Source organism: Prionailurus viverrinus, chromosome B3 (genome assembly GCF_022837055.1).
Source record: "Prionailurus viverrinus isolate Anna chromosome B3, UM_Priviv_1.0, whole genome shotgun sequence".
Taxonomy (NCBI): Eukaryota; Metazoa; Chordata; class Mammalia; order Carnivora; family Felidae; genus Prionailurus; species Prionailurus viverrinus.
In genome coordinates this window covers 67,821,639-68,946,287 of record NC_062566.1, presented here as the reverse complement: position 1 = coordinate 68,946,287, position 1,124,649 = coordinate 67,821,639, and the positions used below count along the sequence as shown (strand labels likewise).

The window sequence follows — 1,124,649 nt, the reverse complement described above, 5'->3', positions numbered from 1 at the left end:
TCACCTTTCCCTTCCTTAAGTGGGGTTGCGTGCGGATCATCTGATGACCATGAGGGGACAAATCTAAAGATGAGAAACTAACGTGTTGAAGATGATGGTATGGAAAGAGAGAAAAACCCTGAATACTTGGTGATGTCATTCAGGTACCAAGCTTGGTACCACCTGTATCTAGACTGCTGTATAAGATAATTAAAGGTCTTTATTGTCCAGACTCTAAATCTCTGTTGCTTGGGTGTTTGCTTCTTAAAGCTGAAAGCATTCCTAAAGTTATATGAGGTGAAATTCTCTCCCTAAGGAAAAAAAGTTCTGCTCAGAAAGGTGGAAGTTGGTTACAGTTGAACGCTTACAACTTCTTTCAAATTACAGAGTGCTTTTTGAATAACATAGTTTGGAAAGATACAGTAGCCAGATATTATTTCAGTCACTGTTATTTGGGGATGATTATGAATGCACCGTACAGAAATGGTAAAAATAGGCAAAAAGAAAAAAATACAATCCAGATTTAGTAATAAGTAGGGGTTATGCCCTATCAATCACATATGTTGGGTACTATTGTAAATAAGGTTTTAAAGGTTACTTTAAAAAATACAGTTAGAGGTGATGACAAATATACAACTACAGGACACTTGGGGAAATAAAAACCCAAACTGATACTTTGGTGGCCCCAAATGAACCATCTGTCACAGTATTTGCATCCTTGTATAGTCTTGTACAACCACTATGGAAAATAGTATGGAAGTTCCTCAAAAAATTAAGAACTACCATAGAATCCAGCATTTCCATGTTTGGGAATATATCTGAAGGAAACAGAAACACTACATCAAAGACATATCTGCACCTTCGTGTTCATAGTAGCATTAGGTATAATAGCCAAGATATGGAAACAACCCAGATATCTGTGGAAGGATACATGGATAAAGAAATAGTGGTATAAGGGCACCTGGGTGGCTCAGTCGGTTGAGCGTCCAACTTTGGCTCAGGTCATGATCTTGGGGTCCGTGGGTTTGGTCCCTATGTCAGGCTCTGTGTGGACAGCTGGAAGCCTGGAGCCTGTTTCAGATTCTGTGTCTCCCTCTCTTTCTCTGCTCCTCCCTGCTCATGCTCTGTCTCTCTCTTAATAATAAATAAACATTAAAAAATTAAAAAAAATTATGGTATAAATATACAGTGGAAACTTATTCACCACAAAAAAGAAGGAAATCCTGCCATGTGTGACAACATGGGTGGATCTTGAGGGCATTATGCTAAGTGAAATAAGTCAGACAGAGAAAGACAAATACTGTATGATCTCATTTTTATGTGGAATTAAAAAAACACATCAAAACCCCCAAAAAACAAACTTATAGAAAAAGAGATCAGATTTGTGGTCACCAGAGGCAGGGGTGGGGAGGTAGGGGAATTGGATGAAGATGGTCAAAAGGTACAACTTCCAGTTACAAGATAAATAAGTACTGGGGTTGTAATATACAACATGATGACTATAGTTAACACTGATGTATGGTGTATTTGGAAGTTGTTAAAAGAGTAGATCTTAGGAGTTCTCACAAGATAAAAACCATTTTCTTTCTTTTTTTTTTTTGTATGAGATGATGGATGTTAACTAAACTTATTGTGGTAATTGTTTTGCAATGTAAACATATATTAAATTATGACATTGTAAACTTACACAATATTATATGTCAATTATATGTCAATAAAGCTGGGAAAAAAGAAGGTTCTAAGGAATATATAAAAAAATTTTACTGGAACTGATAGGTGAATTAGGCAAGGTTGCTGCATACAAGGTCAATGTACAAAAATAAATTGCATTTTTATACATTAATAACGAACAACTAGAAATAAAAAATACCATTTATAAGACTATCAAAACCAAGAAACATTTATGAGTACATTTAACAAAATATGTGTGTGACTTATATAGTGACAGCTACAGAACATTACTGAGAGAAAATTTAAAGGGCCTAATTAAATGGAGAGATATACCATGTTGATGGATTGTAAGACTCAATATTGTTTAGATGTTGATTCTTCTTAAAGTGATTTACAGCAATCTCAGTCAAAATCCTAGAATGTTGTAGAAATTGACAAATAATTAATACATTTATATGAAAAATGTAAAAGACCTGGAATAGACAAAATACTTTTTGAAAAAGAAGAATAAAGTTGGAGGACTTACAGTACAAGATTTCAAGCCTTACTATAAAGCAATAGTAATCAAGACAGTGTGGTACTGGCATAAAAATAGACCTTTTGATTAAAAGAACAGAATAATTTCCAGAAATAAGTTCACACATACATGATCAATTTATTTCAATAAAACTTCCAAGGGAATTCAAAAGGAAAAGGAAATTCTTTTCAACAAATGGAATAGCTGGGTATTCCTATAGAAAAAATTTGATCCTCTACTCTTACCTTCTACTGTATATAAAAATTAAAATGGGTCAGAGTCCTAGGCTTCAAAGCTAAAACTATAATTTTTCTAGAAGAAAGCACAAAAGAAAACCTTGGAGTAGCCAGAGATTTCCTAGACAGGACACAAAAACACTAGTCATAAAAGAAAAATTTGATAAATAGGACTTCATCAAAGTTTAAAATGCTTGCCCTTTGGAAGGCACTATTAGAAAAATTAAAAGGCAAACATAGACTTGAAAAATAATCACAATATATGACAAAAGATTTGTATCTAGGATATGTAAACGACTCTTTTTATGACTTAATTAAAATCAAAACAACCCAATGAAAACAGGCAAATGTTTTGAACAGACATTTCACAAAAGAAGATACCAGAAAGAATAGCCAAAAATCACACAAAGAGACACTCAAAATCATTAGTCATCAAGAAAATGCAAAATAAAACCACAATGACATACCACTACATACCTACTAGAATCCCTGAAATTAATTGATGGACAATACCAGGTGTTGATTGGATATATGAACCAAGTAAAACTTCCATAAATTGCTGGTAGGAATGCAGAATAGTACAATCACTTGGCAGACTCCTATAAAATTAAATGTACATTTACTATATGACCAAGCAATTCCACTCCTAGTTATTTTTTCAAGAGAAATGAGAATATATGTTCACAAAAAAGACTTGTACGTGAGTATTCACAGCAGTTTTATTCACAATAACACCAAACTGGAAGCAAGTCAAATATTCATCAGTGTGTGAATAGATAAATTCCATTATATTCATACAATGGAATGCTACTCAACAATAAAAAGGAATGGACTACTGATACACGCAACAACATGGGTGAATTTCAAAGACACCATGCTGACTGAAAGAAGCCAGACACAAAAGAATACATAATTCAGTTTCATTATCTGAAGTTCCAGAACTGTAAAATGAATCTAATGTGACAGAGAGCAGATCAGTGTTTGCCTGGAACTCTGGGTGGGTGAGGGTGGAACTGACTGCAGAGAGGCAAGAGGGAAAATTTTGTGATGATAGAAATACTGCACATCTTGATTATGTTGGTGGTTATATAGGTGAATAACATTTATTAAAAACTCAACAAATGGGGCGCCTGGATGGCTCAGTTGGTTAAGTGTCAGACGCTAACGTCATGGTCTCATATCATGGGTTTGAGCCCCACAATGAGGTCTGTGCTAGCAATGTGGAACTTGCTTGGGATTCTCTCTCTCCCTCTCTCTCTGCCCCTCCCTGCTTGCTCTCGTGCTCTCTCTCTCAAAAAATAAATAACTACAACAACAACAACAACAACCCTCAACAAATGATTCACTTAGGGGGCATGTGGCTGGCTCAGACGGTAGAGTGTGTACTCTTGAAATCGAGGTTGTAAGTTTGAGCCACACATTGGGTGTAGAGATCTTTAAAAATAAAAATCTTGGGGCACCTGGGTGCCTCAGTCCTTAAGCATCTGACTTCAGCTCTGGTCATGATCTCGCGGTTCATGAGTTTGAGCCCTGCGTTGGGCTCGGTGCTGACAGCTCAGATCCTGGAGCCTGCTTTGGATTCTGTGTCTTCCTCTCTCTCTCTGCCCCTCCCCTGCTCATGCTGTGTGTGTGTCTCTCTTTCTCAAAAATAAATAAACATTAAAATTTTTTTTAATCTTAAAAAAACAAACAATTCACTTAAATGGGCACATTTTACATGTTATACATCAATACATTTGATTAATAAGTGAAAAAAATTATAGAAAAAGTCATTGCTCTGTCAAAATAATATATTTGCCTCAATTATCCATAAATTTCAAGTAAAAATATAAAAAACTTAATTCCCTGGATAATTATTTTACTTTTTCACCCAGCATGGATGCTCATTCTTTGGTGTCTTTGAGATATTTGGTGCTTTTGAGAGATTCACAAGTTGCTTTGGCAGTTCTGAGGAAAGAGAGATTCTTTCTTTCTTTTATTTAAAAAAAAATTTTTTTAATGTTGATTTAATTTTGAGAGACAGAGAGAAACAAAGCATGAGGAAGGGAGGGGCAGAGAGAGAGGGAGACACAGGATCTGAAGCAGGCTCCAGGCTCTGAGCTGTCAGCACAGAGCCCAATGCAGGGGTTGAACCCACAAACCATGAGATCATGACCCGGGCCGAAGTCAGACACTTAACTGACTGAGCCACCCAGGTGCCCCGAGAGAGATTATTTCTAACTAAGAGGGCACCAGGAATGGCTTCATGGAGGAAACCATTTTTAATCTTGGCTTTAGTTAATAGAAACAGAGAAAGAGAAATGAAGAAAATGATATGACATTCCAGGCAGAATGGACCATAACGCCAAGATATCTTGTTTTTTGCAAAAATACACTGTTTGGAGAGACTTCAAGTCTGCATTTCACTGTTTGCTATATCAGGGCTTTATATCAAACACACCTGTATGTAAATTTTCTGTCACCTTTAATTATGTATGGATGATTTCTCCCTATGAAGAATCCTGCTATGCTTAATCAGAAAATCTTTTAAAAGAGAAATCTCTAGGAATTCATTAACTTAAAAATTGGCACTAGTGGGGTGCCTGGGTGACTCAGTCAGTTAAGCATCTGACTTTGGCTCGGGTCACGATCCCACTGCTTGTGAGTTCGAGCCCTGGAGCCCACATTAGGCTCTCTGCTGTCAGCACAGAGACTGCTTTAGATCTTCTGTCCCCCTCTCTCTCTTCCTCTCCCTCACTGGTTCTTTCTCTCAAAATAAATAAATAAACTTAAAAAACAACAGCCCATAATTCTTATAAGGACACTGGTCATATGAAATTAGGGCCCACCTTAAATACCTTATTTTAATTTCTTTTTAATAAATTTCTTTTTTTTCCTTGTAGAGAGAAAGCACGAGTGGGATAGAGAAGCAGAGAGAGAGAGAGAGAGAGAGAGAGAGAGGGAATCTTAAGCAGGCTGCATGCTTAGTGCAGAGCTTGACACGGGCTCCATCCCATGACCTTGGGATCATGACCTGAGCCAAAATCAAGAGTCAGTTGCTCAACTAACTGAGCAACTCAGGCACCCCCTAAATACCTTATTTTAACTTAATCACCTCTTTAAAGACCTTATCTTCAAATATAGTTACAGTCTGAGGCACTGGGGGGTTAGAATTTCACCATACAAATTTTTTTTGGGGGGGGGAGACAAAATTCAGCTTCTAGTATTATTTAAAAAATAGTTATTATATTATTGGTGGGATCAGAAACAAAAAATGGGGCAAGTATGAGTAGAAAGATATATGGTAGATAACTGTGGAAGAGTAGGTTAAGTAAAACAATGACAGCCAGATAATTGTTATGTACTAGGCATAGTGCTACATTATATTCCCTGTCTCACCAAGTCATTGATTTAAACGGCACCAGTTTAATATGGTACCAGTTTTGGAAGAATGTTGAATCACGACAAGCTGTGGGCTTTGGGTTTTATTGTGTAGACATGAAAAATAATTTGAAGGTGGGAAAATGACACAGAGAAGAGCAGTTTAGGAAGATTAGTAACAGAATGGAGCAGACTCTATTCCATTCCAAGGGTCAACAAACAATCTATAAAAGGCTGGAGAGTAAATATTTTAGTGTTTGTGGGCCATAGGTCTCTGTCACAAGTACTGAAGTCTGTCCTTGTTGTGTGAAAGCAGTAAACAAATGAGATTTATTCCAATAAAACAATGTACAAAAATAGACACAGCCCGGGGCTCCTGGGTGCCTCCCTTGGTTAAGTGTCTGACTCTAGATTTTGTCCAGGTCATGATCTCACCGTTTTCTTTTCTTTTTTTTTTTTTTTTTCAACGTTTATTTATTTTTGGGACAGAGAGAGACAGAGCATGAACAGGGGAGGGACAGAGAGAGAGGGAGACACAGAATCGGAAACAGGCTCCAGGCTCCGAGCCATCAGCCCAGAGCCTGATGCGGGGCTCGAACTCACGGACCGCGAGATCGTGACCTGGCTGAAGTCGGACGCTCAACCGACTGCGCCACCCAGGCGCCCCGATCTCACCGTTTTCAAGTTCGAGCCCTGCCTCAGGCTCCATGCTGCCAGTTTGGAGCCAGCTTGGGATTCTCTTCCTCTCCCTCTCTCTCTGCCCCTCCCCAACTCACACTGTCTCTCTCTCTTTCTCAAAAATAAATAAACTTAAAAAAAAAGAACAACGACAACAACAAAATATGGCCCATTGACCAATGTTTGTTGACCCCTGGAATAGACATAGACAATACTGGAAAGAAGCAGGAGGTTCAAGACAGTTTAGGAGAAGATTATTGCAATAATCCATATCTGCGGTGAGGAAGGCTTGAATTAAATTAGGCCAATGTGATGGAAAGGGATAGATATTGGAGACATTTCAAGGGAAAAACACTGTGTGTCAGGTTGGGTCAAACACCAACTGGATGTGGGACTTAAATACTGGGAATTCTGAGAAGAAAAGTCAGGAAAACGGTGGTGCCACTGACATAATTGGATAAATTAGAGTGCTGGTTATTTGCCTGGTTGCTTTCAGATCCTTCTCTGTTCTTTCTTTTTTTTTTTTTTAATGTTTATTTATTTTTGAGAGAGAGAGAGACAGAGACACAGAGAGCAAGCAGAGGAGGGCAGAGAGCACAGGAAACACAGAATCTGAAGCTGGCTTTGAGCTGTCAGCACAGAGCCTGACGCAGGGCTCCAACTCATGGAACCGTGAGATTATGACCTGAAGTCAAATGCTTAATCGACTGAGCCACCCAGGCGCCCCTGATCCTTCTCTGTTCTTAACCTCTTTGTCTTGTGGTACACAGAACTGCATGTCTTTGCCCTCTGGCTTCTGGATAGGCCTGCAATGGAAGTCATGGCTGAAAAGAGTGTAGAAAAAAAGGAGAGAGAATGTAGGGTATTTCCCCATCCTTTCTCTGCTTCCTGCATTATTTCTCAAAGCTGCATCTCCTTCTTGGCCAGACAGCCTTTCTCTCCATAATCCTGGCTCCCTCCATGAAGATCTTGCCATGATTCTAGTGCCCTCTGGATGCCCTTAGATTCTGGGCTGCAGCAACACTATCAACTCTCATTGTCCCTCCAGACTAGGGCAGGATAGCAGCTGCCTGCTGTTGTCAATTTCTGGATTGCTTTGCTGTTGTTCCCTGTTTGATTTCATAGCCCTTCTATTACCCATGTACCAATCAATTCCTTGCGGTAAAATTCCTCTGACACACTTCCAGTGGTTTCTGTTTCCCGGCTGGACCCTAACTAATAGAGCTCAGAAGCTGTGTCACTTATTAAGTAATTGTCTCTTAGCTCCAAACCTGGCTGCTTTGCGATTCTGGGACAGGCAATCTACAAACTGCATTTCTGCTTCACCAGCTGGCTCCCTGTTCAATGCTGCCAATAAAGGGCACCAGGGGGAGACTGGAAGGCTGGAAGAGGGAAAAATGACTTGCTCCTTCTAGTTTGTTCCATGTGGGCTTCCTCTCTAATTGCATTTCCTGTGATCAGGGTCCCAGTAGTGCTTCTTCGGCTCAGAAATTCTGGCAGAAGCAGAATCCAGCTTTCAATTTTTCCCAGCACTTGCAGAACCAATCTTATCTGCCCCCCCTCTCCCTCCATCCTGCTCCCCTGACCCACCTTCCCCCACCAGTACCAGTTGTCTGATGCTCCCTCCTCAGACATCTACATTTCAGTTCTGAGGGGCCTTCTCCACCCTTCCAAGTTCTTGTTCCCTTTGTTCCCTCAGTGTGGAGCGGCATCTGCTTCTGCAGTTGCTACTTCTGTGATTCTTTAGCGTTCTCTTTTTACCCTTTGGGTTACGTAGTTAACAACTTTATTATTTTTTTAAAAAAATATTTATTTTTGAGAGACAGACAGGGACAGAGCAAGCGTGAGTTGGGGAGGAACGGGGCGGGGGGGGGGGGGTAACATAGAATCCGAAGCAGGCTGCAGGCTCTGAGCTGTCAGCACAGAACCCAACAGGGGGCTCGAACCCATGAACTACAAGATCATGCTCTGATGCGAAATCGGCTGCTTAACTGACTGAGCCACCCAGGTGCCCCTTGTAGTTAACAATTTTAGACCTACTTAACCATTCTTTATGTTCCTCTCCAGATAACTGATGTGGTTTCTGACTCTTGACCAGATCCTGACTTTTTACGGAGGTGGAGTTGGACTTTTGGCGAGGTGTCAGGTTTTTTTTTTTTTTTTTGAATATTTGTTTATTTTTGAGAGAGAGAGACAGAGCATGAGCGGGGGAGGAGCAGAGAGGGAGACACAGAATCTGAAGCAGGCTCCAGGCTCTGAGCTGTCAGCACAGAGCCCGACACAGGGCTCGAACTCACGAGCAGTGAGATCATGACCTGAGCTGGAGTCAGACGCTTAACCAACTGAGCCACCCAGGCGCCCCGAGGTGTCAGGTTTGGTTTGGGATATACTGAATTTGCAGGGACAGCGGGTGCCAAGTTGAGGTAATGGAAATATGGCACTGGAGTTCCTAGGAGAGATGGGAGCTGAAAATATGTTATCATCGTCAGCACTGATGTGATAATGGAAACTGTAAGACCTCTTGAATTCTCTGGTTGAGTGGTGTGGGGAGCCAAGAGTAGATGGTGGATAGTATATACTCACGCACAAAGAAAAAGCAACACAACTAAAAAAAAAATCACAGCTTGAAGATCTAATGATGATTTCATGCTAAAGCATGAAATAAATAAATGAAGCCATACCAAGATATTTTTGGGGGGAAGGGTACTGTTTACTTCTTACCCAGCCTGTGTTTCCAAGTCTATCTCAATACTGGGGCTATACTTATAAATACAGGCCTTGGTACCCTGGAGCTCTTACTTTTCCTCTAGGACCTTTGGGGAAAGCCCCCAGGTGACACTAAAGGCAGTGACTTATCCTGCCCTCTCTCTTTTGGTTCTGTAGAAGGTTACAAAAATTATGAGAAATGTTTATTATCTAATGAACTGTGGCGCTTCCTGTGATTTGACAGTTACTTTTTTTCATGTCTTACCAATCTGTTAAAACATCCAATGAGTGCCTACTTCGTGTCAGATGTCTGTTCTGTGTTAGTTTAGGGTCCACGGTTATTCCAAGCCTTTTTTCTCCTCTGGCTCATCTGGGTGTCCCTCAGCACCTGTGCCTTCTTCTCCTTTGAAAGGGGCTCTTACCTCCTACTTTCCTGACAAAATAAAGACCATGTGAGATCAGCCTTTTAATCCATTCCCAAAGAACTCCGTGTCTGTTTCTTTCTTTTACCTGTCTCAAATGAACTAAACTTCCTTTTTTCAAGTTAAAATTATTCTTGTGCTCTCAATTCTCTGTTTCCCCTCATTCTCCCTTGTGGGTGCTAGAACATCTAGACTCAAAGATTCTCTTCCTTAATTATCTCCATTTTATCTAGCTTAACACCTTTAATTTCTTTTTCTCTCCTCCACCTGTAGACATAATCTTTCTTCCCTATGCTGAGAAAAAAAAAAAACAAAAAATAACACCCAAACCCTAAAAACCTTCACTTGACCTTGATGCACCTCTTAGCCCATTTTTCTCATCCGTCTATTGTCTCATGTTCAAGGGTGGAACTCCAATTTCCCAATGCTCAGTCACTCCCAGTTCTGCTCTCTTGACTCTGCTGTTCCCGTGGCCCCTGTCCCTGTCATTCTAACTGTTCGCTGAAAGGCAATCCTGTCTTCCTAATCACCAGGCACTGTGGATTCTTCTCAGCCCACATTCTCTTAGACTTCTATATGGTGTTTGACACTGTTGATTACCCTTCTTTCTAAAACTCTCCTCTTCTGACTTTCATGGTACAACATATGATTTTCTTCTCATCTTTTTGCTCTAACCTTTTCAAAAACAGTTGGGATGACTAAACACACTGAGTTTAATTTCCAACATGTCTATTACAGTTTGAAGAGGTCACGAAGAAACAGTGGGGGTCGCCAAAAGCTGATTGCCGCTCAGACAGGCTCTGTAGAATATTGTCCAATGATGTTAAAAGCTTGCTTAGCTTGGAAGTCTAGCTGTTTGATTGTGTCGGAGGCTATTTAAAGAAAGCAATCTTATAAGAGACTAATGCTTTCTATGTAATCTCTTCCCTGCACAGTGTTAGCTAGCTAGCTAAACTCTGGCTGATCCCGCCTTTACAATTTTCTTTATTTCCCTAAGTTGCAACCTTTCAGTTTCTAATCCCTTAGATATAGGAATTGCATTGTTTAGGCTGTGGTCAAGCTCTCAATTCTGACTTTTACTTCTTCTTTCCTAATGGTATGTGTTGATTTTATTTGTCAAATTTTTAGAGTTCTGCAGGTGTTTACTGTCAACCCTAACTGTAACTCACAGTGCTTTAAAGAAGAAAAACCCCACTTTGTTTCATAGGCTTTTCTTTCTTGTTAAAGGTGGGAGTTATTTAACATGATCTAGATTTTGAAAAGTAAAATGCTTCTTTTACATTTGTTATTCAAGACGCAGAAAATAGTGTTCATTGTTGTGTGAGAAGAATTGTCTCTTCAGGGGCACCTGGGTGGCTCAGTGGGTTAAGCATCTGACTCTTGATTTCAACTCAGATCACGATCTCACAGTTCGTGAGGTCATGTCCCATGTTGGGCTCTACGCTGACAGAGCAGAGCTGGCTTGGGATTTTCTCTCTGCCCCGCTCCAGCTCACATTCTCTCTCTCTCTTTCTGACTCTAAATAAATAAATAAATAAATAAAAACTTGTCTCTGTATAAATAAGAAACATGTAGTTGAAAACCATCATCCTACTGAGACTGGATAAGAATAACAAAAAATAACTTGGTCTTATAAACAATTTCTTTTCGTATTGTGCTAAGTTATAAAGTGAACTTCTGCTTGCTATTGCTGTTAGTTGATATTTATCACAGAGCCTTAGGCCAAATGGAAAGAAAGCTGAGCTTTATGAGTTGATGGAAAAAGAAGCCTCCACAGCAAAGAAAAAAGAAGCCTGAAGTTATTTCTCTGTGAATTTTAACTCTTTTGTATCCCTGATTTCAAATATGGCAGATTTTAGTAGAGTCTTAAAACTCATTCCTGTTGTTGTCATTTACTTTGAGTTAACCATTTATAGACGAAACTTAAAGATACAAACTAGGGGAATTGCTCTACTTATGTTCATTGACTTTCTGTATTTCCCTCTTTCTCTTCTTATGTTGTACTGCCTCACCCCTATACATTTGTTGTACCTCGGTACCTTGTGCAGTTCAAATGCACAGTCTATTTTTACTTCAGTATAAGGGAATTTCGGGGTATGATATCACTTGTCTAGTAATAAGTAAGTCAGGACAAGATTTCATCTTGGATCTCCTGCTAGCCAAATCGGGGACAATTGGAGCCTCCAAATTAATGGTGATAGTAACGTAATAATCCACTAGCTGAAATAAGAATCCATGAATCAATACTGATGTACACAAATGAATGAATAAATATGTAAAATGTAGAGAAGGGAAAATCTTCCAGCAGAATGCCAACTAATAAATATGACAAATGAGAAAGGACCGATATAGAATTAGAAAATCACCATTTGGCAGCTACCACATTAATAATTGCTTCCAGCAAGAATCATCTATGGAGGCTAAAATTAGTGGGGGAAATTTGCTGAGGAACGTGATACTCACATAATATCAAGTTATCTCCCCTAAGTTTAGCTAGTGACTGCAAAGGGAAAAATAGTAACTTTACAATGGTACAATGTGATAGTCACTGACTTAATCAAATAATCAAAGTTAATATTACCAATAATGGCACCAAGTAGATACCTCTGATATGATGCATTGACAAAGGCATAAAATTTTTGCAGCGTTTCTGCCGAAAATGTGTAAGCTCAACCTAATCACAGGGACACATCAGACAAATCCAAACTGAAGGATTGTTTAAATAACTAGCCTGTAGCCTTCAAAAAAGTCAAGGTCATGAAAAATGGAAGAGCTGCTCTAGATTAAAGGAGACTAAAAGCGCATGACAACTAAATGTAACATGTAATTTTAGAATTGGAGACTATACTTAAAAACTATTGATGAAATTGTACTATGGACTGTAGAGGAGACAATGGTAGTTTGATGTTAAATTTCCTGATTTGGATAACTTTACTGTGATTATGTAAGAGAATGTCCTTGTTCGTAGGAAATACACATGGAAGTATTTAGGGGAAATGGGTTTGATATTTGCAACTTAATTTCAAACAGTCCAGAAAAAAAATGTGCACACATACACATACAGAATGATAGAGCAAGTGAGATAAATGTCAGTGCCTGGTGAATCTGGGGAAAGAGTATACAGGAGTGCTTTGTATGATTCCTTCAACTTTTCTATAAATTTGAAATTTGAGACAACAAAAAGTTACCAAATAAAGCCAATTCTGAATTTTCTGGGGTGAATTTTAAGTAAAATCTTTTATTGAAGTATAGTATGCATATAGAAGAGTGCACACACCAAAGATGTAAAGCTTGGTATATTTTTATGAGATGAACCCTTCATGTGATTGGATATAGGTCAGGATCCAAAACATTACCAATATTCTGGAAGCGACATTCCCAGTCATCACTCCATCCTTTCCTCATAAACATAACCTTTATCTGACTTCTATTATCACTTTTAGTTTTGCCTGTTTTTGAATGCTACATAAATAGGATCATACCATACGCTTCTTTTTCTGTGTGCGTATTTTGTTTTTCAACACTGTTTGTGAGAGTCATTTCTCGTTGATCCGAATAGCTGTAGTTAATTTACTTTCTTGTTCTTCAGGGGGCCTGGGTGGCTCAGTCAGTTGAGCGTCTGACTTTGGCTCAGGTCATGATCTCACAGCTCTGTGAGTTGGAGCCCCACATTGGGCTCTGTACTGACAGCTCAGAGACTGGAGCCTGCTTCGGATTCTGTGTCTCCCTCTCTCTCTGCCCCTAACCCACTTGCATTCTGTCTCTGTCTCTCTCAAAAATCAATAAACATTAAAAAAGTTTTGTTTTTTTTTTAAATTTTTTTTTCAACGTTTATTTATTTTTGGGACAGAGAGAGACAGAGCATGAACGGGGGAGGGGCAGAGAGAGAGGGAGACACAGAATCGGAAACAGGCTCCGGGCTCCGAGCCATCAGCCCAGAGCCCGACGTGGGGCTCGAACTCACGGACCGCGAGATCGTGACCTGGCTGAAGTCGGACGCTTAACCGACTGCACCACCCAGGCGCCCCTAAAAAAGTTTTTTAAATTTATTTTCTTGTTCTTTAATATTGCCGTGTATTTAAGAGTTTGTTTGTTTGTTTATTTATTTATTCATTTAGGGAAGAAGCAGAGGAGGGGCAGAGAGAGGGAGAGAGAGCAAATCCTAAAAAGGCTCTGAAACATCAGCGCAGAGCCCAACTTGGGGCTCGAACTCACAAACTGTGAAATCATGGCTTGAGCCGAAATCAAGAGTCGGATTGAGCCACCCAGGCACCCCAGTATTGCCGTGTGTACTTAAATAGACCATAATTTATTTGCCTATTCTACCATTGTGGGACGTTTAGGTTGTGAGGTAGGCAGTCTTTAAGATGGTCCCCAATGATCCTTGCTCTTTGTTATCCATGACATGGTGTCATCCTCTCTACTTGAGTGTTAGGTGGACCTAGTGAGTGACTTCTAATGGATAGAATTTGACAAAAGTGACGGAATTTCACTTCTGAGATTGGGTTACAAAACGACTGTGGTCTCAACTGTGGGTCCTGTCTTTTTGATTGCTTACCTGGGGGAAATCAGTGCCATTATCATGAGGCAGTCCTCTGGAGAGGTCCAAGTGGTGAGAGACCGAGGCCTTCCAACCAACAAGAGTGAACTTGGGAGCAGATTTTCCAGCTGTAGTCAAACCCTGAGATGACTGAGCTTTGGTCAACAGTGGACTGCAACATCATGACAGACCTTGAACAAGAATTACGAAGATAAGCCATACTGGATTCCTGACTCACAGGATCAGTGAGATATAGGTGTTTGTGCTATCAGCTGGTAACTTTAGGGGTAATTTTCTTTTCTTTTTTTGCGGTAATTGATAACTAATACAGATTTTTTCCCCTACTTTTTTACCATTACAAATAGTGCTGCCCAAATCTTCTTGTATGTGTAGGGTGCACATGTGGACATTTGTTTTGGGGTGTATACCTAGGAGTAGAATTACTGGGTCATAGAGTATATTTGTGTTAGCTTTCATAGATACTGCCTTACAGTTTTCCAAAGAGGTTGTATCAGTTTATACCTCCACCAACAATGTATGAGAGTTTATGCTATTTTATATCCTGAAAAATATTTTTTAATGTTTATTTATTTGAGAGAGAGAGAGAGAGAGAGAGAGAGACTGAGTACAAGTGGGGGAGGGGCAGAGAGAGAGGGAGACACAGAATCCGAAGCAGGCTCCAGGCTCCGAGCTGTCAGCACAGAGCCCTTTGCGGGGCTGAAACTCATGAACCATGAGATCATGACCTGAGCTGAAGTTGGACGCTTAACTGACTGAACCACCCAGGCTCCCCGCTATTCTATGTCCTTGATGACACTAGGCATTATTAATCTTTTACCTTTGAGTCACTGTAGTATCTCATTTTAAACACGTATAAAAAAATAAAAACACTTTATTTTGAAATAATTTCAAACTTAGAGAAAACTTACAGTACACAAAACTTGCATATTCTCTTAGATTCCCTGATTGTTAACATTTTACCCTATTTCTCTCTTCCTCTAACGTATATCTAGTTCTTTTTCTGAGAACAAGTTGGAGAACACGTTGCAAGCATGATGACCCATGCCTTAAATACCACAGTGTATTTCCCTCAAACAAGAGCACTTTCTTGTATAATAACAATATAACCGGGGGTGCCTAGGTGGCTCAGTTGGTTGTCTGACTTCAGCTCAGGTCATGATCTTGCCGGCTCATGAGGTTGAGCCCTACTTTGGGTTCTTTGCTGTCAGTGTGGAGCCCACTTTGGATCCTCTGTCTCTCTCTGCCCCTTCCCTGTGTGCACACTCTCTCTCAAAAATAAATAAACATTAAAAAATAAAAAAAAATAATATAACCACCCAAAATCATATAATCAACATTCATACAACACTCCTTATTATTCAATCCACAGACCCTGTTAAAATTTTGCCTACTGTCCCATTCTCTCTCTTCTTTTTCTGGCCTAGAATCTAATCTACTACCATGTTATATTGAGCTATCACATCTCTTGAATCTTCTGCAATCTACACTAGTTCCTTAACATTTCCCTGCCTTTCATGACCTTGACAGTGTTAAAAAGTGTACACCTTTCATTCTATAAATATTCTTTTTTTAACTAAAAAAAATTTTAAAGTTTATTCATTTTTGAGACACACACACACACACACAGCGTGAGCAGGGGAAGGGCAGAGAAAGAGGGAGACACAGAATCCGAAGAAGGCTCCAGGCTCTGAGCTGTCAGCATGGAGCCTGACACAGGCCTCGAACCCACGAACCTTGAGATTATGACCTGAGCCGAAGTCAGACGCTCAACCAACTGAGCCACCCAGGTGCCCCGTTTCTGTAAATATTCTTGATTGGAGTTTGTCTGATGCTCCCTGGTGTCCAGACTCAGGCCATGTTTTATTGGCAGGTGTGGCCCCCAAAATGCATCTTCTGAATGCATTATATCGGGACACATCTGATATCAATCAGTCCCACTGCTGAGGTTAATTAACCATGATCATCTGGATAAGCTGATATCTGCCAAGTTTCTTCACTGTGGAGTCATTATTTTTATATATGTAATGTATTTGGTCCAAGACTATTCCAATATCCTGTTCCTCATCAAACCATACTTACCAATCTTAAGTCTGTTGATGACTCCTACCTGAACCAGCCACCAATATGATGGTTGCCACATGATGGTTTTATTTTTATTTACTTATTTGTTTGTTTTAATGTTTATTTTTGAGAGAGAATGTGCATGTGCATGAATGGGGGAGGGGCAGAGAGGGAAGGGGACAGGGATTTGAGGCGGGCTCTGTGCTGACAGCAGAGAACCTGATGTGGAGCTGGAACTCACGAACCAAACCATGAGATCATGACCTGAACCAAAGCTGGACGCTTAACTGACTTAGCCACCCAGGCACCCTGCCACATGGTGATTTTAAGTCTATCATTCCTTTTACATTATTAGATGACATTCTGCTGTAAGAAAAGCTTTCCCTTCTTCCTTATTCAGTCATTCTTTCATTCACTTATTCAGTGGACTTGTGGATTCCTGTGTTAGTCAATAGATTAGCATCTGTTACCATCATTATTATGATGATCAGATTGTCCCTATATTGGCCAGTGTGAACCCTCTTGAGCTGAGTCTCATGTCCTTTGCACATATCCCCACACTCCTTGAGTACTTCCTTATTTGCTGCTACAATAGGATGTTCCAAGTTTGTCTTATGCACTAGTCCTGGACTCAGTCATTTTTCTAAGGAGCCCCCATTCCTTTTAGTGGAACATGCTATTTAGAAAACTGGGTGTTTAGTATGCTTTTTGTAACTACGTGTCAATGCATTCTTTGCTATCTATCGTCTATCTATTTTCCTCTATCAAGTATAAGTTCACATAAATATCTCCAATTCCAATCTAATACTTCAAGTTTTTTTTTCCTAGTCTTCCTCTATTCCATATGTGTGAATCCCTGCTCAGGCCCTGGTAAACTTGGCTTTCAGCCTCAATATACTTACTTACTTTTCAATCTTCCTATAAATAACCAATCCCCTAATAACAGAGACTGCTCCTTGGCTGGGTTTCTTGGTGCTGAGGACTTCTTGATCCAGGCCTGATGCCATGATGTCCTTGGCTGGCATTGCCCTTGGTTTGCTGCCTCTTTGTGGTTGCTTCTTTGGTGGCCATACTGCCACCTTCAAAGAATGGGCAAGGAAGGGCAAGGAAGAGGGAAGAAGAGCTGTCCTGATATCTTGACTCTTAGTCTAGTGTCTCATTCATCTGGTTCCTTTGTGAGAATCTAACACTCGTTAGGAATTTACGTGCACTGAGAGTTGGACCTTTCAAGATATACCTGTGCTGGGTTATTTCATATACTTAAAATGACTAACATTTGCAGGATTAGCATTGTTTAATGAGAATGGGAGAAAGAGGAGCAGGAGGAACACACCTGGAAAAAAATGTGGGGAAGGATAAACAGTCAACATTCCAGTTGGGCTCAATTTCAGTCTGTTTTATGGTGAAAATGATTCCTGTCAGTGCTCCTGCCCACAGCATGAACTTGCCACAGAAAGACTTCACTGGGTGGGAGTGGGGACAGAAGTTCCATCCTGGAGTGAATGTATATTTTAGAATGGTTTTGGAATCAACTTGGCCTTCCCAGATGGCCTGTAAGTTAGGTTAGACCTCTCAGGCATCTTCAAACTAACCAGGTCCCTGACCCCAGACTGGAGTCAAAATGGCCTCTGGAGGGCAGAGGAGCACTGTATCATCCTTCATCAGCTCTAATCTAATCTGACCACTTTCATTGACCTGTTGATTTGCTAATAAACTTCTAGAACTTCTTGGCAGACCATCTGTCCTCTACATTTTGCCTAAAAAATTAGAAAGAGTAAGAGTTTGGTGGTCTAGAATCAAACTGAGAAAAGTTAATTGGGGCGCCTGGGTGGCTCAGTCAGTTGAGCGTCTGTCTGTGCTGACAGCTCGGAGCCTGGAACCTGCTTTGGATTCTGTGCCTCCCTCTCTCTCTGCCCCAACCCACTTGCATTCTGTCTCTGTCTCTCTCAAAAATAAATAAACATTAAAAAAAATTTAAAAAGAAAGAAAAGTTAAGTGATATTTGCCTAAAGCTATGAAATCATATATGTGTGTGTCATATACACAAATTGCCATATACATATATACATATATGTATATGTACGTATATATGACACTTTGGTTCATATCTATTTGGCAATTAGCAAATTCATGAATTGGAGTAATGTTAAGTACAATGATTTGTTTCATATAATCATTACAGACAGTCTGTAAGACCTGCATGTTTGAATTTCTAACTGTTTAATGATTGCCCAGTGGCCAAGAGGGAGGATCATCTCAGACAGCCTAGGTTTGTATCCTGATGACACTACTTACTGGATGTGTGTCTTTAGGCATGTCAGTTACCTTTTCTGTGCTTTAGTTCCCTCATCTGTAAAAGTCCTGTATGGAACTATTGTGAGGTTTAAGAAAGATAACATAAAACTTTTAGAGTGGTACTTAGCACATGAGAAGCACCCAATAAATATTAGTTTGTAGTTGTGGTTGTTATTACCACTTTATTTTTTTTTAAGTTTGTTTATTTATTTTGAGAGAAAGAGAGCATGATTGGGGGAGGGGCAGAGAAAGAGGGAGAGAGAATCTTAAGCAGGCTCCATGCTATCAGCTTTGAGCCCAATGAGAACTGTGATATCATGACCTGAGCTGAAATCAAGAGTTGGATGCTTAGCTGACTGAGCCACCCAGGCACAGAGAGCCCAGTGCAGGGCTGGAACCCACAAACCAAGAGATCATGACCTGAGCCAAAGATAATGACCTGAGCCGAAATTGGACGCTCAACTGACTGAGCCAGCCAGGCACCCCTATTACACCACTTTAAACTGTAGATTCATTCTTAGTAAAAAATTCCATAACGAATCTAATCAGCCTCCTTGTCTCGGTTTTCTGATAAACATTATGAGTTGATGATTATTTACTAATAAAAATGGACAGAGAGCACCTTCTTTTGCATCCCTGTTCCTTTGAAATAGATGAGATTGGCTGGTTGGTCCTTTCTGGAAAACTAGGTGGTTGGGTCCAGCTGCGGTTCTCTTCAGGCCCACTGATGTTTTTCACTGCTACCTCACCGGGAATTTGAAACAGCTCTCCACAGATACCAGTGTTCCACTCATCTGACCCAGTGTCTGCTGAGAACGTATTTACTGTGGTCTCTTCAATTCTTTTTTTTTTTTTTCAACGTTTATTTATTTTTGGGACAGAGAGAGACAGAGCATGAACGGGGGAGGGGCAGAGAGAGAGAGAGAGACACAGATTTGGAAACAGGCTCCAGGCTCTGAGCGATCAGCCCAGAGCCTGACGCGGGGCTCGAACTCACAGATCGCAAGATCGTGACCTGGCTGAAGTCCGACGCTTAACCGACTGCGCCACCCAGGCGCCCCTCTTCAATTCTTTTTATTGCAGTGGGGTTTCCCTGCCAAGCAAAACCGAACTGAGCAGTTTCAAACTCATACTTAACTCCCACAAAAAAATTCCTCCTATCAATGAAGAAAGTCTGAGTGATGATGGGTGGAGCCCTGAATTGTGAGTCAGAAGGCCAGAATTCCGGTTTCAACACTGCATTTATTTGCAAGTATCTATTGGGTATCTTCTAAACATAGAGCAATATGCCTCCTGAGCATTGAGAGGATTCCACGAAAGGATTCAAACAAGTGGATTTTCCTCTCAGAGAACTCGCAACCTGGTCAGAGAAACAAAGCAGCTCTAATAATGAAGTTGAATGTATAACGCAGAATCCAATATCCCATAGTATGCTGAAGGAAAGACTGAAATTATAATAAAAGGCAGAGGAAAGGGTGCTCTGGGCAATCAGCGTTCCCTTCCGCCCACTCTCCTTTGTATCACAAAGTCTGGAAACCTGGGAATGGCCTTTCTCACACTCCTTGGCTTTCAGGGTTCTTGCTGCTGTGTTCTGCCAATGAGGGGCATTTGGCTAGACTTGGAAAGCAGAAAAGAAGCAGAAGGCATTGTTTCCCTTCCTCTTCTGGCAGTGTAGGTAAGCAGATGTGTGAGCATCCTGGTCGTGAGCCTTTTCAATGGCCGGGGCTGCGGAGGTCTGCATGAATAGCAGCTTCCAGCAGGTTCTTGACCATTTGGGAGCTGTGTTCCTACTCAGTGTTCACTCTCTAATAAAACCAGGTCTTCTGTAATGCTATGTTCATTTTTACCTCTGAGCCTTTACTTACCTGTTTGTTCCTATCAGTCACCTTATTTGTCCTCCCTTCCACCTTTTTTTTGTAGTCCTGTCTATGTCCCAGCAACGAGTCAGCAACTACTGCACATCAATCAATCAATATTGTTTTTGGTGAAAAGATGGAGGAACGAATGAAGAAAAAGAGTGGATTGGTTACAGGCTTAGGCAGATCTATAAATGGGATGCGGTGGCCATGATACTGGAGAGGGACAAAACGTGAAAACGACAAAACAGAGTAACGATTGAGAGGGATATATGGAAACATGGCCCTTCAGTGGAGTAATAGCATTGGTTTCTTTTTTTTTTTTTAAATGTTTATTTTTGAGAGAGAGAGAGACAGAGACAGAGACAGAGAGAGAATGTGCATGACCAGGGGAGGGAGAAGGGGCAGGGGGTGACACAGAGGATCTGAAGCCGGCTCCCTGAAGACAGCAAAGAACCCTATGCGGGGCTTGAACCCACCAACGGTGACACCATGACCTGAGCCGAAGTCAGACACCTAACCAACTGAGCCACCCAGGTGCCCCTATCACTGGGTTTCCAATAGTCTATTACGTATGGAAAAGACAAGCACCATGGTTTGTTGACTATATCAGCATTTTTTAAAGAAAGAGATCAAAGATGGGATGGGTGGGGAAATGGATCTGGTACAGAGAGTGGGTGTGAAGAACGAACTATTTTGGTGGTCAAGCAGTGTGAAGATGACCTATAGAAGAACACACCAAAGGAGAGGACAGGCAGGTGCTATGTGTGAATGATGGGGAAGGACACCCCAGGCTTAGGTAGAGGAGATCATAGTATTTACATGGTGTTTGACAATACTCAAAGTGTTTTTCAAGTGCATTATCCTATTTTATACTCACGGCAACCCTGTGAGCAAAGTATATATTATGAATAATAAAAATAAATTTATTTGCTTGAAAAAGCAATGGTTGGGCACCTGGGTGGCTCAGTCGGTCAAGTGTCTGATTCTTGATTTCGGCTCAGGTGGTGATCCCAGGGTTGTAGGATCGAGCCCTGCTTTGGCTCTGTGCCGACAGCATAGAGCCTGCTTGGGATTCTCTCTCTCCCTCTCTCTCTGTCCTTCCCCACCTCTCTCTCTCTCAATAATAAATAAATAAACAAACATTTTAAGGGGAAAAAAAGCAATGTGTTTATTGTGGAAAATCAGAACGTATGGATACACAAAGGAAAAGAATAAAAATCACTCTTAAGGCCATCATTGTTAACATTTTTATATTAGCCTCTCAGAGCTTTTCTATGCATATTTTTAAAATTTCTCAATAAAAAATGGGATCATATTGCATATTTTAGCTTGATTTTTTTGCTTAGGGCATTGTAAACATATTTTCATGTCATTAAATATTCTTCCATGCCTGAGTCTTAATGGCTGCATAATATCCTGTTGTCTTCGTATTTTATACCAAAATTTATTCAACCCATCATTTATTGCTAGCATTCAGTTGACTCTAGCTTTTTCACTTTTATAAACAAGGTTGAGATGAATGTCTTTGTAGTTAGGTCTGTGCACATATTTTCAATTACATTCTTAGGATAACTGCCTAAAAGTGGAATTACTGGATCTGTAGGTCTGCATATTTTAAGGTTTTTTTCCCCACATTCCCAGACTATGCTCCCGAGGGGTCACACTAGCTATTGGAAAGCATGCATTTCTCTGAATGTTCTACAACATAGGGTATTCTAATTTTTGTGTGTGCCATTTTTAGATGTTGAAATAGACGTTAGTCTTGTTTTTAAAAACAGGATCAGAGGCTGGAGGAGGCTATGGATGATGCAGAGTGGATGATGGAGGCTAAACACACCCAGGACATCGCATCAATCTCATGTATTCCTAGTTTCTTCTCTCCCAGGGATGCAATTACTAGAGGGCCATATTTCCTCCCCCAAATAAAATAGGTGTCAGGTCCCCTGTACTATATTGTTAAAAACTCCTACACGATTGTGGATTCCATTAATAGATGGGACTGATAGGAGTGAGAGGGTAATTCTTTTTACTTAGCTCTGGCCAGAGATTTCTTCATGCATTGGGTTCAGTTTGAGGCTATGTAACTAAAACAGGAAATTTGAAATAGTCCATAGATAGCTCGTAAAAATGATCAAAGAATTAGACAAGAGGACCTAGGAATACAAGATACTGGGTATTGAATTATTTAAACAGGAGAAGAAAGGGCTAGAAGGACCTCTGATCTTCAAAGAGTTGATGACCCGAGCTTGAGAACCAGAGGGTCTCAGCGAGCCTGGAGTGTTCAGACACAGAGGGAAATACAGTTTGCAAGTGAGACACTGGGATAAGGTATGTTATGTTTTTTGAAGTCTCAAACCAAAGATCCCCGCACTGTTTCCTATCCCAATACTTCCCCAATATGACAATTGCTTTAAAGGTGGGGGAGAAAAAATGGCTTGTTTGTGTGTCTATGAGAGAATCATGGTACAGCTTGATGTGGTCTTAGTGAAGCCACTTTCATGCTATTAGTGTCATCTGGATCTTTCATTAGCAGTCTCTTTCCTTTTGTGTTTTTAGTTAGTTCTGGGGAATGCAAAAGGTGTGTGAGTGAGGGGGTAGGTGGGTAGGAGGGGGAGCATGTGAAAGGTAGGGAATAGAGGAAGAGGAAGGGCCTGGAGAGAGCTGGAACATGAGAGTTTCTGAACTCACTGAACGACCCCTTGTTTTACATCTTTGTCCAACTGGCAGGCTCTTCTTTGTTGGGCACCTTTGTTGGGCTGAAATGAAATTCTGAAACACGTGATGGATTAGAAAGAGCACTGGCCTGAGAGTCTTGGTTCCAACTCAGCCACTCACTATCTTCGTGGCCTTGGGCCCACCAATTTTCAAAGTCTCAGGCTTCCTTTTGTGTTTTGTTTTCTCCCCTAACAACTGTGACTATAACAACGTACTGAATATTAATTTAAAAAAAATTTTTTTTTCAACGTTTATTTATTTTTGGGACAGAGAGAGAGACAGAGCATGAACGGGGGAGGGGCAGAGAGAGAGGGAGACACAGAATCGGAAACAGGCTCCAGGCTCCGAGCCATCAGCCCAGAGCCCGACGCGGGGCTCGAACTCACGGACCGCGAGATCGTGACCTGGCTGAAGTTGGACGCTTAACCGACTGCGCCACCCAGGCGCCCCACTGAATATTAATTATTGAACCAGGCACTGTGAAATGAAGGGACTAGAATACATCAAGGACCTTAGGTTAGGCCTCATGGATAAGCCTCCAGGCATCTGTAAACATGTAAAGCATTTTGCTAGGGAGGAGTAAAAATGTTCACCATGTATCATGGGAGAAAACCAGAAAAAGTTCAAAACCAGGGGGCTAAACGAGCTCTAAGTTCCTCTCAGGCTTAAAGCTGGAGTCTTCTCTTCTAGAACAAGTGAGGTTGCATCCAGCAAAGAGCTCCCTTCACCTGCCTGCTCTTGGGGGAGGTTGGGTGGGTGTTGATTGTGGGCCCAGAATTGTGACAGGGTCTGGGAAAACAAGTGTGGACAAATGTGGCAGAACCTGGTGTTCAGAACCACACTATGTGGTCACTCACCCCACCTTGTCACTCACTGAGTAACTTTAGGCAAGTTAAATCATTCTGAGCCTCAGTTGTCTCATGTGTAAAATGGGGATAATACTATACCTCACACTTAATGTTGTTAATTAATGTAAAGTATTTAGAGCAATACCTAGCAAATGGCAAGTATTATTTAACTGCTGTTATTATTGAAGATGAATGTATGTGTGAGTACAAGTGAAAATGTTTGGGAGACTCTGTGTGTGTGTGTGTGTGTGTGTGTGTGTGTGTGTATGAGGGGCAGAACACATAAAAGACTGTACTTGGGTAGCAGGATATGAATTCTCAAACCATTTTTAAGTGACAGTTTGAACATATTCTCTTTTTTGCTTTGCATCACAAATCATTTGAAAGATTTTTTTAATAATTAAAAAAAAATTTTTTTTTTCAACGTTTATTTATTTTTGGGACAGAGAGAGACAGAGCATGAACGGGGGAGGGGCAGAGAGAGAGGGAGACACAGAATCGGAAACAGGCTCCAGGCTCCGAGCCATCAGCCCAGAGCCCAACGCGGGGCTCGAACTCACGGACCGCGAGATCGTGACCTGGCTGAAGTCGGACGCTTAACCGACTGTGCCACCCAGGCGCCCCTGAAAGATTTTTTTTAAAACCTTGGCAGGGTAGAACAGGGTAGAACTCCATATACTACCACTACTTTGCTCCCAGGATTGGCATCAGTAGGACTGACAACTTGGGGTGTGATCTTGGTGTCTGGCAGTGATTTTCCCACTCTGGAGATCCTGAGACAAGCCCATTGAAGACAGTCCTCCAGTGAATTTCATGATTTCGGGGCCCCATGGCTGGACTGGACCAGAGACCTCCTATGCTGATTCTTGGAACCTGGCCTGAGTGGGAGCCTGGCATCACCTGTGGCCAGAGCCCTGGAGCCAGCTCACGGAGGCACCATGAGCAGAAAGAAAGAACATCTGCTCCTGTCTCAAACACATGCTATGGGAACACCATTTGACTTTGGTAGGCTAAGGACACCCCTAGGACCTTGGTAGGGTGAGAGACATCATGCCTGTGCTTGTACTTTGGGGTTTCCCTGAGTAGCTGGAACACTAGCAGCGGGGCCAGTGAGGATGGCCTCTCTCCTACACTTGCAGACCACAGCCGACTCTGTGGGTCCATCATCTAAACCACACTGACAGTCCTTCCTTTGTTCCATTTATTTATTTATTTATTTATTATTTGTTTTTCAATGTTTATTTATTTTTGAGAGACAGAGAGAGAGAGAGAGAGAGAGAGAGAGAGAAAGAGCATGAGCAGGGGACGGGCAGAGAGACAGGAAGACACAGAATCCAAAGCAAGCTCCAGGCTCTGAGCCGTCAGCACAGAGCCAGACGCGGGCCTTGAACTCATGAATGGTGAGATCATGACCTGAGCTGAAGTCAGACACTCAAATGGCGGAGCCACCCAGGTGCCCCGCTTTGTTCTTTTTAGATGTGGAGAGCAAACATCTTTGTCTTTGATCTCATCCTCTGGTTCTCTATATGTTGTGGGTTGGGCAGGGGTGTTTCTTTTTGCAGGACAAGTTTTCCCAGTGATTTTCTGGAATTGTTGGAAGACCCTGTTGAAGTCTGAGGTGCTGAAACAACATACCACTGTTGGGTGACTTATAAACAACAAGTATTTATGTCTTATAGTCTTGGATGCTGGAAGTCCAAGATCAGAGTGCCAGCACGGTCTGGTAATGGCCTTCTATAGGGTTGCAGAATTCTCATGTGTCTTTTCATGGTGGAAGGGGCTAGAAAGCTCTGTGGAGTACTGATCCCATTCATGAAGGTTCTACCCTCAAGACCTAATCACTTTCCAAAGGCCCCACTTACTAATGCTATCACCTTTAGGGAACAAGATTTCAACATACAAATTTTGGAGGAGACACAAATATTCAGGCCATAGCACATGGTCTTCTTCTTTTTCTTGGTGAGAAATTCTTTTCAGCACTTTTGAGTTATTGTGACCTGATTCCAGTGAGGGAGGGGCCTGGAATTAGAATCTTTGCCCCTTCAGGGCTTCCAAAGTGAAGAAGAGAACAGAGCTAAAAAGAGACTGTGAAAGAAGAATTAGATTTCATATTGAGGTATACTTTATTTTTTTTTAAATTTTTTTTGATGTTTATTTATTTTTGAGAGAGACAGAGACAGAATTCAAATGGGTTGGTGCAGAGAGAGAGGGAGGCACAGAATCTGAAGCAGGCTCCAGGCTCCAAGCTGTCAGCACAGAGCCTGAGACGGGGCTTGAACCCACGAGCTGCGAGATCATGACCTGAGCCAAAGTCAGACACTCAACTGACTGAACCACCCAGGTGCCCCGAGGTATACTTTAGATATACTAAAATGCACTCTCTAAAAATTTTTTTCATGTTTATTTTTGAGAGAAAGAGAGACAGAATATGAGTGGTGGAGGGGCAGAGAGAGAGGGAGACAGAATCTGAAGCAGGCTACAGGCTCTGAGCTGTCAGCACAGAGTCTGATGTGAAGCTGGAACCCATGAAATGTGAGATCATGACCTGAGCTGAAGTCAGATGCTTAATCAACTGACCCACCCAGGTGCCCCTAAAATGCACTCTTAAAATATAGTTGGATACATTTTGGCCAATGTATACAGTTGTGTTACCACAACCACAATTAAGATAGAGTTCCATAAGCGCCCAATTTTTCCTCCTCTCTGAAATTTGTTTCTTTTCCCTCTGCCTAGCCCCTGGTAACCATTCATCTGACCTCTGTCCCTTTTGCCTTTTCCATTGTCACATCAATGGAATCATGCCTTTAGTAAGTAAACAGCCTCCAGTGTCTCACTTATTTCGAAATTCAGCCATCTTGCTGTGTGTATCATCAGTTTATTGCTGAGTAGCTTTCCATAGTATGGATACTCCACGTTGTTTATCTACTCACCAGCCGATGGACATTTGGGTTGTTTCCAGTAAAGCAGCTATTTTCAGTAAAGCAGCTATGAACATTTGCATACAAGTCTCTGAGTAGACGCATGTTTTCATTTCCTTTGGGTAGATACCTGAAAGTGGGATTGCTGGGTTGCATAGTAAATGTATGCTTACCTTCATAAGGCACCAGCAAACTTCCAAAGTGGTTGTGTCATTTTGCATTTCTGCTAGCAATGCACCAGTGTTCCCGTTGTCCGTAGACTCTTCACAGGGTCTATCACACACATACACCTCACTTTCCACACCACAATGGGTCATTAACAAAGAGAAGATCCTTTTTACTGTGAAAGCTCCAGGTTTCATAATCTGGTTCAGTTACTCATTTTAGTGGTTAGCATAGCAGACTCCACAATTAGGAAATGCTCCTGTTCAGAGATAGAGAATATTGAATCCCAGTCCTCTTTGTCTCTGGCTAATACACATCATTCCTCTCATTTCACTTCACCTTCTTTATTAGGAGCAAACCGTAAGAGACTCTTAACGATAGAGAACAGAGTTGATGGAGGGAGGTAGGTAGGGGAGATGGACTAGATGGGTGATGGACATTAAGGAGGGCACTTGTTGTGATGAGCTCTGGGTATTGTACATAAGTGATAAATCACTAAATTCTACTCCTGAAACCAACATTACACTATATGTTAACTAACTAGAATTTAAATAAAAATTTAAAGAAAAAAAAGATGACCCTAATTAACAACATTGGCCAACTAACTAATCACTAGTGTCAAAGATTTTATCTTCATCTGATTTTGTTTTTAAATTTTTAATGTTTATTTATTTATTTATTTATTTTATGTTTATTTATTTTTGAGACAGAGAGAGAGTGGGGAGCATGAGTGGGGAGAGGCAGAGAGAGAGGGAGACACAGAATCTGAAGCAGGCTCCAGGCTCTGAGCTGTCAGCACAGAGCTGACATGGGGCTCAAACTCACGGACCGCAAGACCATGACCTGAGCTGAAGTTGGACGCTTAACCGCTGGAGCCACCCAGGCACCCCTCTTCATCTGATTTTTTTTAAAAAATGTTTATTTATTTATTTTGAGAGAGAGAGAGAGAGAGAGAGAGAGAGAGAATGCACAAGGGAGGGGCAGAGAGAGAGGGAGAGAATCCCAAGCAGGCCTTGTGCCCTCAGCGCCCTCAGCACATAGCCTGATGCAGGGCGTGATCCCACAGATGGTGAGATCATGACCTGAGCCTAAATCAAGAGTCAGGTGCTTAACCAGCTGATCTTCCTAGACACCCTGATTTTTATTTTTAAAGAGAAGAATACATTTCTGGGACATTCCTACTCATTCTTGTTTTTCTTTATCTGTTCTCTCTGAATTTTGGTTTGCAGACAAAAGCATTTCCTGGTGATTTATCTTTCCTTTCAGTCTGACTTTTGTTGGAAGCTCTCCCTATCCTTCCCTTCCTTAGCTGTGTATCTCTCAGGCATTCCCATACATTCTTTGCCTTTCCATTGGTGGTAGCATCTGCCTGCATTGGCTCCTTATGCAGGGACAGCAAGGCCTTGGGTTATTCTTAGGCCTCCCTGCATGCAAGGCTTTTACTTCCTTTTTCCACACTGTAGAGGGAAAGAGAGAAAGTTACATGATGCTCTGACTGTGTGTGTCCAGGAAAGGCTCTGTGATCGCTAAAGCCCTGGGTTTTTATTATCCAACCAGGGGGAGGTATTCATTTCCACTTGAATAGAGGCACGAAGCTCTTTTTTAGACTGGAGCTGGCTCTTTTGCATAAAACAAAGAGGTTATACATCAGCATGGGGTAACTGGCTTTTCTCAGGAGCCATCTAACAATGACTAGAGACAAAGGCTTAATTATAAGCCACCACAGTTAAAAGACTCATAACCCACACACAATATCTTATCAAAATTTCACCATTCCTTTCGAAAAGAGATTTAAACTGGTTTGTGGATCTAATGAAGAGCCTACTTTGTCCTTCCCATTTCCTAGCTGTTCCCAAAGCATTTCAAGCTTATTTCAGCCTCAGGCCTCTGCCAAAGCTGTTCCCACAGGCTGGGGTGACTTCCCCTCCTTTCTTTAGCTTATCTGTTACTTATTTCTCTTTCATTTCAGGCACTTCCTCCTTTAAGAAGGGTTTTTGTTTTTTTGTTTTTTGTTTTTTGTTTTTTACCGCTTCAGTCCATTCTGAGCTCTACTGTCTATGAAGATTCATTTCTAGTACACATTCATTTTACTCATTATTCTTCGGTTATATCTATTGTTGATCTTGTCTTCTTTGCAGAAATTAGCTATTTGAGAGTAAAGACCACATCTAACTCATATTTTTCTCCAGCCCTTAACGCAAGTGCTGGGAACACATAATTTTGTTGAACCAATGAGTGAATGACTCTTAGGTATATGGCAGGTGATGTGGAGAAAAAAAGCAAAAGAAGAAACAAATATCCTTATAACTTACAGCCCATTGACAAGTCCTTGGGCCAGCAGAGTCACCTTCCTCTAGGAACCCAACTGCCTCCATGTTAATACTTTAGCTTAACATTAGCCCAACCTCTGGGATCCTGTAAGTCTCCTTTAACATACAAAAATTCCTTCAGAAACTTCTTTTATCTCTACTCCTTCAAGATATATGTTAGCAATCATCCTCCAAGCATATGGCATATACATCTGAAGGGTCTCATGACTAAGGTTTTACTAGACAATAGTAAATGGCCTTTTTCTAACACTAGCTAGCCCCTCAAGGTCCTGGAAACCTTGCTTCCAAATTCCTTAGAGATTTAGGCTGTCCCTAACCCCTTCCCAACCTGAAAGTATATGATCAGTCACCTGTGACAACCCTGGTGTAGCTCTTTCTGCCAATGGTCCTGTCCCCGTGCTTTAATAAACCACCCTTTTTGCACTGAAGACACCTCAAGAATTTCCCAACATTTTCACATCAGCAGGTACTGTGTAAATAACTGTTGATTGATTATAGGGCTATTATTGGAAATGCTGTATAACCTCATCTACAGTATCACTATTTTAGTGCTTTTCAGCACTGTTTGCAGAGGCCAGTTAGAAACCCCACTCCCACATCTTCCTCCAGCATGGATTCCTTTCTTCTTTCCTCTCCCCTTTAGTGATTTTCAGTGATGTGGACAACAAAGAGGTAAACGACCTAAAAGGAGGGAGGATGAGGAGGATTAGAAGGGAAATATTTTAAACTAGTTCATAATCTTTTACGAATGGTATTCTGCTCCACAGGTCAGGAGTTATATTCCATAATGGTTGCGTGACACATGGACAAATGCTGACTGATGGGCAAGGTTTTGTTAATGTGCAGTTGGTTAAAACCACTGAACACAGTGCCTATTTCTAAGGAAGGCAGGACTTTTTTTTTTTAAGTTTGTTTATTTTTTCTAGTTATTTCTACACCCAACGTGGGGCTCAAACTCATGACCCTGAGATCAAGCATTGCATGCTCTCCTGACTGAGCCAGCCAGGTAGGTGCCTTTGGCAGGGTGTTTTGAACTCAAGTTCTCACATGGCCTTTTGGAGGCAGGGACACTTCACCCAAAGGGAGGATTCCACCTGAATGTCACTCACAAGTCAAGATTCAGGAATGTATTTTGGGAAAGAACCTGAATCAGCAGCTTAGTGTGCTTTCTCAATGGCCAATTCTCTTTCCCCTCCTCTCTGGGCTTTCTCCAAGTCAGACAACAGTGAGCATCAGAGGGAGGAAAGAGCCACTCTGTGCTCCTTGGGCTCCTGCCTCCAGCTTCCTGAAGATTGTCCCCTGGCAGGGAAAGAGCCTTCCAGACTGAGGGTCTGGCAGAGCCTTCATGCAAGACTATTCAAGTGACTAAGGCAGAATTACAATTATAAGTCAAGTCTGTTCTCTGGGGAACAAGCAAAGAATGATTCCACTCAGTTAAAACTTTACAATATGATTGGACAGAATAGAACCCTAGGGATAAACATGGGGACCTTGTTGTCCTGTCTGTAGGCTGCAAGAGGGATGATAAAATGACAGCAACTGAATGAACAAATGGATGTGTAGCATGATGCTCCAGCATGCATTAAACATTTACTGAGCACCAACTATATGCAAGACTCAAAACAAGTCCTTGTCTTCAGGAAGCTGGCAGTGAAATGGAAGAGGAAGGGTTTGTTCTTGTTTTTTTTTTTTTAATTTAAATTTTATTTTATTTATTTTGAGAGAGAGAGAGAGAGAGAGAGCGAGCACAAGTGCGTGAGGGGGAAAGGGACAGAGAGAGAGAGGGAGAGAGAGAATCCCAAGCAATCTCTAAGATGTCAGCGTGGAGCCCAACTCAAGAACCATGATATCACAATCTGAGCCAAAATCAAAGTCTGATGCTTAACCAATTGAGCCATTCAGGACCCCCAAATATGGATTCGTCTTAAATTTGAAGTGCTGTCAGTGAAACAAATAGGTATTGAGGTAGAAAATTATGGGGCAAGAAGATTTATGGGGCAGAAGTCTTACCTGGGAGTAGCATTTAAACTGAGACTTGAAGAATGAGCTTATTATAAGCAGGGCTGGGGGAAAAGTAACTCTCCAGAGGAAAGAGCATGTGCAGAGGCCCCAAGTAGGGGGAAAGCTGGCATGTCCCAGAACCAGAAAGGAGGCTAGTGTGGTTGGAGGGTGGTGAGTGGGGGGGAGAGAGTGGGGGCTGCTGCTCAAGAGCCAGACCTGGGCCAGACAGGCACCTGGAATCAATTATAAGAAAATCTTATAATCTAGGGGCACCTGGCTGGCTCAGTTGGTGGAATGTGGGACTCTTGATCTCGGGGTTGTGAGTTCGAACCCCACGTTGGGTGTAGAGATTACTTAAAAATAAAATCTTTCGGTTGCCTAGGTGGCTCAGTTGGTTGGGTGTTCGACTTTGGCTCAGGTCATGATCTCACAGTTTGTGAGTTCGAGCCCTATGTTGGGCTCTGTGCTGACAGCTTGTGGAGCCTGGAACCTGCTTAAGATTCTGTGTCTCCCTCTCTCTCTGCTCCATCCGCACTTGTGCTCTGTCTCTCTGTCTAAAAAATAAACATTAAAAAATTAAAAAAATAAACTTTTTAAAAATTTGTTTCAAGTTTTTGTTTAAGTAATCTCTATACCCAATGTGGGACTTGAACTCATGACCCCAATGTCCAGAGTCACAGGCTCTCCAAACTCAGCCACCCAGGCACCCCAAAAATAAACTCTTTAAAGGAAAAAAAGAAAATGGAAGTCACATGATCTTGGCATCACCAAAGGACAGACATTGAAGGTTAAGGTAAGGAATTTGGGTTTTGTTTGTTTGTTTGTTTGTTTTGAGATCAAAAGGGAACTACTGATGAGTTTTAGACAGGGAAGTGACCTGCCCCAGTCTATATAAAAATTAGCCATGTACAGGTTGGGCACTGGGTGAAGCAAGATGTCAATATCACCTTGTTCCTGCAATAGGAAAAGTGGAGTCAGGATGAGTTCAGGCCAGGTTCAGAGGCAGCCCAACAAGTGATGCTCAGCCAGTGGCCAGCAAGCTTTCTCAGCAAGCTTTACTTGCATGTAAATCTGAAGTCAAAGTCAGTTGGTAGCTGAAGTAAGTCCTAAGAATTGGGATTGGCACCTATGAATTTGGACAAATGTTTATGGACAGAGTTGGTTTCCTTAGGCCTCCTTTGGAGGCCTGGGACCCACCCTCTGTCCACTGACCCTAAAAATTATTTTTTTTCTTAGTGTTTGTTTATTTTTGAAAGAGAGAGAGAGAGAGAGAGAGAGAGAGAGAATGAGCAGGAGAGAGGCAGAAAGAGAGGGAGACACAGTATTGGAAGCAGGCTCCAGGCTCCGAGCTGTCAGCACAGAGCCCGGATGCGGGGCTGGAACTCATGAGCTGTGAGATCAAGACCTGAGCTGAAGTCGGACGCCCAACTGACTGAGCCACCCAGGCACCCGTACTGACCCTAAAAATTAAATGACCTATGCAACCATGAGAGTCAGCTTCCAAAGAATGAGAGTGCTTTGCCCTGGCTGTTTTTATTTTATTTTTAAAAAATTAATTAATTAAATTAACTTTAATTAATTTATTATATATAGAGAGAGAGTATACATGCAATGAGCAGGGGAGGGGGCAGAGGGAGAGACAGAGAGACAGAGAGAGGGAGAGAGAGAATCCCAAGCAGGCTCCACACTCAGTTTGGAGTCTGACACAGAGCTGGACACTGGCTTGATCTCACAAACCTGGGATCAAGGCATGATGCTCAACTGACTGAGCCACCCAGCTGCCCCTACCTTGGCTGTTCTTAAAGCAAAGCCTGGAAAACATCTTTTAATACTTTCATTGGTATATTCTGTGATTGGGGCAATTTTTTAGGGGTGTTAAAAGCCCATTCTTGGTTATTTGGGTTTCCAAAAAAACCCCAAAACTCCAAAACTTGTGAACTCCAAGAGTTCTTCAATTCATGACAAGGGAGGGAGATAATTTTGTATTGGAGGCATAGAGATTTATCTCCACCACATGCAGTATGTCTAAATATAGTATATACTGACTGTATTTTCTTTTGGGAGTTTTATGGTTTCAGTTCTTACTTTTAGGTCTTTAATCCATTTTAAGTTTATTTGTATGTATGGTAAAAGAAAGTGGTCCAATTTCATTCTTTTGCATGTAGCTTCCAGTTTTCCCAGCACCATTTATTGAAGATACTATCTTTTCCCCATTGTATATTCTTGCCTCCTTTGTCCTAGATTGACTATATAAGCATGGGTTTATTTCTAGGCTATTATATTCTATTGATCTATGTGTCTATTTTTGTGCCAGTACCATATTGTTTTGATCACTATAGTTAAAATCTGCAATTGTGATACCTCTAGCTTTGTTGTTCTTTCTTAAGATATCTTGGGCTATTCAGGGTCTTTTGAGGTTCCATACAAATTTTAGGATTATTTGTTCTAGTTCTGTGAAAAATGCCATCAATATTTCTATAGGGATTGCAATGAATCTATAGATTACTTTGGGTAAAATAGACATTTTAACAATATAAAATCTTCCAATCCATGAACATAATATATCTTTCTCTTTATTTGTGTCACCTTCAATTTCTTTTATCAATGTCTTATATTTTCAGAGTATAAGTCTTTCTCTTCCTTGGGTACTTCATTTTTTTTTAATGTTTATTTATTTATTTTGAGAGAAAGAGAGGAGGGGAGGGGCAGAGAGAGAGGGAGAGAGAGAATCCCAAGCAGGCTCCATACTGTCAGTGAGGAACCTGACATGGGGCTCAATCCACAAACTGAGATCATGACCTGCGCCAAAATCAAGAGTTGGATGCTTAACCAACTGAGCCACCCAGGCACCCTGGTACCTTACTTTTTTTTTGATGCAACTGTAAGTGGGATTGTTTTCTTAATTTCTCTTTCTGCGATTTCATTATTAGTGTATAAAAATAAAACAGATTTCTATATGCTGATTTTGTGTCATGCAACTTTACTGAATTCATTTATTAGTTCTAATAGTTTTTTTGTTGGAGTCTTTAGGGCTTTCTGTATTTAATATCATGTTATCTGCAAATAGTGACAGTTTTATTTCTTCTTTACCAATTCGGATGTCTTTTGTTTCTTTTTCTTGTCTGATTGCTGTGAGTAGAGCTTTCAACTATGTTGAATAAAAGTGGTGAGAGTGGACATTATTGTCCTGTTTCTGATCTTAGAGGAAAAAGTTTCAGATTTTCACTATTGGCTATGATGTTAGCTGTGACCTTGTCATAAGTGACCTTCATTATGTGGAGGTACATTTTCTCTATACCCAGCTGAACAGACCAGTTACCAGGAAGGAGATTAAATCAGCAATCAAAAACCTCCCAGCCAAAAAAACCTAGTACCAGATGAATTCTGGTGAATTCTACCAAACTTTTAAAGAAGAATTAATAGCAGTCCTTTTCAGACTCTTCCAAAAAAGTGAAAAAGGAAACACTACCAAACTTATTTTACAAAGCCAGTGTGATCCTGATATCAAAGCCACTACAAGGACACTACAAGAAAAAAAAAATTACAGGCCACTATGTCTGATGAACATATTTGCAAAAATCCTCAAAAAAAGTTAGCAAACCGGGGTGCCTGGGTGGCTCATCTGGTTAAGTGTCCAACTTCAGCTCAGGTCATGATCTCACGGTTCATGGGTTTGAGCCCTGCATCAGACTCTGTGCTGATGGTGTGGAGCTTGCTTGGGATTCTCTGTCTCCCTCTCTCTCTCTGCCCCTGTCTCACACTCTCTCTCTCTCAAAAAATAGATAAGTAAGCTTAAAAAGTTAGCAAACCAAATTTAACAGTACATTAAAAGGATCAGACACTGTGCTCAAATGGGATTTATTCCAGGGATCCAAAATGGTTCAACATCTGCAAATCTGTAAATGTGATATACCACATTAACCAACTATAGTATAAAAATTGTTTGATCATCTCAATAGATGGAGGAAAAAAAAGCATTTGACAAAATTCAGCATCCTTAAATGATAAAAAATATGCATGCCTTTTATTTCTTCTTCTTAACCAATTGCATTGGCTAGGATCCTCCAGTATAGTGTTGAATAAAAGTTGTAAAAGCCTTGTTCTTAATCTTAGGAAGAAAGTATTTAGTCTTTCACCATTTAGTATGATGTTTACTGTAGGTTTTTCATAAAGACCCTTTATCAGATTGAGGAAATTCTCTTCTAGTTTGCTAGGAGTCTTACAAAAAATCATGCCTGAGTGTTGAATTTTGTCAAATGTTTTTTCTGTATATAATGAGATGATTATGTGGTTTTTCCCCTTTTATTGTGTTAATATTGTAAATTATACGACTGATTTTTGGATGTTGAGCCAATCTTATATTTGCAGGATAACTTTCATTTGGATAAAGAAGTATTGTCTTTTTGATATATTATTGGAAATAATCTGCCAAAGTTTTGTTAAAGGTTTTTTCATTTATATTCCTGAGGGATATTTGTAATTTTCTTTTCTTAAACATCTTTGTCTGATTTTGGTATCAAACCAAATTGTTTTTTGTTGTTGTTGTTTTGTTATTTTAGACAGAGAAAGAGAGCATTAGCAGAGGAGAGGGGCAGAGTAAGAGAGAGAGAAAATGCTAAGCAGGCTCCATGCTCAGCACAGAGCCAGACACAGGGCTGGAACCCATGACCCTGGGATCATGATCTGAGCCAAAATCAAGAGTCAGATGCTCAACTGTCTGAGCCACCCAGGCGCCCCCCATAATCAGTTTGATGCCAAATGAAGGTAAAGCTGACTTCATAAGTTAATTTGGGTAGTGTTTATTCCTCTTCTGTTTTCTGCAAAAGTTTGTGTAGCATTGGTATTATAATTAGTAGACTTAACCAGTGAAGCCCTCTGGGCCTGAACTTTCCTTTGTTTTTTTGTTGGGGGTGGGAGGTTTAAATTTCAAATGCAATTTCTTTAAAAGATATAGGACTATTAAGTTATCTATTTTATATTGATTGAGCTTTGATAGTTTGTGCCATTTTGTGTCATTTTATTTAAGTTGTCGTATAAGTCGGCATAGAGTTTTTCATAATATTCCTTTATTATCATTTAATGCCTGTAGAATCCATAGAGGGGTCTACTCTCTTGTTATTTTCTTATTGATAATTTGTGTCTTCTCTTTTTTCCTATATTCTCCTTGCTTCAAGTCCAACATAGTTTCTTTTCCACCAGTTCCCCTAAATATCTCTGAATTGAGACTCATTTGGTCTCACTGGCCTGATTTTAGTAATGTAGCCATCCCTGGGCTGATAACCATGGCCATGCTCTGATTGGTTGGGGATGAAGTCAGCATCATCTTGGCTACATGGGCAGAGAATGGGAAGGGCCTTTCCTGAAAAAAGTCAGGGTCCTTTAACTTTAAGAATGAGGAATGGATGCCAGGCAGGTAGAAAGTACATATGACCATGTCATAATTTATGGTTTTTTATTCTGAAGAAGTCTAAAATTTTATATAACCAAATTCATAAATTTATCTTTATGTTTCTTTCAGGAAAAAAACTCCCTAAATATCTTTTTTTTTTTTTAAGTAAGCTTCATGCCCAGAGTGGAGACCAGTATAGGGCTTGAACTCACGACCATGAGATCAAGACCTGAGCTGAGATCAAGAGTTGGATGCTTAACTGACTGAGCCACCCAGAAGCCCCCTATACATCTTTAATGAGACAATTTTTACCTAAATTTTCTTTTTTTTAATGTTTTCAAGGTTTATACTTATTTAATTCATTTTGAATTTGTTGCAGTTTAAGATATCAAGTGAGGATCTAACTTAACTTTTTCTTCAAGATACTAGATGATCTCTTATACCTTCATTTATTCAACACATTCCTTCAGTAAAACATAATACCTGGTACTTAACATGGTGCTTTTTCCATACTAAGTCCTGTGCTAAGCATTCTAACATATTTTAATGCATTAGTGTTTATAAGGGTTCTATGAGGTAGATACTATTATTATTATCTATATATATTACTGAGATACAAAGAAGTATTGCTTACTGAAACTTCAATGGCTAATAGATATCTGACATCTGAACCTAGGTGGTTGACTTCCGGTATCTTTTGGTAGGCTTCCAATCTCTGTGCTATACTGCCTCTCAAAATGATTGATGTCCACAGCATGCCTTGTAGTTACTGGCTTTGCAGCTAGTAGACTTCCGTAGTACCCATGCCTATTTTTGTTCCCACCAGTTGGCTTGTACTAAGAATCAGCTGTTTGTTCACAAACCTCAATTTGATAATTGGACTTGTTATTATAATTACATATTTTAGCTAAATAAAGATAAAACAATGAAACATGAGCATAACAACAAAGTTATCTATGAAAACCAAGTTGATTCCTTTCAACAGATTCCATAAAGCCAGATAATGAAAAAATTTGGTTGACTGAGGTGTGGGCAAGAACCGTGAAGGTTGGCAAACAAACAAAAAGCAAAAACTCTACAATTCTGCTCTCAGTTTCCCAAGCACCTATGAAATTTTTGTATTACTGAAACAAATCCTGAAAATTAGAGGATACCCAATGAACGTGGTTTAAACAAAAGAGATTACAACAATCACCACACTCATTCTCATAAAAAAGGATATTTATAGATTAGTGAATACATATTTGTTTATAGTTTTAATTTCAACTAAGTGCTTAAAATGTGTATCACCTTGAAAAATTTTTTAAATATTTATTTATTTTTGAGAGAGAGAGCCCACATGTGAGCGGAGGAAGGACAGAGAGAAGGAGACAGACGATTGGAAGCAGGCTCCACGTTAACAGAAGAGAACCCTATCTGGGGCTCAAACTCACAGAACTGTAAGATCATGACCTGAGCCAAAGTCAGATGCTTAACCACTTAACTGAGCCACTCAGGCACCACAGGTGTATATCATTTTAAAATTGTTCTTCTGCTTTAACTTCTCCCTTGACCCCAGATAAACCACCAAGTTAGTCCTAGTCCTAATCTCTCTGAAAGGAACTTTTATACCTGGATAGCCAATAGTCTTGGCATCATTTATTGATTTGAACTTCTTTTCTCTACTGACTAGAAAATGTACTTAATCATCTACTAGATCCTTATGTATACTGCATTATCTTTCCAGATTATCTATCCAGCTCCATTGTTCTATTTCTCAGTTCTTGACTTACTGTTTTAAATCCTGATACTTTCTTTAGCTTAATATTTCTTGGATATTCCACCTCATTAATATTTCCATATATGTCTTACTTCTGAAGTTTATTATTAATATATTCTTGTTGAGGATCTTTATCAATTGTGAAAATTCTAGTGAAGAAGGTATTCTATCCTTCGTTATAACGTAAAAATGAGGCAAGATTAACAAACTCGGATACAGCATGGCATCAGAAGCATGAACACCTAGCAGCATAGTAGTGGTATACTGAGTTTTCAATACCCTCTGAGAAGATTGCATGACTCAATAATATATGTAAGAAACCACTGTAGATTAAAGCACATGTTAAAAATTGTCAGGAATGAGACAGTTCATGGAGATCATGACAGAACTGCATTTGTAGAGGTTCAGGCAAGACACAAATTTTCCCCATTCAGGCCCAGCTTATCTTTATGAGAGGAGCTTGCTTAATTGCTTGCTAAACACCTGTATCACTTGTTTATTCCTGAGGGTGTAGATGAAGGGATTGAGCATCGGGGTCACCACGGTGTTGAGCAAGGCCACCACCTTGTTCCTGTCCTCCCCTTCATTTCCCTTGCCTGACCGGATGTACATGAAGATGCAGCTTCCATAGAAGAGAGACACAACAATGATGTGGGAGGAGCAGGTTGAGAAGGCTTTCTGCCTCTCCTTGGCCGAGGGGATGCGCAGGATGGTGTGGAGGATGTGGCCATAGCAGGTGGCCGTCACGGACAGAGTGCCCAGCAAACTGAGGTTGGCCACAATAAAACCCAGAAGCTCTATCAGACTCGTGTCTGCACATATGAGTTCCAGGAGTGGAAAGTTGTCACAAAAGAAATGGTTAATGACGTTGGGGCCACAAAATGGCTGCTGAAGTATGATGGAACTTGGAAAGACAATGAGAAGGAATCCTGCCATCCATGAACAAAGAACCAGCTGTATACAGACCCTTCTGCTCATGATGGTTGCATAACGCAAGGGGTTACATATGGCCACATACCTGTCAAAGGACATCACTGCCAGTAGGAAGAACTCTGTGGTGCCTAGGAAGAAATAGAGGAAAAACTGGAGAAAGCAGCCTGGGAGAGAGATGGTCTTGTATCCAGTCAGGATGTTGGTCAGCATCTTGGGGAAGATGACCGAGGTGAACCAGATCTCCAGGACAGCAAAGTTGCGGAGGAAGTAGTACATGGGGGTGTGGAGGCGCCTGTCCACGAGGGTGATGCCCACGATGAGGAGATTCCCCAGCAGAGTGAGGAGGTAGGTCAGCAGCAGCCCCAGGAAGATGAGCATCTGCAACTCACAGGCATCTGAGAGTCCCAGCAGGACAAACTCGGTGACAGCGGTGTAGTTACGCATGGCTCCTCTGACCTCTGCTGAGGGTGGCCAATCAGAGGTGTGAAGCATCAGGAGGAGGGATGTTCTGGCGACCCAAGGACACTTGGAACTGAAAGGAAAGAGGGATTCAGAGCTGAAGGAATCCTTTAATTCTTTGATCTCTGAGTCCCTTTGTCTCCCTTCTCAGGCTGGTTGTCCAGATCTCATGCAGTTAGCATCAAGTCACACATACTTTGACGAAACGTAAATCAATTTTGGGGGAGTCCTTGGGAAAAGTTTTCCCATTTCTCTGTTTCTATTAGGAAACTCCGTGTTAAACTCCTTTCATTCTTTTCTCATATTCATCCCACCGCTACAGGGGGGTCTCTCAAGTGTATTAAAATGTATGCCACTGCAAATCCTGTACCTGATGTATCACAGACCTTGATAGAAAGCATTGGTGGAATACTTACCCTATAGCTGGTTACAGAAGGCATTTAAGTTAGAGATGGTGGTTGCACCTGAGCTCCATCATTCACCAACAAGTCTGGGACCGTTATCTACCTAACCAAAACTGTTTCCTTGGTGGGCACAGTAAGAGCACCTTTGTAAAAAGTTCTCCCACAACTTAAATAAATAATGCATTTCCAACACTTAGCACAAGGCTAGCCACAGAGCAAGCACTCACATAGTGTTAGGTATGTTCATTTCCTCCTTTGTGACTGAAACTCTAGTGGGACGATAATAAGAGGAAATCAGAGTAAAATTGGAGAAAAGATACCGTGACTTGGGCAATATGTACTGAAACAAACTGTTTAAAAAATACAAAGATATTATCAGCTCATTAGGGAAAGCTTAGGAAACATAGAAAATCCATAGGAAACGGAGCAAAAATTTCACATGTAGCCCCACAGAGACATTTTTATTCAGATTTTGATTTACTTCTATTGTATTTTTTCCATTCTTAGTGTTTAATAACAGTGTTTATTGCTTTACATACCATGCTCAGAGATTATGTATTTTGTACCTCTTTCCTTCTGACATATTAGTGTCACGTTATTATAAACATTTTGTTAATCTGTTATTTGGCTGATACTTTTCAAGGGATGCATGTGCTATGAAACTATATGCTATGATACATAGTGTGGGAGAGAGCATATATTCGCAGATGAGGCATCATGCTTAATTTTTGGGGATAATATCCTAATAATGATAACAAAGAATCGTAACAATTAACAGTGATATCCAAGATTGTTCATCACTCAATTTCAAATTTGGAGAGTATATATCTTTGTTTTAAGTGATTGTCACTTCTCTGTTTTACATTACTTAATATTGTCCTTAGAGATCTGGATACAGAACTACACAAGCTTGTCACTGGTTGTTCTTCATAGAAATGACAGGTTGAGGCGAGCTTCTATAGGGAGGAGGTGACTCCATCCAAGACAGGAGCAGGACCTAATGTGATCAGATTGCATCAGAAAAGTGATAACATACGACATTATAGCTACGTGACATATGTATTTCCATGGAGAAGGACTGGATGAGAACCTGGGAAAAGGAACATGATTGCCAATCAGGATGGGAGGATCGTGGGTGATTTTTTCTTTCCTCTTTTAATTATTGTAATGTTTGCTTATGAAATAACAAGTTCAAACTCATAAGAGGAACCAGCACAGTCAGCCCATTTGTGTTAAGATTTGGGCAGAACGTTTCAGGAGAGACAAAGGGGAAACCAATGGCTGTCCATGAAAACGGTAAACAAAAGCTTTAGAGATTCTGGGACTCATGAGCTGGACCTGGGTCAAGACAGTGAGAATGATGAAAAGAATCAAAGAGGTCAGCTGGGCGGTAGCCTGCCTGTGGCACCTGTAAACACATGACAGGTTTCTGGGCAGGGTGTCCAGAGCAGTCGGATTCCCCTTCCCCCATTCCAAAAATTGCACCCATGCAGGTTACCTCACTAGCTGCCAGGTGAGGTGTTCTATTGTCTTCAAGGCAGTTGTGATGATGGAGACTCCTGGTTTTCAGAGGAAGCTCCTGGCTCTGCAATGTTGCCCAAGGACTATGTTTCTTGGGGGATCCACCAGGGATTCAAAATGAAGGAAGCTCCAGAGCTGTAACATGGTCGGAAGGTCATGGACATAGGCGGGCCCTGTCCTCTTTGTACCGCACGTGTCCCAAACCTCCATGTTTCCAACAACCAGTCTTCCTTAAGAAATGCTCCGTGACTCCTTGGTCACCAACATCCCCAGATAGCTCATCTCTGGGCGTTCCCCAGAACTTCTGGAGTCACCAGTTTTTCAGGAAGTTTCTGTTGCTTCTGCCCCATCATAGCATCTCTGCTGGACCACTTTCTTGGGGAAATGGATGTAGAAACATCATCAATTATTCACCCATCTCTCCTAAACTAAGACAGAGACAGACATCAATGTTGAGACTCATATGACTCATCTTCAATTGGGCTCAAGAGGTTTCTAGGCAGAATGGTACATGCCCTTCCAGGGGCATGGTGCCCATAGAGGATTCTGGGGTAACCTATTAGTGGCAGACTCCTTGTCTCTGTGGAGCTGGCATCGGGCCTGGGCTGCCTTAGGTTCTGTTTGGTCTCCATGGAACTCAGAGATATACTGGGTACACAGCTCAAACTTAGCCGGTCTAGAGTGTCTCCCTCTTCTCTTGTAGGATGGAGCTGTGCTTCCCCTGAGATTCATTACCATCCGTGGTAATAGGGACCTGAGGAGGTCCCTTACCTCTAACTTTCTTCAACTTTGAGAGTGAGAGTTTCCTTTGTTCTGGCTGAGAAACTCAAAACTCCTAATGAAGTTTAATGATAACAAAGAAGTGCAATTATGAAAACACTCAACAAATATTTGTTGAGTGCTTATTGTGTGGCAAGTACTGGTCTACACACCAGCGAAGTATAGGCAGAGTCTTGTGGGGACCAAAGACATTAAGCCATCACACTAATAAGTAATTGCTATTGTGACTAGTGTTCTGAAGGAGAGCTCATAAGATAGCCTGAGCTAGGCTGAAGTACAAGGGAAGTTGTTCCTGATGAAGTTCTATGAAGCTGAGACCTGTAGGATGAGTTGGCATGTGGGGGATGAAACACTTTAATTAATTAGTTAATCCTTCATTCAACACATATTGAGCACCTACTATGTGTCAGGCTCTGTGCTGTGCACTGAGGATGACTATGAGTGGTGAATGAAACACACATGCTCCAGTCCCCATGGAATTTCCTCTCCATTGGGAGAACCTTGGTAAGAGGGCCTTGGGACTGTCCCCATCTTAGTCATTGACCCAGTCAAGTGAAAGCTACTCTGTGATACCACCTTCTCTCTTTGGTCACCAAACTACTGCCTAGAGTGGGTAAAACCGGCTGAGATAAATTGACTGAAGTAGTATGATTTTAGGAGCCAATGATGTGTTCGAAAAGCCAAATGAGTGACTGGCTTTCAGTTATCTGTTTCAAATGACTGAATGAAGTTAATTTGATTAGGGTTTCTCTGGGAATCTGGCTATTCTTGATGTGGTAAGATGACTAGGGTTGGCGACCCACTCTCTAACACCTCATTATGTCCTATAAACTGCTTTTGTAGTCACCTTACTTCTGGTAGGAGTTATGACTACACCAGTGACCGATAACAAGGAGGCCCCAGTAGTTGGACAGGCGAGGGTAAAGAGTGAACATGGCCTACCCTGGTTATACCTGCTGGGATATGCTTATAGAAATTTTATTCCTTCTCTACTCAGACCAGAAAGGGCCTGGATTTCTGAGTCCTGTAGCTTTTGAATGGTGATCATCCATCAGTGGGCACCTGCGAGGCATGGTGAGAAATTAAAACATTGACTCCCCTACATGATAAAGATTCTCCCTTTTCTTCACTGGATCTTGAGAGGGCACTCTCAAGATCCCAAGGTTTTATCCATACTTTGTGCCCAAGGTTTTATCCTTACTTTGTGCATCTTTGTTTCTGTGTAAAGGGCCTGCCATCTGAAAGAAAAACAACCTGATTTATTCTCCTCCAAACTGGAAAACTAGTCTTTTTCTCACACTAAAATTCAGAGGAGGAACATATGTAAATATGTACTAACAAGACAGTAGAAGGGCTATGAAGGCATAGAGGTGGGTGTTTGAGGAAAGAAAAAGGAGTGAGACCTGTCTTAGATGGATGTCCAGGAAAGGCAAGCCTAAGGAAGTATGAGTGCAGCCCACACTGGAAGGCAGAGCTTGGAGTTATCCAGGTGACTGGCTGGGACATTTCCAGGCAAAGACAAGATGGTATTTCAAGACCATGATTTGGCAAAGGGGTGGTGTTTTTGAAGCACAGAAAGAAGGCCAGTGAGTCACGAAGACAATGATAGTGATTTGAGATTTGGCTGGAGAGTTGTGCTGGGTTCCAGATTTGCAGAGCCTTGAGAGCCTCGTGTGGTAAGGAGGATGGTGCATTCCAAGTGCAACTGGAAGCTATTGGAAGGTGTTCAGCAGAGAAGGGACACGATCTTGTTTATGTTTTAAAAAGACATCATTCTGGGCACCTGGGTGGCTCAGTCGGTTAAGCGGCCTCAGGTCATGATCTCACAGTTTGTGAGTTCGAGCCCCACGTCGGGCTCTGTGCTGACAGCTCAGAGCCTGGAGCCTGTTTCAGATTCTGTGTCTCCCTCTCTCTGACCCTCCCCTTCATGCTCTGTCTCTGTCTCAAAAATAAATAAACGTTAAAAAATAAAAAAAAATTTTTAAGAGGCGTCATTCAGGATGCCTGGGTGGCTCAGTTGGTTAAGCGTCCAACTTTGGCTCAGGTCATGAACTTGAGGTTCAGGGGTTTGAGCCCCGTGTCGGGCTCTGCGCTGACAGCTAGAGCCTGGAGGCTGTTTCTGATTCTGTGTGTGTGTCTCTCTCTGCCCCTCTCCTGCTCGTGCTCTGTCTCTCTCTGTCTTTCATTACTAAATAAACATTAAAAAAAGTTTAAAAAGGCATCACTCTGGCAGATAGTAGAAAGAAGAAATTGGAACAGGCAAGAGGAACAGGAAAGTGGATCAGGGGATTTATTGCAGGGTGTGGGGGGAAAATCACATAGGAAAACTGTCATCACTTTTGATGAAGAGTCAATAGAGTAGGAGAAAAAATAGGGGCAGGCAAATGTGGATTGAGGGTATGAGAAAAGGAAGTGTGGCCAGGGTATAAAACCTTGGAAATGACCAGGCCTGGCGAGGCAGGCAGAGGCAGAGCACAGAAAGGGGATCCTTGAGGAAGGGAGTGGTTGGTGGTTCGAATCGACTGCAACCAGTAGATATCTGGGAAGTCTGTCTGCAGGTGGCAAACATTTTTGGCTAGCTGGTAGTTGAGGAGTGTGAATATAGTTCCTGGAGAGGTTGGGGAACAGACTGGCAGAAACTAAGTAGAAAAACACGTCCTCAATGGATGGAAGAATAGGCATGTTCTCAGGATCAGGATTGAGGCACTGAATGGAAGGCCAGGATCCAATTCCCAGGACTGGGCACAAGAGCCTTTGTTTCAGAAACAAGGCAAAAGTTTAGTCACTATAAAAGGAGCACCAGGGTGAATGTGGACTACCAGGAAGTGAGGCTGAGGCTGTGTCCCACAGAGCTGGCCTGAATCTTTCCCAAATCTCCCTGCCTGCAGCCAGGATTGTCCCAGAACTTGGAGGGAAGGGTCAAATGAGGAAAGGACAGGTTTTGTCAAGAGGGAACCACCACTGAGACCACTTAAAAGTTGTCACACTGGGATTCTGCCGTCTCCATTTTGCCTGCCTTGTCTTCTTTTAGCCATTGCTTTGTTACCTTAAATTCCATTCAAAGATTCATTGAACACTCACCTTGTGTTAGGAGCCATGGGGAACCCAACAATGAAGATGACATGGTCCCTGCTCTATAGGAGCCCAAGATGGAGTATTCTGTCTAGGTAATTATTATACAGGTGGATTGCATTGTAGCCTCTTGGAGATTCCATAGAGATTATGTTTGCTCCTAGCTACAAGAATAGCGACAGAAGTAATGCGGTCTCTGTGTTGTTAGTTTGTGACATTCAGTGGGACATCAGATAGCATATTTACTTGGTGTCACAGATTGGTCTTACATACTTCTTGTGATAGACAGCCTCTGAGATGGCCCCAGGGTCTGTACCGTATCGTATTCATGTCCCTGTGTAATCCTCTCCCCTTGTGTGTGGCTGGAACTGGTGACCAGCTCCTAATGAATAGAACACAGGAAAAGAGATAAGATGTCACTTCTGAGAATGTTCCAAAGATTCTGTGGTTTCCATCTTCTATGCCCTCTCTTGGTCTCTTGATTGTTCTGAGGGCAGCCAGCTGCCTTGTTTTGAACTGCCTTGCGGAGAAGCCCCTGTGTCAAGGAATTGATGTCTCTAGACAACAGCCAGCAAGGACTTGAGGCCTGTCAGCAGCCACATGAGGGGACTTGGAAACAGATATTCTCCCAGATGGAGCCTTGAGTGGCTGTCATTTTAGCTTATGCCTTGGTTATAGCCTTGTGAGAGATCCTGAGCCAGAGGCACCAGTTGAGTCATGTCCTGATTCCTACCTCAGAAACTGTGAGCTAATAAAGGCTTGTTGTTTTAAGGTGCTGAGTTTTTGGATAGTATGTTACACAACAATGGATAATGAATACCGTTCTCTTCAGGATTCTAGCTTTTATTTTTGAGGTGTCATAGTGGGGTACTCAAAGCACGATGAGCTGAGTACAGATATCCTACTTCCTGTGCCTTTGGTCTTAAGCTCTCTGCTGATGATAGCTACTTTGAACTTTCTTTATACTCTAAATCTTGAGCTTAGTTTACTCATTAATGATTATCATATAAAGTCTTAGAGAGTAGTATTTGTTACTCTGGATTTGAATATAGAGATTTCATCATCCAAGTGGTTAGTGACGGGCTTACAAATACTAACATCACAATTTCTTCTCAGCTCTATGACAATTCTGCTTTTTGGATAGCTTTTGTGCTGTAAACTAAACAATGAGAATGAGAAATAGACAAGTAGACAATTCCATTGTCACCAGAAATTGTTACGAAGAGTTCCTTGTCTCATGGGGTGCCTGGGTGGCTTGGTCGGTTGAGTGCCCAACTTCAGCTCAGACCATGATCTCACAGTTTGTTAGTTGGTTAGTTCATGAGTTCGAGCCCCGCCTGCTTCAGATCTTGTGTCCCCTTCTGTCTCTGCCCCTCCCCGACTGGTGCTCTCTATTTCAAAAAAATGACCAACCAACCAACAATCTAACATTAAAAAAAAAAAAAAAAAAGAGTCCTTGTCCTAGTCAACATGCTTATCCCAAGTTTGCTGTGTCCACAATACAGTTGCCTAAGACAGGACCAACTCTGAACCTCCTAAGCCAGCTTTTCTCCTTACTGCTTTGTTTCTGTGATAACATCTTTTGGATTACCTAGACTCAATATCCGGGGCTCTCCTTTAATTCTGTTTTTTCCTGTGATCGTTTTTCCTCTTTAGTACCCAAGCCCTAGCAGGTTCTGCCTGTGCAACATCTCTTACATATTTTTTCTTGTTGCATTGCCATGTATACTACTCAAGTTACCTCTTGTTTGAAGTATTTCTGTTATCTTTTTAACTTTTTATTAAATTTCAAACATATACAAAAGTAGAGAGGTTATATAATGAACCTCCATATAATCATTACCTAACTTTGACAATAACTAAGTCATGTCCATTCTTGTTTCACCTACACACACCCCCAGTTTCCCCTTTCCCATATTATTGTGAAACAAATCCCAGACATCATGTCATTTCATCTGTACGTTTCAGTAAATATTAAAGCCATAGTACTCTTTAAAATGTAAATATAACACCATTACTACTTTTTAATTTTTTTTTGGCTTCAGGAGTAGAATTTAGTGATTCATCACTTATGTGTAACAACCGGTGCTCACCATAACAACTGCCCTTCTTAATACCCATCGGCCATTTACCCCAATCCTCCACCCACCTCCCTCCATCAACCTTCAGTTTGTTCTCTTTTGTTAAGAGTGTCGGGGCGCCTGGGTGGCGCAGTCGTTAAGCGTCCGACTTCAGCCAGGTCACGATCTTGTACTCTGTGAGTTCGAGCCCTGCGTCAGGCTCTGGGCTGATGGCTCAGAACCTGGAGCCTGTTTCCGATTCTGTGTCTGCCCCTCCCCTGTTCATGCTCTGTCTCTCTCTGTCCCAAAAATAAATAAACGTTGAAAAAAAAATAAAAAAAAAAAGAGTGTCCTATGGTTTGTTTTCCTCTCTTTCTCTCTTTTTTTTTTTACCTTCCCACGTGTTCATCTGTTTTTTTTTTCCTTTAAATTCCATATATGACTGAAATCATATGGTGTCTGTCTTTCTCTGACTGACTTACATGGCTTAGCATAATATACTCCAGCTCCATTATTACCTTTAAAAATGAAAAATACGTCAATCATCAAAAGGATTATTATTTTAATTTGAATTGTCCTATTACTATGGTTGACCATCTTGCCTTATTGATTGGCTCTTTGTGTTTGCTTTTCTGTGAAGTATCTATGCATATCCTTTGCTCTTTATCTATTGGGTGGTTTGTCTTTGTATATTATGAATAATAACCCCCTATTAGTAATATGCATTTTCCATCTACCCCCCTTCCTACATACCCATTCAAACAATTCTTCCTACAGTTCTCTTTCCCTTGACCAGTGGATGGGATTCAGGATATGTATGATGAATTTTCTGGCCACTCATATTATTTTAGAAGTTCTCCATTCGCTATAAGTCCAAAGAATCGGGTTATTACGTTGCCCAATTCTATGTAATTGTTAAAATTCTGAACATCACTGAAAGTGAAAAGGTACTCCTTGCTCCACTTAAGGCCTCTTTCAGGTGGGAAATCTTCAGAGGGAAAAGGTGTGTGCTGTTGGCTTCATCTGCCTTAACTCTGTATGCCCACCTCCCCCTTGCCTGTGTTTTCCACCCCTGCCCTCTTCCAGGGATATGGGACAGGGGGGTGGTGGCAAGTAGGGGATGGAGAACCTAGAGGAAACAGAAGGTGATACGGACAAAGACAGTAGTGGTGGTGGTGGTTAGAAGTGGTGGGGTGCTGTGTATATTTTGAAGGCATAATCTACAGAATTTGCCAATGGATTGGCTGTCTGATATAAGAGAAAGAGGGAGAGTCAAAGATAAAATAGTTTTGCTCTATCTGGAATCTCTATTTTTCTTACTGTGGTAGAATACATGGAAGATAAAATTGACCATTTTGACCATTTTAAAGTGTACGGCTCAGCGGCATTCACAGTGCTGTGCAATCATCAGCACTACCCCTCTCAGACCCTTTTCATCATCTGAAACCAAAACTCTGCATCCATTAAACAATATGCATTCCCACCCCCACCTATAGCCCCTGATTCCCACCAGTCTACTTTCTGTCTCCATGATTCTGACTACTCTAGATACCTCACATAAATGGCATCATCCAATATTTGTACTTTTGTGTCTGGCTTCTTTCACTTAGCAGAATGTCTTCAAGATTCATCCATTTTGGAGCATGTGTCACAATTTCCTTCCTGTTCAAGGCAGAATAATACCCCATTGTATGTTTATAGCACATTTTGTTGATCCTTTTATTCATCAGCAGATATTTGAGTTGTCCCCATATTTGTGGTTAGTGTGAATAATGCTGCTATAAACGTGAATGTACAAATATCTCTTTAAGTCCCTGCTTTTGGTCCTTTTAGGTATATACCCAGGCTGGATTGTATAGTAAATCTATGTTTATTTTTGAGAAAGTGCCCTAGAGTTTTCCACAGTGGCTGCACCATTTTCCATTCCCACCAGCAATGCACAAGAGACAGGAAGACTGAGGCTCAGAGAAGTAACCAACCAGTAGGTAGAAGAGCTGTTATCGATAGGAATGAGGAATTTCTATCAATTTTAATAAAAAGAAGCATAAGAAGTTTGTGTACAGAATAATAAGCAATTGGGCTTAGTCCTCTGTTGAGTTCTTGCTGATGTATTACTGTGAGAGGAGCACAAGTGTGAAATGAGGGCAGTGCTAACAGAGAACTGTTAGCACCCTCTCGTCTGAGGGTGTTGGAGCAACAGACCCCAAAGAACCAGTTAGGGTGCAAGTACTTATTGAGTATTTATATGGTCAATGACAATGGGTTGGTGCTTGAGGCTTGTGGTGAATTACAGAGCTGGGACCTGCTCCCAAAGAGCTCTTTGTATTCTGTTGGGAAGCCAGGCAGACACAGATGGAATGAAGAGAATAATTCAAATCTGATAATTAATAAAAATGCTTTGGGGATCTAGAGAGCTTATGAGTTTATGCTGAGTTGCATAGTGACTGGCACCCCAGAAACATGGCAGCAGAGAATTTTCTAAGTGGGAAAGTCTCCATTTCTTGCAGGGGCCTGAATCGTGTTAGCCTTCCTGGGAACATTAGTTTCAGCCTCTTAATTCCACAGGTTTATAAGAAGAGCTTGTTTACCTGCTCCTTAAACACCTGCTTCACCTGCTTGTTCCGCAGGGTGTAGATGAAGGGATTGAGCATCGGGGTCACCACGGTGTTGAGCAAGGCCACCACTTTGTTCCTGTCCTCCCCTTCATTTCCCTTGCCTGACCGGATGTACATGAAGATGCAGCTTCCATAGAAGAGAGACACAACAATGATGTGGGAGGAGCAGGTTGAGAAGGCTTTCTGCCTCTCCTTGGCTGAGGGGATGCGCAGGATGGTGTGGAGGATGTGGCTGTAGCAGGTGGCCGTCACGGACAGAGTGCCCAGCAAACTGAGGTTGGCCGCAATAAAACCCAGAAGCTCTATCAGACTCGTGTCTGCACATATGAGTTCCAGGAGTGGAAAGTTGTCACAAAAGAAATGGTTAATGACATTGGGGCCACAAAATGGCTGCTGAAGTATGATGGAACTTGGAAAGACAATGAGAAGGAATCCTGCCATCCATGAACAAAGAACCAGCTGTATACAGACCCTTCTGCTCATGATGGTTGCATAACGCAAGGGGTTACATATGGCCACATACCTGTCAAAGGACATCACTGCCAGTAGGAAGAACTCTGTGGTGCCCAGGAAGAAATAGAGGAAACTTTGTAGGAAACAGCCTGGGAGAGAGATGGTCTTGTATCCAGTCAGGATGTTGGTCAGCATCTTGGGGAAGATGACCGAGGTGAACCAGATCTCCAGGACAGCAAAGTTGCGGAGGAAGTAGTACATGGGGGTGTGGAGGCGCCTGTCCACGAGGGTGATGCCCACGATGAGGAGATTCCCCAGCAGAGTGAGGAGGTAGGTCAGCAGCAGCCCCAGGAAGATGAGCATCTGCAACTCACAGGCATCTGAGAGTCCCAGCAGGACAAACTCGGTGACAGCGGTGTAGTTACGCATGGCTCCTCTGACCTCTGCTGAGGGTGGCCAATCAGAGGTGTGAAGCATCAGGAGGAGGGATGTTCTGGCGACCCAAGGACACTTGGAACTGAAAGGAAAGAGGGATTCAGAGCTGAAGGAATCCTTTAATTCTTTGATCTCTGAGTCCCTTTGTCTCCCTTCTCAGGCTGGTTGTCCAGATCTCATGCAGTTAGCATCAAGTCACACATACTTTGACGAAACGTAAATCAATTTTGGGGGAGTCCTTGGGAAAAGTTTTCCCATTTCTCTGTTTCTATTAGGAAACTCCGTGTTAAACTCCTTTCATTCTTTTCTCATATTCATCCCACCGCTACAGGGGGGTCTCTCAAGTGTATTAAAATGTATGCCACTGCAAATCCTGTACCCGATGTATCACAGACCTTGATAGAAAGCATTGGTGGAATACTTACCCTATAGCTGGTTACAGAAGGCATTTAAGTTAGAGATGGTGGTTGCACCTGAGCTCCATCATTCACCAACAAGTCTGGGACCGTTATCTACCTAACCAAAACTGTTTCCTTGGTGGGCACAGTAAGAGCACCTTTGTAAAAAGTTCTCCCACAACTTAAATAAATAATGCATTTCCAACACTTAGCACAAGGCTAGCCACAGAGCAAGCACTCACATAGTGTTAGGTATGTTCATTTCCTCCTTTGTGACTGAAACTCTAGTGGGACGATAATAAGAGGAAATCAGAGTAAAATTGGAGAAAAGATACCGTGACTTGGGCAATATGTACTGAAACAAACTGTTTAAAAAATACAAAGATATTATCAGCTCATTAGGGAAAGCTTAGGAAACATAGAAAATCCATAGGAAACGGAGCAAAAATTTCACATGTAGCCCCACAGAGACATTTTTATTCAGATTTTGATTTACTTCTATTGTATTTTTTCCATTCTTAGTGTTTAATAACAGTGTTTATTGCTTTACATACCATGCTCAGAGATTATGTATTTTGTACCTCTTTCCTTCTGACATATTAGTGTCACGTTATTATAAACATTTTGTTAATCTGTTATTTGGCTGATACTTTTCAAGGGATGCATGTGCTATGAAACTATATGCTATGATACATAGTGTGGGAGAGAGCATATATTCGCAGATGAGGCATCATGCTTAATTTTTGGGGATAATATCCTAATAATGATAACAAAGAATCGTAACAATTAACAGTGATATCCAAGATTGTTCATCACTCAATTTCAAATTTGGAGAGTATATATCTTTGTTTTAAGTGATTGTCACTTCTCTGTTTTACATTACTTAATATTGTCCTTAGAGATCTGGATACAGAACTACACAAGCTTGTCACTGGTTGTTCTTCATAGAAATGACAGGTTGAGGCGAGCTTCTATAGGGAGGAGGTGACTCCATCCAAGACAGGAGCAGGACCTAATGTGATCAGATTGCATCAGAAAAGTGATAACATACGACATTATAGCTACGTGACATATGTATTTTCATGGAGAAGGACTGGATGAGAACCTGGGAAAAGGAACATGATTGCCAATCAGGATGGGAGGATCGTGGGTGATTTTTTCTTTCCTCTTTTAATTATTGTAATGTTTGCTTATGAAATAACAAGTTCAAACTCATAAGAGGAACCAGCACAGTCAGCCCATTTGTGTTAAGAGTTGGGCAGAACGTTTCAGGAGAGACAAAGGGGAAACCAATGGCTGTCCATGAAAACGGTAAACAAAAGCTTTAGAGATTCTGGGACTCATGAGCTGGACCTGGGTCAAGATAGTGAGAATGATGAAAAGAATCAAAGAGGTCAGCTGGGCGGTAGCCTGCCTGTGGCACCTGTAAACACATGACAGGTTTCTGGGCAGGGTGTCCAGAGCAGTCGGATTCCCCTTCCCCCATTCCAAAAATTGCACCCATGCAGGTTACCTCACTAGCTGCCAGGTGAGGTGTTCTATTGTCTTCAAGGCAGTTGTGATGATGGAGACTCCTGGTTTTCAGAGGAAGCTCCTGGCTCTGCAATGTTGCCCAAGGACTATGTTTCTTGGGGGATCCACCAGGGATTCAAAATGAAGGAAGCTCCAGAGCTGTAACATGGTCGGAAGGTCATGGACATAGGCGGGCCCTGTCCTCTTTGTACCGCACGTGTCCCAAACCTCCATGTTTCCAACAACCAGTCTTCCTTAAGAAATGCTCCGTGACTCCTTGGTCACCAACATCCCCAGATAGCTCATCTCTGGGCGTTCCCCAGAACTTCTGGAGTCACCAGTTTTTCAGGAAGTTTCTGTTGCTTCTGCCCCATCATAGCATCTCTGCTGGAACACTTTCCTGGGGAAATGGATGTAGAAACATCATCAATTATTCACCCATCTCTCCTAAACTAAGGCAGAGACAGACATCAATGTTGAGACTCATATGACTCATTTTCAGTTGGGCTTAAGAGGCTTCTAAGCAGAATGGTACATGCCCTTCCAGGGGCATGGTGCCCATAGAGAATTCTGGGGTAACCTATTAGTGGCAGACTCCTTGTCTCTGTGGAGCTGGCATCGGGCCTGGGCTGCCTGAGGTTCTGTTTGGTCTCCATGGAACTCAGAGATATACTGGGTACACAGCTCAAACTTAGCCGGTCTAGAGTGTCTCCCTCTTCTCTTGTAGGATGGAGCTGTGCTTCCCCTGGGATTCATTACCATCCGTGGTAATAGGGACCTGAGGAGGTCCCTTACCTCTAACTTTCTTCAACTTTGAGAGTGAGAGTTTCCTTTGTTCTGGCTGAGGAACTCAAAACTCCTGATGAAGTTTAATGATAACAAAGAGGTGCAATTATTAAAACACTCAACAAATATTTGTTGAGTGCTTATTGTGTGGCAAGTACTGGTCTACACACCAGCGAAGTATAGGCAGAGTCTTGTGGGGACCAAAGACATTAAGCAATCACACTAATAATTACTATTGTGACTAGTGTTCTGAAGGAGAACTCATAGGATAGAATAGAATAGGTAGGATAGAATTTAGTGATTCATCACTTACATCTAACACCCAGTGCTCATCCCAACACGTGCCCTCATTCATGCCCACCACCCATTTAGCCCATCCTCTCCCCCAACTCCCCTCCAGCAATCCTGTTTGTTTTCTATATTTAAGAGTCTCTCATGGTTTGCTTCCCTTTCTGTTTTTATCTTATTTCCTCCCCCCTCCTTTCCTGTATGTTCATGTTTTGTTTCTTATCTGTTTGCTTGCTGGGTTTTTTGTTCAAAAATTTTTTTAAGTTTATTTATTTATTTACGTACTTATTTATTTAGTGTGTGTGTGTGTGTGTGTGTGTGTGTGTGTGTGTGTCGGTGTGTTTGTGTGTGTGAGGGAGAGAGAGAGAGAGTGAGAGAGAGAGAGATAGCGTGCACTCGCACACATGAGCGAGGAAGGAGCAGAAAGAGGTGAGAGAATCCTAAGCAGGCACCAATCAGGGTTCAATCTCACGAACTGTGAGATTATGACCTGAACCTAAATCAAGAGTCAAACTCTTAACTGACTGAGCCCCCAGGCACCCCCAACTGTTTGTTTCTTAAATTCCACATCTGCATGAAATCATGTATTTCTCTTTCTCTGACTGACTTATTTTGCTTAACATAATACACTCTAGTCCATCATGCAATGGACTTTCGGGCTCTTTCCATAATTTGGCTATTTGAGATAGTGCTGCTACAAACATTGGGGTACATGTGCCCCTTCGAATCACCACTCCTGTGTCCTTTGGATAATTTCCTAGTAGTGCAATTTCTGGGTCATAGGGTAGTTCTCTTTTTTATTTTTTGAAGAACCTCCATACTGTTTTCCTCAGTGGCTGCAACAGTTTGCAATCCTACCAACAGAGCTAAAGCGTTCCCCTTTGTCTGCATCCTTGCCAACATCTGTTGTTTCATGAGTTAATTTGATCCATTCTGACAGGGATGAGGTAGTATCTCATTGTGGTTTTGATTTGTATTTCCCTGATGATGTGATATTGAGTATCTTTTCATGTGTCTGTTAGGAATCCGGATGTCTTCTTTGGAAAAGCGTCTATTCATGTCTTCTGCCCCTTTCTTCACTGGATTATTTGTTTTTTGGGTTTTGAGTTTGATAAGTTCTTTATAGATTTTGGATACCAACCCTTTATCCAAAATGTCGTTTGCAAAGATCTTCTTCCATTGCGTTGGGTGACTTTTAGTTTTGTGGGTTGTTTCCTTCGCTGTGCAGAAGGTTTTTATCTTGATGAAGTCCCAGTAGTTCATGCTTGCTTTTGTTTCACTTGCCTCCAGAAAAATGTCTCATAAGAAGTTGCGGTGGCCAAAGCCAAAGACGTTGCCACTTGTTTTCTTCTCTAGGATTTTGGTGGTTTCCTGTCTTACATTTAGGTCTTTCATCCATTTCAAATTTATTTTTGTGTATTTTTTCAATTCATGAGCATGGAATGTTTTTCCATTTGTGTCTTCTCCAGATCTTTCAGAAGCTTTCTATAGTTTTCAGCATACAGATCTTTTATCTCTTTCGTTAGGTTTATTCCAAGGTATCTTATGGGTTTTGATGCAAATGTAAATGGGGTCGATTCCTGGATTTCTCTTTGTGCTGCTTCATATTGGTGTATAGAAATGCAACCGATTTCTGTATGTTGGTTTTATATCCTGCGACTTTGCTGAATTCATGGGTCAGTTCTAGCAGACTTTTGGTGGAGTCTTTTGGATTTTCCACATAGATTATCATGTAGTCTGCAAAGAGTGAAAGTTTGACTTCTTCCTTGCATATTTGTATGCCTTTTATTTCTTTTTGTTGTCTGATTGCTGAGGCTAGGACTTCCAACACTATATTGAACAACAGTGGTGAGAGTGGACATCCCTGTCATGCTCCTGATCTTAGGGGGAAAGTGCTCAGGTTTTCCCTGTTGAGGATGATATCAGCTGTGGGTCTTTCATATATGGCCTTTTATAAAATTAATTAATTAATTAATAATGTTTATTTTTTTGAGAGAGAGACAGAGACAGAGGGTGAGCGGGGAGGGGCAGAGAGAGAAGGAGACACAAAATCTGAAGCAAGCTCCAGGCTCTGAGCCATTAGCACAGAGCCCGACGGGGACTCTAAGTCATGAACTGTGAGATCATGACCTGAGCTGAAGTCGGACGCTTAACCGACTGAGGCACCCAGGTGCCCCTCGTATATGGCCTTTATTATGGTGAAGTATGTTCCTTCTACCCCTACTTTCTTGAGGGTTTTTATTTAAAAAAAGATGATGTATTTTGTCAAATGCTTTTCTGCATCTATTGAGAAGATCATGTGGTTCTTATTCTCTCTTTTATTAATGTGGTGTATCACGTTGATTGATTTGTGGACATTGAACCACCCTGTAGCCCAGGAATAAATCCCACTTGACCTGGTGAATAATTCTTTTAATATAGTGTTGGATTCAATTTGCTAGTATCTTATTGAGAATTTTTGAGAAATTTTGCATCAGGGAAATTGGCTTATAATTATCCTTTTTAGTGGGGTCTTTGTCTGGTTTTGGCCTCAAGGTAATGCTGACTTCACAGAATGGGTTTGGAAGCTTCCTTCCATTTCTATTTTTTGGAAAATCTTCAAAAGAATAGGTACTAATATTTCTTTAAATGTTTGGAAGAACTCACCTGGGAAGGCATCCGGCTTCCATGTATGTCTATAGCACATTTTGTTGATCCATTCATTCATCAACAGACATTTGAGTTGTCCCCATATTTTGGTTATTGTGAGTAATGGTGCTATAAACGTGGATGTACAAGTATCTGTTTGAGTCCCTGCTTTCAGTCCTTTTGAGCATATACCCAGAAGTGGAATGGCTGGATTGGATAGTAAATCTATGTTTATTTTTCAGGAAGTGCCCTAGTGTTTTCCACAGTGGCTGCACCATTTTCCATTCCCACCAGCAATGCACAAGAGCTCCAATTTGTTCACATTGTTGCCAACACTTGTTATTCTCTGTTTTTCACATTTAGAAAATACCAGCCAGGGATGCTTGCCTGGCTCAGTCAGTAGAGCATGTGACTCTTGATCTCAGGGTTGTGATTTCAAGCCCTAGTTTGGGTGTGGAGCCTACTTAAAAAAAATTAAAAATAAATAAACTAAATAAAAAATACCACCCATCTTAATGGGTATGAAGCAGTAAGTTCATTGTGAATTTGAGTACAAATTCACAATGTGAATTGTGAATTGCAATTCACACCTTGCACACCTTTTCATGTGTATTCAGCCATTTGTAGAATTGGGTTGCTTGTTTTTGTTATTGAGGACATATGTTTTGAGTTTATAGAAGTATGTAATCCCATTTTCAATCCATTCTGTGGTAATTTGTCTAATTAATTTTTCTATTTCTTTTTAGATTTTTTGGTAATTTTCTTTTTCTAGGAAATCATCCATTTCCTTCTGTTTTACAAATTTGTTGTCAAAGAGTCACACATGATTTTTTCTTACACAGATCGTTTCTACCCTGAATTATAGTTCTTGTGTGTTTCTATCTTCCTTGTTAGATTTCAAATCTTTCAAAGGCATAAAATAAATTTTATATCCCAGGCCACATAGTGCATCCTTGAGCATGACCTTTGTGTAATCATTATTTTGGAACAAGTAAATACAGTAATTGATTTCATTACTTATGTAATATTTGTTTATTTGTTAATATAGCTTTATTTTTGCCATCGCCAAAGTGGTGAACACTCTAGTATCAAATTTCAATAGGTCAAGTAGTATATTTCACTTTATATAATATTTAAGATAACATTTGGGATACGCAATTCATTATGGCATTTTGAGGGTGACCAGTTGTCAATGGTATGAAATTCAGAAGGAAGAGACAGAAGGTAGGATGAGAAATGGAAGGAAAGAACTAACATTCATTGAGGCCTTACTGTGTGCCAATCACTGTTTGAGGCACTTTGCATAGAACATCTCCTCTGACATTCATCAGAATCCTTTGGAATGCACATTGTGTCCCCGTTTTACAGATGGGAAGACTGAGGCTCAGAGAAGTAACCAACCAGTAGGTAGAAGAGCTGTTATCGATAGGAACGAGGAATTTCTATCAATTTTAATTTAAAAAAGCATAAGAAGTTTGTGTACAAAATAATAAGCAATTGGGCTTAGTCCTCTGTTGAGTTCTTGCTGATGTATTACTGTGAGAGGAGCACAAGTGTGAAATGAGGGCAGTGCTAACAGAGAACTGTTAGCACCCTCTCGTCTGAGGGTGTTGGAGCAACAGACCCCAAAGAACCAGTTAGGGTGCAAGTACTTATTGAGTATTTATATGGTCAATGACAATGGGTTGGTGCTTGAGGCTTGTGGTGAATTACAGAGCTGGGACCTGCTCCCAAAGAGCTCTTTGTATTCTGTTGGGAAGCCAGGCAGACACAGATGGAATGAAGAGAATAATTCAAATCTGATAATTAATAAAAATGCTTTGGGGATCTAGAGAGCTTATGAGTTTATGCTGAGTTGCATAGTGACTGGCACCCCAGAAACATGGCAGCAGAGAATTTTCTAAGTGGGAAAGTCTCCATTTCTTGCAGGGGCCTGAATCGTGTTAGCCTTCCTGGGAACATTAGTTTCAGCCTCTTAATTCCACAGGTTTATAAGAAGAGCTTGTTTACCTGCTCCTTAAACACCTGCTTCACCTGCTTGTTCCGCAGGGTGTAGATGAAGGGATTGAGCATCGGGGTCACCACGGTGTTGAGCAAGGCCACCACCTTGTTCCTGTCCTCCCCCTCTTTTCCCTTGCCTGACCGGATGTACATGAAGATGCAGCTTCCATAGAAGAGAGACACAACAATGATGTGGGAGGAGCAGGTTGAGAAGGCTTTCTGCCTCTCCTTGGCCGAGGGGATGCGCAGGATGGTGTGGAGGATGTGGCTGTAGCAGGTGGCCGTCACGGACAGAGTGCCCAGCAAACTGAGGTTGGCCGCAATAAAACCCAGAAGCTCTATCAGACTCGTGTCTGCACATATGAGTTCCAGGAGTGGAAAGTTGTCACAAAAGAAATGGTTAATGACATTGGGGCCACAAAATGGCTGATGAAAAGTGATGGAACTTGGAAAGACAATGAGAAGGAATCCTGCCATCCATGAACAAAGAACTGACTTCACACAGACCCTTTTGCTCATGATGGTTGCATAACGCAAGGGGTTACATATGGCCACATACCTGTCAAAGGACATCACTGCCAGTAGGAAGAACTCTGTGGTGCCCAGGGAGAAATAGAGGAAACTTTGTAGGAAACAGCCTGGGAGAGAGATGGTCTTGTATCCAGTCAGGATGTTGGTCAGCATCTTGGGGAAGATGACCGAGGTGAACCAGATCTCCAGGACAGCAAAGTTGCGGAGGAAGTAGTACATGGGGGTGTGGAGGCGCCTGTCCACGAGGGTGATGCCCACGATGAGGAGATTCCCCAGCAGAGTGAGGAGGTAGGTCAGGAGCAGCCCCAGGAAGATGAGCATCTGTAACTCACAGGCATCTGAGAGTCCCAGCAGGACAAACTCGGTGACAGTGGTGTGGTTCCTCATGGCTCCCCTGACCTCTGCTGAGGGTGGCCGATCAGAGGTGTGCAGCATCAGGAGGAGGGATGTTCTGGGGACCTCAGGAACTTTGTAACTGAAAGGAAAGGGGATGAATGTTCCATTTTTGTGTGACAGGTTCCTTTATTTCTTTGAAGGACGTATCTTTCCATCGCTCACTACTCAAGCTTGTTTTGTAACGTCCCTGGGTTTGCCATCTCATGTTTGATCCCTGGCACGTCTGTGTGTTGGAGGAAAAAGTGGTGATTTTAAGGGTGGCCTAAGTAAAGCCCCAAAGCAAAAATTATCCTTGCTTACTTTTTGAACCAAACTTTTCTTCTCAACACAGAATGAATCCTATTGCCCCTAACATTATAATCTATTTCCAATACTTTTACTTTTATATTTATTCCAACCATAGGTCTTTTTCCATAAATAGTTCATATTTGAGGGCAGTAACCTCTTTTTGCTTAACTTAGCCATTCACTGCAACAATCCATATCCTCGTAAACTGATTTAGAATGCATAGATGCTCTATTGTTTTTCAAGATTACCTGAAATTTGATACCTTTCATGAGTATTTGGATTACTAAAAAAAAGAGGAAATTTATGAGAGAAAAGCACAACTCTTACAAATCAAAAAAGAATAATTCAAGTAATATATGCATAAATAAAAATTCTTAAGAGGAAGTTTGGTATTCAAGATTTAATGATGTATCCAGGTTCTTCTCTTACATCTCCTTGTGGACTCTAGATACAATAGACTCTTTGAGATTTCTTAATACTGTTTTATGCACCTGTGTGTCTGCACATGACATTCTTTCAGCTTGGAATTATCAGCCTTTCAAATATTATTTTTCCTTTAAGTCTCTCCTCAAAAATTGCTATCATTTTTATGAATGAATGAATCTTTCCTCTGTATCCCTAATAATTTTATTATATCTCATTTGATTTGTATTGAATTTTATATTTGTTTTTCATTTGTTGTTTACTGAGTCAAAAAATTTCTTGGGGTGCCTGGGTGGCTCAGTTGGTTAAGCATTCAACTCTTGATTTTGGCTCAATTCATGATCTCACAGTTTGTGAGTTTAAGCCCTGTGGGGGAGCCTGCTTGGGATTCTCTTTCTCCCTCTCTCTCTGTCCCACCCCTGCTCATGCTCTCTTTATTTCTCTCTCTCTCTCTCTCAAAATAAATATAAAATAAACTTAAAAAATTTTCTTTTAAAATTTGTTTTTATGCAGCACTTAGGATGAGTTTCTTGAAATAATCAGCTTCAATAAACATCTACTGAATGAGTGAATAACATCTCAAATGCCTGAGAGATGGATGTGGTGGTGTTTGACAAAGAAGAGGTTGAGGGCTCATTTATGTCCTACTTTCTAAGGGACAGCTACCTTGCAGAGTCATATGCCAAGTAGTCTTAAACTGGCCCATGTGAAGAGAATTTGCTTTTCCTCATGAGAGGGTGTATGTATGTCCCCACAAACATCCTCTAAAGGGACACTCTCCATCTTTGAGATGATCTGGATTTTGAGCTAGTAAATAGAGCTCTGGTTGGGTCTGCCCCAGTGCTTCCAGCAGCAAAACCCCCAGACCTCCAAACCCTTAAAAAGGTCTCTTTCTAAAAGTCAGCATCCCCAAGGGGGTGCTTGGCTGGCCCAGTCAATAGAGCATATGAGTCTTGATCTTGGTTATGTGAGTTCCAGCCCCATGTTGGGTATAGAGATTACTTAAAAATAAAAATCTTAAGGGGCACCTGAGTGGCTCAGTTGGTTAAGCATCCCACTCTTGATTTTAGTTCAGGTAGTGATCTTGCAGTTCGTAAGTTTCAGCCCCACATCAGGCTCTACAAGGAGCCTGCTTGAAATTCTCTCTCTCTCTCTCTCTCTCTCTCTCTCTCTCTCTCAATAAACAAATAAATAAACATGAAAAAAGTAAGCATCCTTGGACATATCCTTCCTTAAACATTATCAACTACTACCTTAATTATCAGGCAGAACTATAGCAAGAATTATTTGCTAGTCATTGGAAAATAAGATTGGGATCCATGTTAGGTATTTGTAATGAAGGAAATGCTAGGGAATACTAGTAGAGAGGATGAAATGGTAAACTGTATATATATATACTTTCTTTTTTTATGACTGTTTTTCAAGTAGGCTCCATGCCCAGAGTGGAGCCCAATGTGGGCCTTGAACTCATGATCCTGAGATCAAGACCTGAGCTGATATCAAGAGTCAAACACTTAACCAACTGAGCCACTCAGACACCCCAGATTTTGTCTTCTTTTCAGCACAGGCTACACTATTCAGTCATGCTATAAACTACCATTATGGGTAACATTTGTTGACAGTTATTAACACAAAATAGTTGTTCAGCCTCTAAAGATATTCACCAGGGTTATTACTAGGCGTAACATTGTTTAGCTTCTCAGTCATTTGAAAATGAAGTCTCTGAGATTCAAAGGTAAGCCCAGGTAACCAAGAAACTTACCCATCTCTTTCTGGAGCAGAAGCAGGATCCAACATGAATGTGATACCCAGAAACAGCAACAGGGACAATAGAATGAGTGCTTTCTAGGTGAAGTCCCAGTGGGACACATTGGAAGAAAGATAAGAACAGAGACTAAGATGAGAAAGAGTTGTATGTGAGCAGAAGCTGAGGACAAAGCTCCAGCTTCATACTGAATCATAAACTTGGCACAAACCATGAAAACACCTTGTGACCAGCCCAAGGATATAGCACATAAGCAGTGCTGCTGTTAATCTTTTGTTTCTTTTCCCACTTCAAACCAGAGGTCAACATCTGGAGGGGGGTTGGGGGGAGTCCATATATAATGAGAAGTGGGCCACTTCCTGAATCCCGGCCATTTCCCCTTTTATCCTACATGCTTGATGGCAGCCTGAGAGCCTGGACATGCCACCATCTACCTAGACCATTCACTGTTTGCTCTTTTTAAAAAATATTTTATTTTTAAGTAATCTCTATACTCACCATGGGGCTCAAACTCACAACTCTGAGATTAAGAGTCCTATGCTCTATAGACTGAGCCAGCCAAGTGCCCTGACCATTCACTGTTTTAAGGGTAGTTATACAGTGTCCAGGGAGAAAGTCTGTGGATGCCCTGGAGGTTTGTCCTGTTATCTTGGAATTGCATGGTCTTTGGGACAGTTCTGGTACACTTAGAAGGAGGGTGAGATCTCCTTCTAAGGAAAACCATTAGAAGTTTCACCCAGAATCAATACTGTCCAGAGCTTTGGATTTTCCAAGGGCCAGTCACAAACAGTACAGGTGGGGCAGACAAAGTTCCTCAATGTGAGTGAGCAACTATATGAATAAACATTGGTTTGCCTACCTTTGACTTGGATGGTGGGGCTCAAATTACACCATGTGTGTATTTGATGTGCCAATATTATAAAGGAAGGTAAAAAAGTACCTGGAACAAGAGGGTTTGAGGAAGCCACTGCTGTTCTGCCATCCTCTGCAGCAATAAGGTGGAGATTACCCTGCAGGTTCAGGTTAGGTGTCTAGTAGCCCTCTGGGGAAGTCCCAATCAGGCCATGCCAATTACACTACTCACAAGATTGCAGAAGGTGCCTGGTTCCCACAGGTATTTCTTCAGGTTGCAATATTGTCTATGGGTCTAAATATAGATCTTGTGCTTTTAGTCTGAGATATTCATCTCCCATGAATTTGTTCTCTAAGAACACCTATCTTTTTCCAAAGCATTGAATGATCAACTTGAATGGTCAGCTGTCATTCCCTGGGTAGGAGAATAGTTTCCTTGAACTTTGTCATCTTTCAGGTAACAGGATCTGTTGAGAACAGAATGTTGAAATCTTCCATTTTCAGCAAGCTCATCCTGAGGGAAGCTTTGGAAAAATACAGTTGTCATTTGGTGGATTCCTCCTTCATCGTCTTCTTGGACTAAAGGTGATGATTTTGACAGGTTAATGACTCTTATTACATCCTCGCATTGGCCCAGTCTCTATGAGACGATATTTCTTCTGTGGACAATGCAGCTCAAGGGAAGAGTGGGTGAGTTATTCCTGGAACAAACACATCTCTTTGTGGAGCTGACATCAGAGTTGAAAGATTTGGATTGCATCTTTATTTTCCTAAGGGATCTACTCTTCTCCAAAGTTTGATGGGTCTTGGGATCCCCAGATAATTAGTATAATGAGCCTTGCTCAGCCTCTTCCCAACTCTCTTGGCTGTTACTTACCACAACTGTGCAAACAAAAGTTTCTGTTGTTTGTTCAGATCTACAATAGCAGTTACTTTTAGTTAAAGTAATATATCTAATTATGCCTCTGAAATTGGGGGTTCCTGTCTAATATTAGGCAGTCCTATTGTTACAGGGATGCAAAGAACCAACAAAAGTAATATAGAAACTTGGTTAATCCTATCCTGACTCTTACATGATTGGGCTTGGGAGATGGTGAAAATGGGGTCCTGGGGTGAGGAGGAGGGAAGGAACAATAAGGAAGGAAATGAAAAAGTTAGGATTAATTTTTTTCCCAACTTTATTGAGGTATAATTGACAAAATGTTATCTGTTTAAAGTTTACTGTGATGATTTGATATGCCATATAGTATGAAATGATTCCTACAATGAGGTTAATTAACATGTCCATCACTTCACAGAGTTACCATTGTGTGTGTGTGTGTGTGTGTGTTGATAACACTTAAGATTTTACCACATTGCAATAAAACAAGTGTATCAAATCAGCATGTTAAACTTGCACATGTACATCTTAAACTTGTACAGTGTTATATGTCAATTATTATTTAAATTAAAAAAATCAAAACTTGGGGCGCCTGGGTGGCGCAGTCGGTTAAGCGTCCGACTTCAGCCAGGTCACGATCTCGCGGTCCGGGAGTTCGAGCCCCGCGTCAGGCTCTGGGCTGATGGCTCGGAGCCTGGAGCCTGTTTCCGATTCTGTCTCCCTCTCTCTGCCCCTCCCCCGTTCATGCTCTGTCTCTCTCTGTCCCAAAAATAAATAAATGTTTAAAAAAAAAAAAATCAAAACTTTCAGTTTTGGGGATGAAGATTTATTCTCTTAGCAAATTTCAAGTGTGCAATACAGTATTATTAACTATGGACACCATGCTGTACATTAGGCCCCCAAAACTTATTCATCTTATGGCTAGAAGTTTGTACCCTTTCACCCAACATCTCCCCATTTCCTCCACTCCTCAGCCTCTGGCAACCACCATTCTACTCTCTGCTTCTATGAATTTAGACCTTCTATTTGTTTGCTTGTTTAGATTCTGCATATAAGTGATACCATATAGTATTTGTTTTTGTCCGGCTTATTTCATTTAGCATTATGCCCTCCAGTTTTATAATGTTGTCACAAATGGCAGGATTCCTTCTTTTTTTTATAGTTGAATTATATTCCGTGTGTGTGTGTGTGTGTACTGCACCTTAAATTTTTTTTAATGTTTATTGATTTTTGAGAGAGAGAGAGAGAGAGAGAGAGAGAGAGAGAGAGACAGAGCATGAGTGGGGGAGAGGCAGAGAGAGAGGGAGACACAGAATCTGAAGCAGGCTCCAGGCTCTGAACTGTCAGCACAGAGCCGGATGCGGGGCTCAAACCCATGAACTTCGAGATTGTGACCTGAGCTGAAGTCCGAGGCTTAACCGACTGAGCCACCCAGGCACCTCTACATTCGTTCATTGATAGTCACTTAGGTTGTTTCCACATCTCAGCTATTGTGAGTAATGCTACAATGAATATGGGAGTGCAGATATGTCTTTGAGACACTGATTTAATTTCCTTTGAAATATACCCCAAAGTGGGGGTGCTGGATCATATGGTAGTTCTATTTTTAATTTTCAAAGAAAACTCCATACTATTTTCCATAATGGCTTTACCAGTTTACATTCCTACCAACAGTGTACAGGGTTTCTTAACATCCTCACCAACACTTGTTATTTCTTGTCTTTTCTATAGCCATTCCAACAGGTGTGAAGTGATATCTCATTATGATTTTGATTGGCATTTTCCTAATGATTAGTGATATTGAAAATTCTTTTTATACATCTGTCGCCTATTTGCATACCTTCTTTGGAAAAGATGTCTATTCAGGATCTTTGACCATTTTTTAATGGGCTTAGCTGATTTCTTGCTGTTAAGTTTGTTTTTCATGAGCCCAGGTATCTCTCTTGAACTCCAGCACCATCTATCCAGCTATTAAATGAAGATCTCTACCTGGATGCCTTGAGGCCAATGTGTTAAAAGCAACTGGAGGAATATACCAGAAGCCAACAAAAGTGATACTTGTTTAAAAAACAAAAAAGTGATACTTGTTGTAGGTGGTAGTTTGGGGTGGATAGTGTTAGGGTTGACAGCATGAGTCCTAACCATATATCTTTTTAGATATTTAAAAAAATTGAACCAAGTGAATTTTTAAAAGTAAAATGATTAATGAATGAAAAACTGTGAATGTATCATCTCCCCCCTTTCCCTCAATCTACTTCTGCCCATATGTTCCCTTCTCGTGTATTCCTATTGATGTGAAATGGTGTCATCATTTCCTTGGTCGCCCAAGCCAGAATGTGGGGAGTTATCCTAGACTCGTTCCTCTCCTTCACCTTCTTACCCCAACTTTTGTAATTTTGCCCTCAAGATATCTTGTGAATGGATTTCCTCTCTTTCTACATTCCCACTGCCATTGCCTTAGCTTGGGTTCTTTTATCTTTTATATGGATTTGAATATCCTTCTCACTTTAGTTCTCCATGTTGTGTTAGAACGATCTTTTAAAAACACAAAAGGGATTACAATATTTTCCAGCCTAAAGTCATTCGATGTCTCCAAATAACCTTCAGAGTAAAACTTCCCAGCTTCAGCATAAGCTTCCCAGTGCAGCATCCTTTGGATCTAGGGTCTACCTATTGCTTTATTTTCTTCTCCCATTCTTCTTATTTAACTTAATCTCCAACCAAACTGTTGCCATTTTTGAAAGGATCCTGTTCTCTCTGGCCTCTGTGCCTATGTATATGATGCTCCTCCTACTTGAAGTGCCTTCCCAATCTTGACAAGAATCAGATCCAGTTTTCCATGGGAAAACTTTTCTGAGTAGCTCCCCCTTCCCCTTGCCCAACTATATTCCTCTCATCTATAAATATAAATTCTGATATTGCACAAAATGCAATATCATCACTGTTGGGTTTTTCCTCTGTATCCCCCTACTAGCTTGGCGACCCTGGACAAATCCTGATATCAGGAATTGAATTGTATTTTTCCTTGTATATCCGGCATCTGGCATAGTACCCATGTAAGAAGTATCACATTTTTCAAATCCTATCTCTTGTTTTTTTGTGTGTATTTCTTTTCCCTCCTAGATCTCTTGCACCTCCCATTTGGGTAAGGAGATTGGGAAATAAACATTATTGCAGAAGGCAGAGTAAAGCCTTTTCAAGTTTAGGACTCAGGGCCTAGAAAAAAACCCTGGTGAGTCAGTTCACAATTTATTTCCTGAGATTCTGACTGGTAGGGGAAAGAGGATACAGCCCATGGAGAAAGGTTAGCTCAAAGCTGGCTAGTCTCTGGGAAGGGACATTGTACTCTGCTGTCCCAAACCCAGGCTGAGTCTGGGGTGGGGGGGATGGAAGAACCCCATATAGGGCTGTGGGTGTGAGAACAGAGAGCACTTGCAACTTGCCTTCTGGGAAGAGTTTGGGGAGTGGTAATACCACAGAGAAGAGGCTGCATGGGATTTCTAGGCAGGTGGGACCTTCTAGAGCATCAACAACTTTCTCACATTCAGAGACATGCAGAAATAGAGTAATAAAGCCTAGTGTACCCGAGAGAGGTACAGAGGGAGCAAGGAGAGCTGCTCAACCCTCAGGACCCTCGAGGACAGGAATGGGGAGTGATGTGCCAGCCACCTGTGGACTGGTGACGGGGGGCGGGGGGGGCAGGATGGGAAGGTCCAGAGGACAGATGGCCATAGGGCTGGATGCCTCCTTGTCTCCTCCTATCCTCCTCAAAACTTAGACACAACACTGAAGTACACCTGTGGGAGAACCCAGAATTGACTAAGATTTAATTTCCACTATCAGGTTAATGGGGCATCTAGGGAAATTAAACTGAGTTTTAAAAATTAAATTTGGTGTACACATGAGTTTGCAAACTGAGATTAATATTTGCTTTACCTGGCATCACACAGTGTTGAAAAATCAGTTAATTATATATGCATGTAAAATGGACAAAGGAGTAGAACTACATGTATCAAATGGCTCTAAGTAAACATTGCAATATAAAGTAATTTAGATGATTAATTCTTTCTCAGTAAAAATGTGGCAGAGTCCCACTGCTCTAAGGGCTAGAGACTCTTGGTCCCTTAATTATGTGGTAGAGTGACAGGTCTTTGACTGTAGAGTCAGATAAACCTGCGGGTGTGTACCAGTTCTTTAGTCTGCTAGCTCGTGACCCTTATTTTCTGAGCCTCATTTTCTTCATAGGTAATAGGTATTCAATACACATTCCTTTCCTTCCTTTCTCTTCTGATTTGTCCCACAATGTCTCTGATGGTCTAACTTGTGGATCCATCATTACCATTATTATTAATAATAAATACTATTGGGGTCCCTTGGTGGCTCAGTCGGTTGAGTGTCTGACTTCGGCTCAGGTCATGATCTCGCGGTTTATGGGTTGGAGCCCCACATCGGGCTCTGTGCTGACAGGTCAAAGCCTGGAGCCTGCTTCGGATTCTGTGTCTCCCTCTCCTTCTGCCCCTCCCCTGCTCAAGCGCTCTCTCTCTCTCTCTCTCTCTCTCTCTCACAAAAATAAATAAACATTAACAAAATTTAATAAATACTATTATTTACTGTATTACTTAAATAATTTAATAGTTATTATTAAATAAATTGGCCCTCTTTGTTTTAAATTTGTCTGTTATATCTACAACTCTTTCTTTAAAGAACAAATGCTTTTACTATATTTTTCTGAAGTTTATTTATTTTGAGAGAGACAGAGAGAAAGAGAGAGAAATGCCTGCACATGAGCAAGTTAGGGAGGGGCAGAGAGAGAGGGAGAGAGAGAATCCCAAGCAGGTTTTGTGCTGTTAGCTCAGAGCCTGATGTGGGGCTCCATCTCAGGAACCAAGACATCATGACCAAAGCTGAAATCAAGAGTGGGATGCTTTACTGACTGAGCCACCCAGGCACCCTTACAACTCTTGGAATAGTATGTTTATGCTGCTTTTTTGTGTGTATCCACTTTAGGCAACATCCATTTAATTCCTTCTGTGAAAGGTGAGTTTTGCTCACTTACAGTAACCCCCTCTCTTCTCAAATGTCTCCTCACAGTTTTATTCTTAGTTTTAGTTCTTCTATTACTTTTATATCTTTAAGTGATAAGAATCTCTATTTTTTGATTCATCGTCTCTGGACAGCATTTCTAGGCTTTCCAGGGAGAGGAGGAAATCTTCATCCTACCTTTTTCCCACCTCTCCAAGATCCTCTTTATGATAAGCTTTAGTGGTATTTGTTGAGACTTGGTTTTTAAACAAAGTTATGCATCATCATTTCTGCAACATTCTATTGCTTACATGGGCCAGCCCTATTCAATTGGTCGGGGACTGCACAAGCGCATGAATACCAGAGGCAAGAATTGCTGGGGGCCATCTGGAGACTGGCTACCACAAGGTTCCAGAGTATCTTCAGTACCTCCAGGGTAAGAGGTACACTTAAAGTCCTGAAAAACGGAACTCTAGGGGCATAAAAATCCTGCCTGCCTTTCTTTCTGCCTTTTTCTGTCTCCACATCTCTCCCTCTCCCCCTCCCCCCCCCCACCCCGTCTCCCTCTCTCCCTTTGATTTTGTGGTCCATTGTCTCTGCATCTGCTTTCTTCTTTCCTATATGTGACCTGGCTTTCACCGCCTTGGCTGCACCTCAGCAAACATAGCTGCCCGCAATGACGGCCTTATTCTCTGGGTTTTCAATACATGTAATAAAGTGAACTGCGCAGAATAATTACAGTCAAAGAATCCTAATTTCAAGTTCTCAGGAGAGAGAATCTGTTGTCTAGCCTGGCTAGATTAACTGGGGGAAGGAGGTCAAGAGGAATAAAATAAAAACATGATCACAGCTTCCCAGAGAACAGGGGATAGATGTGAATTAGCAAACAGGTCTAGTCTCTGTTGTTGTGATGATAGACCACAGTGATATCTTTTAAGGTAAACAAAACTGAACTGCATCATAATAAACACCTTCAAGGATTCAGCTTTTACCAGATTTACTTTACTATAAAGTACTTCGCTATTAGGTCTTTCACAGTAGATTTTTTTTTAAGTTTATTTATTTATTTTGAGAGAGAGAGAGAGAGAGAGAGAGAGAGAGAGAGAGAGAGAATCCCAAGCAGGCTTCTCATTGTCAGCACAGGGCCCAACATTGGGCTTGAACTCAGAAACCGTGAGATCATGACTTGAGCCAAAATCAGGAGTCAGACACTTAACTGACTGAGCCATCTAGGCACTGTTAACACAAGATTTAAAAAAAATTTTTTTTTACATTTTATTTATTTTTGAGAGAGAGAGAGGGAGAGACAGAGCACAAATGGGAGAGGGGCTGAGAGAGGGAGACACAGAATCTGAAGCAGGCTCCAGGCTCCGAGCTGTCCGCACAGAGCCCGATGCGGGGCTCCAACCCATGAACCGCGAGATCAAGACCTGACCTTAAGTTAGTTGCTTAACTGACTGAGCCACCCAGTCTCCCCAACACAAAATTTGTTAAACTCCACAAAAACTTAGGATTTCACTCATTGCTCAGTTATGTTTTGCATAAATCCTGTTTTTCAGACCAACTTCTATAAAATTTATTTTGTGTTTACCTCTAAAATTCTCCAAGATATTAATCATATACTTCGTGCTTTGAGAACATTCTGAAAGAGTTGACCTCTGAAATGCCAACAGCCTACTAGGAATAATTTTAGAGAGAGAAATGTTAAGTTATCTCCTGGGAATATCTCTTGTTAGGACATTTGCCTACAGTAGGTTGGGACATTCTATCTTGCTGTAATATAATAATTTGTAAGAAGTTTTCAATATTTTAATTAACAGATCAGTAGTTGGAACAGAGAAAACTGCACGATGACAAAATGTAGCAACATAGATTGCTTCTACTTCAATGAAGTCACAATTTTCCTTCCACAGAGTGTTCTGCTGATGGATATGTTGAAATAAACATGACTTGAGAAGGATATCTTCTGCATGGTACAGACTTTATTATTCCAACATTTGGTAGCAGGATAAAACGATGGTTAAGATGTGGAGTTGGAGGCACATGGGTTGAGCGTCTGACTGCGCTCAGGTCATGATCTCGCAGTTCGTGGCTTCGAACCCTGCATCAGGCTCTGTGCTGACAGCTCAGAGCCTGGAGCCTGCCTTGGATTCTGTGTCTCCCTTTCTCTCTGTCCCTCCCTGCTCACGCTCTCTCTCTCTCTCAAAAATGAATAAACGTTAAAAATAAATAAAATTTTTTTTTTAATTTTTTTTTCAATGTTTATTTATTTATTTTTTTGGGGACAGAGAGAGACAGAGCACGAATTGGGGAGGGGCAGAGAGAGAGGGAGACACAGAATCGGAAACAGGCTCCAGGCTCTGAGCCATCAGCCCAGAGCCTGACGCGGGGCTCGAACTCAAGGACCGCGAGATCGTGACCTGGCTGAAGTCGGACGCCTAACCGACTGTGCCACCCAGGCGCCCCAATAAATAAATTTTTTAATAGTAATAAAAAAAAAGACCCGGAGTCAAATCACTCTTTATGCCTAAATTTCTTCATTTGCAAAATGGAATGTTCTTGTTGCAGCTTCTGTTATAGCAAGCCACCCTAAACTTAGTGGTGTAAAACATGGGTCAGGATGTCAGAAAGGGTGTGGCTTGGCAGTTCTCACATTGAGGGTCTCTCATGCAGTTGAAGTCAGATATCAACTGGAACTGCAGTCATCTGAAGGCTTGACTGGGCTGGACATCCAAGATGGCACACTCACATGGCTTGCAGTGAAGGCTGGCTATTGGCTGGGAGCTCAGCTGACACCATTGATTAGAAACTACCTATACATGGCCTCATAAGCATATCATGATGGCTTAACTGTAGTAGGACTTCTTAAGTTATGGCTGGTTTCCCCCAGAACAAACATCCCCAAAGAGCCTAGTGGAAGTTGCAAAGCCTTTTCTGACCTGGGCCTTGGAAGATGTAGGACATAACTCTGCCATACTCAATTGATCAAAGTCTGCCTTGTTTCAAAGGGAGGGTACATAGGGCCCGAACTGTTGATGGGAAGATTGGCAAGATTACATTGTAGAAGAGCATTTGGGATGAAAGAAAGGGTTGTGGCTACATTTGGAAAATATAATCTGCCGCATGTAGATAATAATAATTGCCTATTTTATTAGGTTTTGTGAGTACTGACTGAAAAGAGTATATAATATAGTACCTAATTAGTACTTAAGTACTGATTTAATTGCTTAACTTAATTAAGAGCTTCAGTACTGATTATCTATTTCATCAATACTTAATCAGTACTTAATATAGTGCCTGGCACACTAGAAAAGCTCAATAAATGTTACCATTATTATTATCTCCAACACTGCCCTTTGGAGAATTTTTCAGTTTAGGGCAAACACTGTTTTGATTTTCTGAATTTCTGTGGCTCTCAGATAAATCTGATTAAGATTAGACAGGTCAAGGCCAAAAACTACATGTGATATTGGATGGAAATGTATTGTGGTTACCTTTGAAATGTCTTCTTGTCACTTTAAAAATTAGGAAGTACTCAGCCGTAGCAATCTCTTACTCGACACATCCCCAAAGGCAAGGGAATTAAAAGCAAAAGTGAATTACTGGGACCTTATGAAGATAAAAAGCTTCTGCACAGCAAAGGAAACAACCAACAAAACTAAAAGGCAACCAACGGAATGGGAAAAGATATTTGCAAATGACATATCGGACAAAGGGCTAGTATCCAAAATCTATAAAGAGCTCACCAAACTCCACACCCGAAAAACAAATAACCCAGTGAAGAAATGGGCAGAAAACATGAATAGACACTTCTCTAAAGAAGACATCCGGATGGCCAACAGACACATGAAAAGATGTTCAGCGTCGCTCCTTATCAGGGAAATACAAATCAAAACCACACTCAGGTATCACCTCACGCCAGTCAGAGTGGCCAAAATGAACAAATCAGGAGACTATAGATGCTGGAGGGGATGTGGAGAAACGGGAACCCTCTTGCACTGTTGGTGGGAATGCAAATTGGTGCAGCCGCTCTGGAAAGCAGTGTGGAGGTTCCTCAGAAAATTAAAAATAGACCTACCCTATGACCCAGCAATAGCACTGCTAGGAATTTATCCAAGGGATACAGGAGCACTGATGCACAGGGCCACTTGTACCCCAATGTTCATAGCAGCACTCTCAACAATAGCCAAATTATGGAAAGAGCCTAAATGTCCATCAACTGATGAATGGATAAAGAAATTGTGGTTTATATACACAATGGAGTACTACAGGGCAATGAGAAAGAACGAAATATGGCCCTTTGTAGCAACGTGGATGGAACTGGAGAGCGTGATGCTAAGTGAAATAAGCCATACAGAGAAAGACAGATACCATATGGTTTCACTCTTATGTGGATCCTGAGAAACTTAACAGAAACCCATGGGGGAGGGGAAGGAAAAAAAAAAAAAAGAGGTTAGAGTGGGAGAGAGCCAAAGCATAAGAGACTCTTAAAAACTGAGAACAAACTGCGGGTTGATGGGGGGTGCGAGGGAGGGGAGGGTGGGTGATGGGTATTGAGGAGGGCACCTTTTGGGATGAGCACTGGGTGTTGTATGGAAACCAATTTGACAATAAATTTCATATGTTAAAAAAATAAATAAATAATAAAATAAAATAAAATAAAATAAAATAAATAAAATATTATAGTATAAAAAAAATTAGGAAGTATACAGCAGGCTTTACTGAGAAGTAAAATGTCCCAAATCAGGGGAAAATGCTGTGTGGCCTTCTTGCTTGCTTCGAGATAATGAAAATGCTTTGGCATTGAACTTGCACTAGAGCATAAGCACTTATTGCTTTTGCCTTTGTTTTCTTAGCGTTAAATCTGTTGTAATGAAGTCGATGTAAACTTCCTTATCAAGGCTTGCAGGTCTGTTCTTTATGATTGGAAAAGTCACAGATTTTGAGATGTTATGAAATTTAGCAGCAATAATTTTGCCTTCCCAAAGTGATTTGAAATGAGCATCCCAGACGATGAACCTATCTCTGACAAACTCAGCTTGTGCTTTGCTGTCAATTGTGATGATTTAGATTCTTCTCTCCTTGGCTCAGAAATTGATGCCGCGGCTGTACTGGGTACTGGGCAAACGATATTATTTTTATCTGCCTTTAGCTATGAAATTGTGTTCTTATCACTGTGGGCTGAAGGACATCTTTGTACCTGAACGCTTTGATTTGGTGGTGATGTCAAACAGATTTTCACTCAAATAAATATTCAGTTGGGCAAAGAATTACAAAAAAGAATCTTGTGACCTTGTTTCAATTGGGAGAAATGTGGAATGGATTAAAGAAAAATGTATTAAAATAACATGTTTGGGTTTTTTTCTATTACAAAATAATTTATATTCCTCATAGGAAATTTTAGGACATCCAGGTTAAAAGAGAAAAATAAAAATCACCTGCATTCTTATCACTTGGAAGCAATAATTATTCACATTTTAGAAAAAGTATCTTGTTCATACACACATTCATATACATCACAACATTTTTAAAAAATGGATCATGATGTACACGTTATTTGCCATCTGGATTTTTTTAAATAAAAAAAACCCTCAATATAGTGTGGGGATCTTTCCATGTCAGTAAATATATATAAAATTGATTTAAATTATTTTAATCAGTCTCCTATTCATCTCTCTGTAGGTATTTAGATTGTTTCCAGTTCCGACAGTTATAAACAACATTAGAAAGAGTATCTTTGTAGACACATTTTTTTTTATTAAAAAAATTTTTTTTAACGTTTATTTATTTTTGAGACAGAGAGAGACAGAGCATGAACGGGGGAGGGGCAGAGAGAGAGGGAGACACAAAATCGGAAACAGGCTCCAGGCTCTGAGCTATCAGCCCAGAGCCCGACGCGGGGCTCGAACTCACAGACCGCGAGATCGTGACCTGAGCTGAAGTCGGACGCTTAACCGACTGCGCCACCCAGGCGCCCCTCTTTGTAGACACATTTAAAAAAAATTGCTTAAAAAATTATACAAGCAGTGCACAAATAAAAAAATTCAAATATTATAGAAGGTTATAAAATAAAAAGTAAAACATGTTCTTTTCTCTTCTCCTAGTTCAGTTCACAGCATCTAAAAATACTTTGTGACTGGAATTATTCCCATGATTATTTTATCTTTAATTAATATTCTTTAATTAATTATATATTTAATTAATATTTCTGTCTTTAGCAATAAAGAAATTTCTGCCTTTTTTTCTTGGTTTATCATCTTTTGACAGTCCATGGCTATATTCTGGAAGATGAAGAACTTGTTGCTTCTACAGTACTTTCCCTGATCCCTTGGTTTCAGACAGTGGTTGGTTACATTTTATTCATGTAATTAAAAAACAAAATGTAATTGAATCTCTGTTCTTATTGTCCTAATATTTGTAGCTATATTGTAATTTTATATTGCCAATATTTATAACATTCCTATTCTGTTCTCTAACTCCAATTAATTCTTTGTGTCTTGTCTATAGGTTAATTTCAGAAATGGAAAATCAATAAATGTCACTTATCAATTTGTTGGATAAATATTACTATAATTTTATTCCACCCAAGGAAGGAAATGTAATTCATGTCATTAATAGTTTGTTGGTTAAAGAAAAATCTACTAGGGGTGGCTGGGTGGCTCACTTAAACCATCGACTTCAGCTCAGGTCATGATCTCACAGTTTGTGGGTTCAAGCCCCACGTCGTCGGGGTCTTTGCTGACAGCTCAGAGCCTGGAGCTTGATTTGAATTCTATGTCTCCTGCTCTCTCTGCCCCTCCACCCACTTACACTCTGTGTTTTTATCTCTCAAAAATAAATAAACATTAAAAAAATTTAAAAAAAGGAAAAGAAAAAAATCTTCCAGCTACTAAGGTCTATCAAAGATGGATCCAAGATTTGTAGGTCTTTAATCTTATATAATTTGGGGGGCCATCTTCAAGGGAAAAAGTACAGAATTACAAATAGACACTCTTAGGGCTCATCTCTTGGACTTGGAAGGTCTGAAATGAGTGAGGGGCTCTGAGCTTATTTTCATTAGTTTCATAGTAAGTCTGCCTCTGGGTCTAACAAATCCCCTGAAACTTCTTTTGGCTTCTTTCACTTCTTATATGTTACACTCAACTGCTACTATGTATCTGGTACCCTGTGTGTCCTGCTTCTTGGTTCCTTTTTCATTTTGCTGAAATCCTTCCCTAGCATTTTATTTCACAAAAGCTCCAGAGTACTCTCTACTCTAAGTAAGTGCTTGTGTGTCTCACATGCATTTCTTTTCCCCAAACTCCATCTACTGTTTGGCATGGTTTGGGTTGTTCAGAAATCTAAGTTTCAAACCCATTTTCTCAACTTTGAGGATAAACAAGAAAGTAATAGAAATAGTTATTACCTTTGAAGGTTAGTGAGCGGGGAATGGGGTGAATGGAGAAGGGTGGGAGGGATGCTCTGAACACTTTTTAATGTAGTTTCATTCTTTTACCGAGTAAAAATATTATTAAAAAATTAATTGGGGCACCTGGCTGGCTCAGTAGAGCATGTAACTCGATCTCAGTGTTGTAAGTTTGAGCCCCACATTGGGTATAGAGATTACTTAAAAATAAAATCTTCAAGAAAAAAATTATTTTTTTTAAGTTTATTAATTTAGAAAGAGAGAGAGGGAGAGAGCAGGGGAGGGGTGGAGAGAGAGGGAGAGAGAGAATCCCAAGCAGGGGCCATCCAGGCGCCTCTTGATATTTATATTTTTAATGTCCAAGGACATTTTTGTTTTCTGACTCCTTCTTTTCCCTCACAGACTGTATGATTTTATGGGTACCACATCTACTTAATTACTTTGAGTATTGCATAAATTTTTTTTTTTAATTTAGTTCCTGGGGTGCCCGGGTGGCTCAGTCAGTTGAGCAACTGACTCTTGATTTCAGCTCAGGTCATGCATGATCTCAGCGTTTGTGAGATCGAACCCGGCATTAGGCTCTGCACCTGGTTGAAAAATACTTTGCTTTAACTTGTAAGAACTCTTCATATAAGACTAGGGATCAGAAATGAGGAATAACTATAGATATAAGATAATTCAGGAGAATACGAAGAGCTTTCTCTTAGGAATGTTGTGGCAAAATCATAAATTCATGACTTAAAAATATTTTTTTCCAGAATATTAATGATGAATAATGGGCACCAAGATGTGGCAGCCTCAACAGACCAAATAATTATTAGAGACTAGAAAAGTGACTAAAGATTTAATAATAAAAAGGAAGCAGAGCCAGATAGATTCACAGCTATATTTTGTCTGATATTTTAAGACCAGACAATTTCAATGTTATTTAAACTATTCTAGGTCATAGAAAAAGGCAAAAATCTCTTTGTGATTCCTTTTGTGAAGCCAATATAACTTTGACATAAAACCTAAAAATAGAAGAAAGGGATATAGAACAAGTGTGCTTTAGAATATAGGAGGAAAATTCCTAAATTAAATACTAGTAAATAAAATCTGGTATTTATCAAAAGGATAATAACTCATGACCTGGAAAAGTTTATTCCAGGAGTACAAGTGTGTTCAATATCAGGAAATCTAGCAACATAATCTATGACAATAACAAATGAAATGAAAAATAATATGATTATATCAATAGATGCTAAAAAGTCACTTGATAAAATTCAGCAGCCATTCTTACTTTAAAAACTCTGTAAAAATAGGGATAGAAGCAGACTTCTTAAGTATAACAAAAACCAATTACCACACACACCAGTAAAGCTAATTGATATATGCTTTCAATTAAAATTAGGAACCAGATAAGGATGCTTGCTATGGACATTATTTGATATTATCTTGTAAGCTTTCTAGCAAATACAATCTCATAAAATGAAATAGCTGGCCGAGACATTGGAAAAGAGGAGATAAACACATTTCTTCAAGCTGGTAATATGATTGTATAAAGCCCAGGAGATTTAGTAAAATATCACTAGAGTTAATAAGGAATAAGCAAATGGGAAAATAACGTATTCACAACAAGAACCATTAAATGCTGTTTCAAACAAGAGACATCTTTATGAAGAAAATTATTTTATGCAAAACCTCAACAAATGGAACAACATACTGTGCTCCTGGGGAGTCTTAATATTAAAGAAGTTAATTCTTTCGAAAGTAAATTATAATTAGAATACTAATTGTGTGTGTGTGTGTGTGTGTGTGAACAAAACAAACTGATGGTTTAAATGATGGAATAAGTGTCTCAGTATAGGCAAGGAATATTTCTTTTGTTGAAACAGTAAAAACTAGCAATGATCTGGTTGCCTTCCCACATATCAGAATGTACTTTGAAGCTACACAGCAAATCAGGATGATAGTCACATAAAAATACCAAGTAGAGGGGTGCCTGGGTGGCTCAGTCAGTTAAGGGTCCGACTTCGGCTCAGGTCATGATCTTGAGGTTCATGAGTTTGAACCCTGCATCAGGTTCTGTGTTGACAGCTCAGAGCCTGGAGCCTTCTTCGTACTCTGTGTCTCCCTCTGCCCCGCCCCCCCTCCCCCCCCCCCCGCTCATGTTCTGTCTTTCTCAAAAATAAATAAACATTAAAAAATTTTTAAAAAATAGCAGTTAGACTGGTGGAATAAAATGGAGGATCCAAAATAGATCCTATTATGTATGAAAGTGTAATGTATGTGAAAAGTTGTATTGCAATCAAATGGGAAATCAAGGAGCCTTTTAATAAGTGGTGATGGCACTGTTGGCTATCCACCTGGAATATGCACGCTTCCTCTGTGAACACAAGGAATTTGTGGCTCTAAGCCAGTTTCCTTCTGTATTGGTTAATTTGTTTTTAGTTGAGACTGCAGGAGGGGTGGGGGTGGGAGGAATAAGACCTAATTTTATTTTCTTGTAGCTTTTCATTCTGATATAACTTCCAGTTTACAGACAAGTTGTAAGGACAGGACAAGGCGTTCCCATGTATCTTTCACTCAGATTCCCTGTATGTTAAAATTGTAACTGCATTTACTTCATCTTTTTCTGTCTTGACATATTTCTCTTAACATAGGTGACTTTCATGTTTTTAATTCCAAAATACAGTTTCTTTAAACATAAACGGGATCATGATACCCACGTATTTGGCAACTGATATTTCCAATCAGCATCTAATATTTACATATACATACTTTCTTAACCTCATAAATGTATACTTATTTAAATTTTTTTAAATCTTTATTTTTCTTGAGAGAGAGACAGAGTGTGAGTTGGGGAGAGGCAGAGAGAGAGGGAGACACGGAGTCTGAAGCAGGCTCCAGGCTCTGAGCTGTCAGCACAGAGCCTGACATGGGGCTCAAACTGATGAACTGTGAGATCATGACCTGAGCTGAAGTTGGCCACTTAACCGACTGAGCCACCCAGGCGCCCCAAATGTATACTTACTTTTAATTAAACAGTTACTACATGGAATGATATATGAATTTCTTCTGGCTGATAAAATCCTTGTCTTTTGATAAAGCTAAAGTTTTGCTTGACTACCACCTCCATTCCCAGATTCTAAAAGACTTTCGATGTAAATATATATGTATCTAATTCCTTATTTTAATGGTTGAATAGTGTATCATAGGATGATGTAACATAGTTTATTCAGTTCCATTCAAAGAACTGTTGTGTTTTTTTTTAAACATTAACTGTAATGTTGCAACACACATCAGAGTACATCTACCTTTGAGTACATGTGAAGGTATTTCTGTAAGAAAGGTTGCTAGAAGTGGAACTATAGGATCAAAGTTATACACATTTTATTCTTAATTCATTTTTTCATAATTTTTTAATGTTAGTTTTTGAGAGAGAAAGAGACAGAGTGCGAGTGGGGGAGGGACAGAGAGAGAGGGAGACACAGAATCTGAAGCAGGCTCCAGGCTCTGAGCTGTCAGCACAGAGCCCTGAACCTCAAGAGATCATGACCAGAGTCAAAGTCAGACACTTAACCGACTAGCCACCCAAGGGCACCTATTCTTATTCATTTTTAAAGGTAGTACATATGTATGGTAAATATCCAAGCATAATTTATTTAACCAGTTCCTTATTGATGTTATTGCTTTTTCTAGTCCTTTATTATAACCAATAATGTGCCACAGTACCCTTTTATGCGAACATGTAAATATGTAGAAGATAATCTGTAATATAAATTCCTAGAAATTAAATTGTTGATTAAAAGGTATCCAATTCTAGGGGCACCTAGGTGGGCCAGTCTGTTAGGCATCTGACTCTTGGTCTCAGCTCAAGTCATGATCTCATGGTTTGTGAGATTGAGCACCATCTCCCTCAGGTTCTGCGCTGAGGTGAGGAGCCTGCTTGGGATTCTCTCTGCCCCTGTCCCCCTCTCAAAATAAATAAATAAATGAGCATTAAAAAATAAAAACAAGGTAGGGGCACCTGGGTGGCTCAGTCGGTTAAGCGGCCAGCTCTTGGTTTCGGCTCAGGTCATGATCTCACGGTTTGTGAGTTTGAGCCCTGCATTGGCTCTGTGCTGTCTCTCTCTCTCCCCCTCTCTCTTTGCCCCTTCCCCTGTTGCTCTCTCTCTTTCTCTCAAATAAATAACCATTAAAAAAGAACCAACAAAACAAGGTATCTAATTCTATTTTGGATTTGGATAGATGCTACTACTATAGCCTGTTCTCGTCTTTAAAATCTATTTTTAAAGATTTTATTTTATTATTTTTAAAAATTTTTAAACTTTATATACATATATATATATACATATATATATATATACTTCTTTTTTTTTTAACGTTTATTTTTATTTTTGAGACAGAGAGAGACAGAGCATGAACGGGGGAGGGGCAGAGAGAGAGGGAGACACAGAATCGGAAGCAGGCTCCAGGCTCTGAGCCATCAGCCCAGAGCCCGACGCGGGGCTCGAACTCACCGACCGCGAGATCGTGACCTGAGCTGAAGTCGGACGCTTAACCAACTGAGCCACCCAGGCGCCCCATATATATACTTCTTTATCCATTCATCAGTTGATACCATAGCTCGTTCTTAAATTGTATTGTACTGAATTGTACTCCCTAACACAGTATGAAAGTAACCATTTCATCCAATTCTTGAGAGCACTGGATACACTCTGTTGGTGGAGTAGACTTTAAAATTTTGCCATTCTCATTGGGAAGTATATATCTGCTATTTTAATATATAGTCCCTGGATTACTAGTAAGTTTGAGCGTATTTTCACATATTAACTGGTACTTTGTTTTCCTTTTTCTTCACATGGCCTAGTCCCATTTTTCCCCTCCCAAAGCGATTAGCATGAAAAATAAATCTTCCTACCGTGTTTTTCCCCGAACACCCAATTCTACTCTCTATAGGCTTTCCTCAGTTAGCAATGTTTTGTGTGTACTCTAGAGATATTCAATGCCCATATAAACATGCATATTCTTTTTTTATTTAGTAAACTTTATTGAGGTATGATTTACACTCAGTAAAGTCCAGCTGTTTTAAGCACACCATTTGATAAGCTTTGACAAATGTATACACCTGTGTAGCCACCATCATAATCACTATATAAGATATTTCCATTACTCTAGAAAGTTGTGGAATCAGACTTGCATCTGATTTGCATCAACCTCACGTCTTCTTCCTTTCCCTTTCCCCACCCCACCCCACACCTGTCCGTCCCCGGGCCCAGGCAACAAGGGATCTGCTTTTTATCCCTATGAATTACTTTAGCCTATTATGGACTATCATACAAATAGAATCATAGAACATGTACTCTCCTCTGTCTACTTCTTTTGCTTACAGTAATGTTTTTGAGATTGTATCCGTGTCGTGTGTATCAGCAGTTCATCCCTTTTTATTGTTGAATAGTATTCCACTGCACGTAGACACTACAATCTGTGCACCTACTTACCTAATGATGGAAATTTAGGTTGTTCCTACTTTTGGGCTACTATGAATAAAATGTCTATGAACATTCATGTACAAGTTTGTTGGTAGACAATTGTTTTGTTTCTCTTGGGTAATACCTAGGATTGGAATTGCTGGATTGTATGGTAAATGTACATTTAACTTTATAAGAAACTGACAGGGTGTGTTCCCAAGTGGTTGTACTGGATGTAGACCAGTAATGTATGATATTCCCAGTTTTCCATATCTTCATCAACACTTGCCATTATATGCCTTTTTCATTTGAGCTGTTCTAGCGAGTTGTGGTGGTATCTCACTGTGGTTTTAATCTGTATTTCCTTATTGACTTATTTTCCATCTGTAACTTTTTGTATGCGAAATATCTGTCCAAATTCTCTGTCCATTTTGCATATTGAGTTGTCTTTTTATTATTGAGCTGTAAGAGCTCTTTATATATTCTGAAAAAGCACAAGTTTTAAATTTTGATGAAGTCTGATTCATAATTTTTTTCTTTTATGGTTCATGCTTTCCAGGTTCTATCCAAGAAATCTTTGCCTAAGCTAAGATCACAAAGGTTTTCTTCTACAGTTTCTTTTAGAAGTGTTACGGTTTTGAAAGAGCAGACCTAGGCCGGCTGACTAGTGACTATTTCCCCGACATGGCTGCAGAAACAAGTTCCTGCTCAAACCTCAGAACACGCTTCCTCCCCTTAAGTAACTTACCGATTGATGCATTCTTCCGAAGTCTGAGGTGGGAGGAAGGGAAGTGTGAGAGGTGTGGAAAATGTGAGTAGAAGAGGGAGGGCTTCTCTCAGGTAGGGGCCAGAGGCAGGAGCCCTCAACCCTGTCCAGGCTTAGAATGACCTGGTAGCATTTTACCCCTCCCCAAACCAATTAATCAGAGTCTCTGGGGATGGTGTTTGGTGCTAGGTATTTATATAGCACAGCAAAGCTGACAGCCAATGGTTAATAGGTGACCAGTGAGAAATGTTCTGTATACACTGAGGCCAAACATGTTAGAGATCCTCAGACACAGTGGTTCTTAAACTTCAGGTGCATCAGAATCTCTTGGAAGACTTGTTCAAACACAGATTGCTGAGCCCCACCCCCAGAGTTTCTGATTCCGTAGGTCTGTGACCACCAGGCCCAACATTTGCATTTTTAACAAGTTCCAGGTGACGCTGATAATTGCTGATCTGGGACCACACCTTGGCAGCCATTGTTCTATCCTTCCCCAGCCAATCGGCTGAGGCCATGATCCCTATAAAACCTTTGTGCTTTTGAAAGCCGCTCTCTCTCTCTCCCTGGTATCTCAACCACTGTGTAGGTGCAGGTAGGAGATCGAGCTTGAGCTAGCTTGACTAACGGCTCTTTGCTTTTGCATCGGACTCAGCTCCCTGGTCGTCTTTGGGGATCACGAATTCTGGGCATAACATTTAAGCTTTTAAGTTTAGGTCCATAACCTATTTTAAGTTAATACTCTTGTTTGGTATACGGTAATGATTGGGGATCATTTCAAAAATACTGATATGCAAGTGTTCCAACACTGTTAAACTATTCTTCCCACATTGAATTACCTTTGCGTATTTGTGGAAAATCAATGGGCCATATAAATGTGAATGTATTTCTAGACTCTATCCTGTTCCTTTGGGTTATATGTCAAGAGCAATGGGAAGCAATTATATGTCTATCTTTCTGCCAATGGCAAACTGCCTTGAATACTGTTGCTTTATAGTAATTCTGATTTCAAGCAACTTTCAAACATGTATATCCTTGAAGTATGAATAAAATTGTATGTTGTGTTTGTGTTTAGACACTATTAGGGTCACCTGGGTGGCTCAGTCAGTTGAGCATTCAACTCTTGATTTTGGCTCAGGTTGTGATCCCAGGGTCATGAGATCAAGCCCTGTGAGCTGAACATGGAGCCTGCTTAAGATTCTGTCTCTCTGTGGGTATGCAAGCCGGTGCAGCCACTCTGGAAAACAGTATGGAGGTTCCTCAAAAAACTAAAAATAGAACTACCCTACTACCCAGCAATTGCACTACTAGGCATTTATCCACGGGATACAGGTGTGCTGTTTCGAAGGGACACATGCACCCCCATGTTTATAGCGGCACTATCGACCATAGCCAAAGTATGGAAAGAGCCCAAATGTCCATCGATGGAGGAATGGCTAAAGAAGATGTGGTATGTATATATATACAATGGAGTATTACTCGGCAATCAAAAAGAATGAAATCTTGCCATTTGCAACTATGTGGATGGAACTGGAGGGTATTATGCTAAGAGAAATTAGTCAGAGAAAGGCAAAAATCATATGACTTCACTCATATGAGGACTTTAAGATACAAAACAGATGAACATAAGGGAAGGGAAGCAAAAATAATATAAAAACAGGGAGGGGGACAAAACAGAAGAGACTCATAAATATGGAGAACAAACTGAGGGTTACTGGAGGGGTTGTGGGGGGGATGGGCTAAATGCATAAGGGGCACTAAGGAATCTACTCCTGAAATCATTGTTGCACTATATGCTAATTTGGATGTAAATTTAAAAAAAATAAAAAATAAAATTAAAAAACAATAAAAGAAAAACCATGAAGAAATAAAAAAAAAAGATTCTGTCTCTCTGTCTCTCTCCCTCTGCCCCCTCCCCCACGTGTGTGCTCTCCCTTTCTCTCTCTAAAGTCAATAAGTAAATATAAACTATTAGTAGTGCTTTTATATTTAACTTGTTTCTCTTGTTAAAACTTTTATAATGGAAAAATTTCATCATACACAAAAGTAGAGAAAATAGTATGATGAAAAGATGCTCAACATTACTGAACATTAGGGAAATAAGAATCAAAGCTACCATGCGATATTACCTGATCCTTGTCCAAATGGCTTAAATCAACAACACAAGAAACAACAGGTGTTGGCAAAGATGTGGAGAAAGGGGAATGCTCTTGCACTGCTGGTGGGAATGCAAACTGGTGCAGCCACTCTGGAAAACAGTATGGAGTTTGCTCAAAAAGTTGAAAATAGAACTACCCTACGACCCAGCTATTGCACTACCAGCTATTTACCCCAAGAATACATAAATACTAATTCAAAGGGGCACCTGCACCCCAATGCTTATAGCAGCATTATCAACAATAGCCAAATTATGGGGCGCCTGGGTGGCTCAGTCAGTTAAGCATAGGACTCTTGGTTTTGGCTCAGGTCATGATCACACGGTTCATGAGTTTGAGCCCCGCATCGGGCTCTGCGCTGACAGCACAGACATTGCTTGGGATTCTCTCTCTCCTTCTCTCTCTGCCCCCTCCTGCTCTCTGTCTCAAAATAAATAAACATTAAAAAAATCAAACCTCTTTATTAGAAAAACAATAAATTATGGAAAAACCTTAGTGTCCATTGACTGATGAATGATAAACAAATGAGCAAAGGGGAAGAAAAAGAGAGAGAGAGGCAAACCAAGAAACAGACTCTTAACTATAGAGAACAAACTGATAGTTACCAGAGGGAAGATGGACAGGAGATGGTTTAAAATAGGTGGTGGGGATTAAGAAATGCACTTGTAGGGGCGCCTGGGTGGCTCAGTCGGTTGGGCGACCGACTTTGGCTCAGGTCATGATCTCACACTCCGTGAGTTTGAGCCCGCATCGGGCTCTGTGCTGACAGCTCGGAGCCTGGAGCCTGTTTCAGATTCTGTGTCTCCCTCTCTCTCTGACCCTCCCCCGTTCATGCTCTGTCTCTCTATGTCTCAAAAATAAATAAACGTCAAATAAAAAAAAAAAATAAAAAAAAAAACAGAAATGCACTTGTGATGAGCACTGGGTATTGTATGGAGGTGTTGAATCACAATTTTGTACACTTGAAACTAATAGTATGCTGTATGTTAACTAACTGGAACTTAATTAAAAACTAAAAAAAACAACAACAACAACAAAAAAAAACAGGGGCACCTGGGTGGCTCAGTCAGTTGGGTGTTCGACTTCAGCTCAGGTCATGTTCTCATTGTGGTTCAAGCCCCGCGTCGGGCTCTGTGCTGACAGCTCAGAGCCTGGAGCCTGCTTCCGATTCTGTGTCTCCCTCTCTCTCTCCCTCCCCTGCTCACGCTCTGTCTCAATCTCTCTCTCAAAAATAAGTAAAACATTAAAAAAAAAAAAACAACAGTGTGATAAATGCCCATGTGCCCCCAAATGATTAATTTTTTTTAATTTTTTAAAACATTTTGCTTTAAAAAAAATTTTTTTTAATGTTCATTTTTGAGACAGAGAGAAACAGAACGTGAACAGGGGAGGGTCAGAGAGAGAGAGGGAGACACAGAATCTGAAGCAGGCTCCAGGCTCTGAGCTGTCAGCACAGAGCACCATGCAGGGCTCCAACTCACGGACCAGATCGTGAGCTCATGACCTGAGCCGAAGTCGGACACTTAACCGACTGAGCCACCCAGGCGCCCCCAAATGATTAATTTTTGACTAAACTTGTTTCATCTCGATGTTCTCCCCCACTGGATTATTTTGATGCATATACCAGACATCATATAATTCCATCTACAAATATTCAGTGTGTATCTCTCAAAGCTAAGAAGTATTTTTCAAAAATCACAGCCATAACACCATTATGACATCTGAAATTTAACAATAATTTCTTAATGTTTATATTAATAATAATATATGATAATACATATAATCTAATAGAACATAATAAGCTTAATGTATTAAATAGCCTTTCATATTTCATATCCATATTTCCCTGGTTATCTTGAAGAATTTTTTAACAGTTTGTTTGGCTGAAGATCCAAAAATTAACCAGGCTTCATAACTTGTTGATGCCCTCCTATGACTTTTAAAATCTAGATCCTTATTCTGTCCCTCTCTTTCTCTCTCTCTTTTCCTTACAATTTATTTGTTGAGTGAACCCAGGTGTTTGTCCTTTAGCATGCCCACGGTCTCTGCTGATGGTGTGCTTCCTCATGGTGTTGTGCAATGTGTTCCTCTGCGCCCTGTATTCCCTGAAAACTGTAGAGGCTTTATCACATTCAGGTTTGATTTTCTTGCCAAGAATATTTCATAATGGCTGCATTCCATTCTTTCATACTTTCTTTATTTAGTAGCTGGAAGACTTCTATAAGGAAAATATTCAAGTCTTTGGTTATCCCGGCAAGATTGTTTTCAATGTTTGCAGAGAGGAGTCAATAAATTCTGATACCCAGCTCAACAATTAAACACCACTTGAGCTTTTTATAAGTTATGAGGAACCACATCTGAACTCCAAGCAGAAATCTTTGGGGAGTTCATTGGAAGGTTGTATTTAGTGGCAGTGATTCAGAAATATCGTTCATGAACTATAATCATCTCCTTCACTTAGTGGTGCTTCATGACTTCTGATATTTAACTAAATCCAGTTCATGATTTTTGACAAACTTTAAGGGGTTCATTTTAAATGAATGATGAAATAATTTAACAGTGAGAAAAATCACACGTACTTATTTATTTATTTTTACATTGAATAGCAAGAAAACAGAAATCCATCACTTTTGTTTGAGAACACAGTTAAATATATTCTCACTTGAGTCTTTTACCCTGGTTGATTAATCAGCTGTGTTTAATTTGAAAGCTTATAAAATTAAATTTCTTATCAGCACAGAACAAGACATTGTGTAACACGGCATCTGAATTTAAAAGTGTTTTAGGTCTGAGGAGATTACTTTTACGGTGTCTTTTCATTAGAGCTGACTTTCTACGGCTAACAACTTCATTTCCAAGACTGCATGTTAACTAGTATTCTGGATGCAATTTAGATTTTGTACATGCAGGAAACTCTCTGAAACTCTGTTATGTGGGGAGAGCAGGAGGGCATGAGATAGCATGCAGGGCATGTTCCAACACGGTTCATGGCAGACGGTGTGATTCTGGGGTCAGCCTCTTCCTGATTCAGCAGCTTCCTGCAGCAGAAATGGCATTGTATCCTTTCATAGCAGGGGTACCCTGACTAAGCCTTCCTGCAAGGTTTGCTTAGACCCCATGCTTCCAGCTCTTCCACTGACTTTGTGAACCACACATACAAAAAAACACCTTCTCCTTAAACCAGTTTGAGTAATTTCCATTATCTCCAACCCATTTCTCACCAATAAGATGATTGAATTTTGTGTATTACTTTTGTACTCAGCCATCATACTCAATTTATTTATTGGCTGTTACAGTTTTTCAGATAATTTTGGAAAGCTTCTAGTAATATGTATAATTTTCATGTCTTCTTTGCTAATGTTTTTGTCGTTTCTCTGAATATTTGCATCTCATAGTGCAGGTGATAGCATTTTTGTGTTTTTCTAACTTTAATGGGAAAGCTAGTCTTTCCCCATTGAGAATAATTCTAGCTTTGGAGATTAGAGATATGTAATGTTAAGAAGGTATTCATCCTTTGTCATTTTATTAATAGCTTTCTTAAAAAAAAAAAGAATGGAAGTTGGATGTTGTCAAAAAGTTTATTTAAACATCCATGGGACGGGCACCTGGGTGGCTCAGTCAATTGAGCCTCTGACTTGAGCCTCTGGCTCAGGCCGTGATCTTACCGTTCATGAGTTCGAGCCCCCACATTGGGCAGTGCAGAGCCCACTTCAGATCTTCTGTCCTCCCCCGCCTCTCCCCTGCGTGCATGCACAGTGCTTTGTCAAAAATAAAGGAACATTAAAAAAAATAAACATCCATGGGAATGACCATATTTTAAAAATCTGTTTATATGATAAATTATATTAACAGAGTTTCTTTTTTAAAAAACAGATTTTCTAAAATTAAATCATCTTGCATCTCATGAAAAACCCCACTTGGTCATAGTATATTATTTTTTTAATGCTTTGCCAAATTCTCATTGTTAATATTTTATGATGTTTGCATTGATATTCATGAATTAGTATTGTGCTATTTTTGCTATTTTGCAATATATTACTTATTGATATAATGCTTGCTTTATGAAAAGAATTAGAAAATTATTATTATTATGCTTATTCTCAGTTCTGTGAAATTATCTGGGTCTGGTGATCTGGGGAGGGTTAGATAGAGGGTACACACTTTGACAACTTTCTCATTCCTATGCTACTTCTGTGCTACTTGGTAGATTCAAGTTTTCCATCTTTCTAGGGTCGTTTTGATCCATTTTATACAAGTTTTCAAATATGTTTGGATAGATGTGAGCAAAACAACAACAATACACATGCATATATAAATAATTTCTGCTATATCTGGTTACTTCTTTTCTTGTTCAGTGTGTTTGTGTTTTCTTCTTTAAAAACAACAACAACAACTAGACTTGGGGCACCTGGCTGGCTCAGTTGGAAGAGCATGTGACTCTTGATCTTAGGGTCATGAGTTTGAGCCCCACGTTGGGTGTAGAGATTACTTAAATAAATAAAACTTAAAAAATAAATAAATAAACTAGACTTGCTAATCTATTTAGTTGCTTTTCAAAAACCATTCTTGTATTTGCTCTTTCTAGTTATAAAAATTCATTACTTTCTGTTTTCTCTTTATTAATTGCTTCCTCTTAGTTTCCTTAGGCTTATCTTATTTTTCTTCCTAATGTATTGATTTGCATCCTAACTAATTTATTTTATCATTTCTTGTTTATTAATATAAGTATCTTACGCAATGAGATTTTCCCTGGGCATTCATTTAACTATATTTTCTATATGTGTGATAACAACAGTGGTGAATAAATCAGCCTTTCATGAAAATAGAATTTACAACTCTAAGTGAACACGCAGTCTTCCAAAAACAAGTATTTTAAACACATGTGATTCCCTATAACAAGTATATTTAGTTTTCATGTTAGAAGACAATTATCTTTGGAACTACTTAAAAATTTTTTTCAGTAATGTAGGAAAGTGCTTTGGTCTTTTTGGCTGGCTGATTTAGACACATGCCCAGTTCTGTAAGTACATGATACAGAAAAGATACTGATTTAACTAAATTTTTGAGTAACTGGTGCCTATTTTCTTATGTATCTAATAAGGTGAGGTGGTTGGTTTAGGGCTTTGTTTTCTTTAAGCATCTATGTCTATGGTCTCCCTTTCTTTTAAAGCACCTTTTAAGGCATTAAATTGTTAATTAAGGCTTTTGTCTTCAGTTACAATTTCCTTTCTTTTCTTTTCTTTTCTTTTCTTTTCTTTCCTTTTCTTTTCTTTTTTAATGTTTTTATTTATTTTTGAGACAGAGAGAGACAGAGCATGAGCAGGGGAAGAGCAGAGAGAGGGGGAGACACAGAATCTGAAGCGGGTTCCAGGCTCCAAGCTGTCAGCACAGAGCCCAATGCGGAGCTCGAAATCACAGACCGTGAGATCATGACCCTAGTCGAAGTCGGACACTCAACTGACTGAGCCACCCAGGCGCCCCTTCAGTTACAATTTCTAACCAAGATCAAAGTAATGAATATGCAGCTTATATTTTTCTGATTTCAAAGTTAGAAATAGTTTAATATTTCACTTTTGAGTATGACCATTAGTTCAGTTTCTTGAATATTTGAAATGCCTTCCTATCCTTAAACATTTCATCTATCCATAGAAGCATAGATGCTTACTAAGAGATTAAAAAATTGAATCAGGGGATGGGTTTTTGGTGCTCACTGTACTATTCTTTAAGCTTTTCTCTACATTCGAACATTTTCATAAGAAAAAGTTGGAAAAAATCAGCTCTATTTGCATAATTACAAAAGACATGGCTGTTGGAATTACAAGCAGACAGTCGTTACCTTCTGTTGTTTTTCTTCATGGAGAGCAAAAATGTTCAGGAGTGTGTCGGGAAATATTTAAGTTAGACGCAACAAGGGATGTCCTTCTGTAGGAGACCAAGTAGCTGCTCCGCCTTGATTGTCTTTAAGAGCTCATAGATGCTCTCTGTCTAGCATGGTGGAGGCCGTGTATGGGGGCGAGATAGCTCTTCTTTTGATTGGAGAGAGGAGGCCACAGAATGTTTCCTCAAACAGACCTGGAGGTAGCTGCAACTCATGTGACTGAATGGAGTAAGCAGGATGGTGCCTAGCTGCCCTGAAAAGAGTGGGCAAGCACCAGGCAACGATGCAGATTAGGTTCTGCCTCAGTGGACCTGCCGAGGCCCACAGGTTCCCTCTCTGGATCAGCCTCTGCCTTGCATCTCACCCAGAACAGTTCCAGGAGAATGCTGAGCACAAGGCAGGGAGGCGCCCTGGAGTTGGAGGTATGAAGAGTACATACCAAACGGGCACTCACAGAAGCATGGGACTTTCCAAGGGAAACAATCTGCATGACATTGGTCAGGCAAAGTGCCCTGACAGTAAAAAGTCGTTCATGCAAAACATTAGTTGGTGCTGGCTATATTCAGAGCCATACCGATTACACTCAGGCTACGGGATGGTTTCCAGGGTGCCATGCACAGAACACCCAGGAGTACAGGTTCTGGATTCTGACCTGGATTTAAATCCTGACTCTCCTATTAACTCGCTGTGGAACTTTGGAAGCAAGTGCCTTATTAGTCACTATGCCTCAGATCCCTGGGTGGACTAGGTATCCTAATAACAGCACCTACTTCCTAGGATTAGAGAGAACATCTGTAAAGTGCTTGGGATGTCACATAGTCAGGGCTCAGTCAGTGTCAACTGTTATTATTCAGCATGGCCGTGTTGGGTCCTCTTTGACAAGCCCGACATTCCTCATTTCCCAACAACTTGGCTACCTTAAACAGACCCCAAGTTCCCGCAGGGCTGAGAAGCAGCTACTCTTAGATTTTCCTGGTCACCCAACTGGAGGGGTTTCCAGACTCTCAGGAGCTTCTTGCCTCTCTAGCCTCATCAGAACACCAAATTCTCAGGTGAGAGGGCTCTGACCCTTGCTGTTGGGTTCTGCGGGTGATGGGGCAAGGGAATCATTCTATGGAAATGGACTTAGAGTCTCTCCTCCTGTTCTTTTCCTCTTGAGCTAAAGGTATAACTGTGGCTGATAAGATTCATTTAGCTCAAGCACAGACAGTTTGGTGGGTCTGCTGGATTAACTTTCATCTACATTCCAGAGTAACATCCCTACGTGTCCCAAGGACTTGGTATAAGCCTTTTTGGGGAGACTTGGTGACTCAGTGTGCATCTAGTACAGGCCTGGTGTATTTGGATTGTTTCCTGGTTTCTATGGAATTTTGAAACTTGGAATCCCAGGTACTGATCCACAGAGGGAAGTTTTCCCCCTCTCTGGAGAGAGGTTGTGGGGCTTCTCCAGAGACTCATTACAACACTGTGGTAACAAGGCCCCAGCCACTTCAAGTCCCTCGGCTGTTGATTGCTCTAATTTTAAACTGGGAAGTGTAACAAGTAAGTAAGTAAGTAAATAAATAAATAAACAAATAAATAAAATTGGAAGTGTAGGGGCACCTGGCTGGCTCAGTTGGTGGAGCACGTGACTCTTGATCTCAGGGTGGTGAGTTAAAGCCCCACACTGAGCGCAGAAACCACTTTTAAAAACTTGGGGTAAAATAAGTCAGTCAGAAAAGACAAATACCATATGGCTTCACTCATATGGGGAATTTAAGAAACAAAACAAATGAACAAAGGAGAGGAAAAAAAGAGAGGCAAACCAAGAAACAGACTCTTAACTGTAGAGAACAAACTGATAGTTACCAGAGGGGAGGTGGGCAGGGGGATGGGTTAAGTGGGGGATGGGCATTAGGGAGGGCACTTGTGATGAGCACTGGGTGTTGTACCTAAGTGATGGAGCACTGAATGCTACTCCTGAAAGCAATAATGCACTGTATGTTAACTAGCTGGAATTTAAATTAAAACTTGGGGAAACAAACAAACAAACACTGGAGATTTGCCCTTTTCTCTTCCAATTGCAAAGCATAGTAGCTTTGGAAAAGTTTAATGAGTCTTGTTGAGGGAGTGAGGGGAAAATGGCAGGCAAGCTCTTTCCAAGGGCGGGATGGGTGGGTTATGACCATGGGCATTGTGTGGCTATGGTGTGTGGGTGTGGACTGTGCTCTGGGAACTGCAGGATAATTCCTCCTCTGTCCCTTTCTTAGGAGTCTCTGCCTGCCCCTTGGTCACTTCATTCCCCAGGCCCACTGAGCTTTCTCTAGTTGTGGTGGCCTTCTTGTTCACCAGCCACACCCACTCACATCCATCTTAGGGCTTGGGCCCCACCCCTTGTGACATCTGCTCACTGTCACCTCTTTAGATGGTCAGCCCTTTAGACAGGGCTTTCCCTGTCTATCTTATGTATAGTAGATCCCTCCTTGTCATTCTCTGCCCCCTTCCGCTGCTTATTTACTTTTTATTCATGGCACTACCTGATATCTTATTTACATATTTATTTTTGTCTGTCTTTCTACTGGATGGAAAACTATGATGACAGGGACTGACCTATTTGCTGCTGTATCCCCTAGGCTTAGAACAGTGCTTGACGTAGAGTAGGTGATGAATAAATATATATTTTCTTATAAAAGTGAGAAAACAACATATCTCTTGCCCAGAGGAGTCTTTACATGGAGCAGAATAGTTGTGGGGTATGGCCAGAAGGGGAGACATGAACACGATCTGCAGCATTTTGCAGGGTTTTGGGCATAAGATATAGGGGTGCCTTTTGAGAAGGCGACATAAGGCATGAGAAAACCAAAGGTAAATCACTCAGGCTAATTCGTGTCCTAAGGGATGATTGGTCTCTCTCTTAGAACTAGCACCAGTTAACTCAAGATGTCCTCAGCACCTCTGGTTGCTCCACTGAGACCAGTTTAATATGTTCTCATCCCTGGGCCTCAAGAATGGGACCTAAAGTGATAAGAAATGTGGAGGATGGATACTTGAGAATATAGACCTGTTTCCAGCCAGACAGGGCCATTCCTTGTTCAATTTTTTTTTTAACGTTTATTCATTTTTGAGAGATCATGAGTAGGGAAGGGGCAGAGACAGGGAGACACAGAATCTGAAGCAGGCTCCAGGCTCCATGCTGTCAGCACAGAACCTGACACGGGGCTTGAACTCACAAACTACGAGATCATGACCTGAGCCGAAGTCAAATGCCCAACCAACTGAGCCTCCTAGGTACCCCTGGGCCATTCCTTGTTCAAAGCATACCTAACAGAAGTTCTCTCCCCACTCCTCCCACTTTCCAATTCTACTTTCTCTTCAAGACCTAGTTTAAATTCACTTGTGCAACCTTCCCAGCCATGGGGAAGAACAACTTTCCCTTCCTCTGAACTCCTTTAAGTCTTACTGCTCATACATTCATGATGTTTTTAGCTATGAACAAATGGGGCAACTCAAGTCATTAACTCTGAAGTCTTTTTCTTTGGCTTCTCAGATCTTTAAATGCCACCCTTCTCTTGGGTGCTTAAAATCACAAGCCTGGATCCTGATGAGCAACCTGAAAATTCAGTAGCTTACTGGATCCCCTCCCACATGATTCCCAGAGGATGCTCCCATTTTCTGCCAATCCCTGCTGGTTCTGCAGTTGGCCGGTCTTCCGGCCATCCTGTGACCACCTCCTCCAACTGCTACTCTTTTCCCAGGCCTCCAAACCCACGTGCAAACAAAGACCCCTCTGTTATCTGTCCAAGTACATCAGAGACAAGCTGTAGCACCTACCAAAACTTCATGGAAAGCTTTGGGATAATAGGAGGAAATTCTAGTGTAGAAAAGGGGTGTGGAGGGGGGGAGGATGGATTCAATAGAGCAAGATACAAACAACAAGAAGAGATTATTATTCTTGGAGTCCACCGGCCACAAATCTACACAGGTGTTTTTTATTATGTTTCTTTTACCCTATCCTCATCCCTCATTCTGGTGCCGTGTTGCTACAGAATCTACTTTCAGCCACGTAATGCCCTCCCCATACCTCTCTCTGCTCCATTCATTCCTGGGTGCAGGATCCTGATCCCTGAGGCCCAGGGAGAAGTGAAAACCCCATCTGGGCCCAAGGACACCTTCTGTTCTGTAGACATGGATTTCTTTCCCCAGTGTAAGCCATCTCAATGTCATGAGGAACAGTGTAGCTCAGCATGGTTTTAAACCATTGAGGACATTATTTAAGCTTTACTGCCATAAAGCCATTGAAGTGTTTTCCCCAAACAAGCTAACAAACACAGTCTAGTCCCCAGCTGAATTAGAAAATTACTGGTAATTTAAAAATAACTTGCCCTAGCTTCTGGTCATTAGATTAAAAAAAAAATATATTGTGGTTCAAGCTCATTAGAACACTCTGATACGTTTTTCCCCCTTTAAATGTGTTTCATATCTTGTAGAAATAATCAGAATAGTATAGCATCTAGGAAGAGAGTGGTGGTATCACCCAAGAGATGGCCCAAGGAGATCTGTCCTTCCCCCTTTTTAGAACATTTTTTTAATGTTCATTCATTTTTGAAAGAGAGAGAGAGAGAGAGAGAGAGAGAGAGAGAGAGAGACAGCATGAGCAGGAGAGGGGCAGAGAGAGGGAGACACAGAATCTGAAGCAGACTCCAGGCTCTGAGCTGGCAGCACAGAACCCGACTCGGAGCTTGAGCTCATGAACTGTGAGATCATGACCTGAGCCGAGGTCGGATGCCCAACCGCCTGAGCCATCCAGGTGCCCCTGTCCTTCCTTTTTGAAGCCCTAAAGTGTTTCTGGGGGTGGGTAGTTCATGTTTGAGAGGGAGTCACACTAACAAAAATATACTTAAATAACGACATTTCAGAATGATATTTTATTAATCTCTGAAAGAAATAGGTCTAGGAGGCCAGAAATGCTCTGTCCAGTGAATTCACTCCCCCTGCCCTCTTCCTTGTCTAAACCACTCGCTGAGATCTCTTTCACTCCTCATAACAGAGAAGAGTGTTCTTCCATCCCCAGTCTGTGTGCGGTTAGTCTGGAAAAGTCTCAGGAAACAGCCAGTACCTTAGAAAGAGATCAAAATATGCTGCCCATCAGGGAGTAGACAGTGGTCTGCCTACCAGATGAGCCCAAAGTCATCCAAAATTTCAGGAGCAGTCACCTCCTGGATAAAACTATCCTTCCGAGGGCTGAGCCCCGGGGAACCACGAGTGGACGGCCATGATGAGATGTACTTCCCTCCTCTACCGCCAGGGGTCTGCCATGAGCTAGTGAGGAAGGGAGTCAGGAGCACAGCAAAAGGTTAGAGACACTCAAGAGGTGCTGTAAGTACTTGGGTACTTGCCAAGAGCTCAGAAATGAAGGAAATGGATGGTCCCAAATCACTGGTTTTTAACCGTTTTGAGTCACAAATCCATTTGAGAATTTCCTTTTCCCCTTTTTCCCATTTCCCCTTGCAATCTATATAGATGCACTAGTTTGCATGTAATTTAAGGGATTTCCCAGAACACCCTGAAGTTCATCTATGAACCTTCTGCTCTAGACTATTAACTCTTGGAGGGCAAGGACTGGGCTTGTTCTTGGATGTGTGTTCAGTGCCTGCTAAAAGTGCCTGACATATAGGCGGTGTCAATAAATGTTTGTTGAGTGGTAAAGAATGGAAGCAAACCTGCACTTGCCCATCAAAGGCCAGTCTGGGCTGTGCAAATGCCAGTGGCATCAGCACCTCAAGAGGCTTTTGTAGTGACTCCCTGTCCCTATTCTTGCTATGAAAGCCGGGGCTGATGGAGTGTGAGCCTTTTGCTTCTCTACCCTCTGATCCTGACCTAGTCTGGTGATCTGAGACATGTAGAGTCAATGGTGGTTGCAGGAAAGAGGTGAGAAGTGAGACTTTCGAGTGTTCTCACAGTGCTACCCAGTTTTTACCATTTTTTCTAAATACTTCTCTGAAGCCAATCTGAAGTTATTTATGCTTGCTGCATTTACTGAACACCTTAGGGTCTATTGTGTTGGAGGAGGGTGCTTGATAGATGTTGAAGTCTTTGAAGCTAAATGAGCATCTGGGTCCCCTGGGTGGCTCAGTCGGTTAAGCATCTGACTCGATTTCGGCTCAGGTCATGATCTTACAATTTGTGAGATCGAGCCCTGTGTAGGACTCTGTGCTGACAGTGAAGAACCTGCTTGGGATTTTCTCTCTGCCCACCCCCTCAAAAATAACCATTAAAAAATTAGCATCAGAGTTCCAGTCCCTTTTCGCTCCTAGGAGAGTTCTCAAATTTATATACACACTGATCTATGTAAACAGATATGAGGGGGCACTTTTTGCCTCTATTTGTTGCAGAACTCAAGGCACTAGTGTAAGTGGGTGCTCTGAGAAATGGGTTCAGGGGGCATGCCAATGGTGCCAGGCTGGTGATGGATGCTCTCTGCTCTTCCCAGCTGCACTGGAACCCCAACTCCTACCTGGCCAAAATATGTGGCTAGTCCAGCTTAGTGGTAGACATTTTGCTGTGGTTATTTTTTTATAATTGCTCAATGACTTTTTCTCTGGTTCTCGTTCTTCATAACCTTTTCATATATTGGAACTACTGACACTCCTACCATCTTGGATTTTTCCTCCCCTGCTTCCTAACCCTGCATAATTCTGTTTCTGCTGCTTTGCTTTCTGACTACTCTTCTTGTTCCCTGTGGTGACACCTTCTTCTGCCTTTTAACTGAAGGCCCTCACTGAGGTTCCATTTTTTTTTCCCTTCTCTACATAAGCTTCCCCAGGGTATATGGTTTCAGATCCACTTGCTTGCTCCCTTACTCCTACTCACTCACTATGGAGTCCTTCATGTCTCTGATATATTACCAGGCTTAGGGAATACCAACGTTAATAAAATCTGCCTTCAGGGAGTCATATAACTGAGATCCTGGCTCTTTCTGCATGCATCCCAATGCTCATTGCTTTCTAGCAAAAGACTCAATTTAAATCTCATATCTTCCATGAATCCTTTGCCTGCACCTCCCAACTTTTACTGGTTTTCTTTCTATAAACTCATCAGGAGAGTTGGCTTTTATTCCTTCAATATTTTGTTACCTTAGGTGACTCTTGACTTGTGTTGGGCTTGTGTGTAGAATGAGGGAGCTTGTAACACTAGGACCCTTCCATCTCCAAACTTCTATGGTTTGATGATCACATACAATTGGAGGGAGGTGGTGGCTAATATAAAACAGCAATTATATAGTGAAGCTAATGCATTAAAAAAACAAACAAACATAAGTAGCATCCTCCTGCTAGTGCATCATAGAATTGTTTCTTTGGTCTGGAAAATATTTGCCTTTGTCACTTATTATAGTTAGCTTAGTTGTCAGAACCATTAACATGCTCAAGTATAGGAAAAGCAGGCATGCGAGTGGCTGGAGTTTAAGCAGGATAAAGTGGCAGCCTGAAACTTTCTGGAAGGATTATCCTCATATAGATAATGTTGTAAAACCATTGACCTTAACAATAATTTGTGCCTTACTCTATAAATTTATGAATGTAATTCATGTTAAATAAATTTCTGTAGAGTAAGAATTCTGCTTTGGATTTAAAAAAATCACTTTTGGCTGAAAAAGTGATATTGTTCCTCAGTCATCATACTTTGAATTTAAAAAACAGAGGCCCACTTAAGCTAGATGACTAAGGGCGTGCATGTGTGTGTGTGTGTGTGTGTGCAGGTGTGTGTGTATGGCAATGAAGATAAGTCACAAATAGCATGGTTGATTTTCTCAAATATAAGGTTGAGCAAAGATGTCCAACACAAAATAATACATGCTTTATTATTCAATTTATATGAATTTCAAAGAGAAGCAAAACTAACCCATGGTGTTAGAAATCAGGAGGAGGGTTACCTTTGGGATGGGGGAGGCAGCTTGAAAGGGACATCTAGGGTGCTAGTCCCATTCTATCTCTTGATCTGGGTGGTGATTACATGAGAGTACTCACCTTATGGTACTTCACTGAGCCTATGCTGTATATGTGTTACATTTAAATAAAAAATATTTAAAGCGCTCAAGTTTTACACTGTGGATTCCTGATTCCAAGTGCAAGAAAAGTATGTCTAAAGAGGGACAACCCAATTTAGGCTTCAGCAAGAGGGACAAGAGCTGGGCTCTGGAAATGAGGTGCATGAACACTTTCCCAATGGTAAGACACATGGGGGCACAGGACCAGTTTAGGGCAGAGTGAAGATAATGGCTAGATTGAAGTAAATGATGTGTACGGAGTGTGTAAGGTGGGAGCTGAGGTTGGAGGGTAAGTTTTGGAGAGACTAGGCGTGGGGTTCTTGAGTGCCAGGCTCAGCAGCTTGGATTTTTTTCTTTTGGAGAGTGGAAAATCACTGAAGATTTGGCATTTTGATAGCAATACTTTAGGATGTTAGAGAGGAGGGTAATGGGTAACATGGAGTGGTAGTTGGACTCAACTGTTATAATGGGGCTGGAGAGGGGGCAAATGGAGGACAGTGCACTGGAAGATTCTGAGATATGTCCGGTGGTATTAATCTTGTGCCTACTCTAGTTCTTGCTAGTGTAGACATGTTTGGGTTTGCTTTCTTTCCTAAGTGGGCTTCAGGGGCATTAGGTTCAGGTAATGGCAGTTCAGAAACAGCTTTGTAAATTGTGCCCCCAAGGACCCCCCACAATTGGATCCTTCTCAGAAAGTGCATGCTCTTACCTGAACCAAACTTGCCCCACTTTCTCCCAGTGGGGTCTAAGCACGGGACCCAAATATGAGACTTTTCCATAGGATTGCCCCTTGTGGTCCTGAGAGTGCAGAGCCTGTTTGTGGGAGTAGAAACCTCAGCATGACAGTGCCCAAGCCTGGGCTGCCCTGTGCACGGGACATGCTGAGGGCTGGCCAGTCTGCCTCATTTAGGCTAATGTGAGTATTGCTGAGTCCCCTCTGTGAGAGTTGTTCTGATTATTGCTGACCCCTCTGTAGAATGCAGATGGTGGAAGACAGGGTCGATTCCTTGTCCCAGGAATCCTAGGCAAGCAAGGTTGAGCAAAATTCCCATGTAGAGAGGTAGCTTCTCTTTGTCTTTATTTGCAGTAACTGACTAAGCCACCCAGGTGCCCTTATCTTTTTAAATATAAATTTTGACATGTGCCAAAGAATAAATTTAACACATTAAACATGCGGGCCTAAAATGGTGTGTCATTTAGATCCAGTCCCCAAACCAGGGCTTGATACCTAATCTAATTGCAATTTCAACCTCCCCCAGAAACATAGTCTTAACCTATCATTCAGGAATTTTTCTATCAGTGCCAATGAGTCTGCCCTGTGAGTCTTCTCCATGGCTCTAAGGAAGACGAGGTAATCTGTATTGATAAGACCCCTTGCTTTTCCCCCATCAGGAAAAGTTGCCTTGCCTGGAACAATCCTTTTAGTTTGCTAATAACTTTCCTTCCCTACCTTTCTTCTATAAAAACCTTCCATTTTGTGCATCTCCTCAGACCCCTTCTTGTTGCCAAATTCATGAATTGTGTATTAAAGACAATCATATCTTTAAAATTTACTCAGTTGTGGGGCGCCTGGGTGGCTCAGTCACTTAAGCAGCCGACTTTGGCTCAGGTCATGATCTCATGGCTTATGGGTTTGGGTCCCCCGTTGGGCTCTGTGCTGACAGCTCAGAGCCTGGAATCTGCTTCAGATTCCATGTCTCCCTCTCTCTCTCTGCCCCTCCCCTGCTCATGCTGTGTCTCACTTTCTCAAAAATAAATAAACATTAAAAAAAATTTTTTTTAAAAATAGCAAGTAGATTGGAGGAATAAAATGGAGGATCCAAAATAGATCCCATTATGTGTGAAAGTTTCTCAAAAATAAATAAAAAATAGTTTTAAAAAATTTTGCTCGGTTGAGAAAAAAGTAAATAAATAAAAATAAAATTTACTCAGTTGAATATTTGTTATTTAACAAAATACATACTGGAGTCTAAATTATAAAGTTTTCTAATATACTGACTCCCAATGAACCCACTACCTGAATCCCAAACTGAGAATTACTCATGTGGGTTCCTCCCCTAGTGTATGCCCTGCCTCCCACCCCGGAGATAACCACTGTTCAGAATTTTGTGTTTATTATTCCCTTCCTGACCATTCTGGGCTGACTGCTGCAGGGGTTGTAGCTTGGTTTCCTTGCCTGGTTGCTTCAGAGTTTGTAGGCCAGATTCTACCGTCGTATATGGTCTGGCTATTGGCCATTTCTATATTCAGTGTCTCTGTTCTTACAGCATTGCAAGTTCCTGTAACATTTTACAACTTAAGTTGATGGGCAATCCTCCCAAAGCTGACACCCATATCCTGTGGGTAACAGATGATGAAAGGTGAGCTCAGGTAAGTGGAATTTAGTTGGGGGTTAGCAGGCCAGGAGTGGGAACTGTAGAAACTGAGGCGGCCTTGCATGTGCCAAAGAGCCTGCTCCTTCTGAGTGGACTCAAGCTCCAAGATTTAGACCCTTTGGCTGGGAAGGCCTGCTCAGGGCACCCCTGGCACTAGAGGCAGCTTACTGTTGCATTGCATCTCAGAGCAGTTAAGGCTCTGAGGCCCACGAGATTAGAGACAGAACAGGTGTCTGGGGTCAGATTAGTGGAAAGAAGGAAGGTAGGGCCCTCTGCTTCCCTGTAGGGCACGCATGGAGAGGGCCTCAGAATCATGTCCCCTCTGTGGAAAGTTTCACCTAAAACATCTGGACGTTCATGAGCTGTCAGTTGTCTTTCTTTCCTAGCTCCAGAAACTCTTTAAAACACTGACCAAAAGTTTCTGGGTTTGGATTTAAAAATAGCAACACATTTCTAAGTCCCCACTGGGAGCTTTTAGCCAAGCGCTTACATTCTCAGCTCACTGAAAAACCTTCTTTCTTTTAGGCCTGTTCATTCTTCGTGGGTTTGGTGTGCTAGTCTGTCTTCCCCAAGAAGATAAGTGCCACTGAGGGCAGAAAACATGGTGTTACAGGTTTCTGGGTCCCTGGCCCTTTTTCTCCAGGAACCTACATTAGGGTTTCTCACACTAGATATATCCAATAGATGTTTATCTACTATTATTATTTTTTAACATTTATTTATTTATTTTGAGAAAGAGAGAGAGAGAGACAGAGAGAGACAGCATGAGCACACAAGCAGGGAAGGGGCAGAGAGAGAGGGAGAGAGAATCTCAAGCAGGCTCCATGTTGTCAGCACAGAGTCCGATGCCGGGCTTGATCCCTCAGACGGTGAGATCATGATGGGAGCCAAGATCAAGAGTTGGGTGCTTAACTGACTGAGCCACCCAGGCAACCCAAGAGACGGTTTTTCTGCGTGAAAACTTTGCTTCAGTCAGTCTATATTTACTTTCACTTTTGCACTCATTCCATTTCTTTCTTTTCTTTTCTTTTTTTTAAGTAAGCTCTAGGCCCAACATGGGGCTTGAACTCATTACCTTGAGATCAAGAGTCTCCTGCTCTACCGACTGAGCCAGTCTGGTACTCTATATACTCATTCCACTTCTAAGACCCAATGGGAAGTAGGTTTTCCCCTTCCTCAAATGACAGAACCTTAAAAATGGCCTGCCATCTGGTCCCAGAAAGCCTGGGGATTGGAGAAGTGTGTCCAAGTGGGCCCCAGCAGTGCTCTCCATTCATTGATGTGACTTCCTTTTCCTAAGGTATTCCCACTGCCCTCATTTGCCTTGGGCCTCCATGAATCCTCCCCCCAGCCCCAGAGGGCTGCTCCAGGCTGCAGCAGACAGAGCCTGGGGAGCTCCCAGGCCTCCAAAGATGTATGAGCCCATCTGATCACTTGGCAGCTGTTGGGGAAATATAATTAAAAACCAAGTCCCCTGCCAACCCAAACAGCCTCTCCACAAAGGTAGAAGAGAAAGAAAACAACTTGACTATTAAGTAAGGATGAAACCAGAATGTGATTTTTTTTTTAAGTTCACTTATTTATTTTTGAGACAGAGAGAGAGAGAGAGGCAGAGAGAGAGAGAGAGAGGGAGAGAGAGAGAATCCCAAGCAGGCTCCATGCTGTCAGAGCAGAGCTTGACCTCAGGAACCACCGCAAGATCATGACCTGAGCCAGAATCAAGAGTTGGACACTTAACTTACCGAGCTACCCAGGCATCCCGAAACCTTAATGTGATTGAAGGAGGACCTCTGCTGCCTCCATTTTGACCTCAAATTTCTAGTTGGGTTTGTCTTTTCAGCCTGTCTCTTGGCTCAAGTGGAAGACCCTGAGGGCAAAGCAACCCCTGATGGGAACAGAAACCACCCTCTCAAGTAACTAGACTGCCCTGAGCCACAAGTCACAGCCAGTGATTGACTCTGAGACAATGATTGATTTGACCTTCACTGCCCACCTGCAAGTATCCACCCACCTTTGCCTCAGGTTTTCCTTATATAAACCTGGAATTATTTTTGGCACTTTGGAGATAGTCTTTGAAACGCTAATCCACTGTCTTCCCGGTGTTGGCCGGATGGTAATAAATCCTTGTTTTACCTTCACTGGTCTCTCTGCCTTTGGATTTTTTCAGCAGCAAGTGGCTGAACCTAGTCTGTTTGGGATCCCCTGAGTCAGGGGCTCTCACACCCTTGAGCCCTGGCTACTTGATGAATATCCCAGGCAATCCTCTAAAGAGACTGTGAAGAGAGAAATAAATCCCACCCTTTTATATAGCCCAGTAGGTTCAACGAATTGCACATTTTGTCAGGATAAAGAATGAGTGGGGAGCCTGGGTGGCTCAGTTGGTTAAGCTTCTAGCTTCGGTTCAGGTCATGATCTCACGGTTCATGGGTTCGAGCCCTGCATCAGGCTCTGTGCTGACAGCTCCGAGCCTGGAGCCTCCTTGGGATTCTGTGTCTCCTTCTCTCTTTGCCCCTCCCCCACTCATGCTCTGTCTCTGTCTGTCTTAAAAATAAATAAACATTAAAAAAAAAAAGATAAAGAATGAGTCCTCAAGAGAACTTGACAGCTCCATTTGTCACGCATAGTTCATCCTAAATTCACTTGGTAATTGGGGTGACCATCTGTTAGCTAACTGGCTTTAATAACAGGAGGTAATTTGGGAGTGAAGGAGATGGGGTGCTGACTTTCTTGAAGATTACACTTCAAGGAGACGGTTTCCAGGTCATTAAGAAAGACATTATGGGTGTGGTGCCTGGGTGGCTCAGTTGGTTGGATGGCTGACTCTTTATTTCAGCTCAGGGCACGGTCTCATGGTTTGTGGGTTCCAGCCCCACAGGGGCTCTGTGCTCACTGCGCAGAGCATGCTTCGGATCCGTCTCCCTCTCTCTGGCCCTCTCCTGCTCGTGCTCTCTCTCTCAAAAATAAATAAATGTCAAAAATAAAAAAAGGCATCATGGTTTACAAAACTGGCCAGAGGCTCATTTAGATTTTTAAAAGATTTGTATTATATATTTCAAAGAGACAGAGAAAGAACTTACATGTCTTTTTAAAGTAAATGTCTAAGAAAAGGGAGAAGGGAGAAGTCTCTTGGTTGATTTTCAGCAGGGAAAATTAAGCCTCTTCCTTTTTTTTTTTTTTTTTTTTTTTTTTTTGCATTTGTCATTACATAGCCAGTCCAGGGAGCCCAGTCCACAGTGCTCTCTGCTTCCATCTGCTCTGTCAACCCTAGGTATGTATTTGTGCTAGACCTTGTGTAAAAAAAGGCAAGCAGACCTGCTTCCAGCCTCAGGGAGCTCACCCCTGAAACCAACAACACGAATGTAAGTCAAAATTAGGATCACCTTTGACTGGAGAGCTTTTTTGTCTTTAATCATAAAAGTACACACTCGTTGCCAAATTTCAGCCAGTAGAAAAGTGTATAAAGGGAAACGAGAGTCTCACCAGCCAATTCCACTCTGTAGCAGCAAAAATTGTTAAACGTATTTTGTTTATGGGACATACCCATAGTTATTCACATACAAGTAGTTTTTATTTTACAAAAATGGAATGGTGTTACATGAACTGTCCACAACTTGATATTTTCAAATATCTTTGCATGTCAGTACCTATAAAACTACACAATATATTTTTATTTTTTTCCATAATATAATTTTAGATGTCACTTTTATAGCCAAAGGACACTGAGATTCATAAATGGTTCTAACATTTATTGGCATAAATTTTGACTATTAGGATTCATGGCTCCTAGTATATGCCCATTTTATTTATTTTATTTTATTAAAATTTTTTGTTAATGTTTATTATTTTTGAGGGAGGGAGACAGAATGTGAGCAGGGGAGGAGCAGAGAGAGAGGGAAACAGAATCAGAGGCAGACTTCAGGCTCTGAGCTGTCAGCACAGAGTCTGACACAGGGCTTGAACTCACAGACCATGAGATCATGACCTGAGCTGAAGTCGGACGTTTAACTGACTCAGCCACCCAGGAGTCCCAATTTTATTTTATTTTTTAGAGATTTTATTTTTTAAGTAATCTCTATACCCAACATGGGACTCGTGGGACTACACAACTCATAACCCTGAAATCAAGAATCACACGCACCCCACATGCCCATTTTAAATTTCAGTAGATTAGGGGTGCCTGGGTGGCTCAGTCGGTTGGGCGGCCGACTTTGGCTCAGGTCATGATCTCGCGGTCCATGAGTTCGAGCCCCGCGTCGGGCTCTGTGCTGACAGCTCAGAGCCTGGAGCCTGTTTCGGATTCTGTGTCTCCCTCTCTCTGACCCTCCCTGTTTATGCTCTGTCTCTCTCTGTCTCAAAAATAAATAAACGTTAAAAAAAATTTTTTTTAATTTCAGTAGATTAAAAAAAAAAGCTTAATGAGGAAACAAAAGGTTTAATGAGAAAAATAAATAAATAAATTTAACTAGATACTTTGCTAGATTCTGTTAAATTGTCTATAAAAATGTGGTAACAATTTCCTCTCCCACCATTATATAAAAATGCCCATTTTCTTCACATTTGACATTATATTGTCAATCTTAAAATTTTTTGACAATATTCATGTAAAAAATAGTATCTCATTATTATTTTGTATTACTGTATTACTAGTGAGGTTGAATATCTTTTCACGTGTTCATTGGCTATCTGTGTACCTTTTGTGAATTGCTTTTTCATATTTTTTGTCCTGTACACAAAGATAAAACATTTATTTTTCTGCTGGCTTGCTTTCCCTTTTCTGATTGTTTGGTATAAACTATTTTGGGGCTTATCAAAAACCTTAATATTCTGCATACCCTTCAATTCTACAATTTTATATCTAGGATTGGTCAAACAGGCAAAAATGAATATACAAGGTGCTTCATGCATTGTTCATAATCTAAAAATATTCAGAAAGAACTCTAAAATCCAACAATAGAGAAATGAATCAATACATTATTGCAAATCTACACAAAGGACTACAATTAAAATAATGATATTTTTTTTACATTCTTTACTTATTGATGTAAAAAGAGATTTATAACAATGAAGTTAAGAAAACATTTAATAAAGCAATTTGTCAGTATGCTTTTATCCTGGTAAATATATATTTATATATAATAATGTGTGTGCATATATATGTATATGTATCTAGAATATAAATACACACATATATAAACATATAAATGCATAAATATTCCAAAATGTTTAATGTGGTTATTTCTGGATGGTATAATTATGGCCGGATTTTTTTTTTTTTTAATGTTTATTTTTGAGACAGAGAGAGACAGAGCATGAGCAGGGGAGGGTCAGAGAGAGAGGGAGACACAGAATCTGAAACAGTCTCCAGCCCCATGGCTGGATTTTCTTTTTTTTTTTTTTTTTTATATATGAAATTTATTGACAAATTGGTTTCCATACAACACCCAGTGCCCATCCCAAAAGGTGCCCTCCTCAATACCCATCCCCCACCCTCCCCTCCCTCCCACTCCCCCATCAACCCTCAGTTTGTTCTTAGTTTTTAACAGTCTCTTATGCTTTGGCTCTCTCCCACTCTAACCTCTTTTTTTTTTTTTCCCTTCCCCTCCCCCATGGATTCCTGTTAAGTTTCTCAGGATCCACATAAGAGTGAAACCATATGGTATCCGTCTTTCTCTGTATGGCTTATTTCACTTAGCATCACACTCTCCAGTTCCATCCACGTTGCTACAAAAGGCCATATTTCATTTTTTCTCATTGCCATGGCTGGATTTTCAAAAGACTTTTCTTTCAGGGCACCTGGGTGGCTCAGTGGGTTGAGCATCCGACTTCAGCTCAGGTCATGAGCTCACAGTCCGAGTTCGAGCCCCGCGTCGGGCTCTGTGCTGACTGCTCAGAGCCTGGAGCCTGTTTCAGATTCTGTGTCTCCCTCTCTCTCTGACCCTCCCCTACTCATGCTCTCTCTCACACTCTCTCTCTTGTCAAAAATAAATAAACATTAAAAAAAATTAAAGACTTATTTTTCCACGATGAAAATGTTTTGTTCACATAAAAAAGGAAAAATGTGGGGCTCCTGGGTGCCTCATTCGGTTGAGCCTCTGGCTCTTGGTTTTAGCTCAGGTCATGATCTCACAGTTGCGCGAGTTTGAGTCCCGTGCCAGGCTCTGCACTGACCGTGTGGAGCCTGATTGGAATTCTCCCTCTCTCTCTGCCCCTCTCCCACTTGTGCTCTGTCTCTCTCAAAACAAATAAACTAATTAAAAGAAAGAAAGAAAGAAAGAAAAATGTTCTCAGAGTTGAACCTGCATTCAGATCAGAGAATAAGGGGGCTCACCTACCACACATTGCATTGGGATTTTTGGCGGCTTCATCTTTTACTGCTTTAAACTGAGCTTCCAGCCCACTAAAACCTTTGTATTGGTTTAATGTTTTCATATGAACTGTCCTTGCTTTACCTGTTTGATCCATTTTTTGATGTAAGAGATGTGACCTTCATCTGGGCCCACAGTTTGATCACATCAGAAGACAGAGTGTGCAGCTGTTTCCTGATTGGTGAAGCCCTTCTTCCTTCCTCAGCAGGATCCTTTGGGGGAAAACTACTAGAACTTCACATTTGAGAACTCTCTGTCCCTTTTTGAGCCCCTTAGGTAATTTTCCTTGGATCATTTTAAGATCTGGCCTCTTGAAATCTGTAAAAATTATGTCTGGCCATCTTTCTTCAACATTGTAGCAAGTGAAATTGTTAGTGGGCCAAAAACTTACTAGGTGCTCTGCTTCCAACAGAAAGAGCTGATGTCCTGGCACGGCCATATCCTGCCTTGGATCACTTTTACAGTCTGAATTAAAAAAGCATCACCCATGTCCTCTGTTTATTTTAACATCTATTCTGAACTCTTACCAGGTTTTATTTCCTGTTCGTTTCTTCTTTTATCCATATCCAAAGGCTTCTTTTCAGAAGGTTTGTGATTTCCTTTTTGACATATACACTACTGTTGAAAACTGTAATTAGATCTACTTCCTCTGAGCAATGTTATCTTTCCAGGGTCATCCACCAGTCATGAGCTCCATATAATCTATTTATCTTCTTCTGATAAAATTCAAGTTCCTTTCCCAGTCTGGTCTTCTAAAATGTAGCACTTCCCAAACTTTAGGGTTTTACTAAAATTAATTAAAATTTCAGGGGAAAAAATCTCCCAAATTAATGTGTTTGGCAACAGGAAATGACATTTCCTCCCACCCCCAAACAATCTTCGACTATCATCATCTTTTCATAGGAGAACAATAATTTAATCCTGAAAAGGTTAGAAAGGGCATAATTTCAGAATTAAAAATATTGAAAAAAATATTCTTTCATTATAGACCTGAAATCCTTTGTCATGGACCAGCTCCAGTCCACAGACCCATGTAGGAAAACCACAGCTGTATTATATGGTTTTGCAGCTCTATTTGGAAATCTTTCCCTTTCTCCAACAATTTTAGGAAGTACACGATGACCGGTTCTTGTGTTAGTTACCTTGACATTTATCAGAGGCCCATAAATCTTCTGTCATAAGTCACAGCTGTCCCCCAAATCCCGATCCGTGACACTACATGGGTTGTCAGGTGCTCTTTCTTTTCCAAAGCCACTCTTCAAGTTGAAAAGATGAACATATCGCCTGCAGCCACAGTCCTTCAGTCCTTTTTAGTAACTAGCATGTCTCAGGTGTATTTTGCCTGTATAATTTATGCTCATATGGATCAATTAATATACAATGTTGCCAAATTATAACAAAGTCTTCCTCCTGCTTCAGAATACACTGGAGGAAGGAGCTTAATCATTAGCAAGGCCGGGTCTGCTGTGGGCTCCTCTTACCACCTTATAGAATTACCAACTGAGAGAATGAGGTTTTACCTTCCTGAATTGGGGGGAGGGTTCTGTACATCCATTGGCAACAATGAATCCTTCTTGGTAATCTGTCTAAGAATGCATGATTCCCATGAAAGTCAGGTTAGGATTGTCTTTTCTCCTTACCCTATTGAAGAGTGCTATTTAGTAGGATAAAGACAAAGACTTCTAGCATAATAATGCTGAATTTATGCCACAAAAAGCAGTCAACATTAGCAAGAGAAGAGATGGTTTCTTTTGAGCTATTTCGCCCTGATGGGGTTGGGACTGACCCTCAAAATCCCATGTTTGGCTTGCCTCTGCAAGACAGACTAGGACTTTGTGGGGAGGGCAGAAGAGGGAAGGATCCCAGAGGAAAAAGACCTTCCAGACTCTCTCCAGGGAGAACTCTGTAGGAATTGAAAGCTCACAGGATGAGAAAAGTGATGTTTCTCACTGTTTATTAGACATTGTGCTTATTATCAGCCAACAGGATTGTTTTCTATCTGGTCATGAACTGCACTTGCAGTTGTGGGCTTATAGTGTGATATGTCAGACGGGAGAGAGGTATTCATCAAGTTTTCACCATCTTTTTGGCAATGAAAGCAGACTGCATTTTTAGCACACATATTTTGGTGTCTATCCCAAGAAGGCAGTTAAATTTAGCGCATTTCCTGCTAGCCCCTGAATTGTGCAGGACTGCCCCAGTCTGGAGTTTATGTCTGTCTGTGGAATCTCTCCTTGCAAACTGCTAGGTCTTTGGGGAACTCACATTTATAGGGTGAACTGGTACCCCAAATCCTTAGAACCTACCAGGAAAGGTGCAGTCTAGTGGTATATACATAGTGGTTTCTTAGTCCTAGCCCTGAGAATGTTAGGAGTGTGTGTGTGTGTGTGTGTGTACAGGCGCCTGCATGAATCCATGTGTGTGGGCCTGGGAGTGGAAACAGGGCACTCTGGGTGACCTTCCTCAGACTCTTACATGTGGTCATGAGGAATGTATCTGCATCGTGTTGGGTTTGAGAAAATCAGATCAGCATGTTATGCAGGTTCCCAGGGAGAAGTGGCTCTGGAGCAAGCAGGAAATGGAACCCCCAGGGCCATAGGCCATACTTCTCCACATAGGGCCTTCCAGGTCTAGTGTCAGAGACACAGATTCCCTTAGATCAGTGCCTGCGGACAGGAGGCATCATAATCTCTGAGGTAATGTGTTTAAATGCAGATGTCGTGGTTGGACTGAACCAAATTCTGGCAGAGACAGCCCAGGAATCTGTGCTAAAAAATATACTGCAGGGGCGCCTGGGTGGCTCAGTCGGTTGGGCATCTGACTCTTGATCGGGTCATGATCTCATGGCTTGTGAGTTTGAGCCCTGCATTGGGCTCTGCGCTGACAGTGCAGAGCCTGCTTGGGATTCTCTCTCTCCCCCTCTCTCTTTCCCCTTCTCCTGCTAGCTCTCCCTCTCAAAATAAATAAACTTAAAAAAAAAACAAATACTGCGGGTTGTGTTGCTATGTGAGCGGGTTTGGTGACCAGTGCCTGCCTCACTCAGTTCTCCAAGGGGGGTGGTAGCATCATTCAGTGTTGACATCAAGTCCCTTTGATTTTATCTCCTAAGCTTTTCTTGCAGCTCCCTCCTCCCTTGTGTCCACTAGCCACTAGCCAAGTCCAAGTCACCAACATGTCTGGCCTGGACTGCTGCAGTAGCCTCAAGTTTCCCAGCAGGGACATGCCCCCTCTGATCTGTACTCCACAGAACAGCCTGGGCAGCGGGTTCAAGTCACAAATCAGATTCTGTCACAACCCCCACTCCACCCTGGCCCTCACTCCAGTTCTTTCCTTCCACCGCTGTTCAGATGAACACAACATTCTTCCAGAGGCCGGAGGACCCAGATTCCTACCTACTGCCCCAGCCTCATTTCAAGCATCATCCCTGCTAACAGGCCTTTGCTCTCTCCAGACGCTCCTTCCCCCTTTACTGCCTTCAGACTCAGCAATGGTCCTTATCTCTGCAGAGAGGCCTTCCTAACCTCTCAAGGGTGGCCCTTTCAGTGGCAATTTTGTATAGATTTACATAATAACTTAATTGTGTCTCTCTGAGTCTGATGTGCCATGAAGACAGGGACCACGTTTCTCCACTATGTAACCCTAGTGCTTGGCATACAATAAGCTCCAAACACCAGCCACAGCAGCGGTTGGTCACCAAGCAATCTTCAGTCACAAAGACACAGCATCCTGGGATGGATCAGAGCTTTGTAATTATACCCAGGAATTCCGTTCACTTACTTATTCATTCATTTATTCCTCATGACAAGTGTGGGCTTCTATGCTGTTTGGAGTGAGGAATTCGGAGACTTGCTGGAGGCTGCCAGCCCGCAGCAGGCACTGTTGGTAGTGATTTGAACCTGTTTTTGAGCAGTTGGCATACCTTGTTTCTCTTGGCTCAATCAGAACTAACACTTACTGAACATGAACTAGGTGCCAGATGTGCTCCTTTTCCTTAAGTAGCTTCTGGTCTACAATGAAAAGGCAGACAGCAAACAAGTGACAAGTTCATGAGTCTTAAAGAGGCAGTTGGGGGGCGCCTGGGTGGTGCAGTCGGTTAAGCGTCCGACTTCAGCCGGGTCACGATCTCGCGGTCCGGGAGTTCGAGCCCCGCGTCAGGCTCTGGGCTGATGGCTCGGAGCCTGGAGCTTGCTTCCGATTCTGTGTCTCCTTCTCTCTCTGCCCCTCCCCCCTTCATGCTCTGTGTCTCTCTGTCCCAAAAATAAATAAACGTTAAAAAAAAAAAAAAAAAAAAAGAGGCAGTTGGGTACACCATGGAGACACAGAAGAAGGAGTCTAAGTCTAGTGTAGGGGGTCAGTCTCGGAAGCTTCCCTCAATAAGGAATATTTGAGCTGAGACCTGGAGGATGAGTAGGAGGTACGAACAGTCCAAGTACAGGCCCATGTGGAGTGAACTTTGGAAGACAGGGCTATTTTGTTAAAAAAATTTTTTTTTAAATGTTTATTTATTATTGAGAGAGAGAGAGAGAGAGAGAGAGAGACAGAGACAGAGCATCGGCATGGGAGGGGCAGAGAGAGGAGGAGACACAGAATCCAAAGCAGTCTTCAGGCTCTGAGCTGTCAGCACAGAGCCCTATGTGGGGCTCAAACTCACAAACTGTGAGGTCATGACCTGAGCTGAAGTCGGATGCTTAACCGACTGAGCCATCCAGGCGCCCCTTGGCTATTTTGTTTTTAATTTGAGAGAGAGAGTGAGAGAGAGAGAGAGAGAGAGAGAGAGAAAGAGGAAGGGCAGAGGGAGAGAGGGACTCCTGGATCCACGCTCAGTGCAGAGTATGATGTAGGGTTCGATCCCATGACCCCTGGGATCACGACCTGAGCTGAAATCAAGAGTTGGATGTTCAACTGACTCAGCTACCCCGGCACACGGAAGACAGGGCTTTTTGATGGGCAGTGGGGAAGCACCCAGTTCTCCCAATTCTCCTCCTGTGACTTGGGGCTTGGCCTGTCCACACTCCTCATCCATCCTCTGAGGGGCTTGGCTGACATGACCCATGCCGACCTGGGTGAATGATACATTAAACAGGAGACAGGTGGCATGTAAGCAGATACTGCTTGGGCCTTCTTCTCCACCTCAAGTACCATCCCAGCACTCCTATCAGAGCAATATTAAACATCGCTGCCACCAGTTTTCACTCATTTCTTTATTAATATAGAAAAGGAGCCCAAGGCAGCCGGACCAGTAGTACAAAGCACCAGGAGTTAATACTATTCTGGTGAAAGGGTTGGCTTTACAAAACAGGAGCAGACAGGAGCTGCCCTGGTTCCGGGGCCAGGCCCAGCCTGCCCAGAACCTCAGAGCAGCACCCGGAAACAGCCCCTGGGAGACAGTTGACAGGTAGTTGGGGGGTGGGATGGGCTGGTGACTGTGGGGACAGATGGCAGGGATGGAGGGCCAGGCAGTGAGAACCATCCTGTGGCTGACGAGGACAGGGAACTGCTGGCTGGAGGCTCTCCACTGGACCGTGGGCAGGGGCTCACGGTGGGCTTCGGCCCTGGGGACAGTAGAAAAGCCCCGCAGATACTAGGGGGAGTAAGGAATCCAGACACAGCCCTGGGGTTGAAGGGCCTTTCCCTGCCTCTCCACCAGGGGCCACCTTTGCTCTATACTACAGGTGGGGCTTCAGGGCCCAAGGCACAGAGGGAGGCCAAGAGGACTCCCAGTTGGGAGGATGAGAGGGCAAGGGAAGGAAGCCCTGGAGTGTCCCCAGCTCAGGCATCTGGAGCTGAGACACAGGACAGGACAGTGGCACCCCTGCACAATGGGGCTAGAATGTGGGACAGGGATGGGCTCACCTATGGCCAGTGACCAGGACCAGACTCATGGCAATGGAGCCTGCCTTAGACTTTAGCAAAATAGAGTCAGCGATGAGTCCTGGGTGTCAGCAGACCTGGGTTCTGACCTTAGCTCTCCTGGAGCAGAGCTGTATCACCATGGGCCAGCCATGTCCTGCCCTGGCCTGCTCCTCATCCACTCATAAGGGCTTTGAATAGGACTTCTTAGGTCACGGCAGGGGTTGGGGGGGGGGGGTGGGCGGCACTCGGCAGGTCAAGGGAGCTCTGGGACCTATTCTTGGTAGTTGAGAAGTTAGTAGTTAGTTGGTAGTTAGCTCCCAATCAGAATCTGGACAAAACAGGCAAGGAATGGAGACTAGTGGGTGATGGAGGAAGATGTTTTTGCTTGGAACCTACCCCCACAAAACACTCCAGAGCTGGGAAAGGCTGCCGGGAGCCTCTCCTTCACCCAGGGGAAGAGGCCGCCCTCCCTTTGGCTCAGGGAGGGAGCATGACTCGTGCGATCCCTTCACAACCACCATCTGGGGGACACTTGGCATGGAGAGAATGGGTGGCACTATGCAACCCTTTATGTTCTTCCCCGGGGAGGGAAGCTCAAGGCCTCTCATGGCTTCTGCCTCCAACCCTTAGCGTGGGCTCAGGAGTGCGCTTTTTCACTGTGGTCCTGCGCTGGGGACAGCCCAAGACTGCCTGGCTGGCACGTGTTAGTCGGTGAGGAAAGGACACAGGGGCGAGTAAGCGGACAGGGAGGCGAGAGCAACTCTCTGGCTTTCTCCTCTTCCTCTATGGACAGCATCTCAGTCAACGGAGTCACAGATCTCTTCTACCACAGCATTGAAGATGTGTGGCTGGTCCGCATAGACGTGGTGCGACGCACCCTCAATCTCCTATGGAGAGAGGAAGAGCCCGCCAGGGGTGGAAAGGCCCTTTGTTCGGGGCACCGGAAACTGGTGTCTCACACCGATTCTTTTTCCCTTATACCTGCTTGCCCATCACCTATGAGCACTTACCAGAAACATTGGTCCACCTTTCTCCTAGAATCTGGGCACTTTCCCATGCAGGGGGAGGGGTCCACGAATCCCAAGGTCCCATTCATTTTCTCCTCTGGTTATTCACTGTACCTCCTTCAATGCCAGCCCCACCGCTATCTGCTCATTTCATCCACAGGTCTGATGAACCAGGGCCCATACGTGGCACCCAGCCTAATTAAGCACTCATTAGCAAATGGGGGTGGAGAGGGATAAGAAAAAGGGAAGGCAGGAATGTGGTGGGAAGGCTTGCTGGCAGCCTTTACTACTTGCTCTACTGTTCATGGCTCTGGTTTTGGGTGGGACAGGGGGTCTGGAATGGCATCATGCTGTCTGTGTCTGGCTACTGCACGAGAACCGGTCATTTCCCTGGACCGTGCTAAGCAACAATGAAAGCCCCTGATGACGGTATTACTGAGTCAGCCCTTTCAAACGCACTACACCATCCCCATCTGTCCATTCCTTTTTCCCCCCAACTCTCTGATCACCCTTCTCCATCCCAAGGCTCATCCATGCCCAGAGCTAATCACTGTGTGCGGGGATTCAACGCACCACATTTCCACCTCAATCCTGTGCCTTGGCGGGCCAACATACCATGTCTCGGACATAGGAATCCGGCCGCTGCATCTTTACTTTCTTTCCTGTGCTGGTATCTATCCAGGTGTTGGCCCCGTAGATCATGGTGATGGGCACATCTTTTCGAATCAAGTGAATTCGCTCCAACATGGGGCGCCGCGCCCAGCCGAAGGACTCCATCATGGCTTTGAATGCCGTCTCACCACTGAAGGAGCAAAACACGGTGAGGCAGTTAGTAGAATAAACCCTGCAGCATAAAGTGTCAACATGTTGGTCTCTTCAGACGCTGGGGCAGTATCCTTGTCCTGTGTGTCCCTCTCAGGCCCCAGCACTGGGCGCCTTAAATCCTGGTAAGATTAGGAGGTAGGCCTGAATCTGTGGAGGCCTCCCAGCACAGAAGACAGTTAGGAAGGGACACACGTGTGAAAACCCCGGACACTGAGAATTGTCCAAAGATGCAATGGTTAACATTTACTCAACAAATATTGACATGTCATGCCCTGGGCTGAGTGTAGGGACACAGGAGTCAGATTCACGTGGTGCCGGCCCTGCTGGAGCTCACGATTATCCCACATTTTGGGGAGGCAGGCGTTAAATAGCTAATCATATGATTATTTAACATCAGATTTCCCAAGAATCATGAAAGGGTGGTGGAGCAGGAAGAGAATGGACTAGGGGCTTAGCTTGCTGGGGGTGAAGGAGAGGGGCAAAGGGCTCATGTTAGAGGGGTAGTGAAGAGCAAATACTATGGCAGTGCAAAGGGCTTCCTGATGGGATTGTTACCAGTCTTGTGAGGACCCAGGGGGAGCCGTACTTTGTGAGAAGCAAGGCTCATCTAATCTACTTTGCTCCCCAGCCATCTCCTTAGGCAGAGCTGACGGAGAAGGAGCATAAGGGGTCTGCAGGGCTGGGGAGGAAGCTGACATTCTGAGCTGTTCTGCAGCTTTTGCAGGAGGTAGGAGGCAGGAGACGGGGTGCTTCAGGAGACTGCTGCCCGCCAGGCCCAGCCTGTTCAGGTATTGTGTCCCCCCTCCTTTGGAGCCCCGGAGTGAAGGCGGGCCTGAGTTCTGCACGGGCCAGCAGAAACAGAGTTCTTCCTTCAGACATAGCAGCATGGTGGAAAACTATGGACTCTGAAGTCAGAGAGACACGAGTTCAAATTCTGGCTGGCTGTATTTTCTTAGCAGGTCATGTAACCAGAATACATTTTAATGTTTTCATCTACAAATTGGGGAATTATATCCTCTTTATTCCTTCATTGAAGAAAATGACATGTACAGGGCCCCTCAGGTTAGGTGGAGCAGAGTAGGTAGCCCCCACATATTTCTTCCTGGCCAAATGTCATGTTTTCCAAGGGGCTGGTAAGAGTTACTACGGGCCTGTCAGGGTTACAACTCAGAAACACTCAGGTGGTTATAAAAGTGAGTGATGGTGGGGCGCCTGGGTGTCTCAGTGCATTGAGCGTCTGACTTCAGCTCAGGTCATGATCTCGTTGTTTGTGAGTTCGAGCCCTGCATCGGGCTCTGTGCTGACAGCTCAGAGCCTGGAATCTGCCTCAGAATCTGTGTCTTCCTCTCTCTGCCCCTCCCCTGCTTACACTCCGTCTCTCTCTCTCAAAAACAAATAAACATTAAAAAAAAATTTTTTTTTTTAATTGAGTGATGGTGTTAGGCAGAGAGGGCTATCACTGATGTCATCTCTGCTTTCCCCAGGACACAAAGGAGCTGCGTGATTATATATTCTGAGGCTTAGATTGGGAGGCCATTCATTGCACACAACTAGGTCTGGGACTGGGGAAAGTTGTGAGGAGGGAGCTGGGGTAGGAGACTGGCACTGAGCCCAGTGGGGGCTGACAGAGGGGTCGAGAGCAGGAAGCAGAGGGCTACCTGATTTGACTGCAGAGCTGAGTTTCAATACTGCTGCTTCAGCGGGGCCCTTCAATTAGCTGAGCTCATGTGGAATGCTGGCTAGACAGTTCCCACGCTGCCCCAAAGCCAGCTGGGTGTGAGGCTAATGCTCAGACAGTAATGCTGGAATGCAACCCCCCACCGTCTTCACAGCTTTGGGCTCACGACGGGTGACCTGGACAGGCCTGGCATGAGGCGGGGCAGTGCTGCTGCTCCGGTGACCTTGGCTTCCCCCAGATGCCCCACAGCAAGCTGGCTGAGGCCTCCACAGAGGCGGTGCCACCCACAGATCTTCCTGTATCAGCCACTCACAGGGCACTGCCTGAGAGGAAGATAACCTCCCTGACTCTTCCCTGGCTCTCAGGTGCCAAGAATGCAGATCAGCAGGTTTGTGGGGCCTGCTGTGTGAGCAGTCATAGATAGGAACCTCTCAAGATTCTGGGGACACCCCAAAATGTCCAAAAGGCGTAGAAGGAGTTCCTGTGCCAACAGTAAGCATTTCACGGTGTACAGAATTTAGGTTTTAAATCACACTTTTCCACCAGCCATTCTACTTGTAGGAATGTACAGATCTAGTCACGTGTGTGCAAAAGAAGATGTGCAAAGAAGTTCTCTGAAGCAATGTCACATAATATCTCAGACTGGAAACAGCAAGGAAATTTGAGAACTACAGGCTGGGAGGGAGAAGATTTTCTCTTTCTTTCTTTCTTTCTTTCTTTCTTTCTTTCTCTTTCTGCCTTTCAAAAAATACCATATATTCATATCACTTTTTCAGTTAAAAATCTTTTAAAATGTTTTCCAGACTCTTGTCTGTCAGGCTAACTGCCTATCTCCAGGGGAGAGTAAGAGTCTTCCTCTAGAGATGGACAGCATGTTTCATCAATCTATTATCTTCTCCATCCTTTTGGGCCCACCCCTGGGGAGGTCTCTGGAAATAATTGAGGCTACTAGTGCCTGCGTTCCCCTAAGTGAATGAGAGCTTTGTGCAAGACGCATTGCAACAAAGTTCTGGAGTTTTTCTACCAGCTGGAGTTTCATCTCCAAACCCGTGCACTCCGAGCTGGCTCTGGGAGCCGCCCTCACCTGGGATTCTGTGCATTGCAATGGTAGATATACTCAGATATAGTATCATCTTCAAAGAAGTCTGCAAACTTGCGCTTGAAGTCCGGCCGGAATCGCTGTACCAAGCCAGGCCCTGGAGGGGAGAGAAAAACATGGGAGTGGCCAGTTTGGGGGGCGGGGGGCGGTGGTGGGGGTGTGCAGGAAGACTTCTGTGTTACATTTGCTTGGACAACTTTACCAAATGTTATTTCTCTAGGGGTTTGTTTGCTTTGTACATTTAACTCGATAGTGGCAGACAGAGTGTGTGAGCTGTCTGGAAGCTCCAGATGACTACAAATTGAGAGTCAGTTGGTTACCAAAGAAGGTAGACAGTCCAATGTCACTAAGGAAAGAGGTTATTTTCAGTTCAAGGAAGTCCCAAGCTCTTTTCCTCTAAGGGTCTCAAGCCCATGAGTCCATGGCTGAGATGCTTTTCTCTCACAGTCTGAACTAAGTTCTTTCTCCCTGAGACTCTTGGGGCCTTTTTTTTTTTTTTTTTTAAAGTAATCTCTACACCCAATAAGGGGCTCAAACTCACAACTCTGAGATCAAGAGTGTCATGCTCTACCGACTGAGCCAGCCAGGCACCCTGAGACCCTTAGGGCCTTTTAATATTCTGAAGGTTGCAGATGAAACCACCTGCCAAGAGGCCTCTCATGTTCAGGTCTGTAATAGAATACGAGTGGAGAAGTAAACTTAACTCTGGCATGTCAGACTTGGGCTGCTGTTTTAGAGCAATCTGTTCCCTTCACCTTCCTTTAGAGCACACACATAAGCAGTAGGGCACCTAAAACAGACTAAAAATTGGGCCTGATGGTCAACTTCTGATCTCTCGCTCTCTCTCCTGGTCTTCTCTCTGCATCTGAGGATCAAGGTGTTGAGATGGAGGCACAGCCAGGATCCTCTGGGCCCTGGTCCTCCTCCATGGCTGCCAGCCAACTGCCCAATCATACTCGCTCTGAGGCCCATGCGTGAACCTGGCCAGATGCAAGTCGAGAAATGGGGAGAGTGGTTAGAGCAGGACTTCTCTCTGGAAGAGGGCTACAGAGGGTCTGCTAGAGTCCAGAGTGCTGGGAACTCTAAGAGGGTCAGCTCTCTGCTCATTTACTCTTCTTTTGCACCTGTCTCTTGATATCCTTCCTTTCTTCCTAAACTCCTACCTCTCCTCAAATGCTCATTTTTCTCTTTTATCCAAAGTCATTCTGTTTCTCTTGAAGGGCGTAGAGAGACAACTCTTATTTAGTCATTAGCAATCAATTTGTAGTAATTGGCAACTGAATATTACTATGTGTACATAAGCCGTCACTGCAAGATAGGGGGTCCACAATCTTTTCTACAGAGGGAATCTGCTTGTCACTTCATCAGATTAAAAAGCCCCCCAGAAAGGAAGGGTGCTGGCAGGATGAGGTCAGAAGGCCGAGACCTATGAATTTTACTTACTATGGCTGGTTTTCCCCGACTTCCTTTCCTCTCCTCACCCATTAAAGTTTGCTGACAACTTCTAAGTGGGGAAGATGTGATACCTAACTGGAGTAGGCCATGGTTTAGAGGGGCTTGCCTGCCACTGTGGGTCATGTTGGAGGCTCTGGTTCTGACATCTCCCTCCCACAGGTGCTGGGTGAGCTGCAGAGATGGTATCCAGTGGTGGTTACCATACCGAATCACCAACATGTGATTGTATGTGCCACATACTCACATATGTAGCATAAGAACTCAGCAGAGGAAGAGTCACTTCATGGCCTCCTTCTCTCTCTCTCTGGGGGTCTAGCCAAGGCACAGAGTGATATTTCTGCTCTATCTGTGCCCCACACAGGAAAGCTTTTTGCATGCAGATGAAGGAAAAAAAAGAACCTTCTGAAAATGCAGACAAAGAGATCTAGTTCAGGTTAACAGCTTTAAATAACAATGCCAGGTCTATTCCCACCTCTCCTGGACAAGTGGGGATGGTGGGAGGCTGGATGCAATGGGGCTTCTAGAATGGGGCAGCCTTGGGTTGAGGAGATAGATTCTTTCTTTGCAGGCTACTCACCCCAGGGCCCAGCTACTCGTAGAACAGCCAGTGGATTGGAACGCCCTAGGACAGATGCCACAGCCTTGAACCAGGTTGGGGGTGCACGGATCTCACTGGGGTCAGTCGGTCGAAGAGGAAAGCCCCATGGGTCTACCAGGATGAGGTGTTTAACTCTATGGGAGGAAAAAGGGAAAAACAAGTTGTATGTGCTTAGAGGTACCACAGCCCTTAAACTGCCCAGGAAGAAGAGACCCACTGGAAACTAATACCGTAAGGTTCCCAGTGGGAGAGGGAATTAGGTCATGAGCAAGAGGGGTGGCTCTTCCTTACCTTTCAGGGTACTTGATAGAGTAAGAGGTGGCCAGGAATCCTCCCAAACTGTGCCCGAGGAGGATCATACTGGGGATCCCCATGGTCTCCCGCCACGTCTCTATTGATGTCACAAACTCATCCTCAGCCCCCTCTGGGTCCCTCGGGAATGTTGGCCTCGAGCTTCGCCCAAAGCCAAGCAGATCAAAGGTGTGCAGGGTACGGCGGGCACTCAGTGAATCCATGTTGAGGATCCAGAGGCCCACGCCACCCCCGAAGCCGTGCACCATCACCAGGGGGGTACGTTCCCTCAGCTCGGGACTCACGGTTACCGTCCAGATCTTGTTCTGGTTTGGGAGGGACACATATCGGGCCAGGAACTTGTTCTGGAGGCCTGGGGAGACGGGAATCCAGGGCAGAGCAGTAAGACTGTTTTCTGACAGCACCATCACTTTGCCTGGACTACCATTCCTTGGCTTTCTCTCTCCACTGCCAAATCCCTCCTGACCTGCCTCACCTCCTTCCTTTCACAACCTTCTGACCCATATGCCCTAAGAGATGAACTCCAAGCACTATTTGTAGACCATCTAATCTCTCACAGGGCAGTGCTTGCTCTGTGACAGAGCTGCTTGGGGGGGGACGTTGCCTGGATCCTGAGTGGAGGCTTGAGAGCTGTGACTGCTCTGCAGCCCTACTTCCTCAGGCCCATGGGAAGAGAAGGTATCTGGCTGGGGCAGTGGATGCAGGGCAGGGAAGATCATAAAGGAAACCAGGCAGACGTGACCCAAGGGTCTTGTCTGAGCCTGTGGCTGCTGCCAATCATGGGATGCCTTGCCCCAACATAATGCTGCTCTTGATAGTTGATCTGTTGGAATCCCAAACTACCGTAGTAACCAGGTAGGTGGTGTGCCTAACTGGATAGAATACAAAGAGAGCAATATTAGAGAACAGAGGATTGCTGCTGGTCCTTAGGTAGAAGGTGGTAAAGCTGAGAAGGGCATGTGTGTTTGGAAGAAGAGAGAGGGAGAGAAGGAAGAAGGGAAGAATGGGGGAAGAAGGAAGGAGGGAAAGAGAATATATAGATGAGTGTGTGTGTGTGTGTGTGTGTGTGTGTGTGTGTGTGTGTATGTTGTGTGTTGACAGTTGGTACTGGCTTTGAAGTGAAGTTATGGGATGTGTCAGGAACCAGCATGATGGACAGGAAGGGAGATGTCGAAAAATCACTATCACACAATATGGTATCCTCAGTGCAAATCTCTCCCTTCAAACCACTGACACCACTTACTCCCACCCCAAGCACTATTAATTAATCAAGAATCTGTGGGTTCTGTCAACTAGGCTCTGGGGAGATCCTGTATCCTCCTTGGGCCTCTTGATGGAGGTGGGATAAACCATCCCTCCTACTCACATTGGAGGATCCTGGCTTCCACATTCTTCAGGTGAGACATCGACGTGGGGCGCCAAGCAGGCAGCCAGCTACTCAGCCAGCCTTGAGGCCTGAGACAAGGAGACACGATGACAATCATTGGCAACATTGACACTCTCAGCCTTGCTGACAGTTACAAGAGTTATCGGGGTGTTTCCCAGGCTCAGAAGACCTGCCGCTGTGGCGGTCAGCAATTCCCTGCTGCCTGATAGACTGTTACTCTTCTCCAGCTAAGGGCTAGTAACAACATGCCCTTTGTTCAACAGATACTCAGGATGCCGTGTGTATAACACTTTACAGTTTGCAACGCTCTTTCACATTTATTATCTCATTTGAGCTTTATAACTTTTGTTACTGGTTATCATAATGTTCAAGGAGATCACAAGAGAAAAAATACCAACTATTAACTAATGTTTCAGTTATCTTTATCTTTTGCTATCCCCAGGACCGGATGTTCCTTTAGGGTAGGACAAATTCCCATGCCATCTGCCCTCCTGGCAGGGCCTTGGGGTTTGTGCGTGTCCTTTTCTCAGCCCCTAGAAGAACAGAGCAAGGTCAGTGCCCAGCTGGGCTCTCACGTAATCAATCAGTCCAGCCTGGAACAATGAGATGGGACAGGAACGGAGAAGAAGGCAGGAGACCTGGGTTCAAGTCCTGCTGTGATTGCGTTCCCAGGTTGCCTCTGGCTTTGTTTTTCCAGATTATAAAATGTCTACAAAGCTCACATATGTCCCCACCTCCAATAGCATACGGTAAAATAAAGAGAATCCATCCTGCCGGCCCCTTTATGCCCAAGGAAATTGAAGTCATTGCAGGGTAGAGATTGAAAGCACCAGTTTTGGAGGGGAAACAAAACAAAACAAAACAACAACCCCCTCTGGTTCTGCCATCACACTATCACCATTTACAAGCAGAATGGCTTTGGCCTGATAAATAACCAGTGTTGGAGCATCTAGATATGTTGAGAGACCTCATAACGTGCCTGGGACAAATTGGACACTCAACAGATGAGTTGACTACTCCTTTTCCATTGTAGGATATTTCTCTTGAATTGTGCCTGAATGAAGGAATTACAAGGTGGATACCACCAGCTACAGGAAGGGTCTGTCAATATCGACATACTCAGGCAGGGGTATTTTGTGGGGGAACGAGGGCAACCATTACTTATCCCTCTTGGCCACACACACAGGATATCCTGATACACCATCTGAAGCACAGAATTTTAGATTAGGATGGTTCCTTAGGAATCATCTAGTCCAGCCTCTTTATTTTACAGATGAGGAAACTGATGCCCAAAGAGGCCATGCTGCTGGTGAGAACAAGCAGAAGTACAACCCAGATCTCAGATCCAGGGTTCTCCGTACCCTTCCTCTGGGCAGGTACCTCAGCTTTCCTTTTTTTCTTTTTTAAAGGAGAATTAGGTTTAAAATTTGTTTATTTATTTATTTTTCAGTAATCTCCAGTGTGGGGCTCAAAGTCATGACCCCGAGATCAAGAGCTGAATGCTCTTCTGACTGAGACATTCAGGCCCCAGTCTCAGCTTTTCAAATTCACAATATATAACCACATCTTCACACGGTCTCCGTTTTCTGAAAGGAAGTGTGATCTAAAACCAGAAGCCAGAGTTCTAATCCTGGCACTGCCACTTATCAGCAGTGTGATTTGGGGCACATTATGGCCTTTATCTGTCAGTTTCCTCATCTTTAAGAGACAGGTAATAATAGTATCTACTTCATAGGGATCTCATAAAGATTAAGTGCATTTATGCACATAGAATAATGCCTAGCATAAGATAAATTTCCAATAAATGTTCTTTTCCCCCAGCTAAATCATAAGCTGCATACATTCAACTCTTCAAGGACTGCCAGAGGCTTGCAAGAAATACTGAGGGTTCAGCCAAGAGTGGTGTATCAATGGCTTAAGCCAGATGAGAATTGTCAGTCTCAATCAATCCAATTCTATGGAGACTCTCAACCCTTTTAATACTTCACTGGAATTCCTTACTGGGGCTTAAAGCATGAGCACCAAGACTGCAGAATTTTGCCAGTCTTAAGAGACAGACTTTCTCTCCACATCAGACACTGTGACAAGTCAGACCATGACACGTGGACCCCACATTGCCTTGTATCTGCCCAAAGCAGTGCTTAGGAGAAACGCTGTCCAATGGAACAACACGATGGGCTGCTCAGAGGATATTCTTCAGGGAGAAGCTTTACTTTGCCTCTCTTCTTCACGAGAAATGTTCTAAAGCACTGGAAGTGATATCTGGCACACTGCATCTGCTAAATACTACTGGGGATGTGAGGGCTGGAGTGGGAAATTGAGGCAAGGGGCAGAGAAGTCATTTAGCCTTGAACTTGGCCTGGCCAGAGTGGTCTCTTCCCTCTAAAGGGCTTTTATCCTGTTGGGAGGTGAAGCAAAAGGAGTTCTGTGTTGGGTCAGAAGCCTGGTCTAGACCTCTGTGATTTGGGCAAGTCTCCTCTAACTTTCATGGGTGCTGGCTTCTTCATCTGTAAAAAAGAGCTGAATTACCTGCATCTCTACCAGCTCTAATCTGTGTTTCCCTAAGTCATCGTAACCATTGTAAATTTCCTTTTGGAAAAGTCATCTTCAGAAAGCAACACTCTTCCTGAGCAGTTCCTTCAAGCTCAGGAAGATACTATGGTCATAAAGTTAATTAGTTTTGCAGGCTGCCAGTTCTGCAGCTCTGAAAAGCAGGAACACAGGATCCAGGAGAGGCCCTGTTCTGGTGAAACCAAGGCTTGGCTGGGAGCTGAGTCATTCTGGAAGCAACTTTTCCTTGCTTCTATCAGACTGCGAACTGCTAGTCACACTACCTACAGGTGGCATCCCGAACCTGATGCCCTTGAGACAGTGTCAACAAATCCCAAAAACGGTAATTCTGAAAGCACAGCATTAAGGATCTCGTGATGATTAAAAAACGTTATTAACTAGGGTGGGAAGCGGCTAAGTGTCTCAGTAGGCGAGAACTAAAGAAACTTGCGAGCCCATCACTCCAGACAATCCCAGCGCCGGCGCCCTCTCTCTTTTCTTCGCGAGCCCTTTCCCTGCCGGGCTAAGAAAGGCCCTTGCCACCCCCCGACCACCGTCCTGGGGGCAAATCCCAGTGAGCAGACCCGGCTGCTACCCCCGCGCCCGCATCCCACGAGCGGCGCGGAGGAGCTGGGCCATCACCACTAAGTCTAACCTCTCTGTACCAGAGGAGCGAGGAGCGATCGCGAAGACTAAGCGTGGAAAGTCAGAGTCCCCCGGCTCAGGCAAGCTAATCTACCATCGCTCCCCGAGCTCTGCTGCTGCCTCTTCTGGGCAGAAGCAGAGCAAGCAAACGCAACCCCGGGCCCTCCCAAGAAGCCGACCTGGAAAAGGAAAGGCGGGAAGGTGTCTACAACTGTTCCTCAGTCACCGACAGTCCCGGGATCATGGCCCAGAGAGAGAGAGAGAGCAAGAGAAAGACACAGGATTAACTCACTGTTGCTCCAGATCATCAGCCATAGTAAACAAGCCCTGCCGGGTCGAGCCGAGCCAGCCCATCCCTCCGCCTGACGCCAGCACCAGCTGACCCAGGAAAGGGTCGGATAACAAAGTGGGGCGTGGCCAGGGCCGCGGGTCGGAGGCGCAGGTCCCCAGAACGCCCAGGCGGGACCTGAACCCGGCTGGTGGTCGAGCCGGGGTCTGCGTGCCGGCACAGGGGCCTCTGGGGTCTCACGGAAAAGGACGGGATTCCTGCTCACACATTTGGGGGACAGTGAGGGAGATGGGTAGTACTGAAACAACCGGGTCCCTCACAGCCCTCGTTAAAAAGTGACAAAACTACCCCTGCACGCTCACACCAACTCTGGGCTTCCTGGCAGAGTTCTCTCCCCGCTGAAATCCTCCTGGTGTTTCTTGTAAGGTGATGCTTAAGATGCTTGTGGAGACACTACTATTGGTTAAATGTTTCTACAAAGAGCCTGGGGGCCCGTAACTCAAGTACATTGCCACGTTTTGCAAATAAAAAACAGGATGCCCAAAGCTGAACTTAAGATAAACAACGAATGCTTTTTTAGAATAAGTACATCCCGTGCAATGTTTGGGACATAACTGGGCATCCTGTATTTTATCTGGCAACCCTAAACCTTAGCGACATGTGCCAAGATGCAGTTCCTGTGCTCTGGAGATTTCTCAACCTAGTTCCCAGGAAAGATGTGCTCAATGCCAGGTCTCCCTCAGTTTGGGGAATCCCTGCCTCCCCTACCCTCAGGAAGGGCAAATGAAGTACTAACCTATAAGGCTGGGTCTGCTCTAGGTTGCTGGAATCCCATATGGGGCATGGGGGTGGGGGTGGCTGGCTTATCTCTTAGGTCCGGAGCTTACTTCAGGCTTGCTCAGCAGAGGAGCCAAATCTTGAGGCTGGCTCCAGAATTTACCTGAACTGGTAAACAAGTCCTAATGTTGAGGGAGTTGTCAGGGTTCAGGTCATCCCCTTGGTTAGATTAAAACCAAACTAAGGAGCGATGGAGGGTGAATGGGAGAATGCTGACAGGGACGGGGTTTATCAAGGTGTTTTTCATTAGCCCTCTTGCAGGTCTTAGATTCTGAGATTTCTCCTTTCTTGTTACACAGTGTTAAATTGATCTGATGACCATTATAAGGCCTCAAAGTTAAGAGAATGGGCATGTATAGAGTTTAGGGACCTAGGAATTTGCCAGATGTGGGGCAAAGCAGTACAAAGAGTGGAGTTGTGGCATTCATTCTTTCAACTGGGTGCAGTGGTTCTAAACTTCAGTGTGTATAAAAATCATCTGGAGGGCTTGTTACAAATTCAGGATTCTAATCCCTAACCTCTGAGATTCTAATTTCGTTGGTTTGGCTTGATGCTAAAAACTGCATTTTTAGGAAGTCCTTTAGATGCTGGAGTTCACTGAGACTCATTGGTTAATTAGAAGCATTGTTTCTGGGGTCAGAAATCTGGGTTAAGGGTAGTCTTGGTTTTGCTACATATCCACTACATGCATTTGGGTAAATTACTTAGTGTCTCTTAATTTTCTTCCCCTGACTGTGTCTTGTGAGGATTAACCAAGATAATTCCAATAAACATTTAGTACATTTATGCTAAAATTTATTACTATTATTGTTACTGTATACCTATTCAAAGCCAAACCTTATGTTAGGCACTAAGAATACCGTTATCAAAGGAAATAGACAGGCTGCTCTAGTGGTAAACATAGACTTTCTATCTGCTGCCACCCCAGGCTGTTTGTCCCTTTGCAGGGCTGGCAACTTTATTTTCCAAGCTCAGTTCAAACCTCCTGTCTTCTGAGGCCTCTCCTGACCACAGGGTCTAAGAGAGACCTCCAATCACTCTATTTTTATTTACATTTATTTACATCACTGTATTTTATTATCTTCATAACACTTATCACCATCTGAAATTATTGTGCCTTTGTGTTTACTAGTTTATTATTAGTTTCTCTTCACTAGAACTGAATGAAGGTTGGGGAGAGGGTATGGGGGAGGGTTGTCTGTTTTGTTCTCAGCTTTGCTGCCAGCACCTACAACAGGGTGTGGCTCAGAGTAGATATTCAGAAATGACTGGATGAATAAATGGATAAAAAGTCCAGCTAGGAGGCAGCTGTGTAAACAATTACCTATAAACTAATATGCTAAGTGTCAAGGCTTTGGGAGTTGTATTTTAAATTGTACCTTATAGGAAATTCTGGGCTTCATCATTTCAAGATAGGACAACAAAATCTCTCCTTTTTCTGAAAACCTGTTAAGATGTAGCAGTTTTTTGAGGCAAGGATGACCTGGCTAGAACTGATACTGTATCTCTCTAGACCTCATCTCAGGAGGCAGTGTATTTTGTTTCTGTGTGCAAAACCATCTTTTGTTTGTTTGTTTGTTTATTTATTTATTTAGAGAGCACACATATGCACACGCAGGGGAGAGGGGCAAATATGGAGAGAGAATCCCGAGCACAGGGCCTGACTTGGGGCTCCATCCCATGAACTGTGAAATCACGACCTGAGCCAAAATCAAGAGTCAGATGCACAACCCACTGAACCACCCAGGCGCCCACCAAACCATCTTTATGAGGTACTTCCTACTTGGAAGTAGGAAACGTGTAAATTGAAAATGCCTTTTATAACCAAAGTCAATAGATTCCTTAAGGTGTCTCCAGAGCTGGGATAATTTAGGATTGGGCTGGATCTGCTAGAATTACAGACTGGAGAAGACTCTAAGTGCCTGTTCTAGGCAGGCCTCTGGAGAGAAATTTTCTCCTTACCTTCAAGACAAGACACACTATGTGCAAGTACAACATAATCTATTTTCCGTCTATTGCCATCATGTGTGATTTTATGTATGATTAAAGTTTAAAAACATTTTTAAAAATGTTTTATTCATTTTTGAGAGAATATGAGCAGGGGAGGGGCAGAGAGATAGGGAGACACAGAATCTGAAGCAGGCTCCAGGCTCTGAGCTGTCAGCACAGAACCTGACACAGGGCTTGAACTCATGACCCTGAGATCATGAACTGAGCCAAAGTTGGATGCTTGACAAACTGAGCCACCCAGGTGCCCCTGTATGATTAAAGTTTTAATATGGTCTTTATGGATGGAAACTAGTTTTGACAAACCCTCTTTCCTATGCCTATAAGTCACATTAAATATTCTAGGAGTTGGTGGAGCTGATAACTGATAGATTAGGTCTGGCAGGGATAGAACATTCTTTGGTTTCAAATGGGCGTGACTGTGTTTTGAATGAACTATGAACAAGGTATGACCCTTAGATTAAACATAGGAACTGAGTGGAATAGTTGTAAAGTTGTTTTGTCCAATATGATAGCCATTAATTATATGTGGCTACTTAGGTTTGTTAGAAAACAAAATTTAACCAAGTAAATTTTGCAGATCTAATTGCCTTTATTAAACAATTCATGAGGGGTGCCTGTGTGGCTCAGTCTGTTGAGCATCCAACTCTTTTTAAAAAAATTTTTTTAAACGTTTATTTATTTTTGAGAGACAGGGAGAGAGAGAGAGAGAGAGGGAGAGAGAGAGAGAGAGAGAGAGAGAGAGAGAGAGGCGCAAAATACAAGTTGGGGAGGAGCAGAGAGAGACACAGAATCTGAAGCAGGCTCCAGGCTCTAAGCTGTCAGCACAGAGCAGGACATGGGGCTCAAACTCATGAACCATAAGATCATGACCTGAGCTGAAGTCAGATGCTTAAGTGAATGAGCCATCCAGGGACCCCAAGCAACCAACTCTTTATTTGGGCTCAGACCATGATCCCAGGGGTGTGGGATTTTCTCTCTCTCCCTCTGTCCCTTTCCCCTACTTGTGTTCTCCCTAAAAATAAACAAACAATTCAAAATCTGGCAGTGTCTCCTCTAGCAAATAGAGGGGAAGAGTTTTATGAAATGGAAGGCTTTTATAAAAAGAGGGTGGGCAAGAAAGCTATTAGCAAAAGAAAAGGATTGTTCAGGCCACTTTTCCATAGTAGGGGAAAGCAAGGGGTCTTCTCTTCCTTTGGGGGAGGGAGAGGGCCCATGTGGCAGACTCATTGGCACTGATGGAAAAATTCTTGACTAACCTGTTAAGACTACATTTCTGGGGAATGTTGAAACTACAATTAGATTAGGTACTAAAGCTTGGATTTGGGAATGTAGTGTAAGTGAAGCCATTTTGGGGCGTTGGTTTTCTTTTTCTTCTTTCAGATTTAATTTTTTTTTTAAGTAATCTCTGCACCTGACCTGGGTCTTGAACTCATGACCCCAAGATCAAGAGTCACATGCTCTTCTGACTGAGCTAGCCAGGCATCCCTGGACCTGTAGTTTTCTTTTTAACAGATTTAAATTAATAAAAATGAAAAAGTTTCTTAGTTACAACTGGCTACATTTGAGTGGTCAGTAGTCACAAGTGTTTGGTGGCTGCCATACCTGACAGCACAGACACATCTGCATCATCACAGAAAATTCTATAGAACAGTGTTCCTCAAGCAGTGATAAGTTCAGTCCCATGGTGTGGAGAGTGTTCTGCCCTTGCACAGCACAATATAGTAGACTCCTGGGCACTAGGGAGGAAAAGTGAGGGGTTTTCTTTAAAGATTTGGGCTCCCAAAGATTATGTCAAGGAGGAAGAATTTCCAGGGCGCCTGGGTGGCTCAGTCAGTTAAGCATCCGACTTCAGCTCAGGTCGTGATCTCACAGTTAGTGAGTTCGAGTCCCACCGCGGGCTCTATGCTGACAGCTAAGAGCCTGGAGCCTGCTTCAGATTCTGTGTCTCCCTCTCTCTCTGCCTCTCCCCCACTCGCACTCTGTCTCTCTTTCAAAAATAAGTAAACATTAAAAAAAAACAACAAAAAATGAGGAAGAATTTCCTCTGCTTTCTAGCTGAAGAATCAAATTGACATGACAAATAAAATAAACAGGAGAATATCAAGTCCAGGTTGTCACCTGTGCTTCTTCCAACTGGCTACAAATTGGAGATTCCCATGACCCCCTCCTGAGGTTCAGTAATTTGCTAGAATGGATCACAGAACCCAGGAAAACAGTTTACTGTATTACTGGTGTTAAAAAGAAACACAAGGTCTAAAATGGAGTCACTTTTGCTAAAACCTCACCAAGACTTAATACCTAACCTAACTGCATTTTCTGCCTTTGGAACTTCCTGGTCAGCTCTGGTGAGGCAATCTGACTGAGACCCCAGGGACTTAATCTATGGGAAGGTAACCCTGCCTGGAATAATCCTTTTAGCTTCCTTGTCCCACCCTCCTCTTGCCTACAAAAACCTTCCATTTTTGTACAACTCCTTGGAACTCATTTCTATTTGCTAGATGGGATGTTCCCTGACTCATAAATTCTTGCATAAAGTCAATTAGATCTTTAAATTTACTCAGCTGAATTTTTTTTTTTTTTTAACACTGATTTAGTATAAAAGGATACAACTTAGGCACAGCAATATCGAAGAGATGCATAGGGCAAGGCATGGGGGAAGGGGCATACAGCCTTCATGTTGTCCCCAGTTACACCACTCTCCCAGTGCCCAGATGTGCTCAGCAACCCATAAATTTGCCAAACCTCTCTGGTTAGGCAAATTTTTCCTTTTTACTTTAATGGAAGTTTCATTACAGAGGCATGACTGATCAAGTTATTGCCCATCGGTGACTGAACTCCATCTTCAGCCCCTTTCCTCTCTAGCATGGGGCTTAAAGTTCCTACCCTGGAATCACAGAGTTAGTTTCCCTGGCAACCAACAGGTCCCTACCCTTGAGGGCTTTCCAAAAGCCATTTCATTAACTTAGATTCCAGTGTGGTTCAAAGGGGCCTGTTACGAGTAACAAAAGATGCTCTTTTCACCTTTATTGCTCTGGAGCTATTACAGAAACTGAGGACAAAACCAAATATTGTAACAAAAGATGCTCCTAGTGCTCTTATCATCACTTAGGAAATTATGAGAGTTTTGGGAGCTCTGTGCCAGGAACAGGGGTGAAGACTGAATACACATTTCTTACATTAAAAAATATAAAGAAGGGGGTGTTAGCCACACTGGGGCAAATTTAAAAGGTGGAGCTGTTATATACAATACTTAAGAAAACCAAAAGGAGGGCTCTGAAGGACAAAATATACAGGGAAGAAGAATTGGAAAAAACTCTTCTTTCCCATGCAGAGATTTCCTTTAGAAGAGTCCTTTTCTCTGCAAGATTTGTATTTTGATAAAGAGTGTCATTTCTTACTGTACAGAGACACTGTAAAGTCATGGCCTTTGCCTGTAAGGGGACCCTCTTGCCCCTCCACTTTCCTATTGTTTTATGATGTTGAGTGTTGAATAGCAGAACATGCCACCCCAAAATATGTCACTGTACCATAAAGATTATTTTGAGCCAAAGGCAATTGAGAAGAAGCAGATACAAGAAAAGCTCTCAGCCTCCTCCTATTTGTGTAAAAGTAAGACTTAACTTTGTAGATGTGCCTTCTCCCTCCCCCGCCCCCCTTACAAAGGAAGAACAGAAGCATTCTAGATCCTTATCAACCCAGAGAGGGCACCAGAGGAATCTACGTAACAAACTCTCCTAACTAACCCTTATTTTTTATTAATTCCCTCATATATTTTTACCTTCCCACAATTTGCTGCCCTAGGAACTCAAAGTCTTTTTTCTTTGTCATTTCTCCAAAAGTGTATTCCTTTTTTGTTAAGGTGATGTTGTTACAAACAAGACAACAGGCTCTAAGTGGAGTCACTTATACTAGGCCCTACATCATCAAATATTAGTTTTGACTTTCCCAGAAATGGTAACAATCTGGAATTACCTAATTAGCCTTAATCAGTTAGTGGGCCTGATAGATCCCTGCCATCCCCTGAAGGAAAGTGACCTTGATATAACCAATCTGCTTTTTGTCATTATAACTTCCTAGTCCCAGCTCCCTTCTGCCTATAAAAGTCTTTCATTTTGTATAGCTCCTCAGAGCTCCTTTCTGTTAGATTGAATATTGCCTGATTATGGATCATTGGATAAAGCCAGTAAGATCTTTGAAATGTACTCAGCTGAATTTTGTTTTTTAAGGTGATATAAGCCCAAGTTCTAACCACCCCTTTGAGTTACTCATAAATGGGTACTCCCATGTGTATATACGATGCATATGTTAATAAACTTCTGTTTGTTTTCTCTTGTTAATCTGTCTTTTTTTAGTCTAATTTACAGGGCCAATAAAACTAAGATGGTTAGAGGGAAGAGTTTTTCCTCTCCAACAGTGTTTTTGTAATAAAACCTCTAAGGTCTATTCTGACTTCAGCTTCAATTTATAAATTTGTAGTCTTTCAGTGCCATCTCTTGCGTGCCCAAAATACTGGGGGCTCTGTGGTTTGCCCAACTTGTAATTATTCAGAGAACTAGAGGAATCATAGTTAATCACCAGTACTAATGGTTGTTAAGAACAAACATTTACTGAGTGTCAAATACTATGTTAAGTGCTTAGTGTCAACATCTCATTTAGTCCTCACAACTGTTAAAAAACAAGTTAACCAAGTAAATTTTGAAGACTTAATTGGCTTTTTAAAACGATTCATGAATTGGGTAGCATTTCATTAGCAAATAGAGGGGAATGCTGAGGAGTTTTACAAAATGGGGGTTTTTTATAGAAAGAGGGCAGGGCAAGAAAGTTATTAGCCAAAGGAAAGGATTGTTCAGGCCACTTTTCCATGGTGGGGGGAAAGCAAGGGGTCTTATCTTCCTTTGAGGGATGGAGAGGGCCTGTGTGGCAGACTCACTGGTGCTGACTGAAAAATTCCCGACTGGTTAAGACTACATTTCTGGGAGATGTTGAAACTGCAATTAGATTATGCATTAAGCCCTGGTTTGAGGACTAAGCCTAAGCAGTGCCATTTTGGGCCTATGTCTCTCTTTTTAACATAACATTCCAATGATCTTGCTATCGTTATTTCATAGAAAAGGAAAATGAGCTGCCAGACTAACTTGTCATGAATTAGACAATTAGTAAACAGCAGAATCAATGTTCCAACACGGGACTGGCTGACTGGGAAGGCTGCACTCTTATCCATTATTGTGACCCTGAATTTTTACATACATTAACATTTTGATTTTAACTATTAAAATCAGATCGCCTGGGTGGTGCAGTAGGTTAAGCATCCAACTCTTGATTTTGGCTCAGGTCATGATCCCAGGGTCTTCTTGGGCTTGAGCCCCATGTCGGGCTCAGCACTGAGCATGGAGCCTGTTTATGATTCTTTCTCTCCCTCTGCCCCTCTTCCCCACTCATCTGTGCGCTCTCTCTCTAAAACAAACAAAAAGAACATTTAAAAAAATGAATAAATGTACAAACGATTGAAATCAATACTAGTATTAGCAATTTCCTATTGGCAGAGAAGTCAAAAATGTTTCCGTGATTATAGAATCATAAACTGAACACAGAACAAGACCTTTTCTTGATGTTTTAAGTAGTCCAGAACAGCTTTAGTTTATTATACTGGTGTTTGACTTTGCAGGTCTCAGAAAAGAATGCACTTGGTAAGTGAATTTGGTATTTTTCATCTCTTCTGCTTTCCCCCTTTGGGAGTTCCTGTGGAGATGCTAATGATGATAGTTGACATGGATCAAAGGCAGACAAAGCATAAGGGAGAAACTGCTGGAAGGAGCCTGGCTGATGGAACAGAAACCCCTTGAGAAATTCACTCCTGAATGATTAAAAGGCATCAGCCTAGCCTTTAAAGTCTGAAGTTGAATACTGGTGAGAAAGCTACCCTCCTACTTGCTGATGAGGCAGGGAGAAAGGTTCAACTTGTCAGAGAAACTGAAGGTTCCTGCTTTATTATATTGAAATGGGAACCAGCCTGGTTATTCACACTTTTTTTCCCTTTCCTTCTCAGCAACATAAGAGAGTTTAGACTGCACTTAAGTTCATATAGCAGCAGTGCAAATCTCTGTGGGTGTGAATATGAATATACCTCTTCAAATAGATTGCAAAGCTTTCTTTCTTTCCTTTAATTAATTAATTCATTATTTTTCACAGCGGTTAGGGGCAGAAGGAGAGAGAGAATCACAAACAGGCTCCATGCTTGGAGCCTGACCCTGGGGTTGATCTCAGGACTGTGAGATCATGATCTGACCAAAATCAAGAGTCTGACGCTTAACCGACTGAGCCACCCAGGTGCCCCATAAAGCTTTCTGAGGACATGAATTATTTCTCTTTCTAGAACCTGACCAAGGTTTTCCTCACCACTGCTAAATGGCACATTTGTTGATGGTGATATAGCTTCCAGTTTAACAAGAAAAAATGAAAATGCAGAACCCTTGTCTTTAGTTGCTGCTTTAGGAATTTTGATTGAGTACCTAGGATAGCTCAAATTTGTTAATAAGCGTAAAAAGCACCTGGTTATGTACAACCTGCAGCTGAAAGATGAGATGAACTTGAGCTGGAAGGTCAGATTAATGTGAAATTAAAAGTGCAGCAAAAGCCAGAAATTAAAGTGGATCTTATTTTTTTTTAAGTTAAAACGCTAAGTAAAAATAGGCAATTCCACGTGTTAAATACAAAACTACAAACCTTTAGTTTCCCCTGCAAAATGAGTTGGGGGTGGTGGTGGTGGTGGTGGTGGTAGGGTTTGAACCAAGCAATGCTCTTATGGGACTTTTGACGCTGATATTCTGGGATATAACACAGGATTCAAGATGCTAGCTTGGAGTAAAAGGTTGCTAAACTTGATCATTTATTGTCTTCACATTAATCGACTGTTTTCTCTTGCTCCCCGCCCCAAACACAGGCCCCTTTAAGACCGCATCTGAAGGGCCCCTGGGTGGGTCAGCGGGTTAAGCATCCGATTTGGGTTCAGGTCATAATCTCCAGGTTCCTGAGTTCAAGCCCCACATCAGGTTCGCTGCTGTCAGCGCCGATCCTGCTTCGGATCCTCTCCCCACCACCTCTGCCCCTCCCTCACTGGTGCTCAATCTCTCTCTCTCTCTCTCTCCCTCAAAAAACAAACTTAAAAAAAAAAAAAAGAGACCATATCTGATTGGCCCAACGGTACCTACAATTTAGCACAACGCTACGAGGAGGCGACCAGTAAATGTTAGCTGAATTACAATGTCTGTGAATTTAGGTTCTACTGTGCTTATTCGTAAGCGCTCCCAGAGCCAGATCTCAGTCCAGTTCAGGACCAGGTAGAGGTCAAGCTCCCTCCCTCCTCCATCCGTCCCACACTTCCCTCCGCCCATAACCAAGGGTAAACTGGTGCTTGCGCAGTGATTAGCAGCGGTGTTTCTCAGTAAAGGGGAACTTAACTTGCCCTAGTGATCTGGGACAGGCATCTGCCCTTAACAGCTAGGGCGGCTCGGGTGCTGAACCCCGGTAGCACTAGACATTGCCTCACTTCCGATCCAGTTAATCTTTGAAGACGCCAGTGGTCCAAAGAAAGCCCGAATCCTAGGGGAGCTACGCCTTCCTTTGTAAAACCTGTCCCCGTCTTCCTCTCACGCTATCCTGTTGCTAGAGCAACTGTGGGCGTCACCCACCTGACCGCGGAAGTAGGACAAAAAGAGTACACGTCTCCAGGCCACGAACAGATCCATTGCGCAGGCGCATTAGCTTTCTCTGGCCGCAGCGCTCATTCTGTGGATGTATTCTGCGTCTGCGCATTAGTTGTTTCGCGCCCTGGCCTGCGTGTACGCCTGCGCAAAGTGGCAAATCGGAAAGGGCGGAGCTGGGCCACAGCGGTGCGCAGGCGCTAAGGATACATCCGGTGTGGCCATCGGTTTCGCCAGGTGTTTGCGGAGGGCAGGCCGGAGGACCGAGTGTGTAGTCATGTCGGCGTCGGTAGTGTCCGTCATCTCGCGGTTCTTAGAAGAGTACTTGAGCTCCACTCCTCAGCGTCTGAAGTTGCTTGACGCGTACCTCCTTTACATACTGCTGACCGGGGCGCTGCAGTTCGGTTATTGCCTCCTCGTGGGGACCTTCCCCTTCAACTCTTTTCTCTCGGGCTTCATCTCTTGTGTGGGGAGCTTCATCCTAGCGGGTAATGATTCTATAAGTAATCGCAGTAATAATGTGTTTACTTTGGCGCACTGCTTTTATTCCCACAGCACTCTCTTTTGTATCAGCTCCCCGCCTCGTGACGTTATGAGAGGAGCTGCATTGCCCTCTTGTGAATGGGGAAATTGAGGTTCGGAAAAGTTACCTCAAGCCTAATGCCAAACAGCCGCCTAGGAGCTGGAATTAAGTCTCTAGAAAAACCCTCTTCATGCTGCTTCTCAACTTGGTGATCCAGTACACTATGTTCCTATTGGTCCAGGAAAACTCCATTTCAACTTTTACTTAGCTTTAACATATCTTTAAAGTTGGTAGACCTTTAAAATGGAAACCCAGCTCTGAAAGCATCTCTCTCACCTTGGCCTAATCACTGCTAACCGCCAGTGAAACATTGCAATGAACAGTGTAAGAAATATAAATACAGGTGGTTTGCTCATTGAATCAACCTTTACTTGACTTTGGCTTTTAGCTGCTTCTACTTATTTCTTGTGGATGAAACTGTTATTTCATTAGCCTGAACTCAGTTTTTATTCACATAGTTCTGTTTTAGCTTTTATTCTGATTCCCAGCATTTGATACCTTGTAGACAGTCATATTTAACAAGAGTTGACTGTCCCGTAAATTTTTGCCAAAATCTGACCTTTGTTGCCCAGTAGGAACTGTATGAATGCCAAGTTCAGGCTTGGCCCATGAGTGTTAGGCAGTCCACTTTATAGGTGGCCATCAGATGGCCTTTCCAGTCCCTGGTATCGCCTTCTCTCTGACTTTGAGAACATGCCAGAATTAATTTTTTTTTCCCACTGTGATTATTATCAGGCCATCAATTGCATTTTGAATCAAATACAAATACTGTGATAAAAGCTTTGGAGGTGCATCAGGTTTATGTTCCTTGTTCTTAATGAGTGTACAGTTTAGGTGGGGCACAGACAAAATACAGGATTAGAATTGTTAATTTATAGTGGTTCTCTGCTTATAGGTCTGTAGAATGGCTTTTACACAAATGCTACTTCAGACTCAAACCAGAGATATTCTGCTTTCTCTCTCAAAACTTTAAACCTGAAGACTTACTGACTTGTGCACTAGCTTGGTCTGGAGTTTGAGAGTTAATAGTCTGTTAGTTGGATGTTTCTTTTTTTAAATTTTTTTTTTTTACGTTTATTTATTTTTGAGACAGAGAGAGACAGAGCATGAACGGGGGAGGGGCAGAGAGGGAGACACAGAATCGGAAGCAGGCGCCAGGCTCTGAGCCATCAGCCCAGAGCCCGACGCGGGGCTCGAACTCACGGACCCTGAGATCGTGACCTGAGCTGAAGTCGGACGCCCAACCGACTGAGCCACCCAGGCGCCCCTGTTAGTTGGATGTTTCATTATGATTTTGAGTTTTGTCCTAGAGGACCAACGCTAGGTTCTTTGTGGCAGCATCCTGGCTATCAGGAGTTCAGATGTTACCACCATCATATACCCCAGATGCACTACCCTTTTTGCTCCAGATTCCTGACCTATCCCACCTGCCCGCACCCTGCCCCCGACTTTTTGTGACTAGGATTTTTATTATCTAGGCTGGATAAGGAATTTTGAGAACCTCCAGTGACTTTTGTTTGATGATTTTTGCCTTCCAGGTCTGCAGGAGTAGGAATAGGGTGGGGCCCAAGCTGATTAAAAAGAAAGTTTATTGCTGAAGTCTTCCTGGTTTCATAAGCCTCTTAAGGTTAAGAATGCTTCCTTAAGGCTATATGGAAGAGTGTGATTTACTGAAGAGTAGGTATGGACTACAGTTGTAGATTATTAGTGTGATAAAACCAGAGCAAATTATTTTTATTTTTATTTTATTATCTTTAATGTTTATTTATTTGTATGTTTTTTTGGGGGGTGGCGGTGGGGAGAGAGAGACAGAGCATGAGCAGGGGAGAGGCAGAGAGAGAGGGAGACACAGAATCTGAAGCAGGCCTCAGAGTCTGAGATGTCAGCACAGAGCCTGATGCAGGGCTTGAAGCCATGAACTGCGAGATCGTGACCTGTGCTGAAGTTGGATGCTTAACCTACTGAGCCACCTAGGTGCCCTGGGAACAAATTCTTAAAGATGTTTATTTATTTTGAGAGTGAGAGTGGTGTCCATGTGAGAGTGGAGATGGGCAGAGGGAGAGCGAGAGAGAATCCCAAGCAGGCTCTGTGCTGTCATCGCAGTGCCTGACTTGGGGCTCGATACCACGAACTGTGAGATCATGATGTGAGCTGAATCAAGTCAGATACTTAACCGACTGAGCCTCTCAGGCACCCGAAAACCAGAAGATTTTTTGAGCAGGTAATTTTTCCTGTTTTTGAAGCTATTGTATCTACAGTTGAGTTGGCAGACTCCCTACCCACCTCCCTAGTAAGAAGTCATAGCTTGTCTTTGAAGAGAATGTCTGTGAAAGGGCACTTTATTAGTGGAGTCAATATGGGGGATTGGGATTTCCAAAACTGTTAGATTACAGGTAATTGGGCCAGAGAAATGAAAGTTGCTTCAGGAAAAGAAAGCATTCATCACAGTTCATAGTTACCATCAAAGGGTATCATCTGCATTTCTTTTGATAGCGTTGCCCTTATTAAATGCCCTTACTACCTCTCTGCTCATTGTTAGCCCAGATCCTCAACAGGAGATGTTTTAAAGTGTGTGTGTATGTTTAATATTTATTTTTTGAGACGGGGGGACAAGGATCTGAAGCATGCTCCACACTGCATACAGTGAGCCCCAATGCGGTGCTCAAACTCAAAAACTGTGAGATCATGACCTGAGCTGAAGTCATGCTCAACTGACTGAGCTGCCCAGGTGCCCCTCAACAGGAGATACTTTAATGGGAAATTTGAAATTTGGAGTTTATCCTTTGTTGTGATTGTTGGGAAGGGAAGCCTTGTACCTGTTTATGGTGCTGGATTGCTAATTTTCCTGTGGTTTCCTGTTGGAAGAGGAGGGAGGAGGCCATTTAGCTAGAGAATGGGATTGTAGGAGGTTATGTTGAAAGTTTAGGTAGTGCGGATGCTAGAGCTTTGAGTGCAAGGCCAAAGATTTTATTCTGTAGGTAATGGGAAAGCATCTCAGGATTTAGATTTTATTTTATTTTACTTTATTTTATTTTTATTTATTTACTTAACTTATGCAATCTCTACACCCAGTGTGGGGCTTGAACTCAAAACCTGGAGAACTAGAGTTGCATGCTTTTCTGACTGAGCCAGCCAGGTGCCTCCCCCTCTGCTCCCTGCTTTTTTTCTAAATTTGAGTAAGGGAGAGGCTTACAATTGGTGTTAGCCTACAGTGATGAATTGGAGGGAAAACTTACTTTGTCTGGTTTCCTAATTTCTTTTTGGCAGCCTGTTTTGTTCCATTCCTTCTACATGTGTTAATTTAACATATGTTCTTTGGAAATTGATCAGTATATTTTTAACTAATATAGAATGCTATCACACTTTTTTTCTTTTTTCTTTCTTTTTTTTACTGTCACGTTTTTAAAAAACCTGGTGTTATTTGGTCTCAGTGAAAATAGTCTGTTTTCTTCTATTCTCTTATGCCTAGGAGACTTACCTGTGGTTTCAAGGAGCCAGAGGTAGAAAATTGCCATTGAGAAATCTTTTTTTTTTTTTGGATCAACAGTGTAAAGTATAGTAAGCTTGAAAAGACAGATTTCAAATTTCCTTAGCAGCTGACTGTTTATCTTACGGTTAGATATCTCTAGCTGAGGACATCTGTCCCTTTGTTAGAGTAACATTCCCGGGTTGGCAGCCCTTCTAGTTTCCTTTTTTACCCTAAGTGAAATCCCTCTTTCTACTCATTCAGAGTACTATTTAGGAGAGATAAGCAGAAAACATGAAGATTTTTAAAAATAAGTCTTTGATCTTGAAATCAGTTTTTGTTTTTTTTTTTTTTTCAATGTTTATTTATTTTTGGGACAGAGAGAGGCAGAGCATGAACGGGAGAGGGGCAGAGAGAGAGGGAGACACAGAATCGGAAACAGGCTCCAGGCTCTGAGCCATCAGCCCAGAGCCTGACGCGGGGCTCGAACTCACGGACCGCGAGATCATGACCTGGCTGAAGTCAGAAGCTCAACCGACTGCACCACCCAGGCGCCCCTTGAAATCAGTTTTTAAGTCATTTTACAACTTTGATTTATTTTATTGTCTAATCCATATGAAACAGTTTTGGATTAAAAAAAATAGTTCGTTTCTTCCAGTGTGCAAATCCAAAAGCAGTTTGAATTTAAAGGGCAAGGAGACCTAATCCAGAGTATTTATCTCATGGGAGCTATTGGGCCATGTGGACTGGGGTCCAGCATTTCTTTGGGAATTATCTATCAGATTTATGGGCCATAATATTATCTACCATAACTGCTATCCCAGAGATTGGAAGTTTGCTAACCTTGTGTTGTTTCTAAATCTCTTTCATATCTGTAGCTAGCTCTCCATCCTCAGTGACCAAGGCTCTCAGTATCTCTTGTTTATTTTTTATTAAAAATTTTTTAATCTTTATTTTTATGAGAGGGAGGGACCGAGCATGAGCAAGGGAGGGGCAGAGATAGAGGGAGACACAGAATTTGAAGCAGGCTCCAGGCTCTGAGCTGTCAGCACAGAGCCTGATGCAAGGCTTGAACTCACGAACTGCGAGATCATTACCTGAGCCACAGTCGGATGCTTAACCGACTGAACCACCCAGGCACCCCTCAATATCCCTTATTTAGACCACTGTAATCTTCCTCACTTGTCTCCCAGCCTCTGGTCTCTCTCCCTCCAGTTTGTCTTCCACTTGTGTTTGTGGGCTCGATTTGACTTGCAAATCAGATCATTGCACTCCCTGCATAAAATTTATCAGTGTCCCAGTGAAAAATTAAAAACCTTAAAAAAATTTATTTGTTTGTTTTTGAGAGAGACAGAGACAGTGTGAGCAGGGGAAGGGCAGAGAGAGGAGACACAGAATCTGAAGCTGGCTCTAGGCTCTGAGTTGTCAGCATAGAGCCCGACACAGGACTCGAACTCATGAACCATGAGATCATGACCTGAGCTGAAGTTGGAAGTTTAACCAACTGAGCCACCCAGGTGCCCTTAAAAATCTTTTTCATGGCACCAGGCTCTTTCATGATCTGATCCCATCTATATCTCCAGTTTCACTTCTTGTCTCTGCTTCCTCTGTACTTCATACCCTAGCATTAGTTACTTGATATTCTCTGAACGTGCTGTGATGTCTCAAGCTATTTTACTTTTGCTTGACTGCCTGGGAAATTCCTTTGTTTCTTAGCTTAGCTCAAGTGCTGCTTCCCTTTGGAACCGTTCCCTGACTCCTCCAGCAGATTTTGGTCTTTTTTCTATATTCTTATTTCACGTGTGTGTGTGTGTGTGTGTGTGTGTGTGTGTGTGTGAGGGAGGTGTGGCCCTTTGATACTGTGCCGTATATATTTGTGTGTCTGTCTTCACTCTGGAAGATGGGCCTCTTGAGGAAAGGGACTGTCTTTTCATCTGTTCATCTTCAGTGCTTAACACTGATTTATATGTTAAATCGTGAGTGTGCCCGTAATAATTAAGTGAATACTAAACAGTTATGTGCCAGATTCTCTGCCATGTACTGAGGATGAGCTGTGAGACCCACAGACATGGTCTCTGCTGTCCTAGAGTTTATAATCTAGTGGGAGATACAGACAAGTACCTGGATGGAATGCTCTGATGGAGAAGTATGGTGGAAATAGGCACATGGGCACACATACAGGACCACTTACCCAGTGGTCCTATAATACTCCCTTAAATGTTTGCTTTTCCAAAATAATGCATTATAACTTCTCTCTTAACTCTCTTCTGTATATCCTCTTTTCCTTTATTCTCAGTTGATGATCTTGTTTTATTTACTTTTTTACTAAAAAGGTAGACAGGAATCCTTTCATCTTCCCAGCAAGGAGTCCTAGCAGCACATCTGCACCTGTATCCTTACTCTTTGACTTCCCATGATAATGGTTGATGTGTCCCTTTCCTGTCCAATGCCAGCTCCTTCACTTGGCTAGTGTTCTCTTGTTCCCTCAGGGACTCAACTTCTGCAATCATCTTTTCATTCTGCATTATTATTTCTCTCTCAGCAGTTCTTCCTGCCCATGGGTCCTGTCCTCATGCTTTAATAAAATCACCTTTTTGCACCAAAAACAAAACAAAACAAAACAAAACACCCAACACTCCCCCCCCCCCCAAAAAAAAAAGCCTCTCTCTCTACTGGATCATTCCCATCATATATGCAGACTCTAATATTACCCAATTAAGGGCAGCCTGGGTGGCTCAGTCACTTAAGCATCCGACTGTTGATTTTGACTCAGCTTATGATCTTACAGTTTGTGGGTTTGAGCTCCACGTTGGGCTTTGCACTGATGGCATGGAGCCTGCTTGGAATTCTCTCCCTCTCTTTATCCCTTCCCCTGCTCACACGCTCACATTCTCTCTCTCTCCCAAGAATAAACAAATAAAAAAAAATTTGGCCCCAGAAACCCCTCCAGCTGCCATTCCATTTCTTCCCCATCATCACAGAATGCCTTGACAGAATAGTTGCTGTTTCTTTCTCACTTTCCGTTCATTCCTTACCCCACTCTTGAGGTGGTCTATTCCACCGCTCAGTGAAACTGCTTTCCATCTTGCCAAACCTAATGGCCATCTATTTCACTTTGCCTGAATGCGCAACAACATTTAGTATTTAACATGGTTGGCTGCTGCCTCCTGTTGGAAGTACTATCTTCTTGAAGCTTTTATAGCACTACACTCTCCTGGTTGTTCCTTCTCACCTGATTGGTTTTCCCTTCCTACTGTTTGTGCTAGGTACTTCTCTGTCTGAGGACATGATGCTAGATACCTCCTGTTCTCCAATTTCTTTCCGTAGGTGAGTTTAATGTCTATATAACTACAATTTACCACATTGATGTTTTTAGTTCTGACCCATTCCCTGCATTCCAAATTAGTAAATCCTCTTGCCTCATCTTCACGTGATGTCTGGTCTGAAACTCCAAATTGAACCTTTCCTTGTTTTATTTTCTTCATAGCACATAATCACTACCTGATATTTCCTTGTTTATTTGCTTACTTATTATATGTTTCTATTAGAGTGTAAGTTTCTTGGGAGCCAGACTCTTGTCTGTCTTGTTCTGTGCCATGTTCCCGGCACCTGGGGTGATGCATGGCACATAATAGGTGCTCAGTAAATAATTTGCTGGATGAATGGACATTTAAGGAGATAGATTGAGTTAGGACTGCTTAAATGAAGTTGTCTGCCTTAGGAGGTAGTAAATTTCCATCTTTGGAAGTGCTTAGGGAGAGACTGAATGATCATTTGTGGAGGAGCTTTTTGAACAGATTTTCTTTGCCATGTTTGTATCCCAGTGCTTATGAGGGATAGGACACCCCTATCAGTAACACAAGTTCTGGAAGGTTTGTAATTCCTTACCTAGGGATGGCTTATCAGGTTCTAGTAGTGGTGAGTATACTTTGGAAAACTTCCCAGGTGATCATGCACCTTCCGCCAGTATGCCCCACCCCCACCTCTTTTTGGGCATTTTATGTATCAGATGGGTATTGGCCTTTATAACTCCAAGGTCCTTTCTGTCTCCATGGAACTCTGATTCTTACGTTGTCAATAAAATAAGGTGGCTTACTGTGATTGTAGTAATGAAAATGCATCAATTCATTACCTTACCCACCTTCACAGGGAGCTTCTCTTTTGTCCCCTCATATTTTCTGAAACAGAACTCTGTCCCCACCCTCCATCTCTAGAGCCACTGTTACTAGTTTGGTATCTATTTCTCCATATTTTTTCCCAGGTTCCAACTAACCGAAATGAGAAAATATCTTTTTCTTAAGAGAAATGGAGAATGGAATAATTTTTTGGCTTTTTTTTTTTCTTTCACTTAATATATCTCGGTTGTCTTTACTGTCAGGATATAGAGAATTTATCTCTCTTTTTTGAAATAATTGCATAGGATTTCATTGCATGTCTGTAGTGTAATTTATTGAAATAATCCCCTTGATGACATTTGGACTGTTTTCACTTTTTTTTCCAACTTTATGAACATGCTGTTAGAAATTCTTTGTTCTGCTAGACAAATTCCTTATTCAAAAAGTAAAAACATTTAAAATTTTAATGGATATTGCCAACTCTCCCAAATGGTTGAACCAGTCTGTACTCTCCACAGCGGGATTTTAATTGGTTGCCCTTGCTTCAGTCAGTGTCCTTCATATTTTGAAGAGTCCAGGTGCTTGAAAAGATCAGTAGTGTTTCACAGTATTTACATGTTTAAGCATAATGAAAACTGTTGCCATGGTAATGGCCTCTGGAGAACTAATCTGGTAGTTTTCTGATCTTTGGGGTAGATCTCCGGTCATTTTGTTTTCTTGGTTGGTGATGTAAGGGCTGTTAGCCTGAAGCAAATTTAGATTTTCTTAAGTAGTGTAATTATTTAACACAGGCATAAAGATATTTTGGAAAAGTGTACTCGTAGAGCTTCCATTTCATGTCAAATGGTGACTGTGGCTAATGTATCAGGTTGGCATCTTCAAGGATCTAGAGTGTGGCAGTGGAGAGTTCTCTGTCAACGTTATATAGTTTAGATCTCTTGCCTTTTTTTGAGACAAGCAGCTGCTAGAAGTTTAATATCAAAGATGATAACTATGAAGGTCCTCATGTATAATCATCTTCTATTTATGGTCTGTGCTATCCAATATTATGCACATTTTATTAGAAAATAATTCACAGTTTGGGGTGCCTGGGTGGCTCAGTCGATTAAGCATCCGACTCTTGATTTTGGCTCAGGTCATGATCTTGCAGTTTTATGGGCTTGAGCCCTGCATAGGTCTCTGTGCACTGACCGTGTGGAGTCTGCTTGGGATTCTCTCTCTCCCTCTCTCTCTCTGCCCCTCCCCTGCTCATACATGCACTCTCTTTCTCAAAATAAATAAATGAGCTAAAAAAAAAAATTCACAGTTTTATAACTTTTTGTCATTCAGCCCGGCCTCTTTGTTACTGCCTCACCTACACCCCAATCGAGGTGTAATTATAAATTTAAGTCAGGAGATAGGAGAGTTCTGAAGATATGTTAGTAATATATATCTTTTTCTGAGTGAGCTTTTGGTTTTTAACCTGAAACATCATATTTTTTTCTTTTAACTTAAACATGAACATAAAACTGAGTTGTACCATCATGAATTCTTAAATTCACCTGTCTGGCCGGCACCCAGAGCAGAACATTACCAGCACCTAGAGCCCTCCTTGCACCTTCCCAGTCATTCCTCTTCCTGTGAAAGAGGCTTATATGGCTTATATTTTCGTGGATTGGTTTGCCTCCTGTTAAACTGTATATAGATGGGATCATACAGCATGGGTTTTTTGGTGTCTGGATTGTGTTGCTTAACATATTTGTGGGAGGTCTTCATATTGTGAAGTTCTTTTTCACTGCTGCATGGTACTTTATTGTGTGCATATGCCATAGTTTATCCATTTGCCTGTTGAGAGACATTTAGATTGTTTCTTGTTTGGGGCTGTCCTGGGTATCATTCCTGTATGTGCCTTTAGATGCACTTATGCATCATTTCTGTTAGAATTATTGGGACGTAGAGTATGGGTGTGTTCATTAGCAGTCATATTTGTGTTTTTTTCTAGATAATCACTTTCATGTTTTGCTTCTTGTGCAGTTTGCCTCAGGATACAGATCAACCCACAGAACAAAGCGGATTTCCAAGGCATCTCCCCAGAACGAGCTTTTGCTGATTTTCTCTTTGCCAGCACCATCCTGCACCTTGTCGTAATGAACTTCGTTGGCTGAATTACTTCCATTTACTTAATTGAGGAGTAGGAGGCTAGAAGAATGTAAGTAGTGATCATAGCCCTTGTGCCATAATGTTGATTTTAGGCATGGAAGTTGAGTGTGGCTGGTTTTGATTATAGTTGCCTGGGTTCCCATATTGCTGATAAGACATTTGCAGAATTTTCTATTGGAATGCAAAGCATTAATCTGATCATGAGTCTTCAGTGCTTTCTCTCGTGGTCATTGCCTTCTCTTCTCACCGTTTTGCAAATCATTAAGATAACAGAAAGTAAGACTTTGCCTGTAGCTAATACCTAAGTTTCTGCATCAGTAACTTCATGAAAATAATGGAAATCTTGGAAGAGACATAAATTGTAGGTTCTGCCTGGAGATTTGCTCTATAATTTTTTTCTTTGATCTCAGGTAACTTTTAAATGCTGGGCCATTGTTCCCCTAGTAGAGTGCTCACATCTGGTAGACATCCAGTATATGCTGAATGAAGGACTGTGGCCATTTGCTAATAATGTGTGCTAAAGTGGAAATAAATGGGGAAATTGGATTAGCTTGGGGAAGACTTTAAAATATATGATGAGATGTCATTTGGTTCGTTTGCCATTTTCCCTTTATTAGTGTAGAACTCCTTTTTCTCTAAACTCTGATGTAGAATCTCAGTATATAAAACAGCAATGGAGCTGGAGTTGTTTTGATTGACAGAATTGAAAAGTCCTCTCTGCTTGGCCTTTCTTCCTCCCAAGCAGAATCCTAAGTCTCTAAGAAGCACATGAGTGGTTTCCAAACTGTGTGTTGACACTGTTATTTTATATATGAGAAAACAGAGGCCTTCTGTGGCCACACAGCTAGGTGGTTGCAGAGTGGTGCCTTCCCTAGTGGTGCTCTTGGCCCAGTGCTCCTCTAGTATCCTACCTGGCTTACGATGAGTGAATGCGCTCTTTTCTTTGCCTTTCCATCATAACATTTAGTGTTGCTATTGGGTGGTAGGAAAAAAAAGAACCTTAGGGAATGTTATCCTTTTTGGGGGAAGAATATCCTAGGACTAGCCTCTGTCACTAAGAAATCTGTCATGTTTGTACTAATCAGCAGTATAACACAAGAGTTAGCGACTGTGTCCAAAGTGTATGCAATAATGCGACAAGGACTGTACATTAATTTCTGGCATGAATGAATTAGTTGCTTACAGTGTTCCATGGATTCTTTTTGTTATTGATAACTGCTTCAAAAACAGTTCTGTTAATTCAGGTAAGGTTTCATTTTTGGTAGTGGTAAATTGACAGAAATGGTTTATTTCAGTGAAAAAGTTTGAGAAGTACTTCTTTCTACTATTCTGATACAGTTTAACTCTTTGGAAACCTGATCAGGGCTTGAGTTGTCCCCCTCCCTCCCGTTACCACACCTTCTATGTGGCAGTCAGTGCCTTGTTACTGGGAATACAAACAAAAGTAAAATGTGGCTCTTAACTTTTCTAGTAGAGGAGAAGGCCTATAAACATAGCAGTTAAAATTCAGCATAGTTAGAGCCACACCAAAGATCTGAACAAAGTACTGTGGGAGTCCAGAGAAGGGAGCTATATGCCATTTGGGAGCAGAGGCAGCAGACAAGGTATCTGAGGATGATAACTCTGAGTACAGCTAAAAAACCAAACCACCAACATTGACCTTATACTTGCAAACCTCATGAGTGACTCTTGGGCTCTCTGATAGTAACCTTGCTGGGAAAGTCATAAGTCTTTTGACTAATTTGCTTTAGATTACTAAAATTATTTTTTCTAGAGGAGTCATGTGTATGTTTAGGAAGGGAACAGAGCAAACAATTCAAGGGTGTTCTTTAGGCTCAAGGAGATACCAAATCATGGAAAATGATTTCCTATGGCCGACGTGATTGGAAGAGGACTCTGCTGCAGAGAGCTTAGTATTTCAAAATTATGACAAAAACAGAGACAAAAAAGCAGGCTCAGCAGGAATTGCATACTGCAGACCATATTAACAATGTAGGGCCACTTGTTCAACTGGGAATTAATGGGCCCAAGGTAGAGCAAAATCTTCCAATCCCAGATTACAGTGGTAAATCATTCTGTAGAGAGTATGCTCATTGAAAAATCCTTTTCTCGGACATTGCCCAAAAGATTTTTCACAGAGATCATTTGTTTGACACAGGTTATACTCTCCTACTTTTAAACCTGTATCTATTTTCCCTTTTTATGTGCTTCTTTCTATTTTAGCTTTTTTTTATTTTTAAAAAGTTTATTTTTGAGAGAGAGAGCAAGCAGGGAAGGGGCTGAGAGAGAGGGAGACACAGAATCTGAAGCAGACTCCAGGCTCTGAGCTGTCAGTACAGACCCCGACGTGGGACTAGAACCCACAAACTGTAAGATCATGACCTGAGCTGAAGTTGGATGCTTAACCGACTGAGCCACTCAGATGCCCCTAACTCTTTTTTTAAGTTTATTTTATTATTTATTTTGAGAGAAAGCAGGGGAAGGGACAGAGACAGAGGGAGAAAGATGCTGTCAGTGCAGAGCCTGACATGGGGCTTGAACTCATGAACTGTGAGATCCTGACCTGAGCCAAAATCAAGAGCTGGATGCTTAACCAACTGAGCCGCCTAGGCACCCCTGCCCTTTTTATGTGTAGTGTGCCAAAACACTTTTAAAATATTTTCCAAGTAAGTTCTCAATATTTGTACCAACTCAGAAGGTAGAACAAAACAGATTGAACATTCTCTATACTTGCCAAGTACATTGAGGGTTGGGTATAAAAAGAATAAACATCTATAGTGTATGCTCTTGCATGAATTTGAGGATGACATTTGAAACTAGCAGCTACTCTGAAAAAAGGCAGTTCAGAAGAAAATGGCATTGAGTTGAAAAAATAAATATTCAAGAAGTAACTAAATTAACATACAGATAGTGAGAGCTCACCATAGGTCAGGATTTAAGTGCTTCTTGTTCTGTGTCTTTTATTTATTTTTTATTTTTTAAAAGTTTATTTATTTATTTTGGGAGAGAGTTCGAGCAGGGGAGAGAGGCAGAGAGGGAGAATTCTGCGGGGCTTAATCCCACAAACCACAAGATCATGACCTGAGCCGAAATCAAGAGTTGGACACTTAACTGATTGAGCCACCCAAGCACCCATGTCTTACTTTAATTTTAAAATAACCTCATGAGGGGGGCACTTGGGTAGCTCAGTCAGTTGAGCATTTGACTTGGGCTCAGGTCATGATCTCAGGGTTCGTGGGTTTGAGTCCCTGCATTGGGTTCTGTGCGAATAGCTCAGAGCCCGGAGCCTGCTTCAGATTGTTTCTTTCTCTCTGCCTCTCCCCTGCTCATACTCACTCTCTCTCTCTCTCTCTCTCTCTCTCTCTGTCTCAAAAATAAATAAAACATTAAAAAAAAAAAAGCCTGATAATCCAGAGTGACTTCAAAAAAGTTTTCTTATACCCCATTTTTGCTTGTTTGTTTACTATAGAGTATTTGACAATTGCAGAGCTAAAGAAGTGTGTTTAAAAAGTCAGCTATTGGGGCGCCTGGGTGGCTCAGTCAGTTAAGTGTCCATCTTTGGCTCAGGTCATCATCTCGCGGTCTGTGAGTTCGAGCCCTGCATCAGGCTCTGTGCTAACAGCTTAGAGCCTGGAGCCTGCTTCGGTTTACGTGTCTCCCTCTCTCTCTGCCCCATCCCCTGCTCACGCTTTGTCTCTCTCCATCTCTCAAAAATGAATAAACGTTAAGATTAAAAAAGAAAATCAGTTATTTATCACTGTGCTTTCCTTATTATTTTCTTTGCTTTTATTATAACAAGTTTAAAAAATACAGAAAAGTAGAAAGAATAACCTAACCAATCGATGCTGGGAATTAAGATTTTGAACAGATTAGGGGTGCCTGGGTGTCTCAGTCAGTTAAGTGTCCAACTTTGGCTCAGGTCATGATCTCTTGGTTCGTGGGTTCAAGCCCCGCATCAGAGCCTGGAGCCTGCTTCAGATTCTGTGTCTCCCTCTGTCTCTGCCCCTCCCCTGCTTGCACTCTGTCTCTGTCTCTCAAAAATAAATAAACATTAAAAAAAAAAAAGATTTTGAACAGATTAGACATTGTAGATTCAGCTGAAGTTCCTTCCCTTCCCTCTGCTGGAAGACCTGAGCTTCATGACAATTTCATTCAGCTAGGCCTAATGTAAAACCTAGATCTATTAACACAGCCTTTTCCAACCTTTAGCCAGCCTATGTGGTCTCCCGAAAACCCATCCTCTGCCACTCAGTTGGCAGCACTGGTTATATAGTTGGCTAAAGTTTATTTATTTTGAGAGAGAGAAAGAGAAAGAGAGAATCCCAAGCATGCTGCACCCTGTCAGCGCAGAGCTCGATACGGGTCTCAAACTCATGAACCGTGAGATCATGATGGAGCTGAAGTCTGACGCTTAACCACATGAACCACCCAGACACCCCTTACTTTATTTTTAGGCAAATTCCACACCCAACGTGAGGCTCAAACTCAGTGACCCCAGAGATCAAGAGTCGCATGTTCTGACTGAGCCAGCCAGGCATACCACTCATGATAGTTTTTAGATGATCCTAAAAATGAAAATGCAAAAGTAAAAAATGCTCCTAGTGACCTTCGGAGTTGCTGATTAGTGTCTGGCACTTAGGTGGCTGTAAAGTTATTTTGGATGAATTTATGACACAGTTCAGTAGATTTGAATATTTTAAAATTTACATACTATCTGTAAGTATTTCCTATGTTTGTTTCTTTACGTCTGTGAAGTTCTTTTCAAAATTTGTCCGCTTCTCTGAGGTGTTCTGAAGGGAAATTAAGAAGAGGGACACAGCTCCATTGGATCACAGTTTGGGAAGGGAAGTTCCTGATGACAGGGTCCCTGGATCTGAGGGAAAGTGAACTGGGCACAAGGGACAAACCTGAGCTTGGAAATGTGCTCAGCCCCTGGGGAGGTTGTTTGCAAAATGCTCCAATGCTCATGCTAAAATCTTATTAGTGTTGCTTTGTTTTTATAATAGAGACCATTCTCCCACAGATCTTTAAAAATTCATGGTGTTTAATCCTGGCTGGAACAAGGGGACTAACCGAGCTGGGCAGAACAGAACTCTGACAAGCAGTGCTATTTACAATTGCTATTGGCTTTTTGAATTTATCAGGGGAGCACAGTAGTCCCCTATTCTCTGTGGGGGATGTGTTCCAAGCCCCCCAGTGGATGCCTGAAACCACCAATAGCTCCAAACCCTATGTATACTATTGTTTTTCCTATATACATATACCTGTGGTAAAGTTCAGTTCATCAGTTAGGCCCAGTAAGAGGTTGACAACAGTTACGAATCACAAAATAGGACCATTATATACTGGAATTAAAGTGTTGTGACTATATTCTCTCTCAGAACATCTTACTGTTCTGTATTCACCCTGCTTGCGATGATGTGAGATGATAAAATGCCTATGTGATGAGATGGAGTGAGGTGAATGATGTAGGTGTTGTGACCTAGTATTAGGGTACTATTGACCTGACAGTACTTTAGAAGGAGGGTCATCTGCTTCCCCTGTGATGGACTGCAGTAACTATGGAAAGTGAAACCTTGAATAAGGGGGTACTCCTGTGTAGTGTCCTAGAAAATTTCCTCTGGACGGGAATCTAAATATTCTTTAGGCTCTACTGCCACCTAGTGGGTCGTACATTTCCTGCCGAGAATGTACTACTACAAAGCAAAAGTTGAGTTGGGTGGGGGCTGGGTGGGGGTGGGGAACACTGATACCTTTGTGATAAAATCTAGTTTTTTTCCAGTCACAGGAGGGCAGCAGAGGTCCAAGCGGGCTTACATGCTAGGTGGGGGTTGCTGTACATTCTGACCACTGGTGGGCAGTGTGGAGTTAGGCTCCAAAGGTCATGCAACCTTAATGTGGCTTTGGGATTTTGTTATCCAGGGAAGACCTCAAGTGCACAGAGACCCACAGATTTTCCCTTTATTTCCTTTTCTTGTCAGTTGAAGAGCACCTTTTTGGTTCATTCTAGACCTGTTTTTGTTCCCAACATGACCTCCACTGGTAATAATCTTTAAGTTTTTTGAATGGGGGGGGGGGGGCGCTGTTCAGTTTTTATTTCATTTTCTCTTTGACACTTCCTCTTATTGAATTAGAGCTAGCCACCAAGTAAGTTCTCAAAAAAGGAACTATTCTAAATTTGTAGACTATATTTTGAGCTAAGCACACAGTATAATCTTTTTTTTTCCAGCCCCCTTTTTTCACCAGATGGAGGGGGAGATTCTATACCCATTATTAAGGCCCTAAATCTGCTTATTTTATTTACTAAAAAACACTAGTTAACGACTAATTGGTGATTGAACTCTGTTTTGTATTTGGTCTGTTTAAAGCTCTCAATAAAAAAAATATATCAAGTAGAGTTGTGTTTATGAAGTTCATTGCTGCCCTAACTCCTTACTCCATCCTTTCAGCTTGGATAATTCCTACCCAAGTTGTATAGGAGTCTTTTCTGGGTCCCATTGTGCATACCTGTAGTGCTGCATTTAGCCAGTAGTTATGAAACTGTTCATTTGCTTTCCTGTCTCTCCCACTGAACTCTTAAATTCCCTGAAGGACCTCAGGGCTTAGCATGAGGGGAACAGTCACTGTGCATGTTTGTTGAATGAGTGTATGAATAAATAAACCCTTTCAACTGTAAGAAAATGCTATAAAAATAGCTAAATCATTAGTTACATGGATGCTAAGACATGGAAAGTGCTGTGGAAGAAAGAAGCCAAGGAAACAATTTGTTTGAAGGACTGTAGGGTGGAACACAAGCATGAGACTAGAAATTGGAAGGCCTGCATTGTAGAGTTTGCCCTATTAACTAGTTGATTGGACAAATAAGCTTGTTTCTGAGGCCCAGTTTCCCTATGCACATCATCTGGATGTTCATCACTCTCTTACAGCTGCTATAGCCTGTGATTATTAGAATTCATGATAGTTCCCAGTGTATTTCAGTGAGATTGTGCTGTTTGTGTGGATCCTCAGTTGAGCTTTGCTTTTTTTTCTTCAGTTGCTTTTTATCCGTGTTACCAGATTTCCATCATCCATCCACAAGAGGTAGAAAGTTAGTGTCAGTATATACAACAAAATGCACAATGTTTGCATAAGACCTTTTACAAAATTAGGTAACATTTGGAATGTTTTACCGTTATCATATTATCAGGCTTGTGGGACTCACATATACTCTTAGACACGTTAACCCATGTGATCCTGTTGCCTCTTCCTGCAATGAGGTTGATGAATGATAGTATTCCTATTTTACACATGAGGTAATTAAACCTTAGTGAAATTTAATTTTTAAAAAGTAATCTCTACACCTAATGTGAGACTGGAACTCATGACCCCAGGATCTGGAGTCCCATGCTTCACCAACTGAGCCAGCCAAGTGCCCCCCAACCTTGGTGAATTTTAAATTAACTTGTCCAGGCCCTGGAACTGTTAAGTGACTGAGTGGCAACTTGATAACAGATACTTGACTCTAAACTTTCATATTCCTTCTTCTCTATTTTGTTCAGAGACTTTTGGATGACGAATTACATCTTCTTGTTAAAAGGTTTTCATTAAAAATGTTAAGCTTCTTTTTTTTCAATGAGAAAGCTTAGGAGAGATAAGAAAAGATGAAGGTAGGCTCTCTAAAATATTTCTGCTGGGCGCCTGGCCACCCATGTTGAGTGTAGAGATTACTTAAAATTAATAAATAAAATATTTCTACAAAGTTGGTCATCTTGGGTCCAGAAGACATGCTAGAGAAGGCAGATCAGGAGACCTTACTATCCAGAGGGGATGACCTTGGTGCAGTGCCCTCTAGTAGAACTCTGCAACGTGGAAATAGTTCTAAGTCTGTACCATCTGGTATGGTAGCCAGTAGCCATGTGTTGTTAATGAACATTTGAAATGTGCCTGACTGAGGCACTGATTTTTACATTTTATTTAATTTTAACTGAGTTTAAATTAGTTAAAGCCACCACGTATGGCTGGTGGCTTCAGTGTTAAAGACAGCACGGCCCTGGAAAAATCTATTAAACTCCCAGTACCTACTGCTTTCCTCATCTATGAAATGAGAGGATCAGACTGCTTGATCTGTAAAGCCCCTCTCATTTTTAGAAACACATGATTTGTGCCTTCTGAGATTGTAGTGATTCACATTGAGCTCGGAACCTAGAATTTCTGCAGAATGGCCTTGATTCACATTTTCTTTAATTTCACTGTTAATTGGGTGACCGGGATCCAGGATGAGATGGGTTTGAAGGAAAATCAGTATTTGAGCCTATCTGCTCAGTGCTAGTGTCTGAATAGAGATGCTGCTGGAGAAGAATACGGATTCCAAATGGAAATGACCCTGTCTGGCATTATCTTTTGTGTCTATACAGAGAATAATTATTTTTAACTTTGTGTTGTGCCTGCTTTCTTTTAAGGTGATTAGAGCAGACTGATCAGATGGCACTGTCTTTTCTGCATGGGTGACATAGACTGAAGAAGTCATGCTAATTTTTCTCAGTAGGTGCCTTCCATTTTGCATGTCTTGATACTATGGGAAGAAATTTGATTAGTTTCCTGAAATCTTCATCCCCTGGTTAGCAGTTGAAGCCATTCTTCTGAGCTGTTGAATAGTCCAGTTTTGTTAACATTTCAAAGAATCCTAGCTCCTCTGCTTTTAGAATACTATCTGGTAAATGTAGTTTTGTCTTAAAAGAAGGAAGCAGGTCTTTGTTAAGTAGGATTTTCTGAAAACCACTATCATGAGACTTAGGTCCTGAGTCATTTTTGCCTTCTAGATGGACCAGCCTTCGTGTCTTAGATTTGTTTGACTGTTTTAATACCATAGAAGCTTAAAACTTGACTTTTGTACTAAACTAGGATTTCTTTTATAATTCTGTCTCAAGGCTCCTCACTCAAATGATCCTATGTTCTAGTCTGCTCTCACCTGGGCCATTAGAACTGATGCATTCATAATTCATAGTTTGTGGCCAGAGTGGTTTTTTTTTTTTTTAATTAATTAATTATTTTTTTGAGAGGGAGAGAACACGAGCAGGGAAGGGGCAGAGAGAGAGAGAGAGAGAGAGGGGAACAGAGGATCCCAAGCAGGCTCTGCTGACAGCAGAGAGCCCGATGTAGGACTCAAACCCACCAACTGTGAAATCCAACTGACCTGAGCTGAAGTTGGATGCTTAACTGACTGAGCCACCCAGACATCCTGAGAGAGTTTTTGCTTTAAGAAATTTGATGGAGTGGGGCACCTGGCTGGCTCAGTTTGTAGAGCATGTGACTCTTGATCTTGTGGTTGTGAGTTTGAGCCCCACATTGGGTGTAGACATTACTTACAATTTTTTAAAAAAAGGAAGTTTGGTGGAGTGAATAAGTGAGTTTTAACAGGTCTGTTCACTGTGAACACTTTTCCCTGGTTTTTTTTTTTTTTTGCTCTTTTATGCATTTCTCACAATTCTATTGATATAAGAATGTTCTACAGTTCTGTATCATGTCTCTAAGTACCATTGTTACTGACCTAAAAGCACTCTGGCTAGAAGTCTAATATCTTTCTATTAAGCTCTGATGCTAGAATCTCCAGGTCACCTTAACTGGTATGCAAAATAAGGTGATGCCCTTTTACCTGCCAGGATGGCTCAGCTCTTCTGAAAGGTAGTGTTTTCAAGCCCTTTTCAAGTCGTGGCAGCCAAAGAAGATTGCAGAATTTTAATGGCACACTGCAGGACAAATGGCTACTGACGGCTCAGTGTGTTGGAGCCCTTAAATCTAAGGGGCCACTTTCTGGCTGCACCCTTAGCGCAGCACATGAGACGCTATGAGGAACCCATCTCACAGCTTACAGCTCGCATCTCAATTGACTAGCAGTAGGGCGGCTGCTTCTCTTGGAGTTACCCTCCACCTTCTTGCCAAAAATAACCTTATCTGTCAGTGCAAATTATTTCTTCTCTTTCCGTGTTAAATTTGAGATTGGGAGTTTTTCTCTGTTGAATTCTTCCTTTTACTCCCTGTTATTCCAGCTGAAATGTAGTGCTTTGTAGGCTTTCTAGATCCAGAAAAGCCCTGGAGGTTCAGTTGCAACCCCTTCCCCGCCCCCGCCCCCCCCCCCCCAAAGAGTTTGTGAGCCAGAGAGGTCAGAGTGACTTCTGTTAAGTCACGTAGCTTATTAATTCTAGAGCGGAGTTGAAACCCACGCCTGCAACTCTTAGTAAGTTTTGCCTTGGTGTGCTTGGGATTCAGATTTGAACATTCCTTTTTATGGATATCTCTGTAAAATGTCCTGTGAAGAATATTTGCTTTATTCTGGTTCTTCTAGCCTGGCTTAAATGCCGTCCAGAATTTGGGAACCCCATAGTTGTCTTTGTCTTTGTGGGTTTAGAATTTTGTTGGAAGGATTTGGGGCCCTGTCTTGTAGTGTTTTAAGACATTTTTAAAAACCTTGGATATCTCTCTTACCTTTCTGCTTCTCTCTTTTAGGTTCACTTTTTGCTTTCCCCTGGATAAGAGCTTTTGAGATGGCAACTTGGACACGTGGATTTTCTTCCGATTTATACTCCCTACCGACTCTGATTTGGAATGTAGGTGGAGAGCCCAGAGAAGTTCCCTTGCTTCTGTGTTAGAGCAGTTTTGTAATGAGCATTTATGAAGATGGCCTCTACTTTCCATTAAGTGGGACCTCCTTTTTGCCTTTCAAATGAATAAACTCCATGCCACTCCTTCCTCTGCCTGTAGCTTTTTTTTAATTTTTCTTCTTTACTGGTATTAAAATCCTTCTTTCCCTTCAGTCCTCTGCAGAGCTCTTTAGGAGTTGATAACTTGCAAATGTGAATCTGCTTCCTTGTTTTCATTAAGTATATCTGAAGTTAATGACAAAAGGCAGTGCTGACGACCCTGGGAAATGACAGTCCTTTGTCTTTTCCCTGAGGCTGGTAATCCTTTACTAATCCCTCACTTGTTACAGGTGGTTCCATGCTTATGACACAATGCATTCCTGGAACTGCATCATTAAGCACTTTGTTAGAAATTGAACTAAGCGGGTACTTCCACATTTACATGTTTCAGCTTGCTTTGGTGGTGAAAAGTGGAATGTAACTCTTAGGCAGTGTTAACGGAGTGCAGGATGTGAGGGTTGTTTATGTGTTTGCTTATAGGAAATGGTACTCTTCAAACCACTTAAGCAAATAATTCTCTCGTTTTGTTCTTTCAACTGTCTCGGGGGTTCTAATTCTCATGACATACGCGAAGAAATTAAAAATCAGTTTTGTCACTTGCTTAAGATCAGAAGTCCTGACACAGCTTGTGTAGAGCAATAGATCTGCTGGTTGAAGTGTAGGCATATTTATGTGTATCATGCTAGCAACTCTGTTTCCATCTTGGGTGCTATATATAGGTACTAAGCTATGCTGAGAATTCCACCATTTAAATTTAGCTGACTACTGAGATGACGGGTTGTGCTCTAGAGGTTTTCCCAACTTGGCTGTACATTAAAAACGCTTGAGGAACTTCAAAATGAGAGCCCAGTGCCCAGGTCACACCCCAAACCAATTAAAAATCTTTGAGGGTGGCATCTGTACTAGGTACAGCTGATCCTCCTATACAGCCAAGTTGGAGAAGCCCTGGTCTGCATTCTTGCTACTCAAAATGTAGTTCTCTTGACCAACAGAATCACCTAGGAACTTTGAAAAGGAGAGTCTCAAGCACCCGACCCCCCCACCCCAGATCCTATAGCAGCAAAATCTTTAACATGGCTCTCATGTGATTCATGTGCATATTAAAATTTTTTTAAATCTTTAATCTTTATTTATTTTTGAGAGAGAGAGTGCAAGCAGGGGAGGAACAGAGAGAGAGGGAGACAGAGAATCTGAAGCAGGCTCCAGGCTGTCAGCACAGAGCCCAACGAGGGGCTCGAACTCATGAATTGTGAGATCATGACCTGAGCTGAAGTTGCTTAACCGACTGAACCACCCATGCACCCTTTATGTGCATATTAAAGTTTGAGAAGCACTAAGCTAGAACAATGGTTCTCAAATTTTGGTATATCTCACAATTCTTAGAGATACTGGTTCACTAAAATTATCATTGAGCAATTTAATTTCCTTTAAATGGTATACCGATAAGCTTTATCAGGAGGCTTCTCTTTTTAGCCTAGATTGATAAACAGGCATTTTGGATAAAAAGTCTGAACTTTGAGGCAAATGGGTCATAAACTGGAAATATAAATTTTATCAAGGAAGAACATCATAATTTTCAGAGACTTTAATGGACAGGTTTTGATGAGGGAGCGTGAGGCAAGCTGAGGGCAAAGTACAGGCTAATAGCACCCAACCCCTCCCCCAAAATGGGATAGCCCGGCTACCCAAGAACAAAGGAAAGGGGTTTAAGTACTTGGCCATGGTGATGTGGGAAACTAAGGCAAATGAAAAATCAAATTCCCTTACTGCTTATAGCCCATTGACAAGTTCTTGAAACCGGCAGAGTGACCCCCCTCCAGGAGCTCAGCTGCTTCAATGATGACACTGTGCTAGGGGCAAAAGGGAATCTTGCCTTAACATCCTGATCCCCCAGGACCCTGTAACATATAACATGTTATTTTTAACATATAAAAATTCCTTCGGAAGCTTCCTTTATCTCAACTCCTCCAAGGTACATGCTGGCAATCATACTCCAAGCTTATGGCCCCCTGATACACATCTGAAGGGTCTCATGACTGAGGTTTTACTGAACGGAAATAAATGGCGTTTTCCTAACAGCAGCTAGCCCCTCAAGGTCCTGGAAACCTTGCTTCCAAAATTCCTTAGGGACTTAAGCTGTCCCTAACTCCTTCCCAACCTGAGGGTATATAATCAGTTACCCATCACAACCCCACTGCAGCCCTTCCTGCCCACGGGTCCTGTCTCCATGCTTTAATAAAATCACCTTTTTGCACCAGTGTCTTCAAGAATTTTTTCTTGACTGTCCGTTCCAAACCCCACCATCACTCTCAAAACTTCATCAGGTTTTGTTTAATGCCTTTCAATGATCTTGAGATACATAGTTAATCGGGTTAGCTATTGTTTCAGAGGCCATTTAACCCACACCAGGGACCATCAACTGGAAACATTCATCTTTGAAGTGTCTTTTTCCCCATATGTAATAGGGCAAAATGCCTATAGAATGCTTTTGGAGTTCGGGTTTTTAAATTTAGTTAAAAACTCATTACAAGTGACTCACTTGTTTGACTTGCTCGGTGGTTCTCAGCTGTGCATATACAGAAGAGTTAGCTTTGGAACATTCCTTCAAGCTTAAAAGAATGTGTTACCCCTACTCTACTCCCCTAAAGGAGTTTCTGACTCTTAGGTGTTTTTTTTTTTTTTTTTTTTTTTTTTAGCTGAAGTAGCTAAAGACATGGTAGATGAGAGGCACTGAACCAGGATAGGTAATCTGTTCATTAGATGCCTCTTCTTATTTCTGGACCTTTCTTAATACCCACCAGTGGTGTTGCGATAATGTCTCCACGGGCCTTACACATGGGTGCTCAATACAGCATGTGGAACGAGTGGATTTTGAGTACTACGGTACAGAGAGTAGCAGCATTTCCTGCTGCTTCTAGCTAGACACCTTTTATAAGGTGGGTTTATTTTTATTTTCTGTTCTCTTTTGTGGGGCCGGAAGCCATTTGCCACAACCACCGTACAGAGTCTGTTCCCTGCCATTCTCTGCAGCCGTGGGAAGCCCAGCCCTGAGCACCTCCTGCCCACACATTTCCTGTGCCCTATCACATGGAAACCATCTCATGTGTTTTCTTCTCTTAGCAGCCTATACCTTTGGCCTCTTTGATCATACCCTTTCATCTCAGGCTTCAAAATACTTTTGTTATGATGGTTGGAAAATACTTGGCGAGGTCACAGAGGCCTGTTCTCTGGTTGTGGAAGTTCAGAAGTGAGCACTGGCCAGTTACCAGAGGCTTGGGCTGTCTAAAGTTTGAGTGCTCTATGACTTTGTACCTACATTTCATTAAAAAAAAAATTCAAATATAAAAAAAATGGATCTCTCCTGTGAGGGGACCAGAACACTTCTCGGAACAAGGATTCTCAGATGAGGGAAATGAGAAAGAGGTAGGAGGAAGCTTCTGCAAAGCAAAATAAAGCACATCGGCTGACATTGAATTAGTAAGCAGGTCCATGCGTATTGCAAAACTTCTATCGATGGGATGAAAAAGAGATGTATTTTCCAGCCACCCCTTCCCCCTCCCCCAGGCAGCCTGGTGTTGGAGAAAGCATTTTGTTTGACTGGAAAGTGTTGATTTAAGAACCTGTTCTGCTCCTTCTTGTCTGTATTGACCTTTTGTGCTGTCTCTAAAATTTAGCAAATAATTAGGCACCTAGGTACTGCACTGCATAGTGCACAGGGTTCTAAAAGGTAAGAACCCTTGCTGTCCAAGAGTGAGTGATTTGACATGGAGTGTCTACCATGTGCCTGCAATGGTATTAAGTGCCCTCCTGCTGTTTATATTTCCCTATAAATCCCATGAGGAAGGGGGTGCTATTCCTTGAGATGAGGAAATGGAAATTCAGTCTGCAAGTGTTAGGGTTTGAATCTTATTTCTGTCTTATTCCAAAGCATTTGGATTAGGCTTTGAGTGCAATAAATAATAAAATAATAAGCATGGGGATAATAATACTTCACATGTTGTCCCAACAAAATGTAAGTGAAAGTACCTTGTTAATGTAATTGCTCTACAAATGTGTCCGTACTCTCATGGCTGTCATCAGAAACGCTGAGGACCATTTCACACATATTGCTTTTTTCCCTCAGCTGCACATCCAGTTTTACTGGCTTTAGGCTATAGGACTATGGTGGCCAATGGCAGGCCTTCCTCTCCCCAGAGGAGAGAGCCCTCGCTGCCAGGAGCCCTCATTAGGTCAGCTATTCAGGCTTGCTCTGCTTAAAAAAATTTTTTTAAAATGCTTGTTTATTTTTGAGAAAGAGACAGAGCATGAGTGGGGGAGGGGCAGAGAGAGAGAGAGAGAGAGAGAGAGAGAGGAGAGAGAGAGAATCGAAGCAGGCTCCAGCTTGATGCGGGGCTTGAACTCATGGTCAGGTGAGATCATGCATGACCTGAGCCGAAGTCATATGCTTAACCAGCTGAGCCACCCAGGTGCCCCTGGCTTGCTCTGCTTTTTAAAATTCAAGGATGAACACTTAGGTTTTAACTTTTTATTATAGAAATTTACACACACACACACACACACACACACACACAGACACACACACAGACACACACACACACGACTAGTAAACTCCCAGATGCTCAACACTCAGCTTCAACTATTAACATTTTACCCCAATCAAGTTTCAGGATATTAATTAGTAAGACATATCTGGTGGGAGAGCTCTTTCTTTCTATTCATCATTGAGTCAAAAAAATATTTGAGTGCCTACTCTGTGCCAGGTACAATAGATACAGAGGTGATCAGAACAGACCAGGTGCCTCCCACTCAGAGCCTTAAATCCTAGCTGGGACGAGAGCCACAGCAGCACATAAATAGAATGAGAGCCACATCAGCACATAAATAGAATCGTGTTGTTCTTTGGGGAGTGGAGGACATAAACAATGTGAGGTGGCTGTAAATGGAGCTGGGGAGGGAGCTCCTCAGAAGCAGTGGTCAGGAAAGCCCTCTCTGAGCAGGTGACATTTAGGCTGAGATCTGACAGCTGAGAGAGCCAGGAGCCCAACCAGCTGAGTGTGTCTAGATATTACTTTACTAACTTGTGTTGCCATATGAATGAGTAGTGGAGTTTGCGTGTGCAGAAAGTATTGCCTCGGGGGGCGCCTGGGTGGCTCAGTCAGTTGAGCATCTGACTTGGGCGCAGGTCATGATCTCACAGTTCGTGAGTTCGAGCCCCGAATCAGGCTTTGTGCTGACAGCTCAGAACCTGGAGCCTGCTTCGGATTCTGTGTCTCCCTCTCTCTGCTCCTTCCCCATTCATGCTCTGTCTCTCTCTGTCTCTGAAGATGAATAAACGTTAAAAAAAAAAAAAAAGAATGAAAGTATTGCCTCGGGAGACTACTAGGAACAATGTGCATTGGAGGAGTGCTTCCTAAATGTGTGGGCGTCTGTTTTGCCTTCTAGTCTGATTCTAAAGGGGGGATCAAGTAGGTGCAGAGTCTCAGAAGAGGGGAGGGACATCCAGGCAGAATACAAGACTTGTCTTGGGAAAGTCCAGAGACCCCAGGCCTTTCCTGCTCCTTCCCCTCTGATGGCAGCTTCTGGAACCAACTGGGGCTTCATGTCCACAGTTGCTTCCTGGAAAGCCAGGGGGTCCTGATGTGGGCCTAGTGCTCTGTATCCCCAGCAAGCCACTTAACCTAAGCTTCCTCACTTGTGAAAGGGAGAGATAGTACTCTGTCTTAGGCTTAGGTTTACCATGAAGATCAGAGGAGACAATGTTTGCTTTGGTGTGGAACAGGCTATTATGCACTAAAGATTCTAGACAAGGACGTTGCCGCACCCATGTTGCTTGGTAAATCTCTGGAATAACGGGTCAGCCAGGAGAAGCAAGGACACCCAGAGTTTGCTAAAAATAGTGTCTTGAAGTCTCCCCTGGAGAGAAGTCCTTTTTAAGGTTAACCCAGTTTCCCCTGATCAAGGCTGGAAGCATGAAATGGAGGCCAGTTTCTCACCACTCTCTAAACCACATTCCTTCATCTCCTTAAGCTCTCTTAAGTCCTGCCAGCCTTGTCTTACATTTATGTGCTCTTCCCCTAATATTTTCTTTTCTTCTCCTTGGCCGGATTATATTTGGGTGGTTCAGGGAACGGGTAGACAGGCACTCTCCTCTGCCTCAGTGGGATTTTCAAAAGGTTTTGAACATGGGAGGGATCTCTCCTGTGGACCCTACACCTGGAATGGGAATGTGCTCCCATTTCCAGAGCAAAGAGGAAGACTGGGCTCTTCCCAAAGGTGGTGAAAGCCCCCTGGAGCCATTAAGGGTGTTCTGGCCTGCAAGAAGATGGCTGCCCCGAGAAGCTGTCCCCTGGAGGGTGCTGGAGAAGTCTGCCTTATGCTTTCAGATCTTGTGTCCTGTGGGGCTCCCAGGGACCTTTCTGGGGGCACAGAGGCCCTGGAGGGTGAGAGGGGAGATAAGAACCAGAAGTGTTCAGGGTAGGGGATCAGGGAGGCCTGGAGTGCTCTGGGGCCAGGAGTAGTGGCTTTTGTTAGAAATGGGGCCACAGCCTTGCCAGTGTTTCTGGCAGGTTCTCCATCAGGAGGTTCTTTCCATCCAGGTTCTTCCTGGAAGCTGGAAGCCATGGAGGGAGCAAGATGTGCATGCTGGTATAGTTAGAAGCTCCCACGGCCATGGTGAAGTGAGAGGTGGTCATCTGCTATGGGAAACAGCACATGCTAGTGGGACCTGGGAGCCTGGAGCTCGCCAGGGGCTGTTGTTGGTCAGCGTGGTGGGCCAGCCTGGCAATCAGCATGCGGGGCCATGGTCCTTCCTCCCAGGTATTTCCTTATGCAGTAAAATCTTGCTTTGTGAGCATAATTAGTTCTGGAAACATGCTTCTAATCCAAAGCACTCGTATATCAAAGTGAATTTCAAGAACATTGGCTTAGTTGTGATCGTGTGACGTTCAGCGTCACATACTACTCATTGCAAGATATCGCTCGTTTATCAAGTTAAAATTTATTAGAATTGTTTGCTCATCTTGCAAAACACTTGCAGAACAAGTTACTCTCCATCCAAGGTTTTACTGTATATGCATGTGTGTTTACTAAGCTTGTGCACCCTTACCGACAGCATTGAGAAGTAGGTGGGCTACTTTATATTTTATCCATATGACTGGTGAAAAATTGGGACTCAAAAGTTGAAGACTAGTGAGGCTGTGAAGCTTACAGATAATCAGTTCTCCTGACTCCTGCCCAGGACTCGTCCCCAAAATGTAACAGAAACCTCCATCATGAAAGTACAGAAATTGACACATCTCTTTCATGCTTACATAGTCACTGGACTGTTAGCTCCTTGAGGACAGAAACTGTGTTTGCATTTAATAGGAAGGGTGCTTTATTGAAATTTAATTAATATACACAAAAATGCACAAGTCCGAGGTGTAGATTTTGACACATTTTGACAGATGTACATATCCATGTAACCATCACCCAGATCAAGATACAGATAGCTTTCACCACCCAGAAACTTCCCTCATGGCCTTTCCCAGTCAATCCTTCTACCTCAGAGCCAGCCACTGTTCTCATTTCTGTCACTGGTGATTGTTTTTGCCCATTCTTGGACTTCATCTGTGTGGAGTCATGCAGTTGTACAGAGACAACGCCCAGAGCCTGGCACAGGGTCCGGCACGTGGCAGGAAAGCAATGTGAAAGAAGGCGTTGGTTCTTAAACTACCCTGTGAGAGAGCACTGATCTCGCTGGGAAACTGAGGCTCTGGGCATTTGCTGATCCGGGCACCAGGCCAGGGTGAAGGTGGACCCTAACGCCATTTCTGAATCTCCTAAGGCTCCCCTTAGCTCCTCCCCCTAGGCTCCCCTTTAGCTCTCTGCCTGAGCGTGAGTGAGCGAGCCTGATGATCCTGGGCAGGTAGTGCCCCCTGCCGCTTGCGGGGCCTGACCCAGGACCCACTTCCCTCTACGGGGAGGTGATAGGATCACAAAAGCTCTGGAGCCCTGTGCAGCGACTGGCAATGATCAGGGGCTCCGTTCACGGAATGAAAGTCACCTGTCCTTTTATTTTCCTCTGAAGGAGGTTTTCCTAAGTTTTGGGGGGCTTCCCTTCCTCAGAATAAGCAGACTAAGGGAAAGAGGCCTTTTTTGGTGGAGCGCTGCTGCCCCCAGGTGGGCGGCGGGGGACACTACCACCGAGCGGGACGTCCAAGCCCTGCGTTGCGTCTCGGTTTCTGGTCTTAGTTCTGAGGCTCCTTGCCTATTGGTCTCCTGCATCCTGGGCTGTTGGTCTCCGAGAGGCAGATGTCCGTCAGGGCCATCACCCAGCACTTCAGCCTCGGCCTGGAGTAAAGGTCTTCTTCCGAGAACCAACCAGCTCCAGCTGTGTGTGGGGCCAGATGTGGCTCCAGGGAGGGTGGGCTGGACGTAAGCCTTGAGGGCCTGTCCTGTATTAAGCAAATGTTTAATCAGGTGTGGTCAAGGTTTGATCTTAGTGCTTGGTTCAGAGGAGGGGCAGAGGCGGGCGGGGGAGGCTTCTCTGCAACGGGGTGTGCAGCACCTCCCCGGCCTGCTGCCCGCCAGCAGCCCTCCCCCCGCCCCGTCCCCTCCCTGCTCCGCGCCCCTCCCAGCTCTCTTTCCTCCTGTCGCACCTGCGGTTGGTGGCGGTATAACGGCCCAGCCAGCCTGGCCCCGGCACGTGGCCTGGGGCGATGCTATCTCGCACTCAGTATTTTTAACTCCTGTTTGCAGAGGATGTGGCTTTTGCGGGAGAGCTTCAAAGGGTGCCCCATTTGCCCTCTCGGCAACCATGACGTCATGGAAATGGGGAGGGGAGGCCCTTAGCCCCCAAACACCTGCAGGGAAGTGGGAGACTTTTTCCACTTCCTGTCCTACTTCTGGCTACTGACTCAGTGTCTGACCTGTTTATTAATTTCAAAATATAGCTCTCCGGCGTGATCCTCAGAGGAAACCTTATACATGTGTGTGTCTGGGTGAAATGAGGTCTGGAAACCAGGTGGCCTTATACAAAGGCAGGGCTCAGGTGGTCCTGCAGGCTTCTCACCAGTCAGCGCACTTATTAACAGAATGACAGCACGGGGTCCCTACCTGGCTTACTCCCTGCAGGTCTGTCCTCAGTCAGGAGCCCTTTGTCCCACACATTGCTCCAGGGAGGTAGACTGGAGAAGTGGTTTTAAGATAGGCCACGTGGGGAAAGTGAGGTGGAACAGTCATGTGACCTTCTGGCCCAGACCTTACAATGGTTGGGCTGTGTCGGGGGTTCTGCCTACCCTGCTCCCTGTGTGTTCTCCTAGAGTAACACCCTCCAGACTATTGGATGATTGCCTGCTTGGGGGCTTCACTGGCCAATGGACCATCACTCAGGTTTTGCTTTTCCTGATAGTTCTTGACAGGTTACTCTCAGCTCTTGGCAAAACTGTGAAATAGTGGCTCACCTGGCCAACTCCTCTATTAATCTCCATTTCCCTTTCTCTTATGCTCCTCTCACCTCCCCCACCAACTTGGTTTCCCTCCCAATGCCAAACGGCACTAATTATTTATTTGTCCACTTGCTAGTTGTGTGTATATTAAGGGTCTGTTGTGTGCCAGAAACCGTGCTAGGTGTTGCGGACACACAGATGAACAAGATACACTTCCCATCCTGAGGAGTGCATAGTTGAGTGGACTTTCTTGCCAAGATGTTACCTGATAACTAAGGTGATACCTGTTAAGGCTTCCCAGGTGACCCAGAGGGGTTGGATTTTAATGGGTAAAGCAAGAAGATGAATAATCCTTGAAGACTCAGTTGGCTGCTTCTCCAGCAGCCAGTGGGTCATGGCAGAGGGTCCCTCTGTTGGAGCTGAAGACCGCACTTCAGGGTATTCCTGAAGCGCATGCTTGTGTAGCCTGCCCTTCTCCTGACAGGACAGTGATTCCAGTTTTACACTCAGGGGTAGGTCTCTAGGTCAGAGAATTCTCTAGGATCTTAGGCCTGGGGTTGAGAAGTCATTTGGTTCATTCTTCTGCCTTCAGGGCAGGAGGGTGTCTGTCCAGACGAATCCATTCCACAACTGGCCTTGGTGACATATTCCCTAGTGGGATGGACAGTGGCCTCCTCTCCTTGAGGCTGGTCCCTGTTCATGGGCCTGGGGCTCTTCAGGGCTGGGCCTTGCTATGGATGTAATGACTGTGTCTCTAGGTTTCCTCGGCAGCCTCTTCCTTCCAGGCTGAGCAACACCTGGTCCTTTACTGCACTGAGGGGCTCTGCTGCAGTGACCCTAGGCCCAGCACTGACCCTCCCAGTGGGCACAGGAACCCTGTATCTGGGCCACCTCATAAGCCTACTTTAATTCCCTCTGATACCCTTGATGGGCCCTGCAGCCAGACATGAGGGCAGAGTGAATAAAGATGAGCACAGTCTCTGCACCACTCCCTCAGCACACCCGCTTGCTCCTGGTCTGCCCCCTGACTTGGCTCTAGGTGGCTTTAGGTGTAACCATCTTAGACTTGGGGGAGGGTTCTTGTTGGGATCGAGGAGCGCTGGTTTGGGATAGAAATGTCTCTGCTTTCCAGATGGCTTCCTACCTGCCCGAGGTGTTGTCACCCTTGGCTTGGGCTGGGCCTGGAACCAGGAGCCCCTGCTCTCTCTGTGGGTCTCAGTGGATCCCTAACCACTGCCCATCACCTCATATGTCCTTGGGTGGCCTTAGGGGTCCATGACTTCAGAGCCCTGACAGATGAGGGCCCAGGGCTGGCATGACTCCACAGGCTCCCTTGGCCTCCTTCACTCTGGGCTTCCTCCCAGGTTCTTGGAGGGGTCTCTCTGTCCGGTCCCCTGCCCTGAAGCCCCTGTGTCTCCTTTAGCCTCAGCATCTTTGCTGCCAACTCTCAGGAGCAGAGCTGCTTCTCCAGCCACCCACACATCCTGTGCCTGGGTCTTTTGCATACAGACCAAAGTGAATTACTACTTTAGGGGAGAAAAAAAAAAAAAAACGAATTTGCCTTAGGTTTTTAACGGTTGATAAAGTCCTGCTCTGTTAACCCTCCCAGAGGCATTTGCATTTAATATGGAGAGGAGAATCCTTTAATTAAAAGAAATTCCCAATAGTGGGATCTCTGGCATCGTGTCAGATTCATGGGGAGGCAGTTTTCAGTTCCCCACAGGTGGCAGAATCTCACTTTTGGGAAGGTGGCCTCTGTCCTATGTGTGACAGTGATCCGCCAGAATGAGATTTCCTCGGCCGATGTTCCCTCCAATGATCTTTAAAGGGACTTGTATTCAGGCTGCAGATGAGGGGGTTCTGAGAGAACTGAGGATTCTGTGACTATCCTCAGTAAAGCTAGCCAGGAGATTGGCAATGGTTCTTAGTTCTGAAAGGAGGCCACAGAATCAGAGATGCATGGAGCTTCCATGCATCTTCCTTCCAGGCAGCCTTCCAGTCCTAAATGACATTTTAAAGGTGGTGATCCTGGGGCTCATGGAGGAGAGGGACATGCCTAAATCACTTCTTGAACTGGTGGCTCTATCCCTGTGATAAGAAGCAGGCCTGAATTGTAGCTTGGAAGGATTTGTATATTAATGGTTGGTGTGGCCAGAGACACATGGGTGAACCATAGAGGTGTCTGGGGATAGGTCCCTCTCTTACCCCTGGGAATTGGTAAGCACTGGGCTTGTCATCAATAATTGTGAGGAGGATGGCCGAATCTCTGAGGGATGTTCCCATAAGTGTCCATGACCCCAGGAAAGGCACTCAGGTAGCAGAAGACTCAGAAGAATCCCAGGGGCCCCAGGGAACCCTACCTTCTGTCCTGTAGGTGAGAGCTTGAGACATCCACTCTCCTTGGCAGAGTCCCTGGGCTTGAGGGGAGAGGACCCATTTCTAACATCCGGGGTTGAGGGGTGGGTAGAAAGTCTGGCTAATCTTCACCCCTTTCCCCTGCTCTTAGACTGGGCACCCCAAAGTTGGGGCATTGGGTTGGGACCCAGGCATTCAAGTGGTGGGTGGTCCCCAGCCATGAATTTGTGGGGGCAATGCACCGTTTCAGTGGGAATTGAGTCTGAAAGGAAAGGCAAAGGAAATGTTCCCGGAAGGCAGGAGACAGTGGGTGGCATTTTGGGGATACTTGCTGTGTGGTCCCCGTCTGCCAAATTTCAACTGCCAGTCATTACCAGTCATGGACGCGGGCCTCCTGCTATGGGTGGCCCAGTGGTGTGGCCTGAAAACGGAAGAGCAGGGACCTAAACTTTTAAGTGGGTTTGCCTGGCCCCCAGCACAGCCTTCTAAGTGGAATTTTTAAGAGGTTGTTCCAGGAAGAGGTTGACTTAAGCAACTTGTTGAGTTAGGCTTTCTGAATGACATTAGGATGAACGCCTTGGTTTCTTTCTGCCCAGCCAGTGATCAAGAGCAAGCCGAAAGTGACCCTGACCAAACCCAGTCAAACAGAAACACAGTCTCTGCTCTTTCAGTCGCCTTTAATGAAGTCATGGGTAGCAGAATATACAATGTGGCTCAGATACACAGCACAGCAGGGCCTAGATAATAATTTTCCTCACATCTTGGGGACAAGTGTGATGTGTTATTCCTTTATGAACATAATTTAAAATATATAAACTCCTCACAACATTCTCCAGGAGCTAGAGCCCGAGAGGACCCACTGGGGATCCCTCATCCAGGGGACATATGGGCAGTCTCAGGGGAAGGCCGGGGAGTTTCTCCCCAGCCAGGTGAGGCCACAGCAGCAGCTCCTTTGCCGGGAGTGTCAGGCAGTGACAAGCAGCGATGAGGGGACAGAGGGTGTGGCAGCGGTGTTTGGCAGCTCTTCAGCATCTTGATCACAAATGTCTGCTAGGGTTCGGTCAGTGGCGTTGCCAGTGGGACCAGAGAGGTGGAGGGGACCTTATTCTCCATGGGGGCAGAGAGTGTGCCTCTCTTCTTGAAGAGGGGGAGAAGGTGTGGGAGGAGCAGGGGAGCGCTGGGCTCTCACATTCTTGGCGACCTGGGATAGGGAAGAGCAGAAGTCAGGCTAGGTACTGAGGAGACAGACTCAAGACAGTTAGGGATGTGATGGAGATGCTTCTATGTGCAGAGTTCTAATGGACTCTGGAGTTCTTTCTGCTGGTGGTGGAACAGGATGCACTTGTCAGTAGGATGACCAGGGATACTGGGAGAGAAGGGTATGGAGACGCTAGCCAGGATTAGGGTGTATTAGGAATATAATATCTTCCCACCATATTGGGGGTGGAGGAGATGAGGAAAGGAATTGTGGACCCCTCTAGGTTTTGCAGTGAAATGGGGACAGTGGAAGGCATGGGTACGAATGAACCTGGGTTCTGAGATTCTCTTATTCTTTGACTCTAATTAGTGGGTGGCCCTTGATGTTGCTTGGCCTCAACTTCTTCCTTCCAAAGTGAGGACAATAACAGCCATTCTTCGTGATTCACAGGAGAGACAAGGCTCAACTGAGGTAACTGTTGTCACCTGAGGAGTGTACTGTGTTATACCAGTGATCCAGGCCATTGTGATTAACAACAGGGACCCCTAACAGGAAAAAGTAGAAGAGTTCGGTGTGCCCAGCCTTAGGACCTAAAAGCAAGACCCTGGGGGGAGGTTTGCTTTCTGACCTTGGGGACCCACCCTAAGACCCTCACGGCCCGCATTCCCACAGGAGATGCCTGCTCACCTCAGCTGGACCACAGCCTCAGCGTCATGAGCAGGTTAAAGCCAACCACCTTCAGGAAGATGATGCGGAGCATGATCACTGTCAGGTTGTAGAAATTTAGGTTCATATCTGCAAAACCAAGAGATTATTAGCATGTACATCCGATGTGTCCACACAGCCCCTATGACCTACCCATGATTTCCCCCAAAGCCTCAGCTCCTAGCCCACCTCTCCCTTTGAACTTGGGTACACATCCCCTCCTAAGCATATTTGTACATTCCTCCAGGGTTAAGAGGATTCCCTTTCAAAAGGAAAACACCAACTGCGCTCAGTATTTATTTTATTTCTGCATCCCTCAGGAGTGGGGATGGGGTGGTGCTCAGAACTCACTATAATCCCTTAGATCTCGGCCCCTGAGTGAGAAGCTGGTGTCTGGACCCCAAGAGGGACCATTCAATGAAAACGGCTCAGATGGAAATGGATGGGTCCAGGGTAGGTAGTGAGGAGAGGTGAGGATCCTGAGAGATAAGACTACTGCTGTGTGAGTTCTGCTGCTTTTCTTGAAAGGAGGCAGACAGAGAGAAAATGTCCTTAGGGTAACCTGATTAGTTCAGGCCTTTGTGTAAGCCAGTGGGAAATATCGTAGGTGGGCCACCGAGAAACTCTCTTTGGTTCTCCTGACAGTGGATGGAGCAAGGGAAAGGAATACAGAGGCCTAGGAGTGAGTCATGGGTCTAGTAAAACTAGAGACTCATACTGAAAGTACTTAGAGGGAAAAAGAACGATAGCGATGGTGAGAGGAGCCTGGGTATTCCAGAATGTTCCTGTTCCTCCTAACTTCATTCTAGATCCACATATTCCTTCCCAACTCTCCTATCTAGTCAGGGTGATTATGGATGCATTTCAAGCCAGGATAGACCCCTCTTTTACCTGTTTCAAAGCCTTTCTCTACCACATTGGCATCGCAGGGAAATTCTAAAAGGAGAAACAAAGAAATTTTCTTAGAGTTGAGTGTGCTGACTTTCCCACCCCAGACCTTGGATTTGGGCAGATGAATGTCTGTCTATAGGCTTTCCACATTCTCTCATGGAAATGTCTGGAGGGAACTTGTTGCATATGGGCACCTGCTAGGAGAGCCCCTGGCATTGGTGGGATCAACACCGTAGCTTCCGGGTACCACTCTAGTCACGTAACAAACACTGGTCGTGCAAAGTACACATTACACGACACACAAGGCCACAAGGAGCCATCAGACACAGACCCTGGCCTTGGGTAAGTTCCAGTCTGGTGTCTGAAAAGAGGCAGTAAGACATACACAGTGACAAGTGCTATAAGGAGTGTGGATGTTTTCATGTGTCCCACAAAGTTTGGATCCCTGCACTCTAAATTTGTTCCTTTGTTGTCACCATCTCAGTAAATGGCTCTGTCACTGACTCAACTGCTTGGGCATACAATCTAACTGCCTTCCTTGATCTCCTGTTTCTTTCTCACCCCTCCTTGGGTCTAACTTTAAATCTGAGATAGTGTTGGCCACTCAGTTCCCCTGCTGCCTCCCTGTCTGGGCCTCCATCGTCTCTCTGCTGCAATAGCCTCCTTTCTGCTTCCACTCTTGGTTCCTACAATCCATTTTCCACTCAGCAGTCAGAGTGTTCTTTTATTTTTTTTTAATTTTTTTTTTTTAACGTTTATTTATTTTTGGGACAGAGAGAGACAGAGCATGAACGGGGTTGGGGCAGAGAGAGAGGGAGACACAGAATCAGAAACAGGCTCCGAGCCATCAGCCCAGAGCCTGACGCGGGGCTCGAACTCACGGACCGCGAGATCGTGACCTGGCTGAAGTCGGACGCTCAACCGACTGCGCCACCCAGGCGCCCCTTTTATTTTTTAAATTTTTTTTTTCAGAGTGTTCTTTTAAAAAAAAGTAAATTGGATGTCATTCTCCTGCTTAAAACCAATCGATAGCTTCTCATTGTACTTAGAATGGTGGCTGTCCTCTCATGACCTAGGAGGCCCTGTGTTGTGACCCTTCCCTACTTCCTCCATCTCATTTCCTGCTGCTCTCCCCCTTTTCTCACTGTGCACCTGCCTCAGGCCTGCATAGGATCCTTCCTTTGCCCTTGGAATGGCTGGTCTTTTCTTATCCTTTAAATATCATCTCACAGGGCATTTCTCTAGAGAGCCCTTCCCTGACTTTTTGTTCCAAAGTTGGCTGTTTCCTCAACTCCCAAGTGAAAGCACATATTACAATCTGAAGCTGTCTAGATTTCTGCTTGCTGATGGATGGTCTCTCCCAACTAAAATGGAGCTTCCTCATGGCACACCCCTCATCTGACTTATTTACTCCTCCATTCCAGCACCTGGCATATTGTACATGCACAATCAGTGTTGAATGAATAAATGACTGGGTGAGGTTTGACCTTTGGCAGAGAGACAGAAACAAGGGGTGGTATCTTGGAGAAAGGCATTAGACTGGAGCCTGAAGAGCAGCAAAAGGGGCAAACAGCCCGAGCAGAGGCAAGGAGGCAGGAACTCAGGGCAGGTGAGAAGCCAGTGCCCTTCCTGCCACCTTCTCCCCATCTGCTCTTTGGCTGCAACAGCCTGCGACCTGCCAGGATGGAGCTCGCTGGTGCTCAGTGACAAGAGGGTAGGGCTTTACTGACCATCGATGAGGCTGAGACCACCAGTCAGAGCAGCTTTTAGATGCCCTCCACTTGAACTCCGGGAATAACCAGGCCTCTCAAGGTTAAGAGACTCAGCTTGCACAGGCACCAAGGCTGACTCACCTGAGCTGGAGTGGAAGGTGTAGTTGAAGGTACTGTTGCATCCCAAATCAAAGCTGTTGCTCCAGGCCAGGGCCCCGTTGCTCTTGGAATCCATAGTCTTCATGTCCAGTGAAGTACTTTTCAATCTAATCATGTTGGACTCTGTGGATGGTTTCACATTGACTTTCGAATCAAAATCAGTGAACAGGCAGACAGAGATGTTACTGAATTCAGGGCTTTTCAGCTGGTACACGGCAGGGTCAGGGTTCTGAATAGCTGTGGGCCAAAAGAACCCAGGTTAGGAGATGTCCGTTTGCCTCCTGCCCGAACCCAGGCCTGAGTCCAGATGCCAGTGATGGGCAAGAGCAGGGCTCTGTGGGACTGACAAGTCACATTCTCAGGCTTTAATGGGAAAGAACATTCCAGAAACCAGTTGCTCCAAAGGGCCTGGGAGTCAGGGACAGGTATAAACCATGAGTTCTGACCAAGCAGCCAGACTCTCAGTGAAGGCTTGCTGCCTGGCCTTGCCGGCCATTCAAGGAAACGAGAAACATAGGGCTGGCTACTTAATGGTATTGCTCATTCTTTTAGTTAATAGGAACTTCTTCAAAAGCACAAGGAGCCTACCAAGCAACAATATAGCTCTGGCAGGACAAAACAAGCCTAGAAAAAAGGCCTAGCAAAGCAAACCGTATGCCTTAGAATCTGGGGTGGTCTCCCCCAACTGAGACTGGGTATTGACAAGAATCCGAGGTTTATTATTGGCTGGCATTAAGTTGGAAGGAGGGTCACATCACCAGAAGACTTCTCACTGATAAAAGTTTTGGACAATAAACCTGCATCCCAGACCTGGTTTTACCATTCACTAGATACAAGGCCCTGTGCAAGTCACATCGGCCCCTTAAATGTCAGGAAGTTCATCTGTAAAATGGAGATATTGCCTCTTCCACCTTCCTAACCAGGCTATTCTGAGAAACAAAGGGGGAGTTTCTCCTTATAGAATTATATTTAATAAACCGTAAGGCACTGAATGAATGTTAGTGATTGCAGCTATTGATACCACTAGGACGTTGCCATCATAACGTGCTACCGAGTTATACACAGTTTCTACTCTTCACCCCCCCATGAAGCAGGGGCTGTTGGAGGCTTTTCCTTAGTGCTGAGAATCATTCTTCAGTATTTCTGGAGGATTTTGTGTTTTTAATGTAACTCTCGTTGTTTATTCTTTCAGACCTCCTGCCTTTAGAGGAGGAAGCAGAGGTTTGCTGGGAGGGTTAACACGCTGGGGCCACCCAGAGAGTTTAGAGCAGCACTGGGACTAGAGCTTCCTGCCTCTGTGGTTCTCTGCTCCCACAGCTCCTCATCATGCATGCAAGGTTTCTCAGACCAGGAGTGCACCCCATGTGTGAGGCCAGCCAGGGTGGCCTTGGCAATGCAGACTTCCGGCTGGACCTGAAACCAGGGAAATCAGCCCTTGGCATGGCTTTGGGTTGCTTAGTCAAGGCATCCCAAGGGTGTGGGGCCGTCCCTGAAACAGCAGAACAAGGGTGGGTCCCTGGTCACGTGTGAGGGATGTCCAAAGCTCTGGCCCTGAGGGATTCTGCCTTTTCCCCTCCAGTGTCCACATATCCAGGGAATCTGCCATCACTGTGGGTTAAGGCCCTAAGGCATAAATCTTACAGGGAGAAGAGAGACCAGAAGCCATTATGTGCCACAACACACCCCAATGGGTTTTTTAATCATCAGTGGGAGTCATGGGCGGGACTGGGGAGGGGGATGTGGAAGGGTGTGGAGGTGCTGAGAGAATGTGGCTTTGAGGAGAAGGCAGAAGATAAGGTGCCACTAGATGCAGTTTGAGCTTAGAGGGAAAAAGGGATTGCAGTGGGGGCCAGATGTCCAACTTTGAGTCCTGGTTAAACACTCACTCAAGTCCTAGAGCCCGTCAGCATCAGACTAGAGAAGGTCTAGACCACACTCTCCAATATGATAGTCTTTAGCTACATGTGGCTATTTAAATTAAAGCTAACCAAAATTAAATAAAATGAACATTCAATTAAAAATTAAAACTCATTCCAAAACCAGACAAAGACCCCACTAAAAAGCAGAACTACAGACCAATTTCCCTAATGAACATGGACACAAAAATCCTCAACAAGATACTAGCCAACCAGATCCAACAATACATTAAAAGAATTATTCCCCATGACCAAGTGGGATTTATACCTGGGATGCAGGGCTGGTTCAATATCTGCAAAACAATCAATGTGATACATTGCATCAATAAAAGAAAGGACATGATCCTCTCAATAGATGCAGAGAAAGCATTTGACAAAATACAGCATCCTTTCTTGATAAAAACCCTCAAGAAACTAGGGATAGAAGGATCATACTTCAAGATCATAAAAGCCATATATGAAAGACCCAACGCTAATATCATCCACAATGGGGAAAAACTGAGAGCTTTTCCCCTAAGGTCAGGAACACAACAGGGATGTCCACTCTCGCCACTGTTATTTAACATAGTGTTGGAAGTCCTAGCCTCAGCAATCAGATAACACAAAGGAGTAAAAGACATCTAAATTGGCAAGAAGGAAGTCAAACTTTCACTCTTTGCAGACAACATGTACTCTATATGGAAAACCCAAAAGATCCCACCAAAAAACTGCTTAGAACTGATCCATGAATTCAGCAAAGTTGCAGGATATGAAATCAATGCACAGAAATCAGTTGCATTCCTATACACCAATAATGAAGCAACAGAAAGAGAAATCAAGGAATCGATCCCATTTACCATTACACCAAAAACCATAAAATAACTGAGGAATAAACCTAACCAAAGAAGTAAAAAATTTATCAACTGAAAACTATAGAAAGTTTATGAAAGAAATTGAAGAAGACATAAAAAAGTGGAAAAATATTCCATGCTCATGGGTTGGAAGAACAAATATTGTTAAAATGTCAATACTACCCTAAGCAATCTACATATTCTCTGTAATCCCTATCAAAATAATGCCTGCATTCTTCACAGAGCTGGAACAAATAATACTAAAATTTGTATGGAACCAGAAAAGACCCCGAATAGCCAAAGCAATCTTGAAAAAGAAAACCAAAGCAGGAGGCAGACTTCAAGATGTATTACAAAGCTGTAATCATCAAGACAGTATGATACTGGCATAAAAACAGACACTCAGATCAATGGAACAGAATTGAGAACCCAGAAATGGACTCACAAATGAATGGCCAATTAATCTTTGACAAAGCAGGAAAGAATATCCAATGGAACAAAGACAGTCTCTTTAGCAAATGGTGCTGGGAAAACTGGACAGCAACATGCAGAAGAATGAACCTGGACCACTTTCTTACACCATACACAAAAATAAACTCAAAATGGATGAAAGACCTCAGTGTAAGATGGGAAGCCATCAAAATCCTTGAGGAGAAAGCAGGCAAAAACCTCTTTGACCTTGGCTAGAGCAACTTCTTACTCAACATGTCTCCAGAGGCAAGGAAAACATAAGCAAAAATGAACTATTGGGACCTCATCAAAATAAAAATTTTCTGCACAGCGAAGGAAACAATCAGCAAAACTAAAAGGCAACTGATGGAATGGGAGAAGATATTTGCAAACTACATATCAGATAAAGGGTTAGTATCCAAAATCTCTAAAGAACTTATCAAACTCAACACCCAAAAAACAATCCAGTGAAGAAATGGACAAAAGACATGAATAGACACTTCATACATCCAGATGGCCAATTGACACATGAAAAAATGCTCAACATCACTCATCATCAGGGAAATACAAATCAAAACCACAAGGAGATACCACCTTACACTGTCAGAATGGCTAACATTACCAACTCAGGCAATAACAGTTGTTGGCAAGGATGTGGAGTAGGAGGATCTCTTTTGCACTGCTGGTGGGAATGCAAACTGGTGCAGTCACTCTGGAAAATAGTATGGATGTTCCTCAAAAAATTAAAAATGGAACTACCCTACGACCTAGCAATTGCACTACTAGGTATTTATCCAAGGGATACAGATATGCTGTTTCAAAGGGGCACATGCACCCCAATGTTTATAGCAGCGCTATCGACAATAGCCAAAGTATGGAAAGAGCCCAAATGTCTATCAATGGATGAATGGATAAAGAAGATGTGGGGTGCGTATATATATATATATATATATATATATATATATATATATTTATATTTATATATATATAAATATATATATATATACACACACACACACACACACACATTAACAATGGAGTATTACTTGGCAATCAAAAAGAATGAAATCTTGCCATTTGCAACTACGTGGATGGAACTGGAGGGTATCATGTTAAGCAAAATTAGTCAGAGAAAGACAAATATCATATGACTTCACTCATATGAGGAATTTAAGATACTAAACAGATGAACATAAGGGAAAGGAAGCAAAATAATATAAAAACAGGGAGGGGGACAAAATATAAAAGACTCTTAAATACAGAGAACAAACAGGGTTGCTGGAGGGTTGTGGGTGGGGAGATGGGATAAATGGGTAAGGGGCATCAGGGAGGATACTGTTGGGATGAGCACTGGGTGTCATACATAGGGGATGAATCACTGGAATCTACTCCTGAATCATTATAGCACTATATGCTAACTAACTTGGACATAAATTAAAAAATAAATAAATTAAAACAAATAAAAATTAAAACCTTCATTTTAAGAGCTTAGTAGGTACATGTGGCTGGTGGCTACCATATTAGACAGTACAGGTTGATAGAACATTTCCATTGTCACAGAAATTTCTATTGGACAGTGTTGGTCTGGAGAGAGCTATGCCACAGAACATGAGATTTTGAGGAAGGGCACTAAGGGCTGAGTGTGGGTCTTAAAAACGATCTCTAAGTCTGTTGTGGGAGGTGACTCCAACAGGGGCAGGCCAATTTTCGCTCAACTTTGCTAGTGAGAAATCAAAATGAAAAAGCAATCAATGAAGTCAGAAGAATTGAGGTGATTTTGGCCTCTCTCAAGTCTAGTTGTCATCAATTGATACACTTTGGGCTTCTCTATCTGCATTTTTGCTGTTGTTTCTCCTGTCCAGCTCTTTTTGTCTGAAGACAAGAAATGAGTCACTTTTAATCTGGAGATCTTTAGGGGTCCATCTGCCAGAGCCCTGGGAGGAGAGGCATTCTGTTGCACCTTAGCAAAACATATCCTACCACCGATGACATCTTAGCAGTTGGCCTTAGCAAGACCATCAATTTTTCAATGTGGAAGTTCAACTATTCTGGATACTAAACTTTCATTTTAATTCAAAACTGGCCACAGAAACCCATGCCCAGATGCTCAGTGCTTTGGAGGCAGAGGGGCACATAATGATCGAAAGCTTCCTTACCACTAAATCTGTGCTTCGTAGTTAGGTATCAGGAATTCGGAAGTATGAGTTAGCAACCCTGACTCCAGGTCCCACTGAGCCTCTGGTGAGCATGGGCAGACTTACCCAGAGTTATGAAAATTCTGGTTCCTTTGCCAAATTTCAGCTGGGAGGCAACACCTTCATGCCACCCCTAATATCTCCATTACAGAAACCCTTAGGTTTCCCCTCCTCTGAGGGATGGGGTAACCCACCTCTTAGAGCCCACTGAAGAAGGAAGAAGGGAGGTCCCTAGGCCTTGAGCTGTCCATGGAAGGAGCCAGCTCCTCTCACATTCACATCCAGTCTGTATTTCTAAGTTGGATCCCTGATTTTCCTAGTGGGGGCCTTCGGCCCTAATTATCTGTATTTCTCTCAAAGGCTCTAGAATCCCTTTTCTCTGTTGTCTAAGAAGACATCTTATTTGCCTTTCTCTGCATCCGAATTTATTATCAGATGTGTCTTCTTAGGCCAAAATGCACGTGCCTTGTTCATGCCCAACATCATGCCTTCTTTCTTGTTGTTCCTTATGCCTGAAATTCCCCCTACTCTCCTTTCTTTGCCCATATGGATCTTACCTGTCCTTCAGGCTCAATGAATCCTTTCTACTGCATAAAACCTTATCCATCTGGGCTGGCTCCCAGTCGTAACCTTATTCCTTTGAATCTCTGTTGTGCCTATTGACGTCATCAATTGGTTAATACTAAAATAGTTTTCAGGTTGCTAAATTTATAATAGTTATGTGCCTTTGGCTTGTTTTCATCATATTTGGGAATAGGTCAGCCATCTATGTTAGACTTCTTCGCACTCAATCTAACACTTTATAGAGTGATGTCCACACAGAAGGCATTAGAAAATATCCATTGAACCATTAAAGTCAAATTTTAATGTGCTTGACCTAGAGAAACACAGATTTTCAAAACTGATAGTGATGTGGGCACACAGGTGGCCTGGTCCCAGCTCCAAGACAGCTCCAGGCCTCTGAAGACAATTCATTGTAACACCCACAGTCAGCCTTACCATAGTAAGACTGATACCCCTGAGGAAAGGAATAGTGACACTCACTGGCCCATGGGTGCCACCTGGGATGACGACTCACCAGATATTACAGACACTTGGGTTCCTTTTCCAAATGTGAATTTGCCCACAGTTCCTCCAGTATTCACACTGCAGGTGACACCATTACAGAAACTCACTAAATCTACCTCCTCCTTCAATAGGAGAAGCACTGATCTCCCACAGGAGACAAGAGAATCACACTTTTTAGAGTTAGACCTTCTGCTCTTTTGCATTGAGACTTTGGTGTGTTCATCCCTTTTCCTCCTGCCCTATCCTGCTGTAGTGCCCTGGGTCGGAGGTTGTGATTTCAATAAACCAAGAATTCAGTAGAGCAAAACCCCTGTTCAGGGCAGCAGTATCTTGGATCTTCTCGTGGAAGGTCCAGGACTACTTGTTTATCATTTGCCTCATGATTCTTAAAGTCTCAGTCTGAAGATGTTTCCCAAGCACAGAGTGCTGGTTGGGGGAATTTTCTGGGGGAAGGGTGGAAAGATCCATTTGGGATCCTTCAGAAGAAAATACCTGGGCTTAAACTTAGCATCTTGGGCAAAGAAGAATCAATTGTCAATGTCGATCCTTGCCCCACTTTACTTACTTGGATGGACACTCAGTCTGGTTCCTGCTCCAAAGATTAGCCTGGTATCCATGCTGTATCCTCACTGCAGCTAAGGCCTTTCTAATATCCTTCCTGACACAAATCTGCCTGAACCCACCAGGCTGTGAAAGTACCATCCTCAAAGGCTCCCTGAGTCTTTGTTTCTTAGATTTCCTATATCCCAGGGAAGCTGTTCCCCCTTCTCTTTATAATAATGTAAGCCTTTTATAGCAAGGCCTTGATGATGATGGTGATATCTTTTCTAGATAATAATAATTATTATTAAAAGCTACCATTTATTAATTACTTGCTTTAGGCTGGACATTGTCTTATATTATTATGATGTCCTTATTGTCATTTTGCTGTTGAGGAAGGAGGCTTTATTAGAGAGGGTAGAGCCAGAATTTTCCCCAGATCTGCCAGCTCCTCGAATTTGCTACGAACCCCATACCATCCTGCCTCCATGCCTTGCTCTGTCACATCATATAATTGCCATTCAGATAGGAGTCGGGGTTACTTTTACCCTGGGAGAGGTTCAAAACTCTACCAAACTCCAGAGAGGAAGATTCTGTGAGAAGGTAAGTCATTAGCCAAAAGGAGGAATTTAGCTACCTGCAAGCATTGTGTTCGCTATTAAGTCATTCCTTCCCCCAAGGGCACGGAGCTAATTTCCTGAATGATCAGATTATCTGGTGCTGATATTATCAGCTTTGCTTGAGAGCACAGAGTATCTGGAAATCTTTTTATGTTTCTGTAAATTATTCTGCTCAGATTTTCATTTACTCAACTGGCTCTTGGCATTTCTGTCTTTAATATGAGAAATGGGACCATTTTAAGTCACCAAGAAAGCTTGTAGAAATGGGAAACTAGTATTTAATATTTCCCCGTTTGCCATAAATCATTGCCTGTTTTCTCATAGACAGGTCGTCAGTTACTTTGGCCCTTGACACGTGCATGGTCATACTCACGCGGCTGCACAGCTAGCCTGGTCCCAGCTCCAAAGATCAGCTTATTGTAGCTACCAGACAACACACAGTAGCAGGGTGCTTTATAAGAACTCTAACCTAGGCAGGCCCAGCCTTCCTGGGGCAGCAACATCTCCTCTGTTCTACAGACTCCTCCAGATCACCCTTTCTCTGACACTAGCAAACAGTCTGGGTCACTGAGTCCTAATTTCTCAGCTTTCAGTGTAATAACCCCACAGATCTTACCCTCAAAGTTAGCCTTGAGCTGTTCTGGCCTTCCCGGAGGGTGAACACCCTTTCTGGGTCCCACACTGAAAGTGAAGGAGGAAAATTGGAAGAGTCTGAAGATGAGCCAGTAATTAATTAGGAAATGAACCTTGAAAGAGAATTCAGAGCACTGGCAATAGATGGAAAACCTAGGGTAGGGCTGAATCATGAAATGGAGACCTGCACAAGGCCCTTCTTTTAGAAAGTAGTTTTATTATTTCTTGAGGGCAGAGAAAAAGAGAGGCTAAAATTACCATAGGAATATTCACATGAAACGCACAGGGAAGATTCCTTAACTCTGAAGGTTGTGCGAATCAGGAGGGAGTTATGTATGGGGCTTGAGAATCTCTTTCTCCAGATGTTTCTAAGGTTAGGGTTGACATCCAAAGGGGGAAAAAATCTTTCAAAGTTTGAGAGTGGTTTAGATAAATCCTTCTTGGTGAGAATTTCACAGAACTCTACTCTTTCTAAATTTTCCTGCAAAAAAAGATTCTAAGCTCAAATAAGTTTGGAAAGTGCTGTATACTGTATACTAACAGGGCATATTAGCTAGTTTTAAAGGCTCCGAGAAGTCCTGCAGTAAAGAATCCAGAACTTCCCAACCATTTGATCCAGTAATCTTTTTTCTTAAAACATCCATTAACATCTGTGGAACATATACAGGTTTAGATATATATGTATGTTCCTTAGAAGTTCCTTTTCTAGCTCTAAGAATTTAAAATTCCATTCTAAATTTTAGCCTAATTTTAATCCTTCAGTTTTCTGTGTTCTGAGTCTGTTCTGCCTATGGCCACAATTAGGGGTCTCATTGATTCTGATTATTTCTTTCTAATTATCATGAAACAGCTTCATTCTATTTGGGGAATTGCTGAACATGTAGTCAGCTGTATAGTGAATTCTCCTGCCACCATCAGGAACAGCTCGAGGGCAGTTACGGATGCAATCAAGATGCAGGAACCACGTTGCTTTAACACTTTGCATAGTTTACCTTCTAGAAACAATGGCAACCTTAAAACCTTTCCCAAATATGAATTTATTGGTCTTCCTTCCACACACCTTCCTATACACCTTGAAGCTGTGTACTTCAAAGAAGATTCTGGTCCTAATGGAGGAAAGTTTCCTGGGTGGTCTCCCAAGTGGAGACGTATTTATCAACAGACCTTTTTCCTTTTTGCCAGTAAAACCCATTTATGCTGCTTCCCTATCACAGGCATTATAGTTCTTACATGCCTCTGAACTCTGGTTCTTGAGGAATATGATAGGTTTCAGGCTTTTAAAATACAGCCTGAACAGACCCACGGCAGGGCAGAGGCTTTGCTGAAGTGCACTAATGAACAGGTCAAAGCAGAGGAAGTTTTCCCCAGAGAGATGGGCTTTATTTCACCCATGTGCATTTGGATGGATGTAATATCCCATTTTGAAGTCTGACAACTCTCTCCATTGGGGAATACTTACTATTGTCTAAAGCAACGTATTCTGGGATGCCTGGGTGGCTCAGTCAGTTAAGCATCCGACTCTTGGTTTTGGCTCACGTCATGGCTTTGTGGGTTCAAGCCCCGCATCAGGCTCTGCACTGGCAATGCAGAGCCTGCTTGGGATTCTCTCTCTCTCCCCTTCCCCCATTAATGCTGTCTCTGTCTCAAAATAAATAAATAAAATTTAAGAAAAAATAAAAAAAAATAAAGCAACATGTTCTAAACAGTTACTACCCATCCGCTTAGGCCTTCTCTGACTCCCTTAGCCGGAAGGCATTTTTTCAATAATCATGTTTGGTGACACTTTTGTGCCAAGCATTGGACTGGGCTGTGGAGGTGTAAAGATAAAGGCGAGAGGGTTCTGGCCTCACAGAGCTTATAATACAGTGCAGAATGCATATAAGTACCAGGCAACTAAGATAGGAGGTAGGGCATGCCTTTCTCTCTCTTCCTATCGCAACTTGTATGTATCTCCTCTACAACATGGTGACACTGTGCCGAATCGTCTGTTTATATGAGTGTTTACCTGCTGGGAGATCCTGGGTGGCAGACACTCTGTATTTCCACCCTCCCTCCCTCCCTCCCTCCCTCCCTCCTTCCCTCCCCCCTTCCTTCCTTCCTTCCTTCCTTCCTTCCTTCCTTCCTTCCCCCCCCCTCACATCTAGCATAGTGCTCAGAATATAGTAGGTGCTTTGTAAATATTTGTTGAATAGAAAAGACCTCTAAATATTTGAATTCATTTTTAATGCAGTCCTGCTCTCTATCTTCTTTTATTAGCATTATTTCATTTCTCTTTTGAATTCTGTATGGTTCTATTTTCTGAAGTTTTTATGGTTTTTATTGCATTATTTAGGCTTTAAGCTCTTACTACAGCTCTTGATTAGATACGGAGTTTTGTGAGTGTGTCCAATGGCCAGCATCTTTGGGGAGTTTAATTTCCCACCTTTCATGAAAACTAGATGATAACAAAAATATATTTTTTGGCATAATCAGTCATAATTTCTTTTCTGATAAAGATCTTTTGTCTCAAAAGGATCTAGAAACAGCAAAAGAGTCTGTCTCAGGAATGATGAAAAGGCCAATCCCCGTGGGCAATTTCTAGCATTAGAAAATAAACCACTATTGAGCCAGTGGCTGGAAATTAAAATTTCAAAACATTCAAGTCTCATGAAGAAACATGAGAAATTGGCTCAGGAAGTGCAGATTCATCACCTAAGAAAGCAGAGTAGGGACTTTCTGTGTCTTTGACTAGAATCTAAGGTCAGGCACTTACTTGGATGCACTTGGAGTCTTGTTCCACTCCCAAAATTGAGCGCTCTGCCACTTGTCCCCGCACCCTGATATGATGCAGTACAAATACCTGCCCTCTGCCACCCAGGGCGGCTGCCTGGTCCCCTCATGGGTTCACAGTGTTCACTCTTGGGAACAGGGCTTTTAAATAGCCTGTTCCATGGCTTTATGATAGATTTCTCTTTCCATGTCACCTCATGCCCACGGTTCTATTTCCCTGCCTGCCTTACCTGCATCCTGCCAACCCAATCCAATGACTTTACTGATCTCTCCAGAAATGCCAAGTCCTTGCCAAGGCTGCCATAGTCACCATGGCAAGAGGACTCAGCATGGGCGAAGCAAAGACCAAATAAGTGGCCTCTGAGATCTGGGGTCTTCTTTCTCAGAGTGCAGGAGAGATGTGGTAGCAGGGATAACAAGAAAACAATAGTCAGATAGAAGTCAAATATATTTGAGTTAAACTCTAAGTCTGTCATTCCTAGCTGTGTGATCATGGGCACGTTACTTATGGGAAGCCTCTGTTTCCTTATCTGTAAAATGGGCATGATACCAGCTACCTGACATTAGCATGGATGTGAACCTTGCAAGAGAACTTATGAGCAAGACAGAGAATATCACTGGTACATGTCAGGCATTCAGTAAATAGTAGCTAATAATGTGATGATTCCCAGCAAGGCTTTACACTAAGGGAAAGAAATGAGGCTTCTCACCGCTAGAGGAGACCCATCCCTGCCTCACATGCCCCTCCCTCCAGCACCCTTGGGTGCCTTACTCTGGCTGGGACACTTTCACATAGGACAGGTATTTCATGGATCCAAGGGGAGGTATGAGAGAGAGTCTCAGCCACAGGGTTGAGGGAGGGGGTAGACCTGTTGGCTGCCATGAAGAAAGTCGTGCTTCAGAAACTGAACCAAGAGTGAAGTGTCTTTTCTCAAAACTTGAGAATTTGTTCTCTGAAAGCGCCGTGCAATACCCTTGTTCAGCAGACCCTTGACCATTTCATTAGACCCAACACCCTAAGTTACTCCCAGACAACAAAGGATGGAGCAGACCACATCACGGACTCTCATTATTATGATATCCTTCCATAATATATTGCTGTCTACAAAATCTGCCTTATTGAAATGGTCATTTCTATAATACTCACATGGATGAACAACAAGGCTGGTCCCTCTTCCAAATATAGGTCTGTAGTTGCTTCCTGATACCCACAGCGAGGAAAGCCTTTGCTAAATCCTGTCTTATGTGACCTCCCCCTACTGACGGCCCGAGTGGTGCTGGGGCAATAATCCAGGGAAAAAACACTGGGGACCCTCTGAGAGTTGTAGGAAATCTCCTGAGCCTTAGCCTCAAGGGGTGATGATGAGAGCCAGTGGTGGGGGCTGGAGAGTGCCTCACTTCCTTTACCCAGGAGAATATCACGTTCCTGGCAACAGAGAAGTGGGGAGTGACTCCCCAATACCAGCACCACCACCCTGCCCTCTTGGCCAACACTAAGGGTCTGATCCTGCTGCTCTTCTGTCAGATACAAGGGGCTTCTGGAAGTCTCCAAGGCTGGAGGGCCCAGGACGCATTTGGTAGTACATTGTGCTGAAGCTGTTCTATCTCCTTTTCCTGAAAGGCTTCTGTTCTGTCTTTCCCCTTCTTTAGCTCTTTAGGGTTTCCCATTCCTCGGCTTCTTCCTGCATTGAGGCCCATGGGTCTAGTCCCTGCATTTCCCTGGCTGTAGGCCAGACTCCAAGCAGATTTTGGCCCTTCCTGTGATTGGTACTTTTCTCCTTCCTTCTTTACCACCTGGAAATAGGCCAAAGCATCCAAAGGTCTTTGGTTCCTTTTTTTTTAGCTCCCAATATGGGGCTTGAACTCATGACCCTGAGATCAAGAGTCACATGCTCTCCTGACTGAGCCAGCCAGGCACCCCCTTATTCCTTTATTCCTAATGACCTTGATTCAGACAGGGCCTGGCTTTTATGAGCCATAGCACAGAGAAAAAAAGTCACAAGAATTTCCATAAAATCTCTGAAGGATGAGAGAACCAGAGACCATGCTCCCTTCTTCTGAGATGGGAAAGCTAACCTCTCAGAAGTTATGGCCTGAGCTGAGGTCCTGAATTGATGTGGGAACTCAGCTCTTGGTTTCCTGGCCAGTGCATGCTGCTGGTCCTCAGAGGGCTTACCTTGCACTAGGCTTGAGAGTCAGATTAGCAAAGAGTTGTGTGTCTTTGCTGAGCTCAGGGCTTGCTGAGTGAGGGGCTGGGGCCTCGCCCCTGCCTTTCACTGCATGCCCAGCATGGCCCTGGACAGGTGCTTGGACCCTGGGCCTCTGGCTCCCCCTACAACAAGAACAAGATGTCCCCAACGCCCCTTCCAGCTCTCACCTCTGTGGGTCTTTGTGCAATTTGAAACCCAATCTTAGGGAAGAGCAGGGCAGATTTTCATGGAGGATGGGAGCATGGTCAGTGGCGATGCTGAGAGAAGCGGAGAGTAAAAGAAACAAAGGACAGGCAAAGGTTTGGGACAGTCACTGTCTAAGAACCTTAGGTGTGGCATCGATGAATGACATGTCCCCTGCCCCCATGGACAGAAGAAGTTGTCCAGCGCTGGGGGTTGGAACAGTGTTTGGGGGTGATGGGAGGGAGGTCATTTGTACAGGAGGATCACAGCTCACTTACCTGGTGTGACCATCACCTGGGTCCCCTTCCCAAAAGTGAGTCTGTTGTTCCCATAGCCACACTCTGGGTAAGAGCATTACAAAAAGGTCCTGGTTTTGTGCACCCTCTCATGAAGGACACACTCCCTTCACTGGAGCTCTAAAAGCTGGGGACCTAGAGGGACACCTGGGTGGCTCAGTCAGTTGAACGTCCAACTTTAGCTCAGGTCATGATCTCACACTTTGTGAGTTCAAGCCCTACATTGGGCTCTGCACTGACAGCTCAGAGCCTGGAGCCTGCTTCATTCAGATTCTGTGTCTCCCTCTCTCTCTCTGCCCCTCCCCCACTCATACTCTGTCCCTCTCTCTCTCTCTCTCTCTCTCTCAAAAATAAACATTAAAATAAAAAAAGCTGGGGACCTGGAAAGCCTGATCCTTCTGTTTTCCCTGTAATGCATGCTACAACCACCCTAATGGGTTTAGCTGTGCCACCTCCCACTGGCCTCCCTATTCCTCATCATAGCTATCGACAAACACAGCCTCTGGCTATTTTCCTCTGGGGATGGGGGAGGGGGGGAACAGAGCCTTCACAAAAGGTTGCGGAAAAACCTGCCTCCAATCTAGGTCAGGGTAGGTGTATTTCTAAAGATGGAAATTACAAGGCACCAGGGAGGCATTTTCTTACCTCAGCTGACACACCTGAAAAGAAGGTACCATTTTCTTGGGTAACATACGCAAAAATGTATTTTTCACTTTGCCAGAAAGAAGAGTAGGAGCGAGAGCATTTCCAGCATGCCCTGCTGGGGCTCCGTGCTAAAAACATGCCTTGGCATGACTCAGTCACCTCTTCCTCTCTGGGGCTGAGTAAGAGTCCTGGTGACTCAACCTGACTCATTGCAGTTTCTATCCTCACCTCACTCAAGGATTCTGCCCAGGGGGCTTTTTGTCCTCAAGAAAGTCAAACATCTCAGCAGATAACAGACATAAGTCCTTTTCCAGAAGCACGTAGGTGGAATCATGCTTGGTCTCTGCCTGGGAATGCGGACTGACCCTTGTCACCACTGTCCTGTCTCCAGCCAACAGGACTCCCTGCCAGGTCCCAGGTCTTGTGCATGACCACATACAGTACCCATCTTGGCACATTCACATGTAAGTTATTGTTAGACTTTCAATATATAAGTGTTGTTTCTCTGATAAGACTGGAACTTCTGAGAGCAGGGGCCGTATCTTATGCTTCTTTTTTTCTTTCTTTCTTTTTTTAAAAGCAGCTGTGGTCCCTAGCTTATTGATGAGACCCAGTGATCATAAACAGTTGAACTGATTTTTACTATGCATAATTATTGGGACAAGGAGGCCAATTATGGGAGAGGTTCAAAGCAAAGTATACTCTGGATAAATGTAAGTTGCAAAATCTAAGTACCTAGGCAGGGAAAAATCAAGGAAACTTTTCTAAGACAGACAATAAGGAGGCAGTATAAAATCCAAAACATTTTGAGGTTCATATTGACCCTCAGCAGAGAAGGGGAGCATCTGAATGAACAACTAAGTTACTTGATTCCAAAGGAAACTCAAACATTTACCTCCTGATACCTTGACACTGACTCTCTTTAAAAGGTAAAAAAAAAAAAAATAATAATAATAATATGGTAGAAAATATATATTCTGAGTTAGCAGCATTGTTATTATCAATAATAACAAAATAGCAGTAGTACTAGTCATAATGATGTTCTATTACAGACCATGCTAAATGCTACATATAAAAATGTAAACCCAGTTTTGGAGATGGGTTTACACATTTCAGGAGTTCTGACTTACTTGGGCTGATCAGAAGTTGGGTGCCAGTTCCAAATATGAGTTTCTGAATGCCTGTGTTCACACTCTGACATAACTCTATACAAAATGGCACCCTGTCACTGAGCCCGAGCCTGGGATTCCTATGTCACACAAAGGTTAGTTACTAAGCATATTCCTGCATCTGTGTGCATGTACCAAAGTGGGAGAAGGCATATAATTTTACTATTTACCCTTCATTTTCCTAAGACCATTGGAAGATGACAAGAAATAAGGAAGAACCCAATAGGAGATCCCACTTTATATACAGTAGATTATATAAAAAAATGTTATGAAAATTCAGGTTGAAAAGGTCATTCGTATAATTACAGAATTTCAGTTCTATCCAGAACCTAGGGTAGTTTTATCCATCCACACTTGCTAGGTGTGCAGGACGTGTTTCTTGAATTCATGATGCTCATGGATAATAATGCGACACTATCATTACCAACCTATCTTCTTATTTAAGTAGCAGACAAAACCATGCCCATCCCCTCAAATAAATCAATGAAAATGTATGTCCCTCAGCTGTAATCCCAATCAGATCATTTCATAGAACTTACTTGTTTTGACAAATAGTCTTGTTCCTGGCCCAAAGACAACTTTGGAGCCTATAGTATTTCCCACAGTGATTTGTGCTATGACAAAATGGGCCATTTCCTTCTCCTTCCATTTTTATACCATAGCTGGGGAGCAGGCCCAGGGTGCCTACTGGAAGGTGCTAATAAAAAGGAACACTTTTTTAATACTCCTGTAGTAAAACCCATTTGTTTTTTTCTTGTGTTGAACATATCTCACACTTCCTACCAGGTTCACCAAACACTAGTCACTATTCTGTGAAATCCAGGCACCAGAATCCCCAGGCTTTAGTCCCAGCCCTACTTCTCACTGACTTTATGAGGCTGACAATTCAACCAACCTCCCTGGCTCTTAATGTCCTTGTTGTAAAAGTAAAGAGGACAGAATTAGATGATGTCTAAGCTCCCATTCAGAGCTGATGTTCTGTGATTCAGCAATGTCCAAAATGCCCTTACTGTTACATTTTCTATAACTCACACTTGTGTTGGGCACTTGCCGATCAGTTACACTGGTGACTGGTCTACCTGGGGAAAATATAAGATACAGCCAGGGAAAGGGAGCATCAGGACAGTGGTTACTGGCAGCTCCTCTGTGTCCATGGGGTAAATGCCCCCAGTATCCCTGGTACTTTTTGTCTTTTCATGAAAAGGGGACGAGAATCCTTTGGACTCTTGGGGAATTCAGGTCAAGATCTCCCAAGTCTCCATCTCTAAGTCATGGCAATATTTAAGAATAAAAAGATAAATTCCATGTTTTTCCTTACTCACGGTGATTGGCATTGTCTCTCATTTCTAAGTAAGCCCTGACACAGGGTCTGTGACAGAATGTAGTAGAAAGAGCAAGGCTTTGAGATCAGGCAGACCTTGGTTTGAATCTAGACTTTTCTACTCACTAACACTGGGATCTCAGGCAATTACTTCTTTGAGCCTCAGTTTCCTCTTCTGTAAAATAGGGATACTGCCTCCTGCCCCCTAGAGTTGTTTGAAGAGAAACAATACCATGTGTTATGTACCTAACATCGCATCCACACATCATAGGCACAAGGGAGTTACTGTTTCTATGATAAGTTACATTATTGATTAACAATATTATTTTCTCAGGGTTGTAGAATTTATGAAATAGCCATAAGTCTGTGCCCTTGAGTCATATAAACTCTAGAGTGGTATATGAGTGAGGTCCCAGAACCACAGATTTTGAGTGTTTTTCCCCCACTCATCTCACACAGGAGGAGTCTAAGGCACACAGAGGGGCAATGACTTTTTCAATGTTACACCACCAGCTGGGGCCAAGTTGAGAATGCTAGACTGAAACCAGAAGCCCTGGGCTCATTTCTCTGCACTTCACTGACTCTTCTTGAACAATGTTTAGTGTAAAGGGACACAATCTCTGGAGTGAATTTGGTATAGCTTATTTGGGGCATGGATAAAATGACCTTGAACATCCTTCCCCCAGTTCATCTCTGAATCAATGGCATTGGAAGTAGAAAGCATCCATTAGATCATGGCCATGCAATTTTCTGCTCTTCTAGCTTTTCCTCTCGATCGGGCTCCATTTAGCTCACTTGCAGTGCTAAAAACTCTGATATTAGACAGAACTTCTGCCAGCGTCATATCTTGGGAAAAGTCTTAATGGTTCACTAAATCCTATCCCAGAGAAAATGTGCTTGTATAGTCTTTGAATACTTTCACTAATTTGTCTGGGTGCCACAGTTCTTAATACATCAGTGCTAGATTATAGTTAATTATAAATAAGATACAAATGATGCAAATGACATCTCCTTTTCACCTGTTCACTGACACCAGAATACATTTTGTAGTTACTACTTACTCAGCTCCACCTTCAGCCGTGTGCCTGTCCCAAAGGTGAGTTTGTTGTTCCTCCCAGTGAGTCCCACAGTGTCTGATGCCTCACAATAAATTCTGTCACTTCACCTCTTTTCCTGATTTACCCTAATGAGTTAGAAAACACTCAAGATTTCAGATAGCTGCTTGACTTATTTGTAGGAGAAAAAAGCATCCCCCCTGCCATGGAATAAATTCATACCTCCTGGTGCTAGGGTGGGCAGAGAGGCCATGCAGACCTGCTTCCCCATTTACAGAAGAGAAAACTGAGGCCCAGAGCCAGAGATCTGTCCAAAGTTCCACTGCTAGTTGGTAGTAGAGACCAAACATGGATCTGTTTGATTTCTAATCTAGAGTCTTCCCCTCTTCACCACATTCTGGATGTTGTCATTTACTTTATCTCTTCTTCCCCTTGGCCTGGAAACCGTATTTCTTTAGGTGCTTGATTTCCATTAAACAAGCACTTATGAAGCACTTACATTGTAAAAGGACCATATTAGATGCTTCATGAGATATAACAAGAGTCTGCTTTCAAGGATCTTTCAGTTTTAATGGGAAGAGCTTCTCAGTAATGAAAGGTTTCCATAGCTGTATGTGTCACAGATTATCCAAGATCCCATAGCTAAATTTGGGATATGGAGGGTAAGAGGAATGGGAGGGATGCCTGGGGAGAAAGTACAGCCAGGCTTCAAACAGGAAGCCAGCCTATTTCCGAAGATACCCGGTTTGTCCTAATTGTCTAGAGTGTTAGTCTCTGCACCATTCTGACCCAGGGAATTGATTCTACTGTTATTTCCAACTCTTCAATTGCCTATTTTCATTTTTAAATGTGTTCCCCATAAAGGCTCAATCTTAAATTCATAGGTTGCCTGATAAAACAAGGAAGATGCATCCATAAGTGTAAAACACACGTAAGTACATGTAGAAGCCTTAAGGTAGGCAAGAGAAAATAAGGGCAGGGTGGGGTCAACATTTACCTGGAGAGACTAGAAGCATGGTCCCTTTACCAAAGATGAGTTTGTTGTATCCTGACATTCACACCATAGCAAACACCCACACAAAAATGGCCTTCCAGTGTTGGGCTTTGCAACCTCTAATCTATTTATGGAAGGCGAAAGAAAACCATTTATGGAGAACCTATTACATGCCAAGCAGGTTAATAACCATATAGTACATTATTTCATTCAGGCCACAACTGCCTAGATATTATTATTCTTATTTTACAAATAAAGACCAGGTGATCTGAGGCTGAGCAGGTAGAACCATTACCACTATGAAAGACACAAATGGCTTGGGCGCACAAGACATTTTAGCATAGGACAGGTAAATCGTAGAGGAGCTTCAAGAGAAGAATCTTCCTCCTTGTCCCTTTTAGAGGAAGATTATGGCTACTTGGGGTTAATTCTCCTGCTAGAGCCAGATGTCAGAACTCTAGTTAACACTGATCCCCTAAAACTCCAGCTCATCCTCCATTACACAATCATTTCTTGAGACATGAAGACATTTTGTCCTCTATCTTTCCATTATTCATCTGATATTCTACTCACCAGGCCTGACCAGCAGTCGAGTCCCACTCCCAAAGACCCATGTATAACCAGGGCCCTTCCCACAGTTGTTTCTTAGTCAGCCAAAAACACCCACAAGTCTACACTCTTCTCATACCCCCAACCAAGAGGTAGAACCCTTTCATTTATAACGGGGGTTCCATCTTTGCTTTCTTTTTGTATTCTACACAACACACAGGCCATTTGACACAAATTTGGACATTTATTGTGCAATACTTAAAATGAAGTCTCTATATACCCACATCTCTGGTTTATCACCATCAAACTCATGATTTTCAACTCTATTTATCCAACAGATAAATCTAGTCCTTTTATTGTTTCCATTACAGTTATCAATTTTTAGATTCCTGCCATAGTGTCTCTCCTAATTTTAACTTCAATCCATCTGAAACTTTATGGAGTGGCATCTAGATCATTATGAGTGACAGCTTCCCATTCCCCTAGTCAACTTTTTTTGCAGACTCAGTGCAGCCTTGTTACTTACTCAAGTCCTGTTCTGCCCACAAAGCCAGGTGTCCTTCTGATTAAAGGACACCCTGTCTGCTTCAGGTCTGGTAAAAAACACCACTTGTCTTCTCTTTAGTTCTTATCTGTTGCGTATCTACTATTTTCCATGGGCCTCACGAGTAATATCTTGCCTTTCTCTTCTATTAAGAAAGAGCATGACTTGGACAGAAGAATACTATTAGAATGTTAAAGGACAGCTGAGGCTATCCTTCTCCCACTTCTTTATTTAAATATTCTGAAAATAGTCAGAAAGGCCTATTATATCCTATCATGTACTCCAAATGTTATAATTGGAGAGGAGATGACGTAAGGAAGAAGAAATGCTTGGGAATTTAGACTTACCTGGGGTGACTTCGAGCTTTGTTCCAGTTCCAAAGGTAACCTTTTGGTTACCCCCAGTAGTCACTGTAATTCAGGCCTTTACAAAAATGGCTTCCTTTCTCCTGCCATTTACATTTGGGTAACATACATGTCACTGTACCTCAGAAGAAGGATCTAATGACTATGGCTATAGATCCACATGAAAATGGCTAGTGTACTAAGAACCTATATATATATCCTACATATGTAATTCCTTGAAAGAATTATACTAGCTGACCTAGCATTTTCTTTTTGTTCTGAAAACAGATGTTATTTTACATGTGTATAGCATTTAATAATTTATAGAATACTTTAAAATACATTATCTTATTTTGGTTTTAAAATTACTTATGAGCTGATGTTAAATATTTTCATTGTACTGACGAAGAAACTGTGGCCCAGATGCACTAATCAAGCCAAAGTTAGAAGAACTGGCTCAGCCAAAGTTTCTGCCTTTTTCTTTGAATCAACTCCTTGGCTGGGCTGTTTCAGTATGTTATTTTTGGTTCATCTCCATGCTATTTTTCTCCACAGCTAGATCTTTGTATCCTCTATGCCATTATTTTAACATTTCTTGCTATATCAGAATGCACTTAAGTCTGCATAAACCATTAATTTCTTGACACTTGGGCCCTACAAATACTGCAGTAAGTTCAATGGGCCTCAGTAGCCACATTAAGTCTCCTACCTTAGTGACATATTGTCTACTTACTGGGTTTTACTAATAATCGTGTCCCACTGCCAAAGATGAATGTGTTATAAACCACTGCACCATGCTGCCTGACAATACATGAGCTACCTTGATAATAGATTAATGTGGTTAACATGCCTCTCCCCTCCCTCATGAGAGCTCTGTCTGGGATTCTGCACCCCCCCCCCCCTTTTTTTAAATCACTGGAATAAAGACTATGGAATTAAGTCTGTGAAAGCCTCTTTTCAGGACACAATAGTAGTAATGTAGGGGAAAGCCTGAGAAGAGTTCAAGTGATATTCTCTAGACAGTGCTGACACTCATTTCCTTCAAAATGATTTGCAATTTTTCACCAAGTAATCTCGTTTTTTAACAGCCATATTTATCAGCTCTGATCCCCATTTTTACTTCAGAACCAACACCTGCTCACAATCTCATTTTACCAGTGGTTAGCAAATTGGCTTTATCCCTGTAGATAATCTTTCTTTTGTCTTTTTAATGTATCTAAAAGTTTTATGAGCATGGAGTGGAACGTGGGATATCGTTGGATTATTAGGGATGGGGACAGCATCCCTTTTTTTATTTTGTTTTAATGGCTTTCATCACTAAACCCCAATACTCATTGAGTTAAAGAATAAGGAGACATTTAGTCCCCTGTGCAATAGAAGACTACACGATAAGCACAAGTTTATAATCAGTAATAACCAGATACTTACTGGAGCTCACTGATAGCATGGTTCCCTTCCCAAAAGTCAACATACTTGCCCCCTGGTAGGCACAGTGAAATGAGGCCCTACAAATACCTCGAGTACCCATTCACTCTACCTTGTTTATCACTATAAACAATGGAAATCTCGTATTCTGTCCTTACCCTCTGCAAGGAACTCAGTGGGCTTTAGTGTTTGGGTATGCAATAACAAAGCTCTGTTACTTTGTAAGGAGGAGGATAGGTCCTACACTCACTCGATAACTAGTCACTGAACACCTCTGTGTGTAAGGCACTGAACTAGGCACAAGTGATATAGTGGAGGGCCTCTTTGACACCATTCCCGTCTACCACCTGTAGGTTGTCAGTCTAGGGAGTGACACACATAAAAATACACAGATAATATAATGTCAAGTGATGGAAATGCATGAATAAAATCAGGCTGGGCAATGGGATAGAAAACAACCAGGCAGCAGCTGGGTTTGATGGCTTGTTGGATTGACTGGGCAGGAAAAGTCTCTCTGAGGATGTGAGATCCAAGCATGGAGGAATTAATCATCACCTCCATTTACAGATAAGCAAATTGAGGGCTTGAGAGATTAAAGCCTGGATCCAAATCACATAGCATCAACCGTGGATATGGAGGCTTAGATCATGCCTTCTCTCTGCTGAAGTACTAGGTCTAGTTCTACCATGTAAATTCCTGGTTAGAAAAGTTAAAGTGAGACAGGGGTTTTTCCAAAGTGATTTTGGGATGTTATTTGGGTAGTTGGAAGCTGGTACTGGCCATTGAGGGCATCAAGGTTGTGAGAAGACACCAGGCATAAGAGAACGTGTTGGTATTTCAGAATAGGTTTTTCTGATGAACTGGCTACTAACATGAAGAGGTTTCCTTCATTTCAATTAAAAAAAGAGAGAGAGAGTGAGATGGGGTGCCTGGGTGGTTCAGTCGATTAAGTGTCCAACTTTGGCTCAGGTCATGAGCTCACAGTTTGTGGGTTTAAGCCCTGCATTGGGCTCTATGCTGACAGCTCAGAGCCTGGAGCCTGTTTCAAATTCTGTGTCTCCCTCTCTCCCCTCCACCTCAAAAATCAATAAACATAAAAAAAAAATTAAAGAGAGAGAGAGAGAGAGAGAGAGAGAGAGAGAGAGAGAGAGGCAGTCTCTCCATTCTGCTTTCCTATTAAGTTGGCAAAGAATGCAAACTATTACCTAGCAGAATGAAATCTTACAGTTAGGATGGGGCAGGCACAGAGAATGCTCTGCTCCCCAATAAATCCGCATAAACTGAAGATACCTGGAAGTCCATTGAGACTTCCAAAAAAGCTTGTTACATGTGTGAATACATGTGGTGATACTTACTAAGATCCACCTTTACCATAGTCCCCTTCCCGAACACCAGCTTCTGGGTATTTGAAATACCACAGTGATCTATGTCCTCACAAAAACCAAAGGGTGCTTCACTTTTAAGTGTGGGAATCTTCCCAGGTTCTCTCACTTGGTTGAAACCCAACTCCACACTAAGCCTGTAATTAGGTAAAACTCAAGAAAGGTCTTAAATGCATATACTCTTTGGGATGTTAGGAAACCTCTGAAACCATTTACTACAAGCTCCCCAACTCACACATTTGTCTCTTCAGTGATCTCAGGTTTTTGGTAATCTCCAGGGGACAATCCTGCTCAATAATTACCATGTTCTATTTTCTCATAATGGGAAGGTTCATCCAATATCACAGTTTAACCCTTTCTCTGCCATAGCTGAACTTTGTTAAACCTCAGGGTTACCCTCCAATAGAGTTTTTCATAAAATCTGACTTTTTAAAAATTACGAGTCATCTGACTGCCCACACTTTTCAAAGAGATTTCACATACATACTATCTCATTTGAATCTCACAAAATCCTTTGAGCGAGGCAGAGCTGGAATCATTATCTCCATGTGACAGATGAACTGAGGCTTAGAGAACTTGAATGGTATTCCCATGGCACAGAGTTGGTGAGTGGTTGAGCTGGGTCCACACTATCTTTTGGCTCCTAGTTGAATGTCTTAATGATTTATTTTGTACACATTCATGTGTTGATCACATCACCTTGCCTTTCAAATATTCCTCCCTTTCTTATTCTCTTCCGCATTGAAAAAGACAATATCATCAGCAACAAAAACAATACTTCTCCCCCATCACCCCTCCTCTCCTGCAAAAACCCCAAGCAAACCTCCAGCTCAACTCTTTTTCAGAGCAATGTTTTTTTTAATGCTCATATGCTTTCTGTGAGCTGGGAGATAAGAGTTACCAATATTTCAGTTGCATTAATTGGGAAAAATGAGGGCCAGGGGAGATAAATCAGAATGCTAGTTATTGAGGTTGTAGCCTGTACAGACAGCAATATATTGAGCCTTAGAAAACGTGAGTCCTTGCCCTGCTATTGTGTCCATGTTCAAATCACTTAACCACTCTGAATAAAGAGAAGCACACCTTTCCACCGTCCTCTGCTTCTTGAGACAATCAGATAAAAGATGTGAAGAAATAAGAAAAATATACCTTAATCGTTTTCCTTAAGAAAATAGACAAAATATCAATGTAGCAATATCTTTTATCCATAATGAATTTGTATATACATATGTGTTTGTGCATAAGAGCAAGATTAAACATTTTTAAGGCAAATTTGGGACAGATTACTTTGGGCTGACATAGCACATTAACGGCTGGGTTCTGGCTTCACTGCTGGAAACAGAATTGTGGCTCAAGTGCCAGTAGTCACTTGGTTTGACTAACACCCTAGTTTCTCCTCCAAAAATTAGCTTGTTTCCTGCAGTGTTGGTCACATGGTGATTTGAGGCCATCAAAACCCAAAGGGACCAAGGGACTCTGTAGATACTTGACCAAGGACATTTCCTACAGCCTTGACAAAGTGGGGGGGGATGTGGTATTTAGGATAATCCTGTTTGCTATTGCTGTACCCCCATTATAGAGCTGGAATGCCTGGAAGTGGGCACATATTTGGGTCTAACCCAATCATATATTTACTTATTTCTCTGCTTTGGCTGCTTGGACCTAGATCTATGAGTGAAGTTAATAGCTCTCAACCATAGCTTCATTCAGGGGTCCGTTTGACCATTTTTAACCCACAGAGAAACCTGAGAACAGGAAGCCCCCTAAGCCCTGGAAACCTTCCAGGCCATTCATGCTTCCAGGGTGGAAATGCTGATAAACACAATCACACACAGGCATGCACCATTAGGGTCTCTATACTCAATTTAGTGCCGAAGGAAGATGCCAAAGGGAGGAAGGATACATTAGTGGGTCCACCTAGGCTCTCTGAGTTGCTCTGCACTATGGATCAGCTTTACTTTCCTTGGTCTAAGTTTCAAACCCAGACTTCCTCTAGCTATTCTAGAGCCTCCACTGGTGAGGCTAGTATTAAGGAAGGGGGTAAGGAGCCTTCTTGGGGAAAGTTTACAGAATACAATGGAGAAGTCATTCTTGATAAGAAAGGAGTATAACAGTTGATGGCACTTCTAACAGCGAGATGACCAAGAACTACAGGACTCAACAAAAATAAACCTTGTAAATCTATCCTCCAACTTGGCATGCCCATTCTGGGCCGAGGGCCAAATCTTTCCCCAAGCATTGGGTATAAAACCAGAGTGTATGTTGCAAGAAGCCTCACACACTCTAGTGGGATTGCCCTTCTCTTTTGCCTTTGGTGGGGATGAACACAGTCTCCTTTTAGATTCTCAAGTTCCTAAAAGGGACCCTAAGTCATCTTGACCTTCCTTTTGCCTCCCCATCCCAGTCTACCTAGCAAGGAGGGTCCTCCAGGAGGGGCAGTACACATGTTCTCTTAGTTTAAGGGAATTCATTCATTTCCCTTTCAGTTTCTTCACAGTGATGTTTCCCTAGAGTCAAAAACAACCCACTTACCAGGCCGTACAGTTAGCTGAGTTCCTTTTCCAAAGTACAGCTTCCCTAAGGTTGAGCCTCTATCGACACAGTGCTGGCCCCCTTTACATGAACCTGGTGCTGATGTTCCCCAACCACTGTCTCTCCTGCCCTGGGGATAGGGTTGAAAATCCACCTCCATCCTCTTTAAATGGCTTTAAGTGTTTTTCTTGTGCAGCCAGCAGTCTTAGCTGGACAGTCAGTCCTCATAGGCTCTCTCAGGGGACAAACGGTCTACGGTAACAATAGCCTTCCCACCTGCAGAGGCCCCTCCCGTCAGAAAGCAATTACACGTCCTTTTGAGAGGGTTGAAATTGGAAGGAACTTTGCTTCCCTGGCCCTATTTCCCAGTATAAAAGACTGCTCACTTACTTGGATTGACATTATGTTTGGATCCCTTTCCAAAGCTGAACTCGTGAAAACTTTGATAGACTAGATCTGCCCTCTGCAAAATCACCTCATTTCCCTCATTCAACCTCTGGTCCTCCTGCCAGGCATTTCTCTTTTCTCCTCTTTCTTTTTCCCTTCCAGATACCCCCTTTTATTTTCCCATTTACTGCACTGGGAAATCATGCCCCACCATCTACTAGGCTTAAAAAATCCCAAATAGCCTTTACTTCATGAATAATTTGGTGACCGATTTCTTCAGCTATCAAAATAATAAAAATAGAGGGAACAGGCCTGGGCTCTCACCTTTTCATCCTCTAGACTTGAATCCTGGGATGTTAGCACTTACGAGTTGAAAGGGAGCACAGAGGTGATTCAGCCCATAGCTAAAATGGTATAGACATCCCTTCTCTAACATCCAGTGCTTACTAGCCTTAAGGACCCAGAGTGAGGATCTCCAAGGAAGAAGAACTCTGGACTTCCCAAGCAGCCTTTCCACGGCAGGGCAGTTCTCCTAGTTCAAAAAGATTCCACCAGAGGCTGAGATACATCTCCTCGCAACCACCGGTTTTGTTTTTGCCTTTGTACTAACCCCTTCCTCGTCTACATGGCAGTTCTTCAAATATTTGAAAAGAGATATCTCATCTTAATAGAGTACAATGACATCCTCTCTCACTCTTTCTTCAGGGACCTGAGACCATTTCAGATAGTTAGCTTGATTTTTAGCTGACTGTGAAGCTCTTGCCCTCAACAAATTTATCGTGGTGAAGGTGTACCTGATGGGGAGAGCCATTTCTGGGGTCAAAGAGGAGGTGAGGGAGATGAGTGAAGTAGAAATCTTAGGATTCTAATGCAAACTGGGAAAGCTTTTTGGGAACATAGCTACTGACCATTGAGTTTCCCAGGTGAAACTGCCCATAACCGTAGCCACCATTTTATTTAAAAATGATTCTGGGGCGCCTGGGTGGCGCAGTCGGTTAAGCGTCCGACTTCAGCCAGGTCATGATCTCGTGGTCCGGGAGTTCGAGCCCCGCGTCGGGCTCTGGGCTGATGGCTCAGAGCCTGGAGCCTGTTTCCGATTCTGTGTCTCCCTCTCTCTCTGCCCCTCCCCTGTTCATGCTCTGTCTCTCTCTGTCCCAAAAAAAATAAATAAACGTTGAAAAAAAAAAAAATGATTCTGACCCTTTCCTTCTTACTTACTTGCTCTTACAGTTACTGTGGTTCCTGCTCCAAAAACGTAGTTGTAGCCACTAGTGCCACAGTGCTAGATCTACCTACACTAACCTCATCAAGACTGTGGGCTGCGGCAGGCAGGCTGCCTCCGGGCCTACCTTTACGCCCCTATGTAAGAAGCCCTTGGTAACTATTCTAACCTCTTGCTTTGGCTTTTACTTTCACAGAGTTTCCTCATTTGTGAAGAAAGCAGGGGATGCTAATATCCATCCTGGGGGATTGTTCAGAAGGCAATATGAGTTCAAGTAGGAGACGCACTTTATACAGTACTTTATACAGCACACAGCAAGCATTCAGTAAGAGTTCGTCAGGAAGATCAAGATTAATTCTTTTCATCTTAGAAGATGCATATAATTTTAGTTTGTCACATCTTCTCTCTGAAACCTGGAACGTTCATAGGTACTTTAAATTATATCCTAAGGCTCCTTTGTCAACTAGTAAAAAATTGCCAGCAGTTAAACTTTGGGAATTTTTCATATATAGGATGCCATCCCAAGAGTAGGGTCGGCAGTTTCAGAATGTTTACTGAATCATAGGACTTGCTTACTATGTTTTATATCTGTTTAAGAGACATATGAACAAGGAATGATAAATTGTTATGGGGGGGGGAACCCAAAACACAAAATAAAAGAACTCAAAACAAATACAAACTGGTAAGAAGAATTTAGGATAATATGTTGGTGACTTTCACTTATAGACAATTATAACTTACTTGGCTTTACGCTGAGCTTGGTTCCAGATCCAAAGTAAAGTATGTTAGAGTTGTACACCATGTTTACTATCATTACAAAAAGTCTGGGACTTCCTAAAAGGGAGGTGGTTAAACAGAGGAGACCAACCAAGGTAGGTCAAGCCTCACTCAACCCCACCAACTTCTTGCTATTTTCCTAGAAAATTCAAGAACCAAAGTGAGGAATGAGCCAAGAAGACACATTCATTATCAGAGACAGGCAAGATAAGGGCAACTGATTTTCTCCAGTGGTTTTATCGATTTCTTTTCTTTAGTTTTCTGCTTGGGTTCATTCTTATGTCTTCTGTGCTCCATCCACACAATATTTGCAACAAGGACACTGCCAGTAAATGCTTTTTACCTTTTTCTTTTCCTAATTATAAATGAAAATTCTCCTCAGGTGGACTGGACTGTGAGAAAAATCCCTACTCTCTGCCTTTAGTTCCAGGGCTATCTGGAAGCTTCTCTCCCTCGGTCTGTACCTGGATCTGTGTGCTTGACAACTTGAGCTGGGCTACTTTTAATGATATCTTAAACCACACCAGCTGGTTTGCTGTAGTCTGTATGTATCATCCACCAAGATCCCTGTGTCCTATCTGTCAGAGTACCTACATTACATAACCAAATGTACTTTAACATCCACATCGACACTCTCCTTCCAGCCCCCACAATGAAACCGTACATTTTGGCTTTTGTGTGTGTGTGTGTGTGTGTGTGTGTGTGTGTGTATGTTTTCTGCCTGCATGTTCTCTTTAGCAAAGAAGAAGAAAAGAGGCCTCAGTGCTGGCTGTCATTTGCAAGTCTAGATGAAACATTATTTATGAGCAAGATATTTTGCTGACAATAAGAACAGAAAGGGAAGCTCAGTGCCAACAGTTAGACGCCCACACAGTTTGGATTTAAACAAATCTCAACAAATGAACACAGTTATGAGAAATAAAATAGAGGTGACTTCAGTCGAAGCCAAGTAATTATAATACTTAGGCAGTTTTGGAGGGCAAGGGGTTTACTTGTTCTCACTTGTAGAAATGATAAGCAGTGTGTTACGGGAACACTTTGCTGGAAGGGCACCAGAGAGCTATAGAAAGAGAGCTTCATTTAAATATCTTAAATAGGCATGTTTGTGTTTAGCAGTAGAAATAAGCTAGAATAGGCTAGAAATATGGCTGGCTAACTAGACTTGGTTTAAGATAGTTAGTTCCTGGTAAAACCATCTTGAGGCATTCGGTCTGGCTCAAATGGAAATGTTATGAGACACAGAGACTCCCTTTATGGAATCTGTTCCTATTATTCAGCATTCTTCTAGGTTAGGATAGCTTCTTCTCCACTCATTTTTCATCAACTCCCCTTCCAAACTTAGCAAAAAGCCTTCTCTTTCTCTTTGGTCTTTGATAAATACTTCTCTTCTTACATTACCCTTTTGGGCATGTGCTGTTGGTGTCTCTCCACCAGCCTCAACCCCAGGCCCATTAACTTACATGTATGTACAGTAGACATTAATAGATTAATAGATCAGTGCAAATAGAATTTGATTGTGGAGGCCTACCAGGTACAACAGTCAACTGGGTCCCAGATCCAAAGGTCAGTTGCCAGCCTGAACCTGAAGAAACACTGTGATATGCCCAACAACAAAAACCAGATCAAAAGGCTAGGCTGGCAGTGCAAAGAGTTGGCAATTACTTTATGGGTTAGGCCTCACATCATTGCCAGACTATTGTCTGTCCACAAATCATAAATAAACCCGTCTTTATAAAAATCTCCCTTTCTTTTAGGGAATATTTGCTTTCCACTCTCTACTACAGAGTTCTAAGTGTCAAACATAAGCTTTCAACATATATGCAGAATGAGTGGTCTCTGATTTCAGATGTTAAACCAGGGTTCACATCTTTTCATCTAAGAAGACTCACAAAGCCCAGGACAGAGACAATTTCTCCTCCACTCTGGGCATCACTGGGTTGTGCAACTAGGGAACTGCTCAAATCCTTGCGTCCTCCTTAGACTCAGTCTACAGGATCTAAATGAGGTACGGAGCTGCAGTTATCTGGTTAGTTTGGCTGCTAGTTTGATATTGCTAAAATAATTTTACAATGATTAAATTATCAGGGGAAATTTCTAGTTTTCCACTTTACTTTTGGATCATTTCTTTTCTCCTGGCTAAAGTGGGACCTATATTGATCTGGCTGCCAAAAGTCTTCAAAAATGGGACAAAAATAAATTTTAATATTTTCTAAAGTAGTGAGGATGGCACGAAAGGGTCATGCCCAGGAGGGATCAGAATACAGATTGTCACATTCGAGGGAACAAATGAGATCCACCTCCAGAAGGTAACTTCCCTGAGGGCAATATCACATTGAGTTTGTTCCCTAATGGGTCCCTGATCTGAGCATCAAGCCTGGCAGAGAGTAGATGAACAAAAATATTTGTCAGATGAGTCCTGTGGACTCCTCAAACATCGGGCCAGGTAAATTAATGGTTGAGACAAGCTCAGAAAACTGGAGATTTAAGTTTTAGTTCCAGCTCAGGCACAGATAGGCTGTAAGACCATCATAAATTACCTGGTAAATTAGCTGGTAAATGAAGCTATGAGATCATGATCAGTCTCTTCCCCAGGCCTTAGTTCCATCATAAATGGAGACAATCAAAAGGGATGATTTTAAGGGTTCTTTCTGCTCCATGAGGCTATGTCATACAAATTTTTGGCCTAAAGTTTCAGAAACAAGAAGCATCCCCTTGTACTTATGAGTAAACTTTTTTTTAAAAGTGATTTTCAGGGGCGCCTGGGTGGCTCAGTCAGTTAAGCTTCTGACTCTTGATTTCAGCTCAGGTCATGATCTCACGGTTCGTGGAACCCTGAGTCGGTTTCTGCACTGACAGCATGGAGCCTGCTTGGGGTTCTCTCTCTTCCTCTCTCTCTCTGCCCCTGCCTTGTTCTTGCTCTCGCTCTCTCAGAATAAATAAATAAACATTAAAAAAAAAAAAAAAGGTGATTTTCAGACTCTGGGAGAGGCTAGTCACAGTTATTTTGGTCAATGATAATTACTTGCAAGTTTCCTTCCATAAATGGACATAATCTTACTTAGCTGAAAAGAATGGTGCCTTAGAGGCTTGTCAAAGAATTAGAAATCTTGTCACTGATGACTGTACAAATCCAGGGCTACAGGGCCTAGACAGTACCCCAAGAATCAGTCACAGCCCTTTACTCTCACCACATATATTCTGGGAGAAATACCCAGGGCTCCCCTACATGCCCATTTCACATCAAGACATCAGGTCCTAGCCAGGGGTACTTTTGTCCTCCTTCTATTTGATGCTCATTCACCCTTTCTAAACATTCTTCGTATAGTGTATAATTGGGGCTAAATCAGCTCCTAATCCACAGACATTCCTTAATCCAGGGGTACACTTTTATACTTACTGGGCTTCACAGATAACTCAGTGCCTTGTCCGAAGATAAGCTTTCCTCCCTGGTTATAATTCACACTGTGTTACATATCCTGTCAAAAACATATCCAATCTTCCTGAACACATTTCTAATCCTCTTCCTCCAAACCCACAGCAGATCTCTTCTCACACCATAGCATGAATTGTGGCTATACTTATTGTAACTTTTTTTCTTATAAGGGGAATAAAGTACTTACACAGGGGACTGATAGAGAATAATGAGAATTCCTATTTATCCGAAAATGTTTCTATCCAAACGGATTTCTCATGTTTGCTTAATGGCTCTGGGTATTGCTGCTCAGGGAAATAGCTTCCTTTCAAATATGTTTCTTGTGGTCTCAGCTAGAAATACATGGCACACAGGGGTTAAAAAATTAAGGGCAGGTGAGACTCTGGGGAATCAGGCGTACCCACAGTGACCACAACCTGGGTCCCTGCTCCAAAATTCAATTTCCACCAGCCATCAGTTGTCACACTGGTGACAAACACTTCTACAAAATGGCTTCCCCCGAGAAGACAGCTGGTAAATGAAGACAAACTGCTCATGGGGAAACAATCTTGCTACAAAATGAGGTAACTGCATGATATGAGATATAAGCTTTTCCCTCCCTTCTCTTCTAATTTCTCTTCTTTCAAGACGCCAAGGATGATGTGTGCCAAGAGCTGTACTTCCCAGGCAGCAGGGCCAGAGAGCGGCGCCTCTGGGGTTAACAAAGCCTCGGCCCTCGCTCTAGACTCTTTAGTGACCCCAGTCCTCGGTACCACTGGAGTGCAGGTGACAACTGATCACCACTGCTACTCTCACCTTTAAATTATCTGGTGATTTGAATTCATGAGTCTCCTAGAAAAGCAGTTGTAGGATGTCTGAGCTTGGAGCCTCTTGGAACTATATCCGTCACTGGTGTCTACTAGCCTCGGTTTGTAAGTTTACAAAATAGGGATAACTCTACTGAAATCTCTGAGGAAGACTTGCCGTCAGATGGGGTTACTTATTGGACGTTTGAGAGAGCAGGCAGACCCCAGGCCTGGATTCCTGGTGGGGTCCTGCTGGGTTTCTTCCCCTCTACCCCTCCCAGATCTCCTTCAAGGATGAGAGGCTGAGGAAGATGACTGACCCTTGGTCTGCTCAACCCCTTTAATATTCTTCTGACTCAAGGAGGCCCCCATAGAAAAGAGATCAGGTCTTCCCTTTGGAGATAATAGTATTCAGTGCACAATTCAAATTACATGCCACTTACTTGGCTTGACAAGCAGCCTTGTCCCCTTCCCAAAGATAAAGGAGAAGCCTTGTCCTTGTACACAGTGATTAGCTCAGCATCAAAAACCTGCCAACTCAGCGTTCCCCCACACCGAGCCCTCCTGAGGAGGGAAACCTCCAGTGCACTTGCTCGGGTGTCATTCACACACACCTGTGATTTTCCTCCCTGAATAAGCGATCCCTCCCCCTCATTATCCCTTTCTACCTCCCTCTCCATCCCTGCACCTGAGGTCAAGATGGACCCAGGCCTCGAGACGCTCGGGCTCATTCCATCTCATTTCCCTCCCATCTAGTGGTACTTACAGGGCAGCACAGACAAGCTGGTTCCCTGACCGAAGATCAAACCCTGGCCATAGTTATTCCCACAGTGCCTCTGGGCTCTGCAAAAACCCCCTAGAGCTCCCCTGACTTCATCTCAACAGCACAAGTGACCCAGGACCCAGAACCTGTGTTTCTAGCTTTAGGATGAAAAAGCCAACCTGTTTGTCCTGTCCAGTCCCTGGAACAAAGGGGGTTTGGGACACGCCGAGCAAAGGTTCCAAAACCTAACCCAACAACCCTGGTGTCCTGAAGGGTGCAGCTTTGCGTTAATGAGCCAGAGTTTTTTTTTCACAGAGAGAGACTCCAGGGTCTGGAAGAGGCTTAAAGAGGTTCTCTCATTTCTCCTCCTGCCTCAAGGCAGAGTTGTGCTTCAATCACCCCTGATAGGAGGGTGTCTATTTCCTTTCAGAAACTCTCTAGAGAAAGTGCTCTGGCAACTACTCCTGACAGCTCATTTTCACTGTTCAAAAACCTATTAGGAAGGTTTTACCACTAAGCTCGCTCCCTTCTTCTTGCAGTCTTAGCTGTGTCCTGTGGGCTGCGTCCTGATGGGGCTGGAGAACACAGCCCCTCCAGCTCTTGTCCAGAGCCTCCGTTCCCAGACTGACATATGGGAGGCAATTCCACTTGCCCTTTAACCTCTTTTCTTCCATAGGCACTGCCCCTGTTTGCCTCTACAGAGACTTTACTGATCCTCAATCTCTGGGTCTGAGAGTTTCATTCAGGGGCTATTTTCAGGCGCCATATTTCACCATGAGCTTCACCACCCAGAGGAGCAGAAGGACAATTTGGGGGACAAGTTGCTCTTTTCTATGAAGCTTCCAGCCTCTCTCTGTCCCTGTCCCTCCATAGGGGAAGCCTATGTCTTGGGGCATTCTGGAGGTAGTCACACTGGGGTCAGCGTGGTGGGAGGCTGTGTAAGGTTTCAGCTACTGTGAGTGCATCCCTGTGAGTGGCCTCAGGAGCTCCAACCACGCAGCTCTCTGCAGATACCTCTCCCCTGCCTCTGACACTTGGATGATTTTGTATTTAAATGAGCGAGGATTCTTTCTATTTCCGCTTAGATACTTTCAAATCCCAGGTGAAGAATTTCATAGAGCAGGCTGACATTCTCCACCCTCCCCCCACCAATGCCGGCTCTTCTCCTGATGCATGACAGAGTCTTGACAGAAGAGCCCGAGGGGCAAAACAAAAGTTCCACTGTGTGTTGGGGATGATGTTTATCATTATTATTAATGGCTAGGGTTTAATGAGCTCCTTTTATGTTTTGGGCACTATGCTAAATACTTTAGCTGTGTCATTTTATCTGATCCTTACAGTAACTCAACAGAGTGGGTATTTGTTTTTATCCTTATTTTATGGATGGGGAAATTGAGGCTCAGAGAGGTTAGGTAGTTTGCCCAAGGTCACACAGCTGAGCAAAGTCTGGGAGCCAGGACTTGAATTTAGGTTTTTCTATCTCTAAGGCTCATTCTATGTCACCTAATCCATAAACACTTGTGTTTAAAATGTCCCAAGGGAACAATGGCATCTCAGGGATGCTGTAGAAGTAGACTCAGCGCTGAGTCTCACTTTCTACAACAGAAATTTTGTTCCCAGATGAGATGCCCAAAGTTCTAATGGTTCTTTTTAGAGATTTAAACTGCCGTGGTGGGTGGTGTGGTGGTGGGTGGGGGTGGTCAAAAAAATACTTTCTGACAGCAAACATTGCTAAATTTCAGAATTGATTATAGAGAGGCACTGCGGAATTTCCTGCCCTAGACCATCTCTGGAGGGCCAGGGAGCACACAGGGAAGCCTAGTTAGGGGTGGTATGGCATTGGGTCCCTCTGGAAGTCCTTCCTGACATTCTCATTGGCTCAGTGGTTGTTTATATCTCTATTTCTTTGAAAATGTTGTATATGCTCCTGAGAACCCCTCACTATGAGCTGTAGTAACAGATTGTGTGTGCGTGCGTGTGTGTGTGTGTGTGTGTGTGTGTGCACGCGCGCGCATCTCATTTTAAAGCAGAGAAGGAAACCAACTCTCTTTGGCCTGGGGAAAGAACATTAATAAAGAGCCCAAGCAGATGCACAGGATTAAAGTATTTTTCAAACTAATGATTTGATTGATTGCCCCTAAAGGCCCAGCCAAAGAAGAATACAACTTACTTGGCTTCACAGTGAGCGTGGTCCCGTCCCCAAAGGTTAATTTGCCTGCGTTGGTGTTACACAGTGTTCAGTGCTATTGCAATAACCTTGACTGGGGCCTCTAGGAAGACAGGTGGAGGTGGAGGAGGCAAGCAGGAAAACAAAATCTAAAATGACTGCCCATGGCCAAAACAATCTTCTTGTAATTAGGTTAGAACGTGGAATGAATACTAATAACTCGCAACTTCCCAGCCCGATTGTATTTGCCATAATCTTCCTTGAAAGAATGGGCCTTGGCGGGAGCACCTCTTGGGAAATTCACTCAAAGTGGCTACTGCTAGTCTCCTGGGATCCCGTCTTGTTTGTTATTCCTGCAGGCCTTTTGTCTATTTTCATCCAATTCCTGCCTTTTTTCTCCCTACTTTCCGTGGACCTTCCTTCTCATGGAGGTTCACATATTTTCTCAGGGAGAGACTCCATGGATAGTAAAAGCTAAAGCACAATGCCGTAGGGAATATACGCATTAATAACCTTGTTTTCCAGCTTGTATCACGAACCACCAACACAAACCAAGCAAAAAAAACACCACCTGTGTTTTGACAGCTTCCGCGTGATGGAAGACAGGCTTCTTGGGAAGAATAATTAGCCAGAAAGAAGAACTTACTTGGTGTGACCATGAGCTTGGTGCCTTTCCCGAATGTGAGTTGGTAACTCCCAACCCTAGAGTCTACCCAGAGTTTCCTTTCTTTGCAAAATCCCTGCAGATGCTGAGAAAATGAAACCACTCACAGCACAAGGAGCAGTGCTGACAGAAGCTCAGACTGTCACAGTAACCAGATGACAGGCAGAAGAGCTGTGACAGAGGCTGGCCATGGGGTGGACCATCCCTTGGAGTCCTAGAGACATGGCTGGCTTTCAGAGGCCATCCAGATCATCCTCCCATCTTCTGCCAAGGTGTTCTCTGACCAAAGACCTATCCAGTCTTTAAGAGCTCCTGGGAAGGTGGTTCTCCTTTGCCAACAGCTTTTGCATTCAAGAAACTGTGCTTTATCTAATTGAAATCTGCAAACTGCAGCCCGAGTTCTTTGTGTCTCTAGCCTCCCTCCTTGAAGGAAATTTCGTGTCAACAGACTCCAAACAGAAACTCATCACAACGTACCACACTAGTCCCTGTGGTTGTTTCTGGGGAGCAAACTGATACTGAAGGAAATGGGTCAAGGTGAATATTGGCTTTATCTGTAATTTGAATTGTTTTTACCATGAGACATCTTCATGTATTTCTTAGACAAATTTAAAATTAATAACAACATTAAATATTTTAAATGGCTCTTGGATCTCACACAAGCCTTCCTATGTGCCTCAGGCCAAGGAGTCTCCACTTTTCTTTCCTAAGGTTTTGGTCTCCTGGGATCAGAGGAGGGAACTGGGCCAGGATGTGTGGTCAGAGCAAGCCGGAGGCACTGAAGCTGGGCTGCGCTATATGCCCATGATTGTCTGCTGGGCTTTTGAATCCTGCCATTGTAACCTGTTGAACTTCCTGCTCAGAACTAGCTTCCCAGCTCTTAACAGACCTTTGTTTGGGGGCAAAGCATTCCTGGGAACATTGAAAAATCATTAAGGGAAGAAGCCATGCAGATCAAAATTAGAGATAGCCAGGGACACTTACTTGCAATCACAGAAAGTCTTGTGCCCTTTCCAAAGATAAGCCTGTTTCCTGAATCCCCACAGTGATTGCCTCTATAACAAAAACTCTGAATGTCTGGCCCAAGTTTTTCGGGATGTTTCCTCTTATTAATCTTTTTCCCAGATAAAAATCTTCCCACTTAACAATAGTTTTTGTTTTCCCTTGCTTGTCTTTGCCTCCTTCTCCCTGATCCTCTACAAAATGTGGTGTAATTAATATGCCTCTAGCTTTGACCGTCTACTGTCTGTAAGAGTTTCTGTACATGGAGCCGTGGCCCAAGAATGCATTTCTGAACCACCTGCAAACTTCCATTTTATTGTTAGCCTGTGAAAAATGTTCTGAAGGAAACTCCTATCTCTGGCCTCATACTGAACTCTTTGCTGTGCTAGAACTAAAAAGGAGTGCCTCCTTTTTCTACATGAAGGAAAGGATTTGGAAAATGGCACACAGGGAGAAGGCTTGACACAAGATGTTGCTCTTGGCTGACATACCATCTTCGTTGCCTCTGGCATTTAAATAGGTCTTTACAAAGTTATCTCCCTCCCATCCCCGGAACAAGGGAAATGAGAAGGCATGGGGCATCAGAGCCAGGAATCTTAGCAGAGGCCAAATGGGAAAAAGTGGGTCTTTTATGAACAAGTGGAAGGAGAGGGTCATAGGTAGGCGGTGGTTACTTCCAAAAACCACTTAGGTTGGAGCCAGAAATCACACTGGGTTTAGCAGTGTGTTCAAATAAAGTCCACTGGGGACAAGCCTGGGGGGAGACCTGAAGATAGACTCTGGGCAAAGTTTCACAATTTTGTACTCTTGATAATATATAAACAATGAAAAAGATAATTGATAGGTAAGCAGCAAAACACTGACAGCAACTTTCCCAGCCCTAGAGAGGAAAGAATTGGCACTTGGCTGAGCTGTGGAAGGACCGAGGACTGAGTCTCTGTGAGAGCAGAAGTGCGCAGGACCTAGACGCTCCCTACATGTCTTAGAGCCTGAGAAACTTTTCGTGCCTGACACCAAACAACTTTGAACTCTGTGAGATTTAATATCAGAAAATTACAAGAGCAGCACTTACTGAGGAGAACATGAAGTTGAGTCCCCTTTCCAAAGATGATTTTTTCAGAATTTGTTCACACTGTGATTGGGGCCACAACAAAAACTCTTGGTGACACTTTTCAGGAAAGCACCCCTTAATGGATATTTCATCTTCCTGGGACTTAACAGATCCCCACACTATCTCCTCCTACTGTAATGAACAGGCTTCATTATCTCTTCAGCCATCTTTCTCTGTGTCTCCTCGTCATTTTGCCTGAATTTTATGCTGCTCATTGCAAATGTGCAGAGAGGAAATTGGATGACCTCATTTAACACTGAGGGCAAATTACCAAAGCAACCAATTCAGCAGAGTCCTTTGCGATATCAAACACAATTCTATTATGGCAGTCAAAAAAAATGGCTGGGCAACAACCATGGGGCTAGAAATTCACCCTTCGGAGCCCAAAGAAAGATGGGGGCAGGTCGGGGCCATGTCAGCCACACATCTGATTTTCCACCTGAGGATAGAACTGCATTACAGAGCCCTCCCCTCACCTTTGGCTCTGTTAGAATGGCCATGTCACCAAACCCTGCCAAGAACACATTTGCTGCACTCACTAGAGCCCTGAGCCAGCAGGAGGTAGTGGGGATTATTCATTTTGGCCCAGAGGGATCCTAGTCTCTTGGGAAATGTTCTCCTTTCACTGTCCACAGATACAGTCTCTCAGCACTAAGAGATGGACACCTAGTGCCATTACCACCAGCCCTGATGCGGTCCTTGTTTGACTCATAAAGAACCAAGCCCCACTGTCTCCTCCTCATTGTCTACCTGACCCCAAATGCTGTTTATTGCAGTCATTTAAAAAGATTAACATGGGATGGTCATGTTTACTAGATTTAAACAAACTTATGGAGCAATGTAGCTTGTTTCCTGGTCTTTCGGCATTTCCCACAGCTAAACCATTCACAAATAGGCTATCCTATTTTAAAGCTCCTTATGTTGGTCATTTCATAGTCTCAATTATAACCCAGTCAGTCAACTTGACAATACATGCCTCTTAATATGAACTTTTTGACTGACATTTGGACGGGCCCTGTTGTCTCCAAAATGGTGCTGTGGAGGAACTAACACCTTGGGTGCAACCCCCAGGAATGCTAGCCTCCTGAAGTCCTTATTTCCATCCTCCCCAGTGGGGTATGTGTAAAGTTTTTACTCCCTACGGAGGAATTGATCGTTAAACAAAAATCTAGCCATCACACCTGCCATTTTATTTTAGTCTGAATTTCCTTTCAGGTGTTTATAAAGCCATCTGGGACCATCAATTTATCTCTGAATTGTTTTAATCCCCCATTGCATTTGAATAGTAGAGCTATGTTTTTAGCGAAATTTGACACGTATGGGACTAGATGTGGACATTTGTCAAAACAGGAAACTGTGTGGGTTTCGTACTGGATCTATTAAAATAAATACATATGCAGGCATGAGAGACAAAGAAGGTACCTTATACATATTAGTAGAATTTAAAATGAGATGGATTCTCATTTTTAATAGAACGAAAGACAAGTTTGTTTGGTGGGCAAGATCACAGCAAACACACAAATCATTGCAGGACGTAGTTTAAGAACCACTGTGGCTGTAAATAACTCAGGGCCCCAATTTCTCTTCGGAAGAAGGAGAGCTAAGCTACCACATTAAAGGCAATTTGGGGAGGTCTCATTTTGCCTCTATTTGTCGTTATTGCTCTATTCTCAACAATCATGAATGTTTCATGCATTTGCAAAAGTCATCTTTCAAAAGATACATTTGTCTACATTTTAAATTAAATCTTCACTAACTTCACAGGATTTATTTATTTGGTCAAATATAAATAGAACATGGCCACTTACTGGGCTTTACCACCAGCTGGGTTCCGGCTCCAAAGAAGAGTCTGTCATTGTTATTCCCACAGCATTTCCTCCCTTTACTGAATCCCCTAGTAAAACCCCACCAGACACATGGTGTGGTGGTGAGGGGGCAGTTGGACTCCCTGTGATTTTTTTTTTTTTTCCTGTGTCTCTGGAAATTGGCCTTTTAGAGTAGGAAGAAAAAAATTGGTTGTGCTACATAAAGCAAAACATATTTATTTTAAAAGACCAAACTTATGAGCTTTTCAGAACTTTTTGCATTTGTAGGTTTAACTCTGCCAAAGCTGAATCAGATAATTTGTCAACTCTTGCTCTCAAATGTGTGAGCTCAGCCTTAGACACACAGGTCTGCAGGGATGATGCAGTCCTATTCTACAGGGATGTTTCCCAGCAACAGAGCCATCTAAACTCACATCCAGACTCCCACCAAACTCTGCAGTCCTGTCCCCTATTCATTGGTCAAGTTATTTCAAAGCTTTCTTCCTGTGTAATAGTGTCTATGTGGTAGCCAAAGAAAATATTTCACCAGGAAGGAGTAATAAAAGGTAAACAGTCCTATCATTTCCCAAAGAAGTTCCACCGTGAACTCATGATATCTTAGACAGACAAGGGCAGGGAGTTAGGATGCACCATCTCCTGCACATTTAGAAAGTCAAGTCCTGAAACAAATGGAAGAAGTGAACATTTTTGTTATAAGAATGGTTGTATCCTAAAGGCAGGCATAAGAGCTCACAAGAGCCCCTTTATCACAAAGCTGAGCATTGGTTGGGTGGTAATATACATCAGGTATTGAAGAAAAGACACAGGGTGAGCCTCTAAGACAGTGGTACCAGGTCTTGGTTAAAAGTAGAGCTTGAGTGTCAGAACTGTACACTCTGAGAGAGGAGACTCGATCTCATCTCTGACATGACTGTGACTTGCTGATTCTTCAGATTTGGAGAGAAAGAATTCAAACCTGAATTTTTGACCCCTCAGCCTGGGAGCAGTAGGTGTCCAGAATGAACCAAAAGGACTCATTGTAGGGGAAAATGAAAGGGGAGACAAACGTAGGAAAATCAGGAAGGTGCTACAAGGGTCACAGTTTTAAAACTGAGTTAACCTACTCTAAGCCTCCTCTCTGTCCTCCTCCAGCTCTGGGTCAGTTCCGCCCGACTTCTTAGCAATCTCCCCCCTGTAGCTCTGCAGTCTTGTTTGGAAGAACAAGACAAAGAAGAGATGGCTGGTAGGAGAAGGTGCTTGGACCAGCTGACACACAATTGTACAAACAGGTTAGCAGAGGCTGTCTCTCCCCAGGTAAAGGTACGACCAGAGCAGATATGTGGCCTGGAAATTGAATTCACAGAGCAGAAAGCCTGCAGCATTTAGATAGGAACAACATTGCCACAGAAGTTTTTCTTCCTAGGATTTATCTCAACCTTCGTACTGTTTCCTCTTCTTGGCTGTAGCATGGTAGGAAAGGGATGACCGTGGGGGAACCAGGGCAGCCCCGGCCCTCCTTCTCACCAGAGTGGCCATTACTGGCCACTTGCCACGGACACAGAACCCCACTACTCACGCACTTGGCTTCACAGAAAGTGCAGTTCCGGTTCCAAAGATGAGCTTGTTTCCAGCACCCCCATAATTCACACAGCCCTTCAGAGCCTTACAATAACCCGCAGGAAGGGGCATGGTGGGATGGGGTGAGGATGGGCTTAGTCTCTCTAGGCTAAGCACGTCTCTGTCCCACCACTGCAAAGGCCAACTTGCCAGGTATCCCTTCAGCCACCATATTTCCTTGACCTGCCCCGATACTGCCTGTTAAGTTCCATCCTTGTGGGACTTGCACTAAGGCCCAGAACCCGAGGTGATGCACCAGCAAGTGACTGGAAGTTTTGCAGGCATCCAAAGACGGGAGCCAGAGGCAGTGATGTGGGGAAAGCTGCAGACACCCAAGACAGGAGCCAGAGGCAATGATGTGGGGAAAGCTGCAGACACACTACTTTTCACCCATTGGTCTTTGACTGTGGACCTTTCTCTTTTCTTTGAATTTGCTCTTCCAGTGGAATGAAGCCGGTTCTATCCTTGGGAAAGAAGTCTAACTTCAGGGGGAATTAGATACTCCCCAACAAGTCAGCTCTGCTCTCGTACAGGGCTAGTTAAGTATTATTCATTCTGGAAGCAACTAGACCAAACAAGAGAGCTGGTGGCTGACATTTCCTCTCACTGGGAGTGAAAACCCCATTTGGGTTGAGTGCATTGTCTCCAGCAAGCCAGATTGTTCTTAAAAATATAATTTGCATGCTATGCTTCCTGTATTATTCAACTCATGTCTCCTCTCCCTTACAGGCACCTGAGACTTACCTGGCTTTATAATTAGCTTGGTCCCAGAGCCCCAGATCAACCGATAGTTGCTATCCACACAGACACAAAAACCTTAACAAAAACCTTCACTGTCCTTCCGGGGAGCCTATTAGAGATAAATCCCAGATAAAAAGTCCAGAGCAAAGCACATAAAACAATGTAGGAATATTGACTACTGAAGATTATTTGCTCATTTAATTATATTTGATTCCCTTGCCCATTACAGATTCCACACACAGATGGTGAAATTGAATGACTAAACATCCAAAGTCAATCTAGGTCTCTCTGCATATAAGAGAAGCATAATTCATAAAGTTTCAGATCGGCGAAGTTGAACTTGCTTCGCCTTCCCCAATATTTTAAATAAAAATGCAAAAGAGAGGAATAGATCATTTGTCTGGAGTCGTAATGCATCTGATTCTCTAGCGTCTTATTTTCACTGCTGATAAGATTCTAGTCAGAACCGTGGCATTCACACATAGGTTAAGCCGATTTGGTTTACAGAGAGTTCTACCTGTGAGACCGGAGTCCCTAGGGACCCAGGCAGGTGGAGGCACCGAGGACCCTACAGAGCACACTGTTAGGCGGCCTGCAGTACCGTGAGGAGGTACCAAAGCAAGTTGGCCATTGAATAGAAAACACCTTTTCAAAATCGCTGCTTGGTTTCCAGCACTTACTTGGAAACACTTGTAATCTGGTTCCAGCCCCAAAGAAGAATTTGCCACTGTTGGCGAACACTGTGATACCGAGGCCTACAAAAACCCCCTGAGCCCAGGATGCAGCTGATAACTACCAGCTACAAACACTTGGAGATCCATTTAAAACACAGTGCAGTGACACAGTCCATTTTTGTTTTGGTTAAATTTCAACCCCTGCACGTTCCCATGGCCCATGCCTATTGTTTTCAATTCACAAAGATGACAGCTCAAAATAATTCACCCTAAGAAAACAGGGCGTCTCAAGCTCTAATCTCAGTTCTGGTTTTTTTGGTTTGACTTAAATTATTTAACTTGTCTGTGCTTTGGCTTTTCTGTCTGTGAAATATGTCTGATGATGTGTGACCCTGTTTATCTTATTAGAGCATGTTGAGAAGATAAAAGGGCTGGGGGTAGAGCAGTGGGTTCACACCAGAGAAACGCATTTTGAATAATGTGGGGGAAATGGGCTTGTTCAAGCCAAGATATTACTAACAGGAACGGGGGTGGGGTGGGGTGGGGGGAATATGTTAGCTGAAGTTTATTGTCAAAATCACTAACGAAAAGCTTTCTTAGTAAAAACTGAGGGAGAATAGATCTGTCTCGTGTGTTTTTTCACAAGAAAGTTAGCAAACACGACCACTTAATCTGCCAGAAGGGAAAGGCGTGGAAAAGGTCAGCTGAATTCTGAGGCCTCACTGCTGGGGGGGGAGGGAGGGAGGGAGGGATAAGAAGAAATGACAGCCCCCACCTCCCCTCACCCTGCCTCCCCCCCCCCCCAGTGGTGAATGAGCATCGATTAGCTTGCCATGACATGCCAATTTCCCTTTGCTGTCGGTGGCATTAAATGAAATCAGTCAAAGTTATTTTTAAAACGAATTTCACCATCTTAATGGTCAAACTGGCAGTGTAGCTAGATCCGGAAACTGTACACGCTCAGTACTCCCTGGGAAATGGGGGATAAAACAGAAGCCCTCGATATGATTTACGGACACACTCGTGCACAGAGAGGAAAAAAGACACTTACGCGGTATGACCATCACTTGAGTGCCGGACCCAAAATGCAGCACATCCCCAAAGCCTGTCAGTCCACAGTGGCTGACGCTACTACGAAAAGCCTGCTGTGAAACGTCTCTTCAGAGACAATGTGTCTCGGGTCCCAAGGTGGAAGCTACAGTTTCCCAGATAGGAGAGGATTCAGACTCATGTACCATGAAAACCATGGTGTTCCTTACTCCACGCAGATCTTCCTCCAGGGGGTGTTCTTCATCCAGGGCTCCCTGTGCCAGCCTTGATGTAGGCGTTCGGTAGCCCATGGTGGCCACCTCCACCTCCATGGGGACTGTGCTGGGATCTGCCTTCAGGGAGGATTTCCTCAGGTGCCTGAGCCATTGAGGATCACCGGAGGAGCCAAGAAACTTCTCCGAAATACAACGGATGGGCTAAAGAGGCAGGCAGCAGTGTGTGGTGGGGTTGGTGCTGGGGTGGACATGGTTGCCAGGAATCAAAGGAGAGAGAAAGGAGCCAGTGATGGAAGGGACAGACCTGGAGTGGAAGGGTCTGAAAACCAAAGTAAGAAGGAGTAGACACACACCAACAGCTGATGTTAAAATCTGTCGAGCCCTGCTTTGTGGGAACACAAGAGTTCTAGGGGAAAGAAATGCTCCTGGCTCCTTAGTTGCCCTGACCTATTTAGTACTGTTCTACCTCCTGTAACCACCTCTCACGTACGGCAGAGAAGACCCACACTACAAACGAAGATCCCCTCCTTTTCTCATTTCTGTATCACAGAGCAATCTGACCAAATGTTCTACACGAAGGGGCAGGAACAGCAGCCACAAAAAGATACTCAGAATCTGCGTCTCTCCTTCTAATTAGGCTGTCAATCTGTTTAGCTAATAAGTCGTATGAAGTGTCTTAATCTCTTCCAAGGAAAGGAGTCATATAAATGCAAACTAGCAGCAGCAATCAGTCAAATGGCTTGCTGGGTATCTTTCCTTTGTGTGAATAGAAGGAAAACTTTCTGTGTGGAGAGGAGACAGACTGGGGGAAAAACAAAACAGCATTTGTTTTTATTAGGCTGAGTCTATACAGCACAAAGTAAAACAGATCTGGCAATTATTTAGGTAATGTGACAGTCAATTCAGGCAATTTTGAGCTCAAAGAAGTTTTCTCAAGGAAGTGCCTAAATATCTGGATCAGCTGCTGACATTAATCAAATTAACTGGACAATTGTGCTGTGTAGACACAAACTAATAAATGTGCCCTGAAACGGTTCTTCTGAAAGGGTTACATTTTATAAACTTAACATTAAAACTGGTCCAATATTTATATCCACCGTCTTCATTTTGGCACTGCAATTGACATTTCCTAATTTTTTTCTTTCAAAACATGTCTTACATTTAGAGCCAGGAAAGTAAGGGTGACCTTCTCCCTGGAGAGTCTTATCAAGTTAACACACGGAAGCTCATTTAGAAATTCATTAGGTGTCTGGGATGTGAGAGCTGGTCATTATAGATTAAGGGCTTTCTCTCAAGTGGTAAAGGACTTACAGGGAATAACGGTGAGTCTTGTTCCAGTCCCAAAGACAAGCTTGTTTGTTCCAGAATCAGCACAGTGTTTTTGCCCAGTACAAAAAGATTATACTCTGCTAAATTTCCTTCCTCTTCTTCCTCTATAACACTCACCAGGGGTATGCTGCACACATTTCGACTCCTATTTGGTGATAGCCTCTTAAAAATCATCCTGTGGAGGGGCTCCTGGGCGGCTCAGTCGGTTAAGCCTCCGACTCTTGGTTTCGGCTCAGGTCAAGATCCCACGGGTTGTGGGATTGAGTCCCGTGTCGGGCTCTGCACTGACAGCACAGAGCCTGCCTGGGGTTCTCTCTCTCCCTCTCTCTCTGCCTCTCCCCCACCCATTCTCCCTCTCTCTTTCTCAAGATAAATAAACTTAAAAAACCAAAACCCCATCCTATGTAAAATGCGGTCTTCCATGTTTCTTGACAAAAGAAAAAAAAATCCAAGTCACCAACAGTTTCTCTTCTTTCCTCCCCATTTTTTCTGCATTTCAAATAAAAGCTTGCTATTTCCATGCTTGAAAGACAGTTTTCTCCCTGAATGACAGTTCTTGGAGAATTCTAGTAGCCATAGGGGCGGTTTCTACTCTAGTGTACTATTAGGAAAATCACTTTTACTTTCTGTGAGCCTCTCACATTGGATGTTTTTATTTCTCCAAGGTCAGCCAAATTTATATTCTCTCAGTCTTAGCCTAGAATTTCCAGACCCAGATCACCTCCAGTCTTTCTGCCCTTTTTGCCTCTAGCTGAAACCAAATGGGTTAGAGAAGACCCTATTAGCCGGGCTTTACACACATCCTACTAGCTTGTATAAAAGGAAAATAAAACCTAACAATCAAAGTCCTTGGTTAGAAATGGAGAAGGTGGATAAGATGACCCTCAAAAGGAATGTAGTGGGCAGTTGTGCCTCAGTCAGGAACATTGAGACCCACCTGGTTTTACTTGTAAACTTGTCCCCTGCCCAAAGATGAACTTTCCTCTGCTGCCAGAGCCACACTCCACTGCTGCGCTTTACAAAAACTTTAGGATAGGATTTTTTCCTTTTCCTTCCTGCCAGCAACCTGATCTAGTAATAATAACTGATATTTGTTGAAGACTTACTATGTGCCAACCACTAGGCAAAGCCCTTTATAGGTGTTAACTCTTTTAATCTGATAATTCAGTGAGGTAGGGAGTATTATTATCCCCATTTTACAGATGAGAAAAAGGAGGCATAAAGAGATTAGGTAACCTGCCGAAGGTCACACGTCCAGTAAATAGCAGAGTTAGGGTTTGCCCAGGCAGTTTGATTCCAAAATTCATGTTCTTAACCACTATGCTCTTAGCCATTTTTTCTATTTTGGGTTCTCCTTTGAAGTTTGTGTGCCAGTAACATTGACAAAACAGTTAGCTCACTGACCCTAATAAACGTACCCTGAGCTGGTTCTGCTGAAAGGCTTACATTTCACAAACTGAACATTAAAACTGATTCAGTATTTATACCCAGTCTCTTCATTTTGGCACTGCAATTGACATTTCCCCTTTTTTTTTTCTTGCAACGCATGTCTTACATTTAGAGCTGCAAAGGTAAGGTGACCTTCTCCCTGGAGAGTCTTATCAGGTTAACACACAGAAGCTTGTTTAGAAATTCATTAACCCCTATATCAAAGATGTCTTTCCTGAAGCCCCTTGGCTCCACTGTGAACTCCCCTTCTTCTCCCTGAGCTTTGCCAAGCCTGGAACTGTCCTGGGAGCTAGCCCCAGCCAAAGCCACAGCAAACACTACTGGGAACAAACACAGCCTGGTTATACAAAGCACAATTCCAAACAGGGTAGGTGGTCTCTAAGATGCTCTTGGAGATTCTTGGAGAGAAGAACTTCTTGGGGGAGGCCAGAATTAGGATGAAACCAATTCCTTTCCCGTTACTTCTAACAAATCCACTGTAAGGCTGTAAGCCAAGGAAGGCTGAGAGATGCAGTAATTATATGGCAAATCTGAGTCATCCTGGGTTGTCCTTGGTGGGGAGGTGCTCTCCAAGGAGGTCACAGGGATGGCCCTGAGTCCTGGGAGTTCCTGGCAGTGCCTGACTTATCTTTGGCCTCAGGGGAACAGTATTTACAATGGCCCATGCGAAGTTGGCACAGTATGCATGGAGGAGGCCATGAAACATGATGCATATTCCCACCTTCTCCAACTTTCAACGCTCCCTAATAGCCCTTTTTTTGGAATGGGCCCACCTGTTTGTGCTATAAGAAAACAGGTACTCCAACTGCCTTCCTACCCTGCATTCCTGGATCCCTCTATCTTTTCATTTTGACTGAAGGAGATGCAAGGGCTCAGCTTGGGTGGACGGGAGAAAAACACCACCCGCAACTGCACATTTTAAACATTAGGGCTCAAAAGGGAGAGACGGTTTCTGAGATATTGCAAACTGCACAGACAGGTTTGAGAGAGTTAATTTGAAGACTCACTTGGATTTACTGCCAGACTTGTCCCCAATCCCCAAATCAGCTTACGGTTGTTGCCAATATTACACAGTCATAGAAAGCCTTACAGAAACCAACCAGGCCAACGTGTACCAGGAACTCCCTTTCAATCCCCCAATCCAGGCAGCGTGCTCCTCCAGCTGGGACCCCAGCCAAAGAGGCAGTGGAGGGGACTACGTATTATTGTGGTCAATTCGTAGCGTGGTTGGGACGGAAAGGCTCTTCTCGGATTAAACAGTGCATCCCTCCCCTCTAGACCGACCCACTCCCTGACAAGGAAGGAGTCGGGCAATCCTGACAAAGCCACTGGAGAAGGACTCTCCTGACTCCAGTGCTCACCCAGCCCTGCACCCAACACAGTCAGGACTTTCTCACCCGACGGTTAAGACAAAAAGCACAAGGAGCCTGTTACTCTCCAGTCCATCTGTTCCTGTGCCCGGCCATCACACATCTGCCCATTTTCACATGTACCTATGGCATATATATACACAGTATAATCATGAGGATTCATAATCAGAATTAACATAAAAAACAAAATTGGGTGGAGAAAACAGCCCCCAAATGAAGCTCAGTGCTACGGCTTCCTTTAGAAATTAGAGCACTCATTATGGATTCAGCAGAGATACTCACAGGATTTGACCATTAACCTTGTTCCCCCTCCAAATGTGAGCTTGCTGCCCGCATTATTATTCACACAGTGATCTTCAGCTCAGCAAAAACCTCCTAGAAACTGAACTAAGTTTTCCCTAAAGATCTTCTGGAAGGAGCGATACCGTGAGCACAGAGAATATTAAGTAATTGTCACAGTAATAACCTGGCACAGAATCTTAGCACCAGCTTGGATTTCAGGACTGTTTCCACGTTGGATAAATGAAGGATATTCTTTCTAAATATTCTAAAGAGGGAGTTTTCCTGTACAAGCCCAGAATGCTGACTGCCAAAATCCTAGTGTATCCTCTGGTGTTTTAGATAATAATTCTCCAGGGTTCTGAAGATCATATTCCTCTTTTGGACAAAGGAGGAACAGTTCGTGTCCATGGCACCATGCCAAAGCAGTCAGAGATATTGTCGTCACCGTGGGAGAGACTGAGGGTGGCTGCCAGGGCCCCCCAGCAAGGGTGGGGGTCAGCATGTCGGTCCATCCCTCGGGGTGCTGGAGCCAGACAGCTCTGACTGACGTCCAGCTTGTGGAACAGCAGAGGGGATTCTCACCTTTTCTCATTCCATAGAACTAAAGACAGTTACAGGCACTGGCCAGCCCTGAATTCACCAACTCCAACTCTAGCCCTTTCTACTCCCTGCTCAGATGGTCACCAGGACAAGACATTTTCTGTCTTTGTCCCAGTGGACACTTTTCCATTCTTACTGGCCCTTTCCTCAGGTAACACATGTTGAGAGCTAACCTGAAATGTTTCTCTTATAGGCAGCTTCTCCTATTCTGTCTAGGTGAATCTTTTGAATCTCTCTTAACTTTGAGGATAACTTGAAGGAAAATCTGAGAAGAAAAGTCCATGGACACCGCTGCTGAGCGTATAGCATGGTGTCCTCCCTTTTCCTCACCTCTGGCTGCTTGGAGGACCATGGGCTTAACAAGAAACAATCAGGAACAGACCATACCGGGGGGAAACAAGGAACACACAGGTAATATGGCAGCCGATACATTTCCTTCTTGGATTTAGTCAGTGTTTTTTCTCCTCTGGAGAATATCTTCCTGTGGATAGATCCCTCCTTCCCACATCCACTACAGAAGCATTTCCTTCCTTCCTACTTTGCTATTTGCTTGCTGGATCTCTCTTACCCAAGCCTCTTTAATTTTTAAAAAGGGATATGATTTCTCAAGCTCTCCCTATGAAATTCAGTGCGGTGTCACCTGTGAAACTCAATGTGTTTCATGTGTGCTAGTCTGTTTACAGTTGTGGGTCCATGATGACTGATTTATGAACACCAGGTATTGGTTTGGGCAAGTGCAGGCATTCAGGGGAAGTAGGTGCCTCATTTGCCTCGAGCAGAGCATTTGTGGAAGGGAACAAGTAGGAATAAATTTAGAGAACCAAAATGGCCAGGTTTTAGAGTCTTAAGTGACAGGCTAAGAAGTGGGCATAATGGTTTCTCAAAATATGAATGCCCAGATGAAATGCTGAGTTGGACAAAGGAGGGAGGCCAAAAGAAGGGTGGGAAAAGCAAGTGAAAAGTATGGAATGAGAATACAGTTTTAAAAGAAGAGAATACGGACCAAGGAATTCCTACAGTGTTTAGAGGGGTCTGTCGAGCATTTTAGCTAATATTTTTCTAAGGATTAATACAATTCAAATGAAAATGGTGGTAAATCCGTCTTGGTGGTCCTCAGAAGTCTCCTTTACCTCTCCTGTCTGGAGTAGAGAGACCCAGAATTACCACTTTAGGGAGCAGTAATTTTTGCTTCTATAGTTTATAATGAATATCTCTCTTATTTTACCTTCTCTTGATCCTTGAACACCAGCAGCTTTAAAAATAAAGTCTTGTCTTGTCTGTAATACTCACTTGGTAAAACCGTCAGCCTGGTGCCTTCTCCAAAGATGTATTTGTAGTTTCCTGAGTTGTCACAGTGTTATGTGGCTTTACACAAACCGACATAAAGTTACCATTTCGTGGAATAGGTTTGTTATCAATTAGTAGGACATCATATGCACTTCCCATTGGAAGGTACTGCCCTCATGTTTTTCCAAAAGGAATTTATTTGGGATAATTATCTCAGTTCATACATAAAGTCTTCATTGGTTTGATGAGGTCTGAGTTTGCAAAACTTCCTCAATTTCATGCTATGTTTATCTTAAGTGTGTTTATTAAGTAAAGAGGATAAAATAGCTAAAAGAGGCTCAAAACATCTCAGGATTTGAACATCTAAATGATTTTTGACCCCTTTGAAGTAGTCCCTTTAGGACTCTCGATGAGAATCAGTTTATGAGCCACACAAACACACCAATGATACTATTTTATATTCATACCTCATTTTGGAACCAAAATAGTACCAGTAACTAGTTTGAGTCCCTCCTTTATTTTATAAATCATGGCTCTGAAAGGCTTGTGATTATTAACAAAAATGAAATCCACCTTCAAAGACAGAGGCATCATGGATGGTACAAAAAGAATGTGTCTTAAAAAAAAAAAAAAGGATGTGCCTTGACCTTTGAGGGTGGATTCAAAAGCGAAGGGGTGCCATGGGCAGTGTTGGAATAACCTGTGTGCCACTTGAAGCTGAGTGGTTTGGCTGGGCCACTCATTTAAATGTATCAACTCCATTTGTTGACAAATCAGCCCCATTACATTATTGTCACACCTGCTTCAGGCACAGAGGGTTGTCGACGAGAAATACCACAAAATGTAGAGTGGCAGGCATTGCTACAAATAGTATGTCGGCATGGAAAGCACCCAGTTGCTGTGACTCTAATGGGAAGGCAAAACAACAACAACAAAAGCACAACCAAAAAACACTGAATTCTGCAAGGTGTGGGGATGGCCCGTAACTCTTCAATACTGCTTTCTACAATCCATCTCTATTACCCTGTCCCTGACAGCTTCACAGTTTGGATAAACATTCTGCTTTATCACAGATAATCCAGTGGAGGTGGGGAGCTTTTCAGGGTGTCGGGATTCTCTGCTCCTCCCACAGGGACAGCTCGGTCACGTGAATGGGTGAAGTGGGTCCTCTCAGCGAAAAGGGGGCTGTCCAGAAAGCCATGAGAAGCTTTTAACTCCTGCTGCTCAACCCTCATCCGAGTCCCCAGTCCACTTCCCAGATTTTTCACCTCTACCCGGTGACACGGGCATAAACTCAACTGGGTCCCTGTCACTTGTCTGTTAAGGACACACTTCCTTGGCTACACACTCCTGCTTTGGTTGCCTCCCTTTCCACTGGTTTGTTTCTGTCTCTAACACAGAGCCTTTCTTTCTCTTATCTCTGCCTCTTTCCCAAAGCCTCAACATGCTATGTGGACTTTCGAGAAACACCGCCTGTGGTATTAATACAATTTATCAAACTGCCCATAGACCTGATAACCAAATCCAGCCTCTGGGGAAACATGTATTCATATCTGGCTCACACATCTGACACAGTTAATGCCTGCACGCTAAACGAAGCAATTAAATTCAGCTGTGTTTCAACAGGCCCCACTGGGTTTCTTTCCAGAAAGAATAATTAGTTAACCACAAGAACTCACCGGGTGTGACCAGCAGTGAGGTGCCTTTGCCAAAGTTGACTACATACCCGCCGTCTGAGTTCCACAGTGCGTTTTCCCTAAATAAAAAGCCCCTCGCAGTAACCACTCTGCTGCCCCCCTCCTGTGGTGCTCCATTAACTCTAGTGTCTGAAAACCAACCACACAGCAGCCACACAGACCATGGCTCATCTACGACACCACTGCTGAGAAGGTTGCCCACTCACCACAGTGAGGCGGGTGATCACTCCTGAGAAATGCCATCCTGGGGAGAACTTTGTTTCCTGTTATGAAGCCCAGAGTTTTCTGCCGTCCAGCAGAGGGAAGTGCCCGTCTGGACTGAGGACAGCCAGGGGCATAGACCAGGGGCAGTTTTGAGGGTCATGGGTGAAGTGGGGAAAGACACCACAGAGAAAGAGGCTGGTGAATTTCGCCTCCTTCACTCTGGGTCATCCTTGAGTCCTGCTCACCAATTTAGTTTCTGAGACCACCCCCCCAACTTACTTGGTTTAACAGAGAGTTTAGTGCCTTTTCCAAAGTAGAGCTTGCTTTGGCTACCTCCATAATTCACACAGTCATATGAGGCCTTACAATAATCAGGAGGAAGGAAGGACTGAGGGGGAGACTGGAAGAGCGAGGCCACTTTCCCCTCTGGCAGAAGACTCACCGCCCCGCAGCCTCAGCTCCCAGCTCCTCGGCAGGGTTAGGACATCCCTCTAAAAGTAACAGCCAGCTGTGCAGAGAGATCTGAGCTTGCTCTTAAACCATCCATTTTGCTTCCAGAACACTGGGTTTTGATGGCCTGCTCATGCCTGAGACACATAGGACAACTCACAAGGTCAGGCAGAGACAAACCACCTAACACAGATGGTTAACACCGGGGGCAGGAGCACCATGCCACTTTCAGAGCCGTAGTTCGTATAAAGAATATTAGTAAAAACAACAACAAAACCAACAAAAGCCAAAAACCACATTAAGAGAGCTGCTTGCACTCCTTTTGGATTAGAGGGGTCCTTATGGAGGAAACCCCAATTTCTGAGTTGTTAGGTCTTCATCTTATCACAGAATGTGGGTTTGCCTGTTATCCTTAGCATTTCTTTATATCCAGAGCCAATGAAGAAGCCAGTGAAAACTTCTACTTCTCTATGATCTGTCCTTAGGATTGCCTGAGTTCATTAACTGACAGACTTCCAACCAGCTCAGGCACAAAGAAACTGGGTGCCTCGGTTCGGTTGGGAGGGGCAGTGTCTTAATCCCACTAAAACTGCACAGAAGAACACCACTACTCGCCCTGATCAGCTTTTGAGATTGGCCCACTCCCCTCACTCACATGGCTTTACCGTCAGTCTGGTCCCTGCTCCAAAGCGTAGGTCATTGTTGTTATTGCCACAGTGACACACCCTTTAACAAAAACCTCCTGGGGAAGACTTGCAGCCAGGCTCCCAGCGTGGCAGGGATGAAGGGGAGAGGCATCCACCAGTACCACACAACGCAATAGTCCTATTCTCCATTTACTTTAGGAACCCAGCCACCTTGTCATGCTTCTAGGCTGTAAAAGCGGGCACTTCTCAGCTCACTGAGCACAGCTCATCTAGACCCCAAATTGGCACTTGGAGACATCTAATCAGCTTGCAAACAGGTTCCTGAACTGTGTATCAACCCATGCCACAAACAAATCGTGCCCGAACACACTGTTTGTCTTCAGGGACCCCTATGTATGAGGTACTGGCTCGTGGCATGCTCCAGAACTTCTATAATTTGCATCTTAATTATGGGTTCAAAATACTCAAACTACTCATCTATATAATTTCATGTTAATTATCATGTAGTCATCTTGTAATTGGCAAACAATGAAACACAGCAGAGCTTTGGGGGAGAGGGTTGGCGATTGACTATGTGTTCAGAGGGTCGAGGTTTTGCTTTTAGTGCACTGAGTGTCTGACCAAATGACTCCTCTCAGAAGCTGAGTGTGTAGGACGTTAAGCAAGTTTCCTTACAGTCTCTCTAAAACAGTCATTAGAAGTTCACCTAGCCCACTTCCTTCCATTTGCACATATCGCCGCTGAAAAGTTACCAGAATAAGTGGCACTCGCTAGTCTCCATTTGAGAACCCTTTTCGTTCTGCTGCCTGGAGTGACAAATTAATTCCCAGACCCACTGTTCCAATGGAAACACATAGGATATGAAGACTGAAGAAGCGTGGAGCAGGGAGAAGTCTGTTTGCCCAGGTGGAAAGGAAAGATTCAGTAATGGAAATAAAAATAACACAAATTCTGACTGAATGCAGACATCCTCTGTGAGATCACCTCCACTGGAAGGGAGGAAGGACTATATCCAGCCAGGACATCCCCTCTGTAGTACCCCCTGTTTTAAAGCAACACACAGTTAAGTTACCTCATGGCTCCTATCACCTACCCGGGGTGACCTGAAGTCTCGTTCCAGTCCCAAAGACTAATTTCCTGGCACTGCCAGTGGTCACACTGTGAGATGCTCCATAACAGAAACTTGCTCAAGTTTCCATCTGGTCACCACCCTCCACTGGCTTACTCAGAGCTCTCTCCATGACCTCCTCCCAGATGTACAGCCGGGTGGGCCCTCAGAGACCCATGTCCATTTTCCAAACACTGCACTCTTAGCCCCTGTGAGGGCAGGGGGGTCCAGGCAGATACCTGCTTGGCTAACACTATCAGCCTGTGGCCCTCTTTGGCCTCAACTGATCATAGGGTGCTGGCTCGTTGATTAACGCCAAAGACGTGTCAAGTTCAACCCTGGAGACTCTGGGAAGTGAACTCTTTGTCCTTTTCCTTTCTGGGTTTTATGTTAATGGATCCCTCTTGCCAGACTTGATGAGTGATGGGGCTCAGAAATCAAATGATTAATCACTGTTCTAATGTAAGGTCTCTAAGTCAGGCAGAGAAGAGGGCATGAAGGCAGAAAAAGAGAAACAATCAAACCTCCACATGCACAGCCATTTCCGCAATTCCTGTGAAAGTCATTGCACAGTCCTGCTAAGAAAGCAGCCCACAGATGTTTGTGCCCCAATCCTAAGTGGTACCCTTTGTCTCTTGGAGCCTAGAATTCCCAACAATGGCCTCGTAATCAAATACAATCGCAAAAGCACACAGGAGTCCTCCGAATCACAGACTGTATCACCTCCCTCATCTACACGGCTCAAAATCCCCTCTGTGTGTAGGAAGGTGCCATTGGTGGCAGGGGTAGCAGAGGCTCATGAGCAGGGTTGGGAAATGTTCCCAGGGGGCCTGCATTTGGATCCTGATGTCCTGAGCAGAAACACTTACAGGGCTGGATGATGAGCTCGGTCCCCTTCCCAAAGGTGAGTCTGTTAGTACTTCCTCCTACATTGACACCGTGGGTCAACCCTTTACATAAATCACCCTGCCAGAGACCCACGCCCTGAAACCCTCAGAACCTCTACAGCAGCTCAGAAGCCCCCAGACACCAGCCCGGCTGGTGCTGTTGGTTATCTCTCCCCCTCCCTTGTTGCTGTCATAAAAGCTCAAAAAATACACGATCGAGGGAAGGGGCCCAAGGATGAGGACTGGGAGTGCCACTACACAGCCACTAACTCGTTTTACCAGAGTGGCTGTGGCCACAAACTTCTCCCCCATCATGTCGGAGAGGATGGCTAAGACGGAGACCCTTCGTCACGGATATTTAAAGGGGCACAAAACAACGCCATGGTTTGTCTATCTGGAATCTAAAACAGGACAACTCAATGGTCAGTCTAGAACACATAATAGGAAAAGACATGAAGACCTCACTTGCCCTCAGACGTAAGTTAGCCTGACGGTTAAAGGAGTCCTGGTCCCAAAAATAAGCCTTTCCCTGCTGCCAGTCTTCTCACTGTTGTCAGCAGCTTTACAGAAACAGGGCAGATGCCTGTCGCAAGTGTCATCTCGCCAGCCGGTCTGCCCAGCTTCCCCCTGACACCACCCAGAAATGCCCTTTGAGCTCCCACACCTCCCTAAGTCGCAGGCTTGGGAGAAGTGGCTAAGCTTGAGACTGCACACTAAGTTTTCCATTTTGGAGTCAAGACACCAAATGGCAAGCAGTGTGGTCCATAGAGATGCTGACATAAAAAAAAAAATTTTTTTTAATTCTATTTTAAAGCTGTGGGTCACTCTAGTTAATTGGTGTGATTGGCTCTCTCAGAGGCAACGCTTGGCGATTCTTAAGTGAGTGACACTAGTGAAGTTCTTATGGTACCCCTGAAATTTCACTTTCTTTCCGTGGAATCAAATATGTCTAAACCAGAAAGTTTCCTCAGCACGGAATGAAACTCGGGTTGAGACTAGGGTGTCCCAGAATGTGTTTTATACTCACAAGGCTTGACTCTCAAAATGGTTCCGGAGCCAAAGATTGGGTTGTTTCCCACAGCATCAGACTCCTCTACAAAAACCACGTGGGCAGGGGTGCGCACTGGGTGGGGTGGGGGCCAGTGGCTTGGCTCTGGAAACAGAGGACTGTTCCACTTTGCTTTTAGGAACTGCTGGGATTTGGCCAAGAAGCCAAGCCAAGGCCGTTGGAATAATTGCAGAAACTTTTAAATGTGACCAGGTCGATTGTGTATGGAATTGGCCTGTGTTTGCTTTTTGCTTCTTGGCCTAGATAAATGTTGCAACTCTTCCCTTGAAGGAACACTCCAAAGGCCTAGTGTATCTTTTCTTTCAGGACTTTTCTAGCCCTCTAGCCAGAATTTTCTTTCATCTCATTAATCCTAATCATGCTCCCCCTGTTCCAAAACATTCTACTGTGCTGTGATGTCCTCTAATTTCAAAACCCATAGCAACTACCAACCACTAACAATTTCTGGAAGCACTGCTTGGAAACAAACTCATTATAGCTGGCCTCCGCATACAGTTTTCAAATATTTGGGGCTCTGCATTGATTTACAGCCAGTCTGACTGTCCCCTGCTGGGTATAGCATTCTTACACCGAGCTGCTCTTAATGATGCGGGGAAGTTTGGCATTTTCCCTGGTTTGTTATGTTTTGATCCTGGACAATTTCCCCGAAAGTTTCTGGCTACTAAGCCGACTAACCATTGCTGGGTCCCCAGATCCCACCGCTCAGGTCTCGCTTTATAACTCTGGGACACTCTCTGAACTCCCTATCCTTGGATACAGAGAAAGGAGAGCTCCACTTTCCTATTGTATCTGGACAGAGGAGAAGAAAAACCTTGGATGTCTAAAGATGCTCCATCCAGCCTGGCTGGGAGGTGCTTTATCACGTAATTTTCACTGTAAGAGTCTGAGCCATCCAAATCCTCAGTACTCGTGCCTGTAATTTCTAATGCAGAAAAAAAAAAAAAAAAGATTCCTCTAGGTAACTGAGTCGTTAAGACAGTTGGAAAATGCAGACTTGGAAAGGTTCCATACCTTCAGTTCTCGCTTTTTCAGTATGCTTTTCTTTCCATTTTGTGAAGTTGTCTTTGGTTACAAAGTGAACATATTCAGATTTTCCACAGCTTTTAATTTCAGGTGCAAGAAATGTATGCGCCCTATGTTTTTCACATTACTGTGTGTATATATATCCAGTATCCCTCTCTCTTTTTCTCTCTCCCTCTCTGTCGTAGATCTAGACATAGTTGATCTTAACAGTTAATTATGTGCCTTGCCTAAACTATAATTTACTAAATGTAGATGTGCTGCCATACTAATAAACTACTGGAACAAAACAAAACAAAACAAAACAAAATCTTTGGGTTTTCCAAGTGTAAACTTTCCCCTTGGAGGGGCACCTGAGTGGCGCAGTCAGTTAAGCGTCTGGCTCAGGTCATGATGTCACGATTCGTAGGTTCGAGCCCCGAGTTGCGCTCTGCACTGACAATGCCGAACCTGCTTGGGTTTCTCTCGCTCTCCCTCTCTCTCCGTGCCCCTCCCCTGCTGTGCTCCCTCTCAAAAATAAAGAAAGAAACTTAAAAAAATAAATAATAAGCTTTCTCCTTGGAATGAGTGCTTAGTCTTGCCACTGAGTAAGCCTGTCCCACCTAGAACATCAGCTCTTAGCACCTTTCCAAGTACCTATGCCATCTGCAAAGAGAGCCACTTTGCAGTGGCTGGACTAATTTTGTAAAATTATACTGCCTGGCATTCTGTCTGCCTGCCTCTCTGGGTCTCCTTGTTGCTTGTCTCTTTGATAGCCTGTGTTTCTACCATTTCTTCCAAACATGTGCACTACTCGGAGCGAAAATTATCATACAAGATAAAAGTGAAGATGAAGTTATTCTGTCTGAATTTTCTTCACATGTCACATTAGCATATGATGGCAGCAGCAAACAGAGAATTGTGAATCATATTTTCTCATTTTGAATTAAATATTCAAGTGCCCCAGAAAGCTCAGATATTTGGTTGACACCCATCTCTACCAGTTATGAGAAAGGACAGATAGAAATTCCCATGTCTGAGCCTGCATGGTCTAGTAGGACCCCCCCAGCATCTTACACAGCTGACCTAGAAATTAAAGAATAACTGAGTCCCTGACCAAGGATGAAGTACTTACTGGGTGTAATAGTGACTCTAGTTCCTGTCCCGAAGGTTAATTTGTTGCCTCCGTAGTTAGACACACAGTGTTCTAAGTCATTACAAAAATCATTGCTCCAAACGCTTTAAACTGCACTGCAGCCCCCCACCCATTTCTCGTGCAGCACCCCCTCCTCGCAATGCTTCTACAACCTCAAAGCCACCAGTGACTCTTTCGTCCTATTTCCTGCCAGAGAAACTGAGAGAAACTGGGATGCGAGACTGTAATTAGGAGAGGCTTGACATGTGAGGTCTGTTTGAATTCTTCTGCCAAATTTTCCTTTGGAGAGAACAGAAACCCTCTTTCTCTCTCCACGTGCCGTCAGTGATCCCTCGGGTCCAACACAGTGACGAGCCTGGACACCCCTGCCATCCTGTTCATCCTTCTACGCGGCCTCATATTTTGGTTTTCTCCCAAATTATCTCATTTCCCTTTTCTAGCCTTCTGGCCCATTTCCTCTCAGTTGATACTTGTCCCCCTATTTGCTGCTCCCATGACCTGTGCCACAAAGGGCCAAGTGTCTCTGGTCAGTGCAGAAGTGAGGGGTGAGCTAGGGGACAGCCTGCCTCCTTCCCTCAGGGATTTTCAGGCAGGGCAATAAAGACCAGTCAAGGCATAAATCATTCTTGGTGTGGAGGGGAGGGGCTCTTAGCTATGTTCCAGCAAAAGTTATCCCCAGAAGCAGAGAAACAGAGTAGCAGACTTTTGACAATTCTTGCTGGAGTTTAAAGGCCTTGCTTGACACAACGGCGCGCGCGATGGAAAATTTTCTTTGACTTACTTGGGATGACAGTCAAACTTGTCCCTCGCCCAAAATAGAAGTTCTGGTTACCGGTGTTCCACTGTGATAGGGAGCCCAACAAAAACCAGGCAGAGGAGAGAGCCAGCACTTACACCTGGGGCCCCACCCAGCCTGCTGGCTGGAGAGCAGGCATGCAGGCAGGCAGGCCTTCTCTCTCCCTGGGCAGGCGAGGGAACAGAGCGATATCTGAAAAGGAGCTGCAGGGCTGAGAGCAGCTGTGACCGTGCACTGCTGGAGGGACTGAGCCCTCCTGAGAGGGGATTAAAGGGAAGGCTAATGGGCATCTTGGGCTGCTCACTGCCTAATTAAAGGCGTAGGCCCATTTGTTTTATGCCTGGCCATTTAAAAAATTCTTTTTCTTTTAAGACGTAATTTCTCTCCTGATGATCATATGATTTTCAAGTGCATTTTAATTAGGTCTCTTTATTATATCTTTTGAGTCTGGGAAGGATTTTCTTTGCGAGATTTCTGGAACAATCCATCGTCTCCAGATTAACTCAGTATGAGGCTCTGATCACCTTGCTCCTTTCCAACCTGCTCATTCCCTGAACTCCCTGTCCGTTGCACTGTCCGTTGTTCATCTTCACTCCTGCCCCACCTTGTCCCCCATATGCAGGGACATCATGTGGGGAGGACACAGGTTGGTGACACAGGTTGTTTTTCAAATTGCCATTTTCAAGTCCTGAGCTCTGTATGCTAACTTTTAAAGTCGAAAACTACATTTGCTACTCTTTGAACTTTTTTTTTTTTTTTTTTTCTGGCTAGAGTTAATAATCCTTGATTTTCTCAGCTTGGTATCCTCAACCACCATGCCACTTGCACAGCCCTTTGAGGCCCATGCATGTGACAGCCCCACCACACCCCACAGGCAAAGTCACGGGGAGACTTACTTGGAATGATTGATATGCTTGTCCCCTGCCCAAATGTCAACTTGTTGGAGGAGGTTGCCACACAGCCACTCAACCCTTTGCAAAAACTGACAGTTGACTCTTACAGATCTTAGACCTCGACCTCTCTATGCCACTTCAAAAGGCATCTCAGGTACCCATGGTTTCTGTGAGTGTGGGGCCACAGTCAGGCCATATTCTATAGGGAACGATAGGAAACTTGCTGCAAATGTGTTCTCCACCTTGGATTCCAATTTTTGACATGCTGCAGGTTTGAAAAAGCATCAGTGAGCTCTCCTCTCCTCCTCACTTCTTTGTTATTCCCCCATCCACAAAACATCCCAATCTGCATCTCATTTCCATCTCCAAGCTCTAGCTTGGTGACACCAGGTCCTCAGGCACCATTGATCGGCCTTCCCTGAGACAGCATATGTTCCCCAGCACGCTGTGATTAAAAGACTGGAAATGCCAGGCTCTCAGAGGCTGAGATCTGGGCTCCTTATCTCTGGTCAATATGTTGTTCTCATTTGTCTGGCTAATGAAGAGCTGACCTTTCTAAGTGGATGCGTTTTGCTGAAATGACAAGGACCAGGGGGCTGACAACCAAAGCAGAGCCCTGAAGGCAATTTTGGCTCTTCAGACCCGGCTGGCATCGTTTGGTCAGAAGGCTCCCAGGCTCAAATGTCAACCTCTCAGCTTTGGCCCCCATCCGACTGGGCTTGGGGAAGCTCAACCAAAAACTGGGCAATTGGTCTGAGTGCCCCCTGCTCATTAGAACCAGGTTTCCCTTGGAGGCATCTGGCACATTCAAGATGGTCACAACAACCCGACATTCTGCCTTGTAGCAGCCCTGACACATTCTAGCTCCATCCCCACCTGACGTGAACTGATGCTGCCACTCAGTGGAGAGATAACTGGGATGTCAGACGACCTCCCCAGCACACACAGAGCAGGGACTCCGCCTGATAGACTGTGCCTGCACCGAAATACATGGCCTCCACTCTCGTTCCTTTGGCACAGGTGACTCTGCCCTGGAGGGAGAGCCTGAGAAAACAGAGTGCCCGGAAATAGCAATCGGAGTCACATCCTGCCCTCCTACCCACATCTCCTCATCCTAGTCTTCTTACCAAAACACCTCGAAAGACATATTTCTACCTGGTTGTTCATTTCCCATTTCTGAGTGCCCACGGGGCTCCAGAATCTCCTCGATCCATTTCTATTTGACTCCATTAGAACCCCTGCAAGAAAGCCAAAAGGCCTAAAATGCAAAAAAGTGCACGGGGGACACTGAGTGTGGGTCTTTCCAGCTTGCTTGGCTTCATGGTTAGTTGCATCCCCCTTCTAAGTATCGGCTTCTTGGAGCTGTCACACTTCTCCCTGCAGCAGGGAGTTTTACAACGACTGACAGAAGGAACTTTATGAATCTTAAAAAAAAAAAAACAAAAAAACCAAAAAAAAAACCCCAAACCAACAACAACAACAACAAAACAACCAGGCAGAGTTTCTCCTCTCTTCCCAGCGGGATGCAGCAACAAACACACGGAAGCCAAATCTTTCTATCTGCTCTAATTATCAGCAAGGATACAAGTCACCGTGAGGAAAAAGGTATTAAGCCTTGTATCTGAAAGTCTTTGGAATTAATTGTAATCCCTTGCCTGGTGGTTTCAGCGATAGGAATGGACACAGTGGCTATGTAATTCTTTCCATTCTGCTCTCTCTCTCTCTCTCTCTCTCTCTTTGTAGTTTTGCATCTACAGAAGCAGTGGGAGACATTCAGAGAACATAGAGGGATTTGAAATAAGACCTCAGATTCCCATTCAGTTTTCATTTTTTCCCCTCTCTGCTTTCATTTAAAAGCCATTCTGAACTGAACGCCACATACCTATTCAAACTCTGCTCTCAATTATCCCTCTCCACTGCGGAAGATACCGGTGGGAATGGCTTCCGCTGCACTAAGAAGAATTTAAGATTCATACAAGGAAGAAGTTCCTGATAGGAAATGGTACTAAATGTTAGACTGGGTTACTTGGTGGAGGGATGGGGGTTGACTGGAAAGGGTGACCTTCCCCACCCCCAAAGTTGGGCAGCATCTCCAAAGAAGGTTCTGAAAGCAGCAAAGAAAGATTCTTTTCTATCTTTGTGGGGTCAAGGTCACCTTCACTCAACAGCAGGGATCAGACAGACCTAGTGGCTTAGGGTCCAAAAGAGAACCTGTTAACATTGAGATTAAAGAAGGGACAGGACCTTGGGGGTCCTGTTGACTTCAGGCAAGATCTGGTTCCCAGGCAACATACATTTCTGTCAAGCCTGATACCTGGGGTGAAATTCCAGAATTCCCGGTGTGCAGCTGTGTCCTGTTACACTTACTTGGATGGATGGTCAAGATGGTCCCTTGTCCAAATGTCAGCTTTCCGTAGCCAGAGCCACCAGTATCAGCACTGCAGTGGAGGCCTTTACAAAAACCCCAGGGAGACCTCTGAGGCTCATAGACATCTTCCTCTTTAACTCTGGGGAGAAGAGACTCACCTACAGGGGCCTGGATCCCACTGAGGGCCAGGGGAACATTTCCATGTTTGGTTCTGGGACACTGACCTGCCGGGTCCCCTGAGGGCCTGACTCTCATCTCTCTCCCCTTCCTCTGGTTGCCATCCGGAGGCTTACTGATTTCTCATGTTCAGCATCTCTCTTTCTAAAGGTCTCATTTCCATTTTACGGCATCATTTTCGGGACAATTTCTCTGATCAGTTTTCAAGACATGTCCTCTCCTCCCTTCGAGGTGTCACACATTTCTGATGACAATGAATTGATTATAGGGAGACAGGAGGAGAGCATTCAGCGTTTTGGAGGCTGACTAGAATTAGATGAGGTTTAGTCTCTGGCTTCATGAAACTCTATCTCCCAAGCTTCCCTTCTTGCCCCAGCCTCAGAAATGAAAACGACAGGCACATGTGAACCTTTCTTCACACGTGTGGCTTTTCTGTCCATCTCGAACCTGGTGAAATGCTAGTGGTATCTCACAGAAAGTTTACATTGAGCTTTGTTACGGTGTCTGACTATCCTGGGGGCTATTCTGGGGTTAGCAAAGAAGACCTTTGTCCCGGGAAGGTCCTCAATCCCAGTCAAACGGGAAAGCTGGTCACCCTATGGTCTAACCCGCGGTGTCCCGACCTCACGCAGCAGCCCAGTGAGCCCCAGTGGGAGAGTTAAGTGAGGCCTCTGTCAGAGCCAGGCTCTTGAATATTTACCTGGAGTTGTTATAAATGTCCTCCTTTGACCAAACACAGCTTCCCCATGGCTGTGTCTGGTGGATGCCACAGACAGTGTAAGTAAGGAATCGAGGTGGGGCATTATTTGGCACAGTGGTGACCAAACCCTGTCCCCCAAGAAGATGGACAACAAATGTTTTAGCTCCGTAACTGCATTCAACTTTTAAGCTCTTTGGCCTTTTTGACTGAATTTGTTGTGTCTGTCTAGTCAGCCGTCACTTCCAGCAACTACTTATTAGCAAAGGGACAAAGCTTTAGCTTGCTCACCGACATGGAAGCAAGGAGAGAAAACTCTACTATTTAGCTAAGAAGTGTCCACCTGCTTTATGGACAAAGGAGGCAGGAATTCCAATGACCCTTCCTGTCTCTCCCCCACTTCACAGCCTCACACTTTCCAGAGTCCCCCACACTTTACTTGTGCTGCCTTAACAGCAAGACATAAGCAAAACAGATGGCTGCCCTCAGCTGAGTCCTCAGACGGCGCCAAAGTGTTGCTGTGGCAGCAATCTTAGTGCTCTGCTGATCGAAGGAAGACAGAATGTAATCCTGAGTCTTTGGAATCCAGCTCTGCTACTCTGCAGCCCCCGCATGTAAAAAGCCAGACACAGAAGGTAAAACCTCCTGTTTGGTCCCCAGGTTCGGCTGCCCACCCTCTGAAAAGGGATGTCCTCGAGCCTCCCAGGATGTTCATATGAATCCCCTGGAAGCCTTAATTAGGCAGGACCCCAGAGACTACTGAAGGTGTGGGATTTAGCAATATCATGTATTATTGTTTCTGTTGTGGCAGACATGTGCCGGGTTCGTCCCTGCTGAGCAAGGCACTTGTGCGCCTGACAACTTCATGGCTAACCACACTGCATGTTCATTAGGCAAGGCCTATCCCAGAACATTCCATGCTGTCTGCTACCGGGGCTGCATTAACTCCTTCCAGGCTGCACACACTGTATCACTTAATTATTTACATGCCCCTGAACCAGTCTTCTCAAGAGCTTTGACTAGGCTGGGTTTGGCAACATGCCTTTTCCAGCGCTATATCCTCTCCTAATCCCAGAAAGCAGATCTGAATAAATGAAACTCAGTAATCAGGACATTTAGCTTATGTCAGAAGGAGACTGGGGCCCTTCAACAGGCTTCCCCCATTTCCATTTTGCCCCATTTTTATAATAAGCCAGCTTTCCCAGCAGTAAGGGCACAAGGATCACTCCTCTCAGAAGCCTACCAGAAACATAGATTTTCAAGAAGTGACAGTTCCTTACTTTTATATATAGGATTTCAAACTTTTCCAAGTACTCTCACACACATTACTACCATTATGGAAAGGTGGGTGTGTATTTGAGGGAGCGAACGTATTGCTCTATTCTCATGATTCAGAGGACAAATGAATTTTTTCCCTTCTCCTCAGCTGAACTAAGCAAAGTGGCAGCTTAATCAGCGATAGTGGTAATGGAGGGAAAAGTGGGGTTAAATGCTCTGAGTTAACCAGACAGTTCTACCCACCAAGACCTCACTTACTGGACTGGGGATTGAGAACAGCTCCTTTAAGAGAGGTAAAGTAGAGGTAAAAGAAGAAAAGAAATCTGTCTGTAGAATTTCCTGCATTTGTTAATAAAATCGCAGGGTCCCATTATTTCAGGAGATAAATTTCAGGGTTTTAGTATCTACGTCAGGAAGATTTATATTTGGTCTACTGAATTTGCATAGTCTCAATATGCCAATTTCCTCTCTGTTTTTTTGGCAAACATTTCCTGGCTTTAGCGGAATCCCTCAGGATCCTGTATTCAATTTTTCTCCCTGTACCGATAGTTTCGTTTAAGATGGATGATAGGAATGTTTTTTGGCTGAAGGTAATTTAGTCTTTGTACAATGGAGTTCTAATCTCTCTGATGGGGACTCTATCTTCCCAACACAACATGAGATGTGGAAGCTAATCTGGAATGTTTTGGTGGGGGAGGGGAGTGGTTGGGGACAAGTAATTTAAATCAGAACAAGGAAGTATTTTGAACTCCCCACCGCACCTCCTTGCTCTACCAGTCCCTTCAAACTTACTTGGATTCACAGTTAAGAGAGTTCCTTTTCCAAATATGAGTTTGTAGTTGCTACCTTCTCACAGTCAGGGGAGGCTTTACAAAAACAGGAACAGGAGCAGCTCTTTGCAGAAGGGCCCTGGGGCTCAATATGGTCTTGATCCTTCAACCCTGCACTGACAATAAGCCCAGAAGTTGGCTGCTGCAGGCGGAAGCCAGGCTTCCACAGGGCAACGAGGCCCGATAAATATATGCATCGCTTATTTTTAAATTTTTTTATTGCTTTTCTTTTTCTGTCCAAGCCACCGCCTTAGTTTGGATAATCCATTTCCTTTCCTTCTCCCTTCATTGTCTACCCCCTGGCTGGTACACTCGCATAGTTTCTACTTTATTGCACTTTGGGGCTGTTTCTCTGCTTTTTATTGCAATAGCTCACATCGACTCATTAGATTCTGGTTTACTAGAAACTAATTGCCAAAGGGAAGGAGAGTCAGGGGGTTTTTATGGGGACATGTTCAAAGGTAGATATTTCAGGGCTTTTTGGTCATTCCTGGTCTGATTCCCAATGATGGGGTAAGCCAAGTGCATGGGGCTCCCCTGTCCAGGAGAGCTCATGAGCTGTGGCCTAGGAAGGAGAGGGCCCCATGTAGCCTCATCTTTCATACTCACCGGGGTGGATGGTCAGCCTGGTTCCCTGCCCGAATACCACCTTTTGGCCACTACTCCCCATGTCACACCACAGCAAATGGCTTTACACAAACTGCACGCAGGGCTCCCCCTCTCCCCCTTGAGGAGGATGCCTGATCTGCTTTCCTAGCACCCTGGCTGCTGCGGACAGTTGCCCAAATCTCACAAACTAGACAAGTTCAAGGCAGTGTCTTTTTTTGGGCTACCTATTTGCTCCTTGACAAAGTCTCCTTCAGGCTCCTTTGTAGACATGTACCAGATTTTTAATCTCTTTGCCAGACAAATATTTAACATCTTTATTTGTGCTTCATAGACTTTTAACTTTTTTCTTTTTAACCTTTCCTTCTGCCTTTACAGAGCTCCCTGCAAAAACACAGGTGGATTAAAAGAATCTTTAAATACACTAGGTCTCCTGAGTGAAGCTAAACTGGTTTCCTCCTTAAAATTTCTGGTTTGCATCCTAGGGCCTGCTCGCCTGGGACCTAATCCATTGGGCTGAGATGGGAAAGGTCAGGAGGCAAGGCAGGAAATCCAGGGGAAATCCTGCCCGGTGAGTCCTTCTTGTCCCCTGCACACTTATTTGGACTTATTTCTGTGCTCATTCCCTTCCTCCTGACCAGGACATTGCTGGTACTTGTCATGAGCAGGGATCCCTCCTCAAGATCGGTTTTAGCAGAAACCCACCCACATGCCCTTTAATCTGACAACAGATAGGGTTTCTTTCCTCTGCTCGGGGAAGTTTGATTGAAAAACAATTTCCAATTTTGCAAAGTGAAGAGGATTAGGAGAATATCTGTTTGCCTCTGTTCTCCTTCTCCTCCTCACTCCTCTTCAATTGTTTTAGGTAAACTATTTATAGAAACATCCCCTCTGGGGTTAGAGAAATGTGACAAGTTTCTAATCTCTTCATCTTTTTTTTCTTGCTGTCTATTTACTGCAGTCATATATTTACAATCTAAATTTACATTTCATTTCCATTTGCAGGAGCTTCTAATGCACTTTTCCATTACTTCCAGAACACTGTGTGTAATGATAAACTCTATTGAAATAAACCAATTCACAAGGAGTTTTTAGGGCTGGAGGTTGACATTTCTCTCTCCCCAAGACAGTTATTACGACTTTTCCAAGCAAGCCTAGGAAAGGGGCAGTCCAGCCAAGCTGGGAGCAGGGAGGCTTGCAGGGTTGATGTTCTTATGACTAACATATCTACTGAGCATTGCTCTTCAGGATTAATTTGGATTTTCTTTTTAATCTAGTTCCAAAATGTCAATTTCCAATCTTTTTAGCTTTGAGAATCTCTCTGACAGGCAAAGCTTAAGGTAAATCTCATGGATGTTTTTGGAATCTCAACCAATATTTCATCTCTGTGCACATCACAAATAAAGGAACCAAGAGTAGGATGAATATCACACCTTTGGGAGAAAATTTATAACAGTTCTCTGAGAGAGATGAGAATTATAAATAAAAATGGAATTGCATGTGCTTTTTTCTGATGGTCATTTCTAATATCTGGGGGTTTCTAAATATCCAAATGAGTTTGGAGATATAGCTGCTGAAACACCTGATATTTGGACTTTAGTTAGCAGCTGGACACATGGGTCAGCATGGAAATGCTTTTTTGACTTTTTTTTTTTTAAATCTCATTTGTTTGTTGTATAGTGGACTTCAGGAAAGTCATCTGGAGCTGACACAATGCTCACTAGGACATCCTGATTGTAGTTTTTTTTAAAAAAAAAATTTTTTTTTCAACGTTTATTTATTTTTGGGACAGAGAGAGACAGAGCATGAACGGGGGAGGGGCAGAGAGAGAGGGAGACACAGAATCGGAAACAGGCTCCAGGCTCTGAGCCATCAGCCCAGAGCCTGACGCGGGGCTCGAACTCACGGACCGCGAGATCGTGACCTGGCTGAAGTCGGACGCTTAACCGACTGCACCACCCAGGCGCCCCCTGATTCTAGTTTTTCTAAGGTGGGTGATGATTTGGCCACGAAAGTGGAGGTTTTGTTTTACATTACTCATTGGGTAGCTGGTATCTCTTAGGAATCATAAGCAAAAGTTAAACCAATTGTCTGGAATGAGTTTCTGTTGCAAACAGAGACTCTCTCATGAAGCAAAATTTCAGCTACATTCAAGTTAATTTAAATTAGATTTGTTTGGAGAATGGTGGGCAACACCCAAAGTATCCCTGTGGGTATTGCAGGGTGGAGAGAAGGGCCATTATTACATTTGGATTAGGGAAGCCCTTCTCTCAGACTTCCAAGCGTAGCGGCCACTTTTTCCCCGAGGGGCCACAGAGATGAGTGGGTATCAAAAGGGGCTTCTCTGATGCTGAGCTCAGCCAAGGCAAGGATGAAAATGTCCCAGTCAGAAACACAGTGCTTGACAACGCCCTGAGATGTGTTTTCAGAAGTTCACGATCTTTCTAATTTGAATATTGCTTTCAATCTTACCCTTTCCCTAAATATCAGCTTGTCATCAGTGTCAACACCAGGTAATCTTACACGGCTTTACCCAAATGGCTTGGCTCCAAAATTTTGAGAATTACAGGGACTATATGATTTTTTTCCCTAGTTGCATAGGCAAAGAGGCCTTGGGAAGACCAGGCAGATAACATGAGAGAGGTCGTTCCTTTGGTTGTATCAGTGGGGCTTATATCAGTAGGGCTACATCTCACTGTGTCCTTTGTTTTTTTTTTTTTGTTTTTTTTTTTGTTTTTTTTTTAATGTTTTTTATTTATTTTTGAGACAGAGAGAGCATGAACGGGGGAGGGGCAGAGAGAGAGGGAGACACAGAATCGGAAGCAGGCTCCAGGCTCCGAGCCACCAGCCCAGAGCCCGACGCGGGGCTCGAACTCATGGACCGCGAGATCGTGACCTGGCTGAAGTCGGACGCCAACCGACTGCGCCACCCAGGCGCCCCTCACTGTGTCCTTTGGATCAAGTTGTGTTGTACACCCCCTGCCATTGCTAGGTATTTTAGTTTAATCTGTATCTTTCTGTCCCCCGCTCCTTTCTTTCTAGATGCTTTCTGCCCCTACACACTAAAACTTTAAGTCTCATTCCATCTGTCGGACACGCATCTCCAACAATAACAAAAACAAGCTCAACATTTCCAAGTGTTTAAAGGTATTGAAAAAATGGTCCTAAAGGGGCTCCATCAGCAGCTGTCCTCATTATCTTTTTTGCCAGAAAGACACATGTCACCAAAGCCCCCAAAGATGCTAAGAACTGGGTGAGTAATTCAGTGATTGTTCACTGAATTTTTAAGAATAGTGGCTTATGTTTAGATATAAGTCATCTTTAAAACATACCTGGTCTCACATTCAGAGTTGTTCCTTTTCCAAATGTCAGCTTCTCATTGCTTTCCATATCACACAATGACGCGAGACTCTACAAAAACTCAGTTGCCCATACACCCCAAGATATCTGCTTAAATGTTTACTTGTCATCCAAGAATCCCCCGATAAAGCCAGCTCTTTAGAATGAGGGTCTCGTGGTAGAGTCCAGAGACCCCCTAGACTTTTCCTTGTGCTGCCGCCATTTTACTGGCAGTGTGTGGACATCCCCTCCCAGCATGTAAAACAGGAGTAGGGATTACCTCCCCCATTGTACAGAGGAAGAAAATAGAGGCTCCGGGAGTTGACTGACTTTCTCTCTGTTCCTGGAAAATTCCACCAATTCTAATAAGTTAAGCTCTCTAACAGTCTGACTCCTTACTTAGTTCAGTGACCTGCTAGCACCATTATTCTCATCTATTAGATACAACAGCACGTGATGGCAAGCAAGAGAGTCCTGCACGAGGTAGGTACACATCAGCGGTTGCTTGAATTGGAATCCATCAACGGACTGCTGTGGTTTGGACTTAGGTTACAAAACAGAATGGAAAATGTAGGAATCAGAGTTCTAGAGAGAAATTTGGAAGCATTAGTTATTCAAACTTACATGTCTTTGCTGTCAGTTTTATTTCTTTTCTGAAGAAGAGTTTTTCTGATCTGCCCAGAGGAACACCCCCACAGACTGCTTTACAAATACTGCCAAGGCCCTTCCACCAGGCACTGGGAACCAGCCTCCCAAGGGAGGCACAAAGGCAGAAGCACAATGTGGTGCAATTATACAATTGTATGGTTATTCCTGAAAAGGGAGAGGAAGTATGGAAAAATTTAATCACTCTTTACCTAACAGCCAGTTAGATTGTTCGTCATTAATTAATTACTGAATCTAGCTGGTGGACAGTTGCAGTTAATTTGAAATAGCTCTGGGTTGGGGGTCAGGGCAAGTTCTTTAACTTGCTGTGCCTTGGCTTCCCTATCTGCAAAGTGGGGAGAATAATAACCACTGGAAGATGTTGTTGTACAGATTAGGACACGTAAGTGGTTCTGCTGATCAATCCCTGGCTTTACTTGCTGAGAGCACACTTCCTCAGGGATTATTTTAGTAATTTAGGAGACCAGATATCTGTGACTTTTCCCTCCAGACATAGTCCCAGCTGGCAAATATTTAGCTCTGGAATCTGAGTGTCAAGAATGAAATTTTAGGCCCTCTTTCTCACAGAATCAAGTTAAGCAAGCTATTAAACCTTTATGTGTTTCTAGAAAAATTTAAGATATAAAAATATAGGGGCACCTGGGTGGCTCAGTCGGTTAAGTGTCTGACTCTTGATTTCGGCTCAGGTCATGATCCCATGGTTGTGGGATTGAGTCCTGCATTGGGCTCTGTGCTGATGGTGTGGAGCCTGCTTGGGATTCTCTCTCTCCTTCTCTGTCTGCCCCTCTGTCTCTCTCTCTCAAAATAAATAAATAAACATCAAGAAAGATATAAAAATATAAAAAGTTATTTTCTAGAAAATGAGGGTAATAATAGCACCTAACCCACAGAGTTAGTATCAGGATCGAATGTGCTAATGGGTGGAAAGCATGCCACACATCGCCTAGCACATAATAAGTAACTAATAAATCATCATTATCTTTCTCCCAAGAAGCCAAACATATGTCAACATCCTCCTTTCACAGTGACCTAAAAATGACCTGTCTCCCTCTAAGTGACAGACCAGCAGGGCTTGGAGGGCAACAAAGGAGCCACCAAGCAGTTTGATGAAAGGGTTAAGCGATTTTGTGACAATTTAGTAAAAGCTGTATCCAGCTGCATAGGCGCACCTTCACGGTTGGACCATTCCAGGGGACGTGGAGAGGGCAGCCTCTAGCCAGGCAGGACTTGAATATGAGCAAAAAAGGGCCAATAAGTCACATCCTCATTAGTTGGAGTCAAAAAGATCTCAAAACACATTCAATCAAGAAGAGGATTCAATGCTCTCCTCCACTCACCAAGATTCACAGTGAGCTGGGCTCCTTTCTCAAATGTCATCTTAGAACCACTGGTTTGCTGAACACTGTGTAGAGGGGCTTTGCGAAAACCTGTGGCATCAACTTGATGACTCCAGCTTTGCAGAGTTTCCCCAGAACTAACATCTAATTAACTTCTTCAACTTCCATGCCTCCAAGGCAGGGTTGGGTGATGGTGTCTTTCTTTCTGGTAACCCAGGGCTTCTGGGCTTAGGGATATAACCAGAGATACAATTGCCACTTTAAGACACCAGAAGGTTTAGAAAACCAACTCTGTATACATATTCTGTGGCCCAAAGCAATTGTGTTGCTGGGTGCAATCTATCGTAGAATGTAAACTCCCACTGGGAAAGAAATTAGCTCTGCAGTATTTTTAGGTATTGTTTGATGGTCATAGTCATTGTCTGAAGACAAGACCAGCATTTTCATTTTGACTTTTTCTATCCCTGCCCTAGTCTGCAGATGGCTGAGCCTTTCTCCAAATGTCAAGTTCAGCTATTGTTCCTACTTCACTCCAACAGCCATGCAATGATTTTATCTCCCTTTGGAAACTTGGAGTTCTGTTTTATGTTCATTAAGTCTTGGATAAAGAATGTTTGGGGTGCAAACGGAGCTGCTATGGCCAAAGATCATGTTTTTTTCTCTGCTGGGTCTGGCCTGGTCAGAGCTTTGAGCTGTCTTGGCTTTGCCCTGGACCAGGCTCAGCTGTGTGACCTTGAGCAAGTTTACAACCTCTCTGAGTTTCACTGTCCTCATTTGCAACATTAAAGAAGTGAGTTAGGTGGTCTTTAAGGACTTTCTGAGCTAATAGTTTTTGATTTCATTCTCTGGATTTACCTAAAAATGCTGTGCAATCCCCCACCCCCACCCCAAGAGTGTCCAGTCTTCCTCTCCATTTGCTAAACAAAATAAATAAGCATGATAGGTATCTACTTATTACATAGGGAAATAGAGTTTTCCAAGCCTACCATCTGCCTTAACATTTAATCTTTTCAGAAGTTTGAAGGCAGAAGTTTGGAACCGAATCCTCAGGGGAGAAGTGTTCTTTCTTCGGAGCTTCCAGATAATTCAGAAACCAAACCAAATAAACCGACACCTTTGGTTTAAAGCTAGTACTTACTCAATTTCATGATCACTTGAGTACCGGTTCCAAATGTAAATTTCCTGTATCCTTCCTTCCCACAGGAGCTGATGCCTTTACATAAACTACAGGCTCCTGCTTACCCACAGGAAAGGCGGTTTGATCTTTACAGCCTTTTCCCACAGGATAAGGGAATTCATCATCTGGCCGAGAGTTTCAGCTCCCTGATTACCCGGTGCTGGGGACCGAGGGGGTTTGATGCTAATACTGGGTCTGAAATGGAGGTACTTACCCCAGCAGACAATGAACTGAAACCCCTTCCCAAAGTGGGGTTTCTTAGTGTCTTCACACAGTGCCTAGGCCGTTAACAGAAGTCCCTCCTAGTGCTGGGATGCCACTTCCAGTTCTCAGACCCGTCTCCAGTGTAATTAGGGGCACGATACGGGGCCAGCATCACTAGTGAGGTCGCTGAGGACTGTCCTGTGCTACTAATGCAGCCCAGGACTCAGGCTGTGAGGACAGCAGGGCTGAGCATGTTAGGATGGCCCAAAGCTCTTCCCTGGTTTCACAGGCAGCTGGGACACCCCCACCCCCATCCTGAACACCCAGGAGGCTGTTCCTTGCTGCCTGCCCTGTCATCCAGATCTATAAGAACCATAACTGCCTGGTGGTTCCCGGCTGGTTCTGGCCTACAGCAGGGAAGGAGATCCCTGTGGGCCTCAAGAATACAAGGGATCCCTTTTTTCATTGTTGGAAAGACAAAAAAGTACCACTTCTCCGATGTTGATTTCTGGGACCCTGATTTCAGAAATGTATAATTCTTGAAAAGCTTTCCTCTCATAGACTTTATCGATTAGCTCAAGATAACTTAAACTGGGAAAGTGAACCTGCCTTACAAAATAATGAAATACATGCTAAAACCGATCATTAAATAACATTTTTGTTTACCTCGTGTTTTAGATTTCCATGCTGTTGTGAACATTTTTTTTTTTTCTTCTGAAGCTCAGCTACTTACTCAGACATTTAACCATGTCTGGGTCTCAAAGGTAAATCTGTTGTTGTTGTTCACCCAGTCTCTGATCCATTGATAAAACCCCTTCCTCCATTAGGGCATTGATCACATCGTCTCAGAAACTGGCCCAGATGATCCCCAGGAAAAAGTGTAGGCACTTAATAAATGTTTGTTAAATTGAATTGTATTCAACATTCATCTTTTGTTCCTATCCCTCGAGGAACACTTGACCACTCTCTGACAATTTCCAGATGAGAAAAAAAATTAATTCTGCCAGGTATTACTTGCTGAGTTTCACAATTCTTTTAGTCTTGGTTCTAAATGTCAGTTTCCTATTAACCCTGTTCCCACAGGAGTGAGCACCTTTACAAAAACCAAAAGCGTCAGCATAGTTGAAAGGCATGTGGCGTCAACTTTGTTCTGTTTCCCCGCTAGCCTGAGACACCCATATGTCTCCCCCCTCCCCAGGTGCCCTATCTTCCCTAGGGAAGGTCTGCTCTCCTTCCTTCTTTCAGAGCAGAGACAGGAGGGGGCAGAGGAGATTTCAGGGATGAAGATGATAAATAAGATATCAAAATGCTATCACACAATGCAGAGCTGCCTTCTTCTTCTTCCTTTTTTTTTTTTTTTTTTTTTTTTGCCAAATTGATGTTTCTTCCAAAGGCTGTTTTCAGCACTTTCTCTCTCCCAGATGCAATAATATCTGGATTCCAAGTTGGCAACTGGGTCTGAACCTCCAGGCTCTGATGAGTCACACATATTGAATTCAGAAATTATGCTACCCCCCCCAGTGAAGAAGCATGCTTTGCTTTTTCCCCTTGCTGGGCAGCAAGGGGCTCAAGCAACCTGCACAGGGAAATGAATAATAGCTCTCCTAGGTCAGCTTTGTAGCTTCATACATTAGCATCCTAGAATGTGAGACCTGGATGGGAACTTAGCAACCGCCTGGGCCAACTGCCCTCATTTTAAAGATGAGGAAGCTGAAGCCCAGAGAGGTAAATTTGCTCAAGGTCATGTAAGTAGGTAGAGGCAAATCTAGGCTGAAACTCAGGACTCCTGAGTCCCAGTCCTGCCTCTGCTCCTCCCTTCCTGTGATTCGGGAGAATTAGGATCTTCCCTAGGTAATCTCTGTCCCTCATGGCTCTATGACCAGCCCAGATATGGTTATCCCTGTTAAACAAGAAGGTGTTTTATTTTGGCACATAGTTTATGATTTCAAAAGAGATAGAGAACATCTTAATTCATTAATTTTTAAAATTTTATTTCTTAGGCTGCAGGCAACAGCAACTAGTAGTGGGAGAAATGGTCCATGAGATCCCAGGGAAGCCAAAGAAAAGACAGAGATTTAAAAACTTGCCCTTTACCAAAAGGCTAATCCAACAGAAAGTTGGCTCTGATTATTCTTTCTCTGCAGGACTCATTACAGAAATGACATCTAGAGCAGGGTGGCAAATACAGAACCGTGTGGCGTTACCCCCTGCTCCTGTTCCCATGGCAGATATTGCTAATAGACACATCACTCTTTCGCTCTGAGTCTGCATGTGGCCTCACCATCCTGCTTAACAGTATGCTCCAGAGAGCCACCACCAATGGCCAATGAGATAGAATTTGTCCTCCTCACCCTAGGGAATAATTGGAGAGAAGACCCTATAGAAGGCTTGAGAATTCTGGTTGTCAACAGTCAGGTCCCACACAGCCCATCACAAAAGGTGACACTGACCTGTTTAGACCAAGACTGTTCTTTCCATAGGCTGCTCCAGACATGGCGATAGCAACACCATAGAGTTTCACTTCTTCTTCACACCTGGCTTCAGGCAACAAATGATGATGGGGTTCTTCATACCTGTTCTTGCCCAAAGGGCCTTCAGCAAGATCCTTCCCCAAAAAGAAGTCCTGGTGGGGGGGCTCCCCCTGCCTGGGGGTGAAAGACATCTGTAGGACCTCAGGCTCTGCTTGGCATGCTTCTTATCCATCAGACCTGGGGGTCTTGGAATGGAATGTAGCACAGGAAGAGAGTGATGGAAAAACCCCTTTTTAGTCCATTCAACTCACATTACCACACATTCAGATGCTTCTAAGCTTTTCCTTTTTATCACGTTTCTATTCTTTCACAAAAAGAGGTACATTTGTCCATATCCACCCAAGGAAATTTCCCCATGTCCTCCATAGCTGCATTAGGCTTTTTGTTGACAGGAAAATGTCCACCTACCCTTTTAGGGTGCTAACTTACATCCTTAAAGATAGTCCTCTTTGAGTGACTGGGGAGAATAGGCCAACAGAGAAGCAGATGCAGGTGTCAGGGTTGAAAGGGAGTGGGAACAGAAGCGGCAACTTTGACTTAAGTTATGAACAAAGAATATTTTCCTCCCCTGACCTGTTTTCTGTCAACATCCCATATGACCTGTTTATGGAGATGGGCTAATTAGAGCAGCAGAGGGCGCTGCAAGGTCAAAAACAAAGCTGCCCACCTCAGAGGAAACTGGGAGAGAAGTCTTTTCTGAGTGAGAGCAGTGACCAAGAGCCAAGCTGTGGGACAAGAATGGCCTTGTTTACCAAATCCTGCCAGCGACCCCACGAGGTCTGAGGGCCCCTCTTGAGTGGTGGTTTCAGGCTAATGAAAGGCAGTCCAGGGTACTCAGTGCCTTGGGGAGTTACTCTGCAGGTATCAATAAGGTTTAAGGGGGATGCAAAAGAGAAATTCAAGGGCGATAAGTCTGTAATAGCTCATTAGATCTTGAGAGTCTCTTGTATCCTGAAACTTTGAGAGTCACTTGATTGTACCCGGTTGCACACTGTGGTCTCTCATGAATAAGCCTATTGCAATTTTTGGAAACCATATGAGCAGGGTAAGGAGGCCCATTTCTCATGCTTCCACTGCTCTTAGGGATTTGGGAAGAGCACAGCTGGCTCAGGTGTCAGGAGAGTGCAGTGCTCTATGACATGCTTGCAAAAATGACAGAAAATTACATATGTGGGTCACTTTTTGACTTTTTGGGGGGGCATTAATTGGTACATGTCTTTTGCCAGATTTCGCAACTTTATATTTTTATTTTTTTAAAGTTTATTTAAATATTTTGAGAGAATCAGAGAGAGTGCGAGTGGGAGAGGGGCAGAGAGAGAGAGGAGACAGAGAATCCCAAGCAGGCTCTGTGCTGCCAGTGCAGAGCCTGACCTGGGGATTGAACTCATGAAACTGTGAGATCATGACCTGAGCCAAAACCAAGTGTTGGGTGCTTAACCGACTGACCTACCCAGGTGTCCCACAACTTTATATTTTTACATCTTTTCTCTAAATATCTGTGATGGGAATAAAACTCTCAGGACTATATTCATTAGTCTATTTAGTAAAAATTCTAAGAGCAACAGCAAACACTAATATTCCCAGATCATTTGCTTGTGTCTTGCGTATGTTATTTCATTTAATTTTCCAGTGGAGCTGTGAAAAAGTTATTATTGTTATCTCTGTTTTACAGATGGAGGAATTGAGGCTTGGAATAGTCAGGTCATGCTTAAGGTCATACAGCAAATAAATGCTAGAGCTGTTATGAACCTAGACATCTGGCTCCAGAGCCCCATTTTTCTTTTTCTCATTAAAAATGAAAAAATTTTGGAGCTCCCAGGTGGCTCAGTCAGCTAAGTGTCTGACTTTGGCTCAGGTCATAATCTCATGGTTTGTGAGTTCAAGCCCCACATGGGGCTCTCTGCTGTCAGCGTGGAGCCTGCTTGGATTCTCTCTTTCACACACACTCTCTCTCTGCCCCTCTCCTGCTCATACTCTCCCTCTCTCTCAAGGGTAAATAAACACTAATTTTTTTTTCCAGCTTTGTTGAGATATAAATGACATAACATTGTGTAAGTTTCAGGTGTGCCACTTTTGATTTGATGTGGTTATATATTGCAAAATGGTTACCGCCATAGCGTTAGCTGATACTTGTATCAGATGACATAATTACTAATTCTTTCTTTCTTTCTTTCTTTCTTTCTTTTTTGTGGTAAGTATATTTAGGATCTACTTCCTTAGCAACTTTGGAGTATATGATACAATATTATCAACTATAATCACTATGCTGAACATTAAATTCTCAGAACTTGTTAGTCTTCTAACTGGTTGTTTGTACCCTTTGGCCAACATCTTTCCTTTTCTGCCACCCCAGCCCCTGGTAACCACCATGCTACTCTGTTCCTGTGGCAGAACCTCATTCTTTGTCATGACACTGCACTGCTGTTCTGAGAAGTGCCCTTCCTGAAGGGATGCCTTTCAAGGAATGTTGGAAGGACACTCTGGTGGGGAAAGTCATGATTGTGTCACCCTGAGGAGTTTTCAGTGTCTGAACTTTCTGTGTGAAGGGGGAGGGTGTCCCCCTCTGTGTGAGGGTGTCTGAAGCCTTCTTTGTTCTTGGTGTGGTCACATGTAACTGAGGGTGTGCAGTCAGAAGAGAAGGAGCAGTTTAATTTCAAAATTATTCCCTAGGGACACCTGGGTGGCTCAATTGGTTAAGCGTCCGACTCTTGATTTTGGCTCAGGTGTTGTGAGATTGAACCCTGTATCCAGCTCAGCATGGAGCACAGAGATTGCTTGGGACTCTCTCCACACCCCCCCCCCCCCCGGCCCCTCCCCTACTCGTTCTCTCTCTGTCTCTCTCAATAAATAAAAAAACTGAAAAAAAATTGCTACTGCCTAAATTAGGAAGGGAACACTCAGCTCTCTTATAAATATCAAGGCTGCTGACACCTTTAGAGCAGGGACAGACACCAGAAGCTGGGTGGGGACTGGCAGAGCTCCTGGATGTTGAAAATCTGGAAGCTCTGAGACAATCTTTTGCCAGCAGAGGGCTGTGTTCCTGTGAAGGGGACCCCCGCCAGCAGGCGGCAGTGCAGGCCCCCGTAGCCTGGTCACTGAACCATCCTCTTCCAGGTCCAGGGGCCTGGGGATGCTCATGGGCGGACTTCGGACGGCCTGGTGTTCACTTTTGGTATTCTCCATGCCTACAGTCGCCTACGATAAAACACAGGATTCCCAGTGAAATTTGAATTTCAGATAAACAATGTATACTTTTTTTTTTAGTGTAAATGCACTCTAAATATTACTAAAAATTTTTTGCTGTTCTTTTGAAGTATGAATTTAACTGGGTGTCCTGTATTTTTACTTGCCAAATCCAGCAAACTTAGCAATGACACTGGTGAGTTTTTGAGTGAAGAAAGTTGCATTCCTTTATTCCACAAATATTTATGGATTGTCAATTATGTAGCACCCACAACCCTAGGCGCTGGAGGTATATCCATGAACAGATAAACAAGGTCTTTGCCTTCATGGAACTGGCATTATGGTGTGTGTGTGTGTGTGTGTGTGTGTGTGTGTGTGAGGGGGCTGAGGTGGGACAGGGGCTGAGGTGGGACAGGAGGCAGTTGCCAGACCATTTGCAGGGTATTACAGGCCCAGGAAAGGAGGTCCAGCTGCCATAATCTGATTTATATTACATAAAGATCTGGGGAAGGGATTGTCCAGGAACAAGAACAGAAGTAAGAGGACAGTTAGGAGGTTACTGCAGTGGTTCTGACAAGAGATGGTAGTGTTTGCAGGAGCTGCTGGTGGTGGAGATGGACAGGGTGGACGTTTATTTCATGGCAGAATGAACAGCACTCACCGATGAGTTCGACGTAGGGAAGGGAAAAAAGGAACTCCTACAGACACTCCTGGGTTTGGGGGAGTGAGGTACTCAGTCTCGTCTTTCTCAGGGCCATACACCCTGCTGTTGCCATGTTCCTGGCTTACACACAAAATGGTATTTGTCTTGCATGTGACTGGAAGGGCCTGTCCCAGGGGCTCCAGCCACCATGGCTCCAGTGGCCACACCGAGCACTAGCCCAGCAAGCTTGTAACCCAACAGCAGTATCCCCCATGGAAAGCTCTGCTGCGGGGGAGAATTTTCCAGCTGGAGCCAAGCGTGTGCTGCAAAGGGCCTACTGAGAGACAGAAAGTCACACTCTATGATATGCAGCAAGCACTCTCAAGGGCAAGGTATGCCCCGAGCATTAGAAATAGAAGATTTCTAGAATTCAAGGCTAGGAGAGATTTTAGAATCCATCTTGTTCAACCCTCTTCCCTCCCTCTTTACATGGAGGAGTAAGAGACGAGTCGAAGGTACTCATTCCTTTATGCCATTTATTGAGTATGAGTGGAGCTGACCTTGGGCTGGACACCGGTCTGTGTGTGGTCCAAGGATCCGGGAATGGAGGGTAAGCCTCTTGTACAGCAATTGGGTCGTTGGGCTTGCAGTTTCTATTTCTCTCTCTCTTTATTTATTTTTTTTAAAGTAATTCATCTTCATTGCGTTTTACAAAAGGATTAGTTCAAGATGGATTGAGGACCAAAATAACAATAACAACAATAATTTCTTGGCTGGAAGCATTTGCCTCCTAGAGTTACAGCTCATTCAGCCACATGACTGTCAGGGCTGCCTGCTTGCTCCAATTCCCTCCCACTTCCTCCTGTCAGAGGCCCCGAGATGGTCTTAGAGACCTCAGGAACCCCATTTTATTCTCCAGCCCTGATAGGAAGATGACTCTCCTTCTGGGCGTTAGCCTTTTGCTTTTCTGTGGGTACACTCACTCGTGTACATTCCCTTTGTCCTACCACCCCGTTTTCCTTTCTCTGACTTTAAGCGCATGGCCTGTTTCTCTCTGCGCCTAGTTTTCCAGTCATTCTCCACCTTTGACTTTCATCTCTGTGTCCTTCTCCTGCCTCTGCCCGTTGAGTTCCCTCTGGGAGGGCCGGTGTGGGACCTGGTGCCTATGGGGTGCGGAACTTGACCGTTTTCTATTTTTATCTCTTCACAGACCGAGGCGTGCTGTGTGACCAAGTGACCCAGAGCCCCCTGTACCAGACAGTGGCAAGCGGCAGTAAGGTGACACTGTTCTGCACTTACCACACAACATACTCAAACCCGGATTTATACTGGTACCGAATAAGGCCAGATCGTTCCTTTCAGTTTATCCTCTACAGGGATAACACTCGATCCAAAGATGCAGATTTTACTCAGGGTCGTTTTTGGGTGTGGCACAGTCAGTCCCAGAAAACCTTCCACTTGGTGATCTCGGTGGAGCCTGAAGACAGTGCCACATACTACTGCGCCATCTATCCCCACAGTGTCGCAGGTGCCCAGGAGGTCTGAACATAAACCCCCAGCACAGCCTGGTTGTAGCTCCCTGGGATCCTTCTTCCCGGCTATTTTGTGTTCCAGCCTGGCCTTTGGAGGTGCCCTGACATTCTGCTGAATAATACAAGGGTAGCTCACATCCAGGAGAGCACCCTGGCTTCAGATGGAGCAGAGCACCTCCCTACCTTCTGACTCAGTGGGCCGTTGCGGTGGGAGAGTGGGAGAGGTATGTCTGGGGAATTCTCATCTTCGTGTCCCCAGTGCCCAGGTCACTCATGCCTGATACGGGGGCCTGTCGCGTATGTACTCTGAGGATTGTGAAGATACCAGAATGGCCAAGGTACCATTCAGGAGTGTTTTTATTTTAGTCTCCATCATTTATCCATTATTGTGAATTGGTCTGTTTTCCTTTTAAGATTCAAAGTAGACACAAAGTTACTTACTTCAAAATGTTCCCCCCAGTTCACCTTTTCCCTGCTTCTTCTTGCACAGCCACCTTATTTTTCTTGAATGCTCTTTGACACTGCCATTTCACTTACTTTATTTGGAGAACATTTTTCTTCCACGGAGGAGCATTGAGATACTCCGAAAAAGCTGTTGGTGATCCCTAGAACCCCAGCATCAAGTCCCTGCGTTTGGAGCTCTTTGGTGTCTCCAAGGAAGATGATCATCTCCAGGAGAATCCAACTGTGTGATGTCAAAATAGATACACCCTGAGCCCTGGGAACTGGTCCCTCTTTCCTTTTTTTTTTTTTTTTTTTTTTTCCGTTGAATTCTTTGCCTTAAAACAACTATTCATTATGAGATACAACCTTGAAGAGAGTAGAAGCCCAGGCTATGATTTTATAGGGAAAACACTAGAGCGCAGAGAAGGGAGAGACCTTCATTCCCAAGGTCAGAGAGCTGGGTAATAATAGAGCTCACGTGTGCTGCTGCACTTTTAGGGCTCTCCCTGGCAGCTTCATCAGTAGGTGCTCTGGCAGCAGTTTATCTGGGCTTCAAAACAGGTGGGTGAAGAGCAGTCACTAGAGAGAGGAATGTACAGAACACGGGTGAGGGAGCCAAAGGCTTTGGGCAAATGTCTCCGCCTCCTGGGTCTCTGTGCTGCCCATGACTGAGTGTGTGTAGCAATCTTCTGGAGGACTCCCTCAGGGCTGTTTTGGACTTAAATGAAGTGCTGTATGCAAAAGCTCCAGAGAACTATAATCCACAATATGATGCCCCCCCCCCCCCCCCCCGAAAACAGCCACAATCCCCACCTGGCTCTTGCCATTAATGTTTTTCTGGAGGCTCCTTTTGGTAGGAGAAATTCAAGATCCTGTGATAAGCTAGGATTTTTTTTTTTTTTTTGACCACCAAAGTAGATCAGAGGGTGGCTCATTTATATGCTAACTATTGGACAATCCTGAAGTCCAGTCTAGCTGAAATCAAATCACCACCTTGTCCTTGTTTTGGGGATGCTGTTTGTTCTAGAAGGAACTTGGGGCTGGTGCTCTTGGTAACATGGTTCTGCTCACAGCCACGTCCTGCCTCACTGAATGACTTTGAAGAAGGTACATTACCTTTTTGGAAGGGGTATTTTTTCCATCTGAAAAATGAGGATGTGATCTTTTTGTTCTTTGCCACTTATAGAAACATGCTAATGTTACCTAAGGTAACAGATGTGAATGTTTTGGAAATAGGCATTTTTTCTTTACCCACACGAGGTGCAGTTGTGTGGAATCTTCTAATGGTTCTTCCCTGGATGGACCTTCTTATCCATGTAGATTGTCCTAAACCCATTGACTCAGAGGGCTACTGCCTCCTTTCTTTGCTTTGGGCTGTGAAGACAACATGGGAGTCTGCAGATGGCAATATCAGGGGGAGTTGGTGAGGGTTGCTCTTTCACTTGTGACCCCATAAGCCCCCGCTTGACACCCTAGGTAGCACCCTAGGTGCCCAGGAAACCACAATAGTGGGTTGCAAGGGCTCTGCTACCTGAGTGGGTGCACCTGGGAAAATGCTGTGGCCTTGCTGACGTGGGGGTAGCAGAGCCCATCGGCCACAGAGGGGTCATTGCTGCTGTTTTGCTGTAGCAGCAGCAGCAACAGCCGGAAACCCAGGGCAGGGTCCCTGAGGCAGGAGCCTGCAGGCTTGGGGCTCAGGAAGCTGCGGTGTGACCTACAAGTTCAGTTTGGCTTTTGTCTGCCTAACAGCGAGTTCACAGCACCCACTCTCCCCCTCCCGCGGTGGTCTGTTATGAGTAAAGCCAGAGGCAAGGCACATTCGATGCACTTTAATAAATGCAACAGAGACAACACTGAGAATGGCAGAAAACCATCAACAACAAGGGGCAGGCAAGAGTCAGCATCCACTGAAATCAAATTCCCTGTGCATATGTTGGCAGGCAAAACCCAGTAAAGATACTCTTTTTACAGCCCAAATCTAGGAGTCTCATTCCTCTCCCTCCCTCCAAAAGTGCTTGCACAGTAAGTCGCTTGAAAGCAGGCCCACCTCTCGTTCATCTTTACACCCTCAGCTCGGTGCCTGGAACTTAGAAGGAGTCAATTCATGTTTGTGAAGTCAATTGATAAAAGTAATTTTCTCTGTATTTTACCCTGATCTTTGCTAATAGCTTGGAGAGTATTTAGATGAGGCTTTAGAAACCCCATTGGCTGCATGAGAAGTCAAATGTAATTTTGTTTGTAAAGTACTAAGGAAAGCAGAAAGTGCTTTTGTGGATGAGAATGCCAGCTTGAGGCAAACCTAGTGCTGGGCTGAACAGAGCCATTCCTGTTAGGTGAAGGGCATCTTCTCTCCAACCCCCAGGGTCTGTTTTCCTCGGGGAGTATGGAGCTGGGAATCTGTTGGCTCCCACTTTCTACTTTTGAAGGCAAAGAAAGTTAAGGGAACAAAACACTATTTTCAAAGTGTATCTGTTGTAGAAATAATAATAAAAAAAATGAGTCCTATATCCCTTTATAAAGCAGCAGATAGAGCAGTTAGGACCATAACGCCCTACTCCCTAGGACTTGTGTCTTTCCACAAAGCTGGAAAATGAGCTGGGTTTGTTGCTTTGATGGTTTGGGTAGCAGCCACTTAAGCAAGACTGGGATCGGTCACCTTGAATCACCGAGAAGCCAGAAGTCTAGGAGACAGCTCCTCTGTAGGCTTTTGTGAAGACATAATGTGGGAGTTTCATAAGGCAGCCTTCTGAAGCCAGTCAGCCTGCAAGTGAAGGACAAGGATCAGAGTGTCATAGATCACAGACAGTCAGTGCTGGGAGGAATCGTAGTACTCACATAGTCTGGGGATGGCCAGTACTTGCTGTGGCTGCATCATTGCAGACATCACTAATCTATCATGGTATGGTTCTTTCTGCACCTGACCATAATTCAGCTACTCAGTATTAGCTTATCAATATTGGCATAAGCCATGCAACTCATTTGCTCTCCTTAGTCTTTCTTAACTCCTTTGTTTAATGGGTGAAAAACCTCAGGCCTAAAGAGGTGGTACACCTAGGCTAGGGTAGCAGAGCGTTAGTGACAAGGACAGGGTGAAAACCCACGTCTTCTGTCTCCTAGTGTAGTGCTCTTTTTATATAGCCACACTGCTCTTGTCCTTGGGACTCCTGGAAACCAGTCACCCATTTGGAAATGATTGGACATGTCCTCAGGCTGGGTTGGATCAGTCCCACACTTGAAATCTAAAGTTGTCCCTAGATCAGGAGTTGGGACTGGGGAGAATTGGGGGTACTGGAAAAAGGGCTTCGTGGGCAAACCTAGGCCCCGGTTTAAACTTCATGTCTAAGATTACATGAAGAAGGAATGCAAGTAGCAGGCAGATAATTAATGTCTCAACTGCAACTTTGCATCTTGAATAGCTAGCATTGTGCTGGTTACTAATGGGCATGTAGGTTCATTCCAAAGATGGGCTGGTCTATACACTGGGAGTCCTGTGATAAAGAGATGGGAGCTGGCATCTCCTTTGTCTAGGCAAGGCAGTTTCCGGAAATTCTTTGGGTGAAGCTTTACTGATGGCCTTGCAAATAACCATGACCCCTTGGCCAGAAAGACAAAATAGCAAATAAAGAAAACTGTTTCTCATTACATAGCTCCAAGGTTTTAGCTCCTGGGTTGGAGGTGGGGATTATCGGCCAGTATTACATTATACTACATAACACATTTTGAGTCTGGCTTGAAATAGGAGGACAACAGGAGATGGGGTATTATGCTGAGTATCTGAGGTGGCCCACCTTTATTAAATCATACTATGTCTCAGGGCACCTGGGTGGCTCAGTCGGTTAAGCGTCTGACTCTTGACCTCGGCTCAGGACACCATCTCATGGTTTGTGGGTTCGAGCCCTGCATCAGGCTCTGCACTGATATCTCAGAGCCTGCTTGGGATTCTGTCTCTCCTTCTCCCTGCCCCTCCCCCACCCGTGTACATGTGTTCATGCGCTCTCTCTCTCTCAAGATAAATTAAAAAAAAAAAATCCTATTATGTCTCTGTGTTCTTCCCTTTCCAAGCCTTCTTGGCCCCTTACATTCCTAAACTCCTTTTCTCCATGTGCAGCATAGTTTGGCTTGAGGTAGGCATAAGAAGAAGCTAATTCTTACCTTAAAAGAAAAATAACTTGGCAGTCAAGAGAAAATTGATGGCAAGACTCTTGGCAAACACCATCCGGAGCCCCAGCACTGTGAGGGACAGCATGTTTACATTCCCGGCTGTGAACTGTGAACTGTGATGAACTGTGGCTGAACAAGAGTAAAGATAGCGGCTTTAGCAAGAAACTAAATTCCCTTCCAGAAATTAGGCGCACAACACGCGGACACCAGCCTGCCCCGAATCGCCATCATTCTGCCTGGGCTGCAAGCCTGGTTTGGTGGCATATGGCCCTGAGAGACCCAAGGCTGCTGCTTACTCCCAGCCAGGCAAGCTTTGGAAACCCATGCTTGTAGCCAGGCAAGCTTCGCCGAGAGGCTCAGAGGGAACCAGCTGGGCTCAGGTATGGTTTTTGTTTTCTTTTGAAATCTGCTGACTTTTGGCCCTGTCTGACAATTACAGAGTTTGCTTTAACACTCAGTTCTGAAGTTGACCCTTGATTTCAACTAACCTTTGGTCTCACTGATGCTCTTTGGAGTTAGCTTCATGTTTTCACTTTCCGTTGGTTTTGGTTTTACGGTACCTGGAACAAACAGCAGTGGTCAGGGATTTACTGGCAACCAAGAGGCTCAAAGAGTTTGAGGTTTGAAAAGTGGAGGAGACTTTAAGTGAGTAAACTGAGGATCAGGGGTATGAGTGGCTTAAGGTCAAACAGCTATTCACACAGCCAACATTGTTCCCATTCTGGAATTTTTTCATTATACTATGAGGCCCACATTCAGGTATGTTTCCAATTTGTAGGATGAATGAGGGTTCTCAATCCCGTGATAAGCTGGGCTGCCCTTTGTTTTGGCATTCACATTGGATTAGGCTGTGCACAAATTTTTTTTAAAGATTTTTTTTTTAAGTTTTTAAAATTTATTTAGATAGAGTGCAAGAGAGCAGGGGAGAGGCAGAGAGAGGGAGAGAGAGAATTCCACACAGGATCAGCACTGTAAAGGCAGAGCCCCTCATGGGGTTCGATCCCACAAAATGTGAAATCATGACCTGAGCTGAAGTCAAGAGTCAGACGCTTAACCCACTGAGCCACCCAGGTGCCCCATAGTCTGTGCATGAATTTTTAACCCAGAGTCTAGTAGTAGGACAGTCATTAGTATCAAGGAGACAGTGGCTGGTGAAGAGGAGATAGGAGATGAAATAAGATGGACTTTATCTTAGATTCCAGCTCAGGGATGCAGAGTTAAGTTCAAAGTCAATGACGGGCCATAGTTGGGCTCAGTCTTGTTTCTAGCATGATGCCACGTTGAGAATGATCTGTCAAGAGTTTACATCTTCAGCTTCCCTTTCCCTCAATTTTTCTTCCCTACAATTCCAACCCCTTGAAACTAGATGTGACCTACCTGAAGAATTTGTCCTTGGTTCAAAGTTAGTGGAGCTCACGACTTCACTGTTGTGTTCAACCAAACAGGTCACCGAATTTGGATCTTCATACCGACCAAGCTTGACAGCACTGTACTTCCCACTGGGGGAGACGACAATAGCAGGGTCAAATTCTTCTAGTTTGTTGGTTGATTCGAGTTTTATGTTTATATCCTTAGGATAGAAATCCTTCACCAGACAAGCAACCGTCGTCCCATTTCGCATGATGAAAACGGATGGTGTGGCAGGAGGCTGGCTTTCTGCAAATATAATCAATTTATCTTGAAAGATGATTATCCACAAGTGTGGGAGTTAAACGGTGGGGTTTACTTCAATTCCTTTGGGGCCAAATACTGCAATACAGACTTTCCTGCATCCTTTAGTGACCTGGGCTTGTTAACACCCAATGAAAGAGGTGGCTAAGGGAAGCGGAAATGAAAGGCAGTCAGTCTGACTTCTAGTTAGGAGCTGCTAAAAGACATGGCTGGAAGTGGAGATGGAAAATAACAACTACAAACAAGTTTATGGATCATCTGAGATTCAATTATCTATATTTTGTTAATCAGTCCTCTGGATGATTGCAGTCAGGTTGAATATCTGTCTGCATCGTTGGTTTATTTTAAACGCATAAGCCCTTAGAATGAGAACAGGGTTGGTGCTCAGTTAAAGAATCAGGGTCTGAGAAGGACTACATGACTGGTTCAAATACCCTGAGGATGGCAGTTTTGGAGTCACTTTAGGGTGTCTTTCTCATTTTTCGGACTGGAAGGGATAACCACTGAAGTTAAGTGGTACATCTCTCTGCCTTTAGGTAAATACTTATTTTGTTGTAAGGGACTATCCTATAGTTTTTGAGTCTTTTATCAGAGATAACAGCTATTATTCCCAGGAAGTCCTTATAGATATTAATTTTTTTAACATTTATTCATTTTTGAGAGAGAGACAGAGTGTGAGTGGGGGGGGGGGGGCAGAGAGAGAGAGGGAGACACAGAATCCGAAGCAGGATCCAGGCTCTGAGCTGTCAGCACAGAGCCCGATGTGGGACTCAAACTCATGAACCATGAGATTCCGACCTGGGCCAAAGTCAAATGCTCAACCAACTGAGCCACCCAGGTGCCCCTAGATATAAAACCAGTTTAAACCCAGTTCTTATTTTATTCTAAGTGAAGCTATGGCGTGTTGGTGCTAATCATTGGATCTCCTCCTGGCCTCCTCTGCATTCATGCCTCACCTTGACCTACCATCTATCTGCTACTCTGTATATTCATCTTTTTCTTTCCTTGACACTGAAAGTTTTAAAGCTTTGACGGAGGCAGTATTGATTCTTTCCCATCATGCTTTATTAAAGTTTGTGAATTATGATAAATTTTGTCCATGAAGACTTGGATCCTTAGGATATCTTCATATGACTGTTAAAAAAGGAGGGTGCTGTGAAGATGCCTGAAATCAGGAGAGACAACCAATCTGTGAATGGTGACCTAGATATATTTCCAAACAGAAGCTTAACTGTCAATTTTCTGTAGTAATTACTTGTGTGAATGTAGCTCTTCTATTTGAAACTAGGTGATATCAAATTAAAAATGTTGAATTCCAGTGTACTTTTATTTACTATGATCTATAATCAAGATATAAGGTAATGCTAAATGAAAAGTCTTGGTAATGGGTGAGTAAATGCAATCATTTTTCTAATAATCTGTCCTAATTTGGATTTGGGCGTTAGCTGTTGAAGCTCATGGTAGTGGAGCTATAAACAAATAAATTGGTTATATCTGCTTGAGAGGGTACGTTTGCTAGTCTAGAAGTTCTTTCTGATCATCATTTTGTAAATGGACAATGGCCAATCAGGGCTTTCCTAGGGAATCAGCTGTTCAGAGACCCCCCCCCCCCCCCCCCCGCCTTAACTAGCCTCCAAATATTTTTTTGAAAAAATTTGTTACCACTTTTTTCTCTGCCTGGAAGCTCAGCTGGAAGACTGGATTCTGTTTCAGTCACTAAGGGCAGGAAACTCATTCCTAAGAATCTGGTTCCATATATTTTGGCTTCAGTTCTAGACAAGACGGGGATTGGGATTTTTTCAGGGGGCTCTCCTGGAACCTAATTTCAACCCATGTGAGGAAACCTTCATCGTTTTGCTTTCCGGCATAGCTGAAGCCACTGATAACAGACACTGATAACTCGGAAGCAACGGCTTGAAAAACCACATGTTCATTCACCTGTCTTCAGAATTGTAACATTTCTCGTTCACTATACTGACTTTGGTGACATGTACTCTGGTTGATTTTCAAGGGAGTTATGAGATACAGAGAAAGGAAACCAGTAATTAAAAAACAAAACAAAACAACAAAACAAAACAATCCTATTTCCTTGGTTACTTCAGAGTATGACCCAATCCTAGCCTGATTTACTTGGATAATTAAGGCTTGCTTGGGATTTTAAAATCTAAATTCAAAGGCAGTTGTCAATGATCACTTGGGGCTAGAGAGATTTGGTTTGAATAATTTGAACAATGGAACATAGCTGACAAGACAAATGTCTGAAGAAGGTCATACACTTATGATATTGAGCTCTTAATCTGTTACTATTTCAGATAAAGCATAATGCATTCATTTGGTAAAACATTTTTCTCAGACCCTTTTCTCAGTGAATACCTATCTATTGAAAACAATTGTTTGAAAATGAAGTGTTTTATCTAATCCATTCTTTGGTATCATGATAACCAAAGAAAAGGTTATCTGGCTGAATTGAACCTTTAAAAAAAAAACAAACAATGCATTTTATATGGTTGCCATATGTAAACTAGTCGATTTTGTTATCAGTTTAAACCAAAATCCGAGTTAGATAAAATTTGCCCTACTGTAGTCCAAAATTTAAAGATCTAATTGTTCATTTTTTTGAGAATTGCTGGTCTTTCTTCTTGGCCCACAAATGTAATTACATTTCACTATGGGCTTCAAAGTGCTATTTGTTTGGACAATTGCTATTTTATTTCAGACTTTCTCTTTCTATGAGTAACAGTCCAATGCTAAGGTTATGTGCTGGTAAACAATACCAGAAGAAGTATATACCTTTCCTGAACAGCCTTTCTTAACTTGTATACATAGAAATCATCTATGTTTTAGATTCCCACTGAGTCCTATCAGTTCCCTAAGGATTGTACCATCTGTAACAAATGTCACTCACAAATTCAAGGCTCTCTGACATCATAGGATTTAACTTTAACATTGAAATACACATTTGCTCTACCTGATTACTCTGACCTGGTTAACTGTCTCTGTCTTAAATCTTCCAAGCTACAGGGCATTTGTTTATGGTTGCAATGAGGCACGTACACTAGTCAGGGTAGCCAAAGAGATGGGTAAGAATGGAAACAACCTTCTGGAGATTTGGGGCCAGAGTGTCCCTGCACATCCCCTCCCCCACCATGTGCCCCAGCAATTAGTACGATTTTTCTAGTTTTCCTGGCGTTCTGGGCTGCTCTGAAGATTTCAGAAATTAGTGGGGGATGCAGTTTGAATGTATGTTTTTTTAAAAAACAAAACTAGTTACAGAGCTGCTTCAGGGACTTAGCCCAGTGTCTTTATCTGGCCACCCCCCACATCTGGGCTACTCCATCTCCTAGTTATACTTTCCCAAGTAATGCAAACTGGATGGCAGCCCCAGTGCCAGGACTCAATTTATCCCTAGAAATATAGTGGAAAAAATCAACTCACTTGGTTCCACGAGGAGTTTGGTGCCGGCTCCAAAAAACATCTGTCGGGTATCCCAGGAGCACATCGCAGCACTGCCTCACAAGTAACCAGCCTGGGGCTGGCCCTGGGGCCTGGCCTAGAACATCTGTGCCCTGCCTCCCCAGCCTGGGTCCCAGCCTAGAGACCCCACAGCTCAGAGAACTACAAAGCTGCCCTCGATGAGATCAAGGGGCTGAGTGCACAGAGGCTCAGTTCCCTTTGAAGCTAATAATAGTGTATCTGCTGGATAAGGATGTGTGCATGAAATCCCAGCCAGGAAGCACGGAGACAGGGGACAGAGCTGACATAGAGGAAGAGAAGAAGGCGACAGGTGACTGGTAGCTGCCTTCAAGATGGACAATTTAACTCCCAGTTTATTGGAGGCCTTTCCAAGAACACGATAGCTTGGGAATAGGGATGGGGCACGGAATAGTGACATTTCTTAGAGTGAATGTTTGGCTGAAGAGGGTTTAGACACAGGTCTGGTTCTCACATTCTGGTTCCCTTCTCTTGGGTCACAGATACTGCTTTTTGATTAGAAACCTAATTTCTTCCCCATCACTCAGACTGAGCTTCACAATAATAAGGAATCTGTCTCCTAATTCCCCGAGCCCAAGGAAAGGCTTTCTAAGGATCTGAGGCTTGAACAAGAAGTTGGTAGTGGATGGAGAGCCCAGGGTGCTGTGTGTCCATGGATGTGGGTCAGAGAAGCCGCTGCTTGCTTTGGACCGCTTGTTTTTGTTTTTTAATTCCTCCCGTATCTGGATCCAGATACAAGCTTCAGGAGGATATAATAATCATGTGAAATAGAATTTGAAGGCCTATGGATTACTCGGTCTCATCACCAGAAATCTAGAGTCTAGGGCTAGAGCCAAAGGGAACGATGGTTGTATAGGGCCATTATTTGCTGTCAAAACTTTAAGGATTGAGGGCTTGACTTGAAATTCTCACTTTCCCTAACTGAGCTTCACATAATCATATTACACTCCATCACTGCAGGAAGAGAAAACTGAAGAAGTAAATAGAGTATCACCAGAGAGTACAGGTCAGAGTCCCGGCAGAGGGGCTAAGCATCAGTTTCATGTCTTTCCTTTTTCCCTAAGATTCCCAAAGCCACAGCCTCAGAGATTTGATTGTAACACTGCAGATAATTCTGAATTTCAAGTGGAAATGATTTAAAGGGAAAATGAAATACAATACTTTTCGCTCAGTTGCAATTTGCCCAACATCGATCAGAATGCAATCAGCTACAACATGATTGTTTCCCTCCTTCTTTCTAGTCTCTCCCTTCTCAAAGATAAGATAACACGCCAAATCCCACTTTTGGCCTGGAAGCAACAGGCAACCAAGAACCCCTGTAAGTTTATGTTTCCTTCTGAGAGTCAGACGTCATGTTGACAGTACCAGCTGCTTTCAGGATGTCAACCTTGCCACATTCACGTACATTTCCCCACTTCTTTATTTCCTCCGAAACAAAATTTAACTACGTAAGGGGGCAATGCCTGCCCCATTGGACTTGGCATTTTGGAAAGCTTCTGAAAGACTACTGTTCTCGGGACCAGTCCCAGTGACTGTTGGCAGCTACGCAAACTACCTGAATATCACCCCTGGATTTCTGAGCACTGGCATGCCTTACCAGGGGACAGTATCTCTAGGAGAGCACCATGACTTCCCTGTTGTCCTGAAGTTGGTGGCTGTGATTCTACATTGGATGTAGGCTCCTGAACCCTGTGCAGAGTCTTCAGATCTAGGGCTAACCAAAGGGATGCAATTTCTGCTCTTGGAAGACCCAGACAAGGATGGGGCCTGGGGGATCATTTAGTCTGAGCCAGGCACACTGATTTAATGCAAGTTCTCAGCAAAAAGACACAAAGGCAAGATTGGCTTTTGTCATCTGAAGGAGAGAAAACTGTCTTGATCTAACTCTCTCTGCAATAATATTTTTCTTCTTTTTAACCCTTCCTCTTCCTACATTTTGGCTAGGAGTCTTTTTCCTCATAAACAGTGGAGCGACTCTCACCTAGAGCTTGCCTTTTCCCTGACTGAGGAGGGGACCAAAAGCCTGACTGAGGGCTTTCTTCAGGCCTTTGTAGAAGGCTTATTGCTACAAATCTTTAGAACAGAGTTTCCATGCATACACAGACTATTTTCCTAAGAGAAACCTAATGAATTCATCCTCAAATTTTACCTTGACTCTTTGCAACAACAAAACAATGCATTTCCAATTTAGAGCCTCCTGACCTCCCCCAAAGCTCCAATCCATTCAGGACTCTGCTACAACAAGTCCAAGGGACTATAGACGCTGAAGTAAATTAAAACACATGACTTACTTGGTTCCACGACGAGTCGAGTCCCTGCTCCAAAGATAAGTGGTGTATCATGACACCACCTCAGGCATCATTACAAAAACCCCACCACCTATTTGCCCTCTGTTTAGTCCATCTGTTTGGAAGGGGGGTGGGTGGAGCAGAACGAGAATAGCTGGAGGCATAAAACTCTGCAACGGTTTCTGAGATCTAAGCACTGTATCTTGGCAGCTTGTTTATATGTGTTGTCCTCTGAGTGTTGGCATTTAGGGAAGTCCCTAGGTTTTCTACTATTATCTCCTCAACCTGCCATCACTTACCAGCCGATCTTGCTTCAGGATCAAATTTCACAGGGAGAAAGGAATCATTTTGGGTTGGCTGAGAATTGACAAATGGCTATTGTTAGCAGAAACATAACTATAAGTCTCTGATCAATCATAAAGGACTATGACTCAGTTAGAGGTGGAAGAATGTGATGGTTGGAGCAAGAGCCATTGATGCAAAAGAAGTGGAGCCTACCTGAAGGGTCATGATAATCATACATGACCATGACTTGTATAAGAACTTGGCTATTTACAAATGTCTTGTGTTTATACTACCTCAGCAAACATTATAGTAACAAACTCCATGAGGTGATATCATTATTAGATCCTTCTTACAGATGAAGTCACTGAAGCTAATAATGGTTAAGATAGTGAGTGTCAGGACTGGGCCTTACTCCCAGGTTCTTTAGACTCCAGTTTCCATGCATTGAACCAGAGTAACGAGTGATAGGACTGGAAGGGGCCACAGCAGTCACTTGTCAAAACCCCTGTGGTGACACAAATGTTAACTAATGGATGCATAGGAACAGTTTTGATCTTTTCTAGTACCCTTTTTAACAATCAAATCACAGAATTCCTACTGGGTCATAAGACACTCAACACCATTGGACTTCCTTGCTTTTCCTACTAAATCATCCCTAAGAATTGGTCTAGAGGATAATTAGAATCCTAGTGTGCTAAAGCTGGAAGACCCCTTCGAAATCACTTTGCTTAGCTAGAGGGAAACTAAAGTTCGGTGAAGGAAAGTCACAGAGCTTGTCAGTCAAAGAGAAGGATTGAAACTTGGTCTGAATTCTTGGTCTGACTTGCTCATCATCACACCTCTCATTTACTAGGTGTATTTGGCACAGTTCTGGTTATGACCTGGTTATGATCTGTAAATGGTGAGTGCACAGGTGGGAAGCTGGTTCTCTAAAGTTAGTCAGGTAGAGGGAAGACAATGAATACTCTCCAGGAAGGATAGTGGATCAAGAGGACCACTGCAGCACATACCTCATTCTGGAATTTATCAGAAACTCAGTCCCCGTTCCTCAAACCATCCCTTGCTAAATTACATGCTGGCTAGATTTTTTTCAAGGCTTTCCAAAGCTGGTGACTTGGGAAAATACTTAAAGATAATTGCTAAACATAGTGGTCACAAGAAGGAGAAAGAAGTCACTTACGTGGTTCTACCTCCAGATAGGTTCCTTTGCCAAAGAACATTGGATACTGCACAGCTGATAGACCTAATCTAAAAAGAGCTTTGCTTTCTCTGTATGGTGACCCTGGCACCAGTTGCCAAGTCATGTGATATCTATTGGACCATATTTTCTGTCTCATCTAGAGTAACTTCTTTGCGTCTCTGTCTTGGCGGCTATCCTTCAGGACAAAGCAGGAGGTGATTCCTGAGTCAAATAGAAATCTGAGCCTTTGCCATGTTACAATCTGAATTTGTGCTCTGAATGAGAGAGAATGAGTTTGTGCTCTGAATGAGAGAGATTGGAAAGGAGTTTCTTAGTTTGATCAGGAGAGAAGAAAGGTGGTACGTTGGTCATAGGCTGGTGGTTCTCAACCTCTGGACTACACTTAGGTGGGGCAAAGATCTAGTGAGTCATGTACCCCACTCATTCCTCACTTTAGGGGACTTCCATTTCATATCCAGTAAAAGCTTTGCATCATTGTCAAGCATTGTGCAACACACTTCTTAGTATAAAATAGAATTAGAATCTTTAGTACATTAAAAAAATTTTTAAAAATGTTTATTTGTTTTTGAGAGAGAGAGAGAGACAGAGACAGAGGGTGACTGAGGAAGGGGCAGAGATAGAGGGAGACAGAGAATCCCAAGCAGGCTCCAGGCTCCAAGCTGTCAGCACAGAGCCCAATGACGGGCTCGAACTCACAGAACTGTGAGATCATGACCTGAGCCGAAGTCGGACACTTAACCGACTGAGCCGCCCAGGCACCCCTAGTACATTTTAAGAACATGTTCATAAATATAAAACTTTAGTAAGCTTTAATGATACACTCACACTTAAAAATGACTGTGAAATTAGCCTCTGTCATATGTAAAAATGAGAGTCTATAAGATTGTCTGTGTCACTTATACAACCAGGGTGAGAATACATTTTCAGATCTGCTTACAGCCCGTAACGCGTTGCAGATCACTCTTCGAGAATCACTCGAATGGAAAGTGAGTCTCAGCGGTGGTGAGACAGAAAGATGTCAGAAAACCTGAAATCTGGTTCGACTCTGTTCCTCACTAAGTGTGTAATCTTAGCCAATTTCATGGAGCTACATTTGTCTCCTTTATAAAGTGAGGGTGATATCTTCTGTATTGGGGGTTCTAAAGATGAAATGAAAGGGTGTGTATAAGGCACTCTGTAAACTAGAAAGCCTTGGCTGAATGACTGGACTGTTCATTAGGGTTAGATTCAGAGAAAACACATTTGACTTGAAGCAAGGGGTGTAATTTCCCTGAGCACAGAGCTTCCCAGGGCCAGGATGGTAGGAAAAGGTCACTAAGAGGGAACAGAGTCCTATTTCTTTGTTGCAGATGAGAATGCCCACTTCTTAGGGCTGTGGGTGAGGCCTGAAATCCAAATTTCTGTCTCCCTTGGTCTTTTCTCAAGGCCAGGTATGACCTCCACTCTGTTCTCCAGTCTCCCCTTCTCTGGTCTCCAAACCGAAGCCCTGACTCCTCCCCAGGCCTATTACCAACCTGACCTCATTTTCAAATTCTCTCCCCGTCACTCTCTTTCTTCCAGCCATACAGGCTTCCTTACTATCCTTCACATGCTCCAGGCAGCGCTGTGTTCCCCCTGAGTGCTCTTCCTCTGGATGGATATCTGCGGGTGGCTCACTCTGTCCCACCCTCAGGTCTCTGGTCAAATGTCACCTTTCCAGTGAGGCCTTCCGTGACTCTGTTAGAAACTGCACACTGCTCCCTCCACTAGTCTTCTGCTTTCCCTTTCCTGCTTTATTTTCCCTCACAGGGCTTATTGCCACCTAAAGTACTATATATTTTATTTATTTAGCTAGTTTACCAACTGTCTTTTGCCATTAGAGTGAAGGCACCAATAAGGCATGGGTTTTTGTCTGCTTTGTTCATGCCGATTCCCTCAGGAGCTACAGGAGGGCCCAGCCCATGGGGACAGGGACTCGTCACAGGTTGCAGAGCGGGGACCTGGGCTTGGCTCTGTGGGTTCCCAGTTTGCTTTTATTTCTATTTCCCCTTGCCTGACACCACAACTGACTGTCCATTCATTCATTCATTCATTCAACAGTTATTTAGGCCTTCAGTGTATTTGTGGGAACAGTGAGGAACAACTCAGCACCCTTGCCCTCAGGGAGCAAGGAAGACACGTAGTGAGTTATACGAAGTTTCAGGTGGAGGTGAGAGTATAGAAATGGAGCGGGGTAAGGGGACCGCAGAATGACAGAGGATGGTTGGGAAGGCATCACTAGAAGTGACATTGAGTAAAGACCTGGAGGAGGAGAGGGAGAGAGCTATGTGAATCCCTGGGAGAACGTGGTTGTGGGCACAAGGAACTGCAGGCCATGGGCTCTGTTCTGAAACTGACGGTTGCCAGAGGGAGTGGGTGCGGGAGGAGCAGCGTCGGGGGAAGGGGAGCAGGAGACACAGGCTTCCAGTTACAGAATGAATGAAGAGGCCATGAGAGTAAAAGGCACAGCATAGGGAATATAGTCAATGGTATTGTAGTAGTGATGTACAGGGGCAGATGGTAGCTACCCTTGTGGTGAGCACAGCATAATGAATATACTTGTGGAATCACTATGTTGTATGCCTGAAACTAATGTAACATTATGTGTCAACTATACTTCGATTAATAAAAAGAAGGCTCTGTTCTGGGAGATGCTTATCGGGAATGAAAGGGGAATGCCAGAGACAGGAACAGGAAAGTTATCTCTTGGAATTTTAGAAACACACTGATGAGCCCAGGATTTTCTGGACTCTTTTTCTTGGGGTCAAGATAATCTGTTCATTGCCTGGATCTTTCTGAGTGTAGAGACCTCCGAGTCCAGGGGTGTAGTGTGAAGAATGGGCCTTGCCTGGAGAATACCTCCTTGGGTAGCTGGTTTGGGTATGGGCGCAGGAGCACGTCCTTGGTGAAGGCGGGATGGTGGTGGGGGATGGTGGTTGGAAGGGAAACAGCCTAACTGTGGCTTCAGACCCTGCAGGCAGCTTGGAAAAGAGCCCAGTAGAGGTGGAGGGGGAGGCTGGGCCAGGCAGGAAAAGCCTCCCATGTGCCTCTATCAAACTGCAGTCCCAACAGAAAAGAAAAGTTCTCAAGTGCACAGATAGTGGAATCAGACAGATGATACAAATTTTGACTCTGTGATCTTGGAGAACCCACCTCCCATCTGCAAACAGGTGAGGAATAGTACCTAGCTCCGCATGACCATTGTGAGAAGTGCATAAAATGGCATTCATTAATAAAGTGCCTCGTCCAGTGGCCTGATACATAATAGACACTCAGAAAGTGGTAGTTAATATAGTGATGACACATAATAATACATATTATTCTAAGTGTATCTCATGACCCACTTTCCTGAAGATGCTCCTGATGACTATGGCCTTTTTCTAAGCTCCTATCATTGTCATGGTCAGTAGCACATGCTTACATCGTGGTTCTTTATTCCATGCTGTTTTGTCCTGTTTTCTGGTTCTGCTTTATGAAGTTAAGCGGCATGCCCAGGTTTTCTCTATCCAGAGGGATGAAAAGTTGATGGATTTGGGTCTGTGGGTTTGTGTAGACCTTTTGTTAGTTTTGTGCTACCCAGGAGCCCTGCAGATAAGAACACAAAAGGAGCTTCCAAGGAAAAGGAAGCTTCAAAAGGAAGTAGGCTTCTGAGAAGATAAAGTCTCTGGGTTTGCAGTGAGGCCTCCTCAATCCAATATTACTTGGCTAAAAAAGAAGGCATCATTCAAAGATATTCTGGATCCTTCTCTCTCTGGATGCCCCTTATCTTTTCATTTCAAAGGATGAAGGAATGTACCAGCTCAGTATTTCCCAGACTTCAATTAATCACATTTCTGTTTTGTCACATCCGTCATATAATTTGCTTAATAATTTTTTAAAATTTACTCTTTAAAAATTTTTTTTAATGTTTATATTCTTGAGAGAGAAAGAGACAGAGTGTGAGTGGGGGAGGGGCAGAGAGAGACGGGGAGACACAGATTCTGCAGTAGGCTCCAGGCTCTGAGCTGTCAGCACAGAGCCTGACGTGAGGCTTGAACTCACGAACCGTGAGATCATGACCTGAGTCAAAATTGGATGCTTAACTGACTAAGCCACCCAGGCACCTCTTAAATTTACTTACCTTTTAACTTAAAATATAATTAAAAGGCAACTTTAAGTCATAGAGGTTTGACAACCTAGTTGTACTATTCTGATATCCATTAAAAGATAGCACAATGAAAATGAAAAAGTCTATGTACCATATAAAACCTCAGGTTGTGCATTCCACACTTAGGAAAACACTGGATCATAACTCAGCAAACAGAAGGACTTAATTTATTAGGAAGAGCATGGTGAACAAAGGGAGGTTAGGGAAATCAGTCACTCACTTCACTGGGAATGTGGATAAACTATTATCTTAGTGAGAAATTTTAAAGCCAATGAGGTCTAAAGGCAAGGACTTGAACTAGTTGAATTTTCAAAATGTTGCTATGATTTTTCTCTCTCTTTTTTTAAAATCTGAATTTCTCTGCCCTGACAGTGCTAGCACAGCTTGGGATCTCTCTCTCTTTCTGGATGCAAAGCCATACCCTGTTTCTCCCCATAGTAGGTGAGGCCTGGGAATGGCCAGCCTGCGTTCCTTCTTCCTTCCTCAACCCCGAATTCTATGGTTCCCTCACATCATACATGTAGGCATTCTCTGAGAGGAGACCACCCCATCAAATTCTCCCACCCCACCTCTCTGGAGCTTTCTTTTACTTTGGAAAACACAAGCTGAATATCAAAGCATCAGGCTAGAGTGTGCTGTTAATTTTCTAGTAGCCAGCTCAGCAAATTTGGGACCACTGACCCCACTGTTAGACTTCCCTAGGACCTTTGAAATGGGGTTTTGTATTTTCTTTCTTTCTTTCTTTCTTTCTTTCTTTCTTTTTTACATTAGCTGGCTTAATATTAATATCCACTATGTAACTGGAAGCTTCTGACAAATGGAGACTTTTTAAAAATTTTTTTTAGCAAGACATGGTTGAATTCAAATGTCATTTAAATGACACAAAAAGATGCCTTCTGTGTTGAGTACAATCTTTTGACAACTTCACCGTCGATTCTTTTATAGCAGTTAATTAACGAGTGGCACCATACCCTCTTCGTGAGGAAGATGAACACCATGAGTTGTTAGGGAATTTCTCCTGCCTGTGTCCTATAGACTTTAAAGCATTTCTTAGTTGGAGGCATTACACCTTCACTTTGTTCTGCTTGGGATCTGGTCTCGCTGGGAACCAGAATGTTCCCGCTTCCTCACTAGTAACCTAGCTTCCATTTGTAGCTCAAACAATTAGAAGCCGATGTCTGGAACTGGGTTTTTGTTTGTTTTTTTCTGAAGAGAAATGTAGCAACCCCAGTGACCACCCTCTGGCTTCACCCTCCAGGGCCAGTGAGCTGTCTCGAGAGCATGTGTTTGGCCTAAGGAAGGTCAGAAGTATTCATATTTACATTTAAAGAACTTTGATAGAATCACTCAGGCTCGGATCAACCTTTTTCCTGATGGGTTCTCTCCTTGGGGAGTTAAGCCAACGACTCTGTGGTCTCTACAGCCTGACCTGAGTCCTGCAGATTGGGCAGAATTTTCCCAGTTTCTCTGGACTTGTGTGGGTTCTTTCGCAGCTCTAGTGCCTGTTTTTGTTTTTTACAGACAAACCTCCTCCCAGCTCCCATCGAGGGGACTAACCATAGTTCACATCTTCCCTAAAGTCCTCCTTGACATGGTTTTGGTGCTATTACTACCTGTTTCACATTTCCTGATATTTCCGCCCCCTTCAATGGAGGAGCCCCTAAACTCAAAGAGCAGATAAATGCGTTAGTTACTTGGTTCGACAGTCAGGCGAGTTCCTTTTCCGAAGACGAGTTTGTGTCAGAGCAGTTGAGGGCATTCCAAAAACCTCAACGGTTGTCCGCGGGAGCTCCTCTTCTTATTAGTTTTAGGACTGGAGGGTCTTCAGGGCTCAGCTCTTAGAAAAATGGCCCTCATTGCTTAGCCAACTGGTTCGTGATGATTTGATCAATTGCAGGTGGGCTTGCTTTTGGGAGGCTGCCTGAGGCGTAGGTAGGGGCACTTGTTCCTATGGGGAACATTTCTAGTCTAGTACACCTCGTGATGTCCTCTGAACGATTGCTTTCTCTTGTTTTAGATTGTTCTTACTCCCAGACCCACCCCTAACTCTCAGTCTTGGAAAACTGGCAATGTCAAGAAGATGGGTCTCGGGTTTGTGACTATTCTAGAGTCAAGGGCCTTTACATTCACCAGGGCTGCTTTAAGGACAGTTAGCGTGTGGCATAACAAGAGGTGACAGGGCAGCATGGAGCCCTGATGAGGGCCCGGTGATTTACAGTTTGGTCAGCGTTAGAATGAACAACTGTGGCTGGCATTCCCCTAAAAACCAATCAATCTCTCTTTGAATTTGTTTTCTCTAAACTGCAAAGCAAAATACTCAGGCAAATCTCTCTAGGGATTTGGATTCAGAAATTCCATCTGAGATGGCTCATATAACCCTTATGACAGAATCAATGTGAACATAGACAGGAATAGTTTTTAAAGAAACACCTTTTGGATTCCCCACATGTGGCTGTGGGGATATGTTGAAATGCCAGTTTCATTCAAGGGAGAACAGCAGTGAGTGAGAGGCCAGCCGTGGGTGTGGGCGGGGGTCACTTTTCCTGCTCCAGTCAATTTTGTGGCGTCCTTTCCGGGTTCCTGAGCCAAGAGGGGTGGCTTCCTGCTGTGTTTGACCCTCGGGGCATGGTAGCCAGGCTGAGGTTTTCCCGGGGAAATGCCACTTTTGCTGCCTGCAGTTTTTGTACAGGTCTCTGTGGGTTTTGTAGCACTGTGAGTATCCCGCCAATCACAGTGCTACAGAGCTTTACAAAAACCTGCCCTGGGTTTCTCTATGTGGCCTCTGATAGTCTTCTCCCAGTCAAGCTCCAGCAAGATCAAAGGGTTTTGGCAGTTAGCTCAGGGCAGGCTTGCTTAGGTGCTGCTGTCTGAGGCTTTTCTGCCCTGCTGGCTGGATCTGCCCTGGAGTTTGCGACCATGATGGACATTCAGAAGTCATCATGTCTATTCCCATCTGTGCCTTTGGCCAGTCCACTCTCACATGGCTTCCACAGAGGAGTCTGTCAGATTTCTGGATGTCTCGAGTGGGTTCTACGCATTGTGGGCTGGGCAGAAAATGTTTGCGGTCAGGGTAATTTCCCCTGTGACCTCCTAAGCCTCTGAATCACCTCTGCCCGCCCCACTTTGCACCTCAATAGTGTTGGAGGTTTAGAAAGGGCTGTCATGTAAATTGAAAATTTCATCCTCTTCATGGACTCTCCTGGTTGCCAGCAGCCCATATGGTGCTTTGTGTGATGTTGAAAAGGCAGCCCTGTTGGGCAAATGCTGAGGCAGTCCCTTGGGTCCAAGCCTGGCGAACAGATGGCACCTTTGTGTGCTTTATAAAAGCCACCCCTTTCTCCAGCTGATGCCGCATTGCACCAGGCCTGGGTTCAGCTGGCCGAACGCACTCTGGATTTTAGTCCCACTCGTCCCCTCAGCCGAGTGCCCTTGTGCAAGGCATGGCCAATGTGACAAGACACAGTGGCTTTGGCCAAAGTCAATGATGCTTTTTATTCGTATTCTTGTTTGACCTCTGATTTTGGACAAGTTATTCCCTTTTCGAAAATTCCTCTGGGGCCCTCCACACACTGGTCCTGGTTTGCCTGTGATCTCTGTGTCTGTCACTGTGAAGATAAAGTGATATGCCAGGCTCATCGAAAGTGACATTATTGAATGGTAACCATTTGAAGAGAGTGTGGATTTTGCTGTTGTTGCTATCAATAGGAAGCAAGATTAAAAAAAGGTTTATCTTCACACTCTCTTTGGGAGATCTTATCCAAATCCATGGTTTGATTAAGTACCTCAGTTCTAGTTATAATCTTTGTGACAAGTCCTTCCCACCCTACATACAACTGTATGACTGTCGCATAAATATTGAGCAACCTCATCCCCATGTACAGAGTCTAACATTCTTTTGCTGGGAGAAAAAAACAACCAAATAAACAAACAAAAAAACAACAAGCAAAAAACCAAAAACCGAAACCAAACAAACCAAAGAGTGAACAGGAAAAAAGGAAAAGAAGAAGCGTTATGGTCTCAGTAATCATGTAAAAGGTTGACTTTGGGGCAGAAAGGAAGGAAATGTGGGCCTCATGGGGAGGGCCAGATGTGAACAAGGAATTATAACCTGGACTCTTGAGTAGAGCTGGTTTTAGGTGCTAGTGTTTGCAACGGCAGGAGGTAGTTACTGCGTTTGAAAATGAATTAAGGGACTGGTTAATCTGCGTGAGACTCACTGACTCCTTCCTAGAGCTTTCCCAAGCAGCCATTAGAAGTCGGTTTGATTGGAGCTAGTTATAGGAAACAAATAGTTGAGGATGAAAAGCAGTGGAACTCTGGAGTAATCCCAAAACCTAAACCGTACAAACGTGTGGATCTGGGACAGTGAATCTTACAATCCCATGGCTGTGGCAGAGAGTTCTGGGGTGACGAATCCTGATGAGAATGCTGCTGTTGTGGCTTCCAATTCTTCACCCCTCCCTGCAACAGGAGTGTGTGTCCAGGTACTTTGCCTCATGACTTTGCAAGGCCTTCTGTGAGCAGAGTATGTATCCCACTCATTGGCTTTGGGGCTTGGCCATGCTTTGATTAATAGAATATGGGTGGAAGTGACAGTGCGCTAGTCTAGGCTGAGGCTCCAAGAGACATCCCAGCATGGATTTTCACAGCACTCTTGAATCTCTTTCTTCTGAGATGAGAGGAGTCTGCTCCAAGGAGTCACTGTTGCTTCAGCCAGGGTCCTAGAATGAAGACATGTAGAACAGAACTGAATCCAACCCACATATTGAAGCCAAGTCCAGCTGGACTGCAGGCCAGCGAGCCAAAGCAATATATGTTTGTTGTTGTAAGCAGCAGACAATTTGGGATTGTTACAGGTCACAATCACAGGAGAAATAGCTAATTAATACAGATGTTAAGCCTCGGGGTGACCTCAAATATGAAATTACATGCTTGAAATTATTGGTAGCTCCCCATTATCTTCAAGATAAAATGATATGTAATGATATGTAATGATATGTAACATAGGCTTTTGTTTACCTATCCAGACCTACATCTTGTACCTTTTCACTTGCTCCCATAAACTCAGATGCACTGAACTACATGCTTCCTGAAAGCTCCATGTCCTTTCAGACCTCTTTGACTTTGCCATGTGATTGCTTTTGCCTGAAATGCCTTCTTATTCTTCGATTCCCCAATTTGGATCTTAACCCACTTCCTTAGATCCTATTTATTTTCTGGTCTTAGCTTTGCAGTTGAATTACTTGCGGGAGGAGGGGTAAATGCTGGTGAAAGACTGAATTGGGTTAGATACCCACACTTTCCCTAAATTTTCATGAAAACCATTTTCCCCTCTTTTTCATTAGGTAGAGACCCTTGAGAGAAGGGATTTGTCTTGTTCATCTCTGTATATTCTGTGCCGGCACAGTGCCTGACCAGTGAGTGCTCAGAAAGTGTCTTCTGAATCCGTTTTAAGGATGAGATATCTCAGGCTCAGAGAGGATAAGTTAGGAAGCAATACAGCCATGGTCAGAACGTACATAGCCCTTTGCTCTCTCTCTCTCTGGCACCAGGCTGCCTTATGGAACACTACCTGCAGTTGTTTAGTGAAGCAGAGCAACATTACTCATGAGCAAATTGATTTTTAACATTAGCCTGAGTTAAGCATCATCGGGAAGACAAATTTGTTGTGATTTGCTGCACACCATGAAATATATTCTACAGTCACATAGAAATGAGTTTCCCCTCGTCTATATTCAAATCACATTCTTTACCACTAACATGAGTAATCAAGGATCAGTTGTGCCTCTGAAGAGGAATCCTAGAGTGTCATGGCTGGGGGAGACCTCGAGGATCATGTACTCACTCCCTGGAATGTTCAGATGAAAGAGTCTAGAAAGATCCAGTGAGGTTTTACAACTTTGCCAAAGCACCCAGTTTCAAAGAAGCATCCAAGAAATCAAGTATCCCAATTCCTAGTCCAGTGCTAGTTTTTATTTTTATTTATTTATTTAAATTTTTTTTTTAATGTTTATTTTTGAGACAGAGAGAGACAGAGCATGAATGGGGGAGGGGCAGAGAGAGAGGGAGACACAGAATCCAAAGCAGGCTCCAGGCTTTGAGCTGTCAGCACAAAGCCCGACATGGGGCTTGAACTCACGGATCATGAGATCATGACCTGAGCTGAAGTCAGATGCTTAACTGACGGAGCCACCCAGACTCCCCTACTAGTTTTTAGTACACTAGGCAAATACCCAGTCTTCTTTGGCTTTTATTCTGGCATTTATCATTTGAAAGTGTTTCTGGGTATCATCTCAGCTGACCTCCTTGTCTGAAGTGGCCATAGGCTGGCTTGGGTAACCTGTCCTTTTCTTTCTCTATGTGGTTTTACACTGTTGTAAGAGATGCTGTTCTGTGGGAAAGGCGTGGAGCAGGCACAGGGCTGGTGTATCCTAAAGTTCAGCACTTTCTGGAGGGAGGCTGGGCCATGTTCTCAGTCAGTCAACTTCATTCTGAGGTGGGTACAGAGGGAAGGGAAACTGTGTGAAAACTGGGCTTGCCATGGTATTGTCCATTCCCAGCTAAGACCAGGCCCCAAGCTCAGAGACTCCAAGTACTTTGAGAAAATTCATGGGATACCAAAGCAAGAAATGAAGTAAGGGCTGATCAGGGACATCCTCCAGGCTTGAAATATTTGGAATTGTGGACTTTGAACTAGCTGTATTTATCACCACTGCCTGCTCCCAGTATTGACATGTACTCTTTGAGGGTTATAAACAAACTGCAGTGTATTCAAAGGAGGATACCAGGCTGTTGAAGATACTTTGTATCATGTACAGGGAGGAGCATGGAGAGCAAAAAAACATGGGGGAGTGTAGACAGAAGGAAGGGACATAGATACTGGGGGTGTTTGATCATAGTCTTTGGTATCTGTCAGGGCAGAGCTGGCTTATTAATAGGCAGCTGGATTCTCATGTCTACTTATGCATTCCATCTACTGAAATCTGCTGGTTTGGTTTAAAGATATGAGAAAACTCTGGACTTGCACAGATCTGCAGTTTGAAAAAAGATGTTAATTGCAATGTAGAATCTGAAACCATATTAATGAACTTTTCATATTCTTTTATACCCAAATCCATTGGTCTAGCTTGCATTTTGGACGGAACCTTCGCTGGTGCATGGTTTTGTAACACTATCCATTGGTCATTTGGTAAATAATTGGTTCACTGATTTAGGCAACTTCCACATGTTGACACATTTCATTATACAGTGTCAAACTATCACAGTAGTTAATATCCCCATCAACATCTTTAAATCAGAAAAGTATTTAAACACTGGGTGGGGGGGGGGAGCATTCAGCTCATGGTGGCAGATACAAGTTTTCCCAAATTCTGCTTTTTGCCTGAAAGCTTAGATTTTTTTTTTATCATTAGCCACAATTTTCAGTTTTTCTTGACATGACAGGCTCAGTTCATTCATTTTCAAGGAGATGCCTGCCAAATGCCCAAGTCTGAATACCCATAGTTTATCTGTCAGTTATTCTTTCAAGCAAAAGTGACGTCTCATGGAAAAACTGGCTAGTTCAGCTCAGCTTGCAATTCAGCCTATTGCACAAATATTTTCCCTTGAGATAACTATCCTAATTTAGAATGCAGCATGAGTATTTTGTGTGTACTTCCCCTTTTGTCACACAGAACATTAAAAAAAAAACATATCCAAGAGTTGAGAGTTTATGAAATTAATACTTTTTACTGCTTTGTCATTGTTATAGACTGAATTGTGTCCTCCCCAAAATTCATATGTTGAAGTCTTCTCTCCCAGTACCCCCAGAATGTGGCTGTATTTAGAGTTAGGGTGTTTTTTAAAAAAAATATTTATGCATTTTTGAGAGAGAGAGCGAGCACACAAGTGAGGGAGGGGCAGAGAGTGAGAGAGACATAGAATCCAAAACAGGCTCCCAACTCTGAGCTGTCAACACAGAATCCCATGCAGGACCTGAACCCCACGAACTGCGAGATGATGACCTCAGCTAAAGTCAGATGCTTAACTGACTGGGCCACCCAGGTGTCCCTAGAGTTAGAGTTTTTAAAGATATGGTTAAAATGAGGCCATCTGGATTGGAATAGCATGGATCCTAATTTAGTCTGACTGGTATCCTTATAAGAAGAGGAAATTTGGACACAAAGAAAGGAGCCCAGGGGTATGCATGCACAGAGGAAAGGCCATGTGAGAACACAGAGAGAAGGTGGCCATCTATAAGCTAAGGAAAGAGGCCTCAGGAGGAACCAACTCTGCAGGCACCTTGATCTTGGACCATCAGCCTCAGAACTAAGAAAATAGATGCCTGTTGTTTAAACCGTACTGCATGTGGTATTTTATTATGGCAGCCCTGGCAAACTAGTACAGTTAATAGTACTTTAAAATGAAACCGGCTTTTTTCCACCTGAAAATAACATGGCAGTAAAGAATACAATGACTCGTAACACAGCATTGATGCCACTGCTTTGATTCATGCTACAGGGCCGGAAATTTGACCATCAGTGTAGAAATCAACAGAATGAAAAAGGCAAGTCGTGTTTTGGTATTATTGTGAAAATAGTTCTTACCTCATGGAGTCCCTGAAAATGTCTTGGGGACCCTACAGGTCCATGGTCTCTACTTTGGGAACTGCTGTTCTACATTTGTTCTTCTGCTGCCGAAGCTGCAATGGCAGCTGGCTTTCTCTACTGCTCCAGCACACTCGACTTGCTTGCTAGTGATTAGCAGATCATTTGCATCATATGCTTTGACTGATCGATGAATAAGTGGTCAGAAGCCACAGTGCACAGCAGCATCCAGTTCTGTAAAAATGAGAAAACTGACCCAAATAGTTTGGTTGAATCTCTAGAGTCAAGGACCATGGATCTGTAAGTCATCTGCCACTGGTTTCTTCTGCGTGATGGTACTCTGGGGGGACAGACACTGGATCCAGGACGGTTGTGCTTTGGTGACAGAGGGAGGGCTCAGTGAAAGCGTAGAGTCTGACTACATTACCTTCAGTACCCATACAACATTTCTGTGGCAGTAGTTCAGACTTTCCATGAAAAATGATGTTTACTTATTTAACAGGCAGCTAGTTGGGATGGTAACTTGAATGTTTGGCAAAACTATAAAGAAGAGGAATAGAGCAAAATGCTTGTGGGTTTAATGGGTCAAATAATACCCTTAGTGACTGGATAGGAATTAAAAGAGGCCAGGCTTTTGAATAGAGCATAATATAAGGTCCCGAGTATGGATAAATCTAGTCAAGTTCCCCGCCCCCCTCATTCAGGGGACTCCTGATATACCCCGACTTTTGTCAGAACCTTTTCTTTCCTTTTTCTTTTTAGAGAGAGAGTGGGCAAATGGGGGAGAGGCAGAGGGAGAAGGAGAGAGGGAATCTCAGGCTGGCTTCATGCCCAGCACAGAGCCCAACGTGGGGCTTGACCTCATGACCGTGAGATCATGACCTGAGCTGAAATCAAGAGTCAGATCCTCAATTGACTGAGCCACCCAGGACCCCCTATCAAAACCTTTTCGAACCTTCTTCTAGGATACTCACCCAACTTAAGGAGACATGAGCTTGACAGTCAGTTGATTGGAGTTCATCGGTACATCTGTAGAAGTCAGGAATACTCCCCTCCCCCAAGAGGAACACTTGATTTTGAGCTATTATCATTATATCTTGAAAGTCAGTGGTTTTTAAGATACCTCACTTGTGCTTATGTCCTGAATAAGAATAATCCTAAATGTGCAACATCACCATTAGGTGGTTTTCTTATTTATTTTACCTGTGTAGTCAGCAACAGAATTCTCTGTTGTCTTAGAAATATGTCATATGAACATACCATTTTAATTTGTTCAAATGCCTTCACCTTCAGGGAGTTATTTAGGCAGAGCAGTATTCTTTAAGAAGGTGTGGTAATTATTAAGAAACATATGGCATTTCGCTCTTCCCCTATTTAAACTTACTGCAGACTACTTGGCCACTTAAAAATAAAAACTTTAAAAAACATTTTCTTATAAAGTTTTTGAAATATTCCAAAAAAAGAGGTTAATAGAATCAATATCTATAGACTCAATTACCTAGATTTAACACTGGTTAATATTTGCTGTATTTGGTATTTATTTTGGTCAAGTATTTAGTAATAAATTATAAGCATCATGACAATTCTTAAACATTTCAGCATGAATTTTTTTTTTTCAACGTTTATTTATTTTTGGGACAGAGACAGAGCATGAACGGGGAGGGGCAGAGAGAGAGGGAGACACAGAATCGGAAACAGGCTCCAGGCTCTGAGCCATCAGCCCAGAGCCCGATGCGGGGCTCGAACTCACGGACCGCAAGATCGTGACCTGGCTGAAGTCGGACGCTTAACTGACTGTGCCACCCAGGCGCCCCTCAGCATGAATTTTTAAAAAGCAAAGTATTTTCCCACATAACTATAATACCACTTCCCACCTAATGAAGTTAACAATTCCTGAAAATCATTTAATAGCCAGTCCACAACCAAATTTTCCTAATTCATCCCAAATGTCTTTTATAGATTAAAAAAAATTTATTTATTTATTTTGAGAGAGAGAGAGAGAGAGAGAATGTCAGTGGGGGAGGGGCAGAAAGAGAGGGAGAGAGAGAATCCCAAGCAGGCGTTGTGTTATCGGTGTGGAACCTGATGCGGGCCTTGAACCCACAAACAGTGAGATCATGATTTGAGCCGAAACCGAGGGCCAGATTGAGTTACCATGTGCCCCTGTTTTGTTTTGTTTTGTTTTAACGTTTATTCATTTTTGAGAGACAGAGAGAGAGCATGAGCGGGGAAGGGGCAGAGAGAAGGAGACACAGAATATGAAGCCGGCTCCAGGCTCTGAGCTGTCAGCACAGAGCCAGACACGGGGCTTGAACTCATGGACCACGAGATCGTGACCTAGCTGAAGTCGGACACTCAACTGACTGAGCCACACAGGCACCCCATGCTTTTTTATTTTATTTTAATTTTATTTTTTAAACTTACATCCAAATTAGTTAGCATATAGTGCAACAATGATTTAAGGAGTAGATTCCTTAATACCCCTTACCCATTTAGCCTATCCCCCCTCCCACAACCCCTCCAGTAACCCTCTGTTTGTTCTCCATATTTAAGAGGCTCTTATGTTTTGTCCCACTCTCTGTTTTTATATTATTTTTGCTTCCCTTCCCTTATGTTCATCTGTTCTTTGTCTTAAAGTCCTCATATGAGTGAAGTCATATGATGTTTGTCTTTCTCTGACTAATTTCGCTTAGCATAATACCCTCTAGTTCCATCCACATAGTTGCAAATGGCAAGATTTCATTCTTTTTGATTGCTGAGTAATACTCCGTTGTATATATATACCACATCTTCTTTATCCATTCATCATTGATGGACATTTGGTTTTCCGTACTTTGGCTATTGTCGATAGTGCTGCTATAAACATTAGGGTGCATGTGTCCTTTTGAAACAGCACCCCTGTATCCCTTGGATAAATACCTAGTAGTGCAATTGCTGGGTCATAGGGTAGCTCTATTTTTAATTTTTGAAGAACCTCCATACTGTTTTCCAGAGTGGCTGCACCAGCTTGCGTTCCCACCAGCAATGCAAAAGAGATCCTCTTTCTCCGCATCCTCGCCAATATCTGTTGTTGCCCGAGTTGTTAATGTTAGCCATTCTGACAGGTGTGAGGTGGTATCTCATTGTGGTTTTGATTTGTATTTCCCTGATGATGAGTGATATTGAGCATTTTTTCATGTGTCGGTCGGCCATCTGGAGCCGACCTTCTTTGGAGAAGTGTCTATTCATGTCTTTTGCCCATTTCTTCACTGGATTATTTGTTTTTTTGTGTTGAGTTTGATAAGTTTTTATAGAATTTGGATACTAACCCTTTATCTGATATGTTGTTTGCAAATATCTTCTCCCATTCTGTCAGTTGCCTTTTAGTTTTGCTGATTGTTTCCTTTGCTGTGCAGAAGGTTTTATTTTGATGAGGTCCCAATGGTTCATTTTTGCTTTTGTTTCCTTTGCCTCTGGAGATGTGTTGAGTCAGAATATGCTGTGGCCAAGATCAGAGAGGTTTTTGCCTGCTTTCTCCTCAAGGATTTTGATGGCTTCCCATCTTACATTGAGGTCTTTCATCCATTTTTAGTTTATTTTTGTGTATGGTGTAAGAAAGTGGTGAAGAAGGTTCATTCTTCTGCATGTCGCTGTCCAGTTTTCCCAGCACCACTTGCTGAAGAGACTGTCTTTTTTCCATTGGATATTCTTTCCTGCTTTGTCAAAGATGAGTTGGCCCTACATTTGTGGGTCGATTTCTGGGTTCTCTATTCTGTTCCATTGATCTGAGTGTCTGTTTTTATGCCACTACCATACTGTCTTGATGATTACAGCTTTGTAGTATAGCTTGAAGTCCGGGATTGTGATGCCTCTTGCTTTGGTTTTCTTTTTCAAGATTGCTTTGGCTATTTGGGGTCTTTTCTGGTTCCATACACATTTTAGGATTGTTTGTTCTAGCTCTGTGAAGAATGCTCGTGTTATTTTGATAGGGATTGCATTGAATATGTAGATTTCTTTGGGTAGTATCGACATTTTAACAATATTTGTTCTTCCTATCCAGGAGCATGGAATCTTTTTCCATTGTTTGGTGTCTTCTTCAATTTCTTTCATAAGCTTTCTATCATTTTCAGTGTATAGATTTTTCACCTCTTTGGTTAGATTTATTCCTAGGTATTTTATAGTTTTTGGGGCAATTGTAAAACAGATCGATTTCTTGATTTCTGTTTCTGTTGCTTCATTGTCGGTGTATAGGGATGCAATGGATTTCTGTGCATTGATTTTATATCCTGCCACTTTGCTGAATTCATGGATCAGTTCTAGCAGTTTTTTGGTGGAATCTTTAGGGTTTTCCATATACAGTATCATATCATCTCTGAAGAGTGAAAGTTTGACCTCCTCCTGGCCAATTTGGATGCCTTTTATTTCTTTGTATTGTCTGATTGCAGAGGCTAAGACTTCCAACACTATGTTGAATAACAGTGGTGATAGTGGACAACCCTGTCTTGTTCCCAACCTTAGGGGGAAAGCTCTCAGTTTTTAGACCCAATATTAGCATTGGGTCTTTTGTATATGGCTTTTATGATCTTGAGGTATGATCCTTCTATCCCTACTTTCTTGAGGGTTTTTATCAAGAAAGGATGCTGTGTTTTGTCAAATGGTTTCACTACATCTATTAAGAGAATCATATGGTTCTTGTCCTTTCTTTTACTGATGTGATGAATCACATTGATTGTTTTGTGGATATTGAATGAGGCCTGCATCCCAGGTATAAATCCCACTTGGTTGTGGTGAATAATTTTTTTAATGTATTGTTGGGTCTGGGTGGCTAATATCTTGTTGAGGATTTTTGCATCCATGTTCATCAGGGAAACTGTCTCCTTTTTAGTGGGGTCTCTGTCTGGTCTTGGAATCAAGGTAATGCTGGCTTCATAGAAAGAGTTTGCAAGTTTTCCTTCCATTTCTATTTTTTGGAACAGCTTCAAGAGAATAGGTGTTAACACTTCCTTAAATGTTTGGTAGAATTCCCCTGGAAAGCCATCTGGCCCTGGACTCTTGTTTTTTTGGAGATTTTTGATTACTAAGTCGATTTCTTTACTGGTTATGGGTCTGTTCAAATTTTCTATTTCTTCCTGTTTCAGTTTTGGTAGTGTTTATGTTTTTGGGAATTTGTCCATTTCTTCTAGATTGCCCATTTTATTGGTGTATAATTTATCATAATATTCTCTTATTATTGTTTTTATTTCTGTTGTGTTGGTTCTGATCTCTCCTCTTTCATTCTTGATTTTATTCATCTGGGTCCCTTCCTTTTACTTTTTGATCAAACTGGCTACTGGTTTATCACTTTTGTTCATTCTTTTAAAGAACCAGCTTCTGGTTTCATTGATCTGTCCTACTGTTTTGTTTTTGTTTTTGTTTTCCGATAGCATTAATTTCTGCTCTAATCTTTATTATTTCCTGTCTTCTGCTGGTTTGGAGTTTTATTTGCTGTTCTTTTTCCAGCTCTTTAAGGCATAAGGTTAGGTTGTGTATCTGAGATCTTTCTTCCTTCTTTAGGAAGGCCTGGATTGCTATATACTTTCCTTTTATGACTGCCTTTGCTGTGTCCCAGAGGTTTTGGGTTGTGGTGTTATCATTTTCATTGGCTTCCATGTACTTTTTAATTTCCTCTTTAACTTCTTGGTTAGCCCATTCATTCTTTAGTAGGATGATGTTCTTTAGTCTCCAAGTATTTGTTACCTTTCCAAATTTTTTCTTGTGGTTGATTTTGAGTTTCATAGCATTGTGGTCTGAAAATATGCATGGTATAATCTCGATCTTTTTGTACTTGTTGAGGGCTGATTTTTGTCCCAGTATGTGGTGTATTCTGGAGAACGTTCCATGTGCACTGGAGAAGAATGTACATTCTGCTGCTTTAGGATGACATGTTCTGAATATATCTGTTAAGTCCATCTGGTCCAGTGTGTCATTCAGAGCCATTGTTTCCTTGTTGATTTTTTGATTAGATAATCTGTCCGTTGCTGTGAGTGGGGTGTTGAAGCCTCCTACTGTTATGGTGTTACTATCAATGAGTTTCTTTGTGATTAATTGATTTATATATTTGGGTGCTACCACATTTGGTGCATAAATGTTTACAATTTTTAGGTCTTCTTGGTGGATAGACCCCTTTATTATAATATAATGCCCTTCTTCATCTCTTGATACAGTCTTTATTTTAAAGTCTAGATTGTCTGACATAAGTATGGCTACTCTGGCTTTCTTTTGTTGGCCATTAGCATGATAGATGGTTCTCCATCCCCTTATTTTCAACCTGAAGGTGTCTTTAGGTCTAAAGTAGGTCTCTTGTAAACAGCATATAGATGGATCCTGTTTTCTTAACCATTCTGTTACCCTATGTCTTTTGATTGGAGCATTGAGTCCATTGACGTTTAGTGTGAGTACTGAAAGATATGAATTCATTGCCATTATGTTGCTTGTAGAGTTGGAGTTTCTGGTGGTGTTCTCTGGTCCTTTCTAATCTTTGTTGCTTTTGGTATTTATTCATTCATTCATTCATTCATTCATTCATCTTTTCACCCCGCAGAGAGTCCCCCTCAAAATTTCTTGCAGGGCTGGTTTAGTGGTCATAAACTCCTTTAATTTTTGTTTGTCTGGGAAACTTTTTATCTCTGTTTCTATTTTCAATGACAACCTTGCTGGATAAATAATTCTTGGCTGCATATTTTTCTGATTCAGCACATTGTATGTATCCTGCCACTCCTTTCTGGGCTGCCAAGTTTCTGTAGATAGGTCTGTTGCAAACGTGATCTGTCTTCCCATGTAGGTTAAGGACTTTTTTTTCCCCTTGCTGCTTTCATGATTCTCTCCTTGCCTGAATATTTTGTGAATTTGACTATGATATGCCTTTTGATGGTCACTTTTTGTTGAATCTAATGGGAGTCCTCTGTGCTTCCTGAATTTTGATGTCTGTGTCTTTCCCCAGGTTAGGAAAGTTTTCTGCTATGATTTGCTCCCATAACCCTTCTATACCTATTTCTCTCTCTTCCTCTTCTGGGACCCCCATGATTCTGATGTTGTTCCTTTTTAATGAGTCACTGATTTCTCTAATTCTTAAATTGTGCTCTTTTGCCTTAATCTCCCTCTTTTTCTTCTGCTTCATTATTCTCCATAAGTTTTTCCTCTATATCACTGATTCTCTGTTCTGCCTCATCCATCCTTGCCGCCGCGGCCTCCATCCGAGAATGCAGCTCAGTTATAATATTTTTTATTTCATCCTGACTAGCTTTTATTTATTTTATCTCCGCAAAAAGGGATTCTAATCTATTTTTGACTCCAGCTAGTATTCTTATTATCGTGATTCTAAATTCTGATTCAGACATCTTGCTTGTTTCTGTGTTGGTTACGTTCTTGGCTGTTGTTTCTTCCTGCTCATTCTTTTGGGGTGAATTCCTTTGTTTCATCATTTTGAAGGGAGAAAAGGAATTAATGAGGTAAAAAAAATTAAAATTAAAAACAATTAAAATTTAAAAAATATTAAAATTAAAAAATTAAAAACAAACACACACACACCAAATCAAATAAATGATGCTAGATACTAGGTGTGTTTTGGTGTGGGTGTTGAAAGGCGCTTGATAGATTAGAGAAAAACGGGGAAAGAAAAAAAAGGAAATCGTTTGAAAATTTGAAAAAATGAATACACTGAAGTAGACTAAAATGAAATGATGGAAGTAAAATAGAATTTGAAAAAATTTACACAAAAGTAAAAAATATAGTGGAAAAAATTAAAGAAAAATATTTTTAATAAAAATTGGATATAAAAATGAATTTTTTCTCTTTCTGTATTGAAGAAAAAGAAAAGAAATGAAAAAGAGAAATAAAAAGAAAAAAAAGAAACAAAATTGAATAGATGACCGGCAAACAGACTGAAATACTACTGAAATTACTTCATTTTCCCCTAGAAGTCAAACTGTGAAACGCTTTATAGTCCATAAACTAAGCAGGCGGACACACTTTTGTTCCTCAAGAGAGAGGTTGGCCTAGTTGGGCGGGCCTTACTGTAACAACTTTGTTCTCCAGTAGATGGCGCTGCTTAGTTTACTGGGGTGGATTCTTTGGCGCTTGTAGGTGCGTGTGCGCATGCGCAGGAGCGGTGAACATGGTGTCTCCCAGCTACCCCGGAACCCTGCTCTCCCCGAGCAGCAATCACGCACCCACCCTTTGTCTTCGGCTTTCATCTACTCCTCGCTTTTACACTGTCCGTGACCAAGCCCCAGGCAATACTTGCCTCCTGAGTTTTGTCTCAGATGCGGCTATTTTCCCTGGCCCCTTACTTCTGAGGGACTGCGGTTTTGACCTGTTCTGCGCTTCTGCGGGAGGGTCTCACCGAGAAATGGTCGGTTGCCGGCCGCACCCAGGAACATTTGCGGGACTGGGCTGCTGCTGATGCATAGAGACTGAGGCCTGGTGCCAGCCCACCCCAGAAAAAGTTCGTGAGATGGTGTAGCAGCAGCGTTTCAGGGATTATGGAAAATCGCAACACACATCTGGCACCGGGCTTCACCCTTAACGACCTTGTTCCAGCACCAGCGAATGTGGTTGTTCTCCCGGGTCCACTGGGGCCTTACCTTTGGGGGACCCACACAGCTTCTACCAGGTGTCCTCCCGGCAAGGCAACCGCCTTTCCACTTGTGGCCTGAAGAACCCTGGACTCCACTCTGCTCCTGGGGATTCACCCTTCCCACCAGAGCACCACCAGGTATTGAGCTGTGGAGTTTCAGGCTCTGCGCTCCCCCTATTTATAGTCTTAATGGAATTTAAACCCTCTCCTTTCTCCCTTGTTAGTTCAGTCCCTGCGGCTGTTTCCACTTTTCCATTTTCTCTCCAGCTACTTTGGAGGGGTGCTTTTCCCATATTCCCCCCATCTCCGTCCTCTCTCAACAAGCAAAACCACCTCCCTGCTCTCCGCGGCTTCTCCCCCAGTTCACCTCTCTGCGCCACGTACCTGCTGAATTCTGTGGTTCAGGTTGTGCAGATTATTGTGTTCATCCTCAGATCAGTTTTCTAGGTGTGCAGGATGGTTTAGTGTTGGTCTGGCTCTATTTCATGGATGCAAGACACACAAAAAACTTCCACGCTGTTCCACCATCTTGACTCCTCCCCCTGTTTTTTTTTTGATAGAGTTTTAAAATGTTTATTTATTTATTTAAAATGTTTATTCATTTATTTTGAGACACAGTGTGCATGAGTACGAGTGGGGGGAGGGGCAGAGAGAGGGAGAGAGACTCTGTCAGCGCGGAGCCCAATTGTGGGGCTTGAAGTCAACCATGAGATCATGATCTGAGCTGAAACCAAGAGTCAGAAACTCAGCCGACTGAGCCACCCAGACGCCCCTACAGACAATTTTTAAAAACAGATTTGGCTCAGGTCATGATCTCATGATTCTTGAGTTCAAGCCCACCTTGGCTCTCTGCTGTCAGCACAGAATCTGCTTCAGATCCTCTGTGCCCCTCTCTCTCTGCCCCTCCTCTGCTTGCTCTCTCTCAAAAATAAATAAACATTAAAAATAAATAAATAAAAACAGCAGATTATGCTGAAAGGTTATGCATTTCATCTGGTGCTAAATTTTTTAAGTTCCTTGAATATGTAGTAGTCCTCCTTTCACTGCTTTCCCTCCACTGTACTTTGTTTTCTTCTCATGACGTTGATTATTGAAGGGATAGGGCCTGTTTGTCCTGTTGATTATCTTACCTTCTGGATTTGTTTCATTGTTTCTTTGTGGAATCCTTTAACTTGTTATTCTAGCTTCCTGTCTCCTTTTAGAACTAAAAGTTGGATTAGGTTGAGTTTATTTACTGATTTGGGGCAGACGTCCTGTGTGGGGGATGCTGTGGATACTGTGTCATGTCAAGATGGACATAATGACTGAATGAGGCTAAGGTCGATCCCTAGGATCAGACAGTGACAGAAAAATCTATCTTTTGTAAAGTTACATATTCCCATTGCAACCAGCAAGTAAAGTGCTTTAAAAAATTTTTTTCTTTTTTTGGCTTGGAATATTTTTTTCTGCATGATTTCTTGTGTGAAGCAGGAAGCTATTCTGTAACTGTGAATGCCTCCAGTCTGCTATACCAGAGAGAAATGTTAAAAACTCATTGCTATATGCTAAAAAATTAATATCTAAAAGGGTTTGCTCTTTTAGAAACTGAGTAATCCAAGGATGATATGTTCCGTTTCTGTACTGAAAGTAAGAGTTTCATTTAAGTGATATCTCTGTGAATTGTTTATATTCCCTGAAAATGGGCTCTTCTGATTTTATTTTGATTGAGTTGATGTATTCTATCCTTTAAGCCATAAGCCTAGTTATTTTGCACAACCTGGGAGGAAGCCTGGGTATAGTTTTATTTCCCTATGCATTGCTTTTGCTCTTCCAGACTTAAAAAGAGCAATTTTGGTGTGCTAACTGATGATTGTAATCCCAGGATGAAGAGATTAATCCCTGTGCTCTTGGATCAAACATATGTAGGGTCCAGAGAAGAGTGAAGGAGAGTTCGAGACTCGTAAGCTCTCAGATCTATGGTATTAACATTGACTGATCGTCTGAAGTGAACAGAAATATTGCTTCGTTCCCAGGAAATATCATTCAAAAACACACAGTTTAAGTGGGCAGGGACAAATTGTGCCTTTGCTCTGCAATGAGGAAACCGCTTTGTGGCATTCCGTCACAGAGGAAGATTCCTTGACTCAGAAATAATATTCCTGGTTATGCTCGATCTTACACTATCTTCAAAGACCAGCTCAGGATTTCTCTCCAAGAGCATTTCCCAGATAACTCTACCTGCAAAATTTCCCCTGCCACCCTCTGTTTACTTATTTGTGACTTTCTGATAACTCAGGATTTATTCATGAAGAGTTTATTCTCCATCACATAACTGGGCCTTTTGTCCAGGACTGCCTAATGGCAACCTTCTTGCCTCTCTACTCCCTCATTCCACAGTTTCCTTATTCGAACAAGACACATGAATGGTTTGGATTTGGGGATTTGGTGTCAGAGGTTTATCTTGTGGATCCACTTCTGGTTATTGAAAAAAAAATTGAACTCTTTAAGCATGTCATATTGCAATGAGATGAAATTCATTTCACAACAACCACTTTCCAAACCCTTGTTTTGTTGTACTAGGCATCGAGCTCTTTGAGGGGAGGAATTATGTAAATTAGACAGACCTGGGTTCACCTGGATTCATCATCTGCAAGTGTGGGACCCAGTACACAGGCTCAAGGCCATTGTTACTCCCATTCTCTTTATGCCTTCCATGATAATCTCTTTTACACTGCCCTGAGTATATTTAATAAATGCTGTTAAAATGTATGGTTGGGATTATTTATTACTGATGACATTGGTGATAGTTGCCCACATTGTGAAACAATTGCAGTAGATGATCTGGAGTATATCCCTAAAGAAAGGAGTTAGGGCATCAGGGAGCAATAAAGTTCACATATTATTTTCCCCTGGACACTCAGAGGACTCCTCCTGATGCAACATACATAGGGCATCACAGCTGAGTGTTTTTGAATAAAGGCTTAATGAACTTCAACCTCTGTGATAACCCCATCACGGTGAAACACAGCAATACAAAAACTCGCTTTTTTCCTTCTTCCCTTTCCTTGGCATTTTGCCATTACCACTCGCTGCCACCCAGAATACCTCAGAAATTTCCTTTCCCCAACGCTGTTTTTGTGGTTAATTGCTATAAAATTCAGAGGCACAAAATTATTACAGTCACAAAAATCAATAAGTAAAATACTAAGAATCTGGAAAAAATGGGCAAAGGACAAATAAAGAAAGTTAGTCACTGGTTAACAAACTTAGGAAAATGTTTTAACCATCCAGTAATAAAAGATGTAAATAAAGCATTAACAAACCATTTTTCCTCTGACAGATATTTAAACAGTGCTTTTGTTAGAAAAGGTGATGTTCCCAATGCTGGCAAGATGTTGATAACAATATAAATGGTTGTTTTTTATTGAAAGTCAATTATTTAATATCAAGAGGGTGAAAATATTCATACTAGTTTGAGGAAATGCTTCCACTTTGAGGAATTGACTGTGCAAAAATGCTATATATGTTTGAATATAGAGTGAGGTTTATTATCCTCAGAGAAGAGAGAGTCCCTTATATTTGGTTCCTTATAAAAATTACAAAAAGCAGTATTACAATGCTTTTACACAACTATTTTATTTTGTGTGGTTGAGTACAGGTTAGTGAAGAGGCATTAACCTGGAATGTTCTCAATTAATGCTAGTTCATGGCTACTTATAAAAATCAGCAGATGAGATCAGTGAAAAAGATGATGAAGAAATTTAACGAGGATTTAGTAACTATTCTAGAGAGTATGCTTTCGCAATGACAAAAGTTCAATATTGGTTAAATGTCTATTGTTGTAGAGTCTTTTATAATTTGTTATTATTATTTTTAACATTTATTAATTTTTGAGATACAGAGCATGAGCAGGGGAGGGGCAGAGAGAGAGGGAGACACAGAATCTGAACCAGGCTCCAGGCTGTGAACTGTTAGCACAGAGCGTGACGCGGGGCTCAAACCCACGGACAATAAGATCATGACCTGAGCTGAAGTCAGACGCCCAACTGACTGAGCCACCCAGGAGCCCCTCTGGGGTCTTTTAAAGTAAATGTTTTGTTGTGGAAATCAGGAATATTTGCTTATAGCATAATTAGCAAAACAACAGTTCTAACGTTTTATGAGTAGGTATCATGGTTCAAAAATGTTTCAGTGATAGCTTCATATGTGGATTCATAACGTGCTATAATTCAAACAACTTAAACACAAGTGGGCTTGATATGCTTTGGATAAATGTTTAAAGATTAAAAGAAGCAGCTCTACTGAGGACAAATAAATTGATTTGAGATGCTTGTGAAGAATTTGAATAAAGTTTTATGAACTATGATGATGGAAAACAGTATTTCAAAATGAATATACTATTTCATATAATATGTGATTTTAAATATGTATGTATAACTAAATTAATACATTAAACGTTTTAAAGTAGAATTTGATAATTTCATCTACAACCCTAAAGGTTTATATATTCAAGTTGGCTAAAAACCTTTATTTTGAATCTTCTAAATGAGAGAAATGAGGACTACTTCAGATTTACATATAAATAAACTTTATATGTATGTATTTATTCTCATATACATATATGTTAACTTTAAATAATGAAAAGATCATATACACATACGGTCTTTACAGCAACTTTTAAAAAAATATTTATTTATTTATTTTAAGAGAGAGAGCAAGTGTGCGAGTGGAGGTGGGGCAGACAGAGAGGAACAGAGAGAATCCCAAGTAGGTTCTGTGCTGTCAGTGCAGAGCCCAATGGCGGGGCTCTTTCCCATGGACCACGAGATCATGACCTGAGCCAAAATTAAGACTCAGAAGCTTAACCAACTGAGCCACCCAGCTGTCTCAGTCATTACAGCAATTTTAACAATAGGAAAAATGTAGAAGCCCTCTAAATTCTCAGTCATAAGGAACTGATAAAGTAAACTATAGTCTGTTCCTAGACATAATATTAATGTAGCTTATTAAAAATGCTGATTGGAAAAAGTATCTAATAATGTAAAGAATTGATTATGTAATGTGAACAAATATACAAATGTGCATATGGAGTAGGATTACATATACAGAGCGATAATCTATACGTTGAAAAAGAAAACTGGGAAGGAATATACCAAAACAGTTAACTGCAGTTGCTTTTTGGTGGTGGTCCTGATTTTCTTAACACATAGACTTCTGTCAGGAATTCTAGGGAGGAAAAAGAGCTCATATCATCGAGTTCTAGCCTGACCGGTGTAGACAACATTCTCAGTGTAGGCATCCACCTGAACTCGCTCTGACAAGGATGTTTATTTCACTGCTGAATGTAGTCAAATATCACAAAGCTATTCCTGCTATTGAAATATTTGTTTTTTCCTCTTTGCTCCAATTCTGCCTTCTTTTCTTCTTGGGCAAGATGATGTCCTCTGTGTGCTCCAGCTGGGCCTCTTCTTGGACATACTTGGAAGAGAAGTGGCTGCTCTGGAAGAGTCCAGACTCTCTTGTATGATCCACACTAAGCCTCCAGACAAAGAGAGGACAAGCTTCCATCTTTCATTTTGGTCAGTGTTCCTCAAGTTTTGAAAATGTCACCATGGTTGCTTAGTCTTTAGCTTACAGCTATTGTCTCGATTAAAATACAAGGCTTCCTCCCTCTCATTGCAACCTGAGAAAAACCAAAGCCTCCATCTATTTCTGTCATTCACTAAATAGTGTGAATTGGTTTCAAGTCATTTTTTGATACCGGGTTTTTGTGGGAATAGAATGAAAGCATATGAGGGGTGTGATGGCGAGGAGGGCCCAAGGGAAAGACACATAAAGATAAGAATGGGGAGCCATGGATGATCTGCTTTTCAGTTTGCAGAGGACTTTGGATCACCAAAGACTGGATTATTCCAGTCAGAGCTATGCGCTTTTTTTTTTTTTTTTTTTTTTTTGGTGGATTCTGCAGGATTCAAGGAGTCTGCACTTCTTGGGTTCTCATATTTTCTTTCTTTTTTTAAATTTTTAATGTTTATTCTTGAGAGAGAGAGAGAGAGAGAGAGAGAGAGAGCGAGCGAGCAGGGGAGGGGTAGAGAGAGAGAGGGAGACACAGACTCCAAAGGAGGCTCTGAGCTGTCAGCACAGAGCTCTACACAGGGCTCGAACCCACGAAGCATGAGATCATGACTGAGTCGAAGTCAGAACTTAACTGACTGAGCCACCCAGGAGCCTCATAGTCTCACATTTTCTTTCAAAGACCCTAAGAAAATACCCATCCTAATATTTACCCTTGTGTTTTGGGGAGGGGGAGATCAGGTTAATATCAATTCAAGTGATAAATACTCTGAAGTTCACAATAGTATTTTATCTGGTATTAATGTCTTTGTTTCTTTCCTTGGACTTTGTCCTTGTCCTTTCTATTTTTCTTAGCTTTACTAAGTAGACAGTACACAATAGGGACCATTTTACTGGAGTAAAAAAATAGTAAGGAAATCTACAGACTTAGGGATATCCAGGGTACAATCTCTCACAGACAGAGTACAAAGAAATGACCTTGCAAGGCTTGGCATGAGCAAGTAATGGCATTCTGATCAGCAGAATCCCATTCCTATTGTCCTGCATGTGGAGTAAAGAAAGGTCCTGGTGCAAATGGCTTTGAATGTCTATATGGAAAGTGATCACCATGTGGGATTTGGAGAGTGGGATGAGCAAGGTCAATGATACAGGAAAGCATTATGTCAGAATTTGGGGTAGATTTGCAGGTTTTCCTTAAGTACATGTAAAGTTGTAATACCTACTTTTCAATGATTCCTTTAACTCTCAGTCTTCTTAAATCTTAGTAAACTCAGTCTTCTTAATTCCCAACAGAAAGCATTAAATCCCTAAGATGCTCAGGAGAAAGTCTCCCAGTCTGTCTTTGAGCAGGTGTTAGATGACTGATGGGATCACAAGTATGGGAATTTTTAAGAATCTGATTCTCATGCCCTGCCCTGAGTGGTTGGCGGTTGCGACCCACATCTGTTGCGAACTGGCCCAGAGCCAGCGGCTTTTGTTCTCTGAATTGGAAAGGAACTCAAAAGTGGGGTGTTAGGGGTACAGGGAACCACAGGATGTGGATGTTCTGGGTCTCCTGTGCCTCTTAAGGAGATGCATCTGTTGGATTAAACAGCTGGTAGAATACTGAGTCAGCAGAGGATGTGAGCAGTTTCCCAGCAGCCACGTCCCACCCATTCCCTTAGAACATGGACTTTTCCAGGTTTATTAGCCAGTCTGTATAGTAAGTTCTGACTACTGGGATCAGTGTGATGGCGTGGACAATGCTGAACAAAGAAACCCTTCCTCCAGATGTGATGGAGGACAGATGGTGTGGGGTGTGGAAGCCAAAAAGTCGTGGCAGAACCATCCTAACCCCTCCTGGCAAACAGTCTATCCAGAGAGAAAGTCATTGTAGGAAGTAAGTTTCTCTATTATTTTCCTCATGAAAACAGAGGTTAATAAATCTCAGTGCAAAATTGTCTCCCCATCCCCTACAATCAATCTGCACTGATAGTTGAGTTAATTAGTATATGTCAGATAGATCTTCAATTTTCATCACTGAATTCTCTGTGCAGAAACAATGTATAGGAACTGGGAGAAATGTATCCAAATGGAATTTAAGGTGATTAGCACCCTGCTTTATACATAGCCCTTGGAGTCTTTGCATTGGAGAGAGGGGAAGATTTTACTCCTGGAGTCAGATTCATTTACTTTACCTTGAGCCTCCAGACTAATGCAAGAGTATGTTGACTTTTTCCAGGTTTCTTTGGGTAGACTAGATTTGTGGTAAATTCATAGTAGAATGAGGTATGGTATCAGGAGAACAAATGCAGACCAGAGAGTTGGAGTTGTCTGAGGTGTCAATGCTTCTTTCTTCCAAAGAAGTCATATGATTGGACAGCTATTACAGTCCACAGAACTGGTGCATTCAAGCCTTTGCCCTCTGGAGCTTCATAGGATCTATATATCCTGTAGAATTTAAGATTTAGTTCTGAGCCTTTATAGGAGTGATATGTAGATAGACCAAACTTTTTCTCTCAATGTGTATGGAAAATTACAGTGATGAAGTAGCTGGTCCTGGAGTTAGCTAGAAACTTTCAAGTCTTTCTGAGTTAGGCACCTGCAAGATTCATAATATCAATGAAGTTCAGTCTCAGTCCCCAAATGCCGCTCCAGGGACAGATCTCTGAGAAAAATGCCCACAAGTGGCGCAAGGTGGAGCTAACTTTCTAGACCTGCATGGGTTGGGGTAGGACTGAGAAACAAGAACAGGAATAGGAAGGGACCTGGTTTGCGTTCCCTATTGAGATGCAAATGATCTGGGAACAATTCTTGTGGGGGATGTAAAACTCAGGATGCCGGATCCTGGAAGGAAAAACTGAGGAGTGAAAGTTTGTAGGGTATCAACACCCTGTGAGTAGATTTCAAAGAAGAAAGTATGATATTATAAAGAGGAAGTCCAAGGATCAAGATTAGAGAAAGATATTTATAAAGTGATGCTGCAGAAAACATTAAGTGAATGATAGGTATGGAACAATAATACTGAGAGTATTTTTTTATTAATGTTGTACTGTCCCAAGGTAGTCCAAGCTTGAACTCATTGCTTCTGATAACTGCCTGGGATAACGAAGAAATGGGAGAGGAAATCTCTCCATAGAGATTTCTGAAGAAATCCAAAATTTTAACTTGTACATTGACCTTGTAATGGAAATAAGAATGCACAGGAAAGCCCTTTGGGAATTAGCTTCAGAAGGGAAATACTAGAAAATACAAATAAGCCCAGAGCATTTATAGAAAAAGAGAAAATTACATGCCTAGAGAATGGTCAGATTTAACATAGTTTGGAACATATAATTTTCCATCAGAATATTGGTAACAATATTTCAATAAACTTGGGGCTGGATGCCTTGTGTTGAATAAAATTGGAAGCTGTTATTTCGTGTGAGTTCAATCAGGGAGACACAGGGGACAATTTGTCTGATCCCTGATTCTTTGTTTAGTAGACCCTCTTGGCCCAGAAACACTCTGAGATGTCTTGTGTTTTTCAGGCCTTTTGTTTGTGAATGCTTTTCAGTGCTGTTATACCTGAGGACCTTGTGTTTTTCATCATGTGTATGTATGATGTGAGACACCCTGTATTGGAGACACAGATGATTTATTTGCACTCCTCGCCTAAGACCAAATTAATATCAGTACCTCAAGTAGCTTGCAAGATTAGATTCTAAGCCTATATTTAGGGAATATAGACTTCTTGGTCTTTTTCTTACTGTCCCAAAATATAATCAGATAATCCTCTGTCTGGGTACTTGGGTGCCAAGTTACTTTCTTGCAGAAACATTCTCAAGAGTTCCTTTAGAAAATCTAGGAAAGTGTAAGTCTAAAGACAAGCTATAGCCTGAAGCCCAGGCTGCTGACTTGAGCACAGATGGGAGAATGTTAACAGCCAAGAAATATGAGGTCTTTGGCTCCTTTCCCAGAACTGCCAGGCTAAGACCTTGGCAGAGACTCAACAGGAAACTGAACTCTATTTGCATATCCTTTTATACATGGGAGATTAAAAGCTTCAACCTTGAGTGATCACAGTTTTTGAGAATCATGATGAGGCATTAAAGAGAAGGAGGAGTGTCTCAAGGGAGGTGAGCTGGAGGCAAAGCAAGGTAGGTGTGAGGTTAGCAATGACTTTCAATCCCCTTTGATTAACCATGAGTGTATTTCATTTAGTTCTTTTTAAAAAATTTTATCCTCTTTGGGTCACATAAAGGAATCAGCTAGGCCGAAATCTGTGCTTCCCAATCTTGGGAATCTGTCACATGTGATCTCTCTTGTCCCACGGCTTCTTCCTTGTCTCTCTTCCTGGGCAGAGACCTATAGTTTGTTGGTGGTGGTGCTGAAGGGACTGCAGAGATCATTTAATATAAACTCTTTATTGTACAGATGAGCATCTGAGGCTTGAAGAAGTTCACTGACTTTCTAAAGTTATACAAAAGGAAGTAAGAGTTCTGACTCCCATTTTTTTTTTTTCAACAGGCTGCTAGCTCTACTTAGGAGGTGGAAGTTTCCCCAGCTCTCAGATAGCTTCTTTCCAGCATGTGATTTGGCACAGGTACCCTTCACTATCTTCTCTCTTCAGAAAATGCATTTCTGGCAAGAGAGCAGCTTCAATTTCCCTAGCTTTTCTTTCCAGTTCCCCTGGATAATATCCTGATATTTTTTTAAAGGAAAAGGCCAGGGCACTGAAATGGGGTTAGGGGATATTTATCGCTGGGGTTCATTAAGGGGAATTGGGTTTTCTTGGCCAAGTACTATAGTCAGAACTAAACCCATGTAGGCAGCATGGTCAGCATGATGATGGACAAATGTTACCCTTCATAGGTTGGTAGCCCCACTTTATAGGTTCCTTTGGAAGGATGGAAAAAGATCTCTCAGTTCCTAAAAAGGTGCATTAAATGTACCCTAAGACTGGGGAGGTCCTGCAGGAGAGTATCCTCAAGGCTAGATAGGAGAGAGCTTTCTGAAGATTGAGAATTCAGTGACCGGACCTCTGGAAAAGAGGAGGCACTAATAAGAACTGTAAGACACAGACCTCATACTACCTGAAAAATGGTGACTTGTGCATTACTGAAAAGGACCAGTATGAGGAAGTCCGGCCCAGGCAGACACCACAGGCTGGACACTGAGGTGGGAAAGTGCCAACAGACATGCCATGGAAGCTGTCAGTCTTGGGTGCATAACATAAGGGTAGAATCATGGGCACCCAATCAGAAATAGTTCTGCCTTCCTTACTTGGCTTCCTCTTACAGAGTAAAGCCCTCTGCGGTCAAAAAGGACTCTGGGAAGGTACAAGGCCCACTTTTTTGCCCACAGATATTATTTAAGAAATAGCTTTTAATAAACTCCAGAAAAAGAAGACTCCTGAGTTGTGTGGCAAAGTACGTTTGGAGGCAGGCTTCCTGGGCCTGTGTCCAAGCTCAGCCCTCACCAGCAGTCTGACCTTGAGCAATGCCTTGACCTCTCCTTGCTTCAGTGCCTTCATTAGTAAAATTAGGATAATAATGGCAATGGGTTGTTGTAAAGATTAAACAAATTAAAACATGCAAACTGCTTTGAGCAGTGATTTGTAGATAGAAAAGTATTCCCCATGACTGTAGGCCATCAATTATTCTTACTAGTACCTCTTTACAGTTGTTGATGATTTTCATTTCAAGGAGATTTTCATTTTTAACTTCTTTTTGCTGAAATCTCAGAATGTTTTCTCTTTTTCTCAGTTCCTAGGAAATGAGGACAACTGATCATAGAGTCATAGAGGGTAAGAACTGGAAAGGACTTCAGGCTGTATCAATTCTGGCCTCTTTACCTTATATAAGTGAGCTTGGGGAAGGGAGGTAAGAAGTTCAAGTTCTCACAGGGTAGAACTAAGTTTTGAACACAGCTTCCAGTCTAGTGGGTTTCTTTCCCAATGTGTAATAACTCTTCACATGCCACAGTTCAACACTTTAATTTCTCTAAGACTTACTTGGGATAACTCAGGAACATGCCAGGACTGTGACCCTGTGGAAGGAGCTGACCAGTGCTGAGTATAACATTGTCGTTCTTACAATCTCATAGCATCTCATTTGTTTTTTCTCTCTCTCTCTCTCTTTTTATTCTTTTATATATTATTTTCTTTTATTAAAAAAATTTTTAAAATGTTTTTTAATGTTTATTTATTTTTGAGAGAGAGAGACACACAGCATGAGTGGGGAAAGGGCAGAGAGAGAGGGAGACACAGAATCTGAAGCAGGGTCGAGGCTCTGAGCTGTCAGCACAGAGCCTGTTGCGGGGCTTGAACTCAAGGTTGGTGACATCATGACCTGAGCTGAAGTCAGATGCCCAACTGACTGAGCCACCCAGGTGCCCCATATTTTATTAAAAATTTTTTTAATGTTTATTTACTTTTGAGAGAGAGACAGAGCACAAGCAGAGAAGGGGAGAGAGAGAGAGGGAGACACAGAATCCGAGCCAGGCTCCAGACTGCAGGCCTCGAACTCACAGACTGCTAGATCATGACCTGAGTTGAAGTCGGACGCTTAACTGATTGAGCCACCCAGGCGTCCCTATATTTTTTTATTTGAGAGAGAGAGAGAGAGAGAGAGAGAGAGAGAGAGAGAGAGAGAGCGCGCATGAGCAGAGGAGAGGAGCAGAAGGAGAAAGAGAGAGCATCTTAAGCAGACTCCATGCTCAGTGCAGAGCTCAGTGCAGAGCCTGACCCGGGGCTGGATCCCTCCACCCTGGGATCATGACCTGGGAGGAAATCAAGAGTCATTCGCTCAACCTATTGAGCCACCCAGGCACCCCTGGTTTTCTCTTTAACAGCATTTTCATATTGTTGGTTTCATTTATTTTGGGGGGAAAAAGGAGAGGGGAATTTGTATCTGAATAGAAGGCAGGCTCCAGCCATTACTCCACAGCAGGGGTTATCAGAGGCACTGTATGGGGACAGAGGGCAGGGAGTGAGGAGCATTCCCTTAAGGGTGCCTAAGGAGTGGGGTTTACTTAGGTTGAGATGCGTGAGAGGAAGCCCAGCCTTTCTTCTTTATGCGGTACACTTGCTGTGCACTCAGTATGATGCTAGGCACCCATAGGAAGGACCCAGGGCAGGGTTTGAGATTTCAAGGAGTTTCTACAGAAAGAGGTAGAAAACAAAGGTAGAACTATCGTCAAGCCCTTTGGAATTCTTTCAGGGGTCTTTACTCCCACAGCCCCGAAGAGACTTCCTACTCTTCCATCCGCAAGGGCACTATACACGGCTCACCTTGGCTGGGAGGAGAAAGATATTCCAGCTGACTGGAGGGGAGGATAGCATAGCAGGGATGTGGACTGGAATACAGGAGTGGGAGGGTGCTTTCCTGTGGCAACCAGGTGTCAGAGTGTGGTGGAAAGAGTACTTGACCGGGAGTTGGGATACCGGCACTCTCTATGGCTTTGCCAGCAGCTGGTTGTGTGATGGTGGGAAATTCGGTTAATTTCTCCATTCTTCAGTTTCTAGTTCTTCACCTGAAGAGGTTGCACCAGGAGGTGGTTAAAGTTTCACACTGTTCTAACACTCTTCATGTGTGTGTGTGTGTGTGTGTGTGTGTGTGTGTGTGTGTGTGTGTTGTGGGGGCAGCAGTAGGGCTATCGGGCTGAGGAGGATATCCCTCACATTAACACTTGATGGTTTGCATGCTCAGAAAGGGATGGGCTGTGAACTCAGATATTTTCAAGTTGATTTTTACTATGGAGACATGTGATTGTTGTGCCTCTGCTCTGATTTCAACTTATGGTGCCAGTTACACTGGCCTCTTTGAGGTTCTCTGTGCATGGAAAAACCCTCCTTCCCTTCTCTAGACCACGGAGACAGTTAATCCTCTATCAATCCCTCATGACTGTAATATGTGCTATGCAAACACAGTTGAAGTCTTTATGCATAAGGAGCCTTTGATGTGACGGAACTTCTGACAACGCAGACTTGGGCTGTGTTTCCTTGGTGTTGTCCCTGTGGGCGCTGATTTTCCTTCTTGCTGCCTCAGTGATGTTACTCACCTTTGTCAGGTGGCAAGTAAAGATGGAAACTAACTCTGGGGCCAACCCTGAGCCTTGTAGTTCTAGCACACCCAGAAGCCCTGGAGGGTAAATCCCTAAAGCTTTGTGGGAAACTGTAAAGACACTCCAGCTTTCTCCACAGTGACTCCAAATCCCCCTGGTTTATCTTGGGCTGGCTTCCTGGAGATGAGGAAAAACCAAGAACTTTGCTGAGGTGAACACATGTTTTATTTAGCTTCCCTGCCTATTGGGACCACTTTTGGAAGGTGCCTCAATCTGCAAGCATAGATGAGGCTGCACATTCTCTCCTGGGGAAGCTGGTGTAGAGTTCTCTTGGGGACCAGCAAGAGAAATGCATCATCTGATTTGTATACTCTCCTTTTACGGTTGGGAGATACTAATCAGCCCATAGGATGTGGTCATGTTAAGTAGGAAGAGAAGGCAGACAGCTTGATGTTACATGTCCCATATGCCATTTGTCAGTAATCCAGTTCTGCCATTTTCCCTTTCAAGTTCTAAATTTTGACCTTTTCAGGATTGCTTCCTACCCATTTTGTGCTAATTAACGGATTCCATCACTTGGTTTCGAAAAACGAAAAGTCTGAACTATTAGTGAAAGAGCTGTTAGCAAGTAGGAATGAAAGACTGTTGCCTGTTCCCCCAGGGCTACAGAAAAGCTGGTGCTATTATGGGTCCCAAACCTGGACGTGAAAATATTACTTCTAACTGAAAAGTCTGGCAAATACTTGGACTCTGAATATCACCCTCCCTGCTCTCCCCCAAGCCTTTGCTGAAATGAGACCTTCTCATTGCAGCCTTCCTTGACCACCTGATTTAAAGTGATTATCTCCCATACCCTGGGTAACATCCCCCTTTGTCTTCCTGAGAGTCTTCTTCATGACAACCGTAATCATCTAACATGTATTATCTTACTTATTTTCCTTTGTGCTTATTTTCACTAAAATAAACTGAAGAGCTTCTGAGTACTGTGCACCCTGTGTATCTAGACAAGTACCTCGTGCATAGTAGGTATTTAACAAATTGTTATTTCATAAAGAGATGAATGTTGTTACATTCTCTGAAAGCAACTTCAGTCTCCAAAGCTCTAGACTTTGAATTGGCCTTTTTTCTTAATAATTTGTTGCCCTAGCAATAAGTTTATACTGACATTTCTTTCTCTGAAAGTTATAAATACTCATGAGGCTTTGCCCTTAAGCCAGAGAAAGATAATTTAAACTTCCCTAGTCTCCCACACGGATGCAGGTAAATAAAAAGCTTATGGCTATTAGATTTCTTATTTAAACAGAGTTTGAGAACTTGCCATGTTTAAGTTAGCACAAGCAACTGCATTCTGGCTTGATTCCCTTTGTCCTGTTACCAGATCCTTTTCCTGTTGAGTGCGGCATGCTGGGTGCCCCCCTGCTCCACTGGCTGACTACTGCCTTGGGAGCCCTTGAGCATCCCAGGGAGCCCTTGAACATCCACAGAACTCCTTCAGGAGTTAATACACACTACTGTACACTGTTATCTTTTCACAATGTATGTCTTTGTGTATGTGTGAATTGCTAAAAAAAAAAAAAAAAAAAAAAAAAAAAAAGACCCCCAGGGATTCTCCATTCTTGAAGAATGCCCAAAGCATGTGGTAGTAGTGATTGTGGTGGAGATAAGGGGGATGAGGGGGTTAAGGATTGCTCTTTTGTTTGGGAAAATGTGTTAGTGTGGTTTTTGGTTACAAAATGCCAAGCCCCTGCATGGAGAGAAAGTTTATAAAACTCCTTTGTGAAGTAAAGTAGAAATGTTCAGCTTTTTCCTATTCAAGACTCAAGGCCTGGGGCCTTAGAATTAAAAGGGGGGTGGTGGCGAAAGGTGGCAAAGGAGAAAGCCTGCCATCCTCTCCTTTTATCCCTGTCATGGAGAATGTTCAAGAAACATAGAGGCATTAATGTGTGCTCTCCAAAACTAACTTATTTGGTGTTCCGGCAGACTCTTATTATCAACCCTTTAGAAAATCTTGTTATGGTTTATAGCACTTTGTTAGTGGACAGATGAGGCTTGGAGAAAGCATCTCAGAAGGCAAAGTTAGCATCAGTCCTGTGCACGATTGCATCTCCGATCATCCAGCACAGCACAGGGTACATAGCGCTCACTCACTAAAGACTTCACTCATTTACTCATTAATGTGTTTTTTAATTTTTAAAAAATTTTTAAAAATGTTTATTTATTTTTGAGAGAGAGAGATCGAGTGCAAGTTGGGAAGGGACAGAGAAAAAGGGAGACACAGAATCGGAAGCAGCTCCAGACTCTGACCTGTCAGCACAGAGCCTGACGTGGGGCTCGAACTTGCAAACCATGAGATCATGACCTGAGTTGAAGTCTGACACTTAACTGACTGAGCCACCCAGGTGCCCCCAAATGCATTTTTTTAAGTTTATTGTCTTTATTTTCAGAGAGAGAGAGAGAGTGAGTGCGAGCAGGGAGAGGCAGAGAGAGAGGTAGAATGAGGGAATCCCAAGGAGGCTCTGCACTGTCAGCACAGAGCCCGATGCAGGGCTTGAACTCATGAACCACGATATCATGACCTGAGCTGAAATCAAGAGTCAGACGTTCAACTGACTGAGCCATCCAGGTGCCCTTCATTGCATTTGTTGAATTCCTGTTTTGTGCCAGTCTTACTCCAAGTGTTGGAGTCAGGGCATTGAGCAAAACAGACAAAATCCCTGCCATCATGGAGCTTACATTCCAGTGGAGAGCTAAAAGAGAAAGAAATAAGTAACATACACAGCACATCAAATGGTGATAAATGCTATGGAAAAAAATTAAGCAGAGAGGAGAGATGGTTTTTGCTGGAGGAGTGAATCACGTGCTCTGATGAAAAAAGTTACAGGTGTATAATCCTACCATTTCAATTAATATTTGGGGGCAATATGTTGAAATAAAGACTAGGAAAGAAGCCTCGGGCCTGGAGTTTTTCTCTTTTGTTAGCATGGGAAGAGTTATCAGCCAGCACTTCCTGTCTGAGACATCACAGCAGCTAAGACTCTGCCTAAAGCCTTAATTCACTGCAGTGCTCTCTGGTGTCAGTTTGCTCACTTTGAATGCAGAGAACTGGAAATGACAGATCTTGAGCCCTTTTGCTACCTCCGTATAAGGATAATAAGTCAATAAAAATGGAAGAGACAAACTCAGACACTTTGCCACAATCTGTGACTGGTAAAGTTAGCCATCCTGTGGATCTGCCAGAGACCCATAGAATTTCTCACGTTCTCTTCACACTCGCCCCAGACCCCTGTAGCTGCCATTCCAGGCGGGCCTCTGAGAAGGAAAGGAGAATGCATTGAATACATTAGCACTCCAGAAACTCTTAAGGGAGTCCAACAAGATATTACCTTTGACAAACATCAGAGGGGAGGAATATGTAGGTCCGTTTCATGGGAGAAGAGCTGCTGACCTGGGGGTGGGGCTCAGGAGTCTAAGTGGTAGGGGGTTGGGTAGCAGCTGTCTTCCTTCAGCCAGGGTTGGGTGGTGGTGGGCATCTCCAGAGAACAGCCTGGAGGCTGAAATTGCAAATGGTGTTTTTAAAATTTTTTTTTAATGTTTATTTATGAGAGAGAGAGAGAGAGAGAGAGAGAGAAAGAGAGAGAGAGAGAGAGAGAGAGAGAGAGAGAGAGAGAGAGAGGCAGAGCACGAGCAGGGGAGGGGCAGAGAGAGGAGACACAGAATCCGAGGCAGTCTCCAGGCTCTGAGCTGTCAGCACATAGCCCAATGTGGGGCTCAAACTCGTGAACTACGAGATCATGACCTCAGCCCAAGTTGGATGCCCAACCGACTGAGCCACCCAGGTGCCCCGCAACTGGTGTTTTAAAACAAGGGATGGAGAGATGGGAGATGGAAGGAGTTAGGTACCCCTGCCTCCACTCCCCTCTTCTGGGGACTGGACAGGAGTCAAAGAATGCCTGCAGCATCAGATGACTGGATGTCATACACTGGTTCCCAGCCATTCTGTAACTCAGATATTGTTACAGATGATACACCTCTTCAGTATATCCCCCAACCCCTAGCCCAGTGCCAGGACCGTCAGCCTTCAACTCAGACCCAGATTCTGGCTCTGCCTCTGTAACCTTAGGTTAACCCCTCAGACTCTCTGAGGCTCAGTATCCCCATCTGTAAAACAGGATTACGTGAGCCCACCCCTGAAAAGTGGCTGCATCTTGTTGGCACTCAGTAATTGAGTTCGCTTTCTCCTTGATTATCCCATTTTATTATTTGCTCTTTTTTATAAGTAACATCTACGAATAGCTACTACGTGTAATGCAGTTTACTTTCTATTGTTACCTTTTTACAACACGGTGAAGTTGGAACTCATTATCCTTATTTCAAAGATAAAGAGATCCAGATGATTTTAGAAGACGGTGTGAAGCTTATGCCAGGATCACAAAATCTCAGAAAACATTTGAGAAGTCTTGTGGGACCACTGCTGCATTGTCCTAGTTTCTTGACAGATGGTCACAGATCATCGGTTTGAATAGGTCTAGTGGTGAGAGCACAGCCCCTGCTGTTCCATATTTCTGACACATCCTGGAGACTGCCTCCTCTATGGTACCTGCCCTGCCCTGAATCACATTCTGTGTCCTCCAGTGCAGACTCTAGAGCCTGAAACCTGTCGCCCTCCCTTACTGGATGTGGTACTTTGGACAAGTGTTTTAGCTTTTCTAAAGTGGAAGTGGACTGGGGATAATAATAGAAAATGCATTATAGGGTTGTTGAGAGGATTAAATCACATAACACATGTCAAGTGCTCAGTAGTACCTGATATATAGTAAGCACTCGACAGATGTTAGTTATTACTACAGCCAACCTGCAGTTTTATGGATTTGTCCACGTAGTTTTCCTCCTCCTTCTCCTCAAAGACATTCTTCCCAGTCTCTGTCAGAAGGACCCCTTGGGTCTCTTCCTGGGACTCCATCTTGCAGGCCTTATAAAACCATGGTTCCAAAATTTTGACACCATCTGTGTAACTAGCTTCCAAATGTCATTCTTTTTCCAAAGTCATGATTTCAAACTGAGAGAAGAATTGTACCCTTTTAGTCTTAGAGATGCACTCTACCTTCCCACCTATAGTTCATTTAAGCAAGAATAACTGGATACAAGTAGCAGGCTGAGGCTTTGGTGAATTGTGACAGGGCCTCTGTGGTAACCTGGACGCATGCTAGCTAGGAAGGTTGGGTTCAAACTCCTTTCCCAGAATGTGAGGCTCAGGGTGCCTAATCTAGATGGGGATTGGAGAACTTGATTTTATCCAAGGGCAGAGTCAATACCCAGAGCCTTGCTGACAGTTCAGCCAAAGATGCAACCCAACAGTGTGGGCAGAGAGGTAGAAGCCAGGGCCAGGCCTGTGTTGAAATCAGGACACAGTGAGTAGGTGTGATATGGAAAGTAAAAAGGAGAGGTTCCTTGAAAGGTTGGAATGAGCTGTTTGGGGAGATAAATGATGAGAGCTCATGGGGAATCATGAAATATATACGTATATATTTCAGGCAGGGTCATGAGAGAGAGGGGGATTGGGAAGACCCTCGGTGGAACAGGGAGCAGCCCTGACTGGAGCTGACTGTGTGTCTGGCAAACACTTGCCAGCCTCTTTGTCCTGATACTGTGAAGGGCAGTATCTTTGACTAGTAGCATTAGTTGGAGAAAGTTTTCCCTAGACATTGCCTGAAGTAGTCCAATGAAGCTTTAAAAAAATTGCATTTTGTTTCTATTAAGTTTAGTTATTTATTTTTAGAGAGAGAAAGAGAGTGCCAGTGGGGGAGTGGCAGAGAGAGAGGGAGACAGAGGATCTGAAGCAGGCTCTATGCTGACAGCAGAGAGCTCAGTGTGGGGCTCAAACCCACAAACCGTGAAATCGTGACCTGAGCCAAAGTCAGATGCTTAACCAACTGAGCCACTTAGGCACCCCTAAAGTAGAGTTTAAATTGAGCTGTTCATAGAAGGATGAGGAAGTGTCAGTGGAAGAAATCTGTCCATGTTTCGTCTCTAGCACATATAGCAGAAGTCAAGAGATAGAGATGATAGGATAGGCAAAAGACGTATCCGGTGAGTGAGTAATCATGAAAACAATATAGATGCTATATTGTCCTTCGTGTTGGCAAGCTGAGCATCGGTGCAAACTGTTCCTGCTGGAGGAAGGGTGGAGTCTTCCCAAGCTCCTCCTATAGAGTACCTGAGTTTCTGGTGAATATAATTAGGGAGAAACTGGACATCATCCATGATTGTACTTTGAGAAGTGTCATGCCCTAAGAACTTTGGGTGTGGGGTCAAATCATTTATTAAACTCAAAAAGAAAAACCCCAAACAAACCCCAAAACATTAAGAGTGTATAGTGAATGCCACAATTCCTGCCTTTGGCTTTGTTTCTCCTCTCTCCTGCATGCCACCCCCCTGGCCACACCCCACTGGGAGTGGTCTGTCTGAACGCCACGGGAGTACATAGGCGGCCTGAAGGAAAGGCAAGGAAAGCCAGCCTTCTCTGGCCCGCATTTCTTAAATGATTTGTTTAGGAGAAAATCCCAATCTTGTTGGAAATGCTGTTCTACATAGATCTCCATGGTTTGGAGCTGCTCAGCAGTGGACCTGCTCAGCAGTGGACCTGTAGGAGGGTGGGGTCACTGGCACAGTAGTAAGATCCTTCCTCTCTTCTGATGCCTCAAGGATCTTTAGTAGAGGCTGGCTGTTTGAACCATCAATTTGACTTTGGAATCTGTCCTGAAAACCAGGGCCACATGGGGTCTTTCTCGGTATCTGAAAGTCATTGTGTTACCCTGGGTCTTCCTGTGCCAGTTGATAGGGTAGTCAGTGATTGTTTCTCCCTCCATGGAGCATTGGGGGTGGCCGATCCCTCTGCCGCGGGACACGCAGAGCCACTACTAGGTCTTGCACCAGTGTGACAGCTGCCGTGACTCCTGAGAGAAAAAATAAGAGAAGGCTCCAAGAGGGTGGGGCTGAGATCCCTGAGGAAAGGGCACCGACCATGAGTGTGAGGGCCTGGCAGCTCCATTTCTCATTGTTGTTGAGTCTTGTCCAGTTGAGGTTCCGGGATCTGACTCACCTGTCCAGAAGAGGGTGAGATGGATGAGGGAGCACACCTTTGGCATGGCTCCCCTCAGGGACAGCTCTGCTTCCCCTCTGCCTGGGGAATCTCCCCGTCCCCTCTTCCCCTCTGTTTGCCCTCTGCCCGGTCCTTCCTCTGAGTCCACACTCTGATATGTGTTTGTGCCTGAGGAAACCAACCACCATGGGCAGCTGCTCTGTTCCCCAGGAGGGACTTTGCCAATCATAGGAAGCACACAGAGCCTGTTGCCTATTAATGGGTTGACAAGGCCACCTTCAAGATCAGTGATGTGTTCCACATAAGTGAGAGGAGGTGAAGGCAGCTTATTTGGCTGATAACAAGGTTTCTTCTTTCCACCCTAGAAGTTTACTATTGTTTCTCCGTTTTCATATTAGATGTACATGTTGTATGCTCTGTGGTGAGGTTAACAGTTAATACCAAGAAGAATTATTAACATCTATAGCCATAATCAAAGGAAAATGAGCAGATCAAGATAGCATGTGCACGAGGATTGCGGATGTTGCAATGACCCCTGTATTTACTGCAAACTCCCTCTCCGCAAAGTTGGGTAAGGGTGATTCACCCAAGTGTAAAAGAGAAATCCAATGAAGCATTGTCTCCAAATTTGAGCCAGAATTTCCTGATCTTTATTGAGCTCATCTATCTTCTTTTCTGAAGGGTTCTTAGGTCAAATACTGAAGCAAAATACTGTTAAAAACTTAAAAACCACCACTACATTTCAGTTTATGACAGTCTAAATTTATATGTACTTCAAAAGAGAGGAGTGTTTGAATTCTTGGGACTATACTTTTGAATTGCAAGACCAGTAATCTATGAAATTTTGATAAAAGAGGTAATTTTTTTTAAGTTTATTTATTTTGAGAGAGAGAGAGAGTGAGTGAGCAAGCAGGGGTGGGGCAGAGAAAGAGAGGGAGAGAAGGAATCCCAGAGCTTGAACCCATGAATCGTGAGCCAAAATCAAGAGTTGGATGCTCAACCAACTGAGCCACCTAGGTGCCCCAAAACAGGTAAATTAATAATGGAAACTGGAGAGTGCAGCAGAAGGTGGGAAGAGGGTCATTTGGTACGTGAAGAGGTAGGAGCAAAGGTGGAATCCAATGTCTGAGGACAGGTGTAGGACATAAATTCTCATGCTAGTAGAGGAGCGACCCACATAAACTTTCTGTTTTCTCCAGTGTGACTGAGACCAGACTGGCCTGGAGAAATTCAGATAGAAGCAAGCTCAAGTTGGTTCGACCTCATGGTAGTTGCTCTCCCTACCTTGACATCGTCTCGTTATCCAACTGCTTGTCTCACCCACCATTTCTAGAGGACCATTAACAAGTACTCAAACTGGTCACATTATTTGCAATGACAAATTGCACCATCAGAACCTACCTACCTACCTGTAGGTACTCATTTTCTTTGATTCTTTGAAAGTTGCCAAGGACAATTTCTCTGAATTTCCATACTTGATTTTTTTTTTTTTAATCAGGTGGCCTCACTCTTGGCACATCCTATAAATCTAGTCATTTTTACCATGCATGAATCTCTGAGGATTCCCTGACAAATGACAGATATAGTTCTTCTTTCTTGGAGCTTGCGTTCTAGCATGGGAGCCGGTCATCACTTCATGATTTGCCAAATGAATTCCTTCACTGCAGCTATGATAAGCACTCTGTAGATGCAGAGGGATTATGAGACCATGTTACAGGCACCAGGACTTGGTCAGGAGATCACTTCTTCCCTGAAGAAGTGACTTTGCAGCTGAGGTTCAGAAGCAGAAGTTACTCAGCCTTGCCAAATAGTGTCTGTCCCTCTGGATCTACTTTCCTTCATATTTGAGGAGGCTGATCTTAATGGACAGCATCCACCTGGTTCCTTTGGTCTCTGGCACCCCATTTAGTTTGGCCAATGGGAGGCATCATCAGGAGATTGGAGAGAAGGAAAAGAGAGAGAGGTGGAATGATACTACCCCAGATCCCTTCCTGCCAGGCTGTGGATTGGCAATGCCTGCCTCCCTCTGTGGGAGGCTCCAACTCCTGTTCTACAGCTGCTGGTCCTAGTAAAGTCTCCTCCACTACATGCTTTGGACCTAGGGTGGTAGTGGTTTCTCTCTTGCCAGACTCAAGGGTGTTCCATCATCTTTTTTTGGTTTCCCATAACCCAACTGTATTAGCTTCCTAGATCTGCCTTAACAAAATACCACAAACTGGATGGCTTAAAACAAGAGAAATTTATTGTCTCACAATTTTGGAGCCTCAAGATTTGAAATAAAGGTGTCAGGTGGGCCATGCTCCCTCTGAAATCTGTAGAGCAATCCTTCCTTGACTCTCCCTAGCTTCTGGTGGTTTGCTGGCCATCTCTGGTGTTCCTTGGCTTGGCTTGCAGCTGCATGACTCCAGTCTCTGCCTTTGTGGTCGTGTGGTGTTCTCTCTGTGTTTCTGTCTTCTTACAAAGACATCAGTCATATTGGATCAGGGGCCCACCTTACTCCAGTATGACCTTATCTTAACTAATTACATCAATCTTAACTAATTATGTCCATTGCCATGACTCTATTTCCAAATAAGATCCCTTTCTATGGTGCTAGGTTTAGGACTTCAACTATCTTTTTTTGAGGGATACAATTCAACCCACAACACCTGTCTACATCTTGTAAATGTCTCTTTTATTAGATATTTTTCTAATCACGCCTTCGAGAATACCCTCTGTCTCCAGCTAGGACGATGCCTGATACACCAGGGATAATGGCATTTGTAGGGAAAAAAACATTCAAAATAAGAAATAAGGACATGCAAAAAAAAAAAAAAAAGAAAAAAAAGAAAAAAGAAAAAAGCCCTGAGGCAGGAGGAAGTGCTGTGGGCTTAAAGCTGCATTAATATCAAAAGAACAGTTAGCAGGGCTCAAATAAGCCTGTCTTCCTAGATAATTACAGAAGAACTATCCCAAATCATGCAGGAAGTCATTCTGAAAAATTCCAAGAATGTGCTTGTGTTTATGACTGTGATTTATATCTGCCACAGGCTAGGAGTAATTTTAAGAGTTTATTGTTAATGGACAACAACAACCCTCCTCTAGGCCTGACTAGGAGAGAGTTATTATGAATAATAAATCAAAGTCAGAGGCAGAAGGCAGCTGGGGAAGGGAACAGGTGATGGTCTGATGGAGGCTTGGGACAGAGTGTGGCTAGAAAGTATGTTGTACCCAGTCCTAAAGAGTGAGGACCCGCTCACTCCAGCATTATCTTGGGGTGCCCTGGTGGAAGGTAGAAAAGTGTGCCGGGGCCCGGCCCATGGACTCCACTTTTTCAGGCTCTGTGCAGGCTGTGTTCTTTGTGCTCATTCATTCTGTGTCAAGGCTGCCAATTAGGCCACAGCTTCACAGGCCCTGGAGGTTGTCTGTTTCTTTATGAGAGTACACTTATCATGATGGAAAAGAAAAAAGAGAGAGAGAGACAGAAAAGAAATAAAAATACGGATACCTGAGACTTGAAGAGTTAGTAGGAGAGGCAAGAGTGCTTTGGGGGGCTTTATGTATCCTTCCCTATAATCTCCACCAGTCTTTCATTCTTTGATATCTTTCCAGATTTTAGGTGCTGTGAAAATACAGCTTCAAAGCAGGTTCCTGATGCATCTTCCAACCAGACTGCCACACCTCAGCTTCTCATTTGTAGACATTGAAGTTGTCATTGTATATTATGCTTTATGGTGTATGAGTGCTGCCTCACACTTGTTAATTGGTCTGTCTTTATCACCTGTGGAATCTCCCCAAAGCCCCTGTTGAATGCATACTCGTTCTCAAAAATACTGGTTGAAGTGAAATGATTTCTTCTGCCCACAGGCTGTCTGACATACAAGGAAAGCAAAGGAAGACCAGTGAGGAGCTCATTCCCAAGATGATGGCTATGGGAAGGACCCCACATCTTTTGGTTGTGGCTCTAAACACCGGCCCTATCATTATAGGAACTTCTGCTCCCTTCAGCCTTACAGACAGGGGATGGTTGAGATAAGCACTGCTGAGCCACCATACAAAGTGCCACAGGCTCGTTCTGCCTCTCTAGTAGTGTAAGATGGCTGGAGATGGCTATAAGGCTGAGGTCATTTATATTTCATTTTCAGGGACAGGGTGTTGCTAGGAGGTCCCAGGGGTATCAACCAATGGATTACATAGCAATGGAGGAAGATATGTTTATTGGCCTCACTGAGAACAGAAGGATGAAGGGTTTAAGGGTGGTAGAAGCCTTTGCAAGCCTTCAAATCCATGTTTTCAGCCTTCACTCTACCATAACCTTAAACAGAGAGCTGTTTTTCCTATTCTTCAAGTGAGTTCCATCAACCCATATTCTATTTATTTGAATTTTTAGACTGTTGAAAGCAGGCAGCTGGAGAACCCTACCTCTGTTCAGGCAAGACTCAGACAGAATATGATTTATAACACTGGGCTGGACAGGGTCCCAGAACTTGGGGATCCTCTTTTTTGCTGCCTGCCCTAGTTCTCAAGAGGCAGCTGTGTTGTCATGGAGAGACCAGTGGATTTAGGCGTGGAAGATCTGGGTTTGTATCTGATACCACAACTTACTTGCAAGTTACTTAACCTCTCCAGGACTTGGTTTTCTGGACAATAAAATGGGGATAATATTGCCTCATGTGGCCATGAAATAACAAATGTGAATATGCCTTGTGATTAATCTACAGTTAGACCTGCAGTGGGGGTCAGTTGGTCAGTGTGGAAGGTCAGAGGGGCAAGCTCTGGTTTGTGACCCACCTGGAGGCAAAGGTGGGTGGTGCCGTGGGTAGGGCAGCAAAATAACCAGTCCCCTCTACTCTTACTGGGGCTTCAAGAATCTCCAGGGAGAACTAGCATCTATTAGTAAAGTTGCTCTGGAGACCAGGGCCACAGAAGTCTCCTTGTTGGTATACAAAGTTCAGGACGCCATCTTGGTTCCTCTTATACAGTATAATTGTTCATTTTTCCCCCTGTGATTTTGCACTCAAAATTTTGCTTCTTCTAAAAGGAAGAAATATCTCTTGTTGCTCCAACAAGGCATCTGGCTTGATTTCTGAAAAACAAAACCAAGGGAAAAGGAAGATCAAGAAATTGAAGAACATATCCGAATATCAAGTGGATTATGGAGCCACTTTCCAATTTCAGCCTTTCCACAAACTCTCTCAGGAGTAATTTTGTCAAGGAGCCATTTATTTATTTACCCAATTATTGGGCAAATATTCACTGGCTTTTCTGGGATGCTCAGGGCTGGGCTGGGCTGGGCTGTGGGGATGATGATGTTTCAGGCTTCCTGGTGCTCACCTGATTCAGGAAGCTGCAGACCTACTATTCCAAGGCTTCAAGGCTGCTCTTGCACCTGGGCAGCAGGAAGAGAAATGGGCAGATCCACTTTGTGTCTTCCCCTGAAGACTGAAGTCCTCAGCATCTGGAACCATCTCCTGCTCCTTTCTTCATCATCTCAGCACCAAGTGGCTCAGTGACACTCCTGTGTGCTCTTGGGCTTTCCTGGGGACAATGAGGAAATGAGCCTGAATTAACAGATCTTCTGCCCCCAAAGAACAGCCTCACCAGGTGTACAGACCATCTAGGGATTTCTTCTTTCTGCTGCAAATGGAGGCAACTCCTTCCTAAGGAGAGGCCAATATTCTGGCAGGGGAGATGTTATTTAGCTTTAGACAGCTTTGAATGCTTCTTTCTCCCCTATTTGTGGATGTCCCTATTATTTTTTGTTACAATATATTTGATTTTGGATCTTTTATTTATATAGCAAGGGAGCTGCTTCCTAGGAAGGGAGATAGACTTTGCCACTGTGCCTGTCTTCTGTAGGATGACAGCCCATTAACTGTAGCACAGAATTTAACAGAAAATAGTATTGCATTGGATTTAATTTTTAGTAGCAGTTGAGTGTCTCCCACAGTACTCTGCCCATATCAAGCACCCTGTAAATGTTGATACTGGACTAAAGAAAACACAAAACAGACATAATGGGAAGATGAAGTGGAGCGGGCAATGAAAATTAAATGAGAAAGAGCAGAGTTAAATCATGAAAAAAATTTAATGGAGTATTATAGAATTATCTACTGTAAGGACAAAGTAGAACAGACTAAAACTAAAAGAGAATATAACAGTTGGGTAAGAGGAATGTGGAGGCAGAGAAAAGCTGGAGAAGTAATTAGGACAGTTAACCTCCACATAGTGGTTCTCAGTCTTGGCCGCACATTGGGATCACCTGGGGTAGTTTAAAAAATACTGAAGTCTAGGTGCTACCCCCAGAGTCTGATTTAATTGAGCTGGGGTGGGGTCTGGGCATCAGGATTTTAAAAAGCTTCCCAGGCAATTCTGATGTTCATCCAGGGTTGAAAACCATTGTGTAAGAGAATCATTTAGTCAAAGAATAAAACTTGTAGTGCAGTCAAGGCTTATTATGGTGTTGTCTTCAGGAGACAAGGCAAAGCCTATGACCAGCAAGGTCTGCCAGTCCTCTCCTTGTCCCTTCCTCAGGACCAGCATGGACCCTCAAGAGCTCTCTTGCCTGGTGATTGCTTGCCATTGGCCTCTTATGAATCAGAGGCCATGAGGACCTGCTTAGGTCAGCATCAGCCATCTATCTCCCTGTTCCCCTGAGTGCCTCCAACAGTGCTGGGCACTTAATGGGCACTTAGTGAATCTTTGCTTAGCAGCCATGCTCTTTGTCCTTTCCAGGTCTTATGCTGATTTGAAATGGGTTAAGTCTGTGGTTCTTCTTCCTCCTCTACTTTGACTTTGGAGATTCAAATTTTGCCCTACCCAGTTTCTTTTGAGAGGCAGGATTCAGATTCAGCCAGGGGAGCCCACTTGCTGTGATTCCTTCCATTGGACAACATATCACTCTGTGTGTGTGTGTGTGAGAGAGAGAGAGATGGATGGAATGCATCCTAGAGTATACCAGACCCAGAGAGTAATGGGTTTTTGCTTTATTTGAACTTTGTGTTCTCTTTTTCCTCCCTCCTTCCCTTCTTTCCTTGTTTTTGTCCTGAAATTCCTAGGCTCATAGCAGACCATAGGCATCAAAGGAGACGTGCCTTTAAGAGTGAAAGTATGTCCAGTGCCCTGAAGTGGCCCCCTGTTTTTGGAGAGGGTGAATTACCTTCTACTTTCCTAGAATTGCTGATTTCACAGTGAAGATTTGCTGCCACACAAAAAGAGCTGTGGGTAGAATGTAAAGTTATTGCTGGCTCTGGAAATCTTTCATTTTCCCTGCTTGCCAGAAGAACTGGGTGGGGGGCGGGGCTGGTTGTCCTCAGGTAGAACAGAGGGGCCAGCCAGAACACAGGTTTTCATGCTGATAAGAGACTAATCTTATGCCTTTGTTGGTAGACGTATCTTTATAAAAACAAAACAAAAGGAAACAATGGTAATTTTGTCCTTCCATTCAACAATATCCCAAAAGAGAGGAAAAAGCTGGAAAAACTTGGATTGGGGGCAGATAGGTTACTAGTTTAAAAGGAGCTGAATTGAAGCCCCTCCTCCTTTTTAGCTTTTGTCTACACATAAGAAAAAAATACTCCCTACTTTTCTCCTGCGAAATGGAGAAAAATATTTTGCTCAAGATTCTTGGTTGGGAGTAGGATTAGGGGACAGGTCAGGGATAGAAGATAAATGCTTTTTTTCTTCCTTTGGTGATGGAAGCTTACGAAAAAGTAGAATGTAGTATTCCAGCACTTCTAGGGAGCTCAAATTCTGTAGTTCTGGAGCCCTACAGCTGTGGAATTAAGATCTTATATAGATTGAACATCTGCCATCCTGCTAATTGTCCCCCAAAGCAGAGGGTAGTGACATAACTGGGCTCTCCCAGAACCCTAGGGAAATTCCGTGCTTCTCCCAAAGGGAAGCAAATAAAGCCCCTTACCCTTCAAAGAAAGGGAGAGGAGGGGAGTGAGACCATTCCTTTTCTACCTTTAAGGGGGAGAGAGTTAGATGACCCCATCCTCTGGGTTGAATCTATGCTTCCAGAGGAGAAGAAATACCAAGATGGAAAACCTTCACTTTCTTTTCCTTGGGAGAGGTGTGTGGTGGGCCCAGCTGCCAGTACAGTTTGGTCCTCCCTGCCAGTGGCTTCCACAGCCCCCACTAGTAACTGGCATCCTCCATGCTTCTTCTGGTTGGACTTCCAGTCCAGATACAGTTCTGTAGGCACCTACCTCCCAGTTCTTGGGCTCTGAGCTAATGCACTTACTACCTTGCTTAGTTTTATCCCAGTTTGGGAGGAAAAAAGAAATGAGGCTGAAAGAATGCCTAAAACATGGCATCAGCTCTAAAGATACAGAACTAACAGAAGAAAAAGGAAGAGAAACATGGTCCCATTCTTGGGTGCTCTGTGGAAGGCAGCTGTGTAGATAAAAAGAAGTGGCCATGAGGTGCCTTTGGGGCTAGAAAAAGACTTCCCCAAACAATTAAGTGGAAAAGTATTTGGGTGGCTGGATGTTGGTACAGCAGCTTGGGTTGCCATAACCCAGTGCCCTCTTGGTGTCCAGTATCCTCGCCCACTCTGCATCTGCTGTTGCCCCATTGCCACACCCTGAGCATCTCTGACTTTCTGTTTGTGGTGAATCGTTGGTGGAAAGTGGGGATGAGTAGAGGGGCAAAGATGGAGGTAAATACAATATTACTGATCACATTCACCATGGCTTATCATAGTAAAGAGTGGTTGTTCTATGATCACTGTGGTACTGATGTGTTAGAGCTGGTTTGGAATGCAGGGGCTGTTACACACATCATGGATGTGACAAATTAAAACGCTGTTAACACTGAGCTACATAATGAATGCTTAGTACGAGTGAAAGAAAAGATTATTGAGTAGAAAAGCTATTCGGCTGGCAGGGCTTTAATTGCCAAGTAGTCTGAGAGTTGGCACATGGGCATGACTGAGTAGCGACTGTGTGAACTTGGGAAGTTACCAAAGGAGGGCAAAGGAAATACTATGTGCAGCCTGATGAACAACCTGCATCTATCAAATGGCTCTGCTATTGCAAGTGAAATCACGGTACCTGACAAAGCACACAGTATCAATCTAAACTGACGGCGGTGTCCAGGCTGTGGTGAGAAATCAGGGATGTAGGATAACAAAAGGTGCATAGGGAATGGCACATGCCAGGAAGACAGACTAGAAGAGAACAGGGGAAGAAGATTTTTTTTTTTTTGCAAGACTCAACTGATAATGATCTCTCTCTGTCAGAATACTTTATTTTGTAAAAGTACCAGCTCAAGTTCCAGATGGGTGACCCAGAGGCTGAGCTGAGGGTCACAGCTGCAGCATGCTAGGGAGAGAACTGTAGCCTCTATTCACAATCTGCTGTGTTTGTGTTGACTCACAACATGGTTGGGGACCAGGCTGGACAGCATTCCAAACTCTCAGTGGAGATCCTAAAGGCATTCCACCCCTTGTTAATGATAAATATATGTTTATCTAGGGAAGTGTGATGGAGAGGGGATACCTCCAGAAAAAGAAGACAATTTGAAATGCTACGGAAAAAAAAAAAAAGCTACAGTGATGGAAAAATGCTTATGTTTGCAGAAAAGATGTAATCTGCACAATTTTCCTCTTATTTTGATAGACTAAATCCTAAGTTTCAAGCATGTGAAGGCCAAAGACAAACTCTTATTTAGGGCCGCCAAGATGAGAAATAGCAGCCTCTCTGTACACACACAAAGGAGCTGTGCCGTGGGGCCATGGGGCCGTGTCCACATTACGACTGGGGCCTCCCTGTGTGGTCATCGGGGACCCCTGACTCACTTGGGCTGATCATCAAGTCTAAAAGAGTTCTTAGCTTTTCTCTAGAGAATGCTCAGTTTCCATCGGTCTGCTTTTTTCTAATGTGTATAAAACTGGGCTGCCTTTGACTGGTAGAAGGGGCCTGGGAGAGAGAGGCTTGGAAAAAACTGGATCAACATTCAGATGAAGCCCCAGAGGTGCAGGTGCCACATGTTCTCATTAGCGCTGCTGGTGAAACACCTTTCTGCAATGAAGGGGGTCCTCCTCTTTGACCTCCTCTTTGGGTCTGACTCCTAAATTGAGGAGTCAGCGTTACATGGTGGAATCTCTGCTCTGGTAGGGTGGGAGGGTTTCAGGCTAGCCCTCGCTGTTTTTTCTTACCATTTCATGTTAAAGTAGGGAGTAGATTCAAGTGGGGTACTATTGAGAAGAATTAGTCATCCATGGCTGTAAGATACCAGCAATGCCAGATGGGGTGCGGGAGTGCAAGCAATTTATAAAGCCTTCGCGGCAATTTCTGTGACCACAAGGGATGATACTGGCTCGATTTAGCATTTTTGAATTTAAGTATTCACCTCATGCCAATGTATGTAGCTATGTTCTCTCATCTGAGGTTGTTCATTTGGAAATACAGAAGGGTGAGGCATTATTTCTTGAAATAAAATATTCCCTTTCATTACAACTGTGTCTCAGTGATCCCTAAAGCAAAAATTCAGTTCAAACATTAAATTCAATAATCAGATATTAAACACTTACTATGCAACACACTGTGGAAACTGAAGATGAAACAGACCATGGATCCCTGTCCTCGAGGAGTATATAAATTAGGAGGAGCATAAAGGAAATATCCAAACAATTTTGGAAAAGAGAGAGAACAATGAAATGACTCCAGACAGGTAAGTGCCAAGGTGGTTCAGCTGGGGGAGACTATGTCCTCAGAGGCGAGGTTCATATCGGAGACATAAATTTGGGAATCATAAATGTGGAATTTAATGCCATAGGCATGAATGAGATCACTGGGGGAGAGATATAGAAGGGAAGAAGGACCCAAGCAAGGGCCCTGGGTGCCCTATGTTTAGAAGCTAGTCAGGGGAGGAAGAGTCAGCTAAGAAGACTGGGAAGGAGAGGCCAGTGACCCTAGAGGAAAATCAGCAAAGTGTGGCATTTCAGAAACTAAGTGTGGAAGGCATTGCAAGAAGGTATGGGTGGTACACTGCTGAGAGGTTGTATGATCATCAACTATCTATTCTCATGTGTGTTTTATGTTTGTTTCCTCTTAAACTGGCAAATCCATGAGGACAGGGCCCATGTTTATTTTGTTCACACTGTGCACTTAATGTCTGGCATTGTACTTGGGACAGAGGGGTACTCAAAATATATTTGTTGCATAAAGGAAGGAAGACATAAAAGCCAGTCTAATGTGTTTATACTTAATTCAGTAGGCAAAGAGTAGTATCCAAATTAGCATTTTCAGGTTTCTCACACAGAGTTTGATCTTAGCCAAAAACACAAGCCTTCTTTAGGAGTCCTGTACAGATGTGTTGGCTTCATGCATACCTCCTCTTAACATCATTCAGTGTCCTTCAGTCTGGATGCACAGAAATGAAGAAGCAACAAGAATCCATCCGGGTGGTTCTCCTGTAATCCTTTAGGGCAATGTTAGTCACTGGAATCTCATGAGATATTAATGATTCTGCCATTCTGGAAAGAAATCTATGATCCCAATCTTGGGTTAAGTAGCTATCTCTACAGCAGGCATCGTCGGGAACATTTACTCTGATAATACAGAATTGTGAGTATTACGAGAGGGCTATTAACATAGAACATTTTCCAAACTTATTTGACCAGGGAATCCTTTTTAGTTGCTTAACAACTGTTAACATCTCAGGGGACAGTAATATTCTGAAGAATGATTTGGCAAATGTTGCACAGGGCTTAATAACAATCCTAAGAGGGCAAAAAAAAAAATCATATCACATTTCTTTTTAGTTGACATGGGGAGAAAATCCCTATACTGGATATAAGTTACGTGGGTGGAGTCTAAAGGAATGGTAAGTTGTATTATTGTTCTGAAATAATTGATTCCCCCTTCTATATGAGAAGATTATCAATTCCTGCCTGTTGCTGTGTGTCTTTCAGTAGCTTCTGTGGGGGATGGGGGGTGAGTCCCTGCCCACTTGATTCTGGGCTTGACCATGGAAGGGCTTTGGGTAATGAATGTGAGTGGACATGGTGTGTGCCATGACTGAGCAAAAGCTTTAAGGAGCATCTGGAGTTTCTGTCAGCAGCTCTCTTGCTCTTTTTCCTCTGTCATGAAAACAGTGCATCCCAAATAGTGAATTATCTTTTGCTCTGGATTCTGGAATGGGAGGACACAGGGAGCAGAGCTTGGTCGCCACCTCATAGCCACCAATCTGCAGTAAAGTCAGGAGCAAAAAGTAAATGATCGTTGTGTAAGCTACTGAGATATTGGTGCTATTTGTTACCACAGCAGAGTTGACTAATACAGAGAGAAAAGTATGTAAGGCTGTTATGAATGTGACAGCTGTTTCTTTTCCAGAGCTTCCAGAAGAGAGACAACTCTAGAGGAGAAGCAGAAAACAGAATAGCTCCATTTGTAGCTGAATTTTTTATATTTTACAGGAGAAAAGTTGAATTCTTGTTCTGCCTAAAAACAACTCCATGAATTGAAAAACTCAATCAACCTAGATAAAGATTTATAGATTTAGTGTAGGCTCTAATGTGCTGGCATATGTGAGAAGAAATCTCAGTATTTCAAACCGAATGAAATCCATGAACACACAGAAGTGGACATTCATGGCCAGTCCTACTGGTATCATTTGCCTCCTTGTAGAGAATATTATTTTTTTAATAGTCTCCCAGATTTCCTCACAGTTGTCATCAGTGGGATGAGGAGGAGGCCAGCTGCCCAGTAGCACCAAATTCTGGGACATCCCGGGTTTGGGAGGGCTCTTGAATAAGAACAAAAAGGTAAAGGGAGTGATCATTATCCAAGGAAACAATGTTCCTCTTCCCTGTCCCTTCCTCTTTACTTCTTCTTATTTTTTTTTATTTAAAAAATTTTTTTATCCATACTGTTACCCTTTAGCTGATCTGTTTTTTGGTGTGTACAATAGCAGCATTTTGGAAATCTCTCAGCTTTAGTAGGCAGGGAATTTGGGACATCTATGGTTTAGGAGCCCCTGTGACATTAGCTTCCTCACACTTACGTCTGGTCCAGGTTCAATATTTTCCCATCAGCTTTCAGTTTGTTTATTTCTTTACTTAAATTGAGAAGATGATAGATGAGGGTCTCTCTCTCTCTCTCTCTCTCTCTCTCTCTCTCTGTGTGTGTGTGTGTGTGTGTGTGTGTGTGTGTGTGTATGTGTGTAACTATTGAGAATGCTCATTTTTCTTCCTGGGTCATCTTAAAAAATCTCCAAGCATATACTACCTCAGGGAAGCAAATGTTTTTTTCTGTGATGAGCTCATATCACCTCCTCTGAGAAGCCTTTCCCAGCTTTAGGCCATCACTTTCTTCTTTACCTTCTCACAGATGTTTGCTCTTTCCTCTGTAAATAAGTCTCTATTTTCATGTCTGTTTCTCCCACTGTAAAGAGCACCTTGAGGACAGGAATTGAGCTTTGGTGGTTTTTGTAACTCAGCATGTGGTGTAGAACCAGGAACATTGTGCGTGCTCAGTACATATTTGAGGGATGAGGATATGCATGCCCATAATTATAGACTTGTGTGTTTTAATAATATAGCTACTGAAAATATCCATACAAAATCCAAAACACCAGAAGGGCTTATCATAAGCCAAGCCAAGAGTCACTGAGAAAATAATAATCATATCGGCTCCTCTAATTTCCTCCTAGCTGGCCACTCTTTCTGGGTGGGTTTTGCTTACCTGTCCCAAATCTCTTCTTGGTAACTGGCTCAAAAATATGCAGGATCCTCTGACCTCTCACTTTTCCTGTGTGCCCCCAAATGCGTGGAAATCCTTGGTCTCTGAGAACCTCTGGACTCTAGCTCAGAGTAATTCTAGGGTCTCCAAGACCACTGAAAAGTGAAAATATGGTGAGACTTGGGAACTTAGCGATGAGCACCAAACTCTGGAAAATCTTAAGATCTCAGAGTCATTTATTCATACAAACACATTTATGCAATTTGTCAGATTCAACGATAAGCAAAAGCAGATATAGTCCTTGATCTTTCAGAGCTTACAAGCTAGAAAAATAGACATTAATCAAATTAATGAAATAATATTACAAACTGATATATGAAAGCATATTTTAACCTCCCCCCCCCCCCCAAATCTGAACTTGTTGGGAGATTTCAAGACATCTCTGAGGAATTGATGTGCAAATTTTGATTCAAAAGATGAATAGGAGTAAAACAGGTGATGAAGAGATAGGAGAAATGTTCCCCAAGGATGGAGTAATATAATGTGCAAAGGTGGGAGGTACCTCGTCAGCTGAAAGGTCATCTGTTTGACAGGAGCAGGGAAAATGAAGAGCGAGGGTAGGAAGTATTGGAAGTGTAGGTGAGAAGGGGTCAGACTGTGCAGGGTTGTAGAGGCCAGCTTGGGGATTTTGATTGGTCTTTTACCTGTAAGCAATGGGAAGTCATTGAAGAATTTTTTAAAATAAATATTTATTCATTTTTGAGAGAGAGAGAACTCGAGTCGGGGAGTGGAAGAGAGAAGGAGGTACAGGGGATCTGAAGCAGGCTCCGCACTGACAGCAGCGAGCCCAATGTGGGGCTCGAATTCATGAACGATGAGATCATGACCTGAGCCAAAGTCAGACGCTCAACTGACTGAGCCACCTAGATGCCCCTGTCATTGAAGGATTTTTAATCAGAGGTATAACATAAACACATTTGTATGTTGAAGAAATTACTCTGGCTGCTGAGGGGAGGACATATTGGAAGGTCCGAGAGACCAGCTAGCTCATTCAGACTGATGAAATAATTCAAAGGAGAAAATGGAAGTTTGGACAAGGAGTTGGTAGTAAAGGATGGAGAGACGTGTCTGGACTGGAGATGGCAGTGTTATTCACTGAGATAGGCAACCTCAGGAAAGGACCATATTTAGAAGGAAGATCCTGATTTTGGTCTTGGAGTTGAGTTAAAGTGAGTTTGAGACTTTTAAGTGAACATATTGAACAGTCACAGGGCACATCATACATTCACTCATATTTACTGACTACCCACCACATGAGAGTTACAATATTGAGAATTGTGTGGAACAGAAAAATATACTAAACTTGGAATCTCCTCTTGAGGACCTTAAAACTTATGAGACAGTCATGAGGAATGGCTGAGTATTGGGTATAGAGAAATGAGGGCTTGAGAGGTTGGATATGATAGCTGTCTTCAAATATTTGAAAATATAAAGGTAGAACTTAGTCTATGTTGTTTCAGAAAGCACAAAAAATACCAACATATAAAGTTATAAGGAAGGATCTCTGTGACTTAATTATTTTATAATTGGAAGTTTGTATCCTTTAATGTCCTTTATCTATTTCTCCCATCTGTCCACTCAACCCCCTTCTGTGATGATGACTACACTTACCATGGCAAGCACTGAATAATGTATAGAGTTGTCAAATCAATATGTTGTACACCATAAACTAAGATAACATTGTATGTTAATTATATTTTTAAAAAAGTTATAGGGAAGCAGACCTCAATTTGGTATAAGAAGTGATTTTTTTTTTTAAAGTAGGCTCCATGCCCAACATGGGACTTGAACTCATCACCCTGAGATCAAGACCTGAGATCAAGAGTCGGACACTCCACTGACTGAGCCACCCAGGTGCCCAAAAAAGTGATTTTTTAAAATAAGAACTGTCACTGAAAATATTTTAATTGAGTTTGGATGATCATTTATTCAATTGATATTTAATGTACATATACATTTAATGGAAGGATTCTTGCTTGGCCTCTAAGATCCCTTTTGGCTTTCAAATTCAATGATTCTAATTTTCTGGTTAAAGCCTTAATTGTTCAGAATGAAGGTCACAACCTGGATTACCTTAGTCCATTTCCTTACTTGGACCCTACCTGGATATTCCCTGGGCACTTGCAGGATGCTGTAATGAGTAATTTCTTCCAGGTTGTGACCCCTTCAGAAAATAAAATATATAATGTAGGAATCACATTCTCTTCCTTGGCTGGCTGTGGCCTCTTCTGACACAGAGGAAATTCCCTTGTTTTCTCTTGCCAGTTACTCCATACCATGGTTCCATGATGTTGGATGGCCTGTTTGTAAGTTCAGCCAATTGATAGCACTGTGCTACCGGATGGACACAAGCTACTGCCTTTTTGCTACCTGTGAGCAATTACATCTTCCATTTCTAGGGACAGAGGATGCCTAAGGACTCCTTTGTTTGGGAGCTTGGTGAAAGTGGCATGCCTATTACTGTGCCCTGACAGTTGAACTCAAAGATCTTTTAGAGCCTGGGCAGACACACTCTGAGATATCTCTTCATTGCTCTGAACTCTTTCAAGTGAGCACTTTTTATGATAGATAAGAGTCACAGAAAGCAGGATAATGGGGACAACAATAGTATGACTTTAGTCAACTTTCAATTGCCTTTACCAGTGCAGTAGGGAAGAACATGGACAATATAGAAATATCAATTGACATTCTTGTCACTCATTTGGCTTTGGAAATTTTGCAGAAACACTTGGTTCTTGTTTATAGTATGCTAGGGCCTTTGGTGGCCCTATCTCCACCTTAGTCTGGAGCTCCAGGTAATATATAAAATATTTTCTTTTTTTTTTTAAGTTTATTTATTTATTTTGAGAGAGAGAGAGAGAGAGAGAGAGAGAGAGAGAGAGAGAGAGAGAGAGAAAGCACAAGTGGGGAAGGGACAGAGAGAGAAGAGAGAAAGAATCCGAAGTAGGCTCTGCATTGTCAACACAGATCCCAATGTGGGGCTGGAACTCATGAACCCTGACATCATGACCTAAGCTGAAGTAGGACACTTAACCAACTGAGCCACCCAGGTGGCCCTATATAAAAGGTTTTCTCAATTACCTTTTGGTAAGCTCAGGGAATTTCTCTAGGTCTTTAATTTTAATTCATGTGGTTTCCTTTTTCCCTGTTTTGTGCCCAGCCTCTCTCAGATCATTGTTGGGCACTCTGCTTGCTTTCTTCTACCTTGGCTCCAGGCTCTGTTTTTTATGCTCACCCAATGCCCATTTTAGGTTCTGAGTTGCCTCACCCCAACCTGAATCAGAACTTCACATTCTCATCTGTCCTGAAGGAGGAATGGACAATTAGATACACACGCTCTCACTCTTATCCCTTTTCTTCCCAGTCAGACTTAATCAGACACTAATGATTCATGTTCTTTTTTTCTGGCTTGATCTTGAATTGAAGTTATGTGGCACAAGGTTCTGGGTTACAGTGGATAATCTATGAAGGTCACATGGTGTGGTAAAAAGTACATTGACTCAATAAATATTAATTCATTTCCTAATCTGCTTGTGGATGAATGAGAAATGATCATACCTGGAATTTATATAAAGCCTTCTTCCAAGGAACATACAAGGACACAGTAGCACCTCAATGACTCAAAGAGAATATTTATTATATTGGTAACACAAATAATCTGTAACCTGGTTTGGGGATGACTGATTGCTTGTCATGAGTCGCACACCTGGCTGCACATCAGCCTCCCTCAGGAGCTTTTTACAAATACGGATTTTTTGGGTGGCATTGGGGAAAACCAGATTTATATTTCTCCACCTCTGTGAAATTTTTCAGTGGTGATGGCTTCCCTGGACTTGTGCTTCTCGAACTTTAATATGCATATAACTTACCCAGGGAATTTTGTTAAGATGCAGATTTTGATTCACTAGTTCAAGGGCAGTGCATGAGATTCTTCGTTCTGGCAACATTCCAAGTGATGCTGATGCTGTCTAGCCAGAGACCACACTTGAAATAGCAAGGTCTTAGACTGGAGAGGGGGGAGAAGGCAAGGCATGGAGGTTGAATTACCTGGGAAACCAGAGTTCTGTGCCCACACCACTTCAATCAAAATCTCTGGAGATGTGTTCCAGACCTTTGTATTTTTAAAGAACTTCCCCCAGGTGATTAAAATATGCAGTTGGAATTGAGACCCATTGTTCAAGAGATGCCTTGACCACATCTAATGTCCATTTCTCTGTAGTGAGGGCAGGAGAACCTGGCCACATCTTCCCTGTACTAAACTAATAGTTTTGTTGCTAACAGCAGAATTTCTCAAAGCATGTCCTTGAACCACTTGCATCAGAGTCACCTGGGCACTTATTATAAATGCAAGTTCCGAGGCCTGCCCCCAGATAGACTGAAACATAATCTTTGTAGCTGGGACTCAAAAGTATAAATAGGAACAATCTCTCCAGGTGCTTCGCATGCACAGTGAAGTTTGAGAAATACTGGCTTATAAAATCAAATCAAATCTCTTTAGCCTTGTAGGTCAGAGGTCTCTAAACAAGTTGGTCTCAACCAGATTTTTAAGCCCTCTCTTTCTCTGTTCTACTGTGTTAATCTCCTGTGGTAGGCAGCTTCTAAGACGGCCCCCAATGATCTCTAATCCCTGGTGTTCATATTCTTGTGTAATCACCTCCTCCCCTTGAGTGTGAGCTGCACTTATTGACTCACTTCTTTTTTTTTTTTTGTGACTTAAAACAACACATTTAATTTTTTTTTCAATATATGAAATTTATTGTCAAATTGGTTTCCATACAACACCCAGTGCTCATCCCAAAAGGTGCCCTCCTCAATACCCATCACCCACCCTCCCCTCCCTCCCACCCCCCATCAACCCTCAGTTTGTTCTCAGGTTTTAACAGTCTCTTACGCTTTGGCTCTCTCCCACTCTAACCTCTTTTTTTTTTTTTTTCCTTCCCCTCCCCCATGGGATTCTGTTAAGTTTCTCAAGATCCACATAAGAGTGAAACCATATGGTATCTGTCTTTCTCTGTATGGCTTATTTCACTTAGCATCACACTCTCCACTTCCATCCACGTTGCTACAAAAAGCCATATTTCATTATTTCTCATTGCCACGTAGCATTCCATTGTGTATATAAACCACAGTTTCTTTATCCATTCATCAGTTGATGGACATTTAGGCTCTTTCCACAATTTGGCTATTGTTGAGAGTGCTGCTATAAACATTGGGGTACAAGTGCCCCTATGCATCAGTACTCCTGTATCCTGTGGATAAATTCCTAGCAGTGCTATTGCTGGGTCATAGGGTAGGTCTATTTTTAATTTTCTGAGGAACCTCCACACTGCTTTCCAGAGCGGCTGCACCAATTTGCATTCCCACCAACAGTGCAAGAGTGTTCCCGTTTCTCCACATCCTCTCCAGCATCTATAGTCTCCTGATTTGTTCATTTTGGCCACTCTGACTGGCGTGAGGTGATATCTGAGTGTGGTTTTGATTTGTATTTCCCTGATAAGGAGCGACTTTGAACATCTTTTCATGTGCCTGTTGGCCATCCGGATGTCTTCTTTAGAGAAGTGTCTATTCATGTTTTCTGCCCATTTCTTCATTGGGTTATTTGTTTTTTGGGTGTGGAGTTTGGTGAGCTCTTTATAGATTTTGGATACTAGCCCTTTGTCTGATATGTCATTTGCAAATATCTTTTCCCATTCCATTGGTTGCCTTTTAGTTTTGTTGGTTGTTTCCTTTGCTGTGCAGAAGCTTTTTATCTTCATAAGGTCCCAGTAATTCACTTTTGCTTTTAATTCCCTTGCCTTTGGGGATGTGTCGAGTAAGAGATTGCTACGGCTGAGGTCAGAGAGGTCTTTTCCTGCTTTCTCCTCTAGGGTTTGGATGGTTTCCTGTCTCACATTCAGGTCCTTTATCCATTTTGAGTTTATTTTTGTGAATGGTGTGAGAAAGTGGTCTAGTTTCAACCTTCTGCATGTTGCTGTCCAGTTCTCCCAGCACCATTTGTTAAAGAGACTGTCTTTTTTCCATTGGATGTTCTTTCCTGCTTTGTCAAAGATGAGTTGGCCATACGTTTGTGGGTCTAGTTCTGGGGTTTCTATTCTATTTCACTGGTCTGTGTGTCTGTTTTTGTGCCATATTGACTCACTTCTACAGAATAAAAAATGTCAGGAGCAATGAGATGTCACTGCTAAGATTAGGTTACAAAAAGATGATGCCTTCTATCTTGGAAGCCTTCTTTCTAAGTCCTTGCTCTAGGGAAGGAAGCTGCTATGTTATGAGGATCTGTACAGAAATGCTCACATAAGGATCACAAACATCCACTTGAGTGAGTTTGGAAGTGGATCCTTTTTCAGTCAATGCTTAATGACTGTTGCCCCAGCTGATCCCTTGACTGATGAGAGACCCTGAGCCAAAGGACCCTGCAAAGCCACACCTGGATTCTTGACTTACAGGAACTATGAGATAATAAATGTTTGAGCCTCTAAATTTTGTGGTAATTGTTATGTAACAATAAATAACTAGTACACCCACCTTGAAATATCCCTCCTCTTCCTTTCCACTTACCCAAGTCCCACCTCTTTCAAGCCTCAGCTATTCCAAGAAACTTTGCTCATAGTGATTGTCCTTTCATGAGCTCCTAGAGCATTGCATATGAAGCCAGTGCACTCATTGTTAGATAGTATGTGCTTTCTTGTATTTTTGTATTCGTCTGTAATCTTTAATTGTAATTCTAATGCTGTCTTTAAAATAAATTGTAGACACATTAAGGAGACTAGAACTTAGGCTAGAACTTGACTTAGAGCTATTTCTATTCCCATGACCTATCCTAATATCGTAAGTACAATAATCGCCCTATAAATAAATGTGTGAGGAAGATGATAGTGCATTGGAAGGAATATTGAATAGAAGGTATCAGGAGAGCTGTTGTTCTCACAAACTCAATGTCTACTTTGCATCATAATGCCTGGGTTGTAATTTAATGTTGAGAGAGAATTCCAGACTAGTCAGTTGAGCAGAAAAACAAATAGTTGGCTACTAGAGCCAACAGAGTGAAAGCACTCCCTAAACGATTATTAAATGTTTGTATCTGTAAGTCCTCCTGCCTGTTGGTCTACTCAGTGGGTTCCTCCAGGACTTGGCTTCCTGTAGTCTCTGACACTTTTGGCTTATCCATTTCAACTTGGGACTTGGGATTTTTTTTTTTTTTGATTCACTTGATCCATGACCAACTCACAGATCCCACACTGCCACAAATATTAGTCTCCAAGATCTCACTCAGCAGCTAACATTGTGTTATCCCCCCCTACCCATCCCCATGCCCCCCCTGCCCCTGAACTCCTCCGTGACTAAGGGATGATATAAAACATTCAATATCTGAAATAGTTAGGGAGCATTTCAGAAAATGACTCTATTCATCCTTCTTCACAGAGTAAGAGTTAAAGCTATCTCTAATAGCTTTGGAAATTTTGATTAGGATGGTAATGGAAAACCATCCTTGCTTTATCTAGTTTATGCACACGAATGCTTTCACAATAAAGACTCTGGAATGAGCTACAACACTCATGATAGTAGAAATTCTGTTCATCTCAGCCTGCCTCCACAATAAGAAAACCTTCTCAGCATTGAAGATTGTTTTTTTTTCAACCTTTTCTCAGAAGTCCCTGAGAGTCAGGTGCAGGGGCCCCTTGGTCGCTTTGCATAAACCCTAATGAGATTTTCTGCCCTCTTTGACTGATAACTAAGCCCCTTCTCAACCAACCACAAAGATAAGGCCCTTGCCCCAACTTAGCTCTTGTCTCTCTTATCAGATGTTACTGTTGAGATTATCAGGTGGTCTCACCTCAGCGTGGTGCACATTTTAGCTACAGGTGGTCTTCTCATTGGACCTGCCCCCCTTGGTTTGACTCAAGGGTTCTGAGGAGACCAGCTTGCAGGGCTGTAGCACCGTGGATATCGGACGCACAGTAGTAGGTCCCAGTGTCTTTTATTGTTGCTCTTTGAATGTCAAGTATACATTGGCCCTTTAAAGCATCGATATTTCCTTTGAAATTACTGCTTATATTGGCATTAGAACTGTTGCTTAGTCTGTATACTAAACTCAGGGAGTTATCTTCATTCTTCTTATACCAGCTCACTTGATAATTTTTCCAGTCCCCTCCTGTTATGCTGCATCGGAAGGTGGCAGGCTCCCCAACTAGAACAGTCAGGGTTTCGGTGTCTGGTTTCAAAACGATATCCAATGAGACCCCTGAAAGGGAAAGCCCAGGTGGAGAGGCTATGGAGATCTCCCTCTGTTCCAACGGGATGGAGCCAAGCTCAGCAATGGCCCTCCCCGAAGACCGCCCCCCCTACCCCCTGCCCCCCGCCCTGCAAATCATTCCTGCAGCACATTTCCCTAAGAGTGAAAGGCCCAGTGGCTTGTCCTTACCTGCACAGAAGAGGGTGAGGTAGAAGAGGGGACAGGTCCACAGCATGGCTTCATGGGGGAGGCTCTTCAGTATGCTGGTGCTTCCTGGCTGTCCCTGATCAGCCACTGCCTGCCTGGGAGAAGCTTTGTCAGTTATAAAGGTGTCTGGGTGTTAGTCACTTCCTCACAGAGAGGTGTGACAGCCCTACAAGGTCACAGGTTGGGCTGTTTATCCAATAAACTCGGGTGAATTACCTGTTGCAGGCCAGATACCATTTGGGAGAAGAGGAGGTGAACAGGACATGGCTTCTGTCTTCAAAACACTCAGTCTTTGGGGGGAAGCAGACATAGAGCAATTACGAAGGAGTGTTAAGTGGTATGGAAGAGGTTGGCACAAAGTGCTCTAGGAGCGGGGAGGAAGGAACTGTCTCTGCCTGGGACACGAAGAAGATTCCACCCTGAACAAAGCTTCGAGAGTTGAGTAGGGTGTTGTCAGCCTCTGCCTTTGGAGGGCATTCCCAGGGGAGAGGGTATTCTGCAGGGCATGGTTATTTTCCCTCCTTATCATTCCTTTGCCAGTCCCTTTTCCTTTGGCCTCTGCCGCCCCTGCTTCCGTCCGAGCCTTCTTCACATGTTGCAGGCTGTTGCTATACTGTTCCAAGATATCTTCTTCCTGCTTCCAGACTCTCCCCATTTTCATCCGTTCTCCAAGCAGCCATCATACAGATTTTTCTTCAGACCAGGGGGGATCAGGTCACACCTCTGCTGAAACTCCTTCAGTAGTTTCCCTTGGCCTTTAGGGAAGTATGAAAATCCTATGTTATGGCCATAATTATCTCCTGATCTGCTTTTTTCCTCCAGTTTCACTTTTGGCCACTTGCACTCAGTATTTCAGCTGCACAAAAATACTTGCAGATTCAAAGATGTATCATAGTCTTTATAGTACCAGTTTTTGCACTAGCTTCTCCTTCCTGGAAAAACCAGAACTTCCTCCTCCTTCCCCCACCCCAACTAGAGAGAAGCATACCCTGGGTTCCCTGAGCTTGTTGGGTCATGGCGCTTATCACCTCTATTACAATTATCCGATAATTTGTTTTCTGCACTGGGCTTTAAGATTCATTAGAACAGTGACTCTATCTTATTTATATTCGCTTTCTCAGTGCCCAGCACAGAGCTTGTCAATATTAGGAGCTTAGCAGAGATTCAACAGTCTAAGTAGGATTTCTGTCTGGAGTTTCCTGACTCTCAAGGAGCATTCTGGGCTGGTCATCTAGTGAAGGATGGGATTGGGAAAGGATTTGTCAGCAACCCAGGCCAAAACCTGGGGAAGCAGGTCTTCTACATATTGTCGTAGGTGTAGGGAGAGGCAGGCCCTCTGCAACAGCAGGATATCTCCCACCTGGCTAGACCTTGTTTGTAATTGTAGAAGCAAACATTCTGATATCACCCCTGGGTTTCTAGGTGGTATCACTACCCGCATCATCTATGTGCAAAAGGGGCACTGGCTGTGCAGATCTAATGGCTCTGGGTTTTGAATCTTCCTTTGCAATTTAGCAGTAGCTGGGCAAGTGTCATCCCTAAGTCTTGATTTCCTCTTCTGCACATAGGGTCATTGTAGTTACCATGCAGGGATGTTGTGAGGTTGAAATGAGAGAACACATGTGAAGTAGCACTTACCCCTGTGCCTGGCACACAGTGGAATGCCCACTAGATGTCGGTTCTTTGCCACATCTCTTTTGCTTTGCCGTTGGTGGGTTAGTGACCTAGTCATAGCTCCCTACCTGAGCCATCATCACCAAGGGAGATACAGAACTTGTCATTTCGGGTGTGGCACAGAATGTTCTGCTGAGGGAAGGAGGTGTTGGCCCAGCTCTGTTAGGCTGTCTGTAGGACTCTGGGCAGGTGAATGATGACCTGAATGTAGCTGTGTCAGAGATGAATGGGCAGTGTCACTAACTCCTACACCCTTTGGCAAAGGAGTCTCTCGCAACTAAAGATGGAGGCCCATAGGGGCTAGAGACACAGTCTTTTTTTGTCCATCTGGGATGAAAAAAGAATAGAAAGACTTGAAGAAGCAAAAAGACCCCAGGGTCAGATCAAATCAACCCACACTGGGTCCTACACACTCCAGCTCAGTGCCCTTCTCTTTGATGGCCGCTGCCACTCTGGGTCTTTAGTATCAAACATTTATCCAGAGGATCACTGGAATATTAGTGGGAGAGTGCCAGAATTTCTGATTTTATCTCTAATTGGAAGTTTCAGGAATCTACTTTGCCTTTGATTTGAGAACACATCCACTCTTTCCCTACTCCCTTTGAGTTCTTTGGGAGAAAAAAGAGAGAAATTTAGTGAAGGAAAGTTCTTTGCTTGCTTTATCTCATACTCATTACCCTCAAACTTCCCACATAAAGCTTTAGTGACAACAAAGTCAGACTCTGGTGTGCGCCCACGATTTATCTCTGTTCAGGCATGGCAGTTATCAGCTGTTTGCCCTGTTTCTAGTTGCCGTCTTTGCTCTTTTGTTTCTCTGCCCTGGCACCATCTGGTTGGACAAGCAACTGAAGAACAAGAATGGAGGTGAGTAAAAAGAGAGAAAATGCCCTTTCTGTGTCCCTTGGCCAGGACCTCAGCTGCCTGGGGTCCCAGGATGGCCTTCAGTAAGTAAGTGGTTCTTGGTCTGGCTGCTTTGGGATCAGAATGCTCAGACGGATGGGATTACTTTGTTTCTCTGATGTGTTTTCACTGAAATGTCTGAGCCCCACTGGTTGTGTTAAAGCAAACATAAGATATTTTTGGAAATTAGTGAGGAATTGCAATGGGTGTCAAGGAAAATCACAGTGTCATTTGTCTCTAAAAAGATTTTGGCTGCCACTATTCCATCTGCGACTCACTTACCCAGCTGTGTGGCACTGAATGAAGCAGCTGCCAAGCAGAGCAGCGGAGAGGCAAGCTGGGACTCTTCTGAGTTGTAATTCTGCTTCTGTTACTGACTTGGGACTTTGAGATGTAAATAAATAAACTTTTCCATATTTAGTCTCAGCTCAATTCCTTTAAAAAGTTTGCCTGGCTCCCATCTCCCAACTCATCCTGAAATCTCAAGGTCCTAATCCCAATCCATGCTTTGATCCTGGAACCCTCCCGTAATCGCTACCACCAAGTACTTCTCTTGCTCCCATGTGTGTCTGGTCTGGTTCCTCTGTTAGGCTGTAAGCCCTTGCTGCAGTGTGAACTCCAAAATGGCAGAGAGCTTATATCATTTGCCTTGAACCTCGGCTCTTGGCATAGTGTCTGACACATAGTAGACACTCAATGTATATATATTTATATTTTAATATAAATGATTGTCAAATTGGCTAACATACAGTGTGTAAAGTGTGCTCTACCTCAATATATATTTTTGAATAAAAACTGAACCATGCCAATTCTATACTCTGAGACTTATTGACACTTATGAGCAATTGTTTTTTTTTAAGTGTATTTATTTATTTTGAGAGAGACAGAGACAGTATAAGTGGGGGAAAGGCAGAGAGAGAGGGAGAGAGAGAGAATCCCAAGTAGGCTCTGTACTGACAGTGCATGAAATCATGACCTGAGCCGAAACTGAGAGTTGGATGCTCAACCAATTGAGCCACTCAGGCACCGCTTGATGAGCATTTGTTAACCTTCCTGCTCACCTTTTCTTCTATGCCTGTCCTTCAAGGACCACATGGGGAGACTAGAGGGCTTCCAGTTAGGCCATGAGGTGGTTGGGACAGATCACCACCCAGAAACCTGCCCTTGGGAAGTACTCTCCAGTCCATACATAAGTTTCTAATGACTTTGTTTTTCTTCCAGATTATCCTTTGACTTTGGTAGTAGCAGGTTTTGTAAAGGAAGAAAGATTATTTCTCTCACGGTACTCTTAGCGTGGCAGAATCAGAGACCTGGAATTATGGGATAGTTTTTCCACTGGCAGAGAACACAGCAGGGCTACTAGGGTTGTAAGTGTCCTTTAGAAAACCCACGTTCTCCAATTTAACATTCAGCAATTCTGGAGATATGTCATCAATAACCCTGAGGTGCCCTGGAGAAAAGCAAGCCCAGGAGGAAAGTCACTTACTCACTCACCAAACACTTTCTGGGGCTGTGCCCATCCCAGTAAGGTTAAGACTTTGAAATCTGATCCCCAAAGCCAAATGGGGCAAAGGGTTTTCCTCCACTTCTTTATCCCAAGAAAAGCCTCCAATTTTGTATGATTCTGAGCCCTTAAAGGGCTGCTCTTGGGGGGCACCAGTGCTGATGAGCCCATATGTTGGCTGCAAATGAGAAAGCCAGCAAGACAGCAGGGGATTAGGATTTCCACTGATGAATAAATGTAGTATCTGAGGCAGCAGGAGATGTGTATCTTCAGAGGAGAAAATAGAGGAGACAGTTCTATTTACTCCTAGTTCTCAGCTCAGTGGGTCACACCAAGGAGTTTCCCTGGGTGGTTCCTTAAATAAGCAGAGGCAGAAATGGATGTGTCCTTGTAGAGCCCATGTACTTTTGGAATCTTGGGATCATCTTCATTTGATAGTTTTTTAGGATGTCATAAGGTCAGGGGTGCTTTGACTTCATTTGTCATGTTCTTGGAGGTGGGATGTCATGTAGTACACTTGTGATGTTGATGGAACTAATTTCTTATTTATAATTATGCTTATAAACAACTTTAATTTTATAAGTGATTCCACTATCCATTTAATAAGTGTGTGTGGGGGGTACTGTTGTATTTTAGTATCTCATAAAGTCTATATTTGCTTATTTTATGAGGGTCAAGCAGAAATTACTTTCCTTTGGTTTCATTTTTTCTATGTAAGAACACTTTTAATAATTTATCAGCAACTAGTGAAAAAGGTCCTGAAGATCTTTTGAATTGTATTTCTATTTTCATTGATATTTTGTTCTTACTAGATGGGATAGTAATATATGAAAGAATGTTTAATTGCCTAAGAGATTGACTTATTTTTTAATCAAGAAGCTCCTCAAGCTCCAACCCAGCCCAGGGACGTGGTGAGGAATTATCATCATGATAGCATCACCATCAACAACAAGGGTGACTGGTGCTTACCGAGTGCTTCCTATGTGCCAAGCATAGCTCAAGTGCATGACATATAATAGTTCACTTAATTCATGCTACAATTCTCTAAGGTAGATATTATTATTATCATTATTTTAAGTTTTTTGCAGGTTTTTTTTTTATTAAGTAATCTCTATGCCCAACATAGGGTATAGAGGGCATGACCTTGAAATCAAGAGTCGCATGCTCTATAAACTGAGCCAGCCAGTGCCTCTATTACCATTATTTCCTAAACGAGGAAAGCAAGGCATAGAGTAACTTGCCCAAGGTCATATAGCTAGTAAGTCAGTAAGTGGAAGATTTGGGATTCAAAATTTAAGAAGTCTGGATTTCAAGTCTGCTTCAGTCATTCATACTATACTGTTGACTCTGTATCTATCTATCTATCTATCTATCTATCAATCATCTATCTACCAATCTATCGTCTATATAATTTCCTGGATGTGTGTGTATATATATACATTATATATATAATTTTTTTCAGGTTTTTAGAAATGTTGATAACTTTTCAAGATCGGTAATTAAGATGTTGATTGTTGGCTTTCAGTTTGTATATGTGTCTGTTCATTTGTCTTTCTGGGTGTTAGGGACTGTGCCTTTATGTGTCAGGTCAAAGGCTCAAGTAATTCAACAGTATTTAATTTTCACTTTTCATGGCTTAGCAAGATAAAAGTGAGGAGGCGCCACTTGCTGAATACATTTCATTACTTGAGAAATGATTGTTTTATATCTTTGTATCCCCATAGCACCTACTATATCCATTTGTAAGACATAAGGTCCCCTTAGTTTTGAGTGAATGAATTGAGGAATGAACGGGGGGAGGTTCAAGATGACTCTGAACACCTTCTGTCTTGTTGGATGACCCTCTGAATTTCTGGTGTTGAGTTTGCCTGAGGCTTATGGTTTTTGTTCCATGTGATACACAGTATGTATCATGGTGCCGAACAGCACAGTAGTAAATGGCTTTGTCTCTAGGCTGCACATGCTTAATGGTTAAGGTACTGGACAACAACTTTCTGTTCACAAACAACTGGTAATGTTCCAATTCCACAGTGCCTTGAGAGGTATGGCCGATATAGGTGAATCTTTGGTCAGCTCTTTGCAGATACCAGTACACAGACTCAAAATTTTTGTCAGGAATATTGTATTGGCATGGAAACTCCACATCTGTCCCAATTATGGCAGTTATGTTGGAAGATTGTATAATTTCAGTCTTGCAGGAGCCATCTGGAAAAGAAAAAGGGATAGGAAATGAGAAATGAGAAAGAGAGGGAAATTGCACCTGTTTACCTGGGAGCCACGTACAGAGGAAGGGCAGTACAAGGCAGAGAAGCCGGGACATGGTGGGTCTGCAGTTCTTCTCAGTGCTGTTTACCAGGAAGCCTACTTGGCATGCACGATGCACTCGGGCCACCTTATCTGCAACAGCCATGTGGCTGCTTCATTGCTGCAGCAATAAAGGAAAGAGGTCCTTGGGGGTGGTTGGTGCTCACGCTATCGAAAGACACACTCAGATTTGTTCAAAGGCAGCGATCCAACAGGCCCCTTTAGAGGAGGCTCTGGCGCTCCTCTGCCACTCGGGGCCCGTGTTTTCAGCATCTGGTGCCATTCTCTTATCAGCCCCGAGAGGCTTATTCTTTGAGAGGAAACAACCAGGGAGACAGCCTTTTGTTGAAAGACATTTGGTGGGTCATGATCTCTTGGGTCCTTGTTTCTGAGTTTCAGGGGTCTAATGTGCGCAGAAGGATGAGGTAAGGTCTGAGCAGTCATTTTTTTTGGATGTAGTACTATGGCTTTTGTTGCCCACCTGGCAGTTTCTGGTTCTAGGACCCACTCCACAGAAGCCAGACAGGGAGGAAGTAATTTGTTCATTTTTAATTAATTGATGAACCAGTCAAGCACCCATTTATCAGATACTTATTGAGTGTCAATTACATGCAAGCTTTCTGCTGAGTGCTGAGGACACAGTGGAAGCAAAAAACCAGTCCAAGTTGCTGATTGTGGAGTTTAAAGTCTGATGATGATGTTTCACTTCAGGCAAGAGAAGGAGGTACAGCCCATCACACAATATGTAGGAAGCTGCGGAGGGGCCCGTGAAGGGGCTTCTGGGGTCTGCCCATATCCAGACAGGGCTTTCTCCCAGTCAACACAGCTGGTTGTGAGCTCACCATGGAGGAGCAGAGATTGGAATTTCCCCTGGCAACCCCCACCCCATCTGAGAATCAGAGGGTTCCTTTTCTACCCACCTTCCCTTCTAACCATTTTCCTATCAAGAAATCATTCTATTTGTTGACGATCCAAAGTTTTGGAGTTCCTGACTTAGCACTGTTATCATTCTATTCTTGGAGCAGAATCAGCTGGGCAGCAATCGTTCCCACTGTGAACATAACTGCATCTTTTGTGTGATGGCTTCCTTTTCATTGTGTACACAGTGACTGCAGAGCCAGGAAATTTTAATTTGGGATAAATAATAAGCTATCTTTAGGGCCAATCTTATTTTGAGAGTCAGGGCTGATGGAGGTCAAGAATTCGCTTTCTTTTCTCGCCTTTGTCAAGGCTTTTCCTCCCACATCCGCCTCCATCTTACGTCATCTTTTTCCTAGTATCTTTTCCAAGACTGCTCATCTTTCTGCAAGATAGTCTCATGGACAGCTTTAAAGGCATAACGGGACAGTGCACAAAGAAATAAGGAGACACTCACCCCAGAATGCCTGGGCTTAGGGTTACACAGAAGAGAGCTGGGGACAGCTGAGGCCACACAGACACACAAACAGGCATGTGGAGGTGGGGTTTGGGGGTTGTGGGGGGTTGGTGACATGGCGGTGGGGGTGCCTGCACTAGAGCAGGTGGTATGATGGGGTGGTCGGGAGTCCTCCTGAGGCATGGCCATAGCAGTGTGAATGATGTCTGGAAGCGGGTTGGGAAGATATATGTGTGTTCATGGGGACTGCAAACAAATTCACCAAAGACCCCTAAGGAAGGCCATCCCTGGTGGTGGGGGAATGTCATACCCAAAGCCATTCTACTGAATAGGGGCTCTAATTTTTTAGGATGACTGACACCTCAAGACTTAATGTACTAAAAAAAAAAAAGAATTAATTTTAGATGGCAAGGCCATAGAACTTGGGAACTGGAGAGTATTCAGTATGCAACCAGGGTGCCAGGAAAAGGCCATCTCTTCCTTCTCCTTCAACCCCCCCTGGTACCATTCATTTACTTTTGAAGTGTCTCCCCAATCTGTTTACTCTTTCCAGGTCCTTATTTCCAATCCTTCTCATTGTCTACCCCACTTTTTGCATTAACTTTATATCCGATCTCATGGCCACAGCAGCACGAAAAATAAAATCCACCAGGTACTTACCAGGGCTGTGTGGCCCTGGAGTTGTAAGAAAGGCCTATGGTTTCAAGGGAGACAACCTCAGACACTTCTTGCCTAGGACAAGGTGTCAGAAAGTTAAGAATTCAGGAAAGATTGTGAGATTTTCAAAATCACAAGGCAGGAGGATGTGTGACCTGCCATCAATGTCAAACCTGGTCATCAGACCTAGTATCAAGGCCTCAGGCATTATCCACCCACCAGAGACCTGGAAAGGGAAATCAGAGCCCTGAGACAGGTCTGTATTGAATGCAGGAAATAACCCTGGGGACCATCCTTGCCTCTCGACTCTTGTGTATTGACTGTCAATCTCCTCTTTTACAGAAATTTCTGTACATTGTTTTTTTTCCAGGTACAGAACTGAGACACTACCCTGGAGGCCTGTCCCTTAATCACAGTGAAGGCATCTTGAGAAAGTACATAGGATAGGACACGCTTAACACAGGGGATCATCTCAGCTCCCACGCTTAACATGGGATCATCTCAGCTCCCATGGACAGTGATTGAATTGTTTTTTGTTTTTTTTTTCAATTTCTGTTTGCTCTCAGGAAAGTATCCTCTGATTACAGACTTTTTATGAGAAGGATCAGGACCAGCCATGTCCTCTGAGGACCTAGATTTGAAATGTATAGTGAAATTTCAGTTAGGAATTTACAACTATACAACTTACAACTTACAAAGCGAGGGCTTTTCTTCTCTTTCCTTTTTCCCCCACTTTGGTTGGAGAACGTCTCCTCGAAGACTGTTGGGCATGTTGGGGTTCTGTCGGGAGAGTAGAGACTCTCGGTGAAGTTTAGAGCACTCTTTTTTTTTGTTGAGAAAACTGACGTAAGGTTGAGAACAAGTTTATTCACACCTAAAACAAATATCCACTCATTGCTGTCGAGGTGATGAAGTTATCATAAAACTAAAGGCAGGGGCCCCTGGGCAGCTTAGTCTGTTGAGTGTCTGACTCTAGATTTCAGCTCGGGTCATGGTCCCAGGTCATGGGATCAAGTCCCCCATTGGGATCCACAATGAGCATGGAAACTGCTTGAGATTCTCTCTCTCTCTCTCTCTCTCTCTCTCTCTCTCTCTCTCTCTGCCCCCTTTCCCCGCTCTTGAGTGTGTGAGTTCTCTCTCTCTCTCTAAAAAATAACAAGCAACCAACTAAATGCAGATGTTATATACTAAGATGGTAAGTGTTTGGTTAAAAATTAGCTGGTGTCACGGTGCCTGGGTGGCTCAGTTAGTTATGCGTCCGGCTCTTGATTTTGGCTCAGGACATGATCTCATGGTTTTTGAGATTGAGCCCTGCTTCGAGTGCCCTGCACTTGGGATTCTCTTTCTCCCTCTTTCTCTGCTGCTCGTGAGCTCTCTCTCTCTCAAAATAAATAAAGTTAAAAAAATTAATTGGTGTCTTTCTAATTAGAATGAGGGGCAGGTTCTACCCCCATCCCATATGAATTTAATCAGGGCCATTGGTGTCCTATAAGTGGTATTCTAAGACCTAAAAACACCATGTTTGCCCTGTTGGGGTGTGAAGGCCACACTCTACCTGAGACAGTGGAGGGTGTGGGGAGAGCTTCTTGGCAGGAAATGATTTTTTCCCCTGTCCTGGTTCAGGGCAGGAAAGGAGCTAGTCTTGGGTTCTGAACTTGGAGATGTGGGGATATCTGCAGATTTTTAACGGGGGCACAGACTGGTTCCTGCTATGTGAAAGCCCGTGGGGGAGACAGGAGGGTCTCATGTTGGGTTTTGGCGTCTCAAGATGTGCACTTCTTTCTCTCCTCAAGTATGTAGTTGTGTTCTAAATGATTGTGGGAGCAGGCTGTGTCCACACTGCCATGGGATCTGTTGGGGGCAGGTACAGGGGAGAGTAGCCTAGACCTGAGTCTCATGAGATGGCCCAAGGTGGTGTGAATAGGAACTCTGGCTCAGAGGAGTTGTCGAGCCCCGTGGGGTTCCAGTGTGGGATGAAATTACCACAAATCCCCCAGGGAGAGCATGGCGGCTTCATATTCCCACAAGAGAGGCTGCGGTTACCGTGGGTCAGATATTAAGGGAACAATGTCTGTATTTTTAAATCCACAGGCTGGTGAGGTCTGAGGACACGTGGGTGACATAATGAAGGACTTCCTAAAAGTAAGAGATCGAAATTCTTGAAGTGGTGTTTGAAATAACATCTGTACAATGACAGCCACTGCTGTAATTAATAACCTGACTATCCTTAGCTGTCTCCAAGACTATGAATGCTCAGCAACTAATTGATGGCTGAAACATCCGATGTTATAAGAGCTAGAAAACAGCAGCAGATCTGAAAATGGCTAATTTCCATTATGCATATATATACATGCATGCATGCATCCGTTCACTCATTCAACAGACGTTTATTGCCAAGCACTGTATGTGCTGCCAGGAGCTTACATCCGAGAGGGTAGAAAAAGGTAGGAGTCTACAACCTCTGGTCAGAGGCACAGATTGTTCCTGCTTAATGACATGATGAGGCAAGTTTTCCTTTCAATCTCTTTCTCAGGGGACTGTGTCACCTATGGAGCCAAATCCTCTTTCCAATGAACTGCCTTTTATTCCTACGATGCCAGGCGCGGGGAGCCATTGTAACAGTGCTGGCCGTGCTGCTGCTCTCAGGGTGCTCCCGTGGTCCTCGGTTTTGGCTCCCAACCAGAGGCTGCATGCTGCTTATGCCAGGGCAAGGTGGGGACAACGGTGGAGCAGAGCCCCTAAAGAGATTTGGCTGGTCCAGCACTGCCCTCCAGTGGTCAAATGCAGGCATTTTGGGGAAGGATGGATTCCTAGAGTGAGGCTGAGGTGGGTGTCTGGATTCATCAGGAGCCTTAGGAACGGCTCCACCAGATGAGGCTGGCAGAGTAGGAACTGGAAGCCCTAGTTGAGAAATGAAAATGATTAAAATTCATCAGTGACTGGGTACCTGGACTGGTATGTATAGAGAGAACCAGAAATAAAGATCATATTGGTTTCCCAAGTTGGGTTTTGTCAGGAGAAATAATGACCGGCTGACAAAATGACCAGACTGCCTAGGGACCTAGAAAGTGTGGTGGTTGGGGCGCCTGGGTGGCTCAGTCGGTTGAGCGTCCGACTTCGGCTCAGGTCATGATCTTGCGGTCTGTGAGTTCGAGCCCCGCGTTGGGCTCTTTGCTGACCGCTCAGAGCCTGGAGCCTGTTTCAGATTCTGTGTCTCCCTCTCTCTCTGACCCTCCCCCATTCATGCTCTGTCTCTCTCTGTCTCAAAAATAAATAAACGCTAAAAAAAAATTAAAAAAAAGAAAGTGTGGTGGTGGTGATGGTGGGGTGGTGGCCTAGAGCTGTACCCCCTTGACTCTCAGTCCAGTCTTGTCAAGGTTCTAGGAAGACGCTGATCTCGAATAAACATCTTCAGATTGATGGTCAGTGCAGGAATGAGCATGAATCTCTGGAAATGAAATTGGATGCAAATTTGTGTGTAATGAACTCTTAAAAAAATTCGATTTGCAAAGGGATCCAGTCCATTGATTTACCTTAAGTCTGCTCTCAGCATTCTTGCTGGGATTCAAGGGGTCTTGGTCAGTCCTCCTGTATCTCACATGTAGGTGGTTCAGTAGCTTGACTTTGGAGGGAAGTTTCTCTTTCTTAATACCAAGAAGTCTTCTCCCCAACCCCCCTATTGGGTCAGTGCCACTGGAAGACGTCCAGCACAGCAGGACACTGTGCTGTCTCCCAGATCATGGGAAGGTTGAAGTAGCCTTGGCAGCTAGTCCACTCTTGGCAAACTCTGCAATTAGTGCAACCTTTGCTTCCTTCTTTCTGTTACATCGTCGTGTGCAGTGTCCTTCAGATACATCATCACTTCCCTTCGGAGGTCATGGAAGCAAAGGAGTTTCACCTCACCCTGCTTTATTTCTTCTCGTTCTATCACTTGACTTCCTGAGCCTCCAAGTTTGAAATCTTCCTGGTCCCTGCCCTGTTGCTCTTCTGTCCTGCTCTTCTGAAAATACAGAGTAATGGGGTCAGAGAAACTTCCCAATCAAATTAAAAAACAATATAAAACAAACAGTGGCTAGTTCAGGAGCTTAGTAACTATAGCGTCATGCATCCGTGGTCGAATTGCTCACATTGTTGCCTGTAAAATTCAAGCATCTGAAGTTCTACTGGAGAAGACCCCAGTCTTTATGGTACACACTATGTTCACACTGGGAATCAAGGGCAGGAGGTCTGAGAGTAGTGTGACAGGGAAAGATGGGTTATGGGCCCCTTGGTTGTAGGAGTCTTGGAGCATACAAGTGACAGTAACTCTGTGTGCGCTGGTGAGTGGTTGAACTCAAGCTTTCTGAAGTCAAGAACCTGTCCTTCCTGTTCCTCCTCAGAATTCCAGTGCCTCCGACACATAATAAACATGTTGCCCCACAGCACGGTGGTTAAGAGATGATGCTTTAAAAATCCATCAATCCTGGATCCAAGTTCTTTTACTTTAGTTTTTCAATTTTAGGCAAATTTCCTAGGCTTTCTGAGCCTTGGGCACCTCACCTGTAAAACAGGGATAATGATATCTACCCTCCCCGCCAGGCACCTTTGAGGCTTGGAGGCGATGGTGTGTGCGAAGCCCTGGGCATTGTGCCTGGCACATGGTCAGTGCTCAGTTAGAGTGTTTTAGTATTTCCATGTGCGCATGTGCAGACCTCTGCAGGTACGTGAGTTTTCCAGTCAAAGCCCAACTTAACTACCAAATAAAATCAGCCCCATTTCATAAGACAGCAATGCACAGACATGGGGTTAGACAGATTCCCTCCCTAGACATCTTTGCTGCTTCCTTCTATAACTGGAAAGACTTTGCCCAAGTTTCTAGGAAGCAACATATTCTTGAACCCCGTCTAGAATGGGAAGACCCTCCTCGTATATAGAAGCTTTCAGGTGAAACAGGCATGACGTGGCAGTGACTGACCCTCCCCTTTTGCTCTGGGCCTGGGCACTCACCATACAGTCGGCATGGCTGGGTCTTCTGCTCTGGACGGTGGTGACTGACTGGGTCTCAGGAGCTGCCAACACAAGAGAGACTTGGAGGCTTTGTATTCAATCATCATTGAGAGCCTATTAGGAGAACAAGGTGCCATGCGGCCACTTGAAAGGCTGAGTGTCTAGAAATGGCCATTACAGGGGAAAATCCTTCCGCTTGGCTGACTGGGGCCAGGTCTATGGCTTTAAAGCAATTGGCGCAGATGCTGAGTGAGGGGGTGCATTCATTTTGTGCTCAATAAAACCAGTTTTATTCAGGGAAGTGAATTGTTATCCCCTCGGGAAGGGTGAAGGTATAAAAACAGGTTGTAATTCTTGGAGAATCTAATTCCTCTGTTGTTGGAGACGGAAAGAGAAAGAGGGAGAGAGACAGAGAGGTGGGTGAAACTGAGCTCTGTTGTCCTGGGGTAATTAGGCAGCTTGGATTTCTCCTGGAGCTTCAGGACGGTGCCAGATGTGCCCAGGCCTTCTGTGCGCCACCCCACAGAGCTAGCATCCAGAGTCCACCTCCTCCCCACTGTGGCTGCTCCTCGTGTCTGGGAATACATCAAAGGAGGTTTGATATTCATAACTGCTGTGAGTCATTTTCACATGGAGCTGTGGGGAGCTGCCTTCACCACGGCATGCTGTATTCAGCCCTTTGTAAGAGCAGCTGAGCTGAACCAATCCCCCATTATGGGCGAGAGTCGATCCCTCCTGGGAGACCTGGATTTGCCCCCAGACCCCTGTGCAGAATAAAATGGGTCTTTTTATTGAGAAGTAGTTATTAAAACATCCTCCGGTCTTGCCCGTACATCTCCACCGCCCACCGAGACAGCTCTGCGTGGTCTCTTCCACAAGAGTGTGGCCACCTCCAGGCCCTGCTGTTAGTGTCAGTAACATCTGAAACTTCCCTGTTTCTCTTGCTCTGAGGACAAAGAACATCACCAAGACTCCAACCACGACCACATTTCTTCTCAACTGGAGGAGGAAATGCTGCTTGCTCCTGTTGAGTGTGGCTATTGTTGGAAAAAACATCATGTGTGACACTCTTTGAGGGCTGGCAGAGGCTTGTGAAATTAAAGCCACAGGATCGCAGAGCTGGAAGGGGCCTTAGTCATCATCCAGTACCAGCCCTTCAAATTACAGATGAGAAAATGAGGCACAGAGAGGGTAAGTGAGTTGTCTACGGTCACACAGACAAGTGAAGGTTTCTAGCACATAGGCTTGTTTTCCAAAACAGGGAGGGAAATGGTGGCAGGGTGAATCTTGCTATTACTTTTCCACCGGAGACCGTGGAGAGGTTTCAACTTTTTGGAAAGGGATGGGGACCGGGAGACCTGAAGCTGTATCTCAGTTTTGTGCCTCAGTTTCTCTGTATGAAGAATGGCTATATAAAACCTTCGGTTGGGAAGGTGGGAGAATTAACTAAGGAATGGTCAGGCTGAGTGGCTGGGGGTAGGGCAAAGTGTGGGGAGTGGAAAAGTAGGTGGAATATAGAAATGAAATATAGCAGTACCTGCTTGCTCCCAGCCCTGGTAACAGTCTGTCAGAGAAACCACTCTCCTAGTGAAAATATTTCACAGTCAGCAGGGCTGTACTCCCCACCTTTGCTTAGGGCAGCGTGGAAAAAAGTGTTCCCCTGTCTCTGTGCATTTGAGTGCATTTTCATTACACTGTGCGTCTTCAATTCTGCCAGAAAAGTAAGCATGCCTCGCTCTTTAAAATGTCCGGAGCTCCCATTCCCATTTGGGGTTTGTGGCGAAAGGTTAGACTCCAGAGCTGTCTGGTGGTAATCGGGTTCTGAATAAATGAGCCCTCAGGGACTGCCAGGGAGACCAGAAAGCTGCCAAGCTGGGCCTGGACTGAGTCTGGCAGCAGAGGCCACACAATGTCCCTTGGCAAGGTGGCCCCCGTGGGCTGGGCTGCTCGCGTTTGCTGGCAACCCGCCCGGCACCCCGCCGGGGCGATGCTGCGAGCCCAGAGGCCCACGTCCCTACATCAGTCTTCTCAACTGCTTTCTCCTGTTATTACCTTGTCAACAGCGGCATCCAAGACACAAAGGACAACTCTGCATGATGATGCAGTGAATGACTAGTTAGGTGCCTCCTGTTTAATAACCAGAGAAATATTGCTGTGCGGCATCTCTCCATATGCTCTGGCATCTGTGTCTGGCATGTAAGGGACTCATTTTCTTCGCATATCTCATTAAAGATGTAAAGCAAAATGGAGGGGCTGCAAGCCTCACACGCCCCCCCCTCCACCCCAGCCGCCTGGAACTCACTTTTCTTACCCTCTGCTGCCATCTAGTGGCCACTTGCCTCTTCTCCGCATTGTCGTTTTCACATTGGAGCTGAAGTTCCGGCGGCGGTGCCGGTGAAACAGAAATCCCACAGCGGTGATCTCCTTAGGTTCCCCGCTGCAGCAGAGGGTCCGGTTTCCTGACATCGGCCTGGACCACCCTGGCACTGCCTCCTGGAGCCTGGAGCCCTTTCCCCTCTGGAGAGACGGTGTCTGTTGATTTTTTACAAATCTGTCTATCTTCCAGACTCTACACGTAAATCTTGCAAATCTGGCCCACTGAACATATCTTGCCGAAAGCCGAGGTGAATTCTGCCACTTGGGCAGACAGAGTCCCACGCCCCACTCTGAAATGTCCCCTCATATCTTGAGGAATCCCCAAAGGGCGGGATGGAGAAAATCACAGTGCACAAGGGGAATTCCGTGGCTCTTTTCAGCTGCCTGCCACTCACTTTCACACCAAGTCCTTGTAAGTGGACCCTCACTCCAGGGCCGATCCCACCCTCTCAACTCAGGGCCCAAGTGTCCCAAGACTGACCTTGCGTGACATGAGCTTCATTGCCTGTGATGGCGTCGAAGTGTGTGTTTAGCCCTGATTCAACAGCCTGGGTCTTGGGCAGGTATGCTGGGCTGTGTGGACAGCTGTGAAACACTCCCCAGGGTGGAAGACCCAGTGCAACACACTGCAGCTCACAACCGCAGCTCACAAGAGCAGTGAATAAAGTGCAGGCAGGGCACTTGCCAGCTGCGGGGTTTAGGCACTGGCTGCAGGCGCCTGCGTATCACTGTGGGCCCCCAACACAAGAGGAAGGCGACTGCATCTCTGGGCTGGGGACTGAAACACAAAGAGTGATGTTGTTTTTTGTCATCAAGCCAAGCAGTTAATGTCCTTTTCCTTAAGCCTTGGCGTGTGCTCATTAATTTCATTAATTGATTCATTCTTCCGTATGTACTCAGCTTTAGAATGTGCAATGAAGTAGGCACAAAAAGCAGCATATGACGCCATCTCAACCTTTAAGGATCGTATTATCTAGAGAAGGAAGGAAGAAGCACAACAGTTAAAAACAGTACTGATTAATTCTCTAAATGAGGAAAACATCTCACATGGGAAGTAGAGATTCCAAGAAGAGAGGGATCACTAGAGGCTACAACAGGTGGGGAACATATCATGGAAGCTAATGATTCAAGCTGCCCAAGGAATTGCGGCCGACGGTGACATGCTCGCTTGGATGTGTATCATGCTAGGGACTCTGCTCCAGCTGTTGGCCACTCTCCCCGGGTCAGGAGACAAAGGGAGACAAAGGGGAATCTCCTGGGTTCCTGTTCATTGATCTGTAATAGATTCTTCCCTTTCTCATATTGCTTTTCATTCATTGGGTTGACGTGTCATTCATTTATTCATTCAAGAAACATGTACCGTTCTAGCATGAGGGTTCTAGAAATCAATTCACATGAAGTTCTACGTTTCCACACCAGCTTGAAACTGAACCAGAACTTCATAGAACAGAGACAAGCTAAAATCATTGTCACTTTTGTCTCCATCTTACATTGCCTCATTTAAGTACCTGTTGGTTCTTTATTGCTTTTAGATATCTGCCCATGTGGTCCACCCACTTTCCCTACTCCACCAGGACCACTTCAGACAGAGATGCAGCCCCAACTGTTCCTGCTGCCTTTTCTCACAATCCCATCATACTCTCATCTCTGGGGCTGACTCTGGGAGTGATGGGGCCGACTCGCAGGGCTTCCGGTTGGCAGGATGGACAGAGAGGACACTTCATTGGTTGTGTGGGAACAGAAAGTCTAAAAATAAACATAGAAAGGACCCTTTGATTTAGTCTTGGTTAAAAGTAAAATAGACTTTAGTTTGCAATGGTGTTTGATATGCCTTGCGAGGGAGAAATCCTATTATGTCAAATTTTCAAAAGTCTGTGCTGCTAAGATAAAGATATTTACATTCCGAGACCACAGAGCTCAGTGAAAAGGGGCTGTTAAGAGACCAGGCAGTTGGGGGAAAGGTTTTATGTAATTTAAATTTACACAGGTTTGGCCTCTTCTTATGTTTACTGACAAGGAGCGAGAAGCTCTGATATCAACTCTCCAGGAATACAACTTTTACAGCAAAGCATTTGATCACAAAGAGCTAAGAAAAGTATTGTATTGTTCATTTAATCCTCAGAATGTTTGTGTAAGAAATATAATTTGTTGAATTGAGTTGTTAAATGAACTCAAAAAACTTTTAGTACTTTAACTTTCTCTCCCTCCCTCTTTCTGTGTGTGTGTGTGTGTGTGTGTGTGTGTCTTTTCTTTAGTCGGAAAACTTTACACATCCTTCTGTTTCCCTCTCCCCTCCCCTGGGGCCTCGTTTTTCTTTAAGCAGACCACACAAATTGCAAGGCTGTATTAGTCATATCTTGGAGCCCAGTTTCTTTGCCAGTGTTGTTGGGGGTTTATATTCTGGAGACAGAGACCAGGAGAGGATGGGTAGCAGGTAATTCATTCCTCTCTGCAGGTGTGGAGCACAGAGGCTCAATGTGTCCTGGAGGTGGGCTGACCTTGGCCGTATCCACCCAGGTTGCGGGAACAAACGGCCCTCCAGATTCTATGAGCTCCTGGTCCTGGAACCAGAGTAAAGCCAGTGATCAGAGTCCCTGGGCCTCACTTCCCTCTTTTTTCATTTCTGAACAAATCACAAATAAGAAGAAAAGTTCTTTCCAATTTCATGGAGTTGTATTGTGTCACCTGAAGCCTGATGTAGATTCGTCGGAACCACAACACCTGCGCTTCCCTCCTCCTTTTATCCCCCATCACATCTTCTTCGGGATTGTATGAGTTTCATTCCAAACTCACAAGGCAAGGATATTTAATTGTCACTGAGTGCCTACTGCGCGCCTTCAACTCTACCACAACACGGACTCATTTAACTCTTACAACCAACCGAGGTTTGTGTTCTATTCCCATTTCATGAGCGAAGGGACCCTGGGCCGTTCAATGACTTCCCCAAAGTCTTAGAGCTAATAAGTGCCAGAGACAGAACTTGAATCTAAGTGTAAAGCCCTGGTGATTTCTATGCAGCAAAGAGGAAAGGGTTGGCCCGTTCTCCTCCTCCCTGCTCTGCCCACCGCTGTCTGTCAGAGGGAGGAGTGGTTTGGAGGTGGAAGATTCCTCAGTTGGGCCCTGTGGCCTTGGAGCCCCACTCCTAAGACCCCAGGCCTCAGCTGGGCAGGCAGGATGCTGGGGACAGCACAGTCACTAACACAGTCCTCTGAGTGTCCTTAGGGCCAGAACCAACCAGTATCACAGCAGTACCCCCAAGGAGGAGGGTAGGGGGAGAAGCAGATACCTGGTCTGACTGCTGCGCTCTACTCTCTGACAGGCTGGACCTGAGTGAGGAAATCAGTGGTGGAGTGACCTCCACCCAGATCCCTTCTTTTCTTCCTTTTCTCAGAGGGGGCCTGAGTGGCCCCAGCTTGCTCTGCGCATCTCTCATGGGCTCCTCTGAAGCAGGTGTAGGAATCCTCATAATCACAGGGGACTATGAGGGGTTGGGGACTTCCACCCCTTCGGAGGAGGGAGGTGACAGAGTTGGTTGAGACACCAAATGCCTCAGTCTCCTCTATATCCCAGGGGCTCAGCAGCCGGCCTGCCTAGAAGAATTCTGCCTTAGAAGAATTGGTTTTGGAACACGTTAGAAGAATTGGCGTGAATGTCTGTGAGGTAGGAAGAGGCCACAGAACTCAAACTCCAGAGCCAGGCATTACCAGGTAGAGCTGGGGCCAGGGCGAAACCACTGAGCACAGAGGTGCGGTGGACTTCTGGCTGGAAGGCAGGTTTAAGCCTTGTTCAAGGGGCCAAGCCCACCTATGGAGCAAATCAAAGTGGTTTATTCTGCTTACTTCTGAAAGCTGGCTATAATCACTCAGCCTAATTTGATTTTCCTTATATAGAAATATGGGGGTGGGGGGATCACAGAGAGGTTTCCTCCCAGTCTCCGAAGGCTTCTGGAATCACCTCGCTGAGAAATAAAACTTAGTCACTTAGCTGGCACTCCTAGGTTCCTTTGTGGTGGCGGTGTTTGTGATTTGGTTTTGTTTTACAAGATATGGAAGTTAGTGATTCAGTGTGAGAGGGAGCTGTCACTTTTGTGATATCTCTTTAATATCATGGCATCACAAGCATGTTATGGATGATTTAGCCCCTGTTCATGTGTGGTTCTCTATTGGGCATCATCCTTCGTTCGTTAAATGGCAAGAAACCCTGCCTTCTTGAAATTTCTAGTCTGAATCAATGAGATGTTTCTCAAATGCAAGGCAGACAGACATACAGACTAGTGCAAAAGCACAAAAAATGATCCCGTCCTATCCAGGAAGTAGCCATATCATCGACATTGTGAACAAGCCCCTTTGGACAGGCGAGCAAGAAATTAAGCATGGGACATACCTGTCCCAATTCAGAGCTAACAACGGCTCAGGAGAGGCCTTCTGAGGGTCTTGGCTGGCACCACCAGCTGATTCCTCTGCCACTGGGTGTGAAAGAAGGAAAAAGATAGAGAGATTCTATAGTGGAGAATAACCGAACAGAAATTTTACAGTGTTTTTTCTTTTCCATATCTGAGATCTATAGATCAGGAAACTGAGGCTCACATTGCTTAGGTGGGTTAATTAAGGTCACATACTTAAACGCAGTAGAGACAGAGTCAAAACCAGATCTTTCTGCTGTGTCTATCACACACCCTGCTTACACTGAATTACGAACGGAATCTGATCCCCGGGGAATCTGTACTAGTGTTCTGCTTCTGTCATGGGCACGGGGGAAGTCGCTCTTCTTCTTGACATTAACCCCAAAGGTTAAACTGTAAGTTTGCGCTAATTCCTATTGATAGGATATCGAGGATCTGTCATGAATTTGTTGATCCAAAATGATCTTGAATCTCTTTACATTTTGGTACCACTTTAATTTCATAAATTAAATATATGTTCTTATAAAACCAGTCCTCATTTGTTGCTATGTTGATTTCAACCCAAATTTCTTAGTCTGACCTTCCGGCATTACTGGGGCATTAGTAATTGAGAAAGGTTCTGGAAGATGCTTCTGCAAGGAACATATTTGGCGTTTTAACCTGCACCTTCAGTGGCTATACTTCAAAGGGTAAAATCTGTCTAATGGATAGATTTCAGCTGTTACAGCGGGTTGATGGGGGGTATAAATCCTGTTAGTGGAGGAATTTTGGTCTGTGTGTCAAATCGTGCCGCATAACTAACTTCTAGGTAAGGCCAGTCCTAACCTGAAAGAAGGCATTCTGGAAAATCTGAAATGCAAATCATGCTCAGGTTGTGATGTTAGAGAAAACATCAAACTGGAACAGCAGTGTTGTCCCTCTGGCCATTTCCGGAAACTGCAGAGAAGCGGTGGAGGTGGGGGGTGTTCACCCTACGCTGCAGGCCCAGTGGCGGCTCTACTGTCAGAGCTCGGCGGTACAGCGAAGACTCATCCCTCCGAGGAGAATTCCCTTCTGTGTAAGAAGTTCTTACAGAATTAATCCTCAAAAATCTTTGCTGGGTTTTACCAGATTGTTCTCTGGTATATATTTCAGAAGGAGCCAGAGGCCTCAGATGGAACATGATATCTGGGCACAGATGAAGAGCCCCAACACAGGAAGGTGTCCCTGAGCACTTAGGGACATTAAGGCCCCTCCATTAGGTCGGAGATGATCCAGGGAGGTGAGGGCTCACCCCCGTCTACTGAAAGGAAATGTGCGTCTGGGCAGATTCTAAGCAGACCTGTGACATATTTCACTGGAAGTGAAGTGGGGGATGTCATAAATTCGTGTGGGGGCTGTTCCTGTTTGGGGTTACTCATCACAATTAGAGAGTACGTCGCTCAGAAAATGCAGCCTTCGGGGGCCTGGACTTTTGAGGAAGTTGAAGCAGGGAGGAGATCTTTGCTATTGTTGTTGGTCCTCCCTGCCATCAGTCCCCATGCTCTAGGATGGTTATGTGTTTGTGGAATGGATTGGTTGGGCACCTCTGGGAGCTGTGGGCATCGCTAGGACGAATGAGGGCTGGCATGTTAGAAGTCACTTATTTGGACCCTGCTCTCTCTTTCGAGGTCAGATGCACGAATAAATTCCTCCAAGTGTCCTCCATTCATGCTTTTCAAATTTATTTCCATCTGAGATCCACTTTGGCTAGGCATATACCCACGGGCCTCTACCTCTCCAACTCTTTCTTGCTAATGTAAAATCAGCTCGTTGGAATGAATAAAGAGAATGGCACTGCTTTGGCTCAAATGCTAATGAGCACTTTCACTTTGTCATAATGTAAATATTAAAGTTTTAAGAGACAGCCCTGGGACCAACTAATTATTTTAAAGTGCTTGCAGAATGTCCACACTGAGAAGCTATGTCATTTAGTGCAGAGACTCCTGGATTCCCTAAACTTGGTCTCCACAGGCCTCCAGGGGCCAGCCAGAAGAAAGCTCCTCATAGACCCATAAGATGTTAGAGCTAGCAAATGTAGTCCTTGAGTCCCTTCCCTCATTTTAGGGATGGGAAACAGATCACAGAGTGCCAAGATCTCGTGATTAGCTTGGGAGCCTCATGGTTAGACTGCCAGTCAGGGGGTGGGTGGTGGCTTTTCTCTCTCCCTCTTGCTGGGGAAAAGGACAGTGATCCCTTGATTGTTCACCCAGGAGGCGTTTTGGGGGTTGGTTTTTGTTTCGTTTTTGTGCTTTTTGTTTGTTTGTTTGATTTCGTTTCCTAAAGAGGATCTTCGTACCTCTTCTTGTCCTTCTTGCTTTTAGGGAGAATGCAGTGTTTATCTATCAGATTTGTTCCAGGGAAGATTTGCTTATAGAAGCATCCGCACTTATCCCACTTAGTTCTGAAATAGGAGGTAAAGCAGTTCTTATCCTTTACAGGTTATTTTTTAGGGAGGCAGGAACCCAAGGTGAATGTTCGTGGCTCGACGACATTTTGCTCTCTTTTACCCTCCTCATTCCAGTCTTCATGACCCAGCAGGGTGCTGGGTGCAAACTGGTGTTCAGAACGACTGAATTGATTTGGATGTTTTGAGAACAGCGATCAAACATGATTCTGTGGTCAATTTAGATTGCTCCCTCTGTCCTGAGTGTTAGGTATCCTCTCCTTCCTGGCCCTTTGTGGAGAAACAGCATGTCGTTTTACTTTAGAAAAACAAAATAGCTCACCAAACAGACCATGTGTGTAGCTTGTATTGTTTAACAAAAATAATAGAGCTTTAGCTGAAGTTTGAAGCAGTTAAATTCAGGGGTGGGGGGAAGGCAGTTCTGAATTACATTGTAGGCAGTCGACTTTAGAACTCCTCTCTCCAGGGATGGAGCATATTAATCTGTGTTCTAGTGAGATCTAGACAAATTTATTTATGTTAGACCACCCACTTTAAGGGAAACTAGGAATATTTTAAAAATATGCAATCTAGTATTTAAAAGGTGCTTTTATGAGATCATTTTTCTCATTATATGTGTTCATTAAAGAAAAAATTGTGATTACATGTCATTTTATTTTACTTAATTTTTAAATTTTTTAAATTTTTTATTTTTTACATGCCATTTTAAAGAAGAACATCATACATGATGCTGTGACCCAGAGATAATTACTATATCATTTTGCTATATTTCTTTTTAATCTTATTCTTAAGTATATTTTCTTACATTGCTGAAGCCATATTATATATTCAATTTTCTGTTTTCCATTTATATTAGAGCAAAATATTTAGGTTATTTCCAATTCTTGGGAGTATGAATAACCTTTAATGGACCTCTTTGTTTATTAAAAAAAATCTGCTCAGATAATTATTTCAAAGACAGATTACAGTTATTGGGCCAAGAGGGGTGATCATTTTAAAAATTTGCATTATATATATTATATATCTATGTTATATTGTATCAGTTTGTAATCATAGCAGCAATACATATAAGAGCCCTTCATGTGCCCAATTTCGTGAGCACTGAGGTGCAATTGTTAAAAAAAAAAAAAAAAATCCATATTAGGCCCCGTGTCTGGCTCTGTGCTGACAGTGTGGAGCCTGCTTGGGATTCTCTCTCGCCCTCTCTCTTTGCCCCTCCCCTGATCCCCCCACCCCTTTCTAAATAAATAAACTTTAAAAAATCCATATTATTTTATATGAATGATAGTTGTCTTCATTTGTATTTTTAAATGTTAAATGTGGTTGACTTTTTCAAATATTTATTAGCAATTTATATATAATTTTTGTAGCTAATTTCCCCCCATATATTTATCTGGCTAGTGTTTTCCTTATCCATTTGTAGGAGCTCTTTATATATTAAACATATTTTTTTAAGTTTGTTTATTTTGAGAGAGAGAGAGAGAGAGAGAGCGCGTGCGTGCGCACAAGCGGGGGGGGGGGGAGGTGGGGTGGGCAGAGAGAGAGAGAGAGAGAGAGAGAGAGAGAGAGAGAATTCCAAGCAGGCTCTGCACTGTCAGCCCAGAGTGCACTGCACTGTTAAACTCATGAACTGTGAGATCATGACCTAAGCTGAAATCAAGAGTCCAATGCTTAACCGACTGAGCCACCCAGGTGCCCCTATATTAAACATACTGATATTTGACTGTTATACAACACACACACTTTTAAAATACTAATTTAGGGGCGCCTAGGTGGCTCAGTCGGTTAAGCGCCCGACTTCAGCTCAGGTCATGATCTCGCGGTCCATGAGTTCGAGCCCCGCATCGGGCTCTGTGCTGACAGCTCAGAGCCTGGAGCCCGTTTCAGATTCTGTGTCTCCCTCTCTCTCTGCCCCTCCCCCGTTCATGCTCTGTCTCTCTTTGTCTCAAAAATAAATAAACGTTGAAAAAAAATTTTTAAATACTAATTTATTATTGATCTTTTCATTAAAACACTTTGCGACATTTAGAAGTCTTTTGACTTTATGCACTCAAAATTACATATTTATATATATCCTGTTAATTTTGTTTACTGCCTTTACACTAGAATTTCCTTTTCTATCCTTTTGCAGAGGAAGGGGACAAAATGTGGATGGAGGCAGAATAGCCTGGGCTGGGAGGAGGACTTGGTTGGGACTTGGATTAGAGGTTGATTGTATTTGTGGACCTCATAGCCAGGTGTCTCCTCACTGCTAACGTACTCGGGAACTCCCTCTAGGTACGACATATGGTACCATTTTTCTCAGTGTGATAAGGCTTCTCCCAGGATTGGGAAGGTAGAGAGACTGTAGGCTGATAGTGAAGGACTGTGAAAGTTTGCCTAATTAAATTAATGTATAAAGAGAGGAGACACAATGCCTGTCACTTCTGCAAGAAAAATGATTGAGGTTCCAACTTGGCTCTAGCATTATACCTCTAAGGAAATAATAATTCACAGGAGGACAGTTGTCTGTGTTAAAATTGAATGCATGTGGAATCCAGTTGCCAGAGAGATGTTTTTGTTGGGAGGTAGGTTCTTCATGGTGGTTTGTTAGAGCTTGGGTTAAGATAACATCCCCTCTTGTAAGCCATTAAACTTCTCATGTTCTCAGCAGGCACATTTATTATCAATAATTTGGTTTCCAAGATATCATAATAAGCAAGGGAAGAAGTTGCCTTGCACAGGGACTAAAAATGCAAATTCATAGGCATTTGGGTTTAAGTCTGAATCTTGTCCCAGTTTAAATAGCTTAAGTTTGCCACTGGTAGGCCAATCACCTGTTGGTTTACTAAGAACATTCACTTTCTTTTTTCTTTTTTTTAATGTTTATTTTTGAGAGAGAGAGAGAGAGAGAGAGAGAGAGAGAGAGAGAGACTGTGGCAGAGAGGAAGGGGAAGGGGCAGAGACAGAGAGACAGGAGGACAGGGGATAGAAGATCTAAAGTGGGACTCCCTAGCCCCATGTGGGGCTTGAACTCACCAACTGCAAGATCATGATCTGAGCTGCTAAGCTAAAGTCTGACGCTTAACTGAGCCACCCAAGCACCCCAAACTTTCTTAATCAACAGACTAAACACCAATTACTCAATGGCTGTACTGCCACAAGGAGGTTCCTCTAGCCATCAGCAGACGTTATCACTACTGCAAAGCCATTTGGAAAACAAATGGGGTTTTTTTGCTTTTTTAAACAAATATGTTACATAACAAAATATGTTCATCAATTAGGAAAAGGACTCAGTGGAATTTGCTCATTCTAATAAAGGTACCAAAAGGAACAGACATGGATGAAATGGATCTGGGTGCCAACTTGCAGACCTATAATGTCCTGTTACTATGCAATATTCAGGGTTTGTAGTATGCAAGTATTTTTATTAACATAAATGGCACCATACTCTATGTATTGTTCTGCAACTTCTTTTCCCAATAACGCATTTTGAGGCTCTTTTCTTGTTATTATGCATATAGATTCACTTCATTATTTTTAACTGTATGGAATATAGACTTATCAGAATTTATTATACCACTTTTTGCTATATGATTATGTCATTTCCAGGGTGTTATAACCCCAATCGCTGCACCAACTTTTTCCTTTTTAATCGTAAAGTTAATATATGTGTATTTTATTGTAAATTTGGAAAATACAAAAGCATAATGAGAAAACAGGTAATCACCCAATTTCCATGAGCTCAGATATTCACTACTCACTAGTGAGATACTTTCTTAGAGATTAAAAAAAAATCATAATTTGGTAACAGCTAATTGACAATCAGGCTACATTATTCTGTTTTGCAATAAACAAGGTAATAAATTATGCCTTAAATATATCAAGAATTTCGATTATTTAGGTTACTGATTGAAGGATTTAGAAAGCAAACAACTTATGAATTTCATGTTAGTGATGGACGGTATTCTACATTTTATTAAGTTTTTATCCCTTTTTTGAATAGAGTTCTTTTTTATAGAGACAAAGTTACCATGACTTTTAAGTCATTTCTAAGACCCATATGGAAATTATAATAGCAATAGAGGTTATTTTAAAATTGCGTTAAAAAAGTTATTTATACTTTGTATTTATCATATTTCTGGTGATGTATCTTGGAATTTTTATGGGTCTTCATATTTTTATGAAAATTAAAAATATGTTTTTAATACAGTATTGTCTAAAACATGCAGCATAAATTTTGTGAAATCTAAGTGGTGCGATATAAAAGTTAATTATCCATATATTATGAGCAAAATTTGTAATATTGGGGTTTTCACCAAATTTAAATTAAGATTTGCATAATTTCAGTTGATGAACTAAAAGAATTGTGAATTATTTTTACTCCTGCCACATGGTGGCGACACTTCAGCTTGTATGGGAAGCAACTAGGACATTCCTTGTTAGCCTGTTGTATTCTACCTTGTGCTTCATGAAAATATCTGTAAGAAATATTGGTTACTTTTCTGCTATTATGTTTAACGGCCACTTAAAATTTTTCAAATTATTTTATGCATCATTATAGTAGCTTTTGTTAAGAGTTGGTACCAAAGCTCATGCTGCAAAGTGTGCATCTAAATACATAAGTTGGGGCGCCTGGGTGGTTCAGTCGGTTAAGCCTCTGACTTCAGCTCAGGTCATGATCTCGTGGTCCGTGAGTTTGAGCCCCGCGTCGGGCTCTGAGCTGACCGCTCAGAGCCTGGATGGAGCCCGTTTGGGATTCTGTGTCTCCCTCTCTCTCTGACCCTCCCCCATTCATGCTCTGTCTCTCTCTGTCTCAAAAATAAACGTTAAAAAAAAATTGAAAAAAATACATAACTTATTTTATTTGTAACTTTTAAACACATCTTAGCTATAATTTGGTGCCATGAAGAAGGCCAGACGACTGCCTTGATGTTTTATTATTAATTTAAAGAAGAGCAATTGCTAAATATTATAGATAATGCTAAGAAAATAAAGAACAGCATGAAAACAGAAATGTGCCACGAATTTGTAAATATATGGGCTCTGTAAATCAATTCCTCATTTGCTCCCACTGGAATTTCCCACCTTGAATTATGGAAGACTACAAAGAATATATATTTCGTGTAAAATGCAACTGACTCACATTGGGGCTTGTCTTAATGATGATCTTGTAAGCAAATACTGCCACAAGATTCCAACACCCTCCTTTGCTTTTTAATAATGTTAGCAATAATGAAGGTCAAGTGATGTCAGGTAATTTGAATAGAAAAAAATTGTAAGCAAATGGAATCATCACATCTGGGATGCCATACACATGTAAATCTCAATGTGTGACCAATGCTGTATTCATCATGCATGTAGCTATGCTGTGTAGAAGTCATCTTTTGTATAAGCCATTTATTTGACTACAGTTGATTAGGAATACCTACAGTAGTAATTACTCAGTAAAGAATGTTTCATTAAAAGTTAAAACTATTTCTTTCAATATTGCCCTGTTGGTGGATTGTAAATTAATTGGACCGCCAAGTGAACGGAATTGGACCACCAAGTGAAGAGATTAACGATTCAATATGAATTTGTGTTTGAACAAAGGAAAAATAACAACGGTGAAAATTATGCACAAAATAAAAAACATCAAGCTGATGAGTAAAATCCACTACCACATATATATTTTTCATCTCTTCAATTCAAAACTGATGATATAGTTTCAGCAAAACTTCACGTATAATATTTAATGAAAATCTTTAAAGTTTTATTGGTTTTAAATTTTTGCACATGTTTCACTTGTATTTTTTAATTGTTGGTACAAGCGCAATAAGCATATAGAGTTTAAACAGTATTTTATGTTTCTATATGTTTAAATAATATTATGTTAAAAGTAGTGCAGTTAACACTGGGGTCTATGAAAATTACTTGTCCTTTAAAGGAGCTATACCTGACTCAGGTTGAGAAACATTGCTATGAGGTTGGGAAGTCTGAGGTTCCTTTTGCAGATTTCCCCCCTGTTTTCTGGTTCTACCACTGTGGCCAGAGTGCCTGGTGGGGAATGTGGCTGGAGCCCACATCATAGCACTTAGTGGCAGGAGGCAGGGGCTGGGGAGCACTGTGTAACTGCTACATGGAGGTAGGTGGCCAATACTCTGAGCTGGGGAGTCCTGATATGCAAGAAGAGGTCAGCATCTTTACTGAGTGGTTTTAAGAATCTTCCTCTCCATTTCTCTCTTTCTTTCATTTGATGAGATATTGCCTGAAACATTGACAGGCAAGCACTGCCTGTGTAAATCAGTTCAAAATAAAGTTCTCTGTATTTTAGAATTTATGGGACCCAAGGATTCTGTTCACTCTCCTTTTGGTGTTCTCCTCCCTTTGGAAGACTGAGTCTAAAACAAGAAATGAGCCTTTTGTTCCTCATACCCATAGTGTACCTTTTAGTTTCACTGTCTCTGAGAGGAATCTCAGTAGATCCAGACTGATCGTCTCATCTTTAAGAGGAAGGTTCCCTGTGTGCCTCAACTGCTGTCTCCAGGAATCTTCCAAATCACAGGTCAGCTGCAGTCACAAGACCACCAGTGAGCCCCTAGGGTCTTCTCTGCTTTCCTTTCTGCCCATATTCACTGTCTTCTGAGATCTGGGATAAGGACAAGCACTTTAGAACTGCTGGACTGTGCTGGTCAGTTTGGTTAAGCAGACAGTTGTGTTTCCCAGAATCTCCTTCCACATGTAGTTCTGCAGTAAAGATGGCCAAAAGATGGAAGGAATAGCATGTGATCTGGAAGACAAAAGTGAAAGAGTTACAATTCCTCTTACAAGGTCACGGTGGTCAGATACAGAGGTACTAGGCAGGTCCCAAGTTGTCTTTGTTCTCCTACATTCTATGTCCAGCTAATCTTTCTGACTCTTGACTTCCCTGGCCAACAGTGACCCCAGGCCCATCATGAGATGCTTGGCCTTGGGTCCACATAAGAGGTAGCTACAGAATTGTAACTGATTCTATCTTGGAGTTACAGTGGTTCTGCTAACCTGGCTGACCTCTAAGTGATAACAATTTTTGGCCCTGGAACTGATTTGGAGGAACAGAACTTTAAGGATGGGAAGTTAGTATTGATTGTCTGATTTTAGTAGGATTAGTGAGCCCATTGGCAATGGTAAATGGGACACTAGTAGTTCCTGACATTGGGGTCTATGGAAAAAAGGAGTTGGGTTACCAGATCGCTGTTGCCATAGAACAATTTAGTAGAAATAAAGAGTAAGAGGTGTGGGTTTCTTCTGAGTGCCCATAGAGAAATTGGAGGAAGAAAATAATGAACTTACCTTTTCAACCTTTTCAACCTTTTCAACTCAAGGTCCAGGAAGGAACTGCAAAGTTTCTGTGACTGCTCTGATAGAAATCTTTATTTCTCATAACCGCAGGGTTGGACATTTCTGAAAACCAAACCCAAAGGCTAATCTTGTAGCTGGATTATAATACCAATTTAATTCAAGGTCTCTTATGGTTAAAATTAAGGCATTGATTGGGATTGACGTAGGCTCCTGAAAATAGCCACATGTGGGCAGATTCTGAGGAAACCAAGGTCTTGCAGCCCCTCAGTCTTCCTTTTCCAGAAGCTGACTCCCTCCCTTATTTGGGGAGTTTAGTCCCTCCTTGCTTGAAGAATCTATCCTCTGGATAAATGCTGAGACTCTTCGAGAGCCAGCCTCAACATCTTTCATTGTTCCTATATCTAAAACCGGGCCCCATGGGGACAAGTACAAAATAATGAGGTGTCATACATGCTAAAAGAATTGTAAGATTTTTCTAATTTATATGGACAAAGTTTATATAATCTAAAATTTTAGTTTATAGAATTAAATTTTTTTTTAATTTAAAAAAATTAGAAATTTTCCTTTTTCCTTTCCCACAAAAGACCTGCAGCCATTTGCCAAGGTAAATGCACTGGGGAAGGGAAAATACCTAGACTTTTTGGGGATTTCTGGACACTGGCTCTGAAATGATACTAAGTCTTGGAAACCCAGTATGCCACTCTGTCCACTTATCAGAGTAGGGGTTTATTACGGCCAAATGATTAATAGTATTTTGGCTCAAGTATATCTCACAGGGTATCCAGCTGGGCTCTGAACTCACCCCAAGGTTATTTCCCAAGTTCTAGAGTGTCTAATTGGAAGACACACACTCAGCAAATGGCAGAATCACTGTAACTGTTGTCTGATCTATGGAATGAGGACAAGTCGAAGACATTAGAATTGCCTCTGAATTCCAAAACGGTAGATCCAGTAATACTGGAGAAACTGTAGACATTAATGCCTCTATAAAGGACTTACAAGATATAGCGCTGGCAATTGCCAGCTCATCTCCATTCATCTCATCTATTTGGCCTGAGTGGAAGGAAGATGACTCTTGAAGAATGGCAAAGGATTACTGTGCATATAACGAGATGGTGAATAGAATTGCAGCTGCTGTTCCAGATGTGGCTTCATTGCCGGATTAAATCAACAAATCCTTTGACATTTGACTCAGGCATTGATATGAAAAATAATTTTGTTATTCTGTATACCTGCTAGCAGAGATTACTGGAAGCATTTTTTTTTTTTTTTTTTTTTTTTTACCCAGAAGGTCCAGCAGTATACCTTCATTGTTTCACTTTAAATATATGTCAGCTCTCTTCACCTTGTCCTATTTTGTTCCACAGGGATTTGATTGCATTGCCATTCCACAAGACATCACATGAATCCACCACGTTGATGGACCAACTGCTTTAGACACCTTGGTAAGACACATATATGCCAAAGGGTAGGAAATACATCCAAGAAAAATTTAGGGGCTTGCTCCCTCAGTGAACATTTTTGGGTTTCCATGCTCTGGGACAAATTGAGATGCCTCTTGCAGGATAAAGGTCAAATTGCTACATCTGGTCTCTCCTACTGTTAAGAAAGAGTCATAATACCTGATGTGCCTCATTGGATTTTGGAGACAACATATGTCTTACTTGAGTGTGTTGTTATAGCCTAGACCTATTTACTGAGTGATGTGAAAGGCTTCCAGTTTTGAAAAGGGCATAGAAAAATAGAGCTGCAGGACTGGTGGTCCCAGTCCCCCAAATAGATGCACTCTTAGCAGAGGACACAACAAGGTTTCCATAAACCAATAAGTCACAGCTGCTGTGTAACAAACTGCCTCAAACTTTGGTGCCTTAACACAACACTTTATTATCACCTCTTAAAGTTCTGTGGGTTGAGTGGGCTCAGCTGTGTGGTTCTTGCTCAAGGTCTTTCATGTGTTCATGGTCTGTTGTTGGCTGGACTGATGTCATCTGATGTCTCAGTTGGGTATGACATCTTTACGGCTTCTTTGCTTACATGATGGAGCTTGGGATGGGGGTGCTGTTCTGAAATTGCTGAAGGCTGACTAGCCATCTTTCTCTCATTTGGCTTCCTCTTATCATGGTAGTATCAGAACAGCTCACATGACGGCTGCCTTCCCCCAGAGCAAATATTCTAAGAAATCAAGACAAAAACTGCAAAGCTTCTCCCAACAGAGCCTCAGAAGTCATGTAACATGATTTCTACCACATTGTACTTACAGTCGAGTACAGATTTCAAGTGGGGAGCGGGGGGTGGGGTGGGGGCATCCACACAAGAATCTGAATACTGAGAGGTGTAGTTCATTGGAAGACCATCTTTGGAGACCAGTTATCACAGTTGCCTTGAAAATTTCCTGAATAGACAGATTCTTACCTTAATAACGATTCTCTTTACTAACAAATATTTATGAGGGAATACATAGTGTGTGAGAGCCTTAGAGTAAGTAGAAGAAATAGAGAAGGCATTGCACCTATCCTCAAAGTTTGTACATTATGCCGTGAAATATTCATATTAGCACTGAAGCTTAGGGCAAGCTGGGAGTCCCAGAAGTGAGAATTAATGTACTGGTACTGATGGACAATGTGTGTATTACAGCTCTCTGAGGTGAAATAAATAGATTGATAATGGCCCTCTGTACATAGTTGTATCAACAATAAAATGATGGAATACTTTCCTAGCTGAAAATTTTTACAACCCAGTGATTCTTATTCTGGTAACCAACTCATTCCTCAGAAGATCTGCTTACCTCAAAAAATTGTTTATGAGGATACATTGGAGTGTCAGAAAGGACCTTGTAAACTATGAACAGTGATACAAATGTATGAGGCTGCTTTTAACTTTTCAAAAAGGACAAATGATAGAGGTGATATAAATATTTGTTGAATAAATGAATTAGAAGGTAAAATGCATTCTTGAAACAAATTTAATAAATGGTTAGCTGAACCATTGTCCCTTTTGAAGTTATAATATTATTGCTTACTCAACCTTATTATACTTGACATTTCTTGGGGTTTTGTGTCTTAATCCTTCTTTTGTCCTAGATATATGGCTTGATGAGAATAAAGCAAATGAAGGGGAAATGGAAGAGAGACAGTGTCATGTGTAGGTGGTAAATAACATCATTTATTTTTTTATACATGCATCAGATCTTACTCATTTGTTGAATAATTCAGATGAAGTCCTAGGCTTCTTGGTGCTATATTCTGGTGGATATACAGATAAAAAACATGCCAACACATATATAATATGATGTCTGTTAATGATGATTGCCATGAAAAACTGTGAGACAGGGTAAGGGGAAAGTGGGATGGGTTGGAGGAGTACTAGCTGTATAAGACTGAAGGAAAGACGTATCTGATGAGGTGGCATTTGAGCAGTGATGTGAATCATGGGATGAAGGGAAACATTTGAAGCAACAATATTCAAGTAAAAAACCCCAGAGGTGGAAGCCTGCTTGGGACACTCAAGGAACTATTCTAGGGGGTAAGAGTGATCCCAGTAGAGGAAGAAAGGTGAAGGAAAGATGGGAAATATTCAGTAAACTTGAGAGTCTTCTACTTGTCATGTTCTGTGTCATGTTGGGAATATTGAGGTGAAAGAGATATCCTTGCTCTCAAGAAATTGAGTATCCTAGAGGAAGCAGGCAACAAATATAAAAATGTACAAGGAGATAAGTGCTATTTTGGAAGTATGTACAAATTTCAAAGGGAGCCAAAGGACAGAGACTTTAAATTTGCCTAGACCTTAAATTAAGCTTTAGAGAGGAGATATCAGAGGACCATGAGGAGGAGGTGGTGATGAGGTTGGAAACTCCAAACAAAGAGAAGAGTAGAGAGAAGGATGGAGATAAGAGATGTGTTAACTCATGGCATTTCTTGAATTCAGTATTTTGGTATATCTAGGTCAACACTGGTGAGAGATGTGTCAGGAGAGGAGGTTGAATTGGTAGCTAAGGGTGAATCATGTGTGGGCTTGTGCCAGGCTAAGTCTAAAAAATTGTGAGAAGTGAAGTAAAATACATAAATCTGCCTTTTACACAGAGCTGTGAGGTAAGATAGTATCATTAACTAAGGTAAGAAATACAGAATCAGAAGAGCTTGAAGTAGAGGAGGTGAGAAGATTATAGGTTTTAGGATTATACATTTTATATTGCTCAAGGGTCATCTGACCAAAAGGAAGTGGGCTGTATACATAGGTCTGAAGCAAAATCAAGATTAGAGCCTTGAGAGTCATTAGCACAGGTATTAGTTGCAATCCAAGTGTGGACAAAGAATTAGAGTAAGGTTGGAGCCAGAAAAACAGCAGCTTTTAAGGCAATAAATAGAGGAGAATTGACTCTAAGAATCCTGTAGTATCACTGACCTTGTAGTGTTTGAAAATTTTATTAATAAGCCTAACTTGTCAAGTAACTGTGAACTTGTAGGAAATAATTATAACTCATCTTTTTTGGTGTATTCGTATTTCCAGCAATTGTCCCGGAGCTTTGTACATGGGATACTTAATGTATGTATATTCAAATGAATGGATGAATAATTAATTAATGAAGGACTCTTTGGCTTGACATTTCTGCTTGGTGCTTCCATCTTTTAGTGTGACATTTCCTAGCAATTGTTCTATGTGTCTTTTTATTTTTATTACTTTTTTTTTATTGTACAAGGAACACACATTTATTAAAGAAAAATTAGAAAGAGGAAAGATAAAATAATTACCCTGAATTCTACTACCAGGAATAACTATTATTAACATTTCATGTCTATCATTTTAGACCACTGCAATCAATAGAAATACAATGCGAGCCACATAAATAAATTTTTTTAGTAGCCACATTGAAAGAAACTATAAATAAATATATAAAATTAATTTAAAAATTTATTTGACTTGATAAACCTCAAATATCATTTCAACATTAGTCAATAAAAATATTTATGAGATTGTTTACATTCTTTTCTTCATACAAGTCTTTGAAACTTGGTGTATATTTTAAACTCACAACACATCATAATTTGGACACATCACAATTCAGTGTTTAAGAGCCACATGTAGCTAGGGGCTATGTATGGACAGCACAGTTCAAGACTCCTTTTGATGTATAAATAATGACATGACTATATTTAAATTGTAATTCTCCCTAAACAAAATGCAGGTCACATGAAACCTACAGTTTTGTAACTTTTTATAATAACTGTTTAGTTTTAGAACAGTTTTAGATTTACAGAAAAGTTGTGAAGATAGTACACATACTTCCCATATACTGCACACCCAGTTTCCCTTACTATTAACATCTTACAGTGGTACATTTGCCACAATTAATGAACCGATACTGATATATTATTATTGACTAAGATTCATTCTTTGGTAGATTTACTCTGATTTTACCCAACGTCCTTTATCTCCTGCAGATTCCCACGAGGAGACCACATTACGCTTAGTTTTCATGTCTTCTTAGGCTCCTCTCAGCTATGACAATTTCTCAGATTTTTCTTATTTTTTAAAATGTTTTTTAAATTGAAATTTTATTATATTTCAGAGAGAGAAAGAGAGCATGAGCAGGGGAGAGGGGCCAAAGGGAGATAAAGAAACCCAAGCAGGCTGTGTGCTCTGTGTGGAGCCCAATGCAGGGCTTGATCCCACAATCTGGGATCGTGACCTGAACCAAAATGAAGAGTTGGATGCTCAGCCAACTGGGCCACCCAGGCGCCCTTCAGATTTTTCTTATTTTTGATGATTTAGACAATTTTTAGGAGTATTAGTTAAATATTTTGCAGATGTCCCTCAATTGGGATATTTCAGTGATTTCCTCATGATTAGGCTGGGGTTATGGGTTTTTTTGGAAGGAAGACCACAGAGGTAAAGTGCCATTTCTCATCACATCATATCAACAGGACATGCTATCAACGTGACAGCTCTGTTGATGTTGACCATGGTCAGTGAGCTAAGGTGGTGTTTGTCAGGTTTCTCCACTGTTGCTCTTTTTAATTTTTTTTAAAAATAGTTTATTCACGGGGCACCTGGGTGGCTCAGTTGGTTAAGCGTCGGACTTTGACCTAGTTCATGATCTTGCCATTCCGGAGTTCAAGCCCCGCGTCGGGCTCTGTGTTGACAGCTCAGAGCCTGGATCCTGCTTCAAATTCTGTGTCCCCCTCTCTCTCTGTCCCTCCCCCACTCATGCTCTGCCTCTCTCTCTCTCAAAAATAAGTAAACGTTAAAAAAAATTTTTTTTAAACTAGTTTATTCATTGGGATGCCTGAGTAGCTCATTCAGTTAAGCATCTGACTTCAGCTCAAGTCATGATCTTGCAGTCTGTGAGTTTAAGCCCTGTGTCAGGCCCTGTGCTGACAGCTCAGAGCCTGGAGACTGCTTTGGACTCTGTGTCTCCCTGTGTCTCCCTCTGTCTCTGTCCCTCCCCTGCTTGCACCCTATCTATCTCTATCTCAAAAATAAATAAACATTAAAAAATTGAAAAAAATTAATAGTTTATACATTTATTTTGAGAGAGAGAGGGAAAGTGATCAGGAGAGGGGCAGAGAGAGATGGAGAGAGAGAGAGAATCTCAAGCAGGCTCCACACTGTCAGCGCAGAGCCTGATGCAGGGCTCAGTCTCACAAATTGTGAGATCATGATGTGAGCCAAAATCAAGAGTGGGATGCTTAAATGACTGAGCCATCCAGGAGTCCCAATCTACTGTTGCTCTTTTGTGACCCTTTCCATACTGTCCCTTTTGGAAGGAAGTCACTATGTGCAGTCCACACTTGAAGAATGGGATATGTGGAGTGTCTATATCAATAATTTAGAATTCTTAAGGATGGGAGATTTTTGTGTTTTGCCTCACTTATATATACAATAACTTATATATATCAGTGACTTTTGGATACTTATTTTATACCTTGGGTTATTGGGTTATTACTCAACACTACTTTATTTTGTTGCTCACATTGTTCCAACTTTGGCCCCAGGGAGCTTTTTTAGTTGACTCTGATGTCCCCTTAACATAACCCCATCATAGATGGTGGTGGTTTCGTTTCTTTTCTTTTCTTTTCTTTTCTTTTCTTTTCTTTTCTTTTCTTTTCTTTTCTTTTCTTTTCTTTTCTTTTTTTTCTTTCAACACTATAAGATGCTTCAGGCTTATCTGGCATATTCCCTGCCCCAGCCCTGGAATCAGCCATTTCTCCAAGGAACTCTGGTTCCTTTTATTGAAACGATATTAGAAACCAACATCCGAGATCTAGGCATGCTCGTTGCTACTGGGCTATCCTCAGAAACATCAAACACACGAATTAGGTTTTGAGAGACAGTGAGTTGAAAAGGTAGAGATGGGGAGGAAACTGTTTCTGGAGACGCAGCTAGCAGGCGCAGGATTTGAGATTTTGGAAAATCACAGTCTCACAAGGAATCTGGAAGTTCTAAGCAAGCAAGATTCTTTGAAGAGACACGGTTGGGAGATTAATCTGGCAGCACTAAGCAAGGTGACCCTAAGCAGGAAGAGTCTGAAAGGGAAGAGAACAGTTAAATAAATGTTCAGTGTAATAACAGGTACAGTGTTAAATTTGTCCCTTCCCCTTATCACCCTGGATGATGTGTGAGGAAAGGGCTGAACAACTGATCTAATCTGAACAGTCTGAGGAGTCGTAACCTGTCTCACCTGCAGGAAGCCAGGAGTTTATGTAGGTCTCTTTTGATTGCAAGTGATAGAAAACCCATCTCAAAATAATTTATTAAAAAGAAAGAAATTAATTGTGTTGCATTTTTGGTGTCTTCCCTGTATCCCTTTGTGCTTATGACTTCAGTGCACATTGTCCCCTTCCTCTTGCCAGAACTTGGGTTTCTTTGCCTAAGGACTTTCTCTTACTGCACAGCCTGCTTGGCAGACATAAGTGCTGGGGAATCATTACTCATATTCCCGGGCGCTGAGTGACACACAGAATTTGGGGTATCAATACCTTAGCTCCTCTGGCCCTCAGGTAGGACAAATTGAGGCAAGTGTCTCATATGGGTTGTCAGATACTCCGTGGTAGGATGAAACTCTGGGTGTTCATAGTGGCAGTTGACTTGAGACTACATATGCCCAGCATTTATTTATTTGTTTGTTTGTTTTTCTCATTTTTAAAAAATTTAAGTTTTAATTAGGGAACTTACTGCATAATATTGGTTTCTGGAGTAGAATTCTGTGATTCATCACTTCCATACAACAGCCAGTGCTCATCCCAACAAGTGTCCTCCTTAATGCCCATCACCCATCAAGCCTACCCCCCACCCACCTCTGTCCATCAACCTCAGTTTGCTCTCTATCATTAAGAATCTGTTATGGTTTGTTTTCCTTTCTCCTTTTTTTTCTTTACTCCTTTCCTATATGTCCATCTGTTTTCTTTCTTAAATTTCACATACGAGTGAAATCATATGGTATTTGTCTTTCTCTGACTGACTTATTTCCCTTAGCATAATACATTCTAGCTTCATCCATGTCATTGTAAGTGGCAAGATTTCATCTTTATTGATGGCATAGTAATATCCCATATATATATATATATACATATACATACATATATATACATATATATACATATACATATATATATATAATATACTACCTCTTTATCCATTCATCAGTCAATGGACATATGGGCTGTCTCCATAGTTTGGCTATTGTTGATAACACTGCTATAAACATTGGGGTGTGTTCACCCCTTCAAATCTGTATTTTTGTGTGTTTTGGGTAAAATACCTAGTAGTGCAATTGCTGTATCATAGGGTAGTTCTATTTTTAACTTCTTGAGGAGTCTCCAAACTGCAGACTCCAAACTGCAGTTTTCCAGAGTGGCTGCATCAGTTTGCATTCCCACTAGCAGGGCAGGAGGGTTCCCCTTTCTCCAACTCCTCGCCAATACCTGTTGTTTCTTGTTGTTAATTTCAGCCATTCAGACAGGTGTGAGGTGGTATCTCATTGTGATTTTGAGTTGTATTTCCCTGATGATGAGTAATGTGGAGCATCTTTTCATGTGTTCAGCCATCTGGATGTCTTCTTTGGGAGAGTGTCTATTCATGTCTTTTTCTCATTTCTTAACTGGATTATTTGTTTTCTGCGTGTTGAGTTTGATCTAGTTCTTTAAGGTTTTGGATACTAATCCTTTATCAAATATATTGTTTACAAATATCTTTTCCCATTCCCTCAGTTGGCTTTTAGTTTTGTTGATTGTTTCCTTCACTGTGTTGAAAGCTTTTCATGTCAATGAAGTCCCAGTAATTCATGTCTGCTTTTGTTTCCCTGGCCTCTGGCAACATGTTTAGTAAGCTACTACAGCTGAGGTCAACGAATTTCTGCCTCTGTTCTAGGATTTTGATGGTTTCCTGTCTTACATTTTGGTCTTCCATCCATTTGAATTTATCTTTGTGTATGGTCCAGAAAGTGGTCCAGTTTCATTGTTCTGCATATTGCTGTCCAGTTTTCTCAATACCATTTGTTGAAGGGACTATCTTTTTTTCCATTGTACTCTTTCTTGCTTCTCAAAGATTAGTTGACTATATAGTTGTGGGTCCATGTCTGGGTTTTCTATTCTGTTCCACTGATCTATGTGAATGTTTTTGTACCAGTACCATACTCTCTTGATGGCTACAGATTTGTAAGATAGCTTGAAGTCTGTAATAGTGATGCCTCCAGCTTTGCTTTTTCAGGATTCCATTGGCTATTTGGAGTCCTTTGTGGTCCAAAAAATTTTAGGATTGTTTGTTCTAGCTCTATGAAAAATGCTGGTGGTGTTTTGGTAGGGATTGCATTAATACATGTGACCTTCACTGGCTGACTTCCCTTTTTGTCATTCTTCCCACAGCCCCTGCCAGGCATCCTGGGATCACCTCCCAAGTAAATCTCTTACACTCAAATCCTTGTTTTCTTCTGGAGGAACACAAGCTAAGACAGCTAGGGTGTACAACTGAAAAATCCCAGGTAAATCTCTAATCACTGCAGAGTCCAAGGGCCCAAACAATGTTGAGAGAGCTCAGTTTCACTCCCTCTTTTCGGAATCATGCTCTTCCTTTGTGGTGGGAAGAGGGCTGCTGGCAACTGTAGGTTTATATCCTATCCTCTTCCATCCCCAGCAGTATTTCCAAGAGTTTCATATTAAGTTTTGGGATGTGGGCTTGGGGCAGGCACCCATCCTTGAACTAATCATTGTGGTTGTTTTCTCCTAAGTTCCTGGAGCAGGTAGCTGTTTCATGCTGAGCCCAGGGGGTTTTTGTAAGGTTCTTCCTGTCACTCCTCTCACTGTGGAGTTCTCTAACAGCACAGAAATAGACACCTGAGTCTGTAGACATCAAGCCTGTGATAGTGATCTTTAGGGCTTTGTTTCCTTTCTGATGTGACACAGAATATCGTCCTTTCCTAGTGTTTGTGCTAGCAGAATAAAGATTAATGATTTCAGTCATGTTTCCATTGGAAAGCTGTTGAAAGAAGCTCATCACATAGTAAGTGTAGCTGAGTGTGAAAATGCAGTCCAAGGTCACAGATTGTTTCTCCCGTTTATGCACTGAACTTGGATATTGAGTGATGCTCTGTGTTTTGCTGGAACCTGTAGAAAAGAAGAAAAAAACCAACTTAGCTTCTGACATTGCTCCCAAGAAAGCTGTCACAAATAGCAAGGGCTTCATCCAGAAAACAAAGTGGAGAAAAGCACAGTCAAGTTCTCTTCTAACTTCTTTCCCAAACCCCCTCTATCAGGTGCCGAGGTTGAAGGCCACCACTGTGCACAAGAGAGCGGGAAGTCCGGACTGCATCCTGGGGCCCTTCCTGCTGGTGAAATGGCTCTTGTTCTGCCTGTCACCTGCCAGGCCCTTTGCAGTGACCCTGGAACTGAGTGGCTCTGTGGCCTTGCTTCTATAGGGCTGGCAGTGGGCCTTCTGCATACGTAAGCTTAGTCACACTTCCTGCTTTCTGTGTCTGCCTCCTGCCTCTCTTCCTCCAGGGCTCTCTTGTCTAATTGATCGATAACATGTCATATATAGTTTATCATGAAGAAAACTTGTCCAATGTGGACATAACCAAAAGGGAGAAGTAGACAATAAAATCCAACCATAATCTCATTACCCAGAGATAACATTTTGTTTTAGTTCTTTCAGTATTTTTTAATGCAAATATGCATACTCTAATGGAATTGGGATCAAATTAAAAATACTTTTGTGTTGAACATTATGATATGAATATGCCACCATGTCATTCAACCGTATGTGAAAATATGATTTTTACAGCTTCATACTACTCTGCTGCGTAAGTGTACCTTAATTTGTTTGAATATCATTGTTTGACATCATTTTGGTTCCTCTTTTATCTGTTTTAAATAAGATTTGGTGGACATTGTAAATATAAGTCTTTGCAATTCTGATAATTGATTTGTATATTAACTATGTTATTTCAAAGTTTTGAATAATGAAAAATTCAAACATCCACAAAAGAGTATAGTGCAATGAAAGAGCATGTACTCATTCATTGTCCAAGTTCTACAATTATCAAGTTATGGCCAATATTGTTCATCTACATCATCATCACCTTATATATCTATACCTCTTCCAGTTCTGATTAAAGTAAATCCCAGACATCATGGGGTTGTGTACTTTACTCAGGAGACACGTAAGGTCAAATTGTCTTTTCGGCTGTGTGTGTGTGTGTGTGTGTGTGTGTGTGTGTGTGTGTGTTTTGTTAGTGATTGTTGATAAGCAGTGACTAGATCTATTGTTTGAATGGGAGCTGGTTTGCAAAATGATGATATTCTAATTATATCATCTCTACTTCTAAAAGTAGTAGTTTTCTACTGAAGTTTTAAACTGAAGTATTCCTATTAAAATAATTTTTCCTTGCCAATTATTTGATTAACTTTGAGGTTAAGTGTAAGATTCTTTCCATTCATTTATCAGTTTGTAGGATAATGAGCTGATTCGCCTCTAGGGTGACCAAACCATCCCTGCTTGCCTGAGATGGAGGCGTTTCTCAGGACAAACACCAAAATAGTCCCAAGCAAATGCCAGGCAACCAGGATAAATCCCCAAAAGTAATTAAGGAGGATTGTTTTATGAACTCATGGATTATAACATACTTGATGTGTTTTAGTTGATTGGATTCATGGTCTCAGAGATGTGGGAATTGTCCCATCTTTACCAGCAGAAATCTTTTCAGGCTGGCTCCTGAGTCTTCGTGACATGGCCTCTGTAATCTGTGCTAGCTTCTAGTTTTCTGGGAGGAGAAGACATTCTAGGCTCATTTGTACACTTTCTCCCCCAGCAATGGAATCAGCAATCTGTGATTAATGATAGATGTGTTTTCCTTTTGCAGTTCTAATGTTCTTATTATTTTACTGCGCTTGTTAAAACGTTTAATGAAAAAGGGGTGCCTGGGTGGCTCAGTCAGTTAAGTGTCTGACTTTGGCTCAGGTCATGATCTCAGGGTTCATGGGTTCGAACCCTGCATCAGGCTCTGTGCCAACAGCTCAGAGCCTAGAGCCTGCTTTGGATTCTGTGTCTCCCATGTCTCTGCCCCTCCCTGGCTCATGTGCTCACTCGCTCTCTCTCTCTCAAAAATAAATAAAAACAAAAAATTTATTTAAAAAACATGTCTAGTTTAATGTAGAATAGAAAGAATAACATTGGAAATCTTTGTCTTTTTCAAATTTTTAAGGGAATGCTTTTAACATGTCCCTTTGAAAACAATTCAAAGATTCCCTAGGTCAGGTGAAGGAAGTTCCCTTTTCTTCCTAGTTTGTGAAGAAGTTTTAATTAGAAATACATGTTAAACTTGACCAAATCACTTTTCTGTATTTAGTGAGAGAATTTTATAGTTAATACCTTTTATGTGTGGTATGTTGCACTAATATTAAACCTTCCTCATATTCCTGACATGAACCCTAATCCATCATGGTGTATTAGTATTACTTTTTAGTATCCAATGCCGGTTTGATAATATTTTTAGGAGCAGTCATTGTCTTTCATAAGTAATACCAGTGTACAATTTTCATTTGTCATCTATCTTTGTTTATTTTTGTCATTGTGGTCCTCTTGGTCTCATAAAATGTGTTGAGTAGTAGTCTTCCTGTTTTTATTTTTCTCAGTAGTCAGGAATGGAAATTATTGGTCTTGGGTTTGATGTAACTTGCCTGCAAACCATCTGTTTGTTTAGAGTTTTAAATTTCTTTAATGTGCATGTAAATTCAAGTTTTCAAATTTTCTTGTCAGTTTTGCTAGGCTATAATTTTTAGAGAGTTTTACATTTTGTTCAAGTTTTCAAATTAATTTGTATGAATTTATTCCTTGCATGTTCTTAAAATTATTTAAATTTTTACCGAGTCTGTAGTTATGATCTCCCTTTACATCATATTTTTCTATGTTCTTTATTTCCTTGATAAATTTTATTAGAGAATTTCCCATTTTGATTCTTTTCAAAGAACCATTTTAAATGGATTCTTTCCTTTGCTTCTTTGGCTTAATTTCTTTAATTTTAGCAACGATTATTACCATTTTTGTCCTCCAACTTTTGTTGTTTACTCTTACTCTCTTTTAAAACTTTCTGATCGAATTTTTAGCTCATTCCATTAGTCTTTTTGTTCTGGTATATTTTTAGGGTATAAAAAGTTCTCTGTGTGCTGCTTAGGTTCCTTGCTCAAGTTTTAAAATGTAGACCTTTCATGATTGTTCCATTGTAAATATTTTAACAATATTTTACAATATTTACAATATTTAACAATATTTTAACAATTTCTTTTCTGGTTCATAAATTTTTTTTTTAAGTTCATTTATTTGTTTTGAGAGAGAGAGAGAGAGAGAGAGCTAGCCTGTGGGGAGGGGCAGAGAGAGAGAGGGAGAAAGAGAATTCCAGGCAGGTTCCTGGCTGTCAGTATAGAGCCTGATGAAGAACTTGATCTCATAAACCTGAGCCAAAATTATGACCTGACATCATGACCTGAGCTGAAATCAAGAATCGGACCCTTAGCCAACTGAGCTACCCACACTCTCCTGGTTCATAAATTATTTAGCAGTGCATTTCCTCTGATTTAAAGTTGGCTCTTTACTAATAGTATCTATGTTTATTCATTGTAGTAAAGGAACATGATATGTATGATATTTATTCTTTAATACTTATTGATATTTTCTTTTTTTGTGGTCAATATTTCTGATTATTTCTTAAAATTTTTTTTTAATGATTATTTATTTTTGAGAGAGACAGAGACAGAATGTGAGTGGGTTAGGGGCAGAGAGAGAGGGAGACACAGAATCGGAAGCAGGCTCCAGGCTCTGAGCTGTCAGCACAGAACCTGACGCAGGGGTCGAACTCACAAGCTGAGATCATGACCTGAGCCGAAGTTGGACACTCAACTGACTGAGCCACCCAGGCGCCCATCTGATTGTTTCTTAATGATAGATTTCTGAATGTAGACTTATTGAGTGAAATAATTTTTATATACTAACAAATTAACTTTACAATGGCTGCACAAATTGATATTTCTGTAGTGTTTTCTACAAGTTTTATTTTATGACCTCAGCATTTAATGTTTAAAAAATTATTTAATAATTTGTAGAGAAGAAGTATTACTTTTTTGTTGTTTTCATGTGCATTTGTTTAGCAATGAAGTCGGATTCCTTTCATATTTGTATTTATTATTTTTTTAATTTGGAAATTATTTGTTCATAGCCCTTGCATTTTTTTTTAGAATTGGTAGAAGTTTTCTCTAATTTCTTTGCAATAATATTTTCTTTTTAAAGGAGATTAAACAAATTTGTTCATAAAAGATCATTGTCCCAGACTCCAGTGCTGATTCTTAGCCAGATAGGTAGGCAGCTGAATGTTTATTTTGACAGTTCCTGAGCTCCTTGAACTAATCATGTACTTGGGCCCTCCCAACCCTCCACTTACCGTCACCCTGATGTATCTTTACATGTAAACTACAAAACCTTGTGGCATTTATCCAGGCTGTTTCTGAGAACTATTTCAGAAAACCCTGAGATGCTGGCTGCTGAAATTGTCATTCCAGAAGAGTCAAACATGACATGAGTACCAATGGGTGCATGTAAAGGTTAGGATGACCTGCTCAAGACAAGGAACAATTTCTTCTGACCAACTTACTCCTCCGAGAGGGATTTGTTATAAAGGATGAAGCTTTATAACCACTGTCATAAAGAGTATCTTAACCCAAAGAAATGATAATAAAATGGGGAGCTTCTCCAAGTGGAGAGGTTTGCAAGCCTGGGGTTGGGTCTAAGACAGGTGTTGGGAAAAATACCCTTGCAGGTGAAGGAAAGGGTTACTCACAGAGGTTCCTAAAGTTTAGGAGAATTTTAAAGAGATCCTGTCTTCAGTGACCTCAATATTACTCAGGCTTCTAATTTTCAGCTTCTCCCTTTATTGTCCTAAGTTCAGGCCTCTCACCTGTCCACAGAGAATGTCAGCTTGTTCTCATTCTTCTGAGAGTTGTGTCAGTGGGCACGATTGCCCCCTGGAGGTCAGAGAGAGGAGCAGCCTCCTTAAAATATTCTAGGGCAGTGGTTGGTTCTCAGGGCTGGGGGCACATTAGAACAAATTGAGGAGTTGTAACAAAAAGTGCTCAGTCCTGAGCACCCAGACTACTGGATGTGGGGACACATTCTAGTAACACCATGTTTACACTTGAGTGAAAAAATAAAAAGGAAATAAAAGCAACTGACCTGAAGTAGATCTAAACATAACCAGAAGCACAATTACTAATAGTAGTGAGCAGAGTAATAAAAGGTGTCAGAGGATGGAAAAAGGAAATACTTTACCTGTACGTTTACTGCTCTTGGAGGTAATTCCTTTTAGCAAATCTCACCCTGTGACTTGGAGCTTGAGTGTGACAGATTTTTGGTGTGTATTTGTGATGTGCCCACAAAGGTGCTCATTTTCATATATAAGTTGACTGCTGATTACCCAAGTTGGCCTCCTAATTCTTAGACCTTACTTTTCACTCAGCTTTCCCTGGGTTCTGGGTGGCTGGAACATTAGTAGGGGCCAACATCACTGAGCTCTCAACTGAACTTCATCAAGGGCTTGGCCTCAGTGCCTAGACTAGCTTTTTGAGAGTTATTCTTCAACACTAGCACTAATTTAAATTTTACCTTTTTAAGTCATAGAATCACAAAATAAAAGTAGAATTAAAGGGCCTTTAGAGGCTCCCCAGGCAAACTTCCTTATTTTCAAGATCTGGAAAAAGCCATGAGAGCATTTTGTTTTGGCAAACAAACAAGCAAACATAAAATATAGCTACCATATTTAGTGCCTCCTTCTTGATATCCTTGCCTGACTCTCCCATACTCTGAACTCGTGGGATACAAAAACTCCAGGAATTCTCACCCTGCACTCCCTGGGAATGCTGTATATTTCTAGTCATGTACATAGAATTTTCCTCCCACTGTCTCTACCCAAAAGAAGCAAAACACTGCTAGGGGTTCTACTGACTTCCTCTAAGTTGTTTCTGGGTGTTTCTAATTCTGGATGTAGAAACATACTGGATGTAGAACGGTTGGGAATATATGGAGGGAGGAGAGACATAGTCCATGAAATACCTCTTAGGTCTCTGCCTGAAGGCCAGACTTTAAGTTATGAAGTGACTTTCTGCATGGTCCTGGCATCCTGGTGTGCATCAGGGAGGGAAATCCGACAATGTGTTTCTAGATACATTTCTATCTGCCCTATATTAAGGGTTAGCAGAAATGTGGAGTTTAAGGATACTGCTAGTGATGTCTTAGAAGGGAGTAAAGAATATGTTATCGGGAACTGGAGGAGGGAAATCTGTATCAGGTGGTGACAGAATGCTTTTTGAAATTGCCTCCTATAGTTATGTGGAAGGTTGAAGTCGGTTGCAGATCTGGGGAGATTTCTAAGCAATGTATGAAGGTTTACCTGGTTTCTTCTTGCTGCTTTTAATATAATGAAGACAAGAGAGTTAAATGGAGGAAACCAAGCGTGGATGAATCTGTAAATTCTCAATCTTTTCGAATGGAAAAAGATGCTAAATTTAAGACAGTGTGGCATGAAGGAAAAATCTGACAGCGTGACTACATAACCTTTCATCAAAGCCTCAGAAGGATTGAGGGGTGGGAATATTCAGTCATACAGGAGCTCTTTCAAGAGTTTTGGATGTGACCTCCAAAAATGATTTGTTGAGATTTCGAGAGATTGAAAAATAGAGATGGGGAGGAAACATATTTTGGGGAAGCAACTAGCAGGAGCAGAATTTTGGATTTGGAAAAAGCACAGTCTCATAAGGAATCTAGAAGCCTTAAGCAAGCAAAATTCTTTGGGGGGACACAGTAGAGAGGTTAATCTGGCAGCACTAAGCAGGGTGACCCTGAGCAGGGAGAGTCTGAAAGGGGAGAGAACAGTTAAATGTTCAGCGTAATAACAGGTACAGTGTTAAATTTGTCCTTCACCCTTATCACCCTGGATGACGTGGGAGGAAAGGGCTGAACAACTGATCTAATCTGAACAGTCTGAGGAGTTGTAACCTGTCTCCCCTGCAGCAAGCCAGGAGTTTTAAAAAGTAGGATTGAGGGGCGCCTGGGTGGCTCAGTCGGTTAAGCGCCTGACTTCAGCTCAGGTCACGATCTCGCGGTCCGCGAGTTTGAGCCCCACCTCCGGCTCTGGGTTGATGGCTCAGAGCCTGGAGCCTGCTTCCGATTCTGTGTCTCCCTCTCTCTGCCCCTCCCCCGTTCATGCTGTGTCTCTCTCTGTCTCAAAAATAAATAAATGTTAAAAAAAAATTAACAAAAAAAGTAGTATTGAACTATTTTGTTTGGTTAATTTGTTTCACCCAATGTTGTCTATATTAGTGTTCCTACTTAGGTCTCTTTCGATTGCAGTGAGAGAAAACCCATCTCAAAATAATTTATCAAAAAGAAATAAATTAATTGTGTTGCGTTTTTGGTGTCTTCCCTGTATCGTTTTGTGCTTATGACTTCAGTGCACACTGTCCCCTTCCTCTTGCCAGAACTTGGGTTTCTTTGCCTAAGGACTTTCTCTTACTGCACAGCCTGCTTGGCAGACATAATTGCTGGGGAATCATCACTCATATCCCTTTCGCTGTCCTCTACAAGTGACACACAGGATTTGGGATATCAATACCTTAGCTCCTCTGGCCTCAGGTTGGGGGAGTTGAGGCAAGTGTCTCACATGGGCTGTCAGGTACTCCGTGGTGGGATGAAACTCTAGGTGCTCATAATGGCGCTGGGCTTGACAATACACATGCCCTGATTGAATGATTGATTGATGGTTGATTTTTCCCATTTTTTAAAATTTAAATTTTAGTTAGTGAATTACCATGCATTATTACTTTCTGGAGTAGAATTCAGTGATTTATCACTTCCATACAACACCCAGTGCTCATCCCAACAAGTGCCCTCCTTAATGCCCATCACCCATCTAACTCATCTCCTACTCACCTCCCTCCATCAACCCTCATTTTGCTCTGTGTCATTAACAGTGTATTATGGTTTGTTTCCCTTTCTCCTTTTTTTGCCTTTACCCCCTTCCCATATATTCATCTGTTTTCTTTCTCAAATTCCACATATGAGTGAGATCATACGGTATTTGTCTTTTTCTGATTGACTTATTTCACCTAGCATAATACATTCTAGCTCCGTCCACATCTTTGCAAAGGGCAATATTTCTTTCTTTCTTTCTTTTTTTTTTTTTTTGATGGCTGAAAGAAAATACTACTCTTCTTTGTCCATTCATCAGTCGATGGACATTTGGGCTCTCTCCATAGTTTGGCTACTGCTCATAATGCTGCTATAAACATTGGGGTGCACGGACCCCTTCAAATCTGTATTTCTGTACGCTTTGGATAAATGCCTAGTAGTGTAGTTGTTGGATCATAGGGTAGTTTCATTTTTAACTTTGAGAAGCCTCTATAATGTTCTCCAGAGTGTCTGCACATGTTTCTATTCCCACCAGTGGTGCCAGAGGGTTCCTCTTTCTCCACATCTTTTCCCAAACCTGTTGTTTCTTGTGTTGTTAATTATAGCCCTCAGACAGGTGTGAAGCAGTATCTTATCATGGTTTTGGTTTATATTTCCCTGATGGTGAGTGATGTGGAGCATCTTTTAATGTGTCTGTTAGCCAACTTGATGTCCTCATTGGAAAAGTGCCTATTCATGTCTTCTGCTCATTTCTTAGTTGGATTATTTGTTTTTTGGGTGTTGAGTTTAATTAAGTTCTTTATAGATTTTGGATACTAACCCTTTATTAGATATGTTGTTTGCAAATATCTTCTTCATTACATAGGCTGCCTTATAGTTTTGTTGATTGTTTCTTGTGCTGTGCAGAAGGTTTTTATCTTGATGAAATCCCAGTAGTTCATGTTTGCTTTTGTTTCCCGACTCTGGCAATGTATCTAGTGCTATGGTCTAGGTCAAAAAGGTTTCTGCCTGTGTTCTTTTCTAGGATTTTGATAGTTTTCTGTCTCACATTTAGGTTTTTCATCCATTTTGAAGTTATTTTTGTGTTTGGTCCAGAATGTGGTCAAGCTTCATTGCTCTGCATGTTGCTATCCAGTTTTCTCAACATCATTTGTTGAAGAGACTCTCTTTTTTTCCATTGAATATTCTTTCCTGCTTTGTCAAAAGTTAGTTGACCTTATAGTTGTGGGCCTGTTTCTGGGTTTTCTATTCTGTTCCTTTGATCTTTGTGAATATTTTTGTCCCAGTATCATATTGTCCTGATGACTACAGCTTTGTAAGATAGATTGAAGTCAGGGATAGTGATGCCTCCAGCTTTGCTTTCCTGTTTCAGGATATTTTTTTTGGCTATTCAAGGTTTTATGTACTCCATACAAATTTTGGATTGTTTGTTCTAGCTCTATGAAAAATGCTGGTGATATGTGATAGGGATTACATTAACACACATGCCCTTCCCTGGCTGACTTCCCTTCCTTTCTCTCTTCCCACTGCCACTGCCCTGTATCTTGGGATCACCTCCCAAGTAAATCACTTGCACTTGAATCCTTATCTTCTTCTGGAGGAACACAAGCTAAGACAGTGTGGGTGTACAACGGAAAAATCCCAGTACATCTCTAATACTGCAGGATCCAGGGCCTCAAACAATGTTAAGGGACCTCAGTTACATTCCTCTTTTCAGGATCATGCTATTCTTTTGTGGTGGGAAGAGGGCTGTTGGCAGCTGTAGGGTTATATGCTAGCCTCTTCCATCCCCAGAAGTATTCCCAAGAGTTTCATATTAAGTTTTGGGGCTTGGAGCAGGTACCTGTCCTTGTACCAGTCATTGTGGTCAGAGAGATGAATTAGGTTAATTGGCAAGAGTGTCTGAGGCTTTGCTTCTTCTAAACCCAAACATAGGGTAGGAGGAGGCATGGCTTGTTTATCCAGGGAAAATCCAGGTGTGGTGACTAGAAACGGAGGGATGGATATTGGGCAGCAGCAGAGACCGATGCATATCTTGATTGGCTATGTGGTTCCAAGGTGAAAATGCTTTTGAGACTGGGATCTTGTAACCATAACTCTTTCTTTGATCCCAAATGTGGGAAAATTGTCGTTAGAACTTTCATCAGCTTCCTCTCTAGACCCAACAGTGCCACTCACCATGCTTTCTCTCTACCCTTTTCCTGTTCTGTGGGTTGTTTTCTCCTAAGTTCCTGGAGCGGGTGGCTGTTGCATGCTCAGCCCAGGGGTTTTTATAAGACTCTCCCTGTCACTCCTCTCATTGTGGAGCTTCTCCAACAGCACAGAAATAGATGCCTGAGTCTGTAGGCATCAAGCCTGTGATTGTGAGACTTACAGCTTTGTTTCCTTTCTGATGTGACACAGAATATCGTCCTGTTCTAGTGTTCGTGCTAGCAGAATAAAGATAAATGATTTCAGTCATCTTTCTATTGGAAAGCTGTTGATACCACCTCATCACATAGTAAGTATAGCTGAGTGTGAAACAGCAGTTCAAGGTCACAGATTCTCCCTCTTTTTCCTGCACTAAACTTGGAGATTGAGTGATGCCCTGCGTGTTGCTGGAACCTGTAGAGAAGAAGAAAAAAACCAACTTAGCTTCTGACATTGCTCCCAAGAAAGCTGTCACAAACAGCCAGATTTTCACCCAGAAAACAAAGTGAAGAAAGGCACAGTCAAGTTCTCTTCTAACTTCTTTCCCAAACCCCCTCCCTCGGGCCCCAGCTGGAGGGGTGGTGGGCTCCTCACCAAAGAAGAGGAAAACTACCACTGTGCCCAAGAGAGCGGGCATTCTGGACTGCATCCTGGGGGCCCTTCCCACTGGTAAAATAGCTCTTGTTCTGCCTGCCACCTGCCAGGCCCTTTGCAGTGTCTCTGGAACTGGGTGGCTCTGTGGCCTTGCTTCTATAGAGCTGGCAGTGTGGTTTCTGCATACGTCAGCTTAGTCACACTTTCTGCTGTCTGTGTCTGCCTCGTGCATCTTCCTCCAGGCCACTCTTGTCTAATTGATCGATAACACGTTGTGTATGGTTTATCATGAAAGAAAACTTCTCCAATGTAGACATAACCAAAAGGGAGAAAGTAGACAATAAAATCCAACCATAATCTCATTACCCAGAGGTAATGCTGTTAATATTTCGTTGCATTTCTTTCAGTATTTTTAATGCAAATATGCATACTGTAATGGAATTGGGATCAAATAAAAAGTCTTCTTTTGTATTGAACATAATGTGTATGAATATGCCACCATGTTATTCAACTGTATGTGAAAATATGATTTTTACAGCTTCATACTACTCTGCTGTAAGTGTAATTTAATTTGAACATTATTGTTCAACATATTGTTCTCTTTTGACTGTTTTATTTTTTTAAATTTTTTTTTTCAACGTTTATTTATTTTTGGGACAGAGAGAGACAGAGCATGAACGGGGGAGGGGCAGAGAGAGGGAGACACAGAATCGGAAACAGGCTCCAGGCTCTGAGCCATCAGCCCAGAGCCCGACGCGGGGCTCGAACTCCCGGACCGCGAGATTGTGACCTGGCTGAAGTCGGACGCTTAACCGACTACGCCACCCAGGCGCCCCTCTTTTGACTGTTTTAAATAAGATTTGGTGGGTATGGTACATATGTCTTTGCATTTCTGGTAATTTATTTGTTAATTACGTTATTTCAAAGTTTTTAATTATGAAAAATTCAAATATCCACAAAAGAGAGTATAGTGTGGTGAAAGAGGACATACTTATTTCCAGGTTCCACAATTATTAAGTCATAGCCAATGTTGTTCATCTACATTGTCATTACCTTACACATCTGTACCTCTTCCAGTTCTGTCTCGATTAAAGCAAATCCCAGACATCATGGAGTTGAGTACTTTACTCAGGAGACATGTAAGGTCAGATTGTCTTTTCAGCTGTGCGTGTGTGTGTGTGTGTGTATGTGTGTGTGTGTGTGTGTGTGTGTGTGTGTGTGTGTGTGTGTGTGTATGTTTTGTTACTGATTGTTGATAAGCAATGACTAGATCTGGTGTTTGATTAGGAGTCGGTTTGCAAATTGATGATATTCTATCATTTCTTCTTCATTTATTAACTGAAGTACTTCTGTTAAGATAATTTTTCCTTGTCAATTATTTGATTATTCTTTGATGTTAAGTGTAGGATTCTTTCCATTCATTTATCAGTTTGTAGGATAATGAGCTGTTTCCCCTCTAGGGTGACCAAACCATCCCTGCTTGCCTGAGATGGAGGCATTTCTCAGGACAAACACCAAAATAGTCCCAAGCAAATCTCAGGCAACCAAGATAAACTCCCAAAAGTGATTAAGGAGGTCTGTTTTATGAACTCATGGATTTAAACATACCTGATGTATTTTAGTTGATTGGATTCATGGTCTTATTGATGTGGGAATTGTCCCATCTTTACCAGCAGAAATCTTTTCAGGCTGGCTCCTGAGTCTTCGTGACATGGCTTCTGTAATCTGTGCTAGCTTCTAGTTTTCTGGGAGGAGAAGACATTCTAGGCTCATTTGTACACTTTCTCCCCCAGCAATGGAATCAGCAATCTGTGATTAATGATAGATATGTTTTCTCCTTCCAGTTCTAATGTTTTTAGTATTTTATTGTGGTTGTTAAGATGTTTGGTGAAATATAGAATAGAAAGAATAATATTGGAAATGTTTGTCTTTTTCAAATTTTTAAGGCAATGCTTTTAATATCTCCCTTTGAAAACAAATTCAAAGATTCCCTTGTTCAGGGTAAGGAAGTTCCCTTTTCTTTGTAGTTTGTGAAGAGGTTTCAATTAGAAATACATGTTAAACTTGACCAAATCACTTTTCTGTATTTAGTGAGAGAATTTTATAGTTACTATCTTTATGTGTGGTATGTTGCACTAATATTTAACCTTCTTCATATTCCTGAGATGAATCCTAAATGATCATGGCGTATTAGTATTACTTTTTAATATTCAATGCTGGTTTGATAATATTTTTTTAAAAAAAAAATTTTTTTTTTTCAACGTTTATTTATTTTTGGGACAGAGAGAGACAGAGCATGAACGGGGGAGGGGCAGAGAGAGAGGGAGACACAGAATCGAAACAGGCTCCAGGCTCTGAGCCATCGGCCCAGAGCCGGACGCGGGGCTCGAACTCACGGACCGCGAGATCGTGACCTGGCTGAAGTCGGACGCTTAACCGACTGCGCCACCCAGGCGCCCCGGTTTGATAATATTTTTAAGAGCAGTCATTGCTTTTCTTTTTTTTTTTTTTTTTTAAATCCTGCTCCTTCTTTAAAATTAATATGTTATTTTTTTTTTTCAACGTTTATTTATTTTTTGGGGGACAGAAAGACAGAGCATGAACGGGGGAGGGGCAGAGAGAGAGGGAGACACAGAATCAGAAACAGGCTCCAGGCTCTGAGCCATCAGCCCAGAGCCCGATGCGGGGCTCGAACTCATGGACCGCGAGATCGTGACCTGGCTGAAGTCGGACGCTCAACCGACTGCGCCACCCAGGCGCCCCGCAGTCATTGCTTTTCAAAGGTAATATTGGTGCATAATTGTCCTTTGGCATCTATCTTTGTTTATTTTTGTCATTGTGGTCCTCTTGGTCTCATAAAATGTGTTGAGTAGTAGTTTTCCTGTTTTTATTTTTCTCAGTAGTCAGGAATGGAAATTATTGGTCTTGGGTTTGATGTAACTTGTCTTTGAAACCATATTTTTTGCTTAGAGTTTTAAATTTCTTTAATGTGCATGTAAATTTAAGTTTTCAATTTTTCTTGTCAGTTTTGCTGGCTGATAATATTTAGAGAGTTTTACATTTTGTTCAACTTTTCAAGTTAATTTGTATGGAATTATTCCTTGCATGTTCTTATAATTATTTAAATTTTTACTGTGTCTGTAGTTATAATCTTCCTTTACATCATATTTTTCTGTGTTCTTTATTTCCTTGATAAATTTTAGTGGAGAATTTTCCCATATCTAATTCTTTTCAAAGTATCATTTAAAATGGATTCTTTCCTTTGATTCTTTGGCTTTATAGCCTCAATTTTAGCACTGATTATTACTATTTTTGTCCTCCTACTTTTGTTGTTTACTCTTATTGTCATATAAAGCTTTCTGATTGAATGTTTAGCTCGTTACCTTCAGTATTTTTGTCCTGGTTCATTTTTAGGGTATAAAAAGTTCTCTGTGTGCTGCTTAGGTTCATTGCTCAAGTTTTAAAATGTAGACCTTTCGCGATTGTTCCACTGTAAATAGTTTAACAATTTCATTATAATTTCTTTTCTGGTTCATAAATTATTTTATTGTTTTTTAAAGTTTATTTATTTATTTTGTGTGAGAGAGAGAAAGCAGGGGAGTGGCAGAGAAGGAGGGAGAGAATCCCAAGCAGACTCCTCGCTGTCAGCTAGACCCTGACACTGGGCTGCAATGCATGAACCACTAGATCATGATGTGGGCTGAAATCAAGCAAAAGACACTTAGCTGATGGAGCCACCCAAGTGCCCTGGGTTCATTAATTGTTTAGGAGTGCATTTCTTTTTGTTTAAAGTTGAGTTTTTACTAATAGTGTCTAACTTTATTCATTACAGTAAAAGAACATGACTTGTATGATATTGATTCTTTAATATGTATTGAGATTTGCTTTTTTGTGGTCTATTTCTCTGATTATTTCTTAAGGATAAATTTCTGAATACAGAATTGTTGAGTGAAATAATTTTTTTATCTATGAACAAATTACCTTTACAATGACTGTACAAATTGACATTTCTATAGCATTTTTCTAAGAGTCTTGTTTCATGACATCAACATCTAAAGATTTAAAAAATTATTTAACAATTTGTAGAGAAAAAATATTATTTCCTCATTGTTTTCCTGTGAATTTATCAATGAGGTTGGAATCTTTTTATTTGAATTTGCTATTTTTGTAGTTTGGAAATTATTTGTCCATGTCCATTGCTTTTAGTAAAATTGTTACAAATTTTCTCTAATTTCTTAGTAATAAAATATTTTATTTTTTAAGGAGATTAAACAAGTGTGTTCATAAAAGATCATTGTCCTAGAGTGCACTATGATTCTTAACCAGATAGGTAGGCAGCTGAATGTCTATTTTGACAGTTCCTGAGCTCCTTGAACTAATCATGTGCCTGGGCCACCCCAACCCCACCAACCCTACAACTCACCATCACTCTGATAAATCTTTACAAAGATCACAAACCTCTGTGGCCTTTATCCAGGTTGTTTCTGAAAACTATTTCAGAAAACCCTGAGATGCTGGCTGCTGAAATTATCATTCCAGAGGAGTCAAACATGACATGGGTACCAATGGGTACAGGTAAAGGTTAGGGTGACCTGCTCAAGGCAAGGAACAACTTCCGACCAAGTTATACTTCTGAGAGGGCTTTGTTATAAAGGATAAACCTCCACAACCACCGTTTAATGTGAATTTTATCCAAAGAAATGGTAATAAAATGGGGAGCTTCTCCCAATGAGTAGGTTTACATGCCTGGGGTTGGGTCTAAGACAGACATTGGGAAAACTGTGCTTGCAGGTGAAGGAAAGGGTTGCTCACAGAGGTTCCTAAAGTTTAGGAGAATTTTATTTTGTTTTATTTTATTTTATTTTTTATTTTTGAATTTATTTATTTAATATAATTTATTGTCAAGAATGTTCCTATGAGCTCACTACTGAGCGTGAGGCTGGCTCCCCTCCTTCTCAGGTATGCAAACAGGGCAGCTGGCCCCAGTCCGGAAAAAGCCCCACAGTAGGAAATTGGTTCTTTCTCTGTTTTTTCCACTCCCCACTCAGTAGTTTTTCTCTTGTCCAAATACAATCTTATACTTTCACAGCCTCTCTTTCTCTTCCCTTTGTCTCTCCATAGAAGGGGATCCCTCCCCTCCATTCCTATGCTGCCCGTTTTATCTCTCCCACTTTGCAATCATGCACCTATGGCCTGCCAGGTTGTCCCCAGTGATGTCTCTGTCACTCTGCAGCCCTGACTCTGGGAATTCCAAGACCTCTGGCCTTAACACTGCTGTGTTTGAGGGATAAGGGACTTCGGATCCTCCTGCTTTTCTGCCATGTTGACCAGCAGCTCTTATTTTTATTTTTTAATGTTTATTTTTGAGAGAGAGAGAGAGAGAAAGAGAGAGAGCATGAATGGGTAGGGGCAAAGAGAGAGGGAGACAGAGAATCTGAAGCAGGCTCCAGGCTCTAGGCTGTCCTCACAGAGCCTGACACGGAGCTCAAATTCACAAACTGTGAGATCATGACCTGAGCCAAAGTCAGACACTTAACTAGCTGAGCCACCCAAGTGCCCCATACGAGAATTTTAAAGAGATTCTGCTTTCAATGACCTCAATAGTATTCAGACTTCTATTTTTCAGCCTTATCCTTTTTTTGTCCTAAGTTCAGGCCTCTCACCCACCACCAGAGAGTGTCAGCATCTTCTCATTATTCTGAGAGTTGTGTTAGTGGCACGATTGCCCCCTGGAGGCCAGACAGAGGAGCAGCCTCCTTAAAGTATTCTAGGTCTTGGTTCTCCAGGCTGGCTGCACATTAGAAGAAATTGAGGAGTTGTAACAAAGAGGCTCAGTCCTAAGCACCTAGACCACTGGAGATTTGGGGACACATTCTAGTATCGCCTTATTAACGTTTACACTTGGGTGAAAAAATAAAAAGAAAATGAAAACAACTGCTCTGAAATAAATCTAAACATACCCAGAAGCAGAATTACTCATAGTAAGTAGCAGGGTAAATAAAAGATGTCAGGAGATGGAAAAAGGAGATATTGTACCTGTAGGTTTACCAGTCTTGGAGGTAATCCATTTTAGCAAATCTCACCCTGGGAGTTAGAGTTTGAGCATGAGACTGTTTCGGTGTATATTTGTGATGTGCTCATGAAGGTGCTCGTTTTCATTGACAGCTGATTACCCAAGTTGGACTCCTAATTCCTAGACTCCATTTTTAACTCGGCTTTCCTTGAATTCTGGGTGGCTATATTAATAGGGGCCAATATCACTGAGCTCTCAACTGAAACTTCATCAAGGGCTTGGTCTCAGTCCTAAGACTGGCTTTTTGAGAGTTATACTTCAACACCAGCATTAATTTATATTTTGTCTTTTCAAATCAGAGAACCACAAAAATAAAATTAGAATTAAAGGGGCTTTTAAGGCTCCCCATCCTAACTTCCTTATTTTCAAGATCTGAAAAAGCCATAAGAGCATTTTAGTTTTGGCAAACAAACAAATAAACATAAAGTACAGCTACCCTACTTTAGTACCTTATTCTCTATATCATTGCCTGGCCCTGTCATGCTCTGATCTTATGGGATACAAGAAGTCCAAGAATTCTCAGCTAGCACTACTTGGGAATTCTTTCTATTACTCATAGACCTACAAATTCCCTACCACTGTCTCTATTTAAAAGAAACAAAACACTGTTAGTAGTCCTACTGACTTCCTCTTAGTTGTTTCTGAGAGTTTCTATTTCTGGATGTAGAAACATGGTGGATGTAGAATGGTCAGGAAGAGATGGAAGGAGGAGAGAAACACCTTGAAATACCTGTCAAGTTTGTGCCCGATGGCCAGACTAAGTTTTGAAGTGACTTTCTGCATGGTCCTGACTTCCCGGTGTGCATCAGGGAGGGAAAATTGGCAATGTATTTCTTAGAAAATGCTCTATCTGCCCTATATTAAGTGCTAGCAAAAATCTGGAATATAAGGATACTGCTAGTAAAGTCTTAGCAAGAAGTAAGAATATGTTATTGGGAAATGGAGGAGAGGAATCCATGTCAGGTAGTGGTAGAAAACTTTCTGAAATTGCCTTCTGTAGTTATGTGGAAGGCTGAACTTGGTTGTAGAGCTGGGAGATTTCAAAGCAACGAATGAAGGTACCACTGGGTTTCTTCTTGCTGCTTTTAATGAAATGAAGAGAAGAGAGATGAATGAAGGAAAGTATTGTTAAACAAATAGGAACCAGGACTGGATGAATCTGAAAATTCTCAATCTCTTCAAATGGAAAAAGGTGCTAAAATTAAGAGCGAAAAAACTGACAGTGTGACTACATAACTTTTCATCAAAACCTCAGAAGGATTGAGGGGTGGGAGTATTCAGTCACACAAGGAGCTCTTTCAAGAGGTTTGGATGTGACTCCTAAGCAAACGATAGGACTTCTAAGAGGCTTAAGAGATTGGTCCCTCAGCCATCAGAGCACGGGCCACAGGTGCAGTTTTTCTGGAAAGTATCTGTGGGTGGTGGCTTTTTTCTAAAGGAGTAAACTTCATTTAAATCCATGGGAGACCCAGGAGGTGTTTGAGAAAATGATTTCAGCAGAAACACTACCAGCTTGGATTGAAAGGGACAGAATACAGAATAAAAGGAGGAGGTCAGACCCCTAAAGCTCTACTGGCAGGAAGCAGTTTTATAAAACTACTCAACTGCAAATATGTGTTACCTTTTGTGAAGGAAGAGAGACGACTCTGAAAGCAGAAGTAAAAGCCAAGGGGTCACAGTTGAGATTTATTTCCAGGCCTTAAATGTAATCAAAGCACTCCTAAGTTTTGCCCAGCTGGATTTCTCCAAGTGTTTCTACACTTGGTTTTCCACTCTTTGGACCCAAATGTCTTTAGCTATTAACCTGTGCCTTCCCGGTCGTGTCTGATCTAACACTGTAATCTGTGGGGGAGGGTCGCTTGTTTTGCAGCTTGAGAGATGGAGAGGAATTGTGCCCCAGGAGCTGTACTTAACAGATGACACCCAGGAGCTGCATTTGGACTTGGACACCATTTAGATGATGTGATTTTGTCTATGAGCTGACGCTATATGATATGAGACTCTTAGGGTCTTTGGGAGTGTGTGTGAATGTATTTTGCAAGTAGGAGGAATATGAATCTTTGGGGGTCAGATGGTGGACTCTGGTAGAGAGATAAGTCCCTGCCTCCTGGTGTCCATGCCTTTGGATAATCCCTTCTTTTGAGTGTAGAAGGGACCTGTGACTTGCTTCTAACCAATACAATATGCAAAGGTGATGGAGCTAGGCCTCTGTTTTTTGTTTGTTTGTTTGTTTGTTTTTGTTTTTTGTTTTTTGTTGTTGTTACATTATGAAAGGTTTCTGTCTTAGCTAAGATGAGAGATTCTCCTTGCTGGCTTGTGATGTAAGCAGCCGTGTTGAAAAAGCCTAAAGAAAGTGCAGGAGACCACTAGGAGCTCTGGGCAGCCTCTAGGAAAAGAATTGTTTATGAGGATACATTGGAATGTCAGAAAGGACCTTGTAAACTATGAACAGTGATACAAATGCATAAGACAGCTTTTAACTTTTCAAAAGGAACAAATGATAGGTGTGGTATAAATATTTCTTGAATAAATGAATTAGAAGGTAAAGTGCATTCTGAAAACAAAATTAATAGCTGGTTAGCTGAACCATTGCCCCTTTTTAAGTTATATTATTCCTTACTGAGTCTTACTATCCTTGACAATTCTGGGAGTTTTGTGTCTTAATCCTTCTTTTGTCCTAGATATATGTCTTGTTGAGAATAAAAGCAGATGAAGAGGAAATGGAAGAGAGACAGTGTCATGTTTAGGTGATAAATAACATCATTAATTTTTTTATACATGCATCAGACCTTTATTCATTTGTTGAATAATTCAGACAAAGTCCTATGCTTCTTGATGCTTTTATTCTGGTGGATAGACAGATAAGAATATGCCAACAAATATATAAAGTGATGTCTGCTAATGATGACTGCCATGAAAAAATGTGAGACAGGGTAAGGGTAAAGGGGGATGGGTTGGGTGACTAGTAGCTATATATGGTTGAAGGAAAGACATCTATGATGAGGTAGCATTTGAGCAGTGATCTGAATGATGGGTGAAGGCAACCATTTGAAGCAAGACTACTCTAGTAAAAATATCCAGAGGTGGAAGCCTGCTTGGGGCACTCAAGGAACTATTCTAGGGGGTAAGAGTGATCCCAGTAGAGGAAGAAAGGTGGAGGAAGATGGGAAATATTCAGTAAACTTGAGAGTCTTCTACTTGTCATGTTCTGTGTCATGTTGGGAATATCGAGGTGAAAGAGACATAATCCTTGCTCTCAAGAAATTGAGTACCCCTTGGGGCGCCTGGGTGGCTCAGTCAGTTAAGCAACTGACTTCGGCTCAGGTCATGATCTCACGGTTCGTGGGTTCATGCCCCACATCGGGCTCTGTGCTGACAGCTCGGAGCCTGCTTCAGATTCCGTGTCTCCTTCTCTCTCGGCCCCTCCCCCACTTGTGCTCTGTCTCTCTCTCTCTCTCTCTCAAAAATAAATAAAATGTAAAAAAAAAATTAAAAAAAAGAAATTGAGTACCCCAGAGGAAGCAAGCAATAAATATAAAAGTATATTTAAATATAAAAGTATATTTAAAAGTATATTTAAATATAAAAAGTATATTTAAATATAAAAGCAATAAATATATAAAAATATATATTTATATTATAAAATAATATAAATATAAAAATATAAAATATAAGGAGATAAGTGCTATTTTGGAAGTATGTACAAATTTCAAAGGGAGCCAAAGGATAGAGATCTTAAATTTGCCTAGACCTTAAATTAAGCTTTAGAGAGGAGATATCAGAGGACCACGAGGAGGAGGTAGTGATGAGGTTGGAAACTCCAAACAAAGAGAAGGGTAGAGGGAAGGATGGAGACGAGAGGTGTGTTAACTCATGATATAACCTGAATTTAGTATTTTGGTAATTCCAGGTCTACATTGGTGACAGATATGTCAGGAGATGAGGCAGCTAAATGCGAATCATATGTGGGCTTGTGCCAGGCTAAGTCTAAAGAGCTGTGAGAAGTGAAGTAAAATACCTAAATCTGCCTTTTACGCAGAGCTGTAAGGTAAGACAGTATCACTAATTAAGACAAGAAATATGGAGGCAGAAGAGTTTGAAGTAGGGAAGGTGAAAAGATTATGGGTTTTAGGCTTATACATTTTATATTGCTCAAGGGTCACGTGACCGAAAGGCTGTGGGCTGCATACATAGGTCTGGAGCAAAATCAAGGTTAGAGGCACAGTCATTAGCACACAGGTATTAGTTTCAGTGCAGGTGTGGACAGAGAATTAGACTAAGGTTGGAGCTAGAAAACAGCAACATTTAAGGCAGGAAATAGAGAATTGACAACAGGAATTCCGTAGTATCACTCACCCTACAGTGTTTTAAAATTTTATTTATAAGCCTAACTGGCCAAGTGGAAAGTGAACTTGTAGGAAATAATTATAATTCAACTTTTTTTGTGTGTATTTGTATTCCCAGCAACTGTCCCAGTGCCTTCTACATGGGATACTTAATGTATATATATTCAAATGAATGGATGAATAATTAATTAATGAAGGACTCTCTGGCTTGACGTTTGTGCTCGGTGCTTCCATCTTTCAGGGTGACATTTCACAGCAATAGTTCTTTGTGTCTTTTTATTTTTATTACTTTTTTTTATTGTACAAGGAACACACATTTATTGAAGAAAAATTAGAAAAAGGAAAGCTAAAACAATTACCCTGAATTCTACTGCTGGAATAACTATTATTAACATTTCATGTCTATCTTTTAGTCCACTGCTATGAAGAGAATTTAATGTGAGCCACATAACTAATTTAAAATTTTTAGTAGCCACATTAAAAGAAACTATATATAAGTATATAAAACTAATTTTAAAAATATATTTTGTTTAACCTGGTAATCCCCAAATATCATTTTAACATTGGTTCATAAAAATATTAATAGGATTGTTTACATTATTTTCTTTATACTAAGTCTTTGAAACTTTGTGTTTATATTAAATTCACAGCACATCTTTATTTGGACTCATCACAATCCAAGTGTTTAGGAGCCTTGTTAGCTAGTGGCTATGTACGGATAACACAGTTCAAAATTCCTTTTGAGGTATACATAATGACATATTTAAATTGCAATTCTCCCTCCACAAAGTGCAGGTCATGAGAAACCTATAGTTTTGTAAGCTTTTTGTAATAAATGTTCACTTTGAGAACAGTTTTGGATTTACAGAAAAGTTGTGAAGATAGTACACATACTTTCCATACTGCACACCCAGTTTCCCTTACGATGAACATCTTAAAATGGTACATTTGCCACAATTAAGAAATGGATGATGATATATTATTATTGGCTAAAGTTCATACTTCAGTAGTTTTACTTTGATTTGCCTAAAGTTCTTCATCTCCTGCAGAGTCCCACAAGGAGACCACATTACATTTAGTTTTCATGTCTCCTCAGGCTCCTGTTGACTATGGCAATTTCTCAGATTTTTCTTGTTTTTTAAATGTTTCTTTAAATTTTATTTTATTTTATTTGTTTCTTGTAAACTTAAAAATTTTTTTGTTGTTTATTTTTGAGAGAGAGAGACAGAGATAGAGCACAAGCGGGGGGGGGGGGGGGCAGAGGGAGAGGGAGACACAGAATCTGAAGCAGGCTCCAGGCTCTGAGCTGTCAGCACAGAGTCTGATGCGGGGCTCAAACCTATGAAAGGTGAAATCATGACCTGAGCTGAAGTTGGATGCTTAATTGACTGAACCACATAGGCAACCTAAAGTTTATTTTATTTTAGAGAGAAAAAGAGCATAAGCAGGGGAGTGAGGCTGAGAGATAGATAGAGAGAGAGAGAGGGAGAGAGAGAAAGAGAGAGAGAGAGAGAGAGAGAGAGAGAGAGAGAGAGAGAAAGAGAGAGAGAGAGAGAGAGAGAGAGAGAAAGAGAGAGAGAAAATCCCAGCAGGCTCCATGCTCTGTGTTGAGCCCAATGCAGTCTCCTTCCCACAAGTCTGGGATCATAACCAGAGACAAAATCAAGAGTTGGATGCTCAACTGACAGAGCCACCCAGGCGGTCCTCAGATTTTTCTTATTTTTGATGACCTTGACAATTTTTAGGAGTATTAGTTAGATGCTTCGCAGAATGCCCCTAAATTGGGATTTTTCTGATGATTTCCTCATGATTAGACTGAGGTTATGGGTTTTGGGGAGGAAGATCACAGAGGTAACGTGCCATTTCTCTTCACGTCATATCAAGGGGACATGCTATCAACATCTCTGGTGATTTTGACCATGATCAGCGAGCTAAACTGGTGTTTGGCAGGTTTCTCCACTATTGCCCTTTTCTATTTTTTTAAAAATAATCTATTCATTCATTTTTAGAGAGAGAGAGGGATAGTGAGCGGGGGAGGTGCAGAGAGGTAGGGAGAGAGAGAATCCCAAGCAGACAGTCCAGAGCTCAGTCTCACAAGCTGTGAGATTATGACCTGAGCCAAAATCAAGAGTCAGAGGCTTAATGGATTGAGTCACCCAGGTGCCCCAATCCACTGTTGCTCTTTTGTCACACTTACCACACTGTCCCTTTTGGAAGGAAGTCACTATGAGCAGCACACATTTGAGGAGTCAGAAATGTGGAGTATCGAAATTAATTATTTAGAGTTCTAAAGCATGGGAAGTTTGTTCTGCCTCACACTTTTTCAATGATTTATTTATATCAGTGATTCATGGATATTTATTTTATACTTTATTGCTTAAATTGTTCTAGTTTCAGCCACAGGGAGCTTTTTTAGTTGACTCTGATGTCTCCTTAACATAGCCCCATCGTAGGTGGTGGTGGTTCTTTTTTTTTTTTTTTTTTTTTTTTTTAACATTTTAAGATACTACAGATTTATCTGGAATATTCCCTGTGCCAGCCCTAGAATCAGCCATTTCTCCAAGGAGCCCTGGTTCCTTGTACTGAAAAATTGTATTAGAAACCAAGATACGAGATCTAGGTATGCTCATTGCTTCCGAGCTATCTTCAGAAACATCAAAGCGTGACCTAGATTTTGAGAGACAGTGAGTTCAAAAGGTAGAGATGGGGAGGAAACTGTTTCTGGAGAAGCAGCTGGCAGGAGCAGGAGCAGGAATTGAGATTTGGGAAAAGCACAGTCTCACAAGGAATCCAGAAGTCTTAAATAAGCAAAATTCTTTGGAGGGACACAGTAGGGATTAATCTGGCAGCAGTAAGCAAGGTGACCCTGAGCAGAAGAGTCTCAAAGGGGAGAGAACAGTTAAATGTTCAGTGTAATAACAGGTACAGTGTTAAATTTGTCCCTCCCCCTTATCACCCTGGATGACGTGGGAGGAAAGGGCTGAACAACTGATCTAATCTGGACAGTCTGAGGAGTTGTAACCTGTCTCCCCTGCAGCAAGCCAGGAGTTTTAAAAAGTAATATTAAACTATTTTGTTTGGTTAACTCGTTTCACCCAATGGTATCTTTATTAGTGTTTTTAGTTAGGTCTCTTGATTGCAAGTCACGGAAAGCCCATCTCAGAATAATTTATTAAAAAAAGAGAAATTGTGTGGCATTTTTGGTGTCTTCCCTGTATCCCTTTGTGCTTAAGACGTCAGTGCACACTGTCCCCTTCCTCCTGCCAAAGCTTGGGTTTCTTTGCCTAAGGGCTTTCTTTTACTGCACAGCCTCTTGGCAGACATAAGTGTTGGGGAATTACAACTCATATCCCTGGGCACTGTCCTCCACCAGTGACACACAGGATTTGGGGTATCAATACCTTAGCTCCTCTGGGCCTCAAATGGGACAAGTTGAAGCAAATGTCTCCCATGTGTTGTCAGAAGTTCCCTGGTATGACGAAAGTCTTGTTGCTCATAGTGGCAGTTGGCAGGAGAATACACAGGCCCTGATCGATGGATTGATTTTTCTCATTTTTTAAAATTTCAATTGTATTCAGTGAATTACAGTGCAATATTGGTTTCTAGTGTAGAATTCAATGATTCAATTCCATGAAACACCCAGTGCTCATCCAAATGAGTGCTCTCATTAATGCCCATCACACTTCTAGCCCACACCCATCCACCTCTCTTCATCAGGCTCTTTCCATAGATTGACTATTGTGATAATGCTGCTATAAATATCGGGGTCCAGTTATCCCTTCAAATCTGTATTTTTGTATCCTTTGGGTAAATACCTAGTAATGCAATTGCTGGATCATAGGGTAGTTCTATTTTTAACTTTTGGGGAACCTCCATACTGTTCTCCAGAGTGGCTGCACCAGTTTGCATCCCCACCAAAAGTGCAAGAGGGCTCCCCTTCCCTCACATCCTTGCCAACACCTGTTGTTTCTTGTGTTATTAATTTTAGCCATTCAGACAGGTGTGAAGTGGTATCTCATTGTGGTTTGATTTGTATTTCCCTGATGATGAGTGATGTTGAGCCTCTTTTCATGTGTCTGTTAGCCATCTGGATGTCCTCATTGGAAAAGTGCCTATTCATGTCTTCTGCTCATTTCTTAACTGGATTATTTGTTTTTTGGGTGTTGAGTTGATTAAGTTCTTTTGTTTGTTTGTTTGTTTTACATTTATTTATTATTGATAGAGAGAGACAGAGCACAAGTGGGGGAGGGGCAGAGAGAGAAGGAGACACAGAATCCGAATCAGGCTCCAGGTTCCGAGCTGTCGGCACAGAGCCTGATGCGGGGCTCGAACTCACAAACCACGATATCATGACCTGAGCCAAAGCTGGATGCTTAACAGACTGAGCCACTCAGGCGCCCCAATTAAGTTCTTTATAGATTTTGGACACTAACCCTTTACCAGATGTGTCATTTGCAAATATCTTCTTCCATTTCATAGATTTTGCTGATTGTTTCCTGTACTGTGCAGAAGCTTTTTTATCTTGATGAAGTCTCAAAGGTTCATGTTTGGTTTTGTTGCCCTCGGTCTGGCAATGTGTCCAGTAAGAAGTTGCCACAGCCGATGTCACAGAGGTTACTGCCTGTGTTCTCCTGTTGAATTTGATGGTATCCTATCTCATGTTCAGGTCTTTCATCCATTTTGAATTTATTTTGTGTATGGTCCAGAAAGTGGTCCAATTTCATTCTTCTGCATGTTGTGTCCAGTTTTCCCAACACCATTTGCTGAAGATTTTCATTGAATATTCTTTCCTGCTTTGTCAGAGGGGTGATCATATAGTTGTGGGTTCATTTCTAGATTCTTTATTCTGTTCCATTGATTTGTGTTTTATGCCAGTACCATACTGTACTGACTGACTATAGCTTTGTAACATACCTTGAAGTCCAGAATAGCAATGCCTCTACTTTGCTTTACTATTTTCAGGATTGCATGGCTATTTTGGGTCTTTTGTGAACAACATAAATTTTAGGATTGTTTGTTCTAGCTCTATGAAAAATTCTGGTGGTATTGTGATAGGGATTGCATTAACACACATGCCCTTCACTGGCTGAATTCCCTTCCTGTCACTGTTCCCACTGCCCCTGCCAGGCATCCTGGGATCACCTCCCAACTAAAGCACTTGCACTAGAATCCTTGTTTTCTTCTGGAGGAACACAAGCAAAGACAGCTGGGGTGCACAACTGAAAAATCCCAAGTAGATCTCTAATCGTTGCAGAGTCTGTACCTCAAACAAGGTTAAGGGATCTCAGTTTCATTCTCTTTTCAGGATCATGCTCTTCCTTTTTGGTCGGAAGAGGGGTGCTGGCAACTGTAGGGGTATATCCTAGCTTCCTCCATCCCCAGCCATATTCCTAAGAGTTTCATATTAAGTTTTGGGATGTAGACTTGGGGCAGGTACCCATCCTTGAAACAATCATTGTGGTCAGAGATTAATTATGTTAATTAGCCAGGGTGTCCAAGGCTGGGCTCAGTCTCATCTAAACCCAAACATGGGGTAGGAGGAGGCATGGCTTGTTTATCCAGGGAAAATCCAGGTGTGGTCACCAGACAAGGAGGGATGGATATTGGGCAGCAGAAAAGATGGATGCATATCCTGATTGGCTATGTGGTTCTGAGGTGAAAATGCTCTTGAGGCTGGGATCTTGTAACCACAACTCTTCATTGGATACCAGATGTGGGAAGATTATTGCTAGAATATTCATCAGCTTCCTCTCTAGACCCACCAGTGCCACCCACCCTACCTTCTGTTTACCTTTTCCTGTTCTGTGGGTTGTTTTCTCCTAAGCTTCTGGAGCAGGTGGCTATTTCATGCTCAGCCCAGGGGGTTTTTGTAAGACTCTCCCTGTCACTCCTCCCACCGTGCAGTTTCTCCAACAGCACAGAAATAGACACCTGAGTCTGTAGGCATCAAGCCTGTGATGGTGAGACTTAGTGCTTTGTTTCCTTTCTGATGTGACACAGAATATCGTCCTTTCCTAGTGTTCGTGTTACCAGAATAAAGAGTAATGATTTCAGTCATCTTTCCATTGGACAGCTGTTGAAACCAGCTCATCACATAGTGAGTATAGCTGAGTGTGAAACTACAGTGCAAGCTCACAGATTCTCCCTCTTGTGTATTCACTGGACTTGGAGTTTGAGTGACACTCTGTGTATTGCTGGAACCTGTAGAGAAGAAGAAAAAAGTAGCTTAGCTGCTGACATTGCTCCCAAGAAAGTTGTCACAAATAGCCACTTTTCACCCAGAAAACAAAGTGAAAAAGGCACAGTCAAGTTCTCTTCCAACATCTTTCTCAAACCCCTCCCTCAGTCCCGGGCTGCAGGGGTGGTGGGCTCCTTACCAAAGTGGATGAAGGCTACCACTGTGCACCAGAAAGCACTCAATCCGGACTGCATCCTGGGACCTTCCAACTGGTGAAATGGCTCTTGTTCTGTCTGCCACCTGCAGGCCCTTTGCAGTGTCACTGGAACTGGGTGGCTCCGTGGCCTTGCTTCTATAGAGCTGGCAGTGGACCTTCTGCATACGTAAGCTTAGTCACACTTCCTGCTGTCTGTGTCTGCCTCCTGCCTCTCTTTCTCCAGGCCCCTGTTGTCTGATTGATGGATAACATTTGTGTATGGTTTATCATGAAAGAAAACTTGTCCAATGTGGACATAACCAAAAGGGAGAAGTAGACAATAAAATCCAATCACAATCTCATTACCCAGAGGTAAATGCTGTTAACATCTCGTTGCTTTCTTTCAGTAGTTTTTATTGCAAATATGCATCCTCTAATGGAATTGGGATCAAATTAAAAAACTTTTTTGCGTTGAACATAATGTGTATGAATATGCCACCATGTCATTCAACTGCATGTGAAAATGTGATTTTTATAGCTCCATACTCTTCTGTGTAAGTATAACTTAATTTGTTTAAACATCCTTGTTTGAAATTGTTTTGTTTCCTCTTTTGATTGTTTTAAATAAAAATCAATGGACATTGTAAATATAAGTTTTTGCATTTCTGGAAATTTATTTGTATGTTAACTATGTTATTTCAAAGTTTTTAATTACGGAAAACTTAAACATCTACCAAAGAAAGAATAGTGCAATGGAAGAGCTTGTACTCATTGTGTAGGTTGCACAATTATCAAGTCTTAGCCAGTCTTGTTCGTCTACACCCGCATCACCCTACACATCTATACCTCTTTGAGTTCTGATTAGATTAAAGCAAATCCCAGACATCATGGGGTTGTGTACTTTACTCAGGAGACAAGTAAGGTCAGATTGTCTTTTCGGGTGTGTGTGATAGTGACTGTTGATAAACAATGACTAGATCTGTTTTTTGATTAGGAGTTGGTTTGCAAATTGATGATATTCTAATTATATCATTTCTACTTCATTTTTTAACTGAAGCATTTCTATTAAGATAATTTTCCTTGTCAAATAATTGATTAACTTTAAGGTTAAGTGTAAGACACTTTCCATTCATTTATCAGTTTGTACGATAATGAGCTGATTCCCCTCTATGGTGACTATACCATCCCTGCTTGCCTGAGATGGAGGCGTTTCTCAGGACAAACACCAAAATAGTCCCAAGCAAATCTCTGGCAACCAGGATAAATCCTAAAAGTAATTAAGGAGGACTGTTTTATGAACTCATGGATTTAAACATACTTGATGTGTTTCAGTTGATTGGATTCATGGTCTTATTGATGTGGGAAATGTCCCATCTTAACTAGAACAAATCTTTTCAGGCTAGGTCCTGAGTCTTTGTGACATGGCCTCTGTAATCTGTGATAGTTTCCTAGTTTTCTGGGAGGAGAAGACATTCTAGGCTCATTTGTACACTTTCTCCCCCAGCAATGGAATCAGGTAACTATGATTAATGATAGATGTTTTCTTCTTCCAGTTCTAATGTTTTTATTATTTTACTGTAGTCGTTAGGACATTGATTGAAATATAGAATAGAAAGAATAACATTGGAAATCTTTCTCTTTTTCAAATTTTTAAGGGAATGCTTTTAACATCTCCCTTTGAAAACAAATTCAAAGATTCCCTTGTTCAGGTTAAGAAAGTTCCTTTTCTTCCTAGTTTGTGAAGAGACTTCAATTAGAAATACATGTTAAACTTGACCCAACTCACTTTTCTGCATTTAGTGAGATAATTTTAGTTACTGTTTTTATGTGTGGTATGTTGCATGCACTAATATTTAATCTTTCTCATACTCCTGAGATGAATCCTAAATGATCATGGTGTATTAGTATTACTTTTTAAAATCCAATGCTGGTTTGATAATAATTTACGTGCAGTCATTGCTTTTCATAAGTAATATTGGTCTATAATTGTTATTTGTCATCTTTTTGTTTATTTTTGTAATTGTGGTTCTCTTGGTCTCATAAAATGTGTTGAGTAGTAGCCTTGCTGTTTTAATTTTTCTTAGCACAGGTATGGAAATTATTGGTCTTGGGTTTGATGTAACTTGCCTGTGAAACCATATGTATGTATAAAGATTGAAATTTCAGTTTAAATTCTGGTACATTTAATTCCAGTTTTCAACTTTTCTTTTCAGTTTTGCTGAGTGATAATTGTTAGAAAGTTTTACATTTTGTTCAAGTTTTCTGATTAATTTGTATGGATTTATTCCTTGCATGTTCTTATAATTATTTAAATTTTTGCTGTGTCTGTGTCTTCCTTTACATAGTATTTTTCTATCTTCTTAATTTCCTTGAGATTTCTTATCAGAGAATTGCCTATTTTCTAGTTCTTTCCAAAGAACCATATTATTTATTTATTTATTTATTTATTTATTTATTTAATTTTATTTAAAAAATTTTTTAAACACTTACATCCAAATTAGTTAGCATATAGTGCAACAATGATTTCAGGAGTAGATTCCTTAGTGTCCCTTACCCATTTAGCCAATCCCTCCCTCCCAGAACCCCTCCAGTAACCCTCAGTTTATTCTCCATATTTATGAGTCTCTTCTGTTTTGTCCCCCTCTCTGTTTTTATATTTCATTTTTGTTTCCCTTCCCTTATGTTCATCTGTTTTGTCTCTTAAAGTCCTAATATGAGTGAAGTCATAGGATGTTTGTCTTTCTCTGACTGACTAATATCACTTAGCATAATACCCTCCAGTTCCATCCATGTAGTTGCAAATGGCAAGATTTCATTCTTTTTGATTGCTGAGTAATACTCCATTATATATTTATATACCACATTCTTTATGGTATATTTATAGACCACATCTTATATACCACATTATATATTTATATACCACATTATATATTTATATACCACATTCCTCCATCGATGGACATTTGGGCTCTTTCCATGCTTTGGCTATTGTTGATAGTGCTGCTATAAACATGGGGGTGCATGTGTCCCTTCAAAACAGCACACCTGTATCCCGTGGATAAATGCCTAGTAGTGCAATTACTGGGTCGTAGGGTAGTTCTATTTTTAGTGTTTCGAGGAACCTCCATAGTGTTTTCCAGAGTGGCTGCACTAGCTTGGATTCCCACCAGCAATGCAAAAGAGATCTTCTCTCTCCGTATCCTCGCCAATATCTGTTGCTGCCTGAGTTGTTAATGTTAGCCATTCTGACAGATGTGAGGTGGTATCTCATTGTGGTTTTCAATTGTATTTTCTTGATGATGAGTGATGTTGAACATTTTTTCATGTGTCAGTTGCCCATCTGGATGTCTTCTTTGGAGAAGTGTCTATTCATGTCTTTTGCCCATTTCTTCACTGGATTCTTTGTTTTTTGGGTGTTGAGTTTGGTAAGTTCTTTATAGATTTTGGATACTAACCCTTTAACACATATGTCATTTGCAAATATCTTCTCCCATTCTGTCAGTTTCCTTTTAGTTTTGCTGATTGTTTCATTTGTTGTGCATAAGATTTTTATTTTGATGCAGTCCCAGTGGTTTATTTTTGCTTTTGTTTCCTTTGCCTCCAGAGACATGTTGAATAAGAAGTTGCTGCAGCCAAGATCAAAGAGGTTTTTGCCTGCTTTCTCCTCAAGGATTTTGATGGCTTCCTGTCTTACATTGAGGTCTTTCATCCATTTTGAGTTCATTTTTGTGTATGGTGTAAGAAAGTGGCCCAGGTTCATTTTTTTGCATGTCGCTGTCCAGTTTTCCCAGCACCACTTGCTGAAGAGACTGTATGTATTCTGCTGAATATTCTTTCCTACTTTGTCAAAGATTAGTTGACCATATGATTGTGGGTCCATTTCTGGGTTCTCTCTTCTGTTCCACTGATCTGAGTGTCTGTTCTTGTGCCAGTACCATACTGTCTTGATGATGACAGCTTTGTAGTATAGCTTGAAGTCCGGGATTGTGATGCCTCCTGCTTTGGTTTTCTTTTTCAAGATTGCTTTAGCTATTTGGGGTCTTTTCTGGTTCCACACACATTTTAGGATTATTTGTTCTAGCTCTGTGCGGAATGCTGGTGTTATTTTGATAGGGATTGCATTGAATATGTAGATTGCTTTGGGTAGTATTGACATTTTAACAATATTTGTTCTTCCTATCCAGGAGCATGGAATCTTTTTCCATTTTTTGGTGTCTTTTTCAATTTCTTTCATAAGCTATCGTTTTCAGTGTATAGATTTTTTACCTCTTTGGTTAGATTTATTCCTAGGTATTTTATGGTTTTGGGGGCAATGGTAAATGGGATAGATTCCTTGATTTCTCTTTCTGTAGCTTCATTGTTGGTATATAGGAATGCAACCGATTTCTGTGCGTTGATTTTATATCTTGCAACTTTGCTGAATTCATGAATCAGTTCTAGCAGTTATTTCGTGGAATCTTTAGGGTTTTCCATATAGAATATCATGTCATCTGTGAAGAGTGAAAGTTTGACCTCCTCCTGGCCGATTTGGATGCTTTTATTTCTTTGTGTGGTCTGATTGCAGAGGCTAAGACTTCCAATATTATGTTGAATCACAGTGGCGAAAATGGACATCCCTGTCTTGTTCCTGACCTTGGGGGGAAAGCTCTCAGTTTTTCCCCATTGAGGATGATATTAGCATTGGGACGTTCATATATGGCTTTTATGATCTTGAGGTATGCTCCTTCTATCCCTACTTTCTTGAGGGTTTTTATCAAGAAACGGAGCTGTATTTTGTCAAATGCTTTCTCTGCATCTATTGAGAGGATCATATGGTTCTTGTCCTTTCTTTTATTGATGTGATGAGTCACATTGATTGTTTTGTGGATATTGAACGAGCCCTGCATCCTAGGTATTAATCCCACTTGGTCATGGTGAATAATTTTTTTAATGTATTGTTGGAACTGGTTAGCTAATATCTTGTTGAGGATTTTTGCATCCATGTTCTTCAGGGAAATTGGTCTATAGTTCTCCTGTTTAGTGGGGTCTCTGGTCTTGGAATCAAGGTAATGTGGGCTTCATAGAAAGAGTTTGGAAGTTTTCCTTCCATTTCTATTTTTTTTTTTAATTTTTTTTTCAACGTTTATTTATTTTTGGGATAGAGAGAGAGAGAGCATGAACGGGGGAGGGGCAGAGAGAGGGAGACACAGAATTGGAAACAGACTCCAGGCTCTGAGCCATCAGCCCAGAGCCTGACGCGGGGCTCGAACTCACGGAGCACGAGATCGTGACCTGGCTGAAGTCGGACGCTTAACCGACTGCACCACCCAGGCGCCCCCATTTCTATTTTTTGGAACAGCTTCAAGAGAATAGGTGTTAACTCTTCCTTAAATGTTTGGTAGAATTCCCCCTGGAAAGCCATCTGGCCCTGGACTCTTGTTTTTTGGCAGATTTTTGATTACTAATTCGATTTCCTTACTGGTTATGGGTCTGTTCAAGTTTTCTGTTTCTTCCTGTTTCAGTTTTGGTAGTGTATATGTTTCTAGGAATTTGTGCATTTCTTCCAGATTGACCATTTTATTGACATATAATTGCTCATAATATTCTCTTATTATTGTTTTTATTTCTGTTGTGTTGGTTGTGATCTCTCCTCTTTCATTCTTGATTTTATTTATTTGGGTCCCTTCCTTTTCCTTTTTGATCCAACGGCTAGTGGTTTATCAATTTTGTTAATTCTTTCCAAGAACCAGCTTCTGGTTTCATTAATCTGTTCTACTGGTTTGTTTTTTTTGTTTTTTTTTGGTTTTGATAGCATTAATTTATACTCTAATTTTTATTATTTCCTGTCTTCTGCTGATTTGGGTTTCATTTGCTGTTCTTTTTCCAGCTCTTTAAGGTAAGGTAAGGTTAGGTTGTGTATCTGAGATCTTTCTTCCTTCTTTAGGAAGGCCTGGATTGCTATATACTTTCCTTTTATGACCACCTTTGCTGTGTCCCGGAGATTTTGGGTTGACTTCCGTATACTTTTTAATTTCCTCTTTAACTTCTGGTTATCCCATTCTTTCTTTAGTAGGATGTTCTTCAGTCTCCAAGTATTTGTTACCTTTCCAAATTTTTTCTTGTGGTTGATTTCGAGTTTCATAGCGTTGTGGTCTGAAAATATGCATGGCATAATCTCAATCTTTTTGTACTTGTTGAGGGCTGATTTGTGTCCCAGTATGTGGTCTATTCTGGAGAACGTTCCATGTGCACTGGAGAAGAATGTATATTCTGCTGCTTTAGGATGACATGTTCTGAATATATCTGTTAAGTCCATCTGGTCCAGTGTGTCATTCAGAGCCACTGTTTCCTTGTTGATTTTTTGATTAGATGATCTGTCCATTGCTGTGAGTGGGGTGTTGAAGACTCCTACTATTATGGTATTACTATCAATGAGTTTCTTTACATTTGTGATTAATTGATTCATATATTTGACATGATATTTATATACTTAGAATGATAGATTGTTCTCCATCTATGTTTGTGATTGATTCATATATTTGACATGATATGTATATACTTAGCATGATAGATGGCTCTCTATCCCCTTATTTTCAGCCTGAAGGTGTCTTTAGGTCTAAAGGGGGTCCCTTGTAAACAGCATATAGATGGATCTTGTTTTCTTATCCATTCTGTTACCCTATGTCTTTTGATTGGAGCATTGAGTCCATTGACTTTTAGAGTACTGAAAGATATAAATTCATTGCCATTATGTTGCTTGTAGAGTTGGTGTTTCTGGTGGTGTTCTCTGGTCCTTTCTAATCTTTATTGCTTTTGGTATTTATTTATTTATTTTTTCATCTTTTCTCCCCTCAGAGAGTCCCCCTAAAAATTTCTTGCAGGACTGGTTTAGTGGTCACAAACTCCTTTAATTTTTGTTTGTCTGGGAAACTTTATCTCTGTTTCTATTTTGAATGGCAGCTTTGCTGGATAAAGAATTCTTGGCTGCATATTTTTCTGATTCAGCACATTATATATATCCTGCCACTCCTTTCTGGCCTGCCAAGTTTCTGTGGATAGGTTTGCTGCAATCCTGATCTGTCTTCCCTTGTAGGTTAAGGACTTTTTTTTCCCTTGTTGCTCTCATGATTCTCTCCTTGCCTGAGTATTTTGCGAATTTGAGTATGATATGCCTTGTTGATGGTCACTTTTTGTTCAATCTAATGGGGGTCCTCTGTGCTTCCTGGATTTTTATGTCTGTGTCTTTCCCCAGGTTAGGAAAGTTTTCTGCTATGATTTCCTCACATAAGCCTTCTACCGCTATTTCTCTCTCTTCCTCTTCTGGGACTCCTATGATTCTGATGTTGTTCCTTTTTAATGGTTCACTGATTTCTCTAATTCTTAAATCATGCTCTTTTGTCTTCATCTCCCTCTTTTTTTCTGCTTCATTATTCTCTATAAGTTTGTCCTCTATATCACTGATTTTCTGTTCTACCTCGTCCATCCTTGCACCGCTGCATCCATCCATGATTACAGTTTAGTTATAACATTTTTAATTTCATTCTGGCTATTTTTTACTTCTTTTATCTCTGCAAAAAGGGATTAGGATCTGTGTTGGTTAAATCCCTGGCTGTCTTTTCTTTGTGTTCTTTCTTTTGGGGTAAATTCCTTTGTTTTGTCATTTTGAAGGGAGACAACTTGACATTTCTATAGTATTTTCTAAGAGTTTTGTTTCATGACATCAGCATCTAATGATTTAAAAATATTATTTAACAATTTGTAGAGAAAAAAATATTATATCCTTGTTTTATAATGCACTTTTTCATCATGAGGTTGGATTCTTTTCATATTTGTGCTTTTTTTTTTTAATTTGGAAATTATTTGTTCATATCCATTGCATTTTTAAAAATTGGTATAATTTTTCTCAAGTTTCTTTGTAAAAATGTTTTATTTTTTAAGGATATTAAACAACTTTGTTCATAAACGATCATTATCCCAGAGTCCATTAGGATTCTTCGCCAGATAGGTAGGCAGCTGAATGTTTATTTTGACAGTTCCTGAGCTCCTTGAACTAATCATGGCCCTCCCAACCCCACAACTTGCCATTACCCTGATGTATCTTAACATACAAACCTGGGCCCTCCCAACCCCACAACTTGCCATTACCCTGATGTATCTTAACATACAAACCACAGAAGATCCGTGGCCTTTATCCAGGTTGTTTCTGAGAACTATTTCAGAAAACCCTGAAATGCTGGCTGCTGAAATTATCATTCCAGAAGAGTCAAAGATGACATGAGTACCAACAGGTACATGTAAAGCTTAGGATGACCTACTCAAGATAAGTAACAAGTTCTCCTGACCAAGTTATTCTTCTGACAGGGGTTTATTATAAAGGATGAATCTTTATAACCATTGTTATAAAGTGCATCTTGCCCAAAGGCATGATAATGAAATGGGGAGCTTCTCCCAATGGAGAGGTTTACAAGCCTGGGATTGGGTAGAAGACAGGCTTTGGGAAAATTGTGCTTGCAGGAGAAGGAAAGAGTTGCTCACAGACTTTCCTAAAGTTTCAGAGAATTTTAAAGAGATTCCGCCTCAATTACCTCAATATTATTCAGGCTTCTAATTTTCATCCTTATTCCTTTTTTGTCCTGAGTTCAGGCCTCTCACCCACCCCCAGAGAGTGTCAGCATCTTCTCATTGTTCTGAGAGTTGTGTTAGTGGCACGATTGCCCCCTGGAGGCCAGACGGAGGAGCAGCCTCCTTAAAGTATTCTAGGCCTGTGTTTCTCAGGGCTGGGGGCACATTAGAAGAAACTGAGGGGTTGTAACAAAGAGTGCTCAGTCCTGAGCACCTAGACCACTGGGGAGGTGGGGACACATTCCAATATCACCACATTAAGGTTTAACCTTGAGTAAAACAATAAGATGGAAATGAAAGCAACTGCTCTGAAATAAATCTAAACATACCCAGAAGCAGAATCACTCATAGAAAGTAGCAGGGTAAATAAAAGATGTCAGGGGGATGGGAAAAGGAGATATTTTATCTGTGGGTTTACCTGTATGTTTACCAGTCTGGGAGGTAATCCATTTTAGCAAATCTCCCCCTGGGACTTGGAGTTTGAGTGTGACAGATTTTTGGTGTGTATTTATGATGTGCCCACGAAGGTGCTCATTTTCATCTATAAGTTGACTGCTGATTACCCAAGTTGGCCTCCTAATTCTTAGACCTTACTTTTCACTCAGCTTTCCCTGGGTTCTGGGTGGCTGGAATATTAGTAGGGGCCAACATCACTGAGCTCTCAACTGACACTGGATCAAGGGCTTGGTTTCAGTGCCAAGACTAGCATTTTTGAAAGTTCTACTTCAACACCGGCACTAATTTAAATTTTATCTTTTCAAATCATAAAATCACAAAAATTAGAATTAAAGGGCCTTTTGAGGTTCCCCAGGCAAACTTCCTTATTTTAAAGATCTGAAAAAAAGACATAAGAGCATTTTATATTTGGCAAACAAATAAACATAAATTATAGCTACCCTACTTTCGTACCTTCTTCTCTGTCCTCATTCTGTAAGTTGTTTCTGGGAGTTTCTATTTCTGGATGTAGAAACTTCATGGATGTAGAATGGTTGTGGATAGATGGAGGGAGGAGAGAAACACCTTGAAATACCTCTCAGGCCTGTGCCTGAGGGACAGACTTCAAGTTATGAAGTGATTTTCTGCATGGTCCTAACTTCCTGGTGTGCATCAGGGAGGGAAATATGGCAATGTGTTTCTAGATCCAGCTCTATCTGCCCTATATTAAGGGTTAACAGAAATCTGGACTTTAAGGATACTGCTAGTGAAGTCTTAGAAGGAATTAAAGACTATGTTATTGGGAACTGGAGAAGGGGAATCCAGGTCAAGAGTTGCAGAAAAATTTTGAAATTGCCTCCTATAGTTATGCAGAAAGCTGAACTCTGTGGTAGAGCTGGGGAGATTTCAAAGCAATGTAAGAAGGTTTCACCTGGTTTCTTCTTGCTGCTTTTAATGAAATGAAGAGAAGAGAGATAAATGGAGGAAAGAATTGTGAAACAAAAAGGAACCAGGACTGGATGAATCTGAAAATTCTCAATTTATTCTAACAGAAAAAGATGCAAAAATTAAGATAGTGTGGCACAAAGAAAAAATGTGACAGTGTAACTATATAATCTTTGATCAAAATTTCAGAAGGATTGAGGGGTGGGAGTATTCAGTTGCACAAGGAGCTCTTTCAAGCGGTTTGGATGTGACTTCCAACCACATGATAGTACTTCTAGGAAGCTTAAGAGAAATGTTCCTCAGCTATCTGAGCAGGGGCCACAGGTACAGGTTATCTGGAAAGGATCTGTAGGTGTGGCTTTTTTCTAAAGGGGTAAACTTCATTGAAATCCATGGTGGACTCAGGAAGTGTTTGAGACAATTATTTCAGCAGAAACACTACCAGATTGGATTGAAAGTGACAGTGAACAGAATAAAAGTAGGAGTTCAGTGTCGCCTGGGTGGCTCAGTCGGCTAAGCAGCCTACTTCAGCTCAGGTCACAATCTCACGGTTTGTGGGTTCGAGCCCCTCATCTGGCTCTGTGCTGACAGCTTGAAGCCTGGAGCCTGCTTCAGATTCTGTGTCTCCCCCTCTCTGTGCCTCTCTCCAGCTCATGATCTGTCTCTCAAAAATAAATAAACGTTAAAAACAATTAAAAAAAAAGTTAGCTGAACCATTGCCCATTTTCATTTTATAATATTGTTGCTTACTCAGTCTTATTATACTTGACAATTCTTGGAAATTTGTGTCTTAATCTTTCTTTTGTCCTAGATATATGGCTTGATGAGAATAAAGCAAATGAATGGGAAAAGGAAGAGAGACAGTGTCATATGTAGGTGATAAATACCATCATTTATATTTTTATAGATGCATCAGATCTTTGTTCATTTGTTGAATAATTCAAAGTCCCAAGCTTTGATGCTTATCTTGTGGTGGAGATACATGTAAAAATATATTCCAACAACATATAATATATTTGCTAATGATGATTGCAATGAAAAATGTGAGACAAGGTAAAGGGGAAGAGGGAATGTGTTAGGTAGGTACTATCTATATTGCAGTAAAGATGTCTCTAATGGGGTGGCATTTGAGCAGGGATCTGAATGATGGGATTAAGGAGACTATTTGAAGCAAGAATAGTCTAGTAAGAAAAACCCAGATGTGGAAGCCTGCTTGGGGCACTCAAGGGTAAGAGTGACCCCAGTAGAGTAAGAAAGGTGAGGATGATGGGGAATATTCAATAAACTTGAGAGTCTTCTATTTGTTATGATCTCTGTAATGTTGGGAATATCGATGTGAAAGAGACATAATCTCTGGTGTCAAGAAATTGAGTATACTAGAGGAAGAAGGCAATAAATATAAAAAAATACAAGGATATAAGTGCTGTTCTCATAGATAAGTACAAATTTCAAAGGGAGCCAGATGAGAGAGACTTTAAACTTGCCTAGAAGATCAAGGAAGGCTTCAGAGAGAAGAAGTCAGAGGACAATGAGGAGGAGGTGGTGATGAGGTTGGAAACTCCAAACAAAGAGAAGGGTAGAGGAGGGAAGGATGGAGACAAGAGATGTGTTAACTCATGATATTTCCAGAATTCATTATTTTGGTAATTCCAGGTCTACGTTGGTGACAGATGTGTCAGGAGATGAGGCAGCTAAATGAGAATCGTATGTGGGCTTGTGCCAGGCTTAGTCTAAAAAGCTGTGAGAAGTGAAGTAAAATACCTAAATCTGCCTTTTACACAGAGCTGTAAGGTAAGACAGTATCATCAATTAAAACAAGAAATGTGGAGGCAGAAGATCTTGAAGTAGGGGAGGTGAAAGGTTATGGGTTTTAGGTTTATACATTTTATATTGCTCAAGGGTCACCTGATCCAAAGGCTGTGGGCTGTATACATAGGTCTGGTGCAAAATCAAGGTTAGAGGCATAGTCATTAACATATATGTATTAGCTGCAATCTAGGTGTGGACAAGAATTAGACTAAGGTGGGAGCCAGGAAAAAAGCAGCATTAAAAGCAGGAAATAGAGGAGAATTGACAACAGGAATCCCATAGTATCAGTGACCTTACAGTGTTTTAAAATTTTATTTACAAGCCTATTTGGCCATGTGGACTGTGACCTTGTAGGAAATAATTTTTTGTGTATTCCCAGGAACTGTCCTTGTGCCTTGCACATGGGATACTTAATATATGTATATTCAAATGAGTGGGTGAATAATTAATTAATGAAGGACTCTATGGCTTAGCTTTTTTGCTTGATGCTCCATCTTTTAGTATGACATTTCATAGCAGTAGTTCTTTGTGTCTATATTTTTATTACTTTTTTTATTGTACAAGGAACACACATTTATTGAAGAAAAATTAGAAAAAGGAAAGCTATGGCACAAAAACAGACACTCAGATCAATGGAACAGAATAGAGAACCCAGAAATGGACCCACAAACATATGGTCAACTAATCTTTGACAAAGTAGGAAAGAATATTCAGCGGAATACATACAGTCTCTTCAGCAACTGGTGCTGGGAAAACTGGACAGCGACATGCAGAAGAATGAACCTGGACCATTTGCTTACACCAGACACAAAAATAAACTCAAAATGGATGAAAGGCCTCAATGTAAGACAGGAAGCCATCAAAATCCTTGAGGAGAAAGCAGGCAAAAACCTCTTTGATCTTGGCCGCAGCAACTTCTTACTCAACACGTCTCTGGAGGGAAAGGAAACAAAAGCAAAAATGAACCACTGGGACCTCATCAAATAAAAAGCTTCTGCACAGTGAAGGAAACAATCAGCAAAGCTAAAAGTCAACTGACAGAATGGGAGAAGATATTTTCAAACTACATATGTGTTAAAGGGTTAGTATCCAAAATCTATAAAGAACTTATCAAACTCAACACCTGAAAAAAAATAATCCAGTGAAGAAATGGGCAAAAGACACGAATAGACGCTTCTCCAAAGAAGACATCCAGATGCCAACCGACACATGAAAAAATGCTCATCATCACTCATCATCAGGGAAATACAACTCAAAACCACAATGAGATAACCACCTTGCACCTGTCTGAATGGCTAACATTAACAACTCAGACAACAACAGATGTTGGTGAGGATGTGGAGAAAGAAGATCTCTTTTGCACTGCTGTTGGGAATGCAAGCTGGTGCAGCCACTCTGGAAAACAGTGGGGAAGTTCCTCAAAAAACTAAAAATAGAACTACCCTATGACCCAGCAATTGCACTACTAGGCATTTATCCACAGGATACAGGGGTGCTGTTTCAAAGGGACACATGCACCCCCATGTTTATAGCAGCACTATCAACAATAGCCAAAGTATGGAAAGAGCCCAAACGTCCATTGATGGAGGAATGGCTAAAGAAGATGTGGTATATGTATACAATGGAGTATTACTCAGCAATCAAATGAATGAAATCTTGCCATTTGCAACTATATGGATGCAACGGGAGGGTATTATGCTAAGTGAAATTAGTCAGAGAAAGACAAATATCATATGACTTCGCTCATATGAGGACTTTAAGAGACAAAACAGATGAACATAAGGGAAGGGAAGCACAAATAATATAAAAACAGGGAGGGGGACAAAACATAGGAGACTCTTAAATATGGAGAACAGAGAGTTACTGGAGGGGTTGTGGGAGGGGGATGGGCTACATGGGTAAGGGGCATTAAGGAATCTACTCCTGAAATCATTGTTGCACTATATGCTAACTAATTTAGATGTAAATTTAAAAAAATAAAATTAAAAAAAACATACCCAGAAATTTCAAAAAAATATCTACTAGATTAGATTAAAAAAAAAACCAAAAAAACAAAAACAAACAAACAACAAAAAACAAACAAAAACAAACAAACAAACAAAGACTATTCTTTTCCCCAGGGGCACCTGGCCGGCTCATTCAGGAAAGCATGTGACTCTTGATCTCAGGGTTGTGAGTTCAAGCCCCAGGTTGGGCATGGAGCCTACTTAAAAAAAAAAAAAAAAAAGAATATCCTTAAAAATATTCTTTTCCCCAACCAGCTGAATTGGATCCTTTATCCAAGTTATGTAAATACTTGCTACCATTATTATTATGGGTCCAAGTATCTCATCTACATGGGGTTTTGGGCTCCCACACATGGGACACTGGCAAGTGACAATTCACTCAAAACAAAAGCTTGACATAACACAGTAAAAAGGAAAAGAAAAACCCAAAGTTTTATGTGTGTCTCTGCACATGTGTTTGTGAGAAAACACACCCACACATAATGTTAAAAGGCCACACTACCCTGATTACATCCTAAGCCTAGGCATATCCCTGTAGTTCTGACCACATTCAAATGTCTTAATTCAATGTGATTTTGGATACCCACAATTCCTTTCATTCAGCTGGACAAAAATAGCCAGGTTGCTCTGCAAAAAGAATACAACTTATCATCATGCTTCTTTGTTGGGAGACATTCTCGGTAAAATTTGAGCCCAGCCTCAAAACTTGCGGATTTATCTGTCTATTCTTTATTCATTCATCTACTTACCCACCCACCTATATTATCTATCTATCTATCTATCTATCTATCTATCTATCTATCATCTATTATCTAATCATCCATCCATCCATCCATCCATGCATCCAACAAACACTAACTCATTTCTTTAGAGCTCATTTCAGTTCACTAGCCTCTCTTCCTTGCCCAAGAGAGAAGCACTTTCACGATGCTAAGCCTTCACTTTTCACAGGGAATGACTTACCTCCTGTCCATTTTGTAAAATCCCACTGATCCTTAAAATTCAGGTTCAATTCTTTTTATTTTAAAATAAAATAAATAAATAATAAAACAATAATAAAATAAAAAATAAAAAATAAATAAAAAATAAAAAATAAAATAATAAAATAAAAAATAAAATAAATAAATAATAAAATAAAAAAAAATGCTTTTCACAGGGAATGACTTACCTCCTGTCCATTTTGTAAAATCCCACTGATCCTTAAAATTCAGGTTCAATTCTTTTTAAGTAATGTCTACCCACAACGTGGGGCCCTATCTCATGACCCCAAGATCAAGAGTTGCATGCCCTACCGACTGAGCCAGCCAGGCCCCCTGGTTCAATTCTTTTTTGGAAAATGGTTCACAGACTCCTACTCCTACTGCAAGCCCACACTGTTATCTTCCATCTTAATTTTATGGTACTAAGGTTGTGTATCCCTCTTTTATTATGTAATAAATTGCTTCCTTCAAGATCTCTCAAAAAAAAAAAAAAAAAAGAAAAAAAAAAGCTAAGCTAAAATGTTACCCTGGATTCCACTATCAGGAATAACAATTGCTAACATTTCATGTCTATCCTTTTAGACCACTGCTATCAATAGAAATACAATCTGAACCACATAAATAATATAAATTTTTTAGGAGTCACATTAAAAGAAACTATAAATAAATATATAAAATTAATTTTAAAAATATGTTATTTAACCTGATAAACCCCAAATATCATTTCAACATTAGTTAATAAATAAATATTAATGCGAATGTTTATATTTTTTTCTTCATGGAAGTCTTTGAAAGCTGGTGTATATTTGACACTCACAGCACATCTTAATTTGGACTAGTCACAATCCACGTGTCCCATAACCACTGTACCCTCTGGCTGTGTTTGCACAGCACAGTTCAAGACTCCTTTTGATGTATAAATAATGATATGACTATACATAAAATTGTAATTCTTCCTCCACAAAGTGCAGGTCATATGAAACCTATAGTTTTGTAATTTTTTATAATAAGTGTAATTTTAGAACAGTTATAGATTTATAGAAAAGTCATGAAAATAGTACACATAGATTCCATACACTGCACACCCAGTTTCCCTTACTATTAACATCTTACAATGGTACATTTGCCACAATTAATAAAACAATACTGATACATTATTAACTGAAGTTCATACTTTACTAGATTTACTTTGATTTTACCTAATGTCCTTTATCTACTACAGAATCCCACTAAGAGACCACATTACATTTAGTTTTCATGTCTCCTTAGGCTCCTCTTGGCTATGACTAATTCTCAGGTTTTTCTTATTTTTCTTAAACTTTCTTTTTAATTTAAATTGTATTTTATATTAGAGAAAGGGGGGAGGGAAGGAGGGAGGGAGACAGCATGAGCTGGGGAGAGGGGCAGAGGGAGAGAGAGAGAAACCTAAACTGTTTCTTTATTTCCTTATTCCTTTTTTTGTTGCCTGATTAATATTCCATTGTATATATATATATCACCAGTTCTTTATCCATTCATTAGTTGATGGACATATGGGCTTTATCCATAGTTTGGCTATTGTTGAAAATGCTGCTATAAATATTGGGGTTCATGTGCCTCTCAAATCTGAATTTTTGTGTCCTTTGGGTAAACACTAGTGCAATTGCTGGACCATAGGGTAGTTCTATTTTTAACTTTTTAAGGAACCTCCATACAATTCTCCAGAATGGCTGCACCAGTTTGCAGTCCCACCAATAGTGCAAGAGGACTCCCCTTTCTCCACAGCCTCGCCAATACCTGTTGTTTCTTATGTTGTTAATTTTAGCCATTCAGACAGGTGTGAGGTGGTATCTCATTGTGATTTTGATTTGTATTTCCCTGATGATGAGTGATATGGAGCATCTTTTTATGTGTCTATTAGTCTCTGGATGTCTTCTTTGGAAAAGTGCCTATTCATGTCTTCTGCTCATTTCTTAACTGGATTATTTGTTTTGGGGGGTGTTGAGTTTGACTAGGTTCTTTAGAGATTTTGGATTCTAACCCTTATTCAGATATGTTGTTTGCAAATATCTTCTTCCATTCTGTAAGTTTTTTGATTGTTTCCTTCACTGTGCAGAAGGTTTTTATCTTGATGAGGTCCCAATAGTTCATGTTTGCTCTTGGGTCCCTTGCCTCAAGCAATGTGTCTAGTAAGAAGTTGCTGTAGCCATGGCCAAAGAGGTTTCTGCCTGTGTTCTTTTCTAGAATTTTGATGGTTTCCTGTCTCACAATTAGGTCTTTCACCCATTTTGAATTTATTTTTGTGTGTAGTCCAAATAGTGGTCCAGTTTCATTCTTCTGCATGTTGCTGTCCAGTTTTCCCAACACCATTTGTTGAAGAGACAGTTTTTTTTCCATTGGTTTCAAAGGAACCTGCTTTCCTGCTTTCAACGGTACTTGAACATATACTAATGGCTTCACTTCTGGATTCTCTATTCTGTTCCATTGATTTTGGTGTCTGTTTTTGTGCCATTACCATACTGTCCTAATGATTACAGCTTTGTATTATAGCTTGAAGTACAGATTAGTGATGCCTCTAGCTTTGCATTTCTTTTTAAGATCGCATTGGCTATTTAGGGTCTTTTGGGGTTTCATACAAATTTTAGGATTGTTTATTCTAGCTCTGTATGTGATAGGGATTGCATTAAAACACATGAACTTCACTGGCTGACATCCTTTCCTTCCACTCTTCCCACTGCCACTGTCCTGCATCTTGGGATCACCTCCCAACTAAATCACTTGCACTTGAATCCTTACCTTCTTCTGGAGGAACAGAAGTGAAGACAGTGTGGGTGTACAACTGAAAAATCCCAAGTACATTTCTGATCACTAAGGGTCCGGACCTCAAACAATGTTAAGGGAGCTCAGTTTCACTCTCTCTCTTTCAGGATCATACTCTTCCTTTGTGGTGGGAAGAGGGCTGCTGGCAGCTGAATGGTTGTATCCTAGCCACTTACATTCCCAGCAGTATTCCCAAGAGTTTCGTATTAAGTTTTGGGATGTAGACTTGGGGCAGGTACCCATCCTTGAAACAATTAACTGTGGTCAGAGAGAGAAGTATGTTAATTGGCCAGGGAGTCCAAGGCTGGTGTTGGCCTCATCTAAACCCAAACATGGGGTAGGAGGACGCGTGTCTTGGTTATCCAGGGAAAATCCAGGTGTGGTCACCAGAAACAGAGGGATGGATGTTGGGCAGCAGAAGAGACAAATGCATATCCTGATTGGTTATGGGATTTTGCGATGAAAATACTTGTGAGACTGGGATCTTGTAACCACAACTCTTCATCTGATACCAGATGTGGGAAGATTATTGCTAGAACATTCATCAGCTTCCTCTCTAGACCCACCAGTGCCACCCACCCTACCTTCTGTTTACCTTTTCCTGTTCTGTGGGTTGTTTTCTCCTAAGCTCCTGGAGCAGGTGGCTGTTTCATGCTGAGCCCAGGGGGTTTTTGTAAGGCTCTCCCTGTCATTCCTCTCACCATGCAGTTTCTCCAACAGCACAGAAATAGACACCTGAGTCTGTAGGCATCAAGCCTGTGATGGTGAGCCTTAGAGCTTTGTCTCTTGCCTGATATGACACAGAATAGCGTCCTTTCTTAGTGTTTGTGCTATCAGAATAAAGATAAATGATTTCAGTCATCTTTCCATTGGAAGGCTGTTGAAACCAGCTCATCACATAGTAAGTATAGCTGAGTGTGAAACGGCAGAACAAATTCGCAGATTCTCCCTCTTGTTTATGCACCGAACTTGGATATTGAGTGACACTCTGTGTATTGCTGGAACCTGTAGAAAAGAAGGAAAAATAACTTAGCTGCTGACATAGCTTTCAAGAAAGCTATCAAATAGCCAGGTTTTCACCCAGAAAACAAAATGGAGAAAGGCACAGCTAAGTTCTCTTCTAACTTCTTTCCCAGACCTCCGCCCTTGGGCCCTGGCTGCAGGGGTGGTAGGCTCCTTACCAAAGCTGATGAAGGCCACCACTGTGCACAATAGAGCGGGGAGTCTGGACTGCATCCTGGGGGATCTTCCTGTTAGTGAAATGGCTCTTGTTTGGTCTCCACCTGCCAGGCCCTTTGCAGTGTCACGGGAACTGGGTGGCTCTGTGGTCTTGCTTCTATAGAGCTGGCAGTGTGGTTTCTGCATACGTCAGCTTAGTCACACTTCCTGCTGTGTGTGCCTGCCTCCTGCCTCTTCCTCCAGGCCTCTGTTGTCTAACTGATAGATAACATGTCATGTATGGTTATCATGAAAGAAAACTTGCCCAATGTGGACATAACCAAGGGGGAGAAGTAGACATAAAATCCAACCAGGAGGTTGGTAATAATCTCATTACCCAGAGGTAATGCTGTTAACATTTTGTTGCATTTTTTTTCAGTATTTTTTAATGCAAATGTGCACATTTTAATGGAATTGGGATCAAATTAAAAGTATTTTTTGTGTTGAACATTATGTATATGAATGTGCCACCATGTCGTTCAACCGTACGTGAAATGTGATTTTTACAGCTTCAAGGTACTCTGCTGTGTGTCACTTAATTTGTTTACATATTATTGTTTGACATTGTTTTGTTTCCTTTTTTGACAGTTTTTTAAATTTATTTTTTTTAATTTTTTTTCAACGTTTTTTATTAATTTTTGGGACAGAGAGAGACAGAGCATGAACGGGGGAGGGGCAGAGAGAGAGAGGGAGACACAGAATCGGAAACAGGCTCCAGGCTCCGAGCCATCAGCCCAGAGCCCGACGCGGGGCTCGAACTCACGGACCGTGAGTTCGTGACCTGGCTGAAGTCGGATGCTTAACCGACTGCGCCACCCAGGCGCCCCCTTTTTTGACAGTTTTAAATAGGATTTAGCGGGCATTGTAAATATGTCTTTGCATTTCTGATAATTTGTTTGTATGTTAATTATGATGGTGTAAAGTGTTTAATTATGGAAAATTCAAACATGTACCAAAGAGAGAATAGTACAATGAAAGAGCACGTACTCATTTCCAGGTTCCACAATTATCAAGTCATGGCCAGTCTTGTTCGTCTACACCCGCATCACCCTACACATCTATACCTCTTTCAGTTCTGGTTAGATTAAAGCAAATCCCAGATATCATAGGGTTGTGTCCTTTACACAGGAGGCATGTAACGTCAGTTGTCTTTTGGTGTGTGTGTGTCTCTGTGTGTTGATCTATTGTTTGAATAAGAGTTGGTTTGCAAAATGATATACTAATTATATCATTTCTACTTCATTTTTTACCTGAAGCATTTCTGTTAAGATAATTTTTCCTTGTCAATTATTTGATTAACTTTGAGGTTAAGTGTAGGATTCTTTCCATTCATTTGTCAGTTTGTAGGATAATGAGCTGATTTGCCTCTAGAGTGACCAAACCATCCCTGCTTGCCTGAGATGGAGGTGTTTCTCAGGACAAACACCAAAATAGTCCCAAGCAAATCTCAGGCAACCAGAATAAACCCCTAAAAGTAAATAAGGAGGATTGTTTTAGGAACTCATGGGTTTAAACATAGTTGATGTGTTTTAGTTGATTGGATTCATGGTCTTATTGATGTGGGAATTGTCCCCTCTTTACTAGCAGAAATCTCTTCAGTCTGGCTGCTGAACCTTTGTGACATGGCCTCTGTAATCTGTGATAGCTTCTAGTTTTCTGGGAGAAGATATTCTAGGCTCATTTATGCACTTTCTTCCCCAGCGATGGAATCAACTATCTGTGATTAATGATAGATGTATTTTCTTTTTCCAGTTCTAATGTTTTAGTAATTTTACTGCAGTCATTAAGACATTTATTGAAATATAGAATAGAAAGAATAATGTTGGAAATCTTGGACTGTTTTAAAATTTTAAGGGAATGTTTTTAATATCTCACTTTGAAAACAAATTCAAAGATTCCTTTCATCAGATTAAAGAAGTTCCCTTTTCTTCTGAATTTGTGAAGAAACTTTAATTAGAAGTAAATGTTAGTGGGGCGCCTGGGTGGCTCAGTCGGTTGGGCATCTGACTTCAGCTCAGGTCATGATCTCACGGTCCATGAGTTCGAGCTCCGCGTCGGGCTCTGTGCTGATAGCTCAGAGCTTGGAGCCTGTTTCAGATTCCGTGTCTCCCTCTCTCTCTGACCTTCCCCCATTCATGCTCTGTCTCTGTCTCAAAAATGAATAAATGTTAAAAAAAAATTAAAAAAAAAGAAATAAATGTTAGACTTGACCAAATCACTTTTCTGCATTTAGTGACATAATTTTATAGTTAATATCATTTATGTGTGATATGTTGTACTATTATTAAACCTTCCTCATATTCCTGAGATGAATCCTAATCGATCATGGCGTATTAGTATTATCCAATGCTTGTTTAATATTATGTTTAGGAGCAATCATTGCTTTTAATAGGTGATATTGGTCTATAATTGTCCTTTGTCATCTATCTTTGTTTATTTTCATTATTGTGGTTCTCCTGGTCTCATAAAATGTGTTGAGTAGTAGTCTTCCTGTTTTTATTTTTCTCAGTACTCAGGAATGGAAATTATTGGTCTTGGGTTTGTTGTAACTTGCCTGTGAAACCATATTTTTGCATAGAGTTTTAAATGTATTTAATGTGCATTATAATTCAACTTTTCAAGTTTTCTTGTCAGTTTTGCTAGACAATAATTTTTAGAAAGTTTTACATTTTGTTCAAGTTTTCAAATTAATTTGTATGGATTTATTCCTTGCACGTTCTTAAAATCATTTAAATTTTCATTGTGTCTGTAGTTACAATCTTCCTTTACACCATGTTTTTATATATTCTTAATTTCCTGATAAATCTTATCAGAGAATTGTCCATTTTCTAATTCTTTTCAAAGAACCAATTTAAATGGATTCTTTCCTTTGTTTCTTTCTCTTTATTATTTTAATTGTAGCACTGATTATTACTATTTTTGTTCTCTTACTTTTGTTGTTTACTCTTACTTTCTTTTAAAACTTTCTGATTGAATGTTTAGTTCGTTATGCTCAGTCTTTTTGCTTTGATATATTTTAAGGGTATAAAAACTCTCTGTGTGCTGCTTAGCTGCATTGCTCAAGTTTTAAAATGTAGACCTTTCATGATTGTTCCATTGTAAATATTTTAACAATTCCATTATAATTTCTTTTCTGGTTCATAAATTATTTTATTTTTTTAAAGGTTATTTATTTAGAGAAAGAGAGTTGGGGAGGGGCATAGAGAGAGGGAGAGAGAGAATCCCGAGCGGGCTCTGTCAGCCCAGAGCTTGACCTGGGGCTTGAACTTATGAACTTGACCTGAAATCATGACCTGAGATCATGACCTGAGCTGAAATCAAGAGTCAAAGACTTAGTTGACTGAGCCATTCAGGTACCACTGGTTCATAAATTATTTATGAGTCTATTTCTTTTTATTTATAGTTGTATTTTTACTAATAGTATCTAACTTTATTCATTGGAATAAAAGAACATGATCTGTATGATATTGATTCTTTAATACTTATCTGATTTGCTTTTTTGTGGTCTATTTTTCTGATTATTTCTTAGGGGTAAATTTCTGGGTGTAGATTTATGGAATGAAATAATTCTTTATCTATTAACAAATTACCCTTACCATGAATGTACAAATTGACCTTTCTATAGTGTTTTCCAAGAGGTTAGTTTTATGACATCATCATCTAATGCTTTAAAAAACTTGTCAATTTGTAGAGAAAAAATATTATTTCCTTGTTGTTTTATTCTGCCTTTGTTTATCAATGAGGTTGGATTCTTTTCATCTTTGTATTTGTTATTTTTTAATTTGGAAATTATTTTTTCATAGCCATTGTGTTTTTTGAAGTTGGCACAATTTTTCTCTAATTTCTTTGTAATAATATTTTATTTTATAAGGAGCTTGAACAAGTTTGTTCATAAAAGATCATTGTCCCAGACTCCACTGCTGATTCTTAACCAGATAGGTAGGCAGCTGAATGTTTATTTTTTAAAAATTTTTTTTTTTCAACGTTTATTTATTTTTGGGACAGAGAGAGACAGAGCATGAACGGGGGTGGGTCAGAGAGAGAGGGAGACACAGAATCGGAAACAGGCTCCAGGCTCCAAGCCATCAGCCCAGAGCCCGACGCGGGGCTCGAACTCACGGACCGCGAGATCGTGACCTGGCTGAAGTCGGACGCTTAACCGACTGCGCCACCCAGGCGCCCCCTGAATGTTTATTTTGACAGTTCCTGAGCTCCTTGAACTAACCATGTGCCTAGGCCATCCCAATCCTCAACTCACCGTCACCCTGATAAATCTTTACAAAGAAATCACAAACCTCTGTGACCTTTATCCAGGTTGTTTCTGAGAACTATTTCAGAAAACCCTGAGATGCCGGCTGCTGAAATTGTCATTCCAGAGGAGTCAAACATGACATGAGTACCAATGGGTACATGTAGAGGTTAGGGTGACCTGCTCAAGACAAGGAACAACTTCTTCTGTCCAAGTTGTTCTTGCAGGAGGAAGAAAGGACGGGAAAGAAAGGAAAGGATGAATCTTTATAACCACCATTATAGAGTGAATTTTATCCAAAGAACTATTAATGAAACGTGGAGCCTCTCCCAATGGAGAAGTTTACAAGCCTGAAGACTGGGTCTAAGACAGGTGTTGGGAAAACTATGCTTGCGGATGAAGGAAAGAGTTGCTCACAGAGCTTCCTTAAGTTTAGGAGAATTTTAAGGAGATTCTGCATTCAATGACCTGATATTATTCAGGCCTCTAATTTTCAGCTTATCCTTTTTTTTTTTTTTTTTTGTCCTAAGTTCAGTCCTCTCACCCATCCCCAGAGAGTGTCAGCATCTTCTCATTGTTCTGAGAGTTGTGTTAGTGGCACGATTGCCCCCTGGAGGCCAGACAGAGGAGCAGCCTCCTTAAAGTATTCTAGGCCAGTGGTTCTCAGGGCTGGGGGTACATTAGAATGGATTGAGGAGTTGTAACAAAAAGTGCTTGATCCTGGACACCTAGACCGCTGGGGATGTGGGACACATTCTAGTATCACTTTATTAACATTTACACTTGAGTGAAAAACTAAAAATAAAATGAAAGCAACTGCTCTGAAATAAACCTAAACATACTCAGAAGCAGAATTACTCATAGTAAGTAGCAGGGTAAATAAAAGATGTCAGGGGATGGAAAAAGGAGATATTTTACCTGTAGGTTTACCAGTCTTGGAGGTAATCCATTTTAGCAAATCTCCCCCTGGGACTTGGAGTTTGAGTATGACAGATTTTTGGTGTATATTTGTGATGTGCCCGCAAAGGTGCTCATTTTCATATATATAAGTTGACTGCTTATTACCCAATTGGTCTCCTAATTCTTAGACCTTACTTTTCACTCAGCTTTCCCTGGGTTCTGGGTGGCTAGAATATTAATAGGTGCCAATATCACTGACTCTCAACTGAACTTCATCAAGGGCTTGGCCTCAGTGCCAAGACTCGCATTATGAGAGTTATACTTCACACAAGCACTAATTTAAGTTTTATCTTTTCAAATCATAGAATCACAAAAATTAGAATTAAAGGGCCTTTTGAGTGTCCCTAGACAAACTTCCTTATTTTAAATATCTGAAAAAGCCATGAAAGCATTTGAGTTTTGGCAAACAAACAAATACACAAAGTACAACTACCCTAATTTAGTACCTTCTTCTCTATCCTTATTTTTTTTTTCAACATTTATTTTTTTTGGGACAGAGAGAGACAGAGCATGAACGGGGGGGGAGGGGGGTAGAGAGAGAGGGAGCCACAGAATCGGAAACAGGCTCCAGGCTCTGAGCCATCAGCCCAGAGCCTGACGCGGGGCTCAAACTCACGGACTGCGAGATCGTGACCTGGCTGAAGTCGGACGCTTAACCGACTGCGCCACCCAGGCGCCCCTCTTCTCTATCCTTATTACCTGGCTGTCTCATACTCTGAACTCATAGGATACAAAAAATCAAAAATTCTCAGGCTGTACTACCTGGGAATTCTTTCCATTTGTAGTCATATCCATAGAAAAATTTCCCCACTGTCTCTACCTAAAAGAAGGAAACAAAGCACTGCCAGTAGTCCTACTGATTTTCCCTAAGTTGTTTCTGGGAGTTTCTATTTTGGATGTAGAAACATGGTGGATGCAGAGCGATTGGGAATACATGGAGGGAGGAGAGACACAGTCCTTCAAATACCTTTCAGGTCTGGGCCTGAAGGCCAGACTTTAAGTTATGAAGTGACTTTCTGCATGGTCCTGGCGTCCTGGTGTGCATCAGGGAGGGAAATCCGGCAATGTGTTTCTAGATCCAGCTCTATCTGCCCTATATTAAGGGTTATAAGAATCTGTCTTTAAGGATACTGCTAGTGAAGTCTCAAAAGGAAGTAAGGAATATGTTATTGGGAACTGGAGGAGGGGAATCCATGTCAAGTAGTTGCAGAAAAAATTTGAAATTGCCTCCTGTAGTTATGTGGAAAGCTGAACTTGGTTGTAGAGGTAGGGAGATTTCAAAGCAAAATATGAAGGTTCCACTGGGTTTCTTCTTGCTGCTTTTAATGAAATGAAGAGAAGAGAGATAAATAGAGGAAAGTATTGTTAAAAAAAAAAAAAAAGGAGCCAGGACTGGATGAATCTGAAAGTTCTCAAGCTCTTCAAATGGAAAAAGATGCTAAACTTAAGAGAGCGTGGCACAAAGAAAAAAAGTGACAGTGTGACTATTTAACCTTTTATCAAAACCTCAGAAAGATTGAGGAGTGGGAGTATTCAGTTACACAAGGAGCTCTTTCAAGAGATTTGGATGTGACTTCCAACCAAACAATAGGGCTTCTAGGAAGCTTAAGAGAATGGTCCCTCAGAATTCTGAGTAAGGGTCACAGGTACAGGTTGTTTGGAAAGAATTTGTGGATGTGCCTTTGTTTTAAGGAGTAACATTCATTGAAATCCATCAGAGACCCAGGAGGTGTTTGAGAAAATGATTTCAGCAGAAACACTACCAGCTTGGATTGAAAGGGACAGAATACAGAATAAAAGGAGGAGGTCAGACCCCAAAACTCTACTGGCAGGAAGCAGGTCTATAATACTACTCAACTGCAAATATGTGTTGCTTTTTTTTGAAAGAAGAGAGATGACTCTGAGAGCAGAAGTAAAAGCCAAAGGGTCACAGTTGAATTATTTCCAGGCCTTAAATCTAATTAAGGAACTCCTAAAGTTTGCCCAGCTGGATTTCAGTGAGTCTTTTCTACCTTCATCCCCCCCCTCTTTTGGACCCAAATGTCTATAGCTATTAACCTGTGCCTTCCTGGTCATGTGTGATCTAACATAGTGATCTGGATGTGTTGGGGCAGATGGCTTGTTTCACAGCTTGAAAAATGGAGAGCAATTGTGTCCTAGGAGCTGTACCTAACAGATGACATCCAGGAGCTGCATTTGAACTTGGACCTCATTTAGATGATGTGATTTTTGTAAGTGAGCAGATGCTGTACAGGATGAGACTGTTGGGGTCTTTAGGAGTGTGTGTGAATGTATTTTGCAAGTAGGAGAGATATGAATTTTGGGGGGTCAGATGGTGGACTAAGGTAGAGAGGTAAATCCTTTCCTCCTGGTGTCCATGCCTTTGGATAATCCCTTCTCTTGAGTGTAGGAGGGACCTGTGATTTGCTTCTAACCAACACAATATGCAAAGGTGATGGGCTATTCCTCTGTTACTGTTACATTAGGAAAGGTTGTGTCTTAGAAGAGTAGAATGAGAGATTCTCCTTGTTGGCCTGATGATGTAAGCAGCTATGTTGAAAAGCCCAAAGAAAGTGCAAGACACCAGTAGGAACTCTGGGCAGCCTCTAGGAAAATAATTGTTTTCGAGGATACATTGGAGTGTCAGAAAGGACCTTGTAAACTGTGAACAGTGATACAAATGTATGAGGCAGCTTTTCACTGTTCAAAAGGAACAAATGATAGATGTGGTATAAATATTTGTTGAATAAATAAATTAGAAGGTAAAACGCATTCTCGAAACAAATTTAATAAGTGGTTAGCTGAACCGTTGCCCTGGATTCCATTACCAGGAATAATACTGATATATTATTATTGACTAAAGTTCATACTTCAGTAGATTTACTTTGATTTTACCTGAAGTCCTTGATCTACTGCAGAATCCCACCAGGAGACCACATTACATTAGCTTTCATGTCTCCTTAGGCTCCTCTTGGCTATGATAATCACCCAGATTTTTAAAATTTTTTTTAATGTTTTTTTTTTAAATTTAAGTTTTATTTGATTTTAGAGACAGAGAGCATGAGCAAGGGAAAAGGGCAGAGGGACAGAGACAGAGAGAGAGAGAGAGAGACAGACAGACAGACAGACAGACAGAGAGAATCCTATCAGGCTACATGCTCTGTGTGGAAGCCAACACAGGGCTCAATTTCACAACCCTGGGATAATGACCCAAGCTGAAATCAAGAGTTGGACACTCAACTGACTAGCCACCCAGACGCACCCTCAGGTTTTTCTTATTTTTGATGACCTTGACAATTTTAGGATTATTAGTTAGATATTTTGCAGAATGTCCCTCATTTGAGATATTTCTGATGATTTCCGCATGATTACTTGGGGTTATGGGTTTGGGGGAGGAAGACCACAGAGGTAAAGTGCTATTTCTCTTCACATCATATCAAGGGGACATGCTACCAACATGACTTATCTCTGGTGATGTTGACCATGATCCTCGAACTAAGCTGGTGTTTATCAGGTTTCTCCACTGTTGCTTTTTCTTTTTTAAAGATTATTAATTTATTTTGAGAGAGAGAGAGAGAGAGAGAGAGAGAGCGCAAGAGAGCAGGGAGAGAGGGGCTGAGAGGTAGGGAGAGAGACAATCTCAAGCAAGCTCTGCACTGTCAGAGTCCGATGCAGGACTCAATCTCACAAGCTGTGAGATCGTGACCTGAGCCAAAATGAAGAGTCAGATGCTTAACCAACTGAACCACCCAGGCACCCCAATCCACTGTTGCTCTTTTGTCACCCTTTCCATACTGTGCCTTTTGAAAGGAACTCACTATGTGCAGCCAGACTTGATGAGTGGGAAATGTGGAGTATCTATATAAATTATTTAGAACTCTAAAGCATGGGAAGTTTGTCTGTTCTGACTCATTTATTCAATAATACATTTATATCAGTGACTCTTGGGTACTTATTTTATACCTTGGGCTATTACTCAACATGACTTTATTTTGTTGCTCAAATTGTTCCAGCTTTGGCCGCAGGGAGCTTTCTCCTGTGTCCCCTTAGGGACATAGGGGACTCCTATGTCCCCTTAACATAGCCCCATCATTGGTGGCACTGGTTGTTTTTTGAATACTTTAAGATGCTTTGGACTTATCTTGCATATTCAGTGCCCCAGCCCTAGAATCAGCCATTTTTCCAAGGAACCCTGGTTACTAGTATTGAAAAATGGTATTAGAAACAAAGATGTGAGTTCTAGGCATACTCATTGCTTCTGGGTTATCCTCAGAAACGTCAAAGATGTGACCTAGATTTTGAGAAACAGTGAGTTCAAAAGGTAGAAATGGGGAGGAAACATATTTCCAGAGAAGCAGCTGGCAGGAGAAGGACTTTGGATTTGGGAAAAGCACAGTCTCACAAGGAATCCAGAAGTCTTAAGCAAGCGAGATTCTTTGGAGGGACACAGTAGGGAGATTAATGTGGCAGCAGTAAGCAAAGTGACCCTGAGCAGAAGAGTCTGAAAGGGGAGAGAACAGTTAAATGTTCAGTGTAATAACAGGTACAGTGTTAAATTTGTCCCTCCCCCTTACCACCCTGGATGATGTGGGAGGAAAGGGCTGAACAACTGATCTAATCTGAACAGTCTGAGGAGTTGTAACCCATCTCCCCTGCAGCAAGCCAGGAGTTTTAAAAAGTAGTATTGAACTATTTTGTTTGGTTAATTTGTTTCACCCAATGTTGTCTATATTAGTGTTTCTAGTTAGGTCTCTTTTGATTGCAAATGATAGAAAACCTGACTCAAAATAATTTATGAAAAAAAAAGAAATTAATTGTGTTGCATTTTTGGTGTCTTCCCTGTATCCCTTTGTGCTTAAGACTTCACTGCACGCTGTCCCCTTCCTCCTGCCAGAACTTGGGCTTTTTCTTACTGCACAGTTGCTTGGCAGACATAAGTACTGGGGAATCATCACTCATATCCCTGGGCCCTGTCCTCCACCAGTGACATGCAGGATTAGGAGTATCAATCTCCTAGCTTCTCTGGCCCTCAAGCAGGATAAGTTGAGGCAAGTGTCTCCCATGGGTTGTCAAAAATTCCCTGGTATGATGAAAGTCTTGGTGCTCACAGTGACGGTTGGCTTGAGAATACACAGACCCTGAATGATGGGTTGATTTTTCTAATTTTTTTTTTAAATTTAAATTTTAGTTAGTGAGTTACAGCGCAATATTGGTTTCTGGAGTAGAATTCAGTGATTCATCACTTCCATACAACACCCAGTGCTTATCCAAACAAGTGTTCTCATTAATGCCCATCAACCATCTAGCCCATCTCCCACCTCCCTCCCTCCATCAACCCTCAGTATGCTCCCTATCATTAAGAGTCCATTACAGTTTGTGTTCCTCTCTCCTTTTTTTCTTTACCCCCTTCCCATATGTTCATCTGTTTACTTTCTTAAATTCCACATATGAGTGAGGTCATATGGTATTTGTCTTCCTCTGACTGAGTTCGCTTAGCATAATACATTCTAGCTCTGTCCACATTGTTGCAAATGGCAAGATTTCATTTTTTGATGGCTGAATATACATATTCCATTGTATATGTATAGAACGTCTTCCTTGCCCATTCATCATTCGGTGGACATTTGGGCTCTCTCCATATTTTGGCTACTGTTGATAATGCTGCTATAAACATCAGGGTACATGGACCCCTTCAAATCTGTATTTTTGTACTCTTTGGGTAAATACCTAGTATTGCAATTGCTGGATCATAGTGTAGTTCTATTTTTAACTTTGAAAAACCTCCATACTGTTCTCTAGAGTGCTGCACATGTTTCTATACCCAACAACAGTGCTAGAGGGTTCCCCTTCTCCACATCCTTGCCAAAATCTGTTGTTTATTGTGTTGTCAATTTCAGGCATCAGACAGGTGTGAGGTGGTGTCTCATTGTGGTTTTGAAATGTATTTCCCTGATGATGAGTGATGTGGAGCATCTTTTCATGTGACTTAGCCATCTGAATGTCTTTTGAAAAAGTATCCTTTCATGTCTTCTGCCCACTTTTTAACTGTATTATTTCTTTTTTGGGTGTTGAGTTTGGTTAAGTTCTTTATAGATTTTGGATTCTAACCCTTATTCAGATATGTTGTTTACAAATATCTTCTTTCATTCTGTAGGTTTTGTTGATTGTTTCCTTCACTGTGCAGAAGCTTTTTATCTTGATGAAGTTCCAATAGTTCATGATTGCTTTTGTTTCCCTTGATCTGGTAATGTGTCTAGTAAGAAGTTGCTGTGGCCTGTGTCAAAGAGGTTTCTGCCTGTGTTCTTTTCTAAGATTTTGATAGCTTCCTATCTTACATTTAGGTCTTTCATCAATTTTGAAGTTATCTTTGTGTATGGTCCAGAAAGTGGTCCAGTTACATTGTTCCGCATGTTGCTATCCAGTTTTCCCAACACCATTTGTTGAAGAGACTGTCTTTTTCCACTGGTTATTCTTTCCTGCTTTCTCAAGGATTAATTGACCATACAGCTGTGAGTCCATTTCTAGCTTTTCTATTTGTTCCATTGATCTACGTGTCAGTTTTTGTGCCAGTACCATATGGTCCTGATGACTATAGCTTGAAGTCAGGATAGTGATGCCTCCAGATTTGCTTTTCTTTTTCAGGATTGTTTTGGCTATTTAGGGTCTTTTGTGGTCCATACCAATTTTAGGATTGTTTGTTCTAGCTCTGTGAAAAATGCTGGTGGTATTTTGATAGGGATTGCGTTAAAACATATGCTTTTCACTGGCTGACTTCCCTTCATTTCTCCCTTCCCACTGCCTCTGCCATGGATCCTGGGATCACCTCCCAACTAAATCACTTGCACTTGAATCCTTGTCTTCTTCTAGAGGACCACAAGCTAAGACAGCTGGGATCTACAACAGAAAAATCCCAAGTACATTTCTAATCACTGCAGGGTCTAGGGCCTCAAACAATGTTAAGGGAGCTCAGTTTCCCTCCCTCTTTTCAGGATCATGTTTTTCCATTGTGGTGGGAAGAGGGCTGCTGGCAGCTGAATGGTTGTATCCTAGCCTCTTCCATCCCCAGCCGTATTCATAAGAGTTTCATATTAAGTTTTGGGATGTGGGCTTGGCACAGGTACCCATCCTTAAACCAATCACTGTGGTCAGAGAGATGGACTATGTTAATTGGTCAGGGAGTCCAAGGCTGGCGTCAGCCTCATCTAAAACCAAATATGGAGTAAAAGGAGGTGTGGTTTGTTTATCCAGGGAAAATCAGGGTCTTGTCAACCAGAAAAGGAGGAATGGATATTGGGTAGGCAGAAGAGACAGATGCATATCTTGATTGGCTATGTGATCATCCTTAGGCACCAGATTCGAGGTGAAAATGCTCTTGAGGCTGGGATCTTGTAACCACAACTCTTCCTTTGATACCAGATGTGGGAAGAATGTTGCTAGAACATTCATCAGCTTCCTCTTTAGACCCACCAGTGTCGCCTACCATGCCTTCTGTATACCTTTTTTTTGGTCCTGTGGTTGTTTCCTCCTGAGCTCCTGGAGCAAGTGTTGAGCCCAGGGGGTTTTTGTAAGGCTCTCCCTGTCACTCCTCTCACCGTGGAGCTTTTCTAAGAGCACAGAAATAGATGCCTGAGTCTGTGGGCATCAAGCCTGTGATGGTGAGCCTTAGGGTTTTGTCTCTTGCCCAATGTGACACAGAATATCGTCCTTCCCTAGTGTTTGTGCTAGTAGATACAAGATAAATGATTTCAGTCATTTTTCCATTGGAAAGCTGTTGATACCAGCTCATCACGTAGTAATCAAAGTTGAGTGTGAAACGGCAGTCCAAGGTCACAGATTCTCCCTCTTTTTCCTGCACTGAAGTTGGAGATTGAGTGATGCTCTGTGTATTGCTGGAACCTATAAAAAAGAAGAAAAAAATAACTTCGCTTCTGCCATTGCTCCCAAGAAAGCTGTCACAAATAGCCAGGTTTCCACCCAGAAAACAACGTGGAGAAGGGCACAGTCAAGTTCTCTTCTAACTTCTTTCCCAAACTCCCTCCCTCAGGCTCTGGCTGCTGGGGTGGTGGGCTCCTTACCAAAGAGGATGAAGGCCAACACTGCGCACAAAAGAATGGGCAGTCCGGACTGCATCCTGGGGCCCTTCCCACTGGTTAAATGGTTCTTGTTCTGCCTGCCACCTGCCAGGCCGTTTGCAGTGTCACTGGAGCTGGGTGGCTCTGTGGCCTTGCTTCTATAGGGCTGGCAGTGGGGTTTCTGCATACGTCAGCTTAGCCACACTTCCTGCTGTGTGTGCCTGCCTCCTGCCCTCTTCCTCCAGGCCTCTCTTGTCTCATTGATCGGTAACATGTCGTGTATGGTTTATCATGAAGGAAACTTGTCCAGTGTGGACATAACGAAAAGGGAGAAAATAAGCAATAAAATGAACCATAAACTCATTACCCAGAGATAACTTTTTGTTGTATTTCTTTCAGTATTTTTAATGTGTTTCTTTCAGTATTAGGTATGCATACCCTAATGAAATTGGGATCCAATTAAAAATCTTCTTTGTGTTGAACACTATGTATATAAATATGCTACCATGTCATTCAAATGTATGTGAAATGTGATTTTTACAGCTTCATACTACTCTGTTGTGTAAGCAGACCTTAATTTGTTTAAACATCATTGATATTGTTTTGATTCCTCTTTGACTGTTTTAAATAAGATTTGGTCGGAATTGTAAGTATAAGTCTTTGCATTTCTGACAATTTATTTGTATGTTAACTAGGTTATTTTAAAGTTTTTAATTATGGAAAATTCAAACATGTACCAAAGAGAGAATAGTACATTGAAAGAGCACGTACTCATTTCCAGGTTCCACAATTATCAAGTCATGGCCAGTCTTGTTCGTCTACACCCGCATCACCCTACACATCTATACCTCTTTCAGTTCTGGTTAGATTAAAGCAAATCCCAGACATCATAGGGTTGTGTCCTTTACACAGGAGGCATGTAACGTCAGTTGTCTTTTGGTGTGTGTGTGTCTCTGTGTGTTGATCTATTGTTTGAATAAGAGTTGGTTTGCAAAATGATATTCTAATCATATCATTTCTACTTTATTTTTTAACTGAAGCATTTCTGTTAAGATAATTTTTCCTTGTCAATTATTTGATTAACTTTGAGGTTAAGTGTAGGATTCTTTCCATTCATTTGTCAGTTTGTAGGATAATGAGCTGATTCGCCTCTAGAGTGACCAAACCATCCCTGCTTGCCTGAGATGGAGGTGTTTCTCAGGACAAACACCAAAATAGTCCCAAGCAAATCTCAGGCAACCAGAATAAACCCCTAAAAGTAAATAAGGAGGATTGTTTTAGGAACTCATGGATTTAAACATACTTGACATATTTGATGTGTTTTAGTTGATTGGATTCATGGTCTTACTGATGTGGGAATTGTCCCATTTTTACCAGCAGAAATCTTTTCAGGGTGGCTCCTGAGCCTTTGTGACATGGCCTCTGTAACCTGTGATGGTTTCCTAGTTTTCTGGGAGGAGAAGATATTCTAGGCTCATTTATACACTTTCTCCCCCAGCCATGGAATCAACTATCTGTGATTAATGATAGATGTATTTTCTCCTTCCAGTTCTAATGTTTTTCTTATTTTACTGCAGTCATTAAGACATTTAGTGAAATGTAGAATAGAAAGAATAATATTGGAAGTCTTTCTCTTTTTCAAGTTTTTAAGGGAATGCTTTTAATATCTCCCTTTGAAAACAAATTCAAAGATTCCCTTGTTCAGGTGAAGGAAGTTCCCTTTTCTTCCTAGTTTGTGAAGAGGTTTTAATTAGACATACATGTTAAACTTGACCAAATCACTTTTCTCATTTAGTGAGATAATTTTATAGTTACTGTCTTTATGTGTGGTATGTTGCACTTATATTTAACCTTCCTCATACTCCTGGGGTGAATCTTAAATGATCATGGTGTATTAGTGTTACTTTTCAATATTCAGTGCTAGTTTGATAATATTTTTAGGAGCAGTCATTGTTTTTAATAGGTGATATTGGTCTATAATTGTACTTTGTCATCCACCTTTGTTTATTATTGTCACTGTGGTCCTCTTGGTCTCATAAAATGTGTTGAGTAGTAGTCTTCCTGTTTTTATTTTTCTCAGTAGTCAGGAATGGAAATTATTGGTCTTGGGTTTGATGTAACTTGCCTGTGAAACACCATGTTTTTTTTTTAGAGTTTTACATTTCTTTAATTTGCCTGTAAATTCAAGTTTTCAATTTTTCTTTCCAGTTTTGTTGGATGACAAATTTTAGAAAGTCTTACTTTTTGTTTAAGTTTTTAATTAATTTGTATGGATTTATTCCTGCCTTCTTATGATTATTTAAATTTTTACTGTGTCTGTAGCTACAGTCTTCCTTTACACAATATTTTTCTATGTTCTTTATTTCCTTGATAAATTTTATTAGAGAATGGTCCATTTTCTAATTATTTTCAAAGAGCCATTTTAAATGGATTCTTTCCTTTGCTTCTTTGTCTCTACTGCCTTAATTCTAGCACTGATTATTACTATTATTATCCTCCTACTTTTGTTGTCTACTCTTACTCTCTTTTAAAACATTAAAAAAATCTTTTTTTATTTTTATTTATTTTTGAGACAGAGAGAAAGACACAGAGAGAGTGTGAGTGAGGTAAGGCCAGAAAAAATGGAGACACAGAATCCGAAGCAGGCTCCAGGCTGTGAACTGCCAGCACAGAGCCCGACATGTGGCTCGAACTCACAAACCGCCAGATCGTGACCTGAGCCCAAGTGGGACACTTAACCGAGTGAGCCACCCAGGTGCCCCGAGGATTCTTTTTATTTGTATTTGTTATTTTAGTAATTTGGAAATTATTTGTTCATATCCATTGCATTTATTAAGATTGGTACAATTTTTCTCTAATTTCTTTGTAATAATTTTTTTAACGTTTATTCATTTTTGACACAGAGAGAGATAGAACATGAATGGGGGAGGGTCAGAGAGAGAGGGAGACACAGAATCTGAAACAGGCTCCAGGTTTTGAGCTGTCAGCACAGAGCCGGACGCGGGGCTGGAACTCACAGACCGCGAGATCATGACCTGAGCCGAAGTCGGATGCTTAACCGACTGAGCCACTCAGGCGCCCCTGTAATATTTTTTAAAGGAGATTAAAAAGTTTGTTCGTAAAAGACCACTGTCCCAGACTCCACTACTGATTCTTAACCAGATAGGTAAGCAGCTGAATGTTTATTTTTGCGTCTCCTAAACTGCTTGAACTAATCATGTATCTGGGCTCTCACGACCCCACAACTCACCATCACCCTGATATATCTTTAAAAAGAAACCATAAACCTCTGTGGCTTTTTTCCAGGATGTTTCTGGGAAGTATTTCAGAAAACCCTGAAATCCTGGCGGCTGAAATTATCACTCGGGAGAGTCACACATGGCATGAGTATCAAAGGATGAACCTTTATAACCACCATTATAGAGGGAATCGTATCCAAAGGATTGAAAATGAAGTGGGGACCTTCTAATAAAGAGGTTTACAAGCCTGGGATTGGGTCTAAGGCAGGCATTGGGACAATTGCGCTTGCAGAAGAAGGAAAAGATTTGCTCACAGACTTTCCTAAACTTTAGGAGAATTTTAAAGAGATTTGGCCTCAACTACCTCAATATTATTCAGGCTTCTAATTTTCATCCTTATTCCTTTTTTGTCCTAAGTTCAGGCCTCTCACCCACCCCCAGAGAGTGTCAGCATCTTCTCATTGTTCTGAGAGTTGTGTTAGTGGCACGATTGCCCCCTGGAGGCCAGACAGAGGAGCAGCCTCCTTAAAGTATTCTAGGCCAGTGGTTCTCAGGGCTGGGGGTACATTAGAATGGATTGAGGAGTTGTAACAAAAAGTGCTTGGTCCTGAACACCTAGACCACTGGGGATGTGGGACACATTCTAGTATCACTTTATTAACATTTACACTTGAGTGAAAAACTAAAAATAAAATGAAAGCAACTGCTCTGAAATAAATCTAAACATACCCAGAAGCAGAATTACTCATAGTAAGTAGCAGGGTAAATAAAAGATGTCAGGGGATGGAAAAAGGAGATATTTTACCTGTAGGTTTACCTGTATGTTTACCAGTCTGGGAGGTAATCCGTTTTAGCAAATCTCCCCCTGGGACTTAGAGTTTGAGTATGACAGATTTTTGGTGTATATTTGTGATGTGCCCACGAAGGTACTCATTTTCATATATAAGTTGATTGCTGATTATCCAAGTTGGCCTCCTAATTCTTAGACCTTACTTTTCACTGTTTTCCCTGGGTTCTGGTTGGCTGGAATATTAATAGGGGCCAACATCACTGAGCTCTCAACTGAAACTTGATCAAGAACTTGGTCTCAGTGCCAAGACTAGCATTATGAGAGTTCTACTTCAACACCAACACTAATTTAAATTTTATATTTTCAAATCATAGCATCACAAAAATTAGAATTAAGGGCCTCATGAGGCCCTCTAGCCAAACTTCCTCATTTTCAACATCTGAAAAGTCATAAGAGCCTTTCAGTTTTGGTGAACAAGCAAGCAAGCAAGCAAACAAACAAACAAATATAAAGTACAGCTACTCTACTTTAGTACCTTCTTCTCTGTCTTTATTGCCTGGCCCTCTCATACTCTGATCTCATGGGATACAAGAACTCTAAGAATTCTCAGTTTGCATTACCTGGGAATTCTTTCTATTTCTAATCATATACATAGAATTTTCCTTGCACTGTCTCTATCTAAAAGAAGCAAAACACTGTTAGTAGTCCTACTGATTTTGTCTAAGTTTTTTTCTGGGAGTTTTTATTTATGGATGTAGAAACATAGTGGATGTAGAACAGTTGGGAACAGGTGGAAGGAAGAGAGAAACACCTTGAAATACCTGTCAGATCTGTGCCCGATGGCGAGACTTTAAGTTGTAAAGTGACTTTCTGCATGATCCTGACTTCCTGGTGTGCATCAGGGAGGGAAAGCTGGCAATGTTTCTAGATACAGCTCTATCTGCTCTGTATTAAGGGTTAACAGAAATCCGGACTTTAAGGATACGGCTAGTGAAGTCTTAGAAGGAAGTAAAGAATATGTCATTGGGAACTGGAGGAAGGGAATCCATGTCAAGAGTTGCAGAAAAATTTTGAAATTGCCTCCTATAGTTACGCGGAAGCTGAACTCGGTTGTAGAGCTGGGGAGATTTCAAGCAACGTATGAAGGTTCCACCTGGTTTCTTCTTGCTGCTGAAATGAAGAGAAGAGAGATAAATGGAGGAAAGAATTGTTAAACAAAATGGAACCAGGACTGGATGAATCTGAAAGTTCTCAATCTCTTCAAATGGAAAAAGGTGCTAAAATTAAGAGCGAAAAAACTGACAGTGTGACTACATAACTTTTCATCAAAACCTCAGAAGGATTGAGGGGTGGGACTATTCAGTCACATAAGGAGCTCTTTCAAGAGATTTGGATGTGACTCCCAAGCAAACGATAGGACTTCTAAAAAGCTTAAGAGATTGGTCCCTCAGCCATCAGAGCACGGGCCACAGGTGCAGTTTTTCTGGAAAGGACCTATGGATATGGCTTTTTTTGAAAAGAGTAAACTTCATTAAAACCACGGGAGACCCAGGAGGTTTTTGAGAAAATGATTTCAGCAGAAACACTACCAGCTTGGATTGAAAGGGACAGAATACAGAATAAAAGGAGGAGGTTAGACCCCTAAAACTCTACTGGCAGGAAGCAGGTTTATAAAACTACTCAACTGCATCCATGTGTTACCTTTCGTGAAAGAAAAGAGATGACTCTGAGGGCAGAAGTAAAAGCCAATGGATCACCGTTGAGAATTATTTCCAGGCCTTAAATCAAATCAAGGAACTCCTATGGTTTGCCCAGCTTCATTTCTGCCTTTCATTTCCCCCTCTTTTGGACCCAAATGTCTATAGCTATTAACCTGTGCCTTCCTGGTCATGTGTGATCTAACACTGTAATCTAGATGTGTTGGGGCAGGTCGCTTGTTTTGCAGCTTGACAGATGGAGAGGAATCATGCCCCAGGAGCTGTACTTAACAGATGACACCCAGGAGCTGCATTTAGACTTGGACATCATTTATGATGTGATTTTGTAAGAGATCTGACGCTATATGAGATGAGACTCTTGGGTTCATTGGGAATGTTTGTGAATGAATGTATTTTGCAAGTAGAAGGAATATTAATTAATCTTTGGGAGTCAGATGGTGAACTAAGATAGAGAGATGAATTCCTGCCTCCTGGTGTCCATGCCTTTAGCTAATCCCTTCTTTTGAGTGTAGGAGGGACCTGTGACTTGCTTCTAACCAATACAATATGCAAAGGTGACGGGCTAGGCCTCTGCTTTTTTGTTATGTTAGGAAAGTTTTCTGAATTAGCTAAGATGAGAGATTCTCCTTGCTGTCTTGGGGACATAGGCAGCATGTTGAAAAGGCCCAAAGAAAGTGCAGGAGACCACTAGGAACTCTGGGCAACCTCTAGGAAAAGAATTGTTTATGAGGATACATTGGAATGTTAGAAAGGACCTTGTAAACTATGAACAGTGATACAAATGTATTAGGCAGCTTTTAAGTTTTCAAAAGGAACAAATGATAGGTGTGGTATAAATATTTGTTGAATAAATGAATTAGAGGGTAAAATGCATTCTCAAAACAAAATTAATAAAAACAATGGTTAGCTGAACCATTGCCCCCTTTTAAAGTTATAATATTATTCCTTACTGAGTCTTATTATCTTTCACAAATCTGGAAGTTTTGTGTCTTAATTCTTCTTTTGTCCTAGATACATGTCTTGATGAGAATAAAATCAGATGGAGAGTAAATGGAAGAGACACAGTGTCATGTGTAGGTGATAAATAACATCACTTATTTTTTTCATACGTGCATCAGATCTTTATTCATTTGTTGAATAATTCAGACAAAGTCTGATGATTTTATTCTGGTGGATAGACAGATAAAAAATATGCCATCAAATATATAATGATGTCTGCTAATGATGACTGCCATGAAAAAAAATGTGAGACAGGGTAAGGGGAAAGAGGGATGTGTTGCTTGAGTACTAACTATATAGGGTTGAAGGAAAGACGTCTATGATGAGGTAGCATTTGAACAGTGATCTGAATGATGGGTGAAGGCAACATTTGAAGCAAGACTACTCTTGTAAAAATATCCAGAGGTGGAAGTCTGCTTGGGGCACTCAAGGAACTATTCTAGGGGGTAAGAGTGATCCCAGTAGAGGAAGAAAGGTGGAGGAAGATGGGAAATATTCAGTAAACTTGAGAGTCTTCTACTTGTCATGTTCTGTGTCATGTTGGGAATATCGAGGTGAAAGAGACATAATCCTTGCTCTCAAGAAATTGAGTATCCTAGAGGAAGCAGGCAATAAATACAAAATTATGTAAGGAGATAAGTGCTATTCTTATAGATAAGTACAAATTTCATAGGGGGCCAGAGGAGAGAGACTTTAAATTTGCCCAGAAGATCAAGGAAGGCTTGAGAGAGAACAAGTCAGAGGGCAATGAGGAGGAGGTGGTGATGAGGTTGGAAACTCCAAACAAAGAGAAGGGTAGAGGGAAGGATGGAGACGAGAGGTGTGTTAACTCATGATATAACCTGAATTTAGTATTTTGGTAATTCCAGGTCTATGTTGGTGACAGATGTGTCAGGAGATGAGGCAGCTAAATGCGAATCGTATGTGGGCTTGTGCCAGGCTAAGTCTAAAGAGCTGTGAGAAGTGAAGTAAAATACCTAAATCTGCCTTTTACACAGAGCTGTAAGGTAAGACAGTATCACTAATTAAAACAAGAAAATATGGAGGCAGAAGAGCATGAAGTAGGGGAGGTGAAAAGATTATGGGTTTTAGACTTACACATTTTATATTGCTCAAGGGTCATCTGACCCAAAGGCTGTGGGCTGCATACATAGGTCTGGAGCAAAATTAAGGTTAGAGGCATAGTCATTGGCACACAGGTATTAGTTTCTCTGTCCAAGTGTGGACAGAGAATTAGACTAAGGTTGGAGCCAGAAAAACAGCAACATTTAAGGCAGGAAACAGAGGAGAATTGACAACAGGAATCCCATAGTATCGTTGACCTTACAGTGTTTTAAAGTTTTATTTATAAGCCTAACTGGCCAAGTGGAAAGTGAACTTGTAGGAAATAATTATAGCTCATCTTTTTTTGTGTGTTTGTATTCCCAGAAACTGTCCCGGTGCTTTGTACATGGGATACTTAATGTTATGTGTATTCAAATGAATGCATGAATAATTAATTAATGAAGGACTCTCTGGCTTGACGTTTCTGTTTGGTGCTTCCATCTTTTAGGGTGACATTTTATAGCAATAGTTCTATGCGCCTTTTTATTTTCATTACTTTTTTTATTGCACAAGGAACCCACATTTATTGAAGAAAAATTAGAAAAAGGAAAGATAAAACAATTACCCTGAATTCCACTGCTGGGAATAACTATTATTAACATTTCATGTCTATCTTTTAGATCACTACTATCAATAGAAGTACAATGTGAGCCACATAAATATATTACATTTTTTAGTAGCCACATTGAAAGAAACTATAAATAAATATATAAAATTAATTTTAAAAATATATTTTACTTAACCTGGTAATCTCCAAATATCATTTCAACATTGGTTCATAAAACTATTAATAGGATTGTTTACATTCTTTTCTTTATACTAAGCCTTTGAAACTTTGTGTGTATTTTACACTCACAGCACATCTTAATTTGGATTCATCACAATCCAAGTGTTTAAGAGCCACGTTAGCTAGTGGGCCATGTATGGATAACATAGTTCAAAGTTCCTTTTGATGTATACATAATGATGTGACTATACATAAAATTGTAATTCTTCCTCCACAACATGCAGGTCATAAGAAATCTATAGTTTTATAAGCATTTTATAATAAATGTTTAATTTTCAAACAGTTTTGGATTTACAGAAAAGTTTTGAAGATAGTACACATAATTTCCATACTGCATACCCAGTTTCCCTTATGATGAACATCTTAAAATAGTACATTTGCCACAATTAATAAATAATACTGATATATTATTATTGGCTACAGTTCATACTTCAGTAGTTTTACTTTGATTGCCTAAAGTTCTTCATCTCCATCTCGATGGAGGAATGGATAAAGAAAATGTGGTATATACATACAATGGAGTATTACTCGGCAATCAAAAAGAATGAAATCTTGCCAGTTGCAACTACGTGGATGGAACTGGAGGGTATTATGCTAAGTGAAATTAGTCAGAGAAAGACAAAAATCATATGACATCACTCATATGAGGACTTTAAGAGAAAAAAACAGATGAGCATAAGGGAAGGGAAACAAAAATAATATAAAAACAGGGAGGGGGACAAAACAGAAGAGACTCATAAATATGGAGAACAAACTGAGGGTTTCTGGAGGGTTTGTGGGAGGGGGGGTGGGCTAAATGGGTAAGGGGCACAAAGGAATCTACTCCTGAAATCATTGTTGCACTATTTGCTAACTAATTTGGATATAAATAAAAAAAAAAAGAGTTGGATGCTAAACCAACTGAGGTGCCCAGGCACTCCTAATTTTTCTTATTTTTGATGATCTTAACAATTTTTAGGAGCATTGGTTAGACGCTTTGCAGAATGTCCCTCAATTAGGATTTTTCTGATGATTTCCTCATGATTAGACTGGGGTTATGGGTTTTGGGGAGGAAGATCACAGAGGTAACATGCCATTTCTCTTCATGTCATATCAAGGTGACATGCTATCAACATCTCTGGTGATGTTGACCATGATCAGCAAGCTAGGCTGGTATTTGACAGGTTTCTCCACTGTTGCTCTTTTTCATTAAAAAACAATCTATTCATTAATTTTGAGAGAGAGAGAGAGAGATAGTGAGCAGAGGAGGTACAGAAAGGTAGGGAGAGAGAGAATCCTAAGGAGGCTCTACACTGACAGTCCAGAGCTCAGTCTCACAAGCTGTGAGATTGTGACCTGAGCCAAAATCAAGAGTCAGATGCTTAATGAATTGAGTGACCCAGGTGCCCCAATCCACTGTTGCTCTTTTGTCACCCCTTCCATACTGTCCCTTTTGGAAGGAACTCACTACGTGCAGCCCACACTTGAGGAGTTGGAAATGTGGAGTATCTAAATAAATTATTTAGAATTCTAAAGCATGGGAAGTTTGTCTGTTCTGCCTCACTTATTTATTCAATAATTTATTTATATCAGTGACTCATGGATATTTATTTTATACTTTGGGTTATTACTCAACATGACTTTATTTTGTTGCTTCAATTGTTCCAGCTTTGGCCACAGAGAGCTTTTTTAGTTGACTCTGATGTCCCCTAACATAGCCCCATCATAGGTGGTAGTGGTTCTTTTCTTTTTTCTTTCTTTCTTTCTTTCTTTCTTTCTTTCTTTCTTTCTTTCTTTCTTTCTTTCTTTTTCTTCCTTCCTTCCTTCCTTCCTTCCTTCCTTCCTTCCTTCTTTTCTTTCTTTCTTTCTTTCCTTCTTTCTTTCTTTCTTTCTTTCTTTCTCTCTTTCTTTCTCTTTTAACACTTCAAAATACTTCAGATTCATCTGGCATATTCCCTGTCCCAGCCCTAGAATCAGCCATTTCTCCAAGGAACCCTGGTTCCTAGTATTGAAAACTGGTATTAGAACCCAAGATACGAGATCTAGGCATGCTCATTGCTTCTGGGCTATCCTCAGAAACATCAAAGTGTGACCTAGATTTTGAGAGACAGTGAGTTCAAAAGGTAGAAATGGGGAGGAAACATATTTCTGGAGAAGCAACTAGCAGGAGCAGGATTTGAGATTTGGGAAAAGGACAGTCTCACAAGGAATCCAGAAGTCTTAAGCAAGCAAGATTCTTTGGAGGGACACAGTAGGGAGATTAATGTGGCAGCAGTAAGCAAGGTGACCCTGAGCAGAAGAGTCTGAAAGGGGAGAGAACAGTTAAATGGTCAGTGTAATAACAGGTACAGTGTTAAATTTGTCCCTCTCCCTTACCACCCTGGATGATGTGGGAGGAAAGGGCTGAACAACTGATCTAATCTGGACAGTCTGAGGAGTTGTAACCTGTCTCCCCTGCAGCAAGCCAGGAGTTTTAAAAAGTAGTATTGAACTATTTTGTTTGGTTAATTTGTTTCACCCAATGTTGTCTATTTTAGTGTTTCTAGTTAGGTCTCTTTTGATTGCAAGTGATAGAAAGCCCTTTAGGTTGTTCTCTATCATTTAGAGTCTGTTATGATTTGTTCCCCTCTCTCCTTTTTTTCCTTTATCCCCTTCCTATATGTTCACCTGTTTTCTTTCTTAAATTCCACATATGAGTGAGGTAATATGGTATTTGTCTTTCTCTGAGTGACTTTTTTCACTTAGCGTAATACATTCTAGCTCCATCCACATCGTCACAAATGGCAAGATTTCTTTTTTTTTCCTTTTTTTTTTTTGATGTCTGAGTAATATTCAATTGTATATGTCTACCATCTCTACCCATTCTTCAGTCGATGGACATTTGGGCTCTTTCCATAGATTGACTATTGTGATAATGCTGCTATAAACATCAGTGTCCAGGTATCCCTTCAAACCTGTATTTTTGTATCCTTTGGGTAAATTTACCTAGTAATCAATTGCTGGATCATAGGGTAGCTCTAGTTTTAACTTTTGAGGAACCTCCATATTGTTCTCCAGAGTGGCTGCACCAGTTTGCATCCCCACCAAAAGTGCAAGAGGGCTCCCCTTCCCTCACATCCTTGCCAACACCTGTTGTTTCTTGTGTTATTAATTTTAGCCATTCAGACAGGTGTGAAGTGGTATCTCATTGTGGTTTGATTTGTATTTCCCTGGTGATGAGTGATGTTGAGCCTCTTTTCATGTGTCTGTTAGCCATCTGGATGTCCTCATTGGAAAAGTGCCTATTCATGTCTTCTGCTCATTTCTTAACTGGATTATTTGTTTTTTGGGGTGTTGAGTTGATTAAGTTCTTTGTAGATTTTGGATACTAACCCTTTACCAGGTATGTCATTTGCATATATCTTCTTCCATTTCATAGATTTTGTTGATTGTTTCCTGTGCTGTGCAGAAGCTTTTTACCTTGATGAAGTCTCGAAGGTTCATGTTTCATTTTGTTGCTCTGGATCTGGCAATGTGTCCACTAAGAGGTTGCCACAGCTGATGTCACAGAGGTTTCTGCCTGTATTCTCCTGTTGGATGGTTTCCTATCTCACATTTAGGTCTTACATCCGTTTTGAATTTATTTTGTGTGTGGTCCAGAAAGTGGTCCAATTTTGTTCTGCAGGTTGCATCAGTCTTCCCAACACCATTTGTTGAAGAGACTATCTTTTTCATTGGACATTCTTTCCTGCTTTGTCACAGGAGTTGACCCTATAGTTGTGGGTTCATTTCTGGATTATTTATTCTGTTCCACTGATCTATGTTTTTGTGCCAGTGCCATACTGTCCTGATGACTATAGCTTTGTAATATACCTTGAAGTCCAGAATAGTGATGCCTCTACTTTGCTTTTCTATTTTCAGGATCGCCTGGCTATTTGGGGTCTTTTGTGATCCACACAAATTTTAGAATTGATTGTTCTAGCTCTGTGAAAAATGCTGGGGTATTTTGATAGGGATTGCATTAACACACATGCCCTTCACTGGCGGACTTCCCTTCCTTGTCATTGTTCCCACTGCCCTTGCTTTGCATCCTGGGATCACCTCCCAACTAAACGACTTGTACTTGAATCCTTATCATCTTCTGGAAGAACACAAGTGAAGACAAATGGGGTGCACAAGTGAAAAATCCCAAGTAGCTCTCTAATCACTGCAGGGTCCAGACCTCAAACAATGTTAAGGGATCTCGGTTTCATTCTCTCTCTTCAGGATCATGCTCTTCCTTTGTGGTGGGAAGAGGGCTAACAGCTGTAGGGTTATATCCTAGCCTCTTCCATCCCCAGCCGTATTCCCAAGAGTTTGATATTAAGTTTTGGGATGTGGACTTGGGGCAGGTACCCATTCTTGAAACAATCATTGTGGTCAGAGAGATGAATTATGTTAATTGGTCAGGGAGTCCAAGGCTGGGATCAGCCCATCTAAACCTCAACATGGGGTAGGAGGATGCGTGGCTTGGTCATCCAGGGAAAATCCAGGTGCGGTCACCAGACAAGGAGGGATGGATGTTGGGTAGCAGAAGAGACAGATGCATATCCTGATTGGTTATGGGATTTTGTGATGAAAATACTTGTGAGACTGGGATTTTGTAACCACATCTCTTCTTTTGATACCAGATGTGGAAAGATTGTTGCTAGAACATTCATCAACTTCCTCTCTAGACCCACCAGTGCCACCCATCCCGCCTTCTGTTTACCTTTTCCTGTTCTGTGGGTTGTTTTCTCCTAAGCTCCTGGAGCAGGTGGCTGTTTCATGCTGAGCCCAGGGGGTTTTTGTAAGGCTCTCCCCATCACTCCTCTCACCGTGGAGCTTCTCCAACAGCACAGAAATAGACGCCTGAGTCTGTAGGCATCAAGCCTGTGATGGTGAGACTTAGGGCTTTGTTTCCTTTCTGATGAGATACAGAATATCGTCCTTTCTTGGTGTTTGTGCTAGTAGAATAAAGATTAATGATTTCAGTCATTTTTCCATTGGAAAGCTGTCGAAACCAGCTCATCACATAGTAAGTATAGCTGAGTGTGAAACTACAGTGCAAGCTCACAGATTCTTTCTCTTGTTTATTCACTGGACCTGGAGTTTGAGTGACACTCTGTGTATTGCTGGAACCTGTAGAAAAGAAGAAAAAATAACTTAGCTGTTGACATTGCTCCCAAGAAAGCTGTCACAAACAGCCCAGTTCTCACCCAGAAAACAAAGTGGAGAAAGGCACAGTCAAGTTATCTTCTAACTTCTTGCCCAAACCTCCTCCCTTGGGCCCCGGCTGCAGGGGTGGTGGGCTCCTTACCGAAGAGGATGAAGGCCACCACTGTGCACAAGAGAGCAGGCAGTCCAGACTGCATGTTGGGGCCCTTCCTGCTGGTGAAATGGCCCTTGTTCTGCCTGCCACCTGTCAGGCCCTTTGCAGTGTCCCTGGAGCTGGGTGGCTCTGTGGTCTTGCTTCTATAAAGCTGGCAGCGGGTCCTGCATACGTAAGTTTAGTCACACTTCCTGCTGTCTGTGTCTGCTTCCTGCCTCTCTTCCTCCAGGCCTCTCTTGTCTAATTGATTGATAACATGTCATGTGTGATTTATCATGAAATTTGTCCAATGTGGACATAACCAAAAGGGAGAAGTAGACATAAAATCCAATCATAATCTCATTACCCAGGGGTAAATGCTGTTAACATTTTGTTGCATTTCTTTCAGTATTTTTAATGCAAATATGCATACTCTCGTGGAGTTGGGATCAAGTTAAAAAAACTTTTTTGTGTTGAACATAATGTGTATGAATATGCCACCATGTCATTCAATTGTACGTGAAAATGTGATTTTTACAGCTTCACACTACTCTGCTGTGTAAGTGCAATTTGTTTCAACATCATTGTTTGACATTGTATTGTTTACTTTTTGGACTATTTTAAATAACAATCGGTGGGCATTGTAAATATAAGTCTTTGCATTTCTGAAAATTTATATTTATGTTAACCTTGCTATTTCAAAGCTTTTAATTACGGAAAATTCAAACATCTACCAGAGAGAAGAGTGCAATAAAAGATCACGTATTCATTATCTAGGTTGCACAATTATCAAGTCTTGGCCAATCTTGCTCATCTACACTAGTATCACCCTGAACATCTATACCTCTTCCAGTTCTGGTTCAATTAAAGCAAATCCCAGACATCATGTGGTTGTGTACTTTACTCAGAGACATGTAATGTCAGATTGTCTTTTCGGGTGTGTGTGTGTATGTGTGTTGTTAGTGACAGTTGATAAGCAATGACTAGATCTATTGTTTTATTAGAAGTTGGTTTGCAAAACAATGACATTCTGATTATACCATTTCTACTTCATTTATTTATTTTACTTATTTTTTAACGTTTACTTATTTTTAAGAGACAGAGAGAGACAGAGAATGAACAGGGAAGGGCAGAGAGAGAGGGAGACACAGAATCTGAAGCAGGCTCCAGGCTCTGAACTGTCAGCACAGAGCCTGACACAGGGGTCAAACCCACGAACCCTGAGATCATGACCTGAGCCAAAATCGGGTGCTTAACTGACTGAGCCACCCAGGTGCCCCTCTACTTCATTTATTAACTAAAGTATTTCTATGAAGATAATGTTTTCTTGTCAAATAATTGATTAACTTTGAGGTTAAGTGCAAGATACTTTCCGTTCATTTATCAGTTTGTAGGATAATGAGCTGATTCCCTTCTAGGGTGACCAAACCATCCCTGCTTGCCTGAGATGGAGCCATTTCTCGGGACAAACACCAAAATAGTCCCAAGAAAATCCCAGGCAACCAGGATAAATCCCCAAAAGTAATCAAAGAGGACTCTTTTCGGAACTCATGGATTATAACATACTTGATGTGTTTTAGTTGGTTGGATTCATGGTCTCAGTGATGTGGGAATTGTCCCATCTTTACCAGCAGAAATCTTTTCAGGCTGGCTCCTGAGCCTTTGTGACATGGCCTCTGTAATCTATGATAGCTTCCTAGTTTTCTGGGAGGAGAACACATTCTAGGCTCACTTGTACACTTTTCCTCTTCCAGAAACGGAATCAGCTGTGATTAATGATAGATATGTTTTCTCCTTCCAGTTCTGATGTGTTTATTATTTTACTGTAGTTGTTAAGACATTTACTGAAATATAGAATAGAAAAAATAATATTGGAAGTCTTTGTATTTTTCAAATTTTTAAGGGAATGCTTTTAACATGTCCCTTTGAAAACAAATTCAAAGATTACCTAGGTCAGGTTAAGGAAGTTCCCTTTTATCCCTAGTTTGTGAAGAGATGTTAATGAGAAATAATGTTAGACTTGACCAAATCACTTTTCTGCATTTAGTGAGAGAATTTTATAGTGAATACCATTGATGTGCGGTATGTTGTACTAATATTAAAACTTCCTCATAGTCCTGAGATGAATCCCAAATGATCTTGGTGTATTAGTATTACTTTTTAACATCCAATGCTGGTTTGATAATATTTTTAGGAGCAGTCATGGCTTTTCATAAGTAACATTCATCTATAATTGTCCTTTGACATTCATCTTTGTTTATTTATGTCATTGTGGTTCTCTTGGTCTCATACAATGTGTTCAGTAGTAGTCTTGCTATTTTTGTTTTTCTCAGTACTCAGGTATGGGAATTATTGGTCTCGGGTTTGATGTAACTTGCCTGTGAAAACATATGTATGTATAGAGATTTAAATTTCTTTAATGTGCATTTAATTCAACTTTTCATTTTTCTTTCAGTTTTGCTAGATGATAATTTTTAGAAAGTTTTACATTTTGTTCAAGTTTTCAAATTAATTTGTGTGGACTTATTCCTTGCTTGTTCTTATAATTATTTAAATTTTTACTGTGTCTATAGTTACAATTTTCCTTTATATCATGTTTTTCTATCGTCTTAATTTCTTTGATAAATCTATCAGAGATTTGCCCATTTTTTAATTCTTTCAAAAGAACCATTTTAAATGGATTCTTTCCTTTGCTTCTTTGGCTTTATTGCCTTCATCTTAGCACTGATTATGACTATTTTTGTCCTCCTACTTTTGCTTACTCTTACTCTCTCTTAAAACTTTCTGGTTCAATGCTTAGCTCGTTACTTTCAGTCTTTTAGTTTTTATATATTTTCAAGTTATAAAAAATTCTCTGTGTGCTGCTTAGGTTCATTGCTCAAGTTTAAAATTTACACTTTCATGACAGTTTTGTTGTAAATATTTTAGCAATTCTGTTATAATTATTTTCTGGTTCATAAATAATTTTTTTTAAGTTTATTGATTTATTTTGAGTGAGAGAGAGAAAGCTGGGGAGGGGTAGTGAGAAAGGGAGAGAGAGACTCCCAAGCAGACTCCTCGCTGTCAGTGCAGAGCCTGACACAGGGCTCGAACTCATGAAGCTGAGCTGAAATCATGACCTGAGATTATAACCTGAGTTGAAATCCAGACTTGGACACTAAGGCAACTGAGCCACTCAGGTGCCCCTTGTTCGTAAATTACTTAGGAGTGCATTTCTTTTTATTTAAAGTTGACTTTTTATAGATAATATCTAACTTTATTCATTATAGTAAAAACACATGACCTATATGATATTGATTCTTGAATACTTATTGAGATTTGTTTTCTTGTGGTCAATATTTCTGATTATTTCTTCTTTAAAATTTTTTTACATTTATTTATTTTTGAGACAGAATGAAAGCAGAGACAAGACAGAAAGAGAAGGAGACACAGATCTGAAGCAGGTGCCAGGCACTGAGCTCTCAGCACAGAGCCCAAAGTGGGGCTCAAACCCACACATAGTGATCATGACCTGAACCAAAGTCTGGCACTTAACGGACTGAGCCACCCAGGTGCCACTATTTCTGATTCTTTCTTTCTTTCTTTTTAAAAATTTTAAAAAAATGTTTATTTATTTTGACAGAGAGAGACAGAGCATGAATGGGGGAGGAGTAGAGAGGGAGAAGGAGACACAGAATCTGAAGCAGGCTCCAAGCTCCAGGCTCTGAGCTGTCAGCATAGAGCCCAGTGCAGGGTTTGAACCCACAAACGGTGAGATCATGACCTGAGCTGAAGTCAGACGCTTAACCAACTGAGCCACCTAGGCGCCTCTATCTCTGATTATTTCTTTTTTTTTTTTTTTAATTTTTTTTTTTCAACGTTTATTTATTTTTGGGACAGAGAGAGACAGAGCATGAACGGGGGAGGGGCAGAGAGAGAGGGAGACACAGAATCGGAAACAGGCTCCAGGCTCTGAGCCATCAGCCCAGAGCCTGACGCGGGGCTCGAACTCACGGACCGCGAGATCGTGACCTGGCTGAAGTCGGTCGCTTAACCGACTGCGCCACCCAGGCGCCCCTCTGATTATTTCTTAAGGATAAATTTCTGAATAAGAATTGTTGAGTGCAATAACTTTATACATAGTAACAAATTACCCTTCCAATGATTGTACAACTTGACATTTCTATAGTATTTTCTAAGAGTTTTGTTTCATGACATCAGCATCTAATGATTTAAAAATATTATTTAACAATTTGTAGAGAAAAAAATATTATATCCTTGTTTTATACAGCACTTTTTCATCATGAGGTTGGATTCTTTTCATATTTGTGCTTTTTTTTTAATTTGGAAATTATTTGTTCATATCCATTGCATTTTTAAAAATTGGTATAATTTTTCTCAAGTTTCTTTGTAAAAATGTTTTATTTTTTAAGTATATTAAACAACTTTGTTCATAAACGATCATTATCCCAGAGTTCATTAGGATTCTTCACCAGATAGGTAGGCAGCTGAATGTTTATTTTGACAGTTCCTGAGCTCCTTGAACTAATCATGTTCCTGGGCCCTCCCAACCCCACAACTCGCCATTACCCTGATGTATCTTAACATACAAACCACAGAAGATCCGTGGCCTTTATCCAGGTTGTTTCTGAGAACTATTTCAGAAAACTCTGAGATCCTGGCTGCTGAAATTGTCATTCCAGAAGAGTCAAAGATGACATGAGTACCAACGGGTACACGTAAAGCTTAGGGTGACCTACTCAAGTAACAAGTTCTCCTGACCAAGTTATTCTGACAGGGGTTTGTTATGTTAATCATAAAGGATGAATCTTTATAACCATTGTTATAAAGTGCATCTTACCCAAAGGCATGATAATGAAATGGGGAGCCTCTCCCAATGGAGAGGTTTACAAGCCTGGGATTGGGTAGAAGACAGGCTTTGGGAAAATTGTGCTTGCAGGAGAAGGAAAGAGTTGCTCACAGACTTTCCTAAACTTTAGGATAATTTTAAAGAGATTCGGCCTCATTACCTCAATATTATTCAGGCTTCTAATTTTCATCCTTATTCCTTTTTTGTCCTGAGTTCAGGCCTCTCACCCACCCCCAGAGAGTGTCAGCATCTTCTCATTGTTCTGAGAGTTGTGTTAGTGGCACGATTGCCCCCTGGAGGCCAGACGGAGGAGCAGCCTCCTTAAAGTATTCTAGGCCTGTGTTTCTCAGAGCTGGGGGCACATTAGAAGAAACTGAGGGGTTGTAACAAAGAGTGCTCAGTCCTGAGCACCTAGGCCACTGGGGAGGTGGGGACACATTCCAGTATCACCACATTAAGGTTTAACCTTGAGTAAAACAATAAGATGGAAATGAAAGCAACTGCTCTGAAATAAATCTAAACATACCCAGAAGCAGAATTACTAGTTGTAAGTAGCAGGGTGAATAAAAGATGTCGGCGGATGGGAAAAGGAGATATTTTACCTGTAGGTTTACCTGTATGTTTACCAGTCTGGGAGGTAATCCATTTTAGCAAATCTCCCCCTGGGACTTAGAGTTTGAGTGTGACAGATTTTTGGTGTATATTTGTGATGTGCCCACGAAGGTGCCCATTTTCATATACAAGTTGATGGCTGATTACCCAATTGGCCTCCTAATCCTTAGACCTTACTTTTCACTCAGTTCTAGGTGGCTGGAATATTAGTAAGGGCCAAAATCACTGAGCTTTCAACTGAAAGTTGATGAAGAGCTTGACCTCAGTGCCAAGACTAGCATTTTGAGAGTTCTGCTTCAACACCAGCACTAATTTAAACTTTATCTTTTCAAATCAGAGAACCACAGAATAAAATTTTAAGCTTTGCCTGGGTGCATTTCAGCAAGTCCTTTCTACCTTTCATCTCCCCCTCTTTTGAAGCCAAATGTCTATAGTGATTAACCTGTGCCTTCCTGGTCATGTCTGATCTAACACTGTAATCTGGATGTGTGGGGGGTGGTCGCTTGTTTCACAGCTTGACAGATGGAGAGGAATTGTGCCCCAGGAGCTGTACTTAACAGATGACACCCAGGAGCTGCATTTGGACTTGGACATCATTTAGATGATGTGATTTTGTCTATGAGTTGATGCTGTATGAGATGAGACTCTTGGGGTCTTTGCGATATGAATCATGGGGGTCAGATGGTGGACTGTTGTAGAAAGATAAATCCCTGCTGCCTGGTGTCCATGCCCTTGGATAATCCCTTCTTTTGAGTTTTGGAGGGACCTGTGACTTGCTTCTAACCAATACAATATTCAAAGGTGATGGGCTGTCCATCTGTTATTATGTTACATTAGAAAAGATTCTGTCTTAGCTGATTGAAATGAGAGATTCTTCTTGCTGGCTTGATGACATAAGCAGCCATGTTGAAGAAGCCCAAAGAAAGTGCAGGAAACCGCCTGGAATTCAGGGCAACCTTAGGAAATAGTGGAGACCTCCAGGCGACAGTTGGTAAAAAGGCTGGGTCCTCAGTCATGTAGCTGCAAGGAAATGAATTGTGTCTGAAACCTGAATGATCATGACAGTGGATTCTTTCATAGTCAGGCTTTTAGATGAAATATGTGGCCCAGCTGACAACTTGATTGTAGCCTTGTGACACCCTGAGCAGATTACCAGCTAAGCTGGGCCCAAACTCTTGACCCATGGGATTGTGAGATAATAAATGTGTTTTGTTTTAAGCTACTAAATTTGTGATGATTTGTTACATAGCTATAGAGTACTAGTATGCATGTGTCATTTATTCCAAAAAAATTTTAAAGATGTATAACTGTATACGTGTTCCATGCCAGCCAAAATGGGACCTAATGGCTGACCTATTGGTTTTGAGAAGTTTTTTCCTAGGTAATTTTTTTAATGTTTACTTATTTTTGAGAGAGAGTGAGAGCAAGCATGGGAGGGGCAGAGAGAGAGGGAGAGAGAGAATCCCAAGCAGACTCTGCACTGTCAGCTCAGAGCCCGATGTGGGGCTCAAATTCATAAACTATGAGATCATGATCTGAGCTGAAATCAAGAGTCAGACGCTTAACCAACTGAGCCACCCAGGAACCCCTCTCAAGTACTTTTTTTAAAAAGCTACAACAGGGATTACCCACCAGCCACCATTTTATTTTATTTTATTTTATTTTATTTTATTTTATTTATTTTTAAGTTTTTGATCAGTCACCATTTTAAAGTATGATTGGTAATGGGGAGGTGTTTGAGTATAGGAGGAATATGATGAGTCACGTGAACACAAAGATTAATAATTTAAAAAAATTTTAACGTTTATTTTTAAGAGACAGGGGGAGACAGAGTGTGAGTGGGGGAGGGGCAAAGAGAGAGAGACACAGAATCCAAAGCAGGCTCTAGGCTCTGAGCTGTCAGCACAGAGCCCGACCCAGGGCTCGGACCCACAAACCACAAGACCATGACTTGAGCTGAAGTCAGATGTTTAACTGACTGAGCCACCCAGGCGCCTCAAGATTAAGCAATGATTTTTAAAGAGAGGCAAGTGTAGTAGGAGAGATGAGAGCTCTGATTTTTAACCTGTTTGTTGGAGGGGGACCTTTGTGAATGACTGATAACAGTTATGAACCCATTCCCACTTATAGGCATGAGACAAGTTGTACAAAATAGAGGAGAGAAGGGTTATAGATCTCCCAGTCTTAACATAACTCCCATGCTTTCCATAACAGGAGCTCCTAAACTAGAGGCATGAAGAATAGTTAGGTGGCTTCTATAGTGATCTTCATGAAAAGTAGTAAGAGCTGAACCAGGTTACTGATGGATATATGAATAGTCAAGACGGTACTTGTACAGAGATGAAAAATCTACGATTCCATGTGGAGGAAAGAGAGGGGGAGCAGTCAGAGGTGACATGAAGGTTTCATTTTTGTTTTCTGGAAAATAATGGTGTCATAACAGAAATAATGTATTAACACAGAATAGGAGAAAGACTTGGAAAAACTGTGATTAAATCTCTATCACTTTTGGATATGAGACTGTGGGATTCAAAAACATTTTTTTAATGTTTATTTTTTGAGAGAATGAGAGAGACACAGAGCTCAAGCAGGGAAGGGGCAGAGAGAGAGGGAGACACAGAATTGAAAGCAGGCTCCAGGCTCTGAGCTGTCAGCACAGAGCCCAACATGGGGCTTGAACTCATGAACCACGAGATCATGCCTGAGCTGAAGTCAGATGCTTAACTGACTGAGCCACCCAGGAACCCCTCAGGGATTTTTTTTTTAAGTTTATTTCTCTCTCATTTACTGGATGTAGTAACTCCAGGGCCCCTGGACTTTCAGTAAGAGACTGGGACTTTGTTTTTCTCTCTGTGAATGGCCCTAAGGGAGGACTGTCTTTGGAAGAGAGTGACCCTCTCCCTACCTATTATGGATAGAAATGTGTCCCCTCAAATTCATATATTGAAGCTGCAACTTCCAATGACTGTATCTGGAGCCACGGCTTTTAAAGAGGAAATTAAGGTTAAATAAGATCATAAGGAAGAGGTCCTAATCCAAAAGGACATCAGTTCCCTGATAAAAAGAGAAGACATCACTGATGTGCACAGAGTTTCCCAGGTTTGATGTTCAGTTTCCATACCCTCTGAGGATGAGTATATCTGAACCTGTGGTCACAGATGACGGGTGATCTCAGGCTCAGATTGGTCTCTTTGGCCTTAGGGACTACTGTGATACTGAGTCTGGTAGGTTTTGTATGGCATATCTACTTTAGGAAATATCTGTTATCTACATGGAAGTGAAAGAATCACTGTGTGTTTCCTTAGTTCCTCTCATCTGCTTGCTGGTGACCGTGCCTTGACTTCTAATCTGAGCTATTCAATATAAGGAGATAGGAGGGATACGTATCATGTATTTGTTGCAGTTGAAGATATTTTAAGAGGCTTAAGTGATCACTCAGCATTTTTGAGCCTCAACTTCATGATGTTCTTTGTTTGAAGGATATTTTTTCTCATCCATGGTGATAATGTACTGCAAGACCCACTATCTCCGGGGAGGGCCAATAATCCCTAAATGAACAAGGCAGCCCCCTTTATGGTGCTTTTATAAAGCTCACCCATGGTTTCTCTCACACACATTTTATTATATTTTATTTTTGTGCTTGGCATGTCAAGAAGACTGTGACTACCAGGGTGCCTGGGTGGCTGAGTCGGTTAAGTGTCCAACTTCAGCTCAGGTCATGATCTCCTGGTTCCTGGGTTGGAGCCCCATGTCGGGCCCTGTGCTGACAGCTCAGAGCCTGGAGCCTGCTTTGGGTTCTGTGTCTCCCTCTCTCTGCTTCTCCCCCACTTGCTCTCTCTTACTCTCTCTCTCAAAAATAAGTAAACATTAAGAAGATTGTGACTACCCTGAGGTCAGGGACTATGTCTTACTCAAGTTTGTAACACTGGAGCTGACCGACCGTAGTGTTTGTCACATGGTAGACGTTCAATAAATGTATTTTGAAAGAGTAGCTAAAGGGTTCCCTTAGCCCTGTGTCCACATTGCAGCTCAGTTGTACTGTAGATAAACCTGTATTGGGCATTCGATGATAGAGCTATTTTGGTTTAGATGTGGTAAATCTGTGGAAATCACACAGATTTCCAAAAAAGTTGCGTAAGAAAAACAAGGTTGCTTAACGTTGTATCATGTCACACTACATTAGTGGCTATCCTCAGATTCGCTTCTATCAGCCATCCTGGAAAAATTAAAGGAAATGCCCTGGAATTTTCAGATTTATACTGTCAAAGTCCATGTGGGTTTTGCTAAAAAAGTGGCAATTATAGGTGGCGATGATATCCTTTATGTTGGAGTTCTAACTCCAGGCACAAAATAATGAGATGCTGAGCTGAACAGAAATTTAGAACCTGGTTGGTCGTGAAGCTTCAATTGTGAACTAGACATCCACCCATATGTAGTCTGAGCTCTGGCCAGTTAGCACAGCTCTCTAGAGTACCATTATAAAGAGAACCTTGGTGGTCACGAAATCAATGAATTGTGCTCTATTCTTCTGAGAATACAATTTTCCTAGGCAGATATGGTGCAAACACCCACCGTCTTATCTCAGGAAGAGTGACATTGGAGGTGTGGTGGATTGGAGCAAATCCAAGTTACCTTCCCTATGGAGCAGTGTCAGCTCTTCCGGGAGCAAGTCTCACCTTTTCTGGACTGCATGACTGATGTGTTCATAGGCGTCTGTTGGGTGGAAACTCCTTTCTCCTTGTTCTGTGTTTCCCAGTGGTAGAATGTTCGTTAGTGTAATAATTCTGAGTTCTCTCCACCCCCTTACCCGCTGCTTCCCCAGGAGGGAAAGGCATTTCCTGATTACCCTATTTAAATTGCACCCTTCAATCTCCTCTCAGCCTCCTGTTTATTGCTTTCATAACACTCATCCCAATTTGCATATATATTTGTTTATGTATCTGTTTATCCTATCTTTCCCGTTAGACAATAAGGAACCAATTGTCGGGTATATTTTTTCCCTAGCTTTGTATCCTTGGCATCTAGCACAGTGCCTGCGACCTATCCACAAATAAATGCAGTCTAAAGCACCATGATTGTTCTAAGGTTTTAGAGTTGGCAAGGATGGGGAAGACTGTCTTCAGATAGGTGTGCATCAGGGCTAGGTTTTTTTTTTGTACTAAAACATGGGGACTAGAGAGTCTTTGAGGCAAGTGGAATGGGCTGAGTGTGGAAGCGGGAAAGTGTTTTCAGGGAAAGCCTAGTCTCAGGAGGGATTCTGGGACAGTTCTGAGGAGGAGAGAGACAGTCTGGAAGACTGGTCTGGCTGCACTGGGCAGAATGGTTTACAGTAAGCGGGCAGAACCTAAGGGTTCCGTGGGCTTGCGTGTGTGAGGAGCCTGGAGGCCTGCAGTAAAGCCAGCTGTGGGAACGGCTGTCTTAACTGCTTGTCAGAGCCCACTCTCCTTCCTGTGTGATGGGGGAGAGGCGGGCATGAAGTCAGAAATATTCCTTTTGAGACATGTAGCCAGTGTGTATGGCCAGAGGACTTGGCTTTGTTTCTGAGCTCCACAGGGAGACAAAGCTCAGACAGCAGGCCATTTTTTTTTTTTAAAAATTTTTTTTTTTTCAACTTTTTTTTTTTTTTAATTTATTTTTGGGACAGAGAGAGACAGCGCATGAACGGGGGAGGGGCCGAGAGAGAGGGAGACACAGAATCGGAAACAGGCTCCAGGCTCCGAGCCATCAGCCCAGAGCCTGACGCGGGGCTCGAACTCACGGACTGCGAGATCGTGACCTGGCTGATGTCGGTCGCTTAACCGACTGCGCCACCCAGGCGCCCCAGGCCATTTTTTTTAAAACAAAGATTTGCTTTGTTTTGAGCGAATACCATTTTCATCTGCTGCCCAATTACCTCAGGTACTAGATTCAGGGAGGAGAATGTCGCCAAGAAGGAGGTCTAGACATCATTAACGTCTCTATTTTCTGGGCCCAGGGGTGAAAATGCTTTCCAAATATCATCAGCAGTTTCCTCCCCAGACCCCAGAGGAAACCACTCACAATTCTTCTTTCCCAGTGTCTTCGAGTGTGTGTGTGTGTGTGTGTGTGTGTGTGTGTGTGTGTGTTGGGATCTCCAGGCTCCTGCAGCCTGGGGCTTTTTTGGCTACTGCTCTGCTGTCTGCCCTCTCTGGAAGCACAGTGATATGGGTCCTTGGCTGGAACTGTGAGCTGCTGGGATTGATGAATTTAGCCTCGCTTTGAAAGTTCGTTGAAGACCATCCATTTGTCGAATAATCATTCTAATTACACAGAAGAAAAAGAAAAATCTTCCCCCTACCAGGAAGCTGTTTGTAACACTCGAATTTTAATCAATAACACAGATAGTGTTCTTTCAGACTAGAATCACAGCTCCTCTACTGCACAGACATTGTTGTTGGAGTTGATGGTCCCCGGAGTCTTTCTGGGACCCATGGGTCAGAGAAGAGAGCAGAGGGCTCTCCTGATGGGCTCCCTAGGGACTCCAGGTAGGTGTCAGGTACCCTTGGTTCAATTTCCCATGCTTCCCTGCAATGAATTCTCGTACCAACTACTTGGTGGTAGGGCAGGCTTCCCAGGGTAAGGGCATAGGCCTCTGCAAGACTGCCCTCGCCCCAGACACCAGTTGCTAGTTCGGGGACTCCAGGCCACCCTCATTTCTGACCAGCTGGCTACAAATTTGGAGAGTCCCATAGTCCCTCAGGTTTGGGAGTCCTAGGGGATGACTCATGGAATTCAGAAAAGTGCTATACTTACGATTAGTTTTATTATAGCAAAAGATTAGAATCAGAATCAGCAGGGCATCTGGGTGGCTCAGTTGGTTAAGCATCTGACTTTGGCTCAGGTCAGGATCTCCTGGTTCATGAGTTTGACCCCCAGGTCGGGCTCTCTGCTGTCAGCACAGAGCCTGCTTCAGATCTTCTGTCCCCTTTTCTCTCTGCCCCTCCCCTGCTTGTAATCTATCTCTCTCAAAAATAGATAAACATTAAAGCACACACACAAAAAGAATCAGAATCAGCCAAGGGAGAGACGCATAGGGTGACATCTGGGAAGGTTCTAAAAATGAAACTTCTGATCATCTTCCCCATGTGAAGACCTGGATTGTGTTATTTCCTCCCGTCAATGATATGTGACAGTATGCACAGGGATGCCCACTTGAGCCTTCAGTGCTCAGAGATTCAGAATTTTTTATTAGGCTTGATCATACATATTGCTTATGTGGCTGACCTTTAGACTTGCAGCCCCTCCAGAAGGTTCTGGATAATACCTTTAGTCTTTGGTTCCTCTGGAGGTGGAAACTCAAACGGCATTGTTCCAAATCCCCCATCATAAATCACACTGTGAAACTGATGGTGACCAAAGCCCCCAGATGGACAAAGATATTTCTGTGAGGCAGGACATTCCAGGGCCTTGAGATCACCTCCCAGTAGCTGATGATAAAGGCCAGATTTCTCTTTGGGAAAGTTAATTCTTCATTATAGAGGCCCAAACCACTGGCAAATATAACCTCCTGGCATGCTCAGAGCCTGAGACGTGACACAGTCCCAGCTTGGGGTTGTCCCTGACTAGGAAGATGACTGGCATCACAGTCCAGACTGGAGCAACCAGGTGGGCCTTCCACTCTTGACAGTGTCCCCTCCACTTTGGATCCTGACCAGTCATATTCAGAGTCCCTGGAGCATTTGGCACTATAGTCCCAGAAGAGGAAATGGGATTTCTAGAAGGACCAGCTAAGAGCACTTCCTGTCACACCCTTGCCTGCTAATCTTGTTTCCTTGCTTCTGTCTTTACACCTTCAGGCCTGTCTCTAAAATGACAGCTGCTGGGCACCTGGGTAGCTCAGTTGGTTAAACGTTGGACTCTTGGTTTGGCTCAGGTCATGATCTCATGGGTTCATGAGTTAGAGCCCTGAGTTGGGCTCCTCACTGTCATTGTGGAGCCTGCTTGGGGTTCTCTCTCTCCACCCCTCACGGTCTATCTGTCCCTCCCCTACTCACTTGAGTGGGCACACATGCTGCACACTCTCTCCCTCAAGATAAATAAATAAACAAAAAAACCCCCACTATTATTTAAAAAAATAAATTAAGTAAAATGGCAAGTGCACATTTTCCAGGCCAAGGCTTGATTGTGTTGCAGGCTTATTGGGAATTGAGCATCACGGACTCAACAAGTACTTTTGGGGTTTCCACTATGTGCAGATATTGTACTAAGTGCTGGAGGTACTATAAATAAGAGACACATGTGATCGCTGATCTCACACAGCATAGATCTGGTATGGTAGGTAGAGAGCCTCATAAGAGGATCCCCACCAGAAGAGGCTTCCCAGAAAAGTGCTGTCTAAGTTAAGATCTGATGGATGGTTAGGAGCCAATGAAGTGTGTGTGGTTGGTGGGAGGCAGGGAGGGGCGGCTGCTGGTTAGAGAGAGAAGGTCCCAGGCAGAGGAGATAAATGTGAGAAGGGTCAGGGGTCATTTATGGGCTCCTGGACTTAACTGTGCTGTTGAGCTGTCTAAGCATGGATTTTGCCAACCCTTCCTAACAGGGGTCTTCCTAGAGGAAGCCCTTGAAGCGTGACCTGGTTCTTTCCTCACAGGCTGACCTAGGCCACTCTCTGTTTCTAGATACGGGCATCACTCCATTATCCTTCATTTAACTTCCTGTACCTTGGCTCTGAATTTGCACCCACTCTGACTTTAATTCTTTACCTACATAAATCCCTCTTATTTTTTAATGTTTATTTACTTATTTTGAGAAAGAGAGAGAGAGTGAGAGCATGTGCATGGGTCAGGTAGGGGCAGAGAGGGAGAGAGAGAGAGGGAGGGGGAGGAGAGAGAGAGAGAGAGAGAGAGAGAGAGAGAGAGAGAGAGAGAGAGAGAACCCCAAGCAAACTCTGCACTGTCAGCACAGAGCTCGACATGGGGCCCAGACCCATGAACCATGAGATCATAACCTGAACCGAAATCAACAGTCAGACACTCAACTGACTGAGCCACCCAGGTGCCCCTCATAAACCCCTCTTCTCTCAGCTCATTTAGAGATTCTTCCACACTGGCTTTCAGAAGGATAACTATAGACAATAGAAATATGTCCACTACTTTAGGATACTATCACTGGTATTGTAAATGGTGCATCATTTTTATTTAGTGAGTCTCTTGATTGAAAACCATTTTCTTGTTCACTGAATTATTCCCTTATTATCTCTTACGTGTTTTATTTCATCCACAAATGGTTGGAAAGCTTGTTCTACAACCCCATTTCTTCTCTTCTTAAAAAAAAAAAACAAAACGACTGGCGCACCTGGGTGGCGCAGTCGGTTAAGTGTCCGACTTCAGCCAGGTCACAATCTCACGGTCCGTGGGTTCGAGGCCTGCGTTGGGCTCTGGGCTGATGGCTCGGAGCCTGGAGCCTGTTTCTGATTCTGTGTCTCCCTCTCTCTCTGACCCTCCCCCGTTCATGCTCTGTCTCTCTCTGTCCCAAAAAACAAACAAACAAACAAACAAAAAAAAACGTTGAAGAAAAAAAAAAACGGCATATAACCATTAAGAGTGCTTAGAAAATGTTTCTTGAATGTGGCATTTTCTGCTACACTGCAAATGGAGGTGAGAAAGAGGAAAACCAGGCAGCACCTGGACACTCACGCACCTCCTTTTCCACTCTTCAGACTCAACTAATAATCTCACTTCTTGGTTCACTAAGAGAATAGAAGCAAATGGAGCACAACTCCTTCACCTGCTCACCCCAAGTCTGCCAACCCTGCCTCACGTGAAGTCGTGTTCTCTGCCTTTCCATCCATTTAATGGGTGAATCATCCATGCTTATCTTAAGGCTCAGGCCTCTGTGCGCTGGACCCTGTCCTCCATTTTTGCCAACTCAAGGACTTTATAATATTAGCTTCTCCCTCAACATTATCAATTTCTCCCTGATGGATCATTCCAGTCAGTATATGTCAATATTCGATACTATCATCGATGTTGTCTCATACCCTCTGAAAAATGTCTCTTAGTTGGCAGTTTTTGATTCGCTATCACTTGGATGTAAAAACAAAATGTGGGGTTTCTCACCTATTTGTCTGTTATACCCCTCTTCTCCCTCTCCTAGGATTCTTTAAAAAATATTTATGTTTTTTTTTATTCTGCCTTCAAAGGAATGCATATTCATTATATATATTGGGAAAGCACAGGAAAAAATATGAAGAAAATAAAAGCAGCTTTTAAATCAAATGTGCAGAGATAAGCTTTGTTAACTTGTGTATTAGCTTTATATATGTGCATTTACAGAATTGTAACAATGTGGTATATTCAGTTTGTATTTATTGTATTTTTTTCTTAACAGCTAGAGTATTTTCAGATTATTAATATGGCTTTAATGGCCGCTTTTGAAGAGAAATTGCCAGGATTTATTTAACCATTCTACAACTGGTAGATATTTATATTTTTCCAATTTTTGACATAATAAAAAGTACACAATGAAATACTTCTGTATAATTATTTATGCACATTTAGATTAATTCCTATGAATTAAATTTGTAAGAGTAGAATTAATGAGACAAGCACATAAACTAACTCTCTCTCCCTCTCTTTCTTTCTCTTCCTGGCAGCAAAGCTCAGAATCCAAAGTACATGTTCTTTCCACCACTGGACCTTTGTGTCTCCAATCAGAAGGCTTCAGGTTTTCCAAAGCACTGCTTAGCTCTTCACTTCAGCATTGGCCATTATAAATTTTCCTAAAAATCCAAATCCCTAGGGGTGCCTGGGGGGGTTCACTCAGTTAAGCGTCCGACTTCGGCTCAGGTCATGATCTAGTGGTCCGTGAGTTCCAGCCCCGCGTCGGGTTCCATGCTGACAGCTTAGAGCCTGGAGCCTGCTTCGGATTCTGTGTCTCCCTCTCTCTCTGCTCCTCCCCCACTCTCTCTCTCTCTCTCTCTCAAAAATAAACATTAAAAAAAAAATCTAAATCCCTAAATTGCAAAAATGATTCGTGCTGGCTGTTACCATCATATAAGACTGAGATGGGTGAAGAAGTCAACCTCTTCTGCTCCTCTGCTTCCTCTCCCGCCCCATGCTCCTTCTCTTCTGCCAAGCCCTTCCTCTTAAGGCAACCAGTGGTTCATGTCTACACATGTCTCACTATATAGGCTTTTATGTTTATAGGTTTTATTTTGTTTTGCTCTTGCAGAAAATTGAATCTTACCATAAGCAATATTTTTTAGCTTTGCTTCTCCAATAAATATATCATAAACATCCTTCAAAGCCAATGTATATGGTAATAATATATTCTTTCTGATGGCTACATAATAATCATGATATTCTAGATTAGTTGCTAGTTCTGGGGCAGCAATTTAAGTGAGGCTCAACTGGGTATTTCTTCTAGTCTTAGTTAGACTCCCTCAGGATCTGAAGTCCACTGTGATCAGCTGCCGGTCAACCTTGCTGATCTTGGCTGGGCTCTCTCACCCGTCCAGGGCCTAAGCTGGGACTGGGCTGATGTGGCGATGGTCCACATGGTCTCTCATCCTCTAGGAGGTTAGCCTGGGCTTATTCACAGAGTAAAAGCAGAGGTCTCAAGAAAGCAGGCAGGAAAGTCTCACGCAGGCAAGGTCTCATGAGATGTTGGCTCAGAACTTGCCCACTGTCACTTCTGCCATACTCTGTTGGCCAAAGCAACTCATAAGTCCAGTTTAGATTCAAGGGGTGGGGAAAAGGAGTCGACCTCTTCATGGAGGAGCCACCAAGTTGCAAAGGGCATGGATTCAGGGAGGCACGTGCAACTGTGCCCATTTTTGCAAACTACCACACAGGCATATTCCATTATTTAGCAAGCCAGTCTACTACTGATGAGTATTCATGTTATTAATATGAATCTTCTTGAGGGTTTTAGTAAATACTAGCATCTAAGAAGTTTGCACTAGTTTTCATGTTAATCAGCAGTGTATGGCAGTGTGTTTCACCACACCCTCAATATTCTAGAAAGGATCTGTACCCCCAAACCTCCATCAACTTGTGGTAAAAATATGCCACACCTTGTTATTTGATTTTGTATTTTGTTAATTATTGGTGAGGTTGAGTTCATTTTCAAATGCTTATTAACCATTCTTCTTTTTTCTTTTATGAATTTCCTTTTCATGGCACTTGTCCACTTTTCCATTGAGGTATTAAATTTTCTTATTTGTTTATAAATACTTTTCCTTTTTAAGGACATAAACCAATCTGTTACAAAAGGACAGGAACTCAGATTATTCAAGAGGCCATCAGACCAATTTTGTTTGTTACCACTTTTAGGGTAACCAGAAGCTGAGTCCTTCTTAGCACCCTGGCTTTTCAAGTAAATTTATGCTCAGTTTATGCTGAGAACAAACTGGCAGGGCACTGCCATATCTTTTTTTCTCCAAGAAGACTTTCCTTTTGTTTTTATGAATAACATTAGGAGCTGTTTCCTCCTTCTTGGTCTTCTTCCTCCTCCTCTTCCTCTTCCTCCTCCCCTTCCACTTCCTCCTCCTCCTCCTTCTTTAGGAAGCAGAAACCTAGGAGAAGTTTAAAAATGCCAAAGAGAAAAGCCAAGATACTTCATGACATTTGAGGGAAGGAGATTAAATTCAATTAATTTATCAAGAATTGTCTATAAGCAAGATACGGTGCTCAGTGCTGCTGGTGTTGAAGTATGAATCAGACAGAGTTACTGCTCCAGAAAATTTGGAGACTAGTATATAACTCATATGTTACTGAGGAACTGTAAGGACTCTGAGATTCCACCTGTGCAATAAACTTCGACAACAGCTGTCATTAGTAGTTACTCTTTATTGAGTGCTTTCACTGTGTCAGACCCTGTAATAAGTTTGTTTTATATATATTTGTCCTCTTGGGTTAAAAATACACATGGATGGGGCGCCTGGGTGGCTCAGTCAATGAAGTGTCAGACTCTTGATTTCGGCACAGGTCATGATCCCAGAGTCATAGGAGTCAGCCCTCCGAGTTGGGCTGAGAGTGGAACCTGCTTAAGATTTTCTCTCTCTCTCCCTCCCTTGGCTCCTCTCCCCTGCTTCTACTCTATGTCAAATAAAAAATTAAAAAAAAAATTAAAAAGCAAAAAATTGGCATTAAAAAACACATGGATGTATTGTGATTAGTAAAAAAACCCCCATATTATTAAAAATATTACTATATTCATAATCCTATTTTTCAATCAGTGAATATTGAAAATCTATTACTATTTGCAAAATTTTTGGATTTAAAAAGGTCTCCATGTTTAAAAAGGTGGAGATCTGCCCAGCAATGAATGGGACTTGGAACAGAACCTCTCTCAGTGAGGATTGACACCAGATTAAAAGTGTGATCGATGGCTGGGTAAGTTTCAGGAATTCAGATATATATATATATATATATATATATATATATATATATATATTTATTTATTTATTTTTTCAACGTTTATTTATTTTTGGGGACAGAGAGAGACAGAGCATGAACGGGCGAGGGCCAGAGAGAGAGGGAGACACAGAATGGAAACAGGCTCCAGGCTCTGAGCCATCAGCCCAGAGCCCGACGCGGGGCTCGAACTCACGGACCGCGAGATCGTGACCTGGCTGATGTCGGACGCTTAACCGACTGCGCCACCCAGGCGCCCCAAGGAATTCAGATATTTAAACATCAAGCTTGATCTCTGTTTCTGGCCTGTAACCTGAACCTATCTCATAGTCCTCACTTTTGTGCCCATTTTTATTTTTATTTTATTTATTTTTTTGAAGCTTATTCATTTTTGAGAGAAACAGAGACAGCATGAGTGGGGGAGGGGCAGAGAGAGTGGGAGAGAGAATCCCAAGCAAGCTCCAAGTTGTCAGCACAGAGCCCGATGCGGGGCTCTAACTCGCGAACCGTGAGATCGTGACGTGAGCCGAAACCAAGAGTCGGAGGCTTAACCGACTGAGCCACCCAGATGCCTGTGTACCCATTTTTAGTTCCCAGGCCTGGTAGGAGAAGCAGGTTTCCTGTTGGGGGACGATGGGTCTTCTCTGGAGGCTGTTTTGTGGTATCTGGTGACTCACTCAGCCTGGGTGGCCTCTTCTGGACATTATCAGGGTTTCATGAGGGTTGGGTAGGAGTTAAGAGCCAAGCCAAAAGTGAGTGTGAGGAAGAAGGAGCACATCTGGATGTCTGCTAATCACCTATTCCCAGTGGGAAAAAGGCCTGGTAATCAATATTGGCGCTTCCTCTTTTTCCTCCTTCCTTTTTGCCCTTCCGACCTGGATTCCAGGCCACAGGAAACCAGCCAAACTGCCCCCAGGGCTGAGGAGCTCCTGATCCTTTAGTCCTCAGCCACATCCTCCACATCTCCTCACCCTGGTGGAGTCAGAGAGTTTAGGGAAAGGACACATTGCATTGTTCCACACAGCGAAAGACAGGAAGGGAACAGCATTGATTTTTATGCCTCATCACTATCATACTCTTAGTACTTGTCAGAGTTCCCTGTTGAAGACACGATAAATCGGACTTTTGCAAAGTATCCTTAATGTAACTATTGAAAATGAAAAAAGATATTTTTTCTCTCCCTTATGGATTTTCAAGTGCTTTTGAAGTTTAGAAAAACACTGAATAAATCTGAAAGCAAGTTGAATGCTGTCAGACAGAAGTTATTGTTGTCATCTCAAACAGAGAAATTGCATTGTGATTTAAAGTAAATCTGTTAGAATCATTTTATTTTTTTTTTAATTTATTTTTACAAGGAGAAATGCCTTCAGCTGTGTTACAAAATTTAGGCGAATCTGCTCAGTCCTTCTATATTGATTGAATGAATTAGACCTACATCAGCAATGCCATGTCTAGCCTTTTATTAATCACAGGTCAGTGAGTCAGAACAGCCTCTCACGGCAAACATAGTTTACTATTACAATAATCAGTGTTTTCTCACAGAACAAGTGAGGTTTCTGTAACACACATTCCTACTTAATGGTTCTTGGAGCCATTAGGATAATATTTTCAATATTATGGGAAAGCTCTTTGCTTTTTTTGCTGAACAGATAAGTAAAAAACTTTGTTATCAATATAAAATACAAAGCATGGATTTAGCTTACATTTTATAGTCGCTGGCATATAACTAATCATTAACTGCTGTTTTATTTACCTATATGCAAATAATAATTAGCATTGACCAAACACTTATGTGTCAAGCTCTAGCAACCCTATGAGGTATCTATTATTTACTCTCCTAATTTTTCAAAAACACCGAAGCACAGAGAAGTGGAATGATTTGTTCAAGGTCACAGGACTGAAATATGAAAGATCTGAATGCAGACTGTCTGTACCTGGAGCCTGTGCTCTTTATCTCTCTCCTTATACCATAAATTTGTTGCACTAAAAAAAAAAAAGGCTTATTGTTAACCCAGTGTTTTTCAGTCTTAAATGTCCTTGTGTCAATAACTTCTTGACATTTCGGTCAAATTTCTCTCTTTTTCTAAGAAGTTTTTCATTTTATTTTCATTTCATTTTAACATAACTTTTATTCGGGGTCGAATCAAGGATGTTTGGGGCTCATAAAAATTCATTTCCACAAAGAGCTGCTGGGAGAAAGTATACATCTGTTCACTGAGACATTATTTCAAAACTTCCAGAATATGTGCAGGCTGGGTCTTTTCAACACTTCACTAAAACATAACTCAGTGTGATGAGATCAACAAGGAACTTACATTTTAGTAGGTGACAAGAGGGAATAAAAAAAGACTCCACTTTCCTATTAAGCCATTCTGTACTTGTGCTTGGTGACACCGGCTGATTGATGATCTTCTGCTGGCATGGCCAATTCAACAAAAGGACCGACACAGATGTGTGCCAACAACGTGGGGAGTGGGGGCGTCCATTCTCTTTTTGGAGTGATGCAGTTTTGGGGTTAGATTTATGATGTTTTTAATTGGCAACGGTGGCTCCTATGAGGTTTCTAAGAAGGTGGAGAATGAGTGTTTGCTAGGCCTTGAAAGTCAATTGTTCAGAAATTCTAAAACATATGCCCGGTCAATGGGTTTGCTGTCAAAACAGAGAAGATTGATAGAGAGGAGGACATTTCTTTAGAAAGCAGCTTGCGATCCTAGCCTCGAGTGCCCTTAAGGGAGACCCATTTGCAAGGCTGGTATTTACTCTTTCATTTGGCTTAGTTGTGGTATTTACATAGTAATGGTTTCAGTTTAACTTGGGAATGTTATTTTAAATCCTAGCCAAGCTGCATATAAAAGTGTCCGAATGAATTATCTTATGTGTTTACTGTTTCTCCTTGTTTGTTTCTGTGCCTTTTTGAAACTGCTGTCTGCCAGTCACCACCTCCATTCTTTTCACTGTCAGCAGGGTCCCCTAACAGAGAATATGTATTCCTCCGGTGCCTCTCGTAACAGATTCCCATATTTGAGGGTTATACCAAATTCCATACCAACCCAAACTATTTCTCTTAGTAAGTATCCAGGTGAGTGGTTTTCAGTCGTAGTGTTTTCATTTCTCTGGTCTTAGAAAGAGCACATAAGCTTTGATAAGCCCCGGGGGGGGGCAGGGGGGGTGTAATACACTTGAAAGCCATCCATTTGTCATTTGTGTAGGAGCAGAAAAGCTATTGAATATGGCTGATCTGATAAATAGAGATGTAGTGGGTAAACCATTTGCAATTGACTCAGAGATACAAACCAGGACCGCTTTATCTTCTCTAACACCTGAGTGTCTAGTTCCGGCAACCATTTGCCTGGTATCAGAAAACTTACTTTAAGCAAATACAGGGTTTTCATAATTAAATCATGATTTTTGAAATCTGTGCAGGATTTTCCCCACCAGTTCAAGTCATCCCCCCACCCCACCTTCTTGGAATGACATCTAAGTTCTAGAGTGCTGAAATGTTCCTGACATCGCTTGGGGACACCTGGCCCCCACTGGCATGTGCTAGGATGAAGTTCTGGGTCTAGTCTGCAGCACTACTGTTTCTATCTGTCCAGATGTGTGAGTCCCTGAAGGTTTCTGGTTGTTGATCCACATGTTCTGTGTCCTTCTTATCATAAAATTAACGCCACTCCAGATTCACTTAAGGCTCTGTTGGTTAATTTCCATGCTTTTTGTGTACATGTGAAAAGTCACCTGCTCTAACCTCAGTCTGGCAGAACCAGGCTATCTTGGGCTCTGTGAGCCCATTGGCACTACAGCACAGCCATCTCTGGAAACTTGCAAGGATATTTCACCAGGGCTTTCTGACAGGAATTAGTTGTAAGTCCTTTACGCTCAGATTCCTACACACTGCTTTGGGGCTTCATTATTGCCCTTTCTACCCCATTGGTGGGAGACGGGTAAGGAGGTAGGACACAGGGATCTTCACCAATGTCTTACTTCCTTGTTTTTGTCTTCATCACCCCTAGGGATTCCCATACACCAAAAGTCTGCATTACATCTAGGGCTGCATTCATTGCTCTTTGTATCAACTTACATTCTCAGGGATCTTTTTAAGGCATAGATTTCTTTTAAACTCAAAAGACATAACCCAGACTCAGACTCCTTTATTTCATTGTACTGTTTCTAGAGAAAGTTTCCAAATTTTATTTTGAAGTTTGAAAGCAAAGCATTTACTTATTCCTTTTTCTTTTGTGCTCATTATGCTTTCTCTCCTCCAGTACAAGAAGTCAGGACTTCCTGCCTAACATGAGAAGGATCACAGGGTGCAAGGGGATTGTCGGAAATAAAATACACATCTGCTCATAGAAAAATCTTACTCTGTCACAAAGATTAAGATTGGGAATTAAGATAACCAGTTTACTAACACCTTTCTATAAGAGCAAAGAAAATATAAGTGATTACTTTCTGAGAAGCCATATGGAGCACTGATTAAGAGCAGAATTAAAGAGTCAGATGGTTTGGATTCAAATCCTGGGAATACATAACCTAAGACGAATTGTTTAGTCTCCTTGGGCCTCATTTTTCTATAAACTGGGCTGATAACTGGGATTGTTCTGAGAATTAAATTAGTTAACATATGTAGAACATTCAGAACAGACACTTTGAATAGTAAGCATTTAACAAATACTAATTATTATTAGATGTTGCCAGCACATGTGTTGAGAACATTTAAAAGTAATTATCTCATATACACATGTATTCCAAAAGACACGTGTAGACATTCACTTCCCTTTTCAGTTGCTTTGCCCATATTGTCAACTTTTAACTTTTTTTCACTTTCTTGATGTAATTGATTAGTTGTTCAGGCATCAACACAGACACTTTATTTTATCCACATGGGATTGCTCAATACAAAATGAAGCCGCCAAGATTTGGTCACACTGTGAGGTTGAGGTTTAGACCTCTGGACTGACAGGTCTACCCAGAACTTGTGACCCCAATTGCATGGAGTTAGGAACCAACTATAAAGTTAAAGGAAAACATGTACACAAGACTATTCTTACTTTTGACAGCTACAGGTTTAGGAGTTTCCAAAAACCACCTTAGGTTCCATCATTCTCTAGAAAGACTGACAGAACTCTTTGAAACCTATCATATTCATGGTTACTTATATTACAAAAAAAAAAAAAAAAAAGAATACATTGAAACATCCAAAGTAAAAGGTGAATAGGAAAGTCTGGGAGATTTCCATACTCGGAAGTTTCCATTGTTCTCAGAGATGGGCTACCCTCTCAACATCACTATGTGACAAATATTCACAGAATATTGCCAACTCAGGAAACTCACTTGACCTTGGTGTCCCAAATTTTTATTGGACCTCATTATGTAGGCATGATTGATTGCCCACGTGGTTGAGCTCAGTCTCAGGGTTAATTGATATCATTAACCCAAAGCCTCCACCACAAACTATATGGTTGTTATTTTTGGCACAGTCAACTCCCTACCCTGAGACTATAGGGTGTGGCCAGCCCCATGCTGAATCATCTTGTTAGCAGAAACTATCAGGTGTGATCCGAGAGGTCCACCATCCATAATGAAGGTAGTCCTATGATTCAGGAAAATCCAAGGATTTATAAGTTACTTCCCAGGAGCTGGAACAAAGTCCCACCTTTAGGCAAAGCTAACTTCCTTCCTATCCTTTAGTGGAACAGTAAGCAAATCCCATTGTAAGTAATCCAAGGTTTCCCACTGTCTTTTAGGGCCTGGTCCACTATGATCTCTTACCTTAGCCTGGTTCAAGTTTGGAGATGATTAGTATGTTGATACTGTGTCCACTTTCCATATAAACATATTCTCTGTGGTTTTTCACATTTACATTAAACCTGGGTTTGAGAGCATAAGTCATTCCAGAAACATGCTTGTAATCCAAAGCACTTGGATATCAAACAGAATTTCCCCATAAGAAATAATGGAAATTCAGATGATTCTTTCCATAACCCAAAAATATTCATATAAAAATGATTACAATACTTTAATATAATACAAAATAATAAATAAAACACAAAATATAAAAGAAAATACAAATTAACTTGCATTTACCTTTGAAAACCTTTGTGGCTCTTGTGAGGGAGACGAGAGAGAGGAGGGTTAGTGTATAGGATGACTTTCACTATCACTAATGGAATCACTGCTATCTATTGACTCAATGGAATCTTTCTTTTTGTGTATCTTTAACAAGGAATCTATCCAATGACACTTGTTTTTGCCTCCTTTTGAGGATTTTGCAGAAATATGACATTGCATTGACGATCACCCACAATCCAGAGAGAGAGAGAGAGAGAGAGAGAGAGAGAGAGAGAGAGAACCATGGCTCAGTTGTGATCATGTGACATTCAGCATCACATATGACTTGTGTTACAAGACATCACTTGTTTATCAAGTTAAAATTTATTAGAAATGTGTGCTCATCTTGCGGAACACTCGTAGAACAAGTTACTCGCAATCCAAGGTTATACTGTGCTTTTATGTGAATTCTCTTTAAAGCCTTTGTTTTTTGTCTTCACTCATTGAACTACAGCTGCACTCCCAGAAACACTGCATCATGTGTCTCCAATCCTCTTTGGGCATTTGAGAGTTTGAGTTAATGGATGTGTCACTGAGAGCATCCCCACTTACAGAACAGTCCAGTGTAGAGTAAGAGAGATGCCTGATGGCTCAGATTCATTCATTCATCAGCTATCACATTCCTTTGTGCCAGGCACTAGTCTGAACACAGGGCATTTAGTGGAACTTAGAGGCTGATAGGAAAGAGAACTATTCATTATAGAGATAATCACACAGAAATATATAGGAATTGTGATAAGGCCAATAAAGTAAAACCTGTTTCACTCTTTCGTAGAACTTACAGGGTTCTTTGAAACAATAAAACAAAGGGAACAAATTGAGATTGGGGGCAGGAAAGTACTCATTGAGGAAGTGACATTTAATTCAAGATTATAAGAATGGGTAAGGATTAGCTAAATGACTGGAAACTGATTTGATATGAGCTGGTAAGAAAGGCATGATGTAAGCTTTAAATTTAGTCTTTGAGTTGCCTCCCCACTTCCACTAAATGAGGAAACTGTTCCCTGATTAAACTTGAAATTCAAAGGTCCTTTGTATCCAAGGTCCTAACTGACTCTGGGGGTCAAAAAGAAATCTAGTGAAGATATTTAGTGAGGTTGTGAAGAAACACTCCAAGAAGAGAAGGCTTTGGAAAGCTTTCAGTTCATCTCATTCCCATGTCTGTGGCAATTGAAGGCTCTCTCTAGCATTCAGGAGGTTGGTGTCTGTAGAATCAAGCTTAAGAGGGCCATTCTGCTTTCATTCCATGACATTTCCTGCACCAGCCATCAAAATCGACTTTGTTCCTTTGCATAGTCACAGTCCTGCCAGGCAAAGGAACCAGAAATCACTGTAAAGCATTATGAACTGTTCCTTGTTAAGACGAACTGAATGTGCCCCAGTGAGATGGTTAAGCAGCTCTAATACTCAGCTTGAAGTATATTGGAATGAAAGCCACAGATTGAACACTGTGAGATATCTGTGTGATAGATGATGAGAAAGAGAGAGTCATCGGCTTTACCTTGTCTAAGAAGACAGGGATTTGGGGAGGGATATTAGATAACTCACAGAATCATCAAGCAAGCTGGGGAAATACTCTGGCCCTGACTTCTAGGAGCAATGACTGGAGTCATTTGGGACATAGTCCCATAACAAGGTCACTGCCTCTGTCCCAATCACAGGACCACTTGATGGTGATGCTAAATGTCCAGATCAGGAAGCTGCCTTCAGTGCCACTGGCCACAGAACATGCAGCCAAACTGGCCCAGCCAGGAAGCTGTGCTCCTGGCCAAATCAAAAAGATATCATTCCTGCCAATCCCAGAACCATGCAGCCTCTACTGTCCCCAACTAAGAAAAGGATGTCCCTGCCTAGACTGTTCTTCACATGGCTCATTTCCCAAGTAAAAGCTCAGGTCCACACCCCAGCTGCAAGGGACCCTGGAAAATCCAGTTATCAAAAATAACTGACTCGACAAGGCAGAATTCATAGCATATGGAACTGTCAATGTGGGGATCATGTCTGAGTCCTTTTTGGAAGCCATCAATGGTAGTTGCTCATTAAAGTAAAAAAGAATGCCCAAAGAGATAAAACAATAAAGATGATTATAGGAATAAAAGAAAGATTCCAAAGAATTAGAAATTCTCAGTTTAACATGAGAGAATGAGAGAAATTATGGAAAGTACTTTATAATTTAGTAATGTTACAATAGATAGTATAATGAACTTGATCATTAAAAGCTGAGTAAAGCTGAGGTTTGAAGCTATTTAAGGGCTCTACATCCTACAAAACCACATTATTACAAGTGTCAGTATAGTTTGAATTTATCCTAACTTGACATGAATTATGGGTAAATGAATTCAGGGATGAGAAATAAAAACTAGTTTTTAAAGGCAGGTGTATTATTGATATCAGAAAAAAAACCCAAATGCGTTTACTAATAACTATTTTTGCCAATGCCATCCATAGGTATCATTTATTTTTGTTTTTATTCTTTATCTCAAGTCGATGAGGCTGTTTTCTAAATATTTATATAAATGATTTTTTTGTTTGAAATAGCCAACAATTACTAGTGACTAGAGCCAGAGAAAATGAAATGTATGAAATTACTAACTAAAGAATTAAGAGGGAGGTTCCTGGGTGGCTCAGTTGGCTAAGCATCTGACTTTGGCTCAGGTCATGATCTCACAGCTCATGAGTTTGAGCCCTGCATTGGGCTCTCTGCTGTCAGTGTGGAGCCTGCTTTGGTTCCTGTCCCCCCTTTCTCTCTGCCCTCCCCAGATTGTGCTTTCTCTCTGTCTCAAAAATAAATAAAAAGATCAAAAAAATTTTTAAGTAAATCTATTTAAAAATAGACTTAAGAGGTATATGGTCAAACAATAAGCTCCCTTCTAAATTCTAGATATACTTGAAGAGGCATTGTTCCCTCTAGTGCTTTTGGATGGCTTTTTCTCTGGCCTCAGGTATTTTCCACATGCCTGATGAGCATTCTGCTGAATACTTGAGGCGATTCTCTGCACACCTTCTGGGACCTCTCTCTGCACACCTCTCTTTTCTCTGGTATCCTGTCTTATGAACTGTAGCTCCTCCAATCTCAGCTCTGTCTCCTCAACTCAGGGAAGCCACTAGGTTCTGCCTCAATTTCTCCTCCCTGTGCCCTGATCTGGAAACTCTCTTAAAGGCAATAATCTTGGGCAATATTAGGGCTTACCTCATTTGTTCTCACCTCTCGGAGATCATTGTCATTCATTGCCTGGTAGACAGTGTCTTAAAAACTGTTGCTTCATGTAATTTGTCTCGGGCTTTCTGTTGGTTGTTTCAGATGGAAGGGGCAAATCTGGTCTGTGTCCTTCCATCTTGGCTAGAAGCAGAAATCCAAATAAGATGATTTCTAGTGTTGTATCCATTATACACATGTGCCAAAAATTAAATCAATTCTTCTATCCTTAGACATTTAGGTTTTTCCCCCTTCTCTTTTCTTTTAAATAAAGTTCTCATGATTGTTTTAAAAAAATAAATCTTTATACATCATCTAACTTATTCAGCTAATATCTTTTGATAAAGGTAAGGTTTTTATTATTATCCTGGTTTTCCAGGTGATGAATGAAGCTGGAAGTGGTGATATGGTTTCTCTAAGGTCATTGGGATCAAGAGTCCAGGATTTTGCCCACTAAATGCTGCAAAGAAGTTTTTTTTTCAACGTTTTTATTTATTTTTGGGACAGAGAGAGACAGAGCATGAACGGGGGAGGGGCAGAGAGAGAGGGAGACACAGAATCGGAAACAGGCTCCAGACTCCGAGCCATCAGCCCAGAGCCTGACACAGGGCTCGAACTCACGGACCGCGAGATCGTGACCTGGCTGAAGTCGGACGCTTAACCGACTGCGCCACCCAGGCGCCCCAAGAAGTTTTTTTCAACAGAATCCTAGAAACTATTCTGTTCACTTTACTTATTCCTGAAAACACTTATTGGATTTCTTCTAGATATCAGTTACTGGGCTGGTTGCAGGGGAAATACCAGTGAGCAAGACACACAAGGCTCTGAGCTCACTTACATTCTCTGTGAGCCAAAAAGACAATCCACGAGTCAATGAAAAGGCAAAATAGGGAGGCATAGAAAGAAAATCAGAAGGAACAAATAACTTCCAATGAAAAAGATGAATGCAAAGTAATGCAATTCCGCATTTTTTTCCCTGTTTCTACATTTGGCAAAGTAATATGCTAATAAGTCTGTGGATGTGAAAATGAACAAAATATCCCCCTGCCATGAAGAAACATTCATTATCAAAACAGATGACAAAACTGGGTAGATCAATGAGAACCTTCCTCACTCCAGGTACTGTGCTAAGCACTAGGCACACAGTCATGACCAAGACATGTGGTATCTGGCCACATGGACCTTGGAGTTGTTCAATTTCAGGAACAGCCTGATTCATGGAAATGAGGCTTGAGGTAAGACACATTGGGCCAGACTGAGTTTCTCTGAAGAGGGTTCTAACAGTTCCCTTGCAGTTGTCACACCAGCCTGATGCTGATGCCTGGTAAGTGCTCTATGAGTACCTCCTGATTTAGTGACAGAGGACAAGATACAAGAGAGGAAAAGCTGACCAAGCCATGTTTCTCGATGGACCAGTTTCCACCACTTCATTCATTTGGCCACAAAAGGGTATTGATTTCTAATCAGAGTAAAGGAATCAAATGAACTGTTAGCTTTGGCACCTTTACACCAGAGAATCTTTCTGCGCTCAAATCTTCCACACGGCAATAATCACTGAGGATACTTAGAAAAATTGAGACCCAGAAGTCTGTCTTTGTGAATGATCTTGTCAACCCAACGAAGCAGCTTTTATCCTTGTTTGTGTCTTCTCTTTATTTTTACATGTGGGTTTATCAGATGGAAAAGATCTTTTGGTTCTTGGGAAGGACCAGTGGATCCTCAGGCAGATAAAATATTTTATACAAGAATAGATTTTTGCCTTTCCTCTCTGCTAGTGTCAGCGTATCCTGGGTCTCTCTTCTGTCTCACTGTGTAATTTCACTCAGATCCTCTGACTTCAGCACTTGACTTCAGTAAAGTGATGTAGGTGTGTCCCATCCGTAAAGCTAGGAACACATATCACAACAAGGAGAATGTTGTTGGTAGTCACTGAGACAGCTGCATGGGCCAGCATCTATGGCTTTTGAAGAGGAAGAGGCACTCCTGAGAGCAGATTGGAAGGGGTTGCATGTCTTCCTGTTCTGTGTTCTGTCTCTTCAGTGGGAGAGAAAGCAGTGTCTTAGCCTTAGTTTCCTTAAAAGCAGAACTAGAGAGAAAGGCATCTATTTGGGAAGTGCGCCCCAGGAGCAGGAGTGAAGGATAAAGGAAGCAGAACTGGACAGTGGGGAAAAACCACACTTTCAGTGGTGCATGATGGAGCTGGCCGCCGTTGTTACACCAGTGCTTGGTCCTGCTGGGACCTTCTGAACAGCCTTATGGAATGTGCTGCAGACTTTGCCTTCTGTGGAGGGTGGGGTTGGTGTGAAGGTGAAACCATTTATTTGGTGGGTTTTTTCCCCATTGTTCAAAAGTAGTCCCAAGAGTATTCATTTCTCCTGCCCTTCTTGGTTGTGTGATGAGTGTCCAGCAGGTTCCTAAGGTATCCCACACCTTGATGTCAGAGAAGTCCCCAGTCGGGAAACAAGAGGTACACCTCTCTGGCCAGTTGAGGTGAGGCACTGAGATGTTGCGCATGCATCCAGCCAGAAGAAGCCTGCAGAAACTTGGTTGTCACAAGAGTGACAACAGGAAAGGTGCAGGTGATGCACTAGGAAGTTATGTCCAGGAGGCATCTGATATAAGCCATTTGGCACTTGCCGTCTTTTTTCCCTTTTCGCAAAGTGTTTGCTCCTATTTGGCTCCAAACCATAGGTCCTAGCTGTTTCGTATTTTCCAGTAGCCTGGGTCTAGGAATATTTTTGGTTCTTCAACTTCAGCTTCAATTATCCACTCACCAAGACATCATTGACTAAATCTCACTGCTTCTGCTTTCTACTGTTTCAACTGTCAATAAAACAAAAGGTGTTCTAGAAGTTCGTTCACACCTCATGGAATTTCAACATTGGCTCCTCACCAGGAAATGGGTACTTGAAATTAGCATTGACTTGATATCGTTATATAATAAGACTTTGGAAATGGAGTCATGTCTGAGGCTAGGAGAGATTGTTAGGCTTTTGGAGAACTCTGTTGAGTCTCAAGGACAAATAGAAGAGAAAGAAAGAGGGAAGACAAAAGAAAAAAGAAGAGAGAAAAAGTGATTGGGGTATGGTGGTGGGTGGTGAAAGGTCTTTGATGGATTCCTCCAGGCTGTCATTGATACTCTCACTCCTACTGGGATCCTATTTTGAAGGTTTCGTGCTTGTTTAAAGTTGATCCTCTTTTGTTTTTTCCCCAGTTGTCATCCATGGAGCACGGTCTCAGGGCCAGTTTTGTGCCTTTGTCTGAACAACTTGCTTATAAAACCCTCTTTCTCAGCAGAAATCTGTGTAAGATCCATTACCTTAAGACTTCACTAAAGAGATTTACACATGTTATTGGTAGTTGAAATAGTGGGAGATTTAAACAAATGAAATGAACATATGTCTGATGGATGACTGATGAATATCTGTCCTTGACTTGGAAATGGGGTTTAGAAGATGAGTCTGGCATCTTTCTTTAAATGGAGAAGGGAGCAATGTTTCAGAATTCAAGAAGACCTGCCAAGTTTGAAAAGGAAGTGGAGAGTCAACTAATGTTAATCAATGTGCCAGGGCAGAATGAGAGAGAGCTAAAACAGGTCATAGAGGCAAAAAAGTAATATTGCACCTGGAAGCCATATGGCTTCTCTGAGTGGTATGTGAGGCAGGATAAGAAACCTTTAGAGCTGAACATCTAACCTTATTCCCATTGACTAGTTTGCGCCCATGGATGGAGTTGTGTGGCTGTCAATGGACTTTAATTTCTAATTCTTCCCGCTTCCAGCCCCTTGAAATATAAAGGTTTCGTGCTCTCATGACTCAGTTCAGAGCAACCAAGGGAGAATCAGGGACACCTGGAGTCATGTAGTTTCTAGGATTGCTGGATGGGAGGGTCTTTTTTCTGATCCTTCTGACCTTGGCTGTCTGTCCCTTTTCTCCCTCACAGATCCGTATGCTCCTTCTGGAACAGATCAGCTAGGTTAATAAGAGTGCCATAAAGAAAGGACCACAAGACTAAGAAAATACATACTGTCCTTCCCCAAAGCAGAAAATGTCCATGATCTCCAGGATGCTTGTATGGAATAATGTCCTGTGACTTTTTTCCAATATCATAAGCCTCTTTAGAAGATGCTTTTATTTATTGCCTGACAGGACCCATTCATCGGAGGCATAGTCTGAATAAATGGAGTTTCAACATTTGTTCATTCCTTCTCCTTGTCTCGAGCAAATAACTTCTTCTTTTACCTTGAAGGTAACTATGCTATCTATATGCTTTCACAAACTCCACAACAATGCTGCCTAAATGAAAAACATTGCTTGTTCATTTGTACTTTGAGTTTTATTATAAGTCCTGGTGATCACCAGAGTCTTTGGTCTCATCCTTAAAGGATTTATTTTTAGGTGCTTCACACCTGAGGCCAAATGTAGATCTCTCAGGCTGGGAGAGGTTGTTAGGGATTGTCTAGAATTTCCCTCCATATCACAGACTTTGGTGTTGGGGTGTATGTAATGTATGAAGTCTCTGACTCGTGACTAACAGACAAATTTAAGGGTCATCCTGTCCTTTCTGTAGCTTCCAAGCAGTGATGTTCCTAAACTTTATAATAAGACCATCTTACATAAGTGAATTTTTACATCTTCTGATATCCTGATCTTTCTACATGAGAGCACATTGTGACTTCTAGGAGAGGGACAAAATAAAGATACTTCATTCATAAAACTTATTTCCTGATCCAAACCTATTTTTGTGTAAATCAGAATAAAATGGGAATTTGATTGTCATAAAATATCATCGAGTCTCACATACACAGGTGTGCAAACATGCTTCAAGTCACCACAAATTTGTTTTATTTATTTATTTATTTATTTATTTATTTATTTATTTATTTATTTATTTTGAGTGAGACAGAGACAGCATGAGCAGGAGAGGGACAGAGAGAGAGGGAGAGAGAGAATCCCAAGCTACACTAAGTCACGAAACTGTGAGATCCTGACCTAAGCTGAAACTAAGTGTTGGATGCTCTTTCAAAACTTCTGTTTTGAAAGAATACTAAAAAAAAGAAAAAAAGCATCCAATTTAACAGGAATCTATTCCAAACCTGGATAGGAATCAGTGGAAAGGAAAACACAAGCTGAAATTTGTGGGTACACACCCATGCTATAGATTTTCAGGATCTTCTTGGGGCTTGTGGGCTATGTTCTTAGGGTAAACAGTGTCTGGCTGACTTGGCCTTTGTATTGTAAAATTCTAGAAGGTACTGTCACATAGAATAAAGTAAGAAGGGTGCCCTCCAGAGTGGTGCCATGGAAAAGTACTGCTGGTAGAGTCTTGGGGATCTGGGGTTTTTGTGTCACCTGTGTGACAGATGCTGAGGTAGCTGTCATTGCTTAGGTCATGATTGTTTTACAGATCTTTCCTTCCAACTGCAGTGATTACAAAGAGGCTAAATTTAGTTCTGAAGTGCTATCTTGAATTTAGTTAGACAAAGAGAGGAATGTCATGAGATTTTGGGGAAATGATTAAAAATTCTCCTTTCCCCTCAGAGCTTCACTTTGGCTGACACGATATTGGTGTTTCCGCAGTCATCATTTAGTTTTTCAGACATTTGTTACCCAACTAGAGATTCAGGTACTGCCTTAATAAGGAGTGTAACCAGGCCATATGCTAATTCAACTCAAAGGTCTTAAACCTGAGTTGCTCAAACCTCAGGGCTGATGCAGGAAAATACATTTAAATTGGAAGTAAGAATGTTAGGCAATCCCCAGAGATCACTTTTCTGCAAGTGAATCACTTGTATTTATTTAGTGATATAATCCTGAATATCTACAGTTTTATAAATTCGAGATGAGTTTCTATCACTCGTAGCAATGAAGTAGCACCTTCAGATAGCTTTGTCTTCTGAACGCATACTCTGTTGTTGCCTATTTTTAAAATCAACCAACCAACCAACCAACAAACCAACAGAATAACAAACTGCTCTCTCACCTCTGGTTCTTGTTCAGTTAGTATTCCATTTCTCTGCTTCCTTCTGAACAAAGCTTCTCAAATGAATTATTTTTCCTGCTTCTATTTCTTTGCTTCCCATTAGCTCCTCAACCAATTTCAATTCATCTCCCATTCCCACCACTCACTGAAACTGTTCTTGTCAAATGCACTAGAATCTCCTTGCAGCCAGTTGTCAACTCTCCATTCTTGTCTTACTCAACCTCTTGGCAGACCAGTACCCTCTCACAGTTAGACATTCCCCTCTCCTGACTCTCCTGGCCTTCCCCTACCTTATGGCCACTCCTTCTAGGTCCCTGTGCTGCTCTCTCTCTCTCTTCTCTGCTCACCTTCTTCTGGAGTGCTCCAGCCCGACCCAAACTCTTATCCCTTCACTATATTTTCTCCCTAGCAAATCTATCTCAACTGGCCTTAAATACCACCCACACGTCAATGACACCTGAGGCTTTATCTCGATCCCTGACCTCTCTATTAAGCTCAAAAATAATTTATCTAATTTCTTTGGGACATCTTTACTTGGGTTTCTAATGGGCATCATAAACCTACCATTGCTAGAACACAAATCTTGGGACACCTGGGTGGCTCTGTTGCTGGAGCGTCTGACTCTTGATTTCACCTCAGGTCATGATTTCACAAGTTATAAGATGGAGCCTGAGTTGGGCTCTGAGCTGGGCATGGAGCCTGCTTAAGATTCTCTCTCTCTCTCTCTCTCTCTCTCTCTCTGTCTCTCTCTCTGTCTCTCTCCTTCTCCCTCTGCTCTCTCCTGCACACACTCCCTCTCTTTCTCTTTCAAAAAAATAAAAATAAAATGAAACACAAATCTTGATTTCTCTTCAGTATCCCAGTCTTTTCTACATCAAGAACTCATACTGAGATGTACTCAATTGCTTAGGCCACATAGCAAGAAGTCATTCTTGGTTCTGTTCCTTTTCCTCTGCCCTGCCCCTCATTTAATCCCTGAGCAAATCCTGTTAATTTCACTGTCAACTATATCTCGTATTTGAATATTTCTCTTCATTGCCATTGTTCCCGTTCTAGTCTAAGCCACCATCATTTTTGCATGGATTATTTCAACAGTCTACTAAATGTTCTTGTTTCTTTGTTTTTTGCTTTTCCTCCACTCTTCTCTCCTTATCTACTTTGCACACTGGACCAAATAACGTTTAAAAAAAAGTGAATCATACCATGTCATTGACCTGTTTATAATTCTCGAGCAGCTTCTCATTACACTTGGTATAAATCCCAAATCCAACTCACTGTGGTTTTTGTAAGGCTCTACAAGTCACCTCCAGGAACTACCTAATTCACTTGGCTCCTTCACTGCACTTTGGTTTCTCCCTTCTTATTCTTGTTCCTGGAATACACCGGGCTTTCCCTCATTTCAAGGCTTTTGTATTTGCTTTCCCTGTGCCTCGAATGCTTTCTGCCCATGACCTGGTCTTTATTCTGCTTTGAGTTTTAGCCCAAATATCATCTCACAGAATTTCTTCCCTCACCACTTGATGTAAGTGTTGTCCACTCTTATTCCATCATAACAGCCTCTTTTATCTTCTCTGAATATTTATAATATCTGGTTTACCTTATTCACTAGAATATTGATTCCATGGGAGTAGATTCTTTTGTTTATTTTGTTCACTGCTATGTCCTCAGGGCTTAGAACATATCTGGTAAATAGTAGGTGCTCAATAAATATTTGTGGAATTATTGAACGTATTTATTTCTGTATTTTTATGTCTCTCTCTATACCTTGATTGATATAAGTTTCATGGTCAGAAGGACTTTGCTTGTCTTGTTCATTGGTGTATACCCAAAGTCTTGAATAATGCCTGGCCCTTAATAGTCCTTTCAACAAATACTTATTAAATTAACAAGTGAATAAAACAATACGACTTATGTACCCAGCATCTTTGAAAAAAAAAGTGTTTTCCTACTCCCATTCAGGGAAGATGGTTCAACATTACTTTACTTGGCTTTTTAATGAAGAGAACTCTCTTTTAATGTTGAGGAAATATTTTATTCTTATCAATTTTTTATAGGTGAAAACTTGCTCAGAAAAGCAAGTTGTGCCTGCCTACTTCCCTGGATGATAGTCCCATCCAGGGCAAGGAATGTGGACATGTATGAAGTGAACATAATTACAGGAGGAGCAGTAGATACTATTAGGTTATAGGCTCCTCTGAGACACCAGAGAGTCTCAGGAATATTATATGCATGGAGCCTAGAAATGCTTTCTACTTAGTTACTCACGTATATTTGCTGAATTGAAATTTTAGAGTATTAGGAAGAAAAGACAGAATCCTAAACCTGTTCAGAGAGAAAAAAAAGTCATAAAAGAGAATGATTCAAAATGACATTACCTTTCTTAACAGCAATCCTGGATATTAGGACATCAGGGAATGATATCCTCAAAATACCAAGGGAGAATGGAGTACTTGTCACACTTTTTCTCCAAAAAAAAAAAAAAAAAAAAAAAAAAAAAAGTCAGTGAAAATACTTTTTCTGCTCAAATACTGGAAATGCTGAGGGGATTTCAACCTATGATTTTCTAATTTTATATTCAGTCAAAATAGCAATAAAGTATGAGGGTAGAATAAAGATATTTTCAGACATGTGAAGACTGAAAAAAAATCTTATGTGTGCTTTATTACAGAAGTTTTGGAGAACGTGTTTTAGCAAAAGAAAGGATTAAACCAAGAGATGAAGATATTTGAGATTCAAGATGCAAGATGGCAAAAATGGTCAGTGATACAAAAACGTCCTAGAATAACATTTATGCCCCAGGTCCAAAGAGCAATCAGTTCACACAAGCCAAAGGATAGATGTCTAGGGAGAGGGAATCTCTAGGAAAAAAAGAAAAAAAATAGATAATCAACTTGATGTGCATTTGGGGGAAATTATTAACAAGCATTTTTTTTATTATTATTTTTTAATTTTAGAGAGACAGAGCACACCCAAGGTAGGGGGAGAGGGACAGAGGGAGAGAGTGAGAGAATCTTAAGCAGGCTCCATGCTTAGTGCAGAACCCAACGTAGGGCTCGTCATTGGGCTCAGTGTAGGGCTTGACCTGAGGCTCAATACAGGACTTGATCCCACGACCCTGGGGATCATGGATGTGAGCCATGATGTGAGCCCCTGGACCATGATGTGAGCCAAAATCCAGAGTCAGATGTTCAACTGACTGAGCCACCTAGGTGCCCCCATTAACAAGTATTTTTAGAACTCTGCTGAAGAACTTAGAAAAAACCCAGGAAATTGATATAGAATAAATGAAAAAAAATGAAGTAATGATTAGCTAAACACAAATGGTACCAGAAAGGAAATGTAATCATAATACTCAGGTTGGTAGGAAAGTGAAAATATTTACATAGTCATAATCATATCTGTACTGACTACTGATTTAACTCCGTATTGTGATATAACTGTGTTAAGAAGGTGAGAGTGGTAGTGTGTTACCATAAAAGGAGGTAAATAGATCATGCCTAATATTGATCAATCAAGAGAAAAACATATAATTTAGAAATTGTTAAAGTGGACTTGGTTTGGAAAGTGGGAGTAGAGCATGGTATTGCTGTTTTTTTGGGTGGAGGAATAGGGGAACAGACATTTGTAGCACTAATGACTTTTTAGATATGCGCAGGTAGTAGTTTGATTTAAAAAAAAAACTTTAAAAGAAAAAGACTTAGTTGTATGTTAATATATGCAATTAATTTTGTAAGTTACAAGAACAATGATAACAATAGTATGTTTCAGCATAAGAATTCCAGTGGATGGGAAAGAATGGTGTAAGGAATCCTTGGTGAAAGAAAGGTGGAGAACCAGTGATTGAGACCTACTGGTTGATATTTCATCTCATGAATTTTTTGGGTTTTTTTTTTTTTAAAGAGAGAGAGAGGAGAGAGTCAGAGGGGAAAAGAGAGAGAGAGAATCTTAAACAGGCTTCATGCCCAGCACAGGGCCCAGCACAGGGTTCAATCCCATGACCGTAAGATCATTACCTGAGCCAAAATCAAGAGTCAGATGCTCAACCGAGTGAGCCACCCAGGTGCCCCTCTTTCATGAATTTTTATAAACGCCAGTTTCCATTAGGGATTTCCAGGTGAGAAAATTAGAACCTGCGTTTTCTCCAAAGGAAGGCACTGACTTCCCCATGACTGCTCTTACCTGTCTATCTCCACACAGAAACCAAACTGTAGTGTCATCCTTCTACTAGATTTTCTAAAACCACTCTATGTTTTTCCTAATACAATTTTTAAAGTCTGATGACTACTGGGCATTATTAGTAAATAACTTGGAAACTCTAAGTATTATTAGGTGCTTGTTATTTATCTTCATTTATCTCTCCAAAGATTTAAGGTATTAACCCATCAGTGAGTATTGGCAAACTCACGGTACATCTAAACCTAATACTAATGATAGTATTAGTATGATAGTATTACCACTTACATAATACTAACTATGTGCTGGGGATTGTTTTAAGCACTTTACATGTATTGCATGTATTACCTTGTATAATTCCCACACGTAGGAGTTAGATACACTGTTTTCTCTTTTTTATAGCTGAGGAAAAACTGAGAAAGAGTAACTTGGCCAAGATCATCCCAGTGAGTTAAGTGGCAGAATCAGTATTTTTGTACCTTGGCTATTTAGCTCCAGAGTCTGTATATTCTACTTCCAATATAATAGATCACGTGTTGTTTTGGTTAAAATACTTGGTGATGATGCTTTACATTTTAGAGGTGGTTTCGAAAATATTTCATTTAAAAAAAACTTAAAAAAACTGACATCATCTGCCCGAGGAGAGAGACAGACAAGTTTAGAAAGACAAGAATGAGGGGAAATGATGCCTTTGAGCTTCAGAGTTTGGGTACAGGCTCCAGATGACGGTGGAGCACTGTGTCTCCACAGCACAGAGGTAGATGGCAGAGTCTCTGGGCTGGGAGGCTGTGATGTACAGAGAGCTGTGAAGTTCCTCTGTGTTTATTGTGGCTCTTATTCTTCCTTTCTTCTTCATCTCGAGGCTCAGTATAAACAAGGAGACAATACCTCCTCCAGGATTCTGTTGCAACCAGTGCAAAGCGGTCATTCCTACTGAGAAACTGCAGTTGATTGTGACAAAATTGCCTTCCTGGGCAGTCAGGGACTGGGGACTCTGTTCCACTCCATTTTTGCCACTTGCCCCTATTCTCAAAGACATGGTCAAACACAGAATATTACTATTATTGTAACATTTCTCCAAAACGTTTTCCTTTATACATTTCCCAGAGGGTCCTCTGGGTTAGCCACTCAGAGTTCCCTTATCTCCCCTCCTCAGAATCTTGAAAAAATATCCACTTAGGCTTCCTCTTCCCATATGCCCAAACTCCCCAACTTACAGATGAACTGAAACCACAGAGTAGCCAACAAAACTTGCTGGGTCTTCACCATTATTACTGCAGCTAAGGCTCACACGGTCTCTGCTATAGGATTTGGAATATATGTTAGTTGGTCAGAGGAATCTTTTATTATTATGACTTCTGCACAGTTACTTTAGAAATCAAATGGGATCCCCAGCCCATCAGAGACAGCACAAATGTACATGTTTGCACTATTTATAGGGCTACCTGTACAATGAGCCGTTCACGGTCTTTAAAATGCCCACATTGCCACCTAGTGGCTAGATGCACAATCATTTGTTATGTAGGTCAAGTACTCTGAAAAAAACCAAGACAAATCTAGAACAAAAGTTAGCCTCCCCCAGCTGGGAGTCCCGGGGTGGGGGTGGGACTGGGGCTGGAGCTGGGTGGGTGGGGAGGGGTAAGGTGGGGAAGAAAAGTCTGATGAATCTTTGGCTTCAGCTGGCAGTTCCAGATCAAGTAGAGTAGATGACAACCTGTCTGTGCCACTTTATACCTTCCTAAAAAACCCAAGGACTATTCTGTTCTGTTTTTTAAAGGCATTCCTTATAAATATCTCTGGTTTCTTCACATGACAGCCCTGTTTCTCCGTGTCATATGATTTCAGTCTCCTTTCCTAGTTTTAATCTTTCATTTTTGTCCATGACTGACCAAATATGTTTCAAATGTTATCCTGCCACAGTATCATTTTATTCATCTGGTTTCCATTCATCTATGACTGTTCCCTTGATTGTTTCAGTAGTTTTATCACTCTGTTGAATTATCTGGAGCTTGAAGTCATTTTTTAATTTGGGGACTCCTTGCTAGCCCCTCCATCAGAGGTGCTCCTTAAGGAACACATCTAGAGGTCATATTTGTATTAAGTGACCTTTCCCTGGCTGTAGCTTATTGGATCTGGGTAAACACTGGGGTTATGAATTTGGACTATGGGTATACAAACAGTTGTTAGATAGTGTTAGTCGCTAGAGCTATAAAACCCCATGGAGTTTGAACCAATCATCCCTTGGCAAAGCTGGGTATGTTCAAACTCAGGTTATTGTGGAATAGAAACTAACAGGCTTACCATGGAATCTAGTCTCCTAAGAGGAGAACTGATTATATATTCAGAGAAAAGTAGATTCAGAAAGAATAAGCAATTGATGATGTCCTTCTTGGGAGGCTCAGCTGTATTTTTCACAAATAGATTTTACGAGACTCCTCCGTATCCTTTCAGCAAATCTCCTTTTCTTCTAGTTAGGTTGAGCAAATTACATGCCCAAATCATTTTCACAAAAAGTACTGTCCATCCATGGTTCCCCTTAGTATGTATCGGAATAGATTTTAATAAAACTACATGCAGAAACACACAGTTATCCCCATAAAATTTTATTTTGGCTATTTCAGTTCATCTAATATCACCTAACATTAACTACCTATCTCAGTATTGTGCTGTTTGCCTATTTGATGGGCACAGCTTATGTGAATTCACATAAAGTGAATATGAACCAGTAAGACGAAGGATAAAATCATGTGAAACAACAATAGAGACGGTGTTCCCAATTGAATCTTTATATAAGCCTTTCTTTCAGCTGAGGACCATGGACTGTAGCATTACGCAGAGCGGCAACATGAAAAGTGGATATGATTTGGAGAGCCTAATAGACCTCAGTTTGAGTCTTAGCCCTGCCACTTGCTAGATACTGGGTTTTGAGAAGATATCAAAATGCTCTAGTCTTCAGTTGCCTATAAAATGGGGATAACAGCACCAAATTTGTGGTTTGTGGTAAAAATTGCTGATAACACTGGGAGTTAACAAAGTTCAGCAGTTAAGAGTACAGGTTTTGGTCTAATCTACCTGTACTTCTATGCCAGCTCTCTTCCTAACTCTGTTCATGGACAAGTTGGGCTATTTCTCTGTACCTTAGTTTCCTGGGGACTAATAACTGAGCCTGCTTCATGGGGTTGTAGGGAAGATTAAATGAATGAATTTATGTGATGCATTTAAAACAATACATCATAGGGGCGCCTGGGTGGCGCAGTCGGTTAAGCGTCCGACTTCAGCCAGGTCACGATCTCGCGGTCCGTGAGTTCGAGCCCCGCGTCAGGCTCTGGGCTGATGGCTCAGAGCCTGGATCCTGTTTCCGATTCTGTGTCTCCCTCTCTCTCTGCCCCTCCCCCGTTCATGCTCTGTCTCTCTCTGTCCCCAAAATAAATAAACTTTGAAAAAAAAAAAACAAAACGTCATACATGTTGGGCACTTGATAAATGCTAGCTATTATTATTATTGATAGTACAATAGGGCCTGTGATAAATAGATCACTCAGTGAGTGATGTATGATATTACTTATTTTCCTAATGATCTAATGAGAAACAAAGTAGTCAAATGTCTTGCAAACATTTGAGTCAGTTTTAGTCTAGCGAAGTAACTTGAATTCAGCAGGTTTGTTTAAAAAATATCTTTAGGGAATTCATTCTAGCTCATAATGTTTCCTGCATTATTTTCTAAGAGCACACACATTATCTGTTAATAATATGCTTGAAAACGTTGTTGCTGGATATCAATCCATTTCTTCCTTGTTTATAGGTTTGAGATTTCCTTCATTCCCCTTAGGCTTTCAAAGATCTTGCCCAATACCTCTCAAACGATGCCTGAAAATTCTTTTTTGTGTTTTAGAAATTAATTTAAATGATCCAGAAGACTTGATTATATTGAAAGCATCTAAATCTTTTCTTTGTATCTTTTCACTTATCCTTTCCCATTTTTTCTTTCCAGTTCAAAAATTATTCTGCCTGATGGAATAATTTCCCTTTCCCCACATGTCTTTTTCAGTTAAAGAACCCCCTGGAATTAGAGGCAGTTGCAGCTGATTTTGTTTTTATTTATCTTCCAACAATGTCCCAACAGGACTGTGAGAGAGAACAAGGTTCCTCAGCTTGGGGTTCCCAGGCTCACTGCATACCTTGCCTGGGCCCCTGAGGTTTTTGTACAGGTCCTCCCACGCCCTTGGCACTGTGTGTATCTCTCAGAAGACAGTAGTACACTGCCGAGTCTTGTACCTGGACTGAGGATTTTGTGATAGGGGAGGTTTTGTCTTTAATATTTCTGCCTCCAAAGTTCTTGCTGTTTTCCATCGTCTCTTTCTGAAGAAATTGCAGAGCTTTGTTGGGGTATTGGACATACCAGAAAAGAGTAGGGTACTGTGTGGATGTGTACGTGCAATTCATGGTCACAGATGCTCCTTCCAAGGCAGTAATTTGGTCTGTCTGTTTGACGGAATTGCCACTGGTTCCTCCTGTAAGGAAAAAACAAAGGGCTTCTTTCACGAATTTGACCAGAGTTCTATCTTTTAGAGAAAGTTTTCATTATTTTGAAATTAAAAAAAAATAAATAAATAAACCCCATTTCAGTAAAATGTACTTACCAAACATTAAGATCAGAATGAGAGAGCCCAGAGAAGAGTTCATTGCCAGTGTGTTTGGTCTACTGGAAGGAGGGATCACTATTGAAATGGAGATACACAGGGATCACAGCTGTGCTCAGAATTCATGCATAAATGATGATAGTGTTGGCAACAGCGCCTCTGTGTGACAAGTTAATGAACAAATTATAAAATAGTCTTTTTGATTCAAAAATCTGCTCTTCTCACTACCGTCCTCATCTTAAGGGACCAGCTGGGTATAAGTTGGTTCTTCAGTGCAAGGAGAGTTACTACACCTCTAATAAATCTGTTGTTTCTAGGATACATATTCTGAGGGAGAATAACTTCCACTAGAACTTAGACATCACAACTATATCAGTATTGTAGATAAAGTAGTTTCCATTTTTGCCCAGTGTTTATAAACAATGCTGATAAATGTATGCTTACATGAATTTCATCCATACTTCCCATTATTTCCCTAAGATATCGTGCACTGGAAACACGTTTTGGTCAGATGCTCAACATTGAGATGTTAGGCCAAAGCTAAAGGTGAACCTGAACATCAACAAAATAGAATTAACTTCAGTAGTACAAGAATAAACCCAATTTTGTATTCAAAATTTAATTATTATTATAATTGTATTATTAAAGGCTTTAGCATTCAAATTTGTAAAATTTGACACTACAGTACAGGAAGAATAACTTTTCAGGGCTGTCTATTGTTTGCTCCTGTTATCACTCTATTTCACATTTGCAAAACTTTGTATTGAAAATGCAGTAATGCAAGATATTTTTTGGCTTGCTCTCCTGGGAGAGGGCTATGCCAATGGTACATTCATTCCCTTCTCACCTGGACCTGAAAGTTGGTGCAACTTTATTGAAGTTGTCCTTCCTACAAAATGGTTTGTGCACTTAACATTGTTCTCTTTTCCTTGATTGCTTTTTTCCCCTGTCCTTTCTTCCTCAGCCCTGACATCATTTAATCTAGTTTCTCAAAACTGGATACTTTGTTCTTTGGGTACATAAACCTGCACTGAGGCTAGATGTGATTGGGCTTAAGAATTGAGCATTTGCAGTCTTAATTTCTGATTATAGAGTGGGTGGTTCAAGACTTGTGGTACCCATTTGGGGAGAGGTTGGGGGGGGGGTCCTTGGAATAACAGAGAAGGAATAAGAAGGAATTCCATGATCATGAGTGTGTGTGTGTGTGTGTGTGTACATAATCTTCACTACTTTGATAGATGGAAAAATGAGTCACATTGTAATTTTTTGTGTTTCTTTGATGGCTAAGAATTTGTGTACCTCTTTATAAATTGACTGGCCATTTGTACTTCTTTTTGTGAAGTGCATTTTCACCACCCCCCCAGGATATTAATGGTTTCTGAAACAATTATTGAAGTATAGTTGACATACAATGTTATATTAGTTTCAGCTGTACAACATAGCAATGTCATCATACAAAGTTTTTACAATATTATTGATTATATTCCCTATGCTGTACTTTTCATCTTAACACTTTTGTTATTGATTTATATGGACATTTTAATTACAAGGATATTATCAGAAAATCACATGGCGCATATTTTAAAATAACTGATGGTAAAGAAACTTCCTTTACGGCGTTGCTAGGCTTGTAGGTTTGATCAATGAGCCAACATTAAACAATAATTTGTTTCCTGCCTGGCTTGGGCAGGGTTGTGATAAATCTTTTCTTTCCCCGTTTCCAAAAAGCAGTCTCACAATGGTTCTTACCTGGGATAGCCAAACATAAGGTTTGTCCACCTTCCCAGAAATGTCCCCACATTCCAGGGCTCTGTGTCAAGGGAAAAGAAAGTTGCTCACCCATGACTGCACACAACCAGCCCCTGCTGTGCCCCCTTGGGATTTGTGTTTAGCTGCTCCTTTGGTCCTTCTCTCTATGTCATTAGGAACACAAAGTACCCAGTTCTGCCTGCCACTTAGATGTAGGATTTCTGTAGCTGGAAAGAAGTTCTGCTCCTAACCTGATGGACCTGAAAACCTTGTGATCTTTCTCTTCATTTTTCCTGATGCATCAGAGAAGGCAGTGTAGGGCCTCTCTGGGATATTGGACATACCAAAAGAGGAAAGGGGAGTCACTGGCTTGGTACGTGCAGTTCAATGTTAGGTGTATCCCTTAAGAGAGGTCCCTTGTCTGGGTCACTGAGTCTCCAATGGTTCTTCCTGAAAATCCAAGGCTTTCTTTTTTATTTTTAAACAAAGCTTTTATTAGAATGAGTAGAAACAGCATTGAATTCAATTAATAAAATGAGAATTAAGAGAAATTACAGGAGCGCCTGGGTGGCACAGTCGGTTGAGCGTCCGACTTCAGCCAGGTCACGATCTTGCGGTCCGTGAGTTCGAGCCCCGCGTCAGGCTCTGGGCTGATGGCTCAGAGCCTGGAGCCTGTTTCCAATTCTGTGTCTCCCTCTCTCTGCCCCTCCCCCGTTCATGCTCTGTCTCTCTCTGTCCCAAAAATAAATAAACATTGAAAAAAAGAAAAGAGAAATTACAAAACCAGCCAGAGGTTTAAACCGTCATTTTGCTTCCCAGAGAGTAATAACGTCTCAGGCATCAAGGTGGAGGCACAGATCATGGCTGCTCTAAGTGAGTCCACAATTTCTCCATGGAAAAAGGATTGTGGATTGGTTGTGCCCCAAGACCTGCCCTGTCTTGGGAGTGCCACACAGCACATGTGAGGGTTAAGGCTGCCACCTTGTACCAGTGTTTGCATATCCCTCCTTTTGACTTTGGGGACTTTCTCATTTGAGCCGTGATTTCTCTTTGAGGTATGAGACTCACTAAATCTGCTGGGTCCTTAGCAGTATGAATATACAAGTACATGTGATTCCATGTAGGAATCTTCCTTATCTTAGATATGCCAAGACACACGATTATTTCTGCACTGGAGGAAGAAACAAAACAAAATAAAACAAAGTGGCACCCTACCATGGGTAGGAAGTGAACTTTGAGCTTTTCCTATAATTTTTATTGACTTAGTCACTAGCAGAGAGAAGTTCTGGTTTATAAAACACATGCTGCCCTCTCTGTGTCTAGTTAAATCAAAAGAAATTAATAATGATGGCAATAGCTAGTATTTCCTGAGGCATACTAAGGGTTGGGCATTGAACCAGAGGCTTTGCATACATTAATCCATAAAGCTATAAAAAGTAGATGTTAATATTATTGTCATTCTTGCTTTACAGGTGAGAGAACTAATGATCAGAGAGGCTAAATAAATCATCCACAGTCACACACTGCTCAACACCAGATCTGTCTCTCCATTCCCTGAGCCTGCAGGCCTTGTGTATCTGGTCACAGTTTATTGAATAGATATTCACTAGGCTTCAGATACTATACAGGTCTGTCAAATAGTAGAAGCTCAATATCGGTCAAATAAATGAATGAATTGATCAGTGAGTGAATGAGTATTTGTTTTCAGAACCTGGGAGTTTAACTAGAACATATGCCCTTTCTAAGCATTACTTCTTTACATTTTTGCTCCTTGTCCTTGAAGACAACCAAGGCTTTCAACAAAAAGTCCCAGGTTGGCTATGATAAATTATTTTTATGATGATGCAGTTTCTTCTGTGAGGGGAGAACTCTGAAACGTTATCAGGAGAGACAAATCTGGGGACTCTGATCATGGTGCACAAACTGGGCCCCTGATGCAGAGGGCAGGGAGGGGCTGAAGAAAGAGGCAGACCACTCCAGATTGGTGGGTGGCAGGTTTAAAAAGCAAGGGAATTTACATGTGAGGCTGGTCTTGGGTGGCCACAAGATGATAGAATTCCAGTTCCACCTGCCAGAATCTTAAAATTTATAACGGCCTTAATGGGGCTCAGTCAAGTATACAATCCAGATGGTCTCAACAACTCATTGCTCTCTTAAGGCTGCATCCTTGAAAATGGCTTCCACTGTGGGAACCGTGGGCAGAACATACATTCCAAGGACAGAGGAGGGGATAAGGAGCCTCTGATTGCCTGGGGCCACCAGTCATGTCCTCTTGAAGACCTCCTCCAACACCTGCCTAGATAGTTCCTATGGGGAAGGACAACAGATGCTTCTCACTTAGAAGTCGTAAAAAATCTCATGGTAAAACTCAGCCTCTTTTTTGTTTTGACTAATAATTCCTTTATTATACTATTTTCCTTTGCAGATAGATTTCTCCTATTACCTTGGTCTGTGCCACTGGGGTCCTAGTTAAACGGATTATATTCAATCTTCAGATGCCAAGAGAACAGGGCATCTCACCAGCTCAGAAGTATGTGGAAGAGGTGATGTGCCATCCCAAATGGCACAGTTAATTTGCCTTCCCTCTGTCTTCTGTGTGGCTGAACTATTATCAAATTAATGCAAGTTCTTCCCCATGCTCCTGTCTGTATCATCTGTATCTGGACTATCTGTTTGGCTCATGCAAATTCAAGCTAAAGCCGAGGACCAGCTTCATGGGTATTAAACCTTAGCAGTCTCGTAAGACCCCATGCTCAGGAGGCCTCATGCTTAGTTGAATGCTCTGCTCTTGCCATCTTGAAATTCTTACTAAGTTTGAACAAGAGGCCCTGCATTTTCGCTTTGCACTGGGCCCTACCAATTTTGTAGACAGTCCTGTTTACAGGCCTGTATCTCCTGGAAGGTTGGGAACTGAGCATTCTTCTCCATTGTTGATCATTCACCCCTGCTCAAAGTAATGAGATAGCAGTGATCCTTATTGCCAGGCCACTCACAGGCATTTATACTTTCCCCCTGCTTCATAACAGCTTCTGTTTCTTGTTACCTTCATTGTCATGGGACAATTTTCTAAGGTCCTTAATATGCCTAACCTTGAGTAGGGAGTCTTACACAACAGAAGAAAACTCCAATATTTGTCCTTGGAGAAGGTGTCTTCACAAGTCTTCTGGTATCTGGAATCAGGACTCCTTCTAATCCTTTTCCCCAAACTTACAGATCATCCACAGTTCAAGGATTCCTGGAGAGGTTATCAAACATGTCTCCACCTCTCCATCAGCAGAAGCAGAAATGACAGCCACTCCTGAACCAGCTTTCTTTGTGGAAGAAACCTCTCAGCTCAGGGGAACATCAGACACTGTTTGTTCTGATGTTTACACAATTTTCCCTGTATTCATCTTGATGCCTATAGTCTATTCTCAATACAGCAGCCACACTGAGACTTTTAAATGGAAGTCAGATCATATCGTTCCTTTCTCAAAATTCTCCTGTGGCTCCTCGTTCCACCCAGTCCTTGAACACATTGGGAACTTCTTACTTAGAACTGGACTCTCTCTTCTGCCTGGAAAGCTCTTGCCCCAGATATCTTCAAGACTCACTCCCTCATCTTTATGTGTGAGCCTGCTCTGACCACCATACTTAAAATTACAAGGGGAACCACCTTCCTGTGCTCCACCCCTCACCCCGCACTCCCTCTTCCCTTTACCCTTGATTCTTATCTCCACAGGCTTATCTTTTAAAGTATTATATAACTTACTCTTTATGTGCTTATTGGAATGTCTGACATCATTGAACATTTCATTAACAGGTAAATCTCAAGTGCCTAGAAGAAAGCCTGGTATGGAGTGGACATTCCATAAATCACTTGTGGAATACATTATTTAATCTGAGATTAAATAAGGATAAGAGTGGGATAAGAGTTTCAAAAAACACACTTCCTATAGTACAAAGGGACTGGACACGTTGGCCCCGTGGCCACATACATTCATTCGACATTTATACCAACTCTCTCCTGGGCACTGTGCATGTGGTTTTCACAGACTTAGAAGTAAAGATAACTGATTTCCTGCAGGCTGCCCTTCCAGAGAGAAAGCTGGCTTCTTGAAGAACTCCAACCCAATGCTTAAGTCAACCGATTTCAGAAAAGTGTTGGGGTGATAGATAAGGACTGATGACAGTCCATCACTTTCTATTGTTTCAATTACATAGTTTGGAGCCCAGTCCTTATGCTGAGATAAGGCCTGGTGCTTCCCGATAAAGCAGCATAAAATCTGCATGGCTCAAGACTGGGATCTCATTCTTAGAGTGTGGCATTGGTCCTGCTAGAGTGCCATTTGGCACCCCAGGATGTCAAGGGAGGGGTGTGTGTGCTGTCCTTGGGGAAACCACAGACCTGCTCCTTCTCTTTGTGAGTTTCCTCAATAAGCACTATTCTAGGTCTGGTATTTGTACTGTTTACTTGACATATATTCCATCTCATTTTAAATGTCATAAAAACTTTGGCAAGTGGATATTATTTTTCCACATATTTTGATAAGAAAAATGAGGCTTATGTAACTTGCCTAAAGGCACTGAACTCATAGTAGAAAAGTCTGAATACCAACAAATTCCTTCTGACATCAAGTCTGGTGTTCATGCTATTGTATTATTAGAATCTCCAATTCTATATGCGGTGGGATAAGAGTTTCAAACATAATCTGACATATTTTCCTTCTTTAAAATTCATTTTTTCCCCTCTAACCCTTTTGTCATAAATTCTGGGGATAAATTTTATTGATCCAGGAAAGGGAGATCACAAAAGGATCCAACGAGACCAAAGATTCAAATTCTTGGCTTTGTGTTTCAAAATAGACTTTAAAAGTCTTAGGAGGAGAAGATGTCCTAAAAATGAAAGCATTTTTGAGTTGCATGATCCTGGCACATGATTATTTTACCTTTTGAAAATTTACATGTCAAGAGCAAAGCTTGATGTTTTGGGGTGGTTTTTATCATGAATTCTGAGTCTAAAACCCTGAGTTAGTAATGCTGGTGATAAAAAAAACACACGATAGTGGCTATCCAATGTGGAGGGAACTTTTTCTGCTTTCTGTCTGGAATGCTGAGAGGACCCAGCTCTGCAAAATGATACATTCCTATGCATTTCAGCCACAGTAGAGTAGAAATAGTAATACGGTCAATTTAAATGCTGTTTTTCAAGAATATCTGAAAATACTGCTTGCCTGAAGGAGTTCATAGGAGGTAGCTGGGAATTGAGAATAGCTGTGCCAGCCAAGGGGACCTCATTAAGTAAGATACATGGTGCAGAGACCATGGTGCAGAGAAGGACGTGGTTGAATCTCAGAGGATCAGCAACTTCTGCAAGAAAGAAATTGGGAGTCAAGATAGCTGGGAGAGACTGAAGAGCTTGCATGCTTGGTCTTAGAGAAATTCCTGAAGTTGCCAGATGGCATTTACACTTACATTTCATTGACCAGAACTCAGTTCATGGCCATATCTAGCTTCCAGGAAGTCTGGGCAACACCGATTTTATTCTGAGACTGAATAGAGGAGGGAAAGAGAGCAGAATGGATATTGAGGGGGAAATAGCAGTCTGTATTTATTACACAAGGTGAATGAGAAATAGATGATTTTCTGGGCATTATGCTAAACAGACAGACTTTATGGAGAGATGTGTCTAAACCATAGTCACCAAAAACACAGAAGCTCGGTAAATGAGAGAAAAAAAGCAATTTGCGAGAAGAACCTGATAAAATAAGTAGAAGATTTCAACAGCCCTCTTTAGGAACGTGACAGATTCAATAGAAAACAAAACAAGGGCATAAAAGAATTTAATGATACAATCAAAAAGGTTGAGTACACAGCTATATGCACATATACAAATTCATAGCTTTCAGATAAAATTAATTATGGTTATGTACTTGGCCTCAAACCTTAACATTTTTTTGAAAAGTAGAGCTTTTATAGGCATATTCTCTGATCATAATCGAATTAATCTAAAAGTATAAAAAATATATATAAAAAGGTAAAATACATTAACTCTTGAAATGAAGAAATGAATTTCTAGATAAACCTTGGAGCAGGGTCAAAATTAAAAGTAGCCAAGGATGCCAAAAGCAAAGGAAAAGAATGGTTCACACCAAAACCTGTGGGACAGAGTGGAAGAATGTAAGACATAAATAGCATAATTGAGAAAAGTTTCTCTTTTCCTAATCCTTAGCATGAGCAGACTTGGTAACTGGTGCATCTGATCAGGATGAAGCTCTGCGTGTTTTATGGACCTTCTTGTTGGTAAAAGCTCTGGTCATTAGCAGCAACTGCTGGAAGCTGGGATTCACACCACCAGAAACATTTACGGATATCCCGTCAGGGATGAACATACTTGGTTTAGTATGCTCTGCTATGTTGGTGATGTTTTCAACTCTGACAATATTTTCTTACTATACCATCATACCCTTAAAATCAACTGGTTCAGTTGTGAACACCTGGATTTGTAACACCTAATGATATATTTTCATTAAAACTAAGTGATCCTAGGAGAAGAAAATAAAAAAATCTGTGTATTCACAAGTTGTCCAGGGCCAGTAAGGGAGGTGAGAAGAGCTTACTTTTTTATGTTTTAAATTTCAAATTAATGGCTATCTGTAAAATGTCTGAATCATGCGTGCCTGGGTGACTCAGTTGGTTGAGCACCAGGTTCTTGATTTTGGCTCGGATCATGATCTCATGATCTCATGATCTTATGGTTCATAGGTTTGAACCTCCCATCCGGCTGCAAGCTGGTGGTGGGGAGCCTGCTTCGGATTCTCCTCTCCCTCTCTCTCTCTCTGCCCTTCCCTCACTCATGCGCGCTAGTGCTCTCTGTCTCTCTCACAAAATAAATAAATAAACTTAAAAAAAATAAATGTCTGAGTCATATTCATCTATTTTGGGGTTTGCTTATATTCTTGACCCTAAGAAGACTCAAAAGTTAATTTCAGAATCCAAGTCCTCTCTATACTAAGGACGAGATTTGAGGATTCAAGTGAATTAGTTGTTCCTTCAGTAAACTCAATCGGATTGAACAATGATTTTTTTTCCCTGTCATGAATGGTTTCCTTGTGAAACTGCTTTCAACGGCAAAATCAAGGCATGGTGACATGATGCTAAATGTTACAGAAAGGTTATAGGAAATTTGATATAAAACAATTGTCTGATTATAACAATGCAGAGAGTGAGTTCATAAGTGCAAAATAAAAATTTCCTCACAGGAAGTCACTAATAAGGAAGCTTGCTTTGGTAGCAGTTCAGGAAACTTGAAATTCAAGGTACATTATGAACATTTATAAATTTAAGGTCAGAGTTCTTTTAACCTAATCTGTAGGAATGGAGCCTCTGCTTGACTTGAGGGAAGATGGAACCAAGTCAGTTTTTCATGAGAAATTTCATTTTGTCTAAATATGGAAGTTATTATAGTCAGTGCTGGAGGTTGTGAGTGGTTTGAAGAGCTTTTGGTCTGTACATGGCTGGAGCTGACCTTTCTTAACCTGCCAGCATGTTGCTGTGGATGCTGATTAGCCTGTGGAGATTCTGCCTATTTGGAAAAATAAGATTTTTCATTTTTTAAAAAATGTGCTGTTGCTTAAGAGGGTCTGAATATTGAAATGTTAAGTTCAGCTTTTACATTGTATTGTTATTTCTGGAATATTTTCACTTAAAGTCCTGACCGAAGCAAGGTTATTATTTTTCTCAGAGTTTTGGAGGAAAATCTGATGAGACTGGTATCTATCTGAGGGTACTGATTAAGCCTTGTGCATCTCTCTTGTAGACCGGAAAACTTGTCTTCAATTATTTTTATGTAAATCTCATTCTTATAGGATGATTATATAGGACGGGGAAATTTGTTCTTATCTAGCAGAAAAGGGCAAAGTTTAAGTAGATTTCACAATTTAGCAAAATAAAAACAAACAAAAATAGAGGGAGAAGAAGAGGGAACCGGTGGATAATAAGAAAAAATATTATATTCTTCAGACTGGCAAGGACACTCAGTCTTGAGGCAAATCTAGGTCAGATCCAAAAATTAGATTTTTCTGAGATTCCACCCTGCAACGTCTTTAGGAGGTGTTCTATGTAGTAGAGAGCTTGGGAGCATGTGAAAAGTGCCTCACAAGGATGTTGGGTCACAATTGCTAGTGGCAAAGAAACAGCCACATTTCGACAGATTTTTTTTTTTTAAGTACAGTTTTGTTAACTGGTAGCTGCAGTATCTTATTTTTCCAAAATTGCTCTTTGGACTGAGAAAGCTGCTCAATCATTGACCCTATCCCATAGATGTGGAAACCGTGAGGACAGAAAACAATAAATTCCACCATCAAAGACAGTCACTACTGGTGTTTACATAGAACTTTGCCATCTTCCTCAACTTCAGCTTGTCTAAGGTGAGACACCACCATGCTCAGGGCTCTTATACACCTTCTATTTTCCATTCTCCCTCTGCCCGCCACCTGCCCCGCCCCCCCCCGCCCCAGTGCCAATTAAAAAGGTGGAAAGTTATTAAAAATCTGATTTGCTTTATGGGGCGCCTGGGTGGCTCAGTCCATTGAGAGTCCGACTTCGGCTCAAGTCATGATCTCACAGTTTGTGAGTTTGAGCCCCGCATTGGGCTCTGTGCTGACAGCTCACCGCCTGGAGCCTGCTTCAGATTCTGTGTCTCCCTCTGTCTGCTCCTCCCCCACTCATGCTCTGTCTCTTTCTTTCTCTCTCTCAAAAATAAATAAACATAAAATTTTTTTTTTTAAATCTGATTTGCTTTAGAAGATAAGCTTCATGATGAATGGCTCTCTTATTCAATTTCTTCCTTTAAAAAGTTTCCAAGTTAGCCATTAGGATTTTCTCCTGACTTTATTTCATAAAAGCTATTTCAAATGCTGCTGGAGTAATTTTGGCAAAGAATAGTGTCCTTACTGTTTCCTGTTGCAACTCACAGCACAATTGAAGCCCCATGTCATTTCTGAGGCTTTCACATTTACGAATTTGGGATGATCAGGGAATCTTTTAGTCAAAATAACCTTGTTGGGGCACCTGGGTGGCTTAGTCGGTTGAGCATCCAACTCTTGATTTCGGCTCAGGTCATGATCCTAGGGTCATGGGATTGAGCCCTGAGTAGGTCTCCATGCTGAGTGTTGAGCCTACCTAAAAGTCTCTTTCTCTTTCTCTCCCTTTGCCCCTCTCCTTGCTCTCTCTCTTTCTCTAAAAAAAAAAAAAAAGTTTCTTCTCTTGTAGCATATTTTCTCCTATTCACCCAGTCAGTAAGTTGGGTCTCCCACTCAGTATTTATCAACCAGTAGGGTCTCTCATTCACACAAAAAATCATATTCCTTTGCTATAAAGTTCCAATGATAAAATATGAAAAGAAGAGGAAAAAAGAAGCACCAATGCCTTTAGACCAAGCAGTCCTGCTGTGTTCTCTTAAAATTGTTATTCAGGGACTATAGTATCAAATCCAAAGTACAATATGAATAAATCTCTATTTTTATTTGTTGTATCTGTACATTGCTCCTTATCCATTCCTGAATGATGGTGAAAATGGATCACAGGTTACAGATACAAACACTACTGCATACTCAACGACCAAGAAGCCACATCCCTGACCTTTTATGGCCTGTGTGGATTTTACCGATGTTCATGTAGTGTCACAGGATCTATTCTATATAGTGGAGGAATCTGTTTGAGCTCGGGAGTTTGGTTAGTAACTAACCCAGCCCCACTCACAAGCATTGCCCAACAGGGAAGAGGGTGCAAAACAAACCACCAGACTCAGGATAGAGACTCTGCTATGTTCTTCAGGAGAGCTGTGAACAGTGCCAATGTGGTAAGAAAGGCAGCCATGGACATTTTGCAGAACAATTAGAGGGAAGCAAAGCCTCTAAAACAATACAGAATTGATATTATGACTTTGAGAAAGTGTATACATAAACACTAGAAATATTCTGAGGTTTCATCAGGGTCTTTAAACCAGGCAGTGACCTCTCATTGCAAACTGTTGCATTAATGCAAACGAGAGCATTACAAGACAAGTAGAGGCATAATGGGACCTGGAAAAAGGTAAACCTAGGTTATATCAAAGTAGATGCTAGTTTCTTTGGCAATAAACTAACGTGTTGTAACCAATCCCTTAGCGGGGAGATTAGAACTTAATGTGTAATTTTATTTCATTGTATTAAATTGTGCTCAATTCACTTCACAAAAGCACATAGTAGGGGACCTACCAGTGGTAATGTTTGGGTTAGTTCTATTATTTAGGAAGAAAAGCCAGGAAACTATTGTATAGTCGCTGAAGTTACCATCCTTTAGAAAAGGAAGATTGATACTATGGAACCATTATGGTTGCCCTCTTAGAAAACTAGCATAGATCACCTCGGAGAGTCTCATTTTGGGGATAAATCACCCTTGAGTCTCTGAAAGTAACCTTGATTGAAGAGAGGCTGTAGGATTCTCAGGGGTTTTTAAGAATATCTTTCCTTAAGAGGGTCAGGGCATAACCCTATAGTCACTCTGGAGAAAGTGAGTGTAATCAGACCCACAGGGCCTGAGACTTGCAAAACAAAAGATATTTATCACTTAGCTATGGATCTCAGAGGATGGAAAAGGCAGTGTTGTGTGGACCCACCCTATGAATGCCAGGATTACTCTGAACCCAGCGTTCTTTGGTTTTCCAGGGCTTGGGTGATGGTTTTGTGTCTACGAAGAAGAATACAGGTCTCTGTAACCCTGGGAGCCCAAGCGTGAGGCATCCCTTGGCCAGGCTGACCCTGAAGGAGTGGGGTCACCCTTCAGGGGCTGGATCAGTAGATGTCCAGCATTCCTTCTCAGACCATGGGGGGGGCCAAGTGCCAACAAGAAACAAGGCAGGAGTCCACTGTGGGGGGGTACTTCGTGGGCGTGGAAGTGGGGCTAGCCCTTTTTGCACTGCCTAAGCCTGTCTATTCCGACAGGTCAAGGGCGGGAGTGGGGAAAGCCTCAAGAGGGAGACAATAAACTTGCTGCTTATTTGGCAGATAGTTGCTCTAACCATTAGCTGGAAAAATAAAAGAGACCTGACGATATTTGTATCCTGGGTTTATAGATCAGGTATGTGCATAACGTTTTCATTTAACAGTGTATGGTCTGCTCTGTCCAATTATTCTTGTCTTTTTTTTAAGGCCCTACAATAAGAATATCTCCACTCATTGATATAAATAAGTATCTGGACCATATGGATATTAACTACTGTAGTCAGTGCTTTGGGAGGAAGGTAAGAAACTTCTTGTAGAATGTTCTTTTATTTTTTTTTTTTATAAATTTTTTTTTCAACGTTTATTTATTTTTTTGGGGGACAGAGAGAGACAGAGCATGAACGGGGGAGGGGCAGAGAGAGAGGGAGACACAGAATCAGAAACAGGCTCCAGGCTCTGAGCCATCAGCCCAGAGCCTGACGCGGGGCTCGAACTCACGGACCGCGAGATCGTGACCTGGCTGAAGTCGGACGCTTAACCGACTGCGCCACCCAGGCGCCCCTAGAATGTTCTTTTATAAAGCATTTATTTATTTTCTCCATCCATTGGTAAATGCTGTATTCTGTATTCACATCTAAAACAAATAATAGGTCCATGTTTCATAGGAATTATTTGTGACAGTTGCACTAATGCGAAATCATTCTGTATAGAAGACTAACGGTTTTGACTGAGGCCATAAAGAATGAGATCTCATAGTCTCAAAAAAGACACATTTAGGATTTTTTTCCTCCTTGAATCCTTTTTCCTTTTAAGAACATTTTCACAGTAAAGAAAATAAAGTGAAAGCCACCATCTTTTCTCATTCATTTTAGAATTTTCCTTGCAGGAAGAGTTAGAGTGACAGTTCAGTAAGCCTCATAACTGTAGTCTCTGCAGCAGGGGTGGCCAGAGCTTCAGCTCAGGTCTCGGTACAGACTGAAAACATGAGGGACAGTGAGCATCCATGGCACCAAAGTAGGTGGCAGAGAGGCCACCTGGGAGGTGGAGGTGTGCAAGGTGCCACCACGGGCTTTGGCATCAAGTGAGGCTGTGAATCCTCCTCCTGCTTCATTGCCCCTTTTGAAGCCAATAAAAACAGATTCCAGGCTCTTCTCCAGGTCCTGTCTGTACCCTGCAGTCTGAAGTAGCACTTGAATCATTGCACCAGGCAGAACAGTCTTTTCCCTCCTGTGTGCTCAGGGGCAGCAGCTTTGCTCTGCTTTTACCTCTGCATTTAACCCTGTCCAAAGAGAACATTTCAGAAGGAGGAGTATCATTATCTCTGTGATCCAGTTCCTCCCCGAGGAACCTCAGATGAGTCACATGGAGCCGGGTCTCCATCCCTGAATGTTGTATGACAATTTCTTTGCCTCCATGGTTCCCTCTCCAATAAACTCTCAGCTCACAGTCTAGATGAAGCCACAGAGTCACTGTTGGCAGATATTTCTTTCTTTCTTTCTTTCTTTCTTTCTTTCTTTCTTTCTTTCTTGTTCAGTTCAGTTCAGTGAAGACTCAGATTTGGGTGCCTTAAAAGTTAGCTGGGGATCTACAAATATGTAATATTTGCTTTCTCCAGAGAAGCACAATTTCAGCAGATGTTAAAACTGCTTGGAATCACCTCATGCAATTCACTCAGTTCCTCCTCTTATGCTTTGAACAGAAGTTAGTGTGCATGTATGTGCGCACATGGAAACAGTGTCCCTTGCAGGATATTTTGAGAAATTACTTAAAAAGTAACCCATAGAATTATTGTGTACACAAGTAGAATTTGCTTTTTGTAAGCCAACAAGGTGTTTCTAAATATTTCTTAGCAGCGATGCCTGGGTGACTCAGTCAGTTAAGCCTCTGACTTCAGCTCAGGTCATGATCTTAGGTTTGTGGGTTCAAGCCCCCAGCATGAGCTCTGTGCTGACAACTCAGAGCCTGGAGCCTGCTTCAGATTCTGTGTGTCTCTCTCTGCCCCTCCCCCACTCGTGCTCTGTCTCTCTCTCTCTCTCTCTCTCTCTCTCTCTCTCTCTCTCTCAAAAATAAATAAACGTTAGGTGCGCCTGGGTGGCTCAGTCGGTTAAGCGTCCGACTTCAGCTCAGGTCACGATTTCACAGTCTGTGAGTTCGAGCCCCACGTCGGGCTCTGTGCTGACAGCTCAGAGCCTGGAGCCTGCTTCAGATTCTGTGTCTCCCTCTCTCTCTGCCCCTTCCCCGCTCATGCTCTGTCTCTCTCTGTCTCAAAAATAAATAAAAACATTAAATAAATAAATAAATAAATAAATAAATAAACGTTAAAAAATAAATAAAATAAAAATTACTTAGCAAATTAATCCTTAAAAATCTGGTTGATTAGTCAGGACATTTAGTCAAGTGACAGAAATATAATACAAATAAGCTCAGGCGAAACAAAATAGATGAACATAGAGGAAGGGAAGGAAAAATAAAATAAGATAAAAACAGAGGGGGAGGCAAAACATAAGAGACTCTTAAATACAGAGAACAAACTGAGGGTTGATGGAGGAGAGGTGAGTGGGGGGTGGGCTAAATGGGTGATGGGTACTAAGTAGGGCACTTGTTGATGATCACTGGGTGTTGCACGGAAGCGATGAATCACTAAATTCCACTCCTGAAGCCAATACTGTACTGTATGTCAATGAACTTGAATTTAAATAAAATTGGAAGGAAAAAAAGAAAAGGAGAAAAAAAGGATATTTAGAATCACAGACAGCAGATAAACCATGATTCAGCAGTTTAGTACCCTTTCGGCACAAATAATGTTTGGGCTGAATTCTCAGCTGTAAATACTCTTCAACGTAGACAAAAGCAGAAGTAACAAAATAGCAATCATTATATATCTGAAATATATATACAAAAAAAATCTCTTCTTGGGAATATATACTGTGTTTGTATGTGCATGCATCTTTTTAAATTTCTTCAATATATTATTTGTATGAACTACAGTGCCCGGTTAGGAAATGAGATGGGGATTTTGGGGAAAGAGATTTATTAAGGGAGTGCTCTCAGGATAAGCCTGTCAGGGAGTGAGGGAGGCACTTGGGGACTTGGGAGGCACTTTAGGCAAGTGGGGAAGGCTCAGCCAGGATGTGGCCTCCACGGGAGACCACAAGGGTGATCACTCCCCAGTGCAAGAGAGCTAACATTTTGTACCTGTTGTGCAGGGTTTGCAGTATAGAGAATGGTGAAAAAATTGGGGCAGTGGTCAACCAAATGAGATGACTCCCATTTGGCCAAGGGTAGCTATCCGGACAGGGACGCTGCCGTGAGCTGTTAGCAGCCAACACTCAGAGCCACTGGGAGCCAGAGCTATGGACTAGTGGTGGGTGAGGCACTAAAAGCACCAACACGATGCACTATTTTTAAAACAACAACTGAACCCCATCCATAAATAAATAAATAAATAAATAAATAAATAAATAAGAATATGTACCAACTGACTTCAATTAGGTAAAAGTGTATTTAAGAATATGTATGAAACATGTCTTTCAGGCGGGGTTCCCTGTCTCTTTGTTGGGTTATCTTCTCCTGCTTCATACATAGTAGGCAAGCAATAAATGTGAAATCAAACAGTTAAAAAATAAACAAACAAACAGAAAACCAAATAAGCTTAGGCAGAAAAGAAAACCATCGGCTCCTACAACCTTGGCAAACGCAGAAGTACATATGGGTTTCAGGTATCCAGGGTGCCAGGGAACTGAATCCTGCAAGGATTCCTACTCTCTGCATATCAGCTTTACTCACTCAGACCACAAAAAAAGGAGACATGGTGGCAACCATTCTCTACCTGGAGTTCATCTCACAGTGTAGCCACCAAGAAAGGACCAAGGATCCCTCTTTCCCACCCCAGATTAAAAAATTCTGGGGTAGGGTTTTGCTTATATTAGTCTGAGTCAGGTTTTCCTCCAGGGGGTCAATCTGTGACTGCAGCAGAGTGTACCTGATGTGATTGGCTCAGCTCGAGCATGTGTCCTTGTCTGGGTCATTTGGGGGCGTCCCAGGTGGCTATGTAAGTAAGATGACAGCCTCCATTCAGACCACATGGTTAGAGTTTTTATCTCTTACCAGGAGGGAGTTGCTGTTCTAAGCGAACAAAATATTAGATGCCCACCACAACAGCGTTGTCTCAATTGTGTGGACTCTTGGGGGTGGGGGTGGAGATTGGGAGGATGAGAAGGTTTCATTTCTTTAGGACTCCCCTAAACATGAGTAGCTACTTCTGATGAACTGGGTTAGTTTCTGAGATCATTTTGGCTTTCTACAAGCCGTATACCTTTTCTGACTCACATTAACTCTTGGAGAACACCATCACAGCTGCTGCTGCTGCTTCTTCTTCTTCTTCTTCTTCTTCTTCTTCTTCTTCTTCTTTTCTAATGTTTATTTATTTTTGACAGAGAGACACAGAGAAAGAGAGAGAGAGAGACAGAGTTCGAGCAGGGGAGGGGCAGGGAGAGTGAGACACACACACAGAATCTGAATCAGGCTCCAGGCTCTGAGCTGTCAGCAGAGCCCGACGTGGGACTCGAATTCATGGACCATGAGATCATGACCTGGACTGAAGTCGGGTGCTCAGCTGACTGAGCCACCCAGGAACCCCCCATCACAGCTTCTTTAGGTCCTCAAATACCTCTTACACAAGTTGTGGAAAAAAGACAAAATACGATAATAATCATAACTAATATATACAGACCGGTGCTATACTCTAAGCACTGTGTTAAGTGAATGAATGATAGCATTTACTCCTCAGAATATCTTTAATTTATAGAAGAGGAAAGTGGGATTTACAGGGGTAAATGTTAAGCTTAAGATCACACAGCTGGTGTAGTGATGGGGTAGGATTCCAACCCAATTGCCTAACTACTGAGCTAATGCCTAGTCTTGTGCTTTTCTGTGTAACAAGCTTCTGGTTAGGATTTGGTGGCAGTGGTTTTTTACCCATTGCCCTCACTGCAGTCAGTGTGGGACAATGTGGAACAGCTTCATCCATCTAATTTCTCTTTTTAAAAATCCTAAACCCAATCCTCTACTGTCTCGGGCAAATTCCCACTAAAATTCCCTTTCCTGCATGAACTCTCTATAACTGATAGACCCATTCAGTACTGATTTTTCTTCTTAACAAGGACACCTGAGGAGAAAATGAAGAATATTAGAAGAACTAAAAGAACTTTGACTATACCTTATAGTCAAAGGTATGTACCAAGCACCCACCAAGTGTCAGGTAATGTGATAATGATGGGATGGGAGTATTAAATAATTTCACAAGAGCTAGTCTAGGTCTTAATGGAGTTGTAAGTTAGGAAGATTAAAATAACATGCAAAGAGCAAAAGTTAAAAAGTGAAAGCAGTGCAGTTTTTGGGGGTGGGGATGGGATATAGGCTTTCTGTAAATTCAGAAAGGAGAGACAGATTATAGGAGACTGCAGGAATCTGATGCAGCCATTTTGGCGGAATTGAGACCAGAAGAATACATAGTGTTTGACACAGAGAGAGACAGAGGCATTGCAGGGAACATAGGGAGGTAGCAGTGAGGAGGATGAATTTGTGAGAAAGTGATAAGAAAGGTAGGACTAACATAGAAAACATAGGCTAGGAAAAAGCCTCTGGAAAAGGAGGTGGGTTGATAAAATGACAAGTGGATGACGGAGGTCACTGAAAGCTAGCCAAAGGGGCTTACTTTTGTGTAGAAAATCGGAACTACTATGAGATTTTGAATACTGAAGTGATATATAATGAAAAGATACTTTCTAAAAAAGGGTGTGGCAGTGGTACAGAGGGTGGTTGGGAGTGGGTGAAATGGGGCGAAGGGCAAGAAAGACTTCAATATTGGCAAATGTTTCGTTCAACTTGGTGGGAGGAATTACACATATATGTAGTAACTTGCTGGGTGTGTGGGGAACATAGAAGAGACAGGTTTTGTCCTTTATAATTTAATGCAGACTTTGGAATTATAAAATAATATAAATTTTTAGGAAATTAGGGTTCAAATGAAAAGTTATAGATTTTTAAAAATTATCCATGTCATCAAAGTCTATTTACACAAAGTACTGATAATTTTTAAAATTCCTTCCTGAGATGGTCTTATATCACCTTTGTCATTCTTAATGTGTATTCGTGTTTTCTCTTTTTTCTTAACAGATTTTCCAGAACTCTTGGCTTAATAAATTCCAACTTTTGTTTTGCTTTTAAATTAATTCCTACTTTTATTATTAGACTTTTCCCTTCTTCATTTGGGCTTATTTTGCTTATTATCCTTTTTTAATTTCTTGAATTGAAGATTTGGCTCCGTTATTTGACTGTTTATTAATAAATGTATCAAGGCTGCACATTTTCTTATGGGTTTTGCTTTGAACAAATCCACGGGTTTTTATATGTAGTGTTATCATTAGTGTTAATTTTTAATGACCCGCAGTTTTAACTTTTAGTTCTTTGAACTGGAAATTATTTAGAATAACGTAAGTGGTTAATTTCCTTCCAACTCATTTATTGACTATCTTTTAATTATTAATTTCTAGCTTTATTGCATTTTCAGAGAATATAGCTCTTATGAATCTTTCCTATTGCTTCTTTGAGTCATAATATATGCTCATCTTTTGGTAAATGTTCTATAGCTGTATATATATGTATGTGTATATATATATATATGTGTATATATATATATACATATATATATATATATACATATATATATATATACACAAGTTTATTTTTCATCTCCCTCTTTCTCTTTCTTTCTCTGAGAAATATATATTAAAGTACCCCATACTTATTATTGTCAAATTAGTCTTATATTTCCGACAGATTTTGCTTTATAGTTTTCTGATGCAACCTTGTTTTTGAATAAAAGTGGGCTCATTCATGAACTCATTCAATCCATTTTTGAATTCAACAAATAACTATTGAGAACCCACTGTCTTCCAGGTCCCGGGTTCAACTCTTAGATTATGACAGTGAGCAAGACAGACTCAATCCCTAATGTCCTGGAATGTGCAGCCTCCTAGAGAAGGTGACATGAACACGACTCAGTGATTGTCACTAGGCATGGAGGATGAGTGACAGCAGAAGTACATAGCGCCATAGGAGATTTAGCAGGTAGTTATACATGAATCAAAAGGGCTAGGAAAGGCCTCCCCGAAGAAGTAACATTTAAGTTCAAATAGGCACATTTTAGGATCTGAAAGCAGACCCTGTCAGCCAGGGTTCTAGCAGGAAACTTGTGCACACAAAAATTGCAAAATTTGAGGAGAGTTTATGTGGCTCTAGTTATAAAAGTACAAGCAAGATGTAGGAAACATATAAAGGATAGTGCTATGCTCTGGGACAAGGATCCGTCCAGGCCTTAAGTGGAACAAACTGATTACTGGAACCTGGAGCTAGAGAGGCTGTTTGGACAGACCATCTTAAAGAGCTGACCTTGTGATAGAGGGTCAATGTCAGCCTAGGTGAATCTCACAGGGAAGACAGGGAAGATGCTGGGGGAATAGATACCCTGACCTTATGCTCCTCTTCTTCCTCTTTATCTCTGCAGGTGCTCCCCTTGGGCCAAAACCAACTAATGCAGACAAGAGAGTCTGTTGATGCAGTTCCTACAGTTCAGCCACCTGGGGCACAGAGCAGGGTGCAGAAGGATGGAGAGAGGACCCGGAAAAGCAAACAGGAGATACTAAACACACAGTCCAAGGTGGGGGAAACTGAGAGATGGGAGATAAGGCCAGAGAAGTAAGCCCAGATCAAGGAAGGCTTGTGAGACTTGGTGATGATCTTAGGTTTTGTCCTATGGGAAATGGGCAGTCGTTGGTTAATTTTAAGCAAGAATGAAATTATCACCACTGTGTGTTTCAATAACTGGCTGTAGTGAGGAAAATACCTGGATGGAATGATGATTTCCTTCACTTCACTAGGATGGGGACACTGGAGGAGGTGGAGTGGTGACATAATGAGCTTAATTAATTTGGGGCCTTTCAAGATTAAAGCATCTAGGTGGGTTTGTACTGAGAAGGGGCTGGGTCACTGACACCAATTTGTCAGTAGAGACCAGTTAATAGGTATTTCAGAGGTTAGGAGTTGATGAGATGGCTTAGAATCTGTGTGTAGTCTAGGGGCAGAACGTTTTTCCTTTCTTCCCTTCTAGGTTCTCTGCCTGGTCCAATAATTAACTTGATATAAGACAGATTAATAGGAGAAAGGAAATTTAATTTAGTGCATATGGAAGCTTCAAAGATAGGAGACCTGAGGGCAAGTTGAGCAGTTGAGGCTTATTTGCCATCCTGAGCTAAGGAAAGGGACGGGGATAGGGGCCTGGGGCTTCACTAGGGAGGAGGGGCATTCACAGGATGATACAAAGAGCAAATATTTGGAAATCAGATGTTTGCCCTGCCATATGAATAGATTTTTCAGATATAAAGTTGTCCCTGGTAATTCCTCTCCTGTGCCAGGCTCCCTATCTAAATTCCTTTAGGCAGTTTAAGGGGGAAAGTAAAAGTTTTTAAATCTGCTGGATTTTGATTGACTTCAGCTCAAAATAATCCGCATGCTAAAGTGGCACATTTTGAGGTGGCATATTCTGTTTCCCTTTAGTGGAGGGATTAGGAACCCCAGAACTCAAGAAACTGGTAGAGAAGGTACAGCCTTCAAAAGAAGAGGAAAGTAGGGAGGGCTAAGAAGGTAGGAGAAAACCTGGAGAACTTTGAGAAGTCATGCTTTTGAGTTCTTTCATGACAAGTGTACTCCCAGCATGCACTGAGTCAGGGTGGGCTTTTGTTATGCCGGATACCAGGACAACACTAGTGAGGTCATTTCAAGTAAGGGGGAAATTCGTGCTGACATTTGATAGACTTTCTTTATCTCCCAGAGTAACTGTGCCCTAGAATTCTGAAACCCTTTAAGGAAGATATGGATTTGAGTTTTCTTTTTGGAAAATCTGCATGCCTGCAGATTCTGCTTTTGTGAAGCTGGTGTCCAAAGCCAGAATGTGCCATGTGGTTGGAGAGAAAGGTATACAGTCCATGTGATTTGACAGTATTACTATAAATGAATCATCTATTTTTGTTTCCCTTCATCACTAAATCCAGACTATTGAAAAATAATTAGGAAGGTCTCAAGACATGTGGTCCATTAGATTTCCTCTCACAAAGAAATCTTTAAATGTCCAGATATCAAACTAAATAAAAAATGGCCAGCTATTTTTTCTGTCCAACCTAGATGTGTATGGAACCAAGATTTTATAGTTTAGGTATCAGGAAGGACTTACCTGATTCAGAGCCAGAATGGCCTTACATGTGCTAAAAAATAAAATTCTCATACAAATAAAGAGTGAGTCTGTGTCCAAGTTTTATTAAAGTTTTTGGTGAGAGAACATTAATAATCAAAATAGCTGATTCCACGAGTGCTTACAGGAAAAAAGATATAAATGTACAGATAGCAAAATAAAATATCGGTAGAGTTGATACAACAATTTGAGGTTAATTTGTCTTCCAGGCTATGAACTCTTAACACCTCTTCCATTTCTGTAGGTTAACCTCCAATACACAGGAGTGTAAACCATATGAGCCTTTCTCAGTTATGGATTGCTAGGTAAATATGCTGTGACAGCCAAGTTACATTCCCTGAGAGTGTCAGGTAAGTTCTTACTGGGAAATGCTCTTGCATGATAGAGAAAAAAAAAAAAAAAAAAAAAAAAGTTCTGGCAATCATCATTTTTTTCTCCCAAGGGACAACTTTCTCTTTCACAATGTTATTAATGAATGGCCATGGCATTTAAAACTGCCTTTCCCAAGATAAAGACACATGTGTGTTTTGTTTTGAGGAGGCAAATTATGCTCAGAGACTGACTTTGTCTTTGTCAGCAATCTATTTAATATGGATTCACGGAGGGAATTTCACAAGCCAATAGCATGCAGGAAAATGTCTCTTAATAAGCCAATAAAGAAATAATGCTCTGAACCAATGATAGATTAATCACACTATTGTCCCAGGCAAGGGGAGATGAAAGGAAAAAATTTCATATTTAGTTGAGGTGTACTTTTTTTTTTTAATTTATTTTGAGAAAAAGGAACAGCACAACTGGGGGAAGGGCAGAGAGAGAGAGAGAGGCAGAGACTGAGAATCCCAAGCATGCTCCAAGCTGCCAGCTCAGAACCCAGGAAACTGTGAGATCATGACCTAAGGCAAAACCAAGAGTCAGAAGCTTAACTAACTGAGCCACTCAGGCACCCCCTGAAGTATACATTTAATAGGAGTTGGTACTTGGGGAGAGATGGCTTAGCCCCACCAAAAGCTGATGTCCAGCTGCGAGCCCCAGAGTAAAAGTCTCCTGTTGCTAGAGCATGTTGCTAGGGAACTATGGGGTTGGTGTTGAGGGACAGGTTGTTCTTCATGGTGCCACTGTACGGCTTTCTTCAATGTTGGTGAAACAGATCTTTACCTTGGCAGAAGCTAATTGCCCCATGGTTTTTTCAGAGATCTCTTTAGGTCAGCAGAGGTCCCTTGTTCAGACCAAGCACTCTCAGATACTCCTCACAAACCCTTGGTAATTATGTCCTAAATGTACCCTTGACATAGTCACTTCTTCGTGTTTTTATTGATAAGCCCTCAGTGGGGCCCCTCTGTAGCTCAGCTACTGAGTTCTTACTGGTAAAAATAGATAATATGATAACACTCTGACACAATGTATTTCATTCTTCTACCAAAACAACTTTCCTCCAAAAACCACTTCATTCTTTTTTGTCTGTCACAAACCGGTGGATTAAAACAACTTCATTTAAGTCATAAACAAGTTGATTTGAAATCATAACAAACCAATACACATTAGTGTGCAAAATGACTTTGTGTCACGCAGGAACTCGATCCTTATTGCTTTCTAACTCCTCAGTAGCTATTCTTCCAATCCAGGAATGTCCAACAGATTTGAGGCAATTTATTAGGCTGATTGAAATTTAAGGCTCTTTCCTTCAAATTCCCTGCTTATTTTCCTCACACCTCCTTCCTGAACGAAGACTTCCACTTACTGAGAATGAATCAGTAATATTTAGAGCAGTCCAATGCAGTGATCTTCAAACAAAGGAGCAGATAGATGTTTTAAGGGAATCAACATCTAGATCCTCAACTTCTCTGTGTGTGCTTTCCTGAAAATGATCTGCCAGAGAACTTGACTGTAGTTTTCATTTTACAGCTGTGCTTCTTCACATTACACAAGAAAGAATCTTTCTTCTGCAGTTTAAAAACCCCAGGACAAAAAAAAAAAAAAAAAAAATAAAGAAAAGAAAAAACAAAACAACTCTAAGACAATAAGGAAAGGAGTACTTCTTTTTGTTTGTGTAGGGGAAGCCTCCTTCAATCAAATCATTATAGATCCCAGTCATTTCATTAAGATATGCACTTGCAAAGAACTTTTTACCTTTTATGTTAAAAATCTTTTTGAAATGGTAGTATCTTTAAGTAATTTTCATCAAATGTGCATTATTAATAATTGTGTTTACAATTCAACTCTGAAAAAAAAAAACAGCAATATGGTCCGAGGAAATAAAAAGAATAATAATTTCGATCTCATACAGGTTTTTGTCGCAGAAATTTTGAGTCAATAAAATAATTTTCATGAAAAATATGTGACATTAAATCTTCAGGAGTTGAAAGGAAATATGATTTTAAGGAAAGAAAAAAAGCAATTGTTATTGTATCTTCAATTGTTAATGGAGACTTTGTTCATAAATTTTAATTGGGTATTTATGGGTAGCAAATCACTTTAGTATTAAGATTTCATCGCATATATTTAAAAGCTCTTCTAAAATTTTATTTGAAAATGTCAATATTTATAATACAGTGGAATTTATAACCTCCATAGCTATTTAAACATTTACAGTAATGATCAAATATTTTAGAACTCATCTTCAAAATGTTGATCACATAGTTTCCCTAAGTTTGACTGCCATTAATCTAATGCACTGGTTGGTCTACAAATATGAACATGCCTTGATGGCATGCAGAATTACTGTCAACGTATATGTGTGTGTAATCCTTTAGCCATTCTTAAATTTGTATCTTCTATAGGCTGGTGGAAAATATCACTGAAATTCATGAGGCCGCTTGAATGTTTCTCCTTAAATGTGAGTATGAATGAAGTAAGACAGAACAAGGGACTCTTAGATCTGACAGCATTCATCCTTCTCAATTTGCAGACATTGTGTGCGAGAAATTATCAAACTGTCATTCTGAGATACTGTCTCTACAGTATCTCAGGTTATCTGCCTTAGCTTCCCCATTAAGCAGAAGTGTTTCCTTCTGTCAAGAGATTGACACTTCTGTTTAAAATGACTGATTCCTGGGGCGCGTAGGTGGCTCAGTCAAGCACCTGACTCTTGACTTCGGCTCAGGTCATGATCTCATAGTTTGTGGGTTTCAGCCCCACATCAGGCTCTGTGCTGACAGTGTAGAGCCTGCTTGAGATCCTATCTCTCTTCCTTTCTCTGCCACTCCCCTGCTTGTGCTCTCTCTCTCTCTCTCAAAATAAATAAATAAACTTAAAAAAAAATGAGTGATTCCTGGTGGTGTAGAGAATAAAGCGTCCAGAGAGGAGTAGATCTAAGAATAAAAGCCCAAGTTAAGAGGAGAGTGAGTGCTTTAAAGCCTCATGCTGCCAGTTTTTGTTTACCACCAGAGCAGGCTACAAGTGATAGCAAAGCACATTAGTAAGAAGCAAAATAGGCATAAGGATTAACTAATGCAGTCTCCATACCTAAAGGTTCTACTCTGATCAAGTTCTTAAGCAAAGGCTAAGATTAATATAGGCACGTGTAATATTTGTGATTTATAATTAGAAATATATATTTGATCTGTGTCCCCACTTCTGACACACAGCATCCAAAACTCTTGGAATTTCATTTCGTGAAAGGGATAGAGGTGTCTTTTGTTTATGTTAATGAAGCGATTTAGGAAAGGCACCTAAGGATGGCTGGTGGCAGAGGAGCCAACCATATGATTAGAGGGTTGGAACTTCCAACTGAACAGTAAACTCCTTGGCTTAGTAAGGGGTCCCCACCAGGACTCTGTTCTAACACTATGACTGTCTCCTCCCAACCTGTGTGCATTCCGATATTCATACCAAATCCAAACAGGCTATTAGATATCAGGCTAAAAGTTTTTAATATCATCCCTACCTGGAGGGAAACACAATACATACAACACATGACAAATATAACAAATAGTCTAATAGGTGAGAAAAAGCTAATGTGGGCTAATGGAGAAACACAAAGAAAAGGTTTTTAAAGTTTAAATTAAGGATATTGAGATGGGGAAACTACCCTGAAATACCCGGTGTGGAGGCCACTTTCAGGCAAGTAGGCTTGAGCATTGGAATGTAGAAAGGACCACGGCGTCCACCTGGCTGAATATAAACAGGCCCATCAGATGACCCACCTCAAAATATCCATCAGCCCTAACTGACCAATGGGCTACTTAGAACCAGGCACAGTTACCAAAAAAGGAAGATCCCACACATCGCCATACGGCCTCATCTTCCCCCTGTAAATATGGCCCCCACCCACTGCCTTGTTGCAGACAGCCTGTCCTCTGCTGTCCTGCCCACCACTCCCTGGCAGTGTATTCAATAAACTTTTATGCCTTTGTTCTGCCTCAGGTGAATCTTTTCACTGTCCACCGGCTTCCACCTGATCGTCACCCCACATTTGGGGGCCTCCATCCTATCCTGAGACACCCCATTGAGACACCACCCCTGGGTGAGCCCAGTGTAACCACAAGAGTCCTTGTAAAAGGGAAGCAGGAGGGTCAAGACAGAGAAGGACATGATGTGGCAGTGGTAGTAGGGGTCAAAATGATACAGTTGCAGGTTTTGAAGATGGAGGTCAGCCACGAGCCGGGAGTGTGGCAGCTGCTGGAAGTTGGCAAAGTCTCAAGGTTTCACTACCCTTCCCCCAACCCCACCCTGAGACTCTAGAAGGCATGCCGGCTCCCTTGCCAATGCTTTGGTTTTAGTTTGGTGTGACTTCTGACCTTCAGAAGATAAGATAAAAAATTTATATTGTTTAAACCACTAAATTTGTGATTATTCGTTTCAGCAGCGATAGGAAACCAATACGGCAGGTTATAAGTCTGAGGCTGCTGGTGGCTGTTTTTGCCATCACTTGGCCAAAGCTTACTTCGGAATAAAGCCAAAATAAAGAAGAGCTAGTGCAGGGCAAGTTATGGGTGACATCATTTGAATACTTGGACCCAGACTTCTTGAAGAGGTAGTTAGCTTGGGTTTTTCAGTTTTTTTTATGCCAACTAGTTTTTTGGTTTTTTGCTTCAGTCACTTTGACCTGGGCTCTTTCTTACTTGCATATGATGCGGAAAATACTGGGGCTCAGAGTCGACGGCTAAGAAAGAATTCTTGAGCCGTCTTCAGTGCAAAAAGGTAGTTTTATTAAAGCAAAGGGACAAGACCTGTGGGCAGAAATTGCTGCATTGGGGTTGTGAGGAGTGACTGATTCTACACTTGGGAGTTGGGAGAGGTAAAGACAAAGGGAAGTTTCCAAAAGGACTTTCATATGCTAAAGAAAACTCTCAAGATCCTGGAGGCCTGGCTATTGTCAAGCTAAGGTTGTTTTCCCTCTAGGAAAGTATTAACATTAAGACAGTAGGAGTTCCTGGAGGAATGTTCTACTCCGCCTGCCTCAAGTATTTGTCAGTGGGCTGCAGGTTATAAGGAAATTTAATTTGATCTACATTTCTTTCTGCCTTTGTTCCCCACATCACTATACAGCTTTATGTACAGTATTTTTCTTTAATACTTCAATTTTACTCATAATAACCCTGGTTTGGTAACAATATACTTGTGCTCATCTGCAAAAGCGACTGATTGAGCAAATTAAGGTACATCCCAAAGATGTAAAATTTTATAGCCATGGGAACTCATGCAATGGAAAAACTATTTATGTGGGAAAGTATTTCAGAATATATTAGTTTCGCACTAGAGGTAAAAAAAATCAGAAAAAAAGCACTCACAGCAATACCCAGTCCTATGAAAAACAGCTCAAAAAGGTACAAAAAAGGTTTTCCTATGATAATTTGGGTTTTTTAAAACTACATTATTCATTGAATAACACAATGTGACACTTGGAACATTTATGGAGCACCACTGCCAAAAACCGTGTTTTAAATTTAAAATGTAATTGGGGCTCCTGGGTGGCTCAGTTGGTTAAAGGACCAACTTTGGCTTAGGTCATATTCTCCTGGTTCAGGAGTTGAAGCCCTGAATTGGGCTCCTCACTTACAGGGTAGAATCTGCTTGGAATTTTCTCTCTCTCCCTTTCTCTCTCTGCCCCTCCCCCATTTGCACTCTCTCTCTCTCTCTCTCTCTCTCTCTCTCTCTCTCTCAAAATAAATAAATAAACTTTAATAAATAAATAATTTTGAAATGCTATTGAAAAATGCATCAGACAAGTTAAAAATATTAAAAATTCACAAGCCAAATAAGTATAAACTAGTATTAAGGTACAAATTCTCTATGTAGAAGCATAATAATGGTACTACTGTTAATTCTACTTTTAACTTTAACTAATAATGATAAATGAAATCAGGTAGTATGCAATTACACCCTAGAAAGAGTGAGAACAGTGTACATATTATACAAGTGTGTGCACATTATAGCACCATTTTCATGCATTTCTTTCTCAAAATATATCTATGTATCTGTCAAATTAATAAGATTGACAGGCTGTAGCATTTGCCACTCTCTGGGGATGCAGAATGTCCACTGATTAATGAACCATACACACAATGTGTGATTTTAGGCAAGTTATCCTCTCTGAGGTTTAATTCCTCATATCAAATAGGGTTATCAAAAGTACCTAAAGCATAGACTTGCTCAAACTACTAAGTGAAATAATCCATATTCTGCACCTATCAGAATGTGGGGCATACATACATATGCAATAAGTGTTAGCTACTATTATTATTATTACTATTATTATTATTAAGTATTAGCTATTATTATTATCAATATAATATTGTCATTATTAGTCATTTTCTGTATACCATATAGTCTCTGTTTCCTCTGAGTTAGCCCAGAATCAACTTTTGTTGTATCATGTTTATTGAGGAAATAAGGAAAATACTATCAATGAATTAACTTCATTAAAAAAAATCCTATCTGTGAATTAAGGAATATTGTAGGTACTGTTGCCATTGAAATGAATAAAATTCAGTCTCTAATAAGTAAAGCTTGCTCTTAAAACAAACAAACAAACAAACAAACAAAGAATACGCTTAGGGTTGAAAACCTAAGCGAAAAAAGAGGAAATGGTCAGCACTACCTGGGCAAGTTGGGGACAAGGACTTCGAGAAGAGGAGACACTTCAGAACACCTTGAACACTAGAGAAGTGGCTGAGTGGGGATGGGCATTCCATGTTGAGGGACCAGTTATTTTTATTACTATTTTGAGAATTACTAAGGCTTACAGACATCCTTTCTGTGTTTCCTCTGGTTTGATAGAATAGTATGTTTTTTCTCTGGAGAAGCTGATGATTCCCTCTCTATGCTCCTGGTACCCCAACCACTCACCCTCCCCCTTCCCCCCGACCTCTGCACAGATGCTGAGGTCTGAGGTTTCTGTAAACCTCCCTCTGTTGCTCCTGTCACTGTGCCCTCCATGAGAGCACACAAATACATCGCAGCATCCTCCAGCTGGGCGGCTGAGATCCTGAGACTGAAGGATTTGTCTGCCTTCTGGAAGTTCACAGAAAAGCGATTATTTGTTGCATTCTCTTGCTTATAAGCTTCTTGGCGAATAATGAGAACCATCTCCCCACTGGGAGGCTGTTTGTACCAGAACAAATAATAATTACTGTCACTAGTGTCAAACGTGCAGTCCAGGGTCACAGTCTCTGCCTCATGCACAGACATTTCTGGTTGAGTCTGGGTGACCTTCTGGGCCATGCTGGATCCTGTGGGAAAGAGGAGAGGGTATCACACCAGACAGATAAGGCAGGCAGACTCACAAGCTGATCCCATTCCCTACCACCTTTCGTCTTCTTGATCAAACTTCAGGCAATATCCATAAACTTCTTTGCCCCCAATAGCCAGCACCAATGAGGAGGTAAGATGCCTGTGTTACTGATCTTTCTTCCTATTTCCCAGTCCTGTTGGATAAAAGCAAATACGTGTGCCTTTCTTACCAAGATAGGTGGAAACCACAAATACCCACAGCAAACCAGAGCAAACCATGCTGGCGGCTCTCTCTTGCACGGTGAAAATTCTCCTGCTCTGATCTGAAACCGGGGGATCAGCTGTGCTCAGTGACGTCACTGCTCCAGACCAGGAAATGTATGGCAGGTGGGTGGTTGGTTCTGTCTTGCTTAAAGAAGTGCATCAAAGCTTTTTGTCTTTTGCTTCAGAGAATGAAAGTTTGGTTGTAGTGGCAAATGAAAAGAGATGTCAGAACTGTAATTTATTCTGAGATAACAATCAAGAAGTGAAGGAGCTGGTAAATTGTTTTTGTAAAGATCTAGGAGGGGAGGATAGGGTGGGTAGGGAAAAGACAAGCAAAGCTAATCTAATGACCTCAGGTTTCTCTGCCAGCTTTCTCTCTCTCTCTCTCTCTCTTCTTTTCTTTTCTTTTTTAAAGTTTTGAAACCAATATCCTAATGGTCTCTGGGTTGCCATACACAAGTTTTGGTTATATTGTTCTTTGACTGATTCTGTATTTTAATTATTTCTCCAAACTTCAAAATAATGATAAAGATAACAGCAATGCTCAGATAGTCTAGAGAAAATTGGAACCAGGATTTTGATACCTAATGCACTGTTATTTGCTTGAAGAGTTTATTTTTTATTTTTTTGTAATTTGAGAGAGAGAGAGAGAGAGAGCATGTGGGGGAGGGGGAGAGAGTGAGAGAGAGAATACCAAGCAGGCTCCATACTCACCCTGATGTGGTGCTCCAACCCATGACCTTGGGATCATGACTTGAGCTGAAATAAAGAGTCTGAAGCTCAGCTGACTGAGTCACCCAGGCCCCGCTCTCCCTTTTTAAAGAATATCTGGCTTAGGTGAGGTCAATGAGCTCTAAAATACCAGTGGCAAATGTTCCCATAAGGACTTTTGTGCACATGTATTCATGGCTGCGTAAATGAAGAATCAGAATAATTGGTATAAAACTTATCTGGGAACAGTCTGTGCTGCCCATTTGACAGTGTTTCATTGGCACGCCATTTTTCCTCATGCACACATTCTCCTATGAGGAGACAATGGAGCTAAAATGAAAACTCATACGTATGGAACCACTCATTAGCATTAATTTTCTCTTCCTTCCGAGTTTTTGCCATCCAGTCTTAAAAAAGGCCATCTCTGTAGTCCAGCTTTATGTAAACTTTCCCTCTGCATAACAGAAAGGGGAACAAAAGATAAGTTAAAAGCTGTCTTGCTGTATAGGGCACGGTAGCCTTACGTCTTCCAACCTGTTTATAAGTTCCACTCGGGAAGTGTGGTAAATAGTAGGCATTTTGCCACCGACGCTGCTCTTAACATCAGAAAACTTAAAGCACAGCCTGGTGAATTGCTGTAGTTGGTACAGTCCTTTCTCCTGTTTGTTTCGTGACGAAATTTCTACCATGCCTACCATTTTCTGGTTGGGGTCATATGACATTTGCCAAACTGTGATTATTTTACAATTTCTCCTTTTTTCTCTTTAGTTTTTATAGGAAACTCTAGATTGATGGACTGTCTTTTGTCTCCATCTCAGTCCCACTGAAGCTATGAATTCACAAACGAGGCTCTCAGGAGGGAGTGTTTTCTGCCTCTTGCCTGTGTTCACTGCACACGCGATGATGTTTGGGGATCCCTAGCCAGAGCGTCTTTTCCTGATCCTCTGGGCCCCACCAATCAGAATTTTAATATCTTCTATCCATCATCTGGTCAGCCCCTAGCTGCCACAGCTGATCAGGCCATTGAACTCTGAAGATGGAATAAGATAATTCATATGAAAGAATTTTCAAGTGAGCAAATATGGGGGTGGGCAGAAAGCTGAATTTACCTTTCTCCTTTTTATTTTTTTAAAAGATAGATATTATATCTAGATGATCCTTGCTTTTTTTTTTTCTTTTAAGTCAGAACAGTCATTAGGTTGGGTTGTTTAGGAAACCTATAGAAGGTGGTGAGCAAATCCAGATTATAGATTATTAAGCAGAAAGGAAGGGTGAAGAGAATAGAGGAAGAGGTTAAAAAACAAAAAGCAGGGGCTCCTGGGCGGTTCAGTCAGTTGAGCCTCCGACTTTGGCTCAGGTCATGATCTCAGGGTCCATGAGTTCAAGCCCTGCGTTGGGCTCTGTGCTGACAGCTCAGAGCCTGCAGCCTGCTTCCGATTCTGTGTCTCCCTCTCTGTCTGCCCCTCCAACCACTCATGCGCGTGCTCTCTCTCTCTCTCTCTCTCTCTCTGTCTCTGTTAAAAATAAATAAACATTAAAAAATATTTTAAAAAACATAAAAAAAAACCCCAAAACAAAAAGCAGTGCCCCATGCGGGCAGTCTGAGAGAGTTTACTGTGCTCCCTTGGGATAGCAATAGTATCTGGCAACTACCATCACAGGATTCCTCACAGGATTTGACTATAAAAAGTCAAAACTAGGAGAAAAATATGTGGACATCACATGTCTACTCTCACGTTCTCATGGAAGAAGTTTGACAGAGGCAGAAACTAAGGCGCTTCAACAACTCATGGCTCAAGTGCGAGAAGCTGCTCGAGACATCAGGACACTCCCTTTTGGCTGGGTGGATCTCACGGAAGAACACTGAGGGTCCCGGCCCCAGTCACGTCTGCCATCTCCTGTGTAGTATTCTCGTGATCTCATTTCCGTATTTGAAAATACAGTGAACAAAAAAACTGGTGAAAAAAATCTTTTTAAAAAGTTTTATTTATATTCTTTATATTCACTGACATTTTTCTTTTGTCAGAGGAGATGATGGAGACTGTTTACTAGCTTCTGACTGGTGGTCCCCATGCAGGGTGTAAGTCCCAGTGCACTTGGGTGCTCTTTGGGGACCGTGAGCTTCCTCTAGCACAGAGTTAGGTGGCTGAGACTCTCAAGTGCACAGTCTGGATGTGCAGGGAGGTGGGGAGCTGGGACTAACACAGGATCATCCCTTGTGCTCCAAAGCCCTGTTGACCCAGAACAAAAACAAAAGCATCAGATTTATTTTACATACTTTCCATACTATACCCATGGATCTGAAATACTGTTCAAGCAATTACAGTAAACATTAAAATTCTTTCCTCCTTGGATCATCAGTTTTAGGAAGGATTTTTTTCTCTTTTTTCATTTGGTGATTAATTTTCTTAAAAAGAAAATGCTAAAGAGCGGATTACAAAATTCATTTGTTCTTTGAGTCCCTTCTACAAAAGATAGACACTAGTTCTTGGAAACTTCTGGGTCCTCTGGGTTCCTGATGACATAAATTCTCCCAGCTGGGGGTGCCTGGGTGGCTCAGTCGGTTGAGCATCCGACTTCGGCCCAGGTCATGATCTCGCGGTCCATGGGTTTGAGCCCCGCATCGGGCTCTGTGCTGACAGCTCGGAGTCTGGAGCCTGGTTCAGATTCTGTATCTCCCTCTCTCTCTCTGACCCTCCCCTGTTCATGCTCTGTCTTTCTCTGACTCAAAAATAAATAAACATTAAAAAAAAAAAATTCTCCCAGCTGAAGCCACCAGATCATAAATGTGGCTCCTAGAAGCTCATTTATATTTGGCCTTCCTAAGTCCACAGAAGATTTGATTCTGGAATGTGGAAATCTGACCTAGACTCTTCAGATAAAGAAGGGTTTGTTCCAGAGTTTTCATATGTGTGAGGGACAGAGATGCTGGAATAAGAAACAGGTTTTTGCAAATAACTGTTGTCAATGAATGCAAGCAGTGCTCTCTTCAGTTCAAAGAAATAATAACAGAGGCAATTCCTATGATTCAGTCCTCTACACAAGAAGAACTTGGTTTTGTCAAGAAATCTGTTCTGGAAGTAATGTGTTTATATAAATTTCAGAATTCTGTTTACACTCAATGAAGAGAACTTGATATTTAGAATGTACCTTATTCTTCCCTTTATCACTGCTTTTAAAAATCCTACCTTTTATCCTGTCTTACCTTTTCAAAGAAAACTTTCTGTGACAAGGTTAGAATGTACCGATTTTTCTGCTTAATATTCTGTCATGAATATATGATGATTATTAAATATGTTTTAAGCATAATCTTTAGCTTTACCGAACACTTCCCATCTGCCTGACACTGTGCCAAGAACATTGAGGAATGTTGAAGTATACAAGGGAAAATTCTGTCCTCCTAGAGACTAGAGTAAGAAGCAAGATCGGTACCTTGAAACAATACCAAATGCTTACAAAGGTAAGTCATGGGGCACTTGGGTGGCTCAGTTGGTTGAGCATCTGACTTGATTTTGGCTCGGGTCATGATCTCAGGATCGTGGGATCAAGCCTGCATTGGTTGGGCTCCATGCTGAGTTTGCAGCCTGCTTGAGATTGATTCTCTCTCTCTCTCTCTCTCTCTCTCTCTTTCAAAAAAAGAAGGTATATCACTGAGAGTCAAATTGTATGGTTCAGATTCAATGCCTAATTGCATGACCTTAGAAGAAAAGGAATTCAAGGATTCTCTGTTAGAGATGAATCTTTGGATGAGATAGAGCCTTAAGGTGTGCTTGTATAGAACTAATATGATTTAGCCAGCCTGAGATATACATAAAAGTATATTTGGTAAATTTGGGTGAGCAGAACAAGCAGAAAAGAAATTCAAGAGCTTGAAGTGTTTATGGGTCAGTGAGGAGAATAGACTGAAATAGAGCTATGTTTTGGGAGGAAGTAAGAATGAGGTTTAAAAAGTAGAGGGTGAGCAGACATAGGGAAGGGGATAATGATAAAGAGAGTTTAGATTTGGAACATAAAGTTTCTGTGCAATGAAAAGACATGATCACACATCTGCAGAGCCTGGAGTTTCATATATCTGACCTGTTTGAATCAGATCAGACAGATCTGTTGAATTACATGGAAGATTTCCAATTAATCACTCAAGTACCCACCTGCTGTTATTAGCAACCAGCCCAGTAAAGTTCACCTCAAACTCTCTTCTGTTCTTTCTCTATTAAATTTTCAAAGAATGTGTTAATTTTTCTTGTCCCCAAATAGAGCCTGAAGCAAGGACTCAGGTGAAAGTAGTTTATTTAGGAAGCAATCTTAGGCAGCAGGAGTGAGAAAATAGGTAGCATAAGATTGGAACTTGATTCTGCCCGGATCTCCTGGCAAGTACACAGGAAGTCCCTCTGGGACCCTCTGCTGGAAGGCAGGGAGCTAGGGCATGCCTTCATCCTCCCTCCCACTGGTTGGGACTTGCCAGCAGAGGTGGTAATTCTTCTTTCAGGCTGTGCTTACCCACAGCCTGAGTGAGCTCCTGAGGAGTCAGAGAAGGCTCTGGGGTAAGAAGTAAAAAAATACACAGTGCATGTGAAATGTTGGATGTTATCAGCTGAGATGGGTGTGAGTGTCCACAGAATTATCTACCATACCTATTGATAGAATCGGAGCTGGGCATTTGGACATGACCAGAAAGCACATCAGATCTTGATTACAATGCTTTCTTTGCACTACTCAGGTGGGTGTTTGCCCTGTATTATTTTCACTACGTCACTGAGTCTTCAAGGTTGTGGTGGACTGAATTCCATCTAAAACACTTAATACATGACCTTCAGGCCCCACTTCTTTAACTGGTCCCAAGGCTGTAATTAAAACTCTTTCCCCCCCCCCCCTCTAGATTTCCTTGCCATTGGATAGCACTTTACTGGACTTAGATTGCTTGCCTGATAGGGGGACCCAGGCCTTCATTGCTCAGGGGTCTCAGTTCTTGTTTACTTTGTCCTTTTCAAGCCACAACTGCCACTTGCTGTTTTTATTGGGCATGAAATACTCAATGTGAAACACAGATTCCAGACACATTCCTTTTTGCCCCCATTGTGTAATAACAACCCGATGCTTCATGATAATCAGAGTCAATTACCCCTCCTTTCTTTGCCTGCTGGACAATTGGCACAAGGAGTTTGAAATGGCGTAGGCAGCGGTCATAGCTGCAGGTTCAGTGAAACCCTTATTGGATCCTCTGGTGGAAGCATTCTTCTGCAGGGTCCTAGGAACTCTAATCCAGCAGAGCCTGGGGCTGTAGGAAAGGGCAACACAAATTCTGGAAATGAGTTACAGGGAGTGATAGAAGAGTCTAGTCTACTTCTAGCTCTTCATTTCTAAATTTGCATAATTTAGCTAGGAAGCCAGAGCACCATGTATCAGCCTTTGGTTTAATGAATACTATCGCTTCCGGGAACACGGCATTCCAACCACTAAGGGTGATGCTGTTGAGCTGGCTTCTTAACTGAGCTTTTAAAAAGCCATTCCATCCTTTTTCTAGGTCATCTGACCTAGGTAACATGGGTCTAGGTCAACTTTTTGGTTCATGGTAGGACCAGTGGATCCTTTCCTTGGTCACGCCTTCAACAGTCACATCCACTGTGTTGTAAAATGGGTACCTTGTTCTGAGAGATTCAGTTTTGGACATGGATGGACAATTAAAAGAACAAGCACCAACCAGCAAAATGGAAAACATTATGAATTTTGGAAGCATGAGCTCCCAGGCAAATTATAAAGATTTGCTGGGCAGAGGACATGCTTAGGAAGTCTGATTTGTCACGTATACCATGCAAAGCGAGAAGGGTTACATGTGACACAATGTATGAAGATACTTCATAAAACTGGAAAACACTACATATGTTATTATTTTTACTGTTATTTTAAGGATTGTAGCTTACAGATATCCATCTCTCTGTGTTTCTTATATTCGGATAGAAGGAGCTTTTATTCCAAGAGAAGTCAATGATTTTCTATGTTCCTGGTGCCCTAGTCACTCCTCCCACCCCGACCTCTGCACAGATGCTGAGGTCTGAGGTTTCTGTAAACCTCTCTCTGTTGCTCCTGTCACTGTGCCCTCCATGAGAGCACACAAATACATCGCAGCATCCCCCAGCTGGGCGGCTGAGATCCTGAGACTGAAGGATTTGTCTGCCTTCTGGAAGTTCACAGAGAAGCGATTATTTGTTGCATTCTCTTGCTTATTAGCTTCTTGGCGAATAATGAGAACCATCTCCCCACTGGGAGGCTGTTTGTACCAGAACAAATAATAATTACTGACACGACTGTCAAACGTGCAGTCCAGGGTCACGGTCTCTGCCTCGTACACAGACATTTCTGGTTGAGTCTGGGTGACCTTCTGGGCCATGCTGTATCCTGTGGAAAAGAGGAGAGGGTATCACACCAGACAGATAAGGCAGGCAGACTCACAAGCTGATCCCATCCCCAACCACTTTTCCTCTTGATCCAAACCCAAGGCAGCACATATCAGCTTTCTGCCTCCCCATAGCTGGGCTCTGAGGCGATGCAGTTCCTGTGCTGTTAATTTCTGGTTCACAGCCCCACTAGATAACACTATGCATGAAGACCTCCACCTTCCTTACCAAGACAGGTGGACACCACGACTGCCCACAGCACACGGGCCAGCGGCATGCTGACAGCTGTCCCCTGCAGGGTGAGAAGAGGCTCTGGCTCTCAGCTGGGTGTTCTGTGCTCCGAGGCACTTCTGTTTCAGAGCAGGAAGTGATCTGACAGGTGGGTGGCTGATTATGTCTCACTGAGGAAAGTTTTCCTAACACTTTCTGGTCTCCCTTTCAGAAAATAGGACTTTGGTTGTATCATTTAAATGAAAATGTGAAAATGTGAAATTTTTTCTGTGTCCTTCTATTCTGGGATGAAAATAAAAGAGACAGGGAGCCGGCAAATTTATTTCTGATATGCCCCAATCTCGGAGAGGAGAGTGGGACCTTGGGTGGTGGCTGGAAGTGGCAGGGTTTCCTTTGAGACAACGGCAGACTCTAATTTTTCTTAAAAAAATTTTTTTTGACATTTGTTTTATTATTGAGAGAAAGAGAGAGACAGAGCATGAGCACGGGAGGGGCAGAGAGAGGAGGAGACGCAGAATCTGAAGGAGGCTCCAGGCTCCTAGCACAGAGCCCAACGTGGGGCTCGAACTCACAAACTGTGAGAGCATGACCTGAGCCACCCAGGCACCCCTCTAATTTTTCTTTTTTTTTTCCTTCAAAAATAAAAATGACAGGGTGCTTAGGTGACTCAGTTGGTTAAGCATCTGACTTTGGTTCAGGTCATGATCTTACGATTTGTAGGATTGAGCCCCACAACGGGCTCTGTGTTGACAGCACAGAGCCTGCCACAGAGCCTGCTTCTGATCCTCTGTCCCCCTCTCTCTCTGCCCCTTCCCTGCTTGTGTTCTTTCTCAAAAATAAATAAAACATTAAAAAAAAACAAAAATAAAAATGACAAAACAAATATGAAAGTATGAACAATTAGTTATGAATGATGAGAATATACCTGTTATGTTAACGTATTCTACAATTTCCTAACATACAGAATGAGATAAAGATAGATTTTTTTTTTTTGAGAGAGAGCGCACATGCACATGCATACACACATACAGTGGGGGTGGGGGCAGAAGAAGAGAGAGAGAGAATCCCAAGCAGGCTCTGCACTGTCTGTGGGATTTGATCTCATGAATGGTGAGGTCATGACCTGAGCCAAAATCAAGAGTTGGACACTTAACCCGCTGAACCACGCAGGCACTCCTAAAGACAGATGTTTGTAACTGGAAAGAGCACTGACTATATTCAGGAGCAGAACATGTGTCTAACTATGCTCGTATTTTCCATGGGTTCTTTAAGAAAAAAAAAAGTCCTTGTTCTGTATCAGGAAATGCTAAACCAACTAGCACTGAGTTGCCTCACCCAACTCCTATGAAGAATTGTTTTTCTGACTCTCATCCCATCTTGAGGAAACGTTGTTGAACAAAGAATGTTTTAAAAAAACATACTATGATTCATTAGAATGTTGCTTTTCCAGACAGAGTGATAGAGATACTTATGTAATTCCGGAGTTAGAGTCCCCAAGCTGGGAGTAAGAATGGGGTCTTGTCGCAGACAAGTTAGTGTCTGAGGAGCATGGGTTCTCTGTGACACAGAAGTTGGTGGTTGAGTCTCTCCACTCAGAGAGATGTGCAGGGAGTCATGACGGTTGGGACCAGCCCTGAATGAGGCTATGAAAATCCCATGTTCCACCAAACCCAGTTTGATAGCAATGGAGGAAGGAGCACCATTATTTCTTCTAGATCATCTCCATCTTTGCCCTGTGATTTGAATTCCTGTATCTTGGTTTTGGATCTCTGAAAGTCAGTTCTAATACAAGGATTTGTGTGTAAGCAGTTTATTTCCAGGTCATTCCAGGAAACATTGGCAAGAAGTAAATCAGGAGGGGAAGGAGGCCAATACAGGGTGTTGTCAACAAGCCAATTAATACCATTGGCAGTTGGAACTTAATCTAACTGGTAAATCTGGGAGACAGCATAGCATACCCTTTGGAGTTATTCCAAGTGAGGCATGAAGGAGCTGGAGAATTCATCCGTAAACTCATTGTTCATCACTGAGTGAGGGCTGCTTTGGGGGCATTAACTCTCCAGCACATCTGGCTAACCCTGCATGCTGGCCACATGTGTTCCCATGGCCTGAAAATAGTCCTCAGAGTTGCTGGGTTTTTCAGCATGTAGAGGTGACTGTCAAGGGGATATGAACAGAACACCAATAGCCACTGTACAGCCCGTCCCTTGCACTGCTGGTATCCACTCATGCTCTGTGCCAAATCCGCCCAGATCATTAGTTCTTTTTTTTTTTTTTTTTTTTTTTTTTAATTTTTTTTTTTTCAACGTTTATTTATTTTTGGGACAGAGAGAGACAGAACATGAACGGGGGAGGGGCAGAGAGAGAGGGAGACACAGAATCGGAAACAGGCTCCAGGCTCCGAGCCATCAGCCCAGAGCCCGACGCGGGGCTCGAACTCACGGACCGCGAGATCGTGACCTGGCTGAAGTCGGACGCTTAACCGACTGCGCCACCCGGGCGCCCCCCAGATCATTAGTTCTTAAGAAAGATTAACAAAAGGATTAGTGAGACAAATTGTAATCGCAATAGTTGATTTCATGGCTGTAATTCATATATACGATCTCTCTCCATCTACCTTCTATACCACTCATTCTTGATCCTCTCCACCTTTGGCTAATACATCTCTTGGTCTAAGTTTCTATCTCAGTGAGATAACCAAGATCTTTACCCCTGATTATCAGGGTCTAAGCCCCTGATTATTCTTCCTTTGTCAGGCCATAGTTGTTACAATGGCCTATTTATAGTAATCACTGCCACAGAAGCACTCAAAGTCACCCCAGTAAATCCCCTGAAATTTAGCCGTATTTTCCCAGTGCCCATTAGGTAGCAACCGCCGTATATCCTCATGATAATCACAGTTGATTGCCCCTGCCAGTGTTGTAACCCCCTTCTTGGCCTTCTGGTCTTCTGGCACGAAGACCTCCAAATGACCAAGCGATTTATGTAACATCAGGTTAGGTGAAAAACCTCTGTGTTTCCCTAGTAGCAGTGCCCTCCTTTCCCCTTCAAGGGGAACTGGGGCCCCTGGTTCAGAACAGTGTGAGGACAGGATATATCAACATCCAAGTGAGTCACTGAAGGTGAGAGTCGATGGGGAGATAGTCCTGCTTCCACCCCTTGGCTCCACGTATTTTATCTAATAGGAACATAGCATCATAAAGAATAGCTCTCCAACCTTTCAGAGCACTATCCCTAAACTGGTCCTTTCACTGAAACTTTAAGTGATCATTCCAATGTGGTTTGTGGATAATACTCCAGAAGCGTCAGCATACCCAATGGCCACATGTCCATTGTTACACCTCCTTACAATCAAGCGGATCTGTTGATGCAAAGGTATGTGAAATCCTTTACTCATCATGATAATCAACCAGCCACTCTGAGTCCTCAGTCCATGTTTCTGTGTGTGGCAGTGTGGAGGGAAGACAAATCATGCCCAGAGTATGCATTAACCCCAACAACCCAATAAGAAAAGATTTCTGCTATCTGCAGGGTGGAAGTGGTCTAATGTAGTCAACTTGGCAACCAGTGGCTGGCTGGTGCCCTTGAGGGGTGATTGCATATTAAAGGCTCAGTGTTGTATCTGCTGCTGACAAGTTGGATGTTTGGCAGCAAAGTAGCTAAATCCAATGTAGTGAGAGAAAACCCATGCTTCTGGGCTCATGGAGAACCCCTACTCTGCCACCTTGGCTAATGTGTTCACAAGCCTATATAAGCACTGAAATGGACTAGAGGGGCACCTGGGTGGCTTAGTTAGCTGAGTGTCTGACTCTTGATTTTAGCTCAGGTCATGATCTCACGGTTCATGGGATTGAGCCCAGAGTCGGGCTCTGTGCTGACAGTGCAGAGCCTGCTTGGGATTCTCTCCCTCTCCCTCTCTTTCTGCCCCTCCCCCGCTCACACTTGTATTCTCTCTCACTTTCTCAAAATAAATAAATATTTAAAAAAAAGAAAAAAGAAATGGACTAGAGACAGGCTGGTGATGTCCTCTGAATGGGTCATCTTTTCCACATGGACATTGAGCTCCTTGTAGTGAATGCTTTGTGGTGGGTATTGATGTGAGACACAATGACCAGAACACCGTGCCTGCACTCACTGCTTCTTGAGTTCATCGGTGCCCCAAATGTGACTCGTCCTCCTCCCACTCACCTTCTCAGGGTTCTGATCCTAGAAAGAGCAGTTGTTTGGGACTTTGAAAGACCTCCGGCTAGTAACTTCTGGTTATACCCCTTGACTCTTCCCTAACCAGCCAGCCTCCACTTTTCAGGAGGAACCAGACTTTCTATCATACTGTGTTATCTTTACACTTCGTCCTTTATAAACTTTATACCATTTTCCCTCAGCTTTTTGTTCTTGATCTTCTAAGCCAGGCTTTTCAGAATGTCAAAATATATTTTCTTTCACTACTGAATTTGATGGTCATGGCTTTTAAGATTTTGTATTTTCAATGTATTTGTAAAAGTCTACAAAAGAGCTCAAGGGCAAGAATTTTATTCTGTTCTCTCTTTGTTCTTTAGTGCTCTCCCCTTTCTGGTGTTAAGCCTCAGGATCTTGGACTAGGTTTAATGGAGTAAGGACTTCACACTGAGAAACAAAATACATTAGATGGCATTTGAAAACATTATCCCTCTGCCCAAGATCTTCAAATGAAATATTTGACATCAGGTTATTAAAAGCCCCTTGTGTTTGCTCAAAGTTAAGTTCAGCGCCCTGGAGCCCTTGTAGAAGTTGGCGCAGGGCTGAGCAGGGTTTGGGTGCAAGGCACAGGTGTCTGAGAAGCACTGTGCTATCCACTGCACACAGGAAGGTGGCTGAGTCGTAGAGGAGCGAATCTTTCAAGTGCAGAGAAAAGTGCTGGTCCCCTTTGTTAGACGTGGCTGTAAATCTTCCTCTGATCTTCTCTTTCTCATTTGATGGAATATGTATCAGAGTGTGGATGCCTTCCGTGGGATCCTGCCTAAACCATTGGAAGAAATCCAGAGTACTGTCTCTGTAAGTGCAGTTTATTGTGAAGCTCTCGCCTTCCTGGACTGTCAGGGAAGGAGGGCTCTGTTCCACTGGACGCTGTCCATTTGACCCTGTTCAGAGAGAGTGAGAAGACTTTCATACATAAGAAACTGTTTTGTTTTGTTTTAAAGAATTTTCCCTGAGGGACCCCGAGGATCCCTCTGGATTTCATTTCCAGAGCTGCACCCTATGCCTTCCCCTCCCCCTCACGCACAGGTTAGCTTCACACACAGGAGCATCAGCAAGGCTTGTAGGGCAATCTCCATTCCTGCTTCTTCCTGGAGTCTCTGACCATTCAGTTTGGAGGCCTGGAACTGACAATGTTCATTGAGCCTGGTTCACTGTTCTGGATTCTTCTGCCTCTTTTGGTTTGGAAGCTTAGGTGATCTTCATACTGTTTCACAACCAATCAAAAGCTGACCTGTCACGTCAAACTCATCATTGAATATACTCTTTCCTGCTTCTCCCATCACTCAGTCTGGTTCCCAGCCAATCACTTTTGCCAGTGGAATCACTGCCCCCAGGTGGTCTGAACTTTTTTTATTATATTTTTTTTCCTTTTTTCCCCCTTTAATACAATGTAACTCATTATGCTAGATCAAAGGATGATAGAACATACAGAGAGGGGGGAAGCAAACAAAATAGAAAAAAAAACAAAACATAGTGTTAAAATGTTCTCCAGTAATGATGACTGTCTGAATCTTCTTAGTGCCTGGAATGCTCTTCCTTCCACTGCTCACCTTTAATGAAAATCTACAAAGTTCATTGCCTATATGACCCCATACTACATTCTAAGGGATATAAATCAAAGGTTGAGGAAAGACCTGATCCTTCTCCTCAGTTGATTAGGGTCTGTCATGGCTTTGTTGTATCTTTCAATCTGAACAGGTTTAAATTAGCCGAAAAAGTCAGAGCTCTTCCAGATTCTCCCTGAAAATATAAAGGAGGGAAATATAACATATATATTTTTAATTTAAAAATGTTTTTATTTTTTATATTTTATTTTTATTAGAAAGAGAATATGCAAGGGGGAAGGGGCGAGGGAAAGGAGAGAGAAAGAGAATCCTAAGCAGGTTCCACACCCAGCACAGAGCCTGACATGGGGCTTGATCTGATGAAAACCATGAGATCATGACCTGGGCAGAAATCAAGAGTCAGATGCTCAACTGACTGAGCCATCCAGGCGTCCCCAGTATCTTTTCTTTTAATACATTCTCAGATGTGAGAAAGCATCCTGGTGTCTGGCTAACTCTGAAAATGGTAGTGCTTTTGCAAAAATCTGAGTGTTTCTTATATTTCAGTCTGGGCACCTGTGCAAGGTCCAGTAATTTCTCCTATTTAGTTTTTACATATTAGTTATCTGAAACCCTGTTTTATGGTCGCCTATATTTACAGAAAGGATTAGGAACTGGAAGAGGAGAGATTAAGGAAGAAAGTTCTCTTCTATCCTTTGCATCCAGTCCTCACTCTGATGATTCTAGATACTGACCTAGAATCAACTTAACCACATTTCCTCAGGTATCTTCCATGGCCAAAGCCCTGGCCCTGACACACCAATCCCCATCCTTCCCTCCTTCACTTCTTGCTGTGGGGCTGAGCTAAGTGGCTGAGAGTTGGTGATGAGTAAAGGCTGTGATCTTCTTTGATGTTCATTGTGGATGTCAGTCTTCCACTCTGCATGTATGAAATTATGTACAACAGGGAGACTGCTTCTTCTAGCGTTTTTCCTGAAGTTCCATGTCATAGTAACTCAGCTAGGAGTTAGCTCCCTCTTGGATCTGCAGAGTCAGAGGAGAACTATGCTTTACCTTCCCCTGTCCTCTGATTTCTGCTTGAGAAGAAAACAACAGACCCATGGGGTGGTCAGCGGAGAATCTGGCTGCTTGTAAACTGCTACACTTTCTTGGGAACATGATGGTTCTTTTCCTAATCAGAGCACTGTCAAAGGGCGTCAAATCTGGAACCACAAAAATACTAGCAAAACTTCTTCGTGTCTTTTTAAAGATTTTCTCTCCACTGATGACGAATGTTCTCAAAGGTGGGAATTTTAGTCTGGGAAGAATAAAAGGAATTGTTTCAGTTGTTTGGGAGAAGTAGCAATTATACGAGCATTTCCCTTGGAATTTTTTTTTCTTTCCTGTCTCAGGTATGATCATTTCAACCTGCCAGATAGGTGCCAACAGGAATATGTCTGGTTAAAGGTGATTTAACAATTTTCCTGAGCAATGGTGGACAGGGGTTGTAGTAGGTCAACAATAAATGTTGAGTGCCTGCTATCAAAAGCTCTTTCAACTTAACCCTGTGGGGATGTTTAATAAAATGTACAAAATAGAATACGCTAATTATGCAGTTGGGGGAGGCTGGAAAAACACGTGTAAAGTTAACTAACTCTAGAGGGCACTGGATGATAGGTATTAGCACTTATAACAATATAAGCAAAGTATAGGAGTGAAATATTTGCAGTTAAGAATGAATAGCTTCAGTATGCCTAGATGGCTCAGTTGGTTAAGTGGTTAAGCATCTCACTCTTGATTTCGTCTCAGGTCATGTTCTCATGATTTGTGAGTTCGAGACTCACATTGGGCTATGAGCTGACACTGCAGAGCCTGCTTGGGGCTCTCTCTCTCACTAGTGCTCTCTCTCTCTCTCTCAAAATAAATAAATAAATAAATAAATAAATAAACTTAAAAATTACTTTTAAAAGAATGAGTAGCTTAATAACTGGCATAAGAGCTAGCAAGAAAAATCATGTTCATCTCCATTGATATGGAAAAGGCATGTGACAAAATACAAAACCCATTCATGTTAAAAACACTAAAAAAAAAAGGAATTACTAACAAATTCCTTAACACAAAAAAATGCATATGCGTATGTCACAACCCCAAACCAACACCTACTTATGGGGAAATGCTAGAGACTTCCTTATGAAAGGTAAGGGAAAGACAAAGTCTGCTATCCTCACCACTATTTAACAGCATGTTGGAGCTACTAGATAATGCAGTCAGCTCAGAGAAAAAGAATTTGAAGCATAAGAATTGGAAAGAAGTAAAACATCATCTGCACGTTTGCAGAAGAAATGATTATATACCAGAATATCTAAAAGAGAAAAAGACAGGTTATAATATAAACAACAGTTTAAGTACAGTATTCATAGCATTCACATGCAACCCCCCACCCCCCAAAAAAACAGATAAAAAAAACATGTAGAAGAAATGAGCACATTATTGCATAAAAGTAAAAAGAAAGAGAAAGGAAGGAAAGTTCTTTTTTTTAAAGTTTATTTTGAGAGAGAAAGAGCAGGGGAAGGGCAGAGAAAGAGGGAGAGAGAGAATCCCAAGCAGACTCAGCACTGTCAGCTCAGAGCCTGATGCAGGGCTTGATCCATAAACAGTGAGATCATGACCTGAGCTGAAATCAAGAGCCTGACAGTTAAATGACTGAGTTACCCAGGTGCCCCGAAAGGAAGGAAAATTCTTAAGTGCAAACAGACCAGGCAGACAGGTCAGTTAAATGGAATGGCAAGTTAATAAATCGGCCCAACTGTGTATGGGTATTTAGCACATGACTGACAGCATCTCATATCAGTGTGTGTGGGTGGTGGGGGGAATGACTCCTCAGTATGTTGTAATAACTTGTATCTCTTCTAACTGCTTCTATTAGATTGTGATAGTGTCCCATTTTAGACCAGTGGTCTTCAAACTGGGGTTTATGTGCTCTTGGAGTTGTATGAAGAGTTTCCATGGGTTCTGCAGGCATTGATAATTCTAGAGGAATCCAACTATATATGATTTTCTTAAAACTTATCTGCTCTAGAACATGCCTGAGATCCAGATGTCATGCTGCTGCTTCTTTCCCATTTCCCTTTCCACTCTACCCTTCCCTTAAAAAAAAAATAAAAGAAAAAAAGTAGTATACATCTCAACCATCCTGAATCTTAGTATGGTGTATTACTACAGAGTGCCAAATCTCCAAGGTACCATACAAGGAGATAATTCAATGGCTTCTTCAGAGGGAGAATTCTTAACAGCTAAGCACGAACTATAACAAGACAGGGCTATACTTCAATTAGACAACAACCTCTAGACAAGATTCCTTGTTTCTATCTATCTATCTATCTATCTATCTATCTATCTATCTATCATCTTAGAATTAGTGTTTAGAAATGAATTGGTTGTTGCAGGGGAAAGGGAAACATTTCCTTTCTTCCCTTCTAGGTTTTTTGGCTGGTCTAATAATTAAAGTGACATAAGACAAATTAACAGACGAAAAACATTTATTTATTTGTAAGGAGTTCAAAGATATATGAGTCTCAAAGAAGGAACCAAAGCAGGCAGCTTTTCTTTTAGACAAAGAAACAATACATTTGTCAGGAATTGACAAGACAAAGGGGCTTGGGTTTGAAGTAGTAAATTAGTAAAGAAGTAGCAAGTTTGTTTATACAGCCTTCTCAGCCTTAAATTCCCTACCTCTAGTAATAAGGATTGCTTTTACCCTCCAGGAGCAGGAATGGTGGGCTTCACATGGGGAATTTATTTCCTGCTTTCAGGAGGCCAGAGGAGGGTCAGAGTGACCTTCTTGCCCTGGCTTTGTCTTAAGTGACTTTAATTCAAAATAACCAATATGCCACAGTGGCATAATTTGGGGTGGCCTGACATGAACCCCATTACTGTCACTGAAACCCAGCATGTAACATCATTATTTGAATTGAAAAACGAAGTCAGACTTCTTCTGACAGGAAATAAATCTTATGTGGCCAGTTTGTTTGACAGTGTGGGGTATGAAGAAAGAGAGAATTAAAGACTCCAAGGTGTTTGGCTTTAATATAACTACCTTTCTTTTCTTTTTTCTTTTCTTTTCTTTTTTCTTTTCTTTTCTTTTCTTTTCTTTTCTTTTCTTTTCTTTTCTTTTCTCTTTTCTTTTCTTTTCTCTTTTCTTTTCTGTCTTCTCTTCTCTCCTCTTCTCTTCTCTTCTCTTCTCTTCTCTTTTCTTCTCTCTACTTTTCTTTTTGAGATAGAAAAGAGAAGGGAATAGCCTATGGAAGGGAATCAGACATTATGTTTTGGATATGTTAAATATAAGATGCCAATTAGACATCCAGTGTAGATATTATACCAATTATAGTATATATGAGCCTGGCTTTCAACAGAGGAGGCTGGGTTGGAGATGTAAATTTGTGAGTCATCAATGGGTAAGTCAGTGGTAATTAAAATCATATTTCTAGATGAGATTGTAGGGGAGGCAGAGCTTTACCTTTTCCTCCAGCTAGGCCTGAAAATTAACCTGAAAGAAAATGGATGAGCAGGGGGAAAACATGTAGATTTTATTTAATAATTTTTACATGTACAGGGAAGCCTTCATAGAAAAATGGGAACCCCAAGAAGTAGCCAGGCCTAAGTATTTATATGCTAAGTTGAACAAAGAGAGACAACTGTGGACAAGTAATAAAACATATGGGTAGATCAAAGGGGAAGAGGGGAGTGACTTTAACAAGGTCTGTTTGCACAGATTTCCTTCAGCACAACCTCCATCTCTGGTGTTATGAATGCTTCTTTTCTGGGTGAGGGAGGGTATCATTTTTCACCTCCTTCTCTCAGGAAGAAAAAGAGGTGGTGGGAGAGGGGTGGCATGCCAAAAGCGCTTTTTGCACCTGCTATTTTCCAAGTGCCTTCTGCTCAAAATAGTCAATATGCCAAAGTGGCACATTTTGGGGTGGCATGTCCTGACCTCCTTTAAGATTATTTAAAGAGAATGAATGTAGATAGAGAATATGTTTGAGAACTGAACCCTGTGACAACACAACATGTAGAGGTCAGCGGGAGGGGGCAGGTCTAGGGAAGGAGACAGGGCAGGAGTGGTTTGTGAGGTGGAAGGAAAACCAGGAGGACATGGACAAAGATGGGATTCAGGGAGAAAGTAGCTGTAGTGTCACATTCTTCAAGATTCAATAAGATAAGGAATGGTAATGGATCATTGGGTTTGTTGATGGGAGACTCATTTGGGACCTTAGCGAGAGTAATTTCAATGGAAAGGTAGGGATGAAAATCTGACTAGAGTGAGTTCAAGTATAAAGGGGGTAGGGTGTAGAGATCATTAATTTAGAAAACATTTTAAAGGAGTTTTGTTTTTAAGAAAGACAAGAAACAGAAAATGTGTAAACTGGTTTTACCCATTGAGCCACAAATTCTAGTTCTAGGGTGCTGTCCTAATGAAATGATGAACATTTTAAATTAAAATTTAGATTTAAGGGTGCTCGCTTTGGCAGCACATATACTAAAACTGGAACAATACAGAGAAGATTAGCATGGCCCCCGCACAAGGAGGATGCGCAAATTTGTGAAGCATTCCATATTTTTAAAACATAAGAGACTCATAAATATGGAGAACAAACAGAGGGTTATAGGAGGAGGTGTGGGAGGGGAATGGGCTAAATGGGTAAGAGGCATTAAGGAATCTACTCCTGAAATCATTGTTGCACTATATGCTAACTAATTTGAATGTAAATTTAAAAAAATAAAATTAAAAAAAAAGAAATATCTGTAAAAAAAAATTAGATATAAGGGGCACCTGGCTGGCTCAGTCCATGGAGTATGCTACTATTGATCACAGGGTTGTGAGTTCAAGCCCCACGCTGGGTGTAGAGATTGCTTAAAAAAATATTTAAAAAACATTTAGATTTAAGATGGTTACCATAATGCTATTTAAAATTATTTAGGGGCACCTGGGTGGCTCAGTGGGTTGAGCATCCAACTCAATTTCAGCTCAAGTCATGATCTCACAGTTCGTGAGATCGAGCCTCAAGTCGGGCTCTGTGCCGACAGCAAGGAGCCTGCTTGAAATTCTCTCTCCCCACCTCTCTGCTCCTCCCCAGCTTGTGCTCATGCTCCTTCCCTCTCTCAAAATAAAAAAAAATTAAAATTATTTAAAATAAGAAATAAAGAATCAAAATATATCAAAACATGACAATTGTAAAGTTGAGTATGGTATACTTATGATGTAGAACGGTAGATCATCAATCAGTTTAAACTATGAACGCAAGGCTTTAAAAGACAGAAACGGAACTGTCAATAAAAGAACATAAAATTTTTCCTACAATACGATGTCATGAAGTACAAAAAAGTGAAAGAGAAACAAGTGAAAATAATGAGTGCTTATCTGTGAATGTTTTTAGTATTTTTTTCTATTTTTTCCACTCAGAAATTTGTAAACATATCTAAGACTAACATGACTGATGTTCACTATAATGAAGGTAAACTGATGATTATCCGCCTCTATATAATTCCAACTATTTTGACTAAACAATGCTTCTAGGCACCACAAATTCAGCCCATAAAATAATGCAAAATCAATCAAGAGTCTCTCCCCATCTCTGGGTATCAATTATGGATCTATTGGTTGTAAATGACAAAATCTTGATTCATGCTGGCTTGTTCCCCAAAGACAGTGTTTTGACTTTTGCAGCTCCAGGCAGAGCTGGATCTACAGGTTCAGATTATGCTCTCTGAAATTTGTCCTTCTTCCTGTCTCAGCACTGTCTTTCTGACTCTTAGACTAAGATGTGAATGATACTCCCAAATGTTGTGCAGTGAATAACTTGCACAACTCACAAAAATTTGGAGGCTTTACTGGACAGAAAAAAACCATGAAAGCCACAGGTGTCCACTTAAAGAAATCTGTCTGCAAAGCAGTTATACTAATTCTTGCGTCTTTGTGTTTACTCTCTTGTCCACAGTGGTTTCAACTTTTGAGATGCTGGAAGCCTATTTAATAACAAATCTTAAGTGCGCCCTTTTGGACAAATCTTCTCTGTCCATGGCCCATTCCTATTTCTCCTCTCTTTCCTCTGAATTGTTCTTGGTCTCTTCCACCATTCAAGATCCTAAATGAGTCTATCATAGCATTGCCCAAATTCTGCACCAAGAAAATCTTCCCCTGACAGGAACAGTGGTGAGTGACATAATTCTAACTCTAATGACTGTTTTTTCAGATTGGATTGTAGATATTTGATGGAAATAAAAGGTGCAGACTTTGAAAATTTCTACATCTCTCACTTCATCTATCACCAAATAATGTTATAGAAAGCCTTTTATTTGATAACATAGATTTCTCTTTCTCACTGTTATCAGTCTCTAATTTTAAAGAATGTCTTTCTTTTCTGAATGATGTGGAAATAAGATGAAATCACCAAAAGGCAGAACAACCATTTTAGTTTTACTATAGAGTTGGTGTCTATTTTTTTTAAATGTTTATTTATTTTTTTGAGAGACAGACAGAGTGCGAGCAGGGAAGGGGCAGACAGAGAGGGAGACACAGAATCTGAAGCAGCCTCTAGGCTCTGAACTGTCAGCACAGAGCCTGACACAAGGCACGATCTCGTGAACCACGAGATCATGACCTGAGCTGAAATTGGTCACTTAATCAACTGAACCACTCAGACACCTCTATGTCTACTTTTTAAAGTGTTTACTTGAGTCTCAAAACCTGCATCAATTAATAGAAAAAAAGAACTACAAGTCCCCTAAAAACTTAACATATTGCTGCCTGAAGAACCATTCTGTTTTATGTACACCCAACCATATTTTTCTAAGAGTTAATGTGAAACAGAATGTAGCTATGTTTTATTTGTTTGGTCTGTAGTATTTGATTTAAAATTTTGTTCTTTATGCAGTTAATGAATTGAAAAAAGCAATTAGTCTTCCCCTTCCTGCAAACAAAACTCAGGCTGGAAAGTGATCATAAAATTGAAACACACTTGGAAAAGCATTTAGATTTTTCCTTTTCTCCAATATGGGCTATTCATTGGTGGTTGAATTGCTCAGAGAAAAGAAAATTTATATGTTCGTTGGATCAATTATTACGGTAATCCAGTATTTCCATACATTTAGAAATGTGCTTATAAAAGTAAATCTTTGATGTTATTTAACAATTTAAATTTAGATGAACATCTCATTCTGAAAAACAATTTCAAGTTATTTAACAATTTAAATTTAGATGAACATCTCATTCTGAAAAACAATTTCAAGTTATTTTTTAATTTTGTTTATGGTAAAGACATATAATCTCATGATTTCTCTTTGTCTGGGAGGAACCCGGTTCTGGGCTGTGTGTAGTCTCTTGGATTAATAATTGGCTCAAACTGACATTTCGTATTATCTCACAGTACTACCCAATAAAAATTATCCCCTTTAGTAATACTAAAAACTTCTAATTTTCATTCAGTTTCCATGAATCTGGAAGTGATTTTTTTTTTTATTGGTGGCAAATTTTAGAAGCATTTTAGTTAGGTTCTTTTATGGCATTTTCTCCATTCAAATCTTAAAATTCTTAATTTTGCACAAAATCATATAATTTTGTAATTCTTTATCATCACTGGAAAATGGACATTCCACTTTTCTTTGAATATTTTCTGTAATGAGGAATATTTTACACTTCAAAGCAGTCTGTTTTGTTTTGAAAAACCTCTAGCTGAAAATTGTCTCCATATAAATTCTAACCGTTGGCTATAAAGGTAGGTTATTAGCTATAAATATGACACGTGGGTCATTCATTCATTCAACCATGATTTAGTGAATGCTAATTGGTAAGAAAAAATTTGATGTCTTCAGAAAGCTTAAATCAGACTATTGGCTAAAAATCTAAGAGTATTTGTATACATGTGGATTATGGGAGATGATGTAAGTAAGGTAATGTTATTTCAAAACCTTGGGAGCTTCCTAAGTGAAATCTGAAATTGACCCTGATACACAGGGAGTGAGGAAAGACAGAACCCTCCAGATTAGTAGGTAGCAAGTTTAGTAAGCAAGGAGACTTACATATGAGGTTTGTCTTGGGTGGCCTCAGGACGAGTAGATGTCTGCCCCTGCCTGTCTGAATCTTAAGGTCATATAGAGGCCAACTGGGTTCAGTCACATATTCAGCCCAGATGGTCTCAACAACACAATGCTCTGTCTCTCTTTTTTAATGTTTATTTTATTTTTGAGGTGGGGAGGGACAGAGACAGAGGGAGACACAGAATCTGAAGTAGACCCCAGGCTTTGAGCTATCAGCAGAGAGCCTGATGGTAGGCTTGAACTCACGAATGGTGAGATCATGATGTGAGCCTAAGTCAGACACTTAACCAACTGAGCCACCTAGGTTCAGCCACCCAACACAATGCTCTCTTAAGGCTGCATCCTTGAAGTGACTGCTAGTGTGGGAATGGTGGGTAGAATGTACATTTCCAAGATAGGGAAGGGGGTGAGAAACCTCCAATTGCTGGGGTCCAGCTTGAGGTCCAACCAGTGGTCGTATTGCTTGATGACTTCCTCCAACAGGTGGAAATCAGAAGCTATAAAGAAACAGTGTATTTGACTATATGAAATTTGAAGTATATTCAAAAACAAAATATACCATGCCATATACTATTAAAAAAGTCAAAAAACAAGTGGACTGAGGAAGTGTTGGAAAATTTGTACAGCCCTAGCATATATTTTATTGATGAGAAGTAAATAACCTAAAAGAAGAATGGATACAGATACAAAACACAATTTACACAAGAGAAAACCCAATCTGCCATAAACTTTTGATCTTACTGGAAATCAGAGAAATGCAAATTGGAGCAACAATGAATTAATTTTTGGCCTATCATATTTGTAAATTTGAAAGACTCCATATTGTCTAAAACTAGTGAGAATAAAGGGAAAATCCACACCAATTGTGTGACATGCTATACCTTTACTTGAAAGTAATCCAAAAGTCTGTTAAAAATAAATATGAAGATATCCTTTGATCCTGTAATGTAATTTTTAAAAATCTATATGTAATATAGATCTATATAATATAGATATAGTTATTTATCACAGCAGTTGTCCTAAATAGACAAGATAATATCTATCCATAAAGAAATGCTTGTGCCAGATGCATGGGTTAGGGCCCAAGCTCAGGGCCTTGGAAAATTATAAAAATATGCACTTTTGTTTATTTTTTGAGTATATCTCCTGAGGACTCTCAGTGATATTGCAAAGAGATATGGGATCTTCTGGGTCCAGCTGTGTCAGGCAAGGACAAAAAGAAGAAGGTGGTGAGAAGATCCTTAAGAACCTTGTTGAATAAGAAACATACTTATTGAGAGAGAAGCTTAAAGAAAACAAGTGGATTTAGTGGGAATCAGAGTGAGAATACTTGAGGAACAGGGTGATGGTCTGTTTCTTTAACTTAGTATTACCCTATAGACATTTCCTATTTCACTTTATAATCTTTATATTTTAGAGGTGGTTTTTTCTAAACATACTCTAACATGGCTAAATATTAAAATTGTTTTAAAATTTTGGAGGCAGCACCTCAAATTTCATGTTTCTTGTGCTCGTTGCTCTCTTGGCAGATTTTCTCCTTAGGGATGCATGGGTCAAAACTCATGATCGTTTACCTTTTACCCATGTGAGTTATAGCCAAGAATGAGAATAACCTTGACCGGGTAAAAGCCTGTGTCCCAGTGTATATCATTGCATTCAGCCATGTGTGGGAAGTCTCATAAGACCCCTCCCTACTACCCATGAAAGAAATGTCTAACATTATGAAATATTTTAAACAGATTGAAAATCCGATAAAATAATTTAATAGACTTCGTTTACATGCTATATGGATCTAATAACTGCTAAAATTTTGTGATCCTTTATATAAAGCCATAGGTAGGCACTTCTATCCATCTGACTGTCTTAAATGCACTGGAGACTAAGCCTCTAACAGGTGTCTTGTATGGGAGAACTTGAGGGCATGTGCACACTGTAAACAGCTAAGGGTAGGATGGTTTTTGCAGTGAAAAATTAGAGTTGATGCTGTGAATTTTTTTTTATTTTTCAATTTTGGCCTTTTACAGATTTTGAGGACTAAAGAGGGGGATGATAAGATAAAAAATCCAGTTCACACACCACTTTCAGGGAACATACCTCATGTGTGAACGATGGCCACCTGTAGAGCGATTACTTACTCGTCTTCCTTTGACTCTTTTCTTCCTGGGTCTTCAAATGAAACAAAACAAAACAAATATATCTTCTACCTATTGTTTTTACTTTACAGTATTTCCCTTAGAAACACTGGGGAGACTTACCCAGGATTTCCCACTTCTATCTTATAATCTTAAATAAAGAAAAGCTGGATTCTCCTCCCATCTCCACATCTTGGTTTCTGGCTCTTGGTGTAGATAGAAAAGGGGGAAGAAGAGAAAACGGGCAGAGGCATGTGCAGGCTGAAAACCAGCAGGTACATTGCAGTCGTTTTTATCCTATTTCTTTTCCTTTTCCTTGAATAACTACTGGCCCTTTTCCCACACTGTCTCATTTCCTGGACAGTGGAATCTAAACTGCACTCAACTGCAATGCATTTCCTAACAAACTCATGAGTTCAAGCTGCCTTTACTGTCTTCACTAGCCTATGATAATAGGGCATTAAAACACTCCATGTACAGGAATAGTCATTGAAATCAATTATCAGGAGAGGTAGGTCTTTTTGTAACTTTTACACCTTCCCCACTTAAGGGAGCATTAGTCCACAGTGATTTGAAGGGCTAGCAATCAAAAATCTTGTTTTAATACTGTGTCGCTTGGTCATGTATAGTTAATCATTGTAATCCAGCTAAACATGAGTGTCAGATAATAACCACAGAATGCAGTTTCACCTTACTTGGGTTTTGGCATTTTAAAATAGAGGGTATTGTATATTTTTTTCTATTTGTGAAATAATGCTCGGTATTGAGTTCCTGTGGGGTTGTTTGAAAAATAAAGACTATTATAAAGTAGAAAATAAACAGTGTTAAGCCCCGTACTCAAAAAATACCGATACAGTGATAAACATTGTGGTGTTATTGTGAACATGTTATTTTATTCACATGGCAAGCACATCTTATTCCAGTGTTTCATGTACTTTTTTGGTATATAACTGTGGTCACACTGTTGGTAATTATTTTTCTCCTGGGATATTTAACATGGGGCATGTAATGGAAAAAGCATGGCCTTCAGAGTCAGATGGACTTGATTTCAAATTCTAGCAGTTATTTTTCAGAAGGGAGGAGGCAACTTTAATCTTCCCGAATTTGCATTTCCTAACCTGTTAACTGAGAAGAAGAACAATGATCCATCACAGTTGTTTTGAAATTTTAATGAGGTAATATTTGCCAAGCACAAGGCCTATCATGTTTACTCTCAAAAAACAGTAGTCTCCATTGCTAACTCTGTAAACACAATATATATGAGTTCATATATTTCACTGAAAAAATATACCGTAATAGAGCTAAGCTAAGTGTATGTTAGCTTGGCATTAACTTAGTTTAGCTAGCCTCCTTCTTTTGGGAGACTGCTTCTGGCACTAAGTTTTCAAATTAATGTGCAAGTTCTCGAGAAAGCTACCCTCATGAAGCACCTAGCTTAAGCAACCACCCAAAGATGAAGGGAGTAAGTAAGAACACTGCAAGTGATGAAGAAAAGCTTTTGTTTGAATCAAGTAATGGTGTTTTCTGGTTCCCACCCTTTGTTCTTTGCTAATAGTCCAGCAAGAAAAGTGGCAGGCAGAACTCTACCTATAAATGTGCCTATTCTAAGTGGAAATAGCTGACCCAAATCAACCAGACTTTCCATACATCATGCTGTTAGGTACAGTCCCTGATTTGTGGTGCACATACAAGTTGCTGGTGCAATCCTGGCAAAAGGGCTTTCTTTCTCCCCCAGGGCATGATGGTGTTGTTATAGAGTTGGTATTGTATGAGTGACCCTGTAAAAATATTTGTTATGCAGATGTCCATAAAAAGCACAGACAAGGTAGTGAATGCAGGGATCGGACTCAGTAAGCCACAAGTAATTGTCAACATGGGCATGAGGGTCTTAACTGATGGTTGCTTTTCCTTACAGTTTACTTTTGGGGTTGTGCCTGATTTAGCAAGGTCCCCATCTAACAGTCGCAGGAGCCTCAGCTGTAGTATTTGGGGACGGGCTGCAGCTGACTAGACCACACTGTGCCTCCACTGCACACAAGTAGGTAGCTGAGTCTCCGAGCTGGGTGGCTGTGATGTGCAGGGTGCTGAGAAGTGCTTTCTTATCTAATGTCCCTTTTAACCTTCCTGACTTCTGAATCCCATTTGAAATTTGTCTAAACAGAAAGGTAGGAGCGTTCTCTTGCTGCTGAAACCAAAGTAGGCTTTGAAAGTTGGTCACTTGGTAACTGCAGTTGAGAGTTGCACTGTCTTCCTCCTGGACAACCAGAGATGGGGGGCTCTGTATCACCTTGTCTTCACTGCTCACCCCTGTTCAGAAAAAAAAAAAGAATTAAATAAATCAGTCAGAGAAAGAGTGATGTCAGATCAAGTCTTCTCAGAGATCATAATTAGTCTCCACTGGAACAGCAGATAAGTCAAGATGAATGCCACTTTTCTGAGAATCAGTCCTCAGGTTTTCCAGGTTGTCCCTGCCGTTTGTGATAATGCTACTCACAGCTCAGCTGCAGCCAAAAGATTGCTAGTGAAGCCAGTGGCCACTTCTCCATCCTTCCACTCTTGAGTTGGTTTTCCTGAGCAAAATGTGATTCACTGCCCTGAGCTTTTCTTGTTCTTTTTTGAAACAACACCCTTTCCCCCAGGACCCGCCCCCGCGCCCCCCCCCCCCCCAAACACACACATAATCTGAAAGGGAAATAGCAATTTTGCTCTTCAGCCAACCAGAAAAATAAATGTCATTTGGCCCTAATTCAAATTCAAATCCTTCCCACTCAGGCACTCAGGAGTCATTCAAAAGAGAGCACTGCCATCTTGTGAGCTGGTGCAGAATAGCTGAAAACTTGTATCCACTTGTTTTACCGATAACAGATTCTTCCAAAATTGTCTCATGGCTGAAGGATAGCCTATCCAAAGCTACCCACATTTCTAATAGTCCAGGGTTCTTTGGCTCAGTGAGGGCAGAGAGGGATGGGAAGTAGGAAAAGGCTGAACTAACATTCAAGTAGGAACCTACCCTGTGAGGTAAAGGACTACAGCACTCTGGAGACTTGGAGGAAAAGGTGGGGAAAGAGGCAAAGGTCCTTCCAAAAGCTCTTTGAAGGTTCACTGTTGATCTCATTATCGGGGAACACATACTTAGAAAGCAGTATTTCTAATAAACAGCAGGGTCTCTGATAATTCACAGGGTATATTTGGATGAAAGGCAGTTGTTGAAGTGTTCTTTCCTGTTTCATCACAATTTGGTCAAAACAAATACCAAGACATCACCCCTATAACCTCATTTCTAAATCTACTGAGACCCTTCCCTCTGGAAAATATTGTTTTCTACCCAGCAATTCATTGTTTATCCTATTCACCTGTTCTATAGACTTCTATTTTCATGTTTTGTTTTTTTTGTTTTGTTTTATTTTATTTTATTTTTATTTTATTTTATTTTATTTTATTTTATTTTATTTTATTTTATTTTATTTTTTAAGTAGGCTTGATGCTCAGTACAGAGTCCAATGTGGGGCTTGAACTAATGACTCTGAAATCAAGACCTGAGCTGAGATCAAGAGTTGGACTCTTAATCGATGAACCACCCAGGTGCCCCATAGACTTCTATTTTCTTTAAATTCTTGCACTAAATACATTTCCAGATGGTGACAACACAACACTGGGGAACACATTTTGTACTGTATATTACTAAGGTATATTCATCCATATATTTTGGGATAAGTATTCCGACATAAATCGTGATGTGAGTCTCTCCCCTTTAGAAGTTAAAAAATGATTTCTACTTATTCTTTGAAAATACATTTTTTCTGATTTATTAAAGAAATAAATGGACATTGCAGAACATTTGGAAACCACAGGGAAGCACCAGGCAGAAAATATAAATCCTTTGCAATTCTACCCTATACCCCCAACATGTTGCCATCCAAAACTTTCTTTTTTTGTATCCTATCATAGATTTGTTCAAAATAAAGTTACTTTCTTTTCTCATTTTGTACAATTTTCTAAAGCATTATAGACTTTAAGCAATGGTGGGGGGATGACTAGATAGAACGTCAGCTTAACATTTAGAAAGAAGTGGCCCCTCCCCCAACTGTCCCAGTGCATGATAATCTAATGTACTCAATTCTGGCATCCACCCCACCTTCTCACCCAGGTGCATGGTTGCTAGAGAACCTCCCAACCATCCTGCTAAGTGTCCAAGACACCATTTGGCCTTGAGTTGTTCTAAAGGTGCTGTAAGGTAATGTATTCAAGTGTGGTTGGGGGCTGAAAGGGTTCTTGCTGCCGAGAGAGAGAAGTGGCCACTTGCATGAAGTGTGAAAATTTACCTGGAACAAGATTTAGGGGCCGTCAGCCTTCTGGAGACTTACCTGGAGAGCAGGCTAGTGGGTGGGGAAGGCCAACTAGGTTGGCTCTTGGGCACTTAAACTGTGTCTTAGCAGCTGCTCCTTCTTGCCTCTTGCCCATTTTTAATTCCTTTCTTGCATCAGGGGCCTTGACATCGCATGTCCCCCTCCTCCTGACTCTCCAGCATCTCCTGGCTTCCCTTACAAATCCTCTTTATCCCTTCACATCAAAAGTCTCATTATCTTCTTTATTCATTCGTTTCTCCTAGAAGAGTCTCCATGATTCATTCAAGCAGAACTTTATGCTTTAGGAACAGGAAATATGGAGTCTATTTCCTTGAGTTCTGGGGAAGATGAGATATTTACGATCCTTATCAGGCAAGGTGACCTGTCATGACCCAATCCATAAGGGGTTGAATGAGAGTGAAAAAAGACAAAATGGCTAGATTTTCAAATCAAGGGAAAATGAAATTTAAAGGAAATAAAATTTTATTTTATTTTATGGTTATTCTGTAACTCATTTGTTTGTCGCTTGAACAGTCTATGTTAAATGTATTTCCACACCATTATGTGAGGTTCTACTTCATTTTTTCTTTAATGACTGGAGTGTTCTGTAGTATAGATGTTTAATTATTTAATCATTTACTGAGTGCTGAATACATAGTTCCTAGTTTCTCTGCTCACTATCATGTTTATTGTGAATTTTTAGTTGATAATTTTATTAAATTTAGGGTTCTTCTAGTCTTTTTTTTTTTTGTAATGTGACTGTAAGGGCAAGAATCTTAGCACAACATTACCATTTAGTTTGGGATTCTTTTAATTCTTACATCTCTCTGGATACTTAGCTAGATGGGCTGCACGACTAATTTCCATTCTTTAGCCAGCTGAATCCTAAATTCTTTAATTTCAGGCTTCATTACAAAAAAACTCCCCAATTCTAACATAACACAGCAGAGTAAGTTCATAGCAGCCCCTAAAAGACTCTCATTTATATTCTAGTAAATTGCACTGGGATGTTTACCAGTAGTGTGTTTGTTTGTTTGTTTGTTTTTTAAATGATATTTTTTTAATGTTTATTTTTGAGGGAGAGAGATAGATCATGAGCGGGAGAGAGGCAGAGAGAGGGAAACACAGAGTCTTAAGCCAACTCCTGGCTCTGAGCTGTCAGCACAGAGCCCGATGCCGGGCTTGAACCCACAAACCCTCAGATCATGACCTGAGCCAAAGTCAGACGCTCAACCAACTCAGCCGCCCAGGTGCCCCACCAGGAGTATGTTTGTAATCAACACTGATTCAGGGGTCACAAAAAAGAGAGAGGGAATGAACTGTACTTACCTGTTCATAATCCTTTACTTCCAAATGGATGCCTGCACAGGTTATTTGTATAAACAACCAAGTTTTAGAAATACTGCCAAGTCAAAGAGAAGGTTTTAAAAGCAGTCAGAAAATAAAAGAGGCTATTGACAAAGGAATGGCAAAAACACCAGGCAGACCCCTTAAAATCAGCAATGGAAGCATGATATACTGGAAAATACCTTCAAAGTGCTGATAGAAGATAGCTATGAACCTAGAATTGTAAGTAAACTATCTTTAAGGGTGAAGTTGAAACTAAAGCTACAGAAGTGTATCCCCAACAAAACTTCAATTCTAAGGGATGTACCTCAGGAAGGAGTAAAATAATCTCAGAAGAAAGGTCTGAGATGCAAGAAGGGATAGTGAGCAAAGGAATTGGTAACACAGGGATAATCTAAATAAATATCAGCAGTAAAAGCCAATATTAATAATTAATAATTTCTTTTCCTTTTTAAAAAAAGATGTTTATTTTTGAGAGAGAGGGAAAGTGTGAGGGAGAATCCAAAGCGAGTGCTGTGCTGACAGCAGAGAAGCCTGATGCCAGGCTCGAATTCACAAACTGTGAGATCATAACCTGAGCCAAAGTCGGATGTTCAACCTACTAAGACACCCAGCTTGCCCCAGCGATGTTTTTTCCTTTTAAAGTCATGATCTAAAACAGCTGATGATAGCATGGAAGCCAGTAAAGTTCAATTTAAGTTATAGTATTTTAAGGTTTGAAAATTTTTCAGAAAGGTGGTTAAGCCATAGATTAACTTTAGATTTTAGGTATGCATGGTAAATCTTCAAAGATAAATACTAAAGGATTATTTTTAGAAGGAGCATGTAACTTCCAAACCAAAAGAGGGGGAAATGGGATAAGAAAAAACAAAAGAAAAAAAATAACAAAAAAGAAGACACAAATTGAATCACTTCCCCACACGCAAAAGGGGGAAAAGGAGAAAACAAATATAAAGAATACTTTAAGGGGATCCTGGATGGCTCAGTTGGTTAAGCAGTCCAACTTGGGCTCAAGTCATGATCCCACAGGTCATGAGTTCAATCCCCGCATCGGGCTCTGTGTTGACAGCTTGGAGCCTGCTTCAGATTATGTGTCTCTCTCTCAAAAATAAAAAACTTAAAAAAAATTAAAAAAAAAAGAATACATTAAGATGGTGGAATCAAGTCTTAATTCTGAAAAATTATAAAAAATGTAAATAGAACTAACTCACCCATTAAAAAGTAGAGATTGTAAGATTGATACAAAGCCAGAATCTAGTCACATCTTTTTCAAAGAGACCATCTTAAACATAGGAGTCAATGAAGTTTGAAAGTAAAAGATGGAAAAATATGTGCAGGGAAATCCTAACCAAAAAAAAAAAAAAAACCTTATGAATCTATGTTAATAATGGAAAAAAATACTTTAAGGCAAGAAATATTTTTAGGGATAAAGAAGGTCTTTAATCAATAATAAAAGTTTACTTAATTCCAGTATGATGGAATGATTCTTAACTTCCATTTATTTAATATTAAATACATAAAGCAAAAATTGATGGAATGGTAGAAATTGAAAAATTCACTTATAGTGATATTTCAATATATCTCTATCAATTACTGACAGGACAAGGAGACAAAATGTTATTTATTATACAAAAGACCCACACAGAGTTGATTTAATAGACATATATAGAACTCTGCACAAAAAATGAGAGGATATTTCTTCTCAAGCACATGCAGATAATAAAAAATAACTAAACATTAGACTATAATGTATATTTGCACAAATCTCAAAGAATCAGTATTATCAATGTATTCTTTAATAAACAAATAATACTGCTACATATTTTAGATGTGATCATGTAATTCTGATTATGTTAAAAATACGGACCTATCCCAAGGGATGTATTTTGAATTATTTATAGATGGAATGACTAATGTTTAGAATTTGCTTTAAAATAATTCAGCTGGGTAAGGGTCAGAAAAAAGGAGTATGGATGAAAAAGATTGGTCATAGAGTGATAATTTATCATTGTCGAATTCAGGTGATGAGTACATATTTATGATATTATTCTTTCTTTTGTGCTTGTTTGGAGATGTCCATAATAAAACATTAATTTAAAAATACTATTGGGGCACCTGGGTAGCTTAGTCGGTGGAGGCAGCAACTCTTGATTTCGGCTCAGGTCATGATCCCAGGGTCATGGGATCAAGCCCTACATAGGACTCCATGCAGAGCGTGGAGCCTGCTTAAGATTCTCTCTCTCTTCCTCTGCCCTTCCCCCACTACTCGCATGCACGTTCTTTCTCTGAAATAAAAAATAATAATAAAAAATCAAAGTACTATCCATTGAGATACTCGTCATTTTTCTCCTTTAATCTGCTAATGTTGGAATTATATGAATAGATTTTCCTAATGTTAAGCTTTCCACACATTTCTAAGATAAACTTTACTCATAGTATTTTATGTTACATATTCATGATTAGTTTATATTTGTCCATATTTTTAATTTAAAAATTTTCAGTTATTTTCATAAATGAAATTTCTTTTTAATTTCCCTTTCTTAACTGTCTTAATTGGTTCATTTATTTTTTATTTATTTTAAATTATTTTATGCTTTTTTAAAATTTAATTCCAGGGGTGCCTGGGTGGCTCAGTCGGTTAAGTGTCTGAGTTCAGCTCAGGTCATAATCTCACAGTTCATGCGTTCAAGCCCTACATCGGACTCTGTGCTGACAGCACAGAACCTGGAGCCTACTTCAGATTCTGTGTCTTCCTCTTTCTCTCTGCCCCTCCCCTGCTCACATTCTGTCTCTCTCTCTCAAAAATAAATAAACATTTAGAAAAAAATAAGAAAAAATTAATTCCAGTATTGTTAACATACAATGTTATATTAATTTCAGGTGTACAATAGAGTGATTCAACAATTCTATACATTACTCAGTGCTCATCATGATGAGTGTACTCTTAATCCCCTTCAACTATTTCACCCATCCCCATCCACCTTCCCTGCGGTAACTATCAGTTTGTTCTCTATAGTTAAGAGTCTGTGTTTTGGTTTGTCTCTTTTTTCTTTGTTCATTTGTTTTATTTCTTAAATTCTACATATGAGAGAAATCATACGGTATTTGCTTTTCTCTGACTGACTTATTTTATTTAGCATTATACCCTCTAGATCCATCCATGTTGTTGCAAATGGCAAGATATCATTCTTTTTTATGGCTGAGTAATATTCCATTGTGTGCAAATCCCTTGCCCATTTTAAAATTGGTATTTGCCTTTTTGTTGTTGAGTTGTAAGTTATTTTTTATATATTTTCAATACTGTGTCCTTATCAGATATATGACTTGCAAATATAGTTTTCCATTCTGTGGGTTGTCTTTTCATTTTCATTGGTGGAAAACTTTGTGGTCTCTGACAAAAGTTCTTACTATAGATAAAGTGCAGTTTATTTTTTTCTTTGGTTGCTGTGCTTTTGATATCATGTCTAAGAAATGGTTGCATAGTCCAGGATCACCAAAATTTTGCCTGTATTTTCTTCTGAGAGCTTATAGTTTGGGCTCTTACATTTAGATCTTTGATCCACTTGAAATTTTTTTTCAGTTTTCATTTATTTATTTTGAAAGAGACAGAGAGAACATGAGCGAGGGAGAGGCAGAGAGAGAGGGAAACAGAGAAAATCTTCGCCATTAGCACAGAGCCAGATGCAAGCATCGAACCCATGAAACCATGAGACCATAACCTGAACCAAAATCAAGAGTCTGGATGCTCAACTGACTGAGCCACCCAGTGCCCCAATTTGAGTTAATATTTGAATAGGTGTATATTCTTTTGCACGTGGCTATCCAGTAGTCCCAGCACCATTTCCCCATTGGATGGTCTTAGCACCCTTGTTAAAAATCATTTGCCTATGGATGTCTGGGTTTACTCCTGAACTCTCAATTCTCCTCCACTGATATCTATCCATTTTTAAAGAGAGATGTGTTAAATCTTCTACTGTGATTTTGTACTGATCATTTCTCCTTATGTACTGACAAAATAAAGTAAATAAATCTCTCTACATATTAAAAAGGAGTTGTGTTCATTAAGCAAAGAGCACAATCTTTAGAAGATAAAGCCTTGAATATATGAGAGTTTGCAGTAATGGCAGGTGAGAATTCTACCACTGAACCACCAATGCCCCATGAGAGTTTGCAGTAATGGGAGAGCAGGGCACATAGGTTGTGTGTATGATCATATTTCATGCCAAGAGGAGCAGCAGCTCGAGGCAGCATAGTGACTAGGGTTCCAGCTGCAAGTTTATGTGCAGGTTGCAGGTGCTCGGGGAGCACAGTGCTGTGCACTGCAGAAGTAGGTGCCTGCATGTTTAGTCTCAGAGGATGAGATGTTCAAGAAGCTGTCCATTCTCGTTGCACCCAACTGAGCAGTCAGTTTTCCACTTCTGGTCACTTCACCAGCCTTATATAAGGCTATCAGTAGGACAAGGCCTTCCCCAGGATCCTGCTTGAACCATAGTAAGGTGTTGATTGTACTTGAGGAATTGCAGTTCATGGAGACATCCTCTTCTTCCCGAACAGACACAGACTGAGGACTCTGATTCACCTGCTGGCCATTCACCCCTGTTTAGAAAGACAAAAGAAGGTATTCAAAATCATTTTTTAGGTCACTTTTGTTGGAGCTGTGATGGGCACTCTTCCCTAACTCCCAGCTTTACCACTGTGCTTTTTTTCTTTCCTCCCTCCCTGTCTAGCTTTTCTCCTTCTGCTTCTCTTTTCATAGACCTGACTAAAACATCACCTTTTGCCTTCACAGAATTTCCCTCTTTAGAATTCTCTGTGTGAGACTCAGAAACCCCCAAGACTCACATGTCAGCTGCGTCCACAAGAATATTAATGAACCTTTGAGGAGCATCCTTATCACAAGTCGTTCAGCAAAGAATTATTTCCTAAAAGGGTTTTTGCTTCAAGAAAACTCCTCTGAGCTTCGTGTAACGCTATAAATACCACCGTGATGTTAAAATATCTGTTCTGTGTTTCAGCCAATCTGATCTCTAACTGGAGGTTTCTCTGAGTTTGGAGCTGATCTTGAAGGTTAAGTCTGAATGGAGACACCGCCCCCTTATGACTTGTCACTGGATTGCTGTTCTTTCATGCCACTATTGGAGAGTTGTAAAAATAATTCTGTTTCTCCCATTCATTTGATGAACCCTTATGAGTACCCACTATCTGCTAGGGAAATACAGAGATATGAACAAGACAGACAGGAACTCTGCACCTGGGCACCTTATAATATCTCCCTGGAAAATCAGTGAGAGCTGGATTTATGATTAAGCATGGTGAATCGGAGACATATTTTTTTTCTCTGTGCCTTTCTCAGAAACCACTGAGAGTAAACATTCTTTTAAAAGTCACGAACCTCAAAGGACATATAGAACAGAGACAAGAGATGATGATGGCCTGTAAGACGTTTAGGGAACTGATTGTGAACAGATAACTGGTAACTGGTTTAGCTGACTGAAGAAAGTTGAATCCTAAGGGCCCACAGAGGGCAATGCCAACCAAAACCCAGGTGCTCTGAAAATCTCAAGAATTTGGGCACTTGATACTTCAGAAGATCAGAGTGAGGGGTGCAGGGTAAGGGAACTTTAAACAGAATGTACCAGGTATAAAGTATAAAGTATCAAGTTATACTCTCAGATCTCCCATCCTGACCTGGAAAAGTCAGATGTCCAGTCCTTTCCACCTGCTTTCATGGAGAAAAAAAAAATACCCTATTTTTTTCTAAAGATATTGACTAAAGAGGCATATAAGAGTCTGGGATACCAAGTTCAATTGAGAACTAAATGAGGCAAATACTGAAAAACAGAGGAACCAGAGCCACCTCCTTTGCTCAGATCCCACATTCATATCCCACTAAGTATGAATGAGCATCTGGGATCACAGGGCATTTGACAAGATTACCTTAACGTGAAAGGCAGAGACGAGAACGAAAAGAGAAAAGGACCCTGACAGTGACAATGCAGGAAAAAGGTTGCCGTTGCTTACTGACAGAGTAGGGTGAACATTCTGACTTTTTTAAAAGAAGAAAATAAAACTTTGAATAGTAGCAAAGGCTCATTTTTATAGAATGGAATTTTAGAGGGGAAGTTTTGTCTTTAAGAAAAAAAAATGATCTGACAACTTGGAGTTTCAAATGCCGAGGATCTGGGCTGAGTGCCTGAGGAACACCTTGTAGCTTCTATCCTGATTTACATAAATGAGCTTCCTACCTTGTACTGACCAGGGCATTCATTTTCTATCCCATTGTGCTTCTTAGACTTAGGAAAGCAGGGCTTTTTTAGGGTCAATGCTAATTGTAGGTCTAGGTTTGCCAGAGGGTTACTTCTGTGTGTATATTTACCTTGTTTCTTCTCTATTCCTTTTCCTAAAGCAAAAATACTGGCAACCTAACATTCTCTTTTTTCTCCCTTTCCTTTCCTTTCCTTTCCTTTCCTTTCCTTTCCTTTCCCTTTCCCTTTCCCTTTCCCTTTCCTCTTTCCTCTTTCTTTCTTTCTTTCTTTCTTTCTTTCTTTCTTTCTCTATACCCAATGTGTGGCTTGAATTTACAACTCTGAGATCAGGAGTCACAAGCCCTACCAGTTGAGCCACGCAGGTGCCCTTTCTTGCTTTTTAGTGACGCTGCAATATTTTATTAAAGTAATGCATTTTTTTAAAAAAGAAACAAAGCAAACAGAATAAACAAAAAACCGGGACATCTCCTTTTAGATAAAAACAAATTTGCATTAATCTGGTAATCTTTAATGATATGTGGGAGGCATAAAGAGGACAGGTCAAGTTTATCACTAGATCTACTGCCCCCTTGTAATCATCAAGGTGGCTGTTGCAGTCTCCCTGATGATGAGCCACTGTTCCAGTTCTCCATGAAGCCCTGATGTCTTAGGGCTTGAAAGCACCCCCATTTTCTTGAGATTGCTGGCAGAATATTTATGTCCCCTAACAGAGAACAGGCCAGGTAGCAGTGTATGAAGGGTGACAGTAAGCACATGTCATACTTTTCTGGATCCTGAATTTAAAGCTTTTTTTTTTTTTTTTTTTTTTTTTTTTTGGTATTTTGAAACAAATGAGGGCATATTACAGAATAGAATGTGACACATGAATTTTAAAGACAGAACATGAGATTTCAAAGAGATATCATCTCTATAGTAGACAACATCTCATGGGCCTATGAGCATACAGCCTCACTCTCCTAGCTGTTAGCAGGAATTTGTAGGAAAACTTTCAAAAACACTGAGGTTAATAAGAGGACCCATATATGTCTTAAGTGTGCAAACTACAACCTAAGAAATACAGTTGCTATGTATTCTAATTTAATTGTTCAGATAATTTTCTAACTAGAATGACTCTGCCAGAAAATCAAGCACAGCAAATGGCTTTAGTGAGCTTGTGCAGAATGAAAACCCTGCCAAAAAAGGGTAGATTATTACTATTTAAAGTTGGAGGAGAAAAAAGATACCAATCAGGAACCCCAGAAAAATAAAATAAAGTAAAGTAAATATGAGAAGCCACCACTTTTAAGTGCAGGACACTGATACATAGGCTGCATACATTGTCCCAGTGGAGAGATTTGAGACTCAAAAAAGGTCTAACTCAGTTACCTGGTGGGGTCAGGAGCAGAGTAACCCAGTGTCCATCATTTTTTATTTTTTTTAGGTTTAGATTCAAATTAGTTAACATACAGTGTAGTATTGGTGTCAGTAGTAGAATTTGGTGATTCATCACTTACATACAACACCCAGTGCTCATCCCAACAAATGCCCTCCAAGTACATCACCCATTTAGTCCATCCCCCACCCATCTCCCCTGCATTAACCCTCAGTTTGTTCTCTGTATTTAAGAGTCTCTTATGCTTTGCCTCCCTCTCTATTTTTATCTTGTTTTTGGTTCCCTTCCCCTATGTTCATCTGTTTTGTTTCTTAGATTCCACATATGAGTGAAATCATATATTGGTCTTCCGCTGCCTAACTTATTTCACTTAGCATAATACACTGTAGTTCCATCCACATCGTTGCAAATGGCAAGATTTCATTCTTTTTGATTTCCAAGTGTATATACCACATCTCCATCATTTTCTGATATGCATTTTACAGAATGCAGAGCACAACCTGCCTTCTGGCTTCAGAAAATTTGTTCAGGGGCACCTACTAAAAGGAAGCAGGCAAGGTAAGGATTCATCACGTGATAGGCAAGTGGCCTCTATGTCTCTGGAGTGGCTGTGGCGTCCAATGTGTTCCCCTAGAATTCCAGTTTTCAAAAGCATTCATTGATGCTAATATCTTCTCTCACTCAGCTTTCCCATGAGTAAAATGCATATAATAATATCTGTCATTCTATGCCTTTTATGGTATTGAATCTAAATGGCCATGGTTCTTTCCATGTTGTGTGTTGCACACATCTATCACAATGATTGTACGTAGATTGTGTCTATCTTAGATAAGAGATACTACAAATTACTGTGTGTAGTGTCAAGCAATAGAATCTCTGTTCTTTTTCTTTTCTGGATTATATTATCCTTCTAAGCAAATTTGAATAATAACATATTTAAAAAAATTTTTTTTGCAGTGTGGTGCCTGTACCCTTGCCCACGGGAGCCACCCCAGATGGGTACACCATGGTTTAGCAGTGTGGGAAACAGCATTTGACACAAAATCTCCTTTCTCTCCAACAGTCACCCTAAGAGAAAGGGCACCATTGGAGGTGACTCCCTTTGAATCTCCTCCAATGTTCCCTTTTCAAATACAAGCAATCCGGGGAGAGCTAATGTAGAATGTTGCACTGAGATGTTAGGTTACAAACCAACTTCATTTTGGAGACTGAGCTGGGAAATGGATATGGAATCGATAAAGTGGGAGAAGATTTTGGAAAGCAATTTGGTGACTGGGAACATTAGGCTTTGGGTGGGCAAAAGGGTGTTAAAAGGTCGCAGGGTACATTAGGAGTTTGGGGAAAAGCAGGAGTGGCTGATAGGAGGGAGGTTCATAAAGGTGTGGGGATGGGGAAAAACTAAGGACAAAATCTCTGCATGCGCATCTGGCCTTAAGTGCACATCTTTTATCAAAGACAATGGATAAGACAAGTGGGAAAAATGTCTGTAAGATGAATGCTGCTGCAAGGATGAAATATAATTTGTTTCTTTTTGAAACTACATCAGAGTGAGGGGCTGCAGCCAATGGGCAGTGAGAACGGGTGAGGCCCTATTGTTGGAGAAGAGAGGGGCAGTCTGAGAACTGTTTTCCGTCTCTCTGTCATTTATCTATCCATCCATTTGTCTATCTCTATATTTGTAATATAAACTTAGGAAAAAAATATTGCCCCTGACTCCTCCCAGTGCGACAATATTGCTGCCCTGACACTCATGGTATAGGCCTAAAATGCCACAAGGAATCTCCTAAAGGACTCAGAATTTCTTTCTGTTAATAAGCTGAGTGAGTAGCAGAAGGGAAAGAGTTTCTTGGGACACTTAAAGGCACAAGGTTTGTGCACAGTTATTGCAAAAATCACTGAAATCCATGCCATTCTTATCCCAGTTTGAGGTTCTATCTACTAAAAAGTACGAATTACCTAGACAGAAAATCAAATGAAATTAGGGAATCAAGGTAGAGCTTCCCCTACTCTCACTCCAGAACTTTCTTCTTCTTGTGTGTGTTTTTGTTTTTTATTTTTTTGTTTGAAGTTTTGCTTTTGTTTCTTTGTTTTGTTTTTGGTTTTGTTTTGCAACGAGACTACGGCATCTTCCTAAGGCTTCTCATCTTGGCAAGTGTCCAGTCACCCCTTTGGAGCCCTGTGTCAACAGAGCATCTGTGGCCCAGCTGCATGTTTGGGGACAGCCTGTACAGGTCTGGAGATCACAGTGTATCTCCTGCACAGAGATAGATGCCTGAGTGGCTGGGCTGGGAGGCTGTGATATGCAGGGAAGTTTGCTGCTTTTTCTCATCCAACTTAGCAGTAATTTTTTCATGACTCTTTTCTTCCCCACTTTTCTGTAACATCATCAAGGAGCTTAGACCTTCACCATTCTTTTGCCTGTACCAGCCCAGGGTATAGAAAGTCTTTGATGAACTGCAGTTTATGGTGAAATCTTCTCCCTCTTGGATGATCAGGGAACGTGGACTCTGCTCCAGTTCTTGGCTACTGACCCCTGTTCAAAGAGACAATATAAAGAAAATACAGAAGACCGGCGTAAGATCATCATGACCCCAGTAGGGATGGTTTTTCTCCGCCGAGCTCTTCACCTCCCCCCAGGAACAACGTTATCACATCAACATAGAATATTGTCTATCTTTCCAACATGTAACTGGCTCTCAAATGGGCCTACCCGGGACAAGAAGAGGACTCAATTCCTGCCCTCCGGGAGCTGTCACCATCCCCTGACTCTCCTAGATGAACCGTATACTTACAGGCCACTTGCAACTCTAATATTCCTATGAGTACTTGGAGGAGAGTCTCCATCCTTTGGTTCATCAGAAAACACAGCCCGATCAGGTGTTGTCATACGAGCTTTCACAGCACAGTTTACTTTAGCTCAGGGGTCTCTCATGGGTGGGAGGAGACTGAGCCAGAGACCAGGCTTGTTTTCCTGTTCTTCCAGCGCTGCGCAAACCTGAACTCAAACACTTTTTAAACACTGCCACCTTTTGGCCAGACTGAGAAATATTGAATAATGGAGGACTTCCAAAATTAATTTATATATATGAGGTACACTTATTTATTACACCAGGTATGGTATTTATTATTAGATATAGAAAATATCCTGTTACCTTTGCATGCTTGAAACAGTTTCCCCTTGTAATAAAAGGAAAATGAAAAATTCTGCTCTCTATAACACTGATTAATTGGTTTTCAACATTTAGTTCTGCCTGCTTTTGATTTAGGTCTTTCAAAAAACTGCTTTATTGAGGCATACCTGACATAATAAACTGCATATATTTAAAATGTACAATTTGATCATTTTTGACATGGGCATACAAATGTGAAATCATAAGTCACTGAGCTCTCTAAGTCTTGGATCTTGGTCTTTTGCCTTTGTTTCCCTCTTTTTTCTGCTACATTATTCTCCATAATTTTATCTTCTAAAACACTGAGTCTCTGCTCTGCTTCACCCATCCAAATGTGAAATCATCATCACAATCAACATACTGAGTATATGCACGTCCTCAGATCCCCACCCCCCACCTTGTGACCCTATTCATCATGCTCCTTTTTAACCCCTCTGGTATACTTTCCTGGCACTTCACTCCAACCCCTATTCAGCCCCAGGCAATCAGTGGTCTGCCTTCTCTTACTAAAAGGGCTTGCATTTTCTAGAATTTTATGTAAATAGAATCATAGGGTGTGTATTCTCTCATCTGGTGTCTTTTGGCATATTTCTTTTGAGATTCATCCATGTTGTTACATTTATCAGTAACTGATTCATTTTCATTGTTGACTGGTATTCCATTGTGTAGCTATACCACAATGTATTTATCCATTCACCTGTTGATGGACTTCTTGGTTATTTCCAATTACCGTTTTCCAAACAATTGTGAAGATTCACTTATAATTGTTTATGTAGACATAAACTGTAATTTCTTTTGGGTTAGAACCCAGAAGTGTAATTGCTAGGCTAAATGGTGGGTTCATGTTTAACTTGTTAATAAACGGTGAAACTGCTTTCTCAGTGATTGTACCATTTACATTCCCAACAGTGTAAGAGTTCCAGTTTCTCCAAGATTTCACCAATACTTGGTATGGTCTGTCACTTATATTTTAGCCATTCTAGTAAGTATGTAGTGGTATCCTGTCATTTTAATCTGCGTTTTCCTTAAGAATAATGATGCTAGCATTTTTTCCACGTGTTTATTTACTATACATAGGGTTTTTGTTTGGTTTGGTTAAGTGTTTGCTCAAATCCTTAACCCATTAAAAAAATTGACTGTCCTTATTAAGTTCTGAGAGCTTTTAAAATATATATTCTAGATATAGGTCTGCTTTTAGGTATATGTTTTGCAAAGATTTTCTCCTAGGCTATGGCTTCTGTTTTCTATTTTCCTAACAATGTCTTTTAAAGAACAAACATTTTTTTTAAGTTTATTTATTTTTGAGAGAGAGAGAGAGAGAGAGAGAGTGTGTGTGTGTGTGTGTATGCACGAGGGAGGGGCAGAGAGGGAATTTCAAGCCGACTCTGTACTGTTAAGCACAGAACCCAATGTGGGGCTCAATCTCATGAACCGTGAGAGCATGGCCTGAGCCAAAAACAACAGTTGGATGCTTAACCAACTAAGCCATCCGGGCATCCCTAAAGAGAAAACATTTTTAATATTGTGAAGTCCACGGTACTGATTTTTTTAAACCCACTTTATTGAGGTATGATTGACATACAAAATGCTATATGTGTTTAATGTATACAACTGGGTGAGTTTGGAGATAAATCTATATTCATGAAACTATCCTTACAATCAATGCCATAGATATATCCATACCTACAAAAGTTTCCTCCTGCTCTCTATTTTTAAATTTTTATTTTTTTGTGTGATAGAAACACTAAACAGAGGTCTACTCTCTTAGCAAATTTTAAAGTATACAATATAATATTGTTAGCTATAGGCACTGTGCTCTGCAGTAGATCTCTATGACATATTTATCTTGCATATTTGAAACCTTGTGTCCTTTGACCAACATCTCCCCACTCCTGCTTCCTCCAGCCCATAGCAACCACTATTCTATCCTTTGCCTCTATGAATTCAATGATTTTTAGATTTGTTATATAAGGGGATCATGTAATGTTTGTTCTTCTCTGTCTGGCTTATTTCATTTAGCATAATGTCTTCCAGGTTCATCCATTTGTCACAAGTGGCAGGGTTTTCTTCTGTTTTAAAGGCTGAATTATATTCTACTGTATGTAAACACCACATTTTTTAAGTTTATTTATTCATTTTGAGAGAGCAAGAGTGGGGGATGGGCGGGAGAGAGGGAGAGAGAGAGAATCCCAAGCAGGCTCTGTACTGTCAGCACAGAACCCGATGCAGGCTCGAACTCACAAACTGTGAGATCATGACCTGAGCTGAGATCAAGAGTCGGACACCTAACTGACTGAACCACCCAGGCGCCTCCACATTTTCTTTATCCATTTATCTGTTAATGGACATTTAGGTTACTTCCGTGTCTTGTCTATTGTGAATAATGCTGCAATGAACATGGGAATACAGATATCTTTGAGATCCTGACTTCAATTCCTCTGTACATATACCCAGAAGTGGGATTGCTAGATCATATGGTAGTTCTATTTTTCACTTGTGTAGATTTTAAAATCTTATGTCATGTATCCTTTGCATCATAATTAATTGATTTTTGCCAAATCCACAGTATCTAAGATTTTCCCTGGTGTTTTATTCTAGGAGTTCACAGTTTTAGCCCTCTCATTTTGTTCTCTAATCTATTTGGAGTCAATTTTTTATATTGTGTGAGCTAAGGGTTAAGGTTTATATTTTTGAATATGGCTATCCAACCATGCTATTAAGCTATTAAGCATGATTTGTTAAAAAGATTATTTTTTCCTCATTGACTTGTTATGGTACTTTTACTGAAAATCAATGGGCCATATATGTGTGAGCCTATTTCTGGACCTTTTATTCTGTTCCAGTGTTACATTTGTCTACCTTTACATTGATCCCATAGTTTCTCAATTATTGTATTTTCATAAAAACAATAATATTAGTAGTGTTGGTTCCTTAAATTTGCTATTGCTTTCAAAATATTTTTACTAACATAGTCCCTTTTAACTTTCATGCATACCTTACAATCCTTTTGTCAATATCAACAAAACTTTCTGCTGGGATCTTGATTGGCATTACATTGAATATGTAAATCAATTTGGAGAGAATTAACATTTAATATGGGTCTTCCAAGCCATGAATACAATAATTCTACATTTATTTAGCTCTGAAGTTTCCCTCCAAAATTTTTGTATATCTTTCAGTGTACAAGTGTAGCACATTTTTGTCAAATTGGCTGCTAAATTTAGTTTGTTGATGCCATTATAAACTGTATGATATGTATTATATTTTATTTCAATTTTGATTGTTTATTATTAAAACATAGAAACACAGTACAATTGGTAGTTTGAGACTGTATCTCGTAACTTTGCCAAACTCACTGATAGCTATATAGTAGCTTTAAAATTTTTTTTAATTTTTTTAATGTTTATTTATTTTTGAGAGAGAGAGAGAGAGAGAGAACAAGCAGGAGGAGGGGCAGAGAGAGAGAGAGAGGGAGACACAGAATCCCAAGCAGGCTTCGCACTGTCAGCACAGAGCCACATGTAGGGCTCTAACTCACTAATCGAACCATGAGATAACCACCTCAGCTGAAACTAAGACCTAGTCATCCAGGAGCCCCTATAGTAGCTTTTTGAAATCACAGATTCTGTAGGATTCACTGCATAGACAATTATGTTGTTTGTAAACCAGGAGTTTCTTTTTCTTTGCGCATATGATTGTCTTTTCTTTTTTCTTTTGGTCTCATTCATTGCATGGATCTTTCTTCTGTTCCTTTCTCTCTTTCTTCTACCCTTGGCATTCCCATTATGTGTATGTCACACCTTTGTAGTTGCCACAGTTGTTGGACATTCTGTTCCTTTTTTTCAGTCTTTTTTCTCTTTGCTCTTCAATTTTTAAGGCTTCTATTAATATACCATCTAGCTCGGAGAGTCTTTCCTCAGCTGTGTCCAATTTACTAATAAGTCCATCAAAGGCATTTTTCATTTCTGATACAGTGTTTGTCTTCTCTGGCATTCCTTTTTTGGTTCTTTCTTAGGCTTTCCATCTCTCTGCTTACCTTGCCCATCTGTTCTTACGTGCAGTCTAGTTTATCCATTAAGTTCTTTTTTTTTAAGTTCTTTCATTAAAAAATTTTTTTTTAACATTTATTTATTTTTGAGAGACAGAGAAGGAGTAGGAGAGGGGCAGAGAGGGAGACAAAGAATCCAAAACAGGCTCCAGGCTCTGAGCTGTCAGCACAGAGCCCAATGCAGGGCTTGAACCCACAAGCAGTGAGATCATGACCTGAGCTGAAATGGGATGCTCAACCAACTGAGCCACCCGGGGGGGGGGGGGGGGCCCTATCCATTAAGTTCTTTAGCAAATTATACTTGTTTTAAATTCTTGGTCTGATAATTCCAGCATCCTTGCTGTATCTGATTTGATGCTTGCAGAGCACCTGGGTGGCTCAGTCAGTTAACGGTCTGACTTTGGCTCAGGTCATGTCCTCACAGTTTATGGGTTTGAGCCCAGCACTGGGCTCTGTGTTGACAGTTCAGAGCCTAGAGTCTGCTTTTGCTTCTGTGTCTCCCTCTCTTTCTGCTCCTCCCCTGCTTGCACTGGCTCCTGTGCTCTCTCTCTCTCTCTCAAAAAAATAAATAAACATTAAAAATTTTTTTTTGAACAGAGTGCCCTTGCCAGTCCCCCCTCCACCCCCCCCCCACCCCTCCTGCCACCACCTGCCAGAAGCAGAAAGGGATTTTTCTCTGAAATTTACTTTCGAAAACCTTTGGAGATCTATTGCACAAAACTGTGGACACACCCTGTTACCGGGGCCTCCTGGAGTTTTTAATTCTCAGACTTGTCCACACTGAGCCTCCAGCAATTCATGAATTACAATTCAGGTTTTCCTATCAGGCTTTGGCTCCTGAGGTGATTTCTGTTTGCGAATCTCTGCTCCAGTAAACAGTGAATCCCTGTAGTATTTGTCTGTCTTTCCAGTCTAGGGTGTGGCCCGTTGGCCTGTGGCCTCCTCACCAAGAAGAGTTGATAGTTTTTCAGTTTGTTCAGCTTTTTACTTGTTATGAGAATGGAGTGATGACTTCCAAGCTCCCTCCATGTGGAAACTGAAAACGGAAGTTTCTGCAATGTACGTCTTAATTTATTACAATCGCTTTTAGATTAATGCTAACTTAATTGCAATAAAACACAGAAACTTTGCTCTAAGGTAGCTCAATTTCTTCCCTCCTCCTTTGGGCTATTCCTGTCATATATATCATGTCTATGTATGCTATAAGCCCAACAATAGTGCATTATAATTTTTACTTTCTACTATCTTCTTTTTTAAAAATTAGGAAGAGAAAGGAGAAAACATATTTAAAGGACCTTTTATAATAATCCAGATATTGACTATTTGCAGTGTTCTTCCTGTGGTTTTGCATTATTGTCTGATGTCTTTTCTTTCCTCCCAAATGGTTCCGTTCCCTGGCCCCTTCTTTTGTTATTATTACATATATTATAAGTTTATAAACTATAAGTATGCCATACAGTTTGAAACTTATTGTTTCATGCAATTTTCTTTTATTTTTTTTTCAAAAATTTTTTTTTACATTTATTTATTTTTGAGAAACAGAGTGAGACAAAGTGTGAACGGGGGAGGGGCAGAGAGAGTAGGAGACACAGAAGCAGGCTCCAGGCTCCAGGCTCTGAGCAAGCGGTCAGCACAGAGCCTGATGCGGGGCTCGAACCCACGAACTGTGAGATCATGACCTGAGCCGAAGTCGGACACTCAACCGACTGAGCCACCCAGGCACCCCTGCAATTTTCTTTTAAATCAATTAAGAAAATGAAAGAAAAACATATGTATACTTCCTTTCTATATATTTACTTGTATAATTATAATTACTTTTACTTGTGCGTTTTATTTCTTTAGATGCATTCAAATTGCCATCTGAGGGGTGCCTGGCTGGCTCAGTCAATAGAGCATGCAATTCTTGGTCTTGGGGTCATGAGTTTGAGCCCCACGATGGGTGATTTCTTTTTGAGACTATATTTTTAAAAATTACCATCTGATATCATTCCCTTCCTTCTTCTCTTCTTAATTGAAGTCTAATTCACATACAGTGTTATATTAGTTTCAAGTGTACTAATATAATTTCATTTCGTTTTGAAAACTTTCCTGTAGTGTTTCTTGTTAAGCAGATCCCTGTTAGCAATGGATTTTCTCAATCTGAGTTTATGTGGGAATGCCTTTATTTTGCCTTCTGAGGAAAGCATTTTCCTGAGCAGCTTCTAGTTTAGGGAAAGGAATAAAATAGATGTGTCACTTCGAGTGAAGAACATCACAGGCACAAGTGTGCAAGGGCACCTTGGCTGACTGATGGGGAGGCAGGAGTGTTCCTATCCTAGATCTCACCCACTTGGAAGGAATTTGAACAATGTAGCGTGTGCTAGGGCTGCTGGAACAAAGTACCACAAACGGCACAGCTCCAAAAACAGAAATAAATTGTTTCACAGCCCTGGAGCCTAGAAGTCTAAAGTCAAGATGTCAGCGGATTATTTCCTTCTGAGGGGCATGAGAGAAGGATCTGTTCCATGCCTCTCTTCTGGGCTTGAAGACTCATTACTCTGATCTCTGCCTTCATGTTTACAAGGTATTTGCCTTGTGTGTGTCTGTCTCCAAATTTTTCTCTTTTATAAGGATAGAAGTCATGTTGGGTTAGGGCCCACCCATAATGATCTGATTTTAACTTGATTATCTCTGTAAAGACCCTATTTCCCAATAAGGTCATATATTGAAGTACTGGAGGTTAGGACTGCAACGTGTGTGTGTGTGTGTAAAGTGCAGAATTGTGGAGTCCATCATTTTGATCAAGAGTCCTGTCTCCCCTCGTCAAATATCTAACCCTAGCAGGGCTCACAAGTTCCTCCTTCAAACGGATTAAAAGAATGTTCTCGATTAGAAGAAAATGTAAGAATTTCAATTTATCAACTTGAGATAGGTAAAGTCTTCCTAGAAGGCTTAGATTTGATGGTATAAAAATTACAATATCCCCAATAATCATTGAATAAGCAAACTTAAAAGATGTAATACATTTGGAGAAAGTCTGTGCAATATATATAACAGGGAAAGTAATTCATATTATTAAAAAGAATTTTTACAAATAAACAAGAAAAAGATAATCTATAAAAGTGCAAACACACAAGCTAAGTTGTTCAACTACCCTATGTTGTTGAACCATCAAGCAAATGCAAATGAAACCAACAAAATACTTGCAAGGTGTCTAAATTCTAAAACACATAGATAATAGTGTTAACCAAAATGCAGGGAAATAGGTTTCCCATATGCTGTGTTTTGTAGTGTAGACTGGTAGAGCCATTTTGGAAGGCAAATTTTCAATATCTGTAAAAATATAAAATAGGCATATCCTTTGACTGGCAATTTCACTTCTAAGAAATCATCCATATATAAATATATATGTATATATATCATATGTATATATATTTGTTGATTTATGATTCTGGTTAAGATAACTAAGAGAAGTAAAAAAAATTAAATATTATTAGTAAGTGGGCAGGTTAATTAAATTTTTATGCAGTCATGCTAGAAAGTCTGTGTGGGCACATGTGTGTCTATGAGCACATCTCAAAAATACATTTAAAAATTTTTTTAATGTTTATTTATTTTTGAGAGAGACAGAATGTGAGTGGGTCGGGGGCACAGAGAGAGGGAGACACAGAATCTGAAACAGACTCCAGGCTCTGAGCTGTCAGCACAGAGCCCGACGCGGGGCTCGAACTCACGAGCTGTGAGGTCATGACCCGAGCCGAAGTCGGACACTCAACCAAGTGAGCCACCCAGGCGCCCCTCAAGAATACATTTTTACATAAAAAAAAACCCAAGCTGCAGGAAAATACACATGGTATAGTCCAACTTATATAAGGGAGTTGGGTATTTATATGAACGCTCTTATAAATGAAAGGGGATGAGATTGTCAAGACATACTCCAAGATGTCAAAATGGGTTATCATAGGAGCTGAGAAGGAAATGAAGTGGAGATTGGGAGAGTCAGTGTTGGACTTTCAGGCTTTGCTCTACGTCCTTATGTAATAATATCTTGAGTCTTTTGCGATGAGAGAAGATGTGTGTGTTTGTGTGTGTGTGTTGTGTAATAATAATATCTTAGCATAAAACCTAAAAATGAAATATCCACATATTTGTCCTATAGTTACCCCTTTCCCCAAATTGCCTCTATCCCGGTGATGTGTGTTGTACAGATAAGCAACAAAGAAAATTCCAAATTTTTCTCAAGGGCAAATGAATCAGTTTCTGAAATTCATTCGCATTTTTGAGAAGTTGGAAGGACTAATTGGTGCGATATCCAGAGGTTGGGTGCCTCCTCCGATCTGAGTGAAGAAAGTCTGTGAGACAACCCAATGGTTGTTCCCACCTATTTTGGGGAGACCTATATAGAAAGCAACGTTTGATGAAGACAAAGAACTATGGCAGCACTGGGTGTTATATGTAAGTGATGAATCACTAAATTCTACTCCTGAAACCATTATTACACTATATGTTAACTAACTTGGATTTAAAATTAATTAATTAATTAATTAAAAATATATTAAATTAAAAAAAAAACAAAGAGCTATGGCAAATTCTCATTTCCCTTTCCCTTTATGGCAGGTTTACAATTGTGTCTCTTCGTTTCCTTGCAAGCGTTTTAGTCCTTCCCTTTAATAACTAAGCCCTTCTTCTGCATCCTCTTTGATCCTTTTATTCTTTCTTCCTTGACTTCCTTACAATCTTCTCTTCACCTCTTCCCCCTTTTCTTCTTTACGTCTCTTCTACTGGGCTCCTGCTCATTCTTGTGCAGTGACCTCTTGAGATGACAGCTGCTGCTTCCCTTCCCCCCCTTCCCCTCCCTTCTCCGCCAGGCAGATAGTGTACAGGTGCGGCCCCATCTGTCCCAGTGTGTGTCTCTGGCGATGCAGTAGTACACGGCGGCATCTCTCAGGGTAACCCGGGGCAGGACCAAGGTACTGGACTTTCTGTCTTTTGCGATGGTTAGAGAGGCCATTCCATTAGTCACATTGTCTTTTAGACCATGAATCAAATACTCTGGCCCATGGTGGGGAATCTGTCGATACCAATGTATGTACTCACTCCCACTGATTGTGGAGTGGTTGCAGGGCAGGCGTACAGGTTCCTCTTCTGTACTCTCCATTGCATTTGGCTGTGTGGTCTTAGCATCGCTCATAATACCTGAGGGGTTGAGAGACAGTAGATTAGCTCTGGGTGGTCAATTGTGGGTGCCTCTAAGGTCAGGTTCACAAGCATTCCCAGAACTCTCCTCTTGGCCTTGTCCCAAAACCTGAGCATTTTTGTGTGTGCTACACAGGACAAGAGAAATATTACTGGCATGTATTATTGATCCCTCCAGATCCACAAGGCCAAAGATAAATTTCTGTGTTCCATGACACTTGGTTTCAAGGACCTCAAAACTCCTTACAGCCTGAGAGCTGTGGGACTCAGGAGGTCTTCTGTAAATAGTGGGTATGATTTGCTCCTCACAATGATACTCAGAGACACTCTCTAGAGAAACATAGATGAACAGAAGTGTATAAATGCAAATTTTGCCAGTCATTTGGTAAGTATAGTGGTAGAAATAGAAGAAACAGATGCCTGCCTTTTGCTTTAGCTGAGAAAGTTCTCTTTATTAGACCTAGATCACTTACCTAAAGTTAGGAGAATAGCTAATCCCGTCAGTGATCTCATAGTTCAAGTGCAAACTGGAGTCCCAGGTCGCAGAGCTCAGGATCTGTATCTTAGCCTACATTGGGGGAGGTCCCAGCAAGACCTAGGCAGCCAGTAGCACAGCCCTCTGCCAGGCAGCTTTCCAGTTGGGTGTTTCCAAGACAAGCATCAGGTGAACACGGAGCAGTCTCTTGATTGGGTCTACTCCCACCCCTAGGATTAAACAAAAAAATTTAAAAGAGAACAAGGATATTTTCCCAATGTCCAGGCCTAATTTAAAGGGCTTACACTAAGATCCTTTTCAAGGCTCAAACTCAAATTGGCTAGGTCTGAGTGCAGCTGAATGAGCAAAATCATCCCGAAAGAGATTATCCAACTCTCATTTGTGGCACAAGGCAAAACCCACCACTAATTGATAACTTGATGTTCCGCTGAGCTGGTATGAATGTCTTTTAATCCAAGAAACCTATATTGAGCCCTGTTTTTTAATCCAAGAAACCTATATTGAGCCCTGGACTGTATAAGGAACACGAGAATTCCTATCTGTATGCTCAGCCAGAGACAGTACATCTCAGGAGCAGTAACAATTTAACTTCAAAAGTTAGAAACTTCTTTCTGGTTAAAAAAAAATGACCATAAGCTGAGCTAAAAATCCAATAACATTGGAAGAAAACATTTGCAAGTTTATGACAAAAATAACTTCACAGTTGTATGATACTACTGTGCGTACTCTAACAGGAAAAGAAAAAATTGGAATCCAGTGTAAAAGCCAAAGTGAAAAAAAAAAAGCCAAGGTGCCTGGTATTCAGGTCTTCCATGTTGGCTCCTGAAATGATATTTTAAGCTTCTTCCAGACAGACGTTGTTGGATGCCTCTGGTCTTGATACAGAAACCAATGACTTGAATGGTACTTATTCCTATCCCACCTGAGCCCATCTTCAACACATATTTTCTCATCTCCAAGCCTAGTGGTGGTGTGCATTGAGGCCGCTAAAAAGAAGGAAGGAATGAGAAGATATTATTTGAAACGAAGCCATTTTACAAGAGGTGGAAATAAACATAAAAGAGTTTCCCTATTTATTCTAAAGAAATGGTTGTTATTAAAGAAATGGGATAGAATAAAGTTAAAATTTTTCATCCTTCTCTGCTCTAATAACTAAACTTATCACTTTACTATAGGAGCCAATATTTGGCCATTAAAAATTAAACTATTAATCACCTCTCTCTTTTCTTCCCATGAGAGGTCCGCTCTTTGCTCTGCATTGGGTAAGAGGTTTACCTATGTCCTTGAAGCTGTGTTCTCATTCCACGTGAGATTATGAAGTGCAAGGTGACAGGGGAGGAAAGTGAAATTTTTGCGCAACTCAATGATAATCTCCCCCTCAGTCTGGAAGGAGCTTTGGTTTGCAGGTGTAACAGCCCCCTCTTGTGACCGTGTGTATGAACTTCTTTACTTAGAACTAGGAACCAAGTCTGTCCACAGTCTTTCAAGGTTTGTGTTTTAGGTCTAAAGATAAATACCTTGTCTATGATACCTCCCTCTAGTGGAAGACTCAGTGAAGACCTTCCTACCACAATACTCTGAGATGAAAGACTGAATTATTTTCAGTCACTCAGGGATTTTAGAACTATTTCTGTTAGGTTTTTTCTCCCAAAAGTAGTTGTAAAACTCACTCTCAACCAAATTCTTTTCACTTTCCTTAGTACTTTCTTCTTCCTGTGTTTGAAGGCAGTTCCCAAAGCCCACATTGTTTGTTGTTTAGCATAGGATTTGGTGAAAAGGGGGCAGAAAAAGGAAACTATTAGCCAATAATGCATTGTTTTAGGCAAGTCGCTTTTCTAAGGGGAACAGAGGGGATCTATCTGGCAGGTTATCTCACTAATGCTGACTAGGTAATTCCATGTTAACTGGTTAAAGTTTACATTCCTGGAAGGTTGGAACTACAGTTAGGTTAGGGATTAAGTCTTGGTTTACTGATGTGGGGTTTAGCACGAGTGACTCCATTTTGAGCCTTCTGTTTCCTTTTTAACAAGCCTAACTGTTTAGGGACAATTAGAGAAGCACTGGGTGGTTTACTTTAACCCAAGATACAAATGTAATACTTGGCAATCTCAGGGAACAATATTGTTTTATACACTGAGCTCAATTAGGAGAACATTTTTTTAATAGAAAGGAAGTTTACATTAGAAAGTCTCAACTGGGCTACCACAGTGCCTTCCTTCTTCCTGTCAGTGGTTCATGGGTTTTTCCTAAGCCTCTAAGCAGGTGGCTGCCTTTGTGGAGCTCCAAGGTTTTTGTTCATCTTCCACTATTATTTTTATTACCGTGGAACTACTGAGAGCACAGAAATACACCGCCGAGTCTGCCAGTTGTACGAGAGAGATGGTGAGAGCGATGGATTTTTCTGTCTTTTGAAAGTTCATGGAGAGGCGACCCTGCTTTGCATTTGGCTTGTTTTCATCCTGGTAAATGAGGAAATGCATCCTTCCACTGGGAGGTTGTTTGTACCAATACAAAGTATAGTAATTACTCCAACTGGTTTCATACTTGCACTCCATGGTGGCAGCTTTTCCTTCCTGAATTATTACCATATTCTGCATTTGGATCACTTTCTCAGCCATGCCGGATCCTATGGAAAAAGAAAGTTTGGTTCTCTGAAATGTCTCAGATGGGTCATGAGGACTGGATTAATCTACGACACAAGGAGAAAGAAAAGAACCACATAGCATTTCATTTCCCCATCATCTCTCTTCCCTCTTAATATCCCTGTTTGTTACAGCTTGCAGAGTCCCATTCTCGAACTAGAAGAGGCAGCTGAGGCCTCATGTTTACGGCCACTCTTACTGAAGCCAAAGGAGGCCAGGAATGCCCACAGCAGGCCAGGGCAGAGCATGATAGAAATTCTTCTGGTTGAAATTTCTCTTTGTCTCACTCCAGTCCAGAGACCAGCTCTTATCTGAGTCTCTGAGTGTAGGGTTCCTGGGGCTATAAGATGTTTCTGTCCCCAAATAGGAAGTAAGGTTCACAAGTGGGATGTCCCACTGCTGTATGCAGAGACTGAAAATCTATCCCACCGCAAACCTCTGCTTTGCCTTGATGTTCTTCTGTAGCAATACACTTGAAAAATGGCTATTCTATCCAGCAAGGTACAAAAATGAAGTTTAATTATCTTTTTGTTATTGAATTCTCACTTAATATTATTGTGATCAGAGACTATATTCTGAATGATTTAAATCCTTTGCAACTGATTAAGTCTTGCTTTAAGATCCTGAATATTGTCAACTTTGATCAGTATTCTGTGAGCATTTGAAAAGAATATATATTCTGTTGTTTGAGGTTAAAGTGTTCTGAGATATGTAAAGTAGGTAAAGAATATTAATTGTGTTGGTCATATTTTCTCTACATTTCTACTGAGACATGTGTGTTAATGCCTGCCACTGTGGTTGTATATTTTTTTGTTGATTTTTACATCAACAAATTCTACTGGTTTAATTCTACTGATTTATGTTTGATATATTTTGAAGCCATGCTATTAGGTGCATATAAAAATAGAATTGTTCTATCTTCTTGGTAGATTGTGCACTTAATCATTTTGAAGAGTTGCTCTATATCTCTAATAATTCCTGGTTTAATGTCTACTTTATCTGATATTGGTATAGCTCCTCAGCTTTCTTTTGGCTAGGGACTCCCACTGTCTTGTTATCCATATGCAACAGAATGAAACTGTTATCTCTGCCTCCCACCGTACTAAAAAATTAACTTGAAATGGATCAATGACCTCAATGTGCAAACTAAAACCATAAAACTCTTAGAAAAAAACATAGATGTAGATCTTTGTGACCTTGAATCGGGCAATGGTTTTAAAATATGACATCAAAACACAAGTAACTAAAGAAAAAATAGATTAGACTTCATCAAAATTAAAATCTCTTCTACTTCAAAAGATACTATCAAGAAGGTAAAAAAGAGAACCCCCAGAATGGGAGAAACTATCTGGAAATCATATATCTGTTTAGGGTTGAGTATCTGGAATATATAAAGAACAACTTAAGGATAAAAAGACAAATAACGCAAGGAAAAATTTAATTTTAATAGGGTTTTCCTAGACTGCTAGGGTTGGTGGAGATAAAGGTGACAGGGAATGTTACTTTCCCAAATATACTATACATATTTTCACTATATTTCCTTTTATATAATTTTTATTTTCTACCTTGTGTTTTTATTTCCTATTCACAAATCCAAAAGTAATTTGTATTACAAATATTTTCACTACTCTTAGCTTTCCTTTATAAATATTATTTTCTTTTGCCTTATAAAGGAGTTGGTGACGTGTCTTCCCCTCTAATTTGAATCATTTGTTTAAAATAGTTATTACTTTCCTTTCATAAAGGAGCATTGGGAAAAATGGAAAAATTTCATACCATTGCTGATGTATATATAGACCTATGAGGAATGAAAGAAATCGGTGGTATGTTTGGGCAAAATCTCAAAACTCATGAGTAGTATCAATTGAACCCTGAGTATAGACATTCCTTAAAAACTTTCCCAGTTATTTCTGGTGAGCAGAGGAGAGAGGCAGAGTTACATGTTGCTATCTCTTCCTGTTTATCCTACTCAAAAACAGTGTCTGACACACAGCAGACAGTAAATATTTGTTGAATGTAGAATAGTTGCAATGTGAAAAAGTTTTGCTGGAATTTTTCTGATTGCTCCTTTAATTGCATCTTTTATAACGAACACCCAATACTTTGAAGATGGATTGTACAAAGGAGAATGGCCATAGATGTTACATGAAAAGTATATTTTATATGTTAGACTGATACGGAGGCATATGCAGATGGATCATCTAGAGTAAAAATATTTATAGTAAATGGTTATCTTTGGGCAGCGGAATTTTAAATGACTTTAACTTTTCTATCACATTTTCTATACTCTCAAAAGTGTCCATAATGAGCATGTGTTAATTTTATCATAATTATTTAAGGCAATATTTTTTTTCTGAAGGCCTTCCACATTGTCACCCAGAAGAGTTTTAGATCTCTTTGGCACATTATGAACCATGTAAGATTTCAGTGAAAGTAACTTAAATACCCCAATGAGGTTATCCTTACAATTTATTTATTGACTTAAAAACACCACTATTTCTCTAGAAATATAATATATTGGAGCTAGTACAAATTGTAGTAGCTCATCTTGAGTTATTGAAAACGGAATTTTTAATAATCACAATGATGAGATCTCTGCATTCATTTCAAATTGGAAATAAACACATTATGGCAAGCCATTCAATCCCAAACCTGCTCGAGGACAAAGAATGTGGCTGGGTCCCCAGCTACAGGCTGCAGGTGCCTGAAGAGTTCTATATAACTACTAAACAGAAATCCAAGGCTGAGTTTCCTGACTGGGTGGCTGTGATATGCAAGAAGGCACATTCAACTTTTTTTTTCAACAGTACTGTGAATCCCCTGTCCTGTTTTCTATCCACATTTGAATGAGTCTGTTAGAAATGTAGAGTCTTTCTCTGCTTCCTTCCTGTACCAAGGAAATAATTCAAAGCCCTGTCAGTATAACTGTACTTGATAACAGCTGTTTTTCTCTCCCAGACATTCAGAATTGATCGACTCTGCCCCACATCCTTTTTTTTGGCCACTCACCCCTGTTGAAGCAATGAAGCTGAGTTACTGGATAATTTTCAGAATTTGCATTTTATTTTTAGAGTCTATAGGAAACTTGAGAACCAGAATGACCCTCTTTTCCTTCCCCAGACTTGTGATGGATCCTTCCAGAAACCCTTGGACTCACAGTGTCAGCATCTGTGACAAATCTTAGATAAATATGTTAATAAGAAACGTCCTTTTTTTTTTTTGCCAACTTCCTCAGAATTATACCTAGCGAATAAAAGTGTATGAATTAACATCTCTGTCAGGAGCGTCCAATCACGTCATCTCTAGGAGCAGAAAATAGAAGCCATGAAAATCTAGAGTTCTACAATAAGGCTGCCCTGACCTAAGTACCAAAGTTTTCCTGAAACAATCTTATTGTTTCATGAGCCATTGAAAATCCAGCTTCTTGAATTATTGTTAATGTATATAAACTTAAGAACACTATTGTGGGATCTCAAGAAACTTAACAGAAGACCATGGGAGAAGGGAAGGGGAAAAAATAGTTACAGAGAGGGAGGAAGGCAAACCATAAGAGACTCTTAAATACAGAGAACAAACTGAGGGTTGATGGGGGGAGGGTGGTGGGGGAGAGGGGGAAATGGGTGATGGGCATTGAGGAGGGTACCTGTTGGGATGAGCATTGGGTGTTGTATGGAAGCCAACTTGACAATAAATTATATTTAAAAAAAAAAAAAGAAAAGAACACTCTTGTGGTTATGTTAAAAAGGAATCTCTTTCTTTTTGAGTACTCCACTTAAAAAAAATTTTTTTTAAACGTTTATTTATTTTTGGGACAGAGAGAGACAGAGCATGAACGGGGGAGGGGCAGAGAGAGAGGGAGACACAGAATCGGAAACAGGCTCCAGGCTCTGAGCCATCAGCCCAGAGCCTGACGTGGGGCTCAAACTCACGGACCGCGAGATCGTGACCTGGCTGAAGTCGGATGCTTAACCGACTGCGCCACCCAGGCGCCCCTCCACTTCAAATTTTTAACTCCACACTCAACTTGAAGTTGTCCCTGCTTAGTGAGATGTCTCCCTTTCTGTATTTGCTCTTGCTCCCCGCAACAAGAGATGGCTGTTTGTTATTCAGTGCTCGCTAGGCTTACTGTGTGGGTAGGTAGCCTCTGTTATCTTGGTGCAGTGTCAGTCTTAGACTGATCCATGTACCTAGTCCTTGGATCTTGGATTTTCTCAGCATTAGGGCCTCTGCTCCTGTGTCAGCCAAACACCACATGTTTCTCTATGCGTCTTGTGTAGGAAAATGTTCTGCCTCTTGCTCATTGTGTAAGCAGAGTTAGGGGGGTCCTCAGAAAAAGAAAGATGAAGCATAGCTTTCAAGACACAAGAGAAATCATTTCAGGCCCGCATCTATTTTTGTGATTTATGCCCAACAGGACTACTTGCCCAAGCATCCTGCTTGCAGAATTTCTGAAAAGATGTTGGAAATTACAAAGAAATGCAAAAACCTCAGTAGTTAAAGATTTTAAGGAAACAAAGGGAATGCAAAAACTAGCAGTCTCTACAAAGCCCAACATATCAGATATGGTAAATCAGTAGTAAAACTCCCAGTGCCTTTTCAAAAGTAAGGATTGACCTAACACACATTCTTGAATCATTTTTGCAGGATTTAAGCCCCTTTGAGCCTCAAACACCAGGCTAACTGGAGCAGAGAATTGAAGATACTGACCCTTGCTGGCCTTCATGACTTCAATCAACTAGGACCTGGACTCTGCCGTCTTAGGATGGCTTCTGTCACAATTCTATACTGAACTCTCCTTTGTCAAGCCCCTTCGTGAATATGCAGAGAGTCATGCTTTGGAAATTATTCCCTGTGACCTCCTTATTTGCTGCAAATAAAGATTACTTTGTATGATGACTCCCCCCCCCCCGCCCCCCGCCGGTGTGGTCTCTATCTGTTAACTCACCAACGAGAGAACTCATGCTTGTTCAGTTACAGTTGGTAGCAGAATGATTAATGGAACTGTTATAGGATTTTCAGCTCAGAATGTTTTCCTGCCCCTTCGACAAAGGTAGATGGCTTTTTCCTTGACTATTCTCTCTGTTGCAGTGGATCTTAACTGTGCCCTAGGGGTGTGTGTGAGTGTGTGTGTGCGCGCACGCGTGCATAGGCGTGTATACACACATGTGACAGAATTTGCTCTTTATCCCCATGCCCAACAGCCTCAGGCTTTTCCTTTCTGTGCGAGACTGACCTGGGCAAGGTTCTTAGGCAAGGGACTTTTGCCTCCTGCTGTCACAGCCAATCACATGGTGCAGACCAACATCTCTGATGGGGCTCCCTCTGTCACCCTCTCTGCTCCCAGTCATTTTTGTGAGCACAAGGTGGAGATCTGTGAAAATGGTCCCACCAGTGAATACAGACTCCTCTTGAGTCTGTGACTCGCTGCAGTTCTACATTGTCATGAGAGCCCTCACTCAGTCTTGTGGCTGATTTCTTCTTGCTTATAAGGCAGCCAGCACCTGTTTTACCTATGGTATGCTACTGTGGTGCCAGTCCAGATGCCTACTCGTCCTTGGAGTACCCTGTTCCTCTTTGGAATCCGGCCTACTTGGTTTCCTTGTGAATTCAGGTCTCTAATAGGTAAAAGCAAAGTTATGATTTTGCTGTTTATCTAGTTTTACATGGTAGGGTGGATATGACACTCTTTCATGCTTTATATATCTTATGACAAATTGGAACTCTGTCCATCTTCCAGTGCACCTAAAATTGAAATATTGGCATCAGGAATGCAGCACTGCAAAATATATGATCGTTGTAAGTCACAATTCATAATTGAAATATCTCCTTCCTATTCAATCAGAATAGGACAGCGCTGGTTTACCTTCTGCTGGTTGTATTTTGACTTCTACTGATCGCTAAACCCCCTTTAAGAAAATGAGCCTATTTATATTTTATTTTTAGGAATTTTGTAGAAACTAGAATCTTCATTGGATCTTTGCTGAAGAAGGAACAGGCAAGTCCCAGAAGGGATCTTTGCTGATTCTGTGATTTCAGCTAGATTCCCATGATTGGGAATCATGGGAGTAAATCTGGATCCAAGAAGAATAAATCCCAAAGAAACACTGCAAGGCCGAGGAATCAGGTAATGATAGTTTATTCTGGCCCAGATGGGCTCTTTCTGGGACCTTTAAAAATAGGTCCTGAAGATGAGCTTATGGATAGTATAGATATCCAAGGAACATCTTCTCTATTATTATTCACCTTGGTCTTGATTCCAAAGATCATGAGGAGGAATATTTTGTAATATATATAAGGGAACTTGGACACAGACACTTCTCTTAAAGCAATTAGAAACAACTGAATGGTTTTACCTAGAATCTAATTTTTATTCTCGGAATGAACAAGTAATTGATGACACCAATGGGAGTAAGTATTCAACAAGCATAGCAATCCTAATTTCAGTACACAAAGATACAATTTCAGGGGAGGAATGTCCAAATTGTCCAGCAATAGGTAATAACCACAAAAAAGTTGACACTTGATGTATTTCATTTTTGATTCTCATAAGTTGTCAAAGCCTTAGGTCAGGGCACACCATGAAGAAGAAAGGAGGTGAATGATTTGGCACTGTGTCAGACCTGCAGACATGTGAGATAGGGTCTTTTCATTATCCTTAGCAGAGGATTCCTAGGAGGAATTTTGGGGAAAATGACTCATCAGAATCGAAAGACCAGTCCTGTGGACTTGACAAAAAAACAAAACAAAAAACAAAAACAAAAAACCCATTGGGAAGTAGGTGACTGAATAAAAAAAAAACCTTCTGTGATTTAGAATCTGCAATCTAACTTTTCGTTTTCCATGAACAAGTCAGGTAGATACAAACTCAACTGCAGACCCTAGAGTATATAGTAGTACCTCATCACATGCATCCTTTAACTCAGTGATGATTAATTAAAGCTTGTGATGGCCACGTGACTGTAGGGGGACTCCATTCAACAGACCAGCTACTTGGAGTATGGGAGTCAAAGGGCATGGTAAGCCAAACTGAAGTTGGCAAGGGTTAGAATGAAATGCAGCCCAAACAGGTAAGAAAACGTGTCTGGTCCAGAATAGGTTACTATCCTACTTAGTGTGGTATGCTTCTGTCCTGTCCATAGTCTTAGCTGAGGTTCCGTTTCTCTGGTCGGTCTTCAAGGCATCCCAGCATATAAATTTCTATTTTGTGTGCTTATTTTTCCTCAGTGTCTTCCCTGATTTATAATAAGAAATATGTATTTGGTCTTTAACCCCATTCATGGCACAGAGCTCTTAAAATCTTTGGAATTTCCTGTGATAAGAGCTTTGAAGGTGTCTTTTATGTTAATGAGGTGACTTTTGGAAAGTGCTTAGGCAACCTAAGGATGGGGACTGCTGCTGGGGACCAGCCTTGTGATTCAATTGCAGCTTTCAGTACACACCCCCTACACTCCAGGGAGAGGAGGAGGGCTGGAGGCTGCCAATGGCCAATGATTTAATCAGTCGTAGCTGAGTGATGAAGCCTTTGTAAAAACCCAAAAGGACAGGGTACAGAGATCTTCTGGGTTGGTGAACACGGGGAGGTGCTGGGAGAGTGGCTGAGAGAGCATGGACGTTCCGCACTCCTTCCCTATACCTTGCCCTCTGCACCTCTTCCATCTGGCTGTTCCTGAGTTCCTGACGTCCGTTTCTAATAAACCAGTGATCTAGTAAGTATAACATTTCTCTGAGTTCTGTGAACCACTCTAGCAAATTAATGAGACCTGAGGAGGAGGTCATGGGTACCTCTGCTTTAGCCAGTCTGTCAGAAGTACAGATAGCAACCTGGACTTGGAACTGGCATCAGGAGTCTAAGGAGGGTGTTGTTGGAATCTCTCATCTCTAGTAAGTTGGTCAGAAGTTCAGGTAACAACGTGGACTTTCAACTGCATCTGAAGTGGTGGGGAGCAGTCTTGTGGGACTGAGCCCTCAACCAGTGGGATCTGTCTCCAGGCAGATAGTGTCAGAGTTGAGTTGAATTGTAGGACCCCCAGCTAGTGTCTGGCCAATTGCTTGGTGTCACGGGAAGTCCCTCCCACCCCCACAATGGAGTTGAGTCCAGGAACTCAAAAAGAACTATCTGCCCCAAAAGATTGAGTTGAGCAGGTATAAAATCTAGAATAATCAAATATAATTTTAAAATACTGTCCTTCATGTGCTGCTTTAGTTTAAAAATGCCATACTCCCTGGGAAGAAATAGATATACGATGACATCTGAGGACTGTGACTTTTGCAAATGGTTCTGAGTGGTCCCCGAACCAGCTGTGAAAGAGTACTTCTTGGAATGTATTTAACAACTTCCTTTCTGGATCTTATCTTACACACTGTAACTGCCAGCTGCTAACACATGTCTGGGTAAAGTTTGAGACTTCCCTGGGAGTACAAGAACAGGAAATTGCCACAGGTTGAGTTCTGGCTTTTTGTAAGGCCGTCTCTGAGACAAGAGAAATATGTTGAAGTCTTCCAAGTATGAAAATAATGTGATGAGCCTGATAGTTTTAGCTGCTTTTTGGAAATTCACAGAATATTGACCCTGTGTTGCACTGGTTTCTGTATCTGTGTGCTGGGGAATGAGGAAAATTCTCTCCCTTCCGGGAGGCCTTTTGCACCAATACAATACATAACATATAACCCTGGCATCATATGAACAGTCTAGTTTCACAATCTTGCCCTCCTGCCTAGATGTTGTTGGTTGGGACTGAATGACATTTTTGGACATGCTAGATCCTGTAGATGGAAAAGGTAACAAGGCTGATCCCCTGAACTGATCTGTAAGGGAGCTGGCTACCAGGGTATGAGTTAAATCCTCAGTCAAGGCAGAAGGAGTAAAAACTCTTGTTCCTTTCTCTTTCCTTCTATTTTCCCAGGAATGTCTGTCATAGTTAGCCATTGTTCATCCCCTTTGCTCCCTACCTCCAATCCCCCCTCAATCCTAAACTGTCCTCAGCTTCACTCGTAGCAACTATCCCTACCAAGGAAGACAGAGGCCACCAGTGCCCATGATATGCTGAGAAGAGTCATGTTGGCACCTCTATCTCTAGGAAAGGAATCTTCTGCTCAGAGCCTGGGATTCATTCTTATTCAGTTTTTTGTAAAGCTCCACCTAGAATTGGTGGAGAGGGACACTGCAGCTGTTTCAAAACAGGTTTGAGGGGGCGCCTGGGTGGCGCAGTCGGTTAAGCGTCCGACTTCAGCCAGGTCACGATCTCGCGGTCCCTGAGTTCGAGCCCCGTGTCAGGCTCTGGGCTGGTGGCTCAGAGCCTGGAGCCTGTTTCCGATTCTGTGTGTCCCTCTCTCTCTGCCCCTCCCCCGTTCGTGCTCTGTCTCTCTCTGTCCCAAAAATAAATAAACGTTGAAAAAAAAATTTTTTTTAAAAATCAAAACAGGTTTGATAGGGAAAGGTTGTCAGATCATATCCTGCTCACACTTGCACGGACTAAGTTGAGCTGTTCGTTGTGTTTAAGATAGCTGCTTTCCTCCTGAAAAAGCTGTTCAGTTATTCTCCAGAAATTTGGGGGCCATGTACATTTATTCTCAGATTTAGTTTGACATTAAAAATATATAATACCTGGCTCAGTCGGTTGAGCATCCGACTTCAGCTCAGGTCACGATCTCACTGTTCAGAGTTCGAGCCCCGCATCAGGTTCAGTGCTGACAGCTCAGAGCCTGGAGCCTGTTTCAGATTCTGTGTCTTCCTCTCTCTCTCTGCCAATCTCCTGCTTGTGGTATCTCTCACTCTCTCTCTCTCAAAAATAAACATTAAAAATTTTTTTAAAAAAATATAATACCTGTGTTTTCTTTCCCAAATAAAAAAATATATTTTATTTTTTAAAGTTTATTTATTTATTTTGAGAGAGAGAGCATGCACGCATGTATAAAAGAGAGGGGGGAGGGCAGAGAGAGAGAGAAAGAGAGAGAGAATCCCAAACTGCCCCAGTGCAGAGCCCGACTTGGAGCTTGAACTCACAAACCTTGAGATCATGACCTGAGCCAAAATCAAGAGTCAGATGCTTAACCAACTGAGCCAACCAGGCACCCCAGAGAAAAAATATTTTAAATTAAAATACCAATGAGGATCTCCATCCTTGTATGGGGGTAGATAGATATTTTTACAACATGGAATTTCATGATAATACTGGTAGCCATGCATTCTTTTCTGTTTCCCTTCCTGCTCAGTTCATGTTTTCAAACACTTTTCTTTGAAGTCCACTCTCTTATCTGATTATCTATATTTCTGATTAGGCTTCTGGTTGTGATGTAAGTAACTACATTTCATTAGACAAAAGAAAATTTCCATTTTATTCAATGTTATCTGCCCTGGGGCCAACTATAACAACAGATCATGTCTATGATAAGATGTTATTTCCCTGATTCCAGGTCACTAACCAGTCTGTGAGATTTGGCAAAAATAACCTTTTTTGCTCTATTCTCACCTCCAGCCCCTCACACTACCCAACTAAAAAAAGAAATCTTGGAACCTCCATGCCGTGTTGGTCATCTCCCACAATTTTATTTAAAGAAACTAGACTCACTTGCAATGACCACTTTTGGTTAACAATAAAAATAGTAAATAAATAGCCCAATAAAAACAGTAGATAAAATTTACTGAACACTTAACATGTTCTAGGAACTTCATCCATGTGATCTTACTTAATCCTTGCCTTGTGGCAAGGCACAAGGAAACTTGTGAGAAATTATTACTCCTCCCACCCCAGAAACTTGCTTGATATGACAGAGCTAGTGAATGATGGACTTGGGACCCAATAGCTTTTTGAGACTGAACTTGATTACATACTACTTGTCACCTACCCCCCCTTCTGCTTCTCTTTCTTTCATGTTTTATTCCAAGTTAAAATAGAAAAATTACTTAACTCTTGAGTTGAAAGAACTGTTACTGTTGTCGAGAGATGTAGAAACTAAACAGCTTTTATCCACCTTATTTTTTAACTCAGTTTTATGGGATCTAAGTTATGTAATGTAAAGTCACGTTTCAAATGTAATACTTAGAGAGTTTAACAAATGTATACTCCTGTGTAACCACTACACCAATTAACGCATAGATTATTTTTTATCACCCTATCGGTTTCCTTATGATCCACTGTGCTCAGTGCCTTCCTTGGGGACCAAGATGGAAAAAAATCATACCACTTGTATGATTTTTGTATTAAATTTGCCGTTTTCTGGAATTTCTTATACGTGAAGTAACCAAGGAGGTACTCTTTTGTGCCTAGCTTCTTTCAGAGTAATGTTTTTTTTTTATATTTATTCATTGTTGATAGAGAGAAAAAGAGAGAGTGAGTGGGGGAGAGGCAGAAAGAGGGGGACAGAGGATCTGAAGCAAGCTCTGTGCTGACAGCAGAGAGCCCAATGTGGGGCTTGAACTCACGAACTGTGAGATCATGACCTCACCTGAAGTCGGACACTCAACCAAATGAGCCACCCAGGTGCCCCCTTTAGAATAATGTTTTAAACATTCATACACATTAATGAATGAATTGGTCATTTATTTTTGTTGCTGAGTAGTATTCAATTTTGTGAATATATCAGTTTCTTTATTCTTGTCCATGTTCTTTCTTCTGCCATCTCCAATCTGCTGTTGAGACCATCTCACGAAACATTCAGTTTTTATATTCTTAAGTTCTAAGATTTTCATTTGTTTCCTTTTTCATGGTTTGCATTTCTTTGCCGAGATTTTATTTCTGTTCACTTACTAAGAACATTTTGATTCGATTTTTGGGATATATATTCTTTTAGTTCTTTGTACATAATTGCTTAGCACTTTATAATATTTGTCTGCTAAATTCAATAACTTGAGCCATCTAGAGTTATTTTCTTCTTTAAAATTTTATTATTTATTTATTTATTCATTTATTTATTTATTTATTTTTGAGAGAAAAAGAGAACACAAGTGAGCAAGGGTCAAAGAGAGAGAGGAGCAGGGCGCACCTGAAATAGGGCACAAGCTCACCAGAAGTGGGGCTCGAGCTCACCCCATGTGGGACTCGAACTCATGAACTGTGAGATCATAACCTGAACAGAAGCCACATGCTTAATGACTGAGCCACCCAGGTGCCCTCCCAAAGTTAGTTTCTATTTGCTTTCTTCTTGACTGTGAGTCATATCATATGCATGACCAAGCTAGGACACCATGATGATGTATGGCGAACTTTGCTGCTTTTTTTTCTCATTCAGTGGGACACCTATTTTGTCATGACTCTTTGATTCACCATCTCTCAGTAACATCATCAAGAAGATGGGACCTTCACCACTCTTCTGCCTGTACCAGTTTAAAGAATATAAAGTCATTTTTTTTTTACTTTAGTTACTTATTTTTGAGAGAGACAGAGAGTACAAGTGGGGGGCGGGGGCAGAGAAAGAGGGAGAATCTCAAGCAGCCTCCGCCCTGTCAATGCAGAGCCCAAAGGTGGGGCTCATGAGATCCTGAGATCTCATGACCTGAGCTAAAATCAAAAGAGTTGACTAACTCAGCCTGAGCCACCCTGGTGCCCTAGGAATATAAAGTCTTTGAGGAATTGCAAATTTTTGAGTCTTGCGTTTCTTGGATGATCAAGGATTGAGGTCTCATGGCTTCTCATGCCTGATCAGAACATAGAACATGATATATCAATCTCATAAAAGGAAGGGTGATTTTTCTCCCCTCCTTTACTCAAAACATAAACATCACCACATAGTTACAGAACATTTCCCACATTTCCTCTTGCATCTGGTTTTCAAAACGATCCCTCCCAGGACAGAAGGATGACCCAGTTCCTGCCCTCAGGCTGCAGTCACTGTTATAAGCCTCTCCCAGACTGAATCCTGTACTCCCAGGCCCACTGCCACAACAGAGTGCCCAAAACCATTTTCAGGAGGGTCTCCATCCTTTGGCTCCCCAGGAAATCCAGTGGACCAAGTCAGCTTCTAAATGGGCTTCCTCAGCCAACGGTTAAGTTCCGAGTGAGGCCTGTTTGCAATTGTTTCCAGAACACTGTAACTTTGGAGGACCACCAACCAGAGAGACATCACAGCTCTTTCACTCTTCATACAGAACTACAGACCTCTAGCTAGAATACTTTTAAAGCAATGCTTCCCTGTGGCCAAGCTGAGAAATTTTGATTAAAATGGATTTCGGCTTTTCTTTAATAAGTTTACATCTAAGATATGTCTTTTTCTTGCTGTAAGGAAGAGCCTATCAATCTACTGGGTTAGAGAGAGAATTACTCCAGGATGAAGAGAAAAAGGAAAATCAAGGGAAAAATATGTATGCAATTATATATAAACATATGTATGCATATATGAAAACAGAAGAATATTTCAAATAGTGTAACATTTCACTGTACCATTTGCTTGTTCAGATCCCTTTTAGTGCTCATTAATGCCTTCGGGATAATGTAAAGGCCTCTTAAAATGGCTTATAATTATTTTCACAAAGTGGATTCTGCTTATTGCTTTAGTTTTATATTTACTGTTGCCTATTTTGAGTTGTATGCTCCAGACATTCTGAGTTCCTTTAATGTAATTCTCTAATTTTGTCTTTATACTTTTGCACATTCTATTTCTCTTTTTCTGTAATAGTCTGCCTGACTCCCTCTTTGACGAATGCTTTTATAAGTCCTAATTTAGATGTCACCTCTCCCAGGTAGCCTTCCCTTTAGACGCCTCTGTTAGGTAGTTTAATTTTATTTGCCTCCTGTGATAGCTTTGATTACCCTATTTTGTAACACACTGCACAATATTACATGATTCCTGAAGGCATACACAATGTCTATTTCTTTTCTGATTGCATCTCCTATGTTGAAGTCTAAGGCACATGTTGGGTGTCAAATGAATGAACCATTATAAGAATCTCAAGTCAATAGAGGACACATTTGGCAAACCCACAAAGATTATGATTGCTCATTTGTAAAACTGAGATTATGGCTGCTTTGCAGTGTTAGTTTGAGAAATATAAATAAAACAATATATAATGTTATTCATGACATAATCTTGGCCTTTAGTCCTGACATTCACTATGATCTTTATTGCCTTGTATGTGTTGTTCCTACTTTTAAGATCACTTCCATCACTTCTGTCCTGCAACCTGATTAACTCCTGCTAAACTTCCTGTCTTAGCTTGGGCATCACATCACAGACTCTACACTGTCTTTGACTCACTACTAAGGCTGGGTGGGGATGGGATGCTATATGCCTTCAGATCACCCTTTGCTTTCTTAAGCTTAGTCCTTGATTCACTTTAGAGTACAAATCGAGTGACAGAAGATACTATACTCTGCATTTTCTCACAGCTCTTTTTAAGTTCTATGTGTGTAGAACTTAGCAGGTACTCAATGAATAATTGTTGATTGATCAAATGAATAAAATCTGAGAGCAGCGTTAGCTGGAAATTTTTGTCCTTGCATTACTCATGAATACTTGAGTATGAATGAATTACTCCTGATATAAGATGCTAAAAAGCTGATCGTTTGCTCACGATGACCTAGCACACTCATGACGAGGTCAATGGTAGAAAGCAACTCTTTATTAATGTCACTTCTCAAGTGTATCAAATAAGAAAAGGCTATAGACTGATGAGTGTGGGAATTAATAAAATGTGAACGTTGTAGTATAAAGAGCTTGAACAAGAATAATAGGGATGAGATTGTATAAAGCATTCTCTTTTCTAGTATGACTTTTTATATCGTCTTAGGAATGTAGAAAATACATCAATCTACTGCCTTATTATAGCCTCTCTCATACATAGACATGAACTAGGGTAAATATAAATGGCACTCAGAGTGAAAACTGTCCATTGTAATGGAACTTTATAACTAAATTTGAATAATTTATAAATCATGTTAAATATATCTGAAGATAAGAAAAGGTATTTGATTTATTGACTTAGGATGTTAGAAATAGTTTTGTTAAGAAGAGGAATGTATAATAACTAGACTTTTATCCATATTTCCATACATTTTGAAATTTAGATGGACTGCATTGTATCACTTATATGTGAAATCTTTTTTTAAAAAGTTGAACTCATAGAAAGGAGTGGAAAAGTGGTTGTGAGGGGCTGAGCAGTAAGAGAAGTAAGGAGAGGTTGGGGAAAAGCTATTAAAAATAAATGATAAAAAATTGAATTCATAATAATAGACAGCATATAATAATTATTAGAATACACATATAGATAAATAGTATGTGTTATGTAAAATAATACATAATATTATGTCATGTTATGTATTTTTCACCAGCCATGCCCTGCCGTTGTGGAATATACATATGTGGAATATACATATATACATGCAGGTATATATACACACAATATATGTACAATATATAGTGATATAATATGATGGGCATCTGAGACTTGCTTTGGCCAATTTGGCATTGCAAATTGTGATGGAAGTAGAGGTTTAAATGATGCTTTCATGTCTCAACTCTTGCTCCCCTGTGATTGATGTATGCCTGACCTAGGCTGCCAGAGGATAAGGCACATGGAGAAGAGTTGAATAGTGATAGTTATCCTAGACAAGGCCATTCTAGACCAGCCAACAGCGAGCTGTCTTCAGACATTAACAGTGAGCTCAGCCAAACCCAGAAGAAATGCTCATCTGAGTCCAATCTAAATTCTCACTTCACAAATTTACGAGTGAAATAATTTATTGTTTTAAGCCCCTAGGTTTTATTTTATTGTTTAAAAAATATTTTTTATTTTTGAGACTGGGATCATGAGCAGGAGAGGGGCAGAGAGGGGGCAGGGGATCCGAAGCAGGGCTAAAACTCCCAAACTGTGTGATCATGACCTGAGCAGAAGTTGAATGCTCAACCGACTGAGTCACCCAGGCGCCCCTCAGCCCCTGAGTTTTAGAGTTATGCACCATTATTGTAACAATAGCTTACAGATATAGCAAAGGAGATGTGGGTGCTTAGTTGAACAGCCTATGGTGTGGCTTCTAGAAGATAAGACTATATTGCATTACAGTAGAGTAGGTAGGCTCTCCAGTGAACTCTGTGTTGACTCCATGATTAGATGTCTCATGGGTCCAGAGATCTGGGATCTCTGAACCTATCCCAAATGGAATGACTATTGCAACTGTCTCTTGTGTAATATAAATAAATAGCTTCTTAACTCAGGGACCACGTTGGATGGCCACAGATTTTATTCTTAGAAAGGTATTTCAGGGACGCCTTTAGCTTTATGGTGATGAAGAATCAGGAGACAGCTCCTTTGCAAATATTACACACATACACACACAGACACCTAGTCTCTACATATATATTATTTACACAAGTAGTATCTTGTTCCCTCAAGAAAGCCATGGATGTCTCATCCTAATTCTCTTTTTCATTCTGATAGCTGGCATCTTTTTTTTCTCTTTCAGCATGAAATTCTACATTTGAGAGACTGAGAATTCATGACATGAAGAAGAAAACTTTTTCAGGGCAACTGGGTAGCTCGGTCAGTGAAGTGTCTGACTTCGGCTCAGGTCATGATCTCACAGGTTGTGAGTTTGAGCCCCACATCAAGCTCTCTGTTGACAGCTGAGAGCCTGGAGTCTGCTTCAAATTCTGTGTCTCCCTCTCTCTTTGCCCCTCTCCTGCTCATGCTCTGTCTGTCTCTCTCTCTCTCCCAAAAATATATGAACACTAAACATTTTTTTTAAAAGAAGAAAATTTTTCATAGAAATTCAGGTTAACTAATTTCCTTCTATTCATCACATAAGTGAAAAGCGTAAAACCAGTGGTCAGTAAATGTTTGAGGTGAATGGAATCATACACTTACTGGGCTGTAGGGAAATGATTTCATCTAGTTCTAACCCATGTTTCACAGGAACCTGAGTGACTAATGAAATTGCCAAGCTCATACAAATTGACAGTGGAACTTAGAATATAAAACATCAGGATATTTTTTATTAGTCATCATGCTCATTTCATTACCACTTATTTGTTAGGAAAGGGGAATCCCACGTAGGTAACTTGGGCCATTTAGATCACTTAAGTTTGAAGCTGAAAACTGCTTGTATCTTTGATTAACTGACAACCTACTGGAGACTTATAATTAATAAACGTTTGGGATATTTCTTACATCTTCTAACTTCTTATGGTCCTAGGGTGATGTTGGCCTGGTTCATCACCCTTCGAACTGCATCCTAAAGGCTCCAGTGTGATACATCCATCTCAACAGAGAATCAGGATGGCTACCCAAAACAAGATGCTTGCAGCTGGTAAGTTCGTGACATGCCTGTATTTATTATGATGATCCACAGGGCAGCACCTTTTACTGATGGACAGTGTGTCAAATAGTTCCATGTCCGCCTGGGGAAAAGAATACACAGTAAGTGATTCACTGAAGCAATGCCTAGAAGTATCTTGTGAGCGATGAAACAAATAAATGCATGTAACTTAAAACATATACATCCTGAAATGCATTTAATGTGAAGGCACAGTGATTCAGAAGCAATAACTAGGGATTATTTTGTTCATTTAACACAAAAATGAAGCACATGATTGCTGGTACATATAGGCACATAAACATTCACTGGGAGAACTTGCAGTAGAATGCTGGTTTCCCCATCTCCAGGGTATCTTTTCCCCTAAGCTACAGGGGAAATGGTATCCTCATTCCAAGGTCTAGCGGGATCAAAGCATCACCAGAGATTGATGCTTTAGTTAAACCAGCAACCTCTCTCTGAAAGTGAAAGAGGAAAATGATTAAACTCTTTGACACCCTAAAACCCAAGGAATATCCTTAACTCATTTGAGGGACTTACTATGTATCTGATCTTCCTTAAAGCTCATCCCACTCACCTACTTTAAAGCATACCTTCTCTTACTGCTCTGTTTAAGTGGAAGCAAGTATGTGCCTCCAAGTATGAGCCCCCAAAGAGGCATGGACCCAGCTGCAGTTTTGTGTATAGGCTGCAGGTGCCTGGAGAGCACTGTGCATTCGCTGCACAGAAGTACAAGGCTGAATCTCCAGGCTGTGAGGCTGCGATGTGCAGAGACAGGTGTTTGGCACTTTTGTTGAGGTAGACTGTGAATCTTTCATCTTCCTTTTTATCCACAATGGAACGTATTGATATCACAAACTCAAGACTTTTGGCAGGGTATTTTTTGTACCATATGAAGTAATCAAACATATTATTATTGTAGTCACAGTTCAGAATAGAAATCTCTCGTTCTTGCACACTCAGGGATGGAGTTTGCTTAACTTGCTGCTGGTCAGCATTCTGTTGACTATTCACCCCTGTTTGGGAAGAGAGTAAATTTTAAATTATATTCTTAAAGTCCCCACAGAAAACCAGCATGAGCTAGAAAACAAAACACAATAAAGCAAAACTTCCCAATGATCTCGTCTCCCAGCCTTGTGGTGTTTCTTGAAGGTTTTCTACTGTATTCAGACCTCCCACCCAGAACTCACAGTCTGGCTGAAGCCACAGAATCAACAGTGATACCCCCAGGAGCTTGCCCATTTCTCCTGTGGACTCAGGTTGTCTTCTCTCCTGCCCAAACAACCATAAATCTGACTTCAACTTCCTGCACTTCTTTCATTTCCTTCCACAGAGGCTTCTATTTCACATATGAACAGTACTGTTTTTAGCTCTTTATCTTTATGAGAGGAAGCACTGCCCCCTTTAGCCCACATGTAGAAAAATTCTGAAAATGCATTTCTGTGTTTCCTTAAAATCAATTTGCACTCCCTCCCCCATAAAGAAGTTAAAATAAGATATTGGCGGTGTTTGGGGGAGAACACAAAGGTATGGTGCTATCTTTACCATGGTTACAAATTTGGAATACAAGGAGTTTGATAGCTTAGCCTTTAATGTAATTGCATTCCAAGATGGTTTTCAGAGGTGCCCATATTTGGTCTGAATGAATAAATGCCACAAGGCAATTAAATCTGATATAAATTCTGGACACTTACCTTAAAACCACAAATTAACACAACAAAACTTATTCCCTATATTAAATCACCCTCTGCACTGGATTTCCTCTCTGAGAACTTGGATGTGATCATTTGGTGTGTTCTGTGTTCACAAATGAGAAAGCATTACACAATCCTGTAAAGTTTATAGACAGAATGAAGCCATAAACTTGAAAGGCACCAGGAGATGTCAAAAGGCAACATGTTTGTTTGTCTTCGCTCTTGGTCTATATCTAGTATATGTCTTCCCAGCTTAATCCAATGGAAGAGGCAAGAAGAATCTATTGTGCTTTCAATGCTAAATCAGTAGGGCAACTAGTCATTACTGCCAATGGTAAATCTCAAAATAATTTTTTGGAATTAGTTTGAGCAAAGACACAGAGCACAAAACAATTTCCAATGTATATTTTATATGGGAAGAAACATTTAAAATTTTTATTTGAATTATAATGAAACTAACAAGCTGGGAAGTTACACTAATTATCCAATTCAGGACAATCTGGAAAGTTGTCCTTGTTTCATATTATGTGGTTGAAACTTTCATAATTCAAACTTTCTAGTGAAGAAATGTTTTTGGATTCATTATTGTATTTATATATTTTATCAACATTTATTTCATTTCTCTGAAGTACCTGACACTGTGCTTGGTTAAGGTTTTAAACACGACTATGGAACTATCTTCAACTTTAAATATCTGGTGGTCTAAACTGAAAGACTACATCCTTACAACACGACATGACACATAAGGGTGCTTAATGAGGAAAACATAATGGTTATCAATTAGTTCTACTGAGAAAGCTAGAAATGTGGAGTCAGGGAAGACCTCACAAAGGCAGAGCTCTTTAGCTTGATTTTAGGGAAGATTGACAAATTGACTTTGTAGGGGAAGGTCAGATTTCGAAAGAAAACAGGCAAATTATAGCTCAGAGTGCTGGGGGAAACTTGGTTCATTATAGCTGGAGTTAAGTGTTTGCAGTAGGAAGTTTCTAAACTGATGTCAGAAAGGACAATGACATACAGTTCACGAGGTACCACATCTGACACACTAAGAAGGCTGATTTTCTAGGCCCAGGGGAACTGCTGGACCGCAATGCACACACCTCCCCCTTTTACACACACACACACACACACACACACACACACACACACACACTACTTTGGTAAACAAAAACATATGACACACAATGCACATATTTAAGCACAAGCCACAAGCCCCATGCAGAATCACTGGAGTTGGATCATAGTCTGTCTCTTACACAGGAAATTGGTTTGATTGGGAGAAAGGGTGGAACATGTTTATCATTTTCTAAATTTTTTGGAGCAATTTTTTTTTTTACCAAACTGTGGATGACTGTGGCTTGTTGACAGCTGACAGTCTTACATCTGTTGCAAATTACTTTGTAACTCATGTGAGTACACAGTAGGAAGGCAAGGCCTCAGGAGAAACCAAACCAATTAATACCTTGATCTTGGATTTCTAGGCTCCAGAGCTATGAGAAAGTAAATCTTTCTTGTTTAAGCCACCTAGTCTGTGGTAGTTTGTTATGATGGCCCTAACGAACACACACACTAGGTTTCTGATTATTATTTCTTCCAGTCGGTATCTGGACACTCATTTCTTGAAAACAAAGAATATTCTAATGCTATTCATTTATATCTTCCTAGAAAATCAGGGTACAGTCAGTGCAGCAGAGTTATCATAAGTGCTATGGGATAGGGGCTTAAATTACAGGAACTTGATCTTACACGGTTGTGAAGAGAGCTGGGGAAATGAAGGTCTAAGGGTAGTTGGGTAGTCAGAGAGAAAGAATCCCTAACCAGTCAATCAATCTGAGGACCAAGCCCGTCTATCTATGAAAGTGTGATTTGAAGGGGAAACTGATGGGGAAATCTAGAGAAGCTAGAGCCACGTGTGGCTACCACCTCCATGGGTCCATTGCCAGATATACGGTGGTGGTTGGTCAACAGAGTCAGCAACAGGAAAAAGTGTTGGACAATTTAGTCATATTTATTTTGAAACCCTTTGGTGTTAACTCCAAATGTGAATCATTTTTGAGGCTGCTTCTATACCTTATGTAACCCTTGCTCCTGCTTCATTACATTTTTAGTGACTTTGTTTATTGTATGCTACACAATGTGGGTCATAATGAGCAGAAACTCTGGATTATTTTGCCTCCCTTGGAAAAATGTTAACTCTGTTAAATTACTAGCAGATCACTGAGATTTCGTTGAGGCTTACTTTAATCTTTGTAAGGCAGAGATTTTCTTTTCCAGTTTTTTTTTCTAGGCCATAGCCCTTACTTCTGTCCTTCTTCTGGTGATTCAGTTGAAAGTCCAAGGTATTTACTAAGATGTCTTCACTCTGGAAAGGCCAGAGCTCCAATGTCTTCCCAGCACAGTGCAAGCTCTGGAAATTCGGAGATTTTACACCCTCAGATGCTATTTTCTGCTAGGCTTGCCAATGTCTCTCTCTGCACATGTGCAGCTGAAGTGTAGGCTCAGATAACCCCCTATGCAGATTTCACAGTCCTATCATAGGAGGCTCATGTCTCTCCAATACCCGTTTTCCTCAAAGGCCAGTTATTTAACAGCCCTGATTCTTATCTCTGTTTTTGCCGTTGAGCAAGGCTGCTGCTCTCCGCTGGGGCTTCAAGTCCTTATGCTGAGGTTTAGAAAATACCCCCAGGAGAGAAATGTTGCCTGCATGTGGGAATCACTTGGCAGGCTTGCTTTCTCCCAAGGACTGAAAGCATTCCCTGTCTGCACTCCTCAAAAACAATTCTTTCCTATGTTTCCCAATTTTATAGTAGTTTACAGTTGGAAGATAATTCCACTATCAGGTATACCGCAAGAGCCAGAAAATTCTTTTCTCTTAAGATAACACACTCACATATTTCCTTTTAAAGGCAATTGTCGGTTTTATTCAACAGTCAAAATATATCATGTTTATGTATCATGTTTATCATACCTTGTGCAGCTTATTTAGAAATGCTTTCTGCATTTAAAAAGGAATCAAGGTCTCTAGAAAAGTAATATTTCTTATCACTAATTAGTTTCACCATTCTTTTTATTGGTCCTCAATGCAGTTATCTATCCCTGCCCATGCTCTGTGAGTATGTAGGCATGCTAAGTGGTCCCCATATCCTTCATCTTACTGTATTGTAATATACAGACAATGAATTTCAAGGATCTTATTCATTTTAAGACTCTCATAGCATGAGAGTCACCCATGCACTGTGTTTTATCACTTGTTTTGATCACTAATTATATTTTAGGACTTAAATTTGCCATGATATGCCTTGCTTCACACACACACACACACACACACACACACACACACACACACAAAAGCATGTGCCCTTGTGCTCACTTTTCCTTGATCCAGAACACTTTTCCTCCACCCTCTTCTGTCCTTCAACCTGATGAACTCCTATTAAACTATAAGGTTTCAGGCTGGGACGTCAAATGCTCCAGAAAGCTTTCTCTAACTGACTGTTTTCATAATCTCTTTTTCTCTCCGAATTTAGTTCTTCTCTTTAGTTTGCAGGGACTTTATGATAACAAAAACGAGCTCCCCATTAAACTGTATGTTCAACGAGGGAAGGAGCTCTTCATTTATTCAAAGCCCCCTATCCAGGATCTCACAGGTATTCAATATATATTTGTTGAATGATTGAATGTATGAAAATACGAGTAACAGCAATGGAAAATACTCTCCTCACCTACAGGAGGATTCCGAGGTAGAAAGAGTATGACTCCCTTGCTCAAGATGATACAGCATACTCGTGATTAGAAGTCATGAGTGGATTGCTAATTTACTGATTCCCTGGTTTAGGGGTTAGCGTGTTAGGAATGGTTTATTTTAGGACAGAGATGGTTACTAGATTGAATATTCATCAGCATTTCCAAATTTTTTGAAAGTGGAATCAAATGTTTGATCCACTTCGACTGATCAAGTGTGCACTTCTCAACACCACGTTAGAAGTGAGGGAAAGCATACAAACATCTCTCTCGTGTTGCTGGGTTTGGTGGCTGCGGCCACATGTCTCGATTCAGGCCTTAGGTGCCTAGAAAGCTCTGTGCCTCCACAGCATGGAAGCAGGTGCCTGAGTCTCTGGGCTGAGATGCAGAAAGCTCTGCCCATCCTTCATACTACTAGTGGCCCTTTGGTTTTTTTCTCCTCTTTTTATTCCCCATTTGAGTATATTAGAAAAACGATCACGGAGCTTTTTTCAGGGTTCTGTATGTACCAATGTAAGTTAGAAAGATGCCCAGGAGATATAGGTGAGATTGGTATTTTCTTGCTTGTAGAGATGAAGGAGGGAGGCTCTGCTCCACGTTGAGTTGACTGCTCATTCTGCCCAGAAAGACAGAAGCAGATATGAGAGAGTTGATCAATCTACAGTATTTACCTAGTAACACTAGCCCCATGGAGATCTCAGGATGAGCCACGTACATGCCTGCACTGTAGTGTCAAGTTGTAGCTCATTTAGAAATGCTTTATGCATGAACCAGGAGAGACAAGGCAATGGACACACAATTCTGATCATATTGGGCCCCTGCCCCCTGCTCTGTGGGTTGGGTTAGTCTCCAGCTATGGCTTCATGTACAGGCCACAGGTGTCTGCAGAGCACTGTGCCTCCACAGTGCAGAAATAAGTGCCTGAGTCCCCAGGCTGCGAGTCTGTGATATGCAGGTGGCTATTACGTTCCTGGAAGTTGAGCGTGAATATTAGTCTTCCTTTTCGCTGCATTCCAGAAGTGATGAACGACAAGGATACGAGGTGTCCTTCAGGATTTTGTTGGAACCACTGCACACTGGTTATGATGCTAGAATAATTGCACATCATAGAGGTATTTCTCCCCTCTTGGAGGTTCAGGACCCCAGGACTCTGCTCCACATTCATCTGGACTCTTACCCCTGTTGAGAAAGAGAAAAATAGACACAGTGGAGGGTCACTGCAAAATGACCGTAGCTGTTTCTGAGTACAGGAAATTTTTCTCTAGTTTCCATCCTCATAGTAGAGGACACAGCCCAAGAGACTTGTGTTCTCTCTCTTCCTCCACCTCTCCTTTCCTCCCTTGCATCTCCCCATTCAGTTGTGAAATTTCTTCAGGTTCCCTTTGGGATGTTCTCAACTCACAGCAAGTCTGTAGCCACAGGAGGCCCAGCAAGACTCTCATTTGTGTCTGCATGGTTCTTGACTCCTTGGCAGTATGGACACACCTTAATGGCAAGTCCCTTTAAATACTGATATGCATCATACTTTGAATTTGGGGCTAACTTTGTTGCTGTAACCCATCAGCTTCATGATATAGATCTGGCAGTGGCGGCCCCTAAGCACCTTCACTCGGCTTTGTAGTGGGAAGCTCCACCTACTTGTGGCTTAGTCCACCTCTACACTGTAGGGTGCTTGCATGAGCCGGTGCACGTGTGTGTGCGCGTTTGTGTGTGCGCGTGTGTGTGTGTGTGTGTGTGTGTGCGCGCGCGCACCCGCGCGCTCGTGTGTGTGTTGGGGATAATGGAGGAGTTGTCTTTTAGCATTTAAGAATATTTTTTTCTTTAAACTCTGAGTATTTAAACTCTGAGTAGAATAATTTATGTGAAAAATGGGGAGATGTTAGCTTAGAGGGGGAACAGAGAAATAGTTTATATGTTATAAGTAAGAGATACTGACGAAGCTGAAACCTGAGACAAGATCAGACTGAGAAACTTCTCAGTTGTGAATTACTTGTTATATGTAAATTGTATACACATTACATATGCTATTAGTATATTTGTAAATAATACAAATATATAACCTATTTCCATTCTTTACATTCCTTGTATCTTATTTGTTGCATTTATCAAAGTCAAATGATATGATAACAGTTCAAGATATATGAATCATAATAGTAGACAGAAAAATATTTGCTTCCTCAGTTTTTTTTGTATATAAAAAATACAGGATGTATCTATATCTATATATATCTATATATGTGTATCTATATCTATAGATATCTATATCTATATCTACTATCTATCTATCTACTATCTATACATGAAAAAGACTGAGGAAGTGAATATTAAATAGTCTATATGTTAAATTGATAGAGTAAAAACTTTTAGGCAAGTATAAATAATACCTGAAATATCTATCCTTCCTTCCTATCTATCTATCTATCTATCTTCTGAAAGTTTCCACTTTATCAAGTTTATGTATAGATCATTAGTTTTTAATCAGGACTTTTGCTCCCCAGGGGATATTTAGCAATGCCTGGAGACATTTTTGATTGTCACACTGGGGAAGGGAGGGGCTGCTACTGGCATCTATTGAGTAGAAGCCAAACATGCTATTAAATACCTACGATGCACAGGAAAGCCCCTCTCCCCAGATTCTGGCCCCAAAGCTGCTGTTGAGAAACTCATGTAATGATTTTCAGTTCAAACAACCCTCTGCCATTTTCTTTTACCCTTTTTTTTCTCCACCTGCTTCTGCCCATATGTACTCCCCCTCTTCTTTCTTCGCCTCTTTCTTTGCTTTTATTTTTCTTATCTTTGAGTTTCTGATCTTATAGGAGGTAAGAGCATGGTTTAGAGAAAGACAACAATTTCTAGACAAATAAGTGAAAGCTTATATTGGTCCCTGATACTAAAAAATATGGATTCATGAAACTCTAAAGTTACAGAAATATGAAACAAATTGTTCTATTTTATTTTTAATTAAAAATTTTTTAATGTTTATTTATTTTTGAGAGAGAGAGAGCACAAGTGGGGGAGGGGCAGAGAGAGAGGAAGGCACAGAATCTGAAGCAGGCTCCAGGCTCCAGGCTCTGAGCTGTCAGCACAGAGCACAACATGGGGCTCAAACTCACAAACCATGAGATCATGACCTGAGCCAAAGTTGGACACCCAACCGATTGAGCCACCCAGCTACCCCACAAATTGTTTTATTTTAATCTCCAACTTTATTTTGGCTTTTGGAGATAGAAAGCAAAGCAAAGCAAAGCAAAGAAAATGGGTGATGAGAAAGCAGGATTGTGCACATTATTAACAATTCTCTGGCCCACATATTCTCTTGCTCCTCCTCCTCTACCCTGACCTAAATTCGTAACCCTCTGTTTCAGAGATTTTCATTCTTCATTTAGCAATGAATCCTAAAAGTGAATCATAACACTTTTCTCAGGTTAGAGCGTTCCCTTGTGGACTAACCTAGGGCTGACAGCATATTATGTGCAGCAATGTGGCCCCCAACCCAGGGTCTCTGAGTGTGACCTTTGACATTGACGGTATGTTTTCAGAAGCTCCTGGAGCATGGAGTGTGTCCAAAGTGCTCTTAGAAATGATTGATCTGAATGGAGGTGGTAGGTCAGAGGATTCTTCAGCTCATAGGTCTTGCAGCCCGATGGCTATGGGAAGTGGTGAATGGACCTCCAGTCACCATGAGAGGGAGTTCCTTTAAAGCAGGAAAAGTCCTTTCCATATTCCCTGTCAGAACATATACCGGGACACAAGTGAAGTTTCGAGTGTATCTGATCCAAGCTGTGGTGCCTACTTTCAGGTTTTTTCATTTTTAATCCACTATGCTAGGCAATTCACAAAACATGGTTAATCCTCATGATGACACAGTAAAGTAAGTACCATACTTACTTGCAAGGTACTTAGGAGGAAATTGATGCTCACAAAGCTAGTATAAAATGCTCAGAGTTACCCAGCCACTAAGTGGCAGAGCCATGAGAGGCTATGGCTCTTTTCACAGTGTCGCATCACCTTTCAGGGAGAGAGACGTCTAAGAACAACGATTATGGAAAGACACTGGGCCCTCTTCTGGGGAAATGAAAACAAAATCTCCTGCCAGTCCAGAACACCTCTCCACAAAGGGAGAAAAGAAAGAGTTTTATTATTGAGGAATCATTAAGCCAGAATGTAATGTGCACCACAGGCAATTTGTTAAGAGATTGCAAAACACAGACAAGAGGCACCTCTGTGGCTCAATGGGTTAAGTGTCTGACTTCTGCTCAGGTCATGATCCCCACATCAGGCTCTGGGCTGACAGCTCAGAGCCTGGATGGAGACCACTTTGAATTCTGTGTCTCCCTCTCGCTCTCTCCCTCTCTCTGCCCCTCCCCTGCTCATGTTCGGTCTCTGTCTCAAAAATAAATAAACATTAAAAAAATTAAAAAATACTTAAAACACAGGCAAAAATTTTACCCCTTTATATAGCCAGCTGGGCAGATACAACCCATTACAAGTGTTTTCTCAACATGAACAGAAATTAGTCCTCAGGTAAGAGAACTTGACAGCGACCTTTGTCATAATTTGCCCTCAATTTACCTGGGAATTGGGGTAGCCACCTGTGTTTGCTAATTGCCTTTATCTGAAAGAGAAACTTCTCATATCTTTAGGACAGAAGGTGAGTTTGCAACTTAGAGCAAAGCGTCTGTGGAGTTTGGGCTCATCTCCTCCCACAGTAACTGGGAGGCAGGAGTGCCATCCTTCCTCATGATTACATCTCAATAAGCTGGCTTCCACCTGCTTGAGAGAAACATCCCTGGGTTGTAAAACTGGCAAGAGGCCTGGTCAGCTTTTTAAAAGATTTACACACCTCAAAGGGACAGAGAAAGGATTCATAATTACAAGTTTTCTAAAGTAAGTACTCTAAGAAAAGGGACTGGGAGAGTGCCCTCCCCTCTTTATACCACAGAGAATTAGAATTTTTTTAAATTTTTTTTTAATGTTTATTTATTTTTGAAACAGAAAGAGACAGAGCATGAACGGGGGAGGGTCAGAGAGAGGGAGACACAGAATCTGAAACAGGCTCCAGGCTCTGAGCTGTCAGCGCAAAGCCCGATGCGGGGCTCGAACTCATGGACCGTGAGATCATGACCTGAGCCGAAGTCGGACGCTTAACCGACCGAGCCACCCAGGCGCCCCTCAAATTTATTTTTTTGGCTTTAATTTCTACGTACAATCTTCAAAATGAAGGAGTTCCCTATGATAAAACTTTCAGGGAAAGCCTTTGGAATAGGTTACTGGAACAGCATGGAATTAAAAGCAACAGCAAAATAGCCTTTGGAATTTAAGAGTGAGAAAATATAAAACTGCAGTTATTAGTTATTCGCATGGAAATGGATATTGTCTATAGTGAAAAGACTTTGGATGAGAAAGTGAATTCCAGTCTCCCACGAGTGTAAGAAATTGATGGAAATTTTTAAATGAGGCCTCTTGGCATGGAAGATGAAGGTTTCGTTCTTAATAAAAATTATGTGAACATTAATACTTTAAGAAGTACGTATAATCAGTATGAATGCAGGTGCCTTCCTTGTATAAACACAGCACTTGCTTCAAATCTTTTTTCCTCACTTACCCAAGAACTCTGAAGATCACAACGTCGTTTTATGTCAATCCTACTACGGTTAGGGTTGTGTTTAGCTGCAGGTAACAAAAAATTCAATCAAATCATGGTTTATGAAGAGTTTTCATGCACAGGGGTGCCTGAGTGGCTCAGTGGGTTGGGCATCTGACTTTGGCTCAGGCCATGATCTTGTGGTTCACGAGTTTGAGCCCCATGCCCAGCTCTGTGCTGACAGCTCAGAGCCTGGAGCCTGCTTCAGGATTCTGTCTCCCTCTCTCTGCCCTTCCCCTGTTCATGCTCTGTCTCTGTCTCATTCAAAAGTAAATAAACATTAAAAAAATTTTTAAAAGAGTTCTCATGCACAAATAAATCTGAAGGAGGGATTTGACTTGGCCTCTAAAAGATGAATGTGGGATTGGGGAGGAGACCCAGGCCTGGGCTTTCCTTGACGATAAGTTACAACTTCTGTGTTGCCTGAAGAAGAGTTGGGGAAGGGGACTGGAAAATGTAGTACTGTACCAGGAGAGCAAAAACATTATAGAAACTCCTAGCAGTTTTCTGATTATGTCTCATTGGTCAGAACTGTGCTATATGCAACCCTTCGTTGTAAAAAACGATGTGAAATGTAGCACGGGTTTTTTTTTGTTTGTTTGTTTTTTGTTTTTTAAGGTGGGGAGATAGTTGCCCAAATGGGTTATCAACAGTTCTGTAAGTAAGGAGGCAGAAGAGAATGTGGATTAAGTTGGCAACTTGCCATGTCTGCTTTCCTGACCACTAAGGTGGGAATCCAGAATATTAGGCAGAGATGACATCTTTCCTTCTTGAGGAGTCAGTACAAATTTCACAGTAGCGATAACATTTCCTTAGAGGCATTAATAATCATATCATTACAGGGTATTTGTTGAGTACATATGTTGCACATGGGATTTCATATAACTTTGTATATTTTATCTCATTTAATTCATAATAACTCAGCACAATAGGTGTTCTTTTTTTTCTTTTTTTCAAGTGTATTTATTTATTCTGAGAGAGAGTGTGGGGTGGGGGGAGGGCAAGCTCTGCCTGACATGGGGCTCGATCCCACAGACCATGAGATCATGATCTGAGCCAGAATCAAGAGTCAGACTCTCAACTGACTGAGCCACCCAGGCCCCCCTGGGTGTTCTTATTAACATGTGTTAACAAGGAAGCTTAGATGAAGATAAATAATTGCCTAAGGATACAGAGCTAGAAAATTGCACACAAGATTTGCAATTTGATTTTTGTGACTCCAAAACCCATGTGCTTTGCATATCATCTTGCTTTTTTTTTAAGTTTGTTTATTTTTGGGAAAGAGAGAGAGAGAGTGAGAGAGAGAGAGAGAGAGAGAGAGAGAGAGAGGGAGAGAGAGAGAGAGAGAGAACAAGGGTGGGGGAGGGACAGAGAGAGAGAAAGAGAGAGAGAATCCCAAGCAGGCTCCACTCTGTCAGCGCAGAACCTGATGTGGGGCTCAAACCCACGAACTGTGAGATCATGACCCGAGCTGAAATCAAGAGTCGGACACTTAACTGCCTGAGCCACCTATGTGCCCCTCATCTTGCTTTAAAGACCAATAGGAATTTGTCAAGTATAAAAGTAGGCTAGTGGAAGACTTACCAGGTGGAAGGAACTGTCAACTAGCTTCTTTGGAATAAACTGGTGGTTTCCAGAGGGGAGGGGATGGGGGAGGCAAACTGGGGGAAAAGAGGTGGGAGGTACAAGCCTCTACTTATGGGATGAGTATGGCACAGCATATTTTATGGGAATAAAAGGCATAGCATAGAGAATATGGTCAATGATATTTTAATGGCATTGCATAGTAACAGATGGTGGTTATACTTGCCATGAGCACAGCATAATGTATAAACTTGTAGAAACACTATGTTGTGCACCTGAAAGTAATGTAACATTGTGTGAACTACACTCAAATAAAATTTATTTTGGAAACCAAAAAGAATCCTATCTTCTTCAGCCTTGAAAACTTGAAGTTATTGATATCTACCACTCAAAGTCTAATAATCACCAAGCAAATCCTGTGTAAATACAGGCAATTGTAGCTAATGTGTAAGTAGTTCAGAACCACCAAATGGAGAGGTTGCTTTGGAATCACAGTTGGGATGTTACTGGAGTACACAGTAGGCATTTTTTTTCTGCTAAAAAAGTACCAACTTTCTTCTAATTATTTTTTTTTTTCACTATACTTCTGACTTTCACTCCAGTTTCATCAACTCTACTAGAATAAAGCTGCAAAATCATTCATTTCTGCCCCCTTGGACTAACCATTCCTGGCTGTGGTCTTTAGGAAAACAGAATGATTCATTGGAACTACGATGCACTCTGACCATTATCTTCATTTTTCTTCTCTATCGACTCCCTTCTTTTCTCCCCACTGCCCACCCCAGGGAGCTGTAGACCCATATTTTTACTGGTTCAGATAGTGAGATGCATTTCTAGAAGGTGATCCCACGACAGAGGAATCTTGTTCTTTAGTGTATGTGGGAAATATCTGGAAAGGTAGTGGAGATGGTTCCATGAGAGCCTGAGATTGTTACCACTGTTCATGTCAGGAAATGTGGGAGGAAGGGCCGGGTAGGGGGGTGGGGGACTCAGCAGCAGTGTGACAGAGCCTGCTTGGGTACAGGCGTCCAGGTGCCATGGGAGCACTGTGCCCCTGCACAGGTGTAGATGGCAGCATCTTCAGCCTGGGCGGCAATGATGAACAGGGAGCTGTCTTTTCTTGCTTCACCAAACTGAGCTACTAGACTCTTCTGCTTCTTTATTTCTCCTCTCCTAGATAATGTCATCAAATGGACTGGACCTTCCCCAGGCTTCTGTCTGTACCACTGAAAGCTAGTAAACGTGCTTGTGGAGTTGCAATACGCAGTAAAGTTTTCTCCCTCCTGGACGCTTAGAAAACGAGGACTCTGCTCCAGTTGCTGGGTGCTCTGCCCTGTTGAAAACCAAAGCAGTGGGCACTGGGGAAGGGAACTGGGGACTCTTTCTCAGCCTGACATGACTTTTCCTCCCTCTTCCCCACCTGCTCCTTCCCTCACCCTCTCCCTTTTTTCTTTTAATTTTCCCTTGGATTTCCAGTTAAGGTAATTGGAAACTTCTCAAACTCACATGCCAGTTGAATCCAAAGGATCAGCACTGAGAATTTCAGGGGCATCTTTTCTTCCTGTCACAAGATGGCCCTGGTCACTGACTTTAGCTGCCCTTGAAAGATACTCTCCTGAAAGAGGGTTTTTTGAACTAGAGTAACACTTCCCACCCACTTGGATCTGGGTAAAAAGGCAGAGGTCTCTGTGTGGCAGCCAATTGAATCATTCACTCTCTACCCTCCCCTTCTTCCAGCCTCACACTCTGCTTTGAAGGATTTTGCCTTTTGAGACAGTACCCTCCTGTGGAGAGATAGGAAAGTGATTTACTTTCAGTAATGCTTTTATTTCTCCTAGTTTCATTTGGTATGCACAAATACCAAGATATAAGTAGAGACTAATGACCTTTCTCAGAAATAGAAAATACATCCTTTTAAAAATTGATCATTTTGGGGTGCCTGGATGGCTCAGTAGGTTAAACATCCAACTTTAGCTCAGGTCATGATCTCACTGTTCATGAGTTCCAGCTCTGTGTCAGGCTCTCTGCTGACAGCTCAGAGCCTGGAGCCTGTTTAGGATTCTGTGTCTCCCTCTCTCTCTGCCCCGCCCCTGTTTCTCTCTCAAAATAAATAAGCATTAAAAAATTTTTAAAACATTTATCATTTTGAGGCGTACCTGGGTGTTTCAGTCGGTTAAGCGTCTGACTCTTAGTTTCACCTCAGGTCATGGTCTCTCGGTTAATGAGTTTGAGCCCCATGTCTGGCTCTGTGTGCCAGGAGGGGCAGGAAGCCTGCTCAGGATTCTCTCTCCCTCCCTCTCTCTCCCTCTCTCTCTGCCTCTCCCCTGCTTGTGCTTCTCTCTCTCTCTCTCTCTCTCTCTCTCTCTCTCTCTCTCTCTCTCTCTCAAAATAAGTAAATAACATTTAAAAATCATTAAAAAATAATAAAAAAATAAAAATTTATCATTTTGAGACAGAATAACAGAAGATAAAGGAAATACTATCTTATAACTTCTGGTATCCTCAGCAAGCATGTTGAGCAGGACTGTGTCTGTAAACTGCATTTGCAGGTGTGATATGTGTGTTGTGTTTGTGTGTGAAACTGTGGTATATTTTCTGGGTCATATGGCATGGGTAAGCACCCAGACATGAACCTATTTTGACCAAATTAAGATGAATAACCCTGTTGATATTCTTTAATTAAGAATACTTTCCTGATATCTATCGCATTACTCTGCCATTAGGTCTCTGATTCATGACTCTCAAAGTCTTCAACATGTTGTGTTGTGATTGCACTTGTTGGATTCACCTACAAGTTCCTTGACAGAAAGATTGCACCATTTTCACTCTTGTGGCCCTAGCAATTACTAGGCAGAAAAATGTCAATACATGGCTAACAAATTATTGAATCAATGTGTGAGAGTGTGTGTGTGTGTGTGTGTGTGTGTGCATTAATATAGTGCTTCAAGTATACAGATATTGTGATGTGGGTGTATTGTGTATTCAAATATCATAAAATCTTGGGTAAATGGCCTCATGATTGCTTTGGCTACTGTTCATAGCCATTAGTAAAGATAATCAGTGTTGGCCATGTGACTACATCCAAGTATAATGAGATTTGGTTCAGTATGATGGCTCTCCAGGTGAATGTTTTTGGGCCTTCTCTGCCATCTTATGCTCCATAACGTACTACTGAGTTTTAGGTACTATATCACCCTTTTGTCATGAGCTACACTATTCACAATATCTGACAGAATTAAGTTACTATTTAGCTCTTCAGATTCTGAAGTCAAATGGGATCAATATGAACTTTCGCCAGTTGTTGGGGAAATGTTTCTTTCCTCAGTGTGCCCATTCTATAAAGGGATCTGTTTGTAATCATACATTAAAAAGAAAATAAAAACCAGTTATGCTCAAACAACACAATGATTTCTCTCAGTGTATAATTGTTACTGAGCCTCAACATCAGCTGCGCATTACTCGAAATGCCAATACTCAAGAGATGACGGGTTTTTTTTTTAAGTTTATTTATTTACCTTGAGAGCCAAAATCAATTTCAAGCTGGGCATAAAGCCGACTTTAAAAATATGTATTTTGGTGGAGGAGGGATAATTTCTGACTAAATGATTTGGTGCCGGAGTCAGACATATTTAGATTAGTAAGGCATCACTGCCAATTACCAGTGAGGTCACATCAATTTACTTCACTCACTCATATAATAGCTTCCTATTCAGTAGAGCAGGGCTTACACTACTTATTTTATGGGTATGTCTTGCGGATACACTGAGATTATGTACATAAATCAGACGGTGTTTCAATCAACCTATTTTTATGATTCCCTGAAGCTCATCTCTACTCCTCCAATTCCTCCTCAACAGGACTGAGCAAAAAGGTCTAGCGGGGTCCTTATCCAGAAACATCCAGGAGCACATCACCATCGTTAGCCACAATCATCCTAAGGGAAATCACCCATCCCGTGTGAATGTCCTGGCCTGTGACAAGGGTTGTGTGAAGAGGTAGGACAAGCACACAAGATCCAATTAGTCATCTTTTCCCTTTTTAATAAACCGGTATACAAAGTATCTAGTTGGGCCAAAACGTAGGTATTTTTGATTTGGTAAACTTGATAAACTATGCATACAACTAGCAGTTATCGACTTCTCTAAACACTTTACATAAATCAACTCATTTCATCCTATCAACTCTGGGAGGTAGCCAACATTATTCTTATTTTTCCTGAGGAGCAAATGGAGGTACAGAAGTTAATTAAGCTCCCCAGGATCATAGAGCAGAGTCCGGCTTCGAATCTAGGCAGTGCACCTGATGAATGCACAAACCTGACCAGCTTAGAATACTGCCTCTCGGGCGGTGTAAACCTTGCCAAGGGGTGGGGGGTGGGGGGGGGGGAATGGAGATCAGCAGACCAGCAGCAGCACGTGGGAGTTTGTTAGAAATGCAGATTTACAGGTCTTACCGAGTCATAATCTGTAGTTTAACAAGATCCCCACCTCATCAAAGTTTGAACAAGTCTGATGCAAAAGTGGTATGGTAACCATCCTAGATCATTGAGAATAAATATGCATCCAAGTGAGGTGGTGGATTCAAGAAGAAATACATATACTTATCTATTGAAACTACCTTGAGCGTTATGAATATTCAAATACATATTTCCTCTTACCGCAGCTGTGGATATTCATTTCCTTGCCTTCCTTCCTCAACTCAACCCCTGAGATATCTTTATTCCCTTAACTTAAGTCTGCAACATGGATGCCGGAGGTATCTTGTGTTTTTATCTCCTAAATCTCTGCCGAGGGAAACCTGTTCTATCCACAGCTGAGATTGCATCTTCTCTTTCCAAGAAAAATATCTCATATTGTACTCAATTTATTCAAGTCAACTAGTAGCTTTATACAATTCTTTGGAAGATGGCTACTGTGCAAAGAGCTAGAGCTTAATTTTGTAATCTAGGGTTTAGTGCCTTTGGATGCTCACAGGTGCTATAAATTAATTAACTGGCCTGTGTTCCTAGTTAAGTCATCAAAACAGCTCCCCCTAGGGGCGTCCGGGTGGCCTAGTCAGTTGAGCGTCTGACTTCAGCTTAGGTCATGATCTCACAGCTCATGAGTTCAAGCCCCACATCGGGTTCTGTGCTGACAGCTCAGAGCCTGGAGCCTGCTTCTGATTCTGTGTCTCCCTCTCTCTGCCCCTCCCCCATTCATGCTCGGTCTCTCTCTCTCAAAGATACAATAATAAAACATTAAAAAAAATTTTAAAAACCCAACTCTCTCTAACTCTGTTTCATACGAGTAACTGTCCGTTGTGAGCAATTCAAACCCCTGGCCAGTTTGCAACTTAGTATTCGATCCACTTACAAAACAGCCAGTGTACATTTTACTTCAGCGGCACAATGAGGCTCAGCCCATCATTTATGTTAGTCTTTATTAGTTTCTTATTTGATAAGTGGACATCTTTATTCTAGAATGTGTTTTAGAACGGCCCTGTGAGAGGCCGAGTAGGCGAAATTGTCCTTTCAGAATAGAGGAAGAAGCCTGTCTAAGATCACAGAATAGGGATGGATAGACAAGAGCCAAAAGTCAGTTTTCTCTTGCCAGCTCCTTTTAGGGCACCGAGAGAGGCAGAAAAGGGAACGGTGAGATAGGACAAAGAAGGAAATGTCCATGGAAGATACGGAAGAAACTAGAACAAAAATAAAGTACTCACGTTGCAGGCCCCAGTTATGCAAGGGTGGGAAATAAGTTAATATAACTAACATTGGGAGATAGAACTCTATGAAAAGCCATTGTTATACTTCAGTGTAGGCCTGAGTGGCCTAGAGTGTCACATTATATAACGTCAAAAAATAAGAGGATGGACCAAGTTACTGACTTCCTCAGCTGATGCAGAGGAAGAGAAGTTGGCAAAGCCCATATTAAGGCATAGCTATATTATCAAATGTATATATTTGCATTTTGAGATAGTTTTTTCAGACTACTAAAAATATTTGATTCACTGGGGTTGCTTTTCCAAAACGCCTGTCGAGGACAACTTTGCTGCCTTGACGCTAGGTGTCACAACCCCAGCAGCAGGACTGGGGACCAGCTGCAGGTGCCCAAAGAATACAAAACACAGAGGTTAATTGGTGAAACTGAAATGTTCCTGAAGCCCCGAATCTCCTTAGTGGTAAGGGTAACTCTTGGTTTCTCTCTTCTTTTTCACTCCAATTTAAATTTGTTACAAACAAGATCTTGGCAATCCTTCCTGGGGTTCTGTTTATCCCCGTTAAAGCGTGCACAGGAACAGGAATAGCAACTTTAGTGTTTCTCCCCACTTTGACATGCAGGGATCAAGAACTCTTCTTGTTGATTGGCAAGGCAGCATAAGACATATAAATTTAATCTTGCTATAGAATTTACACACTTTTTCTACCATTCTTGCAGAGAACCCTGGATAACCCCAAACAAGGGTGACTCTACTATATCCCTTAGCCTGTTGGGAAAGTCTTTGACAGCTTCGGTGCCCGCATCCAAGGGGAAGCCATAAGATCTAAGCTTCTCCACCCGTCCTGGCCAAGCATCTGAACCTAAGGTGCTTGAAGTTCAGAACTGTTGAGATCTTAGACTTCAAGAAATAGAATTATGTGTGTGGTTATGAAGACAGAGACCAGCTCCACTCTTTGCCAAGAATTATTTACACAAACTGTAAACAACGTCCCTCCGATCTGTGAGTGGAAACATGGCCCTTTCAGGGAGGATTCATAAATATTAAAAATATTATCCAGGGGTGCCTGGGTGGCTCAGTCAGATAAGCATCTAACTCTTGATCTGAGCTCAGGTCTTACTTGCAGGGTCGTGAGTTCAAGCCCCATGTTGGGCTCTGAGCTGAGCGTGGGGCTTACTTAAAAAAAAATTTTTTTTTTAAATACTATCCAATATACAATAGACTGTTTCTGTTAGGTGGGTATTCCAAGTAGAAGTCTTCTCCTTTCAGGTTTACAGGAACCCGAGAATCTGTCTCAAGGCTGAGAACTCTTCCTAAAGTCACCAAATAGCCTTCCCACTCTGGATCTCACTAATTCTAAGAGAATTGTCAAGAAACAATGACCTGACCATCCCACCCCCCACCCCCCACCCCCCTATTGCTCTGGGACCTGCAGACCCTGCTCTTCTCTCCTGGCCACTTTTTCCTTCTTATTTCCTACCACAAACCCTCTCATCAATCTCTACCACTTTCCATAAACCCTATACATTCTTGAATAAATTTAGGATTTTCCAAACAAGCCAGAAGATTCTGTCAGCAAATATAGCTTGCTTGCCAGACATCATCACTTACATGTCGAAGCACAGATATACCACTTGCTCAAACACAAGTGAGCAGGAAGGAGAAACATGCAAGGAGAAATAAAATATAAATGAATACAGCAAAATAATGGCAAATTATATTTATGTATGTGTGTGTTTATATATATATATGTTGTGTGTGTGTGTGTGTATATATATATATATACACACAACCCCCCCCCCCACATATGTGGGTTACCTTACAGTGTTCTAGTGTAGTCCATCGTGTGTATACAGCATTTGTTTTGTGGCAGATCGTCATAACTGGTAATTCTTTAAAAGATGAAAGAATAAAGTTCTTTATTCTAAGCATGCTTCATGTGTTTTCTGTCATCGCTTAGCAAAGTGTTCTGTAAATATGTATCAATAAGGTGATACTATATTCTTGCTGATTTCTGATCTTGCTGATCAGAAAGTCTACTATAATCTTGCTGATTTCTGACGATGGATTCTGTTACTTATTGAGCACAAAGGGTAAAGGTCTCCAAGTGTAATTGTAGATTTGTCTATTTTTTTTCTTTCAGTTCTAATAGTTTTAGCTTTCAGCATTCTGAAGTTATATGCATATATGTTAACACTGTTATGTCTTCTTAGTAAGCTGAACTTTTATACGTATGGAATATACCTCTTTATTTCTGTAATATTTCTTTTTCTGAAGTTTAAATTGTCTGACATTAATATAGCCTTTCCATATTAGTGTTTGCCTGGATGTCTTCTCCCATACTTTTATTTTTAATCTATGTCATTATATTTAACATGGGTTTCATGAGACAGTACACAGGTGAGTCAAAAAAAATCCACACTGGCAATGTCTGTCTTTAAATTTCTTTAAATTTGTGTATTTAAACTATTTGTATTTAACATAATTATTGATGTGATTAGATTTAGGTCCATCATTTTATTGTTCATGTTCTGTTTGCATACTCTGATTTTGTTTCTCAGTATTCTATCATCTATTTGCTCTTTCTTTTTGTAGTATGTTATGTAGTATGCTTTCTAAGGACTGTATGTAGCGTGCCTACTGCCTCACCTTTCCCAGTCTGTGTAGAGTTATTTCAGTGCTTTAAGCAAAATATAGAAATGTTACACTTGTATAGGTTATTTTACCCCCCCCCCTTCATTTTATAGCTGTTGGATGTCTTCCATTTCAGACTTTAAAAAAAAATTTTTTTAATGTTTATTTATTTCTGAGACAGAGACAGAGCATGAGTGGGGGAGGGGCAGAGAGAGAGGGAGACACAGAATCCGAAGCAGGCTTCAGGCTCTGAGCCTTCAGCACAGAGCCTGATGCGTGGCTCGAACTCACAAACCGTGAGATCATGATGTGAGCTGAAGTCGGATGCTCAACCGACTGGGCCACCCAGACTCCCCGAGACTTTGAAAGCCCCACCATCAACGTTATAATGATTTGATTTCAGTAGCTATACATGTCTTAAATAAGAAAAGAAAATTCATTTCTTACATATGACCAGAATTTTACTATTTCCATTGTTCTTAGTTCATTCTTAAAGTTCCAGATTTTCCTCTGGTATCATTTCTTTTCAGTCTGAAGAACTTTCTTCAGGATTTCTTTTAAGGTAGGTCCACTTAAGAGTGAATTCTGTTTTCCTTCACTGGAGAAAGTCTTTATTTTACCATAATCTCAGTAGGGAATTTTCATTGGCTGTGGTTTTCAGGATTGAAAACTAATTTTTCCCCCTTAGCATTTTAAAAAGGTAACAGGAGAAGATCATGTAGAGTCTATAGGCCATTGTAAGGACTTTGAGAAAAATGGGAAACTACTGAAAGCATTTATGTGACATGATCTGACCTGTGTTGCTCTTGTGTTTTTTTTTTTATTTTTTAGATGTTTTTTAATGTTCTTTATTTTTGAGAGAGAAAAACAGAGTGTGAGTCAGGGAGGGGCAGAGAGAGAGGGAGACACAGAATCCGAAGCAGACTCCAGGCTCCGAGCTGTCAGTGCAAAGCCAGACACGGGGTTCGAACTCACGGAGTGCAAGATCATGACCTGAGCCGTAGTCTGATGCTTAACCGAGCCACCCGGGCACCCCTGACCTATGTTTTAAAGAATCACATGGGCTTCATGTCATGGACTGAATGTGTGCCCTCCAAAATTCATTTGTTGAAACTCCACCCCCTAATGTGATGATTGTAGGAGGTGGAGCTCTGGAGAGGTAATTAGGATTAGGTGAGGTCATGAGAGTGGAGCCCTGAATGGGATTCGTGACCTTACAGGAGTCCTGACAGAGCTTGCTCTTCTCTGCTCTCTGCCACATGAAGATGCACCGAGAAGGTGGCAGTCTGCAGTCTGGGAAGGAATACTCACCAGAACCCAACCATGCCGGCACTCTGATCTCAGACTTCCAGCGTTGAAGACTGTGGGAAATAAATTTCTGTTGTTTGTAAGCCACCTGGTCAACGGTACTTGATACAGCAGCCCAAAGTGAGGAAGACACTGCTGTATTAACAAGGAACTGTAGGGGTGCCTGGGTGGTTCAGTTAAGCACCTGCTTCTTGATTTTGGCTCAGTCACGATCTCGAGGTTCGTGAGTTTGAGCCCCGCAACACACTCTGCACTGAGAGTGCAGAACCTGCTTGGGATTCTGTCTTCCTCTCTCTCTGCCCCTCCCTGGCCCCCTCTCTAGCGCTCTCTCTCCCAAAAATAAATAAATAAACATTTTTTTTAAAAGCTGATTGGCTGACCCAGCTCTTAAAAAAAAATAGAAGAAGAAGAAGAAGAAGAAGAAGAAGAAGAAAGAAGGAAGAAGAAGGAGGAAGTATAGAAGGACAAGCCAAGGGACCCTTAGAAGACTCTCAGAGTAATTCATCTGAGGGATGAGGGGGGCTTGACCAGGGAGGTATAGTGAAGATGGTAGCAGTGGTCAGATTATGGATCAATTTTTTTTTTAAATTTTTTTTTCAACGTTTATTTATTTTTGGGACAGAGAGAGACAGAGCATGAACGGGGGAGGGGCAGAGAGAGAGGGAGACACAGAATCGGAAACAGGCTCCAGGCTCTGAGCCATCAGCCCAGAGCCCGACGCGGGGCTCGAACTCACGGACCGCGAGATCGTGACCTGGCTGAAGTCGGACGCTTAACCGACTGCGCCACCCAGGCTCCCCTATGGATCAATTTTAAAGATAGGGCCACCTGGAGTTTTTGGTGGATTAGATGTCAACAGTGAGAGAAAAAATAAGAATCAAAAATAACTCTTGAGTTATGACCAGAGACTGAAAGAATGGAGCTGTTAGAAAGTAAAAAAAGCAAAAGATGGTGTGGGGAGCATGTTGGAGGTGAGTTCAGAAAGTGAAAGATTAGATGGTCGGTATTGGTCACATTAAAGTGGAATCCGGACCCTCTAGAACGCAATATCCCCAAATGGCAGGAGAATATCCATACAAGTGTCTCTGTTCCAGGACTTGTCTACATGACCCAGTAGTAAAAGAAGATACACGGTGAAGTTCCTATTTATCCTCAGGAGCCAGCAGCCAAACACCCCCCAGAGGTCTCTTCCTCCATTTGCTCACTTCCATCAAATGACAGACCTTGCTAAAAACAAGTCAGACTGTGTCCTTGAGTCTCTGAAAACTGCGGTGTCTCAGGAAGTTTGTGTTCAGGTCCCCCTGCAGTCCCAGGCACCGTGTCACTCACAGCACAGAAGTACTCGGCCGCGTCGCTGCCAAAGGCTGGGGATTTCCTCAGGTGGAAGGAGTTTTCATTCCTCCTAAATTCAGCCTCGAAACCGTTGAGGCCTTTAACCAGGGTGTCCCCTGATACGTACTTGAGGAGAAGCTGGAGTCCTTGGTTGGGGTACTGCACGTACCAGAAGACATAAGTCGTTCCACTGGAGGAGTAGTTGCACTTCAGCTCCAGACGGGCTCCTTCAGAGACCAACACCTGGGCATCAGGCTGAGTCACTGACTGGGCTCCCGTTCCTCCTGAAACATCAATGCTGAGTCAGTGAGACCAGGACAGACGTACTTAAAATGAGACAGTGTCTCCCTGCAGATTCCAGTCAGAACAGTGTTTCTGACATGGAGGCAGGAGCGTAAAATACAGTGTTACTTACTCACTGTGAAGAGCATTCCAAACAGCAGGATGGCCACTGAGCACATAGCTAGGCGGTGAGGCTGTGTTCCAGAACACGGCTGTGTTCTGGAAGATTTCCCCTGAGGAGCAGGAAGAAGCCTGCCGGATTGCGCTGAGTCTTTGTAACAAGGAAAATTTGAGTTTCCAGAAATCCCCGTTCAAAGGCTAAGTTCTAGAGATAGTTGGTAAGAGACGCTTCCTTGACAATGACTGCTCCTGGTGTGTAGCCTACTCAGAATGTGTGCCTCTGTGAGTTGTAAGGTAAAGAAGCTCACAGAAGTGAGGTAGAATTTTTTTTTTTTTAGAAGAGTTTATACAATATCACCCTCTGGGGGTCAAATATGGTAACAAATTGTGTCAAGGTTTTTGTGCCTTTTTCCTGCTCCTATTTAGGCTTGAATGAATTTCTTAGCATTATAATCTGATTAGAGTATGTTTAAGGGGCTGCTTACTAAGAGTCTGTTTTCATCTTAAGAAGTAAGTACTAGGGGGGCCTGGGTGGCTCAGTCGGTTTAGCCGCCGACTTCGGCTCAGGTCATGATCTCGCGGTCTGTGAGTTCCAACCCCGCGTCGGGCTCTGTGCTGACAGCTCAGAGCCTGGAGCCTGTTTCGGATTCTTTGTCTCCCTCTCTCTGACCCTCCCCCGTTCATGCTCTGTCTCTCTCTGTCTCAAAAATAAATAAACGTTAAAAAAAAAAAAGAAAAGAAGTAAGTACTATTATTTGGCCAAATGAAGTAAATAGTATTACCATCCTCATTTTATAAATGAGAAAACTGAAATGTGGAAGGAAGTTTGTAATTTCTCCAAGGTCACAGTAAGGGACAACTGGAATTTGTCCCATTAGAATGATTCAAGAATCCGTGTTATTAACCACTGATAATTTACTACTAATGTCCCTTAGAGTAGACATTATCCTAACTTACTGACAGGAAATCAAATCTTTATGAAGTTAAATACTTTGTCCGAGGACAACATAAGAATTGGAGTCTAATTCTGTTATACACCAAGCCCAGCTCCTCACCCACTATATTATTTATGATATAGTACTCCCTTTAAATAGTAGATATAATTTCACCAAGACACTCAGAGCATGGGTGTCTTGCAATACTCAGAGAAAAGAATAGAAACTAAGGGAAATTCCCAAGGAACCCAACACCAAAGAGAGGGCAGTGGAAATCGTACCAACGAAACCTCAAAGAGTAGCCTGGAGAAGTAAGTGACAAGTCAGAAATGACTGGTGTCCAGAAAGAGAAGGGAAAAGGACTTTTAAGAACAAAGGGCATTGTTCTTAAACAACAGAGCAATGCTGAAGACTTTGAAAGCCCCACCGTCAATAATGATTTGATTTCACTACTCCTATGTTTGTCACAACTTTTAGCAAGCGTGAATGTTGAATTTTGGCAAAATTATTTTCTGCATAGATTAACACGATCATGTGATTTTCTTCTTTAGCCTGTTAGGATGGTAGATTGCATCAGTTAAGTTCCAAACATTGAAGCAGAGCAGTCTTGCCTCCCTGGGAAAAATCCACTCGCGTTTGGTATTATTCTTTTTGTATATTGATGAATCTACTCGCCAATATTCTGTTAAATTTTGTGCCTATAGTCATTCATGAGGGAAATTTCTCTGCAGTTTTCTGTATGTCCTTTGTCTGATTTTGGTACTGGAGTAATACTAGGTTCATAAAAGGAGTTAGCAATTACTCTCTATTTTCTGGAAGAACTTGTTTAAAATTCATGCCAATTCTTTAAATTTTTAATAGAATTCTCACAATTAAGCCATCTGAGTCTGGAGATTCTTTTAAAATTATTTAACATTTAACTTTACACAGGCATGGTGCCTTCAGCTTTCTCTGACTCCTGCCCTAAAGAGAGATAAGGAAGGGTTGTTCCTGGAGCTCCACAGCAAGGTTTGGGGACAGGTCGCAGGTGCTCTGAGAGCACTGTGCCCCTGTGCAGAAATAGACTCCTGAATCTGCAGTCTGGGTGGCCACCATGTGCAGAAAACTGTTCTTTCTAGTGTCTCCAAACCAAGCTGTCAGTCTTTCCTGCTTCACATCTCCACTCTTAACTAAGGTGATCAAGAGGATGGGACTGCCCCCAGGCCTCTGCTTATACCAATGTAAACTGTTTAAAGTCCTTGAGGAATTGCAGTAAATGGTGAAGTTCTCTCCTTCTTGTAGAAGCAGGAATTGAGGAATTTGCTTTATCTCTTGTCCATTCACTTCTGTTAAAAACAAACAAACAAACAAAAACCCAATGGGAGGCATCAGAGAAAATCTGATTAGATCTCTATTCTCTGAGTTACACTCTTCTTGTCTAATTTTCTCCTTCTTTCCCTGTCTCCCTCCCCAAGTGCCTCTAACTTTCTTATTTTTTAGCTCCCCCTCTCCAATTTTTTTGCTCTCAATCAGAAAAATCTCATTCCTGCAGATGGTATTCCACTATGCTGGGCTCTCTGGAAGCAATCAAGGAAATCTCAAACTCACGTGATATTTGCATCCACAAGATCAACACTGGTACTGTAAGTAACATCTCCCTCTTCTTCCTCTTGAGAAAGAATGACTGAATCTGGTTGCTCCTAAATATGTTTCCCTTGTTACAAGAGTCTCCCAGACCCAAAGAAATGTAGTGTACCACTACACTGCCTTTTGGAAAGAAAGGGGAAAGAAGTGACTGCAATTTCAGGTAGCCAATCAGACTATTTTTCTCAATCACCTTCAGAAGAGGGTCTATGATTGCAAATGCTGCCTCCTGGGGGCCAGACTCAAAATGTGCCGATTTTATAACCGATTCCTTATACACTTGTTTGTTTTTTGAGAGAGAGAGGGTACACATGAGCGAAGGGGAGGAGAGACAAAGAGAGAGAGAGAGAGAGAGAGAGAGACGCAGGCTTGGGTTTTTACCGGAAGCCAGGCTGTAGTTCACCCAATGCGGGACTTGAACTCAGGAACCCCTGAGATGAGTGGCAGTCAGATGCTTAACCCACTGAGCCACCCAGGCCCCCTACACTGTTTTCTAATTCAAATGGTGCCCATATTTGTCAAGACTTGGGGAAAAAAGTTTACTGTTGCTGATACTGTTCAGGGAGGAATACTTTGTCTTTAAAAAAAAAAATGGGTTCTGTGATTTAAAACTAGGAAGTCAACAGGTAATAAAACTTCCATTTGGCATTCCCAGTTTCATCCAGAAAAAAGTAGCGTTTGTCTGTGCATGAACAAATGGAACATACTAGGTCACAGATATTTAAATAAATGTGGGAAAAGATTCATAATTTATTGTTAGGTCACCCATGATCTCAAAGTAGAAGATAAAAAGTACCTATTTCTCTGTCATCATACAGATTACCCTGGTTATTAATTACCAGTTTAGAGGTCATCTCTACTGTCCCAATGTGTTACTTGTTCACATATCAGTAATTTTTAAAAAAATCAACATAATTTGAAAGAAGAGGTCTATCTATCACATATGAATTTCTCTAAGAAGGCTTCCTTAAAACACTTGGGTAGAATAGCTCCCCACGGCTCCAAAGATTTTCAATCTCACTTACCACAGTGCTTATTGCCCTGTGTGATAATGATCTGTTAATTGTCTGAGCTGCCTCATATTCATCTACCTTGAGCGTGTGTACTATATATCATCCTTAACAATTGCGCTGACCTATATGGTAGCTACTAGCCACATGAGGCTTCTTAAAGTAATTAAAATTAAATAAAATTTAAAATTTAGTGTGTCAGGGTGGCTCAGTCAGATAAGTGTCTGACTCTTGATTTCGGCTCAGGTCACAATCTCATACTTTGTGACTTTGAGCCCCGCGTCGGGCTCAGAGCCTGCTTGGGATTCTCTCTCTCTCTCTCTCTCTCTCTCTCTCTCTCTTCTACCCCTCCATCCCTCAAAATAAATCCATAAAAACTTTAAAGAAGTAAAAATAAAATAAAATTTAGTTTGTCAGTTATATTAGCTACGCTTCAAGTTCTCGATAGCCACGTAGGGCTAGTGGCTAGTGGACAGTGTGAATATAGGTATTTCTGCTACCTCAGAAAGTTCTGTTGGACAGTGCCTCTTTTGAATGTGGGGTCTCTGAAAACAAGGAATTTTGTCTGTTTTGGTCACTACCGTATCACAAGTAAAGTCCCTGATGTGTGGTAGTCACTTAATTAAAGTTTGTCTTTGTTCATCACCATGTTCCCACAAACTATTCTAATACCTGGCAAACAGTGGGTACTCAAATATTTGTTAAATGATAAATAAATGTGTGTGCTTGCATATACCCTTTGGGAATGCAGACAGTCAAGGGTTGGTTGTAGCTGCGTACACATGTTACTTTAGGGAGAAACCACATTTCGTTTTCTAGGTCTATCATAACAGACTACCACAAACGTGGTGGCTCAGAATAACAAAAACTTATTTTCTAACAGTGCTGGAGGCCAGGAGTATGTAATCAAGGTGTCAGCAGAGCAATGCTCCCTTTGAGTGCTCAGGGGTTGGATCCTTCCCTGCCTCTTCCAGCTCCTGATGCCTCCAGGCATCCCTTGGCTTGTGGCTGCATCTCTCCAAACTCTACCTCTAGCCAGAGTGCCTCACAGGGCCTTCTCCTCTGTGTGTCTCTCAAAAAGACATTTGTCATTGGATTTATGACCCACCTGGATAATCCAGGATGATCTTATATTGCTATTCTTAATTTAATTACTTTTGCAAAGGCTCTTTGTCGGGTAAGGTCACATTCACAGTTCCCGAGGATTAAGAAGTGGACTTCTCTTTGGGAGATTCATGGTTTAATCCACTATAGGAGCTCTAATGTCTTTGAAGTATTGCCATGTAAATGTTTTAATAGCAGAAATCTCAACACTTCAATTTAGAGTTAAAAGTGGATCTGAATTTGAATTAAAGCATAATATGGAAACAGAACATGTTCTGTTTTAGCAGTTTCAGGATGAGCTAGAAAATGAAAATCCCATGAGTTAAGATAAACGTTTTGGACATACACACCTTTGGGATCCTCTTTCCTTCCCAGGAATGTTGGTTTGGGGCCCCCAAATGAAGGCAAAACCAGTGCTGTGATAATGAAGTCTCCTTCCCATGCCAAAAGAGCAAGGAGTCTGGAAGGGGCACCTGTGGAAACTTGAATCATTGTGTCACTTCTGGGCAGAACAAGGGCAGGGCTGCAGTACACACGGAAGCCTAACCTGGAGCGAGAACGTCTGGCACGGAAGAAATCTGCTCTTCTCCAACACACACCGTACTCTCTGTTGTAAACTGTCTCTGGGCCCCATGGCGTGACGTAGAAATTTGCTAAATGAAGAGAAGAAGGAATTGGTTTGAGGAGTAGAAGGAATCTCTCCCCTCCCAGTAGGAAATCCTTGCACTGACTATAAATATAAGACAGCTCAAAGTAGCAAATATTTTTGTTAAAATAATCACGAGGGAGTACAGATTCAAGAATATTTATACTAAAATGCTATGTGTTATCCTATGAGATTTCAGATAAGAGGTAAACAATGCTGTCTGAACTGGATGAGTTGGATGAGTAGACATTTTACAATGGGGAAGGTATATTCCGGGCAAAGGGGGTGCATCTGCAAGGGCACAGATTTAAGAAAGAGTTCAGTGTGTGCACAAGTGGTTAGAATTTTTAAATAGTAGATACGCATCTGTGGCATGTAATGAAAAGGGGTGGGAGGTGAACATAGAAGATAACTTAAGAGGGGCACCTGGGTGGCTCAGTCGGTTAAGCGTCCAACTCTTGATTTTGACTCAGGTGACAGCATGGAGCCTGCTTGGGATTCTCTCTCTCCTTCTCCCCGCCCTGCCCCCACTCATTTGTGTGCTCACAGGTGCGTGCTCTCTCTCTCTCTCAAAATAAATAAGCTTAAAAAAAAAAAAGAAGATAACTTAGGGGGGAAACGTAAATGGACTCATATCTTTTAATATAGAATTTACCTTTACAACTTCTAATGGTTTCTCATTACCCAAAGATTAGCAAGAAGTGATCTGATCAAATATATATATTTTATAATAATTCTAGTGGCTACATAGAAGTTAGATCCAAAGGAGTAGAGACTAGAGGCAACAGACAATTAAGAGGCCATAAAATCATCCAAGGAATGTGTTTATTCCATTCGCTTTTTGGTTAGATGCCCCCCACCCCTGTCTGTTCTTCCTGAATTCCATGCTCCCCTTACATAATGAATCTAAGCTGGCTTTGTGACTCACTTTAACAAACAGAATGCCACAGAAGGAACATCGTGGCAGTTCTAGGACTAAATGTTAAGTTCGCTTGGCAGTTTCCACCTTTGTGATTTTTTTTAAAAAGTTTATTTATTTTTGAGAGAGAGACAGAGCACAAGCAGGGAAGGGGCAGAGATAGAGGGAACCACAGAATCCGAAGCAGGTTCCAGGCTCTGAGTTGTCAGCACAGAGCCCAATGCCTGGGCTCGAACCCAAGAATCACGAGATCATGACCTGAGCCGAAGTCGGATGCTTAACTGACTAAGCCACCCAGGCACCCCGCCACTTTTGTGATTTTGAAAACCCTGATCCACCACATAAGATATAATATACAGCTTCCCTTCTGGAAAGACCACTCCAGAGGTCATGTGGGGAAGAACAGTCTCTGAGAACACAGCAAATGAGAGACGAGCCTTGCCATCCCGGTGTTCCAGCTGAGGCCAGCCTTCCAGGCATTCTCGCTAAGGCTCCAGACGTTTAAGCGAGCAGTTTGGGGGTGTGCCAGTCCAGTGGAGCCCCTGGACGCCACATGGAGCAGAAGTATCATGAGATAGTAAAACGGTAGCTGTTTAAAAGCTGCTTAAAAGTTTTGGGGTGGTTTATTCTGCAGCAAACTGCTATGTCACTGAAGTCCTTTGAAGAGTCTTGTTGAGGACTTGGGAGAAATTGGCAAGAATTAAAATGTGTTTTTCCTCTATCTGATTTCTGATGGTTTCTAACAGTTCCACCTGGAACATCTGCCTATTTCACCGAACTTCTTTTCAAATATGACCCCAGCGCTCCCGCTCTGGCACAGAAGGCATGGTGACAATGCTTGGGTGTGATGTGAGCCCTGGGCCTCCACAGCACAGGAGCAGGTGGCTGATTGCTCACGCTGGGGCCCTACAATAAACAGGAAGATGTAAGACTATCTTGTTCAATGTGATTTTTATACTTCACTTGTTCTTCTCATTCCATTTACTAAACTCTAAAACACAAACAAAAGACGCCCCCACACTGTGGAGCTATTTACAAGAGCATGCCTGTATCTCTGTGAATAATCAAAATTTGACAGACCATTTTCAATGTCAGATCAATTTTAGCACTCAGAGACTGAGAATTGTGGTTCATATTTCCTTGGTTACACTTTTGTAAAGGTATAGATATTTTTTTGGTAAGGAGTCTGCATTCCAGATTTACATTCCCCCCGTGCTTTTAACAGTAGATTTTCCAAATTATGTGCCACTGTATCCAGGAATTGGCCACATGTGTGGAAAGAACTTTATCCCCTCGCATCCAAAGGCAAGCAAGGGGCCCAGAGAAGCTGGAGTCATGGACCAGTGTCAAGTGGCATTCTGTCCGGAAGCACTGTGCAAATGCAACCGATTTCTCTATGTCCTGTTACATGAAAAAGTCTGTGAAGCATTGTGTTGCGGTAATGCGCAAACGAACCAAACATTGTCCTTGACTGTCTTCTGTGCCTTTTGTTTCTACCAATTCAGAGTTAGCTAAAACCACAGGATTATTACTGAAAATATCAGAAATTTCTACCATTGATCTTTATGACAGTAATAATGGAGATCCAATTTGGGAAGCTGACCAGTGGCTAGAACAGTGAATGGCCTTCTCTTGTGTTGTTTTCCTCCAACAACGCTACTGGGCAATGGACTGTACGTTCTCCTCACTCAGTCGTGTGCTACACACCTCCCATTCTACACACATTCCAATAACATGACGGACTCAACTGTTCCCAGTCTGACCATCAGATAGATTTATTACTACCTTGTGAATGATTTTTGGAAAAACAATCTTTCCATATGTGTGCCTCTTAAATAAGGGTCCAATCTGAGGGATCGGTATGCAATCCAATACTGTTTTCAAAATATGCAGTTGTTGTTTTTTTTTACATGTGATGATGACAGGAGTGAGATTTCAAAACCCAAAAATCTACAAAAAGAAAGAGACAAAGAGAGCACTGGCAGCGTAATTTAAGAAGCTGGACAGAAGCTGGATGAACAGTCATTAATGTAGATGTCGGGAGAAAGCTGACAAGCTATGAGATGAAAAGGCCCAGAAAGGAGTTAATTCATGCTAACCAAACCCCAAAAGGCTCCAGAATTAGAGGCCTCTAGAGCACCAATGGGGTATTAAACTACTGGATTGTTTGGAAGTCTGCAAAATGAGCACAGCCCCAGATGCTCTACCCACCTCATATGCCTGGAAATGACAAAGAAAGAAACTTAGATCCTCATCGAGTTCAGTTACTTATTCAATATCGCAATCCCAGTACAAACTAGGGGATAGATCAAGCATTAGAGTGAGCTTCCCTTATCCGTGCTCCTTTCAGGCCTCCCAAGTGATCTTTAAAAATGCAAATATCCATATATGAGAAGAGATGAAATCCAGATGTTCACGTAGGGGGCAAGTTGAACTGAACCAAAACCAAAATTGGCATTGCCTGTTCCGGGTATGACACATGCAGATCTCTTTGCCAGGAGTGAGAAGAGGGCACATTCACATGTTCCACTCATGCATGTGAACAGACATGACCGAATGACTAGTGCTTAGGATGTAGCAACAGTGAGGAGTAAATATTATCCTAGTTTAACCAGATTACTTTACATAGGTTGGAGTAACCATCTAGTGCACCTGGAATCGGTCTTGCCAAAAGAGGAAGCAAGGGACCCGACTCAGTGACACAGCTAATATATCGGTGGGAGTCGAGGTCAGTGGGGCTTAGTAATAGTCCAGTTAATTGAGGGAGCTACAGTGACTGGAAGGTTTGTTTATCTGGGTCTGCACTTTCCTCTGATTATTGAAAACACTGTAACTCAATGAATTTGCCTTTTCCACCCTGCACATGGCACTTGTCAACGCTGAGACCAGAGCGGCACCAGCCACGGGTTTGGGTATGGGCTGCAGGTGCCTGGAGAGCACTGTGTCTGTCAAGGCACAGAGGTATGTGGCAGCATCTTCCAGCTGGGATCCTTTGATGTACAAGGAGCTAGAACCCTTCTTAGTATCAAGAGTGACTTTTACTCGTCCTTCCTCCTTTTCATCCCCATTTACAGCCATTGTAAACAGGAACTTGGGGCTTTTTGCAGGTTCCCATCTGTACCACTGTAAACCATAAAAACTGCTGGTAGGAAAATGGCAGGTGAAATTGGTGTTTTCTCCTTCGTGAACATGAAGCGACAGAGGATACTGGTTCACATCCAATTCGCTGCACACTCCTGTTGAGAAAGACAGGGTCAGACAGAGAAATTGGTCTCTACAGTTTCCATTTTCTTTGCACGTTCCCAAGTAACAGCTAGAGGTGTCTGACCACCCTCTCCCCCTTCTCCATCACCACCCACGACTGTCCAGAATCTCTCTGGCAACCCAAAGACTTACGGCCAAGATGAAGCCACAAGATTAGCAACGAGGCTACCAAAGGACTCTTCTCCATTGATCCTACCCAAGGATCTCCGCAGAGGAACGCTCTGCAGCCTAGATCTGTTTCAGAAAACAGAATGTCGCCTCTGGTTGCACAGCCAATCACAGACAAGCTCATCTAAATGTCCTGGAAACACACCAACCAACTCTGCCCTAGATTCAGTTTCCTGTGGTTCAAAAGGAGAGATCAAACACTGTTTTTGTTTGTTTGGGTTTTTTTTTTTTTTGATGCCAACTCCACAAGCATTGGGGAAATCCCACACAAAGAGAATGGGCAACCTATGAGACGTTGGCTGCTTAATCATGGACTGACATTTTTCTGCTTCAGAGAGGGTTACAGGTGCCATAGCAATCTGGGATAGGGAAAGCACTTTGGCTGGAAATCTTTCCATGAATCTTCAAAAAAATGCATTTATTTTATTTTGTTTTGTTTTGTTTTATTTTAGACAGCACAAGTGGGGTAGGGGGCAGAGGGAGGGAGAAAGAGAGAGAGAGAGAGAGAGAGAGAGAGAGAATCCCAAGCAAGCTGCTTGCTCAGCAGAGCTCGATCCCACCTCCCTGGGATCATGACCTGAGCTGAAGTCAAGAGTCTGAGATATAATGTTAGTTTGACTTAACATACATGCATTTGCTTAAACAGTAATTTTTGTGCCTAGGATTTCCCTCTGAGCTCTGAAAATTACAAAAGCAACCTTCTCTGTTTTCTGTGAGCTCAAAATGTAGTTGGAGAAAGAAGAGGTGCCCAGAAAAAAAGTAATAGTGCAAGATTGCAGGAATTAAGATTATTCAGAATATATATCTACTTCTGGGAAATTGGTGGTATAAATTGGTTTCAAACCCCTTCCTGTGAACAACTAAAATAAGTAAGGAAACAGCATGGTTTAGTGGCTAATATTAAAGAGTGTTTTCCACAGACTCAAATCATATTCTGAAAAGTGAGTAGGTTGCAAACGCATCTCAATGGCTAATTTATAGTTCTCCTTTCTAAGAAAAGAGATGTGGCTGTGGTTCATGACAGAAATCCTAGAAATATCTCCTGGTTCAGAAGTGTAAGGGCTAGGGCTAGGGATGGGCTGTAAGAAAAACAACAGCCACTCCGAGTCAAGCTCCTTTTTTCTTCAGATCACGGCATTCAGACGCCTCAGTGATAGTGAGAGCCTGTCCTCACCGCTCAGAAAGCCCGCTTGATGGAAAATGTGTATCTGCTGAAAATACTGATCCACTGATGAGTTCATTCACACATTGGAGGGGCAGGGTCCTCAAGAAGAAAGGCATGCCTCTGACAGAGGGAGCATTCCTGTAACTAATAGGGCAGAATCTGCAATTTTTAGCCACCTACTTTGCCTGAAACAGAGGCCAAGCCAACTGACCGCTAGATACCTTACATAAGTTAAATCATACCTTGGGGCACCTGGGTGGCTCAGTCAGTTGGTTAAGAGTCTGACTTTGGCTCAGGTCATGATCTCGTGGTTTGGGGGTTCAAGCCCCACATGGAGCTCTCTGCTGTCAGCGTGGAGCCCACTTCAGATCCTCTGCCCCACCTTTTCTGCCCACTTGAGTGCTTTCTCTCTCTCTCTCTCTGTCTCTCAAATAAATAAACATTAAAAAAATCATACCTTAAGTGACTTGCAGGGTAGAAATCTTGACAATTCTGGATAAATAACACACAGATTAGTCCATCTTAATCCTTTACATTAGTATTGGAATTGCAAGGACTCTAGACATAAAGTGGACCTTTGGACAACACAGGTTTGAGCCATGCAGATCCACTTTTATATGTTTATTTTTCAATAAATGTGCCGGAAATTGCAAGGGAGATTTGCGACAATTCGGAAAACTTGGAGATAAGCTAGATAGCCTAGTAATATGGGAAAAAAATAAGAAAAAGGTAGGTATGTCACTAACGCACAAAATATATATAGATAGATACCATTTTATCATTTACGACTATAAAATATACACCAATGTATTCTAAAAGTTAAAATGTATCAAAACTTACACACACAAACACCCACCGTACATGACCCCATTCACAGCCTACCCTTACATAGGCATAAGGGGAATGATATTTAATTTAAAACTAACGTGTCAGTTTTCCTTTTTTAAAACTATGTTCATTTTCTTACCGTTTTATCACTTTGCTTTCAAAGAATCACGTTACCGTAAAGTATGCCTCTCTTTCTCGTTATTGAAGAAACTGTATCAAGTAAACAGTTTTTTAAAAATGTAACTATGTTTCCAAAGCTGTATTATAAATATGACTGTAATACTCTATACCCTAAAATCTTTATAACAATTCATTCGCTGGTGTGGAGGCTAGGCTATATACTAATGGTTATGAATCATAATCATTACACTATGGTATACACATAGGCTTATCCACTGTGATCGTGAAGCGATCATGCCAGTTCCCTAAACTACCATAAAGCAATCATATCGCTGCTTCTTCATCACCAATGCATGAATTGTTATACCTGTAAATAAATAGGAATTTCTTTCGCACATTATCTTTTCATTTTTGATGTCTAATGTTAGTAATGCATTCAGCCCCTACAGTGTTTTGTATCATGTAAGACAATATTGATACAGGTACTGGCAGACAACTTATCTTGTAAACAGGTAACATAAACTTAGGTAGAGTATTGGTAAATACAGTTCAGTACTGTAAATGTATTGTTTCTTCCTTATGATTTCCTTCATAACATTGTCTTTCCTCTACCATGCTTTTGTAAGAATACAATATATAATACATATAACAAATGTATAATTATATGTTAATATAAGTATATGTTCATCAACTGTTACCAGTAAGGTTTCTGGTCAACAGAAGGCTGTTAGCAGTTTTTTGGCGAGCCAGAATTTAAAAACACAGATTTTCAGTGGTGCAGGGGTTGGTGCCCTTAAACTTCACCTTGGCTCAAGGGGTAATTTTATCTGTTGTACATTCATTCAACAAGTATGTATTGATGATAACCTCCTCTGTACTAGGCATTGTTCAGGCAAGGAAGATGCAGTAGTGAAGAAGATAGAGGAGAAGAAAAAAATTAAAGAGATTTTTTAAAAATAAGATAATTTTAAACAGTGATAAGCTCTATAAAGACAATACAGGGGCACCTAGGTGGCTCAGTTGGTTAAGCGTCCAACTTTGGCTCAGGTCACGATCTCGCAGTCTTGCGAGTTCAAGCCCGCGTTGAGCCCGGTGCTGAGAGCCCGGAGCCTGGAGCCTGGAGCCTGCAGCCTGCTTTGGATCCCATGTCTCCCGCTCTCTGCCTCTCCCCCACTCGCACTCTGTTTCTTTTTCTCTCCAAAAAATAAAATAAACATTAAAAAAATTTTTTTAAAGACAATACAATACTATACTGAAATAGAGTGTTATTTTTGGCATGAGGAAAAGCATCTGCTGTAAATAGGATATGGAGGGAAGGCTCCATTCTGTCACTTGCTCTGTGACAGTAGGCAAGGTATTTTTACCTCTCTTATGCTCAATTTTTTTCTGTAAATGGTCAGTATCCTTCTATTGGGCAATGGACTAAGCATTGGCAGGCATCATCTCATTTACTTCTCATCAGTACTCACACTATAGGGATGAGGAAACTGACACATAAAAATTATTAACTCATTTACCTAAGATCTTAACTGATGAATGGTAGATCTGGAAATCCAAGCATGTTGGTCCCAAAGCAAAGTGGTCTCAAGCATTTTGCTACACTGTCTCCTGAAAGGATCCTGCAACCAACCTTGAAGTGTTCCAATAAGAATTAAATGAGAACACACATGCCAGTCACCTAGTGCAATAACTTCCTTACCTCAGGCACTCAACGAGATGCATGTAATGTATAAAACACCGAGGGCTTGGGAGACGCAATCTGAAATTGCAGTGGAGTTTATTCACAAGAGAAAGCTCAATATTTTCTGAGGTAAATTTTGCAATTTACATAGCATATTTCACGTATTATCATAAGTATCCAGGGTCTATCATGTTTGATTCTGTCAATGGGAAGTCAGTGCATTATGTTGTCATATTGGGGGATTGGGTGGCATAGGATAACATGAAAAGAGTAAACCAAGCAGTGTTCTCTATGACACAATTATTAATTTTTTTTTACATCATTGATCCTTGCTCCCACTTCTCAGGATATTTCTATACTACAATAAAGGACAGAGGAGTAAACACAATGTCACTTAACAGAGAAAAACTTCCCATCTTGGGCAACAGTGCCAAGCTTGATTTCCCCGGTATCTTATTATTCTCCAGCTCGAATCATCCCACATATTATAGGTATAATTTGGAAGTCAATCACTTTCACATCTGGCTGGCCAAAAGGTTAAAAACCAGCCAGCCCTCCCAAATCTTCTCTCACATGATAACAGCAATGGCAAGTTCACTGACTTTGGTTCAGCAACGGTAGCTCCTGCTGGGACGAGTCTTTGCCACAATTTAACCTTGCTGTCCTCACTGGAGGGCAGAGCAAGGCCAGTGTCACAAAATATTTTAGCAGAACACCAGGTGGCAGTGCTTCAATAAAGAACTGCTCTCATTTTTGATAACTTGGAGTACGCTAGAGCCTGATGCTCAGGGTAGAAAAATAGAGAGAAAAGATTCACAAAGTGGTGACATTTGAATAAAGACATAAAGGAAGTGCAGAGGTACACCGTGCAGATATTTTGGGGAGAGTGCAGTTTTATAGGCAGAGAGGACAAAGGCAAGCAGCAAGTATCTTGATATCGAAACATGTTGTGAGTGTTTCAGGAACAATGCCTCTTCTTTCCCTGTAACCCCTTATTGCTCCCAGAACACTGCTGTGTAAGAGATTTGTTAAAGCATTCAGTGCTGTTAACTGGTTAGTGGACGATTTCTTCATGTATGGACCCTGGGGCAATTAGTACTTGGGTTCACCATCTTCTTTTCTAGTTCTTTTTGAGTTCCAGTTGAAACCAGTAACGTTACCATTGCCGAGGTATCCAGCCACCCTCTTCTGGGGCCAATTGCTTCTCTGTATTCCAAACCTTACTCTGTTGGAGCCCTGTAAGGTGTTACACCCTGGCTGACGATATAAGTTAGAGATGCTTTTAAAGTTAGGAAAGTTATGTCTCATTTCCCAAATACAAAAAATGGGAATGTGTATGTCAACTCTACTTAAAAAATAAACATTTTTAAAACAAAAGTTATAAAATGGGAATAATGAAACCTGTCTCATAGGGTTTGCAGTGTTTAATTAGATAATGAATCCAAATGCATACTGCAGTGCCTAACATATAATAAGCTCAATAAACACAAAGTTTCTTTTTTCCTAGTAAAGCCCGCCTTTCCTTCAATGTCCAGGTCTGTGACCTGTTACTGCTTTTGTTTCTCTCCACATGGATTCAGTGATGGAAGTTTCTCTGAAATTCACTCAGTCCTGTATTTCCCCAGAGATAATCATTATTTTCTCCTATTCTATTAGGGTCATTTCCTCCTAGCTATGTTCATATACTCGGGGCAGATGAAATACTCAGGTGGGGTTATATTTTCATTTCCCTAATGAATAATAATATTAAGAGCTTTTTTGTATGTTTGTCAGCTATTTGATATATTTCTGTAGTGACTCTTCAAGTTTTTGTCATTTTTATTTGTTGTGTTCTTATTGAATTACATGTGCTTTTTATATAGTTTGCATCTGAATCCTTTTTCATAAATATGCATCACAAATATCGTTTACCAGTCCGTGCATTGATTTTCCACCTTCTTACCAGTGATTTTTAACAAAGACAGGATTCAAAGTTACAAACTTACAGTTATAAAATAAATAGGTCACAGGGAAGAAAAGTACAGCATAAGGAATATAGTAAATAATATTATAATAACTTCGTATGATGAAAGATAGTGACTACACTTAGCCATGGTGAGTGTCTAATAATGTATGTAATTGTCAAATAACTAGAGAGTACACCTGACACTAATATAATATTATATGACCACTATGCTTCAATTTAAAAATAAAGAAACCCCAAAATATGTTTTCATGTTCATAGGAGCCTAGCTTAAAAGGTTTGTTTTCTTTAAGGACTTAAAACATGTCTTCTCTTGACAATTTTCTATTGCTTCTAATGAAAAATCAGGTATCATTCTTTTTTTTTTTTTTTTGAAGTTTATTTTTATTTATTTTGAGACAGATAGACAAGCAGAGGAGGGGCAGAGAGAGAGAGGGAGAGAGAGAATCCTAAGCAGGCTCTGAACTGTCAGCCCAGAGCCCGATGCAGGGGCTGGAACTCACAGACCATGAGATCATGACCCAAGCCGAGGTCAAGAGTCTGATGCTTAACCAACTGAGCCACCCAGGCACCAGCCACAGGTATCATTCTTAACCATGTTTCACAGAACGCAGTGTTATCAAGTGTCCCTGAGTACAGGCAAGATTTTTTTTCACTTAAATAAACATTCCGAATATGGATTTGCGTTCAGTGCCTGCAGTGTGCTTCTGCCAAAGCCACGGTGGTGGACTTATAGAATTCTTTACGGAACTTTACGGAATTACATAACATTGCTGCTGAATAAGGAGCTTGTTTCATAGAAAGTTAAACAGAACAGTGAGAGGAGATGCTTGCTATGAGCAAAAAGGTTATGGAATGAGTGACGGAAAAAGTAGTGACAAATAACCAGCTGTAATCACGTGACAGTGTACAGAAACAAAGGCTACCGTAGTTACAAAAATTTGTTTTTTGTTTTGATATGCATATATTCATATATTAACCATGTTTTACTCCTGTTTCCCATTTGCCTACATGTAGTAGTATGCACTACTATAAATTTATCTTATACCTCATTGTACCAGTAGTGAAGCTACGGGATATCAATGGGAGAGTGACTCGGCTAGAAGAGGAAACATCACCCCAAAATGGACAAATATACTTTATATCTTTTTTGTGGGAGAAGGTTATCTTGGTTCTGGTTGAGTGAGGAACAATGGCATCATGTTAGCAGGGAGCATCATTTTGCTACTGTTTTTACTTAAAAGTGAAGTGTTATTGACAGAGGTACATACGGATGCCAAGGTGACAAGGAGGGTCCTGTGGTAGCTTTGTACTGTCTCAACTTAACTATCTGGAAATATGTTTCCCAGAGTTTGCTTCCTGGTATTGTTCTGGGTTAAGGTTTTCCACAAAAGACATTTGTGCAAGATTTGGAAGGTAGTTGTGATGCGGCAGCCATATTTTTTGATGTTCTGAAGGTTTTGCTGTGGTAACTCACACAGGCTGCGGCCGATCTACTGGCTCATCTTACTGTTGGTTCTTGACTCCTTCACCTCCTACCACAGCTCTTCCCTCAGCTTCCCTTTGTCTTGGGCCAAGTCTCCATGTAGGGTGATGGCAAATAATACCTACTCCTCCTGAAGGTCACCCAACACTATGAGATTGAAGGAGGTGAGAGAGAGGAACTTTTTAGTTTGTCTTTGTGGGTTCCAGTTGTCCTCATGAGTTCTGGTATGTTCTTATAAGTCACAGTTTGTCCATGCCTTTGTTTACATCTACATTTCCTTCACAAATATCACCACAACTGATTTACAGCAAACCCAGGCTCAGTACTAGGTGCAAAGACAACAGCTTTACATAGACTTCTCCACCAGCTAAGGCAATTGCATGAGGTCAGATCCTTATCATTAATCTCTGATTCTACGCCACTCATGTGGCATAGAATTGTCTCTGATTGTACCTGTACTGACACAGAGCCTAAAAAGAAAGGACTAAGGAGATGATTTTCATGGTGATTCCAGATAACTAGACCCAGATTTGCGGTGTGAGCATCTTTAACTGACACTGACACTTTAAAATCATCATGGGGCACGTTTTTTCAACTTCAGGTGACTTTGTGCATGTTCTTTATGATGGATTTTAGGTCAAAAATTCAAACTGAGAATGTATTAGAAGAGAGTTACTCTCAACACCTGCTTCCAAATGACATAGAAAAAGGCTTAACTTAGAGTTAAACTTTCTGATCCACACCTCAGATTAAGCAACCACAGTCACTACCATTTCTTGTCTGGGACGTTGCAGGTGTGCATTTCAACTTGGCTCCTGCAGCAGGGGGGCTGTCTCTTATTGAGCTGTGGGATTTTTATTCAGCTTTATGATCACTTCAAACAGTGTTCCTGGAGAGCACAGAAATACTTTGCTGAATCCTCCAGCTATAAGGTTGAAATGGTGAAGTTGATGGATTTAGCTGATTTCTGGAAGTTTGTAGAATAGCAACCATTCTTTGTGTTCTTGCCAAAAGAACTCTGATGAACAAGGAGAGTGATCTCTCCACTGGGAGGCCGCATGTACCAAAAAATATATCATGTGCTCTGCATTGTTTCATACAGACAGATCAAGGGTAACTGGGCTGCTGAACCTGTTACATGGATGTGGCCAGCTGGACATGAGTAACTTCCTGGGCCACACTGGATCGTGAGGGAAACATCCAAAAACAGAGCTGATGTGGTGAGTAAAATATTGTTAAGAATTAGACTAATGTAGGACCCAAAGAGAAACCAAACTGAAATCATAATATGCTTGCTTGTCTCGAATCTTTCTTTTTTCCTCAAATGCCCATTAAGGACCACCTGCCTTCGTGCAGCCCTTTCATTCTTAACATTCTTACCCTTTTCTGGAAACTTCCCCGTCAGAGTAGATAGAGGCCATGAATACCCTCAGCAGGCTGGAGCCTACATTCCCGGGACAGAGGTGTTTAGCTCTGCCTTACGCAGAGAGCAGTGTCTGAGTGCTTCGCAGCACAGACACATAGTTCCTGGGGTCTGAGGCTACTCCCCCAAACAGGAAATAGGGTTTCTGATGTTCATTGACCACATGGTCCATGCACAGATAAGAGTCTGGCTCACCCCAAGCCTTTACTTTGTCTACTGGTTTTTCCCTGATAGCTAAGTTAGGTAGTACCTGAAAGGGGGCATAGAAGAAGCTTATTAGCATGAAAGTTTTGAGCTGAAGGGAAATGAAGATTGAACCAGTTGACATACATTGATAATTCTCAGAGGAGGAATTTGGGGGGCCCATTGGAAATGGAATTTATTATGGGCTGTGGACCCTCCAACTACTTACTAGTTGTTAATTTAACCTATACTTTCTTTTCTCCTTCCAGAATCTAATGATTAAAAAAACAACAACAATAACAAAAACCCTCACAGATCTTTGACTTTCTCATTGAAACATTATCCTATTCAAAGCAATGAGTACATCTCTTTTTCTTCTTCCCTATTGAGTTCTAGGATTCTGCTTACCTTTTAGAATAAAGTTCCTTCAAAATCAAATGATGAAAAAATCAGGCTGATGAAAATTCTGACTTTCTGAATTCATTCAGTTATGTTTTTATGAAATTATAACAGAAATAAAATATTTTTCTTTTGAAATCTGACATTGAGCTTTATGTATTAGACTCTAAAAAGGATCAGGATATTCAATCCTATTGCCTCCATAAGTAGAATTGTACTTATTAGATCATGTGTCCTAGTATCGTCCTGAGGTCATATTTTCTCTCATTGGTCCAGAGGTTTTGGTCTCACTTATAAAATCTGTGGCTAGGTGGTTTGTGTGGGTCTGTGTGTGTGTTTTGTAAAATAAAGTTAAGGTAAGCATGCTACATCGCTCTGTGATGCAGTGCTATAATCCACTCCTACAAGTTGTGATATCTACAGGTTTCATGCACTTAGGACATGTCAAGACCACATGGTGGCTAAGTTTTGTATACTGTAACTGATCGTGTGGAATGTAGCTGTCAGTCTTCTCTTCAGTTTCATTGTTTTAGTGGATGAATTCATCTAAAAGGACCAAAAGGCAAACAACTAGAAAAGAAGGTACAGACCAGGTCTCTAAAGCATTGCCAGTTCCTTGATTCTAAGGTCAAAGTAACTTATCAGTGAGTGGGGCAACGAAGAGAGTTTATAGTTAGTTGAGACATCTACCTCTCTGTCCCATTTCGCTTCTGAGTGCTGACAGTTAACTGATGCCTTGGTTTGTGATTATTTGTAACTAAGCAAAGGAGACCATGTGCTGCGGGCACAGCAGCCTGGAGAGCAGCATGAAGGCCAGACGACCCTCTTGTTGAAATGGCCCTGCGGGTTTCTGACAGTAGAGGTGTAAGGTCCCTCGGCTGCATAGAGCAGCAACCTCTGAAATGTGGTTTCTGGCTGGATCAAGATTTTTGTTTATTTGTTTTTTAGTTTTTTTAAGTTTATTTATTTTGAGAGAGAGGGCAAGTGAGCAGGGAGGGGCAGAAAGAGGGAGACAGAGAATCCCAAGTAGGATCTGCACTGTCTGCGCAGAGCCCGATGCAGAGCTCAAATCCATGAACCCACAAGATCATGACCTGAGCTGAAATCAAGAGTCAGATGCTTAACCCACTGAGCCACCCAGGTGCCCCATGGCTAAATCAAGTTTGAATGTGCTATGACACCCAGTTCGGAGTTTTGTCCTGTCTTAAACATTGTTTTGTCTTTCCTTATGACTTAATGATTATATCTTGTTAAGGACAAGCCTAAAACTTAATACCAAAGCAATAATTAGAAGGAGATTTATTACTGAGGCACCTCGGTGACTCAGTCTGTTAAGCATCAGACTTCAACTCAGGTCATGATCTCAAGGTCCGTGAGTTCAAGCCCCATGTCAAGCTCTGTGCTGACAGCTCAGAGCCTAGATCCTGCTTCAGATTCTGTGTCTCCTCCTTTCTTTGCCCCTCCCCCCACTCACATTCTGTCTTTCTCTCTCTCTCTCTCTCTCTCTCTCTCTCAAAAATAAAATTAAAATATTTAAAGAACAAAAATAAAAAAGAGATTTATTGCTCAAAATTTCTAAGTTTAGTAAATTAATCTGTGATAAGATCTGACTGGCTTATCTGAAACAAATTTATTATGAATCATGGCTGTGACTGCAAATATTTATTCATATCTTGATTCTTCTCTTGCCTCCAACCTGATTCTGAGGTGAAACATGCTCACTGATCTTTGGCTTCCCTACATGAGACAAAGGGGAACTCATTATCTCCTTTCCTTTCCTACTTACCACCAAACCATGAGAACTGGTAACTTTACAACAGCAAATATTGTTCAGACAGATGATATCAAAATATGTTTCTGGCTTCTGTAACCTCTCCAGTCGTGTATTGGAATACCAAATGTAACAGCAGTAAAATCATATTCATTTATGACATAACTCTATGCTTAATTTATTAGAAGTTATATATGGAATCATAATAATCTAGTAAGTGAAATCATACATTATGTAGCCTTTCGAGATGGACTTTTTTCACTTGGCATAATGCCCTTGAGATCCTTCGATGTCGTTGCATGTATCAATAGTCTGTTCCAGGGTGCCTGGGTGGCTCAGTTGGTTTAAGCGTCCAACTTTGACTCAGGTCATGATCTCACGGTTTGTGGGTTCAAGCCCCGTGTTGGGCTCTGTGCTGACGGCTCAGAGCCTGGAGCCTGCTTCGGATTCTGTGTCTCCCTCTCTTTCTGCCCTTCCCCTGCTCATGCTCTGTCTCTCTCTCTCAAAAATAAACATTAAAAAAATTTTTTTAAATAGTCTTTTCTTTTTTATTACTACATGGCATTCCATTGTATGAATGTACCACAGTATATTTATCCATTCACCCAATGAAAAAGATTTGGGTGGTTTCCAGTTTTTGGCCATCACAAATATAGTTGCCGTAAACATTCATGTACAGATTTTTGTGTGAACATAAGCTTATCGTTTCTCTAAAATATGTACCCAGGGGTGTGATTGCTGCATTGTAAGGTAAGTGAATGTTTAACTTTATGTGAAACTACCAAACTGTTTTCCAGAGGGACTGTACCACTTCCCCACCAGCCACGTATGAGTGATCCAATTTCTCTGCATCCTTGCCAGAACTTGGTATTGTCAGTACTTTTTATTTTAGCCATTCTGATAGATGTGGTGTGGTATCTCTGTGTGGCTTTAATCTGCATGTCCCTAGTCACTAATGATGCTGAAAATCTGTTCATATGCTTATTTATATGCTTATTTCCCTACCACAAATTCTCTTTGGTGAAGCGTCTGCATGAATCTTTTGCCCATTTTTAATTGGATTAAAATGTTTGTTTCCTTCCTTTCCTTCCTTTGTTTGTTTCCTTCCTATTGAGTTCAGAAGGTTCTTTATATTCTGAATACCAGTCCTTTGATGAAACTGTATTTTGCAAATATTTCCTGCCAATCTGTGGTTTGTCTTTTTTATCCTCTTAACTTTTATAGAACAAATGTTTTTAATTTTGGTGAAATCTAGGTTGTTGATTTTTTCTAATGGATTGTACTTTCAGTGTCTTGTCAAAAATCCCTTCACCTAGCCCTAGGTCATGAAGATTTTCTCTTATATTTTCTCTTAAAAGAATTATAGTGTTACATTTTACACGTGGGTGTATGATCCATTTTGAGACTCTTCTCAAGTTTTTGTATAAAGGTGTGAGATTTAGGTCAGGTTCAATTATTTGCTTAGGAACATCCAGTTGTCCCAACACCATGTGTTGCTAAGGCTAACTTTCCTCCATTGAGTTGCCTTGAAACTTTGTCAAAAAATCAGTTGTCCCCACTTGTGTGGGTCTACTTCTATAGTTTTACTCAGCAGCACAAAGCTGTTAATGATATTCTTACATTATCCTTGTAGGGTAGAATCTGGAGGGTGGTTTTCTTTTCCATTCCTTACATGTATAATTTGTATCTTCTCTCTTTTTTTTTTTTTCCTTGATAATTCTAGCTAGGGACATATCAACTTTATTAATCATCTTAAGAAAATAAACTTTAAATTTTTTTTATCTCTATTGTTTGTTTTGTAGTTCATCAGTTTGACTTTCTAATTCTTTTTTTTTTTTTTTTTTTAGTTTATGGTGGGTTTAATTTGTTCTTTATTTTTATCTTCTTTTTTTGAAAGCTTACAGCAGTGTTTTTCAACGTTTCTTCCTTACGAATGTAAGTATTTAAAATATTAAATGTCCTAGGTGAAGGGGATTAAAAGTACACTTACCATGATGAACACTGAGTAATGTATGGAATTGTTGAATCACTCTATTGTACACCTGAAACTAATAGAACACTGCATGTTAACTACACTGGTATTAAAATAAAATAAAATATTAAATCTCCTTCTATGTACTATTTTAGCTACACTTCATGTATATTTTTATTTTTATATGCTGTAATAAAATCTATATGAATGTGGTCTCTCAAAATATCTTCTTGTACTCTACTCCCCTTTTCTTATGACGATGTGAGATGATAAAATGTCTACATGATGAGAGGAAGCAAGGGGAACGGAGTAGGCATGGTGACCTACTGTTAGTTGACAATATGCCTGAAGGAGGCCCATCTGCCTCCAGACTATGGTTGACCACAGGCAACTGAAACCACAGGAAGGGAAACTGTGGTTAAGAGGAGGCTATTGTATTTTAAAGTTCAAGGCTTAAATTCCAAATACTTGAGAGTTTCCAGAGACATTTTTTTTTTTTGCAGTTGACCTTCAGAATCCATTTTACTTTGATCAGAAAATAAATTCTGTATCATTCCAGTCCTCTTGAATGTATCGAGAATTTTTTGTGGCCAATCAGACTTTGCGCATGAGTGTGAATGCTTCCTCCGCACAGTAGGGCTTGGCTGGAGCCACAGCTTCAGGTTTGGGTACAGGCAGCAGGTGCCTGGGGAGCACTGTGCACTTGCTGCACAGAAGTAGGTGGCTGAGTCTCCCGGCTGGGAAGCCATGATGTGCAGTGAAAATTGTTTGGCACTTTCACTGACGAAAACTGTGAATCTCCCATCTTCCTTTGTGTGCTTAACCGAGAACACGGCTAGTAGTAATGCAGGGCCTTGACCAGGGTATTGCCGGTACCATACGAAGTAGTCAAACGCTGTGTTCTCATAAGTGCAGTTCAGAGTAGAAAAAGCTCCTTCCTGGACTATCAGAGATGGAGGGCCCTGCTTCACCTGCTCCTGGCCACTCTTCTCTTGGCCGCTCACCCCTGCTTAAAAAAATAACAAAGTCATTAGGTCCCCGAATTTATATTTTCCTCTTAAAGTTTCGACGTGCATGAGGTTGCCTGTGTCCCAATTTCCTCATCCCCCCAGATTAAAGACATATCCTGGCCTTTCTCCTCTGCAACTCACAGCCTAGTTGAAGCCATAGAATTAAAATTGATGTTCTCAGGATCTTGTCCATTCCTCCCAACACCAAAGATCCGAGACAACTCATTTGGTCCTCTGTTCTTCCTAGCTTGCTAGAACTCTAACTTGAAGGTCACACCTGCTTTTCATTCCTTCAACAGGCCCCACCCCTTCACAAGTGCTTTCACTGAAAGCTATTTTTTGTCAAAGGAAGTACTTCCTCATTTTGCCCTAACTTAGAATCACTGAAAATATCTTCTCTGGGAATTAAAAATTTCCCCAACACATGGATGAGTTTAGAATTTCTCTCCTCCCCCAAACCCCTCTTCCTTTTCCTCATACCTCCTAGTTAAAAATCATATACTAGGTCACTAGGTTTATATGTCAATAAAGATTACATTTAAGAAAAGGAAGGGATGGACCCCTATGAAGCCACAAGATTAGCATGTGTGGGGCATTTCTTTTTTTTATTACAAATACTAATTAAAGTCTATTAAAAACACACAAAAAGTGTAATATCACATTACAAGCTAGGGTGATGGAGCAGAACATAGAGAATATATGGTCTCTTTCCCCTTAGGGAACTTAAATTTTATTACACTCTTTTAAATGTGTCCATATTATATATGATCTTAAAAGAATTATAGAAAATAATTGAATCAATTTTGATTTCTTTTATATTTCTTCTAAAATATAAATCAGGTAAATTAAATATTTCTAAGAACATACCTGGGGAAAAGAAATTGGAAAGTACTGGAATAATCTGTTCTGCAGGACCTTTGATCTCCAAATGGGCATAAAAGAATAGAAAGATTCTGCAGATTTCAGAAGATATGCAGTCTTGACCATCCAGTAACGTAGCATTTTTAGTAGTGCTCATTCTGAGTTTGAACAAACATTTAACTTTTTCTTCACATTTTGTCTTAATGGGTAAAATATGAAAATATGAAGAATCAGTTTGGCTTTAGACGTTAACACGGCGGGGCATAGAGACAGAAATTCAGGATAAGTTCCAAAAGCAGTCCTAAAAATAAGAGTGATAGGTACTACAAATAATAGAAATTAGAAGAAATAAGGAGGACATAATTTTTCTGAAGCACAGAGAAAATTTTGTTGTATCTGTATTTGATATCATCTCAAATCTAATAAAAAGAAAACACATCAGAGTTCAATTGGAGCCAATGATTAGAGTCCCCATTCCTCATTCCCCAATCTCATTCTACTCCAGTACTCTAAAGAGATTTCTTATCGTTTGTTGCATTTCTGATGTGTTTCTTCCGTTTTCATTTATTCATTCATTAATGCGTATCTTCAATATATAAGTGAGTGCTTACTAAATGAGCAACACTTGGGTCTCATTCTGAAAGAAACATAGTTACACTCTTCAGTCAACCTAGTCAATACTCAAGTTCAGCTAAATAAAGTCTACAAAAGAGAACTGTGTATCTAATCGATGTGATGGAAAAAGTAATGAACTCTGCTTCTAGACCCAGATGGAGAAGGGTTCTTATGGAGGATATGCTTGAACTAGGACTTAGATCATCAGTAGATTTCCCAGTAAAAATAATGGGATAAGAGAATTCTATGCACACATTAACTCAGTGATTGGAGGTTGGCTGTGCATGGGTGAAAACAACATAAATTCATATTAAAGAAGCTAATGTAGCCCTGACCTTGAAGAACAAGGTATATTATTTTCAAAAGTGTTGTTTGGGCGGGGGGGCAGGTGACTCAGTCAGTGAAGCATCTGATTCTTGATTTTGGCTCAGGTCATGATCTCACAGTTAATGAGATCAAGCCCCACATTGGGATCTGCTCTGACAACACAGAGCCTGCTTGGGATTCTCTCTCTCCTCTCTCTCTCCCCCTCCCTCTGCACTCTCTTTCTCAAAATAAATAAATAAGCTTTAGAAAAAGTGTTGCTTTTCAAAGTCATATTTTTCAAACTATTAGACTAAACACCGATACTATTTAGGTAGATGGATGGATAGGTAGATAGTTAAATGCGTAGATACATGCAGATGATTAATAGATACAAATTGAAGCAAAGTAGGAGATAATAGTTGATTAAATTTTTAAGGATTAATTCTAGCTAGTTGATGAATATGTGTGGGTGAGACAAATGTTAATCTTCTTTGAAGCGGCACTGCCTCTTGGTGGTCATATAGAAAAGTCACACTAAATGATTTTCCACAATTTCTTAACAGTTTGTGTTCAGAAATCCCTGGGTCAATTAGAGCACGGAAGTAAGTGACTGAGTCTTCTTGAGCCAGTGATGTCTTCGGATGAATGAAATTTTGCCCCTGTTGAGTTCTATGAAACTTGTGCTCTTTTTTACTGAGATGTATCTCAGGTGGATTTAGAGGTCTTGGTTGCAAAGAGGGACCTACCAAGAGACAACAGGGCTCCTGAAACATTCTTGGTGGAATGTCACGTGCCCTATGGTCTTTTCAGATGCAGAAATTGGCCCGCTGGCTGAGTCACTGCTTGGGCTGTCTTTCCTCCCATAACCTCAACATCAGATCAGGGAGAGTCCTTTATATTGAAGAGAATGCGTCTTTAAATAAATTCTAATATAGACAATTGTTCTACATCTTTGCCAAAGTATTATACAGTCATCTTTTTTTTTTTTTTTCAGCTGACATAATGGTTATGTAGTGATCTCATTGTGGTATTACCCTTTCTTTCTCTGATGACTAAGGATGTAGAAAGTTTGGCAGACTTTTTCAATACAGAGTCGAATAAATATTTTTGGCTTTGCAGGCCATTTGGTCTCTGTTGCAACTACTCAACTCTGCCATTGTAGCATGAAAAAAGCCACTGATAATACATAAATAAATGAGCGTTGCTCTGTTCCAATAAAACTTTATTTGCAAAAATATGTAGCTGGCTGGATTTGGTTTGTGGGCATATTTTGTTGATCCCCAATGTGGAGCATCTTTTTAATGTGCTTATTGGTCATTCCTACCTCTTTTATAAAAAGCCTGCTCAAATATTTTGCCCATTTTTAAACTGGGTAATTTATCTTTTACTGAGTTTTTTTTTTTCAATGGCATGTTCGTGATTCAGTGAAGAATCTTATTGCTATGTGGACACAATTACCCATAACTATGCAGTCCACAACTTCTTTGAAAAATCTGACTTTGGAACCAGTGACTTAGCAGATGTCCAAAGCAGTAAAACATCAGGATTCGGACTAGAATGAGCTGCAAAGAGAAATTCATTTTCCCATAACCATAAATGTTGATGATTTTGTAAGTTCTGATATTATGTCAAATGATGAGGGAGGATAAGGCAAGTTGAGGTCAAAGCACAGCTGGCATGCATTCCACCTCTCACCCCCACCCAAGGGTATTCCTGGCACTCCAGGCTGCCCAAGAACAAAGGAAAGAAAACAAAACAAATGGTTCACTGAGACCACTGGACCTGAGTTCCCATCAGTTTACAAACGTTTTAGTAAATTATAAGAAAAAGGCAATCTTATCAATAGTCTAATCCAGAAACCTGTAGACCCAGTTTCCTGGAGCCCCAACATTACCCTCCCCTCCATAGTGATGGAACACATAGGGAACAAAGGCAAGAAGAAGGAAATGGAAGGTAAAGTTAAATTTCTTTACAACTTGTGGTCCACTGAAAAATACTTGAGGCAAAAGAAGAGTAGAACATTACTCCAAGAACCCCCTACCATCCTAAAGTTAATACCTTCCTAGAGGTAAAACAACCTGAGATTGACAATAGTAGGGCTTCAGGTATCTTAGGAGTCCTCTTTAGCATATGAAAGTCCTTCTGGAGACCTCACTTTTGCCTTTACCTCCCCAACCTCCATAGTATGTATATAGCCAGTCACTCTTCACAACCCCAGTGCTGCTCTTTTTGCTCACAGGTCCTGTCCCTGTGCTTTGATAAAATCATCTTTTGGCACCAAACATGTCTTCAAGAATTCTTTCTTGGCTGTCAGCCTTGAACCTCACCCCCATCACCCCAAAACAACCAAGAACACAGGACTCCTTCTTCCCCTGTACTTCCCTCAGAGAGGCTGACTGCTAACACCTCTCCTCTCCCCCGGCTTTTTGTTATAGAAGCTGCGTTGCCCGCAAGAGAAGCCACAAAGTCCACAGCAACGGTTCACCCCACTCACGGGGCAGCAAAGCTCTACCCCAGGCAAGACAAACTGAGAATACTGGGCCCCTGTTGCACTCACCCCAGCTCCCTCATTGAGTGGTGCTTCCATGCTGGAAAAGGTAAGTCGGGACCAGAGGCCACTGCTCCCACCCAGCACACTGTTCCTAAAGCAGGAACATCACTCTGAGAAACACAGGTCATGGTCCTTTCTCACAGCTCCAGAGTGGTGACAGAGAGGTTATACGCAGGGAGAGAAGCAGCTATAAGAACAGAGCTCTCCCCTCGAGAAGACTTTATCTGGAACATAGCATTGGGAAGCTCAAGTTTAAGGGTACTGTTGAAAACAGTGGAGATTTTGGTCATAAGAAATTATAGAAGTCCAGTAGCTCAAGAACAGCAATAAGGCAAATCATAAACTAGGAATTTGACAGAGAAAACAGGAAAAAGCTAGGAAGCATCCTCCAGGGGTCAGAATAAGCATCAACGATAAATCTCAAAGACTACCTCTGCAAAGGGGCTTGGAGCAATGTATGCCCACTGGGGCATTGTTGAAAACAAAAGAACAATCAGCCAGCACTTAATTGAGGCTATTTGGCTAGCTGTGATACAAACAGGGGCAGAGAGCTTACCACAGATCTGGGAAAAAGTCTGTCAAGGTTATCTTGCTAAAAACCACTGTTATACCAGGATGTCCGGGCACGTACCCAAGACTGTGTTCTCTTAAAACCAATGTCAGAGGCCACACACCATGGACAAAATTGGTTTAATTGAAAGAGTCAAGTCACCAAACAAATAAACAAGCAAACAACAAGAAGAAGAAGAAGCCCTAAAAGGGATGGGGAATGAATACCCAGGGTTGCTATAATATGTGGTTACCTCCAACCATATCTAGGTCCTAATGCCTGGTATTTGAATATATGAATGAATATGACAAGAGGGACTTTGGATTAATGTAAGGATCTTGATATGAATCATCCTGGGGTATCTGAATAGGCCCTAAATATAATTACAAGTGTCTTTGTGAGAATGATTAGGAGATTTGACTCCAGAAGAGGAAGGAGATGTAGTGGTGATGAGGGAGCACAAGGCAAGCTGAGGGCAAAGTACAGGCTAACAGCACCCACCCCACCCCCTGCTGCCACCTGGTCCGAGGAATACGTGTGATATTTCTCGGACACTCCTTGCTGCCCAAGAACAGGGGAAAGGAAAGAAAGCAAATGGTTGACTGATAGAGATCACAGTCATACACGACAGGAGTCTCCTTCAGCTTATGGATAACTTAGTAAACTGCAAGAAAAAGGCAATCTTATCCATGGCCTAATCTCCAGAAACCTATAGACTCCGTTTCCTGGAGCCCTAATATCACCCTCATCAAAATGTAAGGAGGTTTGAGTGTTTATGTGGGAAACAAAGGCAAATGAAAATTAAATTCCCTTACTGCCTATAGCCCACTGACAAGTCCTGAGACTGACAGAGTGACCTTCCTCTAGGAGCTCAGCTGCCTGGATGATGGCACTTTGCTAGAGGCAAAAGGGAATATGGGCTTAACATTACCCTGACCCCCCGCCCCCCCCCAGGATCCTGTGAATCTCTTTAAACACACAAAAATTCCTTTGCAAATCTCCTTTATCTTTTACCCTCAAGTGTATGTTGGCAATTATACTCCAAGCTTATGCCCCTGATATACATTTGAAGTCTCATAACTGAGGTTTAACTAAACAGTAATAAATGGCGTTTTCCTAACAACAGCTAGCCCCTCAAGGTCCTGGAAACCTTGCTTCCAAAATTCCTTAGAGACTTACACTGTCCCAAACCCCCTCCCAACCTGAAGGTATATAATCAGTCACTCCTCACAACCCCAGTGCAGCTCTTTCTGCCCATGGGTCCTGTCTCTGTGCTTTAATAAAATCACCTTTTTGCACCAAAGACGTATTCAAGAATTCTTTCTTGGCCATCGGCTCCCAACCCCACAATCACCTCAAAACCCCATCAGTGGTAGAAGCGAGAGGCTGGAATCATTCAAGAAAGGGTCATGAGCCAGGGAATCCAGCTGGTCTCCAGAAGCTAGAACAGGAAATGGATTCTTTCTCTTGAGACTCTAGAAGGGCTCCACCCTGCTGAGACCTTGACTAGACAGAGAAAATGATTTCAGACTTCTGGCATCCAAAACTATAAGAGGATAAATTTGTTTTGTGTTCAGTGACCAAGTTCATATATGAACATTCAGAAAGAAATTTTTTTTGTTTGCTTTGCCGGACTAGTAGTGGTGTGGTTTGAAGTAGGGGTCGGGAGCCAATGGGCAAGAAAGATCTCTTGAGACATTTTCAGTGCCAATAAATAAATAAATAAATAAATAAAAGGTATTTTTATTATAGCATGGGGACAGGACCTGTGGGCAGAAAGAGCTGCCGGGGGTTGTGAGGCGTGACTGATTATATAAAGATTTTCTATCCTATGGAGGGAAGGGTGATGTTAGGGCTCCAGGAAATTGAGTCTATAGGTTTCTGAAGGTTGCTTTTTTTTCCTTATAAATCATTAACGCAGTTGCAAACATGGAAACATGTCTTGCATGGCTGTGATCTCTATGAGTTAACCATTTGCTTTTCCCCTTCCTTTGTTCTTGGGCAGCCAGGAGTGCCTGAGGAATATCACACACATCCCACCTGGGGATGGGGAGGGGTTGCAGGATGTTAGCTTGTGCTTTGCCCCCAGCTTGCCTTTTGCTCCCTCATCGGGATGGGATGCAGCCATTTGCAATTGTCTATTAAGACACATTGGATTGAGGCAGGTTTGTACTCTTGAGACACCCAGCTAAGCTGGATCCTTCTCTAATAACATCTTTATTGGAGTGATTTTTTTTCTTTGTATTCCTTTCACTTTTTTCCCTCTTGGAATCCCGCATATTGGGCTTAACTATTCATTTTAAGTCGGTCTTCTCATTAGCTACTCATGTTCCAAGTCAGAGGTTTAAGTCCAGAAAAAGAGATCCCAGGTTGAGAAGGGAAGATAAAGACCAAAAAGTCTCAAATCCGTAGGACCTAAAAGTGCCTGTGATTTGAACTCCAGCGATATAGTCAGGAATATTAAGCCGTGCCAACGCCGTGTGGTGGGCTTCTGGATCTGACTGCGGCTGGAGGAGGAGCCAAGTCCTGCTGAGGGTTTGTGCACAGGCTGCAGGTGCCTGGGGAGCACTGTGACTCCGCCCCGGCGCAGAAATAAATGGCTGAGTCTGTGGTGCGGGGGGAGGAAATGTAGAGCAAGCTGCGGCGATCCTCAACCACGGTCGTAGAGCGTAATCTTCCATTCTGCTTTGTCCCGGAAGGAATGTAAAACAGGTGGATGAGGTGGCCCCCAGGATTTTGGCGAAACCACTGCACCCTGGTCACAGAGGTGGAAAAATTGCACTGCAGCGTGCAGCTGAGTCCCTCCTGGAGACTCAGGTCTGGGGGACTCTGCTTCACCATCAATCCTGTCACACCTGATGAGACACAGAGACACGGTCACAGGCTATGGTCACTGCAACACCTGCAAAACCTAGAAAATGGTCTCATAGATTATGAGAAGGACAGAAAGCCTGCCAGTCTTGTGAGCTCCCCCCCTCCTGCCTCAACAACACTGCAGCTGCTAAATCCTTTCAGATTCCCACCTGGGACTGTCTCAACTCACAGCAAACCTGGGTGCACAAAAGTCCCAGCACAGTGACCAGTGGCCTCTTCAGGACGCTTTGCCCTGCTGACCAGGACATTTTCACCATAAGATAGACTAAACTAAACACTGGGGCGTGAGCGTCACCAACTGGATCTGGAAGTGTTCCTGCTTCTGCAACCAATCAGCCTCACCCAACAAACACTGTTGGGGCCCATATGCTCTGTGACAGGAAGCCCCACCCTCTGGCCTCAACCTCACTGAGAATGGGCTGCGTGGGGGCGCGACAGAGGGCATTATTCTGATACTTCAGGGACACTTGCTGATAATCCTGGAAGTCATAGTGTGGGAGAGGGAAAGGGAGAGGCCCCCGGGGAGGGAACCAGGCTTCTTCTAAGCTAATGGAGGAGAATCATAGAAAGAATTTTCATATTCTAAAATCTGAAAAACAGGCGAGTATTCTGACAAAAAGATATTTACTCACCCATGAATTAATTATATGAGAGCCATTCCAGTCATGCCAAGTAAGAACATAAATGTTATATATTATATACTTAACGAATTCCTATTATTGGAATGTATGAAATATTTATGGCCTAGAATAACCAAGACTTGTGGTAAATATTGTTACGGGAAATGAACCTAATAAGACTGTAAATTATGAGGAAAAGATAGGACCAATTTGGACATTATTTCTACATATTAACTTTGCTGCATAATACTTTGTTTTTCTAATTCTTGGCTGTAAAGTTTCCTGTGGTTCACACTTGCGGTTTAGTGAATCCTTTCTCTAATTTCTCTATCTCCCTCTTTTCCTTCTACCTTCCGCTCTCATTGCACCTTCTACTTCCTACTTCCTTCCTTCTTTTTTCCCTTAGCTTCTCTGTCTTCCCTCCTTTTGGTTTTCTAGTGACAGGAAAGAAACAGAAAAAATATTAAGGAAAAGGTGGTATACAACGATTTAGAAATGATTTTGGATCTGTGAACAAAAGTTCCTATTTGTCCTGATACAGAAAATTCTTAGGCAGTAAAAATGAAACAAACCAGAAAACTCTGGAATTCTTCACCTTCCATCTCTCCTTATGTGACTCTGTTTGATCTAGAAGTCTTTTCTGATAAAGGCAGATCAAGGTAATGATACAGATAAAGATTATAACAATGTAAATACAGATATATGCATCACAGCTAGAAACGTCTAGTACTTGAATCAGGGAATAAGGCAAAGCTACTAATGGAAAGGAATATTCAGTAAGAAGCATGTTTCATACATGCTGATAATGATTTAGTTTTTCCTCACACCCAATTATTCTCCCGTCTTTACTGTTTATTACTAGCCCCCATTTTCACACTCAGACAATTTCTCCAGTCTTTCAACAGCTTCTCACAACTAGGTCGCTCAGGATAGTCTTGATTTTAGAAAAGCCTATAGTACCTCCTGATGGACCAGAACCTTAAGAAAGAAACACCTTTTACTCAGCAGTAAGAGCACACATAGCTCAGCCCAGCTATCTTTGTCTGGCGCTGTACCTGTGGATTGACTTGAAGCCATAGAAGTGTCCACAGGACAGAGAATACCATGAATTGGACTATGAGTCCCCCGCCCCCCCAGTGCCTTTTAATGAAAATAAATATTTTCATGTAATATAATTTTTGGTAATTGTATGAAAACAATCTAATTCTTAGCTATGAACTTATGTTTTTATTAATTTTTCTAGTGTTTATTTTTGAGAGACACAGACAGAGACAGAGTGCAAGTGGGGGAGGGGCAGAAAGAGAGGGAGACACAGAATCCGAAGCAGGCTCCAGGCTCCAGGCTCTGAGCTGTTAGCACAGAGCCTGACGTGGGCTTGAACTCACAGACCATGAGATCATGACCAGATCTGAAGTCGGATGCTTAACCAACTGAGCCACCCAGGCGGCCCTTAGCCAAGAACTTATTAAAAAATGAGACCTTCACTGTGATTCAATACAGGTTAGCTCATATATTTAAGAGTGTTTTAGACCTGGGAAAATAAAAAAATGAATTAGACACTAGATCTTCATTCAGGGAGCTTATGGTAATAGTGGGGGAGACAAACATCTTTCCCAATGTAATCAAGTCCTAGAGAATGCAGCAATTAAAACATGCCATTAGTATTACCTGAACACCGAGACAGCAACAATTACTTTAAGCCTCTATTATAGGAGGCAGTTTAGTGGAAAATGTGATACCGTATGCCTTCTATGCAGGTGACAAGAGTGGACAGTAACAAAAGCAGAGATGGATGATCTTTGAAATGCAACCCATTATTTTAATTTTTTAAAATTTATTTATTTATTTAGAGAGAATGAGTGGGGGAGGGGCAGAGAGAAAGAATCCCAAGCAGGCTCCACACTGCCAGTGCAGAGCCCGATGCAGGGCTCGAACTCACGAAACTGTGAGATCATGACCTGAGCTGAAACCAAAAGTTGGTTTTTAAGCAGGTTTAGTAGCCCAGGCACCCCAAGTGACCCATTATTTTAAATACAAAGAACAGAGAAGATGAGCAAGTATGTGGACGGGACCACTGATCTCACACACACACACACACACACAAATAAATGTATTAAAAATTTGGGTGTCTCTGTCACTCGGATCTGGGCACAGTCTATAACCTTAAGTAACTACTAATAGCTTTTAGGCTCAAGGAAAAGCCTTATTCACATACCTTAAGGGTTGCCTCTTACACTGCATTTGAATATTGGAAAAATTTGTGGGCTGTGCTACTCCAGACTTTGATTTGGAATTTGGGAAGATTTAAGGGAAAGGAAAGAAAAATCAATTCACTAACCCAATCTTTCCTTTCAGATGCTATGGATGCAACAGATTCTTGCATCATGAAATTTATTTCCTGAAATGCTAAGGATCCATTTTCTTGCTATCTATGTACTCACCTATGGTTCTAAAGGATATCGGCATGGTATTCATAACAGTCTTTCATGATGGTTGGAACGCTTTGCAGGACTTAACAATACTATTTTAAAACCATATGTATTTATTCTAGACTAAACCTGCTTAAAAACCGGTGTTATTTACTTTACAACTAGATGGATTTTGAAACTAAAATTGAATGACTTTATTTTTATAAAAAAAATCCATAATTAAGCTTAACATTTTTTGTATTATTTATTTATTTATTTTTGAGAGAGAGAGAGCACACAAGGGGAGAGGGGCAGAAAGAGAGAGGGGGAGACACAGAATCTGAAGCAGTTTCCAGGCTCTGAGCTGTCAGCACAGAGCCTGATGTGGGGCTCGAACCCAGGAACCGTGAGTTCGTAACCAGAGCCAAAGTCAGAGAACTCAGATGCGTAACCAACTGAGCCACCCAAGTGCCCCTAAGTTTAAAATTTTTAAATAAAATTTCAGTTTTAAGCACATGTTACTAAAACTGTTGATTATTCTTTTTTTATATATTGCCTTTTAGCTTTAGTAGATTAAAAGGAAAATAACTTTTTGAAAGCATATGAATAAAGCTTTAGTTTGTGCCCTTGTCTCAGACTCTATAAATAACAAGAGTCCTCTGCAGATGGATTTGCAGTTTCAAGGAATGGAAACCGAAGGCCTCCACATTTTTACTGAAGTCAGGTGATCTGCAGACACTGAATATCTGATGAATTGTTCAAGAATATTGCAAATTTTTATCAATGGCACTGTGAGAAAAAGCGTAGGAAAAGAAAATGATTAAGGATTCACTTATTATTATTGTCCATTCAACAGGTATGAGAGAAATTGAATTAGAGAAGAGAAAAAGGGAGGCAGTAACCTGGGTGTGCTGATCAAGAAAGGCTGGTCACTCATAGAACAAAGAAGTCCAAGATTTCACATGAACTTCATCATGACCTGTGTTTGACTGAGAATGTTATCAAGGACCAGTGGATAAAAAAGGCCCTTTTCCCTTCATTTTGAATTGTCTTTCAAAGGTCACCTGACAATATCCTTAAAATGCCAGCTCTAATTAAGTCCATTCTCAAATATTTTAGTCAAAGCGCTGATGTTCTTTAAGGAAAGAAACCTCTGAGGATACTAGTAAAATAATCTGGAGATAATGCAGTTTGACATAAGCAGTTATCCTGGGTTTTCAGTAGAGTAATTCTCTGATTTGCCTTATGCCAACTCACATGGCCAACCCCGGACCATCTAAGCCCATCACTATTTCAGATGACACGAGAGCAAGTAACTTCTTCCAGCTTGTTGAAAATCAAATCCTATAGCTTCATTTCCTCTAGAAGCCTGACTCTAGAGGATAAAAATGCTGCACTTCAAAAAACAGGAGTCTCGCCTTTGCAAAATGGTAAAAATAAAGGAAAAATATCTAGGGGCGCCTGGGTGGCTCAGTCGGTGAAGCATCCAACTTTGGCTCAGGTTGTGATCACAGTTCATGAGTTAGAGCCCTGAATCAGTTCTCCACTGATAGCACGGAGCCTGCTTTGGATCCTTGGTCTCCCTCTCTCTCTGCCCCTCCTCTGCTTGTTCTCTCTCTCTCTCTCTCTCCCTCTCAAAAATAAATAAACATTTTTTTAAAAAGGGAAAATATCTGGGAATGCAAGCTGGTGCAGCCACTATGGAAAACAGGATGAAGGTTCCTCAAAAAACTAAAAATAGAACTACCCTATGACCCAGCAACTGCACTACTAGGCATTTATCCATGGGATACAGGTGTGCTGTTTCGAAAGGACACATGCACCCTCATGTTTATAGCACACTATGGACAATAGCCAAAGTATGCAAAGAGCCCAAATGTCCATCGATGGAGGAATGGGTAAAGAAGATGTGGTGTATATATACAATGGAGTATTACTCGGCAATCAAATGAATGAAATCTTGCCATTTGCAACTACATGGATGGAACTGGAGGGTATTATGCTAAGCGAAGTTAGTCAGTCATAGAAAGACAAATGTCATATGACTTCACTCATATGAGGACTTTAAGAGACAAAACAGATGGACATAAGGGAAGGGAAACAAAAATAATATAAAAACAGGCAGGGGGACATGTTCTTTTACAGAACATGTCAACTTCCTGAAAACAACTCAGGCTGAGACCCTGAGTCCTTTAAGTTACAGTGTCTCAGAAGGTTTGTGTTCAGCTCCCCCTGTAGTCCCAGGCGCTGTGTCACTCACAGCACAGAAGTACTTGGCCGAGTCGCTCCAATGGGCTGAGTGTTTCCTCAGGTGGAAGGCCTTTTCACTCTTCTTAAATTCAGCCTCGAAACCTTTGATGCCTTGAACTAGGGCATCTGATGGCCCTGAAAAGTACTTCAGGAGAAGCTGGAGTCCTTGGTTGGGGTGCTGCACATACCAGAAGAGATAAGTAGCTCCACTAGAGGAATAGTTGCAACTCAGCTCCAGACGGGCTCCTTCAGAGACAGTGATGTGGCCGTCAGGTTGGGTCAGTGACTGGGCTCCAGTTCCTCCTGAAACATTAGTGCTGAGTCAATGAACTCCACTAAAGCAAAAGGTCTATATTCAGAATCAAACCAGAACAATGTTTTACTTGTGGACAAGGGAATTAAATGGAATGTTACTCACTCAGGAACAGAAGCACCCCAAGCGTCAAGATGAACACCAAGGTCATGGCCAAGCAGTGAAGAACCAGAGAGTTTTCTTTCTGGGAAGTTCCTCACACACAAATAAAATCTGATGACTGAGGGGACTTGAATCCAGATTGCTCTGAGGTTGAGGAGGAATGATAGATTTAGATTCCTTTTTCTTCGGGACTGTTAGGAAGAGACGCTAACAGTCCAGGCTAAGAGATGCTAAGAGATGTCCGGGCAAAACTGTCTGCCCCTGTTGTCTGAGATTCTTTATATGTCACTGTCTAAAAAATGCCGACAGAACACCTCTTTAAAGTGTAAGGACAGAAGGTTTTTGGGAGCTTATTCTGATCTTTTACAGAAAAGCCATTTTGAATTTAGGCAACAGTGCCCTCTAGGGGCGAAACAGAGCTAAGGAGACATTCACATTTTTTTGTGAACCTTTCCGACTTGTTCCTGACCGTCTGTCTATAGGTGAATTTCAAAGCATTATGGTTGTGTCCAGAGGATTTATGTTTTGCAGGCCCTGAAACTTATAAAATGGGGGGTTTTTATAAAAGAACAGAAAATTTTGAATAAAAAATCGGGCACAAAATAATTTTTTAGAATGAGAAAGAAAATCACAACAAATTACAAATTTTATTAAACAAAGGCCACAAATATCACAAAATCTAGAAAACTGCGTATTTCCCTCATACATTTATTTAATACTTTTTGTTTCTTTTTCTTTTGACTCCATACTTTTTAGTTGTTTCTTCATTTGACAATAAATTTGCAATATTTCCTATATAGTAAAAATAAAGATAATTCAGTCTTTACTCTCAGCATGGTTGATCACACACACACACAAATTTTAATTCACAGTGCATTGTGATAATGCTACATAAATTTTTAGGACTATAGTCAAATTTTGTAAAACATCTATTAAGTCACTGTGTACTGTAAGATTTCATTACATTTCAAGTTTTCTTATGCTGTAACAAACCCTAAATACTATGAACTGATGATACTTATTAACCAGTTTATTAAGTCTGTGTTACTTTTCTATTGCTATGTACCAAACTACCATGAACTCTGTGACTTAGAACAACACCCATTTTTTATCTCACATATTCTGTGGGTCAGAAGTCTGGGTACAGTTAAGCAAGATCTCACAAGTCTACAATCAAGAAGTCAACCAAGATTGCTGTCTTGTCTGAGGTGTGGGGGCCCTCTTCCAAGCTCAAGTAGTTGTTGGCAGAATTCATTTTCCTGTAGTTGTAGAACTCATAGCAGCTTGCTTCTTCAAGCCTAGCAAGAGAAGCTCTCTGATCTCAGGAAAACCTAAGCCCTCTTGTGTCAAGCACACCTGATTGTAACAAGCCCACCAAAGGATATTCTGTCTTTTGATGAACTCAAAATCAAACTGATTAAGGGCTTTAATTACATCTGCAAAGTCTCTTTACCTTTGCCGTTAACATAACTTGGTCGTACAAGTGACATCCGTCATATTGTAGGTCCTGCCCACATTCAAGGGGAGAAGATTATATAGGGTATGTACACCAGAGGTCAGAAATCTTAGGTACCATCTTAGAATTTGCCTACCACAGTTGTTAATGTCTTCATTTTACTGGTGTATTATCAGTTATACATTATCCCCATAAATGTAAAAAATTGGGGACCAATCAGCAAGAAGTTAAGAAAAACCTTGGGGCGCCTGGGTGGCGCAGTCGGTTAAGGGTCCGACTTCAGCCAGGTCACGATCTCGCGGTCCGTGAGTTCGAGCCCCGTGTCAGGCTCTGGGCTGATGGCTTGGAGCCTGGGGCCTGCTTCCGATTCTGTGTCTCCCTCTCTCTCTGCCCCTCCCCCACTTGTGCTCTGTCTCTCTCAGTCTCAAAAATAAATAAACATTAAAAAAAAATTAAAAAAAAAAAGAAGTTAAGAAAAACCTTAATAGATACAACTGGGTAAAGCCATTTTGCACCAAAAGAAAGCATAAGCAAAGGCATCTGCCACAAAGGTAAGGAATCAAGTTTATATAGAATGGAGGGCACAGATATGGTAACAGTAGTCAGTAAAACCATAAAAATGGATTGGAACCAGCCAGGAAGGTGCAATATAGTTTTAAACTCCAGAAAGTTGCCAACAGTAGACCATCAGGTCTTTAAGGAAGTAAAGACTTGTTAATGGACCATTAGCAGAGTCTTATGTCTAGCCTGAGTAGTCAGGCTGCTGAAATGAGAATTGAGGCCATAGGGGCAGATGGAATTTCCAAAGGAGAGGGCACATATTGAGAAGAAAAGAGGGCCTACAGCAGGAGGAATGCTCACAATGTGGAATAATCAAAGAATAGTATAAAAGGATACTGCAAAAGATCTCCCAGATCTTGAATTTATTTTTTACTTTTATTTATTATTTGTTTATTTAATGTTTATTACTTTTGAGAGAGAGAGAGAGAGAGAGACAGAGTGCAAGCAGGGGAGGGGCAGAGAGAGAGAAGGAGACACAGAATCCCAAGCAAGCTCCAGGCTCCAGGCTGCCAGCACAGAGCCCGATGCAGGGCTCGAACTCACAAACTGTGAGATCATGACATGAGCTGAATGAAGTCAGACACTTAACCAACTGAGCCACAGGTGCCCCCAGATCTTCAAATTTTAAATGGGAGTGCAGAGGGTCAGAGAGAGAAAGATTTCAAAAAAGGAATGAGTGAATGAGTAGCTAAGACTGAAGAAAGTGGCTGCTCTAAACGTGGTCTGTAGGTTAAGCAGCATTGGCATCACCGGGGGCTATTCTGGATTGCGTGATCTCAGACACTACCCAAACTTCCTAAGCCAGAATCTTCATTTTAATGATTCATGTGCACATTAAAATTTGAGAAATATTGGCCTAGTGTTTTAATGCAACTTAAACATATCTTTTGGATTTAAAGATGAAGAGGTCATTGATGACTTCTGAGAAAACAAATTTTAAAAAGGGTTGGGACAAAAGCCAAGATGCATGGAGGTGTGGAGTGAAAGACAGGAGACAAAGTGAAAGCAGTTATGATTGAGGCTACAGTAAAGGAACAGGGAGCCAAGAAGTTAATTGGTGGCAGGAGAGACGTGTATGGGCTTGGGGGGGAGTGTTAAATTATTTTTTAAGATGAGAAAGCTTAAATATTTTAATTGATGGAAAGGAATCGGTGGCAAAAAAAAAAAATAAGATTATGGAGTTTGGGTAATCAGTGGGCTTAGGTGCCAGAGAAGTGAGACAGAATGATATGGGAGAAGAGTTTGGGCACAGGATACTGTCTGTCTAAAAATAAGAGGGATACCTTTTACATCATTACAGGAAGTAAGGTAAATTATATGTATAAAAGCAAAGTTTTAGTTGGGATGCAGAAAGTTGAAGATGATATCAATGATATAATTTAATTATACCAATTATCTTACCATGGATTACCATGATTACCATGGATAATCAAAAGGTGGTGGATATGCTGTTTTGGCAGAGTAGAGCTTCAAGGGAGATATTGTAGAGTATGGAATGATAACAGATTATAGAAACAAAATATTTTCATGCACTGTTTCATGTACAATTGATGTTAAAAGCTGTGACTATATGGAGACAATCTTCAGTATAGCTATGTGATTTTTACCAGCTATGCTCATCAGTTAAGCAATATGACTAAGAGGGAAGATTGGTCCAGAAGTGGAATTTACCAGATGTGTTGTGATGGTTAATTTTGTGTCAACTTAACTGGCCTGAGGGATGCCCAGATAGCTGGTAAAACATTCTTTCTGCATGTCTGTGAGAATTTCCAGGAGAGATTAGTGGATTGGAGGCAGGAGAGGCACGTATGGGTTTGGAGAGTGTTAAATTATTTTTTAAGATGAGAAAGCTTAAATATTTGAAATGATGAAAAGGAATCAGTGGCAGAAAAAAATAAGATTATAGAGTGAGATTATTTGACGGAGTGGAATGACCAAAGAGATCTCCTCTCACTAGTGTGGGCAGGTATTGTCTAGTCCACTGCGGGTCTGAATGGAACAGAAAGATGGAGAAAGAACAAATTGTCTCCCTCTTACCCTTTTCTGTCTTCATGAGCTGGAACATCCATCTTTTTCTGCTGTCAGACCATGGAGATCCTGGTTCTCGGGCCTTTGGACATGGAGGGAATTATACCACTGGCTTTCTTGGTCTTCCAGCTTGAGATGGCAGACTTTGGGACTTCTTGGCCTCTTGAATGGGTGAGCCAATTCCTATAATGAGTCTATCTATCTATCTATCTATCTCCTATTAATTTCATTTCTCTGAAGAACCATGACTAATACAAGTGTCGTAGAATAACAGGTGGACAGAGCGAGATGAGAATACCAGCACGAAGCAGTTGAAGAAATATGTCCTGGAGAATGTTGGATGAGAAGGAAGAGAAAATAGCAGATGAGACAGAAGACTATGAAGGAACTGGAGGAACAGATGTTATTAAAGAACAGATTTGGTGAGAGTAACTACATGAGGACAATCAAAACAGATAATTGTCATCTGAGAAGGTAGGGCTTCAGAGATGGAAAAGTTCTGGTTAATGACTAGTGGCATGGCTAGCTTATTTGACATCTGGATCAAATAAAGTTTAAGACTCTTTTTCACTATACACAAAAATGTTTCATAATTATCATGGTAGATTTAGGAAAAGACATTTTCTTGGTGCATTCTTTAGTTTTTAATGTAAATAATTAACAACTTAATAAAGAAGATATTTCAGTGTTTAGAATATTATTCAAATTCAATAAATCATTTATTTATGACTTAAATTGGCACTTAAAAATATTACCCCTTCTGGGGCACCTCAGTGGCTCAGTCAGTTAAGCATCCGACTCTTGATTTTGGTTCAGGTCATGATCTCATGGTTCCTGGGATCGAACCCCTCCTTGGGCTCTGTACTGGCAGAGCAGAACCTGCTTGGGGTTCTCTTTTCCCTCTCTCTCTGTCCCATCCCTGCTTGTGCTCTCTCGCTCTGTCTCTCAAAAATAAACATTAAAAAAATATATTATCCCTTATAGTGTTCACTCTGTTTTATATTTTAAACACAAATAGAAACTATCAATGGTCTCATAAAATAACAAAATAGAATAACTCAATATTATGTTTCTCTCCACAACCATTGTACTATTATTGTTTGTTTCAAATCTATGTTTGAATGCAGAAATATATAATGCGATAGGTTTAGAAATATGACCTGCATGAAAAGCAAGCTCAGACAATTACACAATGTTACAAACTTGTTCCAAAAATTAAAGGCATGCGCTTTCACTATTGGGAACATGGAAGAGTTATACTTTTCTCTAAGTACTATACAATTAAAATCCATGGACATTACGTATAAAACAAAACAAAACCAAAAGGTGGAGAAAAGTCAGAACAGCTAGGGACTTTGAGAACTGAGAAAGAACAACACGGTGAGTTTACTGGGTTTTCTTTTTGTCTCCTTCCGGATTTGGAGTTGAGGAAGCTGACAACAAGGAAACACGGTCTCTCCGGCTCGGGCTCACTTGGCTCTCCTATCTTGAGATTATGCTTCTCACTTTAAAAAGCTTCCCAGCTTGGGGCACCTGGGTGGCTCAGTCTGTTGAGTGTCCAACTTCTGGCTCAGGTTATGATCTCACAGTTCATGAGTTCGAGCCCCTTATCAGCTCCCGGCTGTCAGCATGGAGCCTGCTTTAGATCCTCTGTCCTCCTTGCTGTCCCTTCTCTGCTCTCTCTCTCTTCCTAAATAAACATGAAAAAAAAAAAGCTTTAAAAAAAAGCTTTCCAGCTTGTGTTACACACACACACACACACACACACACACAGGCCGTTAGATATATGGAATTATGCTAATTATCAAGTCTTGAGCCACAGCCTTCACCTGCACCAATAACTGTATCTGAATCTAGCTGTCAACATTGTTGCACATTAGAATCTGGGACAATGGAAAAGAAAGAAAGAAAGAAAGAAAGAAAGAAAGAAGAAAGAAAGAAGAAAGAAAGAAAGAAAGAAAAAGAGAGAAAAAGGAAGGAAGGAAGGAAAGAAGGAAGGAAAGAAGGAAGGAAGAAAAAAGGAAGAAAGAAAGAAAGAAAGAAAGAAAGAAACCCAATGTTTCAGTGTTTCAGGCCCGAGGAGGTCTGATTTAATTTCCTGAGATGGACCCAGGTATCAGTGCTCTTTTAAGCCCCAAAGCTGTTCCAATGGGCTCTCAAGTTGAGAATCCGGGTCAAGAGGGACTCAGTCCACTGACCAGCCTGGACTCCATCACTAGACCCAAAATTAGAACCTCACCTAAATCATGTGTACTAAGAAGGGAAGAGGAGCTGTGCCTCAAAACAAATATGAGGTATAGTTACTAAAAAGAAAAGCAGGGATGAATCCTAGCTGGCAAAACAGAAATCTTCTATATGGGCCACACACCTTATCTTCACACTGCCGATCATTCTGTTGCAAACCTTGCCAAATTTTCAACACCCTAAAGGGAACTTCATGGCTCTTCCAGGTGAAAAGGTCTAAATATTATAGAGAACACTACTTTGAAAAGACCCTCCAAAAAACCCTGTTGCTCTCTCTACTCAAAGGATCAGAAAACGGTCTTGTTTAGACAGAGCATGGTTAGGCAATAATCATTGTATTCCCGACACACATCCCAGAAAAAAACTGCAGCCCCATGCACACTAACACAATCAAATGCCAGGTGGGGAGCCTAGACTACTGCCCTGCAAACACAGAGGCACCTTTAGCATCTCTCCTGATGTAGTGTCAGAGAAGGACAAGTAGAGAATGGGAACTGTAACTCCTGCCTTCTGGTAATGAGCTTTACTATGTTCCCTGAGTGTGAGGGTGGCTCTGTGGGGAGCCTGGACTTCCACCACCACTGGGAACAATGGAGAGCCTTTCCTCTTCCCCACCGGAGTGGTCTAGTAGCGACTTAGTTCAGGCCTAGTTCACTATTGCCCAGTAGTTACAAGGCCACCCCCGCCTAGCGTCCGTGGAGACCATGGGAGCTGCAACTCCCACCTAGCAATAATGAGGTGCACTGTATCAAGAAGTATCAAGAAGGCTGAATGGCTGCAAGAGAAGAGAAGAGCTGTCAAATCCAGAACAGATTTACAAAAATGGTGAAAGAGGGAATCTTAAAACATCAGGAGGGAAGAAAGAACACAGTAATCAAAAAGAAGGATAAATAGGGGCGCCTGGGTGGCGCAGTCGGTTAAGCGTCCGACTTCAGCCAGGTCACGATCTCGCGGTCCGTGAGTTCGAGCCCCGCGTCGGGCTCTGGGCTGATGGCTCAGAGCCTGGAACCTGTTTCCGATACTGTGTCTCCCTCTCTCTCTGCCCCTCCCCCGTTCATGCTCTGTCTCTCTCTGTCCCAAAAATAAATAAACGTTGAAAAAAAAATTAAAAAAAAAAAAAAAGAATGATAAATACATAAAGCTTTCCTTTTTCTCTTGAGTTTCCTAAATTAAGTTTAATGGGTCAGGGAAAAATTATAACACTGTTTAATGATATTCTAAGCATATATAGGGGAAATATTAAAGAAAATTATATTATGAATATGGGAAGATAAGTGGATGTAAAAAGGAGGTGCTGTTTTTATACTTCATTCAAGTTGGTGACATGACATCACTAGTAGACTGTGTTATGTATATGACAGTGTAATACCCAGGACAATCCTTTTAAAAAGCTATACAGGGAGATACATCAGAAACACCATAGATAAATTAAAATTGAATTCTAGAAAAATGCCAAATGACTCACAGAGATTAAAAGGAAAAAACACAGGAAAACAAAAAAACAGTGAGAACAAAAGAATAAATAAATAGACTGGAAGATTAAGCCACAAAACATCACTGACATTAAATGCAAATTGTATAAATACATCAGTTATGATACAGAGATTGTTCTATCCATGAAGACAGTTAAAATAGGACGTGGATTAAAAAACATGACCCAACTATAACTGTCTATAGGCAACTCATTTTATTTTATTTTATTTTATTTTATTTTATTTTATTTTATTTTATTTTTTTAACTCATTTTAAATTACATAGGCATATTGAAAGTAAAAGGATAGAGGACTAGGAAGATGGCGGCGTAGGAGGACGCTGGGCTCACTGCGCGTCCTGCTGATCACTTAGATTCCACCTACACCTGCCTAAATAACCCAGAAAACCGCCAGAGGATTAGCAGAACAGAGTCGCTGGAGCCAAACGCAGACGAGAGGCCCACGGAGGAGGGTAGGAAGGGCGGAGAGGCGGTACGCGCTCCACAGAATGGGGGGAGGGAGCCGGGGCGGAGGGGTGGCTCACCGGCCAAGCAGAGTCCCCGAGTCTGGCTTGCAAAAGCGGAGGGGCCTGACGGACTGTGTTCCGACAGCAAGCGCGACTTAGCGTCTGGGAGGTCATAAGTTAACAGCTCTGCTCGGAAAGCGGGAAGGCTGGAAGACAAAGGGAGGGAGAGCTGCTGAGCCCCCGGATGACAGAGCTCAGTTTGGTGGGGAACAAAGGCGCTCGCGAGCGCCATCTCCCCCGCCCATCTCCCAGCCAAAATCCCAAAGGGAACCGGTTCCTGCCAGGGAAACTGCTCGCTCCGCGCAAACACCCAACTCTGTGCTTCTGCGGAGCCAAACCTCCGGCAGCGGGTCTGACTCCCTCCCGCTGCCACAGGGCCCCTCCTGAAGTGGATCACCTAAGGAGAAGTGAGCTAAGCCTGCCCCTCCTGCCCCCGTGCACCTTGCCTACCCACCCCAGCTAATACGCCAGATCCCCAGCACCACAAGCCTGGCAGTGTGCAAGTAGCCCAGATGGGCCACGCCACCCCACAGTGAATCCCGCCCCTAGGAGAGGGAAAGAGAAGGCACACACCAGTCTGACTGTGACCCAGCGGTGGGCTGGGGGCAGACATCAGGTCTGACTGCGGCCCCGCCCACCAACTCCAGTTATACACCACAGCACAGGGGAAGTACCCTGCAGGTCCGCACCACTCCAGGGACTAGCCAAAATGACCAAATGGAAGAATTCCCCTCAGAAAAATGTCCAGGAAATAACAACAGCTAATGAACTGATCAAAAATGATTTAAACAATATAACAGTGAATTTAGAATAATAGTCATAAAATTAATCGCTGGGCTTGAAAACAGTATAGAGGACAGCAGAGAATCTCTTGCTACAGAGATCAAGGGACTAAGGAACAGTCAGGAGGAGCTGAAAAACGCTTTAAACGAGATGCAAAATAAAATGGAAACGTCCACAGCTCGGATTGAAGAGGCAGAGGAGAGAATAGATGAACTAGAAGATAAAATTATGGAAAAAGAGGAAGCTGAGAAAAAGAGAGATAAAAAAAATCCAGGAGTATGAGGGGAAAATTAGAGAACTAAGTGATACACTAAAAAGAAATATAATACGCATAATTGGTATCCCAGAGGAGAAAGAGAGAGGGAAAGGTGCTGAAGGTGTACTTGAAGAAATAATAGCTGAGAACGTTCCTGAACTGGGGAAGGAAAAAGGCATTGAAATCCAAGAGGCACAGAGAACTCCCTTCAGACGTAACTTGAATCGATCTTCTGCACGACATATCTTAGTGAAACTGGCAAAACACAAGGATAAAGAGAAAATTCTGAAAGCAGCAAGGGATAAACATGCCCTAACATATAAAGGGAGACCTATAAGACTCGTGACTGATCTCTCTTTTGAAACTTGGCAGGCCAGAAAGGCATGGCAGGAGATCTTCAATGTGATGAACAGAAAAAAATATGCAGCTGAGAATCCTTTATCCGGCAAGTCTGTCATTTAGAATAGAAGGAGAGATAAAGGTCTTCCCAAACAAGCAAAAACTGAAGGAATTCGTCACCACTAAACCAGCCATACAAGAGATCCTAAGGGGAATCCTGTGAGACAAAGTACCAGAGACATCGCTACAAGCATAAAACATACAGACATCACAATGATTCTAAACCCGTATCTTTCTATAATAACACTGAACATAAATGGACTAAATGCGCTAACCAAAAGACATAGGGTATCAGAATGGATAAAAAAACAAGACCCATCTATTTGCTGTCTACAAGAGACTCATTTTAGATCTGAGGACACCTTTAGATTGAGAGTGAGGGGATGGAGAACTATTTATCATGCTACTGGAAGCCAAAAGAAAGCTGGAGTAGCCATACTTATATCAGACAAACTAGACTTCAAATTAAAGGCTGTAACAAGAGATGAAGAAGGGCATTATATAATAATTACAGGGTCTATCCATCAGGAAGAGCTAACAGTTATAAATGTCTATGCACCGAATACAGGAGCCCCCAAATATATAAAACAATTACGCATGAACATAAGCAACCTTATTGATAAGAATGTGGTAATTGCAGGGGACTTTAACACTCCACTTAAAGAAATGGATAGATCATCTAGACACATGGTCAATAAAGAAACAAGGACCCTGAATGATACATTGGGTCAGATGGACTTGACAGATATATTTAGAACTCTGCATCCCAAAGCAACAGAATATACTTTCTTCTTGAGTGCACATGGAACATTCTCCAAGACAGATCATATACTGGGTCACAAAACAGCCCTTCATAAGTATACAAGAATTGAAATTATACCATGCATACTTTCAGACCACAATGCTATGAAGCTTGAAATCAACCACAGGAAAAAGTCTGGAAAACCTCCAAAAGCATGGAGGTTAAAGAACACCCTACTAAAGAATGAGTAGGTCAACCAGGCAATTAGAGAAGAAATTTAAAAATATATGGAAACAAGCGAAAATGAAAATACAACAATCCAAACGCTTTGGGATGCAGCAAAGGCAGTCCTGAGAGGAAAATACATTGCAATCCAGGCCTATCTCAAGAAACAAGAAAAATCCCAAATACAAAATCTAACAGCACACCTAAATGAAATAGAAGCAGAACAGCAAAGGCAGCCTAAACCCAGCAGAAGAAGAGAAATAATAAAGATCAGAGAAGAAATAAACAATATAGAATCTAAGAAAACTGTAGAGCAGATCAACGAAACCAAGAGTTGGTTTTTTGAAAAATAAACAAAATTGACAAACCTCTAGCCAGGCTTCTCAAAAAGAAAAGGGAGATGACCCAAATAGATAAAATCATGAATGAAAATGGAATTATTACAACCAATCCCTCAGAGATACAAACAATTATCAGGGAATACTATGAAAAATTATATGCCAACAAATTGGACAACCTGGAAGAAATGGACAAATTCCTGAACACCCACACTCTTCCCAAACTCAATCAGGAGGAAATAGAAAGCTTGAACAGACCCATAACCAGCGAAGAAATTGAATCGGTTATCAAAAATCTCCTAACAAATAAGAGTCCAGGACCAGATGGCTTCCCAGGGGAGTTCTACCAAAGGTTTAAAGCAGAGTTAATACCTATCCTTCTCAAGCTATTCCAAGAAATAGAAAGGGAAGGAAAACTTCCAGAATCATTCTATGAAGCCAGTATTACTTTGATTCCCAAACCAGACAGAGACCCAGTAAAAAAAGAGAACTACAGGCCAATATCCCTGATGAATATGGATGCAAAAATTCTCAATAAGATACTAGCAAATCGAATTCAACAGCATATAAAAAGAATTATTCACCATGATCAAGTGGGATTCATTCCTGGGATGCAGGGCTGGTTCAACATTCGCAAATCAATCAACGTGATACATCATATTAATAAAAGAAAAGATAAGAACCATATGATCCTGTCAATCGATGCAGAAAAGGCCTTTGACAAAATTCAGCAAACTTTCTTAATAAAAACCCTTGACAAAGTCGGGATAGAAGGAACATACTTAAACATCATAAAAGCCATTTATGAAAAGCCCACAGCTAACATCATCCTCAATGGGCAAAAACTGAGAGCTTTTTCCCTGAGATCAGGAACATGACAGGGATGCCCACTCTCACCGCTGTTGTTTAACATAGTGTTGGAAGTTCTAGCATCAGCAAGAACTTTTTGTTCTTGTCCTTTTTGACGACAAAAGGAAATCAAAGGCATCAAAATTGGCAAAGATGAAGTCAAGCTTTCACTTTTTGCAGATGACATGATACTATACAAGGAAAATCCGATAGACTCCACCAAAAGTCTGCTAGAACTGATACATGAATTTAGCAAAGTTGCAGGCTACAAAATCAATGTACAGAAATCAGTTGCATTCTTATACACTAACAATGAAGCAACAGAAAGACAAATAAAGAAACTGATCCCATTCCCAATTGCACCAAGAAGCATAAAATACCTAGGAATAAATCTAACCAAAGATGTAAAAGATTTGTATGCTGAAAACTATAGAAAGCTTATGAAGGTAATTGAAGAAGATTTAAAGAAATGGAAAGACATTCCCTGCTCATGGATTGGAAGAATAAATATTGTCAAAATGTCAATACTACCCAAAGCTATCTACACATTCAATGCAATCCCAATCAAAATTGTACCAGCATTCTTCTCGAAACTAGAATGAGCAATCCTAAAATTCATATGGAACCACAAAAGGCCCCAAATAGCCAAAGTAATTTTGAGGAAAAAGACCAAAGCAGGAGGCATCACAATCCCAGACTTTAGCCTCTACTACAAAGCTGTCATCATCAAGACAGCACGGTATTGGCACAAAAACAGACACATAGACCAATGGAATAGAATAGAAACCCCAGAACTAGACCCACAAACGTATGGCCAACTCATCTTTGACAAAGCAGGAAAGAACATCCAATGGAAAAAAGACAGTCTCTTTAACAAATGGTGCTGGGAGAACTGGACAGCAACATGCAGAAGGTTGAAACTAGACCACTTTCTCACACCATTCACAAAAATAAACTCAAAATGGATAAAGGACCTGAATGTGAGACAGGAAACCATCCAAACCCTAGAGGAGAAAGCAGGAAAAGACCTCTCTGACCTCAGCCATAGCAATCTCTTACTCGACACATCCCCAAAGGCAAGGGAATTAAAAGCAAAAATGAATTACTGGGACCTTATGAAGATAAAAAGCTTCTGCACAGCAAAGGAAACAACCAACAAAACTAAAAGGCAACCAACGGAATGGGAAAAGATATTTGCACATGACATATCAGACAAAGGGCTAGTATCCAAAATCTATAAAGAGCTCACCAAACTCCACACCCAAAAAACAAATAACCCAGTGAAGAAATGGGCAGAAAACATGAATAGACACTTCTCTAAAGAAGACATCCGGATGGCCAACAGGCACATGAAAAGATGCTCAACGTTGCTCCTCATCAGGGAAATACAAATCAAAACCACACTCAGATATCACCTCACGCCCGTCAGAGGGGTCAAAATGAACAAATCAGGAGACTATAGATACCGGAGAGGATGTGGAGAAACGGGAACCCTCTTGCACTGTTGGTGGGAATGCAAATTGGTGCAGCCACTCTGGAAAACAGTGTGGAGGTTCCTCAGAAAATTAAAAATAGACCTACCCTATGACCCAGCAATAGCACTGCTAGGAATTTACTCAAGGGATACAGGAGTACTGATGCATAGGGGCACTTGTACCCCAATGTTTATAGCAGCACTCTCAACAATAGCCAAATTATGGAAAGAGCCTAAATGTCCATCAACTGATGAATGGATAAAGAAATTGTGGTTTATATACACAATGGAGTACTACAGGGCAATGAGAAAGAACGAAATATGGCCCTTTGTAGCAACGTGGATGGAACTGGAGAGTGTGATGCTAAGTGAAATAAGCCATACAGAGAAAGACAGATACCATATGGTTTCACTCTTATGTGGATCCTGAGAAACTTAACAAAAATCCATGGGGAAGGGGAAGGAAAAAAAAAAAGAGGTTAGAGTGGGAGAGAGCCAAAGCATAAGAGACTCTTAAAAACTGAGAACAAACTGAAGGTTGATGGGGGGTGGGAGGGAGGGGAGGGTGGGTGATGGGTATTGAGGAGGGCACCTTTTGGGATGAGCACTGGGTGTTGTATGGAAACCAATTTGACAATAAATTTCATATATTGAAAATAAAATAAAATAAAATAAAACTGCAAATCACATACCCACACCCAAAAAAAAAAGAAAGTAAAAGGATAGAAAGATATATCATGTGAACATTAATCAAAGGAAAAATGGCTACATCGTTACCAGATAAAGTGGATGGACTTCTGAACAAAGAAAATTACCAGAAACAGAGAGGAGCCTTACATACTGATAAAAAGGATAAATTTCCAAGAGGACATAGCAGTCCTAAATGTGTATGCACCAACCAACAGAGCTGAAGAATGAGTGGAACAAAAACTGACAGGACCAAAGGGAGAAATAGACAAATCTACAATTGTAGTTAGAGACTTTAATACCCTCTCTCCACAAGTGAGAGAACAACTAGCCAGAAAATCAGCAAGCGTGTAGAAGAACTCAATAACACCACAACCAGCCATATCTAGTAGCCAGCTCTACCCATCAACACCCTAGCCAATGATGGCAGAATACACATTGGTTTCAAGTGCCCATGAAGTACATACCAAGTAAGACTGTATCTTGAGCCATAAAGCAAACCTCAACTAACATGATGTAGAAGAATTAAAATCATAAAGAGCATGTTCTCTGACCACAGTGAAATAAAACTGTAAATAAATAACGGAAAGATAATAGGAAAATTTCCGAATACTTGGTAACTAAACAGCATACTTCTTTTACTTTTTAATGTTTATTTATTTATTTTGAGAGAGAGAGAGAGTGAAAGTGCATGAGCCTGTGCATGGGAGGAGCAGAGAAAGAGGGAGAGAGAGAATCCCAAGCAGGCTCCAAATATCAACGTAAGAGCTGGACTCAGGGCTTGATCTCACAAATTGCAAAATCATGACCTGAGCTGAAATCAAGAGTTGGACGCTTAACTGACTGAGCCACCCAGGGGCCCTACAATACACTTCTTAATAATCTAAGGGTCACAGAGAATGTCTCAAAGAAAATCAAGTGTATACTGAATTGAATGAAAATGAAACTACAGCACATCAAAATCTGTGGGACATGGCCCAAGTAGTGCCAAGAGGGAAATTGATAGCACTAAATGCAAATATTAGAAAAGAATAAAAGTCTCAAATCAACCACCTAAGCACTCACCTCAAAAACCCAGAAAAAGAAGAGAAAAACTAATCCAAAACAAGCATAAGGAAGGAAATAATAAAGGCAAAAATTAGTGAAATTGAAAATGGAAAAACAGTAAAAAAAAAATCAATAAAACAAAGAGCTGGTTCTTTAAAAAGATCAGCAAAACTGACAACCTTCTAGCAAAACACGGAAAAAAATGGAGAAGACATGAACAGGTTAACTAAAGATAGGGCATCCTATGTGATTGGTCCAATTAGGGGTGAATATCTGCCTTTTTCCAGTTGGTCTCGTGTTGGATGGGCTTCCAGAACACGGTGCTAAGTGAAAGAAGCCAAGTATGAAGGGCTGTACAATTCCATCTATGTGAAATGAACAGAATAAATAAACCCATAGAGACAGACTGCAGGTGACCAGGGGTTGGGGGAGGGGAGAATGGTAAGCAACTGCTTAATGGGTATGTGGTTTCCTTTCCGGGTGATGACAAGGTTTTGAAACTAGATAGAGGTGGTGGTTGTACAACATAGTGGATGTACTAGATGCCATTTAATTATTCATTTTAAAAGAATGAATTGTTTGGCCTGTGAATTAATCTCAACAAAGCTATTATTGAAGTTGAAGTTGATAAAAATCTAAAGATCAAATGTAACTTCAGATACATATGTGCAGATACGTATATGTGCATATATATGTATACATACACATAGATGTGCATATATACACATACATATGTGTGTGTACATATATAGATCAGGTTTTGCATAGTTAATTGCTTCTATCTGGGAAAAGAGTCAATTTAGAAAGCCCCTCGATGGAGAAAGATTCCTCAGCTTCAAGATAGGGCACGTGGGTGGAGCCCCAGCTGCAGAGTTTGGGTATTGGTGCCAGGAGCCTGTTGTGCACTGTGCCTCTATAGCACAGAGGTAGGTGGCCGAGTCGCTGGGCCGAGAAGCTGCAATGTATAAAGTACTGTGTTTTGACGGTTTATCCAGCGAGGCTTTAATTCTTCCACTTGTTTCTTCTCTCTGAGCTGACTGAATCAACAACAGAACTGTGAGTCCTTTGCCAGGGTCCTGCCTAAACCACTGAAGGGAATAAAAAGTGCTACCGGTGTAACTGCAGTTGAGAACCACGCTGTCTCCCTCTTGGACATTCAGAGCTTCCGGACTCTGCATCACCTCCTGTTTACTGCTCACCCCTGTTCAGAAAGAGAACACAGAGAGAGGGACGGGTTGGTGGCTAACTATTCCTGGGAAATTACTTCCCAGTTTACTTTTTCAGTCTACATAGAACATCACACCGGTACAGCCCCCTATCTTTCTTTCTCTTCCCTGAGGAGAAACGGCTCAGGATCTGTCTGTTCTTTGCCCATTTCCAAATCCCTTTCACTCACAGTCCAGTTGTAACCAAAGGATGAGCAAACTCAAGGATTTGTCCATTCCTTCTGTCACTTAGAGCCACTGAGAACTCGTTCTTGGGTCTGTAATACTGACAAGGGCTCAAAAGATAAAGAATCTGCTTTGCTACCTTATATGTTCAAGCATCTGTAGGAAACAGGGTGAGCCCAGCCAATCAGAGACAAGTCATATGCTCACACGCACACACACTCACCCGCACGCACACACACACTCACACGCACAGATCTGCCAAGAGTAGGAGGTGGAAATGGAAACAGTGCCATCTCAGGAGCCACCCCAGCATTGCCAGAGAAATAGTCATTTCTCCTCCTCTTCCTGAATGACAACAATGTTTTAAATATCAAATGCATCGACTGCAGCAAAATCCACGCATAGAGAAAAGTGTGGAGTATAAATGCTTATACCAGAAAAGAAGAAATCTAAGTTTTTACTATATAGTTGTAGCTGCTTTCTTCAGATTCCTATAACTGCTCCCTCCTCTTGCCACTTTAGTCCAGAAGTGCTGGTTGCCCTTAACTCACACTTTCTTGAAAAATCCTTTTATATCGTTTCTCGCCCATCAGATGGCAAAGAGTTAAGAATGATGAATAATATTAATATTTCGTGTGTGTGATAATGTCAGGAGGTGGGTACTCATCTCTCATAGCAGAACTGTAAACTAATTAAGGTTTACAAGGGTTATTTACCTATTACTGGATCCCAGAAATTCCACCTGCCTGAGAATTTTTTTCCAGAATCGCCCTTAAAAAAATATGTATAAAGTTGTATGCAGCAGCAAAAAAAGTAGAAAAATTTAAATATCCTTCACTACAACTAGTCAATACATTATGGCACATCTATATTAGGATGCCATACAGTTACGGAAAGGGATTAAACTTAAATTTTCTGACTTGCAGAGAATTCTCTGATGTTCAGTCAAATGAGAGTATTTTACATCTAAGTGTGGTCCCATTTATGTTTTTAAACAGTATGTTTATTATGAATATGTATTTAAATGAGTTGAAGGAGTTGAAATGTGCTCACAAAATGTTCACAGTAATTGAGAACTTGTGAGGGACAAATCAAGGAGGGTCACTTTCTATTCTAAATGCATAAAGTTGCTTTAATATTTTTTTAAGTTTATTTATTTATTTTGAGAGAGAGAGAGAGAGAGAGAGAGAGAGCATGAACAGGGGAAGGGCAGAGTGAGAGGGAGAGAGAATCCCAAGCAGGCTCCGTGCTGTCAGTGCAAAGCCCCACGTGGGGCTCAAACTTGAAAACCACAAGATTGTGACCTGAGCTGAAACCAAGTCAGAGGCTTAACCACCTGAGCCACCCAGGCACCCAAGTTGCTTTAATATTTTAAACTATTAAATCTTCATTTATAACTTATTTAATCATAAAAATAGAGAACATAACAGCCGTCTAGAAAAATAAGGAAAACATTGAAATAAATATACTAATTGTTTCTTTTTAGCAAACTTTCAAAATTCATTCATTTCTGAAATGCATATGCTACAGTTGGAAAATTGAGGGAACCCAGAACCCTTCTTTTTCCTTATTTTTTGTCCTTTCCTTCTTCTTTTCTTTTCCATTTTCCTCCATGAAGCTCATGTTTTATGTGTAACGTCCTCTTTAAATAGAGGTTATCTCCCCTCCCCTGCCAGAGAAACAGGTATACAGCATTCTGTCCCACTGTGCATCTCTCACAATGCAGTAATCCACAGTGGTATCTTCCAGGGTAACCTGGTGCAGGTTCAGGGGACTGGAATTTCTGTCCACAGGGATGGGTGGTAAAGCTACTTTATTAGTCACATTGTTCTTTAAACCTGAAATCAGATACTATGGGCCTTGGTTCTAAAATTGTAAATATCAGATGATGTACTCTTTTCCTCTAATGGTGGGGTGGGAACAGAGAATGCTTACTTCTTGTCTTTCAGCACTTTCCAAGGAGTTGGGCTCCGTGGTCATAACATTACATAATCCCTAGGAGTGGAAAAACATAAGATTGTCTCCACACCCCCAAGGCAGACTTTTAAGGTCCAGGTATGGTACCTCCTAGAAGTTTCCTCTATGAACCCCATTCTCTACTTCAACTTTCTCTCCTTTCCATCCTACAGAAAGAGCAAAATGTAGCAGGAATTATCTAGACTCACTTGTCAAGAGCCAGGATGCCATTGCTTTCTCCCATTTTCCTTTGGGCTCACTGAATATAAAAAATTCTTTACAGCAAAGAAATCTCTTATGTGATCACAGAGGGTTATGGGTTGAATTGTGTCAAAATTCATATGTTGAAGTCTTAATCCACAGAACCTCAACATGTGATTTTACTTAGGGTCTTTTCAGAGGTAATCAAATTAGAATAAGGTCATCAAGATGAGCTCTAACCCAATATGGCTGGTATTTTTAGAAAAGGGGAAATTGTATGCGAAGACTTCATAGGGGAAAGATAAACGTGAAGAGACACAGAGAGAAGGTGGCCATCTACAAGCCATGAAGAGAGATCTAAAATGGACCCTTTCCCAACAGGCCTCAGAAGGAACCAACCCAGTAGACACCTTGCTTTCAGACTTCTAGCCTCCAAAACTGTGAAGCAACACATCTCTGTTGTGTAGGTCATCTGTGGTCCTTGTTATGACCGTCCTAGCAAACTGATATACTCGATATGACATAGCCCCTCATACTAAGGATGTGACTTCCTTACAGAGTATACAGATGTGATCTGACTCCTGCTCTAAGTATGGTTGAGTGAAGGACAGGAAGACAAGTGAAGGCGTCAGGCCCCTCTTCTAATTCCTTGGTTTCAAAGACCATTCTTTCCTAGGTTCAGGATCTGCAGCATAGACACATCCATCATCCTCAAACTTCAAGCGGACATGAGAGTCCAGGGCCTAGAGTTCAGCCTCTGTATTGGAACCTGGACTGGGGGAGATAGGAGGACAGACACTTAGCAGGTGTCACACTGAGGAATCCCAGACCATTGGTCAGCCAGTGAGAAAGTAGCTTGGTTGATACACTTCCCTGGTTTAGTTATGTCCCTGGAATAAGGGTGAAAACATGACACAGGCATCCACTCTCACCCAGGGTTTCCCTTGAGAAGTAGTTATGAATTTTCAACTCTAAAAGGATGAGTCAGAAAGAGGAAAATAAGAACTGTAAGGACAGCATCAACCCAGAATGCTTTTCTTACTGCGTTTTCACACTCCAAGAGAAAGAATATGTTTTACCACTGATCTGATGAGCTGGGGAGCTCAAAGAGTTTTCTTTACATTCAGGAAAGCCACCAAGTAATAACTAGTTATGAGAGGACTGAGAAAGTTCATCTAAATGACAAGAATGAGTAAATTAGACTCTCATACAGAAAGTGACATGCTCAAAGTGACTGGACAGGTGTAAGATCAGAGCCTACTCTAGAAGCCAACTTTTCTCATTCTCTAGTCTCCTCAAATACTTCCAGGGATCATGTATCTGTAGGGGGCGGGGGTGGCATTTAGAGACTTCACATGTTGGTATAAACAAAACAAGACACATGGAATGGCACCCATCTTTATATTCCACAAACCCTGCTCAGCCCCCCACCCCCACCCCGTTCTCTGTGTGTATGTCTCTGGTCACTGACAGAGTTGACCTCAGAGAAGAACAGGAAGAAGAAAAAAGAATAAAGGCTCTGTAAGAAAGGAGAGAATGACCTTGATAACTTTTTCCTGTTATCTTCTCAAATTTAAGAGAACTGAATGAAACAGATTGAGTAAGATAATTTCCTTCCCACCAAATAAATAAATAAATTCTACTTTTCTCTAGCACTGTAAAAAATGGTCAAAAATAGATTATTTAGGCTTGAAAATGGCACAGCCACTTTCCCGTCCTCCTCTGTCATCCTATTTTGAGTGGAAAGAAAACGTTTCATAATGGGTTGGGACAAAGCCAGGAATCGCTGAACATTGGAGGCTATGCACAGACTGTTCTGCTTCTAATGAAGAGAATAAAATATATCATTTGTCACAGTTTTTGCAGAGCCTCAGTACTGAATGCTAACCAACCACTTTCTGCCCCAACTGATCAGGGATGTTATTGACAATGGAACATCCTCCTCTTGTGACTAAAGACATGAAGGCCTTCTTCCCATGCCGGGCAAGTCCACCAATCTGCTCTAGTAAAGTCACTTTACAGACGTGGACGAGGATTGCTTAGATGTGCTTATGACATCACAGGAGAACTTCAATTTTGGTCATTTGTGGTTTCAGAATGGTCTCCACGTGGGACAGGACGGTTTTTGCAATATTAACAGAGTTTTTGCCTTTTTTCATTTTTAAAAAACCACATGATCTTTCCTCCATTCAGGCAGTGGGGTGACTGGCTCATCACGTCAAGAACAGGACATACAGCTGGAAAAAGAAAATAAAGATGCCTTTCTTGCCACTTAATTGCAACAGTTTCAGCCCTATAGGCATGTGAAAGGATCTGGCATCGACTGTAGATTTAGGGGATGATACGATGATATAACACAAGTTTACCTACTGAGACAAAATCAACATTTTCTAGGTGGAGCAAACATTTTTCTAAGGGGAGAGGAAAGAGTATCAAAGACTAGCAAAGAGGCTTAAATCTGGATGGGTGCTTTGGAGGGATGCTGGATCTTATTCCCTTAAAGACATCATGGAAAGAACCCAGCAAAGCCTCTGGGCCATTTTCAGTTATTAAATCAAAGTGCAGCATTGTTTATATCTTCCATTGTCATCTCTCCTTTGCTCTCTGAACTTGAGTCTTGACCCCTGGCTACTAGAAGGTCAGCTTGGCCTGCTCTGTTCACTTCCTCCTGCTTTTTCCAGGTGCCCTCCATGGGGGGTGGGCAGGCATCTGGATGGAGAACACCAGGGAACCCCGAGGGGCCTCCTCAAGGCGGGGCTCTCCCCTCCCTGAGGGTCCCCACTCAGAGGCGCTCTCAGTAGCCTCTTGCTCTCTCTTCTCTCCTGGAGAGACTGGAGCACTGGCAGGACAGCTCAGGCCCTGCTGCCTTCAGCAGCGTTACTTGCTCAGGAGAACACTCACTCCTCCTTACCGTGCCTAATGGAGAAACTCAGGCAGCCCCACTGACGCTCCTCCTCAGTCCACTATCTTTCTCCAATTTCCTTATCTTCTTTTTAGGCAGGTATAAAAATAGATCACAATCTGCTTCAGAAGCAGATATCCAAAGACAGAATGTCATGCAATTTTCCTTTTTATTTATTTATTTTTTCAGGTGACTTTGTTTTTAATAGTCATTTTAGGCGGGGATCTTGACTCCTCAAGTGACTTTTGGGGAAAGGGGAACACTTTTTCTCGTCTTGGCTCTTCCCATTCTTCACATCAGTTAAGTGGGGGAAGATTGGGGGTTGGAGGGTACACAGACTGTTCGCTTTCTTCTTAAATCCTAGAGGGAGTGTATGGCTGCAAGCCTTTCTTAATAGAAAATGGTGGTGGATGCGTAGTGCTTTTTTTTAATTTAATTTTTTTAATGTTTATTATTGAGAGACAGAGAGACACAGAGCCTGAGCAGGGGAGGGGCAGAGAGAGGGGGAGACACAGAATCTGAAGCAAACTCTAGGCTCTGAGCTGTCAGCACAGAGCCCAACGCGGGGCTCAAACTCACAAACCATGAGATCATGACCTGAGTCGAAGTCGGACGCTTAACTGACTGAGCCACCCACGTGCCCTAATGCTTCTTGGTCCTTAGTTGTTGTTGTTTAATTTTTTTAATGTTTATTTATTTTTGAGAAGAAGAGAGAGAGGGTGCGAGTGGGGGAGGGGCAGAGAGAGAGGGAGACATAGAATCCGAAGCAGGCTCCAGGCTCTGAGCTGTCAGCACAGAGCCCAATGTGGGGCTGGAACTCATGAGCCATGAGATCATGACCTAAGCTGAAGTCAGATGCTTAAGTGACTGATCCACCTGGGTGCCCCCCCTTGGTCCTTAGTTTTGGGTCCTAGTTGCCACATTCGTGACAATGGAGAATGCCCTACATTCCTCTAACTGGAAAAAGGATATTTAATTCTATAGGTGACTCCAAATAAAGATTTCTCATTCTTCAAAAGACAACATGAAAATATATACTCATATAGTCCTATAATTATATTTTATATAAATATATAATATTTAGGGGCACCTGGGTGGCTCAGTCAGTTAAGCGTCCGACTTCAGCCAGGTCACGATCTCGCGGTCCGTGGGTTCGAGCCCCGCGTCGGGCTCTGGGCTGATGGCTCAGAGCCTGGAGCCTGTTTCCGATTCTGTGTCTCCCTCTCTCTCTGCCCCTCCCCCGTTCATGCTCTGTCTCTCTCTGTCCCAAAAATAAATAAACGTTGAAAAAATAAAATAAAATAAAATAAAATAAATAAATATATAATATTTAACCTATAGATTATAAATATATAAATATATATTATATATTCCAATAATATTAGGAATAGTAAGAATGTTCCATTACTATTAGGTAAGTTTCAGAGACAAAATTAAATAATAGGCCTCACACCAACCAAAATTCACCATGAATATCAGAAAGGAAAGCCAGGCTAAGAGGATATAGCAGAAGATTAAACATGGTCATGAAATGATTATGAGTCATTTTGTGGTCTCTACTGGAAATTATTAGGAGAACTCTAAAGGCAGACATTAGAGAACTATTGTGCTATGTTTGGTAATAAGCATGTCTTTATCAGTGTTGTAACCAGCTTTCTTCAATGTGAAGTTAAAATGTTGTAAAGAATCCTGAGAGAGTAAAATGATTAGAATAAATAAAATATATTTAAATTTTGGAACAAAGGAGAAAATATTAAGGAATTATGGCCTTTAAGATATAGAAGGATTTTAATTTTTAATTAAAAAGAAAGAATGAATAAACTTTTATCCATGATGGAGAGTGGAATAAGTTGTGGCCTTTTTTTCTGGTTAAGTCGACAACCAAAGGCTTGTCTATGTCTTAACTCTTCTCTGCTGCTTTTTAAACCATGGATGAATTTCCTTTTGTTGTTGCAAAAAGTTACTACTTTTTTTATCATTAAAAAAGAGATGATCTGCTAACTAAAATAGGGTATGGTTTCATCAGAAATAAGGTGTTAGCTGCATTCAGGCATTCCAAGGTGGGGTTCGATATTCCCTAAGCACCTCTCCTCTAAGTAAACCCCCAATACTTGCAGGTCTGCATCACCCATCCTCCTGAAATCCAGCAGTCACCCAACTGCAGTGTTTTTCAAAGCAAGATCTCCAGTCATTTGAACCCAAATCATCTGTGACTCCCTAAAAAAAGTGGCCCCCAACCTCATGCCAGACATATTTACTCCAAATCTATTGATCAGAATCAGATCTGCATGAACTGAGAGATCATGACCTGGGCCGAAATCAAGAGTCGGCTGCTCAACCAACTGAGCCACCCACGTGCCTCCAGATCTGCATTTTTGAAATAGAGTCTCCGTGTGATTCTTAAATGTACAGAAGATTTGAGAAGTACTGTCCAGTTGGTCAACAGTGGAGCTTTTACTTTTTTATTTTTCCATCTCATTTTACGAGGCCTGAAACATTTACTTTATATCAGAAATTTCTTCATCTTTAAACATACCTAAGCCTCAGTTTCTTCATCCAAGGATGCATTCATTTTACTTCATGGGTTTTGGATTATTAAATGAGTAAGTAGAGTGCTGGGCAATGGACTTGGCATATGTTAAGCATTCAATAAGTGATAATTAAGACGCTGGTGACAATGGGGATGACAAAATGAGGGCAGGTTGAAACAAGAATCCCGTCGTACTTTCCTGATTTCTTTACCTGAATACGTTGGGCAAACTGGAAAGCTATAAATACATCAGGCTAAAATTGAACAAAACCAGGTGATGTGGATAAAAGAACACTTCTGTCTCTCTCCCTAGATCAGGAAGCTTCCACTTCTGCCTCCCTTGTTTCTGGGCCTTCCCTCATCCCCTCCACACAAAGGAGCTAATTCTGTCATTCACAGTCCATTTATGAGAAGGACATTAGTCATTGCTCTAGCTTACTTTTTTTAATTTTTTAATTTTTATTTTACTTTTAGAGAGAGAGAGAGGGAGAGAGAGTGTGTGAATTGGGGAGAGGGGCAGAGAGAGAGAGAAAATCCTAAGCAGGCTCCATGCTCACTGTGGAGTGGGATATGGGGCTTAATCTCATGACCCTGGTGGGATCATGACCTGAGCCAAAATCAAGAGTCAATCACTCAAGGGGCGCCTGGTGGCTCAGTCGGTTGGGCGTCCGACTTCAGCTCAGGTCATGATCTTGCGGTCTGTGAGTTCGAGCCCCGCGTCGGGCTCTGTGCTGACAGCTCAGAGCCTGGAGCCTGTTTCAGATTCTGTGTCTCCCTCTCTCTCTGACCTTCCCCCGTCCATGCTCTGTCTCTCTCTGTCTCAAAAATGAATAAATGTTAAAAAAATTAAAAAAAAAAAAAAGAGTCAATCACTCAAGAGACTGGGCCACCTAGGCACCCCATCATTGGTCTAACTTAAAAGGCAGGCCCCCAAACTCCACTCATTCTGTTTATGTCCCTTGCATTTTTAAATCTTTGCCTACCAGTAATAATAAACAGATCTAAGTATTCCCAGGAAGCCAACCCTGCCCCTAAGGCTGGCAAATAAGTCAAGGAAAGTAAATAATAAAGACTGTAAAAAAGGAAAGAAAGAAAGAAAGAAAGAAAGAAAGAAAGAAAGAAAGAAAAAACTTTCTTCTTGGAGGCAGCATGATTATGGATGTAGAAAATCCAAACAAATTCAGAAATGATTAGAATTAACTACTTCATTTAGCAAGTTCAGTGAATCTAAGGTCAATGCATAAAAACCAGCTGTATTTCTATACATTAGCAACAATTGGAAAATAAAATTTTTTAAATTGCATGGAATCTCTTATACCTGAGTGTAAATCTGACATAGGAAGTGCAAGATCACGGCATTAAAAATTAAAACCATTGCTTAGAGAAATTGAAGTTGACCAAAATAAATTGATAGTCTATATTTATGACATGAAACTCAATATGGCTAAGATATCAATTCTCCCCAAATTGATCTCATAGAATTTAATGCAATACCAACCAAAATTGCAACAGAAATTTTGTGGAAATTGAAAAGGAGTTAGAATATAGGAATTGATTCTAAAGTTTGTGTGGAATTGCAAAGGACCCAGAATAGATAAAATAATGTGGAGAAGAACAAAGATGACGGGAAAACGCAACGAGCTTCAAATCTTCCCATAAAACTACACTAATGAACACATTATCATATAGGTAGAATGATGATAGACAGTGCAGGAATAGACCTAAACATGTATGGTCACTTGATATGTGACAAAAATGCGACTGCAGTTCTATTAAGAGAAAGGATGATCTTTTCACTTAATGGTTATGAAGCAATAGGAACCTTGACACCTATTGCATATTATTACAAACATTGATTTGAGTTGGAATAGGTACCTAAATGAAAAAAACATGTCCAGGGGCACCTGGGTGGCTCAGTCGGTTAAGCCTCTGACTTCAGCCTAGGATCATGATCTCACAGTTCGTGAGTTTGAGCCCCACATCAGGCTCTCTGGTGTCAGCACAGAACCCACCTCAGATCCTCTGTCTCCCTTTGTCTCTGCCCCTCCCCCACTCCTTCTCTCTCTCTCTCTCTCTCTCTCTGTCTCTCAAAATAAATAAATAAACTTAAAAAAATGTCCATGCCTTGAAATAGGCAAAGATTTTTCAACAGGGCACACACAAAAAAATACTAACCAATATAAGAAAAAATGATTAGCTGGACTTTATTGAAATTAGGAACTTCTGTACATTAAAGGACATCATTATGAAAGTGAATAATCAAGCAGTGGGTTAGGAGAGAATCCAAGGTATATAATTTTGACAGGAGCTCATAGCCAGACTATATAAAGAATGCATGTACATGGATAATAAACATACAAATGAGCAAAAGACTTGGATAGATACTGGACAGAAAAGAACATCCAGATGGCCAATGAGCATATAAAAAGTGCTTAGCATCATTCTTCAGGAAAAGCAAATTAAAACCACATTTTTATGAGATATCACTATATATCACCAGAATGACTTAAATTAAACATATAAAGAAAACTCATACTACTTCTTGGTGAGAATATGGAGAACCTAGAACTTTCATACTTCATACTTCACTCATAAGATTTTAAGTTGCTTCAATCCTTTGGAAAAATGTTTGCCAACACTAAAGCTAATTATATGCCTACTCTATGACCCAGTAAGTCCATTCCAGTGGAATTACACAAAAATAATAAGTTCATATGTCCACCAAAAGACATTTAAATGAGTATTTCTAGGGGTGCCTGGGTGGCTCAGTCGGTTGAGCATCCAAGTATTGATTTTGGCTCAGGTCACAATCCCAGGGTCATAGGATCGAGTCCCACATCAGGCTGCAGGCTGAGCATGGAGCCTGCTTAAGATTCTCCTTCTGCCCTCTCCCCCACTCACTCTATTTCTCTCTCTAAAACAAAGAAAACTTAAAAATTAAAAAAATAAATGAATATTTCTAGCAGACTTTTTCATAATGGCACCAAAGTATAAACAGTCCAAACAACCCGAATGTCTATTTCAAGGAGAATGGATAAATACATTGTTGTATATTCATACAAAGAAGCTACCCATCAATAAAAAAGAACAAACAACTGGGCACGCAGGGCAACATCAATGAATTGCAAAGACATTATGTTGAGTGAAGGAAACCAGATTTGAGAACATATACTGCATGATGCTGTATGATTCGAGTCATGTGAAGTTCAGGAATAGATGACAGAAATCAGAATAGCGGTTACCCAGGGCAGAGAGTAGGAAGAAGGGCTGTTGAATTTGCAAAGGGCAGGTGAAAATCTTCTGGAGTAACAGCAATGTTTGATATGTAGATCTGGATGGTATTACATAGATATAAACAAGTGTAAAGTCTCCTTGAGCTATAGGTTGGAGTTTTGTGCACTTTATTATATGTGTTACACCTCAATTACAGAGAGAGAGAGAGAACAAAGTAACAGCATTTTAAAATATTGAAGTAAATGTCAGTACCAGCCCTTGAGAATTAAAAGGTCCATCAAGGAGGCAGGACTGAAGTATGTGGAGGAGTGTTTTTGATTTCGTAAATATATGAAGTATGATTTTGTTTAAAAAAATAACACTTATTTTTAAAAATAAGGGAAGAGAGACTGCTGAGAATTTCAGACAAGATGAGGACTGGAAACCAACCACTGGTTTTATCAATATCAAAGCCACGGACATGAAAGCAAGAGTTTCTCTTGGAGTGATGCTAACAGAGGCCAGATTCAAGTGGAGGTGAAGAATTGGCATTGAGGAAATGGACGTAGTCAGTACGAACAATTCTTTCCATTAAGTTGGTTATTAAGGAGAAGAGAAATGTAGAAATGTGGCTGGTGGAGATGTGGCCTTCAAGAAAACTATATTAAAATGGGAAAGATATGGGGCGCCTGGGTGGTTCAGTCAGTTGAATGCCTGACTTTTGATTTTGGCTCATGATCTCAGGGTCCTGGAGTTTGAGCTCCGCGTGGGGCCCAGTGCTGCCATTGAGGAGCCTGCTTGGGATTCTCTCTCCCTCTCTCTGCCCCTCCCCTGCTCATACACATGCACTTTCCCTCTCTCACTCTCTCTCTATCTCTCAATAAATAAACTTAAAGAAACTAAAAGGAAAAGCTTCGCTAATAGAGATTGACCAAATAAATTATTATAAGAGAATATAAAACTTTTTTTTTTTAATTTGGGGGAAGAGTGTGTATTCCTGGACAGGTTCTTTTCAAGTGACCCAAGACTGGAAATCAAGGCCATCCATATCACAGCTGTCCCTTCTGTATCCATGTGAGGGAAGCTTCAGGCTGTTATAAAGAGCAGACAGACCCAGGAACACACAAAGGGGACTGTCCAGGATACCAGGACAGAATGAACAGTCATCTGTGCCATCTGGCTACATCAAGAGATTTTGTTCTCCATAGGACCACTTGGAAAGGCTGTGAGTTCTAAGTAGGTACTTCGTCGAGGAAGAAAACCAACAGAGATGTTGTTGATGTCCAGAGCTCAACTGCAGGTTTCTGGTTCAGGCTGCAGGTGCCTGGGAGCACGGTGTCTCCACAGCACAGAGTGGCTGAATCTTCAGGTTTAGAGGCTGTGATGTGCAGAGAACTTCCCTGCTTTAATACTGTGGCTTTTAATCTTTCTTTCGGCTTTTCCTCGCTAACTGAATACAGGAGGAAGAGGAGTTCAGGGCCTTTCCCAGGATTCTGCCTAAGCCACTGGAGCCCTGTAAACAAGCTGACCGTGTAACTGCAGTTGAGGCTCACACTGTCTCCCTCCCGAAGTCTCAAGGTCTGAGGGCTCTGCTTCACCCGGTCTTCTCCACACAACCCTGTTCAGGAAAACAAAATCAGAAGCGATGCAACGCCTTTGGTACAGTAGTTTTGAAAAATTCCGACAACACACCTGTGTGAGCTAAGACTGAACCCCTATCGCTTCCCCCCGGCTTTGGATAAATGTGTCCCTGTGGTTCTCGCCTCTTGCCCTCCAACTTACAGCCAAGCTGAAGCCACAAAACTATGAATGCACACTCCAGCACGTTCCCCATCCTGACATCTATCTGAGTCTTGGTACAATCCGTAACGATTCCAAACCTTCTCTGAGGTGCTGTCTCTGGGTCTTGGCTCTTGTTCTCTGATGCAGGAGAGAGCCTTTCTGTTGGTGGCTTAGCCAATCAAAACTCAGTTTCATGCTTTTGAAGTTTCAAGAATTCAGGAAATGAGAAGAATGGAACCACCGCCGCCTCCTGGTCACAGACAGAATCTTACAGTACCCGCCTCATACTGCCCTACAAAGAAAAGATTGACGGAAAGATTATATTCAACGGGCATAGTGTCTATGAGGTTCAACATTATAGTCAGAAAAGCCATCTCTTGGGGCGCCTGGGTGGCGCAGTCGGTTAAGCGTCCGACTTCAGCCAGGTCACGATCTCGCGGCCCGTGAGTTCGAGCCCCGCGTCAGGCTCTGGGCTGATGGCTCAGAGCCTGGAGCCTGTTTCCGATTCTGTGTCTCCCTCTCTCTCTGCCCCTCCCCTGTTCATGCTCTGTCTCTCTCTGTCCCAAAAATAAATAAATGTTGAAAAAAAAATTTTTTTTAATAAAAAAAAAAGAAAAGCCATCTCTTATTTACACTTTAAAAAGATTTTTTAATGTTTATTTTTATTTATTTTGAAAGTGAGAGAGAGAGCGTGTGCGTGGGCACACAAGAGTTGGGGAGGGACAGAGAGAGAGGCTGAGAGAGAATCCCGAGCAGGTTTCAGGCTGTCAACACGGAGCCCAACTCAGGGCTTGAACTCAGGAACTGTGAGAACGTGACCTGAGCTGAAACCAAGAATCCAGTGGCTTAACCAACTGAACCACTCAAGACGCTCCTCTTGTTTACACTTTTAATTGTTTCATTGTTTCTTGAATGGCCTTTAAAGCTAAACTGGTACCAGAGGCTATAAAAGAGTTGGTCCTACATGTAACAGATTGTGTTTCTCTTTAACATACACAAGAAACTCAGCAGGTGACACTTTAAAAGGACTAGAGCTGAAAAGAGGGAGATCAAATAGGGTGTAGCTTCATCTGGAAACCCCACTGAATGGAAATAGGGAATATAAGAAATCCACGTCTTCAAATAATTTTATGCCTAGCTACAGGGACCAGGTGTGACCAAAATTCACAGTCACAAACATGGTAGATCTTTGGAGGGTGGGAAGGAAAACGTAACATGGGGAAAAAAGACCTCTCCACTTCTAGACCTCAAAGGGATCAGAAAGTCACTGCGTGTGTGTTGGGAGAGAGTAACTATTATTTATGTACAGCACATTTTATATAAGTAAATAACATACAGTAAAAGTAAGTCTTCCTTCCTCACTTATCTTTCAGTACCACAGTTCATCCATACAGGTGGGTATTCCTATGATACACATGGAGTCACTATTTTTAGAAAAACCTATATACTCCATGCCCTGCTTTGTTTATTTTCCTGCTGGAGTCCAGCTCCAGCAGGTCCAGGGGTTCCCGAAGGATGAACAGTGTGGGCGAAAAAATGAAAATAAACTAAAACAAAAATAAAAATGGACACAGACAACAGGAGTGTGTTGGACTGCCCGCTTTATTGTGGCAAACGTGGCATTATATTTGCTAGCAATTTCCTTATAGTGTGCATCATCTGTGTTTTCTGGCATTGCCTAATTCTAAAATTGTTCCTTTGTGTAATCACCCATTAAGGAATAACATGATTGTTTTCTTGTAATGTTCCCTCTTGCCCTTTGCTTATTGATTAACTTCTCTCATTGTTTTCATTATGTATCTATGTTTATCTACAATCTATAAAGCATCTGCTTTGCTGTTTTCATGAAAGCTCATTTATCTCTCAACACCTCAAGTGGAACAGTTGCAGGGACATGACCTCTTAGTTGTTTCCCTGAACGATTCGTGGTTTGAAGAACAAAAGTGTTCGCCTCTGTCTGAGGTTCCAGGAGGGGGCCAAGAGGGCCTTAGAAACCCATACCTTATACATTCTCAGAGAGACAATGCACCTAGGAACTAATGAACCATTCTGTACCTTAACCGACTAGGTTCAATCATCATCTGGAATGCCTCCTGGGGGCCAAGTGGGCCTAGGGGTTGGAGTGACCTGTGCCCATAGATACACTCCTTAGTTACCAGAGTGGGGCTTTCAAATCCATTTGTTCCTTCCTTGGCTGGGAAACATATGACGCTATCCTTCCTTTAGGTAGAGGAGTCTTCATAGGGGGTGGCAAAGGCTAAATGTAGGGCCGCACAATTTCCTTGTGGAACCTTATTTCTTTCCCCAATGGTTCTTTTCCCAGGGGGCCTGTCGAGGGCAATTCCCCAACAGACAACTCCCCAGGTACTTTTATTAAGGCCAAATTACATAAAAGCGGGAGTACAAGAAGCTTCACTGTCCGTGGGCCGCCCTGCAGTCCCGATCGTCCACCGCCCGGGCCCTGCCATCAGGCTGGTTGGATAGCTCGGCTTCCAGCATTTTCTCCCATGCAAAATGGCTACATAGCATACCCTTGCACAGACAAATCATATTTTACTTAAGCAGTTTTGTATTTTTGCAAGTTTAGATGATTTCCAGTCTTTTACTGTCACAGATTTTGCTGAAGTGAATTTCCTCAAAGAGGTTTGCCAGCATGATCCAGTATATCAATAAAAATTATTGAAAGTTATAAAAGCTACGAAAAAAAATCCATGCATCTTTCATTTAGTAAGTATTGCCAAGACGCCTTTAAATAAGCAGTAGTAATTTACATAGTTACAATGTATCAGCATCTGTTTCTCCATTCCCTTGCCAGCACCTTATATAACTAAACTGTTTTATCTTTCTTAATTTAATAAGTGAAAAATGCTAATTCAGAGTACCATCTTTAATTGCTCTATTATTAGTGAAACTGGGATTTTCAAAATAATTTTAAAATCTGTTCGCATGTCTGACTTTGAAAACTCTATTCAAAATTTGTTCCTTCTGAAGTCAGAACAACAGGAATCAAACTCCAGGTCTATAGTTTATTTGCTGTGAGATTTTGAACACGTTTCTTACTGACTCTGTTACTTAGTTTTCTCAACTGAAAAATGGAGAAACAATAGTCATACCTTCTAGAATTGCTGTATCATATGCATTGATATAGATTACATATATGTTTATACAGTTATAAACATATAAAATCAAATAATGACTAGTGTTAGGATGTCCTTGGAACCACAGTAGAGGGGACAGCCATCTTGCCAGGGCAACCCAACGAAAAGCCCCTAGTAGCTGCCAGAACGAATTGGAGGTCAACCAATCACCAAGCCACAGCACGACCTGATGCGAAAAAGGCCCACCTGGACCTAAACCCGGAACCGCTGCAGCTTAAAAGCTCCACCCCACCACACCTGGGGGCGCCTTCCCTGACTTTCTCTCTCTCTCTCTCTCTCTCTCTCTCTCTCTCTCTCTCTCTCTCTCTCAGTCACGGAACCTCGCCCGAGACCTTAGTTCCCAAATAAAGCCTTCGACTGCTAAAATTTTTTAGCCTCTGACTCCTCTCTTTACCCTTACGCCTTCAGCCTTACGCCTGACCCTAACGTTTGGTGCTGAAACCCGGGGGGAGGTAGTAGCTCGCCTCCCTTGGCTGAGCTCCCTCCTTGCCAAGCCAGAGGCCAACCGCCCTACTCTCAAGCGCCTACAGGAGCCGGTAAGTAGGAGAGACCCCTCCTTCCCTCCTCCAACCACGGCTGACACCCACGAGAGACGTCTCGCAAGTCAGTCTCCATTCCTCCGCACGCCTCAAGGCCCGCTCGCCAATAGGCCCTTATTGCAGCGCGAGGGACGCCTCGCCCTGCCACGCCAATGGCGAGTAACGAGTCTAAACCTCCTCCGTCTCTTATCCCCCCGCCCAATGTCTGTTAAAAAACTTCTGGCTCCTGGGCTTAAAAGGCGAACTTCGTCGTAGCCGACTCACCCGCCTTTGCACTGTAGTCTGGCCTCAGTACAAATTAGATAATGATCCTCAATGGCCTCCCGAGGGGTCTTTACAATACCAAATCTTAACCGATCTGGACAATTTCTGCTAGCGGCTGGGAAAATGGGGAGAAATACCCTACGTCATGGCCTTTTGGGATCTCAGGTCTCGCCCCAACCTATGTTCCTCCTGCCCCTCTGCATGCATGCTCCTTGCCCGCCCACAACCCCCCAACGACGCCACCTCACCAACTTCCCCGATCTCCAACCCCTTAGAGGATCTAGCCCCGCCGCCCACCGGCCCTCGCCCCCCTCCCTACTCCCAACCCCCAGCTGTCCCGCCCTCGCCTCGCGTATCATCCTGAACTCGTGCTCAGGCCCCTCCCAGCAAACAGACCCCAGCAGCCATCTTACCTTCTCCGAGGTGGCAGGACCTGAAGGCCTAGTTCGTGTTCACGTCCCCTTCTCCCTCCAAGACTTATCCGCCATTGAAAAGCAGCTAGGGTCATTCTCGGCTGACCCCACCCAGTACACTAAGGAATTCCAATACCTTGCCCAAGCCTACAGTCTCACATGGCATGACATCCATGTAATCCTCACCTCTACCCTCACCCCTGAGGAGAGGGAGCGAATCCAGGCTGCAGCCAGGGAACATGCAGACCAAACCCACATGACCGACCCCACTATGCCTGTAGGGGCTAATGCTGTCCCCGCGGCCGACCCCAACTGGAACTACCAACTTGCAGGCAATGGTCACTGGCGCCGGGACCAGATGATCCAGTGCCTACTAGCAGGCATGAGGGCAACCTCAAACAAATCAGTAAATTTTAACAAACTTAAAGAAATATACAGGACCCTGATGAAAACCCCGCAGCCTTCCTTAGCCGGCTCACAGAGGCACTTACCCAGTATACAAGACTAGACCCTATCACCCCAGTATTGGCCACCTATTTTATTTCCCAATCAGCCCCTGATATTCAAAAAAAACTAAAAAAGGCCGAAGATGGTCCTCAAACCCCTATGGCCGACCTGGTAAAGATGGCTTTTAAAGTTTTTAATGGCCGAGAGGAAGCTCAAGAACAACGGCGACAGGCTGGTCTCCAACAAAAGGTACAATTACAGACCCAAGCCTTGGTAGCTGCCCTGAGGCCAGCCACAATAAAGCCCTCTGGACCACGGCCCCCTCCGGGGCCATGCTTTAAATGTGGCCAAGAAGGCCATTGGTCTCCTTAGTGTCTCCATCCCAAAAAGCCTACCAGTCCATGCCCATTGTGCCAGCAAATGGGCCATTGGAAATCTGATTGTCCTCACCCAGGGGACGACAGACTCGCAAGGCCCCCACGTGGCGAGGCTTCACCCCGATTGGACTCTGCCTTCCAACTGCTGGAGATGGAGGATGACGAGTGACAAGGCCCAGACTCAGTAACTCCGGTGACCCACGCTGAGCCCAGGGTAAAACTCCAGGTAGCGGATAAGTCCATCTCCTTTCTGTTGGACACGGGGGCTACCTATTCCGTCCTGCCGAGCTATTCCGGCCCCACCACGCCGTCCTCCGTTTCGGTCATGGGCATAAATGGCACCCCCTCCGTTCCCCCATGCACACCGGTACTCACCTGCTGCCTGGATGGCTTCCACTTCTCCCACTCCTTCCTAGTCATCCCCTCCTGCCCCGTCCCCCGTTGGGCCGAGACATCCTCAATAAATTAGAAGCCTCAGCCACCTCCCTATCCGCCTTACAAAGGCAGATCAACTCCCTAGCACAGGTCACTCTACAAAACCGACGAGCCCTAGATCTCCTGACAGCAGAAAAAGGGGGAACATGCCTGTTCCTGAGGGAGGAATGTTGCTACTACCTCAATGAATCAGGCTTAGTTGAAACCAATATAGAACACCTAAAGGAAATCCAAAAAAACTCTATCCACCCGCCCAGGATCCTCAGACCCCCTAACCTCCTGGTGGCAATCACCCCTCCTAACTTGGCTCCTCACCATAGTCACCCCACTAGTTGCTATCTGTATAATACTTATGCTCTTACCTTGTTTTCTCCGTTTTGTACAAAAATGAATTCATGAAGTTTCCCAGGTGGTCCAGCCATATTCCCGCATTCCAACCTCAGACCCCACATACCATGACGTCGCCCTTACACCCGCAGGAAGCAGCCAGATCAGATCCGTAGCCCGTTATCACCAATAAGAGGTTGGAATGTTAGGATGTCCTTGGAACCACAGCAGAGGGGACGGCCATCTTGCCAGGGCAACCCAACAAAAAGCCCCGAGCAGCGCGCCAGAATGAATTGGAGGTCAACCAATCACCAAGCGACAGTAAGACCTGACACAAAAAAGGCCCACCCAGACCTAAACCCGGAACTTAAAAACCCCACCCCACCACACCTGGGGGCGACTTCCCTGACTCCTTTCTCTCTCTCTCCCTGAGTCACAGAACCTCGCCTGAGACCTTAGTTCCCAAATACAGCCTTTGACTGCTAAAATTTTTTAGCCTCTGACTCCTATCTTTACCCTACCTTACGCCTGAACCTAACAGCTAGAACATAGCAAATAGTTGATTAATATTAGCTATTATTGATGCAATTTTCTTTTGGCAAGTTAATCTACTTACTGATTTTAAAAAGCTGTATATTTTAAAGTTACATTTTACCTGTTTTTGAATCTTTTTATTCCATTTTGGCATTTGCATTTGGCTTTTTAATGGTGTTTTTCCCATGTAGAAATGTTTGCTTTCATGTGCTCTTATTTATTGCTTACTTATCATTTTGCCTGAAATTTGAAATTTGAGTCACGCTTAGAAAGTCTTGATTCATGCCAAAATTGTTTTTTAAAAGTCCTGAAATTTTCTATTATGTTTGAATTTTACTATTTTCAGGCTACCTCTTGGGATTACTTTGATCTAGGGAGTAAGGTTAGGGGTCAGGTTTTTTTTCAAATGGCTGGTCAATTGCCCCAACATTATCTGCTGATCCATTGTCTTCTACTTGATACAAATTACCTTTGTGGTATAGTAATTTCCCATTCAGAATTTGCTTCTATTTCTGTCTTCTCTCTTCTCCTCCACAGTCTCTCTTGTTCTACATTTGCTAGTACTATTTTTAATTATTCCAGCTTTGTAACATTATTTGATGTGTGATACAGCTTTGACATCACCACAATCCCATTATTCTTCTGTTTCCAAATTGTTTCTGATTTTCTGCATATTTGTCTTCACTTGAATTTTAGAAATAGCATGTCTTGTTTCAAATTTCACAAATAAATATGTAAAAGTTTCAAAGTAACATATTATAGACAGTCTCATATTACTACAAAAATAAGAGCTATTGAATTTAGAGAGTAGCTAATAATATTTCAATACTGATATTGAAATTACTAACACTAGAGTAAGGTATCTATGGCAAAACTAGTATTACCTAATTTGTTTGATTCTATAACACTCCATTGGATTTTGTCATTGAAGATGCGTTTACCTTGGTGAGTTACCACCATTTGTGTGAGTTGTCCTCAGACTTGTCCAAACAGCATGCTTTGCTCTCTGTTAGCTACAACCCAGAAAGAAAAGCATCAACTCTCAGATGCACAGCTTTGATGTTGTTACTCCATCCATTCTCTTACATAGTAACCAGAAAATATAAGCTACCCAGAATTTGTAGTACTAACAGTACAACGTTCATTGCTTTTTGGCTTTTTCTTTGCGAATTAGGTAATTTCTTTTTTTTTTTTTATTTTAAATTTTTTTTCAACGTTTATTTATTTTTTTTGGGACAGAGAGAGACAGAGCATGAACAGGGGAGGGGCAGAGAGAGAGGGAGACACAGAATCGGAAACAGGCTCCAGGCTCTGAGCCATCAGCCCAGAGCCTGACGCGGGGCTCGAACTCACGGACCGTGAGATCATGACCTGGCTGAAGTCGGACGCTTAACCGACTGTGCCACCCAGGCGCCCCAGCGAATTAGGTAATTTCTCAGTGATCTAAAAATCATTGTGCTAACTTGTATACTATTTATTATTTACTGATATGATTTATTCTAGCCACACTTAGCAAACTCTGACTGCTATAAATCATATTTCACAGGCAGTTTTTCTCTGTCACTGAGTGTGTGTATCTCAGAAAGAAGGTGAGAAAGGTAACTGCAAGATTAGTGCAGGAGCTCTGTGCAGGAAAGGAACTACGAGAATGGAGCAGCTGAATTGGTGATGTGTAACAGAACCAAAGGAGACAACTCAGTTGTGAGTTTGATGAGAATTTTAACTTTGATGAGTTCAATTTTAAAAATACTTTTAATTTGAAATGATTATAGATTCATGGAAGCTTCAAAAAAACATATAGGGAGTGTTATGCCCAGAATTCGTGATCCCCAAAGACCACTGGGAGCCGAGTCCAATGCAAAAGCAAAAGAGCCTTTATTCGAGCTAGCTCGAGATCAATCCCCGCAGCGGTGAGATACCGGAGAGAGAGCGAGTTTCAAAAGCACAAAGGTTTTATAGAGGTCTAGGGGCAGTTGGTGAGGTAATGGCTGTGGCCTCAGCCGATTGGCTGGGGAAGGGTCGGAGTCCTGTTACGCAGGTCGCTGGTTGTGTTTTGATCAGGAAGTTTGAACGGGTGAGCTGGAGGTTACTCAAGGGGAGGAGGCGCGGTCTGAGGTTTCTGCGATTTTCCTGGAAAAGGGGTCATGTTGGGGACATAGTCACTCAAGGTGGAGAACACAGAACAAGGTGGAGTCCGCCAGCGTAGGCCTGCCCTTTCAGGGAGGTCACACATACTCTTTACCCAGTCTACTCCAATGATCCCTAAATCAGGAAACTAACATTGGTACAATCCACAGAGCCTACTTAGATTTCCACAGTATTGTTTGTACTTGTGTGTGTGTGTGTGTGTGTGTGTGTGTGTGTGTGTGTACTGTGCAATTTTATATATGTACAGAGACATGAATTCATGTGTATTATATGTATAGATCCTCTGTCACAATCAAGATGCAAAACCAAAGCTTCCTCATGCTACCCCTTTGTAGCATGGCATCATTAAGCTCTGACAATCACTAATCTATTCTTCATATCTACTATTTTATTTCAATAATGCTGTGTAAATAGAATTGTATAGTCAGAGCATATTGAGATTTTTTTTTCATTCCACATGAGTACAAAAGCATAAAATCTCTCCAAATTATTGGATATATATATAATCTGTTGGTTCTTTTTTATTTCTGAGTAGTATTCCATGGTATGGATGTGCCACAGTTTGCTTAACCAGTCACTTATTGAAGCACATTTGGGTTCTTTCCAGACTTTGTCTGTTAGGAATAAAGCTGCTATGAATATTCACATACAGGTTTTGTGTGAATATAAACTTTCATTTCTCTAGGATAAGTGCCCAAGTATGCAATTGCTGGATCATATGGTAAGGCATATCTAGTTTTTAAGAAACTACCAAACTATTTTCCAGAGTGCTTTACCATTTTACATCCCCACTTGTGATTTGTAAATGATCCAGTTTCCCCACAGGTTTGTCAGCGTTTGGTATTATCACTAATTTTTATTTTAGCCATTGTGATATGTGTGTAATGATATTTCATTGTGGTTTTATTTGTTTATTGCTTATTTATTTATTTTAAGAGAGGGGAATGGTAGAGAGGAAGGGAGTGGGAGAATCCCAAGCAGGCTCCACACAGTCAGTGCAGAGCACAGCATGAGGCTTGATCTCACAAACTGAAAGATCATGACCTGAGCCAAGATCAAGAGTCAGACGCTCAACTGACTGAACAACCTAGGTGCCCTTCATTGTGGTTTTAATTTGCATTTGTCTGATGAATAATCACATTGAACATCTTTTCATGTGCTTATTTGAAAGATAAGCTTATCTTTTCATTTTCTTTACAGGGTCTTTTGCAGAGGGCAAGTTTTTAATTTTGAAGTAGTCCAGTGTGTGTGTGTGTGTGTGTGTGTGTGTGTGTGTGTGCACGTGCACATGTGTGCATGTGCTTGTGCAATGCTTTTAGTGTCAGATCTAAGAACTTTAGTGTCAGATTTAGCTCCGGGTCATGAAGATTTTCTCCTATGTTTTCTTTTAAAAGGTTTATAGTTTTACTTTTTGTGTTTAAGTCCACAATTCATGTTGAGTTAATTTTTTATAATTGTCTTTAAAGATTTTTTTTTTAAAAAGAGGAATGTGTATTATCTTTGTCTTAAGCTTTACCTATTTGCTGTGATCAGGTAACTAGCTCAAAACAGCACAACCAAAACGTAAGCTGAAGACTTCTTACAGAGGAGTGAGCCTGCAAATTTTTATACTTACTGTGATTTCTCTACCTAAAAAGTAAATTTAAAAACATGGTACCCAAACCAAAATCTTCTCAACTCATCAGTCTCAGGAATGTTTTCTAGTATAGATTTACAAAGTGATTACATCTATGTTATGACAAAGGATGACTGTAATATTTCCTAACATTCACATTTATTTGTTTATTTATTTATTTATTTAAAATTTTTAACGTTTATTTATTTTTGAAACAGAAAGAGACAGAGCATGAACGGGGGAGGGTCAGAGAGAGGGAGACACATAATCTGAAACAGGCTCCAGGCTCTGAGCTGTCAGCACAGAGCCTGACGCGGGGCTTGAACTCACTGACCATGAGATCATGACCTGAGCTGAAGTCGGCCACCCAACTGACTGAGCCACCCAGGCGCCCCAGACATTCTTTTAAACTTTAAAATTCTCTGAGAAAAATTCCCATCCACCATCTTTAAATCTGAACTTTAAATTGAACTAAAAAGTTAGTTAAAAAAGTTAAATTGAACTTAAATTTTTCTTAAGGGCTAAGAATCCAGGAGCTTTAAAGGATTCTTGACTGAAATAATTCAGGCCTTGGAACTAGAATCAGGAAATTAGAAAAACAGTCTCATTTTCCTTAAGTCTCAGGCTAGGACTTCCAACAATATGAATATCTACCCAAAAGCTAAGTAAATCAACTAAGTCACTGGACTTGAAGGAAAAGATACAAAGAAGCAGTGCAATCAATGACAATGGTAAAGACACAAGGCAATGGATAGTTTGACCGTATCCAGCTATACATAGGGGCAGCATCTAGTGTATGGCGAAAATCTACTGTGTAAAGGTCATTTAATTTGTGTTTCAGAAATTAGTATTAAATGGAGAAGTGTGGGGGTACAGAGAGAACTCGGTTAACTGATTTTCTTTCAACCTGGATGACCTCGCGCTCTGCCATTATCACCCCTAACTTTACAGGATTCATATCTCCAGCCACAGTAAATACTTGAGGCTCAAATCCTAAGACAAAAATCCTGGAGATCAAATCAGAAAAGATATAAAACTGAGGGATGTCATCAGTAGCTGAAACCAAGAGGAATCAGCATACATACATGAGGGACATCCAAATTCACAAGAAACTGAATCAGACATAAACCTTATAGTCTCACTCAGGTGATGAAGATGCCTCCATCTATACCAACAATATAGACACCATCTAAATTGCAAACCTGGAAATAGCACCATACAAGGAAAATCTGTAGAAACAGAAAAGGAATCTATGGCACATGCAAACAGAAAGAGTATTCTCATGGTCACGAGGAAAGGGCAAATACAAGAAATAATTGACCCATACTTATCTTACAACATCCAAAGGATTGAAGTTCAGTATCTGTTGATGTTATCAATGTATTCTTCAATCAACAAATACTCAATGTGCAACCACTGTGTGCCAAATACTGTGTAATGATAATACATACAGGTTTCCTGACCCTGTGGAGCTTACAGTTATAGACATACCAGGCATTTTTAAAAAATTTATACATAAATATAGATACAGATGTCAATATGTAGAAGTATATTAGTTACAATGTTTCTTTTTGTCTTGGTCTTTGGAAAAAGCCCTGAATACACAAGAACATGTATAGAGAAACAGCAACACGTGCTTGGGGATGCTCACAAAACATATATAAAACCCAGCTTTTAAACTTTCCTTGGCCTATTACCCAGACACATGAGATACATGAGATAAAGATCTCTGAGAAAACTGAGAAATTCTCTAAGGAGCTGGAGATCACAGGAGTGAGTCTGTGGTGTTGTGGTATTTCCAGTCTGCTCAGAGAGTCTGCAGTGAGCATCATGGAGTTCAGAGGAGTTAGAAATCACGCTAGGTTGCATGACAATTTCTCTCACTTTGCTATGTTTATGTATAGAATGCTGACTATTGTGTTATTTTTACCTGTGTATGTACATGGCCACCAGGTGACATACTTTTTTAATTGAGTAGAAGTAAGAAAAGTATATGTCAACTAACTTGAATTTAAATAAAATCTTGAAAGAAAAAAAAAACTCAGAGAAAGTAGATCGTGAGGCCTGGCACAGAGATATAACTATGTGAGTCATATAGGCATGAATAAAATGTCATATAGAGAGGAGGAAAAACATAAGGAGAGGTGTGGAGTTATTTCTAGAGAAGGTTTTGTAAGCCCTAGGAAAGTGAATGGAATCATTGTTGAAATGTCAGTGAAGTTCTGTTCTCAAGACTGTTGAATGTGATAGCACTATGAGAACAGAACCCTATGATCTCCCAGGAGCCTGTTAGGGAACAGACCCACTGTAACTGTTTAGCAGCCCTTGAAACTGTACATCTTCCCTACAGGCTTTCCCATAAACACCAGATGTGTGTTTGGTCTATGTCTGGAGGCTCCTTGTGTATTCCTCCCATGCTTTAACATTCTTTGATGTTTATGCCTGGCGAACATGAAACAAAGACTATGTGCCGTTTGCTGCTACTGCTGTTTTGCTGCCAGAGGCAGTCCTGCGTGTCCACTCAATCTAAGTGTCTGAGAACTTTCTCTTAAGTGTGAGGCTACAGAGAGGGCTTGGCCCAGGGCTAGCTAACCCTCGAGGACTTCCAACAGCTAGTGACTGGAAGGGAGATGAGAGTGTGCACAGGAGTCAAGGTGGCTCATCAGGGGAAAGGAAAAGAGAGCTTTAAGAGTAAGTGGTCATAACTAATGTGTCAAAAGTTTCTGAGAGGTCAACTATGGGGATACCTGAAAATTTCTGTTGATCTACAACACAGAGGTCATTAGTAGTCTTTTTGAGGGCTTAACTAGTGGAGGAATTCAAGCCAGGTCGATCTATACTCTTTAATCCAGAAATTCCAATGGATAAGCGCAATAGCAGTGTATAATTACATTCACCAAAGAACATGTATAAGAATATTCATGCAGGGCACCTGGGTGGCTCAGCAGGTTGAGCGACTGACTCTTTATTTCAGCTCAGGTCATGATCCCATGGTTCATGGGTTCGAGCTCTGCAGCAGGCTCTGTGCTGACAGTGCTGAGCCTGCTTGCGATCCTCTCTCTCCCTCTCTTTCTGCCTCTCCCCTGTTTGTGCATTCTCTCTCTCTCTCTCTCTCTCTCTCTCTCAAAATAAATAAATACACCTAAAAAAAAAGAATATTTATGCAACACTGCAAATGAACAGGCAAACAGGCAAAACGAATCTATCTATGGGATTGTGGTTTCCCCGGAAGAGCAGGTAGTGACCAGAAGGGGACATACGGGACGGCCATACATGACAGAGCAGCAGACGTAGCTTCAGTCTCTGGAAGATACTAAATCCTTCAAAGGAAGCCTCCTAAGAGTCCCTTTTACACCAGGACAGATCTGGGCTTTGACGCTACAGGCTGAAGCAACTTTGGCACTACAGGTCAACACAGGGAAGCCATTTAGATTTTGGGTCTTCTGCTTTAATGTAATCATCACAAACCACTTAAAAAAAATCTTTTGTGAAATGTCTACTGCGAGGTAAAGAATTGAAGATAAAGATGCTTTTGATGAATGACACTGTTTGATATGTTCTCTGAGCCAGAGAAATAGCATTTTCCTTAGAGTGAAGCATCCACCTGAAAACCCCCACTGCCTCAGGCACAGCCCCCCACTTCTTCCTTCCACACCACCGCTCTCCCTGGTGTCCATAGCTGGGGGATGCCTGAGATCTGAGGTTTTTGTGGGGCTCCCACAGGTGCCGCATCACTGTGGTGTCTCTCAGAGCACAGAAATACACTGCTGAGTCCCTGAGTTGTAATGCTGTGATGGTGAGGCTGATGGATCTGTCTGGTTTCTGGAAGTTCAGAGAATACCGCCCCTCTGTTGCATTCTGTTCACTGTAGGACTCCTGATAAATAAGGAGAATCATTTCCCCACTTGGTGGTTGTTTGTACCAGAATAGATAATAAGTATAACCACTGGCTTCGTATACACAATCCAAGGTCACAGCCTCCTTCTCTGGCATAGAAATTGCAGGTTGGGCTTGAGTTACCTTCTGTGCCATGCTGGCTCCTGCAAAAAGAGAAGAGAGAGTTAGGCTCATTCTCCTGGTAGTGGCTCTAGGGTCTTAGGGAACTCAGATAGGACTGAGAGTTCTGATTCCCCTGCCCATTATTCTACTCTCCTAAACCCCAGCAGACAATGATAACCTGTGTCTACCCCTGAACTTGGGACTCGGCACAGCCTGTCTGTGCTTGTGGCTGTCCTTACTAGCCCTACCAAGGCAGATGGAGGCTGTGACTATTCTCAGCAGGCTGGGGAGCAGCATGTTGGAGGCTCTTCCTGTGAGTGAAATGTGCCGTGTTCCATCTCAAATTCAGGTCTAAATGCCTGCCCTGTGCCTCAGAGAGCGCACACACACACACACACACACACACACACACACAGTGACTAAGCTGTAAGATGCTACCGTGCCAGAACAGGAAATGTAGTTTGCTATCAGTTTGCTTGTGTTGAGCTGTGGCTTTGTTGACAAGGTGGGAAAGTCTAACTTGCCTATTAAGTCTTTTTCTAATTTAATTCACAACAATGATATGTATAGGAATTAAGCTGAATTGTAGGACACTGATGGTAGAACCATTTGCCATATTCAGCCAATGCATCTATGGTGGACTGGTAAATCTGAAAAGAAATACAATTTATTATGATTATGGTGACTTCTGAGAGCACATAGTCATCCATCTTTTTGCGCAGTGTATGCTTCTTTTTGTCCCCAGCCAAAATCTACAGTGAAATATACTCACAGATTTTTCTTCTGGACAAGAAGATAAAACTATTCATTCTCAGTCATCATAACTTTTCTTCTTACACTGCAAGGCATTGGTTTCTGAGGAATTTTCCATTGGATAAAGCTCTTTGTCTGTTTAATGCTACCACAGCAAGTTTCCTGATTGACAAAATTTGGCTAACTGCACATGCCTAATAGCAATCAATAGGAAGTCTGTTAGAAAACTCTTGCTTTGGAGGTGCCTGGGTGGCTCAATCGGTTAAGCATCTGATTTCAGCTAAGGTCACGGTCTTGACTTCGGCTCAGGTCATGATCTCAGGGTTGGTGGTGACAGCTCAGAGCCTGGAGCCTGCTTCAGATTCTGTCTCCCTCTTTCTGCCCCTCTCCCACTTGTTCTCTCTCTCCCTCCCTCCCTCCCTCTCTCTCTCTCTCAAAAATAAATATTTTTTTAAAAGAAAAAAAAAGAAAAATCTTGCTTTTGAATATTGCCCCCTCAAGTCATAATAAGGTCAAATTCACCAGGTCATGCATTCTTATTTTCTTATATCAAAAGTGTAGCCTTTCAAAAATTGCAAATATCACTTCTCTCTGTTGCAGCAGCTGTGGCTCAGAGGCTCTCACTGGACTCAGTCCCTCAATAGCTTCATGACTTAGCAACACGGAAGTTGGTGTCTGATTTGCTTGGCATCAATGTGCTGATTTATGACTGTGATTCAGTTGACTGCAGCTTTTAATTGCCTCTTTATTTTCTCATCCCTAAGTGAATATATCAATTTACTGGCATCTAACGTCCATGTTATATAATGAGAAAACAGAATTTTTTAGAAGTCCAGGATGGTTCCACTATCAGAAAAATGTTGTCTCTAAGAGGCGGGATTTGACTGGAAAGAGGCACGAGGGACTTCTGAGGTGAAGGATAATTTCAAGACACACTGAACAGAACATGTAAGATCTTGCATTTCCTTGTAGAAAAAATGATACCTCAATAAAAAAGTGAACCACAATAAAATAAAATATACAGAGAAAATTAATTCGTCCAGCTTTCTGTAGGTGTTGCAGAAATTTATTTATACTTTTTAATTGCTACGGAAGAGCTGTAGTCTGCTGTGATCACAGCCCAATTCCAACCCTTCTGACAACCACTCGAGACCAGGAAGCAACAAAGACTAGCGGGACATTAATATGCTGAGAGGCTAAATATACACAAAAGAAATGATTAAACAAAATGGAATACCATGCAGCTCTCAGAATCAAGGTCCACACAGCTACACATAATTATACAAATAAATCTCGCAAAGGTAAGATTGTCTAAAAGAAACCAGCTACGAAAGTACATGCTAAATGATTCCGTTTACATACAGTACAAAAGCAGAGAAAACTATTCTGTGAGCTGATGTCAGCATAGTGATTACTGGGGGTGGTAGACACAGGAAGCAGGGACAAGAGTGGCCTGGCACAGGGGTAATGTCCTGCTTTTCAACGTGGGTGCTGGCTCCAATATGTGGCAGTTCATCTAGCTCTGTAATTATTCAGGTCCACATTCTCTACCTGTAAGTTATTTTATTTATTTTGGTTCCTTTTTATTGAAGTATAATTTATCTGCAATACAATGCATGGTCCCTATATGTTCATTTCAGTGAGCTTAAGTATTTTATGTACTTGTGTAATCACCACCCAAACAAAATCAAGAACATTTACCTAACCCCAGGAGTCCCCTTGTGACCCTCTCCAGTCAAATCTTCGTCCCCAGAAGGAACCGCTTTCTACTTTTAACTAAGCTTAGTTTTTTCTGTTCTTGAATTTCATGCTAATGGAGTCATACTGCATTTGGCAGGAAGGGTCTGGCTTCTGGCAGTTACCAGAGATTTTAGAGATCCATCCTATTATTGTACATATTGGTAGGTGCTTCGTTCCTTTTGATTGCAGAGTGATATTCCTTATATACCATTAATTATTTACATACTCTCCCGTTTGTGGACATTTTGGGTCGTTTCCAGTTTGTGGTAAATATGAGTACACCTGCTACAAACATGTTTGTGTGTCATTTGTGGGTCTGTATTTTCATTTCTCTTCGGTAAATACCTATTCATGGACTTGGTAGGCCACAGCAGTTTCCCAAAGTGATGGCACCAGTTTCCTTTTTACCAGCAGGGCACGGAAGGTCCAGTTGCTCCATGTATTTGCCGATATTTGAGGTTGTTACCTGATTTGTTGGTAGGCCTTCTAGTGGAGGTGAATGACATCTGAATGTGAATTTAATTAGCATCTCCCTAATGATTAATAGTGTTGAGTGTATTTTATATACTTATTAGTCATCCTATTTAAGTATTTTATTATTGTTTTATCTTTCTATTGTTGGCTTATGAGAGTTCTTTATATTTTCTGGAAACAATCCTTTTCCAAATATTCCTTTCTAGCATACTTCTGCCTAGACTTTAGATTGCTTATTGATTTTCTTTCTTTCTTTTTTTAATGTTTATTTATTTTTGAGAGAGACAGAGCGTGAGCAAGGGAGGGGCAGAGAAAGAGGGAGATACAGAATCTGAAGCAGGCTCCGGGCTCGAACTCAGGAAATGTGAGTTCATGACCTGAGCCAAAGTTGGACAGTTAACCAGGTGAACCACCCAGGTGCCCCAAGATTGCTTATTGGTTTTCTTAAAATTGTTTTTTGTTGAGTAGAAATGTTAAATGTTGCTCATGTCCTATTTATTAATTTTCTTTTATGGTTAGTATATTTTGTACCATGTCAAGAACTCTCTTCCTACTCTGAGGTCTCAAAGATATTCTCTACTGTTTTGGGCTATTTTTAGTAGTAGCATCTGAAATTAAATTAAGCATCTTAATTTATCCTAGCTTGATTTCAAATAATATTATTTCCCTTTATGAAGAAAATGTTTTTTATTGCATCTGGATATGCTGTAATACCACAACACATTGTTTTTATGTTGCCTTAAAGAAACAGTGGCTTTTTAAAGTAAGTGAAGTTATTAAAATTACTAACAAAACTTAAAAATGTCCACTCAGGCATCTACCCTTTCTGGTATTCTTTGTGTCTTTTTGTGAATCTGAGTTTCCATGTGATATTATTTCCTGATAGCATGAAGACTTTCAGCATCTCTTGTACTGCAAGTCAGGTGGAGACAAATAATCTTTGATTTTGTCTCTTTGAAAATATATTTAGGGGCACCTGGGCGGGTCAGTCAGTTAAGTGTCCGACTTAAGCTCAGGTCATGATCTTATGGTTTGTGAACTCAAGCCCCGCATTGGGCTCTGTGCCGACAGCTCAGAGCCTGGAACCTGCTTCGGATTCTGTGTCTCCCTCTCTCTCTGCCCCTTACCCACTCGTGCTTTGCCTCTCTTCCTCTCTCAAAAAAAGTAAATAAATATTACAAAAAAATTTTTAAAGAAAATATATTTATATTGCTTTTATTTAAGGGTATTTTGGCAAGTGATGGAATTCTAGGTGGTCATATTTTTGTTCTTTCAGTATTTTGAAAGTGTTTTATTGTCTTCTTCTTACTACTGTTTTTGGTAGTAAGTCAGTTATCATTTGTATTTTTATTCCTGCGTGCATGTAGTGTGGCTATCTTTTTCCTTTGACTGCTTTTTAAAATTTTTTAAATTAAGTTTATGTATTTACTTAGAGAGAGAGAGAGAGAGCAATCTGGGGAGGGGCAGAGAGAGGGAGAGAGGAAGAATCCCAAGCAGGCTCCACACTGCCAGTGTGGAGACTGATGTAGGGCTTGAACTTACAAACTCTGAGATTGTAACCCGAACCAAAATCTAGAGTTGGATACTTAACTGACTAAGCCACCCAGGAGCCCTTTCCTTGGACCACTTTTTAAAAGCTGATCTTTATTTAATTTTTTTTTTTTTTTCAGAATTTTGACTGTGACGTGCCTAGATGGGGCCTCCTTTGTGTTTATCATCCTTGGGATTCTCTGAACTTGTTTAATCTGTCCATTAAGAATTTTCTTCAAATGTGAAAGTTCTCAGCCATTATCTCTTTTTGTGTGTATATATAAATATATGTGCATGTGTGTGTGTGTGTATATACACCATATATATATATATATATATATATATATATATCCATTTTTCCCCTTCCTTATGGGAATTTTCAATCATTAATATGTTAGACCATTTGCTATTGTCCCTCAGATCTCAAAAACTTGTTCTGTTTGTTTATTCTTACCATTTTACCTTTTATTGAAGTTGACCTGCCTTCAGCTTCACTGAGCTTTTCCTCTATTATCACCAGGTTTCTCTTTGGCTTATTTTTATCACTTCCTTTACATATATATATATATATATATATATATATATATATATAACTTATATATATGTTATATATATAAGTTATATATGTAACTTATATATATTAAAAATTTAATATAATTTTATATATAATTTTTATAAAATTATATATATAATTTATATATATACAAGTTATATATAAGTATATATATATATATAACTTAATTATATAATACATTATATATATAAGTTCCCTAATCTCTCCTAAACTTCTACATCTCGGCATGCATATTGTTTACATTTTCTGTTAAGTCCTTTGGCATTTTTACCATAGTATTTTGTAGTACATGTCTGACAATTCCAACACCTGGGTCGTCTTTTTGTGTCTGCTTCTATTAACTGTTATCTTTTTGACCATGGGTCACATTATTGTTTGTTTATATGTTTATTTGCTGCTTCTTTGGGTATCTCATAATATTTTATTATATTCCAGGTGATTTATATAAACTAGAAATAGAAACTGAAATAAATAAAATTTCTCCCCCCAAATTCATGCCCTTCTTCTTCCTGCTGTTAAGGTGTATGTGTGGTAGGGGTAGAGTCTGAATCAATCTGATTTATGGTTCAGAGTCTTAAAGAAAATAGAATCCAACTTATGTTTGAAAACTTTTGTAGCTTCAGGTTTGGTATTTGTTGCAGCATTAGTTTCATTCAGGGTAAGTTCAGGACTTTCCATCAAAGGGTTTGGTATCAGCACACTGGAAAAATTCCAGATATCTCTTCATGCTTTCCTACCAGATCTGCCTACTTTCTCACCTATTGGAAGTCTCTCTCTTGCTTTATAGTCTGGGGGCCTGCTTTTGAGTCACCAGGGAGTTCTTTATGTTGGTTTGTTTGTTTGTTTGTTTACTTATTTTGAGATGGGGAGGGGCAGAAAGAGAAGGGGAGAGAGAGGGAGAATCCTAAGCAGGCGCTGCACTGACAGTGCAGAGCTCAATGCTGCATTCAGTCATGGCCTGAAGTCAGATGCTTAACTGACTGAGCCACCCAGGTGCCCCTAGGGACTTCTTACTGATTCCCAGCCCTGGACTTGGCTTTTTGCTCCCTGAGCAAATTCTTTCTCCCCTGCTGCCTGTTCCAGTCTTCAGAGAGCTCTTGATCTATACTATATAAAAGCCCAAAACGTCTCAGAGGATTTTCTCCCCACTCTCAGCTTTTTCCCATGGCTTCAGCATGTTACCTATGCACCCTGTGAAGACCCATGGAGAAGGATTGGTGGATGGGTGTACACTTAGCAGTAGCTGGGGCTCTTCAGAATTCTGATATGTCTTAGCAGCCACCACATGGCCCTTAGAGGTTCCTTAAACATTTGATTAATTTCCCCTTGTCCCTCTCTATAAAAGATTCCTTCTTTTTTTTTTTTTTTTAATTTTTTTTTCAACGTTTATTTATTTTTGGGACAGAGAGAGACAGAGCATGAACGGGAGAGGGGCAGAGAGAGAGGGAGACACAGAATCAGAAACAGGCTCCAGGCTCTGAGCAATCAGCCCAGAGCCCGACGCGGGGCTCGAACCCACGGACCGCGAGATCATGACCTGGCTGAAGTCGGACGCTTAACCGACTGCGCCACCCAGGCGCCCCAAGATTCCTTCTTCTTCCGCTATTTCAACAGTGATGAAAGTTGCCACTTTCTGGAATTGAGTTCATTTAGGTTTATTTGCATCCTCAACTTTCTGACAGTTATTTGTTTTAAGCTAATTGGAAGCAGAGATTCACATATGTATTTTACATTAATAACAAGTTTTACTTTTTTTTAAATCAGAGGGATCAAATTTCTAATCTAATATTAACCATCAACGGCCTCTCCAAATCTCAGTTTTCATGGGAATAATAGTAGTACTTGCCGTAAGGCAGTACTATAACAGAAAAATATAAGGGCACGTGCCTGGTATGTGTTAGTGCTTAGAAAGTTTAATAACTAGGAAGTATTGTTATTATTCCATAATACAATTCATATTTTTTATAACAATGTGAGAGTGATGTGATAGTAAAATAACGTTCTTTTTTTTTTATTTGGATTTGTGCAGATTTGGAAGATACATTTTTTTAAGTGAGTTCCACACCCAGTGTGGGGGCTTGAACTCATGACCCTGAGATCAAGAGTCACATGTTCCACAAACAGAACCAGCCAGGTGCCCCAATTTTTGGAGAGTATCTTTAAAGCACAAGACTCTTAGCTCACCAAAGAAAAGGCTTGTGTACTTTGTAATAGCCCCAGAACCTAGCAAACTGCCTCTGTATAGCATTTCTTAAATAGATTCATTAACAAATGGGAATAATAGCATCCTACAATTGTATAATTCATTATTGCTTAAATGATATTTCTACTTGTATATTCTCTCTCTCTATATATATATATGTAACATTTTTGGAGAATATTTTTAAAGCACAAGACACACACATACACATGTATACATGCATACACAACATATATATATATATATACATAATATATACACATATATGTTTTATATTAAACAGGTTATATTTATATATAACACTTATATATAAATATAAGTGTATATATATAATTTATGGTATATATAACTGGAGAGGCTTAAGTTAATGACATTTAAAATTTCAGTTCTGAACTTGGTGAAGGGGATTAAAGAGAAGTTGCCTCTGTCAGAACGGACTAAGAAGATTAAGACAGGCAGATCTAGAAACACAACCATAAACGATGTACTTAATGCAAGCATACAAAGTGGATACAGGCTGATGGACAGGGCTCACAGGATCCCACAACACTAGGAACTTTAGATCACAGTAGAGAACTTACCCTGGGTGAGGAGGTTGAGGGGAATGAGTCAGGATCAGATCCTAACAGAAACATAATCCAAATAAAATTCAAAAGTCTTTGTATCCCCTCCCTGAAATGGTCTCCTTAGGGGTATCTGGACCATACTTGAATGACAACAGCCTCACCCCTTACGAGGGCACACTTATTTATGTAACTTGGTTCCTGAAATACCATCCTTCTATTTCTTGTCACATCATTGTTTTAATCCAGCTAAGTATTTTCTTCTAGAAAGCCAGATTTAGATGCTTAACATGCTTAGCCAGGTTCTCTTCATTCCAGAGGCATGTTGGTATTTAGCTGCCTCCTGTTGTATTGTTTTATTAGAGAATTCAGGAATCTCAGCTAAGGGTTCCGTGTCGGTTGGCTTGTTTGTCTAGTTTCCTTTGTAATTATTTGTGCTGGTGAAACAGCACAGATGTAAAAGGGTCATTTCCATAGCTTGTTATATCTCTATTTGTCTAGATTGGGTTTACTTTATGCAAAGTAAGATTGTGTTATAGTAAGAAGTCAAAACATTATAATTTTAAAGCGTTAGGATATTATTATTACAGACAGCTGTGACATTTTCTTATGTAGGCTCTAAAGGATAGTGTCTTCAATACAATGACACTTGCTATGACCAAAACAGCTGAACACAAGAATCATCTTCTGATGACACAAATTCACCTTGAATAGATTTTCCTACCTATTGCAATGAACTTTGTTTTAACTCTTATTAAAATTAGGGTCTTGAGTAGAGATAGGCTGGCAAGGTTCTCCAGCTAAGCATATTACCTAGCTGCCCTTAAACTACTGTGCATGTTCAGGAATCCCTAAGCTCAAGCATTCACTCTGGAAATCTACAGTTATCTATGATGTGCAAAACTCTGTAAAAAGCACATAAACCAAAACAAGATATGATTTCTATCTCAAATTGCTTTCAGTTGGCGAGGATCAGATAAGTGGAGCAAATTCCATTTCCTGCCTATACTCCCTGTAGCCCAGGCCCAGGCAGGTGGAATTAGGAATCAGACAGGAAATAGATAGCTGAGGCATTTATCATTGAGCAAATAAACCCTGTTTGAATATCTTATTTCTAGTGTTTAGATTTATTTTTGCTGTTCCATCTCCCTCTCCCTTTCTTAGACCTGTTTATCAAGATGTTTAACCTGCACTGCTCAGGTATCTAACACCCAGTGTGAAGGAGTCCAAAATGTTAAGGAAGAAGGCAGTATTTACCTTCAGGGTTGGGTGCCCAGACATTCGCCTAGAACTTTCTTCTTTCTCATTTCATCACATTAGTTCTCTGACTTGCTTCAAGAAAGATTTAGTATTATCAAGCCTTGGAATAAATAAAATTAAGTTCTTTATTGATATACCTTAAATCTTATACACCGAGTTTCAGAATCAAAAAGTTCTCCATTTTGCCTGACATTTGAGTTATTTGAGAAATGATCTCTGGAATGTGATCAAATTGAAATTTATTTTACTGTGATTAATTAAATGGAGGTTCTTGAAGCTCATTGCCACTGCCTCTGCTGGCTTCCTTTGAACCTTTTTTTATTTTTGTCTTTTTTTTTTTTTTCAATTTTGAGGCTAGGGTATGAAGGTAAAATTAAGGTTGCCCTGGCCTTGGAAGGGCCCTTTTCTCCCTACTCCCCAAGGTAAATAGTTTGGAGGTGAAGTGATGTGTTTCTTCAGCTTTTACTACAGGAATCTCATAGAGCCAAAGTAATATGCTTTTATCAGTCCTTGAGCTGAGTGGGGACAATGTAGAAATAAAATAACTTAGCTTTGCAGAGTGCCCTAAACACCTTGTCCAGTACTTGAGGGATACAAAGTGTAAGCACATTTTAAAAATGTATAATCTTTTGGGGGGGGTGGTAATATAGCCATTCCTCATAGCCAGATTATTAATTCTGTGTAGAAAGCTTGGATGAGCCTGGGCTGTACCCTTTGCCAAGTGCACTGGTTTAAGTCACCTCACCTCTCTGAACCTTTGGGGTTTTCATCTATGAAGTGAGATTAACTCTCTGTATCTTGGCTTGCTCACATGATGATGAGGAGCAAATGGGATAACGCATATGAAAGTGCATTGCAAAATTAGGTGGTACAACTGAAATACTTTAAAAAATGTTAGGTAACTTATCAAAGGCAATAATTAGTGGCGGGGCTTTTCACAGAAAGGGAGAGATCACTCTGGGCTGGAATGACCAGAACATTCTTCAGGAGGAATGGTCTGAGATGGTCTCCAGGATTGGGAGGAGAAATGACGGTAAGTACTCAGGTCGAGGTGATTATGGGAGCAACGGGCTGTAGGCAGGGCTATTTAAGGAGGACAGCGATTCCTCCCCAACTTCATTCTTAAAATTTTTTTTTTAATGTTTATTTAATTTTGAGACAGAGAGAGACACAGCCTGAGCAGAGAAGGGGCAGAGAGAGAGGTAGACACAGAATGTGAAGCAGGCTCCAGGCTCTGAGCTGTCAGCACAGAGCCCAATGCGGGGCTCGAACTCACAAACTGTGAGATCATGACCTGAGCCGAAGTCGGACACTTAACCGACTGAGCCACCCAGATGCCCGCCCAACTTCATTCTTGAGTCAGACTTAATCTGCTGAAGCAGAAAGTTCCTGAGAAAACTGTAGAGGCCATTGAGATCCACAAAAAGAGCTTTAACCTTATTACCATAAACAAAGGGTGGTCACTGAAGGTTGTTAAACAGTGGATTGATGTGATTGATGCTGTTTTTGTTTTGTTTTGTTTTGTTTTGTTTTAAAGAAATTCTTCACTGGGATATGGAGTAGGATCCAGGAAGGAGACGTTGGTAGTAAGGAGGCTAGTTAAAAGGCTGTTACAGAAAACCAGATGTGAGACGCTGAGGGTCTCATCTTGGGGCAGTTGTAGAGAGAAGCAAGCACTAGAAGGACGTTCAAGGCCACCTGGCAGCATGTTGTATTCCTGGAACTGGGAGCAGAGAATATTGCAATTATGTATCAGAAATAGCTAAGTCCTTTATTGAGCAAATATTTATGAAGACTCTGTTAAATGAGGGCACAGTGTGAGGGACAATGGGGATATGAAAATAGATTGTGAGTTGTGTTCTCAGAATTCAGTTAATGGGGTAAATAATGTATAATTTTTAAAACCTTATTAAGGTATGATACACATAAATATATAAAAATTAAGTGTAGAACTTGGTGAATTCTCTCAAAGTGAACTCACCCATATTACTAGCACCTTCATTGAGAAATAGAGCATTATCAACATCCCAGAAATCTCCCTTGTTCAATCTCCCGTCTATCTACTCGTAAAGATAACCACTATCTCTACTCTCTCTCAACTTAGGATTTCATAGATTAGTCTTATTTATTTTTGAACTCCTTTTGTGTCTGCCATATTTCACTCAGTCATATTTGTGGGATTCCTTCTATACAGCGAATATGGCAAGTTTATTCATTCTCTTGCTGTGTAGTCTGTTATCAGAATTTATCCTTGAAATTGAGGATGGATATTTGGGTTGCTTTCTAGCTTTAGGGTATTACAATTACTGATGCTATACATGTTCTTACTCTTGTACATTCCTTGTGAATGCGCAGGGGTCACATTTTGGGCGGGGGTATATACCTGCAAGTATAATTGCTGGACCTTAGGTTATGCATATGCTCAGCTTTAGGAGCTATTGCCAAATGTTTTCAGTTCACCAATTTACATGGCCTCTGGTGGTACCTGAGAACGTTGCCCCACGTTCTTACAGACACTTGGTGTCATCTGTCTTCTTCATTTTACCCATTCTGTTTTCTGGTGTTGTTATAGGTGTGAATTTTCAGGACCACAATACAAAGTATCAAGTGGCAAGAGCCAGGAAGGGTTAAAGAGTGACTGGAACGTTTAGAGGAGGGATTACATCTATTGTGTTTGATAGGAGAGCAAGGCCTTGTAAGGTCAGAATGATGACTATATATTCTCCAGGACCACTCTACATTTAAATAATCGTGCTGAGAAATTATGAAATAGCAATGACTCGGTGCCTAGGCCACATCTCCCAGGAGCAAAATAGATCTCTTTCTCACCTGCTGTGCTCCACATTTTCCTTCCAGAAAATATGATCACAGGAGGTATAGCCAGGTTGCCAGCCACAGAGATGCAGAGCAGATGCCCTGTGCAATTGCAACAATGGATCAATGACCAAAGTAGCATCCATATTCCTGTTGATGAGCAGAGGAGAAAAAGGGTGTCTCGTGCTTTGGGAGTGGGTGATACTTTCTCCTAGTTTCTTGGAGCAGATTAGAAAGCTCATCCCACTCTCAAGAAAGCTTGCATTTTAACTGGATACAGGATGAGAGCATCCTGTTTGCTAACAATGACCTCATCTCAGGGAAAATTCATCCACCAGTCATATTTTATGTATATCAAAAGGTATTTACATACTCTTAAAATAAGAGGGGAAAAAAACCCCGCCATAACCTGTAGAGATTTAGTGCCTCACAACTTATCTGTTAGCTGCATATTTGCTCAGAGGAAAAAAAATGCCATTTTCTTGTTAGCTTTTATCTTGACATGTGGAAGTTTTCTGGCTGTTCGTTCCAGTAGCACTCAAGGTTGAAACCAAATCAGTTTGAAGGCTGGTGTGACTATTGCTCATGTCTTAGAGCATTTCTTCTTTGGGTGTCAGCAAATGCGAGGAAATATACCTGAAATTGTTTAGGTAGGGGGAAAAAGTGGCCCTGCCTACCCCTGAGTAGACATAGGAGCTACTGTCCAGAAAGTTCTACTCAGTCCCTAAGTATAGGAATTTCCGTTGTGACTCAATACACATATTTCTGAAATACCTCCTGCTCTTCCAAACCACATACATTAATTACGGTGGAAATAGGGAAAACCCTAAAAAGTACAACTCTAGTCAAAGCATTACCAAAAACAATAGAAATCCCATTAAAAAAATACCAGCAGAGTGCAGTACCCGTTAGCACTTGCCCTTTTCATCACACTCAGGAAATTCTTTGAAGCCTTAAATATTGGGACTTGTGTTTTGCCTCTCTAGATATAGGTCCACGAGAACATGTGTTGCCGGTAAGATCAGGTTCACCAATATTTTTAATGCCATTATTCTTCATAAATCAGCAGGAGAGGCAAAGACAGCCGCATGATCTTTTTATCCTCACTCTCAGTTTCATCAGGTAGCTTTACCTTGAAAACCCTAGAAATTCTTGAAGCACTAAAACAAACTCGGCTAACACTAAAGTAGAGCTGAGGCTTTTTTTATAGTGAGAAATTTGTCCCCAATAGTTCTTTGATTTGAAATTATTATTAAGGTGCTTAGAAAAATCCATGATAATAAATAAAACTTCCACATCATATTGACATTATACTGGTATTTACTAAATACATGAAAAGAGTTTTTTTTAATGAGATATATGCTGTAGCAAAACCAAAAATGTTGTGTCCTGCGCTCTCAGTGAGTAGACATATTTGCTATATGAAAAATATTTGTTTGTATTTGGAAAATATAATCCCCATTTCGATGGCAAGTACCTGTATGTCTCCTGAAACAGCCACTGGGGCTCAGCTGTGGCTCTTCAAATATGAGAGCTGTATTCAATCAGAGAGCATATGAGCAACTTCAGGGTTCAAGAACATAAAAGATGGTGACTGGGTTTTTTGGCTTCAATATGTAGATATATATATATATATATATATATATATATATATATATACTTCTGTGGTTGCCAAATGAGTAAACTGCAGCTTTTAATATTGCATTGGGTTCTTCTTCAAATGAAAACATCAACAATTATGAAATCTAAGATTACAGTTGAATTCTGGTAAAAAAAGAAGACAGATTTCTAGAATGTTCAAATAGTTAAAATATTGGTCACACGTCAGATTTGGGTCTGGCCAACTTCTGCTCCCAGCTGGTTATGTAACCTTGAATAAGTCACTTAACATCACTAAACCTCAATTTCGTCATCTGTCAAATGAGAATTTGGTAGTATCTAGGAGGGGGGGAATTTAAAGTGCTTAGCCCAGTGCCCATAAAACTATAAGCACCATAGGGGCGCTTGGGCAGCTCAGTTGGCTGAGTGACCGACTCTTGATTTTGGCTCAGGTCATAATCCCAGGGTCATGAGATTGAGCCCCATGTCAGGCTCTGCACTAAGTGTGGAGCCTGCTTAAGATTCCTCTCTCTCTCTCTCTCTCTCTCTCTTTCTCTCTCTCTTTGTGTCTCTCTCCCCCAGTCACTCTTGTCCTAAAAAACAACAACAGCAACAACACCACCACCACCAAAAACCCAAAAAGCAAAACTGTAAGCACCACAAATATTTAGGAACACAGTTCAATAAATGAATAAAATGATTTGTTAAAAAAAAAGCATAATTTTAAGACTTGTGTGGTATTTTAATGCACTATGTTATAAAATCCTAAAGGAGGAGACTCTGTTACCTAAACTATATTCCCAATACTTATTAAAATGACTGGCACATATGAGTAGGTGCCAAATTTTCTTGAATGAATATATATATATATAGCTTAGAATAATATCTTACTTTAGTATAAGTCATTATTTGTAAGGTGCATTTTCTCATATTTATTCAATTGCATATCCACAAAGAAACGTTAGTCCCAAATAAAGCAAAAAACAAAACGAAAAAATACCCAGAAATCTCTAACTTAAAATATATTCAAGTTTGAAAGAGCAGAGCTCCTGTACATGAGTGTTTTCACAAAAAGTGGAAACAACCAAAATGCCCATCAACTGATGAATGGACAAAGAAAATATAGGGTATCCATACAATGGATTATTGCGCAGCCACAGAAGTACTAAAGTACTGATACATGGATACACCTTGAAAAGGTGATGCTGTGTGAAAGAAACCAGACACAAAAGGCCATTGACTATAGGATTCTATGTATAGGCATAATGATAATCTAAGTTTTCACCTACATTGCCTCCTTCCATTCCTAGCTCGAAGTAAAACTCGGGGTGCCTGAGGGCGGAGGCATCAGGTATCTGTTCCCTGGGGGCCGCGCCCAGCACAAGACTCTAACTAGAGAGAAATCATCATTCTCCCCTCCCAGGCTGCTCACATCCAGGGCCCTCCTGCCCCCCTCTGGGTTTGTGCTCGGCTCCCCCTGCAGGCGATCTCACTGTGCCTCCTAGGACGCAGTAGTACACAGCGGAGTCTGACATTCTCACAGAGCGTTTCTGCAGGTGGAAGGAGCCGTCACTCTTAACAAGACTGGCGTGAAAACCGTGATGCTCTGCCCTCTGGTTTTCTGATAAGCTTTTCAGGAACAATTGAGGAGCTTCGTTTTGGTACTGGACATACCAGAAAACAAAAACTGTGTAGCTACTCTGGTAAGTGCAATTCAGGGTCAAAGGTGTCCCCTCAAAGAGGGTAACAGAACCTTCTGTCTGGGTCACTGAGTCTCCATTGATCCCTCCTGGAAAAAAAAAAAAAAAAGTTAAAGACTTTGTTATATTGATAATGTAAGGATAGTCTCCATTTTGGCAGGGGTTAAAAGTCATCCTATAATCAAGGACTAGAACATCTTAGGAATTTTGAATAAATGTTACTTACTCAATATCAGCAAGATTGAAAGTCCTAAGTAGGAAGCAGACGGCACGGCCTGTGGAGAAGCAGTGGAAGGTTTCATTTGGGAATACACCCAAAGCTGAGAGGGTTGTTCCTCCAGTTTCTTGATCCTTTGGTGGAATCGCCTAGGAAATCTTGACTCCCGTGTGAAGCAAGCCAAACGGCCCTGCAAGGTCATATCACAGGCTCTAAAGAAAGACATACGTGCTCAGAAACACACGACGAATGTGTGATGAATTTGTGTCAAACGACTAACTGAAGGGAGCAGCGCCTCCCTGTGGTTCCTCTCTGACCTTGCAGGCTTCTTTACAGCTGTATTTACCCTGGAATGGAGTTTGAGCTGCAGGCATAGAAGGGAAATAGGTGTCTGGGGTGAGGGGTAGGCCTCCAGGAAGCAAACACCAAACACTTTTTGTAGACTTCAAGGTGGTGCCTGAGGCTGAGACAGTGGGTAATCCTCTGTCACCCTCTTTAAGACACAGGGCAATATGGCTCCTTAAATCTCCCTAATCCCAGCATCTAATGTCTGTTCTTGCTGAGTATTAAGCTAGGTTTAGGGTATCCTGAAAGCATATAAAAGAGCATGATTTGGGATGTTTGTTTGACATATTCCTCCGCTGTTCCCCTCGAACCAAGGGATTCTCTGCTGAGAATGTCCTCCCTTCTCTCTCCTACCTTTGCGTAAGTAACTTCTATTCATTCTTTAAGAACCAGTTCACAGGGAGGGGTGGGTAGCTCAGTAGGTTAAGCATCCGACTTTGATTCAGGTCATGATCTCACGGTCTGTGAGTTTGAGCCCTGTGGCAGGCTGACAGCTCAGAGCCTGGAGCCTGCTTCAGATTCTGTGTCTCCCCCTCTGTCTCTCTCTCTCCCTCAAAAATGAATTTTTTAAAATGGATTTTAAGTTTTTTTTTAAAGAACCAATTTACACACCATCTCCCTGGGAAAGGACTCCCCTGGATCTGCTAGGGCACTCTTAGTGCCCCCTTCTTTTCCCACTATACCTTGCACACATATCTACACTGTCAATACTGCACCAGATTAGAATCATTTGCGTGTTTTTTTTTCTTCAAACTAGACTTGGTGCTCCTGAGGTCACGAACTTAATCTTATTAGTCTCAGCAGCCAGTTTCTCAAACTATACAGGCCATTAGGAGATGCTCAAAAAATATCTGAAGAACGAACGAATAAATGAATGTGTGGATATGTTCAGTAGATACACTTTACTATGAAGTATAGTCTCTATGAAGGCATATGACTCAGTCCTCTGGTGTGATCAGCTTCTTCCAGAGTCAGAACCCAGACCTGAAAATCAGGTTCTCAGTATTTCTCAACGTTGAGTAAAGTACAGCTCTTCGTATAAGGAACCACTCTTATACTATTTTTTTAATATTAGGATGGCTTAATATAAAGCAAAATGAAATTAAATACAAATGTTTTAGGCTCCTAGGTCTCACGATTACAACACCAAACAAAAAAAATACAAGCAAAATATACAATTGATCAAATTCAAATTCAAAGAATGTAAAGGATCATATTTGCCCAAAACTAAAGGGTTGCTGGAGGCTGATTAAAAGAATACTATAGATTGTGTAGTTCAATAACTTACTTGATTGAAATGATTTGGAGCTTAATATACTATTGTCTAAATTATTATGTTTAGATATTACTAGTATATTTACTTTTCTATTCAAAATATCCGTTTAACCTGCCATTTTACCAATGTAAAATGACTGAATGTAATAAAACACCCCCAAAAAATCAGCGCTGAAAAAAAAATATTTGCATTTACTGCTACTCTTACATCTACTGTATTGTGTGTTGATACATCTAAACAAGAAATGTGACTGATACACCCTCTTCCAATGGAAACATTGCGGTAACTGTGGGAACAGGTTCTTGGGAGTTGGGCCTGTCTGCAGTACCATGTGCCATATCATAACCAAACTTTCCTAAATAGTTTTCTCCATTTAAACAACTGTGGTGCCTTTATTTGTAGAATGCCATTAGTCCATTTGTCTTTCATGTAGTGCAAGTGACATAAAGAGCACAAAAGTATCAAAACCAAGGGGAGTATTCTAAGTTGGTCACACAGATTATTAGAAATATGCCATTATTGTTTTGTTTTCATCAAACAGAGATCTCCAAATCTAAAAATTCTCATGTAACTCCTATCTCCCAGGGGTTGGCAAACTTTTTCCTGTAAAGGGTCAAATAGTAACTACTTTAGGCTTTGAAGTCATATCTCAGCTCAACTTTGCTGTTCTAGTACAAACAGCCATAGCCAATGCATACATAAGTGGGCATGGCTGTTTTTCCAATAAAACTTCATTTACAAAGACAAGTGGTAGACAGCTTTGACCTATGGGCTATGCCAACCCCTGCTACATCCCAGGCATTTACCCATAAACTTGCAAAGATCCACGGATTACAGTCTGAAACACTCAGCCACACGTTCTTATTTGTGCCTTCACTGCAATATTATCAATAATATCTTTGAGGAGGCTTAAAATAAAGGAAGAATATTAAATAAGTTAATGGATAGAAAGGAGGACGAAGGAGAGTTGATGACCTTGATGCCTAAGATGTTTTGGTGCTGCAGATTCAGGAGTGAGAAACACAGCTATGGCCCCTGCTGTTAAGGACCTCATGGAGTAGTAGTGGAAATGGCTTTTAATCAACTAATCAAAGAAATAAAGGAAAAACTGCAAGTCTGTAAAGTCAGAGGACTGTGATTCTGAAAGTACACATTGAGCTTTCCTCAGGTAATGACCCTTCGGTAGATGTACAAGAAAGAGCAGGCATGTGCTAGTTTTTACTCTTTTGAAGGGAGGGAAAAGAATTTTAAGAAAGGTAAAAAGAATAAGAATATCACCCAAAATTGCTTTGAAAGGGTCATAGAGGAGAAACAACGTGCTTTTGTGGTTATAAGACAAGTATTCGTGAAGACAGAGACAGACAGAAAAAGAGAGAGAGTATGAAAGGAAGGGAGAGAGATGAGAGCATATTGTGGAATGAGGCTGGAGAGGTAGCAAGATCCTAAGTTATGCAAGGTTTTGTAGGTCTTGTCAAGAATAAAGAATTTTTCCAGGTGATTGACACGGTCAAATTTTCGCTCTGACAAGATAGGACAAAGGACTACATTGAGTCATGAGGTCAAATGTCAAATGTGCCAGAAGCAGAGGAGCAAGGGATTAAGGTGGATTTTTTTTTAAGTTTGTTTACTTATTTTGAGAGAAAGAGAAAGTAGGGGAGGGGCAGAGAGAGAGAGGAGAGAGCAGAGCAGGCTCCATGCCGTCAGCCCAGAGCCCAGTGGGAGCTCAAACCCAGGAGCCATCTGAGATCAAAGCGAGAGTCAGACACTTAACTGACGAGTCACCAAGTCACCCCTAAGGTGGATTTTCAATTAGGATTGCGGCTGCAAACTGGGTTGTGGGCATTGTGATGTCTTCTGGAAGACTTTGAGGAGCCAAATTCAACAGACCTGGGAGATAGATTGGATTTGGTATTTCAAAAATAAATAATAGTGAATAGTTTAAAAGCATGTGAGTTCTAATATACCCTAAAGTGAGGGTGTGGCAGAAACTGCTAGGTCCCAATATGATGCCCATTGTCTCCTCTTTCTTACTAATAGAATCCCAATTTTAACAAGGGTGGCAACATGTTAAGATAAAAAATAGCCCCGATATCTCAGCCTCGTTTGCAGGTGGGAGAGAGGTTGAGACATTAAATAACACTGAGGTAAATGAAATGCAAGTAGAAGCCATTGGCTGTAGTTTCTGGAAAACGCTGACTTGGCCATCATGTGCCCATTTACCCTATTGACTTTCTCTTTGTTTCTGCGTGGAAGATGTATAGAGTGGACAGATTTCTAACAGTTTCTTTAAAGTATAAAACCAACAGTGACACCTTAAGGATGAGAGACAGTGAGCTACAAAGACCCTCGGTCCTTCACAACATGATGAAGCTAGCATACCAACCTTTCATATACTAGAGCTTCTTTCTATAAGAGGCAATAAATTCCATCCTGTTAAAAAGATGATAATTTGAATTTTCTGTAACCAATCCCTAAACTAATCCAGATCATGTTCATTAAAAATACAAATTCATTGTTTTTTCAGATTGAGTGAGTAAGCCGGGATAGAGCCAATAATGCAGATCTTCAGAGGTGCTCTAGATGATTCTGATACAGGTGGTGTTGGTAGTTTAAGGTGTGGCATTTGAGAACCACTGCCTTGTATAACTTTTCCCCTACCATCCCCCACCTTTTTCACCAAACATGTATACAAGTACAAATGCCCCAATAGTCCCCACAAACACATTTTCAGCAGTATCAAACTTCATTAAGAAAACTACATTCACACCATATGATCGCGTACTTCCACTACTGGGTATTCACCCAAAGGAAAAGAAAACACTAATTTGAAAAGATACATGCACCTTATGTTTACAGTAGCATTATTTACGATAGCTAAAATATAGAAGCAGCCCAAGTGTCCATCAATTGATGAGTGGATAAAGAAGATGTGATATAGATGTGTACCTATAGATAGAGATATAAATATACACAATGGAATATTACTTAGCCATAAAAAGAATGAAATCTTGCCATTTGCAATACCATGGATGGATCTAGAGGGTATTGTGCTAAGTGAAATAAGTCAGTCAGAGAAAGACAAATACCATATGATTTCACTCATATTTGGAATTTTCAAAAGAAAACAAATGAAGAAAAAATAGATAAACAAATAAAACCGTATTTAACTATAGAGAACAAACTGATGGTTACCAGAGAGGAGGTGGGTGGGGTAATGGAGGAAATAGGTGGAGGGGATTAAGAGTACCCTTATCATGACAAACACTAAGTTATGCATAGAATCACTGAATTACTATATTGTACACCTGAAACTAATGCAACACTGTATGTTCATGTACTTGAATTGTACTTGAAAACTATATTCAACATCTCTTTACCTTTCTAGGAACAAGATATAAATGAATGAAAAGCTACTGTGTATTTGATACTTTTTAAAAACAAAATTTCAGAGCCTGAACATACATCTCTCACTTGGATGGGGGAAAATTATGACTTTCTTATATGTTCTCATTTTATTAATGGAGAGATTGAAGCTTGGAAATCACACAACTAATAAATGGCAGAATGAGATTTGGATCTTTGTCTCTATCAGTCCTCAGCTTTAAAATGAACAGTTTGGCTGAAAGAGTTCTAAGATCCTTTCTGATTCTCTTTTCTCTGCAGGAATTAGAGGAATGTAAAAATCATCTCACGCATCTCAAACACCCATGTAGGTCACCAGGAGGTTGCCCATATAAGACCTTCGAATACTGAGAAGTCCTTCCTCATCCTCCACAAGTGTGCAGTGCTTAGCTTTTTCCCTAATAAAATTGGAACTTGAAGGGTCTTTTGGGCTCATCTATCCAAATCCTTCTTTTCAAGTAAAGGAAGTTGAAGGCTGCTACGCCAATGATGTACCCAAAGCCATATAGCCTGGATTGGCAGATCTGAACCTGGCATTTTAGTTTCTCTTTCTAAACTTCATACCCTTTGCCCTGGTACAAAATGTTTCCCCCCAAAAAATCATGAATGTGAGAGGGTTCACCTTGCATCTTGTCTGTTCTTTGTAGACTCTCCTTCTTGGGAAGACATAACCACTAATGCTACCCACTATAGGGCTGCTAAGAGGCAGCTCTGGGGGAGTTTGTGGAGAGGCTGCAGGTGCTTGGTGAACACTGTGCGTCCGTTGCACAGAAATATGTGGCAGTGTCTGCCGTCTGGGAAGCCATGATGGACAATGAACTGCTTTTGAGGGAGGTGTTCAGCGTAACTCGTAGTCTTCCACTGTTTTTCTCTCTTTCATTTAAACGTATTAAAATCAGTAGGACAAGGCCTCTACCCGAGTCTTGTTTATACCACTGTAAGTAGTTTATACTAGTTTTATAACTGCAGTTCATGGTGGCCTTTTCACCCTCCTGGATACTTAGGGTCTGATGATCCTGTTCCTGTTGGCTGTTCACCCCTAGGCAGAAACAGAAAGCCAAACGCCAGACATTAGTCACTGTATGTTCACTCTCTGCTGTTTACATTTCCTTCCCTGACTTTCTGGTACATTTTCAACTTAACAAGAAGACTTTGTCCCTCAGTCTTGAGGGCTCTGAACTTTGGTCACTCTGTTCCCACCACTGTGGTCACCCCTGTTTCTATTACCAAGAGCCCAACTCACTGGCCAGTTGAAGCCATAGAATCATCAAAGACACTTCCAGGAGTTTCTCCATTCTTCTTCCTTACTGGGATCACAGAAGACTCGGTTCTGGGGCCTGAAGTGCAGCCAGGAACCTCAAGCAAAAGAGTTAGCTTTTTTATGGGGTATATTTATCTATTCCCTCAGGAACCCAGAGTCTCACCGAGCCAATCAGAGGCAAGCCCAGTCCTTTGCTTTCAGTACCTACCGACTGATCTCAAAGGAACGGAGTCTGAGGAAGAGTACTGCCATCTTGTGGTAGCAACACCATCTTGTAATAGAATGTGCTCTGGAAACATAAAGAATGCCATTCAGAAAAAATTACAAAGCAATGATGCCCACCTTGCCAGCATGTCCTCATATCTTCCTCCCTCTGTGTGTGTGTGTGTGTTGTCCGAACCTAACCTCTCCTCGTAAGGACACCAGTCATATTGGATTAGGGCCTGCTGTAACGATCCCACTTTAACTTAATTGCCTCTTTAATAACGCTATCTCCAAATACAGTCACATTTTTTTTCAGTATATGAAGTTTATTGTCAAATTGGTTTCCATATAACACCCAGTGCTCATCACAAAAGGTGCCCTCCTCAATAGCCATCACCCATCCTCCTCTCCCTCCCACCCCCCATCAACCCTCAGTTTGTTCTCAGTTTTTAAGAGTCTCTTATGGGGCGCCTGGGTGGCTTGGTTGGTTAAGCGTCTGACTTTGGCTCGGGTTACGATCTCGCGGTCTATGAGTTCGAGCCCCGCGTCGGGCTCTGTGCTGACTGCTCAGAGCCTGGAGCCTGTTTCAGATTCTGTGTCTCCCTCTCTCTCTGCCCCTCCCCTGTTCATGCTCTGTCTCTCTCTGTCTCAAAAATAAATAAACGTTAAAAAAAATTTTTTTTAAAAAGAGTCTCATGCTTTGGCTCTCTCCCACTCTAACCTCTTTTTTTTTTCCCCTTCCCCTCTCCCATGGGTTTCTGTTAAGTTTCTCAGGATCCACATAAGAGTGAAAACATATGGTATCTGTCTTTCTCTGTATGACTTATTTCACTTAGCATCACACTCTCCAGTTCCATCCACGTTGCTACAAAGGGCCATATTTCATTCTTTCTCATTGCCACGTAGTGCTCCATTGTGTATATAAACCACAATTTCTTTATCCATTCATCAGTTGATGGACATTTAGGCTCTTTCCATAATTTGGCTATTGTTGAGAGTGCTGCTATAAACATTGGGGTACAAGTGCCCCTATGCCTCAGTACTCCTGTATCCCTTGGGTAAATTCCTAGCAGTGCTACTGCTAGGTCATAGGGTAGGTCTATTTTTAATGTTTTGAGGAACCTCCACACTGTTTTCCAGAGTGGCTGCACCAGTTTGCATTCCCACCAACAGTGCAAGAGGGTTCCCGTTTCTCTGCATCCTCTCCAGCATCTATGGTCTCCTGATTTGTTCATTTTGGCGACTCTGACTGGCGTGAGGTGATATCTGAGTGTGGTTTTGATTCAAATACAGTCACATTTTGAAGTATTGGGGGTTAGAGCTTCAACATGCAAACTGGGGTGGGGAGACCATTCATCTCATAACAATGAACATCTGATATTTCTGTTTCTATGGCAAGAGGCAGTAGTGTACAAGAAGAGAACAAACTTGGCAGTCAGGCCATTGAGGTCAAGTTAGATCTACCCATTCAGTAGCTGTTTATATCATGTGTGTCTATATTCTCCTGACTATAAAATATAACTATGGATGGTGAGTAATAATACTACCTTTTTAGAGTTTTGAAATTCTTGATGAGAAAATAAAATGCTATTTAGAGCACAGCCTGATGCTTACTAAGGACTAAAAAATTATTGTTGTTACAAGAAAATGGGTCCTCATGCTGAGCAGTCAAAAGGAATGGGAGAGTATTAGATAAATGTTTTCAAGGATGGACTTTAAGATCTTTTGTGTGTGAAATAGAGACAGGGGGAAGAGGGGAAAGAAAAAATATAAAGAAGGAAGGGAAGAAAGGAAGAGTTGTGGGCTGGAAAATGGGGAGTGCTAGGAGGTACTTCTAGAAGGTTTGTGTTGGGTGACTACCCTCTTTGTCACTATGAGATAAAGAAATATTAAAGCTTTTGAGCAAGGAACTGATGTTATTTAAGAAGTTTACATATTAGTCTGTCTTCTCTCTGCTACATAGTTTTGGAAGAATTTGTGAGGAAATTTTTGACTAGTGGTTAAAAAGATGACCCCTGGATCTAAGAAATTAAGGGACTTATCCACTGCCTCACAAGAGTCTAGTTCTCTTATTATTTGTATCTATTTGGCTGTATACATAAAAAGTCTATGGAGAAGCAGAAAAAGGGAACAGATACATTGCTGTCCTCTGGGGAGAACTGTGAGGTTAGTTAGTGATAGGGAAACATTTCATTGTAAGTGTTAATGGAAAACTACAGCAACAAATGAAAAGGAAGGATTGTTGAACACTCAGACCCTTTGAGAATGAAGGTTTGGGTCACTCCACAAGGCAAATAACCACAATCCAGCGACATTATGTCTGAGGCCAGGAGAAATATAAAATGGGTAGTAACATGGGGAACCTGGGTGGTTCAGTCAGTTAAGTGTCTGACTCTTGATTTCAGTTCGGGTCATGATCTCATGATTCGTGAGTTTGAGCCTGGCATTGAGCTCTGCACTGACAGTGCAGAGCCTGCTTGGGATTCTCTCACCGTCTCTCTTTGCCCCTCCCCTGCTCTCTCTCTCTCTCTCTCTCTCTCTCTCTCTCTCTCAAACTAAATAAATAAACATTTTAAAAATGGGTAGTAACAAAAAAGAGTTGTCTGTGTCAGCTGTGGCCTCATGAACAAATCTGGAATCAAACAATGTAGTAGCTTTCTATATGTTCTCTTTGTTCTTTATACATGTGTGTCCTTTTGTATATGCTGCCATTTCTTTTTCTCTCTTCTCATCATTATTTCATATATATAAATTGTCAAAGGTTAACTTTATGATTTAGTCTGTATATAACAGCATATTCAGTGGCATTTCCTCTGAATTTTAGAAATGATTAATGTAGCAAGAGATATATAGTAAGTATAGGTCTCCTCATTTTGGGGAAAGGGTAAGAACTTCTCTTGTTCAAGGACAGCTTTAGCTTGTTAGATGGAAATATAGTCATTTCGTTGTTGGAAGTTCAAATGTGTGTGCAGAGGTACGTATGAAAGATCAGTAACCAGAGGGATAAAGTGTGTCAGTTATCAACTTATTGCCTTTCTCTCTTATTGCCAAATCCCCCTTCAGTGCCCCAATTGTAATACTGGCCCCAGATCCTGTGACCATCTCTCCTTCACCGGCTGGCATGATATCAAGCTACGTCAAGCCCCCCGGAAGGGCCCTGCAGGAGGAAGAAGCTTCTCTTCTTGGTGCTGGTATGTCTTCACATTTCTTGTTCCTGCAGTTCTTGGCCAGCCTGTGGGACACCCAGCGACATTCACCTGCAGCAAGGTTCAGCCACAGCCCCCATTGGGCTTTCTGGCAAGTTTTACGAGTGCCCCAAGCAAATTCAGCAGCCAGCTTCCTATAAATTTTGTTGGGACCCTGGTCGGTGTTTTCCTGCTTGCCAGCCTTTTTCTCTGGCACCTTAGCAAAATTCTCCACCATCCAGCAGGCTACAGCCATGCATTTCCCAAAGAGACATGAATTCCTGGGGAGTATGTATTACAATATGTCACTTACTTGGGAACTCTGGCTTAGTCCTAAGATAAGAACTTCCCTCTGCATATGTTATTCCTATGTTCTTTAGAGTTCTTTTTATTCATTGGTAGTTCATTCTCTATTATCAATTGATAAATATTTGTATTAAATTTTCCTTGTTCAGATTACCGTGGGTGTTTTTCCTTCTGATTAGACCCTGGTTGAGATAGTAGGAGTCCGTGAAGTGCATGAGAGGAATGGCATTATGTAGTAGGGTCAGCAATGACAAGTCATGAAATGATATAGTTACTTTTAAAGAGCCGTGCTTAGGTACATGGTGATGAACACATGTGGGTGGAATGGGGCAGCAGAGAAGAGGTGAAACCTAACCACTGGAGAGTGGATGTAGACCAAGAAAAAAAATGTTTTTTATGCTCTGTTACATAATCTATATTTCAAAAGTATTTTTTCCAGGTACTACTAGACAGAATAAATGCACTTACATCTTTAAAACTAATTAGAGTAGGTAATTGGAATTTCCTTGGACAAATTTTTGAGGTTAACCTATAGCTAACTGACAACCGATGATATTATATCTAAGAGGTAAACTCAATGTCAATGTCCAGAGAAAGAACGCCCCCCTATGGTGATATAGAGAACTTACACAGAAATATTTTCTGTAACTCCTAAAGGGTTTGTGCTCTGCTTCTGTTATGAAACCAGTTACTGTGTCACCCAGAACACAGTAATACATGGCTGAGTCTTCCTCTTGAGCTGATGGTTTCTTCAGATGGAAAGACATCTCACCCTGGTTGAGACTGGCCGTGAAACCTTTGACACTCCCGCCTGAGATGTGTTTCAGGAGTAACTGGAGGCCTTGTTTGGGGTACTGGACATACCAGAATAGCACAGGACTCCCAGAATATGAATAATTGCACTTGACCTGCACCGGGTCCCCTGTGAAGACAGAGAGGTGGTCCTCAGGCTGGGTCACTGTCTGGGCTCTTGTTCCTCCTGTAACACCAATTCAGGATCAGAGAGAGTCTTGTAGATGAGGAGAATATTTCTTTCAACTGATTCGAAATCAGAAGACTATAGAAAGAGAATAAAAAGGGACTGTACTCACTGAGTATGAATATCGTCACAAATATAGAGAGGAGGATGGCCATCGTGTCTGAGCTGTCGAGAAACAGGAGGCTCTTTTCTGGAAACAAGTCTGCTACACGGACGTTGACAGAACTGTGAGTTTACCAGTGTGTAAAGCAAAAGCTCTTCCTCAAAGAGCTGGTTGCTTTCTGGCTTTCTCCCAAGTTCAATTTATGTAACATCTTCCTCTAGAGGCCAAATTGGATACAGCAGGTAATCTTGGTCTTCAGGAAGCCTTGAAATTCTAAAACAGAATGAAGAGGGATTTTCCTCCACAGTTAATAAGACAAAGTATAAAGCTATGCTAATTGAAAAAGCGTGTTCCTATAAAAGTCCAGATAGAGTGGGGCACCTGGGTGGCGCAGTCGGTTAAGCGTCCGACTTCAGCCAGGTCACGATCTCACGGTCCGTGAGTTCGAGCCCCGCGTCAGGCTCTGGGCTGATGGCTCGGAGCCTGGAGCCTGTTTCCGATTCTGTGTTTCCCTCTCTCTCTGGCCCTCCCCCGTTCATGCTCTGTCTCTCTCTGTCCCAAAAATAAATAAAAAACGTTGAAAAAAAAATTAAAAACAAAATAAATTCCAAGTGAAAGAATATTCAATATTTTAAAATAAAAGATAAGTTATTTTGTACAAATTTAGGATGATCATAGATTGTTTAAGCGTGACAGTCAGAAAGCATAAGAGATAAATTACATTTCATAGAAATTTAAACTTTACAAGTATGCTAATGAAATGTTTAAACATTACCAGATCAAGTTATTTTCCATCCGGCATCATTTATTCTGACCTTCTCCAGACCACAAAATGGCCCTTTAGAATTTTAGTTCTACAAGGTTTTTTTTTGTTTGTTTGTTTGTTTGTTTGTTTGTTTTTAACTGGCCATTAACAAAGGAACAACCATTTGGCCTAGAAAGAAGGCAATTCTAGAAAGATGGTAGATTGAAAATGTCCTTGTTCGCCTGTGCTTAGACAAGGAGCCTCTGTGGTGGCCAGGCAGGCTACTCCAAGAGAGCTCAAGCGAGCAACCCTATTTGGGGTCACATATACATCTGGAATCAGGTATCAGGGAACTCCAGGATGAAGAGCAGAAAACTATGGGTTAAGAGAGGTTGGCCTACAGAGATCAGTAGACCTCTAAGAAGGAAACTATTCTCTTAAGAAAGCCTTTCCTTTAGCGCCCAAATAGCTGAAAAGAAAGTAACAGGTAGGCTGACTCCCATCTGTCCTTAATGAAGAGGAGTACAAGGAGATCAGAGAGAAAAAAGTTTTTTTCCTTTTAGTTTTTCAGCAGGGTATTGACATTACTGCTGTATCAGTGCCTTGCCATCTGCTACATTGCTGACCATCGGCACAGAAACATCTAGGCTCTTCATTCTCATAGGATTGCCTCCACATATACTGCCCCAGTAACCAGACATGTCAAGAGGGGAGTAAAGAAAGGGAAAGGAAACCTCAGAGAGAAATTAAGACCTCATCTGGGTCCAGTATAGCCTGAAAAATTATCAGGGTCAGTGACCCAGTTTCCTTAGCCAACAGTCAGGACATGTAGTTTGAAAAGTGATTGAGAATTCACTTATAAGAGAGCTCTATCAAAGAAAGGATACACCATTGAATGCATTGTTTATTTATTCAATCCCTGTAAAGGAGTAAATATAATTAAATGTAATTAGAATTCTGTAAGTCTCAGACTTGTGGTCATGATGAACAAATACAATGTCTCCAACAAGACTTGGGTTGATGGAAAAAACAGAACGTGTATATCATGGCCACCCTGACCTTGTTTCTATCTCCCTTCTTCTCCTATCCAATGCTTTCCCCATATACTTGCAGGAACACCTGGCTGATTCTGCTCTGTGACTCTGAAGTATAGGCCACATTTTGAAATTCAAATAACGATGTCCAATTTCTTTCTCCCCAGTCTCTCTTCTCTTCACTCCCTTTTCCCCTCTCTACCTATGTTCATTATGTTTCTACCATTTCACCTTCTCATCTCCTTTTTCCCTGTTTTTCTAATCTCAGAAGAGATATAATAGAAGGTCGAAATCATTAGAATAATTTTGAAGTGAAAGTAAAGGTTCATACTTTAGCATTTTTAATCATAAACACCAAAACTGTAAATAGGCAATGCAGAGGTTTTCTCCTGGAGCTTCCAGCTTTCCCATTGCTCTAACTGATGCTCATTTCTGCTTGCGAGTCATTTCTGTCACACTCCTCACAGCAGCTCTCCCTGTTCTTACAGGATATGACTAATCCAGATGCTCCCCTAACTGCTGCTAGCCCTCATTCAAATTTTCACTAACTTTGAGCAGTGGAGAAAAGAGTTGCTCGCTTAGAGCAAAGCCTAGAGTACCCCCTACTGGTCGAAAACCATCACACCAACCAGCTCATCAACAGTCACCAGAACCCCAGAGCCCTCATTCCATTCTTTCCTGATGACCATCCACAGATTAGCAGGAGCAAAAGAACTGCCAGGTTTGGATGAGGATTTGTTTTTAAGTAAACTGGTTTCTTTGTCAAAATGCCATTTAATGAAGGTTACTCTCTTAAAATGTTTTGTCAAATTGTGCCAAACCTTTGTGCCAAAGGTTGTATGTAATTTCTCCAATCTATTTCAGAGGAAGTCCACAGCAATTTATTGAAGGTCTTCTATAATAAACTAGATCTTGTGCTAAGTCTTAGGAAATTAAAAAAATGAATAAAACATTGTCACTACTCATAAGACATTGTGGTACAGCAGGAAAGACAAACATGAAAGAGTGAGTATTTATATCCAAATAGCATCACAAAAAAAGTACAAAGTGAACCCCAAAATAAGGAGATATTTCTTGTAACAGAAGACAGTTAGACAAAGATTTAATAAGAACATGATTATTTTGTCCTTTTCCCAGAAAAGATAGAAAGAAATGTTTTCAAGAGATGAAGTAGAGATATTACCTTGGAAGTGGAATAGAGATACCTCCCAGATGAAAATAAAAGAGGGGAGAGATGGAGCACCTGGCTGGTTGGGTTGGTGGAGCATGTGACTCTTAATCTCAGGGTTGTATGTTTGAACCCCATGTTGGGTGTAGAGGTTACTTAGAAATAAAATCTTGGGGTGGCTGGGTGGCTCAGTCATTTGGGCATACATAGAATTCAGTCGCGGCTCAGGTCATGATCTCGCGGTTCATGAGTTCGAGCCCTGCATCAGGCTCTGTGCTGACAGCTCAGAGCCCAGAGCCTGCTTCAGATTCTGTGTCTCCCCCTCTCTCTGCCCCTCCCCTGCTTTCACTCTGTCTCTCTAAGAAATAAAATGAAAACATAAAAAAAAAAAATTAAAAAAAAAGAATGACCTAAAATAGGTTCACTGGTTCTGTGTAACACAGATTGGAAATCTAGATATCATGATGTCTAATTTACTATAAAATATCTCAGTGTTATAAAATATCTCAGATATTATATATGTGCTAGAAGTTAAGCTTCAAATCCATGTTGAGACTCTATATTGCATTGATTAAGAGTCTATGCTGTACATTTGCCCTAGTTGAGAATATATGTGGCACAGCTTGTCAGCTAACATTACAGCTAACATTATAACCAAGTACAGTAAAAACTTGGATTGCAAGTCACTTGATCTGTGCGTGTTCTGCAAGACGAGCAAACATTTCTAATAAGTTTTAACTTTATAAGTAAATGATGTCTTGCAATATGAGTAGTATGTGACACCAAACGTCACATGATCACAACTGAGCCAATGGTTCTCTCTCTCGCTCTCGCTCTCGCTCTCGCTCTCTCTCGATGCAGGATTCTGGGTCATCATCTCCCATGCTCGGATGCTCGGTCTCAGGCTGTGATGTTTGGCAGAAATCAGTGATTTTTCAGAAGGTTGGAAGGTGCCCACAACTGGCACTAGTGTATTTTTGTTGTTGTTACTTCAAAGCACCTATGGGCAGTAGGAAAAGTAGCACTTTTCCATACAAGAGTGAGCTTAGGTCAGGCTGCCTGCAGATAGAGATGCTTTCCTCTGCTGCCTCATTGCTAGTTACATCAAACACAGTATATGACAAGAGTTTAATAATTAGTACTGTGGTCACCATCCGTGCGATGGTATACAATGACCCCCATGCAGAAAAAGGTTGAAAAGAAAGCTAGTAAGAAGAAGGAGATGATTACAGTGGAAGTTAAGAAGGAAATCACCAAGAAGTATAAATGAGGTATGCAAGTGGCCAAAATTGCAAGATTTTATAAGAAGTCTTCTTTTTGCATCTCATGTGGAGGAGAAGGAGAAAAAGGCAGAGGAATCCCTCACTTCAAATGAGATTAGGGAGATGTGTAAAAAGTTGGAAACAGTGCAAAATTTTGTAGGAAATCGCCACCTGAATAAGACTGTTGCAGTGAGAGCAATCAGTCTGTTTAACAACGATGCAATGTCACGTTTCTGTGAAGTCCTCAAAAGGAGGCAAAATCAAGTGTCGTTGGATAGGTTCCTTGTTACATTTGCAAGAAAAGAAAAAGATTCCACCGAGCCAATAGATAGCAGTGATTCTGTTAGTGATAGTGCAAGTCATCCTACACACTAACCCTCCTCTCTCTGGTCTCCCTCACACCAGCCACGAAGGTTTTCAAAGGTAAGTGCTGGTTAATTTGTTTATTTTGCTTTAAATTTTGTATTTTCTTTATTATTTTGTATTATATTACAGTATTGTGTTCATTTTTAATATGAATATTTTGGGGTTGTGGAACAAATCATCTGAGTTTCCATTATTTCTTATGGGGAAATTCGCTTTGATATACAAGTGTTTTGGATTACAAGCATGTTTCCAGAACGAATTATCCTCACAAACCAAGGTTTTACTATACTTCAGCTTTCCACATGTAGCTCAACACCTGAGGCAATGTTAGCCAGAAATGATTTGTTTAAATAAAAAAGTCTCTTGCCTTTTTCACTTCAGAACTCTGGCACTTTATGATGTACTCTGAGTGAGAGCGGAGTAGGGAATGAGTGGGAGGCGTCCCTCCTGGAGAAATTCGTCAGAAGACTTCCATCTGGAACAAAGTCTATCTGAATGTGGCACAGCATTGCTGTTGAAGCAACAATTCAGGCGGCAAGCACTCCCCAGAGCCCAGCCTGTCCTGCAGTATTTGCCCTCACAGAAAAACAGACCTTCCTGAAGACTCTCTCTTGGGTTCTTGAGTCATGAAAAGTCCCAATGTCTCGGGAGGTTTGTGTTCAGCTCCCCCTGCGGACCCAGGCACCGTGTCGCTCACAGCGCAGAAGTACTCGGCCGCGTCACTACCAAGGGCTGGGGATTTCCTCAGGTGGAAAGAGGTTTCACTCTTGTTAAATTCAGCCTCGAAACCGTTGAGGCCTTTAACCAGGGTGTCCCCTGATACGTACTTGAGGAGAAGCTGGAGTCCTTGGTTGGGGTACTGCACATACCAGAAGACATAAGTCGTTCCACTGGAGGAGTAGTTGCACTTCAGCTCCAGACGGGCTCCTTCAGAGACCAACACCTGGGCATCAGGCTGAGTCACTGATTGGGCTCCCGTTCCTCCTGAAACATCAATGCTGAGTCAGTGAGACCAGGACAGACCTACCTATTAAGAGAAGGTGTCTTCATTCTGCATCCCGTCACTTTTGTGCAAAGAAGGAAAGGGAATGTTACTCACTTGGGGCAGAAATCACGTCAAGCCCTGAGATGGGCAGGAGGAGCATGGCTGAGCAGTGGAGACACTGTGGACTTTCAGAGCAAGAGGAGTGGGGAGGTTGGGCCGTACAGGTCCCTTGCTTTGAGAAGTTTCAAAAACTGTTAGAAGGAGTCTTCCTCCCTTTTTTTTCCCCTAGCCTCTTGTCACAGACTCCTCTTTGCACAGACATCAGTGAGGGTCCCTCAGCCAGCTGCAGGGAGGAGGGGCTGAGTAGCAGGTGAGGACCTACAACCACAACAAGTGCCTCATTTGTGTGACGTCGCCCACTGCCTCCAGGGGCAGGACCAAAAGTCCAAGAGAGCTAGCTGTCTTCTGTTCTCATGTCAGAGACATGACCACCAAAACTTCAAAAGAAAACGTTTCTTCCTCCCTGAATCTGTGATGATGTCACCTTCTGAGGTACATGGTGTTAATCTTAAAATAAGGGAGAAATGGGAGCTTTGTTAAAATAGAAGAGTCATTTCCTTCACTGAGAAATTAGTCACAGAAGGCAATATTTTAGACTTTGGAATACCATCGAGAGACTTTACGTTACTTTTTAAAGCCATTCATCAGGCGGAAAGACTAAAATCAATTGTGTCAGCTGAGGTGAGCTTCATATGGCCTTGTGCTGCTGGCTGTGAGCATCAGAGTGGGGGAAAGAGATGATTCCTTTATTTGGTACTGAAAGGAAAACAAAATTAGACCAGAGACTTATAGGTAAAATCATCCTGGAACCGGTGGCATTATCTAATCAAGGCCAACTAGTAAAGGCGATAATTTTCTTTGTCAAGGAGAAAGTCTGAAGACTCCTTGGTGAATACGTTTGATATTTGTTTAGGCTATAAGAAAATAGCTAGGGCACCACATTATTTAAGTGGAAAAAGTGAGAGTTCTGTTCCAATTGTCAATGGTCAGAATAGACTGACATAGTATGCCAAATTAAGGCTACCTCACCCTGGAAAGAACATTAACAAAGGAGCATTTGCAGAGAAGTGAGCAGAATTATAAATGTAAGGAAAATATGACATATAAGTAAGTGATTCTGGAAGGAATTAAAGAGAGAGGGGAAAAAGTGAATCCATTTGAACTCAATAAAGCTGGAAGGAGTGCAGCCAGCAGACTGGAAATGAGAGGAACGTCCTGCAGGGAAGGAGTGTATAGAAGCCATGGAAGTAAAGTGTCAGGAACACTCGCCATAGCAAAGCAACACAGTCCCACACAGCTGGGACAGGACCTATCAAACAGGGGAAGTGTGTTCTATCTCTACTAGTAAGACCAAACTCTGAAAGGAGAAGACTTCCCTACTCAACTTATTTTAGACCACTGAAACTTTAAAACTGAAGAAACTAGGGAGACACATCTCAGGTGAAATGAGAATCTGGTCAACAGAGCCCTTTTCAGAATGTCAGAAGGACAACTCACTCCTTTCTGAGTACTCTGTTGACCTGCACCAGCCTGAAATCAGAAGCCTCTGTCTTCTGATTTACTTCTTGACCCTGCCTATAGATTTCTTTCACACATGAGACCAAATCACATTGAAATTTTAAATGTGGCTAGGGTGTGCTTCTGAGTCGAAATATCTGATAACTGTATATACTCTCCTCCCTTCTCCCTCAAATCGCCACTGAAATGAATTTAGAAACAAACAGGATGAACTTAGATCCATAATGGGAAAATAAGAAAAAGACAAAAGCTGTCAATAATCCCATAAGAGGGAAAATAGATGTAATCACAGTGATGAGGGAGACGGACAGGGGAAAAGAACACCCCAGAATGAACCATGAGAAGATGTCAGCAGAAATGTGAGTGAAGGAAATTTACTTCTGGGGCGCCTGGGTGGCTCAGTGGGTTAAGTGTCCAACTTTGGCTCAGGTCATGATCTCACGGTTTGTGAGTTCAAGCCCAGCATCAGACTCTGTGCTGATAGCTCAGAGCCTAGAGCCTGCTTCGGATTCTGTGTCTCCCTCTATCTGCCCCTCCTCCTCTCTCTCTCTCTCTCTCTCTCTCTCTCTCTCTCTCTCTGTGCCTCTCAAAAATAAGTAAACATTAAAAAAAAATTTTTTTAAAAAGGAAATATACTTCTTAGGACCCTGAAGATGCTCTGAGCTGAAAAAGAGCATGATGGAGGCAGGAGGGACAGAACACAGGGGACAAAGTTAATGTCCCCTGAAGGTCACCGAAAGTCAATGTGTGGATTAGCTATGTTCGTCTCCCTCTATGTGCTCTATCCAGCTACTGCATTTACATGTGAGAAGCATAGTAATATACACATACATAATAATTATATATTATATGTAGTAATAATCATATATTATGATTAGTAATATATCTAGTAATATATATTACTATGTTTCTGACACATAAATATATATATTATATATAACATATTATATATATAATCTCACTTAATCCTGAAATATGTATGGTAGAAATATATGTAATATGGGCCTAAGATCAAATGGCCCATTGATAACATAAAAGATATTCAAACTGACACCACAGAGCAAGTTCTTTCCAGGGTGCCATGACATCAGAAGGCACGTGATACAGGTGAAACTAGAATTCGAATATCTTGATCCCAACACAACTTCCTGCTCTTTCTCAGTGCTTTTCAAATCTGTCTTCCATGACTCAGAAATATTTGTGATGAGTCTTCAGTCCAAAGATTGAGAAGCTGAAACAAATTCTGACTCTGTTGCATCCTCTTAGCCAGTGAGTATGTGAGCAGCAATCTGAACTGGCCATTTCTGGGTCTTCCCACCTTTTGGACTACATAAACAATGCCCTGTCTAAAAGATCACATCTTCAGCTTTATGATAAATGTGACTTTTACACTTTTCCCCTGTAATTGTAACATCTGTCACAAAGCTTTATTCCTATCAGGCCACAGATTTTTTCCTGGACTTGGACATAAGTTGTAGGACAATTTCAAAGTGCCAAGGAGTCAGGGGAGGGAGGTCTTCATATGATTTTTGGTGTTATCAACTTTCCTCCCAACATGTTCTAAGACATCTTCAATACCATATTATTTGTGTTTTTTAATGTTTATTTTATTTTTGAGAGGAGGGGGAAGGAACAGACAGAGAAGGAGACACAGAATCTGAAGCAGGCTCCAGGCTCTGAGCTGTCAGTACAGAGCCCGATGCGGGGCTCGAACTCATGAACCGTGAGATCATGACCTGAGCCAAAGTCCGACACTTAATCAACTGAGCCACCCAGGTGTCCCCTTCAATACCATATATTTTTGATAATTAATCCATGCAGGACTTTAATCACCATAACAAAACTCCTCAGTGTCTAGAATCCTTTTAGGTACTTGCTCAGAGATCCTTCTCATGAAATCTGAAGCCATTCTGGGCTTCCTTGTCCTGCCTGTGTGTCTGGGACATTCTATGGTTATGGCTAATGCTCTTAATTCCCATTTGCATCTAGACAGCAAACAGAATTTCTCTACCCTGCAGCCTATGCTCTACATCAGGCATTGCTGGGGCCCCAGTGGGTTTGGGTACAGACAGCAGGTGCCAGGGGAGCACTGTGTGCTCACTGCACAGAGGTAGGTAGCTGAGTCGCTGAGCTGGGAATCTCTGATGAACAGGGAGAGATATCGGCTTGCTTTATTGAGCAGCCCTGTAAATCTTCCTTCTTCTTTTTCACCATTGGAGTACATGTGCATCAGAAACTCGGGGCCCTTCCCAGAATACTGTCTGTACCACATGAAGTACTGGGAAGCACTGTCACTGTAACTGCAGTTGAGAAAGGCAGTGACTCCCTCCAGAACAGTCAGAGGTACAGGACTCTGCTTCACTTCATTCTGGTGACTTCTCCTCATCCCTGTGCAAAAAGACAGCAGTCAGTCAAAGAAGATCCATTGGGTAGTGGATGCTTAGTCTTCAGAATTTAAATGATTTTTCACAGGCCTTCCACCTCTACCCTCCCTGAGGTAGAAACATTCATGTTTCTACCTACAGGCCCAGAATACATGATAACTCCAAATATTGTACTTTATATTCCCATAGAGATGCCCAAAACTCACAGGTTAACTGAAGCCACAGGATCACTAGGAAAACTCTCGAGCCCTCCATTATTCTTTCTTCCCCTGGTTCACTGAGGCCTCAAATTTTAAGCCTAAAAAAAATGAGTCTAACTCAGACATTTGTAGTTGTTCTGGTTTAGGAATCATAGAAGAAATTCATTCTACCAATTGGAAGAAAAGAGTCTTTTTCACCGCCCCTGCTACACCACCAAGCCCCACCTCTTGTCTCCTTCTGTCTGTCTCTCTCTCTCTCTCTCATACACACACACACACACACACACACACACAGAGGAAAACTTGAGAGCTTTCCTCAGTCCCTGAGAAAACACTGCCATCTTGTGGACTCATGATAGTTATCCAAAAGATGTCCAAAATGTAGACCCTTGTTCTATGAACTGGTAACCGTAAAAATCTGCCACTGTATAAAGTTAAAAATTTAAGAATCATATGGCCCAAGTCAGCGTGTGTGGGGAGAGGGAGATGTGTATGTGTACGTGTTTTACGTCAAATGGCAACACTTGTCTGAGCAAAGGCACTTACAGAAAACAACCACCTTCCTGCACTGAAAAAGCAGTCACAGAGTATTCTGTTTTAGAAGTCCGGTGAGGTTCTTGTGGATTCAAGGAGCGTTTCAAATGGTGTAGCTCTTCTCCACATCAGGCCAGACACTGCCTATCTCATTCCCTCACCTCCAATTTTGAAAGAAATTGATTCTAACTCAAAAGAATCCTTTCGAGGCCGAACAGCCTAAAATCTGACCAAATAAACACGTTTCCAGCTCAAAACTGGGGCAATATTTTTTAACAAGGCCGAGGGCTAGAGAAACTAGGGATTCTTCATGCCGTTTTTGCACCAGTGCACGTGTGTGTCAAAATAGTGCTTATTTAGGCTATCACCACTACTGCTACAACAACAAAAGGGATGGGGCCGCCTTCAGTATCTAGACTGTGAATAAAATCTAGTGTGTGCCTACCCTTTTGTCTAATTTCTCTTATTCCCTTTTCTTGCAGAAAGCCCCAGGATCTAGGGATTAATCTCCACAAGTTATGGATCTGCTCTTGCTCTATCTCTCCATCCTACCCTCGCCAGCAAAACCACATTTATCAGAGGGCAGGCTATGCCAAAAGCTTAATTTGGGCTATAGAGAAACGAGCACAGACAACAGCTGTCCCTTCTGCCTCGTATCCTTGCAGAAGCTGGTGGCTAGGGATCCGCAGTGCAGGGGCCCTTTTCCGTTCAAGAGCCATGTAATCAATACGCAGCCAAGAGGCACCGGTCAGTCCCTTCCCATTCCCACTGCAAACTGTGTAGGAAACAGAGAGAGAAGGACGATGCTAATATTAAAAACCCTTTTGGGGCACCTGCGTGGCTTAGTCGGTTAAGCATCTGACTCTTGGCTTGGGGTCAGGTCATAAGTTCACAGTTTTGTGAGTTTGAGCCCCACATTTCTCTCTCTCCCTCTCCCTCTGCCCCTTCCCCACTCACACTGTCCCTGTCTCTCTCAAAATAAATAAACTTTATAAAGAATAGAATAAAATCCCTTTCTCTAAGAGCACATTACATTCGACAGAAACCACACAGCCATTTCTCAGTAAAGGTAGAACCCAAAGGGGAGGGCGCCTGAGTGACTTAGTCAGTTAAGCGTCCAACTCTTGATTTCAGCTCAGGTCATGATCTCATGGTTCGTGGGTTTGAACCCCACATCGAGCTCCATGCTGACAGTGCTGAGCCTGCTTAGGATTCTCTCTTTGCCTTGCTCTCTGCCATTCTGCTGCTCTCTCTCTCTTTCTCTCAAAATAAATAAACATTAAAAAAAATGTGACAGCAGCATAAAATGGCAAGCACCAGTCTTAGGAAATTTATGAACACCAAATTTAAAGCCTCAAAAAATAGAACGTAGGCCTAAGGTATAGTCTTTATAAGAAGGACCCTGCCCTGGGGCCCCTGGGTGGCTTGGTTGGTTAAGTGCCGACTTCATCTCAGGTCATGATCTCAGCCCATGAGTTCAAGCATCAGGTTCTGTACTAACAGCTCAGAGACTGAAGCCTGCTTTGGATTCTGTGTGTCTCTCTCTCTCCCACTTGCATTCTGTCTCTCTCTCTCTCTCTCTCTCAAAAATAAATAACAAAACATAAAAAAAAAAGAAAGACTCTGCCTTTTTTAAAGATTTGTAACAAAAATTAATATAACTGGTTAACAGACCTAATATTGTGGTGGATACAAAGTCATGTCAGTGCTGGCGAAATGACAGAATCCATACAGCCGCAGTGCTGTCCTGTCTGCAAAGCTTCCGTGCCTAATGATGTCTAAAGAAAAATGGAACTCCTTCAGATGATTGAAGGACAATGTTAAGGTGATCAATCAAAAAGAAAATCCACAGTCCCTTCCCTCATTTGATTTAAGTAGTCTTCATTTTTTACAGCAGTACATTTTTTAGATATGTCTTGTGAACCTAAAGTACTGCAAAGCAGGCTCCCATTCAAAGGAAATTTATCTCCTGATATTGCAGATGCTAGTAATTTTGTGTCCATTTGAAATATACGAGCTCTACTATTAAAAACAACAATAAAGGAGATCTTTATATATGTGGAAACACACACATCTTTACCCATTGTGTTCTCATTAGCATAACTGTGCGGTTTATGCATTTGATTTTTAAATCATATAGGAACCAAGAGGAGATACAAACAAAAAATACTGGCTTTATATTTGTTTATGTAGTTGCCTTTACCAGGGTTCATTATTTTTTTTTGGGGGGGGTATGGCTCCAAGTTACTGTCTAGTGCCATTTCATTTCAGACTGAAGGACTCCCTTTAGAATTTCTTGCAGGGTATTGGCGTGCCTGGGTGCTCAGTCAGTTGAGCATCTGACTTTGGCTCAGGTCATGATCTCTTGGTTTGTGAGTTCGAGCCCCATGTCGGACTCTGTGCTGACAGCTCAGAGCCTGGAGCCTGCTTCAGATTCTGTGTCTCCTCCTCTCTGTCCCTCCCATGCTCATGCTCTAGAGTCTCTCTCTGTCTCTCAATAATAAATAAATGTTAAAAAATTAAAAAAAAAAAGAATTTCTTGTAGGGCAGACCTGAAAGTGATGAACACCTCAGCTTTTGTTCATCTGGGGATGTATTAATTTCTCCTTTATTTTTGAAAGGTAGTTTTTTGCCCTGTGTAAAATTGTGGGGTGACAGGTTTTTCTTTCAGCACTTTATTTTTTTTTTAACTATTTATTTTTAGTGTTTATTTATTTATTTTAAGAGAGAGAGAGGGAGAGCACAAACAGCAGAGGGGCAGAGAGAGAGGGGAGAGACAGAATCCCAAGCAGACTGCTTTCAGCACAAAGCCAGATGCAGGGTTTGAATTCACAAACTGTGAGAAGATGACCTGAGCCAAAATCAAGAGTCAGAGGCTTAACTGACTGAGTCACTCAGGTGCTGCAACAGCACTTTGAATATATCATCCCACTGCCTTCTGGCTTCCATTGTTTCTTGATTAACTTGAATGTTAATCTGATTAGGATCATTTGCATGTAATTGATCCCTTCTCTCTTACAGCTTTCAAGATTCTCAATTTGCCTTTGTCTTTCAATAGTTTAATTAGTATGTGTTTCAGTGTGGATTTTTTTTTTTTTTACCTTTATCCTACGTGGTGTTTATTGAGATTCTTAGATGTAGAGATTCATGTTCCATCAGATTTGAAAAGTTTTTGGTCATTTTTTCTTTAAATATTCTTCATGCCCCTTTCTCTCTCTTCCCTCTGAGACTTCTATTATACTTATGTTGGTACATTTTACAATGTCTCATGGTCTCTAGGGCTCTGTTCATTTTTCTTTATTCTTTTTTCTTTTTGCTCTCAGACAGGGTAATTTCATTTGACCTGTCTTTAAGTTTGTGGATTCTTTCTTTTACCTGCTCAAATCTGATTTAAATTCTTCTAGTGATTTTTTTTCCCCCTTAAAGAATTTCCTCTGTGTAATGACTTCTCTGCCCTGAGGGAGTGCTGAGTTATATGAAATACAGGCAAGCCTTTGCAACAGTTCTTTAGGGAGCCACCTGACAGGACAAAGCAGCTAAGCACTATTCTTTGATAACAAGGTCTGCCCTCCTCCCTCCACCACCAGGAACCCACACTGGGAATGCGGGCTGCCATCTAAAGACTGTCATGGAGCCAGTGATGAGAAGTTGGAGCAATGATGAGTTCAGATGACACAGAGCTCTCTTATCAAGTTTGAGTTACCTTTTTCTTAAGCGTTGGCTTGGTTGCTATGTAACTTTCTGTGGTGTTTAGCTGGAGTAGACTGGTTATTATCTTAAGTATTTCTCTCTTTCTAGATTGTTCTCTTCCTGGTCCTTTGAGTAGAGAGAGAAGGCTTTTCTTGGACTTTTTAGTCTCCATCTGTTGGCATTTCCAGGTTACTGGCTTCTCCAGATCTCAAAGGTCAGTACATCAGTCTAAATTCCCCTGCATAGACCATAAAGAATATTGTACTACATCCTAGTTGTCTATATCCTGGGACTTATTCACAGTTGACTAAATCTGGGATCCTAGGAGGCATGATTGAGGTTAATGCTGCAAATTGGTGTCATTCTGCTGCTTAGAGTTCTGCTAATAGCAGCTTTAATTAACTGCTATTTAAAACTAATTGAATGGATTTAGTCAGATAAATAAGGATGGCTGATGGACTGGCATAATCATGAGAAACATTTCTAGAAATACACAGCATAGGGCCTTGGAGTGGTGACTGTTGAAAGACAGTCCACTATGAGTCTTTCATACTTCTCCATATCTTGCTGGGTGTGCCAGTAACGTAAGGCTGTGACCACTCAACGTGACTCATTTTTTAGGACTGTGCTTGTCACAACAACCTTGAGGAATGAGGTCATGTTTTCTCTGAGACAAAGAACAAGCTTGCTTGCTACTTGCTAAAAAAGCAGTAAATTCCCCAACCTTGGTGTTCCTTAGCTATGACACAAACCCACTACATGCATAGCATCTTGTGCACCCACTATCTCACCCTGTGAGAATTAAGGGCAAAGGCAACTTAAGCAAAATGCAAATTTTCTTGCTTGGCACAGATAAAGTTCTTTGTCTCTGACCTAGGAGTCCCATGTCTTCAATGACAGCATCAAAGAAACAGTAAGCTTATTAGCTTGTAGGAAGGGTAAGATCCAAGTCCTGACAAACCCCCTCTCTCCCACATTTACAAATACTACAGTAAAGCCTTGAATTCCTTTGATAAAGATAAGTTTCCCCAAACTAGTCTAGAAAGGAACTTTTTTGAAGGATGTGTTGTGTAGCCCCATATGGGACTTATTATCATTTCTGATAAAATGTTAGAGCAATTTTCTGATATACTTTAATGAAATAAAAACTCCTTCTGGGAAATTAGTGTTACACACTCAAATGATTATTAATAATATGAGGAACCTAATAGCCAGTACACAGACAGTCAAAAGTAGAATAACTATGAACCAGTCCTCTGCCCATACTAATGATCTTTAATCAGACTTTTTAAAACATCTAGTCTCCTATGAAATGTCTCTAACAAACCTAATTATTTGAATTTCCTGAGGAGATTTTCTCTTGCAGTAATTTGAAATAAAACTTTGATATGTGCTCATGTTTATTTGAATTGAAGTTACTCTTCTACTTTCCAAAGTCTTTTGTATATATCTTTTAGATATTTCACTGTGGGGTTATTAGCCTTCAGGTTGGCCCAGCTCATCCAGATTATACCTGACAAAATAAGGTAAGCTGAGTGGAGACAAGCTGAGACCTTGAGTAGACATAATTATTTGACAGTCCCCACTGAGCAAAGAAAGGCCAGGATCTGAGTCTGGGGATAAGGGCCAGAGAGAACTAAATTGTATCACATAACCAAGCAAAAAGAATATGCACAAAGTTGAGAATTGCTAGGGGAAAGATGAGAAGGAAAAAGGGAGAGAGAGAGAAGGGCCAAAACATTCATTCATTCATTCGTTCATTCATTCAGTAGAACGATAAAGCAGTGACTTCCCTGAGTTTTCTTTGGCCTCATATAACTGATTACTATGGGTCAGTCACTGTTCTGTGCACCAAGGACAAAGCCATGAACAAATAATAATAATAATAATAATAATAATACCTCTCACCTCACAGAGCTTGTATTCTAATTGGAGGTAAAGGCAACAAACACATTGACACATAAGTCAACAATAGTAACTGCATGCTGAGCTTACTACCACAAGGGAAATAACCAGGGTGTTGTAATAGAGTTAAAAGAAGGTCTGTGGGTGGCTGTACTAGTCAGAGAGACCAGCAGAAGTCAGAAGGCTTTTTCTACAGTAGTAGTATTTGAGCTGAAACCTGAAAGGTGAAAATGAGTCAAGCTTGCTGAGATTTGGTGGAGAGCATTTCTTGCTGAAGAGCATTTCAGATGAATGAAAGAGCAAGACCAAATGTGGGAAAGGACATGGCAAGTTCAGAAAACCAAGAGATCAGCGTTATTGCAGCACAGAGAGCCAGAGAGAGAGTTAAGAGCTGAGAAGTTCATGCCAGGCCTTGTATATCACAATCTGGAGTTTTTATTTTACTGTAGGAGCAATAGAAAACCACTGAAGCATTTCAGGCAGGTAGAGGCAGCTTACACTTTAAACAATCACTCGGGCTCCCAGTTAGACTGGTGCTTCTCAAACTTCTCCGTGATGGAATCACCTGGAGATCTTGTTAAAATGCAGATTCAAATTCAGTCAGTCTAAGGTGGGGCCTGAGCTTCTGCACAAGTCCCAATACTGCTGGTCGACATTTTGAACAGTGAAGATGTGGGAAATACACTGCCTCAGGAGAAAAGAGACCACCTGGAAGGTAGTTTGGACCAGAAGAGTGTTTTTCAAACTCTGTATCATATATCTTATTTTATAAAAGGATATTTACTCTTATTCTGTGTAATGTACCCCCAGTGTTTCCGAATCTTACTGTGTTTTTTTAATGACAAAATGTGTAAACTCACAGGTTGAAAGAAAAGAAAATTAAAACACTGAAAATGTTCACTTAGTAAAATGGAAACTACTTTAAAATAATAATATCCATATCTGATAAAATGTTGGAAAATCAGCAGCCTCATATGCTCCTGTTGAAGTCACAGCTTGGTAAAAAAAAAATTCTTCAGGGGAATCAGGCATTTGGTGTCATGTCTTTTCCCTTATCCAAGCCATTCCATTTCCGTTAAAGCTACAGATTTAGTGATGTTCATAAAAACACTGTTTCGGGGCACCTGAGTGGCTCAGTCAGTTGAGCCACTTGATTTTGGCTCAGGTCATGATCCCTGGGTCGTGGGATGGAGCCCTGTGTTGAGCTCTATGCTGAGCGTGGAGCTTGCTTGAGATTCTCTCCCTCTGCCCCTCTCCCTCACTTGTGGTTCCTCTCTCTCTCTCTCTCTCTCTCTCTCTCTCTCTCTCTCTCTCTCAAAAAAAAAAATGCCTATACTACTGGATAGTTGGAAATAATACCAAAAGGTGATTACTTTATGGTGAAATAGGTGATGGGGATTAAGGAGTGTGCTTGTGATGAGCATAAGAGTGTCATATGGAATTGTTGAATCACTATATTGTACACCTGAAACTAATAGAACACTGTTAACTATACTGGAATTAAAAGTAAATTAAGTTAAATTTTTTTAAATGGAAGAGAAGTGGTTAATTTAAAAAATACATCTATATAATGGAAACCTAGCAGTTACTTAAAATTATGTCCTCAATATATGTTTCTTGAGGGCACTTGGCTGGCTCAGTCAGTAGAGCATGTAACTCTTGATCTCGGGGTTGTAAGTTCAAGCCCCATGCTGGGTGTAGAGATTTTTTAAATATATATTTTTTTCCTGGTGGAAATACCTACAATATAACGTTGAGGAAAAGAAATATATTAATAAGTATCACGTACATTACAAGTCCCTTTTATAGAAAAATATAGCTGTATGTGTGCACACACAAGAACAATTGAAAAATATTAGTAGTCATTAGTTCTACCTCATGATATTATGGGAGTGTTCTTTTTTGGAGGGGGTGTTTCTATCTCCTAACCTAAAATTAACATGTATAAAAAAACTTAGCATATATGATAAGTAATAAATTTTTACATTTCATTTAAATTTAAAGCACTTAACTCATTCCTTCAAACTCTAGACCCTACTTTGCATCTTTAGTGGAAGAAGTAATTTATAAGGGGTCAGAATATCTGGGCTCTACCTCTAGCTTCCATTTTGCTATAAGTCATGCTTTGAGTAAGTCATGCAATGCCTATAGATCCTAATTCTTCCATGCATTACATAAAGGTCATGGCTGAATCCGTATTTCCTAAAGTGTGATTGATACCAGAGGTATGTTAGGAAGTGCATTTTTAATTGTTACATATATCATGTTGCTTTAATCTGCAATAGAAAAAATACAACCAGCACATCAAATATACAGTTTCACAGATGGTGTGAGTTAAAACAAGGATAATTTTTTTACGTAGTTATTTTTAACATCTGTTTAATATGAAATTCAATTTAATATTAAATTATTAAATAAGGGTATAAATGGTACATAAATATAGAAACTGTCATGAAGATTATAAACAAAGGAGTAAAATGGGGCTAGTGAGGGTACAACTTGGTGAAAATTTGCCTCAAGGACTGACAGCCTAAGCCACAGAGGAGTCTGCCTTCCCCCAGTGAAGGGTGCAGCAGTGGAAGGGATTCTGTGGGTAAGCAGGTCTAGGATCAGTGTAATCCGCAGTGAGGAATGAGATTTCAAAAGCAACCAAAGGAAATTTAAGTCAATATAAATTCAAATTCATCACATAGGGGAGGTGGTATATTATCCTTCACTTCTGTTTGGAGGCAAAAATTATATAGAAGATTCCTTCTGTAAATAAAGAAAACACCTGGGGTGCCTGGGTGGCTCAGTCAGTTGAGCGTTTGACTTTGGCTCAGGTCATGGTCTCTCGGTCCATGGGTTTGAGCCCAGCGTCAGGCTCTGTGCTGACAGCTCAGAGCCTGGAGCCTGCTTCGCATTCTGTGTCTCCCTCTCTCTCTGCACCTCCCCAGCTCTCACTTTGTCTCTCTGTCTCTCTCAAAAATAAATAAACATTAAAAAAAAAAAAAAAGGAGAAAAGGAAACACCTTCACTCCCACCCACACCTGTTAAGAGGCCCAGCTGCTGGGTTCGTGGGACAGGCTACAGGTGCTTGGGGAACACTTGGCTGCGAAACACAAAAGTAGATAGCCACATTTCCAGAATGACAGGCTGGGATATGCAAAACTCTAGATAACTTCTCTTTTCCAAGCAGTTCTTTTTTTTTCTTAATGTTTATTTATTTATGAAAGAGAGAGAGAACAAGCAGCGGAGGAGCAGAGAGAAGGGGACAGAGTATCTGAAGCAGACTCTGCACTGACAGCACAGAGCCTGACGCGGGGCTCAAACTCAGAAACCCTGAGATCATGACCTGAGCGGAAGTCGGACACTTAACTGACTGAACCACCCAGGCGCCCCTCCAAGCAGTTCTTTAGAACTTTTGTCTGCATGCTCTTTCTGGCTTGATTGAATTAAAGTTGAAAACACAAACCCTTTCTCAGAATCCTGCTTGAAGCAATGGAAATGTACAATTTAAATGGTGTGTGCTCTCTCCTGGATACCCTGGAATGAAGGACTCTGTTCCTATTGTATGTGAGCTGTTCGACTCTGTTTAAATGGAACCACAGACAAAGATTTATTAATGGCTGATTATTTTTTGAAAGAATAGGTTGTTTTTTCATAATTGCCCTAGGTGAGCATGATAGTTCTAAACCACCCTTCCATAACTTCCAGATTTATGGCAAAGATTACTAGGATCTGCTCTTTTTATTCATATTTCCAAAGCCCATCAACTCATAGTGCAGCTGCCAGAAGAAAATAACAAATGAAAATCTCACAGACTTCTCCATTTTCCTATTCATTGGACTCATGAGTGACTCTGTTTGGAGTCTGAGAGCTCTCAGACACTACCAAGCCAAACAACTTATCCAAGTACATATTTATTTTTTTTAAGTTTATGTATTTATTTTTGACAGAGAGAGAGTAGGGGAGGGGCAGAGAGAGAGAAGAGAGAGCGCAAGTAAGCTCTGCACTGTCAGCGTGGAGCCCAGTGCAGGGCTCAAACCCACAAACTGTGAGATCATGACTTGAGCCAAAACCAAGAGTTGGATGCTTAGCCAACTAGGGCGCCCAGTACCCCCCTCCCCCTCCACAAGTACATATTTATACTTCTGTTGTTACAGGAAGCTGAGGACTCCTCAGCCAACCAAAAATTAGATGCATTCCTTGTGCACATATTCACTCAGCTACTCCTGATCTGTGAAGAGATAACATGAAAGCACACCATGTCAAGACCAAGTGCTGATTAGTTGGAGAGCTACCCCTATTGTTTCTCCCCTAGGTTGTTCTCTTTCCTTTTTTCTTTTATAAAATTCTTCAGCATCTGTCATGTACAAGTTACACACTGAATAACGAAAACCCATCCCTCCCCCAAGGAAGACCTAGAGAGGTTCTTTTCTCTCTTCTCAGTGCAAAAATCTACTAAATGAGCCCCTAGATAGGAATCTGGCTATGGACACTGTAGCTCCTTCTAATGATCTGGTATCTGAGCCCTGCTCCATAAAGCTTGTGTGGATCCATCTTATAAATTACATTAAAATACACGAGAAGCAAGAAATTGGTGGGGCACCTGGGTAGCTCAGTCGGTTAACAGTGCTACTCTCAGTTTTCGCTCAGGTCAAGCAGCGTATTCTTACCACTCAACGAGATTGCCATTTTTAATGTCTCATACATCTTTCTTGTTTTTCTCAGTTAACATATGCTTTTCAAATAAAATAGTTATCTCATCCAACACTCAAACCATATTTAAATTTCTGTAAGCGTCTCAAAAAAGATCATCACAGCTAATTTGGGCAATCTAAGACTACCCTATAGCATGTAGACATTTTGTCCCTTACGTTTCTTTTCTAGGATACTATTAGCTGAAGAGTCTGGGACAGCTGGCCTGTTGCCTCAGAGTGACTGTGCCTGCCAGCCTCATGCTGGCATAATAGTCTGAGCAGCGATGTTCTCCAAAGGAGCAGCCGTGGATGACAATAAATGAGTCTGTGCCGCATCTGGAAAGGTGCCTTGATGTGAAGCACAGATAAATTGGTAAAGCAGATCTCTCCCCACAGAATGCATCCTGAGAACTTGAATAGCCATTAAATGAGGAATAAAAATCTGTCAGGGGGAAGGAAGCTAGTCAAATACTGTGATCAGCCCCATCAACTTGTTGCTTTTCCACTTCGTTGACAGTAGGAACTGGTCGCTGGACCCCAGACAGAACCAATTTCTCCCTTTAAGACAAAATCATCATTTGCTTCAACAGAAGTAAGGCAACATGGCAGTCTTACCTTTGGGAATAGCCAGATGTGGCAGTTAACTTTATGTGTTGAATGAGGGTAACTTTGTGCCGTGTAGACATCCTGGCTTAAGCTCAAACTCAGTCATGTGTAAGAAAGAAGTACCAGCTCACTAGTGAAAGTATATACAACATAAAAAAAAGAAAACAAACAAACAAACAAACAAAACAATGCTAGTACGTCACCTGCTAAGCGTCCTCAACAACCTGCAGGTGCAGGTTTGGGTACTGGTTGCAAGTGCCTGGGGAACACAGTGCGCTCACCACACAGATGTAGACAGCTGAGTCGCTAAGCTGGGCGGCTGTGACGTGCAAGGAGCTGTGCTTGGAGGTTGCATCCAGAGTCACTGTGTACCTGCTACTTGGGTTTTTGCTGTCATCGTCAGTCATGATTATCAGGAAAGCAGGACTTCTCCCAGTGCCCTGCTTATACCATTTTAAATGGCTAAAGGGGCTCACTGTATAGTTGCATTGAAATGTGCAGTTCTCTCCCTCCTGGATGATCTGGGATGGAGGGTGCTGTTCCACTTGGTTTTTGCCACTCACCCCTGTTCGAAAAACAAAGTGAGATTTAAGAAATAGATGGTCCATTCTCAATGCTTCCTAATTTACATCCCTTCCTTCTCTCCATAATGAAGCTCAGGTAAAATATAAAATGGCCCCATTCTCCTCCCTTCTCCTACCGCAGTGCAATACACTGTTGCTGAAAATCCTAAGAAAAAGTTCGCTGAACTTCCTGTGTCAACCTGGCTAAAACTCTGGATTAACTTACAACAAAAATGAAGCCACAAAACCACCAAGGAGGTCCTCAGATGCTTCTCCATCTTTCTTCTGCACAGGGCTGCTCCCAAAAGCTGGCTGTCTATTCAACATTTTTTAACGCTAAAAAAAGGAGTCTCAGGGGGTGTGATCAGCCAATCAGAGACCACATGCCCGTCCCAAACACAGTCATACCTACAGGCAGGACCACTGAAAACACTGCCATCTTGGGGCTGTAGCTACAGTTGCTCGAAAGCTCCGATTAACCTTCTTGCTAGCTTTTCTCCTCACCATTTGTAATATGGTATAGGATATAAGCCATGATATGCCTATTTAAGCACAGTAGACTAGTACTGAATAGTAGTGATACCAGATGGAAGAGTTAAACCTCAGCTTTTTCATCTGAAAATACACTTAGGTGGCAATTTTGAAAGATTTAGAAGACATGGTGCAGGCTATCTCTTCCTACACAGAAACACCAATTTAACAATGATATCGGTACCTTGAAGACAAATTCAGAATCCGGCTAAGAATTAAAAGCACCCCAGAGGAGCACGAACTGAGAACAGTTGTACTGATACAGGTATGAAGAACAATTTCACTTTACCCACATCAGTCCCTCCACCAAATCAAGTTGGCTCAGTACCAAGAAGATTGCCAAGGCCCGTGATTTCCTCCATGGTGAGGTAGGTGTTTGGAGGGTGGGGAGTGAGAATGGAGTATGAACTGGGCTTTCTAGCCTCTCAGAGCCCCCTCTGTGGGGCTGAGTTCTATCTTGCCTCATCCCAGTGCTGAACACCAGGCAGACCCCAACCCCTTGGGACAGGCAGGATCAAAAGTAAAAATAAACACATCATTCTACAGCTGGTACTGCTTGCAAGATTGAGAATAGGCGCAGAATTGAACTGAGGTTTTACCCCCACAAGGAGGCAAAGGAAGTGAAGGAGGCCTTATGCCCAATAATTCAAAGCACGCTCCATGAAGCCAGTTTCTCTCTCACCTCATACAGAGCACTGAAAAACTGACAGGGCTTGATCCTCTCAGACAGCTAGCTAATTTTTTGGATATGACCCAAAAGGCACAGACAAGAAAAGCAAAAATAAACAAGTGTGATTGCATCAAACTAAAAAGCTTCTGCATAGCAAGAAAAAAAAAAAAAAAGAAAGAAAGAAAAAAGAAAAAAAAATCAACTGAGCAAAAAAATAACATATGGAATTGTAGGAAATATTTGCAAACCACATCTCAGATAAGAGACCAACATCCAAAATATATAAGCCATTCAAACAACTCAACAGCAAAAAACCCCAAATAACCCGATTTAAAAATGGGCAAAGAACCTAAATAGCAATGTCTCCAAAGAAGACATACACATGGCCAACAGGCATATAAAAAGGTGCTCAGCACAACCAATCATCAGGGAAATGCAAATCGCAACCATAATGAGATATTACCTCACACCTGTTACAAGGGCTATTGCCAAGAGATAACAAGCACTGGAGAGGATGCAGAAAACAGGGGACCCTTGTGCACTGTTGGTGAAAATTTAAATTAGTGCCGCCTCTATGGAAACCAGTATGGAGGTCCCCCAAAAACATAAAAATAGAACTACCATAGGATCCAGCAGTTCCACTTCTGGATATATATCCCAAAGAAATGAAATCAGTATCTCAAAAAGATATCTGCACCCCTATGTTCACTGCAGCACTATTCACAATAGCCAAGGTATGGAAACAACCCAAGTGTCCACCAGCAGATGGAATTGTGCCATTCGTGACAACATAGATGGACCTGAAGGACATATAGTAAATGAAATAAGCCAAAACAGAAAGACATGAATCAAACAGTAGGAGGAATCTTAAAAAGTTAAACTCATTGAAGCAGAGAGTGAAATAGTGGTGTCAAGGTGGCTTGGGTGTGGGAAACATGGAGACGTGTTTGTTGAAGGGTGCAAAGTTTGTTATGCCAGACGAAAAAGTTCTGAAGCACTAATATACAGGATGATGACTATAGTTAATAGTACTGCATACTTGAAATTTGCTGAGAGTAGATCTTAAGTGTTTTTGTCACACACACACACAAAATGGTAACTATGTCAGGTAATGGATATGTTAATTAGCTTTGTTCATCATTTCATAATGTATACATATATCAAAACATTATGTGGTACACCTTAGATGTAGACAGTTTTTATTTGTCAATTCTACACCAATAAAGCTGGAAGCAATTTAAACAAAAGAGATGATGCAGATAGAGCACTTACAGTAGGGAATAGTTTGGATTTAGCACGCAACTAAAATATAAACACATAGCGTATCTGTTCTATTCTCTATTACATCCTCAGTTTGTAGAAATAGGCACATAACAAAGTTTTATCGATTGAATTAACAATAATTTTTTGTTCTAGTGCTGATAGTGGCATATTTTATTATTCATTTGTAATTCAACACATTTTTGTAGGCCTATTGTTTGCCAGGAATGGTGGTATGTGTTGAGAATAAGCAAAGTCTCTGCTCTCGTGGAATTACAATCTAATGAGAGAAAAGACAGGATATTTGAGCACAGATGCTGGTAAGTAGTAAGTTTAGAAGCTTGGGAAAATTCTCTTCTTTTGCTTCTATTTTCTCAATGAACAGTTGAGAGTGTGGATATATGAGGCTTTATTGCAAGTTTGAGACACAGTTCACAGAGCATTGAATGCAAAAGATGGAAAGAAATACACCATGCAAACCCTTACCAAAAGAAACCTGGCATTGTTATACCCATATAAAACAAACTAGGCTTTCAGAATAGTATTTTTGGAGGTAAAGAAGGAGCAATGGTTAATTTTATATGTTTACTTGGCTAGGCCACGGTACCCAGATATTTGGCCAAACATCAGTCTAGAAGTCACTGTGAAGGCATTTTTAAAAAAATGTTTATGCTTGAGAGAGAGACAGAGACAGAGACAGAGTGAGAGCAGCAGAGGGGCAGAGAGACAGGAACACATAGAATCTGAAGCAGGCTCCAGACTCTGAGCTGTCCACACAGAGCCCAACTTGGGGCTCAAACTCAGGAACTGTGAGATCACGACCTGAGCTGAAGTCAGATGCTTAACCAACTGAGCTACCCAGGCACCCTCCTGGGAAGGCATTTTTTAAGGGGAGATTAATGTTTAAGTCAGTAGGCTGAGTAAAGCAGATTACTCTCCATAATGTGAGTGGGCTTCATCCTATCAATTGAAGATCTTAAGGGAAAAATATTGAGGTCCTGGAGGTAGAAAGAATTCTGCCTCCAGACTGCCTTTGGACACAGGCTGCAATATCAACACTTCCCTGCATCTCCAGTCTGCCCATCTGCCCTACAGAATTTGGACTTGACAGTTTCCACAATTGCATGAGCCAATTCCTAAACTCTGTCTCTCTGTGTCTGTTTCTCTCTGTACACACACGCACGCACACACACACACACACACACACACACAAACACACCCTATTGATGTTATTGATTCTCTCTAGACAATCCTAAAAATAAAGAGTATTTTTTTTAAATAATGAAGAGATTTTTATATTAAAAAAAAATGCAGTCTTGAGGCGCCTGGGTGGCTCAGTCAGTAGAGCATCCGACTTCAGCTCAGATGATGCTTTCACAGTTCATGAGTTTGAGCCCCGTGTCAGGCTCTTTGTGAACAGCTCAGAGTCTAGAGTCTGCTTCGGATTCTGTGTCTCCCTCTCTCTCTGCTCCTCCCCAACTTGTGCTCTCTCTCTCTCTCTCTCTCTCTCTCTCTCTCAAAAATAAACATTAAAAAAAATTTTTTTTAAATCAGTCTTAAATTTGTATACACCTAAATAATATAGGTGGTCTGTCTGTAAGTTTTATGTAGTTTTGTGAACATTTGTTGTGGTTCACACTAAAACTATTTTTAAGTATTGATGGTGAAGATATTGTGGTCCCAAGAAATGGTTGATCCCTTCGAGACACGCACTTCAGGGAAGAAGTAAAACACAGAATAAGTCCAGCAAACTCAGGAGGGAAGGGGCTGAGGGAAGAGAGGAGAGGATAGCAGGAGAGGTAGTGAGAATCTCAGACAACAGACCAGTCCATACCCATGCTGCTTAAATTAGGGGCATTATGTTTGAAATATAGTCCATTTTCTACAGCACCCGCAAGAGAGGCAATGATGGCCACTACAATGGATTTTCATAAACTTCATCAAGAAGTGTATGTGGTAACAGAAGAAAAGTCAGGAAATTTCCTCCAAAGCAATGACAGGATCCAAAACATTGAGGCAACACCGGATTTCAAGACATTTCGGGCAGCTGGGACTCTTCTGAACTCCAAAGGCAAGTCTTGATTATTTAATTCCTCCTCTTAAAGAACACAGAAGATACAAAGTTGCCCTTGTTCTCCAAAGTTGGCTGTTGACTTCACATTCTCATGTGGACCATTCATGAGCATGGCGTCAGCTCCTTTCTATGGATCCTCTCAATCCAAAACAACTGACAGAGTCAGGAAAACAGGCAGATCTTGTCAAGTCATGGGCTGGGCTTATCTCTCTCCCCTCCAATGGCATTTCTTCCATATCATTTTCTATGTATTTATTTCTAGAATGGGCTAAAGGTTGAGTGGACATACATATTCTTTACAATCCAGTAAACTATTGGCATGAAGCACCAATAATATTAAAGTATAATTTTGGATGAAAACACAATGGCTAGGTTGAACACCTTAATAAGGAAAAATTTTAAACTGGGGAAAAGACAGAGAATATTTAAAATCAATGAAGAAAAATTAATTCAAGAATAGATGTTGAGCCTTGGTAGTTGCCTCAAAATAAACAAACAAACAAACAAACAAACAAAAATTAAGGAAAATAGAAAGCCTTGAAGCTCACTTCACTTCACACACACAAACACACACACACACACATCTAAATTAAAGATTTAAAGAGAAAAGCAATTTGAGAGAAGCTAAAGAAAATATGAGATAAAATGTTATCATTTTAGAATGCTATGGATTTTTAAGCAGGACACATGACACAGAATCCATAAAAATTTTTTGTTACACTTACTACATGCTATTTTAAAAATTCTGAATGGCAAAAAAATTAAAAAGCCCATACAGTCAAAGGATAATAATAAACATTTTAAAAAGATGCATGTATATGACACCCATATTAAAATTTTCTAAACAGACAATGTTCCTTAAAATCTGTATATTTAAAAGACAGTAACATAGTAGGAAATGGATGGAGATAGAGAGACAGAGAGAATTTATAGAGAAAACATGTAATCAGCTTTGAAATATATGAAATGAAGCTCCATTTCCTTCATAATTAAAGAAACTGTTAATAATAAAAGAAATGTAACTGACAAGCAAAGCTCAAAAACCTCAGTTATACACAAGGTGTGGGGGAAATAGGTATTCTGCCCAATCACCGCTATTAGTGGTATATCTTACTAAAATTTACCTGGAAGACAATTTGAGTGAAACCTATAGACTAATATGAGTATGTCCCTTTCTTTATTTAAATTTTTTTAAGTTCATTTACATATTTTGAAAGAGAGCATGAGCAGGGGAGGGGGAGAGAGAGAGTCTCAAGCAGGCTTTGCAGGGTCAGTGCAGAGCCCCACGCAGGACCCAAACTCATGAACCATGAGATCATGACCTGAGCCAAAATCAGGAGTCAGATACTTAACCGACTGAGCCACCCAGGTGCCCGGAGTATGTTCCTTTATTGAACAATGTTTTCTTTTCCCTGAAGTGAATAATTAATTATGATATTTTTCTATTTTAATTGTTTTGGCTTCCTTTTTGAGGTGCTGTTCCTCAGTTCATAATGACTAACTTCCATTCATCTGCAGGGTTTGAGAAGCGATCCTTGCTTGCTAGATAGGCTCAGGTAAAGAACGTGGGCTGTCCACTACTTACATATTTTCTATTCAGTCCTCTTAGTATCCTCCAAACTTCCCCCAAACACACACACACACACACACACACACACACACACACACACGACACTATCTCAACTACTAAAATACAATAGGTGCTTCTTTTTCCTAACCCTTTGCTGAGGGAACAGCACGCACTAAGTCACTTCACCGCACGCACTAAGTCACTTCACCGCTCTGCCTCCTCGGTTTCTTCTTTATTCGGCCAGCTGAGCGAGTTCGCACAGCTCCATACGTTGCTCACCCTTGAAAATTTTTCTGACATTACTATCTGCTGTCATCTGCTTCTTCCGTTCTCTTTGGGGGTTTATATATTTCACAATCTCTTAATAGGGCTTCAAAGGGTACAGAGAGGAATATGTATGCTGCATCTTTCATTGGCCCTACAAAACCACCCCTCACTCAAGGCCTCCTTGTTAGAGAGCCAACGGATCTGCGTATTGGCCAAGAATAAAAGGAAGGACACAGGTCATGATTTAGGTGCATCATTTCCTCAATTATGTGTCTGCCCCCTCCCTTCATTTTGAATATCAGCCTGTGTCTACCATCTGTCTTACTAGAAAAGAAACTAGGACAAAAGTCCTTTGTCTCTCTTTTCATTGCTCACTTACATATGTCCCCCTCCTTTCTTCCCTCCCCTTCTTTCTCTATTCAAACCTGGTTTGGGGCTGCAGCTCTCCCATCACCTCTCCTGCCCATCCTCTGTCAGGAAGACATGGGACGGACACCACCTTCTTGGGCACACCCTGGCTCTCTCAGTGTGTCATTGGACACAGCAATACCCACCAGGGGGGTCTCAGCAGCTTGTGGGGCTGGACTTTCACTGCAGGGTGAGCAAGACACCACTTCAATGTTATGTGGTTTCACCTTGAAATTACTTAGGTCCTGGCTTAGGAACTATTGCATTTATATTGCACTAATGAACAGCTGGGTTTGGGGAATGTTCCTTCTGGTTCCCATGCTCTAGCCATTTGTATGACTTTTGTATCAAGCAGACACTGAGGGGCAAACCACCATACACTGTGCTGGAACCAGAGAGGATCAGTCAGAGACGCTCAGCATCTGGGCTCCTGTTCTGCTCAGAGTTTGTGTTCAGCTCCCCCTGCAGTCCCTGTCACTGTGTCACTCGCAGCACAGTAGTACACAGCCGAATCTGACACTTGCACTGAGGACTTCTCCAAGTGGAAGGATTTGGATTTGCTGTCATAGGTGGCTTCAAAACCTTTGTGACTTCCCGTCTCCTTGTCCCTCAAGGCTTTCAGGAGGAACTGTGGACCTTCTCTGGGATATTGGACATACCAGAACAGAGTGGGGGTCCATGTTGTTGAATAAGTACAGTTTATAGTCAAGGACTTCCTTTCAGGAAGGGTCACTGGGCCTTCCATCTGGGTCACTGAGTCTCCATGGGTTCGTCCTGGGGAAAAAGAAAAGAGACCTATGTTACCTTGGGCATAAATCTCCTGGATAAAATTATAGTTATAGGTTTTGCTGTCACAATAGATGAAACAATCCAAATACGAAGAGGCATTTTACTTACCAAGCATCAAGAGTACCACAGTCACGAAGCCTGGAGAAGAGTTCATCTCTAGAGTGTCACGTAGATAATGTGCTTCATTCGTAGCAGGAAGAAGCATTGGAGAGACAGAGCAATGATCAGTGGAAGCCCACATTTCTCAGGAAAGGTGTTTGTGTTAGGAAGCTGCACCCCCTGCTGGACGGGGACTGAAAAAGGGTGCATGGTGGCCAGAGTCCTCCCAGAGTCAGCAAGATGTCTTTGTCCCTGACTTTATGAGGCGCGTGGCAGTCTTCAGGTGGCACATGGAAATCTGAACAGCAGCAATCCTGACCTCTCAGGTCTACTTTCTTCTTAGGACACTACCTGATGTGGAAGTTCTTTAACAGAACATCCCAGCGCGTTTCTGTAGCTGAGAGGATAACAGTCTCTAAAGCATTAAATACAGTACTTTATGCTTTCACGTATCCATTGTGAGCCAGTCTAAAATCTACTGACTCCCAGAAAATAGTTGGGGTTGAGTACAGAGAAAGTAATAAGAAGTGAAGTTACTGAGTTATTCTGTTTTTCAGCAATGTACCCCAATATTTAGAACACTGACTGTTCTTTTTTAAGCACTTACTGAATATTTCTTAAACAAAAATAATTAACATGTGGAGTTTAATTAAAACACGGTGTTTACTTGGTCCTAAAATATTACCAATGTAAGGAATACTACCTTTTCAATAAAAGTTTTTCAAAAGAAAAGTCACACTATTTTATAGTCAAATATTTTAGTAGTCAAATATAATTGATTTTCTAAATCATTAAAAAGTGAAAAATATGAGTTCTACACAGAAGAAACATCATAAATGAAGTTGTTGAATCCCTACAGAGCGCTCTGAGATTCTTATCTTATTCCCTCACTGTTTTGTTGACTCTTATATGTGTAAGGTGACTATTTTATGTGAATTAGGCAACAAATACTAACGCTATACTCTTAAGAGGGTTTAACCTGAAGGATGCTTTTCTATTATTATTTTAGAAAGAGTGTGTGAGTGGGGAAGAGGGGCAGAAGTAGAGAAAGAGAATCTTTTTTTTTTTTTTTTTTTTTTAAATTTTCAACGTTTATTTATTTGTGGGACAGAGAGAGACAGAGCATGAACGGGGGAGGGGCAGAGAGAGAGGGAGACACAGAATCAGAAACAGGCTCCAGGCTCTGAGCCATCAGCCCAGAGCCTGACGCGGGGCTCGAACCCACGGGCCGCGAGATCGTGACCTGGCTGAAGTCGGACGCTTAACCGACTGCGCCACCCAGGTGCCCCGAGAAAGAGAATCTTAAGCAGACTCTGATATGGGACTCGATTCCACAACCCTGGGATCACAACCTGAACTGAAATCAAGAGTCAGACGCTCAACCAACTGAGCCATGCGGGTGCCCCAAGGATGGTTTCTAATACCATCTATTTGTCACATTTTGTTGCCAAGCTTTAATCAAATATTTTTTCCCCACAAGGTAAGGAATCAGGATTATCAGGATAAAGTTTTGTAGATGGACACATCTGTAACTCTGTAAACTTTTATCTCTAGACACATAGACGGAAGCTTAGCTCAGGCTCTTCTCTGGAGGCCACTCTCCACGGATTCACATCAAGGAGCTTCATGAGTCCAGAGACTACATGGGAATGTTTTCCCAGATGCAGAGGGAAGTAAGAAATTCAGGCCTGGATACTTTTTGTGTTTACACATCCCTTTTCTTCTCCGCCACCTTCCAAATCACATTGTCAGAACCTGCCTCAAAACTCTGCTAGAAGGGGTTCAGGACAAGCAGCATTAATTCCTCTATTCAGATATAGAGGAAGATTGCCAGATAGGTTGGGATGATGCTGGCTTCCAAATAAGCAGTATACCACATGGATTCAGAAAGCCATCATCCATAACTTTTTTAAAAAACATAGTTTTGGGGCGCCTGGGTGGCGCAGTCGGTTGGGCGTCCGACTTCAGCCAGGTCACGATCTCGCGGTCCGTGAGTTCGAGCCCCGCGTCAGGCTCTGGGCTGATGGCTCAGAGCCTGGAGCCTGTTTCCGATTCTGTGTCTCCCTCTCTCTCTGCCCCTCCCCGTTCATGCTCTGTCTCTCTCTGTCCCCAAAATAAATAAACGTTGAAAAAAAAAAATTAAAAAAACAAAAAAAACCAACAACATAGTTTTAGGCCAATGAAAACCTACAGGAGAAATATTTTGTATTTGGGGTCACACAAGAAGACTTGCACAACATGGAGGGAAGATACATAGTAAATTTGCATCTTTATGGCTTTATTAAGGTTTAATTTTCATAACAATAAACTGTACAAATTTAAAGTAAACAATTCTATAAGATTTGGCAAACGTATGTATTTGTGAAGCCATGACCACAATCGAGGTAATGAACATATGCATCACCTCAAAAGTTGCCTCATGAACCTTTGTAATCCTTCTTTCAACCCTCTCCCTCCTGCCTCCAGGCAACACTTCTGTCATGAATTAGTTGGCATATTTTATAATTTTGTATGATGGAATCACATGTACTCTTTTGTCTGGCTTCTTCTCAGCATAATTATCTTGAGATTCTCCCATGGTTATAATTATCAAGAGTTTGTTGCTTTTTGTTGCTGTGTAGTATCCCATCATAGGCCTATAAAACAATTTGTCTATTCACCTGCTGATGACCATAAGATTAGCCCCAGTGGGGCTATTACAAATAAAGCTGCTATGAACATTTGTGTAAAAGAATTTTTTTTAATTTTATATTTTATTTTTTAAAATTTACATCCAAATTGGTTAGCATATAGTGCAACAATGATTTCAGGAGGAGATTCCTTGATGCCCCTGACCCATTTAGCCCATCCCCCCTCCCACAACCCCTTCAGTAACCTTCCGTTTGTTCTCCATATTTATGAGTCACTTCTGATTGTCCCCTCCCTGTTTTTATATTATTTTTGTTTCCCTTCCCTTATGTTCATCTGTTTTGTCTCTTAAAGTTCTCATATGAGGGAAGTCATATGATTTTTGTCTTTCTCTGACTGACTAATTTTACTTAGCATAATACCCTCCAGTTCCATCCATGTAGTTGCAAATGGAAAGATTTCATTCATTTGATTGCCAAGTAGTACTCCATTGTATATATATATATATACCACATCTTCTTTAGCCATTCATCCATCGATGGACATTTGGGCTCTTTCCATACTTTGGCTTTTGTTGATAGTGCTGCTATAAACAAGGGAGTGTCCCTTTTAAACAGCACACCTGTATCCTGTGGATAAATGCCTAGTAGTGCAATTGCTGGGTCATAGGGTAGTTCTATTTTTAGTTTTTTTTTGAGGAACCTCCATACTGTTTTCCAGAGTGGCTGCACTAGCTTGCCTTCCCACCAACAATGCAAAAGAGATCCTCTTTCTCCATATCCTCGCCAACATCTGTTGTTGCCTGAGCTGTTAATGTTAGCCATTCTGAGGTGTAAAGTGGCATCTTATTGTGGTTTTGATTTGTATTTCCCTGATGATGAGTGATGTGGAGCATTTTTTCATGTGTCGGTTGGCCATCTGGATGTCTTCTTTGGAGAAGTATCTATTCATGTCTTTTGCCAATTTCTTCACTGGATTATTTGTTTTTTGGGTGTTGAGTTTGATAAGTTCTTTATAGATTTTGGATACCAACCCTTTATCGGATATGTCGTTTGCAAATGTCTTCTCCCATTCTGTCGGTTCCCTTTTAGTTTTGCTGATTGTTTCCTTCACTTTGCAGAAGGTTTTTATTTTGATGAGGTCCCAGTAGTTCATTTTTGCTTTTGTTTCCCTTGCCTCGGGAGACATGTTGAGTAACAACTTGCTGTGGCCAAGGTCAAAGAGGTTTTTGCCTGCTTTCTCCTTGAGGATTGTGATGGTTTCCTGTCTTACATTTAGGTCTATCATCCATTTTGAGTTTATTTTTGTGTCTGGTGTAAGAAAGTGGTCCAGGTTCATTCTTCTGAATGTCACTGTCCAGTTTTCCCACACCAGGCTGAAGAGACTGTCTTTTTTCCATTGGATATTCCTTCCTGCTTTGTCAAAAAATTGGTTGGCCATATGTTTGCAGGTCAATTTCTGGGTTCTCTGTTCTGTTCCATTGATCTGAGTGTCTGTTCTTGTGCCTGTACCATACTGTCTTGATGATTACAACTTTGTAGTATAGTTTGAATTCTGGGATTGTGATGCCTCCCGCTTTGGTTTTCTTTTTCAAGATTGCTTTGGCTATTTGGGATCTTTTTTGGTTCCATGCAAATTTTAGGATTATTTGTTCTAGTTCTGTGAAGAATGCTGGTGTTATTTTGATAGGATTGCATTGAATATGTAGATTGTTTTGGGTAGTATCGACATTTAAACAATATTTGTTCTTCCTATCCAGGAGCATGGAATCCTTTTCCATTTCTTTGTGTCTTCTTCAATTTCTTTCATCAGCTTTCTATAGTTTTCAGTGTATAGATATTTCACCTCTTTGGTTAGATTTATTCCTAGGTATTTTATGGTTGTTTGTGCAACTGTAAATGGGATCGATTTCTTGATTTCTCTTTCTTTCGCTTCATTGTTAATGTATAGGAATGCCACCAATTTCTGTGCATTGATTTTATATCCTCCAACTTTGCTGAATTCATGAATCAATTCTAGCAGTTTTTCAGTGGAATCTTTAGGGTTATCCATGTAGCATATCATGACATCTGCAAAGAGTGAAAATTTGACCTCTTCCTCACTGATCTGGATGCCTTTTATTTCTTTGTGTTGTCTGATTGCAGAGGCTAAGACTTCCAATACTATGTTGAGTAACAGTGGCAAGAGTGGACATCCCTGTCTTGTTCCTGACCTTAGGGGGAAAGCTCTCAGTTTTTCCCCATTGAGGATGATATTAGCATTGGGTTGTTCATATACTGCTTTTATGATCTTGAGGTATGCTCCTTGTATCCCTACTTTCTTGAGGGTTTTATCAAGAAAGGATGCTGTATTTTGTCAAATGCTTTTTCTGCATCTATTGAGAGGATCAGGTGGTTCTTGTCCTTTCTTTTATTCATGTGATGAATCATGTTAATTGTTTTGCGGATATTGAACCAGCCCTGCATCCCAGGTATAAATCCCACTTGGTCATGGTGAATAATTGTTTTAATGTATTGTTGGATCTGGTTGGCTAATATCTTGTTGAGGATTTTTGTATCCATGTTCATCAGGGAAATTGGTCTATGGTTCTCCTTTTTAGTGGGGTCTCTGTCTGGTTTTGGAATCAAGGTAATGCTGGCATCACAGAAAGAGTTTGGAAGCTTTCCTTGCATTTCTATTTTTTGGAACAGCTTCAAGAGAATAGGTGTTAACTCTTCCTTAAATGTTTGGTAGAATTCCCCTGGAAAGCCATCTGGCCCTGGACTCGTTTTTTCAGAGATTTTTGATTACTAATTTTATTTCTTTACTGGTTATGGGTCTATTTAAATTTTCTCTTTCTTCCTGTTTCAGTTTTGGTAGTGTATATGTTTCTTGGAATTTGTCCATTTCTTCCAGATTGCCCGTTTTATTGGCATATAATTGCTCATAATATTCTCTTATTATTGTTTTTGTTTCTGTTGAGTTGGTTGTGATCACTCCTCTTTCATTCTTGATTTTATTTGGGTCTTTTCCTTTTTCTTCTTGACCAAACTGGCTAGTGGTTTATCAATTTTGTTAATTCTTTCCAAGAACCAGCTTCTGGTTTCATTGATCTGTTCTACTGGGGTTTTTTTTGCTGTTGTTTCAATAGCATTAATTTCTGCTCTAATCTTTATTATTTCCTGTCTTCTGCTGGTTTTGGGTTTTATTTGCTGTTCTTTTTCCAGCTCCTTAAGGTGTAATGTTGGGTTGTGTATCTGAGATCTTTCTTCCTTCTTTAGGAAGGCCTGGATTGCTGTATACTCTCCTCTTATGACTACCTTTGCTGCATCCCAGAGGTTTTGAGTTGTGGTGTTATCATTTTCATTGACTTCCGTATGCTTTCTAATTTCCTCTTTAACAGCTTGGTTAGCCCATTCATTCTTTAGTAGGATGTTCTTCAGTCTCCAAGTATTTGTTTCCTTTCCAAATTTTTCTTGTGGTTGATTTCGAGTTTCATAGCATTGTGGTCTGAAAATATGTATGTATGATCTTGATCTTTTTGTACTTACTTAGGGCTGATTTGTGTCCTAGTATATGGTCTAATCTGGAGAACCTTCCATGTGCACTGGAGAAGAATGTACATTCTGCTGCTTTAGGTTGAAATGTTCTGAATATATCTGTTAAGTCCATCTGATCCAATGTGTCATTCAAAGCCATCGTTTCCTTGTTGATTTTTTATTAGATGATCTGTCCATTGCTGTGAGTAGGGTGTTGAAGTCTCCTACTATTATGGTACTACTATTGACGAGTTTCTTTATGTTTGTGATTAATCGACTTTATATATTTGGGTGCTCTCACATTGGAGCATAAATATTTACAATTATTAGGTCTTCTTGGTGGATAGACCCCTTGATTATGATATAATGCCCTTCTACATCTCTTGATACAGTCTTTATTTTAAAGTCTAGATTGTCTGATATAAGTATGGCTTCTCTGGCTTTCTTTTGTTGACTATTAGCATGATAGATGGTTCCCATCCCCTTATTTTCAATCTGAAGGTGTCTTTAGGTCTAAAGTGGGTCTCTTGTAAACAGCATATTGATGGATCATGTTTTCTTATCCACTCTGTTACCCTGTGCCTTTTGATTCGATTGTTGAGTCCATTGACGTTTAGAGCAAGTACTAAAAGATATGAATTTATTACCATTATGTTGCTTGTAGAGTTGGAATTTCTGGTGGTGTTCTCTGGTCCTTTCTAGTCTTTGTTGCTTTTGGTCTTTTTTTTTTTTTTTTTTTTTTTATCTTTTCTCCCCTCAGAGAGTCCCTCTTAAAATTTCTTGCAGGGCTCGTTTAGTGGTCACAAACTCCTTTAATTTAATTTATGTTTGTCCAGGAAACTTTTTATCTCTCCTTCTATTTTGAATGACAGCCTTGCTGGAGAAAGAATTCGTGGCTGCATTTTTTTCTGATTCAGCACATTGTATGTATCCTGCTACTCCTTTCTGGCCTGCCAAGTTTCTGTGGATAGGTCTGCTGAACCTTATCTGTCTTCCCTTGTAGGTTAGGGACTTTTTTTCCCTTGCTGCTTTCATGACTCTCTCCTTGCCTGAGTATTTTGTGAATTTGACTATGATATGCCTTGATGGTGGCTGGTTTTTGTTGAATCTAATGGGAGTCCTCTGTGCTTCCTGGATTTTGCTGTCTGTGTCTTTCCCCAGGTTAGGAAAGTTTTCCACTATGATTTGCTCACATAACCCTTCTACCCCTATTTCTCTCTCTTCCTCTTCTGGGACCCCTATGATTGTGATGTTGTTCCTTTTTAATGAGTCACTGATTTCTCTAATTCTTAAATCATGCTCTTTTGCCTTCATCTACCTCTTTTTTTCTGCTTCATTATTCTCTATAAGTTTGTTCTCTATATCACTGATTCTCTGTTGTGCCTCATCCATCCTTTCCACCACGGCATCCATCCTGATTGCATCCCAGTTATAGCATTTTTAATTTCATTCTGGCTATTTTTTACTTCTTTTATCTCTGAAGAAAGGGATTCTAATCTATTTTCAACTGCAGCTAGTATTCTTATTATCATGATTCTAAATTTTGGTTCAGACATCTTGCTTCTATCTGTGTTGGTTAAATCCCTGACTGTCGTTTCTTCGTGCTCTTTCTTTTGGGGTGAAATCCTTCGTTTTGTAATTTTGAAGGGAGAAAAGGAATTAATGAGGAAGAAAAATTGAAATTAAAAAGAAAATTAAAATTTTTAAAATATTAAAATTAAAAATTAAATGCACACACACACACAAGTCGAATAAATGATGCTAGATCCTAGGTGTGTTTTGGTCTGGGTGTTGAAAGTGGTTTGAGAGATTAGAGGAAAAAAAAGGGGAGGAGAAAAAAAGGAAATCATTTGAGAATTTGAAAAATGAATACACTGAAGTAGACTAAAATGAGATGATGGGGTAAATAGAATTTGAAAAAATATACACAAAAGTAAAGAATATAGTAGAAAAAATTAAAGAAAAATATTTTAATAAAAATTAAAATAAATATGAATTTTTTTTCTGTATTTAAGAAAAAAGAAAAGAAATTAAAAAGAGAAAAAATATAAAAAAAGAAAAAGAAAGAAAAAAGAAATCATTTGAAAATTTGAAAAAGTGAATACACTGTAGTAGACTAAAATAAAATGATGGAAGTAAAACAGAATTTGAAAAAATTTACATTAAACAAAAAATATAGTAATAAAAATTAAATAAAAATATTTTAATAGAAATTGAAAGTGTAAGTGTAATTTTTCTCTTTCTGCATTCAAGAAAAAGAAAAGAAATGAAAAAGAGAAAAAAGAAAAAAAGGAAATTGTTTGAAAATTTGAAAAGGTCAATACACTGAAGTAGACTAAAATAGAATGATGGAAGTAAGAATTTGAAAAAACACAAAAGTAAAAAATATAGTAATAAAAATTAGAGAAAAATATTTTTAATAAAAATGAATTTTTTCTTTTTCTGTATTCAAGAAAAAGAAAAGAATTGTGAAAAAGAAAAAGAAAAAAGAAAAAAAAGAAAGAAAATTGAATAGATGAACCTGCTAACAGATTGAAGTAGGACTGAAATTGCTTCGTTTTCCCCTAGAGGTCAGTCCATGTAGCTCTTTATAGTCCATAGATTAAGTCCCGGAGAGGTTTGTGTTCTTGAGCCAATTTGGCCCAGTTGGGCAGGGCTCGGTGTAATAGCTCTGCTCTCCACTAGATGGCGCTGCTAGCCTACTGGGGTGGGTTGTTGCGGTGCTCATCGGTGCGCATGCGCATGCGCTGGAGCGGTGAAAAAATGGCGCCACCCAGCCACCCAGTCTGTTCTCCCGGATCAGCAGTCGTGCACCGGTCCTCCGTCTTCAGCTCTCATCCACTCCCCACTTTTTCACTCTCCGTGAGCAGGCCCCAGGCAGTACCTCTCTCCTGAGTTTTGTCTCAGATGCGGCTCTTTTCCCTGACCCCTTACTTCTGAAGAACTGTGGCTTTGACCCGTTCTGCCCCTCTGCAGGAAGGTCTCACTGAGCAATGGCCGAATGAGCAATGGCCGAATACCGGCTGCACCCAGGAACGCTTGCTGGACCTTGCTGCTGCCGGTGCCCCAAGACTTTGGCCAGGTGCCAGCCCACGCCAGAAAAAGTTCGTGAGATAGTGTAGCAGCAGCTTTTCAGGGATTATGGAAAATCACAACACACATCTGGTACCTTAACGACCTTGTTCCAGCACCAGCGAATGTGGCCATTTTCTGGGGTCTGCTGGGACCAGGTGGCTTCAACCGTCTCTACCAAACGTCCTTCCAGCAGTGGAACCGCTTTTCCCGGTGTGGCCAGCGAGAACCCACTCGGTTCCTGAGGATTCGCCCTTCCCACCAGAGCACCGCCAGGTAGGGAGCTGTGGAGTTGCAGCCTTTGCACTCCCCTTGTTTACAGTCTTAATGGCATTTAAACCCTCTCCTTTCTCCTTTCTCCCTTTTTAGTTTAGTCCCTGCGGCTATTTCCAATTTTCCACTTTCTCTCTAGCTGCTTTTGGGGAGGGGTGCTTTTCCCGTATTCTCCCCCCCATCCCCGGTCTCCGTCCTCTCTCCGCCCGCAAAAGCAGTTCCCTACCTTCCACAGGTTCTCTCTCCCCAAGTTCACCACTATGCGCCATGTACCTGCTGACTTCTGTGGTTCAGGTTGTGCAGATTATTGTGTTAATCCTCCAATCGGTTTTCTAAGTGTGTAGGATGGTTTAGTGTTGGTCTGGCTGTATTTCACGGACGTGAGACACACAAAAAAACTTCCATGCTGTTCCACCATCTTGGTTCCTCCTCATAAAAGATTTTTTTATTGACATATGCTTTCATTTCTCTTGGGTCAATATCTGGGAGTAGAATGGCTGGATCATATGGTAAGAGTATATATGACTTTGTTAAACCAATTTGTTCTTGTAGGTTTTTTTGTAGATTCCCTTGCATTTTCTGCTCAGTTGTGCTGTCTGTTAATGAAAATAAGGTCACTTCTTCCTTTCCAAACTGTATGTCTTTTGTTTCTTCCACATGCCTTATTACATTTGCGAACCTCTAATTCAATATTAAATACAAGTGGTGAGAGCCAAACTTTTTCCCTTATTTCCAAAACAAGGAGAAAACATTTGGCTTTCACCATCAAGTATGACATTTGATGGAGGTATCTTGTTGAACCCCTTTTTTAAGTTGAGGAAATTCCCATCAGTTCCCAATTCGCTGGGAGTTTCAATCAGGAATGGATCTAAATTTGGTCAAATGCTTTTTCTGTATTTAATGAGATTACCCTCATAAAAAAAGCTTGTCAATCTCTTAGGATACGTTATTGATAAATTGTCACAACAAAATATTAAGGAAAATATTACTCTCCCATTTTGTAAATAGTGGAATGAAGTTCAAAAGTATCTAGAAAGTTCATGGCAGAGCTAACAGTTTTGAACACAGAAGTCTAGCAAAAACCTGTTCGGTGTTTTTGCCACTATACATTGCTTTCAGAGAAATCTGAAAGACTAGAGGGTGGCAAAATGACTTCTTCCCAAACCTTTCAAATATTTTAAGACAGTCTTTAATAAGTTATTTAGGCAAGTGAAACTAATAAAGCAAATTAAATAATTGCAGGTTTGGCTCTTTTACCAAAAGAGGAAAGAAAATCTTTTATAAAGGATACTCAAACTGGTGTTCAGGAGCTGACCCCTGTATAGGGGCCTCACCATTCCATTCAGAGCAATTATTAGATACCTGCTTTAAGCAATGCACCGTAGTAGGCATGACAAACTCTTCTAGAGTTTTGTGAACCACTGGGATACTGGAGTTTCATTCATGACTAATGATTACTCTCTCTCTGGTCCTTGAAACTTGCTTGTGATAATGCAGTCTAAGGGCATAGTTGTTCCAATTAACCAGTATAAATGTTTCTAAATTTTTTTATTTTAAATGTTTTTTTTTTTTTATTTTTGAGAGAGAGAACATGTGGGGGGTGGGTGCAGAGAGAGATGGGGACAGAGGATCCAAAGCAGGCTCTGCACTGACAGCAGAGAGCCCAATGTGGGGCTCGAACTCAGGAACTGTGAGATCATGACCTGAGATGAAGTCAGACACTCAAACTGACTGAGCCACCCAGACACACCATCTCTCAAAAAATTTCAAATAAAATTGCCTTATGATCCAGAAATTCCACTTCTGGTATACATTCAAAAATGGGAAGAATTTCACTATAAACCCCAAACATTGAGACATTTATAAATTCCTGTTTCCACCAAAAGGAAAGTTTTGCTTTGGAAGACCCAAAGGTGCAGCAAAAGATGGATATGGATAAAGAAAATGTGGTATGACATACACTGAAATATTATTCAACCTAAAAAAGGATAGAAATTCTGACACATGTTGCAACATGGGTGAACCTTGAAGACATTATGTAAAATGAAAGTCACATAATGACCAATACTGCATAATTCCACCTCTAGGAGGTGTCCAAAATAGTCAAACTCATGGAAAGAGAAAGTAGAATGGTAGTTCCCAAGGACTGTAGGGATGGAGCTATTGTTTAATGAGTACAAATATTCAGTTTTTCAAGATGAAAAGATTTCTGGAAGTGGATAGTGGTGCTTGTTGAACAACAATGTAAATGTATTTCATACCACTGAATTTAACACTTAAAAATTGTTAAACTAGGGGCGCCTGGGTGGCGCAGTCGGTTAAGCGTCCGACTTCAGCCAGGTCACGATCTCACGGTCCGTGAGTTCGAGCCCCGCGTCAGGCTCTGGGCTGATGGCTCGGAGCCTGGAGCCTGTTTCCGATTCTGTGTCTCCCTCTCTCTCTGCCCCTCCCCCGTTCATGCTCTGTCTCTCTCTGTCCCAAAAATAAATAAAAACGTTGAAAAAAAATTTAAAAAAAATTGTTAAACTGGTAAAAATGTATGTTACAATGGTAAAATTTTATAATTAAAATTTTTTAAAGAGATTCTTGTTAAGATTTCTACCCTACCCATCTGCTTTCCACGCAAATATAAAAGAGTGTTACAATGCAAGATCAATTATCAACCATCCATTACCATTCGAATGTGAAGGCACTGGGGAAATGAGGTTAGAGGTGGAAGGAGGAAAATGGAGAGAAGGAGTGGTGTTGGACTGTGGAACATTGATCAAACAAAGAGGGCTCAGAAGTGTGCAATCTGAGCCACGTGCTGGGAAAAATGCCTTTGAAAAAGTTTTGAAGTAAAGGGTGGGAACAGACAAAGAGGATAATTCACACCCTGCTACTTCACAGGGTCCTCCCTAAGAGCCACTAATCATGATCATTTGCAGATAACAGTGTTGGGAAGCAGGTAAACCTCCAGAATGCAAATCGAGGACATAAATGCTAGGCGTGTTAATAAGATGGGATGAGCAATAGTACAGACATATGTCACAGAGTAGGCACCTTGGAGAATACATGTAAGTACAGTTGACTCACAGTAAACAAACCTAATTAAACCACGTCATTAAGCAGAATAAACCAGCGTGACATAAAGCAAAAAAAGGAAAACCACAGAAACATTCCATGGCCTTCCATATTCTAAATAATGGCTGTAACATAATATATATTCGAGATATACTTACTGAATAAAATTCACCTGAAGATCCAACAATTCACACACATTTTTACTGATTTTTGAGTCAAATGTTTCCGAATTTACTTAGCCAATTCTCACAGCTGAATCTAATTGCAAAATGGCAAATTGTTTATCGTGGCTTTTCTAGTTTTAAATAAACACTTTCAACACAAATTTTCAGGGGTAAGGATGTTTTTGATGCATGATAATTCTTATCTAGAGAGGTATTTTCTTAGAGTCAGGTTTTCCCTCTAACCCTCCATCTGAGCTGCCCTAGCCTTAGCCACTTCCTGTGTAGGATGGAATTCCCTGCCTTGATCCCTACAACAGGTGGATGTATCAACAAGAGCTCTGGGGTTTGGGTACACCTCCCTCCAGCATGCCTCTCACTGTGGGCTCCTGAGTGCACAGAAATACACTGCAGAGTCCTCCAGCTGTGAACCTGAGATGACAAGATGGATGGATTTTCTTGCCTTCTGGAAATTCAATAAGTAGCGACCTTCTGTGGCATTTTGTTGGTTGTAAGAATCCTGACGAACAAGGAAAATCATCTCCCCGAGGCTGGGCTGCTTGTACCACAATAGACTATAACTTGGATCGCTGGTGTCATATGTGCATTCCAGGATGACAGCCTCCTTCTCCTGTACTAACATCGCTGGTGGGGCTTGAGTTACCTTTTGGGAAATACTGGATCCTGAAGAAAAAAACATGGGATCAGAGTTTCAGAATAAGTCATCTGGCACAAGGAAATTGTGTTTTACACACTATTATCCCTCCCTTCCAAGGTACCCACAAGACACCACTTATGTCCCCTGTTTTTAGGTCGTACAGGAGGAACATTACAATGGGGGCCATCCTTACCCAGCCACATCGAAGCCATTACCACCTTCAGAAGGCTGGACAGAAACATGTTTGAGTTTTTCCACAAGATGGGAAATGTCTTCTTCAATTTCAGAGCTCGGCACCATGAGGGGAGCCTGCCAGGGTGAGGGAAGGATGGCTGGGTATGTGCTACTGTTGCCCCAGAACAGGAAATAGAGGTTTCCTGTAGCAAGTTGTGTGGGTCATGTCACACTTCTCTCTGTACCAGCTGAGAGTCTCATTATCCAGACTTCTTTTTGCATTCAGTGACTCTAATGTGTAAACAGTCACATCTGAAAATGAATGAGTAAAATTTTATATTGAAATGAGGATTGATGGTTTAACTATAATATGTTCATTCATTGCATCTGTGATGAAAGTGGGTGGGAGGCACTTACTTAAAAATATGACAACTAAGGGTCACTTTGGGAACACATATAGTAAAATTAGAATAATACAGAGAAAATTAGCATGGCCTGTGTGCAAGAATGATGTGAAAATTCATGAAGTATTCTATATTTTTAAAAATACTACATGTAATGTATTATGGAAACAGCATAAGATATAAGAATCATGAAAAAAGATGTAAGAATCATGTATGCTCACACTATGTTATTTCACGTAAGATAGAAATAAATCACTTTATGATAAGAAGGAAAAATGTTTAGACTAACTGTAGCTCTTTCAATCTACCTATTAGTATGCCAGTATTCTTCCTCACTGTCAATGTCTGTTCAGATGCCTTTCTTGGGGCCGAAGGCTGAAAAATCTAATCACTTTTTGCTGAAAGGTTTAGACTGAAGCCCTCAGATAATAGATCCTGTCACCGAGGTCTCCTTCTTACATTGTTTAGTTTCAACAGCTCAGCTCTGTTTCAGAAAGGCCAGAATAGACATCAGAGTTTGTTCATTAATTATCAAATATTTAAATTTATATTTTTCCCATTACCTCAATTGAACCACAGTAAGCCCCTGTACTTTGTATGCTCAGTTCTGAAAAGAATATACCTAGGTGACACCATACACCTCCACAAGACTATTGACCATACGATGATTGATTGTGATAAGACTTTCTCTGTGTGCACAGATTAAAAGTAAGGTTGTGTCCTAAGGATATTTTTCAACATCATGGCAAACAGCAAAGATCCATTGCCTCTTACTGTTGACTTCCTGATACAGTAGCAAAGACTTAACATCCTTGTCTCAAAATCATTATAGCTTCAGCTAAATTGGTCGAAGCATCTTCAGAATTTGTACTGCAGTCTCCATGAAATATGATAGAACCACAGAGTACAACTGTCAGGCTCTCTAAGTGATAGACTATAACTCTCTATAAACACCTAATGTTTTTCTACCACTGGCAGAGTAAATGTGAAATATTATTAATTTCTACTCCTATTACTCAACTCTAACACATTTCTCAATGAAGGGAGCCTCATGATTGCACTTACGTCATTCAAGAAGTGTCCATACCCAGGGTAAATCTGTCAGACACTCTGAGACCAGATTCTGAATTAATAGAATTTTAATAATCTTATCTTAAACATTGAAAGAGACAATACCAGACTGGTCATGCAATTACCACTCCAGAATCCTTTATAAAATTCAATCACTTAGCAGAAGCAACATTAATTCAAGTGGCTGAACTAATGGATATCTTTTGGGCATGTCAATTTCCAAAAAAAAAATTATGTAGTCAGTGTCAGTCAATAGGCTTTTAAAGTATTCACACCTTCCAAACACTATAAAGACAGTGAGATTCCTTAACTTTATTTTATTGACCCTTTCACATAGCTCATGTATCTTATAAGAAAGGAACAGCAAATACATGAATTATTGATGTCTTCATGTTGTTAAAAAGAAATTTTATCATAATGACGAAAGATCACGATACAAAAGACACTGTAGAAGCTAGGGAAAAATGCCTGAGCAGGCCATCATGCTACACATACGTTTCCAACTAAGGTCCTTATGTGAGCACCTTTTTTTTTTTTAATTTTTTAATGTTTATTTATTTTTGAGACAGAAAGAGATACAGCATGAACGGGGAAGGGTCAGAGAGAGAGGGAGACAGGATCTGAAACAGGCTCCAGGCTCTGAGCTGTCAGCACAGAGCCTGACGTGGGGCTCGAACTCACGGACCATGAGATCATGACCTGAGCCGAAGTCGGACGCTTAACCGACTGAGCCACCAAGGCACCCCAAGCACCTCTTAAAAAACATAAAGACCAATCCATGGAAAAGTTTAATAATTCCAATTTGGTTGCAGAATATTTGGCACTAAGCTTGATAACGAGTCCCACATCAGGTGAGCTCGGGCCCTGCTTCTGGTAAAACACAAGTCCGTGAGCCCTGCTTCTCTCTCTCTCTCCCTCCCTCTCCTTCTTTCTCTCTACCCCCCCTTCCCAACTTGCACCCTCTCTCTCTGCCCCTTGCTCACTTGCACCCTCTCTCTCCCTAAAAAAAAAACAACAAGGCTATGGTTAGTAATGTTTAATACAATCAAATGTGAAGTGACTCAGGGAGGTTTGGAACAAGTTGTCTCTACATTAACCATTAGTCCAAATGCCTTTGTGTGCACTGCACTAACGAGGTGGCTAATAAGTGCATATAAAATGTTTCCCATATGCCTCAGAAAGAACGGTTTTAATTATAATGATAACACAAAATTACAAGTCCAAGAATACATTTAATTATCTTAAAACCACAGAGCTTTATTAAGAAAGGAAGACATATAAATGCAAAGAAACAGAACGCTCTGAAACAAATAATCAGGTATACGCATTAAGGACTTTTATTTTTCACAATCAATTTATACATTTAATTCCATCATAAAAATTAGATTAAAAGTATGTTTAAGTAGCAGAATTCATCTTTCCTTCTTTCTTTAAAAAACATCTACGGATAGCCCATTATATGAAAAAGTTTGTGCTAGGTACTGCGAATACAGCAGTGAATGAAATACAAAATTCTGTCTTCTAAATTCTATGAGAGAGTAATTGTGAACAGATACTTAGAGAATTTTGTAAATGAGAATAGATTTCTGAGTTTTATCTTAAGTTCATATTGTCAAGTCATTCCCTATCTTAATTGCTCTCAAACACACAAATAATAGACACCATTACTGGGCTCTAAAGGAAAACCCATGCCACATTTTCTGAAAGAGAAAGTGATCAAATCACATATATGGCTGTCAAATTTTGCCCCAAATACAGAGGAAGAAAATTAGTATGAAACTCTACTTAATTAAAATATTTCACAGAGCTATTGTAAAGCAGATGTTAAATAAAACATTAAAAATAAAATAAAGTAGATGTTAGAGGTGAAAACATGATGGAAGGAATGCTCAAATCAAATTATATTAAGTGAAAAAATCACGTTCCTAATCAGAATATGATTTTTAAGACTAAAATGAATATTAGCAATAATATCCGATTATAGAAGTATGGCTTTCATATTTTTCACTTTATGTATTTCTATATTTGACATGTAATGTTGTAAAATCAGAAAAATAATAAATGCTGCTTGGAAACACAACATTTAAATGCCCATCTCATCCATAGTAAGGACTGAAATATTAGTACTAAGGGGTTATTTATGGGAAAGGCATCTGAATAGCATATGTAAACTCACATTTAAAGCCTGAATTTCAAAATAAAACCTTACTAACTCCCTTCAAGAATTCCATTGAGCAGCAATCATCCAAGAAAATGTTCTAACCCTGTCTGGGTCATCTCGATCCCAGTTGTCTTCAGTTATGCTTTAATGTCTAACACATTAGCTTCCGCCTGCAGACAAACAATAGCACAAACGATCTACTTGAAGTTCTGTGTCAAAGGACAGGGGTTGCTCAGTCACAGGTTTGGGTGCAGGCAGCAGGTGTCTGGGATGCAATGTGCACTTGCTGCACAGAAGTAGACAGCTGAGTCTGCAGGCTGGGCGGCTGCGATGTGCAGGGACAGATGCTTGGCCGTCTTATTCAGTAAAACAGTGAGTCTTTGGTCTTCTTTTTTGGCCACACTTGAACGAATGTCTATAATGAGCTGGGGACCTTTTCCAAGTTCTTGCTTATACCAAGGGAAGTAGTTTGAGGCACTGTCTGAGTAACTACAGGTGATAACACAGCTGTTTCCCTCCTGGCCACTCAGGGTGGAAGGATGCTGCTCCACATTCTCTCCTCTGCTGAGCCCTGTGCAGAAAGAAAAGGTCAGAGAAAGGAGAGCAGTTCCCGCGTTATTATGCTTCAGAATTCCCCTTTTCTCCACTACCTGGAGGAAACCTGAGTAAAGCCAGTCTTGACTGCTGAAGACTATCCACTAATTACTCTGTTTCTCATAAACACTCAACTCACAGTGCAGCGGCAGCCACAAGAGCGTGATGAAAGCCCCCTCGGATGTCCTCATGGTTCCTCCCAATTACAATTATGATCACTTTCAGAATTGTCACCTCCAGCCAGCACAGCTACTTCTAGCACCGGCCCGCCCTTCTTTCCTGCATCAGTCAGAGTGGTTTCCCACGTGTCCACCAGCCAATAAGGAGACGACTGTGCTTCTGCCAGACCTACTCATGCAGATGCTCTACCATGGACCCTCCGCCTGGTCTGCGGCAGCTCAGGCGCACCCTCCTGTGGTCACGTCTGTACTGAACTCACTGGGGAAAACCTTCTTCCCCTACCCCGTGCCTCTGAGGGACTCAGACGCATAATGGCAGCAATACGTCAAACAAATTACATCCTAGACCAGAGACTAGATGCACAGGAAGAATGTAAACATTAAGATTTATACCTCTGCACACTACTGAGTCACTGTTAAGTTCAAAAGAGTAGATCCTGTTGCCGTTTATTCAATGATGGGCCTCGTGTACATGTTTGAAACGAGGAAGGAATCATGATTCACTGTCTTAAACAAAGAACATAGAAAACCTTCCCTTTCTGCCAAATCTACCAGCCTCATTTGTCTGTCATGGAGAAAAACTTTCCTAAAAGGAACATGCAAGCCAAAGATTAGAGTAAAAGAGAGAATATCATTTGATATTTCAAATAAGATAACTTTTATCTCAGTCGCTGCTTGTCCGAGCTGTCTGGCCCATGACCTTGCTACTCCCAGAGGACTGATAGTACCAACAGTCAGATGTGGAATCTTCCCTCAGTAAGATGACTGTGACAAAAAGTAGAAGACCAAATTTCAATCATAAGGGAGCAGGGAGATAACTTCCATCACTTACTTATTAATATTTCAACTATAAGAAACAGTTTGACCAAAGATTAGATTAATTTGCATAAAGAAATCTGACATGCTATTAAGAAATCTATTTGAATGTTATGTGTCTTATATTCTGCAAAGTATTGAAAGACAGACTAGACGTGCTGAGCAAACATCAAGCTGCACGCTCAGAAAATATAACCACATATGACTTTATCCTTGAACTGATTTCATTTTCTCAAATCAAGATAGATGGCATGTCTTAAAATGCAATTACCGACTCATGGACTCAGTAGAATTCCTTCTAAAGTATTAGCCAACTATTGTGTCATCCTTCCCCTTCCTGGTCATCACTGGTTCACATTCCATACTCTGCTATTTTTCTCCTAAACTCCTCTAGAGTGTTCTCTCCCCAAATTCATTGATAAAGTTCTCTGGACCTATGAGTTTCCAGAATTATTGCTCTCTGTCTAAACCCTTTCTCATCCACTTGAATGTCTTGGAATTTTCTGATGACCTCTGTGAGAATAAATCCACGGAAGTCTAAATCTTGCATGTGCTCAGGAATAGTACCAACAGGAAACAGGCCCTAAAGAATTGATCAGAAGAAATGGTTTCTGGGAAACTAATACCACTTCATTTCCAAAAGTGGAAGCTCCTTTCTATGATTCATACTCACTGATCCTCTGAAATGAAAAGAATAAAGTTAATCTTCCTTCCATATCTCCCATCCTTCAGGTTTAAAGACAGCTATGGTGAAGAACATCAACTCAATATGTAAATATATGGGTATATATAAAATGTGCTTTTATGTATGTAAAACTTCTTGATTTGGGGAATCTTTCATTCTCTCACCCATTCCCCATAAAATGAGAATTCTCAAACTCTTCCCTGGTCAAATTTCCCTTTTCTCGGATCTAGACACTGAGGTCAATATAGGCACTTTTGAGGTGTGACACACAGAACTGAATGTGATGTTCTGAATGTGAGCATTCATATGAATAATGTTCTTCCATGTATTGACTATAACACAGATAGATACAGCCATCTCTTGGACAAAATTCCCAACTCCATGATTATTTCAGAGAATATTGCTTTACTTCTTGTCAGAGTGTTGGCCTAGAAAACCTTCATCAAACACCTTCATGGACTCCCAGCTCCAGAAGTCTTCCAAATCCAGTGATCTTTTTTTGTAGACAATGTGTGAGTCATGCTCATTATACTCATCCTGACTTCAAGGGATACCCATCTGGGGTAATAAATATATTTGCTACTTGGGGGAAAGTCCTTAGAAATGCATGTAGGTGTTCAGATGACACTATCACCTTCGGTTCCCTCCTCCAGAAGCCAGTGAGTGGAGGATGAGCCTGCAGGTAGAACAACAGTGGCTCAGCCTTAGTCTTCTTTCCTGCCCACGGTGTCAGATATTTACACAAATTACAGCTCTCCATTCAGGCGATCAAACTGTTGGACCATGGCTTTCACAGACCCAAACTACAGAGATCTAAGTGGCTGGACTTGCATTAGATACTTTCTCTTTACCCAGGAGAATGATCATGCAGCAAGGAGGCAGGGGAAGGAAATGAGCAAACTGGTTTCTTTCTCTCCCAGCTCTTTGACCACCTAATTGTTCCATACTGTACCCTTGGATACAGCCTCTGTTTTGTAAAATGAAGTGGACTAAAAAACCATTTCGAAGGGGCTCTTCCAGCTTTAAATTTGTTTCATACTATATAACACAGCAAATATTTATTGAGGACTGGCTGAGAGCAGTGTGGACTTGTGTGAGTGTGGGGTTAAATTGCATGCATTGTGGAACCCCAAGATTATTTCCACAACCGTATGTGATCTCATAGGTCTGAGGTTTCTCCTAACCAACACTGGGACCTCTTCAGAAGCAGAGACACAGTCCCCAGGATGAGATCCTATCTGGGTTTTCATTTCTTCCATGAGATCAATAATGAATCAAAGGGAACTAAATCCATACAAAAATGGAATCAAATGGGACTTTATTCACTGAGTGTAAAGACCATCATAAGCAGTGAGATCCAGGTGGCTCCATGGGTAAGCACGGTGTTCTTCTGGAGACCTATTTCTTATATAAATCTATTACATATCATACATATATATCATATGAAGAAAAGAAAATCTCTGCAACTGAGAGAGGCTGGAGGAGGTGGATGAGCTTACTAACATGGAAAGCAAGAAGCACTTTTTTTTTAATTTTTTTTTTTTTTTACATTTATTTTTGAGAAACAGAGTGAGACAAAGCGTGAACGGGGGAGGGGCAGAGAGAGTAGGAGACACAAAATCTGAAGCAGGCTCCAGGCTCTGAGCAAGCGGTCAGCACAGAGCCTGATGCGGGGCTCGAACCCACGAACTGTGAGATCATGACCTGAGCCGAAGTCGGACGCTCAACCGACTGAGCCACCCAGGCACCCCAAGAAGCACTTTTTAAAACAGCCTAACTACTTTCTGGATTCTGGCTTTCTCCTTGAAGATTTAGTATGGAGGTTCAAAATTTCCAGCCAGGGCTGCTTATATAATTTTTAAGATTGATTCAAAAGGAAAATTTGAGATCTTCATTCACACTTGATCTTAGCCAAAAGGCTGAGAAGCAATTGAGATCTTTATTCCAAAAGGAGGCTCATTAGGTAATGTTTCTAGTAGAACCATTTTTCTAAAATGCTTTAACTCTTCATTTCATGTCTCTGAATTTAATTTTTTAAAGGTTTTCATTTTTTTCAGCTATTTTAGGGTTCAATGAAAACTTAGGAAGCACGTACTGAGGTTTCTATTCCACCTTCTGCCCCCCCACACACACGGCCTCTCCCATTATCAACTTCCCCATGGCAGTGGTGTACCTTTCACAATGGATGAACCTATGTTGACACATTGTATCACCCAAAGTCCTCAGTTTACCAGGGGTTCACTCTTGGTGTTACACATTTTATGGTTTTGAACAAATGTACAATGGCATGTATCCACCACTGTAGTATCATAGTGAGTAGGTTCACTACACTAAATATTCTCTGTGCTCTGCTCATCCCTCCTGCTCCCCTCAACCCTTGGAAACCACAATCTTTTTTTTTTCAATATATGAAATTTATTGTCAAATTGGTTTCCATACAACACCCAGTGCTCATCCCAAAAGGTGCCCTCCTCAGTACCCATCACCCACACTCCCCTCCCTCCCACCCCCAATCAACCCTCAGTTTGTTCTCAGTTTTTTTTTTTTTTCAACATTTATTTATTTTTGGGACAGAGAGAGACAGAGCATGAACGGGGGAGGGGCAGAGAGAGAGGGAGACACAGAATCGGAAACAGGCTCCAGGCTCTGAGCCATCAGCCCAGAGCCCGACGCGGGGCTCGAACTCACGGGCCGCGAGATCGTGACCTGGCTGAAGTCGGACGCCCAACTGACTGCGCCACCCAGGCGCCCCTGTTCTCAGTTTTTAAGAGTCTCTTATGCTTTGGCTCTCTCCCACTCTAACCTCTTTTTTTTTTTCCTTCCCCTCCCCCATGGGTTTCTGTTAAGTTTCTCAGGATCCACATAAGAGTGAAACCATATGGTATCTGTCTTTCTCTGTATGGCTTATTTCACTTAGCATCACACTCTCCAGTTCCATCCATGTTGCTACAAAGGGCCATATTTCGTTCTTTCTCATTGCCATGTAGTACTCCATTGTGTCTATAAACCACAATTTCTTTATCCATTCATCAGTTGATGGACATTTAGGCTCTTTCCATATTTTGGCTATTGTTGAGAGTGCTGCTATAAACATTGGGGTACAAGTGCCCCTATGCATCAGTACTCCTGTATCCCTTGGATAAATTCCTAGCAGTGCTATTGCTGGGTCATAGGGTAGGTCTATTTTTAATTTTCTGAGGAACCTCCACACTGTTTTCCAGAGTGGCTGCACCAATTTGCATTCCCACCAACAGCGCAAGAGGGTTCCCGTTTCTCCACATCCTCTCCAGCATCTATAGTCTCCTGATTTGTTCATTTTGGCCAGTCTGACGGGCGTGAGGTGATATCTGAGTGTGGTTTTGATTTGTATTTCCCTGATGAGGAGAAACGTTGAGCATCTTTTCATGTGCCTGTTGGCCATCTGGATGTCTTCTTTAGAGAAGTGTCTATTCATGTTTTCTGCCCATTTCTTCACTGGGTTATTTGTTTTTCGGGTGTGGAGTTTGGTGAGCTCTTTATAGATTTTGGATACTAGCCCTTTGTCCGATATGTCATTTGCAAATATCTTTTCCCATTCCGTTGGTTGCCTTTTAGTTTTGTTGGTTGTTTCCTTTGCTGTGCAGAAGCTTTTTATCTTCATAAGGTCCCAGTAATTCATTTTTGCTTTTAATTCCCTTGCCTTTGGGGATGTGTCAAGTAAGAGATTGCTACGGCTGAGGTCAGAGAGGTCTTTTCCTGCTTTCTCCTCTAGGGTTTTGATGGTTTCCTGTCTCACATTCAGGTCCTTTATCCATTTTGAGTTTATTTTTGTGAATGGTGTGAGAAAGTGGTCTAGTTTCAACCTTCTGAATGTTGCTGTCCAGTTCTCCCAGCACCATTTGTTAAAGAGACTGTCTTTTTTCCATTGGATGTTCTTTCCTGCTTTGTCAAAGATGAGTTGGCCATACGTTTGTGGGTCTAGTTCTGGGGTTTCTATTCTATTCCATTGGTCTATGTGTCTGTTTTTGTGCCAATACCGTGCTGTCTTGATGATGACAGCTTTGTAGTAGAGGCTAAAGTCTGGGATTGTGATGCCTCCTGCTTTGGTCTTCTTCCTCAAAATTACTTTGGCTATTCGGGGCCTTTTGTGGTTCCATATGAATTTTAGGATTGCTTATTCTAGTTTCGAGAAGAATGCTGGTGCCATTTTGATTGGGATTGCATTGAATGTGTAGATAGCTTTGGGTAGTATTGACATTTTGACAATATTTATTCTTCCAATCCATGAGCAGGGAATGTCTTTCCATTTCTTTATATCTTCTTCAATTACCTTCATAAGCTTTCTATAGTTTTCAGCATACAGATCTTTTACATCTTTGGTTAGATTTATTCCTAGGTATTTTATGCTTCTTGGTGCAATTGTGAATGGGATCAGTTTCTTTATTTGTCTTTCTGTTGCTTCATTGTTACTGTATAAGAATGCAACTGATTTCTGTACATTGATTTTGTATCCTGCAACTTTGCTGAATTCATGTATCAGTTCTAGCAGACTTTTGGTGGAGTCTATCGGATTTTCCATGTATAATATCATGTCATCTGCAAAAAGCAAAAGCTTGACTTCATCTTTGCCAATTTTGATGCCTTTGATTTCCTTTTGTTGTCTGATTGCTGATGCTAGAACTTCCAACACTATGTTAAACAATAGCGGTGAGAGTGGGCATCCCTGTCGTGTTCCTGATCTCAGGGAAAAAGCTCTCAGTTTTTCCCCATTGAGGATGATGTTAGCTGGGAAACCACAATCTTTTTACTGTCTCCACAGTTTTGCCTTTTCCAGAATGTCATGTAGTTGGAATCATAACATATGTAGCCTTTTCAGATTGGCTTCTTTCACTTACTAAAATGCATATAAGTTTCCCCTATCTCTTCATGGCTTGATAGCTCTGAATTATATTTTTATAATTTTTAGCACTGAACATATTCCATTGGTTGGATATACCACCATTTATCTACCCATTTGCCTATTCAAAGACGTGATGCTACTTCCAAATTTTGGCCATTATGGATGAAACTGCTATAAAACACCTGTATACAGGTTAGTGTGTGGACATAAGTTTTCAAACTCTTTGGTTAGATACTCAGGAAGGCCATTGCTGGGTCATATGATAAGAGTATGTTTAGTTGTGTAAGAAACTGCCAAACTGTTTTATTGAAATGGCCATGTATACACTTCCATTTTGTAGTAATTTACCAACAAAATTTACTATACCCTTTTACAACATGTCAAAGCCGCAGGTAGTCCAAAGCGCGCACAGGCACAACAGGTGGCCCCGCCCACTGCCCAGCTCACACACAGCCTGCTGTGACAGAGAACCTGAGCCTGCATGTGTTCACACGCTGTGTCCTGCTGCCCGTGGACCTCCTCTGCTCGTGCATATGTTCCACCCTCTAATGGGACTTCACTTACAAAACACCAGTACAAAGATAAAATTATTTTAATTTCAAGACAGTGATGGCAGAGCATTAAAACAAGGCCAGGGCTCCTTGTGAGAGTCAAAGTGCTGTGGAATTGCACAGGTCACGTGCTCTAGAAGCTGGCTCTGCACCCAGTTTCTGGGAGTCTGCTCATTTATGTCCACCATAATTGTCAAGGTCCCGGTTCTTCCTAGCAACGCCCTTTCATCAACATAAAAAACAGTGCAAGCTGGAATTCAGTTTGTGGTTTAATTATTCCACATGCAAGTTTGAACTTTGAGTTTGGAGTCAGAAGTCTTTGTCTCTGCCTACAACAGAGAAGAGTTTCTTTCAAAGTAGTTCGGGAAGATTTATACTTCATTTCCCTAATGGTGAATGATGCTACAAAATCATGAGTAATACATTCACTCAAAACACAAGGAAAAGCAATGGATTTCAATGGAACAGAAGGAAAATTTCCATGAGCTCTTCCACCCAAGGTGCTATTTAGAAATGACAGTTGGGTACTTTTGTCAGTGATATATATAAACACATTGTAAAAACTGATCATTAGAATCCTTTTGTGATTCTGAAGACTCTTCTACATCAGGTAGCTAGCAGATAAGCTCTCATGTCACCTCAGATGCTCTAATTTAGGAATAATATGACCTCAACCAAGTCACTTTTGCTTTAAAATCCTCACCTTATTCGTGCATAAAATAAAAGTACTTATTACAGGGCATTATCTTACCAAAATAGAAAATAATTGTAATAAGTTAAGTAGAGTGGTTAAACTTCAATAAAAATTGTTTTATTATATTTGTATTTCCAGGGGTGTAAAAGCCGAATACAAACTTTAAAAAACATTACACACGTTCTGTATTATTTTCTTTGAAAAAAAAAACCATGTGCAGGTAACTGAAAAATTTAGTCATCTCTTAGTCATATGGTCATGGTTGATGACCATATATGTTTTCAAGCCTTTTCGCTCTGAGTAATTTACATATAATTTATATGCTAGCTGCCAGGAGATATGTTTCAACTGGGCATTGGATATTGGCATCTCCGTCAACTACTCCAGTGGTTCCATGGTAGAGCTTTTTACCTGGAAAGGGCTTTCTGGGAAGAAAAAGGGCAAGAAAAGCAAAAGTGAAATGACAGCCCTGATGGGTATACTTTTAGGAGGGAAAAAAGTACTGTAGCATAAGTATGAAAATGTGCAAAAACTCCTGTGTGGGCAAATAAGTGCCTGCCCCATGAAGAGCTGGGGCCACGAGCCCAGCTGCAGTTTGGGGACAGGCTGCAGAGCAGCAGGGAGCACTGTGCCTCCACAGCACACAGATAGGTGGCTGAGTCTTCCTGCTGGGAAGCCCTGATATGCAGACTGCTGTGCCGGTCCTTAGTGTTCACCGTGCAGTTCAACCTCCCATCCTGCTTCATCCCTGAAGTGATGTAAAACAGCCGGGTGGGGCTGCCACCCCCGGGGTTCTGTCGGAACCACTGCACGCTGTTCACCGAGCTGGAAAAATTGCACCTCAGGGTAGAGCTGGCTCCCTCCTGGAGGCTCATGGCTGCAGGTGTCTGCTCCACGTCCATCCCTCTCACCCCTGCTTGGAAAGACAAAACCAAACACAAAAGAAGTCACTGCAGAGCCACTGAGGCAGTTTTCAAACCCATAGAGTATTCCCGGGAACACCTGCTGAGGGTGTAGACCCTGCAGGAGCTCTGTACCAGCTCCCCCTCCACTGCGGGCTGTGAACCTCCCCTGCCCCCATCTGGGACGCCCCCACTCACAGCAAACCTGCACCCACAGAAGCCCCAGCAGGGCTCCCCGCTGTCTCTTCATGACTCCTTGTCTGGTCGCTGACGTGCCTTCACCCCTACTCTGAAGAGTGTAGAGTCTTGGGTCAGAGAAGTTGTGTTGTCAACAGTCATCACGTCCCTCCAGAATCACTGAGCACCAATCACACCTGAACCCTGTCAGTCCCGGAACTGAAACTCCACCCACAGCGGCCCAAGAGACTGCAGAGCAATCTATCCAAAACTGTGCTTGCCAACAGAGCAGGGAGGTAGGGACGATATTTCCAATATGTGAAGTTATAAGAGGTTTTTTTTTCCCTGAAAATACTTTTTGTAAGAAATTTGTGGATTAGAGGAAAGTGGATAATATTTCTGTATAAGTCAGTGTCTCAATGACACTGGTTACACAGAACCTTGAAAAATCACAGGGAAGAGTAACCCATCCCCCATATTGCATGGTTTGATAGACAATGTGAGAATTCAATTATATAAAAATACTAATAAAGGGAAATTATATGATAGCGTGTATTGTGGAAGTAAATATAATTTCTTGAAATCAAGAGAGTTCTAGAAACCACGATGGACAGTCACTATCTGCACAGAAAATGATTCCAAGCAGAATTTAGTTGGTGAATAATAAGATGTTTGTATAATGTCCACTCTGATTTAATATACACCTCTCTGCCTCTCTTGTGCAACCCGTGGACACCCTGCTCACCCACACAGCTGATTTTTGCTGGTCTACATGCTACTGGTCAAAGTAAATATTGTAGCCTCCCTTTTCTTCCATTTTTCTTCCTTATTTTTTTCTCTTCTCTTCATTCTCATTCCTTCCACTCTGAGCAGAGATAAATGAAAAGGTAGGCTGTCTGAGGTATTGAAATAATTCCTAGGTCAGTGGGTTTGTGTGATTTTATTGATAACCATAGAAAACAGGTAATAGGATGTTTTCCATTGAGCTTCCACAGTCACAGTGCCCAGAAATATTCTTATCCTGGTACTTGTGCTCAGAGAGTCATCCTCACAGGGTATTTATGGAGATATGGGTTCCACCTTTTTGAAGTTTATGTGGAATGGCAGAACTGGAAACCTGAGATGAATTTTAGGCAAACAATGTCCCCCTCCCCCCCCCCACCTTTGCTATTTATAATTTGACTGGGTCACATGACTTCTGTTCTCTCTTCAACTGTTCAACTCTTGGACCATCACAAAGTCTTTGTTTCTTACAAAGCCTAGAGTGCCCCCTAGAGGACTGAAACAATCAGCAAAGACCACTTTATACCAAGCAACTCAGCAGACAGAGCCCCCCAGCCCCATTCATTCCATGCTTCCTGATGAAGGAAATGCAGATGGTCAAAATAGAAGGTAACTGCTCAGATTGAATGGGGATTAAAAATGAACCAAATCCCACATGTAAAATGGAATTTCATGGAAATTGATATCAGAAAATATTTTGATAAATCTCAACCTGTGCTGTTTACTTGATTTCTTTAACTTAGTTCAAAATAAATCTACAGGGGCATCTGGATGGCTCAGTTGGTTAACTGCTGGGCTCTTGGTTTCAGCTCAGGTCATGATCTCATGGTTTGTGGGTTTGAGCCCCACCTCGGGCTCTGTGCTGACAGCACAGAGCCTGCTTGGGATTCTCTTTCTCCCTCTGTCTCTGCCACTCCCCTGTCCATGCACTCTCTTGCTCTCTCTCTCTCAAAATAAATAAATAAACTTTAAAAAATTTTTAAATAAACCCATAGAAGAGAGGGGCCAAGATGGCAGAGCAGCATGGAACTTCTCAGCTTTTCTTGTCCCTGAAATGTAGCTAGATCAGCACCAAACCATATTGCACACCTAGAAGATTGATCTGAGGATTAACACAACAGTCTGCATAACTTGAGCCACAGAACTTGGCAAGTACACAGTACAGACAGGTAAACTTGGAGAGACAGAAGCCACAGAGGGTAGGGAACTGTTTTTGCAGAGAGAGGACAGAGAAAGTGGGGAGAGTACAGGAAAAGCACTCCCCCTGAAGCAGCTGGAGAGAAAGAAAAAGAGTGGAAACACCCAAAGTGACTGAACAAGAAAGGAAGAAAGGAGAAAGGAGATGGTTTCAATACCAATAGGACTCTATAAACAGGGGAGAGCAGTGTCAGAAAGTCCATAGCTCAATACCTGGTGGTACTCTGGTGGGAAAAGCGAATCCCCTGGAGCAGGCAGCAAGGTCTGAGGGATCCATTGGCCACACAGGGAGTAGAAGTTCCCCTGCTTGGAGGACATTTGGTAGAGGCTATAGGACCTCCCCACAGGCAAAGGTCCCATCGGACACCAGAGAACAGCCATGTTTGCTGATATTGGAACCAAAGTGCCAGGGTGTGGTGAAACCTGGCACCGGCTGTGTGTTGTGCTTTCCCATAATCTCTGAACCTCTACTCCTGTGTGATCACATGAACTTTTTTCTGGGGCAAACATGCACCCAGCCACAATCTCTGAACCTCTGCAACAGTGCAACCACACAAACATTCCCAAGGCAAAGCCAGCAACCAGCCATTGCTCCTGGAAACCCTCCCCCAGAGGGTCAGAGCAGGTCCAAGCTGCAGGGCTCTCAGAAATGAGGGGAATGTAAACACAGCCCCATATGAGATATAATTCAGGAGAGAGGTGCAACCTGGCAGACTGCTGGCTTGGACATGAACAGTGTAGAAGAAGGGAGTGGATGGAAGCCAGAGACAAAGGAAGGGTACTTGATTGATGGTCGGTGAGAGCAGAGTTCCAGTGCCATAGACTGGAAGATGGGTGACACCATTTCCACCTCTCCCACGCATGTGCATATATGCGCATGCGAGCCACAGCAATCCACCCCAGTAAGCTAAGCACCACCACCTAGTGGAGAACCCAGCCATTACGTTAACCCCATCCAACCACACCAACCAAGCTCAAGCCCTAGAGAACCACCACAAATCTATCCACAGGCTTAGTGTATGGACTATAAAGTGCTTCATAGTTAGACTTCTAGGGAAACTGGATGTTATTCGGATTTCATTCTGTTCATTGGTCCATCTATTTGGGGTTTTTTGTTTTGTTTTTTGCTTTTGTTTTTTTGCTTTTTCTTGGATACAGAAAGAGAAAGAATTTATTCTTATTTTCTGCTTTTTAAAGCAATTTGTATAACTTTTTTATTATATTTTTTAATTTTTTTGTATATATATATATATATATATACACACACACACACACACACACACACACACACATACATATACCACACACATATACAATGGAATACTACTTGGCAATGAGAAAGAATGAAATTATGCCATTTGCAGCAATGTGGATGGAAATGGAAGGTATTATGCTGAATGAAATAAATCAGTCAGAGAAAGACACATATCATATGTTTTCACTCATATGTGGATCTTGAGAAACTTAACAGAAGACCTTGGGGGGAGGGAAGGGGAAAAAATATTTACAAACAGAGAGGGAGGGAAGCAAACCATAAAAGACTCTTAAATACAGAGAACAAACAGGGTTGATGGGGGTTTGGGGGAGAGGGGAAAATGGGTGATGGGCACTGAGGAGGGCACCTATTGGGATGAGCACTGGGTGTTATATATAAGCAATGAACCACGAGAATCTACCCCCAAAAACAAGAGCACACTTTACACACTATATGTTAGCCAATTTGACAATAAAATATATTTTAAAAATTTGTTTAACTTTTTTACTATGTTTTTTATTTTGTAAATTTTTTATTCTATTTTGCTTTCTTCATTTCATTTTATTGTATTGTACACATCTTTACATTTTTTTAATTTTTCTTATTTTTTCTTTTCTTTTCCTTTTTTCTCCATTATATCAAGCTTCTTTCAACAGCCAGACCAAAACATACCTAGGATCTAGTTTCCTTTTGTTTGATTTTTTGTGTTGTTTTTAATTTTTTAATTTTAATTTTTTATTTTATTAATTCTTTGTCTTTCTCCAAAATGACAAAATGAAGGAATTCACTCCAAAAGAAAGAACAGAAAGAAATGACAACCAGTGACTTAATAAACACAGATATCACCAAGATTTCTGAACTAGAATTTAGAATCATGATAATAAGAATACTAGCTGGGGTTGAAAAAAGCATAGAATCCCTTTCTGCAGAGATGAAAGGAGTACAATCTAGTGAAGACAAAATTAAAAATGCTATAACGGAGATGCAATTTCAAATGGATGACACTATGGCAAAGAAGGATAAGGCAGGGCAACAAATCTGCAATACGGAAGACAAAATTATGGAGAATAAATGAAGCAAAAAAAAAAAAAGAGGGAAACTAAGGCAAAAAAGCATGATATATAAGAATTAGAGAACTCAGTGACTCATTACAAAGTAATAACATCCGAATTATAGGAGATCCAGAAGATGAAGAGAGAGAAAAAGGGGTAGAAGGGTTTTGTGAGCAAATCATAGCAGAAAACTTTCCTAACCTAGGGAAAGACACAGGCATCAAAATCCAGGAAGCACAGAGAAATCCCAGTAGATTCAACAAAACTGACCATCAATAAGGCATATCATGGTCAAATTCACAAAATACAAGGACAAGGAAAGAATTATGAAAGCAGCAAGGGGAAAAAAAGTCCTTAACATACAAGGGAAGACAGATCAGGTTCACAGCAGACCTATCCACAGAGACTTGGCAGGCCAGAAAGGAGTGGCGGGATATAGTCAATGTGTTGAATCAGAAAAATATGCAGCCAAGGATTCTTTTTTTTTCTTTTTAAATTTTAATGTTTATTTTTGAGAGAGAGAGAAAGAATGTGAGTGGGCAAGGGGCAGAGAGAGAGGGAGACACAGAATCTGAAGCAGTCTCCAAGTTTGAGCTGTCAGCACAGAGCCTTACACAGGGCTCAAACTCATGAACCGTGAGATCATGACCTAAGCCGAAGTCAGGCACTTAACCAACTGAGCCACCAATGTGTCCCTACAGCCAAGAATTCTTTATCCAGCAAGGCAGTCATTCAAAATAGGAGAGACAAACAGTTTCCCAGACAAACAAAAATTAAAGGAGTTTGTGACCACTAAACCAGCCCTGCAAGAAATTTTGAGGGGGACTCTCTGAGGGGAGAAAACATGAAAAATAAATAAATAAATACCAAAAACAACAAAGACTATAAAGGAATAGAGAACACCACCAGAAACTCCAACTCTACAGGCAACACAGTGGCAATAAATTCATATCGTTTAGTACTCACTCTAAATGTCAATGGACTAAACGCCCCAATCAGAAGACATAGGATAATATAATGCATAAGAAAACAAGATCCATCTATATGCTGTTTACAAGAGACCCATTTTAGACCCAAAGATACCTTCAGATTGGAAGTAAGGGGATGGAGAACCATCTATCATGCTAATGGTCACCAAAAGGAAGCCAGAGTAGTCATACTTACATCAGACGCCCTAGATATTAAAATAAGGACTGTGACAGATGAAGAAGGGTATTATATCACAATTAAGGGGTCTATCCACCAAGAAGATCTAACAATTGTAAACATATTCCCCTAATGTGTAACACCCAAATATATAAATCAATCACAAACATAAAGAAACTCATTGATAATAATACCATAATAGTAGGGACTTCAACATCCCACTTAGAGCAATGGACAGATCATCTAAGCAGAAAATCAACAAGGAAACAATGGCTTTGAATGACATACTAGACCAGATGGACCTAACAGACATATTCAGTACATTTCACCCTAAAGCAACAGAATACACATTCTTCTCAATTGCACAAGGAACATTCTCCAGAATAGACCACATGCTGGGACACAAATTAGCCCTCAACAAGTACAAAAAAGATCAAGATCATACCGTGCATATTTTCAGAGCACAATGCTATGAAACTCGTAATCAACAACTAGAAAAAAATTTGGAAAGACAACAAATACTTGGAGATGAAAGAACATCCTACTAAAGAATGAACAGGTTAACCAAGAAGTTAAAGAGGAAATTAAAAAGTACATGGAACCTAATGAAAATGATAATACCACAGGGGAGCCTGGTTGGCTCAGTTGGTTAAGTGTCTGACTTTGGCTCAGGTCATGATCTCACAACTTGAGATCACAGCTTGTGACTTTGAGCTCCATCAGGCTCTGTTCTGACAGCTCAGAGCCTGGAACCTGCTTCAGATTCTGTGTCTCCCTTTCTCTCAGCCCCTCTCTCTGCTCAAGCTTGCTCTCTCTCTCTCTCTCTCCCTCAAAAATAAATAAACATTAAAAAATTTTTTAAATAAATAAAAAAATAAAATGATAAGACCACAGCCACAAACCTCTGGGATACAGCAAAGGCAGTTATAAGAGGGACATATATAGTAATCCAGGCCTTTCTAAAGAAGGAAGAAAGGTCTCAGAAACACAACCTAACCTTACATCTTAAAGAGTTGGAAAAAGAACAGCAAATAAACCCCAAACCAGCAGAAGATGGGAAATATTAAGATTAGAGCAGATATCAATGATATCAAAATTACAAAAAACAGTAGGACAGATCCAGGAGTTTGTTCTTTGAAAGAATTAACAAAATTGATAAACCTGTAGCCAGTTTATTTGAAAAGAAAAAAGAAAGGACCCAAATAAATAAAATCAAGAATGAAAGAGGAGAGATCACAACCAATGCCACAGAAATACAAACAATAATAAGAGAATATTATGAGCAATTATATGCCAATAAAATGGGCAATCTGGAAGAAATGGATGAATTCCTAGAAACATATAAACTACCAAAACTGAAACAGGAAGAAATAGAGAATTTGAACAGACCCATAACCAATAAAGACATTGAATTAGTAATCAAAAATATCCCCCCCCCCAAAAAAAAACAAGAGTCCAGGGCCAGATGGCTTTCCAAGGGAATTCTACCAAACATTTAAGGAAGAGTTAACACCTATTATTTAAGCTGCTCCAAAAAAATGGAAATGGAAGAAGAACTTCCAAACTCTTTCTATGAAGCCAGCATTATCTTGATTCCAAAACCAGAGACCCCACTAAAAAGAGAACTATAGAACAATTTCCCTGATGAACATGGATGCAAAAATTCTCAACAAGATACTAGCCATCCATATCCAACAATACATTAAAAGAATTATTCACGACAATCAAGTGGGGTTTATACCCGGGATGCAGGGCTGGTTCAATATCCGCAAACAATTAACGTGATTCATCACATCAGTAAAAGAAAGGACAAGAACCACATGATCCTCTCAATAGATGCAGAGAGCATTTGACAAAATAGAGCATCTTTCTTGATCAAAAACCCTCAAGAAAGTAGGGATAGAAGGATCGTACCTCAAGATCATAAAAGCCATATACAAAAGACCCACCACTAATATCATCTTCAATGGGGACAAACTGAGAACCTTTCCCCCTAAGGTCAGGAACATGACAGGGATGTCCACTCTAACCACTATTATTCAACATAGTATTGGAAATCCTAACCTCAGCAATCAGACGAAACAGAGAAAGAAAGGGCATCCAAATCAGCCTGGAGGAAGTCAAACATTCACTCTTCTCAGATGACATGATACTCTATCTGGAAAACCCAAAAGATTTCACTAAAAAACTGCTAGAACTGATCGATGAATTCAGCAAAGTTACAGGATATAAAATCAATGCACAGAAATCAGTTGCATTCTCCTATACACCAATAATGAAGCAGCAGGAAGAGAAATCAAGGAATTGATCCTGTTTACAACTGCACCAAAATCCATAAAAAAAAAAACAACAGAAATAAACTTAACCAAAGTTGTGAAAAATCTATACACTGAAAACAATAGAAAGCTTATGAAAGAAATTGAAGAAGACACAAAAAAGTGGGAAAAAAATCCATGCTCATGGACTGGAAGAAGAGATATTGTTAAAATGTCGATACCACCCAAAGCAATCTACATATTCAATGGAATCCCTATCACAATAACACCAGCATCTTTCACAGAGCTAGAACAAATGATGCTAAAATTTGTGTGGAACCAGTAAAGACCTCAAATAGCCAAAGCAATCCTGAAAAAGAAAACCAAAGCTGGATGCATCACAATTCTGGAAGATGGTAGAAACATCAGTGGTTGTCAGGATTAGAAGGGGGACGGGAAGAATTTTTGTAAGTATAAGAAAGCTGAACTGATAAGCAAAAATAAAAAACTTTAATAATACACAGGATTTGGATTGGGTGTATTTGGGTGGGAATTTTTCATATGCTCTTTTCCTCAGAAATCAACTTCCAATTTTCTGCTGGTTTAGAAAGTGATCATTGCTTGTTATAAAGGGCCGTGGAGTGCATGGCTATTCTATTACCTAGGAATTTTCTCACTCCATCCACTTATTTACCTTCCCTACGTGCCAATAACTTCAATACACGTATACATACACATGCGTGTGTATGCAAACACACACATATACCAACGTAGGCAACATCCTCCTCCTCAGTTATTCAAAATATTCAAAAATATGCGGGGTCTTTTCCCTCAGCCTTTCCAGAGGGCACAGCACACACAGGTATTTCTACACCAGATGTCGTTTTCTTCTTTATCGAATCTTTCATGAAAGTTTGCATTTCTCCATATACTGCTCATTCTCTAAAATTTGTTGGCATCACTGTCTGCTGATAGCTTCTTTTCTGTTTCTATTTGGGTTTGTGGGTTTCTGCTCTGTAGGATATTTTTCCTATCATTTGAATAGAGTTTTAGAGAAATCAAGAGATAACTTTGTATTTTTTATCTACCATTGTTTTTTCTAACGATTATATTTTTAGGTAATCTCTACATCCAACATAGGGCTTGAACTGATAACCCCAAGATCAAGAGTCACATGCTCTACCACCTGCACCAACCACGCACCCTTAGTCTACCATGTTTATCCAAATGTCTGAGAAAAATACTTAGTATATAACCTTTTGAATTACTTAAAGTATCTTTTAGCATACATTGATATTTATAGAAGTTGAAAATATAGTAAAACCTTGGATTGCAAACACCTTGTTCTGCAGGTGTTTGGAAGATGAGCAAACATTTCTAATAAATTTTAACTTGATAAATGAGTGATGTCTTGCAATATGACTAGTACCTGATGCTGAACATCACATGATCACAATTGAGCCAATGGTTCTCTCTCTCTTTCGCTGTGGAATTGTGGGTGATGGTCTCCCATGCTCAGATGCTCAGCCTCAGGCTGTGGTGTTTGGCAGAAATCAGTGATTTTTCAGAATGTTGGAAGGTGCCCACAACTGGCACTTGGATTTTTTTTTGTCATTTCAAAGCACCTATGGACAGTGTATGGACACTCTTGCTTTTCCATACAAGAGTGAGCTTAGGAATGCTGTGCTTCACTCTAGGTCAGGCTGCCTGAAGATATAGACCCTTTCCTCTGCTTCCTTATTGCCAGTTACATTAAATACAGTATGTGACAAGAGTTTATTAACACTGTACTGTAGTCAACATCCATGTGAGTGTATACAGTAGCCCCCATGCAGAAAAAGGTTGAAAGGAAAGGTGGTAAGAAGAAGGAGATGATTACAGTGGAAGTTGAGAAAGAAGTCATGGAGAAGTACCAATAAGGTATGCGAGTGGCCAAAATTCCAAGGTTTTATGAGAAGTCTACATCTGCATCTCCTCTATAGAGGAGGAGGAGGAGGAAAAGGTGGAGGAATCCCTCACTTCAAATGACATTAGGGAGATGTGTAAAATGTGGAAATAGTGCAAAATTTTGTAGACAATCACCACCTGAATAACGCTGTAGCAGTGCGAGCAATGAATCCTTTTAACAACAATGCAATGTCACATTTCTGCGAAATCCTCAAAAGGAGGCAAAAGCAAGTGTCATTGGATAGGTTCCTTGTTAAAGTTGCAAGAAAAAAAGATTCCATTGAGCCAATAGATAGCAATGATTCCATTAGTGATAGCGAAAGTCATCCTACATACTAACCTTCCTCTCTCTTATCTCCCTCACACCGGTCACAAAGGTTTTCAAAGGGAAGTGCAAGGTTAATCTGTTTATTTTTCCTTATGATTAGTATGTTCTTTTTATTTTGTATTATATTACAGTACTGTAATCATTTTTAAATGAATATTTTTGGGTTGTAGAATGAATCATCTAAGTTTCCATGATTTCTTATGGGGAAATTTCCTTTCATATACAAGTGCTTTAGATTACAAGCATGTTTCCAGAGCAAGCTATGCTCGCAAACCAAGGTTTTACTGTAAAATTTACATTTTAACCAATTAAATAAAAAAATAATTTTTTTAAATTTTTTAATGTTTATTTATTTTTGAGAGACAGAGACAGCGTGAGCAGGGGAGGGGCAGAGAAACAGGTGGACACAGAATCTGAAGCAGGCTCCAGGCTCCGAACTGTCAGCACAGAGCCTGACACGGGGCTCGAACTCACAAGCCACGAGATCATGACCTGAGCTGAAGCCAGATGCTTAACTGACTAAGCCACCCAGATGCCCCATAAAAAATTAATTTAAATCACGAATATATAACTAATATATAAGGAAATGTATTAATATTCTGATCATGGCTCACTCATAAAATCAGCTGATAAGGAGAGAATATTTAAAGAAGATTGTAATATTTGCAAAGTCTGGCAGTATATTTGCAGGACAATGCAGAGTTTGCTTTTTCTAATGTCATTTTCACTATTTCTCCTCATCCCATATCATTTCCAAAACCCATGATTTTTCTCCCTCTGGGAGAGACATCGGAGAAATCTATAGGATTTTCTGCCAGTATGACCTGTGTATCTATATTGTTATAAAAAGTCAGTCCAAGAGCATTTAATCTCACCATATTGCCTGAGCACTGAAAACCATCTCACTCGAGTTCTTACTGTTCCAAAGCCAACTGATCTACTTAACTGGCCAGGACAGGAGTCATTACCTCAATTATGTGTCTGTCCCCTCCCTTCATTTTGAATATCAGCCTGTGTCTACCATCTGTCTTACTAGAAAAGAAACCAGGACAAAGATCCTTTGTCTCTCTTTTCATTCCTCACTTACATATGTTCCCCTCCTTTCTTCCCTCCCCTTCTTTCTCTATTCAAACCTGGTTTGGGGCTGCAGCTCTCCCATCACCTCTCCTGCCCATCCTCTGTCAGGAAGACATGGACGGACACCACCTTCTCGGGCACACCCTGGCTCTCTCAGTGTGTCATTGGACACAGCAATACCCACCAGGGGGGCCTCAGCAGCTTGTGGGGCTGGACTTTCACTGCAGGGTGAGCAAGACACCACTTCAATGTTATGTGGTTTCACCTTGAAATTACTTAGGTCCTGACTGAGGAACTACTGGAATTTCTCATTGCACTAATGAACAGCTGGGTTTGGGGAATGTTCCTTCTGGTTCCCATGCTCTAGCCATTTGTATGACTTTTGTATCAAGCAGACACTGAGGGGCAAACCATCATACACTGTGCTGGAACCAGAGTAGATCAGAGACATTCAGTATCTGGGCCCCTGTTCTGCTCAGAGTTTGCGCTCAGCTCCCCCTGCAGTCCCTGTCACTGTGTCACTCTGGACACAGTAGTACACAGCTGAATCTGACGCCTGCACTAATGATTTCACCAAGTGGAAGGTTTTGGATTTTCCGTCGTAGGTGGCTTCAAAACCTTTGTGACTTCCCTTCTCCTTTTCCCTCAAGGCTTTCAGGAGGAGCTGTGGACCTTCTCCAGGATACTGGACATACCAGAAAAGAGTGGGGTACCCTGTCGCTGAATAAGTACAGTTTATAGTCAGGGACTCCCCTTCGGAGAGGGTCACTGGGCCTTCCATCTGGGTCACTGAGTCTCCGTGGGTTTGTCCTGGGAAAAAAGAAAAGAGACCTGTGTTACCTTGGGCAAAAATCTGGATAAAATTATAGTTATAGGTTTTGCTGTCACAATAGATGAAACAATCCAAATACTAAGAGGCATTTTACTTACCAAGCATCAAGAGTACCACAGTCACAAAGCCTGGAGAAGAGTTCATCTCTAGAGTGTCACCTAGCTAATGTGCTTCATTCGTAGCAGGAAGAAGCATTGGAGAGACAGAGCAATGATCAGTGGAAGCCCACATTTCTCAGGAAAGGTGTTTGTGTTAGGAAGCTGCACCCCCTGCTGGACGGGGGCTGAAACAGGATGCATGGTGGCCACAGTCCTCCCAGAGTCAGCAAGATGTCTTTGTCCCTGACTTTATGAGGCACATGGCAGTCTTCAGGTGGCACTTGGAAATCTGAACAGCAGCAATCCTGACCTCCCAGGTCTACTTTCTTCTTAGGACACTACCTGATGTGGAAGTTCTTTAACAGAACGTCCCAGAGTGTTTCTGTAGCTGAGAGGATAACAGTCTCTAAAGCATTTAATTCTGTACTTTATGTTTTCACATATCCACTGTGGGCCAGCCTATAATCCACTGACCCCCAGAAAAGGGTTGAGGTTGAATATATAGAAAGTTATAAGAAGTCAACTCATTACTGAGTGCTTCTGTGTTTTTCAGCATTGTAACCCAATATTTAGAATACCCACTGTCCTTTTTTAAGCACTCACTAAATAATCTTAAACAAAACTTAAAAACAAATAGCTTTTAATTGAAATACAGTATTTCTTGATCCTAAAATAATATGAATTGTAAGGAATACAATCTTCTTAATAAAAGCTTTCCAGTAGAAAAGTCATACTATTTTATAGTCAAATATTTCAGTCGTCAAGTATTCCTCATTTTCAAAATCATTAAAAAGTAAAAAAGTGTGAATTCTAGACAGAAGAAACATCATAAATTAAGTTGTCGAATTCCTATTGAATGATCTGAGATTCTTACCTCATTCTCTCACTGTTTTGTTGACTCTTATATATATAAGGTGACTGTTATGTGAATTAGGCAACAATTATTAATCCTATGCTATTAACAAGTTTTAGCCTCAAAGGTGCTTTCTATTAGAGTTTGCTGCCAAGCTTTAATCAAATAATTTTTCCTCACAAGGTAAGGAATCAGGATTATCAGGATAAAGTTCTGGAGAGGCACACATCTTCTGTAGCCCTGTAAATGTTTATCTCCAGACACATAGATGAAAGTTTAGCTCAGGCTGTTTGCTGGGGCCACTCCACAGATTCACATCAAGCAGCTTCCCAGAGCAACATGGGAATGGTGTCCCAGATGCAGAGGGAAGTAAGAAACTCGGGCCTGGATAACTTTTGTGTTCACACATCCCTTCGCTTCTCCTCCACCTTGCAAATCACATTGTCAAAACCTGCCTTAAAACTATGCTGGAAGGAATTTGGGACAAACAGCATGAAACTTCTATTTAAATATACAGGGAGAATTCCAGATAGGTGTGGATGGTGCTGGCTTGAAAATAAAGAGGAAGTCATTATCTATAACTCTTTCAAAAAAAAACAACTCAAACACATTTTAGCTGATTTTTGAATCACATGTTTCCAAATTTCTTTAGCCAGTTCTTCTAGCTGAATCTAATGGCAAAACGGCAAATTCTTTACGGTGCTCTTGTAGTCCTCAATAAACAATTTCTTCCTTTTTTTTTAATGTTTATTTTTGACAGAGGGAGAGAGAGAGTGTGTGCATGTGTGTGTGTGAGAGAGAGAGGGGGGGCGAGGGGCAGTGAGAGAGGGAGTTGGAGGATCTGAAGCGGGTTCTCTGCTTACAGCAGAGAGCCTGATGTGGGGCTCAACACACGAATCATGAGATCATGACCTGAGCCCAAGTCAGATGCTTCTGACTGAGCCACTCAGGTGCCCCTCAATGAACAATTTCAATACAAATTTTCAGGGATCAGGATGTTTTTGATGCATGATCTTTCTTACCTAGGGAGGTATTTTCTTAGAGTCAGGTTTTCCCTCTAACCCTACATCTGAGCTGCCACAGCCCTAGCCACTTCCTGTATGGGATGGCAACTCCCTGCCTTGGGCCCTACAGCAGAGGGATGTATCAACAAAGAGCCCTGGGGTTTGGGTACCTCCCTCCAAAACGCTTCTCACTGTAGGCTCTGTCAGTGCACAGAAATACACTGGGTAGTCCTCTAGCTATGAAGCTGAGATGGCAAGATGGATGGATTTTCCCATCTTCTGGAAATTGAATGAGTAGCAACCTTCTGTGACATTTTGTTCATTCTAAGAATCCTGAAGAATAAGGGAAATCATCTCCCCACTGCTGGGCTGCTTGTATCACAACAGACTATAACTTAGATCACTGGGGTCATATGTGCATTCCAGGATGACAGCCCCCTTGTCCTGCAAACATTGCTGGTGGGGCTTGAGTTCCCTTCGGGGCAATATTGGATCCTGAAGGAAAAAAACATGGAATCAGAGGTTTTAGAGCGATGTGGCACAAAGAAATCCTTTTGTATACCACTATGCCTCCCTCCCAAGGTACCCACAAGACACTGCCTATCTCCCGTTTTTAGGTAACTGGGTAGGGACGTTTTCACAGGGGCCATCCCCACTTAGACACATGACCCTACCTTGAAGCCATGACCACCTTCAGAAGGCTGGACAGAAACATGTTTGAGATCTTCCACTCATGGTAAATGGTAAATGTCTACTTCAATTTCAGGGCTGGGCACTGTGAGGGGAGCCTGCCAGGTGAGGGAAAGATGGCTGGATATGTGCTGCTGCTGCCCCAGAACAGGAAACAGGGGTTTCCTGGGGTAGCACGTTGTGTGGGTCACGTCACACTTCTCTCCGTACCAGCTGAGAGTCTCACTGCCCAAACATCCTTTCGCATTAAGCGACTCTTAACTTGGAAACAATTCCGTCTGAAAAAGAACTTGTAAAATTTAACACTGAAATGAGGCTTGATGGTTTAACTGTGATACGTTCATTCATGGCATCTGTGATGAAAGTGGGTGGATGGCACTCACTTAAAAATACTACTTGTGATGGATTATGAAAACAACATAAGATTAAGAATCATGTATGTTCACGCTATGTTTTATCACCTAACGTAGAAATAAATCATGTTATGATAAGAAGGCAAAGTGTTTAGACTAATCACTGTAGCTCTTTCAGTCTACCTGTTGTTATGTCAGTATTTCTCTTCTCTATCAGTATCTGTTCATGTCTCCCTGTTGGGCCCAAAAGCAGAAAAATCTAGTCACTCTTTGCTGAAGAGTTTAGACTGAAGCCTTCAGACAATATATCCTGTCACTGAGGTCTCTTCTCTTCACTGTTTAGTTTGACAGCTCAGCTCTGTCAGAAGCTCTGTTCAGAAAGTGCAGAGGAAACCAGAGTTTGGTGATAAGGTTATCCAACCTTTGGATGTATATTTTTGATTACCCCAGTTGAATCACAGTCTGATAGTTTCTGTGCTCAGTTCTGAAGATAATAAACCCCAGGTGACCCCATACACCTCAACAGGACTACTGATCATATGATATTTGATTGTAATACACATTCTCTGGGTATGTACATTAAAAGTAAGGTTGTCAATAGACTGGCTCAGTCTATTGAACACTCGATTTTGATTTCAGCTCAGGTCAAGATCCCATTTTCATGGTTTGAGCCCTGCTTCAGGCTCCCCATGGAACCTGCTTGAGATTCACATCTCTCTCTGTCTCTCTCTCCTTCTGCAACTCCCCATAAAATTTAAAAAAAAAAAAAAGGAAAGTTGTATCTTATGGATATTCCTCAACATCTTGGCAAACAACAAAAATCCATTGCCTATTATTGTTGGTCTCCTGACACAGTAGCAAAGTCTTAACGTCCTTGTCTCAAAATCATTGTAGCCTCAGCTACATTGTTTGAAGCATCTCCAGAATTTGTACTGCAGTCGCCATGAAATATGATGGAACCGCATAGAGTACCAACTATCTGCTCTCTAAGTGATAGACTATAACTTTCTGAAAACACCTAACATTTTTCTACCTGCTGGCTGAGTAAATGTGAAATATTAACTTCTCCTATTTTTAAACTCTAACACATTTCTCAATGAAGGGAACCTCATGATTGTGCTTCTGACTTTCAAGAAGTGTCCATGTCCAGGATCAATCTTTTGGACACTCTCAGACAAGTTTCTGAATTAATAGATTTTTAATCTTATCTTAAACATTGAAAGAGACACCAGACTGGTCATGCAATTGCTACTCCAGACTCCCTTATAAAATCCAATCACATAGCAAGAACATTAATTCAAGTGGCTGAACTAGTGAATATCTCTAGGGCCTATCAATTTACAAAAACTTATGTAATCAGTGTCAGTCAGTGTCAGCTAGGGGAAAATGAGGTCATCATACTGCACACACCTTTCTGACCAAGGTTCTTATGCAAGCACTTCTGCCTGAACATAAAGACAAATCTAGTAATTCCATTTTAGATGTTGCAAACTTGGCCTCAATTTTGTAAAGAATCACTGAAAGTGATGATTTGTTGCATCCATGAGAACAAGATATATCAAAGCCAGGACAGCTGCGTGGTGGAGCCAAATGATCTCCACTGACCATTTGTAAAAATCTGCAGAGACCATGCATCACAGAAGGGACAATTGGTTGCAACATGAAACAAACACTGCTATGGAAACTTTCTAGGACGATCAACATGGGGCTGTTTGTGCCTGTCTTGGAACCAACAAAATCCCATAAAATCTGAAAAGCTGGGATATGGTCTGGAATTCTGTCCCAAGGAAGCATTTGAGTATCTCCATAAGGAACTTACACAATTGCATTCCCTCCAGGAGCCATGAGTGTGTACTAGTTACAGCATTTCATTTATGACATGGATTGAGCACTCTCCTATCAGAAAATCACAGCAATCACAAAAAAAAGAGTTAAATATCAAGTGGACTTTGTGTACTACCTGTGCCATTTCCGTTAATTTCTCTATAGCAGAACAAATTTCTCTGGGACAAACCTTACGTAAGGTTTGCCCTCACACAGAAAATTCACCTCTGCTATCACCCCCACCCCCAATCTTCTCTTATAGTGGAACAACAAATTGAATATTAAAACTAAAATTGGGGTACCAGTGTGGCTCAGTCAGTTAAGTGTTTGGCTCTTGATCTTGGCTCAGGTCATGAGCACAGTTTGTGAGTTTGAGCCCCCTGTCGGGCTCTGTGCTCTAAGCCTGCTTGGGATTCTGTCTCTCCTTCTCTCTGCCTGCTTGCTTACCCTCTGTCTCTCTCTCTCTCTCTCTCAAAATAAATACATAAACTTAAAAAAAAACTGAAATGGGTTACTATAGCAGACACCCTGGAACAAGTGTGGCCTGGTACATGTTAGCCTTAGCCCTCAGGCCCTGCATCCTTCCCTCACGAAGTCCTGTCCTGTCTTTACATAAACTGCTCACTGCAGCCCATGTAGCTCAGATGTCCCAACCCACACATAGTCCAACCTTCACAGACAGAACTCGATCAATAAACCCTTCACACTCTTCCTTTCATCCCAGATTATAATCTGGCCTTTCATTTAATCAGCTCTGAACAAAATCCCAGAGAAAGACGTCCATGGAGACATGTGAAATGACCTTATGAGGTATTATTTATTACCAGTTCAACAGATAAAGTACATAAAATGGATCCTTGGTTACACGTTTACCATCTAGTATGACATCATGGATCCTTCATTGACAAGAATACAAAATGTTGCTCATATTAGTAATCTTAAACTGAGGTTCTTGAGAGAATCGGCAGAAGCAGACAGGTCACAGAGGTGAGTGCCGACCCAAGAAACTTGAAACAAACATATTACTGTATAAAGCAGACAACTCTATCCAAGACCATTAGAAGAGAATTCTCTTTGATGTTTGGCACCACTGATTCTCATGCTCTTCTTTCTATTCTTTTGTTTCTTTGTGCTTTTAGAAATATATTCCCACTTTAATGATAAACGTTACAATTTTTGAATTACATGACTTTGTTCTCTTACTGGCAAAATAACTTATCTGAGCAAAGCCTTTACCTGAAACAATACCCATCCTGATGCTATAATTCAGCTATACAAAGCCATTGTTAGTGCAACAAAGATTTTAAAAAAAATGTTGTGTATGTTACTTTGTGTCATCTCCTTGAAAAGCCAAACAATAAACATACCCCAATTAGTGCAAGTAAAGGGAATTTTAATCAATAAAATTTGTCTTAAATGTTAGAAAAATTTAGAATAGACTAGATACAACTAGACTTCTGTAAAGAACATGTCTCAACCTGACTAGATGAGTTAGTCCTACAGTCCACTAAACCACTCCATTTTGATGGCTATAGTGTTTCTTCTCTAGAAACATGAATCAAATATTTAAGAGTCTAAACACTTGAAATGATGAGTATAACTCATCATTTTTATAAAATAACTTAGAAGTTAAAAAAATCAGGGATAAGAAACACTGAGATTGTGGGAGAGGCAGAGACCATACAGGTGCCTGTGGCATGAGCTTCCTCCCACTAAGATGCAGAGTTATCAAAAGATTATGTATTGTCAGCTCCCATTCATATGACATTCTTATAAGATAAAAATATAAAACAACAAACAGGTGTACAAAAATTTATGGATGGCAGAGAGTGTGATTAGAAAGTTATAGAACTGGGGTGCGTGGGTGGCTCAGTCAGTTAAGCTTCCGACTTTGGCTCAGGTCACGATCTCGCAGACCTTGGGTTGGAGCCCTGCCTCAGGCTCTGTGCTGACAGCTCAGAACCTGGAGCCTCCTTTGGATTCTGTGTTTCTCTCTCTCTCTCTCTCTCCCTCACCTGCTCTTTCTCTCTCTCTCTCTCAAAAATAAATAAACATTCAGGGGCGCCTGGGTGGCGCAGTCGGTTAAGCGTCCGACTTCAGCCAGGTCACGATCTCGCGGTCCGTGAGTTTGAGCCCCGCGTCAGGCTCTGGGCTGATGGCTCTGGGCTGATGGCTCAGAGCCTGGAGCCTGTTTCCGATTCTGTGTCTCCTTCTCTCCCTGCCCCTCCCCCGTTCATGCTCTGTCTCTCTCTGTCCCAAAAATAAATAAACGTTGAAAAAAAAAATTAAAAATAAATAAACATTTAAAAAAATTTTTTTAAAAAGTTACAGAACAAGGGATTTGCGTGAAGTGATGAACTCATTCTGCATCATGATTGTATAGTGGTTAGATGAATCTATACTATGTATTAAATTTAATATTCACAGATATAACTGTATCCAAAAATAGCCCATTTTTCTATAGAATTTCTTTAATACAATTTTAAAACATTGAGAAAAGAAAATAAGTGATGTGACTTCTATTTTTATGACTGCACTCTGCCTAAGATGTATATTATTTTCTCAGCTTAGAAAAGAAAGCACCAGCCATGCCAACTGTGAGAGGCAAAATAATGGACAATAAATAAATAAATAAGGAAATAAATAAACATCAGGTGGAAAATGGAGGAGAAAAAAAATAAACAAAAACCTTAAAGATGTGATTAAGTTAAGGATCCTCAGATGAGGAGATAATCTTGGATTATGTGGGCCTAAATATAGTCACATGTATAGTTTTAAGAGGAAGCAATGGGAGTTTTGAAGACAGGAAAAAGAGACATCAATGAAACCATGGAAGCAGAGGTTAGAGTGAAGTGGTCATAGGCCAAAAATGCAGGCAGCAACCAAAGCTGTAAGAGACAAGGAATCATGTCTCCCTAGAGTGTCTGGAGGGGGTACAGCCTTGTTAGCATCATGATATCATCCCAGTGAAATAAATTCAACTTCTGGCCTTCAGAACAATGGCAGAAAGAATTTCTGTGATAAAGCCTGTGATATACATCGTCCAGAGGCAGTGGTAACAAATCCACCATCCATAATGAAGTTTTAAAGCCTGAATGTATCTGGATCTAAGCTATGAACTGACTCTGCACTCTGACTAGCTTTTTGTTTTCTTCTGTTGAATACATTCTCGCCTAAGTATGAGAAAGCAGTTGAGCTAAGAGTAACTGCACCCTCTCTCTTCTAACTCGGTTTAAGAAGAAAGAAAACAGTAAAATATAAACTGCCCTTCCTCTGACTCCTTATCAGGCTTGGAAGAAATGGACCAATCGAGAGTCGCCTTCCTTCTACTGCACAGGAGCTGGTGTATAACTATATAATCAAATAATCCAAGCTGACTGAGATGTTGGGCTACAATAGTGACCTTTCTTATTCAGATATTTTAAACCTAATTTAACCTAATGACTTTCCCTACAACAACAAACCAGTTAGCTTATAACTGACCACCATAACTCAGCCAAGAGGGATCATTCTCACCATACCGAATCATCAATTGTATCCATCTTTAGGAAGAATATGAGATGTCTTGAAAATAGCCTGCTATTGAGCAGGGGTGGGAGAATTAGGAAAATAATTATTTATGCAAATTCTTTCCTTATATTGATTCTATTTTCAACACTAAAAGAATTCCCTTTTAAAATTTTTTTTAATGTTTATTTATTTTTGATAGTAGAGAGATATGGAGACACAGAATCCGAAGCAGGCTCCAGGCTCTGAGCTGTCAGCACAGAGCCCAACTCGGGGCTCAAACCCACAGACCATGAGATCATGACCTGAGCTGAAGTTGGTCGCCCAACCAACAGAGCCACCCAGGCACCCCACTAAAAGAATTACTTTTTAAAAACGCTGCACAAGTAATGCTTAACTCAGTCAAAATATGAAGCTAAGATAGGGAAATTTGTAGCAAGCTATCTCTACAATAAATGTTAATCTAAATGCCTTCTGCAATCCACTAAGAATACTTAGGTGAGGTGCATGATGAATATATATAATAATTTTGCCCACATATCCCAGGAATAACGTTTCCAATCATAAGGAACAATAAAAATTAAATGTCTAAGAGTAAGTTTCTTTACCTTAAAACAATGGAGCTTTATTGAAAAACACATAGATAAACAGAAGGAAATACTATGTTCTTCAATAACCAAATACAGACTTCTAGGAGTTTATTTTTCACAAGTCAACTTATAAATTTAATTTACTCACAAGCTTAAATAAAAATTCTAAATATATAGCAGAATTCACCTTTTCCTTCTTCCATTAATAAACATCTATTGATGATCAACTATGTAAAAAAAGTTTGTGCTATGTAATAATGATTGAAAGATACAACTTTCCCTTCTAAATTATATGATTGTAGATGTGAAAAAATACTAACAAAGTTTTGAAAAGAGTCTTAATTCTCAATTCAAATTCTTGACAAATCACTTCTGCTTTTAATTTTCCTCAAATATACATAACATACATACCATCACTGGGCTCACACGAAAATCCTAACTCACATTTTCTCAAGAAGAAAATATTCAGAACACACAGAAAGGACTGCCACATATTGCCAGGAAGACAGAAGAGGAAAAAAATTAAAAATATTACTGTGACTTGTGAAAATCTCTCACGGAGCTATTAAAAATCAGGTGTTAGAGGAGAATGCTCAATTTAGGATATAACATCGAATGGAAAAAATCTGAATCCAAGTTACATTAGAATTTAAGAAGAGAGTAAATGAAACATTGATAATAAATTAGCTGGGTACACAATTATCAATTTCACACTTGGCTTTTTACATATTTTCTATATTTAGCACACAATGTTTTATAACAGAACAAAAGCAACATCTGCAGTACTGGAAAGATAAGAGTTGAAAGCTAATGCATGACAGGAATGTGACAATTTACCAAGAAGTTGTTTGTATGACAGGAGTCTGAACAGCAAATGTAAATCAGCTTTAAACCTGAATTGCAAAATAAAACCTTACTAACTCCCTTCAAAAATCCAATAGGCAGCAATGATTCAACAAAATGTTCTAACCCTGTCTGGGTCATCTCGATCCCAGTTGTCTTCAGTTATGCTTTAATGTCTAACACATTAGCTTCCGCCTGCAGACAAACAATAGCACAAACTATCTACTTGAAGTTCTGTGTCAAAGGACAGGGGTTGCTCAGTCACAGGTTTGGGTGCAGGCAGCAGGTGTCTGGGACGCAATGTGCACTTGCTGCACAGAAGTAGACAGCTGAGTCTGCAGGCTGGGCGGCTGCGATGTGCAGGGACAGATGCTTGGCCGTCTTATTCAGTAAAACAGTGAGTCTTTGGTCTTCTTTTTTGGCCACACTTGAACGAATGTCTATAATGAGCTGGGGACCTTTTCCAAGTTCTTGCTTATACCAAGGGAAGTAGACTGAGGCACTGTCTGAGTAACTACAGGTGATAACACAGCTGTTTCCCTCCTGGACACTCAGGGTGGAAGGACTCTGCTCCACATTCTCTCCTCTGCTGAGCCCTGTGCAGAAAGAAAAGGTCAGAGAAAGGAGAGCAGTTCCCAGGTTATTATGCTTCAGAATTCCCCTTTTCTCTACTACCTGGAAGAAACCTGAGTAAAGCCAGTCTTGACTGCTGAAGACTATCCACTAATTACTCTGTTTCTCATAAACACTCAACTCACAGTGCAGCGGCAGCCACAAGAGCGTGATGAAAGCCCCCTCGGATGTCCTCATGGTTCCTCCCAATTACAATTATGATCACTTTCAGAATTGTCACCTCCAGCCAGCACAGCTACTTCTAGCACCGGCTCGCCCTTCTTTCCTGCATCAGTCAGAGTGGTTTCCCACGTGTCCACCAGCCAATAAGGAGACGACTGTGCTTCTGCCAGACCTACTCATGCAGATGCTCTACCATGGACCCTCCGCCTGGTCTGCGGCAGCTCAGGCGCACCCTCCTGTGGTCACGTCTGTACTGAACTCACTGGGGAAAACCTTCTTCCCCTACCCCGTGCCTCTGAGGGACTCAGACGCATAATGGCAGCAATACGTCAAACAAATTACATCCTAGACCAGAGACTAGATGCACAGGAAGAATGTAAACATTAAGATTTATACCTCTGCACACTACTGAGTCACTATTAAGTTCAAAAGAGTAGATCCTGTTGCTGTTTATTCAATGACGGGCCTCATGTACATGTTTGAAACGAGGAAGGAATCATGATTCACTCTCTTAAACAAAGAACATAGAAAACCTTCCCTTTCTGCCAAATCTACCAGCCTCATTTGTCTGTTATGGAGAAAAACTCTTCCTAAAAGGAACATGTAAGCCAAAGAATAAATATTTCAAATGCCTCTTATCTCAGACTCTGCTCTTCTGAGCTGGTCTTGCCTGTGACCTGGCAATTTCCAGAGAAGTGACATTACCAGCAGTCAAAATGCGGAATCTTTGTCAGTTAATATGACTGTCATAAAAATGTCAATGATAAAGGAGCAGGGGGACAAGTCCATGAGTTAGGAAACATTTTGACTTGGTTATTTGTGATGGGAAATCTGACATGCTCTCAGAAATCTATTCCTATTGCTACAAGGATTTTATACTGCAAAGTATTGGGGGAAAGAATGGAAATTCTTACAGTATATCGGGTTTCAGATCCAAAATATGTCGCCATTTATACTACAGATGCTTTTATTGTCTGATATGAAAACGGTGCCAGGTCCAAAATGTAGTAAGTGACTCAAATCCTTAGTAGAGGTTCCTCTAACGTGTAAGCCAACTCTCCTAGCATAGATTTCTGCTGCCGTGGCCAGTCCTCAGATTCCATACTTTGCCATTTTTCTCCCAAACTCCACTACAGTGTTCCAAAGACACTGATAAAGTTCTTTAGTCCTGTAGATTTCCAGAATTATCCCTTTCTGGCAAAAATCCTTTCTCATCTACTTTAATAGTTTGATATTCTCCAATTACAATGTAATGAAGACAATCTAGGGAAGCCTAAATATTGCCATGGCTGCCCAGGGGAGTAGTACAAGTGGACTACTCATCATGAGAACGGATCCTAGGGAAATCAAGACTGCCTCACCTACATTAAGTGGAAGCCCTTTTCCTAAGGCTTGTACTCACTACTCCTCTGAAATTAGGCAGAAAAAAAAATCCTCAATCACATTCCACACCTTTAAAAATTTAGGGACAACTCTGATGAAGAATCAAAATCAACATATAAACTTGTCTGTAAATATAAATTGTGTGTTTTTACATATGTAAATTTTCTCCATTATAAGATTCTTCCTCATTTTACTCATCCATCCTCCTCCATAGGATAAAATTCCCAAAACCTTCTTTGGGTGAATTTCTCTCTTCTTGGAGACATGTACTTTAAGTCAATATTTTCCCTTTTGAGTTATGTTGTCCAGAACTGAACGTTATAGTATGAGTATGCTCTATTTAGCACAATGTCCTATATACGAGCTGTAGCACAAGTATAATCATCCCCTGGGCAAAATTCATAGCCCCATGATTATTTCATTGAATGTTGCCTGACTCATCATCAAAAAGTGTAGACCTAGCAAGGCTTTTTCTAATACCTTCATGGATGGCCAGCTGCATGAGGACGATATTCCCCCGTAGTCTCCCAATGCTGTGATTACATTTCATAACAATGTATTAGTGATGCTCTCTATTCACATTTTGCCTTCAAGAGATGTCCACCTGGGATATAAATATATCTGCTATTTTTAGGAAAGTCCTTAGAAATGCATGGAGGTGTTCAGGTGACACAATCATCCTTGCCTTTCACCTCCAGAAACCAGTGAGGAGTAAGTAAGTTTGCAGGTAGAATAACAGTGGCTCAGCCTGAGTTCTTTTCCCTGCCCAAAGTGTCAGATATTTACACAAATTGCAACTCTCCATTCAGGCAATCAAACTGATTGGACCATGGCTCTCCCAGACCCAAACTGCAGAGATATAACTGGCTGGGCTTGCATTAGACACAATCTCTTTACCCAGCAGGATGGCCCTGCAGCAAGGAGGCAGTGGGGAGAATGCCAAAGAGAAAGTGAGGAAACTCAGTTTCTTTCTCTCCCAGCTCACTGACAACCTAATTGTTCCACGGTACCATCTTGGGTACAGCCTTTGTTTTGTAAAATGAAGTGGACTAAGCCCTTCTAAGGGCTCTTCCAGTTCTAAATTTCTTTTGTACTATATAACAAAGCAAGTCTTTTGAGGACTGGCTGTGAGCAGTGTGGACTGATGTGAGTGTGAGGAGAAATTGCCTGAATCATGGAACCCCAAGCCTGTTTCTACAACCACATGTGATCTTGTGGGTCTGAGGTTGGTCCTAACCAATCCTAGGGCCTCTTCAGAAGCAGAGACAGTCTTCAGGGTAAGATCCTCTTTGGGTTTTCTTTTCTTCTGGGAGACCAAAGATGGTTCAAGGAGGATCCCAATCTATAGGGAAAAAAATGGAATAAAATGGAACTTTACTCACTCTGTATAAAATTTACCACAGGCAGTGAGATGGGGTTGGCTCCATGGTGAGCTTACTCAAATGTATGTAAAGCAACAAATGCTTTCTCATACAGCCTGATTGCTTTCTGGCTTCTAGTTCCCTTATTCCAGTTTAACTTGGGTGTTCAAACTTCCCAGGCAGAGCTGGCTATATAATTGGCTGTATGCAATGAAACAGAAAATTTGTGGCCCCATGTTTAAAAAGAAAAAAAAATTAAACTATGTAATAAAATATAAAACTGTCTTTAAAAAAGTCAGCCTGAGTGGTTGAGTAGATTAAGTATCCAACTATCAACTTGGGCTCAGGTCATGATTTCACCGTCGAGGGTCAGACCCTGCCTCAAGCCCCTCATTGGCACTGTGCTGGGCATAGAGCCTGCTTGGGATTCTCTCTCTCTTTCTCCCTCTGTCCCCCCTTTTTTCTCTCAAAATAAACAAACTGTAAAAAAATCAAATGTATATTAATATATATAAATATTAATATAATAAACATATACAAGTTATTAAACATACCAAACCCTAAAAAAACCCAATAATACTTTGGTAGTGTACTATAATAATATTTTTCTAGGTTGCTTTCGCCAAATTAATTATTAGGTTATCAAAATTTATACTTTTAGTAACTTCGTTTCAATCGATATAATTTAAAACATGTCATTGTTGTTGGTAAATGTAATACTGCAAATGAAATTTTTGATAATTTTTAATTTTGAGAAGAATATTTCTGTTGGTGCAACAGATCTTAAAGACTGTTTCATATGCTATGAGAAAATTAGCATAGGTATCTGATAAATTAATGAAATATAAAGTAAATCTAGCACTGATGTTTCTAGTGGAACAATTTTTATATATATGACTTTACATACCATTCAGTTTCATGTAAATCTGAATTTAATTTTAAATTTAAATTTATACGGAAGCATTTAATTGGTTTTTCTGACATTTTCTGTAACTTTAGGACCATGTTTATGAAACTAAAATTGGCTTCATGATTTCTATACAATTCAGAATGCTTGTCTATGTATTTTATTGTGTCTTAAGTTATAAGAAAAATGAATTTCAAATTAGCTTCTGTGTTAATGAGCGGTTATTGAATCAGTTGACACTTCTCATGAAACTGTTATTCTTTTCCATTGAGGCTCTTTTCTTTATCTTAAATTTCTATTTCAAAGCCTACAGATCTTTGCTTTCCCATGTGGCAGCAAGTTCCAAAACCAGAGATTCTAAACATTTTAGGAACTAACATCCCTCCAATATGCTTTATGCAATGTGCACATACACACTTTCATTTTGAATAATTTATTGGCAAGGTTTACCTCCACGAGCTTTGAGCCTGCAAAGCCCCAGATGGTCCCAAGCACGCTGTGCAAATGCGGCTGCACAAGGAAGGCTTCCTGGTGGAGGAGCCTGGGCTGGGAGCCCAGCTGCAGTTTGGGGACAGGCTGCAGAGCAGCAGGGAGCACTGTGCCTCCACAGCACACAGATAGGTGGCTGAGTCTTCCTGCTGGGAGGCCCTGATGTGCAGACTGCTGTGCCGGTCCTTAGTGTTCACCGTGCAGTTCAACCTCCCATCCTGCTTCATCCCTGAAGTGATGTAAAACAGCCGGGTGAGGCTGCCGCCCCCGGGGTTCTGTCGGAACCACTGCACGTAGGTCACCGAGCTGGAAAAATTGCACCTCAGGGTAGAGCTGGCTCCTTCCTGGAGGCTCAGGGCTGCAGGTGTCTGCTCCACGTCCATCCCTCTCACCCCTGCTTGGAAAGACAAAACCAAACACAAAAGAAGTCACTGCAGAGCCACTGAGGCAGTTTTCAAACCCATAGAGTATTCCCGGGAACACCTGCTGAGGGTGTAGACCCTGCAGGAGTTCTGTGCCAGCTCCCCCTCCACTGCGGGCTGTGAACTTCCCCTGCCCCGTCTGGGACGTCCCCACTCACAGCAAACCTGCACCCACAGAAGCCCCAGCAGGGCTCCCCACTGTCTCTTCATGACTCCTTGTCTAGTCGCTGACGTGCCTTCACCCCTACTCTGAAGAGTGTAGAGTCTTGGGTCCAGAGAAGTTGTGTTGTCAACAGTCACCACGTCCCTCCAGAATCACTGAGCACCAATCACACCTGAACCCTGTCAGTCCCGGGACTGAGACTCCACCCACAGCGGCCCAGGGAGACTGTAGAGTAATCTGTCCAAAACTGTGCTTGCCAACGGTGCAGGGAGGTAGGGACAGTATTTCCAATATATGCACTTATAAGGTCTTTATTTTTCTTAAAACATGTTATGTGAGAAATTTGTGGGTTAGTGACTGAGGAAGGGTGAATGGTATTTCTAGAAGAGTTAGTGTCTCAGTGAGTTACACAGAACCTTGGAAATCATAGAGAAGAGTGACGCCATTTCCCAAATTGCATAGTTAGACAGACGATATTAGAATTCAGTGATACGAAATTCTGACTAAGGAAAACTATCTGATAGCATGCATTCTGCTTTGCAGAAGTAAAAATAATTTCCTGAAATCAGGAGAGTTCTAGAAACCAAGACATATAGTCACCATCTGCACAGAAAATGATTCCAAGGGCGCTGGGTGGCTTGGTGGTAAACCGTATGACTCTTGATTTGGGGTCAGGTCATGATCTCATGATTCATGTGTTCAAACCCAAGGTGGGCTCTTCACTGAGTGTGGAGCCTGCTTGCTATTCTCTCTCTCCCTCTCTAGCCCTCTAATGTTTGCACTCTCCTCTTAAATTAAATAAATAAGCATTTAATTTTTTTTTATTTCTTCCAACTAAGTATTTATTTTTTTTTTAATGTTTATTTATTTTTGACAGAGAGAGAGAGAGAGAGACAGAGCATGAGCGGGGGAGGGGCAGAGAGAGAAGGATACGTAGAGCCTGAAGCAGGCTCCAGGCTCTGAGCTGTCAGCACAGAGCCGGACGCAGGGCTCGAACTCACAAACTGCGAGATCATGACCTGAGCCGAAGTCCGACGCTCAACCGACTGAGCCACCCAGGCGCCCCAATAAATAAGCATTTAAAAAAAGAAGATGAGAAAAATGATTCCAACCAGAATTTGGTTGGTGAAAAATAGGGTGTCTGCATAATGTCTACCCTGATTTAATTTCTACCTCTCTACCTCTCCCGTGTAACTCTTGGACACCCTGCTCACCCACACAGCTTATTCTGGCCAGGCCACCCAGTACTGGTCAGAGTAAATTCTGTCATCCCCCTTTCCTTCTATTTTTGTTCTTTATTTTATTTTATTTGTTCTTTTTTCTTCTTCTCTTCATTCTTGTTCCTCCATTCTCACCCAGGATATATAAAAAGGTAGGGTATCTGGGGTATTGAAATAATTTCTAGGTCCGTGGTTCTGGGGATTTTATTCATAACAATTTAAAAATTGAAAACACGTCAGGGGATGTTTTCTGTTAAGCTACCTCATGAGTACCCAGAAATGTTTTTATTTACATACCGTGCTCAGACAATCATTCTCACCGTGGTTGACAGAGAAATAGCCTACAACTTTTTGCAATTTATATGGAATGGCAACTTTGAAAATCTGAGATGAACCTTACACAAGTATGTTTGCCCATTTCCCCCCACCTTTGCTATCTATAATTTCATTGGCTTACATGTTTTCTGTTCTTTATAATTGTTCAACTCTCTTACTATTGGGAAAAATATATATATATATATATATTTTTTTTTTTTCTTTTAAAGCCTAGAGTGCCCCCTAGTGGACCAAAACAGTTCACAAAGACCACTTCAGACCAGGCAACTCAGCAGGCACAGACCCCAGCTCCATTCTTCCATGCTTCCTCATGAAGCAGATGACCAGGAAACAAAGTAACTGCTTAGACTGAATGGGGATTAAAAGTAAACCAATCCTACTTTTTAAAAAAAAATTTTTTTAATGTTTATTTATTTTTGAGAGAGAGAGCATGAGCTGGGAGGGGGTAGAGAGAGAGGAAGACAGAATCCGAAGCAGGCTCCAGGTTCTGAGCTGTCAGCCACAGAGTCCCACACCAGGTTCGAACTCACCAACTGTGAGATTATGACCTGAACCAAAGTCGGCTGCTTAACCCACTGAGCCACGCAGGTGCCCCCAAATCCTACTTTTAAAATGGAATTTCATGGGGCGTCTGGGTGGCTCAGTGGGTTAAGCAGCCGAGTTCAGCTCAGGTCATGATCTCACAGTTAGTGGGTTCGAGCCCCATATCAGGCTCTGTGCTGACAGCTCAGAGCCTGGAGCCTGCTTCAGATTCTGTGTCTCCTTCACTCTCTGCCTCTTCTCTGCTCACACTCTGTCTCTCTCTCTCTCTCTCTCCCAAAAATAAATGAACATTAAAAAAATTTAAAAATAATGAAATAAAATAAAATGGAATTTCATGGAAGACAATAACATAAGACAATTTGGCAATTCTCATCTTGTGCTATTTGAGTTGTTCTACCTAGTGCAGAATAAATGCATAAACATTTGCTGAAGTTTTACCATAAATGAGGCAATTTACCAGGTGTTAAGTATATGTAAAAGAGATGAGACAGTAGGTTACAGTCTACCAGGAAGGCCATTACACATAAATAGAGTAGAGTCAAAGAGTAGGACCCTAAGAGGAGAATGAACTAAAATATTTATTATCACAGAGGAGGGAGAAACACTTGCATGTGGGGTGATTGGACAAAGTTTATGAAGAAGATGATTGTTCTCTTTTTTCTGCCTTTTTGATGAGAAGCATAGAGGAAAACATAAACCTTTATGATAGCTTATTACTTGTTGTTAATTTTAAGAGGAATTCATGAATGCATGAATTACTACAGGAATGAAACATTACATAAAGACTAAAATCCCCTATGACTACAACTCTCAGTTTTTACCTTTTCATTATTCACTAATTTGGAGTTGATGATTCCAGGTGTTTTACCGTAGATTTACACACATGTCCCAAATATAAGAATCCATAGAAAATATATAATATAGTTTTATTTACAGGTTTTAATACAAAATGACACATACTGTGCATACCTTTCTGTAACTTGCTTTATAAACTCAGTAATAGGGGTGTCTGGGTGGCTTAGTCAGTTGAGCACCCAACTCTTGATTTCGGCTCATGGGGTCGAGCCCCATTTTGGGCTCCATGCTGAGCTTGGAATCTGCTTACGACTCTCTCTCTCTCTCTCTCTCTCTCTCTCTCTCTCTCTCTCTCTTTTCACCATCTGTCCTTCGCCCAGCTTGCTCTCTCTTTTAAAGGGAAGAAAGAAACTAAACTCAATAATAAATCTTAGGGGTCTTATTATATTAACACACATATATCCTTCTGTTGCATTATTTCCATGTTAGGAATATACCACCATTTATACATCCCTTCCTCTATTGAAGAAGTGTTAAGAGGTTGATTTTTTTTAATCTATGAAATACACAACAACAATAAACCCTTCTGAGCATTCTTCTATATTCATATGTGTACATGTTTCTCTAGGAGCTTAAATTATGAAAAAGTGAATGAATGTGTCATGAAGCTAGTAGGTGAAAATGACTCCAGGCAGAGGGAAAGTCAGGGATGCTGTGCAGGGGGTTGGTGGTCACACATTTCCTTCTTCCCCACGTGGTTCAAGGGTCAACTATATATCAAAGTGTTAGGATGTGCTATTTACCTTAAAACTTTTTAACACAGACAATAAGATATCATATATTTGTGCCACTTGAATTAAGTTTCAACTCTAAGGAGAGGCAATGACCCTCATCAGGAAAACAAATTGCAGAGGGGGGATCAGCTTACATTGTAATGGAAAGCCATGGCACAGGAAACTAAAATTCAGATATCCACATCTTGAGCAATATGTGAAACTTTACTAAATAAGAGAGCATACCATATGTTAGGTTTTTATTGGCAAATTAGGGGTATATTAAATAGCAAAATTAATGTTATGCCTGGGTCTTTTTGTCTAAGTAATCTCTACACCCAACATGGGGCTTGAACTTACAACCCTGAGATCAAGAGTCACATGCTCCACCCACTGAGCCAGCCAGGCACCCCAACATGAGTCTTTAAATAAAGGTATCTAAGATACATGTCTTGGCTAAAATGTTTTAGAGACACACTCTACTCTTGCACCAACAGAATATAAAAATCGAAGGTAGTCTGTACTTTCAAACTTTATGAATGAAATTAAAGATTTCACCCTTAACAGATCTAGTGTCCAGCCAGTGGTGGATACAGATGTGAATAAACAAAGTGTGATATATTCAGATAGTAGGATACTTAGGAATAGGAAGTAATGAGCGACTGATACAAGAGCATGGGTGAATCTTGTTTAATGAAAGAAACAAGGTACAAAAGATTCCCTACCATATGATTTCCCGGATTTAAAGTTCTAGAACAGTTAAAATCAATCTTCGGTGATAGCAATAAGAGCAGTCATTGTCAGGAAGAGGATGACTGGAAGGGGACACATAAAATCTTGCTCAGGTGAACGGAGTATTGTTTCTTCAGATTGTTTTAATATTCTCTTTGCCTTTCCATCCTATTTAAAAGACAGAAAAAATCAGAAATAAGGATGGATAAGGGAGTTAATGCAAGAATATGACTAGGAATTACCATCTCCAGACACATTCTTATTAGTCAATGAATGATCATTTGTTTTAGTTAAAATAAAATATTGCCAAAGTTGATTAGAATTTGCCTCTGTGCTGTAATGAATTTCTGGTCAAATATAGACAAAATGGGAAAAATTGAAATTAAATTCACTGATTACTCAATAGTGATTCATATAATATTTCCAAAATCCCCTTTATATAATCCTTTATCATGGGAAGTTTCTCATATTTATATAATAATCATATAAAACAGTAAAGAAGTAGAATCTGCTTTGACGTCTCAGGCAGAGTTGGGGAAGAGAAAATAGGGGATGCTCTCCAGCTACTTGAGTGTCCTGGTGAATGAACAAAAGTGGTCCATTCAGGAGAGAGAAACTGCACAATAAATTGACTAGGGGAAACTTAAAAGAATTATTAACTACAACGGAATATTGGACTAAAAAGGGAATGGCTAGTAGGAAGGAAAGAGGAATCCTACAGGAATAGGGGATGTAAAGTGTAGCCACTGCTCAGGGATACAATATGCAGGAAGAGGTTCCCATCCACTCCAGGGCTGAGACTCAGACCTTGGAGAAGACACACTTGTGGCTCACTGGATGGCAGAGAAGTCACTATGGTGCGGTAACAGTGGACCTTGCTGGAAATCCACCCTTGAGAACTTGCCAGAAAACCATCCTTTGGGATGCTGGGAAAAGATGTTCACAAGGACATGTCTTATGGGAGGCATTCTTCTACACACCCACCTAAAAATGGGGGTGCTAAGGGAAGCTGCTGTCCCCCTGGGTGCTTCTGAACACTGCCTTGCAGGAAGCTGGTGCAGGTGCTGGCATGAGCTGGTCGCTGGAGACGCCCCCAGGCTGCAGGAGCTTGCCAGAGGGAACACAGACAAGGAGGCAAGTCCCTCTCTTCCTGCACTTGCTACTGAAAATTTTAAAGTTGTGCCAACTGGCAAAGAAAATATTTGAAGGGACAAAATCTATTTTTAAGAACAAGCAAAAGATGAATTTGGAGCTGAGAGTTAATAAATCTCTCCCACCCCTTTGACTACTCAGCTTCTATATGTAAACTTCTACACATATTTGAAACACATGTAACAACAAAACAATTCAATATTTTTACCTCCTTCAGGATACTGCTATCCTTCTTGGCAAGTTAAAAAAACTTCTCACCCTTTCCCCAAAATGAGGAGATGCCTGGATACAATATCATCACCATCACTGATGATATTAATAACTCTTCAGATTCAGAGCCCCTCTAAAGAATTCTGTTACCTATAAGCTAAAGTGTAAAGTTAATTTCCAAAAGGTTGTATATAAAATGAAAATGGGAAAGATAGTAGCAGGAAAGATTTAGCACATACAAGTAAGCATACATATATAACAAGAAAATACAAAATATGCAAAAGTACTATGACTTTGCCTATACTTCACATGGTGAGCTTTGAATGATGTATAGAATTGTTGAATCCATATGTTGTATATATGAAACTAATATAACATTATATGTTCATTATACTTCACTTTTTAAAAGTACTACAACTTTGGGGCGCCTGGGTGGCTCAGTCGGTTGAGCTTCCAACTTCAGCTCAGGTCACGATCTCAGGGTCTGTGAGTTTGAGCCCTGCGTCGGGCTCTGTGCCTGGAGCCTGCTTCCAATTCTGTGTCTCCCTCTCTCTCTGCCCCTCCCCCGTTCATGCTCTGTCTCTCTCTGTCTCAAAAATAAATAAACATTAAAAAAATAAATTTAAAAGTACTACAACTTTGTTTCTGTAATTGGTCACAAGGCTATGACTGACATCTATTGCTTCCTTAATCAATCTCTACTTTATATTTCCCTTGCCCTCAACCAGTTTTGTTTGGGTAACTATAGTTTTCCATTAAGCTTCACCACTGAGCATGAAAGTACTAACAGGCTCCAAACATAGTATTCTTGCTTCCATTGTGTAGAAGCAACCCAATATCTTCTTGTTAATCAAGATCAACCACTCCAGCCAATAGATATTTTCTTTATGGTTCAATGACTGAGAAGCTCAAAATATCCAGGAGTTATACTTATCATCCATTGAGTAGAGAGATTTTTTTTTTTTTTTGTCTCCTGGCAGAAGAATTCTTCCCTAAAGACTAAGATCTCCAAATCCACATAGCATAAAGTTGCCAGTATGGAAATCTCAAAGTCTGATAGTGGGTTATTAGCTGTAATAGTAAGAGAAGCCACTTCCACATCTATGTTTTGATTCCAGGGCCCATGAATTCTGACTATGTGAAAGACAGTAATGCATAAAGTAACATAAATTTCTCTGATTTGAAGCACATGTTAATTTCTACTAACAAAGTCTCATCAGTCAGGGTGTATCTCCCAACTGGCATTGTAACGCAGTCTTCAGTAAGATATTATGTCTTTCATTTAGGCCAGCCACTTCTGAGTGGTGAGGTATGGGGTAAGACTGGCTAATTACATGAAAAGTCAGAATTATTAGTTTGATTGATAAAATAACTCAGGATTCCCACATTATTCTTAATATAATTCTTTACTGTAGAAATTTCCTCATAAAAATCATATGTAACCTGGGGCGCCTGGGTGGCTCAGTCGGTTAAGCATCCAACTTCGGCTCAGGTCATGATCTCACGGCTCATGAGTTCAAGCTCCACATCGGGCTCTGTGCTGACAGCTCAGAGCCTGGAGCCTGCTTCGAATTCTGTGTCTCTCTCCCTTTCTGCCCCGCCCCCACTCATGCTCTGTCTCTTTCTCTCAAAAATTAATAAACATAAGAAAATACATAATCATATAAATAAATAACTAATAATAAAAGCAGAAAGGGAGGGAGAAGGACAGGGTACTTTGATTTTTCAGGTAGAGTAGGGTTGGGAAGGTGGGGGTATGATCTCCCAACTGCTCAGGGTCCTTGATATAAATCCTATTTTTCTTCAAACTCACTTTGAGTTCAGAATCAAAAACATTAGTAATTCTCCTTCTCCTACTAATCTTAAAAAAGGACCCACCACAGTCCCTTTGGGCAATGTACTTGAGGTGATGATAGTGTCACCTGAAAATAGAGGTAGAGAGATTATGGTCCAAAAATAAAAAGGGAAGGAGGGAAGGAGAAGGACATTAAAGGAATACAAATTCCTTATTCCAGATTTTATGTCTCCAACACCAGCATTTACTTTCCTTGTACCCTTCCAGCAGTCACTCAAACACATTTATTATACATAACCATATCACCACATCCTAAAAATTACCGTTGATCTTCTGATGTATCGTTAGTGATGATCTACTTAGTCTCTCTATATTTTGAGGGCTGCTGGGCACTTTTCACACATTATAGAATAAACCAAGAAGCAGCTAGAAAGCTTCCTCTTTATCTTTCTCCCCTTTCTGCAGAGTATTTGTTATCTCTAAGACTTCAAGAACACAAGGGCCATAAAACTTCTTACACAGTTCTTTCCATCCTAACACAAAACAATTTTATACTGGGTTATAAGTTTATACTGGGTCGAGTGACACCTAGTATTCACTGCAATTCTTATCAATATTTCTAGCAGAGTTTGGCATTGTTAAAATTACTACATCATTAATTATAATGTTGTTAACATATAAGATTCAAACTCTAATATTCCAACTATGAAATCAAACAAGAACAGGAGAAAAAGCAAGAAGAAAAAAAAATGTCCATAGCTGGAAGCAGCAAAAGAGATTATATCCAAAAATTTCTGGTGAAGATTTGTAGAATTTAAATTACTAAAAGAAGGGGTGCCTAGGTGGCTCAGTTGGTTGAATGTCCAACTCTTGATTTCAACTCAGGTCATGATCTCACGCTTTGTGAGTTCCAGCCCCGCAATGGGCTCTGCACTGATAATATGGAGCCTGCTTAGCATTCTGTCTCTCCATCTCTCTGCCCCTCTCCTGTTCATGCCCCACCCCCTAAAATTAAGTAAGTTAGTAAGTAAATACATTAAAATTTTTCAGAGTCCCTCTTAAATAAAGGAATTGACACTCAAAGATAATATTCTGACACATTCTGACCAGCACAGTAAGATCTAGGGGGAAAAAAAATTCCAAGAAGATGATCTGTGAATGATGAAAGAAACAAGCAGGCAAACTTTTCAGGGAAAGAACATGAGGGGTTCATGTTTTGTTTTCTGGGTTGGCTGACAGAAGAAATGATAAATGAAAACTCATATAGTTAACCTCATAGGCGGTCAACCTCAAGGCCAGTCTTTAAGCATCCTGGTATTATATGATCAGAACACTATCTTCTCCATCATTCTGTAATACTATTTATTATCATGTAGTTTCTACAAAGACCAAAAACCTGCTAAATTAAGTTTATCAGACATGGAGTTATAGAATTATATAGAAATAGCTGAGTCTGCTCAGCTCTATTTGCCTCATTTGGCATCATACAGCAAGAGATCTCTGATAATACCACAGGAAGAGACCGTCAGTCTCCAAAAACTCCCCTACCATGGTGGTTTGTGTTCAGCTCCCCCTGCAGTCCCAGACACTGTGTCACGCACAGCACAGAAGTACTTGGCCGCATCACTGCCAAGGGCTCGGGATTTCCTCAGGTGGAAGGTGGTTTCATGGTTCTTAAATTCAGCCTCAAAACCTTTGATGCCTTTAACCAGGGTGTCTCCTGAAAAGTACTTCAGTAGAAACTGGAGTCCTTGGTTGGGGTGCTGCATGTACCAGAAGAGATAAGGAGTTCCACTATAGGAATAGTTGCACCTCAGCTCCAGAGGGGCTCCTTCAGAGACAGTGACATGGACATCAGGCTGCGTCACGGACTGGGCTCCAGTGTCTCCTGCAAAATCAGTGTTGTATCAGTGAAAGCAGTGCACACTTCACAATGAAAAGTCAGTATTTCCAGTTGAATCTGTAGAACTATAGACTAATATGAAATTTTACTCACGCAGGGCAAATATCCCCAGTGTTGAGATAAGCAACAAGAACATGGCTGAGCAGTAGAAAGGCAGTGGCTCTTCTCAGGAAAATCTCCCCCTGAGCAGACAAGAAACTGGCTGAGGAAACCAAGCCCTCGGACATAAGAAGGGTGGAGAAAGTAAATTTGGACAGGTTCCTTGCTGAGATAAAAATGCAAAAGCTGCTGAGATGAGCCTGGAGCTTTCTGACGGATGATTCTTGTCCCTGTCTCTGTCTGCAAAGAACTCAGCCAGCTGCAGGGGGGAGGGCGTGAGCAGATGATGTTGAGCAACAAGATCTCTAGTTTGTGCAGCATCGTCCCCTGGAGGCTCCTCCAAGAACTAATTTATGTGTTCCTTCTGTTTTCTGAGGTATGAAAAGTTCTGCACAATATATTTCTTCCTTCCCAAACCTATGATGGTGTATTCTTCCTGGAGTCTGTTAGAAATGAGGTGTCATATAAAAGTAGACTAATGAGTTTAACTGAGAAATCAGTTTTTAAAAAATATATCAGACTCAGAATTCAAGTTACAACACAACACTTAAAATGTTTAAGATGAATTCAATCTCCATCAAAATACCACCAGCATTTTTCACAGAGCTACACCAAACAATACTAAAATTTGCATGGAACCACGAAAGGCCCTGAATGGCCAAAGCAATCCTGAAAAAGAAAAATAAAACTGGAAGCATTGCGATTCTGGATTTCAGCTATCTTACAAAGCTGTTGTCATCAAGATAGTATGGTATTGGTACAAAAACAAACACGCAGATCAATGGAACACAACAGAATACCCAGAAATGGACCCACAACTATATGGTTAATTCATCTTCAACAAAGCAGGAACGAATATCCAATTGAAAAAAAGGTCTCTTCAACATATGGTGTTGGGAAAACTGGAAGGCAACATGCAGAAGAATGAAACTGGACCACTTTCTTATACCATACACAAAAATAAATTCAAAATGGATGAAAGACCTAAATTTGAGACAGGAAACCATCAAAATCCTAGAGGAGAATGGAGGCAGCAACCTCTTTGACTTCAGCCACAGTAACTTCTTACTAACATGTTGTCGAAGGCAAGGGAAACAAAAGCAAACATGAACTATTGGTACTTCATCAAGATAAAAACCTGCACAGTGAAGGAAACAATCAACAAAACTAAAAGGCAGCCTCTGGAATTGGAGAAGATATTGCAAACGATACATGTGATAAAGGGTTACTATCCAAATCTATGAAGAACTTATCAAGTTCAACACTGGAAAAACAAATAACTCACTTAAGAAATGGGCAGAAGACATGAACAGACACTTTTCCAAAGAAAAAACCCAGATGGCTAACACATGAAAAGATGCTCAACATTACTCATCATCAGAAAAATATAAACCAAAACTGTGATGAGATACACCTCACACCTGTCCGAATGGCTAAAATTAACAACACAAGAAACAACTGATGCTGGCGAGGATGTGGAGAAAGGGGGACTCTTTTGCACTGCTGGCTGCAAACTGGTGCAGCCACTCTGGAGAACAGTATGGAGGTTTCTCAAGAAACTAAAATTAGAACTACCCTATGATCCAGCAATTGCACTGTTAGGTATTTCCCCAAAGAATACAAAAATACAGATTTGAAGGAGCACATACACAGTAATCTTTGTGCACAGTAATCTCTCCAAAATTGTGCTTGCCAACAGTGCAGGAGGTAGGGGAGGTATTTCCAATACATGACTGTATAAGGGTTTTTTTTTTCTTAAAACATGTTATCTAAGACATTTGTGGGTTTGTGACGGAGGAAGGATGAATGATATTTCTGGAAGAGTCAGTTTCTCAATGAATTACACATCCTTGAAGAGTGGCTCCATTCCCCAAATTGAATAGTTTGGCAGACAATGTAAAAATTCAGTTGTATAAAAATACTAATAAAGAAAAACTAGTGTATTACAGAAGTAAATACAGTTTCTTGATATCAGGAAAGTTCTAGAAACAAAGACAAAATAGAAAATGATTCCAACCAGAATTTAGTTGGTAAAAAATAGGATGTCTACAAAACATTCACTCTGATTTAATTTCCAGCTCTGTACCTTTCCTGTGCAATTTTTGGCCCCCCTCTCACCCACACAGCTGATTCTGGCCAGGCCCCATGTTGCCGATCAAAGTAAATATCGCACTATATTTTTGTTCCTTATTTTTATCTCTTCTCTTCATTCTTGTTCACTCTACTCTCAGCCAAGATATATGAAAAGGTAGGATAGTGGGGGTATTGAAATAATTTTCTTATCAGTTGGACTAGGGAATTTTAATCATGACAGTCAAAAAATTGAAAGCAGATAATGGAATATTTTATGTTCAGTTTCCATGGTTATAATGCCCAGAAATATTCCTATCCTGGTACCTGTGCTCAAAGAATTATCTTCATTATGGATTTATAGAGCTATAGACTCTAGATGTCTGCTGAAGTTTATATGGAATGGCAGAATTGAAAACCTGAGATGAACTTTACACACTGTTCCTCTTCTGCCCACCCCAACTTCGCTATCTGTATAATATGACTGCCTCGCTTGACTAACCACGGTGTCCTTCAGTAGAAGAATGGGTAAATACACTATGGTATGTCCAAACAATGGAAACTTAGTGCTAAAAAGAAATGAGCTGTCACCTAATGTCTAAATAACTTTAAAAACAGAAGTCTAAGGAAATAAAGGTCAGCCTTAAGATTCCCACAGAATAAAGGATTTTTCAGCCAGTGGTATATGAATTAAAATATCTTTACAGTAATTTAAACTATTTAAGAAATATTTGGAAAAAAGTTTGTTTTATCAGAATGCCTTAGTCATCTAGGACTGCTGTAACATAATACCATAGACTGTGTTGCTTAAACAACAGATATTTGTTACTCACCGTTCTGAAATCTGGGAAGTCCAAGATCAAACTGCTGGCAGATTAGTTCCTGGTGAACTCCTTCCTTAGGGCTTATAGATGGACCCCTTCAGTTGGTGGTGAGAAGAAGCTCTCGTATCTCTTCCTCTTTTTATAAGGACACTAATCCCATCATGGAAGTCCCATTTTCATGACCCTATCTAAATCTAATTACCTCCCAAAGGCCACATTTCCTAATACCATCACACCGGGGGCTAGAGCTTCAACGTATGAATTTTGGCAGAACACATCCAGTCCATAACACAAAATATTCTGAAATTATCATTATCACTGAAGGAAATACTTATTTTCATAGGTAAAAATATCATAGACCAAGTTCAATCCAATTTAGCAACATAGATACACGAGTATATGGATTTACTCTAATTCTAAAAATCATTGTTTGAAATTATTAAAGAAATATGAAAAAAAAAGAGAAATGAGCCATCAGCCATGAAAACATGGGAGGAAAGTTAAATGCATATTTCTAGGTGCAAGAAGCCAATCTGAAAAGGCTGCATGCTGTTTGATACCTACTATATCACATTCTGAAAAAGACAAAACTATGGGGACAGTAAAAAGATCAGTGGTTACAGTGGGGTTAGAGGGAGAAGGGAAAAAAATTTTTAAGTAAAAGAAAGCATAACTGGTAAGCAAAAATCAGAAAGCTTATAACACAGATTTGGAAGGAAATTTTTTATGTGCTCTTTTCAATTCCTCAAAAATCAACTTCCAGTTTTCTGCTAGTTTAGAAAGTGATCATTGCTTGTTATAAACGGCCGTGGAGTGCATGGCTCTTCTGTTCCTTATGAATTTTCTCTCGCGGTCCACTTATTTTCCTTCCCTGTGTGCCAATAGGATCAGTACACACACACACACACACACACACACACACACACACACACACACGTGTGTGTGCATGCAGGCATACATGCATGTACCAACACAGGCAACATCCTCCTCCTCAGTTATTCAAAATATTCAAAAATATGTGGGGTTTCTTTTCCCTCGGCCTTCCCGGAGGGCCCAGCACACACAGAGGTATTTCTGCACTGGGCCTCGTTTTCTTCTTCATCAAGTCTCTCACACAAGTTTGCATTTCTGCCTATACTGCTCATTCTCTAAAATTTGTTGGCATCACGGTCTGCTGATAGCTTCTTTTCTGTTTCTGTTTGGTTTTGTGGGTTTCTGCTCTGTGGGATGTTTTTACCATCTCTTGAATAGAGTTTTAGAGAAAATCAAGGGATAGATGTGTATTTTTAATCAACCATTATTTTTTCTAAGTATTTTATTTTGGGGGCACCTTGGTGGCTCAGTCGGTTAAGCGTCTGACTTCAGCTCAGGTCATGATCTCACGGTCCGTGAGTTCGAGCCCCACATCGGGCTCTGTGCTGACAGCTCAGAGCCTGGAGCCTGCTTCAGATTCTGTGTCTCCCTCTCTCTGAGCCTCCCCCATTCATGCTCTGTCTCTCTGTCTCAAAAATAAACGTTTAAAAAAAGTTTTTAAAAAAATTAAAAAAATAAATAAAAAAGAAGTCATGTCCCTGTAAACATCCCACTTGAGGTGTTGAGCGCTAGATGACCTTTCATGAAAATAGCAAAGCAAATGTTTTACAGACTATAAATAAACGTAGATACATAATGAAAGTAATATGAAGAAATTAATCTATAACCAAAAGGGCAGGAGGGAACATAACAGGAAAATAAACATAATGTTCCTTAATGGGTGCTTACACAAAGGAACATTTTTAGAATTAGGTAATGCCGAGAAACATAGATGATGCACGCTACCAGGAAATTGCTAACAAATATAATGACACGTTTGCCACAATAAAGCAGCCAGTCTAACACACTGCTGTTGTCTGTTTCCATTTGTTATTTCGCCAATGCCGTTCATCCTTCGGGAACCCCTGGACCTGCTGTGGCTGGACCTCAGCACCTTCTGGTTTCTATGCTCTAGCCATTTGTATGACTTTTGTATCAAGCAGACACTGAGAAACAAACCACCATACACTGTGCTGGAACCAGAGTGGATCAGTCAGAGACACTCAGCATCTGGGCCCCTATTCTGCTCAGAGTTTGCGCTCAGCTCCCCCTGCAGACTCTGTCACTGTGTCCATCAGGGCACAGTAGTACACAGCCGAATCTGACACTTGCACTGAGGATTTCTCCAAGTGGAAGGTTTTGGATTTCCTGTTGTAGGTGGCTTCAAAACCTTTGTGACTTCCCTTCTCCGTGTCCCTCAAGGCTTTCAGGAGGAGCTGTGGACCTTCTCCGGGATACTGGACATACCAGAAAAGAGTGGGGGTCCCTGTTGTTGAATAAGTACAGTTTATAGTCAGGGACTCCCCTTCGGAGAGGGTCACTGGGCCTTCCATCTGGGTCACTGAGTCTCCGTGGGTTTGTCCTGGGAAAAAAGAAAAGAGACCTGTGTTACCTTGGGCATAAACGTCCTGGATAAATTTATACTTATATGTTTTGCTGACAGAACAGAAGAAAGAATCCAAATACTAAGAGGCATTTTACTTACCAAGCATCAAGAGTACCACAGTCACGAAGCCTGGAGAAGAGTTCATCTCTAGAGTGTCACCTAGATAATGTGCTTCATTCGTAGCAAGAAGAAGCATTGGAGAGACAGAGCAATGATCAGTGGAAGCCCACATTTCTCAGGAAAGGTGTTTGCGTTAGGAAGCTGCACCCCCTGCTGGAGGGGGACTGAAACGGGATGCATGGTGGCCAGAGTCCTCCCAGAGTCAGCAAGATGTCTTTGTCCCTGACTTTATGAGGCACATGGCAGTCTTCAGGTGGCACTTGGAAATCTGAACAGCAGCAATCCTGACCTCTCAGGTCTATTTTGTTCTTAGGTCACTACCTAATGTGGAAGTTCTTTAACAGAGCATCCCAGAGCATTATTTCTGTAGCTGAAGATAACAACCTTCTAACACATTTTAATTCTGTACTTTATGTTTTCACGTATCCACTGTGGGCCAGCCTATAATCCACTGACTGCCAGAAAATGGCTGGGATTGAATACAGAGAAGGTAATAAGAAGTCAAGTCATTACTGAGTGGTTCTGTGTTTTTCAACACTGTACCCCAATGTTAGAACAGTGGCTGTCCTTTTTTAATATTCACTAAATATTTTTTTAATGTTTATTTATTTTTGAGAGAGAGAGACAGAGACAGAGATAGAGTGTGAGCAGGGGAGGGACAGAGAGAGAGGGAGACACAGAATCCGAAGCAGGCTCCGGGTTCTGAGCTGTCAGCACAGAGCCCGATGCGGGGCTCGAACTCACGGACCACGAGATCCTGACCTGAACCAAAGTCGGATGTTTAACCGACTGATCCACCCAGGCACCCCAATACTTACTAAATATTTCTTAAACAGAAATAATGAACATGTGGCCTTTATCTGAAATATAGTATTTCTTGGTCCTAAAATAATACCAATTGTAAGGAGTACTATCTTCTTAACAAAAGCTTTCAGAAGAAAAGTCACCCTATTTTGTAAACAAATATTTTAATAGTCAAATATTCCCGGTTTTCCAAACCAGTAAAAAGTGAATATATGAGTTCTAGACAGAAGAAACGTCATAAATGAAGTTGTTGAATCCCTATTGAATGATCGGAGATTCTCATTCTCTCACTGTTTGTTGATGTAAATATAAGGTGGCTGTTAAATGTGAAATAGGCAACAAATACTAAAACTATACTATTAACAAGTTTTAGGCTCAAAGATGCTTCTGACTGCCATCCATTTGTTACATTTTCTTGCCAACCTTGAATGAAATAATTTCTCCCCACAAGGTAAGGGATCAGGATTATCAAGATAAAGTTCTGGAGAGGGACACATCTTCTGTAGCTCTGTACACATGTATCTCTAAACATAGAGACAGAAGCTTAGCTCACACTGTTGAAAGCCACTGTCCATGGATTCATATCAAGGAGCTTCATGAGTCCAGAGACAACAATGTAGTGGTTTCCCACATGCAGAGGGGAGTAAGAAATTCAAGAGTGGATATTGTTTTGGTTCACGTGTCCCTTCCCTTCCTCTCCACTTTCCAAGTCAAATTGTCACAACCGGCCTCAAAACTATGCTAGGAAGGAATTTGGGACAAGCAGCTATCAACTTCTATACAGGTATGGCAGGGAGAATGCCAGATAGACTGAGATGACACTGGTTTGAAAATAAGCAGGATAGCAGGTGGATGCAGAAAGTCATTATCTACACTATCAAAAAAAAAAAAAAAAAACAGTTTAAGCCAATGAGAACCCAGAGGAAAAGTGTTTCGCATTTTGAGTGACACCAGAAGACTTATACAATATTGAGAACAGAGATCTCTTAAATTTGGATTTTTAATGGCTTTATTGATTTGTAACTGACATAAAAATAAACTGCACCAATTTAAAGTGAGCAATTTTATAAGATTTAACATATAAATATATATATATATATATATTTGTGAAGCCATCACCACAGTCAAAGTAATGAATATATGCATCATCCTCAAAAGCTTCCTCATGTCTCTTTGCAATACATCTCTCAACCCTCTCCCACCCCCATTTCAGGCAACACTTCTGTCATGAATAGTTCACATAATTTATAATTTTGCATAAGCAGAATCACATGTACTCTTTTGTCTGCCTTCTCCTCAGCATAGTTATTCTGAAATTCTTCCATGGTTGTAAGTATCAAAAGTTTGTTCCTTTTTGTTGCTAAGTAACATTCTATTACAGAGATATAAAAGAATTTGTTCATTTATTCACCTACTAATGTACATTTCGGTCAGTCCCATTTGGGGGCTGTTAAAATTAAAGCTGCTGGAGACTCACAAATGCAAACAACAAACTGATGGTTGCTAGAGGGGAGGGGGTGGGGAATGGGCAAAATGTGTGAATGTGAGTGGAAGATACAGGCTTGCACTTATGGAATGAATAAATCACGATGATAAAAGGCAGAGCATAAGGAATAGAGTCAATGATATTGTAATAGTGTTTTGTATGGTAACAGATGCTAGCTACACTTGTGAACACAGCAAAATGTTTAGACTTGTCAAATCACTATGTTGTATGCCTGGAACTAATATAATGTGTGTCAACTATCCTCAAATAAAAATATATACAAATAGGACAGACCTTGTTTTCTTCTAGCTGAGTATTCTCAATTACTAGCTAAACAGTGCATTAAAAACTCATCATGCAATTACAAATTCTTTATCTTTTTCAGCGCACCATCATCATACATTAGAATATTTATTCTCACAAAGACGTTATACTTTCATGTCTCTTTTAAACTACATTTTGTAAGGCACTGATGTATTAAAGATATAAAGTGATTCCATTATGAGGTTAATATTCCTATGCATGCTTGAAGATTTGGGGCCTACATGAATGCATGGAACAAATTCCTTATTCTCAACTCAGCACCTGAAATTCCACTCTAAAGAACATTCCCCTTAGAACTAATAAATGAATTCAGCACAATGGCAGGATACAAAACCAACACACAAAACTCCATTGCACTTCCATCCACTAACAATAAATCATCCAAAAGGAAATTAAGAAAACATTTCCATTTAAGGGACACCTGGGTGGCTCAGTCAGTTAAGTGTCCAACTTCAGCTCAAGTCATGATCTCATGGTTTGTGGGTTTGAGCCCCATGTCGGGCTCTGTGCTAACAGCTCAGAGCCTGCAGCCTGCTTCAGATTCTGTGTCCCTCTCTCTCTGCCACTTCCTCACTTGTTCTCTCTCTCCCTCCCTCTCTCTCTCTCTCTCTCTCTTTTTCCTCTCTCAAAAATAAACATTAATAATAATTTAAAAAAAGAAAATATTTCCATTTACAATAGCATCAAAAATAATAAAATGCTTGGGAATAAAATTAACTACAGGGACTAAAGAATGTATGCTGAAAATTATAAGACACTGCTAAGAGTAATTAAAGAAGACACAAAGAAATGGGAAGACATCTGTGTTCATGGATTAGAAGACTTAATATTGTTAATATGTCAATACTACAGAAAATGATCTATACAGTTAATGCAATTCCTGTCAACATCCCAAAGGTCCGTTTTGCAGAAATAGAAAAATCCACCAGAGATTCCTAAGGCGTCTCAAGGGACCCCATATAGTCAAAACAATCTAGAAAAAGAAGAATAACGCTGAAAAAGAAGAATAAGGTCCTACACTTCTTGACTGCAACATTTGATACAAAACTACAGTAATCCAAACAGTGTTGTGTTGGCATTAAGACAGACATATAGACCAATGAAATAGAATAGGGAGTGCAGAAATAAATCCTTGCATACATGGTCATATGACTTTCAACAAGGGTTCCAAGACCACGTCATTGTGAAAGGACAGTGCTTTTCAACAAGTGGTGATGGGAAAATTTCAGATCCACATCACAAAAAAGATAAATGGGACCCTAACCTTACACCATATACAAAAAATCAACACAAAATGAATAAAGGGCCTAAATGTGAAACTGAAACCAAAGACTCTTAGAAAAAAACGTGAAGGAAGATCTTTATGACATGGGATTTTGCAATAATTTCACGATTTTACACCAAAGCAGAAGATGCAATTGGACTATAGCAAAATTTAAAATGTCTGTGCATCAAAGGATACGATCAACAGGATGAACAGGCCACCTGTGAAACTGAAGAAAGCATTTGCAAATCATATATCTGATAAGGGGTTAACATCCAAAATATGAAAGGAGCACTTAAATCTCAACAACAAGAAACCAAACAACCTAATTTAAACAAAGGTAAACCCTAAGATATACAAATGACCAATTAGTACATCAAAAGATGCTAAACATGACTACTCATTAGGGGAATGCAAAACCACAATCAGATACCACCTTACAGTAGTAAGGATGGCTACAGTTAAAAGAAAAAAATAACAGGTGATGACAAAGATATGAAAAACTGGAATCCTTGTTTACTGTTGGTGAGAATGTAAAATGCAGCTTCTGGGTAAAACATTATAGCAGTTCCTCAAAAAATACAGATCAAATTACCGTATAATCCACCAATTCCATTTTGGCACAGACCAACCAAAATTGAAAGCATTTGGGAATATACTGCAATTACTGAAATTTTTACATGCCCACATTTATAGCAACATTATTCACAATAGCCAGCAAGTGGAAGCAATTCAAGTGCCTATCAGCAGATGAATGGGTAAACAAAATGTGGTATTAGATACAATGGAATATTATTCACCCTTCAAAAGAAAGAAATTCTGACAACATGGGACGACATAGATGAACCCTGAGGCCATTATGCTAAATGAAATAAGCCAGTCACAAAAAGTCAAATACTGTATGACTCCATGTACATGAGGTATGTAGAGTAGTCCAATCCATAGAGACAAGAACTAGAATGTTTCCAGGGGCTGAGAGGAAAGGAGAAATAGGGAGTCATTATTTAATGAGTAAAGAGTTTCCGTTCTGCAAGATGAAAAGTGTCCTGGAGATGGATGGTGCTGATGGCTGTATAAAAATGTGAATGCACTTCATATCACTGAACTATACACTTAAAAATTATTCACATGGTAAATGGAATGTTAGGTGCATCACAATGAAAATATTTTTTTATTTAAAAAATGCTTATTGGGGTTCCTCGGTGCCTCAGTTCATTGAGCTCAGGTCAACCTGATTTTGGCTCAGGTCATGATCCCAGGGTCATGAGACCAAGCCTCCTATTGGGCTCCATGAGAGCATGGAGTCTGCTTAAGATTCTGTCTCTCTTTCCCTCTGCCGCTCTCACCTGATTTTGCAAGCTTGCTCTCTCTCTCTCTGTCTCTCTCTAAAACACAAAAAATAATAAACTTTTGAAAATTCATAAAAATTAAACACACGCTTATTATTAAGATTTCTACTCTATACATCTGTTTTCCAAATGCAAATATAAGAGGGAGGCATGGTACAAGATCACCTATCAATCAACCATTACCATTCAAATGTTAGGACACTGAGAACATGGGGTTACATGCCGAGGAGGAAATAGGAAAGAATGAAGAGTTTGTATTGTTTGTATTGTAGAACATTGAGCAGGCCTGCGGACACACAAAATGAGCCACTTGGCCTTAAATGCTTTTGAGGTGTGGTAAAGGACAAGAACAGAGAAAAAAAAGAATTTAAACGTGGCACCATCACAGTACACCCCTAGTACTCACTATTACTGACCATTTTATGGATAAGGCTGGTAGGGTTAGATAAGCCTACCTTTTAAGATTTGAATTTTTCCATGCTAGAGATGGTAATAAGGCCATTAAATGGAATGTGTTCTAGGCAGAAAATGTGTACAGAGTAGGCACTCATGACTTTTCTGGATAAATATATATATGTATATAAATATATATGTATATTATATATATAATAAGTAACAACTTTTATTAAAAATCAACCTGCATTATTCTGTTAATATACTGCCTCCACTTGTACTTTCTTAATTTGAATATATGCATCTCTATTCAAGAGTGAATGGCTTTTACTGTGCTATCTTGTAGATGTTGGATTAAGGTTAGGCTATCTCTATAAAAATCAAATTCATGGTCTAGACAATAAGAATACACTGCAAAACATCAATACTTTGAAAATTAGAAACTCTTAGCTATATACCACGGCGATTTTTAAAAATTTTTTTTTCAACGTTTATTTATTTTTGGGACAGAGAGAGACAGAGCATGAACGGCGGAGGGGCAGAGAGAGAGAGAGACACAGACACAGACATCGCCCTACCATGGAGATTTTTAAATAGCCTTTTTTTTGTACTTGGAACACCAACTAAAAATGAATGTTAAGAAAATTCAAATAATTATCATACACAGATGAAAATGTAGGAATCTAGGGGCGCCTGGGTGGCGAAGTCGGTTAAGCGTCCGACTTCAGCTCAGGTCACGATCGCGCGGTCTGTGAGTTGAGCCCCGCATCAGGCTCTGGGCTGATGGCTCAGAGCCTGGAGCCTGCTTCCGATTCTGTGTCTCCTTCTCTCTCTGCCCCTCCCCCCTTCATGCTCTGTCTCTCTCTGTCTCAAAAATAAATAAACGTTGAAAAAAAAATTTAAAAAAAAAAAGAAAATGTAGGAATCTAGAGGGAGAAATTCATTTGAAGATAAAGGTAAGAAACTTCAAAATAGAGTGAAAAACATTACAAGTCCTTTATCAATTGAGAAAGATACCATTTTTTGGATTAAAAAATAGGAAACAGATACTTTAAATGTTAATGTGGTTGTTAAGTGCAATTCCAACTTTCTTGTTTTCATTTTTGTTTCTTTGATTCTTTAATGGAGGGATAATGAGCAGAAATAAAACAGGACATAATTTTTGACATTTATATTGAAAAATTACATTGATACTATAAAAATTACCCCCCCCCCCAAAATACTTGGAAAACAGAAATAGTGATGAGTGATTGACCCTCACCAGTAATAAAGGTTTCTGTAAAACTCTCTTCTCAGGTTGGTATAGAAAGAGACAATAGATCAATGGGACTAAATAAAGCATGTAGAAACAATGAAAAGAGGAATTTCATATGATACATGATGGTGATTCATAGTAGGAAAACAGGATGCCTTATTTACGTACAAATAAAGAGGCTTGTGTCTCTGTTGGAGACATCTCCCACATGACCCTCAAAGACCCACTGATCACTGATCATTTGTGGAGAAGACTGGTGGGAGGCAGGTAAACGTTCACTATGGGATTTGAGCTCATTTGTGCAGAGGTGTTAATAAGGTGGAATGAGTGCTGGCACAAAGTTTGCCGCAGGGTAGACACTTCAGAAAGTGAACGTGAGTACCACTGACTCACAGCAAACAAACCTAGACTAGGTCATTAAATAGTATTAAACAGCATGATATATAAAAAGAGGAAACACATGGAGAGGTTTCATAACCTTCCTTATTGAACACAATGCCTGGGGCATGATTACAGGAAGCCAGATACGTTACCCCAAAATATGCCTCCATCACATAAAAATTATTTTGAATTGAGGTGCCTGGGTGGCTCAGTTGGTTAAGTGTCCCACTTCAGCTCAGGTCATGATGTCGCAGTTCATGAGTTCGAGCCCCCTGTTGGGCTCTGTGCTGACAGCTCACAGCCTGGAGCCTGTTTCTGACTCTGTGTCTCCCTCTCTCTCTGCTCCTCCTCCTTCTCTCTCTCTCTCTCTCTCTCTCTCTCTCTCTCTCTCTCAAAAATAAATAAACATTAAAAAATTTTTTTAATTATTTTGAAATGAAGGCAATTAAGAACCAGTAAACTCAGAAAAGCACCTCAACCCCGCCGTTTTTCTGCCTAAAGGCAGGAAATAAAGTCTCCTCTTTATTGGAAACAGACTCTTACCAGTCCAGAGATGGTACCAGAGAATCTGCAAATAAACTGTGTTAAACTAATCCTCACGTTCCTAGTTAAGGAAGGTAAGGACTAGCACACCTGGTTGAACTACCGCTAGTCCAAACCGCATTGTTTTGCCAATTCCTCACAAACTTATTGTTTCTTCATCTAAAAGATATAAAGCTTCCTGCTCTAATCGCTTCTTCAGGTCTTCATTTTCTTGTGAAGGCTCCCATGAATGTGAAAAAATTCAATAAAATTTGTGTACTACTGTATAATCTGTCTACTGTCACTTTAATTCTTACACACAATCAGGAAGCCAAAGAGGGTGGAAGAGAATTTGTCCTCCCATACATAATATATACTCAATAAATATATCTATTGAATGAATTGAGCTGAAAACCTGGCAGTTCAAACAAATTTTTACTGATTTTTCAGTCAAAACTTTTGGAAGTTTTTTAGCCAATTCACTAGCAAAATACAGTAATCCAATGGCAAAGACATGATGTGGCTGTTCTTTCTCTCCAATATTTGGTCAAAACTTGTGTATGTCCAGTATTCCTAGGAGGCTCAGTCTGTTAAGCATCCAACTCTTGATTTTGGTTCAGGTCATGATCTCAGGGTGTTGAAATGGAGCCTCCCATCAAGCTCCACCCTGGCCCTAGAGCCAGATTAAGATTCTCTCTCTTTCTCTCTGTCTCTGTCTCTCTCTCCCCACCCCTCCCCTGCTCAGGCTCTCTCTCTCTCTCCCTTAAAAAAAATGTTTTTTTGTATTATCACCCATAAGACAATGATTCAGGGATAAGGAAGTTTTTGATGCATCATAATACTTACCTAGAGATACTTTCTTAGAGTCAGGTTTCCCTCTAACCCTACACCTGAGCTGCCACAGCCCTAGCCACTTCCAGTGTGGGTCAGCAATTCCCTGCCTTGGACCCTATAGCATGTGGATGTATCAACAAGAGCCCTGGGGTTTGGGTACCTCCCTCCAACACGCTTCTCACTGTAGACTCGGTCAGTGCAGAGAAATACACTGGGGAGTCCTCTAGCTATGAAGCAGAGATGGCAAGATGGATGGATTTTCTTGTCTTCTGGAAATTCAACGAGTAACAACCTTCTGTGGCATTTTGTTGGCTATAAGAATCCTGACAAACAAGGAAAACTATCTTCCTGCTGCTGGACAGCTTGTACCACAATAGACTGTAACTTAGATCACCTGGGTCACATGTGCATTCCAGGATGACAGACCCCTTCTCCTGCATTAACATTGCTGGTGGGGCTTGAGTTACCTTCTGGGCAATATTGGATCCTGAAGGAAAAAACAAGGAATCAGAGGTTTCAGGGTAAGGGATGTGGCACAAGGAAATTGTATTTTACACGCTACTATCCCTCTCTCCCAAGGTACCCATACCACAGTGCCTATCTCCCCAGCTTTAAGGTCATTGAGGAGGCACGTTTCTACAAGGGCCATTCCTACCTACCACAATGAGGCCATGACCACTCTCAGAAGGCTGGACAGAAGCATGTTTGAGATCTTCCACTCATGGTAAGTGGTAAATGTCTACTTCAATTTCAGGGCTGGGCACTGTGAGGGGAGCCTGCCAGGTGAAGGAAGGATGGCTGGGTATGTGTTGCTGCCGCCCCAGAACAGGAAACAGGGGTTTCCTGGGGTAGCACGTTGTGTGGGTCACGTCACACTTCTCCCTGTACCAGCTGAGAGTCTCACTGCCCAAACATCCTTTCGCATTAAGCAACTCTTAACTTGGAAACAATTCTGTCTGAAAAAGAACTTGTAAAATTTAACACTGAAATGAGGCTTGATGGTTTAACTGTGGTACGTTCATTCATGGCATCTGTGATGAAAGTGGGTGGATGGCACTCACTTAAAAATACTACCTGTGATGGATTATGAAAACAACATAAGATTAAGAATCATGTATGCACACTCTATGTTTTATCACCTAACGTAGAAATAAATCACGTTATGATAAGAAGGCAAAGTGTTTAGACTAATCACTGTAGCTCTTTCAGTCTACCTGTTGTTATGTCAGTATTTCTCTTCTCTATCAGTATCTGTTCATGTCTCCCTGTTGGGGCCAAAAGCAGAAAAATCTAGTCACTCTTTCCTGAAGAGTTTAGACTGAAGCCCTCAGATAATAGATCCTGCCACTGAAGTCTCCTTCTCTTCACTGTTTAGTTTTGACAACTCAGCTCTGTTTAGAAAGCCCAGAACAGACATCAGAGTTTGGTCATTAGGTTAGACAACCTCTGAACTTATATTTTTTTATTACCTCAGTTGAACAACAGTGCACTTGATACCTTCTATTCTCAGTTCTGAGGAGACTAAACATAGGTGGCCGCATACACCTCCACAGGATTGCTAGTCATATGATATTTGATTGTAAATACACGTTCTCTGTGTGTGTGCATTAAAAGTAAGGTTATGGGGTCCCTGACTGACTCAGTCTGTTGAGCATGCGATCGTGATTTTGGATCATGTCAAGATCCCAGAGTCATAAGTTTGAGCCCCACTTTGGGCTCCCCGTGGAGGCTGCTTGAGATTCTCTGTCTCTCTGTCTCTGTCTGTCTCTCTCTCCCTCTGCCCCTCCCACACGCCCGGTCTCACTCTCCCTAAAATTATACAAAGGAAGGTTGTGCCCTCAGGATATTCCTCAACATCATGGCAAATAGCAAATATCTATTGTCTATTATGGTTGATCTCCTGATACAGTAGCCAAGGCTTAACATCCTTGTCTCAAAGTCCTTATAGCTTCAGCTACATCTTCAGAGTTTGTACTGCAGTCTCCATGAAATATGATGGAACCACATACAGTACAACTGTCCTGCTAAGTGATAGACTATAACTCTCTGGAAACACCTAACGTTTTTCTACCAGCTGGCTGAGTAAATGTGAAATATTATTAATTTCTCCTCCTACTACTCAACTCTAACACATTTCTCAACGAAAGGAATCTCATGATTGTGCTTCTGTTGTTCAAGAAGTATCCTTGTCCAAGATTAATCTTTTGGACACTCTTAGACCAGTTTCTGAATTAATAGATTTTTAATAATCTTATCTTAAACACTGAAAGGAACAATACCAGACTGGCCATGCAATTACCACTCCAGACTCCTTTATAAAATCCAATCACTTAGCAAAAACATTAATTCAAGTGGCTGAACTAGTGGATATTTCTAGGGGATGTCAATTTACAAAAACTTACCTGGTCAATGTTAGTCAATATATTTTTAAGGCAGTTCCCAGCTTCCAAATACTATAAAGACGATGAAGTTCCTTAATGTTCTAACTTTCCTTAAGCCTCTCATGCATCTTATTAGAAAGGGACAGCAAATACATGAATTACTGGATGTCTTCACGCTATTCAAAAACTTTTTGTCATGAACCATGTCTCATAATACAAAAGACACTGCAGAAGCTAGGGGAAAATGAGGTCATCGTACTGAACACACATTTCTGACCAAGGTTCTTATGCAAACGCTTCTGCCAGAACATAAAGACAAATCCATAGAAAAGTTCAGTACTTCAAGGTTTAGATGTTGCAACCGTGGCCTCAATTTTGTAAAGAATCACTGAAAATGATGATTTGTTGCATCCATGAGAACAAGATATATCAAACCTAGGACAACTGCCTGGTGGAGCCAAATGATCTGCACTGAACACTTGTAAAACTCTGCAGAGACCACGCATCACAGAAGGGACAATTGGTTGCAACATGAAACAAACACTGCTACGGAAACTCTCTAGGACAATCAACATGGGGCTGTTCGTGCCTGTTCATGTCTTGGAAACAACAAAATCCCATAAAATCTGGAAAGCTGGAATATGGTCTGGAATTCTGTCCCAAGGAAGCATTTGAGTATCTCCATAAGGAACTTACACAATTGCATTTCCTCCAGGAGCCATGAATGTGTACTAGTTACAGCATTTCATTTATGACATTGATTGAGCACTCTCCTATCAGAAAATCACAACAATCACAAAAAAAAGAGTTAAATATCAAGTGGACTTTGTGTTTACTACCTGTGCCATTTCTGTTAATTTCTCTATAGCAGAGCAAGTTTCTCTGGGACAATTAGGTAAGGTTTGCCCTCACACAGAAAATTCACCTCTACTATCATCCCCACCCCCAACCTTCTCTTATAGTGGAACAACAAATGGAATGTTAAAAGTGAAATGGGGGGTGGGGAGTGCCTGGGTGGTTCAGTCAGGTAAGCATCTAACTCTTGATCTCCGCTCAGGTCATGATCTCACAGTCTGTGAGTTTGAGCCCCTTCCACCGCCCCCCCCCCCCCACCTTGGGCTCTGTGTGACAGCTCTGAGCCTGCTTGCGATTCTGTCTCTCCCTCTCTCTGCTGGCTTGCTTACCCTCTATCTCTCTCTCTCAAAATAAATACATAAACTTAAAAAAAAAACTGAAATGGGTTACTATAGCAGACACCCTGGAACAAGTGTGGCCTGGTACATGTTAGCCTTAGCCCTCAGGCCCTGCATCCTTCCCTCATGAAGTCCTGTGCTGTCTTTACATAAACTGCTCACTGCAGCCCATGTAGCTCAGGTGTCCCAACCCACACATAGTCCAACCTTCACAAACAGAACTCGATCTATAAACCCTTCACACTTTTCCTTTCATCCCAGGCCCAGATTGTTCTCTGGCCTTTCATTTAATCATATCTGAACAAAACCCCAGAGGAAGATGTCCATGGAGTCATGTGAAATGACCTTATTAGGTATTATTTATTACCAGTTCAGTAGATAAACTACTAGAAATGGATCCTTGGTTACACACTTACCAACTCTTATGACATTATGGATCCTTCATTGACAAGAATGGAAAATGTTGCTCATATCAGAAATCTTAAACTGAGGTTCTTGAGAGAATCAGCAGAAGCAGACCATTCACAGAAGTGAGTGCTGACCCAAGAAACTTGAAACAAACATATTATTGCACGAAACAGACAACTCCGTCCAAGCCCATTTAGAAGAGAATTCTCTTTGATGGTTGGCACCACTGATTCTCATACTTTTCTTTTCATTCTTTTGTGTCTTTGTCCTTTTAGAAATATATTCCCACTTTAATGATAAATGTTATAATTTCTGAATTACCTTTGTTCTCTTACTAATAAAATAACTTGTTTGAGTATAGCCTTTACCTGAGACAATACCCATCCTGATGCTATAACTCAGCTCTGCAAAGCCACGGTTATTGAAACAAAGGTAAAAACTTGTTGGACGTGTTATATTATGTCAACTCCTAGAAAAGCCAAATAATAAACATACCCCAACTAGTATGAGGACAGCGAATTTTAATCAATAAAATATGTCTTAAAATGTTGGAAAAATTTAGACTAGAATAGAGATAATTAGACTTGTATAAATAACATGTCTCAACCTGAAAATATGAGTTGGTCTAACACGCCCTTGAACCATTCCATTATTAATGGTTGTAGTGTTTCTCTTCTAGGACTATGAACTAAATCTCTAAAAGAGTCTAAACACTTGAAATTATGAGTTATTTTTATAAAAATAACTAAAAGTTAAAAAAAAAATCAGAAACAGGGTGCCCGGGTGGCTCAGTCAGTTAAACATCTGACTTCAGCTCAGGTCATGATCTCACTGTTCATGAGTTTGAGTCCCACATTGGGTGAACTCATGCCCAGCTTATGATGAGCTCGAGCCCTGCCTTGGGTGATCTCTGCTTCTCTCTTTCTTTCTCTCCTCCCTCTCCTTTCTCTCTCTCTGGCCCTCATGGGAGTCTCTCTCTCTCTCTCTCTTTCCCTCTCTCTCCCTCCCTCTCTCTCTCTCTCTCTGCCCCTCACTCACTTGCAACCCCTCTGTCTTTCTCAAAAAAAAGAACAAATAAAAAGATTCTTTTTCTCAAAAAAAAAAAAAAGAATCAGGGATAGGAAACACCGAGAGTAAGGAAGAGGCAGAAATCATGCAGGTGACCATGGCACGAGCTTCTTCTCACTAAGACGCCGTTACCAAAAGACTATGTATTGTCTGGTTCTATTCATATGACATTCCTTTAAGATAAAAATATCAAAGAACAAACAAGGTGTGCAAAAAGTTATGGATGGGAGTCAGTGTGATTAGAAAGTTACAGAACAAGGGATTTGGCTGGAGCAATGAAGTCGTTCTGTATCATGATTGTATAATGCTCAGATGAATCTATATCACATGTTATATATCACATGTTAAATTTCAATATTCATAGATATGACTCTAAAAGTGGTCCACTTTCTATAGATTTTCCTTAATAAAAATCTAAAACACTGAGAAAATAAAATAATTGATGTGGTTTCTACTTTTCAACTGGCCCCTTAATACGTATATTATTTCCTCAGTTTAGAAAAGACAGCAGCAACCATGCCAACTGTAAGGGGCAAAATAATGGTAAATAAATAAATAAATAAATAAATAAATATCAGGTGAAAATGGAGAGAAAGAAAAACAAAATAGAAATAAAAACCTTGAAGGTATGATTAAGTTAAGGATCCTCAGATGGAGAGAGAATCCTGGGCCCAATGGAGTCACATGCATACTTTTAGGAGGAAGTGGAGGGAGGTTTGCAGACAGGAGAAATCAATGAAACCATGGAAGCAGAGGTTAGAGCGATGTGGTCACAAGCCAAAAAATGCAGGCAGCAGCCAAAGCAAGAAGACACAAAGAATAGTTTCTCCCTAGAGCCTCTAGAGGGGGTACAGCCTTGCTGGGATCATGATATCAGCCCCATGAAATTAATTCAACTTCTGGCCTTCAGAACAACAGAAGAAAGAATTTCTGTGATAAAGCCTGTGATAAACTGTCCAGAGACAGTGGCAACAAATCTGCCAACCATGATGAAGCTTTAAAGCCTGAATGTGTCTGGATCTACGCTATGAACTGACTCTGCATACTCTGGCTAGTGTTTTTTCTTCCGTTGGATACGTTCTCACTTAAGTTTGAGAAAGCAGTTGAGCTAATAGCAACTGCACCTTCTCTCTCTTCTAATTCAGTTTAAGAAGGAAGAAAACAGTAAAATATAAGCTGTGCTTCCCTCTGACTCCTTATCAGGCTTGGAGGAAATGGAACAATCAAGAGTTGCCTTCCTTCTGCACAGGAGCCAACGGTATAACCAAATAATAAAAGCTGATTGAGGCGTTGGACTACAATACCAACCTTTCTTATTCAAATATTTTAAACCTAATTTAACCTAATGACTTTTCCTACAACAACAAACCAGTTAGCTTATAACTGACCATCATAACTCAGCCAAGAGGGATCATTCTCATCATACCAAATCACCAATTGTATCCATCTTTGGGAAGAATATGAGATGTCTTGAAAATTAGCCTGCCATTGAGCCAGGGTGGGAGAATTAGGAAAATAATTATTTATGCAAATTCTTTCCTTACATTGATTCTATCTTCAACACTAAAAGAATTCCCTTTTTTAAATTTTTTTTAATGTTTATTTATTTTTGATATAATACAAGGTTGGGGGGGGGGAGGTAAGAGTAGAGAAAATAGCCTGCCTTTTACCAGGGGTGGAAGAATAAGGAAAATAATTATTTATGCAAATTCTTTCTTTACAATGATTCAATCTTCAACACTAAAAGAATTACCTTTATAAAAAAAAGCCTGCACAAGGATTGTTTAATTCAGTCAAAACATGGAGATGAGACAGGGAAATTTGTAGCTGGCTATCTCTATAATAAACGTTAATCTAAATGTCTTCTGCAATCCACTAGGAAGACTTAAGTAAGGTGCATTTATATAAATGTATATGAAAACTTTTCCCACATATCCCAGGAAAAAGGATTCCAGTCATAAGGAACAATAAAAATTAAATGTCTAGGAAGAAGTTTTTTTTTTCCTTAAATCAATTGAGCTTTATTGAAAAATATATAGATCAACAGAAGAAAATACTATGTTCTTCAATAACCAAATATAGGCTGTTAAGTGTTTATTCTTCACACATCAACTTATACATTTAATTTACTCACACGCTTAAATAAAAATTCTAAATATATAGCAGAATTCACCTTTCCTTTCTTTAATAAACATCTACTGATGATCAACTATGTAAACAAGTTTGTGCTATATAATGATTGAAAGATACAACTTTCCCTTCTAAATTATATGAGTGTAGATGTGAAAACGTACTAACACAATTTTGAAAAGAGTCTAATTCTCAGTCATATTCTTGAATAAATCACCTCTACTTTTAATTTCCCTCAAATACACATAAAATACATACCACTCTCAAGGAAATCACAGGTCACATTATCTCAAAAAGAAAATAATCAGGGGTTCCTGGGTGGCTCAGTTGGTTAAGCGTCTGACTTCGGCTCAGGTCATGATCTCACAGTTAGTGGGCTCGAGCCCTACATCGGGCTCTGTGCTGACAGCTCAGAGCCTGGAGCCTGCTTTGGATTCTGTGTCTCCCTCTCTCTCTGCTCCTCCCCCACTTATGTTCTGTCTCTCTCTCAAAAATAAATAAACATTAAAAAAAATTTTAAGAAAATAATCAGAACACATAGAAAGAGGACTGCCAAATTTTGCAAAAGATAGAAGAAAATTAAAAATATAGTGACTTTTGAAAATCTCTCACTGAGCTATTTAAAAGCAGATGTTAAGAGGACAAGACTCAATTCAGGATATAACATTGAGTGAAAAAAATCAGAATCCAAGTTATATTAGAATTTAAGAAGAGAGCAAAACAAACATTAATAATAAATCAATTTCAAACTTTGGTTATTACATATTTTCTATATTTAACATGTACTGTTTTATAACAAGTCAAAAATAACATCTGCAGTATTGCAAAGACAAGAGTTGAAAACTAATCTATGATAGGAATGTGATAATTTACCAAGGAGTTGTTTGTATGACAGGAGTCTGAACAGCAAATGTAAAGTCAGCTTTAAAACCTGAATTTCAAAATAAAACATTACTAACTCCTTTCAAAAATCCAATAAGCAGCAATAATTCAACAAAATGTTCTAACCCTGTCTGGGTCCTCTCAATCCCAATAGTCTTATGTTACATTTTTACGTCTAACACATTAGCTTTCAGAATGCTGGTCTATATATCTTACCATGTCTTAAGTTATGAGAAATTTTAATTTCAGATTATCTTCTGTGTTAATAATCAGATATTGAATCAGTTAAAACTTCACATGAAAATGTTATTCTTTTCCATTGAAGCTCTTATCTTTATCTTAAATTTCTATTTCAAAGCCTATGGATCTTTGCTTTCCCATGTGGCAGCAAGTTCCAAAATCAGAGATTCTAAACATTTTAAGAACTAACATCCTTCCGATATGCTTTATGCAATGTGCACATACACACTTTCATTTTGAAATAATTTATTGTCAAGGTTTACCGCCACCAGCTTTGAGCCTGCAAAGCCCCAGATGGTCCCAAGCACGCTGTGTCAATGCGGCTGCACAAGGAAGGCTTCCTGGTGGAGGAGCCTGGGCTGGGAGCCCAGCTGCAGTTTGGGGACAGGCTGCAGAGCAGCAGGGAGCACTGTGCCTGCACCGCACACAGATAGGTGGCTGAGTCTTCCTGCTGGGAGGCCATGATGTGCAGACTGCTGTGCCGGTCCTTAGTGTTCACCGTGCAGTTCAACCTCCCATCCTGCTTCATCCCTGAAGCGATGTAAAACAGCCGGGTGAGGCTGCCGCCCCCGGGGTTCTGTCGGAACCACTGCACGTAGGTCACCGAGCTGGAAAAATTGCACCTCAGGGTAGAGCTGGCTCCTTCCTGGAGGCTCAGGGCTGCAGGTGTCTGCTCCACGTCCATCCCTCTCACCCCTGCTTGGAAAGACAAAACCAAACACAAAAGAAGTCACTGCAGAGCCACTGAGGCAGTTTTCAAACCCATAGAGTATTCCCAGGAACACCCGCTGAGGGTGTAGACCCTGCAGGAGCTCTGTGCAGCTCCCCCTCCACTGCGGGCTGTGAACCTCCCCCGCCCCCGTCTGGACGCCCCCACTCACAGCAAACCTGCACCCACAGAAGCCCCAGCAGGGCTCCCCGCTGTCTCTTCATGACTCCTTGTCTGGTCGCTGACGTGCTTTCACCCCTACGCTGAAGAGTGTAGAGTCTTGGGTCCAGAGAAGTTGTGTTGTCAACAGTCACCACGTCCCTCCAGAATCACTGAGCACCAATCACACCTGAACCCTGTCAGTCCCAGGACTGAGACTCCACCCACAGCGGCCCAGGGAGACTGCAGAGTAATCTGTCCAAAACTGTGCTTGCCAACAGTGCAGGGAGGTAGGGACGATATTTCCAATATGTGCAGTTATAAGGAATTTTTTCCTTAAAACATTTGATGTAAGAAATTTGTAGGTTAGTAACTGAGAAAGGGTGAATGATATTTCTGGTAGAGTCAGTGTCTCAGTGAGTTACACAACCTTGAAGAATGGCTCCATTCCCCAAACTGTATAGTTGGACAGACAATGTGAAAATTCAGTGGTATAAAAATACTGATAAAGAAAAACTATCTGATAGCATGCATTGTGTATTGTAGGAGTAAATACAATTTCTTGAGATCAAGAGAGTTCTAGAAACCAAGGCAGACAAAATAGAAAATTATTCCAACCAGAATTCAGTTAGTAAAAAATATGGATGTCTGCATAATGTCCACTCTAATGCAATTTCCACCTATCTACCTCTCCTGTGCAACTTGTGGACACCTGTTTCACCCACACAGCTGATTCTGGCCAGGCCACATGTCGCTGGTCAAAGTAAATACTGTCATCTCCTTTTCCTTCTGTTTTTGTTCCTTATTTTTATCTCTTTTCTTCTTCTCTTCATTCTTGTTCATTTCACTGTCAGGTGAGATATATGAAAAGGTAGGATATTTAGGCATATTGAAATAGTTTTCTTTGTCAGTGGGTGTGGGGAATTTTATTCATAACAATTAAAAAATTGAAGACAAGAAATGGGATGTTTTCTGTTGAGTTTCCATGACTTCGATGCCCAAAAATATTCCTATCCTGGTACCTGTGTTCCAAGAATTATCTTCATAATGCATTTATGGAGATATGGACTCCAGATCTGAAGTGTATATGCAATGGCAGAACTAAAAACCTGAAATGAACTTTATACAAACACTGTTCCCCTCCTCCTCCCCCCCCCCACCTTTGCTATCTATAATTTGACTGGCTCACAGGATTTCTGTTCTCCCTTTAACTGTTCAACCCTTGTACCATCAGAAAGTCTGTTTCTTATAAAACCTAGAGTGCCCCCTGGTGGACTGAAACCGTCATCCAAGATCACTTTATAACAAAGCAACTCTGCAGACACAGATCCCCAGCCCCGTTCATCCCATGCTTCCTGATGAAGGAAATACAGATGGTCAGAAAAGAAGAGAACTGCATAAAAGACAACTTTTATGAAATTTAATGGAAATTATTATCAGCAAATAATTTAGTAAATTTCAATTCCTGCTAATTATTTGATTTATTTACATTAGTTCAAAATAAATCCATAAATATTTATGGATTTTAGTTTCAATGGGGTAATTTACTATATCTTAAGAATATATAAAAGCACATACAATGCAGGAAACAACAGATATTGGTGAGGATGCAGAGAAAGGGGAACCCTTTTGCACTATTGGTAGGAATGCAAACTGATCCAGCCACTCTGGAAAACAGTATGGAGGTTCCTCAAAAATTTTTAAATAGAAATACCCTATGACTGAGCAGTTGCTCTACTAGGTACTTATCCAAAGGAAGCAAAAATGCTGATTCAAAGGGGCACATGCACCCCAATGTTTATGGCAGCACTATCAAAAGTAGCCAAATTCTGGAAAGAGCCCCAATGTCCATTGACTGATGAATGGATAAAGAAGATGTGGTATATATGTATATACACAATGGAATATTACTCAGTGATCAAAAAGAATGAAATCTTGCCATTTGCAACAACATGGATGGAACTAGAGTGTATTATGCTAAGCGAAATAAGTCAGTCAGAGAAAGACAAATACCCTATGATTTCACTTGTTTGTGGAATTTAAGAAAGAAAACAGATGAACACAGGGGAAGGGAAGGAAAAATAACATAAAAACAGAGAGGGAGCAAACCATAAAAGACTCTTAAATACAGAGAACAAGCTGAGGGTTGCTGGAGAGGTTTGGGTGGAGGGAATGGGCTAAGTGGGTGATGGGCATTAGGAAGGACATTTGTTGGAATGAGCACTGGGTGTTATATGTAAGTGATGAATCACTAAATTCTACTTCTGAAACCAGTATTCTACTATATGTTAACTAACTTGAATTTAAGTAAAAAAAAAAAAGAGATAAAAGTGTAATGGAATATCATTCTGCCATAAAAAAAAACAATGAAATCTTACCATTTGCCGCAACATAGATGGAGATAGAGAGGGCTAGCTAAGGGGTACAGGTCAGTCAGAGAAAGACAAATACCATATGCTTTCATTCACATGGAATTTAAGGAACAAATGAAATAAGCAAAGGGAAAAATTAAGACAGAAGGAGAAATAAATCAATAAATAGACTCCTAATTAAAGAGAACAAACTTGTGGTTACCTAAAAGGAGAGAGCTGAGGGAGAGGTTAACAAGGTCAAGGAGATTAAGAGTGCTCTTGTCCTTGTGAGCACCTAGAAACTGTAGGTAAGTCTTGAATCACTATACTGTACACCAGAAGTTAACAAAACACTTTATGTTAACTACCTGGAATTTGAAAGATAGGAATTAATTATTTAATTTTAAAAGAATAAATAAAAGTAGATAACATACTAGTTTACAGTCCACAGGGAAGACAAAAATATACATAACTATCCATAATAGAGTCAAAGAGTAAAACCCTGAGAGGAGTGAAGACTAAAGAGTATGTGATCACAGAGGAGGAAGAAATGCTTCAACTTTGGGTGGTTGGACAAAATCTTTAAAGAAAGGGATCATTCTCTCCTTTCCCCCTTTTGGTGACAAAAATAGAGAGACTATGAATAAACATTTCTGATGGCTTTTAAGACTTTTTATTACTTTTAACAATAGGAGGGATTGGTGAATATATGAATTATTAAGAGTAATAAAACATTATATTTAGAGTAAAATTTTTTTTGACTACCGATACCTATTCTGAAACTTCATCCTTGTTACCCTAAATCTTTCTTCATCTTGTACACTTTGGAGTTGATGTTTCTAGGTGTTTTACCAAATTTCAATCACCAGGACATATGTAGTTAATTTATTTATATTTTATTATAATACAAAGACACATTTTAGGTGTACCTTTCTGTAGCTTGCTTTATAAACCCACTACTAAATCTTGTAGATCTTATTACACAAACACATATACATCCTTCTGTTCCATTAGATTCCATATTGTGCATATACTTCCATTTATGCATCCATTTTGCTATTGATTACTAGTTAAAATGAATTTTTTTAATCTATGAAATACTACGCTAAATGAACCTTTTTAAGCATTCCTCAGATGAGCACAAGTTTTTCTAGGAGGAACAGAGACTAGGAAGAATGAAGGAAAATCCATGAAGCTAGTAGGTGAAAATTACTTCCGGCAGAAGAAAGTTGTGTTATTGTGTTGCATGGTTTTCTTTTGCTATTAGTTTTTCTTAAGGTGCATTGCACCTGTCGTTTATCAGCTCATTCGATAAGCTCTTTCTGAAATTACTGTCCTGATATGTAGATACTGTACAGTTTGCTCTAGCCCCGCACTGGGTTTTTCTAAATATAGGAAATCAGCAAGAGAAAAAGCACACCCAAGGAGAAGCAGCAGTAGATACAAGGAAAACATGTTATAGAATAAAATTAGACATAAAAAATGTACACACACACTCACACAAGTTAAGTATACTTGTCATTAGAACAGGGAAAAAAATTCTACAAGCGCAACAGAAGATAGTCTAGCAAAGGAAAGAAAGAAACAAAAGCATATGGAGCACAACCAAAATATTAGAAATGAGTCCAAATATATCAGTAATCAGACCATAGATAAAAAGAAATTATTGGACTGAGTCAAAATTAAAACTCTTTCTCCATGTTGCTTAAGAGACAAACCTAAAAGGAAACAACAGAGAAAGGTGAGCGGATAGGAGGGCATTTTCCTGTTGCTCCGTTGTGCAAAGACTAAAGCCCCCTCCTCACTCACTAAACCCACCGCACCCAATAGAGATATCCCAAGGGATGTCATTCTGCCAAAGAGGCAGTCCAAGATGTGTAAGAGAACGCCTAGCGAGCAAACTAACTTAACTCCTACAAAGATAAGATCTAAGAAAGAAAAGACAGACCTTAAAAACATTAAGGGGTGCCTGGGTGGCTCAGTCGGTTAAGCCTCCAACTTCGGTTCAGGTCATGATCTCACAGTTGGTGAGTTCGAGCCCCGCGTCGGTTCTGTGGTGACAGCTCAGAGCCTGGAGCCTGCTTCTGATTCTGTGTCTCCCTCTCTCTGTGCTCCTCAACCTCACTCGCACTCTCTCCCTCTCCCTCTCTCTCTCTCTCTCTCAAAAAAAAATAAACATTAAAAATTTGAAAAAAAACCCATGAATATTAAAATAGAAATTGAGAACAGAACAAGAAGAAAACCAGGAGAGATGAAATACCAAAAAGAAATTGAGATTTATAGAAAAGGAGGAAAGTAAAATTAAGGAAATTCCATATCTTGATAGAGCACAGGATGAAAAAGTCAAGTGTGAATAATAGCTTTTACATTTTCATCAGTGGTCCCTCCAATCTCCATTCTTTCACAGTTGGGAATGCTTTATGGACTATTGAAAAATGCACATTTCAAATTCCTCTTAAACCACTTTAAGAGGAGTTGAGACATCATCATCAAAATTGTGTATAATCGTTCTCTGCACAAGAAATCAAGGGCAAATTTGAATCAAGGGAGGCTTCAACTGTCTTTTTTATGCACCTCATATTTATTTACTAGAAGGGTCAATTTCAGTATCCTATTAAGTGAAATGTACCAGAAAAAGCAATCTTGGAGTCATACCTACATATATAAAATGTCTTAAACATTTTAACAGTTGATCTTTCATATACAAGCTGTAGTGCATTCCTAAATAAAAGTGTTCCCTCATACCCACGGAATTCAGTATGGGGGTATAATTAACTATAAAAGATTCCCAATAAATAAACTAATTTACAGCTCAAGGAACTAAAACAGAATAAAGGAAGCCCACAGTCTGCAGAAGGAAATAACAAAGACTACAGCAGAAAAAAAGCAAAACAACAGAAAAAGTCACAAACTAAGAGTTATTTTTATGAAGAGAAAATATAGAAGAAAAGTGATTTTGGCAATGATATGACACCAAAATCACAGGGAACAAAAGCAAAAATCAACGGCCGGGGTTGGGGGGGCGGGCACCTGGGTGGCTCAATTGGTTGGGCATCTGACTTCTGCTCGGGTCATGACCTTATGGCTTGTGAGTTTGAGCCTGGTGTCGGGCTCTGTGCTGACAGCTCACAGCCTGGAAGCTGCTTCTGATTGTTTTTCTCCCTCTCACTCTGCCCCTCTCCCACTTATACTCTGTCTCTCTCTCTCTCAAAAATAAATACACATTAAAAAAATAATAATAACAAGGGGGACTACATCAAACTGAAAAACTCAGCACGGCAAGGGCAACAATCAACAACATCAAAAGTCATCCTAAGGAGTGGGAGAAAATATTTGCAAACCACATATATGAAAAGGAGTTAATATCTAAACAATATAGGAAACTCCTACAATAAACATTTTTTAGAAAAACGAATAAGCCAAAACAGAATGGACTAAGGACTAGAATAGACATTTCTTTAAAGAAGACATTCAAATGGACAACAAGTATGTGAAAAAATACTCAATGTCACTAGTCAGCAGGAAAACGTAAATCAAAACCCCAGTGAAATATCATCTGACACAGTCATGCAATTAGGTGAACAGGACCATACTATTAAGTATTTCAGTATTTAAAATATTGGTACTGGCCACTACTTAAAAGTGGCAGAAAAAAAGCAGATACTTGAAACGTGTAATTCTCTAGTTCCTTTTTGATGATAACTGTGTCAATGTATTTGCCACTACGTTTATAATAAATTCCTTGATATCATTCAGGCTTTATACATTTAAAAAATTGATGGCTATTATCCAAAACACAAAATACAGGTGTTGTTGAGGATGATAAGAGATGAGCATTTGCACACTGTTGGTGGGAATGCAAAATGGTATAAGCATGGAAAACAGGATACAGGTTCTTTAAAAAGTTAAAAATAGCACTACCATATGATCCAGTAATCCCACTTCTGAGTATTTATCACAAAGAAATTGAAAGGATCTCAAAGAGAAATTAGGCACTCCTATGTTCATGGCAGCACTGTTCACAATAAGCAAGACATGGAAACAACTTGAATGCACAACAACAGATAAATGGGTAAAGAAAATGTGGCATATACATAAAATGGAGTACTGTTCAGCCTTAAAAAGGGGGAGGGGATTCTGCAACATGCAACAACATGGATGAATTTTTTTTTTGAGAGAGACAATGAGTAAGATCACACTAGCAGGGGAGAGGGAAAGAGAATATTAAGCAGGACCCACAACCAGCATGGAGCCTGACTCGGCCTGATCTCACAACCCCATGACCCTGAGATCATGTTCTGAGATGAAATCAAGAGGGGAATGCTGAACCAACTGAGCCATTCAGGTGCCCCATCATGAATGAATCTTGAGGACATTAAGCTGACTGAGATAAGCCAGTCACAGTAAGACAAATAATGTATGATTCCATTTAAATGTGGTATAGTCAAGTTCATAGAATTAAAGAGTGAACAAAGAAAACATTTCCATGGGCTCTGGGGAAGGGGTAATGGGAAGTTGCTAATCAATGAGCAAGATGAAAGAATAGAGATTTGGTGTACAACATTGTATCCATAACCAACAATCATGTTTTGTACACTTAAAATTTTAAGAAGCTATATCTTATGTTAAGTGTTCTTTACACAATACAAATAATTTTTTTTTTAATTCGACACCACAGGATTCATCCTTTAGAATGGCCAAAATCCGAAACACTAACAACACCAATGCAGGTATCAAAAACATAGAAATCACCCAGGTAAATCCAATGAATTTCACCAAAGTAGTAATTGGTAAAGGTTTATTGTTGAAGTTTTGCTTATGATTTCCAGAGGCACAGCCAAAAATGATGCAGGTCTAGTTAGTCTTGCAAAATAAACTAAATTAAGCTTTATTTGTATAACCAAACTGTTTTTGTCTGCCCTGGGAATTCTCAAGGCTGGTCTGTTTGTTTTTTATTGTAACACCCACAAGGGGCAACAGGAAATCTGTTCCATGGATGATGGGAATACAGCCACGTTGGAACACAAGTGTAGAAGTTATTTACATAACTGCACAAACTCCTACCGTATGATCTAGCAATTACAGTCATTAGTGTTTATCCAAATGACTGGAAAACTTCTATCAGCACAAAACTTGCATGCAAATTGTTTTTAAGTTTTATTTTTAGGTAATCTCTAAGTACAACATGGGATTCAAACTTACAATCCCAAGATCAAGAATAGCATACTTTACCGACTGAGCCACCCAGCACCCCTGCTCTACCCCGTTTACCAAATGTCTGAGAAGAACTCTTAGTATATACCCTTTGGAATTATTTAAAATATATTTTAACATCCACTGATATTTATAGAGATTTGAAAATAAAATTTACATTTTAAACCAAATAAAAAATTAAACCAAGAATATATAGCTAATATACAAGGAAGTGATTTAATATTCTGATCATATATCATTCAGAAAATTTACAGATAAGGAGAAAATAATTAAAGAATAGGGGTTTTTGGCAAATTCTGTCAGTATATTTGCAGGAAAGACAGAGATTGCTTTTTCTATTATTCTTTTCACTACTTCTCTTCCTCCCATACCTTCTCCCAAACCCATTATTTTTCCTCCTCTGCGAGAGGAATTAGAGAAATCTATAGGATGTCCCTGCCAGTGTCACCTATCCATCTGTATTATTATAAAAGGTCAGCCCAAGAGAATTTTCTCTTACTGTAATTCTTGGGCACTGAAAACCTCTCACTCGAGTTCTTACATTCCAAAGCCAGCTGATCTATCTAACCGCCAGGACAGGAGTCATTACCTCAATTATGTGTCTGTCCCCTCCCTTCATTTTGAATATCAGCCTGTGTCTACCATCTGTTTTACTAGAAAAGAAACCAGGACAAAGATCCTTTGTCTCTCTTTTCATTCCTCACTTACATATGTTCCCCTCCTTTCTTCCCTCCCCTTTCTCTATTCAAACCTGGTTTTGGGCTGCAACTCTCCCATCACCTCTCCCGCCCATCCTCTGTCAGGAAGACATGGGACGGACACCACCTTCTCGGGCACACACTGGCTCTCTCAGTGTGTCATTGGACACAGCAATACCCACCAGGGGGGCCTCAGCAGCTTGTGGGGCTGGACTTTCACTGCAGGGTGAGCAAGACACCACTTCAATGTTATGTGGTTTCACCTTGAAATTACTTAGGTCCTGACTGAGGAACTACTGGAATTTCTCATTGCACTAATGAACAGCTGGGTTTGGGGAATGTTCCTTCTGGTTCCCATGCTCTAGCCATTTGTATGACTTTTGTATCAAGCAGACACTGAGGGGCAAACCATCATACACTGTGCTGGAACCAGAGTAGATCAGAGACATTCAGTATCTGGGCCCCTGTTCTGCTCAGAGTTTGCGCTCAGCTCCCCCTGCAGTCCCTGTCACTGTGTCCATCAGGGCACAGTAGTACACAGCCGAATCTGACGCTTGCACTGAGGATTTCTCCAAGTGGAAGGTTTTGGATTTGCTTTGTAGGGTGGCTTCAAAACCTTTGTGACTTCCCTTCTCCTTGTCCCTCAAGGCTTTCAGGAGGAACTGTGGACCTTCTCTGGGATACTGGACATACCAGAAAAGAGTGGGGGACACTGCTGTTGAATAAGTACAGTTTATAGTCAGGGGCTCCCCTTCGGAGAGGGTCACTGGGCCTTCCATCTGGGTCACTGAGTCTCCATGGGTTCGTCCTGGGGAAAAAGAAAAGAGACCTGTGTTATCTTGGGCATAAATCTCCTGGATAAAATTATAGTTATAGGTTTTGCTGTCACAATAGATGAAACAATCCAAATACTAAGAGGCATTTTACTTACCAAGCAACAAGAGTACCACAGTCACGAAGCCTGGAGAAGAGTTCATCTCTAGAGTGTCACGTAGCTAATGTGCTTCATTCGTAGCAGGAAGAAGCATTGGAGAGACAGAGCAATGATCAGTGGAAGCCCACATTTCTCAGGAAAGGTGTTTGTGTTAGGAAGCTGCACCCCCTGCTGGACGGGGACTGAAAAAGGGTGCATGATGGCCACAGTCCTCCCAGAGTCAACAAGATGTCTTTGTCCCTGACTTTATGAGGCGCGTGGCAGTCTTCAGGTGGCACATGGAAATCTGAACAGCAGCAATCCTGACCTCCCAGGTCTACTTTCTTCTTAGGACACTACCTGATGTGGAAGTTCTTTAACAGAACATCCCAGCGCGTTTCTGTAGCTGAGAGGATAACAGTCTCTAAAGCATTAAATACAGTAGTTTATGTTTTCACGTATCCACTGTGGGCCAGCCTATAATCCACTGACTCCCAGAAAACAGTTGGGTTTGAATACAGAGAAAGTAATAAGAAGTCAAGTCATTACTGAGTGATTCTGTGTTTTTCGGCACTGTACCCCAATATTTAGAACACTTACTATCCTTTTCTAAGCACTCACTAAATATTTCTTAAACAGAAATAATGAACAAATGGCCTTTAATTGAAATACAGTGTTTCTTGGTCCTAAAATAATACCAGTTGTAAGGAATACTGTCTTCTTAATAAAAGCTTTTCAGAAGAAAAGTCACACTATTTTATAGTCAAATATTTTGGTCAAGTATTCTTCCTTTTCAAAATCATTAAAAAGTTAAAAGGTGTGAATTCTAGACAGAAGAAATGTCATAAATGAAGTTGTCGAATTCCTATCGAATGATCTGAGATTCTTACCTCATTCTCTCACTGCTTTGTTGAGTCTTATATGTATAAGGTGACTATTATGTGAATTAGGCAACAATTACTAATCCTATACTATTAACAAGTTTTAGCCTCAAAGATGCTATACATTAGCATTTATCACATTTTCTTGATAACCATTAGTCAACTATTTTTCTCCAGAAGGTAAGGAATGAGGATTATCAGGATAAAGTTCTGGAGAGGGACACATCTTCTCTAAAGCCCTGGAAACATTTATCTCTAGACACATAGACGGAAGTTTAGCTCAGGCTGTTCCCTGGAGGCCACTCTCCACGGATTCACATCAAGGAGCTTCATGAGTCCAGAGACAACATGGTACTGGTTTCCCAGATGCAGAGGGAAGTAAGAAATTCAGTCCTGGATACTTTTTGTGTTCACACGTCCCTTCGCTTCTCCTCCACCTTCCAAATCACACTGTCCGAACCTGCCTCAAAACTCTGCTAGAAGGAAGTTGGGACAAACAGCATTAAACCTCTATTCAGATACACAGGGAGATTGCCAGATAGGTTGGGATGATGCTGGTTTCAAAATAAGCAGTATACCACATGGATTCAGAAAGTCATCATCCATAAGTTTTTACAAAGCATAATTTTAGGCCAGTGAAAACCTACAGGGGAAATATTTTGCATCTGGGGTCACACAAGAAGACTTGCACAACATGGAGGGAAGATACATAGTAAATTTGCATCTTTATGGCTTTATTAATGTATAATTTTCATAAAAATAAACTGTACAAATTTAAAGAAAACAATTCTGTAGGATTTGACATACGTGTGTATTTGTGAAGCCATGACCACAATGGAGGTAATGAACATATGCGTCACCTCAAAATTTGCCTCATGTCTCTGTAATCCTTCTTTCAACCCTCTCCCTCCTGCATTCCAGGCAACACTTCTGTCATGAATCAGTTGGCATATTTCATAATACTGTATGAGTGGAATCACATGTACTCCTTTGGCTGCTTCTCAGCACAATTATTTTAATATTCTTCCACATAATTATTTTGAGATTCTTCCATGGTTATAACTGTCAGGAGGTTTTTGCTTTTTGTTGCTGTGTAGTATCCCATCATAGGCCTATGAAACAGTTTGTCTATTCACCTGCTGCCTTCAGATTAGCTCCAGGGAAGCTGTTACAAATAAAGCTGCTATGAACCTTTGTGTATATGATTTTTTTATGTTTTCTTTTAATTTACTTTTAGAGAGAGTGAGAGAATGAAAACACAGTGGTGTGGAGCATAAAGAGGCAGAGAGAGAGAATCCCAAGCAGCCTCCACACTCAGCATGCTGAGCCCAGCACAGGGCTCCATATCACAACTGATAATGACCTGAGCGGAAATCAAGAGTCAGACACTCAACCGGCTGAGCCACCCAGGTGCCCTGTGTATATGATTTCTTATTGACATATGCTTTCATTTCTCTTGGGTCAATAACAGGGAGTAGAATAGCTGGATTATATGGTAGGTGTATATTTGGCTTTGTTAAACCAATTTTTTCTAGTAGCTTCTTTGTAGATTGCTTTGCATTTTATGCTCAGATGATTATTCTAATAAAGATAAATTCACTTCTTCCTTTCCAAACTGTATGGCTTTTGCTTCTTCCATGTTCCTTATTAAATTGGCTAGAACTTCTAGTTCAATATTAAATACAAGTGGTGAGAGCCAAACTTCTTCCCCTACTTCTGAAATTAAAGAGAAAGCATTTAGGTTTTCACCATCAAGTCTGACATTTGATGTAGGTTTTTTGTAGAGCCCCTTTTTTAGGTTAAGAAAATTCCCTTTACTTTCTAATTTGCTGTGGGGTTCAATCAGGAATTGATACGGATTTTATAAAAATGCTTTATCTGTACCTGTTGAGATTACCCTCATAAACTAGTCATCAGCTACTTGTCAATCATCTTGGATATATTATTGATAAATTGTCACAACAAAATATTAAAGAAGATATCACTCTCCTGTTTTACAAACAATGAAACGAGGCTCAAAAGTACCAAAGTTCATGGCTGAGCTAACAGTTTTGAACACAGTGCTCGATGACAGCAAAAACCTGTTCCCTGTTTTTGCCACTATAGATCGCTGTCACAGAAAATTTGAGAGAAACACGAGAGGGTGGCAGAATGACTTCTCCCTACGCCTTTCAAATATTTTAAGACGTTCTTTAACAGGTTCTTTATTGATGCAAGTGGAACTGATAAAGAAGAACTAAATGATTGCATATTTGGCTCTTTTACCAAAAAAGGAAAGAAACCTATTATAATAGACACCCAAACTGCTATTCAGGAGCTGACCCCTGTGTAGGGGCCTCACCATTTCATTCAGAGCAATTATTAGACACGTGATTGAAGCAGTGCATGGTAGCAAAGGTTTTGTGACCCACCAATATACGAGAACGTCCTTCATGACTAGTAATCACTCCCTTTCTCTGTTGCTTGAAACTTGCTTATGATAACACAGTCTAGAGTGTAGTTGTTCCAATTAACCAGTACACATGTTTCTCAAAAATGTTCAAATAAAATCGCCTTATGATCCAGCAATCCCACTTCTGGTATATATTCAAAAATTCAAAGAATTTGGCTATAAACCCAAAATACTGAGCTGCTTGTAAATTCACGTTTCCACCAAAAGGCGCAAGCAATCCCAAAGAACATCCACAGATGCATATGGATAAACAATATGTGGCACGTACAGACACCGGTACATTACTCAACCTTAAAAAGGAAAAAAAAAATCTGACACAGGCTGCAAGGTGGATGAACCCTGAGGACATTATGTCAAACGAAATATCACAAAATGACCAATACTGCATAATTCCACTTCTATGAGGTATCTGAACTAGTCAAACCCATGGAAAGAGAAAGCAGAATGGTAGTTCCCAAGGACTGGAAGGATAGGGTAATGGAGAGCTATTGTTTAATGAATACAAACATTCAGTTCGTCACAATGAAAATTCTGGAATTGTGGAAACGAATGGTGGTGCTGGTTGAACAATAATGAAAATGTATTTAGTACCATAGAATTGTACGCTTACAAATGGTTAAAACGGTAAAAATCTATGTTACAATGGTAAAATTCTTTAATGAAAAAAAATGTAAGAGGTTCTCGTTAAGATTTCTACCCTACACATCCGTCATCCATTACCACTCAAATCTGAAGGCACTGGGGAAATAGGTTTAGAGGTGGAAGGAGGAAAATGGAGAGAATGAGGACTTTGGATTGTGAAACACTGATCAAACAAGCAAGGCTCAGAAGTGTGCAAACTGAGCCACGTGTTGGCAAAAAAAATGCTTGTGAAGGAGTGTTGAAGTGAAAGGCAGGAACCCAACAAGGAGGATAATTCACAGTCTGCCACTTCACAGGGTCCCCCAAAAGCCACTAACTACTGACCTTGTGGATAAGACTGTTGGGAAGCAAGCAAACCTCCAGAATGCAAATTGAGGACATTGATGCTAGCAGTGTTAATAAGATGGGATGAACAACAGTACAGACACATGTCACAGAGTAGGCACCTTGGAAATGCACGTAAGTACAGTTGACTCACAGTAAACAAACCTAATTAAACGAATTAATTCAATAGTACAAAACATCATAATATAAAGCAAAAAAGGAAAACCACAGAGACATTTCACAGCCTTCCTTATTCTAAACAATGCCTGAAACACAATATATACTCAGTACGTATTTACTGAACAAAATTGATAGGAAAATCCAACACCTCATACACATTTTAGCTGATTTTTGAGTCGCATGTTTACAAATTTCTTTAGCCAGTTCTTCTAGCTGAATATAATTACAAAATGGCAAATTGTTTATCGTGACTATTTTAGTGATCAATAAACACTTTCAACACAAATTTTCAGGGATAAGGATGTTTTTGATGCACAATAATTCTTACCTAGAGAGTTATTTTCTTAGAGTCAGGTTTTCCCTCTAACCCTACACCTGAGCTGCCACAACCTTAGCCATTTCCTGTGTGGGTCAGCAATTTGCTTTGGACCCTACAGCAGGTGGATGTATCAATAAGAGCCCTGGGGTTTGGGTACCTCCCTCCAACACACCTCTTACTGTAGACACCATCAGTGCAGAGAAATACACTGGGGAGTCCTCCAGCTATGAAGCTGAGATGACAAGATATGGGATTTCCTGTCTTTGAAAATTCAATGACAAGCAAACTTCTGTGGCATTTTGTTGACTCTAAGAATCCTGACAAACAAGGAAAGTCATCTGCCCCCCGCTGGACTGCTTGTACCACAATAGACTATAACTTAGGTCACCGGGGTCATATGTGCATTCCAGGATGACAGCCACCTTCTGCAGTAACATTGCTGGTTGGACTTGAGTTGCCTTCTGGTAAATACTGAATCCTGAAGGAAAAAACATGGAATCAGAGTAGGTGATGTGGCACAAAGAAATTCTATTTTACACATTACCTTCCCTCCTTCCGACAGTACCCACAAGACACTGCCTATCTCAGTATTTTAAGATCATAGAGGAGGCACATTTCCAAAGGGTCAGTCACTACCCAGCTACCTTCAGAAGGCTGGACAGCAACATGTTTGAGATCTTCCACTAGATGAGAACTGTCTACTTCAATGTCAGGGCTGGGCACTGTGAGGGGAGCCTGCCAGGTGAGGGAAGGATGGCTGGGTATGTGCTGCTGCCGCCCCAGAACAGGAAACAGGGGTTTCCTGGGTTAGCACGTTGTGTGGGTCATGTCACACTTCTCTCTGTACCAGCTGAGAGTCTCACTGCCCAAACATCCTTTTGCATTAAGCGACTCTTAACTTGGAAACAATTCCTTCTGAAAAAGAACTTGTAAAATTTAACACTGAAATGAGGCTTGATGGTTTAACTATGATATGTTCATTCATCATGTCTGTGATGAAAGTGGGTGGATGGCACTCACTTAAAAATACTACCTGTGATGGATTATGAAAACAACATAAGATTAAGAATCATGTATGTTCACGCTATGTTCTATCACCTAACATAGAAATACATCATATTATGATAAGAAGACAAAGTGTTTAGACTAACCACTATGTCTCTTTCAGTCTACCTATTGTTAAGTCAGTATATCTCTTCTCTATCAGTATCTGTTCATGGCCCTTTGGTGGGGACAAAAGCAGAAAGATCTAATGACTCTTTCCTGAAGAGTTTAGACTAAAGCCCTCAGACAATAGATCCTGTCATTGAGGTCTCTTCTCTTCACTGTAGTTTTGACAGCTCAGCTCTGTTCAAGAAGCACAGAGTAGAATGCAAACTGGTGCGGCCACTCTGGAAAACAGTATGGAGGTTCCTCAAAAAATTAAAAATAGAACTACCCTATGACCCAGCAATTGCACTACTAGGTATTTATCCAATACTTAGTAGTAGTATTGGATACAGAAAGACTGACTCAAAGGGGCACATGCACCCCAATATTTATAACAGCAATATTGACAATTGCCAAAGTATGGAAAGAGCCCAAATGTCCATCGATAGATGAATGGATAAAGAAGATGTGGTATATATATATACAAGGAAATATTACTCAGCGATAAAAAAGAAGGAAATCATGTGGTTTACAACAATGTGGATGGAACTAGAGTGTATTATGCTAAGCAAAATAAGTCTGTCAGAGAACGACAAATATCATACGGTATCACTATTATGTGGAATTTAAAATACAAAACAGATGAACATAGGGGAAGGGAAGCAAAAATAATATAAAAACAGAGAGGGATATAAACCATAAAAGATTTAAATACAGAGAACAAACTGAGGGTTGCTGGTGGGGTTTGGGGTAGGGGGCGAAAGGGGTAAGGGGCAGTAAGGAGGGCACATGTTGGGATGAACACTGGGTGTTTTATGTAAGTGATGAATCACTAAATTCTAGTCATGAAGTTATTATTACACTATTTGTTAACTAACTTGGATTAGCTTTAAAAAGAAAAAAAATATGTCTCCAAGAAGTCCATAGTGAAAAGTGGTCAAGAGAATGGATTTCGGTGTCAGATAAACCTGTGTCTGAGTTAAAAACAACAACAACAATTTCTCCTCCTATTATTCAACTCTAATACATTTCTCAATGAAGGAATCAAATGATCATGCTTCTGTCATTCAGGAAGTGTCCATATCCAGGATAAATCTTTTGGACACTCTTAGCCAGATTCTGAATTAATAGATTTTGTTTTTATTAACTTGTTTTATTTTTTTCTTTTAATTTACATCCAAATTAGTTAGAAGATAGTGCAACCATGATTACAGGAGTAGATTCCTTAGTGCCCCTTACCCATTTAGCTCATCCCCCCTCCCTCAACACCTTCAGCAGCCCTCAGTTTGTTCTCCATATTTATGAGTCTCTTGTGTTTTGTCCCCCTCCCTGTTTTCATGTTATTTTTGTTTCCCATCCCTTATGTCCATCTGTTTTGTCTCTTAAAGTACTAATATGAATTTTGTCTTTCTCTGACTAATTTCACTTAGCATATACTCTCCAGGTCCATCCACGTAGTTGCAAATGGCAAGATTTCATTCTTTTTGATTACCGAGTAATACTCCGTTGTATATATATACCACATCTTCTTTAGCCATTCATCCATCGATGGACATTTGGGCTCTTTCCACACTTTGGCTATTGTCGATAGTGCTGCTATAAACATGGGGGTGCATGTGTCCTTTTGAAACAGCACACCTGTATCCCGTGGATAAATGCCTAGTAGTGTAATTGCTGGGTCATAGGGTAGTTCTATTTTTAGTTTTTTGAGGAACCTCCATACTGTTTTCCAGAGTGGCTGCACTAGCTTGCATTCCCACCAACAATGCAAAAGAGATCCTCTTTCTCCGTATCCTCGCCAACATCTGTTGTTGCCTGAGTTGTTGATGTTAGCCATTCTGACAGGTGTAAGGTGGTAGCTCATTGTGGTTTTGATTTGTATTTCCCTGATGATGAGTGACGTGGAGCATTTTTTCATGTGTCGGTTGGCCATATGGATGTCTTCTTTCGAGAAGTGTCTATTCGTGTCTTTTGCCCATTTCTTCACAGGATTATTTGGGTTTTGGGTGTTGAGTTTGATCAGTTCTTTATAGATTTTGGATACTAACCCTTTATCTGATATGTCGTTTGCAAATATCTTCTCCCATTCTGTCGGTTGCCTTTTAGTTTTGCTGATTGTTTCCTTCACTGTGCAGAAGCTTTTTATTTTGATGAGGTCCCAGTAGTTCATTTTTGCTTTTGTTTCCCTTGCCTCCGGAGACATGTTGAGTAAGAAGTTGCTGCGGGCAAGATCAAAGAGGTTTTTGCCTGCTTTCTCCTTGAGGATTTTGATGGCTTCCTGTCTTACATTGAGGTCTTTCATCCACTTTGAGTTTATGGGTATGGTGTAAGAAAGTGGTCCAGGTTCATTCTTCTGCATGTCGCTGTCCTGTTTTCCCAGCACCACATGCTGAAGAGACTGTATTTATTCCATTGGATATTCTTTCCTGCTTTGTCAAAGATTAGTTGCCCATACGTTTGTGGGTCCATTTCTGGATTCTCTATTCTGTTCTATTGATCTGTCTGTTCTTGTGCCAGAATCATACTGTCTTGATGATTACAACTTTGTAGCATAGCTTGAAGTCTGGGATTGTGATGCCTCCTGCTTTCGTTTTCTTTTTCAAGATTGCTTTAGCTATTCTGAGTCTTTTCTGGTTTCATACAAATTTTAGGATTGTTTGTTCTAGCTCTGTGAAGAATGCTGGTGTTATTTTGATAGGGATTGCACTGAATATGAAGATTGCTTTGGGTAGTATCGACATTTTAACAATATTTGTTCTTCCTATCCAGGAGCATGGAATCTTTTTCCTTTTTTGGTGTCTTCTTCAATTTCTTTCATCAGCTTCCTATAGTTTTCAGTGTATAGATATTTCACCTCTTTGGTTAGATTTATTCCTAGCTATTTTATGGTTTTTTGTGCAACTGTAAATGGGATCGATTCCTTGATTTCTCTTTCTGTTGCTTGTTGGTGGATAGAAAAGCAACCAATTTCTTTGCGTTGCTTTTATACCCTGCAACTTTGCTGAATTCATGCATCAGTTCTAGCAGTTTTCTGCTGGAAACTTTAGGGTTTTCCATGTAGCATGTCATGTCATCTGCAAAGAGTGACAGTTTGACCTCCTTCTGGCCGACTTGGATGCCTTTTATTTCTTTGTGTTGTCTGATTGCAGAGGCTAAGACTTCCAATACTATGTTGAATAACAGTGGCAAGAGTGGACATCCCTGTCTTGTTCCTGACCTTGGGGGGAGAGCTCTCAGTTTTTCCCCATTGAGGATGATATTAGCACTGGGTCGTTCATATATGGCTTTTATGATCTCGAGGTATGATCCTTCTGTCCCTACCGTCTTGAGGGTTTTTAACAAGAAAGGATGCTGTATTTTGTCAAATGCTTTCTCTGCATCTATTGAGAGGATCATATGGTTCCTGTCCTTTCTTTTATTGATGTGATGAATCACGTTAGTTATTTTCTGGATATTGAACCACCCCTGCCTGCATCCCAAGTATAAATCCTGCTTGGTCGTGGTGAATAATTTTTTTAATGTATTGTTGGATCCGGTTGGCTAATATCTTGTTGAGGATTTTTGCATCCATGTTCATCAGGGAAATTGGTCTATAGTTCTCCTTTTTAGTGAGGTCTCTGTCTGCTTTGGGAATCAGGGTAACGCTGGCTTCATAGAAAGAGTTTGGAAGTTTTCCTTCCATTTCTATTTTTTGGAACAGTTTCAAGAGAATAGGTGTTAACTCCTCCTTAAATGTTTGGTAGAATTCCCCTGGAAAGCCATCTGGCCCTGGACTCTTGTTTTTTGGCAGACTTTTGATGACTAATTTGATTTCCTTACCGGTTATGGGTCTGTTCAAATTTTCTATTTCTTCCTGTTCAGTTTTGGTAGTGTATATGTTTCTAGGATTTGTCCATTTCTTCCAGAATTGCCCATTTTATTGGCATATAATTGCTCATAATATTCTCTTATTATTGTTTTTTATTTCTGTTGTGTTGGTTGTGACCTCTCCTCTTTCATTCTTGATTTTACTTATTTGGGCTCTTTCCTTTTTCTTCTTGACCAAACTGTCTAGTGGTTTATCAATTTTGTTAATTCTTTCCAAGAACCAGCTTCTGGTTTCATTGATCTGTTCTACTGGGGTTTTTTTTGTTTTTTGTTTTGTTTTTTGGTTTCAATAGCATTAATTTCTGCTCTAATCTTTATTATTTCCTGTCTTCTGCTCGTTTTGGATTTTATTTGCTGTTCTTTTTCCAGCTCCTTAAGGTGTAAGGTTAGGTTGTGTATCTGAGATCTTTCTTCCTTCTTTAGGAAGGCCTGGATTGCTGTGTACTTTTCTCTTATGACTGCCTTTGCTGCATCCCATAGGTTTTGAGTTGTGGTGTTATCATTTTCATTGACTTCCATATGCTTTTTAATTTCCTCTTTAACTGCTTGGTTAGTGCATTCATACTTTTTTTTATTTAAAAAAATTTTTTTAACGTTTACTTATTTTTGAGACAGAGAGAGACAGAGCACGAATGGGGGAAGGGCAGAAAGATAGGGAGACACAGAATCGGAAGCAGGCTCCAGGCTCAGAGCCATCAGCCCAGAGCCCGACACAGGGCTTGAACTCATGGACCGTGAGATTGTGACCTGAGCTGAAGTCGGACGCTTAACTGACTGAGCCACCCAGGGCCCCACGCATTCATTCTTTCATAGGATGTTCTTCAGTCTCCAAGTATTTTTTCTTTTCCAAATTTTTTCTTGTTGTTGATTTTGAGTTTCATAGCATTGTGGTCTGAAAATATGTACATATGATCTTGATCTTTTTGTACTTACTTAGGGCTGATTTGTGTCCCAGTATATGGTCTAATCTGGAGAACGTTCCATGTGCACTGGAGAAGAATGTATATTCTGCCGCTTCAGGATGAAACGTTCTGAATATATCTGTTAAGTCCATCTGGTCCAATGTGTCATTCAAAGCCATTGTTTCCTTGTTGATTTTTTGGTTAGAGATCTGTCCATTGCTGTGAGTGGGGTGTTGAAGTCTCCTACTATTATGGTACTACTATCGATGAGTTTCTTGTGTTTGTGGTTAATCGATTTATATATTTGGGCGCTTTTACATTTGGTGCATAAATGTTTACAATCGTTAGGTCTTCTTGGTGAATAGACCCCTTGATCATGATATAATGCCCTTCTGCATCTCTTGATACAGTCTTTATTTTAAAGTCTAGATTGTCTGATATAAGTGTGGCTACTCCGGCTTTCTTTTGTTGACCATTAGCATGATAGATGGTTCTCCATCCCCTTATTTTCAATCTGTAGGTGTCTTTAGGTCTCAAGTGGGTCTCTTGTAAACAGCATATCGATGGGTCTTGTTTTCTTATCCATTCTGTTACCCTAGGTCTTTTGATTGGAGTATTGAGTTCATTGACGTTTAGAGTGAGTACCGAAAGATATGAATTTATTGTCATTATGATGCTTGTAGAGTTGGAGTTTCTGGTGGTGTTCTCTGGTCCTTTCTAATCTTTTGTTGTTTTTGGTATTTATTTATTTATATATTTAACTTTTCATCTTTTGTCCCCTCAGAGAGCCCCTTTTAATATTTCTTGTAGGGCTGGTTTAGGGGTCACAACTCCTTTAATTTTTGTTTTACAGGGAAACTTTTTCTCTCTCCTTCTATTTTGATTGACAGCCTTGCTGGTAAAGAATTCTTGGCTGCATATATTTCTGATTCAGCACACTGAATATATCCTGCCACTCCTTTCTGGCCTGCCAGGTTTCTGTGGATAGGTCTGCTGCAAACATGATCTGTATTCCCTTGTAGGTTAGGGACTTCTTTTCCCTTTCTGCTTTCATGATTCTCTCCTTGCCTGAGTATTTTGTGAATTTGACTATGATATGCCTTGTTAGTGGTCGGTTTTTGTTGAATCTAATGGCAGTCCTCTGTGCTTCCTGGATTTTGATGTCTGTGTCTTTTCCCAGGTTAGGAAAGTTTTCTGCTCTAATTTGCTTACATAACCCTTCTACCCCTATTTCTCTCTCTTCCTCCTCTGGGGACCCTATGATTGTGATGTTGTTCCTTTTTAATGAGTCCCTGATTTCTCTAATTCTTAAATCGTGCTCTTTTGCCTTCATCTCCCTCTTTTTCTCTGCTTCATTATTCTGTATAAGTTTGTCCTCTATATCACTGATTTTCTGTTCTGCCTCATCCATCCTTGCACCACTGCATCCATCCATGATTGCGGTTCAGTTATAACATTTTTAATTTCATTCTGGCTATTTTTTACTTCTTTTATCTCTGCAGAAAGGGATTCTAATCTATTTTCGACCTCAGATAGTATTCTTATTACTGTGATTCTAAATTCTGTTTCAGACATCTTGTTGTATCTGTTGGTTAAATCCCTGGCTGTCGTTTCTTCATGCTCTTTCTTTTGGAGTGAATTCCTTCGTGTCATCATTTTGAAGGGAGAAAAGGAATTAATGAGGTAGAAAAATTAAGATTAAAAAAATAAAATTAAAGAAATATTAAAATTAAAAAATTAAAATCACACACACACAAAAATCGAATAAATGATGCTAGATCCTAGGTGTGTTTTGGTCTGGGTGTTGAAAGTGGTTTGATAGATTCGAGAAAAAAAAGCGAGGAAAGAAAAAAAAGGAAATCGTTTGAGAATTTGAAAAAATGAATACACTGAAGTAGACTAAAATGAGATGATGGAAGTAAAATAGATTTTGAAAAAATTTACACAAAAGTAAAGAATATAGTAGGAAAAAAATTAAAGATAAATATTTCTAATAAAAATTAAAATAAAAATGAATTATTTTTCTTTCTGTATTCAAGAAAAAGAAAAGAAATGAAAAAGAGAGAAAAAAGAAATCATTTGAAAATTTGAAAAAGTGAATACACTGTAGTAGACTAAAATAACATGATGGAAGTAAAATAGAAGTTGAAAAATTTACATAAAAGCAATGAATATAGTAAAAAATTTTTAAAGAAAAATATTTTTAATATAAATTCAAGGTAAAAATGAAGTTTTTCACTTTCTGCATTCACAAAAAAGGAAAGAAACGAAAAAGAGAAAAAGAAAAAAGAAAACAAGAAATTTGTTTGAAAATTTGAAAAGATGAATACACTGAAGTAGACTAAAATAGAATGATGGAAGTAAGAATTTGAAAAAATTTACACAAAAGTAAAAAATATAATAAAAATTTTAAGAAAAATATTTTTAATAAAAATCAAAAATAAAAATGAATGTTTTCTCTTTCTGTATTCAAGAAAAAGAATAGTGTGAAAGAGAAAAAGAAAGAAAGAAAATTGAATAGATGGACCTGCCTACAGATTGAAATAGGACTGAAATTGCTTCCTTTTCCCCTAGAAGTCAGACAATATAGCTTTATTAAAGGTCCATAAACTCAGTAGGCGGGAAGACTTGTGTTCTTGAAGAGCGAGGTTGGCCCAGTTGGGCGGTGCTCAGTGTAACAGCTCCGTTCTCCACTAGATGGCGCCACTAGCCTACTGGTATGGATTGTTGCAGCGCTCGTAGGTGCGTACGCGCATGCGCAGGAACAGTGAAAATGGAGTCACCCTACTATCCACTCTCTAGTATGGGAACTCGTTCTCTCCAATCAGCAATTGCGCACCCATCCTCTGTCTTTAGCTTTCTTCCACTCCTGGCTTTTCCACTCTCCGTGACCAGGCCCCAGGAGGTACCTCTCTCCCGAGTTTTGTCTCAGATGTGGCTGTTTTACCCGGCCCCTTACTTCTGAAGGACTGTGGCTTTGACCAGTTCCGCCCCTCTGTGGGAGGGTCTCACCGAGCAATGTCCAAATGTCGGATGCACCCAGGAATGCTTGCTGGACCCTGCTGCTGCCGGTGCCCCAAGACTGGGCCAGATGCCAGCCCGCCCCAGGAAAAGTTCGCGAGATAGTGTAGCAGCAGCTTTTTAGGGACCACTGAAAATCGCAACACACATCTGGCACCAGGCTTCATCCTTAATGACCTTGTTCCAGCACCAGCGAATGTGGCTGTTTTATGGGGTCTGCTGGGACCAGGTGGCTTCAGCTGTCTCTACCAAACGTCTTTCCAGCAGTGGAACCGCTTTTTCCCATGTGACCCGCGAGAACCTCCCGGACCCCACTCTGTTCCTGGGGATTCGCCCTTCCCACCAGAGCACCACCAGGTATGGAGATGCAGAGTTGCAGCCTTTGCGCTCCCCTTGTTTAGTCTTAATGGAATTTAAACCCTCTCCTTTCTCCTTTCTCCCTTTTTAGTTTAGTCCCTGCAGCTCTTTCCAATTTTCCACTTTGGGGGAAGGGTGCTTTTCCCGTATTCTCCCCCTCTCCCTAGTCTCCGTCCTCTCTCCACCTGCAGAGGCAGCAACCTGTCCACCGCCAGCTTCTCTCTCCCCGAGTTCACCTCTACGCGCCACGTACCTGCTGACTTCTGTGGTTCACGTTGTGCAGATTGTTGTGTTAATCCTCAGATCAGTTTTCTAGGTGTGCAGGATGGTTTAACGTTGTTCTGGCTGTATTTCGTGGATGTGAGACACACAAAAAACTTCCATGCTGTTCCACCATCTTGGCTCCCTCTGAATTAATAGATTTTTAATAACTTTTAAAAAAAGCTTCGAAAAATGATGTAGTCAGTGTCAGTCAATATGTTTTTACTGTAGATCAACAGCTTCCAAATACTATGAAGCAAATGAGGTTTCTTACTTTCCTAACTTTTCTTAACCCTTTCATACATCCTATTAGAAAGGGACAGCAGGGACATCTGGGTGGTTGACTTGGTTAAGTGTCTGGCTCCTAATCATGGCTCAGGTCATGATATCACAGTTTGCGGGATGGAGCCCTGAGTCGGACTCTGTGCTGGCAGAGTGAAGCCTGCTTGGGATTCTCACTGGAATTCCCTCTGTCTGCCCCAACCTGCTCACACACATTCTCTCTCTGTCTCTCTCTCTCTCAATAAATAAACTTTTAAAAAGTTCAAAACTTAAAAAAGGCTTGCATTCATACTATTTCCGAAACTTTTTTGTGATAAACCGTCTCTGGGGACGCCTGGGTGGTTTCATCAGTTAAGCCTTTGACTCTTGATTTCATTTCAGGTCATGATCTCACAGTTCATGACTTCAGCCCCTCGTTGGGCTCTGTGCTGACAGCAGGGAGGCTGTTTGGGATTTTCTCTTTCCCTCTGTCTGGTCTCTGCCCTTCCATCTCTCTCTCTCTCTCTCTCTCTCTCTCTCTCTCTCAAAATAAGTCAATAAACTTCAAAAGAAAAAGAAAAATCAGACCAAAAGCATTTTCTCTCACTGTAATTCCTGGGCACTGAAAATCATCTCACTTATTACTGTTTGAAAGCCAAATTATCTACCTAACCGGTCTGGACAGGAGTCATTTCCTCAGTTATGTTTTTGCCCCCTCCCTTCATTTTGAATATCAGCCTGTGTCTACTGTCTAGAAAAGAAACCTGGACTGAGGTTCCTTGTCTCTGTTTTCATTGCTCACTTCCATATGTTCCCCTCCTTTCTTCCCTCCCCTTCTTTCTCTATTCAAACCTGGTTTGGGGCTGCAACTCTCCCATCACCTCTCCTGCCCATCCTCTCTCAGGAAGACATGGGACGGACACCACCTTCTCGGGCACACCCTGGCTCTCTCAGTGTGTCATTGGACACAGCAATACCCACCAGGGGGGCCTCAGCAACTTGTGGCTGGACTTTCACTGCAGGGTGAGGAAGACACCACTTCAATGTTATGTGGTTTCACCTTGAAATTACTTAGGTCCTGACTGAGGAACTACTGGAATTTCTCATTGCACTAATGAACAGCTGGGTTTGGGGAATGTTCCTTCTGGTTCCCATGCTCTAGCCATTTGTATGACTTTTGTATCAAGCAGACACTGAGGGGCAAACCACCATACAGAGTGCTGGAACCAGAGAGGATCAGTCAGAGATGCTCAGCATCCCAGGCCCTGTTCTGCTCAGAGTTTGCGCTCAGCTCCCCCTGCAGTCCCTGTCACTGTGTCACTCAGGGCACAGTAGTACACAGCCGAATCTGACGCTTGCACTGAGGCCTTCTCCAAGTGGAAGGATTTGGATTTTCCGTCGTAGGTGGCTTCAAAACCTTTGTGACTTCCCTTCTCCTTGTCCCTCAAGGCTTTCAGGAGGAGCTGTGGACCTTCTCCAGGATACTGGACATACCAGAAAAGAGTGGGGGACACTGCTGTTGAATAAGTACAGTTTATAGTCAGGGGCTCCCCTTCGGAGAGGGTCACTGGGCCTTCCATCTGGGTCACTGAGTCTCCGTGGGTTTGTCCTGGGAAAAAAGAAAAGAGACCTGTGTTACCTTGGGCATAAATCTCCTGGATAAATTTATACTTACATGTTTTGCTGCCAGAACAGAAGAAAGAATCCAAATTTTAAGAGGCATTTTACTTACCAAGCATCAAGAGTACCACAGTCACGAAGCCTGGAGAAGAGTTCATCTCTAGAGTGTCACGTAGATAATGTGCTTCATTCGTAGCAGGAAGAAGCATTGGAGAGACAGAGCAATGATCAGTGGAAGCCCACATTTCTCAGGAAAGGTGTTTGTGTTGGCAAACTGCACCCCCTGCTGGACGGGGACTGAAATGCATTAATGTCTACCTGACCTGGAAGTTCTTTAACCCAGCATCCTAGGATATTTCTGTAGCTATTTTCTTGAGCATTTTAAGAGAGCTTTTTATATTTTCATATACCCATTCAGAGTCAGCCTGTAATCCAGTAGAATGTCAGAAAAAGGTTTTGAATTGATATCGGAGGAGGTAATAAATAGTCAATTCACTGTTGATTCATGTAGACCAGAGACTATCCTTCATTCCATCCATGCTCACTACATATTTGTTAAATGACACAAAAATAATAAGTAAAAAGCCTTTGAGGACTCACTCTGACTAGAATACAGTATTTCCTTAATCCTAAATTATACCAATTGTAAGGAATGCAATCTTTTTAATAAAAGCTTTTTAGGAATAAAAAATCACATTATCTTGTCAATAGTCAAATATCCTTGCATTCAAAATCATTTAAAAAGTGAAAAATATGAATCCTAGTCAGGAAAATATCATAATTGCAGTTATCGATCCCTATAAAAATTATCTGAGATCAATGCCTTATTTCACCATTTCAATGACTCCAACATAACGTAACCAGCATATGTGAATGAAGCAGCAAGTACTAATCTTATACACTTAGTGGCCATATAACCTCAAGTATGCTTTCCACTGTTGTCTGTGTGTATCATTTTGTTGCCAAACTTTAATCAGGTGTATTTCTTCCACAGGGTAGGTAACCCTGAAGATGTGGTTTTGCATCAAAACCTTGGAGCATAATTTAGGATTCTCCTCTTCCCAGATTTTCAAATTATCAAAGACATAACAGCTGATATTCATACAATAGCTGATAGAAACAATGTGCCACTGATTTAAAACTATAGATTCTACGATCCCACCACTAACTCCATGACTCCTTTTTTGCAGGATTGAGACCCACAAGTTTGTAATTTTTAAAGCTCCCCACCACAGTTATGTTGCAGCTGGTCCCATACCAGTTTACAAGATTTCTTTTGTGGTAACTGCCCTCAGGCCAACAGGGTGGTCAAAGATCAAAGAGAAAGCTCTGGGGTCAGCAGGGGAAAATGCCCCCAAGGCTATACAGATTTTTACAAACTGGTTTTTTCTATGATGTACCAAAGGCAAAACAAACACTTCTTCAGCTCCCATTTTAGGACTGTTCATTTTATAAAATAAAACAAAAACCTCTGAGGATTATCAGGGAAACTTCCAGAGAGGGACACATCTTCTATAAAGCCCTGTAAACATTTATCTCCAGATACATAGATGGAAGCTTAGCTCAGGCTGTTTTCTGGAGCCACTCTCCACGGATTCACATCAAGGAGCTTCATGAGTCCAAAGACAACATAGGAACGGTTTCCCAGACAGAGGGAAGTAAGGAATTCAAGCCTGGCTATTGTTTGAGTTCACACGTTCCTTCCCTTCTCCTCTGCCTTCCAAATCACATTGTCAGAACCTGCCTCAAAACTATGCTGGAAGGAATTTGAGACAAGCAGCTATCAACTTCTATTCAGATACGCAGGGAGGATGCCAGATAGGCTGGGAGGATGCTGGTTTGAAAATAAAGAGTATAGCACATGGATGAAGAAAGTCATTATCTACACTTAAAAAAAAAAAAAAAAAGCAGTTTTAGGCTGCCAGAGTCCAGCTCCAGAGGGTCCAGGGGTTCCCAAAGGATGGACGGCATTGGTGAAAATAAAACAAAACTAAAATAAAAAACAAAAATAAAAATGGACACAGACAACAGCAGTGTGTTGAACTGGCCAATTTATTGTAGCAAATGTGGCATTATATATGCTAGTGATTTCCTTATAACATATGTCATCTATGTTTTTCTAACATTACCTAATTTTGAAAATGTTCCTATGTGTAATCAACCTTTAAGAAATAACATGACGATTATCCCCTAATTTTCCTGCATACCCTTGGATTATTGATTAATTTCTTACATTATTCCATTATGCATCTGCGTTTATCTATAATCTACAAAGCATTTGCTTTGCTGTTCTCATGAAAGGCCCTCCTTTTCTCAACACCTCAAGAGGAACAGTTACAGGGACATGACCTCCTAACCACATGAGGCCAGAAGAACAATGTGTTTGCCTCCGTCTGGGGTGCCAGAAAGGGGCCGAAAAGGCCTTAGAAACCCATGCCTCACACATTCTCAGAGAGACAATGCACCTAGGAACAATGAACCGTTCTGTAGCTTAACCAACTAGGTCCAGTCATCATCTGGAATGCCTCTGGGGGGCCAGGTGGGCCTAGGGGTTAAAGTCACCTGTGCCCAGAGATACTCTCCTTAGTTGCCGGAGTGAGGCTTTCAGATCCATATGTCTCTTCTTTACAGGCCCTCTTTGCTGGCAAATGTATGAGGCTATCCTTCCTATAAGTAGAGGAGTCTCCATAGGGGATGGCAAGGGCTAACCATAAGGCCGCACAATTTCTTGCGGAACCTTATTTCTTTCCTAATGGTTCTTCTCCCAGGGGGCCTGCCGGGGGCAATTCCCCAACAGACAATACCCCAGGTACTTTATTAAGGCCAAATTACTAAAAGCAGGAGTAGAAGAAGCTTCACTGTCGGCGGGCCGCCCTGCAGTCACCAATCTGTCCACAGCCCGGGCCCTGCCACTCAGGCTGGGATAGCTCGGCTTCCAGCATTAGGCCATCAAAAACCTAGAGGAAAAGTATTTTGCATTTTGAGTGACACCAGAAGACTTGTACAACACTGAAAAAGGAAATCTGTTCAGTTTGGATTTTTAATGGATTTATTGATGTATAACTGACATAAAAAATAAACCACATCGGGGCGCCTGGGTGGCGCAGTTGGTTAAGCGTCCGACTTCAGCCAGGTCACGATCTCGCGGTCCGTGAGTTCGAGCCCCACGTCGGGCTCTGGGCTGATGGCTCAGAGCCTGGAGCCTGTTTCCGATTCTGTGTCTCCCTCTCTCTCTGCACCTCCTCCATTCATGCTCTGTCTCTCTCTGTCCCAAAAATAAAAAATAAAAAAACGTTGAAAAAAAAATTTTTTTTAAATAAATAAATAAACCACATCAATTTAAAGTGAACAATGTTATAAGACTTAAGATATTATATATACATATACCTGTGAAGCCATCACCACAATCGAGGACATATGATCACCCCAAAAGTTTCCTCATGTCTCTTTGTAATCCGTCTCCCTCTCCCACCCCCATTTCAGGCAACATTTCTGTCATGAATCATTTTGCATAATTTATAATTTTGTATAAGTGGAATCATACGTACTCTTTTGTCTGCCTTCTCAGCATAGTTATTTTGAAATTTTTCCATGGCTATAAGTATCAAAAGTTGGTTCCTTTTTGTTGCTGAATAGTATTCTATTACAGAGATATAAAAGAACTTGTTCATATATTCACCTGTTGGTGTACATTTCTGTTAGTCCCATTTGGGGGCTGTTAAAAGTAAAGCTGTTATAGACTCATAAATGCAAAGAAGAAATTGATGGTTGCCAAAGGGGAGGGGGCTGGGCATGGGCCAAATGAGTGAAGATGAGCAGAAGATACAGGCCTCCAGTTACTGAATGAACAAGCCACAATAATAAAAGCACAGCATAAGGAATAGAGTCAATGATATGGTGACAGATGGTAGCTACACTTGTGGTGAGCACAGCACAATGTTTAAACTTGTCAAATCACTATGTTGTATGCCTGAAACTAATGTAACGTGTCAACTATCCTCAAATAAAAATATATGTAAATAAAACAGACCAAATTTTCTCCTGGTTAAGTATTTTCAATTACTAGCTAAACAATGCTTTAAAGACTCATCATCCAACTACAAATTCTGTATCTTATTCGGCACACTATCATACATTAGAATACTTATTCTTACAAAGACGTCATGCTTTCATGTCTCAACTTTTAAACTACATTTTGAAGGGCACTGATGTATTAAAGATATAAAATGATTCTATTATGGAGTTAATACTCCTATGCATGCTTGAAGATTTGGGGCCTACATGAGTGCATGGAACAAATCTCTTGTTCCCAACTCAACTGTCCCAACATCTGAAATTCCAGTCTGAGGAACATTCCCCTTAGAACTAATAAATGAATTCAGCACAATTGCAGGATACAAAAACAACACGCAAAACTCCATTGCACTTCCATCCACTAACAAAATAATCCAAAAAGGAAATTAAGAAAACATTTCCATTTTCAATAAGATCAAAAATAATAGGGTTGCCTGGGTGGATCAGTCACTTAAATGTCAGATTTTGGCTCAGGTCATGATCCCACGGTCTGTGGGTTACAGCCCCACATTGGGCTCTGTGCTGACAGCTCAAAACCTGCAGCCTGCTTTGGATTCTGTGTCTCCCTCTCTTTCTTCCCCTCTCCCACTCGTTCTCTCTCTCTCTCTCTCTCTCTCTCTCTCTCTCTCTCTCTCTCAAAAATAAATAAACATTAAAAAAATGTTTTAAATAGTAATGTATTTAGGAATAAAATTAACCACAAGGACTAAAGAATGTATGCTTAAAATTACAAAACATTGCTATGAGTAATTAAATATGACACAAAAAATGGGAAGACATCTGTGTTCATGGATTGGGAGACTTAATATTGTTAATATGTCAATACTACAGAAAGTGGTCTACACATTTAATGCAATTCCTATCAAAATCCTAAAGGTCCTTTTTTGCAGAAATATAAAAATCAACCCAGAAATTCATAGGGCATCTCAAGGGACCCCAAATAGTCAAAACAATCTTCAAAAAGAAGAATAAAGCTGGAGGCCCCATACTTCGTGACTGCAACACTTGATACAAAACTACAGTAATCCAAACAGTGTTGCGTTAGCATAAAGACAGACATATAGATCAATGAAATAGAATAGAGAACTCAGAAATAAATCCTTGCATACATAGTCTAATGACTTTCAACAAGGGTTCCAAGACCATTTCATTGTTAAAGGACAGTGTATTCAACAAGTGGTGATGGGAAAATTTCAGATCCACGTCACAAAAAAGATGAATGGGACCCTAACCTTACACCATGTACAAAAATCAACACAAAATGAATAAAGGGCCTAAATGTGAAACTGAAACCAAAGGCTCTTAGAAAAAAATGTGCACGAAAATCTTTATGACATGGGATTTTGCAATAATTTCATGATTTTACACCAAAAGCAGAAGATACAAAAGAAGAATAGATAAATCTGACTATAGCAAAATTTAAAACTTCTGTGCATCAAAGGATACAATCAACAGAATGAAAAGGCCACCTAGGAAATTGAAGAAAACCTTTGCAAATCATATATCATTTTAACATCCAAAATATGAAAGGAGTACTTACATCTCAACAAGAAACCAAACAACCTAATTTAAACAAAGGTAAAGGACTTGAAAAGCCATTCCTCTTAAGATGTACAAATGGCCAATTAGCACATCAAATGATGCGAAACATCACTACTCATTAGGGGAATGCAAATCAAAACCACAATCAGATACCACCTCACACCCATTTGGATGGTTACTGTTAAAAATAATAATAACAAGCGATGACAAAGATGTGAAGAAATTGGAATCCTTGTTTACTGTTGGTGAGAATTCAAAATGCAGCTTCTGGGTAAAACAGTATGGCAGTTCCTTGGGAATATATATATCAAATTACTGTATGATCCACCAATTCCATTTCTGGGACAGACCGACCAAATTTGAAAGCATTTGGGGATACACTGCAATTACTGAGATATTTGGATGCCCACGTTTATAGCAACATTATTCACAATAGCCAGCGGGTAGAAGCAATTCAAGTACCCATCAGCAGATGAAATGTAAATAAAATGTGGTATTAGATGCAATTAGATACAATATTATTCAGCCTTCTAAAGAAAGAGATTCTGACAACATGGTACAACATAAATGAACCTTGAGGACATTATGCTAAATGAAATAAGTCAGTCACAAAAAGTTAAATACTGTATGACTCCACATATGTAAAGTATGTAAGTCAAATTTACGAAGACAGAAAGTAGAAGGGTGCCTGAGGGGAAAGGAGAAATGGAGAGTTATTATTTATGGGTAAAGAGTTTCAGTTTTGTGAGATGAAAAGTGTCCTGGAGATGGATGGTGGTGATGGCTGTATAGCAATGTGAATGCACTTAATATCACTGACCTCTACGCCTAAAAATTATTAAGATGGCCAATTGAATCTTAGGTGCATTTTATCACAATTAAAATATTTTTTAATTTAAAAAATATGTTCATTGGAGTGCCTGGGTAGCTCAGTCAATTGAGCATCTGACTCTTGATTTCAGCTCAGGTCATGATTCCAGGGTCACGGGATCAAACCCCACATCGACTTGGTGCTGAGTGTAGAGCTTGCTTAAGATTCTCTCTCTCTCTCTCTCTCTCTCTCTCTCTCTCTCTCTCTCTCCCTCTCCCTCTCCCTCGGCCCCATTCCTCCCTTTGCACTCTCTCTCTCTCTAAAAAAAAGAAAAGAAAAAAAAAACTGGAGTGCTGGGTGGCTCAGTCAGTTAAGCGTCAGACTTCAGCTCAGGTCCTCATCTCACATTTTGTGGGTTCAAACCCCATATCTGGCTCTGTGCTGATAGCAAGTAGCCTGCTTTGGTATCTGTCTCCCTCCCTCTCTGCTCCTCCCCTACTCACTCTCTCTCTCTCTCAAAAATAAATAAATTATTATTTTTAAAAAATAAATAAAAGAGAAAAAAATAATTTTAAATGTAATAAAAATTAAACACATGCTTATTTTTAAGATTTCTGTTCTACACATCTGTTTTCCAAATGCAAATATAAGAGGGAGGTACGGCGCAAGATCACCTATCAACCAACCATTACCATTCAAATGTTAGGACACTGAGAACATGGGGTTACACGTGGAGGAGGAAATAGGAAAGAATGAAGAGTTTGGATTGTAAAACATTGAGCATAGCATGCCTGCAGATGTACAAAATGAGCCACTTGATGGCCTTAAATGCTTTTGAAGAGTGGTGAAGGACAAGAGCAGAGAAAATAAAGAATTCAAACTTGGCCTCTTCACAGTATACCCCTAGTACTCACTATTACTGACCATTTTACGGATAAGGCTGGTAGGGGTTAGATAAGCCTATTTTATAAGAAATGAGCTTTTCCATGCTAGAGATGTTAATAAGGCTATTAAATGAAATATGCTCTTAGCAGAAAATGTGTCACACAGTAGGCACTCAATGGCTTTTTCTGAATAAATGGATGTATCTAAATGAATAAATAACTTTTATTAAAAATCAACCTACATTGTTCTGTTAACACACTGCCTTCAGTTGTAATTTGTTAATTTAAATATTTGCATCTCTATTCAAGAGTGAATGGCTTTTACTGTGCTATCTTTCATAGATGTTGGATTAAGTTTAGGCTACCTCTGTAAAATCAAGTTCATGGTCTAGATAATAAGAATACATTGCAAATCATCAGTACTTTGAAAGTTAGAAATTCTTAGCTGTATAACCATGGCAATTTTCAAATAACCTTTTTTGTACTTGGAACACCACTAAAAATGAATACAAAATAGAAAATTCAAATAAATACACATATACAGATGAATATGTAGGAATCTAGAGGGAGAAATTCATTTGAAGATAAAGGTAAGAAACTTCAAAATATAATGAAAAACATTAAAAGTCCTTTATCTACTGAGAAAAATAGCATTTTCCCGACTTTAAAAAACAGGAAACGGATACTTTAAATGTTAACATAGTCATTTATGTGAAATCCCAGCTTTCTGGTTTTCATGTTTTCGCTTTTGTTGCTTTGTTTCTTTTTAATGGAGGGATATTGAGCAGAAGGAAAACGGGACAGAATTTTTGACATTTTTTTACTTTAAATTCAAATCAGTTAACATACAGTGTTGTCATGGCTTCAGGAGTAGAACCTAGTGATTAATCTCTTACATATGACACCCAGTGCTCATTCCCAAAAGTGCCCTTCTTAACATCCATTGCCCATTTAACTCATCCCCCCATCCACCACTCCTCCAGCAACCCTCAGTTTGTTGTCTTTATTTAAGAATCTGTTATGATTTGCCTCCCTCTGTTTTTCTTTTTCCTTCCCTTCCCCTATGGTTATCTGTTTTGTTTCTCAAATTCCATGTGAGCAAAATCACATGATATCTGTCTTTCTCTGACTGACTTACTTCACTTAGCATAATACATTCTAGTTCCATCCACATGGTTGCAAAGGGCAAGATTTCACTGATATTGTAAAACTTCCCTGCCCCCACCCCCAAATTCTTGCAAAAAAACAGAAATAGTGATGAGTGATTGACCCTCACCAGTAATAAAGGTTTCTGTAAAACTCTCTTCTCAGGTTGGTATAGAAAGAGACAATAGATCAATGGGATTAAATAAAGCATGTGGAAACAATGAAAAGAGGAATTTCATAAGATACGTGATGGTGATTCATAGTAGGAAAACAGGATGCCTCATTTACGTACAAATAAAGAGGCTTGTGTCTCTGTTGGAGACACTTCCCCATGACCCTCAAAGACCCACTAATCACTGATCATTTGTGGAGAAGACTGGTGGGAGGCAGGTAAACGTTCACTATGGGATTTGAGCTCATTTGTGCAGAGGTGTTAATAAGGTGGAATGAGTGCTGGCACAAAGTTTGCCGCAGGGTAGACACTTCAGAAAGTGAACATGAGTACCACTGACTCACAGCAAACAAACCTAGACTCGGTCATTAAATAGTATTAAACAGCATGATATATAAAAAGAGGAAACACATGGAGAGGTTTCATAACCTTCCTTATTGAACACAATGCCTGGGGCATGATTACAGGAAGCCAGATACGTTACCCCAAAATACGCCTCCATCACATAAAAATTATTTTGAACTGAAGGCAATTAACCACCAATAAACTCAGAAAAGCCCCTCTCCTCTTTCTCTGCCTTAAGGTAGGAAATAAATTCTCTTTTGCTGCAGACAGAGTCTTAACCAGCCCAAAGATGGTACCAGAAAATCAGCAAACTGTGTTAAATTAATCCTCATGTTCCTAGTTAAGGAAGATAATGTCTACCAGGCCCTGGTTGAACTACCACCAGTCCAAACTCTATTGTCTTGCCAATTCTTCACAAATTTTTTGTTTCTTATTTTAAAGATATAAAGCTTCCTGTTCTAGTCGCTTCAGGTCTTCATTTTCTTCTGAAGGCTCCCATGAATGTGAAAAAATTCAATAAAATTTGTACGCTTTCCTCTTGTTAATGTGTCTACTGTCACTTTAATTCTTTTTTTTTTTTATTTTTTTTTCAACATTTATTTATTTTTGGGACAGAGAGAGACAGAGCATGAACGGGGGAGGGGCAGAGAGAGAGGGAGACACAGAATCGGAAACAGGCTCCAGGCTCCGAGCCATCAGCCCAGAGCCCGACGCGGGGCTGGAACTCACGGACCGCGAGATCGTGACCTGGCTGAAGTCGGACGCTTAACCAACTGCGCCACCCAGGCGCCCCTACTGTCACTTTAAGTCTTACACACAGTCAGGAACCCAAAGAGGGTAGAGGATAATTTTTCTGACCATACAGAATATACACTCAATAAATATCTACTGAACAAATTGACCTGAAAATCGGGCAGTTCAAACAAATTTTTACTGATTTCTCAGTCAAATGTTTTTGAACTTTTATAGCCAATTCACTAACCCAATCTAATAAGCCAATGGCAAAGATGTGATGTGGCTGTTCTTTCTCTCCAATCTTTGTCCAAAATTTTTTATGTGCGGGGTTCCTAGGTGGCTTAGTCTGTTAAGCGTCTGACTCTTGACTTTGGCTCAGGTCATGATTTCACAGTTGATGAAATCAGGCTCTATGCTGGCCTGTAGTCTGTCTAAAAGACTTTCTCTCTCCCTACCCCACTCACCCATGCTCTCTCTCTCTCTCTCTCATAAAAAGGAATACATATATTTTTGTATGTTCATAAAATAGGCAATGATTCAGGAATAAGGATGATTTTTAATCATGATAATTCTTACCTAGAAGTACTTTTTCAGAGTCAGGTTTTCCCTCTAGCCTACACCTGAGCTGCCACAGCCCTAGCCACTTCCTGTGTGGGTCAGAAATTCCATGCCTTGAACCCTACAACAGGTAGATGTATCAACAAGAGCCCTGGGGTTTGGGCACCTCCCCCCAACACACCTCTTACTGTAGACTCCATCAGTGCAGAGAAATACACTGGGGAGTCTTCCAGCTGTGAAACTGAGATGACATGATGAATGGATTTTCTTGTTTTCTGGAAATTCAATGACAAGCAACCTTCTGTGGCACTTTATTGCTTCTAAGAATCCTGAAGAACAAGGAAAATCATCTCCCCGCTGCTGGGCTACTTGTACCACAATAGACTATAACTTAGATCACCGGGGTCATATGTGCATTCCAGGATGACAGCCACCTTCTCCTGCAGTAACATTGCTGGTTGGACTTGAGTTGCCTTCTGGAAAATACTGGATCCTAAAGGAAAAAACATGGAATCAGAGGTTTAAGATGTGGCACAAAGAAGTCCTATTTTATATGATACTATCCCACCCCCCACCAATGTATGCACAAGACACTGCAATCTCCCCTGTTTTTAGGTCACTGGAGAGGGATGTTTCCACAGGAGCCATTCCTACTTACCACATTAAAGCCATGACCACCTTCAGAAGCCTGGACAGCAACATGTTTGAGATCTTCCACTAGATGGGAACTGTCTACTTCAATTTCAGGGCTGGGCATTGTGAGGGGAGCCTGCCAGGTGAGGGAAGGATGGCTGGGTATGTGCTGCTGCCGCCCCAGAACAGGAAACAGGGGTTTCCTGGGGTAGCACGTTGTGTGGGTCACGTCACACTTCTCCCTGTACCAGCTGAGTCTCACTGCCCAAACATCCTTTCGCATTAAGCAACTCTCAACTTGGAAATAATTCCATCTGAAAATGAATTTGTAAAATTTAACACTGAAATGAGGATTGATGATCTAACTATGATATATTCATACCTGTTCACATCCCTATGTTGAGGCCCAAAGAGAAAAATCTAGTCACTCGTTGCTGAAGCTTTTAGACTGAAGCCCTCAGACAATAGATCCTGTCACTGAGGTCTCCTTTTCTTCACTGTTTAGTTTTGACAGCTCAGCTCTGTTCAGAAAGTTCAGAAAAGACATCAGAGTTTGGTCATTAGGTTATCCACGTTTGATTTATATTTTTTGATTACCTCAGTTGAACCACAGTAAGCTTGATACTTTCTATGCTCAATTCTGAAGAGAATAAACCTAGGTGACCCCATACACCTCCACAGGACTGCTAGTCATACAATATTTGATTGTAATAAAAAATTCTCTCTGTGTGTACAGTAAAAATAAGGTTGTGGGGCTCTTGGGTGGCTCAGTCAGTTAAGCATCCCACTCTTGATTGCAGCTCAAGTCATGATCCCATGGTCATGGGATTTAGCCCCACATTGAACTCCGCACTGAGAGTGCAGCCTGCTTGAGAAACTCTCCCTATCTCTCTCTCTCTTTCTCTCTCTCTGTCTCTCTGCCCCTCTCTCACTCATGCATGTATTCTCTCTTTCCCTAAAAAAAAAAAAAAAAAATGCCGGGGTCCGGCCCCAGCAGGTCCAGGGGTTCCCGAAGGATGAACGGCGTCAGTGAAAATAACAAATGGACACAGACAACAGCAGTGTGTTAGACTGACTGCTTTATTGTGGCAAGCGTGGCATTATATTTGTTAGCAATTTCATGGTAGCGTGTATCATCTATGTTTCTCGGCTTTACCTAATTCTAAAAACGTTCCTTTGTGTAATCATCCATTGAGGAAACTCATGGTTATTTCTTTGTAACGTCCCCTCCTGCCTTTTGCTTATTGATTAATTACTTCATACTACTTTCACTATGTATCTGCGTTTATTTATAGTTCATACAGCGTTTGCTTTGCTATTTTCATGAAAAGTCACCTAGCTCTCAAAACATCAAGTGGAACGTTTATAGGGATATGACTTCTTTTTTTTTCTATTTTCATGGTTAATATCATCTATATTTTTTAAACTTTATTTTTTATTTTTTAAAATTTACATCCAAATTAGTTAGTATATAGTGAAGCAATGATTTCAGTAGATTCCTTAATGACCCTTACCCATTTAGCCCATCCCCCCTCCCAGAACCCCTCCAACAACCCTCAGTTTGTTCTCCATATTTATGAATCTATTTTGTTTTGTCCCCTCCCTGTCTTTATATTATTTTTGTTTCCCTTCCCTTACATTCCTCTGTTTTGTCTCTTAAAGTCCTCATGTCAGGGAAGTCATATTTGTTTTTGTCTTTCTCTAATTTCACTTAGCATAATACCCTCCAGTTCCATCCACGTAGTTGCAAATGGCAAGATTTCATTCTTTTTGATTACCGAGTAATACTCCGTTGTATATATATACCACATCTTCTTTAGCCATTCATCCATCGATGGACATTTAGGCTCTTTCCACACTTTGGCTATTGTTGATAGTGCTGCTATAAACATGGGGGTGCATGTGTCCCTTCAAAACAGCACACCTGTATCCCGTGGATAAATGCCTAGTAGTGCAATTTCTGGGTCGTAGGGTAGTTCTATTTTTAGTTTTTTGAGGAACCTCCATACTGTTTTCCAGAGTGGCTGCACTAGCTTGCATTCCCACCAACAATGCAAAAGAGATCCTCTTTCTCCGTATCCTCGCCAACATCTGTTGTTGCCTGAGTTGTTGATGTTAGCCATTCTGACAGGTGTAAGGTGGTAGCTCATTGTGGTTTTGATTTGTATTTCCCTGATGATGAGTGACGTGGAGCATTTTTTCATGTGTCGGTTGGCCATATGGATGTCTTCTTTCGAGAAGTGTCTATTCGTGTCTTTTGCCCATTTCTTCACAGGATTATTTGGGTTTTGGGTGTTGAGTTTGATCAGTTCTTTATAGATTTTGGATACTAACCCTTTATCTGATATGTCGTTTGCAAATATCTTCTCCCATTCTGTCGGTTGCTTTTTAGTTTGCTGATCGTTTCCTTCGCTGTTCAGAAGCTTCTTATTTTGATGAGGTCCCAGTAATTCATTTTTGCTTTTGTTTCCCTTGCCTCCGGAGACATGTTGAGTAAGAAGTTGCTGCAGGCAAGATCAAAGAGGTTTTTGCCTGCTTTCTCCTTGAAGATTTTGATGGCTTCCTGTCTTACATTGAGGTCTTTCATCTACTTTGAGTTTATTTTTGTGTCTGGTGTAAGAAAGTGGTCCAGGTTCATTCTTCTGCATGTCGCTGTCCTGTTTTCCCAGGACCATTTGCTGAAGAGACTGTATTTATTCCATTGGATATCCTTTCCTGCTTTGTCAAAGATTAGTTGCCCATACGTTTGTGGGTCCATTTCTGGGTTCTCTATTCTATTCCATTGACCTAAGTGTCTGTTTTTCTGCCAGTACCTTACTGTCTTGATGATTACAACTTTGTAGCATAGCTTGAAGTCTGGGATTGTGATGCCTCCTGCTTTCGTTTTCTTTTTCAAGATTGCTTTAGCTATTCTGAGTCTTTTCTGGTTTCATACAAATTTTAGGATTATTTGTTCTAGCTCTGTGAAGAATGCTGGTGTTATTTTGATAGGGATTGCACTGAATATGAAGATTGCTTTGGGTAGTATTGACATTTTAACAATATTTGTTCTTCCTATCCAGGAGCATGGAATCTTTTTCCTTTTTTGGTGTCTTCTTCAATTTCTTTCATCAGCTTCCTATAGTTTTCAGTGTATAGATATTTCACCTCTTTGGTTAGATTTATTCCTAGCTATTTTATGGTTTTTTGTGCAACTGTAAATGGGATCGATTCCTTGATTTCTCTTTCTGTTGCTTGTTGGTGGATAGAAAAGCAACCAATTTCTTTGCGTTGCTTTTATACCCTGCAACTTTGCTGAATTCATGCATCAGTTCTAGCAGTTTTCTGCTGGAAACTTTAGGGTTTTCCATGTAGCATGTCATGTCATCTGCAAAGAGTGACAGTTTGACCTCCTTCTGGCCGATTTGGATGCCTTTTATTTCTTTGTGTTGTCTGATTGCAGAGGCTAAGACTTCCAATACTATGTTGAATAACAGTGGCAAGAGTGGACATCCCTGTCTTGTTCCTGACCTTGGGGGGAGAGCTCTCAGTTTTTCCCCATTGAGGATGATATTAGCATTGGGTCGTTCATATATGGCTTTTATGATCTCGAGGTATGATCCTTCTATCCTTACTGTCTTGAGGGTTTTTAACAAGAAAGGATGCTATATTTTGTCAAATGCTTTCTCTGCATCTATTGAGAGGATCATATGGTTCCTGTCCTTTCTTTTATTGATGTGATGAATCACGTTAATTATTTTCTGGATATTGAACCACCCATGCCTGCATTCCAAGTATAAATCCTGCTTGGTCGTGGTGAATAATTTTTTTAATGTATTGTTGGATCCGGTTGGCTAATATCTTGTTGAGGATTTTTGCATCCATGTTCATCAGGGAAATTGGTCTATAGTTCTCCTTTTTAGTGGGGTCTCTGTCTGCTTTGGGAATCAGGGTAACGCTGGCTTCATAGAAAGAGTTTGGAAGTTTTCCTTCCATTTCTATTTTTTGGAACAGTTTCAAGAGAATAGGTGTTAACTCCTCCTTAAATGTTTGGTAGAATTCCCCTGGAAAGCCATCTGGCCCTGGACTCTTGTTTTTTGGCAGACTTTTGATGACTAATTTGATTTCCTTACCGGTTATGGGTCTGTTCAAATTTTCTATTTCTTCCTGTTTCAGTTTTGGTAGTGTATATGTTTCTAGGATTTGTCCATTTCTTCCAGAATTGCCCATTTTATTGGCATATAATTGCTCATAATATTCTCTTATTATTGTTTTTATTTCTGTTGTGTTGGTTGTGATCTCTCCTCTTTCATTCTTGATTTTGTTTTTTTGGGTCCTTTCCTTTTTCTTCTTGACCAAACTGTCTAGTGGTTTATCAATTTTGTTAATTCTTTCCAAGAAGCAGCTTCTGGTTTCATTGATCTGTTCTACTGGGGTTTTTTTGTTTTGTTTTGTTTTGTTTTTTTTGGTTTCAATAGCATTAATTTCTGCTCTAATCTTTATTATTTCCTGTCTTCTGCTGGTTTTGAGTTTTACTTGCTGTTCTTTTTTCCAGCTCCTTAAGGTGTAAGGCTAGGTTGTATATCTGAAATCTTTCTTCCTTCTTTAGGAAGGCCTGGATTGCTGTGTACTTTCCTCTTATGACTGCCTTTGCTCCATCCCAGAGGTTTTGAGTTGTGGTGTTATCATTTTCATTGACTTCCATATGCTTTTTGATTTCTTCTTTAACTGCTTGTTTAGCCCATTCATTCTTTAGTAGGATGTTCTTTAGTCTCCAAATATTTGTTTCCTTTCCAAATTTTTTCTTGTGGTTGATTTTGAGTTTCATAGCATTGTGGTCTGAAAATATGTACGTATGATCTTGATCTCTTTGTACTTACTTAGGGCTGATTTGTGTCCCAGTATATGGTCTATTCTGGAGAACACTCCATGTGCACTGGAAAAGAATGTATATTCTGCTGCTTCAGGATGAAATGTTCTGAATATATCTGTTAAGTCCATCTGGTCCCATGTGTCATTCAAAGCCATTGTTTCCTTGTTGATTTTTTTTTTAATTTTTTTTTCAACGTTTATTTTTTTGGGGGACAGAGAGAGACAGAGCATGAACGGGGGAGGGGCAGAGAGAGAGGGAGACACAGAATCGGAAACAGGCTCCAGGCTCTGAGCCATCAGCCCAGAGCCTGACGCGGGGCTCGAACTCACGGACCGCGATTTTGTGACCTGGCTGAAGTCGGACGCTTAACCGACTGCGCCACCCAGGCGCCCCTCCTTGTTGATTTTTTGATTAGAGATCTGTCCATTGCTGTGAGTGGGGTGTTGAAGTCTCCTACTATTATGGTACTACTATCGATGAGTTTCTTGCGTTTGTGATTAATCGATTTATATATTTGGGTGCTTTTACATTTGGTGCATAAATGTTTACAATCATTAGGTCTTCTTGGTGAATAGACCCCTTGATCATGATATAATGCCCTTCTGCATCTCTTGATACAGTCTTTATTTTAAAGTCTAGATTGTCTGATATAAGTGTGGCTACTCCAGCTTTCTTTTGTTGACCATTAGTATGATAGATGGTTCTCCATCCCCTTATTTTCAATCTGTAGGTGTCTTTAGGTCTCAAGTGGGTCTCTTGTAAACAGCATATCGATGGGTCTTGTTTTCTTATCCATTCTGTTACCCTAGGTCTTTTGATTGGAGCATTGAGTTCATTGACGTTTAGAGTGAGTACTGAAAGATATGAATTTATTGCCATTATGATGCTTGTAGAGTTGGAGTTTCTGGTGGTATTCTCTGGTCCTTTCTAATCTTTTGTTGCTTTTGATATATATATATATATATTTTTTTTTTCTTTTCATCTTTTGTCCCCTCAGAGAGTCCCCCTCAAATTTCTTGCAGGGCTGGTTTAGGGGTCACAAACTCCTTTAATTTTTGTGTGTCAGGGAAACTTTTTATCTCTCCTTCTATTTTGATTGACAGCCTTGCTGGATAAAGAATTTTTGGCTGCATATTTTTTTGATTCAGCACACTGAATATATCCTGCCACTCCTTTCTGGCCTGCCAGGTTTCTGTGGATAGGTCTGCTGCAAACATGATCTGTCTTCCCTTGTAGGTTAGGGACTTCTTTTCCCTTTCTGCTTTCATGATTCTCTCCTTGCCTGAGTATTTTGTGAATTTGACTATGATATGCCTTGTTGGTGGTCGTTTTTTGTTGAATCTAATGGCAGTCCTCTGTGCTTCCTGGATTTTGATGTCTGTGTCTTTTCCCAGGTTAGGAAAGTTTTCTGCTCTAATTTGCTCACATAACCCTTCTACCCCTATTTCTCTCTCTTCCTCCTCTGGGGACCCTATGATTGTGATGTTGTTCCTTTTTAATGAGTCCCTGATTTCTCTAATTGTTAAATCGTGCTCTTTTGCCTTCATCTCCCTCTTTTTTTCTGCTTTGTTATTCTCTATAAGTTTGTCCTCTATATCACTGATTTTCTGTTCTTCCTCGTCCATCCTTGCCACTGCTGCATCCATCCATGATTGCAGTTCAGTTATAGCATTTTTAATTTCATTCTGGCTATTTTTTACTTCTTTTATCTCTGCAGAAAGGGATTATAATCTATTTTCAACTCCAGCTAGTATTCTTATTATCGTGATTCTAAATTCTCGTTCAGACATCTTATTGTATCTGTGTTGGTTAAATCCCTGGTTGTCGTTTCTTTGTGCTCTTTCTTTTGGGGTGAATTCCTTCATTTCATCATTTTGAAGGGAGAAAAGGAATTAATGAGGTAGAAAAATTGAAATTAAAAAGAAAATTAAACTTAAAAAAATATTAAAATTAAAAATTGAAAACACACCCACACGAAAATTGAATAGATGATGCTAGGTCCTAGGTTTGTTTTGATCTGGGTGTAGAAAGTGGTTTGACAGATTAGAGAAACAAACAAACAAATAATAAAAAAGGGGGGGAGAGAAAAAAAAGAAATCGTTTGAGAATTTGAAAAGAATGAATACACTAAAGTAGACTCAAATACACAAAAGTAGAAAATGTAGTAGAAAAATATAGAAAAATATTTTTAATAAAAATTAAAAAGAAATATGAAATTTTTCTTTTTCTGTATTTAAGAAAAAATAAATGAAAAAGAGAAAAAAGATTAAAAAAGAAAAAAGACAAAAAGAAAGAAATCATTTGAAAATTTGAAAAAGTGAATACACTGTAGTAGACTGAATAAAATGATGGGAGTAAGATAGAATTCGAAAAAATTTACATAAAAGCCAAAAATATAGTAAAAAAAATTAAAAATATTTTTAAAAGAAATCGAAAGTAAAAATGAAGTTTTTCTCTTTCTGCATTCAAAAAAAAGAAAAGAAATGAAAAAGAAAAAGGAAATTGTTTGAAAATTTGAAAAGGTGAGTACACTGAAGTAGACTAAAATTAAATGATGGAAGCAAAGTAGAATTTGAAAAAATTTACACAAAAGTAAAAAATATAGTAATAAAAATTAAAGACACATATTTTAAATAAAAATTGAAAATAAAAATGAGTTTTTTCTCTTTCTGTATTCAAGAAAAAGAAAGGAATTGTAAAAGAGAAAAAGGAGAAAGAGAGAAAAAAAATTTGAATAGATGAACCAGCTAACAGATTGAGGTAGGACTGAAATTGCTTCGTTTTCCCCTAGAGGTCAGTCCATGTAGCTCTTTATAGTCCATAAATTACGCCAGCGGTGAGGTTTGTGTTCTTGAAGAGCGAAGTTGCTCCAGTTGGGCAGGGCTCGATATAACAGCTCCGTTCTCCCCTAGATGGCGCTGCTAGTCTACGTGGGTGGATTGTTGCGGTGCTGTTCAGTGCGCATGTGCATGCGTGGGAGTGGTGAAAATGGTGCCACCCAGCCACCCGGTCTGTTCTCCCGGATCAGCAGTCGCACACCGGTCCTCCGTCTTCAGCTCTCGTCCACTCCCCGCTTTTCCACTCTCCGTGACCAGGCCCCAGGCAGTACCTCTCTCCCAAATTTGTCTCAGATGCGGCTGTTTTCCCTGGCCCCTTACTTCTGAAGGACTGTGGCTTTGACCCGCTCCACCCCTCTGCAAGAGGGTCTCACCGAGAGATGGCCAAATGAGTGATGGCCAAATGTCAGCTGTACCCAGGAACGCCCACTGGACCCTGCTGTTGCCGGTGCCCCAAGACTGCGGCCAGGTGCCAGCCCGCCACCCCCAAAACTCGCGAGACAGTGTAGCCTCAGCGTTTCAGGGACCATGGAAAATCGCAACACACATCTGGCACCAGGCTTCACCTTAACGACCTTGTTCCAGCACCAGCGAATGTGGCTGTTTTATGGGGTCTGCTGGGACCAGGTGGCTTCAACCGTCTCTACCAAACGTCCTTCCAGCAGTGGAACCGCTTTTCCCGGTGTGGCCCGCGAGAACCTCCCGGACCCCACTCTGTTCCTGAGGATTCGCCCTTCCCACCAGAGCATCACCAGGTAGGGAGCTGCGGAGTTGCAGCCTTTGAGCTCCCTTTGTTTACAGTCTTAATGGCATTTAAACCTTCTCCTTTCTCCTTTCTCCCTTTTTAGTTTAGTCCCTGTGGCCGTTTCCAATTGTCCACTTTCTCTCCACCTGCTTTTGGGGAGGGGTGCTTTTCCCATATTCTCCCCCCCTCCCCAGTCTCTGTCTTCTCTCCATCTGCAAAAGTGATTCCCTACCTTTTGGGGCTTCTTGCTCCCCAAGTTCAGCTCTTTGTGTCACGTACCTGCTGAATTCTGTGGTTCAGGTTGTGCAGATTGTTGTGTTAATCTTCTAATCGGTTTTCTAGGTGTGTAGGATGGTTTAGTGTTGGTCTGGCTGTATTTCACAGACACGAGACATACAAAAAGCTTCCATGCTCTTCCGCCATCTTGGCTCCTCCCTCCAGGACATGACTTCTTAAATGTTTCTTTGAAGAATTTGTGGTACAAGGAACAAAAGTATTCACTTTGGTCTGGGGTGCTGGGAGGGACCCAAGAGGGCCCTGGGAACCCACGCCTTATGTGCTCCCAGAGAGACAATGTATACCTAGGAACTAATGAACCATTCTGTACCTTAACCCACCAGGTCCAATCATCATCTGGAATGCCTCCTGGGGGGCCAAGTGGGCCTAGGGGTTGGAGTAACTTGTATCCATGGATACATTCCTTTGTTGCTGGAGTGAGGATTTTGAACGCATTTATCCCCTCCTTGGCTGGGAAATATATGGGGCTATCTTTCCGTTAGATAGAGGAGTCTTTGTAGGGGGTGGCGGCTAGATGTAGGGCCTTATAATTTCTCTGCAGAATCTTATTTCTTTCCTCGATGGTTCTTTACCCAGGGGGCCTATCATGGGCAATTCCCCAACCGACAAATCCCCAGGTACTTTCACTGGTAGGGGGGCTGCCCTGACCAATGCTAAGGCCAAATTACATAAAAGCAGGAGTACAAGAAGCTTCACTTTCAGTGGGCAGCCATGCAGTCCTGATCCGTCCACTGCCCTGGCCCTCCCATCAGGCTAGTTGGATAGCTTGGCTTCCGGCAAAAAAAAAAAAAAAAAAAAAAAAAAAAGGAAGGGTGTGCCCTAGGGATATTCCTCAACATCATGGCAAACTGCAAAGATCTATTGCCTATCATTGTCTGTCTCCTGAAAGAGTAGCCAAGGCTTAACATCCTCATCTCAAAATCATTGTTGCCTCAGCTAAGTTGGTTGAAGCATCTTCAGAGTTTGTACTACAGTCTCCATGAAATATGATGGAACCACATACAGTACAACTGTCCTGCTAAGAGATAGACTATAACTCTCTGAAAACACCTAACATTTTTCTACCAGCTGGCCGAGTAAATGTGAAATATTGTTAATTTCTCCTCCTATTATTCAACTCTAACACATTTCCCAATGAAGGGAGTCTCATGATTGTGCTTCTGTCACCCAAGAAGTGTCCATGTCCAGGTTTAATCTTTTGCAGACTCTTAGACCAGATTCTGAGTCAATAGATTTTTAATCATATTATCTTTTTTTTTTTTTTTAATTTTTTTTTTTAACGTTTATTTATTTTTGGGACAGAGAGAGACAGAGCATGAATGGGGGAAGGGCAGAGAGAGAGGGAGACACAGAATCGGAAACAGGCTCCAGGCTCTGAGCCATCAGCCCAGAGCCTGACGCGGGGCTCGAACTCACGGACCGCAAGATCGTGACCTGGCTGAAGTCGGACGCTTAACCGACTGCGCCACCCAGGCGCCCCTTTAATCATATTATCTTAAACATTGAAAGAGACAATACCACACTTGTCATGCAATGACCACTCCAGACTCCTTTATAAAATCCCATCATTTAGCAGAAGCGATATTAATTCTAGTGGCTGAACTAGTAGATATTTCTAGGGCATGTCAATTTACAAAAACTTATGTAGTCAGTGTCAGTGAATATGCTTTTAATGTCCTTCACAGCTTCCAAATACTATGAAGACAATGAGGTTTCTTAACTTTTTAACATTTCTTAACCCTCTCATGCAACCTTCAGAAAGGGACAGCAAATACATGAAGTATTGGATGTCTTCATGCTATTCAAAAACTGTCATAGTGGCACCTGGGTGGCTTGGTCGGTTGAGCGTTGAACTTTGGCACAGGTCATTATCTCACGGTCTCTCTCTCCTCTCAAAAATAAATAAACATTAAAATAATTTTGTCATAAAGACCAAGTCTTTAATCAAAACACACTGTAGGAGCTAGGAAAAGTGAGGCAGTCATTGTACTGAACACACTTTTCTAACCAAGGTTCTTATGCAAGCACCTCTTACAACACAAAAAGACAAATCCATGGAAAAGTTCAACAATTCCATCTTAGATGTAGAAAACTTGGCACCAATTTTGTAAAGAATCTAAAAATGTTTGACTTGCTGGATCCATGAGAACAAGATATAGCAAAGCCAGGACAGCTGCGTGGTGGAGCCAAATGATCTCCACCGAACACTTGTAAAACTCTGCAGAGACCACGCATCACAGAAGGGACAATTGGTTGCAACATGAAACAAACACTGCTACGGAAACTCTCTAGGACGATCAACATGGGACTGTTCATGCCTGTCTTGGAACCAGAAAAATCCCATAAAATCTGGAAAGCTGGAATATGGTCTGGAATTCTGTCCCAAGGAAGCATTTGAGTATCTCCATAAGGAACTTACACAATTGCATTTCCTCCAGGAGCCATGAGTGTGTACTAGTTACAGCATTTCATTTATGACATGGATTGAGCACTCTCCTATCAGAAAATCACAGCAATCACACACAAAAAAAGAGTTAAATATCAAGTGGACTTTGTGTTTACTACCTGTGCCATTTCTGTTAATTTCTCTATAGCAGAGCAAGTTTCTCTGGGACAATTAGGTAAGGTTTGCCCTCACACAGAAAATTCACCTCTACTATCATCCCCACCTCCAATCTTCTCTTATAGTGGAACAACAAATGGAATGTTAAAAGTGAAATGGGGGGTGGGGAGTGCCTGGGTGGTTCAGTCAGTTAAGCATCTAACTCTTGATCTCCGCTCAGGTCATGATCTCACAGTCTGTGAGTTTGAGCCCCTTCCACCGCCCCCCCACCTTGGGCTCTGTGTGACAGCTCTGAGCCTGCTTGCGATTCTGTCTCTCCCTCTCTCTGCCGGCTTGCTTACCCTCTATCTCTCTGTCTCAAAATAAATACATAAACTTAAAAAAAAAACTGAGATGGGTTACTATAGCAGACACCCTGGAACTAGTGTGGCCTGGTACATGTTAGCCTTAGCCCTCAGGCCCTGCATCCTTCCCTCACGAAGTCCTGTGCTGTCTTTACATAAACTGCTCACTGCAGCCCATGTAGCTCAGATGTCCCAACCCACACATAGTCCAACCTTCACAAACAGAACTCGATCTATAAACCCTTCACACTCTTCCTTTCATCCCAGGCAGATGCTCTCTGGACTTTAATTTAATCAGTTCTGAACAAAAATCTCAGGAAAGACTCCCAATGAAATATATAAAATGACCTTATTAGGCACTTTTTATTACCAGTTCAGCAGATAAATTACTAAAAACGGATCCTTGGTTACATATTTACCAACTCTTATGACCTCATGGATCCTTCAGAGACGAAATGGAAAATGTTGCTCATATTAGGAATCTTAAACTGAGGTTCTTGAGAGAATCAGCAGAAGCAGACCATTCACAGAACTGAGTGCCGACCCAAGAAACTTCAAACAAACTTTATCGCACAAAGAAGACAACACCAGCCAAGGCCATTTAGAAGAGAATTCTCTTTGATGTTTGACATCACTGATTCTCATGCTCTTCTTTCCATTCTTTTGTCTCTGTCCTTTTAGAAATATATTCCCACTTTAATGATAAACTTTATATTTCAGAATTGCCTGACTTTGTTCTCTTACTAATAAAGTAACTTGAATATGGCCTTTATTCGAGACAATACCCATCCTAATGCTAAAGTTCAGCTCTGCAAAGCCATAATCAGTGCAACAAAGGTAAATAAATTTGTTGGATATGTTACTTCACGTCAACTCCTGGAAAAGTCAAAAAAAAAAAAAAACATGCCCAAAATAGTATGACTAAAATGATTTTTAATCAATAAAATTTGTCTTAAAATGTCAGAAAATTCTAGAATAGAGTTCATATAACTAGACTTCTATAAAGAACAATGTATTAACCTGAATACATGAGTTGGTCCAACACTCCATTGAACTTCTCTATTATTAATGGCTATACTGTTTCCTTTCTGGAACTAGAAATTTAATTTCTAAAAGAGTCCAAACACTTGAAATGATGAATTATTTCTTACAATAACTTACAAGTTCAAAAAATCAGGGATAGGAAACAGAGGGGCTTCAGAGGCAGAGATCATACAGGTGCCTGTGGCAGGAACTTCCTCCCATTAAGACGCAGAATTATCAAAAGACTATGTAGTGCCTGGTTCCATTCATATGACACTCTCACAAGATAAAAATATGAAAGAACAAACTAGGTGTGCAAAAAGTTATGGATGGGAGAGAGTGTGATTAGAAAGTTACAGAACAAGGGATTTGGCTGGAGCAATGAAGTCATTCTGTATCATGATTGTATGATGCTTAGATGAATCTAAAGTATGCTTTAAAATTAGGAGGCACCTGGGTGGCACAGTCGGTTACATGTCTGACTCTTGATCTCGGCTCAGGTCATGATCTCACACGGTGTGAGTCTGAGCCCTGCATTGGGCTGAGCACTGATGGTGCAGAGCCTGCTTGGGATTCTGTCTCTCCTTCTCACTGCTCTTCCCCTACTTGTACTCACTATCTCTCAAAGTCAGTAAACAAACTTTAAAAAACATTTAATTCAATATTCACAGATATAACTGTACCCCACAGAGTAAGTTTTTTATATAATTTCTATAATAAAATTTTTAAATACTAAAAAAATAAAATAACTGCAGTGGTTTCTATTTTCATGATTGGAGTCTGCCTAACTTGTGAATTATTTTCTCAGTTGGCAAAGAAAGCACTAGCTTTGCCAACTGTGATAGGCAAAATAAGGAACAATAAATTTAACAATGTCAGGTGAAAAAGGAGGGGACAAAAACAAAAAATATATCAAAACCTTGAAGATATGATTAAGAGTCCACAGATGAAGAGATAATCCTGGTTTATATGGCTTAAATGTAGTCACACGTGTACTTTTAAGAGGAAGCAGAGGGACGCTTGACGACAGGAAAAAGAGAAATCAACAAAACCATGGAAGCAGAGGTTAGAGTGAAGTGGTCACAGGCCAAAAATGCAGGCAGCAACCAAAGCTGTAAGAGGCAAGGAAAAATGTCTCCCCTAGAGCGTCTGGAGAGGGTACAGCTTATTGGCATCATGATATCATCCTGCAGAAACTAATTCAACTTCTGGTCTTCAGAACAATGGCAGAAAGAATTTCTGTTGTTTTAGGCCACTGAGCCTGTGATAATTGTCCAGAAGCAGTACGAAACAAATCCGCCAACCACGATGAAGGTTTAAAGCCTGCATATGTTTGAATCTAAGTTATGAACTGACTCTGCACTCTGACTAGCTTTTTCTTTTCTTCTGTTGAATACATTCTCGCCTAAGTATGAGAAAGCAGTTGAGCTAAGAATAACTGCACCCTTTCTCTCTTCTAACTCAGTTTAAGAAGAAAGAAAACAGTAAAATATAAACTGCCCTTCCCTCTGACTCCTTATCAGGCTTGGAGGAAATGGACCAATCGAGAGTCGCCTTCCTTCTACTGCACAGGAGCTGGTGTATAACCATATAATCAAATAATCCAAGCTGACTGAGATGTTGGGCTACAATACTGACCTTTCTTATTCAGATATTTTAAACCTAATTTAACCTAATGACTTTCCCTACAACAACAAACCAGTTAGCTTATAACGGACCACCATAACTCAGCCAAGAGGGATCATTCTCACCATACCAAATCACCAATTATATCCATCTTTAGGAAGAATATGAGATATCTTGAAAATACCCTGCCCTTGAGCAGGGTTGGGAGAATTAGGGAATTAACTATTTATGCAAATTCTTTCCTTACATTGATTCTATCCTCAACACTAAAAGAATTACCTTAAAAACACCTGCACAAATAATGTTTAATTCCATCAAAACATGAAGCAAGTTATCTACACAATAAATGTTAATCTAAATGCCTTCTGCAATCCACTAGTAAGACTTAAGTAAGGTGCATGATGAATGTATATGACAAAAATTCCCACATATCTCACAAAGATTTCAGTCATGAGGAACAATAAAAATTAAGTGTCTAGGAATAAGTTTCTTTTCCTTAAAACAATGGAGCTTTATTGAAAAACACATAGATAAACAGGTAAATACTATATTCTTCAATAACCAAAGACTTTTAGGAGTTATAAATTTAATGTAATCACAAAGCTTAAATAAAAATTCTAAATAAATAGCAGAATTCACCTTTTCCTTCTTTCATTAATAAACATCTACTGATGATCAACTATGTAAAACAGTTTGTGCTATATAAAAATGATTAAAGGATACAACTTTCCCTTCTAAATTATTTGAGTATAGATATAAACACATACTAACAAAATTTTGAAGAGTCTAATTCTCCACTCAAATTCTTTTTTTTTTTTTTTTTTTTTTTTTTTAAAAGTTAAGGGAAAATCTTCCCCAACTTTTTTTTTTTTTTATTGTTTATTTTTGAGAGAGAGACAGAGAGCAAGCAAGGGAGGCAGAGAGAGAGAGAGAGAAAGAGCGAAAGGGAGACACAGAATCTGAAGCAGGCTCCAGGCTCTGAGCTGTCAGCACAGAGCCCGACACGGGGCTTGAACTCACAAGCCGTGAGATCATGACCTGAGTCGAAGTTGGTCGCTTAACCAACTGAGCCACCCAGGCGCCCCTCCACTCAAATTCTTGACTAAAACACTTCTGCTTTTAATTTCCCTCAAACACACATAAAATACATACCATCACTGGGCTTTCAAGAAAATCCCAAGACACATTATCTCAACAAGAAAATAATCAGAACACACAGAAAGGACTGTCAAATATGCCAGAAAGAGAGAAGAGTAAGGAAGTTAAAATTATAACTGTGACCCTTGAAAATCTCTCATGGAGCTATTAAAACTCAGGTGTTAGAGGAGAATGCTCAATTCAGGATATAACATTGAGTGGAAAAAATCAGAATCCAAATTACATTAGGATTTAAGAAGAGAGTAAATGAAACATTGATAATAAATTAGCTGGGTACACAATTATCAATTTCACACTTTGCTTTTTACATATTTTCTATATTTAGCACACAATGTTTTATAACAGAACAAAAGCAACATCTGCAGTACTGGAAAGATAAGAGTTGAAAGCTAATGCATGACAGGAATGTGACAATTTACCAAGAAGTTGTTTGTATGACAGGAGTCTGAACAGCAAATGTAAATCAGCTTTAAACCTGAATTGCAAAGTAAAACCTTACTAACTCCCTTCAAAAATCCAATAAGCAGCAATGATTCAACAAAATGTTCTAACCCTGTCTGGGTCATCTCGATCCCAGTTGTCTTCAGTTATGCTTTAATGTCTAACACATTAGCTTCCGCCTGCAGACAAACAATAGCACAAACGATCTACTTGAAGTTCTGTGTCAAAGGACAGGGGTTGCTCAGTCACAGGTTTGGGTGCAGGCAGCAGGTGTCTGGGACGCAATGTGCACTTGCTGCACAGAAGTAGACAGCTGAGTCTGCAGGCTGGGCGGCTGCGATGTGCAGGGACAGATGCTTGGCCGTCTTATTCAGTAAAACAGTGAGTCTTTGGTCTTCTTTTTTGGCCACACTTGAACGAATGTCTATAATGAGCTGGGGACCTTTTCCAAGTTCTTGCTTATACCAAGGGAAGTAGACTGAGGCACTGTCTGAGTAACTACAGGTGATAACACAGCTGTTTCCCTCCTGGACACTCAGGGTGGAAGGACTCTGCTCCACATTCTCTCCTCTGCTGAGCCCTGTGCAGAAAGAAAAGGTCAGAGAAAGGAGAGCAGTTCCCAGGTTATTATGCTTCAGAATTCCCCTTTTCTCCACTACCTGGAGGAAACCTGAGTAAAGCCAGTCTTGACTTCTCAAGACTATCCACTAATTACTCTGTTTCTCATAAACACTCAACTCACAGTGCAGCGGCAGCCACAAGAGCGTGATGAAAGCCCCCTCGGATGTCCTCATGGTTCCTCCCAATTACAATTACCATCACTTTCAGAATTGCCACCTCCAGCCAGCACAGCTACTTCTAGCACCGGCCCGCCCTTCTTTCCTGCATCAGTCAGAGTGGTTTCCCACGTGTCCACCAGCCAATAAGGAGACGACTGTGCTTCTGCCAGACCTACTCATGCAGATGCTCTACCATGGACCCTCCGCCTGGTCTGCGGCAGCTCAGGCGCACCCTCCTGTGGTCACGTCTGTACTGAACTCACTGGGGAAAACCTTCTTCCCCTACCCCGTGCCTCTGAGGGACTCAGACGCATAATGGCAGCAATACGTCAAACAAATTACATCCTAGACCAGAGACTAGATGCACAGGAAGAATGTAAACATTAAGATTTATACCTCTGCACACTACTGAGTCACTGTTAAGTTCAAAAGAGTAGATCCTGTTGCTGTTTATTCAATGATGGGCCTCGTGTACATGTTTGAAACGAGGAAGGAATCATGATTCACTGTCTTAAACAAAGAACATAGAAAACCTTCCCTTTCTGCCAAATCTACCAGCCTCATTTGTCTGTCATGGAGAAAAACTTTCCTAAAAGGAACATGTAAGCCAAAGAATAAATATTTCAAATTCTCTTATCTCAGACTCTGCTCCTCTGAGCTGGTCTTGCTTGTGACCTGACAATCTCCAGAGAAGTGACATTACCAGCAGTCAAAATGCGGAATCTTCATCAGTTAATATGACTGTCACAAAAATGTCAATGATAAAAGAGCAGGGGAACAAGTCCATGAGTTAGGAATGAATTTGACCCATAGACTTGGTTGATTTGTCATGGGAAATCTGACATGCCATAAGAAATCTACTCCTATTGCTACGTGGATTATATACTGCAAAGTATTGGGGGAAAGAATAGAAATTCTCACAATACATGGGGCTTCAGTTTCAAAACATGTAGCTACATGTAAATTTATTCTACAGATGTTTTTATTTTCTGATATCAAAAGGGTTTCCAGGTCCTAAATGCAGTAAGTGACTCAAATCCTTAGTGGAGGTTCCTCTAAAGTGTGAGCCAACTCTGCTGGCATAGATTTCTGCTGCCTTGGCCAAGCTGAACCACTGCTGGTTCAGATTCCATACTCTGTCATTTTTCTCTCAAACTCCACTGCCATGGAGAATTTCCCCCAAGATATTGGTAAAGTTTTTAGTCCTGTAGATTTTCTGTAAGAAAGACAATCTACAGAAGCCTAAATATTGCCATGGCTGCCCAGAGGCAGAGTACAATTAGCCTACTGATCCTGAGAACTGATCCCTGAGAAATCAAGACTGCCTCACCTACATTAAGTGGAAGCCCTTTTCCTGAAATTGTACTCACTAGTCCTCTGGAGTTTTTCAGGATAAGTATAATCCTCATCCACATTTGACACCCTTAAAACTTTAGGGAAAACTCCCATGAAGAATCAAAATCAACATGTTAGTTTCTTTGTAAATATATTTGTGTGTTTTCATATGTAAATTTTCTCTATTTTAAGAATCCTCCTCTATTTACTCATCCATCCTCCATAGAAAGAATTCCCAAATCCTTCTTTGGGTGAATTTCTCTCTTCTTGGAGACACATAGTTTAAGTCAATATTTTCCCTTTTGAGTTATGTTGTCCAGAACTGAACGTTATAGTATGAGTATGCTCTATTTAGCACAATGTCCTATATACGAGCTGTAGCACAAGTATAATCATCCCCTGGGCAAAATTCATAGCCCCATGATTATTTCATTGAATACTGCCTGACTCATCATCAAAAAGTGTTGACCTGGAAAGGCTTTTTCTAATACCTTCATGGATGGCCAGCTGCATGAGGACAATGTTCCCCCGTAGTCTCCCAATGCTGTGATTACATTTCATAACAATGTATTAATAATGCTTTATATTCACATTTTGCCTTCAAGAGATGTCCACCTGGGATATACATATATCTGCCATTTTTAGGAAAGTCCTTAGAATTACATGTAGGTGTTAGCATGACACCAACACCTTTGGCTTCCTCTTCCGGAAACCAGTGAGTGGGAGATGAGTTTGCTGGTAGAATAACAGTGGTTCAGCCTGAGTCCTCTTTCCTGCCCAAGGTGTCAGACATTTATACAAATTGCAACGCTCCATTCAGGCGATTAAACTGATTGGACCACGGCTCTCCCAGACCCAAACTGCAGAGATCTAAGTGGCTGGGCTTGCATTAGACACAATCTCTTTACCCAGCAGGATGGCCCTGCAGCAAGGAGGCAGGGGCGAGAATGCCAAAGAGGAAGTGAGGAAACCCAGTTTCTTTCCCAGCTCATTGACCACCTAATTGTTCCATAGTGTCATCTTGGATACAGCCTCTGTTTTGTAAAATGAAGTGGACTAAAGTCTTTCTAAGGACTCTGCCAGCTCCAAATTTCTTTTATACTATGTAACAAAGCAAATATTTTGAGGACTGGCTGTGAGCCATGTGGACTGGTGTGAGAATGGGGAGAAATGGCCTACGTTGTGGAACCCCAAGCCCATTTCCACAACCACATGTGATCTTGTGGGTCTGAGGTTGCTCCTAACCAATCCTAGGGCCTCATCGGAAACAGAGACAGAGTCTTCAGGATAAGATCCTCTCTGGGTTTTCTTTTCTTCTGGGAGACCAAAGACAGTTCAGGGAGGATCTCAATCTGTAGGAAAAAATGGAATAAAATGGAACTTTACTCACTCTGTATAAAATTTACCACAGGCAGGGGCGCCTGGGTGGATCAGTCGGTTGGGCGGCCGACTACAGCTCAGGTCATGATCTTGCAGTCTGTGAGTTTGAGCCCCACATCAGGCTCTGTGCTGACAGCTCAGAGCTTGGAGCCTGCTTCCGATTCTGTGTCTTCCTCTCTCTCTGCCCCTTCCCTGCTTGCTCTCTGCCTCTCTCTCTCTCTCTAAAAAATAATAAACATTAAAAATATATATTTTTTTAATTTACCACCGGCAGTGAGATGGGGTTGGCTCCATAGTGGATGAGCTTACTCACATGTATGTAAAGCAACAAATACTTTCTCATACAGCCTGATTGCTTTCTGGCTTCTAGTTCCCTTATTCCAGTTTAACTTGGGTGTTCAAACTTCCCAGGCAGAGCTGGCTATGTAATTGGTGGCACACAATGAAACAGAAAATTTGTGGCCCTATGTTTCAAAAACAGGAAAAAGTATTACATTATGTAATAAAATATAAAGAAAGCTCTCTTTAAAAAAATCTTCTTACTTATCAGGGTGCCTTGGTGGTTCATGGGTGCCTGGGTAGCTGAGTCAGTTAAGCATCTTGATTTGGGCTCAGGTCATGACCTCACGGTTGAAGGATGCAGCCCCAAATTGCACCCTGATTGGGCTCCGTGCTGGTCATGGAGACTGTTTGGGATTCTCTCCCTCCCTCTCTCTCTCTCTCTCTCCCTCTGCTCCTCCCCCCACTTATGTTCTCTCTTTCACTCTCTTCCAAAATAAGTAAATATTTTTAAAAATCTTTCTACTTATAAAACACAATAGAACTTATAATGATACATAAGCAAAAACATAAATTTACAATATGCAAAAACATTGTTAGAAAATTTGCTAAATAAAAAAAGTTTCCAGGGGCGCCTGGGTGGCTCAGTGGGTTAAGCGTCTGACTTCAGCTCAGGTCACGATCTCGCGGTCCATGAGTTCGAGCCCTGCGTCGGGCTCTGGGCTGATGGCTCAGAGCCTGGAGCCTGTTTCGGATTCTGTGTCTCCCTCTCTCTCTACCCCTCCCCTGTTCATGCTCTGTCTCTCTCTGTCTCAAAAATAAATAAACATTCAAAAAAAAATTAAAAAAAAAAAAAGAAAAAAAAAGTTTCCATAATACAAATACAATATACAATAATATTGTGGTAGTATATTTTTTTAATTTAAATAATATCAATCACATTTGTCACAAGATTAATATTTTCAGTTATATAAAGTAAATTGCAGCATTATCTTCACATCTTGGAAGTGGATCTGTGTAGTGGGATGGTATCCCAATACTTTTTCTTCCCCAATGAAACTACTCGTAATTGATATTTAAAAACACAGTAAATGGTAGCTACGTATTGCTATAAAGTTATTTTGTCTTTTATAATATAAAATGTATGAAAGTGTATTGTAAGATACCCAAAAAAACAAAAATATTTCTATTTCTTAAGACTCAAATGCATGGGAAGCCTGGGTGCCTCAGGTGGTTAAGCCTCTGTCTCTTGATTTTGGCTCAAGTCATGATCTCACAGTGGTGAGATTGAGCCCCAAGTTAGGCTCAAAATTGAGCGTGGAGCCTGCCTGGGATTCTCTCTCATTCTTTCTCTCTCTCTCTATCCTTTTATCCATCTCCCATTCACTCTCTCTCTCTCAATATAAACATTAAAAAAAGAATCCAATGTATATTAATCTATTAAAATAGGTTAATATAATAAATATATCAAAACTATTAAATATATCAAACACTAAAAATAGAATAATACTTTGGTAGTGTAATATCTTGACAATAATAATATTTTTCTGCCTTGCTTTACTCCAAATTAATTTATTAGGTTCTCAAAATTTATACTCTTAGTAACTTCACTTTAATCAATATAATTGAAAGCAGTATCATTGTTGGTAACTATAATGCTACAGACAGAATTTCTGATAATTTTTAATTTTGAGAAAAATATTTCTGTCATTGCAACTGATATTACAGACCTTAAAAAGTATTTTACATGCTATGACAAAAAAGCATAGATATATGATAAATTAGTTGAAATATAAATAACGTAAATCTAGAGCTGATGCTTCTAGGGAAAAAATTTCTCTATATATTATTTAACTCTGAATACCATTCAGTTTCATGTAAATCTGAATTTAATTTTAAATGTAAATTTACACAGCAGCATTTTATTGTTTTCCCTAACGTTTTCTGTAACTTTTGAAAGGTATGTATGAAACTAAAAAGTGACTTCATGATTTGTATATAATTCAGAATGCTGGTCTATGCATCTTACTACATCTTAAGTTACAAGAAAATTAATTTCAAATTATCTTCTGTGTTAATAATGGGTTCATTGGATAAGTTCAAACTTCATATGAAAATGTTATTCTTCTCCATTGAAGCTCTTACCTTTATCTTAAATTTCTATTTCAAAGCCTATGGATCTTTGCTTTCCCATGTGGCAGCAAGTTCCAAAACCAGAGATTCTAAACATTTTAAGAACTAACAACCCTCCGATATGCTTTATGCAATGTGCACATACACACTTTCATTTTGAAACAATTTATTGTCAAGGTTTACCGCCACCAGCTTTGAGCCTGCAAAGCCCCAGATGGTCCCAAGCACGCTGTGCAAATGCAGCTGAACAAGGAAGGCTTCCTGGTGGAGGAGGCTGGGCTGGGAGCCCAGCTGCAGTTTGGGGACAGGCTGCAGAGCAGCAGGGAGCACTGTGCCTCCACAGCACACAGATAGGTGGCTGAGTCTTCCTGCTGGGAGGCCCTGATGTGCAGGCTGCTGTGCCGGTCCTTAGTGTTCACCGTGCAGTTCAACCTCCCATCCTGCTTCATCCCTGAAACTATGTAAAACAGTCGGGTGAGGCTGCCGCCCCCGGGGTTCTGTCGGAACCACTGCACGTTGTTCACCGAGCTGGAAAAATTGCACCTCAGGGTAGAGCTGGCTCCTTCCCGGAGGCTCAGGGCTGCAGGTGTCTGCTCCACGTCCATCCCTCTCACCCCTGCTTGGAAAGACAAAACCAAACACAAAAGAAGCCACTGCAGAGCCACTGAGGCAGTTTTCAAACCCATAGAGTATTCCCGGGAACACCTGCTGAGGGTGTAGACCCTGCAGGAGTTCTGTGCCAGCTCCCCCTCCACTGCGGGCTGTGAACCTCCCCAGCCCCCGTCTGGGACGCCCCCACTCACAGCAAACCTGCACCCACAGAAGCCCCAGCAGGGCTCCCCGCTGTCTCTTCATGATTCCTTGTTTGGTCGCTGACGTGCCTTCACCCCTACTCTGAAGAGTGTAGTAGAGTCTTGGGTCCAGAGAAGTTGTGTTGTCAACAGTCACCACGTCCCTCCAGAATCACTGAGCACCAATCACACCTGAACCCTGTCAGTCCCGGGACTGAGACTCCACCCACAGCGGCCCAGGGAGACTGCAGAGTAATCTGTCCAAAACTGTGCTTGTCAACGTTGCAGGGAGGTAAGGACGGTATTTCCAATATATGCACTCATAAGGGCTTTTTTTTTCTTAAAACATGTTATGTGAGAAATTTGTAGGTTAGTGACTGAGGAAAGGTGAATATTTCTAGAAGAGTCAGTGTCTCAGTGAGTTACACAGAACCTTGGAAATCATAGAGAAGAGTGACCCCATTTCCCAAATTGCATCGTTGGACAATGTGAGAATTCAGTTATAAGAAAATTCTGACAAAGGAAAACTAGCTGATAGCACGCATTTTGTATTGCAGAAGCAAATACAATTTCTTAAAATCAGAGAGATCTAGAATCCAAGACATATAGTCACCACCTCCACGGAAAATGATTCCAAGGGGCACTGAGTGGCTCAGTCGGTTAAGCATCTGACTCTTGATTTTGAGTCAGGTCATGATCTCATGATTTGTGAGTTCAAGACCAGTGTGGGGCTTCTCACTGAGCATGGAGCCTGCTTGGTTGGGATTCTTTCTCTCCCTCTTCCTCTGCCCCTGTCCTGTTTCCTCTCCCTCTCTCTCTCTCTCTCAAAATAAATAAATAACCTTTTTTTTAAAAAGACAATGATTCCAACCAGAATTTGGTTGGTAAAAAATAGGATGTCTGCATAATGTCTACCCTGATTTAATTTCCACCTCTCTACCTCTCCTGTGCAACTCATGGGCACCTTGCTCACCCACAAAGCTGATTCTTGGCAGGCCAAACAGTACTGGTCAGAGTAAATTCTGTCATCTCCCCTTCCTTTTATTTTTCTCCTTATTTTTATTCTGTTTTCTTCTCTCCATTCTTCTTCCTTCCATTCCCAGCCAAGATATATGAAAAGGTATAATACTGAAATAACTTCTAAGTCAGTGGTTTGGGAGGATTTTACTCAAAACAATTTGAAAATTGTAAACACATCATGGGACATTTTCTGTTAAGCTACCTCATGCGTGCCCAGAAATATTATTTCCATACTGTGCTCAGAGAATCACCCCCACAGTGGTGTATAGAGATATAGCCTACAACCTCTTGAAGTTTATATGGAATAGCAGAACTGAACACCTGAGGTCAACTTTACACAAGCACGTTTGCGCCTTCCCCCTCCCCACCTTTGCTATCTATAATTTGATTGACTTACATGTTTTCTGTTCTTGTCTCTTCTACCATCAGAAAAAAAAAAAAAAAATCTTGTGTTTTTTTTTTTGTAAAGCCTAGAGTGCCCCCTAGTGGCCCAACACAGTCCACAAAGACCACTTCAGACCACGCAATTCAGCAGGCACCCACCTCCAGCACCATTCATTCTATGCTTCCTGATGAAACAGATGATCAGAAAACAAAGTAACTGCTTAGACTGAGTGGCTATTAAAAGTGAACCAAATCCTACTTTTAAAATGGAATTTAATGGAGGTCAATGTCATAAAATAATTTGGCAATTCTCATCTTCTGTTATTTGATTTGTTTTACATGGCTCAAAAGACTTGCATAAACATTTGCTGAAGTTTTACCATAAATGAGGGAATTCACCAGGTGTTAGGAATATGTAAAAGGGATGAGACAGTAGATTCCAATCTACTGGGGAAGACAAAATACACATAACTAGAGTAGAGTCAAAGAATAGGACCCTAAGAGGAGTATGAACTAAAAAGAAATACTTAGGTGTGGGGTGGTTGGACAAAGTTTATGAAGAAGGCGATTATTCTCTATTTTCCTCCTTTTTGATGAGAGGAACGGAGGAAAATATAAACCTTTAGAGGTTATTAGTTGTTACCTTATTGTTATTAATATTAAGAACAAGAATTCATGGGCACCTGGGTGGCTTAGTCATTAAGCCTCTGACTCTGGCTCAGGTCATGATCTCACAGTTTCTGAGTTCCAGCCCCGCATCAGGTAGCATTTGCCCCACTTTGGGCAGGCTCTGCTTCTCTCTCCCTCTCTGTCTCCCTCCTCTCTCTCTCCCTCTGTCTGTCTGTCTGTCTCTCTCTCTCTCTCTCTCTCTCTCTTTCTGCCCCAGCTCACTTGCACCCTCTCCCTCTCTCAAAAAAGAGATTTCATGAATATGTGAATTACTACAGGAATGAAACATTACATAAGGACTAAAATCCCCTTTGACTACGACTCTCAATTCTTACCTTTTTATTATTCACCAATTTGACTTGATGCTTCCAGGTGTTTTACTGTAGATTTACACACATGTACCAATACATGAATCCACAGAAACTATAAGTGTAGTTTTATTTACAGGCTTTTAATACAAAATTACATATATTGTGCATATCTTTCTGTAACTTTATAACCTCAATAATAGGGGTGTCTGGATGGCTTAGTCGATTGAGCGTCCAACTCTTTATTTCAGCTCAGGTCATGATCTTAGGACCCATCCCCATTTCAGGCTCCATGCTGAGCATGGAGTCTGCCTAAGACTTTCTCTCTCACACACACACTCTGCCCTTCTCCCCCACTTTCTTGCTCTCTCTTAAAAACAGAAAGAACTGGGGCGCCTGGGTGGCTCAGTCAGTTAAGCATCCAACTTCGGCTCAGGTCAGAATCTCGCAGTCTGTGAGTTCGAGTCCCGCGTCAGGCTCTGTGCTGACAGCTTGGAGCCTGGAGCCTGCTTCGGATTCTGTGTCTCCCTCTCTCTCTGCCCCTCCCCTGTTCATGCTCTGTCTCTCTCTGTCTCAAAAATAAATAAAACATTTTAAAAAATTTTTTTAAATAAAAAATAAATAAAAAATAAACAGAAAGAACCTTGGGTACCTGGGTGTCTCAGTTGGTAGAGCATCCAGCTTCGGCTCAAGTCATGATCTTCAATTCATGAGTTCAAGCCCCACCTTGGGCTCACTGCTATCAGTGCAGAGCCCACTTCAGATCCTCTGCCCCTCTCCCACTTGCACTCTCTCAAAAATAAATAAACATTTTTTCAAAAAGAAAGAAGGAAACTAAACTCAATAATAAATCTTGGATGTCTTATTATGTTAACACACATACGTCCTTCTGTCGCGTTGTTTTCCATGTTATGAATATACCACCATTTATACATCCCTTCTTCTATTGATGAAGTGTTAAGATGTTGACTTTTTTATTATGAAATATAATACAACAATAAGCCCTTCTGAGCATTCTTCTTTATTCACATGTTTCTCAAGGTGCTGAAACTAGGAAAAGTGAAGGAATAAGCCGTGAGGCTAGTAAATGAAAATGACTCCAGGCAGAGGGAAGGGCAGGGATGCTGTGCACGGGGACGGCGGCCACACACTCCCTTCTTCCCCACGTTGCTTAAGGGTCAAATGTATATCAAAGTGTTAGGATGTACCATTTACCTTAAAACTTCTTCAACACAGACAATAAGATATCATATATGGGTGCCACTTAAATTAAGCTTCAACTCTACAGAGAGGCAATGGCCCTCATCAAGAAAACAATTTGCAGAGGGGGTATCAGCTTGCATTGTGATGGAAAGCCATGGCACAGGAAACTACGATTCAGCTATCCACGTCTTGAGCAATACCTGAAACATTGCTAAATAACAGAGCATGATGGATATTAGGTTTTTATTGGCAAAAGTAGTGGCATATTAAATACCAAAATGAATGTTAGACATGGGTCTTTTTTTTTTTAAGTAATCTGTACACCTAACACAGGCCTTGAACTTACAGCCCCACGATCAAGAGTTGCATACTCCACCAACTGAACCTGCCAGGTGCCCAGACATGGGTCTTTAAATAAAGGTATGTAAGATATATGTTTTGGCTAGAATTTTATTTTTAATTTTTTAACATTTATTTATTTTTGAGAGACAGAGTGAGTCAGAGCACGAATGGGGGCTGGCAGAGAGGGGGACAGGGACACAGAATCCAAAGCAGGCTCCAGGCTCTGAGCTGTCAGCACAGAGCCTGACCCGAACCCACAGACCACAAGATCATGACCTGAGCCAAAGCTGATGCTTAACCGACTGAGCCACCCAGGTGCTCCATTGGCTAAAATATTTTAGAGTCACATCCTACTCTTTCACCAACAGAATATAAAATGTGAGGGTAGTTTGTTCCTTGAAACTTTATGAATGGAATTAAAGATTTCACCCTTAATAGATCTTGTGTCCAGCCAGTGGTGGATACAGTTGAATAGATAAACAAATTGTGATATATTCATATAATAGGATACTCAGAGTAGAAAGTATAGAATGACTATGACTGATACACACAAGAACATGGGTGAGTCATATTTAATGAAAGAAACCAAGTATAAAAGAGTCCCTACCATATGATTTCCCTGATTTAAAGTTCTAAACAGGTAAATTAATCTATGGTGATACCAATAGTAATCATTGTCTTCAGGAGGGGGGGTGACTGGAAAGGGACACATGAAATCCTGCTCAGGTAAATGGAGTATTCTGTCTTCAGACTGTTTTAAAACTATCTTTGCCTTCCCATCCTATTTTAAAGACAGAAAAAAATCAGAAATAAGGATGTAATAAGGAAATTACACAGAAGAAGGTGATTTGGAATTACAATCTGCAGACACATTCTCATTAGTGAATGAATACCCATTTGTGTTTTAAGCTAAAGTAAAACGTTGTCAAAAGTTGATTAGAATTCACTTCTGTGGTATAATGAAATTTTGTGTCAAATATGGACAAAATGTGAAAAACTGAAATTATGTTCACTGATAACTCACATAACTCATATGGTATTTCCAAACTCCTCTTTATATAATCCTTTATCATAGAAAGTTTCTCATATTTACATAATAATCATATAAAACAATAAAGAAGTTGAATCTGCTTTGACGCCTCAGGCAGAGTTGGGGAAGAGAAAATGGGGTATGCTCTCCAGCTGCTTGAGTGTCCTGGTGAATGAACAAAAGTGGTCCATTCAGGAGAGAGAAACTGCACAATAAATTGACTAGGGGAAACTTAAAAGAATTATTAACTACAACGGAATATTGGAGTAAAAAGGGAATGGCTAGTAGGAAGGAAAGAGGAATCCTACAGGAATAGGGGATGTAAAGTGTAGCCACTGCTCCCACGACTGGGATACAATATGCAGAAAGAGGTTCCCATCCACTCCAGGGCTGAGACTCAAACTTTGGAGAAGACACACTTGTGGCTCACTGGATGGCAGAGAAGTCACTATGGTGCGGTAACAGTGGAACTTGCTGGATATCTACCCTTTAGGACATCCCAGAAAACCATCCTTTGGAATGCTGGGAAAAGATGTTCACAAGAACATGTCTGATGGGAGGCCCTCTTCTACAAACCCACCTAAAAATGGGGGTGCTAAGGGAAGCTGCTATCCCCTGGGTGCTGATGAACACTGACTTCCCTGCAGGAAGCTGGTGCGAGTGCTGGCATGGGCTGGTCCCTGGAGACACCCCCATGCTGCAGGAGCTTGCCAGAGGGAACACAGACCAGGAGGCAAATCTCTCTCCCTGCACTCTCTACTGAAAAAATCTAACATTGTGCCAACTGGCAAAGAAAATATTTGAAGGGCCCAAATCTCTTTTTAAGAGCAAGCAAAAGATGAATTGAAGCTGAGAGTCAATAAATCCATCTCACCCCTTTGACTACTCAGCTTCTATATGTAACCTTCTACACATATTTGAAACACATATAACAAGAAAACAACTCAATATTTTTACCTCCTTCAAGATACTGCTATCCTTCTTAGCAAGTGATAAATTTCTCACCCCTTCCTCAAAATGAGATGCCTGGTTACAATTGTGCCACCACTGAAGATATTAATAACTCTTCAGATTTAGAGCCCCTCTAAAATATTCTGTTACCGATACACTAAAATGTAAAGTTAATTTCCAATAACTTGTATATAAAATGAAAGTGAGAAGGAGAGTAGAAGGAAAGATTTCGCACATACAAATAAGCCTACATACACAACAAGCAAATACAAAATATGGAAAATACTATGACTTTGACTACACTTCACATGGTGAGCTTTGAATGATGTATGTATAGAATTGTTGAATCCATATGTTGTACATATGAAACTAATCTAACATGTTAATTATACTTCCATTTTTTCAAAGTACTAGAACTTTGCTTCTGTAATTAGTTACAAGGCTATAATTGATATCTGTGGCTTCCTTCATGAATCTCTACTCTATAGTTCCCCCACCTCAGCCAATTTGGTTTGGGTGGCTGTAGTTTTCCATTAAGCTTTACCATCGGGCATGAAATTACTAAGAGGCTTCAAACATAGTTTTTCTTGCTTCCGTTGTGTAGAAGCAACCCAATATCTTCTTAATCAGGATAAACCACTTCAGCCAAGAGATACTTTTCTTCATGTTGGTTCAATGACTGAGCTCAAAATGTCCAGAAGTTACTTTTATCATCCATTGAGTAGAGCAATTTTTTTGTCTCCTGGCAGAAGAATTCATCTCTTAAGACTAAGTTCTCCAAATATACATAGCATAAACTTGCCAAGATGGGAATATCAAAGTCTGATAGTGGGTTGTTAGCTGCAATAGTGACAAAAGCCACTCCCACATCTACCTTTTGATTCCAGGACCCATGGATTCTGGCTATGTGAAAGACAGTAACACATAAAGTAACACAAACTTCTCTGATTTGAAGCACATGTTAATTTCTACTAACAAAGTCTCATCAGTCAGGATGTATCTCCCAACTGGCATTGTAACTCAGTTCAGTAAGATATTCTGTCTTTCAACTAGGCCAGCCACTTCTGAGTGGTGAGGTATGTAGTAAGACTAGCTAATTACATGAAAAGTCAGAATTATTAGCTTGATTGCTAAAATACCTCAGCATTCCCACTTTATTCTTAATATAATTCTTTATTGTAGAAATGTCCTCATAAGTATCATATACACTCATATAAATAAATAACAAACTATTAATAAAAGGCAAAAAGGGAAGGAGGGAGGGAGGGAGGCAGGCTTTGATTTTTCAGGCAGAATTAGGGTTGGGGAGGTGGGGGTATGATCTCCCAACTGCTCAGGGTCCTTGGTGTGAAACCTATTTTTCTTTTCAAATTCAGCTTGAATTCAGAATCAAAAGAAATTCGTAATTCTTCTCCTACTAATCTGCATAAAGTGCCCACCACAGTCCCTTTGGGCAATGTAGTTGAGCTGGTAAAAGCAAGTCACCTGAAAATAGAGGTAGGAGAGATTACGGTCCAAAAATAAAAAGGAACAGAGAGAAGAAGGACATTAAATGAATACACTTTTTTTATTCCAGCTTTTGTCTCTAACACCTCCATTTACATTCCTTATGCCTTCAAGCAATCACTCAAACACATTTATTACATATAACCATGTCCTAAAAATTACTGTTGATCTCCTGATGTATCCTTGGTGACCATCTACTTAGTCTGTCTATATTTTGAGGGGTCCTGGGCACTTATCTTTCTCTACATGACAGAGTAAGCCAAGAAGCAGTCTGAAAGCTCCCTCTTTCTCCTTCTCCCCTCTCTGCAGAGTATTTGTTATCTCCAAGACTTCAAGAACACAAGGACGGTAAAACCTTCTTACACAACTCTTTCCATCCTACACAAAACAGGCTTATACTGAGTTATAAGTTTATCCTGGGTCCAGCGACCCCTATCTTCTCTGCAATTCTTATCAATATTTCTAGCAGAGTTGGCATTGCTAAATTTACTACATAATTAATTAGAATGATGTTAACATGTAAGAATCAATCTGTAGGGGTGCCTGGGTGGCTTCAGTGAGTTAAGTGTTCGGCTTTAGCTCAGGTCATGATCTCACAGTTCATGAGTTCAAGCTCTGCATTGGGCTCTGTGCTGACAGCTCACAGCCTGGAGTCTGCTTCGGATTCTCTGTCTCCCTCTCTCTCTGTCCCTCCCCTGCTCTCACTCTGTCTCTCTCTCTCTCAAACATAAATAAACATTAAAAAAGACTTTAAAAGGAATTAATTAAAATTTTAAAAAAATAATCACTTTCTCATATTCCAACAATGAAATCAAACAAGAACAGGCTGAAAGCATTGAGGAAAAAAAAAAAAGGTCCATTGCTGGACACAGCAAAAGAGATTATATCCACACCATTCTGGTTGTAAATTTGTATAATTTAACTTACAAAAGTTGAGGTGTCTGGGTGGCTCAGTTGGTAGAGCATCCAACTCTTGTTTTCCACTCAAGTCATGATCTCATGATTCACAGGATGTAGCCCCATGTCTGGCTCCACGCTGACAGTGCAGAGCCTACTTAAGATTCATTCTCTCCTCTCTCTCAGCACCTTCCCTGCTCGTGCTCTCTCTCTTTCAAAAATAAAAATAGGGGCACCTGGATGGCTCAGGCAGTTGAGTGTCTGAGTTCGGCTGGGGTCATTGTCAGAGTCAGGCGTAAGGCAGGGTAAAGATAGTCTTGGGCGAGGTTCCGTGACTCAGAGAGAGAGAGAGAGAGAGAGAGAGAGAGAGAGAGAGAGGGAGTCAGGGAAGTCACACCCAGGTGTGGTGGGGTGGGGTTTTTAAGCTGCAGCGGTTCCGGGTTTAGGTCCAGGTGGGTCTTTTTTGCGTCAGGTCGTGCTGTCGCTCGGTGATTGGTTGACCTCCAGTTCATTCTGGCGCGCTGCTCGGGGCTTTTCATTGGGTTGCCCTGGCAAGATGGCCGTCCCCTCTACTGTGGTTCCAAGGACATCCTAACATTCTAACCTCTTATTGGTGATAATGGGCGATGGATCTGATCTGGCTGCTTCCTGCGGGTGTAAGGGCGACGTCATGGTATGTGGGGTCTGAGGTTGGAATGCGGGAATATGGCTGGACCACCTGGGAAACTTCATGAATTCATTTTTGTACAAAACGGAGAAAACAAGGTAAGAGCATAAGTATTATACAGATAGCAACTAGTGGGGTGACTATGGTGAGGAGCCAAGTTAGGAGGGGTGATTGCCACCAGGAGGTTAGGGGGTCTGAGGATCCTGGGCGGGTGGATAGAGTTTTTTTGGATTTCCTTTAGGTGTTCTATATTGGTTTCAACTAAGCCTGATTCATTGAGGTAGTAGCAACATTCCTCCCTCAGGAACAGGCATGTTCCCCCTTTTTCTGCTGTCAGGAGATCTAGGGCTCGTCGGTTTTGTAGAGTGACCTGTGCTAGGGAGTTTGCCTTTGTAAGGTGGATAGGGAGGTGGCTGAGGCTTCTAATTTATTGAGGATGTCTCGGCCCAACAGGGGAACGGGGCAGGAGGGGATGACTAGGAAGGAGTGGGAGAAGTGGAAGCCATCCAGGCGGCAGGTGAGTACCGGTGTGCATGGGGGAACGGAGGGGGTGCCATTTATGCCCATGACCGAAACGGAGGACGGCGTGGTGGGGCCGGAATAGCTCGGCAGGACGGAATAGGTAGCCCCCGTGTCCAACAGAAAGGAGATGGACTTATCCGCTACCTGGAGTTTTACCCTGGGCTCAGCGTGGGTCACCGGAGTTACTGAGTCTGGGCCTCGTCACTCATCATCCTCCATCTCCAGCAGTTGGAAGGCAGAGTCCAATCGGGGTGAAGCCTTGCCACGTGGGGGCCTTGCGAGTCTGTCGTCCCCTGGGTGAGGACAATCGGATTTCCAATGGCCCATTTGCTGGCACAATGGGCATGGACTAGTAGGCTTTTTGGGATGGAGACACTAAGGAGACCAATGGCCTTCTTGGCCACATTTAAAGCATGGCCCCAGAGGGGGCCGTGGTACAGAGGGCTTTATTGTGGCTGGCCTCAGGGTCAGCCTCTTGGTCACCCAAGACCAAGGCTTGGGTCTGTAATTGTACCTTTTGTTGGAGACCAGCCTGTCGCCGTTGTTCTTGAGCTTCCTCTCGGCCATTAAAAACTTTAAAAGCCATCTTTACCAGGTCGGCCATAGGGGTTTGAGGACCATCTTCGGCCTTTTTTAGTTTTTTTTGAATATCAGGGGCTGATTGGGAAATAAAATAGGTGGCCAATACTGTGGCCCCCGGGGGGGGGGGGGGGGGGTGGGGGGGGGTGGTAGGGTCTAGTCTTGTATACTGGGTAAGTGCCTCTGTGAGCCGGCTAAGGAAGGCTGCGGGGTTTTCATCAGGGTCCTGTATATTTAAGTTTGTTAAAATTTACTGATTTGTTTGAGGTTGCCCTCATGCCTGCTAGTAGGCACTGGATCATCTGGTCCCAGCACCGGTGACCATTGCCTGCATGTTGGTAGTTCCAGTTGGGGTTGGCCGCCGGGACAGCATCGGCCCCTACAGGCATAGCGGGGTCGGTCATGTGGGTTTGGTCTGCATGTTCCCTGGCTGCAGCCTGGATTCACTCCCTCTCCTCAGGGGTGAGGGTAGAGGTGAGGATTACATGGATGTCATGCCATGTGAGACTGTAGGCTTGGGCAAGGTATTGGAATTCCTTAGTGTATTGGGTGGGGTCAGCCGAGAATGACCCTAGCCCTTTTCAACAGCAGATAAGTCTTGGAGGGAGAAGGGGACGTGAACGCAAACTAGGCCTTCAGGTCCTGCCACCTAGGAGAAGGTAAGATGGCCGCTGGGGTCTGTTTGCTGGGAGGGGCCTGAGCACGAGTTCAGGATGATATGGGAGGCGAGGGCGGGACAGCTGGGGGTTGGGAGTAGGGAGGGGGGTGAGGGCCGGTGGGTGGCGTGGCTAGATCCTCTAAGGGGTTGGAGATCGGGGAAGTTGGTGAGGTGGGTCGTCGGGGGGGGGTTGTGGGCGGGCAAGGAGCATGCATGCAGAGGGGCAGGAGGAACATAGGTTGGGGAGACCTGAGGTCCCCAAAGGCCATGACTTAGGGTATTTCTCCCCATTTTCCCAGCCGATAGAAGAAATTGTCCAGATCAGTTAAGATTTGGTATTGTAAAGACCCCTCGGGAGGCCATTGAGGATCATTATCTAATTTGTACTGAGGCCAGACTACAGTGCAAAGGCGGATGAGTCTGTTACAACAAGCCCAGGAACCGGAAGTTTTTTAACAGACATTGGGGGAGGGTAAGAGATCCAGGAAGTTTAGACTCATTACTTGCCATTGGCTGGCAGGGCGAGGCGTCCCTCACGCTGCAATAAGGGGCCTATTGGCGTGTGGGCCTTTCGGCGTGCGGGCCTTGCGGCATGTGGGCCTTGCGGCATGCAGAGGAAAGGAGACTGACTTGCGAGACGTCTCTCGTGGGTGTCAGCCATAGTTGGAGGAGGGAAGGAGGGGTCTGTCCTACTTACTGGCTCCTGTAGGCGCCTGAGAGTAGGGTGGTTGGCCTCTGTCTTGGCAAGGAGGGAGCTCAGCCAAGGGAGGCGAGCTACTACCTGCCCCCGGGTTTCGGCACCAAATGTTAGGGTCAGGCGTAAGGCAGGGTAAAGATAGGAGTCAGAGGCTAAAAAATGTTAGCAGTCAAAGGCTTTATTTGGGAACTAAGGTCTCGGGCGAGGTTCCGTGACTCAGAGAGAGAGAAGGAGGAGTCAGGGAAGTCGCCCCCAGGTGTGGTGGGGTGGGGTTTTTAAGCTGCAGTGGTTCCAGGTTTAGGTCCGGGTGGGCCTTTTTCGTGTCAGGTCGTGCTGTCGCTCGGTGATTGGTTGACCTCCAATTCGTTCTGGCAGCTACTAGGGGCTTTTCATTGGGTTGCGCTGGCAAGATGGCCGTCCCCTCTACTGTGGTTCCAAGGACATCCTAACAGTCATGATGTCACTGTTCGTTGGTTTGAGTCCCACATCGGGTTCTGTGCTGACAGCTCAGAGCCTGGAGCCTGTTTCAGATTCTGTGACTCCCTCTCTCTCTGCCTCCCTCTCTTGTGCTCTGTCTCTCTCTGTCTCAAAAATAAACGTTAAAAAGTTAAAAAATGAAAAATAAATTAAAATAAATAAATGAATGTATAAATAAATAAAATTAAATAAATAAGTAAGTAAATAAATAAATAACCAAATGAATAGGAGGCTACTTTTACAAGTGAGACAAAATCTTTGGATAAACACTGATGGGCTAAAATCTTCAGCTTCCTGCACTATTTTAAATACTTCCCAAAGTTAACATGACCATGACAGTTTTCTAAACCTTTCACAATTCTAATCAATCTCCAAAAACTGACCAATAATTTTCCAGAATCCCTTTTAAATGAGGAACTGACACTCAAAATATTCTGACACATTCTGACCAGCACAGTGAGATCTGTGGGGTGGGGGGTGGGGGGAAGAGGTTGGAGGGGCGAATTCCAAGAAAATGATCTGTGAATGAATAGAGAAACAAGCAGGCAAACTTTTCAGAGAAAGAACATGAGGAGTTCATGTTTTGTTTTCTGGGTTGGCTGACAGAAGATAAATGAAAACTCATATAGTTAACCTCATAGGCGGTCAACCTCAAGGCCAGTCTTTGAGCATCTTGGTATTGTATGACCAGAACACTATCTTCTCCATCATTCTGTAATACTATTTATTATCATGTAGTTTCTACAAAGACCAAAAACCTGCTAAATTAAGTTTATCAGACATGGAGTTATAGAATTATATAGAAATAGCTGAGTCTGCTCAGCTCTATTTGCCTCATTTGGCATCATACAGCAAGAGATCTCTGATAATACCACAGGAAGAGACCGTCAGTCTCCAAAAACTCCCCTACCATGGTGGTTTGTGTTCAGCTCCCCCTGCAGTCCCAGACACTGTGTCACGCACAGCACAGAAGTACTTGGCCGCATCGCTGCCAAGGGCTCGGGATTTCCTCAGGTGGAAGGTGGTTTCATGCTTCTTAAATTCAGCCTCAAAACCTTTGATGCCTTTAACCAGGGTGTCCCCTGAAAAGTACTTCAGTAGAAACTGGAGTCCTTGGTTGGGGTGCTGCATGTACCAGAAGAGATAAAGAATTCCACTTGAGGAATAGTTGCACCTCAGCTCCAGAGGGGCTCCTTCAGAGACAGTGACATGGACATCAGGCTGCGTCACTGACTGGGCTCCGGTGTCTCCTGCAAAATCAGTGTTGTGTCAGTGAAAGCAGTGCACACTTCACAATGAAAAGTCAGTATTTCCAGCTGAATCCGTAGACCTATAGACTAATATGAAATTTTACTCACGGGGGGCAAACATCCCCAGTGTTAAGATGAGCAACAGGAACATGGCCGAGCAGTAGAAAGGCAGTGAGCTCTTCTCAGGAAAATCTCCCCTGAGCAGACAGGAAACTGGCTGAGGAAACCAAGCCCTCGGACATAAGAAGGGTGGAGAAAGTAAATTTGGACAGGTTCCTTGCTGAGATAAAAATGCAAAAGCTGCTGAGATGAGCCTGGAGCTTTCTGACGGATGATTCTTGTCCCTGTCTCTGTCTGCAAAGAACTCAGCCAGCTTCAGGGGGGAGGGCGTGAGCAGATGATGTTGACAACAAGATCTCTAATTTGTGCAGCATCGTCCCCTGGAGGCCCCTCCAAGAACTAGTTTATGTGTTCCTTCTGTTTTCTGAGGTATGAAAAGTTCTGCACAATATATTTCTTCCTTCCCAAACCTATGATGGTGTATTCTTCCTGGAGTCTGTTAGAAATGAGGTGTCATATAAAAGTAGACTAACAAGTAATTTCACTGAAAAATCATTTTTTTTTTAAATATATCAGACTTGGATTTCAAGTTGCAACCCAACATTTAAAATGTTTAAGATGCATTCAACCCTTATCAAAATACCACCAGCATTTTTCACAGAGCTGGAACAAAAAATCCTGAAATTTGTATGGAACCACAAAAGACCCCAAATGGCCCAAGCAACCCTGGAAAAAGAACAAAACTGGAGGCATCACGATTTGGGATTTCAAGCTATGTTACAAAGCTATAGTCACCAAGACAGCTTGGTATTGGTATTGGTACAAAAACCAACATGCAGATCAATGGAACACAATAGAAAACCCAGAAATGGACTCACAACTATATGGTCAACTCATCTTCAACAAAGCAGGAAATAATATCCAACGGGAAAAAAAGACAGTCTCTTCAACATATGGTATTGGGAAAACTGAATGGCGACATGCAGAAGAATGAAATAGACCACTTTCTTACACTACACACAAAAATAAATTCAAAATGGTTGAAAGACCTAAATGTGAGACAGGAAACCATCAAAATCCTAGAGGACAACACAGGCAGCATCTCTCTGACCTCAGCCACAGCAACTTCTTACTAGACACATTGCCAAAGGCAAGGAAACAAAACAAACATGAACTATTGGGACCTCATCAAGATAAAAACCTTCTGCACAGCAAAGGAAACAATCAACAAAACTAAAAGCCTACAGAATGGAAGAAGATATTTGCAAACAACATATCTGATAAAGGGTTAGTATCCAAAATCTATAAAGAATTTATGAAACTTAACACCCAATAAACAATAACCCAGTTAAATGGGTCAAAGACATGAATAGACATGTTTCCAAAGAAGACATCCAATTGGCTAACAGATACATGAAAAGATGCTCAACATCACTCGTCATCAGAGAAATAGAAACCAAAACCACCGTGAGACATCACTGCATATCTGTCAGATGGCTAAAATGAACAGCTCAGGAGACAGCAGATGTTGGCTAGGATATGGAGAAAGAGGAACACTTTTGCACTGTTGGTGGGAACACAAACTGGTATAGCCACTCTGAAGAACAGTATGGAGGTTCCTCAAAAAATTAAAAATAGAACTACCCTATGACCCAGCAAGTGCACTACTAGGAATTTATCCAAAGGATACAAAAATGTTGATTTGCTGGGGGGAGGGTTTACATGCACCCAAATATTTATAGCAGCACTACCAACAATAACCAAATTCTGGAGACAGCCCAAATGTCTATCCTCTAAGGAGTGGATAAAGAAGACGTGGTGTATATATATATATATATATATATATATATATATAGACCTGTGTCTATATATATATACACATACACATACACAATGGAATATTACTCAGCCATAAAAAAAAGAATGAAATCTTGTCATTTGCAATGACATGGATGGAGCTAGAATGCATTATGCTAAGTGAAATAAGTCCATCAGAGAAAGATAAATACCATATGATTTCACTCATATGTGGAATTTAAGAAACAAACAGACGAACATATGGGAGGAGGGGAAGAGAAGAGAGGGAAACAAACCACAAGAGACTCTTAAGGTTAGAGCACAAAGGGTTGATGGAGAGAGGGAGGTGGGGAGTAGGCTAAATGGGTGACGGGTATTTAAGGAGGGCACTTGTGATGAGCACTGGGTGTTGTATGTAAGTGATGAATCACTGAATTCTACTCCTGAAAGCAATATTGCACTGTGTGTTAACTAACTAAAATTTAAATTTAAAAAAAGGGTGAAAAAAGATGCATTCCAAAATTATTCAGCATACAAAGAACCAGAAACATTGACCAATATCTAAGTGAAAGATAATCTACAACTGAAAATGTCAAGATGACTAAGATGCTGGAACCAGTAGACAAAGAAGTGAAAGCAACTTTTTAAACTGTATTCCCTGAAGTAAAAAGGAAGCACATTTGAAATGAATGATAAAATGGGCATTCTCAACAAAGAAATAGAAATGACAAAAAGAAGCAAATGGGAATTTTAGGACTGGAAAATACAATACATGAAATAAAATCCCACAGTAAGGGCTCAATAGCAAAATGAAGAGGACAGTGAAAGAGTAAGTGAACTTGAAAACAGATCAGTAGAAATTATCTAACTCAATGACTACCAATGAAGGATGACTCTTCCTCCCCGAAGGAGACATTCCTTAAATCTGGGCACACTTTTGGTTGCCACAATTTGGGGGGGTAGAGTACTAGTGGCACCTAGTGGGTGGAAGCTAGGCATATTTCTAGAAGTCCGACAATTAGGGAGGACAGCCTCCTCCCACAATAAAAAGTTATTTGACCTAAAATGTTAATAGTGCCAAAGTCAAGAAACCCTGATCACAACTTCAGAGCAAGAAAAAAAAAATTGAAATAAAAATGGACACAACCCTGAAGACCTGTGCAACAATATCAAAAAGTCTAAAATATACGTCAGTAGAGCCCCAGAAGGAGAGGATAAAGAGATTAGAGCAGAAAACATGCTTGAAAGAGGAATCGCCAAAAACTTGCCAAATTTGATGAAGAACATAAATATAAAAATTCAAGAATCTTAGCAAACTCTGAACAGGATAAACCAAAGAAAATTGCACCTAAACACATCATAACTGAACTATTGACAAGCAAAAATTATATAATAATATATATAATATATGCAAAATAACATACATATAACGTATTGGCTAGAGAATATATATACATATATATTATATATATACTTCAAGTATGTGCATTTTATTGAACTTCAATTATAGATTAGCAAAAGGCAAATGCCATACCTAAGACTGGTCATCCAGTCTTTATGCATATATGTGTATATATTGCAGCTAGAAAAGGAAGCAAGACATTGTAAATTATATTGGAGAGCAATTATTTTAATGACTATGGATTTCTCATCACAAAACACGGAGACAGTGAAACAGCATCTTGAAGGCACAGAACAACAACACCTATCAACACAAAATTACAGATCTGGTGGAAAAACCTTTCTGAAATAAAGGTGAAATAAAGATGGTTTCAGTTGAAGAACAACCAAAAAATATAGATTTATTTTTCTTTAAGTTTTAAAATGCATACGGCTATTTCAAGCAAATATTATAACATTCAGTGGTAAGGTTTTCAATGTGTATAAATGTGATAAGTATGAACAACTATAACAAACTTCAAGACTGGTGGATAAAGAGCTATATAGTGCAAGATTTCAACATTTTACATGAAACAGTATATTATTAACTCTCAGTAGTCTCTGAATAATAGGTATATACATTGTAATCTCTAGAACCAACACTCAAAGCATGCAAAGAGATATAGCTAACAGCCAATATATAAAACAGAATATTAGAAAGTATTCAAGTAATCCAAAAGAGGAAAAAAAGAGAAGAGAGAACCAAAAAATAAAGATAGGTCATGAAAAACAATAATAAAACAGAAAAACAGTAATAAAATAGTATGCATGCAGTACCTAAATCTATGAAAGTAATGCGCAGCAACAGAGAGAAGATGATTTTCTGAGGTCACAGGTAGAGGAAGAGAGACACCCATTGGGGATGATGGAAAGGTTCATTACCTTGATTGTGGCATATACATAAATTGAAACTGATCAAATTGTACACTTCATATATGTACAGTTTATTGTACTTCAATTCTAGATTAGCAAAAGATAAATGCCGTACCTAAGAGATTGGTCATCCAGCCTTTACGCTTACCGATTTGTGTCCCTTCTACAATTCCCAACATGAATCCCGATGAACTAAAAATTAACTCTAGGAGGGCACTTGTGATGATCACTGGGCATTGTATGTAAATGATGAATCATTGTTCTACTCCTGAAACCTATATCACACTGTAGGTTAACTAACTAGAATTTAAATACATTTTTTTAAAGGAAAAAAAAACTGTTTTCCTCCTTCTTCCTACTCCAATGTCCCAAATCCTAAGGAAAATGTGTCTTGGACCATTTTGTATTAAACTCATTAAAACTCTCCACTATTTTGCAACAAAAATGAAGCCAGAAAACACTCAGGAGGTGCTCAGATGTGTCTCCATCTTTCCTCCAAGTATACTGCCCAAGCCTGCCTCCAAATCTAGCTTCTCTACCCTCCATCCTTTTCTGCCACATGATAGGGAGACTCCAGTCTACTACTGCCCTGCTCATCAGAGACCAGACTTGGCTCTGCTGCATATATTATATCTACTCAAAGAGTCAGGTTGCATGTGTGAGGAGAAAAGCCAACAAGACCTTCTTCAGTCAGATCTACAGTTGCTCAAAACTTCTGATTAACTCTTTGTTCAATCTTCTACTTACAGCTGGCAATGTGATCTATGTACATCTTTATATAATATAGAGTGATCTATGATATATATATATATATAAAACATAGTAGTTCATATATATGTACTACTATATATAATATAGTGTATATATAATATAGAGTGCATATATATAATATATAGAGTACTATGTATGTAATACAGAGTACTATATATATACATATATATGTGTATTTAGATATAATATAATATATATATGTATATATATATAATATAGAGTACATAAGTATTTTATATTAAAACTTAAGACATATGCTTGGAGAACCTGCATTTGAGTCCTGGCTTTGCTACTAACAACCTTTGAGATTATGGATAAGTGACTTAAATTCTTTGTGCCTCAGGATCCTCATGTATACAAGGAGCATAGTTATAGATATAACAATTTCTGAGAGAATTACATGGTATGATGCACATAAAGGGCTTAAAATAACGGTAAAAGGAGTGATCCCTCAGGATATAACCTAACAAAGGGCAGCAAATTTTGTCTGTTCTATGTATTATTCTTTGTTGAATAGATTTGATTAATGAAAAAAATCAGTAGCTTTTTTGTGGTAGCAGTAATGGGTTTTCTTACTCATTTGTTAATTTAGCAAATATGTGAAGAGATTTTACTATGGTGCAGGCACTATTCCAATTGCAACAAATATAACAATTTGACTTTAATCTGCATGGAGAACATCAGTTTAAGTCTGCCATGTGAATTTCCTGAAAAGATAATGTAAGAAATGTTACAACTTCTCTTTCCACATGTGGGGTCATATGTAGGACTCTCTGCTCCTCCTTTATTTCTTATTTTTCTTTCTTCCTTTAAGAATCTATTGTTTCTCATAAAAGACTCTTAAATCTAGAGAACAAACCGTGGGTTGCTGGAGGGGTTGTGGGAGGGAGGATGGTGTAAATGGGTAAGGGGCATTAAGGAATCTACTTCTGAAATCATTGTTGCACCATCTGCTAACTAACTTGGATATAAATTAAACAATAAATAAAAGGGGGGGGGAAGAATCTATTGTTTCTTGGGCTGCAGCTTCCCTAGAAATCATTCTTTCTTGCCCCAGCTTGTCGGGGAGACTTAAGGCATTTACAACCTCATCTGTTATGGGTGTGTCTTTAAATATAATGTTTCCCTGGATGACCTGGAACAAGGTCGAAGGGCTAGAATTTCATGCAAGGATGAACACATAGACCATTACATTGATCCTAATTTTATACTTTCAAAAGCACAAATTTCAGCCATGATTGAAGAACTATGGTGACAGACTTGGTTTTGGCTCTCACCATTGAAGGCCTGTTCACTTCTTGTTTTTCCGCCGTGTTCTCAGAGTTAATTTGGATGACTGTCACACCAACAAAAGCACCTGGGGTGAACAGTGGGTGACAACACAGTAGACTCTCTCCTGTTTCCTAAACCAGAGTGGATGATAAGCTCAGACGCTCAGCATCTGGGCCCCTGTTTTGCTCAGAGTTTACGCTTAGCTCCCTCTGCAGTCCCTGTCACTGTGCCCCTCAGGGCACAGTAGTACACAGCCGAATCTGACACTTGCACTGAGGATTTCTTCAAGTGGAAAGAATTTGGTTCTTTGTGGTAGGTGGCTTCAAAACCTTTGCTGCTTCCCTTCTCGTTGGCTTTCGAGGCTTTCAGGAGGAGCTGTGGACCTTCTCCGGGATACTGGACATACCAGAAAAGGGCAGGGTACTGTGTGGTTTCATAAGAGCAGTTCACAGTCAGAGAAGCCCGCTCTGAGAGGGTCATTTGGCCTTCCATCTGGGTCACTGAATCTCCCTTGCTTCCTCCTGAAACAAAAACAAAACAGTAGTTCTGGTCACCTCAGGCATGATCTGGGTTCTACCTCTTACAGAAAATTGTAGTTAAAGATGACACCAATATAATGGAACGAAAAAGCTTTTAGGCTTTATGTGCCATCTTACCTACCAAATATTAATAACAGCACAAGCAGTGATCTTGGAGAAGAGCTCATTTTTAAGATCTGTGGTGTCCTTGCGTCTTGACTGCTTAGTGGGAGAAAAAGTTAAGTTCACGGAGGAGGATGAGTGTGAGCTCCGAATAGAAGCAGGAAATGTGTGTGTGTGTGTGTGTGTGTGTGTGTGTGTGTGTGTGTCTGAGGAAGGTAATAAACTCAGAGCCATGTTAACCTTTGAACTTGTTCTCCTTTCAAGAGTCTTATATCTTCGCCTCTGACTCTATTTTTATGACACCTGTTAGCTGTCAAGATGGTCCTTTGTAAATCTAAAGAATAGTTGGTATTTTTCATAAATCTGTTTTTTCCCAGCACACTGCCTAACATGGAAGCTCCAAACTGAGACATTTCCAAGAAAAATTCTATTTTACTTTTTCTCTTTTAGCCATTTTGAGCCTCTTAGTGATACACTGAAATATTATGTAAGTTTTAGGTTAAAGTCAGAGGAATGTCAATAACACATATTCAGTCGTTAATAGATTTGGGATGGAAGAACTTAAACTTTTTTTCACTACTCTATTCCCACACCTAAAACAATGTTGGACACTTATCAGGTGGCCAACAAATTTCTTAAGTGCACAAATAAATGAACAGACAAATGATTGAGGAATTCCTGCTACCCGAATTACAATATTGCTTCACATCTAAGACATCAATTATGAGACACACAATTTAATAAAAGCTTTCAAAAGGAAAAGGTAAATTTTATATTTATATACATTAAAAAGTAAAAAAATATATAACTCTGAATTGGAGAAATATGATTATTAAAGTTATTGAATATCCATAAAACTATCTGGCATTATTTTCTTCTCCCTTGGGATTTTAAGGATTCTCAGATAATCTGATTGGTCTGTGTACATCAGGAGAAATGCTCTGACACTAAATTTTAAGTGGAAATTTTGCCTCAAGCATGCTCTCTGCATATGTCCATCTACCAACATTATTGGCCAATATAATATATATAAGTGCAACAAAATTGCTTTTACCACAGGATAGGATATGCAGATAATATGGATTTGCCTCAGAAAACAAAAGGATGAGCTCAATCTCAGCTTCTAGTGTTGGTAGGGACATGTCTGATGATATACAGAAACATTTTATAGCAAGGGTGAGACTTCTCTGTAAATACAAGTCAGTTGGGGGGCATCTGAGGGGCTCAGTCAGTTAAGCGGCCGACTCTTGATTTCAGCTCAGGTCATACTCATGGTTCCTGAGTTTAAGCCACAAGTTGGACTCTATGCTGACAGCATGGAGCCTGCTCAGGATTCTCGCGCTCTCTCTCTCTCTCTCTCTCTCAAAAATAAACATTTAAAAAATAAAAATTAAATTAAAATTAAAAAAAAACAGTTGGTCATCAACTCAAAAGTACAAATTTGGAGAGCTCTCCACTTAAAAAAATCACAATCTCTAGAAGTTAGACTTGAGGAAGTTAAAAATCTCAAGTGGTTTGTGATGGAGCCAATATCAAACAAATTGACAACATAACCTTTAGGAACCCTGAACTAAGAGGACATTTGAGGTCTCTGTGAAGCGTTTCTGGGGTCAGCAGGAAAAAACGCCTCCATTCTTCACAGAATTTTAAAACTGTTCTCTTTTCATGGTAGTATTGATGTCGCAGCTGCAAAAACAATTACTGCTTACTCTCACTATTATTGCCCATTCAACTTAGAACAAAAACTCCAGATGTTCCCAGGACAGACTTAGAGAAAAGGATGCCTTCTATCCGTCAAGTCCCGTTAATATTTATCTTTGAACATGGAAGCCTATTTCAGTGTACTTCCTGGAAAACTTCCCCTCCATGAATTCAGAGAAGGCAGCTACATGGTTGTATCAAGCTATATGTAGTAACAAGCTTCAGATTCGGGTAGAAAATTTAGATCTGGATATTGTTTCAGTTCATAATTTCTTCTCTCTCTTCCTTTTCCCATCTACTCCATGTCACATCTCTGTGAGCAAGCAGTGTCTCCCTCCTTTGTCCCTAGCCCTTTGTCTCATGCCTCTACCCTACTCCAGCTGGAGTCAAAGTAGAAATAACCCTCGAACAGTCTCGGCTTCCATCATTTCCTTCACTTATTCAAGTCAACCTTGCCCCTTGCTTTTGTTGTGTCGCAAAATGAGGAAATCTATCATCCATACCATGAGTTCGTAAGTAGAGGAATGTCATGGAGGAATTGTAGCAGTAGATTTGAGTGGAATGTGTCAGAACTGTGTGATCATAATGAAAATTGCTGAAAGCTAACTACTAGCTAATAATAGATTTTATTCAGACGTCCTGACTTCAAGAGCACAAGCTCTGCTTAAGGAACCTAGATTTACCCAAATGTATTAGTCAAAAGTCAGTCAGCAAAACAGAAACAAATCCAAATATTTTAAGTAGAAAGAAATTTAACACAGTGAATTAGACATATAGACATTGGAAGATCTGATGAAGCAAAGATGGCAAGACTGATGACCTGAAACTCTGAAGTATAGTATTACAGAAATGCTTCTCAATTACAGAACTTAAACTAGATGATAAAAGAAAGGGATTGTGGGAAATGTAGTTTGGGTTTCTCCTCAGCAAAGTGGGGAAGTGTATTATAAAGGGATAAGGAAGGGGCACCTGGGTGGCTTGGTCAGTTAAGTGACAAACTCTTGATTTCAGCTCAGGTCATGATCTCATGGTTCATGGGATCGAGCCCCATGTCAGACTTTGTGCTGACAGTGCAGAGCCTGCTTGGGATTCTCTCTCTCTCTCTCTCTCTCTCTCTCTCTCTCTCTCTCTCTTTCACTCTCTCAAAATAAATAAACTTTAAAAAGATAAAATAAAAATAAAGGGATGAGAAAGATCTGATGGACAGCATACAGAGCAGTACTTCTGTTAACTCAGTCCTTATGTAAACCTAGAGGCACCAGCTGAACTGTGTTTTGTAATCAGAACTCTGCAGTAATTAGACCAGATAGCAGCTGAATGTGGAGTATGACCCCTATAACATTTCGTAATTGTCATTTAGAATTTTTGTCACTTTTTTCAAAATAGGGGGGCTGAACATGAAAAGAACCACCACACATGAAGAGCAGGAGTTAAGCTAATGATAAATACATTGCCTTCTATTATTACATGAAAGTCTTAAGCCTTTATTTAAAAAACCTCACAGTGAGTTTAGAATTCTTCACTAATTGAAGCTCCTGAAGTTAAGTTTTTCTTGTCCTGTCAATTCCTCACAGATTTATTGTCTATTTGCTAAAAACTCTAAATGTTGCCTGCCTTGGTCATTTCTTTAGATTTCAATTTCATTAGTAGGCCTCCATGGGCAAGTAATAAAATTCTGGATTTTTTTCTCCTGTTAATGTCTCATGTAAATTTAATTATCTGTCCAGCTGGAAGAAGCTTGGACCAGGAAAATTTCTTCCTCCCCTTCAAATGCCAAACGGTAAGAAACAATTTTTAACATTCTAATGGTAAACTCATTTGAAAATAGAACAACAGTAAAAAAAAAAAAAAAGAAAACAATGACATCATTTGCCAAAGTTACTATCCCACCAATTTTGAAGATTTCTGATACAGATTTGTAGAATTTAAGATATCAAAACAATGGAAACCTGTCGTTACAATTGGTAAAAATAAACGATCTTAACTTTAAAATAAGTAGAATCTGGCATCTAGATTGTCTCCTGCACCCTTAACAGTCCTTGAAGAAATGCTAAAAAAATATGCGTTATTCACCATTCTTTCTGCAACATTCCTGGTAAGTTGCTAAAAATCTCCATAAGTACACTGTATTCTGAGCTACTCACCACCCCAATCAACTCCTCCCTCCTAGATGGGTGCCTAAAAATGAGGGGAAATACCAGCGCAGAGTGGATCCAGGAAGAAAGATTCCAACAAAATGATCTTAAAATTACCAAGTTGGGAAGGCAGTAAGTTTGTAAGAAGGAAATAAGCTACAAAAGGAGTTCACCTTGTTCAGTTTATTGAAAGATACAATTATGAATGAAAAGTAAAATGCTCCCGTGCTGTGTCCCAACTCCCATATCCAACCAGTTGGAGCAGATCTGCCCCACACTTGCTCAGCCAGTCCCTGAACGCCTTTGTACTGTGTGTCCTACTATGTCAGAATCCAAAACCTTTCAGATGCACTTAGCCTCCTTAGTGCCTCAAGAGGTTTGTGTTCAGCTCCCCCTGCAGTCCAAGGTACTGTGTCACTTGCAGCACAAAAGTACTTGGCCGAGTCGCTCCAGTGGGCCGAGTGTTTCCTCAGGTGGAAGGAGGTTTCATTCTTCCTAAATTCAGCCTGAAAACCTTTGATGCCTTGAACCAGGACATTTGGTGGCCCTGAGAAGTACTTGAGGAGAAGCTGGAGTCCTTGGTTGGGGTACTGCACATACCAGAAGAGATTAGGAGTTGCCCCATAGGAGTAGTTGCACCTCAGCTCCAGATGGGCTTTTTCAGAGACAGTGACATGGCCATCAAGCTGGGTCACTGACTGGGCACTGGTGTCTCCTGCAAAGTCAATGCTGTATCAGTGAAAGCGGTGCAGACTCGGTCTAAGAAAAGTATTTCTACTAAAATTTGAGTAAGAAAAGTTACTTATGGTAGAACAAGGGACCATAATAGGATATTACTCGCTCAGGGAAAAAAGCGTCCCCAGTACTGGGATGAGCAACAGGAGCATGGCTGAGCTGTGAAGACACGGCAGGCTTCTTTCTGGAAGATCTCCCCTGAGCAAGCAGGAAAGCGGCCGTGGAACCCAGCTCTTGGAAATAGGAGATGTGAGTAAGGTTGAACTAGATAAGTCCCTTGTTTAGGTAAAAATACAAGAACTGCGGGGCGCCTGGGTGGCGCAGTCGGTTAAGCGTCCGACTTCAGCCAGGTCACGATCTCGCCCTCCGGGAGTTCGAGCCCCGCGTCGGGCTCTGGGCTGATGGCTCAGAGCTTGGAGCCTGTTTCCGATTCTGTGTCTCCCTCTCTCTCTGCCCCTCCCCCGTTCATGCTCTGTCTCTCTCTGTCCCAAAAATAAATAAAAGTTGAAAAAAAAAATTAAAAAAAAAAAAATACAAGAACTGCTTAGATGATCTTGAGTATTTTCTGACCTCTGAACATCTCACTTGTCTTAACCTCAAAAAACTCAAAAAGCAGGCTTCAGCCCCCTAGCTCCAGGGAGGAGGAGCGGAGGGGAAGGTGCTGAGAGCTTCAGCACCTCTAGTTTGTGCAACATCGCCCACTGGAGGCCAGACACAGGACAGAGGCTCCAGACAGCCTGCGAAGCTAATCTGTGCTTCCCTTCTATTTAGAGACACATCAAAAACTTCCACTGAACAGATTTTCTTTCTTCCCTAACATATAATATATTGTCTTCTGTAGTTGGTAATATTAATCCTTGTCTCTGTGAATAATAGGGCCTGTAAAATAGAGGAGTAATTTACAGAGAAACTGATTATACAGTAAGACTATCAGACTTCAGAATGCATCAGAGCTTTCAGTAGTAGCTGTGGCGTCATTTTTTTTTAAATTTTTTAATGTTTATTTATTTTTGAGAGAGAGAGAGAGACAGAGCATGAGTTGGGGGCGGGGGGGGGGGGTGGCTGCAGAGAGAGAAGGAGACACAGAATCCAAAGCAGGCTCCAGGCTGGGAGCTGGAGCTGTCAGCACAGCCTGACGCTGGGCTGGAACTCACCAACTGTGAGATCATGACCTGAGTCTGAGTAACTGACTGAGTCACCCAGGCGCCCTGGAGACATTCTGTAAGCAGAGATAATCAGATTAGTGTCCCCAGGCTGAGCTTTGGATAGCCTTACTGGCAGTAAGCCTCAGGCTGAGAAGCCGATATAGTAGGATGCTAGAATCAAGACATCCGCAGGACTGCTTCTTTTCTGAAACCTCTGGGGGTAAAATTGGTTTTTTACATTTCCCAGGTTCTAAAGGCTGCCCACATTCCTTCACTCATGGTCCCTTTTTCCATCTTCAAAGCCAGCAGTGCTTCATCTTTGATCATTCATCCAGAGTCCCATTTCCCTCTAACCAGTACAGGGAAGTTTCTCCGATTTTAACTACCCATGTGATTAGACTGGATCTACCTGAATAATCCAGAGTGATATTCCTATCTCAAAGTCCTTAACCGAACCCTCTCTGCAAAGCAATTGATTAAAAAACAGACCAATTTAGGGGCTCCTGAGCGGCTCAGTCTGTTAAGCTTCCAACTCTTGCTTTGGGCTCAGGTCATGATCTCACAGTTTGTGAGTTCAAGCCCTGCATCAGGCTCTGCGTGGACAGCTGTAAACCTGCTGGGATTCTGTCTCCCTCTCTCTGAGCCTCGCCCTCTTGCTCTCTATCTCTCTCTCAAAATAAATAAAAATAAGCTTAAAAAAAAAAACAGACCAACTTAAACAATGACACAAAAGGTACCTAATAGGTGCACCATCCTTCATATGGTATGGTATGAAGGGACAGCAAAGAGGATTAGCCATAAGTAGATGTAGGGGCCACCAAGGGTAAGCTGCCTCAAAATGTACCATTTGAGCATGTTGATTATTTTAAATAAAGGTTACTGAAGAGACAGCCTGTGCAAAAAGGACACTCTTGGGGTACCTGGCTGCCTCAATTGGAGGAACGTACTACTCTTGATCTTGGGGTTGAGTTCGAGCCCCACATTGGGTATAGAGATTATTTTAAAATAATATCTTTTAAAAAAAGAAAACAGAAAAAAACAAAGGACACTCAGACCCTCCTCTGTCCCCCTGAAAGCTGGAAATAAATCTCCCATGTGAAAGGTGCCCTTCCTATACCAGGAGGTAGAGAGCCATCTTATCACCAGAGATAGGAAATTAATGGACAAGGATGCTGTATAAACAACGCTTGTTACTTTTTACTAATCTACTGCCCAGGCCAAATTCCATTTAGAATTCCTTACTAATTGAAGCCCCTAAGGTAAGGAGTTTCTCCTTTGTTGTCAATGCCTCACAGATTTATTGTCTCTTTGTCTAAAAAGGATATAAATGCCTCCCTTGGTCATTTCTTTCAGTCTCAGTGTAACTGTTGGACCTCCATATGCATATAATAAAACTCTGGGGTTTTTCTCCTGCTAATCTGTCTCATGTAAATTTAATTCTTGGTCCAGCTGGAAGACTTTCAAGGGGAGAGAAAGAATTTTTCCTTCCTTCACAGTACAAATGATAAATATCAAAGCAAAACCAAACAAAAAGTCAGAAAACCTGACACATAAGGAAACAAAATTCCAAGAATGAAAAAGACTGTTCAAAAATATCTAAATTAACTTGTCTTGAAAAAAATTCAACAGCAAAGTTTCAACAATCAGGAAGAGCTCCTGGAAACTAAAAATATTGTTGCCAACCCCTTTTTAAAAATCAGAAGTGCCTGGGTGGCTCAGTCAGTTAAACGCTGGACGCTTGATCTTTGCTCAGGTCATGATCTTACGATTCATGAGTTCGAGCCCCCTGTTGGGCTCTGTACTGATAGTGAGGAGTCTGCTTAGGATCTCTCTCCCTCTCTCTCTGCCCTTCCCCTACTCGAGCGCGCTCTCTCTCTCTCTCTCTCAAAATAAATAAGCTTAAAGAAAAAACTTAAAAAAAAAAAAAGAAATACAGAATTGCACCAAAACCCCCCTGCCTTCTCTTTGTCACCCCACTCCACCTTCAGATGTCTCTGAAATTCCCTAACCCAAAAGCTATCTGGTTCAAAGCAACCAGAGAGACTATCTTCAATTGTTTTCTATGTTTGAGGGTAGCTTGTAGTCTAGTCTTTCCAATCCTTCTGTTTCTTTTCCACCTGCCCTCTACACCTGGTACCATTTTCCCAGAGTGTAATTGGTGCTTCAATTTGTTGGGCATTCCCAGAATGCTGCAGCATAAATAGAACTGCCTCCTGTTGGCTTTCCTACTGCAGCCACATATTTTCTCTCTGCCAAACCCCTTATCTCTTCTCCACTTGCTTTCCATCCTTGAAACATCATCTTGATGTCTCCTGTGCTGTCACCATCTTTCCTGGTTGCTTTGTGCTTGTGTGCTTATATATTTTGTGAAACTCTTTTTTTTATTATTTTTTATTTATTTGTTTATTTTAGAGAGAAAGAGAGAGAGAGTATGCAAACAGGGGAAAAGGGCAGAGCGGGGAAGAGAGACAGAATCTTAATCAGGCTCCATGCTCAGCACAGAGCCCATCATGAGACCATCACAGAGCTCAGTCCCACGACTCTGGGATCATAACCTGAACCAAAATCAAGAGTCGGGCACTCAACCAACTGAGCCACCCAGGCGCCCCTTGAAATTCTTTATTAACATTTTAGTAGACTTTCAGGAGGCTGCAGAGAGAAACGTGAATATTCAATCAACGGTGTTCAACCAAAACTCTGAAACTTACTTATTTTTTTTATTGTATATCTTCTTGCTGTCTTTCAGGTTTTTTGTTTACCAGGCACATAGATTGTTTTTTCTATAAAAAGGAATTTTAAACTTGTAAACCAAGAAGGAAGAACTAATAATTTTACAATTGAAATGAGAGAAGGGTTATTGCTTCAGCTCATTCATAACACTGACAGAGAGGGCCAGTGAGAAAAGGAAACATTAGAAAAGACTCCTGGAAGGGAATGGAGGAAAAGAGAAAGTGAAAGGGGAAAGGACCCTTCACTGCAATTGACATTTTCAGTATCTTTCACAGCTGCCTTCCACTGCACTTCCTGAGTTACTGAGACACACTGAATGCCTCTGTCAGTCTTCTAACAAGGCCCCTTCTCCCTGAAAATCAAATTATTTTTATGGATCAAAATAAAATAATAAATAAGTAACTATTCACCCAGTGACTGCAATATACAAGGGAAGCGATCCCCATATGTGAGGAGCCCCCAGGACTAGATGCAATACAATCCAAAGTTCCCTTTTCTTTCTTCTCCACTCTTTTCCTCTACCCACCCTGTTACCTTCCACTTCTTCATTAGTCTCCTTGAGGATAACAAAAAGAGTTAACCTCTTCTGGATAAGGAAAAGAGTCGAAGGAGCTACGTGATTTCCCCCAACCACCATTCCTGAACTGTGATCTGATGAAGAATGTAAACCTGACTGTCTTTTCTCTTCAGATGATACAGACACTGCCCCCTCTGTCTCGGGTTGCTTTAAGAAGCTGGCTAATCAAGATATAGTAGGGAGGAGAAAAAGAGGGCAGGGAGTGTGCACAGGATTTGGACATGAGCCATTTCTTCCAGTATGTGCTTGTGCCCACTTCTTTGGAGAGCAGCAGTCCGTGACTGCTATTTTGTTTGCACCAAAAGAAACTATGATAAATATAATTTTCCTTCCATTCTTCTTGTACATGTGGGAACTGTTTCTCCCTCCTCCCTTTCATTCTTTCCGTAAGAGCCAGTTGCTTTGGTATTTGGTATTTTCCTCTGTTCCCTAGGAAATAACCCTCTCTGTGTCAGAAGGACGTTATGCAGATGCAACCCCATCTATCTCAGGCTGTGTCTCTAAAGAGAAAATCATATACATCTCTAATTGGGGGGATACCCTTGACCAAAGTCACAGGGTTGGACTTTGTCTGGAAGGAGGAGACAGAGATCATGTCATTGATTTTTTTTTCTTTTTCAAGTTTTTATTAAAATTCCAGTTAGTTAACATAGAGTGTATATTAGTTTCAGGTGTAGAATTTAGTGATCATCACGTACCTATAACACCCTGTGCTCATCACAACAAATACAATCCTTAATGTCCATCACCCATCTAGCCCATCCCCACCCACCTCCCCCCCAGCAACCCTGTTTGTTCTTTATCATTAAGAGTCTGTTTCCTGGTTTGCCTCTTTTTCCCCCCCATGTTCATCTGTTTTGTTCCTTAAATTCTACATCTGAGTGAAATCATATCGTATTTGTCTTTCTCTAACTGACTTATTTCGCTTAGCATGATACTCTAACTCCGTCCACCACTGATCCTTGATGGAAGATGTCAGACCCTGTTTCTCATTTCTACAAGGGGGTGTTAAGTTCAGGACCTGGTCAGTTCCTATTTTTCCGCTGTGTTCTTGAAGTCCATCTGGGTGATCTTCACACCTGCCAGGGTACCTGAGGGTCAAACCATAGTAGAATTTCCTGAAACCAGAATGAGTCATGAGCACCAGTCCTCAGCAGATGGGTCCTGACTGGTCCTCTGAGGGCTTGCGCTTGCCGTGCCCCGCCCCCCAGCTTCTCCCAGTGGCATCACTCAGCACAGCCACACACTACCCTGTCTGACATGTGGACTGAAAGTTTCTCCCAATGAAAGGGGTTTTTTTCCTTCACTTGTGGCTTCAAAATCTTTGTTGCTTCCATCTCATTTTCCTTTGTGGCTCTCAAGAAAACTGCACAATTTCACCAGGACAGTGAACGCACCAGAGAAGGGAACTGTACGTACACTGTGGCAGCACAGGCGTGCTTTATGGTAAGAAAAGCCTTTTCTGAGAGGGTCACTTGTCTTTCCATCTGGGTCCCTGAATCTCCACTGGGGGATAAAAAGTATCGATATACTCCAGAAGCCACCTTCTAACCCTGACACTGCACTTCTCTGAGCAATAGGCAGCAATTTGAATTTAGATGAGCGTTTGTCAAAATCTAATGATTGCAGTCTAAGGTTCGATGGCATAAAGAGCAGCCCACATCCTCTGGAGATCCCAACAAGTCCTGCACATGTGCCTTTGGTCATTACTACAGTATGGAGATTCCTCAAAAAATTAAAATAGAACTACCCTATGACCCAGTAATTACACTACTGGGGAGCACCCAAAGGTAATGAAAACACTAATTCAGAAGGACATATGCACCTCTATGATTATTGTAGCATTATTTACAATAGCCAAATTATGGAAACAGCCTAATTGTCCATTGATAGATGAGTGGATAAGGAAGATGTGGTACATGTACACAAAGGAATATAACTCAGCCCTAAAGAAGAATGAAAACTTGTCATTTGAAAGAACATGGATGGATCTAGAGTATATAATGCTAAGTGAAACCAGTTAGAGACAGACAAATACCATATGATTTCACTCATATGTGGAATTGAAGAAAAAAACAAATGAACAAAGGGAAAAAAGTGGGAGAGACAAACCGAAAAACGGACTCTTAACTATAGAAAACAAACAAAGGAATCCCAGAGGGGAGGTGAGTGGGAGAAACAGGTAAGGGGATTAAGAATACACTCATCATCAGGAGCACTGAGTAATGTATACAACTGTTGAATCCCTATGTTGTACACCAGAAACGAATATCACATTACGTTAACTACACTGGAATTAAACTTAAAAACAATAAAAATAGATTTAAAAATATGAAATCTTACTCACTGAGAATTACTAGCAGGACCACCACATGCATTGAGCAAAAAGCAGAAAACATGGCTGTTTGAGCTGTGGGAAGAGAAAATGGCTTTGTACCCCTAAATATACCAAAGCTCATAAGGTGCTGCTCTATTCTGATTCTGGATTCTGAATGGGATCTTCTGGAGAGTCCTTCCTCCTTTGGAAAGAGCACCTTCTTGCCCTACAGCAACTTGCCAACTGGAAAGAGAACAGAATATGCCCAGAGAAGTAGGGCTGAGGAGTGTCAAAACACCATCCGACTGTGGGAATAAACATCTGAGGAAAAGAGTGCCTCCTTGTGGTTTTCCCTGGACATTAAAGTGATGTCATTAATGTTGGGTATTTACAGTATAAAATTTGTATTCATGTTTATATTTAACTTACTAATTTTAATTTTGAGCATGATAGAAAATTGTTTGACTCATGGTCATTAATTTTGTCATATTTTTCCATTTTAAAAATAAATTCATTTTTAATTTTGGAGCCCTTATCAAGATGGCTCGTTCCAGGCAATGAAGCACCTCCAAAACACCATACTAAAAAATTTTTTAAGATTAACTAAATGCTAAAGTCTTCAGACTTCAGACTTCAGATGCAGAAAGTTCTCTTTCTGATAATAAACCATTGCAGGTAGTTATTAGAATATATGTCACAATAATATATTATATATATGCTAAAACTGCTTATGGCCATTGGAGCTACAACTACTTGATTTTTTTCTGAATGTGATTTGCCTTTACTATCATATAACATATAATACCTCAACTTTTGTACCATTTTTCTCTGTTCTTACTACTGCAGAACATCTGTATGATGCAGTATGATAATATTTGGCCCTCAGTTGACATCACACAATTATACCCACATTAGGGTATTGAAATTGCATGACGGTACCCTAGTACACCACAGTCATTCAAATGATCCAAAATATCCTCCGTGTGTGTGTGTGTGTGTGTGTGTGTTCCAATAAAGCTTTATTTATTTATTTATTTATTTACTTACTTACTTACTTATTTACTTATTTATCTTTAATTTTATTATTATTCTTTTTAATTTGCAAGTTAGTTAACATACAGTGTAGTCTTGGCTTCAGGATTAGAACCCAGTGATTCATCACTTATATATAACACCCAGTGCTCATCTCAAAAAACACCCTCCTAATGCCTATCACCCATTTACCCAGCCCCTCCCACCTTACCCCCAGCAACCCTCAGTTTGTTCTCTGTATTTAAGAGTTTCTTTTTTTTTTTTTTTAACGTTTATTTTTGAGACAGAGAGAGACAGAGCATGAACGGGGGAGGGGCAGAGAGAGAGGGAGACACAGAATCGGAAACAGGCTCCAGGCTCTGAGCCATCAGCCCAGAGCCTGACGCGGGGCTCGAACTCACAGACCGCGAGATCGTGACCTGGCTGAAGTCGGACGCTTAACCGACTGCGCCACCCAGGCGCCCCTAAGAGTTTCTTATGGTTTGCCTCCCTCTCTGTTTTTATCTTATTTTTCCTTCCCTTCCCTTCCCTTATGATCATCTGTTAAGTTTCTCAAATTCCACATATGAGTAAAATCATATGATATCTGTCTTTCTCTGACTGACTTATTTTGCTTAGCATAATAACTTCCAGTTCCATCCACCTTGTAGCAAATGGCAAGATTTCATTCTTTTCCATCTCCCAGTAGTATTCCATTGTGTATACATACCATATCTTCTTAATCCATTCATCAATTGACAGACATTTGAGCTCTTTCCGTAATTCAGCTGCTATATATAATTGTGGATAGTGCTGCTATAAACATTGGGGTTCAAGTGTCCCTTCAAATCAGCATTTTTATATCCTTTGGATAAATACCTAGTAGTGCAATTGCTGGTTCATAGAGTAGTTCAAAATGATATTTTTCAGGATGCCTGGGTGGCTCAGTCAGTTAAGTATGCAACTCTTGATTTCAGCTCAGGTCATGATCTCACAGTCATGAGATCAAGCCCCAAATAGGTCTCTGCGCTGGGCATGGAGCCTGCTTGAGATCCTCTCTCTCTCTCTCTGTCTCCCCTGCTTGTGCTCTCTGTCTCTGAAAATAAAATATTTTTTGTCAAGTGTTATCCCAATCAAAACAGAAATGTGTCAGTGTTTATAGAACTCTGATACCCATAGGCTCATGTCTGCTACCACCTGTAGACTGATGACTTTCAATTTTGTATCTTTAGCCTGGCCCTCTCTCCCGAGGTCGAGGCTTGTATTTCCAAAAGGCAACTATTCAAACTTCGCACATCACAGCTGAACTGATCTTCCTCTCCCTGTGGTCTAGTGCCCAAAAGCCTACTCAATCTTCCTCATCTCTCTTAATGGCAAACCCTTCTTTCTATTTGTTTAGGTCAAAAACTTTGGAGGCATCCTTGATTTTTTTTTTCACATACCCATGCAATATGTCCGCAAATGTTGTTGGGTCCACCTTCAAAACATAGTCAGAGTTTGTTGACTTCTCAGCACCACCACTGCTACCACGTTGGTCCAAACTACCATCATCTGGCCTAGATTATGGCAATAGGGTAACTTTTGCTCTGAACTCCCAAGAGTTTATTCTCAGCACAGCATAGCCTGAAGCCCTACCTGGATTGGCCCTTGTTACTTTTGTGATCCAATCTCTTATTCCTCTCCCACTGGTGGCCCTCCCTCCAGCCACACTGGCCCCCTTGCTATGTCTGGGGCAGCTCCTGCCTCAAGTGCTTCACACTAGTTGTTTCATTTGTCTGAGCTGCTCTCCTGAATGACTGTATGGCTTCCATCCTCACTTCCTTCATATATTTATTCAGAGAGGGCAACAATGGTCCCTTCTTCCTATTTAAAATTACAACCAGAGTCAACTCCAGCTCAATGTTGCCAATTTCCAATTCCCTGCATTATTCTTTCCATAGCACTTAGTATCTTCTAATATACTATGTGATTTATTATTTATCACTTTTTAAAAATTATCTGTCTGCCTTGGGGCGCCTGGGTGGCGCAGTCGGTTAAGCGGCCGACTTCAGCCAGGTCACGATCTCGCGGTCCGTGAGTTCGAGCCCCGTGTCAGGCTCTGGGCTGATGGCTCAGAGCCTGGAGCCTGTTTCCGATTCTGTGTCTCCCTCTCTCTCTGCCCCTCCCCCGTTCATGCTCTGTCTCTCTCTGTCCCAAAAATAAATAAACGTTGAAAAAAAAAAAAAAATTATCTGTCTGCCTTGATAGAATGTCAAGTCCACTAGGGCAGAAATTTTTACCTGATTTATTCACTGGTGAATATTTATTGTGTATAGATATCTATATTGTATATGCATGGGACATAGCACGTACTCAATAATATTTGTTAAAGATTCTAGGTCATGAAATACAGATTTACATACTGGCTTATTTTAAATAGATTTTGAGGTGATTTGCAATAAGATTAATGAAATAGAAATACGAAAGGGTAAATTTAACACCCATAGCAGAGAGTTTAAGTCTGGACTTCCTGGAGGAAATGAGAAAAACAACCATAAAAACGAGTATCTGTTGAATATCTAATCTGCTAGTGTACTTGCTACTATCAGAGTCGATTGGAACATAAATTAAGCAATAAATCAGGACCTTAATAAATGTCTGTATTTTTGGAATTTTGCTAAATCCTAACAATAATCTTATGAAGTCCTTCTAATTACTAGCTTTTTACAGAAGAAGACATTGATGCTCAGAAAGCTTGAGACACTTGTCCAAGACTAACTACATAGCTGGTCCATTAGGATTTGAACGGTGATGTGTTAGACTCCCGCGCCCATCTTTTTTTTTTTTTTTTTAATGTTTATTTTATTTTTGAGAGAGAGAGAGACAGAGCGTGATCAGGGGAGGGGCAGAGAGACTGAGACACAGAATCAAAGTGAGCTCCAGGCTCAGAGCTGTCAGCACAGAGCCCAGTGAGGGGCTTGAATCCACAAGCTGTGAGATCGTGACCTGAGCCGAAGTTGGCACTTAACCAACTGAGCCACCCAGGCACCCCAACCGTGCCCATCTTTTTAAATACTGTACTGCCAATTATAACTTAACCTCCCGTGTATTACAAACTAGAAAGTATGCCAGTTCCTCCTGGGAGAAAACAATTTACTCAATTCTAATGTAATTCTTTTACATTCAATAATTTCTTAGTCCCCCTCCCATCCCTGTCCTGAGCTGCTGGCTGATTCTCCATCCTTCTCTCAACCTCCTTTCCTGACATGACTCTTACTCTTATCCAAATTCTCTGGATCTTTTGCGGCTCATCAACACCTTTTAAAAATGCAGTGAAAATTCCTCCCAAATAACACTTATGCCTCAATAACACAACACCTATGTTCAATTTCAGGAGGCTCATGAATCTTCAATAAGTCTAACCATCGTTAACAATCCTGTGTTAGGTCTCTTCTCTCTAAAAAATCCCGGATGCCAGCACTCAGATCCAATTATTTCCTAGCTCCCTAATGTTCCTAGCTATTTCTATTATATTGATTGTGATTAAAATTAAGAATTTGGACAGTATGACTACTAATGTACTTTCTAACTCTCAAATTCTACTTTTCTCATTTTATCATTTTCTTCCTCTGTTCTTTTAGCGTCTCTTCCCTACACTCACGCAAACAACATAATGATAGTACCATGATGGCAATGCTCCATGTGGCTCCGAGTAGACTGAGATATCAACCATAACCCCAAACCCAGTCAGCCAAAAAACCCACAATTCTGCCATCATTAGTATTAAAAAGAGTCACAGGCCCAAGTTGGAGTCAGCTGCATCCAGGACAGCAAATTTAAGACTTAACTGCAGTTTCAACCTCTCCATGGGTGGAATTTTAAGCCAATCAATCTGGAATTTTGTGGTCAGCACCAATGAGATAATCTGTCACATGGACCCTCTTTATCCCCACCTGTCCCCCCAAGAAAGATGATGTAATCTGCGTAAAACCCCGCCCCCCCCCCCAAGAGTAGGTGATTTTGCCTGAAACTATCCTTTTCTTATGCTAATAACTTTCTGCCCCACCCTCCTTCCTCTTAAAACATTTCCATTGTATACAATTCCTGGGAAGTCTCCTTTACTTGCTAGATGGAATGCTGCCAGATTCATGAATCACTTCATAAAGCCCACTAGATCTTGAAAGTTACTTGGTTGAATTTTCTTTATTTAATATTAGTAACTGAATATGCCATGACATCTAGAGTCTGTCTTTTTGCCAATTAATAAACTGAAAATGGATCAAGAAAGGAGGTAATATATGGATGAAAGGGGGGAGGAAAAATAATTTTCCTTCTAATCTTCTAGGTTCTTGATTGAGACAACCTCCCCCCCCTCCGCCTTCCCTGTAACAAAAGATAGATCAACAGAAGAAAAACAAACAGAAGTTTGATGGTATGTACGTTTCCCGTATTTGTGAGAGAGACCCAGGAAAACTGAGTAACTCCCAGAAAAGACCCAAACCATCACCTTCAATACCATCTTCAGCTAAAGACCAAAGAAAGATGTTGAGGGGTGAGGGATATGCCAATTATGGAAGGTTTTCAGCCAAAGCACAGTAAACAAAGGGTATGGTGGTTGTGCATATTTAAGGTGCTATCTTCTTGGGCCGCCTGGGGGGCTCAGTCGGTTAGGCATCCAACTCTTGATTTCAACTCAGTCATGAACTCACAGTTCATGAGTTCAAGCCCCGAATCAGGCTCTGTGCTGACAGCTCAGAGCCTGTTTGGGATTCTCTCTCTCCCTCTGTCTCTGTCCCTCCCCCACTCGTACTCTCTCCCTCTCTCTCTCTTTCTCTGTCTCTCAAAATAAATAAACTTAAAAAAAAAATCTAGAGCATTTTTCTGCTCCCTTTCAATAGAAATGGCAGTGCAGCGTTAAAAAAAAAAAGGGGAAGTCCTCAACTCAGAACCCATGCCCAGCATGATAAGGTGCAAGTTACTTCTATTAAAAAGTTATACATCGGGGCACCTGGGTGGCTCAGTTAGTTAAGTATCCAACTCTTGATTTTGGCTCACGTCATGGCCTCACAGTTGTGAGTTCAAGCCATGCATCAGGTTCTGTGCTGACAGTGCAAAGCCTGCTTAGGATTCTCTGTCTCCCTCACTCACTGCCCCTCCCCAGCTCTCTCTCCCTCTCTCAAAAATGAAAATAGGGGCGCCTGGGTGGCGCAGTTGGTTAAGCGTCCGTCTTCAGCCAGGTCACAATCTCGCGGTCCGTGAGTTCGAGCCCCGCGTCAGGCTCTGGGCTGATGGCTCAGAGCCTGGAGCCTGTTTCCGATTCTGTGTCTCCCTCTCTCTCTGCCCCTCCCCCGTTCATGCTCTGTCTCTCTCTGTCTCCAAAAAAATAAATAAACATTGAAAAAAAAATTTTTTTAATGAAAATAAATAAACATGAAAAAAAAATCCTTTATATAAAAAAAAGTTATACATAGACACACTCACTGATACCACACACACAGTAAACAAAGGTTGTAAACCCATCTTTACGAGACTCATGACTTATGGCCTATTGCCCAATATAGTATGGTCCTTCATTCACAAAATGAATAACAAACAACATAGGTATGAAAAAGAAAACTGCATGACCATAATGGAGCTACTTGTGGCTCTAAATCAATAAATCAAGATTTAATAACTAACCTAACTGCAGTTTCAACCCCTTCAGGAATGTACCTTTAACCAGCCAAACTGGAATTTCAGGCAATCCCCTGGAAGACCCTTTACCCCTTAGGAGGGGACCTTACCTAAACATCGCATTCCTTACTAATAATTTTTTTTTTTTTAATGCCTTCGCTCTGCCTTTAAAACCCTTTCCATTCCTGCAGCTCTGTGGAGCTTTCTCCTCTGCATGCTGGATGGAATGCTTCTCTGGATTCACAAATCATTTAATAAAGCCAGTTATATCTTCAATTTTACTTGGCTCAGTTTTGTTATTTAACACAGGTCAATTTTTTTATCCTTACCATCATCATCATCATCACTTGGAGTTCAGTTTTGAAGGGTCTCAGAAATATTTAGACAGGGGTATTTTGTTTGTTTTTGTTCTTTATGTAGAGGAAACTACATTCTCTTTAAAAGGAATGTGTTTAACCCTCTCTATGTCTCATGCTGTTCTGGCCTAGTCACAAAAATTGGGCAGAATTAATTGTCCTTAAGCTCATACACACACACACACACACACACACACACACACACGCATGCAAATTCTCTTTTCTTGCTCTCTGGCACTCTTCAGGGCATATTCATTTTTCCTGAAAAATTAGGCTCTGAATTTCAGAACTGAGACAAACTTGGGAATCCTGTGGTAAGCCCTTCATGGTCCGATGAGGAAACTGAGACCTGCAAATCTCACCAGTTGCTTTAAGTCACACAGTGGTATCAGCAGTGCTCAGGCTGGGGGATGGATCCCCCACTCCCTCATGGTCAGTCCAGTGCTCCTTCTCACACCCTTTAATCTTTTCAAGTACCCCCATTTAATATGCCAGGACCTTAATATGACCTTGGGGTCAGCGCAGCCAGCAGCTCTGTTGACTGCGAGAGTTTTTAGCAGAGTTTGGGTACAGGAAGCAGGTGATAGGACCCTGCTGTGTGTTTGCAGCACAGAGGTAGGTGGCTGAGTCTGCAGGCTGGGGTTCTGTTATGTAAAAGGAACTCTGTTTGATGGTCTTATCAAAGGTGGCCTTCAGTCTTCCTGTCTGTTTTTTACTCTCATTTTCACGTATTAGTAGCAAGAAGACAAGGCCTCTTCCCGGATCTTGTCGGTACCACTGGAAGACCACTGGAGAAAAATTTGTGCAGTTACAGGTCAGAACGGCCTTCTCACCCTCCTGGATGTTTAGGGACTGAGGACTCTGTTCCATCTTTTGGCTGCTTACCCCTAGGCAGAAACACAATACCAGAAACAGGAGGTTTAGTCACTACACTACACTCTTAAGAGTCATATTTTCTTTCCACAACCCCAGATATAACCAAAGATGAAGCAGAATGGATCCTAGCTCTTCCCTTTCCATCCCATGGCCTGGATCTCTGGGTCTCTTTGTTCTCATCACCAGGAAGCCTCCAACTCACAGTCCACTGGAAGCCACAAAATCACCAAAATAACTCCCAGGAACAGCTCCATTCTTCTCCCCAACTATAGCTTGATATGTGGACTCAGTCTCCTCAATCAAAAAGCCATTCTCTTTAGTTAGGTGGGTGTTACTGGGGTTCTTCTATGGGAGGAACTCTCTTTCCTACCCAATCAGTGACAAGCTTGTTCAGCCCTCTGCAGACACACACTGGTCTAATCCAACTTTAAAGAGAACTTGTTTCATGAGGTGCCTGGGTGGCTTGGTCGGTTAAGCGTCTGACTTCGGCTCAGGTCATGATCTCACAGTCTGTGAGTTCGAGCCCTGCGTCAGGCTCTGTGCTGACAGCTCAGAGCCTGGAGCTTGTTTCAGATTCTGTGTCTCCCTCTCTCTCTGCCCCTCCCCCTGTTCATGCTCTGTCCCTCTCTGTCTCAAAAATAAATAAACGTTTAAATAAATAAATAAATAAATAAATAAATAAATAGAGAACTTGTTTCAAATCTGAGAAAGGATCCCAATAAGATAGTAAACACCGCCATCTCGTGTTCAGAAGCTTTTTGACAATAATAAAATGTGCTCCAGACAAGTGCTTCTCATGTGCATACCAATTACCTAGGGATTTTGCTAAACTACAGATTCTTTTTCATTACGTAGGGGAGCAAGAATATCCTATTCCCTTCAAGGTCTTTCTAGCCAGACTAGGAATCAAATGGTGAGGAAACAGATTAACAGGAGAAAATCAAATATGATTTTGTACTTAAGGGGAATCCACACAGACATGGAAATTCCAAAGACAGGCAAAATGAGGTGTATATCTCATTCTGAACTAAGGAGAAGGAGGCAGGGGTCCAGAACTTCAAAGGGAAGGAAAGCAATTCACAGGAAGATGAAAAGGTACATATTTAGTAAGCAATTTGAGCCACAATGGACACAGAGGACTTTGACAAACAGGCTTTGTTAAGTTTCTCCCCATCTATCACACTTAGTTCATAGTATAATATAGTTATTTATGGTGGAAACTCTCTTCCTGGAGCAGGTGCTCTATCTAAATTCTTTTTAAGCAATTATTGGGTAGAGGGGGAGGTAAAAAGCTTTTCCTGAATCTGCTGGGTTTTGATTGCCTTTTAACTCAAAATAATCTTGGTGCCAAAAGGCCTGTCTTGGGGCAGCCAGCCCAGGGTCTCTACCCTTAGGTCCCTGGTAGGACTGGATAGTCTATATTTCTTTTTTTTTTTTTAATTTTTATTTATTTTTGAGACAGAGAGAGACAGAGCGTGAGTGGGGGAAGGGCAGAGAGAGAGGGAAACACAGAATCCGAAGCAGGCTCCAGGCTCTGAGCCATCAGCACTGAGCCCTACACAGGGCTCGAACCCACAAACTGTGAGATCGTGACCTGAGCCGAAGTTGCACGCCCAACCAACTGAGCCACCCAGGCACCCCTGGATAGTCTATATTTCTAACAGGTTTCCTGGCGATGTCGATGCCGCTCATTCTCAGCTCACACTTTAAGTCATAAGTCTAGAAGAATGCTTTTTGAGTCTCAATCCATAAAAGGGAATTTGAGCATTAAGGTTTGATACAGGACAAATGATCACGTTTCCCCAGGTGTCCATTCCACTGCCCAGTCAGGCTATTCTGATGTTCCCACAACAATTGCCAGAGGCTGCCACCAGCTGTAGATAATGTAAGGCACAGGACAATGCATGGCTGAATTCTAGGGAACGTTCTCAGATCCGGGAGTGAACCTCCTCTCTTCATCCTGACTGGCCTCCCTCAGGCAGGAAAATTATTGCTTTGACTTCAAAAGGTTTTCTTCTTGATCTTGTTGGGCTAATGTAAGTAAACACTCACTTTAAACCCAACAGGAGCTCAGGGTGCCTGGGTCGGTCAGTCAGTTAAGTGTCTGACTTTGGCTCAGGTCAGGTCATGATCTCACAGTTCATGGGTTCAAGCCCCACTTTGGGTTCTGTGCTGACAGCTCAGAGCCTGGAGCCTGTTTTGGATTCTGTGTCTCCCTCTCTCTCTCTCTCTCTCTGCCCCTCCCCTGCTCACGCTCTGTCTCTGTCTCAAAAATAAGTAAACATTTAAAAAAATTTTTTAACCCAACAGGAATTCAAATCAGGGAAGTTTCCTGGTTCATGCAGAACCAAGCTCTCTGAAAGGTAAATTGTTATTTATAAATACAATAGTCCTCTGATTGCATACATCAGAATTTCTTTCTTTTCTACTTTGCTAATGCTAAGGTGGGCGTATTGTAGTCACTTTCTCAGATACATTTAGGCCATTCTGTAGCCTAAATGATGGATAGATAAATGGACAGCCAGATAGGCAAATGAATGCATGGAAAGAAGAAAGAAGAAAATGGACTAGGGGATGCTGAGAAATGAAGCTGGAAGGAAAATTTAGGTCAAGAAGACAGAAGATTTTGAATGTTTGGATTTGTTTGTAAGTTATTTATTAGCAAAAAACCTACTGAGGCTTTTCGCCAAGTAAGTAATATTATGGAAATTCTGTACATTTAACCTGGCTGCTTGCCCACAAGAGTAATTTGGAGACTGAGGTTGATAGGCATTGTGGAGTATGTTCCAAACTCAAGCCATCCCAGCTTTGAAACCTACCCTTACATTTAATCTCTGACGGAGCTTGAGCAAGCTACTTAACATCTTCAAGCACCAATTTCTTTATCTTTGAAACAAGAATATCATCAGGATGTTATGAGGAGACATAGATGAACTGACGTCCATAAAACACTTTGTACATACATCATGCACAATGAGAACTCAGTAAATGTGAACTCTTAACTCTAAGAGAAGGAACTCAGGGATCCCTGGGTGGCTCAGTCCCTTAAGCATCTGACTTTGGCTCAAGTCATGATCTCTTGGCTCATGAATTCGAGCCCCACGTCGGGCTCTGTGGTAACAGTTCAGAGCCTGGAGCCTGCTTCAGATTCTGTTTCCTTCTCTCTCTGCCCCTCTCCATCCCAAAAAATAAATAAACATTTAAAAAAAATTTTTAAGAGAATGAATACAATGAAGGCTGCACAACCAGCCTTCTCACTGTGAGGTATAGTGACCGAACCAGAGTTCACTGCACTTCGGAACTGGGAAGAATTTTAGAGAATTTGCAGAAAATGATGGATTAGAGATACCTTAAATCAAATAAGACTTATACTTTAGAAAATATGGAAAAGAGAAGAATCACTACTTATCCTATTAAGCAAGGATATACATTACCAATATCTTGGTGTCTTACTTTCCAACCTTTGTGCTGCTCAGATTTTCACTAAGTAGCAATATTAAGTAATAATCACACCAGTTATATCTTGATTCTTTTCAGTGATCACTTTTAAATAACCATTATAGATTCTCTTTCATAAATACCATTTATTCACTATCTAATATTCCATTTGGGTGGTTAAGCCCTTCCCTTTAAGATTAGACATTTTGGGTTTCAATTTTGGGGTACTATAAATAATTTCCCAAATAGTTTTATAAATAATAATTTTCATATGCATGGAGGGTTTTCCGGAAGACAAATTTTCTAGGAAAAAAAATTACAAGGAAATTAATCTGTTTTTAGACCAGGAAGTCATGCTTTTTTAATTACTTTCCAAAATAGCTTACAAAGTTACTATCCCACTAGTCTGTTTATTTCACAGCATCCTCCTCAAGTTCTCTATTCTTTAAATCGCTATTAAATTATTCCTACAACTCCCTAATGGTTTTTTTAAGTTATTTTTCTACATTTCTATGAATACCAGTGAGCTTAAACATTTTCCATGTGTTTGTGAAGCATGGTATTTTTTCCTGTGTAAGCTCCCTCAGCGTACCTGCTGAATATTTACCTATTTCGATATCAATGTGTTCCTTCTTACGCATATAGAAATTACTCAGAGATATTATTAATCTATTGTCACATTAGCAGCAAAGTAATAGTAAGCTGTGGTTTTAATATAATTTCTGTCATGTTTTTCATATAATAAATTAGCTTTTAATATTTATGTAATCAAATCTATTTTTCCCTTGATTTCTTCCATTGCTCTTAAGTTTAGAGAATTCTTCTCCCTTCAGTTTCTTGATTAACAAATGCATTTGCATTTTTTACTAATAACTGTGACTTAATTGTTAATACTTCTGGAATTTATTTCATCATGTGAGGTACTTCATTTATTTGTTCAACGAACACTTACTGATTGCCTCATGATTTTGCAACACTTTTGTTTTCAAATAGTCAACTCTGCTTCTCAAATTAGAGGACTCTTGTCCTCAAGACAAAACATGTAGTAAATATAATGCATCATCTGAGAGCACTAATATTACTGAAAAATTGGAGAATAGGTAAACTGGTAAGTGATTTACAATTATTAAGCTCTAAAATTAATATGGGTACATAATGCATTAAAATAAAAATGATCACCCATAAATTTTAAAGTAAACATGAGACTGTCTGCACTTTCACCAGACTGCTTTGGGCTACGGTGCCCTCACCTCACATCCAGATTTCAAAAAGGGAATTCATGTTTGTTCTCCCTGCTCTATAGAGATGCTTTGGGGAAGGTCTGAGAACCTCCGACCTGAACAATTGATACAACATAATTTGAGGATAATCCTGTTCTTCCCCATTAATTTAAAAGTCCCCTTTTGTTTTATTCAAAGTCTTTCATATTCTAATCCATTTCTTGTTTTTCCATTGTCTTTATACTAATTATTACTATTATTGTTGTTGTTATTATTAGCTACTACACTTAACTGTTTTAAGGGTAACGTCTGAGTTAAGAAAAATATTGTTTTTCACCAAAAATATAAGGGAATGATTACATAAACAAAATGGTGACACTGGGGCGCCTGGGTGGCTCAGTTGGTTGAGTGTCCAGCTTCGGCTCAGGTCGTGATCTCGTGGTTTGTGAGCATCAGGATCTGTGCTGACAGCTCAGAGTCTGGAGCCTACTTCAGATTCTGTGTGTCCCTTTCTCCCTCTCTCTCTCCTGCTCAAAATAAATAAAAATTTAAACAAAAATAAATAAACATTATTTATCTATCAAAATATTTGTCTATAAAAAATAAATAAACATTTAAAAAAAGAAAGAAAATGATGACATAAAATCACTAATAAAAGTATTAAAAGTTCAATTTCATAAGATTTGGCAAATGTGAAATGCTCAGATTATGATATAACATTGAGTGGAAGTAAGTCAAAATAGTAGTCTGTGTGTTTCTAGTTTTTTTTTAAGTTTCTTTTTATTTATTTTTGAGAGAGACAGAGTGAGCGGGGGATGGGCAGAGAGAGAGAAAACCCCAAGCAGGCTCCACGCTGCCACCACGGAGCCCAATGCAGGGCTTGAACCCACAAAACTGTGACATGCTCAACCAACTGAGCCACCGAGGTGCCCCTAGTGTGCTTCTAATTTTTAACAAGAGTTTAATGAAGAAGGTATACCAGATGTTAGCCGTGATTTATCTGTATAATAGCATTATATTTTGACTCTATATTTTATATATCTTTCTGGTTTTCTTCTTATAACATAGAGTTAATATTTTTATAATAACAAAAAGTTAATAAATGCTATTATTAAAAGATAAAAATCTTCCTATCAAAAAGAACACTCTCTGACATTGACACCAAGATGTCCTTGGTAAAGGAGAACTCTGAATGATACTCATAAAGTCAATCTTAAAGTCTAGATATTTAACTAAGAAATCACTAACTCCCTTCAGTATTCATTCCCAATGTTCTGACACTTATTGGGTCACTTGACACTGACTCTTCAAATCATTTAGAATGTTTATATGTTTAAAATTCAATACAGCAAAATCTCTAACTTGAAGGCTTGTGGCAAAATAAAAAGAGTGAGGCTTCCACCCCAGTTTTAGGTTTGGAGACAGGCTGCAGGTGCTTGGGGACCACTGTGCTCTTACTGCACAGAAGTAGGTGGCTGAGTCTCCAGGATGAGTGCGTGTGACTTGCAGGGAGAGATGTTTGTCCTTATTCAATAGGACAGTGAGCCTTTGTTCTTGTTTCTTGTCCATACTTGAAACAGTATATATAAGCAACTGGAGGCCTTTTCCAGGCTGTTGTTTATACCAAAAGAAGTAGGTGGAGGCACTGTCAGTGTAAGTGCAGTTGATAACAAAGCTGTCTCCCTCCCAGACACTCAGGAAAGAAGGATGCTGCTTTACCTCTTCTCCTCTACTCATACCTGTGCAAAAAGAAAAGCCAGGCAAGAGCATCAGGTCGCCATTCTCCAGAGTTTGCTTTTTTTTTTTAATGTTTATTTCTTTATTTTGAGACAGAAAGATAGCGGAGGAGTGTGGGGACACAGAGAGAGAGAGAGAGAGAGAGAGAGAGAGAGAGAGAGAGAGAGAATCCCAAGCAGGCTCCACACTGTCAGTGCAGAGCCCAACACAGACTCAAATTCACAAACCATGAGATGAAACCAAGGGTCGGACGCTTAACCAACTGAGCCACCCCAGGTGCCCCTGCATTTCTTTTTTGCTGCAGCAACTTCAGGAAATCTGGAAGAGGCCAGTCTCCCATATAGACTTCTAACGAATATTTACTAAGACACCCTGTTCCCAAAAGCTTTCCACTCACAGTCCAGCTGCAGCCACAAGAACAGGAACAAAGGTCCAATGAGTGTCTTCATGCTTCTTCCAATTGGGACCGGCAGTCTCCAGCCAGGAGAGCTGCTTCTGTTACCAAGTTATCTCTTGATTTCCTCCAAAGCACAGTGGTTTCTTAAACTGTCTACACAGGCATCTGCTTCTGTCTTTAGCCAACTCTTACAGAGTCAACCAAAAGGACCCTTTCACATATCTGCATTAGTAGAGATGCTCTGCCATCTTGTGGTCGGGTCCCCATCTGCTAAACCAGCTGGTCAAATCCTCTCATCCTGTATCTATGGGAGACTGACACACAAAACAATAAGTTGAATAAATTAAGTTCTTAGTGTGTCTCTAGCCAGAAGTTACTGGATTCACAGAAAGAAAACGTAGTGTAAATGTAGATTTCAGAATTCCGTCTCATCTCAGCATGGCATTGAGTCATTTTAAATAAATTTGAAGAAGTTACATGTTTTCCACGTTTTTTCAACAGGCTTAGTCTACTTGAAATCAGGCACATGTCAACATATAAACACATAAGGAAGATGTGGTATATATTACATAATGGAATATCATTCACTCACGAGATGGAAGGACAGCTTGCCATTTGCTACATGGATGGACCCTAAAGCATTATGCCAAGTGTAATATGTCAGACGGAGAAAGACAAATGCTGTATAATATCACTTATATGTAGAATCTTAAAAAACCAAACTCATAAAAAGACAGTTGAATGGTGCTTATCAGGAGCTGGGGGTTAGGGAGAGATTGTTTAAGGGTACAAACTTAGAATTAGTAGATACATAAGTCATGGAGATCTAATGCACAGCACAGTGATTATAATAAAAAACACAGTATGATTAACTTCAAAATTGCTAAGAGACTAGATCTTCATTGTTCTCACCATAGAAAAAGAAATGATACATGACATGACATGGTGGTAATCACACTGCAATATATAAACATATCAAACCAAACTCTTGTCCATCTTAAACTTACACAATGCTATATGTCAATTATATCTCAATTTTTTAAAAAACCTGATGGAAGAAATAAATACATCTTCTTTATTAACTGTTTTTATTTGTGTGTAGTTGACACACAATGTTACATTAGTTGCAGGTGTACAACGTAGTGATTTGGCAAGTTTAAGCATTATGCTGCACTCACCACGACTGTAGGTCCCTCTGTCACCATGCGACTCTACTACAGTATCATTGACATATTCATTGTGCCATGTTTTATTCCCGTGACTTACTCATTCCATAACTGGAATCCTGTATCTCCCACTACCCTTCTGCCATGTTGCCCCTTCCTCACCCACCACCCTTCTGGCAACATTTGGCAATACATCTTTTTTTTTTAAGCTTTTATTTATTTGAGAGAGAGCACGCGTGCACAAGCCCGAGAGGGGCAGAGAGAAGGAGAGACAGAATCCCAAGCACACTGCACCATCAGAGCAGAGCCCAGTGAAGCATGAGATCATGACCTGGGCCGAGGTCAAGAGTCAGATGCTCAACCAACTACGCCACCCAGGTGCCCCTTGATAAATACATCTTGAATGCAGTCACAAATTCCAATACTCACCACCATAACCTTAATCCAGGCTATTACCCCCCTCACCCGAACCACTGCAATAGTCTTCTCAGTAGTCTCCTTTCTGTTTTTGCTCTCTACAACCCATTCCCTCCATAGCAGCAAGAGTGACAGCACTAAAACACTAATTAGATCATGTCATTATGGAGCTTTTATTCAGTCAATGGCTTTGACATTACACTTAGAATAAAATCTACACTCCTTATAAGGAAGGATCTGCACAGTCTGGCCTCAGACTACTTCTCCTATCTTTTCTTATACTCCAGATCCTCACTCCCATGAATTAACTAGCTTTGTCTAATTCTTTCTTATTCTTCAAGGCTCTGATTAAAAATCATATTTTTACAAACTTGTACACAAATGTTCATAACAGCATTATTCATAATAGCCCAATAGCAGAAATGACCCAAATGCCTATCAACTGACAAATGGATAAAAAAATGTGGTATACCTATGTAACGGAATATTACTGAGGCTTAAAAAGGAATGAAATTCTGACACATGCTACAACATAGATGAACCTGGAAGACAGGCTGCAGTGAAATAAACCAGACACAAAAGGATAATTATCGTAGGCTTCCTTCCACTTACAGGAGGTACCTAGAACAGGCAAGTTACAATGTACATCTCTATGTATTTCAAACCTTGATTCTCTTCTTCTACCCACATACTTAAGTACTGAGGGCCATAGCCCATGTCCAAGCCACTTTTGTGCCATTTCACGTCTTAATGCTTGGAGAGTGGACACAGTAGGCAGAAGAAATATTCCTGAAAGCAATTCTTACACTAGGAATGATTAGCAGAAACTTAACTCTACACAGAAATCACTACAAATCACATAAATATATCTCACCTAATGTAAACTAAATGTGTCCTCAACTCCATCTCACCTTAGCCAGAGTCCCAAAAATGTCTGAAGCCACTCCAACACCACCTAAAACAAGGGAAGGCCTGATATAGGGGTAGTTAGCATGGGAAATTGGTTTTAACCAATTGCTATTAAAATAACTTCCTTTTGAAATCTTCACATAAAGAAAATGTGACTATATTATAGGACCCCTCCCAGAACTTGGCCTCCACCAGGTTTCATTGGGTCTTGGAAGCTCTTTTTGTCTTTGTGCCATAGTCTTGCCACACGCTTCCCCATGAGCCGTTCCTCAGAGCATGGACTGTGATCCTTCTGAAATATAAATTAGAACACCTATTTAAAACCCTTCAGGGGTGCCTGGGTGGTTTAGTTCGACTTCAGCTCAGGTCATGATCTCAAGGTTCATGAGTCGGAGCCCCATGTCAGGCTCTGTGCTGACAGCTCAGAGCCTGGAGCCTGATTCAGAATCTGTGTCTCCCTCTCTCTGCCCCTCCCCTACTCGTGCTCTGTCTCTCTGTGTCTCTCAAAAAATAAATAAATGTTTAAAAAATTTTAAAAATAAAATAAAACCTTTCAAATGCTTCCCATTACATATAAAATAATATGTGAACCTAACCATAATGGTATAAGGCCACATATGACTGGACCCCTAACTCCCTCTTTGACACATCACCCACCACTCTCCTTCTCACTGCCTTCTGGGAACATCAGCCTTCTTTCACAAATATACCAAATTTGCTTCTGCCTAATGGCGACTGTTGCATTTGAAAACTCTTCCTTACCCCAGGTATTAACACCTTGTGTTTTGTCATTTTCATTACTGAAGGTTCAGTTCAAATGTCACCACTCCAGAAAGCTCCATGACCACTGCGATTCTCCTTCACATTTTATTTTCTTAATATCACTTATATTTTGAAGTCATTTGTTCAATTGTTTCCTTGCCCTATCTCCCCATTGTACAATAAAAATTCCATATGTATGGGAGGCTTGTCTGTAATGTGGAATCAGATATCTTCAACCTCCACATGAGTGCTTGTCACATCATGCTACAGAATAAATACTTGTTGGGTGAATGTATGATTTTTGTGCTTTTTAAAAAAATTTTTTTCGGGGCGCCTGGGTGGCGCAGTCGGTTAAGCGTCCGACTTCAGCCAGGTCACGATCTCGCGGTCCGTGAGTTCGAGCCCCGCGTCGGGCTCTGGGCTGATGGCTCGGAGCCTGGAGCCTGTTTCCAATTCTGTGTCTCCCTCTCTCTCTGCCCCTCCCCCGTTCATGCTCTGCCCCTCCCCCTCCCAAAAATAAATAAAACAAAAAAAAACTTTGAAAAGAAAAAAAAAATTTTTTTTCAACGTTTTTTATTTATTTTTGGGACAGAGAGAGACAGAGCATGAACGGGGGAGGGGCAGAGAGAGAGGGAGACACAGAATTGGAAACAGGCTCCAGGCTTCGAGCCATCAGCCCAGAGCCCGACGCGGGGCTCGAACTCACCGACCGCGAGATCGTGACCTGGCTGAAGTCGGACGCTTAACCGACTGCGCCACCCAGGCGCCCCGAAAAAAAATTTTTTTAATGTGTATTTATTTTTGAGAGAGACAGAGCATGAGTGGGGAAGGGGCAGAGAGCGAGAAGGAGACACAGAATCTGAAACAGGCTCCAGGCTCCGAGCTGTCAACACAGAGCCCAATGTGGGGCTCAAACTAGGGAACAGCAAGATTATGACCCAGACTGAAGTCAGATGCTTAACCGACTGAGCCACCCAGGCATCCAGAGTGAATGTATGTTTGAATGAACTCCAAATGAAATAATTTTGACTACTTCTCTCTTGGGAGAAAGCAGATTCCCGATGGCTGATAGGGCCAAGGTTTACTCATGGCATGAGTCTGGTCTCATTTGTCTACTGGCTTTTGCTGCCTGGGTCACTGAGACTTGCTGGAAATGGCAGTGGGTGCTTTTGTAGAACAGATAACAATAGGGGAGTCATCACTTCATAGAGGACCTCAACAACTAACTTTACCTTAGATGTCACTAATTAGAAATTGTCAAAATATGCTTCTTTATTCATTGACCTGTATGAAAACATTCTGCATATTTATCGATATTAATAATTCAATATTAAATAATAATATTAAAATCATATTAAATAATTTGATTTACAGGTTCTTGAAAAGGTAGTAAGAATGTAGGGATTAAGAACATGGGATCTGAAAAAAAAAAGAACATGGGATCTGAGGGGCGCCTGGGTGGCTGGGTCGGGTTAAGCGTCACACTCTTGATTTCAGCTCAGGTCATGATCTTGCAGTTCGTGGGATTGAGCCCCACATCAGGCTCCTCTCCTCACTGACAGTGTGGAGGCTGCTTGGGATTCTCTCTCTCCCTCTCTCTCTCTCTGCCCCTCTCCCACTCATGTTCGCTCTCTCTCTGTCTCTCTCAAAATAAATAACTAAACATTTAAAAAAAGAACGTGGGATGAAGTCACATTGCTTCTCTTCCAATAGTGGGTCTGCCAGTTAGCAACTTGCCTTTCGAAGTCATTTACCTTTTTACTTTTTAAGCTTCTTACCCTCGTTGTAAAACTGTGGGGGTGGGGACAACACAGTACCCGCATCATAAGGTGTTATGGAGGTGACATGGTAATAAAGGTGTTTGTGTGGTGCTCTTTGCACATAATGTTCCCTAAACATTAGCTGCTTTGCTATTATATTTGTTATTCGGGACCTCTAGGCACTGAAAGTCATAAATACAAGCATGACCAAGTAAGACCAGGCACTTTTTTACCCTTCCTAAAAGCTGAGCTACGTGTTCACATTAACAGGTGAGTTGTAGCAGCAACACGTAACATGTGTGGGCTTCACGCCATAGTAACCTATTTAGTCTCTGCTCATTGAAACTCTAGCTTTGACCCTGAGTTGGACATTTCCACTGTTTACTTAAACGTGACTTTGAACCTTGCCACTGTGTTTAGCATCTCTAAGAGCTCCATGTTAGCATTATAAGTTTATAATTATAGACAGAATTAAAAGACTGACAAAATGAATAACGAAACATAAGGCTGTGCAAATGAAACTGAGACAGGAAGGCTTCCTGGTGGAGGAAGCTGGGCTGGGAGCCCAGCTGCAGTTTGGGGACAGGCTGCAGAGCAGCAGGGAGCACTGTGCCTCCACAGCACACAGATAGGTGGCTGAGTCTTCCTGCTGGGAGGCCCTGATGTGCAGGCTGCTGTGCCCGTCCTTAGTGTTCACCGTGCAGTTCAACCTCCCATCCTGCTTCATCCCTGAAACTATGTAAAACAGTCGGGTGAGGCTGCCGCCCCCGGGGTTCTGTCGGAACCACTGCACGTAGGTCACCGAGCTGGAAAAATTGCACCTCAGGGTAGAGCTGGCTCCCTCCTGGAGGCTCAGGGCTGCAGGTGTCTGCTCCACGTCCATCCCTCTCACCCCTGCTTGGAAAGACAAAACCAAACACAAAAGAAGTCACTGCAGAGCCACTGAGGCAGTTTTCAAACCCATAAAGTATTCCTGGGAACACCCGCTGAGGGTGTAGACCCTGCAGGAGCTCTGTGCCAGCTCCCCCTCCACTGCGGGCTGTGAACCTCCCCAGCCCCCGTCTGGGACGCCCCCACTCACAGCAAACCTGCACCCACAGAAGCCCCAGCAGGGCTCCCCGCTGTCTCTTCATGACTCCTTGTCTGGTCGCTGACAGGCCTTCACCCCTACTCTGAAGAGTGTAGAGTCTTGGGTCTGCAGAAGTTTGTGTTGTCAACAGTCACCACGTCCCTCCAGAATCACTGAGCACCAATCACACTCGCACTTCAGCTTCTCATTTTGCTTCTTTACAGGAAACTCCAGCAATGATGGCCCCGCCTTGGCTGCATGTGTAAGGTTTCTCAGGGGTGTCAATGTGTTGGGGGAGAGGATTCAGGCTGGAGGGGGTAGAGGAAGCAGTAAAGAGAGATATCCAACGTTCCCCACCTTTTTGTCTTTTTTTTCAAAGCTGTTTTAGGTAGGAAAGATGGAAAGTTGGAATGGAGGGTAAGGAAAGTGACATGACAAGTCAGACAGAAATAGGGACTTCAGGCCCTTGGGTGGCTCAGTCCGTTGAGCGTCCTACTCTTGATTTTGGCTCAGGTCATGATCTCCCACTACTTGGGTTCAAGCCCCAAGTTAGGCTCCTTGCTGGCAGGGTGGAGCCTGCTTGGATTCTCTCTGTATCCTTCTGCCCCTCGCTCCCACTCACACACTCTCTCTCTTTCTCTCTCTAAAAAAAAAAAAAAAAAAAATGGGGCACCTGTGTAGCTCAGTCAGTTTAGCATCCCACTCTTGATCTCAGCTCAGGGCATGATCCCAGAGTTATGGGATGGAGCCCCACGTCAGACTCTGAGCAGACAGATCTGAGCCTGCTTGGGATTCTCTCTCTCCCACTCTCTCTCTCTCTGGCCTTCCTCTGCAGGCATGTGTGCACTCTCTCTCTCTCTCTCTCTTTTAAAATAAATTAATTGGGGCACCTGGGTGACTTGGTCGGTTGAGAGTCCGACTTCAGCTCAGGTCATGATCTCACAGTTTGTGAGTTTAAGCCCTGCATCGGGCTTCATGATTACAGCCAGAGCCTGCTTGGGACTCTCTTTCTCTCTTCCTCCCTCTCTCTGTCCCTCTCTTGCTTACTCTTTCTGTCTCTCCAAATAAATAAAAATAAACCTAACAAAAAAAAGTAAGTTCAGGGGCGCCTGGGTGGCGCAGTCGGTTAAGCGTCCGACTTCAGCCAGGTCACGATCTCGCGGTCCGTGAGTTCAAGCCCCGCGTCAGGCTCTGGGCTGATGGCTCAGAGCCTGGAGCCTGTTTCCGATTCTGTGTCTCCCTCTCTCTCTGCCCCTCCCCCGTTCATGCTCTGTCTCTCTCTGTCTCAAAAATAAATAAAACGTTAAAAAAAAAAAAATTTTTTTTTAAAAAAAAGTAAGTTCAAATGTTTTTAAATACAAAAATGATACATGGATTTGCTAATGCCTCTGGAAACAATAAAGTACAGTAAAAAGTTCAGAAGGTGCAACTCTTTGGGGCTTCCCCTGGGCTCTGCCTCCCACCCCCAGGGAATATCGTACAGGTGCAGCCCCATCTGACTCACTGTGAGTCACTCACGGTGCAGTAATACACAGCAGTGTCTCTCAGGGCAGCCCGAGGCAGGCTCAGGGTGCTGGACGTCCTGTCCGCAGAGATGAACAGGGATGCCACTTCATTTTCCACGTTTGTCTTATATCCTTGAATAACAAATTGTGGTCCCTGGTTGGGGAACTGTCGGTACCAGTGGATATACTCATTTGTAGCGATCTTGGTGTGGTTACAGGGTATGTTCACTTCTTGTCCTTCGTAGGACTCGATGAATACGGGCTGGGTGGTCTTAGCGAGGCTCAAAGTACCTGTAAAAGGAGTCAACACACAATACTAGCTCCTATCCTGAAACTGGGTGGATTGAAGGTCCAACTCGGCACCCTCCAGGTTCTCTCTCACAGTCAAATCCACCCCCACATCCTCCTTCCCCACCATATGCAGATACATGCAATTTCCTTCCCATTTGTGTTTTAGGACACTTTTAAAAAATATTTATTTTGATAACCCCAGGAACATGTGTACAAAAGTAACAGGGGCAATATCTCCCACCCATGGAGGGGTAATATTTCCCAGGGCTCAGTAATCCAGAGCATCTTTATTGCAAGTCACCCCTTGCATGAATGGTGAAGTTCTACCTAGAGAAACACAGGACCCCACAGCCAGTCCTTGACATCTTAGGTAAAGAGCAATGATAACAGGCAAGAAAGAGTCCAGCGTCTAGTCTCAGCCACACCCTAATTCCTTTTAATCCCAAAATAAACTCACCCAAGAGCAAGAGCACAGTCACTCTTGTCATCTGCCTCATATCCTAGGTCTAAACCCGGCCCTGGAGTCACGGTCCTGTTGCAGAGTCTGAGACTGGCCTGGGACACGAACCAGAAAAGAGGCACAGCAGGAAAGCCAGAGCCACACTAGCAGCTGTCACCCAGGGCTGTCCCCAGCAGCTGTCACCTGGGGCTGTCTCCAGCATAAGCCAATAGCACCGACAGCACCTCCCCAGAGGCCTTCCTCTGCAGGCATGTGCACTCTGCAGGCATGAGCTTCCCCCTAAGGTTCAACTGAACACTCAGGAAGAAGAATAAAAGGTAAAAGCTTCCAGCACAACAGCACAGCAACCCCGATTTCCTTTTCGTTCTTTGAGAAGGTATAACCCCTTGTAGATTTGGTCTGAAGGAAGCTAATATATCAGAGGGTAGATTCCACTAGGCTCCTTATTCCCCATCACATCACTTTTCCCACAGTCCCAGAAGGCGGCCATTGATTGTAGTCACTGTGATACTCATAGAGCTGAGAATGACCCCTGACCTGGTCCTATATGCCTGGAATCCTTCCCATTCGTCCTATGCAACCAGATGAACGGGAAATGCTAATCTTATTCCACAAAAGAGCCCATGAGCTTGTCTGAACTGAACCTTTCCTCTCCTGACACCCTGGTGTCCTTTTATAATCTCACTAAGTCCACATCTAACAACTGCGTCTCAGACTTCACTTAACAATTGTTGCACAGAGGAGGAGACCCCTCACTGGTCCCTACTGACCAGCTGGCCTAGGACATTTGATGCCGAATCATTCACCCAACCAGAGAGGAGGTGAGGTGATGAAGAAGAAAAGGCACTCAAATTCAGAGTCAGACAGACTTAATTTCAAGTCCTAGTTCTGCCATCTTTTGACCTTGAGCAACTTCCCTGGTCTGAACTTCAATTTCTTCATGCCCTTCCTTCTCATCTGAATCGGTGAAAGTAGTTGTGCAGGATTATATACATTTTTTTATAATAAATATATATATATATATATATATATATATATATATATAACATATATATGGTTTTTTTAATTTTATTTAAATCCCAGTTTGTCAACTTATAGTGTAAGAATGGTTTCAGGAGTAGAACCCAGTAATTCATTACTTACATATAACATCCAATGCTCATCCCAACAAGTGTCCTCCTTAATACCTGTCACCCATTTAATGCATCCCTCCCACCCAACACCCCTCCAGCAACCCTCAGTTTGCTCTCTGTATCTAAAAATTTCTTACTGGTTTGCCTCCCTCTGTTTTATCTTCCTTTTCCTTCCCTTCCCCTATGTTCATCTGTTTTATTTCTTAAATTCCACATATGAGTGAAATCATATGGTATTTGTCTTTCTCTGACTAACTTTTTCACATATATCAAATCTTTATCCATTCATCAGTCAATGGACACTGGGTCTCTTTCCACACATTAGCTATTGCTGACAGTGCTGCTATCAACATTGGGGTGCATGCACCCCTTCGAATCAGCATTTTTGTATCTTTTGAATAAATACCTAATAGCACAATCGCTGGGTTGTAAGGCAGCTTCATTTTTAATTTTTTGAGGAATCTCCACGCTGTTGTTCAGAGTGGCTGCACCAGTTTGCATCCCCGCCAATAGTGCCCAAGTGCTCCCTTTTCTCCACATCCTTGCCAACATCTGTTGTTTCCTGCGTTGTTAATTTTAGCCATTCTGACAGATGTGAGGTGAGAGCTCATTGTGGTTGTGATTTGTATTTCGCTGATGATGAGTGATGTCGAGCATCTTTTCATGTGTCTGTTAGCCATCTGCATGTCCTCTTTGGAGAAGTGTCTGTCCACGTGTTTCCCCCATTTCTACACTGGATTATTTGGGGGGGGGGCGTTGAGTTTGATAAGTTCTTTATAGATTTTGGATTCTAACCTTTATCTGCTATGTCAGTGCAAATATCCTCTCCCATTCCATCGCTTGCCTTTTAGTTTTGTTGATTATTTCCTCTGCTGTACAGAAGCTTTTTATCTTCATGAGGTCCCAAGACTTCATTTTTGCTTTTATTACACATGATTTTTTAAAATAATGCCATTCACTCTTCCATCAAGACATATCCAATATAAATTCAATAATAGTAATAACTCATGCACATACAACACAACAACAACAAACACCATTTAGGAAAAGAGACAAATCCCCAAAACACCTAATGTTAATGGAATCTGCCAACTACAATAATCAAAACATACTAGATACTCACATTAATGTGGTGTGATTCCTTGGCTCATATAATATGCGAATGGAAAATCACTAGAAAATATTTAGGAGGTGACTTTTAGGTCTAGAATTGCCCAATTTATTCTGAGTGAACAATTTTTCCATTTCCTCAAGTAAACATTAGTGAATGCGGATGACTTCTAGTAACATTTTAGATATCACAAGTCATGAATAAATAACCAACTTGCCCGCAGTAGCAAATGGAGGAGAAAAGAAGTATTTCAGGGGAAGCTAAAGACTCTAGAACACCTTGTACATAAATAAAGCAAAATAGAGTCAACTAATTACAACAGCGACCCCAAGTGGTCACTATACCTGGACAGAAGAAATGTTTCTCAAAAGTCAGTATGTCTCAGACCCAGCAATTTATGGAAATTATAATCTTTGTTAAACAGAGTAGCAAGTGGTTGGGCTTGGTCACATGGACTATGGAGTATATTTTGTGCAAAGGAAAAAAAGACCCTGAATGAGGATTTAGACAAAGAGGATTGTAAGTGATTCTCAGGACTTGCTAGTCGTGTATTTAGTGCAAAGCATTTGTTCTCTTCATCTCTATGAGAGAGATTAAAAGATCAATTAAGTATGCATAAGAAAATTCTCTCTAAGCCTTAATGTTCTATACAAATGCAAACTATGTTTAACATAAGAAATCACAAGAAAAATGATCTTACTGTTCAGGTCAACAAATGTAACTTGATATCTCTGTGTTGCTATCTATTATCTTGTTCTGGGAGAACGTTACTGGATATCAAGCAAGTAGAGAAAGAAACACTAGTTTTCCCATGTATCAGTCTTTAGAATGAAAGTAATTGTTAATGGCTGTGGTGTTATGGGTTGAACTGTGCCCCCCCCAACACACACCAATGGAGGGGGGGGACTTGGAGTCTTAATCTCTAGCAAATTAGAATATGACCTTACTTAGAAAAATTGTCTTTACAGAAATAATGAAGTTATATGAGGTTATTTGAATGGAATTCAATTCAACATGATTAGTATCTTTTTAAAAAGGGAAATTTGGGGACTCCAGGGTGGCTCAGGTAGTTCAGTGTCTGACTCTCCATTTTGGCTCAAATCATAATCTCATGGCCTTCAGATCAAGCCCTGCACCAGAATCTGCACTGACAACATGTAGCCTTCTTGGAATTCTCTCTCTGCCTCTCTCTCTGCCACTCCCCTGCTCTCCATCTCTATCTCTCCAGAAGAAGAAGAAGAAGAAGAAGAAGAAGAAGAAGAAGAAGAAGGAGGAGGAGAGTGGGAATTCTTAGTTACAAAAGTTAGGTAAAGGAAAATATAAATATTCACTACTGGAGCCTCCAGCTGACTTGACCCTAACAGATTCCTACTCTCACTCCACTCTAGTAATCATCTCTGTCATATTAGCATAGCCCTGACCTTCCTCAACCTCATCCAGTGATGGATTGATGGAAATCTCAACTCCATCTTTTTGAGATGATGTTAAAATGAAAGAGCTGAGTAAATGACAGAAGCATTCACTAAAAAGTCTCCCTGTGCTTGATTTTATTTTATCACATTTTCCTCGGTCGCTTCCTCTAATATTAACCTTCCTCTTTCCATTCAGTTTTTCAAATAGGCACACACACAGACGGAATTATCTAGGATCTTAAGGAAAGTTCCTCAGTTAGGGGGAAGCTTAGAGTGTCCCTAGTGGATTACAACCATCAGCGTAGACTGTCATAGTACTCTCCTCTCTGGTCACAAGTCAAATGGCAATCGCAGCACAAAACCCATCCCTGCCACTGTCCCATCCAAAGCGATTCTCTGAGCAAGTTCCAGTCTCCAGTCTGTTGGCGACATTGTGTTTATTTGTTTGTTTGTTTGTTTTCATAAGTTGTCCTTTCCTCATGAATCCTGACTCTTGGAAGATTAGAACCATGTCTGCACCAGAACTAAGCAATTTAGTCCCCTCTGTCCATCTTGTCACCATAGAACATAAGGTCTCACTGAAAGTGCCCCAGGTTGATCCCTTGAGTCACTGGAAGCCTCACATTCACCAGAAGTTGGTGTTCAGCTCCCCCTGCAGTCCCAGGCACTGTGTCACTCACAGCACAGAAGTACTTGGCTGCGTCGCTCCACTGGACTGCGGGTTTCCTCAGGTGGAAGGCCTTTTCACTCTTCCTAAATTCAGCCTCGAAACCTTTGGTGCCTTTCACCAGGATGTCCCCTGATATGTACTTCAAGAGAAGCCGGAGTCCTTGGTTGGGGTGCTGCACGTACCAGAAGAGATACACCTGAACAGAAGATGAGTAGTTGCACCTCAGCTCCAGAGGGGCTCCTTCAGAGACAGTGATGTGGACATCAGGCTGGGTCACTGACTGGGCTCCATTTCCTCCTGAAACATCAATGCTGAGTCAGTGAGACCAGGAAAGACTTACCGATTAAGAAGAGGTGTCTCTCCTCAGAGTCCAGTTGAAATACTGTACCGGTAGGGAACAAGAAGATGAAATAGAATTTTACTCACTCGGGGCAAAAAGTATCATAAACACAAGCATGGGGACAGGAGCCAAGCTCATGGCTGAGGACTGAAGAAACTGTAGTCTCCTTTTTGAAGATCTTTCCTGAGCGAGAAGGAGTATGGTTGAGGAAACAATACCCTTGGAACAAGGAAGAATGTGTATGGTGGGTGCCCTAGAATCTTGTGTAATTGCGTTCCAGAGACGTCTGGAAGAGTCTTTTCCTTGAAAATCTGGGTGTTTCCTGACTTCTAAATTCCTCATATGCCACCATCTGTGAAGAGCTCCATCTGGACTCTTCAGTCAGCTCGGTGAAGGAGGAGCTAAAAGACGGATGGTTGGGAGGGAGGGAGATCTTCAAGTGTAATTCTCGTGTGTGCATCATTGCCCTCTGGAGGCCAAGCAGAAGTAGTTCTTCTGGTGAGCCTTGTCATGCCTTTTACTCTTTCAGCACCATTAGAGAGGGATGTAGAAGAAGGCTGAGCAAACTTCTAACGTCAGGTAACTCAGGAACATTCTTCCCTTTCACCTGAAACCATGCATAGTAACAATCCCCACAGATGCACAATTTTCTCATCCTTATGATTGCAGAGACGTGATGTGATTTGTGACTGTTCTGACATTTCCTCCTTCTGTAATATGTGAGTATGTGACCCTCCAAGGTCCATACTGTTCATCTCAGATATGAAGACACATAAGAGGAGAGAAACTAACAGCCTTCACAGAAAAATTGATTAGGCGAGAACAGTAGTCGTCTCAGTCATTGTCCATAACAGATTACATGGAAAACATCTAGTAGTCCTTAGGGCAAAAGAATCAGGCCGATTGACCCAGGTTCAGTTTTGTTTATGGAGCTATTGACAGGTTGAAATTGAGCATCGTGACAATTAAAACATACAAAAAATTACCTATCTGTTGCTAAAAGAAGAAAATAGGAAAGAAAAGTGCCAGGATTCCCCTTAACATCCCACAAAATCAATTCCAGAAAGGTAAGGCCATTTTAGCAGGATATGTAATAAAAACTGGGAGTTTTAAGCCAAAAGGTGATAAAAAGTAAAAAAAGAAGGCAGGTTCTTCTCAGTAGATAAGAAATTAAAAGAATATAAACAATGAGAAAATGAAAGTATATTGCTCTGGCACACCTGGGTGGTTCAGTCGGTCAAGAGTCCGACTCTTGATCTCGGCTCAGGTCATGATCTCATGGCTCGTGAGATCAATCCCTGCATCGGGCTCTGCACTGACAGCAGAGAGCCTGCTTGGGACTCTCTCTCTCTCTCTCTCTCTCTCCCTCTCTCTCTGCTCAAAATAAATAAATAAACTTAAAAGAGAGAGAGAGAGGCATCAAGTCCAGTCCCTCAAGGGTGTATGTAAGATGTGAGCAGAGGAGCCGAAAGCAGCCTGCATGTTTAAACTACATGTTTAAATTCTCCCTTGATTCAAATTCTCCTTGCACTATAGCTTCACCCTCTCCTTCCTTCACAGCAGAGCTACCTGCCCCCTTCCCCATCGCACATCACATGTTGTGCCATCCTCTATCTTGGCACTTGCCAAACTGTTCTGAGTCGCTGTTGGTTCACTCTACAGCCAACAGCACTCTTTTTGGCAGGAACCATCCAGGGAGTTGGGGCTGCCCCATCGCCGAAATCAGTCTCATGCCCTCAGAGAGCCTTGAGGCTGGCAGAGCAGGGGAGCGGTTAGACCGGGCACCTGAGAGACAGACTGCTGGGTTGCAACTCACCGTTTCACGGTTTTGTGACTTGAGTGAGAACTTAAGTTCTCTGGGCCTTAGTCTCTTCACCGGCAAAGTAAACCTCATGCTAACAGTTGTGAGAATTACACTGGGTTCGTAAATGTTTGGGGATCACATGGGGCACACAGAAAGCAAAGATAGCTTCTTACATCTATTTGTCATCAGTGCTCAATACAGTACCGAGCACATAAGGATTCATAAATATCTGTCCCATGAACAAATTCTGTGGCTTGAAATTGTAATTTAGTTATGATGAATGACATATCCTAGAGCCACACCACCTTCTGTGGAGATCCATACAGGCTTCAGGAAAACAGTTTCACTGTGGTACTCAGGGGTTTGTGCTCAGCTCTGCCTCCAGCCCCCATCACTGTGTCTGTCACCGCACAGAAATACACTGCAGAGTCACTCCCAAGGACGGATGGTTTCTTCAGGTGGAAAGAGGTTTGGCTCTTATTAAATTCAGCCTCAAAACCGTAGTTGCCTTTGACCAGGTTGGCCCCTGTGATGTATTTCAGAAGGAACCGGAGACCTTGGTTGCGATGTTGGACGTACCAAAAGAGATACAGGCTTCCAGAAACCGAATAGTTGCATTTCACAGTCACTGGATCCCCTTCGGCAACAGTGACCTGATCTGGCTGAGACACCGACTGAGCTCTCAGCCACCTGTAAATGAATCCACACTCCATCAGTGAAGCTGCTGTAAAGCATGTAAGTGGGTAATACAAGTGGAAAATGGGGAAGGCATATTACTCACTCAGTGTGAAGACAATCGCAAGCATGGAGATGCATGCAGAGGCCATGGTTTAAGCCGCGCTGGCTGGGGACTCCTTTCCAGCCCACCCCAGCTGGAGATTAAGTCCCACCCCAGAGAACAGGCTCTCAAAGAGGGATCAGCACCCTTTTGTCAGGGCAGAGTTTTAATAAATGGCTCTGCTTTGGGGAACCTGTTGTTTCCTGGCACCTGTGTCTTTCTGTTGAGCAAGCTCTTGGCCCAGATTCTGCAAAGCTAGGTGAGGAAGCCAGACTGCTATTCCTCTTGCACCTGGAACAAGCCTCACACTACATCGCCCCCTAGCGCCCACGCACAGACCCGGGTGACTTAAAAAAAATTTTTTTTTAGTGTTTATTTATTTTTGAGAGAGAGAAGGACAGAGCACAAGCTGGGGAGGGGCAGAAGAGAAAGGGAGACACAGAATCCGGAGCAGGATCCAGGCTCTGAGCTGTCAGCACAGAGCCCGATGTGGAGCTCAAACTCAGGAACCGTGAGATCATGACCTGAGCCGAAGTCCGACACTTAACCCACTGAGCCACCTAGGCGCCCCAGAGCCTGGTAACTTGATCATCAAGTAGCTGGAGTTTCCAAGTCTTACCATCATAGGGCCAGAATTCTGGATGTTTACACTTTCCATGAGCCACAAAGGGAGAATTTGCTGTTCAAGGAAAAGAAGCAGGAGTCTGTGAATCAAAGTGGAAAAAACACATGTCGAGTGGATCAAGGTTTCACTGGTTTGTGCTCTATTTAGATAACATAAAAGACAGAAGGGAAGTAGAATTTTTTTAATAGGATGGGAAAATAAATAGAAAAGAGGAGGAAAAGCATAGCTTTGGGTGAAAAGGGAAAGAAAAAGAAAAATGAGCGATAAGAAAAGGCAAAATAGGAGAAGAAGGTAAGAGAAGAGAAATCAGAGAGGAAGAGAACCTTGTTCTCTTCAGAAATAAATTAGAGCCAGCTTCTATGTAAACCCTTTGGACTGAAAAATAATTGTTTTGTTTTCTAGGTTGGCCCTGTGGGAGAACCCTCCCCATAATGACCTTTAAGTAAAGATTCATACAAAATGAACTTGAACCCAGCCTTTAAATATTTTTAAGGAGAGAAAAGGAAGGGATGGTATTATATGCTCCTCCTGACACAGTTGTCCTGTTAAATAGTAGATTATAAAGACAAAAGGAAAAGCCCTCTGTGAAGGAGCTGAAAAATAGAGATTTTCCACGCAGGGAGGCTGTTTAGAACAAAGTTCAAAACTTGATGGTTAAGTAAGCTTGAGGTACTATGATGATAAAGGGCTCATTTCAAGGGGAGTAAAGTGTTGTACTTAAAAAATGCCACAATAGTGGCAGAGCAATTGTTCAATAAACTTTATTGAAATGAAACAAGTAAGTATCAATATAAAGACATCATTCCTCTGATATGCCTTATTTTTCCTTTAAATAATGTCCAGGAGCATTGGTGGCTCAGTTGGTTAAGCTTCTGACCTTGGCTCAGATCATGACCTCACAGCTCAGCTGGTGAGTTTGAGAGTTTGAGCCCCAAATCAGGCTCTGTGCTGACAGCTCAGAGACTGGAGCCTGCTTTGGATTCTGTGTCTCCCTCTCTCTCTCTGCCTCTCCCCTCCTTGCTTGCTCTCTCTCTCTCTTTCTCAAAAATAAACATTAAAAATAATAATGTCCAAATAAGCCATATATTTTAGAAAGAGATTGGAAAATCTCTTTGCTTTGAATCAGAAGAAAAGCGGATCATAGCTGTTTCTGAAAGCTTTGCTAAGCATCTCGTACATAAATGGTTGAAACCTTAACACTATGATAATGTCTTTCTTTGGAATATGTAAATTAGCTTTAAGTACTCATCCTCAAGCTGCAGGAGGCCTGTGATGAATAGGAACCTATAATAAATTCCTTCTCTTTCTGCCTAGCACCTAAGAGGAGTGTTAGCCTTGCATCTTTGAGGGCCCTGGCAATCACCTCAAGAGGATATCTGGAACAAAGCTTAGTGAAAAGGATATTTTAAACTTTTTGTGGGCAGGTTTAAGGGAAACGTGGAAGAGAAGGTGAAGCACCCAGGGCCTAGCAACAGCCAGAAGACTGAACCACTTGTAGGCCTGAAGGGAAGGAGAAGGAAGAAATTACCGTGACCTGGGGACACCTGTGAATGAGGGCAACTATGACCCAGCAGGACCTATGGGCTGGAGTACAAGGAAGAAGATGTGGCCCACAGCAATGTCAAGGAGCTTCAGTCCGAGATCCCAGGTACTTCTTTCAGACTGCCTACTGCCTTTCCCGTTAAACTATTTATAAACATCAGAATGCTGTAAATGTCACTGATTTCCCAGGAGACAACAAGAGAGGATTCATGTAAAATAATGAGAAAGCCCTTTGCAAACATCAGACTCTGCAATGTAGGTTATATTCATGATAGAAGTATCGGAGAAAAATCAGCACAAGATAAAGTTACTGGAACAAAAAGGAAAATCGGTGGTTTTTTTCATATGAAACATGGGATTCAATCCAACTAAGAAAATAATACTTATTTCACATAAATTAGGGAACTCTCAGAAGAAAGGGGGGAACCCCATGATTTAACTTCTCTCCTTCCAATAGAGGACACCATAAATCATTGACCCTCCTCATCTCCATGGACTGAAGAGATTTTCTACTTTCTTTGGGCCCAATACTTTCCCTCACCTGGACCCAGTTTCCTTACTGATTCCTTTTAGTTTAATGATAGCTCAAGCTACACTTGAGGTGTGTGGTAAGTTCTAGGAATTGTATTTTTAAAGAAATACAAGCCAACCAGAAACTGTTTGAGGTGTACAATAGAGAGAGAAATAAAAAATGTGGCATACCAGGCCCCTGGCTGGTTCAGTTGGTAGAGCATGTGACTCTTAATCTCAGGGTTGTGAGTTCAAGCCCCATGTTAGGTACAGAGATTACTTAAAAAGAAAATTTTTTTAAAAATGTTTTTTAAATAATTGGTTTTTTTAAATGTTGCATACATATAATAAATGGTTAGGAAAACAAATATTTACTATGGAAAAAAAACTGCTCGGTGGCAATGTGAAATCTGGTAAAAAATTTATAAAGGAGACATGTGGGGGCACCTGGATGGCTCCGTCAGTTGGACGTCCGACTTCAGCTCAGATCATGATCTCACAGTTTGTGAGTTCGAGCTCCTTGTCGGGCTCTGTGCTAACAGTGCAGACCCTGGAGCCTGCTTTGAGTTCCGTGTCTCCCTCTGCCCCACCCCCTGCTCATACTCTGTCTCTATCTCTCTCAAAAATAAATAACACTGAGGTGTCTGGGTGGCTCAGTTGGTTGAGCGTCTGACTTTGGCTCAGGTCATAATCTCACAGTCTATGGGTTCAAGCCCCACGTCAGGCTCTGTGCTGACAGCTCAGAGCCTGGAGCCTGCTTCGCATTCTGTGTCTCCCTCTCTCTCTGCCCCTCCCCCTCCCATGCTCTGTGTCTCTCTCTGTCAAAAATAAATAAAACATTTTTAGAATTTTTTTTTATTTTTTAAAAATTTTTTAATGTTTTTATTTTATTTTATTTTTGAGACAGAGAGAGATAGCGTGTGAGTGGGGGAGGGGTAGAGAGAGAGGGAGACAGAATCTGAAGTAGGCCTCAGGCTCTGACCTGTCAGCGCAGAGCCTGACGTGGGGCTTGAACTCACAGACTGAGAGATCATGACCTGAGCCAAAGGGATGCCCAACTGACTGAGCCAACCAGGCACCCCTCAAAAAAAATTTTTTAAATAAACATTAAAAAAAAAAAAAGAAACCTGTAAACTGTTCCAGGTCCCCAAAAGTATAGAAGCCACAGGAGCACAGTGTGTTTGCTTCAAGCTTCTGGTGTTTGCGGACCACTGTTGGTGTTCCTGGGCTCATAGATGTATCACCGCAGTCACTTGGCCATGTCTCTATGTCTCTTCACATTGTCTCCCATCTGTACGTGTCTGTCTCTGTGTCCAAATTTCCCCTGATTCTAAAGACAGCAGTCATATTGGACTAAAGCCCAACCTAATGACTTCATTTTAACTCTACTGCCTCTAGACCCTATTTCTGAGTAAGGTCACATTCCGAGGTACAGGAAGCTACGACTTCAACCTATGTTTTTTAGGGGGACACAGTTCAACCCATGACACTAACCCTTGGAAGAAAATGAAAGCTACTCAGCATTCTAATCCCCACTCATCCTCTTTGGTGCCCTGATCCTCAGACGTGCAGGAAAATCTCCCAGGTAGGTCTGTGACCTTACCCACAAGAAGAATAGAAAACAGTGAGGTTAGAGAAGGCAGGGCCCATTGGAGGAAGGCAGGATAAGTCCTAATCTGAGAGTGATTTAAAGTCTTAGGTCTCTCATGGAACCAGTGGCAGACCCATACCCCTCTGAGGCAATCCTCACATATTGAAGAGCCGAGATACCGCCCCCAAGAAAAGTTTACCACTAGTGCCGACACAGCCAGCAGCTGACAGAGCAGACCAATCCAGAGAAAGGCTTCACACAGCTCCATTCCACTGGCATTGGCCTGTCAGGTAAGCTTTTCAGCTCTGCCCCCCATGTTTATTCTCAGAATCCCCACAACAACTTTTTCACATAGGAATTTTTCTTTTGTTTTGTTTTTATGGGAAGTAAACAACATCAACAACAAAAGATGGCAATCTTTACATGCATGCAAATCTCCAGAGTTTGAGAGTAAAGGGAATTGTACTCTCCTGTGGGATCTTCTGTTTTTTCCTCTTCACCATCAAACTGAATGAGAGCTTCATGATGTTATTCCTTTGGGGTTGAACTATCACTGCCATTGTCAAAGTAATTCCTCTCCCCTTAGCTGCATTTTCTTCTTTTATTTCATTCTCTTCCCACTTTCCCCTTTGGGTAATAATGCCTCTGATGGTTTACAAGTGAGCTGGAAAAAATCCGTAGGAAGACTAGTTGTTGATGGTTTAAACACTAGAATCAAGGGGCGCCTGGGTGGTTCAGTCAGTTAAGCTTCCGACTCTTGATTTCAGCTCAGGTCATGATCTCACAGTTTATGAGTTCAAGCCCCAAATCAGGTTCTGCACTGACAGCATGGAGTCTGCTTGGAATTCTGTTTCCCTCTTTCTCTGCCCCTACCCCACTTGTGCTCTCTCTCTCTCTCTCTCAAAATATGGAAGTATATAACTTTCAAAAACTAAAAAAAAAAAACAAACAATAGAGTCAAAACACCAATATAAAAGGTAGGGTTTTCAATACACCACACATATACTCTTCAGTGAACTGAAAAGAACCTCCTATATGACCAAAGGGAATTTTCTGTCTCTTTCCTTGTTTGCCAAAGCAATGAGAGGGCTGTACACTTATTCACTATTTCTTGAGCAACAACAGTATACATGGCACTGTGCAGGACTCTTAAGAACACATGGTTCTTCTTCCCAAATATTTTGTTTGGTTAAAAACATAAGACAACACCCTTTTAAACAAGCAATCACTGAAAATAGAATATGCCTAAAGAAGTGTTACTAACAATATGTTAGTAACAATATGCCAATTCATATTTGTATCCAGTGGCGATATTTAGGTGTCATTAAATTTTGGGGTTCAGATCCAAGCTATTTAAGACATCTTGGTAAAACTTTATGATATTTTGGGGCACCTGGGTGGCTCAGTCGGTTGAGCATCCGACTTCGGCTCAGGTCATGATCTCACAGTCTGTGAGTTCAAGCCCCGCATCGGGCTCTGTGCTGATGGCTCAGAGCCTGGAGCCTGCTCCGGATTCTGTGTCTCCCTCTCTCTCTGCCCCTTCCCTGCTCATGCTCTGTCTCTCTCTGTCTCAAAAATAAAATAAAAACATTAAAAAAGAAAAAAAGAAAGACTATGCCACTAAAAAAAAAAAAAAACAAAAAAAAACTTTATGATATTTCCTATTACTAGAATGTTCCTTTCTTCTGTGGTCAGCAATCTGCCCTTTACTTTTTGTTCCATATAATATTCTGGTTTCTCTTCAAATCATATATCTTTCACTTTTTACTTTTTGTTCCATATGTAAACACCTGCTGAACACCTACTATGTAGGCAAACACTGGCACTGTAGGGACCACTTCCTGAAACACTTCCTTATTAATATAATTCCAAGTGCAAGGAAGTAGAGAATAGTGGTTAAAACCTCAAGACCTGGGGTCCAGAATCCAGGATTCCCAGATCAAACTTGACTGAGCAGCGGAATTACCAGAGAGATCTTTATGGAAAATACAGTCTCTGGGCCCCAGCCCTGAAAACAGATTCAATTAATCTGGAAAACAGCAACCCCCCCGCCCCCACTTTCCAAAAGTCCAGATACTTCTGATGAAAAGGTTTAGAAAACACTGGCCTACCCTCGGGCATCAGTCTATAAAGTGAGAGGGTCATATCTGGGGTAGTAAGACCAAGATAATTTAACAAGGATATGGGAAGAATAAATTACAACTTCCATTCATATCTATTTTTACATTAAATATCAGGAAAGAGATTGAGTTTTACAAATAGTTTATACACTGGGGCACCTGGGTGGCTCAGTCAGTTAAGCGTCTGACTCTTGGTTTCAGCTCAGGTCATAATCTCACAGTTCCATGAGTTTGAACCACGCATCTGGCTCTGCACTGACAGCGTGGAGCTTGCTTGGGATTCCCTCTCTCTCTCTCTCTCTCTCTCTCTCTCTCTCCTTCTTCCCCACTTGCATGCTCTCTCTCTCAAAATAAACTTATAAAAAATAAAACTTAAAAAAGAGATAGTTTATACACTGATCGACACTGGCATCCTCACTGTGTCTGTATGTTAGATTCTAAGCAAGATACCCAGATGGCTGGATTAAGGTTCCACACTCCAGTCTGTTGGTAGAAACTACTCACTCATTTATTCCATTTCCACTTCTTATGATATTATCCAATGTCAACTAAACTATTCTTTTTTTTTAATGTTTATTTATCTTTGAGAGAGACAGAGAGACAGAGAGCATGAGTGGGGGAGGAACAGAGAAGAGACACAGAATCTCAAGCAGGCTCCAGGCTCCGAGCTGTCAGCACAGAGCCCAATGCGGGGATCAAACTCACGAACTGTGAGATCATGGCCTGAGCTGAAGTCAGATGCTTAACTGAACCACCCAGGCGCCCCTCAACTAAACTATTCTTTACAAGATGGACACATGTCTTAAAAATATTCCTGCAAAGAAGCAGAAGCTGGCAGATAACATTTAAAGGCAAAAATAATCTAGTGAGATCTCAAAAGAAAATCCTCACAAGTGTTTCAGTTATCCAGAAAACTGTTTGAAATACGGATCTGCAGGGGCGCCTGGGTGGCGCAGTCGGTTAAGCGTCCGACTTCAGCCAGGTCACGATCTCGCGGTCCGGGAGTTCGAGCCCCGCGTCGGGCTCTGGGCTGATGGCTCAGAGCCTGGAGCCTGTTTCCGATTCTGTGTCTCCCTCTCTCTCTGCCCCTCCCCCGTTCATGCTCTGTCTCTCGCTGTCCCAAAAATAAATAAACTTTGAAAAAAAAAAAATTAAAAAAAAAAAAAAAAGAAATACGGATCTGCAGCACCATTATTGAATCACCCCCTACAAGCATATCTTCCCATGTCCATCTGCTCTCACATAGTGTGTCTGCACTCAAAATGTTTTCTGATAGTGCCAAGTGGACATGCTTGGGGCACGCTGAATCAGGGAGGAAAGCAGTTATGGCTCCCCTCTTTTCCGCCTCCTGCAAAGGCTGTGCCCCTTCCTGTTTCTGCTCAGCTCTTCATAGGCTCCCTGCCTCTGTGCCCTCCAGAGCACAATAGTAAGTGGCAGCATCTTCCACCTGCACCTGGGGGATGAGCAGCAGTGAGGAGAATCGCTCATTTGTCATGTTGTAGCGTCCCTGCTGAGAAGACCTGGAACCCCGAACCAGGAGTCTCGGAGCGTGTCCTGGGATGTGAAGGTACCAGAAGAAGGTGTAAGCATTGGATATAGAGTGATTGCAGGAGATTTCCACCACAGCGCCCTCCGGAGAAGCCATGCCAGGAGGCTGAAACACTTGGTCCTTGCTCTCTGCAACTGCAGGAAACAAATAAAGAAGGGTTGTGATTTTTGTGCTGCTATCGGGCTTGCTGATTGCCCCTGTGGCGCAGTGAGTATTAACAAAGCTGGTTTTTCTGTTTTCTTTTTTAAGCGAACCCAAATTGGGGCACCTGGGTGGCTCAGTCGGTTAAGTGTCTGACTCTTGGTTTCAGCTCAGGTCATGATCTCACGGTTTCATGAGTTCAAGCCCCACATCGAGCTCTGCTCTGACAGCGTGGAGCCTGCTTTGGATTCTCTCCCACCCGCCCCCCTGCCCCACCCCTCCCACATCTGCATCTCTGTCGAAAATAAATAAAAACTTAAAAAAAAAAAGTGAGCCCAAATTTAAAACAGTGGCATATGTTTTCCCAAGACCAGCTGGGGAAGGAGCCTACGCTTCCAAGGAGAGCTGAGGAGGAGCCCCAGCCACACTGCCTCCAGAGCACTCTGCAAAACCATGGCCCGAGTGCAGCTGGTCTCACGCCCCAGCTGGAAGTGTGATCCTCGCCAGGAAGCTGATGTAAGGCTGCCTATTTTGCATTTTCTTCTTTGTGTCAATGACATCATCAGCTAGAATCTGCCAAGTGTAGAAGAGTGACTCCAGCTGTAAGGCTACCTAATAGCGACTTGAACAGAGCTCTTTTCTGAGACAGTGGTCTTATAGGGAAGGTATCCTTCTGGAGGTCACCATAGTTGGGCATATTCATTCTAGAACCTTGCTTTTCTTCTCTCAGGGTGTCAGAAGGACTCCCATAGTTGATGAAAGATGGCTTCATCATTCAAATTAAAGTGAAAGGGGTGCTTGGGCAGCTCAGTCAGTTAAGCATCCAAATTTTTATTTCGGCTCAGGTCATGATATCACCATTCATGGATTTGAGCCCTATGTTGGGCTCTGTGCTAAGGGAGCAGAGCCTGCTTGGGATTCTCTGTCTCTCTCTGCCCCTCCCCTGCTCATGGGCTCGATCTCTCTCACTCGCTCTCTCTCTCAAAATAAATAAACATTTAAAAAACAAAACACAAATTAAAGTCATGTATTCCCACAACAAGTATGCTGAACTTATCACATGGGGTACAATGACATGCGAGCATATTAAAATAATGATCAGGAGGGGTACCTGGGTGGCTCATCAGTTAAGCAGCTGACTTTGGCTCAGGTCATGATCTCACGGCTTGTGAGTTCGGGCCCCGCATCAGACTCTGTGCTGACAGCTCAGAGCCTGGAGCCTGCTTCAGATTCTGTGTCTCCCTCTCTCTCTCTGCCCCTTCCTCACTCTCTCTCTCTCTCTCTCTCTCTCAAAAAATAAATAAACATTAAAATTTTTTTTTAATTTTGATCAGGAATTTTTAAAAATAATTTTAAATATTAAATTTAAATATTAAATTTAAAATTAAATTAAAAATTAAATACTAAATTTTAAATATTTCTTAAATAATGATCAGGAAATCCTAGTAACTGTGATGGATGAGAGTTGATTTTTTTAAGGCACAAAAATTCCTGTGCAAACATATTCATCAAAACATGATTTTGTGCATCCAAGGTTGTCTCTAAAAAAGTATGGAAAGAAATGCTCAGTTATACGTTTCTGTAACCAAAAGAAATTGGATCAAGGAAACTCCAAAAGCTGCATTTCGAGATGACTCTTTCGGATGGTACCTATTCTCATTTTGTAGCATGAGACTGTGTCCTCTGTGATGAATGCAAGACTTAATAGCTCTCCCCCTGGTTTTTATTGTTTTATACAGATTTTCTTGGAGTTTTATTTTTAAAAGAAGAGTAAACAAGGTTTGTGGCAATACGAGTTTATACAGTAAAGAGTTTTATGTGCACAACCACCACCTAGTGGATGATGTGGGAACTGATAAAACATCATTTCCCACCCTGCGGCCTGTCTTTGTAGCTTCTCACATCTTGAGGTGATTTCATGCCCTTTGTTTTGTTCAAATTCTTCATCTTTATTCAATTTCCATAAAGATATAAAGGTTGACCAGAGGAAATACCTACCTCCTGGGAAGCTTTCTGGTTATTAAAAGATGTTCTCCATTCAGGTGAGTAGTTATTTAACACATACTTCCATGGAATGAAATATGTCTCTAAAGATGGTTGCTTTATTCATTTCCTTTCTTCTTTTTTTATAGTCTCCCTTTCAGGTCAGGGGAATCTGTTCCTTCCTTAATAGTATCTCATTTTTATACTGGGAGGTTCTTTAATAATGATAAGATAATTATTTAGTCCCAACAGAGAAAATTTATTAATATTTTTGACCCCAAAAGGTTTCCAAATAAAACACAGAATTCCAATATGACTGTATAATTAAGATGGGAAAATAAAACGTAAGTGCAAGGACTAGTATAGCTACTGGGTTTAATTTGAGCTCTGAAATTCCTGACAAGTGAAACATAAAAGGAAACACAAAGGGAATACAATTCTACAAAGAAACGAATTAAGTGTTCAAGCAGCTTTTTCCTGAAGCCAAGTGACATATAGATATAGATAACTTAAAATTCTTTTTCGGTTACTGGTTACATACTCCCAATTCAAAGTTTCCCACAACTGCACAGTATTTTTGCGTGTGCTTCCTCCACATTTACTTATACAGTCCCTTAGTGGTGGACTCATAGGCTGCCTCCAAGTTCCACCAACATAGCAATGAACATATTTTGATATTTCCCCTTACGAAAGATGCAAGAATTTCTTTGGGGCATGTAACCAGCATGGATTGTGCAAACATATTATATACACACACTCAATTTCAGTAATTAATCATCCAAAGCAAGGGCACCCCGGTGGCTCAGTTGGCTAAGCATCCAACATTTGATTTTGGCTTGGGTCATGATCTCACCTTTCGTGGGTTTGGGCCCCATGTCAGGCTCTGCGCTGACAGTGTGGAGCCTGCTTGGGATTCTCTCTCTCCCTCTCTCTCTGCCTCTTGCCAACTTGCTCTCTCTATCTCAAAATAAATAAAATAAACTATTGAAAAAAATCATTCAAAGCAGCAATAGCCATTTACACTTCCACCAGCAGTGCATGAGCATTCCAGTCTCTCTACATCCTCAACAGCATTTGGTATTTTTCAAATTATGAGAAAATATCATAAAGCTGTCTAAATTTTGCCAATATGCTGAGTGTGGAGTCTCATTTTAATTACCATCACCCTTTACTAGTGAAACTAAGCCATTGGTCTTTTCCTTTCCAATATTTCCTATTCAAATGATTTGCCCATTTTTAAATTAAGTCTGTAGTTTTTTCCCAGTAAATTATAGGAGTTCCTCATAGATGAGTACCTTGATGTGTTCAACATCCCAAATACTTTCTTCTAATATACCCCTAATCTATTAACTTTGTGTATGATGTCCTTTTTTTAATGGAAATCCTTAACCTTGATGAAGTCAAAGTTATCACTTTTTTTCACTTATGATTGGAGGTTTAGGGACTTTGACTTAGAAATCATTCTCCACCCTAAGGCCGCAAATGTATTTTCCCCCATTTTATTTTACCATCATACACACACACACACACACACACACATACACACACACACACACACACACATAGGTTATTTTATATTTTGGTTTTAATTCATCTGAAATTTTCATGTATATATAGTGTAAGAGGAAAGGCAACTTCATTTTTCTCCATAGAGCAAGTTTTCCCAACACTATCTACTAAATAATCCACCTTTCCCCCTCAGATTTGTGGTACCATCTTTATTAAATATTAAAGTTATCTATTAACTTGGTTTCTTCCTGAGGTTTATATTCTGTTTCATTAATCTAGTTGTTTCTTCAGCAACACTACCATACTGTGTTTATTATCTTAGCTTTATCAAGCAATGTGCTTTGTCAAGATTCCCCTTTCATCAGTCAGAATTCTAGATACATTTCAGTGAGATCCGCTCTAGCCATTTGAAACAGAAAAAGAATATATTAAGAGATATTACATAGATCACAGGCTCTCCAGAAGAGGCAGAGTGTGAAATAGGGTTCAATGTTATACAGCCAGAAACAATGCTCACACACACCACAGGGAACACTCTAATCAAGCAATCAGATATCATCACTGCTCAACACCAATACTACAGACTCACTCAACCAGCTACGAAGGCACTCAGTACTGAATATACGAAGCTCTTAGATTGCTACCCTGCTAGACACAGTCCCTGCAGCACACACCAAAGGATACATCTGCGCACCTAATACTAGAGGATGATAATGAACAGAGGTAGTAGTGGCCCATCCCTGTCTTGCTTGTGACATAAAGAGAATGCATTTAAATATCCCCATGAGAGAGACTTCTTTCGTAGTTTAGGATATGCTCAATTTTGAGACTGTTCCATGTGGATTGGAAAAGAGTGCACTTTCTGCACATCTCACAAAGTTCCCTTTGAATATACCTCTATCAGCTTCTACTTCTAAACGCCTATCTCTACAGGGAGCTCAAAATCAGTACAAGAAGACTAGCGGAGGACAGATGCTATGCTTTCCCCCTCCACTCTTCTCTTTACTTTAGACCCTTTACTCAGTAAAATTTTCTCTTTCCTCTCAAAACTAAAAAAAAAAAAAAAAAAAAAAAAAAAAAAAAAAAAAGTCTCATGTTTATGAATGGAAAAAGAGGAATTCAGGTGTGGAAAGGAAGGAAAAAGAAAGAAAGAATAGGGAGATAGTGTTGATTTCATGGATAGTAGCCAGCCAGAATGCCTTGGTATAGACTGAACAGATATTATGAAATGATCTATATATATCTCATCTAAGAATAACTTAAATATAATATTTATAACAAGATAAAATTATAGTCCTTTTGAATTCTTTCTAAGAGAATTTCAAGTGTTTAGGGTAGTGATTAAAGAAAACAAATAACACTAAGCAGGTTACAAAGAGGAAAGAATGTGCTTATTAGTTACAGAGAAGGGCACATGATGGTGGAGTGAGAGATAATAACTAAAGGAAAAAAGAGAAGGAAATAATGGTGAAGTCTTCAGATTGCAAAAGGCAGCATGAATGCAATGTGACCTTATCTGTGAATTCTTCAGATTCTTCAAATAGATTTTTATAAAGTCTATTAAAAATTAATTACTTATTGTAATTTTGTTTGGTAGAAAGTGCTGAAGAGACTGTTCTCTGTGACCCAGGTTGACTGAGTCACAACAAAACAGCATGAGTGAGGTTGGTGGAAATGGCAGGGTAAAGACCTCCAGAAAGTCATTCCTTAAACAATGAGAACATTGGTGAAAAAAAAAAAATTGCCAAATTGAATTTTTTTGAACTCCGGAAGTAACCTAAGCCTGGCAACCATTGAAGGAGCATTTGTTAAAGAAAACTGGCTGACCTTTGCTAAGAACAGGGAAAAATTTAACAGCACTTTAACTTACCCTTCTCCCCAGCTCTGCAGTAGCCTTGAAAACCAAAAACCTCCCAATGTGGTGAAAAACAGCAGCCTAAAAGTCACTGGAGAAATTAACTGAAACTGGTTTGGAACTCTCCAAAAATGCATTCTCAGAGAATTGTCATTATTTGACCTGTTTGGCACATCCCTAAACTTCTAGTGGTAGGACTTGCATTTATTTGACCTGACTCAGAGTTCACTCATTTCAGACAAGTTTTTCCCCACGGGCACTTATTGAAAATAATCAGTTCCAATTGTTTAATATTGCCATTGTCTGAGAAAATGACAACAGGGGGACAAACAAGAAGCTGACCAAAACACTTACAGAGAAAAAGTGAGAAATAAGATGTCTATGGGGGCCCTGAAAACTCCAACATATTCCTGGGAATCTACAAGGCCACACACAAGCATGGAGAAGGCCGTGTGAGTGCCAAGAACCATGTGAAGTCCCGTGAAAGACCTAAGGACGCCCTAATCTTTCACCTAGCACTGATCCGAAAGCTCCGTAAAAGCTAGAAGTGAAGGCTAAGAAAGAGTTGTACGCTACCCAAATATTGAAAGAGTGCCCAACCGCACACAAAGCCCATTGGCAAAGGGTAGGAAGCCTACTTGTTCCAGGCATTTAAGAATCTCTGTCCAGTCATTAGCTGACCCTTAAGCTTAATTGGGCAGAAGCGTCAGCAGCCACATATGACAAAAAATACAGACTTCACAAATTAGTTCAGAACAGTGAATAAACAAACCCATAACAAACACAAAAAATAACAACAAAATCTGATTTCCATTATTTTAAATGTCCTGTTTTCAATTTTAGAAAGTGATAACACATGCAAAGAAACGAGGTATGATTCATACAGAGAAAAAGAGGAGTCAAAGAAAAAAAGAGCTAGAGGAGGTTACACAGTAGACTTCGCAGACAAAGACTTTAAGTTAGCTACTTTAAATATCTTCAAAGAATTAGGAAAACCACGTACAAATAATTAAAGAAAACTCTAAGAATTATGCCACACCAAATAGAGAATATCACTTAAAGAGAGGGAAATTGTAACAAAAGAACCAAAAAAAAACCCTAATAAATTTAAAAGGATTAAAATCATACAATTTCCTTTTATCACAATGGAATGAAATTAGAAATCAATAAGAGAAGGAAATTTGGGATATTCACAAATATGTCAATATTAAACAAGACACTCTGAAGTTAAACTGTCAAAAAAAATCACAAGGGAAATCAGAAAATAATTTGAGGGGCATGTGGGTGGCTCAGTTGGTTAAGCATCTGACTTCAGCTCAGGTCACAATCTTATGGTTCATGAGTTTGAGATTCCACATCAGATGAGCTCAAGCCCCACTTCAAATGAGCCCTGCTTCTCTCTCTGTCCCTCTGCCCCTCATGGGATTCTCTCTCTCTCTCTCTCTCTCTCTCTCTGTCCCTCCTTCCTCTCCCCCTCGCTCTTCCCCTCACTCACTTGCACTCTCTCTCTCAAAAAAGAGAAAGAAGATGGGGCGCCTGGGTGGCGCAGTCGGTTAAGCGTCCGACTTCAGCCAGGTCACGATCTCACGGTCCGTGAGTTCGAGCCCCGCGTCAGGCTCTGGGCTGATGGCTCAGAGCCTGGAGCCTGTTTCCGATTCTGTGTCTCCCTCTCTCTCTGCCCCTCCCCCGTTCATGCTTTGTCTCTCTCTGTCCCAAAAATAAATTAAAAATGTTGAAAAAAAAAAAAATTTAAAAAAAAGAGAAAGAAGAAAGAAAGAAAGAAAGAAAAAAGAATTTGAGATGAGTAAAAATAAAAACATAATAAAATCCCACAACAAGGGGTGCTGGGGTTGCTCAGTTGGGTAAGCAACTGACTCTTGATTTCAGCTTAGGTCATGATCTCACAGTTCATGAGTTCAAGCCCCAAATCAGCACTGTCAGCACAGAGCCTGTTTGGGATTTTCTCTCTCCCCCTCTCTCTCTACCCATCCCCCAGTCAAATTATCTCTCAATAAACAAACAAACAAACAAACAAACAAACGTTTTTTTAATCCCACGACAAAACGTATGGGACACAACTGAAGCAGAGTTGAGAAAAACTAGAAACACCTATATTATAAAAAGAAAAAATCTCAACAATAACCTAACTTTCCACCATAAAAAAAAACTAGAAAAAGAAGGGCATACTAACCTTAAAACAAGCATAAGGGGGAAAAAACAAGTATAAGGAAGGAAATAATAGAGTATATAAATGAAATAGAGAATATAAAACAAAAGAGATTAACATACAAAACCAAAAGTTGGTTCTTTGTAAAAATGACCAAGAAAAAAGCAAAAGAACATTACAATTATTAAATTTTGGAATGGGAGCATTACTACCAACCTTACAAACGTAAAAAGGACTGTAAGGGAACGTTATGAACAATCATATGCCAGTAAATAACCTATATGAAATGGACAAATTCCTAGGAAGATACAAACTACCAAAACCAACTCAAGCAAAAATAGAAAATCTGAATAGACCTATAACAAGTGAAAAGATCAAGTTAGTGGGGCTCCTGGGTGGCTCAGTCAGTTAAGCATCTGACTCTTGATTTCTGTTCAGTCATGATCTCACAGTTGGCGCGATCCAGCACTGCGTCAGGCTCTCTGCTGACAGCGTGGAGCCTGCTTAGGATTCTCTCTCTCCCTTGTGTGCTTGCTCTCTCTCTCTTTCTCTCTCTCTCAAAATAAATAAACTTAAAAAAAATAAAAGATCAAGTTAGCAATAAAAAAGTATATCCCAGAAATAAAAACCCCAACCCAGATGGCTACTTAAAGAATCAATTCCAATCCCGCACAAACTCTTCCAAAAAACAAAACAGAAGGGAATGCTTTTTTCCACGTCATGATTATGAAGGAACAATGCTGAGCACTCTCATGATGCTGCCCAAAGCTAATTCTCCTAAAACTTCACAGACTATTCCTTTTTAGTCTCTTTCCCTGACTTTTCTTTCTTTTCCTGGGCATCTGATAAGATCCCATTCCCAGACCTTTACCTCCTGCCTTTATCTCTTAGCAGTATCTGTATCTCTGGTAGTTATTTCAAAGACAAAACTTTGGGGAAGTAGGTAAACTATTTTTTTTTAATGTTTATTTGTTTTTGAGAGAGAGAGAGAGACAGAGCAAAAGCAGGGGAGGGGCAGAGAGAAAGGGAGACACAGAATCTGAAGCAGGCCTCAGGCTCTGAGCTGTCAGTACAGAGCCCCACGTGGGGCTCGAACTCATGAACTGCGAGCTCATGACCTGAGCCGAATTCAGACGATTAACTGACTGAGCAAGCCAGGCGACCCTATTTTATTTTTTTAATTGTTTAAATGTTTATTTATTTTGAGAGAGAGAACAAGCACACACAAGTGGGTAAGGGCAGAGAGAGAGGGAGAGAGGGAATCCCAAGCACGCTACACACTGTCAGTGCACAGCCCAAATAGTGAGATCATGACCTGAGCTGAAATCAAGAGTCAGACACTTAACCGAGTGAGCCACCCAGGTGCCCCGATTTTTAAATAACTGTCTAATCTGACAGGGCTCTGTATATGATCATGTAAGTGTGCACGGCCAACCCCCAGGAGAACTATTCACATCACAGACCTAGAGATGTGTGTCTCCATTACAATTTTTCAGCAAATGGGAGTAAAGCAGCTTGATTTCACAAAAGTCAGTAATCTCAACCACCTTCATGCAAAGGCCATGATGACCCTGATTTTGATATTCCTAGTAAGGACCACAAAGGAAACTAATTATCTTTTTTTTTTTTAACGTTTATTTATTTTTGAGACAGAGAGAGACAGAGCATGAACGGGGGAGGGTCAGAGAGAGAGGGAGACACAGAATCTGAAACAGGCTCCAGGCTCTGAGCAGTCAGCACAGAGCCCGACTCGGGGCTCGAACCCACATACCGCGAGATCGTGACCTGAGCCGAAGTCGGCCGCTTAACCGACTGAGCCACCCAGGCGCCCCATGAAACGAATTATCTTTTAACAGAAAAACTTGATTCTCTTTACTTAAGACACATGATTATTTTTTTAATTAATTTATTTTGTAATTGACATCCAGGTTAGTTACCACATAGTGCAACAATGATTTCAGGAGTAGATTCCTTAACGCCCCTTACCCAAGACACATGACTATTACTAAACAAGCCAAAATCTAACATCCTTTTCACGCAAAATCTGACTCCTTTCTGGACTTCCAATTTCTGTAATGGTTTCCTGAGCTGACCAGCCTCCCCTCACAGCAAGGAGTTTTACTTTTGCCCCAGTAATCTATTCTAAAGCATCACGTACAAATTCTACAAAGAGATTTTAATTGTCTGTCATTTCGTGTTGAGTGTTTTTGAAATCAAAGAAATAATTCTCAGGGTTCTTTTTTCATTTTTCTCCTGGAATTCATCTTTACACACTAACGGGTGTTCTCCTCAGTGTGACGAGGCTTTATGATTCTCTGCCTCCTGGATACATTCCGTGTGCATAGCTTGGTTCATTGGCCACACTGATTCATTTACATAAGTTAATCACCTTATAACCGCAACAGTTTTAATAAGGTCCACTGGGGAATCCAGCATGCCTTTGTTAACTACTTAGTCTTACCACAGAGAAACATTTAGAGACAGAGAGTAATCAGTGAGACAAGTGTTATAATGAATCGCCAGAGGCATCCTCTAGTCTTATCTGTGATATTGGCAGAAGCCATAGGAACACAGGAGATTAATTAAAAAGTTGGATTTTCCTCTGGGTCATCTTAAGAAGTGGTCCCTATTGACCTGTAATTTGTCAAAAAGTAACCAAACTCTAGGCTTCTCCCTTGCCTGAACTTTGCGCGTGTTTGGATTATAAACGCCTAACCTCCTGAGTGCCATTTGACCCAGCAGAGCAGAAGCAAATTAGTACCCTACAACCATATTCCTTTGTGCACACCTCCCTTCATTATGAAGAGAAAACACAGTGTGCACAGAGAATTGTCCATCTCAATTAGAGTTGAATACTTCACCAGGGCCCTGTGTGGGTAGTTAGTCCATGCAATTCACTTACTCTTGTCATTTCCAGCTGAAATGATCTCTTGCCTTAGGTCCAGTGAGGGAGGAAATTCAAGATAATAAATTCTTATCATCTAAGAAATGTAGAACTGGAAGTAGTCATAGTACCTGCTTTGTCCATTCGTTTTACAGGAGAGAAAGCAGATGCTGCAGAAGTTTGTGACTGAACCAGGTCTAGACCTCAAGGCTTCTAGGTCAGCGTTCTCCCAATGAAAATTGTAAGAGTGTCTGCTTCCTGAAGACAAGTCTGGAAAAGAATTAAGAGATTGCTTTAACTGAACTGTGGTTAGGAAAATATGATGCCGTATTATTTCTTCTTTTGAAATTTCGAAATCTACTTCATAGTTTCCCTTTCTATTCTATGCTCATTGCCATTGTTCTTATTAACTCATGCTCCTAATGCTACCACAGCCTCCTGCTTTGGCTTCTATAAGGGAGTCATTCCTATTTCTAATCTAGCCTGCATATAACTGCCAAATAATCTTCCTAAAAATAGATCATGTCCCAATCTATTTAATAAAATAAACTGTCTAAGAGTGCCTGGGGTGGCTCAGTCGGTTAAGCATCCGACTTGGTTTCAGGTCAGGTCATGATCTCACAGTTTGTGAGTTCAAGCCCCACATGGGACTCTGCATTGTCCCTGTGGAGCCTGCTTGGGATTCTTTCATTCTTTCTCTCTCTCTCTCTCTCTCTCTCTCTCAAGATAAATAATAAAAATAAAGTGAAATAAAATAAAATAAAGTGTATAATCTTAAAGTCTTTGCTCTTTTTTCTGCTTCATTAATTTCCATAAGTTTGTCCCTATATCACTGATTTTTCTGCTCTGCCTCATCCATCCTTGCCTCTGCGGCATCCATTCGAGATTGCAGCTCAGTTATAGCATTTTTTATTTCATCCTGACTAGCTTTTACTTCTTTTATCTCCACAGAAAGGGATTCTAATCTATTTTTGACCCTAACTAGTGTTCTTATTATCGTGAATCTAAATTCTGGTTCAGACATCTTGCTTGCTTCTGTGTTGATTAAGTCCCTGGCTGTCGTTTCTTCCTGCTCATTCTTTTGGGGTGAATTCCTTCATTTCATCATTTTGAAGGAAGAAAAGGAATTAATAAGGTAAAAAAAATAAAATTAAAAAATTAAAAACACACACACACAAATCAAATAAATGATGCTAGATTATAGGTGTGTTTTTGTCTGGGTGTTGAAAGGGGCTTGATAAATTAGAGAAAAAAGGGAAAAAAGAAAAAAAAGAAAAACGTTTGAAAATTTGAAAAAAATGAATACAATGAAAATGAATAAAATGAAATGATGGAAGTAAAATAGAACTTGAAAAATTTACAAAAAAGTAAAATACATAGTAGAAAAAAATTTTTTAATATTTTTAATAAAAATTGAAAATGAAAATAATTTTTTTCTCTTTCTGTATTCAAGAAGAAGAAAAGAAATGAAAAAGAAAAGAAAAAGAAAATTGAATAGATGGACCAGCAAACAGACTGAAATATGATTGAAATTACATCGTTTTCCCCTAGAAGTCAAACTATGAAGCACTTTGTAGTCTGTAAACTAAGCAGGCGGAGAGACGTGTTCCTGAAGAGCAAGGTTGGCCCAGTTGGGCAGGGCTTAGTGTAATGGCTGTGTTCTCCACTAGATGGCGCTGCTTAGCTTACTGGGATGGATTGTTGCTGTGCTTGTAGGTGTGTGTGGGTATGCGCATGCGCGGGAGTGGGGAAAATGGCGTCACGCAGCTACCCATTCTCTAGTATTGCAACTGTGCTCTCCCCAACCAGCAACCGAGCACCCGTCCTTTGTCTTCGGCTTCGGTCCACTCCCTGCTTTTACCCAGTCCGTAACCAAGCCCCAGGCAGCACCTCCCTCCTGAGTTTTGTCTCAGATGCAGCTGTTTTCCCGGCCCCTTACTTCTGAGGGACTGCGGTTTTGACCCGTTCTGCCTCTGCGGGAGGGTCGCACCGAGAAATGGCCGGTTGCTGCCACACCCAGGAACGTTCATGGGATTGTGCTGCTACCGGTGCCCAGAGACTACAGCTGGGGGCCAGCCTGCCCAGAAAAATTTCATGCGATTGTGTAGCAGAAGGATTTCAGGGATTATGAAAAATCACAACACCCATCTGGCACCAGGCTTCATCCTTAACGACCTTGTTCCAGCACCAGCAAATGTGGTTCTTCTCTGGGGCCTGCTGGGGTGGCCATGGAGACTCTACCAAATGTCCCCAGCAGGAGAACCGCCTCTCCCCATGCGGTCTGAGGACCTCCCCAGACTCCATTCTGCTCCTGGGGATTCACCCTTCCCACCAGAGCACCACCAGGTATTGGGCTGCAGAGTTTCAGACTCTGTGCTCTCCATTTATAGAGTCTTATTAGAATTTAAACCCCCTCCTTTCTCCTTTCTCCCTTTTTTGTTCAGTCCCTGCAGCTGTTTCCACTTTTCCACTTTCTCTCCAGGTGCTTTGGGGTGGTAGGTGCTTTTCCTGTACTCTACCCTCCCCCCATCTCCATCCTCTCTCCACAAGCAAAAACAGCCCCCTGCCCTCCGCAGCTTCTCTCTCCCCCAGTTCACCTCTCTGTTCCATGTACCTGCTGAGTTCTGTGGTTCAGGTTGTGCAGATTCTTGTGTTAATCTTCAAATCAGTTTTCTAGGTGTGCAGGATGGTTTAGTGTTTGTCTGGCTGCAGTTCATGGATACAGGATGCAAAAAAACTTCCATGCTGTTCCACCATCTTGGCTCCTCCTGCAATGAAGTTTTTCATAACTGTTGCCATGAATGAAGTATCTTTTAATATATTTAAAAACCATTTTTATTTCTTTTCTTGAACTATTAAACTTTCTCACTTTCTTTTATTCATTTGTAGCTCAGTTTCCTCGGAGGACCACTGTAAAGATAGCTTATCTGCATACAATGTCAAATACAGTGCCTGGAATGGAACCAGCACAATATATAAGTGGTCATCATCGTCATCATCATTTGTTTGTTTATATCCTCTACCCATGTCTCTACTGGGCTGTTGACCTGTCTTATTGCTTTTGAAAGAACTATTGAAGTGTAAAAAGGGTGAACATACACCCCACTTTGTCTGAAAAGTCCTAGAGTATGCCTATTACCCTATCATAGTTAATAGTGCCCCTTTGCACTTCAAGTAGGTTGTGGTTTGAATGATATGTTCACTATCAGTTTGCCATTTGGTTCTCAGACTTTGTGCTGGTTTAGGCCATGAAGAACTTACTCTGTTTAAATGTCATTGAATTTGTCACTCTTTTCTTGCATAGCTTCTGAACTATGTGTCTTTTCTAGAAAAGCTTTAGGCTTCCAAGATTACAAAGATGGGTACTAAGGAGAGCACTTGTTGGGATGAGCACTGGGTGTTATATGTAAGTGATGGATCACTAAATTCTACTCCTGAAACCAATATTGTGCTGTATGTTAACTAACTAGAATTTAAATAAGAATTTGAAAAAAAATAGTAATAATTGCAAAAATGGTCAGAACCAACTTTTTCAGAACTCCAGATACTAAACAAAGACTTGTAGTAACCCTAGGAGAAAAAAATATTACAAAGCAATTCTTCTATGTTTTTTTCCTGTACTTTTGAGGTTTAATTACCTACATTCTTTTATTCATTTGGGAATTTTTAATTAACAGTTTTATTGAGGTATGATTCACATGCTATACAGTTCACCCTTATAAGGTCTAAAATGTGGTAGTTTTTACCATATTCACAGAATGATGCAACCATCATCACTTTCTAATTTAAGAACATTTCATCACCCCCTCAAAAAAACCCTGAACTCATTAGCAATCACTCCTTATTCTCTGCTTTCCCCAGATTCTGACAACCACTAATCTACTTCCTGTTTCTCTCATTTGTTTGTTTCGGATGTGTTCATTGCTAGGGCTGTCATAACAAAGTACCACAGACTGAGTAGCTTAAACAACAGAAATTTATTTTCTCACTATTCAGGAGGCTAGAAGTCCAAGATTAAGGTGTTATCAGGGTTAGTTTCTTTTGAGGCTTGTTTCCTTGTCTTAAAGATGGCTGTATTCTCCCCATGCCTTCACCTGGTATTCTTTCTGTGCATGATTGTGTCCTATGCTCCTCTTCTTATAAGGACAACAGCCATAAGAGGCAAACCATAAGAGTCTCTTAAATACAGAAAACAAACATGGTTGCTGGAGAGGAGGTGGGGGGGGGGGGGGAGACGGGCTAAATGGGTGATGGGTACTAAGGAGGGCACTTATTGGGATGAGCACTGGGTGTTACATGTAAGTGACGAATCACTGAATTCTACTACCGAAGCCATTATAACGCTATATGTTAACGAACTTGGATTTAAATAAAATGTAAAAAAAAAAGGACACCAGTCATATTGGATTAGGGCTCACACTACTGGCCTCATTTTAACTTAGTTGCTGCTTCAAAGACTCTGTCTCCAAAGACAGCACTGGGAATTAGGACTTCAACATGTGAATTTTGAGAAGAGATAATTTAGCCCACAACATTGTACAATTCATTTAAATGAGATTGTACCATAAGTAACATTTCGTATGACTTCTTTCGCTTAGCATGATGTTTTCAAGGTTCATCTGTGCAGTAGCATATATCAGTACTTCACTCTTTTTTTTGTATTTCATTATATGAGATATATTCCATTGTATGATATACTACATTTTGTGTATCTGTTCATCAGTTGATGGGCATTTGCATTATTTCCACTGTTTGGCTATTATCCATAATACCACTATGAATGTTTTACTTATAGGTTTTTGTTTAGACACATGATCTCAATTCTCGAGGACTAGAATTTCTGGATCATATAGTAATCCAATGTTTAAGTGTCTGAGGACTGCCAAATTATTTTCCAAAGTGGCTGCACCATTTTACATTCCCTCCAACAATGTATAAGAGTTCCAATTTCTCCACATCCTTGTCAATGCTATTACTGTCTGTCCTTTCTATTATAGCCATCCTAGTGAGTGTGAAGTGTTATCTTATGGTTTTCAAATGCATTTCTCTGATAACTAAATATGATGAGCATGTTTTATGTGCTTACTTGCCATTTGTATATCTTTGCTACAGAGCTGTCTATTCAGATTTTAAAAACTTTTAATTAGGTTGTCTTTTATTGCTGTGTTGTAAGAGTTCCTTATATACCCTGAGATACCAATTCCATACCATATATATGACTTGCAAATATTTTCTCCCATTCTGTGGGTTGTCTTTTTACTTTATTGGTGGTGTCTTTTAAAACAAAAAGTTTTTCATCTTGAAGAAGTCCAATGTATCTATTTTTTTTCCTTGTGCTTTTTGGTGTCCTAAGAATCCATTGCCAAATCCAAAACTATAACGATTTATTCCTATATTTTCTTCTAGGAGTTTTATGGTTTCACCTCTTTCATTTGGGTCTTTGATCCATTTTGAGTTAATTTTATATTTATGGTATGAGGCTGCGGTCCAACAGCATTCTTTTTTTTTTAAAGTAGGCTTTACACCAAGTTCAGCGCCCAGTGTAGGGCTTGAACTCACCACCCTGAAATCAAGACCTATGCTAAAATCAAGAGTCGGATGCTGAACCAACTCAGCCACCGAGGTGTCCCCAACAGCATTCTTTTGTATATGGATATCCAATTGTTTCAGAACTATTTGCCAAAAAGACTATTCTTTTCCTCATTGAAAGACTCTGGCACCTTTGCTGGAAATTAGTTTACTAAGGATGAATCGGCTTCTTTCTGGACTCTCAATTCTATTCTGTTGATCTTCATGTCTGTCTTTATGCCACCACCCCACCCCACTGTTTGGATTACTATAGCTTTGTAGTAGGATTTTAAATCTGATAGTCTGAGTCTTCCACCTTTATTTTTCTTTTTCAAGGTTTTTTGGTCCTTCTGAGTCCCTTAAAATTCCATATAAATTTTAGGATCAGTTTTTCCATTTCTTCATGAAAGGTTGTTGGGATTTTAACAGAGATAGCTTTGAGTCTGTGAACCATTTTGAATAACATGGCCACCTTATGAATATTAAGTCTTTTAATCCATGAACATAAGATGTCTTCACATTTATTGAGATGCTGTCTAATTTCCTTCAGTGATGTTTTGTAGTTTTCTATGGTCAAGTCTTATACCTCTTGGGCTAAATATTTTCCTAAGTAATTTTTATGCTATTGTAAATGGAATTATTTTGTTAATTTCATTTTCAGATTGAAGTGTTTTATATAAATCCTGTGTTGATTCCTTTTTAATATTTATTTATTTTTGAGAGACATAGTGCAAGCAGGGGAGGAGCAGAGAGAGAAAGAGAGACACAGAATCCAAAATAGGCTCCAGGTTCTGAGGTGTTAGCACAGAGCTCAATGCGGGGCTCAAACTCACAAACCATGAGATCATGACCTGAGCCAAAGTCAGATACTTAACCAACTGAGCCACCTAGGCACCCCTGTGTTGATTCCTTTTTAAATAACATTCCTCTTTAAATTAAGGGAGTTCTTCTTAGTCAAGCCATTTTTTGGAAGCTAGTGTGGGAAAAGCCTCCAAGAGTATTCTAAGCCATCAACACACAGTGCTGCCACAGTGATGCCATGGGTAGCACATACTTTCTGTCTGTAAAACTGCAAGGTGATCTGACCTTCACTTGTGATTGGTTAATAAAGGAATAGCTGTAGAGCTGCTCGCCACACAAGATTCTCCTCCACAGGTGGCATGGTTGCAAAGATAGTACTTTAAGTTTTCTCATCCAACTCTGACTCTTCTGTCACATTGTGATGCCAACCAAGTAGGTTACAGAGATTCTTACAGCCATTTCTCATCATGTTCCCAAAGAGCAGGCAATTGTTAGCCTCTGTGGAGAAGTTTATGCCTTGCTACCTCTGCCCCAACTCTGTAATGCTGTCATCCTCCCTTACCCTGATCCAATTTCAGATGCACTGATTAGCATTTCTCTGTATGTTTTTGCATTTTGAGCATTCCTTTTTTAATTAAAACAGATGACGTTCCCCCTTTTTTCTAATTGTCCTTGTACTCAGTTGATCTCAGAGAGAAAGACAATGAGCAAATAAGCCTTTAGCCTTCATCTTCCATTTCTAATTTTTGAAAGCTAACATTTGTTGAATACATAAATATGTTCTATGGCTGTGCTAAGATTTTACATGCATTATTTATTGATCCTAATTACAACTCCATGAAATAGGTATTGTTATTACACCAACTTGGCAGATGAGGAAACTAAAGCTAAAGACATTAAATAATTTGCTCAAGGTCACACTGATAGGAAATGGTGGAGTCAGGGCTTGACCCTGGATGCATTGAACTCCAAAGACATTCTTAATTACCTTGTTTTTTACTCCCACATGTTGTTATCATCTCCCTCCTATGTCTGCCTTCTGGAGTTATCACTGAGGAAATCCAAATCCTACTTAGCAAGCTGTAGGACCAAAGGTCAGATTAAAACTACAGATGACTATTGCTTTCCTCAAACAATGGATTTTAAATGCTTTTAATCAATTAACAATATTTTTTAACTGGGCTATTTTTCAAGTAACTCAGGATTTCCACTCTTCGAAAAATCAGAAGATCTAGTAGGACAGGAACTATATATTCACAGAGCAACAGTTAGTTTGTCCTATGTAGTATCCATCCTTTTTAGAAGGTGCATTCACTGTCTGGTGAGCCATAGCCCCCACCCAGTTCCCTTGACTCATTTGTACTATCTGCCTGGCACCTGGCTCATCTGAGTTTGTGACCTTTTGTCTCATTCCTCTTCTACAAGAGAAACCTCAAAATGTTTTTGAATCTCAAATTCTTCTCATCTTTGTAGGAAATGTCCCCTCTTCCTACAATCATTTTTCACATTGCCTCACTTCCAGACCCTTCATCTTGCTCATTTCCATCTACTGGAATTTCAAAATTTGTGAATATACTGGAGGCAAACTCATGGGGACAGAGTAACAGAATTTCTATCTCTCGTTGGACTACGAAAGAAGACCATGCACATTCTCCACCAGAATTAGTTAAGCCCAACTCTGCCAAAACATCTTCCCAAAGAGACTTCCAGAAGCTTTGGACAAATCGAAATTCAAATTCTACATTCTAACAAAATTCTTCTGAACCAGCTGTTCTGAAAGCGTGGTTCCCAGACCGACATGAACATTACTTGGGAACTTGTTAGATACATGAATTCTCAGGCCCCACCTTAGACCTACTAAATCAGAACTTGGTGTTTTAACAGGTCCTCCAAGCGATTCCAATGCATGCTAAAGTTTGGGAGCCACTGTTCCGGACTGCTGCCTTTGTTGTTGTTGTTTTTCTATTTTTTAACATTTATTCATTTTTTGAGAGAGAGAGCACAAATGGGGAAGGGGCAGAGAGAAAGAGGGAGACACAGAACCCAAAGCAGGCTCCAGGCTTTGAGCTCTCAGCACAGAGCCCAATGCGGGGCTCGAACCCACAAATCGTGAGATCACCACCCGAGCTGAAGTCGGACGGACGCTTAACCAACTGAGCCACCCAGGTGCCCCCTGGACTGCTGTTGCTTGAAGAAGCTGGTAACTAACAAAGCAAAGATTTGAACTCAGCTCCAGCATGAGCCCTGACCACAAACTTGCCTTCTCCTTTCCACTACTCCTTGCCAGCAGTCACTACTTTCTTATTAAATATCATAAGTCCTCATCTAGTGGATCCATATAGAAATGCAAAAGGGACTGATATCAAACCATGTGTGACTTTCACATTAAAACTTCTGACATTTTTGAGTTTTGAGATATGTTTCCATTTCAAATCTTCTCACATTTCTCTCATTCTCCAGGATTTTTCAAAGATAAAAACAAAAGCCTCTTCCTCCAAAGAATCTCCCCTAGGCCTCCAGCGGCATGATCATCTGTGACCTGGCTCAGGAAGCTGACCAGCCACCAGACGGGCCACGGGCCCAGCAAAGCCAATGCCAGACACCATCCTGAGTGGCTACCACCAGCTACCACACTTCCAAAGGTGCTCGGCTCTTCAGAGACCCTTCCCTCCCCACCCTACTGTGTCCCACCCCTTGGACTAGGAAGCTGCAAGGAGCAGAAGCGCTTGTGTTCTTTTACGTCAAAACAGCCAAACACCAAAAAGGAAATTGAGAGAACCCTGTTCTTTACTATCCAAGCCACAGATGAGCTTTCCTGATGTCCAGTTAACCATGTGCCTTGCATCAAATGGGAAATAAACTATCAGCCAGGAAAACAAAAAACAAAAAACAAAAACAAAAACAAAAAACCAAAAAAGCAAAAACAAGCCAGAACAAAACAAATGTGCTTTTCTGCAAGCAAGCCCAGTACTCTGGGATCTATTTAATCTAGGCCTGGTGACATAGAACAATTTTCTCTTTTTTGTTGTTTATTTATTTTAAGAGAGACAGAGCATAAGCAGGGGAGGGTCAAGGACGGGGGCCGGGGGGGTGCGGACAGAGGATCTGAAGGGGGTTCTGTAATGACAGCAGCAAGCCCCATGCAGGGCTGGAACTCAGGAACCGTGAGATCATGACCCAAGCTAAAGTCAGATGCTTAACCAACTGAGCCACCCAGGCGTTGCAGGGCAATTTTCAATGGGTAGGCAGTCTTAGAGTATCTCTCAACACAAGTGCCCTCCTTAATACCCATTCCCCACCCACGTCCCTCCATCAACCCTTACTTGTTCTCTATAGTTAAAAGTCTCTTATGGTTTGTTTCCCTCTTTTTCCCCCCTTCCTATATGTTCATCTGTTTTGTTTCTTAAAGTCCACAAATGAGTGAAATCATATGATATTTGTCTTTCTCTGGTTGACTTATTTCGCATAGCATAATACACTGTAACTCCATCCACATTGTTGCAAATGAAATGATTTCATTCCTTTTGGTGGCTTAGTAATATTCCACTGTATATATAGACCACATCTTTATCCATTCATCAGTCCATGGACACTTGGCTCTTTCCATATTTTGGTTATTATTGATAATGCTACTATAAACATGCATGAAGGGTGCATGTGCCCCTTTGAATCTGTATTTTTGTACCCTTTGGGTAAATACCTAGTAGTGCAATTGCTGGGTTGTAACATTTTACAATTTTCAGTTTTAGAAGGATACTCCTGAGTTAGAGAAGTGTTTCCTAAATTTTTGTACATCATGTACATGGAGAAAATTATATTTGCACAGTGCACAGGAACAAACAGATACAACAAGGAATACCTGGTACAAGGATTCCAGCCAGCCTGGACCTCACCCAGCTGCCCGTATGGCAAAGGGATCAATATTTCAGAACCTTTACAACACGTTGAGGTACTTCATGTGGGAGGGCACCTCAGGAGTACAGCTCTGACATAGAAGATGGAGCTCAGGCAAGATTAATAAATTATGCCAAAGCTTATCTCTTCTTATCTGTAATGAGTTTTACTTTGGTTTATTCTATATTAAACTTATTATTCTATTTTCACAGCTTCAGGAAATAACCCCATAGATACATTCTTGGTTACCTGTGACATCCTTCAAGTACACACACACACACACACACACACACACACACATTTTGCCTTTTAAACCCTGATCTTAACAGGGGCTCAGTTAACCTGATCCTGGGTGGCTCAGTCAGTTAAGCATCCTACTTCAGCTCAGGTCACGGTCTCATGATTTGTGAGTTCAAGCCCCACATTGGGCTCTGGGCTGACAGCTCAGAGCCTGGGGCCTGCTTTGGATTCTGTCTCTGTCTGTCTGTCTGTCTCTCTCTCTCTCTGCCCTTTCCCTGCTTGTGCTCTCTCTCTCTCAAAAAAATAAATAATATAAAAAAATTCTTTTAAAATAAAAAAATAAAATAAAATAAAACCTGATCTTAAAAGAGAAGCACTTACGCAATCATATGGTTGATATCTTTAGGTGTTTCTGCCTTTTCTTCCTTTATAAGACTGTAAAATTCCCATAATTTCTTACTACTTTCTTAATTTTTCAATTAGCTTTCCTCATTCCCAGGAAACTGTATCAACACCATAGGGGCCAAAGGCAGACTGCCCCAAAATGTTTGGCTTCTTTGTCATATTGATTATTTATTTTTATGATTTTTTCATTTTTTTAATGTTTATTTTTGAGAGAGCGCAAGCAGGGAGGGGCAGAGAGAGGGGGACAGAAGATCCAAAGCAGGCTCTGTACTGACAGGTGACAGCAGCAAGCTTGATGAGGGGCTCAAACTCATGAACCACAAGGTCATGATCTGAGGCAAAGTTGGACACTCAACCGAGTCACCCAGGGCCCCTCGCATATTGATTCTTTAAAATAAGTTACTTAAGAGACAGTCTATTCAGGAAGAACACACAGACCCTCCTGTTCCCTGGAAAGCAGGAAATAAACCTCCCATGTGAAAGGCACCCTCCCTGTCCCAGGAGGTAAGGAAACATCCTTATCACCAGAGATAAGAAATTAAGAGCCAAGAAGGCTACATAAACAACCCTTGTTCCTTTTTACTAATCTACTACCCCCGCCCAAGTTCTGTTTAGAATTCCTTACTAACTGAAGCTCCCAAAGTTAAGTTTTCTATGTCCTACCAATTCCTCACAGATTTATTGTCTTTTTGCCTAAAAAGTATAAAAACTGCCTGCCTTGGTCATTTCTTTAGGTCTCAATTTCACAATTTGGCCTCCATGCACTCCTAATAAAACTTTGCTTTTTTTTCCTCTGGCCAATCTGTTTCATGTAAATTTAATTATAAATCCAGCCGGAAGACCTTGGGGGTAGAGGAAGAATTTTTCCTTCGCTTCAACACATGATCTCTTCTAAGATTCTGACACTTTCCATAATGTGTAAGCTTCTGATTGCTGCTATAGCAAATTACCTTGGTTAGTGGCTTAAAGCCATACAAATTTATTATCTTATAATTCTGTAGATCAGAAGTCAAAAACAGGTTTCATGAGGCTAAAATCAAGATGTCAATAGAACTATATTACTTCTGGAGACTCTAGGAGAAAATCTGCTTGAGTTTTCCAACTTCTAGAATGTACGTAGCCTACATTCCTTGGCTTGTGGCCCCTAACCAGCAATCTTGTCATTCCTACCTCTGCTTCTGTCCTCACATCTCCTTCTCAGACTCTGCTACTCCTGCCTCCCTCTTTCCCTCGGGAAGACCCTTGTGATCACATTGGGCCCACCCCACTATTCTGGGACAATCTCCCCACCTCCAGGTCCGTTACCTAATCACATCTGCAAAGTCACTTTTGCTGTGTAAGCTAGCATATTCACATGTTTCCCAGATTACAACATGAACATCTTTGGGGAGATTATTTTGCCCACTATACAAGACATTAAGTTCTTTCTTATCTATAAGAATTAAACCCAGAGTAGCTTCTGGGTTTAATTTATTCTTCACTGTCTCTAAGCCATTCTTGACAATAAAATGGTCAGCGAGTCAAAATTTATCAAATGTTTTATCACTCAGGATGATTTCAGTTATAGGGAACAGAAATCTCAACTCAGATTGAGGGGGATTTATTGTCAAAACTTAACATGGCTGCTGCAAGAGGAGTAGGGCTTTCAGGGAAAGTGTAATGCAACAAAAGTCAATGAATGCACTTACTGACGTAGGTCAATTAGGCCTGTTACTGGAGCTGGGGAATGAGAGCAATCACTCAGTTCATTTATCCAAGCTTCATGATATAGCACAATAGCCCCAGACACCCTCCACCCCTCACCCAAGAGAAGCCTATGACTGCTTGCCTCTATTAGGGAACAAACTAGCCATACCTTCACAGAGCTAGTGACTCCCTTGGATAATCTTGATTCAAAACTATTTTTTAAGGGGTGCCTGGGTGGCTCAGTCGATTGAGGCTCCGGCTTCAGCTCAAGTCAGGATCTTGTGGGTTTGTGAGTTTGAGCCCTGCATAAGGGTCTCTGCCCACTATCACGTGAAGGCTGCTTTGGATCCTCTGTCTGTCTCTCTTTCTGCCTCTCCCATGTGCTCTCTCTCTCTCTCTCTCACTCAAAAATAAATATTTAACAAATATATTCGTTAATACTTCCTACTGTTTTTAAAAAACAATTGTTAAAGGTTATGCTATCTCAGCCTTGAATTTACTCTTAAAATATCAACTTCTCCCAGAAATCAAATCATTTTTTAAAATGTTTATTTATTTTTGAGAGAGAGTGAGGTAGAGAGAGGGAGAGAGCAGGGTAGGGGCAGAGAGCAAGGGAGTCTGGGGATCCGAAGCCCAAAGCAGGCTCCACTCTGAGAGCTGAGAGCCCGACATGGGACTCAAACCCAAAAGCCAAGAGATCATAACCTGGGCCCAAGTCAGAGGCCCAACTGGACTAAGACACCCAGGCGCCCCTCACCACTTGCTTTTAATTCTAGCCTTCTAAAGTAAAACAACTAAAGTTAATAGTTTCCCTCATCTTTCCATTTCTTTCTCTAGATTCATACATACATACAGATTAACATATTATATTCCTTTAGATTAAATAAAAATATCTGATTGCTGGTAGTAAAATTATCCCATCTCTTCCACAGTGCTGCAAACACCACCATCACCATCCCTACCCCCTCTCCCCCCCAACACACACACAATGTGCATAACCCATGTCTGATCACACCCCTGTTTCCATATTCTCCTGCCTTGGGAGAAGAGAAACTCTTATTATGGAGAAATGGACCACTTCTGCCTCTCCCTGTGTTATTCTTCCCACTTGTCATCTCTGTTCTTTACACAACATTCTACTGTTCAATGTTCACAGAATCTCCTGGACTACAACCTATGGATTCATCAGTAGAAAATGTTCCCGTGAGGACACTGCTCTAAGGGAACACACAACTGCTTAAAGGAAGCTTAAAGTCACCTGTCAAGAAAGGAGCTTCCCACCCTGGTGTTTCTTCTGGGTTTTGCAGCCAGATTGGGTTTTCCTCCCTCACCCCTAGGGACTTTTCTGCCGCCGGTTCCAGTGGCTCGGGCACCTGGGATGCGCGTACACATGCGAGAGCGCGCGCGCACACACACACAAACACACACACACACACACACACACACACACACACGTGCAAGCAGGGGAGGGGCAGAGAGAGTGGGAGACAGAGGATCCAAACCTGGCTCTGCATTGACAGCAGAGAGCCCAACGCAGGGCTGGAACTCACGAACCCTCAAGATCGTGACCTGAGTCAAAGTCAGAGGGGCTCAACCAACTGAGCCACCCAAGCGCCCCCAGAAATCAAATCATTTTTAATGACCAGATTCATTGCCTTTGCCTGGACCTGCCAAATTACAAATGATAAAAGAATAAATATTTATAATGATAGTAGGTATGATTTTGACTTAGTATATGATTTCAAAATAATTTTAAAATGAAGAGATTCCTTGGCCACTATCAAATAAACAGAGAGGTGCCTGGATGGCTCAGTCATTAAGCTTCTGACTTCGGCTCGGGTCATTATCTCACAGTTGGTGGGTTCAAGCCCCCCGTCGGGCTCTGTGCTGACAGTTCAGAGGCTGGAGCCTGCTTCAGATTCTGTGTCTCCCTCTCTCTCTGCCCCTTCCTTGCTCACAGTCTCTGCCTGTGTCTCTCTCTCCTTCTCTCAAAAAATGAAAAAAAAAAAAAACCATTAAAAAAAATTTTTAAGTGAACAGAGAGATATATGTTGCTATTTTATAAGAAGCTATTTTATTTTATAAATAAAAGTGCATTTAGCAAAAATGCTTCACTATATTGTCCAAATAACAGGTAAATTGGCAAGGATATTTAACCAACATAGTGGAATACCTTTAAGGGTATAGCTAAAGATGTTTCCTATGCATGTTCTATATTGCAATGACATCATTCTGGCAAGATTATAAAAATAGGATGTGGAAAGACTATGAACCAAGGCCTCAAGTTCCCTTTTGAACACCTCCAAATATTTTTTATATAAATGCCTACACATTTTATATAGATGGCCTATCAATATGTTCTGCTTATCGTTGTTTGTTCTCAGGATGAGTTGATGCTTTCCTGGCCATGTTAAAGAGCTGTGGTCCCAATTGTGGCCAAAGTTGCTTGGTTTTCTTTTCTCCTATCTGGGAAATTCCAACTTATCTTCCTAGTAACATAGTCACCTATTTCACTGGCACCATTATCAAAAAATTGTAATGCTTTAACTTTTACTCAAAACTCCACTACCCTTATCAACCACAAACTTCAGGAAAAGTAAAGAGAACCAATGAAATTATAAAACTAAAATTTGCACAGCTCTCAAAAACACTGGAACTTCCATTAGCCTTGACAGCAATGAGATTGACCTCTACCTTCTCTGGTCACCTCCTGCTGAGCGAATAACAGGCTACTCCATTCATTTGAAAATCTTCCTTCTACACCTAGATGTTACCCTATTTCAGATTCATGTGACTAAAAGCCACAAAATATTCACTGAACAGGTTCTACCTGCATTCCTAAAACCCCCACTACAAGATCTGAAATCTGGAGATATAGTCTTCTGGAAAAGATATCAGAGAGAACTGCCCTGGATCTTCGATGAAAAAAACCTTTGGCAGAGAATGTTAACTGACACAAGGGTAAAATCTTAAGGTGTTGGAGTCGTGCTTCCTAATGAAAAAAGACACATCTGTTTCTCGTGACCCTAGAAATACATTCAATTGAATGACCTCAAACTGAGGATTCTTATAAATGCTCCAGAAGCTGATTGCTATAGAAGTGGATAGCTGCTTCCCAAAACTAGGGAACAAGCCAGAAGTAAATAGTTTCCACCAAAGACAACAAAAATCAGATTAATTTTCTGATTCTTCACGCTTTTTCTTTCCCTTTCATCTACCATTAATCTTGCCTATTATTGTATTCTCACGCCCTCTATCAGCTGACTAAAAGCTTCAATACGATCTCTCCTATCTTCACAGGATGGTCTTCTATCACTTAGGAAAAACAAATAAAATTCTTTGGTGTGTTTTTCTTAGACTATAGCTATCGCTCTGATTCAACTGATTGTCAGATTTATAATCCCTCACCTAATCCTACTGACAAAAATGTGTAAAGTGTGCCTTTAGACACCTCAGAGAGTAAATTTCCTTCTACATCTTTGCTCTGGTATAAGTTTTTCTCACACAAGTAACCTCAAATTTCAGCCTTGTAAAAACTGTAAAAATTGGATTTTGATATTTTGTCAACAAAACGGTTCTTCTGAGGTCATTACAACAACAAAACTCAAACCAACAGAGATGGAAACTAATATTGGGGCTCTCTTTGCTACAATACTTGGTTTGTTCTCCTTAGAGACCCTCCAGCCTACTTTGCAGGAACTGTTTAACCACATTTTAAAAAATCTTCCTACCTGACAATAATACCAATGATTGTCTCATTCCTGTTGAGTTAAATAATACTTATATTCTCAACAGAGTCTGTGCTCCTCTAAATCAATACTGTTTATGAAAACATGACCTATGTTCTGGAATCTCAAAAGGCAGTTTCAATTTATATTCATTAGCCAGAATTTTCTTCATAAACACATAACTCAACTTCCTCTTGGCTACACAAGGAAAATTTTGTACTATAGCAAACACTTTTCATGCATCTATATAAATAGTACAAGTCAAGCAAAACAACTTGTGGCTATGCTAAAAGGAAAAACCACTGGTTCTCTGGAAAAGACTAACTGGACTTTAAGTTATGTTCTCACTGCCTGAGTTTGAGCAGCTTCTGTCTTCAGGATTTATTACAAGTACTAATAACCATTTTGTTCTACGTAATTGGTTGCATTGCCATTAACCAGTGCACACTGTCTATATCCTTACATCCATTGTCATGTCAAAGTCAACAACTTAGTATGCAACAGGAGTAAGAGAAACTAATCCTAGTCCAACTACAGAAAATATTCTCTGGACAACCTCTTGATGAACAAAGCAACAACTTCTTAGTGTGGCTAGGAACTAGTCCACACTCATAGTTAAGCCATAGTGATTTCATGTTAAGCATAAACAATTTCCCAAGACATCAATAGCCGATGAGGCCACTCTGCACCATAATGGAGCGAGATAAAAACAAGACCATTCCATAATCATGTCTGAACACAGACAAAAATGAAAATACATACCAACCACAAAATCACTAAATATTCCTCTACCTTGACTATATGAATAACTGTTGATTTTTAAACAATTAAAATTTTAGGTTTTCTCCATTCCTCCTGCTTTCTAGATGAGAATGATCAAGATACCCAATTAGAGAATTATCCCCATGTCCTGACAGCATTCATTTCCGAGGAAAGCCCTTCTTCCTTGAACCCTTCCCATTATCATCTAACCAAGGCCAAATCCTATAGTAAGTCCTTTCTAATCTCCTCTTACTCAGACTCCCCATGTTACCTATGGTGTGTAGTCTCTCTCACTGAAAGGAATCAGTAAACCCAGCTTTGTTTGGTGGTCATCAGCTGAAGGCCATTGATGGCAGAATTAAGATTTGGAGAGTATTCCTTTTTGGCAATGTGATCAAAGAAGTCTTCTCTCAAGAGCTGATTTTTTTTTTTTTAATTGAAGGCTAACAAAAATGAAGCAGAGAGCCACAGAGGTAGAAAAGCATTCTAGGCAGAAAGAATAGCTAACACAAAGGCCATGAGAAAAGATGTTTCTTGTGCTCAAGGAACACCAGGGAAGCCAGTGTAGCTAGAGTTGAGAGAGTATGAAAGAAGTATAGGGGTGGAGCACCTGGGTGGTTCAGTTGGTTGGGTGTCCGACTTTGGCTCAGGTCATGATCTCATGGTTCGTAAGTTTGAATCCTGCATCGGGTTCTGCGCTGACAGCACAGAGCCTGCTTTGGATCCTCTGTCCCCTTCCCTGTCTACCCCTCCCCCAGTCTCTCTTGCACGTGCGCACTCATTCTCTCTTTCCATCTCTCAAAAAGAAACATTAAAAAATAAAAGGAATGCAGGAGTGGCTCAGTCTATTAAGCATCTGACTTCCATCTAGGTCATAATCTCACAATTCGTGAGTTAGAACCCCACATCAGGCTCTTTGCTTTCAGAGCCTCTCTCTCTCTGATCCTCCCCTGCTCATTCTCTCTCTCTCTCTCTCTCTCTCTCTCTCTCTCTCTCTCTCTTTCTCTCTCCCTCCCTCTCTTTCAAAAATAAATAAACATTTTTTTAAAAAGAAAGAAGAGTAGAGGTAAGCAATGACCTTAGGGAGAGAACATATATAATCTAAAACAAAGACTTTTTTAACTTTTATTATGATGAAAGGAGGGTTTTGAGCAAAAGAGAAATGTGCTTTTAAAGAATGAATCTGGCTGCTGTGTGGAGAACAGGTTGTAGTGGGGCAAGAGTGAAAAGAGATATAAATTAAGATGCAATCACAGTAATTATAGAGAGAAATGATGGTGTCTTACACTACAGCTGAGTAGTGATGTTCAGAATATGTTTGGAAGGCAGAAAGCATCTGTGTTTGCTCATGAATGAGTGGATGTGGGATATGAGAGAAAGAAAGAAGACAAGAACATATACAAAGTTAATTGCTTAAGCAATTGGGTGAAAGGTAATGCCAAGTTACTTAAAATGAAGAAAGATAATGACTGTATCACGTTGGAGTAGCATGAAATTAAGACTTTGGGTTTATGGTCTAGTTTTGTTTTGTTTTTAATTTTGGACACTCATTAAAAATCCCAGTAGACCACCGGGTATATAAAACTATAGCTCAAAGAAGTTGAGGCTACAAATAAACATTTGAGGTTTCAGCATAAATATGGTATTAAAACAATAAACTTGAATGAAGTCAATTAAAGCATAATCAGAGAAAAACAAAAGTCCAAGAACTGAGCTTGGGGCACTTTATTTACAGGTCAGAAAGGAAGGGGGTCCAGCAAAGGACATTTAGAAGGAGCAACTAGGAAGACAGCAGAAAAAATAGGAGAGTGTGGTGTCTTCTTTGGAAAAGAAGAAAGTAATTGACTATGTTAAATAATGCTGAAAGGTTAAATGAGACAAAGACCTAGAACTGCCCATTGAATTGGCCATATGAACATCGCTGCTGACCTTCAAAAAAGCGGTTTCAGTGGAGCGATGGAGGCACAAAGACAGACTGGAGTAGGTTCAATAAAGAAATGATAAGGGGTGGAGTGGAGACAGTGAGTATAGGTTATGCCTCTGAGGAATTTTCTTATAAAGAACAGAGAAATCAGGTGGTGGTTGGAGAGGAATGTGGAGTCGAGGAAAGGCTCGTCAATACTGGAATCATTATTGCATGTTCGTGTGCTGTCGGGAATGATCCAACAATGGCAAAATTTTGATGATGCAGGAGACAGAGAACTGCAGGAGCAAAGTCCTCGAGAGACATAAAGAATGGCATCCAAAATCCAAATGGTGGGGCTGGCCTTGGGAAGAAGAGGATATCCATTATAAGAGTGGGCAGAGTTTACAAGTTCAGATGCAAATCAGTGGATGGCTTTAGCAGTGGAATGGGGTGAAAGTTCTCTCTGCTTACTTCTATCTCTCACTGAAATAATAAGGTGAAATAATTACAGGTGAAATAATAAGCAAGTCTTTAGCTAAGATTAAAAAAGTAGAAGGGGTTATTAAAGACAGTGTAAAATAGTCACCATGGAGTAAAAAAAAGTAACTTGACTCTGGAAAATGTAGCAAAATTGCCTATTTGAGGTAGTGGTCCAAACTTTAAGGTGAGACCATCTATACTGTCGTGTGGTTGAGGTGAGGTGGAGATCAAAGAACCGGGACAAGAGTACTATATGGACCATCTCTGTACAAGATGACAAGTGCCAAAATGTTTGGAAAGACAGAGGAATGGCCAAGATGGAAATTGAGTACACAACAAGAAAAAGTTACAGGTGGAATAGTCTGAAAAATTTTTCTTCAATGGATATGAATTGTTGCAAAGGAGAAAAGACAAATTATCTGAATCAACAGCTGTAAAAAAAAAGGGGGGGGTGGGGGCACCTACTAAAACTTGAGGCCTGGCATAGGAGAAAAAATGTGGACTACTTAAGAAGGCTTAGAGCAGGAATACAAAGGTCATGTACAGAAAAGAGGATTCTACTTGTAAAATGCTAGCTAGAGAGCATAATGAAGTGTTTGCAGGGTCAGAGAAGGATATGAGCTTGATTCAGAAAAGTACCAAGTCCTAAAGAGATAAGGGTAGGTAGGGTCGAGCAGAAGGTTCCAACATGCTGTGAATTGAAATGAGTAGGTAGACAAGAACTGATGAGATTAGACTGGCTGGTCTCTTTTGAGAGGGGGTAGATAGGTGATGGGTAGCTTCCTTCCAGGGTCTGATTTCTGCACATTTGTGTGAAGGACAGAATGATGGTCTCACTCGGAATATGCACGTTCTGTTGATTTGAAGGTTGAGAAAGAAGTTCACTTTAGGAGCACTTGGGTGGCTCAGTTGGTTAAGCGTCCAACTTTGGCTCAGGTCCTGATCTTACAGTTCATGGGTTCAAGCCCCACATCAGCTCTGTACTGACAGCTCAGAGCCAGGAGCCTGCTTCAGATTCTGTGTCTCCTTCTCTTGTGCTCTCTCTCTCTCTCTCTTTCAAAAATAAATTTTAAAACATTAAAAAAAAAAGTTCACTTTACATCACTAATTTTTATTTCATTTACTGACATCACTTCAAAGTTTTTTTCAATGGGTTTCTTTGAATCCTAGGATAGAAGTCACCTTAATTCACTATATATATATATATATATATATATATATAGTAAATTCCTTATAGGAACAAATCATTGTTCTTATGGATCTTTTTATCTCATACTATTATAAGTATGATATTACATATACCCTGGGTTATTGACTGCTTATTGATTGCTTTTAGCAGAGAGTCAGTGATCTTTTATAAGTGAGGACCATATCACTTTTCAAATGATCTTTTCCTTTTTTTTTAATTTTTTTAATGTTTTTATTTATTTTTGAGACAGAGAGAGACAGAGCATGAGCAAGGGAGGAGCAGAGAGAGAGGGAGACACAGAACCCGAAGCAGGCTCCAGGCTCTGAGCTGTCAGCACAGACCCCGACACAGGGCTCGAACTCACGGACTGTAAGATCATGACCTGAGCTGAAGTCAGATTCTCAACCAACTGAGACACCCAGGCGCCCCTCAAATGATCTTTTCAAATGAAGAGAATAAATAGAATGGGAAGAAGGAAAGAATCAGTAAGATCAAAGAATACCAAATAGTCCTCTTTCCCCTACACTGATGAAAAATCTCTATGTGATTCAACAAGCACATCTTTTAAGTGTTGCTGCTCTATGAGGTACAGTATCCAAGTGAGGTAATAGAGTAAGTTATCAAATTCAACAGCAGAAGACCTGAGCTCAAGCCCTGGTTCAGGTACTTACCTAACATATAAACTCTGTGAAAATCACTCAATGCCAAGTCTCATTTTTCTATAACGCTCTTACCTCATGGGGATATTGTGAAGATCAAATAAATGAATGAGTGCAAAAGAGATTTGCAAGCTCTATAGTGCTAGGCAAGTGTAAACAATTCTTTTCATTTATTCTGCAGAGAGAATGGGAACACACAGTGTTGGAGCATTGAGGGACTTCCAGGGAGGAAAAGCCTGGGAGGGACACTTAAGTGGCAGAGAGGGAAACAGTGGGCCAGGGAGACAGGACTACCGAGAAGGGGGAAAATACAGAAACTGTATGTTAGGAGGTCAAAAATTAATTTCTTAACCTTGCATGTTATCAATGACAGTGGCTAAAGTAATTGCCCTATAATCAATTGAACATCATTTTCTATATTATCCTTGGTATATTTTACCTATGATAAAGTATCTCAGTTCCAAAAATACTTGAGAATTAGTACGGTAAGTATATCCCTCTTCCTAATGCATATCATAATTGTCAAAGTGACAGTATAATATAAGCCCCTCATTGACAAAGTAGCAATATCTGTAAGTTCTGGAAGCTCTGGGTTTTTCGATGCAGTCAAGTCTGGCCTCTGATCAATGGCAACAAATTCAACAAGAAAACTAGGGAAAAGTAGCCCAAGCCACAAGTCCTTAGGAATAAGAATTTTTGGTAATTTCTGACACTGTTCCTCCTATTCCCATCGTCTGTTCTACACACTGTTACATGAAGAGTCCACTATAAGGCTTACTTCTAACTCCACACCCTGGATTTCATATATCCTAACCATCCCACAAAAACTATACAATCCTGAAATTCAAACTCAAAGTATGGGGACACCTGGCTAGCTCAGTCAGAGGAGTGTGTGGCTCTTGATCCCAGGGTTGTGAGTTTGAGCCCCATGACGGGTGTAGAGATTACTTAAATAAATAAAACTTAAAAAAAAAAAAAAGACTCCAACTATGATCTTCATTCTTCTTCTTTGGATTCTTCTTTCACCAACTTAAACTGCCAAGCTCTTATATCTAAACAGAGAAAGCCAAAGGGTAATTAGAGCAAGAGGTTCTACATTTTCATTGTATACAAAACAATGAATAAATGTTGCCAAAAGAGTTGGCTGTTAGTCAGTGGTGGCTTTTTTGTTTGATTGTTTGAATTGCATATTGCATAATTGTATTAACATAGGCAACATATTTGCCAAGTGCCACATGCTTTGCAAAAACTTCAAGAGTTCTAAAAGAAAATTACCATTGCTGTTCATGTTTTATGGATAAGACACTGAGGCCCAGAGAGGTTAAATAACTTGCCCAAATGCATACATCTAGGGCATTGGAATCTGCACTCAGACAATCTGACTCTGAAGTTCAAACACTTGACCTCTCTGGCAGAGAGCCGATTAAAATCTCAACCCCATGGCCCATTCCTCATTTCTGTGTTTTTATATGGAGTAAATAAGAAAACACAAAAGCCCCTCACCTAATACTTAGCTCATAGAAAGCAATCACTAAATAGTAGTTCATTTAATCATGTATAAACACATCCTAAAGATTTAGAGGTAGAAGTCTTGCTTTCCCATTAAATTCCCATAGTGACAATTGCAAGGTCTGTAACTTTTGTCCCCACAGAATTAACTTTTTCTAACTAGTGACTATAGCAGGCTGATGTCATTGCTTTAAAGGTCCCAAGGACATAAAACCTATAGAATTCAGGTTTAAAAAAACACCAACACTGCAGCTGCCAGCCCCAGCTATTTTCTTCCTGGACAGATTTCCCTTCAGTCCTTGGTGGAATAATCCATCTGACGCTAGCAATATAAAACTTACACATAGAGCATGTGCTGCACAGGAAACAGAATGCCTCAGTCACACTAATTCTGAATAATTAGGTCCAGTTCTGTGTTAGAGGTCTCCTGGTAAATTAGCACGGCCCGCAAAAGTGGTTGGTAGCTACTTTTAATCATTCTGCCATCAATATCATCTGAAAAAGTGCAAAAAACATACCATGCTTACATCACATCTTCAGTTGACCAGAAACCAATTCTAGAAAATCTTAGGGCAGAGTTACATGCTCTACTTACTGAAAAATATGATAATAATATAGGTACGAAGGGATGATTTTTGCAGAAATATATTTACTGTGACTTACTAGCACTGAACAAAGCCCGAGGGAACTTTAAGGATTCTGGCCATCCTCATGGAAAAATCAGGGTAAATGGGGTTATTTGATTTGTCCAACTTTAAATTTGTGCTATTTCTACTAGAAAATAATTTGATATTGAAATTACAAGACCGTGACGATTCAGTTCTCTTTGGAGATGCTGGGAGCATCGGAAACAACCCAGGGTGAGTGTTTATAGACATTTTTGTGTTATTCTGTTTTTGCTCTTAATTGTTTTCCTCCATGTTTCTGAAACGTATGCAATAGACATTAGATTTTCCTTCTGTGCACTGTATTCTCGACCTAAACCAACACAAAATTTCTACTGCAGTTGGGCACATCTCCATTTTTCAAAGCATTTTTCTCCTATGGCTCCAAAGAAATAGAAAAATGATGATGATGATGATGATGAAACAGATGTCTTTAAGGCTCTCAATCTGCACACCCTTTGCTATCTGTGCAGGTGAAATTCTCCATGTTGATTTTTTTTTTATGTATGAGCTTTAAATTTTTTTAATGTTTATTTATTTTTGTGAGAGAGAGACAGAGCTCGAGCAGGGGAGGGACAGAGAGAGAGGAGACACAGAATCTGAAGCAGGCTCCAGGCTCCGACCTGTCAGCACAGAGCCCAACGCAGGGCTCAAACCCACAGACCGTGAAATCATGACCCGAGCCGAAGTCAGAGGCTTAACCGACATAGCCACCCCAGCGCCCCTCCATGTTGATTTAAAATAAACTCCTGGCTCCATTCTTGCTCAGTTCTTCAGCTTTCAATTTACAATCCTCCTTTTGGAACTTAATAAATTAAAAAGATAACAGATTGTAAATCATTCAACGTAGCTTTCTGGAGCAGAAGCTTTAAGTGAACACTCTAAGAAAAATTTCTAAATAGTAAAGTTAATCCATAACTACATTAAGATGTTACTTAATATTACTCTAAGTTCTAGACACCACGAATTTAATTTAAATGTTACCTGAAATACTTCTCCTGCCCCAAAAATGCTTTCTTTTCCCATGGCTCTACTTCGCTAGTTCCCTAATTTGATACTACCACAGTCTTTCCTCTGATATAGACAATGAAAAGGGCCACTGTCAGCAGACCAGCAGGATGAGTAATAGGAAATAATTGAGAAGAAAGATAATTAGAAGCAGAAGAGAAAGCGTTCTCTAGTCTTTTTTCATAAGCAATGTGGAGTTGATTTATTTGTCTGGCAGAGAGCCTGGCCTTGAGGAATGAGGTAAAGCACCAGCAGTGATCAGTGATGGGAATAAGGTAGCATAGGATTACAGGGCCTAAGGAACCATGAGGGCGGCTTGCGTGGGTGGGCACCCTCGGCAGGCCATGCATGGAGGCAGCAGCATGAAGACAAGGGAGAGAAGAGAGACTCCCCACAGATGCCCAACCAAGCTGCCCTAGGGCACCAAGGAGAGGAAGAGGCAGGTCACCAAGACACATTCCACTTAGCACCCTAATTATCACATAAATGAGTCAGGTCAGAGTAGGGGCAGAGAGAGCCTGAGCTCCAGGCACAGCTCTTACTACAGTTCTCTGTGAACTTGGGCCAGTTGCTTTACCTCTCTGTGCCTCATTTTCTCTACCTGAAAAATGAAAAAAAAAAAAAAAAAAGAAAAAGGGTCCATCGATTGATGAATGGATAAAGGACATGTGGTATATATACACAGTGGACTGTTATTCAGCCACGAAAAAGAATGGAATTGTGCCATTTGCAACAACATTGGTAGAACTGGAGAATATAAAGCTAAGTGAAAAGTCAGAGACAGACAATTACCATATGATTTCACTCATATGTGGAATTTAAGAAACAAAACAAAGGACCAAAGGGGGGAAGAAGAGAGAGGGGGGAGACACCAACCAAGAAACAGACTCTTAACTATGGAGAACAAACTGATGGTTATTGTGGGGCAGGGGGGCGGGGGGAATGGCGAAATAGGTGATGGGGATGAAGGAGTGCATTTTTTGTGATAAGCACAGGATGATTAAATTTTTAAAAATTCTAATGTTTATTTTTGAGAGAGAGAGACAGAGCACAAGCAGGGGAGGGGTACAGAGGGAGGGAGACACAGAATCCAAAGTAGGCCCAGGCTCCCAGCTGTCAGCACAGAGCCCAACACGGGGCTCAAACCCACGAACTGTGAGATCATGACCTGAGCCAAAGTCGGATGCTCAGCCTACTGAGCTACCCAGGCACCGCCCTAAATTTTTTTAAATAGTGAGGCCTGGGTCAAAGGGAAACTAATTTAAAAGAAAATAAAAGAACCATGTTTTACTTGTGGGTCAGACAACAGAATTGAACTTTAAGAAGAGCTGAGGATAATCTAGTGAGGACAGTGAGGCTGTTGGTCCCGGACCTTGATCTGCAGCTGAAGAATGAGCAAAGTCTGCCCTCATCTGAGGGGTGGAGCAAAAGCAAGCCTCCATCACTCTCTCCAGATTCTCCAAGGTTTCCTGGGTTTTATCCAGCCTCCCCTAAAGAAATTGCCATATTGCTGGTTGTCCATCAGCTTGGTGAAAAGCCTCTGCCTTCTGAAAACCAGATCATTCCCATTACAGTCCCAGGGCATCACGGCAGAAGCCAACAGAGGAGCAAGTATTTTGCGGGAGTGAAGAATGCAGGCAACGGGCAATAAAGAAAACTGCTCAAAGCCAGGATTTGTATGAATTTGAGCAAGTTATTCTCTTGGGGTAGAAAAATCTTAATTTTTTTCTCCTGTAAAGATTTATAACTAAACATAAGTCCTCCCCTCTCCGAGGTTGTTTTATATCTCTTGGTGAATCATGATTCTACACACTATTATTCCAAAAACGTGTGTGTAGCACCTACTATGTGTCCAGCATGATTTAAGGTGCTGAATAGGGATTTTAAAATAAGATACTGACGGACGAAAAAGTCAAACAAAGAAGAAATTAAGTGACCAAATGATTGATGCAGATGCTAAGTGTTATTTTTTTTTCCTAATTCTTGACAGAGTGTCCAACAAAGAGAATGGAAGAGGCCGGCCTACTCAATCAAACCACTTCCATCACATATATACGACTTAGAGGCTTATCTGTAAATCAGAAGGTGCAGGTGGCTGTGTTTGCCATGTTCCTCACTTTCTATGTCCTGACACTGATTGGGAACATCCTCATTGTCATAACTATTACCTATGACCGCCGGCTCCATACCCCTATGTATTTCTTCCTCAGCAACCTGTCTTTTATCGATGTCTGCCACTCCACTGTCACAGTCCCCAAGATGCTGATAGATACATGGTCAGAAGAGAAGCTCATCTCCTTTGATGCCTGTGTCACTCAGATGTTTTTCCTGCACCTCTTTGCCTGCACAGAGATCTTTCTCCTCACCATCATGGCCTATGATCGGTATGTTGCCATTTGCAAACCCCTGCAATACATGACAGTTATGAACTGGAAAGTATGTGTGCTTCTTGCTGTGGCCCTCTGGACAGGGGGAACCATCCACTCCATCGCACTGACCTCCCTCACCATCAAGCTGCCCTACTGTGGTCCCGATGAGATCGACAACTTCTTCTGCGATGTACCTCAGGTGATCAAACTGGCCTGCACGGATACCCACGTCATTGAAATCCTCATCATCTCCAACAGTGGGCTGATCTCTGTGGTCTGTTTCGTGGTCCTTGTGGTGTCCTATGCAGTCATCCTGGTTAGCCTGCGGCAGCAGCTGTCCGAAGGCAGGCGGAAGGCCTTATCCACCTGTGCAGCCCACCTCACCGTGGTCACATTATTCCTGGGCCACTGCATCTTCATCTATTCCCGCCCATCTACCAGCCTCCCTGAGGACAAGGTGGTGGCTGTGTTTTTCACCGCTGTCACCCCCCTGCTGAACCCCATCATCTATACTCTTAGGAATGAAGACATGAAAAATGCCTTGAACAAGTTAATGGGAAGGTTGGAGGGGAGAGGGAGAGAGAAAAAATAACTATTTTTTTAAGTTTATTTATTTATTTTGAGAGAGATCGAGCAGAGGAGGGACAGAGAGAGAGGGAAAGAGAGAATCCCAAGCAGGCTCTGCACTGTGAGCCCAGAGCCCGACATGGGGCTCAAACACACGAACCGTGAGATCATGACCTGAGCAAAAACCAAGAGTCAGACGCTTAACCAACTGAGCCTCCCAGATGCCCTTCAATGTCTAAGCTCTTAATATGCCCGGTGTTCCTAATCAAAGAAATGCCTTGCAAAGAATAAGGTACCTAACGTTCATCAGGCTAGATGACTTATGAAATTGTCTTCTGGCCCAGTATCTGACAGCCATAGCAGTAGTTAGGATTTTTAATATCTTCCATATCCTGGAAATTGTTCTAGGCACTCTGCATTTACTCCATTCTCAGAACAACTTATGAGGTAGGTGGTATGCCTGTTTACAGTGATGAAACTAAAGCTCAAAGAGAGCAGACAGCATGCCCAAGGTCACCCAGCTAGGAAATGATGGAAGCAGAATGGTAAGTCAAGTGTATCAACATGAACTCATGCTATTTTCATTACACCATGCCACCTTTTCCTGCTTTTGTCTTAGGGTGATAAACAAAGTTTAAACAAACCTTCAGATTGCTGAGTAGCACTTGACCACATCATTCACTCAGAAGCTTGCCTAAATAGCTTGGCAAACACTAGTGAATCAGGCAAAGTGAGTTTGCTTATGACTTAGTGATGTAGAAAGAAGACTTGAGCCATTGAAGTTATTGATATCCTCAGGTGTTCAGGAAAAATCTGCCATCAGAGCAATTGAATGGGGATATCTTATTATTTATTCATTTGATAAATATTTACCAAGCACCTGGAAATGCAAGCTGGTGCAGCCACTCTGGAAAACAGGATGGAGATTCCTCAAAAAGCTAAAAATAGAACTACCCTACGATCCAGCAATTGCACAACTAGGCATTTATCCACGGGATACAGGTGTGCTGTTTTGAAGGGATACATGCACCCCCATGTTTATAGCAGCACTATCAACAATAGCCAAAGTATGGAAAGAGCCCAAATGTCCATCGATGGATGAATGGATAAAGATGTGGTATATATATACAATGGAGTATTACTCGGCAATCAAAAAGAATGAAATCTTGCCATTTGCAACTACGTGGCTGGAACTAGAGAGTATTATGCTAAGTGAAATTAGTCAGTCAGAGAAAGACAAAAATCATATGACTTCACTCATATGAGGACTTTAAGGGACAAAACAGAAGAACGTAAGGGAAGGGAAACAAAAATAATATAAAAACAGGGAAGGGGGCAAAACAGAAGAGACTCATAAATATGGAGAACAAACTGAGGGTTACACGAGGGGTTATAGGAGGGGGGATGGGCTACATGGGTAAGGGGCATTAAGGAATCTACTCCTGAAATCATTGTTGCACTATATGCTAACTAATTTGGATGTAAATTCAAAAAAATAAAAAGTAAAACAAGTTAAAAAAAATATTTACCAAGCACCTATTATGTGCTAAGGACCTCTTTGACAAAATGACATTGAAGCTAAGATCTGAAAGATGAAAAAAAGCCAAGCATGAAAAAAAGAGAGTGATGAACATTATAGGCAGAAGAAATGGCAGGTGTAAAGACATATGTTGGAAAAAACTCTGGCGTGGTCCAAGAAATGATAGACCAATGTGGTTATAGTTTAGACTCTAAGGCAGAGAATGGTGACAGATGATAGTGAAGAGGTGAAAAGAATACTTTTATGTCCTCTCAAGGCTCAACTGACTTAAAAAGGTAACACAATGGGGAAACAAGTCTTTTTAAATGTACTGTATCAACTAGGTAGGTGTGAAAACAAATCTCAACCCTTATCTTGCATGATATATCAAAGTAAACTTACAATGGACCACAAACCTAAAGTTTAAAGCGGAACTATAAAATTTCTAAAAGAAAACAGGAGAAAATCTTTGAGACTTTGGAGTAGGTGAAGATTTCTTAGGACACAAAAGGCATCAATCTTAAAAGTAAAAAATTAATAAATAAGAACTTAATCAAAATGTAAACTTCTGCTCTTCAAAATCTATCATTTAGAAAATAAAATAGCAAGCCACGGAGTGAGAAAAAATATTGCCAGGACAAATGCAACAAAAGTCTTATATCCAGACTATACAAAAAATACTGTTGTATACTCTTACAGTGACAAGAAGACAAAAAAATAATAAATGATCAAATATCTGAAGAGACACATCACAACAAAGATATATTAAAGGATAATAAGCATATTGAAAGGTTCTCAGCATCATCAGTCATTAGGGAAATGACAAGTAAACCACACACTCACAAGAATGCCTAAAATTAAATACCAATTTGTTGGATGTTAAACTCATATACTTCTGATGAGAGTATCAAATGATACAATCACTTTGGGGGCACCTGGGTGGTTCAGTTTGTTAAGCATCTGACTCTGGATTTTGGCTCAGGTCATGATCTCACATTTTGAGATCAAGCTCCGCAGGGGGCTCCTCTCTGAGCATGAGCCTGCTTGAGATTCTCTCCCTCCATCTCTCTCTGCCCCTCCCCTGACTCAAAAAAAATTTTTTTAATTAAAAAAATAAAAATTAAAAAATTCATACAACCACTTTGGGGGCACCTGGCTGGTACAGTCAGTGGAGCATGAGACTCTTGATCTCGGGGTCATGAGTTCAAGCCCCACAGTGGGGATAGTGTTTACTTAAAAATACATAAATAAAGAGGTGTCTGGGTGGCTCAGTTGGGCGTCTAACTTTGGCTCAGGTCATGATCTCACATTTGGGAAGTTCAGGCCCCATGTCAGGCTCTGTGCTGACAGCTTGGATCCTAGAGCCTGCTTTAGATTCTGTGTCTCCTTCTCTCTCTGCCCCTCCCCCACTCATGCTCTGTCTATCTGTCTGTCTCTCTCTCTCTCTCTCAAAAAGTAAATACACATTAAAAAAATTAAAAATAGGGGTGCCTGGGTGGTTCAGTTGGTTAAGCGTCCCAGTTCAGCTCAGGTCATGATCTCACAGTCTGTGAGTTCAAGCCCCACATCGGACTTTGTGCTGACAGCTCATAGCCTGGAGCCTGCTTCAGATTCTGTGTCTCCCTCTCTCTCTGCCCCTCCCCTGCTCATGCTCTGTCTCCCTCTGTCTCAAAAATAAATAAAAACATTACAAATTTTTAAAAATAAAAACAAAATAAATAAAAATTAAAAATTAAAAATAAACAAATAAATACATAAATACTAAAAATATTTTTATTTTTTTAAGTTTATTTATTTTGAGAGTGTGTATGCACATACATGAGCAGGGGGAGGGGCAGAGAGAGAGAGAGAGAGAGAGAGAATCCTAAGCAGGCTCCATACTCAGCACAGAGTCCAAAGTGGGGCTCATCTCACAACCATGAGATCATGACCTGAGCTGAAATCAAGAGTCGTTCACTTAACCGACTGAGTCACCCTGATGGCCCCTAAAATACTTTTAAAAGATCATACAACAGCTGTGGAAAACAGCGTTGTAGTTTCTTACAAGTTAAACATACACTTACTATATGATCCAATTACTCTACTCCTAGGTATTAACCCAGGAGAAACAAAGACACGAGGCCAAAGTAACTCCTAACTAAACATTTATATCTACTTTATTCACAATTTTCAGAAACAGACAACATCCAAATGTCCATCAATAAGTGAATGAATAAACAAAGTATGGTATACCATAAGGTATTACTCAACAATAATAAAACATAAGCTACTAACACCCACAAAGACATAGGTTAATCTCAGAAACAGCATGCGGAGCAAAAGAAGTCAGGCACAGAAAAAGTTCATACTGTATGATTCAATTTATATGAAGCTCTAGGAAAGACAAATCTAATTTATAGTGACAAAAATCAGATCTTTGGATGCTTGGGTGGGGATAGAAGGATTGGCTGGGAAGGGACTGTGGAAACTTTCTGAGGTGATGGAAATGTTCTACATCTTGATTGGAAAGATGGTTACATGGGTGTATATATATATATATACCTTTGTCAAAATTTCTCAAACTGTACATTGAAAATGCATGCATTTTATGTAATTAAATTTCACCTCAAGAAAGCTTATTTTAAAATAAGTTCTTTATACATTTCCACCTTGATTTTATCAAATAAAAGTCCTATGAAAAATACAAAATAGATCCAGGAATAATGAGAGAATCACTTTCAAAGTAACAACTCAATTCAATATAAATCAGTGAAGGCTTAAATAAACACACTGAAAATAAATCTGAAAGCAAGCTTGAAACCACTATAATTTATAAAACATAGGTGTGATATATATTGCTTCCCAGAGGCAATAGCCCACAGAATCCACAAATCAAGAAAATGTGTTCTCTCACTACTGTACTTGTTCCTGAAACTGAATCCATGCCCCAACTTGTGTTCTTTTACTAGTGAAATCAGAAGCCTTCTTGGAACTTTTCCAGATTCTTTTTCCTTACCTGTTCCACCATCATCTTTTCCTTTATATAAGTAATAGTTAATAAATCCTTCTCTTTAATACAGAAGTCTGCCCTTCTCTGTGCCATTTTATTTATTTTTTAAAGCTATCATCATAAAACTTTGACACTTTCTTTTTTGTTGTTGCTGCTGTTTGTTTATTTATTTATTGTGGGGGGGGGGGGGCAGAGACAGAGGTAGAGAGAGAAAATCCCAATCAGGCTCTGCACTGCCAGAGCAGAGCCCAATGTGAGGCTCAACCCACGACTGTGAGATCATAATCTGAGCCGAAACCAAGAGTCCAATGCTTAACTGATTGAGCCACCTAGCCACCCCAACGTGTCATTTTACCTATTAATTTTGTTCTTTACTTTTACTGTTAAAGATATGGCCATAATTATATTTGTAATTCCAAACCCATCATGTACCTGACTTCATGAAAAAACCTCTCTGTCTGAGATGCTTCATGGCACTTTTTACCTCCTCATTTCTCAAGGTGTAAATGAGAGGATTCAGCAAAGGAGCGACCACCGTGTAGAAGACAGATACCACCTTGTCAATGGAGAAGCTAGTGTCTGGCCGAGTGTAGATGAAGATACATGGTCCAAAAAAGAAGGCTACAACCATGAAGTGGGCTGAACAGGTAGACAAGGCTTTCCGGCGCCCTTCAGCAGACTGTTTTCTAAGAGAAACCAGGATGACCATGTAAGAGGTGACCAAAGCCAGGAAACAGGTGAGGGAGATGGTTCCACTATTAGACACAATTAGCATTCCCGTGAGGTATGTATCTGTGCAAGCCAGCTTGATGACAGGGGGCACATCGCAGAAGTAGCTATCAATAATGTTGGGGCCACAGTAAGGTAGACGAATGGTCAAGAAGGTCTGCACCAGAGAGTGAACAGTAGCCCCCAACCAGAGAGCAAAGACAAGCTGTACACAGACCCTCATGTTCATCACATTAGAATAGTGCAATGGAGCACAGATGGCTACATAACGATCATAAGCCATAATGGTCAGCAGAAAGATCTCAGCACAAGCAAACAGATGTAGGAAGAAGAGCTGTGCAATGCAATTATCAAAGGAAATAGTCTTTATCTCTAAAAGCAAGCCCTCTAGCATCTTGGGCACAGTGACAGATGAGTGGCAGATGTCAATAAAGGACAGATTGCTCAGGAAGAAATACATGGGGGTATGGAGGCGTGGAGTAAAGACTATAGTAACTATAATGAGAGTGTTTCCCAAAAGGGTTAATACATATGTGACGGAGAATGCCAGAAAAAATAGTATCTCCAGCACCCACTTATCAGTGAGTCCCAAGAAGACAAATTCAGTCACTCTTGTTTGATTTAGAGCATCCATCCAATGAGTTTCAAAAGGACCTTGCAAGGGAAAAAAAAAGACATGAAAGCTAATTTAGCTTTAATAGTATACAAGTAGAATTAATTGAAGTGACTACATTCCCATATGAGTTGTTTATTTATTATCAAGGCATATAAAATATAAGACCAACTGAAAAGCAATTGTTACAATATACCCATGATATATCAGGAGTCATTCCAGGCACTTTATATACACCATTCTATTTAATCACAACTGCACCATGGCATAGGCATTATTGTTTCTGGCTTGCAAACGAGATAAATGAACCTTACAGGAATAAACAAGTTGCCCAAAACGCTTAGCCAGTAGTTAGCTGGCTTTTTCCATTTCAGTCTAATCCACAGATAATGCCAAATTAATCTTCCAAAATACGACTCCCAACTAAAATCGTTCACCATTTCCCCCTTCCTATCAAATTAAATGTACATGCAAAGCCTGCAACAGTCTGCTACCTATTTATTTTTCCAGTCTGGGATCCTCCTTTTTCCCCCTATGTATTCATCTCTCCAGGCAAGCAGGTTATTACGCTTTGGCCATGCTACCTCCTCCTTTAAGAAAACTTTGCTGATACAACCAAATCCTATCTCTTCTCTTTCATACCTATTTGATGGTACTGAACTGTAAAAGAAAAGAAAAGAAAATAATACATTTGTTTCTGTTCCCCCATTAAATTGAAATTTTCTTAAAAAGCAATAACTACATAAGAATTATCCTTTGCGGCACTTGGTACAGCTTCTTGCACACAGCAGGTGTTCGAAAAAAACACTTTTATTTGAACTGAACCTACCTTCTTAGATACCTGGAAAAAAATATAATTCTTCCTTCACCATAAAGCTAAAAAATGACTTAAGAAACTTAATTTTTTTAATTCTGTAATATGATTTGTCCTCTAGGAGATATTGTTGTATAAATACTAAAGCTATTTTGCCCCTAATTTTCTATATTGATTGGCCAGCCAAAAACTGTAACAGAGTTTAGGAAATAATTACCACAACCATAAAAAATATTTATATTCTTGATCCAACTACTTCACTTGTAGGAGTCTCCTAAGCATCCAAACTGTCAAAAAAGCTAAATGCAAGAAAATATTAATTACGGCATTATTTAAAATAACAGTCACTGGATTTTTTTTGAAGCTTAAATGAATAGAGTGGAAGTTGAATAGAATTACACGCAGCCATTAAGAATGGTAGTAACAACAGATTGCCAATATGAAAAATTTTGAAATATTATGAAGAATAAGACATGAGATAAAATCTGTTTATGCATTCTCAACAGTTTAAAATATATACAGCTTGGGTGGCTCAGTCGGTTAAGCATCCGCCTCTTGATTTTGGTTCAGGTCATGATCTAACAGTCATGAGATCAAACCCCAAGCTGCCTGGCAGGGAGCCTATTTAAGATTCTCTCTCCCTCTCTCCCTTCCTCTCCCTTGCTTCAGTGTGTGTGTGTGTGTGTGTGTGTGTGTGTGTTCTCTCATATGAGTGTCAGGCCACAGGGCACCTGGGTAGCTCAGTCGGTTAAGCATCCAACTCTTGATCTCAGTTCAGGTCTTAATCTCAGGATCATGATTTCAAGCCCTGTGTTGGGCTCCACACTGGGTGTGAAGCCTACTTAAAAATATGTTTTTTGCTAAAATATACCAATGCCATATAAATTATCAAAATTCAAAGAGTAGATTAGAAGAAAATATTGTAACATATATGACCAAAAAAGGATAATATTCCTATTATTTAAAGAGCTCTTAAAATATGACAAGAAAGAACAAATGACAATTAAATATGGGCAAAAAGTATGAAAGGGCACATCACAGAGAAATGCAAATGGCAAATAAGTATGAATAAGAAAATACTCAACTTCAGCAGTGAGTTAAAAAAATGCTTTCTGTCTCTCTTCAGATTGGCAAAGGAATAAGAAGCTGAGTATGCTATAGACTGCTATTAGAAGTAGATATTATCAAGACCTTTTTGGAAAATGACCTGCCAGTACCTATCAAAATTCTAAATGCCCATACCTCTAACCAAGAAGCCCACTGCTAGGATTGTATTTCATAGAAACAAAGAAATAAGTAATTAAGGATAAATGTTAATTGAAGCATTTTTAGCAAAACAAGGAACTGGAAACAAATTGAATATTTATTGACAGAGATATAAGTAAATAAATTTTAGTACAGCCACAATTTGGAATATTATCTAACCATTAAAAAGAAAGAATGAGTTGCATTGAGCACACTGACTTAAAGCGGTGGTTGTCGATATGGCCATACGTTAGAACCACCTGAGGCGGGTGGAGCGGTGGGGGAGGAGGGGGGTGGAGCTTGAATTTTGCTGCACAGGCCTCACCTGAGACAATTAACGCAGGCTTTTTACGGGTTGGACCTGTCAGTACTTTTAAAGCTCTTTGGCATTTCCAACATATAACCGAGATCACAAACTATTAACTTCAAGGTATGTCAACAATATATTTTTAAGTAAAATGGGTGCATTATGAATATAATATGAACCAGGAGGGGAGGGAGGGAGGGAGGGAGAGAAGGAGGAAGGGAGAGAAAAAGGAAAGAAGGAGCAAACAAAGGAACAGAGGGAGGAGGGAATCAAGGGATGTGTGTGTGTGCGCGTAGGCTTAAACGTATACACACACACACACACACATACACTTACATATTCATGAATTATGTGTGCGTGTATTTATTCTTAAAAGAATAGAAAATAGGTGTGGAAGAATACACAGTTATTTTAACATTAGTTACTTGTGGAAGTATCAAATTGAAAGGAATAGTAAGATTTTATTAATGTTTATATTATACTCTATAACTGTTTAGGTTTGTGTAATAAGCACGGATTACTTTGTTGAAAAAGCAAAGTGGTAAAAGCATGTGTCTGGGAAAAAAGGAAAGGAAATGAAAATGCTCACTTCATGGGATCATGAGCACATTTTTCCTTCTCCACGTCTAAGAGTTTATAATCTGGTTATGTGTCTTCTAAGGCAGTATTCTTAAAAAGGGGAGGATCTTTCCCATAAACTCCTGGTCAGCAATTCCCTAGCAGCAGAGAACCAAGAGCTGTTCTGCTTTCCGCTAGGAAAAAGAGGAAAGAGGCTTGTCACAACAGCACATTCAACAAATTCAAATAACTGTGACCTTTGGCCTTCACCTCCCTAAACCTCAGTTTTCTGAGCTATAAAATAGGAACTAGGTGCATCTCTTATACATGATTAGATGTAGCAAATATACAGGTCTCCTGTTGAAAAGACTAAAAGAGAAGCAAGGAGATGGGAAGAATCTCTAGCTTCATTAGGGGCTCTGTAGCACAGAAAATGGTCGTTAAAAATTGAAGCTCATAGGTACATTTTACTTTAGAAGAATCTAATGAGAGGCACTGAATCTTGGGTTTGGCTGAAATTCGCAAAGCCAGGATAATTCCATTGATGGCCTTAGTCTGTTTCCAGGGGCAACAGATGGTAGCTGCTACATTTTCAGACCAGAGGAATCTACACTGTGCTGGGAAAAAGAGGTTTTGCTCTGTTTTTTTTTTTAAAGGTGGGATAATGGGGTCCCTGGATGGCTCAGTTGGTAGAGCTTGTGACTCCTGATCTCAGGGTTGTGAATTCAAGCCCCATGTTAGGTGTGGAGATTACTTAAAAATAAAATCTGGGGCGCCTAGGTGGGTCAGTCAGTTGAGCGTCCGACTTCGGCTTGAGTCATGATCTCACAGCCTATGGGTTCAAGTCCCACATCAGGCTCTGTGCTGACAGCTTAGAGCCTGGAGCCTGTTTCAGATTCTGTGTCTTCCTCTCTCTCTGACCCTTCCCTGTTCATGCTCTGTCTCTTTCTGTCTCAAAAATAAATAAAACGTAAAAAAAAATTTTTTTAATAAATAAAATAAAATCTTTTTTAAAAATTAAGTAAATAAAAAGAGGTGGGTTGAGGTTTTAACTCTGAGATTAAGTCTCTTTAGAAAAATTACTTAGCCTCCCTGAGCTTCAATTTTCTCATTTGTGCAAACTCAAATTATGAACCTATTTCACAGAACTGTTACAAAAGTGTTACTACATATTGCCTGGCACTTAAAATGTATATATAAAAAGTCCATTCTTTTCACTGATACCTACCAATCTCTGTGAGAAAATATGCCAAAAAGACCAGAGAAAATGTAGGTCATGTGTTTACACAACCTAAAACAAAGACCACAAAAAAGTTGATGAAAGAAAGTGAGGAGTCACTGATCAATCAAACACTATTTAGTGAATGCCCCAGCAGGATCTGTACCCAAGGAACATTCTTCCCTCAGACCTTGTCATGGCTTTTTCTGTCTCATTTTAAGTTTGTTTGTTTATCTATTTATTTTTTAGTAATCTCTACATCCAATGTGGGGCTTGAACTCACCACCTCCAGATCAAGAGTCACATGTTCCACTGACTGAGCCAGCCAGGCACCCTTATTATTCATTAATAAGGTCTTATCTCAAATATCACTCCCATGTGGAGGCTCTCCTGATGCTTATACCTAAAAGAACACTCTCTAATTACACAGTCTCCTAGTGCATCTCCTTTGTAGCACTTATAAATACCTGAAATCACCTGAATTATTTACATCTCTGTTTATCGTCTGCCTTTCCAAATATAAACCCCTTGAGGGCAAGGACTAGATCTGCCTTGTTTACTGCTACATACCCAAAACTTGTGCTCAACAATGAATGAGATCCCAAAACCCAACCCACACTATGTTGAGCCATGAGACTAAGACTTCTACGCTCCAAAACGACAGAGCCCATCAAGAAATGCTAGGCAGTTTCTGACCTAAAGGGTCCATAAAAACAAAAACATATGTGATTAAAACTAATAAGTATATTAAAAATAATAGTCATAAGTAATAATAATTAACTTTGAAAAGAAAAAGTATACAGTGCCTACTGGAAGTAGGATAGGAGATTTAGCACTCTCCTGATTTTTAAAGATTCCATTCTTTTCTCCTTCTGAAAAGAAGCAGAGGACCTCCTTCAACCTTCTCAATATGTCTTTCTCTACTCCTCTCAAGCCTTTCCCACTCCTTGCTCACCATCATGCTGGTCTATTGTGTCATATCTCTTTTCTTCTCTTTTTCCCATTCCCAAAAGGAAGAGGGAAGAAGTCTGGAGGGCTTAGGAAGCATAAGAAACAATGTGGAAAAGTGAGGCACATTGTAATGGCCCAATAAACCTAAAGGAAAGAAATGTACACACAGAGATGTTATGAGTGATACCTGTGCAGTGCTCATTTGCTATAAACCCACCAAATTTCACTCATTCCCTGAATAATCCAGTAAACTCACAGATGGACTGATCCATGAATAATTTGGCAGATGGGGACTTTCAAGTGTAGAAAAAAGGACTCACGGCTTGCAAACTAAAGATGTCAAGTAGAAAATACTCGGGGCGCCTGGGTGGCGTAGTCGGTTAAGCGTCCGACTTCAGCCAGGTCACGATCTCGCGGTCCGGGAGTTCGAGCCCCGCGTCAGGCTCTGGGCTGATGGCTCGGAGCCTGGAGCCTGTTTCCGATTCTGTGTCTCCCTCTCTCTCTGCCCCTCCCCCGTTCATGCTCTGTCTCTCTCTGTCCCAAAAATAAATAAACGTTGAAAAAAAAAAAAAGAAAAGAAAAGAAAATACTGAATTCAAATTATTGAGGTCAAATGAAAATTAGTTTTTAAATGCGTCTTTTATCGACTTAGTAGTGGGCTTTTTTAAAAAGAAAATTTCTTGAAAAAAAAAGAGCTTTTTTATCTGTCAAATGTATCAAGATTTAAGGCTTGAGGTAAACTTTTATTTCTAATTCAAAGCTTTCATCATTTACTTTTTTTTTAAGTGGGCTCCATGCCCAATGTGGGGCTTGAACTCATGACCCTGACATCAAGAGCCACATGCTCCACCAACTGACCCATCCAGGTGTCCCCAGGGCTTTCATCGTTTAGTCTACTAATAGATCAAAAGACTAGTTTCTTAATAAATGGAGTGTTGAGAAATTAATCACAGAGATAAGGTGGGAGTAAAGTGCTCACATTCTGTGAACACCAAAGAAAATTAGAGAAGAATGTCTACTTCCTCTGACATGATAACAGGTCCTTTTAGGGGTACATGCAACCTTTAACAAGAAGTACAGTGGTGGGAATAATTGTTTTCAGGCATCCCTTCTATACAAGCCCTGGACCCAAACCTCCACACAACCAGGAAGTTATGATGGTTGCACTTCTTTCTTACGCCAACACTGATTTGTCACAGAGTCTTTCCTAGAATTACAGAGATTTGATGGGATATTAGAAAGAGAAGTGTGGAAACCCACAAAGAAACCTAAATGATACCTCTCTGACCTTATCTACTATCACCCTCCCCTTCATTCACTCAGCTCCAATTACATGGACTCCTTGCTATTCCTCAAACGCTTGGAGCACATTCCCACCTGATAGCCTTTGCACTGGTTGCTTCCTCAGCTGGGAACCTCTTCCCCTAGATCCAGTAGTCAATTCTCCCATTCCCTTAGTGCCTTTCCTCAAATATCACCTTCTCACTAAGGCTTATGCTGATGACCCTACAGAAAACTGGAACTCACCCAGAATCCCCAGCATGCCTGATCCCATTTACCCTGATCTACTTTTTTATTTTTTGAAAGCATTGATCAACTTCTAACATACTATATGAATGATCTACTTTATTAGTCTATTGTTTCTTATTGTCCATCTCCTGCTCCTAGAATGTCAACTCCATGAGGGCAGGAACTTTTGTATGTTTTGTTCAATGAAGTATCCAAAGTATCTGGAAAATTACATAGGACATAGTATTAGTTCAATAAATACTTTTGAGTGATTATAACCTCTCCAATATTTTAACTTAGTCCTTTAGGAATTGATCATTAGAAATGAACTTACTGGGGTACACGGGAAACTTAGTTGGTTAAGCAGCCAACTCTTGATTTTAGCTCAGGTCATGATCTCACAGTTCATGAGTTCAAGCCCCATGTTGAGCTCTGTGTTCACTGTGTGGAGCCTACTCCAAATCTCCCTCATTCTGGCCCTCCCCCCACTCTGTCTTTCAAAAATAAATAAATATTAACAAAAACGTTTTTTTAAAAAAAAACGAATTTGCTAGCTCAAAGATTATGACTCAAAATAGTGTTGCCAAACTGCTTTCTGTAATGTTTGCAGGGTTAAGTAATTCACTCATGGTCACTCGGTTAGCAGTTGGTTGAAATGGGATTTGAACCTTTCAAGACCTACACTCTCAACCACTGTGTCATGCTACGTAGAAGAGATTGAACCAATAAACATCAAGTGGTCTTTAAAGAACAAGAAGTTACAACTATGCACCCCTTGAAGGGAGGGAAATATCTCATTCATTTTTGTATCCACATAGCAAAGTACCTAGCACAAAAGAGGAACTCACTAAATACTTGTTGAATCAATTGACAAAAAAAATACTTTTAAAAAGCAACATTGCACATAATAAACATGAAAAGTCTCAAAATTTAGGGGGAAGTTGATCTGTGCATTAAAATCATTGCCCAGGTTTTTAAAGAAGTCAGTAGAAACCTTATCAACAAAGGGACAATTGAACTAAAAGGATCAGAATCCCCACTGGACATCAATAGTGTGTACATTAATGTGTATTGTGTACACTGGGATTCTTCATGAAAGACTAAAGGACATTGAAAATCTGTGCCTTTCTGCCCTTTGCTCTTTCCTCATACCTTTCACTCAAGGGCTGGGCAATGCCCACAGCAGCTTCACAAAGTAGATAGTAACAACTTGCCCCTTTTTGAAATCACTGCTCTGAAGAGCATAGTGATTTGCTGGGGATCCAACGTGATGAGCAGCAGAGTTGAATCCTTTACCTCCTAACTCCTTAATTTCGACCTCGTCATCTCTGCCATTTCCTCAGAGACACCCCAAGTCTTTTCTCTCTGTTTCCATCTGACTGCTATTTCAGGACTGCAGGCTCAGACCTTGGCAAAGACACGCTTAGAGAAGGCTCCTTTCGCTCAGAGGAACCTGAGTTTTCATCTTACTAGACCATCACCATTTCAGCCTCAAATGGATTTGATCTTGAGCTACCAAAATCTTTTTTTTTTTCAACGTTTATTTATTTTTGGGACAGAGAGAGACAGAGCATGAACGGGGGATGGGCAGAGAGAGAGGGAGACACAGAATCGGAAACAGGCTCCAGGCTCTGAGCCATCAGCCCAGAGCCTGACACGGGGCTCGAACTCACGGACCGCGAGATCGTGACCTGGCTGAAGTCGGATGCTTAACTGACTGCGCCACCCAGGCGCCCCCAAAATCTTTTTTTTTTTAATGTTAATTTATTTTTGATAGAAAGAGCATGAGCAGGGAGGGGCAGAGAGAAAGAGGGAGACACAGAATCCGAAGCAGGCTCTAAGCTCTGCACTGTCAGCACAGAGCCCAATGCAGGGCTAAAACTCATGAACCGTGAGATCATGACCTGAACCGAAGTTGGACACTTAACTGACTGAGCCACCCAGGTGCCCCCGAGCTGCCAAAATCTTGCTTAGAGGGATCTTGTAGGAGGGAACTCCTTGGCTGTGTCAACTGAATGCCAGGGGCTTAAACCCTAAAGAAGAGACAAGGTAGAAGCTCTTGGAACACACTGAAGTATGACAGCTTTATTTCTCTAATAAAATGGAATATGGTTAAGTTTCAGAGATACTTTATGGCTTGCCCTACCTTCGCATGGCAGATCAGAATTCTGTCCCAAGTCTCCTACCCTTAGATTTTTCCACTACTCAGCAGTTGCCTCTAGAGAGCTGAGGTAGATTAACTCCTAAATCTCTTTCAGTACATTGTACTTAGTTTTTATTTTTAAGATTTTGTTCTTTGGAGTTTATCATAGTATTTATTTTTTTTAAGATTTGATTCTTCATAGTATATTATGATCTTATCTACTTGGTTGCCAACCAAAACAGGAAAGAAACCTCTGAGAAAAAAAGTTGCTCTGAGGTTTTTAAAGGTGGAGAACCAAATGGTGTCTTCTCTGCATACAGAGAAAGCACTCAACAGCGCTTCCCCCATAGGTTACAGGTTTACACAATCTGTACACAGAGTTACGTCCCAGTGAGTGGCACTGGATTGGGAAGCCGAAGGGGAGCAGAGCTCTCATGCTTCAGCTGTACTCTTCCATTTCTTCTCCAGAACAGCCCAAATCTAATATGTATGCTGACTTTCAGAGCACCAGAAAGATAGGCTTTCTCTGGTGGTAATGAGGACTCTGTTGCTTACACAAACAAGCAAAGACTGAATGACCATCTGCCAGTAGAAGAGATTCTTTCTTTGAAAGATTGTATCATATTCAACATTCATTCCACAAACATTTGTGAATGCCTAGCAGGCACTGTGCTAGGCAGAGGGAAGTGATGGTCTAAATCCCTCTCAATCCCAATGGCTTTTTGATGACTAGAAAGAAGGAACAGGTGCTGTGGCAAAATCTAAAAGGTGACAAGTCATAATCCTAGACATTTTGAAGAACCTTGGAGGGTGTATGTATTTGTGGCATTGAGGGTGCCTTTGTAGAAAGCAACACAATGAAAAAGTATACTGAGTCCTGAGACTGAAGAGAGATTAAAATAATTGTCATAAATTAAGAGTCCTTCTACTAGATGTATAAATACCACACCAAGTAAAGAGGTGGTAAAACTCACCAATTCTCTCTAATTACACAGGGGTGATTTGGCTGGCTCTTATAATGTTCTTTCTTCCATTTCTTCCATAATCCCTTCTGAAATGAAACAGAAAGAAAACAAACTGATTTGGTCATTAGCAGCTGGTTATCTGTTTAAATAGTCTCACCCTTTTAATGTTGGTCTCTGGATTTTTTTTAATCTCTTTCCTTCTCTGTAAATTTTGCATTTGTCCTTTTCAATACTTCTTCCTTCTTCTAACCAAGTATGGTAGAACTAAGCCTACTTGACCTTGCCACTTTAATCAGTAACTACCATGGGCACCATTAGAACTATATTTGAACAGGTTCCAAAATCTGCCACTCAAAACCATTCCTTCATTCAACAAACAGTTTTATGGAAGGAAAGTACTTATTTTTTGTTAATATAAATAAATTGTATACTTTATGAGATATAAGCTAATATGAATTTAAAGCTTAAAATTTTTTATCAAGAAAATATAAGTGTTTTGATCATGGTACTCATGTCACAATGTACACATATATCAAATCATCACATTGTCACTTCAAGTGTATGTAATCTTTACTTGTCTGTCAATTACACCTCAATAAACCTGGGGGGCAGGGGAAAGAAAATAGAAAAGTTTCTGTGGAGTTGTGTCAAGTCAAAACCAGTTAGTCTTAGGTTCTATTGTTGTCCTGCTGAACTAACAAGCATGATTGAGTAAAGACCTATTTTGTGAAATAATATATCTAAAAATTTGAATTCTGGGGTGCCTGGCTGGCTCAGTCAGTAGAGTATGTGACTCTTGATGTCACAATCATGAATTCAAGCCCCGTGTTCCTCATGAAGCCTAAGAAAAAGAAAGAAAGAAAGAAATAAAGAAATAAAGAAAGAAAGAAAGAAAGAAAGAAAGAAAGAAAAAAAGAAAAGAAAGAAAGAAAGAAAGAAAGAAAGAAAGAAAGAAAGAAAAAACTAATAATAATTTTAAAAATTAGAATTCTGCTCTTTTTTTTCACTCCTTTAACAAACTGATCTATCATAATCCTGGGTACATTTACACAGGTCACTTGACTTTATTTTCGTTATCTGGAACATAGGTACTAATTTGATCCCTTTAATTATTGCAATAGTTAATTTTATATGTCAACTTGGCTAAACCATGGTACCCACTGTATGATCAAATACAGGTCTAGATGTTATTGAGACGGTATATTTCAAATGTGGTTACCATTTAAATCAGTAGACTTTAAGTAGATTACCTTCCATAATTGGGTGTGCCTCATGCAATCAGTGGAAACCCTTTAAAGAAAAGCCTGAAATCCCCAGAAAAAGGAATTCTGCTTCCAGACCCAAGACTGCAAGACTGACGCCTGCCATTTTCCAGCCTGCTGATCTGCCATGCACACTTCAGATTTGCCAGGTCCCACAATCTCATGAGCCAATTCCTTAAAATAAATCTCTGTCTCTGTCTCTCTCTCATTCTATCTCTTTCTCTCTCTCTCTCTCTCTCTCTCTCTCTCTATATATATATATATATATATATATATACATACAATTTAGTTTGATGATAGATGATAGATCAATTGATCGATAGATAAATAGGTAGGTAGGTAGATAGATAGATAGATATCCTATTAGTTATGTTTTTCTGGACAACCCTGACTAATACAATGACCTCCCTTGCAATTGTCTTAAAGATGAGAATGTGGTTTAGGTTTAGGAAAGGTTACATATATAGGAAGACCATTATACCTTTATCACTCCCAGGAGATAAACTTCTCCTGAAGATCTTATTATATTCTCTCTCCCTCCCTCAACATCTATCTTACCTAAACAACAATAGTCATTATTACTTTACAAAGATGACACAGATAGAGGGTAGGAAAACTCAGGGTCATCAAACCAAATCAATCAACCCACTTACTTTATGAAACTCTGACTCTCTTTAAAAGACCAAAGCAATATTCCTCAACGTATAATCAGTAACATTCATTCATAGTCTTATCTTGCTTGTTTGAAATAGATTTTCCACCGACATTAAACACTTACCACCTACTCCAAAACCTCCTCATTATTCAGTTGTCCTCTTATACCCTGTTACAGAAGCCCAGGATGGAAAATCCTAGAGCACAAAATTTTACACAGGGTGGATTTCAGGCTTGAAAGCTTTGGGATTTTTATCTGTCAGACATAGGATTTTGAGGTGCTCATTGGATGACTATAATTGAACTTGCCATCAATGAATACTCAGGGGAACTATTACAAGTTTTCCATTTCAATGAATTTCTTGTTATTAGTCTCATTCATTTAGCAGTTTAATAAGTGGACAATAAAACCACTAGCCTCCAAATGTTGAAGAGTGCCAAACTTTTGGCAATTAGTATGACATCAGTTTGTTTAGCCACCGTACTAATGATTGCAATACACATCAGAGATTCAAAGTCCACTGACAAATGAACCTCACCCATGAATACTAAATAAATTAGTATCAATCCATGGGCTCCCAATATACCCAATATGCAGCCTGGAACTCACTTAGTTTCCAGAAATAACTGACTCAACACCTCCTCATTTGTCTTTTCTATTGCTTGAGTAAAAAAGTCAAAGCAAAAAAAATACAATCTGCTCTGTACAGATTATCCACATAAGATAACCTCTTTATGTAAGGCAAAAATATCAAGATGTTTGGAACCAGCTAGTTTTTAAATCTCCTTAAAAGATTTTTGACTACCTAAAGGAAAAACAATAATGCATGGTGGAATTTATAATACGCAGAAATAAAATATACAAAAATAATAACAAAAAAGGCTGGGAGGAGGAAAATGGAAGCTTGGAAGATTCTTATGTTATACAGGCAGTGGTATAATATTATTTTATAATATACTGCTTTAAAGAGTATTCTCTAAATGCTAGAGAAACAGTAAAATAAAGTGGTATAGTTAATAATGTAATAGTAGAGATGAAATAAAATATTTTTAAAAACTGAGTTAATCCAGGGCACCCGGGTGGCTCAGTCAGTTAAGCATCCGACTTCGGCTCAGGGCATGATCTCGCTGTTCATGAGTTCGAGCCCCGTGTTGGGCTCTGTGCTGACGACTCAGAGCCTGGAGCCTGCTTCAGATTCTGTGTCCCCCTCTGTCTCCACCCCACTCCTGCTTGTTCTCTGTCTCTGTCTTTCAAAAATGAATAACCATTAATAAAAAATCTCACTTAATCTAAATGATAAAAAGAAAAAGAACATAAGAAAAATTAGGTTGGAAAACAAATAGCAAAACAGTAGATTTAAACCAAACTCCATCAATAATCACATTAAATGTAAACGGTCTACCTTATATCTAGAATATGTAAACAACCTTACAACTCAACAATAAAAAGACAAATAACCAACCTGAGAATGGGCAAAGGATTTAAACTGACATTTTCCCAAAGAAGATACACAAATGGCCAATAAGCCCATGAAAAAGTTTTCAACATTATTATCCTTGGGGGAAATGCAAATCAAAGCCACAACAAGATACCACTTCACATGCACTAGGATGACTATAGTCAAGAGACAGAAAATGACAAGTGTCACAAAGGATGTGGAGAAATTAGAACCCCCAGTAATAATTGGTAGGACTATAAAATGATGCGGGCATTTTGGAAAATAATTCGGCAGCTCTTCAAAATGTTAAAGACAGACCTATCATAACCCAGCAGATCCACTCCTACACCCAAGAGAACTGAAAACATATGTCCACACAAAAATTTGTACATATTCATTGCAGCATCATTCATGCTATCCAAAAAGTGGAAACAACTAACATGTCTATCAATTGACAGAAGGTTAAACAAAATGTGGTATGTTCATAAAATGGAATATTATTCAGTAATAAGAAAGGAATGAGGTACTGATAGGTGATACAACATGTATCCACCTTTTGCAGTGTAGGAGATGAAGAGACTATGAAGTTTGACGATGTTGAGGAGAAAAGAATACCGAGGCAACAAATGTCATGGGCCCTGGCAGAGTTCCATCATCGCAAAGTCAGTAAACACACAGCAGGCTCTAACCATTTACAGATGCTTCGCCATTACCAGAATCACCAGAACAGTGAGAGTAGGAAAAAGAACAAGGGATGGGTGAGTGCTCCCGAAGTCCAGGCCCAGAAGCAGCACCCCTACCTCAGGCCATGGGTGTCACCTTACTATATGTGTAGATTCCATGGGCCTTGACCGGACGATTCCAACGCTCTGGTGCAGGAAGTGATGGAGGATACCGACAACCGGGGTGCAGGACAGCAATGTGGACCAGTAAGACAGAATGTGAATCAGACCTATAGACCATAATTCTTCAGGGCCCCTCTTCACCAAACACAGCCTAATGAGGACAGCAACGAAAGGGAGATGAGAGCCAAGGTCAGCAGCCATATCGGGGTCGGTACCACAACTTCAGTTACCTCCTCAGATGCCAGAAAACCCTAAACCACAACATGGCAAAGAGACAAAAGCAGTTGATCCACCAGCTGGAAATTCATCTGTTCCTGAGGCTGATCAAGGTAGCGCTGAGTAAAAGCCAGCTTAGGACCCCTGCCAAAATCTAGTTTACTCATCCAACCAAAAGAAATGAATATAAAATTCCAGTCAGAAGAAATTTATAAAATATTGGAGCTGATGCTGTAAGTGCTTGCTTTTTTGTCCATGGACCAGATAACTAGAACTATCTGCATTATCTGTGCAGCTTGGGGTTTTTAATATTTTTACCTAAAGCCCTTTACCCTATCTTTTCGGTAATGACAAACAAGTTTTTTTGTATTTGTTTTTTTTTTTTAATGCCTGGTTTTTCTCAATACATCTTTAAAGGTTTTTAAATTGTGGGGTGCCTGGGTGGCTTAGTCAGCTAAGCATCTGACTTCGGCTTGGGTCATGATCTCACCGCTTGTGGGTTCGAGCCCCGTGTTAGGCTCTGTGCTGACAGCTCAGAGCCTGGAGCCTGCTTCGGATTCTGTGTCTCCCTCTCTCTCTCTCTGCCCCTCCCCTGCTTGCACTCTGTCTTTCTCTCTCTCTTTCTCTCTCAAAAATTAAACATTAAAAAAAAATTTAAAGATTTTTAAATTGTTTCTTATCTGGCCAAGTTGAAATGACTAGGAATCTCACTTTGACTCTGTAACAAAAGTTTGTAACTTGATTTTTTAAGTTAATTGTAATATTGTGATTTATATTAAGAAATACATATTTGGTCTTCATCCCCTTTCCAAGAACAGAGCTCCAAAAATCCTAGGAATTTCCTAAGTGATGAGAACGATAAAGGTGTCTTTTTTATGTTACTAAGGTAACTTTGAAAGCACCGAAGGAGAGGGGAGCTGGTTGCCAGGAGAACCAACCTTGGTTTTTTTGTTTGTTTGTTTCTTAAAGTTTATTTATTTATTTTTGAGAGAGAGAGAGAGAGAGACCATGAGCTGGGGAGGGACAGAGAGAGAAGGAGAGAAAGAATCCCAAGCAGACTCCATACCGTCAGTGCAGAGCCTGACTCCGGGCTCAATCCCATAAGATCGGGCCTTGAGCCAAAACTAGTCTGACACTTAACTGACTGAGCCACCCAGGCGCCCCAGGAAAACCGACTTTGTAATTAAAGATTTGGAACTTTCCGTACCACTCCCTGACCCCTGGGGAGTGGAGAGGGGCTGGAGGAGCAGGAGCAGGGAAGGGACAGAGAGAGAGGGAGACACAGAATCCAAAGCAGGCTCCAGGCTCTGAGCTGTCAGCACAGAGCCTAACACGGGGCTCGAACTCGTGAACCATGAGATCATGACCTGACCCAAAGTCAGACACTTACCCAACTGAGCCACTCAGTCACCCCTCAAGCTTGCCTTTTTTTTTAAATGAGAGCTCACAAATGGAATTATCAGGTAAAAGAAATATGAACATATTAATGGCCTTGATTTGTAATGTCAGATTATTTTCCAACAGGATTATGTCCATCCAAATTCCATCTCACAAAAGTTCATTTTAGGCACCTGGGTGACTCAGTTGAGTGTCTGACTTCGATTCAGATCATGATCTCATGGTTCATGAGTTCAAGCCCCACATCATCAGGGAGCCCACTTCACATCCCGTGTCCCCCTCTTTCTCTCTGGCCCTCCCCCACTCATGCTTTCTCTCAAAAATAAAAGCATTTTTTTATAAAGTTCATTTTAGGGGCACCTGGATGGCTCAGTTGATTAAGTGTCTGACTTTGGCTCAGGTCATGATATTACAGCTCATGAGTTCCAGCCCTGCATCAGGCTCTGTGCTGACAGCTCAGAGCCTGGAGCCTGCTTCCGATTCTGTTCTCCCACTCTCTGCCCCTCTCCCACTCATGCTCTGTCTCCCCCTCTCTCTTAAAAATAAGTAAACATTAAAAAGGTAATTGAAAGCAAAGAAAAAGTTCATTTTATATATTTATTATATTTATTGGGGGTGGGGTAGAGAGTGCATGCATTCAAGTAGGGGAGGAGCAGAAGGAGAGGGAGAGAGAGAATCTCAAGCAGATTCCATGCCCAGCACAGAGCCCCATGTGGGGCTTGATATCATGACCATGAATCATGACCTGAGCCAAAATCAAGCATCAGATGCTTAAATGACTGAGTCACCCAGGTTCCCCTCAAAAGTTAATTTTAAAAATCACAATGAAAACTCACTTCTACCTCACCCAAAGACAATTCTGTTTAATCTTTGATTCCAAACAAATTGTATAATACATGGCTAACTATATCTTATATTAACTTGGAGCAGCCCTCACTTTTGATTTCCAAATAACCTACAATCTGAGCCTCAGAGCTCTGGTCAGCCTCATCGTGTGTGGGGACAAAGCTACATCAATAATCATTTATTTTCTAATCTAGCTAACAGTAGGCTATAAGGTTTAACAAACTTCATTGAAAATTTGAAGACAATATGAGGGAATTACAAAGCAGGAAAGGAAAATCTTAAAACTAACTAAAGATTTTTATGATTCTTAATGTCCAATGACCATGCCTTGCCATAGGAATCCCCTACTCGCTCTCTTTCCTCTCCTTGAATTGCAGCATATTGCCTATGCTTATTTTTCCCCCCATCTTCTATGGGTGATTATATCCCTGCATTCAAGTGCAAAGCCCTACACCTCATTTCTACCCTGCCTGATAAACTCCTAAAGTATATTAAGATTGTATCCATTTCTCAGGAAAGCATGTAATATCCTTGCAAAATCAATCAGAATATTTAACATCTCGTTTTGAAGCATTTGGATCTGGATTTCCAAAGTTCAGGGTCTCCCCAAAAAGATTGAATATCACCACAGTGGTCTCTCCTGAGCAAATAATCTACCCCATATACAAACTCCATCTTGCAGCCTTTAATCCACAACCAAGAGTTGTCAGGATTTCACCTTCCACAAACCAGAGAAGAGAGAAATACTGAGATCCAGTCTCAGAACCCCTGGCACATAACATTTAGTGAAAGTTCAAGATTAGAAGTGAAATACCTAGGGACGCCTGGGTGGCTCAGTCGGTTAAGCATCTGACTCTTGATTTTGGCTCAGGTCATGATCTCACAGTGATGGGATCGAGCGCCGCATCAGGCTCAGTGCTGGGGGTGGGGCCTGCTTAAGATTCTCTATTCCTTCTCTCTCCCTCCCCTCTGGCCGTCTTTCGTGCTCTCTCTCTCTCAAACCAAAAACAAAAAGAAGTGAAATAGCTAACACTTATATACCGCTGAGTATGTAAGTTACATGTTACCTAGGTAGGTAGGTAGAAATAGAGGTAAACATACATAGTTATAACAACAACCCATGAGCCAGGGACTATTACTATTACTATTCTCATTGTATAAGTGAGGAAACTAAATCAAAGAGAAAGTGACTTACTCAAGACCACCCAGCTAGAAAAAAGCAAATTCAAATCTAGGCAGTCTACGCCCAAAGTCCCCAGTCGTAACTCACAGCAGGCATCCACTCAGGAAATACAGTGTCTCACTGCCACGGTCACCTGTGAAGTTGCGTGCAGCTGAAGAGGCCTCGTAGCCACCGCGTGTCTCATGCGCACAGAGGGCAGAGGCAAAGTCTGTCCTCTGCAGCTCGGCCGGGAGGAGGTAACTGGATGCATCAGAGCCACCAAGGAACGAAGGAAAACCACCTCTCCTCTCCCAACCATCCAGAGCACTTCAGACACACGTGTGGGGGCTCCGCTGCCACGTTGCTGGTACCAATCCGGCCCGCCCAAGCCAGACATCCGGTTCGTGCGCTTGGCCCGCACAGAGGCTCCTTCCAGAGCCGTCCCCTCCATGGGCTGCTGAACGCCTTGTCCCACAGCGCCTGTGAGAACACGCAGGTCCTTGGCAGGGCAGCGCTCCCGGGAGCCACAGCGTTATTGAAAAGGAGAACACTGCCACCGCTGGAGGAGTTCCTCAGACAGACACAAGTGACAGTGAAGCGGCAACGGTAGTGATCTTAGTCGTAGCAGCAGCCACGGTAGCAGTAGTAATATGGGGACGGTTAGCACCACTTCAGGAAAATGTGGATCAGAAAAGACTCCTTCATTACAAAGACCAGAGGTGGCAAGCATTCAGCCGGTAGAAAATTATTTTGAAACCCCCCTGCAGAGTTCGCTACTGACTCGAGCCTTCCTTCCCACCGTCAGGGAAACATGAAGAAGGAAATCCCCCCACATCTGCTGCGGGACACCCCGGGCCAGGCACTGCATCCCCGGTGCCTGAGCTGCTGGAACCGGCGGCAGAAGGTCCGTGCCCTCCCTGTGGCTAAGGGAGGAAAACCCAATCTGGATGCAAAACCCAGAAGAAACACCAGGGTGGGAAGCTCCTCTCTTGACAGGTGACTTTCAGCTTCCGCAGGAGCAGTTGCGGGTTCCCTTAGAGCAGTATCCTCGCGGGAACGTTTTCTACTGGTGAATCCACAGGCTGTAGTCCAGGAGATTCTGTGAACACTGAACAGTAGAATGGTGTGTAAAGAACAGAGATGACAAGTGGGAAGAATAACACAGGGAGAGGCAGAAGTGGTCCATTTCTCCATAATAAGAGTTTCTCTTCTCCCAAGGCAGGAGAATATGGAAACAGGGGTGTGATCAGACATGGGTTATGCACATTGTGTGTGTTTGGGGAGGCGGGGGGAATAGGGATGGTGATGGTGGTGTTTGTAGCAGTGTGGAAGAGATGGGAGAATTTTACTACCAGCAATCGGGTATTTTTATTTAATCTCAAGAAATACAATATGTTCATCTGTACATATGCATGAATCTAGAGAAAGAAACAGAAAGACAAAGGAAACTATTAACTTTAGTTGCTTTACTTTAGAAGGCTAGAATTAAAAGCAAGGGGTGAGGGGCACCTGGGTGTCTTAGTCAGTTGGGCCTCTGACTTGGGCCCAGGTCATGATCTCTTGGCTTTTGAGTTTGAGTCCTGTGTCTGGCTCCCGGCTCTCAGCATGGCACCCACTTTGGGCTTTGGATCCTCTGTCTCCCTTGCTGTCTGCCCCTACCCTTCCTTCTCTCTTTCTCTCTCTCTGTCTCTCTGTCTCTCTCTCTCTCTCTCTTAGTAAATAAATAAATAAATAAATAATCTTTTAAAAAATCATTCTTTTAAAAAAATTTTTTAAATGTTTATTTATTTTCGAGAGGGAGAGACACAGAGTACAAGCAGAGGAGGGGCAAAGAGAGAGGGAGACACAGAATCTGAAGCAGGCTCCAGACTGAGCTGTCAGCACAGAGCCTGACGTGGGACTCAAACTCACAAACAATGGCAAAGACCTGAGCCAAATGAGCTCCCAAAAAATATTCCTTTAAAAAAAGATAATACTGTCATCTTGTGGCCAGATGTAACATTGCAACTTTATACACACGTGCACACACACACACACACACACACGCACTAAACATTTTCTTCCTTATTAATTTAGAACTAAAAAGAATCTTAGAAATCATTCGGTCTCTGTTCAGACCCATCATTTTACATTGAAGGCTCTTGAAGCTTATATCCCTCTCCAGGCTTCATTTCTTCACATTTAGCCAGTTGCCCAGTATTACTCAGATTAACATTAACTTTTATAAAATAAATACATAAATATCCAAAGTTATTCGCACTGGCATATGCTGCCAATGCCTGCACCTGCATGTGAGAATCAATTTGATATCAAATCAACTTTTGGTAACTTTAAATCTGAGATTCATGTTTGAAAGCATGGCTTTTTTTCTCTGTCCGTAGTATTTAATACGTGTGGTAGTTTCTCTTATTCATTCATTTTTCAAGTTATTTATTTATTTTGAGAGAGAGCGCATGCACAAGCAGGGGTGGGGGGCAGAGACAGAGAGAGAGACAGAGACAGAGAGACAGAGAGAGAGAGAGAGATAAAGAGAATCCCAAGCAGGTTCCACTCTGTTAGAGCAGAGCCCAATGTGGGACTTGAACCCACGAACTGTGAGATCATGTCTGAGCCTAAAACAAGAGTCAGAGGCTTAACTGACTGAGCCACCCAGGCACCTCTCTTATTCATTCATTTAAAAGTATTCGTTGAGAACCTACTATGTACCAGGCACTGTGCTAGTGTTAAGGATCGCAGTGAGCAAAACTCTCGCCTGTCATGGAGCCTACATTCTAGCGAAGGAAGACAAACAATAAATAAGCAAATGAAAAATACAATAGGAAACAGGTGGGGAGGATCAAGAGAGACCTCACTGATTAGATGACATCGGAACAGAAACCAGAAGACATGACATGGGTCCCCTGATGGATATTTGGGGGAGAGAGCTGATCAACTGAGACTTCATAACACCACTAAGAAATTGGAGGTCATTCAAAACTATACTGACAAGGTTATTCCCCACAGCTCCCTTTCCCGAGATCTAAGAGAAAGGTTTCCTGCTCTCTCTCAAAATAACCTAATGAGGATTTGGGGAGGGAAGATCTCATTAGGGAAATACCTTAGAGCAAGATTTCCCCTGAGGTTGGAATTTTTTCTTCATATCTCTTAACAGCATGAGGGTTTTTTTTTTCCTTCTAATCAAAGCTGCAGAGCCAATAGCTGATGAAAACCAATGTAAAATATGACTCAAGAGGTATAGGAGTCACACTCATCAAAGAGCCCGGAAAGGCGGCAGCTCTCAGAGATTCTGAATACTTATTTGCCAGGAAAGACTCCTGTAAGATTCCTAAAGCCTTCCCCCAAACAGATGCAGAGCCCCTTACCACAAGCCAGACTGACTGTCTGAAGCACAACCCCCTGGCTGCTGGACCATTCGGCTCAAGGACAGCCAGCCTTCTCCACAACTTTGCAGCTCTGTCCAGTGAGTCCAAGCAGATGGAAAAGCAGTCTTGAAACCCGCTCCATTCAAACTATAGTCACCAACTAATCTTGGAACTTTAAGATTTTCTATTATTTCACCAAGTGTTAAATCGATCAGTTTCTCCATCTGCGTCCTCAATTCTTTCCCAAACTGCTAGAATCAAGCTCCTTCTTTCCAAATGTAAGGAATTTCTTTTTGCGATGAGAAAAATACTCAGAAGAATCTTAACAACATTTTCTTTTCATTTTCTCTTTTTAGGGCACAGCTGGGCAGTGACAGAGTCACAGAAGTCGTGAAGAAGATTCTTTGGTAATTGTGCAAACATAAGCCGGATTCGTGACCTTTCTGTTCTTCGGGACACCAGGTACCTCGCCTTAAGCAAGGCTTGTTTTTAAAAATCTTTGGGAGAACAGGATGCACTGCTGTGAGAATAGATAAAATATGCCAAGGCCACCCCAAACTCTCTGCAGTTCCCCTGCTCTGCTCTGGCTCTACCAGAATATCTAACTGTGCATGAGTATAAAGGAAGAGGAATCTTTTTTCCAGAAACAGATTTGGGTTGGGTCTTGTCCCAAGGGTAAAGGTCCTTTGATCCTAATTGTGTCTGAAACAACACTACCAGTCTTCATTCCTCATCTTCAAGAATTTCCTAACTGTCCCCTCCTGACCCAAATCCCAGAGCTAGCTAGCTAGAGGCTTGCCCTCCCCTGAGCTGCTGCTCCAATGGAAAGGCACTCACTGCAAGAGATGTGCTCACAATGGGGTGCCTGGGTGGCTCAGTCAGTTAAGCGTCCAACTTCGGCTCATGATCTCACGGTTCGTGAGTTGAGCCACCAGTCAGGCTCTGTGCTGACAGCTCAGATTCAGACTGTCCCCTCTCTTTCTGCCCCTCCCCCCACTCACGCTCTGTCTCTCTCTCAAAAATAAATAAACAAACGTTTAAAAAATTTTAAAAAAACCAACCAGAGAGAGAGACGTGCTCACACCAAACTGGCCTGATTTGGGGGCTAGGGGGAGGATACAGAAAGTAGCCCATCCCATGAGCCCACAGCTCCATAGAATTCTTACCCCACCTGTCTTTATCTTCTCAGCGCCACTCTTTCACCCCACGGCTTCTGAGCTGACAGCACAGAGCCCAACCTGGGGCTCGAACTCACAAACAGTGAGGTGATGACCTGAGCTGAAGTCAGACACTTAACCAACTGAGCCACCCAGATGCCCCTAAAACTGGGGAAACTTTAAAATACTTTGCTTATCGGGCTCCTGGGTGGCTCAAGTCAGTCGAGGGTCCACCTCTTGGTTTCAGCTCAGGTCGTGATCTCTCCCTTTTGTGAGTTCGAGCCACTCACCCGGCTCTGTGCTGGCAGTGTAGAGCTTGCTTGGGATTCTCTCTCCCCTTCTCTATCTGCCCCTCCTGCACTCTCACTGTCTCCGTCTCTCTCAAAATAAATAAATAAACTTAAAAAAAGTAAAATAAAATACTTTGCTTATCTAATTAGCTAGGGTAGATACGGTGAAATTGTTTTTAATTTTTTGAAAAATTTTCAGTCTGCCACTTCCCTTACTTTAAATAACCTAAATTTCCACAGCTGAAAACAGGAGTGGACCCAAAGCAAAATGACACAGAAAGCTGATGGGGTAGAGGGTGAACGGGGCCGGTGGGGGGGGGGGGGGGGCGGGGGGGGTGGAGGGGGATGGAGTATGGCCAGACTATTTTCCTCTCGCTCTGATCCTTCTTCAAACTTACTTCCTGTTTCTCCAAAAATCCACTGGAAATCTACTCGGCCAACCTCTCTGCACCACAGATTGCCCACCTCTGCAACTCTGACCACCACACCCCAAGTCAAAACCACCATCCTCTGTCTTGTCTGCCTAGAAAAGTAACCCCCTTTCAAACCCACCAGCTGTAACACACCTCAGTTTCCTGATCTCACCAAGCAGAGCCCCCAGAATCTAGAGACCAAAAGGTTACAGCAGGGCACCTGGAAAAAGTGGAGCCTGGTTTATGCACAACAAATGAGAAAAATCAGACTAGCAAGGCAGATAAATTAGAGAGGATTTTTCACTATACATAAATATGCATTATAGAAATCCGTTAAATAAATCCCCCAGTGGCACCATTCTATTAATTATTTATACAAAATTTTACTTTCATTTAAAAAATCTCAGGATTACATCACTTGCCTAAGTGGCAGCACACTAATATTATGTCTGTATTGACAACAAAATTACTTTGGCTCATAATTACTGTTTTATGCGTAATCTTAATCCCAACTATTTCTATCTTTTCTGTATACTCTACCCAAAAAAAGAACTAGTCTTCCCATCTATTTTCAAATAAATCAAGGTGCCCTCCTAAAACTCAGGCAGTAAAAATTTGATATTTCTTCTTTCTCTGTGGGCAGAGGGCACGCTTAACATTTTCTATGGACCCTGAACTGAAGAGCCAGGTATATTAAGTATTATTATTACTATTAATAGCTCCTAAATCGTAATATGTGAATTAAGTTACTTTTAAAAATAACCAAGATAAAATCTCTCGGGGAAATTTCCTGGTGGAGATTAAAGGATTAAACTTGTTAATACTCACATGTTATTTATAATTAATCTGTTACCATTTAAATTGCTCTCTGCAAATAGTCATTTAAATTACAAAGATACTATAGTTAAATGGCAGATGAATCCATCTCAAACCTGAGTGTGGGGAGAAAAATCTTTATCGAATAGTCTCTTCAACAAATACGTGTCGTGCCTCTATCTTTTCTTATCATCTGGACCAGGAACTTCACATTCTCTCAAGGTCTTTAGAGAGAGTTACTGTACAGTTGACTTTATATATATATATATATATATATATATATATATATACACACACACACACATATATGTGTATGTATATATATGCATATAAAATATATATGTATATATATTATATATATTATATATGCCATGTATATATATATATACACACACACACAAATATATGTGTATGTATATATATGTATATACATGTATATATATGTGTATATATGTGTATATATGTGTGTATACACATATATATATGTGTGTATACATATATATGTATATATACACATATATACATGTATATATATATACACACACACAAATATATGTGTGTGTATATATATGCATATAAAGTATATATGTATATATATTATATATATTATATATATATGCCATGTATATATTCACACACATACACACTAAAGATCAAGTCCTGCATTAACCAATGCTATTATAATAAACAATAAAAATTGCTCTATAACCCCATACAAAAACATACAATTCCAAACCAATGGACCACATCAATCAACCAATAAATCTAAATAATATCCTAGAGCAATAAAAAACAAGAGTGGCCCTTGGAGTTTGTTATAATAAAACTAAACGCATAAGAATGAGATGTTCGCTAGTCAGTGGGTGGGTCCAAGGATTAGACAAACAAGATACAGCAGAGAAAGAAACACTATGTCTGTTCCGTGGGGTTTGGCAACATCCATTCCCATTAGCCATTCAGTCATTCAGAAAATAAATGACCACGTTTACTGTGTTAGATGGGATGACTAATAGGGGAGACAAATAAGAAACTGGACAATAGTAGTAGAATGTGATACATGCTCTGAGAAATATAAGCATGGTCCTCAGGAATCGGGAAGGTCTTTTTGCAGATAAGGGTCTCCCAACTTAGTCCTGAAGGGAGAGTGAGCATTACCCAGGTGAAGGGAACAGAGAAGGTATGGTGTGCATAGGCTCCCAGCTGGAGTATGCCGTTGGGAGAGCCTCAAGGGGTCCTTTGAACTGAACACTAAGAAGGAATTGCAAGGGGTGTGACCGAGTGGCAAATAAGCGACATACAATGAACATGTTTGCATGCTATGGTGAGGAGATGGGATTCTAGCTGAGGCACTGCAATGATGGGAAGTGGAGGGAAAAGTAAGTTTGGTCATTGTGGGAAATGTGTTCCACACTGCTCTACCTTAACCTGACTCAGCCCCTCTTCACTGGTTGGGCTTTTTGTTTGGAGTTATTGGTCCTTCTCTATCATTCACATGTCCCCCTGTGCTTTGATCTGCCGAATTCTGCTCTCAGTATCTCCCAATCGATCAAAGATTCCATCCATCTAGGAAACTAAACAGTCTCTGGACAGTTTCTTTTATAAAGTGAACCAAAATAGTTGATGGCAACACCACCTCTTCTTTAAAATAAAAATAAGTAAATAAAAATTGTTTAAAAGTTGTGGCAGTTTCCTGTTTATCTCATCACTCAGGCAGGCATTAACCATCAGATGAAACCATTCTCTCACCACCTCCTGTGGATATTTCCCTGGTCTGACTTCACCATTCATCTCCACAGACTACAGAAAGACATGGGAGAGACCAAAAACACATCCCTTGACACCGTCGTGACAGGCTTCATTCTCCTGGGCTTACCTCACCCCCCCAGTCTGAGGACCCTCCTCTTCCTGGTCTTCTTCATCATTTATATCCTGACTCAGCTGGGGAACCTGCTCATTCTGCTCACCGTGTGGGCTGACCCAAAGCTCCACGCTCGCCCCATGTACATTCTTCTGGGCGTGCTCTCATTCCTGGACATGTGGCTCTCCTCAGTCATTGTCCCTCGGCTAATATTGGATTTTACTCCTGCCAGCAAGGCAATGCCCTTTGGTGGCTGTGTGGCTCAACTGTATTTCTTTCACTTCCTGGGCAGCACCCAGTGTTTCCTCTACACCTTGATGGCCTACGACAGGTACCTGGCAATATGCCAGCCCCTGCGCTACCCCGTGCTCATGAATGGGAGGTTATGCACCATCCTCGTGGCTGGGGCTTGGGTGGCCGGCTCCATCCATGGGTCTCTCCAGGCCACCCTGACCTTCCGTCTGCCATACTGTGGGCCCAACCAAGTGGATTACTTTATCTGTGACATCCCTGCAGTATTGAGACTGGCCTGTGCTGACACGACCGTCAATGAGCTTGTGACCTTTGTGGACATTGGGGTGGTGGCTGCCAGTTGCTTCATGTTAATTCTGCTCTCCTACACCTGCATAGTCCGCGCCATCCTCAAGATACGCACTGCTGATGGGCGGCGCCGAGCCTTCTCCACCTGCGGCTCCCACCTAACCGTGGTCACAGTCTACTATGTCCCCTGCATTTTCACCTACCTCAGGGCTGGCTCCAAGAGTCCCCTGGATGGGGCAGTGGCTGTGTTTTACACTGTTGTCACTCCATTACTGAACCCCCTCATCTATACCCTGAGGAACCAGGAAGTGAAGTCTGCTCTGAAGAGAATAACAGCAGGTGGAAAGGCCACCAGAGAAAACAAGTAACTACAGGCCCAGGGACTTCCTGCCTCACCATTGCTACCACACCTCTCAGCTTCTGCTGCGTGTGGCAAACGTTCCATAAACTGCTACCTTACACTGAACTGAATTTAATTCTATTGAGAAGAGACTTCTGAACTCCTTGTATTCATAATCTTTTCTTCTCATTAAATTGGTTCAAATTGTTTGACATTATTTGTTTAGAAACAAATGGACGCATTACTTCTACCCCTTGGCTACCTTGTGAGATATGAAAATGCTTTAGGAAAGGCTGAAGAGGATGAGAATGTGACAACAACTTTGGAAGTCTGTTCTGCCAGAAAATTCAACATTCTCTTTGCCCCTAAACCCTAGACTTCTATAGCTTCAATGTTTCTTTGCTTATGCATGGCATTAACATTCCCCAGCACTTCAACTTGAAAATACTGGATCATATATGAAGTTCCCTTCCTGTTCCTCGCTGTCCCCATGTGCTGAGACACCAAATTCTGTCCCCTCCACTTTTACAATGTCTCTCTTGATGTCCTGACTAGTCTTTCGTCTTCTTCCTCCTCATCCACATCATAGTGAAAATTACTCTTCTGAAATGTACAAGCTATAGGACTCTCCAGTGAATGTAAAAATAAAGGCAGGTTCCTCAATCTGGAGTTCAAAGTGCAAAAAATCTGAACCCAACATACCTTATCTCCCAAGATGTCTCTACCCTCTCTTCCCTCCCTCATCCTGACTGATTTACTGCAGGCGTCAAGCATGCCCAGGGCTTGCCTGCCACAAGCTTTCCCCTCTACCAAGAATACACACCTATCAAAATTCATATTGTCCAATCTTTTAAGGACTTTTTTTTAGAGAGTGTGAAGCTATGTCATCCAAATTTTAAAACTCTTCTTTTTTTAATTAGAATATTTGTACCTTCTTTTTTTGTATTTGAATGTAGTTGACACACAATGTTACATTAGTTTCAGGTGTACAGCATAGTGATTCAAGAAGTCTATACATTATTCTGTACTCACTGTGAGCATAGCTCCCATCTGTCACCATTCTGCACTATTTCAATATCATTGGCTATTCCCTGTGCTGTGTTTTTATTCTCATGACTTATTCATTCCATAACTGGAAGCCTGTATCTCCCACTCCCCTTCACCCATGTTACCCATCCTCCCACCCCTTCCCTCTGGCAACCATTAGTGTGTTCTCTGTGTTTATAGGTCTGATTCTGCTTTTTGTCTGTTTGTTTACTCATGTGTAAAACTCCTCTTAATGAAGATCTTGGCCTTTATGTTTCTTCCAACCGACCTCCTTCACCACCCTGTACCCTTCAAAACACATGCAAAGAACTCTTAAGACATTTGGATGGATTATACCAATTTCCCAAAAGGAAATGGATGGCCCACTCAAAACAGGATAATTTGAGAAGGGTTTCTTGACATAGGAGCTATTTACAAAGATACGGGAGTAGAGGAACCACAAGGAAAAGCTGATGAACCTGGGGCTTAGTAACACTCCAACTATTTACCATCCCTAGGCAAGAAGGGACAAGGGAGGGAACAATTAGGAGAACCTGGAAAAAAAGGGTCACATAACTCACACATGCCTTCTCCTCTGGAGTATTAACACACTTGTAGATATCCCTGCAGACACTAGGTTTTCCTAACAATGTACTCTTGTTGATGATACCATTTTACACCACCTGAGGTAGGGTGTACTCTTGTTGGTGAGAGCATTTTCCTCCACCACTCATTTGGTTTATTTTTCTTAGGAACTAAAACTAAAGAGAGGTTAACTGCCACCATGAGAACATACTCGAGACATCTGAGTATCAATGTGGTCCTAGAAACTCCACAAACATGAGGACTAAAAAATAACTGGACAATAGGATGTTGTATCTTGGGGTGCTTGGGTGGCTCAGTCAGTTGAGCATCTGACTCTTGATTTAGGCTGAAGTCATAATCCCAGGGTCATGGGAATGAACCCTGCATTGGGCTCCACAATGAGTATGGAGTCTGCTTGGGATTCTCTCTCCCCCTCTGCCCCTTCCCTGTGCTTGCTCTCTCTCTCTGTGAAATAAAAATAATAATAATAAAAAACTTAAATTTTTTTAAATTTATTTTTTATTTTTTAAATTTACATCCCAATTAGTTAACATATAGTGCAACAATGATTTCAGGAGTAGATTCCTTAGTTCCCCTTACCCATTTAGCCCATCCCCCCTCCCACAACCCCTCCTATAACCCTCAGTTTGTTCTCCATATTTATGAGTCTCTTCTGTTTTGTCCCCCTCCCTGTTTTTATATTATTTTTGTTTCCCTTCCCTTATGTTCCCTTATGTTTTGTCTCTTAAAGTCCTCATATGAGTGAAGTCATATGATTTTTGTCTTTCTCTGACTGACTAATTTCACTCAGCATAATACCCTCCAGTTCCATCTACATAGTTGCAAATGGCAACATTTCATTCTTTTTGATTGCCTAGTAATGCTCCATTGTATATATATATCACATCTTCTTTATCCATTCATCCATCGATGGACACTTGGGCTCTTTCCACACTTTGGCTATTGTTGATGGTGCTGCTATAAACATGGGGGTGCATGTGTCCCTTCGAAGCAGCACACCTGTATCCCGTGGATAAGTGCCTAGTAGTGCAATTGCTGGGTCATAGGGTAGTTCTATTTTTAGTTTTTTGAGGAACCTCCGTACTGTTTTCCAGAGTGGCTGCACCAGCTTGCATTCCCAACTTTTAAAAAAAAAATTTAAAGGAGCATTGTACCTTGTTCAACAAGGAGTATAGAAAGCACAAAAGTTCCAAAGCAAAGGACACAGAAGCTGGATTCATCCTCAAGTACTTGACAAGGTCAAGAGATGCTCAAAATTCAGAGCTCAGGAAGCTTCACTCTAAACATCATGGAAGATACTCAGACAAGATGCACTCCAATTCTTCTCCACCCTGAGAACATGGTTTAGACTGTGAGATTGTATCAGAACATCCTGTGAAGCCAGGGTTTGAACTTGGAATTATCTGATTCCCAAGTCCATACAAAACTAGTGTTCTTTAAATGTGACAACTGAGCTGAGTTCCCAGTTGGACCCACAGTACAACAGTTTCCTCTTGGACTGCAGGTCCAAGACCCCCGGTGGATGCCTGAAACCACAGATAGTACCAAACTCTATACATATATTTTTTCCTATGCAGACATACTGTGATAAAGTTTAATTTATAAATTAAGCACAGTAAGAGATTAACAGCAATAATAAAATAGAATAACAACAATATGCTCTAATAAAAGTTATGTGAATGCATCTCTCTCCCTCTCAAAATATCTTACTGTACTGTGCTCACCCTTCTTCCTCTTGTGATGATGTGAGATGATAAAATGCCCACGTGATGACATGAAGTGAAGGGGCTGAGGTAGGCATTGTGAGGTAGCATTAGGCTACGACTGATCTCCATACAATAAGTCAAAGGGAGGATCATTTGCTTCTGGACTACGGTTGGCTGCGAGCAACTGAAACTGTGGGAAGTGAAACTGTGGTTAAGGAGCGGGGGACGAGTATAATTCTAAATACCTTGGTTCTCACCGTCTGGTAATGGCTTACTCTAACCTCTAGCACCCAACCTTCATCCAAGTGGAAATGGAAGCTGTTAGGTCAGATAGAGGATGGAAATCCTACTGGAAAAGATATAAAGTATAAGAGAAGTGATCAGGGAACCTATGTGGCTCAGTGGGTTAAGTGTCTGACTTCAGCTCTGGTCATGGTCTCATGGTTCATGAGTTCAAGCCCCACGTGGGGCTGTCTCCCATCAATGCAGAGCCTGCTTTGGATCCTCTGTCCCCCTCTCCCTCTGCCCCTCCCTGACTTGTGCTCACTTTCACTCTCTCTCTCTCTCTAAAAAACAAATAAACATTAGATCAGTGACTTTAAAAACAAAAAGAGAAGCATTCTTTCGTCTTGACCACGGTGGGCTGCGGGCAAGCGTGGTAGAAAAATGTGTGGTTTAGAAACTTCTGACTTTTAGGGAAAAGTATGTATAAAAACAAGGTCATAATGAATAAACCCATAGAAGCCCTTATGGATACTCCTCATAGTCACCAAATACAAAAATACCATTCTGAGTGAGGAAAGAATCGATAATTTACATGTCTTAAAATGTTAAATACTCATTTCTGTTTACCAGTCACTACTTGCTAGTTTTTTTTTTAATTTTTTAATGTTTTAAACTAAAAGTTTTTTAGACTCTATCTCCCTCATAGTTTCAATGAGGCACCTAAATTTTTATTTTTCATTTTTACGAATAATATACATATTAAAGGTCATTTACTTCAGTGTGAGATCCTGTATTTAAATGTTGGGTATCTTTGATTTTATGTGTTGGGACTCACTATGAACCCAGATACATTTGAGTCATTTGAAAGATTGAGATTCTCTGTTTGTTTTTTAATATTAATGTTGATGAGTAGTGGTTTTAAATGTATTTTTGTTTATTTATTTATTTTTAATTTTTTTTATGTTTATTTGAGAGAGAGAGAGAGACAGAGAGCAGGGTAGGAACAGAGAGGGGGAGACACAGAATCCAAAGCAGGCTCCAGGTTCTGAGCTGTCAGCACAGAGCCTGACATAGGGCTTGAACCCACAAACCCTAAGATCATGACCTAGCCAAAGTCAGCCACTCAACCAACTGAGCCACCCAGGCTCCCTGAAAGATTGAGATTCTTTGGATAACTTGACTTGTAGTTTTGTAGTCATCCAATGTTTTATAGCTCTTACTCATTTCATGACTGATTTATATTTAAAACATAAAACAAGCACATGATATCAGCATTGCTTTCAAACATCATACATTTCTCCCTCTAAAAGGCAATGAAGTCCAGTTCTAAGGGTCACATTTATTTTCCCTTTATTTTCAAAGACATGTTTTATAAAAGGTCTACTCTTTTTCTGTCTTCACTAGAACATAAGCAGGACATGCAGGGAATCTTTTACTCACTGATGGCACCACAGCAACTGAAAGAATGCCTAGCACATATTAGGTACTCAGTAAAACATTTGTTGAGAGAAAACCATCCCTTTTTCCTTTATTTTGTAGTCACCACCGCTAAGTCCCTCTTGTTCTGTGTATGCCAAAAGACTGACTCAAAATTAGCTGATAAAAGAACCTAAACATCCAATGCTAAGGAGAAAAAAAAACAACATGGAAACAGATATATCTCCTAAAATGTAGAGAAAGAGGAACTCATATATGAGAAAAAATTTCTGCATTTCCCTCTATACTCAAAATGAATAGGCTACAATGTTGAACAAATGCCAAAGACTTTGGGATAGCATACAAGAGTTACAATCCAAGGGGTGCCTGGGTGGCTCCATTGGATGAACCTCCAACTCTCAATTTCAGCTCAGGTTATGATCCCAGGGTCATGGGATCAAGCCCTGTGTCAGGTTCTGAGCTGAGTGTAGAGCCTGCTTAAGATTCTCTCTCTCTCCCTCTGCTCCTCTTCTCTGCTCACACACTCTCTCTCTCTCTAAATAAAAAAATTAAATTAAAAATTAAAAAATATGTTTAAAAAAAGAATTACAATGGAAAACAAGAAAATCTTTAAATTGGATGTTAGATTTTACTATCTGTGCCCATCATCCAGTGCTTTCCTGGGCATTCCCTGCTGTCTCTTTCCCCACCTGCCCTCAGCCTCATTGTATGACCTCATTCCTCCTTTCCAAATAGGGGGGTTCTCTGTGATCTTCCCTTCACTCCCTAAGTCCACAGACCTTGCACTCTCCAATGTGCTGGATAAGTCCACTTAAAAGTTAAATAATATCAAAATAAGCCCTCCGAGAAATACAAAAATGAGGACATATTTCACAGAATTAAAAGCAACATTAACATCTCAAGCTGAGACATTTGCATTTGCTTCACCAATTTCAGAACCTCCCAGGGATAAACGAATGAGTACATGACTTACTATTTTGCATAAACAAAAGTACTCGCCAAGGGATCCTTGCTCTGAATAAAGAGCCTCCCCCAAAAGCAAATTCTATCTTCAACTCTTAGGGGGATCTTGGAAGTACAAATAAGCAGAAGGAGGAGGGAAAGCAGAAGAAAGAGAGAAAAAGAGAGTAGTCAGTGGTTCAGAAATACTAGGATTCACTTTCGGAGTCCTCTGTTACATTCTTCCAAAGTTTAAAATTAGAGGTGTAAGCAGGCATCCACTCAGGAAATACAGTTTCTCACTGCCACGGTCACCTGTGAAGTTGGGTGCAGCTGAAGAGGCCTCGTAGCCACCGCGTGTCTCACGGGCACAGAGGGCAGAGGCAGAGTCTGTCCTCTGCAGCTCGGCCGGGAGGAGGTAACTGGATGCATCAGAGCCACCAAGGAACGAAGGAAAACCACCTCTCCTCTCCCAACCATCCAGAGCACTTCAGACACACGTGTGGGGGCTCCGCTGCCACGTTGCTGGTACCAATCCGGCCCACCCAAGCCAGACGTCTGGTTCGTGCACTTGGCCCGCACAGAGGCTCCTTCCAGAGCCGTCCCCTCCGTGGGCTGCTGAACGCCTTGTCCCGCAGCGCCTGTGAGAACACGCGGGTCCTTGGCAGGGCAGCGCTCCCGGGAGCCACAGCGTTATTGAAAAGGAGAACACTGCCACCGCTGGAGGAGTTCCTCAGACAGACACAAGTGACAGTGAAGCGGCAACGGTAGTGATCTTAGGCGTAGCAGCAGCCACGGTAGCAGTAGTAATATGGGGACGGTTAGCACCACTTCAGGAAAATGTGGATCAGAAAAGACTCCTTCATTACAAAGACCAGAGGTGGCAAGCATTCAGCCGGTAGAAAATTATTTTGAACCCCCCCTGCAGAGTTTGCTACTGACTCGAGCCTTCCTTCCCACCGTCAGGGAAACATAAAGAAGGAAATCTCCCCACATCTGCTGCGGGACACCCCGGGCCAGGCACTGCATCCCCGGTGCCTGAGCTGCTGGAACCGGCGGCAGAAGGTCCGTGCCCTCCCTGTGGCTAAGGGAGGAAAACCCAATCTGGATGCAAAACCCAGAAGAAACACCAGGGTGGGAAGCTCCTCTCTTGACAGGTGACTTTCAGCTTCCGCAGGAGCAGTTGCGGGTTCCCTCAGAGCAGTGTCCTCGCAGGAACGTTTTCTACTGGTGAATCCACAGGCTGTAGTCCAGGAGATTCTGTGAACACTGAACAGTAGAATGGTGTGTAAAGAACAAGAGATGACAAGAATAGGAAGAATAACACAAGGCAAAGGCAAAAAGTAGTCAATGTGACAATGTTAATAGTTTCCCTTTTGCATGACACAATAAAATAGAAAGGAATCATCTTCAGGTGGAGTGCGTGTGTAAGCACATTGAACATGTGTTTCTGTGTCGTATATGTTTTGAAGGTTAAAGAGAGGGGCGCCTGGGTGGCTCAGTCGGTTAAGCGTCCGACTTCAGCTCAGGTCGCGATCTCGCCGTCCGTGAGTTCGAGCCCCGCGTCGGGCTCTGGGCTGATGGCTCAGAGCCTGGAGCCTGCTTCCGATTCTGTGTCTCCGTCTCTCTCTGCCCCTCCCCCGTTCATGCTCTGTCCCTCTCTGTCTCAAAAATAAATAAAACGTTAAAAAAAAAAAGTTAAAGAGAGAAGGGGGGGCGCCTGGGTGGCTCAGTCGGGTGAGTATCCAACTTCGGCTTGGGTCATGATCTCACAGCTGGTGGGTTTGACCCCTGCATCAGGCTCTGTGCTGACAGCTCAGAGCCTGGAGCCTGCTTGGGATTCTGTGCTTCCTTCTCTCTCTGCCCCTAACCCACTCGCATTCTGTCTCTGTCTCTCTCAAAAATAAATAAACATTTTTTTGAAAATTTTAAAAGAGAGAAGGGAATTTGGCTATGCTTTATGTATTTTTGCAACAGCTAATATAGAAATAGTCTTCAAAAAATTCAAGAAGGGGGCACCTGGGTGGCTCAGTCGACTGAGTGTCCAACTCTTGATTTCAGCTCAAGTCATGATCCCAGAGTCATGGGATCAAGCCCCACGTAGGGCTCTGTGCTGAGTCTGGAGACTGCCTAAGAATCTTTCTCTCTCCCTCTCTACCCCTCTGCCCCTCTGTCCCTTTGCCCCTATCCCCCTCTGCCCCTCTTCCCCGCTCCGGTTTGTGCTCTCTCTCTCTAAAAAAAAAAAATTCTAAAGCCAGTTGCAGAGTGAGGGTGTTAACTGGTCTTATCTTTATCAATATATGTACTATATACATGTTTTTAAGTTTTATTGATTTAAGTGATCTCTTCACCCAATGTGGGGCTTGAACTCATGACCCTGTCAAGAGTCAGATGCTCTTCCCACTGAGCCAGTCAGGTGTCCCTTATACATGTATTTGTGTGTGTGTGTGTGTGTGTGTGTGTGTGTATAATACGTGTGTATATATATATATATATATATATGTATATATGTATATATGTATGTATATATATATGTATATATATGTATGTATATATATGTACATATATATGTATATATGTATATATATGTATGTATATATGTATATATATGTGTGTATATATATATGTATATATGTATATATGTATGTATATATATGTATATGTATATATATATATACACACGTATTATATATATATGTATTATATGTATATACATATACCCAGGCGCCCCTTGCCCATCTTTTTAAAAATGTTTATTTACTTATTTTTTAGAGAGAGAGAGAGAGAGAAAGGAGGGCAGAGAAAGAGAATCCTAGGCAAGCTCCACACTGTGAGTACAGAGCCACCCAGGCGCCCCTTGCCCATCTTTTTAAAAATGTTTATTTACTTATTTTTTAGAGAGAGAGAGAGAGAGAAAGGAGGGCAGAGAAAGAGAATCCTAGGCAAGCTCCACACTGTGAGTACAGAGCTTGATGTGGGGCTCAAACCCATGAACCATGAGATCAAGACCCCAGCAGAAACCAAGAGTCAGATGTTTGAGTCACCCAGGCAACCCATCCATCTTTTTTATTATTGCTGCCTTTGACAGTAAATGGTATTCGTGAGAGGCCAATAGGTTTGGAAAAATATTATCGGATCACAGGAAATTTCTTTCTGAGGTATCTTGGTAAATGGTTTAAGATATGGTTGAAGTTTTTCCTTTTTCCTTTCTTTTTTCTTTAATTCTCATTTTCTTCCTCCCTGATTTCCCCCTTCTCTTCTTTCTTTTCAGTTCTCTCTCTTTTTTAAAATTGTTGTTCTTGTTTTTTAAGTAATCTCTGTATGTAATGTGGGGCTCAAACTCACGATCCCAAGGTCAAGAGTTCCATGCTCTTCTGACTCAGACAGCCAAGTACCCCTAGATCTGTCTTTTAAATTAAATAATGAAGCTTATTCATTTTCACATTAAGTAGTAAAGGTGTGCAGGGAAAAAAATCTTTCCTCATTCCATTCTCAGTGGAGCCCCTAACGTAACCCATGTTATTAGTGTGTCCTACACTTTTTAAAGGTTTTACGTATATATATAAATATTATGTATATATATATATACACATAAAACCTTTAAAAAGTATATATATATAATATTACATTATATATGTATGTATATAATATAATACATATAATATATATTATAATTATAATATACATTACAGTGACATATATGTATATATAATACATATATATGTATATATAATACATATATATAATATGTGTGTATATATATATACACATATACATATATATACATACATATATACATATATACATATATATATACATACATATATATATACATATATACATACATATATATACATATATACATATATATGTACATATGTATATATATACATACATATATATACATATATATGTATGTATATGCATATGTATATACATATAATACATATATATATATATATACATATACATCAGCTCTGGGCTGATGGCTCAGAGCCTGGAGCCTGTTTCCGATTCTGTGTCTCCCTCTCTCTCTGACCCTCCCCCGTTCATGCTCTGTCTCTCCCTGTCTCAAAAATAAATAAAACGTTAAGAAAAAAAACAAACAAAAAAAAGATGGGCAATAGCAAGTGTTATTGAAGATGTAGACAAATTGGACCCCTTGTACATTTCCAGTGGGAATGCAAAATAATACAGCCACTGAGAAAAATCTGGCAGTCCCTCAAAATATTCAACATAGAGCATATGACCCAGGAATTACACTCTTATGGATATTCCAAAAGAAATAAAACCACGTGTCCACACAAAAATGTGCATGTGAATGGTCATAGCAACATTATTCAAACAGCCAAAAAGTATAAAAACCAAAATGCCCATCAACTGATAAATGGATAAACAAATTACGGTATATCCATAAAATGGAATAGCATTCAGCCATAAAAAGGAATGAAGTTCTGATACCTGTCACAACGTGGATGGAGCTTGAAAACATTATGCTAAGTAAAAGAAGCCAGACACAAAAGGCCACATTTTATACGATCCATTTATATGAAATGTTCATAAAAGGCAAATCCATAGAGACAGAAAGTAGATTAGTGGTTACCAGGGGGTGGGGTGCAGGAGGGGTAAGGAAGGAAGGTGAAGAGATATTACTAGGAGAGCCTGGGCGTCCCAGTTGGTTAAGCGTTCGACTTCAGCTCAGGTCATGATCTCACAGTTCGTGAGTTTGAGCCCTGCGTTGGGCTCCTTGCTGACAGCTCAGAGCCTGGAGCCTGCTGCGGATTCTGTGTCTCCCTCTCTCTCTCTCTCTCTCTGCCCTTCCCCCACTTGTGTTCTCTCTCTCTCTCCCTCTCTCTCTCTCTCTCAAAAATGCATAAATAAGCATTTAAAAGAAAAAAGAGAAAGGCTGCTAATGAGTATGGGATTTCTTTTTGGAGCGGTGAAAATGTTCAGGAATTGGTGATCAACACACAGCCTTGTAAGCACACCAACAACTACTGAGTTGTACACTCTGAAAGGGTGGTGAACTGTATTTGAATTAACCTCAGTACAGCTATTCTTTTTAAAATTTATTTAAACCTATGTTGATAGATGTTGGAGAATTTCACTACACTTAAGATCGATGTATTATGCAAAAAAAGGGGGGGTATTTATTGAGCCCTGCTGTGATCACAGTTTTGTTTTTGGAATCTCCTGTCTGACTGGGAATTTGAATCTTTGCTGCTCATTCTTGTCACACAGGGTCAGAATCATCTTCCCTCATGGATGGCCTGTGGAATGAAGATTGTTAAAGCTACTGCTGAGCCCATGTTGACTACAGGCTTTCCTTGATTTCGTAAGTGTGCGTTAAAATTCCTGTGTACATGGAATTAAGTCTCTTGAACAACAGCAGGCTTTTGTGCAACAACAGATGGAGAGCAAATGTGTAGGGGTTGCCGCCTGCCTCCTCACCTTACTCGACTTTGTCCAAACAGCATTTGTTCATTTTTCTCATGTTTTCTAAAACCTGGTAGAAAACGGGAAACAAATTATTAGTGTCAGTGATGAGAAAATTGTAATAAACTTCATGCAACTGGGATAAAGATGAAAATAAACAAGCTGAAAGCAAAAGAAAAAGTTAAAGGCAATTTGTTTCCCTTGTGAATGCTCTGGAATAATTATTTTCTACTTACTGCATGTGGGTGGAATATAGTGCCTAGTTATAATAGATATAATACTGCCATCTTGTGGCACCATAAAACATTGCCATTTTATTTACACACATTCTCACCTATGTCCCCAAATGATTAATATGGTTTTTCTCTATCAAACATATAGAAATTTAGGGGTGCCTGGATGGCTCAGTCAGAAAAACATATGACTCTTGATCTCGGGGTCATGAATTTGAGCCCCATGTTGGATATAGAGATTACTTAAGTAAATAAAACTTTTAAAAAATTTTAATATAAAAATTTAGAAACAAAGGAAAGCTTTAAAAGCATCTAGTCCTCTTCAACTATCTCATTTTACAACTGGCATCATGTAAAACTTGGCAAAGTGGCAAAATTCCTTATGAGACTCTGTTCCTCTATCTGAAACTAGCTTTCTTTCTTACCAAACATTGCTCAAAATATGATTAACCCCTTGCTAAATAAATAAAGCCCTCATACCATTCATCTAGGTCTATGCTTTATTAAGTGGTCCAGATGAGAAGCAGCAGGTGACGGGTAGAGAGAGAGGAAGAGAGAATCCGAAGCAGGCTCTGCACTGTCAGCACAGAGCCCCACACGGGGCTTGAAGTCACAAACCGTGAGGTCATGACCCAAGCCGAAATCAAGAGTCAGATGTTCACCCACTGAGCCACCCAAGAACCACAAAATTTTCAGGGATTAAATACTCCTACTATAGTCAATTTCAAACTCCAACATGACACCATTGTGTATAAAGTTGGTAAGGGCTGTACACCATTGTATGGTGTTTTCCACCATAAAGATTGGATAGATGTGAATAACCTCACAGATACTAGTAAACATAGAAAAATGGGGAGCCTGATTGACTCAATTGGTAGAGCATGTGACTCTGGATCTAGGGGTTAAAATTCAAGCCCCATGTTGGGTGTAGAGATTATTTAAAAATAAAATCATTTTGGGGGGCGCCTGGGTGGCTCAGTCGGTTGAGCATCCAACTTCAGCTCAGGTCATGATCTCACAGTTCTCGAGTTCAAGCCCCACGTCGGGCTTGCTGCTATCAGCGCAGAGCCCGTTTTGGATCCTCTGTCTCCCTCTCTCTCTGCCCCTCCCCCACTTGTGCTCTCTCAAAAATAAATAAAACATTAAAGAAAATTTTAAATAAAAATAAAATATTTTTAGTGAAATCTTTTTTAAAAATTTTAAAGAAAAATAATTAGAAAGTGATAATTTGAGTATTATTTCATTTCTAATATATTTAATTGAAAATACATGTCCAATTGCAAGTTTATATTTAAATTTAATTGCAAACTTAACAAAGAGCTCATAAAATTTTTGAAAATTTAGCGGTAGGGTATTGGAAGCCAGTACAAACCAACTTCAGCACACAACTGATGCCAAATCAGTCTGAGGAGAACAAGTCACGCCACGTGCAATTCCAGATGGGGACATCTTCACCTGCGTGGTCCAAGGAGCCTACCAGAACTGCCACACCCCCACAAAGTCAAGAGCAAATATCCAAGGAGCACTCCAACAATTTGAAACCATCCTCTTTCTCCATGCCATAAGAAGAATGGGGCCATCCAAGACTTCAAATTGATGGTGACTAAACTGTACTTAACTAACCTAAATTTAAGGGATTTTTTTTCTCTCAGTATCTAGAGAGGTGGGAACATGTAAGAAAAATCAGCTCAATCATTAAAAATTAAGTCCATTTTCTTTTTCTTGTTTTTTTTTTTAATTTTTTTTAACGTTTATTTATTTTTGAGGCAGAGAGAGACAGAGCATAAACGGGGGAGGTTCAGAGAGAGAGAGAGAGAGAGAGAGACAGAATCTGAAACAGGCTCCAGGCTCCGAGCTGTCAGCACAGAGCCCGATGCGGGGCTCGAACTCACAGACCGCGAGATCATGACCTGAGCCGAAGTCGGCCGCTTAACCGACTGAGCCAACCAGGCGCCCCTCTTTTCCTTATTTTCAAGTAGGCTTCCCACCCAGCACATAGCCCGACGCGTGGCTTGAAATCACGACCCTGAGATCAAGGCCTGAGCTGAGATCAAGAGTTGGACACTTAACTGACTGAGCCGTCCAGGCCTCCCAAAAGTTAGGTACATGTTCAATGAATTTCTGAGTATCATGTGGATAAAAGTGTGATCCCAACACTTCAAAGAAAGGAATCACAGAAATTAGAGGTCACCCGAACAGATCATGTTCTTCACAGCTCACTTTCTACATGTAGAAATGATTCCTGTTTGCTGTCAAAACAAAAAATAATGAGGATCAGGGGAGTGTAGCTCTCATGGGGGCAATGTTTCAGGGTAGAACTCCCAAGAGATAAATAGTTCTCTACAAATCTCTTGATAGTGTTTAAAAAACAAACAAAAAAAGAAAGAAAGAAACCCTCAGTCAAGGAAGATCTGGCTTATAATGAAATTGATGTAAAGTTCAAGGCACTTAAGTAGAGAAGTCTCAATCTGTAAAGAGCGTCCAAGAGCAGAGGATCTCATAGGCTGTTAGAAGGGTCAATGTTTCATTCCCCTGGAAGATTTTAATTCCATTCCAAAGCAGAGACCTAGTTACCTATCATCGCAAGCCAAGGGGATGCTCTGAAGGACACCTTCCTCACACACTCATTCGACCAGAGAAAGACCAGCCTCCTCCAATGTTTTGTTGTTGTGTCCACGTGAGTCCAACGAGGGAAGCATTCTAATAGCAGGCCAATTCACAATGGGAGCAAAGACTTAATTTCCATACATTAAGAGTTTCAGTAACTTTGTCAAAAACTGTATGTAATGTGTCTCTTTCCCCCACCTTCTTTCTTACCTCACCCTCTAGTCACAATGTTAACACATTAAGCATATTAATGTTGAATTAAATCAGCCTTTCTCCAGATTTGGGAGCTTTCTTCTCTAAATTGAGAAAAAGAGTTTTAAACATTTGTCTTTTCTATATTTGGGGAGAGATAATAAAGTAATATAAATGCTTTATCAGTGTTACTGAGCAAACATAGTCAGGGATGGACATGTTAACCCTTTTTCTTCCAGTGATGAGCACACACAGTCAACTTCCTCAAAGGCTGGAAGGCCTTCCATTGCATACCTTTTCTTTTCTTTTCTTTTTTTTTTTTTTTTTTTTTTTTTTTATTTTGGAGAGAGAGAGCACACAAGCAGGGTAGAGGGGCAGAGGGAGAAGGAGAGAGATAGAAAGAGAGAGAGTCTTAATCAGGCTCCACACTCAGCTTGGAACCCGACTTAGGGCTCCATCCCACAACCCTGTTTCACAAACTGAACAGAAACCAAGAGTCAGGCACTCAATTCACTAAGCTACTCGGGTGCCCCAATACAAACTTGTTAAAGTTTCTTAACAAACACACTTGTTTTGTTTTTTGGTTGTTGTTTTTTGTTTCTTTGTTTGTTTGTTTTTTTCATTTACAGTGGAAGGATGCTGATGGGATAATTAGAATAAAACATGGGTTATGTCTCCCCACTGCACCCAAACTCTGTTCATTCTCCATGCTCTGCCTCTGCCCAGGCTGCCTCATGGCCTCAAAGGGCTGTGGTCTGAGTCTTGTCCTAAAGGCAAACAAGGATGAACAGCTCAAATCTGGGTCATTCCTCATGCCTCAGCCTTAGTGATGTGTATGTGCTCTGCTTGGAGAAGGTCCTCAACCCTAGGGTGCCCTATACAGAACCCCAGTTCAGTGTAGGCATGCCAGAAAGAGGCCAAACCTCTGAAATAATCTGATTTTTTACAAATGAAAGAGACACTGTCTGAAAAGGCCTCAAAGTGAGTTTGCTTCCTAACAACCTATGACTTCCTGTCTGATCCTGTAAGGAGGATGACTTCCACTTGACCCTGGAAAGAGGGTTGCACCCTCCCTGACTTGGCTCTCTTCATGCCGTTCTCTTCCATTCCATCCCTAGAAGCCTTTCCCTTGAATTTCCAGACCAAAGCCCCTGCACCTAATTATTTGCTGCTTTAAATATTGATTATATCAGTGATATCACTAGCTTCTTCTTTTCTTTAATTATATATTTTTGATATTAGAGTGCAACTATGTTAGAGATGCCTAGGTGGCTCAGTCAGTTGAGCATCTGATTCATGATTTCAGTGCAGGTCATGATCTCATGGTTCATGAGTTTGAGCCCTGCATCAGGCTCTATGCTGACAGCGCTTAACCTCTTGGGATTCTCTCTCTCCCTCTTCCCACCCCCCCCCCCCCGCCCTTGCCTCCCCAGCTCTCTCTCTCTCTCTGTGTCTCTCAAAATAAATAAATAAATACTTTTTTAAAGTTTTAAAAGCAGCACTTGGGTGGCTCAGTCAGTTAAGCATTTGACTTCTGCTAAGGTCATGATCTCACAGTCCATGAGTTCGAGCTCCATGTCAGGCTCTATGTGGACAGCTCGGAGCCTGGAGCCTGCTTCGGATTCTGTGTCTCCGTCTCTCTCTCTCTCAAAAGTAAACATTAAAAGAATTTTTTAAGTTTAAAAAAAATAAACATAAAAACTAAAGTGCAACTATTTTATATGATGGCCTTAACAATACCAAAAACTATTTAAAACAGGAAATGTTTTAATCTATATCACATTAGCCACCATGTGGATACTTAAAATGTTTTTAATTGATGAATCTTAGCTTGCTTCACTCCTCAATTTAAATAGCTTAAGTGACACAACTTCAAAAAATTAACAGCTCTATGATAAAAAAAATCACAGATAAATTAAGAGGAAAAATTATTCAGTTAGTTTTCTTCTTTTTTTTTTCTAGGTGGGCTCCTTTATCTCTAGAAAAGAGAAAAAAAGGGCATCTGGTTGGCTCAGTCCGTTAAGTGTCTGACTCTTGGTTTCAGCTCAGGTCATGATCTCATGGTTCATGAGTTCGAGCCTCACATCGGGCTCTGTGCTGACAGTGCGGAGCCTGCTTGGAATTCTCTCTCTCTCTCTTTCTCTTTCTGCCCTTCCCCTGCTTGTGTGCTCTCTCTCTCTCTCTCTCTCTCTCAAAATAAATAAATAGGCTTAAAAAAAAAAAAGAAGGGGCAGCTGGGTAAGCATCCTACTTCAGCTCAGGTCATGATCTCATGTCTTGTGAGTTCAAGCCCCATGTCAGGCTCTGTCCTGACAACTCAGAACTTGGAGCCTGCTTCAGATTCTGTGACTCCCTCTCTCTGTCCCTCCCCTGTTCACATTCTGTCTCAGAAATAAATAAACATTTTTTAAGCTTTTAAATATTTTTTAATGTTTATTTATTTTTGAGAGAGAGAGAGAGACAGAGTGTGAGCAGGGGAGGGGCAGAGATAGAGGGAGACACAGAATCCAAAGCAGGCTCCAGGCTCAGAGCTGTCAGCACAGAGCCTGACACGGGGCTCCAACCCACAAACTGTGAGATCATGACCTGAGCCGAAGTCAGACGCTTAACTGACTGAGCCACTCAGGCACCCCTAAAAAAGTTTTTAAAGGGGGGTTGCAACTGCATGGCTCAGTTGGTTAGGCCTTCAACTTCGGCTCAGGTCATGGTCTCACAGTTTGTGAGTTTGAGCCCCGAATCAGTCTCTCTGCTGTCAGTGTGGAACCCACTTTGGATCCTCTGTCTTCCTCTCTCTCCACCCCTCCCCCACCTGCTCCCTCTCTCTGTCTCTCTCAAAAATAAATAAGCATTAAAAAATAAAAATAAATGAAATTTGGAAGGATCATTTGAAAAATAATAATAGTAATAAACACATAAATAATTAAAAAAAGAAAAGGCTGTTCTCTTTTCTAAAAGTCTCTCTTAGTGCTTCTGCAGGCAATCCCTGCCTCTCCAAGAGATTCTACCTTACGTCACCTCAAATCGAAACCACTGTCTTCTGCTGACTCTGCCTGGAAAAGGAGCTTCTCCCTCAGACCCACCACTGCAGCCCCCCTGTTCCCATGCAGGCCAGCCAGAACACCCAGAGCCACACAGAGAGAGGTATGTCTTCCAGCCTTCTCCCAGCAGGTCCTTTGGGAAAGTGCATCCAGATGTGTGCACCACAGCTGGGAGAAGAAAGATGAACTAAGGTTTTTCTTTTTTTTTACTATCCATAGAGATTCATTATGGATGTTCTCCAAATAACTTTTTAGTATAATGCTAATATGAATTGATTTATGAAAATTTGATTTTCATAAAAAATTCTAGAAAGACATCATTTGCCTAAGATAGGAGCATATCTGTAATATGTATCTCCTCTAGCTGACACAAAATAAGGTTTCATAATTGGTATCATACACATGCTCTCAAATTTTGTCTTCCCTTTCTGTTCTAGCCATAGAAAGTACCATCCATCCTTCCTGAAAGAAATTATTCTTCCTTCTGAAAATCAGGTAATAGCGAATATATTTTTCTCTTTGTGGGCAAAGTCTATTATTAATATTTCTATGGATTCTATAGAACATGAGACATTGAGTAATATTAATCACTACCGGATATTATTATATCCACTTAGTTCTTTTTAAATAATGATGAAGATAAAATATGTTTGAGACTGGGGATGCCTGGTGGGGTCTGTCAGTAGAGCACGCAACTCTTGATCTCAGGGTTGTAAGTTCAAGCCCCATGTTGAGCTTAAAGCCTACTTAAAACAAATAAATAATAAATAAATAAATAAATAAATAAATAAATAAAGTCTTCAAAATAAATAAAATAAAATCTTTACATATATGTATGTATATGTTTGAGATTAATGTTTATAAGAGCATTTTTTAAATTTTTTTTGACATTTATTTATTTTTGAGAAGAGAGAGACAGAGCATGAACGGGGGAGGGTCAGAGAGAGAGGGAGACACAGAATCTGAAACAGGCTCCAGACTCTGAGCTGTCAGCACAGAGCCCGACGCAGAGCTCGAACTCACAGACCACAAGATCATGACCTGAGCCGAGGTCGGACGTTTAACCGACTGAGCCACCCAGACACCCCTACATTTTTAACGACATTCCAGCAGTTAGATCTGTTGATGGTCCCACCTCCGTATAACTAACCTCTTAACCTCCTATCAGTTTAAATTTTTTTTTCTTTGTTATTTCTTAAGAATTACAAGATCTTTTAGTTTAAGCCTAGGTAAAAATACCTAAAACACTATTTGGAGAAAAAAACTTTTTTTTTGAACAAACCATTCATCAAAGGGGGGTTTTAAATAATATGGTGCTCAGGTGTTTAATACCTTTAAAGTGTTTTTGAGAATCTCATTTGTTGAAAGTCAAATAAGATCTTAAAATAATAACACACCAAAGGTGAAATCCTATAAAAATCAATCTGTTATAATCCAAATCACCAAAACCAATAAACTACTGAGGTCAATCAATAAAGTTAAATAACATTCTAAGGCAAACAGAAAACATGGGTGATGCCTTTGACTTTGTTTACACTGGGGACAGACTCACACTGCTGAAGTATGTGGCCAGTCCCCTCACCCGTCAGTGCTGACTTTGTGACACAAAGCAGGAGAGATGTGATCACACAGGGAAACAGGATGCAGGACTAACCCGAGTTGGCAAAAGCCATTCAGTCAGACAATCAGCCAACATTTATTAATTACCTTACTGTTGCCAAACACTGTGGCAGGTGCTGCAGATACAGTAAAAGAACAAAAAAGACTTGGTCTTTGCTCTGAAGGAGCTTATAATCTAATAGAAGAAACCAGGGAGCATTTAGGCAAATAGCTCTCATCACACTGTGCTGCAACTGCCGTTTACAATATAAATTCGTATCTCCACGAAGATTGTCTTCTAAGGGAGAAAAACTCTTCCCAAAGGAAGTGACAGCCAAGTGAGTCCTGAGGAATGAGACTGTGTTGAGATGAATCAGTATACTCCAGAAGTGGGGCCAGAAGGTCCTTGGTGCTCTGAGGGAACCAAAGAAAGAAGATTATAGAAATATATAAGGGTTAGATTTCAAAGATTCTTGTAGATCTACAAGAGACATTTTGAGAAGTCCATTCCATCAATAGGGATGGTAATTATGGAGTAACTGGTCCACATTGCTCCAAAATCCATTTCTCTGTGGTCCCCCTTGGGGTTACAGACCCATCATATTCACTAACACTGTTATTAAGACATAACCTTGTGCCTTGGATTCCAATACTTGAAATAGTATCTCCCATAGAAGGAGCATGTCAGGACATCTAGAAATCAACCAGCTTCTGAGGGCTTGTCTTGCAGAGCAAACCCAGATGACTGATGGCAAATGCTTTCTACTTTAAAATAAAGAAGTCCGAGGTTACAGTGGGAGAGAGCCAAAGCATAAGAGACTGTTAAAAACGGAGAACAAACTGAGGGTTGATGGGGGGTGAGAGGGAGGGGAGGGTGGGTGATGGGTATTGAGGAGGGCACCTTTTGGGGTGAGCACTGGGTGTTGTATGGAAACCAATTTGACAATAAATTTCATATATTAAAATAAATAAATAAAAATAAAAAATAAATAAAATAAAGAAGTCCTCTGTATCCCCCCTAGACTCTGGTCATGAGATGAAACCATTCTCTCACCACCTCCTGTGGATATTTCCCTGGTCTGACTTCACCACTCATCCCGACATACTACAGAAAGACATGAGAGAGACCAAAAACACATCCCTGGACACCGTCGTGACAGGCTTCAATCTCCTGGGCTTACCTCACCCCCCCAGTCTGAGGACCCTCCTCTTCCTGGTCTTCTTCATCATTTACATCCTGACTCAACTGGGGAACCTGCTCATTCTGCTCACCGTGTGGGCTGACCCAAAGCTCCACGCTCGCCCCATGTACATTCTTCTGGGCGTGCTCTCATTCCTGGACATGTGGCTCTCCTCAGTCATTGTCCCTCAGCTAATATTGGATTTTACTCCTACCAGCAAGGCAATGCCCTTTGGTGGCTGTGTGGCTCAACTGTATTTCTTTCACTTCCTGGGCAGCACCCAGTGTTTCCTCTACACCTTGATGGCCTACGACAGGTACCTGGCAATATGCCAGCCCCTGCGCTACCCCGTGCTCATGAATGGGAGGTTATGCACCATCCTCGTGGCTGGGGCTTGGGTGGCCGGCTCCATCCATGGGTCTCTCCAGGCCACCCTGACCTTCCGTCTGCCATACTGTGGGCCCAACCAAGTGGATTATTTTTTCTGTGACATCCCTGCAGTATTGAGACTGGCCTGTGCTGACACGACCGTCAATGAGCTTGTGACCTTTGTGGACATTGGGGTGGTGGCTGCCAGTTGCTTCATGTTAATTCTGCTCTCCTACGCCTGCATAGTCCACGCCATCCTCAAGATACGCACTGCTGATGGGCGGCGCCGAGCCTTCTCCACCTGCGGCTCCCACCTAACCGTGGTCACAGTCTACTATGTCCCCTGCATTTTCACCTACCTCAGGGCTGGCTCCAAGAGTCCCCTGGATGGGGCAGTGGCTGTGTTTTACACTGTTGTCACTCCATTACTGAACCCCCTCATCTATACCCTGAGGAACCAGGAAGTGAAGTCCGCTCTGAAGAGAATAACAGCAGGTGGAAAGGCCACCAGAGAAAACAAGTAACTACAGGCCCAGGGACTTCCTGCCTCACCATTGCTACCACACCTCTCAGCTTCTGCTGCGTGTGGCAAACGTTCAAAAATATATGTTGGCTTAAGCTGAACTGGATGTAATTCTACTAAGAAGCTTCTAATGCTATATTTAACCGCAATAAATTGGCCAGAGCTGTTTTATACTTTTCCGATACACCTCTCAGGAGAAAGCACACTCTACACAAATGTTGAATATGAGGAGTAATGCCCTATCTAGGAGGAGGGGGATTATTCCAGAAAAAATTGGGGAATACCAGTATAATGCTACCCTACCACCCTCCATCCATTGCTTCAGTCATAATTTCCCAAGCCTCTAGGCACTTGGATCGCTTTGCTCACATCAGGGAGATGAATCACCTACCAACGTTCACTTCGGAATTTTAAGTGAGAAGAAAATAAACCTCTAATCCTTTAAATCATGGATTTGTTAATGGATTACTTTATCGCAGGAGCCTTACCTCATCCTTATTAATATTTCACTCAATCAGCAATTTTTTAAAAATTAAAACAGAACCAGGAAAGACTTTCAAACTACATCTAAATTGTCCAAAGTATCCAGAAAAAACTCTTGGCCAATTATCATAATGCCAAATAGACAAAGATGTGGAAGTCACCTGGTTAGTGATTCAGAGACCAATAAGTTAATCACACAATATCCCTCTGACCAGGCCAGGGTGATAGAAATGACCTTGACTTACCCACTGTGACCTGTCATGATTTTATCTAGAAGAACAAGAAAATATGGAGACAGAGGACTCAGTTGCAATATAAGAGCAAGTGTCAATAGCTCTTTTAGAAAATGAGGGACCAGGTAAATGTGTTCTTTCATTTACTCACAGTTTTTTCACTCATTTAGATGTGCGAGGTCATGCTAGTCCAATTTTCTTTTGCAGATATTTTTTATTGTGGTAAAATACACATAAGAGTTACCATCTTAATCATTTTAAGTGTATCCTTGTGTGGTATTAAATACATTCATGTTGTTGGCAACCATCACCACGATCCATCCCCAGAACTCCTTTCATCTTTTAAAACTTAAAAGATATGCCCATTAAACAATAACCATCCATTGTCCCTTTCCCCCAGCCCTGACAACAACCATTCTACTTTCTGTCTCTATGATTTTGACTCTTCTAAGTACTTTATATAAGTGGAATTATACAATAGCCATCTTATGTTATTGGCTTGTTTCACTTAGCTTAATTCCCCCAAGATTCATTCATGTCATAGCATACTGCAGAATCTCCTTCCTTCTTAAGGCTAACAGTCCACTGTATATATATGCATGTATATACACACACACACACACACACACACATATATACATATATATACATATATATGTGTATATATCCCATTTTGTTTATCCATTTATCCATCAATGGACTCTGGGATTGCTTCCATGTTTCGCTATTATGAATAATGCTACTGTGACTATGGGTGTTTAAACATCTCTTCAGCATCCTGCTTTCAGTTCTTTGGGTATATACCCAGAAGGGAAATTACTGGACCATGTGGTAATTCCATTTTTAATTTTTTGAGGAACTCTCATATTGTTTTCCACAGTGGCTATACCATTTTACATTCCCACCAAGAGTGGATGGGAGTTCCCTTTTTTCCACAGCATCAACAACACTGGTTGTTTTCTGGGTTTTTGATAGTAGCCATCCTAATGGGTGTGAGGTGGTACCTCATTGTAGTTTAGGTTTGCATTTCCTGAAAAATGAGTGATGTGGAGCATTCTTTCATGTGCTTGCTAGCCATTTGTATGTCTTCTTTAGAGAAATGTCCATTCAAGTCCTTTGCCCATTTTTAAATAAGGTTGTCCATTTTTGTTGTTGTTGAGTTTTAGGAGTTCTGGATATTAACTGTTTATCGGATATATAATTTGCAGATATATTCTCTCATTCTATGGATTGCCTTTTTATTCTGTTAATAGCATTTTTAATGCACATTTTTAATTTTCATTAAGTCAAATTTGTCTATTTTTTTTTGTTACCTGTGACTTTGGTGTCATATCCAAGAAATCATTGCCAAATCCAATGTTGTGAAGACTTTGTCCTAAGTTTCCTCCTGAGAGTTTTATTGGCTTAGGTCTTATGTTTAAGTCTTTGATCCATTTTGAGTTAATTTATGTATATGGTGTTAGGTAAGGGTCCAACTTCATTTTTTTGTATGTGAATATCCAGTTGTTCCAGCAACACTTGCTGAAAAGACTGTCCTTTTCCCCAGGGAATGGTCTTGACACCCTTGTCAAAAATGATGTGACTATATCTGCAAGGATTTATTTCTGGAATCTTTAAAAAAAAGGTTAGTGTTTTATTTATTTTTGAGAGAGAGAGAAAGAGAGAGAGAGACAGACAGCAAGCGGGGAGGGGAAGAGAGAGAGACACACACAGAATCTGAAGCAGGCTCTAGGCTCTGAGCTGTCAGCACGGAACCTGACACAGGGCTTGAATTTGCAAACCGTGAGATCATGACCTGAGCCCAAGTCAGAGGCTTAACCCACTGAACCACCCAGGTGTGCCTGGAATCCTCATTCTGTTTCATTGGTCCACGTGTCTGTCTTAACGCCAGTACCACACTTTTGAATACTGTAGCTTTGTAGTAAGTTTTAAAATCAGAAAGTGTGAGTCTTCCAGTTTTATTCCTTTTTGTAGGAGTGCTGATAATAGTAATTCCATCTTTTTCATGCTCAATGACCTCTTGGGGCTACATGTTCCAGGCCCCATAGAAGTTAATGTATGCCCTGACCAAAACTCAGGAAGGTTTGTTCTGATCTTTCCTAAAGTGGAAGACAGAAGACTCCACTTCAGGTAACTAGTAGAGATCCTCTTGCACACAGATGATGCTACTTTAGATAACTACGCTGTGATCTCACCACCATGCCCTTCTCCATAAAAGCTGGGAATTAAGGTCTAGACTGGGCAGGGAATCACAGCAGAATGAGGATGGAGAATGGCCACGTACCATTGTTGAACTTACAGATCCCTCCCTGTCGGTAAGTTACCCTGAATAAAACTGTAACGGTATTAAGTGACTTACTTCGTTTTTCAGGTGTTTTTTTTTTTAACGTTTATTTATTTTTGAGAGAGAGGGAAAGAGAGAGAGAGCACGGGGGAGAGGCAAAAAGAGAAGGAGACAGAGACTCTGAAGCAGGCTCCACCCTGTCAGCACAGAGACCAACATGGGGCTCCAACTCACGATCCGTGACCTGAACCAAAATCAAGAGTTAGGCACTTAACTGGCTGAGCCCCAGTTTTTCTATTTGTGCCAAAAAAAAAAAAAACAAAAACAAAAAAAAAGTCTTTGGGGGATTTTGATAGGGACTGCACTGAGTCAGTAGATCAGTTTGAATAGGACTGACTTTTTTTTGAGTACTGACATTTTAACAATATTATATCTTCCAATCCATGAACGTCAGATGTGTTTCCATTTATTTGTGAAATTAAATTGATTAAGTTTCTGTAAAATTCACCAATTTCTTTAGACAATGTTTTGTAGTTTTCATTGTAAAAAACCTCTCACCTCCTTGGTTAAGTTCTAATTCCTAAACATTTATTCTTTTTGATGCTGTTATAAATGAAATTGTTTTTGTCATTTCCTTTTCATATTGTTCATTGTTCGTGTATAGAAATGTAACTGACTTTTATGTGCTGAGTATATTCTGCTAATTTGCTGAATTCATTTTGAGTATTTCTAACCATTTGTTTATGTGGAATCTTCAGGGTTTTCTATATATAAAATCATATCTGCAAACAGATAATTTTACTTCTTCCTTTCCAGTTTTGATGCCATTTATTTCTTTTTCTAGACTAATTATCCTGGCTAGAACTTCAAGTACTTTGTTGAATAAAAGTAGTGAAAACAGAGGCACCTAGGAGGCTCAGTCAGTTAAGTGCCTGACTTCAGCTCAGGTCAGGTTCAGCGCCTGAATTTGGTCTCACAATTTGGGAGTTCTAGCTCTGCATCAGGTTCTGTGCTGACAGCTCAGAACCTGGACCCTGCTTTGGATTCTGTGTGTGTGTGTGTGTCTCTCTCTCAAAAGTAAATAAACATTAAAAAAAATTTTTTTTTAGTAGTGAAAACAGGAACCCTTGCCTTGTTTCTGACCTTAGAGGAAATGTTTTCAGCTTTTTACCATTGAGTATGTTTGCTGTGGATTTTTGATATATGGCTTTTATTGGTTTTTTTCTATTCCCAGTTTGCTAAGTGTTTTTCATCAAAAAAAAGTGTTGAATTTTGTCAAATGCTTTTTCTGCATCTATTGAGATGATCGTGTCCTTTTTTTTTCTTTCATTTTCTTGATGTGGCACAATAGATTGATCAATTTTCATATGTTGAATCATTCTTGCATTCCAGGAATAAATTCTATTTGGTCATGGTGTATAATCGGGTTTTTTTTTAATTTACATTAAATTTACATGTGGGTCCATTTCTGGGTTCTCTATTCTGTTCCATTGATCTGAGTGTCTGTTTTTGTGCCAGTACCATACTGTCTTAATGATTATAGCTTTGTAAGACAGCTTGAAGTCCGGGATTGTGATGCCTCCTGCTTTAGTTTTCCTTTTCAAGATTGCTTTGGCTACTCAGGGTCTTTTCTGTTTCCATATAAGTTTTAGGATTGTTTGCTCTAGCTCTGAAGAATTCTGGTATTATTTTGATAGGGATTGCATTGAATATATAGATTGCTTTGGGTAGTATTGACATTTTAACAATATGTGTTCTTCCTATCCAGAAGCATGGAGTATTTTTCCATTTTTTTGTGTCTTCAATTTCTTTCATAAGCTTTCTGTAGTTTTGAGTGTATAGATTTTTCCCCTTTGGTTACATTTATTCCTAGGTAGTTTATGGGTTTTGGTGCAATTGTAAATGGGATAGATTCCTTGATTTCTCTTTCTGTTGCTTGATTGTTGGTGTATAGGAATGCAACAGATTTCTGTGCATTGATTTTATATCCTGCAACTTTGCTGAATCCATGGATCAGTTCTAGTAGTTTTTTGGTGGAATCTTTAGGGTTTCCCATATAGGGTATCATGTCATCTGCGAAGAGTGAAAGTTTGACCTCCTCCTGGCCGATTTAGGTGCCTTTTATTTCTTTGTGTTGTCTGATTGCTGAGGCTAAGACTTCCAATACTATGTTGAATAACAGTGGCAAGAGTGGACATTCCTGTCTTGTTCCTGACCTTGGGGGGAAAGCTCTCAGTTTTTCCCCATTGAGGATGATATTAGCATTGGGTCTTTCATATATGGCTTCTATGATCTCAAGCTATGATCCTTCTACCCCTACTTTCTTGAGGGTTTTATCAAGAAAGGATGCTGTATTTTGTCAAATGCTTTCTCTGTATCTATTGAGAGGATCATGTGGTTCTTGTCCTTTCTTTTATTGATATGATGAATCACAATGATTGTTTTGTGGATATGGAACTGGCCCTGCATCCCAGGTATAAATCCCACTTGGTGATGGTGAATTACTTTTTTAATGTGTTCTTGGAGCCAGTTGGCTAATATCTTGTTGAGGATTTTTGCATCCATGTTCTTCAGGGAAATTGGTCTATAGTTCTCCTTTTTAGTGGGGTCTTTGTCTGGTTTTGGCATCAAGGTAATGCTGGCTTCATAGAAAGAATTTGGAAGTTTTCCTTCCATTTCTATTTTTTGGAAGAGCTTCAACAGAATAGGTGTTAACTCTTCCTTAAATGTTTGGTAGAATTCCCCTGGAAAGCTATCTGGCCCTGGACTCTTGTTTTTTTGGCAGATTTTTGATTACTAAGTCGATTTCTTTTCTGGTTATGGATCTGTTCAAATTTTCTATTTCTTCCTGTTTCTGTTTTGGCAGTTTATATGTTTCTAGGAATTTGTCCATTTCTTTCAGGTTGCCCATTTTATTGGCATATAATTGCTCATAATATACTCTTGCTATTGTTTTTATTTATGTTGTGTTGGTCATGATCTCTCCTCTTTCATTCTTGATTTTATTACTTTGGGTCCTTTCCTTTTTCTTCTTGACCAAACTGGCTAGTGGTTTATCAATTTTGTTCATTCTTTCAAAGAACCAGTTTCTGGTTAATTGATCTGTTCTGCTTATTTGGTTTAGATAGCATTGATTTCTGCTCGAATCTTTATTTCCTGTCTTCTGGTAGTTTTGGGGTTTATTTACTGTTCTTTTTCCAGCTCTTTAAGGTGTAGGGTTATGTTGTGTGTCTGAGACCTTTCTTCCTTCTTTAGGAAGGTCTGGATTGACCTTATGACTGCTTTGGTGTGTCCCAGAGGTTTTGGGCTGTGGTGTTATCATTTTCATTGGCTTCCATGTACTTTTTAATTTCCTCTTTAACTTCTTGGTTAGCCCATTCCTTCTTTAGTAGGATGTTCCTTAGTCTCCAAGTATTTGTTACCTTTCCAAATTTTTTCTTGTGGTTGATTTTGAGTTTCATAGTGTTGTGGTCTAAAAATATGCACAGTATGATCTCGATCTTTTTGTACTTTTTGAGGGATGATTTTTGTCCTAGAGTGTGGTCTCTTCTGGAGAACATTCCATGTGCAGTGGAGAAGAATGTATATTCCACTGCTTTAGGATGAAATGTTCTGAATATATCTGTTAAGTCCATCTGGTCCAGTGTGACATTCAAAGTCATTGTTTCCTTGTTGATTTTCTGTTTAGATGATCTGCCCATTGCTGTAAGTGGGATGTTGAAGTTCCCTACTATTATGGTATTATCAATGAGTTTCTTTATGTTGGTGATTAATTGATTTATATATTTGGGTGTTTCACATTTGGAGCATAAATGTTTATAATTGTTAGGTCTTCTTGGTGGATAGGCCCCTTGATTATGATATAATGTCCTTCTTCATCTCTTGTTACAACCTTTATTTTAAAGTCTAGATTCACTGATATATGTATGGCTACTCTGGCTTTCTTTTGTCGACCATTAGCATGATAGATGCTTCTCCACCCCCTTACTTTCAATCTGAAGGTGTCTTTAGGTCTAAAGTTGGTCTGTTGCAAACAGCATATAGATGGGTCTTGTTTTCTTATCCATTCTGTTACCCTATGTCTTTTGATTGGAGCATTTAGTCCATTGACATTTAGAGTGAGTATTGAAAGATATGAATTTATTTCCATTATGTTGCTTGTAGAGTTGGAGTTTCTGGTGGTGTTCTCTGGTCCTTTCTAATCTTTGTTGCTTTTGGTATGTGTGTATGTATGTATGTATGTGTATTTTCATCTTTTCTCCCCTGAGAGAGTCCCCCTTAAAATTTCTCACAGGGCTGGTTTAGTGGTCACAAACTCCTTTAATTTTTGTTTTTCTGGGAAACGTTTTATCTCTCCTTCTATTTTGAATGACAGCCTTGCTGGATAAAGAATCCGTGGCTGCATATTTTTCTGATTCAGCACATTGACTATACCTGCCACTCTTGTCTGGCCTGCCAACTTTCTGTGGATAGGTATGCTGCAAACCTGATCTGTCTTCCCTTGCTGGCTAAGGACTTTTTTTTGCTTGCTGCTTTCATTATTCTTTTCTTGCCTGAGTATTTTTGAACTTGACTATGATATGCCTTGTTGATGGTCGGTTTCTGTTGAATCTAATGGGATTCCTCTGTGCTTCCTGGATTTTGATGTCCGTGTTTCCCCAGGTTAGGAAAGTTTTCTGCTATGATTTGCTCACATTACCCTTCTACTCCTTTTTCTCTCTCTTCATCTTCTGGGACACCTGTTGTTCCTTTTTAATGAGTCACTGATTTCTCTGATTCTTAAATCATGTTCTTTTGCTTTAGTCTCTTTTTCTGCTTCATTATTCTCCATAAGTTTGTCCCCTATATCATTGATTTTCTTCTCTGCCTCATCCATCCTTGCTGCTGTGGCATCCATTCAAGATTGCAGCTCAGTTACAGCATTTGTTATCTCATCCTGACTAGCTTTTACTACTTTTATCTCCACAGAAAGGGATTCTGATCTATTTTTGACCCCAGCTAGTATTCTTATTATCATGATTCTAAAATCTGGTTCAGACATCTTGCTTGTATCTGTGTTGATTAAGTCCCTGGCTGTCATTTCTACCTGCTCTTTCTTTTGGGGTGAATCCCTTCATTTCATCATTTTGACAGAAGAAAAGGAATTAATAAAGTAAAAAATTAAAATTAAAAAATTAAAAACAACACACACAAAATCAAATGCATGATGGTAGGTCCTAGGTAGTTTTAGTCTGGTTGTTGAAAGAAGCTTGATAGATTAGAAAAAAGGGGGTGGAGGAGAAAAAGGAAAAAAAAGGAAAACGTTTTGAAAATTTGAAAAAATGAATACAATGAAATAGAATAAAATTAAATGATGGAAGCAAAATGGAATTTGAAAATTTTACAAAAAAGTAAAAAATATAGTAGAAAAAAATTAAAGAAAAATATTTTTAATAAAAATTGAAAGTAAAAATTTTTTTCTTTATTCAACAAAAAAAAGAAATGAAAAAAAAAGAAAATTGAATAGATGGACTACTGAACAGACTGAAATATGATTGAAATTACATCGTTTTCCCCTAGAAGTCAAACTATGAAGCACTTTATAGTCTGTAAACTAAGCAGGTGGAAAGACTTGTGGTGTTCCTGAAGCGTGAGGTTGGCCCAGATGGGCGGGGCTTAGTGTAACAGCTCCGTTCTCCACTAGATGGCGCTGCTTAGCTTACTGGGGTGGGTTGTGGCACCTGTAGGTGTGTATGCGCATGCGCAGGAGAGGTGAAAATGGCATCACCCAACTACCCAGTCTCTAGTATCAGAACTCTGTTCTCCCTGACCAGCAATCACGCACCTGTCCTTTGTCTCCAGCTTCCATCCACTGCCCACTTTTACACTGTCCATAACCAAGCCGTCAGGTTGCCAGGCAGCACCTCCCTCCTGAGTTTTTTCTCAGATCCAGCTGTGTTTCCCAACCCCTCATTTCTGAGGAACTGCAGCTTTGACCCTCTCAGACCTTCTGGGGGAGGGTCTCACTGAGCAATGGCCAGGGACCGGCCCACCCCCAGGAACGTTTGCAGGACCATGTTGCTGCCAATGCCCAGAGACTGCAGCTGGGTGCTAGCCCGCCCCAGAAAAATTTCACACGATCGTGTAGCAGCAAGATTTCAGGGGTTATGGAAAATCACAACACACACCTGGCATCATGGTGTATAATCTTTTAAAATGCTGCTGATTTCTGCTGCTATTATTTCATTGAGGATTTTGCATCAATGTATATATAAAGGACATTGGTTTGTAATTATCTTGTAGTCTTTTTCTGGCTTTGATATTAGGGTAGTGCTGGCCTCATACAGTGAGTTAGTGTTTCCTCCTCTTCAATTTTTTGGAAAAGTTTGAGAAGGATTGGTATTAGTTCTTCTTTATTTTTTTTTTAATTTTTTTTCAACGTTTATTTTTGGGACAGAGAGATACAGAGCATGAACAGGCGAGGGGCAGAGAGAGAGGGAGACACAGAATCGGAAACAGGCTCCAGGCTCTGAGCCATCAGCCCAGAGCCCGACACGGGGCTCGAACTCACGGACCACGAGATCGTGACCTGGCTGAAGTCGGATGCTTAACCGACTGCGCCACCCAGGCGCCCCTATTAGTTCTTCTTTAAAATGTTTGGTAGAATTTATCAGTGAAGCCATCTGGTCCAGAGCTTTTCTTTGTTGGGAGATTTTTTTCATTACTTAATTTTTTTATTAGTTATGGGTCTTTTCAGATTCTCTATTTCTTCACAAGTTAGTCTTAGCAAGTTTTGTATTTCTAGGAATTTGTTCATTTCATCTAGGTTATCCAATTTTTTGGTATACAATTATTCATAGTACTCCCTTATAATCTGTTTTATTTCCGTAGAAGTAATAGTAATGTCCCCACTTTCTTTACTGACTTTATAATTTGAGTCTTTTCTCTTTGTTTTAGTCCATCTAGATAAAGTTTGTCTATTTCTTTTATCTTTTCTTTGGTTTCATTGACATTCTCTATTGTTTTTCTATTCTTCTTTTCATTCATCTGTGTTCTAATCTTTTATTATTCCTTTCCTTCTGCTAGCTCTGGGTTTAGTATGTTGTTCTTTTTCTAGATCCTTTAGTTTTAAAAGTATGTTGTTGATTGAGATCTTTCTGGTTTTGTTTTGGTTCTGCTTATTTGTTTAAGTAAACTCTATACCCAATGTGGGGCTCCAGCTTGCAACCCTGGGATCAAGAGTTGCATGCTTCTGGTGCCTGGTGACTCAATCAGTTAAGCCCCCAACTCTTGATTTCAGCTCAGGTCATGATCTCATGGTTCATGAGATTGAGCCCTGCATCAAGCTCTGTGCTAGCCTAAGATTCATTCTCTCTCTCTCTCTCTCTCTCTCTCTCTCTCTCTCAAAATAAATAAATAAACATTAAAAAAAAAAAGAGTTCCATGCTCTACCAACTGAGCTAGCTATCAGTGCCCAGGGATTCTTTTTGTTTTTTAAAGTAAGCACTTATAGCTCTAAGTTTCCCTTTAGCACTACTTTCACTGTGTCCAAAAAGCTTTGGTATGTCATATTGTTTGTTTTGTTTTGTTTTGTTTGTTTTAATTTTTTTTAACGTTTATTTATTTTTGAGACAGAGAGAGACAGAGCATGAATGGGGGAGGGGCAGAGAGAGAGTGAGACACAGAATGGGAAGCAGACTCCAGGCTCTGAGGCATCAGCCCAGAGCCCGACGCGGGGCTCGAACTCACGGACCGCGAGATCGTGACCTGAGCTGAAGTCGGACGCTTAACCGACTGAGCCACCCAGGCGCCCCTGTCATATTGTTTTCATCTTTAAATATTTTCTAAGTTCCTTTGCAATTTCTTCTTTTGTCCATTGGTTGTTTAAAAGTATATTATTTGGGAATGCCTGGCTGGCTCAGTCAGTAGAGCATGTGACTCCTGGTCAGGGTCATTAATTCAAGCCACATATGGGGTGTAAAGCTTACTTTAAAAAAAATTGTGTTGGGGCTCAGCCAGTTGGGTGTCTGACTTTGGCTCAGGTCATGATCTCACAGTTTGTGATTTTGAGCTCTGCATCAGGCTCCCTGCTGTCAGTGCAGATCCCACTTCAGATCCTCTGTCCCCCCTCTCACTCTGTGCCTCCCCTGCTCATGTTCGCTCTCTCTCTCAAAAATAAACATTTTTTAAAAGCGTGTTTAATTTCAACAATATTGTGGATTTTCCAGTTTTCCTTTTATTAACTTCTAACAATCTCATTATAGTCAGAGAACATATTTTGTAGCATGTCTATTTTTTTAAATACATTGAGACTTAATCTGTGGCCTAATATGTGGTCTATCCTGAAAAATGTCCCATGTGCACTTAAGAATGTGTATTCTGTTTTTGGGTAGACTATTCTGTATATCTCCGTTAGGTCTAGTTGGCTTATTGTTGTTTAAGTCCTTTATTTCCTTATCTTTTGTTGTTCTATCCATTGTGGGTGGTATATTGAAGTCTCCAACTATTATTGTAGATCTATCTATCTCTCCTTTCAATCCATCAGGTTTTGCTTCATATATTTGGATCTGTAATTAGCTGTGTAAACACTAATCATTGTTATATCTTCTTGTTGTATTGAATCTTTTACCATGTAATGTCCTTCTTTGTCTCTTGTAACTTTTTTGTATTTAATCTGTTTGGTCTGGTGTTAGTATAGTTACTCCTGTTCTCTTTTGGCTACTATTTGCATGGAATATCTTTTTCTGTCCTTTCACTTTCAGCCTGTTTGTGTCCTTGGATCTCAAGTGAGTCTCTTACAGGCACATATAATTGGATCATGTGTTTTTTATCTGTTCTGCCAGTCTGTCTTTGATTGAGAAGTTTAACCATTTGCGTTTAAAGTAATTACTGATAAGGAAGGACTTCTGTCATTGAAATTTATGTGAAATTAAAATGTCAGTGTCCACAAATGAAGTTTTATGTAATACAGCCATGCCCATTTTATGTGTATCATTTACGGCCACTTCTATGTACAATGGCAGCCTTGAATAGTTACAACAGAAACTGTATGGTCCTCAAGGCCAAAAATATGATCTGGCTTTTCCGGAAAAAGTTCACCAACCTCTACTCTAGACATTTCAATTCCAAGGCAACTTAGGAGCTATAGAGATCACCACAAAAGCCTGCAGGCAGGTGAAACAGATCACATTTAAGGTATTCTCTGAAGACCTAGACCATCTCTAGACATTTGAGGGGGGAAAAAAAATGGAAAGGGGGCTTCAGAGAATTCCAAAGATCAGACTAGCAGAAAATAAGTAAGACCAATCTCAAAGTATTCAAAAACACAGAACCAAGAAATATTAATAAAAATCATTGCTCAGTGAACATCACTTATGGTATTATATATGACAGCTAGATGACAGATTGGATGACTTTCCATGTTCCTCTACCCTGAGAGTCTGTTTCTCCTACACTATCAGATCTATGTTAGCGCCTTAGTAATTCTAACATATGACTTTCATAAAGTGTGAATGTGCCAATAAGAAGATATCATTGACCAGTAACAACCACACTAGCTTTTTTTTTTCTCTCCAAATTTCTTTTTTTTTGGAAGAGTAAAGAAATCACAGACATAAAATCAACAACAAGCCTTATTAAGCCCCACAGATTTTGTCCCTGCTGATGTTACAAAATTGGGAAAAGCTGGAAACTAAGGGGGGTATCCCAGGAAACAAACCAAGATACTGGTCTTGGCTTATCACAGGGATCCCATTACAATAGTCCCCAAGCTGCAAGTCTCACACACTGTAATTGACTCTAGAGAAAATAAAAGAAGTAACAGAACACAAGAGAGACCAACCTTAGCAATTACCTTCAGTGGGGGCCAAAACTCTTCCCCCAGTTAATAAGGCAACTGGAAGAGGACGTCTACAAATAAACAAGCAAATAAATCAGGTTTCAGTAATTTGGTCCTTCACTTTGTTCCAACCAGAACTGACTATTCAGGTCTTCTGTCATGAGCCCTTCACAACAAAATCTGCTGACCCTGTGGGATCCAAAGCCACTGAAATCTCTCTAGGAACAGATTTATATACCTTATCTCAGATTGAAAAAGGAGTTTCTGTGGATACTGGCACCACCAGGTGAAGCACCTGCCCCCAAGTAGCACCTGCCATTGTTCTATCCCATTTTCCAGAATTAAATATCACTTACAAGATCACTGGTGCAAAGAAGTTCTTAAAAGAGAGGAAGATATTCGCAAATATAGATGAACACAGAGTAAGTTTCAGATATATATAAATGTTCAGTCCAAACACCGTGCAAAGGATTTCTCCACACTCAGTCACTTCATCTCTCCATGTCTTCCCTTGTCTAATCATTCAATATATGTTTGTTTATGCTCTCACAGAAAGACTATGCAGCTACCATTTAGCTACTTTATATCAAGATAACACTATTTCCACAAGACTTGTATTGGCTACAATTCATCCAAAGCTACCTTTCTTAAGAGGTTCATTCACTGCCTGGATTGCATACCAACCAGAGAAGGTAAGAGTATCTTAGAGTTCTGTGGTGGTTCCATCTCTGCACCTTGCTGTTTGTTCCTTATCAGATCCCTCCCCCCACCCTTAAGGCAGTTTCTTTGCCCAAAATGTGAAGGATGGATATGAATAAAATTGTAATCTGATTTCTATGTTAGTGAGTATGTTACATGATTCAAACTCATTACTCTAATAAGGGTTTTATGTTAATGGAAATGTTTTTGGGTTTTGGGTTTTTTAATATTTATTTTGAGAGAGAGAGAGAGAGATGAGCAGGGGAGGGGAAGAGAGAAGGAGAGAGAGAATCCTAGGCAGGCTCCACATTCTCAATGCAGAGCCAGACATGGGGCTTGATCTCATGAACCATGAGATCATGACCTTAGCTGAAATCAAAAGTTGGATGCTTAACCGACTGAGCCAGGTGCTAAGCATTAATAGAAATGCTTTATCTCCTTTCTCAGACTTAGTAATTCAAAATTTTCTCTTGTCATTATATGTGTTCATTCCAATGTTATTCCTCTAAATAATTTTACAATTTATATGTCTTACTGTAAAATTCAGAAAATGGCAGCAGATCATCTAAATTTTCTAAATATTTGAGATGCTTTTTACAAATTAAAAGAAAGTCTAATCTGATTTAGTTGTATTAAAAAACTTTTTTAAATACGTATTTATTTCATGGCCATTTGAGAGATAGGTGACTAGAGTTAGGTATGTATTTGGGACCAGAATTAAGCAAAAGTCATCTGCTGAAATGGGGTCAAGACTGTGCCCTTTATCTCCTTAGAAAAGATACCTGATCTCCTGGGCAAATCAGTCACTAGCAAATTTTTAATGATCAAATTTATAGATGTATAATCATTTTGTGATCCACTAATGATTCCCATATCTTTCTTACAACATGCATGTACTAAATAACTTTTCATATTTGATATCATATCACAATTCAAAAACATACTGCATCGGGGCTCCCGGGTAGCCCAGACAGTTAAGCATCCCACTCAGACTCAGGTCATGATCTCACAGTTCATGAGTTTGAGGTCTGCATCAGGCTATGTACTGACAGATTCTCTGTCTCCCTCTCTGTCTGCCCCTCCCCTGCTTCCTCTCTCTCTTTCTCTCTCTCTCAAAAATAAATAAATAAACATAAAAGAAAAGCATCCTGCATCAATACCTTCACAGTCGAAATCTCTGTAAAATGAAAATACTGCTAAGCCCCCAGGCAATGATCTACTTCCCAAAGACATACTCAGTGCACTAGAATCCCAGACAGAAAGGAGATGGTCCACTTCACAGATTCATAGTAAGAAATATTAACTCTTGTTTAACTTTAAAACTTGCACTTAATTCTACATCTAGGTTTAGAAATGGAGCAGCAGCTCCCATTTAGAGTCTGACAGAATAAACCATCAAACTCTTAAAATTGTTACTCAGATCACAGACAAAGCTATGGCCTCAGGACACCAGGATTAACATTGCCAGTGAATTTTGAAAACTTCTAATGATTTAAAATCCTGAAATCAGCCAAAATAATTTAGTAAGTCATATTATTTGTAGGAAAAAAATGTTAAGTAAAATGTAGAAAGAATACCGAACTGGAGGGGCGCCTGGGTGGCTCAGTCAGTTGAGCATTCAACTTCAGCTCAGGTCATGATCTCGCAGTTTATGAGTTTGAGCCCCACGTCGGGCTCTGTGCTGATAGCTCAGAGCCTAGAACCTGCTTCAGATTCTGTGTCTCCTTCTCTCTCTGCCCCTCCCTGCTCATGCTTGCTTGCTCTCTCTCTCTCTCTCTCTCTCTCTCTCTCTCTCTCTCAAAAATAAACATTAAATTTTTTAAAGGAATACTGAACTTAAAACCATAAAATCTAGTTGGGGTCCTTACTCTTGCACCATACAGCTATAGGACTCCTCTGTCATTTATCTCCTCTGAGGATCATGACAGCACTACACAGATGTAAAATACCATTGTTCTGTGAGTTCATATCACCCTAGTCCATGGAGGTTTCATCCGTGTCATGTTCCTTTCTCCTTGTGCCATGTTCCTCTCTCCTTCCCTGCAGTTTTATTATTGAAATGATTAAATGTGTCTCAGAGCCACATCTGGGATATTAATGAATCAGAGCAAGCAGAAGTGTGTTCATCCAGTAAACACCAAGCTTCATTCTTGGAGACCTATGATAATGGCAGTACCACAAGGAAGATGGTCGTAACAGATCTGAGACAAAAAGGAAGTTGTCCCATTTATTATCTTTATAGCTAAATGAGGGAAAACTTGTTAAAGAAATGGAGGAAATTTTCATTGCAACTGGAATGAGAGCACACCTAATAAGGACAGTATTACAAATAAGACTACATCCCATCCCCTCATCGCTCCCATTAAGATGGGTCTAGGCACCTGGCTGGCTCAGTCAGTAGAGCATGCAACTCTTCATCTTGGCATCATGAGTTCAAGCCCCACATTGGGCATAGATCTTGCTTTAAAAAAAAAATAGGGAAAGAAAAAAAATGGACCTAAAATCTAAGGGCAAGATAATGAAATATTATTCTCTCTGATTGAAAACAAGAATCAGCATAGCCTGTGTGGCCTGGAATTCCCTATTTACAGCAAATTTCCCCAAAGAAATAAAAGTTCCTAGAGAGTAACTCAAAGAACAGAGAACATTCCCTAATGCAAACAGGAAAACAGTATGGAAAACAAAAGAGAAAAAATGACTAGGGAAATTAAATTTAGGAAGAAAATTAATAAAGTAAAACTTTATCAATGTACCCCCACTACTTCCTGAAAAAAAAATATTGTATCTGAAGGCAAGATTAAAGAATACTTCTAGATAAACATACTGTGTAATTCACCAGGTATAACTCATTGAGTTATACCTATCACAGCCTCAATTAAGTGTGCCCCATCATAGTCTCTTTGCTCTGATTCAAAACTTAGAAATATGCATCCGATTCCTAATTTGATTTCCCGAGATCTTAATATTAGTCAGTGGTTGCCCTGGGTAGTAAACACACTATTTCAGTCATGGGAATGAGATCTCCCACTGTAAATTAATAAATTGGCTGTTTGGTTTACAAGTCATTCTCTCAGGTATTGAATAGCATGAATTGGTTTCCCAGTGTTGATTCCTCTAAGGAGACCTGACCAAATCAGGCTTCTAAATCTGCAGAGTTTAACATCAGATTTCTGTGACCCCGGGGAACTATAGCATCCTACAACAAGCACCAGAGAAACTACCTGAACTCATTCAGGCCAGGGCTGCTGGGGGGCTGTTATGAATTTCTCAAGGAAACTTGTAACCCTCTGCAGTTCCTGAAACTGGGAAATGGAAGGAATGGGCCTGGTTTTGTAACCCTGACTTCCAGAAGAGCTCTGTAGTCAACTTTTGAAGTTCAGCCATCACTGTTTTTAAATATTTTTTTTTGAAAAATCACAACTGCTGTTCCATTCACTTGCAAAAAAAAAAAGCAATATGACAGGGGTAGAATGATTTACTGGTGCCTTTTTAAAATTCTATAAGAGATGGTAAAATAATGAGGGCTAAGCTTTGACAGGACATGGATATAGCAGTTTTAAAATTAAGTGTTTTTTTTTTTTTTAAGTTAAGTGTTTAATGTAAGGGTTGAGTATAACCACCCACTCTTGGTCACTATGTGTCAGAATTGGGTCCAGAGTTTCGTTCCCCATCCTCATAACCTCAATAAGGAAATGAGAACCCAACAGAGCTGTGAAACTTTTCTGGGAGCCAAGAAGCAAGCTGATGACCCAGATTCATTACAATATTAACATTTAGGGTTTCCAGCCAGCAGCAGGACCATCTGTCCATAATGTCTTTCTCAAAGGTTGTCACTTCCCTGCTCTTCACATTCATTTGAGCCAAAGCACAAGAGTGAAGCTGGAGGGAATTATTAATCAGAGAGTTCCTGACTTCTCTGTTAATCTCACTCTCTTCCTTCTGAGTGGATGTGAATCATTCCAGAGCAAAATCAATGAATCAATCCATTTCAATTTCTTGGACATCCCACCTCAACCCATAAGCTTAGATATTAGCGAATTATACAACTGGTGAGTTTTAAAAGCTCATTAATCAACCTTTTTCTTTAGGTGGGAAATGCCAATCAAGAGGTTGGACCAAAAACTTAAAATAACTCTTCTACACTGAAAGCCATTTGCCCTGCTGTTCTCTCATCCTCTCCAGTCATCCTTGCTTTTTCTCTCATCTCTGATGTCTCACTACAGACATCCCTCTTTGCTTCCTTTTCTCCTCTCTTTCTTTACTGTGTCGCAAGGCCACACTATTATATACAAAGAAACAAAATACATAGCAGCAAGTACCAACTGTAACTTTATTTACATGCTTACAGCCTCATGGACTTCCTTTCATTGTAAAGAACTTGGAGAGTAGACTCACACAGCATCAAGATATGTCACATACAACTAGTCATTTAATCACAATTGTGTTCCGTTCTCTCTACTACAAATGGGTACAAAGAATTTTCTCATTCCCTTTCTGCATACTCCCCACTCTACGTATAAGTTTATGTACTGGCACGATAAGAATGAGTCAGTGGATTCTGGAGGTTAAAGTGGCAGAGCATCTAACAAAACAAGTGTCTTTTCCCACACATGTTGCTTCCAGTAAACCCTTAATCTTTGGCAAAAGTGTTCCAGGTACAAACTCCTAGAAGCAAGCTTTTTCTGTAAAAGCCCAGAGAATAAATATTTTAGGCTTTTCAGGACAAATGCAACTACTTAACTCTGCCATCATAGCACCAAAGCAGCTACAGACAACACATAAGTAAATGAGCATGGCTGTGTTCCAATAAAACTGTATTTACTGAATAGGCCATCTCCTGCCATAAAGCATACTTCTCCCTATCTGTCATCTCCCCCACATAAAGAAACTTCTCCATCATTGTCCTTCATTTTTTACAAGCTCTTTCTCTAGTTTTTCCTCACTTCCTTCTCACTTCCATGCTAACTCTTCTCTTGTCCATTCTCTAGGTAAGATCTCCAGAGGATGGAAAGAGTCAACAGCACATCGTTGACTGAGTTCATTCTCACAGGAATTCCCTACCCACTCAGACTAAGGACATTTCTGTTTGTGTTCTTTTTGCTAATCTACATCCTGACTCAGCTGGGAAACCTGCTCATTCTAGTCACTGTCTGGGTAGACCCGCAGCTCCATGCCCGTCCCATGTACATCTTTCTTGGTGTTCTCTCCGTCATTGACATGGGCATCTCTACCATCATTGTCCCCCGCCTCATGATGAACTTCACTCTAGGCATCAAACCCATCCCCTTTGGCGGCTGTGTTGCTCAACTCTATTTCTATCACTTTTTGGGTAGCACCCAGTGCTTTCTCTATACCTTGATGGCCTACGATAGGTACCTGGCAATATGCCAACCCCTGCGCTACCATATTCTCATGAATGCTAAGTTGAGTACCTTGCTTGTGACTGGAGCTTGGGTGGCAGGATCCATCCATGGGGCCCTCCAGGCTATCCTAACCTTCCGTCTGCCCTACTGTGGGCCAAACCAGGTAGATTACTTCTTCTGTGACATCCCTGCAGTTTTGAGGCTAGCCTGTACTGATACAACAGTCAACGAGCAGGTGACCTTTGTGGACATTGGGGTGGTGGTTGCCACTTGTTTCTCCCTGATCCTCCTCTCCTATGTACAGATCACTCAGGCCATCCTGAGAATCCGCACAACTGATGGGCGGCGCCGAGCCTTTTCAACCTGTGGGGCCCACGTAACCGTGGTAACCGTGTACTATGTGCCCTGTGCCTTCATCTACCTGAGGCCTGAAACCAACAGCCCCCTGGATGGGGCAGCTGCCTTATTTCCCACAGCTATCACTCCTTTCCTCAACCCCCTCATCTACACTCTGCGGAACCAAGAGGTAAAGCTGGCCCTGAAGAGAATGATAGGAGGTCCTGGGACTAAGAGTGAGGTTTGAAAGTGTCTGTCCCCCACTGGTGAAACCTTCACAGTTTATCCTAATGCTTACATTTCAGTGAAGTTTTCTTTATTATTATTTTTCTCTTTTATGTAGCCATATAATATCAATACAATAAGAGCAAACACAGTTTTAAGTAAAATACCACTTTCTAGCAGTTCCTTGGTATCCCCTTCAGACAAACAACCTCAGATACTCCAACAGTAGAAAGTGAGACTAAAGTCACTCAAAAGCTGGCACACTTCCACATCCAGAGAACTGACAGAACAAAAGCACCTAATGGGCTTTTCAGCCTCTAGGCTTACATTGGCCAAGCTTAAGAAGGACTATAGTTCTTTTGATGGAAGAATGTTCCTCTGTTCTGTTCCAATTGGATATTAACTTCAACAGCTAATGCTAGAAGAGAAACTATAGATGCCGTGCTACATGCGTGTTAACAGGCCTGGCTCTGGGGACTTCCTGAGGTCATCCTAGGATGTGGGGAGGAACTAAAGTGCTTCCTCTCCCTTGCTTGCTGAAGAAATAACACTCCTCTTAAACTGGTGTTTTCACAAACCAAACCAAATTAAACAATACCTCCCCAGCAAAAAGGCAATGAAGTCTTTTCAAATGTCTCAATAATAAATTCCCCCACGCCAAAAAGTAAAGCTCAATATGAAATTTCCCATTGAAAGAAAATAGGGTAGGCACCTGGCTGGCTCAGTTGGTAGAGCTCATGGCTCTTGATTTCAGGGGTTGTGAGTTTGAGCCCCCATTGGGTGTAGCTATGGCTTAAATAAATAATAGGACAATTAACCAGGGAACCGAAATACTTTTCCCAAATGAGTATTTCATATCCATTTAGATTTGTTAGCTTGACAAGCTTTCATTAAGTTGGCTGGGGCCTAATCAATGTGGGCAAACTTGGTGCGGTATCTTTGTTTCAATCCCTTCACACCTCCAATCTTATTCTGTTGTGATTCTGCCTCATTCTCCAGCTTGTCATAGTGGATGGTTGCTTATCCATGTGATGAATGATATCATGTTATCTATAAAACAAAGTCTCTTGGGCATAGCCAAGAGTCAGCAGTTTGGGCATGTAAATGTTCATTTCCAAAGGAAATTAGGTTCACCTAATTGATATAGGAGACAAAAAAACTAACCATTCTCCTTTGGATGATGCTGACTGACACAATTTTTCAGCATTTTGTTCACAAAACAAACAATATACTGGATATCAACTCCCTTACACTAAAACATTACTTCTGAAATCTTAGTCTTTCAAAATATTTAATAAATAAAATGACTAAACTGTGAGTTACAAAAATAAACTTAGAGCTACAGCTGATAAGCCAAAAATATTTCCAAAGGCTATTATACATCTTGCTCCTATTTTCCCAGGTGCCTAGCACAATGGTTATCATACCTGTTGTTTTAACAATTAATCAAATAACATTAATAAATGAGAATAATAAAAAATTATTTTTTAAAAATCAAATAACATTAAAATGATCTGTAAGTGTATAATAAAACTACAAATAAAAATGGAGTAATTCTGGGGCAAATATTTGTGGGGTTTTTTAATTTCTTTTAACATTTATATATTTTTGAGAGAGAGACAGAGCACAAGTGGAGGAGGAGCAGAGAGAGAGAGGGAGACACAGAATTGGAAGCAGGCTCCAGGCTCTGAGCTGTCCGCACAGAGCCCACCACGGGGCTCAAACTCACGAACTGTGAGATCATGACCTGAGCCAAAGTCGGACGCTCAACCAAATGAGCCACCCAGGTGTCCCACATTTGTTTAAAAAGTAGACTGGACTCTACTATGAATTTGTTAAATTAACGTGTATTAAGTGGAGCATAGGATGGTGGATGGTAATTTGTAGTACAACAGACTACAAGAGGATTGCAATAGAGAACTTTATCACTCACAGGTCCTGGAAGAATTACCCAGCATGCCTCAAGGAGTCACATGGGAGGTCAAGGCAGAAAACAAACAGAGGCAGGACCTGGGGCACATGTCTTTTTTCAGGTCAGTAGGTGGAATGTTTTGGGGTTCCTAAACTAAAGCCAGATTATTCAAACCAAAAGAGCAGGATTTTAGTAAGCCACAGAGGAGTCTTATTTAAAGGATACATAAGGGGGAATTCCTGGGTGACTTAGGTAGTTGACCATTGGACTTTGGCTCAGGTCATGATCTCATGGTTCATGGATTCGAGCCCCATATCAGGCTCTTCACTGGTGGCACAGAGCCTCTGTCTCTCTGCCCCTCCCCAGCTCAAGTGCTCTCTCTCTCTCATTCTCTCTCTCTCTCTCTCTCTCTTAAAAATAAACATTTTTTAAAACTTTAAAAAATAAATGACACATAAGAGGAAGGTGGTATGAGGCAGGGGAGACTGTCGATCACAAGGGCTGTTGGGAAAGTCATATCAGGAACTTACATTTCCTTGTGGCTCTGAGGCTGCTATCCAAGGCATGAGCTTCCAGGAAGGACTAATGTCAGTTTAAGATTCCTGTGGGCTTCTTGGCTGTTGTACAGTAGGATTAACAATGGTGCAGGCACTATGGAAAACAGTATGGGGGTTACTAAAAAAATTATAAGTAGAATTACCAAATGACTCAGCAATTCCATTTCTGGGTACATACCCAAAAGAATTGAAAGCTGGGTCTCCAAGAGATATTTATACACCCATGTTCGTCGCTGCATTGTTCTCAATAGCCAAAAGTGTCCATTGATGGATGACTGGATAAACAAAATGTGATATACACATACATTGGAATATTATACAGCCTTTTAAAAGGAGGAAATTCTGACACATGCTACAACATGGATAAATCTTTAAGATATTATGCTAGGTGAAATAAGCCAGTCACAAAAAGACAAATACTATATGATTTCATTTAAATGAATTCCTAGAAGAGTCAAATTCATAGAGACAGAAAGTAGAATGGTGGTTGCCGGGGGCTGAGGAGAGGGGAGAGTGGGGAGTTGTTGTTTAGTAGGTAGAGGTTCAGTTCTGCAGGATGAAAGGAGTTCCAGAGATGGTTGCACAAGAGTGTGAATATACTTAACACTACTGAACTGTATGTTTAAAAAATGGTTAAGCTGGTAGGGGCACCTGGGTAGCTCAGTCAGTTAAGCATCTGACCTCAGTTCATGTCATGATTTCATGGCTAGTGGTTTTGAGCCCTGCACTGGGCTTTGGGCTCTGTGCTGACCACTCAGAGACTGGATCCTGCTTTGGGTTCTGTGTCTCCATCTCTCTCTGCCCCTCTCCAGCTCGTTCTCTCTCGTGCTCTCTCTCTCTCAAAAATAAATAAACATTTTTTAAAAAATGGTTAGGCTGGTAAATGTTATATGTATTTGACCACAGTTAAAAAATAAAAATACAATAAGGAACGGGGCTGGGGAAAGATTAAGGAGAAATATAGATGAAAAAGTTAGGCCATATGTTCATTGAAGCTGACTTAACATGAGGTGTCATTTCGCTGCTCTCATTACTCAAGTATGTTTGTAAATGTCCATAATAAAAGACTTTTTGAAAGCCATAGCTATGGAAATCTCAGGAAAAAGTTTTCTGAATAGAGGGAAAGGCTAGTACAAGGCCCTGGGGTGGATAAGAGTTTGTCATGTTTGAAAGGAAAGGGATGTCATTGAAGTGTAGTGCATGGGGGAGAGAGTACACGGTTATAACACAGGTGCAGGCAAGGGTTGGAGCACAGAAAACCTTGGAAACTACGTAAGAAGTTTGGATTTAATCTACTATGATGGCCATTGTTAGTTTTCAATTGCCGTGTAACAAGTGATCACAAACTTAGCAGCTGAAAACAAAGCCCATTTATTAGCTCACAGTTTTGTAGGTCAACAATCCAAACACCACATGACTTGGTTCTCTGCTCAGTATCTCACTAGGCTAAAATCAAGGTGTCCCTGAGCTGCATTCTCATCTGGAGGTCAAGGTTCTCTTCCAGGCTCACAAGGTTGTGGCAGAATTCAGTTCCTTGCAATTATTGGACTTAGGTCCCTGTTCCCTTGTGGGCTGTCAGGTAGAGGGCACTCTGAGCTTCAAGAAGCTACCCAAATCCCTTGCCACATGGCCTCTTCCATATTTTTTTCTAAGTTGTTTAAGTTTATTTGTTTTAAGTTTATTTTGACAGAGAGGGAGAGAGAGAATCCCAAGCAGGCTCCACACTGTCAGTACAGAACTCCATGTGGGGCTTAAGCCCATGAACCATGAGATCATGACCTGAGTAGAAATCAAGAGTCAGATGCTTAACTGATTGAGCCACTGGAAGAGGCATCCCTGGCCTCTTCCATCTTTAAAGCCAAAAACAGAACTCTACCTCACCTAGAATCCTTCTCGTGTCTCAAATCTCTCTCCCAATGAAGAATTCAGTCCTTTTTAAGGACTCACCTGATTAATCTAGGCCCACAAAGGATAATCTTCCTATTTTAAGATGAATTCATTTGGGACCTTTAATTACATTTGCAAAATTCCTTCACATTAGTACCTAGAAGAAATTTTGATTGTGTTTGAATAACTGGAAGTAGGTATATACACCAGAGGGCAAAAATCTAACCCTGGAAGTCATCTTAAGCAGATGCTTAAAAGCTTCTCAACTTTCAGGGCACCTGAGTGGTGCAGTCGGTTGAGTGTCTGACTTCAACTCAGGTCATGATCTCACTGTTCTTGGGTTTGAGCCCCACATCTGGCTCGCTGCTGTCAGCCTGTCAGCGCAGAGCCCGCTTCCAATCCTCTGTCTCCCTCTCTCTGCCCCTCACCTGCTTGCACTCTCCCAAAATTAAATAAATACTAAAAAAAAAAAAAAAAAAAAAAGCTTCTCAACTTTGATACGTGACCAAATGGGTGCATTTCTAGAAATCAGCTGCAAGAGATGCCATTACCAGTCTTTGGGACACTTCAGCTTTGAAACCAGGCTGTCCCCCGCCAGTGACTGAGGCAGTGGGGACAGTAAGATCAGGCTATAGCTGCCAGACTCCAAATTAGGCAGTCTCTGCCCCAGGGCTCCCACTGGGCTGCCTGAGACTCAGAACTGCACACTGCAGTCTAAACCTCTTCCTACCCACTCTTCTTCCTCATCTCTCTGGGCCTGCTGTTCTGATTCTTAGAGTCTACTTCCTGAAGAGTCTGATTTAAAATAGCCGTATAGAAACCTCAATGTCATCTTCCCTTTCCTGAGAGGTCAAAGTTTACTTTCTCACTGGCAGGTCTATACTAGCCTGTTTCCTTCTTTCTTTTTTATAAAGTTCATTGATTTTGAGAGAGAGAAAGAGAACACAAGCAAGGGAAGGACAGAGAGGAAGAGAGAGAGGATTCCAAGCAAGCTCTTCACTGTCAGCACAGAGCCCAACACAGGGTTTGAACTCGAACTGTGAGATCATGACCTGAGCTGAAACCAAGAGTCAGGTGCTTAATTGACTGAGCCACCCAGGCACCCCTAGCCTATTTCCTTCCTTTTTTTTTTTAATTTTTTTTTTAATTTTTGAAAGAGCGCACAAGTGAGAGGTAGAGAGAGAGAGGAAGAGAGAGTACAGAGCCTAAAGCAGGGCTTGAGCTCACACAGTGAAATCATGACCTGAGCCTAAGTTGGATGCTTAACAAACTGAGCCACCCAGGCACCTCTGGCCTACTTCTTGAAGAGAGATCCCAGTGGTACCCCTAGGACTGTCATACCAGGCATGTACTCCATTTTGCAATCTTGGGATGCCCTGCTTACCAATTTACCATCCATTATCCACACAAGACTAGAATTGTCAGTGTAACTCTATCATTGCCTCTGTAAGTAGGCAGAGATTTGTCTGGTTTGTTCACCACTGAATCTCCAGCACTAAAAAGAGTACCTACCTGGAGGGGCGCTTGGCTGGCTCAGTCAGTATACCATATGACTCTTGATCTCAGAGTCTTGAGTTCAAGCCCCATGTTGGGCATTGGGCTGACTTCAGTAAGTACTTGTTGAATTAGTGAATGAATATAAGTAAATCTCTTGCCCCTTCACTTTATAAAAGGAGACAGTTAGCACCCCTGCCCTTCTTGCACCTCCCAACTTCTGTCATCTGTACTGTCAAAATCAATAATATTTCTATTTTATTCCATAACCATTAGTAGACTTGCCTTACTCTGTTTATGGTGATTCCAAATATAGAAAACCATTACAAATCATTTACCTAAAGGATGTTACATTATGACTGTGTAAATATTGTTCATACAGCCAGTTAAGAATGCTATGACTCTACACATTTTAATTGGCTACCTTTCATGTTTTCTTGCTCTCCATTTCTTTATCCTCAAGTTTTGACAAACTCCTAATCATCATTTCTATTCTAAGGAATTCTGTTTTTCCTCTAGAGAACTCCCTTTGAGACCTCTGCCCTCCATCTCAGGCTGTACTGGTTGCTCTCATTGGCTGCCACAACTGTCATCCTGGGTATTTCTTATAGATTGGATCCTTTGTTATCTGACATCTGTGTCTTAATCTTTTTTGTTTGTTTTTCATGTTCATTTTTATAGAATGGATTTTTTTGAGGGGGAGAAAGAGCACAAGCGGGGGGAGGGGGTGGCAGAGAGAGAGGGAGGGAGGATCCCAAACAGGCTCCACACTGACGTCAGTGAGCCCAATGTGGGCCTTGAACTCATGAACCATGAGATTATGACCTGAGCCAAAGTCAGATGCTTAACCAACTAAGCCACCCAGGAGCCCCTATAGAATGAATCTTAAAATAACTTTCTAAGAAACACTACATGGACTGTAAAGCTTCTGGATCCTAACATCTAAAAGTGTCCTTGGGGCACCTGGCTAGCTCAGTTGGTGAAGCCAGTGACTCTTGATCTCAGGGTGGTGAGTTCAAAACCCACGTTGGGTGAGACCTTACTTCAAAAAAAAAACAAAAAATATCCTTCTTCTGCCCTTTTACTTAATTAAATATTTGGATAAGTATGGAATTCTTAGCTGAAAATCACTGCTGTCTTTGATGACCTTGTTTTAGCTGTCATCCAGCATCCACTCTTGCTAACCAAAACTCCGATGCTAGTCTAATTCTCGTTTCTTTGTTGGCAAACTCTCTGGAGGCTTTTACAATCTCTTTTATATCTTCAGTATTCTGAAATTTCACAGCGTGTCTAAACCTTATTTCATTCCTCCTGCTCTGACTTTCGTGAACACTGATTTTGAAATTTTGTCTCCCTTCAGCTCTGAGAAAGTGTACATTATTGTATCCTTGATAATTTCCTCCCCCCTAATTTTCTTATTCTCTCTAGAATGCCTATTAATCAAATGTTGGACTTCCAGGATTCATTCTCTCTTTCTTTTACACTCTTATTTCTCATCTGTGACTTTTTATTCTTTCTCCTGGGTGATTCGCTTGAGTTTATCTTCCCCTTCCAATAAAATTTTCATTTCACCAAGCATATTTTCATTTTCAAGAACTACCTCTTTTTAAAAAATATTTTATTTTATTTTATTTTATTAAGTTTATTTATTTATTTTTGAGAGAGAGTGCCTGCATACTTGTGACTGGTGGAGAGGCAGAGAGAGGGAGAGAGAGAATTCCAAGCAGGTGCCTCACCATCAGTGCAGAGCCCAACTCAGTGCTTGAACTCACAAACCGTGAGACTGTGACCTGAGCCAAAACCAAGAGTCCAATGGTTAACAGACTGAGCCACTCAGGTGCCCCTAAATTGCCAATTATTTTTTAATACTTTTCTGTTTTATAGAATCTCTATTTCCTTCAGGGTCATGTTTTTCTATTTCATTAATCTTTTTCTGCATAACTTACTTTTTTTTTTTAATGTTTGATTTGTTTTTGACAGAGCGCAAGCAGGGGAGGGACAGAGAGAGAGAGAGAAACAGAAAATCTGAGAGCAGCAGGCCTAATGTGGGGCTCTAACTCACGAACTGCAAGATCATAACTTGAGCCGAAGTTGGAGGCTTATCCGACTGAGCCCCCCAGGCGCCCCATAACTTGCCCTTCTTTACCCCTGCCAACCTTACTTTGTCCCACAATCATGAACATATCCATCCTTTAGTTCTTCCCTCTTTTATTTTGCTTTTAGCAATGTCTCTCACATTTGTGCATATTAAATAACAAGAGTAGTACATGTTCATTGTAACATGTTTAAAAGCACAAAAGAGGGGTTTTTTTTAAATAAATTTAGCCCCTTTGGGGTGCCTGGATGGCTCAGTAGGTTAAGTGTCCGACTCTAGATCTCAGGCTTAGGTCATGATCTCACAGTTTGTGAGTTCAAGCCCTGCAACAGGCTCTGTGCCGGTAGCTCAGGGTCTGCTTGGGGTTCTGTCTCCTTCTCTCTGTCCGCCCCCCCCCCCCGCCTCCCCCACACAACTTGTGCATGCATTCTCTCTCTGTGTCTCTCTCTTTCTCTTTCTCAAAATAAAAAATAAACTTTAAAAAAATAAAAATAAGGAGTGCCTGGGTGGCTCAGTCAGTTAGGCATTTGACTCTTGATTTCCACTCAGGCCATGATCTCATGGTTTGTGAGACAGAGTCCCGAGTCTGGCCCTGCACTGACAGCAGGGTGCTTGCTTGGGATTCTCTTTCTCCCTTTCTCTGTACCCTTCAGCAGCACTCTCTCTCTCTCTCTCTCTCTCTCTCTCAAATAAATAAACAAGGATAAATAAATAAACATTTAAAAACAGTATTTACATTTTTTTCATAAATTAATTAAAAAATTAAAAATAGGGAGGGGCGCCTGGGTGGCGCAGTCGGTTAAGCGTCCGACTTCAGCCAGGTCACGATCTCACGGTCCGTGGGTTCGAGCCCCTCGTCGGGCTCTGGGCTGATGGCTCAGAGCCTGGAGCCTGTGTCCGATTCTGTGTCTCCCTCTCTCTCTGCCCCTCGCCCGTTCATGCTCTGTCTCTCTCTGTCCCAAAAATAAATAAACGTTGAAAAAAAATTTTTTTAATTAAAAAAAAAAAATAGGGGCTCCTGGGTGGCTTATCCATTAAGTGTCCATCTTCAGCTCAGGTCACGATTTCACGGTTTGTGAATTCGAACCCCGCGTCGAGTTCTGCACTGACAATGCAGACCCTCCTTCAGATTCTCTGTCTCCCTCTCTCTCTCTGCCCCTCCCCCCTCAAAAATAAACATCTTTTAAATAAATAAATAAATAAATAAATAAATAAATAAATAAATCTTAACTAATTAATCCCCCTCTCGTCTTATTCCCTGAGATAACTATGTTAAAGGCTTGTGGTAGCCTTCCTTAACTTTATGTTTCTAGAAATGTATAGAAATACCAATAAGCATGTATACATTTTTGTTTTCCTTTTCAAATTTGCTATCAGACTATATACATTATTCTACAGTTTGTTTTCCCCCTCTCCACATTACAATGTGTAATGCACCTTCCTTCAGGTCAATATGTATGGATCCAACTCACTGTTTCTGAATAGCTGCACAAAATCCCTCCGAATGGGTTTCCATAATTTATTTAATCATTCATCTTTGGTGGGTATTTAGATTGCTTTGAGTTTTTGTCACTAAGAACAAAGCTAAAATCAATATCCAAATGCATTTATCTTTAGATATTAGTACTTTTTAAAAGAAAATAGATTTTAGGGGTCCCTGGCAGGCTCAGTTGGTGGAACATGCAACTCTTGATCTTGGGGATGTGAGTCTGAGCCCCACGTTGGGTGTAGAGATTACTTAAAAATAAAACCATAGGGGCGCCTGGGTGGCTCAAGCAGCTGAGCATCTGACTCTTGATTTCGCTCAGCTCAGGTTCATGGAATGGAGCTGTATGTCAGGCTCTGCACTGACAGCTCAGAGCCTGCTTGGCATTCTCTCACTCCCTTTCTCTCAGCCCCTCCCCTGCATTCTCATTCTCTCTCTCTCTCTCGCTCTCGCTCTCACTCTCTCTCTCTCGCTCTCTCGCTCTCTCTCTCTCTCTCAAAATAAATAAATAAACCTTAAAAAATAATAAATAAAATCTTTAAGAAATAAATTTTAGAAGTTTGAATTTTTAACATCAAAGAGGACATAAAGTTTTGATTTTCTTTTAAACACCTTTATTACATTTATTTTTAGCTACTTTCTAATTACATCAGAGGAAAGCTGTTACATTCATTCTCTAAAGTAACACTCTTGTCAAAGTAGCTTGCATAAAACACTCATATAAGCATCGTTATATTGGTTTGGGTGAGGTTGGAGGCGGGTAATTGAAAGACATTTGGCATATATAACATTGTGTCAATTTTAGGTGTACAACAAATTGATTTGAGGGGCACCTGGGTGGCTCAGTAGGAAGAGCGTGTGACTCTTGATCGCGGGGCTGTGAGTTCTAGCCCCACATTGGGTAGAGAGATTACTAAAAAATAACTTTTAAAATATATTGATTTGACACATTTATATACTATATGACTGCCATTGCAGTGATAATTAGCACCTCTATCCTGTCACATAATTACCATTTCTTTTTAGTGGTTAGAATAATTAAGATCTAGTCTCTTAGCAAGTTTGATTACTATAATACAATATTGTTTGCGTACTGTTAATATTAGAAGATAGTAATGTGTTATTTCTCCAAAAGCTATACCAATTAATGCTCCTGACTCGTTGTGTTGAATAAAGTTAATATAATATATATTCCACATTATATGTCAACTATATATATATAATATAATGTGTGTTTGTATATGTATGTATGAATGCCCATTCTCACCTATACTAGATCATATCAACTAAGTTTTGCCAATCTGTTAGCTCATCTTTGTTTTAATTTCTCTGATTAGTAAAGAAATTGGGTATCCTTTATTAGGTTTATTTACCATTCAGAATTGTTCTTCTATCATTTGTCTGTTTATATCACTTACCTATTTTCTACTGAATTGTTGACTTTTTCCTCTCAATTCATAAGAGATCTTTATATGTTAAAAAGTCATCTGCTGATATGAGTAACATATTTTCTTCCAACTGTACCATTTGTTTGTGTTTATTCTGTCTTTGCATTCCAAAATTTTTATTTAAGTGCAGTAATGTTTCTCCTTATGGATTCTGGGCTTCTGTTTTGCTTGAGAAGTTCACTGCAACCCCAAGATTTTCTAATATCCTAAATTTTCTTCTAACATTTTATAGTTTTGTTTTGTTTGTTTATATTTTTATTCCATCTGAAATTTATTTTCACATATAGTACAAGAATCTAGATTTATCTTTCCTCTAACAGAAAATCATTTGGTACTCAAAGGACAATAGAAAGTGAGCCAAACCAACAGCAAAGACTCTGCCCTACTTAGCCTGAAATTTTCAAACGAACTCATGGGTCCTAAATTTTTCCTTACCAATTTCCTTGTGGGAACTCTAGTAACCAAAAGACCATACAATGTAGGGATGATAGAATGAACATTTTAAATATTACACTGAGGTACAAAGGAATTGATTCTAAAAGCCGAAAGCTCTTTGGAGGAGATAAAACACAGGGTGGCCATCTTCCTACCTCTCTTACCTTTTCCTGCCCCTTCCAGAGTATGGTCACCACCAAATGTTTCTGGAATGCTGGGGATGCTCGGTAGATGTATTGGGTGTCTTTCCTCATCCTTCTGGACCAGAGTTTTAGTACCTTGCGGTGACAGGTAGAATGGAACAAGTTAGGGAATCTGAACTTTGTAAGATTTATGCTAATTATGTCCTCTCTGGATTAATTTTCCTGTTCTCTCAGTACTCCGAGTGGTCTTTTCAACATGTCTTCACATCTTCTGCGAAGCCACAAAGACAGGTGTTCAAAGCAGCACAGCTAGAGGGGATGAGGCAGCTGGAGGGATATCAGAGAAGGGACTGTGCCACTTGGGGTAGGTCCACCCCTGCAAACCCCTCTCTGTGAGCTGCCCTCCCTCAGATGAGAGGATGCTGGAAACCCAGACACTCAGAGTCATTCACGGCCATGCCCTTGAGAATTTTATTAAAGCAGCAGGTGAGAAAATGGGCTCAGCATATCCCTGGGGGTGTAACTGCGCACACCAGGCTCACAAGCCTCCCTCTGACCTTCTCTTTCAACTTAGTAGCCTGAGCCAAAAAAGGGTCAAATCCCAGGAAAGTATTTAGCACTAGCTTGCTCTCCCAACAGGACAGGGCAATCAGGACAAGCACTAATGGTCCCAAAGGGAGCTCATGATAAGGCCATCTCCCCTCTCCCTCTACAAATATCCAGGACAAATGGTGAGAATAAGGATCAGGGGCTAGGACCAAGGAACAATGAGGCACTCCAGGTTCTGAGTGAGAGGGGAGAGTCCAAACCAGCTAGATTGAGCAAGACGTCACAGTGGGAATCAGGGGAGGGGTGTGGGGCAGAACAAGCAGACACCCTCGAGGAGAGGGTGCAGAGACTATTCTTCCAAGCAAATTGGATGTTTCCCCACACAGATCATGAGCACATCCCTCCAGATGGTAATACCAAGAATAGTATCGGTGCGGGGGCAAACCTCTGGGTCGAAATGGTATTAAGAGACTTAGAAGAAAGGGGGCTCCTGGGTGGCTCAATCGGTTGAGTGCCAGACTCCTGGTTTCAGCTCAGGTCATGAGATCATTGTTCATGGGTTCGAGCCCCACGTCAGGCTCCATGCTGGCAGTGTGGGAGCCTGCTTGGGATTCTCCCTCTTTCCCTCTCCAACTGCCCCTCCCCCGCTTGCTCTCTGTCTCTCTCAAAATAAATAAACTTTAAAAAAAAAGAGAGAGAAAGAGAGAGACTTACAAGATGCTGAAGTGGCACTTGTAAAACTCACGCTTCCTTACCCATCTCACAGGTGGGCCCTCACAGAGGTCCCCTGTGCTGGGGCACATGCTGTGGGTATAGGTCTTGTTCTTCTTACAGCTCTTCTCAGTGGGCAGCCCTGGAACCTTCTCCATCACATCACAGCAATATTTGTATTCACCAGAGACCTTTGCTTTGAGCCTGTCAGCATGATGACAGAGGAGGCTGTGGGCCCCAGAGAAGCCAGGATGGCCCAGCAAGAGGAATGTCCATGTCAGAAGCACATTTTCTGTTACAAAAAGGGGAAAGGTAGCGAAAGAGAAACCTGTCTCCTAAACCAGAAATCTAAATCTTCATGTGCTCAAAGCCCACCCCCCTCCCTGCAGGATTACAGACGCTCTCTACTTGTCTCCAAGAACACTCGGTCCCCTGCACTTATCCCAGAAAATCATTTTAAGTAATCTTTCTCCCAACATGCGACTTTCTCCTCTTCTCTCCAGTTCCTCCCAGTTCCTCCCATCCCACTGCTAGGGCCCAGTACATGTGTTTTTTTTGTTTGTTTTTTTTTAAGTTTGTTTGAGAGAGAAAGAGACCAGGGGAGGGGCAGAAAGAGAGAGAGAGAGAGAGAGAGAGAGAGAGAGAGAGAGAGAGAGAGAATGAATCCCAAGCAGGCTCCATGCTGTCAGCACAGAGCTCAATTCCACAAACCTTGAGATCATGACCTGAGCTGAAATCAAGAGTCAGATGCGTAACCAACTGAGCTAACCACACACCCCTCTTAATTATCCTTCTTAAAACCACACTTATTAAAGAAATTGGGGTAGAGGGTTCTGTCACTCAAAGAGGTGGGCACCCCCCTGGTTCTTTACAGTCTTTTATAGGAGAGCAAAACTGAACCCCAAGTGATATTTGGTTCTCCCTCAAACAGTAAACTAATTTATAGAGTGTTCTATAGTGATGCCTTTAAAAGTTTAATATGCATATAAATCTCTGGAGATCTTGTTAAAATGCAGGTTGCGGTTCAGTAACTTGGAATGGGACCTGAAATTTTCATTTCTAACAAGCTACTGGGTAACTTTGATGCTGTTGGTCCAAAGGCCACACTTCAAATAACAGGGCTTTGGAGTTTACAAAGACCTCTTACTTATACAAGATTATTATCCTATCTGTGAGGTAAGACAGTTATTCTGGTAACCCAGTTTTTATTGACCGTTCAAAAAAGTTAAATTAATTGCCCAAATCATACAACATCATGGAGCCAAACTCAAACCTTAGAACTTTTTGGGCCAAGGAAAAGTGTCTGCTCTGCTCCAATTTAGTTTAACCTTCTATCCCACTATATTATCTACAAATATAAAGCCCTTCCATTGGAAACCTTCTTCATATCTGTACAAAAAGAAGAAGAAGGAGGAGGAGGAAGAGGAGGAGAAGAAAGAAAGAAGAAAGAAGAAACAGCAGCAGCTTCACCAGCCTCTCCTTTCTCTTGTGTTTATTCTGCCTGGGGCTCCTGGGGGTCTCAGTTGTCTAAGCATCAACTTCAGTTCAGCTCAGGTCATGATCTCCCACTCTGTGAGTTTGAGCCCCGCATCAGGCTCCATGCTGACAGCTCAGAGCCTGGAGCCTGCTTCGGATTCTGTCTCCCTCTGTCTCTGCCCCTCCCCTGCTCATGCTCGCGTGCGCTCTCTCTCTCTCTCTCTCTTTCCCTCAAAAATGAATAAAAGTTTTTTAAAAATTAAAAAACAAACAACAAAAAAAAGGACCTCACTTGGTTACTCATCCACTCCTATTTTCCCAGTCTTCTCTCTGGAGCCAACAAAGGGTCACCACAGCTACCTCCACCCCTCCAGTGAAATATGTCACATACCAGGTCTCCATCCTACACATGCTCCTTTACCCAGCCCCAGGCTGATGCTCCTGAAGAGTTAGGTCCTGAAGACTCTGTGGCTGGAGAGGTTCTGGAGCCTCTCTCCTCTTAGCCTGTGTTGTTACAGCACCTAACTTAGGGGTTGGGGTTGGATGGGATGGGATGAGTAACTTGGGTACTGATTGATCCCTTCTGGATGCTACAAGACGCTGAGACTTTCTGGCCTGACACCCAAAGCAGACCTTTTTCTATGTTCCATTTAATGAATCCAAACATCAAGAGCAGAATTTTCCTGCTGAATCGCTATCCTCTACACCTGAAACTAGCTATACTGGAAAATAAACAAACAAACAAATAAATAAATAAATAAATAAATAAATAAATAAAGGTAAAGGACAGAATTTTTCTGTGGAAAGAAGACTTCACACAGTATGAAGTGTGAAGAGAACCAAAGGGAAAGAGCCTGGATGGCTGGGCCCCCAAAGCCACTTTGTCTCCACTCTCTGGACCTCTCTTTGCCAAAAGGTATATCGAGAAGGGGTCCCTGTTCCCTCTACGGAAAAGCGAGGCAGCTCTGAAGGACACAATACAGCTACGGCAGCAAAAATCCCTCCTTCAACTTTGACCCAGCACAAGCAAAAAGACAGCCTCTGCCACCTCGACTCTCCCCCAACCTCCAAGCCCCCTAGTAGCCTTGAGGTCCTCTGACTGGAGGATCTGGCAATCAGAGGGTCTGGGGAAAATATTGTTTATAGTTTTCCAGAAAAGGGAGGACAGCAAGAAAGAAGTGAGTGGGGGCTGAGAGACTCTTGGAGCAAAAGGGCAGGGCCTGAGGTCTGAGGGAGGAAAGAGGAGGCTGGTGATGTTGGCAGCCTATCTTTACTAGCCTCCCAGCTACTATGACTTAAGATGCTGACGCTCAAAGACCTCTCTTCCCTCCATCCACAGCCATGGCTTTGTTTTCCGAATGTTTGCCCTGGAACCACACTCTAGAACTCTTTGCCTGACCTCTGCAGCCTTTGTCAACCTCCTGGGGTGGCCCACTGTCTTTGTTTCTCTGCTTGTTGGCTATTACAGCCTGACCTCTCAGCCCTTGTGGGCCTCCTTCTTCCATGTTCCAGAACTTCTCATGTGATACAGAGCCCACCTGATCTACCACAAGCCAATGGGCAGGGACCATTATTCCCAGACTAACTAAAGAGCTATTTACCTAGAAATGAAAAGGTATATGAAGTGGTGGAGGAAAACCAAGGCTTGAAATATGTACGATTGTGTCATATAATTAAATAATTTGCCCATTCTAGGTACCTCATGTAAGTAGAGTCCTAAAATATTTGTCCTAAGTATTTTTCACTTAACATGATGTCTTTAGGATTCATCCAAGTTGTAGCATGTATCAGAATTTCATTCCTTTTTAAGGTTGTATAATATTCCATTGTATGGCTATGCCACATTTTGTTTACCCCTTCATCAGTTGATGACAATTTGTGTTGTCTCCACTCTCTGGCTGTTGTTAATAACACTGCTATCTCCTTAAAGGCCCTATGTCCAAATACAGTCATATTGGGGGTTAGAGCTTCCACATATGAATTTGGGTAGGATCCAGCTTAGCCCACAACAGGCCTGTTTACCCAGACTGAAGTGGAGCTTGGTGAGTAGTCACAGCTCCTCTCCGCAGAGAGTACTGGTTCAGCCTAGGAGTCTTCATCTCTGACCCCAGTTCCCTAGGCTCTAAGACCACGCCCCCCTTATGTTTATAAGGCTTTCTTAAGGCAGATAAGTGTGCAATCACATAATGCACATGTCTGTTTCCTTAGTCACTAGCACATTCCAGCCTGCCTCCCCTTGCTATGCCCGGTTCTGTGATGCATTTATCTTTCCGAAGTCTCTTCAGACACATACTTCCAGTCTGTATGGATCTACAGCTTATCCTGCATCTAACTGTGTCCATAATCTGAACATTTTACTAGGTTAAAATTAACCTAGAACTTCATTTTTTTTTTAAGTTTATATATTTGTTTTGAGAGAAGGAAAGCATAAGCAAGGGAGGAACAGAGAGAGAGTGAGAGAATCCCAAGCAGGCTCCACTGTTGGTGCAGAGCCCAACTCGGGACACAAACTCACGAACCCTGAGATCATGACCTGAGCTGAAATCAAGAGTGATGCTTAACTGACTGAGCCACCCAGGTGCCCCAACCTAGTACAGTGTAGGGGGGGCGCCTGGGTGGCTCAGTTGGCTAAACGTCCGACTTTGGTCTAGGTCATGACCTCACTGTTCCCTAGTTTGAGCTCAGAGCCTGGAGCCTGTTTCAGCATCTGTGACTCCCTCTCTCTCTCTCTGCCCCTCCCCTACTTGTGCTCTGTCTGTATCTCTCAAAAATAAACATTAAGAAAAAAATTTTTTTAATTGTTTAAACAAATAATAAAATAAGGTAAAATAAATGAATGAATGAATAAATAAATAAAAGATAGTGTAGGGAACTAGTTAAGAGCAGATTCAGAGGATTCTAGGACAGCTGGGATTTGAATCCCAGTTCTGCCACTGACTACATATGTGACCTTAGGCAAGTTAATCTCTCAGTGCCTCAGTTTACTCACTGGGAAAATGGATGTAAGCAATAACTTCATGAGCAGGGCCAGGAGTAAGGTGGAGCAAGAGAGGCACCCAGGGCGCAGAAGTATACCTGTGTGGCCCTGAGTCAGTGCCTCTTGAATGCTGCACCCCAGATGCCTCTCTCTCCTCATTCCTAGTCCCAGCCCTTTGTAAATGTTAAATGAGCATAACACTTAGTGCTTGGCGTGGAGTAAGAGATACATAAATGTAATATAGACATTAGCTGCCGGTAGTGGTGGTGGCTGTAGTAAGTAAAAGTATCGTTATTTTTAGGAGAGTATTCTAGAGGAAGAGCAACATCGGATCATGACAAAATTGATTTCGTTAAAAATTGTTGACCTTTTGCTTCATCGCACCTCTAAACGCAAGATGCATCACCAGCAGCTCTACTGGAACCACCCTTGGAAATTTAGCCCGGGTTCTCACTCTTGCTACATCTGCTCGAACCGGATGGTCTGCTCCTGAAATACAGCCTCAGTATGTGCAGCCAGGGTTTACGATGGTAGCCAGGGTTTAGGACAGTAGCAGAAGTCCTAAAGGATTCGCCAAGGTGGACTGAGTGAATTTCCCTGAATGGATTATCCCCAACATCTACCCGATGGAAGAAACAATGCTACCTTTTTACACAAAATTTTTGAAAAGAAAAGACTTCAGGGGCATCTGGCTTGCTTAGTCAGTAGAGCATGTGCCCTTGATCTCGGGACTGTGACTTCAAGCCCCACCTTGGGCGTGGAGCCTACTTAAAAAATATGTGGTTTGTTTTCCTTCAGTTATATAAAAGTATTCATGCTGGGGCCGGGGAGGGTGGGGGGGAGTTGGGGGGAGGCATTGAGCGTCTTGCTATAGCACTCTGCTAACTGCTGTGAACAGGGCAAAACAAGTACAACGAGTTCTCTATGCCTGAGGAGCTCCCAGTGCAGCCCAAGAAACAGGTATGGGCTCTACTCTTGATAAAAGGAAAGCTATAGTGGGGGCGCTTGGGTGGTTCTGTCAGGTGAGCACCTGTCTCTTGATTTCAACTTGGGTCATGATCTCACAGTTGGTAAAATTGAGCCCCGAGTCAAGCTCTGCAATGGCAGCACGGAGCCTTCTTGGGATTCTCTCTGCCTTTCCCCAGCTTGCTTGTGTGAGTTCTCTCTCTCTCTCTCTCTCTCTCTCTCTCTCTCTCTCTCAAAATAAATACACAAACTTAAAAAAAAAAAGTCCAGGGAAGCCCTGACCTCCCCTCTGACTGGAATGACTATTTAGAGTGGCAAAGCTAATACACATTGTAAAGAGCAGCAAAAAAATGTTACATGTTAGATTATGGCCAGAACGCTAAAGGTACTGCAGCCTGCCACAGAGGCTGGAGTAGTCAGGAAGGGACATTAGGAGGTACAGAGGTGGCAGGGAATGTGGGACCAGGAGGAGCCTGACCAAAGAGGGAGGCAAGAGGCAGTGGGTGGTAAGGCGGAGGCCTCAGGGATGAGAGTGAATACTACTGATTGTAATAGCAATTTGAGACCACTAAGAGATGTGGGACAGATGAGGGATGTGATGCAAGTGACATTTAAGAAACAGTTTGCAGGATGGACTAGGGAGTGAAGGTGGTGGTGAAGGGTAGTCTGAAAGTGAGTAAATGGGGGTCGGAGGGTTAGAGGCGATTCTCCAGAGTGCAGTGCTAACAAGCTAGACTAGGGAGAGCCTGTGGTAAGCAGAATATTTCCACAGGATTTGATGAAATATAAATAAGAGAAGTATTTTAATAGAAGGATTGATCTTTTTTGTTGTTTTGGTGTTTTTCGTGGGTTTTCTGCTTTTAAGAAGAAGGACAGTGGAAGTAAAGCCTAATTAATAGAACAGTAGGGGTGCCCGGGTGCCTCAGTTGGTTAAGTGTTTGACTTCACCTCAGGTCATGATCTCACGGGTTCGAGCCCCATATGGGGGTGGGGGCCTCTGCTGTCAGCACAGAGCCCCCTTCAGATCCTCTGTCTCCCTCTCTGCCCCTCCCACCCCCCTCTCTCAAAAATTAAATAAACATATAATAGAACAGGCGTATCTTCTACTGAACAGGAGTATCTTCTACCTTCTACTGGGAGGTAAAGTTGAGGGACAGAGCTACTTTAAGAAAGAAGATAAGTGTGGCTTAGATATGCTGATATGTGGGCGGGAATCATTGTTTGAGATCAGTCCCCATCAGAGAGACTCTGAATCAAGACTTTTGTCCAGCTTGGCACCCATTATGACTAACACTGTTTCTATAATGCCACCAGGCTCTTCCAGAAAAGCATCATACATTCCTTGACTCAAGATAATGCCCAGAGGGGTGCCTGGGTGGCTCAGTTAAGTAAGTATCCAACTTCTGCTCAGGTCAAGATCTCATGGCTCCTGGGTTCGAGCCCCACTTCAGGCTCTGTGCTGACAGGTCAGAGCCTGGAGCCTGCTTCCAATTCTGTGTCTCCCTCTCTCTCTGTCCCTCCTCTGCTCACACTCTGTCTCTCTGTCTCTGTCTCTGTCTGTCTCTCTCTCTCAAAAATAAACATTAAAAATTTTTTTTAAAAAAAACAGAAAACATAGTACCCAGAGCTTTGCTAAAAGGGAAGTAGTGTCACCAACTAGACCCCAAGATCTGACCTTTGTTGCCCACCCGTTTTTACTCACCCACCGTTGTCTCACATTTTTCCTTAAGCTCTTCTTTTCAGCTTATCTCTTAACTCAGGCAAATGGAAACAGAAGCCACCTCTCAAATGATAGCAATTGCCCTGGCAAGACCTCCAGCCAGCCCAAACCACCTAGACCAGTTTGACTGTAACCCCCAAAACTCCTGCTTATGCAGAGGGACAGTGGAGTGACCCCTAGAATGACCAACATTCTACTACCGTTACTTTATGATAATACTAAAATCTCCACCCTTGTAGAAGCACAAATCTCATTTATGTACCATACGATGTATATATAGACATGTTTCTGTAAGGCATATGCACAGCCTTATGCCTTCCTCTACATAGGATGACAGGTTGATAAGTTTCCTTATCTGAATATTCATAAGGGCACCTGGGTGGCCTAATTGGTTGATTTACCAACTCTTGGTTTTGACTCAGGTCATGTTCTCACAGTTCACGGGATCAAGGTCCACTCTGGGCTCTGGGCTGAGCCTGGAGCCTACTTAAGATTCTCTTTTCCTCCCTCTCTCTCTGCCACCCCTCCACACATGTGTGTGCTTGTGTGTGCACATGTGCTCTCTCTAAACATTTTAAAAACTCTCTCTCCCTCCCTCTGCCCCTCTCCCCTGCTCACCCCCTCCCTCTCTCTCAAAAATAAAAATAAATATTAAATAAATAAATATTCATCCTAACCCTAAATAAAAGGAACCCCTTCACCCTTGCTCATGGAATCATGGCTTTCGAATTTATTCCCCATGATCTCCTTATTTGCTGCAAATAAGGTTTTCTTTGTACAACAACTCCACCCGGTGTATCTGTGACTCACCAGGGAGTGAACTCATGTTGATTCAGTTATAATCCTGTGTCTTCAGTATTGATTCAGATTACATTGACTTAACTAATTAATAATGATAATAATAAATTACCCTGAGAGATGTGCTTACTTAATGGGTCAATGTGCATAGGAACCAGTAAGCCCACAGCTCTTACTGGTGAAAAATTGGAGTTAAAGGGCTCAGAAGATGTTAACTAACTGGGATTTAAGTAAAATTAAAAGGAATAAGTAAATAAATGAATAAATAACAAACACAGAAAAAATAAATTAAGAGGAGCTGTGGAATTACACCAAGTGAAATTTGAATCCAAGAAACCCACTCACTAATCACTATGTGACCTTGGGAAAATTACATGAATTCTCACAGTCTCTGCTATAAAGAGTAAATAAAATTTCTCAGGAAGGAAGGAAGGAAGGAAGGAAGGAAGGAAGGAAGGAAGGAAAAAGAAAGAAAGAAAGAAAGAAAGAAAGAGAAAGAAAAAAGAAAAGAAAAGAAAAAAGAAAGAAAAGAAAGAAAAGAAAGAGAACAAAAGAAAAAGAAAAAAAGAAAAGAACTCAGAAGGTTGGGCCACTCGGCCAGTAGAGCATGCCACTCTATCTCAGAGTTGTAAGTTCGAGCCCCACGTTGGGTGTACAAATTACTTAAAAATAAAATCTTAACAAAAAAAAACTCAAGATGGAATTTTATTTTTTTTAATTTTTTAATGATTATTTTTTGAGAGAGAGAGAGACGGAGCACGAGCAGGGGAGTGGCAGAGAGAGGGAAACATGGAATCCAAAGCAGGCTAACAGCACAGAGCCCAACGTGGGGCTTGAATTTATGAACCATAAGATCATCACCTGAGCCAAAGTCAGATGCTTAATTGACTGAGCCACCCAGGTGCTATTTAAGATTGAATTTTAAAAATTCCAGGGGCACCTGGCTAGCTCAGTCAGTAGAGCAGGCGACTCTTGGTCTCAGGGTTGTGAATTCAGGCTCCACGTTTGAGTATAGAGATTATTTAAAAATAAAATATGTAAAAATAAAAAAATAATTTAACAAAATAAAAAATAAAAATAATCCAGAAACTGGAACCTTGTTCAGTCCCCTGGCAGGTCAGGAATGGAGGGGAGGATCCATGAAGACCCAAGTCTTGAGGGACTTTCCCTTGCACAGTGAAAGGAAATATCCAGACTAACTAGAACTTCAATTTTTCTCTCTCTTACATCATAATTTCCTTCTGAAATTGCCCTGATTTTCCAGTTAAGAATATCACAGTTCCTCTGGTGTATTCGTCTTGGGAAGGCTGAGGGAAGCAAGAAGCAGGAGGAAAGAGGGATCTCCCCTTCTCTATTTCCTTCCAGCTCCTGAAGAGAAAGGGTAACAGCCTATTGGGGAAACAGGGTGGAGGATATCACTAGAGGCAGCGGAAAGAATCACTGCCTTGGAAGAAGGAGAGAAAATATATCAAAAAGACAGTAGAACAAACATTCTGGTTTCCCTGTGTAAGCTGGAAAAAGACTACCCTCTAGAAGGCAAAGGAAAAGAAAGAGAAGAGCACCGTCCAAATAGAGGATTATGCTGAATTTGTGTGTACAACACTCTTCCGGGAAGAAGTATCTGCTATGGAGTTGGGAGACATGAGACTAGACCTGAGACTAGACCTGCAAAAACAAACAAACAAACAAACAAAAAACACCTGAGTCATCACTGTAAAGATGAAATTTAATTATTTTTAAAATATACGTGAGAAGGAGCAAGAACTAAATGCATCACAGCTAAAACCTTCTTAGGAGTGGCTCCTGCATGTTAGATCTTTGCATCGTCTTCCTTTTGCAGCTACTTAATAACCTGCATTGCGGGCTCTCACTCATTGCTCTCTTCTTGGCGGTAATTTGGCGCTTCTACCACCAGGTGGAGATGTCCCACCGCTTTTCACTTATCCACGAGAAGCGAGGCTCTCAAGAAACTGGGGGTTGGGGGGAGGGGTCAGGTTCTTTCGTTCCACTAGTTACACAAATAAGCACTTGCCTTCATGCCCAAGAGCGAAAAGAATTTGGAGGGTGAGCATAAAAGGTCAGGCAGTGGCTGCCTCTTCCTCTCTTTTTGTTTTCTTAGTTCTTTGGTTTCCATGGGGATCTGTGTTTGAGCAGCAACTCAGAAGCCGTTGACTGCCCCTCAAGGCTTGGGGCTGAGCCCAGAGACAGGCTGGGACGAACAGCGGGAGCTGGAACGGGTGCAAAGGAAGAGAAGATTTATTTGGTAAATTTGGACAGCGACGGCAAAAGATGAGGACAGGTACAGGAGGAGCGATGAGGTGGAATGAGACGCTCAGAGGAATGTAAAAGGCAGTGTTTTCGTTGAAATAAAATTTGCAAACATCACTATCTTTTCAAAACCTCGTCTAAGTGTGCATTGTCTTCTCACCATAGATTGTTTCAGGACAGACTCTCCGAGCCCTGGATATTACCAGGTCCTCTCCCGTCTCTATCCAAAAACATGACTGCAGACAAGTGCCAGAACCTGCCTCATGCCCTTCTCTTGAGTCCTATTCCCAAAGCCCTCTGGAGCAAGAGACGAGACCTCCGGGGAAAGACCACGCACAGTATTCCCCAGGCAGGGTATAGCATCAGGCACATAGTAGGTTCTCAAGAATATAGTTGTTGAATGGATGATTAAATAAATGAGCAATGAAAACAGGATGACCTTGACTAATCTTTCTTAGTTCTAGCTGGAGAGAAGACAAAGTAAAGACAAAGAAAAAAAATATTGTCTTTTTTTCTCATCAAATTCGTGAGGATGTAAATGTCCTCACTCACAGATCAGTTCATTCAAAGATTGATGCGGGTGTTTTGTTGTGGTTCTGCTTAAATCAGAGGTTTTCCACATTTGCATTACTAACAGTCATTTCTAAGAGTATTTGCATTTCCGTCAGCTTGGGCCAATATCCAGTATCCATTCACAGATAGCAGTCAATCTACATATGAACAGCCTCTACGGAGAGATTGGATCTACTCTCCCCTTACCCCCAGCCCCACCCTTCCTCCTCACTTTCTCTCCCATTACCCAGTCTAATTACCACTTTTTGTAATTTTATTTATTTGGTTGCCTTTCTATTGCTTGTCACCTCCCACCGGTAACACGAAGCTCCTTGCTGCGTGCCTCACAGAGACTTCTACTTTAAATTTTAGAGTCTAAATGTTCCAGTCTTACCTTTTTTTTGAAAACTCCAATTTCAATGAATTCTTCCTGCTCCTGCTTTTAATCTTCCACTCTCCCTTCCCTTCCGCTCTCCAAATGGAAGTGACCTTTCCTTCTTCTGACTGTGGACAGGTGTGATCTGCAGCTCTCATAGAACTCGTCACTCACTACCTATCCAGGCCAGCATAATAACATTAGCCATCAAATGTAGTGAGCTTGCAAGATTGGCCAGGCACCGGCACAAATGCTTTAACTGAGTTTTGTTAAATCACTTTTATATGAGGAGACTGAGGCTCAGAGAAGTTAAGTAAAATGCCCAAAGTCATGCAGTTGATAAGGTGGTGAAGACACTTTAAACCCAAAGAGTCACACAGAATCCACAGGTTCTTTGGAGCACAGACTTTGTTATAAGACAAATGTGTTAGAGCCTCAGTTCCGTAATTCACAACCCATGCCTCTCACCAAATTACTAATCTCTCCAAACCTCAATTTCCTAACTGGTAAAAGGAGGACAATAATATCCACCTCACAAGATTACTGTAAGAGAGCATCCAAGGAAAGAACCTCATGTAGCCTCTTCACAAAGAAGTGGCCCATAAAGAGTCTGTTAACGTTACGTGATTACCTGTTTCATCCCTTATGCCACATTAACACTCCCTCAAGAAGGGCCTGCTTTTATTTTCTTTGCATTTATAACCTCTAGCACAGTGCTTTATATGTAGTAACTAACCACAGATATTTGTTTAACTGATGGATGGATGGATGGATGGATGGATTGCAGGATTTTTTACCTCAATACCAAGGGTTCATTGTCTTGCCGTTTTGAAGAATGAAGAGGTGGACACAAAATGAGCAGTAGGCAAAAGTTTATTAGAGTATAAGTTTAGAAAGTAAGAACAGTAGGAAAGCTCTCTTTGCAGAGAGGGGATATTCGAAAATGAATGCCCATGGCTATAGGCAAGTGTCTTTGTTTTATCAGGTTCTGGCCAGCCCCGCCTTCCCTTCCCCCTCCTTCCTTCTCAGGCTCTTCCTTACTGGCTGGATAACTCTAGGTGCTGGGTTGTCTATTCTGATTGGCTCAACTCTGTCGTGTGAGGAGTCAGACTGGTCATACTGTCCCTCATATAACATAAGGTTTATGGTCTACTTTTGTTTAGTTAGGTATTTTGACTGTCAAATCAGGGGAACCTGAGGGGGAGTAGGTGGTATCTATTACATTCTTAAGAGGAACCTTACACCAGAGGGGGTTTGCTGTAGTCAAAAGTTCCCAGCATTGTTCCAAAATATGTGTTCTTCCCCACCCAGGGACCTCAGGTCCTAACCTTTCTCTCTCTGCCTATTTTATCCTATCTTTCCCTATCATCAGTGGATGGATGGATGGTGGATGGATGGAAAGACAGAAGGAGGAAAGAATGGAGGAATGGATAATCTATTGCCTGTGGACAATCAGTCCAAATCTCCCTTCTTCTTCCCATGGAACTTCACGCAGGCTTCTACAAAATTTTCTCACATTGTATTCTATTTCTCTGTTTATCATTGTCCCTCTTCTCAAGGAGAGACAGGGTCTATGTCTTATTTACCTTTGTAACCCCAGCATCTCAATTCTCTTGTGCCTCTCTTGATGTGGTCATGAGTGTGATTTCGTGTTGAGAGAAGTATATATTTTTTATTCTACTTGCACACTTCAGGCCCAGTGTCTGAAATATGAAATGCAGTTGATAAATGTTTGTTGAGAGTATAATTAATTGAAAGACTTAGCTTGGTCCTATGTCCCAAAAGGATTTCTCTGGTCTGGGCTTGAATTTAAATCCTGAGGTGATTCTGCCATCTGGAGGTAACAGAATCATAAACCTGTAAGCTGCTTTGGTTTTTTACTGGACCTACTCCTGGAGGTCACAGAGATCAGCAGGTCTGAGGGTTGTTGATGGATTTTAATATTTTAAATTAATTTAATCCAATTAAATTTCAACACATAAATTCAATTATGATTACATTAAGGTCTACAAAAGAAAGAGACAAACAACAATGTAAAGAATGCAGTCATTCTTGGGGCGCCTGGGTGGCGCAGTCGGTTAAGCGTCCGACTTCAGCCAGGTCACGATCTCGCAGTCCCTGAGTTCGAGCCCCGCGTCAGGCTCTGGGCTGATGGCTCCGAGCCTGAGCCTGAGCCTGGAGCCTGTTTCCGATTCTGTGTCTCCCTCTCTCTTTGCCCCTCCCCCGTTCATGCTCTGTCTCTCTCTGTCCCAAAAATAAATAAATGTTGAAAAAAAAATTAAAAAAAAAAAAGAATGCAGTCATTCAAACTCTGGCATTCCACTCAATGAGCCCAGAGTGAGTCTCAGGTGTCTTGTCCCTTTCTAATATGAGTGTGATTTTATATTAAAAGTGCATATTAGGGGCACCTGGATGGCTCAATCAGTTGAGTGTTAGGCTTCAGCCCAAGTCACGATCTCAGAGTTCCTAAGTTAGCCCCGCATCGGGCTCTGTGCTAACAGCTCAGAACCTGGAGGCTGCTTCAGATTCTGTGTCTCCCTCTCTCTCTGCCCCTCCCCTGTTTGTGCTCTCTCTCTCTCTCAAAAATAAATAAACACTAAAAAATTTTAAATAATTAAATAAAAGTGCATATTAGGGACGCCTGGGTGGCTCAGTCGGTTGAGCGTCCAACTCTTGATTTCAGCTCAGGTCATGATCCCAGGGTCTAAGTATTGAGCCCCAAGTCAGGCTCCATGCTGAGTGTGAAGTCTGCTTAAGATTCCCTCTCTCACTCTCTCTCTCTCTCTCTCAAAAAAAAAAAATCTAAAAAAAAAAAATAGAAGTGTAGGGACACCTGGCTGGCTTAGTCAGTAGAACATGCAACTCTTAATTTTGAGGTGATGAGTTCAAGCTCCACATTGGGCACAGAGATAGATAGATAGATAGATAGATAGATAGATAGATAAAAATTTTTTTTAGGTGCATGTTTTTTATTCTACCTACCCCCTAAATTCAGGCCACCTACATCATTCTATAGTCAGCCACAGAAACCATCATCAGTCAAACTAGTCTCTGGTATATTCTTCCTCAGGGTTTTTTCAGCTTTGACTCTAAATGATTTTTGTCCTAAGCAATGGCTTTAGGGGTGCTTGGTGGCTAAGTCGGGGTTAAGTGTCCAACTTTTGGTTTCGGCTCAGGCCATGATCTCACGGTTCGTGGGTTCGAGCCCCATGTCAGGTTCTTCACTGACAGCACGGAGCCTGCTCGTGATTCTCTCTCCCTCTCTCTATGTGCCCCACCCCATCTCTCTCTCTCAAAATAAATAAATAAATATTTTTTAAAATGATGCTCTAGCAACTGACTCCCATTGATTATTTTGTTGTAAAACTGTATGTAGAAATTGTTGCAATAGATACATTTTGTTGATTGATGTAGATCCATATAAAACAAAGAGGTTAAAGCTAGGTGAGAAAATCATCAGATTCCTCCAATAAAAATGGAAATGTCTGTCATATTAGCTCTAGAAGTGAAGTAGGCTTTCAAAAGAAGTTTCTGTAGGGCAGAAAGGACATGAAGGTATGTTCACATACATCATGCTCACCTAGCATAGAGTGGATAACCACTGGGCATCAGAGAACAGCCAAACTATAATTTCATATAGGGGCACCTGGCTGACTCAGTCAGTAGAGCATGTGCCTCTTGATCTTAGGGTTGTGGGTTTGAGCCCCACACTGGCTGTAGAGATTACTTAAAAATAAAGTATTTGAAAAAAAAATAAAACTAAATAATAAAAATAAATAAAAAATATTTTTAAAAATTCATATAAATGTTTTTTATAAAAATTGTATTATCTTTATGTGTGTATATATATATACACATATTTATATATAAATATTTAAAATATGTATTATAAATATATAAATATGTTTAGGCTCCACACCCAGCACAGAGCCCAACACAGGGCTTGAACTCATGACCCTGAGATTAAGACCTGAGCTGGCATCAAGAATTGGACACTTTAACCAACTAAGCCACCTAGGCACCCCTAATGCTTTTATTTTAAATAGATATTAAATTTAAAAGGGGTTTCATAGTACCATAATGGTAATGACACATTTTTGTTTGTTTTCCAAGATATTTAATTATGTCATGTGACTTTATTGAGTTTATTCCTAAGGCCAGTTTCAGATATCTTGGTGAGGAGGGAGGGATGTGTTCCTTCTTTCATTTCAAGAAAAAAGTCAATACTAGGATTTCAAGCTGACTGAATAAAGATGGACAACTTGGAAATGGTGTGTGCATGAGAAGGATGGCAAGGTTTGTAGTATAAAGATAGGGATAGGTGATGGAAAAAATAACCCCTTGAGTAACAGGCCTATTGCTCCCAATCTCCCTCTTTACCCTCTCTTTCCTTTCAGACTTCTATCCTATTTTTGGAAACACACACACACACACACACACACACACACACACACACACAGGTAACATTTACCTCTTGACCAAAAGATGGGAATAGAGGTCATTGAACCACACGGGGTAAAGTAATCTCATGGTGAAGAATTTGGTAATGAAATTCCTCCTCCATCATCCTCAATTTCTCCTCCAAATCCACTAACCCCTCTCCTCCTGGTCTTTGTGTATACATTTAAATATATATATATATATATATATATATATATATATATATATATTATATCCATATATTTTTACATCTCTCTCTCTATACACACACACACACACACACACACACAAATAGATTCCATTGAATTAAGTGGAATGTAGAATGAAGAAATGTACCAACTGGGTGGCTGAGTCGGTAAGGTGTCCATCCAACTCTTGATTTTGGCTCCCGTCATGACCTCAGGGTTTGTGGATTCGAGCCCCACATTGGACTCTGTGCTGATAGTGCAGAGCCTGCTTGGGATTCTCTCTCTCTCTCTCTCTCTCTCTCTCTCTCTCTTTCTCTCCCCACCACCAGCCCATGGTGCAATGGAAAGGGAACTTCTCTGAGCTATGATCTGGTCTGGAGAAACTCTTGAAAAGTCACTTAACCTCCCTTGGTCTTAGTTTCCCTATCTGAAAAGTTAGACATTTAGAGATGATCCCTCTGGCCCCTTCCATTCCCAAAGTCCTTGAGAGTCTACTAGCTCCTTTTCTTCAAGGTTCTTCCTGAAGGCTCTGAGCTTGTTTCTATCATAGGTTGTCAATTCTCTCTATTTTCTGAGGTACTTCACTCCCTATGTGCTATTCTTCCAAAGACTGGCCTCTACAACTTAACTATTTCTTTCCCATCCATCTGATTTGTTTTCCTTTTTCACGGCCTGGGATTATCTTTTTTTTTTTTCTTTCTTTCTCATCATGTTCCCCCTTCATCCTACTGTTTTTACCTGATCTCCACCCTTTGTTGCTTTTCTTTCAAATATTCAACCTCAACTTTAAAAAATTGTTCCTATAATTTCTCCCCTGCAAACACACATGCTCACACAATCTTCCCCACCCCCACCCTAGCCTTCTCCCACTGCCGGTCAGGCTCATGGCCCTTCCCCCACAACCTCCCTTTCCTGTTCCACTACCTCCTTCTCTTCACAAACTCCCATTTCCCCTTTATTTAACATGAGTAACATGGAGAAATGAAGGAAAGAATAAATTCTGTCCTTCCTCTTATGAATGTTTAAATTCCTGCCGTCCACTGCAGAATGAACTCTGAAAAGAAACACCAGACAAGCCTCAGTCTGAATGACCCTCCTTGATCTTCACTCCCTCCCTTTGCCCCTAAAACACCATGGCAACTGCCACCTGAAAGAGGCCAGGCGGAAATCATCTAATAAGACCAGGGATTGTTTGCCCATGCTTTCTTATTTAGTCAATTTTTGCAAAGGGCACTTTCCCCGTACTCTTTATTGCCTGACTCCCTGAATGCTAGCAAGACCAAAAAAAAAAAAAAAAAAAAAAATCTGGTAGTGTAGGTAGTTATGGGAACTGAAATTTGTTGTAGATATTTCCTTGTCGGTCTGGAAATCTTGTTTAGGAGTTAGACATTTGAGTCATCCCCCAGGTCTGCAGCCGGAAAGTGAGGTCTATAAGAGAGGCAGAAATCAGTGGGTTGGCAATAAAGTGTCACTGGGACCAAAAAACAGGCCATGCCAATCAGGCATTGCTGGGGGCAATTTCAACCTGCCATTTATCAGCTCTTTATGAGCTAAGCCTCAGTTTCCTCATGTGTAAATTGAGGTGTTCTGCATGTCTAAGATGATAATTACATAATGCTTTCTTTACAAAGTTATTTTAAGGGTTAAATGAGATTATATAGTCAAAGAGTATGGCACACAGAATGCGCCTAAACTATGATTACCCTTATCAATAGAAACATCCCATGCCTTTGTAGATTCCGAACTTAGTTCTCCTGCAATTAACATCAGATTCCTTCCTCCTCGTAGGACCCTAAGTCTTCTGGAGGGAGAGGAACTGCCTCCACGATGCCTCCTCTTCTACAAATTAGGAAAAAGGAGGGGTGCTCAGAGCAGCGTGTTGTCCTGACAGAAGAGGCCTTGAATAAAATGCCAAAAAAAAATGTGCTGGGCCCCGATATGACTATAGTTGTATTTTTAGGACAAAAGCCACTCTGAGTTTAGAAACACTTTTAAATGACTTAAAAGCACATTAACCCCGGGGTGCCTGGGTGGCTCAGTTGGTTAAATGGCAGACTTTGGCTCAGGTCATAATCTCAAGGCTCATGAGTTCCAGCCCCACATGGGGCTCTCTGCTGTCAGCACAGAGCCCACTTCAGATCTTCTGTCTCCCTCTTTCTCTGCCCCTCCCCTTTTTATTAAAAATTAAAAAATTAAAAATTAAAAAAAAAATCAGCAAACATTTGGCCACCAGGAGTTACTACATGTGAAAGGTGTGTTATCTATTCTGGCCACAGGCTGGGCTCCCTTCCCATGTACATGGATTTCCTGCAACACTGCAGTTGCCTAGGAATCTAGAGCTCAAGGTTTAGAAACCACCAAACACAAATGCCTCTGCAAAAGAATCATTTAAGAGTTTATTGAAAACTCTTAGGCCCCACCCCTAGAGATTCAGTAGATCTAGGAGAGAGAGGAGGAATGTGAATTCGGTAACTCCCCGTGTGACGGGTAAGCAAAAGGGACGGTGAATCCCGCGGGGTGTATAAAGCTCTGGAAATTAGCATTCCTCACTGGCTCCTCGTCTTTCTCTTCCAAGGATCTCATTCCGATCACCTTTCCTTTGTTCCTCACAGTTCAGGGCTTCTTTAACGGGGGTGTCGTGCGGACATCACAAACCAAAACGTGTTGGAAAATCTCTGAGAGTCCAACATAATGACTGGTTTTCTTTAAAAAGCAACAACTCATCTTTGCTTTTTGAGGACTGAATTTTGATGCTAACAATACCTTCACATCTGTTTGTACTAAGTCAGAGGCAACCTGTGCTCACAAATGAAAGATGCAGGGATTAGGCTCAAGTGGTCTGGCTTGATAATTGGCTCTGGGATGTAAACACCACAACAGTACTTTAAGCTATTCCTGAGGAGAGAAAAAAAAATATTAGGCTAACAGCCAATAGAAAAGCCAACACAGAAAATGTTGATAAAATTAGAAAATAGCATAAGAAGGAGCCACAGAGCCAAAAGAAAGAGCCCGTCTTCACCACCAGCTCGCCCCATCCAGAATACTCCCCCAGAGCCTCCCAGGCTCCTACACATGGGGAGGAACTGGGGGTAGAGTGCCAGAAGAAGTCCCTTTTTCCTATCCTTCTTTATCTTCAATGCCCTTGAGTGCCTCTTCAATTTCTTGGGAATGCAAGCGCTCAGTTTACAAGGTCAAAAGACCATGAAATGTTTTCCAAAAATCAAATCGTCATTTGAACAATGAAAAGTGTTTTAATATTCTCTTCTGCTATTAAGTCAGTCTCTCTGTCTCTGTGTGTGTGTCTCTCTCACTCTTTTTCTCTCTCTCATTTCTCTCTCCTCCTTTCATTTTCTCGCTCTTTCTCTCCCTCCCTGTCCCCCCTTCCCCTCCCCTCTCCACTTCACCACACACAGAAACCCCTTTTCAAAGGGGCTTTTTTCCAACTCAGTGAAGTAAAGTCTTTGCCCCTTTGTGGGGAAGGCTCATTAACATTCCCACAGCAGCATCTCTTCAAGGATTTTACTTTTGTAACTCTGTGGGGAGGTCAAGAGGCCACAGAGGAGAGGTAAAAGGAAAAAAATGGTAAATGGGGGAGGGCGGAAGAAAGGAGAGGAGGGGAAAGAGTCCTTCCTTTCACAATAAGGCCAGCAAAAAGGAGGGAGGGAAAAAACTAGGAAAAGACAAGACAGGCAAGACCCAGGAAGGACACAAATGTTGGACCCCCAATTCTGCCCTCAGACATCATAGACTCTTGCGAAGACCAGGAAGCTATATTATTTCTCTTGTTTCTTCCCCACCCCACCCCACCCCCCAAAATGGAAGTAAATGATGGAAACAGTAGGCTGAGAGAGACAGGATCCAATCTATTCCACTGAGGAATTAGAAGCTTCCCTGGTCTCAGGGTCCCCATTTCCCCTACAATAGCCTGGTGATAACTGCACCTGCCGCACAGAGAAGTTAACAGGATGAATTAGACAATGTCAGCAAGACTTCCAAGAGCGGAACATGAGGGAGCCACCCAGGGTCCTGACCCCAAAGAACCGGGAATATAATGGAGATTTGGTGAACGCCAAAGCAGAGATCAGAGGGCTTCCCAAACCGCTTCAGATGTGGGTACCTGCCTCCTCATTTCTCACCAGCAACCTTCCAGCCATCTGTTGTCTCTCTCTCCCTTTCTTAGCATTGTCACCCAGCCTGGACCTGGGTAAGGGAGGCAATCGGAGGAATTTTGCACCAGACACTGTGAGTGAGCTTGGTTTTATTTTTCTCTGAAGACGCAGCCATCAGAGATTTATATCACTAAACTCCAAAAGGGAAAAGAATTCTCACTTTCCTAATGGATGGTGTTTCAGACGCTCTCTCATCTCAGCCAGGAGAGTAAAAGGTAAATAAGATTAGGAGAGGACTTACTGCATCATAGGGAAGAGCTGGGACACAGCTGGATAGTCTATGCCCAGTAGCACAGTTTTACTCAGACACCATGGGACACCATGGCCAGAAATTAAAGAATAACTGAATCACCCTTAATGTGCAGACTGAGAGCAGATACCTCGCTGGTTCCCAAATGATGTATTTTAGAGATGGAGAATTTTTTTGATGTTTATTTTTGAGAGAGAGAGAGAGACAGCACAAGTGGGGGGGGCAGAGAGAGGGAGACACAGAATCTGAATCAGGCTCCAGGCTCTGAGCTGTCAGCACGGAGCCCGACGTGGGGCTGGAACCCACAAACCGTGAGATCATGACTTGAGCCAAAGTTGAACACTTAACCAACTGAGCCACCAGGCGCTCCTGTAGAATTTTTTTTTAATTTAAATTCTAGTTAGTTAACATACAGTGCAATATTGGTTTCAGCAGTAGAATTCAGGGATTCATCACCTCCACACAACAGCCAGTGTTCATCACAAGTACCCAACATCCATCTAACCCATCACCCTTCCTCCATCAACCCTCAGTTTGTTCTCTGTCTTTAAGAGTGTCTTATGGTAAGTTTCCCTCTAGAGACAGAGACATTTTTCAAGGTCAAATATGATATCCACAAGGAAATTCTTTCTGCAGAATCCTTGTCAGTTTTCAGCCTCTGTGAGAAATTACTACAGAGAGCTTACCCATTTACTGGAAAGTCCATTACACTATTAGAAAGTTCCTTCATACTGAGCTGGAAGTGCCTCCTTGTAGATTCTACTCTGGAGTAGATAGAACTCATCTGTATCATCCTTTCAGATGTAGTATCCCTTCAGTACCAAGAGCTGTGATGTGGGAGAAACAAAAAAAGTCACTAGCTCTGTTATTTTATTTTTTAATGTTTTTATTTTATTTTTGAGAGAGAGAGAGAGAGAGAGAGAGTGAGTACAAGCAGGGGAGGGGCATAGAGAGGGAGACACAGAATCTGAAGCAGGTTCCAGGCTCTGAATTGTCAGCACAGAGCCCGCCACAGGGCTCAAACTCACGGACTGTGAGATCATGACCCGAGCCGAAGTAGGACACTCAACTGACTGAGCCACCCAGGAGCCCCATTATTTTAAATGAGATTCCTTAAGACCAATCACTTTTTTTTTTTTTTCATTCTAGGAGCCTGGTACCTTTATTGTACCTTTAACAATATAGAGAAAAAAAATGCTAGCCTGCCATCAGATGTACCTGGCTTCCAGGCCTGCCTCTGTTACATGATGGCTGTGCAACCTTGGATAGATTACTTAACCTCGCTGAGCCTCTTGCTTATCTGCGAAGAAAGTCATCTCTGGAATGCCCGGTTGGCTCAGTCGGTTGAGCATCTGACTCTTGATTTTGGCTCAGGTCATGATCTCACAGTTTTGTGGGATAGAGCTCCACATAGGGCTCTGCACTGGCAGCTTGGGAATGTCTCTCTCTCTCTCTCTCAAAATAAATAAATAAACACTAAAAAATGAAAATAAAGAGAATCATCTATAAGTAGGAGTGGTCAGAGCTGTAATATTCAAAATATGTCACGTATATGAAAATATCCTTTAAATTATAAAGAGCCCTCTTTATATTTAGTTTTATTATAACGACTGTCCATCTACACTCAGTCTTTTCGCCAGCCTTTCATCTCCCCAGTTTCAACTGGTGGTAGCTGACTTCTTGGCCTCATAATCAGGATATACCAGAAAGTTCTTATTTCAGCTTTACACCCCAGAAGCAGTCGCGTCATCAAACAAGGTGGCATCGAATCATGAGAGAACCAAAAAGCACTGTGGAGACCTGGGATGAAGAGTTAGAAAAACAAGCAGGGACATTTTCTGAACAGACAGCACGGGGAGAGGCCTGAGCCCTGGCAGTGAGGAGAGGGTTAAATCCTTCCCTCTGCAGTACAAAAGAAAAGAGTGTGCGGAAAGATTAGGATTTTTGCTTTTACAATGGGAGCTGCAGAAGCGTAGGGAAGAAGCTGAAGAAAAAAAAGGGGGCGTCTCCCCTTTAAAGACTTGCAGAGATTGAGAGAGAAAGAGAGAGAGAGAGAGAGAGAGAGTCAGGGACAGAGAATCAGAGGGAGCGCGGGCCAGTCTGTCTGTCTCTGGGAAGGGAGCCCATCTCTGCTTCCCAGTGATTAGCACTGGGGGAGAGGCATCAGTTGGCTTCAGACCCAAGGGGAGACCAGACCAGGTCACCCCGGTTAGGACTAAGTGAGCTTTGCCCCTCCCTATCCCACCTCCACCCGGGAATGTCTCGGCGAAAGCAGCGGAAACCCCAACAGTTAATCTCGGACTGCGAAGGTCCCAGCGCGTCTGAGAACGGTGGGTGCCTGGGGAGGGGTGCGGGAGCCCTGAGTCCCAGCCCGTGTGGGTCAGGCCAGGGCAAGGGAGGGCACCCGGGCCACGGGTGAAGCCAGGGGAGGACTTGGTCATTGGGGGTTTGAAGAAGTTGGATGCAGAGAGTAGCCAGGCATTGACCTGTGCTGGGGAAGAAGCCCCGCTGCTTGGCTTTTCTCAGATTGGATTCTGTTTGTGTTTTCGTTGTTTTTCTCAGGATGAAATGGAGTTTTCAAACTGGCTCTGTCTCCCCACCCAAGAGTTTTCTCCTCAGGTCCCCCTTTGCTCACTGGTCTTTGTGTCGTTGCTAAGTAACCTCCTCAGACCTGGAGGCCAGTCTCTTAGGGGTGGGATTTTCCCCCCTTTTCTTTCTGGAGAGTTGGGTTGCAAGAGAATGAATTGGATAAACGTGAAGGTTCCCCTGAGGGAGAAGAGAAAAAAGTTTCTCATTGTTGGGCTGAGCTGAGAACAGATCAGAGCTCCCAGAGGGAGAGAGCTAATGTCGGTCAGATGTAGCCTGGCTTGGGGTGCGGATCCGTGTCACCTAGGGTAGAGGCTGGAGGAGAGGTCTGGATGAGGGACTCAGGTTTGTGCTTCAAGGGAGGCCACGCTGAAACAAAACAAAACAAAAGTATGAATTAACGTACTTGCATCTGTTTTTAAAGTAACAGATTTTCTGGGGCGTCTGGCTGGCTCAGTAGGTAGAGCATGCAACTCTTGATCTTGGGGTCGTCAGTTCCAGCCCCGCATTGAGTGTAAAGATTACTAAAGGAATTAAATAAACTTAAAATAATAAAGTAATAGATTTTCTTTGGGGGGGGGAGAATTTTATGTATTCCTATAATAGTCCAGTCAGAGGCAGATAGTAGAGTAACTTGGGGTATTGAGAAGTGACATTGCCCAAAGTCTCAGAAACACTTAGAGCACTTTGTCAGGACCAAAACAGGTTTCCTGATGCTCTGGGCTAGTGGGCTCACTCTACTAAATTAGAATTTTTCAAATTTGCTTGAACGTGGATCCAGGGTAGAGTCTGGGAATCTATATCTTTGCAAGTGTCCAGGTAATTCTTAGGCTCAGGCAAGTTTTGGATATACTGTATCAGTATATGGCTATGTATGTTCACACTGTGAAAGTCTGGAAGTTCTGCCCCTCAGGGATAAACTATTTAGCAAACAGTTGACTCATTGGGCAGTGCAGTGTGGTACTAAGAACAAGGGTTCTAGCAAAAAAAAAACCCAAAAAACAAAACAAAACAAAAAAAAACACAAGGGTTCTGAAGCCACACTTTCAGGATTCAAATTCTGGTTAGCTGTGCAACTTGGGTTCGTTTACTTTGCCTCTCTGTGCCTGTTTCCTCATCTGTAAAATACTAGCTACCTCATTAGGTTATCATGAGGATTGGAATGAGTTAATAGGTGTAAAGCACTTGGGAAGATAAATAGCATAAATAAGTGCTCAATTTATGTGGTATCGTAGTCCCTAGCATAACTAAGTACTTAATGCATGTAAGTATTGTTATCATATGTGAGGACAGTGGCACTTCCTGCGAGGGCTGAAACCTGACCAAACCTCAGGCATCTCTTGGTGAACTTCAGTCCTTCTCTATGAGATGTGTGCATGAAAAGCTCTAGGATAATGTATTTGTAGTGACTAAAACTGAGTCATGGGTTAAATTTACCTTTCCACCTGTTGTAAAAAAATGACCTGAGATGAAATCAGTGCTCCCCTGTGCTATGGAACAACTTTAACAGACATACTGTGTTTTGGGTAGAACACATTCTCCTCAAGTCACTGCTTTGCTGGGATCCCACTGTGCCCATATTTAGAGGTTCATGATGGTGGCATCCTTCCCTCCTGGGACACATTAGCCTTCCTTAATGCTGCTGCAGGCCGGATGTTTCCTCCTCCGGCTCTACAGGAGACTTCCCGTAGAGCCTCGGAGTTGCCTCTCAGTCCTGCTCCCCTGCTGGCTGGATTGTGGAACAATGCCGAACCCCTGCCCCCTCCAAGAGACAACTTCTCCTCTCCCCACACTTCCCAAGTCTGCTCACCCACTCCCCGTAGTACCACTGTTGACGAAGAGCTTGTGCAGGCGTCAAAAGAAATCTTTCACCACTGCCCTGAGTGGATTCTTAAACCCCTGAGTGCTATGGCTCCCACTTGGGGCTGTGAACACTCTGGGGCATGGGGTTGCTGCTACAGAGTCATCCCCGCAGAAACAGTGCAGGCTCACATCCGATGGCAGCAGCAAATTCCGGCTGAATTTTGCCTTTGAGCCAGAAACGTCAGAAACACAAAGGTAAGGAGTAAGAAAGCAGTAGTAATCTCTGAAGGTCTGCCTAAAGAAAGCAAAGAGCTTTCTGATCAGAATTCTCCGGGGCTACTTCCACGCGCTGGAGTGTCACCGAGTCACATCTGGAAGATGAGGTGGCTGTACCAGAGCAAACCTAAAATTCCTTCCTGCTCGTGTAAGACAGATAACTTTCCCATTCCCTCCTTTTCCATCGATACGGTTTCTATTTGCTTGTGTGATCTTCAGGCGGCTGACTTTTCCTTCTACCCCAGAAACATTTTTTTGTTCTGCATGCCCCCAAATTAGGGTAGGGAGGACTCTCTGTCCTCTGGTGTACCTGTGAAACTACGGGCTTCCTCATGAGCATCAGCAGACATTTATTTAGCAGGCTAGGGTGCAACCGAAGTTTTCAGGAGGCTTTGCCTTCTTTTGGGCAACGTTTACCATACGTGACAAGCAAATGCTCAGCCTTTGTCGCACGTGTCCAAAGCCTCATCTCTGCAGTGACCTGAGACGTCACCAAGAAATGGTCTGAAAAACCTGTTTTCTAGCCCTGGTTTTGTTCAGCTTCCCAGACCAGAACACCAAAACCTAACAGAATAGTTACTGCACATAAGTGATGAGAAGGAAATAGTCTTTTTACTTAAAAACTCTGGAGAGAGAAAAAAAAAATCTCTCTCCCCTACAGAGTCTAGAAATCTGGATGAGGAACATATGAGATGTGAATAGGGAAAACGTAAACTAGTACATCTGGGAAATGAAGGAAACGATCAGAAACCCAGATATTTAGTGAGAAGGAGAAACCAGGACAACAGCCAAACAGATCTAGAGGGAGAAATGGAAGCTGGCAGACAGCAACAGCAGCAAAAGGAGAAGGAAGGCAAAAGGAGAGTTCTGAGGGTTCTGATCTCTCTATATGTGGATGTAGAGAGCATAATCCCTCAGGGTATTGAGCCTAAGCCTTTCAGCCCTAGGTACCCCTGGGTCAAAAAGAAAATATTTCTGAGTAGATAGAAAGTAACTCGGGCCAGGTGCAATATGGAGCACTGGATCAGGAAGCAGGAAACCTGGGTTGTTGTTTTTTTAATTAAAAAAAAGTTTAAGTTTATTTATTTTTGACAGAGACAGAGTGCGAGCATCAGCTGGGGAGGGGCAGAGAGAGAGGGAGACACAGAATCCGAAGCAGGTTCCAGGCTCTTAGCTGTCAGCACGGAGCCTGACACGGGGCTCAAACTCATGAACTGTGAGATCATGACCTGGCCCGAAGTCAGACACCCAACCGACTGAGCCACCCAGGCACCCCGGAAACCTGGGTTTTAATCCAGCTTTGACCTTGAAGCTACATGACCTTGGATGAATCCATTCTTCCCCCGGGGCTTCAGTTATTGGTCTTTAAATAATAGCACTTCTAGGGGTGCACGTGGGTGACTCAGTCAGTTGAGCATCTGACTTTGGCTCAGATCATGATCTCACAGTTCATGGGTTTGAGCCTGTGTCAGGTTCAGTACTGACAGTTCAGAGCCTGGAACCTGCTTCAGATTCTGTGTCTCCCTCTTTCTCTGCCCCTCCCCTGCTTGTGCACTGTCTCTCTTGCTCTCAAAAATAAATAAACGTTAAAAAAATTTAAATAATAGAACTTCTTGCCAATATTTCGGGAACATTTACTATTTGGCAGGTACTATGCTAGCCCTGCACATATTTCCCCTTGATTCCTCCCAACTCTATTATTATCTCCATTCAATTTGTTTTAAGTTCATTTATCCATTTATTTGAAAGACATCGCGTGCAGGGGAGGGGCAGAGAGAGAAGGAGAGAGAATCCCAAGAGGGTTCCATACCGCCAACACAGAGCCCAACCCAGAGCTCAAACCCATGAACCATAAGATCATGACCTGAGGTAACACCAAGAGTTGGACCCCCAACTGACAGAGCCAACCAGGTGCATCTCCATTCATTTTTTTTTTTTTTGAATGTGTGGTAAAATATACATAACAAAATTTACCATTTTAACCACTTTTAAGCATATGACTCAGTGATTAAGTATATTCACAATGTTGTGCAACCATTACCACCATCCATCTCCAAAACTCTTTCATCTTTTAAAATTGAAATCCTGGGGCGCCTGGGTGGCGCAGTCGGTTGGGCGTCTGACTTCAGCCAGGTCACGATCTCGCGGTCCGGGAGTTCGAGCCCCGAGTCAGGCTCTGGGCTGATGGCTCAGAGCCTGGAGCCTGTTTCCGATTCTGTGTCTCCCTCTCTCTCTGCCCCTCCCCCGTTCATGCTCTGTCTCTCTCTGTCCCAAAAATAAATAAACGTTGAAAAATAAATAAATAAATAAAAAATAAAATTGAAATCCTTGGGGCGCCTGGGTGGCTCAGTCGGTTGAGTGTCCGACTTCGGCTCAGGTCATGATCTCACAGTCTGTGAGTTCGAGCCCCATATCGGGCTCTGTGCTGACGGCTCAGAGCCTGGAACCTGCTTCCGATTCTGTGTCTCCCTCTCTTTCTGCCCCTTCCCTGCTCATGCTCTGTCTCTCTCTGTCTCAAAAATAAATAAAAACATTATGAAAAAAAAAATAAAAAATAAATAAAATAAAATAAAATGAATAAAACTGAAATCCTATACCCATTAAACAATAATTCCCCATTCCCTTCGCTCTGCAGCCCCTAGCAATCACCATCCTATTTTCTGTCCTGTAAGTTTACCAATTCTAGGTACCTCATATAAAGGAATTACACAATATTTGTCCTTTTGTGTCTTGCTTGTGTCACCATGTTTTCAAGGCTCATCCTTGTTGTAGCATCTATAAGAATTTCAGTCCCTTTTGAAGTTATACCCCCATTTTATTTTATTATTTTTTAACGTTTATTTATCTTTAGAGAGTGAGTGAGTGAGTAGGGGAGGAGGTGCAGAGAGAGCAGGCTCCTCAGTGTTGGTGCAGAGCCAAACGTGGGGCTCGAACCCACAAACTGTGAGATCATGACCTGAGCCAAAATCAAGAGTCAGACGCTTAACCGACTGAGCCACCCAAGCACACTATCCCCATTTTATTTTTATCTTTTGTTTTATTTATTTTTTAAGTAGGCTTCCTGCCCAGCACAGAGCCCAACATGGGGCCTGAACTCACGATCATCTTGAGATCAAGACCTGAGCTGAGATCCAGAGTCTGACACTTAACAGACTGAGCCACCCAGGTGCCCCTATGTCCCTCATTTTAAAGAGAAATCCAAACCTTAGAGAAATAGAGAAACTTTCCCAAGATCACAAAGATCTTGAAAGTGCTGGGACGATAGCTCAGTCCTGTTTGATTCAGAGCTGGCACTGTTGTTTGTTTTTTTTTTAAGTTCATTTATTTATTTTGAGAGAGAAATTGAGAGAGTCCCAAGCGGGGTCCGTGCTGTCAGCACAGAGCCCAATGCAGGGCTCACAAACTGTGAGATCGAGACCTGGCGCTGAGATCCAGAGTCAGACGCTTAACCACCTAAACCACCCAGGCACCCCAAAGCTGGCACTCTCAATCACTGTGCTCAGGGGTGGGGGGGGGGGCGGGGAAGATCAGATCTCTGAAGTCCTTACCAGGAGCAAAAGAGTATGAATTCTTTGCTAAATGCTGAGTCCTTTGATGTCAGAAAAATGTCTCTTAAAAAACCTTTTCGGTGTTTGATCTAAGATATTCCTGTTTAGGAAACAAACATATTTTTCTCACTTAACATCCCATGTACAAATTATCATGCCTGTTTGCCTACGACATTGCACAGGTCACAGATGCATTACTAGGTGTGGGTGGCCTGGCAGAAGAGTGTGTGTGTGTATTTAGGAGAGAGAAGTGACAAAGAGAAGATAGGACATTCTCCCTTAGAAGCAGTCTATAGCAACAGTGCAGCAGTTACAGAATCCATTCATGTTAGCATTGGCCCAATGCTAACGGTAAGTTTAGGCAGGTGCTTACATAGTATACTTTGTTTCTTCAGTGGCTGGACGATGCTTGAACTGTGTGTAGAACAAAGCCTTTATCTTAAAATTAGAAATATAGCTCAAGGGGCACCTGGGTGGCTCAGTCGGTTGAGTGTCCGACTTCAGCTCAGGTCACGATCTCACGGTTTGTGAGTTCGAGCCCCGCGTCAGGCTCTGGGCTGATGGTTCAGACCCTGGAGCCTGCTTCCCATTCTGTGTCTCCCTCTCTCTCTGCCCCTCCCCCATTCATGCTCTGTCTCTCTCTGTCTCAAAAATAAATAAACATTTAAAAAAATTAAAAAAAAAGAAATATAGCTCAAGATGCACATACCCTGGGAAAGGCAATGCAGTCACTTAAATTCACAGTCAGGTGTAAATCGTTATCAAAATCTGTTCATGGAAGCTGGATACGAGAGAGCTGACCTCTCTCTGCCGGCAGAGCAGAGAGGGAGCCAGACAGGAAGATTTGGCCCTGGGCAGCTGGTTTTGCCTCTGTCCTAATTTGGGCCAGGTAAGATTTGTGAGCCGCAGGGTAGAAGGTTCCCTGGGAAGAGCAGTCCTCTGAAAGGTACCATGGCTCTCATCCTTCCTGTACACTGGAATCGCCTGAGGAATTTTATAAACACACTGATACCTGGATGCCACCCTCAGGGATTCTGAACTAATTGATCTGGGTGTGGCCTGGATATTGGATGTTTCAAAGCTCTCCCAGTATTTTTAATGGGCAGCAAAGTTTGAGAACCGCTTTTTCAACTCTACCATTCTGCTGTGTACTCCGCACCTAATTTTCTTTGTTCTCCCTAGCCATTCTCTCTCAAGCCCAGAGCCGCAGTTTAGAGAGCTACCTGGTTTCCCTTTTCATTGTTATTCTGGCTCTTTATAAATTTAAACAAGCGTGTCCAGGTCTTAGTCCCTACATCCATCCCAGACTTTGCCTGTGACCCAGGATAGCTTACCTACCCTTATCTGCTATCTAGGGACACCATTACCAGCTTAGTTTATTCCTGTGTTTATGACTTCATTCGTGTCTGCCTAAGAATCCTGCCCCCCTTTTCAGGATAGGCAGTGAGTGCAAAGTGCTGAGAAATAGAGGGTTCCTCTTACAGGTGGCTGTTGATCCGTCACCTTTCAGCAGGGACTAAATTTACCTTAAAGAAGAGTGCAGGTCAAATTACCCATCAGAAAGCAAGTTTCATTAAAGAGCAAGAAAGGGGACAGTGTTTCCCAGGAGAAGATGAAAAGAAAAGGATTTCTTTTCTTGTCGGAAGACTTGACAAAACAGCAACTTGATATCAAATGTTCAATGCTAATTAACAAATGCTGGGTAGAAAGCTTCCACCTGATTCCCTCTCCCTTACTGAGGCCAGAGAGCAAATGGCAGGTAGGAGCTACACAGGGCCCTTTCTCTGGCGTTAGAGAAGCCACACAATGTTGGTGTGCTTGAGAAAGCACTGGACAGGAGTCAAAATTCTGAATGCTTGCTTCACTGAATTACTGTGTGAACTTGGGAAAGTCACTTATCCTCTCCAAGCTTCAATTTCCTGCTCTGTAAAAATAAACAACACTGCATGAACCTGTGACTTTCCATAACTGAAATAGATCCCCCCTCTCCCTCGTTGTAAGGGTCAGTCCTGAAAGCACAGAGCCCATCTTTTTCAGAGCTGTCATTCGTAATATTTAGATATTCATGATTATGTAAAGTTTCAAAACATAATTCGGTAAAATGTTTTTGATTTAAAAAGACAGCAAAATTAATGTTGAACAGTGAAGTGGATGGTGCCAACATTAGGTCCCAAAAAGACTCCTCCAGAAAAGATTCCTTGCCATTGGCATATGCCAATATTAACCAACGTCTTACCTCAGAAATTAATAAGATGATATGGGGCATCTGGGTGGCTCACTCGGTTAAGCGTCGGACTTCGGCCCAGGTCACGATCTCATGGTTGTTGAGTTCAAGCCCCTCGTCGGGCTCAGAGCCTGGAGCCTGCTTTGGATCCTGTGTCTCCCTCTCTCTCTGCCCCTCACCCCACTCACACACACTCTCTCTCTCTCAAAAACAAATATTTTTAAAAATTAAAAAAAAGAAATTAATAAGATAGTAAGTAACATGAAAAACTGATCTAATTTTAGCAAATGTGCATTTTAGGTTATTTTCATTGTTTTGCCACTGACAATGTAAATTCTCTAACCCATAATATTTGGGACTCCCCCCCCCCAAATTTAAAGTCCCGTGTGTTCATATTAACATGATTTGTCAAGAGTTTTCCAAGTTTTTGTCACCACAATATTTCTCTGAGAAAGACAGCACAGCTACAATCTTACCACTTTACAAAATGAAAATGGTGGCATGATTAACCACTGTGCCTCAATTTACCAGCCGGGCAACGATAGAGCTGGGATTAGAACGTCGTGGGTTTACTAAGGACTTGGGGGGTCACTTCCTGTAAGTAAGATTAAACTCTTTCCCGAGGTGGAAACCCTATTAAGACGCATTTCAAGGTAGAAAGAGAACGCAGAGTATCTGGTCTAAGAGACCTCATACCCCTACTCATCCCGTCTGACTACGAGGTGGCCTCTGGGCGGTGAGCTAGTGTTATGTCCTTTCTAGGCATTCAAACCAGCTTGGGGCTGAAAGGGATTTCCGCCCAGAGAGGCTGCCTCGTAGCTCCCACTGCATTTTCTCCATTGTTTCAGGCATTCCCCTCCCCCCAGGTTAGAGCTAGGTGGGCCTCTGTAGGCCCCTGCAGGCCAGCGTCTCCCCGGACGCAACCGTCCTTCACAGTGGCAGTGTGCCCTGTGCTGCACGAGAAGGGCAATGGAGGAAGAAGACAGGCAGGGAAGAGCTATTAAAGAGGAGGTGCTCCGGGAATAAGCACGAAGTCTATAAATCAGGTGTGAGCCCGGTGATCTGTGGAGTAACTTGCATTGGGCTATTCTGGGGGGGAGGGGAGGGGAGGGGGTGAAGGGGCTCAATGTTCCGCAGAGAGGAGGGTCCTGAAATGACTTCCTTGGAAATTATGCCTTGCAGCCTCCCACCCTGAGAAACTTCTTTTGTGGAGGGGGATGGGGGTAGGGTGGGAATAAAGATGAGGAAGACTGGACAAAACTTGGGGTATTTAGGGGTGCGGGTTTTGATAAGGCGTGGATGTCCTGGGCTCCCCCTCCCACTCTGGCCCTCAGAACCTCTGAGATCAGACCACCCTCTCTGGAGTCCACGTTTTCCAGGCTCAGCGGATCCTTTATCCAAAGAAAAATAAGAGAAGCCTATCGCTTTGCTCTATTGAGCAGAGCTGTGTTTCCCACTGTGCCCCCTTGAGCCCGAGGGGGGTGGGGGCAGGTCTAGGCAAAGCCATCTGGAGAAGGGGGGGAGCTGGCAGAGGGCGAGGGAAGGTGGACCCCACCACGCCCCACAAGCACCTGTCACTGAGCCTCCGGAAACCTGCTAGGCTCTGGGCTCCCGCCCCACACACCCACCTCCCACTCCCCGCTCCTGCCCAGCTCCCCAGCAGCTCCTCCCCCATCTCCCCTCTCCTAGCTTTCTCGCTCCAGCTCCTCCCCTCCTCCGCGCCTCCTCGCTCCCCTCCCCCTCCTCCGCGGCTCCCTGCCCCCGCCGCCGCCGCCGCCGCGGATCTCCATCTCCGCAGTCTGGGCCGCTGGGTGCAGAGGCTGCCGCACCCCGGCGGCCACCGCCGCCTCCCCCCCATCCCGATACCCATTGTCTCCCATTCTACCCTGCCCTCCACCCCCCCGCCCCGTCCCTACAACCATGGCGCACGAAACCGGGAGGAGCTCTCGTCTCGGGGGGCCCTGCGGGGAGCCGGCGGAGCTTGGAGGTGCGGTAGGGCCCTGCCTGGGCAGGGGTGGGGGCGGAGGGCACGCGCGCGGGGTGAGGGACTTCTCAGCGGACGGGATAAAATGCACGATTCTCTGCGTAGGGCCCCCTGCTCACACCCATTCCTTGCGCCCGCGGGTGGCCCGGGGTTGGGGGGTGGGGAACCGGCAGGCGGAGGCAGGAGCTTGAGCTTGCCTGCTCCCCTGCCCCCATGCTGGGGTGTTTCGTGTCCGGACGGGTCACCACCGAGCTCTAGCCTTCGGCTTGGCCTGATGGTGAGCTCATCTCCCCACCCCCCACCAAGCGGTTACTGGGCTCGTTGTTAATTAGAGCCTTCGCCTGCCCATCCCAGCCGCACCACCCACGCTCTCTCCTTGTCTTCTCCCTAGGTGATGCTAGCGAGGAGGACCACCCCCAAGTCTGTGCCAAGTGCTGCGCACAATTCACTGACCCAACTGAATTCCTCGCCCACCAGAATGCGTGTTCTACTGACCCCCCTGTAATGGTGATAATTGGGGGCCAGGAGAACCCCAACAACTCTTCGACCTCTTCTGAACCCCGGGCTGAGGGCCAAACTAGCCCCCAGGTCATGGAGGCAGAGCACAACAACCCTCCGGATTCTGGGTCCTCTGTGCCCACAGATCCCACCTGGGGCCCTGAGCGGAGAGTAGAGGAGCCTGCCGGGCACTTCCTGGTCGCTGCCACAGGTACGGCAGCGGGGGGAGGCGGGGGCCTGATCTTGGCTAGTCCCAAGCTGGGAGCGACCCCATTACCTCCAGAGTCCACCCCCGCACCCCCCCCTCCTCCTCCTCCACCTCCGCCCCCAGGTGCAGGCAGCGGCCACTTGAACATCCCTCTGATCTTGGAAGAGCTGCGGGTGCTGCAGCAGCGGCAGATCCATCAGATGCAGATGACTGAGCAAATCTGCCGCCAGGTGCTGCTGCTTGGCTCCTTAGGCCAGACAGTGGGCACCCCTGCCAGTCCCTCCGAGTTACCTGGGGCAGGGACTGCCTCCTCCACCAAGCCCCTGCTTCCCCTCTTCAGCCCCATCAAGCCTGTCCAGACCACCAAGACCCTGGCACCTTCCTCCTCCTCTTCCTCCTCCTCCTCCTCCTCCTCCGGGGCAGAAACGCCCAAGCAGGCTTTCTTCCATCTTTACCATCCACTGGGGTCACAGCACCCTTTTTCTGCCGGAGGGGTTGGGCGCAGCCACAAACCCGCCCCCGCCCCCTCCCCAGCCCTGCCAGGCAGCACAGATCAGCTGATTGCCTCGCCTCACCTGGCGTTCCCAGGCACCACGGGACTCTTGGCGGCACAGTGTCTTGGGGCAGCTCGAGGCCTCGAGGCTGCTGCCTCCCCAGGGCTCCTGAAGCCAAAGAATGGAAGTGGTGAGCTGGGCTACGGGGAAGTGATGGGTCCCTTGGAGAAGCCTGGCGGACGGCACAAGTGCCGCTTCTGTGCCAAAGTATTTGGCAGTGACAGTGCCCTGCAGATCCACCTGCGCTCCCACACGGGTGAGAGGCCCTATAAGTGTAATGTCTGTGGCAACCGCTTCACCACCCGCGGCAACCTCAAAGTGCATTTTCACCGGCATCGCGAGAAGTACCCGCACGTGCAGATGAACCCTCACCCGGTGCCGGAGCACCTAGACTATGTCATTACCAGCAGCGGCCTGCCCTATGGTATGTCCGTGCCGCCGGAGAAGGCGGAGGAAGAGGTGGCCGTGCCAGGCGGGGGCGTGGAACGCAAGCCGCTGGTGGCCTCCTCTACAGCACTTAGTGCCACCGAGAGCCTGACGCTGCTCTCCACCGGTGCGGGCACAGCCACGGCTCCCGCGCTCCCTGCTTTCAATAAGTTTGTGCTCATGAAGGCAGTAGAGCCAAAGAGTAAAGCCGATGAAAATACCCCTCCGGGGAGCGAGGGCTCAGCGATCGCCGGGGTGGCAGAAAGCGGCACGGCGACCCGAATGCAGCTGAGTAAGCTGGTGACTTCGCTGCCCAGCTGGGCGCTGCTCACCAACCACTTTAAGTCCACAGGTAGCTTCCCCTTCCCCTATGTGCTAGAGCCCTTGGGGGCCTCCCCCTCTGAGACCTCAAAGCTGCAGCAACTGGTAGAAAAGATTGATCGGCAGGGAGCCGTGGCAGTGGCCTCTACTGCCTCGGGCGCCCCCACCACCTCCGCGCCCGCGACCTCAACTGCTGCGTCATCTGGGCCTAACCAGTGTGTCATCTGCCTCCGGGTGCTGAGCTGTCCTCGGGCCCTGCGCCTGCATTACGGCCAACACGGAGGTGAGCGGCCCTTCAAATGCAAAGTGTGTGGCAGAGCTTTCTCCACGCGGGGCAATCTGCGTGCACATTTCGTGGGCCACAAGGCCAGTCCGGCAGCCCGGGCCCAGAACTCCTGCCCCATCTGCCAGAAGAAGTTCACTAACGCCGTGACTCTGCAGCAGCATGTTCGGATGCACCTGGGGGGCCAGATCCCCAACGGTGGCACCACGCTCTCGGAAGGCGGGGGAGCTGCCCCGGAGAATGGCTCCGAGCAGTCCACAGTCTCCGGGGTGGGGACCTTCCCCCAGCAGCCGTCCCAGCAGCCATCCCCAGAAGAGGAGCTGTCTGAAGAGGAGGAAGAAGACGAGGAAGAGGAAGAAGACGTGACTGATGAAGATTCCCTGGCAGGGAGGGGCTCAGAGAGCGGAGGTGAGAAGGCGATATCAGTGCGAGGCGATTCGGAAGAGGCGTCTGGGGCAGAGGAGGAAGTGGGGACAGCGGCGGCGGCGGCCACGTCTGGGAAGGAGATGGATAGCAGTGAGAAGGTGATTCAGCAGCCTTCCCTGCCGCCCCCGCCACCACCACCCGACAGCCTGGACCAAACACGGCCCATGGAGCAGGGAGGCAGCGATGCCGCAGGAGGCATGGAAGAGGGGGGCAAACCAGAGAGGAGCTCGAGCCCACCGTCAGCGCACACCCGGGAAGGGGAAGGCGGCAGCGGCACCTCGGCGGAGGAGCTGAGCACGCAGGAGGCGATGAGAAAGGAGCCGGGAGAGAGCAGCAGCAGAAAGGCCTGTGAGGTGTGTGGGCAGACCTTTCCCGCCCAGGCAGCCCTGGAGGAGCATCAGAAGACCCACCCCAAGGAGGGGCCGCTCTTCACTTGTGTGTTCTGCAGGCAGAGCTTTCTCGAGCGGGCTGTCCTCAAGAAGCATATGCTGCTGGCTCACCACCAGGTACAACCCTTTGCTCCCCACGGCCCTCAGAATATTGCTGCTCTTTCCTTGGTCCCAGGCTGTTCACCATCCATCACATCCCCGGGGCTCTCCCCCTTTCCCCGAAAAGATGACCCCACCATCCCATGAGCCTGTTTTCCTGCTCATGACCCAGGGAGCAGAAACCGAGAGCTCGGTAGAAGCACCTCCACAGGATTTACGAGCCCTTATTTGTCTTTTTTCTCTGAGTCCTTCTGTGGTACATCCCCCGTGGCTTCTCTCTAGTCCCTGAGCCTGGAAATGGCTGTGCTTGCCAGGGGGATGGCCCCCTGATGAATTTTTTCTTCCCTCTTCACTCACTGTACCTGAGGAAAATAGTTTCTCTGCAGCTTTCACATTCCCAAGGGGATCCCCCTCCAGCTTCCCTGGGGTGACCCCTCTCCCCCCTCTCCTTTCTTCCTCTCCCTTTCCCTTTGGCAGGTACACCTGAGCACCCACATTTGGAACTGCAGCCCAGCCCGAAGGGGCCGGCAGCTGTCCCTGGAGGGCCCAGTGCCACTCCTCTCTGGTGACCAGGTCAACCTGCAGGACTTCCTGTCCCAGGATGTTCCTGCCCAACTGGTGAGGGTAGGTCCCCTGTCTTTCTGGAACCAGTACACAGCTTTCCTGTCAAGGGACCTGCCCACCCAGCCCCGGAGTTCCGGCTCCACCTCCACTACCAGTTTAGGTCTGGCACCACCAGTGCTGTTTGGCCCAGGAACTATGGCTGGGAACGTGCCTCCAGCAATGGGATCCAGAGAGGCCAAGGAGAAGAGAGCCCCCCTCTTCCTATTTCGGTCTCCTGCATCCAAGGCAGTGCCTGAGAAGCCCGTCAGAGAAGGAAAGTAGCAAACTGTACATTTCTTCTTTTCCCTGCTCTGGAAGGTGCCAGCAATGAAGATACAACAATATCTGTATCTGGCGGCTCAGCCCTAAGGGGTAGGGAGAAACGAAGAGCATATAGGACATTCTTCCCAGTAAACTCCCATTCAGGCAAAGGTGTTGGCTGGTCAGTTTGCCAAGACACCTCCAGCTTCTCCTGTTCCTTCATCATGGCCTGTC

The 1,124,649-nt window shown here is 41.3% G+C and overlaps 9 protein-coding genes, 5 long non-coding RNA genes, 2 other non-coding genes, 2 pseudogenes and 12 gene segments (V, D, J or C); 14 read left to right on the top strand and 16 right to left on the bottom strand.

The window, feature by feature from the left end:
- Positions 1-38,843: 38,843 nt before the first annotated feature.
- On the bottom strand, positions 38,844-59,781 carry LOC125168199 (uncharacterized). The gene is made up of 3 exons (XM_047863116.1): positions 59,375-59,781; positions 50,838-51,284; positions 38,844-39,935 (listed from the first exon to the last, which is right to left on the bottom strand). Exons 1-3 carry the CDS (start codon positions 59,779-59,781, stop codon positions 38,918-38,920), a joined length of 1,872 nt encoding a protein of 623 aa, XP_047719072.1. The 3' UTR covers positions 38,844-38,917.
- A 32,309-nt stretch (positions 59,782-92,090) lies between these two features.
- Positions 92,091-104,430, top strand: LOC125167328 (uncharacterized). The gene is made up of 3 exons (XR_007152763.1): positions 92,091-92,169; positions 100,918-101,020; positions 104,235-104,430. It is a non-coding gene; the product is annotated as an uncharacterized LOC125167328 (long non-coding RNA).
- An 8,143-nt stretch (positions 104,431-112,573) lies between these two features.
- On the bottom strand, positions 112,574-135,728 carry ABHD4 (abhydrolase domain containing 4, N-acyl phospholipase B). 3 transcript variants are annotated; one of them, XM_047862669.1, is made up of 7 exons: positions 135,624-135,728; positions 121,584-121,672; positions 120,197-120,569; positions 119,885-120,039; positions 117,838-117,949; positions 114,866-115,052; positions 112,574-114,130 (listed from the first exon to the last, which is right to left on the bottom strand). In XM_047862669.1, exons 2-7 carry the CDS (start codon positions 121,621-121,623, stop codon positions 114,041-114,043), a joined length of 957 nt encoding a protein of 318 aa, XP_047718625.1. In that variant the 5' UTR covers positions 121,624-121,672; positions 135,624-135,728; the 3' UTR covers positions 112,574-114,040. The 3 variants fall into 3 exon arrangements, with proteins under 3 accessions (XP_047718625.1, XP_047718624.1, XP_047718628.1); XM_047862668.1 differs by lacking the exon at positions 135,624-135,728 and adding an exon at positions 125,092-125,192; XM_047862672.1 differs by lacking the exon at positions 135,624-135,728 and adding an exon at positions 124,979-125,107.
- Positions 135,729-135,824: 96 nt separating this feature from the next.
- DAD1 (defender against cell death 1) lies at positions 135,825-156,662 on the top strand. Of its 2 annotated transcripts, XR_007152970.1 has the most exons (4): positions 135,825-136,123; positions 145,813-145,987; positions 154,377-154,458; positions 156,421-156,662. XR_007152970.1 is itself a non-coding variant. In XM_047862673.1 (3 exons), exons 1-2 carry the CDS (start codon positions 135,913-135,915, stop codon positions 145,941-145,943), a joined length of 342 nt encoding a protein of 113 aa, XP_047718629.1. In that variant the 5' UTR covers positions 135,828-135,912; the 3' UTR covers positions 145,944-145,987; positions 156,421-156,662. The 2 variants fall into 2 exon arrangements, 1 of the variants encoding a protein (XP_047718629.1); XM_047862673.1 differs by lacking the exon at positions 154,377-154,458 and having other exon boundaries at positions 135,828-136,123.
- A 12,395-nt stretch (positions 156,663-169,057) lies between these two features.
- LOC125169083 (T-cell receptor alpha chain C region-like) lies at positions 169,058-949,289 on the bottom strand. The segment is given in 7 exon segments: positions 169,058-169,598; positions 170,283-170,390; positions 171,192-171,236; positions 173,045-173,299; positions 184,067-184,130; positions 948,416-948,693; positions 949,151-949,289. Coding segments are annotated over 6 exon segments (789 nt in total).
- On the top strand, positions 253,317-257,143 carry LOC125169094 (uncharacterized). Its single transcript, XR_007153437.1, has 2 exons — positions 253,317-253,373; positions 253,615-257,143. It is a non-coding gene; the product is annotated as an uncharacterized LOC125169094 (long non-coding RNA).
- Positions 256,195-265,940, bottom strand: LOC125169086 (T cell receptor delta constant-like). The segment is given in 5 exon segments: positions 256,195-257,141; positions 258,533-258,670; positions 259,030-259,101; positions 259,919-260,197; positions 263,648-265,940. Coding segments are annotated over 4 exon segments (552 nt in total).
- Positions 258,665-260,853, top strand: LOC125169096 (uncharacterized). The gene is made up of 2 exons (XR_007153439.1): positions 258,665-258,921; positions 260,117-260,853. It is a non-coding gene; the product is annotated as an uncharacterized LOC125169096 (long non-coding RNA).
- On the top strand, positions 537,106-537,212 carry LOC125169140 (U6 spliceosomal RNA). Its single transcript, XR_007153473.1, has one exon. It is a non-coding gene; the product is annotated as a U6 spliceosomal RNA (small nuclear RNA).
- On the top strand, positions 577,189-615,512 carry LOC125169097 (uncharacterized). Its single transcript, XR_007153440.1, has 3 exons — positions 577,189-577,804; positions 588,804-588,917; positions 615,426-615,512. It is a non-coding gene; the product is annotated as an uncharacterized LOC125169097 (long non-coding RNA).
- LOC125169088 (T cell receptor alpha variable 22-like) lies at positions 643,710-644,699 on the bottom strand. The segment is given in 2 exon segments: positions 643,710-644,367; positions 644,556-644,699. Coding segments are annotated over 2 exon segments (483 nt in total).
- On the bottom strand, positions 707,817-709,059 carry LOC125169084 (T cell receptor alpha variable 18-like). The segment is given in 2 exon segments: positions 707,817-708,693; positions 708,831-709,059. Coding segments are annotated over 2 exon segments (600 nt in total).
- Positions 758,566-880,382, top strand: LOC125169095 (uncharacterized). Its single transcript, XR_007153438.1, has 3 exons — positions 758,566-758,746; positions 827,288-827,432; positions 879,955-880,382. It is a non-coding gene; the product is annotated as an uncharacterized LOC125169095 (long non-coding RNA).
- Positions 763,236-763,341, top strand: LOC125169167 (U6 spliceosomal RNA). The gene has a single exon (XR_007153499.1). It is a non-coding gene; the product is annotated as a U6 spliceosomal RNA (small nuclear RNA).
- Positions 770,502-770,640, bottom strand: LOC125169371 (uncharacterized; annotated as a pseudogene).
- On the bottom strand, positions 796,789-799,126 carry LOC125169085 (T cell receptor alpha variable 13-1-like). The segment is given in 2 exon segments: positions 796,789-798,142; positions 798,305-799,126. Coding segments are annotated over 2 exon segments (387 nt in total).
- LOC125169090 (T cell receptor alpha variable 8-3-like) lies at positions 807,460-812,848 on the bottom strand. The segment is given in 3 exon segments: positions 807,460-807,633; positions 812,171-812,510; positions 812,619-812,848. Coding segments are annotated over 3 exon segments (408 nt in total).
- On the bottom strand, positions 887,576-889,169 carry LOC125169091 (T cell receptor alpha variable 13-1-like). The segment is given in 2 exon segments: positions 887,576-888,656; positions 888,819-889,169. Coding segments are annotated over 2 exon segments (387 nt in total).
- On the bottom strand, positions 894,159-894,976 carry LOC125169087 (T cell receptor alpha variable 22-like). The segment is given in 2 exon segments: positions 894,159-894,598; positions 894,786-894,976. Coding segments are annotated over 2 exon segments (489 nt in total).
- Positions 918,939-919,714, bottom strand: LOC125169089 (T cell receptor alpha variable 8-3-like). The segment is given in 2 exon segments: positions 918,939-919,338; positions 919,465-919,714. Coding segments are annotated over 2 exon segments (441 nt in total).
- A 4,095-nt stretch (positions 949,290-953,384) lies between the features above and the next one.
- On the bottom strand, positions 953,385-954,184 carry LOC125168095 (T cell receptor alpha variable 8-3-like). The segment is given in 2 exon segments: positions 953,385-953,776; positions 953,906-954,184. Coding segments are annotated over 2 exon segments (648 nt in total).
- Positions 954,185-955,952: 1,768 nt separating this feature from the next.
- On the bottom strand, positions 955,953-956,450 carry LOC125168094 (T cell receptor alpha variable 3-like). The segment is given in 2 exon segments: positions 955,953-956,313; positions 956,401-956,450. Coding segments are annotated over 2 exon segments (411 nt in total).
- Positions 956,451-964,175: 7,725 nt separating this feature from the next.
- LOC125169092 (T cell receptor alpha variable 2-like) lies at positions 964,176-964,957 on the bottom strand. The segment is given in 2 exon segments: positions 964,176-964,472; positions 964,871-964,957. Coding segments are annotated over 2 exon segments (360 nt in total).
- A 33,532-nt stretch (positions 964,958-998,489) lies between these two features.
- LOC125167398 (olfactory receptor 4E1) lies at positions 998,490-1,002,338 on the top strand. The gene is made up of 2 exons (XM_047861493.1): positions 998,490-998,564; positions 1,001,368-1,002,338. The coding sequence occupies exons 1-2, from the start codon at positions 998,537-998,539 to the stop codon at positions 1,002,336-1,002,338; spliced, it is 999 nt and encodes a 332-aa protein (XP_047717449.1). The 5' UTR covers positions 998,490-998,536.
- Positions 1,002,339-1,007,245: 4,907 nt separating this feature from the next.
- Positions 1,007,246-1,008,184, bottom strand: LOC125167402 (olfactory receptor 1509). Its single transcript, XM_047861497.1, has one exon. It carries the CDS (start codon positions 1,008,182-1,008,184, stop codon positions 1,007,246-1,007,248), a length of 939 nt encoding a protein of 312 aa, XP_047717453.1.
- A 13,516-nt stretch (positions 1,008,185-1,021,700) lies between these two features.
- Positions 1,021,701-1,022,417, top strand: LOC125168093 (Y-box-binding protein 1-like; annotated as a pseudogene).
- A 7,022-nt stretch (positions 1,022,418-1,029,439) lies between these two features.
- On the top strand, positions 1,029,440-1,034,585 carry LOC125167400 (olfactory receptor 10G2). The gene is made up of 2 exons (XM_047861495.1): positions 1,029,440-1,029,520; positions 1,033,531-1,034,585. Exon 2 carries the CDS (start codon positions 1,033,544-1,033,546, stop codon positions 1,034,498-1,034,500), a length of 957 nt encoding a protein of 318 aa, XP_047717451.1. The 5' UTR covers positions 1,029,440-1,029,520; positions 1,033,531-1,033,543; the 3' UTR covers positions 1,034,501-1,034,585.
- Positions 1,029,454-1,055,730, top strand: LOC125167397 (olfactory receptor 10G2-like). 3 transcript variants are annotated; one of them, XM_047861491.1, is made up of 6 exons: positions 1,029,454-1,029,520; positions 1,045,653-1,045,746; positions 1,047,425-1,047,679; positions 1,051,856-1,052,020; positions 1,052,355-1,052,412; positions 1,054,539-1,055,730. In XM_047861491.1, the coding sequence occupies exon 6, from the start codon at positions 1,054,553-1,054,555 to the stop codon at positions 1,055,588-1,055,590; it is 1,038 nt and encodes a 345-aa protein (XP_047717447.1). In that variant the 5' UTR covers positions 1,029,454-1,029,520; positions 1,045,653-1,045,746; positions 1,047,425-1,047,679; positions 1,051,856-1,052,020; positions 1,052,355-1,052,412; positions 1,054,539-1,054,552; the 3' UTR covers positions 1,055,591-1,055,730. The 3 variants fall into 3 exon arrangements, with proteins under 3 accessions (XP_047717447.1, XP_047717446.1, XP_047717448.1); XM_047861490.1 differs by having other exon boundaries at positions 1,051,835-1,052,020; XM_047861492.1 differs by lacking the exon at positions 1,047,425-1,047,679.
- An 18,379-nt stretch (positions 1,055,731-1,074,109) lies between these two features.
- LOC125167401 (olfactory receptor 10G3) lies at positions 1,074,110-1,075,051 on the top strand. Its single transcript, XM_047861496.1, has one exon. The coding sequence runs from the start codon at positions 1,074,110-1,074,112 to the stop codon at positions 1,075,049-1,075,051; it is 942 nt and encodes a 313-aa protein (XP_047717452.1).
- Positions 1,075,052-1,120,167: 45,116 nt separating this feature from the next.
- The window catches only part of SALL2 (spalt like transcription factor 2), a 5,287-nt gene continuing 805 nt past the window's right edge, over positions 1,120,168-1,124,649 (top strand). Inside the window, exons 1-3 of the mRNA XM_047861469.1 lie at positions 1,120,168-1,120,350; positions 1,120,739-1,123,569; positions 1,124,029-1,124,649. The exon at positions 1,124,029-1,124,649 is cut by the window's right edge and continues 805 nt beyond it. Of these exons, the coding sequence (XP_047717425.1) occupies positions 1,120,284-1,120,350; positions 1,120,739-1,123,569; positions 1,124,029-1,124,436 (3,306 nt within the window). The 5' untranslated portion in view covers positions 1,120,168-1,120,283 and the 3' untranslated portion in view covers positions 1,124,437-1,124,649. The remainder of the gene's footprint in view (positions 1,120,351-1,120,738; positions 1,123,570-1,124,028) is intronic.

Bases quoted from the DNA above. Each gene is read 5' to 3' on its own strand.
- LOC125167397 (XM_047861492.1), top strand. From the start codon at position 1,054,553: ATGAAACCATTCTCTCACCACCTCCTGTGGATATTTCCCTGGTCTGAC.
- ABHD4 (XM_047862668.1), bottom strand. From the start codon at position 125,153: ATGGGCTGGCTCGGCTCGACCCGGCAGGGCTTGTTTACTATGGCTGAT. The intron at 120,570-121,583 runs GTGAGTAGGAGG...CCGTCTCCCCAG, and splicing joins GGAAGCCAGGATCCTCCAAT to GCCTCCAGAACAAGTTCCTG. The intron at 114,131-114,865 runs GTATGTTGGCCC...CTCTCTCCATAG, and splicing joins ATTCCTATGTCCGAGACATG to GAGATTGAGGGTGCGTCGCA.
- LOC125167398 (XM_047861493.1), top strand. From the start codon at position 998,537: ATGCTGGGAGCATCGGAAACAACCCAGG. The intron at 998,565-1,001,367 runs GTGAGTGTTTAT...AATTCTTGACAG, and splicing joins AGCATCGGAAACAACCCAGG to AGTGTCCAACAAAGAGAATG.
- LOC125167401 (XM_047861496.1), top strand. From the start codon at position 1,074,110: ATGGAAAGAGTCAACAGCACATCGTTGACTGAGTTCATTCTCACAGGA.
- LOC125168199 (XM_047863116.1), bottom strand. From the start codon at position 59,781: ATGCTGCACACCTCTGATCGGCCACCCTCAGCAGAGGTCAGGGGAGCC. The intron at 51,285-59,374 runs GTATGTGGCCAT...CTTTCCTTTCAG, and splicing joins GCAGTGATGTCCTTTGACAG to TTCCAAGTGTCCTTGGGTCG. The intron at 39,936-50,837 runs GTATGTGGCCAT...CTTTCCTTTCAG, and splicing joins GCAGTGATGTCCTTTGACAG to TTCCAAGTGTCCTTGGGTCG.
- LOC125167402 (XM_047861497.1), bottom strand. From the start codon at position 1,008,184: ATGGATGCTCTAAATCAAACAAGAGTGACTGAATTTGTCTTCTTGGGA.
- DAD1 (XM_047862673.1), top strand. From the start codon at position 135,913: ATGTCGGCGTCGGTAGTGTCCGTCATCTCGCGGTTCTTAGAAGAGTAC. The intron at 136,124-145,812 runs GTAATGATTCTA...CTTCTTGTGCAG, and splicing joins GGGGAGCTTCATCCTAGCGG to TTTGCCTCAGGATACAGATC.
- LOC125167400 (XM_047861495.1), top strand. From the start codon at position 1,033,544: ATGGGAGAGACCAAAAACACATCCCTTGACACCGTCGTGACAGGCTTC.